We start from the raw sequence: 1153433 nt of genomic DNA, 5'->3' as shown, positions 1-1153433 counted from the left end.
TCATATTAACTGGTCTTCCTTGTAGGCGTATGGATATTATCCTATCACTGACAGCATTGTACTTCAGGATAGATCTTGATATGTTCTTTTTGATGACGAACGCAACACTATTCCTCTTCAAGTTGTCATTCCCGGCATAGTAGACTATATGATTGTCCGGTTCAAAATGGCCGGTACCAGTCCATTTCAGCTCACTAATGCCTAGGATATTGATGTTTATGCATTCTATTTCATTTTTGACAATTTCCAATTTTCCTAGATTCATACTTGTACATTTCAGGTTCTGATTATTAATGGATGTTTGCAGCTGCAAGTTCAAGCTGAAACTGAAGAAAATCAGAGCAAGTCCACGAAAGCCAAAATACGACATTGAGTATATGCCACCTGCGTTTAGAGACCATCTGAAGAATAGATTTGATGCCTTGAACACTGGTGACCGAAGACTAGATGAGTTGTGGAATAACATCAAGGACATCATACCTGAAGAAAGCAAGAGGTCACTGAAAACACAGGAAAGAAAGAAAAGACCAAGATGGATGGCAGAGGAGACTGTGAAACTTGCTCTTGAGGATCGAGCAGCTAAAGCAAAAGGAAGAATTGATGAAGTAGAAGAACTGAAGATTTCAAAGTGTGGCTCGAGAAGACAAAGCATTTAGTATTATAATGATGTGTGCAAAGAGCTGGAGATGGAAAACCAAAAGGGAAGAATACGCTCCACGTTTCTCGAGCTGAAAGAACTGAAGAAAAAATTCAAGCATCAAGTTACAATAGTGAATGATTCTATGCGGAAAATATTAAACAACCCAGGAAGCATCAAAAGAAGATGGAAGGAATACACAGAGTCATTATATCAAAAAGAATTGGTCGATGTTCAACCATTTCAAGAGCTAGCATGTGATCAGAAACTGACGGTAGTGAAGGAAGAAGTGCAAGCAGCTCTGAAGGCATTGGTGAAAAACAAGGCTCCAGGAGTTGATGGAATATCCATTGACATGTTTCAACAAACGATGCAGTGCTGGAGGTGCTCACTCGTCTATGCCAAGAAATATGGAAGACAGCTTCCTGGCCAACTGACTGGAAGAGATCCATATTTATGCCTATTCCCAAGGTGATCCAATGGAATGTGAAAATCATAGAACAATATCATTAATATCACATGCAAGCAAAATTTTGCTGAAGATCATTCAAAAATGGCTGCAGCAGTATATCAACAGGCAACTGCCAGAAATTCAGGTGGGTTTTAGAAGAGGATGTGGAACCAGGAATATCATTGCTGATGTCAGATGGATCCTGGGTGAAGGCAGAGAATACCAGAAGGATGTTTATCTGTGTTTTATTGACTATGCAAAGGCATTCGACTGTGTGGATCATAACCAATTATGGATAACACTGAGAAGAATGGGAATTCCAGAACACTTAATTGTGCTCGTGAGGAACCTTTACAAGGATCAAGAGGCAGTTGTTTGAACAGAACAAGGGGATACTGATTGGTTTAAACTTAGTAAAGGTGTGTGTCAGGGTTGTATCCTTTCACTATACTTACTCAATCTGTATACTGAGCAATACTCTGAGAGGTTGGACTGTATGAAGAGGAACATAGCATCAGAGTCAGAGGAAAACTCATCAACAACCTGCGTTATGCAGATGACACAACCTTGTTTGCTGAAAGTGAAGTAGACTTCAAGTACTTATTGATGAAGATCAAAGACTACAGCCTCCAGTAAGGATTACACCTCAACATAAAGAAAACGAAAATCCTCCCAAGTGAACCAAGAAGCAACATCATGATAAACGGATAAAAGATTGAAGTTATCAAGGATTTCATTTTACTTGGATCCACAATCAACACCCATGGAGCCAGCAGTCAAGAAATCAAAAGATGCATTGCACTGGGTGAATGTGCTGCAAAAGTTCTCTTTAAGGTGTTAAAAAGCAAAGATGTCACTTTAAGGACAAGGTACTCCTGACCCAAGCCGTGGTTTTTGCAATCGCCTCATAGGCATGCAAAAGCTGGACAATGAATAAAGAAGACCAAAGAAAACTTGATGCCTTTGAATTATGGTGTTGGTGAAGAATATTGAATATACCATGAGCCGCCAGAAGAATGAACAAAGCTGTCTTGGAAGATGTACAGCCAGAATGCTCTTTAGAAGCAAGGATGGCAAAACTTCGTCCCATATATTTTGGACATGTTATCAGGATAGACCAGTCTCTGGAGAAGGACATCATGCTTGGTAAAGTAGAGTGTCAGCAAAAAAAAAAAAAAAAAAGACCCTCAATGAGATGGATTGACACAGTGGCTGCAACAATGGGCTCAAGCATAACAACAATTGTGAAGGAAGCACAGGAACCTGTAGTGTTTCATTCTGTTCACTATGAGTCAGAACTGCAACTAACAACAACAATCTTTATAGAAGCAGACTGCCACATCTTTCTCCCATGGAGCCGTTGATAAGTTTCGAAAGTCTGACCCTTGGGTTAGCAGGTAAACACTTAATCACTGCACCATTAGGGCTCCTTTCCTAGACTCCTTTTTACTACTTTCACACCTGTCTAATCCATCCCCACCCTGACTCCCAGAGGAACCATGGAAAAATGAAAACCTCTCATGTTACTGTCCAGTAAATTACTAATAACCACCAAGTCCATCTGCAGACTTGATATGTATGCGTGTCAGGACGCCTCACCTGGGATATTTAGCAGGATCCCTGCCTCCAAATATTTGCATCGATTATCTTTTCTTTATTTCAACTCCCCCATATGGTTTCCTACCTTAGTTTAATAGCGACTCCATCGATGATGTTTTTTCTAACTGAAAAAGCAGAATCAATTACTGCATTCATTTTCTGCCTCATTTACAACTTCCATTCAAACAGAAAATGCTAAAATTTCACTTTCTAAATATCTGCGGAATGTATTTTTCCTCCATTCCATGTGTCATTAAGACATTCCAGGCATTAAGCGCCCTTCCATAGACAACAGGTTTACATTCCTGTTGCTGCATGGCTCCAGGATAAAATCCAAAATGCCTCAATTCTTTCCAATAATGCAATTTCCTGTGTTCGGTTTCCTTGGTAGTCCCATATCACATCAGTCCTCTAGTCAGTATCCATGCTTCAGCTACAGTGACCCTCACTCATTTCCAAGTATGGTTGACACCGCTTTGGCTTGTGACCTCTACCCTTTTTGCCTGAATTGCTTTTCTCCCTTCACCCCCACACCCGAAGTGGGTGAAAAGTAATTGAGCTTAAATAGGTAATTGGTGATGTTAGTGTTCCTGGGCAGAAATAGCTGTCTGAGGTTAGCAGAGGAGAAATCAGAAATCATGGGTGTCTGTGAGATCCAGCCATAGGTAGTTTCTGGTGTGCCTTGGATAGGTTAGAAGATTTTTATTTGCATATAAAAGAGTCATGTCATCCTTTTTAGTGACAAATATATAATTGTGGAAAGAACAAGATGTCAGGAATCAAAAGATTGGAGCAGAGAGAATGGCATGTTCGGGGAACATTTATGGTACTTTTATCCAAACTGTGGGAGGAGAGGCACATGGAGGGAATAAGATTAGAGAGCAGAGGACAGAGGGGTCATTGAAACATTTTCAGGCAGTGAATATCACTGTTCCAGGAGGGGAGTCAAGGTCCAAGTGCGAGAAGCCAGCCCCAGTGTCCATGAAAAGGCCACCAAGTTCAGTGGGGTCTCAGCTGGAGCGGGGTGTGTTAAAGGGGCCCTCTAGCTAGGGGAGGCCAGGAACTCCTGGACTGGAATTGAGATTCAGGAGCATCCACATTCCCTCTTCTCATTTCCTGGTTGTTTGCTTCATCTTCCTACGTCATGGCAAGGCTTGTGGACCTGTTAACTTGGTCACATTCGTTCTTAAGCTAAGGAGATAGAGTGTGCGAAGGTTTGTGTGGAAACAGTGGAGATAAATGTATAAATTTAAAGAAAAACACATATACATATATTCTTTAATATACATACTAACCTAAAATGTGTATGAACCATCAATTTATTGAACATTTATTTTAACACACAAATATAAATATAAAGATGTTCATTACAACAATAAAGTGTAATAACAAGTAATAGCTTGTACAATGGAAGTCTCTGCAGTCATTTAAAAAGAATGAGTAAACATGCTTATTAACATGGAAAATGTCTCCACAGTCAATGCTGTCCTGGCAATATTTTTTTCAACGAGGATGTTTCATATTCTAAATTAAACATATGAAAATGAAATATGTTTTTTAAAAGTACTGAGGTGTTTGTTCAGAATGTGAGCAGACATTACCAAGAGAGATTTTTCCTCTGCCAAATCCTTCCATGCCCGCACCTCAACTAGGATTTGATTGGAATGCTAGGAGAGGGTGTTCTGGAAGACATGACTGGTGACAAAGTCCAAATCACAAGGCTGTTAATAAAACAATTAATATACCTGGAATGGAAATCACATGTTTATCAATGGAACTGAAGGCACAATTTGAAAAGGTTCTGCCATGTTTGGCTCTCTGGATGTTAATCACCTTTTTCTATGGCCAGAGTGGTGTCATATTTTCTTCATAATGGGTAGAGAATTACGTTGCTGAATTACAGCATAAGCAAAACACAAATTCATGGAAACAGCACACTACTAAACAATCATTGGGTCAAGGAAGAAATCCAGAGTGAAATTAAAAAAAAAAACCTAGAGGTAAACAAAAATGAAAATCCATCATACCAAAACTTATGGAACACAGCAAAGGCAGTCCTCAAAGGGAGATTTATAGCAATAAATATCTACATTAAAAAAGAAGAAAGGCCAAATAAACAGTTTAACTCTACAACTTAAGAGGAGCAAACTAAACCTAAAGCTACTAGAAAAAATAAAGGAAAAAGAGAATAGAGAAAAAAAATAGAAAGAATCCACAAATTCAGAAGTTGGTTCTTTGAAAAGATCAATAAAATTGACATACTGCTAGCTAGGTTGACAAAGGAACAAAAAGAGAAGATGCAAATAACCAAAATAAGAAACGAGAGTGGGGACCTAACAATTAATCCAATAGAAGTAAAAAGGATCATAACAGAACACTATAAAACAATTGCACTCCAATAAATTCGATGAAATGAACAAATTCCTAAAGACTAGTTTATCTGGTATCAGTATGGATATGCTGTTTTTTGAGTACTAGTTGTATTGAATATTCTTTTCTATCCTTTTTCTTTCAGTCTTTTTGTGAACAATAATATGAAAAACTGTACTCCAACTAAATTTACAACTTTGATGAAATGGACAAACTCCTGATCTCAACAGACCCATAACAAGTGAAGTGATTGAATCAGTAATAAAAAGCCTCCCAAGAAAGAAAAGCTCAGGACCAGATGGCTTCACTAGGGAATTCTGTTGAAAATTTAGAGAAGAACTCACAACAACTTTGCTCAAACTATCCCAAAGAGAGAGGAAGGAATACTCCCTAACTCTTTCTATGAAGTCAGCATTACTCTGGTACTAAAGTCAGATAAAGGCACCACAAGAAAAGAAAACTACAGATCAATATCCTTTATGAATAGTGATGCCAAAATTCTCAACAAAATACTAGCAAACAGAATTCAATAGTATGTGAAAGGAATTACACATCATAATCAAGTGGAATTTATTCCAGGAATACAAGGTTGGATCAACATTAGAAAATCAGCCAATGACATAGAAAAAGTATTTGATAAAATACAGCATCCTTTCTTGATAAAAACTATGAACAAGATAGGAATAAAAGGGAAGTTCCTCAACATGATTAAGAAAATTTATGAGAAACCAACAGCCAACATTATACTCAATGGAGAAAGACTGAGAGCTTTCTCCTTGAAAATGGGAACAAGATAAGGAAGCTCACTCTCACCACCCCTATTCAATATAGTACTTATAAGTCCTAGCCAGAGCAATAAGGCAAGGGGAAAAAAAAAAAAGCAGACATCAATGAAATTGAAAACAGGAAATTAATAGAGACAGTCATTGAAACCAAAGGCTGTTTTTTTGAAAAGATCAGTAAAATTACTAAGAAAAAAAGAGAGAAGACACAAACTACTGATATTAGAAATGAAAGAGAGGCCCTCACAACTTATTCCATGGACATTCAAAAGGTAATAAAGGCATAGTATGAACAATTCTATGCCCACAAATTTGATAACTTAGATGAAATGGGTCAAGTCTTTGAAAGACACAATCTACCAAAGTTTGAAGAAAGAGAAATAGATAACCTGAACGTTGTTGTTAGCTTCCCTGGAGTAGACTCTGACTTACATATAACAGAAAAAAAATGGTTCCTGGTCGTGCAACATCCTCATCATTCTCAGCATGTTTGAGTGCATCGCTGATGCTACTGTGCCAGTTTGTCTCACCAAGGATCTCCCATACTCTCACTGGCCCTCTACCTCACCAAACATGAAAACATGATGTCATCCTCTAGCAACTGATCCCTCCTGATGATATATCGAAAGCAAGTGAGTTGGACAATATTCTGTTGTGATCCATAAAGTTTTTCATTGGACAATTTTTAGAAGTATATCACCAGGCCATTCTTCCTAGTCTATCTTAGAAGCTCCCCTGAAACCTGTTCACCATAGATGACCCTGCTGATATTTGATATACTGGTGGGATAGCTTCCAGCATCATAGCAACACATAAGCCACCACGGTACAACAAAGTGACAGACAATGACTTCTGAATCTAAAATTGCCCTGTTATGGCTAAGGAGTGTCTGAGCTAGAAGAACGATGGAGAAGGTATTGAGAGAATGTCAGATCCCAATTTATCCAAGAAGAAGAGTTCCTCCCATGCCCTTTGGCTTTTCTCTATTCTGTGTTATCTCCAACTCAGGCAACCAGATGGGAAGAGATGAGGGTCGCCTCGCTCAATTTCACATTTTATTTTCATTACGTTGTGCTGAGGAAGGGAAGGAGCCATGAGTATATGGACATGAGATATTCCACTCTCAAGTACAATTGGGATCGAGCTTTATATTATCTTTAAGTCCAGGACATGGCTCAGAGTAAGAGGAGGTCGATCACTGCTGTTCTGGGGTGGGATCTACTGAAAGACAGAAAATGGGCATGGACCATGATGGATTCAGGGTTCAAGGAACCCATCCCAATACTTGGGTTTCCTCAATATAGCTCACATGTAAGGGGATCCAGAGGAGAACCTCAGAGGGGATGTGGAAGGGCAAGACCTGCAGCTGGCACACAGGAGGTGGGACAAGTGTTGTGGGCACAGGAAAGAGCTGAGGAAGAAAAGACATCTTCAGAACTGGGTTAGGCCATCGCATGCTCTCTCCCAGAATCTCTGCCCCTGCAATTGCCTTACCTCAAGTGTCGTGCCTGGTCTGAACAAGGCCTGGAACAAAGTTCTTCAGGGCCATTGTTTTGGACGTTAGTTGTTGAGGATCAAACAGGAAAGACAGAGTCAGGGAAAGCTCAGAGTGTTCAGTTCTTTTCATTCTTGAGAATATGGGACTTATGGGAAGGGACCTGTCTCATAATTTTTTTCCCATCTCAGGGTGTAGTGTGATGGGTTGGACCAGCTAACGTTACTCACTTAAGTACCATGAAATGGGGCATAGAAGGACCATACCTACGGAGATTTGTTCCCCCTAGTTATGGCCCTGAATTTGTTCGGCTTCTTCATAAGGACAGGGACAGAGTCTACTCCTTGGCCTCTGGTTAGTCTCACAAACAGTCCTGCAAACTTATCATCATTGGAAACATCTGTATCAGCCCTTTTATAGGTCCCTAGTGCCTGGGGTCCTGGGTAATTATCTTTGACAGTATAAGATTCCTCTTCCAAGGAATCCCCAGTTTTATAAGGAATTCTGCAAAGATTAATTGGTCTGGAGGAGACAGAGAAATGTGGATGCATCTTGGCATAAGTCACACTGTATATTTGGATTTTTTTTCAAAAACTGTCTCTCTACCTTGACAAAGACCCTTTATATGACTTTATGTCTGTTGGTGGGAGATGATAAAACCTTAAATAAGAGGGTCAGGAATCGGCATCCCCTTGGAGAAGTAATACCCAGACCCTATAGTGAACAGTCACTTGGACATATTAGGAAGAATTTGTGTGTCTAGATACTGTTTGAGTTTGAAAATAATGACACCTGAAAATGACAGAACAAAAGAACTTCGATGAAGTGTTTCCTGGAGGGGAATCCAATTAAAGCCTGGAGGTCCTCCTGAGTTAAGGAAACAGAGTTGAGAATTAAGGAGGAAAAACCAAACCAAAAACCAAACCCATTGCCATCAAGTCAATTCCGACTCACAGCAACCCTATAGAACAGAGTAGAACTGCCCCATAGAGTTTCCAAAGAGTGCCTGGTGGATTTGAACTGCTGACCTTTTGGTTATCAGTTGTAGCACTTAACCACTATGCCACCAGGGTTTCCTGATGAGGAAAAGGCAGCTGTAAATCATTGGGCTGAGTACCAGAGATGGGGGATCTGCACAGAGAGAAAGAGCTCTGGAGAGCTACAGAGGTGTCTGATAAAATCTTTGCCTGGGATCTGATCAATGTATGCATGTGAGGAAACTTCCCAGGCTGGGGAAATAATCATCAGGAAGAAGGCTGAACCATTCCTGCGGTTCACTCAACTCCTGGAAGGAATCGTATTCACAGCAGCCAGATTGAAAGGGCCACCTACCTGAAGTCATGGAACAGAGTCCTCAAAAAGGTATTGCCTCAGCAGTGGAGCCAAATTAGCCTGTTCTAGTCCCACTTAAAAAAGCTTTAAAAGTATTTTTAAGAAGATCGGGTAGTCTCAAAGTAATTTAATTGCCTCATAGAACCAAAGCCCCAAAATTTTAAAGGAACATACACACAAATCTACCAACCAATAATGCAGAATTCAAAATGTTTGGCCTTCAGTAAAAAATTACCAGGCATGTAACAATGCAGAGAAACATAGTGTGAGAAGCCAATACATAGAAGTGGACTCATAAATGACATAGGTAATAAAATTTGTAGACAAGGACTTGAATGTAGCTACTATAAAAAAAAAAAAAAGACTCCCCATAATAAAGAAAGGGAGCCCTGGTGGTGCAGTGATTAAAGCAATTGACTGCTAACTGAAAGGTTGGTGGTTTGAAACTACCAGTGGCTCCTCAGGAGAAAGATGTGGTAGTCTGCTTCTGTAGAGATTTACATCTTTGGAAACCCTATGTGGTCGCTATGAGTCAGAATTGACTTGACAGCAGTGGAGTTTTTTTTATAGTCAGGAGGCAGAGAAAATCATGATCCTAAGGGAACAAACAGAAGACATAAAAACAAAGGAAAAGAACCACATGACCATCTCAATTAATGCAGAAAAGGCATCTGATAAAATCCAACACCCTTTCCTGATATAAACTTGCAACAAGATAGGAATAAGAGGAAAGTTCCTTAACATGATTAAAGGCATTTGTGAAAATCCAAAAACTACCATTATACTTGATGGAGAAAGATTGAGTTTTCCCCTTGAAAACAGGAACAAGACAGGGATGCTTGCTCTTACCACTTCTATTCAGATATTGTACTTTAAGTCCTGACCACAGTAATAAGGCAAGAATAAGAAATAAAAGGTATTTCTTCCAAATCTGAAAGGAAAAGATAAAACTATCTCTATTTACAGATAACATGATACTGCATATAAAAAAACCAAAAGCCAAACCCATTGCCGTTGAGTCGATTCTGACTCATAGAGACCCTACAGGGCAGAGGATTTCTAAGGAATGCCTGGTGGATTCAAACTCCTGACCTTTTGGTTAGCAGCCTTAACTCTTAACCACTACAGCACCAGGGTTTTTGATCCTGTATATAGAAAATTTCAAAGAATCCACTAAAAAGCTTCCAGAGCTAATGATGGAATTTAGAAAAGTTGCAGGAAACAAAATCAACACACAAAAAATTAGTTGGGTTTCTATACATAAGCAATGAGAAAACTGAAAAGGAGATTAAGAAATCAACTCTATTTACAATAGCATCTGAGAGGATGAAATATCTAGGAATAAATTTACCCAGGGAGGTGAAAGTCTTATAAAACAGAAATTACAAATACTGTTAAAGAGACTAAAGAAGACCTAAATAGATGGAAAGATGTTCCATGTTCATGGAATGGAAGACTTACTATAGTCAAGATGTGAATACTACCTGAAGTGATCTTTACATTCAATTCACCCCGATCAAAATTCCAACATCATTTTTCCGGAAATGGAAAAATTAATTCTAAACTTTATATGGAAAGGCAAGAGGCCCTGAATAGACAAAGCAATTTTAAATAAGAAAAACAAAATAGGAGGCTTCGCACTTCCTTACTTCAAAACATATTACACAGCTATAGTAATCAAAACAGCCTGGTACTTGTTTAATGATAGAAACAGACACCGACAGAATAGAATTGAAAACACAAAAATAAATCCATGTACGTATGGTCAACTGATTTCCAACAAGCATGCCTGGTCCACTCAACGGGGAAGGAACAGTCTCTTGCAACAAGTGGTGCTGGCAAAACTGGGTTTCTACATGCAGAAAAATGAAGCAAGATCTATACCTGACAGAATACACAAAACTAATTCAAAATGGATCCTAAATATTCGATCTAATCTAAAATCATAAAGTCTTGGAAGAAAATGTAGGGATGAAGCTATAAAACCTAGTTTTTTTTTTTTTCAGTGATAGGTTATCAAACACAACAATGAATGCATGAGCAGCAGAAGACAAAAGAGATAATTGGAACCTCACAAAAATTAAATACTTATGCTCCATAAAAGACTTTATCGAAGAGTAGAAGACAATCTATAGGCTGGAAAAAAATCTTTGCAAACAGTATACCCAATAAGATCTTGTCTTAGGCTGGGTTCTCTAGAGAAGCAAAACTAGTAAAGCGCATGTATGTACATATATATATTTACATATATGTAGCCCTGGTGGTGCAGTGGCTAAGAGCTCAGCTGCTAATCAAAAGGTCAGTAGTTCAAATCTACCAGGTGTTCCTTCGAAACCCTATGGGGCAGTTCTACTCTGTTCTATAGAGTCTCTATGAGTCAGAATCACCTCAACAGCAATGAGTTTTATGGGGTTTTACATATACATATATATATCCACATATACACAGAGAGATTTATATTAAGGAAATGGCTTCTGCAGTTTTTAGAGGCTGTAACATTCCATCTCTGTGGGACAGGATTCTGCTGATTTACGTAGCCACAGGGGCTGGTGAACCCAAGATAGGCAGGCGGGAAAGCAGGGCTGTGCAGGACTTCTGCTGATTCATGTAGCTGCAGGGGCTGGTGAACCCAAGAGCAGCAGGCTGGACAGCAGGGTTATTGCAGGCTGTGAAGATCGATGAATCTCAAGATCAGCTGGCAAGACTGAAGGTAAGCTGCTAGCTCAAGTCCCAAGAATTGGAGGTCAGACAAACAGGAGCCAGTTGCAGCACCTAGAACAAGGAAAAGCCTCCAGCAAGGTGAGAAATAAGAAGCGAGGTGGCGGAGGAAGGACAGTTGAAGGCTGAGGGGGATGGTGAGCTGTCACAAGCCCTGCCCCTGCTGGTACCACAGCAGATCACATCATGGGGGCGATCACCTATCAAATGTCAATAGGAAAGTGACCACAACATTATACAACTGTCAAAACACTGAGAATCATGGCCCAGCCAAGCTGACACAGAATCTTAACCATCACAGGTCTGATATATATAAAACTACCACAACTTAACCACCAAAAGACAAATAACCCAATGAGAAAATGGGCAAAGGACATGAACAGACATTTGCCCAAGAGGATATTCAAATAGTTAACAAACACATGAAAAGATGCTCAGTGTCTTTAGCTATCAGAGAGATGCAAATCAAAACAACAATGACACCATTTCACTCCCATTAAGATGGCTAAGATTAAAAAAATGAAAAATAACAAATTTGGCAAGGATTTAGGGAAATGGAAACACTTATCCATTGCTGGTGGGAATGCAAAATAGTAGAGCCATTGTGGAAAACAGTGTGGCAGTTCCTCAAAATACAAAAAATAGAACTACCATATGACCCAGCAATTCCCCTCCTAGGAACATACCCAAGGGACTTAAAAGCAGTGATGTGAACAGACATAATTACTCCAATGTTCAATGCAGTGCTATTCACAATGATCGACAGGTAAAAACAACTAAATGCCCATCAATGAATGGATAAACAAAATGTGGTACATATACACAATGGAATACTACTCATCCAGAAAGAGAAATGAAGTCCTGATACATGCTACAACAGGGATGGAGCTTGAAGACATGTCAAGTGAAATAAGTCGATCACAAAAGGATAAATGTTGTATGACCTCACCTATGTAAAAAGACAAGAACAGACAGACTTATAGAGATCAAAGTTTATTAAAGAGGGAGGGTGAAATGGGACTTTTTTGCTTATGGAAAATTGAGTTTCTCTTTATGATGATGGAAAATTAGCATTGATTAAGGGTAATGGTTGCACAGCTTATTAATGTAATTGATGTCAAAAAGTTGTACACTTGTAAAAAGTTGAATTGGCAAATGTTGTGTGATACATATTTTAAAAAATAATAAAAGTGGCTCCTGAGGCTGTTTATGTACAACCAAACACCTCATGGGATTGGTTTCTTGGTTTGGATGTTTAGGGTCATGGTTTCAAGGGACGTCCCAGTTAACTGGCCCGATATCTTTTTCAGTACTTCTGTTCTACCTCCTAGTTTGTTACGTATTGCCTGGGGTCTTAAAAGCTTGCAAGTGGCCATCCAAGACACAACAATTGGTCTCTATTTTCCTGGAGCAACAGGGGAAAAAGGAGATTCAGGGGTAGGAGAAGGAAAAGTAATGTGTGGCTAATTGCCCCTATGAACAACTGCCTTCTTTGTCATGAGGCCAGGAAAACTGGATAGTGCCCAGCTAACATTACTAAATGTTTCAATAAAAGATTCTGTAGAAGAATCTTGATCAAAAGGGGGAAAATGGGAGGTGGGGCCAAGACGGAAGAGTAGTCAGACACTTCCAGTGATCCCTCTTAGAACAAAGACCTGAAAAAACAAGTGAAACCATTATAATTATGACAAGCTAGGAGCTCTGAACATTAAAGGCAAAGTTAGAAAATGGAATGAGCAGCAGGGGGAGGGAGAGTCAGTTCAGAAGCAGTGAGGAGTTGCCGGACCTGAATATCTGGGAACCCTCAGGCACCACTCCTTGGAGTGACTGAGGCGGGGCTGGTGGTAGTGTTCAAGATGAGGTTTCCTCAGGGAGAGACAGCCAGCCACACAGCCTACTCACTCTGGAACCTGAGAAGAATGGCACTCTGGAAAAGGATAAGTACTTGCATTTATTTTACCATGTCCCCAGGCCCCAAGCTGGCTTCAGTGGCTATTGATTTCTCTGGCCCTGAGATAGGTCCTTCTGTGTGCTCTGAGCCATTCTCTTGGCCTTGGAGAAGGAATAAATTAAAAATTCGGGTAAAAGTAATCTGCCAGGTCCACCAAGCTGGGGAGCTCAGGACAGAAGTGGCTCCTGTCTAGGCACAAATGGTCTGCAGACTTTGAATAACTGTCATCCCTGCAGGGACCTGTGTGGGCCCATTTCAGGACAATAGGCCCTTGTTGGCGGACTGCAACTATTTCATCTGTGCAGTGGATAGGTGGGTGTTTGGTGTTTGACACTACTTTGTCTATTAAACAGGATCCTCACCGACCCACATGGGGGGCCTAAGGGCTGGTGGCTCTACCCATGTCACATAGCCACCCACAACAGGAGTCCAAGGATAAGTCATAATTCCCAGTCCTTACAACCAAAAACATTGGGTTCCCATGGTCCAGCTGCAGAACCCACCCACCCGTGTCCTCCAGGGAACAGGGACGTGCTTTCCACATAGACACTCGGGGGACAGTTGACAGTCCCTGCCTTGTTCAGAGCATGACTCCTGCTGCAATCAGACACCTGTACCTACACCAATCACCTTTGCCCCTCTAAGACTGTAGGACAGAGCCTGTACCACACAGTTGATGACCAACTACGTGGACACCTGAGCTGAATCCATACAAGAAAAGTGAATGAACTCCTAGGCTCATATACCTGGTAACAGTGCTAGCCATCTGGAGACAGTACATTAGAGCTTAAAAGGCAAAAACGATCAAACTAACTCACTCAAGCAGCCTATTTGGACATATCAAAACAAAGCAAGAAGCTAGGATACAGTGGGCAAACATAAAATAAACTAATAAAGTAACTTATAGATGGCTTGGAGACAACTGTCAATATCAAATCACATAAAGAAGCAGGCCATGATCACTTCAACAAGCTCTCAAAACAAAGACTCAAGGGATCTTTGGGGTTAAGGTGTCTTCCTGGACATACCAGATGCAGAATAAAAAACATTAATATACAGAACTGTTCAAGACATCAGGAACGAGATCAGGCAATATGCAGAACAAGCCAAGGAACACACAGATACAGCAGTTGAAGAAATTTAAAAAGTTATTCAAGAACATAATGACAAATTTCATAAGTTGCAAGAGTCCATAGAGAGACAGCAATCAGAAATTCAGAAAATTAACAATAAAATTACAGAATTAGACAACTTAATAGAAAGTCATAGGAGCAGAATTGAGGAAGTGGGAGGCAGAATTAGTGAGATTAAAGATAAAACACTTGGCACCAATATATTCAAAGAAAAATCAGATAAATGAATTAAAAAAATGAACAAACCCTAAGAATCAAGTGGGACGCTATCAAAAGAAATAATCAATGAGTGATCAGAGTACCAGAACAGGGAGGGATAACAGAAAATACAGAGAGAATTGTTGAAGATTTGTTGGCAGAAAACTTCCCTGATACTGTGAAAGGTATCTATCCAAGATGCTCATCGAACTCCACATAAGGTAGATCTCAAAAGAAAGTCACTAAGAAATATTATAATCACACTTGTCAAAACCAAAGACAAAGACAGAATTTTAAGAGAAGCTGGGGATAAACAAAAAGTCACCTGCAAAGGAGAGTCAATAAGAATAAGTTCAGATTACTCAGCAGAAACCATGCAGGCAAGAAGGCAATGGAATGACTTATATAAAGCACTGAAGGAAAAAAATTGCTAGCCAAGAATCATAAATCCAGCAAAACTGTCTCTCATATTTGAAGGCAAAATTAGTACACTTCCAGATAAACAGAAGTTTAGGGAATTTGCAAAAACCAAACCAAAACTACAAGAACTACTAAACGGAGTTTTTAAGTTAGAAAATCAATAATATCCGGTATCAACCCAAGACTAGAACACAGGACAGAGCAACCAGATGTCAAACCAGATAAGGAAATGACAAAATTAAATCAAGATTTAAAAAATGCTCAAGAAGACAACAGTAAAACAATAAAGAGGGACTAAGAAATGTAGTCATAGATCTTTCATATGGAGAGGAAGTTCAATAAAGAAATAAAAGTTGGGTTTAAACTTAGCAAATATTAAACTTAGGTAAATATTAAGGTAACCACAAGGAGACTAACAATCCTACTCATCAAGACAAAATACAAGAAAAAAAATACTCCTTAAAAACAAAATCAACAACGACCAATAAGAGGAAAAGACAATACATAAAAGTGGACTAATCAGCACAAAAAATAAAGTGGGAAAAAGAAAATGTCAACAGCACACAAAAAAGACATCAAAATGACAACACTAAACTCATAAAAAAATACCTATCCATAATTACACTGAATGTAAATGGACTAAATGCACCAATAAAGAGACAGAGAGTGGCAGAATGGATTAAAAACAAAAACAAAAACAAAAAAACATGATCTGCCTATCTGCTGCCTACGAGAGACACACCTTAGACTTAAAGACACAAACAAACTAAAACTCAAAGGATGGAAAAAATATATATCATTCACACAACAATCATAAAATGGCAGGAATGACAATATTAATTTCTGACAAAATAGACTTTAAAGTTAAATCCACCACAAAGGATAAGGAGGGACGGTATATAATGACTAAAGGGAAAAAATACGAAGAGGAAGTGACCATATTAAATGTTTATGCACCTAATGACAGGGCTGCAAGATACATAAAACAAACTCTAACAGCATTGAAAAGACAGATAGACAGCTCCACAATAACAGTAGGAGAATTCAACACACCACTTTCAGCGAAGGACAGAACATCTAGAGAGAAGCTCAGTAAAAACACTGAAGATCTAAATGCCACAATCAACCCACTTGACCTCACAGACATATACAGAACACTCCACCCAATGGCAACCAAGTATAATTTTTTTTCTAGTGCACATGGAGCATTCTCTAGAATAGACCACATATTAGGTCATAAAGCAAGCCTTAGCAGAATCCAAAACATCGAATATTACAAAGCATCTTCTCTGACCATAAGGCCATAAAAGTAGAAATCAATAACAGTAAAAGCAGGGAAAAGAAATCAAGCACTTGGAAACTGAACAATACTCTGCTCAAAAATGACTGGGCTATAGAAGGCATTAACGATGGACTTAAGAAATTCATAGAATGCAAGGAAGAATGAAAACACTTCCTATCAGAACCTTTGGGACACGGCAAAAGCAGTGCTCAGAGGTCAAATTATAGCAATAAATGCACACATCCAAAAAGAAGAAAGGGCCAAAATCAAAGAATTATCCCTATAAATGGAACCAACAGAGAGCAACAAAAGAAACCCAATAATAAAAATTAGAGCAGAATTAAATGAAATAGCAAACAGAAAGAAAATTGAAAGAGTTAACAAGACCAAAAGCTGGTTCTTTGAAAACATTAACTAAATAGATAAACCACTGGCCAAACTTGACAAAACAAAAACAGGAGACAAAGCAAATAACCCTCATTGGAAATGAGATGGGCAATATCACAACAGACCCAAACGAAATGAAAAGAATCATATCAGATTACTATGAAAAATTGTACTCTAATAAATTTGAAAACCTAGAAGAAATGGATGAATTTCTAGAAAAACACTACCCACCTAAACTAACACAGACAGAGGTAGAACAACTAATTAACCCATAACAAAAGAAGAGGTTGAAAAGGTAATTTAAAAAACTCCCAACAACAACAACAACAAAAAGCCCCGGCCCTGATGGCTTCGCTGCAGAGTTCTACCAAACTTTCAGAGAACAGTTAACACCACTACTACTAAAGGAATTTCAAAGCATAGAAAAGGACAGAATACTCCCAAACTCATTCTATGAAGCCAGCATATCCCTGATATGAAAATAAGGTAATGACACTACAAAAAAAGAAAACTATAGACCTATATCCCTCACGAACTTAGATGCAAAAAATCCTCAACAAAATTCTAGCCAATAAAATTCAACAACAGATTAAAAAAATAATTTACCATGACCAAGTAGGATTCATACCAGGTATGCAGGGATGGTTCAACATTAGAAAAACAATATAAGCCATCACAAAAATAAAACAAAAGACAAGAACCACATGATCTTATCAATTGATGAAGAAAGGCATTTGACAAAGTTCAACACCCATTCATGATAAAAGCTCTCAGCAAAATGGGAATAGAAGGAAAATTCCTCAACATAGTAAAGAGCATTTATACAAAAGCCAACAGCCAACATCATCCTAAATGGAGAGAGTCTGAAAGCATTTCCCTTGAGAATGGGACCCAGACAAGGATGCCCTTTATCACCACTCTTATTCAACAATGTGCTGAAGGTCCTAGCCAGAGCAATTAGGCTAGATAAAGAAATAAAGGGCATCCAGATCGGTAAGGAAGAAGTAAAAGTACCTCTATTCACAGCTGACATGATCTTATACACAGAAAACCCTAAAGAATCCTCAAGAAAACTACTGAAACTAATAGAAGAGTTCAGCAGAGGATCAGGATACAAGACAAACACACAAAAATCAGTTGGATTTCTCTACACCAACAAAAAGAACATCAAAGAGGAAATCACCAAATCAATACCATTCACAGTAGCCCCCAAGAAGATAAAATACTTAGGAATAAATCTTACCAGATACATAAAAGACCTATACAAAGAAAACTACAAGACACTACTGCAAGAAACCAAAAGACACCTACATAAGTGGAAAAACATTCCTTGCTCATGGATAGGAAGACTCAACATTGTAAAAATGTCTATTCTACCAAAAGCCATCTACAGATACAATGCAATTCTAATCCAAATTCCAATGACATTTTTCAGTGAGACAGAGAAACAAATCACCAACTTCATATGGAAAGGAAAGAGACCCTGGACAGGTAAAGCATTACTGAAAAAGAAGAACAAAGTGGGAGGCCTCACACTACCTGATTTTAGAACCTATTATGCCGCCACAGTAGTCAAAACAGCCTGGTACAATAACAGATGCATAGACAAGGAACAGAATTTAGAATCCAGGCACAAATTCATCCACCTATGAGGAACTGATATTTGACAAAGGCCGAAAATCAGCTGAATGGGGAAAAGACAGTCTCTTTAACAAATGGTGCTGGCATAACTGGATACCCATCTGAGAAAAAATGAAACAAGACCCATACCTCACACCATGCACAAAAACGAACTCAAAATGGATCAAAGACCTACATATAAAATCTAAAGCGATAAAGATCATGGAATTAAAAATAGGGACAATGCTCAGAGCCCTAATACATGGCATAAGCAGTATACAAAACATTACTAACAATGTACAAACACTAGAAGAGAAACTAGATAACTGGGAGATCCTAAAATTCAAACGCCTATGCTCAACCAAAGACTTCACCAAAAGAGTAAAAAGATTACCTACAGATTGGGAAGAAGTTTTTAGCTATGACATTTCCGATCAGATTCTGATCTCTAAAATCTTCATGATGCTGCAAAAACTCAACGACAAAAGGACAAATAACCTAATTAAAAAATGGGCAAAGGATATGAACAGGCACTTCACTAAAGAAGACATTCAGGTAGCTAAGAGGTATCTGAGGAAATGCTCACGATCATTACCCATTAGAGAAATGCAAATCAAAATTACAATGAGATTCCATCTCACTCCAACAAGGCTGGCTTTAATCCAAAAAACACAAAATAATAAATGCTGTAGAGGTTGTGGAGAGACTGGAACACTTACACTCTGCTGGTGGGAATGTAAAATGGTACAACCACTTTGGAAATTGATTTGGTGCTTCCTTAAAAAGCTAGAAATAGAAGTATCATACGATCTAGCAATCCCACTTCTTGGAATATATCCTAGAGAAATGAGCCTTTACATGAACAGATATATGCACAGCCATGTTCATTGCAGCAGTGTTTACAACAGCAAAAAGATGGAAGCAACCAAGGTGCCCATCGACAGATGAATGGATAAATAAATCATGGTATATTCACACAATGGAATACTATGCATCGATAAAGAACAATGATGAACCTGTGAAACATTTCTAACATGGAGGAACCTGGAAGGCATTATTCTGAGTGAAATTAGTCAGTTGCAAAAGGACAAATAGTGTATGAGACCGCTATTATAAGAACTCAAGAAATAGTTTAAACAGAGAAGAAAATATTCTTTGATGGTTACGAGTTTGGGGAGGGAGAAAGGGAGACGGGTATTCAATAATTAGATAGTAGACAAGAACTATTTTAGGTGAAGGGAAAGACAATACATTATAGAAGAGAGGTCAGCACAACTGTACTAAACCAAAAGCAAAGAAGTTTCCTGAATAAACCAAACGTTTCGAAGGCCAGCGTAGCAGGGACAGAGGTTTGAGGATCATGGTTTCAGGGGACATTTAGGTCAATTGGCATAATAAAATCTATTAAGAAAACATTCTGCATCCCACTTTGGAGAGTAACATCTGGGGTCTTAAAGGCTAGCATGTGGCCATTTAAGATGCATCAATTGGTCTCAACCCACATAGAGCAAAGGAGAAAGAAGAATACCAAAGGCACAAGGTAATTATGTGTCCAAGAGACAGAAAGGGCTACATAAATCAGAGACTACATCAGCCTGAGACGAGAAGAAAAAGATGATGCCTGGCTACAACTGATGACTGCCATGACAGGGAACACAACAGAGAATCCCTGAAGGAGCAGGAGGGCAGTGGGATGGAGACCTCAAAGTCTTGTAAAAAGACCATACTTAATGGTCTGAGAATTGAAGGACCCTGGAGGTCATGGTCCCCAGACCTTCTGTTAGTCCAAGACAGGAACCATTCCCAAAGCCAACTCTTCAGACAGGGATTGGACTGGACTATAAGATAGAAAATGACACTGGTATGGGGTGAGCCTCTTGGGTCAAGCAGACACATGAGACTATGTGGGTAGCTCCTGTCCGGAGGGGAGATGAGAAGGCAGAGCGGGACAGAAGCTGACTGAAAGGACATGGAAAAACAGGGTGGAGAGGGATTGTACTGTCATATTAGGGGTAGAGCTTCTAGGAGTATATAGCAAGGTGTATACAAACTTTTTGTATGAGATACTGACTTGATTTGTAAACTTTCACCTAAAGCACAGTAAAAATTTTTTTGAAAAGGGAGGAAACGTGAAAGAGAATTTGAAATTTTCATGGAATTCAGAGTTTCTGGATCCATTGAGGCTAAGTGAACCCTTGCATCTCTTGCTCTGTGATAATCTTTAAGCTTTAAACCAAAAATATCCAGTAAAGTCTTCTTTAAACCAAACAATAAAAAATTAGTAAAGACTGTTTGCCTTGAGCTTCATTCTCCTTTAAGAAACTATCTAAATAGGATAAAATTGACAACACTAACTTGAAAGGACAGATAAGAAACTTAGTGAGTTTATGTTAATGGGGCAGAAACAGTTCGAAAAAGGATGAGAATTGTTGCACAACTTGAAGAATGTAATCAATGTCACAGACTTGTACATGTGGAAATTGTCGAATTGGTGAACGCATCGCTGTATATGTTTTCAACAACAACAAAAAATAAGAATAGATGTGATGCACTGAACACCAATTACCAAAGACCAGAATAGTTGTAGGATGACATCAGAAACATCATACATGTAGAAAGTAAAAGATCATTGAAGAGAAAGACCAGAAAAAAGAAAACACACTGAAACTTGCTCTTGAATGCAGAATAGCTAAAACAAATAGAAGAAACAAAGAAGTAAAAGAACTGAACAGAAGATTTCAAAGGGTAGCTCAAGAAGACCAGATAAAGTACTATAATGAAATGTGCAAAGACCTGGACTTAGAAAACCAAATAGGAGGAACATGATCAGCATTTCTCAAGCTGAAAGAATTTAAGAGAAAATTCAAGCCTGGAGTTGCAATACTGAAAGATTCTATGGGCAAAAAATTGAATGACACAGAAAGCATAAAAAGAAGATGGAAAAGAATACACAGAGTCACTTTACCAAAAATAACTGGTCGGTGCCCAATCATTTCAGGAGGTAGCAAATGATCAAGAACCACTGGTGCTGAAGGGAGAAATTCAAAACACACTGAAGGTATTGGCAAAAAAAACAAGGCTGCAGGAATTTACGGAATACCAGTTGAGATACTTTAACAAATGAATACAACTCTGAAAGCATTTACTCATCCAAGTCAAGAACTTTGGAAGACAGATGCTTGGTCAACTGACTGGAAGAGGTACATATTTTGCCCATTAAAAGGAAGGTTATCAAATGGAATGTGAAAATTATTGAACAATATCATTAACATTGCATGCTAGCAAAATTTTGCTGAAGATAATTAAAAAACGGCTGCAGCTGTACATTGACAGGGAACTGCCAGAAGTCCAAGTTGGATTCAGAAGAGGATGTGGAACAAGGGATATCACTGCTGTGTCAGGTGGATCTTGGCTGAAAGAAGAGAACACCAGAAAGATTGTTGTTGTTGTTAGGTGCCACCAAGTCGGTTCTGACTCATAGTGACCCTATGTACAACAGAACAAAGCACTGCCCAGTCCTGTGCCATCCTCACAATCATTGCTATGTTTGAGCCCATTGTTGCAGCCACTATGTCAACCCATCTCATTGAGGGTCTTTCTCTTTTTCGACGACTTGCTTTACCAACCATAATGTCCTTCTCCAGGGGCTGGTCCTTCCTGATAACATGTACAAAGTATGTGAGATGAAGTCTCGACATTCTCACTTCTAAGGAGCATTCTGGTTGTACTTCTTCCAAGACAGATTTGTTCATTTTTCTGGCAGTCCATGGTATATTTAATATTCTTCACCGACACCATAATCCACATGCATCAATTCTTCTTCAGTTTTCCTTATTCACTGTCCAGCTTTCAGGTGCATATGAGGCAACTGAAAATACCATGACTTGGTGCACCTTAGTCTTTAAAGTGACATCTTTGCTTTCTAACATTTTAAAGAGATCTTTTGCAGCAGATTTGCCCAATGCAATATGACATTTGGTTTCCTGACTGCTGCTTTCATGGGCATTGATTGTGGATTCAAGTAAAATTAAATTCTTAACAACTTAAATCTTTTCTCCATTCATCATAATGTTGATTATTGGTCCAGTTTGAAGATTTTTGTTTTCTTTATGTTGAGGTGTAATCCATACTGAAGGCTGCGGTCTTTGATGTTCATCAGTAAGTGCTTCAAGTCCTCTTAGCTTTCAGAAAGCAAGGTTGTATCATCTGCATATTGCAGGATATTAATGAGTCTTCCTCCAATCCCGATGCTGCATTCTTCTTCATATAGTCAAGCTTCTTGGATTATCTGCTCAACATACAGATTGAATAAGTATGGTGAAAGGATACAACCCTGAGGCACACCTTTCCTGATTTTAAACTCTGCAGTACCTCCATGTTCTCTTTGTCTGTGTACGGTTTCCACATGAGCACAATTAAGTCTTCTGGAATCCCCATTTGCAATGTTATCCATAATTTGTTATGATCCACACAGTTGAATGCCTTTGCATTGTCAATAAAATGCATTTAGCCTATGATACCCTAATAATAGCCTGTTTAACGATCTATAATAGCTAAAATGTCCAGGATTAATAGAAAATCAGCCATCATAACAAGAACCAGGGAAACCACCTTACACCAGCACCAGGATGAGTCAGATGCTGGAGTTGTCTGATAAGGATTTTAGAGGCAGCCATCATAAAAATGATTCAAAAAGCAACTGTAAATTCTCTTAAAAGAAAGTTTCAGCAAATAAAAAAAAAGTATAACGAGAGCAAAATAAATAGAAATCATAGAATTAAAAAATACAACCACTGAAATTAAAAAAAAATTCATTGGATGGGCTCAATAGTAAAGAACAGAATATAGAATCAGTGAACTTGAGGACAGATCAATGGAATTGAATAAATCTGAGTAAAGTGAGAAAACAGGCTGAAAAAAACAAACATCAACAGAGCCTCAGGGATTTGTGGGACAGCAACAAAAAGTCCAATATTTGTATCATCAGAGTCTCAGAAGGAGGAGAGAAATAGAGTGCAATGTAAAGAGAATTAGAAGAAATAATAGGTGAAAACAAATTTGATGAAAAACATAAATGTAAAGATTCAAGAAGTTGAGCAAACCACTAACAGAATAAACCCAAAGAAATCTGTACAAAGACACATCATAATCAGACTTCTGAAAACTAAAGAGAAGACAAAATCTTGAAAGCAACCAGAGAGCACTGGCGTGTTACTTACAGGAAAACACCAATTCAAATGACAGTGGATTTTTCATCTGAAACCATGGAGGCTAGGAAAATATAAAGATTTACATTTACCAGCTCCATCATTACTTTTGCTCACTATCAAATTCCTTTCACCCCTAGAATCCTATTTTTGTCTCTATTCTCGTCTACAAGGAATTAGGACTTCTCAGGGGCTAGCTAATTCTATGTCCTGGAATGTGAAAAATTTGAATGGACAGGAGCACTCTATTATTAAAAGAAATTCAAAGTAGGTATATATGAGATACGCAATACCAGTTTATTTAAAATGTAAAATAATGTTTTGGGGGTATGTGAAATTAATAAATGAAAACATTATTTTAAGATGTCTTACTGATGCACAAATGATCTTTAAAAATCCTTTCAGGACCCTATTATTTTTTACTTTGAATTTTGTTGATACCATGTGTTTTCATTAATGGAAGCCTGCTGAATTCTTGAGTGTATCTGAATATTTGGGAAGTAGTATGGATTTTTTTTTTCTTGTCCCCTCCCATTCCTACTGTCAGAGTCCAGTGGGACAATACCACTAATTTGAATCCCGAAAATCACAGAGTCTTGGGCTAGAGCTGCTCCCATCTTCACAGGACCCCCCTCTCCCTGCCCACACACAACCTGAGCAGCGCCTAAGGGCATCTCAGAGGTGGAGCTAGGCAGAGTGGGGCCAAGATCTCTGGAGAGGGATGGGTCTCAGCTCTGCCACAAACTGAAGGATCCCCTCTAGGAGCTTTCTTTTCCTCCTCCTCAGTGGGGCTGAACTCACTGCTCTATCCCAGTATCCAGCAGGAATGCTTTGGGGCCTAGGGCCTGAATCTTCATTCAAGGTGAATCCTGCATCTGTCTTTCCACTTGGCACTAGTAAGGCTCCCCATAAGTACTTGCAGAGGATTCTATAAAAATTAGGATTCCAGCTGCAATATTTGAATTTAACAGAAAAGCAGGACCATTTATATAAGTGGAGTGGGAGGTGGTGGCCAGAGTCAGAGGTCTTGGGGCCTGAACAGTTTGCTCTTTCCCATGGCTGCCCTGGCAAGTGGCTTACCCCAGGTCAGTCGGCCCCTCTGGAGTTAGGTGAAAGGACCTGACTTCTCAGTCCTTGGGACTCCAATCCAGTACCAGAAAAGCTCCAAATAGGGGAGAGGCAGCTGTCTCCACTCACGCTCTCCCTCACCTCACCAATGCTTAGGCCACAGGCCTGGGTTCCTGCAGTGTCCCACAGAGCTCAAAGACACACTCACACACAGGCATTACTCATACCCCCCCTTCTCTAACACACATACACACACACCCTTATAACACACCCCCTGCCACCCACAATGAGCCACCCTATGGATGGGGCAAGGGATTCAGATGCCACTAGGTGAGGGGTGGAAAGCCCAAGAGGCATGTTAGAGGAAGGAGAGGGAGACCTCTATGGGGTTGTCATTATTGTTAGGTGCTGTTGAGTCAGGTCCCACTCATAGCAACTCTATGCACAACAGAACAAAACACTGCCAGATCCTGCCCTATCCTCACAATTGTTGCTATGCTTGAACCCATTGTTGCAGTCACTGTGTTAACCCATCTCATTGAGGGTCTTCCTCTTTTTCGCTGACCCTCTACTTTACCAATCATGATGTCCTTCTCCAAGGACTGACCCCTCCTGACAACATGTCCAAAGTATGTGAGACATAGTCTCACCATCCTTGCTTTTAAAGAGCATTCTGGTTGTACTTCTTCCAAGACAGATTTGTTCTTTTGGCGGTCCATGGCATATTCAATACTCTTCGCCAACACCACAATTCCAAGGCATCAATTCTTCTTCAGTCTTCCTTATTCACTGTTCAGCTTTCACATGCATATGATGCAATTGAAAATGCCATGGCTTGGGTCAGGCGCACTTTAGTCCTCAAAGTGACATCTTTGCTTTTCAACACTTTAAAGAGAGCTTTTGCGGCTGATTTGCCCAATGCAATGTGTCTTTTGATTTCTTGGCTGCTGCTTTCGTGGGTGTTGACTGTAGATCCAAGTAAAATGAAATCCTTGACAACCTCAACCTTTTCTCCATTTATCATGATGTTGCTTATTGGTCCAGTTGTGAGGATTTTTGTTTTCTGTATGTTGAGGCGTAATCCATACCAAAGGCTGTTGTCTTTGATCTTTATCAGTAAGTGCTTCAAGTCCTCTTCACTTTCAGCAAGCAAGGTTGTGTCATCTGCATAACGCAGGTTGTTAATGAGTCTTCCTCCAATCCCGATGCCCCATTCTTCTTCACATAGTCCAGCTTTTTGGATTATTTGCTTAGCATACAAATTGAATAGGTATGGTGAAAGGATACAACCCTGACTCACTCCTTTCCTGACTTTAAATCATACTGCATCCCCTCGTTCTGTTTGAATGGCTGCCTCTTGATCTGTGTTCAGATTCCTCATGAGCACGATTAAGTGTTCCAGAATTCCCATTCTCTGCAATGTTATCCACAATTTGTTATGATCCGCACAGTTGAATGCCTTTGCATAGCCAATAAAACACAGGTAAACATCTTTCTGGTATTCTCTGCTTTTAGCCAGGATCCATTTTTTTTTTTTTTTTAATCTGACATCAGCAATGATATCCCTGGTTCCACGTTGTCTTCTAAATCCAGCTTGAATTTCTGGCAGGTCTCTGACGATATACAGCTGCAGCCACTTTTGAATGATCTTCAGCAAAATTTTGCTAGCATGTGATATTAATGATATTGTTCTATAATTTCTGCATTCGGCTGGATCACCTTTCTTGGGAATAGGCATAAATATGGATCTCTTCCAGTCAGTTGGCCAGGTAGCTGTCTTCCAAATTTCTTGGCATAGACAAGTGAGCACTTCCAGTGCTACATCTGTTTGTTGAAACATCTCAATTGGTATTCCGCCAATTCCTGGAGCCTTGTTTTTTGCCAGTGCTTTCAGTATAGCTTGGACTTCTTCCTTCAGTACCATCAGTTCCTGATCATATGCTACCTCTTGAAATGGCTGAACGTTGACCAATTCTTTTTGGTTTGGTGACTCAGTGTATTCCTTCCGTCTTCTTTTGATGCTTCCTGGTTTTTTAAATGTTTTCCCCTTGAATCCTTCAGTATTGCAACTCGAGGCTTGAATTTTTTCTTCAGTTTTTTCGGCTTGAGAAATGCTGAGCATGTTCTTCCCTTTTGGTTTTCTATCTCCAGCTCTTTGCACATGTGATCATAATACTTCACCTTGTCTTCTTGGGCTGGCCTTTGAAATCTTCCGTTCAGCTCTTTAACTTCCTCATTTTTCCCTTTTGCTTTAGGTACTTGATGTTTAAAAGCAAGTTTCAGAGTGTCTTATGACATCCATTTAGGTGTTTTCTTTTTCTCCTGTTTTTTTAATGACCTCTTGCTTTCTTCATGTATGATGTCCTTTGATGTCATTCCACAACTCATCTGGTCTTTGGTCATTAGTGCTCAACATGTAAAATCAATTTTTGAGATGTCTCTAAATTCAGGTGGGATATACTCAACATTATACTTTGGCTCTCTTGGACTTGTTCTAACTTGCTTCAGTTTCTACTTGAATTTGCATATGAGCAACTGGTGGTCTGTTCCACAGTCAGCCCCTAGTCTTGTTCTGACTGATGATATTGGCCTTTTCCATTGTCTCTTTCCACAGATGTAGTTGATTTAATTCCTGTGTATTCCATCTGGTGAGGTCCATGTGTATAGTCACCATTTATTTTGGTGCAAAAAGGTATCTGCAATGAACAAGTCACTGGTCTTGCAAAATTCAACCATGCTGTCTCTGGCATGGTTTCTATCACCAAGGCCATATTTTTCAACTACCGATCCTTCTTTGTTTCCAACTTTCAAATTTCAACCACCAGTAATTATCAGTCCATCTGACTGCTTGTTTGATCAATTTCAGAGTGCAGAAGCTGGTAAAAATCTTCAGTTTCTTCATCTTTGGTCTTAGTGGTTAGTGCGTAAATCTGAATAATAGTCGTATTAGTTGGTCTTCCTTGTAGGGGTATGGATATTATCCTATCACTGACAGCATTGTACTTCAGGATAGATCTTGAAATGTTCTTTTTGACCATGAATGCAACACCATTCAAGTTTTCCTTCCTGCCATAGTAGACCATACGATTGTCTGACTCAAAGTGACCAATACCAGTCCATTTCAGCTCACTAATGCCTATGGATATCGATGTTTATGCATTCCATTTCATTTTTGATGATTTCTGATTTTCCTAGGTTCATTCTCCGTACATTCCAGGTTCTGATTATTAATGGATGTTTGCAGCTGTTTCTTCTCATTTTGAGTCATGCCACATCAGCAAATGAAGGTCCCAAAAGGTTGCCTCCATCCACATCATTAAGGTCAACTCTACTTTGAGGAGGCAGCTCTTCCCCAGTCTTATTTTGAATGCCTGCCAACCTGAGGGGCTCATCTTCTGGCACTATATCAGTGTTTTAAAGCCCAGAAAATAGTGGAAGGATTGGTTGAGAGCAGGCCTGGGAGTGCCCACCCAGGACAGTCTTCCAGCCTGGCACCCTGTGACCCTGGTCTGGGCCTGGTGTGTTGACAGCCTTATCTGGCTCTCCATCTACATCTCTCTCTGCAGGGTGAGAAGCTCTCAGTAACAAGAGCATGTACCATCTGGAATCTAGGCCTCTTCCCCCGCTTCTAACCTAGGCCCCTGGTATCCTGCCAGCCTCAGGGGTCTGGGAAACCTATTCCTGGTCTAGTCTCCCAAGTACAGGCAGTACCTTGGTCCCTGGGGAGCCAAGGGGTGGGGGTGGGGGGCAGTTAGCAGAGGTGTAAGGTGTAGACCGCACCAGGACCAGCAGGCTGAGTCCACAAGCGAACTGAAGATGTCTCTTCATGTACAGGTGGGAGCCAAAGCCAGGTAGAGATGTAGCTCAGGTAATGGATAGGAGTCTTCAGATGTTCTCTTGAGGACTTGGGAGCCTGGCAACTTGTTTTGGAGAAAAAAGCGAAGCCGAGTGGGAAGGGTGGCTCCAGCCAACTCTCCTCTCTGGCTCTGACTCTTGTCAAGGCCTGGACCTCATGCATGAAGTGCACTGGAAACAGGCTCCAGGGCGACCAAGGAGGCACAGGCTGGGTTGTGTTGGCAATGGGCTCCCCAAGGGAGAGCTGGTCCGCAGACCCCACAGCCCTAGGGAAGACGGTCCTTTTGCTTGCTGAGGAGGGGCCAGGTGCAGCTGAGGTCAGACAGACAGCCTCAGATCAAAGAGAAACCAAACCCCAGGGCCTAGAACTTTCTGGAGCATGGAGAGGCCAGTAGAGGTGGAAGGGCCCAGCGGGTTCCAATCGGACCCTCGACGGATTTCCTGGCAATCGCGTTTCATACACAAGCTGAATGTTTTAAAGCCTCCGCTATTTTTAGATTGTTGTTCAAGGAGGCTGCCCTCCTGATGTTGGGCATGAGGGAAAACGCACTCATTGCCTTCAGGTTTCTACTATGCTGGGCGTCCGAGGGTGCCGCGCGCACTCACGGCACGCGCGCCGGAGCTCCACTTCTGGGGTCTCAGCCAGCCAGGTCCGGACCCTGGAGCGCGCCTTTCTACTCTCTCTTGGCGTCCGGCCTTCTCCGCGCTCCCTCCCCCGGAGTCTTTAGTGGGGTCCAGACACCCTAGTTTGCTCCATCTGGAGGAGTCTTGTGCTCAGCCAGTCTGCCCCAGAGCCCCTGCCATCCAAGCCCGCACACCCATTTCGAGCTCCGAGTCATTGTTTCCTGAATTCGGACTCGGTTCATGCTGGGAAGGGACCTTCCTGCAAAACCAGGGATTTCGATTTCCACACGCACAGATGAATTCATAACTTCTTTACCCTCTTTTTTACCCTCACGTAGCGTCATTTCCACTTTGGTTGGCAGGGTGGGGGGAATGGAGCTACTTCACACATAGTTTTTCTTTTTTTTTTAAACCGAGTGGGTCAAAGGCTTCGATCTTTCTGACAGTTTTCTTCTTTTAAAGAGTATCCGGTCTCCTGACAAGGGAGGACAAGGAACCTCTTGCGTCCCTTCCTCTCCCTCCACCCTCCCTTGGGTCGGAGGTCTAGGGTTATGCGGTGGAAAATAAAGTCCCCTGACTCTCAGCATATAAAAATATAATTTCTGGATTTATTTTTTAAAAAATCAAACCATTAAAGAAATATCGGGAGAGTTTTTATAGATTTTTTTCTTTCAGGGTAGGTCATTCTAAACACTTTTTGGTAATCAGGAAGTATCAATTAAAATTTTAAATGCACGTTACTCTTAACACAACGATCCCATCTGGAGGTACACCTCCCCCCTACAGAGAAATAAAAGCACTTGTACAAGAGGAAACTGGGGCGGCGGGGGGAGGGGGGGTGTGCTTCAGTGGAAAACTACCCATTGTGTAAAGCCCATCATTCCAAGTTACTTGATTCAGGGTCTATGGGAGCTTGAGCCTTTCATTGCCTTTGAGCTATTTTACAACTCTGTAAAATGTAGGTACCTAATAAAGAAACCCATTGCCATGGAGTAAATTCTGACTCATAGTGACTGTATCACAGTACAAAGTAGAACTGAACCATAGGGTTTTCAAGGCTGTAAATCTTTACAGGAGCTGACTACCACATCTTTTCTCCTGAGGAGCCACCGATGGGTTCCAGCTGCTGGTGGGTTTGAACTGCATACCTTTCTGTTACCCACCATAGATACCTAGTATACCAAACACGGTTGCCATCTAGTTGATTCACACTCTTAATGACCCTGAGGACAGAGTAGAACTGCCCCAAAGGCTTTCCAAGGAGTGGCTGGTGGATTCCAGCTGCCAACATTTTGGTTAGCAGCCGAGTTCTTAACCACTGTGCCACCAGGAAATAACAGTGCAAAAGAAATCTGGTCTATTTTATACAACCAAAAACCCAAAAGGATTCTGACTCAGAGCCACCACATAGGGTAGAGTAAAACTGAGTTTCTTTACAGAATTGCCTCATTTTTCTCCCTATATCTTTCTCTCTAGGAGTGCCACATCTTTCTCCTGCCCAGCAGGTGGTGGGTTCAAACCACCAGGCTTTTCGTTAATAGCCCAGCTCTTAACCACTGTGCCACCAGGGCTGTTTGGCTATTCTGCAGACATGTGAATAAATTCTGTTTGCAGGAGAAGCTAAACTAGCCTCCATTTACACATTAATTTCACTATTCCTTCTCTATAAAAGTGTTTGTTCTTTGGATTGTCCTTTGAACTGGTTTTAACATCTTTACGGGTGCTTTCATTAATTTTGAGTTAAATAAAATCTTCATGTTTATTTTATATCTCTACGACAGTCATGATTTTACCTTTAAAAAAAAATCATTCTTTAACAAAACAACTGCAGTGGCGAAACAAAACACCAAATCAGCTCTGACTCTTGAATGATAGGGAAATGGCTAAGTGGCACACATGCAACTGTATATAGCAATGAAAACAATGAAATCTATATGAATCCACTTGGAGAGAAGTCTACAAACTATGTTAATTTTAGAAAGACATTAAGGGATTAATATACCTGGTAGAGTCCATTTTTATTTTTAAAAGGAAAATCGTGAGTACGTTGTCTGCATATTTTTCTGACCGTAAATAAGTTGTGGACAGATACACACAATGTTTATCTCATGATGGTGGAAACTGATGTGGAGTGATGGGAGAAAGAGATCATTATTATTAAATATTTCACACCTTCAAAAAAGTTTTAGTACTGTCAAAACTAAAATCATATTGAGCCAATAGTAGAAATTGATTGAAGGTTTATTTAATACACGATTTGTAAATCAGGGTAACATTTCTAACAACAACAATAAAAAGTTGCCATTGAGTCAATTCCGACCCATAGCAACCCTATAGGACAGAGTAGAACTGCCCCACAGAGTTTCCAAGGAGCAGCTGGTGGGCTCAAACAGCTGACCTTTTGGTTAGCAGTCATATAACTTAACCACTGTGCCACCAGAGCTCCACGTTTTCACTAGGGAGTCAAAAATGTCCCAGAGAGGAAAGAACTTCCAAAGATTCTTATATCTCATCTTATAACATTGCCATGGAAACAAGGTGGAATAGAACTGATAACCAATTTCTGGTCAGGAAGGATTTCATACAGCCTTGTCCTGAAGAACAATCAAAACAATCAGCAATTTACCCTGAAACATAGCTCCAGTCTGAACATCAGAGTCTCTGTTTCTTCAAACTGACTGCACATAGAACGTTCTACAAAAGGGCACAATGTCTAAGGCAAACGGTCTTTACCAATTTATCTAGACTTTTTTTTTGACTCAAAGGTGACTTTAGTAAACCGGTTTCCTCAAGGCTCAAGGTTCAAAAGAACATCTCAGGGCAATGGCCTGGATGGGTTACCCCAAACCCATGGATCCCAGAAGTCTGGTTTCCATAAGAATTAAAACTGTTTCTTAGTACTAATATAACTAACACAAAGGTAACCCTTCATCCAGTTTTGAGTATAAAACGTAGCAAATAGAGTTGAAAAGCCCTGTGTACATCTCCTGGATCACACTGTGCTCCCCTTCCCATGCTGGTGCTTGTCATTCATATGCATGATTTCATATTTTACTTCATATGTATGCATTCCAACATAAAATGCAAAAGGTACATATATATCATATATATATCATTTTGCATATTTTAAAACTTCATAAAAATGGTATATGATATATTCAGGGTTTTTTTCCTGAATCTTTTCTTCTGCTCAATGTCAGCTTTTTGTGACATCTGTGTTGATATATACTCTTTTTTCCTTTTGAGTTGTCTAGTTACAAAGAGCAGTATTATTTTTGTAATTTATAAAACTCCTATTAAGATTTGTGAAAAAAAAAATTTTTTTTTTCCCCCTGAGGTTCATAAGAGAAGTCTGGAAAAAAATGACAAGATATACCTTGTTTTTAGATAAGAAAACCTAACATTTTAAAGGTATCGATAATCCTTAAATTTTTGGTAATTAAAATATGTGGTACTGGTACAGGAATAGACACACTCATTAATGGAAAAGAACTGAGAGTCCACAACTGTCCCATATATATGTATATTGGGAACTTAGTATATGAAAAATTATTTTAAAAATTAAAAAGATAGACTATTAAATAAATTGTACTGGAACAGCTAGCTAGCTGACTGGGGGAAATTTTATGACTATTTTACATATTAAAATAAATCTCAGATAATTCAAGGCAGAAAATTTGATCCAAATAATGACAAAAACATGGGTAAAGCCAGTTAAAACAAAGGGAGAAGATGTCTCACTCAGGGTTCCTCATCTGAACCACAGAGCAGAAAATAAATTGAGTGACAAGTTTCTCAATTCTCATTTCTACATAACTGCTACCATCTAGAAGCTTAAGAGAGAGGTTAATTCTTTACATAATGCCTTAGGGCATTAGGGCTTAATTCTCATAGGGAACTGTCATTAAAAACAAATAACTAGAAAATAGTTGCAGCACATATGACCAGGTATTCATATTCTAATACATAAAGAACTCTCAAACACTAATAACTGATGTCTATAAAAAAAAACAAACACAAATAACGCACATAAGCAATGCACAAAAGAAAAAAAGCAAATGGCCAAAAAAGATCAAACTATTTTAACTCTCACTAGCATCAATTAAATGAAAAAAAAAAAAAAGACACCTCTCTTAGTTAACAAATTGTCAAAAATGGTAAAGATGGACAAAGACGTGCTTAAACCAACACTCAGCCATTTTTTGTAGAATGCAAACTGGTATACTCTTTCTGGCCAGAAGGCAGTCTGGCCCGAAGGCAGTCTGGCCCAGGGAGACAGTTCAACGAGAGTGCAAATGTGTAATACTGGGTTTTTGATTCCAGACTTGTTTATAATAAAACCAGTTGCTGTTGAGTCGATTTTGATGCATGGTAACCCCATATGTGTCTGAGTAGAACTGTGCTACGTAGGGTTTTCATGGCTGTGACCTTTTGGAAATAGATCACCAGGCCTTTCTTTCAAAGCGTCTATGGATGGGTTGGAACTGCCAAACTTTGGGTAAATAGTCCAGTACTAACCATTTGCGTCACCCAGGGAACCTTGTTTATAATATATATGTATGTATATAAAATTAAAATAAGGTACTGGTGATAAATTTTGCAAGGTCAGTAGGAAGTAGGAAAGACTGGAATTAAGAGAACCAGTGAGAAGCATAAGGCCTCCAGGTTAGAAGATATGGGGCTAGAAAAAGCTAACCACCTGTTAGAATGGAAAGGAGAGAACTAAATTCAAGATATTTCTAGGACAGACCAGGAAAAATTTAATAACTGACTGGGTGTTGGGGTGGGTGATGGGGAAGAGATGTATAGGTAGACTTGACATCCAAAGTCTTACTGAAATCAGCGAGAGAGAGCTGGGAGGAAGATCTTCAAATGTGATCTCACTGAAGGAAGCCCCTAAAGTTCTATCTCCTTCAATCATCTCCTTTCACCAGCAGCAACAATTGCCTCCATTCATAACACCCTTCCACCAGTCCCCTCCATTGAGGCTTTTTACCCATATTCTCTGGCAATCTATCTCCCCAAATTCTCTCAATTAATCACCTTGGTAAGCCTTCATCATGATCTCCCAATTTTTAATTCCTAATCTCTGAGCTGCCCCCTCATATTTATACTCTACCCCTAGAAGGAAAGGAAGCCACCTGGTTTTCTCTGTGTTCCACAGGCTGGGAATCACCTTATCAGTGCTTCTTTGATCTTAGTTCCAGGACTTTGATGGCTCAAGGCTTAGGGGAAGCATGGGTTGGGGTGGGGGGCAGTACAGATGACCAGAGGGAGTTGGGTGCAAGGTGGGGTACCAGTCCTTGGGCTGGTGTGGTACAGCAAAGGAAGCACCTGTGGTGGGCTGGGCAGGAAGGGCCTGGTTATAGGGGTGAGGGAAGCAGGCTACCGGTGGAGGTGATATTGGGTAGGTGTAGGGGCAAGCAGAGGACTCAGGCAAGAAACCAGAGAAGGTGGCAGGAGACAGATGGGCCAGTGGCTGGAGAAGTGACCGCTCTTGCTTCCGCTGCTTAGCTCTGCGGTTCTGGAACCAGACCTGAGGAGAGAGAGAACAGCCATGTCAAAGCTTCTCTCTCAAATAGGTGGCACTATCACATGTAATCTCCTTCCCCAATGAAAGGGTGTCCAGTACAGGGAGTGAGCCTTTCCACTTGGCTAGAGGAAGTAAAACTTGTCCAGGTGGTACAGCTGAGCCAAGCCTACTAACACAGGGAGACCCTCAACCTCACTCACAGCCTGTGTGTAAATGTACCCAATTTCTACAACTTTGGGTGAGTAAGAAATGTCAGCTTCCAACAAGAAAGGGATAAACCCAATATGGTGGCATTTTCCCTCCCCAGAGAACATTTTCCCTAGGGTTAGGCGTTTTTTTTTTTAGGCATAGAGATTAAGGCTAGAGTTTAATGGTTGTAGACAAGGTCAAATTTATGATAGGGTCTATATTTAAGGTTAATTAACTTTATGGTTAGAACCATTGGGCTGATTCAGTTTCAAGGCTATGGTTAGGGACAAAGTTATAAACCTGTGAACAGTTAGGATTGAATCCTGTTACAATTCAGATCACTATTAGGTGTTAAAAAATTCAAATGAGATTAGATCAGACTTAAGGTTAAACTTGGGGCCCTGGTGGTGTAGTCGTTGAAGAGTGGTTAAAGAGTTGCTAACCAAAAGGTCAGCAGTTCGAATCCACCAGCTGCTCCTAGGAAAACCTATGGGACAATTCTACTCTGTCCTATAGGAAACTCTATAGGAAACCCTATGAGGCAATTCTACTCTGACATATAGGGTTGCTATGAGTGGGAACTGCCTTGACGGCAATGGTTTTGTGTTTTTTTTTTTTTTTTAAGGTTAAACTCAGTGACACTCATGCTTCAGATGAGGTTACAGTGTCAGTTAGATGGGGCTTACATTCTGGTGGATGTTTAGGTTAGGGCTATAATGTCCAGGAGTGTTTATGCCCAGGCAGTCCCTGAGCACTGAACCTACATTTCTTCCCTGGAGGTGGGTGGGGAGCCTGGGGCATCACCTGGATCCTGGCTTCACTGAGGCCTATGTCCTGGGCGAGACCCTCTCGGGCCCAGATGTCTGGGTACTGGTTCCTCCCAAAGGCTGACTCCAGCTGCTCCAACTGTACTGGGCTGAAGGTGGTGCGATGTCGGCGCCTGGAGTGTGCGCAAACCCTCTGTGCTCCTTGCTGGGAAAGCCTTGGTCTCCCCATCCCCATACCAGAGAGCCTCTTGTGGGGCTGAGTGCTCCTGTCTGAGGAGGGAAGGAAGAGGAGAGGCAGTGTGGGAATGGGACCACTCATCCAGCTCCTGTACCACATATGGTGGTCCCCTAGATTCTGCTCAGCACCCACCCCACCATGCTGCTCCATTTCCATACACTCTGCCCCGGCCAGTCACATTTTACCTTCCATGACCACCTTTCCTGGACCCAGCTCAGCCTCAGCCCCTGCTTCACCTCTGAGTCCCATAGCCCAGGCTCTCCTCTCCATGTAGGCTACACCCCTCAGACCCACCGCACACCCTGGCGCTCATGCTCTCTCTCCCTCACTACCCCATTTTATGCACACTCTCTATTACACTCCCACAGACACATTTCCATGTAATCCAGGCACCTCCATCTGTCTTTCACCTCTCTCAACGCACACACTACCCACCTGAGCCATGTGGATCTCCTATTTGCTCTCACATCCTAATCAGCTTTCCAGGTCTCTGTATAAGACCACTGTTACTTGTTCTCTGCTCTCACAGTTCACAGTCAATGCTCATTATTCTGCTCCAATCCTCACACACCACTCACCTGGGTAGGTGAAGCATTCACCCCTTCTTCCACTCAGACACACCCTTGCCCTAAAGTATACTTCATCTTCTCCCCATATCCCTGCCCTGGCCCCTCTACCAGTCTGCAGGAACCTGAGCTCGTGGGAAAGGCTTGCCTCTCCTCCGCACAGGCTCACTAAGCCTCCACACTAATTAGTCTGAGAGCAGGGGAAGAGAGAACAGGGAGGGAAAGGAAACACCTGGAAGGCACACACTCAGAAAAGATGTCTAGGGCTGAGGCACCCATCCCCATGGGGACAGGGGGCTGGCTCCCCATAGATTGATGCCCACCTTGATGACACCCTTGTTGATCCACGGGCCCCCTAATCTTCCTGGAGCCAAAGGCCTGGCAACTCCAGCTCCTTCCGTCAGAGAAACCAGTGTCTTGGGTAGAAGTTGGGAGTGAGGAGACTGGAGATTTCAGCTCTGCCTCTGCCCCTACCTGATGTATGCTATTCAGCAGACCACTCAATGCCAGGGCCTCACTTCCCCAGTATGTCAAGTGAAGAGTTGCATTGCCAGATGCTTCTAAGATTTGTCACAGTTTTAACATTTCTCCTCTTAACCTTCCTCATGGTAAATCACTGCCCCACAGGAAGCTGGGTACTGAACCCAGCATCTGCTACCCAAGCCACACCCGAGATTCACTCACCCACAGTGGAGGTCAGAGTTCCAGTGTCCGGGTATCTCTCAGGCAAGAGGCTGCTGTGATCTCTCCCCTTTTTTTGCTTACTCTGCTGATTCCTCCTTTCTGCTTCCATGGCTAACAATGAAGACCAAAGACTTCCAGTCTCCTGTGTCCCTGAATCTGATTCTAGGTCAGTCTTTCACTGTCTTGATTATTCTCTTCCCTCTATGCCTGTTATCTCGCTCCTTCTCCCTGTTTCTATCTCTCTCTGAGTCTGTGTGTAGATATAAATAAAGATATAGAGAAAGATACGTAGTTTTGTTTTTTTTTTTCACTGTCTCTCCTCTTTGTTTCTAATTCCCCATTCCTTCATTCAAATATATCTAATTCTCTGTCTTGCCTCCACCCTGTTTCTCTGTTTTTGTATCTGCTTTTCTCACCCTGTCCCTTCTCCCCATGAGAACACTGGCTGATCTCTCTCTTTTTTCTCAGCTGCCTCCCTTGTCTAGCTTGCAGTCGTACACCTACCACTTTCCCCCTGAGTCTTGGAGGAGTGACCTCCTCCTCGCCCCCTGCGGGCCCATCCAATCATTACCTGGTCACCAGAGCCACATCCTCAGGGGAGGATCACAAGCCGGATGAGGGAAGGTGTTCTGTTGGAGGGTCCAGGGACTGGGGCCAAGAGCTCGTATTCCCAGAAGATGAATTCTTTTGTCCTGTTAAATCCCCTCCTGGGAGCAGGTAGGGGAAGGAGGAGAAAACGCATTCCTCCTAAGACCCCACCTCAGAGCCCCACTGGGGCAGGAGGTGCAAATGGGAGGCCAGGAGCACAGACTACCTGGGATCTCAGCATGTGGGCGATACCCAAGGGCCTGTTTTCAGGAAATTAAAAACCTAAAAGTTGCGAGTACATTCTGACCCCTCCTGGATACCCTGATATCTTAGGATACACTAGCGACCCCCTCAGTCCGACCTGAACCCAATTCATTTGATGAGCATGTGGGACATCATAGTACTTGAGTGCTTTCTGATTTCCTCCCTCAGAAGTCACCTTCTCATTCACCCAAAACCCTGACAATTTAAGAGAGAAAATGTCATGGTCTTCTAGTATCTTAATGCTCACAATATGGTCCAAGGATCAGCAGTGTCAGCAGCACATGGCGGCTGGTTAGAAATGCAGAATCTTGGGCCTACTGAATCAGAATCTGCATTGTAGTGAGGTCCCCAGGTGACCTGAATATACATTAAATCTGAGAAGCACTGCTGGAGGAGACCAGTGGTCCCCCAGACCCTACTCTTGCTCAGAATACTCTAATTAGGTATGGATGTCCTGACTCACCCTAGGATACTTTGAACACACACAGAACATCCTACTTAATCTGTGATCATATAAGAACACCGCGACATCCCGGATTCACTGACCTTCCAGATAATCTGACTCTCCTATACATACCAATCTCCTTCCAGACAGTCTGACTAAACACCCAGATATCCAGACCTCTCAGGTTACTCTGACCCAACAAGTGGAACTTGACCTTTCAAGGTCATATTGACTTTTAGAGCATTCTATTCCTCCAAGGCAACCTAATATTCCCAGAGTAACAGTACTGCCTCTAAAAGACCCTGTTCCAGTCTGGTCTTAACCAGGACACCTTCTCTACCTATAGTTACCCTAACATCCAGGACTCCTTGACCCTACATGGACTTGTCAAGACATCCTGAAATTCCCTAACACTGATCCCAAGATCACACTGAGCTGCTATGGCACTCAGACACTATGAATCTCCAAGAAACTCTCATTATACATAACCCCTCAGAACATCTTGAACCCAAGAACAATGATCCTCCAAGTCTCCCTGACTTTGCCTCAAAGGCTTTAACCCTACAGTGATACCTTAATCCTCTAGGACAACCTGTACCCAGAGAAATTTTAGCCCCTGAAGGGCCATGTGAAAACACAGGGCATTTTGACTCCCCAAATATTCTCATACTATAGGATACTCTGAACTTCCAGGACTCTATGAAACCTTAGGGCAACATATCCCCCGAACCATATGGCCACACAGATCTCCCTGACTATTTAAGAACTTCCTGACAAGCCAGGGGAATACTGGGCCCTCAAGGACTGCCTAACATTGTCAGCTGTTGTTAGGTGCCGTTGAGTTGATTTCGACTCATAGCAACCCTATAGAACAGAGTAGATCTGCCCCATAAGGTTTCAAAGAGCAGCTAGTGGATTTGAACTACTGACCTTTTGGTAAGGTGGCACAGTTAATGCTCTTGGCTGCTAATTGAAAGGTTGGTGGTTTGAGTCAACACAGAGATACCTCAAAAGAAAGTCCTGGCAATGTACTTCCAAAAAAAATCAGCCATTGAAAACCTTTTGGAGCACACTTCTACTCTGACACACATGGGGTTATCATAAGCTGAAATTGACTCAATGACAACTGGTTTGGTTCTGGTTTAACCTTAGTCTTAGAAGACACACTTATCCTCCAGGACATGCTGACATCTGAGGACACAATGACCTTAGAAGGGCATTCCACGCTCTCAGCGCACACTGACAGCCTCCCCAAACTACACTGCAACCTCCAAAATACTTTGTTATAAAGAAGTAACGTGAGAGAGCTCTTCTATGGGTTGTAACAGTTTTGTGTCCCTGTATCCTGATAGTAGTGGTGATTACATGGTTACGTGAATCTCTACATTGGGATCAAATTGCATAGAACTAGACGTACACACACAAATGAGTGCACGTAAAAACTGGTAAAATCAGAATTAGACCTACAGCCTAATTAACAGTATTGTACCAATGCCAATTTTCTGGGTTTTATTTTATACTACAGTTATGTAGGGTATCACCAATTGGGGAAAGCCGGGTGTAGTATCTTTATGACTTGATTATGAGTCTACGATCATTTCAAAATAAAAGAAGTTTTAAAAAATACCTGTCCTAAACAACCCAATCAAGAAGCGGGCAAAGGATATGAACATGCACTTCACTAAAGAAGATATTCAGGCAGCTAACAGATACATGAGAAAATGCTCTCGATCATTAGCCATTAGAGAAATGCAAATTAAAACAACGATGAGATTCCATCTCACTTCAACAAGGCTGGCATTAATCCAAAAAACACAAAATAATAAATGTTGGAGAGGCTGCGGAGAGATTGGAACTCTTATACACTGCTGGCGGGAATGTAAAATGGTACAACCACTTTGGAAATCTATCTGGCGTTTTCTCAAAAAGTTAGAAATAGAACAACCATACAACCCAGAAATCCCACTCCTCGTAATATACCCTAGAGAAATAAGAGCCTTCACACAAACAGATACATGCACACCCATGTTTATTGCAGCTCTGTTTACAATACCAAAAAGCTGGAAGCAACCAAGGTGTCCATCAACAGATGAATGGATAAATAAATTGTGGTATATTCACACAATGGAATACTATGCATCGGTAGAGAACAGTGACGAATCTGTGAAACATTTCATAACATGGAGGAACCTGGAAGGCATTATGCTGAGCGAAATTAGTCAGAGACAAAAGGACAAACATTGTATAAGACCACTATTATAAGATCTTGAGAAATAGTATAAACTGAGAAGAACACATACTTTTGTGGTTATGAGGGGGGGAGGGAGGGAGGGTGGGAGAGGGTTTTTTACTGATTTGCTAGTAGATAAGAACTGCTTTAGGTGAAGGGAAGGACAATACTCAATACATGGAAGGTCAGCTCAACTGGACTGGACCAAAAGCAAAGAAGTTTCCGGGATAAACTGAATGCTTCAAAGGTCAGCGGAGCAAGGGCAGGGGTTTGGGGACTATGGTTTAAGGGGACTTCTAAGTCAATTGGCAAAATAATTCTATTATGAAAACATTCTGCATCCCACTTTGAAATGTGGCATCTGGGGTCTTAAATGCTAACAAGCGGCCATCTAAGATGCATCAATTGGTCTCAACCCACCTAGATCAAAGGAGAATGAAGAATACCAAGGTCACACGATAACTATGAGCCCAAGAGACAGAAAGGGCCACATGAACCAGGGACCTACATCATCCTGAGACCAGAAGAACTAGTTGGTGCCCGGCCACAACCGATGACTGCCCTGACAGGGAGCACAATAGAGAACCCCTGAGGGAGCAGGAGAACAGTGGGATGCAGATCCCAAATTCTCATAAAAAGACAAGACTTAATGGTCTGACTGAGACTAGAGGAATCCCGGCGGCCATGCTCCCCAGACCTTCTGTCGGCACAGGACAGGAACCATCCCCGAAGACAACTCATCAGACATGGAAGGGACTGGACAGTGGGTAGGAGAGAGATGCTGATGAAGAGTGAGCTAATTATATCAGGTGGACACTTGAGACTGTGTTGGCATCTCCTGTCTGGAGGCGGATGGGAGGGTAGAGAGAGTTGGAAGCTGGCAAAAATGTCACGAAAGGAGAGACTGGAAGGGCTGACTCATTAGGGGGAGAGCAAGTGGGAGTACGGAGGAAGGTGTATATAAACTTATATGTGACAGTTTGACTTGATTTGTAAACATTCACTTGAAGCTCAATAAAAGTTAATAAAAAAAAAAAAAAGATTATAGCCAAAAAAAAAAAAAAATACCTGTCCTCTAGCACACTCTTACCTTCCAGGATTCAGACCCAGTAAGCCAGGCTGAAGCCACAAGGACTTGTTGGCCTTGCAGGACACTGGTTCTAAACAAACAAAAACAAAACAGAACAACACCAAAAATCTAGCCCTTGAGAACTTTTCAACATCTTGAATATCCTGAACACCCAGGACACTATGGATCTGCAAGGGCACTGTGACCCCATAAGATAAAGGGACTTCCTGATCCCTTGAAGACTCTAAACACCAGGACATCAGAGTCCCCAGGACAATCTGAACTCTCAGGATGCTCTGGCCCTATGAGGATCACTGGCTCTTTCTGATAATCTGAACCCTCAGGGTAGTCTGACCCAGAAAGATATTCTGGCCTATAAGAACATCCTGACAATTTAAGACTCCATGATCACCCAAGACAAAAAGACATCCCAGAACAAGATGACCTCCTAGATATTCTCACCAAACTAGGACACCCTTATCATACAGGCTGACAACACAGACCTTCCTGCACCTGCACATTCTCAGACCACCCAGGACACCTCTTAGAGCACTGTAACCCCTAAATGGATCCTCACCCTCCAGGCCACCAAGAACCCACATGTACACTCAAATCATAAAGGACATCCTGACCACTCTAGGCATTCCAACGCCTGGGACCATCTAACACTCCACGGTCCTCTGAGCCTCCAGTGAACGCTGGCCCCTTGCCCCTACCTCCAGTTATACTGATCATACACGATAGCCAGGACAAACTGACCACCAGAAGGTACTGTCTGAAAACACCCTGACCACCACCAGCCCCTGGTAAACTAAAACTATAGAGCTCCCTGACACTGGAAACAAATAAAATCAACAAAAACCTGAACTCCAGGTTATTTACCACCTAGGAAGCTCGACTATGCTAGACACTCTCACTCTGAATGCACATCCCAACCCTTGAAGAAACTGTGATGCCAGAAAGATGCACTGCTCTGCAGAACGATCCTACCTGCTCCTAAAAATTACTTTCATCAATGTTTTCAGAAAACTTAAGGTAAAGTCACTTAAATAATAAGCACGTTTACTATCCCATATCACAAGAAGTCCAGAGATGGAGTACTTCCAAGTTGTTTAATTCCCAGAAGTTTCTCCACAGACTTCTCTCACATTTCATTGGCTAGATGACGTCATGTGCCCACACCTCAATCACTTAAAAAAAAAAAAGATACCATTATGGCTGGCTTAGATCAATCAAGATCCACCCTTTGGGGCTGAGGAGAGGCCTAGTCTCCCTTGTAGAATGTCACCATTTGGAGGAGGGTGAATAAATATAGGTTTTGTTAGTAAAGTAAAAGGGGAACATGGCTGTTGCATAGGCCACCAACTCTGCCACACTCCAACCACACAGGATACTCGGACCTCCACGGACACTCTACCTACCCCCCTCTAAAAATGGCCTGACCCTCTAGGACACTGAACTCAATGACAGCCCTGACCCACTAAGACAGGGTAACATGCAGTAAACTTGAACCCACAAGAAAACTCTGAGTTCCAGTATACTCAAGATACCCTAACCCTGCAAGGGAACTCTAACCATCCACCCAGGACAGCTTGATCTCCCCCGGGACGCTCTGATATTAGAAGGAAACTCTGACGTATCACCTCTCTTCCCCAAACACTACAAGTTTGACTTGACGTTCCAGAATACCATAATCCTTCAGGAGGCTGGAACTTTTAGAGGCTTTTGATCTTAGAGGGCACACTGACGCTTATCCCCAATCCCGAATTTGAAGGAAGACTGACACCAAGAATATGCTTACCCTAAAGAGGTGTAGTCGGTAGGAAAATAGTTTCTGGACCCAGGATGCCTTCTTGGGCTCATTACTTAGCATCTCCTGGGTGAATTCTTGTTATTCACAGAGAATATGTTCACCAAATTTACCACAAACACTGAATTAACAAATATTGAATCACTGTTCCTAGGGGAAATAGCAGGGTTAGGTTCCTACTAGCCTTAGTCGATCAATATATAACCTTGTTTTATGTGTGTTTCTGTTTAAAGACACCTTATTTAATATTGTTGCTTTGTTAACATTGATTTCACGGCCAACAGCCCTACAACTTATACCTGAATGAAGCTAATTGAACACACATATTTTCTCTGTAAAGACACAGCACAACTTTCGTGCACTTAGGAACACTAGACAGTACTCCAGTGTTATGTTTGGGGGCCATTTTAAACAGTGAAATTGCCAAAAAGAGGGAAAAAAATGTGAAAAATGTGGTGCTAAATAGGCTATGGAAAGTACACTTTTTTATAGTATGAGAGCTGAAACAAGATCTCATCTGGGAACATGCAAGTTGGACAACTCAAAATTGCTCTGCACATATCAGCGAATGATCGTGGAAGTGCTGTGAGTGCTGATTTTGGGGCTACATATAAATTTTAGCAAATAGGCAAATCTGCAAATATAGAATCTTCAAATAATGGAGCTCTGGTGGCGTAATGGTTAAGAGCTCAGCTGCTAAGCAAAAGATAGGCAGTTTGGATCCATCAGCCACTCCTTGGAAACTGTATGGGGCAGTTCTACCCTATCCTATAGGGTCACTATGAGTGGGAATTGACTCGAGGGCAATGTTTTTTGTTTGTTTATACCATATTCACAAAGTTGATAATATTACAAATTAATAAAAGAAAAGCATTTAAGACTGTACCTTGAACATAGAAAGCAAACAACCAATGTCACCTTATTATCATTATTATTACTATGGTCCCTGGGAGACCCTAACCTTCAGAGTCATTCTGACTCTGGCAGATCCCTTAACCCTAGAGCACAAAGTCTGCTATCACTCTCTAGGACATGTGGACTCTCCAAGAATCCTTGACCCCAGTACCTTATTTACCAGTTGCTGTCAAGTTGAGTCTGACTCATGACAACCCCATGTATGTCAGCGTAGAACTGTGCTCCATAGGGTTTTCAGTGGCTGATTTTTTGGAAGTAGATCATCAGGCCTTTCTTCTGAGACACCTCTGAGTGGACTCAGACCTCCAACCTTCTGGTTAACAGTGAGCGTGTCAACTGTTAGCACCACCCAGGGACTCCTAGAGTGTTCTCAGGGGACAGAATTTCTTGGAGGCTCAGTATATCTTGGGTGATCAGAATTTTCTGCAAGGTCATAGTGGTCTAGGTAGGCAGGGTGTCTTTGTAAGGTTAGATTTTCTTAAGACATCAGAGGTACTGGAGAATCTAGGTAAATTTAGATGGCTAGAGTGCTCTGGGAATCAGAGTGTCTTGGGATATTAAGATGTCCTGACAGGATATAACCAAGAGGTCAGGGTGTTTATATAGCCAGAGTAAACTGGTGTTCATGCTATCCAAGGAAATCAATGTGTTCTTATAGAGGACTGATTCACTAGAGTTTCAGGTCCTGGTGATCTACTTCCAAAAAATCAGTCATTGAAAACCCTATACAGCACAGGTCTACTTTGACATACATGGGATCCCCATGAGTCAGGCTAGACTCAAGGGCAACTGGGTTTAAGAACACTCTAATCCTAGAAGCCCCACATGTCTATGAGTTTGTTGTACTGTAGGGGCTTGCATGTTGCTGTGATGCTGGAATCTATGCCACTGGTATTCAAATACCAGCAGGGTCACCCATGGCAGACAGGTTTTGGCTAAGCTTCCAGACTAGGAAGAACCCCAGCAGTCTACTTCTGAAAAGAATCCTCCAGTGAAAACCTTATGAATTAACAGTAAAACATTGTCTGATATAGTGCCGGAAGATGAGCCCCTCAGGTTGGAAGGGACTCAAAATATGACTGGGGAAGAGCTGCCTTCTCAAAGTAGAGTCGACCTTAATGACATGGATGGAGTAAAGCTTTCAGGACCTTCATCTGCTGATGTGGCATAACTCAAAATGAGAAGAAGCAGCTGCAAACATCTATTGATAATTGGAACCTGGAATGTACGAAGTATGAATCTAGGAAAATTGGAAATCATCAAAAATGAAATGGAATGCATAAACATTGATATCCTAGGCATTAATGAGCTGAAATGGACTGGTATTAGTCATTTTGAATTAGACAATTATATAGTCTACTATGCCAGGAAGGCAACTTGAAGAAGAATGGCGTTGCATTCATCATCAAAAAGAACATTTCAAGATCTATCCTGAAGTACAATGCTGTCAGTGATAGGATAATACCCATACCCCTACAAGGAAGACCAGTTAATATGACTATTATTCAAATTTACACACCAACCACTAAGGCCAAAGATGAAGAAACTGAAGATTTTTGCCAGCTTCTGCAGCCTGAAATTGATCGGGCATGCAGTCAGGATGCATTGATAATTACTGGTGATTGGAATTTGAAAGTTGGAAACAATGAAGAAGGATTGGTAGTTGGAAATTAGGGCCTCGGTGATAAAAACAATGCCAGAGATAGCATGATAGAATTTTGTAAGACCAATGACTTCATTGCAAAACCTTTTTCACCAACATAAATGGCAACTATACACATGGAGCTCACCAGATGGAATACACAGGAATCAAATCAACTGTATCTGTGGAAAGGGATGATGGAAAAGCTTAATATCATCAGTCAGAACAAGGCCAGGGGCTTACTGTGGAACAGACCATCAATTTCTCATATGCAAGTTCAAGCTGAAACTGAAGAAAATTAGAACAAGTCCACAAGAGCCAAAGTATGGCCTTGAATATATCCCACCTGAATTTAGAGGCCATCTCAAGAATAGATTTTACACATTTTGAACACTAATTACCAAAGACCAGATGAGTTATGGAATGACATCAAGGACACCATACAAGAAGAAAGCAAGAGGTCATTAAAAAGACAGGAAAGAAAGAAAAGACCAAAATGGATGTCAGAAGAGACTGAAAATTGCTCTTGAACGTCAAGCATCTAAAGCAAAACGAAGAAATGATGAAGTAAAAGAACAGAAGATTTCAAAGCACAGCTTGAGAAAACAAAGTAAGGTATTATAATGACGCGCAAAAAGCTGGAGATAGAAAAGAAGGGAAGAACACACTCAGCATTTTTCAAGCTGAAAGAATTGAAGAAAAAAATCAAGCCTCAAGTTGTAATAGTGAAGGATTCTATGGGGACAATATTGAATGATAAAGGAAGCATCAAAAGAAGACGGAAGGAATACACTGAGTCACTATACCAAAAAGAATTGGTCAATGTCCAACCATTTCAGGAGGCAGCATATGATCAGGAACTGATGGTACTGAAGGAAGAAGTCCAAGCTGCACTGAAGGCACTGGCGAAAAACAATGCTCCAGAAAGTGACAGAATATCAGTTGCAATGCTGGAAGTGCTAACTTGTCTATGCCAAGAAATTTGGAAGACAGCTACCTGGCCAACCGACTGGAAGAAATCCCTATTTATGCCTATTCCCAAGAAAGGTGATCCAACCAAATGCAGAAATTATCAAACAATATCATTAACATCACACATAAGTAGAATTTTGTTGAAGGTCACTCAAAAGCAGCTGCAGCAGTGTATCGACAGAGAACTGCCAGAAATTCAGGCCAGACTCAGAAGAGGACGTGGAATCAGGGATATCATAGCTGATGTCAGACGGATCCCTGCTGAAAGCAGAGAATATGAAAAAGATGTTTGTGTTTTATTGACTATGCAAAGGCATTCAACTGTGTGGATCATAACAAATTATGGATAACATTGTGAAGAACGGGAATTCCAGAATACTTAATTATGCTCATGAGGAACCTGTACGTAGATCAAGAGGCAGTTGTTTGGACAGAACAAGAAGATACTGCATGGTTTAAAGGCAGGAAAAGTGTGCGTCAGGGTTGTATCCACTCACCATACCTATTCAATTTGTATGCTGAGTGAATAATCCAAGAAGCTGGACTATACGAAGAAGAACGGGGCATCGGGATTGGAAGAAGACTCATTAACAACCTGCGTTATGCACATGACACAACCTTGCTTGCTGAAAGTGAAGAGGACTTGAAGCACTTACTAATGAATACCAAAGACTATAGCCTTCAGTATGGATTACTCCTCAACATGAATACCAAAGACTATAGCCTTTAGTATGGATTACTCCTCAACATAAAGAAAACAAAAATCCACACAACTGGACCAATAAGCCACATCATGATAAACAGGGAAAAGATTGAAGTTGTAAAGGATTTCATTTTACTGGGATCCACAATCAACACCCATGGAAGTAGCAGTCAAGAAATGAAAAGGCACATTGCATTGGGCAAATATGCTGCAAACGGCCTCTTTAAAGTGTTGAAAAGGAAAGACGTCACTTTGAAGACTAAGGTGCGCCTGACCCAAGCCATGGAATTTTCAGTCACATCATATGCATGCGAAAGCTGGACAATGAATAAGAAAGACTTAGGAAGAATTGACACCTTTCAGTTGTGGTGTTGGAAGAAGAATACTGAATATACCATGGACTGCCAAAAGAATGAATATGTCTGTCTTGAAGGAGTACAACCAGAATGCTCCTTAGAAGCAAGGCTGGCAAAACTACATCTTATATAGTTTGGACATGTTATCCGGAGGGATCAGTTCCTGGAGAAGGACATTATACTTGGTAGAGGGTCAGCGAAAAAGAGGAAGACCCTTAATGAGACGGACTGACACAGTGGCTGCAACAATGGGCTCAAGCATAACAATGATTGTGACCATGGGACAGGACTGGGCAGTGTTTTGTTCTGCGGTACCTAACATCGCTATGGGGTGGAACCAACTCGATGACGCCTAACAACAACAACAGCAACAATCCTAGGACACCCTGTGAGTCAGACTGGTTGAATTCAAGTCCTTGAACCACTGCTTACTTGCTGTGTGACTCTGAACAGGTTACTTAATCTAAGCCTCACCTTTCTTGTTTGTAAAATGATTATAATACTAGAATATTCCTCATAGCCTCCTGTGTTTTACGCACTCAAAAACAACTTATGTCTACTCTAGCGCCCAGGTCTCCTGACACAGGATAATAAGTAGAACCTGTTCCAAGAGTGGGGCCAGAAGCCAGCCTAACTTAACGCTGAGGCCTTTGAATTTGGAATCTCTAAAAATAAAAATACCCCTGATTTAGAATAATATTTATTCTAGAGCACAAGGTGGATTTGGGGCCATGTGGGACTGAGCCAAGGTGGTTTATGCTTTATTAAAGCTTATAGAAAAGAATATAGACAAATATCCTTTTTATCTTGGGACTGAGGTGAGGTAGGGGTGAAGGTTATTTATTTTTTTTTCATATGGATATCCAATTGTCTCAGTGCCATTTATTGAAAGCACTCTCCTTTCCTCACTGTTCTGCAGTGAATTATAGATCTCTGCACAGAATCATTTCTGAATTCTCTGTTTCATTATTCTATTTGTTTAAGTTTGCACCAATACCACGTTACTGTAGCTTTGTATGTTTTGAAGTCTGGTAGAGCAAGTCACCTCATTTTCCCTTTTTAAGAGTATCTTCACTAATCTTTGCCCTTTGCATTTCCATATAAATTTTAAAACCAGTTTGTTAAACTCCATACAAAAACATGCTGAAATTTTGACTGGTATTGCATTGAATCAAAGTACTAAGGGGATAAGTTATTCTAAGAATGCTATTTTCATGTCAAATAAGATAAGGGTAAATCTAAGGCTATGTCTTTGGTCAGCTCTGACTAGCAGGATGTTCCAGAGCCCATCAGCAATGACAAGGACTAAAGGAAAATGTTTATCTGCTGCCTTTGTACTTGAAAATCTCAAATGAATATAAAATCTTTGGGTGACACTCCTTCAGAAATGTCACTTCTGTTTTGAAACATCATTGTGGAAAAATTTGTAGCCATATTGGTTTTTTGCATTGTAAATTCCTGGCTTTTTCTGCCTTCCTGCTTGCCAGATATTTCTTTTTCTTTTTCCTTGAAGTCCAATAATTATACAACCTGTATCTTGGGATCCAATATTTGCATAATTTCCCTCTGATTTTTCATCTGCTGATTCCTTATGCTATACTGGGATGATTACACTATCTATATTCAAAAACCCTTTTTAAAATGAGAGTTATTGGAAAGGAAAAGAATAGCAAGTAGGCAAAGGTAACATAACCCCTCTTCCTTACCAGACTCACAGAACAACAAAGAAGAAATAAATGACACCGGTCTGGCAGAAAATATATATATATATATATACTTTTTTAACTGAACTTTAGATGAACGTTTACAGAACAAACTAGCTTCTCATCAAACAGTAGGTACACATATTGCTGTATGACATTGGTTAACAACCCCATGACATGGCAACACTCTCCCTTCTCCATCCTGGGTTCCCTATTACCAGCTTTCCTATTCCCTCCTGCCTTCCAGTCCCTGTCCCAGGGCTGGTGTGCCCCTTTAGTTTTGTTTTGTTCCATTGGCCTGTTCAATCTTTGGCTGAAGAGTGAACCTTAGAAGTGACCTCGTTACTGAGCTGAAAGGATGTCCAGCAGCCATACTCTCAGGGTTTCCCCGGTCTCTGTAAGACCAGCAAGTCTGGTCTTTCTTTTTGAGTTAGAATTTTGTTCTACATTTTTTTCTCGCTCTGTCCAGGACCCTTTATGTCATCCCTGTCAGAGCAGTCAGAGGTGGTAGCCAGGTACCATCTAGTTGTACTGGACTCAGTCTGGTGGAGGCCGTGGTAGATGTGGTCCATTAGTCCTTTGGACTAATCTTCCCCTTGTATCTTTAGTTTTCTTCATTCTTCCTTGCTCCTGAAGGAATAAGATCAGTAGAGTATCCTAGGTGGCCACAGGCTTCTAAGACCCCAGACGCTACTCACCAAAGTAGAATGTAGAACATAAAAAATATATGTTTTTTAAAGAATCAGAGAAATTTGAAGTATTCCTTTTATCCAAGATAATTTTTTATTATTACTTTGGATACATTTTCCATTCCATTTCTTATGCTTTCTAATTTAGGAACAATGATTACACTCATGTGGATCTCTTTTGTATTTTTACTTCTTATCTTCTCTTTGGAAACCTTGGTGGCATAGTGGTTAAGTGCTACGGCTGCTAACCAAAGGGTCAGCAGTTCAAATCCTCCAGGCACTCCTTGGAAACTCTATGGGGCAGTTCTACTCTGTCCTATAGGGTCGCTATGAGTCGGAATCAACTCGATGGCACTGGGTTTGGTTTGGGTTTTGGATCTTCTCTTCATTTATTTATTGTCTTTGTCCATTACCATCATTATAATTATCTTGAGATTTTTTTCTAAGTCACTGATTCTGTTTTAGTCTTGTAATTCCTTACTGTTTTGAATATATTAATAGTTCTATAACTGCATTGTTTTGGTTTTCCATTTGTTTCTGTATCTCTGTATTCTCCATTTTCACAATATTCTATTGTCTTAGATTTATTTTCTTACTGATTTTACATTATTTTTGCAACTTTCAAAAGCATAATGTGCTTGCTGTAGAAAAGATTTTTTTTTTCTGCAAGACTTGTACATTGTTTCTTCCTTGTTGTTTTGGGTGTCTGGTTGAGGAGGAAGAATTGTACTATCTTTCTATAGCTGCCATTCTCTTTAACTAACATTTTATAAATGGCTCTTGAATCTAGATCATCTAGTCATCTCAGTGTAGTATTAGGATTCTTCTTGATTTCCATTCCAAGTTATCTAAGACCTGTTGGCCTTTCCTCAAAACTCTAGTTTATAAACTGTGTATTGCCTGTTCTTTTCTCTTAAGATAGCTGAAAGTGGTGGGATGGGGCTATAGACATTTACAACTGATAGGTGTATATCTGTAGGATTAGGTTCTGCTATATATGATATAAAAATAAGTGACTTAAACAAGAGAGAAGTTTATTTCTATCACTGTCTTAGGCTGAATTCTCTATAGAAGCAAAACCAGTGAAACATGTATATATAGAGAGAGACAGAGACAGAGAGAGATTTACCTCAAGGAAATGGCTCATGCTGTTGTAGGGGCTAACAAGTCCCAAGTCCGTGGGTCAGGCATCAGGCTGGAAGCCTCTCCTGACTCACATAGCTGTAGGAACTGACAAACCCAAGATCAGCAGGTCAGATGGCAGGTTGCTGGCTCACAAGCTGTGGAGGCTGACAAGCTTAAGACTGGCAGGTAAGACAGCAGGCTGCTGGCTCACACACTGCAGAGGCCAATGACTCCTAAGATCAGTAGGCAATATGGTGGGCTGCTGGCTCAAGTCTCAAGAATTGGAGGTCAGATAATGATGAGCTGGATGCAGGATCCAGAGCGAGCAAAGGCCTTGTTGGAACATTCATTTATATACTGGAGGCAAACCACACCCTTAAGGAAATTCTCTTTCAAATGATTGACTATTCACAGCAGCTCTCATCGTGGAGTCAATTACATCATTATATAACTGCCAAACTACATCATAACTGCTAAACCACTGAGAATCATGGCCCAGCCAAGTTGACACACAACCTTAACCATCACAGTCCACTCCTTGTCAACTTGACATCTGTACACATCTCCTTAAACCATCTATAATATCTAAATGAAGTCAATTATAATGTCATACTTGCACCTAACATGATACAGCTAACACGCAAAAAAACCAAACCCACTGCCGGCGAGTCAATTCTGACTCATAGCGACCCTATAGGACAGAGTAGAACTGCCCAATAGAGTTTCCAAGGAGCGCCTGGCGGATTCAAACTGCCAACCTCTTGGTTAATAGCTGTAGCACTTAAACACTAGGCCACCAGGGTTTCCAACTAACAGACAACCAAAAATGCACTAGCCCTGTTTACAACTGTGCTTACATCTTATGTTCTATAAGTGATGAAAACAAAGATATTTGATGCACACATACAAAGAAGGAATACTCAAAATAACAATTACAGTCCTTGTGTTTGCAACTGGTCACATGGTCATAACTGGTATTTAGAACCACCTTCTTCCACTGCCCATCCAATATTCCCTTTGCTCTCAGCAAGCACTTCAGCTGTTCGTGGTTGTCTGGTGGGATGAACCAAACCTTCATTCCTGAAGGGTCTGGGTCATTAGCTGTCATGTTGGAATTTCGTTGCTGTAGTTTTCCACTGACTTTAATCATCGGGCATAGTAGTACTACAAGACTCCCTAAGGGACTGTCTGTATTCCAGACATACTCTTCCTTAAATATGATATAATATCCATCCTATTTCCCCTTGGTACTCAGGATTGATCACATCAGACAATATAGTAACTCCCTTCTTTGCCCATTGATCCAGAGGTGTGAGGAGGCCAAAGTGCCCAGATGGCATTCTTAACTTCCAGTTCAATGGAATCAGTGCTGTGTCTCCTGGTGGAAGCATTCCTCCCTTTGGAACTAAGACCTTGCAATGGTTAAGATTGTTTGTCAACTTGGCTGGGTCATGACTCTCAGTGTTTATATGTAATCACTCCCATGATTGAATCTACTATGAGTAGCCAATCAGCTGAAAGGTAGTTTCCTTGGGGGTGTGGCCTGCATCCGAATATAAGATGACGTTCTGGTTTTTTTCTCACTCTGGGTCCTGCGTCTGTCTTCTGCTTGCCTGACCTCTGGTTCTTGGGACTTGAGCTATCAGCTTATCTGCCAATCTTAGGATTCGTCAATCTTCACAACCTGTGAGCAAGAGCCCTGCTCTCCAACCTGTTGATCTTTGGCTCATCAGCCTGCGGCTGTGTGAATCAAGAGAAACCTCTCTCCTGATCCACAGACTTGGGACATTCCAGCCTCTACAATCACATGAGCCATTTCCGTGATACAAATCTCTCTCTATATATATTTATATGCTTTACTAGTTTTGCTTCTCTAGAGAACCCAGCCTAAGACATTTGGTACTGAGAGTAGTCCTAGAGAAACAAAATTGTACAGATGAGTTTTCTAAATTGGTTCTCAAGTCTGGTTAGTCATAATGATCTTGATGACCTCTGCTTCCAGCAGTAAAGAGGGTACTGCTAATCCACGGCATGACATGGCAATACAAATATGCAAAATATCACCACTAATAGATCAGGTATTGGTGAAAGGCAAGGCCCTGGATGAACACACGTGTGATATCTTTCTACAGTATTGTCAGAATGAGAAGTATAAGGAAGCTGGTTGGTTGGTCTTACATTCACTAGACAAACTGGTGAAAGAAAGAAATTGCCCTCAGGGCTTCAGAGTTAAAGCTCAAGTGATGCATAAATGACCTCAAGGCTTCCACTTGTGCTTTGAAAGAAAGCCCTAGTTCTTGTAGTAACGGAGCTGAAATTGCCAAAAACCAAACCCAGAGCCTTATTGTAACAGTAGCCGAATTACAATGCCAGCTCAAATGCCAACCTTGAGAGGTGTCTGAAGTTAAAGTAAGGTCATTGGTTGGGAAGAAATTGGACCCTAAAACTTGGGATGGGGACACATGGACAGATAATCAGGAAGTCAGGACACTGAGCCCCTAAATTCCATTGAATCACTCCTGCCAGCAGAACCAGTCCCATCTGAAGAGATTACTTCATGTTTGTCTGATAAACCGCCTTGCCCAGAAAAACCATCGGCCCCTCCACTTCCATCTAATGGGATTAGCCCTAGCCCAGCTGCCTCAAAGAGCCCTTGCCTGAGTCATCGTCTAGGGCATTGCCTGAGGCAGGTGCTTTTACAAGACAATGCTGAATGTTCTCAAAACAATTCCACACTACTGATTCTGGCTTCTAGACCTATAACTAGACTTAAGTCCCAGCGAGCCCCAAAAGGTGAAGTACAAAGTGTGACCCAGAAGGAGGTACACTACACTTCAAAAGAACTGTTTGAATTTTCTAATATGTACAAATAGAAACCTGGGGAATATGTGTGAGAATGGCTATTAAGCGTGTGGGATAATGGTGCAAGGAACGTAAAGATGGATCAGTCTGAGTTTATTGATATGGGTCCACTAAGCACAGATTCTTTATTCAATGTTTCAGTGCAAGAAGTTAGGAAAGGATCTAATAGTTCATTTGGTTGGGTTGCTGAAGCATGGATTACGAAGTGGCCTACACTAAATCAAGTTGAAGTACCAGACCTGCCTTGGTATTCTGTAGAAGAAGGTATCCAGAGGCTTAGGGGAATTGACACACTGGAGTGGATTTATTAATTTAGTCCCACAGACCCACACCTGGAGTGCCAGAGGACACACCATTTGCCACAAGGGACAGGAACAAATTTGTGAAGGGAACTCCAGCATCCTTGAAGACTGCTGTCATTGCTATTTTACGTAAATCAGATCTGACAGTGGGAACTGCCGTAACTGAATTAAGACACCTAATTACAATGAGGTTAATTGGACCCCGTGGTAGTAGGGGCCAAGTGGCTGCACTCAATCAACAAAGACAAGGTGGGCGTAGTTACAGTAATGGACAGCTGAGTCAAAGCAATAATCAGAATAGACTGACTTGTATGGACTTATGGCATTGGCTACTTAGTCATGGCGTCCCTAGGAGCAAAATTGATAGGAAATCTACTAAATACTTACTTGATCTGTACAAATGGATGAACTCTAGGTCAGGTGAACAGTAGTCTAACTTGAATCACCAGAATAGAGAGTCACAGTCTCCCTCAATCAATTCCCAGATTTGAGCAAGTTTAAAGACCCACAACACCTTGAATGAAGGGGAGGTCAGGTAAGCTTGAAGAAGGACTCCAATACATTGCCAAAAAAAAAAAAAAATTATTTTTAGGGTGATATAAAAGTAACTATCTTCTTTTTAAAATTTTTTTTATTGTGCTTTAAGTGAAAGTCTACAAATTAAGTCAGCCTCTCACACAAAAACTTACATACACCTTGCTAATAATCCCAATTACTCTCCACCTAATGAGACAGCCTGCTCCCTCCCCCCACTCTCTCTTTTCCTGTCCTTTCTGCCAGCTTCTAACCTCCTCTACCCTCTCATCTCCCCTCCAAACAGGAGATGCCAACATAGTCTCAAGTGTCCACCTGATCCAAGAAACTCACTCCTCACCAGCATCTCTCTCCATCCCATTGTCAGTCCAATCCCTGTCTGAAGAGGGCCAACAAAAAGTCTGGGGGCCATGACCACTGGGGTCCTTCTAGTCTCAGTCAGACCATTAAGTCTGGTCATTTTAAAAGAATTTGGGGTCAGCATCCCACTGCTCTCCTGCTCCCTTAGGGGTTCTCTGTTGTGTTCCCTGTCAGGGCAGTCATCAGTTGTAGCCGGGCACTATCTAGTTCTTCTGGTTTCAGGCTGATGTAGTCTCTGGTTTATGTGGCCCTTTCTGTATCTTGCACTCATAATTAACTTGCGTCCTTGGTGTTCTTCATTCTGCTTTGGTCCAGGTGGGTTGAGACCAATTGATGCATCTTAGATGCCATACTTGCTAGCGTTTAAGACCTCAGATGCCACTCTCCAAAGTGGGATGCAGAATGTTTTCTTAATAGATTTTATTATGCCAAATTGGCTTAGATGTCCCCTGAAACCATGCCCAAACACCTGCTCTTGCTACACTGGCCTTCCATTCAGTTTATTCACGAAACTTCTTTGCTTTTGGTTTAGTCCTGTTGTGCTGACCTCGCCTGTATTGTGTGTTGTCTTTCCTGTCACCTAAAGTAGTTCTTATCTACTATCTAGTTAGTGAATACCCCTCTCCCTCTACCACTCCCTCCCCCCTTTTGTAACCATCAAAGAATATTTTCTTCTCTGTTTAAACTATTTCTTGAGTTCTTATAATAGTAGTCTTATACAATATGTGTCCTTTTGCAACTGACTAATTTCATTCCACATGATGCCTTCCAATTTCCTCCATGTTATGAAATGTTTCACAGATTTATCACTGTTCTTTATTGATGTGTAGTATTCTATTGTGTGAAGACACCATAATTTATTTATTTATCCATTCATCCTTTGATGGGCACCTTGGTTGCTTCTATCTTTTTGCTATTGTAAACAGTGCTGCAATGAGCATGGGTGTGCACTTATCTGTTCGTGTAAATGCTCTTATTTCCCTAGGATATATTCCATGGAGTGGGATTGCTGGATGGTATGATAGTTCTATTTCTAGCTTTTTAAGGGAGCACCAAATTGATTTCCAAAGTGGTTGTACCATTTTACATTCCCACCAGCAGTGTGTAAGTGTTCCAGCCTCTCCATAACCTCTCCAGCATTTATTGTGTTTTTTGGATTAATGCCAGCCTTGTTGGAGTGAGATGGAATCTCATTGTAATTTTGATTTGAATTTCTCTAATCGCTAATGACCATGAGCATCTCCTCATGTATCTGTTAGCTACCTGAATGTCTTCTTTAGTGAAGTGTCTGTTTATATCTTTTGACCATTTTTTAATTGGGTTATTTGTCTTTTTGTAGTTGAGTTTTTGCAGTATCATGTAGATTTTAGAGATCAGGTGCTGATCAGAAACGTCATAGCTAAAAACTTTTTCCCAGTCTGTAGGTAATCTTTTTACTCTTTTGGTGAAGTCTTTAGATGAGCATAAGTGTTTGATTTTTAGGAGCTCCCAGTTATCTACTTTTTCTTCTGCATTGTAATATTTTGTATACTGTTTATGCCATGTATTAGGGCTCCTAACGTTGTCCCTATTTTTTCTTCCATGATCTTTATCATTTTAGATTTTATATTTAGGTCTTTGATCCATTTTGAGTCAGTTTTTGTGCATGGTGTGAGGTGTGGGTCCTGTTTCATTTTTTTGCAGAACGATATCCAGTTGTGCCAGCACCATTTGTTAAAAAGACTGTCTTTTCCCCATTTAACTGCTTTGGGGCCTTTGTCAAATATCAACTGCTCATATGTGGATGGATTTATGTCTGGATTCTCAATTCTGTTCCATTGGTCTATGTGCCTGTTGTTGTACCAGTACCAGGCTGTTTTGTATACTGTGGCAGTATAATACGTTCTAAAATCAGGTAGAGTGAAGCCTCCCACTTTGTTCTCCTTTTTTCAGTAATGCTTTACTTATCCGGGGCCTCTTTCCCTTCCATATGAAAAAAGAAATTTTTTTTTTATGAAGCTGGTGATTCATTTCTCCATCTCATTAAAAAATGTTGTTGGACTTTGGATCAGAATTGCATTAAATCTATAGATTGCTTTTAGTAGAATAGACATTTTTACAATGTTAAGTCTTCCTATCCAGGAGCGAGATATGTTTTTCCACTTATGCAGGTCTCTTTTGGTTTCTTGCAGAAGTGTTTTGTAGTTTTCTTTGCATAAGTCCTTTATATCTCTAGTAAGATTTATTCCTAAGTATTTTATCTTCTTGGGGGCTACTGTAAATTGTATTGATTTGGTGATTTCCTCTTCGATGTTCTTTTTGTTGGTGTAGAGGAATCCAACTAATTTTTGTATGTTTATCTTGTATCCTGATACTCCGCTAAACTCTACTATTAGTTTCAGTAGTTTCCTTGAGGATTCCTTAGGATTTTCTGTGTATAAGATCATGTCATCCGCAAATAAAGATACTTTTACTTCTTCCCCATTGTCAAAAATTTTTACTGTTAATTTATTCCCAGCCTACCCCAAAGGGATCTATGTCCTTTTATGAGAGTGACTGTTCACTGGGGAAAAGGAAATAATCAGACTTTCTGGGGATTACTGGATCTGGGCTCTGAACTGAAACTAATTCCAGGAGTCCCAAAACATCACTGTGGCCCAGTCAGAATAGGGGCATATGGAGGTCAGGTTATTATTAGAGTCTTGGCTCATGTCTATCTTATAGTAGGTCCAGTGGGTCCCTGAACCTATCCTGTAGTGATTTCCCCAGTTCAGAATGCATAATTGGAATAGGTATAACTCAGCAACTGGCAGAACCACCACAATGGGTCTCTGACAAATAAAGTAAGGGCTATTATGGGAGGAAAAGCCAAGTGGAATCCCCATTAGAACTGCCCTCACCTAGGAAAACAGTAAACCAAAAGCAATACCACATCCCTGGAGGGATTGCAGAGATTACGTCCACCATCAAGGACTTGAAGGATGAAGGAGTGGTGATTCCCACCACATCCCCATTCAACTCACCTATTTGGCATGCGCAAAAAACAGACGGATCTTGGAGAATGACAGTAAATTATCAAAAACTTAACCAGATGGTGACTCCAATTGCAGCTGCTGTTCCAGATGTAGTTTCTTTGCTTGAGCAAATTAATACATCTCCTGGTACCTGGTATGCAGCTATTGATCTTCCTAACGCCTTTTTCTCCATGCCTGCTTCGAAGGACCATCAGAAGCAGTTTTCCTTCAACTGGCAAGGCCAGTGATACATGTTCAGTTGCCTACCTCAGGGCTACATTAACTCTCCAGCCCTATGTCATAATTTAGTCTGCAGGGACCTTGCCTGCCTTTCCCTTACATAAGACATCTCACTGGTCCATTACATTGATGATGTTATGCTGATTCGACCTAGTAAGGGAGAAGTGCCAATGGCTCTGGACTTATTGGTAAAACATTTGTGTGCTAGAGGGTAGGAAATTATTCCCACAAAAATTCAGGCACTTTCCACCTCAGTGAAATTTCTAGGGGTCCTTTGGTGTGGGGCATGTCGAGATATTCCTTGTAAAGTGAAGGGTAAGTTATTACATCTGGCTGCGCCCGCAACTAAAAAGGTGGCATAACACACAGTGGGCCTCTTTGTATTTTGGAGGCAACATATTATTCATTTGGGTGTGCTACTCCAGCTTATTTATCAAGTGACTCAGAAAGGTGTTAGTTTTGAGTGGGGCCTAGACCAAGATTAGGCTCTGCAATAGGTTCAGTCTGCTATGCAAGCTGCTCTGCCACTTGGGCCATATGATCCAGCTGGTCCAATGGTGCTTGAAGTGTCAGTGGCAGATAGAGATGCTGTTTGGTGTCTTTGGCAAGACCCTATTGGTGAACCACAGCCCAGATCCTTAGGGTTTTGAAGCAAAGTCCTGCCATCCTCTGCAGGTAACTACTCCTTTTGAGACACAGCTTTTGGCTTATTACTGGGCCTTAGTGAGACTGAATGCTTAATCATGGGACACCAAGTCACCATGAGGCCTCAGCTGCCCATCATGAACTGGCTGTTTTCTGACCCACAGAGTCATAAAGTTGGATGTGCACAGCAGCTCTCCATCTTTAAATGGAAGTGGTATATACAAGATCTGGCCCCAGCAGGAACTAGAGGTACAAGTAAGTTGCATGAGGAAGTGGCCCAAATGCCCATGGTCTCCACTTCGGTCACATTAGCTTCCATCTCCCAGTCTGCACCTATGGCCTTCCTCATGGGGAGTCCCTTGTGATCATTTGATTGAAGAGGAGAAAACTTGTGCCTGGTTTACAGATGGTTCTGTGTAATACACAGGCACCACTTGAAAGTGGAGAGTGGCAACCCTACAACCCCTTTCTGGGACCTCTCTGAAGGAAAATGGTGAAGGGAAGTCCTCCCAATGGGCAGAACTTCAAGCAGTGCATCTGGTTGTCACTTCGTTTGGAAGGAGAAATGGCTCAATATTCGATTATATACTGATTTGTGGGCTGTGGCCAGTGGTTTGGCTGGATGGTCAGGAACATGGAAGGACCATGATTGGAAAATTGGAGGCAAGGATTTATAGGGAAGAGGTATGTGGATAGACCTCTCCGAATGGGCGAAAGAAGTGAAGATATTCATGTCTCACATGAATGTTCACCAAGGGTGACCTCAGCAGAGGATGATTTTAACAATCAAGTGGATAGGATGACACGTTCTGTGGAAACCACTCATTCTCTTTCCCCAGCTACTCCCATCATTGCTCAATGGGCTCATGAACAAGGTGGCCATGGTGGCAGAGATGGAGGTTATGCATAGGCCCAGTGACACGGACTTACACTCACCAAGCCTGACTTGGCTACAGCCACTGCTCAGTGCCCAATCTGCCAGCAGCAGAGACCAGCACTGAGTCCCCAATATGGTACCATCCCTCGAGGTAATTAGCCAGCAACTTGGTGGCAAATTGGTTACACTGGACCACTTCTATCATGGAAAGGGCAGCATTTTGTCCTTACTGGAGTAGACACTTGCTCTGGATATGGATTTGCCTTTCCTGCATGCAATGCTTCTGCCAAATCTACCACCCATGGACTTACAGAATGCCTTATCCACCATTATGGTATCCTACACAACACTGCCTGGGATCAAGGGACTCACTTCACAGCAAATGAAGTGTGGCAGTGGGTGGATGCTCATGGAATTCACTGGTCTTACCATGTACCTCATCATCCTGAAGCAGCTGGCTTGACAGAACTATAGAATGACCTTCTAAAGACACAATTACAGTGCCAGCTAGGTGGCAATAACTTGCAGGGTTGGGCAATGTTTTCCAAGTGGCTGTATATGCTCTAAACCAGCATCCAATATATGGTGCTCTTTCTCCCATAGCCAGGATTCATTGGTCCAGGAACCAAGGGAGGGAAATGGGAGTGGCATCACTCACTGTTATCCCCAGTGACCCAGTCACAAGATTTTTGCTTCCTGTCCTGTGACCTTATGTTCTGCAGGTCTAGAGGTCTTAGTTCCAAAGGAAGGAATGCTCCCATCTGGCGATACATCACTGATTCCATTGAACTGAAAGCTAAGAATGCCACCTGGCCACTCTGGTCTCCTTATGCCTCTGGATCAACAGGCAAAGACGGGAGTTACCATACTGGCTGCTGTGATTGATCCTGATTACCCAGAGGAAATCAGATTGATATTGCATAATGGAGATAAAGAAGAGTATGTCTGCAATGCAGGACATCCCTTAGGGTGTCTCTCAGTACTACCATGCCCTGTGATTAAAAAAAGGCAATGGGAAACTACAACAATCCAATTCTGACATGACTACTAATGACCCAGACCCTTCAGGAGTGAAGTTTTGGGTCACCACACCAGGCAAAGAAACATGGTCAGCTGAGGTGCTTTCTGAGGGCAAAGGGAATATGGAATGGGTGGCAAAAGAAGGTAGCTCTAAATACCAGTTATGGCCATGTGACCAGCTGCAGAAATGATGACTGTAATTTTTATGAGTATTTCTGGTTTGTATGTGTACATCAAATATTTTTGTTTTCTTCACTTATAAAATATAAGATGCAAATGGGGCTGGTGCGTTTTCAGCTGTACATGTTAGTTTTATCACGTTAAGTGGGAGTATGACTTTATAATTGTCTTTATTCAGAGATTATATACTAAGGTGAAGTGTAGACATACCAAGTTGACAAGGGCCGGACTATGATGGTTAAGATTGTGTGTCAACTTGGCTGGGCCATGATTCTCAGAGTTTATATGTGATCGCTCCCATGATTGAATATGCTGTGAATAGCCAATCAGTTGAAAGGGAGTTTCCTTGGGGGTGTGGCCTGCATCCAAATATAAGCAGAAAGGAGGCGGAGCAAAGATGGCAAAATAGACACTTCCAGTGAGCCCTCTTTACAACAGAGGCCCGAAAAAAACAAGTGAAACGAGTATATTTGAGACAAGCTGGGAGCCCTGAGCATCAAAGACAAGCTTAGACAATGAACTGAGGGGCAGGGGGAGGAAGAGACCGTTCAGAAGTGGAGAGGAGTTACCGGACCTGAATCGCGGGGAACCCTCAGGCACCTTTCCTGGAGAGGTGGCAGTAGGCTGGTACTAGCATTCAGCCGCAGTTTCTTCAGGGAGAAGCAGCCAGCCACACAGCCTACTCACACGTCTGGAACCTGAGGAGAACGGCGCTCTCAGCAAAAACTAAGCACTTGCGTATATTTTACTGCGCCCCCCCACCCCCAAGCCGGCTTCAGCACCTGAATCCCTGGGCCTGAGATAGACCCTGGTGAGCACCTAGAGCCATCCTCCTGGACTTGGAGAAGGAAAAAATTCGCAACTGGGGGGAAAAGATAATTTTCTAGCTCCATTAACCGGGGGAGCTCAGGACAGAAGTGGCTCCTGTCCAGGCATAAACCATCTGTGGACCTTAAGCACCTTTCCCTTCTGCATGGACCTGTGTGGGTCTATTTTGGGAGAATAGGCCCTTGTTGGCAAACTCCAACCATTTCAGCTGTGTGGTGGAGAGGTGGGTGTTTGATCTTTGACATGGCTTTCCCTATTAAACAAGGTCCTCACCTACCCACATCAGGGACCTAAGGACTGGTGGCTGCACTCAGGTCACCCAGCCACCTGTGACAGGGGTCCAAAGATAACTGGTACCTCCCAGTCCTTATGACCAAAAATTTTGGGTGCCTGTGGTCCCTCTGCAGAACCCAACCACCATGATGCTGTAGGGAAGAGAGACGCATTTTCCTCAGAGACATTTGGGGATCAGTTCTCAGCCCCCTGCCTTGTTCAGTGCGTGACCCCCTGCTGCAATCAGATACTGCTATATACCCCAATCACCCCACCCCTCTAAGACTGTAGGACAGAGCCTGTACCACACTAGATGATCAGCTACCTGGAAACCTGAGCTAAATTCATACAAGAAAACTGAATGGACTCCTAGACTGGTCTACCTGATAACAGCTCTAGCCAGCTAGGGAAAGGACACCAGAGCTCCAAAGGTGAAAATAATCAAGCTAGCTCACTCAGGCAACCCATAGGGGAATACCAAAACAAAACAAAGCTAGCAGCTATGACACAGTGAGCAGGCATAAACTAATACAATAACTTATAGATGGCTCAGAGACAACAGTCAATATCAAGTCACATAAAGAAACAGACCATGATCACCTCAACAGGCTCTCAAAACAAAGAATCCAGGGATCTCCCAGATGAAAGTGCATTCCTTGAATTACCAGATGCAGAATACAAAAGTTTAATATACAGAACCCTTCAAGACATCAGGAAGGAAATGAGACAATACATAGAACAAGCCAAGGAACACACAGATGAAGCAACTGAAGAAATTAGAAAGATTATTCAGGAACATAATGAAAAGTTTAATAAGCTGGAAAAATCCATAGACAGCAATCAGAAATTCAGAAGATTAACAATAAAATTACAGAAGTAGACAACTCAATAGAAAGTCAGAGGAGCAGAATTGAGCAAGTAGAAGCCAGAATTTCTGAACTCGAAGATAAATCACTTGGCACTAATATATTTGAAGAAAAATCAGACAAAAGAATTAAAAAAAATGAAGAACCCTTAAGAATCATGTGGGACTCTATCAAGAGAAATAACCTGCGTGTGATTGGAGTACCAGAACAGGGAGGGATAACAGAAAATACAGAGAAAATTGTTGAAGATTTGTTGGCAGAAAACTTCCATGATATTGTGAAAGATGAGAAGATATCTATCCAAGATGCTCATCAAACTCCACGTAAGGTAGATGTTAAAAGAAAGTCACCAAGACATATTATAATCAAGCTTGACAAAACCAAAGATAAAGAGAATTATAGGAGCAGCGAGGGATAAACGAAAAGTCACCTACAAAGGAGAGCCAAGAAGAATAAGCTCGACTACTTGGCAGAAACCATCCAGGCAAGAAGGCAATGGGATGACATATTTAAAAAACTGAAGGAAAAAAATTGCCTGCCAAGAATCATATATCCAGCAAAACTGTCTCTTATATATGAAGGGGAAATTAAGACATTTCCAGATAAACAGAAGTTTAGGGAATTTGTAAAAACCAAACCAAAACTACAAGAAATACTAAAGGGAGTTCTTTGGCTAGAAAATCAACAATATCAGGTATCAACCCAAGAGTAGAACACTGGGAGAGCAACCAGAAGTCAACCCAGACAGGGAAATCCAAAAAACAAAGCAAGATTATTTAAAAAAAAAAAAAAAAAAAAGCTCAAAACAGGGTAACAGGAATGTTATTATATAAAAGAAGACAACATTAAAAAAATAAAGAGGGACTGAGAAATGTAATCATACACTTTCCATATGGAGAGGAAGATACGGCGATATAAAGAAATAAAAGTTTTAAATTTAGAAAAATAGGGGTAAAAAATAAGGTAACCACAAAGGAGACAAACTACCCTACGCATCAAAATAAAATACAAGGGAAAAATACAGACTCGGCAGAAACAAAATCAACAACAACAAAAATGAGAAAAGGACAATATATAAAGAAAATCTACTCAGCACATAAAATTAAGTGGGAAAAAGAAACTGTCAACACACACAAAAAGACATCAAAATGATAGCACTAAATTCATACCTATCTATAATTACCCTGAATGTAAATGGACTAAATGTACCAATAAAGAGACAGAGAGTGGCAGAATGGACTAAAAAACAAGATCCGTCTATATGGTGCCTACAAGAGACATAGCTTAGACTTAGCGACAGAAACAAACTAAAACTCAAAGGACGGAAAAAAATATATCAAGCAAACAACAATCAAAAAAGAGCAGAAGTGGGAATATTAATTTCTGACAAAATAGACTTTAAATCTATCAGAAAGGATAAGGAAGGACACTATATAATGATTAAAGCGACAATACACCAAGAAGATACAACCAAATTAAATATTTATGCACCCAATGACAGGGCTGCAAGATACATAAAACAAAATCTGTCAGCACTGAAAAGTGAGATAGACAAAAAAAAAAAAAAAAAGCAGCTCCACAATAATAGTAGGAGACTTCAACACACCACTTTCGGTGAAGGAAAGGATATCCAGAAAGAAGCTCAATAAAGACACAGAAGATCTAAATGCCACAATCAACCCACTTGACCTTGTAGACATATACAGAACACTCCACCCAACAGCAACCAAGTATACTTTCTTTTCTAGTGCACATGGAACATTCTCTAGAATAGACCACATATTAGGTCATAAAGCAAGCCTTAGCAAAATCCAAAACACTGAAATATTACAAAGCATCTTCTCTGACCATAAGGCCATAAAAGTGGAAGTCAATAACAGGAAAAGCAGGGAAAAGAAATTCAACACTTGGAAACTGAATAATACCCTGCTCAAAAAAGACTGGATTATAGAAGACATTAAGGATGGAATAAAGAAATTCAGAGAATCCAATGAGAACGAAAACACTTTCTATCAGAACCTTTGGGACAAAGCAAAAGTGGTGCTCAGAAGCCAATTTATATCAATAAATGCACACATCCAAAAAGAAGTAAGGGCCAAAATCAAAGAATTATCCCTATAACTTGAACAAATAGAGAGCAACAAAAGAAACCCAAATATAAGCAGACATTCTGGCTTTTTTCTCACTCTGGATCCTGAGGCTGCCTGCTGTTGGTCTCACCTCTGGTTCTTGGGACTTGAGCTATCAGCTTACGTGAAAATCTTGGGATTTGTCAATCTTCACAGCCTGTGAGCAAGAGCCCTGCTCTGCAACCTACTGATCTTGCGTTCGCCAGCCCCTGCGGATACATAAATCAAGAGAAGGCTCTATCCTGATCCATAGGCTTGGCATGTTCCAGCTTCTACAATTGTGAGAGCCATTTTCCTGGATACAAATCTCTCCATATAGGGTCGCTATGAGTTGGAATCGACTCGACGGCACTGGGTTTTTAATATATATATTTATACTCTTTACTGTTTTTGCTTCTCTAGAGAACTGAGCCTAAGACAGACCTCCTGACCCATGGATATAGGGTCATAGGGACAGGAAGCAAAAATTTATGAGTGGGTTGCTAGGGATAATAGTGAGTGGTCCTGCTCCCATTTCCATCCCTTCACTCCTGGACCCATGAATCCTGGATACGGGAGAAAGAGCACCATATATGAGACAATGTCTTAGAGCATATACGGCCTCCTGGAGAACACTGCCCCATCCAGTCAACATATTGCAACCTAGGTGGTGCCATAATTGTGTCTTTAGAAGGTCATTCCATTGTTCTATCAAGCCAGGTGCTTCAGGATGATGGGGTACATGGAAAGACCAGTGAATTCCATGAGCATGGGCCCACTGCCACACTTCATTTGCTGTGAATTGAGTCCCTTGACCTGTGGTGTTGCTGTGTCGGATACCATGACAGTGGACAAGGCATTCTGTAGATTCACAGTTGGCAATTTTGGCAGAAGCATTGCATGCAGGGAAGGCAAATCCATATCCAGAGTAAGAGTCTATTCCAGTAAGAACAAAACTCTGCCCTTTCCATGATGGAAGAGGTCAGATGTAATTAACCTGCCACCAGGTTACTGGCTGATCACCTCAAGGAATGGTGCTGCAAAAATTGTTTGACCTCCTCCAACCTCATAAGGGAGGAGAACCAAGATCAACAGTATAAGGCTTACTCCTATTAGGTGGAGGACAGACAAGCCCCTTTTCTCTGCCATCTTTATTAAATCTGACACCAACCCTCACTCCCACAACATGCTCTACTGGGTTCAATAATTCATTGCAATGGTCATACTGAACTCACAGATTATGGCATTTATTAGGGAAGTAACAGTTACAACTCAGGCTCAGGAACACACAGAGTACGGTTCTTCCATCAGTGCAGACTCTTCTCAACTGTGTCCGCAGGCACGCCTCTCCCTGGTCCTAGGCCTCTCCCCAAAAGCACTCAGCTTAATTCCTCTGTGGGCCGGGAAACCCATCAAACCATCTCTTGCTGCCAGGTCTCTGCTGCTGGTCTCTCCTTCCTTAGCGGTAGTGAGCTCCTCCTCTCTGCTCTGGAATTGGCTGTCTTTGAAGGCAAAGCTGACCAATCCCCTTGCTAAACCACAATTACCCTATTATACTATCACCTGGGTTGGAGCTATAAGACCATGGCTAGAAAGGCCATACACGAAAGTAATTAATGGCACCACAGGTACGATATCGAGGACTCAGCATTGGTCTCTGTGGCTGACAGATTGGGCATTCAGCAGTGGTTGTAGCCAGGCCGGTTTTGGTGGGTGGAAGGCCATGTCACTGGGCCCATGCATAACCTCCAACCCTGCCACCATGGCCACTTTGTTCATGAGACCATTGAGTAATGGCGGGAGTAGCTGGGGAAAGAGGATGAGTGGTTTCCATAGAACGCATCATCCTATCCACTTGATTGTTAAAATCATCCTCTGCTGAGGTCACCCTTGGTGAGCATTCACATGAGACACAAATAGCTTCACATCTTTGGCCCATTTAGAGGCATATATCCACATACCTTTTTCCACACCTGCTTTTCTCCAATTTTCCAACCATGTTCTTTCCAAATCCCTAACCACACAGCCAAGCCACTGGCCACATCCCATGAATCAGTACACAATCGCACATCAGGCAATTTCTCCTTCCAAGCAAAGTGAACAACTGGGTGCACTGCTCGAAGTTCTGCCCATTGGGAGGATTACCCTTAACCACGTCCTCTCCACAGGGGTCCCAGAAAGGGGCTGTAGTGCTGCCACTGTCCACTTTCAAGTTGTGCCTGCACATCGCACAGAATCATCTGTAAACTAGGTGCGAGTTTTCTCTTCCTCAGTCAACTGATCATAAGGAACTCCCCGTGAAGCCATAGGTGCAGACTGGGAGAAGGCAGGTAATGTGACAGGAGTGGAGACCATGGGCATTTGGGTCACTTTCTCATACAACTTACTTGTGCCTTCAGGTCCTGCTTGGACCTGATCTCATATATACCACTTCTATTTAATGATGGAGTGCTGCTGTGCGTGTCCAACTTTATGACTCTGTGGGGTCAGACAAGACCCAGTACATGATGGACATCTCAGGCTGCATGGTGACTTGGTGCCCCATGATTAAGTGTTCAGTCTCTACTAAGGCCCAGCAACAAGCCAAAAGCTGTTTCTCAAAAGGAGAGTAGCTATCTGCAGAGGATGGCAGAGCTTTGCTCCAAAATCCTAAGCATCTGGGCTGTGATTCACTGATAAGGGCCTGCCAAAGACTCCAAACAGCATCTCTATCTGCCACTGACACTTCAAGCACCATTGGATCAGCTGGATCCACTGGCAAGGCAGCTTGAACCTGTTGCAGAGCCTTCTCTTGTTCTAGACCCTACTCAAAACTAGCAGGTTTTTGAGTCACTTGATAAATAGTATGGAGTAGCACACCCAAATGAGGGATATGTTGCTGCCAAAATCCAAAGAGGTCTGCCAGGTGTTGTGCTTGCTTTTTGGTTGTGGGAGGGGCCAATGCAATAACTTATCCTTTATTTTAGAAGGAATATGTTGCTATGAGTTGGAATCGACTCGAGGGCACAGGTACTGGGTATGTTGACATGTCCCATACCACCAGACCCCTAGAAATTTCACTGAAGTGGAAGTGAGTTCTTGTGGGATTAATTTCCCACCCTCGATCACAAAAATGTTTTGCCAATATATCCACAGTCATTGACACTTCTTCCTTAATAGGTCCAATCGGCATAATGTCATCAATGTAAGGGACCATGGTAACGTCTTGTGGAAGGGAAAGGCAATCAAGTTCCTTGAAGACTAAACTATGACATAGGGCTGGGGAGCTGATGTAGCCCTGAGGTAGGCAAATGAAGATGTATCACTGGCCTTGCCAGTTGAAGGCAAACTGCTTCTAGTGGTTCTTTGAGACAGGTATGGAGAAAAAGCCATTAGCCAGATTAATAGCTACATACCAGGTACCAGGAAACGTATTAATTTTCTCAACCAATGAAACCACATCTGGAACAGCAGCTGTAATTGAAGTCACCACCTGGTTAAATTTTTGATAATTCACTGTCATTCTCCAAGATGTATGTATTTTTTGCATAGGCCAAATATGTGAGTTCAATGAGGAGGTGGTGGGAATTGCCACCCCTGGATCCTTGAATTCCATGATGTGGCAGTCATCTCCCCACGAATGGCAGTATTGCCACTGGTTTTCTATTTTCCTAGTTAGGGGGAGTTCTAATGCCTTCCACTTAGCCTTTACTACCATAATAGCCCTTATTTCACATGTCAGGAATCCAATGTGGGTGTTCTTCTGATTGCTGAGTATGTCTATGCCAATTACGCATTCTGGAACTGAAGAAATCACTACAGGATGGGTTTGGGAAACCTACTGGACCCACTGTGAGATGGACATGATCTAAGACCCCATTAATAACCTGACCTCCATATGCCCACATTTTAACTAGTGTGCCACAGTGACAGTTTGGGTCTACTGGAATTAGTGTCAGTTCAGAGCCAGTATCCAGTAATCCCTGAATAGTCTGATTATTTCCTTTTCCCCATGAACAGTCACTCTTGTAAAAGGCTGTAGATCTGTTTGAGTAAGATTGGAGAAAGATTAATAGTATAAGTTTTTGGCAGTGTAGTGGGCTCCTTCTCAAGGGGACCCAGCCTTCCTTTCACTCAAGGGGTTGTGGATGTGAAAACTGGCTCAAGTTGGGGAATTGACTGAGGGGCTGTGACTTTCTGTTCTGGTGATTCAAGTCAGACTGCTGTTCACTTGACCTATAATTCTCCCGCTTGTACAAATCAAGTAAATATTTAGTAGATTTCCCATCTATTTCACTCCTTGGGATACCATGACTAAGTAGCCAATGCCATAAGTCCATACAAGTCAGACTATTCTGATTACTGCTTTGACTCCGCTGTCCTTCATGCTAACCATGCTCACCCTGTCTTTGTGGACTGAGCGTCGCCACTTGGCCCCTACTATCATGGGGTGCAATAGGCCTCATTGTAGTTGTTGTTAGCTGTTGTTGAGTTGGTTCTGAATCACAGCGAACCTATGTACAACAGAACAAAACACTGCCTGGTCCTGTGCCATCCTCACAATTGTTGCTATGCTTAAGGCCATTGTTGCAGTCACTGGGTCAATCCATCTCACTGAGTGTCTCCCTCTTTTTCGTTGACCCTCTACTTTACCAAGCATGAAGTCCTTCTCCAGGGACTGTTCCCTCCTGATAACGTGTCCAAAGTATGTAAGACGAAGTCTTGCCATCCTTGCTTCTAAGGAGCATTCTGGCTGTGCTTCTTCCAAGACAGATTTGTTTGTTCTTCCGGCAGTCTATGGTATATTCAATATTCTTTGCCAACATCATAATTAAAAGGCAGTTGAAAACACCATGGTTTGGGTCAGGAGCACCTTAATCTTTAAAGTGACATCTTTGCTTTTTAACACTTTAAAGAGGTCTTTCGTTACAGATTGTCCAATACAATATGTCATTTGATTTCTTGACTGCTGCTTCAATGAGTGTTGACTGTGGATCCAAGTAAAATGAAATCCTTGATAACTTCAATCTTTTCTCCATTTATCATGATGTTGCTTATTGGTCCAGTTGTGAGGATTTTTGTTTTCTTTATGTTGAGGTGTAATCCACAGTGAAGGCTGCGGTCTTTGATCTTCATCAATAAGTGCTTCAAGTCTTCTTCACTTTCAGCAAGCAAGGTTGTGTCATCCGCATACTGTAGGTTATTAAAGAGTATTCCTCCAATCCTGATGCCATGTTCTTCTTCATATAGTCCAGCTTCTTGGATTATTTGCTCAGCATACAGATTGAATAAGTGTGGTAAAAGGATACAACCATGATGCACACCTTTCCTGATTTTAAACCATGTGGTATCCCATTGTTCTGTTGGAATGACTGCCTCTTGTTCTATGTACAGGTTCTGCATGAGCACAATTACAGTGTTCTGGAATTCCCATTCTTCACAATGTTATCCATAATTTGTTATGATCCATACAGTCAAATATCTTTGCATAGTCAATAAAACATAGGTAAACATCATTCTGGTATTCTCTGCTTTCAGCCAGGATCCATCTGACATCAGAAATGATATTCCTCATTCTATGTCCTCTTCTGAAACTGGCCTGAATTTCTGGCAGTTCTCTATCAATGTAGTGCTGCGACTGCTTTTAAATGATCTTCAGTGAAATTTTACTTGTGTGTGATATTAATGATATTGTTTAATAATTTCCACATTCTGTTGGATCACCTTTCTCTGGAATGGGCAAAAATATGAACTTCTTCCAGTCAGTTGTCCAGGTAGCTTTCTTCCAAATTTCTTGGTGTAGACGAGTGAGTGATTCCAGCCCTGCATCTGTTTGTTCAAACTTCTCAATTGGTATTCCGTCAATTCTTGGAGCCTTCTTTTTTGCCAGTGTCCTCAGTGCAGCGTGGACTTCTTCCTTCAGTAGCATTAGTTCTTGATCAAATGCCACCTCCTGAAATGTTTGAGTGTCAATCAATTCTTTTTAGTACAGTAACTGTGTATTTCTTCCATCTTCATCTGATGCTTCCTGAGTCGTTTGATGTTTTCCCCATAGAATCCTTCAGTATTGCAACTTGAGGCTTGAATTTTTTTTTCAGTTCTTTCAGCTTGAGAAATGCTGAGCGTGTTCTTCCCTTTTGGTTTTCTAACTCTAGGTCTTTGCACATTTTGTTATAATGCTTTGTCGTCTCCAGCTGTCATTTGAAATCTTCCGTTCAGCTCTTTTACTTCATCATTTCTTCTTTTGACTTTAACTACTCTACGTCCAAGAGCAACTTTCAGAGTCTCTTCTGATATCTGTTTTTGTCTTTTCTTTCTTTCTTGTCTTTTTAATGATCTCTTGGTTTCTTCAGGCATGATGTCCTTGATGTCATTCCACAACTTGTCTGGTCTTCAGTCTTTTGTGTTTGAGTCAAATCTATTCTTGAGATGGTCTCTAAATTCAGGTGGAGTATTCCCAAATACATACTTTGGCTCTAGTGGACTTGTTCTAATTTTCTTTAGCTTCAACTTGAACTTGCATATGAGTAATTGATGGTGTTTTCCACAGTTGCCCCCTGGCCTTTTTCTGACAGATGATATTGAACTTTCTCATTGTCTCTGTCCATAGATGTAGTCAAATCTGTAGTTATAGTTAAATGTCTTAATTCAGTTATGACAGCTCCCACTGCCAAATCTGACTTACATAATATAGCAATCACAGCAGTCTTCAAGGATGTTGGGACTCCCTTCACAGATTTGTTCCTCACAGTTTTGGTAAAAGGTATGTCCTCTGGGTCCTCTATGTGGGGGTCTGTGAGTCTAACCTGATAAATCCACTCTAGATTGCCAGCTTCCCTAAGCCTTGGTATACCTTCTTCTACAGTGTACCAAGGCAGGTCTGGTACTTCAACTTGATTTAATGTAGGCCACAGTGTATTAGATCCTTTTCAAACCTCTCAAGCTAAAACACTGAATGAAGAATCTGTGCTTAGTGGTCCCATATCAATAAAATCAGACTGATCCATCTTAATGTACCTTGCACCATTATTCTACACCCTTCATAGCCATTCTCTCACATATTCCCCAGGTTTCTGTTTGTACAAATTAGAAACTTCAACCAGTTCTTCTGGAGTATAACATACCTCCTCCTGGGTCATACTTCGTACTTCGCCCTTTGGGGCTCACTGGGACTTACGTCTAGTTACAGTTCTGGAAGCAAATATTGGTGGTAGGGATGTGTTCTGAGAACATTCAGCAATGTCTTATAAGGCATCTGCCTCAGGTGATGCCCACAGCATTGACTTAAACAACTCCTAACGCAAGGCTTCCATCATGATTTCATAGTTCAAGATGGCTGCTGGAGGTACAGTCATCATTCCTATGCTGCCATCCAGAGAAAGAAGAAAAAGCAAAAGAGGCTCCTACAAACTAAGTCAGCTCCCTTTAAGCAACTTTCCCAGAAGTTCCACACAATATTTCCACATAAGTATTATTGGCTAGAACTTAGTAACAAGGCCACAGTAAGATGCAAGGGAGGCCGAAGAATGTAATTCTTATTCTGAGCAACAATGTGGGTAGCTAACAATTGTTATCACTCATTGTTGTTGTTGTTAGCTGTCATCCAGTCGGCTCTGACTCATGGCAATATGCACTGTGAATTAGACTGATGAGATCCATTGGCTAATTTTCTGCAGTAGATCCCCAGGTCTTTCTTCCTAGTCTGTCTAAGTCTGGAAGCTCTGTTGAAACCCGTTCAGCATCACAGCAACATACAAGCCTCCAGTGACACACGGGTGGTGGCTGCTCATGTGGTACATTGGCTGGAATCAAACCCGGGTCTCCCTCATGGAAGAAGAGAATTTTACCACTGAAGCATAACTGCCCCTCCCCCATTCACTCATTAAGGAGGGAGAACAGAATTGATACTGGTGTAAAACCAAAAAAACCAAACCCACTGCCATAGAGTCAATTCCAGCCCTATAGGACAGAGCAGAACTGCCCCACAGGTTTCCAAGTTGTGGCTGGTAGATTTGAACTGCCGACCTTTTGGTTAGCAGCTGAGCTCTTAACTACTGTGTCAAAATTCTCCTCCAGAGAGGTTCTGACATCTGCTTTCCTTTAGGGGATTTTGTTAAACATTCTATATGATGATCACACATGTTAGGCAAGGATATACTCTATTCCCACAGTAACTTCTGGGTTCAGATTAATACCCCAATTCAAGATGAAGACCTGGTACTTTGCTTTGGAAGGGAACATTTGCAGTCCCCATAGTTCTTTCTTGATTCATGTACTCTTTCAGGTGCTTCCACTTCCAGCTTAGTAGGTAAAAGGACACTTGTGGATTTTGACAACAAGGTCTCTGTTCCATAGTGGGTAAAGTGAATTTTCACTTTTTTTTTTTTTACTACTTATTTTTTTTATATGCTTTTCAAACCCTTGAAAGAGGGAGGTTCAATTGCTATTGTTATCAAAATTTAAAAAAAAATTTGTTTTACAAATTAACTAGCCCTATGAATACTCTATCATTAGGAAGTAATTCAAATTTATGTTTAGCCCATTTGTTTAGAAAGGACAGCGCAAAGATGGCTAAAGGAAATACATAAGGTTGATAAATGGATTTGGTGTCAGAAAGGAGGTGTTGACTTCAGCAAAAGGAAGAACAGAGCAGGCTTATATTAAGATAATTCATTACACAAGCAGATAAAAACCATATCGTTATCTATCATTTGATCAAATTCAACATTTATTCATAATTTATAAATTACATAACTATTAATAAACTTTTTATCCTGATAAAGGTTATCCATTAAACCTACAGGATAGCCTGATAAAAATTATTTGTCAAAAACCTGTCATTCTTTTTTTTTTATTTATTGTGCTTTAAGTGAAAGTGTATAATTCGTCAGTTTCTCATACAAAAACTTACACACACACTGTTATATGACCCTAGTTGCTCTCCCTGCAATGTGACAGCACACTCCTTCTCTCCACCCTTTATTTCCCATATCCATTCAACCAGCTCCTGTCCCCCTTTTCCTTCTCATCTCACCTCCAGACAGGAGCTGCTCACATAGTCTCAAGTGTCTACTTGAGCTAAGAAGCACACTTAAAAACCTGTCATCCTTAAATGGTGAAATACAATTAGCATTCTCTTAAGCTAAAGAAAAACACAGACTTGGCTTCCTTTATTCCCACTACTCAAAAACATTATGCTAAGTGAAAGAAGTCAAACATAAAAGACCACATACTGCATGATTCCTTTCATATCAAATTCTAGAAAAGAAAAAACTAATGGAAGAAAGCAGGTCAGTGGCTACATAGGTCAAGGGTCATGGGAGGGGACCAGCTGCAGAGATAAACAAGAAAACTTTTTAGGGTGATGGAACTGTACTGTATCAAGATTGTGATGGTCGTTACACAACTATACATGATTATTAAAATTTATCAAACTGTATAGTCAAATGGGTAACTTTAATTGTCTAGCAATTATAACTCAAAAACCTGGAAAAATTAATTATAGAATTTGGGAAGGATTAATTATAAAGATATAAAAATTTGGTAAATAAAAAAATAAGCAATTACTAACTTCAGCAACATCTAAAAGCTGTCCAAAAAAAGTAACATTAATATACTATTTGGCCCAGTAGTGAATAATACAGGGTCAGAAAAATGTCAATATTAAATAACAATTTAATACAAAATTGTGATATGTTAGTAGGAGTTGAGGGAAATTAATTGGAATGGCAATGTGGTGTAAAGGTATTACTCATGCTGGGATGAGTAGATAAGATTGCAAATCGATAAGAACTAGCATTATAAGCATATCATTTAGCAATATATGAAATAGGACTCAGTTTTTACAAATATTTTTATAAATTTATATTTGCTAGAATGAATAAATGTTATATTACAGAATCATGGATTCATTAACTAGTAGAACTTTGGAAATCATGAACTTTGCTCTTCTTCTGCTTCCCCTTACTTCACATATGGAGAAACAAACCCAGAAAACTGAGTGTCCAAACTTTAGCAATGAGTCTGTGCACTCTACACTGAGTTCTCCTCACCCTGAGATATCTTTGTGAAGAGGACAGGAACAAAGAACTGCTTGTATGTGTACCTCTAATGAGGAACTGTGGGTAATCAACTCTAGGGGCTCCCAAACTTGGCAACTATTGCTGACATTATCCCCATGAAAATTCCTGATCTCCAGGGATGGAGGATCTATTTATTTGCTCCCAATCATCCCAACCTACTCAAGAGAGCCACAGTGTCTCTGAATGTTCCCTGCCAGTGAGGAAAAGTCCCTCATTCCTCAGCTCTAGCTGTGAACTTGACATCATCCAGTGACAAGCACAGAGCCAACAGACACAGGGATTCCCTGAAAACACTTGACAGCAGCAGCAATTAGCCAGGTAAGGAGGGCTGAGAAAGCAGGTGAGGGCATGGTTACCTCCAATAACAGATTTCCAAGGAAACAAACACAGAGATTTACATTTGGGAAACAGACACACTACACCCCTCTACTTCTAACCAAGTTTAAAGAGGGAAAACATCTCTTCCTTTGACGTGCACAAGCCTTTTTCCCTTCAGGAGAGGCTGCTGACCACTGCAGAATAGAGTGAATGTGTTTCCCAGGTGGAAATAGTAAGCATTGGAAAAGGAAGGAGCTAAGTAGGGTTGGCAGTGATAGGATCAGTGATTTCGGGCTTCCAGAAAATCTGGTCAAAATGTCAAAGCCAAGAGCCCCCTTTTTCCTCCCATACTCCCTCCATCCCCTACTCACTCAAGAAATATTCCTGTTAGACTTTCAAGACCCTTACATATTTTGCCCCTAATCTCCATCTTTTTGCCAGTTGGGATGTGACTGCCTAAAAGAGGTGTTTCAGAGGGAGGCTACTTGGATGCTAGGCAGAGCCCAATAGAGGGACGTCAGCCTGGGCTGGTGTCCAGGGACTAAGTAGCCTCAGTTTTAAAGTCCAAGAACACAAATGCTCAGTGTTGCAGATATGTCAGATGTCTCAGGGACAGTCGCACAGTAACAAGACTCACAAGAGTATGAAATCAGACATCAACATATTTAAGTTACATAAAATAAGTGCAATTGCCAAGGGGACTGGTGAGAGTACTCTCTCCGTGAAAGGAAGTTGCATGAGAAGTTGAATTAAAATCCAGAGGATGCTTGGTGAACATCCAGAGTCAGATGAATTAAGTGCATCACGTACAATGATGTAGCTGGTTTTCTGAGGAGTCTCATCTTGCTGGGGTTTAACTCATAAAATTACACCAATTTTTTTCTAGTAATAATAGGGTTTTTTTTTTCTACTGGTGGCTCTCATAACATCCTGGCCAGATTCTATCATTTCAACAATTGTGTATTACCAAATCACTCTCAGTAGTCGAAAACATTCTAAAAGTTGGATTTCTTCTCTCCACTTTCCCATAACTTTTCCTGTCTTGGAGTATGGAAGCATGAGTGGATGTATTCCATGTTTCAGGCACCTTCTCCCCTTCTCTTTTCTCACAGTAACTCTTCCTGAGTTGGAGCAAGAAAGAATGGGAGAGAACCCAGTAGGTATGGCTCTCCTCACGAGTTAGGAGGTTGCCCTTCCTCTGTTGGTGTATGCTGCTTTTCTGATTGCTACTGACTGTGGCAGGAATACAAAGGCTGGCTCCCTTATGTGTTCATCTCTGTAGTTTCCTCACAGAGGATTTTTGGGGGACTGCTTCTCTAAGAGGGTCTCCGAGGTAGCAGATAGAGCACCCACTCAACCTCTCTACCTCCCCTAAAAACCTCATCCAAATGGAGTGTATGCTGCAGTGTGTTATTGACAGAATCCCCTTTTCTAGCAAATATCACTTTGCCTTGAATATTGTTAAGATGTTCCAAATCAGATGCCTTCTACTGGGTCCACCCAACATGCAAGAAATTCACACACCCTTGTGATGGCAAACAGCAAGCACACAGGTGGCTTCCTTACTATTCCACTCTTGACTTTACCATCTCTCTCCATTTTTTCCCTGCTTTTTTTTTTTTCAGGGAAAAGAAGGGCTGATCAACAAGTCCATTATCTAAGCAGGCTTTTCCAAGCCAACAAATGAAATGATGGTCTCCGCATCATGCAGGCATCTCCAATCTTTGAAGTGATTTTCTTGAAGTTCTACTCTTTTAGATTTGGGGACCAGAAAATCCTCTCCGTTCTCCCAAAGGGATATGATGAGTAGGCACAGATGTTCCTCAAAAATACGGCCTTTTCACCCCTCAGTCTCTTACCATATTGACTTGGATATAGTGGTGATGGTGTTGGTTGTAGTCACAGTAGGATAAACTCAGCAAAAGATAACCCTAATTCTGGAAACTCTCTCAACACAGAGTGTGGGGGGTACTTAGAGCCTGTTGTCCTATGTTTTTGGACTTATCTACAGTTTCACGACAATCAGAGAAACCCCATTGCCATCCTGATATACCCGTTTCACCTTTTGCCACCATTTCGACTAAGAGAAAAACCTGCCATTAAGACCAAAATATTCACATCTGCTGTTTGGGGCACAATGGAAAAGTCTACAAAAATATTGCTGTGGCTTTTCCTCTATAAGGCCCCGGCCCCCAATTTCTACATTTGGTTAGTCATTCTTCTTCTAAACTAACTTCTTCCAATAGATTTGGCTACAGTCTAGTATAGCTTTTCAACCTTTTAGCCTGTGAGATAATTTTTGCAAAAATGACTTCAGATTTCAGCAATTTTACATTGATTTTACTAACTTAACTCTCAAAATACTAGGATAGTTCACAGTCCCTATATTATGTACCTCCTATAATCTATTGCCTGAAATTGCTTGACCAGCCAGTTAAGCTTCTTCACGTGTCATTATCCTTTCCCTTTCTCCTCTCTTTACACCAAGTCATTGCTCTTACCAGGAATGCCATCTTCTCTCCTCTCTGCTATCCTAGTATTGTGAATTCTTTCAGAGCTACTGCATCTAAAATACTTTATCTGACTCTTCCTGCTTGTACTGATTTAAGAAATCAATTTTAATAATGCTAACTAACCAAAAGATAGGCGATTAGAACCCACCAGCTGCTCTGTGTGAGTAAAGACCTGGTGATCTTCTCCCATAAAGATTACAGCCTAGGAAACCCTAAGGGGCAATTCTACTCTCCTATAGGGTTGCTATGAGTTGGAATCAATTTGACAGCATACAACAACAATGGGGTTATTGTTTAGATATTCCCCCTAATTTTACCCTTCAGGAATCTCTTCTTCCCATTCTAAAAATAATGCAGAGTACCACACCTAATTGATTTTCTTACTTTGGCCAGGAAAAGGGAAAAAAGAAGTCCCTTAGCAAAATGCTGAGCATAGCAACCTCACCAGCAGGCTTACCTCAACCAAGTCAATAACTGCAAACTAGTACAAGGACATTTTGATGCTGTGCAGTTTTAAGGTTAAGGACAAACCACCAGGAAAATCTTTCAAAGCCTAAAAGTAGAATAAGGCTAAGAAAGTGGAAGAGAGACCCAGAATGAATTTGGGTGAGTTGTATAAAGCAGCATTTTATTCCAGTAAAAGAATTTTATGATCTTGGACAAATCGCGAAATCTCTGCTTCAGTTTTCCCTTCTGTTAAATAAGGCTAATCATTTGTTAACTTGCAAATAAGGATAAAATTAGAAAATGAATGTAAGCAGGACCACAGTGCCTGGCATGGTTAGTTATACTCTCAATAAATGGTAGCTACTCAAAATCTGGGGCAAAGTCAGTGTGGAATTTGAAGAAAAGAACATGTTAGCTATTTTAGAACTGTAAATATTATTGGTTCTGTCAATTTTGCTATATCACCTAATCTCTCTGAATTTCAGTTTCTTCATCTCTGATTCCTTATCTTTTTCCTCAGCTATGAATAATGCAATTCATTATTCATAGAATCAAAAGATATAGTGTATGTAAAAGTACTTTCTACATACTAGATATTCAGTAAATGTTAGTGAAGTTAAACTGTATATAACAAAAGATAATTAAACATTGTGGAAATTAACCAGCTATTTATTTCAGTAAAGCTAACTTCATAATATTATCAAATGTGAGTTAATTCTCAATGACAAAAACAGTCCCATAAAATTTGCTCAAGTAATGACATATTATCAACAGTCTCTTTTAATTTTATATTTGAAATGATATTAAGAAATAAACTTTGGATCTCAGTGTTCTTAAAAAATTAGAATCTCTAAACAATAGATGGAGTCCAATTAGTTAAATCTTTAGCTTTATTTTTAATCACATTTTCTCCCTACAGTCATGGACAGAGAAAACCAGACTAGAGTCACAGAATTCCTTCTCCTGGGATTCTCTGGGGAGCCAGAGCAGGAAAAGATCCTCTTTGGGATGTTCATGTGGATGTACCTGGTTACTATCACTGGGAACTTTCTCATCACCTTGGCCATCACCTGTGACAGTCATCTCCATAAGCCCATGTACTTCTTTTTAGCTAATCTGTCCTGTGTCGACATCTGCTTTTCATCAGTCACAACCCCCAAGATGCTAGTGAATCACATGTTGGGAAATGAGTCTATCTCTTATGTGGAATGTATGATCCAGATCTACTTCTTCATCACTTTCATCAATATGGATGGTTTCCTTCTGAGCGTGATGGCCTATGACCGTTATGTTGCCATCTGTTCCCCACTCCACTACAGCATGATCATGAGGCCCAAACTCTGTGTCCTTCTGGTGGCCGTATCATGGATCATTACAAATATGCATGCTCTCTTACACACACTTCTCATGGTCCAACTCATGTTTTGCTCCAATAATGCTGTACACCACTTTTTCTGTGACCCCTACGCCATTCTAAAGCTTTCTTGTTCGGATACTTTTATCAATGAGTTGATGATATCCACTGCAGGTGGACTGATGTCTATTACCCCATTTACATGTATTACTGTTTCATATGCGTACATATTCTCTAATGTATTGAAATTTCCATCTATTCAAGCAATAAGAAAAGCCCTATCCACATGTGGATCCCACCTCACTGTTGTCTCCCTCTTCTATGGTGCAATTCTGGGGGTCTATATGCACCCTTCATCCTCCTACTCAGTACAGGACACAGTGGCCACAGTCATTTTCACAGTGGTGACACCCTTGGTTAATCCCTTCATCTACAGCCTGAGGAATTATGATATGAAGGGATCCCTAAGAAAACTAATTATCAGGAGATTAGTTTCACCAAGAATTAGAAAATTTTAGAGCTGAGAGGGCTCTTGGAAGTCATGTATTTCCACATTTTTCAAACAGAGAAACAGAGGCTCAGTCAGGTGCAATATCCCATCATGGATAATCCTCTAATTAGTGATATTCCCACATCATGATCACATATGTTTAAATATAAGGCTGACATGTGCTAATAAGTCACAAGTCTTCATGTCCAGAGAGTACGCACATAAATCACCAGTGGTCAGTCGTCAATCCTTCTCCCCTAACTGGCCGACTTGCCTTTCATTCTACTCCTTTCTCAATATGCTCCACTCTTATGGCTAGTCAGTACTTTGTCCTCATCACCAGCTCCTTTCTGACTGGGTCCTGACACTGACCAACTCAGTCTGAACATAGTAACAGCCTCATGGTAGAGCTCACTGTCTCCTGTCTGTCCCTGCACATTTCTATCTTGCACACAGGATCAGTTTAATAATCATCAAGTACTGGTTGTCTTCTGACACCTACCCCTAATTTAAAATGTGGAAGAGGCTGCACAGTAGAATGTTCTTATCTTCAAACTCAAATTTCATTGAGCCTCACAATACACTAATATGCTTAACTTATTATTTTCTCATAAGGGCATGGTTATTTCTTCCATAACATATCTCCCCTCACGCTCTTCCTCTTTCCTTCTTTGTCTGTCCAGTTTAATCCTCTTAAATCACTGATCACCCCATTAGCCAGTCCTTACAGGAAACACTGAGGGGGACACCACAGTCAATTTCTATGCAGAATTAATTAGGCATTTGGAGACAGTTCTTTGGAAACTGAACAAAACAACTTTGGGAGAAAAAGTTTGACATCAGCTTAATAAGTTTTGAAACAGAGGCTCATTCCTCACAACTCCCATCACAATTCATGGTATATAAAAAGTGGAAAGAAATGTTAAAAACTAAGTCCTAGTTGGGGCTGGGAAAACGGTTGACTACAAAGGAAAATTAGTGAATTTTTTGGGGGGGAGAAAAAACTGTTTATTATATTGATTGTTGTGGTGACTACACAACTAAACGCATTTGTTAAAACTTATACAAATGCATACGAGAAAGAGTAAAATTTCCTAGATAGTGAATAGAAATGGCTAATTAATGAATGAAAAGGAAATTATACCTCAATTAAAAACAAACAAATATTTTTGAAATTTCCAACAAATGAAAAACTAAATGGCCATATGTATATCAAGAAAATCACAAATCAGTACAGACGTAGCTTAAAGAAAATCTTAATAAATAAAATGTCACACTATGTAATTGTATTAAAATCCTTTATAAGAATCCTCAAGAAAACTACTGAAATTAATTGAAGAGTTTAGCAGAATACCAGGATGCCAGATAAACATACATGAATCAGTTGAATTCCTCTACACCAACAAAGAGAATGTCAAAGAGGAAATCACCCAATCAATGCCCTTTACAACGGCCCCCAAGAAGATAAAATACTTAAGAATAAATCTAAACCAGAGACATAAAAGGCCTATACAAAGAAAACTACAACAGTCCTTCAAGAAAACAAAAGAGACCTACATAAGTGGAAAAACACCTTGATCATGGATAGGAAGACTCAACATTATAAAAATGTGTATTCTACCCAAAGTGACCTATAGATACAATGCAATCCCGATCCAAATACGCATGACATTCTTTAATGAGGTGGAGAAACAAATCACCAACTTCATATGGAAGGGAAAGAGGCCCCAGATAAGTAAAGCATTACTGAAAAAGAAGAACAAAGTGGGAGGCCTCACACTACCTGATTTTAGAATATATTATACCACCACAGTAGTCGAAACAGCCTGGTACTGGTACAACAACAGATACATAGGTCAATGGAACAGAATTGAGAATCCAGAAATAAATCCATCCACATATGAGCAGCTGATATTTGACAAAGGCCCAAGGTCAGTTAAATGGGGAAAAGACAGTCTCTTCAGCAAATGGTGCTGGCATAACTGGATAGCCGTCTGCAAAAAATGTAACAAGACCCATACCTCATGCCATGCACAAAAACTAACTCAAAAAGAATCAAAGACCTAAATATAAAATTTAAAACAATAAAGATCATGGAAGAAAAAATAGGGACAAAGCTCAGAGCCCTAATACATGGCATAAACAGTATACGAAACATTACTAACAATGCACAAACACCAGAAGAGAAACTAGGTAACTGGAAGCTCCTAAAAATCAAACACCTGTGCTCATCCAAAGACTTCACCAAAAGAGTAAAAAGATTACCTGCAGACTGGGAAAAGTTTTTGGCTATGACAATTCCAATCAGCATCTGATCTCTAAAATCTACAGGATACTGCAAAAACTTAAAAACAAAATGACAAATAACCCAATTAAAAAATAGGCAAAGATATGAACAGGCACTTGACCAAAGACAACATTCAGATGGCTAACAGATACATGAGGAAATGTTTACAATCAGTAGCCATTAGAAAAATGCAAACCAAAGCTACAGTGAGATACCATCTCACTCCAACAAGGCTAGCATTAATCCAAAAACACAAAAGAATAAATGTTGGAGAGATTGTGGAGAGACTGGAACACTTACACAGTGCTGGTGGGAACGTAAAATGGTACAACCACTTTGGAAATAGATTTGGTGCTTCCTTAAAAAGCTAGAAATAGAACTACCATATGATCCAGCAATTCCACTCTTTGGAATATAACCTAGGGAAATAAGAGCTTTACAGGAACAGATATATGTACACCCATGTTCACTGCAGCACTGTTTACAATAGCAAAAAGATGGAAGCAACCAAGGTGCCCATCAACTGATGAATGGATAAATAAATTATGGTATATTCACATAATGGAATACTATGCAATGATTAAGAACAACGATGAATCTGTGAAACATCTCATAACATGGAGGAAATCTGGAAGGCATTATGCTGAGTGAAATTAGTCAGTTGCAAAAAGACAACTATTGTATGAGACCACTATTATAAGAACTCTAGAAAAAGTTTAAACACAGAAGAAAATATTCTTTGATGGTTACAAGGGTGGGAGGGAGGGAGAGGGGTATTCACTACAAGAACTATCTTAGGTGAAGGGAAAAACAACACACAATACAGGAGAGATCAGCACAACTGGACTAAACCAAAAGCAAAGAAGTTTTCTGAATACAACCAATTGTTTTGAGGGCCAGAGTAGCAGGGACAGGGGTTTGGGGACCGTCGTTTAAGGGGACATCTAGGTCAATTTGCATAACAAAATGTATTAAGAAAACGTTCTGCAGGACCCTTTGTTAGCCCAAGACTGGAACCGTTCCTGAAGCCAACTCTTCAGACAGGGATTGGACTGAATTATATACTGGTGAGGAGTGAGCTTCTTGGCTGAAGTAGGTACATGAGACTGTGTGGGCAACTCTTCTCTGGAGGCGAGATGAGAAGGAAGAGGAGAACAGGAGCTGGTTGAACGGACACGGGGAATACAGGGTGAAGAGGAGGAATGTGCCGTCTCATTAAGGGGAGAGCAGCTAGGAGTACATAGCAAGGCATGTATAAATTTTTGTACGAGAGACTTGATTTGTAAACTTTCACTTAAACCAATTCTTTATATTGTAAAGATATCAACTCTCAGAATTCATCTATAAATCCAACACAATCTTAACCAGATTCCCAAAGATATATTTTGAAACTTGATGACAAATGATGTTAAACTTTGTTCAGAAAAATAAATGAGTTCTGGCCAACATGGTGTCATAGACAGGAGCACGAGCTGCCCCTCCACAGCAAAGACCCAAAAAAACTAAGTAAAAGAGTGTCAAATGAAGAGATAAAGAAATCAGCCAAGCACCGAATGGAATAAGAAACTGACAAAGAACAGAGAGAGAGGAAAGATACCTTCAGAGGTTACCTTTCAGCCTATACAGCATGGATTTGCCATCTTGGACTCCTGTTGGAGACTGGTGGAGAGGGAGCATGGGAAAGCAGTTTCATGGAGCTCCCAGCAGGAGAAAAAAAAAAAAAAAGCCCCTGTTAATCAGCAATATACACTTTTTCACCCTCTATGTTTCCCCGTCGTTCTACCTCCATGCTTCCTGGCTGGCAGCAGTGGCTTGGCAGGCCAGGAAGTGCATCGTCTGTGCTGCTTGGATTTATCCACCCACATCAGAGATCAGCACACAGAGAGTATGGGAGAGCAGCTTCACGAAGGTTCCAGCAGGAGAGAGAGCACCCGGTAACCAGCGATATACGCTTTCCTAACCCTTACTCCTTTCTTCTCTCCGACCCCTTGGGCTCCTCTGCTTCCCACGAACTGCATTCTTTTGGCCAGGAGGCAACTGCTTTGGCTTCGGCCACTTGGATTCACCCCACTGACACTGGCTGGCTCTCAGAAAATATATCAAAATTTCTGGGATGCTTAGATGGAAATTTATAATTTTAAACATTTATATTAGGGAAAAGAAGTTTAAAATCAATGATCTATGTTCCTGGGTGGTGCAAATGGTTAGTGTGCTCAGCTGCTAACCAAAAGGTTGGAGATTGGAGTCCACCAGAGGAGCCTGGGAAGAAAGGCCTGGTGATCTACTTCTGAAAAGTCAGCTATAGAAAACCCTGTGGAGCATGGGTCTACTTTGACCCACATGCAGTCACTATAAATTGGAGCCAACTCAACATCAACTGTTTTTTGTTTTTAATATTTTATTGTGTTTTTGGTGAAAGTTTACACAGTAAGCTATGTTCCCATTTAAAAATTTCTATACATACTGTTTGGTGACATTGGTTACATTTTCTACATTGGGTCAATATTCTCGTTATTTCTGTTCTGGTTGTTCTGTTCCCATTAATCTCGCTTCCCTGCCCCTTGACATTTTCATCTTTGCTTTATGCTAAATGTTGACCATTTGGTCTCATATTAAAAGGAGCACAGTGCTCACAGGTAATATTGTTTATTTTATGAGCCAATCTGTTATTTAGCTAAAAGGTGACCTCCGGGAGTGGTTTCAGTTCAAAGATTAAAGGGTATCTCAGGGCAATAGTCTTGAGGATTCCTCTGGCCTCTACTGGTCCAGCAAGTCTGGCTTTTTTTTTTTTTTTAAAGAATTTGAGTTTATTCCTACAATTTTCTTCCATCCTATCCAAGACCATCTAGTGTGTTCCTGGTCAGAATGGTTGATAGTGGTAGCCAGGCACCATCTAGTTCTTCTGGTCTCAGGATAGATGAGGCCATGGTTCATATAGGCAATTACTCCCATAGACTAGAGAAACTGTTTTATGCTCCCAACTATAAAAGACTAAGAAGAAAAAAAGAGAGCAAAATATATGCAAAGTAAATGGAACACAGGGAACAAAAAGCAGAAATCAATAAAATATAAAATGGGAAAGTAAACAAAGCCAAAAGTAGGTTCTGTTAGAAAAATTATTTAATTTGACAAAAATCCTAGCAGTATTAATCAGAAAAAAAGACAGAAAACACCTTATCTATCAGGAATGACAGAAGTTAACATTACTAAATATCCTGGAGACATTCAAATGATAAGAAAATATTAACAACTCCATGCCAATAAATTTGGCAACTTAGACGAAATAGAAAAATTCCTGAAAAACACTACTTACCAAAATGTACCCAATAAAATAAAAATATATATTAATAGCCTTATTCTTATTAAAGAAATTAAAAACTGAATAAAATATCTTCTCACAAGAAAACTCCAGGTTCAGACAGCTTCAGTGGTGAATTTTATTAAACATTTAAAGAAAGAATAATTTTGATATTACACAAACTCTTTCAGAAAACAGAGGAGGATGGGACCTTTCCCACTCATTTTAAGAGGTCAATATAACCCTGATACCAAAACCTGACAAACAGAAGGAAGAAAAACTACAGGTCAATTAATGTAATCGCTATATAAATGGACTGGTGGCACAGTGGTTAAGAGCTACAGCTCCTAACCAAAAGGTTTGCAGTTTGAATCCACCAGCCACTCCTTGGAAATGCTATGGGGGCAGTTTCACTCTACAGGGTCGCTATGATTCAGAACCAACACAAAGGCACCTGCCTTCTCGTCCTTGCCTCTGGGCTGGTGTGTCCATTTAGTTTCATTTTGTTTTATGGCCTCGAACCTCAGGAGTGACTCTAGTACTGAGTTAAAAGGGTGTCCCCGGGGCCATACTCTCAGGGTTTCTACAGTCTCTGTCAGGCCAGTAAGTCCGCTTTGTGTGCAAGTTAGAATTTTTGTTCTAAATTTATCTCCAACTCTGTCTGGGATCCTTTATTGTGATCCCTGTCAGAGCAGTTGGTGGTGGTAGCCAGGCGTGATCTAGTTGTGCTGGACTCAGTCTGGTGGAGGCTGTGGTAGTTGTGGTCCATTAGTCCTTTGGACTAGTCTTTCCCTTGTATCTTTGGTTTCCTTCATTCTCCCTTATGGTGTTTTAAATGGCTGCTCACAAGCTTTTAAGACTCTAGATACTAGTCACCAAGGTAGAATATAGAATATTTTCTTTCTAAACTGTGTTATGAGACAGAAGATTTCTGCTTACTTCTCTCCACCTCCTCCCTGGATGGAGGGAGCTGATTTTCAAGCCAGGAAAAAAAAAAGACTGGGTCCTTCTTGACTACATACTTAGGCCTATCCCAGGGACCAAGGCTGGCTATATCTTCAAGCAGCTTCTGAGGGACAAGGCCCAGGCTACCCAGACAGGAGTATCATCCTGATATTCTCAGTGTATTTTATTGCATAAATGGGTAAAAAGTAGATCTCAGAAAAATCAGGACCTGATATGCACGTGACCAGCAGTGACTTCCGAATTCTCTGAGAAGAATAGCATGAGAGATTTTTATTACATAAGATTTTCAGGCTCTGGTCAATAGAGACTCTGGTACCACCCTAAATATAGCCACATATTTAATCATAATGAGTGCCAAAATTGCATCTGGCATCAAACCATCTCATGGAGTCCAGGAAGGTGACTTATGACCCCAACAAATAAAAGAGGATTGGGAAACGCAATCTCCAAACAGTCACATCCAACCTAATACAGGCCTCTGACCAACTCTTGTCCATCTCCTGGTACTCTTCACCACCTCGTGTGCCAATTTGTTCTTCATAACCCTTCTCCATTCATGCCAGCCTAAACAATCCATAACAGGAAATATCAGAGGATAAAGTGGGTCTGCTCTAAATTAGGATATGGATTCTGTACTTCTATCTCCAGACCTTTGGTGAGGTCAAAACATGGTGGAGAATATTTGCAAATGACATGCTCTGCCTTCTTCAGTGCATGTTTATCTACAGAGGCTCACACCCCTTGAAAATTCCCAAGAGGAAAATCTCTTATACCCCTGATCTACAGTATGAATGGCAATTATATTTCTTTCTTCTTTAGCCCTTGGGAAAGCTGGTTTATTTGTGATCTGTAGAACATGGACACATTCCCTTGTGGATTGCTTTTAATAAGGGGCTTTGGGGGTTCACTGAGTGGTAGGAACCATAAAACCTCTACACACCCACAGAAGGGGACTGTGCTCAAGTTCAGAGGATAAGAAGACAAAACACACTGCCCAGGACCCCAGGTACTGCTCCCCACCTCAGAACAGTGAAAACAGGGAAGGCTGCTGTCCACAAGTCTGTGATCCCAGGTACTGCTCCCCACCTCAGAACAGTGAGAAGAGGGAAGGCTGCTGTCCACAAGTCTGTAACTGTATTATCTCCTCTCAGCCTCGCTCAGCTTTGACTCTTTCCAATTATTCATGGAGTGATTGCACTTGCTGTCCTACTCAACTACCATGCATGGTTGCAGAAAGAATAAATCAGGTAATATATGTGAAGGAAAATTCTTTATAAATTTAAATCAACTAAACTCTTTTAGATATTACTCAATTGCTGCCGGAAAGTGCTATGCCTCATCAGTTAACCCTATAAGAACAGAAAGTGCAAAACTCAGTCACACCAATAACTCCTAGAAAAAAACCCATCACTGCCGACTTGATTCTGACTCATAGCAACCCTACAAGACAGAGCAGAACTTCCCCATAGGGTTTCCAAGGAGCCGCTGGTGGATTCGAACTGCTGACCTTTTGGTTAGCAGCCAAACACTTAACTACTTCACCATCAGGGCTCCATAACTCCTAGAATGGCCCTGAGTTGCCCTGATGTGTCCAACTAGCCACTTCACTCCGGTAACCGCAGAGTTCCACACCCCCTTAAACTAGGAGCTTGTCTTTCACACAATGACTTCATCAAGTTTGTTTCAAACCGTGACTCTACCTGACTACAAATAAGACCTCAGGGTCACCCTAAGTCCCTAATCTGTACAATGTTAAACAGAAGAGCTCAAAAAGGCCCCAACTGCTTTGGGAAGGGGTAGATCTCCACCACTGAAGGTGACTTCACAGAGGGAACACTGTCACTTCCAGAGAGGTTCCAGGCATAATTGCTCCCATGTGGGGAGGCCGAGCCTCTCCATTTCACCTGCTCACATCCCCTGACCCAAATTTCTCTGTCCCAGGTGGGTCAGTCACTACTCTCCAGTCAGCTCCTGGAGGGGAGAAGGGAAAGCACCAAATCTAGAAAAAGGAGTTAAGGTCAGCACAGGTAGCATACTAAGAAGAAGAAAGCAGAGATGGGAGAATTCCTCAGACACAGGCACCACCTGGATATGTGTTTAGCAAATTCGCATCTCATATCACACCTCCTATTTTTATCTAATGATTTGTATGAGAAGTGTCTGGCACTTAAGGCTTCATTCTTTCAATACTCTGCATGGTATCTGATGTGATCCTTGACTTCTTGTTTTACAAGTGCTGTGCTAGGCATTTTAAATATACCATCTTCCTGTTCCTCACCATATTATCCCCATTGTATGGATGAGGAAACTGAGAGGGAGTAATTTACTCAGAAATCAAATCTGTTTCAAGACTAAAGGTGAGCCAGGGCAGACTAGGAAGTGCCAGAACTGGTTGTCTTCTAGGCCTCACCTCCCCATGTGTTCAGCGGAGGATTAGACAGGGCAGGTCAGGCACAATAGGAGAGGGGCCCTGTGGGGTGAAAGGTCCTTCACAAATAGAAACAATGCTTGATGTTTTGATTTAACACTAGTAAATAAAACACCCGGCAAGGTGGATTATTTTAAAGAAAATATTTTAAAAACACACTTTATTATCTCACATTCCTTACAAGCTAGACACCATTTGGTAAAATACACATGTGCCTTGGTTATGTAGTGCTGCCATAACAGAAATACCACAAGTGGATGGCTTTCAGAAAGAGAAATTTATTTTCTCACAGTCTAGCGGGTCCAAATTCAGGGTGTTGGCTCCAGGGGAAGGCTTTCTCTCTCTGTCGGCTCTGGAGGAAAACCCTTGTCCTCCATCTTCCCCTGGTCAAGGAGCTCCTCAGGCACTAGGACCCCGTGTCCAAATGACATGCTCTGCTCCTGGTGCAGCTGTCTTGGTGGTATGAGGTCCCCAACTCTCTGCTTGCTTCTCTTTCCTTTTATCTCTTGAGAGATAAAAGGTGGTGCAGGCCACACCCCAGGAAAACTCCCTTTTGGATCAGGGAGGTGACCTGAGTAATCCTTTTAACCACAGGCAGAGATTATGATTTATAACACATTGGAAAATCATAAAATGGAGGACAACCACACATGGCCTAACAAAGTTGACACATATTTTTGGGGGACACAATTCAATCCATTACACAGTCTATTATTACTTGGTATCACCTTGCCTTCCTCTTTATTAGAAAGCTCTATACCTACACCATTTATTCCCTCTTTTATTGTTCTGATGTTGTTGTAATTTACAGATTAACCTCTCTAGTTCCCTGTTGTAATTCTTTTGGTTTTGAATAGTCCTTGGGAGTTCATTTCCTAGGTTGGTATCTGGCTAGTGTGATCTTGCATCTTAGATTCAGGCTGTGGTCTGATGTTGTTTGTTCTCAAACCAAAGGACTCCCTTTAATAATTCTTCTAAGTTTGGTTTGGTTTTTACATATTTCCTTAATTTCTGTTTATCTTGAAATTTTCTAATTTCACCATCATATTTGAATGAGAGTTTTACAGGATATATTATTCTTGGTTGGCAATTGTTTTCTTTCAAGGTCTTATATATGTCATCCCATTGTCTTCTTGCCTGCATAGTTTCTGCCAAATAATCAGGGCTTCGTTTCTCCTCTGCGTGTGACTTTTTGTTTTTCTCAAGCTGCTCTCAGGATTCTTTCTTTGTCTTTGGTTTTACAGATGTGATTATGATATATGCCTTGGTGATTTTCGTTCGAAGCCTATCCTATATGGGATTCATTGAGCTTCTTGGGTGGTCGACTTTTCATCTTTCATGATATTAGGCAAGTTTTCTGTCAGCAATTCTTCAATGATTCTCTCTGTGTTTCCCGTTTTCTTCTCCTGTTCTAGAATTCTGATTACTTGCAAATTTTTGCTTATGATTGTACCCACATAATTCTCAGGGTTTCTTCATTATTTTTAGTTCCTTTTTCTGATTTTTCCTCAAAGTTGTATCCAAGTGTTTGTCTTCAATTTTGCTGATCCTGGGTTTCATTGTCTCAAACCTGCTCCTCAGCTCTTTTATGACACTGTCCATTTCTGAAATCTTGTTTATCTTTTGGCTTTCTAATTGTTGTTTTGTATGATTTCTAGTTGTGAAGTTATTTTGGGATTTTGTTCCTGTATTATTTTGCTGAATTCTCCTGTTTTTATCTGTATTTTTCAAGAATTTGTCTGCTTTTTCCACGAATTTGTCAAGTTTTTCCTCATTTTTTCTGCCTTTTGCTTCAACTCTTGGATAGCTCTGAATATCAGAGAACTGAGTTCAGTATCAGGTAGTTCTAGCGCCTTCCTTTACTGGGAAGTCATATAGCATTTTATTTTGGATGCCTACTGGCACCATCTTGTCCTTTTTTTCGTTAATTGGTTGTAAATCTGTTTGTTTTGGCCTGCTTTTTTGTTTTATTTGGTTATGACTGAGCAGGTGGGTTCTGCATTCTTTGTTGTTTGCTCATCTGAGGGCACGATATTTTCACCTCCTTATCCAATGGGCAGCGCCAGTCGCTCAGCTATGGTGCAGCAGGGCAGGTCCAGCTGAAGGGGAGGGACTGGGATGGGTTTTTTTGTGGCACCTACTAGGGCTGACAGGGTGTGCTGGGCATCAGTGCAGGGCAGGTTCTGGTAGGCCACGCCTGTGCTGCTCAGGGATGTGATGCTCAGTGCATGGTGCAGGGTAGGAAGGAAGGAGAGGGGAGGTTGTGATGTGTGGAGCTAAGATGGATATGGGAAAGAAGAGAAAGAGGAGAGGGATACAGGAGCCAAAAACAAACAAACAAACAAACAAGAGTGCTAAAGCAGCTTGCTGTTGGAGTGGAAAGACGAGAAGCTGAAAAATGGAGAAAAAGAAAAAAAAAATTAAATAAAAATTAGGAAAAAGAAAAGAAAACCAAAGCCCCTAGGGATTCCACTGATGCGGCTGCAAAGACTGGAGAAATGGCTCCCAGGCTTTGCAGTACAGCCTGGCTAGAAGGGGCTCCCAAACTGGGAAAAGAAACAGAACAAAACTAACAAACAAAAAAATGGAATACCCCCAGGGATTCCACCAGCCCTGCTGTGCAGACCAGGGAATGGCTCCCAATTTGGGCACTACAGCCCAGATAGAATGGGGCTCCAAAGCCTCAAAAAAGAAAACAAATAAAAAGAAAAAAACGGCCCAGAGATCTGACTAACATGGCAGCCTGGTCCAGGGAAGCAGTTCCCCAGCCGAGTGGCGCTTCGCAGCCTTTCAAGAAGAAGGAAAGCTGGCACACGGAGCCAGTTGTTCGAGAGAAAGGAGGGGGAGACAGGGAGGGAACCAAAGAAGCCAAAAACAGCAACACCAGCCTGAAGTAATCAGCACTGATGGAGCTGGCCAGTGTGGGCGGGAGAATCCCAAGCCCGGCTAAAAGACTGTGGCCGGCAGGAAGCGGCAGAGGTAGAACAGCAGGGAAAGAATAGTGGATGAGAAAGTGTATATCCCTGGTTACCGGGTGTTCCTTCTCCTGCTGGGAGCTCCGTGAAGCTGCTTTCCTGTACTCCCTGTCCACTGATCTCCAGTGTGGGTGGGGTGTATCCAAGTGGCATGGACCCTGCACTTCCCAGCCAGCTGAGTGACTGCAGTCAGCTAGGAAGCCATAGAGGTTGAGCAGGGGAGAGAAGGATGTGGGGTGGGAAAGCATATATCGCTAGTTACTGGGTGTTCTGTCTCCTGCTGGGAGCTCCATGAAGCTGCTTTCCCACACTCCCTGTCCACTGATCTCCAACAGGAGTCCAAGATGGCAAACCCATGCCACGTTAGCTGATAGGGGACCTCTGCATGTATCTCTCCTCGCTCTCTGTTCTCCATCAGTTTCTTATTCCATTTCATGCTTGGCTGAGTTCTTTCTTCATTTGATGCTTAGGGGTCCAGGATTGATGTTTGTCTCTCTTTTACTTAGCTTTTTTTTGTGTCTTTGCTGTGGAGGGACCGTGTGGTTCTTCTGTCTAAGGTGCTATGTTGGCTCTGCCTGGGAAATACAATTTTGTCTATTAATCTTGCATCCTGCACCTCACTAAGTTCTAGTAGGTTTTTTTTCCCCCTTCGTAGATTTCATAGGATCTTCCATGTAGAGGATCCAATGCGGATGAATTTTCCTACTTTTTCTTCCCTTAAGAACAGAATGGATCCTTTATTACGGTGTTGAATAGAAGTGGTAAAAGTGGATGTGCTTGCCTTATTCCCAGTCTTCACGGGAAAGTATCCAGTCTGTCCCATTAAGTATGATATTAAGTGTGAGTTTTTCATAGATGACATACCAGGTTAAGTAAGTTCCCTTATATTCTTAGTATGCTAATTTTTTTTTTAAATAAAGAATGGATTTGGGAAAAAAATATGTCCGCAGGAGGCTGAGCCAAGATGGCGGAACAGACAGATGCTTCTGTCGAGCCCTCTTTACAACAAAGACCCAAAAAAACAAGTGAAATGAGTATATTTGTGACAAGCTGGGAGCCCTGAGCATCAAAGGTAAGCTTGGACAACAAACTGGGGGGCAGGGGGAGGAAGAGGCCGTTCAGAAGTGGAGAGGAGTTACCGGACCTGAATTGCAGGGAGCCCTCAGGCACCATTCCCGGAGCAGCAACGGTGGCGGCGGTGGGCTGGTACTAGTGTCCGGCCGCAGTTTCCTCAGGGAGAAAGCAGCCAGCCACACAACCCACTCACACCTCTGGAACCTGAGGAGAACGGCGTACTCTCGGCAAAAGCTAAGTACTTGCACATATTTTACTGTGTGCCCCCCCATCCCCAAGCGGGCTTTGGCAGCTGAATCCCTGGGCCTGAGACAGACTCTGGTGAGCACCTAGAGCCATCCTCCTGGCCTTGGGGAAGGAAAAAATTTGCAACCGGGGGGAAAAGATAATTTGCTAGCTCCATTAACTGGGGGAGCTCAGGACAGAAGCGGCTCCTATCCAGGCATAAACCGTCCACAGACCTAGAGCACCTTTCCCTTCTGCATGGACCTGCGTTGGCCTATTTTGGGAGAATAGACCCTTGTTGGCAAACTCCAACGATTTCAGCTGTGCAGTGGAGAGGTGGGTGTTTGATGTTTGACATTGCTTTGCCTATTAAACAAGGTCCTCACCTACCCACGTCAGGGACCTAAGGACTGGTAGCTCCACTCAGGTCACCAAGCCACCCACGACGGGGGTCCAAAGTCAACTGGTACCTCCCAGTCCTTACAACAAAAACTTTGGGTGCCCATGGTCCCTCTGAAGAGCCCACCCACCAGCACGCTCTAGGGAACAGAGACGTGTTTTCCTCAGATACACTTGGGGGTCAGTTCTCAGCCCCCTGCCTTGTTCAGAGCGTGACCCCCTGCTGCAATCGGATACCAGTATATACGCCAATCACCCCTGCCTCTCTAAGACTGTAGGACAGAGGCTGTACCACACGCTTGATATCAGCTACCTGAAAACCTGAGCTGAATTCATACAAGAAAACGAAATGGACTCCTAGACTGATATACCTGAGAAGAGCTCTAGCCAGCTGGGGATAGGACACCAGAGCTCCAATCGTGAAAATAATCAAGCTAGCTCACTCAAGCAACCCATATGGGTATACCAAAACAATGCAAAGCAAGCAGCCACAGCACAGTAAGCAAGCATAAACAAATATAATAACTTATAGATGGCTCGCAGACAACAGTCAATATTAAGTCACATAAAGAAACACAATGATCACCTCAGCAGGCTCTCAAAACAAAGAATCCAGGGATCTTTTAGATGAAAGTGCATTCCTGGAATTACCAGATGCAGAATATAAAAGTTTAATATACAGAACCCCTCAAGAAGACATCAGGAAGGAAATGAGGCAATACGCAGAACAAGCCAAGGAACACACAGATAAAGCAACTGAAGAAAATAGAAAGATTATTCAGGAACATAATGAAAAGTTTATTAAGCTGGAAAAATCCATAGACAGACACCAATCAGAAATTCAGAAGATTAACAATAAAATCACAGAATTAGATAACTCAGTAGGAAGTCGGAGGAGCAGAATTGAACAAGTAGAAGCTAGAATTTCTGAACTGGAAGATAAATCATTTGGCACTAATATATTTGAAGAAAAATCAGATAAAAGAACTAAAAAAAATGAAGAACCCTTAAGAATCATGTGGGACTCTATCAAGAGAAATAACCTACAAGTGATTGGAGTACCAGAACAGGGAGGGTTAACAGAAAATACAGAGAGAATTGTTGAGGATTTGTTGGAAGAAAACTTCCCTGATATTGTGAAAGATCAGAAGATATCTATCTAAGACGCGCATCGAACTCCGCATAAGGTAAATCTTAAAGTCACCAAAAAAAAAAAGTCACCAAGACATATTATAATCAAACTTGCCAAAACCAAAGATAAAGAGAGAATTATACGAGCAGTGAGGGATAAATGAAAAGTCACCTACAAATGACAGCCAATAAGCATAAGCTCGACTACTCGGCAGAAACCATGCAGGCAAGAAGGCAATGGGACGACATATTTAAAAAATTGAAGGAAAAAAATTGCCTGCCAAGGATCATATATTCAGCAAAACTGTCTCTTAAATATGAAGGGGAAATTAAGACATTTCCAGATAAACACAAGTTTTAGGAATTTGTAAAAACCAAACCAAAACTACAAGAAATACTAAAGGGAGTTCTTTGGTTAGAAAATCAATAATATCAGGTATCGACCCAAGACTAGAACACTGGGCAGAGCAATCAGAAGTCAACCCAGACAGGGAAATCCAAAAATACAAAGCAAGATTAAAAAAAAAAAAAAAAAAAAAGCCCAACACAGGGTAGCGGCGATGTTATTATATAAAAGAAGAGAACATTAAAATAATAAAGAGGGACTAAGAAATGTAATCATACACTTTCCATATGGAGAGGAAGATACGGCGATACAAAGAAACAAAAGTTAATTTTAAATTTAGAAAAATAGGGGTAAATAATAAATAATAAGGTAACCACAAAGGAGACAAACTATTCTACTCATCAAAATAAAACACAAGGGAAAAATACAGACTCAGCAGAAACAAAATCAACAACAGCAAATATGAGGAAAGGACAATACACAAAGAAAATCTACTCAGCACATAAAATCAAGTGGGAAAAAGAAACTGTCAAGACACAAAAAAAGATATCAAAATGATAGCACTAAATTCATACCTATCCATAATTACCCTGAATATAAACGGACTAAATGTACCAATAAAGAGAAAGAGAGTGGCAGAATGGATTAAAAAACAAGATCCTTCTATATGCTGCCTACAAGAGATACATCTTAGACTTAGAGACACAAACAAACTAAAACTCAAAGGATGGAAAAAAATGTATCAAGCAAACAACAATCAAAAAAGAGAAGTGGCAATATTAATTTCTGACAAAATAGACTTTAAAGATAAATCCATCAGAAGGGATATGGAAGGACACTATATAATGATTAAAGGGACAATACACCAAGAAGATACAACCATATTAGATATTTATGCACCCAATGACAGGGCTGCAAGATACATAAAACAAACTATCAGCATTGAAAAGTGAGATAGACAGCTCCACAATAATAATAGGAGACTTCAACGCACCACTTTTGGTGAAGGACAGGACATCCAGAAAGAAGCTCAATAAAGACACGGAAGATCTAAATGCCACAATCAACCAACTTGACCTCGTAGACATATACAGAACACTTCACCCAACAGCAAACAACTATGATTTCTTTTCTAGTGCACATGGAACATTCTCTAGAATAGACCACACATTAGGTCATAAAGCAAGCCTTGGCAGAATCCAAAACATTGAAATATTACAAAGCACCTTCTTTGACCATAAGGCCAAAAAAGTGGAAATCAATAACAGAAAAAGAAGGGAAAAGAAATACAACACTTGGAAACTGAACAATACCCTGCTCAAAAAAGACTGGATTATAGAAGACATTAAGGATGGAATAAAGAAATTCATAGAATCCAATGAGAAGGAAAACACTTCCTATCAGAACCTTTGGGACACAGCAAAAGCGGTGCTCAGAGGCCAGTTTATATCAATAAATGCAAACATCCAAAAAGAAGAAAGGGCCAAAATCAAAGAATTATTCCTACAACTTGAACAAATAGAAAGAGAGCAACAAAAGAAACCCACAGGCGCCAGAAGAATACAAATAATAAAAATTAGAGCTGAACTAAATGAAATAGAAAACAGAAAAACAACTGAAAGAACCAACAAGACCAAAAGTTGGTTTTTCGAAAAACTCAACAAAATTGATAAACCATTGGCCAAACTGACAAAAGAAAAACAGGAGAGGAAGTAAATAATCTGAATAAGAAATGAGATGGGCGATATTACAACAGACCCAACTGAAATTAAAAGAATCATATCAGATTACTATGAAAAACTATACTCAAACAAATTTGAAAACCTAGAAGACATGGATGAATTCCTAGAAACACACTGCCTACCTAAACTAACACAAACAGAGGTAGAACAACTAAATAGACCCATAACAAAAGAAGAGATTGAAAAGGTAATCAAAAAACTCTCAACAAAAAAAAACCCTGGTCCGGACGGCTTCACTGCAGAGTTCTACCAAACTTTCAGAGAAGAGTTAACACCACTACTACTAAAGGTATTTCAGAGCATAGAAAAGGACGGGACACTACCAAACTCATTCTATGAAGCCCTCATATCCCTGAATCCAAAACCAGGTAAAGACACCACAAGAAAAGAAAATTTTAGACCTATATCCCTCATGAACATAGATGCAAAAATCCTCAACAAAATTCTAGCCAATAGAATCCAACACCATATCAAAAAAATAATTCACCATGACCAAGTGGGATTCATACCAGGTATGCAGGGATGGTTCAACATTAGAAAAACAATTAATGTAATCCACCACATAAATAAAACAAAAGACAAGAATCACATGATTTTATCAATTGATACAGAAAAGGCATTTGACAAAGTTCAACACTCATTCATGATAAAAACTCTCAGCAAAATAGGAATAGAAGGAAAATTCCTCAACATAATAAAGGGCATCTATACAAAGCCAACAGCCAACATCACCCTAAATGGAGAGAGCCTGAAAACATTCCCATTGAGATAGAGAACCAGACAAGGATGCCCTTTATCACCACTCTTCTTCAACATTGTGCTGGAAGTCCTAGCCAGAGCAATTAGGCTAGATAAAGAAATAAAGGGCATCCAGATTGGAAGGAAGAAGTAAAAGTATCTCTATTTGCAGATGACATGATCTTATACACAGAAAACCCTAAGGAATCCTCATGAAAACTACTGAAACTAATAAAAGAGTTCAGCAGAGTATCAGGATACAAGATAAACATACAAAAATCAGTTGGATTCCTGTACAACAACAAAAAGAACATCAAAAAGGAAATCACCAAATCAATGCCTTTTACAGTAGCCCCCAAGAAGATAAAATACTTAGGAATAAATCTTACCAGAGATGTAAAAGACTTATACAAAGAAAAGTACAGTACACTTCTGCAAGAAACCAAGAGACTTACATAAGTGGAAGAACATACCTTGCTCGTGGATAGGAAACTTAATATTATAAAAATGTCTATTCTACCAAAAGCGATCTATACATTTAATGCAATTCTGATCCAAATCCCAAGGACATTCTTTAATGAGATAAAGAAACAAATCACCAATTTCATTTGGAAGGGAAAGAGGCCCCGGATAAATAAGGCATTACTGAAAAAGAAGAACAAAGTGGAAGACCTTACTTTACCTGATTTTAGAACCTATTATACTGCCACAGTAGACAAAACAGCCTGGTACTGGTACAACAACAGATACATGGACCAATGGAACAGAATTGAGAATCCAGACATAAGTCCATCCACATATGAGCAGTTGATATTTGACAAAGGCCCCAAAACAGTTAAATGGGGAAAAGACAGTCTTTTTAACAAATGGTGCTGGCATAACTGGATATCCATCTGCAAAAAAATGAAACAAGACCCATACCTCACTCCATGCACAAAAACTAACTCAAAATGGATCAAAGACCTAAATATAAAATCTAAAACGATAAAGATCAGGGAAGAAAAAATAGGGACAACGTTAGGAGCCTTAATACATGGCATAAACAGTACACAAAACATTATAAAGAATATAGAAGAAAAACTAGATAACTGGGAGCTCCTAAGAATCAAACACCTATGCTCATCCAAAGACTTCACCGAAAGAGTAAAAAGACTACCTACAGACTGGGAAAAAGTTTTTAGCTATGACATTTCTGATCAGTACCTGATCTCTAAAATCTACATGATACTGCAAAAAAGACAAATAACCCAATTAAAAAATGGGCAAAATATATGAATAGACACTTCACTAAAGAAGACATTCAGGTAGCTAATATATGAGGAAATGTTCACGATCATTAGCCATTAGAGAAATGCAGATCAAATCTACAATGAGATTTCATCTCACTCCAACAAGGCTGGCATTAATCCAAAAAACACAAAAGAATAAATGTTGGAGAGGCTGTGGAGAGACTGGAACACTTATACACTGCTGGTGGGAATGTAAAATGGTACAGCCACTTTGGAAATCAATTTGGCGTTTCCTTAAAAAGCTAGAAATAGGACTACCATACGATCTAGCAATCCCACTCCTTGGAATATATCCTAGAGAAATAAGAGCCTTTACACGAAAAGATGTATGCACACCCATGTTTACTGCAGCACTGTTTACAATAGCAAAAAGATAGAAGCAACCAAGGTGCCCACCAATGGATGAATGGATAAATAAATTATGGTATATTCACACAATGGAATACTACGCATCGATAAAGAACAGTGAGGAATCTGTGAAACATTTCATAACATGGAGGAACCTAGTGGGCATTATGCTGAGTGAAATTAGTCAGTTGCAAAAGGACAAATATTGCATAAGAGCACTATTATAAGAACTTGAGAAATAGTTTAAACTGAGAAGAAAACATTCTTTTGTGGTTACGAGACAGGGGAGGGAGGGAGGGTGCGAGAGGGGCATTCCCTGATTAGATAGCAGATAAGAACTACTTTAGGTGAAGGGAAAGACGGCACACAATACAGGGGAGGTCAGCACAATTGGACTAAACCAAGAGCAAAGAAGTTTCCCGATTAAACGGAATGCTTCGGAGGCCAGCGTAGCAGGGGCAGGGGCCTGGGGACCATGGTTTCAGAGGACATCTAAGTCAATTGGCATAATAAAATCTATTAAGTAAACATTCTGCATCCCACTTTGAAGAGTGGCGTCTGGGGTCTTAAACGCTAGCAAGTAGCCATCTACCTACCCTAAAAAAAACCATCTAGGATGCATCTATTGGTCTCAACCCACCTGGATCGAAGGAGAGTACAGAACACCAAGGACACAAGGTGATTACGAGCCCAAGAGACAGAAAGGGCCGCATGAACCAGCGACATCATCCTGAGACCAGAAGAACTAGATAGTGCCCAGCTACAACTGATGAGTGCCCTGACAGGGAACACAACAGAGAACCCCTGAGGGAGCAGGAGAGCAGTGGAATGCAGACCCCAAATTCTCATAAGACCAGACTTAATTGTCTGACTGAGACTAGAGGGACCCCGGTGGTCATGGCCCCCAGACCTTCTGTTAGCCCAGGACAGGGGCCATTCCCGAAGCCAACTCTTCAGACACGGATTGGACCGGACAACGGGTTGGAGAGGAATGCTGTTGAGGAATGAGCTTCTTGGATCAGGTGGAGACTTGAGACTATGTTGGCGTCTCCTGCCTGGAGAGGAAATGAGAGGGTGGAGAGGGTTAGAAGCTGGGGAAATGGACATGAAAAGAGAGAGTGGAGGGAGAGGGCGGGCTGTCTCATTAGGGGGAGAGTAATTGGGAGTGTGTAGCAAGGTGTATATGGGTTTTTGTGTGAGAGACTGACTTGATTTGTAAACTTTCACGTAAAAGAAGCACAATAAAAATTACAAAAAAAAAAAAAAGAATGGATTTGAATCTTGTTAAACGGTTTTTCTGCCATCTATTGAAATGAACATATGACTTCTTTCTGAGTCTGTTAATATGATTAATCACACTGATTGATTTTAAATGCTAAACCAAGCTTCAACTCCTGGTATAAACCCTGAAGTATTGTCAATTTTATATATTATTGAATTTTATTTGCTAAAATGTTGTTTAAAATGCTTGCGTAAGTACTGGGTTTCATTCATTCTAACGTCTATCTGCTTTTGGTATCAGATTAATGATGGCCTCGTAGAATGGGTTTTGCAGTATTACATCTTCAATTTTCTGGAAGAGTGTATTGGCGCTACTTCTTTAATATTTGGTAGAATTCACCAATAAAGCCATATGAGACTGGAGGTTTTTTTAATGGGAAGGTTCTAAACCACAAATGTATTTATTTGGGTTACCCAGTTTTTTTTAACTGAATGTTGGTAGTTTGTGTCTTTCAAGTAGTTTAGCCATTTCATGTAAGTTCATGAATTTATTAGTACAAAGTTGTTCATAATACTATCTGATTATCCTTTTAATATCTGTAGAATCTGTACTGACACCACCTCTCTACTTCTGGATATTGTTAATTTGTGTCTTCTTCCTTTTTTTTCTGATCAATTTGTTTACATTTGCCAGTGTCTTAAGGTGAAGTTTGAAGGCAGTCACTGATTTGACTTTTTAAAAAAAAAAATATTTGCATACGGTAAGGTTCGCTATTTGTGTTCCCATTCTGTGGGTTTTTGACAAATGTCGAGTTATGCATTCACCACTCCAATACCATATACAACAGGTTTAGCACTCTAAAAATGCCCTTTTGTAGTCAACTTCTCTCAATCCCTAGCAGCCACTGATCTATTTTCTGTCTTTATGTTGTTGCTAGGTGCCTTCGAGCTGATTCCTACTCATAGCGACTCTGCGTACAACAGAATGAAACACTGCCCAGTCCTTGCTATCCTCAAAATTACTGCTATGCTTGAGCCCACTGTTGCAGCCACTGTGTCGATCCATCTTGTTGGTCTTCCTCTTTTTGCTGGCCCTCTACTTTACCAAGCATGATGTCCTGCTCCATGGACTTGTCCCTCCTGATAACATGTACAAAGTACATAGACAAAGTCTTTTGATACTCACTTCCAAGGAACATTCTGACTGTACTTCTTCCAAGACAGATTTGTTCATTCTTCTGGCAGTCCATGGTACATTGAATATTCTTCACCAATACCATAATTCAAAGGCATCAATTCTTCTTAGGTCTTCCTTATCCATTTTCCACCTTTTGCATGCATATGAGGCAAGTGAAAATACCATGGCTTGGGTCAGGGACACCTTATTCCTCTGTCCTTATAGTTTTGCTTTTTCCATGTTGTTGTTATTGTTGTTGTTATTAGGTGCCGTCGAGTCGGTTCCGACTCATAGCGACCCTATGCACAACAGAACGAAACACTGCCTGGTCCTGCGCCATCCTTACAATCGTTGTTATGCTTGAGCTCATTGTTGCAGCCACTGTTAATCCACATGCTTTTTCCATAATATCATATAAACCAAATCATAAAATATGATTTATGGTCTGTTTTTTTTTTCCCACTTAATTAAGATTCATCTGTGTTGTGTAAGTCGATGTATCTAGGACATTAGCTGCTCTTTCCCTCTCCCATTGGAGAAGTGTTCTCAGGATTCTCCCCAATCTTGCCTGTAAGTATTTTGTTGGGTTCCTGGAGGAAAAACCTGCAAAGGGTAGGACCTGCTCTAGGTCTATAACCGTCAAAGGGCTTTACATTCTCATACTTGCCCATATGCAACCATTAGTAATTCTTTAAAAACTTGTACCTTAATCTTTTTTACCAGTTTGTATGCTGTCTCTCTCTGAAGACACCTGTCTATTTCCAGATTTCAGGTTAGTTGTTTGTACTGCAACTTCCATTTTCTCGTGAGTTCAAGAAAACTTGTTAATTTTCAGTTTGTCCACTTTTTTAAAATGTAAAGTGTAGGAGCAATGCTCCTTCCAGCTCTCTATCTATGAAATAAAATTGAAAGTCCTCCAGATCATTTTTAATTAGTGCTACCATGGTGCATCATTTTCTATCATTTACCTTTAACATAGTTGTGTATTTATATTTAAAGTGTGTTTTTTCTAGGCAGGCTGTATTAGAATTTTACTTTTTTACCTGATTAGTCAATCCCTGCCTTTTAATTGCATATTTAGGCCATTTCTATTTATTTTGATTATTAATTTGGCTAAGATTAAATCTATCGTCTGGATACCTATTTTTTCTTAATCCCTTTTGTTCTTTGTTCCCCTTTCCTTCTTTTTCTGAACATTTTTTATGATTTCATTTATCTCCTTTCTTGGCTAATTAGCTATACTTTTTTTGGTGGGGGTATTGTTAGTGGCTACTTTCAGGTTAATATGTTTAACTTAACACAGTCTATCTTCAAGTGATATCATACTGCTTCAAGTAATTATAAGAACCTTACAATAATATTCTTCCATTTCCCTTTTGAGTATTTGTGCTATTGACTTATATTTCACCTCTACATGTTATACAGTTCACACTACATTGTAATTAGTATTATTTAGACAATCAACAATCTTATACTGGGATTTAAATACAGGGAAAATTGTAAATATTTACTCATGTAGTTACCATTTCCAGTGCTCTTTATTCTTTTATGTAGATCCATATTTCCATCTGGTATCCTTCTGTTTTTTCCTGAAAGATTTCCTTTAACATTTCTTATAATGCAGGTCTTGTTCTTAGGTGCTGTTGAGTTGGTTCTGACTAACAGCAACCCTATGTACAACAGAAAGAAACACTGGCAGGTCCTCCACCATAGTCACAATAGTTGCTATCTTTGAGCCCATTATTGCAGCCACTGTGTCAATCCATCTCACTAAGGGCCTTCCTTGTTTTTGCTGATCCTCTACTTTTCTACTTAACCAACACAACAGGTCCAAAGTACGTGAGACAAACTCTCACCATTCTTGCTTCTAAGGAGCAATCTGACTGTACTTCTTCCAAGATAGATTTGTTCATTCTTCTGGAAGTCCGTGGTATATTCAATATTCTTTGCCAACGCCATAATTCGAATGGATCAGTTCTTCTTCAGACTTCCATATTCATTGACCAGCTTTCACATGCATATGAAAACCCAAACCAAACTCATTGATGTCAAGTCAATTCTGATTCATAGCGACTCTATAGGCTGCCCCATAGGGTTTCCAAGGAACACCTGGTGGATTCGAACTACCAACCTTTTGGTTAGCAGCCGTAGCATTTAACTGTTACACTACCAGGGTTTCGTCACATGCATATGAGGCTACTGAAAATATCATAGCTTGGGTCAGGTATACCTTAGTCCTCAAGGTAACATATTTGCTTTTTCACACTTTAAAGAAGTCTTTTGCAGCATATTTGCCCATTGCAACGCGTCATTTGATTTCTTGAAGCTGCTTCCATGGGTGTTGACTGTGGATTCATATAAATGAAATGCGTGACATCTTCAATATTTTCTCTGTTTATCATGATGCTGCTTATTGGTCCAGTTGTGAGAATTTATGTTTTCCTTATGTTGAAGTGTAATCCATACTGAAGGCTGTCTTTGATCTTCATCAGCAAGTGTTTCAAGTCTTCTTCGCTTTCAGCAAGCAAGGTTGTGTCATCTGTATACTGCAGGTTGTTAATGAGCTGTCCTCCAACCCTGATGCCACATTCTTTGTCATGCAGTCCAGCTTCTCAGATTATTTGCTCAGCATACAGAATGAATACATATGGTGAAAGGATACAATCCTGACACATACACCTTTCTTGATTTTAAACCATGCAGTATTCCCTTGCACTATTCAAACAACTGCCTCTTAGTCTATGTACAGGTTCCACATGAGCACAATTAAATGTTCTGGAATTCCCATTTTTTGCAATGTTATCCATAACTTGTTATGATCCACACAGTCAAATGCCTTTGCATAGTCAATAAAACAGAGGTAAACATTCTGATACTCTCTGCCCCCATCCAAGATCCTTCTGACATCAGCAATGATATCCTTCGTTCCACATTCTCTTCTGAATCCACCTTGAATTTCTGGCAGTTCCTTGAAATGTACTCTTGCAACCATTTTTGGCAAAATTTTACTTCAGTGTGACATTAATGATATTGTTCGATAATTTCTGCATTCAGTTGGATCATCTTTCTTTGGAATGGGCACAAATATGGATCTCTTCCAGTCAGTTGCCCAGGTAGTTGTCTTCCAAATTTCTTGACATAGATAAGTGCATGCTTCCAACGTTTCATTTGTTTGTTGAAACATCTCAGCTGATACTCTGTCAATTCCTGAAGCCTTGTTTTTCACCAATGCCTTCAGTGCAGCTTGGACTTCTTCCTTCAGTACCATTGTTCTTGATCATATGCTACCTCCTGAAATGGGTAAATGTCAATCCTTTTTTGTATAGTGACTCTGTGTATCCCTTCTGTCTTCTTTTGATGCTTCCTGTGTCGTTCAGTGTTTTGCTCATAGAATCCTTCAATATTGCAACTCGAGCTTCAATTTTTTCTTCAGTTATTTCAGGTTGAGAAATGCTGAGCCTGTCCTTCCGTTTTGGTTTTCTAACTCCAGGTCTTTGCATATTTCATTACAATACTTTGCCTTCTTGTGCCACCTTTTGAAATCTTCTGTTCAGCTCTGTTACATGATCATTTTTTCTGTTTGCGGTAGCTACTCTGTGTTCAAGAGCAAGTTTCAGAGTCTCTTCTGACGTCTATTTTGGTATTTTCTTTCCTTCCTATCTTTTTAATGACCTTTTGCTTTCTCCACATATGATGTTCTTGATATCATCCCACAACTCGTCTGGTCTTTGGTCATCAGTGTTCAATGTATGAAATCTATTCTTTAGATGGTTTCTAAATTCAGATGAGATATACTCAAGGTTGTACTTTGGCTCTCGTGGACTTCTTTTAATTTTCTTCAGCTTCAACTTGAACTCGCATATGAGCAATTGATAGTCTGTTCTGCAGTCAGCCCCTGGTCTTGTTCTGACTGATTATATTGAGCTCCTCCTTCACTTCTTTCCACAGGTGTAGTGATTTGATTCCTTTGAATTCTATCTGGTAAGGTCCACACATGTATAGTCATCATTTATGTTGTTGAAAAAAGGTATCTGCAATAAATACATTGGCCTTGCCAAATTCTATCATGCACTCTCAGAATCATTTCTATCACCAAGACCATATTTTCCAACTACCTATCCTTCTTCTTTGTTTCCAGCTTCCATATTCCAATCACCAGTAATTATTAATGCATCTTGATTGCATGTTTGATCAATTTCAGGCTGCATAAGTTGGAAAAAAATCTTCACTTTCTTCATCTTTGGCCTTGGTGGTTGGTGCATAAATCTGAATAATAGTCATATTAACTGGTCTTCCTTGTAGGTATATGGATATTATCCTATCACTGACAGCACTGTACTTCAGGATAGATCTCGAAATGTTCTTTTTCACAATGAATGTGATGCCATTCCTCTTCGATTTGTCATTCCTGGCATAGTAGACCATATGATTATCTGATTCAAAATGGGCAATATTAGTCCATTTCAGCTCACTAATGCCTAGGATATCACTCTTTATGTGTTTCATTTTTTACAACTTCCAATTTTCCTGGATTTCTACTTCGTGTATTCCATGTTCTGATTATTAATGGATGTTTACAGCTGTTTCTTCTCATTTTGAGTTGTGCTACATCAGCAAATGAAGGTTCTGAAAGCTTTACTCCATCCACATCATTACAGTTGACTCTACTTTGTGGAGGCAGCTCTTCCCCAGTTATATTTTGAGTGCCTGCCAACCTGAGGGACTCATTTTCTGGCACTATATCAGACAAAGTTCTGCTGCTATTAATAAGATTTTCACCGCTGTATTTTTTTAGAAGTAGATCACTGGGTCTTTCTTCACACTCTTAGTCTGAAAGCTCCACTGAAATCTGCTCACCATGGGTGACCCATCTGGTATTTGACACACAGGTGGCACAACCTCCAGCATCACAGCAATACACAAGCCACCACAGTATGACAAACTGACAGACGAACTGTGGTAGTGCAGGTCTACTGGTCATGAATTCTTTCAAGTTTTGTAGGTCTGAAAAAAGACTTTATTTTACCTTCATTCTGAGAATATTGTCACTGGATATAGAATTCTATGTTGACAACTTTATCTTTCAGAACTTTACAGATATTGCTCCAAAAGTTGGTTTCACTTATTTTTTTCTGTTTCACTTATTTCAAATATTACTTTTATTATTTTCTTATTTCTACTTACATTGTGTTTAATTATACATTCTCTCTCTGGATTTTTATGGTGGAAGCTTATTTATTTTAAAGTATTATTTTTCTAATGTCAGCACTTATAGCTGTTTCCCTGTAAGCTTGCCTTCATCTCACAAATTTTGATATACATGTATGTAGTCCCTGGCTTATGATGATGCATTATGAGAGTTATGATGAACCGCACTTATGACCTTTTTTTTTGTACATCTTCTGTTAGTAATATATACTACATAAAATGTTGCAGTGTGTAATTTGCTGGTGTTATTATTGTCAGAGGTTCACTTGCAGATGTTTGATGTTATAATTAGCTGTTCAAAACACTCCTGTAGTAGGCTATGGCAATTAAAAAAAAAAAAAGCTTTCAACTTAATGCAAGAACTGACTTGTGACAGAGTTATTGGAATAGAACCCGTCGTAAGTCAGGGACTACCTGTATTGTGTTTCCAAATTCATGCAGTTAAAAATGTTTTCTAATTCCCTGTGTGATTTTTTTAAATAATCCTTTGGCAATTTAGAGGTGTGTTACTAATTTGCAAATATTTGGGGATTTTTCCAGAAACCATTTTCTTATCAATTACTAATTCCATGCCCATTTTCCTGTTTCTTTGCATGCCTGACAATTTTATATTGAATGTCAATATACCTTGTTGAGTATTGGATTTTTTTTTTTTTTAATTGTGTTTTGTTCTGGGATGCAGTCAAATTTCTTAGAACAGGTAATCCTTCCAGGTCTTGATTTTAAGATTTGTTAGATGGGACTGTAGCAAGTACGCTAATTGTTCCCTACTTCTGAAGTAAGATTCCTCTGTGCACTTACCCAGTGTTCCATGAATCATGAGGTTTTCTACTCTGGATGTTCCTCGCACTATATGGCCACCAGACACTATTATCTCTAATCCTTGAAGGTGGTTCTTTCCTTGGCTTAGGGAAGGCTTTCCACATGCATGTGCTGATCAGCAAAACACTTTAATGGGACCCTCTACAGATCTGTGGAGTCCCCTCTGTGTGCAGTTCTGTCTTTTCCACTACTTTGGCCTACAAACTCCAAATGCCTTGGTGTCCCTGGAACCTCAGCCCAGGCACCTCAACTCAGGGAGTCCACCGTGCTCTATCCAGGTTCCCATTCCTTATCCCACAAGCCTGGAAACTCTGAGGCACTCATAAGCTTGCCTCATTTGTTTTCTTTTTCTCAGGGATCACTGTCCTTCACTGAATGGTGCCCAGTGTCCTGAAACCATCACTTCATCTATCTTGCCCATCTTTCAGGAGGAGGCCAAATTCAGTCCTTCATATTCAGTCCTTGCCAGAAGTGGAAATCTGAATAATTGATTTTGAACAAAGGCTTCAAGGGAGAAAAAACCTTGCAACAAATGGTGTTGGAACTACATAGGAGAAAAAGTGAACCTCAATACATACTTCACGCCACACAAAAAATAATTAGCTAAAAATGGATCGTAGACCTAAAGGCAAGAGGTAAAACTACAAAGCTTCTAGAAGAAAACAGGAGAAAATCTTCACAACCTTTGTGTGAGTAAAGAGTTCCTAAATGGGAAACAAACAAACAAAAAAAAGAACACACCATTTTGATGCGCTAACTGTAACAGGAAAAGCTGATAAATTGGACTTTATCAAAATTAAGAGTTTCTAACAGAAAATACCATGAAGAAAAGGAAAAAGCAAGTCACGGACCAAGAAAATACACTCACAGTACATATGTCTCACAAAAGACGTCTACTCAGAATATATACATATCTTACATAAAGAATAAAAAGACAACTCAATAAAAATGATCGAAAGATTTTGGTGGTACAGCGGTTCGGTTCTGATTTGGGTCCCTGAAGGGCATGAAGCTGTGCCAGTACTGAGCACATAGAGTGCCTGCTCAAAGTGAATTATTGCTAGATGAAAAGTTCATAAACAACATGAGATAACTGGTACAGTGCACATGTATCTGCTAATCACCTGTGACACTCTGGAAAGATGAGTACATTTCTCAGAAAAAAGTGTAGGGAAATTAAGTGTAAGTAAATCTGCCTAAACGACAATTTCAGTCTGTATGCTGTTGTGAGGTTTAAACCAAAAAATCAAAACAGTGAAGTTTAGTTTATGACTGGAAAGACAGGAAGAAACAGCTCTAATTAACTGGGGCACCCAGCATCAGTGGGATTGATTCTCTTCAGTACACCTTGCTGTCAGATAAACCATATTTTTAGACGTATTTGGAATTGAGATTATGTCCTAGGACCCTTGAAGCAAGCAAGAAGAATCCCAAACTACTCTTACAGTCTGCTGGATAAGCGGAAGAGCTTGGATAATGGCCAGAGGTAGAAAGTACATACTCTCTGGTGAGCACAATATAGAAAATTATTTCCTTATTAGTACCATGTAGAAAACTATACCATGAAATGGCAATAATTTTAATTATACACAACCAAGATAGACAAACACTGACTTGGCTGTTATCCATTTTCTTAGAAATTGGGTGTAGGGGGAGGCAGTCAGAACTAAAATCAATTTTAAGAAATTACCGAGGGTTGGAATGAGGCCAAATTTGTGTTGCAAGAAAGACTGTCACTGAAGAAGACCTATCCAAAAATTCTACCACAGATGGGTGGCAGAGAGAACACAGTTGGGCTGTAAAAATGGGCACCAAAGCCTGAATGCCCTAAGTTTTTTTTTTCTCAAATGAAAAGGATGGGATCACTTAGTGATTCCAGTCACCCTTGAGGTCACCCTCACTTAAAAGCATCTGAGAGTTGAACCTGAGAACTACACCTTGTTCCCATCACTTCCACCCTTGAGGAATGAGACTGTAATATGCAAGCCCAGACTACCATGCAGACAGAAGGGTCTATGGACACCATCCATATTCATGACATTGTATATGAAACTGACAGGTTCTTTCTGACCTCCAATCCACTCAGAGAAGCACCAAAGAGCAACCTACTGCAGGGAATTCAAGAGGGAAAAAGCAGACGGTCTAGTGGTAGCACACAGTGCTGGATGGAACTGCAAAGCGGTCTGACTTACAAGACAGCTATGAAATATTGACAGCAGCTCAATGTGACCCTGATACCACAGGAAAAAACTTTTGCAAAGATGCCTGAGCCTGTATGTATGGGTGTAACCTGAGCAGCTTGACAAGAATAACAAGAATTCTGTCCAAGTTGGCCAGAAGCTGCACAAACTCATACCTAATTTAACCCCACACTGGAATCTGGCTAATGTTCTCTGCTGCCATTTCAAGAAAAATGCTGGGAATGTGGACAAAGAGAGAGAGGGGGAAAAAAAAAATTAAAAAGGCCTCCCTAAAGTAGTAACACAGCCTTGTTGGGAGGCTATAAAAATGTTGACCGAGTATTTTAACAATTCAAACCAGAAGGACATGAGGAAGAATTTTGTTCTTTTGTGACTGTGATAGGATCGTGCTTTCAGACTTGGAAAAGTCCTAAATTTACCAGTAGATATGAAAAAGAAGATAGTGATGAAGAATCGAAGAATCTGAAGTTTTTTACCTAAGCAGTTAAAATAATGAAGTTGCCATTAACTGAGGTTAAAAACAAACAAAACATAAACAATGTGGGTAAAACTGTTTGGGAGAGAAGATAAGCTATCCAATTTCAAATATATTAAATTCGAGGTATCTAGAAGAGGCACTTGCTAAGAGGGATGAAAATGATATTGTATTCTGGTTTGATATGTTTGTCAATTAAAGTACTATGTTTGGCGTGTTAAATAATGTTAATGGCAGAAAACTGCTTATAAAGTATTATGAAAAACAAACAAACAAAAAACAGACCCCTTGCCATCGAGTTGACTTCGACTCATAATGACCCTACAGGACAGAGTAGACTGCCCCATGGGGTTTCCGACGAGTGGATGGTGGATTTGAACGGCCAACATTTTGGTTCACAGCCTTATCTCTTAACCACTGATACCACAAACTTATTCTGAGCAAAATAATTATTTAATTTTTAAGGAATAAAAGGGAGATTAACAAAACACTGGACAATACAAATCTTGGTGACCATGTATATACTAATTTGTCTTCTTTTCTGTACTAAAAAAAGCTAACCAATATGATACTGTAGTATAGTGCTATGTTACTACTGGGGAAAATGGGTAAAGGGTACACAAGACTTCTCTGTATTATTTCTTACAATGGCATGTGAATCTATAGTTATCTCAAAATACAAAGTTTCATTTTAAAAAGAAATTAACCAAACATCAAAGGGGTAGATGATAGGTAATAAAACCAAAACCCCAAATCTGTTGCAACTGTGTCAATTCCAACTCATGGCGACTATCTTAGTTACCTAGAGCTGCTGCTGTAACAGAAATACTGTAAATGGGTGGCTTTAACAAATAGAAGTTTATTTTCTCACAGTTTAGAAGGCTAGAAGTCTGAATTCAAGGTGCTAGCTCAAGTGGAAGGCTTTCCTTCTCTGTTGGCTCTGAAGGTGGGTCTTTGTGTTTTGGAGCTTCTGCTCCTGAGTGATCCTCCCATGGCTTGGCATCTCTATTGCCCCATCTGTGCTTCCTTAATCTCCTCCATTTATATTTTGTAAGAGATTGACTCAAAACACACCCTATACTAATCCTGTCTCATTAACTTAACAAAGACAACAGATTCCCAAATGGGATTACAAGCACAGGCACAGACGTTAGGATAAACAACATGTATTTCTGGGAGACACAATTCAATCTATAACAACTCCAGGTCTTACAGAGCAGAACTGCTCCATAGGGTTTTCTTGGCTGTTATCTTTATGGAAGCAGACTGCCAGGCCTTTCTTCTGCCACACTGCTGGGTGGGTTCAAACTGCCTACCTTTAGGTTAGTAGTAGAGCACAAACTGCACAATCCAGGGACCTTGTTGATAGGTACTGGTAGGTAATAAATTGACAAAACCCTTTCTTCTTCTCTGTAAAAGAATTTGACCTTGGATTAATTTATAAGCTCCTTTTCTCTGGTGGAAATCCTGGTGGCATAGTGGTTTAGTGCTACAGCTGCTTACCAAAGGGTTGGCAGTTCAAATCTGCCAGGCGCTCCTTGGAAACTATGGGACAGTTCTACTCTGTCCTATAAGGTCACTATGAGTCGGAATTGTCTCAACATCAGTGGGTTTGGTTTTTTTGGGTTTAGTGTCTTGGTAACCTGCTAAGAATATGCATCAGTTGCATTAATAGACAACTAGATAAAAATGTCTCCTGACTGATAAACTGTATCTAGTCTGGGCAACTCCCTTTCAGGAATCTTGGAAACTAAGCTATGCTTATGTGTTGTTACAAGAGATATTGGATCTAGTGGGGTCTGCAGCTTCTAAGTCAGGTTAGAGTGACTTTGAATCTTCTGCTAGTCTTGTTTCCTTTTACCTGAGCTGTTGCCTGAACATCAGAGGAAACAGCTGCTGGACAGTTGCTGTATGGGCTTCTGAAAAAATGATTCTCACTGAAAGAAAATGTCAGCAGGCACACCACGCTCCTTTGTATCTATTCAAGACATGAACGAAACAACATAATGGTGTGTGGTCAGGTAAAATTACAGCTGCTGAGCCAGAAGATACTTCTGACACCTGGTCAAAAGTAGGACAGCTAAAAAGTTACATCTATCTAATCTTTGATATAAGGTATAATTCATCATCCAAAATTTTCTATATGTTAGGATGCATGGGTATATTTATCAGCCATGATATTTTGGCCTTTCCTTCTTGGAACAGAAAACCCGTACCTCAGCTCAGACTGTTCCTCATATCTTTCCGTGTGGGCCATCACTACCCACTGTCAGGCTGGTTCTGTTTGTTTTAGTTTTTTTTCCTTTAAATTGTGGTGCAAATATACACAATAAAACATTCACCAATTCAATAGTTTCTACCTACATGCATCACTCAATAACACTGATTGCTCTTTATGCTGTACAACCCTTATCTTTTTTTTCCTAATTGTGACTGGGTTATTTCACTCAGCATAATGTTTCCCAAGCTTCGTTCATGTTGTGGCATGTATCAGGACTTCATTTCCCTTCATGGCTGAGTAATTTTACATTGTATGTATGTACCATAATTTTTTTATCCATTAATCGGTTGATGGACATTTAGGTTGTTTCTACCTTTCAGCTACTGTGAAAAGTGCTGCAATGAACACTGGTGTACAGCTTTCTGTTTGCATTTCCACTTCTTTTGGGTATATACCTAGAATGGGGATTGCTGGGTCATATATATAGTCATTCCATGTTCAACCTTTTGAGGAACTGCCAAACTATTCTCCACAGTGGGTGTATCATTTTGCATTTCTACCAGCAATGGATGAGGGTTCCAATTTCTCCACATCAACTCCAACAGCTCTTGTCTTTTGTTTTTTTGATCACTGCCATTATAACGTGGAGAAGGCTGTATTTCATAGTGGTTTGAATCTGCATCTCCTTAATGGCTAATGATGGAGCCCTGGTGGTGCAGTGGTTAAATGTTAGGCTGCTAATCAAAAGGTCGGCAGTTTGAATGCACCAGCCACTTCTTGGAAACCCTATAGTGCACTTCTACTTTGTTTTATAGAGTCACTATGAGTTGGAATCAACTCAACGGCAACCGGTTTGGTTTGTTTAATGACTAATGATGTTGAGCATCTTTTCATGTGCTTGTTGGCCATTTGAGTATCTTCTTTGTTGAACTGTCCAAGTCTTTTGACCATTTTTTGATTGTTCATTGCAGTCTTTTTGTTGCTGAGTTGTAAGAGTTTGTGTGTGGGTATATATATATACACACACACCCCCACTCCTCATTGACATGGTTAGGTTTCAAAGATGAAAATCAGCATTATGTGAAAATGGAGGATGACCGAATCAGACCTAAAATGGAGGATGACTACATCATTACATAACTGTCAAATTACATCATTATGTAACTGTCAAACTACTAAGAATCATGGCCCAGCCTTAACCATCACAGGCCGAAACCGTCAATAGGGGAGCAGACACATATACATAAACCCGTTGCTGTGAGTTGATTCCGACTCACAGTGACCCTATAGGACAGTGCAGAACTGCCCACAGGGTTTCTGTCTTAGTTATCTAGTACTGCTATAGCAGAAATATCACAAGCGGATGGCTTTAACAAAGAGAAATTTATTCTCTCACAGTCTAGGAGGCTAGAAATCTGAATTCAGTGTCTAGCCCCAGGGGAAGGCCTTCTCTCTGTGTTGGCTCTGGGGGAAGGTTCTTGCCATCAATCTTCCCCAGTCATGAAGCTTCTCAGCGCAGGGACTTTGTGTCCAAAGGATACGCTATTCTCCTGGCTCTTGTTTTTTGGTGGTATGAGGTCCCTACGTCTCTCTGCTAACTTATCTTTTTTATATCTCAAAAGAGATTGGCTTAAGATACAACCTAATCTTGTAGATTGAGTCCAGCTTCACTAACACAACTGCTGCTAATCCCATCTCATTAACATCACAGAGATAGGATTTACAACATATAGTAAAACCACATCAGATGACAAAACGGTGGACAATCATACAGTACTGGGAATTATGGCCTAGCCAAGTTGACACACATTTTGGGGGGACACAATTCAATCCATAACAGTTTCCAAGGCTGTAATCTTTATGGAAGCAGACAGCTACATCTTTTTCTCTAACAAGATGTGTTCAAACTCCTAACCTTCCGGTTAGCAACTGAGTGCCTAACCACTGCACCACAGGGGCTCATATACAAGCATGCGTCGCTGAACATCCATTCGGGCAGTGTCCAACTGCGTATATGTCCATGGTCCCATTTTTTTTTTCTTAAGGGAAAGCAGCTCTCCTTTTATTATTTCCCCCTAATGGTTTTAAGAAGCCTTGGTGGCACAGTAGTTAAGAGCTCGGCTGCTAACCAAAATGCCAGCAGTTTGAATTTACCAGCCACTTTGCAAACGCTATAGGGCAGTTCTACTCTGCCCTATAAAGTCTCTATGATTCAGAATTGACTCCACGGCAGTAAGTTTGGTTTCGGTTTAATGGTTTTAAAGACCCCAAACCCAGACTCTTGCAGCACTGGGCCACGGGTGGGATACAGGCAGGTGAGGCTCTGCGGCAGGCTCTCAGGCTTTCTCTGGTGGGCAGGTAGGCAGTGGTAGGGGCTGCAGGGACCAGGCTGCTTCTCCTGCTCTCACAGGCAGAACAGCAGGCGGTGCTGGGCCCACTCCGCTCCCTCCTTGCTGGCTTCCTCTCGCTCTATCTGTGGTGCTACCCTCTTAGCTGCTACCACTGCCTGTTCCTCTGGCCTCTGCTAGCAGCTCCAGCAGCAGCAGCAGCCAAGAGGATGACCAGAAGCAGCCTGATAAGATTTTAACATGGTGTTCGTACGATGGCCAAATCATATGATGTCCTATTTCACAGAAGGTATTGTGGAGCTTAAATGACACATCCTGCACAATCCTCACAATCTTTGATATGCTTGGACCCATTGTTGCAGCCACTGTGTCAATCCATCTCCTCGAGGGTCTTCCTCTTTTTCTCTGACCTTCCATTTTACCAATTATGATGTCCTTCTCAGATATTAGACCCTTATCAGATAAATGGTTCCTGAAAATTTTCTCTCAATCTGTACGTTGGCTCTTCACATTGCTGATAATGTCCTTTGATGAATTCTGCTCCTCTTAGAATCACATGCCCTACGAGCATGCTGCTTCAGGAATACAGTTGCTATGAACACAGGAAGAATCTTTAAGGAGTTCCTTGAAATCTTTGCAGAAAATATTCTATGGCAGTAAAAGATAAATCTTTGCAAAAAATGTTCTATGGCATACCACAATTTGTTAACAAAGGGAGCTCTTAAGACTTGTGATTTGTCCTGTTTAAAATATCATCCTTGTTTCAAGTAGAGTTAGCTAAGTTTGGTATGCTGCCACTCACAGGATTCTTTATCAGAGGTGATTAAGGATAGCAGGGTTGGTGTAATTTGCCACATAAACCACATTTTTCAGGCTGATGTGTTGCTGGAACAAGCAATGGAAACTATTAAGATAATATAATTAATTGCTTAATTAATAATAGGAATGACAGCAGAATAACTGTGGATTACTTTTTAGAGGTGGATCAATCATAAATGTTTCAAAATATATGCTGCTTAAACCTAGCTAATAGTTTAATCTTAAATAATGAGATTAAATTTGGATTTCAATTAGTGTTATTGATATGGACATAATAATATATAGTACTGATTTATATGTACAGGTTTTGTTATGTTATTAGACAATTTCTGTTAAACATTATATAAAAAAATTGAAAAGATAATGATTTAAGGGTAGGAATCATTGGGATGAAATGAAATGTGACACAGTAAGGTCCCCTAGTGGTAGAGAAGTTCGGATCTAACTGAAGTCATCTAAAGACATAACTATGCCATTGCTCAGGTACACAGCTGAATAGAGTACATAATGAGAATGCAGAGGTATTTTCAGGTGAATTCTTTTTAGATAAAAGTCCTTAACAATACAAAACAACTGGTATCAATGCATAGAGCTTGCAAATTGATAAAACTCGGTCAAGCTTTTCATGGGCACTCCCTACCTGCACAACCAGTGTTTGAGACAAGAAAATATGCCAGGAAAAGTCTAAATGAATCCAAATTAAATTAATTTGCCCAAAAGGCTAAGGGACAGTTTATGTGGCATCTAGAGATTTAATAAAATTTAATTTATGGATGGGAAGATAAGAAAAACAGTTCTATCCAATTAGAGACATTTAGCATCACTGCAATTCCCAACTCTCTTCAGAACTGCTTGTTATCCTTTACTACCAAATAAACCTTTAAAACTGTAATAACATCTTGAAAGAGACTTCAGCAGACACTTCACAAAAGAAGATATACCAGTGGCTTATAAGCACATGAAAAGGTGTTCAACATCATTAGTCATCAAGAACATGCAAATATGAAATATGATTATGTATTTGATAAAGTGCTATAATACCAAATATCGGTGAGTATGTGGAGCAACTGGAACTCTCATACATTGCTCTTGGGAATTTAATTGACACAACCACTTTGGAAAACATTTTGGCAGTTTGTTATAAAGTTAAACTTCACCTGCCTTACAACCAGTAATCCTGGTCTGAGGTATTTACTCAAGAGAAATGAAATCTATGCCTACCGAAAGTCTTGTACACTAATATTCATAACAGCTTTATTCAAAACATAATAGCCTAAAAACAATCCAGATGTCCATCAACAGGTGAATGGATAAACAAATTATTGTACATTTGTACAATGAAATACTACCCAGCAATAAAAAGGAAAGAACAACTGATATATGGAACATCATAGATGAATCTCAAAAATAACATATTGAGTGAAAGAAGTCAGACACAAAAATGTACGTACTGTACTTTATATACTGTAAACTCCATTTACATTAAGTTCTAGAAGAGGCAAAACTAATTTACAGTGAGAGAAATCAGGACAGTTGTTGCTGTTGGTTGAGAAGGGGGTGTTGTGAGGGAAGCAAAATGAAGGAACTTTCTGAATTGATAAGAATGTCCCATGTCTTCTTTGGGATCAAATTTATGAAAATGTACACTTAAAATTTGCATCCTGTATATTTAAAAGATAAAATTGGGGGGAATAAAACAATGAGTATCATTAACATGTAGCAGCTATTTAAAGTTACTGTTCTTTTCAGTAAATGAGCCCTCTTGCAGATGAGTGCTGAGCAGAGCTGAAGACAGTGTTGACAGCAAAAGGTAACCCCACTATTTGGTTGGCTTTGATTGGTTGCAATCATTTTGAAATATTTTTCACATCACCTTTTGCTGAACAGTAACACCTTTTTTTTTAACGCTTACATTAAGAAGCGTTATAAGCATTTAAAGCATTCAATATTTTGTACCAGAGTCCTCTTTCCTTTGTTCTCACCATGCTCTCTCTCAAATATAGTACATCACTTGACAGCATTTGTGGAATGAGTGAGGAGGGATTGTTAAAAGAAAATCACTGTCACCTTGATGAAACGTCTGGTTTCAGAACCTTCTAAGGTCTGGATACTCCAATTTCTAATACAATGTTTCACTGTTAAGAGAAATATGACTAATGATAGGGAAGTCTCATGTCTTAGGGTCCTTTCATAAATCAGTAAAGAAGGCTTCCTGAAAAATAATAATTCCAGTCAGTAGTCCTTTGGCATGGTGCTCCAGAGAGTTTTATAACGCTGCACACCACACCATTTCAAAAGTCCTCTGGCTAGTGGGAAGAGGGCTATTTTCAAAGGGGATAAAGAGAGAAGAGAATCTCTATTATGGAAGAACAGAGTACAAATGGAAATTTTGACCTAAAATTCATCCTCTTAAAACTATCAATAACTATATATCCCTGAGGAAGTATCTTGATTTATTCATAGACTTTTGAAAAAATCACTTCAGTTTTCTCAGTAGTTGTTCTAGGTATGACAATATACATACATAACTTATCACAATCAACTGGTATCACTGTTTTACCACTGTGAAGTATAGAAACCTTACTTCCATTTAGATCCCTTTGCCTTCCCACTTTTTAAATATAATTATATTAAGTATTTTCTTTATATACATCAAACACCGTATCAGCTGGCTATAATTTTTGCTTCAATCATCAAGTTTGATTTAAGAAACTTAGATAAGTAGGAGGATCTACTATATTTACCTCTATTTTTACACATACTGATACTCTTTCTTCCTTTCTGAAGTTCCAAGCCTTCTTCTGTTATCATTTACTTTAAAAATTTCCTTTATTCATTCTTTAAGGGTAAATTTGCTAGCAATAAACACTCTTTGCTTTTCTTTGTCTGCAAATGTTTTTATTTCCCTTTGGATTCCTGAATAATATTTTTACCGGATATTAAATTTGAGGTTGACAGTTCTTTTCTTCCAGTACTTGAAAAATGTTGTGCTACTTCCTTCTGGCTTCCATGGGTTCAGATAAGTGGGCACTGAAGGGGTGTGCAGATTATCCTGCTGATGCCTGATTGGAGTAGGGAGGGCATTGCCAAAAAGGTTCTCTGTTATTAGGCTATCCTTTTTCTGTTCCTTTGACTAAGGGAAGCAGACTTTTCTTGGAGCTTATCTGTCTGTGCCTTTCGGTCGTTCTGGATTGGAAGCTTCTGCAGGCCCTTGTCTAGGTGATATGGGAGGTGATAAGGAAAATGAGAGAACTCACCATTATGTAGCTTCTCAGCCCTGAGGTCTCCAGACAGTTCGCCTTCTTCTCTCCACATTTCAGAGTCTTCCTATGCTTGCTGGGGTATAGCCAGGGATTTTTAGTTGTAAGAAGAATGAGCTGGGAGGAATGAGGCTACTCCATCTTGGTTTAAACCCAAGATATAGAATTTTTTCCCAATATTTTGTTATGAAAAATTTCAAGCACAAATCAAAGCTTAAAGAATTTTCAGTGACACCCATGTACCACCACCTAGATTCTACCATTAACATGCTACCATTAACATTGTTATTAAGTGCCTTTAAGTTGACTCATAGCAACCCCATGTGACAGGGTAGAACTGCCCCATAGGGTTTTCTAGGCCCGAGCAGATTGCTAGGTCTTTCTCCTGTGGAGCCTCTGGGTGGGTTCAAAAACACAATCTTTTGTTTAGCAGCTGAGCACTTAACAGTTGTACCACCATGAGTCCTTCCATTAGCATTATAGGCTACTACCATTTGTTTCAAGAGTTCCTGGGTGGCACAAATGTTTAAGTGCTCAACTACTAGCCTACAGTTTGGCGGCTTGACCTGCCCAAAGGTGCCTGGGAAGACAGTCCTGGTGATCTACTTCCGAAAAGTCACACCTTTAAAACCCTACGGAGCAATTACTCTGCATACACAGGGTCACCGCGAGTTGGAATCAACTTAACAGCAACTAACAACATTTGTTTTAGCCTGGTTTTTAATAGCCGAAAACTGGAAACAACACAAATGTCCATCTACAGTATAGTAAGTAAAGCTACATACAACAACAGAGGTGAATTTGACAAAATTTTTGGAGAACAAAAAAAAAGCAGTTACATGATTCTATTATATAAAGTCAAAAGCAGGCAAGACTATTGTATAAAGATGCATAGTAGGTGGTAAAGCTATAAAGAAAAGAAAAAGAAAAAAAAGACTTCCAAAAGTCACGATAGTAGCTTGATTAAGAAAAGTGTACTTCTGAGCGTTAATGGGAAACGAGGAAGCTACTTCTCAACTGCGGAGGAGGGAATTTACAGAGGTTTTCTCTTTAGAAGCATGCATTATGCTCAGCTGTAAGTTTTAATCCACTTTCTGTATGTATAGTTCACATTTTAACAAGTATGAGAAGTGTGATTCTACTTTTGTTTCATACACAAGTATTCATGCACACAAAATAGAAGTAATGAATTTTTTCTGCTAGGCTTACTGCTTTATTACATGTTTCTTCATTCCAAATACTATATAAATTTTTTATAATGAATACATTACTTTTTTTTATATTTCACAGTAGTAATATTTTTATTTATTATACGTTTGGTATAACTTTACACAGCAAATTAGGTTCCCACTTAACAATTTCTGTACATATTGTTTAGCGTCATTGTTTACATTTTCACAATGTGTCGGCATTCTTATTATTTCCACTCTGTTCCATTAATCTAGCTTCTCTGCCCCCGCCCTTACCTTCTCATCTTTGCTTTAGGGTAAATATTGATCATTTGGTCTCATATACACGATTATTTAAAAGAAGCACAATACTCACGGGTGTTACTGTTTGTTTTATGAGCCAATCTATTATTTGGCTGAAAGGTGACCTCCAGGAGTGGGTTCAGTTCCAAATTTTAAACGGTATTTCAAGGCGATAGTCTTGGGAGATCCTCTAGTCTCTACAGTCTGGTAAGTCTGGCCTTTTTTAGGAGTATGAGGTTTGCTCTACACTTTTTTTCCGTTCTACCCAAAACTATCTATTGTGTCCCTGGTCAGAACAGTTGTTAGTGGTAGCCAGGCACCATCCAGTTCTTCTGGTCTAAGGAAAGATAAGGCCGTGGTTCATGTGAGCTATTAGTCCTGTAGACTGGTTTCTTATTCGAGTCTTTGATTTCCCTCTTTTTTTGTTCCAGATGAATACAGACCAATAGTTTTATCTTAGATGGCTGCCTGCAAGCTTTTAAGACTCCAGGTGCTACTCACCAAATTAGGACGTAGAATAATATCTTTACAAACTATGATATACCTATTGGCTGAATTGCCCCCTAGACTATGACTATGGTCCTAAGCCTTCAAACCCAGTAAACCAAATCCGTGAGGAGAATGCATTACTTTTACAGTCAGAGTAATCAAAAAAGCACTTTCATCTTAAAAAAATTATATATACATCAAAATGTTAAAACTTTTAGTATTATTTTGAAATACTATATATAAAAATAATACTAAAAATTTTAACATTTTGATCAGAACATAGCTGAAGTATGTATACAGGCAATTGACATCAGAAAATATCTAAATGGTTAATAAATAAAAGACACTATACTTAACTTCACAAGTAATCAGAATTACCTATAAAAACAAGATAACAGTTTGCTCTGTTTAATAAACAAAAGCATTAAAAAAAAATTCAGAGTAGGCAAGGTGCTAGGCACATATTCTCAAGAACTGCTTACGGAAATATAAATTATAAAAACCTTCCTGGAAAGCAACCAGACAATGTGCTCAAATATCTTAGAATTCTACTAATCCTTGATCCAGCAATTCATTTTCAAGAAATTTAAACCAAGAAAATAATCTTCAAAGATATAGCTGTTGTTAGCTGCCATCCAGGCAGGCCCCCCATGGGGATGCTATGTACAACAACATTGGACACTGTCATCCACAGGGTTTTCACTGGCTAATTTTTCATAAGTAGATAGCCAGGCCTTTCTTCCTAGTCTTAGTCTGGAAGCCCACTGAAACCTATTCAGCATCATAGCAACATGCAAGCTCCTACCGACAGCCTCCACTGACAAATGGGTGGTGGCTGTGCATGATGTGCATTGGGCAGAATCTAACTCTGGCCTCCCACATAGAAGGCAAGCATTCTACCAATGAGCCACCATAAAGATATAGCTACAAGGATATTAATGGAACAACAAAAACAAACTTTAAATAACATGAATAACTAACAACACGAGTTTCGTTAAATAAATTTAAATAAACCAGTTTAATTTAGTTAAATATGTTTAACTAAAAATTAATTACATGCAATAGATTCAATGAAGTCATTAAAAACACTATCAAGGGAGACTATTTATGGACACATTCAAATGTTGAAGAAATATTCTTAAAGGGGGGTGTCATGGATTGAATTTTGTCCCCCAAAAATATGTGTATCAATTTGGCTGGGCCATGATTCTCACTATTGTGCAGTTGTCCTCCATTTTGTGAGTGTAATGTTATATTAAAGAGGATTAGGGTGGGACTCTAACACCCTTACTGAGGTCACATTCCTGATCCAATGTAAAGGGAGTTTCCCTGCAGTGTGGCCTGCACCACTTTTTATCTTACAAGAGATAAAAGCAGAGAGTGGGGGGCCTCATACCACCAAGAAACCAGTGCCAGGAGCAGGGTGTGTCCTTTGGACCCAGAGTCCCTGTGCGCAGAAGCTTCTAGTCTGGGGGAAGATTGATAAGAAGGCTGACAGAGAGAGAAAGCCTTCCCCTGGAGCTGACGCCCTGAATTTGGACTTCAAGCCTTTACGGTGAGGAAATAAATTTCTCTTTGTTAAAGCCATCTATTTGTGGTATTTCTGTTACAGCAGCACTAGATGTCTAAGACAGAGGGGAAAAAATAGACAATTGGTATCTGCAATATAAGGAGCCCTGGTAGCACAGTGGTTAAGCACTCAGCTACTAATCAGAAAGTCAGCTGTTTGAACCCACCAGCTGGTCTGCAGGAAAAAGACGTGGCAGTCTGCTTCTGTAAAGATTTATAGTTTTGGCATTCAGCAAAATCCAACACCCATTCCTGATAAAAACACTCTATAAAATAGGTATACAAGGGAAATTTCTCAACATATTAAAGGGCATCTATGCAAAACCAACAGCCAATGTCACTCTTAATGGAGAGAGGCTGAAAGCATTGCCCTTTAGAACAAGAACAAGACAAGGATGCCTTTTATCACCACTCCTATTTAACATTGTACTGGAAGTTCTAGCTAGAGCAATAAGGCAGGAAAAAGAAGTAAAGGGCATCGAAATTGGTAATGAAGAAGTTAAACTGTTCCTATTTTTCTACTATACATAGAAAACCCAAAAGATTCCATGAGAAAACTACTGGAACTAATAGAAAGATTCAGCAGAGTAGCAGGATACAAAATAAACATAAAAAATCAGTTGGATTCCTATACACCAATAAAAGGAACGATGTACAGGAAATCACGAAAACAGTACCATTTATAGTAGCCCCTAAGGGGATAAAAAAAAAAAACCTTAGGAATAAATCTAACCAGGGATGTAAAGGACCTATACAAAGAAAACTACAAAATGCTACCGCAAGAAATCAAAAGAGATCTTCGTAAATGGAAAATATACCATGCTCACGGATAGGTAAACTCAACATTGTGGAAATGACAGTTCTATCCAAAGCGACTCACAAATACAATGCAATCCCGATCCAAATACCAACAACATTCTTTAAAGAGATGGAAAAACTTACCATTAACTTTATATGGAAAGACAAGAAGCCTCGGATAAATAAAGCACTATTGAAGAAGAAGAAAAAAGTAGGAGGACTCACACTACCTGACCTCAGAACCTACTATATAGCTATGGTAGTCAAAACAACCTGGTGCTGGTACAACGACAGATACATTGACTGACCAATGGAACAGAATTAACCCAGATGTAAATCCATGTACTTACAGTTACCTGATCTTTGAGAAGGCCCCAAATTCCATCAAATGGGGAAAAGACAGTCTGTTTAACAAATGGTGCTGGCAAAACTGGATGTCCATCTGCAAAAAATGAAACAGGATCCATACCTCACACCATAGACAAAAACTAACTCAAAATGGATCAAAGACCTAAATATAAAGCCCAGAACTATAAAGTTCATGGAAGAAAAAATAGGATCAATGCTAGAGGCCCTAATACATGGCTTTAACAGGATACAAACCATAATTAACAATATGCGAACTCCAGAAGATAAGCTAGAATCAAACACTTATGCTCATCAAAAGACTACCAAAAGAGTAAAAAGAAAACCTATGGACTGGGAAAAAAAAATTGGCTGTTACAAATCACACAAGGGTCTAATCTCTAACATCTACAAGAAAGTCCAACACCTCTACAACAAAAAGACAAATAACCCAATTTAAAAAAGGGCAAAGGAAATGATCAGACACTTCAGCAAAGAAGACATTAAAGTAGTCAACAGACACATGAGGAAATGCTTGTGATCACTAGCCATTAGAGAAATGCAAATGAAAACCACAATGAGATATCATCTCACCCTGGCATTACTGGCACAAATCAAAAAAACAGGAAATAACAAATGTTGGAGAGGCTGCGGGGAGATCGGAAGTCTCATGCACTGCTGGTGGGAATGCAAAGTGATACGACCATTTTGGAATTATGATATGGCACTTCCTTAGAAAGCTAGAAATAGAAATATCATGATCCAGCAATCTCACTTCCAGGAATACATCCTAGAGAAATAAGAGTTGTCACAGAATAGACATATGCACACCCATGTTCATTGCAGCATTGTTCACAATAGCAAAAAGATGGAAAAAACCTAGGTGCCCATGAACAAATGAATGGATAAACAAACTGTGGTAAATACACACAATGAAATATTATGCAACGATAAAGAACAATAACCAATCTGTGATGCATCTCATAACACGGATGAATCTGGAGGCATTATGATGAGTGAAATAAGTCAATCACAAAAGGACAAATATTGCATGAGACCACTACTGTAAAAACTCATGAAAAAGTTTACACACGCACACAGACACACACACACAAAGGTTTACACACAAAAAGAAACCATCTTTGATGGTTACGAGGTATGGGAGGGTGGGGATGGAAAAGAGGTAAGTGGTAACTGTGGTAAAGCGTAATACAGTACACAATACTTGGGAAGCCAGCACAATTTGTACAAGGCAAGGTCATGAAAGCTCCACAGACACATCAAAACTTCTTAAGGGATCCATTTGCTGGGCTGAAGGGTATGGGGACTGGGGTCTTGGGGAACATCTATCTCAATTGGCATAACATAGTTTATAAGGAAAATGTTCCACATTCTACTTTGGTGAGTAGCGCCTGGGGTCTTAAAAGCCCGTGAGCAGCCATCTAAGATACTCCACAGGTCTCACCCATTCAAGAGCAAGGAAGAATGAAGAAAACTAAAGATACAAGGGAAAAATTAGTTCAAAGGACTAATGGACCACAACTACCATGGCCTCCACCAGACTGAGCCCAGTATGCTAGATGGTGCCTGGCTACCACCACTGACTGCTCTGACAGGGATCACAATAGAGGGTCCCTGACAGAGCAGGAGAAAAATGTAGAAAAAATTCTAACTCACAAAAAAAGACCAGACTTACTGGCCTGACAGACTGGAGAAACCCTGAGAGTATGGCCCCCGGCCACCCTTTTAGTTCAATAATGAAGTCACCCCTGAGGTTCGCCCTTCAGCCAAAGATTAGACGTAAAACAAAACGAGGCTAAAGGGGCACAACAGCCCAGGGGCAAGGACTAGAAGGCAGAAGGGGACAGGAAAGCTTGTATTAGGGAACCCAAGGTTGAGAAGGGAGAGTGCTGACATGTCGTGGGATTGTTAAGCAATGTCATAAAACAATGTGTAGTAACTGTTTAATAAGAAACTAGTTTGTTCTGTAAACCTTCATCTAAAATAGAATAAAAATAAATAATAATAAAAAAGATTTACAGCCTTGGAAAACCTTCCAGGGCAGCTCTACTCTGTTACGTAGGGTAGCTATGAATTGGAATCAACTCAATGGCAATGGGTTTACCTGTAATATTTCATTTTGTTAAAATGAGAGAGACAGTGATTCACTAAAGGATTCAAGTGTTAAACGATGTTTAATAAAATGTTAACCACTTGTTCTGTATGACTGCATTAAAGTCTCTTACTTTTTCTTCATCTTTTAAAACTTTTAAAAGGAACATGAGTTCCTTTTGTAAATGAAAATATTTACTTAAAGAAAAAAAGGGATCTGTTGGCTTCTCAGTGCCTGGAATCCTCTACCCCTCTGCGCCGTCTTAGAATCTTAGTTCTCACTTGCTCATCAAGGTCTGCCCGGTGGCGCCCCCTAACTCCCACACTCACCCCCGATCCGCCCCCCTCTAATTGTTTTTTCCCATAACGTCTATCTTCTAAAAAGCTATATAATTATGTTCTATGGTACTGTGTGCTCTCCACTCCCAGCAAAGTTCTCAAGGGCAATGATTTCATTGTTCACGGGTGCATTTCAAAGATATAAATCAAAACGCTTGCCAGGAGCAGTGGTTAGAGCTACTGCTGCTAACCCAAAGGTCGGCAGTTCCAATTCATCAGCCTCTCTTTGGAAACCCCATGGCGCAGTTCTACTCAAAAGCAACGAGTTATTATTATGTTTTAAACGATCGTTCTTGGTACATAGTAGGTGCACAATACTTCTTCTTTGAATAAATGAAGGGGAAATAGGTTGTACTTGGCCATTTTTTACCTACCTTACTATCATTTGCAGCCCTGGTAGTGCAGTGGTTAAGAGCTCGGCTGCTATTCAAAAGGTTCGAATCCACCCGCCACTCCTTGGAAACTCTGTGGGGCCGTTCTACCTTGTTCTACAGGGTCGCTATGAGTCGAAATAGACTCGACGTCAATGGGTTTGTTTTTTTTTTTTTCTTTTTTGGTTACCATCATTAACGCAAATGCAGAGATGGAAGAAACTACATTTACAGTGAACCTTAGTTCCCAGCCACTTCAGTTCACAGACGGCGGCAGATCAATCCCTGGCGAGCTCCTGGCGAGCCCGCAGGCGGGTTTGGGCACGTGACAGGGCTCAGCCTGCGCCCAGCCTCGTTAGGCAAACATGGCGAACTACACTTCCCAGCATCTTTGGACTCTCGCGTGGACTCCATTTCCCAGAGGAGCCAGCGGCCGTACCTCAATAGCCCCCCTACCCTGCCCCTCCTGGACCGGCGGGGACGCGGGGCGTTTGCAGTGCGGGTGAGCGTCTGCGGCTCATTAGGTCTGCCCAGGCATCGCCCCTGCAGTCCTGACCAGAGGCTGCTCTCGCGGCCGGGGTAGTTCCGGAGCCTCCCGCTGCAGAGCAAGGCCGGGTGAGGCACGGTCCCCCGGAGACCAGAAGGCTAGGTGAGCCGCGGAGGAGGCGGCGGGATGCCCGGGGTTCGGGAGGAGGCGGTGCCGGGGTTCGAGGGTCGCGGGCGCTGCTCCCCGGAGAACAGGCCGCGGCCGGGGTACGGAAGACACGGGAGGAGCAGATCCTAGAGGCACGGCGGAATTCGGAGAGGCCTTTGTAGTCGCGGGCGGGCTAGGGGCCCGCACAGCTCCAGTCTGTCCGCCTCCCACCAGTCTCCCAGCAAATACAGCCCCTGCACGCGTCAGTTCAGGCTCATCTTCCCCACGACCCAGCTGCCCTCCTGCTACCTTCGGGCCTATTTACCGTGTATTACCTGCCGCGTCCCTGCCGGCACTTGAATTTGCTACCGTCCTTCAATTAACAGTGAAAAAAAAAAAATGTAGTTCCTCCTTTTACAATCACCATATGCGGATGGCAGATGGCATTATCTGCTTTATGGGAGAAATATGTCGCTCGGGTTCCCACCATGGCAGAGCAGGGCTAAAACCCTGGTCTTTGGTTTCCGTGCCCTTTCCTCAAGATAGCCCTCCCCGTCGTCATCTAAAAAGCAATGTTTTCCTTTTCCGAAACAGTTTTCTCAAAAATCTGGTTACCGATTCCTTGACAGGAGAGGAAAGAATTGGGTGCGAAAGCACTCGAGGACAAGAAAAGTTGTTAGGTGTCACGTAGTGAGGAGCTATGCTCTAGACCACCAGCCTGCAATAGTTGGAACGCTTACTGGCTATGTGAACTCAGGGCAAGCTACTCGCATTGTCCTCAGTTTCCTTGTTTATAAAATAGGGTTGCTAACAATGCCAACTGGTGCTACAGGGGCTAAATCACGTAAAGCAGGGCCTGGCACGTTGCTGCCACTGCTGAGAAAGTCCACTGTTCTTTTCCGAGCCTTGCTCTCTGGATACTCCTTGAGCCAGGGAAAGAGTTGGGGCCTGGGCCAGTATAGTCCTGTCGGCTCTTAGCTCCTTCTGACTTCCCTTTCTGAAGGCACCTGGGGTCGTTCTCAGTGTAAGGATTTCAGAGCCGCTGATTGAGGGGTAGAAAGCAGAAGGGGTTTCCCCGGCTCTCTTTTTTTTTTTTTCCTCTCAGATCCGCCTTCTGGAGGCTCCACCCATCCTCAGGGGAAGAGCCCAGAAGAGGACATGGCTACTGGACAAAGGGAAACAGGGGCTCAGGTTAGTTCATTTCTATTTCAGTTGCCATGCATGGATGTTTTGCCTACCGTCTTCCTGAAGACTGTCTTCCAGTACAGTCTTCTCTAGAATCTGGAGTCTGGGTCCTTTTCCCTAGGAGGAATTGGTCTACCCTCCTGGCTGGTGACTTCTGTGAGGAATGCTTAAGATCCCCCTGTTCCCCCCTCCCAAATCCCTGTCTAGTGTTTCTGTTTTTTCTCCTAATAGGCATTCTTTTGTTCATCATTCTCAGTCTACTGTGTGATTACTAATTTGACAAGTAAGGTGCCACGTGTCTCATATCACTGGGGACAAAATGAACATGCGCACTTGGAAAAGTTCCTTTCTGGTCCTGCCTCCTTCACTCACTATGTCTTTCTCCCTACGCTTGACAAAATGATTTTTTTTTTCTTTTCACCTCTGAAAATTCTGATGCTGTCCCCAGGCTTCTCCAGCCCAGTTTTTTCTCCCTTTTAACTTTATGTGGAGCCCTGGTGGCTTAGTTAAAAACTCGGCTGCTAACAAAAAGGTCAGCAGTACGAATCTACCAGCCGCTCCTTGGAAACTCTGTGGAGCCAGTTCTACTCTATCCTGTAGGGTAGCTATGAGTCAAATTGACTCAATGGCAATGGGTTTGGTTGGTTTTGGTTTAACTTTATGTTTTATATGTCTTGCTTTTACCACTCAGTTAAAAACTGATCTTGACCAGCAGTATTCACTGTTCTCATATTGCGGCAATCAGGGCGAGGCCCCATCCAGGTTAGCCTACACAAGAACAAAGTAGAGCTGTGTTGGAAGGGACACAGTTTGTAGCTGTCTCTTGACCTCAAGGGCAGAGGGAAGACTCCTCAGGAGGCCTCTGGGACGGTTTCATGGGATATAGGTATTGGAGAGGCTATGTACGCAGTGGTTCGGAGGTGGGACTCTCAAACCTAAAGTCCTGGATTTTAACCCACCTCCTTTGCTGCTATTTGCAGGCCTTGTACAAATAACCACTTCTCTGTGCTCGTTTTCTCACCTGTAAGAGAGAAATAACAACTATCTTAGTTATCTAGTGCTGCTATAACAGAAATAACACAAGTGGGTGGCTTTAACAAACAAATTTATTCTGACAGTTTAGGAGGCTACAAGTCCGAATTCAGGGTGCTGGCTCTAGCAGGGAGACTCCTTTCTCTCTGGCCTCTAGGGAAAGATCCTTGTCTCTTGAGCTTCTGTTCCTTGTCTCTTGAGCTTCTGTTCCTTGACTCCTTGGTGATTTTCATAGGTAGCATGACATCTGTGTCTGTCCTCACCCCCCCATTCCTGCTTATTCAGTTGCTTGTTTAATGTCTTTTATATCTGAAAAGAGATTGACTTAAGACACACCCTACACTAATACCTTTAGATTAACATAACAAAGACAACCTATTCCCAAATGGGATTATCACCACAGGTGTCTGAAAACAAACAAACCCATTATTATTATGTAGATTCCAACTCACTGTGATCCTATACTACAGAGTAGAACTGCCTGATAGGGTTTCCAAGGAGCTGCTGGTAGATTTTAACTGCCAACCTTTTGATTAGCAGCTGAGCTCTTAACCATAGTGACACCAGGACTCAGGTGTAAGAGTTAGGATTTACAACCCATATTCTGGAGGACACAGTTCAATCCATAACAGTAATCATGTCTACTTGTTGCCATTGAGTCCATTCCGACTCATAGCGGCCCTATAGGACAGAGTAGAACTGCCCCATAGGGTTAAGGTAGGTGAGAGAATCACAATAGTTAGTACATGGGAAGTGTTTAGATCAGGGCCAAGCATGTAGTAGATGCTCAGTATGTGCTTGTGCTAGCCGAACAATATTATTAATAATGTTATTAATCTTAGTAGACAGACTTCTGCATGGTGTTTCTAGGACCTAGAAAATACTTGTCCTTTACTCAGTCTTCAGCTAACAATAATAGTTTATGTTTATTTCCAGCGTGCTTGGAAATGTGCTGAGTGCTTTTTATTTGTTATTTCTCACTGTCACAGCAGTTATTATTCTCATTTTAAATGCGAGGAAATAGGATCAAAGAAGTCAAGGCACTTGAATTCAAGCCCATAGGTTGTCTGGCCTATAAATTCATGCCCATTAATTATCCAGTATCGGTGCATCTTTCAGAACGCAGGGCAGATCCAGCCCACGTGATACGAGAGCTCGTCCTCAACGTAATGTTGTGTCGTGGACCCACGAAATGAAGAGGGATTTGATCTTCTCAGGCTACAGCTGGGGCCTGCTGTTGCATATTTGGGTTGCTCTTCTTTCTTTGAAGCCATTTTCATATGTTCCCACAGAGCCAAGTTACTCTTTTGGTCAGAATCTTCTTGATCCCTGTGTGTCACTAAATCCTGTATGAAATTCTCCCTAACCTCATCTCCTTCCCAGTATTGCATAGGTTTATGTGTAAAAATCAATGATAGAAGTTCAAGACCAGAGAGACCATACAGAGTACTGGATTAAAAGTTAGAAAACCTTTATTTTAGTCCTGCCTCTGCCACTAATAAAGTATGTGACCTGAGGTCTTGACTACCCTGGATCATGTGTTCTTCATCAATAAGATGAGGATTGAACTAGGAGGTAGTATACAGTCCTGTCCAGCTACACATTTTCTTCTGTTGTTCAAATAATTGAACAATTATGCATTTTTCTTGTCTATCAATTGAATTGTAAATTCTTCAAAGGCCAGGATCATCTCTTGTACTTATTTCCCCCATATGCCAATAAATTAATTATCTTTCCTGTAAATATATTGCATGTTCATGGTAAAGATTTCAGAGAATAACAAATACATGTATAAAGAAGAAAGTAAGATCACTCTTAATTCTGCCATCTGGAGATTATCACTGTCAACCCCTTGATATATACATCCCTCAGAATCATTTTCTGTGTACAAATATATACTTATTTGTGTTTTTCACAAATGGGAACAAATTATACTCAGTTTTTACACTTATTACTATCATGGATGTCTTGATGTCAACAAATATAGACTTGATACTTAATCATTAAAAATAAGCCAAACCTATTGCTGTTGAGTTGATTCCAACTCATAGGGATCCTACAGAACAGAGTAGAAATGCTCCATAGGATTTCTAAGGCTGTAATCTTTATGGAAGCAGACTGCCACAGAACCAGAGTGGCTGGCGGGTTCAAACTGCAGACTTTTCAGTTAGCAGCAGAGAGCTTAACTACTGTGCCTTCAGGGCTCCTCAAAGAACTTAATCATTACTTACAGTTTAATCATATGGATTTGTCAGTATGAAAACCCTGGTGGTGTAGTGGTTAAGTGCTATGGCTGCTAACCAAAGGGTCGGCAGTTTGAATCTACCAGGCACTCCTTGGAAACCCTATGGGGCAGTTCTACTCTGTCCTATAGGGTCGCTATGAGTCGGAATTGACTCGATGGCACTGGGTTTTGGTTTTTTTGGTTTGGTGTCGACTGGATGGCAATGGGTTTGATTCGGAACATTTGAACTTTTAATATGAGTCAGGCACAATTCTAAGTGTATTTATTTTTTAACCCTATGAGGTAGGCGTTGTGAGACAATTTTGCAGAGTTTTTAAGAAGAGAGTTTGGACATCTGCCTGAATTGGAATCCCAGATCCACTACTGACAAGCGCTGTGACTTTAGACAGACTTCTTACCTTCATGGTGACTTTGTTTTCTTATGTGTAAAACGGATATAATGTTAGTACATTCTTTATAGAGTTATTATATAGATTTAAATAAAGATTATACTAAAGAGTAATATAAAGCTCCAAGAACAGTGCCTGGCTTATAGAAATTATTCAATAAATGGCAGCTATTTTAATTTTCATTGTCACTATCCTTAAGTTTCAGTAATCTGCTCACAATCATAACAGATAATGCTTTACATTATTTAACCTTGCCTCCTCCATCAGTGGTTATATTTTTTGCTATTACAAACACCATAATAAATATCCTTGTATCTGCATTTTTGTGCACTATTACAATAGCAATATTGTAATTGGAGGGTTAAAGAATGTGCACATTTTAAAGCTTTTAATATGTATTTTCAAATCACCATCAGAAAGATTATTCTAATTAACGCTACCAGTAATGGTCTGAATATCTACACATCTCTTACAGTGGTTAGCAGTGACTGGTTCATGTGTTATGCTGCTCAGTACATATTTGGCATTGGTTTATTATTCATAAATCAAATGGCCTTGAATCTTCAGAACCTCGAGTAACAAGAAGCTTTTCATGGATAGCCTGCCTGTCTCCCTTCCCCCCCCAACCACCTTTTTCATTCTGTGTGCCGAGTAGTCTAGATGAGCTTGAATGGCTTGTCATTACAGGTGTCGGTGACATTCAAGGATGTGGCTATACTCTTTACTCGGGATGAGTGGAGAAAGCTGGATCCTTCTCAGAGGAACTTGTACCGGGATGTGATGCTGGAGAACTATAGCAACCTGGTCTCGTTGGGTAAAGAAAAGTTCCCCTATAGATTCAGAAACTGGGATATCTCAGGACCTCATTCCCTGGATGAAAACCATGGATCATCAAAAAGCTTTAGCTGAATTTAGTCACAGATTGTCCATATAGGATCTTTACAAATAAATGTAAAAACGTATTCCCCTGTGTTGGCATAGAATTACTCCACACGTGAGAGTGGAGTGGGTAGTAATGATGATCATCCCCTTCCCTGTATGCAGTCACATTAGCCATTTCTTCATGGTGCAGCATCATTTCCCTAAAACAATTGCTCTGTGGCTTGTTTGTTTGCTCATCTCTCAACAGAGGGCATTAGTCAACCTTTTGGACCTACCATGTGTCTTTTCCACTCTCCTTTTTCAGCTGGATGGACATTGTATAACCCAATGGTTTTTTTTGTTTGTTTGTTTTTTCTGTAAAAGGACAGATAGTAAATATTTTAAGCTTTGAGGGCCACATATAGTCTCTGTAGTATATTCTTTTTTTTTTTTTAATGAATCTTCACTTGAGGGCAATACATAAACAGGAGTTGCTTGGATTTGGTCCATAACCCATAGTTTGCTGACTGCTGCTGTCTTTAAGAGGGAGTCAGGTCATTTTTTCTCATTTTAAATAAGATACTTGGTACATAATCCTTTATATAGACACCTGTTTGCAAATTTTAATTCAGCCTGTACATCTAACATATTTCCTCATCTATTTATAGAAGGCTAATGAGACCTATTAATCAAGGCTGTATGTTTACCACATTTCCGTAACAAACTGTTAATTATAACATAATCATGTCCTACAAGTCATTTGTCTTTCCCTTGAAACATCCCCTTACACATTGTGGGGGCACAATCTTGAGCTCCCCAAAGACACTCTTTGTACCATACTCTGAGTTTTCCACTCAAATTTTGTTTTTTTGCTGACCATAAGATCTGCAGCTAAGTACTCTCATAACCTCTTTATGTCAAAAGAAAACCAAGTCTTTTTTTTTTTTTTTTTGGTCTATGAGCAGGACCCCCATTTTCCAAGCCAAAAGTGATCTCCCTGTTGCAGCAAGGAGAAGAGCCCTGGAAGGTAGAGAAAGAAAGTCCTGGAGACTCTTCTCTGGGTGAGTTGATGGCACCGAAGTGCCTGGGAATCACTGCAGGTAACAGTCTGATTATTTAAAGAGGAAGATGTACTTTGGAGGTGTTGATTGAGAATCTTTCTTCAAAGTTATCAGTCCTCAAGAGAAGGTGGGGAAGGAGAAAACTAAGGCCCTAAGACATGGGCTTTCTCAATAAGCATAATATATTTAAAGAATTGTGAATAACTCATTCTGGCTGAAACTCAAGGTATGTATATGGGGAGGAAAGTAGATGAAGAAGGAAATGAGATTGGAAAGCTAGGTAAAGACCACGTTATTAAGTACAATTCTAAGGCACCTGAACCATCAGTCATCCATAGGACAAATGCTTATTGCGGAAGCCCGTGGACGACTAAGGGAGCCTTGGGGGTACAGTGATTAAGAGCTTAGCCAAAAGGTCAACAGTTCAGATTTACCAGCTGCTCCTTGGAAACCCTATGGGACATTTCTCTTCCGTCCTATAGGGTTGCTATGAGTCAGAATCGACTCGACAGCAACAGGTTTGCTTTTTTGGTTTATGGATGACTGGCGGCACAGTGGTTAAGCACTCGGCTGCTAACTGAAAAGTCTGCAGTTCAAACCCATCCAGTGGTTCTGTGGGAGAAAAGACCTGACGATCTGCTCCTGTAAAGATTATAGCCTAGGAAACCTATGGGGCAGTTCTACCCTGTCCCGTAGGGTCGCTATGAGTTAGAATTGCCTTGCTTGACACACACAACAGCAGCAACATGGATGACTGGAAATAATTATTTAAGTAGAAGAATTATACAGTCCTCGATATTTTAGAGAAGTGGTCTGAATCAGAAACAACTTAAATGTCCTTCAATGAAGGAATAGCTTAAGAAGTTATGGTGTGTCCTTATTGGGCATACATTGCCACAGTTAGAAAGGAAGAGCACACTGGTGTGGACAGAGTTCTGAGACATGTTAAGGGCAAAAGCAAGTTACAGAGCAACATTATATGATGGCATTTATGTTTAAAGAAAATTGTCTATGTTATGTTTTTGTTTATATGTATAATATGCATGTAAGTACAGAGAAAAAGGCAAGGAGGATACGCCTTAACAGGTAGTAGCAGTTGCATTTAGAATGGGCTCGAGAATGGGGTGATGAAAGGGGATTTTATTTTTAAATATTTCAATTTTTCACAAAGAACATATTCACAAAGTCCTTGTGTAATTTAAATTTTATAAAAATGATCACTTTGGAAACATTGTGGGGGATAGATTTAAAGTGAGGCAAAACTAGAGATAGAAACTTTTCAGAGATTACTGCAATAATCTAGGCAAGTTCTTAGGGCCTGAAAGAAGATATTTGAAGTGGGGTTCATGAGGAAGCAGAAAAACACAGAAGGGGAGCAGGTTCGTTAAGGGTATAGGGTAAGTACAGTGTAAGATCGGTATCCTCTGAGATGGAAGTAAAATACGCGGGTGGAGATAGCTAGTGGGCAGTTGTATAAGGTAGGTGGGATTGAAACTCAAAGGAGAGCAAGGGAGTCATCAGTACAAAAGTGACATGTGAAGCCTTGAGGTGACTAAGTGAAGGAATAGGGGAAAGGGCAGAATTGCAGGAAACATTAGATTTGCCAGGTGGGTTTAAAAAGAGGAATCTGTGATGAGCCTGAGTAGAAGTCACCAGAGGGAGGAAAATGGGAGGGGCGGGTGTGGTGGAAGCTGGAGAATGAGAGCTGTTCAACAGGGGAGGCGCTCTAGAGTCAGAATATTGAGGTTCAAACCCTTGCTCACTGCTTTTCTGTCCCTTAAAACTTAATACATGATGAGTGAGATCGTGTTGGATACCTCTGGCGCAACGTTGGACAGAAAGAGACTGAGGTCCTGCACTTGTGGAGCTCACAGTCTGGTGGGGAAGACAGGTGCTAATAAACTAAGCACACACAAAGCTGTAAAATTAGAAATCCTGAAAAGTACCAGGAAGGAAAGATAGAAAGTGCTATGAGAACATATGATAGGAGGGGACAGTGTCAGCAAAGGCTTCCCTGAGGAAGTGGAGGTTAGGGAGGGTACACTGAGGATATAGGGAACTTACTCCAGACATAGGGAGTAGCAATTCTCAGGAATGGTCCTGAGAAAGGAAGCTTGTCATTTGAGACAGGGAGTGAGGAGAACAGTGTAAGAGTCAGCTGGAGAGAAAAGCAGGGACCAGGTCACACTGAGCTGTGGGCTCTGTCACAGAATATGGTTTGTATTTGAAAGTCATGAAAAGCCACTGAGGAGTCTGAAGTAGCCTGGCCACATGCCAGGATTACATTCTCAACAGGAGGTCACACTGCGGCCAATATGGAAACCACACTGGAGTGGAGGTGGGAAGGCTCCTGGGAGGCCGTTGTCAGGTCCACTCGAATCAGTGAGGGACCCTCAGGACCAGGGCCTAGCAGAAGAACTCTGGGCAAGCTGTCTAGGTCCTGGAAGCCCTCATACTGGGGAAGAGCTTTCTCTCTGTAAGTTCAGATTTTTTTCATATGGGAACCACAGTTGTCCATCTTTTTGACTTTCATTTGGGAGAAATTCACTAATCTTATGGAAACTGTTGGAAGCCGCCACAATGTAAACAAAGAATGCAGGCAGTAGCAAGGTAGTTCAGAGATGGAAGGGGCATCAGTCTGGCCATTACATATGGACTGAGCCTGGCCTGAAAAATCAGAAAGAATTGTTCTCTCTCTTCTCACTTTGGGAGCATCTGATTGGTGAATGAATCTCCCCTAGTTAAGTGAGCATTAGCTGCCTTAAACTGAATGGTGTCTAAACTGTCCAGAGAGACACTGGGGCCACCTGACGGTAGGGCCAGAGTCTTCAGGTAGCTTCCTTCTCCAGTTTGGGAAGAATCCAGAAGGAAAATTGTGAGTATGCATCTGAAGGAAGTGAAGGACATCCAGAACTTTCTTCAGAGATCAAAGTCAGGTGAGAGGTCCTGGGAGTGCTGCCACGTAGTCGTAGGGGTGCACATTAGGAAACTGTCAAACCCCTGGCAAGTCTTCTGTGTGCCTGGACTCCAGTGTCCTCAGGAGAGCTTCTGTTTTCTTCACTGTGCAGCAAAATTGAAGGAACTGGATGTTCTTGGAAGTACCTTAAATCAGAACTAAAAACACCCTTTGAACAAGTGACCAAAAAACTTCTGCTCCCAGGGGTAGGACTGCCTAAAACCTTCAAACCGTGTATTTTAAAAATTATTTTCACTTAAAAAACTGTTCCTAAATAGGAAGAAACAAAGAAACAAAAAAGGAAGCCAGATTTTGTGAATATCATCCATTGGTGTGCCAGTTTTCAGGTAAGAGGTGGAAGGAAATGGCTCAAAGGATATGCCTCTTTTGCTTGGGTCTCTTGCTTAAGAAATGAGCCCAAAGTACAACCACTGAGGCTGTGCTTTTCTGGAATAGTTATGCTAAGAAAGTAGTGAACTTAACTTGTACATCTAATAAGTTTGGTGTATACCCAAATGTAAAAATACTGTTGAAATATAAAATTTTTTAAATTGCAGGCATGGTCTAGGTAAACAGTTCCTTTCAATGAAAACTGTTTTTCTTTCCTTCTCTTTTCCTCTTCCTGTTTTGTTAATGCTAACTGAACTTGTGCCCATCACCCACTGCATGCGTAAGGGGGGTCGATTGAGGGCCCCTTGTGAGAAAGCTTTCTACTCACCGAGATTTTCCCGGACTGCATCTGCACAAAGAAAGGGGATTCTTTTTCAATCTGCACAGAATTGCTGTGGGTTTAGCATCAGCCCCAGTGAGTAGCATGTAATGCTTTTTAAAATGCGGATATTCTTACAAGGTGAGAGTGGAGCTAAAATGCTCTGTAGCTCTCTTAAATATATATGAGTTAGTTTTCTTCTTGTCCCCCTGCCCTCCCCAGCAAAGACTCCTCAGTGTGTTCTGCACCTCTCCCCTTACCACTGTCATCCATTCTCGTAGCAGCCAGAATGATCTTTTAAAACGGTAAATCAGATTGTATCAATCCTGTACTCAGAACCTCTAGTAGCTTCTGTTGCATGGAACCCAGTTTCCTCATTGTGGCCTCCAGAGACCCACGTGATCTGGCCCCAGCTACCTCTTAACCTTCCTTGTCTCGCGCCCTGTCCTTCATTCCAGTATTCTAATGACACTGGCCACCTGGCATTTTGTCAGGCAGACCAACCAGGCTCCCATTTCAGGGCCTCTGCACTTGCTTTTTCCTCTCCTGGACCATTCTTCCTGATAGTCACAAGTCCACATGACTTGCTTCCTTGTGTTGCTCAAGTCTCTGCTCAGATTTTACTTTCTTGAATAGGCCCAGCTCATCAAACATGTCCCACCATCCCCCACATTCTTTATCCCCCACCATGCGTTATTTCCTTTCAGAGTGTTTAGCACTATATAATATTAGATGTTTATTATTATTTGGATTTTGATTATAAACTCCCCAATGCTGGGTTGCCTGTTTTGTTCTTTGCCGTATACCTAGGCATTTTCTAATACCAAAATAGTGCCTGGTCCGGAGTTGTCTCCCAGTTTTTTGGTAAATGCATGAATGACATAGGCTAGGCAGTGGAGATGGAGATAGAAAGAAGTGAACCAATTCCAGAGATATTTAGCAGATAAAAGCAGTAAGACTTGGTGATGGGTTAGATACGGAGGATAAAGGAAATAGAGTTGTCAGGGATGATTGTTCAGTTTCTGACTTGTCCTGGGAAAAACAATGATATCATTCACTACAAAGAAATCCAGTTTGGGAGATGTTATTAATTTGGGTTTGAATGAATTAAATTGAGTTGTCTTTGGTTGATCCAGTTATCCAAGTGGAGAGGTCAAGTATTCTGTTGGGTTTAGAGTACTATACTTCAAAATATAGATTGGGTGTGAAATGTAAATTTGGGAAACTATGGCAATATAAAGTAGTTAAAACAATGGTTTAGGTGGAGTTAGCCTAGAGAGAGTAAGAAAAAGAATCTAGAATTGATCCTTGAACAACTCCAGCATTTCATGGCCAGGTAGAGGGAAATGAAACCATAGGGAAGGCATCTAGGTATAATAAAAAAAAAAAAAAAAAGAGTCTGATGTCATTGAAGATAAGGCTCATAATAGGATGGTAGCAGTAGAGATGGGGAGAAGTAGATGAATTTGAGAAATATTTAGATGGTAGAATTGACAGATCACGGAAATCGATTAGGTGAGGGTGCTGGGGGAACTAGAGGTGTTGAGGGTGACTGTTAAGATTTTGGTTTAGAACTGGCCCAGTTAAACAGGTAAAGTTAAAGGGAATAATTAATTCAGTTTTCTTGTTAGGTGCCATCCAGTTGGTTCCGACTCATCAGAACAAAACACTGCCTGGTCCTGCAGCATCCTCATAATTGTTGCTGTTTGAGCCCAGTGTTGCAGCCACTGTGTCAGTCAATCTCATTGAGGGTCTTCTTTTTTGCTGACCCTCTGCTTTACCAAGCATGATGTCCTTCTCCAGGGAGTGGTCCCTCCTCATATGTCCAAAGTACTTGAGACAAAGTCTCGTTATCCTTGATTCTAAGTACATTGTGGCTATACTTCTTCTAGCAGTCCATGTCATATTTGTTACTCTTCACCAACACCATAATTCAAAGGCATCAGTTCTTTGGTTTTCCTTATTCATTGTCCAGCTTTTGCGTGCCTCTGAGACAATTGAAGATACCATGGCTTGGGTCAGGCATACCTTGGTTTTCAAAGTGAGATCTTTGCTTTTTAAACACTTTAAAGAGGACTTTTGCAGCCAATTTGAGTAATGCAATAGGACATTTAATTTCTTGACTGCTGTTGCCATGGGCGTTGATTGTGGATTCAAGTAAAATGAAATCCTTGACAACTTCAGTATTTTCTCTGTTTACCATGATGTTGCTTATTGGCCCAGTTGTGAGGATTTTTGTTTTCTTTATGTTAAGGTGTAATCCATACTGAAGGCTGTGGTCTTTGATCTTTATCACTTTCAGCAAGCAGGGTTCTGTCATCTGCATATTGCAGGATGTTAATGAGTCTTCCCTCAATCCTGATGCTGTGTTCTTCATATATTCCAGCTTCTCGTCTTATTTGCTCAGTGAACAGATTGAATAAGTGTGGTGAAAGGATGCAATCCTGATGCACACCTTTTCTGATTTTAAACCACTCAGTATCCCCTTGTTCTGTTCGAATGACTTCCTCTTGGTCTATGTACAAGTTCCAAATGAGCACAGTTAAGTATTCAGGAATTCCCATTCCCCACAATGTTATCCATAACTTATTATGATCCACTCAGTCAAATGCCTTAGCATAGTCAATAAAACACAAGTAAACATCTTTCTCGTAGTCTCTGCTTTCAGCCAAGATTCATCTGACATCAGTGATATCCCTTGTTAGATGTTCTTTTCTCAATCCAGCTTGAATTTCTGGCAGTTCCTTGGTTTTTTTTTTCTTATTGTGCTTTAAGTGAAAGTTTACAATTCAAGTCAGTTTCTCATGCAAAAACTTACACGCACATTGTTATGTGACCCTAGTTGCTCTCGCTATAACGTGACAACACACTGCTACCTCCACCCTGTATTTCCTATGTCCATTCAACCAGCTCTTGTCCCCCTTTGCCTTCTCATCTCACCTCTGGACAGGAGTTGCCCACATAGTCTCACGTGTCTGCTTGAGCTAATAAGCACATTCCCTACCAGTATCATTTTATTTTTGGAATGGCTAATGATGGTGACATTTCCTCATGTATCTGTTAGCCACCTGAATGTCCATCGTCTTTGGTGAAGTGCCTGTTCATATCCTTTGCCCATTTTTTAACTGGGTTGTCTTTTTGTTGTTGAGGTTTTGCAGTGTCTTGTAGGTTTTAGAGATTAGACTCTGATCGGATTTGTTGTAGCCAAAATTTTTTTCCCAGTCTGTAGGTCATCTTTTTATACTTATGGTGAAGTCTTTGAATGAGTATAAGTGTTTGATTTTTAGGAGTTTCCAGTTATCTGGTTTCTCTTCTGGTGTTTGTGTATTATTAGTAACGTTTTGTATCCTGTTTATGTCATGTATTAGGGCTCCTAGCATTGTCCCTATTTTTTCTTCCGTGAATGCTATGCCAGCATCATTTGTTAAAGAGACTGTCTTTTCCTCAATTAACGGACTTTGGGCCTTTGTTGAATATCAGCTGCTCGTAAGTGGATGAATTTATGTCTGGATTCTCAGTTCTGTTCCATTGGTCTGTTTCTGTTGTTGTACCAGGCCAGACTGTTTTGACTTCTGTGGCGGTATAATAGGTTCTAAAATCAGGTAGCGTGAGGCTTCCCACTTTGTTCTTTTTCAGTAATGCTTTACTTACTGGGGCCTCTCCCCTTTCCATATGAAATTGATGATTTGTTTCTCCATCTCATTAAAAAATGCCACTGGAATTTGGAACCGGATTGCATTGTATCTGTAGATCACTTTGAATACAATAGATATTCATGATGTTGAATCTTCCTATCCATGAGCAAGGTATGTTTTTCCACTTGCGTAGTTAGTTCTCTTTTGGTTTCTTGCGGTAGTGTCTTGTAGTTTTCTCTGTATAGGTCTTTTACGTCTCTGGTTAGATTTATTCCTAAGTATTTTACCTTCTTGGGAGCTATTGTAAATGGTATTGATTAGGTGATCTCTTCGATGTTCTTTTTGTTGGTGTAGAAGAATCCAACTGATTTTTGTATGTTTATCTTTTGTCCTGATACTCTGCTGAACTCTTCTATTAGTTCCAGTAGTTTTCTTGTGGATTCTTTAGGGTTTTCTGTGTATAAGATCATATCATCTGCAACGAGAGATACCTTTACTTCTTCCTTACCAATTTGAATGCCCCTTATTTCTTTTTCTAGCCTAATTGCTCTGGCTAGGGCCTCCAGCACAATGCTGAATAAGAGTGGTGATAAAGGGCATCCTTGTTTGGTTCCCGTTCTCAGGGGGAATGCTTTCAGACTAACTCCATTTAGAATGATGTCGGCTGTTGGCTTTGTATAAGTTTCCTTTATTATGTTGAGGAATTTCCCTTCTATTCCTATTTTGCTGAGAGTTTTTATCATGAATGAGTGTTGAACTTTGTCAAATGCCTTTTCTGCATCAATTGATAAGATCATGTGGCTCTCGCCTTTTATTTATGTGATGGATTACGTTGATTGTTTTTCAAATATTAAACCATTCCTGAATACCTGGTATGAATCCCACTTGGTCATGGTGAATTATATTTTTGACATGTTGTTGAATTCTATTGGCTAGAATTTTGTTGAGGATTTTTGTGTCTAAGTTCATGAGGAATATTGGCCTGTGATTTTCTTTTTTTGTGGTTTCATTACCTGGTTTTGGCATCGGGGTTATGCTGGCTTCATACAATGAGTTTGGGAGTATTCTGTCCTTTTCTATGCTCTGAAATACCTTTAGTGGTAGCGGTGTTAACTCTTCTCTGAAGGTTTGGTAGCATTCTCCGGTGAAGCCGTCATGGCCAAGGCTTTTTTTGGCTGGGCTTTTTAAATTACCTTTTCAATCTCTTCTTTTGCTATAAGTTTATTAAATTGTTCTACCTCTGTTGGTGTTCGTTTAGGTAGGTATTGACTGTTTCTAGAAATTTGTCGATTTCCTCTAGGTTTTTAAAGTTGTTAGTATAATTTTTCATAGTATTCTGTTACGATTCTTTTAATTCCACTTGAGTCTGTTGTGGTATCACCCATCTCATTTCTTATTCGGGTCATTTGCTTCCTATCCTGTTTTTCTTTTGTCAGTTTGGCTAGTGGTTTATCAATTTTGTTGATCTTCTCAGAGAACCAGCTTTTGGTCTTGTTAACTCTTTCAACTATTTTTCTGTTCTCTATTTCATTGAATTCTGCTCTAATTTTTATTATTTGCTTTCTTTCTTCTGGTGCTCAAGGGCTTTTTTTTTTTTTTTTTTTTTTTTTTGCTTTTCTGTTCGTTCAAGTTGTACGGATGATTCTTTGATTTTGGCCCTTTTTGGTTGTGTGCATTTATTGCTATAAATTGACCTCTGAGCCCTACCTTTGCTGTGTCCCAAAGGTTCTGGTAGAAGCGTTTTCATTCTCATTTCATTCTATGAATTTCTTCATTCTATCCTTAATTTTTTCTGTAACCCAGTAGCTTTTGAGCAAAGTGTTGTTCAGTTTCCATGTGTTTGATATTTTTTCCTTGCTTTTTCTTTTATTGATTTCTACTTTTATGACTCTATGGTCAGGAAAGATGCTTTGTAATATTTCAATGTTTTGGATTCTGTTTAGGCTCACTTTATGGCCTAATATGTGGTCTATTCTGAAGAATGTTTCATGTGCACTAGAAAAGAAAGTATACTTGGCTGCTGTTGGGTGGGGTGTTCTGTATATGTATCTGTGAGGTCAAGTTGGTTGATTGTGGCATTTAAATCTTTCGGGTCTTTACTGAGCTGCTTTCTGGATGTTCTGTCCTTCACTGAAAGTGGTGTGTTGAAATCTACTATTATTATGGAGCTGTCCTTCTCTCTTTTCAGTGCTGTTAGAGTTTGTTTTATGGATTTTGGTGCCTGTCATTGGATGCATAAATATTTATTGTGGTTATATCCTCCTGGTAAATTGACCTTTCAATCATTATATAATGTTTTTCCTTATCATTTGTGGTGGATTTTACTTTAAAGTGTACTTTGTCAGAAATTAATATTGCCACTCCTGCCCTTTTTTGATTGTTGTTTGCTTGATATATTTTTTTCCATCCTTTGAGTTTTAGTTTGTGTCTTTAAGTCTTAAGGTGTGTCTCTTGTAGGCAGCATATAGACGGATCATGTTTTTTTTTATCCATTCTGCCACTCTCTTTTTATTGGTGCATTTAGTCTATTTACATTTACATTCAGGGAAATTATTGATAGGTATGAGTTTAGTGTTTCATCTTAATTTTGTGTATGCGTGTGTGCGCTGTTGACAGTTTCTTTTTTCCACTTAATTTTCTGTGCTGAGTCGTTTTTCTTTATATATTTTGTTTTCCTATATTTCATTGTTGTTGCTTTTGTATTTTTGTTTTTCTTGTTTTTTATTTTGATGTGTAGGAGTGTTAGTTTCTTTTGTGGTTACCTTAATATCTACCGCTATTTTTCTAAGTTTAATCCAATCTTTTATTTCTTTATATCTCCTTGACTTCGTCTCCATATGAAAGATCTGTGACTACATTTTTTAGTCCTCCTTTTTTGTTTTAATTTTGTCATCTTTTACATAATGACACCTGTGCTTCACTGTTTCGAGTGTTTAACTTTGATTTATTTTGTGATTTCCCTGGCTGGGATGATATTTGGTTGCTCTGTCCTATGTTCTAGTCTTGGATTGTTATCTGATGTTATTGATTTTCTAACCGGAGGACTCCCTTTAGTATTTCTTGTAATTTTGGTTTGTTTTTTGCAAATTCCTTAAACTTCTGTTTATCTGGAAATGCTCTAATTTTGCCTTCATATTTCAGCGATAGTTTTGCTGGATATATAATTCTTGGCTGCCAGTTTTTTTCCTTCAAGGCTTTATATATATCATCCCATTGCCTTGCCTGCATGGCTTCTGCTGAGTAGTCAGAGCTTAGTCTTACTGACTCTCCTTTGTAAGTGACTTTTCATTTATCCTTAGCTGCTCTTAAAATTCTCTCTTTATCTTTGGTTTTGGCAGGTTTCATTATAACACGTCTTGGTGACTTTCTTTTGGAATCTACATTGTCTGGAGTTCGATGAGCATCTTGGATAGGTATCTTCTTATCTTTCGGGATGTCAGGGAAGTGTTCTGCCAACAAATCTTCAATTCTCTCTGTACTTTCTGTTAACCACCCCCTGCCCCCCCACCCCCCCCACCCCCATTCTGGTACTCCAATCACTCATAGGTTGTTCCTCTTGAAAGAGTCCTACAGAATTCTTAGGGTTTTTTCATTTTGTTTAATTATTTTATCTGATTTTTCCTCAAATATGTTCATCTCAAGTGCTTTGTTGTCAGTCTCACTAATTCTGACTTCCATTTCCTCAATTCTTTTCCTATGACTTTCTGTTGAGTTTTCTAATTCTGAAATTTTATTGTTAATCTTCTGGATTTCTGTTTGCTGTCTCTGTATGGATTCTTGCAGCCTATTAAATTTGTCATTATGCTCTTCTCTAATCTTCTTAAGTTCCTCTAATGCTTGGTCTCTGTGCTGCTTGGCTTGTTCTGCATTTTGCCTGATCTTCCTGATCTCTTGAAGAGTTGTGTATATTAATCTTTTGTATCCTACCTCTGGTAATTCCAGGAAGATCTCTTCATTTGGACCATTTCTTGAGTCTTTGTTTTCGGAGCTTGCTGAAGCCATCATGGTCTGCCTGTTTATGTGATTTTATATTGACTGTTGTCTCCGAGCCATCAATAATTTATTGTACTTACATATTATATGTTTGCTTACTGTGACCTAGCTTCTTGTTTTGTTTTGGTTTGATATACCCAAATGAGATGCTTAAGTGAGCAAGTTTGAATATCGGCACCTTTGAAGCTCTAATGTCCTGTCATCAGGTCGTTAGAACTGCTACTAGGTATATGAGCCCATGAGTCCGTTTACTTTTCTTGTATGGATTCAGCTCATGTGTCCAGGTAGTCAGTCACCAAGTGTGTTGTACAGGCTCTCACCTATAGTCTTAGTTATTGGTGTAGGCACAGGTATCTGGCTGCAGTAGTGGGTCACCCACTGAGCAAGGCAGGGGTCTGACAGCTGCCCCTGAGAGTGTGTGAGGAAAGCATGTGCCTGTTTCCTAGAGCACACAGGTGGGTGGGTTTTGCAGCCAGTTCCATGGGTACCCAATGCTGTTGGCTGTGAGGACTGGGAGGCAGCACTTATCCTTGGACCACCTGTTGTAGGTGAGTAGTTGGCATGGGTGTAGCCACCAGTCCTCAGGCCCCTGATGTGGGTAGGCGAGGACCGTGCTTAATAGAGCAGTGTCAAATGTCATGAACCTACCTCTCCACCATGTAGTTGCAACAGTTGAAGTTGGACTTCTGGTATATACCCTGTTTTACTATGCTAATTAGGGCCTACTGTGTTGAAATGGGCCCACACAGGTCTATGCAAGGGTGGAAGGCATTTAAAGTCTGTGGCCCCTTGTACCTGTGCCTAGGCAAAGGAGCTGTTTCTTTGCTGAGTTCCCAGCTTAGGAGAGCTGGCAGATTATTTTTTCTCTTGGGTGTTAATTTGTTCCTTCTCCCATGCCAGGAGAATGGCTTAGGGTATGCGTCAGATCCTACTTCCAGCCCAGGGAAAGTGGCTATCACCGAAGCCGACTCTGGACCTGGTGCAGAGTGGGGAGGAGTCAGGTTAATGGGAGAGTTTTTTTCTCAAAAGGGTGTTTTTTGCTCCATGTGCTAGATTAAGCGCAAGGACTTACCTTTTGTTGGTTGGGGCTGCTTTTTACTGACTCTGGAGTCGTGAGTGACCTCTCTGCTGCTTGGTCTCTCCTGATGTGGAAAATGCATCCCAAATACTACTGCTTGCTTGTTTGCACTCACACCAGTGAATCCGGCCTGTGGGGTGCCGGTTCCTGCTCAGTCAGGTCTGGCAGCTCCTTGCTGCTTCTGAACCGTCTCTCCCTTCCCCTGCTGCTAAGTCCGATGCCTCAACTTTGTCTTTGATGTTCAGGGCTTGTAGATTGTCATATATAATCGACTCACTTGTTTTTTTTGGTCTTTGTTTTAAGAAGGACCACAGGAAGCATCTGAGTACTCCGCCATCTTGCCCAGCCCTGGCAGTTCCCTGTTGATGTACTGCTGTAACCCATTTTTGAGTTAGCGTCACCACAATTTTACTTTGCGTGTGGTATTTATGATATTGTTCAATAATTTCTGCATTCTCTTGTATCACCTGTCTTTGCAATGGGCAGAAATATGGGTCACTTCCAGTCAGTTAGCCAGGTAGTTGGCTTCCAGATTTCTTGGCATAAGGAAGTGAGCACTTCTAGCGTTGCATCTGTTTGATGAAACATTTCAATTGGTATCCCGTCAATTCCTGGATCCTTGTTTTTTTGCGAGTGCATTCAGTGAAGCTTGGATGTCTTCCTTCAGTACTGTCGGTTCTTGATCATATGCTACCTACTGAAATGGTTGAATGTTGACCAGTTCTTTTTGGCATAGTGACTCTGTGTATTCCTTCCATCTGCTTTTGTTGCTTCCTGCATCATTCAATATTTTGCTCATAGAATCCTTCAGTATTGCAACTTGAGGCTTGAATTTTTTCTTCAATTCTCTCACCTTGAGAAATGCCAAGAATGTTTTTCCCTTTTGGTTTTCTAATGCCAGGTCTTTGCACATTTCATTTTCATACTTTACATTGCATTCTCCAGCCGCTCTTTGAAATCTTGTTCAGCTCTTTTACGTCATCAATTTTTTCATTCACTTTAGCTACTCTATGTTCAAGAGCAAGTTTCAGAATTTTTTGTGACATTCATTTTGGTTTTTTATTTTTTTCCTGTCACATTAATGTCCTTTTGCTTTCTTCATGTATGAGTTCCTTGATGTCATCTCACAACTCGTCTGATCTTCGGTCATCAGTGTTCAGTGCATCAAATCTATTCTTCGGATGATCTCTAAATTCAGGTGGGATATGCTGAAGGTCATACTTTAGCTCTTGTGGACTTCTTTTAATTTTCTTCAGCTTCATTGTGAACTTGCATATGAGTAACTGACAGTCTCATCTGCTGTCAGCCACTGGCCTTGTTCTGACTGAAGATATTGAGCTTTTCCATTGTTTCTTCCCACAGATGTTGTCAATTTGATTCCTGTGTATTCCATCTGTTGAGGTCCACATGTTTAGTCATCTTTTATGTTGTTGAAAAGTATTTCCAATGCATCAGTCTTACAAAATCCTATTATGTGATCTCCAGCATTGTTTCTGCCACCAAGGCCGTATTTTCCAACTACTGATCCCCTTTCTTTGTTTCCAACTTTTGCATTCCAGTCAACAGTAATTATCAGTGCATCATGAAAGCATGTTTGATGAATTTCAGACTGCAGAAGTTAGTAAAAATCTTCAATTTCTTTATCTTTGGCTTTAGTGGATGGTGCATAAATTTGAATAATAGTCATATTAACTGATCTTCCTTGTAGGCATATGGATGTTATCCTATCACTGACAGCTTTGTATTTCAGGAAAGATCTTGAAAAGTTCTTTTTGACGATGAATACAATGCCATTTCTCTTTAGTTTTTCATTCCTGGCATAGTAGACAATGAATGAATGTCTGAGTCAGGATGGCCAATACCAGTCCATTTCAGCTCACTAGAGCCTAGGATATCGATCTTCAAGCATTCCATTTCTTTGATGACCTCGTAATTTTCCTCCATTAGTGTTCTGATGACTAATGGATATTTGCAGTTGTTTCTTCTCATTTTGAGTCATGCCACATCAGCAAATGAAGGTCCCAAAAGCTTTATTCTATCCACATCATTAAGGTCTAATCTACTTTGAGGAGGCAGTCTTCCCCAGTCTTACTTTTAGTTCCATCCAATCTGAGGGGCTCATATTCTGGTACTATATGAGACAATGTTCTGCTGTTCGTAAGGTTTTCACTTGCCAGTTTTTTTAGAAGTAGTTCACCAGGTCCTTCCTGGTCTGCCTTAGTGTGGAAGCTCTGCTGAAACCTGTCCATCATGGGTGACCCTGTTGATATTTGAAATACTGGTAGTGTAGCATCTAGTATTAGGCATGTTGAATTTGAGATGTCTTTGAGATATCAGAATTGCTGTTGTGAGCAGGGTGTTGATTTGGAGAGTAAATATGTCTTGCCTAGAGTACAAGTTTGTAGTTGAAGCAGTGGTCATGGCTGGCCTATGGTGAGAGTACAGAGTGGTGAGAATTGGGGCCAAGGACTAAATTCTAGGGAACTCCAAGCATGAAAGATCACGTAGAGGAAAATGAGCTCTCAGAGGAGCTTCTGGCTGATGGAATGTGAGAAGAATGGTGGGAGAAGTATGGAGTCACTGTAGCTTAAGAAGAGAATGTCTCAAGAAAGATGAAGGGTCACTATCAGTTGCTGCTGAGAGGTATGTTAGGTAAGCTGAATAGAGTGTTTTAGACACATGGAGGTCATAGAGGTCTTAGCAAGGATAGTGGTAGGGGCAGAAACCAGAATGGAACAGATGAGAGGTGAGTGAGAGGGAGAAAATGGACAAGTGTAGAGAACTGTAGAAGGGTGGGTGTGTACAACAGGTAGCAACAGCAGCTGAAAGAGTTCTGCTATACATATATAAATAGATATTTCTGTATATACTTTTTTTCTTTTTCCGTTCCAACTATAGTATGCAATACACATTATTCTGTCCCTTGCACTTGATACATCTGGAAGCTCTTTTCATGTCTGTGCATAGAGAGCTTCCTCACTCACAAGAATACTTCTAATGGTCTAAGACTGACTCATCTTGGTGGAGGGAAGAGGTGATCTTGGATGCATATGGGTTGGGATGATGTCAGCCTAGCACGTCCATTTGGGCTTAGATTTTATAAATGGCATGTTTATAGCAAGTTGGAAATTAAAGCTTTACCTTTATCATGTAACAGTGTAAAGTCCAGATGCTCATCAACAGGAATCTGGCTGAATAAGCTGTAACACATTCATATAATTGAATTCTATGCACTGGTAAAAAAGAATGAGGAAGACCTCTAAATTCTTCTATGGAGTAAACTCAAGAACATATTAGTGGGAAAAAGTACAGTGCAGAACAATGAGTATACTACTTTTATCTAAGAAAGGAGGGAAATACAATAATAATAATATATATTTCCTTATATTGAAAAAAGGATAAAACCAAAAAAATAAAAATGGTTATCTATAAGGTGAAGGAAGACAAGGAATGGGGAGGACAGGGATAGAAATCTAGACTTTTTTGAAGGTATCTTGTTTTTTATAGTTTGAATTTGGAACTATAAAAATATTTTATAAAATTATACAACAAAGTTAAATGAAAACAAAAATAAATTTCCTAAACATTGAAAGCAAAATGAAACAAATGACCCTAGTGGTGTTTCAAGTTGGTGGTTTAGCCACCTAGAGAAAAATTTATTTCAAGTGTCTTTAAAAACAGCAATTTGACTGAATATGCTTGACAGTTTATATGTCAAGGACAAAAAAGATGCTGAAACAATAGTGTTAATTTTTCTCAGTGCAATGGTAGTATTGTGGGTAGGTGTATAAAATGTCCTTATCTTTAGGAAATGTATTCTGAAATATTTATGGATGAAATGATATGATGTATGGGATTTGCTTTAGTGTAGAGGTAGAGTTGTAGATGAAACAGTGTTGGTGATTATTGAAGCTGACTTGGGAGTTTATTGTACAACTCCCTCTGCTTTTGTAAATGTTGAAAATCTTCCATAAAAAAACTTTAAAAATTAGAATTATCAACAACAAATTTCTAGAACAGCATTTCTCTCTTCTACCAAGATAAACATTATGGAAAATGTTTTTACAGATACCCAGTACTACTCCCCATCGTGGTGTTATTCAATACCACCCTCCCATTGTGATGTTATGTATAATTCTCAGCATATAACTCCCTTAGTTTTTTATATTACTGTCTAGAAAACCCTGTGAGACTGCAAATGTAAATGGCATTTTTGTATGAATAACTTCGCATCTGACAGACTACAGAATATGATGGGGAAAGATATTTTAGAAAACAAGTCTGGAAAAATGTCTTAGGTTAAAGACTTTGATTCTACCTTCAGCCTTTGCCCTAGCATTCCATCTAGTCTACTGCTAATCCTTGAGAATCTTCTTTTAGATGTCAGTTCCTCCAGAAAATTCTCTAACCACCACTTGCACTCCTCTCTTGCCCACACCATCTACTATCTAAGGATAGTTTGGATGCTGTTCTAAGCTCACATTTGCATCCATATCTACAATTGTTTTTGTTGTAGCAGTTTTCACATTGTATTGTGATTGCCTGTTGACTCCATGAGCAAATGAACTGTTTCATTACTGAATTCATTGCATCTGGTGGATCACCAGTGCCTAGGATAAATAGAGCCTGGCACATAGTAAATGCTTGGTAAATATTTGGCGAATGAATAAATTAAGGAGCAATCAGTGCTTTTTGAAATAACAAGAGGAGTTCTGTATATTAAGAGGGATAATCCAGTACGAAATAATAGTGGAAAGGTGAGAAACTAGAGTAAATGAACACATTAGGAGTCAGTAGCAGTAGTCATTATAGAGTAAGGGGATCCTGAACACAAGTTAGTGATGGCAGAGACATTTTAGTGATGAGATTTAAGAGAATTTGGTGACTGAGTAGACTTGGAATGCAGGAGAGAGAAGATTCTGAGATGAAACTAGGAATTTAGGGCAGAGTAACTGAAAAGGCTGTGATGTCATTCTGTCTGAATGGGAAAATATTTGAAAAGAAGTATGCTGTGTTCAGATTTGGACAGGTGAATTTGAAGTGTAAGAAAGATACTGAAATGGAAATTCTAACAGGCAGTTTGAAATACCTCTGAAAACTCTTTTGAGAAGAGTCAGGATAGTCATTTATGTAGGAGGTATGGGAGTGGATGAAATCACATATGGAGAGAAGAAGATTGAAGAGAGAATCTCAGTGTCGTAGTGCCAAGGGAGGAGAATCTGGACCTAATGTCAGGAACTAGTCAAGGTGGTTACCATTAGCAAAATCATTCTGGTCTCTAAACTTCTGACCACTTAACCTTGTTCATGAAGTAGCTCAGGTGCAGGCTTAACTCTGGGAGGGAACAAAGGTTGGTCTGCGCATCAGGAGACAAATTTGTAGGCCTACAGCAAAGTCTAAGCAGATTGTAAGGAACAGTTAAGAGGTCAACAATCCAAGGCTCATGTCCACTTCTTTGAGAAACACAAATCCAGGACTAAGGCATTTGAAGTTTATAGTAGAGTTGGGATGAGTCATCCAAAATTGATACAGACCATTATAACAGGGATTATTTCCATTAAAAAATAAAAACTCCCCATGTCTCATTTCTCTGTTCCGCTTTAAACAACACTATTGTTTCTAGTTTCTTATCTCCAGTTGTTTCCTTTGTGTACTCCCGGTCGACCTTCTTCATTACTATTTCACTAAAAGCACTGATATTAAATCCCACAACCTTCATCTTGCCACAATTAGGGTTAAGTTTTTAGTCTTCAAATTGTTTGCCACAGTTGTGCCTGAACTGCTTCCTGAAGCACTTTTTTCCTTTGCTTTCTGGGACACCATATCCTCCTTATTTTCTTCCTTTTCTTGACCTCTAAGTATAGTGGTTCTTTGGCTTTAAATAAAAGTTACATGTTGATGACTCCCAAATACCTATCTGTAGCTCTGGCCTTTTCCCCAAGCTTCAGAATAATATATAACCAGCTGTTTCAGTATCTTCCCTTAACATCTGTTAAGGCATCTCAGCCATATCAAACATCTGAAACTGAATACCCACTCAAACTTGGGCTTTTCCAGGTCTTCCCCTTCTCAGTGACCCATCCAGCACTCATCATTTCAGACTGGAAACGTAGGAGTGATCTGTAACTTTTCTTTTTCCTCTCACTGTACCATATGCAGTCCGTCAGGAAGTTCAGTCCTGTTAGCTCTCCCTTCGTAATATGCCCTGATGCACTCACCTGCACTGCCACCACCTTTCTTATCTCAGTAGTGGCAGTAGCCTCCTAAGTGGTCTTTCCCCTCCTTGCTTTCACTTGTGCCCCACCAGCATCTCTTCTCTCTACAGTAGTCAGCTTGAGTGAGCATATACTTCCTTTGTGGCTTCCTGTCATGCTTAGAATAAAATCCAAAGTCCTTACCATGCATGGCCTATGAGGTCTTACATGATTTTTCCTCAAGCCATTGCTCCAGTCTTTTTTACCATTTTCCCTCTTGTTCTCACTGTACTCCAGCCACACCAGGCTCTTTGCTGTTCCTCAGATAAGTTAAGCACACTTTATATTTCCCGTTTCCTTTGCTTGTCAGCCTCTTTCTTTGGATATCCATGTGGCTTTTTCTTGTTTTCATTTAGATTGACACTCAAATATAATCCTAAATGATCACCCTGTCAAAAATACCCTCTATTCAAAAACCCTAGGAAATACCAATTTTAAATAGGGAAGAGGAAAGAGTTATCTATGAAGGAAACCCTGGTGGCATAGTGGTTAAGTGCTATGGCTGCTAACCAAGAGGTCGGCAGTTCAAATCCACCAGATGCTCCTTGGAAACTCTATCAGGCAGTTCTACTCTATCCTGTAGGGTCACTATGAGTCAGAATCAACTTGACGGCAGTGGGGTTTTTTTTTGTTTTATGAAGGAAACAAGTGAAAACTGGTAGAAGAAAAAGAAAAACAGAATATAATATGTCCACAAGGGAACTCTAAGCAGAAGAAATACATACAGAGTGAGAAAGTGAATGTCAAATAAACTGGTACAGTGAGATGGGAAGGATATTTTTAAATGATTATCTCTAGCCTAGGAGAAAATGCCAAATGATGTGTACAGCCAATACCCTGGCAAAGCTTAATGTTCATTGAGTTGTATCTTTACCAAATGTTAATATTTATTTATTCTGTTCTTTACCTCCTTATTATGCTAGTTAGTTTCTTAATGCTATTGCAACAGAAATACCACAAGTGGGTAGTTTTAAAGAACAGAAATTCATTTTCTCACAGTTCAGGAGACTAGAAATCTGAATTGAGGGCCCTGGCTCTAGCGGAAGGCTCTCTCTCTGTTCCAGGAGAAAATCCTTGTCTCAGCCAGCTTCTCTAGTCCCAGCACTCCTCAATTCCTTGGCAATCTCCACATGGCATCTATATTTTCCCCATTTGTGCTTGCTTCTCTCTGTGTCTAATCTGCTCTTTTTACATGTCTAATATCATAGTTTTAAGACACACCCTATACTCATATGGCCTCATTAGCATAACAAAGAAAACCCTGTTCCCAAATGGGATTACTGCATTTACAGGTATAGGGGTTAGGATTCCAACATGTAATTTTAAATCCATGGTTCTGCTGTTCATTGTTAATCTTTTATTTCTTTTCAACCCTTTCTTGCTTGATGTGTCAAATGGTTGCCTTCCTAGCTTGTAACTTTTGACTTCATCCCTACCTTTTTGCACTCTGTAAAACCCTGGTGGGGTAGAGGTTAAGTGCTACAGCTGCTAATCCAAGGGTTGGCAGTTCAAATCTGCCAGGCGCTCCTTGGAAACTCTACGGGGCAGTTCTACTCCGTCGTATAGGGTCGCTATGAGTCGGAGTCGACTCGACAGCACTGGGTTTGGTTTTTGATTTTGGTTTAGATTAATTCAATAATGCCTCCGTGTCTGAACTGGGCTGAAAACCTTCTCATCACCCATGATGTCCTGGAAGGCAACTTTTGCTACAAGGATTTGAATCACATGCAGTCAGTCCTCATTACTCCAAGATACTATATTTGTAAATTTCCCAACTCGATAAAATTTACGACCTGAAAATCAATACTTGGAGGCACTTTTATGGACATGCACAGAGCTGCAAAAAATTTGAGTTGCTTGACGCATACATTCCCATCTGTGGTCAAACAAGGCAATGCCCTGCCTTCTTATTTTAGCTCTCATACACTTTTTTTTTTTTAATATAAAAAAGTGTCCTTTTTGTGGTCTGTTTAGTGCCAAGTTTTTCCAAATTTTTATGTTTTTTGTTGGTGGTTTTGCAAAGTGCTAACCATAAGGCTGTAATGTGCCTTATGGAGAATACAGGTATTTTAGATAAGCTTCCTTTGGGCATGAGTCATAGTGCTATTGCTGTGAGTTCAGTATTAATGAAAAATGCATATTAAATAATGCATCTTTAAAAAGACACATACATAAAGCAAGGTTATATGTTGATTGGTTGATGAAAAGACTCACTGGAACTTACCCTGTATTTCCTGTAGGAGCAGTTGTTCTGTATTTACTAATTCAGTGTTCATGGTAATTTCATAAAACATAAATATCACCGATAATGATAATTGACTGTGTATGTATGTATGTGTGTGTATAAAACTAATATAAAAGCAGTTAAGAATATTTGACACTGACCAACTAGAGAAAGCTACTGTATTTAAGGAAGGCTAACAAAACAAACAAGTTTCATATATAATTGGGGTGCCATGAAGAAGATTGACCTGTAGGTCAATAGGGCATAATAATCTGCTTTTGAAAAACAGACATGGTGAAATAGGGAATTGAGATTTATAAGTGGTTAGTGCTATAATAAGGGGAATGAACTATGGAAGCACAGAGTCAAGAAAGGACTCAGAGAAGTTAACTTTTGAACTGAATCTGAAGGATACAAAGGAATTTGGCATGTAGTAAAAGGGGGAAGATTTTCCAGATTACATAAAAAAAAGAAATGTCGTGCATGTAATTTACTAGTCCATCATAGACCTTGGACTCTGATCCCAGGCTGTCTTTTCCAATGTAAACCCACTTTTTTAATCTCTTTTCTCTATTCTCCGTTAGCCAGCTCTCCAAATCAGTCTTAAACTCTCAGCTTCTTTAAGTGGGTTTGGTTTATTCTTTTGTTCACCATAGTACTTCAGCTCCCATTTATTGTTTTTTCTAGACTACATAGCTTTTCTATTTTTCCGACTTATGTTTTCTGGCAAGATACAAAGCCCTTATTTAAATACCAATATTTATTTATTCTACACATTTAGTCTTAGTAGCCAGCTACTATGATGTCACATGAAGCATCTTCATTTTCTTTTTTTTTTTCCCCCCAGGATGGGAGAACAATCAAAAAATCACAAAGTCAACGCAAACACAAGATTCATCATTTCAGCGACTGATAATAAAAAGTTCCAAAAGGAATGGACCGAGGGACTTCAAATCAGAAAAACCTTGTGTATATGAAGACAGATTAAAGAAACTGCCTCATAAAAAGGATAGTTTTCAGATAGTTTCAGTCACCCACAAAAAAATCCTTACTATAGAAAAAATCCATAAAAATATTGAATTTGGCCAAAACTTCAACCTGAAGTCAGACCTTGTTAGGCAACAGATGGTAGATAGAGAAAAATCTCCCTCAAAATCTGAAACACAAGGAAATAGGTTCAAACAGAATTCAGATTTGCTTAGTCAACCAAAAATCAACACAGCAGAGAAACGCTATAAATGTAATATATGTGAAAAAACCTTTACTAACAATTCATCTCTTCGTAAGCATCTGAAAAACCATACTGGAGAGAAATTGTTTAAATGTAAAGAATGTTTGAAAGCCTTCAGCCAAAGTTCAGCTCTTATTCAACATCAAATAACTCATACTGGAGAGAAACCCTATGTATGTAAAGAATGTGGGAAAGCCTTCACTCTTAGTACATCCCTCTATAAGCATCTGAGAACCCATACTGTGGAGAAATCCTATAGATGTAAAGAATGTGGTAAATCCTTCAGCCGAAGATCAGGCCTTTTTATACATCAAAAAGTCCATGCTCAAGAAAATCCCTATAAATATAATCCAGGTAGGAAGTCATCCCTTCCTGGATGTCAGAGAATTCATCCCAGAAAGAAGTCTTATTTATGTAATGAATGTGGCAACACCTTTAAGTCTAGTTCATCGCTTCGTTATCACCAGAGAATTCACACTGGAGAGAAACCTTTTAAATGTAGTGAATGTGGGAGAGCCTTCAGTCAGAGTGCATCTCTTATCCAACATGAGAGAATTCACACTGGAGAAAAACCCTATAGATGTAATGAATGTGGAAAAGGCTTCACTTCTATTTCAAGACTTAATAGGCATCGAATAATTCATACTGGTGAGAAGTTTTATAATTGTAATGAATGTGGTAAAGCCTTAAGTTCCCACTCAACACTTATTATTCATGAGAGAATTCATACTGGAGAGAAACCATGTAAATGTAAAGTATGTGGAAAAGCTTTCAGACAAAGTTCAGCTCTCATTCAACATCAGAGAATGCACACTGGAGAAAGACCCTATAAATGTAATGAGTGTGGGAAAACATTCAGATGTAACTCATCCCTTAGCAACCATCAGAGAATTCATACTGGAGAAAAACCATATCGATGTGAGGAATGTGGAATATCTTTTGGTCAAAGTTCAGCTCTTATTCAACATCGGAGAATTCATACAGGAGAGAAACCCTTTGAATGTAATACATGTGGGAAGACTTTTAGACAGAGCTCATCACGTATTGCCCATCAGAGAATTCATACCGGAGAGAAACCCTATGAATGTAACACATGTGGAAAGCTTTTCAACCACAGGTCATCCCTTACTAATCACTATAAAACTCATATTGGGGAGAACCCCTAGAAAATATATTTGCTTATGTAAAAGCCTTAAACCAAAGCTTATCAAAGAATACATACTTGACTGTCATGTAATAAATATAATGAGTATGAGAAAATTTCTACAATATTTAATCCTCGTCTGATATTAAATTCCAAGGATAAACCTTGACTACATAATAAATATGAGGAAAGCATTCATACACTTTTAAAATAACCTGGGATGAAGAATTCCACAACAGGATACATTGACTTGAAGCATTTGTAAAATGAAAGGTTCTTTTTGTTGGTGGTGGTGGTGTTTTCATATAGCAGTGTCAGTATACACTAGATGCTATAAGTGACCATCATAAACATGTGATGGGGAGTGGTTATGTGTGCTGGATTTCTCACTAGAAAAACACCAAACTCTATAAACTAGTAATATATTTTTATAACATTTTAATAACATGAAAGAATTTATACATTTTTAGAGAAAAGGACCAAATAAAAGATAAAAACAAACTGTAAACTACCTCTCAATCTGTGGATTTTGTCCTTTTCCTGACCTGAAGTCAAACGTTGTGCGTGGATTTCATTAAAAAAGAAAAAAAAAAAAATTTTTTTTTTTTTTTTGGCTCTCTTCCTCCTTTGTTCTTGTAATTGCTGTGAATAGAGAGTTTTCTACCCAATTCCTAATTCGGTTCTCGGAATTTTTTTTTTTAACTGCTCTGCAGTCATTGATTATGAAAATCTACCTACTATATACTATGAGCTCTCATCGTAGGTATGTTGAATACAAAAAAGCAATTGCAAGGTTAAAGCTTTAAAGAAATTACTTAAAAAAATTGGCAACAAAAAGGCCTATCAGAAGAAGTTTAACTATTCTAACCCCTGTGGCAAAATCTTGAAAAGGACATCAATTATTCTATAAAATAAAAAGTGCATTTTCCTCACTTGGGGTTCTCTGGTGTCAGACAATTTCACACTTCAATAAGAAAAAAAAATGTGAAGTATCTCTAAATAAAAACTTTTTATTGTTTTTAATCTCAGCTTTGTGGTAGGTGCTACACATCATGCAAGTTTTAGAAAGAAAGGCCTTATCTTCGAGAACCCACAAATTGAAGGGGAAGTGTATAGAGTTGAAGAGAATAGTAAATTAGCAAGTTATTATATGTTACAGTATGAAAACACGATTGTTTTGCAGGCAAAGAGAAAAGTTATGGCAATACTGTGTTGCAATACATGAGTGTTATATAGAGATTTGCACAGGATGACAGAAAGGATGGAATCTAACCAAGGAATTGTGGAGAGATCAGAGAAAGCTTTCCAGTAATGCTTGAGTCAAGTGTTGGAATAATAAGAATTCTCTAGAGGGTAAGATGAGCACTCCTAGTAGAGAACTGCATGTGGAAAGGTACGGGTGGGTACCACCATGGCATGTTTGTGGAAACTTAAGTATAGAACTAATAAACAGGGCAATGACAGATGTTGACTCTTGAGAAGAGGACAAAGGCCAGATAACAAAAAGCCTTTTTGTAAGACAAAGGAGTTTGGATTTTATCCTGAAATTTATGGAGTCTTGTAAATATTTTAAGCAATGGAAGTTGTAACAATGTGCAGGGGATGAATTTAAGAGGTTGAATAGAACTGACCAGACTGAAGCCTAGAAATCTGGACTATTACAATAATCCAAGTGATGACAGAGGTTCCTAACTCAAGCAGGGACACTACAGATGGCAAATAAGAGACAGATGTATTAGGATAAATAAGACATGGTATTCACAGATAAATGTGTGAGGATGATGAGTGAGAAGCAGGCTAAGCTGACTCCCAGGTAGGATTGCCAGTTGTCTTGTCAATAAAACACAGGACATAGCCTGTGTTTTATAACTTTGTCTTGCATCATGTATTGACTTTGTTAGGACACCCTAAATGTATTGAGTTTTTCTGAATAAATTGAGAATTTCAGCAGTTATGGCTATTTTTCTGCCATAGTAATTGGCACTTAAATCACTTAAATGGCAACATTAGCTGAAATCATACCTCACAGGTAAATATCTGAACAGTCTCTTAAGGTCTCTCCCATAGGTTTGGCACAGGGAAGACCAAAATAGGGGACTGAGAATTAAAAGTACTTATTTTCCATATTAAAGAAAAGACTTCCAGTCAAAGTCCTAAGTCATAAGCAAAAAATTAATTAGAGGTAACTTCAAATCAGTACATATGCTCTGAAAATCAATCAGTGATTGTCTCACTCTGGTAGTCATGCTTCTGAAAGAGTGTCAGTGACAGCTGCAGGTTTCTAAAAGTCAGCCAGTCAGTGGCAGTCCCATGTTTCTACACAAGTCAGTCAGCAATTGCCTCACTCCAGTGACCATGTTCATAAAAGTCAGTAACTGCCTTACTTCAGTGACCACATTAACACAGTTGAAAGTTCTTTAGTCCCTAAACACCTGCTTCTAAAAATCCATCAATCCCTGGACACCAAGCTCTCCAAAATCTTGTATAAAAGATTAGCTCTGACTTAGTTTGGGAAGACTACCTTGCAAGTACAGCTCTCCCTTTCAGGTAAACAGTCCCTTTGAAGCTCTTTTTCTGGTATGCAATTATTTGTTCGGTATAAAAAATGATTGAAAGTCAGATAGAAACCTGGATATACTACAGCTAAGTATAAGAGTTGTATGATTTCCTCAACTAATCCCAATTGAAGTGATACTATAACATTTTCTAAGAAAAATTTGAAGATAAAATGTTCATGGCACAAGTTGTAATGGCATCAGTCTAATAGCTCAAATGACTGTACCACTACCAAAATTAATTTCTGATTCTAAACTAGCAATGAATTTTTAAGCACTAGGATAAAATCTACTGCAATAATAAAATACGCAATGGCTTAATTTACTGTTACAGAGATTATCAAAGATCTAAAATGCCTCATCTTTTTACTACATAGCCCTGGATGTAAGTAATCACAATGCAGACCAAAAAAAAAAAGATTTTTCACTGAGATATTTTAATTTTATAAGTGCTTATTTATCACTAAGCCAGCTAGAAACATAATAAATTCAACAGTACTATCTAGAGGTAGAAAACTATTACCTTCTCTTTTGCATGTTTTATAGACTCTGGTAAAGAGGTTTGTAAAGGGGGTAGTATTGGGATAAAGGTCTGGTTCTACCAACTAAGCAATTTATCTTCTTCAATGTACTTTTAAATAGACTGTTCTGGTGTACCCAGATTCATGGCTTTTAAGACAACATAAAACATAAGATAAAAATTATACAAATGGTATTTGTTGAAAACTAAGAAGTATGCTATAAACTTCATAAAATCAAGGCAAATCTGGAAAACAAAAAACTAGACATTTACTGAGAAACAGACATATACCAATAAGCAACTAGGTGGACTGAGTTTTGGGGGGAAAAAAGAGAACACAGGTCTGCATACAGCACAACAGCTTCCTATTCTTGAACGTTATAGATTTTTCTTCAAAGTGTGGATGGAAATTTAATTTAGATAATTTATTCCCTTCTTTTAATGCTGGTCTAAAGAACTTGGGCCACCCATGAAACTATTTTGAGAGAGCATGAGTGTTTGGGTAGGAGGAATTGTTTCTAGTGACTCTCCTTTTTTGTAGTTTTAAAAAATGTTACTAAAGGAAAGATCTCTGTGAATTCTCCAGGGGCCGTGTATGCTGACTATTGCTGGCTTCCTGTGGCCAGTAGAGAGTTGAATTTGTTCCTGTTCTGTTTTTTAACTTAACACATTTTTTTTCTAAGATGACCTGGTTTTTACAGTAAAAACAAACAATAGATTTGCAGCCTAAAAGACTGTTGGGTTGTATTTGAAGTTATTGGAGTTGTAAAGCTATAAGGTTACCTGGTTGTATTTGTGAGACTTTAAATTGTTCTTTTTGTTTTTTAATTTATAATAATCTTTTTTTCTAATATCTGGGTTCATTATAATAGTTTTAAGTACTGGGAGGGAAAGATTAGATAGAAATTCATTTTCTCAAAATGATTGCTAAAAGTTTTAAATTATTTCCAAACACAGTTTGCAGGGTTTAGGATAGCTACCAAGTATACTTGAAAACAATCTAGAACAACCCTAAAGACATTAGCCTTGAAAGCTTCAGTTTTGAAAACTTAGTTTTTAGTAACCCAGTTTTGAAGGCTTAGTAGTTTTGAATTAAGTTTACAGAAAGAATTACCACCAAGGAGAGCAGATAGGAAGTAACTCTGAAGAGCATGAGAAGACAGAGCAGTTGTAGAGTTCTAACAAGTTTAAACAAATATTATCCCAATTTTTTTTTTAAAGTTCTAAACTACCAATTAAAACTATTGAAGGCCTGACTTGTTTAAAGTTTAGGTCTTTGACATTCAACAATCCTAATGGGGACTGTCAGTTACCAACCGTTAATTAATCAAACCAACCAACCAATTAGCATCTTATTATGTTAATCAATAATTAACAGTCTTGATGGTTTATGGGGTCTGAGATTACACAAACTCGAAAACTGTCAGGAAAAACAATGCTTGATTGCTGTTACTAATGAAGATACAATATATACAAGAAATATTTGGAGACCTCTCCCCTGAACAAAACAAAATGGAACAAACAAATTCTTGGAGAATTCAAACAAATGTGAAATTCCATTTGAGAGGTTACTCACTTGTTTGCTGTTTCTGTGGATGAGTTCTGGAGGGTTTTTGAGAATGTTGGAACTTGCTCTTAGAGATTGAAAAGGCGTGAAAAAAAAAAACCTGTGTGTTTGGAGAAATGAAAATAACTTTTTACGGAGTGACATCAAGAGGATAAGAAGAATTCAGTGTTACAGAATACGGAAAGAAGAGGTTAGTCAAGACCTGTAATAGCCTTCAGGAATGTACTTCAGCAGCTAGAATGACTCTCAGGAGTTCTCCCAGTTTTTTGTTTTTGCTAGAAAAGTAGCAGTTAAGGTCTCTGGTGGCTTCTGGCCAGAAGAGAAAAAAATGTGTACATTTTAAAAAGCAGAAATTAAATTTCTGGTTTCAACTCTGAAAAATTCAGGTGTTAGCTCTGAAAACTTAGCCTAGATTTTGAAAGATTCCTATACAATTCAGCTTAAGAAACTTAAAAGGATTCTGGAGCCTAATTTGACATAAAACAAAAACTTTACCAGACTGAATTTATATTAAAGGCTTTAAAGTAGCCATTAGAAGCTTAGGCACACTAAGCAGTTTCTCCAAGATTTAAGAGACTTCCTTATGAGAAAACAAGAACAAAAAAGACCCTAGTCATGGCTTTTGAAACAAGATACACAAAAACAAACATGAAATGAAACAATTATGTAAATTTACTATTCTGTAAGGCGATCTCAACATACAAGACAACATATGGGGGATTCTTTTTAAACTTAATTTATTTTGCCAGGTAGAGGCCTAGTATCTTGCTTTAAATATATTAGTCTTTTTAATTGGAATGTACTTAAAAATGATCAAGACATTTGAGGAAACAAAAATGTTGCACCACAGTTTAAAAGAAAACAGGTTTCCCTTAGACAAATTTATGCCAGTGGATAGCAGGTTGATCTAAAAATTAAATTACAGAAGAAACCGTTTAAATGGATTTTAATTTAGAGGCTCTTAGATCCTAATTCACTGTGCAGGAAACTAAATACCTTCTAATGAGTGCATACCAGTGGCTAATGGTACTCTCTATTCTCACTATGACTGCAACCACACATGTGAAAATCACTCCGGAGTCTTTTCACCGAAACGCAGCTGAAGAAACCTTAACGGGCATTTAGAGAAAAACACGGGTTCACACAGCCCAAACCAAGCTGCAGTTAGCCAGATGACAAACTCTTCAAAATGCTCCAGAGTGAGAGAAAAGAGGTAAAAGACTGTTAACGAACCTCACAAGACTTTAAATGCGGACAGGGCAAAGGTTACTGGTCCAAGAAATTTTACCTGGAGATGACTCCCAAGAGCTGGGAAAGTAGATCAAGCGTATAAAGGGCTTGTATGGGCACTGATGTTCCACAGTCCTCTCCTGGGGTCCTTTAGCAGGCAAATTACCTTTGGATCCTTTGTCACTGACATCAAAATGTGGTAGAGAAAAACCTGAATGCTGTTTCAAGTTAAAACAGGTTTATTAAGGGTTTAAAAACAATTGCAGTTGGGGAAGTATGTAGCCCACTGAAAATGGAACCAGGTAGTCTTGGGGCAGTTTCATTATACAAGTATTCTTTAGGAGTAAAAAGATGAACCAAACCATAGGGAGGGCACTTATAGGGAAATCAATGAATATTGTAATAATCATTCTCTGATTTGTTACTGATTATTAATAGTAAGTGATTACAGATAGTTTCACAGATGCTTAGATCATGGTCACAAGATACATGTATTTTGTTTGTCTATCTTGCAGAAATACCTTGTTGGCAACAGTACCCAGACAGCACTCTTCCTGAGTACCTGTATTTTGAAGAGTGCAGATGGTTAAGACCATGTTGGTTACGACCCCTTGAGGCATATGATTTCATCTCCTGGTTTTGACCACCAAGGAAAAACATGTTTTTTTCAAAAACGTAGCTGCTAGTCTAGAAGTCCAAATTAAAATTAGTTAACATGGTCAGTATATTATGCCTCTGCCTCCCTGACTGCTCTGAAAGTTTTCTTTTTCTGAGACAAACTATGGGCTTGATACGAGAACTCTGACTAGAAATGATTCTACTAGTTGCACCTAAAGAAAGTAATGAACAAGTCAACACTTATTGAGAAGGAGTAGTTATAAATTGGTATCAGAATTATCACTGTATATTAAAGATTACACTGGGTTTTTTTTTTATTTAAGATTACTCAATTCAATTATTATCTGAACTGTATAATTAAATGTATATAGTTCATGATCTATAATGGAAATTATTATTATTCAATTTTTTTTTCCAATCCTGGTTAAAATTCATCTCCATATATTAACACAGATATTTGGATTGGATTGGTTGGACTCAGTGGATAATTGGATTTAAGATTGTGTTACCATAAATTGCAAAGTGAAGAACAGAGCCATGTACCCAAACATACCTCAACAAGGCTTGTTCCTGCCCAGCCAGGTAATACAATGCACTAGGTTTTGGGAGGAATACAAAGATATGATACAACACCTCTAAAAATTTGCAGTCTAGTGATAAAGGCATACAAAGACTCGCAAACAAAATATTCCAGTTTGCCATAAGGGAGGCATCAGTTATTCAAAAACAAGCCTATTTGTGGAAGGCCAGTTTTTCAAGTGGTTAATTCACAAAAAGCCATTTCAGGAAAAATCAATTCATTGTGATCAACTGTTAAATTACTTAGGTTTTTTTTTTTTTTTAAATTAATTTTGGTTTCTCCTCAGCTTCGCAGCAGTCATCTCACCATGATTTCTAAGCTCAGCGAAGTTGAATATGTATTTCCAGTGTGTTTCAAATTTCACACACCAGAGCATGTCTCTTAATGTGCATTGGGAAAAGGTGAGCTTAATTCCAATTTACTCTCTCCTGTATTTTTGATGACTTACACCATGACCTGCACATTGAGTTTCCCAAATGGTTAAATTACTGTGTCCTATTATTTATTTAATATTTTGTTTAATTTGACTCACTTTTTAATTATTTATTTTAAAGGGAGTTTTATATTATTGTACTGGGCAAAAACATCAGTGAATTCACAGGTTTAACATGCTAGTTATATACTTATTAAGTACATATCAAGATAAATACAAAACTGTTAAGATTTTAAAAAATGGAGGAGAAATAAAATAATATATATAAAAAAGAAAACTTGTTGCCATAAAGTCGATTCTGACTCATAGTGACCCTACAGGACAGAGTAGAACTGTCCCATAGGGTTTCCAAGGGTGTAATCTTTGTGGTAGCAGACTGCCACATCTTTCTCCCAGGGAGCGACTGGTGGGTTTGAACCACTGACCGTTTTGGTTAGCAGCCAAGCATTTAACCACTGTGCCATCAAGGCTCCTCAGATACAAAAATACATACATACATATATGCATGTATACATGTTGTATCTGTGTGTATATATATATGTTGTTAGGTACCATTGAGTCAGTTCCGACTCATAGTGACCCTGTGCACAACAGAACGAAACACTGCGCCATCTCCACAATCGTTGTTATGCTTGGCCCCACGGTTGCAGCCACTGTGTCAATCCATTTCACCAAGGGTTGTCCTCTTTTTTGTGGACCCTCTGCTTTACCAGACATGATGTACTTCTCTAGGGACTGGTCCCTCCTGATAACATGTCCAAAGTATGTCTCACCACCCTTGCTTCTAAGGAGCATTATAGCTGTCCTTCCAAGACAGATGTTTGTTCTTTTGACAGTCCATGGTATATGCAGTATTCTTTGCCAATACCATAACATAAAGGCATCAATTCTTCAGTGGTCTTCCTTATTCATTGTCCAGCTTTCACATGCTTATGAGATGATTGAAAACACTATGGCTTGGGTCAGGTGCACCCTAGTCTTCAAGGTGGCATCTTTGCTTTTTAACACTTTAAAGAGATCTTTTGCAGCAGATTTGCCCAATGCAATGAGTCATTTGATTTCTTGACTGCTGCTTCCACAGGGATTGACTGTGAATTCAAGTAAAATGAAATCCTTGACAACTTCAATCTTTTTTCCCTTTATCATGATGTGGCTTATTGGTCCAGTTGTGAGGATTTTTGTTTTCTTTATATTGAGGTTTAATCCATACTGAAGGCTGTGGTCTTTGATCTTCATCGGTAAGTGCTTCAAGTCCTTTTCACTTTCAGCAGGCAAGGTTGTGTTATCTGCATAACACAGGTTAATGAGTCTTCCTCCAATCTTGATGCCCCGTTCTTCTTCATATAGTCCAGCTTCTAGTATTATTTGCTCCGCGTACAGATTGAATAGGTATGGTGAAAGGATACAACCCTGACCCACACCTTTCCTGACTTTAAACCATGCAGTATCCCCTTGTTTTGTTTCAACCACTGACTCTTGATCTATGTACAAGTTTCTCATGAGTACAATTAAGTGTTTTAGAGTTCCTGTTCTTTGCAGTGTTTTCCATAATTTGTTATAATCCACACAGACGAATGCCTTTGCATAGTCAATGAAACACAGGTAAACATCCTTCTGGTATTCTCTGCTTTCAGCCAGGATCCATCTGACATCAGCATTGATATCCCTGGTTCCATGTCTTCTTCTGAATCTGTCTTGAACTTCTGGCAGTTCCCTGTCAATGCACTGCTGCAGATGCTTTTGAATGATCTTTAGCAAAATTTTACTCGCATGTGATCCTAATGATGTGTGTGTGTGTGTGTGTGTGTGTGTGCATGTATAAAGAGAGAGAGGTGAGAGGAGACCAAGAAGCAGAGAGGCAGGGAGGAACCTCATCTTCCTGGTGGTTTGGGACCTGACATCTTTCTCTCACTCTCCTCTCTCCATCATCCTTGCTGCATGGAAGATCTTTTACCATAAGGGGCAACTTATAAAGCCACTGCACTGGAATCCTGCCTTCAGCATTTTCTGGCTCTTGGATCAGAGTCCTATTATTTAATATAATCCACTCTTCTTATGATTGAAGCTGATATTTCTTACTTCAGTAATCACTTTTTGTATAAGAATATTAATTCATGACATAAAAACCAAACTGTTACATTTATTAAATATATAAAATTATTATATAGTCTTTTGACCTACTTTTCCACATTTTCTGGGACAAGTTTATCATATTAAATGTCTTTTGTGTAGATGCCACCTTTCATGTCATTCTCACAAACAACTTTGTCATTTACAAATAAATGCATACACACCTTACCTTATGTCTTAGTCATCTAGTGCTGCTATAATGGAAATACCACAAGTAGATGGCTTTAACAAAGAGAAATTTCTTCTGTCACAGTCTGGGAGGCTAGAAGTCCAAATTCAGAGTGCCAGCTCTAAGGGAATGGTTTCTCTGTCTGTCAGTTCTGGAGAAAAATGCTTGTCATCAGTCTTTCCTTGATTTAGGAGCTTCTCGGCACAGGAACCTCATGTCCAAAGGACTTTTTCTCTCCCAGCACAGCTTTTTTGGTGGTATGAGGTCCCCCTGTCTCTCTGCTTGCTTCTCTCTTTAATATCTCAAAAGTGATTTGCTCAAGACACAATCTAATTTTGTAGATTGTGTCCTGCCTTATTAACATAACTGCCACTAATCTCATTAACATTGTAGAGACAGGATTTACAACACATAGGAAAAATCACATCAGATGACAAAATGGTGGACAATCACACAATACTAGGAATCATGGCCTAGCCAAATTGGTACACATATTTTTGGAGGACACAATTCAATCCATGACCCCTTATTTTTCATTTTTCTAACAATGACAAGAATAAAATCACTAGGATTATAGTCCATTGCTGAATATTGCTTTCCCTTTGAGAGAACTCCTTTGAGAACTTGTGGTATAGTGGATTACTTTATATGGCCGTTTTAGCCATGGTCTTGTGACTCCCACAAAATAATTGGGTAGGAATTTGCAAATAAGGTCCTTGTGGCCCACCCAGGGGATTGGACAGCCTGCTAATACTACAAATAAGGTGCATGGAACCCTTGGGGGGTGGTACTATTGCAAATAAGATGCATGGAATCCTAGTAGAGGATTGGTCAGATTTGCCATCCCATTACGCTTAAAATAAGTCAGTTCCAGAGATGGGAGGGGGACTTCACTATCATCAAGAAGAGCTGGGAGCAGAGCATGTCTTTGAACCCAGGGTTCCTCTACTGAGAACCTCCTAGACCTAAGAGACAGTAGTAATGCTGTAGGCAGCCGTGGTGCAGAACTGCAGGACACTGGTGTGAGATGGTGCACTGGGCTGCCCTGCGTGCAGAGTGGGTGGCTACAGTGGGCATGCCAAACCACGGAGAGAAAGAGCTGAGCATCTTTGGGCAGGAGGCTTCCTGGCGGAGTAGTGTGCTTCCGGGAGTTTGTTGGTGGAGCCAAAAAGCTGTAACACTTGTCCTAGCACTGCAGAGGCAGGCCTGAGTGGAGGCAGAGGCCAGACCTGAATAAGGGAAGAGGCCAGGCCCGAGTGGGGTCCCAAGCTGAGAGCCAAGGGCCTAGGCTGAGAGTTCAGTGCTGAGTCCAAGAGTTCAGGGCCCAGACCATGAGCAGAGGGCCTGGTGGCAGCAGCCAAGAAGCTGTCCTGACTGAAGATGTGTATTCTGATTTGTCCTGTAACTTCCAAGTTGATCCTGATCCTGAAATGTAACTGGTTACTTCCATAATAAACCCCATATTTACGAGTATGGTCTGATGGTCTGTGAGTTCTGCGTGGCTACTTTAGTGAATCATTGCACCCAGGAGAGAAGTAGAGAGTGCTGTGGGAGGGACGGCTGGTGTCAGAATTGATAAAATGTTTAGAAAGTGGAGGTATGTCAGACTTCCACCTCATGGGAATCAGTTATGGACTGATCCTGATCTTTTTTTTTTTTTCTTCATTTTTTTTTTTGCAGATTTTGTTAGTATAGTAATTTTTCAGAATTCTTCAAAATATGTTTTCATTTCATTATTATTGAACTACAGCTACATATGGAGCAGCTATATAATAATATTTTCTGGCAAAGTCACTCAAATATTATACCAGTTGTCATCTCATGAATGACATGAATGGAGTGTTTCCCATCTGGAGTTATAAAGGTACAAATACCATAGCCATTTACTAAAATATAAAATTACTCAGCACCTATTATGTGCTATTTATTTTACTTAAATACGCTAAGTCTAATTCTTAAAATAGTTCTATAAGGTGTATATTATAATTTCCCTTGGAATAATTAAATAAATAAAGATATAAAGAGGTTAACTAATGTTAGGCTTTTTTCAACTTTTCCAACTTTTACAAAATCTAAAGTTGCCTTACATGGCAAATTTAAATTTTATAATTTAGTCAAACTGTAGATGATAAGGCTTTAAGCTAAATTAAGTAAGCTTTACTTTGTTTCATCAAAACTGATTACGTAAGTATAGTCAGATAATGATTAAATAATAAAAAACCTCCATAGTCCATTTTATACTGAGCCCCATACATATGTAGACTTTGTTTTATTTTCTGCAATATTACATTAGTTCATTTAAAAATATTGCTCAAATACCATAATCATTACCATAATTCTAGCTAGTTTTAAATTAATGTCTACTTTTGATAGACTATTTGCTTGGGCAAATATGAAATTATTGCCACATTTTTATTTATTTATATTTTTGTACTTTAGATGAAGGCTTACAGAACAAACTAACTTCTCATTAAATAGTACACATATTTTTTTATGACATAGATTACCAACCCCACGACATGTCAACACTCTACCTTCTCAACCTTGAGTTCCCTATGACCAGCTTTCCTGTCCCCGCCTGCCTTCTAGTCCTTGCCCCTGGACTGGTGTGCTCCTTTAGTCTCATTTTGTTTTATGGGCTTAATCTTTGGCTGAAGGGTGAACCTCAGGAGTGACTTCGTTACCAAGCTAAAAGGGTATTCGGGGCCATACTCTCAGGATTTCTCCAGTTTCTATCAGGCCAGTAAGTCAGGTCTTTTTTTTGTGAATTAGAATTTTCTACATTTTTCTCCAGCTCTGTCTGGGACCCTCTATTGTGATCCCTGTCAGAACAGTCAGTGATGGTAGCCAGGCACCACCTAGTTGTACTAGACTCAGTCTGGTGGAGGCTGTGGTAGTTGTGGTCCATTTGTACTTTGGATTAATCTTCCCCTTGTGTCTTTATTTTTCTTTATTCTCCCTTGCTCCCAGTCGGTGAGACCAGTGGAGTATCTTAGATGGCAACTCACAAGCTTTTAAGACCCCAGACGCTACTCACCAAAGTAGAATGTAGAACGTTTTCTTTATAAACTATGTTATGCCAATTGAACTAGATATTCCCAGAGACCATGGTCCCCATGGGCTGATCCCGATCTTGATTCTCTTTCCCCCTCCTAAAGTTAGAGGAAGAGGTCTGAGAAGCCGACCATTTTTACAGAACTCCTTTGACTGTTGACTGCTGGGTCACTAGAGGACCCCCACTGATGTTCACCCCTGGGGCAGAAATTAACCTTTGGTTTTTGGAGGAGGGATGGGTCTGGACCATATGTCTTGTCTGTCAAATTCCAGGTGGAAGATCTCTACAAGGACCACTAATGGACAGGTGCGTGGATGTCAACACATCTCACGGGAACTTGACTGTTACGACTTCAGGGCTCAGAGGCTCTCTGCAGGGGAGCAAAATTGGAAGAATGTTCCTCCAGTAAATGCCTGTAAGGAAGTTTTATTTGAATACCAATGATAATACAAGCACGGTCTCATCTGTATTTTTGCTGTTGTACATGGGAAAGACCCTTAATGATTGGATTACTTTCAGAGTGAAAAGCCACCTAATTCCAAAGTTATGTAGAGGATAGGATTTCAGCCTTTTCTGTTTGACTAGAAACTACAGTCAGTTAGATTAAGAATTCAGGAATCATGGGTATGCATTTATAGAAATTCCACACTTCTTATTTTGCATTTGGGATTAGGGGACCTAGAAACCTTTAGAATCTCTGCCCTCCCTGTTCTCAGGCGCACCCTATCTCTGTGATCCAATCAAACACTAATTTAGTGCTTGTGTAAAATAATATGGCAGATGTAGTCGAAGTATCGTATCGTTGAGTTAATCAAGTGGGATAATGGCTCAATCATTTGCCTGAATCAATTGGGTGTGTAAGATATAAGTTCCCATCCTTTATAGTAGAGTAATCCACGACTGAGAGAGGACCATGTGCTCGTAGGGCATGGTTCCCTCCACAGGCTGACCTTCAAATAGTCCTGCAGGCTGTCCTGAGCCTTAGAGACTTGCAGCAGCTGAAGGGAGAGGAGACTAAAAGCTATTTCTCAGTCCTGAAACAGCACAGCTCAGAGAAGACCTAGAATCTACCCAAGCTCACCAAAACCAAAAATGAAACCCAGTGCCGTCGAGTCGATTCCGACTCATAGTGACCCTACAAGACAGAGTAGAACTGCGCCTAGCAGAATCAAACTGCCGACCCTTTGGTTAGCAGCCATAGCACTTAACCACTATGCCACCAGAGGAAATAAAAGTGATGAGTTTCAGTCTCAAATCATTTGCTTAAAAATCAAAGTCTTTGCATCAGCCTCGCCTCCTCTGAGATGACTAGCTCGGCCAGTGCCATCTCATAGCATCCATGCAGGTAGGTTGTCTTGATACAGCACTGCTCACTGACGCCAAGGCAAATTGGCAGCCCTGAGCATTACAGTCATGCCGGCTGACTAGTGCAGGCAGTGCCCCTGCCACTGCTCTGGGCTACAGAGCCGTAAGAGCTAACAGAAAGAGGATTCTCAATGGAGGGTTTTCCAAGCCAGTGACAGGAGTTATTTACTCTTCTCCAGTGATCAGAAACATGTTGAGACGATATCACATGTTGAACTGTGTCCCCCCAAAATGTCTGCCAACTTGGCTAGTCGTGATTCCCAGTATTATATGATTGTCTACCATTTTGTCATCTAGTGTGATTTCCCTATGTGTTGTAAATCCTATCACTATGATGTAATGAGATGGATTAGTGGCAGTTATGTTGATGAGATCTACAAGATTAGATAGTGTCTTAAGCCAATCTCTTTTGAGATATGAAAGAGAGAAGCGAGCAGAGAGACATGGGGACCTCATACCACCAAGAAAGCAGCACCAGGAGCTGAGGTTGGACCTGAGGTTCCTGCTGAGATGCTCCCAGACCAAAGGAAGACTGATGACCTTCCTCCAGAGCTGACAGAGAAAGAAAGCCTTACCCTGGAGCCGTCGCCCCAAATTTGCACTTCTAGCCTACTGGACTGTGAGAGAATAAACTTCTCTTTGTTAAAGCAATCCATTTGTGGTATTTCTGTTATAGCAGAACTAGGTGACTAAGACAGAAGACTTCCAACTTTATGGTCAGAAACAGGCCTGAGTTTGAAGCCAGGATACCTCAGAACGAAACCGGAAACACTAAGGTCAACTTTCTGAACTCCAAAGACACCATGACTACTACTACCTCAAGGTCAGCGAGTTCAAGGAAGGGAAGGCTCAGGAGTCCTCAGCTGGCATTCTCAAGGTCACGCGGCTGCCCCAGAAAGGCCACGCCCAGGTGATCCAAGGGGCCATTGTGCCCAAAAAGTCCCCTGCTAAGTTTGAGTTTATCTCAGGTCACCCCTGCGTCTCATCCTTGCACCTGGGTATGGTGAAGCTGACTGCTCTCTTTGTGGCCTGGAATATTTTTGACCCAGCTGTTACAGAAAACTGATGTGGACTTTCCCACTTGCAGCAGCACAGGCTATTCAACTACTTCATGAAGCTGGTGGAGCAGTGCACAAATCTTGATTTCACTCAAAGGCTTATATGCAAAGCTTAAAAAAAGCCGAAGTTTTGGATCAGGTGTGTTACCAAGTGGAGTGGGCCAAATTCCAGGAGCGTGAGAGGAAGGAGGAGAGAGAAGAGAGTAGCTTATGCTCAGATCAATTGGCATAGTTTTGTGGAGGCAGGACTAGTGGACTTCCAGCCCATTGAGCAAGGGAACTTCACTCCTCCCAACGCCACTGAGTGGCCAAATCCTCATTCAGGACTGCTATGAGAAGTTTCAGGAGAGTGGGGAGGAAAGATGGAGGTCAGGTCTGATCAGGAGGATGAGAAACAGAAGGCAGAGGATCCTCCTTCCCAGATTGACCAGGACAACCAAGTACACCTTCTCCTCACTTATCAACTCTCTCATTATCTGACATTTCACCCTTATTACAATAGTAAAAAATCTACTGTCTGATTATTTTGCACATTAACTATATATGTCTGACAGTAACAAATGCTAAAGTACAAGGTGGGAGTAATGCTGGCTTTGATGGTTAAGGTTATGTATCAATTTGGCTGGGCCATGAGTCTCAGTAGTTTGGCAGTTATATAATGATATAATTTGGCAGTTATGTAATGATGTAGTCATCCTCCATTTTGCGATCTGATGTGATCATCCTCCTTTTTTGCATAACACCAATTTTGCATAATGAGCTGATCTTCAGAATCTAAACTTGTCAATAAGTGAGGAGAGGGTATGTAAGACATGGATGAGGGTTCAGATGAGGAATAAGGGTAGAAAGTGCCCCCATCCCCAGAGACACCCCTGCCTCCACCTCTGCCATCAACTCCAGACCAAGTCATTGTCAGCAAGGACTATGACCCTAAACTTCCATACCACTGTCTCTAGTCCCTGCTCCAGATGAATATATTGTGTTCCTCATCACTGGGGAGAACATTCCTGCCAGCAAAATACAGAAACAGATGTGCATGGGACTTCTCAACCCCCCCTGGCTGGAATAGTGAGATTGCTCCATCCCAGAAAAGCAGAACGATAAAAAAGTGTATGTTCCAGGCCTGGATATCAAGAGCAGCTTCAAACAGTTGGTTGACTGCTTTGCTGACATTTTCAGTGTCAAGGAAACATCACTTGCTAAGTGGATTAGTAAGAAGGAGATCCAGAAGCCAGAGAAAAACGTGACCTGGGATGGCCACTCAGGCAGTGTGGCCTGGGTCCAGCAGGCTGCTCAGGCCAATATCATCCTCCAGGAGTAGACTGAAGCTATGCACAAGGCCAAGGGCCTGGCTCCAGAAAATGACACCAAAGAAAAGATTAGTCCCTGTAAGCCTGGTGAAATCCCCCAGTCCCCACCACCTCCATCCTAGGCTACCACATCCTTAGCTCAGCCCTGCCCATCATCTTGGTGCCCCGACTACCCAAAATGCTGCTTCCCAACCACACCACAAATGTGTCAGTAATGCCTGTCAAGCTTGGGCTCCCGATGGCATCTGTGTTTGGCCTGCCTCTAGGCTCAGTGATCACCCCCATGCCATCCATCATCTGCATGGCCAGGATCGATGTAGTGTGCATGCCTGCCTCAGCCCCTCCTCATGGCACCCCACCCACTACTCATGATTTAGCCAATAGCTTTTGTACCTGCTCTGCCTGTGGCACTCATCCCAGCTTTGGCCCCAATGCCCCCTGCCCATCCTCTACCTCCTATGAAAGATGGTCCTGCTTCCAAGAAACTGAAGGCAGAAGAGAACCTCATTCCCATGGAGGAGTTCTTGTGCAGAAACAAAGGTCCAGTGTCCATCAAAATACAGGTGCCCAAGATGCAGGAGAAGACAGAATGGAAACTGAGTGGGCAAGTGCTGATCGTCACCTTTCCCCTCACAGACCAGGCCTGTGATTCATGAACCTACAGGCATGCCTGTAGAGAAAGAGAATCTGAAGTACTAGAGCATATTCATCAAGGAATACAACTCCCTAGTTTACTCCAACAAGGCCAATGATGCCATCATCCACCTAACCCTCAAAGAGAGATGGGAGGAAGAAGCAGAAGAGAGAAACCTGCTCTCAGGTCCCAGCCACTGCTCTAGAAGGAGTTCAGTGGAGATGAGATTCTGTTAGCCATTGTGAGTTCCCTGGAGAAGGAGCATGTGGACCTGCTGAGTGCTGCTTATCATTTCATGAGCAAGGTCAGTGCTTCCCTCACCAGCACTGCAGTGGTCCCAGAGACAGCCCAGGGAACTGCATCCATTGATACTTGGCTACCAGTGTGTGAAGAAGGACTGCATGGGGCTCCATGCAAATAGAGGCCACCTCAACCTGTGGTTGCACTGTGACCTGGCACCAGGGACCTGCAGAAGTTTATCCAGCTCTGCAAGGAGAATTACGATGATGGCACCACCTTCCACAGATGCATTAGGAACTTTTTGATCCAAGGAGGTGATCCCATAGACACAAACACAAATGGGGAGTTACACTGGGGAAAACCTTTCAGAGATGAGTTCTAGCCCCACCTCTAGCACACGAGTCAGGGAGTCTTCAGCATGGCTAACTCAGAGCCAACAATAAACATGTCTCAGTTCTTTAACACCTTTTGCTCCTGTGCCTACCTGGACAGGAAGCACATCATTTTGGGTGGGCTCTTGGGGGTTTGACACACTGACAGCCATGAAGAATGTGGAAAGTGACCCCACAATTGACGGCCCTAAGGAAAAAATTCACATGGACTCTACCATGGTATTTGTGAACCCCCCTTTTTTAATGAAGAGGCTGATGCTCAGATCACTAAGTAGAGGAAGAAGATGCAGATTGAAGAACAGGCCCTAGAGCCACAAGAAGATAGGATCACCGGAGCTGGAGAGCCCAAGCCCCGAGCATTTGGCCAAGAGTTGGGCTGGTACATCGTTCTGGCAGGAGTGAAACGTATGGCAGAGGTGGAACCATCAGGCAATGCAGCTGGACCTGTGACCAAGAAAAATGCCAGCCAAGGTTTTGAGGACTTCAGCTCCAGGTAGCATACAGTAGAAGGGCAAAACTGCAAAAGCAAGTAGTGGAAGTAAAGACAGTCTGCTTTGGAAATAGTGGATTCTATATGGTACACACTGGACAAGAAGAGAAGCTTTCCTGACATGAACCTTTATATCCAAGGGGAGGCTGTACTGAAGCCCTGGGCATAGACATTGTCTAGTCCCTTAGTCTGAGAGGACAGAGTCACTTGAAAAGTGGTATTTAAAATGAGGCTTTTTTTTTTTTTTTAACCACTGAAAGCTCTATTTTAACCCTGAAACAGATTGTCTGCAGAGAATCCAAGGACTGCGATTGTTCCCAAAATAATGAAGACTTTTAGGCTCCAGTGTGAGCACCTCGTGCTGCGAGGTTGGACTCTACTGCTGGAAGGGCGTTCAGGTTGCAAAGGGGCTTCTCATCAGGTTCCAACTAAACCTCCATTTTCTGTGCCCTTGCTCTCCCTGCCTTGCCTTGGATTTCTTAAGTACCTGATGAAGTCATCAGGTAAATTAAAGGATCTTAAGAAAATCCAATTTCTGATCCATTGTCTTATCTGACAGAAGACCTCAAGAGTAAGTTAAAATATATATATGTACACACACACGTGTGTGTACATATTTAACAAAACTAAAACAAATTTCTAAAATAAATATAATGTGGTAATTTAATGTAATTTAAAAAAAAAATAAGTCTATAATCCTGGCATCACTTTATTTAAACAGATTTCACTGGATTAAGATAAAGAAACAGTAACACCTTTTTTTTTTTAGTTTTGTTTCTTTAAACCTCTATATTTAGTTATTGCCCACCCACATACTGAATGAACCCTCTATTACTTTAAAAAAATATTTTATACATTCAATTTTAGAAAACTAAACATGGTTATTGGAAAGAAATGATTAGGACTACATTCACTGTGGAGACATTCTCCATGTCAGTATGTAGATCTATCTCATTTTTAAATACTGCAGAGCTTTCCATTGTCTAGGTTGTTACTTATGATCCCACTTTATTTTTTCAACAACATACTTGCAGTTTTATCTCTGTGTTAAATGTTAACAAATTGATGATTCAAATGCATTCTCAGATTAGTATTTTTATTACAAAATACACAAATGCCTTTTCCTTTAAATTGTACCTTACCTTCCTTGTCTGTTTTTACATAACCCTTCACACTCTCCACCTCTTTAGCTTAAGAACCAAGAGTGTCATATTGACAGGTCCCACAGGACAGCCATAGCATAAGAGGATGAGGCAAACAACCAGGAAATGAGAAGTGGGAACGTGGCTGCTCCAGCCACCAGTCCAGGAATTCCCAGTCCCCTAGATGAAGGGCCCCAAATAACACTCCCCTGCCTCAGCTTAGACCCCTCTCCAAGTGGTGGCCTTGTCCTGTGCACTGGGACTGGCTTCTGCCATTTGAACCTACACTCCCATTCTAGCACAGTGATATTCCCTGCCTGAAAATGTTTCAATGGCCCCTTTGTCCTTCACTCTTCAATCTTATCCCCTTCATCTGCCTCTCAGCCAGTGGTTTCAGTAACAGTGCCATAAATTCTTTCCCACCTTTCTGTCATCTTGTTGTTCTCCACAAAATATTTCTTTGTCACTAAGGAGTCTGTAATGACTCCCTTTTCACTATTTATAAAACTCTTCCAATTATCCTCCAGGGCATACCACAAACTACTGTTGGTTCTCACATGCACCCATGCTTTCTGACATCTTAACTGACCTCTTTTCTGTTGACAGTGATTTCCGCACAGGAACACGAATATCACTGTATACCCACTCTAACCTCAATTATTCTTCCCCAGTCCCTTCTCCTATTTGCAGATTTCCTTGAATTCAAAGTTTCTGGCTGTGTAAACACTCAAGAATTGTATGTTGGTATTTGTCATGAATTGAATTGTGTCCCCCTAAAATATGTATATCAGTTTGACTGGGCCATGATTCCCAGTATTGTGTGATTGTCTACCATTTTGTCATCTGATGTGATTTTCCTGTATGTTGTAAATCCTGTCTCTATGACGTTAATGAGATGAGATTAGTGGCGGTTACATTAATGAGGCAGGACTCAATCTACAAGATTAAATCTTGTCTTAAGCGAATCTCTTTTGAGATATAAAAGACAGTAGCGAGCAGAAAGACATGGAGACCTCATACCACCAAGAAACAAGAGCCAGGAGAGTAGTGTGTCCTTTGGACTTAAAGTGCTGCACTGAGGAGCTCTTGGACCAGGGAAAGATTGATGACAAGGACCTTCCTTCAGAGCCAACAGAGAGAGAAAGACTGCTCCTGGATCTGACGCCTGAATTCAGATTTCTAGCGTACTAGACTGTGAGAGAATAAATTTCTCTTTGTTAAAGCCATCGATTTGTGGTATTTCTGTTATAGCAGCACTAGATAACTAAGACAGTAGTGAAACAATTTCTTTTAAAATTGGAGATTTTCCATCTGCTTACAAGTTTCCTCTGGTATCCTTGATAGGGTAAGCAGCAGTAAACCATCATGATATTCACTTTCCTTAAAACTCATAATCCGGTAGTCAAGTGTATAGAGACCAAAGTTTTTATGTTTTGGTATAGCACGTATAGGGAGGGGACTAGGGGAACTAATTGCTTAGTGGACACTGAGCGTCTCTTAAGGGTTTGATAAGGTCAAAGTGAATGTAGAACTTCTTATTTTCCTGCTGAATAAGATATTCTGTGGAAAGCAAAGTCCCTGTAGAAATTTCATGGATTTTGTATTACCTGGATAGGGAAATGCATTTGTTTAATATTTTTTATTTTTAAACATGATTGAAATCACTGCTTATAAATGTGTGGTTTTTTTAAAGACAAAAACTGTTCCAAAGAATCTATCCATGTGCCTTTTTGATAATTTGACAGTACAGTAGAATGATACACAAAATGAATTAATGTAAACATTTCCACACTATACTGTGATATAAGTATTCTGATTTAAAACCTTGAACATTTTGTGATCTCTTTTGCTTCTAAAGTAGGAAGAAAATTAATTTAGCTGACTTGGGACAAATGTGTAAACCTATTTTCCCATGAAAGATTTTTAAATGTCCCACTTAATGTAATTCTTCATAAATTTTTTTTTTAATCTGTGGAGAAATGGAAACCTAATTATTTGCAATGAATTATTTAGACAGATACTTCTAAGCTCTGTCTCCTGAGAATCGTCAATTTTAAAGAGAACTTTTATGCAATTCAAAGTTTTTATAAGTAATCAAACATGACGATACAATAATACTTTCTGTATTAAAGCATATATTTTGTGTGATTTATTTCTACTAAATGAAACTGCACTACTGCCTCATGGTAAGGGCTCTTGTGCCTAGAGCCTTCAAATGATGAACACCATGGACAGCACTCATAGGCCCCCACTTTCACCCTCACAGGTTATTTGAATACTCCAGTTGTGCCTCTCAATTTTTTGTAATGCAGTAAAACCAGTATCTAGATGGTTTTTACATGTATTCTTTGGAAATTGTTTTATGTAAAATAAATTCTAATTATATTAAAAAAATTGATCAATATTCAACCATTTCAACATGAAACATATGATCTAGAACTGCTAGTACTGAGGGAAGAAATCCAAGCTGCACTGAAGGCATTACTGAAAAATAAGGCTCCAGGAATTTATTGAATGCCGGTTGAAATACACATGGTGAGCAACGCCGGAAGTGCTCATGTGTCTTTTTCAAGAAATTTGGAAGACAGTAAGAGATCCATATTTGTGCCCATTTCAAAGAAAGGAAATCAAACATAATGTGGAAATTATCAAACAATATCATTAATGTCACAGGCTAGCAAAATTCTCCTGACAATAATTCAAACATGACTGCAGCAGTAGAACAGCAGGGAGTTACCAGAAGTTCAAGACAGATTCAGAAGAGGATGTAGAATGAGGGATATCATTGCTAACTTCAGATGGATCTTTGCTGAAAGCAGAGAACACCAGAAAGATGCTTACCTGTGTTTTATTGACTACACAGAGACATTTAACTGTGTGGATCATAGCAAATCATGGATAACATTACCAAGAATGGAAATTCCAGAACACTTGTGTTCATGCAGAACCTGTACATGAATCAAGAGGTGGTTGTTTGAACAGAATAAGGGAATGCTAGTTGAGAGGTTTAAAATTGGAAAAAGTATGTGCCAGGGTTGTATCCTGTAGCCTTACTTTTCAATTTGTGTGCTAAACAAATAATCTGTGAAACTGGACTATATGAAGGAGAATGCATCATCAGGGTTGGAGGAAGACTCATTAACAACCTGTAATATGCAGAGGATACAAACCTACCTGCCAGAAATGAAGCTGATTTGAAGCACTTATGGATGAAGGTGAAAGACTACAACATTCAGTACGGATTACACCTGAAGTTGAAGAAAAGAGAAATCCTAACAACTGTATTAATAAGCAACATGATGCTAAATGGGGAGAAAATTGAAGTTGCCAAGATTTCATTCTACTTGGATCGAGCTGCAGTGAAGTAACCAAATGGCATGTTGCATTGGGAAAATCTGCTGCAAAAGATGTCTTTCAAGTGTTGAAAAGCAAAGATGTTAGCTAAGGTGTTACTGACCCAAATAATGGTGTTTTAAATCACCTCATATGCATGAAAGAGCTGGACAATGAAAAAAGACAAAAGAGGAATAGACACATATGAATTGTGGTATTGCTGAAGAATATTGAATATACAATAGGTTTCCAGAAGAATGAACACATCAGTCTTAGAAAAACCAGAATGCTCCTTAGACGTGGGGATGCGGAGACTTCATCTTGCTTACTTTATGCATTTTATCAGGAAAGGTCAACTGGTAGAAAATAACATCATATATGGTAAAGTAAAAGTTCAGGGAATGAATAAAATGCTCAGTGAAATGGATTGACACAATAACTTTAATTATGGGCTAAAACATCAAAGATCAGTGGCACAGGATCAGACAAAGTTTCATCCCATTGAAACCAAACCAAACCCAGTGCTGTCGAGTCAATTCCAACTCATAGCAACCCTACAGGACAGAGTAGAACTGCCCCGTAGAGTTTCCAAGGAGCACTTGGTGGATTTGAACTGCCAACCCTTTGTTTAGCAGCCTTAGCACTTAACCACTACACCACTGGGATTTCCTTTCATTCCATCATACAGTACATAAGGTCGCCATCAGATGGAGCCCACAAGACGGCAACTAACAGAGAAACAGGCTCATTTGTAGAAATGTTTTTATTACCCACTCACTTTACAGTTGGAAAAAGGGAACACAGCATTCCTTGAATTCACTGCCCTAGTTGAAACTCTAGCGCACCCTGTTCCAGTGATTAAATTGAACTCTACTGTAGGAGTTGTTGTGGAAGGACTTAATAAAGTCACAAATCAGTTTACCTTGATTTAATCAATGGGTTTGACTCAATCACCTCCAATGCTATTTAAACCCCTATGTGGTTTAGATACTGTGCACAGCAGACAGGACCAGACACACCTATTCACTTGGGTCCTCCTTACTCCCCTGAACTGTAGAGTTCAGACTAAATTCTACCTCTCTGTTGGCCCTGGATTAGGCCCTGGCTGCTGAGAACAGGATCACAGGAGAAAATTCAGGAATACAAGTAGAAGTAAGTTGAAAGGGCCTCACTCTCTGTGTTTTTCTGTGTGGATGGCTGGAAAATGTATCTAACTCTTTAATGGATTCAGAAACAAGTCATTAATTAAGAGATTGCCTTCTACTTAAATATATTTGTTTTCTTTTATTTTTTAATTAGAAACTGACACTTCAGAATGAAATTACTATAAACCCCAAGGAAATAAAGGAGAAAACTACAGACCAGTAAAACCCTCAGGCAACAACATTCTCAGAGCCATTTTCTGTAACTTTCTGTTCCACCTCAGTCATCTTCAAGAGTCTAAATTGCTCATCTCAGCTCCCAAATAGGAGCTGCTCTAGGGTTGAGGGAACCTATGCCTCAGCATTCCTGGGAACCCTTTTCCCCTGCCACAGATCCCTGGTGACCTGTAAGATAAAAGGTTCTCACCAGGGGGTGGGATGAGAACCCTACATCAGGAGAGCCCTCTCAGGCCACAACTGTACCATCTAAGACCTGTCCATATTCTCTGAAATGACAGTATGATTTGGCCATAAGAAATCAGGTAGATGCTGAATTGCTGAATTTCTCATTTATGGTTTTATCATCTCCCACTCACTTACAGTCATAATCAAGGCCTGTAAGTATAGAGGGAGGGTCTGTTAAATGTACATGTGAGTTATGCCAAAGTCCATTCACATTCCTGTGTCTCTTTCAGGCCAGTTGATTAAATCTTGGAGTAACCCAGAAATCCAGAACTTTCTAAAAGAATGGGAATTTCTGGAACATAAGGTGAACCCGTAGATGAGGAACAGGAATTGAGTGCTATCAAAAGCAATTGCCAAGGAGCTCAAGCACAGGGGCATAAAGAAAAGCCGATGTCTATGTTTCCGCATGCTGACAAGCCTCCAGCACCTACACTGGACTTTTCATAAGGGCAACCAGAGGCCAAAGAGTGAACCTTTGGCTTGTCCTTTTAGAATGGTCCTACAGAGGATCCTGGACTATAAAAGGGACAATGAAGTATCTTCAAGTTTGTCTCTTCTATATTCATCTTTATGGTCCTTTACTGAGTGGATTAAGATGGCATTGAACATTAAAGAGTACCCTGAGCAGGGCAGAGAATGAGGGGATGGGCCTTATCCGTAGGTTCCCTCTGCTTATCAGCACAATGGACCTGCAACCCTGAGGCATTTGGAAGAAAACTATGAGCCAGCCTCCACTCCTGTTTGCTCTTTAGCAACATGTGCATTTAACCAGTGACACTGAAGGACTTTGCCCCTGGACATATTCAGACGGCATAGCCTCTGGGGCAGGACAGATGATAGGCAAATATTCACAGAGAGCTTTGGTGATGTCCTCATGAGCTTTCAATGTGCCTTTCTCTGTCTTAGGTCCTGCCTATACAGTTGTGGCCAACCTCTCACCTCCAGATCACCTCCAGGAGTGGCCCATCCACAGATCCTTTGAAAAACTGCTGTCGGCACCCTCACATGTGATCTATGGAGAAGATCATCAGGTACCCAAATGGAAACCCTGGAGCAGGAGTCTTTCATGGTTATCTTCATGCTCATTTCCTGAGTTTCTTCCAGCTGACTCCACTTTCCAGTACTACCTGACCCCAGTATTTCTGCCCAGTCCTGCACCATCCTCACAATCATTGCTATGTTTGAGCCCATTGTTGCAGCCACTGTATCAATCCATCTTGTTGAGGGTCTTACTTTTTTTCACTGATCCTCTACCTTACCAAACATGATGTCCTTTGACAGGGACTGGTCGTTTCTGATAAAGTGTCCAAAGTACGTGAGAAAAAGTCTTGCTATCCTCACTTCCAAGGAGCACTTGGGCTATACTTCTTCCAAGACAGATCTGTTCATTCTTCTGGTGGTCTATGGTATATTCAATATTCTTTGCCAGTCCCATAATTCAATTCTTCTTTGGCCTTGCTTATTCATTGTCCAGTTTTCCCATGCATCTGAGGTGATTGAAAATACCATGGATTGGGTCAGGTGCACTTTAGTCCTCAAAGTGACATCTTTGGCTTTTAACACTTTAAAGGGGTCTTTTGCAGCAGATTTGCCCATGCAGTAAGTTGTTTGATTTAGTGACTGCTGCTTTCATGGGAGATGATTGTGGGTCCAAGTAAAAAAAGAAATCCTTGACAACTTCAGTCTTTTGTCCATTTACCTGATATTGCTTATTGGTCCAGTTGTGAGGATTTTTGTTTTCTTTATGTTGAAGTGTAATCCATACTGATGGCTGTAGTCTTTGATCTTCGTCAGTAAGTGCTTCAAGTCTTCTTCGCTTTCAACAGGGAAGATTGTGCATTTGCATATCGCAGCTTGTTAATGAGTCTTCCTCCAATCGTGTTGCCACATTCTTCTTCATATTGTACAGCTTCTTGGGTTATTTGCTCAGCATGCAGATTGAATAAATATGGTAAAAGGATATAACCCTGATGCACACCTTTCCTGATATTAAGCCTTTGTTCTGTTTGAATGACTGCCTCTTGGTTTATGAACATGAGCACAATTAAAGGTAAAAGAGGAAAGCCCAGGTCACCAGGACCTGATACTGGCCAGAGAGAGCTTGAGTGCAGAGAGGAGCCTTTTGATTTCTCTTTCATTATGCTGGAGCTTTCCTCCTAGAAACCCTTAAAGGGGGATTAGGTGAAAAAGTCAGCACTTACTGGTAAGCACCCTCTCCTGGGTCTCAGACTGAGAATGAGGTCTCCACCGTTCCATCTCCTCAGCTCCACCAGGCACTTACCCTCCTGCAATAACCTAGTCCCTTTTTCCAGCATGGGCCCCTTTCAGGCAATACAGCCTGGGGCTGAGGCTGCTGTGTCCAGCTCCCCTACAATGTGTCTTCCATTGCAAACTTCTAGTTCACATCCATCTGCGGCCCCCTGCATATCTGTGAGTTCCTTGTAGCCAGGGCAGGGTTAAATGCCTTGAGAACTGGTACCCCTACAGGTCTGAGGAATGCAGCTCCCAGGACCTGAATGCAGTGTCACATGTGCAGGAAGAAGGCTTGAGCACCAAGTCTTGCTGGAGTGAGGCTCTCTGCTTCCTGGCCCCATTCCAGCTATGCTGCCAGGGGCCAAGTGAATGTCTGGGTTCCAGCTGCACTTCTTCTATCCATCCAATTCTGCTTCTGCTGGTAGCACCTGTCTGGCCCTAACCTTTGTAGCCCCTGCCAGCAGAGCTGTAGTTCTGCACATCCTGAGGCTCAGGCCCCTCCACTGTATGGTCCAGGGCCCAGGAAGGAATGCATTACTCCAGGTCCTTGATGATTATACCTGAGCACCTTTGGACATCATTCCAGATCACTAGAAGGATTCTGGTTAGGGCTGCCAGGCTTAGGCTGCTGTGGTCAGGGTGGCATATGGACTTATTTACTGTCACTATGGAGACACCCACTTGAACCCAAGGGTGAGGCTTTGGAAAAGACCCTGTCAGGGCCAGAAAAATAGTAGGGGATAGGCAGGCCCACCAGCAGGATTTCAAAAGCCCTTCTGGTTGGCATTTGAGACTCAGGATCCAACTGTTGGAAAGACCACTTGAATTCAGCAACCTCTGGACAAAGCTTCGTTGGTGGATGCCCTGGGTTAAGTGCAGCAGCTCTCTTCCACAGGGCTTGAGGATAGTGTACAAGTTGTCCTCACTCAGCAGCTTCTCTTTCTCTCGCACTCCATTCTCCTCCTCTGTCTGCTAGGGGATATATCCTTATCCTATCCCTGAGACGGATTTCAGGCAAGATCAGTGGAAATGAGGCCTGGAGCTGCAATAGGGAAAGGCCTGTGGTGGAGTAGGTCACCCTGGAGCAGGGAGTTGGAAAGTGACTGTCTAATTGGTTTCCAAGGGCAGGAATCCAGGTGTGACAGCAGAGCATGAGTTCCCTTGTCCCTGTGTGAGGAATACAGTTCTCAACCTCAGATGAAGAAGGGCAAGGAGCAAAGTCCAGGCCACCAGGGCTGGGGGTTCACCAAAGAGAGCCTGTGCACAGAGAACTGTCCCACAAGCACCCTCTCAGTTGCTGGATACTTCCTCCCAGAAACCTTGCCAAGCAGACTAGACAGAAAGACTCTACTTGTACCAGTGAGAGGCATCTCCTGGGTCTCAGGCTCAGAGCTGGGTCTCCATCCTTTCATACCCTCAACCCCACAACACACCGGACACACATCCTCGCCAATTCATTCTTTCCTCTGCCTTCCCCATCTATGCAAATTAGCTGGGATCTGGGGCTGCCATGTCCAGCTCCCTCCAATGAGTCTTCCATTGTCAACCTCCAGTCTAAAGCCATCTGTGGCCTACCTTATATCTGTAAGTTCTGTGTGTTGTTGTTGTTGGGTGCTGTTGAGTAGATTACAACTCATGGCGACCCTATGTACCACAGAATGAAACACTGCTTGGTCCTGTGCCATCCTCACAATTGTTGTTTGCTTAATCCCATTTTTCCTTGTACCCGGAGCAAAATGAGATGCCTTGAGAACTTGAAACTCTAGGTCTTGCTGACCATGGAGCTCTCTGGGTCCTGGCATAGTCCCTGTTTGGCTGCCTTGGACATTGTGAACGTCTAGGCTCCAGTTGCACTTCTCCAGTTCATCTGATTGTGCTTCTGCCAGTAGCACCCACCTGGTCCTAACTTTTGTACCCTCTGCCTGCAGAATCACATGTCATGGCATCCTGAGAGCCAAGACACCCCAAGTAGGGTCAGGAGCCCTGGATGTACTCGGGTACTAGAAATCATTGATTACACCTATGCAGCTAGCTATAGGCATCATTCCGTATCACAGGAACGATACGAGTGTAGGCTGCCAGACCCAAGCTGCTGTGGCCAGGGTGGCTCCTGGATTTGTTTACTGAACTTGTTTATCGTCACCATGGAGACAGCCTTGTGACACCTTGGGTAGGGCTTCAGAAGGGGTGTGATCGAGGCTAGTATACTGGCAGGTCTACCAGGGAGATTCCAAAAGCCCTTCTGGTTGGCCTTTGAATCTCAGCATCAAACTATGGGCCAGGCCACTTGTTTCAGCAACCTCTGGAGAAAGCTACACAGGTAGGAGTTCAGGATTTCTAGAAGGGTGTGGCACAGCAGCCCTCTCCCACGTGGCATGAAGATGGCAGGCAAGTTGTCTTCAACAATTTCTCTCTCTCTCCCCCTCTCTCTTTGTCTGCTGATGGACAAATCCTTATCCTACTTCTGAGACAGAACACTTGCAGGATTGATGGAGATGGAGGTGGGAGCTGGAATGGAGTAGGGCTTTGGCTGAGTAGATTGCTCTGGGCCAGAGAAAGGGAGGGCGACTGTATAGTGGGTTCCAAGGCAGGAGTTCAGATGGTTGAGCAGTGCTTGGGTTCTTAGGTCTCTTCGAGAGGAGTCCAGGGTCTCACACCATGAATGGAGAAGGGCAAGGAGGAAGGTCAGGCTGCAAGGGCCTGACCCTGGCCAGAGAAAGCCAGAGAACAGTGAGGAGCCCTACAAGCTCCTGCTCCTTCTGCTAGTTCCTTCTTTCCAATAACGCTTTCAATTCAAGGAGGCAGAAAATGTCCACGATACCTGCCGGTGCCTTCTCCTAGCTCTCAGGCTTAGAATTGTGTTTCTGTCATTTCATCTCCTCAGCCCTGCAACCCATCAGCTCTTCCACCATAGCTGATTTATCCTTTCCACCACAGGCCTCATCCATGCAACTTAATTGGGGCCTGGTGCTGCCATGTTCAGCTCCCCTCCAATGAGTCTTCCATTAGCAACATTGAGTCTACAGGTACCTACGGCCTACCTCACATCTGTGAGTTCCAGGGAGCCAGGATGGGGTGAGGTGTCTTGGGTAGTTCAGCCCCATGTCTCACTGGCAATGGGGCTTTTTGGGTCCTGGTACCATCCCAGCTCTGCTGCCTGCAATCTGGTGAATGTGTGGGCATAGATCACCCCATGGTGGGTTTGGGTGTCCAGGAAGGACACGGATACTCAAGGTTTCAGATGATTACACCTGGGCATCTGTGGAAGTCATTCTGTATCACTAGAGGGGACTGATTGATGACTGCTAGACCCTAGCTACTATGGCACTGTGGAGCCTGGACTTGTTCACTGGACTTGTTTACTGTCACCATGGAGACAGCCTCACAATACTGTGGGTGGGGCTTTGGAAGTAGCTTGGTTAGGGCCAGTGAACTGGCAGAAGAGGATATCCTGGTCCACCAGGGTGATTCCCAAAAAACCTTTGCAGTTGGCCTTTGAGCCTCAGGATCCAACTATAGGAGAAGTTCTTGAATTTAGTAACCTCTTGAGAAAGCCTCTCAGATGGGAGCCTCAGATTTCCAGGGGGTTGGAGGTGTGGGCTGGGCTGATGAAGCAACTCATGGCGGGCAAGTTGTCCTCACTCAGCCACTTCTCTCTGTCTCCGTTCTTTTCTGTCTCTCTCTCCTTTCTCATTTACTCTCCCTCTCTCTGTCTATCTCTGTCTGCTGTGGGATATATACTTATCCTACCCTGAGACAAGTCACAGGCAGATCTCCGGAGATGGAGCCTGGAGCTGGTGGTGTCACTAGGGTTTGTGTCACCCTGTGCATTACCTCATGATGTCACCCCAACCCATGGACTCCTCCCATACCAGACCATACAAAATCCTTATTAATGTTTTTTGTACTAATGTTACTTGTAAATCATAATTCTTGTATATCACTCCTTTTCCTTTAATTATTACTTCATTTTCAAAAAAGTTATTGATATATGGCCACAAATACTAATTATCACAATATTGTAGCTAAAACACCAGAAAATTTGACAAAATCAGTGACTGTGAAAACACCAGAAGCAAAAAAAAAAAAAAACAGCAGATATTAGTAGCATGTGCAGAGGAAACCCACTGATTCGAAGCGTCATTGTACTTTGGTAATAATGACAGCTTCAACTGGAGCACATTAAGAGGTTCAAAAACAGTTTAGCATAGAGATTTAGCTGTGTAGGTATATTGATACTTGTAAGCTGGGCTTACAAAAAAAGTTTTTATTGTTACAGCTAACTACAGGGGTATTCTTATTTAAATAATAAGAATAATTTTCTGCTGAAACACTGCACAAAAATGTTATAGACTGCCATTTTGGTGTCACCCCCTCTGACAGTGTCACCAGGGGCGACCCACACCCCTCCCAGTAACTCCACTTCCTGGATCTAGAATGGGGAAGTGCTGTGGTGGAGTAGGTTGCTCAGGAGCAAGGAGTAGGAGTATGACTCTCTAGTTGGTTTTTAAGGACAGAAGTCCAGATTGGGAGCTGAGTGCGTCTTCCTAGGTCCCGTTGTGAGTAGTCCAGGGTCTCAACTACAGATGATGATGGGCAAGGAGGAAAGCCCAGGTCACTAGGGCTGGACTGGACCACAGACAGCCTGTACAAAGAAAGAGCTTCTTCTACTGGACCCTTCCTCCCAGAAATTTTCCAAGTGGACTAGGTAAAAAAAAAGTCTGCAATTACCAGAGAGTATTTTTTTGTTACCCTCTCCTGAGTCTTATGCTCAGGATCCAGTCTCCATCCTTTCATCTCTTCAGCCCTGCAACAAAACAACCCACCCACCGTAACTGATTCATCCTTTCCACCACAGGCCCCATTCGTGCAAACTAGCTGGGGCTGCTACCTCCAGCTCCCTTCCAATGAGTCTTCCATTGCCATCCTCTAGCCTAAAGCTGTCTGTGGCCCACCTCATAGCTTTGAGTTCTGTGTAACTAGGATGTGGTGAGATGCTTTGAGAGCTGAAGCCCAGGTCCTACTGACCATGGGGCTGTCCAGTGGCTTCTGGCACAGTCCCTGCTCTGCTTCCTGGGATTACATGAATGCTTGGCTCCAGCTGCGCTTGTTTTTCCGTCCATCTGATTCTGATTCTGCCATTAGCACCTGTCTGGTCTTAATATTAAATTAGATCTTTTGATTTCTTTCTTTTTCACTAAGATTTAAGACCAAAATCGATCTACTGCCCGTAGGTGCCAAACGATATTGCTGTCTCCCGCCTCTCCTTTCAGCTGCAGTATATTTATTCCTTTTCTACTACATTCTGCTTCTCAGCATAAATACATTTTTTTTTTAATTTTTATTGTGCTTTAAGTGAAAGCTTACAAATCAAGTCAGTCTCTCATATGAAAACGTATATACACCTTGCTACATACTCCCAATTCCTCTCCCCCTAATGAGACAGGCTGCCCCCTCCCTCCACTCTCTCTTTTCATGTCCAGCTTCTAACTCCCTTGACTCTCTCATCTCCCTTCCAGATAGGAGATGCCAGCATAGTCTCGGGTGTCCAACTGATCCAAGAAGCTAACTCCTCACCAGCATCCCTCTCTAACCCATTGTCCAGTTCAATCCCTGTCTGAAGAGTTGGCTTTGGGAATGGTTCCTCTCCTGGGCCAACAGAAGGTCTGGAGGCCATGACCACTGAGGACCTTCTAGTCTCAGTCAGACCATTAAGTCTGGTCTTTTACCAGAATTCGTGGTCTGCATCCCACTGCTCTCCTGCTCCTTCAGGGGTCCTCTGTTGTGTTCCCTGTCAGGGTAGTCATTGGTTGTAGCCAGGCACCATCTAGTTCTTCTGGTCTCAGGCTGATGTAGTCTCTGGTTCATGTGGCCCTTTCTGTCTCTTGGGTTCGTAATTACCTTGTATCCTTGATGTTCTTCATTCTGCTTTGGTCCAAGTGGGTTGAGACTCATTGATGCATCTTAGATGGCTGCTTGCTAGTGTTTAAGACCCCAGACACCACTCTCCAAAGTGAGGTGCAGAATGTTTTCTTAATAGATTTTATTAAGCAAATTGACTTAGATGTCCCCTGAAACCATGGTCCCCAAACCCCACCCCTGGTACACTGGCTTTCAAAGCATTCAGTTTATTCAGGAAACTTCTTTGCTTTTTGTTTAGTCCAGTTGTGTTGACCTCGCCTGTATTGTGTGTTGTCTTTCCCTTCACCTAAAGTGGTTCTTATCTACTATCTAAATATTGAATACTTCTCTCCAACCCTCCGTCCCTCCCCACTCTCATAATCATCAAAGAATATTTTCTTCTCTGTTTAACTGTTTCTTGAGTTCTTATAATACTGGTCAGATACAATATTTATCCTTTTGCAACTGACTAATTTCACTCAGCATAATCCCTTCCAGATTCCTCCATGTTATGAAATGTTTCACAGATTCACCACTGTTCTTTATCAATGCATAGTATTCCATTGCGTGAATATACCATAATTTGTTTATCCATTCATCCGTTGATGGGCACCTTGGTTGCTTCTATCTTCTTGTTATTGTAAACAGTGCAGCAATGAACATGGGTGTGCATATATCAGTTTGTCTAAAGTCTCTTATTTCTATTGGATATATTCCAAGGAGTGGGATTGCTGGATCATATGGTAGTTCTGTTTCTAGCTTTTTAAGGAAGCGCCAAATCAATTTCCAAAGTGGTTGTACCATTTTACATTCCCACAAGCAGTGAATAAGTGTTCCAATCTCTTCACAAGCTCTCCAACATTTATTATTTTGTGTGTTTTTGGATTAATGCCAGCCTTGTTGGAGTGAGATGGAATCTCATTGTAGTTTTGATTTGCATTTCCCTAATGGCTAATGATCGTGAGCATTTCCTCATGTATCTGTTAGCTGCCTGAATGTCTTCTTTGGTGAAGCATCTGTTCATATGTTTTGCCCATTTTTTAATTGGGTTATTTGTCTTTTTGTAGTTGAGTTTTTGCAGTATCATGTAGCTTTTAGAGATCAGGTGCTGATCAGAAATGTCATAGCTAAAAGTTTTTTTCCTAGTGTGTAGGTAACCTTTTTACTCTTTTGTTGAAGTCTTTGGATGAACATAGGTGTCTGATTTTTAGGAGCTCCCGGTTATCTAGTTTTTCTTCTGCATTGTTAATAATGTTTTGTGTACTCTTTATGCCATGTATTAGGGCTTCTAATGTTGTCCCTATTTTTTCATCCATGGAAACCCTGGTGGCATAGTGGTTAAGTGCTACGCCTGCTAGCCAAAAGGTGAGCAGATCGAATCCACCAGGTGGTCTGTGGAAATTCTATGCAGCAGTTCTACTCTGTCCTATAGGGTCGCTATGAGTCAGAACCAACTTGAGGGCAATAGGTTTGGTTTCATTTTGTGTATGATCTTTATCATTTTAGGTTTTATACTTAGCTCTTTGATCCATTTTGAGTTAGTTTTTGTGCATGGTGTGAGGTATGGGTCTTGTTTCATTTTTTTGCAGATGGATATCCAGTTATGAGAGGACCATTTGTTAAAAAGACTGTCTTTTCCCCCATTTAACTGACTTTGGGCCTTTGTCAAATATTAGCTGTTCATATGTGGATGGATTTATGTCTGGATTCTCAATTCTGTTCCTTTGGTCTATATATCTGTTGTTGTACCAGTACCAGGCTGTTTTGACTATTGTAGCAGTATAATCGGTTCTAAAATCAGGTAGAGTGAGGCCTCCCACTTTGTCTTCTTTTTCAGTAAGGCTTTACTTATCTGAGACCTCTTTCCCTTCCATATGAAGTTGGTCATTTGTTTCTCTATCTCATTAAAAATTGTCGTTGGAACAGGCAATGATTACCTCAACAAGCTCTCAAAACAAAGAACCCAGGGATCTTCTAGATGAAAGTGCATTCCTGGAATTACCGGAGGCAGAATACAAAAGATTAATATACAGAACCCTTCAAGAAATAAGGAAGGAAATGGGACAATGCTCAGAACAAGCCAAGGAACATGCAGATAAAGCAGTTGAAGAAACTGAAAGATTATTCAGGAGCATGATGAAAAATTTTATAAGCTGGAAAAATCCATAGACAGACAACAATCAATTATTCAGAAGATTAGCAATAAAATTACAGAAGTAGACAACTCAATAGAAAGTCAGAGGAGCAGAATTGAGCCAAGTAGAAGCCAGAATTTCCAAATTCGAAGAAAAATCACTTGCACTAATATATTTCAAGAAAAATCAGATAAACTAATTTTTAAAAAATGAAGAAACCTTAAGAATCATGAGGAACTCTATCAAGAGAAATAACCTACGAGTGATTGTAGTACCAGAACAGGGAGGGATAACAGAAAATACAGAGAGAATTGTTGAAAATTTGTTGACAGAAAACTCCCTGATATTGTGAAAGATGAGAAGATGTCTATCCAAGATGCTCGTCGAACTCCACATAAGGTAGATGTTAAAAGAAAGTCACCAAGACATAGTACAATCAAACTTGCCAAAACCATAGACAAAGAGAAAATTTTAAGAGCAGCCAGGGATAAACAAAAAGTCATCTACGAAGGGGAGCCAATAAGAATAAGCTTGGACTAATCGGCAGAAACCATGCACGCAAGAAGGCAATAGGATGACATATTTAAAAAATCAAAGGAAAAAAATTGCCAAACAAGAACCATATATCCAGCAAAACTGTCTCTTAAATATGAAAGTGAGATTAGGACATTTCCAGATAAACAGAAGCTTAGGGAATTCATAAAAACCAAACCAAAACTACAAGAAATACTAAAGGGAGTTCTTTGGTTAGAAAATCAATAGTATCAGGTCAGGTATCAACCCAAGATTAGAACACTGGGCAGAGCAACCGGAAGTCAACCCAGACAGAGAAGTAAAAAAATAAAAAATGGTAAGACTATGAAAAAAAGCTCAAAATAGGGTAACAGTGAAGTTATTATGTAAAAGAAGACAACATTAAAACAATAAAGAGGGACTAAGAAATGTAATCATATATCTTCCATATGGAGGAGAAGATACGGCAATACAAAGAAATGAAAGTTAGCTTTAAATTTAGAAAAATAGGGGTAAATAACAAGGTAACCACAAAGGAGACAAACTACCCTACTCATCAAAATAAAATACAAGAAAAAAGTAGAGACTCAGCAGAAACAAAATCAACAACAACAAATATGGTGAAAGGACAATATGTAAAGATAATCTACTCAGCACATAAAATTAAGTGGGAAGAAGAAACTGTCAACAACACACAAAAAAAGACATCAAAATGATAGCACTAAATTCATACCTTTCCATAATTACGCTGAATAAAGAGACAGAGAGTAGCACAATGGATTAAAAAACAAGATATGTCTATATGCTACCTACGAGAGACACACCTTAGACTTACAGACACAAACAACTAAAACTCAAAGGATGAAAAAAAATATATCAAGCAAACAACAATCAAAAAAGAGCAGGAGTAGCAATATTAATTTCTGACAAAATAGACTTTAAAGTTAAATCCATCATAAAGGATAAGGAAGGAAGTGTTCTTTCTTACATAATGATTAAAGGGACAATATACCAAGAAGATATAACCATATTAAATATTTATGCACCCAATGACAGGGCTACAAGATACATAAACTCTATCGGCACTGAAAAGTGAAATAGACAGCTCCACAATAATAGTAGGAGACTTCAACACACCACTTGCAGTGAAGGACAGGACATCCAGAAAGAAACTCAGTAGAGACACGGAAGATCTAAATGCCACCATCACGCAACTTGACCTCATAGACCTATACAGAACACTCCACCTAACAGCAACCAAGTATACTTTCTTTTCTAGTGCACATGGAACATTCTCTAGAATAGACCACATATTAGGTCATAAAGCAAGCCTTAGCATAATCCAAAACATTGAAATATTACAAACCATCTCATCTGACCATAAGGCCATAAAAATGGAAATCGATAACAGAAAAAACAGGGAAAAGAAATTAAACTCTTGGAAACTGAACAATACCCTGCTCAAAAAAGACTGGATTATAGAATACAATCAGGATGGAATAAAGAAATTCATAGAATCCCATGTGAATGAAAACACTTCCTATCAGAACCTTTGGGACACAGCGAAAGCAGTGCTCAGAAGTCAATTTATATCAATAAATGCACACATCCAAAAAGAAGTAAGGGCCAAAATCAAAGAATTATCCCTACAACAAGAAAAAATAGAAAGAGAGAAACAAAAATGTCTTTTCTACCAAAAGCAATCTATACATTTAACGCAATTCCAATCCAATTTCCAACGACTTCCTTTAATGAGATGGAGAAACAAATATCCAACTTCATATTAAAGGGAAACAGGCCCTGGATAAGTAAAGCTTACTGAAAAAGAAGAACAAAGTGGGAGGCCTTACTTTACCTGATTTTAGAACCTATTATACTGCCACAGTAGTCAAAACAGCCTGGTACTTGTACAACAGATACATAGACCAATGGAACAGAATTGAGAATCCAGACAAAAATCCATCCACATATGAGCAGCTGATATTTGACAAAGGCCCCAAAGCAGTTAAATGGGGAAAAGACAGTCTTTTTAACAAGTGGTGCTGGCATAACTTGATATCCATCTGCAAAAAAATGAAACAAGACCCATACCTCACCCCATGCATAAGAACGAGCTCAAAATAGATCAAAGACCTAAATATAAAATCTAAAATTGTAAAGATCATGGAAGAAAAAATAGGGACAATGTTAGGAGCCCTAATACATGGCATAAGAGTATACAAAACATTATTAAGAATGCAGAAGAAAAACTAGTTAACTGGGAGTCCCAAAAAATCGAACACCTATGCTCATCCAAAGACTTCACCAAAAGAGTAAAAACACTACCTACAGAATGGTAAAAAGTTTTTAGCTATGACATTTCCGATCAGCGCCTGGTCTCTAAAATCTACATAATACTGCAAAAACTCAACTACAAAAAGACAAATAACCCAATAAAAAAATGGGCAAAAGATATGAACAGACCCTTCACTAAAGATCACATTCAGGTAGCTAACAGGTACATGAGAAAATGCTCACAATCATTAGCCATTAGGGAAATGCAAATCAAAACTACAATGAGGTTTCATCTCTTTCCAACAAGGCTGGCATTAATCCAAAAAACACAAAATTATAAATGTTGGGGAGGCTGTGGAGAGATTGGAACACTTACACACTGCTTGTGGGAATGTAAATGGTACAACCACTTTGGTAATTGATTTGGCGCTTCCTCAAAAAGCTAGAAACAGAACTACCATAAAAAAAAAAAAATACGATCCTGCAATCCCAGTCCTCGGAATATATCCTAGAGAAATAAAAGCCTTTATACAGACAGATATATGCACACCCATGTTTATTGTAGCATTGTTTACAATAGCAAAAAGATGGAAGCAAACAAGGTGCCCATCAATGGATGAGCAAATAAATAAATTATGGTATATTCACACAATGGCATACTATGCATTGATAAAGAACCATGATGAATCTGTGAAACATTTAATAACATGGAGGAACCTGGAAGGCATTATGCTGAGTGAAATTAGTCAGTTGCCAAAGGACCACTATTATAAGAACTTGAGAAATAGTTTGAACTGAGAAGAAAACATTCTTTTGTGTTCACGAGAGGGGGCAGGGAGGGAGGGTGAGAGAGGGTTATTCACTATTTAGATAGTAGATAAGAACTACTTTAGGTGAAGGGAATGACAACACACAATACAGGGTAGGTGAGCACAACCAGACTAAACCAAAAGCAAAGAAGTTTCCTGAATAAACTGAATGCTTCAAAGGCCAGTGTAGCAGGGACAGGGGTTGGGGACCATGGTTTCAGGGGACATCTAAGTCAATCAGCTTAATAAAATCTATTAAGAAAACATTCTGCATACCACTTTGGAAAGCGGTGTCTGGGGTCTTAAACGCTAGCAAGCAGCCATCTAAGATGCATCAATGAGTCTCAACCCACCTTGATCAAAGGAGAATGGAGAACACCAAGGACACAAGGTAATTACGAACCCAAGAGACAGAAAGGGCCGCGTGAAGCAGAGACTACATCATCCTAAGACCAGAAGAACTAGATGGTGCCTGGCTACAACCGATGACTGCCCTGACAGGGAATGCAACAGAGAACCCCTGAGGGAGCACTAGAGCAGTGGGATGCAGACTCCAATTTCTCATAAAAAGACCAGATTTAATGGTCTGAATGAGACTAGAAGAACCCTGGAGGTCATGGTCCCCAGGCCTTCTGTTAGCCCAGGACAGGAACCATTCCCAAAGCCAACTCTTCAGAGAGGGATTGGACTGGACAATGGGTTGGAGAGGGATGCTGGTGATGAGTGAGCTTCTTGGACCAGGTGGACACCGGAGACTATGTTGACATCTCCTGCCTGGAGGGGAGATGAGAGGGTAGATGGGGTTAGAACCTGTCGAAATGGACATGAAAGGAGAGAGTGGAGGGAGGGTGCGGGCTGTCTCATTAGGGGGAGAGTAATTGGGAGTATGTAGCAAGGTGTATTTAAGTTTTTGTGTGAGGGACTGACTTGATTTGTAAACTTTCACTTAAAGCACAATAAAAATTATTTTAAAAAATCATTGGAATTTGGATCAGAATTGCATTAAATCTATAGATCACTTTTGGCAGAGTTGAAATTTTTGTAATGTTAAGTCTTCCTATCCATGAGCAAGATATGTTTTTCCACTTCTGTAGGTCTCTTTTGGTTTCTTGCAGGAGCGTTTTGTAGTTTTCTTTGTGTAAGTCTTTTACATCTCTGGTAAGTTTTATTCCTAAGTATTTTATCTTCTTGGGGGCTACAGTAAATTGGACTGATTTGGTGATTTCCTTTTCAATGTTCTTTTGTTGGTGTAGAGGAATCCAACTGATTTTTGTGTTTATCTTGTATCCCGATGTTCTTCTAAACACTTCTATTAGTTTCAGGAGTTTTTGAGGATTTTTTAGGGTTTTCTGTGTATAAGATCATGTCATTTGCAAATAGAGATGCTTTCACTTCTTCCTTGCAAATCTGGATGCCCTTTATTTCTTTGTCTAGCCTAATTGCTCTGGCTAGGACCTCCAGCACAATGTTGAATAAGAGCGGTGATAAAGGACATCCTTGTCTGGTTCCTGATCTCAATGGGAATGCTTTCAGGCTCTCTCCATCTAGGGTGATGTTGGGCATTGGCTTTGTATAAATGCCCTTTATTATGTTGAGGAATTTTCCTTCTATTCCTATTTTGCTGAGAGTCTTTATCATGAATGGGTGTTAAACTTTGTCAAATGCCTTTTCTGTATGAATAGATAAAATCATGTGGTTCTTTTGTTTTATTTATATGATGGCTTACATTGTTTCTCTAATGTTGAACCATCCCTGCATACCTGGTATAAATCCCGCTTAGTCATGGTGAATTATTTTTTTGATATGTTGTTGAACTCTATTAGCTAGAATTTTGCTGAGGATTTTTACGTCTAAGTTCATGAGGGATATAGGTCTGTAATTTTCTTTTTTTGTAGTGTCTTTACCTGGCTTTGGTATCAGGGATATGCTGGCTTCATAGAATGAGTTTGGGAGTATTCCGTCCTTTTCTATGCTCTGAAATACCTTTAGTAGTAGTGGTGTTAACTCTTCTCTGAAAGTTTGGTAGAACTCTGCAGTGAAGCTGTCAGGGCCAGGGCTTTTTTTTATTGTTGTTGTTGGGAGTTTTTTGATTACCTTTTTGATCTCTTCTTTCGTTATGGGTCTATTTCATTGTTCTACCTCTGTTTGTGTTAGTTTAGGTAGGTAGTGTGTTTCTAGGAATTCATCCATTTCTTCTAGGTTTTCAGATTTGTTTGAGTATAGTTTTTCATAGTAATCTGATATGATCCTTTTAATTTCAGTTGGGTCTGTTGTAATATTGCCCATCTCATCTCTTATTCGGGTAAGTTGTTCCCTCTCCTGTTTTTCTTTTGTCAGTTTGGCCAATGCTTTATCAATTTTATTGATTTTTTCAAAGAATCAGCTTGTGGTCTTGTTGATTCCTTCAATTGTTTTTCTATTTTCTATTTCATTTAGTTCAGCTCTAATTTTTATTATTTGTTTTCTTCTGGTGCCTGACGATTTCTTTTGTTGCTCCCTTTCTATTTGGTCAAGTTGTAGGGATAATTTTTTTATTTTGGCCATTGCTTCTTTTTGGATGTGTGCATTTATTGATAAAAATTGACCTCTGAGCACTGCTTTTGCTGTGTCCCAAAGGTTCTGATAGGAAGTGTTTTTATCCTCTTTGGATTCTATGAATTTCTTTATTCCATCCTTAATGTCTTCTATAATCCAGTCTTTTTTGAGCAGGGTATTGTCCGTTTCAAAGTGTTTGATTTCTTTTCCCTGTTTTTTTTTTGTTGTTTGTTTGTTTGTTATTTATTTCTACTTTTATGGCCTTATGGTCAGAGAAGATGCTTTGTAATATTTCAGTATTTTGGATTCTGCTAAGTCTTGTTTTATGACCTAATATTTGGTCTATTCTAGAGAATGTTCCATGTGCACTAGAAAAGAAAGTATACTTGGCTGCTGTTGGGTGGAGTGTTCTGTACATGTTGATGACATCAAGTTGTTTGATTGTGGCATTTAGATCTTCTGTGTCTTTATTGAGCTTCTTTCCGGATGTCCTGTACTTCACCAAAAGTGGTGTGTTGAATTCTCCTACTATTATTGTGGAGCTGTCTATCTCACTTTTCATTGCTGATAGATTTTGTTTTATGTATCTTGTAGCCCTGTCATTGGGTGCATAAATATTTAATATGGTTATATCTTCTTGGTATATTGTCTGCTATATATACCAACGGCACTGGGTTATATTGTCTGTTTAATCATTATATAGTGTCCTTCCTTATCCTTTATGATGGATTTAACTTTAAAGTCTATTTTGTCAGAAATTAATATTGCCACTCCTGCTCTTTTTTGATTGTTGTTTTCTTGATATTTTTTTTTCCATCCTTTGAGTTTTAGTTTGTTTGTGTCTCTAAGGTATGTCTCTTGTAGACAGCATATAGCTGGATCCTGTTTTCTAATCCATTCTGCCACTCTCTGTCTCTTTATTGGTACATTTAGTCCATTTACATTCAGGGTAATTATGGATAGGTATGAATTTAGTGCCATCATTTTGATGTCTTTTTTTGTGTGTCATTGACAGTTTCTTTTTCCCACTCAATTTTATGTGCTGAGTAGGTTATCTTTATATATTGTCCTTTCCTCATATTCATTGTTGTTGATTTTGTTTCTGCTGAGTCTCTATTTTTTCTTCTTTTTTATTTTGATAAGTAGGATAGTTTTTCTCCTTTGTGGTTACCTTATTATTATTATTATTATTTTATTTACCCCTATTTTTCTAAATTGAAACCTAACTTTTATTTCTTTTTATAGCCTTATCTTCCTCTCCATATGGAAGATCTATGACTACATTTCTTAGTCCCTCTTTATTGTTTTTTTTTTTTTTATTGTTTTAATGTTGTCTTCTTTTACATAATAACTTTGCTGTTACCCTGTTTTGAGCGTTTTTTTATGTCGATTGTTTTTTGTGATTTCCCTGTGTGGGTTGACTTCTGATTTCTCTGCCCGCTGTTCTAGTCTTGGGTTGATAACCGATATTATTGATTTTCTAACCAAAGAACGCCTTTAGTGTTTCTTGTAGTTTTGGTTTGCTTTTTACGAATTCCCTAAACTTGCATTCATCTGTAAATGTCCTAATTGCACCTTCATATTTGAGAGACAGTTTTGCTGGATGTATGATTCTTGGCTGGCAATTTTTTTCCTTCAATTTTTTATGTAAGTCATCCCATTGCCTTCTTGCCTGCATGGTTTCTGCTGAGTAGTCCGAGCTTATTCTTATTGAATCTCCTTTGTAGGTGACTTTCCATTTATCCCTAGCTGCTCTTAGAATTCTCTCTTTATCTTTGGTTTTGGTAAGTCTGATAATAATATTCTTGGTGACTTTCTTTTAAAATCTACCTCATGTGGACTTCGATGAATATCTTGGGTAGATATCTTCTCATCTTTCACGATATCAGGGAAGTTTTCTGCCCACAAATCTTCAAGAATTCCCTCCATATTTTATGTTATCCTTCCCTGTTCTGGTACTCCAATCACTCGTAGGTTATTTCTCTTGATAGAGTCCCACATGATTCTTTAGGTTTCTTCTTTTTTGTTGTTTTTAATTCTTTTATCTGATTTTTAAAAATATATTAGTGCGAAGTGCTTTATCTTCAAGTTCAGAAATTGTACCTTCCACTTGCTCAAATCTGCTTCTCTGATGTTCTATTGAGTTGTCTACTTCTGTATTTTATTGTTGATCTTCTGAATTTCTTATTGCTGTCTGTCCATGGATTTTTCCAGCTTATTAAATTTTTCATTATGCTCCTGAATAATCTTTTTAATTTCTTCAATTGCTTTATCTATGTGTTCCTTGGGTTGTTCTGTGTATTGCCTCATTTCCTTCCTGATATCTTGAAGAGTTCTGTGTAGTAATCTTTTGTGTTCTGCCTCTGGTAATTCCAGGAATGCACTTTCATCTAGAAGATCCCTGGATTCTTTGTTCTGAGAGCTTATTGAGGCGACCATGGTGTGTTTCTTTATGTGACTTGATATCAACTGGGGTCTCCGAGCCATCTGTAAGTTATCATATTAGTTTATTTTATGTTTGCTTACCATGTTGTAGCTTCTTGCTTTGTTTTGTTTTGATATGGCCAAATGTGCTGCTTGAGTGAGCTAGCTTGATTATTTCCACCTTTGGAGCTCTGACATCCTGTCCCCAGATGGCTAGAGCTGTTATCAGGTATATCAGTCCAGGAGTCCATTCACTTTTCTTATATGAATTCAGCTCAGGTGTCCAGGTAGCTGATCATCAAGTGTGTGGTATAGTCTCTGTCCTACAGTCTTAAAGGGGCAGGGGTGATTGGTGTAGGTAGTGGTATCTGGTTGCAGCAGGGGGGTCACACCCTGAACAGGGCAGGAGGCTGAGAATTATCCCCCATGTGTCTCTGAGGAAAGCGTGTCCCTGTTCCCTAGAGTGTACAGGTGGGTGGGTTCTGCAGACAGACCATGGGCACCCAATGTTTTTGATTGTAAGGACTAGGAGGTTTCAGTTATCCTTGGACCCCTGTTGCAGGTGGCTGGGTGACCTGAGTGGAGCTACCAGTCCTTAGGCCCTTGATTTGGGTAGGTGAAGACCCTGTTTAATAGGCACAGCAATGTCAAACATCAAACACCCACCCCTCTGCCGCACAGCTGAAATAGTTGGAGTCTGCCAACAAGAGCCTATTGTCCTGAAACAGGCTCACACAGGTCCATGCAGAGGGGAAAGGTACTGAAAGTCCACGGACCATTTATGCTTGGACAGGAGCTGCTTCTGTCCTGAGCTCCCCAGGTTAGTAGAGCTGGCAAATTATCTGTTCCCTGAATTGCAAATTTTTTCCTTCTCCAAGCTGGGAGCATGGCTCTAGGTGCTCAGCAGGGCCTATCTTAGGCCCAGGGAATTAGGCTATTGAAGCCAGCTTGCACGTGGGGGGTCAGGTGGGTGACATAGGGTGGGGGGGCAGTAAAATATACACAATTACTTAAACTTTGCCAAGAGTGCTGTTCTTCTCTGGTTCCAGAGGTTTGAGTAGGCTGTGTGCCTGGCTGGTTCTCCCTGAGGAAACTGTGGCCAAAAGTTAGTACCAGCCTGCGGCCGCTGCTCCTGGGAATAGTGCTTGAGGGCTCCCCGTGATTCAGGTCTGGTAACTTCTCTCCACTTCTGAACCGTCTCTTCCTCCCTCTGCCCCTCAGTTTATTTTCTAAGCTTGCCTTTGATATTCAGGGCTCTAAACTTGTCGTAAATACACTCATTTCACTTGTTTTTTTTGGGGGGTCTTTGTTGTAAAGAGGGCTCTCCGGAAGTGTCTGTCTATTCCGCCATCTTGGCTCTGCCTCCATTTTTGAATTATCCAAAGCAAAATTTTACTTGCATGTTATAGTAATGATAAAAATGTAGTGTACCCATTTGATAATTTTTGCATTCCGTTGGACCATCTTTCTTTGGAATGAACACAAATATGGATCTCTTCCTATGGTTTGCTGGGTAGCTGCCTTCCAAATTTCTTGCCATAGAGGAACAAGCACTTCCAGCGTTGCATCTGTTTGTTGAAACATCTCACTTGGTACTTCATCAATTTTTGGAGCCTTGTTTTTTGCTAATGCTTTCAACACAGCTTGGACTTCTTCCTTCATACCATTGTTTCTTGATCATATGCTGTCTCCTGAAATGGTTGAATGACAACCAATTAGTTTTGGTATACTGGCTCTGTGTTCCTTCTGTCTTCTTTTAATGCTTCCTCATCCTTCAGTATTTTGTTCATAGAATCCTTTAGTATAGCAACTTGAGGCTAGAATATTTTCTTCATTTCTTTCAGCTTGTGAAATACTGAGCATGTTCTTATTTGGTTTTCTAACTCCAGGTCTTTGCACATTTCTTTATAATACTTTGCTTTCTCGAGCTGCCCTTTGAAACCTTCTGTTCAGCTTTTTACTTCATCACTTCTTTCCTTCACATTAGCCACTCTATGTTCAAGATCAAGTTTCAGAGTCTCTTCTGATATCCATTTTGGTCTTTTCTTTCTTTCCTGTCTTTTTAATGACCTTATGCTTTCTTCATGTATGATGTCCTTGATAACATTCCACAACTTGTCTTCAGGCATTAATGCTCAGTGTTTCAAATCTATTCAAATTCAGGTGGGATACACTCAAGGTATATGTACTCAAGAGGACTTGAAGTGCTTACCGATGAAGAGCGAAGACTACAGCCTTCAGTATGGATTACACCTCAACATAATGAAAACAAAAATCCTCACAAATGGGCCAATAAGCAACATCATGATAAATGGAGAAAAGATTGAAGTTGTCAAGTATTTCATTTTACTTGGATCCACAATCAATGCGCATAGAAGCAACAGTCAAGAAATCTAATGATATATTGCATTGTGCAAATCTGTTGCAAAACACCTCTTTAAAATGTTAAAAACAAGGATATCACTTTGAAAACTAAGGTGCACCTACCCAAGCCACAGTATTTTCAATTGTCTCATTTGCATGCAAAAATTGGACAATGAATAAAGAAGAATGAAGGAGAATTGATGCCTTTGAATTATGATGTTGGTGAAGAATATTGAATATACCATGGACTGCTAGAAGAATGAACAAAACTATCTTGGAAGAAGTACAGCCAAAACGATCCTTAGAAGCGTGGATGGTGAGACTTATCTAATGTACTTTGAACACGTTATCAGAAGGGATCAGTCCCTGTAGAAAGATACCATGCTTGGTGAAGTAGAGGGTCAGTGAAAAAAAGGAAGAGCCTTAATGAGATGGATTGACACAGAGGCTGCAAAAATGGCCTCAAATACAGCAGCAATTGTGAGGATTGTGCAGGACTAGGCAGTGTTTTGTTCTGTTGTACCGGGGGTCGCTCTGAGTCAGGACTAATTCGGTGGTGCCTAACAACAATAATGTTGGTATTAAAGAATTTTATCAAATGCTTTCTCAGCATCTATGAGTTATTAGGTTTTTATTCATCAATAATCAACATGGTTAAATTTATAAATATATTTTGGAGTTGATCATATTCTAAATTGCTAATATCAAGAATGAAAAGTGGAAAAACTAGGCCTTACAATATCTATTGTGATGAATGAATACTCTAAGGTTCTTGTGGATTCTGGTAAGATTTTATTTAGAATTTGGGATCCACATTTCACAGTTTAATTACACTTTAAATCATGAATAAAGCAATGAGGGAGAAGATCAACAAAATATAGAAGACTTAAAAAATATATATGAAAAAATAGACCTACTAAACATCTATAGATCACTCAAGCAGACAACAGCAAAATACATATTCTTCTCAATTTCACATGGAACATTCTCCAGGATAGTCCAAATGCTGGGCCATACAACAAGCTTTAATAAGCTTAAAATGATAAATATAATACAACATATGTTCTATGGCCAGAATGAAATTAAATTAGAAATTATTATCAGAAGGAAATTTGAAAAATTCACAACTGCACATACCTGAATAATCAATGAATCAAAGATAAAATCAGAATGGAATGTAAATTATACTTTGAGTTGAATAAAAATGAAACACAACATATATCTTATGGGATGCAGCTAAAGCATTTCTTAGAAGGAAATTTATAAACACCTACATTAAAAAAGAAGAAATATATAAAATCAATAGTCTAAGCTTCTACCTTAAGAAAATAGAAAAGGAAGAGCAAACTAAACTCAAGAAAGAAAGAAATAATAAATATTGAAGTGGAAATAAATGAAATAGATAATAGAAAAGCAATAGAGAAAATCAAAGAAAACACAAGTTAGTTCTTTGTAAAAATCAACAACATCGGCAAAACTTTAGGTAGAGTGATCAAGAAAAAAAGAAAAGTCAAATTGCTAAAATCAGAAATGAAAGAAGGGGAACAGTATAGGTCTTAGAAAAATAAAAAGAACAATTATAAAGGAACATTATGAACAATTGTATGCCAAGAAATTAGGTACATTAAGATGAAATGAAAATATTCCTGGAAGGAAACTATTGAAACTAACTCAGAAAAAGAAAAAGAAAACCTGAATAGACCTATAACACGTACAGAGATTGGATTATAATTTAAAGACCTCCCATAAAGAAAAGCGTACAACCAGATAGCTTCACTGATGGATTCTATCAAACATTTAAAGAATAAATACCAATCCTCCACAAACTCTTCCAAAAATTAGAAGAGGAAAGAATACTTCCAAATACAACTCATTTTGTGAGTCAGATATTACCCCGATACAAAAACTAGACAAAGATATCACAAGGAAAATAAAAACTACACACCAATATATCTTGTTAATCCTGGTGGTGTAGTGGTTAAACGCTACGGCTGCTAACCAAAGGGTCGGCAGTTCAAATCCGCCAGGGGCTCCTCGGAAACTCTATGGGGGCAGTTCTACTCTGTCCTATATGGGTGCTATGAGTCAGAATCGACTTGATGGCACTGGGTTGGTTTGTTTGTTTTTTCTGGTTTATAGATACAAAAAAAAATCCTCTATTTGGATATGATATTATTTTGTATATAGGAAATATTAAGGATGCAGTAAAAAAACAATTAGAACTAATAAATTAGTTCAGCAAGGTTGCAGGATATATAAACGCAAGGTTGCAGGATATAGGATCTATCAAATTGAATTTTTATACACTTAGCAATGCATGATCCAAAGATGAGCTTAAGACAAGTTCATTAACAGCATCAAAAAGCATTAAAATACTTAGGAACAAATTTGACAAAAGAAATGTAAGATTTGAACACTGAAAACAATCAAACGTTACCAAAAGAAATTAAAGAAGACCCAAAATAAAAGGAAAGAAATACTATGCTCATGAATTGGAAGACTTAATATTGTTAAGATGGAATTATTCACCATTGATCTACTCTCAATCCCTATCAAAATCCACCTCATTGTCATCCAAAAATTATATAAGTGGGTCCATCAGCTACTCCACTGTAGTCAGAAGCAAGTGTTCAGTATTGTTAATTTTTTTTTTTTTTAATCTATCTTTCTGGCTAGAGTGTAAGCTCTACAAGGGCAAGAATGTTTGTTTTGTTCACAAGTGTATCTTATGTACCTAGAACAGTGCTAAAGAAACATTAGGCATGAATACATGTTGAGTTGAATATCTTTTAGGGATCTGAATATTTGATCTGTGATGAAAGGAAGATAGCTTTCATTTTAGTGCTGTGTGAAGGCCTAGTACTTTAGATGATATTTGTACTTGACTCTTTCTGTTATTCTATTCTCCTTTGAGAATACTGATTCATAATCAGTACATTTAGAAAAGACAGTATGAGGATTAAACCCATCACCATTAAGTTGATTCCGTCTCACTGCGACCCTATACGACAGAGCAGAACTGACCCATAGGGTTTCCAAGGAGCAGCTGGTGAATTTGAACTGCCAACCTTTTGGTTAGCAGTGGTAGCCCTTAACCACTGTGCCTCAGGTCTCCCTATGAGGCTTAGAGAGAAAGAAAAACCTGTCATTATTCACAAATGACAATAGGAAACCCAGAGATCTACCAAATCCGTTGCCATCAATTCTGACTCATGAAAACCAGACCCCATGTGTTACGGAGTACAACTGCTCCATAAGGTTTTCTTCACTGTAATCTTAACAGAAGGAGATTTTTGGGACTTTCTTCCATGGTGCCATCGAGTTGGTTTGAACCATTAACCTTCAGCTTAGCTGTTGAGTACAAACCGTTTGTGCCACCTAGGGACCTTGAAGTATCTACAAGCTATTGTAACTAATAAATTTAGCAAGATGGCTGGATACAAACTTAAAAAAAAAAAAAAAAATCATTACATACCATTAGAAATTAGAAAATGGAACTTAAAAATATAAACATTTTATAATAGTATCCAAAACATAAAAATGCATGTGAATAAATCTAATAAAATATGTGTAAGACATTAATACAAAAAGCAATAAAAGATTATTGATAGAAATTAAAGAAGTCCTAAATAAGTGGAAGAATGTACCTTCCTTATGGATTGGAAAATTCAATATAAAGATTCTCCTCAAATTAACATTAGGTTCAATGCAACCCTAATAAAAATTCCAGCAGGTATATTGTGAACATTGATAAGCAGATGCTAAAATACGTGAATGCCAATAGTAGTGAAAACATCCACAAACAAAAACTAATTCCCTATGGATTGTAGATCTAATTTAAAAAAATGTGAAGGTAAAATGTAAGGTTTCTAGGAAGTGAGAGGAGCCTTGGACTAATCAGGATAACATGTGGATAAATAGATATGGATAATAGAATAAAATCGTAATTCTGTCAAGAATGAAAAAGGCCCAGGTGGGTCAATGTTGGGTAAGCAATGAAAGTGTCTACTGCTGGATCAGTTTTATATAACAACCATAAAATATCTGTTGAGTACAATCGTTGCTAGTTTCCATCTAGTCAGTTCTAACTTGTGGTACCCCATATGTTACAGAGTAGAACTGCTCCATAGGATTTTCTTGGCTGTAATCTTAACGGAAGCACATCACCAAGCCCATCAGAAGTGTATCTATGGAAAATAGCACCTATGGCAATTAGTTTTAAATTGCTGAATGATCTCTCACAGCTGAAGATGGAAACTATGATGGTGAATAGAAACTGCTCATTGGTGACCCTACCCCGCAACTCAGTGGAGCCCAGGGCTTGTGCCATACCTACCATTCCCTAAATATGCCTCTGCAAGGTGGAGTGAGTTCCTAGGTACCACTGGGTAGGTTCCACCCGCCAACCTTTAGCAGTCAAGCACAAACCATTTGTACCACCTAGGGGCCTTGCATACAATAATAAACATTCATTAATAGTCTGTGAGATATACCTGATCTGGGCTGGAGGCAGGTGATTTCAATTGGGTTAATTTGCATCCCAAATGAGTTGTGGGTTGGCTTTGTTGATTGTTTCTGGACCCACCCACTTTGTTCTGAAGATTGACCGAGGTCTGGCCTCAGATAACCTCAGCTGGAGCACCTGGGGTCAATCACTTCTGGGCAGGTTCCTTTTATCCTCCAGTTGGCTAGCCTGGGCATGTTTTCAAGACAATAGAGAGGTACGAGAGAGGGCACACCTAATTGTACAAGTGCTTTTCAAATCTTCTTGAGGGAAACCATTACATGTAATATTATATGCTCTTAAAATGACAAACACTGTGCTAGGCACTTAGTCTATTCAAGGGGTATTTGGTAATAATAAAGTATTTGATCACTGCTTGCTCTCTTCATGTTGGGGTCACTTCAGAGCTCAGTAAGGATGTTTTGTCTTCTATTACTCAGGTTACTGAGATATTTGAACAGATTACTGAGAATAAATGTGTCATTTTACAAACTAACAGGGAATATTGGAAAGGCATTTCTGCAGTTCTTTTAATCGCACTCTTTGTTGTGTAATCCAAAGGCAATCTGCAGAAGAATAGGCAAGTAGTCTCCTCAAGTTCTACTTATAGGACTACTGCTCAAGCAGGCCTTTTACTAGTCTGAATGATTTGAAACAATTTAAATTTTTTACCTATTTTTGTTGTTGTTGTTGTTGTCATTGTTCCCCATCCATTAATAGAACTTATACTCTGGAGAACTGGAAAGTTTCTTAACTGGTTTATATTTCAGAATCACAACACCAAATTGTTAATGGAGTTGGAAGGTCTCTAACAGCAATAAAAATAGGAGACTTAAATTGCAGCCTTAGTTCTGTAACCAAACATGCATTATTGTCCTGTCCTATTAGCCGGTTGAAATAAGACAGATGCCACACCACCAGTTGCAAGGGAAACGGAAAGTGGAAATTTATTGTTTGGGAAAACAAGGAGCAACATGGGGGGTCAGGTTGAGGACACAGTTCTTCAGGCCCTGCGCATGTGCCAAAATCCTGGTTTGAGCATGCATGGGATTCTGGCACCAAATTCAAACCATGGTTAGGGCCGAGGCATGGTCAGGCCAAACTGTAGTTAGAAGCCTTGGCTTGGCCGGCTGCTAGGGGAGGGCGGAAACCACAGTGGAGTAGGGGAAGTGTTGGTGGAGGTTTCAGTTCCAGGGACAACACTTTGGAATTTTGGGGGGGTCATAGGTGGTGATTTTGGCAGAACAAATCACAGTGCGATTTCTCCTAAGAATTAAAGAAAAATTTAATTAATAGAGCTATGTATGTTGAGAGTTTGTGAATCTCACAAGATTTGGGTTGATTCTTTTACAAACCAGGACCATCCATATCCCTTTCCACTGCTATCTTTTGAATAAAAATGCCTCCACACGACTGATTTTAATATTGTTTCCATGCAGTGATATCATACTTTAAAATGTTAGATTATTTTACTTCTTTAAGCACTGAGCTGGATTTACAAGAAAGATCTTGCTGAAGATCAGCTTTAACTCTGAATATTGAAGTATAAGTTAACCAAAAAGAAGATGCTTATCACATATGCTGAGGTAAATGGGGGTAGACATTATCCTTCCCTGCCTGTATTCTCAGTTCTACAAGATTTATTAATGGGTGTGAGCTAGACCAGGAAACCAGGAAAGAGGTACTTACTTTTAAAAGAAGTGCTAGGTGGTAGGAAGAAATACTGAGTTGGAGAAAGGAGTACCAAACATGAGACAGATATTTGGTTTCATGTCCCAGATTTACTCATTTACCTCAGGCAAATCATTAAGTCCCTCTAAGAATCTCTCAAGTTTAAAATGAGAGGGTTGGATTAGAAGGTCTCTTGAGTCAATTTTGGCTCTGACATTATAGAAAAGAAACGGTGGAACATGTTGGAAAACCTTTATCTTGGCTGGAATCAGAAATCACTTTAGAGAAAGAAAAAGTAGCTAAAATTGACTTGGATGTAAGAATATAAGATAAGGATAAAGGAATGGGTGAGGACCCATCTACATGAGAAAAAGAGAATATATCTGTCATGGATTGAGTTGTGTCCCCCCAAAATATGTCAACTTGGATAGGTCATGATTCCCAGTATTATATTAGTCTACCATTTTTGTTATCTGATGTGATTTCCCCATGTGTTGTAAATCCTATCAATATGATGTAATGAGATGGATTAGTGGCAGTTATACTGATGAGATCTACAAGATTAGATAGTGTCTTAAGCCAGTCTCTCTTGAGATATAAAAGAGAGAAGTGAGCAGAGACACAGAGGGACTTCATACCACCAAGAAAGCACTAGATGACCAAGACAATATCCTCATTTTGTTTCTGTAAAAGTGGGCAAGAGAGTGGTGAAGAGGGGCCAGTAAGAAGAGCCAAAGCCAGAGGTAGAAAATTGGTTGCTGTGTGTGGAAGGGCCAATAGAGAAGCCCTCTGTGAAAGTAGTGGTGTGTGCTGTCAAGATGGACGTTGGGAACTAGAAATGTCTACAACTCACCTCCCTGGAAATGATCAGTAAAGTGCTTCATAGTCACCCGTGGTTTGGGAGTGTAAATTTTAGTAGATCATGAAGAATACCGAGTTTTTTAACCTGAGTTAATGTGGTGAATATGATGAACTACAAGTTGGTTGCTATTTCAGAGCATAAACTGTGTGTGGGGTAGAGAACTGCGAGAAGAGGTTGGATAAGCTGGCAACAATGAAAACATGAAGCCCATGTATATGATGCTTCATTTGAACTTTATCCTGTATTCTAATAAAAACTCTTTGCCATCGAGTCAATTCCGATTCATTGTATGGCAGTGGATTTTAAACATATGTCTCCATATGTGGTCAGTTGTGAGATATGTCACAAGTAATTTCATTCTAATAATGTAATAACCTTTGAGAATGATTTCTAAGGAAAAAATGAATTGAAGATTATTTCCATATTAGAAAATGCCTTCTGGAGGACAGAAGTCAGGTGGCATGACAATGAGTTGGTTTTCCCTACTATCCTAGCCTTATCCCCTGAAATTCCATAATGTACAGCATAAATATCATATTAAAATAAGTTTCAGTTTTATGAGTTACAAGCAAATCCTCTCTCATTGTAACATTTACAAAGATTACTCCTTGCCCAGCACCCCTGTTCCTTACCCTGGTTAGGTCCAATGAATCTTTTGATTAACTCTCAGAAACTGTCACTGAGCAGCTACCCTCAACATAGTGCCGGGGTCCTGACACATATTTGTCTAGCGCCCTGGGGCATTCTTATATTCTGGTACAGTAATTGTTTATTTACTTGATTGTGAGTTGTTTCAGAGTAAACTTTGTGTAATAAGGCCCTTAAACCAAACCAAACTCCTTGCCATTGAGTCAATTCCAACTCATTGTGACCCTATAGGACAGAGTAGAACTGCCCCATAGGGTTTCCAAGAAGTGGATGGTGGATTCAAACTGTCGACCTTTTGGTTAGCAACCAAGTTCTTAACCCTGTGTAACCAGTACCTATAATGTATTCAGGAAATGTTGACTTGATGAATAATTAATATGATGTTAGTAGTAATATTGGAAGGGCAATGACTGCTTTTTACAGTATCACTAAAAATTCTCCTTGAAAGTCGAGCTTGAATTATTTAACATATACTGTGTATACTTCTACTCACTATTACAGATGTACATGAGGGAATAAAATCATCAAGACAAACTGTACAATAATTTCAAATTTTATTTTTCTGGGATTTACTCACAACCCCAAAGTTGAGATCATCATATTTGTGCTGTCCCTGCTGATGTACCTGATCACCTTGCTGGCCAATATTATTCTGATTGCCATCAAAATCCTGGATTCCCACTTGCACTCCCCATGTACTTTTTTCTTAGCAACCTCTCCTTTCTGGACATCTGGTACACCTCTTCTGCTCTCACTCCAATGCTGGCAAACTTTGTTACAGGGAAAAACAGAATCTCATTCTCAGGATGTGCTGCTCAGATGTACTCCTCTCTTGCCATGGGCTCCACTGAGTGTGCGCTCCTGTCTATGATGGTGTATGACCGATATGTAGCCATTTGCAACCTCCTAAAATATCCCCCATCATCAAGAACAGTAGGGTTTGTGCACATATTGCCGCTGGCTTCTGGGTGACAGGCTGCCTTTCCACCCTGGCAGAAACAATGTCTGTGCTACAGTTGCCTCTCTGTGGTAATAACATCATCAATCACTTCACTTGCGAAATTCCGGCTGTCTTGAAACTGATTTGTGTAGATACCTCCATGGTAGAATTTCTTATGCTGGTGATTAGCGTTCTTCTGATTCCTATGTCAGTGCTCCTCATTTGTGACTCTTATGCCTTAATTCTCTCCAACATCCTGAGAATCAGCTCAGTGGATGGATGAAGCAAAACCTTTTCAACATGTGCAGCCCACCTGACTGTGATGGTTTTGTTATATGGGACAGCTCTCTCCATGTACCGGAAGCCCTCAGCTGTAGAGTCACAGGAAATAGATAAATGTGTGACTTTATGTGGTTTTGACCCCCATGTTGAATTCAATAATTTGTAGTCTAAGGAATAAAGATCTAAAAACGGGTAAGAAAAGATTGTTGATTAGAAACCCTATTTGTGCTCTCTTTATTCCCAGTAGCAAATAATATTGATAAACATTAATCTAAGGATTGTTTAGTTGTCAGTTTACCCCAGAACATTGGGGTGGTGGAGGGAGACACAGATTTTAAATGAGACATGTTATTTCCTAAGTCTCTTTTTCATTGACCACTGAAACTCTTAGATAACATAAAGATATCCTACCTAAATGTATCTGAAACAATTATATAAATAGGCCTCATGATAAGAAATTTTATTTTGGGGGGTTATAAAGAGTATAAAATCTAGTGTTTATTAAATATGCAAAATTTTATATGCATAATATACAAATGTAATAACTCTAGTAGATATTTGAGCTAATTTATGATTAATCTTTTTGTTTTGGCAGAGCTGAATTTAATGGAAACAATCACATATTCTGTAAATGCGTGGCTGTATTTTACAAGTGTGTGTATATTTGCACATGCGGATAAACGTGTATGATGTGAATATCTGCATACAAATGTAAAAGGTCTGCACAATGTAGTCCAAAAAGGAAGAGAGATGGAAGAATGCCAATCAGGAAAAAAAAAAAAAAAGGCGGCATTTGGTAGTGTGTTGTTGATATATGGTACTGACATTATGTTTTAAATTCAAAGAAGCTACAGGGTGTGTCAGTGAAACTACCAGTATCCTTTTTATTGTACTTTTCCTCGCTACCTGGTTCCTCAAATCTAAGGGTATAAATCAATCCATTAGCACTTACAAGATTAAGGTGTAATCCCTATATTATAGAAATTACAATACTCAGAACTCACTAAATTGGTGTAAAAATGTTGAAATATATGAAAATATCTTAATGTTATAAATAGAACATACAAGTAATTCCAAAATGTACACTCAACAGCTTTCATAGCATTTGTATACCCTTTTTGGGACAGATGACTAAATGTGTTCTTTATCACATATGCCTCCTCAGAGTTAATAAAACTGGAGCAATGGCTTTGACCTAGGATGAGAGTTTTCTCTTGGGGAAGAGACAGTTGTACTGGGCTTAATTTTGGAACATTTGAGAAAACGATATCAAAGATTGAATTAATCCATTTGAAGTGTGGCAACCTTATCAAGACAGGTAGTTAGGTTGGAGACAATGACCTATGGTTATTGGGAAGTTAAAAGAAGGATGCGAGAGTAGAGGTAACAGGAAAGAAGAATAACCACAATTCTATGTGCAAGATGAAGGAGAGTATAACAGCTAACACAATGATTGGGTTTAAGACAATTACTAATTCCACAGGATCATGCTCACTCATTCTTCCCTCATTCAGACCTTTACTGTCTGCAAAATAGCAAGGTGATACTGATCTATGGGTGAGGAAGTAAAGAGTATTTAAGCCTCACAAACTTCTATTACCATGTGGAGCCTTCTTGAGTAAAGTTTGTCTTCCTTTTAAAGCTTTCTGTTATATGGTCTTGGGCCTATTATCTACAAGTGGGTACTTTTCTGTAATATTTATAAGCCTATGACAGTGAGGGTCTCTTAAGGTTTTTGATAGGCTCACAGGCCATTTATAAAGTGGTTTGTTCTACCTGACTTACACCAACTTCAGTAACATACTCACTGGATGTTTAAGATTATCTCATTCTTATATTACCTATGACATCTCTTTTTTATATTTTATATTGGTTGTGTTAACATATTCAATAGCAGGAAGATGTTTATCACTATTATTTTTTTTAATGGAAAAAAATTGGAAGTCAAAGTTAATGAGATATTACATATCAGAAATGATCAATACCTTTAAAAGTCAGCACATAGAATCCTCTGTATTGATGAAGCAACAAAGATATATCAAGATGAAAAAGTTTTTTGAATGATATGAAGATCAGTGTTCAAATATGAATGGATATTAATAAAAATATCTTGTTCCTTATCCTTTTCACTGAATCTTCATTATCACAATAAAATAAAATACAGAGTACCTGTGCATGTTCTCAGCTTAAATCAGAAAGCATATTATTCAACTTTAATACTGTATATACTACTGCTGAGGAAATAAAAAATCTTGGAAAAAAATTATGTTTCTCATTTACAATGTGATACTTGTCAATTTAGTTATTGCTGCTACAGGAGAGGCAATGTGATGTTATAGAAATATGTGGAATTTACCACTGAAAAACTCAGAATTGAATTTCTACTCTTCTGCTTCTTAGCTGTGTGACCCTGGAAAAAATAACTGGATCTCTCTGAGCAAAAGACAGAACAAGATATGTTGGGAGAGCTACTTTCTGCAGAATAAGGGTTCTTGAGGATGGCTCATTCTGCCTCCCTTTCACTGTAAGCTTAGGTCAAGGGATTGATTGTTCTATGTGCCCGGAAGGAATATCATGTGATGATGTGCCACCCCTTGTTTAACCTGAAAAAAGATAAAAGTTCTATTTGGAAACACCTTTGCTGAAAGAGCATTCACTCATCATTCAAAAAATATTTCATGAAAGTTTGCTACCTATTGGTCCCTAATGCTAAGCTATACAAAAGAACATTAAATGTTATAATGGAACTCCAGAAGCTACAGTCTTTCTCACAGCAGAGAGAAAGAGAAAAAGAGAGAGATGGGGGCACAGACACACAGAGAAAGACAGAGAGAGTGAGACACAGAATAGCGTGATTTTGACTAATTAGGAAAGTTCTCAAAGACAAGTGATTTTTAAATTGCGTTTTAAAGAATTACTAAGATTTTAGTAGGCTAAGGAGTAAATGAAACATTTTTGTTAGTAAATGCACAGCAAGGGAAGGTAGAAGGAATTCTTTCAGGAATTTGACTAGCATTCACTTAAGGCATGAAAGGATGGATGGCTAGTTGAAGTCAGATTGTTAAGAGTCCTACAGTCTAGGCACATGAATTTGGACTTTATTTTGTAGAAAAAGGATAATCAGTAAAGATTTTCCTGTACTATTATAACATGTTCAGACTGGTCTTGTGATAAAAACTACTCTTGTGATAGGATGGAGGATAGTTTGACAGTGGGAGAGGTGAGTTAGAGGACCATTGCAACAGTACCCAAAAGATGCAGTTAAGACTTAAAATAGGGCATGAGATGGAGAAGATAGAACACTCATGGGATATACAGGGGAGTAGGATTGGATTTGAGAATTTCTCAGATATGGACAGAAAGTTATCAAAAATGATTCCATTGGTTCTAAGTAAAGACCTCTCATTTAATCATTGATTGGATGAGGGGATTAGCTTGGGGATGGTGACTTCACAGAGATAGGGGTCTAAGTAGGTTGACTGGTCGACTATGCAAGTGAAGACACAGATTAGTGAAATCCAAGTCAGAAATCTGAAATACAAGCATACATTTAAGTCTTTTGCACAGAGATGGAAATTGAGTGATATGTGTGGCTGACATGGTCTAGGAAAATATTAGGACAACTCTCTTTAATATAGTTCGATTGTATTTTTTTCTATATTTGATCAGGACTAAAAGGGAAATAACAGTATACTTGAGTTCTGGAGTGAAGAATTCCAATTTGTTTTTTCTATACAAGCTAAGTGATCTTAGGCAACTTACTAAACATCAAAGTCTAATTCTCTTTTCTGTAAAGTAGGACTGATGATAACATCACAAATTTTTTAAAAGGTTAATTATACAATATATGAAAAAGCATCTAAGATGGTTCCTGGCATTTAATAGAAAATCAATTCTATTTTCCCCTAAAGAAGTACTCATCTTTATCTGGCATTATTTGTATGTACTACCTCCATCTACAAAGGAAAAATGATGAGGTAAAAGATCTGAACAGAAGATTTCAAAGGGTTGCTCAAGAAGACAAAGTAAAGTATTATAATGACATGTTTAAAGACCTGGAGTTAGAAAACCAAAAGGAAAGAACACTGTTGGCATTTCTCAATCTGGAAAGACTGAAGAAAAAATTCAAGCCTCGAGCTGCAACACTGAAGGATTCTATGGCCAAAAAATTGAATGATATACGAAGCATCAAAAGAAGATGAAAGAAATACAGAGAGTTTTGTTGGCCCAGGACAGGAACCATTCCTGAAGCCAACTCTTCAGACATGGATTGAACTGGACAATGGGTTGGAGAGGGATGCTGGTGAGGAGTGAGCTTCTTGGATCAGGTGGAGACTTTAGACTGTGTTGGCATCTCCTGCCTGGAGGGGAGATGAGAGTGTGGAGGGGTTAGAAGCTGGCAAAATGGACACAAAAAGAGAGAGTGGAGTGAGAGAGTGGGCTTAGGGAGAGAGTAATTGGGAGTGTGTAGCAAGGTGTACATGGGTTTTTGTGTGAGAGACTGACTTGATGTGTAAACTTTCACTTAAAAAGCACAATAAAATTATTAAAAAAAAAAGAAAGAAATACAGAGAGTCACTGTACCAAAAATAATCGGTCAACATTCAGTCATTTCAGGAGGTAGCATGTGATCAAGCATGTGGTCAATGGTACTGAAGGAAGAAGTCCAAGCTTCACTGAAGGCATTGGCAAAAAACAAGGCTCCAGGAATTAACCAATACCAATCGTGATTTTTCAAGAAACAGATTCAACACTGGAAGTGCTCACTCATCTGTGCCAAGAAATTTGGAAGGCAGCTACCTGGTCAACTGACTGGAAAAAATCTACTTTCATGCCCATTCCGAGGAAAAGTGATCCAACAGAATGTGGAAATTATTGAACAACATCATTAGTATCACACACAAGTAAAATTATGCTGAAGCTAATTAAAAAACAGTTGCAGCAGCATATTGACATGGAGCTGCTAGAAATTCAAACTAGATTCAGAAAAGAACATGGAACAAGAGATGTCATTATTGATGTCGGATGGATCATGGCTGAAAGCAGAGAATACCAGAAAAATGTTTACCTGTGTTTTATTGAATATGCAAAGGTATTCAGCTGTGTGAATCGTAACAAATTATGGATTGTTAACATTTTGAAGAATGGGTATTCCAGACACTTAATTGTGCTCATGCAGAACTTGTACATAGTCCAAGAAACGGTCATTCGAACAGAAAAAGATGTGATGATTAAGGTTGTGTGTCAGCTTGGCTGGGCCATGATTCTGAGTGGTTTTGAGTTGTGTAATGATGTAGTTCGTCAGTTATAATGATGTAGTTTGGTAGTTAAGTAACAATGTAATTTGGTGGTTATGTAATGATGTTGTAGTACAGTTATGTAATGATGTTATCATCTTTCATGATATGATCTGATATGATCAGCCAATCAGTTGTAATGGGAGTTTCCCTGTAAGGGGTATGGGCTATATCCAATATATATATGGATGTTTTGGAAAACCTAACTTCCCTGCTCTGGATCCAGACTCTGGATAGTCATCATCTGACCTCTCATTCTTGGGCCTGGGGCCAGCTGCCTGTCATTTTTGCCTACTGATCTTAGGATTTGTCAGCCTTCACAGCCTGTAAGCCAGCAGCCTGCCATCTTACCTACCAATCTTGTGTTCATCAGCTCCTGCAGCTATGTGAGTCAGGAGAAGCTTCCAGCCTGATGCCTGACCCACGGACTTGCTAGCCTCTACAACCATGTGAAGCACTTCCTTGTGATAAATTTCTCTCTCTCTGTATATATGTGCTTCACTTGTTTTACTTCTCTAGAAAACCCATAGTAAGACATTTGGGTACCAAGAGTGGTTCTAGAGAAACAGAATTGTAAGGATGAGTTTTCTAAATTGGCTCTTAAGTCTGCCTAATCTTAAAGGTGCTGATGACTCTGCTTCCAGTAGTAAAGACTGCACTGCTAATCCATGGTGTGAGGTGGCAAAATATCACCACCAATAGATCAAGTATTGGTGAGAAGCAAGGTTCTGTGTGATCACATGTTTGATACTTCTCTACAATTTTGTCAGAATGAGAACAATAGGGAAATTAGTTGGTTGGTCCTACTTTTGCTAGACAAAGTGGTGAAAAAAGAGATGAGTTCAGGGCTTCAGAGTCACAGCTCAAGTGCTGCATAAAAGACCTCAAATTTGTCACTTACGCCATGAAAGAAAGTTTCATTTCTTGTAGTAACAGAGCTGAAACTACCAAAAACCAAACTCATAGTCTTATCATAAGAGTGGTTGAATTACAATGTCAATAGAATTTCCAATCTTGAATGGTGTCTGAAGTTAAATTGAGGGCATTGATTAGGAAGAAATGGAATCCTGAAACTTGGGATGGGGCAAGTGAGTAGATAATCAGGAAGCTGGGAACACTGAGTCCCTACCATTCAATCATTCCTGCCAGCAGAACTAGCCCTCTTACTCAACTCTGAAGAGATTACTCCATCCTTGTCTCCTAAGCCACCCTCCCCAGTAGAACCATTATTCCTTCCACACTCACATGATGAGATTAACCCAGTTGTGCCTGAAGAGTTTGTCTGAGATATTACTTGGGGTGGCACCTGAGGTGTCTGCCTTACAAGACATTTCCGAATGTTCCCAGGACCCACTCTAGTTATAAGTTTCTAGACTTATAACTAGACTTAAATTTCAGCGAACCTGGAAAGGTGAAGTACAAAGGGTGGCCCAGGAGGAGGTACTATACACTCCAAAAGAACTGCTTGACTTTTCTTACATGTACAAACAGAAACCTGGGGAATATATGTGGCAATGGGTATTAAGGGTGTGGGATAATGTTGCTAGGAACACAAAGTTGGATCAGTCTGAGTTTATTGATATGGGCCCACTAAACACAGATTCTTCATTCAGTGTTTCAGCTTGAGAGACTAGGAAAAGATCTAATAGTTTATTTGGATGGTTTGCTGAAGCATGGGTCACTTGGTGGCCTACACTAAGTCAAGTTGAAGTAACAGACATGCCTTGGTATAGTGCAGAAGAATATATCCAAAGGCTTAGGGAAATTGGCATGTTACAGTGAATTTATCATGTTAGACATACAGACCCATGCATGGAGTGCCCAGAGGGCACATCTTTACCACAATGGTGAGGAACAGATTTGTGAAGGGATCCCCAACATCCTTGAAGACTGCTATAACTGCTGTTTTATGTAAGTCAGATTTGACAATGGGAACTGACCTTAACTGAATTAAGACACTAAACTATATCGGGGATGATTGGACCTCATGGTGGTAGGGGCCAAGTGGCAGCACTCAATCGACAAAGACAAGGTGGGCATGGTTACTATAATGGACAGTGCAGTCAAAGCAGTAATCAGAATAGTCTGACTCTATGGACTTAGAGCATTGGCTACTTAGTCACAGTGTCCCTAGGAGTGAAATAGATGGGAAATCTACTAAATATTTACTTGATCTGTACAAGCAGAAGAATTCTAGGTCAAGTGAATGGCAGTCTTATCTTGAATTGCTAGAATAGGGAGTCATGGCCCCTCACTCAACTCCCAGACATTAGCCAGGTTACAGACTCACAATCCATTCAATGAAGGGGAGGCCAGGTCACCTTGAGGAAGAACTCCACTACATTGCCAAAAATTTATACTGTTAATCTTTCTCACAGCCTTACCCAAAGGGACCTTTAGCCTTTTATGAGGGTGACTGTTCACTGGGAAAAGGGGAATAATCAGACTTTTGGGGGATTACTAGATAATGGATCTGAACTAACACTAATTCCAGGATGCCCAAAATGTCACTGAGGCCTACCAGTCACAGTGAGTGCATATGGCAGTCAGGTTATTAATGGAGTCTTAGCTTGGGTTCATCTTACAGTGGGCCCAGTGAGACCCCAAAACCATCCTGTAGTGATTTCCCCAGTTCCAGAATGCACAATTGGAGGAGCTATTGTCTTAGTTATCTAGTGCTGCTATAATAGAAATACCATAAGTGGATGGCTTTAACAAACATTTATTCTGTCACAGTCTAGTAGGCTAGAAGCTTGAATTCAGGGTGCCAGCTCCAGGTGAACTTTTCTGTCTCTGTTAGCTCTGGGGGAATGTCCTTGTCATCAATCTTCCCTCATCGAGGAGGAACCCCAGGAACCCCAGGCCCAAAGGACACACTAGTCTCCTGGCTCTTGTTTCTTGATGGTATGAGATCCCTATATCTCTCTACTCAGTTCTCTCTTTTGTATTTCAAGAGTTTGGCTTAAAACACAACCTAATTTTGTAGATTGACTCCTGCCTCATCAGTATAATTGCCGCTAATCCCATCTCTTTAACATCATAGAGTCAGGATTTACAATACATAGGAAAATCACATCAAATGACAAAATGGTAGACAATCACACAATACTGGGAATCATGGCCTAGCCAAGGTGACAGATATTTTTTGGGGACACAATTCAATCCACTACAGGTATACTCAGCAACTGGCAGAAGAAGCCCCACATTGCATTCCTGAGAAGTGGAGTAAGGGCTATTATGTTAGCAAAAGCCAAGTGAAGGCCATTAGAACTGCCCCTACATAGGAAAATAGTAAACCAAAAGCAACACTGCATTCCTAGAGGGATTGCAGAGATTACTGCCACCATCAAGGACTTGAAGGATGCAAGGGTGGTGATTCCCACCACATCTCCTTTCAACTCACCTATTTGGCCTGTGCAAAAAAGTACATGGATCTTGGAAATGACAGCAGTTTATCGTAAACTTAACCAGGTGGTGACTCCAATTGTAGCTGCTGTTCCAGATGTGGTTTCATTGCTTGAGCAAATTAATATGCCTCCTGGTACCCGGTATGCAGCTCTTGATCTGGCCAATGCCTTTTTCTTAATTCTGGTTTAGAAGGAACACCAGAACTAGTTTGCCTTCCTCTGGCAAGGTCAGCAATACACCTTCACGGTCCTACTTCACAGGTATATCAACTCTCCATCCCTATGTCAGAATTTAGTGCACAAGGACCTTGGTTGCCTTTCTCTTTCACAAGATGTCACACTGGTCCATTACATTGATGACATTTTGCTGATTGGACCTAGTAAGGAAGAAGAGTCAATGACTTTGGATTTATTGGTAAAATATTTGTGTGCTAGAGGGTGGGAAATTAATCCTATAAAAATTCAGGCATCTTCCACCTCAGTGAAATTTGTAGGAGTCCAGTGGTGTGGGCATGCCAAGATATTCCTTCTACAATGAAAGATAAGTTGTTACATCTGGGCCCTCCTACAACTAAAAAGGAGGCACAATGCCTGGTTGGCCTCTGTGGATTTTGGGTACAGCATATTCCTCATTTGGTTGTGCTACTCTGGCCTATTTGTCAAGTGACTTGAAAATTTGATAGTTTTGATTGGATCCCAGAACAAGAAAAAGGTCAGTAATAGGTTCAGGGTGCCTTGCAAGCCACTCTGCCACGTGGGACATATAATCCCATTGATACAATGATGTTTGAAGTGTCAGTGGCAGGTAGAAATGCTGTTTGGGTTCTTTGGCAGTTCCCCTATTGGTGAATCACAGCTCAGACTTTTTACTGGGCCTTAGTAGAGACTAAACACTTAACCATGGGCCACCAAGTCACCATGAGGTCTGAGATATCCATCATGAACTGGGTGTTGTCTGACCCACGGAGTCATAATGTCAGACAGGCAAAACAGCACTCCATCATTAAATGGAAGTTGTATATACAAGATCAGGCTCAAGTAGAACCTGAAGGCACAAGTAAGTTGCATGAGGAAGTGGCCCAAATGCTTCCTGTGTCTGGTTTACAGATAGTTCTGTGCAATATGCAGGCACCACTCAAAGGTAGACAGGAGCAGCACTGCAGTCCCTTACTGGAACTTCACTGAAGGACAGTGTTGAAGGGAAATACTCCCAATGGGCAGAACTTTGAGCAGTGAGCCTGGTTGTTCACCTGGTTTCTCCTTGGAAGGAGAAATGGCCAGATGTGTGATTGTATACTGATCCATGGGCTGTGGCCAGCGGTTTGGCTGGATGATCAGAGACTGGGATAGAAGATGTTTGGAGAATTGGAGAAAAGGAGCTATGGGGAAGAGCTATGTGGATAGACCTATCTGAATGGGCCAAAGAAGTAAAGATATTTGTTTCCCATGTGAATGCTCAACAAAGGGTGGCTGATGAGGATTCTAACAATCAGGTGGATAAAATGATGTGTTCTGTGGAAACCAGTCATCCTCTTTCCCCAGCCACTCTCGTCTTTGTCCAATGTGCTCATGAACAAAGTGGCCATGTTGGCGGGGATAGAGGTTATGTATGGGCTCAGCAACATGGACTTCCTCTCACTAAGGTGGACTTAACCACAGACACTGCTGAATGCTCTTGCTGGGAGTAGCACCACTCACTATTACTCCTAGTGACCCACTTGCAAAATTTTTGTTTCTTGTCCCTGCGCCGATACGCTTTGCAGGTCTAGAGGTCTTATTTCCAAAGGAAGGGATGCTTCCTCCTGGGGACACAACCCTGATTCCATTAAACTGGAAGTTAAGAATGCCACCCAACGAATTTGGGCTTCTCATGCCTCTGGATCAACAGGCAAAGAAGGGAGTTACCATATTAGTTGGTGTGATTGTCACTGACTACCAAGGGAAAATTGGATTGATGTTGCATAATGGAGGTAAAAAAGAGTATGTCTGGAATATCGCTTAGGGCATCATGCCCCGTGATTAAAGTTAATGGAAAATTACAACAACCAAATTCCAACATGACTACTAACAGCCAAGACCCTTCAGGAATGAAGGTTTCAGTTACCCCACCTGGCAAAGAACCATGACCGGCAGAGGTGCTTGCTGAGGGTAAAGGGGATACAAAAATGGGTGGTAGAAGAAGGTAGTTCTAAATACCAGTTATGACCATGTGATCAGTTGCAGAAATTAGGACTATAACTGCTATGAGTATTTCTTCCTTGTACATGTGCTTCAAATACTTTTTGTTTCCTTCACTTATAAAATATAAGATGTGAACGGGGCTAGTGTGTTTTCAGTTGTATGCACACTAGTTGTATCATGTTAGGCACAAGTATGACTTTGCAATTGTCTTTGTTTACAGATTTTGTGTGGTTTAAGGAGATGTGTACAGGTGCCAAGTTGAAAGGTACAGACTGTGATGTTGTTAAGGTTGTGTGTCAACTTGGCTAGGCGATGATTCTCAGTGGTTTGGCAGTTGTGTAATGATGTAGTTTGGCAGTTGTGTAATGATGTAGTTATCGTCCATGATGTGATCAGCCAATCAGTTCTAAGAAGAGTTTCCTTGGGGGTGTAGCCTGTATGCGGTGTATATATAGATATAGATATAGCTATAGATAGAGATAGATATAGAGATAGATGATATAGTTATAGATAGATATAGGTACAGATAGAGATATATATATATCTGTATATAGATGGTCTGGCAAAGCTCGTTTGCTACCTCTGGTCCTTGGGATTATAGCCAACTGTCTGCTATATTGCCTGGCGATCTCAGGATTCATCAGCCTCCACAGCCTGTGAGTCAGTAGCTCCTGTCTTACCTGCCAATCTTGTATTCATCAGTCTCTGAAGACTGTGAACCAGTAGTCTGCATCTGATCTTTGGTTTGTCAGCCCCTACAGCTACGTGAGTCAAGGGAAGCCTCCAGTCTGACACCTGACTCATGGACTTGGGACTTGCCAGCCTCTACAACCATGTGAACTGTTTCCTTGAGGTAAATCTCTCTCTCTCTCTCTAGAGACACTTCGCTCATTTTGCTTCTCTAGAGAACCCAGTCTAAGACAGAAGAGGATACTGCATGGTTTAAAATCAGGAGAGGTGTGCTTCAGGGTTGTATCCTTTCACCATACTGATTCCATTTGTATGCTGAGCAAATAATCCAAGAAGCTGGGTATATGAAGAAGAAAACGGCATGAGGATTGGAGGAAGACTCATTAACAACCTGTGATATGCAGAGGACACAAACTTCCTTGAAGAATGTGAACAGGACTTGAAGTACTTACTGATGAAGATCAAAGACTACAGCCTTCAGTATGGATTACACCTTCACATAAAGAAAACAAAAGTCCTCACAACTGGACCAATAAGCAACATCGTGATAAACGGAGAAAAGATTGAAGTTGTTAAGGATTTCATTTTACTTGGACCCATGAGAAACGCCCCTGGAAGCAGCAGTCAAGTGATCAAACGATGTATTGCATCAGGCAAATCGGCTACAAAAAACCTCTTTGAAGTGTTAAAAAGCACTTGAGGGTCTAAAGTGTGCCTGAACCAACCCATGGTATTTTCAATCACCTCATCTGCATGCAAAACTTGGACAATGAATAAGGAAGACTGAAGAAAAAATGATGCCTTTGAATTATGGTGTTGGGGAAGAATATTGAATATACCATGGTCTTCAGAAGAATGAACAAATCTGTCTTGGAAGAAGTACAGGCAGAATGCTCCCTAGAAGTAAGGACAGTGAGACCTACGAAATTTGGACATATTATCAGGAGGTACCAGTCCCTGGAGAATGCCATCATACTTGGTAAAGTAGATGGCCATCAAAAAAGAGGAAGACCCTCAATATGATGGATTGACACAGTGGCTGCAATAATGGGCTGAAACAGCAACGATTGTGAGGTGGTGCAGGACTGGGCAGTGTCTTGTTCTGTTGTGCATTGGGCCTCTATGAATGGGAACCAACTCAAGGACACCCAACAGTAACAGCTCCATCTTGCAATGCTTTGTTCCACCTAATTGCTGCCGTGTGGGGTTGGAAGTTTAGCTCTCACCAGGCCTCACTAACGTCTGGAATGGGGGCAGGGAGAAGACCAACTAGCTCCTCCTTGAAAACCTTCATTGTGCCTTGTTGCAATCGAGTAGGGAGTCCCCATTGACACTGGGACAAGTAGACCAACTAGCCTTGTTCTGCCTCATTGTTGCCAGGTAGGGGTGAAAGCCCAGTTTCTTGCTTAGCACCACTCTAGTAGGGGTATCAGAGTAATGTCTGCTACCATTGGGAAGGGAGTAGAAGTTCAGCTCCCTGCTCAGTCCCACTGAAATTGCAGTGGATTGGGGGCAACAATTCTTTCTGTTGGTATTTGACTGGAGTAGGGTGGGTATTGTCAAAAGGTTTTATATTTTTCTATGAAACCCTTTTTCTGGTACTTTGGATAGAGGCTTTTCTTGAGGCCCATTTTTATCTGTTCCCATTGGCAGTGTTACGTTGCAAACTTCACTAGCACCTAGTCCAGGATATATGGGATGCAAAAATAAAACCCAGGGAAATCAATGCCATGTTCTTCCTCAACTTTTCCTTCTTTCTACCTTTCAGAATCTTTCTATGCTAGTTTTTGTTTGTTTGTTTGTTTGTTTGTGTTATGCCTATGATTTTCTATTTGTAAGTGGATGGACTAGCAAGGAATGAAGTTACATCGTTTTGACTAGAAACAAAGGTCTCTCTATTGAGTTTTTAGTTTGTATTATTTAATTGATTGTTTTAGGAGATTATAATCAATATTAACCCTAAATATATTAAAAAAAAATTTTTTTATATTACAATCTAGTTGGAATTAGTATTTTATTCTTGAAAAATATAAGAATAACTCCATTTACAGTTCTCTCACATTTTGTGCTATTATTGTCATGTATTTTACTTATATGTAAATTTTAACTCAACATGTATTGTTACCTTTGTTGCTTTAGTAAACCAAGTCTTTACAAATTAAAAAACAACAGTAGTTTATAGTTACAGTTTCTGCCGCTCTTCATTTGTTTTTCCAATTTGGTGTTTCAGTTTCATTTTTCTCTAGTATGAAGAACTTCCTTTAGCATTTCTTGTAGTATAATAATAAATTCTTAGCTTTTGATTATCTTTTTTTTTTTTTACTTTCAATCTTGATGGTTATTAACACAAGGTATAGAATTCTATGTTGGCCCCCCATACCATTTTAAATGTGTCATTTCATTGATATTTTGCAACCATTGTTTCTAATGAGGAATTAACTGTAATTCTTATTTTTCCCCTGAATGTAATATATCTTTTTCTCTCTTTGCTTTTAAAATTTTTTCCTAAATTTTGGTTTTCAGCTATTTAAATATGATGTGCTGCTGTATGGTTTATTTTCTATTTATCCTGAGGTTTTCTTTTTTTTCATTACTTTGTTTCCAATAATTTTGGAAAATTCTCACATATTATCTGTTTACACTTTCTCCTCTCTTTTTGGTATTCCAATTACACTTACATTAGATCATTTTAGATTTTCCATACATCTCACATTTTATTATTTCTTTTTTAAAATTATTTATCTGTATTCTTCAGTTAGGATAATTTGTATTGACTTCTCTTCTAGCTCACCTAGTATTCCTACTGCCATTCCCATTCCACAATTTATCCTATTCAATGAATCCTTATTTTCAGATATTGCATTTCTAAATTTTAAACTGTTCATTGGGTCCTCTTTAAGAGATTCCGTTTCTCTGCTGATTTCTCCACATTGTCATCTATTTTGTTCATTATTTACTCTAATTAATTTACAGACTTATAATAATTATTTTAAAGTCTTTGCTAATTTTAAAAGACTACATGTCAAGTAGCTATGGTAATAGACTTATCACTTTGACCCAATCAGTTCTTTATCTGGGTCCTGAATAGACTAGTTAGTTTCAGTTTACTTCCAGTTTCAAATATCTTAATAGCAATATGTATTCTGAGTGTATTATAGGCCCAGACCCATATCTGTAGCCATGCTTAGGAATATGAGCATGAGCTGCCCCAGGAAATCTCTTCCTTTGCCCATAGTCCAGCCTTAGCCCATAACCACATACACTGAAGTATATCAAAAATTCCTATATGGTAAAATAGGTAGGTGGAGAGGATTTGGATTCCTGCTTCTGACTAAAATGGAGTAAGAGGGACCAAGTTTATCTTTCCATCTGGCACAACTAAAAAAAAAAAAAAAAACTATATTAAAAAAAAACTTCAGACATCAAACGGCACAGGACTGTGAGCCCTGACTGAGGAGAAGCAAATGAGGTGAACCTATAGTTTTCCCAGCTTATTTCCAGTAATGAATGAGTTTCTAGGTAACAGAAGGGACCCTTGTAGAGGTAGTTGGTCTCTCTGAGTTTAGGAGATGGAGTTGAGAAGTAAGGAGGCTAGAGTGCAGACAGCAAAATACCAGAGAGAAGGGGACTTCACAGAAGATGAGCTCTGAGATCTGAAAAGAATATCCCCCAAGTATTCAGCTGAACATTAATGACTGCATGTGTGTGAGAAAACTACCTGGTGCCAGGGAAAGAACAATCCAAAACGATTAGAGGGGAATACATCTCACAGCCCATGCAAGGCTGAGAATGCTTTCTGTCTTCACTAGAATGGCAAAACCTTGTAATTCACTAGGAATCAGATAGACTACTCAAGGGTGAATTGCCTCACTACTGAGTCACAATTAGCCCTAGTCTGAAAGTTGCTCTGGCCCTGCCTAAATCCAAGATATAAAAGGATCAAACTATATCCAAGTAACTTTATTGTGTTCCAGTAAAAAGCTCAAGAATATTTATATAAATAGAAATATATTCAGCACCCCACAAGGTAAAATTTGCAATGCCTGGCATTCAAACAAAAATACCATCCATGCAAAGAAACAAGAAACTACAACCTATAAATTGAAGAAAAATTAATCAATAGAAAGAGACCCAGAGATGACACTCATGACAAAACATTAAGAAGTTATTCTATTTACTATCCTGCCTATATTCTATATAGTCAAGAAGGTAGAAGAAAGCTTGAGCATATTATTTAGATATAGAAATATTAAAAAAAAGAAGAAAAATCTAAGATCTAGAGGGAAGGAATATAGCTAACATGAATAAAACATTGAAAGGAACTAACAGCAAATTGGACACTGTAGAAGAAAACATTAGTGATCTGGGAATCAGCAATAGTCACTCTTCAAAATGAAATAGAGAGGAAAAATAGTGAAAAAAGTAAACAGGTCATCCATTAGCTGTGGGACAACTTTAAGTGGCCTGATATACATGTAACCAGACTCTGTAATGGAGAAATGGGGGCAGGAGAGCTGAGAAATAGTAAAAGAAATGATGGATAGAAGTTTTCTAAATTTAATGAAAACTATAAATTCACAGACATGAGAAGTTCATTGAGCCTGAAGGAAAAGAATCATGATGAAAATTATACAAGGACACATAATAAATTGTTTAAAACCAGAATAGAAAGATACGTTATCTGTATAGAATGTTATTATCCTTATGTATGAGGGAACATGAATTAATTGGGTAACTACAGAGTGGATGGAGCAAAGCATGCACAAAGAAGGTGGGCAAGGATATGGGGAGGGAAAAGGTGAAATATGTAGCTAGAAATTTAGATTGGGACTAGATTAGGTTCCTAGCAAGAATAAACAAACAAAAAACATTAAATCAAATAGATTTTCAAATAAAAGAGGCTGAAGATATGTTTTATTTGCTGAGTAGACATATGTGCTAAATTTTTTTGGAAAGAAATTTTTTTTCTTTGTTCTGGTAAGTTTACTTGCACTTCTTAGACCAGTTGTCTCTATGTTTTTATGAGATCACAGTCATTTTCACAAAGTGTTAATGTTAGACTGTTGATCTCAAAATATCTTTCTTAACTCTGCAATTCTGTGATTGTACATATTTCCTTCTTTTCTTTTGCTCTGCTTATATTGAAAACCTTTGCTCAAAATATGTGAGCTTATTTTGTATATGAACTCAAAAAAAAGTGTCAGTTTCTCACTGTTTCCTCTTGAACCAATGTCTACTCATCAGTTTTTTCATAGCTCCATGAACCTCCTTGTTCCTCAGGCTATAGATGATAGGATTGAACATGGGGGTGACTATACCATAGAACAGAGCAACCAACTTGTCAAAAGTGGAGTCTTTGGACTTTGGCTTCATATACATGAAGAGGATTGTCCCATAAAATACAATCACCACCGTCATGTGGGCTGAGCAGGTGGAAAAAGCCTTTTTTCTTCCTTCAGCTGAATTGATTCTCAGTATAGTAGAGAGGATGAAAATGTAGGATATACAAATCAGCAGTAAGGGAGAAAACAAAAATATTACATTGCCCAACATTATAGTAATCTCATTCAAGGAAATATCTGTGCAAGCCAGTTTGACGAAGGCCAGTATTTCACAAACAAAATGATTAATGACATTTTTTCCACAGAAGGGCAGCCGTATTGCAAGAACAGTTTCTACCAGTGAGTTGAGAAAGCCTAATCCCCAGGAGACAGCTGCCATCTGAATACAAAGTACCTTGTTCATGATGATGGAGTATCTGAGAGGGTTGCAAATGGCCACGTAGCGGTCATATGCCATCACTGCTAGGAGCACACACTCTGTGGACCCCATAGTGTATGAGACAGACATTTGAACAACACATCTAGTGAAGGAAATGTTTTTTTTCTCTGATAAGAAGTGTATTAGCATTGAGGGGATAAAAGAGGTTGTGTACCAGATGTCTAGGAGGGAAAGATTACCAAGGAAGAAATACATGGGTGTGTGGAGATGGAAATCCAGGAGCATTAAGATGATCAAGGTACTGTTCCCCAGGAGGATTACCAGGTACATCAACAAGCACATCACAAAAAGCAGTTTTTCAGCTTTTGGGTACTCAGAAAGTCCCTGCAGAATGAACTCAACCTCAGTTGTCCAGTTTGTCCTTTCCATTTTACTGCTTTTAATACCTGCAATAATCCAAAAAAGTAAACTGTGTATGAGTTTAATTAGTCTGTAGATATAAAGTATCATATCATATGATACTTGTCATATTAAGTAAGAGAGAGTAGGGTAGGTGGGGCAACAAGTGTGTCAGCACTAGCTGGAGTGATGGTAACAGCTATGAATTTAGCTTTTGGGATCCCTCTTTTATCTTGGATAGCTCATAAGGCACTGGTTTGCAGCACTTAATAATTACAAAATTAGCTTCTGAAAAATGCAGGTTTCTGTACTCCATTTCCTGAGCTTGTGAGGCACAAGTTCTTAGATGTGGAAGAGCAATTTGCATTTTTAACAAGCCATCTGTTATTTTGATGTGGCTGATCTACAGACCTCACTTTGAAAATCAATATTATCAAGGCAGTGTGCTTTATTCATTACAAAAAAGATTTGTTGATTTCACTTTATACCATACCAATTATTAGCAATAATATTTGCTTTATGGTTTCATAGTTTATAAATATTCACAAACTTTACTTATTTTATCATCACTATAAATCTGTGAGGAAAGTGAAATTCAATGGGGTTAAATTATCTAGTCATAGCAAGTGAAAAAACTACTACTGAAATTTCATTTTTCTGATTTTAAATGCCATGTATTTTTTTCACTATACTTAACTGCCATCCAAAAATTATATAAGTTGAGTAAGGGGTTAGAATCAGATAATTTTTTCTGTAATGCTCTCCACTAATTCTAATGTGTAAATGAGGAAGCAAGCCACTGGTCTAGAATGCTTCTCAAGCTTTAGTGTGCATACAAATTACCTGAGGAATTTTTGAAAATTACATAATCTGATTCAGTGAATCTTTCAAGTGGGCTGAGATTTACATTTATTAACATGTCCCCCGGTGTTGTTGGTGCTGCTTGTCTGCAGAACACACATGAGTAGCAAGACCTCTTAAACCATCTCTCTCTAATACCTGAGAGAGCAAATTGGTGCTTCACTTGTGTGTAGAATAGTAGTTTGATAGTAAAAATGTAAACCTGAACACTCAAGTGAGACTTGACAGTGAGACTTCTGTATGGTTTATGGCAAATGGTTTCACGTTCTTCAGATTTTAGGTATACGAACAACCAAATTGCACACAGAAGAGCCTGCCTTGTATTCTTATCCATATAAAAGCCATTCCTCTTCCATTACTTGAATTTCTGGTTGTTGTTGTTGTTAGGTGCTGCAGAGTTGGTTCTGACTCACAGCGACCCTATGCACAACAGAACGAAACATTGCCCGGTCCTGCACCATCCTTATAATCGTTGTTATGCTTGAGCTCGTTGTTGCAGCCACTGTGTCAATCCACCTCATTGAGGGTCTTCCTCTTTTCTGCTGACCCTGTACTTCGCCAAGCACCATGTCCTTCTCCAGGGACTGATCCCTCTTGACAACGTGTCCAAACCATGGAAGATGCAGTCTTGCCATCCTTGCTTCTAAGGAGATTCTGGTTGTACTTCTTCTAAGATGGATTTGTTCTTTTGGCAGTCCATGGTATATTCAATATTCTTCACCAACATCACAATTCGAAGGTGTCAATTCTTCAGTCTTCCATATTCATTGGCCTGCTTTCATGTGCATATGATGTGATTGAAAATACCATGGCTTGGGTCAGGCGCACCTTAGTTTTCAAGGTGACATCTTTGCTCTTCAACACTTTGAAGAGGTCCTTTCAGCAGATTCGCCCAATGCAATGCGTCTTTTGATTTCTTAACTGCTGCTTCCATGGCTGTTGATTGTAGATGCAGGTAAAATGAAATCCTTGACAACTTCAATCTTCTCTCCGTTTATCATGATGTTGCTTATTGGTCGAGTTGTGACGATTTTTGTTTTCTTTGTGTTGAGGTGCAATCCATACTGAAGGCTGTGGTCTTTGATCTTCATTAGTAAGTGCTTCAAGTCCTATTCACTTTCAGCAAGCAAGGTTGTGTCATCTGCATAACACAGGTTGTTAATGAGTCTCCCTCCAATCCTGATGCCCCATTCTTCTTCATGTAGTCCAGCTTCTCAGATTATTTGCTCAGCATACAGATTGAATAGGTATGGTGAAAGAATACAACCCAGTCGCCCATCTTTCCTGACTTTAAACCAATCAGTATCCCCTTTTTCTGTCTGAACAACTGCCTCTTAATCTATGTAAAAATTCCTCATGAGCACAATTAAGTGTTCATTAATTCCTATTCTTCACAATGTTATCCATAGTTTGTTCTGGTCCACACAGTTGAATGCCTTTGCATAGTCAATAAAACACAGGTAAATATCCTTCTGGTATTCTCTGCTTTCAGCCAGGATCCAGCTGTCATCAGCAATGATATCACTGGTTCCACGTCCTCTTCTGAAACCAGCCTGAATTTCTGGCAGTTCCCTGTCAATATACTGCTGCAGCTATTTCTGAATGATCTTCAGCAAAATTTTGCTTGCAAGTAATATTAATAATATTGTTCTATAATTTCCACATTCAGTTGGATTACCTTTCTTGGGAATAGGCATAAATATAGATCTCTTCCAGTCAGTTGGCCAGGAAGCTGTCTTCCATATTTCTTGGCATAGATGAGTGAGCACCTCCAGCGCTGCATGTGTTATTTGAAACATCTCAATTGATATTCCATCAGTTCCTGGAGCCTTGTTTTTCACCAATGCCTTCAGAGCCGCTTGGACTTCTTCCTTCAGTACTGTCGGTTCCTGATCACATGCTACCTCTTGAAATGGTTGAACATCGACCAATTCTTTTTGGTATAATGACTCTGTGTATTCCTTCCATCTTCTTTTGATGCTCCCTGGGTTGTTTAATATTTTCCCCATAGAATCCTTCACTATTGCAACTCGAGGCTTGAATTTTTTCTTCAGTTCTTTCAGTTTGAGAAACGCCAAGCATGTTCTTCCCTTTTGATTTTCCATCTCCAGCTCTTTGCACATGTCATTATAATACTTTACTTTGTCTTCTCGAGATGCCTGTTGAAATCTTCTGTTCAGTTCTTTTACTTCATCAGTTCTTCCTTTTGCTTAGCTGCTCGATGTTCTAGAGCAAGTTTCAGAGTCTCCTCTCACATCCATCTTGGTATTTTCTTTCTTTCCTGTCTTTTCAATGACCTCTTGCTTTCTTCATGTATGATGTCCTTGATGTCATTCCACAACTTGTCTGGTCTGCGGTCACTAGTGTTCAATGTGTCAAATCTGTTCTTCAGACGGTCTCTAAATTCAGGCGGGATGTACTCAAGGTCATATTTTGGCTCTCATGGACTTGCTCTGATTTTCTTCAGTTTCAGCTTGAACTTGCATATGAGCAATTGATGGTCTGTTCCACAGTCAGCCCCTGGCCTTGTTCTCGCTGATGATATTGAGCTTTTCCATTATCTCTTTCCACAGATGTAGTCAATTTGATTTCTGTGTGTTCTATCTGGCGAGCTCCATGAGTATAGTCGCCGTTTATGTTGGTGAAAGAAGGTATTTGCAATGAAGAAGTCGTTGGTCTTGCAAAATTCTATCATTCGATCTCCGGCATTGTTTCTATCGCCAAGGCCACATTTTCCAACTACCGATCCTTCTTCTTTGTTTCCAACTTTCACATTCCAATCACCAGTAATTATCAATGTACCTTGTTTGCATGTTCGATCAATTTCAGACTGCAGCAGCTGATAAAAATCTTCTATTTCTTCATCTTTGGCCCTAGTGGTTTGTGTGTAAATTTGAATAATAGTCGTATTAACTGGTCTTCCTTGTAGGCATATGGATACTATCCTATCACTGACAGCAGTGTACTTCAGGATAGATCTTGAAAGGTTCTTTTTGACGATGAATGCAACACCATTCCTCTTCAAGTTGTCATTCCCAGCATAGTAGACTACATGATTGTCTGATTCAAAATGGCCAATACTCACCCATTTCAGCTCACTAATGTCTAGGATATTGATGTTTATGTGTTCCATTTCATTTTTGATGATTTCCAATTTTCCTAAATTCATACTTTGTACATTCCAGGTTCCAATTATTAATGGACTTTTGCAGCTGTTCTTCTCATTTTGAGTCATGCCACATCAGCAAATGAAAGTCTTGAAAGCTTTACTCCATCCACATCATTAAGGTCGACTCTACTTTGAGGAGGCAGCTCTTCTCCAGTCATCTTTTGAGTGCCTTCCAACCTGGGGGGCTCATCTTCCAGCACTATATCAGACAATGTTCTGCTGCTATTCATAAGGTTTTCACTGGCTAATGTTTTTCAGAAGTAGACTGCTGGGTCCTTCTTCCTATTCTGTCTTAGTCTGGAAGCTCAGCTGAAACCTGTCCTCCATGGGTGTCATACTGTGGACTGGAATAGGGGATAGAAAATGATACTGGTGATGAACAAGCTTCTTGGATTGAGTGGACACATGAAACTATGTTGGCATCTCCTGTCTGGAGGGGGGATGAGAGGGCAGAGGGGGCCAGAAGCTACCCGAATGGACATGAGGAGAGAGAGTGGAGGGAAAAACCGTGCTGTCTCATTGGAGAGAGAGCAGTTAGGAGTATATGGCAATATGTATGCAAATTTTTGTATGAGAGACTGACCTGATTTGTAAACTTTCACTTAAATCACAATAAAAATTATTAAAAAAAAAATATGACTCTCGTCCAATTCGAGCTGTATTCAGCGTCGCAGACATACATTACAAAGAGGGCAGGGATGGTTGTGTCATCCAGGATACACTCCTATTTGATACTGTTTAAGATTGGAATTTAATTGACTATAGGTGCATACGTCAACCTACTCTAAATCCTCCAGTAAAACTCTGATCTAGGCTTTCAAAGAGCCTCAGTAGTATGACACTAAAATTGTTGAAGAGAATATATAAATCAAGTCACATTCCCTCTTTTTTCTAGGAGCATCGCCTAAAAGTTGATTCCTACTGAAAATTACTTTCAGAAAATAATTGTTTTATGCTGAGATTAGTAGTGTACATTTGGTATCCTAATAGATTGAGATATTGTTGTTAAGTGCTGTCATGTTGGTTCCAACTCATAAAGTGACCCTATATGCAATAGAATGAAACATTGCTTGGTTCTGTGCTATCTTCTCAATAGTTGTTATGCTTGAGCCAACTGTTGTAGCTACTGTGTATATCTACCTCATTGATGGTTTTTTGCTCTTTTACTGACCTTCTACTTTATCAAGCATGATGGCATTCTCCTGGGACTGGTCCCTCCCTGATAATCTGTCCAAAGTACGTGAGATGAAGTATTGCCATCCTCACTTCTAAGGAGCATTCTGGCTGTACTTCTTCCAAGACAGGTTTGTTCATTCTTCTGGCAGTCCATGGTATATTCAATATTCTTTGCCAACATCATAATTCAAAGACATCTATTCTTCTTTGGTCTTCCTTATTCATTGTCCAGCTTTTGCATGTATATGAAGCAATTGAAGATACCACGGCTTAGGTTAGAATCACCTTAGTCCAAAGTGACATCTTTGCTGTTTAACACTTTAAAGAGGTCTTTTGCAGCAGATTTGCCCAATCCAACACTTAGTTTGATGTCTTTTTTTTTAATTTTTTAATTTTTATTGTGCTTTAAGTGAAAGTTTACAAATCAAGTTGGACTCTAAGACAAAAATTTATAAACACCTTGCTTATATGCTCCTAATTGCGCTCCCTCTAATGAGACAGCACACTTCTTCCCTCCACTTTCTCTTTTCGTGTCCATTCGGTCAGCTTCTGACCCCCTCTACCCTGTCATCTCCCCTTTAGACAGGAGATGCCAACATACTTTCATGTGTCTACTTGATCCAAAAAACTCATTCTTCACCAGTATCATTGTCTATCCCATAGTGTAGTCCAATCCCTGTCTGAAGAGTTGGCTTCGGAAATGGTTCCTGTCTTGGGCCAACAGAAGGTCTGGGGACTGTGACCTCCGGATCATTCTAGTCTCAGTCAGACCATTAAGTCTGGTCTTTTTATGAGAATTTGGGGTCTGCATCCCACTGCTCTCCTGCTCCCTCAGGAGTTCTCTGTTGTGTTGCCTGTCAGAACGGTCATCTGTTGTAGCCGGCACCATCTAGTTCTTCTGGTCTCAGGCAAATGTAGTCTCTGCTTTATGTGGCCCTTTCTGCCTCTTGGGCTCATAATTACCTTGTGTCTTTGGTGTTCTTCATTCTCCTTTGATCCAGGTGGGTTGAGACCAATTGATGCATCTTAGATGGCTGCTTGCTAGTGTTTAAGACCCCAGATGCCACTCTCCAAAGTGGGATGCAGAACGTTTTCTTAATAGATTTTATTATGCCAATTGACTTAGATGTCCCCTGAAACCATGGTCCCTAAACCCCCACCCCTGCTACTCTGACCTTCAAAGAGTTCAGTTTATTCAGGAAACTTCTTTGCTGACCTCACCTGTATTGTCTTTCCCTTCACCTAAAATAATTCTTATCTACTATCTAATTAGTGAAAACTGCTCTCCCTTCCTCCATCCCTCCCCCCTCATAACTATCAAAGAATATTTTCTTCTCTGTTTGAACTATTTCTCCAGTTATTATAATAGTGATCTTATACAATATTTGTCCTTTTGCAACTAATTTCGCTCAGCATAATGCCTTGCAGATTCCTACATGTTATGAAATGTTTCATGGATTCATCATTGTTCTTTATCAATGTGTAGTATTCCATTGTGTGATCCCAAGCCCAAGCCTAGTCGATTCCGACTCAGAATAATTTATTTATCCACTCATCCATTGATGGGCACCTTGGTTGGTTCCATCTTTTTCTATTGTAAACACTGCTGCAATGAACATGGGTGTGCATATATCTGTCGTGTAAAGGCTCTTATTTCTCCAGGATATATTCCAAGGAGTGGGATTGCTGGATCATATGGAAGTTCTATTTCTAGTTTTTCAAGGGAGTGCCAAATCGATTTCCAAAGTGGGTATACCATTTTACATTCCCACAAGCAGTGTATAAGGGTTCCAGTCTCTCCACAACCCCTCCAACATTTATTATTTTGTGTTTTTTGGATTAATGCCAGCTTTGTTGGAGTCAGGTGGAATCTCACTGTAGTTTTGATTTGCATTTCTCTAATGGCTGATGATCGTGAGCATTTCCTCAAGTATCTGTTAGCCACCTGAATGTCTTCTTTAGTAAAGTGTCTGTTCATATCCTTTGCCCATTTTTTAACTGGGTTATTTGTCTTTTTGTAGTTGAGTTTTTGCAGTATCATGTAGCTTTTAGAGAGAGACGCGGATTGGAAATGTCATAGCTAAAGACTTTTTCCCAGTCTGTAGGTAGTCTTTTTACTCTTTTGGTGAAGTCTTTGGATGAGCATAGGTGTTTGATTTTTAGGAGCTCGCAGTTATCTACTTTTTCTTCTACATTCTCTACAATGTTTTGTATACTGTTTATGCCATGTATTAGGGCTCCTAACATTGTCCCTATTTTTTCTTCCATGATCTTTATCATTTTAGATTTTACATTTAGGTCTTTGATCCATTTTGAATTAGTTTTTGTGCATGGAGTGAGGTATGGGTCTTGTTTCAGTTTTTTGCAGATGGATATCCAGTTATGCCAGCACCATTTATTAAAAAGACTGTCTTTTCCCCATTTAACTGTTTGGGGGCCTTTGTCAAATATCAATTGCTCATATGTGGATGGATTTATGTCTGGATTCTCAATTCTGTTCCATTGGTCCATGTATCTGTTGTTGTACCAGTACCAGCCTGTTTTGACTACTGTGGCGGTATAATAGGTTCTAAAATCAGGTGGAGTGAGGCTTCCCACTTTGTGTTCTTTTTCAGTAACGCTTTACTTATTCGGGGCCTCTTTCCCTTCCATATGAAGTTGGTGATTTGTTTCTCCATGTCATTAATAAATGTCGTTGGAGTTTGAATCAGAATTGCATTGTATCTATAGACGGCTTTTGTTAGAATAGACATTTTTACAATGTTAAATCTTCCTATCCATGAGCAAGATATGTTTTTCCAGTTTTGTAGGTCTCTCAGTTTCTTGCAGTAGTGTCTATGTATAGTCGTTTGATTTCTTGACTGCTATTTCTACCGGCATTGATTGTGCATCCAAACAAAATGAAATCCTTGAAAACTTCAGTCTTTTCTCTGTTTTTCATGGTGTGTTGTTTATTGGTCCAGCTGTGAGGATTTTTGTTTTCTTTATGTTGAAGTGTAATCCATACTGAAGGCTGTATTCTTTGATCTTCATCAGCAAGTGCTTCAAGTCTTCTTCGTTTTCCTCAAGCAAGGTTGTGTAGCCTGCATATACCAGGTTGTTAAAGAGTTTTCTTCCATTCCTGATGCTGTGTTCTTCTCAGATTATTTGCTCAGCATACAGGTTGAATAAGTATGGTGGAAGGATACGACGTTGTCACACACCTTTCCTGATTTTATACCACAGGGTAGCCCCTTGTTCTGTTCGAAGGACTGCCTCTTGATCTATGTACAGTTTCCTCATGAGCACAATTAAGTGTTCTGGAATTCCCATTCTTCACAAAAAAGATTTTCCTTGTAAACATTTATGAGAGGAACCACCAATCTCCTCTGATGTTTTCGAATGCTTTGCCTTCATGGAGTATTGTTTTATAAAATAGGTGCTTTTCTTTTTTTTTTAGTTCTTGGGTAATTCTGAGAGAATTATTAAATAATCTAATACACATGTGACGGGTTATCAAGCACCTATATTTGTGAAGAATTTGTATTAATACAAAAATACTTACATCGAAATGATTAAATGAAAACAGAAACAATAACAACAAAATAGTATGTAGCATTATTTGCAAAACCAAAACCTAAAGCAAGGTAATCTATGCAGACTAGAAGGCCTGGAAAGAAATACTTAAAACAAGTTAATAGTTCTCTTAGAGACATTTTTTTCCTATATGTGAATTCTTGAAATTTCTAAAATAAATATGCATAAAGAAAAAATATCTTTTAAAAGAGAAAAAGCTGAAGCTGGTGTCTAATAACATTAGAAATATTAACTGTCAAAAATATCAAAACTTAAATAGTGTAGTAAATTGTCTTAGGTGTCTAGCAACCACATATTGGGGTTGAGTTGTGCTGTCATGAACATAGGATATTTTCCTGATTGTAATCCAGTTATCCACAGGAGGCCACCTTTTTTGTAGTGGACCGAGGTCATGTATAATTCCTACCCTCAAAGTCTTCCAGGTAAGTCAAGGAGTACACCAAGATAAAGAACTTGAGCTCCTGACTTAATCATATTATCTCAAATTGTAGACCACTGATGCCTAGAACAGAATTTTTACTAGAAGACAGAATGGTGATAGAAATAGGATTTAAAATTAAAGATTAAATTCTTGTCTGTAAAGGTTCTGAACTGACCTGGATTCTTGCCATCTTCCAATCGCCCTCCCCCTCCCTCCTGGTGTTTTATAGGAAATGACCTCTGTGTTTCAGAACTCTAGGGGCTTCACCTAGGACTGGTGTTAGTGTGGTCATAGACCTAAGGTTTTTTCCCAATGAAAGTTTGTGACTCTTTTATTCCAATTAAAAGTCAAGCCAAGACTTTTAACTTTTTTTTCTCTTAGCCATTTGAAGGTCTAATCTCTAAAATACTTAAATTTTTCAATCAAAAACACAGAACACATGCACTCTAAATACTCACGGGAGTATTTGTTATCCTCTCCATCTCTTTTACAAAGATCAGTTAAGACAGTTGGTATTTGTACAAAGATGGATGGACATGACAACTTTCCGTTTAAAATTTTATTGACTCAAATATTCAATTAATAGATTATCATGAAAGAGATTATTTTAGCTCCAAAAGAGAACAGTAATTGGTATTAGGTGAGGTCCTAGTATATATTAGATTAAAAAAAAAAAAAAAAAAACTTTGCCATCAAGTTGATTCCAACTTACAGCAACCCTTATAGGACAGAGCAGAACTGCCACTTAGGGCTTCTAAGGAGCGACTGGTGGATTCGAATTGCTGACCTTTTGGTTAGCAACTGATCTCTTAACCACTGCACTATATATTAGATACTTCCTATAATTTTTATCATTTAATCTGAAAAATAACCCAAATAGTTTGATGTAACTATGACCTTTATAGGTGACAAGATTAATTTGAGATTTCATGTTAAGAAAAATTTCCAAAATCTTATAATTTGTTAAATGCCGAGACTATGATTTAAACCCAGATCAAGTCTCCATTTTCATCACTGAACCACAATGTCTCCTTTATTTACATGTAAATTTTATAAAAACACAATTTAATAAAATGCTCTGAACTTTCATCAATGATCAGTATTATAAATATAGGCATAAAAGATATTTTTACCACTTTTGAAAAACCACTTAAAAGGACAGTATCCTAATAATGAATTCAAATGAAAATGAAAATATACCCCAAATTAATTTCAGGTCTAGCATGGGAATCTAAGACCTAGTGTAGTGGAATTTGATGTATTATTTAAAAGAGAACACAGAAATTTTTAAGATTTCTTTTTTGCCTTGGCTGCCCAGGACTCCAACTAACTCCTCAGTTATAATTATTTCCCCCCCTTTTTTTCTCTGTATATATTATTTTTTTCTAATCCTATTTTTTACTTCAAACACCTTTAATTACATCTTTCTCAAATCTTTATTGGACATAATTTGTATATGAATAATGTACCTATTAACATGTGCTCTTTCACCAGAAAACTGTCCCTTAAGATTTTAGTTAACTGAATATTTGAATACAGTAGGCATTATCTATAAAAGTCTGGTACGACAACTATCTCTTCCTCAGTTGTCTATTCCATGGATTATTTCTGGATTAAAAAAAAGAATTAAATAATGTACTGGCCTGAGAGGTGACACCCGAGTTTTTCTATTTTTTCCCTTTACATAAATACTCATGGTAAAAAAAATCTCACAATGATCATTTAAATTCAAAAATATTTATATGTGTATTGATAAGATGTTTCCTTTTGAAATAATTATAATAAAATCTTCTGTCTCTCTTACCTTCTAACTGGGTTTTCAAATTATCTACACCATTCCATTCCATTAAGTAATAGAAAACAATCAGCGAAATTTGAATTTCATTTGCATGCTTCAGATGAAACCAGAAGATTCTCAATTTGAAAGACCTTTATTGCTCTTTCCTAAAAAGAAATGTGAGAAATAATAGCCACAATTAGGCAGTCATTTTATACACGAATCTTATTAAGAGGACATCAAGGAAGTAAAACACATTAACCATAAAGATAAATGACATGACTATTTTTTCCCTGGCGTGTTCTAAAGTTGACACTTACCTGGAAAAAAACTCAGCTTCTTTTGGAAGTCAATTTAGCACTTATTTTACAAGTTTCTTCTGTCCCTAAGGTTGTGAGTCAGAAAGTTAGGATTCCCTAAGGATAAAGTCCCTGACTTCTGCACATTCCAAAGACCCAATTATCTTGACTAACAACACAAAACAAAACAAAAAACTTTTCCAGTCATACGTCTTTTGGAGTATTCATTGAATATGGTTATATTTAACAACCTCCTCATAAGTTGAAGCTGGAAGCCAAAAGCCTTTCAGAAAACTTAAACTTTCCCCAACTTTTTCTTTTTATTGCATAAATAATACTCGGTCAATCCCAATATTAATTTTTAAATATTTAAAATTTAAATAATTAAAAAGAATATTAAATAATTCTAGGTCAATCTAATATTATAAAATAATAGTCAATTCACCTCGTTAAACTGTTTTTGTTTTTTATATTTTTTGGTTAATTTTTTTGTTAATCCTACAAATATTTTTCTTTACACCAGTACAATTTTAATTAATATTTGATACTTTATATAAATAATTCTCTGTAATTTTTCACAGAGTTTGTAATATTCATTTTTAAATATTTGAATACTATTTAATATAATGTAGTTATTATAATTTAGTTTGCCATCTTAATATTACTGGGCATTTTTCATTTGTTTCAAATTTTTTGAGATTTTGATATAATGACCAACTCACTTCATTTTTAGGATATTTTATTGGTGGCGTTATCTAAGGCTATAGTTCAAATCTCATTTTTTTATTCTAAAATACAAATATAAATTTATACCAACAAACTATTGTGAGGTTCTAAAAAATTCTTTATACCGTGTTTATTGGAAAAATGTTGCAATGCTCAGAGTTTTCTAAAAAGTATTATTTTCTCTAGTACATAACTTACCTATTACATGTTATGTGTCGTTAATACAACTCTGTTTTTCCAGCATTCACTTACCTGCAAAATGCTCAATCATACACTGTATCCTTAGTGCAAAAATCAGTGCCGAAAACCAAACCCAATTGTGGTTGAGTCAGTTCAGACTCATAGTGACCCTATAGGACAGAGTAGAACTGCCCCACAGGGTTTCCAAGGAGCAACAGCTGACCTTTAGGTTAGCAGCGATAGCTCTTAACTACTGTGCCATCAGAGTACTTGTATATATTTGTTGAATGTAGGGTACTAGGAAAATATTCTCAAAATTCAAAATATAATAAATAAATCCTGTTGCATCTCAGCTTCCAAAAAAAATTCTATTAAAAATATTCTTAAAAATATATTAAAAATATTTGTCAACTTGATTATTAGATTTTTGCAATTGTTACTGATACGCTTATTACCAGTGACTGTGTGAATATGGAGCACTACCTACCATTAAAAATATTTGGTTATTCATCTATAGGAAGCAGGGTTTGTAATAGTTAATTTCTACAGTGTTTTCAAGCCCTAAATATATTAATGTATAATTCATTAAAAAAAACTCTGACATATTTTCATTTGTATTTTAAAGCACACAATGTATAGCTTATGTGTATTTGTATTTATTTGTGTGCCTAAATAATGATCTTGTTTTCTTAGTGAATTCTGCTATTTCCTAGAATTCAAATATTTTTCAGTGAAACATGACTTTTAATTGGAAATTATGATCAGAACCTAAGTTTTAATGACTAGAGTATAGTTCAATAGATATTCACGGAACACTTTCATTCAAATAATGTGATATCTATATGTCTATCTGAATTTATGGCACAAACATTCACTTCCAGATTTTATTTCCATTTCTGTTCTTAAACCCTGAGCTTTGCTTTTGCCTTGTGAAATTATTTGTTTTGTTGCTTTTATGTATTTCCTTTTATTCTGAAAAAATCTTGGGCAAACATATCATCTCAAATGAATGGAGATAAAGCAAGAAAAGCAGTTAAGTGATGATGCATTTAAATGATTTATTCAATTCATAATATCTGGATCTTCTTTTCTAGCATTTGACTCTGGTAATTATTATTTGTGGATTAACAGGCTTTCACTTTGAAGTAAGCATTTAAATTTCCTTTGGCAAATATATTATGAATTAAAAAGCTCTTATATCTTATGACTTTTAGTTGGTGATCATTTGCCCTATGTTCTCAAAGGTTACTCTGGAAGGAGAGTTTATTTCATTTTTAAAGTTTTAGTACCACTTTGATTTATTTCTAACTTCCTTCTTAATTGGGTCTGTGGAACACTATCCCTCACACACCAAGAAATCTCTCCTTTTCACTCACTCCAACTTTAAATTGCTTTGGGAAATGGGGAGCAATTACAATAACTCTTGCATAACAAATATTTACTCATCCACACCTGAAGAATCTGGAGTTATTTCTTGATCCTGACCTTAACTCGGAATATTGTCAAAGGTATTTTAAAAAATCTAAATTGCCTAGTCTAGAAAATGTAATTAATTTCTCAGTTTAAAGTAAGTTCTAAATATCATAAACTGTACCTTTTAAAATTTCTCAGTTTAAAGGTAAGTTTTAAAAACCATAAACTGTATATTTGCAAACTATGTTGGTGTTGTTGTTGTTAGGTGCTATTGGGTTGGTTCTGACTCATAGCCACCCTATGGCCAAGAGAGCAGCTTTTCAAACTATAAATAAAGTTATTCTTTGAGTTTATACTATAAACAAGCTTAACAATATAGTATATTATTATTATAATCATTAAAATACAGCTGCTAGTTTGTTATTGTGATTATTATACATATTACAATTGTAAAGATCAGTAAAATTCCTGACATTCACAGAACAATTTCCATACGCAATTTAACTTTTTCTTTCAGCATCCCTATGAGAAATGTAAGGCAAATATTTTATCACTATTTTACAAATGAGAAAACTAAGGCTATAAATTAGAAGGAAAGAACCTTAAACTGAAAGCTTTAAATCTAAGTCTGTTCAAGTAAGTATTAGGTGAATTCTTTCTATTTACATTGCATTAACTGGTGATTATGAGACAGCAGCTTGTTAATACTGATTGAAACATACTAAGAAAACAAACTAAAACTAAAAGCCAGCTGCAAATGAACAAATATGGCATATTAAAGTTGTCCTGATCATGAATCTCCAAGTACTGTACAGGGAAATTGCTTAAGAGCCCAGAAAATAAATCTGTATCTTTTCAATAAAAACCCATCTATTGAGGCAGGGCCAAGGTAGCAGAGTAGTCAGATACTTCCTGTGGTTCCTCTTACGACAAAGATCTGAAAAAACAAGTGAATAGATTATATATGACAATCTAGGAGCCCTGAACATCAAAGGCAAAGTTGAGGAATCAGATTGAGCAGCAGGGGAAGGGAAAAACAGTTCAGAAGCAGTGACAAATTGCCAGACCTGACCCAGCAGGCACTGGTATGCTGCAGGCTGGATCGGCTGGTGTGTGCAGTGAGGCAAGCAGTGGCACTTGGAATGTGTTTTCCACATCGGGAGAGACCAAGTGGTGTAGAGCCTGCCCACACCTCCAGAACTAGTGAGACGCAGTACTCTAACATACCGCGTGGATCAAAAAAACACCCTCTTTGGGAAGAACTTCTCTTCCATATACCTGCCCCTTCTCTGCCCTGGACCAGGTTCCCTCTGGCTTCAGTTATTGCCATACCCGCTGTGCCAGAAGTAGGGCCTGTTGCACCTGTTGAGCAATTCTCCCCGCTTTGGTGAGGGAACAAATTAACAATGGGAAAAAAATAATCTGCCAGCTCCACTAAGTTAGGAAGTCAAGGAAGGCACAACCCCTTTGCCTAGGCACAGGCATAAGGGGTCCACAAATTTTGAATGCCTTTCACTGTTGCATGTGTGGGCCCATTTCAACAGCACAGGCCCTCATTAGCACAGTACAAAAGGTATATACCTGAAGCCTATTTTCAACTGTATCAGCTATAAAAGGGTAGTGGCAGATTCATGACATTTGACACAGCTCTGCGCATTAAATAGGATCCTCACCTACCAACATCAGGAACCTGAAGACTGGTGGCTTCACCCATGCCAATAGCCTCCCTTGACAAGAGTCCAAGAATAAGTGGTGTCTCCCAGTCCTTATAGCCAACAGCATCGGGTGCCCACAGTCCAGCTGCAAAACCCACCCACCTAGGCACTCTACGGAACAGGCATATGCTTTCCTCCCAGCCAATCAGGGGCAGCCATCAGCCCCCTGCCTTGCTCAATGCATGACCCCCTACTACAGCTAGATACTTGTGCCTATTCCAATCACCACTGCCTGTCTAGGACTGTAGGTGAGAGGCTGCATCACACACTTGGTGACTGATTACCTGGACACCTGAGCTTAATCCATGCAAGAAAAATAAATGAACTCCTGGGCTCACATACATAGTAATAGCTATAACAACCTGGTGACAGAACGTGAGAGCTTCAAAGACACCAATAACCAAAGTAGCTCACATGACCAGCCTACTTGAGCATATCAAATCAAAACAAGAAGCTAGGATACAGTAAGCAAACATAAATAAATATAATAACTTACTGATGGCTCAGAGACAGCAGTCAATATCAAATCACATAAAGAGGCAGACCATGATGGCTTCAACAAGCACTCAAAACAAAGAATCAAGAAACCTTCCAGAGGAAGATAAATTATTGGAATTACCAAAGTTAGAATGCAAAGATTAATGCATAGAGCTCTTCAAGAGATCAGGAAGGAGATCAGGCAAAATGCAGAACAAGCCAAGGAACACACAAAGAAATAGAAGAACTTAAAAAGGTTATATGAAACCATAATGGCAAATTTAACAGGCTGCAAGAATCCATAGTGAGACAGCAAATAGAAATCCAACAGGTTAACAATAAAATTGCAGAATTAGACAACTTAGTAGAAAGTCAGAGCAGCAAAGGCAATGGAACTCAGAATTAGTGAGACTGAAGATAAAGCACTTGACATCAACTTATATGAGCAAAAATCAGGCAAAAGAATTTTTAAAAAATGAAGAAACACTGAATTATATGAGACTCAATCAAAAGGAATAACTTAGCAGGGATTGGAGTACCAGAACTGGGGGGATAACAGAAAACACAGAGAGAATTGTTGAAAAAAAATTCCCTGATATCATGAAAGATGAGAAGACATCTATCCAAGAAGCTTGTCAAACCAACACAAGGTAGATCCCAAAAGAAAGTCACCAAGGCATATTACAATCAAACTTGCCAAAACCAAAGATAAAGAGAGAATTTTAAGATCAGCTAGGGATAAATGAAAAGTCATCCACAAAGCAGAGTCAATAAAACTAAGCTCAGACTACTCAGCAAGAACCATGCAGGCAAGAAGGCAATGGGATGACATATATAAAGCCTTGAAGGAAAAAAAATGCCAGCCAAGAATTATATATCCAGCAAACTGTTTCTCACATATGATAATGAAATTAGGGCATTTCCAGGTAAACAGAAGTTAGGGGAATTTGCAAAAACCAAAACAAAATTAAAAGAAATACTAAAGGGAGTCTTCTGGTTAGAAAATCAATAACATCAGAAAGAACCCAAGACTGGAACACAGGACAGAACAACCAGTTAGCAACCCAGAAAAGGAAGCCACAAAAATAAATCAAAGCTAAGACACTGAAAATAGGGAAACAGAAATGTCAATATGTAAAATATAACAACATAAATACAAAAAAGAGGGACTAAATAATCTAGTCTTTCATATAGAGAGGAAGTAAAGGCAATATAAATAAAAGTTTGATTTAAACTTAGAAAAGTAGAGGTAAATTTTAATATAACCACAAAGGAAACTAACAATCCTACACATCAAAATAAAAAACAAGAAAACTATAAAGACTCAGCAAATACAAAAGAAGCAACCAGGAAAATACATAAGGAAAAATGACTCAGGACAGAAAATTAAGTGCAACAAAGAAACTGTCAACAACACAAAATAAAAATACATCAAAATCACAGCACTAAACTCATAAAAAAAAAAAAAACCTACCAATAATTACACTGAATGTAAATAGACTAAATGCAATAATAAAGAGACAGAGAGTGGCAGAATGGATTAAAAAAACAGGATCCGTCTATATGCTGCCTACAAGAGACACACCTTAGACTTAAAGACACAAACTAAAACTCAAAGGTTGGAAAAAAATATATCAAGCAAACTACAATCCAAAAAGTGCAGGAGTGGCAATATTAATTTCTGACAAAATAAACTTTAAAGTAAAATCCACCACAAATGATAAGGAAGGACACTATAAAATGATTAAATGGTCAATACATCAGGAGGACATAACCATAACAAATATTTACCCACACGACAGAGCTCCAAAATACATAAAACAAACTAATAGTACTGAAAAGAGAAATGGCTCTACAATAGTAGGAGACTTCAACACACCACTTTCGGTGAAGGACAGGACATCCAGTAAGAAGCTCAATAAAGATGTGGAAGAGCTAAATGCCACAATTAACCAACTTGATGTCATACACACATACAGGACACTGCACCCAAAAGAGGCCAAGTATAGTTTGTTTTCCAATGTACATGGAGAATTTTCCAGAGTAGACCACACATTAGGCCACAAAGCAAGCCTTAATAGAATCCATAGCTTTGAAATTTTACAAAGCATCTTTACTCACCAAAAAGCCACAGAAGTAGAAATCAATAACAGAAAAAGCAAGAGGGAAAAAAAAATCAAATACATGAAAACTGAGAAACACCTTGCTTAAAATTACTGGGTTATAGAAGAAATTAAGGACAGAATAAAGAAATTCACAGAATCAAATGAGAATGAAAACAGGCCCTACCAGAACCTTTGAGAAACAGCAAAAGTAGTACTCAGAGGTCAATTTATAGCAATAAATGCACACATCAAAAAAGAAAAAAGGGCCAAAACCAAAACATTAACCCTACAACTTGAACAAATAGAGAGCAGCAAAAGGAGCACTTGGGCACCGGAAAAAAGCGAATAAAAAATAGAGCAGAATTAAATGAAAAACAATTGAAAGAGTTAACAAAACCAAAAGCTGTTTCTTTGAAAAGATCAACAAAATCTTTAAGTTTAGGATCTGGAACAGAGTTGGGGGATGTTAACCACTGCTACTGGGGAGTAGGGTCGGCTGGAAGAAACCCAGGAAACAGGCATGGAGATAACCATGGAATGTTGCTGATCCAGGGTTCCCATCCAGGAACCTGAGATCTTCTATGTAAATCCCACGTCAGGGTGCCCACCGTAGCTCCTCCAAGGGATGGTCCAGGTCTTGACCTTGGGAGGTGGGAGTTTGTACGCCATTGCACAGGGAGGACATGAGAGAGAGAGAGGTATATTAAGAGCTCATGAGGAGGTCGGGGGACATCCTACCTAATCAGCCTGTGACCTCTTTTGTCCAGGAGCCATTCTTAATGTTTCCAGTGACAAAATTCCCCAGGGTCACTTGTTTTATGCACCTGTTGTTGAGGAGTAACCAGGAGAGAGAAGCAGGGGAGAGGGACACTGGCTAAAATTCAGCCATTATTTTTTCTTCCAAGTCCCTAAGAATGGCAGGTCCTTTGTGCTGATGACCAAAAGGAACCTATGAGCAGGCCTCATTCTCTGCCCTACTCTGGGTGCAGCGTGATGACAGAGACCAGCTGAAGCCACTCGCTAAAGAACCATGAAGTTTAATACAGAAGAGACAAAACTGAGGAGACTCCGTTGTCCTGTTTATAGCCCAGGATCCTCTGTAGGGGCTTTCCAAAAGGACAGGGCAAGGGTTTATTCCTTGGCTTCTGATTGACCTCGTGAAAAGTTCTGCAGACTTGTCAGCATGCGGAAACATTGGAACCAGCTTTTCTTTATACCTCTGTGCTTGAGCTTCTTGGCAATTACTTTTGATAGCACTTGATTCCTATTCCTCATCTTCAGATGCAACTTATGTTCCAGGAATTCCCATTCTTGTGGGAAACTCTGCATTTCCTGATTACTCTAGGGTTCAATTTTCTTGCCTGGAAGGGACAAAAGAATGGGGATGTATACTGGACAGTTTCCCTAGACCCTGTCTGTATAATTATGGAACCCAAACATGATTATCCCCTAGCTGGTGATAAAACTGTAAATGGGGAAATTTGGGATTCTGCATCTACTTGTGTTCTCACGGTTAAGTCATGCTGTCATTTCCAAGAACGTAGATAGGGTTTGATGGCACAGTTGCTTCCTGAGAGGGCTCTCCTGATGAGGGTTCCCATCCGAACCTCTAGTGGGGACCTTTCATTTCCTTCAGGTGGCCAGGGCTCTGTGGACAGGGGAACAGGGCTCCCAGGAATGTTAAAGCACACGTCCTCTCAACTGAACCTTCCCCTGTGTGGGAACTAAATTGAGCAAGTCAGGCTCTTGAAGATGACTGAGGTGTTAGAGAAAGTTAGGGAAAACAGAAAAATGGCTCTGAAAATGTGGTTACGTGGGGTTTTCCCGGGTGCCTGAGTTTCTTTTTTTCTTCTTTAATTCCTGGGTGTTTCTAGTAATTTCAGTATGAAGGGTCAGTTACTAACAAAAGAAAGAAAAAATATTTCCGTAGAAAGTAATCTTTTAATATATGACTTGTTTGTGACTAGACAACAAAACATTAAACGAATATTCCAGGCATCCTCCCATAAGAATGCAGGAAGTGAGGCCTCTTCAACTTACTTCCAATTTTTTCCTAATTTTTCTGTTATGGTTCTGTCCTCAGCAGCCTCAGGGCCTAATTCAGTACTGGCAGAAAACTGGCACTAAGGCTGAGTTGCTGGAATTCAGGCAAGTAAGTACCCTAGTGTAGAGATGTGTCTGCTTCTGGGTGCTGTGTGAATCTAGCCACATTTAAAAGGCTTAGATATAATTGAATCAGACCCAAGTGATCGCTGTTCAATTAAATCAAAGTAAACTGATTTGTGACTCTATTAGGTCCCTTCTCAATACCCTTAGACTAGAATTTGATGTAATTGACGAGCCAGATTGAGTAGAGATCAAATAAGGAAGTGATTCCAAGGCTGTCTATATTCCCCTAATGCAAACTGCAAAATTAGAGGTTGTTACATTTCTACAAATGAAACTTCTCCAAAATCCATGGTATTGAGATAGGTAAATGGATCCAGTCATGTCCTTTAGGTCTGACATCTAAGGATTATTTATTTCTTGGGGATAGTGATGGAAATCCTGGTAGCATAATGGTTAAGAGCTGCAGCTGTTCACCATAAAGGTTGGCAGTTCAAATCTACCAGGCTGTCCTTGCAAACTGCACGGGTTGGTTCTACTCTGTCTACTCTGTTCTATAAGGTCACTATGAGTCAGAATTGATGGCAACGGCTTTTTTTTTTTTTTTTTTTTTTTTTAAGGAGATACTAGTTGGAATGGAGAATTAGTAGAAGGTCGAAGTGTGATGGTTAAGCATATGAGTCAACTTGGCTAGGCTATCTGATGTGAGCAGCTAATCAGTTGAAAGCCAATAACCTGAAACCCGATCAGTTGAAAGGCAATCAATCAGTTCCCTTGGAGAGTGTGGTTGCTGTTGTCGTTAGATGCCATGGAGTGGGTTCCGACTATGTACAAGAGAACAAAACACGGCCGGACCTTTATCATCCTCACAATGATTGTTATGCTTGAGCCCATTGTTGCAGCTACTGTGTCAATACATCTGTTAAAGGGTCTTCTTTTTTGCTGACCCTCTGGGTTTTGGGTCTGCTTTACCAAGCATGATGTCCTTCTCCAGGAATTGGTCTCTCCTGATAACATAACAAAAGTACACAAGACAATCCCTTGCCATCTTTGCTTCTTAGGCACATTCTGGTTGTACTTCTTCCAACACAGATTTGTTCATTCTTCTGGCAGGCCATGGTATATTCAGTATTTTCTGCCAACATCAAAAAAGGCATAAATTCTTCTTCGTTCTTCAGTATTCATTGTCCCGCTTTCACATGCATATGAAGCAATTGAGAATACCATGGTTTGGGTCAGGAGCACCTTAGTCCTTAAAGTGACGTCTTTGGTTTTTAACACTTTAAAGATTTGCCCAATGCAACATGTCATTTGATTTTCTTGACTGCTGCTTCCATGGGTGTAGATTGTGGATTCAAGCAAAATGAAATTCTTGGCAACTTCAAACTTTTCTCCATTTATGATGATGTTTCTTATTCTCCCAGTTGTGAGGATTTTTGTTTCCTTTATGTTGAGGTGCAATTCATAATAAAGTCATTGAGCTTTATCAGTAAGTGCTTCAAGTCCTCTTTGCTTTCAGTGAGCACGGTTGTGTCATCTGCATATCACAGGTTGTTAATTAGTCTTTCTACAATCCTGATGCTATGTTCTTCTTAGTATAGTCAGTTTCTTGGATTATTTGCTCAGCATGCAGATTGAATCATTATGGAGAAAGGATGACAACCCTGACACACACCTTTGCTGACTTTAACTCACACAGTATCCACTTGTTCTATTTGAATGACTGTCTTTTGTATGTACAGGTTCTTCATAAGCACAATTAAGTGCTTTGGAGTTCCCATTCTTCGAAATGTTTTCCATGGTGTGTTATGATCCACAAAGTAAAATGCCTGGGCATAGACAATAAAACTCAGATAAATATCTTTCTGGTATTTTCTGCTTTCAGCCAAGATTCATCTGACATCAGTGATGATATTCCTCTTTCTGAGTCCTATTCTGATTCCAGCTTGACTTTCTGACTGTCCCTGTTGATATACTACTGAATCCATTTTTTAATTATCTTCAGAGACATTTTTCTTGTGTGTGATATTAATGGTAAAAAAAAAAAAAAATTTTTTTTTTTTTTGTATTAATGGTACTTTTCAATAATTTCCCCATTCTGTTCGATTGCCTTTCTTTGGAATGACCCCAAATATGGATCTCTTCCAGTTGGTTTGCCAGGTATCTGTCTTCCAGATTTCTTGACATAGATAAGTAAGTACCTCCAATGCTGTCTCCATTTGTTGAAACATCTCAGTTGGTGTTCTGACAATTCCTGGAGTCTTTTTTTCCCCATTCCCTTCAGTGTAGATTGGACTTCTTCCCTCAATGTCATCAGTTCATGATCATATGCTATCTCCTGAAATGGCTGAGTTTCAACCAATTCTTTTTGGTACAGTGACTCTGTGTATTCTCTACATCTTCTTTTGATGTTCCTGCCTTGTTCAATATTTTCCCTGCAGAATCCTTCAATATTGCAACTAGAGACTTGAATTTTTTTCTTGAGTTCTTTCAGCTTGAGAAATTCCAAGCGTGTTCTTCCCTTTGGTTTTCTAACTCCAGGTCTTTGCATATTTCATTATAATAATTTACTTTGTCTTCTCAAGCCACCCTTTGAAACCTTTTGTTTGGATTTTTTACATCCTCATTTCTTCTGTACACTTTAACCACTCTACAATCAGATGGAAGTTTCAGGGTCTCTTCTTACATCCATTTTGGTCTTTTCTTTCTTTCTGTCTTTTTAATAACCTTTTGCTTTCTTCATGTATGATGTCCTGGATATTATTCTACAACTGATCTGGCCTTCAGTCATTAGTTTTCAATACTTCACATCTATTCTTGATGATCCCTAAATTAAGGTAGAGTTTACTGAAGGTTGTATTTTGGCTCTTGTGGACTTGCTCTGATTATTTTCAGCTTCAACTTGAACTTTCATATGAGCAGTTAATGGTCTGTTCTGCAGTTGGCACCTGGCCTTGTTCTGACTGATGATATTGAGCTTCTCCAAAGTATCATTCCACAGATGTAGTTGATTTGACTCCTGTGTATTTCATCTGGTCAGATCCTCATGTATAGTCACCATTTATGTTGTTGACAAAAGGTATTTACATTGAAGTAGTCCTTGGACTTGCAAAATTTTGTCATGCAATCTCCAGCATCATTTCCATCGCCAAGGCCAAATTTTCCTAATACTGATCCTTCTTCTTTGTCTCCAGTTTTTGCATTCCAGTCACCAGTAATTATCAATGCATCTTGATTGCATGTTTGATCAATTTCAGAATGCAGAAGTTGGTAAAAATCTTCAGTTTCTTCATCTTTATCCTTAGTAGTTGGTGTGTAAATTTGCATAATAGTCATATTAACCGGTCTTCTTTGTATGCCTATGGTATTATCCTATCATTGACAGCCTTGCACATCTGGGTAGATCTTGAAATGTCCTATTTGATGTTGAATGTAATGCTGTTCCTCTTCTATTTGTCATTCCCAGCATAGTAGACCACATGATTGTCTAATTCAAACTGGCCAATACCAGTCCATTTCAGCCGGCTAATGCCTAGAGTATCGATCTTCATGCTTTCCGTTTCATTTTTGATGACTTCCAATTCTCCTAGATTCATACTTCATACATTCCGTATTCTGACTATTAATGGATGTTTGCAACTGTTTCTTCTCATTTTGCATTGTGCCACATTAGCAAATGAAGCTCCCAACAACTTGATTCCATCCATGTCGTTATGACCAACTCTTTGAGAAGGCAGCTCTTCCCCAGTTGTAATTTGAATGCTTGCCAACTTGAGGGGTTCATTTTCTGGCACTGTATCAAACAATGTTCTGCTGCTATTTATAAGGTTTTCACTGGCCAGTTCTTTCATAAGTAGACCACTTGGCCCTTCTTCCTAGTCTGTCTTAGTCTGGAAGCTCTGCTGAAACCTGTCACCAAGGGTGACCCTGCTGTTATTTGAAATACCACTGGCATAGCTTCCAGCATCACAGCAACATGCAAGACATCACAGTACGGCAAACTGACAGGGTGTGGACTACATCCAACATATATGGGTGCTCTGGCAAAGCTCTCTCTGGATCTTGTATCTGACTCATCATCCTCTCATCTCCCGCTCTTGGGACATAAGCCAGCAGCCTTTCATGAGTTGAGTCAAGAGAAGCAACCAGCCTGATTAAAGAGGACACTGCTAATCCATGGCATGAGGTGGAAATCGAAATACACAAAGTATCACCACCAATGGATCAAATATTTGTGAGAAACAAGACGCTGGGTGACCACATACTTAATACTTTTCTACAATTTTGTAAGAATGAGAATCGTAGAGAATCTGGCTGGTTGGTCCTGCTTTCTCTCAACAAAGAAAGAGTGGAACTCAGGGCTTCAGAGTCACAGCTCAAGTGCCACATATAAACCTGAAATTTACCACTCGTGCCCTGAAAGAAAACCTCATTTTCTTGTAGTAACAGAGTTGGTATTGCCGAAAACCAAACACAGAATCTTATCATAAGAGTAATGAATTACAGTGCCTACTTAATTCTCTTCACCTCCAAACATTCACGCCAACCCTATTTTCTTGATTTTATCTCCTCCCGGGGATTTCTTTCTCTCTTCTTCTTCTTTTTTTTTATTTTTAATTGTGCCTTAAGTGAAAAGTTACAGGTCAAGTTAGTTTCTCATACAAAAATTTATGCACACATTGTTATGTGACCCTAGTTGCTCTCCCTGTAATGTGACAGCACATTCCCCCATTCCACCCTGTCTTTCCTGTGTCCATTCGACCAGCTCCTGTCCCTTTCTGCCTTCTCATTGCACCTCTGGGCAGGAGCTGCCCATTTAGCCTCATGAATTTTCTTGAGCTAAGAAGCACTGTCTTCACAAGTATCATTTTCTGTCTTATACTCCAGTCTAATCTTTTTCTGAAGAGTTGGCGTCGGGAATGGTTTCACTTTTGGGCTAACAGAAAGTTCAGGGGCCACGTCTTCTGGGGTTCCTCCAGTCTCAGTAAGATCACTAAGTCTGGCATTTTTACTAGGATTTGAGTTCTGCATCCCGCTTTTCTCCTGCTCCATCAGGGACTCTCTGTTGTGTTCCCTATCAAAACGGTTATTGGTGGTAGCCAGGCACCATCTAGTTCTTCTGGTCTCAAGCTGATGGAGTCTGGTTTATGTGGTCCTTTCTGTCTCTTGGGCTTGTAATTACCTGTGTCTTTGGTGTTCTTCATTTTCCTTTGCCCCAGGTGGGTTGGGACCAATTTATGCATCTTAGATGGCCACTTCCCAGCTTTTTAGACCCCAGATACCATTCACCAAAGTGGGATGCAGAATATTTTCTGAATAAACTTTTTTATGCCAATTGCCCTAGATGTCCCCCAAAACCATGGTCCCCAGATCCTGCTTCTACTACTCTGTCCCTCGAAGTGTTTGGTCGTTTTCACGAAACTTCTTAGCTTTTGCTTTAGTCCAGTCATGCTGACTTCCCCTGTATTGTGTGTTGTCCTTCCTTTCACCTAAGATAATTCTTGTCTACTATTTAGTTAGTGGATACCCCTTTCCCTTCCTCCTCACCTTGGTAACCATCAAAGAATGTTTTCTTCTGTGTTTAAACCTTTTCTTGGTTTCTTATAATAGTGGTCTTATACAATATTTGTCTGTTTGTGACTGACTAATTTCACTCAGCATAATGCCTTCCAGTTTCATTCATGTTGTGAGATGTTTCAAGGATTCATCGTTGTTCTTTATCATTCAGTAGTGTTTCATTGTGAGACAATACCATAATTCTTTATTCCATTTACCTGTTGATGGGCACCTAGGTTGTTTCCATCTTTTTGCTATTGTGAACAGTTCTGCAGTGAACATGGGTGTGCATATATTCGTGTTAGGGTTCTTATTTCTCTAGGATATGTAACAAGGAGTGGGATTAAAGGATCATGTGGTACTTCTATTTCTACCTTTTTAAGGAAGAACCAAATTGATTTCTAAAGGCATTGTACCATTTGACATTCCCACCAGCAGCGTGCAAGTGTTCCAGTCTCTCCACAACCCCTCCAACATTTATGATTTTGTGTTTTTTGGACTAATGCTAACCTTGTTGGGGTGAGATGGTATCTCATTGTAGTTTTGATTTGTATTTCTCTAATGCCTAATGATCATGAGCATTTCCTCATGTATCCATCAGCCACCTGAATGTCTTCTTTGGAGAAGTGCTGGTTCATATACTTTGCCCATTTTTTAATTTGGTTATTTGTCTTTTTGTTGTTAAGGATTTGCAGTACCTTGTAGATTTCAGAGATTAGACTCTTATCAGATTTGTCATAGCCAAATATTTTTTTCCCAGTCTATAGGTTGCTTTTTTACTCTTTCAGTGAAGTCTTTGGATGAGCATAAGTGTTTGATTTTTAGGAGCTCCCAGTTATCTAGTTTCTCTTCTGGTGTTTGTGCACTGTTAGTCATGTTTTGTATTCTGTTTATGCCATATATGAGGGCTCCTAGCATTGTTCCTATTTTTTCTTCCGTGATCTTTATCCCTTTAGATTTTATATTCAGGTCTTTGATCCATTTTGAGTTAGTTTTTGTGCATGGTGTGAGGAATGGGTCTTGTTTCACTTTTTTGCAGATGGATACCCAGTTATGCCAGCACCATTTGTTAAAGAGATGATCTTTTCCCCATTTAACGGACTTCGGAACTTTGTCAAATATCAGCTGCTCAGAAATTATATCTAGATTCTCAGTTCTGTTCCATTGGTCTATGTATCTGTTTTTGTACCAGTACCAGGCTGTTTGGACTACAGTGGCGTTATAATAGGCTCTAAAATCAGGTAATATGAGGCCTCCCACTTTGTTGTTCTTCTTCAGTAATGCTTTACTTATCTGGGGCCTCTTCCCTTTCCGTATGAAATTTGTGATTTCTTTCTCCATCCATTAAAAAATGCCATTGGAACTTGGAATGGGATTGCATTGTACGTGTAGATCGCTTTGGGTAGGATAGACATTTTCACAATGTTGAGTCTTCCTATCCACGAGCAAGGTATGTATTTCCACTTATATAAGTCTCTTTTGATTTCTTGCAGTAGTGTCTTGTGGTTTTCATTGTATAAGTCTTTTATGTCTCTTTTTAGATTTATTCCTAAGTATTTTATTTTCTTGGGGGCTATTGTAAATTGTATTGATTTGGTGATTTCTTAGATGTTCTCTTTGTTGGTGTAGAGGAATCCAACTGATTTTTGTATATTTATCTTGTATCCTGATAGTTTCCGGAACTCTTCTATAAGTTTCCAGTAGTTTTCTTCTGGATTCTTTGGGATTTTCTGTGTATAAGATCATATCATCTGCAAATAGGGATACTTTACTTCTTCCTTTCTAATTTGGATGCCATTTATTTCCTTTTGTAGCCTAATTACTCTGGCTAGGACGTCCAGCACAATGTTGAATAAGAATGATGATAAAAGGCATTCCTCTCTGGTTCCTGTTCTCAAGGGGAAAGCTTTCAGACTCTCTCCATTTAGGATGATATTTGCTATTGGCTTTGTATAAATGCCCTCTATTATGTTGAGGAATTTCCCTTCTGTTCCCATTTTGCTGAGAGTTTTTATCAGGACTGGCTGTTGAACATTGTCAAATGCCTTTTCTGCCTCAATTGATAGGATCATGTGGTTCTTATCTTTTGTTTTCTTTATGTGATGTATTACATTCTTTTTTTTTTATATATATATGTTGAGCCATCTCTGCATACCTGGTATGAATTCCACTTGGTCATGGTGAATTTTTTTTTTTTTGATATGTTGTTGAATTCTACTGACTAGAATTTTGTTGAGGATTTTTGCGTCTGTGTTCATGAGAGATATTAGTCTGTAATTTTCTTTTTTTGTGGTGTCTTTACCTGGTTTTGTTATTAGGGTTATGCTGGATTCATAGAATGAGTTTGGGAGTATTCCATCCTTTTGTATGTTCTGAAATACATTTAGTAGTTATGGTGTTAACTCTTCTCTGAAAGCTTGGTATAATTCTCCAGTGGAGCCGTCAGGGCCAGGGCTTTTTTTTAATTGGGAGTTTTTTTTTTTTTTAATAACTTTTATTAAGCTTCAAGTGAACGTTTACAAATCCAATCAGTCTGTCACGTATAAGTTTACATTCATCTCACTCCCTACTCCCACTTGCTCTCCCCCTCTTGAGTCAGCCCTTTCAGTCTCTCCTTTCTTGACAATTTTGCCGGCTTCCCTCTCTCTCTATCCTCCCATCTCCCCTCCAGACAAGAGTTGCCAACACAATCTCAAGTGTCCACCTGATATAATTAGCTCACTCTTCATCAGCGTCTCTCTCCTACCCGCTGACCAGTCCCTTTCATTTCTGATGAGTTGTCTTCGGGGATGGTTCCTGTCCTGTGTCAACTGAAGGTCTGGGGAGCATGGCCGCCGGGATTCCTCCAGTCTCAGTCAGACCATTAAGTTTGGTCTTTTTATGAGAATTTGGGGTCTGTATCCCACTGATCTCCTGCTCCCTCAGGGGTCCTCTGCTGTGCTCCCTGTCAGGGCAGTCATCGATTGTGGCCGGGCACCAACTAGTTCTTCTGGTCTCAGGATGATGTAGGTCTCTGGTTCATGTGGCCCTTTCTGTCTCTTGGGCTCTTAGTTGTCGTGTGGCCTTGGTGTTCTTCATTTTCCTTTGCTCCAGGTGGGTTGAGACCAATTGCTGCATCTTAGATGGCCGCTTGTTAGCATTTAAGACCCCAGACGCCACATTTCAAAGTGGGATGCAGAATGATTTCATAATAGAATTATTTTGCCAATTGACTTAGAAGTCCCCGCAAACCATGTTCCCCAGACCCCCGCACTTGCTCCGCTGACCTTTGAAGCATTCATTTTATCCCGGAAACTTCTTTGCTTTTGGTCCAGTCCAATTGAGCTGACCTTCCATGTATTGAGTGTTGTCTTTCCCTTCACCTAAAGCAGTTCTTATCTACTGATTAATCAATAAAAAACCCTCTCCCACCCTCCCTCCCTCCCCTCCTCGTAACCACAAAAGTATGTGTTCTTCTCAGGTTTACTATTTCTCAAGATCTTATAATAGTGGTCTTATACAATATTTGTCCTTTTGCCTCTGACTCATTTCGCTCAGCATAATGCCTTCCAGGTTCCTCCATGTTATGAAATGTTTCAGAGATTCGTCACTGTTCTTTATCGATGCGTAGTATTCCATTGTGTGAATATACCACAATTTATTTACCCATTCATCCGTTGATGGACACCTTGGTTGCTTCCAACTTTTTGCTATTGTAAACAGAGCTGCAATAAACATGGGTGTGCATATATCTGTTTGTATGAAGGCTCTTGTATCTCTAGGGTATATTCCGAGGAGTGGGATTTCTGGGTTGTATGGTAGTTCTATTTCTAACTGTTTAAGATAACGCCAGATAGATTTCCAAAGTGGTTGTACCATTTGACATTCCCACCATCAGTGTATGAGAGTTCCAATCTCTCCGCAGCCTCTCCAACATTTATTATTTTGTGTTTTTTGGATTAATGCCAGCCTTGCTGGTGTGAGATGGAATCTCATCGTAGTTTTAATTTGCATTTCTCTAATGGCTAATGATCGAGAGCATTTTCTCATGTATCTGTTGGCTGCCTGAATATCTTCTTTAGTGAAATGTGTGTTCATATCCTTTGCCCACTTCTTGATTGGGTTGTTTGTCTTTTTGTGGTTGAGTTTTGACAGAATCATGTAGATTTTAGAGATCAGGCGCTGGTCGGAGATGTCATAGCTGAAAATTCTTTCCCAGTCTGTAGGTGGTCTTTTTACTCTTTTGGAGAAGTCTTTAGATGAGCATAGGTGTTTGATTTTTAGGAGCTCCCAGTTATCGGGTTTCTCTTCATCATTTTTGGTAATGTTTTGTATACTGTTTATACCTTGTATTAGGGCTCCTAGGGTTGTCCCAATTTTTTCTTCCATGGTCTTTATCGTTTTAGTCTTTATGTTTAGGTCTTTGATCCACTTGGAGTTAGTTTTTGTGCATGGTGTGAGGTATGGGTCCTGTTTCATTTTTTTGCAAAGGGATATCCAGTTATGCCAGCACCATTTGTTAAAAAGACTATCTTTTCCCCAGTTAATTGACACTGGTCCTTTGTCAAATATCAGCTGCTCATACGTGGATGGATCTATGTCTGGGTTCTCAATTCTGTTCCATTGGTCTATGTGTCTGTTGTTGTACCAATACCAGGCTGTTTTGACTACTGTGGCTGTATAATAGGTTCTGAAGTCAGGTAAGGTGAGGCCTCCCACTTTCTTCTTTTTCAGCAGTGCTTTGCTTATCCGGGGCTTCTTTCCCTTCCATATGAAATTGGTGATTTGTTTCTCTATCCCCTTAAAATATGACATCGGAATTTGGATCGGAAGTGCGTTAAATGTATAGATGGCTTTTGGTAGAATAGACATTTTTACTATGTTAAGTCTTCCTATCCATGAGCAAGGTATGTTTTTCCACTTAAGTATGTCCTTTTGAATTTCTTGTAGTAGAGCTTTGTAGTTTTCTTTGTATAGGTCTTTTACATCTTTGGTAAGATTTATTCCTAAGTATCTTCTTCTTGGGGGCTACTGTGAATGGTATTGATTTGGTTATTTCCTCTTTGGTGTTCTTTTTGTTGATGTAGAGGAATCCAAGTGATTTTTGTATGTTTATTTTATAACCTGAGACTCTGCCAAACTCTTCTATTAGTTTCAGTAGTTTTCTGGAGGATTCCTTAGGGTTTTCTGTGTATATAATCATGTCATCTGCAAATAGTGATAACTTTACTTCTTCCTTGCCAATCCGGATACCTTTTATTTCTTTGTCTAGCCTAATTGCCCTGGCTAGGACTTCTAGCACAATGTTGAATAAGAGCGGTGATAAAGGGCATCCTTGTCTGGTTCCCGTTCTCAAGGGAAATGCTTTCAGGTTCTCTCCATTTAGAGTGATATTGGCTGTTGGCTTTGCATAGATGCCCTTTATTATGTTGAGGAATTTTCCTTCAATTCCTATTTTGGTAAGAGTTTTTATCATAAATGAGTGTTGGACTTTGTCAAATGCCTTTTCTGCATCAATTGATAAGATCATGTGGTTTTTGTCTTTTGTTTTATTTATGTGATGGATTACATTAATGGTTTTTCTGATATTAAACCAGCCTTGCATACCTGGTATAAATCCCACTTGATCAGGGTGAATTATTTTTTTGATGTGTTGTTGGATTCTATTGGCTAGAATTTTGTTGAGGATTTTTGCATCAATGTTCATGAGGGATATAGGTCTATAATTTTCTTTTTTTGTAATGTCTTTACCTGGTTTTGGTATCAGGGAGATGGTGGCTTCATAGAATGAGTTGGGTAGTATTCCGTCATTTCCTATGCTTTGGAATACCTTTAGTAGTAGTGGAGTTAACTCTTCTCTGAAAGTTTGGTAGAACTCTGCAGTGAAGCCGTCCGGGCCAGGGCTTTTTTTTGTTGGGAGTTTTTTGATTACCGTTTCAATCTTTTTTTTTGTTATGGGTCTATTTAGTTGTTCTACTTCTGAATGTGTTAGTTTAGGTAGGTAGTGTTTTTCCCGGAATTCATCCATTTCTTCTAGGTTTTCAAATTTGTTAGAGTACAATTTTTCATAACAATCTGAAATGATTCTTTTAATTTCATTTGGTTCTGTTGTGATGTGGTCCTTCTCATTTCTTATTCGGGTTATTTGTTTCCTTTCCTGTATTTCCTTTAGTCAGTCTAGCCAATGGTTTATCAATTTTGTTAATTTTTTCAAAGAACCAGCTTTTGGCTTTGTTAATTCTTTCAATTGTTTTTCTGTTCTCTAATTCATTTAGTTCAGCTCTAATTTTTATTATTTGTTTTCTTCTGGTGCCTGATGGGTTCTTTTGTTGCTCACTTTCTATTTGCTCAAGTTGTAGGAACAGTTCTCTGCTTTTGGCTCTTTCTTCTTTTTGTATGTGTGCATTTATTGATATAAATTGACCTCTGAGCACTGCTTTTGCTGTGTCCCAGAGGTTTTGATAGGAAGTATTTTCATTCTCGTTGCTTTCTATGAATTTCCTTATTCCCTCCTTAATGTCTTCTATAACCCAGTCTTTTTTCAGAAGGGTGTTGTTCTTTTTCCAAGTATTTGATTTCTTTTCCCTAGTTTTTCTGTTATTGATCTCTAGTTTTATTGCCTTGTGGTCTGAGAAGATGCTTTGTAATATTTCGATGTTTTGGACTCTGCAAAGGTTTGTTTTATGACCTAATATGTGGTCTATTCTAGAGAATGTTCCATGTGCGCTAGAAAAAAAAGTATATTTTGCAGCAGTTGGGTGGAGAGTTCTGTATAAGTCAATGAGGTCAAGTTGGTTGATTGTTGTAATTAGATCTTCCGTGTCTCTGTTGAGCTTCTTACTGGATGTCCTGTCCTTCTCCGAAAGTGGTGTGTTGAAGTCTCCTACTATAATTGTGGAGGTATCTATCTCGCTTTTCAATTCTGTTAAAATTTGATTTATGTATCTTGCAGCCCTGTCATTGGGTGCATAAATATTTAATATGGTTATGTCTTCCTGATCAATTGTCCCTTTTATCATTATATAGTGTCCTTCTTTATCCTTTGTGGTGGATTTAAGTCTAAAGTCTATTTTGTCAGAAATTAATATTGCTACTCCTCTTCTTTTTTGCTTATTGTTTGCTTGATATACTTTTTTCCATCCTTTGAGTTTTAGTTTGTTTGTGTCTCTAAGTCTAAGGTGTGTCTCTTGTAGGCAGCATATAGATGGGTCGTGTTTCTTTATCCAGTCTGTGACTCTCTGTCTCTTTATTGGTGCATTTAGTCCATTTACATTCAGGGTAATTATAGATAAATAAGTTTTTAGTGCTGTCATTTTGATGCCTTTTTATGTGTGTTGTTGACAATTTCATTTTTCCACATACTTTTTTGTGCTGAGGCGTTTTTCTTAGTAAATTGTGAGATTTTCATTTTCATAGTGTTTGACTTTATGTTAGTTGAGTCGTTACGTTTTTCTTGGTTTTTATCTTGAGTTATAGAGTTGTTATACCTTTTTGTGGTTACCTTATTATTTACCCCTATTTTTCTAAGTAAAAACCTAACTTGTATTGTTCTATATCGCCTTGTATCACTCTCCATATGGCAGTTCAATGCCTCCTGTATTTAGTCCCTCTTTTTGATTATTGTGATCTTTTACCTATTGACTTCCATGATTCCCTGTTATGTGTATTTTTTTTTAATTAATCTTAATTTGTTTTTGTGATTTCCCTATTTGAGTTGATATCAGGACGTTCTGTTTTGTGACCTTGCGTTGTGCTGATATCTGATATTATTGGTTCTCTGACCAAACAATATCCTTTAGTATTTCTTGTAGCTTTGGTTTGGTTTTTGCAAATTCTCTAAACTTGTGTTTGTCTGTAAATATCTTAATTTTGCCTTCATATTTCAGAGAGAGTTTTGCTGGATATATGATCCTTGGCTGGCAGTTTTTCTCCTTCAGTGTTCTGTATATGTCGTCCCATTCCCTTCTTGCCTGCATAGTTTCTGCTGAGTAGTCAGAACATATTCTTACTGATTCTCCCTTGAAGGAAACCTTTCTTTTCTCCCTGGCTGCTTTTAAAATTTTCTGTTTATCTTTGGTTTTGGTGAGTTTGATGATAATACGTCTTGGTGTTTTTCTTTTTGTATCAATCTTAAATGGGGTTCGATGAGCATCTTGGATAGATATCCTTTCGTCTTTCATGATGTCAGGGAAGTTTTCTGTCAGGAGTTCTTCAACTATTTTCTCTGTGTTTTCTGTCCCCCCTCCCTGTTCTGGGACTCCAATCACCCGCAGGTTATCCTTCTTGATAGAGTCCCACATAATTCTTAGGGTTTCTTCATTTTTTTAAATTCTTTTATCTGATTTTTTTTCAGCTATGTTGGTGTTGATTCCCTGGTCCTCCAGATGTCCCAGTCTGCATTCTAATTGCTCGAGTCTGCTCCTCTGACTTCCTAGTGCGTTGTCTAATTCTGTTATTTTATTGTTAATCTTTTGGATTTCTACATGTTGTCTCTCTATGGATTCTTGCAACTTATTAATTTTTCCACTATGTTCTTGAATAATCTTTTTGAGTTCTTCAACAGTTTTATCAGTGTGTTCCTTGGCTTTTTCTGCAGTTATCCTAATTTCATTTGTGATATCATTAAGCATTCTGTAAATTAGTTTTTTATATTCTGTATCTGATAATTCCAAGATTGTATCTTCATTTGGGAAAGATTTTGATTCTTTTGTTTGGGGGGTTGGAGAAGCTGTCATGGTCTGCTTCTTTAAGTGGTTTGATATGGATTGTTGTCTCCGAGCCATCACTGGGAAACTAGTTTTTCCAGAAAATCCGCTAAAAAAAAAAAATGCAGTCAGATCCCTATCAGAGTTCTCCCTCTGGCTCAGGCTATTCAGATGTTAATGAAGCCGCCTGGGGAGGGTGGGGGAGGGAACAGAGAGATAGGAGAGTAGCACCTCAGAATATAGCCAGAGTTGCTTGTCTTGCTTGGAATGACTATTATATCTGAGACTCCCGCGGGGCGCGTCGCCTATGTGTGCTGGCTGTGTGGAGATTGCCCTGGGGGGGTCTGGCCCGCTGGAGTCACGGTCAGATCCTCCGCTTCCAGCCCCACGCCCAGCGTCAAGGCTCCCCTACTGGGACGGTGCGCTCTCGACTACAAAATCAGTCGCTGCCTCCTGGGGACTTCTTGTCCCTCCAGCCACGTGGCCGTGCCGCCTCCGAGAACCAGTTGGGCCTCCTCCCAGGGTTAGTTCAGATGGGTGGAGCAGGTCCCCGTCCTTGTGCTGTGACCGAGTGTCCCGGCTGGGACGCTGTTCTCCCCGCTCCAATACCAGTCGCTGCCTCCCAGGGACTTCTCCTACCGGCTGAGTCCCACGCCGCCCGCGCGACCCGGCTGGTCCCCTTCCCGGGGTTAGTTCAGGGGGGTGGAGCAGCTCTCCGTGTTTATGCCGTACCTGCGTCCAGTCCAAATCCCGGCGAGACGGTTCCCCGGCTGGGACGCTGCTCTTCCTGTTCCAAGACCAGTCACTGCCTCCCGGAGACTTCTCCTACCGGCTGCATCCCACGCCGCCCGTAGAACCGGCTGGTCCCCCTCCCGGGGTTAGTTCAGGGGGGTGGAGCCGCTGTCTGTGCTTGTGCCGTACCTGACTGGTGCGGTGGCTCCAGGCTCTGGAAACAATCGCTGCTTCCCCGTATTAGTTCGTTCTCCGTCTCTAAATCTGTGTTTGTTGTTCAGCGTTCGTAGATTGTTATGTATGTGATCGATTCACTTGTTTTTCCTTGTCTTTGTTGTAAGAGGGATCCGAGGTAGCGTCTGCCTAGTCCGCCATCTTGGCTCCACCTAATTGGGAGTTTTTAAATTACCTTTACAATCTCTTCTTTTGTTATAGGTTTATTTATTTGTGCTCCCTCTGTTTGTGTTAGTTTAGGTTGGTAGTTTTTATAGAAATTTGCTCATTTCCTCTAGGTTTTCAAATTTGTAGGAGTACAATTTTTCACAGTATTCTGTTATGATTCTTTTAATTTCAGTTGGGTCTGTTGTGATAAATGCCAATCTCATTTCTTATTTGGGTTATTTGCTTCCTCTCCTGTTTCTCTTTTGTCGGTTTGTTCAGTTGCTGATTGATTTCGTTGATCTTTTCAAAAGACCACCTTTTGGTCTTGTTAACTCTTTCAATTGTTTTTCTGTTCTCTAAATTTTAAAAAAAAAAAAAAATTCTTTTTTTTATTAAATTTAATTCTGCTCTAATTTTTATCTGCTTTCTTCCCATGCCTGAGGGCTTCTTTTGGTGCTCTCTTTCTATTCGTTCGAGTTGTAGGGATAATTCTTTGATTTTGGCCCTTTTTTCTTTTTGGATGTGTGCATTTATTGCTAAAAATTGTCCTCGGAGCACTGCTTTTGCTGTGTCCCAAAGGTTCTGGTAGGAAGTGTTTTCATTCTCACTGGATTCTATGAATTTTGTTATTCTGTCCTTAATTTCTTCTATAACCCAGTAGTTTTTGAGCAAGGTTTTGTTCTGTTTCAACGTGTTTGATTTTTTTTTTTCTGTTGCTTTTTTCTGTTATTGATTTCTGTTTGTATGGCTTTATGGTCAGAAAATATGCTTTGTAATATTTCAGTGCTTTGGATTGTACTAAGTCTTGCTTTATTGTCTAATATGTGGTCTATTCTGGAGAATGTCCCATGTGCATTGGAAAAGGAAGTATATGTAGCTGCTCTTGGGTGGAGAATTCTGTACAAGTTAATGATGTCAACTTCATTGATTGTGGCATATAGATCATCCTTGTCTTTATTGAGCTTGTTTCTGGATATTCCGTCCTTCACCGAAAGTAGAGTGTTGAAGTCTGCTACTATTACTGTGGAGCTGTCAATCTCTCTTTTCAATGCTGTTTGAATATGTTTAGTGTATTTTGGAGTTCTGTTGTTGGGTGCATAAATATTTATTATGGTTATGTCCTCCTGGTGTATTGACCCTTTAATCATTATGTAGTATCCTTCCTTATCCATTGTGGTGGATTTTACTTTAAAGCTTATTTTGTCAGAAATTAATATTGTCACTCCTGCTCTTTTTTGAGGGTTGTTTGTTTGATGTATTTTTTCCATCCTTTAAGTTTTTGTTTGTGTCTTTAAGTCTAAGGTGTGTCTCTTGTAGGTAACATATAGATGGATCGTGTTCTTTTATCCATTCTGCCACTTTCTCATTATTGGTGCATTTAGTCCATTTGCATTCAGTGTAATTACTAATGGGTGTGAGTTTAGTGTTGTCATTTTTTATGTATTTTTGTATGTGTGTGTTGTTGACAGTTTTTTTTTCCACTTAATTTTCTGTGCTGAGTCAGTTTTCTTTATATGTTGTCTTTTTCTCTTTTTCATTGTTGTTTATTTTGTATTTGCTGAGTCTTTATGGTTTTTTGTTTTTTTATTTTGATGTATAGGATTGTTAGTTCCCTTTGTGGTTACCTTAATATTTACCCCTATTTTTCTAAGTTTAAAACAAGCTTTTATTTCTTCATATCGCCTTGACTTCCTCTCCATATGAATGATCTATGACTACATTTTTTAGTCTTTCTTTTTTGTTTTAATATTGTCGTCTTTTTTACATATTGACATCTCCGTTTCCCTATTTTCAGAGTTTTAGCTTTAATTCATTTTTGTGATCTCCCTATCTGATTTGATATCTGGTTGTTATCTGATGTTAATTTCTAACTGAAGGAATCCCTTTAGTATTTCTTGTAATTGTGGTTTGGTTTTTGCAAATTCCCTAAAATTCTGTTTATCTGGAAATGGCCTAATTTTGCCATCATATTTGAGAGACAGTTTTGTTGGATGTCTATTTCTTAGCTGGCAATTTTTTTCCTTCAAGGCTTTATATATTTCATCCCATTGCCTTCTTCCCTGTATGGGCTTCTTCTGAGTAGTCCGAGCTTCATCTTATTGACTATCCTTTGTAGGTGACTTTTCGTTTATGCCTAGCTACTCTTAAACTTCTCTCTATATCTTTTGTTTCAGCAAGTTGGATTATAATATGTCTTGATGACTTTCTTTTAGAATCTACCTTGTCTGGGGTTTGATGAGCATCTTGGATAGATAGTTTCTCATCTTTCATGATATTAGGGAATTTTTATGCCAACAAATATTCAACAATTCTCTCTGTATTTTCTGTTATCCCCACTTTTCTGGTATTCCAATCACTGTAGGTTATTTCTCTTGATAGATTGCCACATAATTCTTGGGGTTTTTAATTTTTTTTTAATTATTTTATCTTATTTTTTCTGCAAATTAGTTGGTGTTAAGTGCTTTATCTTCAATCTCACTAATTTTGACTTCCAGTTCCTCAGTTCTGCACCTATGGCTTTCTCTTGAGTTTCCCAATTCTGAAATTTTATTGTTAATCTTCTGGATTTCTGTTTGCTGTCTCTGTGTGGATTCTTGCAGATTGTTTAATTTGTCGTTGTGCTATTCTATAATCTTCTTAAATTCCTCTAATGCTTTGTCTGTGTGTTCCTTGGCTTTTCCTGCATTTTGCCTGATCTTCCTGATCTCTTGAAGAGTTCTGTATATTAATCTCTTGTATTTTGCCTCTGGTAATTCCTAGAAGTTATCTTCCTCTGGAGGGTTTCTTTATTCTTTGTTTTGGGAGCTTGCTGAAGCCATCATGTTTGGCATCTTAATGTGATTTGATATTGACTGTTGTCTCTGAGCCATCAATAAGTTATTATTGTTTTGTTTTGTTTTTATATGTCCAAGTAGGCTGTTTGTGTGAGATAATTTGTTCACTGGCATCTTTGAAGCTCTAACATCCTGTCACCAGTAGTTTAGATCTGTTACTACGTATGTGAGCTCAGCAGTCAGCTTACTTTTCTTATGTGGATTCAGCTCATGTGTCCAGGTAGTCATTCACCAAGTGTGTGGTGCAGGCTCTCACCTACAGTCCTAAATAGGCAGGAGTGATTGGAGTAGGCACAGATATCAGGTTGCAGCAGGGGGTCATGTGCTGAGTAAGGCAGGAGGGCTGACAGCTGCCTCTGAGTATCTGTGAGGAAAGTGTGTCCTAAAGCACCTAGGCAGTTGGGTTTTGCAGCTGAACTATGGACATCCAATGCAGTTGGCTGTAAAGACTGGGAGGTACCACTTATTCTTGGACCCCTGTCGTGGGTGAGCTAGGTGGCATGGATGGAGCCACCAGTCCTTAGGCCCATGATGTGGGTAGGTGAGGACCCTACTTAACGGGCATAGCTGTGTCAAATGTCACAAATCTGCCACTCCACCTTATAGCTGATACAGTTGAAAATAGACTTCATGTATCTATCCTGTTGTACTATGCTAATGAGGGCCTATGCTGTTGAAATGGACCCACACAAGTCTATGCAGGGGTGAAAGGCATTCAGAGTCCATGGACCCCTTATGCCTATGCCTAGGCAAAGGAGCTGGGCCTGCCCTGACTTCCCAGCTTAGTGGATCTGGCAGATTATTTTTTTCTCTGTTAATTTGTTCTCTGTCCATGGCTGGGAAAATGGCTCATGGTACACGACGGATCCCACTTCTGGTCCAGGGGACGCAGCAATCTCTGAAGCCTGTTTGGGACCCAGTGAAGAGCAGGGAAGGTAAATAAGAGAGAGGTTTTTCCCAAAGAGGTGTTTTTTGATCTGGACAGTAGATTAGACACATGTACTTATCTTTTGCCAATGGAGTGCCACTTTTCATTGGTTCTGAAGGCTTGAGTAAACTCTCCAACGCTCGGTCTCTCCCAATGTGCAAAACACGTTCCAAGAGCCTCTTCTCGCCTCACTGCTCATGCCGGCCTATCCAGCCTGCAGGGTGCTGGTTCCCACCAGGTCAGGCCTGGCAACTCCTCTCTGCTTCTGAACTGTCTCTCCCTCCCCCAGCCACTCAGTACGATTTCTCAACTTTGCCTTGGATGTTCAGTGCTCCTAGATTGTCATATATAATTGATTCCCTTTTTTTTTTTTATTTTGGGGGCTTAGTTGTAAGAGCGACCACAGGAAGCATCTGACTACTCTGCCATCTTGGCCCTGCCTCCTCCTGGGAATTTCTTATTTCAACACCATCCATATTGTTTTTGGAAATGCAAAAGCAAAAACAATTCCTGTATCTTTTTTCTCCATCAGGTACAACTTTCATTCAATAAGAAGCCCTGACATCCCACTTTCTAAATATCTGGGGAATATATGGTCTTTCCTCCATTCCCTCTGTTACTAAATATTCCAGGCCCTAAGGGCCCTTCCATGGAGAACAGAAATTACATTCCTTTTTGCTGCCTGCATGGCCACAGGATAAAATCTTAACTTCCCTCATTCTGTCCTGTAATATCATTTCCTATGACAAATCTTCTTGACAGAATCACATCACATCAATGTCCTCCTCAGTATCCACACTTCAGCCATGCTGACCCTCACTCATTTGCACATGTGGTGGGCCCTACTTATGCTTGTGGTCTCTGCCTCTTTTGCCTGAATTACTCTTCTCTCTTCAGCCCCATACTCAATAACCAAATTCTTATCACCTTCAGATCTCAGTTAAATTCTCCCTTCACAAGGGAGGACATTACTGACCCTGAAACTCCTCATGGGTCTTTCCATGCTATTCTATTCTTTACCTCTATGAATATGAATACCTGACAGTTTATTCCACCTTCTTTCCTATTCCTTCGTAAACTCATTTAGATCCAGAGTCTTGTCTGTACTGTTAATGCAACCATACACGAGTGTTCTCATTGCTAAACATTGGGTTCTCATGGAAAGAGTTTTAAAACTCCAGTGATGGAATTCTACCCTTCAGTGTCTGTGAGTTAACTAGTCTGACAGGACTTAACCCGTAGGACTTAGGGTCTCTTTATTGGGTGATTCTAACAGACAGGCAAGTTTGAGAACTAAGGCCTCAGAGTAACAATGGTGGGCTTTTCTATGAACCCCACTTTAGCTCAGCTCATAACACTGTGTGGGATTCAGGTACTTTATTAACAGTATGATATAACCTGGTGACACAGTAGAATTTTCTGGAGTTCTTTTCAAAAAATTAATTATGGTAAAATATATATGTAAAAAATTGCCATTTTATCCATTTTTAACTACACAATTCAGTGGTATTAATTTCATTTAAGAAGTTGTACAAACATCACCACTATCTATTTCCAAACTTTCATTGTCACAAATAGACACTTAGTACCCCTTAGGCAATAATTCTTCATCCATTGGGTCCCCTTCTCCCAACGTGGTAACTACTGATAAACTTTATGCACTACATTTGCCTCTTCAGATATTTCACGCAAGTGGGATCATACAATATTTATCCTTTTATGTTTGACTTATGTCACTCATAAGTGACATCTGGACAATGAAAAACTGAAAAAAAATAGATTCATTTCAACTGTGATTTTGCTGAAGAATATTGAATATGCAGCTGTCTGCCAGAAGAATGAACAAATCAGCCTTAGAAGAAATAGAAAAAGAATGCTCTTTAGAAGAGAAGAATAGGAGACCTTAGCTTGCTGACTTTGACACTTCTTCAGGAAAGATCAATTGCTGGAAAGTATACCCTGTTTGGTAAAGTAGAGGGTCAGGAAAATGAGAGAAACCCTCAGAGAGATGAACTGACAGAATAGCCAAAACAGTAGACTCAAACATATCAATATTATGAAAATGACACAGGATCAGAAAATGTTTCATTCCGTTATTCATAAGGTTGTCAGAAGTAGGACCTGACTTTTTGAGGAACTTCCAGGGTGTTTTCCATATGACTGCACCAGATTACAATGCCACCATCAGTGCAAGAGTGTTCCAATTTCTGGCATACTTGTCAACCTTTGTTGATTTTTGTTTTTCTGAAAATTGTCATCCTACTGAATATAAAGTATTATTGTATTGTAGTTTTGATTTGCATTTCCCCAGTGACTAATTATGTTGAGCATATTTTTACATGCATATTGGCCTTTTTAATATCTTCTTGGAGGAATGTCTATCTAAGTTATTTGTTCATTTTTTAATTGGGTTATTTTTCTTTTGTTGTTGAGTTGTGTCATGTGTTGAATTGTGTCCCCCCAAAATATCTGTCAACTTGGCTAGGTCATGATTCCCAGTATTGTGTGATTGTCTATCATTTTTGTCATCTGATGTGATTTCCCCATGTGTTGTAAATCCTATCACTATGATGTAATGAGCTGGATTAGTGGCAGTTATATTGATGAGATCTACAAGATTACATAGTGTCTTAAGCCAATCTCTTCTGAGATATGAAAGAAAGAAGTGAGCAGACAGACAGGGAACCACATACCACCAAGAAAGTAACACAGGGAGAAGAGCGTGTCCTTTGGACCTGAGGTTCCTGCTCTGAGATGCTCCTAGACGAGGGGAAGATTGATGACAAGGCCCTTCCCCTGGAGCTGAAGCCCTGAATTTGGACTTCTAGCCTGCTAGATTGTGAGAGAATAAACTTCTGTTTGTTAAAGCCACTCACTTGTGGTATTTCAGCTACAGCAGTGCTAGATGACTAAGACAAGTTGCAAGAGTTATTCATCTATTCTGGATATTAAACCCCAATCATTCATATGTTTACCAACTATTTTCTCCCATTGTCCAGCTTGTCTCCTGACTGTCTTGGTAAAGTCTTTTGACACATAAACTTTAGTTTTGATGAAATTCAATTTATGTATTTTTCTTTTTTTGTCCTTTTGCTTTTATATCCAAGAATTTATTGACAAAACCACCTTAGAGACTTTTTAAAAAAAATAAAAATATATAATAAATATAATTTAAATGTGTATAATGAAAACGAAAATATAAAATACATAAAAATGAACTTAAATATTTAAATTAAAAACCTAGCTTCCCTTTACAGAGTATTAGTTGAAGATGTCCAGGTAAGGTCCCAGCAACTTGTTTTATATGGGCACAGGGGAACTGATGGGCATTCAGGGTTGTGAAGTTCTACTTTCAGTGGGGTCAAATACCCTTCTATCCTCTGCATTCTGAAAAGCTGATGGAAACTCATGGGCTTTTCTACTCTGGGACATATGAGAAGTCTTGTGGAAAACTTGGACATAATCTGGGAGGTCATCCCTAAAAAACACCTTGTAATCTTTTATAAATGGAGTGTGAGTTTAGGGAATGTGGATTTCTTGGTAGTTTAGAGCTGCCTCTCTTATCAAGGACACCAGACGAATATTGTAACTGATAGAAAATGAGCAGTTTTAGAGGTAGGTGCAAGATGGCAGAGTAATCAAGTTCTTCCTGTGGTCCCTCTTACAACAAAGATCTGAGAAACAAGTGAATCGATTATGTATGACAATCTAGGAGCCCTGAACATCAAAGGCAAAGGTGAGGAATTGGACAGAGTGGCAGAGGGAGGGAGAGACAGTTCAGAAGCAGCGAGGAGTTGCCAGACCTGACCCAGGAAGAACCAGCACCTAGCAGGCCAGATCCAGTGGCAGGAGCATAGTGAAGCAAGCAGTGGCTTTCAGAACTCATTTTGCACATTGAGAGAGACCAAGAGGCACAGAGTCTACTCATGCCTCCAGAATTAGTGAAAAGCATGCTAAATTGGCAAAAGATAAGTATGTGCATCTAACCTATTGCACAGACCAAAAAACACCACTTTTGGAAAAAACGGTCTCCCACTTACCTGACCCCTCCCACTCTGCACTGGATTCCAAGCCAGCTTCAGTGATAACTGCTTTCCCTGGGCCAGAAGTAGGACCCGTTGTGCACCTCAAGCCATTCTCCTGGCCTTAGTGAAAGAACAAATTAACAAACAAGGAAAAAATAATCTGCCAGCTCCCCTAAGCCAGGATCTCAGGGCAGAAACAGCTCCTTTGCCTAGGCACAGGTAAAGGGGTCCATGGACACTAAATGATCTTCACCTCTGCATAGACCTGTGTGGGCCCATTTCAACAGTGTAGGCCCTCATTAGCACAGTACAACAGGGTATATACCTGAAATCTAACTTCAACTGTTTCAGCTATATGGTGGAGAAGCAGGTTCATTACATTTGACACCCCTCTGCCTATTTTGCCTATTAAGCATGGTCTTCACCTACCTACATCAGGGATCTAAGGACTGCTGGTTCCACTCATGGCACCTGGCCACCCATGACACAGGTCCAAGGATAAGTGGTGCCTCCTAGTACTTATAGCCAAAAGCACTGGGTACCCATAGTCTGGCTGCAAAACCCACCCATCTATGCACTCTAGGGAACAGGGACAGGCTTTCCCCCCAGACACTCAGGGGCAGCCATCAGCCCCCCAGATACTTGTGCCTACTCCAATCACCATTGCCTGTCTAGGACTGTAGGCAAAAGCCTGCACCACACACTTGGTGACTGACTACCTGGACACTTGAGATGAATCCATACAAGAAAAGTAAATGGACTTCTGAATTATATACCTCGTAACAGCTCTAACCACCTAATGACAGGATGTTAGGGCTTCAAAGATGCCAATAATCGAAGTAGCTCACTTGAGCAGCCTATTTGGGCATATCAAAACAAAACAAGAAGCTAGGACACAGTAAGCAGGCATAAAATTAATAAATACAATAACTTATTGATGGCTTGGAGACAACAGTCAATATCAAATCACATAAAGAGGCCTACCATGATGGCTTCAACAAGCTCCCAAAACAAAGAAACAAGAAATCTTTCAGATGAAGATAACTTCCTGGAATTGTCAGAGGTAGAATACAAAAGATTAATATACAGAACTCTTCAAGAGATCAGGAAAGAGATCAGGCAAAACGCAGAAAAAGCCAAGGAACACACAGACAAAGCATTAGAGGAACTTAAGAAGATTAGAGAAGAGCATAACAGCAAATTTAATATGCTGCAAGAATCCATAGAGAGACAGCAAACAGAAATCCAGAAGATTAACAATAAAATTTCAGAATTAGAAAACTCAAGAGAAAGTTGTAGGAGCAGAATTAAGGAAATGGAAGTCAGAATTAGTGAAATTGAAGATAAAAGCACTTGACACCAACATATTTGAGGAAACACCAGATAAAAGAATTTTAAAAAATGAAGAAGCCCTAATAACTACATAGGACTCTATCAAGTGGAATAACCTACAAGTGACTGGAGTGCCAGAATGGGGGGGATAACAACAGAAAATGCAGAGAGAGTTACCAAAGATTTGCTGGCAGAAAACTTCCCTGATATTGTGAAAGATGATAAAATGCATATCCAAGATGCTCATCAAACCCCACACAAGGTAGATCCCAAAAGAAAGTCACGAAAACATATTATAATCAAACTTGCCAAAACCAAAGATATAGAGAGGATTTTAAGAGCAGCTAGGGATAAACAAAAAGTCACCTACAAAGGATAGTTAATAAGACTAAACTCTGACTGCTGAGCAGAAACAATGTAGGCAAGAAGGCAATGGGATGACATATATAAAGCCTTGAAGGAAAAATTTGCCAGCCAAGAATTATATATCCAGCAAAACTGTCTCTAAAATATGAAGACAAAATTAGGATATTTCTAGATAAATGGAAGCTTAGGAAATTTGCAAAAACCAAACCACAATTACAAGAAATATTAAAAGGAGTCCTCTGGGTAGAAAAATCAGTAACATCAGATAACAACCCAAGACTAGAATGCAGGATGGAGCAGCCAGATATCAGCCAAGATAGGGAAATCACAAAAACAAATCAAAGCTAAAACACTGAAAATAGGGAAACAGAGATGTCAAAATGCAAAAGATGACATTAAAACAAAAAAAGAGGGACTAAATAATGTAGTCATAGGTCTTTCATATGGAGAGGAAGTCAAGGTGATATAAAGAAATTAAAATTGGTTTAAATTTAGAAAAATAGGGGTAAATATTAAGGTAACCACAAAGGAAACTAACAATCCTACACATCAAAATAAAAAACAAGAAAACCATAAAGACTCAGCAAATACAAAACAAACAACAATGAAAAAGAGGAAAAGACAACATATAAGGAAAACTGACTCAGCACAGAAAATTAAGTGGAAAAAAAAACTGTCAACAACACATACACACAAAAATACATCAAAATGACAGCACTAAACCTCATATCCATCAATAATTAGACTGAATGCAAATGGACTAAATGCACCAATAGAGACAAACTGGCAGAATGGATAAAAAAACATGATTCATCTATACGTTGCCTACAAGAGACACACCTTAGACTGAAAGACACAAACAAACTAAAACTCAAAGGATGGAAAAAAATATCAAACAATAAAAAAAGAGCAGGAGTGACAATATTAATTTCTGATAAAATAGACTTTAAAGTAAAATCCACCACAAGGGATAAGGAAGGACACTATATAATGATTAAAAGGTGAATACACCAGGAGGACATAGCCATAATAAATATTTATGCACCCAATGACAAAGCTCCAAAATACATAAAACAAATTCTAACAGCATTGAAAAGAGAGATAGACAACTCCACAGTAATAGTAGGAGACTTCAACACACCACTTTTGGTAAAGGACAGAACATCCAGAAAGAAGCTCAGTAAAGACAGGGAAGATCTAAATGCCACAATCAACCAACTTAACTTCATACACATATACAGAAAACTCTACCCAACAGCACCCAAGTATACTTTGCTTTCCAGTGCCCACGGAACATTCTCCAGAATAGAACACATATTAGGCCATAAAGCAAGCCTTAGCAGAACCCAAAACATCTAGTGTTGCTATAACAGAAATACTACAAGTAGATAGCTTTAACAAAGAGAAATTTAGTCTCTCACAGTATAGTGGGTTACAAGTCCAAGTTCAGGGTGTCAGCTCCAGGGGATGGCGTTTTCTCTTTAACAGCTCTGGAGGAAGATTCCTTGTCATCAATCTTCCCCTGGTCAAGGAGATTCTCAGGCACGGGGACCCCAAGTCCAAAAGATACGCTCTGCTCCTGGCACTGCTTTCTTGGTGGTATGAGGCCCCCCATCTCTCTGCTCGCTTCTTTCTTTTATATCTCAAGAGATTGCCTCAAGACACAATCCAATCTTGAAGGTTGAGTCCTCTTTACTACGAGAACTGCCATCCATCCTCCCTCATTAACATCATAGAGGCAGGATTTATAACATATAGGAAAAACATACAACACCTGGAATCATGGCCCAGCCCAATTGATACACACGTTTTTGGGGGACATAATTCAATCCATGACTTTCCACCCTTTGACCCCCCCCAAAATCACATCCTTGCAACATGCAAAACATATTCACCCCATCATATCAGAGCAAAAGTCTTAACTCCAAGTCCAAAATCCGAAAATTCCTCTTTATCTGTGATATCTAGAATACAGGTTATCTGCTTCCAAGGGTACAATGGCAGGACAGGCACAAGCTAGACATTTCCCTTACAAATGGGAGAAACTGGAGGGAAAGAAGGGATAACAGGCACCAAGCAAGTCAACAGAACACATTTTATTAGCCTCAAAACATTGAAAATAATCCTCTGTTCTCTGAGACAATGTACACAATGGCCCTGCCCTCCAGACTCCAGGTATTGGCCACATTCTCCAGGTTCTAAGTGGAGGCCTCTCGGCCCTGGGCTTCAAATCCACCCTCCAGGCCTACTGGGATGGCATCTCTGCTCCCTTGGCCTTAGACGCACCATTCTCCTAGTCTGAGTGTTGACTTCACCCTTAGAAACACCAGAGGCCATGGCTCCACCCTATGGGACCCCTGAGGTCATGGCCATACCTTTTGAGACTGAGGCAGCTTGGCTTCTTGTGTTCCTTGTCTCTTCAACTTCTGTTTTCTGGTTTCTTGGCCTCTTGGCATCTCAGGCCTCACACCAGCATCTGGCCTGCTGGGGAAAGTGTTTCAAAGTCTTGTAGTTCCACCAATAAGTGCCTTCAGGCACCCCACTCTTCCAGGAAGCCTTCTGCACACAGGCACTTGGTTCTCACTCTGTGGATCAGCTCCAGTGCTGTCTGGTGCGGGTCCCCTGCTTCTGCTGCTGGTCCCCTGCTTCTGCTGCTGCAGGTTCTCTGCTGCTGCTGGGCCTCTGTCGCTGCTGTTCCTCAATCCACTCACAGTTTCAAAACTGCTTCCCCATTTTAGGTATCTGTAACAGTAGCACCCCACTCTCTTGGTACCAAATTCTGTCTTAAACATTTAGTGCAGCTATAACAGAAATACCACAACTAGGTGGCTTTAACAAAGAGAAATTTATTCTCTCACAGCCTAGTGGGTCACAAGTCCAAATTCAGGATGTCAGCTTCAGGGGATGGCTTTCCTTCTTTGTGAGCTCTGGAGGAAGATTCCTTGTCAAGGTCAAGGAGCTTCTCAGGCACAGGGACCCCAAGCCCAAAGGTTGCACTCTGCTCCTGGCATTGCTTTCTTGGTGGTATGAGGTCCCCCTGTCTCTCTGCTCACTTCTCTCATTTATATCTCAAGAGATTGCCTGAAGACAGAATCCGATCTTGAAGGCTGAGTCCTGCCTCACTAACACAACTGCCACCCATCCTCCATCATTAACATAATAGAGACAGAATTTACAATACATAGGAAAATCACATAATACCTGGAATCATGGCCCAGCCCAACTGATACACACGTTTTTGGGAGACATAATTCAATCCATGACAGATGGAATAAAGAAATTCATAGAATCAAATGAGAATGAAAACACTTCCTACCAGAACATTTGAGACACAGCAAAAACAGTGCTCAAAGGTCAATTTGTAGCAATAAATGCACACATCAAAAAAGAAGGAAGGGCCAAAATCAAAGAATTAACCCAACAACTCAAACAAACAGAAAGAGAGCAGCAAAAGAAGCCCTCGGAACCAGAAGAAAGAAAATAATAAAAATTAGGACAGAATTAAATGAAATAGAGAAGAGAAAAACAATTGAAAGAGTTAATGAGACCAAAAGCTGATTCTTTGAAAAGATCAACATAATCAATCAGCAATTGGCCAATCTGACAAAAGAAAAACAGGAGAGGAAGCAAATAACCCGAATAAGAAATGAGATTGGCATTTATCACAACAGACCCAACTGAAATTAAAAAGAATTATAACGGAATACTATGAAAAATTGTACTCCTACAAATTTGAAAATCTGGAGGAAATGAGCAAATTTCTATAAACACTACCAACCTAAACTAACACAGAGGGAGCACAAATAAATAAAACCTGTAACAAAAGAAGAGATTGAAAAGGTAATTTAAAAACTCCCAACTAAAAAAGCCCTGGCCCTGACAGCTTCGCTGGAGAATTATACCAAGCTTTTTTTTTTTCAGAGAAGAGTTAACACCACAACCACTAAAGGTATTTCAGAACATACAAAAGGATGGAATACTCCCAAACTCATTCTATGAATCCAGCATAACCCTATTAACAAAACCTGGTAAAGACACCACAAAAAAAAGAAAATTGCAGACTAATATCCCTCATGAACATAGATGCAAAAATCCTCAACCAAATTCTAGCCAGTAGAATTCAACAACATATCAAAAAAAAAAAAATCACCATGACCAAGTGGGATTCATACCAGGTATGCAGGGATGGTTCAACATAAAAAAAAAAAAAAAAATACAATCAATGTAATCCATCATATAAATAAAACAAAAGTCAAGGCAGAAAAGGCATTTGACAAAATCCAACAGCCATTCAAGATAAAAACTCTTAGCAAAATAGGAACAGAAGGGAAATTCCTCAACATAAAGGGCATTTATACAAAGCCAACAGCCAATATTATCCTAAATGGAGAGAGTCTGAAAGCTTACCCCTTGAGAACGGGAACCAGACAGGGATGCCCTTTAACACCATTCTTATTCAAGATGGTGCTGGAGATCCTAGCCAGAGATATTGAGCTAGAAAAAGAAGTAAAGGGTATCCAAATTGGAAAGGAAGAAGTAAAAGTATCTCTATTTGCAGATGATATGATCTCCTACCAAGGCCATATTTTCCAACTAGTGATCCTTCTTCGTTTCCAACTTTCGCGTTCCAATCGCCAGTAATTATCAATGCATCTTGATTGCGTGTTCGATCAATTTCAGACTGCAGCAGCTGATAAAAATCTTCTTTTTCTTCATCTTTAGCCCTAGTGGCTAGTGCGTAAATATGAATAATAGTCGTATTAACTGGTCTTTCTTGTAGCCATAGGGATATTATCATATCACTGACAGCATAGTACTTCAGGATAGGTCTTGAAACGTTCTTTTTTTAAAAAAAAATTTTTTTATTGAGCTTTAAGTGAACGTTTACAGATCAAGTCAGTCTGTCACATATAAGCTTATATACACCTTACTCCATACTCCCAGTTACTCTCCCCCTAATGAGTCAGCCTGCTCCCTCCTTCCAGTCTCTCCTTTCGTGACAATTTTGCCAGTTTCTAACCCTCTCTACCCTCCTATCTCCCCTCCAGACAGAAGATGCCAACACAGTCTCAAGTGTCCACCTGATACAAGTAGCTCACTCTTCATCAGCATCTCTCTCCAACCCATTGTCCAGTCCCTTCCATGTCTGATGAGTTGTCTTCGGGAATGGTTCCTGTCCTGGGCCAACAGAAGGTTTGGGGACCATGACCGCTGGGATTCCTCTAGTCTCAGTCAGACCACTAAGCCTGGTCTTTTTATGAGAATTTGGGATCTGCATCCCACTGATCTCCTGCTCCCTCAGGAGTTCTCTGTTGTGCTCCCTGTCAGGGCAGTCATCTGTTGTGGCCGGGCACCATCTAGTTCTTCCGGTCTCAGGATGATGTAAGTCTCTGGTTCATGTGGCCCTTTCTGTCTCTTGGGTTCATAGTTATCGTGTGACCTTGGTGTTCTTCATTCTCCTTTGATCCAGGTGGGTTGAGACCAATTCATGCATCTTAGATGGCCACTTGTTAGCATTTAAGACCCCAGACGCCACATTTCAAAGTGGGATGCAGAATGTTTTCATAATAGAATTATTTTGCCGATTGGCTTAGAAGTCCCCTTAAGCCATAGTCCCCAAGTCCCCGCCCTTGCTCCGCTGACCTTTGAAGCATTCAGTTTATCCTGGAAACTTCTTTGCTTTTGGTCCAGTCCAGTTGAGCTGACCTTCCGTGTATTGAGTATTGTCCTTCCCTTCACCTAAAGTAGTTCTTATCTACTAATTAATCAGTAAATAACCCTCTCCCAACCTCCCTCCGTCCCCCCTCTCGTAATCACAAAAGTATGTGTTCTTCTCTGTTTATATTATTTCTCAAGATCTTATAATAGTGGTCTTACACAATATTTGTCCTTTTGCCTCTGACTAATTTCACTCAGCATAATGCCTTCCAGGTTCCTCCATGTTATGAAATGTTTCACAGATTCGTCACTGTTCTTTATTGATGTGTAGTATTCCATTGTGTGAATATACCACAATTTATTTACCCATTCATCCGTTGATGGACACCTTGGTTGCTTCCAGCTTTTTGTTATTGTAAACAGAGCTGCAATAAAAATGGGTGTGCATATATCTGTTTGTGTGAAGGCTCTTGTATCTCTAGGGTATATTCCGAGGAGTGGGATTTCTGGGTTGTATGGTAGTTCTATTTCTAACTTTTTGAGAAAACACCAGATACATTTCCAAAGTGGTTGTACCATTTTACATTCCCACCAGCAGCGTATAAGAGTTCCAAACTCTCCGCAGGCTCTCCAACATTTACTGTTTTGTGTTTTTTGGATTAATGCCAGCCTTGTTGGAGTGAGATGAAATCTCATCGTAGTTTTAATTTGCATTTCTCTAATAGCTAATGATCAAGAGCATTGTCTCATGTATCTGTTAGCTGCCTGAATATCTTCTTTAGTGAAGTGCGTGTTCATATCCTTTGCCCACTTCTTGATTGGGTTGTTTGTCTTTTTGTGGTTGAGTTTTGACAGAATCATATAGATTTTAGGGTACAAGCGCTGGTCGGAGGTGTCATAGCTGAAAATTCTTTCCCAGTCTGTAGGTGGTCTTTTTACTCTTTTGGTGAAGTCTTTAGATGAGCATAGGTGTTTGATTTTTAGGAGCTCCCAGTTATCTGGTTTCTCTTCATCATTTTTGGTAATGTTTTGTATTCTGTTTATGCCTTGTATTAGGGTGAAACGTTCTTTTTGATGATGAATGCAATACCATCCCTCTTCGAGTTGTCATTCCCAGCATGGTAGATATGATTGTCCGATTCGAAATGGCCAATACTGGTCCATTTCAGCTCACTAATGCCTCGAGTATCGATGCTTATGCATTCCATTTCATTTTTGACTATTTCCAATTTTCTTAGATTCATACTTCGTACATTCCATGTTTCGATTATTAATGGATGTTTGCATCTTTTTTTTCTCATTTTGAGTCATGCCACATCAGCAAATGAAGGTCCCGAAAGCTTTACTCCACCCACGTCATTAAGGTCGACTCCACATTGAGGAGACAGCTCTTCCCCAGTCATCATTTGAGTGCCTTCCAACCTGGGGAGCTCATCTTTCAACACTATATCAGACAATGTTCCGCTGCTATTTATAAGGTTTTTACTGGCTAATGCTTTTCAGAAGTCGACTGCCGGGTCCTTCTTCCTAGTCTGTCTTAGTCTGGAAGCTCAGCTGAAACCTGTCCTTCATGGGTGACCCTGCTGAGTAGTTGGAAAATATGGCCTTGGTGATAGAAACAATGCCAGAGATCGAATGATAGAATTTTGCAAGACCAACGACTTCTTCATTGCAAATACCTTCTTTCACTAACATTAACGGTGACTATACTCATGGACCTCGCCAGGTAGTACACCCAGAAATCAAATTGACTACATCTGTGGAAAGAGATAATGGAAAAGCTCAATATCATCAGTGAGAACAAGGCCAGGGGCTGACTGTGGAACAGACCATCAATTGCCCATATGCAAGTTCAAGCTGAAACTGAAGAAAATCAGAGCAAGTCCACAGAGCCAAAATATGACCTTGAGTACATCCTGCCTGAATTTAGAGACCGTCTGAAGAACAGATTTGACACATTGAACACTAGTGACCGAAGCCCAGACGAGTTGTGGAATGACATCAAGGACATCATACATGAAGAAAGCAAGAGGTCATTGAAAAGACAGAAAAGAAAGAAAATACCAAGATGGATGTGAGAAGAGACTCTGAAACTGGCTCTAGAACATCTAGCAGCTAAAACAAAAGGAAGAACTGACGAAGTAAAAGAACTGAACAGAAGATTTCAACAGGCATCTCGAGAAGACAACGTAAAGTATTATAATGACATGTGCAAAGAGCTGGAGATGGAAAACCAAAAGGGAAGAACATGCTTGGCATTTCTCAAGCTGAAAGAACTGAAGAAAAAATTCATTGCTGATGTCAGATGGATCCTGGCAGAAAGCAGAGAATACCAGAAGGATGTTTACCTGTTCTTTATTGACTATGCAAAAGCATTCAACTGTGTGGATCATAACAAACTATGGATAACATTGCGAAGAATGGGAATTCCAGGACACTTAATTGTGCTCATGAGAAACCTTTACATAGATCAAGAGGCAGTTGTTTGGACAGAATAAGGGGATACTGACTGGTTTAAAGTCAGGAAAGGTATGCATCAGGGTTGTATTCTTCCACCACACCTATTCAATCTGTATGCTGAGCAAATAATACGAGAATCTGGACTATATGAAGAAGAACGGGGCATCAGGACTGGGGGAAGACTCATTAACAACCTGCGTTATGCAGATGACACAACCTTGCTTGCTGAAAGTGAAGAGGACTTGAAGCACTTACTAATGAAGATCAAAGACCACGGCCTTCGGTATGGACTACACCTCAATATAAAGAAAACAAAAATACAGCTGGACCAATGAGCAACATCATGATAAACAGAGAAAAGATTGAAGTTGTCAAGGATTTCATTTTACTTGGATCCACAATCAACAGCCATGGAAGCAGCAGTCAAGAAATCAAAAGACGCATTGCACTGGATCAGTCTGCTGCAAAGGACCTTTTCAAAGTGTTGAAGAGCAAAGCTGTCACCCTGAAGATGAAGGTGCGCCTGACCCAAGCCTTGGTATTTTCAATTGCATCATATGCATGTGAAAGCTGGACAGTGAATAAGGAAGACCGAAGAAGAGTTGACACCTTTGAATTGTGGTGTTGATGAAGAATATTGAATATACCATGGACAGCCAAAAGAACGAAGAAATCTGTCTTGGAAGAAGTGCGGCCAGAATGCTCCTTGAAGGCAAGGATGGCAAGACTGCATCTTACATACTTTGGACATGTTTTCAGGAGGGATCAGTCCCTGGAGAAGGACATCATGCTTGGCAGAGTACAGGGTCAGTGGAAAAGAGGAAGACCCTCTCAAGGTGGATTGACACAGTGGCTGCAACAACGAGCTCAGGTATAACAACAATTGTAAGATGGCACAGGACCGGGCAGTGTTTTGTTCTGTTGTGCATAGGGTCGCTATGAGTCGGAACTGACTCGACGGCACCTAACAACAACAACAACATGATCTTCTACACAGAGAACTCTAAAGAATGCACAAGAAAACTAATGGAACTAATAGAAGAATTTAGCAAAGTATCAGGATAAATGATAAACATACAAAAATCAGTGGGATTCCTCTATACCAACAAAGAGAATGTCAAAGAGGAAATCAACAAATCAATACCATTTACAACAGCTCCCAAGAAGACAAAATACTTAGGAATAAACCTAACCAGACACATAAGAGACCTATACAAAGAAAACTACAAGACACTGCTGCAGGAAACCAAAAGAGCCCTACATAAGTGGAGAAATATACCTTGCTCATGGATAGGAAGACTCAACATTGCAAAAATATCAGTTCTACCGAAAGCCATCTACAGATACAACGGAGTCCCGATCCAAATTCCTACAACATATTTTAATGAGATGGAGAAACAAATCACCAACTTCATATTGAAAAGGAAGAGCCCTAGGATAAGTAAAGCATTACTGAAGAACAACAAAGTGGGAGGCCTAACACTACCTGATTTTAGAACCTATTGTACTGCCAGGGTAGTCAAAAAAGCCTGATACTGGTACAACAGATACATAGACCAATGGAACAGAATTGAGAATCCAGAAGTGAATTCATCGACCTATAAGCAGATGATGTTTGCCAAGACCCCAAAGTCCATTAAATGGGGAAAAGACAGTCTCTTCAACAAATGATGCTGGCATAACTGAATATCCATCTGCAAAAAAATGTGAAACAAGACCCGTATCACACACCATGCACAAAAACTAACTCAAAATGGATCAAAGAAATAAATATAAAATCCAAAACTCTAAAGATCATGGAAGAAAAAACAGAGACAATGTTAGGAGGCCTAATACAATACATAAGCAAAATACAAACCATAACTAACAGTGCAGAAACACCAGAAGAGAAACTAAAAAACTGGGAGCTCCTAAAAATCAAACATTCATGCTCATTAAAAGCCTTCACTTAAAGAGTGAAAAAGACATTCTACAGATTGGGAAAAAGTGTTTGGCTTCCACATACTCGATCTGGTTCTAATCTCTAAAATAGACAAGATACTGCAAAACCTCAACAACGAAAAGACAACCCAATTAAAAAGTGGGCAAAGGATGTGAACAGGCATTTCACTATAGAAGACATTCAGGCAGCTAACAGATACATGAGGAAAGGCTCACAATCACTAGCTATTAGAGAAATGGAAGTCAAAACTACAATGAGATACCATCTCACTTCAACAAGGCTAGTATTAATCCAAAAAACACAAAATGATAAATGTTGGAGAGGCTCTGGAGAGACTGGAACACTTATATACTGCTAGTGGGAATGTAAAATCGTACAACCAATTTGGAAATTGATTTGGCAGTTCCTTAAAAAGCTAGAAACAGGAAAAAAAAAAATGTCTTAAAAGCTAACAAGCAGCCATCAATTGGTCTCAACTCACCGGGAGCAAAGGAGAATGAAAAACATCAAAGACACAAGGAAAATATGAGCCCAAGAGACAGAAAGGGCCACATAAATCAGAGACTCCATCAGCCTGAGATCAGAAGAACTAGATGGTACCCAGCTACCACCAATGGGCTACCCTGACAGAGAACACAACAAAGAGTCCCTGATAGAGCAGGAGAAAAGTGGGATGCAGATCTCAAATCCCAGTAAAAAGGCGAGACTTAATGGCCTGACTGAGACTGGAGGGACCCCAGAGGACGTGGCCCCTGGACTCTCTGTTAGCCCAAAAATAAAACCATTCCCAAAGCCAACTCTTCAGGTAAAGATTAGACTGGATTATAAGATATAAAATGATATTGGTGAGGAGTGTGCTTCTTAGCTCAAGTAGACACATGGGCAGCTCTAATCTAGAGGCGAGATGAGAAGGCAGAGAGGGCCAGGAGCTAGTTGAATGGACATGGGAAACACAGGGTAGAGAGGAGGAGTGTGCTGTCACACTATAGGGAGGGATACCAGGGTCACATAACAATGTGTGTATAAGTTTTTGTATGAGAAACTGACTTGAATTGTAAACTTTCACTTAAAACTTATTAAAAAAAAAGAATTGAAAAAGATTACGAAGAAAAGAGGAAAAGACAGAAGCGGAGACAGTTTGTATAGAGAAGTATTTCAAGGCATTTTGCTGCAAAAGGGAGGAAAACATGGAATCAAGGTAATTTTTTTTTCTTGCTCATGATGGGAAACATAAAGTATTTGTAAACTAATAGGAATGACTGAACAACTGCAGACACAACTGAGTTCATCAGAAGAAATAGAATTCAGTGCACAAGTGGCAAGGTTGGTCATTGAAAGGACTAAGTAAAGTGCATCAGTTGTAATTGGGGGTGATTCAGGGTGTGTAGGTAAAGCTGGAGATAGTGGATTTCATGGTGAGAGTATGAGGCAATTCACATCGTATCCTCTTTTTAACTGAAATGTAAAATGATGTCATCATCTGAGACTGGAGTGAGGGAGGCAATATTGGAAATTTGAAGAAAGAGAATGTGTGAAGTAGTTGACCGAAGATAGAAAGACAGACTTCAATCTAGAAGTATAGTGGTGTTGTCAGACAGTGCTGAAGTATCTACTTGAGATTTGTAGTCATAAATCAAAATGATCCCAGTTAATAATGTTGTTTTATCCAGTCATGTAATTGTTGTTTAGATGTACGAATGAACACTTGGATATTTGGGTTTCCTGAAAAGCTAGAAGAATTGGGAGGCAAAGAAAATGTGAAAGGATTAGGCTCAAAGAAGAAAAGACCCCATTCACCATTTTATCAGGAGATAGTAAGTAGAGGACAGAGAAAGTTGCAGACAGATATACAGCTTTCGTAGAAGGAGGCTGAGGGAGTTTCTGTTTAGTGGTGTATATTCTCTCTGAAGTTGTAGATGGAGTCAGCTTGGCAAAAGGGAGAAGAGTATGCTTTAGTGTGTAAAGGAATGATGATCTGGGAAATTAAATTCAAATATAAACTGTGCTAATCTTTGCATTTTTTAAATTTCTGACATTAATTCACAAATTGTTAATAATTTGCAATGTGTTCCTTTACATGTTTCCAGCTTGAAGGTCATCCTATTTTATTTCTGCAAGGGAAATAACATGTTGTGGTTTGTTATCAGTGACTCTGGACTCATTAAATTAGAAGACTGTTAAATATACAATCAGAATGTAACAGCATCTTTTGAGTCTGTGAAATTAACAGTTTTCAATACCTGTAGTGATAATTGCAAAAAGGTGATATATAACAATTACTCCAAATTACAGGATTACTACACACATCAGCAATTGTCCAGGTATGGTACATTAGTAAATCAGGAAACCATACCAATATGTATTTCCTATTTCATTATTTTGAAATGCTCTTCAGTAAGGAATTATGGTGAAAAACTCCTTACAAATAAAATGTCTTTGGCTTCCAATTGTAAAAAAAAAAAAAAAAAGAAAGAAAGAAAATGAGCAATGTTAAAAGAAATTGTTTCAATACTAACATGCAATATAATTCATGAATATTTACATAGTCAAAATGTAGGAATTCAAGGGAATCTGGAGGGAATAGTAGAGGGAAGTGGGAAAAAGTAACTGAGGTTATAGTGGATATGTACTGATATTAGTATTCCTGAGCAGAAATAGTTGTCAACAGAAAAGAAGGTAGCCAAGAAGGTAAGAAATCATGGGTGTCTCTGAGATCCAAGTGTAGTTTCTGGCATGTCCTAGAGGTTCATTGGAAGAGTTTATATTCGGTAAATAGGGAGTTATTGCAGGATCTTTAGTAACAAAAGAAACATAATACTTTGGAAAGAATAAGGTGACAGACAGAAAAGAGATTAGAGCAGAGAGAAAATGTCATTTAGGAAAGAATTTATGGCACTCTTACAAAAACTTTGGGACAAAGAGCAGATGGAAGGAGTAAGATTAGAGAGCATAAGACGTACGGGTAATAGAAATATTTTAGTCAGTGAATATCACTATGCCAAGGGGAGTCAAGGTCCAAGTGTCAGAAGCTGGTCCCAGTGCCCAGGAAAAGGCTATTACACACAGTGGGGTCTAAGTTGCAGGAGAGGAGCATTAGTGGGTGCTACACTTGAGGTCACCATGGGTTGGAATTATTTCAATGGCAACAGGTTATTTTTATTATTTTTTAAGTGAGGGGTTTCCAGGAGCTCCTGTGCTGGCGTCTGCAGACACCACTTGCTCGTTTCTAATTTCCTGATTGTCTCCCCCTCCTTCTAATACATGGGAGTCATCTGGGAGCCTTCAGTGAACCCTTTTGTTCTTAAACTAAGGATATGGAGATTGCAAAGGGTTGTGTGGAAACAGACAATGAAGTTGAATGTATAAATGTAAAGGAAAACACATTTGTAGATTTTATAATAAAAATGCTAACACATGATTCAGTTTGAACCATCAATTTGTTGAACATTTCTTTTAACACACAAATAGAAAAACAAAGATATTGACTGGAACAATCATGTGGAATAATAAGGAACATCCTACAAGATGGAAAGCTGTGCAGTCATTTAAAAAGAATGAGGTAGATATACATACTCACTTGGGCAACAACTTCACAGTGAATGTAGTCTTAGTCCTTTATTTTCAATAAGCATGTTTCATCTTCTAAATTAAATATTACCCAGCGTTGTTGAGTCGATTCCGACTCATAGCGACCCTATAAGACAGAGTAGAGCTGCCCCATGGAGTTTCCAAGGAGTGCCTGGCGGATTTGAACTGCTGACCCTTTGGTTAGCAGCAGTAGCACTTAACCACTACACCACCTATATGAAAATGAAATATATATTAAAAAGGTAATGGAGTGTTTGTTCAGTATGTGTGTAGGTTGAAGAGAAAAAGAAAACCAAGATGAGGTTTACAATTTATTTTTTATCATCCAGTGAATTTTATTTAAATAAGGTGTTGCTATTGCTAGGATTATAAATAGACTTATTTATTAAAAACAAACAGACAGAAACCACATTAAAATGGCACAGTATATTTATTTTAGAAGCTTGGTTTTGTTTTTTTTTTAATTGACAACATATATTCATATAGTATTTTCATAGCTTAACACTTACAATTGAAGTCTTCTGTCAGGTATTTGAAAGGGTCAGACACGGAGATTTTTGATGGCCCATTAATTTACTTGATGAACTCATCAAGTACATATGAAGTCTAATGCAGGTGTACGGGGTGAGGGCCCTGCTGGATGAGGCATTAGAAACTGTTGAGAAGCCCCTTTGCAGCCTGAAGATCACTTCTAGCAGCAGAGTCCAGCCTTACAGCACAAGGTCCTATATCTGGAGCCCAAAAGTCTCAGGAGTTTCGCTGTCCTCTAGGACCTCTGCCAGTTCTTGCATTCTCTACAGAGGATCTGGTTGATTAGTGGTAAGAAGTATTATTTTCCTGAAAACAGCAATCTAACAGACACATATACACCGATGTACATTGCAGCGCTAGTCACAATAGCCAAAAGGTAAAAACAATCCAAAGGCCCATTGACTAATGAATTAATAAACAAAATGTGGTATATACACACAATAGAATATTAATCTGCAAGAAATGGAGTCCTGATACTTGCCACAATATGGACAATCCTTGAAAATATTATGCTGATTGAAATAAGTCAGTCACAAATAGAAAAATATTGTCCAATCTCACTAATATGAAGCACTTAGAACAGGCAAAGAAAGACAGGTCAGAATTTAACAGTGGTTACCAGGGGCAGGAGGGAAGGGGGCAAAAGAGAATCTTTGTTTAGCTAGCACTGTCTGTTTATGGGAATGGAAATATGGCAATGAATGTTGTTGATGGTTGCACAACATGACTGATGCCATTGCTTTCATTGATTGTACAAGAGAAAAACGTTCAACTGGAAATTTTGTGTTACAACAATAAAAAAGTCTCGATTTAAATTATCACCAATTATCATGGAGGCTCTGTGCTCACATGCTGAGGGACTAGATAAGTGTCTGTGACCAAGCTTGAGATACATTCTAAAACACCACAGAAAAATAAAAATGAAATTCTAAAACATGTTCAAGTAACCCACAGGACAGGAAGGCTGTGAAAAGAAAACACAGGGTGGTGGAGGGGGGGACCAGAAGAACAAATGGAAAACAAGAAATTAAATAGTAGACTTAAGCCCTAACAAGTTAATAATTATATGTAAAAGATCTAAAGCAATCAATTAAATGTAAAGATCAGCAGAGTGGATTAAAAAACATGACCCATATATATGCTGTCTACAAGAAATAGGCTGTCTTGAAGTAAAATGATACAGGTAAATTGAAAGTACAAAGATGGAAAAAGATGCACCCATTAATCTAAAGAAAGTGGAAGTGGGTATATGAATATAAAATGGACTTTGGATCATAGGAAATGATTTGATACACAGACGGTAATTACATAAAAAAAAAATAATAATAACAGAAGGCTTAATTTTCCAAGAAGGCATGCCAATCCTTAACGTGTACACACTAAACAACAAAGATGTAAAATACGTGAAGCAAAAACTGTAGAAATGAAAGAAGTAGACTAAAAACTAATCCACAATTATAGTTGGAGACTTCAACATCCTTCCCTGAACAATAGAACACAAAACAACAAGACAGAAAGTCAACAAGGATATAGAAGAACTCAACACCACCAACAACCAACAGGATCCAATTGACGTTTATAGAATGCTCCAACCAACAACAGCACATCACATATTCTTTTCAAATGCCCGTGGAATGTATTACAAGATAGACCATAATCTTGGACATAAAAACAAACAAAAACTAAACCTTAACACATTTAAAATAACTGAATTCATAAAGAATATGTTTTCAGGCTACAATGAATCAAATTAGACATTTTTAAAAGATAGACAACATACAAATTTCCAAGCTTGAAAATTCAACAATACACTTCTAAATAATCATGGATCAAAGAATAAGTCTCAAGAGAAATTTTAAAAAAATGAAAATGAAATACATCATATGAACATTTTTGGGACATTTCTACATTACTACTAAAAGGGAAAATTCATAGCATGAAATTAATAAAGTAGAAAAAAATAGTTTCCAAACATTAATCTAATCTCCCACTTCTAAAATATGAGGGGAAAAATTAATTTCAAACAAAGCAGAAAGAGGGAAGTATAATGATAGAAACAGAGATAAATAAAACTGAAAGCAGAAATAGAGAAAAGCAGGAAAATAAATACCTGATTTCTTAAAAACAATCAATAAAATAGAAAAACCTCCAGCAAGACACAGATTACCGATATCAGGAATGAAACAAGGGATATCACTACAGACCATGCAGAAATCTAAAAGCAATAAAGGAATAATACGAGTTGGAATTGACTCGATGATAACATGGCTTCTGTTTTTGTTTTTTCTGGAACAATTCTGTACACATAAATTTGATAACTTAGATTCTATCATTGTACACCTGGTTTACTTCTAAGGTTTACCTGTATTCTCTCAGGAGGACAATCTTGCTAAGCACATCCATTCAGGGCACCACAATCCTCATGCAGCATACCTCATTATAAAACCATTTTAGACTTGGTAATTCATCAAGTATAGAGACTTGAATAGGAAAACAAATAATTTCTTTTATGAGGATCAGCACAAAGCTGGTTCCTATGAGCCAGAGGTTAAAGATGTCCAACTTTTCCAAGCTACTGTACCACTCCATCCTCTCTAACATAGACTACTCTCTCTCCCCTCAGTACTCTCCCTGCTGTCTTTCGGTTCCCTAACTTGCTGCAATGTCTTACAGAACTCACCAACCATATAAAAGAAATGATTCATGGGGTTGTGGAGGCTGGCAAGTCCCAAATTCATGGGTCAGGTGTAGGCTTCTCCCTGAGCCTGAGCCTCTGCCCAAAGGCACTCAACTTTCTCGATTTGTGTACCATAATCTGCCGGCCTCACCTGCCTTGGTGGTGGTGGGCTCTTCTCTCTGCTCTGGAATTGGCTCTCTTTTAAGGCAAAACTGACCTATCCCCTTGGTGGGCTACAATTATCTTATTTAGACAGCCCCACCAATCCTGTGGGTGGAAGTTACAAGACCATGGGGAGAAAGTCCATACTAAGTAATTCATCACACCAGAATAGGCCTTATCATTTGGTTGCCTTGTTGTTTGTGAGAAAGTATTTCACTACATGTATTTCGCCCACAATCTGGTTTACTAGAGTCCTGAAACACACCTCTCTGATTCCTGCTGCCTGTCATCTCTCAAGCCCACCTGGAAGATAAAAAAAGATACCTTGTTATTACTCCAGCGGTGCGCTCCTTTGGAGCTTCAGTACTTTTCACTTTGTGTTCTATTAACTAGCTACTTTTCTGCATCCCTTAACAGCCTGACATTACTGTGGAAACAGCACATTGTTAATGCGACTAACCGTTCCAGATTGCCCTAAACTAAGTGGTTTCCTGGGGTTGAGGGATTACAGTCCTAAAAATGGGACAGTCCAGACATATTGGGATGGGTGGTTATCTTTTCAGCCCACACTTTGAGGCTGGGAAGATGATGGTGCTAACACTTTTTTTTTTAGTAGTTCATGTATTTGGAAATTTTTACTAAAGCTTTATAAACCCCATTGTTTCAAATTTTAAAATGGAGATGATAGTAACAGTCAAAATATAGGGCTGTTCTCATGATAAAATGGAATTATGTATGTGAAAATATAAAACTAGCCATTTCGTGAGTATTACTATCTTCACCTAGTGCCATCTAGGTGGAACCCTGGTTGCCAAAATGGTTAAGGGATGGGCAGCTAACCAAAAGGTTGGCAGTTCAAATGTACCGGCTAATCCTTGGAAATCCTACAGGGCAGTTTTACTCTGCCCAATAAGGGTTGCTTGCTTAAATCCGTTGCCGTCGAGTCGATTCCGACTCATGGTGACGCTATAGGACAGAGAACTGCCCCATAGAGTTTCCAAAGAGCGCCTGGCGGATTTGAACTGCTGATCTTTAGGTTACCAGCCGTAGCACTTCACCACTAACCCTGGTGGCGTAGTGGTGAAGTGCTACTGCTGCTAACCAACGGTTGGCAGCTCGAATCCACCAGGCACTCCTTGAGAACTCTATGGGGCAGTTCTACTCTGTCCTATAGGGTCGCTGAGTTGGAATCAACTTGACAGCACCGGGTTTTTTTGGAATAGCGTTGCTTGGAGTTGAAACTGAAGCGATGGTACATAACAACAACAACAACAGTGCCATCTAGAGGGACATGATAATGGAATCCAGAATTTCTGAAGCCATGGAGGCTAGATGAAGCCAAAAAAAATTACCCTGAGGAAATATTTAAAGTTTGAACTGAAGCTATATGCTGAAGCCATCTTTGAACCAAATAATAAAAATAATAGTTTAGCCTAATTAGAAAACAATGCTGCATTATGCGTTTAAAAATTTCAAAGAATTCTGTACGTGTGATCAAATTGACAACAACAACTCAAAAGGACAGAAGAGGAGATTAAGGGGACAGTGAGTTTGTGTAAATGATGGTGAAATAATTTGGAAAAGGTTGTTAAGAAAGGTGGCACAACTTGGAGAATGTAACCAATGTCACTGAATTGTACATGTGGAAATTGTTGAAGTGGTATATGTTTTATTGGACATATTTTCACCAAAAAATTCATTAATCAATTAAAAAAAGAAATGGATGAATGCAGGCTAATAATGGACACAATTAAATTACCAGACTGAATCCTCATGTCTAAGAGTGGTGATTACCCATTGGTTCCTACTCACCACCCCTTGTGACTCTATTGTAGAAAAGCACCGAATTGTTGTTCTTTCATTACCTCAAAACAATACCGGAATCACAATATTCTCAGCGACAACCACATTTTATTTAGAGTTTGGAATATACTCGCGCGCCCGCCGGCCACGCGCCCGCGCGGCATCCCGAAGCGGGCCCGCTACACTCGGACGGACGCGGGCGCGCGATGCGCGCGCGCCACCACGCGCACGGTACGCGCGGCTCGCTGGGGCGCGAGCGCGCCAGAGAGACCGCGCGCGCCACCCGCAGTGGCAGCAGCAAGGAGGGAATCCGCGCGGGCCGGCTGACTTCTTTCGCGGGCTCTGGCGGCGCCGCGGCCCCGCTTAGCTAGCTTGGTGGCGGTGGCGGCACCGAGTCCCGGAGAGACAGAGACAGAGAGACAGAGAAAGAGAGACAGAGACAGAGAGCGCGCCTGGTCGACCTGGAGTCCGCGGAGAGAAGGGAGGATGGTGGGGCGGCGGCGGCGGCCGAAAGGTGGGGGGAAGAAAGCAAGAAAAAACACAAAGAGAAAAAGAAGGAATGGGGTGGGAGAAAAAAAATCCAACGCCGCCCCGTCGCCGTGCCCGGTCGACCCCAGTTCCGCGGCCGTGGGGCCCGAGGGTCCGAGGCCGGCGAAGGGCGTGCCGGATCAAGTAGAGGGTCAGCTAAAAAGAGGAAGACCCTCAAAGAGGTGGATTGACACAGTGGCTACAGCAATGCGTTCAAGCATAACAATGATTGTGAGGCTAGAGAAGGACTGAGCAGTGTTACCTTCTGTTGTACATCAAGTCATTATAAACCAACTCCATGGCACCTACCAACAACAACCACCACACGCCACAAGGAAATTGACTGGCTTTCAACTGATTGGGTGCTCACATCAGATCAAATTGGAGGATGATTACATAATATCTGCCAAACCAAAGTAAAATATTGTAATGAAATATGCCAAGTCCTAGAGTTAGAAAACCAAAAGTGAAGAAAACACTGGGCATTTCTCAAGCTGAAAGAACTAAAGAAAAATTCAAGCCTTAGGTTGCAATGCTGAAGGATTCCACAGGGAAAATACTGAATGAAGCAAAAGCATCAAAAGAAAATGGAACGAATACACAGTCATTGTACCAAAAAGAATTGCTTGATGTTCACCCATTCCAGGAGGTAGCATATGATCAAGAATCAATGTAACTGAAGGAAGAAGCCCAAGTTCCCCTGAAGGAATTGTCAAAAAATAAGGCTCCGGGAATTGACAGAATACCAACTGAGATGTTTCAACAAATGGCTTCATCGCTGAAGGTGCTCACTCGTCTATGCCAAGAAATTTGGAAGACAGCTACCTGGCCAGCCAACTGGAAGAGATCCATATTTGTGCCCATTCCTAAGAAAGGTGATCCAAAAGATGTGGAAATTGTAGAACAAAATCATTAATATCACACTCAGATAAAAATTTGCTGAAGATCTTTCAAAAGTGATTGCATCAATACATCTACGGGGAACTTTCAGAAATTGAAGCTGGATTCAGAAAAGCACATGGAATGAGGAATATCATTGCTGATGTCAGATGGATTTTAGATGAAAGGAGAAAATACCATAAAGATGCTTACCTGTGTTTTATTGACTATCAAAGACATTCCACTATGTGGATCATACCAAATTGTGGATGACATTGAAAAGAATGGAAATTACAGGACACTTAATTGTACTTGTGGGTAATCTTACATAGATCAAGAGGCACTTGTTCCTGTGAGGTTTGAAGACAGGAGTGGTGTGCATCAGTGTTGTATCCTTTCACCATACTTATTCAACCTCTATGCTGAGCAAATAATCCTAGAAGCTGGACTATGTGAAGAAGAATGGGGAATCAGGATTGGAAGAAGACAAATTAACAAACTGTGAAATGCAGATGACCCAACCTTGCTTGCTGAAAGTGAAGAGGACTTGAACCATTACTGATGAAGATCAAAGACTCCAGCCTTCAGTGTAGATTGAACCTCAACATAAAGAAAACAAAAATCCTCACAACTGGAGCAATAAGCAATATCATGATAAATGGAGAAAGATTTAGGTTGTCAATGATTTCATTTTACTTGGATCCACAAGCAACACTAATGGAAGCAACAGTCAAGAAATTAAACGACATATTTTATTGGACAAATCTGCTGCAAGATATCTCTTTAAAGTGTTAAAAAAGCAAAGATCTCACTTTGAGGACTTAGGTGCACCTGACACAAGCCATGGTATTTTCAGTTTCCTCATATGCATGTGAAAGCTGGACAATGATTAACAAAGCCAGAAGAAAAATTGATGTCGTTGAGTCATGGTGTTGGTGAACAATTCTGATGCAAGAATGAACAAATCTGTGTTGGTACAGCCAGAATGCTAGTAAAAACAAGAATGGCGATATTTTGTCTCATAATTTTGGACATTGTTATGGATTGAATTGTGTCCCCCACAAAGTATGTGTAACCTTGGCTAGTCCATTATTCCCAGTGTTATGTCATTGTCCACCATTTTGTAGCCTGATGTGCTTTTCCTATGTTTTGTAAATCCAACCTCAATGATGTTAATGAGGCAAGATTAGAAGCAGTTGTGTTAATAAGGCAGAACACCATCTACAAGGTTAGGTTTTGCCTTAAGCCAATCTCTATTGAGATATAAAAGAGAAAAGCAAGCAGAGAGACAGGGGGACCTCATACCACCAAGAAGGCAAGCCTGGGAGCAGAACAAGTCCTTTGGACTGGGAGTCCCTGTGCCCAATAAGCTCCTAGGCCACGGGAAAATTGATAGCAAGGACCTCCTCCCAGAGGCAGCAGAGACAGCAAGTCTTGCCCTGGACCTGGCACCCTGAATTCAAACTTCTGGCCTCCTAGACTGACATTATAAATTTCTCTTTGTTAAACCCGTCCACTTGTGGTATTTCTATTAGAGCAGCACTAGACGACTGTTGTTGTTATTGTTAGGTGACATCGAGTCAGTTCTGACTCATAGCAACCCTATGTACAACAGAATGAAACAGTGCCCGATCCTGCACCATCCTTGCAATCATTGTTATGCTTCAGTTCATTGTTGCAGCCACTGTGTCAATTCACCTTATTGAGGGTCTTCCTCTTTTCCACTGACCCTGTACTTTGCTTGTTGGGCTTGTTAGGCTTTGTTAGGCTTTATTGAGCCCACTGTTGCAGCCTCTGTGTCAATACATCTCACCAAGGGTCTTCCTCTCTTTCACTGACCATCACTTTACAAAGCATGATGTCCTTCCCCAGGAACTGGTCCCTCCTGATAATATGTCTGTCTTAGTCATCTAAAATCCTCACAACTGGACCAGTGAGCAACATCATGATAAACAGAGAAAAGACTGAAGTTGTCAAGGATTTCATTTTACTTGGATCCACAATCAACAGCCATGGAAGCAGCAGTCAAGAAATCAAAAGATGTGTTGCACCGGGTAAATCTGCTGCAAAGGACCTCCTTAAAGTGAGCATGATGTCCTTCTCCAGGGACTGATCCCTCCTGACAACAAGTCCAAAGTAGGTAAGACGCGGTCTCGGCATCCTTGCTTCTAAGGAGCATTCTGGTTGTACTTCTAAGACAGATTTGTTCATTCTTTTGGCAGTCCATGGTATATTCAATATTCTTCCTCAACACCACAATTCCAATGCCCCAATTCTTTTTCAGTCTTCCTTATTCATTGTCCAGCTTTCACATGCATGTGATGCGATTGAAAATACCATGGCTTGGGTCAGGCGCACCTTAGTCTTCAAGGTGACATCTTTGCTCTTCAACACTTTAAAGAGGTCCTTTGCAGCAGATTTACCCAGTGCAATGAGTCTTTTGATCTCTTGACTGCTGCTTCCATGGCTGTTGATTGTAGATCCAAGTAAAATGAAATCCTTGACAACTTCAGTCTTTTCTCTGTTTATCATGATGTTGCTCACTGGTCCAGTTGTGAGGATTTTAGATGACTAAGACAGACATATTATCAGGAGGGACCAGTTCCTGGGGAAGGACATCATGCTTTGTAAAGTGATGGTCAGTGAAAGAGAGGAAGACCCTTGGTGAGATGGATTGACACAGTGGCTGCAACAATGGGCTCAATCAAGCCTAACAAAGATTGTGAGTATGGCACAGGATCAGGTAGTTCGTTCTGTTGTACATGGGGTCACTATGAGTCGGAACCAACTGGACAACACCTAACAACAACGATGTGAAACAGCTTAATAGCCTCAACTGATATTTCTCCAGTTCCAATTGTAGTTACCATAGAGTTGATTTCAATTCTTGATGACCCCATGTGTGCAGAGTAGAATTACACTCCATAGGGTTTTTGATGCTGTGACTCTTCAGAAGATCACCAGGTCTTTCTTTTGAGGTGTTCTGGGTGGGTTTGAGCCATCAACTGCTTGGTTAGTAGTGGAGCCCTTAAACATTTGTGCCACCTGAGGACCAGAACTCAAATGATACAAACCTTATAAAACACATCCTCTGTGGAGGGAGTTATAATTCACTCCATGTAATTATAGTCCATCACCAGAGATGAAACTGGTAGCTGAAGCTGAAACCAGAAATGAGGCACTTGCCCAGCCACATTCCACTGGCTCTTGGATGAGGAGGGAGAACATGGTGAAGACTCCTCCCACAGGCTGCTGAATTGTTCTACCTGTCTTCTGCAAGAGTCAGTTTTTATTTTGCATCCTCAGCAATCACAAAAACAAATAAATAAATCACATTCCTCCTGAAACTTCCATCATGCCTAGGAAATCTAACATCCCTGACCATGACTCCTCACAACTTGACCCCTGTCTGGCTCTATGACCTCATTCCATATTGTTCTTTCCTCCATCACCCCACTATAGCCACATTTGCATCCTTGCTCCTCCACAATTACACCAAACATGCTCTTATCTCTGGTTCTTTTTGGACTCTGGTTTCTATAGTGCAAAGATATGCCATTCTCTTACAGATTGCTGCAGATATATTAAGAAATATGTAGAGCATCAGCCCAATACACAAATACATTTTCTGTTTTGTTCCTACTCCCATATTTCCCATTCCTGTAGAGCTTTATAAAGCAGAGGAATTTATTGAATTGTAATCCATATGGTTTATAAATTTGTAGGACAGTTTTCCCTCTTTAATTCATTCACTCAACAGATATTTACTGAGTACCTACTCTAGGCTAGATATCCTGGTAGGTGCTTGAGAATCAGTGGTGGAAAACAGACATATCTCTCATAAAATACCAACATCTCTTGTAGCTAACACTCTAGCCAGGGAGACAGAAAATAAATTATACAAATGAGCAAAATACACATTGTGTTAAAAGGTTTCATTAAGAAGGTGAGGTCTGAGCAAAGATTTGAAGATGAGATATTAGTCAAGAAGATATCCAGAGGAAGAGCTTTACAGGCTGAAGGAAATTTTAGAGCAGAAACTTTAGTGAGGAGCTCTTTCTTTTCAAGTTTGAGGAACTGCAAGGAGGTCAGTGTCTGAAGTAAAAGCAAATAGATACAGGAGTGGAATTCAAAGGTAACTGTTAGGGCTTTGTTGACTGAAATGGAAGCTACTGCAATATTTTGAGCATGTCATAGAAGAGACGAAGGGACAAGGTAGATACAGGAAGATCCATTAGAAGACTGTTACAGAATATCATGGGAGAAATGACGTGGCTTAAATCAGAGCAATAGCAGTGTAGGTGAAGTACTCTTAATACAGATATATTTTGAAAGTAGAGTCATTCTCATTCTTTTAAAGATTGGCTGTGGGTTGTGAGAAACAGGCATTTGTAGTGCAAGCCAAAGATGTTTGTAGTGCAAGCAACTAAAAAGGCAGATTTGTCATCAACAGAGACAGGGAAGACTGGGGGCAAAACAGATTTTCTGGGAAATACCAGCAGGTATGTTCCGGACAGGTCTGAGTTTGCAATTTCTATTAGACATCCAAATAGAGCTATCTCAGGAACTTCTGGGTGACTGGGCCTTGGCATCATCCTCAGCAGTAATAACAATAGCAGTGGCAATATTAATAGCAATAAAATAAGTCCTAATCTTCTCTATTGTGTTTTAAAGACCACAAAGCCATCATGATGCCATTTTCCGTACAATCCTCTTGACAAATTTAATCTGGGAGAATATCACCGTCCCCTTGGTACAAAAGAGTAGTCTGAGGCATGGAGAGGGGAGTTGGCTGTAGCCCACCCAGCACATTAGGGCAGAGGTGGGGTTCAAAACCAGTACTACTTATCCCATGTCCATATTCTTTCTCCTCACATCTCCTGCTATTTCCTGACACCTAAGGAGTTCTCTGATTGAACAGAACAGCCACCTTTCCCTGAACATATGGTGCATTATTCCACTCACCCCAACTCTCTTCCAGGAAAACTTATGTTAAACGCTGCCTCCCCCTCATTAGGACATCTTTGATGTCTCTCCTCTGATTGTCCCAGTCCTTCCCTTGACCAGCATTGTCTCAAGTTCCCCGATGCTTCTCAGAAGCAGGACACACATCTGAGCACAGAGGACACACATGGAGCATCCATATTCATGTTCCCATTTCTCCTCTTCTTATATATCTCACAGCGGGAATCACTAAATATGATGAGTAAAGGGGTGAAATGCATTTCACACTCGCACTGTAATCTGCAAGGGTATGCTTATGTATTCATTCATTAATCCATTAATTCAGAGACATTCTTATATTGTTAGTCTTTGGAAACCTTAACTCATTTGATGATGACTACAATGCTGCTCCTCTTCAATTTGTTCTTTCTGGCATAGCATACCGTGTGATTGTCAGATTCAAAATAACCACTTCAGTTCACTAATGCCTAGGATATTTATCTACAAGCATTCCATTTTATTTTTGACAATTTACCTTGATTAATACTTCAGACATTCTGTGTTCCAATCATTAATGGATGTTTACAGCTGTTGCTTCTTATTTTGAGTCCTGCCACATCAGCAAATGACATTGGGATAGAAAAATGTGTCCTGGAAGAAGTACAACCAGAATGCTCCTTAGAAGCAAGGATGGGGAGACTTTATCTTACTTTGGAAACATCATCAGGAGAAACCAATTGCTGGAGAAGAGCATCTTTCTTGTAAAGTAAGGGGTCAGCCAAAAGAGGAGACTCTCAATGAGAAGTATTGATAAAGTGGCTGCAACAATTGCTCAAATGTAGCAACGATTGAGAGGATGGTGCATGACTGGGGGCAATGTTTCGTTCTGTTAAACATAAAATCACTATGAGTCAGAGCCAACTCAACAGCACCTAACAACAACACATCTTTTTCTTATGAACCCCAGGCTTGTCACCAAAGAAGGGCATAGATGATTTTTTCCAAAAAGTGGCATTGGGAAGATATTCAAGCTATAGCCTTGAATATTTTCACTTTAGGAAAGACAAGGAAAATAAGAGCGATTGTGATGGAGTTAATCAAACTGAAACAATTACCCAGAACAAAAACCTCACTGTGGAAAGAAATCAAAGACACAAAACCTCTTAGATAAAATCCTACTTGAAGTTAGTAACTGTTGCAGTGTTACCACAAAACATGTATTCAAGTTGCCTGCTGAAAAGCCAATGCTGAGATGGGGTGAGGTAAGCAGCAAGAGGGCTTTATTGTATACTGCTATACAAGAGACAGAGGGGAATGGGCTCCTCCAAAATCTGTCTGTCTGTCAGAGACCAACCAGAGGGTTTTTATAGGGCTAGGGATTTGGTTTGAAGAATCTAGAGAATGGTATTCTTAGAGGTCCTCTGATGCCCTCCTGGTTTCAGTTACAAAATGAGCCTCCATTGTCTAGTTGTCTCTTCCCAGGTCTTACTGGTCATTGTTCTTCTTGTTCAAGAGGAACATAGGTTAATTTTAAACCTTATAGAATCATGGAGAATGGGAGAGGGAAGGGAGAAAACAAACCGCAAATCACAAAATCACCGGGTATGTAAAAGCTAACTATGCAAGCCACGTAGAAACAATGCTACAATACCTGGGATGCTAGGCCCTACAATCTCATTCTCACACAGCCCCTTTCAGCAGGATACAGTGTTTCTGTAACTAATGCACAAGTTTTGCAACATGTGGAAAGAACTTATCAATGTAATGAATGTGTGAGAAAAATAAACCAAGCTCTAACTCTAGTAAAGATCAGATAATTCATTTGGCAGGGAACCATTACAACTGTAGAGAATGTGGTAAAGTCTTTAATCAATAACTTAATATGAGTAAGAGAATTCATACTGGAGAAAAATAATATAAATGTAATAAATTTGGAGGATTCTTTAATTGATGCTCAAACCTGGTTACACATCAGAGAATACCTAATGGAGAGAAGTCTTACAAATGTAATGAATGTGAGAAAGCTTTTTTAAATTGATGCTCAAGCCTCACTCAACATCAGAGAATTCATACTGGCCGGAAGCCGTATATATGTAATGACTGTAAAAAGACTTTTATCCAACGTGTACACCTTAGAGAGAGTTCATACTGGAAAGAAACCTTAAAAATGTAAAGAATGTAGAAAAACCTTTTTGTATATATCAAGTTTTATTGTGCAGTGTAAAATTCATGCTGGATAGAAACCCTACAAATGTAATGAATGTGGAAAGGCCTTTACCCAATGTACACACCTTAGAGAAGACCAGGGTGGTCATACTGGAAAGAAGCTTTACAGCTGCAGTACATGTGAGAAAGTATTTAATTAAAAATCAAATCTAAATAGACATCAGAGAATTCACACAAGAGAGATCTAAGGAAATTTGTCTCTTCAGACATTATTCTAATCCAGGGAGTTAAGTATAGAGAACAACCGAAAGTCAAAAATTTTTAATAAGGAGTGGATGTTGGGACAGAAAACAAAACCAACCAACACAAACCCATTGCCATTGAGTCGATTCCAACTCATATTGAACCTATAGGACAGAGTAGAACTGCCCCATAGGGTTTCGAAGGAGGAGCTGGTGGATTCGAACTACCAACCACTTAGTAGCAGCTGAGCTTTTAGCCACTGTGCCACCAGGGCCCTAATGTATAGACAGGCATAGTTATATTCAATGCCTCCTTTTTTTGTATTGAGATTGCTTGAAAAGAGTTATGATTATTGATGTATCAATCAATTGATACAATGCATTGATTCCCATTCTTCATGTGACAGCCTGAGGTCAATTGATGGTGCATCACAGCTGTGAAATGTCCCTCTCCACTAGGTGGGCATCATTCACATTCACTTTCCCTGGAAATATAATGATTACATGTAAGTATAATTTGAGGCCATGCTTTTTGGAATCCTGATTCACTATAAAATTTTACTCTATATTTTTCTTTGTACAGGCCTTGCAAACATGATTTTTGACTGTATAGTCAAAAGTGGTATTCATGGGTAGCTTTCTTTTTTACGTCATTTTCTTTTTTTTCTAGATTTGGGGTCAGGAAATGTTGGCATCATAGAGTATGTTAGGAAATGTTCCCTCATACTTTTTTTTTTTTTTTGGGTAAGAGTTTGAGAAGGATTGTTGTTAATTCTTCTTGCAATATTTGGTAGAGTTTCCTAGTAAATGGTTGGGGCTATGCAGAAAGGTCCATGCACAATCTGCAATTTATGTCACAGCTGAGCTTAGGAAACCCCAATATTTTAAGAGGCATTCCGAGCACACTTTGCATCTTTAACTATGGAGGGATACATTATCTTTATTTTCATGGCCAACAAACAAATCTGTCCTTTGTTCTAAGGGAGACATATTGTTTCCTCCAAGGCTGTTTGCTATTTAAATGTTCTTAAAAGGCTAGACCAGAATAAAAGTTGTCATCCTTTGCCCAAGAGACATTCACAAATGGGAGAAACCCATGGAGAATTGTCTTTCAGCAATAACCATCCCTCATTCCTATACCGCCTTGGTTTCTGGTGAACTTTCCCAAGAATAAGCTGTTCCATTTTGATTAATCTCACTGTTGGGGGCTAGAGCCAAATCCATTCACTTGGTATCATGTACTAATTAAGTGTGCTATCAATTGAAGAATTGACGCCTTTGAATTGTGGTGTTGGCAAAGAATATTGAATATACCATCGACTGCCAAAAGAATGAACAAATCTGTCTTTGAAGAAGTACAACCAGAATGCTCCTTAAAAGCAAGGATGGTGAGACTGCGTCTTACATACTTTGGACTTGTTATCAGGAGGGATCAGTCCCTGGAGAAGGACATCATGCTTGGCAAAATACAGGGTCAGCAGAAAAGAAGAAAGACCCTCAATGAGGTGGATTGACACAGTGGCTGCAACAATGAGCTCAAGGAGGGCGCAGGACTGGGCTGTGTTTTGTTCTGTTGTGCATAGGGTCTCTATGAGTTGTAACTGACTCGAGGGCACCTAAACAACAACAACAATATCAATAAGACTCTAAGCAGTAGGGTGAGCCCAACTTGCAGAACTGATCTTGGCAACATTTCCATGGTTCCTGGACACAGTCAGATGAACAAATCCCCAAAACAGTCAAGTTGTACATTTGAAAGACAGCTAACTTTCCTTACTTTTATATATTGACATTTCCTCTTGACCAGAGGTCTTAGTTCACATACAGCATGATATATTAGTGATTGCATAGACTCTACCTTTGCCAGAAAAGAGGAAATCTAGTGACAGAGCATCAGATGTGGCCTCCAAGCAAGCTGCTACATTTTAGAGTTCTCAATTTAGTTCTAATAAACTGAGTCTTGTTCTTGTTTTCGGAGGGACTGCCTCAGGATAGAAAGCCAGACCTGTTCTGTTTGTCCACAGAGTCAGCAGGATGACCTTCTTCTGCCCCATGGAATGATTTATAATGGTGGTGGAGAAGACATCCAAAATGGTTTGCATGGCACGTGTAGGAGTTGTAGCCATTCAATTCTGTTTCTGATAGTAAAGTTTTCAGTAAAGTTTAGGGGAATGGGATTCAAATTACGTTGAAAGTCATTTGGTGGGACATGGAAGACCCAGCAGTCAGTTAAATTTTAGGCTTTTGAGATGGTTTGGGAGCCCTGCACTGGGACATTTTCCTTTATGAGGTAAGTCCGGGGATGGATCTTAAAGACAAGATCATTAATGGCCCTTTCCCATATATCCTGGAGTCTAAGATGTTTTTTCCACAGGTGCTAGGTCATTGATTTCCATCCAGTTCCACAAAATTGATGTGTCCCATTCTAGTAGCCAGAACTTCACTATTTTTACAATCATTCCCTACTTGCATGCACACAGAATCTTCATTCAGAAGGTGCAAGAAAAAGAAGTTTCCTAAAACTTAATCACAATTAATTAAAAGGACTCACTTCACCCAGACTGCCAACCAGTTGTACCAAACAAGATGGCATTGGATTTCTATTAGGGAAAATAAAGGTAACTCTTGCTCAGGCATGGTCAGGATAGAATCTCAAGTTTTCACAAAGGGTTTATATAACCTTCCTCCCCTAGTGCCGCAATCATTATTTAATAAGCAGCTGAGAGTATATGACCCTTTTCTGGAGATAATTGCATTCAATGAAAAAAAGCATCTTCCAAATATGTGTGGACCAGGAGGAGGTGGGTCTTGTAGATTCAGACTGTCATGCCATTATTGAGTAGATTTTGTGATAAAAAAGTACACCATGATCAGAGTGTAAATGGTCCAAAAATTCTAAAACATGACAGATTAATTTTAAGGGCCATCATGGTTTGGCTAAAGTCAGCTTATTCATATCCAGAAAGTGTCAACAGTGGTGAAGCACAACCCATAGCCCTGAGATGGTTCTAAAGGCCTGATATACTCATCATGCAAAGCTGGGACCTCCTTAGCATGAGACAAGTAGGTCAACTTTTAGCAGGAGTCACAAGTATGGAATGAAGCCTCTGCATCAGAAATAGCCACACTCGATCAAAAGCTTGATTCCAGCCAGGCATCTAAGTGAATGACCCAAACAAAAACAAAACACATTGTCGTTGAGTCAATTCTGACTCATAGGGACCCTGTAGGACAGGGTAGAACTGTCCCATAGGGTTTCCAATGCTGTAAATCTTTTTGGAAGCTGAGTCCCACATCTTTCTCCCATGGAGCCACTGGTGGTTTCAAACCACTGACTTTTCGGTTAGCAGCCAAGCGCTTAACCACTGCATGGCCAGAGCTCCTTTGAGGTAGAATAGTTTAGTGCAAATTCTAAACTCAAGTCATTTATCTCATTAATAACTCATATTGTAAAAGGTTTGTATCTCAGAAAACTTAATATGTGATAAACAATTAATTATGAATTTAAAAGACAAAAAAATCTCCTAGGCTATTGCAACACAATGTCATTTTAAAAATCATCTTTATCATCTAATACTCAGTTCATATGCAATAATGATTCAAATAATTTTTGAGCCAAGACCCAAGAAAAGTTCCTACTTTATAATTGTATGTCTTAAGTTTAGAAAATCCATTAACGTAATTGAGATTATTTTCAGTTTTGAAGGAAAATATCACTAAATTAATTGAAGGAAAGTTAAACAAAATTGCCTAGATTAAACAACCATAATTATTATACCAAACAAACTAGTGGAACACTTACAGCAAACATGATGCATCAAGTTCAAACACTGGTGTATTTAAAGATAAGTAATAGATTAAAAAAAAAATAATAAAATAAATTTTTTTTTTTTTAATAGATAAAGGAGGCGCTGGGTGGCTCAAATAGTTAATCACTCCACTACTACCAACCTACCCAGAGGTACCTCAGAAGACAGGCCTAGAGATCTGCTTCTGAAAAGTCACAGCCTTAAAAACTCTGTGGAGCAGTTCTACTCTGCATGCATGGAATCATCATGGTTCAGAATCTACTCAACAGTAATGAACAGCAAGAAAAATAGACAAACAGGTTCACGGTCATTCTTTCTTATCGTGCTGGCAATGAGAAATTAAAAAAAAAAGTGCAGCATGTAATGTTGGAAATAAAGACCTAATATTTTTGTTAGTGACAGATGATGCAATTCTCCATATAGAAGATTTAGGTAACATGATACAAAAACTGTCAGGACTAACTAATCCAGTAAAGTCACTGGATCCAAGATCAGTGTATCAAAAGTAATGGCAATTACATATATTTCGCATCAATTAGAAATTGATAAGAGGATAATATTGACAGTAATAGTCCAAATTAATTAGTTTCAGAGAATAAATCTAGAAAAAGCTGTACAAACATTATAAAGGAAATTTGGAAAATATTTTTGGTGCATATGATAAGACATGTAAATAAATGAAGTGACAAACATACATAGTTGGAAAACATCATTAAAATATATATTCTTTCCAAATTAATACGCAAGTCTCATTAACACTTTAAAGGTTGTTGTTTGATTTCTTGACTGCTGCTTCTATGGGCGTTGATTGTGGGTCCAATTAAAATGAAATCCTTGACAACTTCAATGTTTTCTCCGTTTATCATGATGTTGCTTATTGGTCCAGTTGTGAGGATTCTTATTTCATGTTGAGGTATATTCCATATTGAAGGCTGTAGTCTGTGACCTTCATCAGTAAGTGCTTCAAGTTCTCTTCACATTAGTCTTTATGGAGATGCAAATCAAAACCAAAATGAGATAAAACCTCACTCCCATTAGAATGGCGATGATGGAAAAAACATCCATTGCTGGTGGGAACGTAAAATGGTGCAGCCACTACATAAAACAGCTTGGTGATTCCTCAAAAAGCTGAATATAGAATTGCAATATGACCCAGTAATCCCAGACCTAGGTATGTACCCAGAAAGAAGTAAAAGCAAGAAGGCAAACAAACTTATACACCAATGTTCACTGTATTACTTTTCACAATAACCAAAATGTGGGTGGAAGTAACCAAAATGTTCATCGACAGGTGAATGGATAAATGAAAAGTGGTAAATATACACAATCGAATAAAGAGATATGAATTACTGACACTTGCCACAATATGAATGAACCTTGAAAACATCATGATGAGTGAAATAAATTCATTAAAAAATGACCAATACTGTATAATCGCGCTTACACGAAATAAGCAAATATATAAATCCAAGGATTATCAGTGGCTGCTAGGAGTAAATGAGGGGGAAAAGAGGACTTTTTTGAATGGGATCATTGAGTTTATGTTAATGGTGGTGGGATGATTTGGAACAGGATAGTGAAAATACTTGCACAACTTGAAGAATGTAATCAATGTTAATGAATTGTACTTGTAGAAATTGTTGGGATTGCATATGTTTTGTTGTGTATATTTTCACCACAATAAAAAAAAAAAGAAAATCATATGAAGCACAGTTCTACTCTGACACACATGGAGTAGCCTGGAGTCTGAATCACCATGATGTTAAAAAAAGAGAGAGAGAAATTCCACCAACCTAAAGGCAAGAGGGAATCAACCCACAAAACAATGGAAAAATGAATATGAATAGGCATTCACAGATTAGAATTCTCATGTTATGGACTGAATCGTGTCCCCCCAAAATATGTGTAAACTTGGCTAGGCCAAGATTCCCAGTATTTCGTGGTTGTCCTCCATTTTGTGATAGGATTATTCACCATTTTGTGATGTTTTGTAAATTTTAGCCTCCATGCTTGTCGTTATGGTCCTATTGGGGAATGAACTGTTTGTTATGTTAATGAGGCAGGATTGGATCATGTTAATGAGGATTAGGCTGTGTTTGTTATGTTAACGGTGTAGGATTAGAATCGGATATATAACAACATGGGGATACTGCTTGGTTTAAAGTCAGGAAAGGTGTGTGTCAGAGTTGTATCCTTTCACTCTACTTATTCAATCTGTACTCCAAGCAAATAATCAGAGAAGCTGGACTATGTAAAGAAGAAAATGACATCATAACTGGAGGAAGACTCATTAAGAACCTGCAATATGCAGATGATACAACCTTGCTTGCTGAAAGTGAAGAGAACATGAACACTTACTGATGAAGATCAAAGACTCCAGCCTTCAGTACAGATTGCACATCAACATAAAAAAAAAAAATCCTCATATCTGGAGCAATAAGCTACATCTTGACAAATAGACAAAAGATTTAAGTTGTCAATTATTTCATTTTGCTTGCATCCAGACAATCAACACCCAAGGAAGCAACGGTCAAGACGTATCGCATTGGACAAATCTGCTGCAAAACACCTCTTTAAAGTGTTGAAAAGCAAAGATGATACTTTCAGGACGAAGGCATGCCTGACTGAAAGCATGGTATTTTCAATTGCCTTAAAAACATGCAAAACCTGGACAATGAATAAGGAAGACAGAAGAACTGACATCTTTAAATTATGGTGTTTGCGAAAAATGCTGAATATACCATGGACTGTCAAAAGAATGAACAAATGTTTTGGAAGAAGTGTAGCAAGAATGCTTCTTAGAAGCAAGTATGGTGAGACTTTGTCTCATGTACTTTGGACATGTTATTAAGAGGGACCAGTCCCTAGAGGAAAAAAAAAAGGTATTTGCAATGAAGAAGTCACTGGTCTTGCAAAATTATATCATTCAATCTCTGACATTGTTTCTATCACCAAGGCCATATTTTCCAACTACCAATCCTTCTTCATTTCCAACTTTTGCATTCCAATCACGAGTAATTATCAATGCATCCTGATTGCATGTTCAATCAGTTTCAGACTGCAGAAGCTGATAAAAATCTTCAATTTCTTCACCTTTGGCCTTAGTGGTTGGTGTTTAAGTTGAATAACAGTAGTATTAACTGGTCTCCCTTGTAGGTGTATGGATATTATCCTATCACTGACAGCATTGTACTTGAGGATAGATCTTGAAACATTCTTTTGATGATGAATGCAACACTATTCCTCGTCAAGTTCTCATTACCGGCATAGTAGACCATGTGACTGTCCAATTCGAAATGACCAATACCAGTCCATTTCAGCTCACTAATGCCTAGGATATCAATGTTTATGCATTCCATTTCATTTTTGATGATTTCCAATTTTCCTAGATTCATACTTCATACGTTCCACTTTCCAATTATCAATGGATGTTTGCAGCTGTTCCTTCTCATTTTGAGTCATGCCACATCAGCAATTGAAGGTCACAAAAGCTTTACTCCATCCATGTCATCAAGATCGACTCTACTTTGAGGAGGCAGCTCTTCCCCAGTCATCTTTTGAGTGCCTTCCAACCTGAGGGGCTCATCTTCCAGCACTATATCAGATAATGTTCTGCTGCTATTCATGAGGTTTTCACTGGTTAATTCTTTTCAGAAGTAGACCACTGGGCCATTCTTCCTAGTTCTTCTTAGTTTAGATGCTCAGCTGAAACCTATCCTCCATAGTTGACCTGCTGATATTTGAATACTGGTGGCATACTTTATAGCATCACAGCAACAAACAAGCCCCCACACTATGACAAACTGACAGACATGTGGGGGCCTGCATGTTGCAGTGATGCTGGAAGCTCCTTGCCAGATAGAATACACAGGAATCAAATCAACTATATCTGTGGAAAGAGACAATGGAAAAGCTCAATATCAGTCAGAACAAGGCAGGGGCTGACTGTGGAACAGACCGTCAATTGCTCACATGCAAGTTCCAGAATTAGAGAAAGTCGACAAGAGCCAAAGTATGACCTTGAGTATATCACACCTAAATTTAGAGACCATCTCAAGAATAGATTTGATGCGTTGAACACTAATGACCAAAGACCAGACAAGTTGTGGAATGACATCAAGGACATCATACATGAAGAAAGCAAGAGGTCATTAAAAAGACAGGAAAGAGGAGGTGGGGCCAAGATGACAGAGTAGCCAGATACTTCTGGTGATCCTTCTTACAACAAAGACCCGAAAAAACAAGTGAAACTATGACAAGCCAGGAGCCCTAAACATCAAAGACAAAGTTAGAAAACAGATGGAGGAGGGGAGAGACAGTTCAGAAGCGGAGAGAAGTTGCCAGACCTGAATTGCTGGGAATCCTCAGTCACCATTCCCTGGAGTGACTGCAGCAGGCTGGTTGTACCATTGGGCTGCAGCTTCCTCAGGGAGAAACAGCCAGCCACACAGCCTACTCACACCTCCAAAACCAGAGAAGAACAGTGCTCTCAGCAAAAGCTAAGTACTTGTGTATATTTTACCACACCCCCTGCCCCCAAGCTGGCTTCAGTGTCTATCAATTTCTCTGGCCTGAGATAGGTCTGCTGAGCATTCTGAGCCATTCTTCCAGTAGTCTTGGAGAAGGAATAAATTCATGATTGGGAGAAAAGATAATATACCAGCTCTACTAACTAACCTGGGGAGCTCAGGACAGAAGCAGCTCCTCTCCAGACATAAATGGTCCGTGGGCTTTGAATACCTTTCCCCCCTGCATGGACATGTGTGGGTCTATTTCTGGAAAATAGACCCTTGCTGGCACACTGTAACTGTTTCAGTTATGTGGTGGAGAGGTGGGTGTTTGATGTTTGACAATGCCTTGCCTTTTAAACAGGGTCCTCACCTACCCACGTCAGGGTTCTAGGGACTGGTGGCTTCACTCATGTCACCCATTCACCCAGGAGAGGGGTCCAAGGATAACTGCTACCTCCCAGTCCTTACAACCAAAAGAATTGGGTGCCCATGGTCCATCAGCAGAACCCCCAACCTGTGCACTGTAGGGAACAGGGATGCACTTTCCTCATAGACACTCGGGGGATGGTTGTCAGGACCCCGCCTTGTTCAGAGCATGACCCCCTGCTGAAACCAGATGCCTGTACCTACACCAATCACCCCAGCCCCTCTAAAACTGTAGGACAGAGCCTGTACCACACACTTGATGACCAACTACCTGGACACTTGAGCTGAATCCATACAAAGAAAGTGAATGGACTCCTAGGCTCATATACCTGATAACAGCTCTAGCCATATGGTGACAGGACGTTAGAGCTTCAAAGGTGAAAATAATCAAGCTAGCTCACTTAAGCAACCCATTTGGGCATATTAAAACAAAACAAAGCAAGAAGCTAGGATACAGTAAGCAAACATAAAATAAACTAATACAATAACTTACAGATGGCTCAGAGACAACAGTCAATATCAAATCACATAAAGAAGCAGACCATGATCACTTCAACAAGCTCTCAAAACAAAGAATCAAGGGATCTTCTGGATGAAGGTGCCTTCCTGGAATTACCAGATACAGAATACAAAAGATTAATACACAGAACTCTTCAAGACATCAGGAATGAGATCAGGAAGGAGATTAGGTATTATGCAGAACAAGCCAAGGAACACACAGGTAAAGCAATCAAAGAAATTAAAAAGGTTATTCAAGAACATAATGAAAAATTTAATAAGTTGCAAGATTCCATAGAGAAACAGCAATCAGAAATCCAGAAGTTTAACAATAAAATTACAGAATTAGACAACTCAACAAAAAGTCAGAGGAGCAGAGTTGTGGAAGTGGAAGGCACCACCACAAAGGATAGGGAAGGACACTATATAATGATTAGAGGGACAATATACCAGGAGGATATAACATATTAAGTATTTATGCACCCACTGACAGGGCAGCAATATACATAAAACAAACTATAACAGCATTGAAAAGTGAGATAGACAGCTCGAGAATTATAGTAGGAGACTTTAAGACACCACTTTCGGTGAATGACAGAACATCCAGAAAGACAGTAAAGACACTGAAGATCTAAATGCCACAATCAACCAACTTGACCTCATAGACATATACAGAACGCTCCCCTCAACAGCAACCAAGTATACTTTCTTTTCTAGTGCACATGGAACATTCTCTAGAATAGACCACATATTAGGTCATAAAACAAGCCTTAGAAGAATTCAAAACATCAAAATATTACAAAGCATCTTTTCTGACCATAAGGCCATAAAAGTAGAAATCAAAAACAGAAAAAAAAAAGGGAAAAGAAATCAAACGTGGAAACTGTACAATACCCTGCTCAAAAAAGACTGGGTTATAGAAGACATTAAGGATGGAATAATGAAATTCATAGAACACAATGAGAGTGAAATCACTTCCTATCAGGACCTTTAAGACACAGCAAGAGCAGTGCTCAGAGGTCAATTTATATCAATAAATGCGCACATCCAAAAAGAAGAAAGGGCCAAAAGCAAAGAATTATCCTTACAACTTGAACAAATACAAAGAGCAACAAAAGAAACCCACAGGCACAAGAACAAAGCAAATAATAAAAATTAGAGCACAATTAAATGAAATAGAGAACAGAAAAACAATTGAAAGGGTTAACAAGACCAAAAGCTGGTTCACTGAAAAATTTAACAAAATTGATAAGCCGTTGGCCAAACTGACAAAAGAGAAACGAGAGAGGAAGAATATAATCTGAATAAGAAATGAGATAGGCGATATTACAACAGACCCAACTGAAATTAAAAGAATCATATCAGATTACTACGAAAAATTGTTCCCCAACAAATCTGAAAACCTAGCAGAAATGGATGAATTTCTAGAGACACGGTGCCTACCTAAACTAACACAAACAGAGGTAGAAAAACTAAATAAACCCATAACAAAAGAAGAGATTGAAAAGGCAATTAAAAAAAATCCGCCCCCCCAAAAAAAGCCCTGGCTCTGATAGCTTCAATAGAGAGTTCTATCAAACTTTCAGAGAAGAGTTAACACCACTACTACTAAAGGTATTTCAGAGCATAGAAAAGGATGGAATACTCCGAAACTCATTCTATGAAGCCAGCATATCCCTGGTACCAAAACCAGACAAGGACACCACCAAAAAATTACAGACCTATATCCCTTATGAACATAGATGCAAAAATCCTCAATAGAATTCTAGCCAATAGAATTCAAAAACATATAAAAAAAAAAATCGCCATGACCAAGTGGGGTTCGTACCAGAAATGCAGGGATGGTTCAACATTAGAAAAACAATTAATGTAATTTTTTTTTTACCACATAAAAAAAAAAAGAAAAGAATATCATGATTTTATCAACTGATGCAAAAAAGGCATTTGACAAAGTTCGACACCCATTCATGATAAAAACTTTCAGCAAAATAGGAATAGAAGGAAAATTCCTCAACAAAATAAAGGGCATTTGTATAAAGCCAACAGCCAACATCATCCTAAATGGAGAGAGTCTGAAAGCATTCCCCTTGAGATCAGGAACCAGACTAGGATGCCCTTTATCACTACTCTTATTCAGCATTGTGCTGGAGGTCCTAGCCAGAGCAATTAGGCTAGATAAAGAAATAAAGGGCATCCAGATTGTTAAGGAAGAAGTAAAATTATCTCTATTTGCAGATGACATGATCTTAAAAAAAATGATCTTATAGACAGAAAATCCTAGAGAATCCTCAAGAAGACTACCAAAACTAATAGAAGAGTTCAGCAGAGTATCAGGATACAAGATAAACATACAAAAATCAGCTGGATTCTTCTACATCAACAAAAAGAACATCGAAGAGGAAATCACCAAATCAATACCATTTACAGTAGCCCCAAAGAAGATAAAATACTTAGGAATAAATCTTACCAGAGACATAAAAGATCTAGACAAAGAAATCTACTAGACACTACTCCAAGAAACCAAGAGACCTACATAAGTGGAAAAACATACCTTGCTCATGGATAGGAAGACTCAACACTGTAAAAATGTCTATTCTACCAAAAGCAATCTATAGATACGATGCAATTCTGATCCAAATTCCAATGACATTTTTTAATGACATGGAAAAACAAATCATAAACTTCATATGGAATGGGAAAAGGCCCCAAATAAGTAAAGCATTACTGAAAAAAGAAGAACAAAGTGGGAGGCCTCACTCTACCTGATTTTAGAACCCGATTATACTGCCGCAGTAGTCAAAATAGCCTGGTACTGATTCAACAACAGATACATAGACAAATGGAACAGAATTGAGAATCCAGACATAAATCCATCCACATATGAGCAGCTGATATTTGACAAAGGCCCAAAGTCAGTTAAATGGGGAAAAGATAGTCTCTTTAACAAATGGTGCTGACATGACTGGATATCCATCTGCAAAAAAATGAAACAAGACCCATACCTCACGCCAGGCACAAAAACTAACTCAAAATAGATCAAATACCTAAATATAAAATCTAAAGCAATAAAGATCATGGAAGAAAAAATAGGGGCAATGCTAGGAGCCCTAATGCATGGCATAAACAGTATACAAAACATTACTAACAGTGCAGAAGAGAAAGTAGATAACTGGTAGGCCTAAAAATCAAACATCTATGCTCATCAAAAGACTTCACCAAAAGTGTAAAAAGATTACCTACAGACTAGGAAAAAGTTTTTAGCTATGACATTTCTGATCAGCGTCTGATCACTAAAATCTACATGATAGTACAAAAACCTAACTACAAAAAGACAAATAGCCCCATTAAAAAAGGGGCAAAAGATATGACCAGCCACTTCACTAAAGAAGACATTTCAGGTAGCTAATAGATACATAAGGAAATGCTCACGATCATCAGCCATTAGAGACATGCAAATCAAAACTACAATGAGATTCCATCTCCCTCCAACAAGGCTGGCATTAATCCAAAAACACACAAAATAATAAATGTTGGAGAGGATTTGGAGAGACTGAAACACTATACACTGCTGGTGGGAATGTAAAATAGAACAACCACTTTGCAAATCGATATGGCGTTTCCTTAAAAAACTAGATACAGACCTACCATAAAAAAATAGGATCCAGCAATCCCACTCTTTGGAATATATCCTAGAGAAATAAGGGCCTTTACATGAACAGATGTATGCACACCCATGTTCATTGCAACACTGTTTATAATAGCAAAAGATGGAAGCAACCAAGGTGCCCATTAATGGATGAATGGATAAATAAATTATGGTATATTTACACAATGGAATACTACACATCCATAAAGAGCAATGATGAATCCATGAAACATTTCATAACATGGAGGAACCTGGAAGGCATTACGCTGAGTGAAATTAGTCAGTTGTAGAAGGACAAATGGAAACCCTGGTGGCGTAGTGGTTAACAGCTACGGCTGCTAACCAAGAGGTCGGCAGTTTGAATCCGCCAGGCACTCCTTGGAAACTCTATCGGGCAGTTCTACTCTGTCCTATAGGGCTGCTGTGAGTCAGAGTCGACTTGACGGCAGTGGGTTTGGTTTGGGTTTTTGGTTTAGAAGGACAAGTATTGTATGAGACCACTGTTACAACAACTCTAGAAGTAGTTTAAACAGAGAAGAAAATATTCTTTGATGGTTAAGAGAGAGGTGAAGGAGGGTGGGAGAGGGGTATTCACTAATTAGATAAAAATTTGATGGTAGAGAAGAACTATCTTAGGTAAAGGGAAAGACAACACACAGTACAGGAGAGGTCAGAACAACTGGACTAAACCAAAAGCAAAGAAGTTTCCTGAATAAAATGAATGCTTCCAAGGCCAGCATAGCAGGAACAGGGGTTTGGAGACCATGTTTCAGGGGGCTCCTAGGTCAATTGACATAATAAAATCTATTAAGAAAACATTCTGCATCCCACTTTGGAGAGTGGTGTCTGGGGTCTTAAATGCTAGCAAGCAGCCATCTATGATGCACCAATTGGTCTCAACCCACCTGGAGCAAGGGAGAATGAAGAACACCAAAGACACAAGGCAAGAGAGACAGAAAGGGCCACATAAACCAGAGACTACATCAGCCTGAGACCAGAAGAGACTGCCCTGACAGGGAACACTACAGAGAACCCCTGAGGGAGCAGGAGATAAGTGGGATGCAGACATGAAATGTTCGTAAAAAGACCAGGCTTAATGGTCTGACTGAGACTAGAAGGACCCCGGAAGTCATGGACCCCAGATCTTCTATTAGCCCAAGACAGGAACCATTCCCAAAGCCAACTGTACAGATAAGAATTGGACTGGACTATGGGGTAGAAAATGACACTGGTGAGGAGTCAGCTTCTTGGATCAAGTAGTCACATGAGACTATGTGGACAGCTCCTGTCTGAAGGGGAGATGAGAGGGCAGAGGGGTCAGCAACTGGCCGAATGGACACAAAAATAGAGAGTGGAGAGGAGTGTGCTGTCTCATTAGGGGGAGAGCAACTAGGAGTATATATCAAGAAGTATATAAATTTTTGTATAAGAGACTGACGAGATTTGTAAACTTTCACTTAAAGCACAATAAAAATTAAAAAAAAAAAAAAGACAAGAAAGAAAGAAATACCCAAGATGGATGTCAAGGGAGACTCTGAAACTTGCTCTTGAACATCAAGCAGCTAAAGCAAAAGGAAGAAATGATGAAGTAAAAGAACTGAACAGAAGATTTCAAAGGGCAGCTCGAGAAGACAAAGTAAAGTATTATAATGACATGTGCAAAGAGCTGGAGATGGAAAACCAAGAGGGAAGAGTGTGCTTGGTGTTCCTCAAGCTGAAAGAACTGAAGAAAAGGTTCAAGCCTGGAGTTACAATAGTAAAGAATTCTATGGGCAAAATATTAAATGATGCAGGAATCATAAAAAGAAGATGGAAGGAATACACAGTCTTTATACCAAAAAGGATTAGTCAACGTTTGACCATTTCAAGAGTTAGCATATGATCAGCATACGAAGGAAGAAGTCCAAGCTGCGCTGAAGGCACTCATGAAAAACAAAGCTCGAAGAATTAATGGAATATCAATTGAGATGTTTCAACAAATGGATGGAGTGCTGGAAGTGCTCACTCATCTATGACAAGAAATTTAGAAGACAGCAACTTGGCCAACTGACTGGAAAAAGAGATCCATATTTATTCCTATTCCCAAGAAAGGTGATCCAACTGAATGTGGAAACTATCGAACAATATCATTAATATCACACACAAGCAAAATTTCGTTGAAGATCATTAAAAAATGGCTGCAGCAGTATATCCACCGGGAACTGCCAGAAATTCAGGCCGGATTCAGAAGAGGACGTGGAACCAGGGATATCATTGCTGAAATCAGATGGATCCTGGGTGAAAGCAGAGAATACCAGAAGGATTTTTACCTGTGTTTTATTGACTGTGCAAAGGCATTTGACTGTGTGGATCATAACAAATTATAGATAACCTTGTCAAGAATGGGATTTCAGAACACTGTGTGCTCATGAGGAACGTGTACATAGATCAAGAGGCAGTTTGGACAGAATGAGGGGATACTGAGTGGTTTAAATTCAGGGAAGATGTGCATCAGAGCTGTATCCTTTCACTATACCTATTAAACTTTTTTATTTGTTCATTTGTTGCTTTGGATTCAATCTGTATGCTAATCAAATAATCTGAGAAACTGGACTATACGAAGAACTGGGCATCAGGATTGGAGGAAGGCTTATTAACAACCTGCGTTATGCAGATAACACAACCTTCTTCGCTGAAAGAGAAGAGGACTTAAGGCACTTACTGATGAAGATCAAAAATCACAGCCTTCAATATGGATTGCACCTCAACATAAAAAAAAACATAAAGAAAACAGAAATCCTCACAAATGGACCAATAAGCCACATCATGATAAATGGAGAAAAGGTTGAAGTTGTCAAGGATTTCATTTTACTTCGATCCACAATCAACACATATGAAAGCAGCAGTCAGGAAATTAAAAGTCGAGTTGCATTGGGCCAATCTGCTGCAAAGGACCTCTTTAAAGTGTTGAAAAGCAAAGAAGTTACCTTGAAGACTAAGGTGCGCCTGACCCAAGCCGTGGTATTTTCTATCCCATCATATGCATGTGAAAACTGGGCAATGAGTAAGGAAGACTGAAGAATTGACACCTTTGAATTGTGGTGTTGGCAAAGAATATTGAACATACCATGGACTGCCAAAAGAATGAATAAATCTGTCTTGGAAGAAGTACAACCAGAATGATCCTTAGAAGCAAGGATGGCGAGACTGCATCTTATGTAATTTGGACATGTTGTCAGGAGGGATCAGTCCCTGGAGAAGAACATCATGCTTGGTAAAGTACAGGGTAAGTGGAAAAGAGGAAGACCCTCAACGAGTTAGATTAACCCAGTGGCTGCAACAATGGGCTCAAACATAACGATTGTAAGGATGACGCAGGACCAGGCAATGTTTCGTTCTGTGGTACATAGGGTCGCTATGAGTAGGAACCGACTCAACGGTACCTAACAAAAACAACAACAGTCCCTGGAGAAGGACATCACGCTTTATAAAACAGAGGGTCAGCAAAAGAGAGGAAGATCCTCTACGAGATGGATTGACACAGTGGCTGCAACAATTGGCTCTAGAATAGCAAAGATTGTGAGGATGGGGCAGGATGGGACAGTGTTTTCTTCTGTTGTACACAGGGTCTCACTGAGGCAGGACCAACTTGACAGCACCTAACAACTACTACAATAATAGCCTCCAAAAGTGTGAGACAATAAATTTCTGTTTGCTAAAACCATTCTACTTGTGGTATTCCTGTTATAACAGCAGCTCTAGATAACTAAGATACCTCATATGGTGAATAACATAAGAAAGTATAAATAGCAGCATACTAATAAAATACATGTAAAGGAAAACATGTATTTTATTATTAAGTACTACGGTGGCTAACCAAAGGGTCAGTAGTTCGAATCTGCCAGGCGCTCCTTGGAAACTCTATGGGGCAGTTCTACCCTGTCCTATAGGGGCGCTATGAGTCGGAATCAACTCGACGGCACTGGGTTTTGTTTGTTTGTTTGTTTGTTTTAAAGGAAAACAATAATACTATTTCACATACATAGAATTCATAAAAATTCATACACTACCCAGTGTGGCAATGACACAGAAAATGAAGATTCACCTCTAGCATTAACAGGAGCGTAATTGGTTGAACCATTTCCAAGGGCAACATGGTCACATGGACTAAATCAAAAGGCACGGGAAAGTGATGATGCAGCAATTCTATTCTTCACTATTTATCCATATCAAAAAGGATAAGTGGTCAAGGATATTCATGGGGGCATCACTAGTGGAAAGACAATATTGGAACAACCTAAATGTCCACTTAAAGCAGAAGGGATAAAAAATGAAAAGTCTGTTGCATACACACGCATAAATAATATACAACAGTGAAACTGAGTGAACTAGAGCATCAACATAGAAACTTTTCAGAAACACTTATTTGAGCAAAAAGAAAAGGTGCAGAATAGAACCTGCGGTACGTTAACATATGTATAAGTATTTCAAACACTCTAGAAAGCTATACGTTTTTAAAAATATATAAATATATGCAAAAATTTTTCAAATTCTTGGGAGTGAGAAACACCAAGTTATAGTGTACTGTTTCAGGTGTATACATATGTGATAAAATATAAATGCTGAGCAAGAGTAAACCCCAAAGAAAATATTGAATCCAATCTGGGAACAGTGATTATGTTAGTGTTTGTGTCATAATCAAATGTGATTGTGTTAACTTGATTGAGTTAGCTTGAATGCATGACCTTCGGTGCAGAGGCAGTATAAAGTTCAGCGGAAAAAGGAAACTCCCCCTCAGTCTGACTCTTCTTCAGTCATCCTCGGCGTCCCTCTGTGTCCAGGGAGTTTGCCCAGCGTTCAAATATCTGAGCAGCTGCAGACAGGCAGAAGGAAAAGGTTAGTTCAAATTCTAATTTTGGGCCTCCGTTTATACCTTCAAAAAATAGAAGTGAGAGAAATCTACACAGGGAAGGTTTTAGGTGTTGGAATAAATGTTGCTTTTATTTATTTATTTATTTTTTGCCAACCCCACAAAATGTCAACACTCTTCCCTTTTCAACCTTGGGTTCCCCATTACCAGCTTTCCAGTCACCTCCTGCCTTCTCTTCCTTGCCCCTGAGCTGGGGTGCCCATTTAGTCTTGATATGTTTTATGGACCTGTCTAATCTTTGGCTGAAGGGTGAAACTCAGGAGTAACTTCATTACTGAGCTATAAGGGTGTCTGGGGGCCACACTCTCAGGGTTTCTTCAGCCTCAGACCAGTAAATCTGGTCTTTTTGTGTGTGAGTTAGAATTTTGTTCTACATTTTTCTCCAACTCTCTCCGGGACCCTCTATTGTGATCCCTCCCAGGGCAGTTGGTGGTGGTAGCTGGGCACCAGCTAGTTGTGCTGGACTCAGTCTGGTAGCAGTCATGGTGGTTGTGGCCCATCAGTCCTTTGGACTAATCTTTCCCTTGTGTCTTTGGTGTTCTTCTTTCTCCCTTGCTCCAGACAAGTTGAGACCAGTGGAGTGTCTTAGATGGCCACTCACAAAATTTTAAGACCCCAGATTCTACTCACCAAAGTAGAATGTAGAACATTTTCTTTAAAAACTATGTTATGCAAGTTGAGCTGTATGTTCCCAGAGTCTATGGTCCCCATAACATTCAGCCCAGCAATTTGGTCCCAGGAAGTTTGAATGTGTCTATGGAGCTTCCATGACCTTGGCTTGGACAAGATGTGCTGGCTTCCCTAGTGTTCTGTACTGTATTACCTTTCACCAAAGTTACCACTTATCTATTGCCCACTTAGTGTTTTTCCCTCCCACCCTTACCCTCCCTCGTAACCATCTGAGATTGTTTCTTTTTGTGTGTAAACCTTATGATGAATTTTTAAAGTAGTGGTCTCATATAATATTAGTCCTTTTGTGATTGACTTATTTCACTCAGCATAATGCCCTCCAAATTCATCCATGTTGTGAGATACTTAGCAGATTCATCATTGTTCTTTATCATTGCTAGTGTTCCATTGTGTGTACAGTTTGCTTATCTCTTCATCTGTTGTTTCCATCTTTTAGCTATTGTGAACAATGCTGCAATGAACATGGGTGTGCATATTCGTGTGATGGCTCTTATTTCCCTAGGATGTATTCCTAGAAATGGGATTGCTGTATCATATGGTATTTCTATTTCTAGCCTTTTAAAGAAGCACCTTATCATTTTCCAAAGTGGTTGTGCCATTTTGCATTCCCACCAGCAGTGCATAAGAGTTCCAGTCTCTTTGTAGCTTCTCCAACATTTGTTATTTTCTGTTTTTTTGATCATGCCGGTAGTGTCAGGATGAGAACGTGTCTCACTGTGGTTTTGATTTGCATTTCTCTAATGGCTTTTTTTTTTTTTTAATGGCTAGTGATTCTGAGTTTTTCCTCATGTATCTGTTTTTTTTTTTTAATGTCTTCTTTGGTGAAATGTGCGATCATATCCTTGCCCATTTTTTAATTGGATTATTTCTTTTTGTTGTAAAGATGCTGGATTCTCCTGGAGGTTTTAGAGTTTAGTCCTTTGTCAGATTTGTCTTAGCCAAAGGTTTCCCCAGTCTGTAGGTTCTCTCTTTACTCTTTTGGTGAAGTCTTTTGATGAGCATAAGTGTTGAGTTTTTAGAAGAGTCCAGTTATCTGGCTTATCTTCTAGAGTTTGTGTGTTGTTAGTTATGGTTTGTATCCTGTTAACGACATGTATTAGGACCTCTAGCATTGACTCTATTCTTTCTTCTATGACCTTTATAATTTTGGGTTTTACATTTAGGTCTTAGAGATCCATTTTGAAGTAGTTTTTTGAATGGTGTGAGCTGTGGGTCCTGTTTCATTTTTTCTTTTTTTTTTTTTTGCCGGTGGACATACAGTTTTGCCAGCACCACTTGTTACAAAAAAAAGGTCTTTTCCCCATTTGTTGGATTTTGGGCCTTTGTCATAGATCAGGTGACCCTAGGTGGATTGATTTACTTCCGGGTTCTCAATTCTGTTCTATTGGTTGATGTGTCTGTCATTGTGCCAGTACCAGCCTGTTTTGACTACTGTAGCTGTATAGTAGGTTAGGTTACTTTTTTTTTAATGGTATCTCTTAGAACAGAGAATTTTCAATGAATAGTTCAGAAATGTTCATTAAGGCCCTGAGGATAAGCAGTGAATTAGACAGATTAGGATCTCAGATGTGCAGCAACCAGTCCTGTGGTAGATGCAAGATTTTTTTCACCTAAATTTCTAGTTGGAAAGCACTTCCTCTTGTCTCAATTATGTGACTCAATTTGTAAAAAGGAAAGCATACATTATTTTATATTTTTCAATTATGTTCCCACCAGAATTAGATATAGCATTTCCTGATCCTTTCTTTCCTGTTTCTATGGAAATATTATCTTTTCTTTTTCCTAACATATTATATTACATTGTATTATCTTTTATGTTAAATGTGATTAATATAGTCTAAATATGTTTGCAAAGAAATAATCATTTTTTTCTATTGTATACTGTCTTAGATATCTAGTGTTGCTATAACTGAGATATCAAAAATGCGTGGCTTTAACAAAAAGAAGTTTATTCTCTGACAGTCTTGGAGGTTAGAAATCCAAATTCAGGGTTCTAGCTGCAGGAGACGGCTTTCTCTCTCTGTCAGCTCTAGGGATTGATCCTTGTCACCAATCTTCCCATGCGCTACGATGAGCTTCTCAGCCCAGGGATCCTGGGTCCAAAAGACATGCACTTCTGGCTCTACTTTCTTGGTGGTATGAGGTTCCCCTGTTTCTCTGCTCACTTCTCTTTTTTATATCCCAAAAGAGATCAATTTAAGACACAACCTAATCATAGATTGAGTCCTGCCTCATTAACATAACTGCCTCTAATCCCATCTCATTAACAACATAGAGGTAGAATTTATAACACATAGGAAAATCACATCAGATGACAAAATGGAGGACAATCACACAATACTAGGAATTATTGCCTAGCCAAGTCGACACACATTTTGGGGGGCCACAATTCAATCCGTAACAAGTACTACTGATTTTTTCTATTACGTGGTATTTATTCTTAGACCAACTAATTCCCTCTGTTTCTTTTGGACTCTTGTTTTTTTTCTGTATGTAATTTCATAAGATGAGCTCTTTCATCTTTTTTTACTTTGGTAATATGGGAACTTTGACTAAGACATTTTTCCTGAACAACTTTTGATTCTGCACAAAGTTTTGTCATAAGGAGCTTTATCTTTTCTTTTCTCAATACTTTATGGCTTCTGTTTGAATCTTATTTTATCCCAACAATTCCGAGGAGTCTATTTCAAAGTTTAAAAACCTGACCATTATTATAAAGGACTTAAAATAATGCAGCCATATCTAGTTCAGTTAAATTTAATAAAGGGAGAATATAGACTGTAAAATTCCTAGTCTTTGCATATATTGAGTATTTTATGAGGCCAATAGCCAGGTCAATTTTTCTAAGTACTTTATGCTGTAATATGTAGGCTGTTTAAAGAAGTGATATTCATTTGATATATATCTCTCATGTTAAGTGTAGTGAACAACTTTTTCAATTCATCCACTTAATTCTCATTTCATATCATGTCACCAGTAGGAGAAGAATAAGTATAGGTAGGACGAAAGAGGAGGTAACAGGTGAAATGGTAGACACAGAGAGACTGTTTCTGACTGAATCCTGCATTGGGTAAATTTCAGGAATATAATGAATTCGGTGGTCTCTTTTCCTATCCTCACAGGGCAACAGAACACTTAGGATAGCACCAACCCTGATGGATCCCAACATTCTTTCAATGGAAAAGGGGAAGAATCTCTTAAAGCAGTTTGGGATCCCACAAAGAGATGTAAGTATGGGAGCATTGAGTCAAATGAGACAGCTGGAATAAACCAACCAAAACTACACCGATAGCCATCGAGTCAGCTTCAACTCATGGCTGCCCCATTTTCTACAGTGGAGAACTGAGCTCCACAGGGATTTTTTGGCTGTAATTTTTACAGAAGCACATCACCACACCTTTTTACCATGATGCCATTGGATAGGTTTGAGCCCCCAATATTTCCTTTAGTTGTTATTGTCGTGTGTTCTCAAGTTGATTTTGACTCACAGTAATCCTATAGGATTACTATAGAACTGCCCCATAGGATTTCCTAGGCTGTAATCTTTAGTGGAGCAGATCACCAGGTCTTTTCTCTCTCAGGGCTGCTGGTAGGTTCAGACCACTGACCTTTAGGTTAGAAACTGAGCAGTTAATAATTGTGTCACTAGGGCTCCTTCTTTCCTTTAGCAGCCAACCACGAATCACTTGTTCCATGTAGAGACCATGTAGGTGGCATTCTAATCCTAAGCAGTCAATTCTGACTCATAACAATCCTATTGGATAGAGTAGAACTACTCCATAAGGTTTACAAGGCTTCTGCAAACTGCCATGTCTTTCTTCCACTGGATGGACAGTGGGTTCTAAACACCGACCTTTCAGTTAACAGTTGAGCACTTAACCACTTCACCACCAGAGTACCTCTTGTAGGTGGAACAGGTAGAGTCAAAAGTCTAGAGTCAATCCTAAGACAGGTTCTTCTCCCATGAGCAGGGGTGATATTCAAGTTTTACAACATGGGCACCGACAAATTAAAATGCAAATGCAACCTATCAGAATGGGCACTGTCATATGCAGCTGCTACAACTCCTCAGTACCCACCTGGGGAGCACTAGAATTTCTCATTTTACTCTCTGCTTTCCATCTCTGATTGTACCTCCAGGTCATCAGCCAACACACTGTGGGCCATGACAGAAGGGTAACTCTATACTCTGATTAACATTAGATATTATAAACAAAAATAACAAGTTTGTTCTATTTTTTCAGGCCTTTATCCCTGTGTACAGAATTCTGACTCTATCTTAATTCTCGTTTTTCTCTATCAGGTTGATATGATGACAGAGAAATGGGTTGTTGTTGCCTCTGTGGAGGTCCTGCTACGATTTCCTCTGATGCCAGGAGAGGACCCCAGAGCTCGTTGTGACTCTAAGAAAAAACGCCAGCCTTCAGTGAACCAGCCTCACGCAGCTTCACATGGATATGGAGACCAAGAGGGCAGGTTGGACAGGGGTCAGAGAATAATGTGGTTAGGACTAGAGGGACTCTCTCTGGGCCCAGATGTGGGCTGCTTGGATTTGCTGGGAGGCTTCTGTCCTATGTGTCCTTCATCATAACATAGGTTTTTACTTGTGAGTCCCCTGGTGTGAATACGCACATGCATGTCAGCTTTCAGAGGCATTCTCTCATTGAATGTACACTTTGTGTACACCTCTGTGTGAACATTAAGTGAGTGGGAAGACAAATCGTGTGTGAAATTTCACAGGTTTGATTTGCATAAACCACAGATTTGCCAAGCTTTGTTCAGGGATCTGCCAGGTTCCTAGTAAGAAGCTATTCTGTTAGACCTATGGTTTTGCTGGTGAAAAAAAATTAATTGTTGCTTGGAGCTGGTTTATTGGCATTGATAAATATTGGAAGACCAGATGCAGGCCTTGTTGGGTTTGAAATTCTCTGGGAAGAAATGCACAGGCACCCTGATGATAAAAATTATTCAGAATCAGGAATTCAAGGGTGCAAATCTAATTTGACCATTTATAAACTGAGTGGTCTTGTGTAAGACAGCATCCCAGGTTAGGAGTAGGTAACAGATGGGAGAGGATGATAAAATGACACACAATGAAGCACCAATTTGTGAGAAGAGCAAATAGTTGTAGATGTAACTTAATGGTCAATGAGCCCCTTTCCAGCCCCTATGGGGCTTCTGTCTTTATGTCTATGTGCAATTCTGTGTACTTTCTTGTTACTCAGGAAACCTAACAATCGATGCCTGAAGAAGACCGAACAGAGGCCTGAGGACTTGAGGAAGATGACAGATCATTACAAACAGCAGCAATCCCATGGACCACCTACAGTCCGGAACCTGAAGAAGAGAAAGAGAGGAGCAGTGGAGCCGAGTGCTTCCCCATCAGAGAAGGTACATACCAGGGTAAGTGGAGCTGCATGGGCCCTACAGTGTGTTTGAACATGGAAAGTTTGTGTCTGCAACTCAGCTTCCTTGCCCATCCAAGGCTGGCCTGGCTTGTGACCTCCTTATCCGGCTGGCTGGCCTATTCAGAGTCCCTTAGGAGCAGACTCATTTCCCATTTAGTATTATTGTTGTTTGTCCATTCCTCAATGTCTGGTTCATTATAACCACCTGCACACATTTTGTTCCTTCCTACCTGGATTCCTCTTGAAAATGGGCAGTGGGAGGATTGTTCTCTCTTGAATTTGCTAGCAACTAAAGGATCACTTGTGTATAACCCTTCCCCAAAACCAATATCCAGCTCCGATTATGTGTTCTTATGTTGTCCTTTGAAAGCAGTCTGTGACTTCTACAGGCTCACTGACCACCCGTTTCCTCCATTCACAGGTGATGTGCAAGAACTGTGGAGCCTTCGGACACACGGAAAAAAGCAAGAGGTGTCCCATGAAGCGCTGGGATGGAGCCCTCGCCCTCCAGCCCTTGGGCTCAAATAAGAAAAAGGAGAACCTAGAACCAAGGAAGCCCCAGGAGCCACACACCCGAGGGTCTTTTAGCCAGACTGACAGACAGAAGGAACAAAGTCAATGGTAAGAAATCTGCATCATCAGAAAACTGGGCTTTGGAACCTAAGGATTTTGTGTCTTCCCCTCTCCTCTTTGTGCACAGCTATTTCTAGACACAGAGAGGGAAATAGGAGAAATAGGTAATACCCTCAGGGGTCCACACTCAGGAGCTCGTTCTTAGTCTGGAGAATCACAAAGTGAGAGGGGCCAGGGAAAATTTTGAAACTTTGCACACGGTAGGCACTGAAGCAATAGACTGTAAACTAAAGTAGATAGTGGTTAAACCACAGAGGACAGGGCTTCCTGGAGTTCGTGGCTAGGTCTAAAATAAAGGCAGAAAGAGTCTTGACAAACTTCTCGGGGACTTCAATGCTTCCCTCACCACAAAACAAGAATCAGGATTGAATATCCAAATTGTGTTTGATCCTTGGTTCCTGGTCCCTGGTTAGGACAGGATGTTTGGTCATGCCCACACATTGACATGGTTTGTTCTGCAGGCAAGAAGAAGAGCAGAAGAAAACTCTAATGCAAAACATTCCCCGGAGACACCAAGAGAAGCAGCAGACTAACGATAAGGAATTGACAGACTATCTGACGGTATGTCCTATTCCTGGAACCTTGCTCGGTTTCTCTTCTGGGCCCTCTGATTTGCCTCTCATGTAAATGGATTATGTTAAAAACCCATGCTGGCCTACAAGATTCATAGTCTATGTAATCTTCATATTTCAGTTCCTTTATTTGTTGATTTGTTTTCATGTTATTATTGACAAGTCTGCCTGCAACATGTTAGTTGGGGCATTTCTGTGCATGTTGGAAATGTTTTTTATCACATGCCTGCTACAATCCTTTATCTTGTTTTGACAACACACCTTTTAAATTTGGTGAATGTTTTCAAATCATCCTTCGAACAACATAAACCATTTACATCCTCTGCAATAATGTAGGAAAATTCTTGTTTCTGCTTACTTTAACAACAGAAAATATAATGAATTTTTTCATTATCACATTGCATAGACTAAAAAAATACCAGCTGGTATTGCAATTTTCCTTTGTCATTATCACCCCTGAGTTTGGGAATCTCTTTACGTGTACAATGGCCGTGTGATTAGCTCTACAGTGAAATTTCATGTTTTGCCTTTTTCTTGGGCTATTTCCTTTTTTTACTGACTTAGAGGAAATACTACTGTATTATGTTTTCTACTCTTTATTGCCTTAGTTGCTTTTCCACAGCCCTAACTTTCTTATTGTTGCCATATATTTTCTGTTTGAACATGATGGAATATATTAGTTCTTTACTTCATACTGTCTGGGAAATCAGACACTATTTGGGATGCCAGGGAGACTCCTGAGCTGTCTAATGTGAGGTTTCTTTACCCACAGAATCCTACCAGGCCAATGCCTGTCCAGACAGCGAAGAAGAGACCTATCCTGATCCCCGTTTTCACAAGGGGGCAACATATCAAGTCATCTGACATGAGATCCTTTTGCCCTACACAGTCCCTCATCAAAAGACCTGAGTTGAGTTCCTTCCTCACACCTCATGTTCCAGGCAAAGGACGAGAGGTGACTTTTGCTGAATCCCTCCATCCTTCTCTCAAGAACCCTACCCTCATTGCCAAGACAACCAGCAACAGGCCTGATGCTTGTTCCCATGACATTCCCCAGTCTTTCGCCAAGACACACACTCTGGGTAACAACTTCCATTCCCAGGCACAAGCCAAGTGTCCTAATGTGAACCCAAAACCCAGCTCACAACCCACCACACAAAAATTGGGTCAGAACTACAAACTCAGCCTCCAGGCATCAGGCAATCTGTTGTCCCAGGTTCCCACCCAGACTTGCAAGAATCTCCCAAAAAAACCGAGACTCAGGCCCTTCCATAACCCCCAGATGAGCACTCAGAATCCTTCTCAGAAGGTTATCAAGACTGTCCAGCTTCCCCCCAGTACTAATAGACTTACACTTAAAGAGGTGCCCCAAGAGATCACAATGACAGCTGCTCTGGCTCCACACAATACACCTCACCAGAATCCCGTCCAGGCTTGTGCAGTCCGTCCGCCTCCACAGTCCAGCCATGTTCCGAACAAGCCCCTCGGAACTGTCTTCACTGGATTGAACAGTGGACAGAAGAATTCCCAGTTCAATATGGCTCCCACCTTTGTCTTACCTAAGAAGCCTGCACCTCCTGATCAGAGCCTTCATGTCCTCCAGCATTCTGAGCGACACTGTTCCCATACCCCAAGGAGCAGCCTCTTTGAGGATCTTCTGGTCTCCTCCTCTGAGGAGAGTGACAGGGAGTGAGACCCTCAATATCAGGAAGACTCAGCCTCCAGGCTCACATGTCTTAGCAATGACTGTAGGACTGAGGAGGGGGAGATGCAGAGAGGAGCTTGTGTCTGGTGAATCAGCACTTCTCCAGCCTTGGGAAATGTACAAATGGTGGAATGTCATATAATATTGGGGGTCAACAGATAGACACTGCCTATTCAAATTTTGTAAATTTACACTGTATTTAAAATGGAGCCCATGAAACCATTATATAATGTATTTTATAAATTAGATAAGTTATAAGAAACAGACAAGATATGCGAAATATTTAACTATAATAGCAATATAAAGCTATAAACTTCATCTGTATATAGAGTGCAAATTATGGAATTTGGAAAATTCTGGGTAAAAGACCAACCTGTGTGGGTTAAAATGGCCTGGATTTTTGGACTGAGAGAGTTTCAGGAGAAACCACGATGGAGGATATCTCCATAGCCTTGTGTATTTTGTTATTAAAATCATTCTGGATTTATGTTTTATTAATTTATGTCAGTATTAATAAATTTCTTTAAACAATATTTTTACAGAGATTTTGGCTTTTTCTTACCATGTCAGGTCAGTTTTCTATTATTTTATTCAGCGATTTTATTTACCTGAATACGAAGAGGACCATAATACGTACAGTGTGGTCCATGGACCTGTAGCTTGTAAGAAACACAGACTGTGAGGCACAAATAAGCTCTACAGAATTAGAATCTGCAGTTTAATGATAATTCCAGGTGATTCAGATACATAGTAAAGTATGATAACCATAGTGGAATCACCTGGGGAGCTTTAAACACAATTACGTCTGGGTCCTACCCCCAGAGAAGTTAACTTAGTTGGTCTTGTGGGAGGCGGGCACATGGAGATTGTTTAACCCTCTCTAGTCGATTCTAATGTCTAATAAATACTAAGAACCACTAAAAGGGGAGGACAAAGAAAATGGTTTAATACCTACTAAACACCCTTTTTAACTTGGGAGGAAATTCTGACCTGAATGAAGAAAAAGCGAGTAGCTCTCTTGTGAGTGTCATTTCACTGGAGGCGCGAATGAGCTGCCTGTACTCCCTGTAAGATCCTGTATCACGGCAATTTTCAGTTTCTCCAGGACCTTGTCATTTAAAGGCAATGTGATGGAGACTCCTGGCTGCCTCCACCTTGAGGGCTCAGGATCCATGAAATGATAAAGGGAATAAAGGAAATTAAGATAGAATGACTCAAGTTTAATATAATCCAGTGATTTTTAAAGTATATGTTACACCGGAGCTATTTGCTCAACTTTGGGCTACACGAGTTGCATTAGCAGAGGACTGAATGATACATACCAATTTAACACTCCAAGGACACCCATCCAGGAGGCAGAATAATAACACGAAGTGAACCCTAAGCTGCATGGTCTTAGTGAGTACTTCCAGCAACCTGTCCCTAACCCTGCTCAGCAACTTGGAGACTCCTTAGAGCAGTTGGGATCATGGGTCTGAAAAACACCAATAAGGCTTTGATGAATGCAGTTTTCAGGTTCCACTAAGAAAAATTCAGTAGGCAGATTTGATTGGATCTGATCTGGGGATCTGTGATTTTAATTAGCATCCTCAGTGATTCCGAGCCAGATGGTTGGGAGGTAAGTTCTGAGAAAAAATCATACAGGAATCTTGACCCAACTGGTATGAATTTTGTTTGTGTGTAGCATAGTATTTCCGCCATCTGAGGTTCTTTCAGTTATCCAGCTGGGTCAATTTGATATACCTAAGAGCAATAAGTTTCAAAGTGAATAGTTTTACCCTTTTTCTGTATTTTTAACCTTTCATTTATATGTGTGAGTAATTTTATTAAACACATATACATTTTAGAGACCAAAGTTTGTTAGTGGTTACCAGAGTTGGGTGTAAGGGAGGAAAAAAGGGGTATTTAATGCTTGTGGGACACTGAGCTACTGTTAAGAATGATGGGAAAATTTGGAAACGGATAATGGTAAGGGTTAATAACATGACAAACAGGACTAAGGTCCCTGAATTGTACAGGTGAAGAATGTCAAAAAGGCAAATGATTTGTTACATATATATTTAAAATAATAAACATACACATTTGAATTTCCAGAGTATGAATGAACATTGTGTTTATATTTTAAGGACATAGGCGCATCTATTTATAACATGGTCACACATTTGGAGCTGAACTAAGTGTTTTATATATTTTATTTCATTCTTACAAACAGCTCTGTAAAGATTGCACATCGTTATTTCCCAGCGTAGACATGTGGGTGCTGAAGAGCAGATCATCACTCAAGTGACATCCATCCCTTCACTTTGGCTTCCCAGGGTCCCTCATAACCACTCTTTGCCTCTACATCACATGGTCTTAAGACTTTTAAGGACCAGGATCTCAAAGGGGACTCCAAGGTGCAGAAACAAATTACAAATGAAAATCACAGCAGTGAGTACTGAAAAGTACCTGACATCAAACAATTCCCTCTTCAAGACATCTCTAACTCTGTTTTCTACGGGCTCTTTGGCAAGGTGACCCATGGACCACTGTCTTCCTCTTAGGAATCCCCCTATGGGCATGTTTAACACTTCGTTTTAGAAGAGGGCTGTATTTTAATACAGTATACTTGATTTTGGCGTTTAATGCAAACATAGTATTTTTTCACCCTCACAGGCTCAGCTTACTGGTCCTCTGATAATTTTCTCACCTTCCTTCACTCCTGTATACTAGCTTTACAATATCTATCACAATATCCCATTTCAGAGTCATTGAAGGAGAAGCAAAATCTTTTGTGGCTCCACAGATTCTGGAAGGGATTTTTTTTTAATTCTAAGTTTTTTTTTTTTTTAATTTATTGTGCTTTTAGTGAAAATTTACAAATCAAGTCAGCCTCTCATACAAAAACTTATACACACCTTGCTATGTACTCCTAGCTGCTCTCTCCCTAATGAGACAGCACACTCCTCCTCTCCACCCTGTATTCCCCGTGTCCATTCAACCAGCTCCTGTCCCCTTCTGCCTTCTCATCTCGCCTCTAGACAGGAGTTGCCCACATAGTCTCATGTGTCTACTTGAGCCAAGAAGCTCACTTCTCACCAGTGTCATTTTCTGTCTTATAGTCCAGTCCAATCCCTGTCTGAAGAGTTGGCTTTGGGAATGGTTCCACTCTAAGGCTAACAAAGGGTCTGGGGTGGAACGGATTTTAATATTATAACCAAATAGGGTGAGGGAGGATGGGTCTCATTTCTGCAAAGTTGGATACAGGGAGGATAAAGGGTTTAGGATGGGTGGTTTTTCAGCTCCACAGTCAAAGTGGCTCAAGTGAGATTATGGGTAACATCCACCCACCAATCTTTCTAGTGTTCTTCTCTGTGAAGGGATTTTGTGTGTGTCTGGGGCCTGCTCTGAAGCCCTGGTGGCACAGTGATTAAGAGTGCAGCTGCTAATCAAAAAGGTTGGCAGTTTGAATCCACCAACTGGTCCTTGGAAATCCTATGGAGCAGTTCTACTCTGTCCTACAGGGTTGCTATGAGTCGGAGTTGACTCAACAGAAAGGGATTGGGTCTTGCTCTGATAATCAACCAAAAACAATCAATGTCCCATCCCTCCTTGTTGGATCCAGGTACAGAGAACTGGAATGCTTCAACACTTAAGAGCTGAGATCAATTGGAACCTGTAAAAATGGCATGGCAGAGGCCTTTGACCTCCTCTTACTTCACAAGGAGTGGAGCCCTGGTGGCTAAGTGGTTAAGCACTCAGGCTGCTAACCAAAAAGTCGGTAGTTTGAATCCACTAGCCACTCCTTGGAAACCCTATGGGACGGTTCTACTCTGCCCTATAGGGTCACTATGAGTCCGAATTGACTAGGAGACACACAACAACTTCAAAACAGGGAAGGAAGATCAACAGCCAAAGGCTGATTCCTATGAGGCAGAGGTCAGATACGCCTCTACCCTCCAAACTTTTTATCAATTGTGGCGCCAACCTTTCCTCCCACTGCACTCTACTTCTCTGCTGAGTTTGATAAATTACTGCTATGGCCACAGAGAACTCACAGGTAATATTCACCATTATGGAGTTTATTGTTGCTGTTGTTGTTAGGTGCCATTAAGTTGATTCCCACTCATAGTGATCCTATGTACAACAGGAGGAAACACTGCACGGTCCTGCGCTATCCTCACAATCGTTATGCTTGAGCCCATTGTTACAGCCACTGTATCAATCCATCTAGTCAAGGGTCTTCCTCTTTTTTGCTGACCCCTTACTTTACCAAGCATGACATCGTTCTCCAAGGACTAATCCCTCCTGATAAAATGTCGAAAGTATGTGAGACATAGTCTTCCCATCCTTTTTTCTAAAGGACATTCTGGCTGTACTTCTTCCAAGATAGGTTTTTTTCTTTCTTTTTGCAGTCTGTGGTATATTCAATATTCTTCACCAACACCGTAATTTATGGGGTTTATTAGGGAAACTCTGGTGATGTAGTGGTTAGAGCTGCGGCTGCTAACCAAGAAGTCAGCAATTCGAATCGACCACGTGCTCCTTGGAAACCTTATGGGGCAGTTCTACTCTCTCCTTTAGGAATAGGAAGTAACTCAACGGCAACAGGTTTGGTTTTTGGTTTTTTATTAGGGAAGTAAAAAAACCCATTGCCATCAAGTCAATTCCAACTCATAGGGAAGTAACAGGTTACAATTCAGGTTCAGGAATGCCCAGGATACAGTTCTTCCATCAGCACAGCCTCTTCTCCATCATGCCCGCAGGGACATCTCTCTCTGGCCATCGGCCTTTGCCCTGCTTGGGTAATTGTTACAAAGCTCTTTTAGCTCAGTCGATAAATGTTCCCTAATCACCCCACTCCACCAGTAAACCTTGGCCTGAAGTTCTTCAGCTCTAGTTCCACCAAGTTCCTGGAAGCACCCTACTCTGCTAGTAAGCCTCCTGACCTAAGGCACTTAGCTTTCTTGCTCATTGTGCTCTGGGCCCACTGTACCAGTCTTCTGCCTCTGTTGTCACCATTTGTCTGTCACTGCTTCTCGTTCTCCTCAGAGTTCCAGCTCTCCTCCTCTCTCGGTCTCCTGGTTGTAGAAGCTTCTCAGCAAAGGGATCCTGGGCCAAAGGACATGCTCCACTCTTAGTTTTTCTTTCTTGGTGTTGGTAAGATCCCCTTCTCCTGTCTCTGGGATGGCTCATTTTAAGCCTAGAGGGATGGTAAAATTGACCAGTCCCTCCCTTACTATTGTTTACACCATATTTGCATAGTCCCACTCAATCATTGTGTTTCAGTCACAAAGACTGTGGCTAGAAGTGCCATATTAATCAATTCATTGCACCACAGAACACGTAGAGATGAATTTATACAACTGCAGGAAGCCCATTACGGCAAGAGGTCAAGTTTGAAGCAATATATGTAAAGCCTATTTCAATTTCTGGGTCAATCGGAACTGAAGGAAGTTGTTCTTTTTCTCAGGAAGCTACTAGAAGTGAAGAAGGTACTTGTGTTTATGGAAAAACACTCGGATTTTAAAACCCATTGGGAGCTTAGACAGCAGTGTTTATTCTGCCTACATAAGGTACATACAGAGAGGAGGGTTCTTAAGATTACTCTGAGGACTCCTGGGAAGTACAGGGTCAAGGGACTGAAGGATTGTAGGTGTGTCAGAAGGGGCTGTTGCATTTTGTAATTTTTAATAAAACCAAATGATCATTTCCCAGAGTTTCCTATGCTGAATCATTACAGATTCCTTCTTGAAAGGATTTTCTTGATCCCCTTCATACCATATTTTATTCCCATAGAAAGCTGTGTTAACTTTTTTCAACTTCCTGTTTTGTTTTATTTTGCTTTTCCTGAAGGCCCCTACCTATAGTGGAGCTCCTTCTCCAGTAATCTTGCCTTCTTTTGCTTGAGCCCTGGGAATACAGGGCTTCCTAAACCAGAATCAAACCAAACACCTTGTTGTCAAGTTAATTATGACTTATGATGACCCCTTGTGTTACACAGTAGAGCTTTTCTTGGGTGTAATCTTTGAGGCTTTCTTCCATATCACATTTGGGTGGGTTTGAATAGCCAACCCATTAGTTGTCAAGCAGAAATTGTTTGGGCCACCCAGGGACAAAGGCTCCCTAAGGGTTAGAAATTTGCTGTCTAATCTGATCAACCTTTCTATTCCCTTGGATGGACTGCTTTCTTGGGAGTGTTCTCAGGTACACTTTTGTGTTTCCTATTCATTTTCATTTTTTTGTGGTTGTTGATATAGATCTTATGCTGCTTCCTTTTAATAATTATTTTTTGTATTAGGCAAATTCTGTTGAAAGAGTTGACCAAGAGGTAGGTGGTTATGTTCTGTTTTTCTTCCTATGACAATGATACTTGATGGATCAGACACATGAAAACTATCGTGACCATCATGCTAATACTTTTTTGACATATGTGGACACTTGAATTCCAAGTGAAATTTGAACAATTCACACTGAGGCTTTTCATTTGTACCACCTGCCTTTCAAAACAATATTAAAAATTTAAAACTGCAGTATATAAGACAAAGCAAATCCAGATCCTTCAGCATCTCTACTCAACAGAGAGAAAAATGTCTGTGTCTGGAATGATTTCTGGGTTCCCCTTTCCCCCACTTATTCTGTGTGGGGCTGGCCGGGCCAGAGAGATTACCACATAATATCAGCTGACCTCAGGAGAGGTGGACTGATTCAATCAATCATGACAACATTGATAGGCCCCAATAAAGGCATCGGCAATGGAGGTTCCATAGGTTTCCTTGTTGTTGAAAGACATGGATGAACATGGTAGGGTGGTGCATGTCCTTTTGTGACCTGGAGACTCTACGTTGGAAACCTCCCCGGACCTCACCCTATGTGTCTTGTCTCTTCATTTGAATCATTTTTCTCTAATAAAACCTTAAGTATAGCATGTTATTTGAATTCTGTAATTCATTCCAGCAAATTATTGGAATAAAAGATCAGCGGTAGACATCATTCAGAAGTGAGGGGAGCTGGGACCTCTGAGCTTAGGGCTGGTAACCTGAGGGAGTAGAGGGAATCCCCTAATTTGTAGCCAGCTACTAAAAAGTGAGGGAGCCAGAGAGGGGGCCCTGAGCTGACAGCTGGCATTCTGAAAGAGGATTTGGGAAACCCTAAGTTTGTAGCCAGCAGGTCAGAAGTGAGGGAAGGTGGGAAACCCTGAGTTTACAGGTTATATTCTGAGGGGGTATAGAGAACCTCTGAATTTGTAGCCAGTATATCAGAAGTAAGGGAGTCTAGGGGACCTACTGAGCTTTCAGCTGGCATCCTAAAGTTATGGTTAGAAAGCCACAAATTTTTAGCTAGCAGGTCAGAAGTGAGGGGAGCCCTGAGGACTCTAAAATTTGCAGTTATTGTCTGAGGTCTTGGGCCAACATGGCAGTCTGGAGTATGAGTCCTTTAATTTGTAAGATTTCACCTAACTCCAGGTGGCCAGGGTCAGAGGAAGAAGTGCTGCATGGGCAGCTGGTGTCTGAACAGAGGGGAACAGAACTGATGAGTTGATTTGATTGATCTTTATAGTTTGGTTCAGAGAAGCGACAAGAGCGGATTTGGTTATTTTATTCTCACATCTACCCTTGAAAAATAGTTAAAGGATGTTCTCTAACCAGAAAGGAAATGATAATAAAAGAAGGATTGGAACTTCAGAAAAGAATGAAGAACAATGGAATGTGTAAAAACAGAGTATTTTCATTTAGAGTTTCTCAAATCATACTTGGGTTGTAGCAAAAAATATAGTCCCATTTGATATGGACTTCGATGTTGACAGAGGGAACACTTAAGACAATTATATTTTGACAGTGTGAGGCTACTGGGTCCTGAGGGAAAGCATAAATTTTCAATCATTCATTTAAGTGTTAAAATAACAGTAGATTCTAATAAGCTATATATGTATGTTGTAAAATCTAGAGCAAACACTAAGGAAGGCGTACAAACCAATATGCTCAAAAACAGTACAACCAAAAAACCAAACCAGTGCCATCCAGTCGATTCTGACTCATAGCGACCCTATAGGACAGAGTAGAACTTCCCCATAGAGTTTCCAAGGAGCTCCTGGTGGATTCGAACTGCCGACCCTTTGGTTAGCAGCCATAGCACTTCACCACTATGCCACCAGAGTTTCCCAAAAATACAATATGTAAATAAAAATGGAATTTTAATAAATGTTCAAGCAACAAAATAGATGCTAAGCAAAGAGAGAAGAACAAGAAACAGAGGAGCCAACAACAACAAGGAAAATATAATGGCAGTTTTAAGTCTTAACACATCAGTAAACAAAAAATTGTTGCCATGGAGTCAATTCTGACTCATAATGACCCTATAGGACAGTACAACTGCCCCATAGGGTTTCCAAAGAGTGGATGGTGGATTCAAACTGCCAAACTTTTGATCAGTAGCTAAGCTCTTAGCCACTGAACCACCAGGGCTCCAATATATCAGTAATTGATTGTAAACACTCAAAATAAAATAGTTAAAATACATAGATTGACCCACTTGATAAAAAAACATGACTCAACAATATACTGTCTATTATAAACTCACATCAAGCACAAATCTCAGTTCAAGTAGGTTTAAAGTAAAAGGATGGATCAAATATAATAACCAAGTATTAATTTAAAAAAATTCAAAAGTCCATATTAACCTTACATAAAGTAGACTTTAGAAATGAAAATTAGTAGGGACAAAGAGGGATATCATATAATGATAAAAGGATGTAAGTGCAAAAAAGACATCAGCAATCCTAAATGAGTGTGAACCAAAGTGTAGAGCTTCAAAACCATGAAGCATAAAACTGACTAAAAATCAACAGAGGAAATGAGTTACAGAATCAACCAACAGACATTATTTACCAGTATCAGGGTGTATTACCAGATACAGCAGTCCTGAAAAGGATAAGGAAATACGACAAAAAAACTTTATGTTTATAAATTTGAAAACTTTGAAGAAATGAACGAATTTCTAGAAAATCACAAACTACTGAAACCGTACAAGGTTGGACTAGATAATCTGGATAGTCCTAGAATCAGTATAAAGAAATGAATTTTTAATTTAAAAAAACTCATGCAAAATAAACCTTCTGGCCAAAATAATATCACTGGAGAACTCTACCAAATACCTAAAGAAGAATTAATACCAGTGTTACCCAATGTCCTCCAGAAAAATAAAAGAGGATGGACTATCTCCTAACTCACTAAATTTAGCCAATATTACCTTAATCCCAAACCAGAGGAAAACATTAAAAAAGCAGAATATTGAGGTGGAGCAAGATGGTGGAGTAGTTAGATGCTTACTGCGGTCTCTTTTACAACAAAAAACAAGTGAGTTTGATTATATACAACAAGCTAGGAGCCCTGAACATCAAAGGCGAAGATGAGGAATTGAATTGAGTGTCACAGAGAGGGAGAAACAGTTTAGAAGCAGCAAGGAGTTGCCAGACCTGACCCGGTGAGAACTGGTACCACACAGGCTGATTCCACTGCTGCTGTGAGCATAGCACAGGGGAGGCCGAATGACATTCAGTCTGCTCAACCCTCTGGAACAAGCCAAAAGCAGCCCACAATTGACAAGCTATAAGTACCTGCATTTAACCTACCATGATCAAAAATACCCCTTTGGGAAAAGCCTCTCACCCATTTACCTTCTCCCTTCTCATTCTGCACTGGGTCCCAGCCAGCTGCATCCTCTGAGCCAGGAGAAAGCCCCTGCACTTGCTGTGAGCCACTCTCCCAGCCTTGGAGAGGAAACAAATTAACAAACAGGAAAAAAAAAAAAATACATATGCCAGCTTCCTTAAGTCGAGAACTCAAGGCAAAAATGGTTCCTTTGCCTAGGCACAGGCATAAGCAGTTCATGGACTTTGAATGCCTTTCACCACTGCATAGACCTGTGTGGGCCCATTTCACCAGCACAGGTCCCCATTAGCACAGTATAAGAGGGTATGTACCTGAAGTCTAGCTTCAACTGTTTCAGCTACACAGTAGAAAGGTACTTTCGTGACTCTTGACATGGCTCTGCCTATTAAGCAAGGTCCTCACCTACCCACATCAGGGGCCTGAGGACTGGTGGCTCCACCCATGAAACCTAGCCACGCACAACAGGGATCCAAGAATAAGTGGTGCTTCTCGGTCCTTATAGCCAACAGCATTGGGTGTCCATAGTCCAGATGCAAAACCCATCCACCTACACAATCTAGGGAGAAGGGACACATTTTCCTCACAGACATTCAGGGGCTCTTGTCTGCCCCCTGCCCTGGCAAGTACGTGACCTTCTACTGCACCCAGATACCTGTGCCTACACCAATCACTCATGCTCAACTAGAACTGTAGGTGAGAGCCTGCACCACACACTTAGTGACTGACTATCTAGACCACTGAGCTAAATCCATACAAGAAAAGGGAACAGACTCCTGGGTTCACATACCTAGTAAGAGCTCTAACCACATGGTGACAGGATGTTAGAGTTTCAAAGGTACCAATAATCAAACTAGCTCACTTGAGTAGCCTGTTTGGGCATATCAAAACAAGAAGCTAGGACACAGTAAGCTGACATAAAATTAACAAATACAATAACTTATTGATGGCTCAGAGACAACAATTAATATCAAATCACATAAAGAGCCAGATCACGATGGCTTCAGCAAGCTCCCCAAAAAAAGATTTAAGAAATCTTCTGGATGAAGACAGTTTTCTGGAATTATCAGAGATAAAATATAAAAGATCGATATACAGAACTCTTCAAGAGATAAGGAAGGAGATCAGACAAAATGCAGAAAAAGCCAAGGGATGAACAGAGAGAAAAAGCATTAGAGGAACTGAGCAGATTAGACAAGAGCATAATGACAAATTTAATAGGCTGAAAGAATCTATAGAGAGACAGCAAACAGAAATTCAGAAAATTAACAATAAAATTACAGAATTAGACAATTCGATAGAAAGTCATAGAAGCAGAATTGAGGAAATGGAAGTCAGAATTAGTGAGATTGAACATAAAGCACTCGACACTAACATGTTTGAGGAAAAATCAGATAAAAGAATTAAAAAAAATGAAGACACCCTAAGAATTATCTGGGACTCTATCAAGAGGAGTAACCTATGACTGATTGGAGTACCAGAACATGGGGCGGCGGGGGCGGGGGGGGGACAGAAAATACAGAGAGAATTGTTGAAGATTTGCTGGCAGAAAACTTCTCTGATATCATGAAAGATGAGAAGATATCTATCCAAGATTCTCACCGAACCCCACACAAGGTAGATCCCAAAAGAAAGTCACCAAGACATATTATAATCAAACTTGCCAAAAGCAAAGATAAAAAGAGGATATTAAGAGCGGCTGGGGATAAATGAAAAGGCACCTACAAAGGAAAGACAATAACACTAAGTTTGGACTCCTCAGCAGAAACCATGCAGACAAGAAGGCAATGGGATAACATACATAAAGCCTTGAAGGAAAAAAATTTCAACCAAGAATTATGTATCCAGCAAAACTGTCCCTCAAATATGAAGGTAAAATTAGGATATTTCCAGACAAACAGAAGTTTAGCGAATTTGCAAAAAATAAACCAAAATTACAAGAAATACTAAAGGGAGTCCTCTGGTTAGGAAATCAATAACGTCAGATTTCAACCCAAAACTGGAACACAGGACAGAGTAACCAGATATCAACCAAGACAGGGAAATCACAAAAATAAATCAAAGCTAAAACACTCAAAACAAGTAAACAGCAATGTCATTATGTAAAAGATGAAATATTAAAACAAAAAAGAGGGACTAAAAAATGTACTCATAGACTTTTCATATGGAGAGGAAGTCAAGGTAACATAAAGAAATTAAAGATTGGTTTAAACTTAGAAAAATAAGGGTGAACATTAAAGTAACCACAAAGGAAACTAACAATCCTACACATCAAAGGAAAAAACAAGAAAAACGTAAAGACTCAGGAAATAAAAATCAACACTGAAAAAGAGGAAAAGAAGATACATAAAGAAAAATGACTCAGCACAGAAAATTAAGTGGAACAAAGAAACTGTCAACAATACAAAAAAAAAAAAAAACAAAATGACAGTACTAAACTTAGACCTATCAATAATTATGCTGAATGTAAATAGACTAAACGCACCAATAGAGTGGCAGAATTGATTTAAAAAAAAAAACACAATTCGTATATATCCTGCCTAAAAGAAACAGGCCTTAGACTTAAAGACACGAACAAATTAAAACTCAAAGTATGGGAAAAAAATATATCAAGCAAACAACAATCAAAAAAGGAGCAAGAGAGGGCGGAGCCAAGATGGCAGACTAGGCAGACGCTACCTCGGATCCCTCTTACAACAAAGACACGGAAAAACAAGTGAATCGATCACATACATAACAATCTACGAACCCTGAACAACAAACACAGATTTAGAGACGGAGAACGAACTAATACGGGGAAGCAGCGATTGTTTCCAGAGCCTGGAGCCAGCGTACCAGTCAGGTACGGCACAAGCACAGAGACCTGCTCCACCCTCCTGAACTAACCCCGGGAGGGGCACCAGCCGGTTCCACGGGCGGCGTGGGACGCAGCCGGTAGGAGAAGTCCCCGGGAGGCAGTGACTGGTCTCGGAGCAGAAAGAGCAGCATCCGAGCCAGGGAACCGTCCCGCAGGGATTTGGACTGGACGCAGGCGGCTTCATTAACATCTGAATAGCCTGAGCCAGAGGGAGAACTCTGATAGGGATCTGACTGCATTTTTTTTTAGCGGATTTTCTGGAAAAACTAGTTTCCCAGTGATGGCTCGGAGACAACAATACATATCAAACCACTTAAAGAAGCAGACCGTGACAGCTTCTCCAACCCCCCAAACAAAAGAATCAAAACCTTTCCCAAATGAAGATACAATCTTGGAATTATCAGATACAGAATATAAAAAACTAATTTACAGAATGCTTAATGATATCACAAATGAACTTAGGATAACTGCAGAAAAAGCCAAGGAACACACTGATAAAACTTGAAGAACTCAAAAAGATTATTCAAGAACATACTGGAAAAATTAATAAGTTGCAAGAATCCATAGAGAGACAACATGTAGAAATCCAAAAGATTAACAATAAAATTACAGAATTAGACAATGCACTAGAAAGTCAGAGGAGCAGACTCGAGCAATTAGAATGCAGACTGGGACATCTGGAGGACCAGGGAATCAACACCAACATAGCTGAAAAAAAATCGGATAAAAGAATTAAAAAAAATGAAGAAACCCTAAGAATCATGTGGGACTCTATCAAGAAGGATAACCTGCGGGTGATTGGAGTCCCAGAACAGGGAGGGGGGACAGAAAACACAGAGAAAATAGTTGAAGAACTCCTGACACAAAACTTCTCTGACATCATGAAAGACGAAAGGATAGCTATCCAAGATGCTCATCGAACCCCATTTAAGATTGATCCAAAAAGAAAAACACCAAGACATATTATCATCAAACTCGCCAAAACCAAAGATAAACAGAAAATTTTAAAAGCAGCCAGGGAGAAAAGAAAGGTTTCCTTCAAGGGAGAATCAATAAGAATATGTTCTGACTACTCAGCAGAAACCATGCAGGCAAGAAGGGAATGGGACGACATATACAGAACACTGAAGGAGAAAAACTGCCAGCCAAGGATAATATATCCAGCAAAACTCTCTCTGAAATATGAAGGCGAAATTAAGATATTTACAGACAAACACAAGTTTAGAGAATTTGCAAAAACCAAACCAAAGCTACAAGAAATACTAAAGGATATTGTTTGGTCAGAGAACCAATAATATCAGATATCAGCACAACACAAGGTCACAAAACAGAACGTCCTGATATCAACTCAAATAGGGAAATCACAAAAACAAACAAATTAAGATTAATTAAAAAAAATAAATAAAAATACACATAACAGGGAATCATGGAAGTCAATAGGTAAAAGATCACAAAAATCAAAAAGAGGGACTAAATACATGAGGCATTGAACTGCCATATGGAGAGTGATACAAGGCGATATAGAACAATACAAGTTAGGTTTTTACTTAGAAAAATAGGGATAAATAATAAGGTAACCACAAAAAGGTATAACAACTCTATAACTCAAGATAAAAACCAAGAAAAACGTAACGACTCAACTAACATAAAGTCAAGCACTATGAAAATGAGGATCTCACAATTTACTAAGAAAAACGCCTCAGCACAAAAAAGTATGTGGAAAAATGAAATTGTCAACAACACACATAAAAAGGCATCAAAATGACAGCACTAAAAACTTATTTATCTATAATTACCCTGAATGTAAATGGACTAAATGCACCAATAAAGAGACAGAGAGTCACAGACTGGATAAAGAAACACGATCCATCTATATGCTGCCTACAAGAGACACACCTTAGACTTAGAGACACAAACAAACTAAAACTCAAAGGATGGAAAAAAGTATATCAAGCAAACAATAAGCAAAAAAGAAGAGGAGTAGCAATATTAATTTCTGACAAAATAGACTTTAGACTTAAATCCACCACAAAGGATAAAGAAGGACACTATATAATGATAAAAGGGACACTTGATCAGGAAGACATAACCATATTAAATATTTATGCACCCAATGACAGGGCTGCAAGATACATAAATCAAATTTTAACAGAATTGAAAAGCGAGATAGATACCTCCACAATTATAGTAGGAGACTTCAACACACCACTTTCGGAGAAGGACAGGACATCCAGTAAGAAGCTCAACAGAGACACGGAAGATCTAATTACAACAATCAACCAACTTGACCTCATTGACTTATACAGAACTCTCCACCCAACTGCTGCAAAATATACTTTTTTTTCTAGCGCACATGGAACATTCTCTAGAATAGACCACATATTAGGTCATAAAACAAACCTTTGCAGAGTCCAAAACATCGAAATATTACAAAGCATCTTCTCAGACCACAAGGCAATAAAACTAGAAATCAATAACAGAAAAACTAGGGAAAAGAAATCAAATACTTGGAAAATGAACAATACCCTCCTGAAAAAAGACTGGGTTATAGAAGACATCAAGGAGGGAATAAGGAAATTCATAGAAAGCAACGAGAATGAAAATACTTGCTATCAAAACCTCTGGGACACAGCAAAAGCAGTGCTCAGAGGCCAATTTATATCAATAAATGCACACATACAAAAAGAAGAAAGAGCCAAAATCAGAGAACTGTCCCGACAACTTGAACAAATAGAAAGTGAGCAACAAAAGAATCCATCAGGCACCAGAAGAAAACAAATAATAAAAATTAGAGCTGAACTAAATGAATTAGAGAACAGAAAAACAATCGAAAGAATTAACAAAGCCAAAAGCTGGTTCTTTGAAAAAATTAACAAAATTGATAAACCATTGGCTAGACTGACTAAAGGAATACAGGAAAGGAAACAAATAACCCAAATAAGAAATGAGAAGGACCACATCACAACAGAACCAAATGAAATTAAAAGAATCATTTCAGATTATTATGAAAAATTGTACTCTAACAAATTTGAAAACCTAGAAGAAATGGATGAATTCCTGGAAAAACACTGCCTACCTAAACTAACACATTCAGAAGTAGAACAACTAAATAGACCCATAACAAAAAAAGAGATTGAAACGGTAATCAAAAAACTCCCAACAAAAAAAAGCCCTGGCCTGGACGGCTTCACTGCAGAGTTCTACCAAACTTTCAGAGAAGACTTAACACCACTACTTCTGAAGGTATTCCAAAGCATAGAAAATGACGGAATACTACCCAACTCATTCTATGAAGCCACCATCTCCCTGATACCAAAACCAGGTAAAGACATCACAAAAAAAGAAAATTACAGACCTATATCCCTCATGAACATAGATGCAAAAATCCTCAACAAAATTCTAGCCAATAGAATCCAACAACACATCAAAAAAATAATTCACCCTGATCAAGTGGGATTTATACCAGGTATGCAAGGCTGGTTTAATATCAGAAAAACCATTAATGTAATCCATCACATAAATAAAACAAAAGACAAAAACCACATGATCTTATCAATTGATGCAGAAAAGGCATTTGACAAAGTCCAACACCCATTCATGATAAAAACTCTTACCAAAATAGGAATTGAAGGAAAATTCCTCAACATAATAAAGGGCATATATGCAAAGCCAACAGCCAATATCACTCTAAACGGAGAGAACCTGAAAGCATTTCCCTTGAGAACGGGAACCAGACAAGGATGCCCTTTATCACCGCTCTTATTCAACATCGTGTTGGAAGTCTTAGCCAGGGCAATTAGGCTAGACAAAGAAATAAAAGGTATCCGGATTGGCAAGGAAGAAGTAAAGTTATCACTATTTGCAGATGACATGATTATATACACAGAAAACCCTAAGGAATCCTCCAGAAAACTACTGAAACTAATAGAAGAGTTTGGCAGAGTCTCAGGTTATAAAATAAACATACAAAAATCACTTGGATTCCTCTACATCAACAAAAAGAACATCGAAGAGGAAATAACCAAATCAATACCATTCACAGTAGCCCCCAAGAAGATAAGATACTTAGGAATAAATCTTACCAAGGATGTAAAAGACCTATACAAAGAAAACTACAAAGCTCTACTACAAGAAATTCAAAAGGACATACTTAAGTGGAAAAACATAGCCTGCTCATGGATAGGAAGACTTAACATAGTAAAAATGTCTATTCTACCAAAAGCCATCTATACATATAACGCACTTCCGATCCAAATTCCAATGTCATATTTTAAGGGGATAGAGAAACAAATCACCAATTTCATATGGAAGGGAAAGAAACCTCGGATAAGCAGAGCATTACTGAAAAAGAAGAAGAAAGTGGGAGGCCTCACTCTACCTGATTTCAGAACCTATTATACAGCTACAGTAGTCAAAACAGCCTGGTACTGGTACAACAACAGGCACATAGACCAATGGAACAGAATTGAGAACCCAGATATAAATCCATCCATGTATGAGCAGCTGATATTTGACAAAGGCCCAGTGTCAGTGAATTGGGGAAAAGATAGTCTTTTTAACAAATGGTGCTGGCATAACTGGATATCCATTTGCAAAAGAATGAAACAGGACCCATACCTCACACCATGCACAAAAACTAACTCCAAGTGGATCAAAGACCTAAACATAAAGACTAAAACGATAAAGATCATGGAAGAAAAAATAGAGACAACCCTAGGAGCCCTAATATAGGGCATAAACAGAATACAAAACATTACCAAAAATGATGAAGAGAAACCAGATAACTGGGAGCTCCTAAAAATCAAACACCTATGCTCATCTAAAGACTTCACCAAAAGAGTAAAAAGACCACCTACAGACTGGGAAAGAATTTTCAGCTATGACATCTCCGACCAGCGCCTGATCTCTAAAATCTACATGATTCTGTCAAAACTCAACCACAAAAAGACAAACAACCCATTCAAGAAGTGGGCAAAGGATATGAACACACATTTCACTAAGGAAGATATTCAGGCAGCCAACAGATACATGAGAAAATGCTCTCGATCATTAGCCATTAGAGAAATGCAAATTAAAACTACGATGAGATTCCATCTGACACCAACTAGACTGGCATTAATCCAAAAAACACAAAATAATAAATGTTGGAAAGGCTGCGGAGAGATTGGAACTCTCATACACTGCTGGTGGGAATGTAAAATGGTACAACCACTTCGGAAATCCATCTGGCGTTATCTTAAACAGTTAGAAATAGAACTACCATACAACCCAGAAATCCCACTCCTCGGAATATACCCTAAAGATACAAGAGCGTTCACACAAACAGATATATGCACACCCATGTTTATTGCAGCTCTGTTTACAATAGCAAAAAGTTGGAAGCAACCAAGGTGTCCGTCAACGGATGAATGGGTAAATAAATTGTGGTATATTCACACAATGGAATACTACGCATCGATAAAGAACAGTGACGAATCTGTGAAACATTTCATAACATGGAGGAATCTGGAAGGCATTATGCTGAGCGAAATTAGTCAGAGGCAAAAGGACAAATATTGTATAAGACCACTATTATAAGATCTTGAGAAATAGAAAAAACTGAGAAGAACACATACTTTTGTGGTTACGAGGAGGGGGAGGGAGGGAGGGAGAGGGTTTTTTATTGATCAATCAGTAGATAAGAACTGCTTTGGGTGAGGGGAAAGACAACACTCAGTACAAGGAAGGTCAGCCCAATTGGACTGGACTAAAAGCAAAGAGGTTTCCGGGATAAAATGAAAGCTTCAAAGGTCAGCGGAGCAGGGGCTGGGGTCTGGGGAACATGGTTTGAGGGGACTTCTAAGTCAATGGGCAAAATAATTCTATTATGAAAACTTTCTGCATCCCACTTTGAAATGTGGCGTCTGGGGTCCTAAATGCTAACAAGTGGCCGTCTAAGATACATCAATTGGTCTCAACCCACCTGGAGCAAAGGAAAATGATGAACACCAAGGTCACACAACAACTAAGAGCCCAAGAGACAGAAAGGGCCACATGAACCAGAGACCTACATCATCCTGAGACCAGAAGAACTAGTTGGTGCCTGGCCACAATCGATGACTGCCCTGTCAGGGAGCACAACAGAGAACTCCTGAGGGAGCAGGAGATCAGTGGGATACAGACCCCAAATTCTCATAAAAAGACCATACCTAATGGTCTGACTGTGACTAGAGGAATCCCGGCGGCAATGCTCCCCAGACCTTCTGTTGGCACAGGACAGGAACCATCCCCGAAGACAACTCATCAGACATGAAAGGGACTGGTCAGCATGGGGGAGAGAGATGCTGATGAAGAGTGAGCTAATTAAATCAGGTGGACACTGGAGAGTGTGTTGGCAACTCTTGACTGGAGGGGGGATGGGAAGATAGAGAGAGAGGGAAGACGGCAAAATTGGCACTAAAAGAGAGACTGAAAGGGCTGACTCAATAGGTGGAGAGCAAGTGGGAGAAGGGAGTAAGATACATGTAAACTTACATGTGACAGACTGATTGGAATTGTAAATGTTGACTTGAAGCTTAATAAAAGTTAATTAAAAAAAAATATGAGGTAATCTTTTATAAATGGAAGGTAGGTTTAAAGGCATGTGGTTTTCTTGGTAGTTTAGAGCTGCTTGCCTTGTTAAGGATGCAAGAAGAAACTTGTAATGAGAGAAAATGAGCAATTTTTGAAGAAATGTTTTTCATTACCAACATAAATATAATTCATGAATATTTACATAGTCAAAATTTTGGAATTCAAGGGAATCTGGAAGAACAGTAGAGGAAAGTGAGAAAAAGTAATTGAGGTTAAAGTGAATATGTAGTTATAATTGTGTTTCTGGATAGATAATAGTTGTCAACAGAAAAGAAGTTAGCCAAGAATGTGAGAAGTCATGGGTGTCTCTCAGATCCAAATGTAGTTTCTGGCATGTCCTAGAGGTTCATTGGAAGAGTTTATACACAGAGAATAGGGAGTCATTGTCTTTAGTAACAAAAGAAATATAATATTTTGGAGAGAACAACAAGGTGACAGAAGAGATTACAGCAGAGAGAAATGGCATGTTGGGAGAGAATTTATGGCACTCTTACCTAAAACCTTGGGAGAAAGGGCAAATGGATGGGATAAGATTGGAGAGCATACAGCGTAGGGGCAATTGAAACATTTTTAGTAAGTGAATATCACTGTACCCAAGGGGAGTCAAGGTCCACGTGCAAGAAGCCAGTCCTAGTGCCCAGAAAAAGGCTATTGCACACAGTGGGGTCTAAGGTGCAGGACAGGAGCATTAGTAGGTGCTACACTTGAGGTAGCCATGAGCTGGAATCATTTCAATGGCAATGCTTATATTTATTTTATTTTTTCAAGCAAAGGGTTCCAGGAGCTCCTGTACTGGAGCTGGAGACACAACTTTTCCCTTTCTGACTTCCTCATTGTCCCCTCATTCTTCTAACACATGGTAGTCATCTGGGAACCTTCGATGGCCCCTTTTGTTCCTAAACTTCAGATATGGTGAGTGTGGTTTGTGTGGAAACAGACAATGAAGTTGAATGTATAAATGTAAAGAAAACACATTTGCATATTTTGAAATAAAAATACTAACTTAAGATTCATTTTGAAACATTAATTAGTTAAGCATTTATTTTAACACACAAAGAGAAAAGCAGATATTGATTGAAACAATAATGTGGAATAGTAAGTAGCATCTTACAAAATGGAAAGCTGTGCAGTCATTTAAAAAGAATGAGGTAGATCTACATATTGACATGGAAAACGACACCACAGTGAATACTGTCCTTGTCCTTTGTTTTCAATAAGCACGTTTCCTCTTCTAAATTAAATATATGAATATAAAACATATACTAAAAAAGTAATAGACTGTTCAGTAAATGGATAGGTTAAAGAGAAAAAGAAAACCAAATGAGGTTTACAATTTATTTTTTTATCACCTAGTGAATTTTATTTAAATAAAGTATTGCTAAGATTATAAATAGATTTATTTACTAAAACAAAACAAAAGAAACCACCACATTAAGATGGCACAGTATATTTATTTTAGAAGCTTGGTTTTGTTTTATTGACAATCATATAGTATTTGCATAGCTTAACACTTACAATTGAAGTCTTCTGTCAGATATTTGAAAGAGTCATACGAGGGATTTTGTGATGGCCCATTAATTTACTTGATGACCTTATCAAGTACTTATGAAATCTAATGCAGCTGTATAGGGCGGGGCCCCAGCTAGATGAGGCATTGGGACCTGCTGCGAAGCCCTTTTGCAGCCTGAAGGTCACTTCTAGCAGCAGAGTCCAACCTTACAGCACAAGGTGCTACATCTGGAGTCAAGAGCAGATACAACTCTTGGGAGGAACTCTGCCAGTTCTTGGATCCTCTACAAAGGATCTGTTTGATCAATGGTAAGAAGTATTATTTTCCTAAAAACAGAAATCTAACAGACACATATACACCAATGTTCATTGAAGCACTATTCACAATAGCCAAAAGGTAAAAATAATCCAAATGCCCATCAACTAATGAATGGATAAAGAAATTTTTGGTGTATACACACAATGGAATATTACTCTGCCATAAGAGAAATGGAGTCCTGATATATGCCACAATATGGACAATCCTTAAAAACATTGTGATGTTTGAAATAAGTCAATCACAAATAGAAAAATATTGTCCAATCTCACCAACATGAAACACTGAGAATAGGCAAAAGATAAAAAGATCAGAGTTTAACAGTTGCAGGAGGGAAGTTTACCAGGCGCAGGAGGGAAGGGGAATCTTTGTTTAGTTAGCACTGAGTGTCTGTTTATAGGCATGGAAATACATCAATGGATGTTGTTGATGGTCGAACATCAAGACTAATGTAATTGTTTTGATTGATTGTACATGAGAAAAACGTTCAGTTGGCAAATGTTGTGTCACCTATATTTTTAGGTCAATAAAATGTCTCATTTTTAAATTATCACCAATTATCATAGAGGCTCTCTGCTCTCCTCCTAGGGGACTAGATAGGTGTCTGTGCCCAGCCTCAAGATATACTCTAAAACACTGCAGAAATATAGAAATGAAATTCTAAAACATGTTTAAGTAACCCACAGGACAGGAAGGCTGTAAAAAGAAAACAGGGAACCAAAAAAAAAAAACCAGAAAGAACGAATGGAAAACAAGAAATTCAATGGTAGACTTAAACCCTAACAAATTAATAATTATATTAAATGTAAAGGGTCTAAAGCAACCAACTAAAGATAAAGATTGGCAAAGTGGATTAGAAAACATGACACATAAAAATGCTGTCTACAAGAAATATGCTGTCTTCAAGCAAAATGATACAGGTAGATTGAAAGTACAAAGATGGAAAAAGAAGCACCAATTAATCTAAATAAATCAGAAGCAGATACATTAATATAAAGTATACTTCATATCATAGGAAATGATTTGATACAGAGAGGGAAATTACACAATAATAAAAGGCTTAATTTGCCAAGAAGATATGGCAATCCTAGAAGTGTAAGCACTAACAACTGAAATGTAAGATATGTGAAGCAAAAACTGTAGAAATGAAAGGAGAAGCAGACAAAAAACTAATCTACAATTATAGTTGGAGACTTCAACATCCCTCTCTGAACAAAAGAACACAAAATGACAAGACAGGAAGTCAACAGGGATATGGAAGAACTCAAAAACACCACCAACCAACAGGGTCCAGTTGACATCTATAGAATACGCCAACCAACAACAGCAGGCCACACACTCTTTTCAAGTGCCTATGGAACACGTAACAAGACAGACCATAAGCATAGACATAAAAACAAACAAACAAAAAATAAATCTCAACACATTTAAAATAATTGTGTTCTCAGACTACAATGGAATCAAATTAGACATCACTAAAAGAACATACAAATCCCCAAATGCTTGGAAATTCAACAATATACTTCAAAATAATAATGGATCAAAGAATAAATCTCAAGTGAAATTTAAAAAAAATAATGAAAATGATATAGAGCATATCAACATTTTTGGGATATTCCTACATCAGTGCTGGAAGGAAAAATTTATAGCACCAGATTAATAAAGAAACCCTGGTGGTGTAGTGGTTAAGAGCTACGGCTGCTAACCAAAAGGTCACAGTTTGAATCCATCAGGCGCTCCTTGGAAACTTTATGGGACAGTTCTACTCTGTCCTGTAGGGTGGCCATGAGTAGGAATAGACTCGACAGCAACGGGTTTTAAATTAATAAAGTAGAAAAAACAAAGTGTCCAAAGGTTATTCTAATCTCCCACTTTTAGAATATAAGCAGAAAATTACTTTCAAACTAAGCAGGCTCACTACCTCCGCCCTGGCCCTTAGGGAAGCTCAGTCAACAGCTTCCAGAGGCTGTCACCATGGTGAGAGTAAACAAGCCTCAGAAGCACCCAGCAGACAGCAACCTGGCCTGCCTGCCCACACTCAGACCTCTGAGTTGATCTGGCGTGAATCGCACGGAGGCCCACATATAATCATGTGGGCCATATTTCTCAGGAGTACAATTAAGAGATGTAACACAACCAAAAGAGACAGATAAAGAGAAGAGAGGCTGAGTGGGGACCACTTGCCTCCTGACTTCCTCAAATAAGTGGAAAAGAGGTGCCGTGAACCTCTGGACACCCCAGTGGGAAGCTTTCTCTGTAAAACCCATTGCCGTCAAGTCAATTCAGACTCGTAGTGACCCTATAGGACAGAGTAGAACTGCCCCATAGAGTTGCCAAGGAGCGCCTGGTGGATCTGAACTGCCGACCTTTTGGTTAGCAGCTGTAGCACTTAACCACCAGCTACCAGGGTTTCTGCTTTCTCTATAGGTGTGCTGAATTCCTGTGGCCACAGCCAGAAGTGGCTGCTATGTATCATGGGCCAACAAAAAGGGCCCTGGGGAATTGACCAGGCTGGCTAGGCTCTTCTATTGGCTCAATACCTCTGACCACACCCGTTTGAATGCTCTGCCCACTGCTTCTTGAGCTGTCTCCACAGTGATGGTAAGCAAGATTTAGCCTCACCCTTCTGACATTACCCTGGCCTGCCTAACCTCACACAGACCTCTGAATTGATGGGAAATAGCATTCCCCAAGCCCATGTGTAATTATATGGGACTTGAAGCGTTGGAGCCATTACCGGGGGTAGAACACAGCCAAGGTCAGCCTGAGCCTTGGTATCTAGAGACCTATGGCACTGCTGTCAAATGCTACAATGGTCACCTCCAGAATTAGAATACGGGTGGAGGCAGAATAAGAGTGATGGGAGGAGAACAGGACAAAGACAGACAACGCCAGGAATGGTAGAGCCACATAGAAGCCAGACCTGGGGCTCAAGCCTGCCTCCTGCACATGTGATGCTGGTCATCCATATTACCATAACAACACTCCTCAGACCTCCAGGTTAAAAGGATTTCTGGTTCTGGCTTCCAGGAGCTCACACATATCAGCGTGCAACAGGAGGCTGTAGACAAGCAGACAGTGAAAATGATGAATATGTGTTTTACTTGACTTGGCCTGTCCAGTGCTTGGCTGAGTGATCTGCTGTGGGTCCTAGATGGACGTGGCATTCATCTAGGAAGGCTGAGTTTGTGTGTGCATGCCAGGTGCATGCAAGGGGACGAAACAGTAGAGGCCAGGTTCTGATCTCAAGCCCCAGGAGAGGCCTCTCGTGGGTACCTGTGAATTTTCTCTGCCTAGTCCACTTGGAGGGGTTTCTGGGAACAAAGTCTCAGAGGAAGGAGCAGGTGCTGGAAGGGCTCCCATATGCCCAGAAGCTGCTCTTCACCAGGGCCTACCCCTGGTGTCCTGGGCTTCCTCCTTGCCTTTCCCATCTTATGAAAAGCCACCGGACTATTTACAAAGACACCTAGGGGACCATGCCCAGCTTCCCCATCAGACTCCAGACCACGAAGACCATCCAGATGGGTGACCTCCTATTCTCTGCCTATAGGCAACCAACACTGCCAGAGGAGTTCTTTCCCCTTCCAGCTCTATGCTTTCTCTCCTCCTTTTTGGGGCGTGATATTTCTCAGGAATACAATTAAGAGTTGTCGCATAACCGACACAGAGAGAGAGAGAATAGAGGCTGAGTGGGAACCACTTGCCAACTGACATCCTCAAGTAAGTGGAAAAGAGGTACCTGGCCTGCTCACCCAGTGCTGTGAACCTCTAGACATCAGGGGATCTCCTCTGTGAAGTTTTCTGCCTGGCTGTGCTGAATTCCTGTGGCCAGAGCCAGAAGTGGCTGCAAACTCTTAAAGCCCAGCAAGAAAGGCCATGGGGAACCACCCAGGCTGGCTGTGGGCTCTTTTGTTGGCTCTATACTTCTGACCTCACCCATTGGAAGCTCCACCACTGCTTCCAGAAGCTGTCTCCATGGTTACGGTAAACAAGAATTAGCCCCACCCATCCAACAGAATCCTGGCCTGCCTACCTTCATTCAGATCTCTGAGTTGATCAGAAAAAAAGTCTGCCACGGCCCACATGTAATCACTTGGGACTTCAAGCATTGGCGCCATTCCTTGGGGCAGAACACAGCAAAGGTCAGCCTGAGTCTCCATATCTACGGACCTGTGGCACTCTGTCAAGTGCTACAATGGTCACCTCCAGACTTAGATAATGGGTGGAGGCAAAATAGGAGTTGTGGGAAAAGAAATATAGCTGGAGTGTAACCATTCTCAGGAGCACACACCAAAGAGTTGGATTGGTGCCGGGAATCTTAGAACCCCACAGCCAGCCAGACTTGGGGCTAAAGACTCCTTCCTTTACATGTGACACTGGCCATCCATATCCCCTTATCAACACTTGTCAGGCCTCCAGGGAACAGATTTTCTGGCCCTGTCTTCCAGGAGCTCACATATATGTAGGGTGCCGCAAGAGTCTGTCAAACAAACAGACAGCAAAAATAGATGAATGGATGTTCATCACCCTTGACTTTGCCAGTCCAGCCCTTGGCTTAGTGGCCTGTTGTGGGCCGCAGGTTGATGTGGCATTCATCTTGAAAGGCAGAGTTTATGTTTGCGTGACAGGTTCATGCTGAGGAGATGACATGGTAGAGACCAGTTCTGATCTACAGCCTAGGAGAGGCTCCTCATAGGTATGTGTGGATAATTTACTTCCAGGGTGTTCTGGGAAGAAAGTCTCAGCAGAAAAGGCAGGCACTGGAAGGGCTCCCTTCTGCAACAAAGCTCCTCCTGGCCAGGGTCCCCCTCCTTGTGTCCTGGCCTTCCTTCTTGCCTTTCTAGTCTGATGAATAGCTGCTGGGCTATTTACAAAGTGACCTTTGGATCCACCCCCAGCTTCCACATCAGACTGCAGACCCTGAAGACCATCCAGATGGGCAACATAATAAATTCTGCCATTGGACAACCAATACCCCCAGAGGCCTTCCCATTTCCAGCTCTAGGCTCTCTCTCTTGCTCTCATTGTTGTGATATTTCTTAGCAGTACAATTAAGAGATGACGCACAACCATCAGAAAGGGAGAGAGAGAGAGAGAATAGAGGTCAAGTGGGGACCACTTGCCTATTGAGGTCTTCAAGTAAATAGAATTAGGTACCTAACCTGTGAACCTCTCTATGTTAGGGAATCCCCACTGCCAAGCTTTCTCCCTGGGTGTGCTGAATTCTTGCAGCCAGGGCCAGAAGTACCAGGAGGCATGGAGCCCCATAGCCAGCTATCCCTGGGACTCAAGGCTCCTTGCTGCACATGTGACACTGGTCATCCATATCTGCATATCCTCAGGGCTCCAAGGGCACAGGATTTTAGGCCCTAGCTTCCAGTAGGTCACACATATTCATGGTGCCATGGGAGGCTATAGACAAGCCAAAGGCAAAACTAAGATGAATGGGTATTTCATTTGACTTGGCCAGTCCCACCCTTGGCTAGTGGTCTGCTGTGGGCTGTGGGCTGTGGGCTCTAGGTGGATGTGGCATTCATTGAGAAAGGCAGAGTTTGTGGGTGCATGCCAAGTGCATTCTGAGGAGATGAAAGGGTGGAGATCAGATTCTGATCTCCAGACCCCTCAGAGGAGTTTCTGGGAACAAAGTCTCAGCAGAAGGAGCAGGTGCTGGATGGGCTCCTGTCTGTGCACAAGCTCCACCTGGCCCAGGTCCACTCCTGGTGTCCTGGAATTCCTCTTTGCCTTGTCTCATCTGATGAAGAAACATTGGATTATTTACAAAGAGACCTAGGAGTCCACACTCAGCTCCCCCATCCAACTCTGGACCCTAAAGACCATCAATATGGCTGACTTACCATTCTCTGCTCCTGGGCAATCAACACTGCCCTTCCAGCCCTAGAGTCTCTCTCCCGCTGTCCTTACTTTGATATTTCTCAGGAGTACTATTAAGAGATATCACACAAACAACCGAGAGAGAGAATAGAGGCTGAGTGGGGACCACTTTCCTACTGACATCCTTAAGTAACTGGAAAAAAGGTACCTGGCCTGCTCATCCAGTGCCATGAACCTCTCAACATCAGGAGCTCCCCTCTGTGAAGCTTTCTCCCTGAGTGTGCTGAATTTCACTTGCCAGAGCCAGAATTGGCTTCTAAGTCTTATAAGCCAACAAAACTGGGCCCTGGGGAATTACCCAAGCTGGGCATTGGCTCTCCAGTTGGCACAATACCTCTGGCAATGCCCCATCAGAAGCTTTGCCCACTACTTCCAAAGCTGTCTTCATGGTGATGGTAAAAAAGCTTTAGCCCAGACCACATGACAGCATCCTGGTCTGCCTACACTCACATGTGCAAGAAGGATATAGAGCTGTATGACTACTGGCACAATCACTTGTCTTTGACCTGTGCTTCAGTGAATGTGTGCACTCCAGCTACATTTCTCCTCCCCACAGTTTGATCCACCCACTTTCTAAGTGTGAAGATGAACATCGTAGCTCCTGACACCAGAGCTACAGGTCTCTGGATCCTGAGGCTCATGTTCACCTTGGCTGGGTCTTGCACCAGGGAAAGTCCCCATTGCTTGAGGTCTCAGATGATGACCTGTGGGCCCAGGTGGACTTTATTCCAGATAAACTCAAAGGCCTGGGAGAGGGTAGGCAGTCCAGGATGCTCTTGGGTGGGTGGCGCTAAGGCTTGTTTACCATCACCATGGAGATAGCCTCTAGAAGCAGCAGGCAGAGTTTCCGATGGGGCAAGTTCAGGTACTGAGACAACAGGAGAGCCAATGGCCAGCCAGAGCCATTCCCTAAGGTCCTTCTTGTTGGCCTATGACTTAGCAGCCACTTCTGGCTCTGGCTACAAGATTTCAGCACACCCAGGGAGAAAGCCTTTGCAGAGCAGAGCCGCTTATGTTGAGAGGTTCACAGCACCAGGTGAGCAGACCAGGTATCACTTTTATACTTATTTGAGGGCATCTGTGACAAGCAGTCCCCACAGAGACTCTATTTACTCACTCTCTCTGTAGATTGTGCAACATGTCTTAATTGTGGTCTTGAAAAATATCACAACAAGGAGAGCAAGAGAGAGAACCTAGAGCCAGAAGGGGAAAAGGCTCTGGAAGCATTGGTTGCCCATGGGCAGAGAATAGCAGGTCGTCTATCTGAATAGTATTCAGGGTTGGCGTCTAAAGGGAGGCTGGGCGTGGACCCCTAAGTGTCTTTGTAAATAGTCCAATGGCTCTTCATCAGATGTAACAAGGCAAGGGGGAAACTCGTGACACCAGGGTCGGACCCTGGTGGGTGGAGCTTGTGCTCAGATGGGAGATTTTCCAGTTCCTGCTCCTTCTGCTGAGACTTTGTTCCTAGAAACCCTTCCATGTGGACACAGCAGAAAACATTCACATATACCCTTGAGAGGCATCCTCTGGGTCTCGAGATCAGGTTCTTCTCTCCACCATTGCATCTTCTCAGAACGCACATGGCACACACCCACAAAATCTGCCTTTCTAGATGAATGCCACATCCACCTTGGTCCCAGAGCAGGCCAGTTAGCCAAGAGCAGGACTGACCAAGTCAAGTGAAACACTGTTCATCTTTTTTTGCACTCTGCTTGTCCACAGCCTCCCATGGCGCACTGCATACGTGTGAGTTCCTGGAAGCCAGGGCCAGAAACACTGTGCCCCTGGAGGCCTGGGGAGTGTTAATTTGGGGATATGGATGACCAGTGTCACATGAGCAGGAGGGAAACTTGAGCCCCGGATCTAGCTGCCTATGGGGGCTCTACGACTATTGGCACCTTCCCAGGTCTTTGGCCTGTGTTCCCGTCAATGTGTGCACTCCAGTTATATTTCTCCTCCCATCACTTTGATCCCACCTCCCCCCATTATCAAAGTCTGTCAGTGACTATTGTGGCACCTGACAGCACTCCCATTGGTCGAGGCTCAGGCTGACCTTGGAATAGTTTTCTGCCCCAGGGAATGGCTCCACCTCTGGCTCTGGCCAGTGGAATTTGGCACACCCAGGAAGAAAGCTTCAGAGAGGGCAGCCCCTGATGTCAACAGGTTCACAGGACTAGGTGAGCAGGACAGGTACATCTTTTCCACATACTTGAGGATGTCAGTAGCGAAGAGGTCCCACTCAGCCTCTATTACCTTCTCACTCTATCTCTCTAACAGTTGTGTGACATCTCTTAATTGTACTCCTGAGAAATATCACAGTAAGGACAGCAGGAAAGACAACATAGAGAGGAAGGTGGAATAGTTGTGGTGATATTGGTTGTCCAGGGGCAGAAAATAGCAGATCACACATCTGAATGGTCTTTGGGGTTCAGAATATAATGGGGAAGCTAAGCATGGACCCCTAGGTCTCTTTGTAAATAGTCCAGTGGCTATTCATCAGATGAGAAGACAAGAAGGAAACCCAGGACACCAGTGGTGGTGCAGTACAGGAGGAGTTTGTACACACGGGAGCCCTTCCAATGCCTGCTCTTTTCTGTGTGATTTTGTACCCAAAAATCCCTGCAAGGCGACTAATAAATGCAAGGCAACTAGTTATAAAAACTTCACAAATAGGAGGCTGGGCCAAGATGGCGGAATAGGCAGATGTTTCAGGCAAGCCCTTTTATAACAAACACCCCCCCAAAAAAAAAACAAGTGGAAGGGGTATATTTATGACAAGCTAGGAGCCCTGAACATCAAAGGCAAGGTTAGAAAACAAACTGAGAGTCAGGGGAGGAAGAGACAGTTCAGAAGTGGAGAGGAGTTATAGGACCAGAATAGCTGGGAGCCCTCTGGCACCATTCCCGGGACAGACTCGGGGGGGCTGTTACTGGCGTTAAGCTGCACTTTCCTCAGGGAGAAGCAGCCAGCCACACAGCCTACTCACACCTCTGGAACCAGAGAAGAACGGCACTCTGGGCAAAAGCTAAGTACCTTGTGTTTATTTTACTGTGGCCCCTCCCCCAAGCCAGCATAAGTGGCTGATTTCTCTGGGCATGAGATAGGCCCTGTTGAATGTCTAGAACCATCCTCCTGGCCTTGGAGAACGAATAAATTTGCAATTGGGGGTAAAGATAATTTGCCAGCTCCACTACCTGGGGGAGCTCAGGACAGAAGCAGCTCCTGTCCAGGCAAAAACAGTCTATGGACTTTGAGTACCCTTCCCCTCCACGTGGACCTGTGTGGGCCTATTTCAAGAGAATAGGCCCCTGTTGGCAGACTACAACTGTTTCAGCTGTGAGGTGGAGAGGTGGGTGTTTGATATTTGACATTGCTTTACCTATCAGACAGGGTCCTCACCTACCCAAATCAGGAGCCAAAGGACTGGTGGTTCCACTCAGGTCACCCAGCCACCCACAACAGAGGTCCAAGGATAGCTGGAACCTCCCAGTCCTTACAACCAAAAACATTGGGTGCCCATGGTCCGTCTGCAGAACCCACCCACCTGTATGCTCTAGGGAACAGGGATACATTTTCCTCAGAGACACTCAGGGGACAATTCTCAGCCCCCTGCCTTGTTCAGGGTGTGACACCCTGCTGCAACAAGATACCAGCACCTACACCACTCACCCCTGCACCTCTAAGACTGTAGGATAAAACCTATACTACACACTTGATGATCAGCTACCTGGACACCTGAGCTAAATTCATACAAGAAAAGTGAATGGACTCCTAGACTGATATACCTGATAACACCTTTAGCCATCTGGAGACAGGATGTCAGAGCTGCAAAGGCAAAAATAATCAAGCTAGTTCACTCAAGCAACCCATTTGGGCATATCAAAACAAAGCAAAGCAAGGAGCTATGACACAGTAAGCAAACATAAAATAAACTAATGCAATAACTTATAGATGGCTCTGAGACAAGAATCAATATCCACTCACATAAAGAAACAGCATGATCACCTCAACAAGCTCTCAAAGCAAATAATCAAGGGATCTTCTAGATGAAAGTTCCTTCCTAGAATTACCAGAGGCAGAATACAAAAGATTAATATACAGAACCCTTCAAGACATCAGGAAGGAAATCAGGCAATACACAGAACAAGTCAAAGAACACACAGATAAAACGGTTGAAGAAATTAAAAAGATTATTCAGGAACATAATGAAAAATTTAATAAGTTGGGAAAATCCATAGACAGACAGCAAGCAGAAATTCAGAAGAATAATGATAATTACAAAATTAGACAAGTCAATAGAAAGTCAGAGGAGCAGAATTGAGCAAGTGGAATGCAGGATTTCTGAACTAGAAGTTAAAGCACTTGGCACTCATATATTTAAAGAAAAATCAGACAAAAATATTAAAAAATGAAGAAAGCTTAAGAATCCTGTGGAACTCTATCAAGAGAAATAATATGAGTGATTGGAGTACCAGAACAGGGAGGGATAGCAGAAAATACCGAGAGAATTGTTGAAGATTTGTTGGCAGAAAATTTCCCTGATATCGTGACAGATGAGAAGATATCTATCCAACATGCTCATTGAACTCCACATAAGGTAGATGTTAAAAGAAAGTCACCAAGACATGTTATAATCAAACTTGCCAAAACCAAAGATAAAGAGAGAATTTTAAGAGCAGCTAGGGATAAATGAAAAGTCACCTACAAAGGAGAGTCAATAAGAATAAGCTCAGACTACTTGGCAGAAACTATGCAGGCAAGAAGGCAATGGGATGGCAAATAAAAGATTGAGGGAAAAAAATTGCCAGCCAAGAATTATATATCCAGCAAAACTGTCTCTCAAATATGAAGGCAAAATTAGGACATTCCCGGATAAACACAAGTTTAAGGAATTTGCAAAAACCAAACCAAAACTACAAGAAACACTAAAGGGAGTTCTTTGGTTAGAAAATCAATAGAACTCTGGGGAGAGCAATCAAAAGTCAACCCAAAGAGGGAAATCAAAACAGGGAAACAGTGATTTTATTATGTAAAAGAAGACAACATTAAAACAATAAACACGGACTAAGAAATGTAGTCATGGATCTTCCATGTGGAGAGGAAGACAAGGCGATACAAAGACATAAAAGTTAGGTTTAAATTTAGAAAAATAGGGGTAAATAATAAGGTAACCACAAAGAAGACACACTATCCTACAGATCGAAATAAAATACAAGAAAAAAATAGAGATTCAGCAGAAACAAAATAAACAACAATGAATATGAGGAAAGGACAATATATAAAAGATAATCTACTCAGCACAGAAAATTAAGTGGGAAAAAGACATTGTCAACAACACCCAAAAAAAGATATCAAAATGATAGCACTAAATTCATACTTATCCATAATTATGCTGCATGTAAATGGACTAAATGCAGCAATAAAGAGACAGAGAATGGCAGAATGAATTAAAAAACATGATCCGCCTATATGCTGCCTACAAGGGACACACCTTAGACATACAGATACGAACAAACTAAAACTCAAAGGATGGAAAATATATATATCAAGCAAACAACAATCAAAAAAGAGCAGGAGTGGCAATATTAATTGCTGACAAAATAGACTTTAAAGTTAAATCCATCAAAAGGGATAAGGAAGGACACTATATAATGATTAAAGGGACAACATACCAAAAAGATATAACCATATTAAATATTTATGCACACAATGACAGGGCTGCAAGATACGTGAAACAAACTCTTTCAGCATTGAAAAGTAAGATAGCGAGCTCCACAATAATAGTTGGAAACTTCAACACGCCACTTTCAGTGAAGGACAGGACTTCCAGAAAGAAGCTCAATAAAGACACAGAAGATCTAAATGCCACAATCAACCCACTTGACCTCATAGACATATACAGAACACTCCACCCAACAGAAGCCAAGTATACTTTCTTTTCTAGTGCACATGAAACACTCTCTAGATAGACCATGCATTAGGTCATAAAGCAAGACTTTGCAGAATCCATAACATTGAAATATTACAAAGCATCTTCTCTGGCCATAAGGCCATAAAAGTGGGAATCAATAACAGAAAAATCAGGGAAGAGAAATCGAACACTTGGAAACTGAACAATACCCTGCTCAAAAAAGGCTGGATTATGGAAGACATTAAGGAGAAAATGAAGAAATTCATAGAATCCAATGAGAATGAAAACACTTCCTAACAGAACCTTTGGGACACAGCTAAAGCAGTACTCAGAGGTCAATTAATACCAATAAATGCACACATACAGAAAGAAGAAAGGGCCAATATCAAAGAATTATCCCTACAAATTGAACAAATAGAGAGTAACAAAAGAAACCCTGAGGCACGAGAAGAAAAAAATAATAAAAATTAGAACAGACCTAAATGAAATAGAAAACAGAAAAACAATTGAAAGAATTAACAAGACCAAAAGCTGGTTCTTTGAAGAAATCAACAAAATTGATAAACCATTGGCCAAATTGACGAAAGAAAAACAGAAGAGGAAGCAAATAACCTGAATAAGAAATGAGATGGGCAATATTACAACAGATCCAAATGAAATCAAAAAAATCATATCAGGTTACTAAGAAAAATTCTACTCTAACAAATTTGAAAACCTAGAAGACATGGATGAATTCCTAGAAACACACTATCTACCTAAACTAACACAAACAGAAGTAGAACAACTAAATAGACCCATAACAAAAGAAGAGATTAAAAAGGTAATAAAAAAAAAAAAAAAAAAAAACGCCCTGGCCCAGACGACTTCACTGCAGAGTTCTACCAAACTTCCAGAGAACAGTTAACACCACTACTGCTAAAGGTATTTCAGAGCATAGAAAAAGACGTAATACTCCCAAACTCATCCTAGGAAGGCAGCACATCTCTGATACCAAAACCAGGTAAAGACACTACAAAAAAAGAAAATTACAGACCTATATCTCTCACAAACATAGATGCAAAAATCTTCAACAAAATTCTAGCCAATAGAATTCAACAACATATCAAAAAAATAATTCGCCAAGACCAAGTGGGATTCATACCAGCTATGCAGGGATGGTTCAACATTAGAAAAACAATTAATGTAATCCATCAAATAAATTAAAAAAGAGACAAGAATCACATGATTTTATCAATTGATGCAGAAAAGGCATTTGACAAAGTTCAACACCATTCATGATAAAAACTCTCAGCAAAATAGGAATAGAAGGAAAATTCCTCAACATAATAAAGGGCATTTAAACAAAACTGATAGCCAACATCATACCAAATGGAGAGAGTGTGGAAGCATTCCTCTTGAGATCAGGAACCAGACAAGGATGCCCTTTATCACCATTCTAATTCAACATTGTGCTGGAGGTCCTAGCCAGAACAATTAGGCTAGATAAAGAAATAAAGGGCATCCACATTGGAAGGAAGAAGTAAAAGTATCTCTATGTGCAGATGACATGATCTTATACACAGAAAACCCTAAGGAATCCTCAAGAAAACTACTGAAACTAATAGAAGAGTTCAGCAGTGTCCTGATACAAGATAAAGATACAAAAATCAGATGGATTCCTCTACACCAACAAAAAGAACATCGAAGAAGAAATCACCAAATCAATACCATTTACAGTAGCCCCCAAGATAAAATACTTAGGAATAAATCTTACCAGAGGTGTAAAAGACTTATACAAAGAAAACTACACAACACTTTTGCAGGAAACCTGCATAAGTGGGAAAACATACCTTGCTCATGGATAGGAAGACTTAGCATCGTAAAAATATGTATTCTACCAAAAAAGATCTATATATTTAATGCAATTCCAATCCAAATTCCAAAGACATTTTTTAATGAGATGGAGAAACAAATCACCAACTTCATATGCAAGGGAAAGAGGTCCCAGATAAGTAAAGCATTACCGAAAAAGAAGAACAAAGTGGGAGGCCTCACTCTACCTGATTTTAGAACCTATTATACCATCACAGTAGTCAGAACAGCCTGGTACTGGTTCAACAACAGATACATGGACCAATGGAGCAGAATTGAGATTCCAGAAATAAATCCATTCACATATGAGCAGTTGATATTTGACAAAGGCCCCAAAGGAGTTGAATGGGGAAAAGGCAGTCTTTTTAACATAACTGGATATCCATCTGCAAAAAAATGAAAAAAGACCCATACCTCATACTATGCACAAAAACGAACTCAAAATGGATCAAAGACCTACAAAAAAAATCTAAAACAATAAAGATCATGGAAGAAAAAATACCGACAACATTTGGAGCCCTAATACATGGCATAAACAGTATAGAAAACATTACGAACAATGCCGAAGAAAAAGTAGATAACTGGGAGCTCCTCAAATCAAACACCTATGCTCATCCAAAGACTTCACCAAAAGAGTAAAAAGATCACCTACAGACTGGGAAAAAGTTTTTAGCTATGACGTTTCTAATCAGCACCTGATCTCTAAAATCTAGATGATACTGCAAAAACTCAACTACAAAAAGACAAATAACCCATTTAAAAAATGGGCAAAAGATATGAACAGACAGTTCACTAAAGAAGACATTCAAGTAGCTAACAGATAAATGAGGAAATGCTCAGGATCATTAGCCATTAGAGAAATGCAAATAAAAACAACAGTGAGATTCCATCTCACTCCAACAAGGCTGGCATTAATCCAAAAAACACAAAATAATAAACATTGGAGAGGTTGTGGAGAGACTGGAACACTTATACACTGCTGGTGGGAACGTAAAACGGTACAACCACTTTGGAAATCAATTTGGTGCTTCCTTAAAAAGCTAGAAATAGAACTACCATACAATCCAGCAATCCCACTCCTTGGAATATGTCCTAGAGAAATAAGAGCCTTTACGCGAGCAGATATATGCACACCCATGTTTATTGCAGCACTGTTTACAATAGCAAAAACATGGAAGCAACCAAGGTGCCCATCAATGGATGAATGGATAAATAAATTATGGCATATTCACACAATGGAATGCTACGCATCTATAAAGAATAGTGATGAATCTGTGAAATATTTCTTAACAAGGAGGAATCTGGAAGGCATTATGCTGAGAAAAATTAGTCAGCTGCAAAAGGGCAAATATTGTATAAGACCACTATTATAAGAACTCGAGAAATAGTTTAAACAGAGAAGAAAATATTCTTTGATAATTTTGAGAGAAGGGAGGGTGCGTTGGAGAGGAGTGTTCACTAATTAGATAGTAGATAAGAACTACTTTAGGTGAAGGGAAAGACAACATCCAATACAAGTGAGGTCATCACAACTGGACTAAACCAAAAGCAAAGAAGTTTCTTGAATAAAGTGAATGCTTCAAAGGCCAGCGTAGCAGGGGCAGGGGTTTGGGCACCACGGATTCAGAGGACATCTAAGTCAATTGGGATAATAAAGTCTATTAAGAAAACATTCTTCTCAACAAAATTCTACCAACAGAATTCAACAACATATCAAAAAAATAATTCACCATGACCAAGTGGGATTCATACCAGGTATGCAAGGATGGTTCAACATTAGAAAAACAATTAATGTAATCCATCACATAAATAAAACAAAAGACAAGAATCACATGATTTTATCAATTGATGCAGAAAAGGCATTTGACAAAGTTCAACACTCATTCATGATAAAAACTCTCCGCAGAATAGGGATACAAGGACAATTCCTCAGCATAATAAAGGGCATTTATACAGGGCCAACAGCCAACATCACCCTAAATAGAGAGAGCCTGAGAGCATTCCCACTGAGATCCAGAACCAGACGAGGATGCCCTTTATCACCGCTCTTATTCAGCATTGTGTTGGACGTCCTAGCCACAGAAATTAGGCTAGATAAAGAAACAAAGGGCATCCAGATTGGCAAGGAAGAAGTAAAAGTATCTCTATTTGCAGATGACATGATCTTATACACAGAAAACCCTAAGGAATCCTCAAGAAAACTACTGAAACTAATAGAAGAGTTAAGCAGAGTATTGGGATACAAAATAAAGATACAAAAATCAAATGGATTCCTCTACACCAACAAAAAGAACATCGAAGAGGAAATCACAAAATCAATGCCATTTACAGTAGCCCCCAAGAAGATAAAATACTTAGGAAAAAATCTTACCAGAGATGTAAAAGACTTACACGAAGAAAACTATAGTACACTTCTGCAGGAAACCGAAAGAGACTTACGTGAGTGGAAAAACATACCTTTCTCGCGGATAGGAAGACTTAATATTATAAAAATGTCTATTTTACAAAAAGCAATCTATACATTTAATGCAATTCCGATCCACATCCCAAAGACATTCTTTAATGAGATGGAGAAACAAATCAACAACTTCATATGGAAAGGAAAGAGGCCCCTGATAAACAAGGCATTACTGAAAAAGAACAAAGCGGGAGGCCTTACTTTACCTGATTTGAGAGCCTATTATACCACCGCAGTAGTCAAAACAGCCTGGTCCTGGTACAACAACAGATACATAGACCACTGGAACAGAATTGAGAATCCAGACATAAATCCATCCACATATGAGCAGCTGATATTTGACAAAGGCCCCAAAACAGTTAAATGGGGAAAAGACAGTCTTTTTAACAAATGGTACTGCTGGCATAACTTGATATCAATCTGCAAAAAAAAATGAAACAAGGCCCATACCTCACTCCATGCACAAAAGCTAACTCAAAATGGATCTAAGACCTAAATATAAAATCTAAAACGATAAAGATCATTGAAGAAAAAATAGGGACGTTAGGAGTCCTAATACATGGCATAAACAGTATACAAAACATTATTAAGAATGCAGAAGAAAAACTAGATAACTGGGAGCTCCTAAAAATCAAACAGCTATGTTCATTCAAAGACTTCACCAAAAGAGTAAAAAGACTACCTACAGACTGGGAAAAAGTTTTTAGCTATAATATTTCTGATCAGTGCCTGATCTCTAAAATCTACATGATGGTGCCAAAACTCAACTACAAAAAGACGAATAACCCTATTAACAAATGGGCAGAAGATATGAACAGACAGTTCACTGAAGAAGACATTCAGGTAGCTAACAGATACATGAGGAAATGTTCACGATCATTAGCCATTAGAGAAATGCAGATCAAAACTACAGTGAGATTCCATCTCACTCCAACAAGGCTGGCATTAATCCAAAAAACAAAAAATAATAAATGTTGGAGAGGCTGTGGAGAGATTGGAACACTTATACACTGCTGGCAGGAATGTAAAATGGTACAACCACTTTGGAAATCAATTTGGCACTTCCTTAAGAAGCTAGAAATAGAACTACCATACGATCCAGCAATCCCACTCCTTGGAATATATCCTAGAGAAATAAGAGCCTCTACATGAACAGATATATGCACACCCATGTTTATTGCAGCACTGTTTACAATACCAAAATATGGAAGCACCCAAGGTGCCCATCAACAGATGAATGGATAAATAAGTTATGGTATATTCACATGATGGAATACTACGCATCAATAAAGAACAGTGAGGAATCTGTGAAACATTTCATAACATGGAGAAACCTGGAAGGCATTATGCTGAGTGAAATTAGTCAGTTGCAAAAGGACAAATATTGTATAAGACCACTATTATAAGAACTTTAGAAATAGTTTAAACTGAGAAGGAAACATTCTTTTGTGGGTATGAGGGGGGGAGGGAGGGATGGTGGGGGCGGGATAATCACTAATTAGATAGTAGATAAGAACTACTTTAGGTGAAGGGAAAGACAGCACACAATACAGGGGAGGTCAGCACAACTGGAGTAAACCAAAAGCAAAGCAGTTTCCCGTATAAACTGAATTCTTTGAAGGCCAGCATAGCAGGGGCAGGGGCCTGGGGACCATGGTTTCAGGGGACATCTAAGACAATTGGCATAATAAAATCTATTAAGAAAACATTCTGCATCCCACTTTGAAGAGTGGTGCATGGGGTCTTAATGGCTAGCAAGCAGCCATCTAAGATCCATCGATTGGTCTCAACCCAACTGGATCAAAGAAGAATGAAGAACACCAAGGACACTAGGCAGTTACAAGCCCAAGAGACAGAAAGGGCCACATGAACCAGAGACAACATCATCCTGAGACCAGAAGAACTAGATGGTGCCTGGCTGCAACCGATGACTGCCCTGACAGGGAACACAACAGAGAACCCCTGACGGAGCAAGAAAGCAGTGGGTTGCAGGCCCCAAATTCTCATAAGACCAGACTTAATGGTCTGACTGAGACTGGAAGGACTCCAGTGGTCATGGCCCCCAGACCTTCTGTTGGCCCAGGACAGGAACCATTTCCAAAGCCAACTCTTCAGACATGGATTGGACTGGACAATGGGTTGGAGAGAGATGCTGGTGAGGAGTGAGCTTCTTGGATCAGGTGGACACTTGAAACTATGTTGGCATCTCCTTTCTGGAGGGGAGATGAGAGGGTGGAGGAGGTTAGAAGCTGGTGAAATGGACACGAAAAGAGAAAGTGGAGGGAGAGATTGGGCTGTCTTTTTAGGGAGAGAGTAATTGGGAGTGTGTAGCAAGGTGTATTTAAGCTTTTGTGTGAGAGACTGACTTGATTTGTAAACTTTCACTTAAAGCACAATAAAATTTTTTTTAATTCACAAATACCCATGACAGCCTATTCCAGGGCTGGAGATCTGAACCTGGCCTCCACTATTTTATCCTCTAGCACATACCTGCCACATCCACCAAGGGCCCACAGCATGCCACACAGTCAAGTGCTGAACTGACCAAGTCAAGTGAAATGCTGTCTCATCCTTTTCTGTCATCTGCTTGTCTACAGCCTTCCATGGCACACTGCATATGTGTGATCTCCTGGAAATCAGGGCCAAATATCTTGTTCTCCTGGAGGCCTGAGGCGTGTTGATGTGCAGATATGGATGACCAGTGTGACATGTGCAGGAAGGAATCTTGAGCTTAGTCAGGCTGTCTATTGGGCTCTACTGGTCCTGGCACCATCCCTGGCCTTTGGCCTGTGCTCCAGTGAATGCGTGCATGCCAGCTATGTTTCTCTTCCCAACACACCTATTCCGCCTCCACCCGTTATCTAAGTCTGAAGTTGATCACTGTAGCACTTGACAGCTCCTTGGCTGTGTTCTGCCCCCGGGAATGGCTCAAATGCTTGAAGTCCCATGTGATTACACATTGGCCTTAGCAGACTTTTTTCCACATCAACACAGAGGTCTGGGTTAGGGATGGCCGTCATGCATACTGTCAGGAGCTAGGTAAGTCTTGTTTACCATCACCATGGAGACAGCCTCTGGAAGTAGTGGGTAGGGCTTCTGATAGGGTGGGGTCAGAGACATTGAGCCAATTGGAGAGCCCGTGGCCCACCTGGGAGATTCCCCAGAGCATTTCTTGTTGTCCTCTGAGGCTTAGGAAACTCTGGTGGTGTAATGGTTAACTGCTACAGCTGCTAACCAAGAGGTCAGCAGTTTGAATCCCCCAGGCACCCTTTGGAAACTCTATTAGGCAGTTCTACTCTGTCCTATAGGGTTGCTATGAGTCAGAATCAACTAGACGGCAGTGGGTATGGGTTTTTTTTTCTTTAAATGAGCCTTAAGAGCTACTTCTGGCTCTGGCTACAGGAATTCAGAACACCCAGAGAGAAAGCTTAGAAGTGGGGAGACCCTGATGTTGAGAGGTTCACGGCACTGGGTGAATAGGTCAGGTACTTCTTTACCACTTATTTGAGAACATTGCTAGGCAAGGTTCCCCACTCAGCTGATATTGAGCAGGATAGAAATGCCCAGAGTTGAAAGGAGGAGTGCCTCAGGTGGTATTGGTTGCCCAGTGGCAGAGACTAGTACATCACCCAACTGGATGGTCTTCAGGGTCTGGAGTCTGATGCGGAAGCTGGGCGTGGACCCCTAAGTTCTGTGTAAATAGTCCAGTAGTTATTCAGCAGTTGGGAAAGGCAAGGAGGAAACCCAAGACACAGCTGCGGACCCTGGCCGGGAGGAGCTTGTGCACACACGGAAGCCCTTCCAGCACCTGCTCCTTCCTCTGAGACTCCGTTCCCAGAAACCCTTCCAAGCAGAGTAAGCTTTTAAAAATCACAGATAACCATGAGTCTTCTCTTGCAGCTGGAGAACAAAACCTAGCCTCCACCATTTTATCCCCTAGCACGCACCTGCCAAGCACCCACAAACTGCCTTTGTAGATGAATGCCACATCCACCTAGGGCCCACAGCAGGTCTCTCATTCAGGGCTGGACTGGCCAAGTCAACTGTAACAGCCATTCATCTATTTTTTTTGTCCTCTTCTACTCTATAGCCTCCCGTGGCACACTGCACATATGTGAGCTCCTTGAACTCAGGGCCAAAAATCCTGTTTCCCTGGAGGCTTGAGAAGTATTAATACGGGGATAGGGATGACCAGTTTCACATGTACAGTAGGGAGCCTTGAGCCCCACATCTGGCTCTATGAGTCCTGACACCATCACTGGTCTTTGGCCTGTGCTGCCATGTTTGTGTGCACTCCAGCTACATTTCTCTTCCCATCACTCTGATTCCACTTCCACCCATTGTATAAGTCTGCAGGTGACCATTGTGGCACTTGACAGCAGTGCCACAGATCTCTAGATATTGCGGCTCAGGCTGACCCTGGCTGTGTTCTGCCCCCAGGGAATGGCTCTAATGCTTGAGACTCCAGAAGATTACAAGTGGGCCTTGGTGGATTTTATCACAGATCAACTCAGAGGTATGGTTGACAGTAGACCAGGTTACTGTCAGGTGGTGGGGTGGGGGCTAGGTCTTGTTTACCATTTCCATGGAAACAGCCCCGGAGCTGTGAGTGGAGAACTTGATTGTTTGGGTTCGGAGGTTTTGAGCCAACAGTTGAGCCCATGGAGAGCCTGGACAATTCCCCAAGAACCTTCTTGTTGGCCTATAAGACTTAGCAGCCACTTCTGGCTTTGGGTACAGGAATTCAGCACACCCAGGGAGAAAGCTTCACAGAGGGCAGCCCCTGATATTGAGAGGTTCATGGCACTGGGTGAGCAGGCCAGGTACCACTTTTCCACTTACTCGAGGATGTCAGTGGGCAATCAATCCCCATTCAGACTCTGTTCTCTCTCTTTCACTATCTCTGTCTGTTGTGTGGCATCTATGAACTCTACTCCAGAGTAATACCACAACAAGAAGATCAGGAGAGAAAGTCAAGACCTGGAAGGTGAAATGCCTCAGGCAGTATTGGTTGTCCATAGCATAGAATATTAATTCACCCATATGGATGGTCTTCAGGGCCTGGAGTCTGATGGAAAACCTGGGCATGGACCCCAATGGCTATTCATCAGATGGGAAAGTCAAGAAAGAAGCCCAGGACACCAGCGGTAGACCCTGGCCAGGAGGAGCTTGTGCACAGACAGGAGCCCTTCCAGTACCTGCTCCTTCTGCTGACACTTTTTTTTCCCAGAAACCCCTTCAAACCCAGTAGTCTGAAAGAATTCACACATACCCATGAGAGGCCTCTGGTCTCCACCATTTCAGCTTCTCAGCAGGCACCTGGCATGCATCCACAAACTCTACTTTTCTAGTTGAATACCACATTCACCTAGGGCCCACAGCAGGCCACTCAGCCAAGGGCAGAACCTGCCAAGCCAAGTGAAACACTTCTTCATCTTTTTTGCCATCTACTTGGATACAGCTTGGATACAGCTGCCTGTGACACACTGCTTATGTGTGAGTTCCTGGAATCCAGGGTCTAAAATCCTTTGCCCTTGTAGGCCTGCGGTGTGTTCATATGAGGATATGAATGACCAATGTCACATGTACAGGAGGGAGCCTTGAGCCCCAGGTCTGGCTGGCTATGGGGGCTATGAGTTCTGGAACTGTTCCTGGTCTTTGGCCTGTGTTCCCATAAATGTGTATACACTAGCTACATTTCTCCTCCCATCACTCTGATTCCTCCTCCACCTGTTATCTAAGTCTGGAGGTGACCATTGTAGCACATGACAGTACTTGGCTCAGGCTGACCTTGACTGTGTTCTGCCCCAGGGAATGGCTCTGCCCCAGGGAATGGCTCCAATGCTTGAAGTTCCAGATGATTACACGTGGGCCATGGCAGACATTATTCCAGATCAACTCAGAAGTCTGGGTGAGGGTAAGCAGTACAGGATACCATCAGGTTGGTGGGGCTAAGTCTTGTTTACCATCATCATGGAGACAGCCTCCGGAAGCAGTGGGCAGAGGTTCCAGTTGGTCAGAGGTATTGAACCAATAGGTTCATGACCAGCCTGAATGATTCCGTTTGGTCCTTCTTGATGGGCCTATGAAACTTAACAGCCACTTCTAGAACTGGTCACAAGAATTCAGCACACCCAGGGAGAGAGCTTTGCAGGGGGGAGCCCCTGATAAGGACATGTTTCACAGCACTGTGTGAGCTGACCAGGTACCTCTTCTCCACTTACTTGAGGACTTCAGTAGGCAAGTGGTCCCCACTCATCCTCTATTCTCTCTCTCTCTGTCAGTTGTGTGACATCTCTTAATTGTAGTCCTGAGAAATATCACAAGGAGAGGAGGAGAGAGAGCCTAGAGCTGAAAGCAAGAACACCTCTGGTGGTGTTGGTTACCCAAAGGCAGAGAATAGTAGGTTGCCTATCTGGATGGTCTTCAGGGTCTGGAGTCTGATGTGGAAGCTGGTCATTGAGACCTAGGTCTCTTTGTAAGTAGTCCAGGGGCTCTTCAACAGATGGGAAAGGCAAGGAGGAGGCCCAGGACACAAGGGGTGGACCCTGGCCAGGAGGAGATTGTGTGCAGGTGGAAGAATTCAATGCCTGATCCTTCTACTGAGACTTTGTTCCCAGAAAACCCTCCAAACTGACTAGCAGAAAAATTTCACACATACCTGGGAGAGGCCTCTCCTGAGTCTCAAGGTCAGAATCTTGTCTCCACCATTTCATCTTCTCAGCAGGCACGTGGCGTGCACCCACAAACTCTGCCTTTCTAGTGGAATGCCCCATCCACCTAGGAAAAATAAGGGCTGAGGTTTAGCCAGTGCACACCACCCACCTCACTTCTCTCTCCTAGTTACTCCTCATCAACGGGTGTGTAAAACCAGTGACCCTGAGGGACTTTCCCACTGGACACATTAAGAATGGCTCCAGGGACAAGAAAGGTCACAGGCAGATTATGTAAGACGGTCCCCGACCTCCTCATGAGCTCTCAATGTATCTTTCTGTCCTCAGGTTCTCCCTGTGCACTGGTGTATGAACTCCCATCTCGTAATCCCAATTCCTGGACCATCTACAAACCCTTGGAGGAGCTACTGTGGGCACCCTGACATGGGATTTACATAGAAGATCCTCAGGTTCCCGGATGGGATCCCTGGACCAGCAACATTCCATGGTTATCTCTATGCCTGTTTCCTGGGTTTCTTCCAGCTGACTCCACTCCCCAGTAGCAGTGGATGACATCCCCTGATTCTAAACTTAAAGACAATTTCAACATGGACCCCACCCCATTTGAGAAACAACACAATATTGTAGTTTTTTGTACTCATGACTACTTTCCTTGACCAAACACTTAAAAAGGAAAATAAAATAATCTATGTTGCTGTTGTGTACTGTTGAGTCAATTGGGATTTATAGCAACCTTATAGGACACAGTAGAACTGTCCCATGGGGCTTCCAAGCTGTAATTTTTACAGCAGCACTTCTCCAGGTTTTTCTCCCACAGAGCCACTGGTGGGTTTGGGTCACTGACCTTTCAGTTACCAGCCAAGCACTTAACAATTGCACCACCAAACCAAAAAAAAAAAATTGCCATCGAGTCAATTCTGACTCATAGTGACCATATAGGATAGAGCAGAACTGCCCATAGAGTTTCCAAGGAGCACCTGGTGTATTCCAACTGCTGACCTTTTGGTTATCAACAGTAGCGCTTAACCACTACACCACCAGGGTTTCCACTGCACCAGCAAGCCTCCATAAATTTAACTATAGGACCTCTTTTTTTTTTCCATCCTACACCCCAGGCTTGGGTGGAACCCAGAAATACATAGAAAGACCAAAGGGTGGGTAGGAAGCACAGCTTCCTGGCTGACTTGGGACTTGACATTCTGCTCTCGGTCATATCTGGACAATTCTCCCTGCATTGAGGATCCTTTACCATCATGGAGCAACGTTTAGATTCTCAGATGATTGGGTTTGAAATCCTGCCTTCAGCATTTTCTAGCTCTGGGATCCTAGTCTCTTTATTCAATGTTTCTGTACCTCAATTCCCTTCTCTTAATGTTATAGCTGCTGCTTCTAATTCCACTGGTTTTACAAAAATAGCAGAGGCACTACGCCTCTTACATCTGCTTCTCCATTTTTATTTCACACATTTACCTGGTTGTTTTAGCACTATTTGTTGAAAAGACTGTTTTCCACCATTGGTTTAGCTTGGTATTGTCACCATTTTCAAAAATCTACTGACCACATATATGCAGTCTGTATCTCTTACATTTATGTTTTCAGTGTGTTAATACCACGCTGTCTTGATTACTTGAGCTATCTTTGAAGATTGTAAGTGTTGAACCAGGTTGTATGTGCCCCCCAATGTTTTTTCATCTTAAGTTTGTTTTGTTATTCTAAGTCCTTTGCTTTTCCATCCAAATTTAAATTCTCTAGAATTTTTAAAATTCAGCGTGCCACCACATTCAAATTCTCCTAGAGTTTTTATTAGGTTTGCACAGAATCTGTAGATCAGTTGTGGGAGAATTGCCATCATAATCATATTAAGTCAGCCAATCCATAAACACAGTATATCTGTCCATTTATTTTTATCCTATTAAATGTATCTAAGCAATGCTTTTGTAATTTTTACTGTATTAGTGTTACACATCTTTTGTTAAATTTAATCTTACAAGTTGTTTCATGCTATGTGTCAAGAACTGTGAGAATCTGAAATTTAACTCTACTTTCAAGCTAACAAGTTAGCTTCAAGGAATTTCTCAGAATTTGGCAGAAGACATGATATACCTCCATCAGACATACTCACCAGATAGCTTGCTTAAGCTTAAGCCTTTGGTTAACTTTGAGAGTTCTGAAACAGCTCATTCTGATAGTTTTGGCAGGTGATTTCATTCATGTTATGGAAGTAAGACTTTTTTTTTCTGTTGTTGTGAGGTGCCAATAGGTCGCTTCCAACTCATTGTGACCCTATTTACAACAGAATGAAACACTGCACAGTCCTGCACCATCCTCACAATTGTTTGAGCCCGTTGTTACAGCCACTGTCAATCCAACATGTCAAGGATATGTCCTTCTTCAGAGACTGATCTCTTGTGTAAACATGTCCAAAGTATGTGAGATGAAGTCTCTCCATCCTTGCTTCCAAGGAGCCTTCTGGCTGTACTTTCTCCAAGACAGACTTGTTCTTTCTTCTGGCAGTCCATGGTATATTCAATATTCTTTGCCAACACCATAATTCAAAGGCATCGATTCTTCTTCAGGCTTCCTTATTTTTGTCCAGTTTTCCCATACATATAAGGTGATTGAAAATATCATGACTGGATCAGGCCCACCTTAGTCCTCAAAGTGACATCTTTGGTTTTCAACACTTTTTTTTTAATTTCTGTTTTTATTGTACTTTAGATGAATGTTTGCAGAACAAACTAGTTTCTTATTAAACAGTTAGTACACATATTGTTTTATGACATTGGTTAACAACCCCAAGACATGTCAGCACTCTCCCTTCTCAGTCTTAGGTTCCCTATTACTAGCTTTCCTGTTCCCTCCTTCCTTCTAGTCCTTGCACCTGGGCTGGTGTGCCCCTTTAGTCTCCGCTTGTTTTATAAGCCTGTCCAGTCCTTCGCTGAAGGGTGAACCTCAGGAGTAACTACACTGATGAGCTGAAAGGATGTCCAGGGGCCATACTCTCAGGGTTTCTCCAGTCTCTTTTACGCCAGCAAGTCTGGTTTGTTTTTTTGAGTTAGAATTTTATTCTGCATTTTTCTGCAGCTCTGGGACCCTGTATTGTGATCCCTGTTAGAGCAGTCAGTGGTGGTAATCGGGCACCATCTAGTTGTGCTGGACTCAGTCTGGTGGAGGCCTTGGTAAATGTGGTCCATTAGTCCTTTGAACAAATCTTTCCCTCATATCTTTAGTTTTCCTCATTCTCCCTTGCTTCCAAAGAGGTGAGACCAGTGGAGAATCCTAGACAGCGGATCATAGGTGTTTAAGACCCCAGACACTACTCACCAAAGCACAATGTAGAACGTTTTCTTTATAAACTAAGTTATTCCTATTGAGCTATTTGTTCCCTGAGACCATGGTCCCCACAACCCTCTGCCCAGCAATTCTGCCCCTCAGGGAGTTTGGATGTGTCTATAGAGCTTCCATGACCTTGCCTTGCACAGGTTGTGCTGATTTCCCCAGTATTGTGTGCTGTCTTACCCGTCACCAAAGTTTTCACTTATCTATTGTCTATTTACCATTTTTCCATCCTTACCCCTCCCCTCCCTCATAACCATCAAAGATTGTTTCTTTTTGTGTGTAAACCTTTTCATTAGTTTTTACAATAGTGGTCTCATACTACATTTGTCCTTTTGTGATTCACTTACTTCACTCAGCATAATACCCTCCAGATTCATCCATGTTACGAGATGCTTCACAGATTCATCGTTGTTCTTTATAGTTGCATATACTCCATTGTGCATATGTATCACAGTTTATTTATCCATTCATGTGTTGATGAGCATCTAGGTTGTTTCTATCTTTTTGCTATTGTGAACAACTCTGCAATGAACATGGGTGTGTATATGTTTATTCATGTGATGGTTCTTATTTCTCTAGGATACATTCCTAGGAGTGGGATTACTGGCTCATATGGTACTTCAATTTCTAGCTTTCTAAGGACATGCCATATCGTTTTCCAAAATGGTTGTATCATTATGCATTCCAACTAGCAGTGCATAAGAGTTCCGATCTCCCCACAGTCGCTCCAACATTTATTATTTTCTGTTTTTTTGATTCATGCCAGTAATGCCAGGGTGAGATGGTATCTCATTATGGTTTTGATTTGCATTTCTCTAATAGCTAGTGATCTCGACATTTCCTCATGTATCTGTTGGCGGCTTAAATGTCTTCTTTGATGAAGTGTCTGTTCATTTCCTTTGTCCATTTTCTAATTGGATTATTTGTCTTTTTGTTGTAGAGGTGTTGGATTTTCTTGTAGATTTTAGAGATTAGACCTTTGTCTGATTTGTAATAGCCAAACATTTCTTCCCAGTCTGTAGGTTCTCTTTTTATTCTTTTGGTGAAGTCTTTTGATGAGCATATGTGTTTAATTTTTAGAAGATCTCAGTATCTAGGTTATCTTCTGGAGTCTGTGTGTTGTTGGTTGTGGTTTGTATCCTGCTGATGCTGTGTATTAGAGATTCTAGCATTGATCTTATTTTTTCTTCTATGAACTTCATAGTTTTTTTGCAGATGGACATCAAGTTTTGCCAGCACTATTTGTTGAAAAGACTGTATATACCCCCATTTGATGGACTTTGGGCCCTTGTCAAAGATCAGGTGACCATAGGTGGTTGGATTTGTATCTGGGTTCTCAATTCTGTTCCATTAGTCAACGTATCTGTCCTTGTACAAGTACCAGGCTGCTTTGACTACTGTAGCTGCATAGTAGGTTCTAAGATCAGATAGTGCAAATCCTCATACTTTATTCTTCTTCAATAGTGCTTTACTTATCCATGGCTTCTCTTTCCAAATAAAGTTAATAATAAGTTTTTCCATCTCTTTAAAGAATGTTGTTGGTATTTGGATTGGGATTGCATTGTATTTGTACGTCACTTTGGATAGAATTGTCATTTTCACAATGTTGAGTCTACCTATCCAAGAGCATGGTATGTTTTTCCATTTGTCATGGATTGAATTATGTCCCCCCCCAAAATGTGTGTATCAACTTGGTTAGGCCCTGATAGCCAGTATTGTGTGGTTTTCCTCCATTTTGTGATTGTAATTTTATGCTAAAGATGATTAGGGTGGGATTGTAATACCCCCCTTACTCAGGTCACCTACCTAATCCAATATAAAGGGAGTTTCCCTGGGGTGGGGCCTGCACCACCTCATATATCTCAGATAAAAGGAAAGGGAAGCAAGCAGAGAGTTGGGGACCTCATACCACCACAAAAACAGCACCAGGAGCAGAGTGCTTCCTTTGGACAGAGGCCCTGTGCCCCAGAAGCTCCTCAACCAGGGAAAGATTGAGGACAAGGACCTTTCTCCAGAGCCAACGGAGAGAGAAAGCCTTCACCTGGAGCCGACGCCCTGATTTAGGACTTATAACCTACTAGACTGAGAGAATAAAATTCTCTTTGTTAAAGCCATCCACTTGTGGTATTTCTATTATAGCAGTACTAGATGACTAGGACACCATTTATGTAAATATCATTTGGTTTCTGGCAGTAGTGTTTTGTAGTTTTCTTTGTATAGGTCTTTCACATCCCTGGTTAGATTTAATCCTAAGCATATTATTTTTTTAGGGACTTTTATAAATGGCATTGTTTTCCTGATTTCTTTTTTATTGTTCTCTTTCTTAGTGTATAGGAATCCAACTGATTTTTGTATGTTTATCTTGTATCCTGCCACTCTGCTGAATCTTTCCACTAGTTCCAATAGTTTTCTTGTGGAGTTTTTTGGGTTTTCTATGTATAGTATCATCAAAAAAAAAACCCAAACCCACTGCCGTCTAGTCAATTCCGACTCATAGTGACCCTATAGGACAGAGTAGAACTGCCCCATAGAGTTTCCAAGGAGCACTTGGCAGATTTGAACTGCCGACCTTTTGGTTAGGAGCCATAGCACTTAACCACCACGCCACCAGGATTTCATATCGTCTCCAAATAGGGGCAGTTTAACTCCTTCATTACCAATTTGGTGCCTTTTATTTCTTTTTCTTGCCTTATCGCTCTAGCTAGAACTACTAGCACAATGTTAAATAAGAGTGGTGATAAAGGGCATCTTGGTCTTTTTCCTGTTCTCAAGAGGAATGTTTTCAGCATCTCTCTGTTAAGAATGATGTTGGCTGTTGGTTTTGCATAGATGCCCTTTTTTAGCTTGATGAATTTCCCTCTATTCCTATTTTATTGAGAGTTTTTATCAGGAATGAGTGTTGGACTTTGTTGAATGCCTTCTCTGCAGAGATTGAGATGATCGTGTGACACTTCTATTTATGTGGTGATTACACTGATTGATTTGCAAGTGTTGAACCATCCTTCCATACCTGATATGAATCCTACTTGGTCATGGTGCAGCATTTTTTTATATGATGGTGAATTCTATTGGCTAGTATTTTACTGAGAATTTTTGCATCTATATTCATGAGAGATATTAGTCCATAATTTTCTTTATGGTGTCTTTGCCTACTTTTGGTATCAGGGTTATGCTGGCTTCATAGAATGAATTTGAAAGTATCGCTTCATTTCTTATGTTATGAAATAGTTCTAGTAGTACTGGCATAAGGTATTCTCTGAATATTTGATAGAATCTTCAAGTGAAACCATCTGGGCTAGGGCTTTTCTTTGTTAGGAGCTTTTTTCATTACCTTTTCAATCTCTTCTCTCATTATGAGTCCATTCAGGTTTTCAACATCACTTTGTGTTAGTTTGGGTAAGTAATGTGTTTCTAGAATTTTTTCCATTCCCTCTAGGTTTTCAAATTTGTTGGAGTGTAGTTTTTTACAATATTCTGTTGTTGTTGTTGTTACGTGCAGTCGAGTCGGTTCCAACTCATAGCAACCCTATGTATCACAGAACGAAGCACTGCCTGGTCCTGCGTTATCCTCACAATTGTTGCTTTGCTTGAGCCCATTGTTGTAGCCACTGTGTCAATCCATCTTGTTGAGGGTCTTCCTTTTTTCCACTGACCCTGTACTTTACCAAGCATTATGTCCTTCTCCAGGGACTGATCCCTCCTGACAATATGCCTGAAGTATATAAGATGCAGTCTTACCATCCTTGCTCCTAAGGAGCATTCTGATTGTACTTCCTCCAAAACAGATTTGTTCATTATTTTGGCAGTCCACGGTATATTCATTATTCTTCACCAGCACCAGAATTTAAAGGTATTAATTCTTCTTTGGCCTTCCTTATCCATTGTCCAGCTTTCACATGCATATAATGCGATTGAAAATACCATGGCTTGGGTCAGGCACACCTTAGTCTTCAAGGTGACGTATTTGCTTTTCAACACTTTAAAGAGGTCCTTTGCAATAGATTTGCCCAATGCAATGCATCTTTTGATTTCTTGACTGCTGCTTCCATGGCTGTTGATTGTGTACCCGAGTAAAATGAAATCCTTGACAAATCCAATCTTTTCTCCATTTATCATGATGTTCCTTATTGGTCCAGTTGTGAGGATTTTTGTTTTCTTTATGTTGAGGTGTAATCCATACTGAAGGCTGTGGTCTTTGATCTTCATCAGCAAGCGCTTCAAGTCCTCTTCACTTTCAGCAAGCAAGGTTGTGTCATCTGCACAATGCAGGTTGTTAATGAATCTTCCTCCAATCCTGATGCCCCGTTCTTCTTCATACAGTCCAGCTTCTTGGATTATTTGCTCAGCATACAGATTGAATTGGTATGGTGAAAGGATACAACCCTGACACACACCTTTCCTGACCCTAAAGCACTCAGTATTGCCTTTTCTGTCCGAACAACTGCCTCTTGATCTATGTACAGGTTCCTCATGAGCACAATGAAGTGTTCTGGAATTCCATTCTTCTCAATGTTTTCCATAATTTGTTATGATCCACACACTCGAATGCCTTTGCATAGTCAATAAAACACAGGTAAAAACATCCTTCTGGTATTCTGTGCTTTCAGCCAGGATCCATCTGACATTAGCAATGATATCCCTGGTTCCATGTCCTCTTCTTAATCTGGCCTGAATTTCTGGCAGTTCCCTGTTGATATACTGCTGCAGTCACTTTTGAATGATCTTTGGCAATATTTTGCTTGCATGTGATATTAATGATATGGTTCTATAATTTCTGCATTCAGTTGGATCACCTTTCTTGGGAATAGGGATAAATATGGATCTCTTCCAGTGGGTTGGCCAGGTACCTGTCTTCCAAATTTCTTGTCATAGATAAGTGAGCACTTTCAGTGCTGCATCTATTTGTTGAAACATCTCAGTTGATATTCTGTCAATTCCTGGAGCCTTGTTTTTCACCAATGCCTTCAGTGCAGCTTGGACTTCCTCTTTCAGAATCATCAGTTCTTAATCATATGCTACCTCTTGAAACGGTCAAATGTCAACAAATTCTTTTTCGTATAATGACTTTGTGTATTCCTTCCATCTTCTTTTGATGTTTCCTGTATTGTTTAATATTTTCACCATAGAATCCTTCACTATTGCAACTTGAGACTTCAGTTCTTTCAGCTTGAGAAACGCCAAGCATGTTCTTCCTTTTTGGTTTTCTATCTCCAGCTCTTTGCACTTGTCATTATAACACTTTATTTTGTCTTCTCGAGCTGCCCTTTGAAATTTTCTGTTCAGTTCTTTTACTTCATCATTTCTTCCTTGTGCTTTAGCTGCTCGACATTCAAGAGCAAGTTTCAGAATCTCCTCTGACGTCCATCTTGGTCTTCTCTTTCTTTCCCGTCTTTTCAATGACCTGCTTTCTTCACAGGTGATGTCCTTGATGTCATTCCACAACTCATCTGGTCCTCAGTCATTAGTGTTCAAGGTGTCAAATCTATTCTTGAGATGGTCTCTAAATTTTGGTACGATATACTGAAGGTCGCATTTTGGTTCTTGTGGACTTGCTCTGACTTTCTTCAGTTTCAGCTTGAACTCGCGTATGAGCAATTGATGGTCTGTTCCACAATCAGCCCCTGGCCTTGTTCAGACTGATGATATTGAGCTTTTCCATCGTCTCTTTCCACAGATGTAGTAGATTCGATTCCTGTGTAGTTCTTCTGGTGAGGTCCATGTGTATAGTCACCGTTTATGATGGTGAAAAAGGGTATTTGCACTGAAGAAGTTGTTGGTCTTCCAAATTCTATCATTCAATCTCTGGCATTGTTTCTATCACCAAGGCCATATTTTCCAGCTACTACTCCTTCTTTCTTTCCAACTTTCTCATTACAAACACCAGTAATTATCAATGCATCCTGATTTCATGTTCGATCAATTTCAGACTGCAGAAGCTGGTAAGTCTTCAATTCTTCATCTTTGGCCTCAGTGGTTGTTGCGTAAATTTGAATAATAGTCGCATTAACTGGTCTTTCTTGTAGGTGTATGGATATTGTCCTATCACTGACAGTGTTGTACTTCAGGATAGATCTTGAAATGTTCTTTTTGGCGATGAATATAACACCATTCCTCTTCAGCCTGTCATTCTCAATATAATACACTATATGATTATCCAATTCAAAGCGACCAATACCAGTCCCTTTCAGCTCACTAATGCCTAGGTTATGGATGTTTATGCGTTCAGTTTCATTTTTGACGATTTCCAGCTTTCCCAGATTCATATCTCATACATGGATGTTTGCAGCTGTTTCTTCTCATTTTGAGCAGTGCCACATCAGCACATAAAAGTCCCGAAAACCTTACTCCATCCACATCATTAAGGTCCACTCTCTACTTTGAGGAGGCAGCTCTTGCCAGTCTTCTTCTGAGTGCCTTCCAAACTGAGGCGATCATCTTCCAGCACTGTATCAATGTTCCAAAGCTATTCATAAGGTTTTCACTGGTTAATGCTTTTCAGAAGTAGATTGATGGGTCCTTCCTCCTAGTCTGTCTTAGTCTGGAAGCTCAGCTGAAACCTGTACTCCATGGGTGACCTTGTTGGTATCTGAATAATGGTGGCTTAGCTTTCAGCATCACAGCAACAGGCAAGCCCCACAGTATGACAAACTGACAGACACAAATACTCTGTTATGATCCTTTTTATTTCAGTTGGGTCTGTTGTAATATCCCCCATTTTGTTTCTTATTTGCATCCTCTCCTGTTTTCCCTTTGTCAGTTTGGTTTGTCGATTTTGTTCATCCTTTCAAAGAACTAACTTTCGGTTTTGTTGATTCTTTCTATTGTTTTTCTCTGTTTCATTAATTTCTGCTCTGATCTTTATTATTTCCTTTCATCTGGTGGCTGTGGGACTCTTTTGCCGTTGTCTTTCTATTTGTTCAAGTTGCGTAGCTAATGTTTTGATTTTGTCCCTTTCTTCTTTTTTTTCAATAATTTTTATTCTGCTTTAAGTGAAAGTTTACAAATCAAGTCAGCCTCTCACATAAAAACTTATATACACCTTGCTACATATTCCCAATTACTCTCCCCCCATGAGACAGCCCACTCCCTCCTTTCACTCTCTATTTTCATGTCCATTTTGCCAACTTCTAAGCCCATCTCCCCTCGAGGCAGGAGATGCCAACATAGTCTCAAGTGTCCACCTGATCCAAGTAGCTCACACCTTACCAGCATCCCTCTCCAACCCATTGTCCAGTCCAATCCATGTCTGATGAGTTGGCTTCAGGAATAGTTCCTGTCATGGGCCAACAGAATGTCTGGGAGCCATGACCACTGGGGTCCTTCTAGTCTCAGCCAGACCATTAAGTCTGGTCTTTTTATGAGATTTGGGGTCTGCATCCCACTGTTCTGTTCCCTCAGAAGTTCTCCATTTTGTTCCCTTTCAGGGCAGTCATCGGTTGTAGCCGGGTACCATCTAGTTCTTCTCATCTCAGGATGATGTAGTCTCTGGTTCATATAGCCCTTTCAGTCTCTTGGCCTCATTATTACCTTGTGTCCTTGGTGTTCTTCATCCTTCTTTGATCCAGGTGGGTCAAGACTCATTGATGCATCTTAGATGGCCACTTGCTAGCATTTAAGACCCCAGAAGCCACTCTTCAAAGTGGGATGCAGAATGTTTTAATAGATTTTATTATGCAAATTGACTTAGATGTCCTCTGAAACCATGGCCCCCAAGCCCCTGGCCCTGCTTCGCTGACCTTCGAAGCATTCAGTTTATTCAAGAAACTGCTTTGCTTTGGTTTAGTCCAGTTGTGCTGATCTCCACTGTGTTGAGTGTTGTCTTTCCCTTCACATAAAGTAGTTCTTGTCTACTATCTATTTAGTAAATACCACTCCCCCACTGCCCCGCTCTCATAACCACAAGAGAGTGTGCTCTTCTCAGTTTAAACTATTTCTCAAGAACTCATAATAGTGGTCTTATACAATATTTGTCCTTTTGCAACTGACTAATTTCAGTCAGGATAATGTCTTCCAGGTTCCTCCATGTTATGAAATGTTTCATAGATTCATCACCATTCTTTATCGATGCATAGTATTCCATTGTGTGAATATACTGTAATTTATTTATCCATTCATCAGTTGATGGGCACCTTGGTTGCTTCCAGCTTTTTGCTATTGTAAACAGTGCTGCAATAAACATGGGTGTGCATATATCTGTTCGTGTAAAGGCTCTTATTTCTCTAGGATATATTCCAAGGAGTGGGATTGCTGGATCATATGGTAGTTCTATTTCTAGCTTTTTAAGGAAGTGCCAAATCGATTTCCAAAGTGGTTGTACCATTTGACATTCCCACCAGCAATGTAGAAGTGTTCCAGTCTCTCCACAGCCTCTCCAACATTTGCCACTTTTTGTTTTTTGGATTAATGCCAGCCTTGTTGGAGTGAGATGGAATCTCATTGTAGTTTTGATTTGCATTTCCCTAATGGCTAATGATCGAGAGCATTTCCTCATGTATTTGTTAGCCGCCTGAATGTCTTCTTTAGTGAAGTGTCTGTTCATATCCATTGCCCATTTTTTAATTGGGTTGTTTGTCTTTTTGTGGTTGAGTTTTAGCAGAATCATGTAGATTTTACAGATCAGGCGCTGGTCGGAGATGTCATAGCAGAAAATTTTTTCCCAGTCTGTAGGCGGTCTTTTTATTCTTTTGGTGAAGTCTTTGGATGAGCATAGATGTTCGATTTTTAGGAGCTCCCAATTATCTGGTTTCTCCTTGGCATTTTTAGTAATATTTTGTATTCTGTTTATGCCATGTGTTAGGGCTCCTAACATTGCCCCTATCTTTTCTTCCATGGTCTTCATCATTTTAGGTTTTATGTTTAGGTCTTTGATCCACTTGGAGTTAGTTTTTGTGCATGGTGTGAGGTATGGGTCCTGTTTCATTTTTTTGCAGATGAATATCTAGTTATGCCAGCACCATTTGTTAAAAAGACTACCTTTTCCCCAATTAACTGACAGTGGGCCTTTGTCAAATATCAGCTGCTCATATGTGGATGGATTTATATCTGGATTCTCAATTCTGTTCCATTGTTCTATGTGTCTGTTTTTGTACCAGTACCAGGCTGTTTTGACTACTCTGGTGGTATAATAGGTTCTAAAATCAGGTAGAGTGAGTCCTCCCACTTTATTCTTCTTTTTCAGTAATGCTTTACTTATCCAGGGCTTCTTTCCGTTTCATGTGGAGTTGGTGATTTGTTTCTCCATCTCATTAAAAAATGTCGTTGGAATTTGGTTTGGAAGTGCATTGTATATATAGATGGCTTTTGGTAGAATAGACATTTTTACAATGTTAAGTCTTCCTATCCATGAGCAAGGTATGTTTTTCCATGGATGTAGGTCTCTTTTGGTTTCTTGCAGTAGTACCTTGTAGCTTTCTTTGTATGGGTCTTTTACATCTTTGGTAAGATTTATTCCTAAGTATTTTATCTTCTTGGGGGCTACTGTCGATGGTATTGATTTGGTGATTTGCTCTTTGATGTTCTTTTTGTTGGTGTAGAAGAATCTAACTGATTTTTGCATGTTTATCTTGTATCCTGATATTCTGCTTAACTCTTCTATTAGTTTCAGTAGTTTTCCTGAGGATTCCTTAGGGTTTTCTGTGTATAAGATCATGTCGTCTGCAAATGGAGATAATTTTACTTCTTCTTTGCCCATCTGGATGCCCTTTATTGCTTGGTCAAGCCTAATTGCTCTGGCTAGGACCTCCAACACAATGTTGAATAAGAATGGTGATAAAGGGCATCCTTGTCCGGTTCCCATTCTCAAGGGAAATGCTTTTAGGCTCTCTCCATTTAGGTGATTGTTGGCTGTTGGCTTTGTATAAATGCCCTTTATTATGTTGAGAAATTTTCCTTCTATTCCTATTTTGCTGAGAGTTTTTATCATGAATGAGTGTTGAACTTTGTCAAATGCCTTTTCTGCATCAATTGATAAAATCATGTGATTCTTGTTTTTTGTTTTATTTATGTGGTGGATTACATTTATTGTTTTTCTAATATTGAACCATCCTTGCATACCTGTTATAAATCCCACTTGGTCATGGTGGATTATTTTTTTGATAAGTTGATGAATTCTATTGGCTAAAATTTTATTAAGGATTTTTGCATCATATTCGTGAGGGATATAGGTCTGTAATTTTCTTTTTTTGTGCTGTCTTTAGCTGGTTTTGGTATCAGGGTTATGCTTGCTTCATAGAATAAGTTAGGGAGTATTCTGTCCTTTTCTTTGTTTTGAAATACCTCTAGTAGTAGTGGTGTTAACTCTTCTCTGAAAGTTTGGTAGAACTCTGCAGTGAAGCTGTCTGGGCCAGGGCCTTTTGTTGTTGTTGTTGGGAGTTTTTTGATTACCTTTTCAATCTCTTTTTTCTGTTATGGGTCTCTTTAATTGTTCTACTTCTGTTTGTGTTAGTTTAGATAGGTAGTGTGTTTCTAGGAATTCGTCCATGCCTTCCAGGTTTTCAAATTTGTTAGAGTACAATTTTTCATAGCAATCTGATATGATTCTTTTAATTTTAGTTGGATCTGTTGTAATATGGCCCATCCCATTTCTTATTCTTGTTATTTGTTTCTTTTCCTGTCTTCCTTTAGTCAGTCTGGCCAATGGTTTATCAATTTTGTTAATTTTTTCAAAGAACCAGCTTTTGGCTTTGTTAATTCTTTCGATTGTTTTTCTGTTCTCTAATTCATTTAATTCTGCTCTAATTTTTATTATTTGTTTTTTTCTGGTGCCTGATGGTTTCTTTTGTTGCCCCCTTTCTATTTGTTCAAGTTGTAGGGACAGTTCTTTGATTTTGGCTCTTTCTTCTTTATGTATGTGTGCATTTATTGATATAAATTGACCTCTGAGCACTGTTTTCACTGTTTCCCATAGGTTTTGATAGGAAGTGTCTTTATTCTCTTTGCATTCTATGAATTTCTTTATTCCCTCCTTAATGTCTTCTATAAACCAATCTTTTTTGAGTGGGTTCAGTTTCCAATTGTTTGACTTCTTTTCCCTAGTTTTTCTGTTATTGATTTCTACTTTTATGGCCTTATGATCTGAGAAAACGCTTTGTAATATTTTGATGTTTTGGATTCTGCAAAGACTTGTTTTATGACCTAATACGTGATCTATTCTAGAGAATGTTCCATGTGCACTAGAAAAGAAAGCATACTTTGCTGCTGTTGGATAGAGTGTTCTGTATAAGTCTATGAGGTCAAGTTGGTTGATTGTAGCAATTAGGTCTTCCATGTCTCTATTGAGCTTCTTACTGGATGTCCTGTCCTTCTCCGAGAGTGGTGTGTTGAAGTCTCCTACTGTAATTGTGGAGGTGTCTATCTCACTTTTCAGTTCTGTTAAAGTTTGTTTTATGTACCTTGCAGCCCTGTCATTGGGTGCATAAATGTTTAATATGGTTATATCTTCTTGGTAAATTGTTCTTTTAATCATCATGTGATGTCCTTCCTTATCCTTTGTGGTGGATTTAACTGTAAAGTCTATCTTGTCAGAAATTAATATTGCCACTCTTGCTCTTTTTTGATTTTTGTTTGCTTCATAAATTTTTTCAATCCTTTGAGTTTTAGTTTGTTTGTGTCTCTAAGTCTAAGATGTGACTCTCATAGGCAGCATATAGACAGATCGTGTTTTTTTATCCAGTCTGCCACTCTCTGTCTCTTTATTGGTGCATTTAGTCTATTTACATTCAACATAATTTTAGATAAGTATGAGTTTAGTGCTGTCATTTTGATGCCTTTTTTTGTGTGTTATTGACAATTTTATTTTTCCACATACTTTTTTGTGCTGAAAAGTTTTTCTTTGTAGATTGTGTTCCTCATTTTCGTAGTAGCTGAATTTATTTTTTGCTGAGTCGTTATGTTTATCTTGGTTTTTATTTTGAAGTATGGAATTGTTGGGCCTCTTTGTGGTTACCTTAATATTTACCCCTCTTTGTTGAAATAAAACCCTAATTTTTATAACCCTATATCGCTTTGGTTTCCTCTCCATATGGAAGATCTATGTCTCCTGTATTTAATCCCTCTTTTTTGCTTATTGTAGTCTTTTACATAATGACATCAATGATTCCTTGATTTGAGCAATTTTTTAAAAATTAATCTTATTTTGTTTTTGTGATTTCTCTATCTGAGCTGATATCAGGATTTTTTGTTCTGTGACCTTGTATTGTATTGGTATCTGATATTATTGGTTTTCTGACCAACGAATTTCCTTTAGTAATCCTTGTAGTTTTGATTTGGTTTTTGCAAATTCTCTAAGCTTGTATTTATCTGTAAATGTCTTAATTTCACCTTCATATTTGAGAGAGTGTTTTGCTGGATATATGATTCTTGGCGGGCAATTTTTCTCCTTCAGTGCTCTATATATGTCATCCCATTGCCTTCTAGCCTGAATGGTTTCTGCCAAGTAGTCTGAACATATTCTTATTGATTTTCCTTTGTAGGTGACTTTTTGTTTATCCTTGGCTGCTTTTAATTTTTTTTCTTTATCTTTGGTTTTGGCAAGTTTGATAATGTGTCTTGGTGATTTTCTTTTGGGATCTATCTTGTATGGGGTTCGATGGAGCATCTTGGATAGATATACTTTCATCTTTCATGAAGCCATGGAAGTTTTCTGCCAACAGATCTTCAACTATTCTGTCTGTATTTTCTGTTATCCCTCCCTGTTCTGGAACTCCTTCACGTGCAAGTTATTCTTGATAGAGTCCCACATGATTCTTAGGGTTTCTTCACTTTTTAAAATTCTTTTATCTGATTTTTCTTCAAATATATTGGTATCATTTGCCTTATCCTCCATTTCCCCAACTCTGCATTCCAATTCCTCGATTGTGCTCCTCTGACTTGTTATTGAGTTGTCTAATTCTGTAATTTTATTGTTAATCTTTTGAACTTCTGAATGCTGTCTCTCTATGGATTCTTGCAGCTTATTAAATTTTTCACTATGTTCTTTAATAATCTTTTTGATTTCTTCAACTGCTTTATCTGTGTGTCCTTTGGCATTTTCTGTAGATTGCCTTATTTCATTTCTGAGGTCTTGAAGCATTCTGTACATTAGTTTTTTACATTCTACATCTGGCATTTCCAGGCATGTATCTACATCTGGGAATGATTTTGATTCTTTGATTTTGGGGTTTGTAGAAGCAATCATGGTCTGCTTCTTTATGTGATTTGATATCGACTGCTGTCTCCAAGCCATCTATAAGATATTGTAATGATTTCTTTTATATTTGCTCACTGAGTCTTATCTTCCTGTTTTGTTTTGTTTCAATACACCCAGATGGGCTACTAGATTGATCTATCTTGATTGTTGTAGCCTTTGAATCACTTATGTTCTGTTGCCCACTGGTCTGAGCTGTTACCAGACATATAAGCCTATGAGTCCATTCACTATTCTTGAACAGCTCAGATGTCCTGATAGTTGGTTGCCTAGTGTGTGGTATAGGCTCTCACCTATTAACTTAGACGAGTAGTGCTGATGGTTGTATGGGCCAGCTTCTAGTAGCCGCAGGGGATCACACTCCAAGGAGGACAGGATGCTGACAGCCTTCCCCCAAGTGCCAGTGAGGTAGGAGTGTCTCTATTCTCTACAGCACTCTTGTGGGTAGGCTCTGCAGTTGTACCTTAGGCATCCAATGCTTGTACCTCTAAAGATTGGTAGATGTCACTATGCTCAGACCCCTTTAGCAGGTGGCTAGGTGGTTTGGGTGGAGCCTCAGCCCTCAGTTCCCTGGAGTGGATCAGTGAGGGCTCTGTTAAATAGGTTGAGAGGTATCTGACCTCCAAAACTGTTCAGCTAAAACAATTATAGTCAGATCTCTATCAGAATTGCCTTTGCATTATAATAGCCACCTGGTTCCCTGTAGGGATGAAAACCAAAGACTGTGGGTCTCTTATGCCTGGATGGAGCTGGTTATGTATTGTTATTCCAGTTTAGGGAAGTCAGAGAAGGATTTTTCTATTGATTGTTTGTTGGTGCTTTTCTCAGGCCAGAAGAAAGGATTAGAAAAGAATGAGAAACAAAGAAGAAAAAACCCACAGTGCACTTCACTCTCTGGCCCAGGGAATTCCAATGTTAATGAAGTCAACTGGGGCAGGGAGGGGATGGGTCAGATAGATAGGAGAGAGTAGCAAGGCCAGATAGACAAAGTTACTTATCTTGTTTGGTGAAGACTGTTTTTTTCTGAGATTCCAGAGGGGTGTGTCACCTGTGCACACTGGCTGGATCTCTGCTGAGACTGCCTCAGAGGGTTAGGGCTGCATCCCGTGCTTGCACCATCTCAGGAAGCTGCAATCAGCCCCTCTGCACTTAGTCCAAAGCCCAGCACCATGGCTGGGATGCTGGGCTCCAGGCTCCAAAACCAGTCTCTGCTTCCCCATGGTTTCTCATTTGCCTGTTAGCCACATCAGAGTGCAGTCTGCGTGCACTGGCTGGGTCTCCGCTGAGGTTACTCTAGGGGGGTAGGGCTGCGTCCTGTGCTTGCCCCATCTCAGTAAGCCACAATCAGCCCCACCACTCTGGCACCAGGGAACCTCAAGGGCTTAAAGCTGGGGTGCGGCATGCTGGCTCCGAAATCGGTCACTGCCTCAGCAGGCTGCTTTTTGCTCCCCTGTCACTCAGGTCAACTCCTTAGTTCTGTATTTGATGGTCAGGGTTCATAGATTGTCCTGTATGTAACTGATTCACTTGTTTTTTAGAGTCTTTGTAGCAAGGGGGATAAGTGGAAGCTTCTACCTAGTCAGCCATCTTGGCCCCACGTCCCCTTTCTTCTTTTTGATGTGTGTATCTATTGCTATAAATTGACCTCTGAGCACACCTTTGCTGTGTCCCAAAGATTTTGGTATGATGTGTTTTCATTCTCGTTTGATTCTAGGAGTTTAGTTTTTATTCCATCTCTGATGCCTTCTATTACCCAGTGGTTTTTAAGCAGGGTGTTATTCAGTTTCCAAGTAACTGATTCTTTTTTTTTTTCCTTACTCTTCCTGTTGTTAATTTCTACTTTCATGGTTTTGTGGTGAGAGAAGATACTTTGTATTATCTCAGTGTTTTGGAGTTTGTTGAGGGTTGCTCTGTGGCCTGAGATGTGGTCTATTCTGGAGAATGTTCCATGTGCTTTGGAAAAGAATGTGTACTTTACAGCTGTTGGGTGGAGTGTATAGATGTCAATGAGGTCAAGTTGGGTGATTGTGTCCTTTAGCTCTTCTGTATCTTTGTTGAGTTTCTTTCCAGATGTTCTGTCCTTTACCAAGAGAGGTATGTTGAAGTCTCCTACTATTATTGTAGAACTGTTGATTTCTCTTTTCAGTGCTGTTAGAGTTTGTTTTATGTATCTGGGAGCCCTGTCATTGGGCGTGCAGATATTTATTATGGTTAAGTCTTCATGATGGATCATCCCTTTAGTCATTATATGGTGCCCTTCTTTGTCTTTTGTGGTGGATTTTGTTTTAAAGTCTATTTTATCTGAGATTAGTATTGCCACTGCTGCTCTTTTTTGGTAGTTATTTGCTTGATATATTTTTTCCATCCTTTGATTTTTAATAAATTCACATCTTTGTTTCTAAAGTGTCTCTTTTGTAGACAGCATATTTTGTAATTTCAGGAGGGTGGTATAAATGGAGTAACTTTTGGGACTGAATTTTTTCACTTTGCATGATTCTCTTGAGATTCATCCAGTCTATGGAGTGTATCAATCATTTATTCCTTTTGTATCACAGAGTATTCCATGGTGTGGCTGTACCACAATTTACGTATACATTCCCCTGTTAAAGGACTATGGATTATTACCAGTTCATGGATATTGCAAATAAAGCTGCAATCAATATTTGTGTACAGGTTTTTGTGTGAACATAAATTTTTCTTTCTCTGGGATAAATGCCCAAGAATTCAACTACTGGGTGCTATTGTTGTTTGTCAGTTTGTTGCCCTGTGGTTGCTTGGGTGTTGCTGGGGGCTGTGACAATGGTGTTTCAAATACCAGAAGGGTCACCCATGGTGGATAGGTTTCAGTGGAGCTTCCAGAGGAAGACAGACTAGGAAGGAGGATCAGGTGGTTTACTTCTAAAGAAGGTGGCTGGTTAAAACCTTATGAATAGTAGTCAAACACTGTCTGAGATAGTGCCAGAAGTTGAGCCCCTCAGGTTGCAGTGCACTCAAAATATAACTGGGAAAGAACTGCTCCTCAAATTAGAGTCAACATTAATGATGTGGATGGAGTAAAGCATTCCAGACCTTCATTTCCTGATACGGCACTACTCAAAATGAGAAGAAAGAGCTCCAAACATCCATTAGTAATTGGATCATGGAATGTACAAAGTAAGGTCCTGGGAAAATTGGAAGTCTTAAAAAAAATGAATTGGAATGCATGAGGATCAGTATCCTAGGTGTTAGTGAGCTGAAATTGACGGTTATTGGCCATTTTGAATCAGACGATCATATGATCTACTATGCTGGGAGTGACAAATTAAAGGTGAATGGCATTCCCAGGAATTTCAAATTAGGATTGAGACTCCCATCAGTCAGGTTGCTCTCTGTAATGAAGGAGGTATAAACACAGGAGCCAAGCGCAACCAAAACCCAGCATGTAGACTGAGAGACAGAAAAAGTCCAGTTGTAAACAGAAAAAAACATTAAAGATGATTCAGAAAGAAGTAGAGATAAGAGATGAATAGAGTCTTGAAGAAATTTGTGATCCTGGTTCCCGTTTCTTATGAAGCCCCTGATCATGGATCTATAAGTTACCCTGTCTGACTTACAGTGGGTTCTCCTTTTTGTTTAAGTCAAATAATGTGAATTTCCATTACTTCAGCTGTCATGGATTGAACTGTGTACCCCCAAAATATCTGTCAACTTGGCTAGGTCATGATTCCCAGCATTGTATGATTGTCTACCATCTTATCATCTGATGTGATTTCCCTATATGTTGTAAATCCTATCACTAGGATGTAATAAAATGGATTAGCAGCAGTTATATTGATTAGATGCACAAGATTAGATAGTGTCTTAATCCAATCTCTTTTGAGATATAAATGAGAGAGTCAAGCAGAGAGACATGGGGACCTCATACCACCAAGAAAGCAGTGCTAGGAACAGAGCACCATATTTGGAATTGATGTTCCTGCTCTGAGATGCTCCCAGACCAAGGGAAGACAGATGACAAGGACCTTCTTCCAGAGAAGACACAGAAAAAACCTTCCTCGGGAGCTGGCACCCTGAATTCAGACTTCTAGCCTAATAGACTGTGAAAGAATAAACTCCTCCTTGTTAAAGTCATCTACTTGTGGTATTTCTGCTATAGCAGCACTAGATGGCTAAGACGTTAGCCAAAAGAAAGATGCAGAAGAAAGAGAATTGAATTAGAAAACATCATAAATCATTCATTCCAAGAAGATTAAGTGTCCGCCATCATTCTAAGCACTGAGTATAGAGCAGAAAATTCTAACAGTGAAAAGGAGTGAGAATTTGGAGGAGATGAACTGCTTTTGTCTAAGGTATGCTACCAAAATAAGTTGCATATTAGGTAATCAGTGAATATACTGAATCTCAACTTCCTCACATTTTGGTCTTGGTTTAGATGACTTCTTAGGGCCACTTCTTTCCTTAAAGTCTTATGACTCCTTGGTTAAGTAAGCTTACAATTTGAGTTTTCCTCAGGATAATGTCCTCTAGTTCGGAGGCTACACTGCAATCATGGAATCAGTGAATAAGGACTACAAGATTCCAATACTAGGTCACCTAAGGAACCTTCCTAGTGAAGTGATTTCCTGAGTCTCTAAAATTTTTCACTGAAAAAAAAAAAGTTTCTGTTTAATCTATTCCAGCTCATAAATTTTTCATAATAATCCTCAAATTTAACCCACCAAGATATCAAACTCCTGTTATCCCTCATCCTCCAGCAATTCCATAATCAAGATTTTTATTTGCAACCAGCTCCATGCCTTTCTAAAGAGCATCTGTTTCAGGAACAGTGTGGGTGACGTGTTTACAGCTGAGAGAAAAATGGGGAAAAATGTGATATTTTGATCTCTGTGAGTTCCCTCAGTGATACTGAAGTTGCAGTGAAAATGGGACGTTTTAACCCCAGAGTACCATCAGATCAGGAGTTCACCATCCATGAAGAGATAATAGAGTGGACATGGATATATGGCAAAAATGTTAAAATATACATAAAAATAAGCTGTCGAAGGAAGAATAGAATAAACATAATGACAATTTTCTGTCCCATTAGCTTAGTCTGTGGGCCACTTGTGCAATGAAACAATGTTTATTCTCTCTCTTTAAAATGACACTATTGCAATATTTGGAACCACCTATCAATAGCACTGTTTTTCTATTATAAGAAAATATCAAATTTGAACAAGACACAGAGGTTTTGCCTGTGTGCGAACTAATAAATAAAGACTTTTTGTAATTCACTGAAAATTGTACAGTTGTCTTATTAGCCATTGAATGACTATTAATTTAGATAGAATTTAAAGTCACTTCCTGGCACAATGTGCCGTCCTGTTGGTTCTTTCTTCATATGTCTGTACAATTTGAACACACTGAGGTGGCTTGCATTAAGTTCTCCAGTTACCACCAATACTTACTGACATTATTTAGATCTTAATATCTTTGTTATAACATATATTAAGAATAAATTTCGTATGTGTGTTCCAATTTACATATACACACAGTTGATTCTTTATTCATAGCAGTTACATTTTATAAAGTTGTGGCAAACAGTGCATTAGTGAATACTGAACTGTTTGTAGATATAGGGGAAAAACAGGATTAGATATTTTCTCCTTTAGGTATGATAACATACTTTCTGGGCAACTAAAACTTTTGGCTCCACCGCACATTGTTCAGGAGGTCTCCTGCCAACCCATATTTACTCTCAAAAAAGTAGAAAATAAAATAAAATACATTATTTTTATCAAATAAGCATTAAACCAGAATGTGATACATATCACAGGCAATCCTTTAAGGAGATGACAAATACAAAACATCTTTTTTATCCTTTTATGTAGTAAAGCAGATGCAACCAATTTCATACATTTTCTCAAGATAAATGGTTTGACACCATCATTTGTTGTACTTAATTCACCTGAAATTCTGGTAATTTGGGAAAGTCATCTGTGTTTTCTAATTGCACTTATCTAAAGAAAAGAAAAAGCAACATGTCTTTATTACAGAAGTAGATTTGCAACTTGGAACCAAGAGCCACCTGAAGTTAAGTTCTTTAACTCCCAGAAAACTGGGAGATAGGGGTGTTATTTTCCTTGATTGATTTCATTGCAAAGAGATGGCTTCTTGTCCCTTAGGAGAACATCCCTAGATTGGCAAAGAGGCTATTTGGCCTTTAAAAAATTTGCCTACTTTTCAAAGGGAGCCCTGGTGGCACAATGGTTGAGCACTCAGCTATAAGTGAAAAATCTGTTCTTTGAACCCACCATCCGCTCTGCAGGAGAAAAGACCTGAAGTCTGCTCTCATAAAGATTACAGCCTAGGAAACCCTAAGGGCAATTTACTGTGCCCTACAGGGTCGCTATGAGTTGGAATCAACTGGAAGGCACAGAAAAACAACAATTCAAAGAGGCAGAATAAGAAGTTACAATGGCAAGTTTCCTAAAGTAAATGCTGTAAGAAAAGGGAGAGGCAAGAGTCTCTCCCCTTCTGTTCAAAAGGGAGAATAAAGCCTTCATTTTTCTTTATTATGTATTATTATTACTTTTGTATTTCTAATATGCATTTGTTTTTGCAATGTGTCAGTGAGTAACCTTGAAATCTCCAGGGGTGATTTTGGAGTTAAAAGTAAATTTTGGTGAGTAGGCAAATTAACAAATAATGAAATCCGCAAATAATGTAGATGCACTATACACACACGCACATATATACACACATTAACATTTTTCTGACTTCTCTAATCTCCATCTATAAATTAAATCCCACAGGAATTCTCACTTACTGTTACTCTTCAGACTGTCATCTCTGAGTGTTCTCAGAGCTGTGGCTCTGGGTTCACGAAAACTCTTTAGGAAAGGGAACACACCAATGCTTTGGCTGTGTCCCATGCCCAGTGGGGGAGATTTCCAACAAGACAAGTAAAAGTTTGGTGAGAAAATGTTTCCTATTTCTCCACTACAACAAAAATTGAAGAGGCTAAGAACTGTCTATTCTGTTGGGGCCAGCTCTTGCTGAGGGTATCCCGACTTATAAGATTCCAGGTAATGACAGACCATGGAACAGATCAGAGAGTATCTCAGACAGAGAGAATAGAGAGGCTGGTATAAGAATAACTTGGGAAATATATGTGTGAGATGAAGAGATGTTCCTTGTCTAATCTCACAATATGTAGCAGATCCATAAACTTTCTTTAAAATGCATTAGAAAAACCTGAATTTATGGCTCTTAAAAAATAAAATCTTGTATTTGTTCAAAAGAATAATACAATATTTGATTGCTCTATGATTTAATAAAGAATTTGTATATTGGAGAATCATTTTCCTCATGCAAGAGTAACATATAACACACTTTGAGAAAATGGAGAATTCACAGAGACTTAAATAATTTTTGCTGAATAAATACAATTTTCCATGGTGATGATATACTTGTTACTGAGTTAACATTAAGAAGAGAGTCCTGAAAAATTTGGACCTTTACCCAATGTTAGTTATGAGACCTCTTAAAATCAAAATATGGAGAAGCCCAGAGCCTTTTTCATTAAACCACAAGATAATAGTTTTGTTATTTATTGCCATTCAAACAGGAAAGAAAAAGTTGATTTGGCAACCTTGGGTAAAAAAGAAAACAGGCCAGTGAAGCCACAGGCAAAAACAATCATGGGTCAGAAATTTTCAGATTCAGGGACAAGAAAAGCCTCTTGAAATAGAAATAAAATATCTATTTTAATAGAAGTTTTACTCCGCATGTCAATGACATCATTTTTAAAAGCCTAAAAATTATACTGAAATATATAAAATCAGGAACAAGGCAAGGATGTTTGTTATTGACTGCTCTTTGAACAGAAAAGAAAAGTTGATTGGCAAACTTGGGTGAAAAAGAAAACAGACCAACGAAACCACAGGCAACAGCAATTGTGGGGCAGAAATTTTTAGTTTCATGGACAAGAAAAGCCTCTTGAAACAAGAGTAAAATGACTATTTTAATAAAAGTATTATCCCACATGGCAATGACATCATTTTTAAAAGCCTAAATTTTATACTGAAATATATAAAACAAGGGACAAGGTAAGGATGTCTGCTGTCTTTCAAAATGGTACTAGAAGTTCTAGTAACTGCAATAAGGCAATAAAAGGAAATAACAGTTATACAAATTGCAAAAGAAAACTAAGTGTTCCAACTTTCAAATTACATGATTGTTTACATAGAAAATCCTAAGGAATCTACAAACTTCATAAAACTAATAAATTAGTTCAGCAAGTTTGCAGAATATAAGATCAACCCACAAATATAAATCAAACCTCTGTATACTAACAACAAATATGAGGAAAACAAAATTAAAAACATGATACCATCTACAATCACTTCAAAAGACATGAATTGCAGAGGCAAATTTTTAAAATGTACAAGATATGTATGTTCAAAATTACAAAATTGAGATGAAAGAAATCAAAGAAGACCCAAATAAAAGGGGACATACCATGTTCATGGACTAGAAAACTCAACACAGTAAAGATGTCAATTCTCCCTAAATTTATCTATAGATTAATGGAGTTCTTATGAAAATCTAAGTGTTTTTTTGGTACACACAGAGAATCTTATTCTAAATATAATATGGAAAGGTAGAGACAAGTTTATTCTAAATTTGATATGGAAAGACATGGACCCTAGAATAACTAAAACAGCCTTGAAAAAGAATAAAGTGGGATCCGGGGCCAAGATGGCAGACTAGGTGGACGCTACCACGGATCCCTCTTTCAACAAAGACTCGGAAAAACAAGGGAATCGATCACATACATAACAATCTATGAACTCTGAACAACAAGCACAGAATTAGAGACGGAAAATGAACAAATACGGGCAGACAGCGACTGTTTTCAGAACTAGGAGCCAGCGCACCAGGTAGGTGACCTTCGGAGCTCGATCTGGGGCAGAGCCCAGGGGGGCAGACGGCACAGAAAGGGGGCCCACCCCTTCCCCCCCCAACCCATCCCGGGAGGAAGTCTAGCAGGTTGGCGCGGGTGGCGTAGGGGCCCAGCCAGAGGGAGAAGCACCCGGGAGGCAGTGACTGATCTGGGAGGGGGGAGAACAGCGTCCCAGCTGGGGTGCCGTCCCGCCGGGAGTTAGGCGAGAAGCCGACGGGGCGCGAGCGGGGGGGGGTCAACTATATTCCCCTAAAGTGACCCCAGGGCGGGGCCCACACGTTCATGCGGGAGGACACACACCCAGTCCGCACGTGCGGCGCGGCACACCAGAGGGAGAAATCCCCGGAAGTGTCTGGTCTCAAAGCAGGGAAAGCAGCATCCCAGACGGGGAGCCATTCCGCTGGGATCTGGGCGCGCGCGCGCGCGGGCGGGGCATGAGCGCAGGATCCATTTTTATTACCCTGAATTGACCCAGGGGGCGGGACCACCTGGTCGTGCGAGTGATGCCCTCCCAGTTTGCGCGAGAGGTGTGGCACACCGGAAGGAGCAGTCCCCGGAAGGAAGTGATTGGTCCCGAAGCGCAGAAAGTAGCGTCCCAGACGGGGTGCCGTCCTGCCGGGACTTGGGCGCACGCACGAGCGGGGCGTGACCGCAGAGTCCATTTTTATTGCCCTGAATTGACCCAGGGGGCGGGCCCACCTGGCCGTGCAGGTGACGCCAACCCAGTTCGCGCGAGAGGTGTGGCGCTGCAGAAGGAGAAGTCCCCGGGAGGAAGTGACTGGTTCCGGAACGGGGAAAGCAGCGTCTCAACCCGGAAGTCATCCCGCTGGGATTTGGGCGCGCACACAGGCGGGGCGTGACCGCGGGACCCAATTATAATCACCTGAATAGACCCTGGGGGCGGGCCCACCCGTTCGTGCAGGAAACGCCCACCCAGTGCCCACGAGCGGTGCCGCGCACCGGAGGAAGTCCCCAGGAGGAAGTGACTGGTTTCCGAGCAAGGAAAGCAGTGTCCTAGCCAGGGACCCTTCCAGCCCGGATTTTGGCGAACGGGGGCGGAGCGTGAACGTGGTGTTCAGCTCTATATTCTGTGGTGCTACACTCCTAGCTCTCAGATCCCTCCCCCACCCTCCCCAGGCGACCCCATTAACATCCGAATACCCGGAGCCAGAGAGAGAATTCAGATAGGGATCTGACTGCATTTTTTTTTTTAGCTGACTACTTGGAAAATCTAGTTTCCCAGTGATGGCTCGGAGACAGCAGTCCATATCAAACCACATAAAAAAACAGACCATGACAGCTTCTCCAACCCCCCAAACAAAAGAATCAAAATCTTTCCCAAATGAAGATACAATCCCGGAATTATCAGATACAGAATATAAAAAACTAATTTACAGAATGCTTAAAGATATCACAAATGAAATTAGGATAAATGCAGAAAAAGCCAAGGAACACACTGATAAAACTGTTGAAGAACTCAAAAAGATTATTCAAGAACATACTGGAAAAATTAACAAGTTGCAAGAATCCATAGAGAGACAGCATGTAGAAATCCAAAAGATTAACAATAAAATTACAGAATTTGACAACGCAATAGAAAGTCAGAGGAGCAGACTCGAGCAATTAGAATGTAGACTGGGACTTCTGGAGGACCAGGGAAACAACACCAACATAGCCGAAAAAAAATCAGATAAAAGAATTAAAAAAAATGAAGAAACCCTAAGAATCATGTGGGACTCTATCAAGAAGGATAACTTGCGAGTGATTGAAGTCCCAGAACAGGGAGGGGGGACAGAAAACACAGAGAAAATAGTTGAAGAACTCCTGACACAAAAATTCCCTGACATCATGAAAGACGAAAGGATATCTATCCAAGATGCTCATCGAACCCCATTAAGATTGATCCAAAAAGAAAAACACCAAGACATATCATCATCAAACTTGCCAAAACCAAAGACAAACAGAAAATTTTAAAAGCAGCCAGGGAGAAAAGAAAGGTTTCCTTCAAGGGAGAATCAATAAGAATAAGTTCAGACTACTCAGCAGAAACCATGCAGGCAAGAAGGGAATGGGACGACATATACAGAGCACTGAACGAGAAAAACTGCCAACCAAGGATCATATATCCAGCAAAACTCTCTCTGAAATATGAAGGAGAAATTAAGATATTTACAGATAAACACAAGTTTAGAGAATTTGCAAAAACTAAACCAAGACTGCAAGAAATGCTAAAGGAGATTGTTTGGCCGGATGACCAATAATATCAGTTACCAGCGCAATACAAGGTCACAAAACAGAACGTCCTGATATGAACGCAACTCAAACAGGGAAAGCACAAAAACAAACAAATTAAGACTAATTCTAAAAAATAAATAAATAAACAAAATAATACACACAACAGGAAATCATGGAAATCAATAGATAAACGATCAAAATAATCAAAAAGAGGGACTAAATATAGGAGGCATTGAACTGCCAGATGGAGAGTGATACAAGGCGAAATAGAAGGATACAAGTTAGGTTTTTACTTAGAAAAATAGGGGTAAATAAAAAGGTAACCACAAAAAGGAATATCAATCCCATAACTCAAGAAAAAAGCCAAGAAAAACGTAACGACTCAATAAACACAAAGTTAAACATTATGAAAATGAGGATCTCACAAGCTACTAAGAAAAACGTCTCAGCACAAAAAAGCATGTGGAAAAATGAAATGGCCAACAACACACATGAAAAGGCATCAAAACGACAGCACTAAAAACTTACTTATCTATAATTACACTGAATGTAAATGGACTAAATGCACCAATAAAGAGACAGAGAGTCACGGACTGGATAAAAAAACACGATCCATCTATATGCTGCCTACAAGAGACACACCTTAGACTTAGAGACACAAACAAACTAAAACTCAAAGGATGGAAAAAAATATATCAAGCAAACAATAAGCAAAAAAGAAGAGGAGTAGCAATATTAATTTCTGACAAAATAGACTTTAGACTTAAATCCACCACAAAGGATAAAGAAGGACACTATATAATGATAAAAGGGACAATTGATCAGGAAGACATAACCATATTAAATATTTACGCACCTAATGACAGGGCTGCAAGATACATAAATCAAATTTTAACAGAATTGAAAAGTGATATAGACACCTCCACATATATAGTAGGAGACTTCAACACACCACTTTCGGAGAAGGACAGGACATCCAATAAGAAGCTCAATAGAGACACGGAAGACCTAATTACAACAATCAACCAACTTGACCTCATTGACTTATGCAGAACTCTCCACCCAACTGCTGCAAAGTATACTTTTTTTTCTAGTGCACATGGAACATTCTCTAGAATAGACCACATATTAGGGCATAAAACAAATCTTTCCAGAATCCAAAACATCGAAATATTACAAAGCATCTTCTCAGACCACAAGGCAATGAAGCTAGAAATCAATAACAGAAAAACTAGGGAAAAGAAATCAAATACTTGGAAAATGAACAATACCCTCCTGAAAAAAGACTGGGTTATAGAAGACATCAAGGAGGGAATAATGAAATTCTTAGAAAGCAACGAGAATGAAAATACTTCCTATCAAAACCTCTGGGACACAGCAAAAGCAGTGCTCAGAGGCCAATTTATATCGATAAATGCACACATACAAAAAGAAGAAAGAGCCAAATTAAGAGAACTGTCCCTACAACTTGAACAAATAGAAAGTGAGCAACAAAAGAATCCGTCAGGCACCCGAAGAAAACAAATAATAAAAATTAGAGCTGAACTAAATGAATTAGAGAACAGAAAAACAATTGAAAGAATTAACAAAGCCAAAAGCTGGTTCTTTGAAAACATTAACAAAATTGATAAACCATTGGCTAGACTGACTAAAGAAATATAGGAAAGGAAACTAATAACCCGAATAAGAAACGAGAAGGACCACATCACAACAGAACCAAATGAAATCAAAAGAATCATATCAGATTACTACATAAAATTGTACTCTAACAAATTTGAAAACCTAGAAGAAATGGATAAATTCTTAGAACAATACTACTTACCTAAACTAACACATTCAGAAGTAGAACAACTAAATAGACCCATAACAAAAAAAGAGATTGAAACGGTAATCAAAAAACTCCCAACAAAAAAAAGTCCTGGCCCAGATGGCTTCACTGCAGAGTTCTACCAAACCTTCAGAGAAGACTTAACACCATTACTATTGAAGGTATTTCAAAGTATAGAAAAAGACGGAATACTACCCAACTCATTCTATGAAGCTACCATCTCCCTGATACCAAAACCAGGTAAAGACATTACAAAAAAAGAAAATTTTAGACCTATATCCCTCATGAACATAGATGCAAAAATCCTTAACAAAATTCTAGCCAATAGAATCCAACAACACATCAAAAAAATAATTCACCCTGATCAAGTGGGATTTCTACCAGGTATGCAAGGCTGGTTTAATATCAGAAAAACCATTAATGTAATCCATCACATAAATAAAACAAAAGATAAAAACCACATGATCTTATCAATAGATGCAGAAAAGGCATTTGACAAAGCTCAACACCCATTTATCATAAAAACTCTAACCAAAATAGGAATTGAAGGAAAATTCCTCAACATAATAAAGGGCATATATGCAAAGCCAACGGCCAATATCACTCTAAATGGAGAGAACCTGAAAGCATTTCCCTTGAGAATGGGAACCAGACAAGGATGCCCTTTATCACCGCTCTTATTCAACATCGTACTTGAAGTCCTAGCCAGGGCAATTAGGCTAGACAAAGAAATAAAGGGTATTCAGATTGGTAAGGAGGAAGTAAAGCTATCACTATTTGCAGATGACATGATCGTATACATGGAAAACCCTAAGAAATCCTCCAGAAAACTACTGAAACTAATAGAAGAGTTTGGAAGAGTCTCAGGATATAAAATAAACATACAAAAATCACTTGGATTCCTCTACATCAACAAAAAGAACACCGAAGAGGAAATAACCAAATCAATACCATTCACAGTAGCCCCCAAGAAGATAAAATACTTAGGAATAAATCTTACCAAGGATGTAAAAGACCTATACAAAGAAAACTATAAAACTCTGCTACAAGAAATTCAAAAGGACACACTTAAATGGAAAAACATACCCTGCTCATGGATAGGAAGACTTAACATAGTAAAAATGTCTATTCTACCAAAAGCCATTTATACATACAACGCACTTCCAATCCAAATACCAATGTCATACTTTAAGGGAATAGAGAAACAAATCACTAATTTCATATGGAAAGGAAAGAACCCCCGGATAAGCAAAACATTACTGAAAAAGAAGAAGAAAGTGGGAGGCCTCACCCTACCTGATTTCAGAACCTATTATATAGCTACAGTAGTCAAAACAGCCTGGTACTGGTACAACAACAGGCACATAGACCAATGGAACAGAATTGAGAATCCAGATATAAATCCATCCATTTATGAGCAGCTGATATTTGACAAAGGACCAGTGTCAGTCAATTGGGGAAATAATAGTCTTTTTAACAAATGGTGCTGGCATACCTGGATATCCATTTGCAAAAGAATGAAACAGGACCCATACCTCACACCATGCACAAAAACTAACTCCAAGTGGATCAAAGACCTAAACATAAAGACTAAAACGATAAAAATCATGGAAGAAAAAATAGGATCTACCCTAGGAGCCCTAATACAGGGCATAAACAGAATACAAAACATTACCAAAAATGATGAAGAGAAACCAGATAACTGGGAGATCCTAAAAATCAAACACTTATGCTCATCTAAAGACTTCACCAAAAGAGTAAAAAGACCACCTACAGACTGGGAAAGAATATTCAGCTATGACATCTCCGACCAGCGCCTGATCTCTAAAATCTACATGATTCTGTCAAAACTCAACCACAAAAAGACAAACAACCCAATCAAGAAGTGGGCAAAGGATATGAACACACATTTCACTAAGGAAGGTATTCAGGCAGCCAACAGATACATGAGAAAATGCTCTCGATCATTAGCCATTAGAGAAATGCAAATTAAAACTACGATGAGATTCCATCTGACACCAACTAGACTGGCATTAATTCAAAAAACACAAAATAATAAATGTTGGAGAGGCTGCGGAGAGACTGGAACTCTCATACACTGCTGGTGGGATTGTAAAATAGTACATCCACTTTGGAAATCCATCTGGTGTTATCTTAAACAGTTAGAAATAGAACTACCATACAACCCAGAAATCCCACTCCTAGGAATATACCCTAAAGATACAAGACCCTTCACACAAACAGATATATGCACACCCATGTTTATTGCAGCTCTGTTTACAATAGCAAAAAGCTGGAAGCAACCAAGATGTCCATCAACGGACGAATGGGTAAATAAATTGTGGTATATTCACACAATGGAATACTACGCATCGATAAAGAACAGTGACGAATCTCTGAAACATTTCATAACATGGAGGAATCTGGAAGGCATTATGCTGAGCGAAATGAGTCAGTTGCAAAAGGACAAATATTGTATAAGACCACTATTATAAGATCTTGAGAAATAGAAAAAAAGGAAAAGAACACATACTTTTGTGGTTACAAAGGGGGGAGGGAGGGAGGGAGAGGGCTTTTTATTGATCAATCTGTAGATGGGAACTGCTTTGGGTGAAGGGAAAGACAACACTCAAAACAAGGAAGGTCAGCCTAATTGGACTGGATTAAAAGTAAAGAGGTTTCCGAGATAAAATGAAAGCTTCAAAGGTCAGCGAAGCAGGGGCTGGGGTCTGGGGAACTTGGTTTGAGGGGACTTCTAAGTCAATGGGCAAAACAATTCTATTATGAAAACACTCTGTATCCCACTTTGAATTGTGGCACCTGGGGTCCTAAATGCCAACAAGCAGCCATCTAAAATACATTAATTGGTCTCAACCCACCTGGAGCAAAGGCAAAAGAAGAACACCAAGGTCACACGACAACTAAGAACCCAAGAGACAGAAAGGGCCACTTGAACCAGAGACCTACATTATCCTGAGACCAGAAGAACTAGTTGGTGCCCGGCCACAATCGATGTCTGCCCTGTCAGGGAATACAACAGACAACTCCTGAGGGAGCAGGAGACCAATGGGATGCAGACCCCAAATTCTCATTAAAAGACCACACCTAATGGTATGATTGCGACTAGAGGAATCCCAGAGACAATGCTCCCCAGAACTTCTGATGGCACAGGACAGGAACCATCCCCGAAGACAAATCATCAGGCACGAAAAGGACTGGTCAGTGGGGGGGGAGAGAGATACTGATGAAGAGTGAGCTAATTAAATCAGGTGGACACGGGAGAGTGTGTTGGCAACTCTTGACTGGAGGGGGGATGGGAAGACAGAGAGAGAGGGAAGATGGTAAAATTGGCACGAAAGGAGAGACTGTAAGGGCTGACTCAATAGGGGGAGAGCAAGTGGGAGAAGGGAGTAAGATGTATGTAAACCTACATGTGACAGACTGATTGGAATGGTAAATGTTCACTTGAAGCTTAATAAAAATTTAAAAAAAAAAAAAAAGAATAAAGTGGTAGGAGTCACTCCTTCCAATAGTGTTGTAGTTGTGTGCCTCTGAGTTAATTCTGAGTTATAGTCACCCTATATGACAGAGTAAAACAGCCCCATAGAGTTTCCTAGGCTGTAGTCTGTACAATAGCAGATTGCCAGGTCTTATCCCTCATTAAATAGCTGGTGGGTTTGAACCACTGACCTTTTGGTTAGCAGTTGAGCACTTAACCATTGTGCCACCAAGGCTCCTTCTACCCTATATTAAAGATTACTATATAGCTACTCTAACAAAAATAATTTGGTATTGACAGAGGGACAGATGACACATAGATCAATGGAAGAGAATATAGAACCCAGAAATACATCCACACAAATATGCCCACTGGCCCAAAAGTGCAAAGTAACTAAATGGAGGAATTACAGTCTTTTAAACAAATGCTGCTGGAGTAATTAGATATACATATGTCAAAAAAAAAAACTTCAATCATAAACAAAAATTAATTCAAATGTACCCCAGACATAAATTTAAAATGTAAAACAATTAAACTTCTAGAAAAAAAAAAATAAGAGAAAACCTTGGAATATAGAGTTAGATAGAGAGTTCTTAGACTTAACATCAAAAGTATGATCTGTAAAGTGAAACATTAATAAATTTGATTTCATTAAAATAAAGTTTTGCTTTACAAGAAGCACACATGAAATAAATGAAAAGACCTGCTACAGACTGGAAGATAATATTTGTATACTACATATCTGACAAAGGAATCCTATCTAGAATATAAAGAGCACACACAGAAGTAAATAGTAAGAAACACATTAGGAAATGGGCGAAGACATGAACAGACATTTCAATGATGTTAATATATAGATGGCAAATAAATACGTGAAAAAATGTTCAAAGTTAGGAGCCATTAGAGAAATGTAAAATTAAGGCAATAATGGTATATAACTACACACCTATCAGAATGGTTAAAATAATAATAATACCACCACCAAATGGTGCTGAAGATGTGGAGAGACTTGATCACTCATATATGGCTGGAGACAATGTAAAATGGCACAGTTGTTTTGAAAACAATGCCAGCTTCTTAAAACCCTAAACGTGTGACTACGTATGACTCAGCAATTGCATTCTTGAGTATTTATTCCAGAGAGATGAAAACTTGTTCACATAAAAACATGTACATAGATGTTGAAAGCAGCTTTACTCATATAATAGCCAAAACATAGAAATAACCCAGATGTCCTCCAAAGGTTGAATGGTTAAAACAAATTGTGACACATTCATATCATGGCGTACTACTCACCAATAAAAAGGATGGAGCTACTGATACAGGCAACAACCTGATGAAAAACAGCATCGATGGAGTTGCCATTGAACTAAGGTGGAAAGCCAGATGGAGTAGTTGAAATCAAGGAAAGATGATGTTGTGAACATTGTGAGGGAGGGAATTCCTGCTAAATGTCTCAGGTAAGATACCCTGAGGCACATAATTCTTCAGTCAGTATATAGATTTGATGGTTCTTAGCATTTACTGAAGAGCAGCATGGTAAAGTTTTCATTTCTTGTTCACATAAAAACATGTACATAGATGTTGAAAGCAGCTTTACTCATATAATAGCCAAAACATAGAAACAACCCAGATGACGTCCTTCAAAGGTTGAATGGTTAAAACAAATTATGACACATTCATATCATGGCATATTACTCACCAATAAAAAGGATGGAGCTACTGATACAGGCAACAACCTGATGAAAAACAGCATCGATGGAGTTGCCATTGAACTAAGGTGGAAAGCCAGATGGAGTAGTTGAAATCAAGGAAAGATGATGTTGTGAACATTGTGAGGGAGGGAATTCCTGCTAATTGTCTCAGGTAAGATACCCTGAGGCACATAATTGTTCAGTCAGTATATAGATTTGATGGTTATTAGCATTTACTGAAGAGCAGCATGGTAAAGTTTTCATTTCTCCATGGTATCTCTGGGAATCAGGGTGGGGATGATTAGACAGGTTTGAAGTGGGTGAAAGAGAATATAGGTACAGGATGGATGGCCTTCCTAATACACTCATGGGGAGATGGCAGTGAAAATACAGAAAAATGGTTAGATCCAAAACAGTGTCAAGCTGACATGAAAATAAATGGATACTGATTAAATGAGAGGGTCCTGGTTCACTTCCATGATGAGTACGGTTGAGTTTGAACTGTCTCAGGAAGCCCCTGCTCTAAAGCCTTACTCCAGGACTCCTGTCAGGCTCCACTATAAAATAAAGATTCCAAGAACCTGATGAAGTGGCTGAAGTGGCAAGATACGAGCTGTATTTGAGTGTGGTTCATGAGAAAAGCTTGACCATGTGTGCGATCCTGCGAAGAAAAAAGTCACCCTAAGCATCATACCCCAAACATTCATGGTTGTTTTCCCATTTGTATTCTCAACAGCATTCCTTCTCTTTCTCCACTGTAAGTTGTCCCATCTATTTATTAGCCTCCTCTCATTTTCACTCTAGGTAAGGTCCTTTAGAGTGAAAAAATATCAAGGCTGTTATTTTCTTAAAAAAAAAAGAAAGTTCTCTTCTACATCCTCCAGTATCTAACATCTTTCTTCAATCCAGGCCATTCCAGGATCTTCCACACTCATCATTACAATCATGGAAGGCATGCTGAGTCATCAATCCTATGACTGGCCGCCCCTGTCATTAAGTCTCCTGGATATGGAAGGTCATTATCAAAGTGCAACAGCCTGTGATGTGCAGATGGGAATGGAGTCCTACAAACATTTGAAACCAGTACTCAAATTGCTCTTTCCCATACTCATTCCAGTTATTCAATCACATGCAAGATTAGACAAGAGGCCCAGCCCTAGGTGCTGGAGGGAAAGGATTTTGCAATTTCATTGAAGGACCAAATCTGATCCTTTTGAGGTAATAAAAGGGATAAATTCAGGGTGGGCTTCAGTCAGTCAGATTGCAGGCCTTTAAGAATGGCTGAACCTCCCTACCCCACTTCTGTCCCCTTTCCTCCTGATGTTCAAAGGCTGTAGGCAAAAAAGAAGAGTAACTCTCATAAACATTTCCACACTTTGAGACTTCTCACTGGTATTAATACCAGCAGCGCACAAGGAGTGAGTATAGGACCTCAGGCTACAAGATAAGAGGCCAGGCCTGTTTCCGTGAGATCAGTGATTAGCACAGGAGAAAACTCAGTAATAGATAGTGAAGATGAAGTGGGCCTACTCTGTGTGCTTTTGGGAGAATGGATGGGTTGTTTTTCATTTAAGCTTACAAATATTTCTAGAATGCTAGAAACCCTTTTAAATGCTTTACAGATATTATATCATGTAATACTCATAACAACATCAATCCTCATTTCACAATGGAGGCAACTGAATCACTACATGGCTAAGTGGAATGAGGTCCCAGAGTTAGTCATCTTCTGCTTTGGGGTGAAAACCTGGCACTCTGGCCCCAGAGTCCATGACCTTAACCCCTGTGTGATTCTGCCTCTCTAATGCTTGACTTTATATTGGTTTTTGAATTCCAGGTTTAGGTAGCAATATGCTTCTGCTTTGACTTTTCATTCTTGTCCTTGTATTTTGCATACTAGAAGTTGGATTTGGAACTTTTTTTGTATCTGTCCTACATTATCTTGACAGGGGCAGCATGATAGCTTGTAGGGGCCTGACGTCCTGGGTATTCTAGCATTGCTTCTGTATGGCTTGCATAGTTAGGTTTTACATACCCAGCTGATTTTGTGACTTGTGGTTTGTTTCCTTCCTTTCCTCTCCCATTCTCCATGATTCTATAAAGTTTAGAATTAGCCTATGTTCCTCTTGGAGAAGCAGAACAACAATCAATAAGTTCTGGGATGAGACAACCAGACAATGGGGGTTCATCTTTTGCCAGAAACCAGGATGGCATCAGAGGGCCTTTAAGAATACCCACAGAAGGTCAACAAGTCTGAAATGTGGTCAACATGCCCCCTCAAAAGGGAACTGCCATTCTCTAGATTCTTTAAGCCTAAGCCCTAACCCTATAAAACCCTCTGGTTGGTTTCTGACAGACAAACAGACTTTGGAGGAGCCCATTCCCCTCTGTCTCTTATATACCAGTATACAGTAAAGCCCTCTTGCTGCTTACCTAACCCCTGTCTCAGTATTGGCTTTGTGGCAGGTGGCTCAAATCCATTTTGTGGTAACAATCTTATGCTCATTTTTCCCTCTAACATCTTGAAGGAAGGTAGTATATTTACAATATCTGCTTTAATACCCTTGACTACAATTCTATCATAGGTGTCATTCTGGATCTGTTTCTACTAATTTCCTTTTATCTTCTTATTGTGAGTTATATTTTCCTGTTTTTTCCATGCTTCAAAATTTTTCATTTCATGGAAGTGACACTAAATGTCTGGACTATTTTAATTTCAGTTTGGTAAAAAAAGAAAGAAACAGTTAATTCTACATGTACTTATAAGGTATTATTTTAAGATTTTCTTCTTAAGTGGAAGCTGTGAGTTAGAGAGATAAAAGCTCAGTAATTGTGTTGTTATTCCTGTTTTGGAAACAGGCTGGATGGAGTTGCCATTCACACAATGGGGGGATCTCTGCAAAGGAATTGAATTTGGGGATGATGGTAGGTATGGATACTTGAAGTGAAGGTCCTTCTAGACATGGACGTGAGAATGATCTGAACCTTTTTTTTTTTTTTTTTTAACCTACAACAAACAAAATGTCTAGCTGGAGGTGAAAACTGGGATTTATTAGCACTTAAGGGAGGGGAAAGAGGCAACATGGTCAGATTTTTGTTTTAGGTGGCCTCTTAAGGATCAATGTTAAGATGTATTGGACAGGTGTGAAATGGGATCCCCAGAGTCCAGTTAAGGGGATCTCTAGCCATTTGGGGGTCAAGAAATGGTGGCATCAAGTCTTTCTGTGGAAATGAAAAGAATATGATCTTTTTAGGTGACATGGAAGAATCATGATGACTTCTGGGCCAATATTTGTTGAATTGAGGTGATGTAAGAAAGGAAAGTCCATCCATATTTTCTCAGACTCCAACATGTGATAAAGACCATAAAACTGAAGGACTGTGTAGAGTGGGGTGAATGATTCTAATATCCAAGTGCTATTTTGAGTGGGGTCCAAATAATATTGCAAACTACTTCTGAGATTTTGAAGCCAACAAATCAATGTATCCCCAACATTTTTGATCACCCTGTATACTCAACATCACCATTCTATTTCCCCACCATCTGCTATTCATTTAACGCTGATCACATTCTCTCTCTCTGCTTCCCTCCTTCAGTAAAAGCACACATTTTAAATCTGTTGTCTTGAAAAGAAAAAGTTCTGCTCTGCCTCTCTGCTCCACTCCTAAATCTAATCTTTCAATTAAGCCTTTTATAGTGGGTGCCACACCCATCACTGCCATCTGTCATCTGCCGTTCCCCCACAACTGAAGAAATTTGGTCTCTTCCTTAACCCTTCATCAGATCACTCCCCCCAAGTCACAAATATTACAAGCCATACCCAAAGGACATGGTTGGATCTATTTACTCAAATTCAAGACAACGTTTATGGATTAGGAGATGGCTCATTTGTAGGAATATGCCAACCACTTTCTTTGTGGTTGGAAAAGGTGTGTCCAGAGACCCTTGAAATCACTGTCCAAATTAATCCCTACAAACTGGTCCCAGTAATTCGATCAAACTCTTGTCTAGGTGCTGGGTGAGGCATACTGTAGTGACAGAGATATTATAGACAAAATGAAAGTCCCAAATGGGTTTATTTTTAGTTATTTAAAAGTGCTACTACCTGGATCTGACTTAATCACATTAGAAGTATTTAAAATTGGCTGGACCCCCATATGGGTCAAAGACTGCACCCAGCAGAGAGGAGCAGACACATCGCTACACTCGGGGCCCTCTTTACTCACCTGACTACCAACAGCTCTAAGTGCCAGCTCTCTGCCCACCCTGGATTAGGCTTTGTGGCTGCAGAGAAAGGAATCAGTGGAGAAAATTTAGGAATAAATGTGGAGGTAAATTGGAAGGGCCCCACTTCCTGTGTGTTTATGGAAGGGTGTCTGGAATATTTCTCTTTCATTTCATTTTACAAGCATTTTTACATCCATTAAAATGTGTGCCGTAGACTTTTCTGTATTCTTTACAAATATTAACTCATTTAAATATCATAACAAGCCTGATGGAAGGAATTATCACCAAATTCATTTTACAGAGAAAAAATTAACGAACAATAAACCAAGCTCGATTGTTCCTGAGTCCGTAACTGCTGTTCAGTGTAACTTCTGAATGATATCCGTTGTCATTGAGTCACTTCTGACTCATAGCAACGCTAAAGGACAGAGTAGAGCTGCCCCATAGGGTTTCCAAGGAGCAAGTGGTGGACTTGACCTGCAGCTGTAGGTTAGCAGCTGTAGTTCTTAAGCAGTGCACCACCAGGGCTCCAGCTTCTGAATTACTTGATGCTATAATACTTCAAAAATTCCTGATTTTAATAGGACTGTGTCTTCTCTTTGATTTTCCATATTTCCATTCCATTTTGTTTCTATATAAGTTCCATGTCTAATGATCTTCTAGTACTCATGCTTCCTCTGCATGCTTGAACTTGGGCAGTCTATTTATAACAGATATTTAAAATCCTTCTTTACTAATTCTACCATTTGTGTCATTTTGGGTCTATTGACGGATTTCTCTGCAGTGGTGCATTGTATATGTCTGTTTTGTTGCATGCCTGGAAATTTTAGGAGTCCAGTATTGTGAATTTTCATTGTGATGCTGAATATTGCAGAGTTTGATCCTTTTGAGTACACCTTCTCCGTACATATCAAATATCTCATTATTCAACATTTCACATTTACAATGTAATAAAGAATCTACTATCCAGCTATTTTGCACATTATTGACATACATCTGAAAGTAACGAACACTGAGGTAGGAGGCAAGAGTAATGCTGGCTTTGGTAGTTAAAGTTATGTGTCAGCTTGTCCGTGATTCTTACTGGTTTGACAGTTATGTAATTATGTAATCTGGCAGTTATGTAATGATGTAACATGGCAGTTATATAATGATGTAACATGGCGGTTATGTAAGGACACAATTTGTCAGTTATAAAATGATGTAGGCCTCCTCCATTTTGTGATCTCATAAGGTCATCCTTCAATTTCCATAACACCAAATCAGCATAACCACTTGGTCTTTTGAACTTAACCATGTCTGCAAGTAAGAAGAGGGTGTATTGTTTTGAACCTTAGTTTTCTGGGTCCAGAACAGACTTGAGTCTACAACTAAGGCACAGTGGTTAAGAGCTCAGGCTGCTAACCAAAAGGTGAGCAATTCAAATCCACCAGCCACTCCTTGGGTCTCTATGAGTCAGAATCAACTCCACAGCAATGGATTTACAGAGGCATTTGATTTACAGAGGACCCCATTTGAAGCCCTTTAGATTTTACTGGGAACCAGAATTCTTCTCAGCCCTAAGTAAGCCCCAGAGACTTTTGAGCCTACTCCGTTATGGTGGTTCTTTCCTGGGCTTTGTAGTCCCCTCCCACTTGAATGTCAATATGTGCTCAGAGCAGGGAACCTCTCTCCAGACCTCCAGAATCCTCTTTCTCTCTCTCTCTCTCTGTGCAGCTTTATCCTCTCAGCTACTTCCCACTGAGAAATCCAGTAGCCTTTATACCTCCAAATTTTCACCTGTTTCCTCAACTTAAAGGCCTACCTGGGTTCTATTGGACACGCTCTCCTTGTTCTACATCCTAGACACTCTGCAGGCACTGAGATGGGGCCTCACAGGACTCATCTCATGGGCTTTCTCATTTTGAGTCACTGTCCTATGTTGCATGTGGTCCTGCATCTGAAAACCATTGGTTCATATACTTCACCTGGCATTTTCCTGTAATGCAAGAGACAGAAGGAAACATTCTACTTTTTGGTTATTAGTCTGAGACTGAGATTCTCTATTACTTTAAAATGTGATATATTTCCCTACATCAATTCTTACGAGTTGAGAATGTTTAATCTTTTTTTCAATCTTTAATCACAATTAGATAATTCTTTCATTGGTTCACAGGTAAGTCATTAACAGATTACCTCATAATAAAACTACTCTTTATTTTATATTTTATTTAGAAAGTGACAACTGAGAGTGAAATTACTGAAATCGCCAGGAAGTAAAAGAAGTAAAAGTAACTCAGAAATCAGGAAAGTACTCAGGTAACTACATTCTCATTTTTCTGTTATCTCTAAAATCTCTTCCCCAAACACAGGAATTTTCACAGGTCTTATATACATCCCAGACCTCAGATGGAGACAGCTCCACGGGCGAGAGACCTGTTCCTCATCATTCCTAGGAGCTCTCTGCCTCTGTCAACACAGCCCTCGTGACCTCAAGGCAATGACTAGCGTTCAAGGTGGGGTAGGATTGGAGCCACACATCCAGAGAAACCTTGTCACAAATGTACAATCAAAGCTCTGTCCAAATTCTCTGAAATTACATTATGGCTTTGCTAAGAGAACTCAGACAATGAACTTCTCACTTATGGTTTTATCATTCCCCAATAACTGAAGACAATCATGTTCAAGGCCTATAATTGTACAGGGACAGTCTCTGAGAAGCCCCCAACTGTGTTTGTGATTTATGCCAAAGGTCATGCACATTCCTCTCTCTCTTCTAGACCAGGTCAATAAACCTTGGAATGACCAGGAAATCCAGAGTTTCCTATAAGAATGGGAATTCTTTGAATGTGAGGTTCACCTAGAGATTAAGAACAGAAATGAGGTGATTTCAAAAGAAATTTCCAAGAAACTCAAGTTCAGGAGCATAAAGAAGAGTTGGTAACAATGTCTACACAGGCTGATAAGTCTTCAGGATTTATACTGGACTGTTCATGAGGCCAACCAGAGTCTAAGGAGTGAATCATTGCTGTGTCCTTATGGAGATGCCCTACACAGAATCTTGGGCTATAAATGGAAGGATGAAATCTCCTGAGGAGATTTGTCTCTTCTCTATTCCTCTTCATGGTCTTTTAATTAGTGGCATCAGCTAGCCCAACGCATAGGTTCCTTCTGCTCATCAGCACAAAGGACCTGCCACTCTTAGGATTCCCCAACTCTCTCTCCTATTAGCTCTTCAGCAAGACATAGCAGGTGTCCTGAAGCACTTTGTCGCTGATTGTTCAGTGTGAACACAGCCCCTGGACCAGGTGAGACAGCAAAGACTGAGAGAGAGGGAAGGTGATATCCTCAGGACCTCTCAATGTGCCTCTGTCCCTCAGATCCTCCCTGTGCAGTCACAGCCAATCTCCCACTTCCTGAGGATGAGCTCCAGGCCTGGCCCATCCGCTTTCCCCTTGAGGAGCTGGTCTTTGTCACCCCACATGTGATCTATGTGGAGGATCCTCAGTTATCCAGGTGGGAGCCCTGGACTTTAAGCCCCCCTTGGTCATCTCCATGCTTGTGTTCTGTGTTTGTCCCATAAGAACCCATGGCCCAGCCACTGTGGTCAACCTCTGTCTAATCCGGATTATGAACATCAGGACAATTTGTACCTGAATCCCAAATTCATGTGAGAGACAAGAGAATATTACAGTTTCATATAGTCATGACTCCTTCTCATCACCCAAAACAAATATACTATTTAGCTATAAAGGGAAATGTAGGTCTGATACATGCTACAACACGAATGAACCTTGAAAACATGTAGAATGAAATAAGTGAGACACAAAAGAACAAATATTATATGATCTCTTTTACATGAAATATTTAGATTAGGCAAATGCTTAGAGACCAAAGTTTATTAGTGGTTACCAGTGGCAAGTGGGAGGTGAGAAGGTGAATTTTGGAAACAAATACTAGTTAAGGGTGCACAGTATTTTGAATGTATTAATGTCACTGAGTTGTACATGTGGATATGGTTGAAGGAGCAAATTTTTTATATGTATTTTACCACAAAAAATATCAAAGAATGAGGTTGTACAGACATCTTTAGTACAATTTGAAGTGCTACTGATCCTTCATACATAGCTGTTATAATTTTTTCTTAAAGAACTTTAAAGACAAAAACTTTGGTTATATTTTCACAAAAATCAGCAAAACTTGGCATCAGGAGGGACCAGTCCCTGGAGAAGAACACCATGTCTAGTAAAGTAGAGGGTCAGCAAAAAAGAGAAAGACCCTTAGAAGACAGGTTGATGCAGTAGCTCCAATGATGGACTCAAGCATAGCAACAAACATGAGGATGGTGCAGGGCTGGGCAGTGTTTCTTCTGCCATACTTGGAGCCGCTATGAGTTGGAACTGACTCCACCGCACCTAACAACAGAACTATATATTTGCTTAATAGGAAAAAAAAAAAAAAGATAAAAACAACCAAAGGATAAACTCAAGACAAGAAAAATGTTTCTCTATAAAGTGAGGGAAGGAAAGTGATGGAGGAGAGCAGAATAGAATCTAGATTTCTCTGAAGTTATCTTTACTTAATAGTCCTGTCATTGAAACTATGAAAATGTTTTATACAATTATGAAACAAACAAGTAAAAATGGAAAAAAGAAATCCCTAGAAATTGAAAGTGAAATGAAGCAAATGACCTTCTTGTGTTTCAAATTAGTGGTTTGACCAAACAGAAGAGAATCATTTCAAGTGTCTGTGAAACAGCAATTTGATTACATATGCTTGTGGGTTGTTGTTGTTGTTTTTGTTAGGTGCCACCAAGTTGGTTCCGACTCACAGGATCCTATGTACAGCAGAAGCAAACACTGCCCGGTCCTGCGCCATCTTCACAATTGTTGTTATGCTTAAGCCCATCGTTGCAGTCACTGTGTCAATCCATGTCATTGAGGGTCTTCCTTTTTTTCACTGACCCACTACTTTACCAAGCATGATGTTCTTCTCCAGGGACCGATTCCTCCTGACAACATGTCCAAAGTATGTGAGACATAGTCTCACAATTCTTGCTTCTAAGGAGCATTCTGGTTGTACTTCTTCCAAGACAGATTTGTTCGTTCTTTTTGCAATCCATGGTATAAGCAATATTCTTCTCCAACACCACAATTCAAAGGCATCAATTCTTCTTCAGTCTTCTTAGTCATCGTCCAGCTTTCACTTGCATAGGGGGTGATTGAGAACACCATGTCTTGGGTCAGGCACACCTTAGTCTCCAAGGTGACATTTTTGCTTTTCAACACTTTGAAGAGGTCTTTTGCAGCAGATTTCCCCAGTGTGGTGCGTCTTTTGATTTCTTCACTGCTGCTTCCATGGGTATTGATTGTGGATCCTAGTAAAATGAAACAGCTTCAAGCTTTTACCCATTTATCATGATGTTGCTTATTGGTCCAGTTGTGAAGATTTATCTTTTGTTTTCTTTTCTTTTTTTTATGTTGAGGTGTAACCCATACTGAAGGCTGTGGTCTTCGATCTTCATCAGTAAGTGCTTCAAGTCCTTTTCACTTTCAGCAAGCAAGGTTGTGTCTTCATTGGTGAAAGAATACAACCCTGATGCACAGCGTTCCTGATTAAACCACGCAGTATCCCTTTGTTCTGTTTGAATGATTGCCTCTTGATCTATGTACAGGTTACTCGTGAGCACAACGAAGTGTTCTAGAATTCCCATTCTTCACAATATTATCCATAATTTGTTATGATCCACACAGTCGAATGCCTTTGCATAGTCAATAAAACACAGGTAAACATCCTTCTGGTATTCTCTGCTTTCAGCCAGGATCCATCTCACATCAGCAATGATACCCTTGGTTCCATGTCCTCTGCTGAATTCAGCTTAAATTTCTGGCAGTTCCTTGTCGATATAATGCTGCAGCTGCTTTTGAACGATCTTCAGCAAAATATTACTTGCATGTGACATTAATGGTATTATTCGATAATTTCTGAATTTGGTGGGATCACCTTCCTTGGGAATAGGTGTAAATATAGATCTCTTCCAGTGGATTGGCCAGATAATTGTCTTCCAAATTTCTTGGCATAGAAGAGTGAGCACTTCCAGCTCTCTGTACATTTGTTGAAACACCTCAATTGGTATTCCGTCAATTCCTGGAGCCTTGTTTTTCGCCAATGCAGCTTGGACTTCCTCCTTCAGTATCATTGGTTCCTGCTCATATGGTACCTCCTGAAATGACTGAATGTTGACCAATTCTTTTTGGTATAGTGGCTCTGTGTATTCCTTACATCTTTTCTTTTTATGATTTTTATTGTGCTTTAAGTAAAAGTTTACAAATCAAGTCAGTCTCTCCCACAGTAGCTTATATACACCTTGCTACATACTCCTAATTACTCTCCCCCTAATGAGACAGCTTCCTCCCTCCCTCCATCCACTCTCTCTTTTCTTACCCATTTCACCAGCTTCTAACCCCCTCTACCATCTCATCTCCCCTACAGGCAGGAGATACCAACATAGTCTTAAGTGTCCACCTCATCCAAGAAGCTCACTCCTCACCAGCATCCCTCTCCAAACCATTGTCCAGTCTAATTCATGCCTGAAGAGTTTGCTTCGGGAATGGTTCCTATCCTAGGCCAACAGAAGGTCTGGGGGCCATGACTACTGGGGTCCTTCTAGTCTCATTCAGACCATTATGTCTGGTCTTTTTATGAGAATTTGGGGTCTGCATTCCACTGCTCTTCTGCTCCCTCAGGGGTTCTCTGTTTTGTTTCCGGTCAGGGCAGTCATTGGTTGTAGCCAGGCACCATCTAGTTCTTCTGGTCTCAGGATGATGTAGTCCCTGGTTCATATGGCCCTTTCTGTCTCTTGGGCTTGTAATTACTTTGTGTTCTTGGTGTTCTTCATTCTCCTCTGATCCAGGTGGGTTGAGACTCATTGATGCATCTTAGATGGCCGCTTGCTAGCATTTAAGACCCCAGATGACACTCTTCAAAGTGGGATGCAGAATGTTTTCTTAATAGATTTTATTATGCCAATTGACTTAGATGTCCCCTGAAACCATGGTCCCCACACCCGTACCCCTGCTACGCTGGCCTTTGAAGCATTCAGTTTATTCAGGAAACTTCTTTGCTTCTGGTTTAGTCCAGTTGTGCTGACCTCCCCTGTATTGTGTGTTGTCTTTCCCTTCGCTTAAAGTAGTTCTTATCTGCTATCTAATTAGTGAATACCCACCCTCCCTCCCTCCCCACTCTCTTAACCACAAAAGAGTGTTTTCTTCTCAGTTTAAGCTATTTCCCAAGTTCTTATAATAGTGGTCTTATACAATATTTGTCCTTTTGCAACTGACTAATTTCACTCAGCATAATGCCTTCCAGGTTCTTGCATGTTATGAAACGTTTCACAGATTCATTGCTGTTCTTTATCAATGCGTAGTATTCCATTGTGTGAATATACCATAATTTATTTATCCTTTCACCCATTGACGGGCACCTTGGTTGCTTCCATCTTTTTGCTATTGTAAACAGTGCTGCAATAAACACGGGTGTGCATGTATCTGTTCATGTAAAGACTCTTATTTCTCTAGGATATATTCCAAGGAGTGGGATTGCTGAATCGTATGGTACTTCTATTTCTAGCTTTTTAGGGAAGCACCAAATCGATTTCCAAAGTGGTTGTACCATTTTACATTCCCACCAGCAGTGTATAAGTGTTCCAGTCTCTCCACAGCCTCTCCAACATTTATTATTTTGTGTTTTTTGGATTAATGCCAGCCTTGTTGGAGTGAGATGAAATCTCATTGTAGTTTTGATTTGCATTTCTTTAACTTACATCTTCTTTTGATGCTTCCTGAATCGTTTAATATTTTCCGCATAGAATCTTTCAATATTGCAACTCAAGGCTTGAATTTCTTCAGTTCTTTCAGCTTGAGAAAAGCAGAGCATGTTCTTCTCTTTTGGTTTTCCATCACCAGGCCTTTGCATATGTCATTATAATGACCTGTGCTTGTGGGTTACAGACCTCTTTTCCCAGTCTGCTGAAATATTTATCATCAGTGGGTGTTGAATTCTGCCAAATGCCTTTTTTGCATCAATTGATTTGATCATATTACTTTTCCTCTTTGGCCTGTTGTTATGGAGCATTACATTAACAATTTTCCAACTACTGAATGGGCCTTCAATTTTTGAAATAAACCCAACTTGGTTGTAATGTATAGTTGTTTTTATAATTTGCTGGATTCAATTTACTAAAACTCTGGGGAAGATTTTTGCCTTAAAATCCTGAAAGATATTTGTCTGCACATTTCTGCTTTTGTGCTGTTTTCATCTGGTTTGGGATTAAGGTAATGCTGGCTAAATTTAGTGAGTTAGGAGACGTTCCATTCTCTTCTGTTTTCTGAAGGACATTGGGTAACGTTGTTATTTGTCATTTAAGTTGACTAAAACTTTGTAAGGTTTTAGTAGTTTGTGGTTTTCTAGAAATTAGTTCATTTCTTCTACGTCTCACAATTATGAACATAAAATTATTTGCAGCATTTCCTTATCGTTTTCATGGCTCCAATATCTAGTAATATCCCCTGATATTGGTAAATCACATCTGTTGGTTGATTCTATGACTCATTTCCTCTGTATTTCCTCCACTGATTTTCAGTCTTTTTCTTCATGTTTTTGCAGCTGTGTTCTTTGGTCTACACACATTTAGGACTGCTATGACTTGACGGCACTGGGATGTCTCTTCTCCACTTCCATTCTTTTATAACTGTATAATATCCCTCTTCGTGCCTATCAATTTTTTTGTTTGTTCTAAAGTCTACTTTATCTAACATTAATATGGCTTTTTTTAAAATTAATTCTTCGTTGATATATTTGATCCATCCTTTAACTTTATACCTACTTGAAGTGAAGTTTATGCTTAAAGTGAGTTTTTAATGGACAGTATATAGTTGAGTCTTTTTTTAATCAACTCTGTCAATCTATGTCTTTAATTGGTATATTTTGAGCATTTACAATTACTGTAATTATTGATATATTAAGACTTAAAACTGTCATTATATTTTCCTTGTTGTTGTTGGTTCCTCTGTTTCTCGTTCCTCTCTTTTTTTCTTAGCACCTATTAGGTTACTTGAACATTTATTAAAATTCCTTTTTTTTATATATACAGTGTTTTTGAGCATGTTGCTTTATATAACTTCCTTAGTGGTTGCTCTAGACTTTACGATATACATATATGGCTTATCAGAATCTACTGTTATCATTTTAACCCTTGAATGAAGTATTGAAAATTGACTTTCCCTCAGGACCAAGTGCCCTTGCATTGATAAAATATAATTGTCTTAAATGTTCCCTCTATAGGTATTGAGCCCCATATCAAACAATACTATATTTTTTTGCTCCAACCATCAAGTATGATTTAAGAAACTCAGGAAGAGGATAGCCTATTTTTACACATTCCATTGTTCTTTCCTTTCTAAAGTTGTAATCCTTCTTTTGTTATCATTTCCTTTTTGGTTGCAGAACTTCCTTTAGCTATTTTTCAATGGTAGATGTAAGGACAAAACAATTAAATCAACTCTTCTCATTTCTTTGACACCAAATTGTAAAGATCAATCAAATCAAAGCATTCTATCATCAGTTCTGTTCCCCTCTGTTCTGACACCAGTTGCCCACGCAGCACTTCTTCCTCTGACCCTAACCATCCGGAGTTAGATGCAGTTTTACTAGTTAAAGGACTCCATACTCCAGACTGCCAAGTTGGCCCAAGACCTCAGATGCTACCTGCAAGCTTGAGAGTCCTCAGAGCTCCCCTCACTTCTGATCTGCTAGCTAAAAATTTGTGATTTTCCAACTACCATTTTATGATACCAGCTGAAACCTCGGTGGGTCCCCTAGACTTACTTATTTCTGATATGCTGGCTACAAATTTACAGGTTCTCTATACCCCCTCAGAATACAAGCTGTAAGCTCAGGGGCTCCCAGCTTCCCTCACTTCTGACCTACTGGGTACAATTTCAGGGTTTCTCAAATCCTGTTTCAGAATACCAGCTGTAAGCTCAGGACCTTTCTCCTGGACTCCCTCACTTAACTAGCTGGCTACAGATTTGGGGGTTTCCTCTATTCCCTCAGGATATTAGCCGTAAGCTCAGAGGTTCCCAGCTCCCCTCACTTCTGAGTGCTGGCTACCACTACTCCTTCAGTTCAATGATTTGCTGGAATGAATTATAGAATTCACAGAAAGTGCTATAATTGTGGATTTAGTACAACAAAAATGATGCAAATGAAGAGACACACAGGGTGAGGCCTGGGAAGTTTTCCAATGCAGAGCCTCCATGTCACAAAAAGACATGCGCTACCCTACCATGTTCATCCATGTCTTTCAACAACAAGGAAACCCATGGAACCTCCATTACCAAAGCCTTTATTAGGGCCTAATTATGTTGTCCTGATTGACTGAATCACCCTACCTTTCCTGAGGTCAGCTGATTTTATGTGGTAACCTTTCTGGCCTGGCTAGCCTCACATGAATCACCGCATTAACATAAACTGTCAGTTGTGGTCTGGAGGCCTATAGGTAGGAAACACAGCTAAACTGTTCAGGAAATGCCAAAGGCTTTTAGTTACCTCTCTCGACTCGATGGCACTGGGTTGAGGGTTTCAGCAACTTATGCCAAACACCAAATTATTTTGGGTAAACATAATGTAAACTCCACAGGAGGTCTGCTAGTGATAATTTCTTTGTTCTTCGTCTGAGAATGTCTTTATTTTTGCCAGATATAGAATTCATAATTGACAGTTCTTTTCTTTCAGCACTTGAAATGTACCGTGCTACTTTCTTCTGGCTGCCATGATTTCGGTGAGAAATTTGCTAACTTTCAAGTTGGTATTCTCCTACTAGTAATACGTTATTGTTGTATAGACTCTTTCAGGATATATATATGTATATATTTATTTCAGTTTTTAGAAATTTGATTATATGTCAGAATGTTTTTGTGTTTATCCCATTTAGAATTTGCTTCCTTCTTAAATCTGCATCTTTATGCCTTTACCAGACATGGAAAATTTTCAGCCCTTATTCCTTGATGGTTTTTCATTCCCACATTCTTTTCTCCTCTACTCATGAAACCCTGATCATATGAATGTTGCATATTTTGCCTAAGTACTAGTAACCAGACTGCTCTGCGCAGCAGGCTAGCAGGGAAAAGCCCTCACTTACCCATGAGCGCCCTCTCCTGGGCCTCAGGCCAGAATGGGGTCTCTGTCCTTTCATCTCCTCAGCCCAGCCATCAGTCCACCCTCCCAACTTTCCCAAGGCAGGCACGGTCCAAGAAACTCAGCCAGCAGCTGGGGCTTCTGTGTCAAGCTTCCCTCCAACGTGTCCCCATTGCCAATGGTTGGTCCATATCTACCTGTGGTCCACCGGATATCTGTGAGTTCTAAGTATCCAGGACTGTGTTAGATGCCTTGAGAATGTGTGTTGCCAAGCATCTGAGGAGTGCAACTCAAAATACATGGATGCCCAGTGTCAGAGTGGAGAAAGAAGATTTGAGCTCCAGTTCTCACTGGGGTGAGGCTCTGGCTCCTGGTACCATGCAGGCTCTGCTGCCTGGGGCCACATGAAAGCCTGGTCTCCAGCTGCACTTCTCCTCCCATTCATGTGATTTCTACTTCGACCTTTGCTGCTGCATGTTTATGATGTTTGTAGCAGCTGTCAGTGGAGCTCTAAGTCCTAAAGCCCAAGCTGCCTAAGGTCAGTTCAGGCTCCTAGGCAGACTCTTCCTCAAGGTCCAAGATGATTACACTCATTGTGGAAGAGAACTCACAATGTAGGAATCAGTGTGTGATGGCTAATGTTGTGCGTCAACTTGGCAGGCCATAATCCTCAGTAGTTTAGCAGTTGCTATGTAGTTTGGCTTTTTAATTATGTAATCGCCTCCATAATGAGATCTGATATGATGTGATCACCTCAATGATGAGATCTGTTGTGAGCAGTCAGTTAGTTGAAAGGCAGTTTCCTTGGGGATGTGGCTTACATCCAGTATAGGTGGACTTTCTGACAAGGCTCTTGGGCTTTTGCTTGCTCTGGATCCTGCAGCTGGCTTCTGTTCATTTGACCTCTGGTTCTTGGGACTTGAGCTAGCCGCTTGTTGTTGTTGTTAGATGTCATGAAGTTAGCTCTGACTCATAAACCAAAAAAAATAGAAACCACACTCACTGCCGTTGAGTCGATTCCAACTCATAGCAACCCTATGGGACAGAGTAGAACTGCCCCATAGAGTTTCCAAGGAGCGCCTGGCAGATTCATACTACCCACTCTTTGGTTAACAGCCATAGCACTTAGCCACTACGCTGCCAGGGTTTCCAACTCATAGTGACCTTATATACAACAGAAAGAAACACTGTCCCAGTTCTGCACCACCCTCAGGATTGTTGTTGTGATTGAGCCACTGTGTCAATCCATCTCATTGAGGATCTTCCTCTTCTTCACTAATCCTCTACTTTAGCAACCATAGCTAGTAGCTTACTTGCCCTCTGACCTACTGATCTTGGGATTTGTTGGTCTCCACAGCCTGTGAATCAGAGGCCTACTATCTGACATTCTCATCTTGGATTCACCAGCACCTGTGGCTTATGTGAGTTAGGAGAGGCCTCAAGCCTGACCCACAACCTTGAGACTTTCCAACCAGTACAACTGCATGAGCCATTTCCTTCATATAAACCTCTGTACATTTATCTACTGCACTGGTTTTGCTTCTCTAGAGAACCCAGCCTAAGATATTTGATACCAAGAGTGGTTCTAGAGAAACCAAATTTTACGTATGAGCTTTCTAAATTGGCTCCCAAGTCTAGTTAGTTCTAAAGAGGTTGATGACTCTGTTTCCATTAGTAAAGAAAGAAAAAAAAAAAAACTGCTAATTCGTGGAGTGAGGTTGCAATACAAATATGCAAAATATCTCCACCAATAGATCAGGTATTGGTGAGAGGCAAGGCTCTGGGTGACCACATGTTTGATACCTTTCCAGGATTGTGTCATAATGAGAATTATAAGGAAGCTTGTTGGTTGGTCCTGCTTTTGCTAGTTTAACAAAGTGGTTAAAGAAAAAGATGAGTTCAGGGCTTCAGAGTCAAAGCTCAAGCACTGGATAAACAACCTCAAAGTTCCTAAATATGCCTTGAAAGAAAGCCTTATTTCTTCTGGTAACAGAGCTGATATTGCCAAAAACTAAAGCCAGAGTCTTACAAGAATGCCTGAAATTACAATGCCAACTCAATTCTCAACCCCTTTTTTTGTCTGAAGTTAAAGTGAGGGCATTGATTGGAGAGAAATGGGATCTTGAAATTTTTATGGGGGTATATGGGCTAGTAATCCGGAAGCTGGGGACACTGAGCTCCTAAAATCCTTTGAATCATTCCTGCCAACAGAACCAGTCCACCCACTTCCATCTGAAGAGACTACTCCATCTTTGTCTACTAAGCTACACTCTCCAGTAAAATCATTAGAACTGCCACACCCATCTGATGAGATGAACCCAGCTGTGTCTGAAGAACTTTTGTCTAAGTCATTGCCTGGGCATCTTCTGAGGCAGCTATCTTACAAGACAATGTTGAATGTTCTCAAAACACATCCCCACCACCATTTTGGCTTCTAGACCTATAACTAGATTACTTCTCAGAGAATCCAAAAAGGTGAAGTACAAAGCATGATCCAGAAGGAGGCACGATACACTCCAAAAAGAATTGCTCAACTTTTCTAACATGTACAGACACCTGGGGAATATGTGTGGGAATGGCTATTAAGGGTGTAGGATAATGGTGCAAAGAACATAAAGATAGTTCTGTCTGAGTTTCTTGATATGGACCCATTAAGCACAAATCCTTCATTCAGTATTTCAGTATGAGAGTTTAGGAAAGATCTAATGGCTTACTTGTTTGGGTCACTGAAGCATGTATTACGTGGTGGCCTACACTAAATCAAGTTGAAGTACCAGACCTGCCCTGGTATACTGTAGAAGGCTTAGGGAAATTGTCATGTTAGAGTGGATTTATCAGGTTAGACCTACAAACCACAGGACTTGGAGTGCCTAGAGGACACACCCTTTACAACAGTGGTGAACAACAAATTTGTGAAGGAGGCCTCTGTATCCTTGAAGACTGCTGTGGTTGCTATTTTATGTAAGTCAGATTTGACAGTGGGAACTGCCCTAACTCAATTAAGACTCCTAACTTCATTGGGGCTGATTGGACCCTATGGTGGTAGGGGCCATGTGGCGGCACTCAGTCAAAAAAGATAAGGTGGGTGTAGTTACCATAATGGACAGCAGAATCCAAGCAGAAATCAGAATAGCCTGACTCATATATAGACTTATGGCATTGGCTACTTAGTCATGGTGTCCCTAGTAGTGACAATGATAGGAAATCTACTAAATATTTGCTTGATCTGCCAAGTGGAAGAATTCTAGGTCAAGTGAATGGCAATATAAGTTAAATTGCCAGCCAGAATAGAGTCAGGGCCTGTCTTAGGCTGGGTTCTCTGAGAAGCAAAACCAGTAAATGTATAAATATACATTAAGAGAGATGTTTATATCAAGGAAATGGCTCATGCGGTTATAGAGGCTGTAATGTTCCAAGACTGTGGGTCAGGATAGAGAGTTCTACTGATTCACATAGCTGAAGGGGCTGGTGAACCCAAGATCAGCAGGTCAGAGAGCAGGGCTATTGCTCACAAGCTGTGAATATCGATGAATCCCAAGATCAGCAGGTAAGGTGACAGGTAAGCTGCTAGCTCAAGTCCCAAGAACTGGAAGTCAAAAGGACAGGAGCCACCACAGGATCCAGAATGAGCAAAGCCCCTGAGCCCTGCCAGAACATCCACCCACACTTGATGCAGACCACATGCCCAAAGAAACTCCCTTTCAACTAATCGGCCACTCACAGCAGAACTTATCATGGCAGTGATCACAAATCCCAACAGGGAAGTGATCAAAATATTATATGCCTTCCATAATACTGAGAATCATAGCCCAGCCAAGTGGACACACAATGGAAACCATCACAGGAACCCTCAATCAAATTCCAGACTTGACGGAGTTTAAAGACCCACAACCCCTTCTTGATTGTTAGGGAGGCTGGGTCCCCTTGAAAAACAAACCCACTTACTGCCAAAAATTTATACTGGTAATGTTTCTCTCAGCTTCCCTATAGGATCTGTGGCCTATGACGAGAGTGATAGTTCATTGGTGAAAAGGAAATAATCAGAATTTTTGAGGATTACTGGATACTGGCGCTGAGCTGACACTAATTAAGGAGACCCAAAACATCACTGTGGCCCAGCAGTCAGAGTTGGGGTGTATGGAGATCAGGTTGTTATCAGAGTCTTAGCCCACGTCCATCTCACAATAGGTTTAGCGGGTCCCCTAACCCATCCTGTAGTGGTTTACCCAGATCAAGAATGCATAATTGGAATAGATATATGCAACAAATGGTGGAACTCCCACACTGGATCCCTGACAAATGGAGTAAGTGCTATTATGGTAGTAAAAGCCAAGCGGAAGCCATTAGCACTGCCCCTACCTAGGAAAATAGTAAACCAAAAGCAATACTGCATTCCTGGAGGGATTGCAGAGATTACTTCCACCATCAAAGACTTGAAGGATGCAGAGGTGGTGATTTCCATCACATCCCCATTCAACTTACCTATTTTGCCTGAGCAAAAAACAGGTGGATCTTGGAGAATGACAGTATATTATTGAAAACTTAACCAGGTGGTGACTTCAATTGCATTTGCTGTCCCAGACGAAGTTTCATTGCTTAAGAAAATTAATACATCTCCTGGTACCTGGTATACAGCTATCGATCTGGTTAATGCCTTCTTCTCCATACCTGTTTCAAAGGGCCATCAGAAGCAGTTTGTCTTCAGCTGGCAAGGCCAGCAATATATCTTCAGTTGCCTACCTCAGAGTTACATCAACTCTGCAGCCCTATGTCATAATGTAGTCCACAGGGATCTTGATCACCTTTCCCTTCTGCAAGACGCCACATTAATGACATTACGGTGATTCAACCTAGTAAGGAAGAAGTGTCAATGACACTGGACTTATTGGAAAAACATTCATGTGTTAGAGGGTGGGAAATTAATACAACAAAATCTCAAGCACCTTCCAACTCAGTGAATTTTCTGGGGATCCAATGGTGTGGGGAATGTCGAGATATTCCTTCTAAAGTGAAGGATACATTATTGTATCTGGCCCCTACCACAACTAAAAAGGAAGCACAATGCCTAGTATGCCTCTTTGGATTTTGGAGGCAACATATTCCTAATTTGGGTGTGCTACTCTGGCCTATTTATTGACTCAAAAAGGTACCAGTTTTGAGGGGAGCCTAGATCAAGAGAAGGTTCTGCAACAGGCTCAGGCTTCAGTGCAAGCTACACTGCCACCTAGGCCATACGATCTGGCTGATCCAATGGTGCTTGAAGTGCCAGTAGCAAAGAGAGATGCTGTTTGGAGTCTTTTGCAGGCCCCTATTTGTGAATCACAGTGCAGACCCTTAGGATTTTAGAGCAAAGCCCTGCCATCTTAAATAGCTCTTGGCTTGTTACTGAGCCTTACTAGAGACTGAATGTTTAACCATGGGACACCAAGTCACCATGCAGTCTAAGCTGCCCATCATGAACTGGGTGTTGTCTGAACCACAGAGCCGTAAAGTTAGAAGTGCACAGCAGCACTCTATCATTAAATGCAAGAGGTGTATACGAGATCACGCCCAAGTTGGACCGGAAGGCACAAGAAAGTTGCATGAGGAAGAGGTCCAAATGCTTATGGTCTCTACTTCTGTCACATTACCCTTCATCTCTCAGTCTGCATCTATGCCCTCATGGGTAGTTCCTTATGATCTGTTCACTTAACAAAAGAAAACTCGTGCCTGGTTTACAGATGGTTCTGTGCAACACTCAGGCACCACTCAAAAGCAGACAGCAGCAGCACTACAGCCCCTTTCTGAGGTCTCCCTGAAGGGCAGTGGAGAAGGGAAATCCTCCCAATGAGTAGAACTTTGAGCAATTCACCTAGGTATTCACTTTGCTTGGAAGGAGAAATGGTCAGATATGCAATTGTATACTGATTCATGGGCTGTAACCAATGGTTTGGCTGGATGGTCAGAGACTTGGAAGGAACATGATTGAAAAATTGGAGACAAAGAGGTATCAGGAAGAGGTATGTGGATAAAAAAAAAGACCTCTCTAAATGGGCCAAAGAAGTGAAGATACTTGTGTGTCGTGTGAATACTCACCAAAGGGTGACCTCAGCAGAGGATGATTTTAACAATCAAGTGGGTAAGATGATGAGTTCTGTGGAAACCAGGCATTCTCTTTCCCCAGCTACTCCTGTCATTGTCCAATGGGCTCATGAACAAAGTGGCCATGGTGGCAGGGATGGAGATTATAAATGAGCCCAGCAACATGGACTTGTACTCACCAAGGCTGACTTGGTTACAGCCACTGCTGAGTGCCCAACTGCCAGCAGCAGAGACCAACACTGAGTCCCCACTATGGCACCATCCCTCGAGGTGATCAGCCAGCAATCTGGTGCAAGTTGATTACATTGGACCACTTCCATCATGGAAAGGGCAATGTTTTGTTCTTACTGGAATAGACACTCTTGGTATGGGTTTGCCTTCCCTGTAAGCAATGCTTCAGCCAAAACTACCATTCATGAACTCACAGAATGCCTTATCCACTGTCATGGTATCCCACACAGCATCACCTGGGATCAAGGGACTCACTTCACAGCAAATGAAGTATAGCAATGGGCCCATGCTCATGAAATTCACTGGTCTCACCATGTTCCCTATCAACCTGAAGCAGCTGGCTTTATAGAACAATGGAAAGGCCTTCTAAAGCACAATTACAAGGCCAGCAAGGTGGGAATACCTTGCAGGATTGGGGCAATATTTTTCATAAGGCTGTATATGCTCTAAACCAGCATCCAGTACATGGTGCTGTTTCTCTCATAGCCAGGAATCATGGGTCAAGGAATCAAGAGGTGGGAATGGGAGTGGTGCAACTCACTATTACACCTAGACCCACTCACAGTATTTTCGCTTCCTGTCCCCACGATGTTAGGCTCTGCAGGTCTACAGGTCTTATTTCCAAAGGAAGGAATTCTCCCACCTGGAGACAAATCACTGATTCCATTGAACAGAAAGCTAAGAATGCCACCTGGCCACTTTGGGCTTCTTATGCCTCTGGATCAACAGGCAAAAAAAGAGTTACCATACTGGCTGCTGCAATTGATCTTGATTACCAAGAGGAAATGTAATTGATATTACAAAATAGAGGTAAAGAAGAGTATTGTGGAATGCAGGAGATCCCTTAGGGCATCAATTAGTACTATCATGTCCTGTGGTTAATGTCAATGGAAAACTATAGCAACCTAATTCCAGCATGACTACTTATTGCCCAGATCATTCGAGAATGAAGGTTTGGGTCAACCTAGCAGGCAAACAACCATGACCAGATGAGGTGCTTGCTAAGGGCAAAGGGAGTACAGAATGGGTGATGGAAGAAGGTTGTTCTATATAACTGTTACGGCCACATGACCAGTCAGTAGGCAAGTTGTCCAACCACTGGTTCCGGAGGTTGTCTCCATGGTGATGGCAAACAAGTCTTTGTTAAGCCCAGCCTACAGCACCCTGGCCTTCCTGCCTTCACCCAGGCCTCTGAGGTGATCTGGAATGCAGTCTGCAGAGACTCGCATGTAATACTCTGGGACTTCAATGGAGCCTTTCCATGGCACAAGATCAACTTGAAAATGGGACCCTTAGACCTGTGGATCTGCTGGCCACTTCTACAATGGTCAGGTCCTGACACAGATAACAGGTGGAGGCAGACAGAGGGGAGGGAGGAGGAATGCAGCTGGAGTGTACACATTTGCAGAATTACAAGCCCCAGGCCACAGAGCCCCATAGGCAGTGACCCAAGACTCAAGGATTTTTTCTGCACAAGTGACTCTGGCCATCCATATTCCAACAGCAATACTCCTTAAATCTTCGCTGATACAGGATTTTCCACCCTGGTTTCCAGGAGCTCACAGATATGCAGTGGGAATCTGTGGAAAAGAGGAAGGCAAAAAAAAGACAAGTTGGTGGTTCACTGGATATGGCAGGTTCTACCCCTGGCTCAGTGGCACACTCTGGGCTATATGTGGAAGTAGGATTCATCTAGGAAGTGCTGGTTTGTGGGTGCATGCCAGGATCCATCTGAGAAGCCGAAAAAATGGAGAATAGATTCTGATTTTGAGACCCAGGAAAGGCCTCTCAGTGGTATATGAGAACCGTTTCTGCCTAGTTCATTTGAAGTGGTTTCTGAGAAGAAAGGCTCAGCAGAAGGAGCAGGAGCTGGCGGGGGGGGGGGGTTCTGTCTGAGCACAGGCTCCACCTGGCCAGAGTCTGCACCTGGCGTCCTGGTTTCCACATTGACTTGGTCCATCCAAAGTTGAAACACTGCACTAGATAAAAAAAAAAAAAAAAAGGGAACTAGGAGACCACTCCCATTTCCACCATCAGATTCCAACCCTTGGGCATCAATCAGAAAGGTAACTTTCTATTCTCTGCTGATGGGCAACCAATACTGCCACAGCCATTCTCGCTTCCACCTCTAGGCTCCCTGTCTTGCTGTGCTTTTTGGTATGTAATTCAGAATTACAATTAAGAGATGTCACACAACAGACAGAGAGAGAAAAAGAATAGAGGATAAGTGGGGACCACTTGCCTACTGATGTACATAAGGCACCTGGACTTCTGACACCATACCATAAGCCTCTTGACATTCAGGGTTCCCCTCAGCAGAAGTTTCTCTCTGAGTGTGGAGAATTCAAGTGGCCTCAGCTAGAAGTGGGTGCTAAGCCTCAGAGGCCAATCAGAAACGCCCTTGGGCTAAACCAAAAGCAAAGAAGTTTCCTGAATACAACCAAATGCTTTGAAGGCCAGAGTAGTGGGGATGGGGGCCTGGGAACCATGGTTTCAGGGGATATCTAGGTCAACTGACATAACAAAATATATTAAGAAAAGGTTCTGCATCCCACTTTGATGAGAGGCATCTGGGGTCTTAAACAATGGAAAACAGCCATCTAAGATGCATCAGTTAGTCTCAACCCACCTGGAGCAAAGAAGAATGAAGAATATCAAAGACATATGGTAAAGATGAGGCCAAGAGACAGAAATGGCCACATAAACCAGATACTCCATCAACCTGAGACTGGAAGAAATAGATGGTGCCCGGCTACCACCAATCACTGTCCTGACAGTGAACACAATGGTGAATCCCTGATGGAGCAGAAGAACAGTGGGATGCAGATCTCAAATTCTTATAAAAAGACCAGGTTTATGGTTTGACTGAGACTAGAGAAACCCTGGAGGTCATGGTCCCTGGACCCTTTGTTAGCCCAAGATTGAAACTACTCCAGAAGCCAACTCTCCAAACAGGGATTGGACTGGACTATAAGATAGATAATGATACTGGTGAGGAGTGAGTTTCTTGGCTTGAATAGACACATGAGACTATGTGGGCAACTCCCATCTGGAGGCAAGATGAGAAAGAAGAGAGGGAGAGCAGCTAGTTGAACGGACACAGGGAATACAGGTAGAGAAGAGGAATGTGCTGTCTCATAGGAGGAGAACAGCTAGGAGTACATAACCAGAACCCAGTGCTGTGAGTACATAGCAAGGTGTTTATAACTTTTTGTATGAGAGACTGACTTGATTTGTAAACTTTCGCTTAAAGCACAATAAATAAATTAATTAATTAAAAGAAAATGTCCTTGGGAATCATCCAGGCAGACCAGTGGATCTCCTGTTGGCTCACTACCTCTGACTCCACCCCTTCAGAAGCTCTGCCCAAGGCTACCTGAGGCTGTCTCCATGGTGATGATAAATAAGCCTTGACCTCACCCAGCCGACAGCATCCTGGCCTGCCTGCCCTCACCCTGAGTTGATCTGGAATGAAATCCACAGATATCCATGTGTGATCATCTGGGACTTCAAGCAATGGAGTATTTCCATGGCACAGGATCCACCCAAGGCAGGCCTAAGAAAGGGACCCAGAGACCTGTGGCGGTTTCGGGAGGCACAGAGCCCCATAGAGAGCCACCTTGGACTCAAGGCTTTTTCCTGCACATGACACTTGCCATTCATATCCTGATACCAACATTTCTTAGATCTCCAGTGACACAGGATTTCCTGCTCTGGCTTCCAAGAGCTCACAGATATGCAGTGGGCCACAGGAGGCTCTGGGCAAGATGGCAAAAAAAAAAAAAATGAGTTGGTAGTTCAGTGAACATAGCAGGTTCTACTCCTGGGTGGGAAACCTTGGTGGTGTAGTGGTTAAGAGCTACAGCTGCTAGCCAAAAGGCCAGCAGTCCGAATCCACCAGAAGCTCCTTGGAAACTCTATGGGGCAGTTCTACTCTGTCCTATATAGTCACTATGACTCAGAAAAACTACTGGAATAGTGGCATGCTGTGGGTCCTAGGTGGAAGTAGGATTCATCTATAAACGGTTGTATACTGGATATGTGCCAGATGCGGGCTGAGAAGTTGAAAGGATGGAGATCAGATTCTGAACTTGAGAAATAGGCAAGGCCTCTAGTGGGTATATGTGAACCATTTCTGCATAGTTCATTTGGAGGGGTATCTGGAAAGAAAGGCTTAGCAGAAGGAGTAGGAGCTGGAGGGGCTGCTGCCTGAGCTCAGGTTCAAAGTGGCCAGAGTCTGCCCCTGGTGTCTTGGGCTTTTGCCTTTCCTTGTTCCATCCGAAGTGGATCCAGTGCACTAGATTAAAAAAGGACGAAGGGCACCACAGGCATCCAAAACTGCCACAGCCATTCCCCCTGCCACCTCTAGGCTCCCTTTCCTGTTCTGCTTTTTGTGAACTCTCACAAGGGTACAATTAAGAGATATCAACAACAGACAGAGACAGAAATAGAATAGAGGTTGAGCGGGGACCGCTTGCCTACTGATATCCACAACTACACGCAAAAGAGTTGTCTGCACGGTTGACACATTTCCGTGAACTTCTCGACATCCCTGGATCCCATCAACGGAACTTTGTCTCTGGGCATGCAGACTTCAATTGGCCTCTTCTAGAAGCGGGAGCTAAGCCTCAGAGACCAAGCAGAAATATCCCTGAAAATCTTTGAGGCTGGCCAGTGGATCTCCTGTTGACTCACTACCTCTGACCGCCTCCCCCCTTTTGGAAACTCCACCCACCGCTTCCAGAGGCCCTCCTCGGAGACCAACCAGAAAAGTCCTTGCAAATTGTCCAGGCTGGCTCCTGGTTTTCCTGTTGGCTCACTACCTCTGATCCTACCCCTTTAGAAGCTCCCCTAACCCCTTCAGGAGGCTGTCTGCATGGTGATGGTAAATAAGCCTTGACCCCACCTGGCTGACAGCATCCTGGCCTACTGCCCTCACCCAGACCTCTGAGTTGATCTGGAATGAAGTCTGCAGAGGCCCACAAGTAACCATCTGTGACTTCAAGCAACAGAGCCTTTTGATGGCACAGGACCAGACCAAGGTGGGCCTGAGATTGAGACCCAGAGACAAGTGGCTCTGCTGGCAGGTTCTACAATAGTCAGGTCCAGACAGAGATAACTGATGGTGGCCCATTAAGAGTGGTGGGAGGAGAAACATAGATGGAGTGTACACACTCAAAGGACCACAAGCCCCACACTAAGGACGGTGCCAGGAGCCATAGAACCCAGTCGTCAGCCATACCTGGGGCTACTGGGCATACATATCCTGACAGCAACACACCTTTGATTTCCGGGAGTACAGGATTTTCCAACCTGGCTTCCTGAGTTCACACATATGCAATGGGACATGGGAGACTGTGGACAAAAAGACTGAAAATCCATAAAGACGAGTTCCTGATTCACTGGAAATGGCAGGTGCTTCCCCGGGCTGAGTGGCAGGCTGTGGATCCTAGGCGGAAGTGGGATTCATGTAGGTAGAGTGAGTTTGTGGGTGTGTGGCAGGTGAAGGCTGAAAAGCTAACAGTAATGGGACTGGATTCTGATCTCGAGACCCAGGAGAATATGTGGACTCTTCCCACCAAGTCTGTTTCGTGCGATTTCTGGAAAGAAAGGCATAGCCCAAGGAGCAGGAGCTGGAGGGGCTACTGTCTGAGCACAGGCTTCCCCGTGGCCAGGGTCCACACCCTTGGCATTCCAGACTTCATTTCTAGTTCGCCCCATCCCAAGTTGAGCAACTGGACTAGACAAAAGAGAGGCCCAGGTGATCATGACCAGTTCCCCCATCGGACTGCAGCCCTTGGACACCACCCAGGTGGGCGACCTTCTAATCTCTGCCCAGAGGACACAAATACCACCACGGCAGCTATTCCCCGATCTCCTCTAGCCTCCACATCCTGCTCAGTTTCTTGTGGTCTCTCTCAGCGGTACAATTAGGAGATGTCACAAGCCAGGAGGAGACAGAGATAGAGAGAGCAGAGGCTGAAAGGCAGCAGAGGCTGACATCCACAGGTGAGCGGGAAAGAGGTTTCTGGCCTGCTCACAGGGTGCCTGTTCCTGTCAGGATCCGCCCCCACCCTCCCCACCCCACACCGCGCTTTGTGTCTGGGTGTGCTCAGTTCAAGTGGCCTGGTCCTGAGGATGTGTGCTTAGCCTCAGGACCAACCAGAAGGGTCCTTGAGACTCATCCTGGCTGGCCACTGGGTCTCCTGTTGGCTCACTACGCCTAACTCTGCCCCTTCGGAAGCTCCAACCAAGGCTTCCGAAGCCCGTCTCCATGGTGATGGTAAACAAACCTTGGCCCCACCCAGCCAGCAGCATCCCAGCCTGCCTACCGTCACCTCAGACCTCTGAGTTGATCCGGAAACAAGTCCGGTGGGGCCCACATATAGTCCCTGGAACTTCAAGCTGCGAAGCTTTTTCGTGGCACAGGACCGAGCCAGGGTCTGCCTGACAGTCGGGATCCAGAGGCAATGGGTGGATGCAGAATCGGCAGTATGGGACCTAAAAAAAAAAAAAAAATTTTTTTTACAAAACTATTCCACTGTCACACCGCAGCCCTTGGACGCCATCCAGCGGGCAGCCTTCTATTCTCCGCCCACCGGCAACCAACTGTAGCCGTCTCGCGCACGTTCAAGGGCCCACAAGCCCCAGGCCAGGGACGGTGCCAGGAGTCATAGAGTCCCATCGGCAGCCACACCTGGGGCCAAGTCTTTATTCTGTGTATGTGACGCCGGGCATGCGTATCCCGAAAGCAACACTCCTTTGATCTCTGGGGTCGTAGGATTTTCTGGCCTGGCTTCCTGAGCTCACAGATATGCCGTGGGACATGGGAGGCTGTGGACAAAAAGACTGCAAATCCATAAAGAGGAGTTGCTGATTCACTGGAAATGGCAGGTGTTTCCCCCTCCTGAGTGGCAGGTTGTGGATTCTAGGCAGAAGTGGGATTCATGCAGGTAGGCTGAGTTTGTGGGTGTGTGGCAGGTAGGGACTGAGAAGCTAATGGGAATGGGACCAGATTCTGATCTCGAGACCCAGGCGAGGACCTGCCCGGATATATGTGGACTCTTGCTACCTAGTCTGTTTGGGGGTATTTTGGGGAAGAAAGGCACAGCACAAGGAGCAGGAGCTGGAGGGGCTACTGGCTGAGCACAGGCTCCCCCTTGGCCAGGGTCCATGCCCTTGGCATCCTGGGCTTCATTCCTGCCTTGCCCCATTCCAAGTTTAGCCACTGGACTAGACAAAAGAGGGACCTACATGATGACGACCAGTTCCCCCATCAGACCACAGTCCTTAGATACCATGTAGGCCTTCTTGCTCTGGCCACAAGCAACCAATACCACCACAACAGCTGTTCCCCAATCTCTAGCCTCCCTGTCCTGCTCGGCTTCTTGTGGTCTCTCTCAGCAGTACGTTAGGAGACGTCACACGCCAGACAGAGACTGAGATAGAGAGAACAGAGGCTGAAAGGGGACCACTTGCCTTCTGACCTCCACAGATGAGTGGGAAAGAGTTTTCTGGCCTGCTCACAAAGTGCCACATTCCTGACAACATCTGGGACCACCCCCACTCTGCTGTGCTTTGTGTCTGGGTGTGCTCAGTTCAAGTGTCCTGGCCCTGAGGATGTGTGCTTAGCCTCAGAAGCCAACCAGAAGGGTCCTTGAGACTCACCCTGGCTGGCCACTGGGTCTCCTGTTGGCTCACTACCTCTGTCTCTGCCCCTTCAGAAGCTCCGCACACTGCTTCTGGAGCCTGTCTTCAAGGTGATTTTATGGAAACGTTGGCCCTGCTTGCCCAGTTTTTTTCTTAACTTCTCTCAGTGGTACAATTAAGAGACATCAGCTGAATGCCAAGATGGCAGAATAGTCAGAGGTTTCCTGTTGTCCCTCTTAAAATAAAGTCTTGGAAAAACATGTTAATCAAATATACACGACAATCTATTAGCCCTGAACATCAAAGACGAAGTTGAGAAGTTGGTCTGATCTGCAGGGGAATGGACAGACTATTCAGAAGCAGCAAAAAAGTGCCGGACTTGAGCTAGTGGGCTCCCAGAAGCCTTGATCCGCTGGCCCATGAGGGCCGAGGCAAGCAGTAGCACTCGGGATGTGTTTTACCAAGTCCAGAGAGACCAGTAGGCAGAGAGTCTACATAAGCCATCAGGGAGAAGCAGCATTGGATTTGCAAAAGTTAAGTGCAAGATTTTAATCTACTACACAGCATCAAAACAGCCCTTCCCCTTCTGAGAATTTTTTGGCAGAGAAGTGTGTTTTTTCCCCTCACTTACTCTCTGCCTTCTCTGCTCTGATACCCAGTCCAGCAGTATTCAACAACTGCCATGCCCCATAAGCCTGAAATACGTCCTGTCATGCCCAAACCAGTTTCCTGGCTTTAGGGAAAAAACCAACAGACAAAAACCTCCATCTCCCATCAGCTGGGCACTCAGAACTAATCACACTCAAACCAGTATCATGGCTTTAAAAAATTACCACACCTCCTAAGCCAGGAACTCACAGAAGCCACCTCTTTGCCTAGGCACAGGCATAAGGCATCCATGGACTTCGAATGCCTTTCACCCCTGCCTAGACTAGTGTGAGCCCATTTCAACAGCATAGGCCCTTGTTAGTACAGTAAAACAGATTATGTACCTGAAGCCTATTTTTAACTGCAACAGCTAAGGGGAAATTGCAGATTCATGACATTTGATACTGCCCTGCCCGTTAAGCAGGGACCCCATCTACCCGCATCAGGGGCCTGAGGACTGGTAAGTTCACCCATTTCCACCTAGCCACTCACAACAGGAGTCCAAGAATAAGTGGTGCCTTCCAGTCCTTGCAGCCAACAGTATTGGATGCCCAAAGTTCGGCTGCAAAACTCATCCCCCATGCACTCTAGTGGACAGGGACATGCCTTCCACCCAGACACTCAGTGGCTGCCAACATCCAGCTACCTGCTCCGCATAAAATCCCCTACAGCAGCCAGATACTTGTGCCTTCTCCAGTCACCCCTATGTGGCTCTGCCTGTCTAGGACTGTAGGTGAGAGCCTGTGCCACACACTCCGTGACCAATGACCTGGACACCTGAATTGAGTCCACATAAGAAAAGTAAACTGACTCCTGGGCTCACACAGCTAGTAGCAGCTCTAACCACCTGGTGACAGGATGACCCAAAAAAACCCAGTGCCGTCGAGTCTATTCCAACTCATAGTGACCCTATAGGACAGAGTACTTTAAAGACACTAATAACTGAAGTAGCTCACATACCTAGCCTATATGGGCATATCGAAACAAAACTAAACTAAAAGCTGGGATACAGTAAGCAAACATACAATAAATAAATATAATAACACTGATGAATCAGAGACAGCAGTCAATGCCAAATCACATAAAGAGGCAGACCTTGATGACTCCAGCAAGTGACCAAAACAAAGAACCAGAAACCTCCCAGAGGAAGACAAGGTCTTGGAATTACCAGAGGTAGAATTCTAAATATTAATAAACAGAGCACTTCAAGAGATCAGGAAGGAGATCAGGCAAAACTCAGGCCAAGCCAAGAAACACACAAAGCAATAGGGGCATTTAGGAAAGCTATACAAGAGCAGAGTGACAAATTTAACAGGCTGCAAGAATCTGTAGAGAGAAAGCAAATAGAAATCCAAAAAATTAAAAATAAAATTTTGGAATTAGACAACTCAATAGAAAGCCATAAGAGCAGAATTGAGGCAATTGAAGTCAGAATTAGTGAGGCTGAAGATAAAGTGATTGACACCATTCTAGTAGAGAAAAAATCAGATAAAAGAATTTTTAAAAATGAAGAAACCGTAAGAATGACGTGGGACTGTATCAAGAGGAATAACTTACGAGTGATTGGAGTACCAAAATGGGAGGAATAGCAGAAAATACAGAGGGGATTGTTGGATATTTGTTGGCAGAAAACTTTCCTGGTATCATGCAACACTAGAAGATATCTATCCAAGATTCTCATCAACCCCACACAGGGTAGATTGCAAAAGAACATCACCAAGTCATGTTATCATCAAACTTGCCAAAACCAAAGATAAAGAGAGAATTTTAAGAGTGGCTAGGGATAAACAAAAAGTTACCTACAAAAAAAAAAAAAAAAAAGGACAGTCAATAAGACTAAGCTCTGACTACTCAGCAGAAACCATGCAGGCAAGAAGGCAATGGGGTGACATATATAAAGCCTTGAAGGAAAAAATTGCCAGCCAAGAATTATATGTCCAGCAAAACTGTCTCTCAAATATGAAGGCCAAATTAGGGCATTTCCAGATAAACAGAAGTTTGGGAACTTGTAAAAACCAAATGAAAATTACAAGAAATACCAAAGAGAGTGCTCCAACTAGAGAATCAATGGTATCAGATAATAACCCAAGAGTAGAACAAAGGACAGAACAACGAGACATCAACCCAGACAGGGAAGTAACAAAAATAAGTCATAGCTAAAACATTGAATATAGGGAAACAGAGACGTCAATATGTAAAAGATGACAATATTAAAACCAAAAAAAGGGGCTAAGTAGTGTAGTCAAACAACTTTCATATAGAGAGGAAGTTAAGGTGATATCAAGAAATAAAAAATTGCTTTAAAATTAGAAAAATAAAGGTAAATTTTAAGGTAACCACAAAGGAAACTAAAGTGTCTACACATCAAAATAAAAAAGAAGAAAAACATAAAGACTCAGCAAACACAAAATCAACAATAATGAAAAAAAAGAAAGAAAACATGTAAAGAAAAACAAATCAGCACAGAGAATAAGTGGAACAAAGAAACTGTCAACACCATGAAAAAAAAAAATCTAAATGACAGCACTAAACTCATACCTATTAATAATTACACTGAATATAAATGTACCAATAAAGAGACAGAGTGAGGCAGAATGTATAAAAAGACACAATCCATCTATATATATGCTGCCTACAAGAGACACACCTTGACTCAAAGACAAACTAAAATTCAAAGGATGAAAAAAAATACATAAGCAAACAACAATCAAAAAAGATCTGAAGTGGCAATATTAATCTCTGACAAAATAAACTTCAAAGCAAAATCCACCACAAAGGATAAGGACAGACACTATATAATGATTAAAGGTTCAACATACTAGGAAGTCGTAATCATAATAAATATATACACACTCAACGGCAGGGCTCCAAAATACATAAAACAAACTCTAACAGCATTGAAAAGAGAAACAGACAGCTCCACAGTAGTTGTAGGAGACTTTAACACACAACTTTCAGTGAAGGACAGAACATCCAGAACAAAGCTCATAAAGACACAGATTTAATGTCACAATCAACCAACTTAACCCCATAGACGTACACAGAACACTCCACCCAACAGCAGCCAAGTATACTTTCTTTGCCAACACACATGGAACTTTCAGAATAGACCACAAATTAGGCCACAAAGCAAGCCTTAACAGAATCCAAAACATCAAAATATTACAAAGCATCATTTCTGATCATAAAGTCATAAAAGCAGAAATCAATAATAGAATAAGCAAGGAAAAGAAATCGAATACATGGAAATTGAACAACACTTTGCTCAAAAACTACTGGGTTATAGAAGAAATTAAGGACAGAATAAAGAAATTCATAGAATCAAATGAGAATGAGAATACATCTTTCCAGAACCTTTTAGGACACTGCAAAAGCGGTGTTCAGAGGGAAATATATAGCGATGAATGCACATATCCAAAAAGAAGAAAGGGCCAAAATCAAAAAATTAACCCTACAACTCAAACAAATAGAGAGCAGAAGAAGAAGCCACTGGTCACCAGAAGAAAGGAAATAATAAAGATTAGAGCAGAAATAAATGAAATAGAGAATAGAAGAACAATCCAAAGAGTAACAAGACCAAAAGCTGGTTCTTTGAAAAGACCAGCAAAATCAACAAACCATTGGCCAAACTGACAAAAGAAAAACAGGAAAGGAAGCAAATAACCTGAATAAGAAATGAGATAGGCAATACCACAACAAACTCAAATGAAATTAAAAGAATCATAACAGAATACTATGAAAAATTGTATTCCAACAAATTTGAAATGGACAAATTTCTAGAAACACACTACCTACCTAAACTAACACACACTGAAGTAGAAAAACTAAATAAACCCAGAAGAGATTGGAGATTGAAGAGGTAATTAAAAAAAAAAAAAAGAAAAAAAAACTCCCAAGAACAACAAAAAATCCCTGGCCCTGATGGCTTCACTGGAGAATTCTACCAAACATTCAGAAAAGAATTAACACCAGTACTACTAAAGGTATTTCAGAGGACAGAAAAGGATGGAAGACTCCCAAACTAATTCTATGAAGCCAGCATAACTCTGATATCAAAGCCAGGTAAAAACCACACACAAAAAAAGAAAATTACAGACCAATAGCCCTCATGAACATAGATGCAAGAATCCTCAACAAAATTCTAGCCAATAGAATTAAACAACATATCAAAAAAACAATTTCATCATGACCAAGTAAAATTTATATCAGGTATGTCGACAGCACTGGGTTTTGTTTTGTTTGGATGCAGAAATAGGAAACCCCGGTGGTGTAGTGGTTAAGTGCTATGGCTGCTAACCAAGAGGTCAGCCGTTCGAATCCGCCAGGTGCTCCTTGGAAACTGTATCAGGCAGTTCTACTAGGTCCTAGAGGGTCATTATGAGTCGGAATCGACTCGATGGCAGTGGGTTTGGTTTTGGTTATGCAGAAATAGTTCAACATTAGAAAAACAATGTAATCCATCACATAAATAAAATGAAAGATAAGAACCACGTGATCTTATCAATTGATGTAGAAAAGGAATTTGACAAAGTCCAATACCCATTCATGATTAAAAAAAAAAAAAATCTCTCAGCAAAACAGGAATGGAAGGGTAATTCCTCCACATAATGATGTTTTTGTTAGGTGCCATCCACTCCATTCCAACTCACATTGACCCTATGTACCACAGAATGAAACACTGCCTGGTCCTGCACCATGCCTCCAATCCTTGTTGTGCTTGAGCCCATTGTTGCAGCCACTGTGTCAATCCATCTCATTAAGGGTCTTCCTCTTTTCCGCTGACCCTGTACTTTATGAAACATGATGTTCTTCTTCAGGAACTGATCCCTCCTGACAACATGTCCAGAACATGTAAGATGCAGTCTCACCATCCTTGTTTCTAAGGAGCATTCTGGTTGTACTTCTTCCAAGACAGATTTGTTCATTCTTTTGGCAGTCCGTGGTATAGTCAATATTCTTCACCAATGCCACAATTCAAAGTCCTCAATTCTTCTTTGGTCTTCCTTATTCTTTGTACACCTTTTGCAAGCATATGAAGTGACTGAAAATACCATGGCTTGGGTCAGGCACACCTTAGTCTTCAAGGTGACATCTTTGCTTTTCAACACTTTAAAGGGGTTCTTTGCAGCAAATTTGCCCAATGCAATGCATCTTTTGATTTCTTGGCTGCTGCTTCCATGGGTGTTGATTGTGGATCTAAGGAAAACGAAATCCTTGACAACTTCAGTCTTTTCCCCATGTATCACGATGTTCCTTATTGGTCCAGTTGTGAAGATTTTTGTTTCTTTATGTTGAGGTGTAATCCATACTGAATGCCGTGGTCTTTGATCTTCATCAGTAAGTGCTTCAAGTCCTCTTCACTTTTACCAAGAAAGGTTGTTGTCATCTGCTTGATGCAGGTTGTTAATGAGTATTCCACCAATCTTCTTCATATAGTCCATGTTCTCTGATTATTTGTTCATCATACAGATCGAATAGGTATGGTGAAAGGATACAACCCTGACACACACCTTTCCTGACTTTAAATGGCTCACTATCCACTTGTTCTGTAGGAACAACTGCCTCTTGATCTATGTACAGGTTTCTCATGAAAGTAATTAAATATTCTGGAATTCCCATTCTTCACAATGTTATCCATATTATGTTATGATCCACACAGTCAAATGCCCTTGCATAGTCAATAAAACACAGGTAAACATCTTTCTGGTATTCTCTGCTTTCAGCCAGGATCCATCTGACATCAGCAATGATATCCCAGTTTCTACGTCCTCTTCTGAATCCAGCCTGAATTTCTGGTAGTTCCCAGTCGATATACTTCTACAGACACTTTTGAATGATCTTTGGCAATATTTTGCTTGCATGTGATATTAATGATATTGTTTAATAATTTCCACATTTGGTTGGATCATCTTTCTTAGAAACAGGCATAAATATGGATCTCTTCCAGTCTGTTGGCCAGGTGGCTGTCTTCCAAATTTCTTGGCATAGATGAGTGAGCACTTCCAGCGCTGCATCCATTTGTTGAAACATCTCCATTGATACTCTGTCAATTCCTAGAGCCTTGTTTTCGCCAATCCCTTCAGTGCAGCTTGGGCTTCTTTCTTCAGTACCATCAGTTCCTGATCACATGCTACCTCTTGAGATGGTTGAACGTCTACCAATCCTTTCTGATATAGTATGTTCCATGTTCTTTTGATGCTTCCTGTGTCATTTAATATTTTCCACATAGAATCCTTCACTGTTGCAACTCGAGGCTTGAATTTTTTTCTTCAGTTCTTTCAGCTTGAGAAATGCAGAGCGTGTTCTTCCCTTTTGGTTTTCTGACTCCAGCTCTTTGCCCATGTCATTATAATAATTTACTTTGTCTTGTCCAGCTGCCCTTTGAAATCTTCTGGTCAGTTCTTTTACTTCATAATTTCTTTCTTTTGCAATAGCTGCTTGACTTTCGAAAGCAAGTTTCAGAGTCTCTTCTGACATCTGTTTTGGTCTTTTCTTTCCTGTCTTTTTAATGACTTCTTACTTTCTTCATGTATGATATCCTTGATGTCATTCCACAACTCATCTGGTCTTTGGTCTTTAGTATTCAAAGTATCAAATCTATCCTTGAGACGGTTTCTAAATTTAGATGGGATGTACCCAAGATAGTACTTTGGCTCTCATGGACTTGTTCTAATTTTCTTCAGCTTTAACTTTAACTTGCATATGAGCAATTGATGATCTGTTCCACAGTCAGCCACTAGCCTTGTTCTGACTGATGATATTGAGCTTTTCCATGGTCTCTTCCCACAGATGTAGTCAATTTGATTCCTGTGTATTCCACCTGGTGAGATCCACGTGTATAGTCACTGTTTATGTTGGTGAAAAAAGGTATTTGCAATGAGGAAGTCATTGGTCTTGCAAAATTCTATCGTTCAACCTCTGGCATTGTTTCTATCACCAAGGCCATATTTTCCAGCTACTACTTCTTCTTCTTTGTTTCCAATTTTCCCATTCCAATCACCAGTAATTATCACTGCATCCTGATTGCATGTCCAGTCAATTTCAGACTGCAGAAGCTGGTAAACATCTTCAATTTCTTCACCTTTGGCCTTAGTGGTTGGTTCATAAATTTGAATAATAATTGTATTAACTGGTCTTCCTTGTAGACGTATGGATATTATCCTATCACTGACAGTGTTGTACTTCAGGATAGATCTTGAAATGTTCTTTTTGATGATAAATGCAACCCCATTCCTCTTCAAGTTGTCATTTGCAGCATAGTAGACCATATGATTTTCTGATTCAAAATGGCCAATACCAGTCCATTTCAGCTCACTAATGCCTAGGATATCGATGTTTATGTGTTCCATTTTATTTTTGATAACTTCCAATTTTCCTAGATTTTTTTTTATACTTCATACATTCCAGGTTCTGATTATTAATGGATGTTTGCAGCTGGTTCTCATTTTGAGTCATGCCACATCAGCAAATGAAGGTCCTGAAAGCTCGACTCCATCTACATCATTAAGGCTGACTCTACATTGAGGAGACAGCTCTTACCCAGTCGTCTTTTGAATGCCTTCTAACCTGGGAGGCCTCATCTTAAGGCACTATATCAGACAATGTTTAGCTGCTGTGCATAAGGTTTTCACTAGGTAATTCTTCTCAGAAGTAGACTTCCAGGTCCTTCTTTCTAGTCTGTCTCCGTCTGGAAGTTCAGCTGAAACCTGTCCACCATGGGAGACCCTGCCGGTATCTGAATACTGGTGGCATAGCTTCCAGCATCACAGCAACACACAAGCCTCTACAGTACAACAAACTGACAGACACATCAACAAATACCAGTTGAGCTAGCAAATAAATTAGCTGCTAGCAGATAAGCTGCTAGCTCAATAAAGGGCATTTATACAAAGCCAACAGCCAACATCATGCTAAATGGAGACAGTCTGAAATCACTCCCTTTGAGAATGAGAACCAGACAAGGATGCCCTTTATCACCACTCTTATTCAACATCATGCTGGAGGTCCTAGCCAGAGAAATAAGGCAAGAAAAATAAAGGACATCCAAATCGGTAAGGATGAAGTAAAAGTATCCCTATTTGCAGATGGTATGCTTTTACACTCAGAAAACCCCAAAGAATCTACAAGAAAACTACTGGAACTAAAAGAAGATTTCAGAAAAGTACAGGATACAAGATAAACATATAAAAATTAGTTGGATTCTGTCTTAGGCAGGGTTCTCTAGAGAAAAAAACAGTAAATGGTGTAAATACATACATACAGAGAGATTTATATCAAGGAAACAGCACACATGATTGTAAAGGCTGCAACATCCCAAGTTCATTGATTAGAATAGAGGCTTCTTCTGATTCACATAACCACAGGGGCTGGCAAACCCAAGATCTGCAGGTCAGAGAGCAGGAATCTTGTTTACAGGCTCTGAAGATCAACAAATTAAAAGATTGGCTGATAAGCTTCTAGTCCTAAAAACCAGAGGTCAGACAAACAGGAGCTACTTGCAGGATTAAGACCAGGAAACATCCAGAATGCCCACTTATATCTGGATGCAGTCCACATGCCCAAGGAAACTCCCTTTCAACTGATTGGCTACTCACAGCAGATCCCATCATGGGGGTGATCACATATAAACATTGAGAATCATGGCCCAGCCAAGTTGACACAATCTTAACCATCACATTCCAACCCTTGTCAACTTGGCACCTGTACACATATCCCCAAACCATACATAATCTTTGAATAAAGGCAATTACAAAGTCATACTTGCTCCTAGCATGATACAACCAACATGCGTACAACTGAAAATGCACTAGCCCTTTTTACATCTTATATTTTATAAGTGAAGAAAACAAAAATATTTGATGTGTACATACAAAGCAGAAATACTCGTAACATTTACAGTCCTCGTTTCTGCAACTGGTCACATGGTTGTAACTGGTATTGGAACTATCTTCTTCTGCCACCCATTCCGTATTCCCTTTGCCCTCCACAAGCACCTCAGTTGGTCATGGTTCTTTACCTGATGTGGTGACCCAAACCTTCATTTCTGAAGGATCTGGGCCATTAGTAGTCATGTTGGAATTGAGTTGCTATAGTTTTCCATTGACTTTAAATCACAGGGTATGGTAGTACAAAGAGACAGCCTAAGGGATCTCCTGCATTCCAAACATACTCTTCTTTACCTCCATTATGTAATATCAATCCAATTTCCTCTTGGTAATCGGGATCAATCACACCAGCCAGTATGGTAACTCCCTTCTTTGCCTGTTGATTCAGAAGTACAAAGAGCCCAAAGTGACCAGAAGGCATTCTTAGCTTCCAGTTCCATGGAATCAGTGATGCGTCTCCAGGTGGGAGCATTCCTCCCTTTGGGACTAAGACCTCTAGGCCTGCAGAGCATAAGGTCATGGGGACAGAAAGCATAAATCTTGTGAGTGGGTCACTAGCAGTAATAGTGAGTGGTGCCACTCCCATTTCCACCCCTTGATTCCTAGACCCATGATTCCTGGCTGTGGAAGAAACAGTGCCACATATTGGATACCAGTTTAGAGCTATACAGCCTCCTGGAGAACATTGCCCCAACCCTGCAGGATATTGCACCTAGCTGGCACCTTAATTGTGTCTTTAGAAGGCCATTCCATTGTTCCATCAAGCCAGCTGCCTCAGGATGATGAGAAACATGGTAAGACCAATGAATTCCATAAGTATGGGCCCACTGCTGAACTTCATTTGCTATGAAATGGTTCCTTGATCTGAGGCAATGCTGTGTGGGATACTATGGATACTATGTGGATAAGGCATTCTGTAAGTTCACGGATGATAGTTTTAGCAGAAGCATTGGGCGCAGGGAAGGCAAATCCATATCCAGAGTAATTGTCTATTCCAGTAATGACAAAACGCTGCCCTTTCCATGATGGAAGTGGTCCAATGTAATCAACTTTCCACCAGGTTTCTGGCTGCTCTTCTCAAGGGATGGTGCCATATTGGGGACTCAGTTTTGGTCTCTGCTGCTGGCAGATTGAGCACTCAGCAGTGGCTATAGCCAAGTCAGCCTTGATGAGTGGAAGTCCATGTTGCTGGGCCCATGCATAACCTCCACCCCTGCCACCAAGGCCAATTTGTTCATGAGCCCATTAAACAATGACAGGAGTAGCTGAGGAAAGAGGATGACTAGTTTCCACAGAACATGTCATCCAATGCACTTGATTGTTAAAATCATCCTCTGCTGAGGTCACCCTTTGGTGAGCATTCACATGAGACACAAATATTTTCACCTCTTCGACCAATTCAGAGGGGTCTATCTGCATACCTCTTACCCATAAATCTTTGTCTCCAATTTTCCAATCATCTTCCTCTAAGTCCCTGACCACCCAGCCAAATCACTGACCACAGTCCATGAATCAGTATAAATCACACATCTGGCCATTTCTCCTTCCACGCAAAGCAAACAACCAGGTGCACTGCTCAAAGTTCTGCCAATTGGGAGGATTTCCCTTCTCCATTGTCCTTCAGGGAGGTCCCAGAATGGGGTTGTAGTGCTGCTTTGGTCCACTTTCTAGTGGTGTTTGCATACCACGCAGAATCATCTGTAAACCAGGCACAAGTTTTCTCTTCTTCAGTCAAGTGATCATAAGGAACTCCCCATGAGGCCATAGTTGCAGACTGGGAGTTGGAAGGTAATGTGACAGGAGCAGAGACCACGGGCATTTGGTCCACTCCCTCATACAATTTGCTTGTGCCTTCAGGTCCTGTTCAGGCCTAATCTCATATATACCACTTCTATTTAATGACAGAGTGCTTCTGTGCATGTCCAACTTTATTACTCTGTGGGTCAGACAACACCCAGTTTATGAAGGGCCACATGATGACTTGGTGTCCCGTGGTTAAGAATTCAGTCTCTACTAAGGCCCAGTAACAAGCCAAAAGCTGTTTCTCAAAAGGAGAATAGTTATCTGCAGAGGATGGCAGGGCTTTTATCCAAAATTCTTAGAGTCTGCACTATGGTTCACCAATAGGGGCCTACCAAAGACTCCAAACAGCATCTCTATCTGCCACTGCCACTTCAAGCACCATTGGATCAGCTAGAAATCCACCCACCCAGAGAGAAAGCACCTCAAAGGGGAGCCTCGGATGTCGAGAGGATCTAACAGGGGCTGAACACCTAAAGCACACACACACACACACACGCACACAAAAACAAATTTAAAAACGAAAAAGAAGTGCCTGCCAAAAGCACACACACACTCACACAAAATGAATTAAAAAAAAAAAAAAAAAGCCTCGACTGCTCAGGCACCTCTTTTTCTATTTTTCTTTAAGTTCATTTGTGTGTGTGTGTGCTTTAGGTGCTCAGCCTCTGCTAGATGCTCTTGACATCCAGGGCTCCCCTCAGAGGTGCTTTCCAGAGGCCTTGACCAGAGACAAATGCTAAGTTTCAGAATCCAACCAGAAGGATCCTCAAGAACCACCCAGGCTGGTCAGTGGCTCCCTTGTTGGCTCACTACCTCTGATTCTGCCCCTTCAGGAGCTCTACCCCTGACTTCCAGAAGCTGTCTCCATGGTGATGGTAAACAAGCCTTGGCCCCACCTAGCCAACAGCATTCTAGCCTGCCTAACCTCATCCAGATCTCTTAGGTGATCTAGAACAAAGTCTCCGTGGCCTCAGGTGTTATCATCTGAGATTTCAAGTAATGGAGACTTTCCTGGGCACACGACCCAGCCAAGGTCAGCCTGGACCTCAGGACTCAGAGACTTGAAGATCTGCCAGCAGGGGCTACATATGTCAGGTCCACACAGAGATAACTGGTAGAAGGAGAATCAGAGCAATGGAAGGAGAAGTGTAGCTGGAGTGCACACATTCATGGGACCACAGGCCCCAGAACTGGGATGATGTCATAACCTATAGAGTCCCATAGCCAGCCAGGCCTGGGGCTCAAGGCTTCTTCCTACACATGTGACACTATGCAGCCATATCCCGACAGCAACACTCCTCAGACATCCGAGGCACAGGATTTCCCGCCCTGGCTTCCAGTAGCTCACAGATATGCAGTGGGCCATGGGAGGCTATGGACAAGAGATTGGCAAAAAAGATGCATAGATGGGGCTCTGAACATGGCAAACTTGGACCCTATATGAGTGGCAGTGACTGGGCCTGCAGTGGAAGTGGGATTTGAGGGTTCATGGGTGCATGCCAGAGGTGGGCAGAGAACAGATTCTATCCCAAGACTCTCTAGAGGCTTCTTGCCAGAATATGTGTACTTTTACACCTAGTCCACTTGGATGGGATTCTGAGAAGAGCTCACAAATGGAGTGGGAGCTGAGGGGCTCCTGTATGAGCACAGGCTCTATTTGTCCATAATCCACCCCTGATGTCCTAGGCTTCCTCCTTCCCATTCTCCATCTGCAGTTGTGCCATTGGACTAGTTGCAAAGGGACCTAGGAGTCCACACCCAACTTCCCCATCAGGATCCAGCCCTTGGAGACCATTCATACCAGAGATCATCTGTTCTCTGCCCATGGGGTTACTAATACTGTCACAGCCCTTCCTTCTTTGAGCACAAGACTCCATCTCCTACTCTTGTTTTTGTGATTTTTCTCAGGGGTACAATGAAGACATGTCTCACAACAGACACAGAGAAAGAGAGAGAGAAGAGTATGTCAGTGGGGACCACTTGCCCACAAATATCCTCAAGCAAGTGGAAAAGAGGTGCCTGGTCTGCTTAGCCTGTGCCACAAACCCCTCCACATGCAGGGCTCCCCTTTGTGGGCATTCTCTTCCCAGGGGCCTCGGTAAGAAGTGGATGCTAAGTCTGAGAGACCAACCAGAAGAGTCTTCAGGAATCCCCCAGGCTGGCCAGTGGCTCTCCTGCTGACTCACTTACTGCCTATAACCTTGCCCTTTTGGAAGCTCACTTCTTCCAGACACTGTCTCCGTGGTGATGGTAAACAACCCTTGGCCTCTCCAGGCAACTGCATCCTCCCCAGCCTGCCCTCACCCAGACCTCTGAGGTGACCTGGAACAAAGTCCACAGGGGCCCAGGTGTTATCATCTGGGACTTCAAGCAATGAAGCCTTTCCTGGGCTCATGAATCAGCCTCGAGCAGCCTGGGCTAGTAAACTCAGAGGAGACCTGTGGCTCTTCTGGCAGGACCTGCAATGGTCAGGTCTAGACAGAGAGAACAGGTGGAGGCAGAATTGAAGGGACAGGAGGAGAAATGTAGCTGGAGTGCAGACATTTACCAGACCACAGGCCCCAGTCCTGGGGAGGTACCAGTAGCCGTAGAGCCCCATAGCCAACCAGACCTAGGGCTCAAGTCTTCGTCCTACACATGTGACATTGAGCATACATGCCCTGACAGCACCACTCCTGAGACCTCCGGGGACACAGAATTTCCTGCCCTGACTTCCAGGAGCTCACAGATATGCAGTGGGCCATGTGTGGCTATAAACAAGATGCCAACAAAAAAGAGGACTTGTTGATGAGGCACTGGAAATGACAAACTTAGTCTCTGTGTGAAAGGCAGCAATGGTGCCCAATGTGAAAGTGGAACTCATCTAGCATGGGAGGGTGTGAGGGAACGTGCCTGGGGTGGGCTGAGAAGATGAAAGAATGAAGAACAAGTTCTGATCCCAAGACCTGGGAGAGTCCCTTTGAGAGTATATGTGGGCTTTTCTAGCTAGTCCACTTGTAAGGGTTTCTGGGAAGAAGGGCTCAGCAGATGGAGCAGGAGCTGGAAGAGCTCCTATCCGCGCGCTGGCTCTATCAGACCAGTGTCCACCCCTGGCATCCCGGGCTTACTCCTTGCCTTTCTCATTCCAACATTGTGTTACTTGAAAAATTGCAAAGGAAACTAGGAGGTCATGCCCAGCTCCCACATGGGACTCCAGTTCTTGGAGACCATCCAGATGAAGACCTTCTGTTCTCTGCCCGGGGACAACCAATACAGCCACAGCCATTCCCCCTTCCAGCTCTAGGGTCTATCTCCTGCTCTCCTTCTTGTGATCTTTCTCAGGGGTATGAGGAAGAGATGTAGTATAGCAAACAAAGAGAGACAGAGAGAGAAGTGTGGCTGAGTGGTGACCACCTACCCACCCACAGACATCCTTAAGCAAGTAGAAAAGAGATGCCTGGCCTGCTCACCCTGTGCCATGAACCTCTCAATATCTGGGTATCCCCTCTTTAGAGCTTTCTCTCTGGGTGTGCTGAATTCCAGAAGCCTTGACAAGAAGTGGGTGCTAAGTCTCAGAGGTCAACAAGAAGGGTCCTCAAGAATTGCCCAGGCTGGCCAGTCAGTGGCTGTGCTGTAGCTCACTATCTCTGACCCGCCCCTTCAGAAGTTCCACCCACTGCTTCTGGAACCTATCTCCATGGTGATGGTAAACAAGCCTTGGCCCCACCCATCCAGCAGCCTGTCTGCCCTCACCCAGATCTCTGAGGTGATCTGGAATAAAGTCTGCAGAGGCCCAGGTGTTATCATCTAGGACTTCAATGGAGCCTTTCCTGAGAGCACGATCTAGCCAAAATCAGCCTGAGCCTCAGGACCCAGAGACCTGGGGCTTTGCTGGCCAGTGCTACAATGGTCGGGTCCAGACAGAGATAATGGGTGGAGGCAGAATCGGAGGTATGGGGGGAGAAATGTAACTGCAGTGCACACATTCATAATCCAGACCAGAGGTCATCAATAATACCACAGCCCTTCTGTCTTCTAGCTCTATGCTCCCTCTCCTGCTCTCCTTCTTGTGATCTTTCTCAGGGATACAGTTAAGAAATGTCAAACAACTGACAGAAAGAAAGACAGGAAAGAGTGGCTGAGTGGGAACCACTTGCTCACCAACATCCTTAAGCAAGTGGAAAGCTTCCGGAGGCTGTCTCTATGGTGATGGTAATCGAGCCTTGGTCCCACCCATCCAATGCCATCGTGGCCTGCCTGCCCTCACCAGGCCTCTGAGTTGATCTGGAATGAAGTCTGCAGGGGCCCACATGTAATCATCTAGGACATGTAATCATCTGGATGCACCACACAGTCTAGTGCAGCCTGAGCCTTGGGACTCAGAGACTTAGGCTTCTCTGGCAGAGGCTATGATGTCAGGTCCAGACAGAGATAACGGGTGGAAGCAAAATTGGACCAACTGGAGAAGCATATCTGGAATGCACACATTCATGAGACCACAGGTCTCAGGCCTGCAGTGGTGCCAGGAGCCAAAAAGTGCCATAGCCAACCAGACCTGGGGCTCAAGGCTTCTTCCTACACATGTGATTCTGGGCAACCATGTCCTCACAACAACACTCCTTAGACCTCCAGGGACACAGGATCTCCCACACTGGCTACGAGGAGCTTACAGGTATTCAGTGGGCAACGGGGGCATATGGACAAAAGGTCAGCAAAAAAAGACCTATTACTGGGGTGCTGGACCCAACAGGGCCAGCACCTGGCTGAATGGCATGCCATAGGCCCTTGGTGGAAGTTGGATTCACCTAGGCCAGGAGGGAGTGTGGGTGTGTACCAGAGGAGGAATGAGAAGATGAAAGGGTAGAGACCAGATTCTGATCCTGAGACCCAGGAGAGGCCACCCACAGGTATATGTGGACATTTTCCACCTAATACACTTGGAAATGTTTCTGGGAAGAAGGGCTTACCAGAAGAAGTGGGAGGTGGAGGAGCTGCTGTCTGCGCATAAGCTCTTTCTGGCCAGCATCCATCCGCGGCATCCTGGGCTTCCTCCTTCCTGTGTTCCATCCACTGTTGAGCCACTGGGCTAGTTACAAAGAGATCTAGGAGTTCATGCCCAGCTACCCCATTGGACTCCTGCCCTTGGAGACCATCCAGGCAGTCTATTCTCTGCCCATGGGTGGCCAATACCCCCACAGCCGTTCCCCCTTCCAGCTATAGGCTCCATCTCCTGTTCACTTTCTTTTGATCTTTCTCAGGGGTACAATGAAGAAATGTCACACAACAGACAGAGATAGTGAGAGAGAGAGAGAGAACAGCAGCTAAGTGGGGACCACTTGCCCACTGATATTCTTAAGCAAGTTGAAAAGGGGTGCCTGGCCTGCTCATCTCGTGCCACAATCCTCTCGGCATCCAGAGCTCCCCAATTCGGCGTTTTCCCCCTGGGTGTGCTGAATTCCAGAGACCTAGTCCAGTGGAAACCCTGGTTGCATAGTGGTTAAGTGCTACGGCTGTTAACCAAAAGGTCAGCAGTTCGAATCCACCAGGCGCTCCTTGGAAACCCTATGGGACAGTTCTACTCTGCCCAATAGGGTTGCTATGAGTCAGAATCTACTCAACGGCAATGGGTAAGCGTAATGGGTAAGTCCAGAAGTGGGTGCTAAGTCAATGGTCAACTAGTAGGGTCCTTGCCCAGGCCTGCCAGTGGAACCTCTGCTATCTCGCTACCTCTGACCCCACCCCTTTGGAAGCTTGCCCACTTCTTCCAGAGACTGTCTGCATGGTGATTGTAAACTAGACTTGGCCACACTTTACTTAAGTCTGTCTAGGGGGTTGAAGGTTGCAGGGGAAATAAGTAAAAGCTAAGATGGAGTCAGGGCTTAGACCTGGGCCAATTATTCTGATAAGAGCCAAGTGCCTCAATTTGGGAAGTCTCACGTACATATAAATTTCAAGTGTGTCCTCTTGAAAAGGAAAAGCTATGGCCACCCTCTCTTCTATACTCCCTAAACTTGTCTTTCAACCTGTATTGGTAGTGTTGCCACACACATCACTGCCTTCCATGACTTCCCATTCACCCTCAACCTGAGAAATCTGGTCTTTTCCCTAACCCTCCATTCAAATCACTCCAAGTCACAAATACTCCTTAGATGCCAAACCCAGAGGACATTAGTGGATCCATTTATTCTAGTTGAAGACAACAATTATGAAAGTAGGTGGAGCTTTATTTGTAGGAATATAACAACCTCTCATTTTGAAGCTTAGAACAGGGGTCCCAGAGATCTTGGAAATCTCTCCTAGAATTTACCTCTATATACCTGGTCCCGCTGATTAAATCAAACTCTAGTCTAGGCGCTTTGCTGAAGGGAATTTTGCAGATGTAATTGAAGTCTCAAATTAGGTTATCTCAAGCTCCTAAAAAGTTCGAGTAAATCGGGTGGATCTGACTCAATCACCTCCAAGTCCTTTAGAAGTGTCTGGATCCTCATGTGGTTCAGAGACTGCACACAGCAGAGAGGAGCAGACACATCTCTATACTCAGGTCTTCCTTACTCACCTACTCAGCCTTCACTTCTCCAAATTCCCTACATTCCCCGTTCTATGGTATGGTCCCTCTGCAGGCACTTAGGTGGGGCCCTTGTAGGACTCAACTCACTGGTTTCCTCACCTCCAGTTTACTGTCCTGTGCTGCCTGTTGTCTAGTGTCTGAAAACCTTTGGTCCATGTACTTCATCTGATTTTTACTTATCCAACACAAGGGACAGAAGGGAATGCTATACTTCGATTATGACATATTTTTTGGTTATTAGTTTGAGACTGAGGTCCTCCATTAGATATCTTTTTCTAGACTGGTTCTTAAGAGCTAAAAATATTTAATCTTTATTTTCAATTTTTAATCTTGATCAACTTCTCTTTCATCATTTCAAAGGCAAGCCACTAATTAACAAATTATCTCATATTAAAAATAACCATTTTATTTAATTTTTTGTTAAAAAGTGACTCCTCAGAGTGAAATTACTAGATATCTCAAGGAAGCAAAGGAGGTGGAAAAACAAAAAAAAAAAACTATGAGACCAGGGAAGACCTCAGGTAGTGTTCTCAGACACATTTTTCTGTTTTCTCTAAACTCTGTGCCCCAGCCTCAGGCATCTTCACAAGTCTGATGTGCTCATCTCAGCTCCTGATGAGGGCAGCTCCAAGGATGAGAGCACCTCTGCCTCAGCATTCCTGGAAGCTCTCTACATCTGTCCACACAGCTCAGGTGACCTAACGGCAATAGGCCCCATTGAGAGTGGGACTGGAAGCCCACATCAGGAAAGCCCTCAAGCCACAAATACACCATCAAAGTCGAGTCCATATTCTCTAAAATGACAGTACAGCTTGGCCCTAAAGGGTCAGATAGAAGCTGAATCCCTGAACTTCTCATTTAAAGTTTTGTTATCTTCCACTAACTGGAAGACAGTCATGTTCAGGTAGGGACTACTGAGAAACCCCAAAATGTGCTTTCACATTCATCTGTCCCTTTCAGACCAGTCAATTAAAACTTGGAGTAACCAAGAAATCCGGAGTTTCCTGCAAGTACAGGAATTCCTTGAAAATGAGGTATACCTGGAGATGAGGAACAGGAATGGTGTACTCTCAAAAGCAATTTCCCATGGCCTTATGCTCAGGGGCATAAAGAAGACCTGGTGATGATGTCTTCACTTGCTCATAAGTCTAGAAGATTTGTGCTGTACTATTCACGACACCAACCAGAGACCAAGGAGTGAACCCTTGTATCTTTATGGAGACACCCTATACAGGATCCTGGGTAAAAATGAGAAGACGAAGTCTCCTCAGGTTTGTCTCTTCTCAGCTCCTTTTAATGGTCCTTTAGAGCATGGCATTCATGGGCCCAGCACACAGGTTCCCTGTACACATCAGCATAAAGAACTTGCACACTGGGCATCTGTTGCCTCTTTCTCGTATTTGCTCCTCAGCAACACATTCATAAAACTAGTTTCTCTGAGGGACTTTGTACCTATCCTGTCCAGAATGGACATATCCCCTGGGTCAGGTGGGATCATAGTACAGATTCAGAGAGGATCAGTGATATCCTCAGGGGCTCTCAATATGCCCTTCTCTCCCTCAGGTCATCCCTGTGCAGACTCATCCAACCTCCCACCTTGGCAGGATCAGCTCCAGACCTGGCCCATCTATGTTGCCCTTGAAGAGCTACTCTGGGCCCCTCGCATGTGATTTATGTGGCAAATCCTCAAGTACCTAGATGGGAGCCCTGAACTCTGAGCCCTCCATGGTCATCTCCATGCTTATGCTCTCCATTTCTCCCAGAAGACCCCACCCACCAGCAGCGGTGACCAACCTCTGACTGATCAAGATCCTGAAATTTGAACCTGGATCCCAATTCCATGTGAAAGACAAGTGAATATCACAATGTCGTATACTCATGACTCCTTCCCTTCTCCAAACCCAAACATACAATGGACTATTATCCAACCATAAAAAGAAATAAAGTGCTAATAGATTGCACAACATGAAAGAATCCAGAAAACATGTTAAATGAAATAAGTCAGACACAAATGGACAAGTATTCTGTGATTCCCACTTATATGAAGTATCTAGAATAGGCAAATGCATAGAGACCAAAGTTCATTAGTGTTTACCGGGGATTGGTCAAGGGAAAGAAAAGGAGTTTTTGCTTTTGCTTAAGGGGCACTGAATTCCAGTTAAGGGTGATGGAAAATTTTGCAAATGGACAGAGGTGATGATTGAACCACATGTTGAACATATTAATGTCACGGAGTTATACATGTGTAAACAGTTGAAGTGGCAAATATTTTGTTATATATATTATACCACTATCTTAGTAATCTAGTGCTGCTATACTAGAAATGCCACAAGTGAATGGTTTTAACAAAGACAAATTTATTCTCTACAGTTGAGGAGACTAGAAGTCCAAATTCAGGGGGCCAGCTCCAGGGGAAGGATTCTCTCTCTGTCAGCTCTGAGAGAAAGTCCTCATTATCAATCTTTGCCTGGCCTAGGAGCTTCTCAGTGCGGGGACCCCAAGTCCAAAGGATGCACCCTGCTCCCAGCTCCTCTTTCTTGGTGGTTAGAGGTCCGTATCTCTCTGCTTGTTTCTCTCTCCTTTTATCTCTTGTAAGATAAAAGGTGATGCAGGCCACATCCCATGGAAACAGCCCTTACATTGGATCAGGGCTGTGACCTGAGTTAGGGTGTCACAACCCATCACAATCCTCTTTAACATAACCCAATTTTGCCTCATAGCCACAGGCAGAGATTGGGATTTACAACACACAGGAAAATTACATCAGATCATAAAATGGAGGACAACCACATAATACTAGAAATCATGGCCTTGACAAGTATTTTTTGGGAACACTATTCAATCCATGAAAACCACAATAAAAAATAATTAGGTCATTACAGACATCTTTAATCCTATTTGAAGTACTATTGATTCTCCATACGTAGCTGTTATATTTTTTGAGAACTTTAAAGACAGTTAAACTTTGGTTACATTTTCACAAAAATCAGCAAAATGTGTTGAAATGTTTACAGGTGGAGACTGTAGCAAAGATTGCAGACCATTACCTGAACATGGCCTGTAGATTTTTTTGTGTGTGAGTGGCCTTTTTTTTTAATCATAAATTTTTGTAAAAATGGCACGGTGGGGTGTCTGATCTCTTTAACTTCACAAGGAGGAAGCAGAATCAAGATCAACAGCCCAAGGCTGATTCCTATCAGGAGGAGGTCAGACATGCCTCCTCTCACCAATGTTTTTACCAATTCTGACACCAGCCATCCATCCCACGGCACTCTCAACTTCTCTGCTGGGTTCGACAACTCAGTGCAATGGCCACACAGAACTCACAGACCATACAGTTATGGAGTTTATTAGGGAAGTAACAGGTTATAATTCAGGATCAGGAAAGACTCAGAACAGAGTTCTTCAGGGAGGACAGCTTCTTGGCCGTGCCCACAAGCAGGCCTCTCTTTGGCCCTCATCCCCTCAGGCCTCTTAGGCAAGCCCAGCCTCTTCCGTGCTCATGTAAGTGTTACAAGGCTCTTCAGCTCCATGAATAAGTGCCCAGGGGCATCCCATTCTGCCAGTAAGTCTTGGTCTGAAGGCCATAAGCTCTCTTGTTCTGTGGGTCAGCAAACCTAGCTCAGTTGACAAGTGCCCAGAGGCACCCCATTCCGCCAGAAAGCCTCCTGCCTGAAGATGACCAGCTGCCTTTCTCCATCCGTCAGCACGCCCACTGAAACTGCCCTCCTCCATGGGCTGGGAAGCCCGCTGCCCCGTTTAGCACTGTTCTCCTTGTTCTGCTGCAATTATTTCTCTACTGCTGCTTCTTACCATCTTGCCCCATCTTCAGTGTTACAATTTTCTCTCTCTGTCGTCTGAGTCTAGGAAGTTCTCAGTGCAGGGACCCCAGGTCCAAAAGTTGCACTCCAGTCCTGGCTCTTCTTCTTCTTGATGGTGAGGTCCCCCCATCCACCTCTGGGATGGCTATTTTTAACCCTATCAGGATGACATAACTGACCAATTCCCTTGTTAGAGTGCCATACACCTTATTTGTATGGTCCCACCCCCACAAGGATGTTATGCACCTAATTTGCATTAACAAGCTATCCAGTCCGCTTAGTGGGCCACAGCACCTCATTTGCATAGTCCCACCCAGTCATTTTGTGGCAGTTCAAGACAAGGGAGGGAGGATGGAGGGAAGGAGGGAGAATGGATGGAGAGAAGAAAGGAGGGAGGAGGGAGGGAAGGATGATGGAGAAAGGGAGAGAGGGAGGGCAGAGGGAGAATGGAAGGAGGAAGGGAGGATGGATGGCAGAATGGAGGGAGAATGGAGGGAGGGAGGTTATAAATACAAATAGGTAAGTTACAAATACAAAAATAGAGAAAGGCCATAAAAAGTGATCCATCACACTAAAACTTTACTTTTCAAATCTTTTTGTGTTTGATGGGTGTTCTACTCAAAAAAGAATATACTTCAATACAGATTATAAACATTCTTCCAAGATTTTTCTACATTTTTGTGGTTTCACTTTTATTTTTAATTTGTATGTGCATTTTTTTCAAAATATGTAGTTAGGTACAAGGAAAAATTTTTATGAAAGACGGTAAACATTAGAAAGTACTTGTGCTGAGAGGCAGAATGTAATAGAAAGGGAATAAATATATTGCAGGTGGTATTGGAGAGGTAGGAGAGGGCAATAATATTTGGGACCTGCAGGCAATAGTAAAGATGTTGGCTTTAAATTTAAGTGCAACAGAAAGAAATCAAAACATCTAATTTAGTATGTAAATATGTATATAATGCTGTTTAGATTTTTTTATTATCAAAGTTTCCAACATATACAAAAATAGAGTGCAAAAATAAGCCCCCATTACCCAATTTCAGCAATTGCATTGGAGAATTTTATCCACAGCACTGAGAAAATCTATGTTTTTTGTTTTTTAATATTTGAACTGTTGTACAGAAAATGGATTGTTCAGCTAAGGGCTTCAGCAGGAAAACTAGTTATAAGAACCTTGTAGTAGTCTGGGGGAGAGGTAAGAGTGACTTAGGCTGGGTGACTAGCCATGGGAAGAGACCTCGAGGGCCTGCTGAATGAACAGGCATGGGATGGGAAAGGAAGAGAGGGGGGTCAAGGGTGACTTTTTGAGCAGCCGGGTGGACAGTTGTGCCATTACTGACATGAGAAAACTAGAATGTAACACACATGGTACATTTAGTCCCAACGATCTCTTGGAGTATGTGGACACTCATTTTGATGTAATTCATGTAAAGCCCCAGAAAGTGGAATGACAATGTGTTTGTGGTGTGAGGTCTGGTGTACCTTTGACAGGTGCAGCAGTGGTTAGTGTCAAGGATCTAATGTATGTGCAGAAGTGGACTTCATGGTGCAAAAGAGGGAGCTGAGGAGTATTTCTGTAGTTTTAAGTGTCTTAGGCTGGCTCTTTTCTTAGCTGGATAAAGAGGTGGACTTAGGTACACTTGTCTTGGAATGGTGTTAGCCTAAATGTCCAGTTTACACGAGAATTTTATAAACGGCGTGTTTCGTAATTAGCAGTTTGGAAATTGACTTAAAGTTATACCATGCATCATGTACTAATGTGAATTCCAGTTCTATTAAAATTATTTCACCCAAATCTTGTTGAATAAAATGTGATACATACCTCCACGAAATGGGATTCTAGGCTGCTGCAAAAAAGAAATGAGGAAAATCTCTGTAAATTCCATTGTGGGATAACCTCTAGAATGTATTACTAAATATGGAAAAAGTGCCAAGCAGTGTATACAATTATTTTATCTAAGAAAGAGGGGGGTACAAATTTTTATATATATTTGCTTGTAAAGAAAAAATAAAATTGATGAAATGTTAAAATGAAAGCAATGAAAATATTTCTCTGTAAGGTGAGGGATGAAAAGGGATGGAGAGAACAGGGATATAATCTAGATTTCTCTGAAAGAATTTATTAAAAGTTTTGATGTTGAAACTATGAAAATGTTTTATATAATTATGAAACAAGTAAAAATGAATAAAGCTATCCCTAAAAATTGAAAGCAAAATGAAACAAATGAACCTCATGTGTTTCAAATTAGTGGCTTAACTCAACAGAAAAGAATTATTTCAAGTGTCTGTAACACTTCAGTTTGACTGAATATCCTAGTGGGTTCCAGACCTCTATCACCAGTTTGTTGAAGTGTATATCATCGATGGTGTTGAATTGTGTCAAAAGCCTTTTCTGCATTAGCTGATTTGGTCATATTACTTTTCTTATTTAGTCTGTTTTTATGGTGGATTATATAAACAGCTTTTAAAATACTAAACATACCTTCAATACCTGGAATATATACAACTTGGTCGTAGTGTATACTTGTTTTTTGTAAATTCTGAATTCAATTTGCTAATACTTTGGGCAGTGTTTTTGGCTCCAAATTCACGAGAGATATTGGTCTGTACCTTTCTGCTCTTATTTTTTTATCTGGATTTGGTATTTGGATAATACTGGCTCCATAAAATAAGTTAGGAGGTATTCCTTCCTCTATTATTTTCTGTAAAATATTGTGTAAAATCAGTGTTAATTCTTTAAATGTTTGGTAGAATTCTCCAGTGATACTATCTTGGCCAGGAGATCTCTTTTTCAAAAGCTTTTTAGTTACAAATTAAATGCCTTCAGTAATTATACGACTAGTCAGATTATGTATTTCAACTTGGTACACATTTGGCAGTTTGTGGTTTTCCAGGAATTGGCGCATTTCTTCTAAGCTTTCAAATTTACAAGTATACTATTATATCCCTTTATCCTTTTGATGGCTATAATATCTGTAGTCATATTCCCTGATATTGGTGAATTGTGTCTGTTGGTTGGTTGTGTTGCTCATTTACTCTATATCTGCTGATTTTCAGTCACTTTTTGCTCCATGTTTTTGAAGGTTGTTTCTTTGTTGCACACACATTTAGAATTGTGAAACCTTCTTGGTCCTTTAATCCTTTTATCATAATGTAATGCCCTTCTTCATTCCTACCAATTGCTCTGAAGTCTACTTTAAATATTAATACAGTTTTTTCTGCCTTTTTAAGTTAATGTTTCGCTGCTATATTTGATTCATCCTTTTACTTTCAAACTACTTATACTAAGTTTGAGGTGAATTTACAACTAAAGGCATATAGTTCGGTCCTGCTTTTTATCCATTCTGCTAATCTTTGTCTTTTAATTGTTGTATTTAGAGAATTTACAATTATATGGATTATAATTATGTTAGGATTTAAACCTGCCAATTTTATTTTTGTTGTTGATTCTTTTGTTTCTTGTTCCTTTCTCTTTTGGGTTACTTGAACATTTATTAGAATTCCATTTTTATTTCTATACAGTGGTTTTGAGCCTACTGCTTTGTATAACTTTCTAGTGGTTGCTCTAGAATTCACAATATACATATGTGACTTTTTCGTAATCTACTGTTATCATTTTACCATTTAAATGAAGTATTGAAACTTCACTTTCTCTAAGGACCCAGTACCCTTCTGGTTTTTAAATATGCTCATCTTAAGTGTTTCCTCTAAATACACTGAGCTCCACATCGATTAAAATTTAATTTTTGATCCAACCATCAAGTATGATTTAAGAAACTCATGAGGATAGTCTATTTTTTTTAACATCTATTTTCACACATTATCTTATTATTCTTTGCGTTCTGATGTTCCAGTCCTTCTTTTGTTATCATTTCTTTTCTGACTGGAGAACTTCCTTTAGCTATTTTTCAAGGGTAGGTGAAAAGGTAAAACAATCAAATTCACTCCTCTCACTTCACTGACACCAAACTGTAAAAATCAATCAAATCAATACAAAAAAAAAAAATCTGTTGTCAATTCTGTTCCCCGCTATTCTGACAACAGCTGCCCATGTAGCACTTCTTCTGACCTTAACCAATTGATGTTAGATCAGATCTCACAAGTCAAAGGGCACCATCCTCCAGACCACCAAGTTGGCTTAAAACCTCAGACACCAGCCACAAGCTTGGGAGTTCCCAGGGCTCCCCTCATTCCTCAACTGCTGGCTACAAATTTGGGGTTTCCCAACTTCACCTTGAGAATGCCAGCTGCAAACTTGGGTACCCCCTGAACTCCCTCACTCTGATCTACTAGCTACAATTTTAGAGGTTCCCTTTACTTCCTTAGGATAAAAGCCTTAAGATCAGGGGTTGCCAGGCCACTTCTCTTCTGACCTCCAGGTTCCTACTACTTCAGATTTGATAATTGGCTAGAACAACTCAAAGAACTCACAGATCATGCTATACTTATGGTTACAGTTTTATTATAGGAAATAAAATACAAATGTAGAGACACATAGGGAAGGTCTGAGAGGGTTCTGATATGGAGACCCTAAAAATTATTATGAGGTGTCTGACCTAAGAGAAGCTGGAAGTGGGATCCAGGTTTGGAATTCACTCTGTGTAGAAAACCTGTAGAACCAGGGGCAGGACCAAGATGGCTGACTAGGCAGAAGCTTCCACTGAACCCTCTTGAACAAAGACTTGAAAAAACATGTGAATCAATTACATACATGACAATCTACAAACCCTGACCATCAAACACAGAACTAAGGAATCGACCTGAGTGACAGGGGAGCAAAAGACCACACTCTAAAGCAGCTGCCAGTTCTGGAGCTGAGCATGCCACGCCCCAGCCCCGAGCCTTTGGTGCAGTGTTTTGGTGCTAGAGCTGTGGGGCTGATCATGGCTTCCTGAGACAAGGCAAGCATTGGACACAGCCCTAACCCCCTGGGCCAATCTCTGCAGGGTCCCAGCCAGCACACCCAGGCTACACAGTGACATGGCTGACAGTGGAATGAGAGACTGCGCAGAAGCAGTGACTGGCTCTGAAGCCTGGAGCACAGTGCCCCATCTCTGATCCCTTGGTGCTGGGTTTTGGAGCAAGTGCGGAGGGGCTGATAGTGGCTTCCTGAGACAAGGCGAGCACAGGACGCAGCCCTAACCCCCAGGGGCAATCACCATGGGAACCCAGCCAGTGCTCACAGGCTACAAACCAACCTGAGTGACAAGGGAGCGAGAGACCACGCAGAAGCAGCCCTCAGCCCTGATCCCTTGGTGTTGGGCTTTGGAGCGAGTGTGGTGAGACAAGGCAAGCATGGGACACAGCCCTAACCCCCAGGGCAATCTTGGCAAGGACCCAAGCCAGCAGCACACAGGCTACACACCCTTCTGGAATCTCAGATAAAACAGCCTTTACCAAACAAGATAAGTGATTTTGTCTATTTTACCAGGCTACTCTTTCCTATCTATCTGATCCCTACCCACCCACCCACCCGCCCCCCCCTCCCGCCCCAGCCAGCTTCCTTAACATTTGAATTCCCTGGGCCAGAGAGAGAAGCGCTCTTTGTTTTTTGTTTTTTCTCTCTAACCCATTCTCCTGGCCTGGAAAAAGCAACAATTAACAATCAGGGGAAAAATCCTTTCCTGACTTCCCTAAACTGAAATAACAGTACAGAAGCATATCCATCCAGGCATAAGAGATCCACAGTCTTTGGCTTTCACCGCTACAGGGAACCAGGTGGCTATTATAATGCAAAGGCAATTCTGATAGAGATCTGACTATAATTGTTTTAGCTGAGCAAAGGAAAGGGAAGTTTTGGAGGTCAGATACCTCTGTACCTATTTAACAGAGTCCTCACTGATCCACTCCAGGGAACTGAGGGCTGAGGCTCCACCCACACCACCTAGCCACCTGCTAAAGGGGTCTGCTACATAGCCCACCCACCAGAACACTCTAGAGAACTGAGAAGCTCCTTCCTCACTGGCACTTGGGGGAAGGCTGTCAGCACCCTGCCCTCCTCCTCAGAGTGTGACCTCCTGCCACTACTAGAAACCGGTGCATACAACCATCACCACTACTCTTCTAAGATAGTAGGTGAGAGCCTACACTGCACGCTAGGTGACCCACTATCAGGACACCTAAGCTGATTCTATTCAAGAATGCTGAATGGGCACACAGGCTCGCATACCTGGTAACAGCTCAAACCAGCTGGTAACAGGACATAAGTGATTCAAAGACTCCAAAGATCAAGTTAGCACACTCTAGTAGCCCATCTGTGTATATTGAAACAAAACAAAACAAGAAGATAAGACTCAGTGAGCAAATATAAAAGGATAGATTTGACACATCGAACACTAATGACTGAAGATGACACGAATTGTGGAATGACATCAAGGACATCATACATAAAAAAAAAGAGGTCATTAAACAGACAGGAAAGAAAAAAAAAAAAAGGCCAAAATGAATGTCAGAAGAGGCTTTGAAACTTGCTCCTGAACATCGAGTAGCTAAAGCAAAAGGAAGAAATGATAAAGTAAAACAGTTGAATAGAAGATTTCAAAGGGCAGCTCAAGAAGACTAAGTTAAATATTATAATGACATGTGCGGAGACCTGTAGCTGAAAAATCAAAAGGGAAGAACATGCTCTGCATTTCTGAAGCTGAAAGAACTGAAGAAAAAATTCAGGCCTTCAGTTGCAATAGTGAAGGATTCTATGGGGAAAATATTAAACGATGCAGGAAGCAGCAAAAAAAGACAGAAGGAATACACAGTCACTATACCAAAAAGAATTGGTCGATGTTCAACCATTTCAGGAGGTACCATATGAGCAGAAACCAGTGGTACTGAAGGAAGAAGTCCAAGCTGCAACGAAGGCATTGGCTAAACACAAGGCTCCACGAATTGGCAGAATACCAATTGGATGTTTCAACAAATGGATTTAATGCTGAAAGTGCTCACTTGTCTACGCCAAGAAATTTGAAAGACAACTACCTGGCCAACTGGCTGGAAGAGATCTATATTTATGCCTATTTCCAAGACAGGTGATACCACTGAGTTTGGAAATTATCAAACAATATAATTAACATCACACATAAGTAAAATTTTGCTGAAGATTGTTCATAAGCAGCTGCAGCATTATATTGACAGAAAGTTGCGGAAATTCAAGCTGGATTCAGGAGAGGAACCAAGGATATCATTGCTGATGTCAGGTGGATCCTGGCTGAAAGCAGAGAATACCAGGAGGATGTTTACCTGTGTTTTATTGACTATGCAAAGGCATTCGAGTGTGTGGATCATAACAAATTATGCATAACATGGTGAAGAAGGGGAATTCCAGAACACTTAATTTTGCTCATGAGGAGCCTGTACATAGATCAAGAGGAAGTCTTTCAAACAGAACAAGGGGATACTGCATGGTTTAAAGTCAGGAAAGATGTGTATCAGGGTTGTATTTTTTCACCATATTTATTCAATATGTATGCTGAGCATATAATCCAAGAAGCTGGACTGTATGAAGAAGAACACAGCATCAGGATGGAGGAAGACTCATTGTCAATCTGTGTTATGCAGATGACACAACCTTTCTTGCTGAAAGTGAAGAGGACTTGGAGCACTTACTGATGAAGATCAAAGACCACAGCATTCAGTATGGATTACACTTCGACATAAAGAAAACAAAAATCTTCACAACTGAACCAATAAGCAACATCATGATAAACAGAGACAAGACTGAAGTTGTCAAGGATTTCATTTTCCTTGGATCCGCAATTAACACCCATGGAAGCAGGAGTCAAGGAATCAAAAGATGCATTGCGTTGGGCAAATCTGCTGCAAAAGACCTCTTTAAAATGTTGAAGAGCAAAGATGTCACCTTGAAGACTAGGGTGTGCTTGATGCAAACCATGGTGTTTTCAATCACTCTCTATGCATGTGAAAGCTGGAAGATGAACAAAGAAGACCAGAGAAGAATTGACACCTTTGAATTGTGGCTCTGGAGAAAAATATTGAATACACCATGGACTGCCAAAAGAACTCACAAATCTGTCTTGGAAGAGGTACAACCAGAATGCTCCTTAGAAGTAAGGATGCCGAGACTATGTCTCACATACTTTGGACATGTTGTTAAGAGGGATCCTTCCCTGGAGAAAGACATCATGCTTGGTAGAGGGTCAGCGAAACAGAGGAAGACCCTCAATGAGATGGATTTACACAGTGGCTGGAACAATGGGCTTAAGCATAACAACAATAGTGAGGATGGTGCAGGACTGGGCAGTTTTTCATTCTGTTTTACACCAGGTCACTATGAGTTGGAACCAACCGAATGGCACCTAACAACAACAACAACATTGTTGGAAGAAGGAAGTTCTGGTGGCACAATGGTTAAGCATTCGGCTGCTAACCGAAAGGGTTTGGTTTGAATCCACCAGACGCTCCACAGAAGAAAGATGTGGCAGTCTGCTTCTGTAAAGATTTACAGCCTTGGAAATCCTATCGGCCAGGTCTACTCTGTCCTGCAGGGTCGCCATAAGTCAGAATTGACTCGACAGCAATGGGTTTGGTTTTTTGATTTGGGGTTTATTGTTGGAAAATCTCTACTAAAAAGAGAATATTTATAATTTCCATTGTAATCACAGCATAACTGATATCCCAATGTCTACATCTCAGGGTTCAAGGAAATAATAAAGTACCCCACCTAGGTGCTGGGAGACTGGCAGCTACACATTCAGTGAACCTCCTAAGCTGTGGTCCTACACACTAGCCATATACAAAGTATTAGTCCCTTGGGAGTCCAGATTGGATTGGTGACTCTCTACCTTCTCTACAGGTGGCTTCACAAACGCTACCAGCAGGTCCTGGCTCTGGAATTTGCTGTAGAGGAGATCAACAAGAATCCTAATCTTTTGCCCAACATTTCTCTGGGATTTCACATCTACAATGACTTCCACTGTGATAGCAGGACCTTGGAGAGCTCCCTGAGGTGGCTGTCTGGAGGGGATAGAATCATGCCCAATTACAACTGTCATAGGCAGTACAAGCCTGTGGCTATCATTGGAGGTGACACATCATATTTGTCTGTCCAGATGGGCACACTATTTGAGCTCTACAAGTTCCCACAGGTGATGGCAGTTCAGAGCCTCTAACATGTGAAACAGAGGAACTATATCGATACATTTCTGGTTACAATGTATACATAGTTAAGACATGATCATGATCATAGGTCTACCTCTTTGAGGGAGAGTTTGGGAAGGATAGAGGTAAAAATAAAAATTAAAAAAAAATGGAAGCAAAAATATACGCCTACTTCTCACTTATCGACTATCTCATTATTCAACATTTCACATTTATGACAATAGTAAAAAATCTACTATCTGACTATTTTGCTCATCTGCCACTAACGAACACTGCACTGCAAGTCAAGAGTAATGCAGGCTTGATGGTTAAGGTTATGTGTCAACTTGACTGGGCCATGATTCTCAGTGGGTTTGGCAGTTATATATCGATGCAATTAGGCAGTGATGTAGTGACATAATTTGGCAGTTATGTGATGATATAGTCAACCACCATTTTGTGAGCTGATGTGGTCATCCTCCATTTTTGCAAAACACCAATTTTTACATGACAACCTGGAATTTGGAACCTAACCATGTGATAAGTAAGGAGTGGGTATATCAAGTAAAGCTGCCCCATTTTCACATGATCTGTAACATCAGGTTACCAGCTACATCATCTGTTTCCCAGCACTTAAGTTCCACTTAAGCACTTAAGGAAAGGTAGAGGCCAGGACTTGGGGTTAACTTAAATCCTTTTCTTTAATGAAAATGACGGCAGTAATTGAATGAGAATGCTAAAAGATTTTTTATTTTTTCGGAGAAAGAGCCAATGCGGGATGTCTTTTCCTTCTTTACAATCGATTTCTGCTTATTTAAAACCCAAAATGACTTTCGTTTCTTCCCCATTCAGATCATCTATGGTTCCTTTGATCCCATTCTTAGTAACAAAGTACAGTATTCATTCCTTTATTGAGTGTTCTCCGAAGACTCCTCCTTGCTCCAGGGCATGGTCCAGTTGATGCTGCATTTTGGATGGTTCTGGGTGGGACTTGTTGCCTCAGATGACTTGAGAGGCAACAGTTTTATCTCAGATTTGAGAGGGGAAATGGTCACAAATGGCGTCTGTGTAGCTTTTTCAGAAAAGATCTCCATCAGTGAGAGACAACATGAGGAGGCCTTTGATAGTCCTTTGCCCAAGTTCACTGAATCGTCAGCTACGGTGATTGTCATTTATGGTGATACAGAGTCCCTCATGATCCTGAGATACTCAAAGCCTATTACTTCAATGCCTACAAAAGTGTGGATCACCTCCTCTCACTGGGATGTGACTGTGAGGCCTCTGTTTCATTATGGTTATCCCTTTCATGGGTCTCTGATATTCTGCCATCATCTAGGTCATATTCCTGGATTTGAAATGTTCCACAGGAGAGTGAAGCCTTCTAACTATCCAGAGAACATTTTTCTGAAGAGTTTCTGGCACTCAGCTTTTGAGTGCTCAGAGAGGCCTGCTCTGAAGGAACCAGGACAGTGCTTTCCAAATGCCTCCTTGGACAGGTTTCCTCTGTGATATTTTTTAAGTGACCACATCTTTGAGTAGTTACATTATGTACAATGCTGCGTATGCTGTGGCCTGGGCCCTGTACAACATGTTCCTAATCAGACCAGAAGTAGCATCAATAAGAGCTGGAGGCAACCCAGTGCCTCATCACTTGAAGGTAAGTTTTCTTCTGAAACAGAGTCCCCACGCGTCAGACCTAGTGGGCTGAGAGCTAGGGAGGCTTTAGTTCTTTTGCTTTGTCTTGAAAATGCCAGGTTTCTCTTTTAAAACTAATCTACTCAACCTTAGCCTTGACTTTCTTGCCCCACCCAGTAGTTCAGGAAAGATGCTTGTTTCCTTGATGAATAACAGAACTTTTTCCCCCATAGTACATGATACATACGTATATAGATACATATGAGCAGTGAGATGTAATTTCAATTCTGTCTCAGCTGGTCATTTTGACATGATCATTAAAGTAGAAGATGGCTATATTTTCCAGAAGCTGTGTGGCTTATATCTCACACCTACTGTACTTAGAGTTAGGTTCAGTGAAACCTTAGCAATATCCACATGAAGCTGTAGATAGAAAAATATATATATCCTCACCTTGTTGATTTTCTTTTAGAGAGGAAGTACATGATATCTCATACATCAGGACAAGACTTTCAAAGACTCCCTTCATGAAGAAAATTACAGATTTGCTTTAGCTCTGAGGTAATTCTGATACCAAACAAAAAACTCTAGTTTTATATTTCTAATGCATCCCAGGCAACTGGAATAAGAGTTTCTCCTTGGTCATCAGGATTTGTACTTCATTGGTTTCAATTCCTAATTTATTTTACATTCCTGAGTGAGCACCTGCTTTACCTATCCTAGAGATTTGGTCTGAGCACACCCAGTGATGCGCCTACATCAGGCATTGGTGATTCATTCTTTTAGGTTTGAGTATACTGTGGTTTAGTGGACACCTACAATAGTGTATCCCCAATGGCTGTATCGGTAGAGTTTGATTGCACTTGGTACATCGGAGGACAACATACCAACCTGAACCAATAAAAGTCCCTCCGACAAGAATTTCAAATTAGAATTGAGACTCCCATCAGTCAGACTGAACTTTGTAATGAAGGAGGTGTAAACACAGGAGCTAAGTACATCCAAAATCTAGCATGTAGCTTGGGAAGCAAAAAAATAAAAGAGTCAAGTTGTAGAGAAAAAGAAAAATTGTAGACAAATTAGAAAAAAAATAGAGATAAGAGATGAGCAGAGAGAATATTGATGGAATTTGCAATCCTGGTTCGTATTTCTTATGAAGTCTCTGACTATGGACCTATGAGACACTCTGTCTAACTTATAGTAGGGTACCCTTTTTGTTTAAGCAAGATCAAGAGAATTTCAGCCAAAAGAAAGATAATTGGGTTAGAAAACACCATAAATCATTCATTCCCAAAAGATTAAGTGATCACCTCTCTTTGTTCCCCACATTCTAAGGACATCATGCTTGGTAAGGCAGAGGGTCAGTGAAAAAAAAGGAAGACCCTCAATGAGCTGTATTGATACAGTGGCTGCAACAATGGGTTTAAGGATAACAACAATTGTGAGAATAGCTGGCATGGATTGAATTGTGTCCCCCAAAAGTATGTGTCAACTTGGTTAGGCCATAATTCCCAATACTGTGTGGTTGTACTCCATTTTATGATAGTAATTTTAGCTAAAGAGGATTAGTGTGGGATTACAACACCCCCCTCACTCAGGTCACCTCCCTGATCTGAAGTAAAGGGAGTTTTCCTGGGATGTGGCCTACACCACCTTTCATCTCTCAAGAGATAAAATGGAAAGAGAAGCAAGCAGAGTTGGGGACCTCATACCACCGAGAAAGCAGCACCAGGAGCAAAGCACATCCTCTGCACCCAGGGTAGCTGCACCTGAGAAGTTCCTTGACCATGAGAAGATTGAAAAGAACCTTCTTCCAGAGCCAACAGAGAGAGAAAACCATCCACTGGAGCTGACGCCTAGAATTTGGACTTTTAGCCTACTTTACGGTGAGGAAATAAATTTCTCTTTGTTAAAGCCATCCACTTGTGGTATTTCTGTTATAGCAGCTCTAGACGACTAGGACAATGGCACAGGACTGGGCAGTGTTTGGTTCTGTTATGCATAGAGTCGCTATGAGTCAGAACCCTCAACGGCACCTAACAAAAACATTCTAAGCATTGAGCATAGGGCAGAAAATTCTAGCAGTGGAAAGGAGTGAGGATTTAAAGGATATGAATTGGTTTTCTTAGATATGCTACTAAAAATATGCTGGATATTAGATAAGTCACTAATATTCTGAATCTCAATTTCCTCACATTATGGTCTTGACTTAGATGATCTCTTAGAACCACTTCCTTCATTAAAGTCTTAAGACTCCTCGGTTAAGCGAGCTTACAATTTGAGTTTGCCTTCAGATAATGTCTTCCAGCCCTAAGGCTGAACCCCAATCATGGAATCATTGTATAAGGCCTACAAGATTCCAACACTAGGTCACCTAAGGAACCTTCCTGGTGAAGTGATCCCCTGAGTCTCTAAAATTTCCCATAGGGACCCTTGGATCTAAGCCATCTAGAGATAATACTGCTGCTATCCTTCACCCTCCAGAAAATCCATAATCAATATTTTTATTTCCAATCAATTCCATGCTTTTCTGAAGAACATCACTTTCAGGAACAGAATGGGTGACCTCATGTTTACAAATGAGGCAAAAAAAAAAAGAAATGAGGCAAAATATGATATTTTGAACTGTGACTTTCTTCAATAATACTGAAGTTATGGTGGTGAAAGTGGGACATTTTATCCCCAGAGCACCACTGGATCAAGAGTTCACATCCATGAAGAGATGATAGAATGGACACGGATTTATGGCAAGAAGGTTAGAACTACAAATATAAGTTGTTAAAAAAGGAAGTGGAGTAAATCTAATGATAACTTTCTGTCCCTTTGGCTTAGTGTGTGGGCTACTTATACAAAGGAAACAATGTTTCCTCTCTTTAAAAAAAAACCTGTTGATATGAAAATCATAAAATCATTGTTCAAATATAAGTTCCAAAATATTACAGTATTTGGAACCACCTGTTATAACAAAATACTAAACAAATTTGAACAGTAGTACAAAGATTGTGTCTGTGTGTAAGCAAGTAAATTATTAAAAAATTATTAAAGTCCTTGTAAAATTGGCTTGTGGGTCCTTGAGGAAACATCCCGGGATTGTAAAACTGGAAAGGAGGGCTTATTTAGACTTTAAAATAATTTGCATACATTTAGAAGAGGCAGAAAAAGAAGTTACAATCTCAAGTTTCCTAAAGTAAATGTTCTAAGAAAAAGGAGGGGGAAGAGTCTCTACCTTTCTTTTCAAACTAGAGAATAAAGGCTTTCATTCTTTTCTTCCTTCCTCCCTTCCCTCCCTCCCTCCCTCTTTCCCTCTTTCCCTCCCTCCCTCTTTCCTTCTGATTCACATTTGCCCATATAACATGTCAGTGAACGACCATGAAAGCACCAGGAAAATTGATTTTGGGGTTAAAAATAAATTTTGAAGAGTAGACAAATTAGCAAATAATGCAGTTTGCAAATAATGAGACCCAACACCCACATTGATATTTTTCTGACTTCTCTAATTTTCATCTATAATTTAAACCCCACATAAACTCTCATTTCCTATTGCTGGTCAGACTCCCATCTCTGCGTGTTCTTAGAGATGTGGCTCTGGATTCAGGAAAACTCTTTGGGAATGGGCGCCTATCTGCTGCTTTGGCTGAGTTGTCTATTTTTGTCGGGACCAGTTCTTGCTGAGGGTATCCTGACTTATAAAACTTAGGGAAGAACAGACCATGGGACAGACCACATAGTATGTCAGACAGAGAGAATAGAGAGGCTGGTATCAGAATAACTTGGGAAATGTGGTATGTGTGAGATGAAATAGTCCTTGTCTCATCTCACAAGATGTAGCAAATCAATAAACTTCCTTTAAAAGTGTTTTAGAAAAACCTAAACTGACATCATTTTTAAAGTCTAAATATGGTAAAAGACTGAATGCTTTCCCTCTAAGATCAGGAACAATGCAAGGATGTCCACTCTCATTCAACACAGTACCCGAAGTTCTAGTAGCTGCAATAAGGCAATAATAAGAAAAAGCACACAAATTACAAAGAAAAAATAAAACTGTCCCAATTTTCAAATGATATGATAGTTTACATATGAAATCTTAAGGAACATACAATACCTCATAAAACTAATAAGTGAGATCAGCAAGTTTGCAAGGTATAAGACCAATGCACAAAAAAAATCAAATCTGTATATACTAACAATAAATATGAGGAAACCAAAATTAAAAACACAGTATAATTTACAATCATCCCAAAGAAAATGAGTTACTTCAGTAAATTTTCAAAAAAAATGTACAGAATCTGTATGCTCAAAATTATAAAATTCTGATGAGAGAAATCAAAGACCAAAAAAAAAAAAAAAAGGAAACATACCATGTTCGTGGTTTAGAAGACTCAACATAGTAAAGATGTTAATTCTCCCCAAATTTTTCTATAGACTTAATGGAATTCCTGTAATAATCCCTCTACCTCACCCAAAAAAAGGAAAGAAACCATTGCCATAGAGTTGATTCCAACTCATAGCAACCCTATAGGACACAGTAGAACTGCCCCATAGGATTTCCAAGAGTGGCTGGTGGATTCGAACTGCCGACCTTATGATTAGCAGCCAATCTCTTAATCACTGTGCCCCAGCAAGTTTTATTTGTACACACAGATAAACTTATGCTAAATGTGATGTGAAAAGGTACAGACGAGTTAATTCTAAATTTGATGTGGAAAGGCACAAGCTCTAGAATAACTAAAACAATCTTGAAAAAGAATAAAGTGGCAGGAGTGACTACCCAATACTGACTCTTACTATATAGCTACAGTAACAAAAACACTGTGGTATTGACAGAGGAACAGGCACACAGATCAACAGAACAGGATAGAGAACCCAGAAATATGCCTGACTTGTATATTTCCAAAAGGTTACATACTTTAGGATTCTACTTATATAATATTTTTGAAACGACCAATTTAGTGAACTGGAAAACAGTTTAGTAGTAGCCAGGAGTTAAGAAAGTGTAGGGGAAAGAGGGATGTAGGCATGATTATAAAAGAGCAACATGAGGAATCCTTGTGGTTATGGAAATGTTCTGTAAAATGACTAACAATGTAACTATCCTGGTTGTGATATTGTACTAGAGTTAGGAGAAACTGGGTGAAGGGTACACAGGCTCTCTCTACTATTTCTTACAACTTCATTTGAATCTAAAAATATCTCTACAAATAGAATGTACAAATGTAAAATCTACAAATAAAAGTATAATTAAAATTAAAACTTAGTTAGAATACTTGTGTGAAAGAAAGTAGCTAAGAAGAATCTACAAAACGTTTGGTGATAATACTGGGATTCTTCAGCTGAACACTATTTCTGAACTCATCTCTGTTATAACCCTCCTGTTGCTTTCAGACATGAAAACAGTGCAATAAGTGCCCAAAGGACCAGTAACCAAACAGGCAGAGAAACCCTTGCCTACCCAAGGTCATCACATTCTTCGACTTAGAAGAATCCTTGGGAATGATCCTGGCCTGTGGTGCTCTCTCCTTCTGTATCCTCACAGTTCTGGTTCTGGGGGTCTTTTGAAGCTCTGAGACATTCCCATCATCAAAGCCAACAATCGATCTCTCAGCTACATTCTTTGCTTTCTCTGCTCCTTACTCTTCACTGATCATCCTACCACAGTGACCTGCCTCCTCCGACAAACAACTTTTGGAGTTGTATTCACAGTAGCTGCTTCCACCATTTTGGCAAAGACCATCACTGTGGTTCTGGCCTTCAAGGTCAGAAGGCCAGGGGGCAGGGTCAGGTACTACATAGGGCCCAGAGCTTCTAACTCCATTCTCACCTGCTCCCTGGTCCAAGTGATACTCTGTGGGATAAGGCTGGTGAGCTCTCTCCTCTTCCCAGACACAGACTCATACTCTGAACCTGGATTCATCATCGTACAGTGTAATGAGGGCTCAGCCTCTGCCTTGTACTGTGTCCTGGGCTACATGGACTTCCTGGCCTTGGCCAGTTTCTCCATGGCTTTTGTTGCCAGGAATCTCCCTGATACTTTCAATGAGGCTAAGTTCTGCAGTGTCTGGGTGTCCTTCTTACCCACATACCACAGCACCAAGGGGAAGGCCATGGTGGCTGTAGAGATCTTTTCCATACTGGCCTCCAGCCTGGGGTTACTGGATGCATATTTGCCCCAAAGTGCTATGTGATACTGCTGAGGCCAGACAGGAACACCCACTTAAGGGTAAAGAGGAAGGGAGATTTGAGGAACAGAGCTAATTCTGAAGCTTTGCCTTAAGGTTTTATAAAATATGAGCTTACTGTTGGAAAAAGGCCAACAAACATTACATTTCTCATTTATTCCTAAATTTTAATTATAGTTTCTCAGCAGGACTATTTTCCTAGGATAACTGTTGATAGAACCACCATCCTCAGATTTTATTCTTGATTTTCATCGCTGGGTCTTAACATTTCTGCTTATTGTAGGAATTACTTTTCCCTCTACCTTACTTTGGTCAAAACTCTAGTCGACATGAATCATCCAAGTAAAGTATATCTGTATATACTAGCAGAGAACAAACAGAAACTGAAATAAAAAATGCAATGGCATTTTCAAAAGCATCAAAAAATATAAATTGCTTAGAGATGAATCCAACAAAATATGTAAATATTCTATACTAAATGCTACGAAATATCACTTAGAGAAGTTCAAGGGAGACTAGATATTACAGTACATTTTACATTACAGACATTACATTACATTTTCATGGGTCATTTCTCCCCAGATTGATCTATAGACTTATTATAATCCCAGTCGAAGTTCCAGCAGGCTTTTTTGCAGAATTTGACAAACTGATTCTAAAATTCATATAGGAATGAAAAAGACATAAAACAGCTAAATTCTTGGGGAAAAATCAACATTATAGGGATAACACTATATGATTTCAAGACTACAGTGTGTTACGAGAATGAAGAGAGGATCAGTGGAACAAAATAGAGAGTCTAGAAATAAATCCACACATATTTTTGACAGCTAATTTTTGACAAAAAGTATAAAGTTAATTCAATGGAGAAAAGATAGCCTTTTAAATACATGATACTGAAACAATCCATATGCAAAAATATGAACTTTGATCAATACCTCACACCAAATACAAAAAAATTACTCAAAATGGACCATAGACCTAAAAGTAAAATCTTAAACTATAAAACTTCTAGAATAAAATGTAGGAGAAAATCTTTGTTATCATGAGTTATGAAGGTATTTCCTAGATTCAACACCAAAAGCACAATTTATACAAAAATGAAGTGATAACTTGGAGTTCATCATAATGATAAACTCTGCTCTTATTAAGGGAATAAAAAGTCAAGCCACAGAGTAGGAAAAATTTTTGCAAAGCTCATATTCAATAAAATATTTGTAATAAGGATAGAAAAAGAAGTCATTGGAACTCAATATTATGAAAACAAACAACCAAAATTTTAAGCGCCCACTTTGCCAAAGAGGAAATATGGATGGTAAATAAGCACAAATAACATCACTAGCCTTTAAGGAAATGCAAATTGAAACCATGGTTAAATACCACTACACATCTACTAGAATGAATAAACTAATGGGGAAGGCGCTCAGGTTCCTGGTAGATTTGAGATCTGTCATTTTTCTCTCACTACCCTCTCCACCGTGTTTTCTGCTCAGATGCTCCTTGACTATCAAGGGGTAACTTTAAGATTCAGAAGTGACTAGTATTGAATCTTGCCTTCAGTGTTTTCTGGCTGGGTGATCATGGCTTTGGATTTAATGGCATTAGGCCTGGATTCCCTCCTTTTCAACTTTCAAGGGATGCTTTTGCCATAATAACAGAGATACAGGGCAGAGTCAACTGTGTCTCTTACATCTCTCTCCACATGTTCAGGAAGGAAGTGATAAAAATGAATTTGCTTCTACTATGTGCTGATGGCACTCAGACATGTCTCAACTCTTGAACTACTTTGCATTTTATTTACAAACACACGCATGAACTCATTCGTCCTTGCTTTTCACTCACCTAACAATTTCACAAATAAGGCAAATGGATGAGGACTGCAGTCTTGCCTCTGAAATATCTTTCCCAGGTTGAATATGAGCTTTGTGAAAACTTAGTCTGTTGCTGGGTGTCTAGATGGACCGCTGCAACTAGGCCCTTGTGTGGAAGGGAAGTTTCCAGTGGGCTGACACCTTCCCACTTGTGTGTGAAGTCCCAAGTAGTGCAGTTGGCAGGGCTATGCAAGACTTCTTGGGGTATGTGTCAGCCACCAAAAGGTCAGTCACCAAAGGACGTGGGCGCAGGCCTATCTGGCTGTGACTTGAGCACCCCCAAATGGGCTACATTGCCACTGCCACCAGAGACCACCTCCAATCTGATGGGGGCCTTTATGAACTAAAGATGATGCCCATGGGGTTCCAGGTCCTTGAAAGTGCCCAGTTCTTCCCAGGTTTTCCTCCCAGGAGCAGACGGGGTCAGCAGCTGCAGATGTACCAAGGCCCTAGGGCCAGCCCCACTAGCATTCCAGGAATATGGCCTCATGGTCCAAGCCCACACCACCATCCCCACTTTCCTATCACCCATGGGTCACAGGACCCCTAACCTCATGGACAACCACCCACTGTTCCACACCTAGGATCAGGCCAGGAATCTGATCTGAATGAATCAGTCCTCTGTTTCTGTGAGGATCCAGAAGTCAAGCTCACCTGTCAACCCACCTTCTCCCAAGAAGTAGCTGGGGTGTACACGGTGGGCTGTAGAGATGCAACTGGCCTGGGATGACCCACTGAAGGTGAGCAGCTGCTACCGAGGCTTTTCTGGTCAGACCAAAGTACCAAAGTGGCCCCATGCTTCTCTTGTCAGGAGCATCTCCAGGGCAGGAAACAATGGAGGAGTTTTCCCAAGGGGAGCTGCCAGTGACAGCTTGGGAAACTGCAAAGAACATTCCCAAAATGTCTACCCTAGATGAGTCACTGGAATCACCTGTACGTACTAGAGGAAACATGGAAGTAATTCTCTACCTATTTTGGAAAATAAGACACCACTCTGGCCACAGAAAGAGGCAATAAATGTCCAGCGAGCCAAACCCGGCAGAACTTTTTCAAAGTGTACCCTTTAGTTTCATTGATAAACGTGTGATTTCCGTTGAAGATATGTGAATTGTTTCATTGACAGTTCCGTGAAGATTTGGACTTTGTCGCCAGTCCTGTCTTCCTATTGGTCCACAGTACACCCCCCTCCAGCATTCCCATCAAACCCTGATAGAGATGCAGAGTTGAAGGATTTGTCAGAGGAAAGCACAGACCCAGGCTCACCCTTGATGTAATCCAAAGGGGTCACATGCTGGTGGGGTATGGCTCCCTCCCGAGGCCATCCTTCAAATAGTCTAGTGGGTGTTCCCTGAGCCTCAGAAACTTCCAGCAGCTGAAGGGAGGGGAAAAGGAAAGGCATTTCTCTATCCCAGACACAACTCAGAGAGTATCTAGAATCTGCCCAAGATCACTGTGGAAGTGAAAGTACTGAGACTCAGTCTCAAATCTTTTCCTAAAAAGTCAAGGTCTTGGCATCAACCTCACCCCTTCAAAGATGACTTACTAAGTCACAGCCATCCTACCAGCTCATGGTACAGTTCATGCAGGAAGGCTATCTTGAAGCTCTGCTTGCTGACACCAAGGTGGACTGGCAGCCCTGAGAGTGGCAGTCATGCCAGCTGACCAGTGCAGGCAATGACCCTGTTGCCACCTGTGGCCACAGAGCCAAAATAGCCAACAGATGGAGAAGCATTCTCAAAGGAGGATTCTACCACTTCCAAGTCAGTGGTAGGAATTATTTACCCTCCTCCAGACATCAGGAACATCCTTGACAAAACTGCCAGCTTTGTGACCAGACGCAGGTCTGAATTTGAAGCTAGATACAACAGAAGGAGATCAACAACCCTGAGTTCAACTTTCTGAACTTCTACAACACTTATCATGCCTACCACTACAAAAACTCAGCGAATTCACAGAGGGGAAGGATTAAGAACCCTCAGTTGTAGTTCCTAAGGTCATGCAGCTGAACCAGAAGGTCCAAGCCCAGGTGATCCAAGAGACCATTGTACCTAAACAGCCCTTTCCTGAGTTTGAGTTCACTGCAGATCCTGGCCCCCCCACCTCAACCTTCAACCAGACATGGTAAAGCTGATGGCTTGGTTTGTGGCCTGGAATGGGAGCCATTTTCTGACCCAGGTGATGCAGAAAGCTGATGCGGACTTTCTCCACCCAAAGCACATGATCTTCATGTACTTTATGAAGCTGGAAGAGCACAATACCAAGATCTTGATTTCACCCAAAAGTCTGCTTCCAAAGCTGAAGAGGCTGAACTCCACCCTCAGAGATTTTGGATCAGTTATGTTACCAACTACAGTGGGCCAAGTTCCAGCAACATGAGAGGAAGAAAACAGGAGGAGGAGAAAGAGAAGGAGTGTGTGACTTATGCTCAGACCCACTGGCATGATTTTGTGGTGGTGAAAACAATGGACTTCCAGCCCCATGAGCAAGGGAACTTCCCTCATCCAACCACCCCCGCTAAGGAGGTAGAGGCTCAAATATTCATTGAGGAGCACTATGAGAATTTTGGAGAGCATGAGCAAGTCAAAATGGAGATTGAGTCTCATGAGAAGGAAGAGGAACAGAAGTCGAGAAGCCTCCTTCCCAGCCTAAACAGGACATTCAAGTGAAAGATATGGATGAAAGTTCAAACGATGAAGAAGAAGGGCTGGAAATACCCCCAATCCCAGAGACAACCATGCCTCCACCTCTGCCCCCAACTCCAGACCAAGTCATTGTCCACAAGAACTATGAATCCAAAGCATGCAGCCACTGCCTCGAGCCCCTGCTCCAGATGAATATCTTGTGTCCCCTCATCGCTGGGGAGAAGATCCCTGCCATCAAAGTACAGAAACACATGTGCATGACACTTCTTGACCCTGCTGACTACAGCATTGAGATTGCTGCAGCCAAGAGCAGAATGATGATGAGGTGTATGCACCAGGCCTGGCTATGGAGAGCCAACTTGAAACATTTGGCTGAGCAGCATACTGAAATCTTCCATGCAGAGGAAATAGCTGCTGGTAAGAAGGTTAGTGAGGAGGAGATCCAGAAGCCAGAGGAAAAAGTGACCTGGGATGGCCACACCAGCAGCATGGCCCAGACCCAGCATGTTGCCCAGGCCAATATCACTCTCCAGGAGAATAGTAAAGCTATTCACAAGGCCAAAGCCCTGGTGCAAGAAGATGACACCAAAGAGAAAATTGGCCCCAGCAAGCCCGATGAAATTGCCCACCTCCTTCCTCAGCCACCAACATCCCCAGCTCTGTCTTATCCATCACCTCATTGCCCCAAACAACCATAATGCCACCTCCCATTCACACCACAGTTGTGTCCACAGTTCCTGTCATGCCCCAGCCTCTGATGGCATCTGTGAACTGCCTGACCTTGTGCTCATTGATTGCTCCCATGCCACCCATCATCCTCATACCCAGAATCAAAGTGGTGACCATGGCTCCTTTGGCCCCCACATCATGGCACCTTGCCCACCCATTCTATGATTGTGCCAGCAGCCTTCATGCCAGCTCAACCTGTGGCACCCAGCTCCAGTCCCAGTGCCCCCTATCCACCTTCTGCCTCCCACAGAAAAGGAGTCTGCCTCCAAGAAACTGAAAACAGAAGATAGTCTCCAAGTAGGAGCTTCTGAGCAGAAACAAGGGTACGGTGTCCATCAAAGTCCAGTTCCCCAACATGTAGGTTATGACAGAATGGAAACTGAGTAGGCAGGTGCCGGTCTTCACTCTCCCACTCACAGATCAGGTCTTCATCATCAAGGTGAAGATTTGTGAAGCGATGAGCATACCTGCAGGGAAACAGAAGCTGCAGTACAAGGACATCTTCAAGGATTCCGACTCACTGGCTTCCTACAGGCGCCACAGTGGCACAGTGGTTAAGGTGATTAGCTGCTAACCAAAAGTCAGTGGTTCAAAATCACCAGCTGCTCCGTGGGAGAAAGATGTGGCAGTCTGCTTCTGTAGAGATTTACAGCCTTGAAAACCCTATGGGGTTGGTATGAGTCAGAATCAACTCAATGGCAGTGGGTTTGGTTTGGTTGGGGATTACTACAACATGGCCAATGGTGCCATCATCCACCTGGCCCTCAAGAAGAGAGGCGGGAGGAGGACGTAGAAAAAAGAAACACGCTATCAGGTCCCAGCCACTGTTGTTTTGGCCTCCTCTGTTGCCCATCCCCTGCCCAAACCCAGGAAACTTCCTGGGCTCTTGGGCCCTGCCTACACTTTTCTTTCCTTCTAACTCTGTGTGAAAATTCAGTTTCATCCTGCAGAGTTTCATCCCCTCCACCCCATCTCCATGTTGGCAAATGTAGCAGGACTTTCTAAACCACCCTCCTTCCCAGTGGTTTCTGAAATCCCTTTGTCTTAGGGTCTTGGTTTGAGGGAATTTCTCTCTTCAGTGTGTCCTTTAAGAAATAAGAGCCTAGGGATGGCCCACGGGAGAGTTGTGTCATGCCCGGGGCACTAGGCTGAGAGTATGGATGTCATCATTATGAATCATTTTGTATCTTGTAATGGACTTTCTAATAAACCACTTAGACCCTGTCGAAAAAAGGAAAAAATATTAAGGTCTTGATTCCCAGCACCCACCTCCTGGGCAGGGCACGGATGAGCTGACAATCATTGGGGAAATACAGTTAAAAACAAAATCTTCTCTCAACCCAGAAAACCTCTCCATGAACGGAAAAGAGAATGAAAATAGTTTTATTATTCCCAGGAAAGAAGCTTGAAACCCTGACATGTGCCTTTGCAACCAGTGGGAGGCTGCAGGGAAGTTCCCAGTACAAACACCCATCTAGTCCCTCAGAGTGAGTTCACAGAGCCTCCGTGATAATTGACAATATTTAAAATGAGACTTTTTACCAGTGCAAGCTTTTTTCTTCTTTTAATTTTATTTTGGTACAATACATACATGTCTTGGTTATCTAGTGCTGCCATAACAGAAACACCACAAATGGATGGCTTTAACAAAGAGAAATTTATTTTCTCACAGTCTAGTAGGTTACAAGTCCAAATTCAGGGCATCATCTCCAGGGGAAGGCTTTCTGCCTCTGTTGGCTCTGGAGGAAGATTCCTTGTCCTCAAACTTCCCCTGGTCGATGAGCTTCTCAGGCACAGGGACCCTGGGTCCAAAGGACGCACTCTGCTCTTGGTGCTGCTTTCTTGTTGGTATGAGGTCCCCAACTCTCTGCTTGCTTCCTTTTCCAAAAGTTGGTGCAGTCCATACCCCAGGGATACTCTCTTTACATTGGATCAGGGAGGTGACCTGAGTAAGGGTAGGTGTTACAATCCTACCCTAATCCTTTTAACACAAAATTACAATCACAAAATGGAGGACGACCACTAAATACTGGGAAGCGTGGCCTAACCAAGTTGATACACACATTTTGGGGGGGGACATAATTCAATCCATGACAATGCAACCCAAAAATTGCCATTTTAACCATTTTAAGGTATACAGTTCAGTGACATTAATTACGTTCAACATTCACCATTTTGCGCAAACATCACCACTATTTCCAAGAGTTTTCATCACCCCAAACAGAGACTTAGAATACAAACTTAAAATGTAACTCTTTTTCCTCCCTCCCCTTCAGTCCCTAGTATCTACTAATAACCTTTTGTCTCTATGCATTTGCCTAGCCTAGGTATTTCACGTAAGCAGAATCATACAATTTTTTTTTCTTTTGTGGACCTTCATTCAGCATAATGTTTTCAAGGTTTATCTATTTTATAACACGTATCAGAACTTCATTTCTCTTTATGGGTGAATAATATTTCATAGTAGGTATACACCACATTTTGTTTATCCATTCATCTGTTGATGGACACTTGGGTTGTTTACCCTTGGCTGTTGTGAATAATGCTGCAACAAATATTGGTGTCCAAGTACCTGTTGGAGTCCCTGCTTTCAAATCTTTTGGGTATATACCCAGGAGTGGAATTTCTGGATCACATGGTAATTCTATGTTTAACTATTTAAGGAACCACCAACTGTTTTTCCACCGTGACTGTACCATTTTATATCCTCACCAGCAATGGACAAGGGTTCCAATTTCTCCACTTCCTTGCCAACACTTGCTGTTTTACATTTTTCTAATTATAGCCATCCTACTGTGTGTGAATACGTATCTCTTTCTGTTTTGATTTTCATTTCCCTAGTGACTAATGACTTTAAGCGTCTTTGAATGTGCTTATTGGCCATTTGTATATCTTTTTTTGGAAAATATTTGTTCAAGTCCTTCGCCCATTTTTTAACCGGGTTGTCTTTTTGTTGTTGAGTTGTAGAAAGTTTTGTTTTTAGACCTCAAACAGATACAGAAAGGACCAAAGGGCTGCCAACATTCCTAGAAGAACAGTGAAACTGCCTGAGATTTGTGGGGTCCAGTGTTAGTGCTTTGTGCTATGAGGCTGAATTCTGCTGCTAGAAGGACCTTCAGGCTACAAAGGGGCTTCTTAGCAGGTTCCAACTAAGCCTTATCTAGAAGGGCCCTCACTCTGCCCCTCTCCTGATTGGATTTCCTGAGGACCTGATGAGAATATACAGTTGGCCCTCCATATCTGCGGGTTTTGTATCCGTGGATTCAACTAACCACAGATCAAAAATATTTGGAGGAAAAAAAGTTCCAAAAAGCAAAACTTGAATTTGCTGTATGCCAAGCACTATGCTGAATTCACTTGAAAAAAGTGATGACTAGGCATACCATGCTGTAGCCTCCCACCATTTCACCAATACTCAGTCTCTCTTCAGCACTCGTCTGAGCATCGTTCGCCTCACGTCTTGTCATTATTCCCTAAACAATATACTACAACTATTTACATAGCGTTTACATTGTATTAGGTATTATAAGTAATCTACAGACGATTTAAAGTGTACGGAGGATGTGTGCAGGTTATATGCAAATATTATGCCATTTTATATAAGGGACTTGAGTATCCCCTGATTTTGGTATGGGGGGTCCTAGAACCAATCCCTCATGGATCCCAAGGGACGACTGTACAGTAAATTAAAGAACTTTTGACAAAATCCTATTTCTGATCTTTAATATCTTCAGAAGACCCCAAGAATGTTAAGTATACAAATTACATACATAAATACACCTACAAATATAAATATACTATGCCAATTTAATATGGTAAAGTTCTTTTTAATCCTGGCATCATCTCCTTTAAATAAAATTTCATTTTCTCTGGATCCCACTCTGCTTTTCTAGGTATGGTATGCTCACATTATGAACAAACACCATGATAGTTTTTGAAAATACATGCTTATTGAAAAGACATGACTAGGACAGCATCTCTGTGGAGACATTTTCCATGTCAATGTATAGGTCCACTTCACTCTTTTTAAGTGACTGCAGAGGTTTCCATTGTCTAGGCTATTATTTATTTTTCCATTTTATTGTTCCAGTCAACACCTTTGCATTTCTATTTGTATATTAAAATAAATGCTCAACAAATTTATGGTTGAAAACACATTTTAAGTTAGTAAGGAAGTTACAGAATATACAAAGGTGTTTTTCTTTAAATTACACATTCCACATCATTGTAGGCCTCCACACAACTCTTCACCTTCTCCATCTCTCTAGCTTAAGAATCAATAGAACCACGTTGACAGGTCCCAGAGTTCTACCATGGAATAGAAGGAAGAGGCAAACAGCCAGAAAATGAGAAGTGGAGACATGGTTGCTCCTGGCCCCCAGTCCAGGAACTTCTAACCCTCTCACTAAAGGGCCTCATTAACGTTCCCCTGTTCCAACTTAGTCCCCACAAAGGGTAACGACCTTTTCCAGCCCTGGGACAGCTTCTGCCACTTGGACCTTGACTCTCCTCCCAAAAAAATCAAACTAAACCCATTGCCGTGGAGTCAATTCCCACTCATAGTGACACTATGAGTAGGACTGCCCCATAGGGTTTCCAAGGAGTGGCTGGTGGATTCGAACTGTTGACCTTTTAGTTAGCAGCTGAGCTCTTAACTACTTTGCCACCAGTGCTCCGACTCCCCTCCAGCACAGTGCTATTCGTGGTCTGAAAATGTTTCAATGACCCCTCTGTCCTCCACTCTCCAAAGTTATACCCTCCATCTGCCTTTCCTCCCGTGGTTTGGGTAAGAGTGCCATAAATTCTCTCTCAGCATGCCATTCTCTCTCTGCTCAGATCTCGTTTTCTGACACCATTTTCTTCCCTCCAAAATAATATATATATTTTTGGTACTAAAAAAGGTGACACGACTCCCTATTATCTGCATTTAAACCTCTTCTAACCTGTCCACACCTAAATAGTCACTGTGTATAAAACTCTCCTAACTCATTCATGGCACACCAGAAACTATCATTGGATCTCACAGACACTCATGATTTTTTACTTCTCCTTGGCTAACCTCTTTTCTGTGGACAGCTATTTCTGCCTGGGAACACTAATGTCACTACATACCCATGTTAACAGCCATTAATTTCCCCCACTTCCATGTCCTATTCCTTCCAGATTACCTTGAACTTCAGTATTTTGGCTGTATAAAATTTCATGAATTACATTTTGTGTTGGCATTAGAACAAATTTCTGTTAAAATTGGTATTTTCTATCAGCCTTACAACTTTCTTCTCACATTCTTGATAATGCCAGCAGTTCTAAACCATTGTGAAACTCATTTTCCTTTAAAGTGACATCCTATTTACACCAGATTACCTCTTTACATTTTTTTTATTAACTTTTATTGAGCTTCAAGTGAAAGTTTACAAATCAAGTCAGACTGTCACATATAAGTTTATATACACCTTACTCCGTACTCCCACTTGCTCTCCCCCTAATGAGTGAGCCCTTCAAGTCTCTCCTTTCGTGACAATTTTGCCAGCTTCCAACTCTCTCTACCCTCCCATCCCCCCTCCAGACAGGAGATGTCAACACAGTCTCAAGTGTCCACCTGATATAATTAGCTCACTCTTCATCAGCATCTCTCTCCTACCCACTGTCCAGTCCCTTTCATGTCTGATGAGTTGTCTTCGGGAATCATTCCTGTCCTGTGCCAACAGAAGGTTTGGAGACCATGACCGCCAGGATTCCTCTAGTCTCAGTCAGACCATTAAGTATGGTCTTTTTATGAGAATTTGGGGTCTGTATCCCACTGATCTCCTGCTCCCTCAGGGGTTCTCTGTTGCTCTCCCTGTCCGGGCAGTCGTCGATTGTGGCCAGGCACCAACTAGTTCTTCTGGTCTCAGAATGATGTAGGTCTCTGGTTCATGTGGCCCTTTCTGTCTCTTGGGCTCTTAGTTGTCGTGTGACCTCAGTGTTCTTCATTCTCCTTTGCTCCAGGTGGGTTGAGACCAATCGATGCATCTTAGTTGGCCGCTTGTTAGCATTTAAGACCCCAGACGCCACATTTCAAAGTGGGATGCAGAATGTTTTCAGAATACAATTATTTTGCCAATTGACTTAGAAGTCCCCTTAAACCATGGTCCCCAAACCCCCGCCCTTGCTCCGCTGACCTTTGAAGCATTCAGTTTATCCCGGAAACTTCTTTGCTTTTGGTCTAGTCCAGTTGAGCTGACCTTCCATGTATTGAGTATTGTCCTTCCCTTCACCTAAAGCAGTTCTTATCTACTAATTAATCAGTAAAAATCCCTCTCCCACCCTCCCTCCCTCCCCGCCTCGTAACCACAAAAGTATATGTTCTCAGTTTATACTGTTTCTCAAGATCTTATAATAGTGGTCTTATAAAATATTTGTCCTTTTGCCTCTGACTAATTTCACTCAGCATAATGCCTTCCAGGTTCCTCCATGTTATGAAATGTTTCAGAGATTCAGCACTGTTCTTTATCGATGCGTAGTATTCCATTGTGTGAATATACCAAAATTTATTTACCCATTCATCTGTTGATGGACACCTTGGTTGCTTCCAGCTTTTTGCTATTGTAAACAGAGCTGCAATAAACATGGGTGTGCATATATCTGTTTGTGTGAAGGCTCTTCTTTCTCTAGGGTGTATTCTGAGGAGTGGGATTTCTGGGTTGTAGGGTAGTTCTATATCTAACTGTTTAAGATAACACCAGATAGATTTCCAAAGTGGTTGTACCATTTTACATTCCCACCAGCAGTGTATAAGAGTTCCAATCTCTCCGCAGCCTCTCCAACATTTATTATTTTGTGTTTTTTGGATTAATGCCAGCCTTGTTGGAGTGAGATGGAATCTCATCGTAGTTTTAATTTGCATTTCTCTAATGGCTAATGATCGAGAGCATTTTCTCATGTATCTGTTAGCTACCTGAATATCTTCTTTAGTGAAGTGTGTGTTCATATCCTTTGCCCACTTCTTGAATTGGGTTGTTTGTCTTTTTGTGGTTGAGTTTCAACAGAATCATATAGATTTTAGAGATCAGGCGCTGGCTGGAGATGTCATAGCTGAAAATTCTTTCTCAGTCTGTAGGTGGTCTTTTTACTCTTTTGGTGAAGTCTTTAGATGAGCATAGGTGTTTGATTTTTAGGAGCTCCCAGTTATCGGGTTTCTCTTCGTCATTTTTGGTAATGTTTTGTATTCCGTTTATGCCTTGTATTAGGGCTCCTAACATTGTCCCTATTTTTTCTTCCATGATCTTTATCGTTTTAATCTTTATGTTTAGGTCTTTGATCTACTTGGAGTTAGTTTTTGTGCATGGTGTGAGATATGGGTCCTGTTTCATTCTTTTGCAAGTGGATATCCAGTTATGCCAGCACCATTTGTTAAAAAGACTATCTTTTCCTGAATTAACTGACACTGGGCCTTTGTCAAATATCAGCTGCTCATACTTGGATGGATTTATATCTGGGTTCTCAATTCTGTTCCACTGGTCTATGTGTCTGTTGTTGTACCAGTACCAGGTTGTTTTGACTACTGTGGCTGTATAATAGGTTCTGAAATCAGGTAGAGTGAGGCCTCCCACTTTCTTCTTCTTTTTCAGTAATGCTTTGCTTATCTGAAGCTTCTTTTCCTTCCATATGAAGTTGGTGATTTGTTTCTCTATCACCTTAAAAAATGACATTGGAATTTGGATCGGAAGTGCATTGTATGTATAGATGGCTTTTGGTAGAATAGACATTTTTACTATGTTAAGTCTTCCTATCCATGAGCAAGGTATGTTTTTCCACTTAAGTATGTCCTTTTGAATTTCTTGTAGTAGAGCTTTGTAGTTTTCTTTGTATAGGTCTTTTACATCCTTGGTAAGATTTATTCCTAAGTATTTTATCTTCTTGGGGGCTACTGTGAATAGTATTGATTTGGTTATTTCCTCTTCGATGTTCTTTTTGTTGATGTAGAGGAATCCAAGTGATTTTTGCATGTTTATCTTATAACCTGAGACTCTGCCAAACTCTTCTATTAGTTTCAGTAGTTTTCTGGAGGATTCCTTAGGGTTTTCTGTGTATAAGAGCATGTCATCTGCAAACAGAGATAATTTTACTTCCTCTTTGCCAGTCCGGATGCCCTTTGTTTCTTTGTCTAGCCTAATTGCTCTGGCTAGGACTTCTAGCACAATGTTGAATAAGAGCAGTGATAAAGGGCATCCTTATCTGGTTCCTGTTCTCATGGGAAATGCTTTCAGGTTCTCTCCATTTAGAGTGATATTGGCTGTTGGTTTTGTATAAAAAATAATGCCCTTTATTATGTTGAGGAATCTTCCTTCGATTCCTATTTTGATGAGAGTTTTTATCATAAATGGGTGTTGGACTTTGTCAAATGCCTTTTCTGCATCAATTGATAAGATCATGTGGTTTTTGTCTTTTGTTTTATTTATGTGGTGGATTACATTAATGGTTTTTCTAATATTAAACCAGCCTTGCATACCTGGTATGAATCCCATTTGGTTGTGGTGAATTATTTTTTTGATATGTTGTTGAATTCTATTGGCTAGAATTTTGTTGAGGATTTTTGCTTCTATCTTCATGAGGGATATAGGTCTGTAATTTTCTTTTTTTGTGATGTCTTTACCTGGTTTTGGTGTCTTTACCTGCTTTTGGTATCAGGGAGATGGTGGCTTCATAGAATGAGTTGGGTAGTATTCCGTCATTTTCTATGCTTTGAAATACCTTTAGTAGTAGTGGTGTCATCTCTTCTCCGAAAGTTTGGTAGAACTCCGCAGCATAGCCATCCAGGCCAGGGCTTTTTTTTTGTTGGGAGTTTTTTGATTACCGTTTCAATCTCTTTTTTTGTTATGGGTCTATTTAGTTGTTCTACTTCTGATTGTGTTAGTTTAGGTAGGTAGTGTTTTTCCAGGAATTCATCCATTTCTTCAAGGTTTGCAAATTTCTTAGAGTACAATTTTTCGTAATAATCTGATATAATTCTTTTAATTTCAGTTGGGTCTGTTGTGATGTGGCCCTTCTCGTTTCTTATTCGGGGTTATTTGTTTCCTTTCCTGTATTTCTTTAGTCAGTCTAGCCAATGGTTTATCAATTTTGTTAATTTTTTCAAAGAACCAGCTTTTGGCTTTGTTAATTCTTTCAATTGTTTTTCTGTTCTCTAATTCATTTAGTTCAGCTCTAATTTTTATTATTTGTTTTCTTCTGGTGCCTGATGGATTCTTTTGTTGCTCACTTTCTATTTGTTCAAGTTGTCGGGACAGTTCTCTGATTTTGGCTCTTTCTTCTTTTTGTATGTGTGCATTTATCGATATAAATTGACCTCTGAGCACTGCTTTTGCTGTGTCCCAGAGGTTTTGATAGGAAGTATTTTCATTCTCGTTGCTTTCTAAGAATTTCCTTATTCCCTCCTTGATGTCTTCTATAACCCAGTCTTTTTTCAGGAGGGTATTGTTCATTTTCCAAGTATTTGATTTCTTTTCCCTAGTTTTTCTGTTATTGATTTGTACTTTTATTGCCTTGTGGTCTGAGAAGGTGCTTTGTAATATTTCGATGTTTTGGACTCTGCAAAGGTTTGTTTTATGACCTAATATGTGGTCTATTCTAGAGAATGTTCCATGTGCGCTAGAAAAAAAAGTATACTTTGCAGCAGTTGGGTGGAGAGTTCTGTATAAGTCAATGAAGTCAAGTTGGTTGATTGTTGTAATTAGGTCTTCCGTGTCTCTATTGAGCTTCTTACTGGATGTCCTGTCCTTTTCTGAAAGTGGTGTGTTGAAGTCTCCTACTATAAATGTGGAGGTGTCTATCTCACTTTTCAGTTCTGTTAAAATTTGATTTATATATCTTGCAGCCCTGTCATTAAATATTTAATATGGTTATATATTCCTGATCAATTGTCCCTTCCTCTTTACATTTTTTAAGGAGGATCCCACAGGTCTTGTCCAAATCTTTCCAATTAGATAGCAGCTGCCCCAGATGCAGAGAGCTCCATGAATTTCCATCCTTCTCAGACACAGAGGAGAACTTTCTCTTATAGCAGAACTTCTCAATACTGAATGCCCATTAGAAACTGCTGGGCTGCTTAGATTCCACCCTGGACCTGATCAATCAGAACTCTGATGGAAGGAAGGTAGCTCAATATTTTTCAAAATTCTCCTGGAGATGCTACCATGTAACCAGGTTGTACCTTATAGTTATGAAAGTCCCTGCTTCCTTGAGTGTTATCTGGCAGGAAAGGACCAAGAAGGCACCAGCACTAAGGTAGGGCTCATTGATAAGTCCATTATCATAAATCTGAGGCCATAGTCCTCAAACCTGCTGATCTATGGAAGTGAAAGGAGAGAAGAAACCGAGGCAAAAGTGTCAGAGGCCACAAGTCAAAATTGTGTCCAAGATGTGTGGAAATGAGTGAGGGTCAATGGGGCTGAAGCATGGAAACTAAGCAGGGAACTGATGAGATGCGAGTCTGGCAAGGAGGCTGGGAATTGAAAGTGTCATTACAGTGAAGACCGAGGAAATTTAGGCTGTTATCCTGAGTCATGTAGCCAGCAGCAGGAAGGCAATAGCTTGTGTCTATGGAATGGACCTTAGTACCTGAAACATCTTAATGACAAAGGAAATGGAAAAGAGACCGTATGTTTCCCAGGTGTTTAGAAAGTGGGATTTCAAGACTCTCTGAATGGAAGTTGTAACTGGGGGAAAAAAATGCAGGAAATGATTCTGCTTTTCCAGTTAGAAAAACAGTATTGATGAAGTTGCCATTGAACTAAGGTAGGAAAACATAAGGAAGAGATGAAATCAAGGAAAGACAATGGGATGAAGAGTGTAAGAGGGGAAGTGGTTCCTTCCAAACATACCAGGTGAGAAACCCTGCTCTAAGGCCCCATTCCAGGGCACCATGTGTGCCTGTAGGGCTACACCATGAAATAAAGTTTCCAAGTACCCGAGAAATTGATAGAAGTTATTAAACTTCTATCCTCAGCCTATAGAGAAAAGTGAAAAAGACCTGTTTCCATGAGATCGGTGATTAGCACAAAGGAAAATTCAGAATGCAGTAAGCCTTGAAAACATGCAGAGTGAAATAAGTCAGACCAAAAGGACCACAAATTTAAATGAAATATCTGGAATAGGCGAATGTATAGAGACCAGAATTTATGAGTGGTTACCAGTGGTTTATTAGCAGGTGAAAGGAGAAAGAAGGAGTTACTGCTTAAGAGGCAATGAGTTCCTGTTCAGGGTGATGAAAAATCTGGAAACAGGTGGTGGTAATTGTTACACAACATGTCGAATCTATTAGTGTCACTGTGTTGTAGATGTGAAAATGATTGAAGTGGCAATTTTTTTACATACATTTTTACCACAATAAAAAAATAATTAGGTTATACAGACATCTTTGATGCTATTTGAAATATTATTGATTCTTCATATGTAGCTTTTTCTCTTTAAGAACTTCAAAGACTGTTAAATTTTGATTACATTTTCACAAAAATTATCAAACCTCGTTGAGATGTTTGCAAGTGAAGACTGTAGCAAATATTTCAGACCATGACCTGACTGTGCCCTGTAGATGTGTGTTTTAAGGTTTTTTAGTCATAGACTTTATTTTTCAAATCTTTTTTGGCTTTTGAGTGTTGTGTCCTACTAAAAAATTGTACTCTTCAATTCAAGATTATAAGCATTCTTTCAAGGTTTTTCTACATTTTTGTGATTTCACTTTTATATTTTATTTATATGTGCATTTTTTCTAGATGGATAATCAGGGTTTTTATAAAAGATAACACTTTAGAATGTCTTTATGCTGAGAGGCAGAATGTACTAGAAAGATAATAAAGGCATTGCAGGTAATATTGGAGTAGCAGGCAAGAACTGTATCATTTAGGACCAACAATAGTAAGGATATTGGCTTTAATTCTAAAACCAAAAGAAATAAACTAAAAGATCTAATTTTAAAATATGTTTTTATGTTCTTAATTTTTTATTAGGAAAAATTTCCAACAAATACAAAAATTGAAAGTGGAAAAATTAACCTCCATTACCAATTTCAACAATTATACTTCATGGTTTTATGTATGGCAGTGAGAGAATCTAATCAATATTTTGAAAATACTTTTGGGCTGCTGTATAGAAAATACAGAGTGTCCGCAGGCAAACCAGTAATGAGAATTTTGTAGTAGTGTGGTATGTGTTTTAAATGGTATTTAGTCCCCATGGTATTTGTCCCAACAGTCATTCATTCTGATATAATTCATTTGAAGCCCCAAAAAGAGGGAGGATGACATGTTTGTGGTATGAGGTCTGATGTCCCTTTGACAGGTGCAGCAGTGGTTGCTGTCCAGGATCTAATGTATGTGTAAAAGGGGACTTAATGGTGAGAAGAGAGGGCTGAGGAGTAAATCTGTAGTTCTAAGGACCTCGGGAGCCCTGGTGGTGAAGTGGCTAAGAGCTCAGGCTGCTAACCAAAAGGTCAGCAGCTCAAATCCATGAGCCGCCCCTTGGAAACCCTATGGAACAGTTCTATTGTGTCCAAAAGGGTCACTATGAATTGGAATTGACTCGATGGCAATGATTTTTTTTTAAAAGGGCCTTAGGATAACTCTTTTGTTGTCGTTGTTTGTTTGTTTGAGGTATGAGGTAGTCTTGGGTGAATGTGAATTGGAATGGTGTCATCCAAACAGGTCCAGTTTAGGATGGAATTTCATAAATGGCATGTTTGCTGATTAGCAATTCACAAATTGATTTAAAGATATACCATTCATCATGTACCAATTTTGTAAATTCCAGATGTATTAAAATTAGTTTTAGCCTAAAGGTGCATTAATTGGAATCTGGTGGAATAAATTCTGATACATCCACAAAACAGGTTTCTATGAAGCTTTAAAAAGAAATAAGAAAAATCTCTGTAAATTCCACTATGGTATTATCTCTAGAATATATTATTAAGTGGGGGGAAAAAGTGCTAAACAGTGTACATAGAAACCAAAAACTCAAAAACAAAGCCCTTTGCTGTTGAGTCAATTCCGATTCATAGCGACCCTATAGGACAAGGTAGAACTGCCCCATAGGATTTCCAAGGAACACCTGGTGGATTTGAACTGCCAACATTTTTGTTTAGCAGCTGTAGCTCTTAACCACTATGCCACCAGGGTTTCCCAAAGGTAACTGCTTCCATCTGGTATATAGAAACAGAGGGATACAAATATTTATATATATTTGATTACAAAAAAAAAAAAGATAAAAACAATGAAAGGATAAAATCAAAACAAGAAAAGTGTTTCTCCATAAGGTGAGGGAAGAAAAAGGATGGAGCGGAGAGGGATAGGATCTAGATTTCTCTGAAGGTAACTTACTTAATAGTTTTGACATAAAAACTGTGAAAATGTGGCTCCTCCACAAGATGGTGACATGAGCAGAAGCTCATCTCACATCTCCCTCAACAATTATAGAAAATAAACTGTAAACTAGCACCAACTAGGAGACAGAATCACAAATGTAGAAACTCATAAACCAATCCAACAACTACAGGTAAACTGAAAGAGAAATGAAAACAACAGATGAGGTAAGAAATTTTGTCTTTCTGTCACTAGAGAAACTTGGCAGCCCAACCCCCAATGCAGTGAAAACACCACACGTGGCTGGAAGGAGTGGGGAGAGACATAGCTCACCAACAAAAACAATCCCTGATAAGAAGCTGGCCAACACAAAAACCAAACCCACTACCCTCGAGTCGATTCCAACTCAGTGGAACACAGATACAGTCAGAGACTTTCACTGTTAGAGCGGTGGTTAACAGCTCGACTGCTAGTCAAAAGATGGGCAGTTTGAATCCACCAGCCACTCCTTGGAAATCCTATGGGACCATTCTAACTGTCCTATAGGGTCACTACATGTCTTTGAAATTGACTCAATGGCAACAGGTGTGTGTGTGGTGTGAGGAACAGGAAAGAGGCAGTAAAACTTATCTTATGCTGAGAATCCAGAGGAAAAGAGAAGACTTGGGTCTCAAACAAAAAAAAGTAGAAAAAACCAGTACTACTGCAGCATTCAGAGACTTGAAACTTTCAGAGTAAAGGAAAAGAGGAGAGTCTGGAGACCTGCACCCAAACCAAAATGCATATACCACATAAAAGGGATAGGGGATCCACTGAGGGCTTTGAAATCAGACTGGAAACTTGTGTTGGTTGGGGAAGAGGGAGGGCTGAAAGCACCCTCAGATTACCTGACTGGTGCCAAATGAAACAAAGGAGTCCCTACTTCCCCCAAGGCTGTGAAATCTCACATTCTGAATAGTAATTCTGAGAAAGAGCTAAGTACCAGAAGAACCATATGGCTAGAGTGCTCTTTAGGGGAATTTACCGGAAGCAGAAAAAATAATAAATACAGAGAAAAAAATCCTTTTGGGGAAAGAGAAGAATCTGAAACCCAGACTTACCACAGTAAATTATTCAAATGCCCAAGGTTCAAAGAAAAATTGTAAGACATACAAGAAAACAAGAGGAGATGGTTCAATTTAAAGAACAGAATGAAGAGATAGAAATAATTCACATGGAGACAAGATAAAAGAAAAAATAGAGAATGTCCAAAAAAAATTTTAAGTATGTTCAAAGACTTGAAAGATCACACCAGAAAACAAACTAATGGAGACCCCAAAGCAATATGAGAATGATAAGGCAATAGAAAAAAAAAAAAAAAACAGAAATACTGGCATTGAGAAGCATAATAACTAAACTGGAAAATGCAAGCGAGGGATACAACAATAGATTAGATCAGGCAGAAGAAAGAGTAAATGAACTTGAGGACAAAACAACCAAATTTACTGAATCCCAAGAAAAACAAGAGAAAAAAAAACAAAGAAAATTGAACAAAGCCAAATGGAAATTTGGGACACAATCAAGAGAACCCATTTACATATTATGGGGATTCGAGAAGGTAAACACAGAAACAAAGGAATAGAAAGAACTTTTGAAGAAATTGTAGTAGGAAACTTTCCAGACCTGAATAAGGAAATGAACCTGCAAATCCAGGAAACTTGGCGAATTCCAAGAAGAGTGGATCCAAAGAAGTCTTCACCAAGACACACTGTAATCAAACTCCTGAAGGCCAAAGACAAAGAAAGAATCTTGAAAGCAGCAAGAGAAAAACAAAAGAACATATAAAGCGTCCTCAATAAGATTAAGCACTGATTTCTCCCCAGAATCCTTGGAGGCCAGGAGGCAAAAAGATATATATAAAGGCATATCTTTATAAAGGTATTTTTATAAAGACATCTTTACATATATCCAAACCCAAAACCAAACCTATTGCCTTTGAGTTGATTTCAACTCATAGCAACCCTATAGGACAGAGTAGAACTGCCTTATAGGGTTTCCGATGCTGCAGTCTTTACAGAAGCAGACTGCAATATATCTCTCCCACAGACTGGCTGGTGGGCTCGAAATGCCAGCCTTTTGGTTATCATCTGAGCACTTTAACCACTGTGCCACCAGGGCTTCTATATATATAGAAAGATATAATAAAACACTGAAAGAAAAGAATTGTCAACCAATTGTTCTTTATTTGACAAAACCATCTTTCAAAAATGAGGGCAGGGCAGAGCCAAGATGGCGGACTAGGCAGACGCTACCTCGGATCCCTCTTACAACAAAGACACGGAAAAACAAGTGAATCAATCACAAACATAACAATCTACGAACCCTGAACAACAAACACAGATTTAGAGACGGAGAACGAACTAATACGGGGAAGCAGCGATTGTTTTCAGAGCCTGGAGCCAGCATACCAGTCAGGTACGGCACAAGCACAGAGAGCTGCTCCACCCCCCTGAACTGACACCGGGAGGGGAACCAGCAGGTTCCGCGGGCGGCGTGGGATGCAGCCGGTAGGAGAAGTCCCCGGGAGGCAGTGACTGGTCTAGGAATGGGGAGAGCAGTGTCCCAGCTGGGGAACCATCCCACCGGGATTTGGACTGGACGCAGGTACAGCGTAAACACGGAGAGCTGCTCCACCCCCCTGAACTAACCCCGGGAGAGGGCCCAGCCGGGTCTCGAGGGCGGCGTGGGACGCAGCAGGTAGGAGAAGTCCCCGGGAGGCAGCGACTGGTATTGGAGTGGGGAGAACAGTGTCCCAGCCAGGACACTCGGTCATGGCACAAGCACGGGGAGCTGCTCCACCCACCTGAACTAACCCCGGGAGGCGGCCCAACTGGTTCGCGGGAGTGGCACGGCAACGTGGCTGGCGGGACGAGAAGTCCCCGGGAGGCAGCAACTGATTTTGGAGTCGGGAGTGCACCGTCCCAGTAGGGGAGCCTTGACGCTGGGCGTGCGGCTGAAAGTGGAGGATCTGACCGTGACTCCAGCGGGCCAGACCCCCCGGGGGCAATCTCCACACAGCCAGCACACATAGGCGACGCGCCCCGCGGGAATCTCAGATATAATAGTCATTCCAAGCAAGACAAGCGACTCTGGCTATATTCTGAGGTGCTACTCTCCTATCTCTCTGTTCCCTCCCCCACCCTCCCCAGGCGGCTTCATTAACATCCGAATAGCCTGAGCCAGAGGCAGAACTCTGATAGGGATCTGACTGCATTTTTTTTTTTAGCGGATTTTCTGGAAAAACTAGTTTCCTAGTGATGGCTCGGAGACAGCAATCCATATCAAACCACTTAAAGAAGCAGACCATGACAGCTTCTCCAAACCCCCAAACAAAAGAATCAAAATCTTTCCCAAATGAAGATACAATCCTGGAATTATCAGATACAGAATATAAAAAACTAATTTACAGAATGCTTCAAGACATCACAAATGAAATAAGGCAAACTGCAGAAAAAACCAAGGAACACACTGATAAAACTGTTGAAGAACTCAAAAAGATTATTCAAGAACATAGTGGAAAAATTAATAAGTTGCAAGAATCCATAGAGAGACAGCATGTAGAAATCCAAAAGATTAACAATAAAATTACAGAATTAGACAACGCACTAGGAAGTCAGAGGAGCAGACTCGAGCAATTAGAATGCAGACTGGGACATCTGGAGGACCAGGGAATCAACACCAACATAGCTGAAAAAAAATCAGATAAAAGAATTAAAAAAAATGAAGAAACCCTAAGAATCATGTGGGACTCTATCAAGAAGGATAACCTGCGGGTAATTGGAGTCCCAGAACAGGGAGGGGGGACAGAAAACACAGAGAAAAGAGTTGAAGAACTCCTGACACAAAACTTCCCTGACATCATGAAAGACGAAAGGATAGCTATCCAAGATGCTCATCGAACCCCATTTAAGATTGATCCAAAAAGAAAAACACCAAGACATATTATCATCAAACTCGCCAAAACCAAAGATAAACAGAAAATTTTAAAAGCAGCCAGGGAGAAAAGAAAGGTTTCCTTCAAGGGAGAATCAATAAGAATAAGTTCAGACTACAGCAGAAACCATGCAGGCAAGAAGGGAATGGGATGACATATACAGAACACTGAAGGAGAAAAACTGCCAGCCAAGGATCATATATCCAACAAAACTCTCTCTGAAATATGAAGGGGAAATTAAGATATTTACAGATAAACACAAGTTTAGAGAATTTGCAAAACCAAACCAAAGCTACAAGAAATACTAAAGGATATTGTTTGGTCAGAGAAGCAATAATATCAGATATCAGCACAACACAAGGTCACAAAACAGAACGTCCTGATATCAACTCAGATAGGGAAATCACAAAAACAAACAAAATAAGATTAATTAAAAAAAACAATACACATAACAGGGAATCATGGAAGTCAATAGGTAAAAGATCACAATAATCAAAAAGAGGGACTAAATACAGGAGGCATTGAACTGCGATATGGAGAGTGATACAAGGCGATATAGAACAATACAAGTTAGGTTTTTACTTAGAAAAATAGGGGTAAATAATAAGGTAACCACAAAGAGGTCTAACAACTCCATAACTCAAGATAAAAGCCAAGAAAAACGTAACGACTCAACTAACATAAAGTCAAACACTATGAAAATGAGGATCTCACAATTTACTAAGAAAAATGCCTCAGCACAAAAAAGTATGTGGAAAAATGAAATTGTCAACAACACACATAAAAAGGCATCAAAATGACAGCACTAAAAACTTATTTATCTATAATTACGCTGAATGTAAATGGACTAAGTGCACCAATAAAGAGACAGAGAGTCACAGACTGGATAAAGAAACACGATCCATCTATATGCTGCCTACAAGAGACACACCTTAGACTTAGAGACACAAACAAACTAAAACTCAAAGGATGGAAAAAAATATATCAAGCAAACAATAAGCAAAAAAGAAGAGGAGTAGCAATATTAATTTCTGACAAAATAGACTTTAGACTTAAATCCACCACAAAGGATAAAGAAGGACACTATATAATGATAAAAGGGACAATTGATCAGGAAGACATAACCATATTAAATATTTATGCGCCCAATGACAGGGCTGCAAGATACATAAATCAAATTTCAACAGAATTGAAAAGTGAGATAGATACCTCCACAATTATAGTAGGAGACTTCAACACACCACTTTCGGAGAAGGACAGGACATCCAGTAAGAAGCTCAATAGAGTCACGGAAGATCTAATTACAACAATCAACCAACTTGACCTCATTGACTTATACAGAACTCTCCACCCAACTGCTGCAAAGTATACTTTTTTTTCTAGCGCACATGGAACATTCTCTAGAATAGACCACATATTAGGTCATAAAACAAACCTTTGCAGAGTCCAAAACATCGAAATATTACAAAGCACCTTCTCAGACCACAAGGCAACAAAAGTACAAACCAATAACAGAAAAACTAGGGAAAAGAAATCAAATACTTGGAAAATGAACAATACCCTCCTGAAAAAAGACTGGGTTATAGAAGACATCAGGGAGGGAATACGGAAATTCTTAGAAAGCAACGAGAATGAAAATACTTCCTATCAAAACCTCTGGGACACAGCAAAAGCAGTGCTCAGAGGTCAATTTATATCGATAAATGCACACATACAAAAAGAAGAAAGAGCCAAAATCAGAGAACTGTCCCGACAACTTGAACAAATAGAAAGTGAGCAACAAAAGAATCCATCAGGCACCAGAAGAAAACAAATAATAAAAATTAGAGCTGAACTAAATGAATTAGAGAACAGAAAAACAATTGAAAGAACTAACAAAGCCAAAAGCTGGTTCTTTGAAAAAATTAACAAAATTGATAAACCATTGGCTAGACTGACTAAAGAAATATAGGAAGGAAACAAATAACCCGAATAAGAAACGAGAAGGGCCACATCACAACAGACCCAACTGAAATTAAAAGAATTATATCAGATTATTACGAAAAATTGTACTGTAACAAATTTGAAAACCTAGAAGAAATGGATGAATTCCTAGAAAAACACTACCTACCTAAACTAACACATTCAGAAGTAGAACAACTAAATAGACCCATAACAAAAAAAGAGATTGAAACGGTAATCAAAAAACTCCCAACAAAAAAAAGTCCTGGCCCAGACGGCTTCACTGCAGACTTCTACCAAACTTTCAGAGAAGAGTTAACACCACTACTTCTGAAGGTATTCCAAAGCATAGAAAATGACGGAATACTACCCAACTCATTCTATGAAGCCACCATCTCCCTGATACCAAAACCAGTAAAGATATTACAAAAAAAGAAAATTATAGACCTATATCCCTCATGAACATAGATGCAAAAATCCTCAACAAAATTCTAGCCAATAGAATCCAACAACACATCAAAAAAATAATTCACCCTGATCAAGTGGGATTTATACCAGGTATGCAAGACTGGTTTAATATCAGAAAAACCATTAATGTAATCCATCACATAAATAAAACAAAAGACAAAAACCACATGATTTTATCAATTGATGCAGAAAAGGCATTTGACAAAGTCCAACACCCATGTATGATAAAAACTCTTACCAAAATAGGAATTGAAGGAAAATTCCTCAACATAATAAAGGGCATCTATGCAAAGCCAACAGCCAATATCACTCTAAATGGAGAGAACCTGAAAGCATTTCCCTTGAGAACGGGAACCAGACAAGGATGCCCTTTATCACCGCTCTTATTCAACATCGTGCTGGAAGTCCTAGGCAGGGCAATTAGGCTAGACAAAGAAATAAAAGGTATCTGGATTTGCAAGGAAGAAGTAAAGTTATCACTATTTGCAGATGACATGATTATATACACAGAAAACCCTAAGGAATCCTCCAGAAAACTACTGAAACTAATAGAAGAGTTTGGCAGAGTCTCAGGTTATAAAATAAACATACAAAAATCACTTGGATTCCTCTACATCAACAAAAAGAACACCGAAGAGGAAATAACCAAATCAATACCATTCACAGTAGCCCCCAAGAAGATAAGATACTTAGGAATAAATCTTACCAAGGATGTAAAAGACCTATACAAAGAAAACTACAAAGCTCTACTACAAGAAATTCAAAAGGACATACTTAAGTGGAAAAACATACCTTGCTCATGGATAGGAAGACTTGACATAGTAAAAATGTCTATTCTACCAAAAGCCATCTATACATTTAACGCACTTCCGATCCAAATTCCAATATCATATTTTAAGAGGATAGAGAAACAAATCACCAATTTCATATGGAAGGGAAAGAAGCCCCGGATAAGCAAAGCACTACTGAAAAAGAAGAAGAAAGTGGGAGGCCTCACTTTACCTGACTTCAGAACCTATTATACAGCCACAGTAGTCAAAACAGCCTGGTACTGGTACAACAACAGGCACATAGACCAATGGAACAGAATTGAGAACCCCGACATAGATCCATCCACGTATGAGCAGCTGATATTTGACAAAGGACCAGTGTCAATTAATTGGGGAAAAGATAGCCTTTTTAACAAATGGTGCTCGCATAACTGGATATCCATTTGCAAAAGAATGAAACAGGACCCATACCTCACACCATGCACAAAAACTAACTCCAAGTGGATCAAAGACCTAAACATAAAGACTAAAACGATAAAGATCATGGAAGAAAAAATTGGGACAACCCTAGGAGCCCTAATACAAGGCATAAACAGAATACAAAACATTACCAAAAATGATGAAGAGAAACCAGATAACTGGGAGCTCCTAAAAATCAAACACCTATGCTCATCTAAAGACTTCTCCAAAAGAGTAAAAAGACCACCTACAGATTGGGAAAGAATTTTCAGCTATGACATCTCCGACCAGCGCCTGATCTCTAAAATCTACATGATTCTGTCAAAACTCAACCACAAAAAGACAAACAACCCAATCAAGAAGTGGGCAAAGGATATGAACACACATTTCACTAAAGAAGATATTCAGGCAGCCAACAGATACATGAGAAAATGCTCTCGATCATTAGCCATTAGAGAAATGCAAATTAAAACTACGATGAGATTCCATCTCACACCAGCAAGGCTGGCATTAATCAAAAAAACACAAAATAATAAATGTTGGAGAGGCTGCGGAGAGATTTGAACTCTTATACACTGCTGGTGGGAATGTAAAATGGTACAACCACTTTGGAAATCTATCTGGCGTTATCTTAAACAGTTAGAAATAGAACTACCATACAACCCAGAAATCCCACTCCTCAGAATATACCCTAGAGATACAAGAGCCTTCATACAAACAGATATATGCGCACCCATGTTTAATGCAACTCTGTTTACAATAGCAAAAAGTTGGAAGCAACCAAGGTGTCCATCAACGGATGAATGGGTAAATAAATTGTGGTATATTCACACAATGTAATACTACGCATTGATAAAGAACAGTGACGAATCTCTGAAACATTTCATAACATGGAGGAACCTGGAAGGCATTATGCTGAGCGAAATGAGTCAGAGGCAAAAGGACAAATATTGTATAAGACCACTATTATAAGATCTTGAGAAATAGTAAACCTGAGAAGAACACATACTTTTGTGGTTACGAGGCGGGGAGGGAGGGAGGGTGGGAGAGGGTTTTTTATTGATTAATCAGTAGATAAGAACTGCTTTAGGTGAAGGGAAAGACAACACTCAATACATGGAAGGTCAGCTCAATTGGACTGGACCAAAAGCAAAGAAGTTTCCGGGATAAAATGAATGCTTCAACGGTCAGCGGAGCAAGCGCGGGGGTCTGGGGAACATGGTTTGCAGGGACTTCTAAGTCAATTGGCAAAATAATTCTATTATGAAATCATTCTGCATCCCACTTTGAAATGTGGCGTCTGGGGTCTTAAATGCTAACAAGCGGCCATCTAAGATGCAGCAATTGGTCTCAACCCACCTGGAGCAAAGGAAAATGAAGAACACCAAGGCCACACGACAACTAAGAGCCCAAGAGACAGAAAGGGCCACATGAACCAGAGACCTACATCATCCTGAGACCAGAAGAACTAGTTGGTGCCCGGCCACAATCGATGACTGCCCTGACAGGGAGCCCAGCAGAGGACCCCTGAGGGAGCAGGAGATCAGTGGGATACAGACCCCAAATTCTCATAAAAAGACCAAACTTAATGGTCTGACTGAGACTAGAGGAATCCCGGCGGCCATGGTCCCCAGACCTTCTGTTGGCACAGGACAGGAACCATCCCGGAAGACAACTCATCAGACATGAAAGGGACTGGTCAGCAGGTGGGAGAGAGACGCTGATGAAGAGTGAGCTAATTATATCAGGTGGACACTTGAGATTGTGTTGGCAACTCTTGTCTGGAGGGGGGATGGGAGGATAGAGAGAGAGGGAAGCCGGCAAAATTGTCAAGAAAGGAGAGACTGAAAGGGCTGACTCAAGAGGGGGAGAGCAAGTGGGAGTAGGGAGTGAGATGTATGTAAACTTATACGTGACAGACTGATTGGATTTGTAAACGTTCACTTGAAGCTTAACAAAAGTTATTAAAAAAAAAGTCAATACTTCCCAAAGTGATCTACAGATTCAACACAATCCCATCAAAATTCGAACAGCATTGTTCACAAAAATGGAAAAACAAATCCTCAATTTTATATGCAAAGACGAGACACCCTAAAAGGCAAAACAATTTTGAAGAAGAAAAACGAAGTAGGAGGTTTCACACTTCCCATTATCAAACATACTATACAGCAAAAGTAATCAAAACAGCCTGGTACTGGCCTAACAAAAGACACATTGTCTTAGGCTGGGTTCTCTAGAGTAGCAAAGCCAGTAAAGCATATAAATATATAGAGAGAGATTTATATCAAGGAAACGGCTCATGCGAGGCTGAAACATTCCAAGTCCCTCCCTGTATCAGGATAGAGGCTTCTCTCAATTCTTGTAGCTGCAGGGGCTGGCAAACCCAAGATTGGCAGGTTTGTGAGCAGGGCTCCTGCTGTCAGGCTATGCAGATCAATGAATTCTAAGATCTGCAGATAAGTCGATAGCTCGAGTCCCAAGAGCCAGAGGGCAGACGAACAGGAGGCACCACAGGATACAGAATGAGCAAAGAAGCCAGAACATTTGCTTATATTTGGATGCAGGCCACACAACCAAGGAAAATCCCTTTCAATTGACTGGCTACTCACAGCAGATTCAATCATGGGAGTGATCATATATAAACACTGAGAATGGCCCAGCCAAGTTGACACACGATCTTAACCATCACACACATAGACCAACAAAACACAATTGATAACCCAGAAATAAATCCATATATCTATGGTCAATGGAAACCCTAGTGGCATAGTGGTTAAGAGCTACAGCTGCTAACCAAAAGGTCAGCAGTTTGAACCCACCAGGTGCTCCTTGGAAACCTTATGGGGCAGTTCTACTCTGTCCTATAGGGTCGCTATGAGTCAGAATCGACTCTATGGCAACAGGTTTTTTTTTTTGTTTGTTTGTTTTTTATGGTCAACTGATTTTCAACAAGGGTGCTGTCTTAGGCTGGGTTCTCTAAGGTAGCAAAATCAGTAAAGCATATATAGAGAGAGAGAGATTTATATTAAGGAAATGGTTCACATGGTTGTAGAGGCTGGAATGTGCATCAGGCTGGAGGCTTCTCCTGATTCATGTAGCTGCAGGTGCTGGCAAACCCAAGACTGGCAGGTCAGACAGCAGGGCTCTTGCTCACAGGCTGCAAAATTGGCAAACAAGGTGGCAGGTAAGCTGCTAGCACAAGTCCCAAGTACCAGAAGTCAGGTGAACAGGAGCCAGCCAGCCAAAAGATCTAGTGCCAGCAAAAGCCCACTAGCCTTGCCAGAAAGTCCACTTATATTCTATGCAGGATACACCCCCAAGGAAACTCTCTCAACTTGCTGGCTACTAATAGCAGATCCCATCATGGAAGTGATCATATTATATCAAGTCTCATCATGGAAGTGATCACATCATCATACGACTGACAAACTACATCATAACCACCAAACCACTGAGAATTGTGGCCCATCCATTCAATGAGAGAGGAACAGTCTCTTCAACAAACAGTGCTGGGAAAATTGATTTCCACATGCAGAAAAATGAAGCAAGGTCCGTACTTCACACCATACACTAAAACTAATTCAAATGATCAAGGACCCAAATGTTAAATTTAAAACCATAAAATTCCTGAAAGAAAATATAGGGACAGCACTATGGGACCTAATGTTTTTTAATGATAGATTATCAAACACAACAACAAATGCACAAGCAGCGGAAGACAAAGTAGACAATGGGGACCTTATAAAAGTCATCAAAAGACTTTATCGAGACAGTAAAAAGACAACCTAAAGACTGGGAAAAAATCTTCTGGAAGCATATATCCAAAAACGGTCTAATATCAAAATACATATAAACTTTCTACAATTTAACAAAAAAAGGACAAATAACTTGGTCAAAAAATGGGCAAAGACATGAACAGACTTTCACCAAAGATATTAAGGTGGCCTACAAACACATGAAAAGATACTCATCATCCCTCTGTGAGGTATGAAGTTCATCAAGTACTGAACAAATTTATCATATGCTGTGCCTCCTTTCAGTTTCCTTAAGGTTTTAAGTTTATTAGTTTCTCTAGCACAGGCTCTGAAACTGTTCTGTAAGCATAAGAACACATGGTTCCCAAGAACAGCTGATTGTTTAGAGGGTCAATCTTCCAGAACTGGTTACTCAGATATTGGACTATCTATTAAACAAGACAGGATGTGAACCATAGCCATTCCAATCAGAACAGAAGAATTCAGCAAGTGGCAGGGTACAAGGCCAACACTCAAAAATCAGCCATATTCACATACCTGGTGACAAAGAAGTGCAGGTAACAAACACAGAATATGTTTCACACATTTATGGGGTTCTATCTCTTCACTTCTAACTCAAACCACACATGTAACTCAGCACGGTTTTTTGGGACAACTGGCAAGGATCACATGGCCCTTTGTCACCAAATACTTTAGCACCAAGGCCTGCTACTACTTGCCAGGGTCCTGATTTCTACCTATCTAGTTGGCCTGTGTGTTGCTATGATGCTGGAAGCTATGCCATTGGTATTCAAATACCAGCAGGGCTACCCATGGTGGACAGGTTTCAGCTGAGCTTCCAGACTGAGATAGACTAGGAAGAAGGACCCGGCAGTCTACTTCTGAAAAAATTTAACCAGTGAAAACCTTATGAATAGCAGCAGAACATTGTTTGATATAGCACCAGAAGAAGAGCCCCTCAGTTTGGAAGGTACTCAAAAGATGACTGGGAAAGAGCTGTCCCCTCAAAGTAGAGTCAATCTTAATGACGTGGATGGAGTCAAGCTTTCCAGACCTTTATTTTCTGATGTGGCACAACTCAAAATGAGAAGAAACAGCTGCAAATATCCATTAATAATCAGAAGTTGGAATGTAAAAAGTATGAATCTAGGAAAATTGGAAGTCATCAAAAATGAAATGGAATGTATAAACATTGATATTCTAGGCCTTAGTGAGCTGAAATGGACTGTTATGGGCCATTTTGAATTAGACAATCATATGGTCTACTACGCTGGGAACGACAACTTGAAGAGGGACGGTGTTGCATTCATCATCAAAAATAACATTTCAAGATCTATCCTGAAGTACAATGCTGTCAGTGATAGGATAATATTCATACACCTACAAGGACTGGGACCTTATCAGCCTCCAGGAGGAGGGGTGAAAAATCTCATGGAATCAGTATTTCAAAAGCAGCTGGGGCAAACCTTCTTGTAGTGCTCCCTTTTTTAACACAAGACAAACAGGCCAACTTTTGCAGTAATTTGTAAAGGTTACAAGTGTTGCCTCAGGAATGTAGAATCTTTTTGTTTCTGAATCCCAAAAGTTCTTAGACTCCCAGAGAAATTCGTTGTTCTGGAAGTATCTACTCTGCCCCTAACCTGGGCAGGTCACCACGGCTCCACGGAAAAACATTTGCCATATGCATGGATAACACTAAGATGACCCACCCCCTTGGGATATACATATGCCACCCAAACACCCCATTCTGGAAGGAAGCTGGTGCCATTCATCACTGACCACATGTTTCTTTCTCTGTGACACTCAGATATGTGTGACTGGAGATGCATGATGGATTAAGTGATGTGGGTTGGAATGGTTGAACTAAGTACAACTTTAAAAAGCTTGATTTGTGTCTATTAGAGATAGAAAAACAGAGGAACAAATGTCTGACTCATATAAGTGAACTCAAGAACCTAAGCCTTGAGCTGACCCTATTAAAGCTTACTACAAGTGAGTTGGCTGGGAGTGAACTGCACTTCTACTGCCTAGAGAAGAAAGGTCTGTGCTCAACATGGTGGACATGTGAACACATTGAAAAGAAGTGTGTTGGGCATCTTCTCCAAGCTCATGAGGGAGGCATGAAGATTTACTATCTCTTTGCCTCAAGCAAATGAGGAAGATCTTCAGAAAGCTTAGCTTAAGACCCCTGGAATGTTCAGGAGTTTAAGGTTTTCATTAATATACCACAGTGGGCTTCTACTTGCTTAGAAGTGACCATAGAATGTTTGGTTATTGAAGTGTGTGATCATTAAGGCTGTGTGTCAAGTTGGCTGGGCCATGATTATCGGTGATTTGGTAGTTATGATGCAGTTTGGCAGTCGTATGATGACATGATTACTTCCATGATGAGATTTAATATGTGATCACATCCATGATGGGATCTGCTGTGAGTAGCCAATCAATTGAAAGGGATTTTCCTTGCGGGTGTGACCTGCATCGAATATAAGTGGACTATTTATCTGGCAAGGCTTGTGGGCTTTTGCTCGCACTGGATCCTGCAGCTAGCTCCTGTTTGTCTGACCCCCGGTTCTTGGAACTTGAGCTAGCAGCTTACCTGCCATCTTGCCTACCAATCTTGGAATTTGCCGGTCTTTGCAGCCTGTGAGCAAGAGCCCTGCTGTCTGATTTGCCGACATTGGGTTCACCAGCCCCTGCGGCTCCGTGAATCAGGAGAAGCCTGTATCCTGACTTACAACGTACTTGGGACATCCCAGCCTCTACAACCATGCGAGCCATGTCCTTGATATAAATCTCACTCTCTCTCTCTCTCTCTATATGTAACCGCTGCCATTGAGTCAATTCCGACTCATAGTGACCCCTATAGCACTGAGTAGAACTGCCCCATAGAGTTTCCAAGGAGCGCCTGGTGGATTTGAACTACCAACTTTTTAGTTAGCAGCCGTAGCACTTAACCACTATGCCACCAGGGTTTAGGGTCACTATGAGTCAGAATCAACTCAATGGCAACAGAGTTTTTTGGGTTTTTTTGTTTGTTTGTTTATATACTGGTTTTGCTTCTCTAGAGAACCCAGCCTAAGACAAAATGTAACCAGATAACTACAGACATGTCTAAAAATACCTCCCAGACATGGGATGAACAGATCCCCAAGCCTGTTTTTATACTCAAGGAAAAGTTTACTTTCTTTTTGCTCCATGAAGGCAAGGTCAACAATAACATGACTGCAGATTCAGCGCACAAATTCCCATCTGAATATGCTCTAAAGAAACATGACAGCCAGGCAGCCATGGTGAGGACTGAGGGAGAGCACTTTACATTATTTAGTAGCCCCAGGCAGGATGTTATGACCCATGGTGACTTCTCAGCTAGGCACAAACCTGAGGTTCCAGTACTTGTTCTTGAGCTTTGACATATGAAAGAGACTCCCTGAAGACACATACTACTGCTAGAAAGCTTGCTTCAAGGGTAGGGGAGAAGTTCACAATTGAAATGATTCTCTGAAACAACAGGCAGACTAGGAACTCAGAAACAGCTGAGAGTAGTCATATATGTGCCAGGGTCTGTATGCACCCTGACAGCCCAGAAAATGACGGGATGGAGACTGGCATCCTGTCCTATTTCCTTCCTCCATCTTCCTGCATTTCTCCCAGTTTTCTGCTTTTTCCTTTCTGGACCTTTTTGCCTTTTTCTCTATTTTTCTCCCCAGGTCTCCCCTGTTCTCATTCATTCTGCTAAGTGATACATATAAAGAATGCACTGGTTCTCTGACTGGGATCAGGAACCCAATCTGCCTGTGATCGTTAAGGCTGTGTGTCAACTTGGCTGGGCCATGATCCTCGCTGGTTTGGCAGTTATGATGTAGTTTGGTAGTCGTATGATGATGTGATCACTTCCATAATGAGATTTGATACAATACGATCATCTCCATGATGGGATATGCTGTGAGTAGCTAATCAGTTGAAAGGGAGTTTCCTTGGTGGTGTGGCCTTCATAGGATATAAGTGGACTTTCTGGCAAGGCTTACAGGCCTTTGCTCACTCCAGATCCTGCAGCTGGCTCCTGTTCATTTGACCTCCAGTTCTTAGGACTTGAGCTAGCAGCTTACCTGAGGTCTTGCCGGCCAATCTTGGGATTCGTCAGTCCCCACAGCCTGTGAGCCAAGAGAAGCCTTCAGTCTGACCCATGGGCTTGGGACTTCCCAGCCTCTACAACCTTGATATAATTCTCTCTCTCTACGCGCGTGTGCATGTGTGTATATACACACGCTTTACTAGTTTTGCTTCTCTAGAGAACCCAGCCTAAGACAATGATCTTGAAGCACAACTGGGTACTCCTCCATCCCTTTCACTTACAACCTTTCTATTCCATTGCAGCCTGCAGGGTCTTGCCTGTTGTTATCCAAAAGAACATTGTGACCTTATCACCCCCCAGGAAGAGGGAGTTAAAAATCATAGAATTGAGTCTTTACAAAGCACTTAGGAACTGACTGTCCAATCGGCCTCAAGGGAGCAAAATTCATAACCTGGCACCTAGAGACCAGTCGTGTTAATGATACAACATGTAGAACGCATACAAAAGTAGAGAACGATTATTTGCCTAAATGAAGGGCTAGGACATGCTGTGTGGACAAACTGACTAGATGCCTGAAACTGTAGTGAAATCAACAGTCAATAAATACCAGGTTTTCTTAAGGGGACTGTCTTAGCCATCTAGTCCTACTATAACAGAAATACCACAAGTGTATGGCTTTAACGAAGAGAAATTTATTCTCTCACAGTCTAGTAGGCTACAGTCCAAATTCAGGGCGTCACCTCCAAGGGGAGGCTTTCTCTCTCTGTCGGCTCTGGATGAAGGTCCTTGTCATCAATCTTCCCTTGGTCTGGGAGCATCTCAGCACAGAAACGTCTGGTCCAAAGAACGTGCTCTGCTCTCAGTGCTGCTTCTTTGGTGGTATGCGGTCTCCCTGTCTCTCTGTTCGCTTCTCTCTTTTATGTCTCAAAAGAGATTGGCTTAAGACATTATCTAATCTTACTATCTCATCAATATAACGGCTGCTAATCCATCTTATTACATCATAGTAATAAGATTTACAACACATAGGAAAATCACATCAGATGATAAAATCATGGGTAATCATTCAATCATACAAGGGAATCATAACCTAGCCAAGTTGACAGATATTTTGGGAGGGATACAATTCAGTCCATGACAGGACCTTTCACAATACAAGAGAAGCTCTCTGAAAATACACTTTAGCCTAAATAAACATATTTGAGAAGTGAAGAATAGGTTTTCACTCAAGATAATCTAATATAAAAATTCTCTGTGAGAACAAGGAGGCTTCAAACCCAGGGAGAGAAGAAAGCAGTCATATATGTGCCAGGGTTTGCATGTACTCTGACAAAACAGAGAAAGATGGGATGAAGGGATACTGGTTTCCCTCACTTTTAAAATATGTAAAGAGGATAAGGAAATGTACTTAAAGTGAGTGAAAGTATTGTGGGTCAGACACGTTCCTGAAGCTTGCCTCGTAAAGGATGTTGCAGGCAACAAGTCCTTCATGTAAGAATTTTGGCAGAAACTCTAAATCCAAAACAATAAATGCCAAGGACCCCCTATTTTAAAGTGGGTGTCCATACTATTTTGCCAAAAACCTGCCAAAACTAGTGTTGCCAGCATAGATAATTGCCCACATCCAGGGTATATCAATTGAGGTGGAAGAAAGAAGACTTTTTAGATAGAGTTGTCAATGAAGTAGGCATTTTTCGCACCTCCTGAGTCTGGGCCTCCTCCGCTCCCCCCAAATGCATAATTTAACATTCTATTTAAATGGAATGTACTGTAAGGGAAATGTCACATCTATAGCCCAAGCTGATTTCTTAAGCAAGTGCTCCACTGACAGCTGAGCACTGGCTGTCCAATTCTCTTTATCAGTGACTTCTTTAATAATCCGAGCCACGTTAAAATGGCACCTAATGTACGGGAATAGTAACAGGAGTAAAGGGCCCAGCCAATGCCCCATGAAGTTGTCCACAGATGGGTACTTTTTGTTAAAAATTTGGAACCACTGTGTGATTGGATGTGGTTGGTGAAGCGAACTATAAAACGCAGTCCGTCTAACAGTTCTTGCATAGCAGACCCCATCTGCTGTGTGGAGGGTGTTTGCAGTGCCATATTCTGAAAAAAGATCAGTCCATGCCCAGAGGTACCCTTGAGAGGAGGCTGCAACACCGCCTCTGCCACTTCAGTCTGTAAAACCTGGAAATTTCTTTATACTTGGCTGCGTAGCTGATACTCTAGGTGCACTTGACAGGCTTCCTTGACCTCATGTGCTGGAAGAGACAGGTCTTGTTTCTGGGCCAAGTCCATCATAGATCAATTAAGTGCCTTGTACAATGGTCTATAGAAGTGGCCATGATTCTTATCAGGGCAGTGCAGTCAACTTGTTGGTTTGATTAATTTCCATTTGTTAAGGGTATTTGTGGGTATCCAAATGAGGCATAAATAAGTGTGGATCTAGTGCAATCTGCTGTCAATGTTTGTCCCCACAGAGGCTGAGACTTGATCACTCAGTAAACCTGCTGTCTGCATCCAGGCAAAACAGTCAATTCAAGGGTTGTCGAATTTGACGAGACGAATTTTGCAGGTGTGTTCCAGGACAAGCTGCACAGTGTATAACCCCCTCATTAAGCCATGCACACTCATAAGCAGTTGGAAGTACACAGCTTCTGAATCCTGCTACAGTCCTTTTGCCTTTAACTTCACTGATGCATCCATGAAACAGACACAGGCATCATTAGGAATGTGGGTATACCAAACCAAGAAGCTCAACAAGCTGGTATAATTCCTGTATCTGAGGCAGCCACAACTGGAGGGTGACTGCACACTCTTTCCTGTAGCTCTGACACACTATGATGCTGGATTACTCTTCCCTGTGTATACAACTTCCCCTTAAACATTGATGCTTAATAGGTGATACCCACTTTGTTGATCTTCTCATGTGTGACCTATCCCGTAATAGAGATAAGAAGACAGCTACTGCTTCTGCTTTCTTACTATCTCAGTGTCCACTAACAAACACTAACAAGCCAGCAATAATTTTTTAAATGAGGTAAACCAAGTGGTGGTGTTAGCCATGTGACAGGAAAAAAATCCTCAAGAATACCATTGCCAAGTGGCCACATCTTTTTGCCACAGGCTCCCTCTTAACTGTAGAAGTATAACTCTGACACTTTCACCAAAAAATTCTGCACAAATGACTGACCTGGGTGGAAAGGAGGCTGTAGAGCTTGTTAACCATTTGTGGTGTTGGTGGTGAAAGAGACTATCTTTTGAATAATTTTATGTTATGAGCTGAGCAGGATACCTAGGAGGCAAGAAGTGAATCGAATAACAAACAAGCCTGTCACATTCTGTGACTCCATTTGTTTTCTGAAGGGTTTACTACCATTGGTTTTTTTCTTGAACAGGCTTGAGGATTGTTATTGGGACATCACCCCACATAGTTCCCAAGAACATTATTGGTTGGCTTGTCCCTGATTTTTGTTGAGGTTAATCTTACAACCATAGTTACTCAGATATTGAATCATCTGTATCAGGCACTTAGTATATATCCTTAACCCTTTTATCCACCATCCATCTAATTAATTATACCAAGACAGCTCAGGTGATGTTTCAGTCTTTTCTAGGTTTTAGACAATGTAGTGAAGAGAAATCATGGAAGTGTTTAAGTCATCTTACATGTTGGAGACACAAAGCAAAACCACAATGAGATACCACTACCCTCCCACAAGGATGGCTAAGATCAAAACAAGGAAAAATAATAAATGTTGCTCAGGATGTAGAGAAATTAGAATCCTCACCCACTGATGGCAGGAATGCAAAATGGTACAGCCACTCTGGAAAATAATTTGGCAGTTCCTCAAAAAGTTAAAAATAGAGCTACCATATGACCCAGCAATACCACTCTTAGGTATATATCCAAGACACTTGAAAGCAGTAGAGCTAACAGACACACGTACACCAGTGTCCTTGCAGCACTGTTCACAGTAGCCAAATGGTGGAAACAACCCAAATGCCCATCAACAAATGAATGAATAAACAAAATGTGGTATATACACACGGTGGAACATTATTCCGCCATAAAGAGAAATGAAGCCCTGAATCATGCTACAACATGGATGAACCTGGAAAACGTTATGCTAAGTGAAATAAGTCATTCACAAAGGGACAAGTATTGTATGATCTTGCTAACACGAAATACCTAGAATAGGCAAAAGTATAGAGATAAGAGTTAACAGTGTTTACCAGGGGTGGGAGAAAGGGAAAAGTGGGAAATCTGTATTTAGCTAGCATTGAGCTCCTATATACGGGATGGAAAATATGGCAACTGATGTTGGTGATGGTTGCACAATGATTGATATAACTGGTTTCATTAAATTTTACACGTGAAAAATGTTGAGTTAGCAAATGTTACCTATAATTTTTACAATAAAGAAAAAAAAATGTACCTGAGAACACTCTCAGAAAGAATGGAAAGGGTGAGATAAATTGGGCAGCAAACTTCTGACCCCCAGGAAGCCCTCACCTCTACCACCAAGAAACAAATGTTGAGATCCTAGGGCTTAGGCAAAAGAGGGCAAGACCTGGAGAAGGAGCTGCAATATAGAGAAGGACCCTCAGGAAAAGTAAAATAAAATAAAACAGGAAAAAAATCGGCAAAAAAACAAAAACCATCTAAGATGCATCAATGGGTCTCAACCCACCTGGAACAAGGAAGAATGAAGAACACCAAAGGCACAAAGTAATTATGAGCCTAAGAGACAAAAAGGACCACATAAACCAGAGACTACATCAGCCTGAGACCAGAAGAACTAGATGGTACCTGGCCACAAGCGATGACTACCCTGACAGGGAACTCAACAGAGAAACCCTGAGGGAGAGCAGGAGAGCAGTGAGATGCAGACCCCAAATTCTCATAAAAAGACCAGACTTAATGGTCAGACTGGGACTGGAGGAACCCCGGAGGCCATGGACCCCAGACCTTCTGTTACCCCAGGGCAGGAACCATTCCCAAAGCCAACTCTTCAGACAGGGATTGGACTGGAATACAGGATGGAAAATGAGACTGGTGAAGAACAAGCTTCTTGGATCAAGTCAGCACATGAGACTACGTTGGCATCTCCTGTCTGCAGGGGAGATGAGAGGGCAGAGGTGTCCAGAAGCTACCGGAATGTACACGAGGAGAGAGAGAGGAGGGAAGTACTGTGCTATCTCATCAGAGGGAGAGAAATTGGGAGTGTATAGCAAAGTGTATGTAAATTTTTGTATGAGAGACTGACCTGATTTGTAAACTTTCACTTAAAGCACAATAAAAATTAATTTATTAAAAAAAAAAAAAAACATTTATGTGGGAATAAGATACGGTATGAAGGAGAACAAGGGACTGTGTTTCCAGCAAGAAATCTGGAATGATATAGCTCAAGAAACTATGGGAAGAGATTGTTTGATTTTAGTAAATATTACAAAATCCAACACCCTTTCGAGTCCCTCTATAAACCTTGAGTCCCTTTGACCTCAAACCATTGCCTGTCTGGGAAATCCCATACTGGGCAGGCGACACACTATTATCTAGGAAGAAGCTTGACCACAAGTTCTCACTGGCAATGAGGATCTCTGGCTTCTGGCAACTTTCAAGTTCTGCTGCCTGGGGCCACGTGAATGTGTGCCCACCAGCTGCACTTCCCCCCGTTGATCCAGATTCCCTATGCTCCCAGTTGCTGCTGCCCATCCTTTATGTTCCCAGTTGCTGGCATCCTGAAGGCCTGGCCACCCATGGCCATTTTGGGCTCCCAGGCGGGCTCCTCTACTCGAGGTTACAGTTGATTACACCTGGGCACCTGAGGACATCATCCAGGATTAGCTGACAAGTGGGATGAAGGTGGCTATGACCAGGCTGCTGTGCCCAGGGCGGTACCACAGCTGATTTACCGTTACCATGGAGACGGCCAAGTAAAACTGTGGGCGGAGCTTCGGAAGGGGTGGAGTCCGGGTGGTGAGCCGTCAGGGGAGCCTGTGAACCGCCCAGCGATTCCAAACAGCCCCTCTGGGTGACCTCTGAGACCCAAAAGCCACCTCTCACCTAGTCCTCTGGAATTTAGCACTCACGGTCAGGAAGCTGCACAGGTGGGAACGCCGGATTTCAAAAAGGCTGTGGGGGCATGGCCTTGACGGGGTAGGCGCACCTTCCTTCCACCCGGCAGTAGGATGGTGGGCAAGCTTTCTTCCCTCTGCTGCTCCTGTCTCTGTCTGGTGTGGGACATCTGATTCTACCCATCAGGGGACAGATACCCTCGGGTTAGCGGAAGGTAGAGGTAGGAGATAGAAGGATGGGCTGTGGAGGAATAGGCCAAACGGCAGAGAAGTCTCCTAGGGGTGCAGTCCAGGTGGGGAAGGGGGCGTAGGCACAAAGCTACCTTTATGACGTGTCCAGAGTCTCAACTGATCCTGACTGGCCAGGAGGAAAACCCAGGTCACCAGGGCTAGACTCTGGCCAGAGGGAGCCTGCGCTGAGAGAGGAGCCCCTCCAACTCCCGCGCCTTCTGCTGGGCCCTTCCTCCCAGAAACCCTTCCAAGTGGACTAGACGGAAAAAGTCAGCACTTACCGCGAGCGCCCGCTCCTGGGTCTCAGGCTCAAGCTTGGTCTTCCTCTTTTCTTCTCTTCAGCACCCCTACACATCCACCCTACCTTGTTCCTCCCTCTCACAGTGCCCCAGTCCATCCAACTCATAAACGGGACTGGGGCCACTGTATCCAACACCCCTCCAACTCACCTTCCTTCTGCCAAACTCCAGTCCACACCACCTGTGGTTTCTGGCAGCCTGGTTGAAGGTGGATGTCTTGAGAACTTGTACCTCTGAAGGTTTCAGGAATGCAGCTTTGTCAATACTTTGACACCTTGTGTCACATGTCAGGAACAAGAGCTCTTAAGGGAAGGGTGTTTCCCAGTAGCCACTCTTGAGTCACTAGAAGTGTACAGAACGGCAGGAAAGAAAGTGAAATGGGACTGTACTCAAAACAGGGGATGAAACCAATGAGCAGCATTGCTCTGCTAAGAGAAAACGACACCAGAGAATGAGATGGTCCCAGTTTGCAAGGATTTCTGCTTTCTGATGGAAAGATCTAGGCCTTTGCCTGAAGGCTGATGCCCGCTTGGTCTCCTTAAATCATCCAATATGTCCAACACAATAGCCTCCTCAGGTACTGGAATAATTACACATTTGCTGGAAAAAAAAAAAAATCAGCTCTCCTACCATGCGATCTAACCTTATTCTCTTCATTGGTACTATCCTACCCAGGCTTTGATCTCATCGAAGCACAGGATGTCCACTCCCACCTGGTCTATTAGGACCACCTTCCCTCATCCCACAGCTGAGGTATAGACACTCCTTCCCTTTTTTTGTTTCCTGTTGGACCATGTTCTTCAAAATCCCTTCTTTCTCTGCCACTTCACTTCCAATGAAAGACAATTTTCCAATCCTAGAGTGTTTTTACTTCAAAATCATCTGAGAAGTACAACTCTGAAAGTTGGGGCTCTAACAAAAAATTGAAATCACCGCAAAGAAGAGTCCCCTCAAATTGCAATGAGCAGACAGATCTTCACACTGGGTTTATTTTCTGTCGTTCATACAAAAACATGGGTGGGTTTCTCTACCAACATGGAAGGATGCCACAACTGTCATCAGGACCAAAAAAACAAGTTCTGGAAAGAGACAGAAAGCATGAAACCAAGTGTGTGTCAGGCTGAAGACCTAGAAAACAATTCCATATATTGTTTGCTGACTTTAAAGACTGATGCACATCAAAGGAGAGAAGCCAATGGATTTGCACAAAATTAAGGACAGGGATTTGCCTGGGGATGAATGGAGGACATAGAATGTGTGGGGATTGGCACACAGAAATCATCCCAGAAGGGAATAGTGTTCTGTCAAGTGGAGTTAGTGAATGACCTGAATTTGTTTTGCGTCATACCTTAGTTATAATGTAGTTACAACTTTTCTATGTTGCCTGGAAAGGTAGGTAGTGCAAATGAGAAACTGAATTTTTACCTTTTTTAATTAATTTTAAATTCAAGCATGTACATTATGGTACAGGATGCCTGAAATCTCAGACATAACAGTTTTAATGTGTAAGATATTTATTAATCTAAAGGGAAATACAAAACCATCTCCTGGCCACGAGGAGTTTCTTGGCAACTCACCTGACACCAAGAGGAATTATTAAAAATGGGGACTCCCTAGGTTGATATCAAGCCACTACAAGAATAAAGGGAAGGAAAAGCAAATGTTTACCTGCGAACACTCCCAAGAAAAATGTAGTCCATCCAAAGGAATGGAAATGATGATCCAGTTTGGGCAGCAAATTTCTGAACTGAAGGAAAGCATCACTTCTACTGACATGAGACACATGTAGATTTCCCTGGGCTCCTACAAAGTAGGCAAGTCTACTACAGAAGGGGCTGAAATATAGATAAGAGCCATCAGGGAAAGTAAAGTAAAATAAAATAATAGAAAATAAAATGGAAAGGAAGAAGCAAAGTAATGAAAAAGTTTTTATGTGGGAATAAGAAATGGGATGAAGTATCAAGGTTCTCTACCTTCAATAAGTATTCTGAAATGAAAGGATGAAACATCTTGATTATTTACAAACAGGTATAATTCAATGTACCTATAACGATCTTGGAAACCCTGATGGCATAGTGGTTAAGTGCTACAGCTGCTAACTAAGAGGTCGACAGTTCAAATCCACCAGATGCACCTTAGAAACTCTATGGGGCAGTTCTACTCTGTCCTATAGGGTCACTATGAGTCAGAATCAACTCAACAGCAATGGGTATGGGTTTATAATGATCTTATATTTCAAATATACTGTGTTGGTTGATTTTATGCATCAATTTGGTTAAGCTATGGTTCTCAGTGGCTAATCCAAACACTAGTTGTTTTTCCATAGTGTAATAAAAAAAATTTTTTTTAATATAATGTAATCGCCTTCTGTAGTGTAATTTGATGTAATGTAATCATTCAGTTAATTGAAAAGGGAGTTCTGTTATGATGTATTCTTTGTCCAGACTCTACACTCTTCTTGTTGCCTGGCCTCTGATTTTGGGACAAAAGCCTGTAGGCTTCTCCAGCCTGTTGCCTGGCCTATAGGTTTTGAACTTACCAGAGCCCACAATCATATGAGTCAACTCCTTGAAGTAAATCAATCTCTTTCCTATACATAGAAAGAGAGATATGTATATACATATAGATACATATGCCATCACTGGTTCTGTTTTTCTAGAGAATGTTAAGACATATGCTATTTATTTACTAACTTTTTATTCTGAAGTAAGTTACAGGAAGTTGCAAAACATAGTAGAGATCCTGTGTGCCTTTTACCCGGTTTCCCTCTATGGTTACATCTTATGAAACTATAGTACGAGATCAAAATCAGTGTCAGTTTCCTTCAGCCAGTGGCCACCAGGGACTCAGTAGTAGTTGAACTGAGTTTGTTTTCCACTGCATTGAGAGAGAACACACACCATGGGAATACATGGAATATCTCAGTAAGAGAATGTTAGAAGGACTTTATCATTGGATTGGGGCTTTGGTGGGTGATATCCACAAGGATCTAAGGAAATGGGGGTTCACTCTAAATTGTATATTATAAGAAATCAGGGACAGTTATATAACTGGGTAACTTAATGAATGTTAGATATAGTGAAGACAAGCCAGAGTGAGGATAAGCTGTTATTGGTCCCCTTCTCTTCTTCATGCACAAAATAGCACTAAATACCAGGTATGTCTCCACAAAGATGTTTCTTTCAATGACATTCTCTCACATCTGTGACCTTTTTCCTTCCAGACCTCAACCTTTCATAATCTCAGGTTCAAGCATCCTACTCCCCAACCACTACTTCCTTTCTTTCTACTTCACTTTCTCCAGCCCCCACTCTCACCATCCTCTAAAACATCCAGGATCTGCAATCTACTGATACTGCCACCATTTCAATGGTCTCCATCCCCACATGTTGTGTCCTTCTTTATTTATTCAGCTTAAATTATACTGTCAGTTGTTACTTTTACCAAAAACCAAACCCACTGCCATAGAGTCGCGACTCATAGCGACCCTATAGGACAGGAAAATTCCCCCATAGGGCTTCTAAGGCTGTAAATCTTTATGGAAGAGATGCACACCTTTCTCCCGTGGAGCAGCTGGTGGGTTTGAACCACCAAGGGCATTAACCACTGTGCCACCAGGGCTCCTTCAATTACTTCTTCACAAATAACCTTATCCTCACTGTCCCTTTCTCTTCTTTACACTCACATGAAAACACAATTACACTTCCTTCCAACTCCAAGTCTGCTAATGAACAAGACTGGAGAAATTTCCCCCACCATGCTGATGGGGCTCACTTTGAACTGATGACCATAGACATCTAGTATGCAGTAATACTGCCTGGCAGTCAAACCATCCTTCTGTTATTGATTCAGACCACTATTTTGAATCATCTGCCTTTCTCTTCAAACCTCTAATTCCTCCCCATCCACACTCTCACTGATGACTTGCTATCACTGAGGAATTTTAAACATTCACAAGAGAACACCCACCAGCTCCTACCGCACGTCCACCTACGCATTTGCCTCTGTGCCCCTACTGCCCACTCTCCCTCTCATTCAAATGGTTGATTCTCTGTGCTGTTAACAAAGGCCAACCCTTCCCATGTATGCACTCTATCGCATGCCCTTCCTTTATGCACAGGAATTAATCCAAAAACACTCTCTTCTGTCCTGCATCATCAATAGTTAACTCTCTATTGATTATTTTTGTTACACAATCATATAGTTATTTCTCACCTCATGCCAAAAAAAAAAAAAAGTGAGGGGGTGGATAGACATGAAAACAAAAAAGAAATAAATTTTGCTATCTGGCTACTGCCCCATATGTTTCTTTTTTCCTCTAAAGGCTTGTGTACAGTTTTCTTTCTCCAGTTGCCTGGTTTCCCTCTCTCAGATACATTCCCATTAAGCCTTGGCCCTGATTTCCACCAAAACTGAGAACACTGCATTACCAATAACTTCCACATTGCTAAACCAGTGATCAACCTTCAGTCTTCACTGAACAATCATCAGAACCAATTTACCCTTGATTAACTGGTCCCAGGATGCCTCCCACTACTTTTTCTTTCTGTTACATGGATCTCTTTCTGAGACCCTCAGTGGAATATTTCACATATCCCCAATATCTTACCATTGGAATGACCTGGGGCTCAGTCCTTGAAACTCTTCCTTTGTCTGTTTTACTCACTAATTGGGTAATCTCATCCAGACTCATAAAAACCGTTAAAAGTTACCTATATGCTTATGGCTCTGATTTACGCCTCCAGCCTGGAACTTTTGTCCTCAATTGCAGACCTTAATATCTGTATCCGAGATGATGGCCAGTAAGTCTAAGAGGCATCTAACACTTAGCATGTCCCCAACTGTGATGGTTAAGATTGTGTGTCAACTTGGCTGGGCCAGGATTCTCAGTGTTTTGACAGTCGTGTAATGTGGTCACTTCCCTGTTGAGATTTGATATGTGATCACTCGCGTGGTGGGATCTGCTATGAGTAGCCAATCAGTTGAAGGGGAGTGTCTCTGGGCATGTGGCCTGCATTGAGTGTAGGCAGATGTTCTCGCAGGGCGCCAGAGCTTTTGCTTGTTTTGAATCCTGCAGCTGACTCCTGTTCATCTGACCTCCGGCTCTTGGGACTTGAGCTAGCATCTTACCTGTGATTTTACCTGCCAATCTCAGTATTCGTCAGTCTTCACAGCCTGTGAGCAAAAGCCCTGCTCTCCAACTTGCTGATCTTGGGTTCACCAGCCCCTGCACCTCCTTGAATCAGGAGAAGCCTCTATCCTGACCCACGACGTACTTGCGACGTCACAGCCTCTACAACCATGTAAGCCATTTCCTTGATATAAATTTCTCTATACATATATTTATACACTTTACTGGTTTTGCTTCTATAGATAACACAGCCTAAGTCATCAACTAAGTTTCCGATGTTTCCATTCTGGTGCACAAACCTTCTCTACCCACATTCTTCCTTAGCTCATTTAATGAAAACTTCATCCTTGCATTTGCTCAGATGAAAATATAAACAAACAACAACGAAAACCTTGGAGACATCACTAGCTTCTCTCTTTCAGCCACCAGTCAGTTAGGAGATCCTGGTACCTTCTCTCTTCTTTTGAAGCACCCTACCTAGATTATTTAAATACACTCATAATTCTTTTCTTTTCTCATATTTCATGTTATTCCCCTGTAGAGAAATCTTGTAGGAATTCTTTTACAAGTTAAATCATGTAACGTCAATCCCCTGTGCAAAGCCCACAATGGCTTAACAAAGCACTCAGGGTAAAAGCAAAAGTCCTTACCGTGGGCAACAACACCCTGTATTTTCTAGCTCCCAGTTACTTCTTTGGCCTCCTTCTACGGTTGCCTTCATTCATTCTGCCCAAGTCTCACTGGCTTGTTGCTACTCCCATCTCAGTGTCTAGGCAATTGCAGGTCTTTCTGCCTGGAATCCTCTTCCCCTAGATAGTTGCATGGTTTTCTTCCTCACTAGCTTCTCGTCTTTACTAAAATGTCACCTTCTCAGTGAGGCATTTTCTGAGTATCATGTTAAAAATATCAATACCGGGAGAGCCCCCAGCAAGAAGTTGATGTGAGCAGCTCCATGCCCCCATCCCCACTCCCATCACCAAAAGAAAAGCAGAACCAATTTTGTAAAAACTCTGGAAACCAGTCAAAAGTTTACATCAACTAAGAAAATGCTGAGTCAAAAGAAAGGTGTCTTAGTCATCTAATGCTGACATTACAGAAATACCACGGGTGGATGGCTTTAACAAAGAGAAGTTTATTTCCTCACGGTAAAGTAGGCTAAAAGTGCAAATTCAAGGCATCAACTCCAGGGGAATGCTTTCTGTGTCATCTCTGGAAGAAGGCCCTTGTCCTTAATCTTCCCATGGCCGAGGAGTTTCTCAGGCGCAGGGACCAAAGGACGCACTCTGCTCTTCGTGCTGCTTTCTTGGTGGTATGAGGTCCCCAACTCTCTGTCTCCTTCCCTTTCCTTTTATCTCTTGAGAGATAAAAGGTAGTGCAGGCCACACTCTAGGGAAACCCCCTTTACCTTGGATCGGGAAGGTGACCTGAGTGAGGATGGTGTTACAATCCCACCCTGATCCTCTCAACATAAAATTACAATCACAAAATGGAGGACAGCCATACAATACTGGGAATCATGGCCCAAAAAGTTGATAATATGCATTTTTGGGGGGACATAATTCAATCCATGACAAAAGGTGACATCTAAACAGCAGAAAAAAAATTTCTTTTCTACTCACCTATACCCCACCCACACTCAGGCTCAGCATGACCCTCTTAAAGTGGCAGCAGCCATCAATACCAGGCAAGAAGCTTGGTCTCTAGCTCTAGAGGGAGAGGAACTGACTTTACTTATGAATAATTGTGTGTGTCTGTTCTAACCAGTCTAGAGGATGCCTGAAGGACTGAAGCGAGGAACTCGTCTCAGCTTGGCCTGTCTTGAAGCTCATACAGAGTGTAGGGGCAGAAAAACAAAATAGAGACTCTTGAAAGCACCAATAGAGAAGTGAATGGTCACATATAAGGGATCCTCAATAAGATGAAATGACCATTTTTCCTCAGAAACCATGGAGACCAGAAGGCAGGGAGGTGAGATATTTAAAATGCTGGAAGAATAGAATTGTCAACTAAGAATTCTATACCCAGTGGAACTGTCTTTCAAAAAGGAGGGCAAAATTAAGAAATTTCCAAATAAACAAAAGCTGATAGATTTTGTACCACTAAGTCTGCCCTACAAAAGATGCTAAAGGAAGTCCTTCAGGTTGATGAAAAGTCACTGGACAGTACCTCAAACCCATACAAAGAAAAAAAATATCTTTGGTAAAGGTAATTTCATGGACCAGTTTTATTGCATTTTTGGGTTGTAACTGTACTTCTTATGTCCTACATGATTTAAAAAAAAAATAGATGCATAAAACTAATTAAAATTTTATATTACTGAACACATAAGGTATAAAGATATAATTTGTAACAACAACATAAAGGGGGAAGAGGAAGGTATAGACAGAGACTTTTTGTATGTTATTGAAGTTAAGTTGGTATCAATTAAAACTAGGTTGTTATAAATTTATGATGCTAAATTTAATCCCCATAGTAACCACAAATAAAATATCTACATATATATATATATATATATACACACACAGAAGGAAAGAAGAAGGGAATCAAAATGGTTCACTACAAAAAATCAACTAAACACAAAAGAAAGCAGTACTAGAGAAAATGAGGGACAGAAAATGGTATAAGACACACAGCGAATAAATGTCAAATTGGCAGAGATAAATCCTTCCTTATTAGTAATTACTTTAAATGTAAATGAACTAAACTCTGCAATCAAAAGGCTGAGACTGGCAGAATGGATAAGAAAACAAAATCCAACTATATGCCCTCTACAAGAGACACATGTTATATTCAAATACACATAGGTCAAAATCTCTAGGATAGACCATAAGTTAGGTCACAAAAAAAGTGTCAATAAATTTTAAAAGATTGAAATCTTACAAAGTATCATTTCTGATCACAATGGAATAAAACTAGAACTCAGTAACAGAAGCAAAACTTGAAATTACACACATCTGTAGACATTAACGAATGAGTCAAAGAAAAAATTTAAAGGGAAATCAGTAAATACAGACAAATGAAAATAAAAGCACAACATATCAAAACAAGTGAAGACAGTGTTCAGAGAGAAATTTATAACAGTAAATGCGTAGATTAAAAAAGAAAAAAGATCTCAAATCAATAACTTAAATTACTACTTAAGAAACTAGAAAAAGAGAAGCAAATTAAGCCCCAAATGACCAGAAGGAAGAAAATAACAAAGGTTAAAGTTCAGATGAATGAAATTGAGACTAGGATATTAACTTTCTCAATCACTCCCCTACTCTCCTTTCCTCTCCCCTTTTTGTCAGTCTTTTTTTTTTTCTCTTCTTCTCTTCCCCCCTTTCCTCCTTCTTATCAGTCTTATTCTTTTTTCTTGCTTATTACTCTCATTCTCTCTCTGTCTCTCTGTTTTGCTGTGTGTGTCTCTGTCATGGATTAACTTACGTCCCCCCAAAAATGTGTGCATCACCTCAGTTAGGCCATGATTTCCCAGTATTCTGTGGTTGTCCTCCATTTTACCATTGTAATTTTATGTTAAAAGCATTAGGGTGGGATTATAACACCACCCTTACCTAGGTCAGATCCGTGATCCAATGTGAAGACAGTTTCCCTTGGGTGTGGTCTGCACCACCTTTTATCTCTCAAGAGATAAAAAGGAAAGTGAAGCAAGCAGAGAGTTGGGGACCTCATACCACCAAGAAAGCAGCACCAGGAGCAGAGCACGTCTTTTGGACACGGGGTCCCTGCACCTGAGAAGCTCCCCAACCAGGGTAAGATTGAGGACAAGGACCTTCCTCCAGAGCCGACAGAGAGAGAAAGCCTTCCTTTAGAGCCAACACCCTGAATTTGGACTTGTAACCTGCTAGACTGTGAGAGAATAAATTTCTCTTTGTTAAAGCCATCCATTTGTGGTATTTCTGTTATAGTGGTACTAGATGACTAAGACAGTTTCTTTCTCTCTGTCTCTCTCTCTTGCTCTATGTGTCTCTCTATCTCTCTGTCTCTCACCCCAACACCATCAGAAATATTTTCATATCTTCTTTACTCTTATTTGTAAGCTAGATACTCAGCCAGCTCTCTGATTAACGGAGTATTTTATTCCTGAAAACAAAAATGATGTTTTTGAATAAATTACAGAATTTTTTATATTTTGACTTTATAAATGTCATTATGAAAAGGAGTCTCACATGTGGCTATCACTTTCTACTTGACAAAACAGGATCCGAGGGGGGGAAAAGAATCGTATGATGTCTTAGTTATCCAGTGCTGCTATAACGATAACACGAGTGGATGGCTTTAACAAACAAAAATTTATTTTCTCACAGTTTAGGAGGCTGGAAGTTCAAATTCAGGATGCCGGCTCTAGGCAAAGACAACAGAGAGAGAAATATATCTGTCAGCTCTGGGGGAAGATCCTTGTGTCTTCAGATTCTGTTTCCTGCCTGGTTCCTTGGAGATCTCCATGCGGTTTGGCATCTCTCTTCCCCTCTCTTTGCTTCCTTAATCTGCTCCTCCTATATCTTGTAAGAGATTGACTCAAGACACACCCTACACTAATACTGCTTCATTAACATAACAAAGACAACCCATTCCCAAATAGGATTATATCCACAAACACAGAGGTTAGGATTTACAACACATATTTTTGGGGGACACAATTCAATCCATAACATATGGCATACAGACAGGGGTTCAGGTTTTAGAGTTTGGGGTGAGGTTTGGTCCTAAAGGAAAATATGACTCTGGTCATTAAAAAAACAAAGGACTCTGGACCACTGGATGAAGCAGGCGGCTTAGATCTAAGTAGGGGGTCTCTTCCTCTCTTTAATTCTCAAACATGCCACAGAGTGACCACAGTAGACAGAAGTGTTGGGGGCGCTAGAACACTCAAAGGAGAGGAGAAAAGGCAGAGGACCGATCAATGTCGAGTCAGTATAATTTGACTGCACGAGTTTAACGAGTTGCTAATAGGAAAGGAAAGAGAAGGAAAGAAAAAGAGGTGGTGAAAAGGGGAAAGGGGAAGAAAGAGAAAATCAATTGGCAAGGAACAGAAATCCTTCTATTACTCATAATGGCCTCCTATCTGGGGAGAAAACTGAGGAATTGTTTTTTAACCTCATTTCCTTTGGTCACACTTTCTCTGCAAAATCCCTACTGTGATGATTAAGGTTGTACATCAACTTGGCTGGGCCACAATTCTCAGTGGTTTGCAGTTATGATGTAGTTTGGCAGTTATGTAATGATGTAATCATCTCCATGATGAGATCTGATATAATGTAATCTCCTCCATGATAAGATCTGCTATGAGCAGCCAATCAGTTAAAAGGGAGTTTTCTTGGTAGTATGACCTACATCCAATATATATGGACTTTCTAGCAAAGCTCGCTACCTTTTATCTGCTCTGGATACTGTGTTCTACTTGTTGTCATCTGAACTCTGGTTCTTGGGGCTTGAGCCAGCAGCCTGCCATCTGACCTGCCAATCTTGGGTTCGTCAGCCTCTGCAGCTATGTGAGTCAGGAGGAGCCTCCAGCCTGATGCCTGACCCAATCCAGCTTCTACAAGTGCCTTGATATAAATCTCTCTCTCTCTCCCACTCTCTCTCTATGTATGTGTACATATGTGTGTTTATATATCCTTTACTGGTTTTGCTTCTCACCCAGCCTAAGGGACCTACCTTGGACCAAGATAAACATTCACTTTTTTTTTTTTTTGTCCTTTATTGAGTTTTTCTGTGTGTCTGGAGAAAAACAACAGTCACACATCACTAAAACTGTGTTTCCTACCATCACCTTATCCTCATCACCATCCAGAAATACATGTGTTTCCAAGTAGTTCTCTCTCCCATGTCAGCTTTTTTAAGTTCTGTACCCTCCTTCCATCTCCCCATCATCATTCATACATATTATATCCCTGCTTCAGTGTGAAGAACTGTGGGCCACCAAACAAGAACTCTCGCCATATCCTCTTAGCCAACCTCAGTGTTAATGCCTCTCCTTCCAGATCCTCCCTTCTGTGTCAGGGGCGGATAAGCCACTCTGCTTGTCCAGGAGCAATTGATTCCACAATCCTTCTAGTAGTTTTTCACACTTTCCTGGATTCCTCAAGGCCTCCCCAGAGAAAGTACAAGGACTACCTCCACAGGATATCAAGACTGACTAGAAAGTTATAGTAAGTAAACACCACAGTGGTGGTGCAAGGATAAGCAGATAGGCCAGTGGGACAAAATAGAAAAAGCATAACAGTGCACCTCTCTGCTAATAACTGAAGATTGGAACTTTGAGTCCACCCAGAGGTGCCTTGGAATAAAGACCTGGTGATCTACTTTTGAAAAATTGGCCATTGAAAATCTGTGGAAAACAGAACTACTCTGACATCCATGGGGTCAACAGGAACTGGAAAACTGGAAACAACACGCAAAGATATATGGACTCTTGATTTCTGACAGAAATGCACTACAAAACAGTGAAAGCACAATATTTCAATAAATGGTGCCAGTTCAATTGAGTACTCATACATTTTTAAAAACATTATATTGGACCCCTAACCTCACATTTTGGGGAAAAAAATTAACTCAAGCTGAATTATAGACCTAAACGTGAAAGGCAAAACAGGACTTAGGAAACAGAATGTCTTCATTATCCATGTAGGGAAGGCTCTATTGAACAATATTTTTAAAAGCTCAAAAAATAAGGAAAATAAATTTTACTATATTAAAAATTTGTGAAATGTGCTTTTATTTATCAAAAGGCACCATTAAGAGGTTGAAAACAGAAGCAATGGAGTAAAACAATCTATGTCCTACACGTTAACATATCAAGGATTCCTATGCAGTGTGTTTAAAAAGAAAATAGGAAGACAGAAAAACTCAATTTAAAAAATGGGCAAATTATTTACGTAGGCAGTCCACAAAAGAGGAAATCCAAATGGGTAATAACCATATGAAAAGATTCTTGTTAGGGAAACCAAAATTAATATCTCAAAGTGAAACTCCTCTATATTCCCAGTAAGTTTGGTGAGTAGCACCTGGGGTCTTAAAACCTTAGCAGTGATTATCTCAGATACAACAATTGGTCTCTTCCCATCTGGAGCAAAACAGAAGGAAGGAACTGGTCCTCAGGACTAATAGACTACATGAACCACAGCCTCATCTAAACTGATACTATCAAGGAATCAAAGGGTTTAATTCTGAAGGATTAAATCCAGGAGAACTAGATGGTACCTGGCTACCACTACCAGTCTGATCAGGAACCACTACCAGTCTGATCAGGAACCACTACTGCTCTGATCAGGGACACAATAGAAGGCCCAAAATAGAGCAGGGAAAAAAAATGTAGAACAAAACTCAAATTTCTAAAAAAGATCAAACTTACTGGGCTGATAAAGACTAGAAGAACCCCTGAAACTGTTGCCCTAATATGCCCTTTTAACTTGGAACTGAAGCCACCTCCAGAGGTCATCTTTCAGCCAAATAACAGATTAGCTTATAAAATAAATAATGTCACCTGTTTGGAATGTGTTCCCTTAAACAATCAATTATACAAGACTAAACAGTCAACATCACAAAAAAGCAAAGATGGGAAGGCAAGGAGGGGCAGGGAAGACAGATAAAAAGAAACAGAACAAACAGAATGGACATAATGAGAATGCTGACACATTGCAAAAATTCTAACCAATGTCACAGAACAAATTGCATAAAAATTTTTAAATGGGAACCTAATTTGCTATGTAAACTTTCCTAAAATACAATAAAATATTCAAAAAAGAAAGAATAGCCAGAAGCATTGATTCCACTTATACAAAACTCAAAGACAGGCAAAACTAGTTTAGTTCAGAATGTTTATGAATGCAAACTTAGAAAGTAAAAACAAAGAAAATCAAGATAGTGATTACTATACAGTTTGGATGAAAAAAAAGAATTTTCTTTTTTTTTTTTATGGAAATGAACAGGGTTGCCATTGGGAAGTGGCATTCAAGGGTCTCCAGGGGTGCTGGTGATGGTCTATTTCTTGACTCAAGTGGTGGGCATACACAAACATCTATACACGCAAGAAAGTCCCTCGCTTCCATTTCCACCACGTCCACCACCTGCATGATGACCACCCACATTCCAAAGCCAGTCTCTGAACTTTGTTTGATTTATAGTTATTCATACACCTCAAGACTTGTTGGTACCACAATAAAAAGTTTTAAAAACCTCTTGGGACAGGATTAAGTTGCTGCTTCATCCCAACCTCCCGCTGAGCATGTTCTGACTAACACCTTATCAATGATTTCCTCGAAGTGCAGCCAGAGTTGAGTTATCATGCCCTTTAGGAACAAAATTCTACAGCTCCCCAGCCCCATCCTAATGTGAGTAAATGGAAAATCAACAGCAATCTCCTTGTTATGTTCTTAGCCACAGTGATTTTTTTATTTTTTTAATTAACAGCTTCCATAAAAACAGAAAAAGGGAGAACTTGGTTGAATTAAACCCTCTGATTCTTTGATGATCAGCATTTCTGCTGACTCAGGAGGGCTCAAGGACCTGGGTAGAACTGTGCCATCCCACAGAATTTGGAACCAAAAAGTACAACCAGATGGGGCACTGGGTGAGAGGGCCTCCTCTTTGAAATACAAAACCTACAGGTCCATTTGAGTTGGCTCTGATCCCAGGGCCAGCAGTACCAACCCTTCACTGAGGGCATCACTCAAGCTCTAGAGAGAGAAGGAAGCAGATCTGCTAGCCTATGCTAATGGACTCAGGGCAACCCAGGCTCCACCAAGCCAACCCCATCTCCCAGCAGTGCCCTGATCCCAACTGAGTGGGCACAGCCAGGGAAAGGCCTGAAAGGACAAGTAAAGGAGCCTCCTACACACTAATTTGGCTTTGGTGACTGTAACTGTCATTGCCCAGCTACTGCTGCTGCTGACCTCATGGGTAGTTATGACTTTCTGAGACCCAAAATGCTGGGTTCCTTGACTCCCAGCTGCCTCATAGCACCCTCCTCAAGCCTCTCTGGGAAGGGAGAGTTACAGTGGGAGGTGGGGAGAGGGACCTGGAAAGGGCTAGGAAAGGCTCAGATGATTTGCTCCCTCAGCTTTAGATTTCAGAGTCAGTTACAGAGAGTTAAGGACTGACTGTCACAGACTCCAGGGTACAGAGAACCTAGCGTCCCTTGGGCACTCCTCCTCCTACAAGCTCTGGGAGAAAACCAGTTCATTCAGCAAACATATCAAACATGCACACTTACTTATAAATGTTACATGCCCGGTTGGGGCATTTTTTGAACAATTTCTAGCCTGTGAAGCTGCTCCCTTCCACTGATATGAGGGGGGAAGATCCCAGTCACCAGATCCCCATCCCTGATCTGAGGATGAGTTGCTGGAAATAGGGGGGTTACTTTCTCCCATCCCACACTCTGTGAGGGGAACTGATAGGCACAGAGAGAGGAGAGGCAGAGAGAGCATCGGGGCAGCTCCCTCCTCTCCCCAGACTCTGGACTTGGCAGCCAGAGGAGCAGGAGGGAGGGCTGAGAAGAAGCTCTAGCCCCTTCCATGGGAAGAGCCGTCACAGGAGATGGTCTCCTTGGGCTGGTCATTAGGGCTGGGCTGGTCATTAGGGCAACTCAGGCTCCACCAAGCATCCCTTATCTCAAAACAGTGGGCATAGCCAGGGAAAGGCCTGAAAGGAGAAGTGAGGGAGCCTCCTGCACACAGATTTCTTAGATCTCTGGGCCAGGTGCAACTGGAACATCAGGTGCAACTGAGGAAAGGCGTATGGTATGAGTCAGGCCCTGTAATGAAACTAGGGCAGTAATCAAGCAACAGACAGCTATTATAAGGCTTTGCTAGCGCTTAGAGAACACTTCCACAGCCCTTGCTCTAGGGAATGAGCAGGGCCCTGCTCCCTCCTTGACCTGTGCCCTTAGTGTTTCTGCCTGGCCTGGGTGGAGAAACTCTTGGCTCTGGGGATCAGTCCTGCCACAGGCTCTGCACCTGTGTCCCCAACTCTGAACAAAAAACATCTATATGAATCTTGTGTCTCAAGACTCTCTGCTCCCACTGGTCCCCGTGGGGCCACAGACAAGAGACTCTGTGATCTCTTCACCCAAGTTGGAGCCACCTTTCTGACCCTATGTCTGTCTCAGCAGGTCTCTGCAGTGACCCTGAAGGTTACACTGGACAAACACCTGTTTGGAGGTGACAAAGAGACAACACAATGCTCGGGCTTCCCCATATGGCAAATTCGGGGGCATGTATGGTGGAACAGGCCTAAGATGAGGGGCCCAAACTCTTGCCTTCAGAACATGTGCTGGGGTCCTGCCTCCCACAAGACCAGGCACCACACAGAAGTTTCTGCCCTGAGACCATTTTCTCAGGGCCCTTCCTGGTTTATTCCCCATAAAGAGTTTTTCATATTAACATTCAGTAGTTCATTCAAAACAGTTACTTATTCTTATGGCAAAAGAAGGTAGGAACTTATGGTCATCAAGAAAACCCTAACTGAGGCTATAGGAAGAGTTTGTTTAAAGGAAAAAAAAATCTTTGTAATTCCTAATGTGGAAGGTTATGGACTTGGGTGTCAGCAGGACTCAAGTGTGTTGAGTGGGAAGGACCCATGAGAAAAGACATTCTGAAGGGAATTGTGCCTGAACATAATGCATACATAAGATCCATTTATGAGAATAGGTCAACATTGGTAAGAGAGAAACAAGCCAAGCAAAGGAAGCAGACAGAACTGTGGAAAGGTTTGATTCATAAGAGGGGAGACAAAAGAAGAGAATAAATCTGCCCAGAAAGATAGAGTCTGAATCAAGTCTGAATTGTGCATCTTTTCCTGCACACTTGTTCACGCTCACACACGTGTGCATGCATGCACAAAGTTGTCCTGGCACCGTGATGGTGCTGATGTATTCCACAGGCCTCTCCAGATATGCTTTCTACCCTTCCTCATCCTGCTCTGTGACCCATGAAGCTCTCCAGTCCTCTGGATTCTGATTGCATTGGACAAGAGGAGATTCCAGCCAGAGATAAAATGGTAGGAGGAAAGAGAGGGCAGGCTATTTGTTCCCCTTGCTCCTCTCTGCTGGACTGAAAAGTGGGAAGCTATGTTGCTCTGTGCCCCTGTCAGGCAGCCCTCTCCTATAGCTGAAGCTATGGATCTCTAACTGATTTGGTTGCCTCTCCTTCCAATTGTCCCTTCTTCAGGCCCACCTTTGGATCTCACCTGCAGAGTAATCAAAGAGTCCAAGATGGCTGCTGATGGAGCTGTGCTATCATGCCTAGTTTTTAGATTTGGCTGTAGCAGAGGTGGAAACCCTGGTGGTGTAGCGGTTAAGTGCTAAGGCTGCTAACCAAAGGGTAGGCAGTTTGAATCCACCAGGTGCTCCTTGGAAACTCTATGGGGCAGTTCTACTCTGTCCTATAGAGTCACTATAGAGTCGCTATGAGTCGGAATCGACTCGACGGCACTGGGTACTGGGTAGCAGCGGTAACCCTGGTGGCATAGCAGTTAACAGCTACAACTACTAACCAAAAGGTTGGCAGTTTGAATTCACCAGGCGTTCCTTGGAAACCCCGTGGGGCAGTTCTACTCTGTCCTATAGGGTCACTATAAGTCACAATCAACTCAATGGCAATGGGTTTTTGTAGCAGAGGTGGCTGAATGGGGCAAAAGGAGTTGTCCTAGGTAAATCACCTCTCTTTGCCTTGTGTACCTCACAGAGTCCCTCAACAGACTTCTTCCAAAAGTCCATTTGCCTTCTGGACCAGACAGCCACTTTTACTGACATCCCTGACTGTCAGAAATACAAGTTGAAGCCCATGGTCTGCAAGGACTGCACTCCCACCCTCCACCAACACCGAGGCTCCTTGTGCCTCAGTTGCCCCTTCACAAATGTGCACCAAACAGCATGGGAGGGCTTCATGGGGGTTCATTGTTGAAGGACAAAATAGTTCCCAGTAAGGCGAACCTTGACTATTAGGAAATGGAAGATGTAAGAAAACAGGGCAAAGAAATTCTCTCTTTTACCCTTTCTATTATTTTTTTATTATTTTTTTCAGGAAACCCTGATGGTGTAGTGGTTAAGTGCTATGGCTGCTAACCAAAAGGTCAACAGTTCGAAGCCGCCAGGTGCTCCTTGGAACTCTATGGGGCAGTTCTAATCTGTCCTATAACGTCACTATGAGTCGGAATCGACTCAACAGCAGCGGGTTTAGCTTTGGTATTATTTTTTCTTTTTTAATTGTGGTGAAAATATACACAACAAAACATATGTCAATTCATCAATTTCCGCATGTATACTTCAGTAACATTGATTGCATTCTTCATGTTGTGCAACCATTATCACTGTCTTTTCCAAATCATTCCACCACCATGAACATAAACTTAAATTCCTCCTAAGTACAAACTCCCCCTTTATCCTCCTTCCCACCATTGGAAGTGACTAATAATCGTTGGTTTCTGTATATTTGCTTATTTCATATAAGTGAGATCATAATGTATTTGTCCTTTTAGTGTAGGCCCACTGGTGACAGATTCTCTCAGCATTTTTTGGGGTGAAAATTTCTTCAACTCTTTCTTTTTTGAAGCCTATATTCTCTTTGCATAGTATTCCAGGTTGGCAATAATTTTCTTTCATCACTTTGAAGATATTCCATTGTCTTCTGGCTTTCCTCGTTTCTTTTGAAAAGTCATCTGTCAGTTTCACTTTTGCTCCTTTGAAATCATATGCCTCCCCCCAGTTACATTAAAATTTTTCTTGTTTTGATTTTAATTTTCAGAATTTTACTATCATGTGGTTTTCTCTTTATTTTCCCTGCTTGGGGTTTGTTCTTCTTGAATCTGTGGCTTCAAATATTTCTTTAATTTTGGGAAATTCTCAGCCATTTCCTCTTCAAATTTTGACTTTGCTGCTTTCTCTTGCCTCTCATTTTTAGACTCTGACTACAGGTACGTTGGTCCTTTTCACTGTTTTTCATATGCCTTTTATCTGCATATATGTATTTTTATCATTTATCCCCATTAGTCTCAAACTGTGCCACAACAAAATTACAAGGCCACCACAGGATGTTTTAAATTTTGAAGAAACACAGTCATATCTCTCAGACATTGCACAAACTACTAGCATGAGGTAAGTTACAATTTCAACATTAGATCTTGCTTTATTCCTTCTTATCGTATGTCTTTGTGAAGCTGACTTCAACAGCTGTAAGGGACCATGAACTGTGTTTGCATATATTCACTTATTTAGTAGATACTGCCATACAGTGCCCAAAAGTGGATGCAGCAATTTAGACTTCCACCAGCAGGATATGAGCACTGTTGTTACACTAAATGCTCATCAACACTTGTTAACATCTGCTTATCAATGTAGGCCATTCCAGTCAGTTTTAATGTGCATTACTCAGAGAAGTTCTTCTAGTACAGATACAGTTTACCAGCCAGGGAACATTAGCACCATAAGCAATGTTGCATAATAACATAATTGACAAATACTATCTTTTTCTGCTTCCAGAGAAACAGAGGTAGGTAGTTAACCAAAGATCAAATTTTTATGCAAAAGGAGAAATGTTTTGTTAACCTTTTCCTACAATTATCATTTTTATATATTTCTGGCACTTCCATATGCCTTGACTTCCCTACTCCTGTCACTTTAGAACACAAATTCTTTTGTATCTACTGGATGCAGCATCCTTGACAGGACCAAGGCTACTCTGTACTGGCCATATGCAGTTCTCAGCAGAAGTTGGAAGGAGTGGGGGGCAGAGCCAACAAGGTACTATAGACAGAGGCAGCACGCCGTCCCTCCACAGCAAAGACCTGAAAAACTAAGTAAATCAGAGACAAACATCAATCCTGGAACCCTAAGTGTCAAATGAAGGGATAGAGAATCACCAAATGGAATAAGAAACTGACAGAGAACAGAGAGAGAGGAGAACTGCAGAGTGGAGGTCCTCTACCAGCTAACATGGCACAGATTTGCCATCTTGGACCCCTCAGCCACGAAGAACAGCAGACAAGGAGGACAGGAAGGCAGTTTTTGGAGCTCCCAGCAGGAGACAGAGCACCCAGTAACAAGTAATACATGCTTTCGCACCCCCACCCTTTTTCCCCCTGCTCAGCCTCCACCACTTTCCAGCGGGTCATGGTTGCTTGGCTGGGGAGGCGCCAGCTCCCTGCTGCTTGCATTTGCCCCACTCACACTGGTTGGTCCATCGGTGCCATTTTTTTTGTTGTTGTTGCTGTTTTTGCTTTTTTTTTTTTTTTTTGGCTTCTTTTGGTTTCTTCTCTCTCTCTCACCTCCTTCCTTTCCTTTCTCTGGAACACCTGGCTCCATGTGCTATCTCTGCTCCTTCTTGACAGACTGTGCAGCACCACTCAGTTGGGGAGTCACTTCCCCAGTCTGCACCACCACGTCTGTGAGCTCCTTTGGGGCATTTTTTTGTTTTTCTTGTTTTTATGGTTTCTTGTCTCTCTCTACCTTCCTTCTTCCTTTCTACTGAATACCTGTTGCCGTATGCCATCTCCTCTCCTTCTAGACAGGCTGTGCAGTGCCACTGAACTGGCAAGCCACTTCTTCAGTCTGCACCTCCAAGACAAAGGGCTCCCTCAGGGCATTTTTTTTCTTCTTTTCTTGTTTTCTTGTCTCTCTCTAACTTCCTTTCATTTCCCCTGGAGACTGGGCACCATGTGCTATCTTCTTCTTGCTGGGCTGTGCAGCACCACTCCGCTAGGGAGCCCCTTTACCAGTCCACGCCACCACACCAGCAGGATCCCTTGGGGCTTTTTTTTTTCTGTTCTTTTTTTGTTTCTAGGTTTCTTGTCTCTCTCCACCTTCCTTCCGTGCCCTTTTCCTGAACACCTGGCACTGTGTGCTATCTCCACTCTTTCTTTTTTTTTTTCTTTTTGTAATTTTTATTGTACTTTAAGTGAAAGTTTACAAATCAAGTCAGTCTCTCACACAAAAACCCATATACACCCTGTTACACACTCCCAATTACTCTCCCCCTAATGAGACAGCCTGCTCTCTCCCTCCACTCTCTCTATTTGTGTCCATTTTCCACTCATTCTTGATGGGCTGTGAAGCATCACTTGGCTGGGGACCCACTTCCAGTGGGCTCCCTTGGGGCATTTTTTCTTCTTTTCCTTTCTTTCTTTCTTTCTTTTTGGTCTCTCTCTCTCCACCTTCATTCCTTTCCTCCGCCAAACCACCTGGCATCTTTTATTTTTTCCCTCGGTTTCACCTCTACCTTCCTTCCTTTCCTTCCTCCCAACTACCTGGTTATGTGTGCTTTCTCTCTCTCTTTTTTTTATATCTAGTATCTTAACTCTCTCTCCCTTCTTTCCTTTCCTTTCTTCTGCACACCTAGCTGCATATGCTGTATCTGTCCCTTCTTGACAGGCTATGCCACACCTCCCAGTTACAAAGCCACCAGCACACAGCTTCCCCATGCCTGCACCACTCCATCAGCAGCCTTCCTCAGCACTTTTTTTTTTTTTTTTTTGGCTTCTGTTTCTCGCTTTTCTTGCTCTTCTTTCTCACATCCACTAAGCCCCACACATCATATTATCCACCTACCTCTTGCCTATCTGCACCATGCACTGACCATCACAAACCTGAGCAGCACAGGCATGGTCTACCAGAACCTGTCCTGCATTGCAACACAGCCCTGCCCTGTTGGCCCCAGTAAGTACCACAAATTACCCATCCCAGCCACCCTTCCTCTGCTGGACTTGTCCTGCTGCACTGTAGCTGAGTGAGTGGCCCTGCCCATTGGACAAGGTGGTGAGAGGTATCGTGCCCACAGGCAAACAAACTACAAAGAACTCCCAGCCTGCCTGCTCAGACATAACCAAATAAAACAAAAAAGCAGTATGAAACAAACAAATCTACAATCAATAAATGAAGAAAATAATTACTGAATGTCCTGAAGACAGCAGACAATATCAAAACATAAAAAAAAAAGGACAGGATGGTTCCAGTAAGCATCCAAAATAAAACAGCAGGTGACCTTCCAGTAGAAGAAAAAGCACTGGAACTACCTGACAGGGAATTCAAATCACTAATATTCAGGGCTGTCCAAGAAATGAAGGAAAAAACAGACAAAAATGAGGAAAAAATAGATAAGATCATGGAAAAGACAGACAAAAATCATGGAAAAGACAGACAAAACAATGAAAGAATTCAGGGACATAATACAGGAACAAAATGACAGAATAAACTGACAACTAGAAATCATGCAAAAACAACAATTAGAAATCCAAAAGGTAAACAACAAGATTTCAGAAATGGACAGTGGCATAGAAGATTTGAGGAGCAGGGTTGAAACAATGAAAGACAGGATCAGCAAAATTAAAGACAAATCCTTGGACACCAATGTCAGGAAAAATCAGAGAAAAGAACAAAGAAACCCTGAGAACGATGTGGAATACAATCAAAAGCAAAAATTTGTCAGTGACTGGAATTCCAGAACAGGAGAAGAAAACAGAAAACACAGAGAGGATCACTGAAAATTGCTGACAGAAAACTTCCCTAATATCATGAAAGATAAAAAGCTGACCATCCAAGAACAACAATGAACTCCATATAGGATAGGCCCCAAAAGAAAATCACCAAGGCATATCGTAATCACATTTGCTGAAACCAAAGACAAATTAAGAATCCTGAGAACAGCTTGAGAAAAATGAAAAGTCACACACAGACGGAAAACAATAAGACTAAGCTCTGATTACTCAGAAGAAACCATGCAGGCAAGAAGGCAATAGGATGGCATATATAAACTTTGAAAGGAAAAAGCTGCCAACCAAGAATAATATATTCTGCAAAACTCTCACTCAAATATGGTGGTAAAATTAGGACACTTCCAGATAAACAGAAATTAAGGAAATATGTAAGAACTAAACCAAACTTACAAGAATTATTAAAGAGTAGAGAACAGGTAGAGAATAAACAACATCAGGTACAGAACAAACAACATCAGACAATAGCCTGAATCTAGGATGCAAGGTCACATCAGCCAGATACCAACCTAGGTAATGCACTCTTAAGGATAAAACAAAACTAAAAGATTTGCAACAGGCAACCAGAGAGGTTAATCTGTAAATGACAACAATATCAGAACAATAAAAGAGAGAATAAATGGTGTAGGTATAGAACTTTCAAATGGAGAGGAAGTCAAGGCAGTACCAAGTAATAAAAGACTGGTTCAAACGTAGGAGGTTGGAGTAAATTTCAAGGAAACCACAAAGAAAGTTAACAAGCCTACTCATCAAAATAAAGAAGAAAAACATAAAGTCTCAGTAAACACAAAAATGAAAGAAATGGAAAAAAATTCACAAATAAAAGGAATTCAGCACAGGAGAGTAAGAGGAACAAAGAAAATGTTGTCACCACAAAAAAAAAAAGAAAAGAAAAAAAAAGCACTGCAAAATGAGAGCAATAAACTCACACCTATCAATAATTACACTGATGGTAAATGGCCTGAATGCACCCATAAAGAGACAAAGAGGAACAGAAAGGATTTAAAAGACAAGATTTATCAATATGCTGTCTGCAAGAGACACAGCTTAGAAACAAAGACATACATTTATTAAAAATCAAAGCATGGAAAAAAATATATCAAGCAAACAGCTACCAAAAAAGAACAGGAGCAGCAATGCTAATCTCAGATAAAATTGACTTTAAAACAAAATCCACCATAAAAGACAAATGAAAGGCATTATATAATGATTAAAGGGACAAATCATGATGAAGACGTAACCATAATAAATATCTAAGCATCCAATGACCGGGCTCCAAAATACGTAAAACGAATTCTAACAGCACTAAAAGGACAAATTGACAGGTCCACCATAATAGTAGACTTCTACATACCACTTTTGGTAAAGGACAGAGCATCTAGAAAGAAACTCAACAAAAATACAGAAGATCTGATGGCCACAATCAGCCAACTTGACCTCATAGACATATATAGGACACTCGAGCCAACAGCAGCAAAATATGCATTCTTTTCCAATGCACATGAAAAGTTCCCCAGAATAGAACACATCTTATGGCACGCAGCAACCCTCAACAAAATCTGAAACATAATAGATAATATGAAGTATCTTCTCTGATCACAAGGCCATCAAGGCAGAAATTAACAAAAGGAAGAGTAAGGAAAAAAAAAATCAGATACATGGAAACTGAATAACACCCTGCTTAAAAACCACTGGGTAATAGAAAAAATCAAAGATGGCATTAAAAAATTCCTAGAATCAAAACAGAATGAAAACACATCATACTAAAACCTTTGGGACACAGCAAAGGCAGTGCTCAGAGATCAATTTGTAGCAATAGATGCACACATCGAAAAAGAATAACAGGACAAAATCAAAACATTAGCCACACAACTCAAAGAGAAAGATAACAGCAAAAGAAGCCCACAGCCACCAGAAGAAAGGAAATAATAAAGATCAGAGCAGAAGCAAATGAAGTAGAGAATAGAAAAATAATAGAATCAATAAAACCAAAAGTTGCATCTTTGAAAGGATCAACAAAATCAATAAACAATTGGCCAAACTGACCAAAGAAAGACAGGACAGGATGCAAATATATGATTGAATATAAATATTATGTTGAACAGAAGAAGTCAGACACAAAAGAATATGGACTGTGCGGTTCTATTTATATGAAATTCTAGGATAGATAAAACTAACCTTTTTTTTTTTTAATATGGAACAGTAATTGCTTCTGAGGGGACATTGAATGGAAAAGGGAATGTGGATACTTCCTGTGCTGATGGAAATATTATTTATCTTGAACTACACAGGTGAATGTATCTGTCAAAATCCACTGAGATGCACACAAGATTTTTGTTGTATATAAATTATGTTGTTGTTGTTGTTAGCTGCCATTGGGTCGGTTCTGACTCATAGCAGCCCGATGTACAATAGAATGAAACACTGCCTGGTCCTTTGCCATCCTCACAATTGTTGTCATGCTTGAGCCCATTGTTGCAGCCACTGTGTCAGTCCATCTCATTGAGGGTCTTCCTCTTTTCGCTGACCCTGTGCTTTACCAAGCCTGATTTCCTTCTCCAGGGACTAGACCCTCTTGATAACATGTCTAAGGAGGTGAGATGAAGTCTCACTATCCTTGCTTTCAATGAGCATTCTTTCTGAACTTCTTCTAAGACAGATTTGTTCGTTCTTCTGGCAGTCCAGGGTATATTCAGTGTTCTTCAACAACACCATAATTCAAGCACATCAATTCTTCTTTGTTCTTCCTTATTCATTGTTGAGCTTTCGCATGCATGAGTAGATTGAAAACACTGTGGCTTGAGTCAGGTGCACCTTAGTCCTTAAAGTGACATCTTTGCATTTTAACACTTTAAAGAGATCTTTTGCTGCAGATTTTCCCAATGCAATGTGTTGTTTGATTTCTTGACTGCTGCTTCCATGGGCGTTGATTGTGGATCCAAGTAAAATGAAATCCTTTAGAACTTCAATATTTTTTCCATTTATCATGATGTTGCTTATAGGTACGGATGTGAGGATTTTTGTTTTCTTTATGTTAAAGTGTAAACTCTACTGAAGGCTGTGGTCTTTGATCTTCATCAGTAAGTGCTTGAAATTCTCTTCCCTTTCAGCAAGCAGGGTTGTGTCACCTGCATATGGAAGGTTACTAATGAGTCTTCCTCCAATCCTGATGGCACATTATTCTTCATATAGTCCAGCTTCTTGGATTATTTGCTCAGCATATAGATTGAATAAGTATGGTGAAAGATGCAACCCTGATGCACACTTTACTTTAAACCACGCAGTGTCACCTCATTCTGTTCGAATGGCTGCCTCTTGGTCTGTGTAAAGGTTCCTTCCACGTGAGCATAATTTAGTGTTCTGGAATTCCCATTCTTCCGAATGTTATTCATGATTTGTTAGGATCCACACAGTCAAATGCCTTTACATAGTCAATAAAACACAGGTAAACATCTTTCTGGTAGTCTCTGCTTTCACCCACGATCCATCTGATATCAGCAATGATATCCCTTATTCCATGTCCTTTTCTGAATCCAGTTTGAATTTCTAACAGTTCCCTGTCAATGTACTGCTGCAACCTCTTGTGAATGATCTTCAGCGAAATTTTACTTGTGAGTGATATTAATGGTATTGTTTGATAATTTCTGCATTTTGTTGGATCACCTTTCTTTGGAATGGGTACAAATATGGACTTTCGGTCAGTTGACCAGGCAGCTGTCTTCCAAATTTCTTGGTGTAGGTGAGTGAGTGCTTCTAGCACTGCATTCATTTGTTGAAATATCTCAGTAGGTGTTCCATCAGTTCCCAGAGCCTTGTTTTTCACCAATGCCTTCAGTGCAGCTTGGACCTCATTCTTCAGTACCATTCGTTCTTGATCATACTCTACCTCCTGAAACGGTTGAATGTTGACCATTTCTTTTTGGTACAGTGACTCTGTGTAGTCCTTCCATTTTCTTTTGATGCTTCCTGAGTCATTTAATATTTTCCTCATAGAATCCTTCAATATTATTATACCTAAATAAAATACTGGTAAACAGGCAAATCATAACCACTGCAACAAGATGTGTGATTTCCCTAAAGAAAAAAATTTTTGAAAGCAGTGGCTGAGAGACTGAGAGGCTAAGAGTGTTTTCCACAGACTTACTAGGTGCAGGGCAAAAACATGAGTCCAAATACTGCTGAGGAAGAGCAACCGTTATAGAAACTCTTGGTTTTTTTTTTTTTTTTTTTTTTTTGGAAGGGATCTCAAAGAACTACACTCTAGGAGTAAAGGTGAAATGGAAATAAAGCAGCTGGGAGCCCTGGTCATGTAGTGGGTAAGAGCTTGGATACTAACAAAAAGGTCAGCAGTTTGAACCTACCAGCTTCTCCTTGGAAACCCTATGGGGAAGTTCTACTCTGTCCTATAGGGTCACCATGAGTGAGAATGGACTTGATGGCAATGGGTTTTACGGAAACTGAGGCATAAATTTGAAAAATTTTAATCCCTGATTGAATTAAGATGGTCCCCAATTTCTAGTGCCTCTACCTGTCATCAGTAGAAGGAAAGTAAATCACCTCTGGAGAAAGACATCAATATCCAGAGTGTGAGTTATCTCTATAATTTTTTGTGTTATGATGTCTGTCTCTCAATAGAAAATAACCAGACATATAAGCAGATATTATTCACCTGAATACCAAATGATGTTAGAAAAATAAAAAGGCAATAGAAAATAATCTAAAGGAGAATCAAAGAAAGGGGTTATCAAAATATTTTAAAATCACCATACTTAATGTATAGTCAAGAAATTAATATACAAGATGAGAACAATGGCAGATAACTAAAAACCTTAAGAAGAATGAAAAATACAGCAACTAGTAGAATAGCTCAGTGGACAGATTTGACAGAAGCTTTTTTTTAATGAGAGAGAGTTAACAAACTGGAATATAGATCAGAAAAAGTTGTCAAGACTGAAGTACAGAGAGACAAAAGGATGGAAAATATATAAAGTAGCATAAGGGATACAGGAGACACAAAGAAAAGTTCTGACGTGAAGGTTAATGAAGTCCCAGAAGGAGACGGGAGAGAGAGAGGATGGGGCAGAAGTAAATTTAAAGAGATAATGGCCAAGAATTTTACAAAATTGATGAAATACATCAAACCACAAGTTGAAGAAGCATAATAAATACAAAGAAAACCACACCTAGGTATATTATAGTAAACTTGCTTAAAATGAAAGAGCAATAGAAAAATCTTAAAAGTAGGTAAAAAAAAAAAGATAAAAACATTGTATCTGACAGTTACATAATAAAATAATGAACAAGGTGGTACAGTCACCAATAGACAAATTAATGGAACAGAATAGAGCTCATTAACAGACTCACATATATACAGTCACCTGATTTATGACAAAGGTAGCCTCACATTGCAGTGGAGAAAAAAATGGCCTTTTTAATAAACTGTGCTGGAGCTCCTGGGTGTCCATATAAAAAATGAGTTTTAGTCTTATGTCACACATATACACTAAAGTGAATTCAGATAAGTACTAGGTATAAATGTGAAAGGTTAAACAACAAAGCTTTTAGGTGAAACATAGCCCTTTCAAGACCCGTGGGACATAGGGTATCCCATCCACTTTTTATGCCTCTGGGGTTCTTTGGAAAGGGAGTAGCCTGCTTTTAATATGTTTAGCCTCAAGGTGGAAGCCTTTTGAAATACGTGAAACTCAAAAATTCTGAGTAAGAGCCTCATTTTTGTGTAGATTGCACATTGTCTTAGGTGATATCTCCCAAATGTGTAAATTTTCTAAACTTTTGACAGGTTTGCCTTTATTTTTGTAAGATAAGCCTCCTTACTATATTTCACAGTTACTATGTTCTCATGAGAATGTACTTATCACATGAGAATAACATATTGCCAGTCTTCATTCAGTCATAGTGGCCATTTTCTCCTTTATGCCATTCATTGTTGCCAGGTGTTATAGGCTCCCTTTTTTTTTTTTTAGCTTCTGAACATTAAACAATGTCTTTCCAATAAGGAATAATGCATTGCAGTGGCACTTTTGAAGAGATTGGAACTCCTATAAATTATTCTCACCTTGCATTCAGCCTTAGGGCCCAATCATTTCTTCCATGTGTAGCGGGCAGAAGGCACCGCTGTGAGCAGTTCTGCAGTATTCCAGGGCAGCCATTTCTGCTTCTTAGGTTAGTACTGCTTTTCTTATAATGAAAAATATATACAGCAGCAATTTTCCTGAGATTCAAATTCCTTTAGTTTTATTTATTTTATGAATAACTACTGCTTTTGCAGTAATAAAGAATGCATTGTAATGAGAATATTCCTGAGATAAAAAATTCCCTGGCTGTATTTATTTGGGCTGCATGTACTGCTTTTGCAGTAAGGAAGAATGCATTATACCATGTTTTGAAAAGTTTCATGAAAAATAGTAAAAAGGCTAAGATGAGGGAGACCAGAATAAAATGTATATGCCAGTCATTGCCAGGTACCTTCGTGTTTTACCTCATGTTTTGCGTATTTTCAAAAAACAAACAAACAAACAAAAAAAAGCCTAATTTTACCATTGACTCACATTGGCAGGATTTATATTATCCATGGTCTGCTGGGACACATGGGATCCCAAATAATGGATATCAAAATCCATAACTCATAACAAAAATACCAAATTGGTCCTTTAATCAGCATGACTTCATTAGTGAAAACACATAGTATCAACAAAGAATCAAAGGTGAAAATAATTGGGTCTTGAAAGGGATAGAAAAACATCTTTATGACCTTGGAATAGATAAAGGTTCCTTAAGTAAGGCAAAAAAAAAAAAAAGTGAGAGCCATAAAGGAAAAAAAATGATTCAATGGATGGTATTAAAAACATCTGTCCATTAAAAGGTACGACTAGAAGAGTGAAAAGGCAGCCCACAAAGTGGTAAGAGACATTTACAATGCGTATATCTATCCGAAAATGTTATCTAGAATATATAAAGAACTCTTAAAAATCAATAAGAAAAAGACACATCAATTAAAAGATTGGCAAAATATTTGACCAGGAACTTCAGAATAAAGAATATCCAAATGAGCCAGAAACATACAAAAAGATATTCAACTTCATTAGTTATCAGACAAATGCAAATTAAAACTGTAAAGCAGTAACACCCGATACCCTCAAAAAAGGTAAAATTTAAAAGATTGACAGTAGCAAATGTTGGTGAAGATGTGGAGCAACTTATGGAATCTGATAGTACTCAGAGAAATTGCAGTGGTTGATGGGAGGGGTTTCTATAAATAATCCATGAGCCCCCGGGATGGTCAGTCCAGGAGCAGTTTGTAGATTGTTGGCAGCCTCTGAACTGAGAGTGAGCAGTTAAGCATGGTAAACAGACTTGGACTTTATAAACTCCTTTTTATTTTATTGTAATATTTTATTGTGCTTTTGGTGAAAGTTTACACAGCAAATTAGGTTCCCATTTAACAATTTCAATACATGTTGTTCAGTGACATTGATTACATTTTTCACAACGTGCCAACATTCTCATTATTTCTGTTCCGGTTGTTCCGTTTCCATTAATCTAGCTTCCCTGTTCCCCCTTACCCTCTCATCTTTTCTTTAGGGTAAATGTTGACTGTTTGGTCTCATTAAACTTCTTAATAATGGTACTAAGTACAGGATCATTGGCTATGATGTAATTAATATGACTACTCCCAGGGTGGCAATATGCGCAGAGTATCCTTATTTTTTTTATAGGAGCCCGGGTGGCACGAGTGTTTAAGTGCTTGGCTGTTAACTGAAAGGTTGAGGCTTGAATCCACTCTGTGGGAGAAAGATGTGGTAGTCTGCTTCCATAAAGGCTGCAGCCTTAGAAACCCTATGGGAGCAGTTATATTCTTTCCTACAGGGTTGGTATGAGTCAGAATCAACTTGATGCCACACAACAACGACAACAATTTTTTTATCCCATGCTCAAAAATTTTTGCATGTTATCATGGATGTCTGTGATAGGCACCTTCTGTCATGACTCCCAAGAATTTCACCCTGTTGTGAAATTCCTTCTCCTTGAGTGTGGGCTGGATCTAGTGACTTGCTTCTAACAAATAAAATATAACAGAAGCAATGGGATGTCGATACATCTTGCTGGTTTCTTTTTTTTTTTTTTCCAGCTCTTCGCATATGGTTGCTCTGATGGAGAGGACCACCTTACAAGGAACTAAGGGGGGCCTCCAGCCAACAGCAAGCAAAGAACTGAGGCCCTTAGCCCACACCCTGCAAGGAATCGAATCCTGACAACAAATGAGTAAGCTAGGAAGCAGATGTTGCCCCATTCGAACCTTGAGATGATTGTGGTCCTGGTCAACACCTGACTGCAGCCTCAGAGACCCTGAAGTTCAGGACCAGAGCCAGCTCGGCCCTTAACCTACAGAAACTGAGATAATGTATTGGTTTATGTCACTGTTACACAGCAGTAGATAACTAATACAATGCACATTTAAGTGAGATTTAAGTGAGATTTTTGTCTGCATGTCAAAAACACCCCAGCATGAAACTTCACACAGAAGAAAGCAGTTGTTTATTTTGACGATCTTATCCGTGGGTCTGTGTAGTATGTTGCTGGAAGGGAGGTCAGTGGAAGACTCCCTGAAACTATCACCCTGACACACTCTTTAGACCTTGAACCCAAACTATCCCCTGAGAGCACTTTTTAACTGAAAAGCAGAGGGACACACAAAATAAGATGTATGCATTGAGATCGGTGCTTGTCATGTATTGAATTGTGTCCCCCCAAAATATCTGTCATCATAGCTGGGCTATGAGTCCTAGTATTGTGTGATTGTTCACTATTTTATGTGATTTCCCTATGTGTTGTAAATCCTATCACTATGATGAAATAAGATCGATTAGTCCCAGTTACATTGATGAGATATAAAAGAGTGAAGTGAACAGAGAGCCAGGGAAACCTCATACCACCAAGAAAGCAGCGCTGGGAGCAGAGAACATCCTTTGGACCTGAGGTTCCTGCCTTGGGATGCTCCCAAACCAAGGATAGACTGATGACAAGGACCTTCCTCCAGAGACAACAGAGAGAGAAAGCCGGCACCCTGAATTCAGACTTCTAGCCTACTGGACTGTGAGAGAATAAAACTTGTCTTTGTTAAAGCCATCCACTTGTGGTATTTCTGTTATAGCAGCACTAGATGACTAAAACAGTGCTTTACTAAAAAAAAAAAAAAAAAACCTGTATGAGTCCAAAAGGTCAACATTTAATCCAAAACAAAGATGAGAAGATAAGGAGGCAGGAAAATTAGAACTAGAAATGGAACAACCAGAACACAATTAATGAGAATAGTGGCACAATATAAGAATGTAACTAATGTCATTGAGCAATTTTTGTGGATATTGTCAAACAGGAACCTAACTTGCTATGTAAACTTTTACCAAAAACACAACAAAATATTATTTTTAAAAAAAGAAGTCCTGGACCAGATGCCTTCACTGAGTAATCCTACAAACCTTTTAAAGAAGAAGTAATACAATCATTCCCAAAGTCTTCCAAAAAATAAAATAGGCAGGAACACTTCCTAACTCATTCTCAGAACCTTCCATTACTCTGATACCAAAGTCAGATAAAGACACCACAAGAAAACTATAGACCAATATTCTTTATAAATTTAGATGCAAAAATCATCAACAAAATACTAGCAAACCATATCCAACAGCATGTTACAAGGATTATACATGAACATCAGGTAGGATTTATCCCAGGAATTCAAGAGCAGTTCAACATAAGAAAATCAATGTAATGTTGTTGTTGCCAGGTGCCATCGAGTCGGTTCTGACTATGCACATATAGCCCAGCTTCTCAGATTATTTGCTCAGCATACAGATTAAATAGGTATGGTGAAAGAATACAACCCTGACACACACATTTCCTGACTTTAAACCAATCAGTATCCCCTTGTTCTGTCCGGACAACTGCCTCTTGATCTATGTAAAGGTTCCTCATGAGCACAATTAAGTATTCTGGAATTCCCATTCTTTGCAGCATTATCCATGGTTTGTTATGATCCACACAGTCAAATGCCTTTGCATAGTCAATAAAACACAAGTAAACATCCTTCTGGTATTTTCTGCCTTCACCCAGGATCCATCTGACATCATCAATGATATCCCTGGTTCCACATCCTCTTCTGAAACCGGCCTGAATTTCTGACAGTTCCCTGTCGATATACTGCTGCAGCCGTTTTTTAATGATCTTCAGCAAAATTTTGCTTGCGTGTGATATTAATGCTATTGTTCTATAATTTCCACATTCGGTTGGGTCACCTTTCTTGGGAATAGGCATAAATGTGGATCTCTTCCAGTCAGTTGGCCAGGAAGCTGTCTTCCATATTTCTTGGCATAGACGAGCAAGCACCTCCAGCACTGCATCTGTTTGTTGAAACATCTCAGCTGATATTCCATCAATTCCTGAAGCCTTGTTTTTCGCCAATGCCTTCAGAGCAGCTTGGACTTCTTCCTTCAGTACCATCGGTTCCTGATCATATGCCACCTCTTGAAATGGTTGAATACCAACTAATTCTTTTTGGTATAATGACTCTTTGTATTCCTTCCATCTTCTTTTGATGCTTCCTGCATCATTTAATATTTTCCCCATTGAATCCTTCACTATTGCAACTTGAGGCTTGAATTTTTTCTTCTGCTCTTTCAGGTTGAGAAACTCCGAGGGTGTTCTACCCTTTTGGTTTTCCATCTCCAGCTCTTTGCACATGTCATTATGATACTTTATTTTATCTTCTCGAGAGGCCCTTTGAAATCTTGTGTTCATTTCTTTTACTTCATCAATTCTTCCTTTTGCTTTAGCTGCTCGACGCTCAAGAGCAAGTTTCAGACTCTCCTCTGACATCCACCTTGGTCTTTTCTTTCTTTCCTGTCTTTTCAGTGACCTCTTGCTTTCTTCGTGGATGATGTCCTTGATGTCATTCCACAACTCGTCTGGTCTGCGGTCACTAGTGTTCAATGCGTCAAATCTATTCTTGAGATGGTCTCTAAATTCAGGTGGGATATATTCAAGGTCATATTTTGGCTCTCGTGGACTTGCTCTGATTTTCTTCAGTTTCAGCTTGAACTTGCATATGAGAAATTGATGGTCTGTTCCACAGTCAGCCCCTGGCCTTGTTCTGACTGATGATATAGAGATTTTCCATCATCTCTTTCCACAGATGTAGTCAATTCGATTCCTGTGTGTTCCATCTGGCGAGGTCCATGAGTATAGTCGCCATTTATGTTGGTGAAAGAAGGTATTTGCAATGAAGAAATCGTTGGTCTTGCAAAATTCTATCATTTGATCTCCAGCATTGTTTCTATCACCAAGGCCATATTTTCCAACTACTGATCCTTCTTCTTTGTTTCCAGCTTTCGCATTCCAATCGCCAGTAATTATCAATGCATCTTGATCGCATGTTCAATCCATTGCAGACTGCAGCAGCTGATAAAAATTTTCTATTTCTTCATCTTTGGCCCTAGCGGTTGGTGCGTAAATTTGAGTAATAGTTGTATTAACTGGTTTTCCTTGTAGGCGTATGGATATTATCCTATCACTGACAGTGTTGTACTTCAGGATAGATCTCGAAACATTCTTTTTGACGATGAATGCAACATCATTCCTCTTCGAGTTGTCATTCCCAGCATAGTAGACTATATGATTGTCTGATTCAAAATGGCCAATACCAGTCCATTTCATCTCACTGATGCCTAGGATATCATTGTTTATGCATTCCATTTCATTTTTGATGATTTCCAATTTTCCTAGATTTATACTTCATACATTCCATGTTCTGATTATTAATGGATGTTTGCAGCTGTTTCTTCTCATTTTGAGTCATGCCACATCAGCACATGAAGGTCCCGAAAGCTTTACTCCATCCACGTCATTAAGGTCAACTCTACTTTGAGGAGGCAGCTCTTGCCCAGTCATCTTTTGAGTGTCTTCCAACCTGGGGGGTTCATCTTCCAGCACTATATCAGACAATGTTCCGCTGCTATTCATAAGGTTTTCACTGGCTAATGCTTTTCAGAAGTAGGTTTCCAGGTCCTTCTTCCTAGTCTGTCTTAGTCTGGAAGCTCAGCTGAAACCCATCTTCCATGGGTGACCCTGCTGGCATCTGAATACTGGTGGCATAGCTTCCAACATCACAGTAACACACAAGCCCCCACAGTATGACAAACTGACAGACATGTGGGGGAAATCAATGTAATACACCACATTAATAAATAAAGGAAAACAACCACATGATCCTCTCAATTGGTGCAGGAAGACATTTGATAAAATTTCAACATCTTTTTAAGATAAAAACAATGAGAAATCTAGAAATAGAAGGAAACTTCCTCAACATGATAAAGGGCATTTACAAAAAGCTCACAGTTAACATAATACAAAAGGGTTAAAGGCTAAAAGCTTTACTCCTTAAAAAAAAAAAAAAAAAATTTTTTTTTTTTTTAAACACAAGGATGCTCACTTTCACCACTGGCATTCACCATTGTACTGGAAGTTCTAGCCAGAGCAATTAGGCAAGGAAAAGAAATAAAAACCATCCAAAGTAGAAAGGAAGAAGTAAAACTACCTCTATTTGCACATGACTAAGCTACTAGAACAAATAAATTCAGCAAAGTTCCAAAGTACATGATCAACACACAAAAATCAATTGTGTTTTTATACAAAAATGAAATGAAGACCACTATTCCACTTACAATAACATCTAAAAGAATAAAATACCTAGGAGCAAATTTAACCCAGTAGGTGAAAGACTTGTACAATGAAAAAATAAAACAATGCTGAAAGAAAATAAATAAAACCTAAATAGAAAGACACCCCTGTTCATAGATTGGAAGACTTAATATTGTTAAGATATCAATGCTACCCAAAGTGATCTACAGATTCAACATAATCTCTACCAGAATTCCAACTGCCTTCTTTGTAAAAGTGAAAAAAAAAAACTAATCCTCACATTCATATGGAATTACAAGAGTTCCCAAATAGTCAAAACAATCTGAAAAAGAACAAAATAGTAGGACTAAATTCCCAATTTCAAAACATGCTATAAAACTACAGCAAACAAAGTAATGTAGTACTCGTATAAGGATAGACATATAGACAAATGGAATAGAATTGAGAGTTCAGAAATAAACCCATACATCTATGGCCAACTTATTTTCAAGAAGGGTGCTACGTCCATTCAATGGGGAAAGAAAAGTTTCTTCAACAAATAGTGTTGGGATAGCTGGACCTCCATATACAAAAGAATGAATTTGGACCTATACCTCACACCATATATGAAAATTAGCTCAAAATGGATCAATGGCTTATTATAATAACTAAGACCATAAAACTTTTAGAAGAAAACAGAGGTGTAAAGCTTCAGTGCCTTGGTTTTGGCATCAGGTTTTTAGCTATGACACCAAAAGCACAAGCAACAAAAGAAAAAAATGAATAAATTAGACTTCATCAAAATTGTAAACTTCTGTAAATCAAAGGTCTTTATTAACAAAGTAAAGTGACAACCTACAGAACAGGAGGAAATATTTGGTTACCATATATCTGCTAAGGGTTTAATATCCCGAATACATAAAGAATCCCTACAACTCAACAACAAAAAGACAAACAACCCAATTAAAAAAAAAAAGGACAAAGACTTAAATAGACACCTCTCCAAGAAAGGCATACAAATGGCCAGTGTGCACATAAAAAGATGCTCAAGATCATTACTCATTAGGTAAAAACAAATCAAAACCACAATGAAATATCACGTCACACCCAATAGGATGGCCATTATCAAAAATATGTGCTGGTGAGGATGTGGGGAAATTGGAACTCTCATCCATTGCTGGTGAAAATGGAAAACTGTAAAACCACTACAGAAAACAGTTTGCTGGTACCTCAAAAAGTTAAACAAAAAATTATCATATTATCCAGTAATTTCTTCCTTAGGTCTATACCCAAAAGAATAGAAAGCTGGGACCCAAATACATGTACACCAATATTCATTAAGACCCTCAACAAGATGTATGGACATAGGGGTTGCAACAATGGGCTCAACCATAGCAAGGATTGTGAGGATGGTGCAGGACCTATCAGTATTTTGTTCTGTTGTACATAGGGTCACTAAGAGTCAGAACCAACTCGATGTCACCTAACAACAACAACAAATATTCATTGCAGAATTATTCTTAATACCCAAAAGGTGGAAACAACCAAGTATCCATCAACAGATGAATGGATAAACAAAATGCGGTACATACATACAATGGAATATTATTCAACCATAAAAAGAAACGAAGTTCTGATATATGCTAGGACATGAATGAACCTTGAAAATGTTATGCTAAGTGAGATAAGTCAGACACAGACTTATCTCTATAATTTCACTTACATGAAATATCTAGAATAGGGAAATGCATAGAGACCATAACTGATTAGTAGTTACCACGGGCTGGGTAGTGGGTAGAATGGGGAGTTATTGTTTAAGAGGAGTTAAGTTTCTGTTTAGGGAGATGAAAAGCTTTTGGAAATAGATAGTAGTGATGGTTGTACAACATGCAGAATATAATTAATGCGATTGAGTTGTACAGTTAAAAAAACCTTTAAATTGGCAATGTTTTGTTACATACATTTTATCACAATAAAATTTTTCACAAGTGAATAAAGTGGCAGCATATAAAAGATGCAAAAGAGGTTTCCAAGAAGGATGGTAACTGGCAACTCTCTTTCCCAACCATCCCACCTTCAGTCCACGTGCCCTGGCTGCTGGACTAAAGGTAGCTCAGTGCACGTGGCACCCTGCGCTTTGCGATGGACATCTCAGTAAGAATCCTGCGGGGATTTGCCCCCCTTGAGCTGGACAAGCTCCTGAAAACCTGTATCTGGAAGCCCCAGTGTGAGGACCTAAAAAGAACAGAACCTAGGAAGATCAGTTGGCAAAGAGATCAGTAGACAAATTGAATAATGACTAAGAAAATTATTTTTCAAACAATTTATACTCATGAAGAGAGAAAACAGAAATACAAGTTGAGCTTCTCTGATTTTCTCTGGGGAGGGCAGCCCCACGCTGACAGCCCCACGCTGATCCCTGAAAAATTCTGGTTCAGAAATTCACACTGTATTTTACATATGAATTTATTTTAACAGTATCCCCTCTTGTCCACAAATTTAACAGTCCACAGTCACTGGCCTGTGAACCACTGGAAGAGCAGTTCCTGAGGCCCTCAGTATACGAAATGGCCCAGACAGCAGCCTCTGTCCCTCTACACACACGCACACACACACACTGCCCCACAACACTTGGCCCGAGAAGTTCCTATTGAAAGAAATTGTTGATCTCTACTTTAGTGCAATAAATCAGTAGAGATGGATATTTTGGTTTTCTTTTGCAGAATGAAGGTCTCTTACACAATCCAGGTTATAAAGTGATAGTTGGGGGAACACGAAACCAGACTCCAGATAAGGCGATAGGGTTAGTTCCAGGCAGAGCAGAGTGGGCATTTAGAACAGTGGCACAGCGGTCACTGGGGTGGGGTGAAGGGTGGCACACATAGACAGGCACAGACGTGGAGTTGTGGAGTTTTCACCATTCAATTAAGATTAAGATAAAAACCCACCAAGAAGAGCTAGGTCCTTTCTCCTATTGTTAGAGACTTTTCGTCAAGGTTTTATTCCGCTGAACATGCTAACCAAATCTGTTGCCGTCGAGTTGATTCCGACTCGTAGCGACCCTGTAGGACAGAATAGAACTGCCCCACAGAGTTTCCAAGGAGCACCTGGTGGATTTGAACTGCTGACCTTTATGGTTAGCAGGCGTAGCATTTAACCACTATGCCCCCAGGGTTTCCGAACATGCTAAACATATATTTATCTAGGAACATGGAGTATGGGGAGGAAACAAGACAGCTCTCTCACACTGACCACTTAGAATCTGGACATACATAAAATGAAATTGCAGCAAGCCCAGTCATTTGCCTGTGGCAGAACTTGACCCTGCACCACATACCACAATGAAGCAGGTACTCCTTCTCTGCAGGAGTCAGAAGAGGCAGGAACATGCAGTGATGCTGCTTCCTTAAACCTCCTGCTGTCACTGCATTTCCAGGCAGTGATGTCAACATGGCCTCTTAGGCTGAATTTGTCAAAAATAACTGTATTAGCCCACTCAAGTTGTGCACTCACTTCAGCTTTCTCCTTTTCTTTTCTCTTTATTTTAGAATTTTCTAGAGTCTTCAAACTCCTGTTCACTTCCATGTCTTTTCACTAAGATGTCTACACCTTGGCCCCCCCTGCTATGGAAAGAATATCCTTTTGATGAGGATAAGCACATCTGTAGCATTGCTTATAAACTTCTATTTGATCCATTGGGTTGAGATAATTATTGGTACCAGGTCTAAAGCAATATTTTGATGTAAATAGGTAGGCAAAATTAGATGCTAAAATATAAAAAGTGTTATTTTCTAGCTAGCTGTGAGCAAGATGTAGATTATACATTCTTTGGGGGAATTCTAAGGTATTTTCTCATATTTGGTTTGATCCCTTTGAGCTGATATACTGGGTAAAAATTATATGCTTGTTATATTATTAAAATAAAAAAATAAATAAAAGGAAAATAATTGTTCATCTTAGATTCTTCTGCCACTGGTTAAAGTTTGACAAACAATTTCCTACCTGACTGGTTGGTATCATACACACCTCACCACCATCGGGAAGCTGTAGCTGAGGTAAGGAAAATATGGATTATTTTAATGGAGTATCAAAACTGTCTACAAAAAGTGTTAAAGCCCCTGACATAAATGAGTGCTGAACACTGTCATCATTTAATTAACAAGGTCTGCTGCTACTCAACAGTGAAAATAAGCAAAATATGTTCATTTATAATGGAAGGGGAAAGGTGACAGCTTGAGAAACAAGCCACTCAAGGTGCCAGTTAATTCTCAGAATGAGAATGCACCTTACTAACCACTGCAGGTCATTTCCCAGAGGAAGACAGAGTTAAACATAAATGCTAGTTGTATCTGGGTTTATATGCCACGTTGTGCCCTACCTCTTCAACCTATATCCCGGCAGCACCTAAATCCTTATTCCTAAGATGAGAGTATATATTTTTCTTATACTAAGTGTTCTGACAGATAGATGAACATTCCAACAGGAGTTCAGATGTTCCAACAGAAGAATGGACATTTCAGTGGATGGACATTCTGACAGACAGACATTCTAATGGATGTTCAGACAGATGGGCATTCAGAGAAGTGGACATTTAGACAGACCAACGTAAAGACAGACATTCAGACAGATATTCAGACAGATGTTAATATAGATAGACATTCCAACAGATGGGTAGACAGTCTGATAGACACACAGACATTCCAATGGATAGACGTTACAACAGATAATATTTATGACACACAGATATTTCAACAGATGGTCAGATGTACCAATAATGTTCCAATGGACATTCCAACGGATGTTCAGACAAATGGACATTCTAACAATGGATGTTCCAACAGACGGGTATTCAGACAGAAAAAAGTTCAGAAAGGAAGACAGAAATTTGGACAGACAGGCATTCAGAGACAGACAAACATTCAGACAGACAGATATTAGTACAGGCAGATGGACAAGTGGACATTCCAACAATCCAATATTCTGACAAATGAATCTCTGACAGAATAAACTTTTCAGACAGACATTTAGACAAAGAGAAACTTTCATACAGATGGACATTCAAATAGACACTGTCGTTCAGACACATGAATGTTGAGCAGGATAGACAAACAGATATGTGGACAATCAGACAGGCATTCAGGTGTTCCAACAGATAGGCATTATCACAGGTGGACCTTTTCAGATAGATGTTCTTTCAGCCAGAGGGGCTGAGGTTTGCACAGATGGACATTTAGACAGACATACCAATGTTTGGACACACAGATGGTTGGCCTAATGGACAAACATTCAGGCATACAGAACTTTGGTCAGACAGTCAGAGATTCATACAGAGAGACAAATTTTCAGGCAATCATACAGACGTTCCAACAGATGAATGAATATTCCAACAGACTGTTACAACAGACAGACCTTTTTACACAGATGGACCTTCAGACAGATGGGCAGATGTTCAGACAGCTGGATGTCTAAACATGCAGACATTCTGACAGATGGACAGGTGTCTGACAGACAGGCGTTCCAACACAGAGAAGTTCTGGCAGACAGATCTTCCAATGAAGGACCCTCTACTTGGGCGTTTCGACAAATGAACATTTTGACAGGTGGATGTTCAGGCAGACAGACAGAGAGTTGTATGTTTGGACAGACACAATGATATCCAGTCAGATGTTCACAGTGACATTCAGACAGATGTTCAGACAGCTCTTCAGACAAGCAAACTCTTGGATAGTTGTTCAGTCAGACATTCCAACAGATGAACGGACATTCTGACAGAAAAATGGATGATCCAACAAATGGACAACCTTGCGATAGACTAATCTTCTGACAGACAGATACTCCAGTAGATGGACATTCAGACAGAAACACATATGTTCAGAAAGATAGGCATCAAACAGTTAGACATTGGAGAGATGGACAGACATTTGGAGAGACAGACAGATGTTCAGAGAGACACACAGACATTCCCACAGATGGACAGATGTTCAGACAGATGCACATTACAACAGACAGGCCTTTTCTGACTGACATTCAGATAGATGGACATTCAAATAGATAAATGTTTAGAAAGATGCAAACATACAGATAGGCATTCAGACTTGTCATTATTAATGTTAAACTTGATCACCTGACTGAGGTAGTGTTTTTCAGGTTTCTTACTGTAAAGTTACTATTTTTTCATCCTTTTCCTACTGTATTCTTTGGAAGGAATCCATTATGTGCAGCTCACACTGGTAAGTTAAGTTCTACCTACAGGAGCACTATCTACATAACTCATTTGGAATGCTTCTACAAGGGAGATTTGTCTATTCTTACCCATTTATTTATTTTGATCATTGATTTATATCATTAAGAATTCATAGATATTTATTTATACTTTGGGCTATAATCTAGTGTTACTTTACTTATTTTGTTGCTCAAATTGCCCCAGTTTTGACCATTTGAACCTCTTTCAGTTGAATCCTATGACATACTCCCCTCTTTTATTTTTATATTTATTCTTTTTTTAGCACTTTCTAACTACAAGATGCTCCAGGCTCATTTAGTACATTTCCTTCCTCTTCCTAGAGTCAGCCATTTTTCCAAGGATCTTTGTATTGGGGAATAGTATTAGAAACCAAAATCTCAGTGCTAGATGAGCGCATTGCTACTGGAGTATCATTGCTTCTACTCCCTCTTGACAGAGTAAGGAAATATATGTATGTATACAAATTGATGTATTGATGTATATACACATATCTATAAATATTTCTTTTTTTTATGGGTGTGTCTAATCTTTGGCTGAAGGGTGAACGTCAGGCACGATGACTTCATTAGTGAGCTATAAGGGTGTCCGAGGGCCATAACTCTTGGGGTTTCTCCAGTCACTGTCAGACCAGTAAGTCTGGTCTTTTGTTTTTGTTTTTTGTGCTTTAAATTTTTTTCTACGTTTTTCTCAAGCTCTGTCCAGGACCCTCTATTGTGATCCCTGTCAGGGCAGTCGGTGGTTGTAGCTGAGCACCATCTGGTTGTACTGGACTCAGTCTAGTGGAGGCTGTGGTAGTTGTGGTCCATTAGCGCTTTGGACTAGTCTTTCTCTTGTCTATAAGCATTTCTATATGTAACCATCTGTATCTATATTTAGCCAAAGATAAGTTTACACTGATGTCTCAAACTGTAATCCATTAAACATGGATCAGTCTGGCCTCTTCCCTTCCTTTTCTATAACCTCCTACTCCAACAGCGATAAACTTGGCTCCCACCCTCCACCATTCATATACTTAATTGTTTGATTCCAGTATCCATGTTTAGGAGTATCAGAATTGTTAACTCATATCCTTTTATCCCTGTGGGAAACAACTTTATGAACTAAAGTACAATGCTTATGTGCAGTTTCTTTTGCCTTTTAGTCTTACAGACTCCACTTATGTCCAAAGTCAAATTGATGGCAACGAACAACAATAACAAGTCATGTTGCACATCTGTGGTGCAATAGGTTTCCTTTTTGCCCTGGGTTTGTGGAAAGAACCACTTGGGAGTAGAATTTCCCCAGTTGATTGACCTTTCCTGGGTAATGTGTAAACAACTTGTGAGATTGTTACTTTTTGTTCAGTTCGCTGCAGTGGAAATTGACAAGACTTGAGGTGATTGACATTTCCTGGGTAATCTAGGATTGGTTAGGCTCTGAAGCCAGTAGAAGGCAGAGCAGTCAGCAGTGACTAGAAGAAACAGCAGTAGAGGCTAGGAAAACCAGAAGCCAATGGCCACCCAGAAGACCAAACCAAAAAGCCAAACCCAGTGCCACTGAGTTGATTCCGACTCATAGCAACCCTATAGGACAGAGTAATACTGCCCCATAGGGTTTCCAAGGAGCGCCCAGCGGATTCGAACTGCTGACCCTTTGGTTAGCAGCCATGGCACTTAACCACTACGCGACCAGGGTTTACCCACCCAGAAGAGAAGTGACAATAAAGCGGTCAGAGAGGAGTATGGGCTGATAGCTGTAACACTTGGTGGTGAGAGGCCCAGAGACGGTGGTGAGAGGCTCAGAGGTGGCAGCAAGAAGCCCAGAGGCAGCTTGGGGCCAAACTGTCCCACAGAGCAGAGGTGGTAGAGTGCAAGGACCTGCCTGGAACACAAGGGCCCACCTGGACTACAAGGGGGAGACCCGAAAAGCACCCCCACCCCGCATAGAGAGGGTGAGGGTGGGGCACCTACACGCAGGGGGTGCCAGCAGTGGGGAAGAAATGACTGCTCAGATGGCAAAGGGAACTGTCTAGGTCCTGTTGAGAACATTTGGTTATTTCTTGGTAGGTGAGAATGTGCATCAGTACTCCTGAGGGTAAATGTGTCCCCTTGAAGTGTTTGGGCTCCATGCTGGGACACCTCCTGGACTGGGTCCTACACATTTCTTCACTCATACCTTTTGTTTATACGTTTCTCTGTTATATTAAAGTTGTTGTTGCAGATATGGTGTCTCTGGCAGTTCTCTGTGACCCTTGCAATTAATTATCCAACCCAATAGAGAACAAGTGCCATGGGAGAATGGCTGGTGCCAGAAATGGTGGAGTAGTTGGAGAATGGGAATATATTTGACCTCTGTCTCACAGGAACCAGCTTGAAATGCTGATTCTTATAGTTACATTTATCTTTTCAGCATCTTTAGCATCTGCATATCTTCCTCAATGAGGTTTCTGTTTAGACCTTTTAATTGGGTTAATTGTTTACTTATTGATGATTTTTAAGAGTTCTTTGTATATTTTGAATAAAAGACCTTTATCAGATACGTGTTTTGCAAACATTTTCTCCGTGTCTGTGTCTTGTTGTTACATTCTCTTAACAGTATCTCCTTACAAGGCAGAAGTTTTTAATTTTAATAAAATACAACTTATTGATTTTTTCTCATGGATTATGCTTCTGAGGTTGTTTCTAAACACTTATCACCAAACCCAAGTTCACAAAGATTTTATCCTATGTCTCTTCTATAAGTTTATAGTTTTACATTTAGGTCTATGATCCATTTTTGAATTAATTTTTATGGTGTAAGATCTAAGCTTGGTTTTCTGTCTGTCGGTCTCTCTATTTTGGCATCCAATTGTCCTAGCATCATTTGCTGAAAAACAGTATCCTTTCTCCAGTAAACTGACTTTTCTCCTTTGTTCCTTTGCCAAGGATTGGTTGACTGTATTTGTGTGGATCTATGTCTGAACTCTCTATCTTGTTCCACTGATTTATGTCTATTCTTTGGCCAAAAGAATAGACATATTCTCACCACCTCACCGCCATCTTGATTACTGTAGCTTGATAGTAAGTCTTGAAATCATGTAGTGTGAGTCCTTTAACGTTGTTCTTTTACTTCAGCATTGTGTTTGCTGTTCTAGGTCTTTTACCTGTCCATATAAACTTTAGAATCAATTTGTCACTATCTACAAAATAGCTCTCTGAAATTTTGATTCATCTTAATTTTTTATTTTTCTTTTATTGTGCTTTAAGTGAAAGTTTACAAATCAAGTCAGTCTCTCATACAAAAATTTAAATACACCTTGCTATGTACTCCTAGTTGCTCTCCCCCTAATGAGACAGCACACTCCTCCACCCTGTGTCTGTTCAGCCAGCTTCTGTCCCTTTCTGCTTTCTCATCTCCCCTCCAGACAGGAGCTGCCCGCATAGTCTCATGTGTCTACTTGAGCCAAGAAGCTCACTCCTCACCAGTATCATTTTCTATCTTATAGTCCAGTCCAATCCCTGTCTGAAAAAAAAAAAAAACTGAAAATATTCTAAAATCAGGTAGTGTGAGGCCTCCCACTTTGTTCTTCTTTTTCAGTAATGCTTTATTTATCTGGGGCCTCTTTCCCTTCTGGAATTTTGATTGGCATTTCACTGAATATATAGATTAAGTTGGGACAAACTAATGTAGTTGGATTATTTTTGTAACCGTTTTGTACTTGTTTGTATGTTTTTCCCCTTTTTCTTCTGCCTTCTCTGGCTTTAATTGAGAATTTTATGTGTTCTATTTTATCTTCTTTCTTAGAATATTAATTATACTTAAAAAAAAAATGTAACGGTAACCCTAGCATTTCCAGTATACATGTTTAGCTAATATAAGTCCACCTTCACACAACACTGTAACAATTGACACATATTGCAGGTATATTATAACAGAGTATTCCCAATTCCTCACTCTCATCTCTTCCAACAGTGCTGTCATTCATTTCATTTGTCCATGTGCTTTAATACATTTTTATTAGCATTACTTTAAAACAAACATATTTTAGATAAATTAAGAATAGCAGAAATAAAATATTTTAATTTACCTTCATTTATTTCTTTTCAAAGTTCTTTATTTTTATAAATCTGGGTTTCTGACCTGTATCATTTTCCTTTCCCTGAAGAACTTCTTTTAACATTTCTTACAGGGCAGGTTTATTAGTAATGAATTCCCTAAATTTTTGTTTGTTGGAGAAAGTCTTTATTTCTTCATTTTTGAAGGATAATTTCACTGAATATAGAATTCAAGGTTAGTGGAGTTTTTTCTTTCAACACTTTAAATATTTCACTCCACAATCTTCTAGTACATGGTTTCAAATGAGAAATGCAGTGTAGTCCTCATTCTTGTCCCTTTCTAAGTAAAGTGTTTTTCTCCCTCTGGCTTCTCTCAAGATTTTCTCTTTGTCTTTGATTATCTCCAGTTTGAATATGATATATCTAGGGTGTGTGTGTGTGTGTGTTTTGGAGGGGGTTGTTTGCTTTTTTCCGGCTTGGTGTTCTCTCAGCTCCCTGGATCTGTGGTTTGGTGCCTATTTCTTCTTTACTTTGTTTTTAAAGTTATACAGTTCCTTCAAAATATCTCCTTAGTTATACTCCACAAGTTTTGATATACAGAATTTCCATTATCATTCAGGTTTAAATATTTTCTAATCTCCATTATTTTTCTTCAACTCATCATGCATTTGTTGTTAGTACCATTGAGTCAGTTCCTACTCATAGAGACCCTACGTACAACAGAACGAAACACTGCCCAGTCCTGTACCATCCTTACCATCATTGTTATGTTTGAGCTCATTGTTGCAGCCACTGTGTCAGTCCATCTTGTTGACGGTCTTCCTCTTTTTCACTGACCCTCTACTTTACCAAACATGATGTCCTTCTCTAGTTACTGGTCCCTCCTGATAACATATCCAAGTGCATGAAACAAAGTCTCATCATACTCACTTCCAAGGAGCACTCTGGTTGTATTTCTTCCAAGGCACACTTGTTCATTCTTCTGGTAGTCCACAGTGTATTCAATATTCTTTGACAACGCCATAATTTGGAGGCATCAATTCTTCTTCGATCTTCCTTATTCATTGTCCAGCTTTTGCAAGGATACAAGGCAATTGAGAATATCAGGGCTTGACAACAGACACAGGAGGAAATGCTCACGATCTCCAGCCATTAGAGAAATCCAAATCAAAATCACCCTGGTATTACTGGCACAAATCAACAACAAATGTTGGAGAGTCTGTGGGGAGATCAAAATTGTTAAGCACTGCTGGTGGGAATGCAAAATGATACAACCATTTTGGAAAATCATACGGCATTTCCTTAGAAAGCTAGAAATAGGAATACCATATGACCCAGCAATCCCACTCCTAGGAATATATCCTAGAAAATAAGAGCTGTCACACAAATAGACATATACACACCCATATTCATTGCAGCATTGTTCACAATAGCAAAAAAATGGAAACAACCTAGATGCCCATCAACAGATGAAAGGATAAACAAACTGTGGTACATACACACAATGGAGTATTAGCCAACAATAAGGAACAATGATGAATCTGTGAAGCATCTCATAACATGGATGAATCTGGAGGGCATTATGCTGAGTGAAATAAGTCAATCACAAAAGGACAAATATTGTGTGAGACCACTACTGTAAAAACTCATGAAAAGGTTTACATACAAAAAGAAACAATCTTTAATGGTTACTAGGGAAGGGAGGGGTGGGGATGGAAAAACACTTAATAGAGAATAGACAAGTGGAAACTATTGTGAAGGGTAAGACAGTACACGGTACTGGGAAGCCAGCACAACCTGTGCAAGACAAGGTCGTGGAAGCTCCATAGACACATCCAAACTCCCTGAAGGACCAAATCGCTGGGCTGGGAGCTGTGGGGACCATGATTTCGGTGAACGTCTAGCTCAATTGGCATAACATAGTTTATAAAGGATATGTTCTACGTTCTACTTTGGTGAGTAACGTCTGTGGTCTTAAAAGCCTGTGAGCAGCCATCTAGGATACTCCACTGGTCTCACCCCTTCAGGAGCAAGGAAGAATGAAGAAAACTAAGGATAAATGGAAAGCCTAGTCCAAGGGACTAATGGACCACATCTACTACGGCCTCCACCAGACTGAATCCAGTTCAATTAGGTGGTGCCCAGCTACCACCACTGACTGCTCTGACAGGGATCACAATAGAGGGTCCCAGAAAGAGCTGGAGAAAAGTGTAGAATAAAATTCTAACTTAGAAAGAAAGACCAGACTTGCTGGCCTGACAGAAACTGGAGAAACTCTGAAAGTATGGCCTCCAGACACCCTTTCAGCTCAGTAATGAGGTCGCTTCCGAGCCTTACCTTTTAGCGAAAGATTGAACAGGCCCATGGAACAAAACAAGACTAAAAGGGCACACCATCCCTGGGGCTGAGACTGAAAGGCAGGAGGGAACAGGAAAACTGGTAACAGGGAACCCAAAGTTGAGAAGGGAGTGTTGACATGTCATGGGGTTGTTAACCAAAGTCATAGATCAATGTGTGTACTGTTTGATGAGAAACTAATTTGTTTTGTAAATCTTCATCTAAAATACAAATTTTTAAAAAAATGAAAATATCATGGTTTGGGTCAGGCGCACCTTAGTCCTCAAAGTCATATCTTTGCTTTTCATCATGTATTTATAGTTTTTTTAATTCCAACTTTTTTTTTTTATGGTTTTGTTGCTGATCTCAATTTTATATTGTGTTCAAAAAAAAGTGACTTGTGTAAAACCATTCTTTATAATGCAGTGAGTCTTTTTATGGCCTAGAAACTTGAAAATTTTTATAAATGTTACACGTGTGTTTGAACAAAATATTTACCCACCAATTGTTAGATGTATATATTAAGTTTTTCCACTGTTTTGTTCAAAAGCCTTAGATATCCTTATGAATGCTTGATCTATCAATTACTGAGATTGATGAATTAAATCTCCTACTGTGTCTTTTAGTTTCAGCTCTTGTAATTTTGTCAATTTTTGCATTGAATATCTTGAGTCAATGACTTTAAAGCCAGTTGCCATAGAGTCAGCTCCAACTTATAGTGATTCCTAGGAAGTGTCAAATAGAACCGTGCTCCACAGGGTTTTCAATGACTAATTTTTAGAATTAGAACAACAGGCGTTTCTGCCAAGGTGCTTTTGGGTGGAGTTGTACCTCCAACCTTTTGGTTAGCAGCCAAGTGTATTAACCAGTTCCTAGTACTGAAGGGATAAGAACTGTGGGAAATTTTCCAAAATTAGAGTTTGGTGTCTAACTTTCAGAATCCTGGTGTCAGGGCAGAACCACCCTTTTTCAGTTACCTATTGCTGTCTAACAAAACACTCAAAAACTTTGTAGCTTATTAAAAAAAGTTTTACCTGTCATGGTTCTGTGGGTTGTGTTCAGCTGGGCACTTTTTGCTTGGAGTCACTCATGTAGTCACAGTCCAGAGTCAGCTGAGACTGGAAAGATCAAAGGCTAGACTGAGCTAGTCATCCAAGATGTTGCCTCATCTGGGAGGGCAGGAACAGCTGAGGACTGCCCAGGCATCTCTCGATCTCTGCATGTGGCCTTTGTAAATGATTAGCTTGAGCTTTCTCACAACATGATGGTCTCAGACAAGTCAGACCTCTTACAAGATATCTGGCTCACTCCAGAGTGTTCTAAGAGACCAAGGTGGAAGCAGCTAGGCTTCTTATGACCTCACCTCAGGATTCACTGGGGGTTATGTCTGCACATTTTGTTGGTTATACAGGGTGAACCTAGATTTCAGAGTGGGCCAGAACTCCACAGGGAGATATGCTTCTTTGGGGGTCGTTTCTAGAGAAGAGCCTCCACACATCATTACCAACCACTCTGGGGGCAGAATCTTGAGGCTCTGCAGTTTGTTATCATGGGACTATGGGCTGCTTTCCTATTCTCATGCACTCGAGTGCTCCGGGATTTCAGTTCTTGCCTTTGTTAAGGGATGGGTATGTAGCTTCATGGTCACAAGATGGTGCTCAAGTACTTTTTAGGTTTAACATTTGCTGCTTTAATTTTTGTTGTGAATCCTTAGGATTCTGATTCAGGATTCTGTTTGTTTTACTGGGATCCTTATACCACTTTAAATAGCCTGGCCACTGACAAATAGTTCTGGCTCACAAATCAGTTTGGGATATGCCATTAGCAGAATGCAAAGCCTTGCCTAACACTGGTTTAAAATGTGGGCTGAAGCACTCTGGATTAATACAAAGAGGGAGCTGACTTTCTCCAGAATTGAGGGTGCACATAACAATTTTCACAGGTTGTGCCCATCAGGCATTTGCTGGTAGACACATAAGAAATTAAAAAACAAACAGAAAAATGTTTCTTCACTAGAAGGGCATGGCTCATATTTCCCATATTCTTCATCTAACAAGGGCATGACTAGTTGCCTTGGAGTTGACTCTGATTCACAACAACCCCATATGTATCAGAGTAGAACTGTGCTCCATAGGGCGTTAATGGCTGATTTTTGGGAAGTAGATCACCAAGCTTTTCTTCTGAGTTGCCTCTGGGTGACTCAAACTGCCAGCCTTTCGGTTAGGAGTTGAGAGCATTAACTGTTTGCATCAACCATCTCATTGCAGGCATTTAAAAAGAAACCACTAAGTGTCTGTATGTGAGTATCTTTTGGAAGAATGGAAACCTGGGAAATCTAAAAACTAAAATCTTTTTTAAACTAAGTAGTGAAAAGAAATATTAGTTGGATTGTAGCAAGAAAAGAAAAAACAGCATTGGATTGAGGAAATTCTCTACAAAACACATTGTTTTTTGTAAAATAGAATCCAAACCATTACTGGTTCTAAGTCAGACTCAGATTCTGTTAATGATAAAACCATCTGTTTATACTTATCCCGTAATATCATTTTGAATGACTCTGCCCTGGAAAATTAAATTCCTATAGCTTGATTTGTTGATAATACTGATTTATCAAGCCCTGGTGGTTCTGTGTCTAAGCTCTCGGCTGCTAACCAAAGGTCGGCGGTTCAAATCTACCAGCTACTCCATGGGGGAAAGATATGGAAGTCTCCTTCCATAAAGATTTCAGCCTTGGAAACCCTATTTGGCAGTTCTACCCCGTCTTATGGTGTAGCTACAGTTTTTGGTGTTTTGAAGAGTAAGTTAATACAAGACTTTTAAAACTAAATGCTCTCTCTTTAAAACAAGAGAGGTAAAATCTGATCCTTATCATAGTTATGTGACTTATGAGCAAGATATAGGTAAACAAGAGTATCCTGCACGGTTGCGAAGCTGGGTAGGAGTTGTGATTTATACATGTGATTTAGCTTGATTATTTTGTAACCCATTGCTCCTGTCTTCCCCCCACTTAGTAAAGTAAGTTTAATAATTTGTAAAAATTGTCCCGAGGCTTGGTATCAGCTTCTGGTCAACTCATTTCCATTAAGTATTTTGGAGAGTAAAACAAAAAACCTGTTGCCTTTGATTCTGACTCATAGAGACCCTATAGAACAGAGTAGAACTGCTCCATAGGGTTTCCAAAGAGCTCTTGGTGGATACGAACTGCCAACATCTTGGTTAGCTGCCAAACTCTTAACTACTGCACCACCAGGGTCTCCATTTTGAAGAATAGTAGATGGAAATTGTAAGATATTCAATGACTCTTAATTTAAAGGGTTTTCAAGGATTTGATGTATTCCTTAATGGTGTTTCATGAGGAAAGGTTATTTTGTTTGCTTATAAAAACATAAAATTAGAGTACATGTAGACTTTGCATATGAAAAGCGTCCCATCAAAACACTTTAATGATGTTGTGGTAGTAGAAAACCTTACAAGTAACTCTTACCTTAATAGTATCAATGGTGATGATTTATGTAACATTAGCAAGTCCTTCTCTGTATAAAGCTTATATTTTAATATGATTTGCTTCAGAGGTTCATCACTGTTAGCAAACGTGTTGACATACTGTCATGCAAACAACTGTCCTAGAGATAATGAGGCTAAATAAGCCTGGGGAGGTTGTCCATAACAGCCAAGGATTTAGGAAACAGGAAGGTGTTGAGACATAGCACAGTGCGGAAAGACAGAGAAAAAAGAAGATAAGCTTTATTTAGACTATGAAAAAAAAAGAAGGAGACAGTTACAGAAAGCAGGAACTGTATGGCATGTTCTGATATCCCTAAAAGTGTTGCCCAAAGTACTTGCTCTGTCCCCAAGAGTACCCAGAGCCTGGATGAGATCAACCAAGTAAAAGTGAAATGTCTGTCAGGTACAAGCAGCTCCCTTTGCCTCTCATGGGTTTTTATTTCCTCCCTTCACCAAAAAAAAAAAAAAAAAAATTTTTTTTTTTTCCTTCACCAGGTCCCTTCCCCACACTCACCAATGACTATTCTTCAAATTGGTTATGTGTTCACCCACTAACCAGATGCAAGTAATGGCTTGCAGTTCAAACATCAGTTAACAAACAAAAGTTTTAGCAAATCCAGTCTTTAACCTGAGACATACCAAGAGGGATACCTGGGGAGCCCTCATTGGGTCTTGATGTGGTCATGCACCTATGAACACATATATGTGGTAGGCACATACATATATGCAAGTCTGTTTCATGTTCATGTGTCAGTACACACAGTAAAATACAATTTTGTCAGAAATTTCATTACCAGGAGCATGGGGATGCCCTCTAGGACCTCAGACCAGAACTATTGTTGGCTCCACTTGGGAGCTTTTCAGAATACAGACTCTCAGACCCCAGTTCAGACCTACTGAGTCAGAATCTGCATTAACAAGATCCCCTAAGATTCGTGTGCAGATTAAATGTCAAAAACGCTGATCTCTAACAATGTTTTTAAAAGAAGCTGTAATGACTCATGAAATCAGTTTAGCTTATTGTGACCAGTTCCTGCAAGAAAGACCAAAAGAGGCAAATGGAAGGGGAGATGAAGAGAGAGGTAAAGCGGAAGATGGAGAAGGACATGGATAGAAGGAAAATCAAAGCAAATAGAAGATACCAGAGTACATTTCACATAGTAAAGGTAAGTATTGTTTTGTGAAAATATGATTTCCAAAGTTACAGGAGAAATGGACTTCACACACTGGCTTTTTATTGCCTGAACCAGAAAGTGATACACACACACACAGTCCATTGGCCAGAATTAGTCTCATGGTCTCAGCCTTACTGCAAGGAAGGATGGGAAATGGAGAGTAGTACATGAATATTTGTTGAGTGATAACTGTGTCTTCCTCAATCTGTGTACTGTTTTATCCATTGTAATAGATAGAATGTAAGTTCCATGAGACCCTGGATTTTGTACATTAGGCCTCCTGCCGTATCCCCTCCAGCCATGAGAGTAATACTTGGCCCAGAAAATGTTTAGTGAATGAGCAAATGTGCGTGTACTATTCATTGAGCCAGATGCTGACATTACAAAAAATAAATCTGATGTGGTTCCTATTTTCAATGAGCTCCCACAATTTTTCTCTCCTTCTCTCATGTCTTGAAAGAAAACTGGTCTCTACCTTTGTCAAAGGCTCATTTTGTCACCTCTTTTTTTTTTTTTTTAGTGGCACGGTGGTTAAGAGTTTGGCTACTAACCAAAAGGTCAGCAGTTCAAATCCATCAGCTGCTCCTTGGGAACCCTACAGGGCAGTTCTACTCTGTCCTATAGAGTCGCTATGAGTTGGAATCAACTAGAAGGCAAGGAGTTTTGGTTTTTTGTTTTGTCTTGTATCCCCTAAAACTTCTCTTGGCCCTATCTCCATCATTCTTCACATCTCTCCCTTGATCACTTCTCTCTTTCTCTCCACTTAAGAATGCTTCCAAGCAGCCTCATATTTTCCCAAACCTAAAATAACCTGCTCCAACACTGTATTCCTTTCATCACTCCATACCTTCCTTTCACCCTCAACATACCACAATGGGTCTTCCGTGTTTACCACTCTATATAAAAAAAAAGAAATGCTCCCCCAAAAGCTATTAGTGACTTTCTAACCTTGTAATCAATCTTCTCATTCTTTATCTGACATGTCATTTCTTCAGGTTTTAACACAATTTTTTTTTTTTTAGAAAGAATTGGCATTTGTTATTGTATTAGCTTTACTGAGATATAATTCACAAACCATGCACTTCACTTCTTTAAAGTGTACAATTTGGTGAATATATGATTTAGTATATCCACAAAATTTTGCAAATATCACTATATTCAATTTTAGAATTTTTAAAAATATTTTCTTGTGTTTTTGGTGAAAGTCATGGAGCAGTTTAGGTTCCCATGCAACAATTTCTATACATATTGTTCAGTGACATTGGTTACATTCTTCACAATGTATGAACATTCTCAACATTTCCATTCTGGTTGTTTCATTTCCATTCACCTGGTTTCCCTGCCCCCTTACATTTTCCTTTTTTTTTTTTTTTAATTGTACTTTAGATGAAGGTTTACAGAACAAACTAGTTTCTCATGTAACAGTTAGTACACATATTGTTTTATGACATTAGTTAACAACCCCATGACATGTCAACACTCTCCCTTCTTGACCCTGGGTTCCCCATTACCAGCTTTCCTGTCCCCTCCTGCCTTCTAGTCCTTGCCCCTGGGCTATCATACACTTTCAGTCTCATTTTGTTTTATGGGCGTGCCTAATCTTTGGCTGAAGGGTGAACCTTGGGAGTGGCTTCAATACTGAACTAAAAGGATGTCCAGGAGCCATACTTGGGTTTCTCCAGTCTCTGTCAGGCCAGTAAGTCTGGTCTTTTTGTGTGAGTTAGAATTTTGTTCTATATTTTTCTCCAGTTCTGTCCAGCACCCTCTATTGTAATCCCTGTCAGAGTAGTCAGTGGTGGTAGCCGGCCACCATCTAGTTGTACTGAACTCAGTCTGGTGGAGGCTTTGGTGGATGTGATCCATTAGTTCTTTGGACTAATCTTTCCGTTGTATTTTTAGTTTTCTTCATTCTCCCTTGCTCCTTAAGGGGTGAGACAAGTGGAGTATCTTAGATACCCGCTCACAGGCTTTTAACACCCCAGACGCTACTCACCAAAGTAGAATGTAGGACATTTTCTTTATAAACTATGTTATGCCAATTGAGCTAGATGTTCCCTGAGACCGTGGTCCTCATAGCACTCAGCTCAGTAATTCAGTCCCTCAGGGAGTTTGAATGTGTCTATGAAGCTTCCATGACCTTGCGTTATACAAGTTGTGCTGGCTTCCCCAGTATTGTGTACTGTCTTACCCTTCGTGAAATTAACACAATTCTTGACAGACTCAGTTCTCTCTTCTTATAGGCCCCTGACACTGTTCCTCACACTAGGCTGTTTTCTTGATACTCTGGCCTTTTTTTTGAATCTCCTTTACTCTTACTCCCAATCCATAAACTCTAGTGCTGTTCAAGGCTCCATCTTCACCCCTGTTCTTGCTCCTTTGTTACCTTATTGATCCCATGCACACTTGTGCCTTAAACAATCACCCAGATAGAAGACACTTGAATGTGTCTACCTCTTGGATCTCAAGCCCAGTTCCACTTTTTTTGGTTTTAATTGTGATAAAATAAATACAACGTAAAAAGTGCCATTTTAACCATTTTAAATGTAAAATTCAGTGTCATTGATTACATTTACGATATTGTACAACCAACACCACTATCTATATCCAAAAGTTTTTCATCACCACAAACAGAAATTCTATACCCCTTAAGTGATAACTCCCTACTTCTCCACCCCCCAGCCCCTAGTAAATTCTAATCTACTTTCTGTTTCTATGAATTTGCCTATTCTAGGAGTGAAATCATATAATATTTGTTTGTTCTTTTGTGTCTGGCTTTTTTCAAGTAACATTATGTTTTTAAGATTAATCGATGTTGTAGCATATATTGGAACTTCATTCATTTTCATACCCGAATAATATTCCATCGTATTTATGTACTACATTTTGTTGTCCCACACGTCTGTCAGTTTCTCACACTGTGATGGCTTGCATGTTGCTGTGATGGTGGAAGCTAAGCTACCAGTATTTAACATATCAGCAAGGTCACCCATGGCAGACAGCTTTCAGTTGAGCTTCCACACCAAGACAGACTAGGAAGAAGGACATGGCAGTCTACTCTGGAAAAAAATCAACCAGTGAAAAACTTATAAACAGTAGCAGAACATTGTCTGATATAGTGCTGGAAAATGGGCCCCTTGAGTTAAAAGGCACTCAAAATACTACTGGGGAAGAGCTGCCTCTTCAAAGTAAATTCTGTCTTAATGATGTGGGTGGAAGAAAGCTTTCTAGGCCTACATCTGCTGATGTGGCAGGACTCAAAATGAGAAGAAACAGTTGCAAATATCCATTAATAATAGGAACATGGAATGTAAGAAGTATGAATCCAGGAAAATTGGAAGTTGAACATCAATATCCGAGGCAGTGGTGAGTTGAAATGGACTGGTATTGCCATTTTTAATCAGACAATCATATGGTATACTATGCCAGGAATAACAAATCGAAGAGGAATAGGTCATGCTCGCTGTCAAAAAGAACATTACAAGATCTATCTTGAAGTACAACGTTATCAGTGATAGGATAATATCTGTGCGCCTATGAGGAAAACCAGTTAATATGACTATTATTCAAAATTATACACCAACCACTATGGCCAAAGATGAAGAAATTGAAGTTTTTACCAACTTCTGCAGCCTGAAATTGATCAAACACGCAATCAAGATGCATTAATAATTACTGGTGATTGGAACGGGAAAGTTGGAAATGAAGAAGGAAATAGTAGTCGGAAAATACGACCTCAGTGGTAGAAACAACACTGGAGATTGCATGAGAGAATTTTGCAAGACCAACAACTTCTTCATTCCCAATATCTTTTTTCAACAGCATAAATGGTGACTGTATATGAATATAGAATACACAGATAGAATACAAGAATCAAAGTGACTACATCTGTGGAAAGAGACAATGGAAAAGCTCAACACCATCAGTCAGAAAAAGACCAGGGGCCAACTGTGGAACAGACCATCAATTGTTCACATGCAGGTTCAAGTTGAAGGTGAAGAAAAGTGGAACATGCCCATGAGAGCCAAAGTATGACCTTGAGTATATTCCACCTGAATTTAGAGACCATCTCAAGAATAGATTTAACTCATTGAACACTTAAGAATGAAGACCAGACGAGTTGTGGAATGGCATCAAGGACATCACACACGAAGAAAGCAAGAGGTCATTAAAAGGACAGTAAAGAAAGAAAAGACTAAAATGGATATCAGAAGAGACTCTGAAACTTGCTTGTGAATGTAGAATAGCTAAAGTGGAAGGAAGACAAGATGAGGTAAAAAAGCTGAACAGAAGATTTCGAAGGGCAACTTGAGAAAACTGAGTGTTATAAAACAGAAAAGCAAAAAGGAAGAAGACGCTGGCATTTCTCAAGTTGAAATAACTGAAGAAAAAATTCAAGCCTCAAGCTGGAATATTGATGGATTCTATAGTGAAAATATTAAACCACTCAGGAGACATCAAAAGATGGAAGGAATACACAGAGTCACTGCACCAAAAAGAATCAGTTGATGTTCAACCATTTCAGGAGGAAGCATATGATGAAGAACAAATAGTACCAAAGGCAGAGGTCCAAACCGCACTGAAGGCATTGGCGAAAACCAGCCTCCAGGAATTGACGGAATATCAATTGAAATGTTTCAAAAAACAGGTGCAGCACTGGAAGCATTCACTTGTCTATGCCAAGAAATCTGGAAGACCACTACCTGGCCAACCGACTGGAAGAGATCCATGTTTGTGCCCATTCCAGAAAAGGAGATCCAACAGAATGCAGCAATTATCAAACAACATCATCAATATCACACTAAGTAAAATTTTGCTGAAGATCATTCAAAAGAGGCAGCAGTCTATCGACAGGGAACTGCAAGAAATTCAAGCCAAATTCAGAAGAGGATGTGGAACTAGGGATATCGTTGCTGACATCAGATGGATCTTGGCTGAAAGTAGAGGATACCAGAAAGATGTTTACTTGTGTTTTATTGACTATGCAAAGGCATTTGACTGTGTGGATCGTAACAAGTTATAGATAACATTATAGCCTCATAATTCAAATGCGTCAATTCTTCGGTCTTCCTTACTCATTGTCCAGCTTTTGCATGCATATTAGGCAATTGAAAACACCATGGCTTGGGTCAGGCACACCTTAGTTCTTAAAGTGACATCTTGCTTTTTAACAATTTAAAGAGGTCTTTTCCAGCAGATTTGTCCAATACAATAATACCTTGTTTGATTTCTTGACTGGTGCTTCTTTGGGCATTGATTGTACATCCAAATAAAATTAAATCCTTGACAACATCAATCTTTTCTCCATTTATCATGCTATTGCTTATTGGTCCGGTTGTGAGGATTTTTGTTTTCTTTATGTTGAAGTGTAATATACGCTGAAGGCTGTGGTCTTTGATCTTCATCAGTAAGTGCTTCAAGTCCTCTCCACTTTCAGCAAGTAAGGTTGTGTCATCTGCATACCGCAGTTTGTTAAAGAGTCTTCCTCCAATCCTGATACCACATTCTTCTTCATACAGTCCAGCTTCTTGGATTATTTGCTCAGCATACAGATTGAATAAGTATGGTGAAAGGATACATCCCTGACACACACTTTTCCTGATTTTAAACCATGCAATATTCCCTTGTTCTGTTCAAATGACTGCTTCTCGCTCTATGTACAGGTCCTGCACGAGCACAATTAAGTGTTCTGGAATAACATGTTATAGGGAGGGACCAGTCCCTGGAGAAGGACATCATACTTGGTAAGGTAGAGGGTCATCAAAAAAGTGGAAAACCCTCAATGAAATGAATTGACACAGTGGCTGCAATAACGGGCTCAAGTATAACAATTGTGAGGATGGTGCAGGAACAGGCAGTGTTCCGTTCTGTTGTATAAAGGGTGGTTATGAGTCAGAACTGACCATCTACTTTACCAAGCACGATGTCCTTCTCCAGGGACTGGTCTCTCCTGTTAACATGTCCAAAGTATGTGAGATGAAGTCTAGCTATCCTCGTCTAAGAAGCATTCTGGGTGTACTTCTTCCAAGACAGATCTGTTCATTCTTCTGGCAGTTGATGGTGTATTCAATATTCTTTGCCAACACCAAAATCCAAAGGCATCAATTCATCTGCAGTCTCCCTTATTCATTTGTCCAGTTTTCACATACATGTGAGGTGATTGAAGATACCATGGCTTGGGTCAGGCACACCTTAGTCCTCAAAGTGACATCTTTGTTTTATAATACTTTGAAGAGGTCTTTTGCAGTCTACTTGCCCAAATTAGGGAAGGGTGGGGCATAGGCAAGTAGAAAAGCCAGAAAGCTTTCCCACCATTTTTAAGTTGCCATTTTCTTGATTCAGTGTTTGCTTGGTTGCTATAAAACTTTGAATGTTTTCCAGAATCCTAACAAAGTTGATTCTGACAGTTTCTCTTGTTTTTTAACGTTTTCCTGAGAGGACAGGAGTTTGGAGTTGCCTACTCCATCATCTTGGAACTGGTTTGCTTATTTATTTTTATTTTTTCTTCTATACTCAATATTGATTTTTGCATCTATATTCATAAGGAATATTCGTCCATGGTTTCCTTTTCTTGTAAGAAACCCAATTAAAAATTTAGTAAAATATCAAAAAGATATGTAGATAAGATACACAGAAAATGTTGTAAGATATATTTAGTGATAATGATCCATTCTTCCAGTTATGAGGTAAAGGTAATGTCTTGGTTTACTAGAGCTGTCATAATAGAAAAACCACAAGTGGGTGTCTTTAAAGAATAGAAATTTATTTTCTCATAGAATAGAAATTTATTTTCTCATAGAATAGAAATTTATTTTCTCACAGCTCTGGAGGCTAAACATCCAAATCAGGGTCTTGGCCATGTTGATTCCTTCAATGGACCTCTCTCCTAGTTTCTGGTGACTGTTGTCAATCCTTGGTGTTCCTAGGGTTGTGGACACATCTGTCTCTGTCATTTGTCTTCATTTTACCCCCATGTGTGTCTGTATCTTACCTGCTCTTTTTATAACTCAGAAATGATTGGATTAAGGACCCACCCTACATTGGCATGACCTCATTAAAGTACCAAAAGAAAAATCCTATTTCCAAATAGGATCTCATTCACAGGTATAGGGGCCAGGACTTCAGTACATATCTAAGGAAATATAATTTAATTCACAACAGGTAGGTAACTAGATAATCCTAAATGTTAAAAAGGAGTCCCTGGGTGGCATGAATGGTTAAGACCCTGACCGCTAGCCAAAAAGTTGGCAGTAGAAACCTACCCAGAGTCACCTCAGAAGACAAGCCTGGCATTCTGCTTCCAAAAGGTCACAGCCTTGAAAACCCTGTGGAGCAGTTGCACTCTGCACACCTGGGGTCACCATGAGTCAGAATCATTGACTCGATGGCAACTAACAATAACAACAACAAAGGTTGAAAGGACTCTCCAAGGAAAGGAGCGTGAAGTTATGTCATATTGTCTTCTAAGGTTCTTTGTGGTCCAACACTGCAACTTATGCTCTAGCCCAGGGGTCAGCAAATTTTTGTTTAAAGAGTCAGATGTTTTTGTCATTGTTGTTAGGTGCTGTTGAGTTGGCTCCAACTCATAGTGGCCTTATATACAACAGAACAAAACACTGCCGGGTCCTATGCCATCAACACAATCTTTGCTGTGCTTGAGCCAATTGTTGCAGCCACTGTGTCAGTTTATCTCATTGAGGGTGTTCCTCTTCTTGGCTGACCCTCTACTTTACCAAGCATGATAAGCCAGATAGTAAATATTTTAAGTTTCGAGGATCACATGGTCGTTACCACAGCTGATCAATTCTGCCTTTGTAAAGAAAAGCATTCACAGACAACATAAATAAATGGGCGTGACTATATTCCAATAAAATTTTATTTACAAAAACAGGTTATTTACAAAAACAGAGTTTGCAGGCTCCTGCTCTAGCTATCACATCTGCATTTTAGACAATAGGAGGAAGAAGGGGGAAAGAAACGTACGCTCTTTCTCTTTGGACATTTTCACATATATAGCATTGCCTAGAATTTAGTTACGGCTTTACCAGTCAGCAATAGAGATGGGAAAATAGTCTTTACTGTAAGTGGCTATCAGAAGATAAATATTGGACAGAAGAATTATTCCTGAAGAAGAGGAAATATATACTAAGGGACAATTACTAGTCTCTGTATCAGTTAACTAGTTTTCCAAGAATGCTGTATAATACCCAAAAACTCAGTCACTTAAAATGGGGATTTATTTCTTGTTCACACATCTGCAGTTTGGCTGATTTTGGCTGATCTTGGCTAAGCTCATCTGGGTTTACCTCCAAGCTTTAGGTTGGTTCTAGGTCTGTTGCATGAGCCTCTCATCCCCGCTGGACCAATGGCTACCCTAGATGTGTTCTGCTCAGGCTGAAAGACAGTAGTGCATGATAGGCCAGTGGGACATACATCTTAAGGCTTAGGCTCTGACCCACTGTCACTTCTGCCCCCATCTCATTGGCCATGTGATACGGCCAAGCCCTACATCAATAGAGCAGGAAATTACTCTTCCCATGGATGTTAGGGGGGAAGGAGTAAATGTAATCCATCATATTCTGTCTCAGCTAACAAAAGCGATTAAACACACTTATATCCATATGATAAAACTGGTCTTTTCCTGGGTCCCAATAAACCCCCTCCCCATAAATAATAACAGATATCAGAAAATTCTTGAGTTTAAGAAAAAGGGAGAAAATACCTCTACCACACAACACTGTACTATAAACAAAATCAGCAACAATCTTCCTAGATTCATTTCACATTGGAAGACAATGAGAGCATGTATCTTTAAAAAAATAACCAAACCTGTTTGTGTGGATTCGATTTTGTTGTTGTTGTTTGTTTGTTTTTGTTTCTGAAGTCTCTCTGATAACTTTTTCTCCAGCTTCAGGATTGGCTCAGCAGAACAGAAGTTATGGGAACAACAAGGCCAACCCCTACTTACCAGCCCAGGCCACTGACGAGGCCAGTCCCCCTCCTTTAAGCTGTGTGGCATGTGAGGATATGGAAAAGAGAAAAAGCAGTGGCAGAATTCTTAGACAAAAGTCAATATTTTTAAAGAAAAATAAGATGAAAGTAATGTAACTACTTCACGTCAAGGATGCGAATGGAACACAGAACCCTTTCTTGTACTGGGAGATATTCAGCCATTTCTCCAAACATTCTAATTGAGAAGCCTGTATTTCACACTACGTGTTACATTTTCCAGCTTTTCCATCCATATTTCTCCACAAAATACCATCTACCCTACAGGAAAGAGAATAGAAAGACGGGAAAATGAGCTGTTGGCTGTCGGAACACAAAGGCAGATGCAACCTGATCCAGGAGACCAGAAAAACCTGATGCTATCACCATCCAACTTTAAAATGTTTCTCAGGAAGAGCTCTGTGGGTTCCCTCACTCCCTTTCAAATATCCTATTTCTAAATCTCTTGAAATGCCACCCTTTCCCCATATGTGACTGACAGCCCAAATTCCCTGTGACTCAGATCACAACATGACACTACACTCCACCCCTCCTTCTCAGCTCCTTAGAGAAAGGCAGAGGTTTTAACAAAAGAGGGGTGGGGGGAGGAGAGGTTAGAAAAGAAATTTTAAAAATATATATGCATCTAGCACAACTGTAGAGGAGCCCTGGTGGCACAATATTTAAGCGCTCTGCTGCTAACCAGAAGATCAGCAGTAGGAACCCACCAGCCACTCAGCAGGAATAAAGACTTGGAGATCTGCTCCCATAAAGATTACAGCCTAGGAAACCCTATGGGACAGTTCTACTCTGTCCTATAGGGTTGCTTTGAGTTGGAATCAACTCATCAGCACCTAACAATAACAACAGCAAGCACAATTGTAAGGATGAAAAAAAAAAGCCAATTTTCTCATCATCCTTGCAAAATCTCATCATGCAGTATCATGATTTATCCTTCCTTTCCTTAACCATAGCCCGTGCATGCACGTGCATGTGCACACTCACACACAGACACACACACACACACACAAGGAAGGGGACTTCAGGTACCACCTCCTTGTCATTCTCTGAAGGACTCACCAACAATTCCTACATTGGGTACATAGCCAAAGTTTTCTCTTAGTGAGTATGTTCATGTACACATCCAGACAAAAACTAGAGAATTTTATTCCTCTAGTCACAAAAAGATCTGGATGTGTACAGATCTTCTCATGTCTTGAGGGATAAAATTCTCTAGTGGCCCTTCTGCTCTTTACATGCCTTATAACTAATTCCCATTTTCACTGTTACAAAATGATCATGCCCCCAATAATAAACATATTCCTTTCATGGCCTCACCTTTCTCCCTCTTACGAGTTGAACTGTATTCCCCCAGAATATATGTTGGAATCCTAATCCCTAATCCTGTGGATGTAATCCCATTTGGGAACAGGGTTTTCTTTGTTATGTTAATGAGGCCATATCAGTGTAGGATATGTCCTAAGCCTAATCACTTCTGAGTCATAAAAAGAGCAGATTAGATGCAGAAGAAAGCACAAATGGGGGAAGATAGATGCCACGTGAAGATTGGCAAGAAACTGAGGAATGCAGGGGCTGCAGAAGCTGAAAGAGACATGTCTTCCCCCAAAGACAACAGAGAGAGCCTTTTCCTACAGCCATTGCCCTGAATTTAGACTTCTAGCCTCCTAACTGTGAGAAAATAAATTTCTGTTCTTTAAAGCACCCACTGGTGGGTATTTCTATAATAGCAGCGCTAGGAAAGTAAGGCATTTCCTGACCCGTCGCCTCTGGTAAACTCCCTCTGATGTTGCCCTATTCCGAGATCATGCCCCAAGTACAGAAAGACTTTTCAGACCACCTTTGATGACCCTCAGAGACCCAGAGAGCCACCTGGTGGTGCTCCTGGGACTCATGGATTAGCCTGCAGTGGCATGAAGGGAAATAATAGAGTGAGGCTAGATTGGCCCAGCTTTTTCTAGTGTGACTCAGTATTAGAGCCACACCTTTCCCAAGCTTAAATTATAGGACAGTGTGTAAAGTCTCCACCATGAAGGCCCCTTGTAAATATTTGGTTTTATACTAATTAAGACTTGGTTACACGAAGGCATAATAACTGCATATATGTTTTCAGGAGGAGTAAATAGCTGAAACTTTTTCTTTCTTTTTTAAAATGTAAGATATAGTACACACAGAGAACAGCTATTCAACTCTGCTGTTGTAGTGTGAAAGCAGCTATAGATGGGCATGGCTGTGTTCCAATAAAACTTTATTCACAAAAACAGTAGGTTGAATTTGGCTGTGGGCCATAGTTTGCCTATATTTGGTATAAAGAATACTCGTAAAGCGAATACACAAGCAATCACTACCCAGGTCAAGAAACAACACGTGGCCAGCACCCAAATGGACAACTCAGTTTCTAACATACTCTTCCCTTTTCCCATTGTATAACAGTCTTAGCTACTCCTGTGATCAGTGTATACGAGTAGCAGCAATTCAGAGAAGGCTGCGTTCTCAAGCCTAATAACTCTGCCGTACCAAGGTCAGGACCCTGATTGGAAAGGAATGGGATGCTGACACTTGGAATGAGGACATCTGGGTTGATGTTCTCAAAAACCTTGAATTCTTAGATTGCTTTGAACCCCCTAGGCCTGAAGAGGTGGCCCACTCTTCCTTGTTAAAGACTGGCATACTGCCCCATCCTTGAAGATGCTGAAAACAATGCAAGGGCTTCTGCTTCACAAGATTCCATGCACCCTCCTCAGAATTAACCCCACCTCCCCTCCTCCTGGCCGCCAGACCAATCACTAGCGTCAAGGCACAGCATAACCTGGCCAGAGAATTGATGGATCTGTTAAGGAAAGATAGAGACTATAGGTAAAATGAACTGCAGGAACTTGCCAACAAATACTGACAGGGGCTGATAGAGTATATATGGAACTGGATCTTCAAGGTGCTAGGTCAAGAAAGACAAAATATAAACTTGGGTGAGGCAGATCTTATTGATCTAGGAGTGCTCTCCTATAGTACAGGATTTAATATGGTGGACCCTGACCATCACCCATCTGTCAGTTTGTTGCACTATGGTGGTTTGTGTGTGGCTGTGATGCTGGAGGCTATGCCACCAGTATTTCAAATACCAGCAGGGTCACCTAATGGTGGATAGGTTTCCAGACTAAACTGACTATGAAAAAAGACCTGGTGATCTACTTCCAAAAATTAGCCTTAGAACACCCTATGGACCGCAACAAAATATTGTTTGATATACTGCTGCAAGATGAGCCCCTAAATTGGAAAGTACTCAAAATACACAGTGGCCACAGCAATGAACTCAGGCATACTGACAATCATGAAGATGGCACAGGACTGGGCGGTGTTTCATTCTGTTGTACATGGGGTTGCCATGAGTCGGATCCAACTCAATAACAACTCACAACAATAAAGGACCCTGAAACACAAGGTTAATATGCCACTAGGATAGCTTTTGGAAACTTGGAAACAGTGTCAGTGACACAATATAAAGTAGAAATGCCATAAATGCTTTGGGAAATGATAAATCAGGGGATCAAGGCCCTCAGAAGTAGACATGCTAGCTGGGATGTATTTTATACGCTCAGAAAACTCACCAGCCTACTATGTCTTGCGGGAGGACCTGGAGGATGTTCCATTTGCTAAAGTGAAAAGGAAAGTGTTGGTGAGAGTCACCAGCATCCCTGAGAAGCTCAGTGGTGGCTGTCCTCTGCGGCCAGCACTAACCATAGAAGGAGCTATTACAGAATTGGGGCCCAGAGCAGGACACACATATGAAATAGGTCTAGGTTGTTATATATTCAGCCCTTATACTTGGGCTACACAATCTGGAAGACCTATGGTGTTCGAGATATTTTTGGTGGGGAAAAGACACATTGAAGGGAATTTATTCTTCCTTTCCCTGCACAATATGGTCTGTGGGTCTAGAGGTCTTAGTTCTCAGAGAAGAAATGCTTCTATCTGGGACACTGCAAAAGTTTCATTAGACTTTAAGCTACAAAGCTGCTCAGTCAGTTTGGGCTCTTTGTGCCAAGAGATAAGAAGGAAAGAAAAAGAGTCAGAATCCTGCCATCGGGAACAAGTTGGGCTGCTGTCACACTGTGGGGACAGGGAAGAATGTGAGATACTCAAGTGATCCACTTGGGTGCTCTTGGTATCCGTTTCTCAGTCTTGACAATAAATGGACAAGTATAGTGGCAATGGCTTGAGAAGGACATGATGACTACAGGCTCAGCCCTACAGGGTCGATGGTCTGAGTCACTTCACTAAGTAAGCAACCAAGACCAGCAAAGGAAATAGCCAGAGGTGCAGGAAATCTAGACTGGAAGTAGAGGAGGAGTCAATGAGTGCCAACTGTGACCTGGAAACCAACTACAGAAGATGAGGCTATACCTCATCCTACTAACCTTCCGCTTTTCCTCAGAAAAAATAGACCAACTAGCATCCTTGAAGAGTGGTTCCCAATGGTACAAACTCATTACATAAAGGAAGTAGATCTGAGCAGCGGAAGGGGTAAACTGTAGTGGATGCTGTGGCATGTCAACCAGACCCCACTTCAGGACCCAGGTACTCATTCCTCCAGCTGTCGGTGTCTCATTGAGTCACTGTCCGTAAATTGCCCTTCATCAAAGAAATCTTCTTTCCCAAGGTTACATACCCTCCCTGGGGTCAGCCTACATCTAACTGATAGCCAGTATGTAACTATAAAGACCTGGACCCCCAGACTCAACTGGGACAACTGTGAAAGGTGAACTCAGATCCAAAGTTCCTTAGAGGATCACCTGAAGCATCTTGTTGTTGTCATTGTTAGTTGCCACCAAGTTGATTCTGACTCGTGGTGACCCCCTATGTACAGACTATAACCACTTCATAGGGTTTTCAAGGGTGTGATTTTTCAGGAGCAGATACCCAGGCACCTCTGGGTGGGTTTGAATCACCTGCTTCCCTTATCTTTCAGTGGGGCTCTTCCCCAAAGTATTTCTTAATAAACTTCTTGCCACAAATATCAGAGTCTCAGAGTCTGTTTCCTGTGGAATCTACTCTATGGAGGGTCTGCTCCTGGGTTCTTTATTCTGTCCCATTAGTCTACCTAAATGCTCTTGTGCAGATATCATGCCATTTAACCACTACAGATTTACTATAATATCTGTTAGAACATGTCCTCCCATCTTGTTCTTCTTCAAAAGTCACTTGGCTATTCACATGGTCCTTTGTAGTTCCATATGCCTTTTAGAATCAGCTTGTCAGCTTTCGTAGACAGTCTCCTTCAGGTTATGTTTGGGATTGTTTTGACACTATGGATCAAATTGGAGAGAATTGACATTATTTTGAGTCCTTCATCCACTGAATTGGGTACATCTTTAAAGGTTTAGAATTTTTTCCATCTAATATCTTGTGTTAGAGTTGCTCTTAGCTACCTGGTTTTTTATGTTAAGAAAAATGATATCTTTTAAAATTTTAATTATCTAACAATTTTTATGGGTATATTTGATTTTTATACATATGTATATTTTCATATACATTTCCTGCTCCAGGCCCCAATTCTAAAAATTTACAGGTTATTTTGCATTTTCTACATATACAATAAAATCTGCAAATATTGAAAGTTAGTTTTTTTTTTAATCTACAATCCATTCATTTCTTTTTCTTGCCTATTGTACTGACTAGGACCTCCAGAACAACAATAAATAGTACTGAGAAAAGCTGAAGACAAATAGAAAGTAGTATAAGACGCAACCAGATCTTCCAGAGTCTTGCAGGCCAGGGTCATAAACTTGGATTTGTTTTAAGTGAAATTAATAGGTACAGTGGTTAAAGAATATATAAATACTATATATTATACAAAAAAGAACTAGTCGATGTTCAACCATTTCAAGAGGTGGCATGTGATCAGGAACTGATGGTACTGAAGGAAGAAGTCCAAGCTGCTCTGAAGGCATTGGCAAAAAACAAAGCTCCAGGAATTGATGGAATATCAATTGAGATGTTTCAACAAACAGATGCAGCACTGGAGGTGCTCACTCATCTATGCCAAGAAATATGGAAGACAGCTTCCTGGCCAGCTGACTAGAAGAGATCCGTATTTATGCCTATTCCCAAGAGAGATAATCCAACTGAATGTGGAAATTATAGAACAATATCATTAATATCACACACAAACAAAATTTTGCTGAAGATCATTCAAAAACAGCTGCAGCAGTATATCGACAGGGAATTGACAGAAATTCGGGCTGGTTTCAGAAGAGGATGTGGAACCAGGGATATCATTGCTGATGTCAGATGGATCCTGGCTGAAAGCAGAGAATACCAGAAGGATGTTTACCTGTGTTTTGTTGACTATGCAAAGGCATTCGACTGTGTGGATCATAACAAATTATGGGTAACATCGCGAAGAGTGGGAATTCCAAAACACTTAATTGTGCTCATGAGGAACCTTTACATAGATCAAGAGGAGTCGTTCAGACAGAACAAGGGGATACTGATTCGTTTAGTCAGGAAACGTGTGCGTCAGAGTTGTATTCTTTCACCATACCTACTCAATCTGTATGCTGAGCAAATAATCCAAGAAGTTGGACTGTATGAAGAAGAACGGAGCACCAGGATTGGAAGAAGACTCATTAACAACCTGCGTTATGCAGATGACACGGCCTTGCTTGCTGAAAGTGAAGAGGACTTGAAGCACTTACTGATGAAGATCAAAGACCACAGCCTTCAGTATGGATTGCACCTCAATATAAAGAAAACAAAAATCCTCACAACTGGACCAATGAGCAACATCACGATAAACAGAGAAAAGATTGAAGTTGTCAAGGATTTCATTTTACTTGGATCCACAATCAACACCCACGGAAGCAGCAGTAAAGAAATCAAAAGATGGATTGCATTGGGTAAATCTGCTGCAAAGGACCTCTTTAAACTGTTGAAGAGCAAAGATGTCACCTTGAAGGCTAAGGTGTGCCTGACCCAAGCCATGCTATTTTCAATCGCATCATATGCATATGAAAACTGGACAATGAATAAGGAAGATCAAAGAAGAATTGATGCCTTTGAATTGTGGCGTTGGCAAAGAATATTGAATATACCATGGACTGCCAAAAGAACGAACAAATCTGTGCTAGAAGAAGTACAACCAGAATGCTCCTTAGAAGCAAGGATGGCAAGACTGCGTCTTACATACTTTGGACATGTCGTCAGGAGGGATCAGTCCCTGGAGAAGGACATCATGCTTGGCAGAGTACAGTGTCAGCGGAAAAAAAGGAAGACCCTCAATTAGGTGGATTGACACAGTGGCTGCAGCAATGGGCGCAAGCACAACAACAATTGCGGGGGTGGCTCAGGACAGAGCAGTGTTTCGTTCTGTTGTGCATATGGTCACTATGAGTCGGAACTGAGTTGACAGCACCTAACAACAACCACAAGAGATAAGAACTATTTTAGGTTAAGGGAAAGACACACAATACAGGAGAGGTCAGCACAACTGTACTAAACCAAAAGCAAAGAAACTTCCTGAATAAACTGAATGCTTTGAAGGCTAGCATAGCAGGGGCAGAGGTTTGGGGACCATGGTTTCAGGGGGCATCTAGGTCAATTGGCATAATAAAATCTATTAAGAAAACATTCTCCATCCCACTTTGGAGAGTGGTGTCTGGGGTCTTAAACACTAGCAAGCAGCCACCTAAAATGCATCAATTGGTCTCAACCCACCTGGAGCAAAGGAGAATGAAGAACACCAAAGACACAAGGTAATTATGAGCCCAAGAGACAGAAAGGGCCACATAAACCAGAGACTCTATCAGCCTGAGACCAGAAGAACTAGACGGTGCTTGGCTACAACCGATGACTGCCCTGACAGGGAAAACAACAGAGAAGCCCTGAGGGAGCAGGAGAGCAGTGGGATGCAGACCTCAAATTCTCTTAAAAAGACCAGACTGAATAGCCTGACTGAGACTAGAAGTACCCTGGAGGTCATGGTCCCCAGACCTTCTGTTAGCCCGATACTGGAACCATGCCTAAACCAGCTCTTCAGATAGGGATTGGACTCCACTATAGGATAGAAAACGATACTGGTGAGAAGTGAGCTTCTTGAATCAAGTAGACACATGAAACTATAAGGGCAACTCCTGTCTGGAGGGGAGATGAGAAGACAGTGGGAGACAGAAGCTGGCTGAATGGACACTAAAATAGAGGGTGGAGAGGAGAAGTGTGCTGTCTTATTAGGTGGAGAGCAACTAGGAGTACATAGCAAGGTGTATATAAATTTTTGTATGAGAGACTGACTTAATTTGTAAACTTTTACTTAAAGCACAATAAAAAGAAAAAAAAGAAGATCCAAATCATCAGGGAAACACAGCTAAAGAAAGACAGGTAATTTAGATACTTAGAACTATTTCCGATAAATGATCAATAAATTTTTCGTATAAGTAGGTCCCATGCAATGTTTCTTTAATCTTAATGTACATATGCATAGGCAATTAGAAATAAATCTAATTTAACTTGGCTTCCTGTATTTTTATTTGCCAAATCTGGCAACGCCAGCAGTTCTCCAGTTTCTGCAATGCAGGGAGGCCAGTGACCCAAGTATCTTCACATCCTGAAGAGTCTCTATTCCCGCCAGAACTCAGCTGTGAGAGTGGAGCCAGGCTGAGGCACTTCCAGACTCACACTGGTGGTAGCCTTGTGGTTTTGCAACTGCCTAGCAGGAGAGTCCCTGACATTTCATGAAGAGCATTTACAGAGGCCTTGAGAATCCCCCAGTCTCTGGGCGGTACAAACAGTTAACATGCTCAGCTGCTAACAGAAAGGTTGTAGGTTCTAGTCTACCCAGAGGTAACTCAGGAGAAAGGCCTGGTGATCTCCTTCTGAAAGATCACAGCCACTGAAACAATCCTATGAAGCACAGTTATACTCTGACACACATGGGGTTACCATGACGAGGGCAACTCTTTGCTTTTCTGTTTGTTTTTTTCCACTGGTGAGAATCCTCAAAAACATCAAAGAGAGAAGGAGGGAAGTTCTTTACAGCAAAAAAGATTGCCCCCTTCTGAAAGAAAAGAGGCCTCCTGTTCCCGGGACACAGCCCTGGTGGCTCAGTGATTAAGAGTTTGGCTGCTACCAAAAGGTCAACAGTTCAAATCCACTAACCACTCCTTGGAAATCCTATGGCAGTTCTAATCTGTCCTTTAGGGTCGCTCTGGGTCAGAATTGACTTGATGGCAACAGGTTTGGTTACCCTGGGAAGACGTTCATAGTTTAGAATGTACAGGTGATGGAAGAAGGTATTGACCATGGACGCTCTTCCCAGAAACTGCCAACTAAACCCTATCAGGGTGTGCATCACTGAAATGCATTTGTTTCCCAGAAGGAGGGCAAATTATCTTACTGTTTGCTGCATCTAAGAGAAATGCAGCCCTGGCACTCTGACTGCCAGCATCCCTCAGGGGTGTCTATGGTAGCCAACTGTTTAAAATGGGGGTGGGAGGGCTGATCTGAATGACTGAGTCCTGGTGGTTACTCCAAAAAGGAGAGCCTGGTGTTTTTAAAGCATGGGGGAAAAAACCCTAAGGGTCTATATAGACTTAAGTCTTCCCAGAAGAGGCAGACTCTTGGCAGATTTCAGTGTAAAGGGCCTGCTGCTATACATTAAGGCATGTTTTATCTACATCAGAAATGGCAATGTGTGGCATCAGAGTGTAGGGTGGTTTGTTCAGATAACTGATCTAGAGGGAGTTGGATAAGGATCCTTGTTTTGGCCGTGCACTGGGAGTCTTAATTCACAATCCTCCACCCAGACAGTCTTAGGAGCCCTGGCTACAGAGTTCCTAGTTGCTGCTGGAGGCCATATCTTTGATACTTTGCTGAATAATTATTTATTGTTTCCTATTACTTTAATTTGGATGCGCATTTTGGAACTTGTCATTTAGAATTTTTTTTTCAATTATTTTCTAGCCTTGCCCACTGAAAAGTCCTAGAAGTAGGGCAATTCAGTCACAATGGACATCCCTAGGCAGCACCCAGATTGTGGTTTCTAAATAATATTTCCCATTGAAACCAATTCTCCTCAGAAAAAGGCTGACCCCAGTCTAGGGCTGGAAGTGTGCACAATGAGCCAGACAACAAGCCTACAAGACCAGGATTCAACTTGAAGGGGTTCTCACTAACCAAAGATAGAACAATTTGGGCACCAAAAAGGATAATATCTGCCATGGATTGAAACTTCAATATTTAACACGTATCAGTTCAAAATCATACAAAAAATGGGGGGACCTCATGATTAATACTGAAAGTAGCAAGAACATTGTGTCTTCAGGAGAGCAGACACTAAGACTATGCCATTCGGACTACAACAGCTTGTTGGGGAGTGAAAGCCAGTAGCCCTTGAGTCAACTCCAACTTATGGGAGCCCCGTGCACGTCGGAGTAGAATGTGTCCGTAGGAATTGCAGTGACTGTGATTATTTCAAAGTAGATCACCAGGTCTTACTTCTGGGTGGACTTGAGCCACCAACCTTTTGGTTAGCAGTCAAAGATGTTAATCATTTGCCCCACCCAGGGACTCCTTACTGGGGAGTAAACCCTGTGAAAGAGAAAGGAAGAGGCGGGCTACAACTGGGGCGGGGCGGGAGGGTGCGTGGGGGACTGTCAAGCCCCAATGCAGATAAGTTCCAGTAAATTGTATTTCAGAATTGCCAACCAATGTGAATCAGGAAGAAAATCCTGAAACGGTTGTGGTGCTGCAGCGCTAGAAATGGAGCCCTCTCCAGGTGAGACAAAGGGCAGGTCCTCAATAGATGTCTGAGAATTGTGAAAAAGGGAGAGTAATTTGTTAGGGCAGCTGTTTAAACCATGTACCATTTAACAGGGATACTATCCTTTATGGCGGCATGGTTTCTTTTCAGTTGTCCTGAGAACAGCCTGGACACAGTAGGAAAAAGGGCCAGTTCTTGGGACAGTGACACAGGACTGGGCTAAATAACTCTGGAGATTCATCATCAGCCCCAGGACTCCGTTAATTTTAAGCAAAAATGGGAAGATCTCCCAAACTTCTAGTTCTTTATTTTCCATTTGGAAAATTAGATGAAATTAATTGGCGTGCTTATTTGCCAATCATATCAAATACTTACAACATATACGTCTGTGATTGGCTTTGCTTAACTAGGGTTCTAACTAGCTTTCTGTATTTTATGATTATATCTTTTTAAAGGGTTGAATAAGCTTTTAAATCATTTTCTTGAGAATCAGACAGAATATGGACAGAATAAAGAAAGAGAAAAATGTAAATAATGAAAACTATAGCATTGACTTGAAATACTAATTGTTTGCGTAGAGTTGATTCTGACTCATAGTGACCCTATAGGACAGAGTAGAGCTGGCCCATAGGTTTTCCTAGTCTGTAATCTTTACAGGAACAGATAGCCAGGTTTTGTCTCCCATGCAGCAGCTGGTGGGTTCAAGCAGCCAACCTTTCCGTTAGCAGCTGAGCACTTAGCCATTGTGCCACCAGGGCTCCTTGAAATGCTAATAAAGGAACGATACTATTTATTCATGTTAAGATATCCTAGTTTAAATGGAACCCTAAGAGTTTTGAAACTTCCATGGACACAGCTGCCTCCTAAAAGCTTTCAATGGGTTTACCACTGTGTTGTAAATGTTCTTAGATCTGAGACTGTTCCTTTGCTCTAGGGGAACAACCTCAATGGGCTACTTAGTTATAAATATTTAGGAAGTACTCAACCACTGATGTGAGGGAAACCTTGAAGACTTCTGAATATAGATGCTTGAATCTGAGCAGAAAGACTTTTATTTGGGGAAGATATTGGTAGTCAGGAGGGTGTTCCTTTTGGGGACACAGAAGCCCCATGTTGGGGACCCTCCCAGAGATGACCCTATGCATCTCCTCGATTTTATTCCTTTTATTGTAATAAAATTGTAACCATACTCTTAACTTGTTGGCTGAAATGCAGCATAATGTTGATAAAAGGATTTAGGAGGATGGAGAGATTCTTTAGGGCCATGGGGCTAGGCCATGTGCTACAGCTCAATTTTCTAGGAAGTGCTACCCTGAGAGATCACTGTCCTAAGTCCAGTAGCTCCAGTTTGCCATGACTTCATGGTGTCTTTGAAGCCTCATGTTGTCAATGGAAGAACCATGTCATGGAAGGAGGCTGAGTGCTTGAATGATGGCACAGGGCGGATCCCACACTTCCAACTCCCTCCACACCGAAGCCCACCAACTACATTGCACTGAGTGTGATGTAAGCAAGCAATAAATTTTACTGTGGTTTAAAAAAAGTCCTTTGTTTGGGAATGTAAATTTCTATGCTTATGCATCAGGCACAGGTATAAACCTACAGATTTGGTTTCTTCTCTAAATGAAATCTTTTTTTTACATAAATTGGGCTTAGATGCACTATAACAATAAAGCAATGCTCAGCTTGCCTTTGTGGGGACATGTGTTTTTTCTTTTTGAGCAGCCTCACTCAGATTTTAGTGCTAATTTAGGCTGATTACAGGATGGTGTGCATGCTTGATCTTTACCTTATAATAGAGGAGAAAGGAAAAACAAATAGACTTGGACCTGATTTATTTCATCCTGAACCAACCTAGATGAATTATATTGGAATACCCCAGAACGTACTGGTGCTGGCGCCAATGGGTTACCAAGTAATTGTCCTATTAGGGCTAGAAGGCAAGAGTATAACTGAAGATGAAGGATGGGATTTCCCTGATGGCAGTGACAGATCCCAGAGCAAGGTGTATACACTGGGAAAACGTTGGTTAGCCTGGAAGGAAGGCGAGATCATCCATCCTTTTGCACCAATGTAGGATGGGTTTTGTCCTCAAACTGTTGTTGTTGTGGGCTGCTGAGGAGTCAACCCCCAATTCAAGGTGACCCCATGCACAACAGAACAAAACACTGCCTGGTCCTGTGCCATTCCCACAATCAGTTGTGGATCAGACCATTGTGATCCATAGGCTTTTCATTGACTGATTTTTGGAAGTAGATCACCAGGCCTTTCTTCCTAGTCTGCCTTAATCTGGAAGCTCTGCTAAAACCTGTTGAGCATCACAGCAACATGCAAGCATTGACAGATGGATGGTGGCTACACTTTTGGTGCATTGGTCAGGAATCGAATGCAGGTCTCTTGCGTGGAAGGCAAGAATTCTACCACTGACCTACCCACCCACCACAGCCCCTCTCCCCACATGATACCAAAACCAAGCCCACTGCCATTGAGTTGATTCTAACTCATAGCAACCCTACAGGACAGAGTAGAACTGTCCCAAAGTGTTTCCAAGGAACGCTTGGTAGATTCAAACTGCCAACCCCTTAGTTAGCAGCCGTAGCTCTTAACCACTACGCCACCAGAGTTTCCCCAAACCATAGAAGGTCTCAAAGGCCCATGCTTTATACTCCAACTTATCTGCCCTGTCCAGGAACATGTCCCCCCTAAAATGGAGGCAAACACAGTGCCTCCAGGCCTTGGACCTCCACAGTCTTTTGCCAGAGTTGACAGGGCCTGGCTGCTAGGTTCTGTTAGCTCGTCCAGATGGGTCTCTCACCTCTGTCTTGTGCTGGATCTTTTCTCCACTTCCATGGAGTCCTGCACAAGAGCTAAAGAGGTCAGAGCAGTAGAGTATCAAGGATTCCCTAGGATTTCAATGAGATAAATCCCACAACCCCAAATTCTGGGTAATGAGGATCAATAGACTTAAGTAGAGGAAACGTCTCGAGTGAAAGAAGGCCTTCTCTTGCTCCTCCCCACTTGCTTTTGAAAGAAGATCCACCAATTCATTCCATGAAGGGACAGACAGGAAGCGAAGCTTTGCCAGGATATTAGAGAGTGCCTTCCTGGGGAAATGGTCAAATGCTGACCACGCTGCTGGACTGCCCCTGCCATGTGCAATCACTCAGAGTTTACAGGTGTGGAACACAGAGCATTTCCAAGCTACTGTGTTCATGTGACATGTAATATGAAAAAGATTTCCCCATCATTTCTTGTCTGTTTCTTGATGGTGAGTTTCTCATAACTAACAATCATTTTGGAAAAAAGGAGTGCTAGACTTTTTCCTTGTCTGACTCTTACCATATTTGTGTGTGTGTGTGTGTGTGTGTGTGTGTAGTCCCTGGGTGGTACAAATGGTTAACATGCTCAGCTACTAACGGAAAGGTTCCAGTCCACTCAGAGGTGTCTCAGAAAGGCTTGGTGATCTGCTTCTGAAAGGTCACGGCCTGGAAAATCCTATGGAGTGCAATTCTTCTCTGCACACCTGGGCCACCATGAGTTGGAGTTGACTCAACGGCAATGGGATTTTTCTGTGTGTGTATATACTGCCAGTATGATAGTTCGACAGTCTTACATTTGGGAGCACAAGAAACGTAACTGTTTACATAGTTCAGGTTAATGCTGATTCTACCTGACACAGAAATCTTTCCAGAGTATTCCTGGAGTATTTCAGGAAATCTCACTCAAATTTAGTGGTTTATCAGTCAATTCAGATTTCAAAATCAGCCCATTCAGGTTCTGCCTTTGTAGATTCCCCTACCCTTTCTCTTCCTACTACTTGAGGGAACTGGTACCTGTGCAGGTGACCTGAGTCAGATGGTTGAGGTCAGGGGTCTTGACAGATGGATGGGTTGAGACAGCAGCAGATTACCCAATGGGCAAGGTAAGCATGGTGTTTACCTTGCTTACCAGATCATCTGCAGTGAAAAATTTCACATTTTTTCCACCACCTCAAAGATTCTGCTTCTAGGTATGGCTGGCATCTGTTTTTCTCTGAACTCCATAGCATCTCCCTACAGAATCAAAGCCTCTTTTTAAATTTACAACCCCTGACAGGTGGATGACACAGAAAGCAAGGTAAGCACAGGATTACTTGTGCTCACTTCCTAATCCATAGGGAACAATTTCCCATGGGAAATGGTTTTGTATGACTACAGATTCGTTCACTACAAAATTATCTGGTAAGCAAGGTAAGCACAGTGTTTGCTTATTGGATAATCTGCCCCTGGATAGATATATAACATGGAAACAGGCAAAACAGAAGCACCGATGAAACATGATTAAGGATTAGCCCTTGGGAAATGAACATGAATGATGAGTGAAGACCACTGATCCCTATGACTGAGTCGGCACAGGCCCTCCCTGCAGGTAGTAAGAAATGCATAGAGAATGATGTACAATTGGCCTTTGGCTAGAGTACAAAGAAGCTGATGATTGATCACCTGTTCTTAACCTTGCCAGGTGCTTTAACATAGTTACTTCATCTGTCTTCTCAGTAACCTACAAGATAAGTATTATTACCCCCACTTTACAAAAGAAACCCTAGACTTTTAGCTTCATAGAATCACACGGAGAGCTTGTTATAACACAGATTGCAGTGTCCACCCCTAGAGTTACTGAATCAGTGGATGTGAGGTAGGACCTCTAAATTTGCATATCTATCAGGTTCCCAGGTGATGGGGATGCTGTGGCTGCTGGTCCAGGGACCACACTTGGAGAACCACTGCCCTAAATGAGAATTGGGACCAGGCAGGGTCCAGCGGAGGGTTGTTTTTCTGTTTGCCGTCCCAGTACCAAAAATCAATTGTGTTTGCTCCAATTTATCATTCTAGAGAAGATAGGCTGTCTTGAACAAAATAAAGAGCAGGAAAATGCTTGTCATCAACTTTCTTCTCTTTCATTTGGGAACTGAAAAGGCACTTCTGGGGTAGGAAGGAATACACTTTAAGAGTTAGCTAATTTATTAGAATAATGGCTGGAGGTCAGAGAATGTGATCGGAAAGGGGGTTTCAAATGCATTGATGATGTTTAATTCTTAGGCTGGGTGGTAGGGGAAACTCTGGTGGCGTAGTGGCTAAGTGCTACAGCTGCTAACCAAGAGGTTGGCAGTTCAAATCTGCCAGGCACTCCTTGGAAACTCTATTGGGCAGTTCTACTCTGTCCTATAGGGTCGCTACGAGTCGGAATTGACTGAACGGCAGTGGGTTTTGTTTGGGTTTGGGCGGTAGGCATCTGGTATTCACCGTACTTTTCATTATACTTTTGTTTTTTATATATTTCACCATGGCTTTTAAAAAGTTAACTGATTTGGAGTTTGATTGTGAATATCTCAGTTCTAAGTCTCACCCAGGGCTTCAAACCAGTTTGTTTCACTTCGAACCCCTGCTGAGAATTTGCCTTTCCATCCCAGATACACTGAATCGGAATTTACATTTTAAAAAGATCCCCAGGTGATTCTTACGTAAAATAAATTCCTCAGGTGATTCTTTTGTATAATTTTGAGATTCTTATGTATAAGTTTGAGATCTCCAAGTTCAATATACATAAGAATCACTTGGGGATTTGTTAAAATGTAGATTTCTGATTCAGTATATCTGGGGTGGAAATACAAATTCTCAGTAGGGGTTCAAACCAGAATGAACCACTTTTAAGCTCTGACCTCACCAAACATTTGGACATGAGTAGATCAGTTGTTCCTAACTTCAGCAGCACACTGGAACCACCTGGAAAATAAAATATCCTAAGGCCAAGATGTTTCAACAAACAGATGTAGTGCTAGAAGTGCTCACTCATCTATACCAAGAAATCTGGCAGAGGCTACCTGACCAAATGACTGGAAGAGATCCATATGTATGCCTATTCCAAAGAAAGGTGATCCAACTGAATGAGGAAATTACCAAAGGATATTTTTAACCTCACACGCAGGTAAAGTTTTGCTGAAGATTATTCAAAGCACCTCAGCAGTATATCTATACAGAACTGCCAGAAATTCAAGCTGGATTCAGAAGAGGATGTGGAACCAGGGATATCATTGCTGACGTTAGATGGATCCTTGCTGAATCAGACAATACCAGAAAAATATTTACGTGTATTTTATTGACTATCGATTTAGGAAATAATATTGGAGTTATTATTCCCTGTCCTTGAGCATAGAGAATGTGACCCAGCTGGAGGTGGGCTCACAAGGACCCACAAGGATGCATCGACTGGGCCCTGAGATTAAGACAACAGAATAATCTTGGAAAATATCTTTTAGGGAACTTTTCACATAAAGCCAATCAAACAGAACACAAAAGACTTTCCACTCTTATCTTTTTCTATTAGCTTTAAGTGAATAGAACATTTATTGGACCAATGAAGACCCTCCTGACTGTCTTTACCGAAACCTGTACCAATGATTGTTAAAAAAGGTGATTCAAATTGTAGGATCACAGTTTCTAGCCAATCTGTGAAAAGGTGAAGCTTTCAATGGTTTTGCCCATTTTGTAGTGTTAATACATACTGATGACTCTGTAACTTTCTTTGGACTTGGGCAGACATGGCTGTGGCAGCATACTTGTACATTTTCCCATTCTTGCCTATTCTGTCATATTCTCTGGACTCAGTCAGACATGACTGTAGCAGCATGCTTGTCCATTTTCCCATTCTTGCTTATTCTGTAATATTTCCTTGGACTCGGGTAGACATGGCTCTAGCAGCACACTTGTTGGCTTCTCAACTTTTGCCTTCTTTTTGCTTTACTAAACTTTGTGATGTTTTTACCTGACAACACTACACAAAGGTATTTGACTATGTGGATCATAACACATTATGGATAACATTGAGAAGATTGGGAATTCCAGAATACTTAATTGTGCTCATGAGTAACCTGTACATAGATCGAGAGGCAGTTCTTCGAACAGAACAAGGGGTTACAGCGTGGTTTAAATTCAAGAAAGGTGTGCATCAAGATTGCATCCTTTCATCATACCTATTCAATCTGTATGCTGAACAAATAATCCAAGAAGCTGGACAACTTGAAGAAGAATGCTGCATCAGTATTGGAGGAAGACTCATTAACAACCTGTATTATGCAGATGACACAACCTTGCGCGCAGACAGTGAAGACGACTTGAAGCACTCACTGGTGAAGATCAAAGACTACAGCCTTCAGTATGGATTACACCTAAACATAAAGAAAACAAAAACCCTCACAACTGGGCCAATAAGCAACATTACGATAAATGGAGAAAAGATTGAAGTTGTCAAGGATTTCATTTTACTTGGATCCATAATCAAAAGAGACATTGCATTGGGAAAATATGCTGCAAAAGAACTCTTTAAAGTATTGAAAAGCAAAGATGTCATCCTGAAGACTAAGGTGTGCCTGACACAAGCCATGGTGTTTTCAATCATCTCCTATGTATGTGAAAGCTGGACGATGAATAAAGAAGACCAAAGAATTGACACCTTTGAATTGTGGTGTTGCCAAGGAATAATGCATTTATCATGAACTGCCAAAAGAATGAACAAGTCTGTCTTGGAAGAAGTACAGCTGGAATGCTCCTTAGAATCAGGAATGGCGAGACTATGTGTCACATAGTTTAGACATGTTATCAGGAGGGATCAGCCCCTGTAGAAGGACATCATGCTTGGTAGAGAGTCAGTGAAGAAGAGGAAGACCCTCAACGAGATGCATTGACACAGTGGCTACAACAACGGGCTCAAGGATAACAACAATTGTAAGGATGGCACAGGACCAGGCAGTGTTCCGTTCTGTCAAACATAGGGTCTCTATGAGTTGGAACTGACTCGAAGGTGTCTAAAAGGAACAACAACAAAGTCAAGTCCACACCCCAGACCAATTGCATCAGAATTTCCAAAGATGGAACCCAAGCAAGAGTATTTTTTAAAGCTCCCAGGTGATATCCCAATGTGCAATCAAATTAAGAACCATTGAAGTGGGAGGTTCTGCTACTTCTCTGGAATCACTGCCTCCAGAACACCATCTCTATGCCTCTGCTCATGTTGCTGTTTCCATCTGGATGTGATGCCAAAAGTGCAGGTTGCATACCATAAAATGATTCCAGGTGTGTAATGGGTTGAATTGTAGCACCCAAAAAGTTATGCTAAAATCCTAATCTCTGTATCTTTAAATATGACCTTGTTTGGAAATATGGGGTTTCCTCTGTTATGTTAATAAGATCATACAAGAGTAGTGTGGGTCCTAAAGCTTTAGGATTTACAACACACTTGAGTGGTATCTACTAAAGATAAGGGACACACACATACACACACACGAGGAAGATGCCATATGAAGATGGAGGCAGATGAATCTACAAGCCCAGGAACCCCAAGGATTGCTGGCATCTACTAAAGCTGAATTTCTTTTTTTTTACTAAAGCCGAAATAGAAAAGAACCTTCCCCTAGAGCTGACACCTTGATTTGAACTTCTAACCTCCAGAATTCTGAGAAAATAAATCTCTGTTCTTTAAAGCCACTCATTTGTGGTATTTTTTGTGTCAGCAGCAGTATGAGAAGTTGTTAAATCAACATTCATTTAACAAATTTTTTAATACTGACTATGCACTGGGTTCTTTTTTTTTTTTTTTTTAATGTTTTATTGTATTTTAGGTGAAAGTTTACAGAGTAAATTGGTTTCCCATTTAACAAATCGTACACAAGGTGTTCCATGACGTTGGTTGTAATCTCCACACTGTGTCAACACTCTCCCCACTTCTGCCCTGGGTTCTCGTTTTCCTTTTGTCTGATTTTCCTACCCCTTCCTGCCTTCTCATCTTTACTTTTGGGCAAATGTCGTCCTTTTTGTCTTGTATAATTATTTGTTCTATGGAGTACGTTCTTTTTAGGTGTTATTGTTTATTTTATAGGCTTGTCTATTGCTTGGCTAGAAGGTGGTTCCTGGGAATGGCTGAAGTTCCAAGTCAGAGGGGTGTCTTAGGACCATAGTCTCCAGGGTTCCTCTAGTCTCTATCAGATCAGTAAGCTTGTTTGTTTGTTTTTTATGAATTTGATTTTTTTGTTGTACAAAACAAACAAACAAAAAAAACAAAACTCTGGCCCCATGGAACTTGCATTCTAATGGGGAAAGACAGACAATAAGCAAAATAAATTAGTAAACCAACAGTGTGTTAGAAGAATAAATGTAATGGACAAAACTAAAGCAGAAAATGAGAAAGGTTTTAAATAGGGGAGGTTTAAATGAGGAGAGATTTTTGATGTAAGACTTGAAGGAGATTAGAGACCTATTGTTGTTAGGTGCCATAGAGTCAGCTCTGACTCAAAGTGACCTTATGTACAACACAAAAAATGTTGCCCAGTCTTACACCATCCTCACAATTGTTGCTATGTTTGAGTGCATTGTTGTAGCCAATCCATCTCAATGAGGGTTTGCCTCTTTTTCGCTAACCCTCTATTTTACCACGATCTACTTCTCCAGTGATTAGTGCCTCCTGATGACATGTCCAAAGTAAGTGAGCCAAAGACTTGCCATCCTTGCTTCTAAGGAACATTCTTGATGTACTTCCTCCAAGATAGATTTGTTCATTCTTCTGACAGTGCATGGTACATTCAATATTCTTCCCCAACCCCACAATTCAAATGTGTCCATTCTTCTTAAAAAAAAAAAAAAAAAAAATTCTTCTTAGGTCCTCCTTTTTCATTGGTCAGGTTTGCATGCAGATAAAAAGAAAAAAAAAGATAGGGTGACTGAAAATATCATGGCTTGCGTCAGGCACACCTTAGTCATCAAAGCAACATCTGTGCTTTTTAACACTTTAAAGAGGACTTTTGCAGTGGATTTCCCCAATGTGATACATCGTTTAATTTCTTGACTGCTGCTTCCGTGGACTTTGGTTGTTGACCCAAAAAGAAAGAAATCCTTGACAATGTCATTTTCATCACCATTTATCATGATGTTTATTGGTTCAGTTGTAAAGATTTTCATTTTCTTTATGTTCAGGTGTAACCCATCTGAAGGCGGTAGTCTTTGACCTTCATCAGTAGGCGCCTGAAGTTGTCTTCACTTTCAGCAAGCAAGGATGTGTCATCTATCAGGTTGTTAATCAGTCTTCCTCCTGATGCTACATCCTTTTTCATATAGCCCGACTTCTTAAATTATTTGTTCAGCATACAGATTGAATAGGCAAGGTGAAAGAATACAACCCTACCACACACCTTTCCCAATTTTAAACCATGCAGTATCCCCTCGTTCTGTTCAACGGTTCAAACGACCACCTCTTGATCCATGTACAAGTTCCACACGAGCATAATGAAGTGTTTGGGAATTCCCATTCTTCTCAATGTTATCCATAAGAAACCTAGTTATATGGGTATATTGGAAAAAAGTACTCCATGCAGAAGGAAAAGCAGGAGCAAAGGTCATGAGGTAGACCTGTTGAATGACTATCCAGAAAGCCAGGAAGCTGGAGATGAGGTCAGAGAAGTAAGGGAAGAGGGCTCATATCATGTCGTTGTTAGCTGCCATCAGGTCGGCCCCCAACTCATGGTGACAACATGCACAACGGAACTGAATGCTGCCCGGTCCTGTACCATCCCCGTGATCAGTTGCAGACCGGTCTACTGTGATCACAGGGTTTTCACTGGCTGATTTTCAGAACAAGATCATCAGGCCTTTCTTCCTAGCCTGGCTTAGTCTGAAAGCTCCACTGAAACCTGTTCAGCATCATAGCAACATGCAAGCCTCCACTGACAGACTGCATATGAGGTACATTGGTCAGGAATCGAACACAAGTCTGTCTCGTGGCAGACAAGAATTCTACCACTGAACCACCACTGCCTCTCACATCAGGTAGGACTTTGTTATCGTTACAGACTGTGGCTTTTATTCTAGTGATATGGGAAGCCACTGAAAGGTTTTAAGCAGGGAGACAGCATGATCTGACTTATATTTCAGTAGGGTCATTTGAGTTGCTGTGTAAAAAATAAACAATAAAGGAGGCAAGGGTGGGAGAGGGGGGCTGTCAGCAGGCTACTGCAATAACCAAAGTAAGAAGAACAGTAGCAGTGGAGGTGGTAACCAGTAGTTAGATACTGGATATATGTGACACGATATTACACTAAACGACATTGAATTACCTGGAGAGAATCTCATTCCTTTCCAATTCTCTTCCCACTCTTCTGAGTACCAAAACGAGGGAAACATCTCAGTGCTAATGCGTAGCCAACACCTCTCTAACACATCTATATAGCCTTTGTCAACAGAAATCAGCAGGTCTCAGGCTCAGACTGTTTGGAAGGCATCAGTGTCTGGCTAGAATCTAATAATATGTTTTTGTTTTCATTGTATTATTCTAATACAACCATAGAATAGAGGAAACCCTGGTGGCGTAGTGGTTAAGCTCTATTGCTGCTAACCAAAAGGTTGACAGTTCAAATCTACCAGGTGCTCATTGGAAACTCTATGCGCAGTTCTACTCTGTCCTAGAGGGTCACTATGAGTCAGAATCAGCTTGAAGGCAATGAGTTTTGTTTTGTTTTACAGCAGATAAATTTTTGGGTTATGGGTTTAATAATAATTACCTTATTTTTTATGACCAGTGATAATTTTCAACTTATGTAGCAATACAATTTTCTTTCTAAAGTAAGTTTATTTACGTTAAAAAGAAATTCAATTCAAAATATTACACAATTTATACTATAAGTGACATGTGAATATACACAAGTAACTGAATTTGGAAAACACTGGTATACCTTTGCTTTAACGAGTCACCTAGGTTGGTCAGGTCACTCGCATCAAGGCATGAAAAAGGCTGATTGAAATATACTTTGAACTCATAAAATAAATCTGCTGCAAATTTGTGTGAGACTAGAGCTCTTCATTCTTGTTTTAATTGTGACAGCATAGGATCTGTATAAAGCAGCTCGACATTATTTGTGACTCAAACAACATTGCTTGTCATTGAAATTACTTTATCACAGTATAAGTTTTGCATATGAATGCTGTTTTGCCTTGTAATTTTAGGTTGAGATCATTGTTGTTGTTGTTAGGTACCATTGAGTTGGTTCTGAAATGGAACACTTGAAGATTGATATCCTAGGCATCAGTGAGCTGAAACTTACTAGTATTAGCCATTTTGAATCAGACAATCATGTGGTCTACTATGCCAGGAATGACAAATTGAAGAGGAATAGCGTTGCATTTATCACCAAAAAGAACATTTCAAGGTCTGTGTGGAAGTACAACACTGTCAGTGTTAGGGTAATATCCATACATCTACAAGGAAGACCAGTTTATACGACCATTATTCGAATTTATGCACTAACCACTAAGGCCAAAGATGAGGAAATTGAAGGTTTTTATCAACTTCTGCAGTCTGTAATTGATCAAACATGCAATCAACATGCACTGATAATTTCTGGTGATTGCAATGCAAAAGTTGGAAACAAAGAACGATCAGTAGTTGGAAAATACGGCCCTGGTGATAGAAACAACACCAGAGATTGCATGACAGAAATTTGCAAGGTCAATGACTTATTCATTGCAAACACCTTTTTTCAAGAATGCAAACAGCAACTATACATATGGAGCTCGCCAGATGGAATACGTAGGAATCCAATCGACTATATCTGTGAAAACAGATGATGGAGGAGTTCAATATAGTCAGCCGGAATAAGGCCAGAGGTCTACTGCAGAACAGGCCATCAACTGCTCATATACAAATGCAAGTTGAAGCTGAAGAAAATTAAGACAAGTCCGCCAGAGTCAAAGTATGAACTTGAGTATATCCCCCCTGAATTTCGAGGCCATCTCAAGAATAGATTTGATGTATTGAACACTGACCAAAGACCAGATGAATTATAGAATGACATCGAGGACTTCATACATGACATCATAAAGAAACATTATGAAGTCTGAACCAAACTAATTTCTAAGGCTATTCAGTGTTCGATAATGGTTGAGGACGTTCTTCTCATCCAGAAAAAAAAAAAATCAATCTTGGTCTTGTGCTCAAAACATCACAATAAAACCTTACCATTGCTAAGCTGCAGAACTGCTATGTGGAAGGAAAGGTCAGGCTATTCAGCTTCAATTTGTGACAAAAATGCACAGAACTGACAATGGTTATGTTCCAGACAGTAAATTAAATTCACTATTGACAGTCCTAGTTCAAATATCACATGATAGATTCAAACATTTTTCACAAACTACCTGCTTATGAGTAATACGACAAATAACCATAGGCTTTAAACTCTACATTTTCACAATTTTTTAAATGTATCCAACTAAGCCTTTGGCCTTTTTCTGCTCCACGTGTATTTTTATCACCATCAGTTATAACACATCTTAGCGGATTCCATTTCAGCTTGTACTAAATTATCATTTCCTTTGTAATTTTTTTTTTTTTACATATATTCTTACCTGTGGTTTTATGTGCATACTATTCATACAGGCTAGTTCTTCAGTCACTTCAAACTCAGCACAGACTCCTTGAATAAACAATAAGAACTGAGCAATATCAGTAACATCTGAACTCAAGAGTCAGTGAAAATTATTCAAAGTCTTTTGCCTTTTTAAAAATGTTAGACTATTTTTCAGGACAGTATTAGGCTTACAGAAAAATTGAGCAGAAAGTTCAGTTTCCATCTACTCTGTCTCCCCCGCCACTTTAACCCCACCCCTGCACATTGTTTCTCTTATTATTAACATCTTTCATTTGCTTGGTACATTTGTTACAATCGATGAACCAATATTGACACATTATTAATTAAAGTCCAGGGTTTTATATTTGTACTGTATAGTCACATGGGAAACCCTGGTGGCGTAGTAGTTAAGTGCTACAGTTGGTAACCAAGAAGTCAGCAGTTCGAATCTGCCAGGCACTCCTTGGAAACTCTATTGGTGCAGTTCTACTCTCTCCTATAGGGTTGCTATGAGTCTGAATTGACTGGACAGCAGTGGGTCATAGTCCTATGAGTTTGACAAATGCACAATGTCATGTGTCCACTATTACATTATCCTGTAGAAGAGTTTCATTACCCTAGAAATATTCTGTGTTCCACCTATTTATCCTTCTCCTATTCCCCAAACCCCTGGAAACCACTTACCTTTTTGTTGTCTCTATTGTTTTGCCCTTTTCCAGAGTGTCATACAGTTCGTAGATTTTTCTGACTGGCTTCTCCTCTTAGCAGTATGCATTTGAGATTCCTTCATGTTTTTTTGTAAGGAGCCCTGGTGGTGCAATGGTTAAGCAGTCGTCTAACTGAAAGGTAAGCAGTTCTAACCCACCAGCTGTTGAAAAAGAGGAGAAAAAACCTAACAATCAGCTCCTGTGAAGATTATAGCCTAGAAAATCCCATGGTGGGGAGTTCTATTCTGTCACATAGAGTCCCTATGAGTCAGAATTGACTTGACAGTGCACAACAATAACAATGTAAATAACATTGTGTTTTTAATTACAAATTCCAATTTTTCACTGCTGGTATATGGGAACGCAATTGACTTTTGCATATTAACCTTGTGTTCTGCAACCTTGCTGTTATCACTTACTAGTTCCAGGGGTTTTTTTATTGTTGTTGTTGGTTCTTTGGGATTTTCTACATAGACAACCATATCGTCTATGAACAAAGACAGTTTTATTCCTACCCAATCTGTAATCTTATTTCCTTTTCTTATCTATTGCATTAGCTAGGACTTTCAGTACAATGTTGAATAGGAGTGATGAGGGGGGACATCCTTGTCTTATTCCTGATCTTAAAGGAAAAGCCTCTAGTTTCTCTCCACAAAGTATGTTGTTAGCTTTAAGTTTTTGTGGGTGTTCTTTATTAAATTGAGAAAGTTCCCCCTTATTCCTAGTTTCTGATAGTTTTTTATCACGGATGGGTGTTCGATTTTTGTCATATGCTTTTTCTGTATCTACTGATATGATCTTATTTTTCTTCTTTAGCCTATTAACATGACGAAGGTCATTAATTGATTGGTAAATGTTGAAGCAGCCTTGTATACCACTTGGTTGTGGTGTGTAATTATTTTTTATACATTGTTGCTAATATTTTGTTGAGAATTTTTGCATCTATGTTCTTGAGAGATGGTTTGTAACTTTCCTTCCTAGTTATGTTTTTGTTGGTCCTCTAGTGGTGCAAAGGGTTAAGCACTGGACTACTAACCGTAAAGTTTGGTGGTGTAAACGCGCCCAGAGGCACCTGAAAAGTAAGGCCTGCCAATCTGCTTCAGAAAGGTCACAGCCTTGAAAACTCTATGGAGCAGTTCCAATCCGCATGCATGGTGCCACCATGAGTTGGAATTGACTCAATAGCAATTAACAACAACAATCATGTCTTTGTCTGGCTTGGGTATTACAGTAGTGCTGGCCTCATAGAATGAGATGGGAAGTGTCCCCCCTCATCTGTTTTTTGAGAAGGATTGGCTTTGCCTTGTTTTTTAATTGACTGTTGATGTTACTCACAATGTCCTCAATTCTTCAAGCAACTATTCTCACCAAAAGGCTAATAGTTTTAAACAAGTTTATTTTCTCCAGGAACATTTCTTTGGCCGCTATAAGCAAACATGTCTAATTACTCACCATTAGTAAATGGTTTTTCTTTACTTGGCTAATGAAAGAGCCACTCAAAAACTTATTTTGGTTGAAGCTTCATTTTCATTTTTGTGAAGAAAATGAGATATTCCAATTTTTTTTTTGAGTTGGGAATATTGTAAGGAGGGCTTAGTCTACACGAAATGCTCATCACTCTAAAGCAGTGCTAATATATATATATAGAAGCACTGATTAGTGTTATTGTATAATAACTACAATGCTTTGCCATCTACTTTAATAACAAACTAATTCACACTTCACTGTGTCTTGAAAGTGTGATATTTAAAGTTGAATTTTCTGTTTTAGTTTTGACATGGATATGCTGGATATGCACTGATAATAAAAATAAAATAAAATGTATTACAGTGATACATATGGCACTTGAAACACAGCTGTGTTCTAACAGCTTCAGTGAGATTTATAGGATGCTGAGCAGCAGTGCAAAGTCATGAATGTGCCACACGTGGTCTGTCACAAGTACCCATGCTGCCACTGTAGCATAAAGACAGCCATAGACAATACATAAATGAAAGAAGGTGACGCTAAAATTCTGATTTTTTTTCCAACATTTCACAACATAAAAACCATTCTTAGCTTATGGGCCATATAAAAACTTGGCCTGTAAGCCATTTTTTCAACCCTTGTGCTATATTGTTAGCAGGGATTGCAAATTACTCTCTTCAAATCTTCATTAGATCTGGTACAGAGAGCAGATAATGATTTAATGATCGGTAGGTTGTTGTTGGGTGCCATCTGGTCGATTCTGACTCATAGTGACCACATGTGACAGAGTAGAACTGCCCCATAGGGTTTTCTTGCCTGTAACTTTTATGGAAGCAGGTCACCAGGTCTTTCTCCTGTGGAGAGGCTGGGTGGGTTTGAACTGCTAACCTTTCAGTTAGCAGCTGAGTCTCAGTGCTTAACCATTTGTGCCGTGGGGCTCCTAGCGGTTACTATAGAGGAGTTGAATCATGCACATTAAACGTAAGTGAATTCAATATACTTACTCTGAAAGGGAGAGAACAATTTACATAGATTAGTGACTTGGTCTCCGAGGGTTGCAATGAGTCGGTAACGACTCCATGGCACCTAACAATATAATTCAGCAAGTTCCCGTTCCAGCAATAATAGAGATTCTTCTTTCATTCTACAATGGAGGAACTTGAAGCTCAGTAGAAACTCAATTACTGAGTATTGATTGTAAATTTGGAGCACGAACTCTTCGTTAGCAAGGATTTAAATGATAGATCAAGTCATGTAAAAAAGAAAGGAGAGGAACCGGATGTAAAGGTCATTCCCGGCACAATTGGAGAAACGTGAATATGGACTGCGAATCAGATTTCATGAGTGTGTTAACAGTATGGTGGTCACTACAAGAATGCCCTCGATCTTAGGAGTCAGTGCTAAAGTATTTAGAGTTGAAGGGTTGTGATGACTGTAGCTAACTCAAATACCTCAGAGGAAAAAAAAAAAAAAAGACTATAAACGTGAACAGATAAAGCAAATATAGCAAAACGCTAACAAATCTAGCTGAATGGTATGTGGATGTTCAATGCAGTAATCTTTTAAAATATTTTTATTGAGGTATGATTCACATACCATAAAATGTACCTTTTTTAAAGTTTACAATTCAGCGTTTTTTTTTAGTATATTCACAAGGTTGTGGAACCAGCACTACAATCAAATTCTGAAACATTTCTATCGCTACAAAAACAAACCCCATACCAATTACTTACTCTCCATTCCCTTCTCTTCCAAACTCCTAATCTACTTTCTGTCTTCATGAACTTGCCTATGGTGGACATTTTGTACAAACGGAATCATACAACATGTAGCTTTTGGGTGTAACTTCTTTCGCTTCATTTGATTTTCAAGATTCATGCATGTCGTAGCATATAAAGCCAAAAAATCAAACCAACTGCCGCTGAGTGGATTCCAACTCATAGCGACCATTAGGATAGAGTAGAACTGCCCCATGGGGTTTCCAAGGCTGTACCCTTTACAGAAGCTGTCTGCCACATCATTTTCCTGCAGAGCAAGGGGTGAGTTCAAACCACCACCCTTTCAGTTAGCAGTCAAGCACTTAACCACTGCATCATCAGGGCTCCTTGTAGCATATATCAATACTTAATTTCTTCTTCCTCCTTTTTTTTTTTGTTAACAGCTTTTTTGAAATATAATTCATATACGATGTAATTCGCCCATTTAAAGTGTACAATTCCATGTTTCTTTAGTATCTTCACAGAGTTGTGCAACTATCAACCCAATCAATTTTAGAACACTTTCATCAGCCCAAAAAAGAAACCCCATACCGTTTAGATCACACCCCATCCCCTAGATCCCAGCCCTAGGCAACCACTATTCTACTTTCCGTATCTATTTCTTTGTCTATTCTGGACATTTCATATGAATGGAATCATATCATATGTGGTCTTCTGTGACTAGCTTCTTTCACTTAACATAATGTTTTCAAGGTTCATCCATGTATCATTACTTCATTTCTTTTTATGGTTGAATAAATACTCCATTGTATGGATATACCACATTTTGTTTATTCATTTATAAGTAGATGGACATTTGGATTGTTTCCACTTTTTGGCTATCAATGTAGTATTCCAGCAACTCTTCTGTAAGTTTGAAATTTTTCAAAATAAAAGGTTATAAAGGAGTGAAAAGGGGGAGAGTATGCATGTGTGCGTGTGTATGTGTTATTTGTAAATGCGTGGAATGCCTCTGGAAAGACATTCAAAATATTAATAACATTGGTTGTTTCTAAGGAAGGAAATGAGGTAGGTGGGAGCAGGGATGAGAGATTCCTTTCATTGTAAACACTTTTGTACCTTTAGAAATTTAAAAACTAATTTTGAACTGTATAAATTTCGAATTTTAAAAAGCATATTCCTGAGACAAAAGAAAATTTGATAGCAAACTAAATTCCATCAACAAGGTAATTGTTAAAAAAAAAAAGATGACATATATAAATATTTATTGGTATGAAAATTTTCTACAATATATTAAGAAGGAAAAATGTTACAATATGAAACTTAACTAAAACAGTGCAAGCAGGCATAAGGCAGAGATGCCCATTATCACCATTCTTAAGGAAGACAGGAGCCCTGGTAGGGCGGTGGTTAACAGCTCAGCTGCTAATCAAAAGATCAGCAGTTCGAATCCACCAGCTGCTCCTTGGAAATCCTATGAGCAGTTCTACTCTGTCCTATAGGGTGGCTATGAGTCAGAATCAACTTGATGGTAATGGGTTGACAAAGTGGTTAAAAAGAAAGAATATAGTCCTTGGGTCTAGAAAAATCTCTCCCTGGTGGTGAATCAGAATGAGGTTCAGTGAAGGTGAAACATTAACTTATGCATTGGCTGGAGGTACTTGAATAGTATAAGGACAACAGTAATTTTAATTGTGGAGTTGTTTATCTTTAGTTGTTTTAAAAGCCTAGAAAAAAGAAAAACGACAAGCTCGGGCCAGCCAGCCATCAACTGAAAGCACACTGTAGTGTCAGAAAGCCTCCATTACCTTTTTTTTTCCAGTTGCTGTCAAGTCAGTTTCAACTCATGGTGACCCCATCTGTGTCAGAGTAGAATTGTCTGATTTTTCAGAAGTAGATCACCAGGGCTGTTTTCCAAGGTGCCGCTGGATAGACTCAAACTCCTAACCTTTGTACCACCCAAGGATTCCTCCTTTGCATTTAGAGATCTTTATCTCCTGTAAGGTAACCCTAATGGTGTAGTGGTTAAGTGCTAAAGCTGCTAACCAAGAAGTCGGCAGTTCAAATCCACCAGGTGCTCCTTGGAAACTCTACGGGGCAGTTCTGCTCTGTCCTGTAGGGTCGCTATAAGTCGGAATCGACTTGACAGCAGTGGGTATCTCCCGTACCACAGGGCAGACTGTGTTGAAAAATCAGGCCTAGGATTTAATTGCAAGGGTAGCAAAGCTACAAAGGAAACTGAAGTCATAGCCTTGATGGGCTCCTATTCCAAAATTCAGAACTCTGAGAAAGAAGCACATCTCTAATGTGTTTAATATCTGTCTTTCCCATCTACTACTCTCAGATCCTACACACACACATATATACATATACATACATACATATATATGTATATATATACTGGTAACTGATCCGGTAGAATTCTCACCTTCCACGTGGGAGACCCAGGTTCAGTTCCTAGCCAATGTGCCTCATGTGGAACCACCACCCATCTGTCAGTGGAAGCTTGTGTGTTACTGTGCCGCCAAATAGCTTTCAGAGGCGCTTCCAGACCAACCGACTAGGAAGAAAAGCCTGGCAATCAGTCAAATCTGGGAGGATGGTGCAGGACCAGGCAGCATTTTGTTGTGCATGGGATTGCCATGAGTCAGGGGCCAACTGGACCAAAAGAAACAACAGCAACAACAGTTGTGGTTTAAATGTGTAGATGGTATTGTGTTATATCGGCATAGATGGTATGTATTGTGTTAAAAATCACACTTATAAGTCACAGCTATCATGGTCCCTCTGTCACAGGTGTATTCAAAAGTTACATCCAACTGTGACCCTGTTCTGAGCCCCTTTCATTTGTGGTACTGGACATTATTGACAAAGAGATTGGAAAGATGAGTTGATTGTATTTCCTACAGAACCTCTAACTTAAACCACTTCCCATACTTCTCCGCATACACTCCACACACTTTGCAAAGTGTGTTGTGTGTCACAGAATGCTTCTGGCATTGTTGTGCTCTGTGAATCTCCTCGCCGCCACTCTCAGGAAACACCTGAGAAACCTGGGACGTTATTCATCTTGGGCAGAGTAGGATGCACAGGAGACCCTTTGTGACTCGCTGTTCAACAGCAAATAGGGGACACTGGGACCTTTGATGGCCTTGATGTACTGGCCCATTGTTTCATCATGAGAAGCCTTCAAATAAATAACCCTGGGTTGTGGTTATTTAAAACAAACTCTTTTGGTCTTGCTGAAAGATGGATTCGGCATGGTTTCCCCTAAAGATTAAGTAAAGTAAGTTGCTATGTATTTTGTTATATGAATTATAGCTGTTCAGTAGAATGTAGTAAATGCAAGAGCATTGGAGCAAGCAAGGCCTGGATTTAAATCCTAGCCTGGCACTTGATAACCATGTGATCTAGGGCAAATAACCAATGATCACCTTATACGGTTATTTATATTATTAAATGAGTTCATGTATATAAAATGGTTAACACATCATGAGTAGTTAATTGATAGCCAAAAAAAAAGGAACTGAATTCAGATGAATAATTATTGGTAATGAGCAATTATAACGTAGGTATTAAGATTTTTTTTGTAAAGGTTTCTCTATAAAGCTTTTGCTAAACAATTTACACAATTTAGACTTTTACTCTGAAACTTCATTTATAGATGAGTGTTTTCAATATCTGAAGTTAAGTATATAGAATATGCATGTTCGAATATATGAAAGAATATTCCTCTGGTTGTAAAAAAATAAATATAAATACAAATAAAATAAAAAATTTTATTTATTTTTTGCTCTTCAAAGCTAAGATTTTCCTCAAATGGTTGTTTTTAACACATGGTTTAACTTAAGGTTTTCTTGAACATACTTGTTTTTCTGTGGAGATGAAGCTACTTGATTAGGAAGTTTTTTCAGTGTTGGTAGTGAACTTGCAGAAATTTAGACTGTCTTTTAAACAACGGTGTTCATTTCCAGGGAACTGACTTAATGGAGAAGGTTGAGGCTGCCACGTAAGAGTGTTATTAAGCTAACTGCCGCAGGGATCCTGGAAGCAAATCTTTACCTTTGACTTAATCAGTTTAGAATTTAAACCACTGAGCAAAGTGGCCAAAAGTAGCTTATGTAAACAACCTATTAATGTTTAGTCCATTCTGGGCACTAAAAGGAGACAACCAAGCAAAATATAAAACAGGGTCCTTGTTCCCTGCTGAAGCACAAAGCCACAGATGACAATCAGGAGCACCACAGTGCCGTGTAACGTGTCATAGATACATTTGGTGTTTTTCGGCCCCCTTGTGATCACTGTACCCTTTCAAATCTTAGACCTTTTGGTGGCACATTTAAAATACTCAAAACAACACTAAAACAAGTAATTACAAAGCAGATTCCACTACTGAGTAACAGTATCTTATAATATCTGTAAGAACCTCTGCAGTTGACTCCTCCATGTGGCTGCCTTTTAACCCCGTGTTGCTATTTGAGTAGTCTGTGAGTTGGAATTGACTCGATGGTGCTGGGTTTTGGTTTTTGGGTATACTGTCCTGACCACACTCACATCCTCATGAGACAAATCTCTCTCATACTCCAACAGACAGGGAACTTTTCTTTGGTGCCAGCTTGAACTTACACTTAATATGCAGCAAGTTGAACCCCACTTTACCTTACAAGATCGCCAACCCTCTCAGCTCAATGTTCTATCTCTGAAACAGTACGTGTGATCACTTGCAGAACCAATAAATTTCACTATTTAGGCAAAATTGGTTGGCATGCTTGATTGGCCCTAGACACATCAGCATGCCTTTACCCATTATTTGAAGACTTCAACTCTAACTGAAGTAGCCAAGAGCAGGAGATGGGTGGAAGCTGATGCGGTCAGGGACAGCATCTTTAAGGAGTTGAACATTAAAGGACAGGTAAGATGTAAATCTATAGATATGGAAATAGGGGGTATTCCAAGTGAGGAGAATACCATCATCTCAGTTTCATTCTGCAGTGTAAAGAATTTTCACTTCCAATTGTCTTTTCACTAACCTTCTTGAAGTAAGGTACAATCTCAGTGAGAATTCAATTTACCCAAAATAGGCAGCACAAGTTTCTATGTATCACAAGTATCTAACATCTGTGATGTTAGTTCACTAAATGTATCACAGTGCCCTCTGTTCATCTAACAAGGTAAAAGAATTCAGGTATCCCACATGCTGTTTTTTTTTTTTTAACATGCTGTAGGAATAATGACCACAACAATGGGACCCTGCCCTTCCAATTTTAATTTCTGCCTTTCCTTTTTATCCAGCGAATCCTTGAGAGAATACAGAATCTCCCTGACGGCAACGGGGTGGGTTTGCTGACACTTCCCAATATTAACAATATCTGAATACCTGACCCCTTTGCAACATTTGACAGTCAGCCTTTCTGTTATTGAAACACTTTCCTTGTTTTCTCTAACATCAAACTCTCAATGCTCCTACTCGGGCTTCTTCTGTCCCTTAAAGCGTTCCCCAGTCTTTGGCTGTCTTCTCACCTTACATCTGGGGATTCTCAGAACTGCAAAGTATCTTTTTCTGAGGTAAGCAAGCCGCTTAATGGACGCTCACTGGCTCACAGCCATTACCCCTGCTTTGGCTGAATTTTAAAATCAACCCTCAGGGACAAATAACGGGAGGACTTCGTTAGTAAAACTTCCAGCTACCATATCTGTCCCAGGAGCAGGAACCATAACGGGAAGAATCTCGTAAGAAACTTCCTTTTTTTTTTTTTTCTTTCTGCTTAGGAGCCTGTGCCTTTAAAAAATAAGCACCCCTGAGCTTGTTTTCTGAAACATCTTTATTCTAAACCCATTTGAGACCGAAAGCTCCAAGTGGGCAGGGACTACGGCACAGCGTGGGCTTAGAGGGTTTTTGTGTTGTTTCTTGGCTGCCTCTGAAGTTGAGGGCGTGGGGGATGGGGAGGAATGGTGGAGAAAGTGCAACAGCGCGTCACCCCTGACGGGGAGAGCAGGTCAACAGCCACGGGCTGGCCCTGCCGACAAGCGCAGCACTTTTAGCTCCACCTTGAGGCGCAGACACGCCCTACATGTTGTGGGGAGAGTACTAGAGTTTCACCACGGTTTCACTCAGAGCGACTGTACGAATCGCCGTTGCCCCACCAGGCCTCGAGGCGGGGCTGGTTGGGTCACAGAGCCCCGCCCCTAGGGGGAGGGGCCGGAGCGCCAGAGGCTCTGTAACGCAGGCGCGTTCGCGCGTCGTAGGTGGTGCTAGGGGCCGCTACCGCCATTTTGTGGGGTTTTTGTCGCAGTAGCTGGAGGGGGAAGACGGCGGTTTGGCGACGTTTCTCGCCCAAAAGGCCTTTTGCTTTTGGAGAGGTAAGGTATAGGATGGAGTGTGCTTGGCTGGGAGACTTATGTCTCAAGGCCAGGTGTCGGAGAAACGACTGGGTTCGGGGCCTCGGCGCTTGTTGATGAGTTGGGGGTTCCTAAGAGGTACTGCTCAGCTGGTGGCCTTAAAAACCTAAAGTTGTTCAGGCGTCATGGTACATCTAAAGTCCTGGGGCGGAAAGGCCCGCGGTTCTGCTCTGACCCTTACCTGAGGGCCCCTGTCTCGTGCACCGCGGCTCCGCAGGCCCCAGCCTCGTACCGATGTTGTGGCTAACGGGCCGGGCGGGGTCTTGGTGATCCCTTCAGGGCCGCCGCCGCCCGCTGGAGCGAAGACTTGCCGAATGCGGGGACCAGCAGTGCGGGAGACCCTTCGAGAGCCGTTTCTGGAGTTTGGGGTTTTCCAGAATCAGATATTTGCCGGGATCTGTGAGTGAGCCAAAGGTCCCAGCCGGGGGCCCGGGGCGGGGAGGCTGGGCGGTGATGGAGGCTGGGCGTCAGAGGAGCTGTGAATTCAGAAAACCCGCGTCATCGAGTCGATTCCGACTCAGCGATCCTGTAGGACACAGTGGAACTGCCCCATAGGGTTTCCAAGGCTGTGATCTTTAGGGAAGTGAACTGCCACATCTTTCGCCTGCTGAGCAACGGCTGGTGGGTTCGAACCGCTGACCTAGCAGCAGAGCGCTTTAACCACTGCGCCACCGGGGCACCTCCTGCGAGTCCAGTTGGTGGAATTTAGCTCCAGCTTGGAAGGTTGAAATATGGGAGGTTCGTCATTTGTGCGGTGCGTTTTCTTCCTAAGGTGGAGCACACCACTGTTAACAGCTAATCTGTATTTCTGATAGTTTTGCATCGTATTATTCGTGATTACTCACGTAGTCCAGCTGTGCTTATCCAGTTCTAAGAAAACAGCGCTCCAAACTGACCAGGCCAACCACTTGGCCTCCCTTTATAGTCTTCTATGTGATTGTGCATCACTCACGCACCCACAGGCTTCGTGTTACTTATTAAATGCTGTCTTGGAGCCTACTGGTCGTAACGTCTATTTTGATGTTTTTCAGCCATGTACATAGCATTAAGTGTCGGGTATCATAAGATTTTAAAAAGGTCAGGAAAATCAGATTTCCAGTACAGGTACATGCATACGGATGGATCCCGTGTGTCTGTTTTTATGGAAAATATCTGATGATTCTAGCATATAGGGTTATTTTTAATTAGAGATAATTTAATAATTTCTAGGTAGTTTGTGTGTGTGTGTGTGTGTGTGAAGGAACAGTCACTGAAGAAATCTTTACCTCCTGAGAATATATTTCTGAGCATTAGGGGAAAAAAAAACTTCCTAACAGTAACTGCATTAAATTTGAAGTAGTGACACTTGATTACCCAAACAACCCAGTGCTGTGGAGTGGAAACCAACTCATAGCAACCCTATAGGACAGAGTAGAACTGCCCCATGGAGTTTCCAGGGAGCACCTGCCAGATTCAAACTGCTAACCCTTTGGTTAGCAGCTGTAGCACTTAACCACTATACCACCAGGGTTTCTGAAACTTGATTACAGAAATACAAATCTTGGGCTCTCACAAATAGTTCATTATTATTTTAGTATTTGCATATTACAAGTGAAACCTCTGAGAGCTGGAACTCCAAGGATCTGCCTTGTTTTTTCCAGGTCTTGTAAGTTTTCCACCTTTGACAGGGTATACAGCCTTACCACTTGTCTATCGCTCTCTCTTATAGGGAAGTATTTGAATTTTCCTTTTCTGAGAGGTTTCAGTCTTACCTAGGTTCCAGCTTTCACAGGTTTTAGTGTAATAACTTTGTTTATTTGAGAATGCTGCCTTGCTGGAGGTGAGCCTGTTGTGGCCAACTGACAGTAGGGAGGGGAAAAAAACTAAACCAGACACATGTTTGGCAAAAACTGCACCATAATGAATGGTGGTCATAATAACCGTTTATCGGATGTGATTTTGCCTGCTCTTATTTGTTTGAAAATGCTGAGAAGCTATTTTAAAAAGTTCCCGATGTGGTTAAAATTCAATTTTGGTAATTCAAGGAAAGTATCAGAAGAATTCCACTAGAAATAGAAATGTTTTTTATGGCTCCTCTGAAGAAAGTTTATTTTTTGGCTTTTTGCCTCGGGTAAATTTGCATGCCCTTTAGTTCATTTTCCCAAATTTATGTCCCATACACGGAGCCCTGGTGGCGCAGTGATTAAGTGCTCAGCTGTTAACTGAAAGGACAGCATTTCAAATCCCCCAGCCACTTCAAGGTAGAAAGACTTAGCGATCTGCTTCTGTAGAGATTATAGCCTGGTAAACCCTGAGGGGCAGTTCTGTTCTGTCGCATGGGGTCGCTATGAGTCAGAATCGATTCCTTGGCATCTAACAGTAACAACATGTTTCATGCTTAAGTCAGACTACTTATTTCCGGTGAGATGCCTAACAGGTGTTTTAGGCAGGGTTTTGAACCAGTTATTTTCTGTTTGACTGCCTGCTGAGAATTTGCATTTACCCCAGAACCACCTGAGGGTCTTGGTAAACTATAAAAACCAGAAAACCCATTGCTGCCAAGTGGATTCCGACTCACAGTGACCCTATAGATAAACCGTAGATTCAGTATATCTGGGGTGGAAGAGCAAATTCTTAGCAGGGGGTCAAACTGAAAATAAGCTGTTGGAAGCCCTGGTTTTAGGATTCCTGTTTGACCTGATCAATGTCTTCTCCTTTCTTAAACAAGCTCAAAGAGAAGTCACATTATCAGAAGAACACTTTACAGGCGTAGAGTTAGAATCAGCAAGAGGAGTTAAAGAGATCTGAATATTTGGTGGCATCAGGCCCTGATGGGATGATATATACAGTTTTTTAAGGAATGCCTCCCAGGAGAGTTGAACTGCCTCATTTCAAAGTCTCATTTTAATCCACTTGGAAATTGACATTTTCACTTGGCATTTGTTTGCTGGTTCCCAAGTCACTTGAACAAGCTGAATGAGGTTAACTCAATTGGTTTTGTTACATTTTAGCCTTTTCCAATTCCTTGCTGAAGTTGTGAAATTCTTTCCTTTTTGCCTTTTAAGCTCACCCTGTTTAACAGAGTTTAGACGTCACTTAAAAATTTAGTTGCTTTGGAAAAGAGTTAAGTTGGGGAGAAGCAGATCAGGATGACATTGAGCACAGATACTGAACCTGGAATGAGCCTATGTAATTGAAGTTGTAGATGGTGTCAGGGAATTGTCACCATCATTCTTCTGATTTGACTGTGACCGTACTTCACTGTGCAGCTCCTAGGTTGGTTTCTTTTACAGAGTGCTTCAGAGCTGTAGCAGCTAGGTTTAAGAATAACTGTAGAATGATCTGAAAATAAACTGGTTGGATTAAAAAAAAAGTGAGTTCATTAAATCACATCTCTTCATTGGCCTTCAGTTTCTCTGTTGAATACTGTTCTCTTTACCTCCTATTATTTTCAAAGCTTGGAGTCATTCTGAGATTTATAGAAGGGAACTGAGAGTTAAATTACTTTAAGACAAAGTAATTTCCCACATTTAATATCCCTGAGTGTTTTTGCTGACTTCAGTTATTTGTACTATATAGTATTTTTGCCAAAGCTGGGTGACACTTGTCATATTATTTAACTTTAAGTCAACTCAGATTTTAACTTTAACAGTTTTAAGGAAATCATATCAATAACTTAATTAGGAAATCAGTAATTAGTTGTCATAAAGAAGGTAATTGTAAAAATAAAAGAAAAACAAAAGTATTCATTTCTAGCTAAATACTGTTATTTACTGAAGGCTGTTTGCCCAAGCCCTGGCACTTTTGTTTTCAAAGGACAATGAGCAAGTGTTAGTTGAAGATAAACATCAAGCCGAGACTTTTTCCTGGGTGTAATTGAAAAGATTGAAAGAAAATGTATTAAGGTCTTACAGTATTGGTATCTAGATCTGTATGCCGCTTAAGTCATCTTGGTCTAGTGCCCCATGATGGGGAACATTACCTAAAAAGATTTTATTTATTTATTTACTGTACTTTAGATGAAGGTTTACAGAACAAACTAGTTTCTCATCAAACAGTACACATGTTGCTCTATGACATTGGTTAACAACCCCATGACATGCCAACACGCTCCCTTCTGTTCCCTATTACCAGCTTTCCTGTTCCCTACTATCTTCCAGTCCCTGCCCCAGGGCTGGTACCCACCTTTAGTCTTGTTTTGTTCCATGAGCCTGTTCAGTCTTTGGCTGAAGGGTGAACCTTAGGAGTGACCTCGTTACTGAGCTGAAGGGTGTTTAGGGGCCATACTCCCAGGGTTTTTCCAGTCTCTGTCAGGTAAGCAAGTCCGGTCTTTCTTTTTGAGTTAGAATTTTGTTCTGCATTTTTCTCCAGCTCTTTCCGGGACCCTCTGTTGTGATCCCTGTCAGAGCAGTTTTGGTGGTGGTAGCTGGGCACCGGCTAGTTGTACTGGACTCAGTCTGGTCGAGGCTGTGGTAATGTGGGCCATTAGCCTAAAAAGAATTTAGATAGAGGACATTGATCTTCTGTTAAGGGTGGTGGAAAAATTTGGAAATGGAGGATGGTGATGGTTGCACAATATGATGAATTAATGGCACTAAATTGTACCAAAAAAAAAAAAAGATTTTAGAGCCTGTGTGCTGGGTTTTTATGTTTAAATAATATTAATCTGTAATACTTTTTTAAACGAAGCTACGTACACTATAACTTCCACAAATCCCTTTTTGTTTCTGTTAACAGATGCGGCATTCAAAACGTACTCATTGCCCTGATTGGGATAGCAGAGAAAGCTGGGGGCATGAAAGCTACAGTGGAAGTCACAAACGGAAGAGGAGGTCTCACAGTAGCACACAAGAGAACAGGCATTGTAAAAAACCACCTCCGCAGTTTAAAGAATCTGACTGGTAAATTACTCTTGAACTAGTAACATTTTAATTTCAGTAGTTTTTTTCGTGATTTGTCATTTACATACATAGTTTTCATTTGTCAAATTGTTTTATGATTCAGTTAGGAAATGTTTATTCATTGAAAAAAAATAACGAGTGCCTATTATGGGGCAAACACTTTATAGGTGCTAAGGCTACAGCTGTGACTAAAACAAAATTCCTATCCTCATGTGTCTATGTCTATCTGGCAATGGCTGGAGACAGTATCAGTAAGTGGGTATAAAACATTAAGGTATTGTGAGGATCTGCCAAAAAATACTATAAATAGGCTGCCAGTAACATAGTTAGGGAGATGAGGCACACAAAAAGTCAATAATGATGACAGAACACCCAGTCAGTGCCTTTAGCTATACATTGGGTGTGTAGGAGGGAAAAATGTATGTTTCGTGTTTCATGAATGAGATACGGCATGCTAAAATGTGTTGGGGGTTAGTCTCACACTGTGTTCTACAGATTATATTTGTAGGTAAAAGCAGTGGATACATTTGGGATTTTGAGACGCTTCATTGTAAAAAGAACCATTCCTTTGCGTAGGCAGTAGCCAGTAATTTAGGAAAGGGTCGCAGTAAAGATTTCCAATAGCATTTGTCCTGTTTTATTGTATTCTTAAAAAAAAAAAAAAAAAGAATTCTTACCAGTGTAAAATTTGGAGTTAACACATTTAAACAGAATTAAAGAAATTTTAAAGTTTCTAAATGATTAAAGAAAGACTAGGTGAGTAGAGTTTCATTCACTCTGTCGTTAGTTAATTTCCCTTTCTCATTTGTTTTGTTGGTTCTGTGTTTTCTCCTTGTTTTGTGCAGATGTTCCATTGGGACTGTTTCCCAGATTACTTTCTAAATTAGCCAGCTGGGGTTACTTTACAAAACAGTATGTAATTTTTTTCCTTCTCCATGCTAAACAGACTTGTTCTGCAGAACAGCGAGCTTGTAATCAGTTCAGACTAATTCTTCATCACACTGTTATATGGAGGAAGGATTTTAATTATTAGAGCTAATTAATAACACAGTGTACTGTAGGAAAAGATCTACATTCAATTATTAAATAATAAATACCAAACCTCTGTAAGGCTTAATATCGTAGTACTAGTGATTTACGATTATTATACATTGTTTGAGTAATGAACAGTTCATTCATGTTCATAATTAATTATACAAACAGGATACTGAATCAGTTCCAGCCCAATACCTTCTTCTTTGACATTGGCACAGAGATGTTGGATCATAATTGGTCTCCATAATATAGAATCTTCTAATTGTCTTTTTGAAGATTTAAAAACTTGACAAAGAGTGTTTTTTAATCATAAAATGGGAAAAAAGTGAAAAATGCAGAAATGTATAAAGAGGATAACCTTGATGGGATGCTCGTCCCCCATTATTTGGATATAAAATTATTTCTAATTATTGTTCTTAAGCATATCTTTGTATACAAATCTTTGCCTCTAATTATTTCCCAAAAATAGATTCTAAGAAGAGACGTTTTCAACATGAAGGGTGCGAAGTCTTACAAGATTCTTGCATACTTACTCTTTTTTTTCCTAGAAAGCATGTGCCAGGTTTACTCCTACAGCATACTCCTTCATGCTCTCACCAATATTGACTATTTTAAAAGGCCGAGAGTGGTGTTTTAATTTGAAAATTTTAATTTCTAGTGAATCTGTCCACTTTTATATGCTTGTTGACTTGGATATTTTTTGTATTCTTAGTCAACTGTTTCTATTAAAGTGTTTTTTAAAGATTTGTAAGAGCTCTTCATTATGTATTAATTATTTTAACCCACTGTCAGGTTTATCGGAAAGTATCTTTTCTTTTTGACTTGTCTTTCGGCTGTAGCCTGTGAATTGGTGTCCCTTCCTACAGGCTTTTTCAATCAATTCTTCAAACACCACCTTTATATATTGTGGTCAAAAGCCTAAAATGTCTTCCTGTAACATAAAATATCAAGTCTTAAACTAGTAATTCTCAAACTTTAGTGTGAAAAGGATCATTTTCAGAGAGGTATGTTTGAAATGTAGATTGCCAGATTTAGGTTCTGTGAATCCAACCTAGGACTCGGGAGCCTTCATTTTTAATAAGAATTCCATATTCTGATATAGATGATAAGCAGACTGCCCTTTGAGAAACAGTGTTTTAAACTTCTTAGCCTGGCATTCAGGGCTTTTGATGATATGCCCTAGCTTAGTATTTGCCTATATTCCCCGATGTGAAAACTGCTCTTGCTGGAGTTATCTACTCACTGTCTCCTGAGGATTGCATAGACAAATCCACCTTCAAGCCCTTGTGACTACAAGTGCTATCTAAATATAAGGTAATTATGCTATCTTCCCTGGAATTTCTTCCACTTTCTACTTTGTTCAAGCCCTAGCGTCACTTTGAGATGCAGCTCTGTTTCCATCTTTTCATAAAAGCCTTCCCTGACACTTTAAGCAGATTGAGTTGCTTCCCTTCTATGGCCCTAGGTAGTCATGTATGACCTTTCATTGTTCCCTGCGTCGTTGGTTTTTTTTTTTTTTATGTGAGTAATCTCATATTGGAAACCCTGGTGGCGTAGTGGTTAAGAGCTACAGCTCCTAACCAAAATGTCGGCAGTTCAAATCCACCGTGCACTCCTTGGTAACTCTTATGAGACAGTTCTACTCTAGGGTTGCTGTGAGTCGGAATTAACTCAGTGGCAGTGGGTTTTGGTTTTTGGAATCTCATTGTTCATTATTCATTGGCAGGATTTTTACCTTGTATCTTTTTTTTAAACCTTCCACAGAACCTGTGTGGAAATAAACACAAATGCCCATGCCTTTATGAATCTAGGCTATTTTGAAATATTCACTGACATTCAGTGAATATTTTTAAAAATGAAACCAATTTGTTCTTCCCATTCACCTCGTCCATAGCCTTTAATTCTACAGATTTTATTTGTATTATCTCTAAGCCGTGGTCATTAAAGTTTGAAGAGTGCCTCATCTTTTTAATTTATCATGATGTTCCTTCACCCCATGGTTTGTAATTCTGTTGATTGTTGATAGGTTATCAGTAGCTCTAATTTCATGTATTATTGCAGTTTAATATTATTAGCATTAGTTTTTTTTTCTGACAGGAAGATTTTGGACTTTATGGGGAGGATGCCTTACAGAATTGCACGGGAAGCCCTTTAGATTATGGTCATTTCTAGTTTGATGTGTTGTAGATCTCTCCCTGACAGCTCCACCCCAGATGATCAGGTCCCTGACCTAGATCTGCAGTCTAACAGTAATATCCTGAGTTGTTTCTCCAATGACTAGAACTAAGGCTGACACTGGGGAAAGGAAAGGAGATTCCTGTATCTCCGCAGCCTGGATTTGATGCTAACTGTTGAGTAGCAATTTTAGAGATGCCTCTTACCTTCATTTCTCTGTAAACCAGCCCCCTGGGAAAAAGAATGACAGCATATGCTGGGGAAATGAAAGGGGTTGGTGAGGGCAATCTAGTCAACATCTGTCACTCCATTGCTTGTTAGGATTATTTTAGCTGATTTGTCTGACTGGGCAGGTGTCCCCTTTCTCCCTCAGTGCTCCATGTGCATCCCTCTTGAAGCTTCGCACTCTGTTGAAGAGGACACTCATCTCAGGTAGAGAGGGGGACGGGAAATTGGGCCAATTGAATCTGTGTCCTTTTCTTTCCATCAGATAAAGGCTACTTAACTGGGATCCATTGACCTCTCAAATTCTTTGCCAAGTTTTGTTTATGCATTTGTGCTTTTCTTGGAGAGGGTCCATTGCTTTCATCAGATTCTCAAAGGGACCTGTAGATTTGGGAGAAGTCAAGCACGATGGCACTAGATGATGCTGTGTTGTCTTCCTTGTATAATTTTCATTTCTCTAGCAGGAGTGATAGGAAATTAGAAGTGCAAAGGGAAGTAAGGTAGTGGTACTGTTGTAATCCTGGGCGAGCAATACAGGAACGCTTTCTCATTTGCCAGGGGTATAACTTAGATGTCCTTGGCACATGAGGCCATCTTTAAAAACTGTGGTGTCTGTTTCTCAACCAAGAGTAACGGGAGACTAGAAGTGAAAAGAGGAGTGGAGACAGGATAAGTAATGTGTGAAATAAAACTGGCCTGTATAATGGAAGTTAGAAGACATTTCAGTTTTTGTCACTAATGTGGCCTACAACCATGGCGAATCATTTTACTTCTAGGGATTTTAATTTAGTCATCTGTAAAATGAAAGGACTGGAATGCATTTAAGGTTCATTCCAGCTTTAATAACCTTTCATGAAAGCATTGTCTTTGTGCCAGGGATATCTAAAATACTCTTACATTAACAGGGAAAGGCATCCTGTTTGCCTGCCTCCGATTGTGCCTGGCCCTGTGAGAGAGGAGAGAAAGCTTAGTTACAGATGCATATATCATAAGACTGATGAATTTCAGAAGAGCAGTTTTGTGACTTTTTTGTCTTTTTCAGAAGGTAAAGGAACACTTAAGTACAGTAAACATAATAAATGAGTGATTTGGCTCAAGCTTTGTTCCTTGGTGTGAAATGCTTGACAGCATTCTAGATAATGGAGAATTATGGACCCATTTGCTTGTTGGTTAAAATAAAATTATTTCTTAGTTTTGTGAGAAAAGTATGCATTCTAATTCATCAATTTGAAATTTTTTATAGAGGTTTTAAACCAAGAATTCTTGAGAGAATGTTTTGTTTGAACCACATTGTTTTAGAACAGAGAGAATAATCTGATACCCTTTAATGTATTTGCAGTCATTATTTAGAGGCAAGGTCCTTGAATGAGAGAGATTATCGGGACCGGAGGTACATTGATGAATACAGAAATGACTACTGCGAAGGATACGTTCCTAGGCATTATCACAGAGACATTGAAAGCAGTTATCGAATCCACTGCAGTAAATCTTCAGGCCGAAGCAGGAAAAGCAGTCCAAAAAGGAAGCGTAATAGACACTGTTCAAGTCATCAGTCACGTTCGGTATGATTGATTTTGTTTTTATTTTGGGTGGATTCTTGTTTGTGTGTAAAAGCTCTTAGCCGATAGGTTGGAAAAATTTCTTTATATATGCGGTACTGTTTGGATATATAATTGTGTTTGTGTTACTCGAATCCTTAAAGGAAATGTACAGATTCTTACAGCCAATCTGTATTTATTAGCTAGCCTTCATTTATCCACATTTATTCATTTTCTGTGGATTAGATCATGAGTTTAATTTTAACAATAAATTATTTTTGTGTTTCGTAATCTTAAAGAATGTAGCACCCATCTTTTTCTTTCAATGTTAAATGCTCTTTTACTTTAAAAGAAGCCCCTTTTCTAATACTTGGAAACAAATACGGAAAAATTGCACTGGTGGATACTGAAAAGTTGTTAACTTGTATGTAGCATATTTCAATAACACAGTGTATCATTGACTGCGACCAGTTCAGTTGAAATTTTGAAAATGGGTGCTGAATGGGAAATATATTATCCAAAAAGCCCACTCCTTTTTGTACTCACACATCTTCACCTGTTTGATCATTAAACTTTGAATTACTTTTTCTGTCCCCAGCGTTCTTCAGTAGAACTAGTTTTCATTAGGTAGAACATTGAAATTAGCCTTTGTTTTGCCCATTTATGTTAATCATGCATATTTTAAAATAGCTAAATAAGACCAATTTCAACTAATCTTGACATTTTAAAACATTTTTTGGACAAATTAGACATCTCAACAGCATATTCTGTTTATAGCAAGAGATGAGTAAATCATGACGTTACATTCTTTAAATCTCAGACTTCAATTAAATCAGTATTTTAAAGAGACAATTGTGTTGTTTTTTTTTTTCTATTGCCACTTTAAGTATCTTATCTGAAAATCTGTTCCTTGCCATGTTTTTCTTCTGTAACATAAACTGTGCCCTGTGAATTTCTGGGGACTGAATTTGAAATTGCTCCTGCCAACTGTTCGTGGCCTGGTGCTTATCTGAATGCCTGAATATCTCCCCGCTGAATGAATTGCGTATTCTGCCCTGAATTCACTCTGATATATTGATTGGCTGGACGATCTTGGTGCTGCCCACTTGCCGTTCCAGAAGAGCCACCGAAGGAAAAGACCCAGGAGTATAGAGGATGATGAGGAGGGTCACCTGATCTGTCAAAGTGGAGACGTTCTAAGAGCAAGATGTATAGAATACTTTTTAAACACTTTTTAAACTTTGCAGACAGAAGTATCTTTTTTAAGACTAGTTTGTCAGCGGGGGGCTAAACAACTCTTCATTACTTTTTTGTTTTGTTTTTTGTGGGTTTGTTTGTTCTGTTGTATATCTTCTTTTCTGTAGAATTTAAATATTTCTACTCTAAAGTTCCAAAATAATCAGTGGAATTTGAGATTAGAGCAAGAAAGATAGCTCTATCTAATTGTTTTTGTAGCAGCTGAAAATAAAATAATTTGAGTGCTGAAACCTTAGTTATACTTTGATAGAGATCATTTGAAAATATTCCACATTTAAGCATTCATTGTTTGAATAACTTCATAATTTGTGCTCAAATACTTAACACCTCTTTTTCCCCCTCCCTTTAGATGAAATCGTGGATACTTTGGGTGAAGGGGCTTTTGGCAAAGTTGTAGAGTGCATTGACCATGGCATGTAAGTTTTTACACATTCTGATAATTTTGGTGGGGAAAGATCTGTAAATTAGTATTTTAAATGGTAGCCATGTGATTTCTTAGAAGGGATAACAAGAATTCCTAAGCTGTATGATTTATTTACCATGAGTGTGGATGCTGACAAATTCTAATCAGTGAGATTCATTGAAATTAAAGTGTTCAAGTGAAGAGGCGAACCTAGGCCCTTGACGCTCTTTATTGTGATTTAGGGTGGTTTTATTCTGTTTTGGAATCACAGAAACAATGAAGCATGTCTAATCTTATTGGCTGAAAAACTTTTATTCCAAAGGGATACTATTTGCATCTTAGAGTTAGCTTCCTAAACTAAAATGAAATTCTACAACTAAAAGCCTACATTATAAAGTCAAAATTCTTTAATGAGGCGTTCTGAGCCCTTTGTGATCTGATCCTGTCTGCTGCATGTTATCATTTTGCTCCAGGACCTCTATACACACGGTTTGTAAACTTTGTAAGTGAACCTCTTAAGGGAATTTTGTTAAAACTGCATGTTTCTAAATTGGCATCTAAAAGTTTTCATCAAAAAATAGTTTGTGTTTAGGCAGAGCAGGTTTAGAAAAGAGGGCAACAGAAAACTGATTCTGTCAAAATCATTCATGGCTCTGTATTTCTTGGGAAGTATTCTTATAGATGCTGCACTCTAAAGACCACTTTTCTACACTCTGAACTGTTCCTGCCTACCTGGATCAGTGAATGTGCTGAGCATTTTCTTGGCTCCATGACTTAACAGATGGTGTTTCCTCTGCCTGAACGTTCCATCTCCCTCCCGCTTTTGACAAACCTTTTACCTATCTTTCAGGACTCAGTTCTGTGTCACCTTTTCCCTGACAAAGTCTGCTCTCACCTAGTCCCTTGTACCAAGCGCTTCTAACATCATGGTAGTTTGTTCACATGTCTGTTTTTTCCATTACACTGGGAGGCACCTAGATCTTGCCTGGTAGATTAACAGACGCTTTCAGTAGTAGTGTGTTCTGTTCCTGGTTTACATTTTTATACCTTTTGATTTTACTTTTGTTAAGTATAAAAGCTAAGTAAATTTAAAATTCTGGAAACAATAAAATTCGTTAACTGTTAAGGAAATCATCACTCCACATAAGGTATATTTTGTCAAAATGCTTTGAGAAACTTGTATTATGGAATCTAACATACTAAGTGTGCCCTGAAAGATTATTTCAGAAAAATAATAGAGTGATTGTTAATAAGATTGTGGAGATTGTGCTTTAGAGGAAACACAGCGTCAGTCCACTCCTGTGCATTTACCAATTTCATCTTCATTTTGCTTTTAAGGGATGGCATGCATGTGGCAGTGAAAATTGTAAAAAATGTAGGTCGATACCGTGAAGCAGCTCGTTCGGAAATTCAAGTATTGGAGCATTTAAATAGTACTGATCCCAATAGTGTCTTGTAAGTATGAACTCTGAACTATGAGCCATTATATAACATAAAATAATCAGAGTTCTGTGAATTGAATTGTTTTTGTTTTATGTATTTTAGCCGATGTGTCCAGATGCTGGAATGGTTTGATCATCATGGTCATGTTTGTATTGTGTTTGAGCTGCTGGGACTTAGTACCTATGATTTCATTAAAGAAAACAGCTTTCTGCCATTTCAGATTGACCACATCAGGCAGATGGCATATCAGATCTGCCAGTCAATAAATTGTAAGTATATTTGATAAATCTTTAAACACCAGAAAATCCAAGTTTTTATTGTATGGGCAACATACATTATCACTAAAAATGTACATACTACAGGTAAAGCTGAAACCCCATTGTGTATCTACTCCGAAGCCCTTGCCCCCAGTACAAATTTAATTTATAAGTCAAACTCATAATGTCCTTTTGTTCTTTTGTAGTTTTGCATCATAATAAATTAACTCATACAGATCTGAAGCCTGAAAATATTTTATTTGTGAAGTCTGACTATGTAGTCAAATATAATTCTAAAATGGTAAGTTAAAGATTAAAGTTAATTTTGGTGACTGTCTTTAAAATTAATTTAGCTTGGTGATCCTTTTAGGAAGGATTTCATCTCTGAGGCTCATTATGTACTGATGTTTAAACAAAAAAAGAATTACTTTGCCTCTCTCATGGGGTTATGGTGAAAATCAAAAAGATAATTAGTATGCAAACCTTTTGAATAGTGCTGTCAAATTTATTTCATGTTGTTACTGATTTTCATGTTTACTCACCTGTGTCTCTAGAAACGTGATGAACGCACACTGGAAAACACAGATATCAAAGTTGTTGACTTTGGAAGTGCAACGTACGATGATGAACATCACAGCACTTTAGTGTCTACACGGCATTACAGAGCTCCAGAGGTCATTTTAGGTCAGTAGAACCAGACTTCCTGATACTGTAATTGAAGAAGTGTTTGTTCCATGCACCTTTTATTGGGGCTGGGGGTGTTTGTGGATTTTCTTAACAGTGTACAGAAAACATTTTCTAGTTCCATAAAGGCTCCATGGTTATTTGCTGTAAATATTTTTCCTGAGTGGAAAAAATGTGATACCATCTGTGAGAAATATTCCAGGTGGAGGTGATTAATCTTCAGTGATAGTAAGAAAACATGCTCCATTGGCTAAGTACATCACAGCAGTGTGATTTGGGTACCAATTTTGTGTGTCATCACAAGATCACAAGGGTATGGTACTGATAAAGATGTCGACTGCAGGGTAGATGTTGGTTAACAGGAGAGCAACAAGGGTTTAGTCTAAGAGGAGAGCTTCTTTGGTGATCTTTGACGTGAGAGAGTCTGAAATAGAAAATCAGTTAAGGTTCAGAGTTTAAAATAAGGGTCTGAATGTTATGCTTCAAAATTAAAAAGTTAAAGACCAAGTCAGAGGTGGGGTTGAGGGCTTAGAGACAGTGTAGAAGTTCAGGTCAGGTGTTATTGGGAGATAGTTAAATAAAAGTGTTACTTAGCCAAAAGTAAGGTCCCCTGAGGTTAGATAAAATGTTTTTTGTGGAATCACTTGTTTCCACTTAATACTTTTTTTTTTTTTTCTCAACAGGATTTGGTAGTTCAAAATAGAACTGGGAAAGGCAAACTAATAATGTTTACCTACAGGATTGGCATATGAGTGAGGAAACTGAGACTTATGCAGCACTGACCAGTAGTACTTTCTGTGATGATGGAAACATTCTGTATCTGCATTGTTCTATAAGATAGCCATTAGCCACATATGGCTTTGGAGTACTTGTAATATTGCTAGAGTGAATGAGGAATTGGATTTTCAGTTTTATTTAATTTAAATTTAAATAGTCACATCTAGTTAGTGGCTACTGCATTGGACAGCTCAGCTTTAGATGGGTTTGAACCACACCAGTCATGGCCGGTGAAGCAAACCAGAACAGACCCGAATTTTTACAATTTGAGTGATCCGGAACAATAACTGGAATGGGAACAATTACAGGTCAAAGCCCTGGAATGGGAGACTCAGAAGAGGCATGGCCCTTTCTGGAGCCTGATGCTTGAGATTGGATTATCGGCAGGACCGTGGAGAGGGACACACATTCAAAGCAGCACAGCAGCAGCCATCTTAGAGTGGGGCACTGGTGTTTCCGACTACACAAGATTGGATGGGCAAGAGATTTATTTGATTGCTATGCAACACATATTCTGCCCTTGTTTTCTAAGAGGGAGATTAGGTTTCTAAGAGGGCTTCAAACTATAATTTTTCATGTTCTGGTTATTATTCCAGTTCATCCAAATTTAAAAAAATTCGGTTCTGTTCTAGTTTCGCTTTCCCAACCATGACTGAACCGAGAAGAACTGGTTTGAAGCCCTGGCGTTAGAGCTTGTCTTTGAAATGGATTATAGGGCTTCCGCTCAGTGTAAGGCCAGAAAGGAGCTGCTATGTTGTGATAGTGTAGAAGGATGGTCATGATGAGGACATAAAAGCTGCAGTGAAGCCAAAACAAAGGAGTGTAGACAAAGATTTGTGGACAGAGAGGTATTTTCAGAGCTTGAAAGGAAATAATTGTGCTTTATCAATTTTAAGATGGAGATTTTTCCCCACATCTTAACATTTCTGAAATAGGGACAAGTAATTTTTTTTCTTTGTTAGTGGTACATAAAATAATGGTGCATCTTAACAGTTAATGGCCTCTTAAAGTGGGTAACCCTGGTGGCGTAGTGGTTAAGTGCTCCGTCTGCTAACCAAGAGGTCAGCAGTTCAGATCCGCCAGGCGCTCCTTGGAAACTCTATCGGGCAGTTCTAATCTGTCCTATAGGGTTGCTATGAGTTGGAATCGACTCGACGGTGCTAGGTTTTCTTGGCAAGTGGGCAAACCCATTGTTGTCGAGTCAGCTCCAGCTCCCAGCAACCCCATGTGTCACAGAGTAGCAGTACTTCATAGGGTTTCCTTGGGTATAGTCTTTACAGAAGCAGACAGCCAGGCCTTGCGTCCATGGCACTGCTGGGTGAGTTTAAGCCTCCAACTTCTAGGTTAGTAGTTGAGTGCAAACCGCTTAATAAGTTCCAAGTGTGGCCAGGCTAGGCATTGTTGGTATAAATTTGAAATTGGAGCTAGTGGCCTTGAGGAAAAGGAATCATGAGACTGAAATATTAGAAGGGCCCTTTGTGTATTTGTGGAATGTTCCTGAGGACTGAGGCAGATTAGGTTAGAAAGGAAGATGTAGTCAGGTGCTACAGTGTGTTGGTAGTAAACAGATTGATTTGGCAGAAGGTGGTAAAAGTGAATGAGACAGAATTCCAAACAGAACAAAATGAATTCAGACTCCTCAGAGAATGGGATGATTCAAAATGGTGTGCTGCAGAAGGTTATAGTCACCTGGGGAAAAAGCTAGATGAGGATAGGAGTAGTTGGAGAAGAAAAATTTTGAGGTCCACCTAGCATTGGCAGATTTTGTATGCGCGGCTATAAATAGAAATTATGCTCCATCATTATATCCATTCATTCAGATGTTAGGTAGTTGGGGGTTAACAAAAATGACTAAATCATTGGCAGGGCCCTTGAATATATTGTTTTTTCCTTTACTTTTAGAGTCACCAATGTTACTGAAAGTAATTGAAATATTTTTTAAGTAGATTTTATTTATACATTATTTTATTTATAATTACTAAAATCTTTGATCTATAGAAGATTAAAATATCTGTATGATTTGTGTCGTTAAAGTATAATAACATTACTACGCATTGAGAATTCTGAAGGAGAAAGTATAATATATCTGTAGATCCCTTTCTGTGAACCTAAATGACTTTGTTATTTCTACGTATAGGTAGAACTGCATATAATTCTTATATAATTTATGTTAAACTACAGTATTTCTTTTAATGAAAGAATTCAGGCATCAGCTTGGTGATAATTGATAAGGGGTTAGTAATTACATTCTGAGATAATTACGTTTGCACTGATGTAAAAATTGCTGAAGCAAATATAAATTGGGATAACAGTTTCAACGGTAGTTCAGAGATTTTGGAAGATTTGCACAAACTGATAGGTATACTCGGAAAATGTTTGTGAGTCACCCATTTATTTTACATAAAATGCCTCCTACCCCTGTTTAACATACTACTTGTTGATGTAAGGACATAGACATAGACGACGAGAACATACAGAGCCTAGCATTCGGTATAAAACAAACGCTGTATAAAAGGAGCACCCGTATAGAGAAGGATTTTATGTATTGGCAGTTAAAAATTGTTGCGTAATAAAATGTTTCTTTTTAAATAGCTCTAGGTTGGTCTCAGCCTTGTGATGTTTGGAGCATAGGTTGCATTCTTATCGAATATTACCTTGGTTTCACAGTCTTTCAGGTATGTATCCAGTAATTTCATTTAATAATTACTAGGGAATTTTAAATGTTAAAGGCATGTTAAAAGTTTTGGATTCCATATTACAAAGTTGCCATACTGTCAAGAGTCCTGAGATTAAAGTTGCATATGCAAAATGGTCGCCCTTCTCCAAAGCCACAGTTGAAATGAGATACTGGGGTTAGTGAGTGGTCATAATTCATTTTGCTTGTGATTAGAGTTTTTAAGACATGGCTCAGATATGGTTCATACTGTCTCGGGGTTTTTTTTTTTTTTTTTCCTTAATTACAGAGTTTCTTCAAAATTTGTGTTAGCATTAATGTGGCCAGTTTTAGTTCTGATTATGTATGGCCGTGAACAAGGTATTCCTTTTTATAAAGCAATTGAGAAACAATAAGTTGTATTTTATTCTAAATGTTAAGCACCTAAGCTGCCCCAGGCAGATTCCTAAGAACTAAGTTTGTAAAGATGAGAAGATAACATCTCTGTTCTCGAGGAAAACATGCAGAGAGAGACACGGAAAACTATTAAAAGTGTATTTGCTATAATGGAACAATGTAGAAAGTGTAGTGGGAACCCAGGAAAGGTTAACAGTTAAATTTCCCTAGAGAAGGCATCACTGAGGAGCCTTGTTGGTACAGTGGTTAAGTCCTTGGCTGCTAACTGAAAGGTTGGTGGTTCAAACCCACCAGCCCCTCCATGGGAGAGAGATGTAGCAGTCTGCTTCCCTAAAGATTTATAGCCTAGGAAACCCTATGGGGCAGGCCTCCTCTGTTGCTATGAGTCAGAATTGTCTCAGTGGCAATGGGTTTGGTTTGGGGTTTAGAGAAGGCATCACTGATTTAAGAGAAATCTAGAAGGAAGGAGTAGGATTTTGTCATGAAAGTGGTTGGTGTGATGACCATCCCAGGTGTAAATACGTAGGGGAGTAAAGGAACATATTCTAGTCAGGGAAGAATAAATACTGTCGTTAAGAGTGTCGTGTAAGTGGGAGAACGAGGACATTAGGCAAGGACTGATTGGTAAAGGAGTTGGATACTGTAGAATGATACCTGTTTTATCTTATAAGCTATTGGTTTCCAATGTAGACAGGTCCAAAATGAAACGTTAGAGTTCCCATCCTGGGCTTTATTTAGATAATGCCCTCTTGCTTTTTTTAGATTAAAATGTCCCGTCTATGAAATGATGGTATAATATTTGTAGTTGGGTTTTTTTTTTGTTTTGTTTTATTTTTTAATAAAAGTCTTTGGCAAAACAAGAAGTAGAAAACCATTTTGGTCTACACTTCCCTTAAATTTTATTTCCATCTGAAATCCAAAAGTCTTGAAAGTTGTAGGTGATGTAGCCACTGAAGAACTTTTGAGTTAGGATATGATCAAGATGTGGAGTTTTCGTTTTTTAATGGGGGTAATGGGGAGACCCTGGCTCAGTACTTGTAGAGGTTGATTTGAAGTTATGTCAGTGCAGGGCAGATGAAGCTTTGAGTTTAGAGTAACTTCATAGGTTATTACAGATTATATGTCTTCACTGCTTATGGGGGCACCTCATCAGACTTCTGTTTCTGTCTAGTCCATAGAGATCCTATTAAAACTACTCTGAGTTTATAGGCAAGTTTGATAATGTAGAACCGTGGTTGTCAGTCGTTTCTAGGAAGCAGTCTGGTTTTGTAGTAGTCAGCTGTTAAGGTCAAGAAAAAGTTAAGCAGAATGCATGCTTGCTTCATGCTGACTCATGTAAAACGGATACTTCACGTAAGTGTGATTCTAAATCACTTTGAGATCTTCTGTGAAGTGCAGACTGTTAACACTGATTTGAGATGTGGTTTATATTTTAATTCCACCCCCCAAAATACTCAAACTGAGAAACTTAAAAAAAAAAAAGTGGAGCTTAGTATTATTTATTCCTGTAATGAATTAAGGACTTAACATTTTGAAGGTAGTGTGCTAGGCACAGTAGTTGATAGATTTTAAAAAGCCTTAGCCACAGCCTCTGCTGTCCAGAGCACTGTGGCCTGTGCCCAAATCCAGCCTCATACCTGTTTAAAAAAAAAAAATGTGACAGACCATTTGCGGCCAGCCAGACTGAAAATATTTACTATCTGGGCCTTTCCGGAACAAGCTTGCCAACTTCTTCTCTGCAAGCATACCATTTCAGCTTTAAGTTTGACAGTTTATTGTACTATAGCCAAGTTCTAGTACTGTATAGTTCAAGAATATAGCTTTGACTTGGGTTCATGTTCCAACTTGGCTCAGTCATGAGCCTGTATGACTTTGAGCTAGTAGTGTCATGACCTTTTTGAATTGAAACTCATGCTCCCTCATACCTAACTCTGAGGGTTGTTGTGAGAATTAATTTTTATTGCCTAGGATTAGTAAGTGTTAATCGATGCCCATTAATACAAATGTAAATATAAGAGATTTTGCATACTGAAAGAATGTTATATAATAGAGGCTAATCTTGGTTAGGCACCTGATTAAAAGAGGAGATGGTTTCTCTTGGTAATCTTACCTAGTCATTCATCAAGTTAAACAGTACAAGAAATACAAATAAAGAAGAAAGCTGTTCAGTTGATATTAAACAAGCTAGGCTTTGGCAGCTATACAGACCTTACTGATCCATCTCAGAAAGACTTTAATCTTATTGAGTTTACAGCAGAGAACACAGCTCATTCAGTATTGTTCCATCTTTGAAGTGTAGGGTAAATTGTGTAGTTGTCTAGTTTTGTCTTTTTATGTCAGCACCATTTCCTTGGGTTGTTTGTTTTTTTTTTTAATGTACATGTAGGGAAATGGAGAGTGCTAAATTTCTTTTTCCTACATTTTTTAGACTCATGATAGTAAAGAGCACCTGGCAATGATGGAACGAATATTAGGACCCATACCAACACACATGATTCAGAAAACAAGGTATGCTGTACAATTAAAGCCCTTCATTGGGTGCATACAATGGCCTAGATGTATTCAAACTACAGAAAACCCAAATTTATTGTTTTACTTTTTCCAAGGAATACAGAATTTGAACTTGTAACTGCATGTTTCCCTTTTTTTAAAGCCAATTTTGAAAAAATTAATGGCAGTGTTTTGCTAGTGGTCAAGTAAACTAAATGGTGTTTTTATACTTAAGTTAAATTTTGTATAAATGTTTTTTAAGTTGATGTAAAAGTGATGCATGGAATAGTGGAAATGGTTTATTCTTTTGGAGTCAAAGCTATTTAAGTTTGAATTCCATACTGTTGCGAACCAGCTGTATGTCCTTGGGCAAGGTACTATAGTGGTTTCCAAACATAACACCACCACAGAAGTCGCCTAAGCCGTTACCTGAATACTTCTGTCCCATTTCAGATATGTGAAATGAGAATTTAGAGGTATGGATCCAGGATTCTGTTTTGAAGTTTGCATTGTTTCATTAGTAGTATTTGGAAACAATTTGAGATACTAAAATCTCACAGCCATAAAGTATTAAGTAAAATTTTATGTAAGGTATATAATATATAATTGTTGCTGAGATTTTTAAAAAGTTATGTGTGTGTTTGTATGTACATATGTATGTGTAGAGAGAGACGTCGGCGGGGAGAGGGGAGCGACAGAACATGCTCCCAGTGGGGGCAGGGTAGAGATGTGGATCTTTTTTATTTTACTAATCCAGATTTCTTTTTCTTGTAGGAAACGGAAGTATTTTCACCATAACCAGCTGGATTGGGATGAACATAGTTCTGCTGGTAGATATGTTAGGAGACGCTGCAAACCATTAAAGGTACAAGAAAAAAAGATTAAAGGTCGAAAAACACAGGTTTTCACTCTTTAGTATCTTTAAAAAAATTTTTTTTTCTTTTAGGAATTTATGCTATGTCATGATGAAGAACATGAGAAGCTATTTGACCTGGTTCGAAGAATGTTAGAATATGATCCAGCTGAAAGAATTACCTTGGATGAAGCATTGCAGCATCCTTTCTTTGACTTATTAAAAAAGAAATGAAATGGAAATCAGTGGTCTTACTGTATATATACTTCTCTAGAAGAGATTACTTAAGACTGTGTCAGTCAACTAAACATTCTAATATTTTTGTAAACATTAAATTATTTTGTGCAGTTAAGTGTAAATACTGTATGTTTTGTATCAATAGCATTATCTTGTTAAGCAAATATGGTCTTGGTAATGAATGAAATACAAAAGTTAAAATTAAATTTCCTTTTTGATCTTAATTATCATTTTTAAAGACCTTTGGAATATATTTTGTGTCTGGTGATAAATGTGATTGGTCTTGCTTTTTGTACGTGGAGGTTGACTCTTTAAAGTGATTTTTTTGAGTAAAGGAAATCTTGACTATTTTTGTTCTTAAATGAATATTCGTATATCCCTCAAATTCAGAACTGTTTAAAAGTTTTTCCTGTAATTGTTGGATACTAGGTGGTATACACACAGGTATTGGAAACCAAAATCCATAGGAAAATGCCTATGTGGGGAATCTTATTAAATTGTGAGTATTGTATTCCTTCTCATTTGGGTGATGTTGATGATAAGGAGGCATTAGTAGAAAGATACCCAGTTTGCCCACCCTGGTTTTAATAAAAAGAATATACACGCTTCATATAAGATTACAGTCAAACTGAAACGTTGGCTTGGAGAATCGTATTTGTTAAGGGCTGTTTGGTCAGTTGCAAGCATATAAATAGTAATTCTGATGACTGAGGTTTTAGTTTTTAATGCCAAGTCCTAAGGAGTCTTGAAAATGTCGTAACATCTGTTTCCTTATCAAGTCAAGTGAATCTTTACATCTCAGCCGGTAAGAATTAAGGGCTATTATTAAGCAGTTCATGTTTGTGTTAATCTGTACTGGAGAAAAAGAAGGATTTGATTGGAGGACACTTTCAGGCAGGAGCTCTTCAGAAATTTCTAGAACCTAATTGGTGGTTAACAAACTTTTTGATTGTAGGTATTGTTCTTATGATACCTGTTCTCACATAAAAACTACGTGGTAACTGTTAAGTTAAAAACAATCTATTGATATCGTTCAGTCTGCCAGGTAGAAATTTATTTCATTGTAGGATTCAAATAGGTTGTTTTTTGTTAAAAGTGTCCCCATTTCACAAATGCATTACACCAAAGATTTGAATTTTATTTGTTCATGTGTTGTAGACATAAAATGCATGGAATTTTCTTGAATGACAAATAGTAAGTGAAACCAGTCTGGGTGCCGTAAGTTATCCAGGGGAACATTAGCCAGTATAGGAAGGCCACGTTCCTAAAGTTGACTAATAATTTGGGAACGCTGAAACAAGTTTTATTATAGAATCACTACATAAATTATGTTTAGGCCTCTGCTGCAATCCGTGTATAGTGAATGTACCTTCAGAATAGTTAAATGTATCATAAGAGATTTTTTTGAGGGGTACAGAGTATTTGATGTAAAAGTTGCTTTTTCCTAAGCCTAGGCACGTTGCTGGCCATTGATCTGCCATCCTTTATTTCCCTTTTCCATTCATCCAGTGCCGCTACTGCCTAAGCCTCCTGTCCTTTTCCCCAGCAAGTACTTCACTTTCCTAAATTAACCTTGATTCTCTCCCCCATTAAAGACTGATTTTCTCAGAATAACTGACCTCAGGATATAGGAGGAAAGGAAACTTATATTTGTTACTAAGAAATGATTGCTGACCCTTTTTCCTTCTGAAAAGTATTTCTTCCAAAAGGTACTTGCTAATTTTTAGGCCTGATTCATGGAAACTTAAAAAATTAGATAGATGGAAGAATGTTTAACAGGGTGTTTATCAGTCTGGGCTCATGAGTATCTGTTGTCAACCTTCCCCTCCCTCTCTTTAATTGCCTTTTTTCTACTTCTGAACTCACTTTCTAGAAGCTCCAGGTGTTTTGACAGTGTTGGGAGCTTCAGTACTAAAAGGGAAAGGTTCTGAATGGCTAGTGTGTAAGTAAATATGAGTCATTGGAAATTTAGATATTTTTCTTAAACAATAACATGCCTCAGTTTATTTCTAGCAATTTTATTCAAGCTAAGGCTGGTTTTCTTAATGAGATATTTTAAAGTGTAGCTAAATTGGTTATTTCCAGTGTTTCTGCTGCTGTTTATTGAGGTATTGGCATTCATCCATTCATTCAACAAGACTTTCAGAGTAGATGAATAAAATTGATGCCTGCTATTATTAAATTGACAGAAGCAACTACCCTGTGAAATTTTTATGGTTCATTAAATTAAAAAAAATTCTTGTCAATAATCTTAAAAAGTGCTAGAGGCTAGAGAAATTAGAAATGACTTGCCCAAGTATCTCAATAAATGTGGCTGAATTGTGATTTGGGAAACTCAGGTTTACTGGATTCTAGCGTAGTACTCTCCTGTGATAATAACACTGCATTGATTGACAGTTTGAGCCGTTAGACTGTCATTCACGGCTCTTTTGTGAAATAACTTGGAATGAAATGCAAAGTGATAGTTAATAGAAAGTCATTACTTGGAGTTCATTTATTCACGTTTTTGTTTGCTACAATACTGACATGTAGCTTCAACCATTAAAATAGTTAATATGGTACGGCCATTTGAAAACAGATTTTAAGTAGGTAGGCAGAAACCAATATTTAAGACTTACCTGGACATCCTGGAGTGAAGAAATGCTTTGTTAGGCAGCCTGGGTTTTTAACTCCTTTCCAGTTTGAAAATCCTGATTACCACATAATTTGGTAGAAGTAAAATATTTCTTTTAAAGTTAAACATTCACTACTGATTAACATGATACATTTTCAGTATTACAGTCAGAATTAAATCATTGTGAATCAATGATAACAATTGTAGGCTTAATGGCCAATATAATTACTGTTTTATGTGATTGGTTGGTTGGTTTTGCTTGTTCTTTTTTAGATAGAAAACCAAACCAAACTCCTTCCCATTGAGTAGTTCGTGACTCAAAGCAACCCTCCAGGACAGAGTAGAACTGGTCCATAAGGTTTCTAAGGAACAGCTGGTGGATTTGAACTGCTGACCTTTTGGTTAGCAGCCAAATGCTTAACCACTGTACCCGCCAGGTTTCCTTTTTAAGTAGAGGAGGAAGTAAAGTTCAAAAGTCAGGTTAGGTTAGTTTTAAAAATACTCTAGCAATTCAGCCATTTAGTTAGAGGAAATCTCCCTAATGTGAATACACTTAACTCATTTGGGGGAGTTGGCTAGTTCTACATGAGTTGGAATCGGCAGCAATGGAATTATATTAGTGATTGATTTTTTAGCATAGGAAACTCGTAAGACATACAGAAGTCAAATAGAATCATGAGCCTCTGTACATACAGGCCAACTTCAAAAATTAAAAACATTTTGCAGATTTTGTGCTGTCCCCCAACTTATTTCCCTATTTTAATATAAATGCCAGATAACATTTTACCTGAACTATTTCTGTATATGTCTCTTAACAGGTAAGTGCGTGTTTTACATAGTCGTAACGCCATTATCATCTAACAAAATACTTTCTGATCATCTGATAGTCCATATTTAAATTTCCTGATTGTCACCAAAAAGTAGTTTTATAGTTGGTTTGTTTGATTCAGGACCCAGTTGGGGCCCACATAACTGCTACTTCATCTCAGGTCTCCATCATTGTACATACCTTTTTTTTTTTTTTTCATGCTATTTCTTTGCTAATGAAATTTGTAAAAAAAATCATCTGTCTCAGGATTTCTTCACGGTGATGTCCGTTTCTCTAGTCCTCATTTCTATTGTAACCTGATAGTTAATGAAGGGAAGTTTTTTTTTTTTTTTTAATAGCATTCCACCTAATAAATAATGTTAGAATTAGAGAAATACTATGTTGCAACTCAATGAAATTGTGGATCCAGGCACCAATCCCAGTGTATCCTAAAGTAATACAACAAAAAATTGACGGGAGTCTTGATAATGGAAGGTTCAGGTTGACAACATTTGAACTCAATGATAATCCGAACCTGAGGTTCACAACCAGGTGATGTGCTTCCTGAGGGAAGTACACAGCACCTGTAAGGTATAGTTGTCTAAAAAGATGATAAGTTGTTCAGTTGAACCTGAATCTAATCAAGCCTCTAGATTGAATTTGTAGTATAATGACATTCATTCCTTACGTATTGGCTAATTTCTTGGGATAGCATTTCAATGTATTGAAAGAGCGCAGACTTCTTATCAGTTTGGTTCTAATTCTAGTGCCAGGCTTTATCTGAGGGAGTGAGCTACTAATACCTCTGTTTTAGGTGACTGAAAATGTAGCAGATTACCTGGTGTTTAGTAGTTCCACTAATAGTTACTTTTTTCCTATAGATTCTTTAACTTAGATCACTCCATATTTTTTACTTTTTTAAAATTTTCCCAGTAGTATTAATCCCTCTTTATTGCATCAGGAATTGCTAAGCTATCAATTGTTTTTGGTGCCCTAACGTTGGAGTTTTGAAGCTAAAAGGGAAAGAAGTATTTTCCAAGAAATATGTTTATTTTTACCAACCAAAAATGTCTTCTATTCAGATACATTTTCTTACATTCACTCCTTTCCTGGTTTTAGTTTGGTTTTAAATGTTACAATTTTGGGGAAACTGAGACATACATTTAATTATGAAAACTTGAAGCCACAGTAAACATCCTTTATGGAGGTTGGCACTTCACAGGCCTAGGTCTTTTGGCTATTAACGGCAGTTTCATGTAATCAGATGAATTAAAGATCAATTGTAGATTTTGGGGCATGGCCCCTCAGAAGAGTTAAAATATTTCCCATTATAAATATAAATGAAAATTGAGGTTTTTTAGGTCTCAAATCCAGTGCTTTTAAAAGTTTCTGGATTTATCCTTAACTGGTGGCGTAGTGGTTAAGTGCTACAGCCGCTAACCAAGAGGTTGGCAGTTCTACTCGGTCCTACAGGGTCGCTGTGAGTTGGAATCGACACCAGTGGGTTTGGTTTTTGGATTTTTTAAAGGCTTTTATCACCACCTACTGCCCTTCAGGCCAATAGCACCCATGGGCAGGTACACTTTTGAGGGTAAGAACAGGCTTACATGTTATTTGGAGTGCATCATTGATAAAAAAAAAAAAAAGGAAAAACCAAACCTGTTGGTTGCTGAGCCGATGCCAACCCTGTAGGACAGAATAGGGTTTCCAGGGAGCAGCTGGTGGATTTGAACTGCCAACCTTTTGGTTAGCAGCCAGACTCTTAACCACTCTACCACCAGGGCTCGATGACATTGATAAAAGGAGTGTAGTTTTTAAAGATCTTGCTATTCTTCATAATTTTGAAAGTTAGAAACATTTATTGTATGAGAGTATCATGACTTGTGAAAAGATGCTTGCCTTCAGAGTCCAGTTGGGTTCACATCCTGGTTACCACATATGTATGTGGACAAGTTACATATTCCGTTTAATTTCCTCATCCATGAATTTCCTCATCTGCTAGTGATTGGTAGCTATCAGTATTTTCCCCATTTCATGATTTATTCCCTGTATTCTGATTTTTACAATATTCTACAGTCTACAAATTCTATTCCTATTATTTTGCTTTTAGTCATATAGGAACCATATGAAATGAGTACATACAGGGAGTATCTCCATTTTAATGTTAGCACAGTATATCTTTCCATCCTTATGCTTTTCATCTTGTGTCTGTATTTAAAGTGTATTTCTTGTAGATGTATATAGTTGGTTCTTTTTGATTCAGCTTGACAATCTTTGTAATTGTATGTGTTCAGACCATTTTGATTGATTATTGATGTGGTTGGGTTTTTTTTTTTGGGGGGGGGTTTAGATTTACTATCTTCCTGTTTTCTATTTGACCCATCTGTTCTTTGTTCCCATTTTCCTCTTTTTCTGCCTTATTTTGAGTTGAATAATTTTTTATGATTCTATTTTTACTCCTTGGTAGTTTAACTATAATTGTATGGTTTTATTTTTGAGTGATTGCTTTATAGTTTGTAGTATCCATCTTTAACATACTACACTATACCTTCAAGTGAAACCACTGCAAATCCAGTATAAGAATCTTAAAACGGTAAACTTCTCCTACTGGGTTTTGTACTATTGTTATCGTACGTTTTACTTAGCCACAAGTTAAAATGCTATAATACGTTGCTACTATTTTTACTTTAAACTGTCAGTAATCTTTTAAAGAGGTTTAAGTAATATACAGTCTTATATTTACCCACATGGTTACTTTGTCAAGTGTTCTTTGTTCCTTTTGTGTAAATCCCTATTTTCATCTGGTATGGTTTTTCTTCTGCCTTATTTGCTTCATTAACATTTCTTTTTATTGTGGATATGCTGATGATGAATTCTTGCAGCTTTTTTATATCTGAGAAAGTCTTTATTTTCCTTCTTAAAGGTATTTTCACAGGGTATAGAATTTTAGGTTTATAAAAGATGTTGCTCCACTGTCCTCTGGGTTGCATTGTTTCCAGTAAGAAGCCTACTCTATCTTTGTTCCTCTGTATGTGTCCTTTTCCTCTGGTTGCTTTTAAGCTTTTTTCTTTTCTACTCACTTGAAGCAGTTTGTGATGTGCCTTGGGTGGTTATCTTCTTGTTTCTTGTGCTTGGGGTCATTGAGATCCTTGGATATGTGAATTTATAGTTTTTATCAAATTTGGAAAAAAATTTTCACCCATTATTCAATTTTTTTTTCTGCCCTCTCTCCTCCCAGGGACTTTGGTTATATATATATATTGTTATTGTTGTCAGGTGCTGTTGAGTTAGTTCTGACCCATAGCAACCCTGTGTACAACAGAAGGAAACACGGACTGGTCCCGCACCATCCTCAAGAGTTGTTGCTATGCTTGAGCCCGTTGTGGCAGCCATTGTGTCAGTCCATCTCATTGAAGGTCTCCCTCTTTTTCGCTGGCTGTCTGCCAAGCATGATGTCCTTCTCCAGGGACAAATGTATTAGGCCAGTTGAAATTGTCCCACAGCTCACTGATTCATTTGTTCTTAACCTTCTTTTCCTCTATTTCATTTTGGATGGTTTCTACTATGTCTTCAAATTCACTAATCTTTTCTTCTTCAGCGTCTTACTCTACCATTAATCCCATCCAGTGTATTTTTCATCCCAGACGCTGTCATTTGAATTCCTAGAATTTTGTTTTTGGTCTTTTTATATATCGTGCATGTCTCTACATACTCAACCTTTCCTCTAGTTCTTTGAGTATATGGAATACAGTTACAACTTTTAATGTCCTTGTCTGCTAAGTCTACCGTCTGTTATTTCTGGGTTGGTTTTGATTGATTTTTCTTCTCCTTATGGGTTATATGTCTTGCTGCTTTGCATGCCTGGTAATTTTTGATCAGATGCCAGGCATTTTGAATTTTACTTTGTTGGGCACTGGATATTTTTGTATTCCTGTTGTTCTGCGACATGGTTAATATACTTGGAATCAGTTTGAGATTTTCAGAATTTGCTTTTAAGTTTTGTTAGGCAGCGGTTAAGAGCTCAGCTGCTAACCAAAAAGTTGGCAGTTCAAGTCTACCAGCCCCTCCTTGGAAACCCTATGGGGCAGTTCTACTCTTTTCTACAGGGTCTCTCTCAGTTGGAATTGACTCAATGGCAGCAGGTTTGGTTTTTGGTACGGAACTGAGGTAAACCCTTTTTGAATACTCCAAACCCACTGCCATTGAGTTGATCCCAACTCATAGCGACCCTATAGGACAGAATAGAACTGCCCCATAGAGTTTCCAAGCCTGCTCTTTACAGAAGCAGACTGCCACATCTTTCTCCCCTGGAGTAGCTAGTGACCCAGACCTCCAACCTTCCAGTTAGCAGCTGAGTGCTTAACTACTGTGCTACCAGGGTGCCTTACTCTCCCCAGTTCCCTGAGAATTATCAGGTTTTCCAGTAGCTGGTAGGAATAATAACCATTCCTGGCCTTGTGTGAGGTGTGGGAATTATTTCCTTCAGCAACTAGAATCTAATTCTTGTGGATGATTCTTTCCCTGGTCCCAGGTAGTTTATCTGAACTCAAGACTCCAGGGAACCACCTGCAGAGCTCTAGTTTTCTCTGTGCAGCTCTTCTCTCCAGTCATCTGTCTGCTAGCTCTAGCTGCCCTGGCCTCCCCAGTCTCCCAGATCCATCACTTCACCTCAGGACAGCTACCAGGCTCTACCAGGGGTCCCCCTCCTGTCTGCACTGTGACCTAGAAAATCTCTCCAGAGGGTAAGCTAGGGTAATTCTTGGACCCACTTCATTTGTTTCCTATCTCCCAGCGATCATTGTCCTTTGTTTCCTGATCTCTAATACCTTGAAAAATTTTTTATATATTCTGTCTGGTTTTCTAGTTGTTTCAGGAAGGAGTAAATCCAGCTCCTGTGTGTCTCCATTTTACAAGCTAGAAAACTGAGGATCTGAAAAGGTAAGTCGTTTGCTTCAAGTTACATTGTGAGGTATTAATGGAGCCAAGACCAGAATCCAAGCATTTTGAGTCCAGACCTGGTACCTTTTCTACATCACACTATTTTATGTAACAATTTCCACATGTAATTGAATCCTATTCCCTTAAGCCTTATAGCCTAATTTAAATCATTTTTGCTGGAACCTTTTTTAAAAATGGATTAAGTACCCCTGCTGCCTTGAACATTTTTGAACCCTTTCATTATCGACACTACTTTGATCTGCAGTGGTTATCAGAGTAGCCGAAAGCTTGATGGTTTGAACGCATCCAGCAGCACCTTGGGAGACAGGCCTGGTGATCTGCTTCTGAAAGGTCACAGCCTGAAAGCCCTATGGAGCAGTTCTACTCTGCACACACAGGGTCACTATGGCTCAGCATTGACTCTACAGCGACAAACAACAATGGTTCTCAATCCTATCTGAGCCAAGTAATTTCCCGTTTTATAGAATAATGCCCTTTTTTTCTGAGAAGCCCTGAGGTTGGCACAGATGGTTAATGCACTTGGCTGTTAACTAAAAGGTTGGAGGTTCTAGTTCACTCAGAGGCCTCTTGAAAGAAAGGCCTGGTGATCTACTTCCAAAAAACCAGCCATGGAAAACCCTGTGGATCACCGTTCTACTCTGACACACATGGGGTTGCCATGGTTGGAACTGACTTCACAGCATTTGGGTTTTGTTTTTTAATTCTGAAGGGTCTGAGCCCTTGTCAGTCATCTGGCTAGTGTTGCTTCATATTTCTGTCCACAGTTACAGTAGTGTACAGGAGTATCACGAGGCACCTGGTGTATTCCTTCATGCCCCCATGTAAAAGCAGCCCTGCCTCCTGCTGATCAGGGTCAGTTACTCCTGCCAAAGTAGTGACTCCTCTTCTTGACTGCTGGTCCCCAGGCATAGAGTTCAAAGTGCCCTGAGTGGTGGCCATAGCTTGTAGTTTAATGGGACCCTTGCTGTGTGCCCTGGGAAGAGTATACTCCATTTGAGAACTAGGACCTCCAACCCTGCAGAGCCCAGAGTTGTGGGTTGGGTCTGCAGGCACAAAATCTGGCAGTGGGGTTGCTTTTGCTTCCATCCCTTGTTCCTGAACCCATGTGTTCTTCCTATTGGAAATGCAAAAAACTCGAACCTGTTGCCATTGAATCAATTCCGACTCATGGCAACCTTATGTGTTACAGAGTAGAATTTCTCCATAGGGTTTCCTTGGCTATCATTTTTACAGAAGCAGATTACCAGGCCTTTCTTCTGCAGTGCTTCTAGATTGGTTCAAACCACCAACCTTTAGGTAACTGAGCACAAACCATCTGAGCCACACAGAGACCTACTGGGAACATAACATCATATATATAGAGAGAGAGGCCCCTGATTTAATGCATTCACCACACCCCAGAAGGTGACACTGCATCAGAGTGTATATCTGTCCTTTTAGAAGGTAGCTCCAGAGTTCTGTGAAGCTGGCTGCTGCAGTACTTAATACAACCAGCGGATTCCATGGTCATGGGCTCGCTCCCACACCTCCTTTGCTGTAAAGTGGCTGTCCTGGTTGGCTACTAGGCTGTGGGTGGGGCATTCTGTAAGGATAGTGGTGCTGGCTGAGGCTCTGCAGACAAGAAAGAAGAACCTGTACCTGAGATAGATATCTATCAGTATGGGGGACAAACCACTGGTCCGTCCAGGATGGAGAGAGTCCAGTGTAGTTGATTACTGATGTTGTAGGGTAAAAACATCGCAAAGTTTAGTAAAATAAGAAGAAAGTTTTATTCGGCACGTGTTCAAATAGGCAAAAGTAGGAAACGGACAACCATGCTGCCAGAGCCATGTCTGCCCAAGTCCAAGGAAATATTAGAACAGACAAAAGTGGGAAAACGGATGAGCATACTGCTAGAGCCATGTCTGCTCAAGTCCAAGGAAACTACAGAATAAGCAAGAGTGGAAAACCAGACAAGCATTCTGTGATAGCCAGAATCATCAGTATATATTAACATTACAAATGGCAAAACCACTGACAGTTTCACCTTTTCACTGGGTAGAAACTGATCCCACATTTTGAATCTTTTCTTAAAAATCATTGGTATAGGTTTCAGTGAACGGCAGGAGGTCTTCATTAGTCCGACAAATTTTCTATTCACTAAATGCTAATAGAAAAAGATGAGTGGAAAGTCTTTTGTGTTCCCTTTGATGGTTTCCATAAAAGATATTTTCTAAGATTATCTTAGCTATTGTCTTTATACCTCAGGGCCCAGTTGATGTGTCCTTGTGAGTCCTTGTGAGCCCAGCTCCACCTGGGTCACATTCTCTGTGCTCAAGGACAGGGACTAATGATTCCAATATTATTTCCTAAATCAGTGACTAGGTGACCAGTTGGCCTCCCTGAGGAAGAATGCCCTATCAGGGGCTAAAGTTAGCCTGTTGGTAACAGGTAAGACATTCAGAGGCAGCAGTAACTAGACTGACCTTGGTAAATGCTATATGGAGTCCCCAGGAGGTGCAAGCAGTTAACACGCTCAGCTGCTAACCAAAAGGTTAGTGGTTTGAGTACATCCAGAGGTGCCTCAGAAGAAAAGCCTGGTGATCAGCTTTCAAAAACTCAACCATTGAGAACCCTGTGGAGCACAGTTCTACTCTGACACACATGGGGTCATCATGAGTTGGAACTGACTAGACAGCAACTGGTTTATTTTCCTTTTTTCCCATTTTTTCTTTGTTTTACTATCTAGATCTGCTCCACATCCTTCTCACTCTACTATCAGCCTTCAGGATGCTGACCTCTTAACACTGCATCAACTGGGCCCTCTTGTCCTATATATATATATTTTATAGGTTAGATCAATGGTAGGTCCCAGCAGGACAGCAGAGGCTGTGTCTCTTTAACAAAGGTTGAGGAGCCCTCTTTGAATAAGCTCTAAAGCATTCCCATAATAGTTCCTTCCCCTTGCTCCTTTAGCTAGCCCCGAGAGTGTTCTTCAGCAGCCTTTGTTGGTTTTGCTTCATTTCCCCACTTTGTAAAGAGCCCTTACATTCAGATGTAATGTCTTCACCTTTTCTGAGGATGCCATCTGTCTCCTTCCAGGACTCCAACTGACACAAGTAGTATATAATATTTTTCTTGCTAGCTTTTTAAAGTAAGTTGTAGACAGTAAACATATTTCTATCTTAATTCAATTAACAAATATTTATTGAGCACCAGCCCTGAGCCAGGTACTGTTGTGTTATTTGAAGAAACAGTGGTGAATGAGACAAAGGAGGTAGATGTATTTTTACGTAAATAATGTGTGTTGTTTCTTGCCAGCCTGCACAAACCGCCCCCCCCTTGCTGTTTTTGTAAGCAAGCTATGCATGTGTTATATGTGTGGGCGCACTTATGTGGGTGTGTTATTTGCAAAAAATACGTAGTTAATAAAAAGGTAACTTGAGACTAATATCCTGACCCCTGATTAACCCCTCTGAATGGGACTGAGGGAACATCCACCTTAGATGAGGCATTCTGGGAAGTTGTTTTTGCTTGGATATTACAGTTGGTTGCTGAAAGTTACTTGTGACCCATTTTAGGATATGAATATGCCTGGTGGGAATTTGGGAGGAACCAGAGAACTTGGACTGACTTTCTCACTTTCCCTGTCAAGACTATTAGGGCCACTCTGGCCAATGAACTTCATTCTCTTCTCTGGACCCCAGTTGCACACCAGAGACCATTCCAGCCTTAATGCTTTAAATTTGCAGCAAAATCACAGTATAGGTCAAATGTTGTCTATTGGGTTCTGCGTCATGGCTGCCCCATGTGTGTCAGAGTAGAACTGTGCTCCATAGGGTTTTAAAGACTGACCTTTCAGAAGCAGATCGCCAAGGTCTGTCTTCCAAGAGGTCTCTGACTGCCAACTTTTGGCCAGTAGTCCAGCACTTAGCTGTTTGTGCCACCCAGGGACTCTGACATGTAATGCATACTGGATCATCATTTTTTACCAAGTTGTATTTCCATTACAGAATTCAGCCATCAACTCAACAAAGTTGGAGTTCCCTTTTCCCTCTTTTCCTTTTGTTATAGTCTAAGTTTTCTTAAATAAAAGCCCTTTCTAGGTCAGGAACAATGTCTTACCATTTCTGTTTCCTGCATCATTTCTGGCACATCATAAATGCTGAGAGAATGAAGATGCTAAGAGGCATCCTTCTGCCTGGCACAATCTCCAAGAGGACTGCATCTCTAAATGTGAGTGAGTGCACGAAGTCACTTTTGGCCACCAAGCGGCGCTAAGTTACCATCTAGGTAAGATCCGCTACTTTTTTCCACTGGGTTTGACGTTTTGAACTTTCTGTAAAGTGCAGAAAGGTTAATTCACAAATTCAGGAGAATGCTCGCAAGGCAGAAATGGTGTTCTAGCCTGGAGCGGGCTGCAGAAGGCACGCTGAGTCACCGGGCGCACCTCACACTTTTGCGGTCGCAGCAGGGACTTGGCTGGGAGACTCAGAGGACCGCACGTGGGTGTGGGTGCAGACCACGTGCCCGGGGCAGGTGAGAGCAGAGGTGTGCGCTGCGCAGGGGTCCCAGGCACCGGTGGGCGGATTGGAGGCGCCAGCTCCCATCCCTCCCACGGCCCCTCGCCTTGTGGGGCCGGCAGGGCCGCTCCTCCCCTGGGTGGGTCCGGCTCCTTTTCTGGCAGATTTATTTGCATAGAGGAAACTGCCCAAAGTGGCTGCTGTGGAGGAGCTGGCGGTGGAGAAGGAGGTGTGCGCTGTGTTCAGCCGCTGCCCAGAGGCGAGCCGGCGCCCGCCCGCCCTTGTGCCTTACTTAGGCCCTCACGCCAGCTCCCCACCGCCCGCGGGCCCAGCTCCACACCCTCGGAAAACCCACGCGCCGCGACGAGCGTGCCATGAACTCAGACGAGAGCCCTGGCGACAAGCAGAAGAGCGGCCGGGCGGGCAGCTGCGGCGGGGGACGTACCGCGTCGGCGCCCGGAGCCCGAGCCGTGAGCGCGCTGTGCCTGCTGCTTTCCGTGGGCTCAGCGGCCGCCTGCCTGCTGCTGGGCACCCAGGCTGCCGCGCTGCAGGGCCGGGTGACGGTGCTCGAGGAGGAGCAGGAGCTGTTGCGGCATGCGGGTCCGCCCGACGCCCTGGCTGCCTGGGCAGAGCAGCACCTGGAGCGCCTGCTGCGCGAGGTGAGGCGCCCTGGTGCGGGGCCGTGGGCCGGTCTGCTGGAGGCGAGCGTGTTGGGTTGAGGGGAGTGTGCCAGTGCGCTGGAAGCAAGTGGCAGAGTGTCCATCTCTCTGAGGAAGCGGCGCCCGCCGGCACTGCGCACAAGTCCATCGGCAGCATGCCGCGGGGCAGGGGCTGGGGTGGTCATCCCCGAGGGGGTCGTGCTGTCTCCCAGCTCCTGCTGCTCGTCAGCCGGGGCAGCCTCTGGGCCTCTGGGCGGCTGTGGTGAGGGTCCTGTACCTGGGTGGGCGGCCACAGGAAAAACAAGAAGCGAGAAGGGCCGTTTGAGGACGAGGAGGAGATAACGGAAAGACCTCGAACCTTGGAATTACAGACCTGGGGGCACATCTCCGCAGGGGTATGCGTTCGGCCAGGCCGTTTCCCACCTGTGGGAGCGCCTGTCTCTTCAGTGACACGATAATGAGGGGCTCCTGCAAGTAGCGACTTCTCTTCCCAACACTGGTCTACCTGGAGAGGTGTGGGCCCAACTGGGAAGCCAAAGACAGGCCTGAGGCTGGGGCCTTGAGAGGGCTCTGGTCAGCCTACTTCTCCACCCTCTTCCCTCCCCATGAAAGTTTGTTTCCAAGCCTCCCATCCTGGAGATGCGGTGTTCCAGGTGCTGAGGCTGAGCTGCACCCAGTGCAGCAATCCCTGAGGGAATGCTTACATCGGCTTGGTAGGATGAGGGGTAGAAAGAGCAGCTGGAGACTGAAGACCTAGATTCTGGTTTCAGGTGGACCTGAGCCTTGTGGACCAGCAAATCTTACATTACCACATTCTGTATGTGGGAATCATGATTTCCACAACAGGCTTGTTGGAAGCGTCATGTGAGACCCTGTGACACCTCTAAAGGGTTAAGATTGCTGCTGTGTCTGCAAAGCAGATCCTGCGTTTGGGCACTCTGAGCCCTCACCCGTCCTGCTCATCAAAAGCTCCACCTTTTGTGCAGCTTCCTCCTTCCCTGTAGAACTGGGCCAGCATAGTGATTTGGAGGCTGGTGCTGGGCTAACCCACCTTCTCTTGGCTGTGTTGACCTCTCTTTTCAATGCCATCATTCTCTTCCTGAAGAAGGGGGCTTCCCAAGATCCCAAGCCCATTGCTCCCTTGGGTGCCTTTAACTGAAGTATGAAAAGAAAGAGTGTTTTAAGACAGAGGAGAGGGAGAACAGGCCTCTTACCGTGAAATGCCTCAACTATGCGGAGCTGTGGTCTTTATTAATTTGTTGAGCTGAGTTAATTTGGAATCTTAAGGGAGATGGGAGAAGAAGACTGTACCACACCTCTTTGCTCACCACTCCTATTTCTTAGTTACTTTAAGCCGTAGTCCCTGGGTGGTGCGAACGGTTAAGACACTCAGCTGCTAACTGAGACATCTTGGAGGAAAGACCTGGCAATCTACTTCTGGAAAATTAGCCATTGAAAATCCTGTGGAGCACAGTTCTACTCAGACACATGTGGCATAGCCATGGGTCGGAGTTTACTCAACAACAACTAGATTTTAAATTTAAGCCAGCATTACATCTCTTCTAGCTTTTAGAGAAAATTGCTGTTTCATGAAAACATTTTCTGTTTTCCCCTAGTAATTGCCTGCAGAGTTCAGAAATCTCTCCCAAGCCCTATTGCAACTCCTAGTGATCGTTTCATAATTGCTACCCATTATCTTTTAGCAAATCCCTAGAGACTAGGGTGTTGAACTGATTCACAGAGAGCCACTAAAGTTGCTACCTGTCGGTGCTAGGACTGTGGCTGTTCTTTTCTAATAGAAGATCATTCTTATTCTTAGTAAAAATAAACCACAGCCCTGACTGAGTACATAAGAAATCCTGGTAAAAACTTTTGAAAAGGAGCTTACAAATTGTGTCAGTTCTAATAAGGAAGGGTCCTGGGAAAGCAGCCACTAGTGTGAACTGTTGATAAGTCAAGTACTGAACTGCAGCTGGGAGAGAGTTTGAATTGCTCGATCGCACTTCATCCTGTAGCGCTAAGTTCTACTTAGGCAAACTTACAGTGCTTCAGCAGTGAGCTGTTGGACAAAGTTAGTTTCTCTTTCTTTCTCTGGCTCTTGGTTAGAAAGGCAAAGGAAGAATTTAGAATCCTGGGATTTCCACTTGAGAATTGGAAATCCCAGGATTTCCATTCAGCAGGGAGGCATTAGCACAGGACACTCATACTACCCTTGGTAACCAGAGCTCAGTGTTTGAGGAGTACGTTCGGCTTGGAGTCCAAACTCTCCAGTTTTCCCTGCCAGCGAAGAGTCAAAGATGGCATGGTATGAATGCAGTTGGGCTTGAGTTTCTGGTTATTGAATGTCCCCCGTGAGGACTCTCCTCTGTCCCCGAGCAGCAGTTGGTTCCTGCTACTATCCTCTCTGTTCTTATTCATGAGTGGGAAACGTACACAGCTTGGCGGGTGACATTGAGAGTCCTTGGCCGAGCGAGGGGACTATGGGAGGCACACAATGGAAAACCAGGAATTGCCTTTACATAGATGTGTAGATACTTTTTTGGACCATTAGATACGAAGGACGAATAAGTATTGAGCTGAAAATCTGTTAAATGGAAAGAACATTTATGTTTGAAAGACATTTTTCAGTTCTGTTTTCAGCAAAGCCTCTTTTTTTATTAGATTTACTTAATTTTTTTACAGCAGCTTTAGGTTTATAGAAAAATATGAAGCCAGTGCTGAAGTAGTTGTGTATATGAGAGGGTCATGGCTTGCTCTTTTACCAACAAGCATCTTTTCACACTGTCAGAGGCAGAAACCATGTCCAAATTAAAGAAGAGAAATTCTTGCCAACCGTGTACAACTTTAATTTTAGGGAAATTTTTTTCTGAAAATATAAGCCAACAAAAGCCACTGTTAATCTGGGACCCACTCTATTTGTTCCCTTGGGAAAAGAACTGTGAAATAATTCTTTCTGGGACTGGCTGATGTCCCTGATAGTGTAGATATTGAAGCTACAAATAAAGGAATATTCATACATGATATGATTATTAAAGACCCTTCCCATGGTACAATATAGAAGAAATGGTTTTCAGGATATAAAAACAAGATTTTCTGAGCATGAGTCGTTACAATAGTACCTTCAGTATGTTCTGGAAATACAAATGCAAAGCAAGAATTTGATGTTTTGCCTTAAAAAGTGCCTTAAACAGGTTGTCTAAGTAATCAACCCCCCTCCCCCAAAGTAGTTATATCTATGATTACGGTGTTAAGGAAGCTTAAATTTAGAACACATAACTTTCATACTACAGCAGAAAATTTAATGCAAAGATTAAAGAAATATTTAGTTGTTTTCAGAGGAGGCCATTTCCAACTTACAATGGATTTATTGTTGGCTGTTGGACTTCTATTGTCCAGACCAATCAACTTGAAAACAAGAAAAGCCCTAGAGACTCAGGATAAAATCCAAACACTATCCTTCTCTGCCATTGCATGTATATATATATATAAATCCAATGCCGTCGAGTCGATTCCGACTCATAGCGACCCTATAGGCCAGAGTAGAACTGCCCCACAGAGTTCCCAAGGAGTACCTGGCAGGTTCGAACTGCTGACCCCTTGGTTAGCAGCCGTAGCACTTAACCACTACGCCACCGGAGTTTCCATATCTATATGTGTGTATATATATATATATATATGTGACATATATATGAATGGAAACCACTACGCCACCAGGGTTTCCATTTCATATATATGTCATATATATGTATTTAAATATATTTATATATATTATATATATATATATTATATATATATATATATATATATATATATATATATATATATATATGGAAACTCCGGTGGCGTAGTGGTTAAGTGCTATGGCTGCTAACCAAGGGGTCGGCAGTTCGAACCCGCCAGGTGCTCCTTGGAAACTCTGTGGGGCAGTTCTACTCTGCCTATAGGGTCGCTATGAGTCAGAATCAACTCTATGGCACTGGGTTTTGTTTTTTTATATGAAATATATATATATTATATATATATATATTTCACATATATGTTAAGTTGTAGGAAACCCTGGTGGTATAGTGGTTAAGTGCTACGGCTGCTAACCAAAGGGTCGGCAGTTCAAATCCCCCAGGTGCTCCTTGGAAACTCTATGGGGCAGTTCTACTCCATCCCATAGGGTCGCTATGAGTCAGAATCGACTTGACGGCACTGCGTTGGGTATGTTAAGTTACAGTAAAATTCAGAATCAAATTTATCTTTTTCAGCCCCTAAGGTGGCCTGTCGCTTGTCATGATGCTGTATTTAGCACTTTTAATCAAGATGTCTATTTCTGAATCCTATGGCACAACTAGAGATGGAGTGTAAATCATAGCTACATTTGTTTCCTTGACATTTCCTGGCTCCCAAACCATAAAATATTTCTTTCCAATTACTTCCTGGCACTCTTGCTTTCTCTCTCTCTCTTCTTCTTCTTCTTTTTTTGGCGACAGTTTGGGAAAGGTTTATAATAATAGCAGTATGTTTAGAATGAGCCAACTGTCAGGGCATTCTTTCACAAACATCTTTTTGGAATTGTTGAATTGGACTTTTACACATTGGCTTCGAAGACTTTAGACATGGGTCCTGAAGTTGGAAAATTGCAGACTTAGAATGACATTATACCTGGAGGCAAGGCAGGGTAGATGAAGCATGCGTTTACTTGTCAGAATAGGATTGTTGAGATCCACCTATATCATTTAACCTCTCTGAGTCTCCACTCCCTTTTCTGTGATATGGGGGATCAGAACTACCTTGTAAGGGGTAGTGATGAGCAAATAAGATAATGTACAGGAAAATATTAGTCAGTAGGTATGCTTTTGACGGCAAGTAACAGAATACCTGATTTTGGCAGCTTAACCTGGACAGTCATTGAGTTGTCTTGCATAAGAAGAGAAGCCTGGAGGTCAGCAGAGCCTGGATTAGTTCTCTGACTTGGCCATGGCTGGGTACTGTTCAGTGTCTCTGTCATTCTCTGAGTCTTTCCTCATGATTGCAGAATGGCTGCTGCAGGTCCAACTGTATGTCTTCACACAAGAGTAGCCAAGGTAGAAGGAAAGGGGTTAGGAAAAAGTGTCATCTTCTTGAGAGACTCAATTCCTTTTTTTTTAAAAAAAGGAATATCATGGTAAAACATATATAACATAGAATTTCCAATTTAAATCATTTTAAAGTGTATAATTCAATGACGTTAATTACATTCATCATGTTGTATAACCATAACCAGAGATGTTTTCTCTTTTGTTTAAATCATGTGGGAAAATTTTACCAGCAACCCTTAGCATACTTCCCCTCATATCCACCAGCCAGAACTGGGTCACAGGATCACCATTAGGCCTGTCACTAACAAAGGGAATGGGGTTATCCCACTAGGCTTTGGAAAATCTTGATTCATCCCCTGAGGCTGGGCACGTTGCCACTGAAACAAAACTGGGGCTTTGTTAGGAAGGAAGACTGGGAATGGCTGTTGGGGAGAAACCAACAGTGTCTGCCAGGTGTCATAGAGTATTACTGAGGTTTCCCCAGAGGAGAATGGAGTGAATATATCCACTGGCCTGCCATGATTTTAATAATTAGACTCTCTTTCCACTTCAGTGTTTCCCTAGTTCTACACTTTGGGAATGCTGACCACAAGCTTCTGTCTCCCTCTCTGTGGAGCTCCAGCTTTCCAACTCTACCTCCAGCCATAGTCTAAGAAAAGATTGATGGGTTTGGGATTCTATCTGGTACAATCCCATTCTTTGCAGTTAATGCTCTTTAACCATCGAGTGGATGCCATTCTGATCCCGGAGTGGCCTCCACCCTGGGAGTAGCACTCTAGGGCACTACTTTCCAACTTTTTCCACATCACAGCATACACAGGGAACTGTGACACTTGTACATCATTCTGCAGGAAATGAAGGAGGCTTCTCAGGCTATAGGCAACTAGCTTAGCTGCTCCAAGGACCAAGGGGCTCAGCATACCTAGAAACAGTGCATGGTGTACTTGTACCCATCCAGCATGCCCAGGCAGCTTGCAGTCAGGATCCAGGCTCCCTCTTGATCACTTCTCCCAGCCACTGGCTTTATCAGCAGCAATAGTTCACTGTGGCCTCCAAGTCCCCTGTGTCCCTTCTTGTGTTTCTCCTAAACTATAGCTCTTTCCAGACCATGTGCACTTAGAATCAGGGACCCCAGAGGAGAACATCCTTTTTACCTTCACTGAACATCATCTCATTAGATTCAGCCTTTCCAGATGCCTTTAGAGCCCTGGTGGTGTAGTGGTTAAGAGCTTGGCTATTAGCCAAAAAGTCGGCAGGTCAGCAGTTCAAATCCACCAGCTGCTCTTTGGAATCCCTATGGGGCAGTTCTACTCTGTCCTATAGAGTCAGTATGAGTTGGAACTGACTCAGTGGCACCTAACAACAACAACAGATGCCTTTGGATTCTTGTACCTTCAAACAACAATGTGATAGGACCCCAGCTCAGATTGGCTTCAATTAAAAAGGGGCTTTGGAATCTTTTGGGTTTTCTTTGTATTATATCATTTGCAAATAGGGACAGTTTAACTTCTTCATACCAATTTGGATGCCCTTTATTTCTGTTTCTTGCCTTATTGCTCCAGCTAGGACTTCCAACAAAATAGCAGCAGTGATAAAGGGCATCCTTGTTCCTGTCCTCAAGGGGAATGTTTTCAGCCCCTCTCCATTAAGAATGATGTTGGCTGTTGGTTTTGTATATATGCTCTTAATTAAGTTGAGAAATTTTTCTTCTATACTTATTTTATTGAGAGTTTTTATCAGGAATGGGTGTTGGACTTTGTCGAATGCCTTTTCTGCTACTAGAACTAATAGAAAGATTCAGCAGAATAGCAGGATACAAGATCAACATACAGAAATCAGTTGGATTCCTATATACCAATAAAGAGAGCAAAGAAAAGGAAAACAATACCATTTATAATAGCCCCTAAAAAAATAAAATACTTGGGAATAAATCTAACCAGGAATATGAAAGACCTATACGAAGAAAACTACAAAACACTACTGCAGGAAACCAAAAGAGATCTACATATATGGGAAAACATACCATACTCATGGATAGGTAGACTCAACATTGTGAAAATGACAATTCTACCCAAAGCGATCTACAAATACAATGCAATCCTCATCCAAATACCAACAATACTCTTTAAAGCAATGGAAAAACTTATCATTAACTTTATATGGAAAGGGAAGAAGCCCCAGATAATTAACCCACTGTTGAAGAATAAAGTAGGAGGACTCACCTTACCTGACCTCAGAACCTACTATACAGCTATGGTAATCAAAACAGCCTGGTACTGGTACAACGACAGGTACATTGACCAGTGGAACAGAATTGAGAACCCAGATGTAAATCCATCCACCAATGGTCACCCGATCTTTGACAAAGGCCCAAAGTCCATCAAATGGGGTAAAGACAATCTTTTTAACAAATGGTGCTGGCAAAACTGGATGTCCATCTGCAAAAAAATGAAACAGGACCCACACCTCAAACCACATACAAAAACTAATTCAAGGTGGATCAAAGACCTAAATATAAAGCCAAAAACCATGAAGTTCATAGAAGAAAAAATGGGATCAACACTAGAAGCCCTAGTACAGGGTATTAACAGGATACAAACCACAACCAACAACACACAAGCTCCAGAGGATAAGCTAGATAACTGGAATCTTCTAAAAATTAAACACTTACTCTCATCAAAAGACTTCACCAAAGGAGTAAAAAGAGAACCTACAGACTGGGAACAAAAAAAAATTGGCTATTACAAATCAGACAAAGGCCTAATCTCTAAAATCTACAAGAAAATCCAACACCCCTACAACAAAAAGACACATATTCCAATTAAAAATGGACAAAGGAAATGAACAGACACTTCACCAAAGAAGGCATTCAAGCAGCCAACAGACAATGAGGAAATTCTCACGATCTCTAGCTGTTAGAGAAATGCAAATCAAAACCACAAGGAGATACCATCTCACCCTGGCATTACTGGCATGAATCAATAGAACAGGAAATAACAAATGTTGGAGAGGCTGCAGGGAGATCAGAGCTCTTATGCAGTGCTGGTGGGAATGCAAGATGATACAACAATTTTGGAAAATGATATGGTGCTTCCTTAGAAAGCTAGAAATAGAAATACTACATGATCCAGCAATCCCACGCCTAGGAATATATCCTAGAGAAATAAGAGTTGTCACATGAACAGACATATGCACACCCATATTCATTGCAGCATTGTTCACAATAGCAAAAAGATGGAAACAACCTAGATGCCCATCAACAGATGAATGAATAAACTGTGTTACATACACACAATGGAGTATTATGCAACTATAAGGAACGGTGAATTTGTGAAGTGTCTCATAACATGGATGAATGTGGAGGGCGTTATGCTGAGTGAAATAAGTCAATCACCAAAGGACAAATATTGTATGAGACTACTCCTGTAAATACTCATGAAAAAGTTTACATACAAAAAGAAACAATCTTTGATGGTTACGAGGGAGGAGAGGGGTGGGGATGGAAAAACACTTAATAGATAAGTGGAAGCTTTGGTGAAGGGTAAGACAGTACACAATACTGGGGAAGCCCGCACAACCTGTACATGGTAAGATCATGGTAGCTTCAAAGATACCTCCAAACTCCCTGAGGGTCCGAATTGCTGGGCTGGGGGCTGTGGGGACCATAATCTCTGGGAATATCTAGCTCAATTGGCATAACATAGTTTATAAAGAATATGTTCCACGTTCTACTTTGGTGAATAGCATCTGGGGTCTTAAAAGCCTGTGAGTGTCCATCTAGGATACTCCACTGGTCTCACCCTTTCGGGAGCAAGGAAGAACGAAGAAAACTAAAGAAACGAGGAAAAGATTAGTCCAAAGGACTAATGGACCACATCTACCACGGCCTCCTCCAGACTGCGTCCAGTACAACAAGATGTTGCCCAGCTACCACCACCGACTACTCTGACAGGGATCACAATCGAGGGTCCCGGAGAGAGCAGGAGAAAAATATAGAACAAAATTCTAACTTAAAAAGAAAGGCCAGACTTGCTGGCCTGACAGAGACTGGAGAAACCCTGAGAGAATGGCCCCCAACACCCTTTCAGGTCAGTAATGAGGTCACTCCTGAGGTTCACCCTTGAGCCAAAGATTGAACAGGCCCATGGAACAAAACAAGACTAAAGGGGTGCACCAGCCCTGGAGCAGAGCCTGGAAGGCAGGAGGGAACAGGAAAGCTGGTAATAGGGAACCTAGGGTTGAGAAGGGAGAGTGTTGACGTGTCGTGGGGTTGTTAACCAATGTCGTAGAACAATGTGTGTACTGTTTGATGAGAAACTAGTTTCTTTTGTAAACCTTCATCTAAAAAAAAAAAAGTACAATAAAAAATGAAAAGGAGATTAATTGACTTGAGTAACAGAGAAGTCCAGGGGAAGGTCTCATCAGGCACAGCTAGAAGTGCCTTGATTTTATATTTCGTTGTATTGTCTCCATATTCTTCAAGGATAGCCCTACTCTCGCAATGAAGTGGCCAGGTGGCTGCCATAGCTCCAGGTTTACTTCCTCATAGTTCTCTTTCCTAACAGCCCCGGCAGAAGCCCCTTGATTTACTTTGACGGACAAACGACTACCTCAGTGGAGTAGGCCACTCTGATTGGCCAGACTCTGTGTGCCCATATGTGTAGGCATATGTGCACAGGGCCAGCCCCATTGAAGCCAAAGAGACTGAGAGTGGAGGATAGTTCTCCAAAGGCCAATTTGGAGGAAGGGCTATTATTGGAAGAGAGGGGAGAGCATATGGGGATTGGTCAAACCAGTAGGTGACCATTCAAAGAATGAGAGGCTTGGGCAACAAGCTGGAACCAGGTTATGAAGAAATTCTTCCTCAACGACTTGAAATCCAGCTAAAGGTTTTTTGATCCAATGGGATAGGCAGTAGGTTGGTATGTACTTGTCCTGTGGGCATTTAGTATCTGTATATCAATAAATTTGGGTTTATAGCAATATCGGAATCTGTAATTCTTTGTGTAATGCACTTATAAAACGTGAGCTTTGCAAGTTACAGAATAACTTAAAATCATAACAATGTCCCACAACCACCTCATGAGATGCTTAAGACACAGGTTATTGTCCCTGTTTTTACAGAGGAAGAAATGTCACTCTGGTGCAGGAAATGACCTGCACACGGGGCCAGGGCACACAGGACCAGGTTTAGGTCCCTTGGGGTTTGCAGGATGCCTTGGAAGATAGGAGCTAGAACAGGCAGGTCCAGCTCACCTTGCATGAGTTTAGTACTCACCCCAGGGCAGTGTGGATATGCCCCAGGTCAGGGCTATCTGCTCCGGGACCCGCTTCCCTCTGTCTGCGTTCATCAGCTTCCTGAGGAGCAATCTCATGAGGAAGGAGACCCCACTCTCCCCTCTGGCCTGTGTGAGGAGTCCCGGTGGCTGGGGGCAATGAGCAGCGTGCAGCTGGGAGATTGCCCCAACCTTGGTTGGCATCATGTGTTTTGGTGGCACTGGGAGATCTGAGCTTGAAGAGAAAAATGTTCTGTGGAGAGAAACGCTCTGGGCGAGGAATCCAAAGGCCACTGTCTGCCAGCTGTGTGGCCCAGGCTTGTTGTCCAGCCAGCAGAGCGTCAGTTCTCTCACTGTGAGGTGGAGCTCAGGGTTGTTAGGAGGGCCGGGTGTGATGTCCTGTGCAGCAGAGCATGAGCTGTGAGCCTGGACCTCACAGAGGAGTGGTGTGACCCTGCACCTTCAGAGGAGCCCTCTTCTTTGCCATAATTGCTATGTGTTTCTCCCCTTTTTTCCAAATAATGCTTACTCTCTCTGCTAGGCACTGATGTGTGCAGGTTGGATATAAGAGTTCTGTTGGAGAACTCTTTCAAACTTGCTCTTCACAGGGCGAGTGTAGTCCCTTTTCTCTCTGCCTCTGGAAGTGCTCGATCGTTCTCCAGCTCCCTGTGGCTGCTGAGATGTGGCCACCTCCTTTATCTGGAATTTTAGATACCAGCTTTGCTATACTTCCCTCTTTAAAAAAAAAAAAAAAATTATTGCGGTAAAAAAAAAATTATATGTATAAAATAAAATTTGTTATTTTCACCATTTTTAGGTGTACAGTTCAGTGGCATTAATTACATTCACCATGTTGTACAACCATCACCACTACTTATTTCCAAAATGTTTTCATGGCCCCAGACAGAAACTTTTTTCTCTTGAACACTACCTCCCATTCCCCACTTTCCCCAGTCCCTGATAACCTGTAATCTACTTTCTGTCCCTGTGATTTTGCCTGCTGGAGGTATTCCATAGAAGTGGAATCATACTGTGTATTTGTCCTTTTGTGACTTATTTCACTTAGAATAATATTTTCAAGGTTCATCCATGTCGTAGCGTGTATCAGAACTTCATTCCTTTTTATGGCTAAATAATATTCCATTATAGGTATATATCACATTTCATTTACCCATTCATCTGTTGATAAACATTTGGGCTGTTTCCACCTTTGACCACTGCGAATAGTGCTGCAGTGAACATTGATGTACAGGTGTCTGAGTCCTGCTTTTAATTCTTTTGGGTACATACCTAGGAATGGAATTGCTGGGTCATAACGGTAATCCCTCTCCTTTTCGATAACTAAAATGTATGTTGATTAACATGATTAAATTACTGATAATCTCACCACCCTAAAACAAGGGCTATTAGAACTTGGACTGTCAAAAGAATGAACAGATCTATCTTGGAAGAAGTAAAACCAGAATGCTGCTTAGAAGCAAGAATGGTGAGACTGCGTCTTATGTACTTTGGACGTGTTGTCAGGAGGATTCAGCCCCTGAAGAAGGATGTCATGCTTGGTAAAGTACAGGATTAGCAGAAAAGAGGAAGACCCTCAGCAAGGTGGATGGACGCAGTGACTGCAACAATGGGCTCAAGCATAACAATGATTGTGAGCATGGTGCAGAACCGGGCAGTGTTTCATTCTGTGGTACATAGGGTCGCTATGAGTTGGAACCGATTCGACGGCACCTAACAACAACAACACGCTCAATGCAGAAACTTTTTACTAGTTAAGCTAAACTATTGCTTAAGTTTTCAGATGACTTCAGGGCATATTTTTGTTTAAGGTTTAAAGGTTATCCCAGGGCAATCGTTTCAGGGGTTCATCTACCCTCCATGTTAGTTCTAAAAAGTCTAGAGTGATAAGAATTTGAAACTCTGCTCTACATTTTCCCCCTTTTGGTCAGGATTCTTAAATGGAATCTTTGGTCAAAATATTCAGTTAATGGTAACTAGGCACTATCCAGTTCTGGTCTCATGGCAGAGGAGGCAGTTGTTCATGGAGGCAATTAACCACATACCCCATATCCTCCTCCTGTTCCTGACTCTCCTTCTTCCTCTGTTGTTCCAGGTGAACAGACCAATTGTTGTGCCTTGGATGGCCGCATTCAAGCTTTTAAGACCCCAGGCACTATGCAACAAACCAGGAGGTAGAACAGAAGCACTAAATACGTTATTAGGCCAATTAACAGGGATGTCCCATGAAACCATGACCCTAAACCTCCAAACCAAGGAGTCAAATCTCATGAGGTGTTTGGTCATACACAAGCAGCCTCAGCAGCTGTTCACTCTCTCTCTCTCCTTTTTTTTTGGTCATCATTGTAAATATATCTATCACACAACTTTTGCCAGTTCAACTTTTTATAGGTACACAACTTATTGACGGCAATTATAATAGTTGACTATGCAGCCTTACCCTTAATGCGATTTTTCCATCATCATTAAATCCCCTCCCTTTTTTTTTTTTTTCTTCTACCCCTGATAACCACTAATAAACTTTGGTCCCTATACATTTACCTTTTCTTGTCTTTTTATGTAAGTGAAGTCATATAATATTTGTCCTTTTGTGATTTGCTTATTTCAGTCAGCATAATGTCTTCAAGCTCCATCCATACTGTAGCATGTATCAGGACTTCATTTCTCCTACTGGATGAGTAGTATTCTATTGTGTATATGTACCCCCTTTTGTTTATCCATTCATCTTGTTGCTGGGCATTTAGGTTGTTTTCACCTTTTGGCTATTGTAAACGGTGCTGCAATGAACACTGGTGTACAAGTCTCTTTTTCAAGTCTCTGCTTTCCAGTCTTTTAGATGTATACCCAGGAGTGGAATTGTTGGGTCATACGGTAGTTCTATTTTTAGTTTTTTGAGGAAACGCCACACAGTTTTTCACAATTGCTGTGCCATTTTGCATTCTCACCAGCAGTGGTTAACGGTTCCAATTTCCCCCATATCCTCACCAACACTTGCTATTTTCTGTTTTTTTTATTTTTAAACCTTGGCTGTTTTAATGGGAATGAAATGGTATCTCATTGTGGTTTTGATTTGCATCTCTCTGATGGCTAATGATGCTGAACATATTTTCATGTGTTTGGTGACTATTTGAATGTCCTCTTTGGTGAAATGTCTGTCAGATCCTTTGCCCATTTTATGATTGGGTTATTTGTGTTTTGGTTGTCAAGTTGTTGTAGTTTTGTATATATTTTGGTTATTAGATTTCTGTCAGAAAAAGGATTTCCTAAGATATTCTCCCAGTGGGTAGCTTGTCTTTTTACTCTTTTGGTAAAGTTATTTGATGAACAAAAGTTTTTAATTGTTATGAGATCTCATTTATTTATTTTGTCCTTTGCTGTTTGTGTTTTTGTTATTATATTAGATAATCCATTGTTGAAAGCGAGGCCTGACAGTATTACCCCTGCTTGTTCTTCTAAGAATTTTATGGTTTTAGTTTGCACATTTAGGTCCTTAATACATTTTGAATTTGTTTTTATATATGGTATGAGGTATGGATCCTGTTTCATTTTTCTGCTTGTGGAAACCCAATTTCCCAGACCGTTTATTGAAGATACTCTTCTTTCCTTATTGAATGGACTTAGCACCCATGTCAAAAATCAGTTGACCACAGATGTGTGGGTTTATATCTGGACTTTCAGTTCTATTCCACTGGTCTATGTGTCTATTGTTATACCAGTATTAGCCTGTTTTGATTACTGTAGCTGTATCGTATGTTTTAAAACCTGAAGTGTGAGCCCTCCTACTTTGTTTTTCTCTTTCAACACTGTTGTAGCCATTTGGGGCCTTAAAAGTGTTTCTTAATGGAATATTTTATTTCATTCAACTTTTGTTGACATTCAAAGGAAAAAAAAAGTTAATATTAAGGAAAGCCTTAAAAGTAAAATATGGAATACATACAATGGAGCATTACTCAACCATAAAGAGAAATGCCACAACAGGGATGATCCTTGAAAGCCTCATGCTGAGTGAAATAAGTCAGATACAAAAGGACAAATATTTTATGATCCCACTTACGTGAAATGTCTAGATCTGTAAAGAAACAAAGTTTATTAATGGTTAATAGGAACTGGGTGGAGGCGGGGAGGAGAAATGGGGAGTTACTGCTAAAGGAATACTGAGTTTGTTCGGGGTGATGAAAAACTTTTGGACATAGTGTTGGTAGCACAACATGGTGAATCTATTAATGTTACTGAACTGTACACTTACGTGGTTAAAATGGCAAACTTTTCGTAACATATGTCTTACTGAAATAACAACAACACGCTATGGAGAAACTACAAATTTAATCTCAAAATTTGGTTCATTTGTTGGTTTGGGCCAGAAACCTTTCCTGAGCAGCATTAACAGCGCCAGGCACAGTGCTTAGCCCTCGGTTGTAACTTCTAATTATGTGAACAAATGTAACTTAGGAAAGTGCTCAGTAGGCCACACACGACCTCCAGCTCCTTCCCCTTTCGATTTTCTCCATGTGTAGGATCAGGATTAATCTTTAATTGTTGACACAGGCACTCAGAAAACATCCCTTCATCATGTCCAGAAACATATTTCCAGACTAAGCATGAGCTATTGGAGGAAAAAATAAGTTCACAGATGTAGTTTTAAAGAAAGTCACATGAATGTCCTCCTAGAAGCTTCAGGAGAGGACAGCTGAGTGCCTCCCTTGTGCCCACATTGAGCAGGAGAGACCCATGTGTTTCTGCATGTTTCTTAACGGACCCCCTTGCCAAGACGGGCTTCACCCTTCCAGACAGGAGTACTGACTGGCCCCTGGTGGAGCATACACCTGAGCCTGGGTAGTCTAGCTCCTAGACCAGTGCCCGTTCCAAAGCCACATGGCAGACCCAGTAGAAGTGATAATTTAGCTTTGGGTAGGAGCAGAAAGTAGAGAATGTGTGGGCTGGTGGGGAAGCCTTTAGCCTTAAGTAGAACAGATTCACATTCTAGCTATGCCATTTCCAGCTGTGTTACTACTTGCCATCGAAAGGCTCCTGACTCATGAGTCCATGCACAATGGAATGAAATGCTGCCTGGGTCTGCGCCATCTCCGTGATAGGTTGCAGACTGGACCATTGTAGTCCATAGGCTTTTCATTGGCTAATTTTCAGAAGTAGGTCACCAGACCTTTCTTCCTAGTCTGTCTTAGTCTGAACGCTCTGCTGTTATAACCTGTTCAGCATTATAGCACCCTGCAAGCCTCCACACCACCCTCTGAGGATGGGTAGTAGCTGCACATGAGATGCTTTGGCTGGGAATCAGAAGGTGAGAATTCTACCACGGAACCTCCACTGCCCTAAGTGACTTTGGGTAAATGACTGTTTTTCTAAGCCTCAGCTTGTCCATCTGTTAAATTGGGGATTATAATACTTGGCTTCATAAGGTTTCTGTGAGGATTAAATACATTGATTTGTACAAAGCACCCAGCACATATGCACACCCTGAAAGTGGCTGTTTTATTAGGATGTTTTGTTTGGTTAAATTTAGAAGGAATGTCTATGTGTGTTTCCTTCTTGGAGAGGAGGTTCTGTGGTTGCATGGCTGACTGTAAAATCCTTCTAACACTGGGGTTCTGCCATTGAAAACCTTATTAGCACATATCCAGTCTCTGAGTCAATAAACAGAGAACTATGTGATGTGGCTGTTGAAGAAAAGCAAAGATTGAATTATCTTCATAATCCCATTTTTCCAGTCTCTCGTTTGGGCAAAATGAGATTTTCCATTCCTTTTAAAAATTTCAGATTTATGACCAAAATAAAAATCAAATCATTTCATTGAAATAATTGTATAGCTCTGTTATTGCAACACAGCACCCAAACACCTAATCAATTTGCTTGAATTAAATAAGAGAGTCTGTTTTTTTGATTATGCAGTATGGCACAAACACCCCCAAATAGTTACCCCAGTGAATTAGAGGCCACATACACATCTGCTTCAATTCACGTTGGTAAATGAGAAAGTATTCGTTTTTCTGATGTAGCCACAAAATCTGAAAGAAAGCAAATGCTTTCAAACGGGTAACGTCAGCTTCTGAAACCGAGCTCGCTTCTAACTTTGAGTTGTGAAGCAAATCATAAAGCATTTAGAATGCATTCTGGTCTTTTCAAAAGACAATTCAAATAAAATCTACTCAACTTTGGGCCTCCAGGGATGATCATCACACAAAAAAGCAGGGCCTGTCCATTTACATGGAGTCCCTGGGCTGCTCTGCTGCTAACTGAAAGGTTGGAGGTTCAAGTCCCCCCAGAGGTGCCTCAGGAGAAAGTCCTGATGATCTGCTTCCAGGAAATTAACCATCGGAAACCCTATAGAGCAGAGTTCTACTCAGACGCACACAGGGTTTCCATGAGTCAAGTCAAGTGGTTTCTGACCCATTTATTTAACTGCTTTCTTGTGTGATGCGTGGGTTGTTATCATCCACAGCATTGTTCTCAGGCCTGTGTGGTGGTACAGTCAAATGCAGGACAAGCTTGCACGGCCATGGGACTAGGGTACGTGATCCTGCGGAAGCGCATGTGAACGTGCTTGTGTGTATCTGTGCGTGTGTGTGGAGGGGACTATGGAGTGAGCAGGAATTGGGAAAGAGGATTGTAATTTTCTAACGTGTAACACGAGACCAGCACCAGGTTCTCCTGGGGCGCCCTCCTCACCAGCCCTGCGTAGGCCATGTGGTGGGCTTTAGGGGTGGAGACCTGGGTTTGCAGGAGAGCGGTCTGGAGCTGCCTCTATACCAGCGGCAGTGACCTGGGACAAATTTGTTGGCTTTTCCCAGCCTCAGCTTCATCCTCTGGGAAAACAGGTACAGAATCTGCCTTACCCAGTTTCCGTAAGGATGAAGTGGTGCACCCTGCCCAGCCCTGCTGGCTCCCTTCTTCCTCCACTGCCCCCTTTCAATCCCTGCAGTCAGTGGCCACCAGGACGGTGAATGTCTCATGTAGAGGGCTTTCCTGGGAGCAGTTCTTCCATCTCCCTCCCAGGACAGTAATGAGGATCCAACCTCAGGCTTAGCCCTGAGTGAGATGAATCTAGAAAGCGGTAACTGCAGGTCAGCCAGGCCAGTCCTGCTGGTTGTTTCTTCATGGGCTTTCATCTGTCCCCTTGATTTCAGCCCTAGTAGCCAGTTGCCATCAAGTCAACTGTGACTCATGGTGACCATATGCATTACTGAGTAGAGCTGTGCTCCACAGGATTTCCTGTGGCTGATTTTTTGGAAGTAGATCACCAGGCCTTTCTTCTGAGGTGCCACTGGGTAGACTTGAACCTCTAACCTTTTGGTTAGCAACTGAGTGCATTAACCATTTCCACCACCCAGGGACTCTTCAGTACCATTAGCCTTGCCTGCCTTGAAATAGTTATTTATTGCCTTTCTGACTTTGGCCACTGCATGCTCCAGAAAAGTCTAGACACATCTACCTTGTTCACCTTCTAAATGCTACCTTGTGGTGATTGCACCCACATCAACCATCAATGCCTCCCATCACTTGTAGGCTGATAAAATAGCAACCCCACACACCCCAACGCTCAAAGCACACCAGGTCCTTAAGGCCTCCTCACTGCCCTGCTCACTTGGTGCCCATAGGGGCCAGATGGATAACCTTAAGGAGTCATGAGGAAGTAAAGGGGTGGGGGACCTGGAGAGCCCTACTCCATCAATCAGGCTTGATACATTAGGGGAACCTCCAGCCATTCACTGTGGACAGGACCAAGAGGGCAGGGGTCAACAGGAAGCAGGGGAAACATGGCATGGGCATTTAAGTAGGGCCTGACATGGGTGGCTGTACCTCATGGAGAAGATTCTGCATGCGGTGAGGAGAAGGCTTAGGGGCCATATACCCTGATTGAGCAGGAATCAGCTCTGGGTACCTGAGGGCCCTTGTCAACACGTCAAAAGCCCTGGCGGAAACTGTCCACTCCCCTGCTCTTAGCCCAGCACGGTGAATCTTAGAAGGTGGGTTCTGAGGGGAAGTGATGTGTCTTTGAAAAATAACAAATGAAACATGAATTAAGGATTATTGAAGAATTGTGTCTTGTGTGTAGACCAAACCTTTCAAAACACACAAATGTATTTCAGGACTGAGTAGGGATTCTTAAGCAAAATATGTTTGCTGATGTGGTTTGGAAAAGAGTCACCCAGCGTGCCAATGGGAGTCACTGATTAAACCCACATTCCTCGCAGGAAAGTTACGGGGCTCCTGCCAAATGCCTGGGCTGGGCTAGATGCTCTCTCATTTTGTCTTCACCTTCACTCTGCCAGTGAGGTTTGGTGCAGCACTAAGGTGGAATTGGAAGGTCATAGTGGTGAGGTGGTGCCTTCAGACCCAGCATACCTGCCCCACCACCCAGCCAAGCCTGTGGAAGCCATGGCCTGTTCTTTCCCTGGTCTTGGGTGGTTTGTTCACAACATTGACTGATCAATACTGTCATACTCAGAGGGGTCTCCAGGCAGATCTCTGTGGTTCTCCATGTGTAGCTCTTATCTCTCTGTCCTCTGCCCTGAAAACTCTAGCTTGCTTGGCCTCCCTGGACTCTAAGTTCCATCTCTTCAATTTTGGGGAGGCTGCCAGGCTTAACCTGTGTTTCCCCTCCCCGTGCCCCAGCCTAGAAACTCTCCAGGCAGTAGGTAGAAGCAGTTGTCAGACTCACATTTTCTTATGTTGGGTTCTGTAGAGAAGCAAAATCAGTAAAGCATATATATATATATATATATATATATATATATGGAGAGAGATTTATATTAAGGAAATGGTTGATGTACTTATAGAGGCTGGAATGTCCCAAATCCATGGGTCAGGCTGCAGGCTTCTCCTGATTCACATAGCCACAGGGGCTGGCAAACCCAAGATCAGCAGGTCAGACAGTAGGGCTCTGGCTCACAGGTTGTGAAGACCAATGAATCCCAAGATTGGCAGGCAAGATGGCAGGTAATCTGCTAGCTCAAGTCTCAAGAACCAGAGGTCAGATGTACAGGAGCCAGCTGCAGGATCCAGTGTGAGCAAAACCCAGCAAGCCTTGCCAGGAAGTCCACCTACATTGGATGCAGGCCACACCCCCAAGGAAACTCCCTTTCAACTGATTGGCTACTCACAGCAGATCCCATCATGGAGGTGATCGCATTATATCAAATCTCATCATGTAAGTGATCACAGCATCATATGACTGCCAAACTACATCATAACTGCCAAACCACTGAGAATCATGGCCCAGCCAGATTGACACGCAACCTTAACAATCACACACCTTGTTTCTTTTTTGTGTCTCGAAGCTCCCTGTCCTATACTGCCTGATATATAATGTCTACAAGGCCATTGTATCATAGATTTTATTTGTGGATTTTTGCTTGTTTTACATAGGAGTATACATCTAGCTGTTACACGTCTTGGCTGGAAGTGGATATGCATAGTGTGGCTTTTTTTTAATTTTGAGTAATTTTAAATTTGTAGAAAAATACACTGTACGTAGTATATAACCATTGTATATTTATCAGGAGTAGAAGGTTAACTGATAATTACTGTGGCAGGCAGAATTCTAAAATGGCTGCCAGGATTCCCATCCCCTGGTGTACGATCCTTGTGTAACTCCTCCCCTTGAGTGCAGGTGGAACCTGTGAGTATGATGGCTCTCAATCCTGTCATTGAATTACTCATAGGTTCACCTTGAGTTAATCAAAAGAAAGATTTTTCTGGCTGGGCTTGACTTACTCAGGAGAGCCCTTAAAAGAAACTGGACCCTTCCTGAAGTCGGAGAGATTTGAAACGTGAAAGGGTCTAGAGAAGGGGCCACAAGCAAGGAACTGTGAGTGGCCTCTAGGAACTGAGTGCAGCCTTCGGGCAACAGCCAGTGAGAGAATGTAGGTCTCAATCCTGCAAACGTAAGAAATCACATGAACTTGAAAGAGGACCCTATGCTCCAGAAAGAAGCACAGCCTGGCTGACACCTTGATTTCAGCCTTGTAAAACCCTGAACAGACAACCCAGTTTAGCTATGTCCAAGCTTCTGACCACAGAAACGATGAGATAATAAATGTGTTGTTTTAAGCTGCTAAGTTTGTGGCAAGTTGTTCTGCACCAACAGGAAACTAATACAATTACTATTAACTGAAGAGAATCAGGCCCAAATCATGTGTATTAATCTAGCGAGATCTCAATAAAGACTAATATGATAGCTAGCATGAAACCATGGGCACATTCCCATCACCTGCAATTTTCAAGATGATTTTAATGTGCCCATATTGATGTGTCTTTGTTGGAGGCGGTTAGAACTCTGATCAAGAATAGATAAGTTAATATACGTGATAAATAATATAATAGATAAAATATTTGCAAATCATATATCTGATAAAGGTCTAGTATTCAGAATATATAAAGAACGTATAGTATCAGAATATATAAGGAATTTAACAACAAAAAGACAAAGGACCAATTAGAAAATGGGCAAAGGGCTTGAATAGACATTTCTCCAAAGAAGATCTGCAAATGATCAACAAACACATGAAAATATGCTCAACATTATTAGCCATTGTTGTTGTGTGCCATTGAGTTGATTCTTACTCATGGTGATCCTATAGGGTAGAATAGAACTGTCCCATGGGGTTTCCAAGGAGCGGCTGGTAGATTCGAACTGCCAGCCTCTTGGTTAGCAACCCGAGCTCTTAACCACTAAACCATCAGGGCTGCATTAGCCATTAGAGAAATGCAAATCAAAATCACAATGTGGTACCACTTCACACCCACTAGGATGGCTACAATTTTTTTAAAAAATGGAAAACGACAAGTGTTGGTGAGGATGTGGACAAATTGGAACCTGCATTCATTGCTGGTGGGAGGGTAGCTGAAAACCATTTGGCAGTTCCTCATAAAGTTAAACATAAAATTACCATATGATCCAGCAGTTCCACTCCTAGGTATATACCCAAACAAATACATGTACATTCGGCACTACTCACAATAGCCAGAAGGTGGAAACAGCACAATGTCCGTCAATAGATGATAAATTGTGGTGTATACATACAGTGGAATATTATTCAGCTATAAAAATGAAGCACTGGTACATACTACAAGACGGATGAACCTCGAAAACATGCTAAGTGAAGGAAGCCAGACACAAAAGGTCGTGTATCGTATGATTCCATTTATATGAAATATCCGTAATAAGTAAATCCATTGAGACAGAACACAGTAGTTTGGTGCTTTCCAAGGGCTGAGGGGAGGAGGGAATGGGGAGCAACTGCTGAATGGGAACAGGGTTTCATTTTGGGGTGTGATAAAAATGTTTTGGAACTATACAGAGGTAGTTGTTATACAACAGTGTGAATGTGCAGAATGCCACTGAATTGCTCACTTTAAAATAGTTAATTTTATGGAATGTGAACTTCTCTGCAATGAAAAAATTACTAGATCTGTTATAGAACATAACAAAGCTACATTGTCTTGCCGTATCTTAGTTGGTGGTAAGTGATTTTGTGATTCTGCTACCTTTTTTTTTTTTTTTTTTAACTGAACTGCAGGCGTTATTCAGGTTTCACCAGTTTTTTTCTCTAATATCCTTTTTCTCTTCCAGGACGCTTATGTACAGTATATTTTTCATTTCCTTGTCGTGTCTTCATCTCCTCTGATCTGTGACAGTTTCTCAGTCTGTCTGTGTTTTTCATGACCTTGACAGATTTGACAAGTATTGATCCAGGTATATTGTAGAACGTCCCTCCATTTGGGCTAGTCTGATTTTTCTCATGACGACTGGGTTATGAATATTTGGGAAATAACCACTAAATTGGGGTGATGTTTTCATGGCATCATGTCAGGGAGTGTTGTTTTTGTGTGTCATCGCCTCAATTCCAACTCATAGTTGACTAGTTGACCCTATAGGGCAGAGTAAAACTTCCCATAGGGTTTTCCTAGTCTGAAATCTTTATGGGAGCAAATTGCCAGGTCTTTTCTCCCCCTAGAGCGGCTGGTGAGTTTGAACCGCTGATCTTTCAGTTAGCAGCCGAGTGCACTTAACTGTTGTGCCACCAAGCCACCTTATACCAGGGGTACATGATGTTAATATGATGCATCACTGCTGGTATTAACCTTAATCGCTTGGTTAATACAGTATGTACCAGATTTCTCCATTGTAAAGTTAAATATTTCCCTTTCTATATTCTATTCTTTGGAAGTGAGTCACTAAGTCCAGCCCACACTCAAAAAAACAAACAAAACACCAAACTCATAGCAACCCTATAGTACAGAGTAGAACTGCCCCCATAGAGTTTCCAAGGAGCACCTGGGGAGCCAACACTCAAACCCACTGCCATCTAGTTGATTTTGACTCAAGGGGAGGAGAATTCGGCTCCACCGCCTGGAGAGGGAAGCACCTACATATATTACTTGGAAATTACTCTATAAGGAAGATTTGTCCTTTTCACCATTTATTTATTGTCTTTTTTTTTAAATCCGTATGGACTCAGGGGTACTTAACTTACTCTTTGTGTTATAATCCAATCCTGCATTATTTACTTTATTGCTTAAATTATTCCAGCTCTGCCCATTGGGAGCTCATTCAGGTTGGTTTCTGTGTCCCTTTAATATGCCCTGTCTGTTTTTTTAAATAAGCTTTATTTTAGAATAATTTTAGATTTACAGAAAACTTGGAAAAGATTGTACCGAGAATTTCCAAATACGCTTCACCCAGTGCCCACTGTTAACGTCTTACTAGACTGTGGTACAGTGGTGTACAACACTTCATTTGGATTTCATTACCTTTTTTCCTAATGCCCTTTTCCTGTTCCAGGATCTCTCCAAGACATTATATTACATTTGTTGTCATTATCTTCTTACCTTTCTTTAATCAACGACATTTTCTCAGACTTTCTTTGTGTTTGATGACCTTGATAGCTTTGAGGAGTACTGCTCAGGTATTTTGTAGAATGTCCCACAATTGGGATTTGTCTGATGTTTTATTCATGATTAGACTGGAGTTATGGGTTTTGGGGAGTCCCTGGGTAATGCAAATGTTTAATGTGCTTGGCTGCTAAACAGAAGGTTGGAGGTTGAGTCCACCCAGAGGCACCTCAGAAGAAAGGCCTGGCAATCTACTTTAAAAAAAATCGGCCATTGAAAACCCTGTGGAGCACAGTTCTCCTCTGAAACAAATGAGGTCGCCATGAGTCAGAATCGACTCAACAGCAACTAGCGGTGGTGGTATGGGTTTTTGGGAAGAAGACCTTAGATGTAAAATGCCATTCTCATAATATTGTGTGTACATACTGTCAACATGACTTATCACTGTTGATGTTGACCTTGATCATCTGACTGATGTAGGGTTTGCCAAGTTTCTCCGCGGTAAAGTTACTGTTTTCCTCCCTTTCCATACTCTATTCTGTAGAAGTGAGTCACTAAGTCCAGCGCACACTCAAGGAGAGGGGAATTATGCTCCACTTCTTGAAGGAGGGGAATATCTATATAAATTACTTTAAATGTATCTGTACTGGAGGTTTGTCTGTTATTCCTCAATTGTTTATTTACTCAGCCATTTGTATCAGTATGGACTCATGGATATTATAATCAAATACTAGGTTATTTATTTTGTTGCTTAAATTGTTCCAAATTTGGCCAACTGGAGACCCTTTCAGGTCAGCTTTTGTGTTTCTTTGACATCAACACTGCCTCCCCTTTTTTAAGCACTTCCTTACTTTCTGGCATTACAAGATAAACTCCAGGCTCACCTGGAATTCTTCCTGCCCCAGCACTAGAACCAGCCATTTCTCCAAGAGGCACTAGTTCCTTTAACTGGAGAATGATGCAGAGGAACCAGGATCTGGGCACTGGGTGTGCTTCTTGCTACTGGGGTGTCACTGCTTCTGGTCCCCCTCTGAAGACAGCTAGGAAATGCACATATACATGTTGTTGTTGTTAGTTGCCATCAACCCCTCTATATACCTTGTTGCTGTCGATCGATTCTGACTCATAGCAACTCTATAGGACAGAGTAGAACGCCCCCTCAGGGCTTCCAAGGCTGAAATCTTTAAGGAAGCAGACTGCCACATCTTTCTCCCTCAGAGCACCTGGTAAGTTCAAACTGCTGACCTTTCGGTTAGCAGCCAAATGTGTCACCAGGGCTCCTTCTTCTATATACACGTATCTATAATTATTTATGTACTGTGGAGTCCCTGGGTGGCACATACGGCTAAGCGCTTGACTACCAGCCAAAAGATTTGCAATTCTAACTCACTCAGACCTGCCTCAGAAGACAGGCCTGGTGATCTGTCTCTGAAAAGTCACAGCCTTAAAAACCCTGTGGAGCAGTTCTACGCTGTACACATCAGGCCAGCATGAGTTGGCCTGAGCCAGAATCGACTCAACAGGAACTAACAACAACATAGACACATATTTATAAATATTTCTGTGTATATCTATCTGTACGTGTAAAATAAACATGAGTTCACAGTGATGTCTCTGACTGTAATCCAGCACGGCAGGGTTCAGTCTATCTTTCCCCCCTTGCTTATTTATAACTTCTTTCTCAGACATTGAGAAACCTGGCTCTCATTACCCACTATTTATGTACTTATTTGTTCAACCTTGATATATATGTAAAAACAAACAAACAAACAAAAACCATTGTGGTTGAGTCAATTCCAACTCATAGTGACCCTGTAGGACAGAGTAGAACTGCCCCATAGGGTTTCCAAGGAGCTGCTGGTATACGTGAACTGCCGACCTCTTTGTTAGGAGCCAAACTCTTAACCAGTACACCACCAGGGTTTTCAATACATATGTAAGGTAGTTTCAAAATGATTAACATACCCCTGTGAGATACAATCTTACCAACTAGAGTACTGTGTTTATGTACAGGCCCTTTTGTCTTTAGCCTTACAGTTTTCAATCAGAACACCATTTTGCAAAGTTACCTAGGTCAACTTCTTTCCCCCCCACAATCATCACTGAGGTTATATCATACAATTTTAATGCAATTAGATTTATTGGTCACAGTTTGCATTCCACCCTGGGATTCTCCAAAATTCTGGTTGATTTTATTTTTAATTTGTACCCATTTAAGTTCGCTCTTTGTAATGTACAATCCTATGGATTTTGACAAATGCAAAGAATCATGTATCCACTGCCTTAGTCCTATCACCCTAAAAACTCCTCTGTGAGGCCCCTTGTAGTCAACTCTTCACACGCTCCTAAACTTTCACAGCCACTGATCTGTTTTCTGACCCTATAGTTGTACGTAACCTGGATTTTGATAGCAACTTTTTTTTGTTTGTTTGTTAAGCATTAAAATTGCTTGTAAGTAGAGGTTGTATTGGTGTGTGGTTAGAGTTAGTTAAGAGCCAGATAGAAATCTAGCCCTGACCCCTGCTGTGGAACATTGCCTTCTCTAAGTCTCAGTTTTCTTATCTGGAAAATGGGTATGTAATTGAACGAGGGTTCTTCTCCTGTTAGCCGATGGAAATAAGACGGAAGCCACAACAACAGTTGTAAGGCAAACAGTGGAAATTTATTGCCTGCACAGACAAGTAGCAAGGCGGGCTCTAGCTACCATAAGACCACGTGCTTGCTGTCTGAGGGGGTTAGGGAGCTTTTTATTTCCAGTGGTGTCTGGGGGTTGGCTTTGGTGCCCAGAACTCTTCGGCCTTAGCCTTCCCATGTCCATGTTTGGAGGTCCGGATGTTGAATCATGTCGGTGACGTTCAGGTCCAAGGACAGGCCAAGGACACAGCTCTTCAGGTCCTGTGCCTGCACCAAAATCTTGGTTTGTGCCCGCGCAGGATTCTGGCACCGAATTCAAACTGTGGTTATGGCCGCAACTTGGTCAGGCCAAACTACAGTTAGAAGCTGTGGCTTGGGCTGTGGGGCGGGGGCAGGGAATCCGCGGCGGGGCGCGGAGGGTAGTCTCTGCAGAGGCTTCAGGTATGATAATAATTTCCACCTCACCAGGTTATTAGGAGGACTAGATGAGATAAAAGCTATTGGCACCGTAACTGGCACATAATAAGCAATCAATAATCTTGATAATACTACTTAAATCATACTTGTTAACATCATTGCCATCACCATCATTGTGGGCTATAAAAGAAAAGAATGGCAGAATGGCAAAAGAGCCTGGAAATGCTGTCTTGTTGAGTTGCTGGTACATATGTAGGTTCTTATGGGTCAAATGGAAACCCTGGTGGCCTAGTGGTTAAGTGCTACAGCTGGTAACCAAGACATCAGCAGTTCGAATCTGCCAGACGCTCCTTGGAAACTCTATCTGGCAGTTCTACTCTGCCCTATAGGGTCTCTATGAGTCAGAATCAACTCGATGGCAGTGGGTTTGGTTTTTGGTATGGGTCAAGTGGCGAGCAGATAGAACGAGAAAGAGGCAGAGACAGACAGACAGAACGCATGGTTTGATTCCTGGCAGGTCTTTTTCAATGCTTTTGGTGTGTGTGTATTAGCAGAGCTGATCCTGGAATTAGGTTTTCCTAACAGACAGAATCATTAGTTCATCATTCAGAAATTGCCCTTGGCAGAGAGATTCATCTTGGCTCTTCTATTTCCAGGGTCTTTTACTTATTGAGATGTTGATCTTACAACGACGTGGAAAGAATTTTTTAAAGAAATAAATCACCATAATCCCAATACCCAATGGGTTCACATTTTGGTAGTTGCTGCCTCACCATGCCTGATTTTTTACACAGATGTTGACATTTTCCTTATTGTAAACATTTTTCTTCTTGTTGCTGCATAGTCTTCATCATGATATTTCATGGCGCTATGACGGTTCCATCCAGGGAACTCACTGCCCCTCACTAAGCCCACTCACAGTTTGGCAGTGCAACTTCTTCATGAATGTCAGTTTTTGCATCTGCTGATTTATTTCCTTGGAATATAGTCCCTGCAGTAGGAATTCTCAGTCAAAGGATAGGAATGTCTTTACAGCTTTATTTGCAGCATTTTACGGAAATAAATCCTTATATCCCTTTTTTTTTTTTTTTTGTATGTCGATCTACGTTTCATCACGATGAAACTGTTTGAGGTGATCTAACATCTGGTGAGGTGTTCCAAACTAGTGTGCCGACAGAGCATTAATAAATTTACCATCTGGCCATGCACTGCTTTTTTGAAAACCACTGTTTTTCCTGATTAGTTTTCCCTCCGCTCTTACCACCCCTCCCCCAAACCTTCAAGTTCTCTTTCTCAGGACTTTTGGAAAGAATGCCCCCACCGTATCTAGTCTTTTCTCAGAAACTCATCCTTTATTTACTTTTGGAGTCAGGACTTGTTTGCATATGGAAAACCAAGACCATATTGCTTGCAGATGCTCCGGGTGCTGCCAGATAATTGAATTTTAAAAGTTGAGGCTTTTAAATCGTTTTTACAAACCTGGACACCAAAGAATATTTTCTTAGAATTAAAAACAAAACAAAGACAAAAAGGATGGCTATAACGATTGTGGGATTGGGTTTCTAATTCACTTTGTGTTCATAGTAATAACATTTCAAACCCACAGACAGGAGCCTGGAGGTGGGGGAGGTAGAGGGATAGGAGATAAAAGTTTACAGCTTCACTGTCTAATCTAGGAAAACAAATGCATACAAGTAATTAGAATAGCTGACGGTAAAAACTCAAAGACCAATGGCTGGAAAGGACAAGCTTGGTAAGGTGGAGGCTCAGTGAACAGGAAGGAGACCCTCAATGAGATAGGACCCAGTAGCTACAACAATGGGCTCAAACATATCAAAGATCATGGTGATAGTAAAGGATTTGGCTACATTTAACACTTCCTTCTTTTCTCTGTTATACAAGGAGCCCTGGTGGTACAGTGGGTAAACGCTCAGCAGCTAACCAAAAGGTCGGTGGCCCAGATGTGATAGCAGTTGTTAAAAAAGGATTAAATCCTTTTGTTAAAAAAAGAAAATTCATGTGGCAGTCCCTTCTGTCCTATCTAGCATAAAACAAAGGAGAGCTTCAAGCATGAATTGACTAGCTTAAACCAGAAGGCTGGGTTCTCTTCCTAAAGTAAATGTTCAAATCTTTTAGAGTATCTGCAAGCACAATGGGGAAAAAGTGAGTTCTGAAGTCCCGCTCTAACCTGCATTTGCAGACAGCTTTTGCAGCTGTTCCCTCACCCCCACCCCATTCAGTGAGCATGGGTGTGGTCAGTGGAGGAGCCAGGGCTCCAGTGCAAAATCATCAGCCCCTCTCTGGGCTCCTGGCTCTGGCCCTGGCTGAAGGCAAGAGGGGCTCTGCTGCTGCCTGTACGGTGCTGGTTTCACTTCACCGGGTGGGAGTCCCTGGCGGCTGCGGGGGCCTCTGGAGGCTGGGTTCCAGGCAGTGCACAGGGTCAGCTCTCGGCCAGGTAGTAGGTGCCCCAGATCAATGAGTGGCAGGTGGAGGTCCAGGCTGGGAGCTGAGGGTCTGGCATCTAGAGTTTTAGCCTGGTCCCAACCTCTGGAACAAGCTGAAGGTTCTGGGGGCCTGAGAGGTATGGGTGAAGTGAGTGCACCTAAAGCCCCCACCCTTGAGTTGAGCACCCTCTGGCCTGCCTAGTACTGCCTTTACGTTGCTCCCTCCAACATTTTGTCATCATGGTGCTAATAGTCGCATATCAGCACGTTACCTTAAAAACTGTAGCAGCTGCTCCACTTAGAGAGACCATTCTGGGGGGAAGGGGACAAGCCCTCCCCTCCCCACTAAGCTTAACTTACCACTGTTTTCAGTATCAGCTCCTCCGCCTTCCTTGCCCATTTGTAAGACGAGGAAGAAGCTGGAGGATGGACAGTGGTGGGTGTGGAACTCGAAAGCACTTACAGAGGTCAGGAGTTCCGTGGCTCAGTTTTTGGCTCTGGACCATTTCAGATGGAGGCAGACTGGGCTCACAGGGGTTCTGAAGAGGTTTTGCCTGAGGGTGGTTTGAAAATTCCAGGCTTGATAGGTCAAAGTCTCAAGACCCCTGAGTCTCAGGTTTGGGTGGGGGAAAGGAGGAAGGTACTCTTCCCACCTTCTCTAAAGAAAAAAAAAAAAGCAGTGCTTAAACAATAACATTTTTATGTTTGGACCTGAAATACCCATGCTGGTAGGAGAGTTGCACACTGTTCACTGGGTTTACGCATTCATGCTTTGTTTTCAGGGTTTTGTTTTTTTCCTAGAGAAAGATTAATACTTTTTGTGTCCTTGTCAGAATTAGACTTGTGACGAGATTCGGGATTATGGGCCAATCACTTCACACCCCTAAACCCAGATTTGAGACTAATTACTTCTTTTTGCCACACCCGTGTCCCTTCATCTGTGACTGAGGGACAGTTCTTCAGGCCTCTTAGGTGGCCCTGAGATCAAATCAGGTGGCGTTGTTCATGCAAGAGGTGTACCTGGGAGTTGTCGCCATTGCGTAGCTGTGACTTTTGACTCTCATTTCTGTGGCAGTTCTTTTCCCATCACTCACATCTAGCACAAGGCTCGGCATGTGTAGAGATTTTAGTTAGGTTGTCTGCACCGAATTTTCTAGGCGAAGAATCTCACTGGTGAGAAGGAAGGGAAATGTTCTCCTCAGGGTGAGTTAGGCCTTGGTTATCAGGTCAGAGAGCTGTGGGCTGGGAGGGGTTTCTTGGGTGCCCATGGGATGGGGGTGACCTTGGGAATACCAATAGCTGTCCAAACGGCCAGTTTTGATTTGCTGTACTCAGACTCTGCTCTGCCCTCCCTTCTTCATACTGACTTCACGGCCACATTGACTTTTCTTGGTTGCTGTTTCTGTTGTTTTTAACTCTGGCTGTTTTATTCAAATTGTTGTAACAAAGGATACACCCCTCACCTTCCTTTCAGGGACTGACCAGTAGTTGTTGGACTTTTGTTTCTCCTCTCATTTTAAAATTCCCTGTAGAATTTAATGAACTTTGAAAAACAGTTCTAGGAAGCAACTCTATGGCTGCAAATCCTTCAGATAAGTTTGTTTTTGTTGATTTTTTCACTTCTACCGCTCTTTGGAAGAGGACATCATGCTCAATAAAGTAAAGGGTCAGCAAAAAGGAGAAAAACCTTCAGTGAGGTGGATTGACATGACAGCGACAAAAATATCAAACATATCAAAGGTCATGAAGGTGGCACAGGACTGGACAGCATTTGGTTCTGTTATATATAAGGTTATGTTGTATGTTATGTATTATGTATAATTTATGTATAAAATCAAAATCAAACCTGTGGCCCTCAAGTAGATTCTGACTCATAGTGACCCTATAGGATAAAGTAGAACTGCCTCATGAGTTTCCAAGGAGTGGCTGGTGGATTCAAACTGCTGACATTTTGATTAGCAGCTGTAGCATTTAACCACTGTGCCACCATATGTAAACGTTATATAATTATGTTATATATTGTGTGTTATATGTTTTATATATATGTTATTTAGTAAGTTATAGATAAGGTTGCCATGAGCTGACTCTGCAACTAACAACAACAACTCTTCTCGTCTCTGAAATTCACCCTCATTTTTTTTTCCAGAAATTGGAGGGACTAGCCAAGCTGCGGACAGTTCGGGAAGCTCCATCTGAGTGCATCTGCCCCCCAGGTATGTGGAGGCTCACTCCTTACTGGGTCCTGTCTCCAGAGGCCTGGCCCTTCTCTCTGCTGTGTGCCCACAACTGCTTTTGGCAGCAAACCCTGCTGAGGACGGTTAAGAGGCTCGTGTTGTGTTTCAGACTGTTGTACCTTGTGGATCATCCTGAGGCCTTAATCTTTCCTGGCCGGCTCACTAGTCAGTGATTTCAGCAGAATCAACTGACTTGCTCTGATGAGGACAGTGGTGTTTGTATAGGAACGAAAAAAACTGATAGAAATGACGTAATAAAGGCTTTGATTGAAGGGAAGTAGCAGCTTTTCTGTTTTAAAGGTGGGGAAACTTAGGTACAAATCTCCAAGAGACACCATTCACACTGCATTACCATTGCACATCTAGCTCTATTTCAGACGTGGGGAGGGTTGATGAATAATCTGGTGAATGTAGTTTTGTTTTGCTTTGTTTTCATTGCTTTTGGTGGAGGTAGAGAAAGGGAACAGGAAACACAGTCTGAATTATTCCCATAATTGTGTCTGTCTTTGATTTTGCTGGTGTAGACCAGTGTCTTAGTTATCTAGTGCTGCTATAACAGAAATACCACAAGTGGATGGCTTTAGCAAACAATTTTATTCTCTCACAGTCTAAGAGGTTAGAAGTCCAAATTCAAGGTGCCAGATCCAGGAGAAGACTTTCTCTCTCTGTCAGCTCCAGAGGAAGGTCCTTGCCACCAATCTTCCCCTGGTCTAGGAGCTTCTCAGAGCAGGGACCCTGGGTCCAAAGGATATGCTCCCCTCCTCATTCTTCATTCTTGGTGGTATGAGGTCCCCCTGTCTCTCTGCTTGATTCTGTGTTTTATATCTCAAAAGAGATTGACTCAAGACACAACCTAATCCTATAGATTAAGTCTTGCCTCATTAAGACCATAACCGAAAACCCAAACCAAACCCACTGCTGTTGAGTTGATTCCAACTCATAACGACCCTGTAAGTCAGAGTAGAACTGCCCCATAGGGTTTCCAAGGAGTGCCTGGTGGATTTGAACTGCCAACATTTTGGTTAGCAGCAATAGCTCTTAGCCACTACGCCACCAGGGTTTCCATTAGCACCATAGAGGTAGGATTTACAATACACAGGAAAATCACATCAGTTGACAGAATGGTGGACAATCACACCATACTGGAAATCATGGCCTGGCCAAGATGACACGTGTTTTGGGGGACACAACTGAATCCACACCAACCAGGATGGCTAGGAGTAAAAGCATTTGTTCATTCCTAATCCATGCAACTCAAATCAGATTCATATCAAATTGACTCCTCTGTAGCGGAAAACAGGTCTTCCTGATGTCCACATGGGAGCTTTGTACAGACCATGATTGAGAATCTAGGTGTCATCTCAGCCCAGGTATTTTGAGGGTTGGACTTATCCTTTCAGTAGAAAATCGTAGTATTTCTCAGACTTTCCAACAGGCCAGACAAAGTAAATTTTCTTATTGGTTCAGAGAACACACTAGCTGAGCGCAGTGGCCCTCGTCCTCGCTATTGCTGTATCCATTTCCCAATCCGCTCCACTGGTCCAGAAATGGAACTCAAGGCTGGGAGATTCCCTGTGACTTCTGCAAAGGTGGATCTCATGTGCATCAGAGAAAACTCAGTTTCTGAGGAGACTTGCTGCCAGAGGCTTTGTGATTAAGGCCCTTTCATCTGAGACCCTGGCCAGGCCTGGGGCTGGGCTCTGAATCAGGCAGCTGCCTGCAAGACACCTGTGATCACACCGTGGTGAGCCTGGGGTTGAAGTGACTGACTGTGCTTGAGCATCCTTTCTCCTCTATGCCCTGCCTTTCTTCAAAGAGAGGTTGGCAGACAGATGCTTGTACACCCATGTTTATTGCAGCTCTATTAACAATGGCCGAAGGATAGAAACAGCCCAAGTGTTCATCAACAGATGAATGGATAAACAAAATGTGGTATGTGCATACAATGGACTATTATTAGCCATAAAGAGAAATGAAGCCCTGGAACATGCTATGACATGGCTAAACCTTCAAAACATTAGACAGAGTAAAATAAGTCAGACACAAAAGGACAAATATTATATGATCCCCCTTAAGTGAAATATCTGGAATAGGTAAATGTACAGAGACCAAAGTTTCTTAGTGGTTACCAGGGCAGGTGGGAGGGAGGGGAAGAGGGGGACTCACTGCTTAGGGGATACTGAGCTGTTAAGGGTGATGGGAAATTTCAGAAAATTTGTATAAAATAATGGTGATGACATGATACACGTAATTAATATCACTGAATTGTATACACGAGGAATGTTGAAATGGCAAATCATTTGTTACATACGTAATTGTCACACCCACACAAAGCTTAAAAAAAAAAAAAGGAGGGTGGAGGAAGCTAGGGCACGGGTACCAGAGCACAGTGGATCCTTTGTTCAGCAGTTCTCAGCATGTACTGTTCTCAGGAAAGAGACCTTCCATACCAGGAAAGGGACTGTTTTATTGTTTTACAATGAATTGATGAAACATTAAGTAGGAAAATGTATATAACCAAAAAATTGCCATTTTAACCATTTTAAGTGCACAATTCAGTGACAGTTACATTCATCGTGTTGTGTAACCATCACTGCTATCCATCTCCAAAGTCTTCCATCACCCCAAACACAAACTCAGCACCCCTCAAACAACAGCTCCCCATTTCCCCACTTCCCAGGCAGCCACCAATAAATTCTTGTCTCTGTACATGTGTCCATTGTAGATATTTCACCTAAGTGAGATCATACAATGTTTGTCCTTTTGTGTCTGGTTTATTCTGCTCAGCATGATGTTTCCAAGGCTCATCCATGTGTAGCAAGTATCAAAACTTCATTTCTCTTCATGGCTGAATAACATTCCATTGTACGTGTATACCCCATTTTGTTTATCCATTCCTCTGTTGATGGACATTTAGGCTGTTTCCACCTTTTGGCTATTGTGAATAATACTGCCGTGAACATTGGTGTACAAGGCTCTGAGTCCCTGCTTTCAATTCTTTTGGGTATATACCTAGGAATTGAATTGAATCTTAATATTTTAAATTATATAATATTTCAACCATATAGAAAAGTCCGGAAAATAATAAAACAATGGTGTACCTTCCACCTACCCTATAGACCTCCCCATAGCATCTTCAGAGTCACAGAGGTGCCCACTGGTATCATTCCCATGCTTGCTTTTATATTTTTTCTGTATACCGTAAGGAACCGTATTTTTTTTGATCCTTGAGTGTGTAAAACCAAAAAACCAAACCCGTTGCTGCCGAGTCAATTCCGACTCATAGCAACCCTATAGGACAGAATAGAACTGCTCCCATAGGGTTTACAAGGAGCAGCTGGTGAATTCAAACTGCTGACCTTTTGGTTAGCAGCTACGCTCTTAACCACTGTGCCACCAGGGCTCCCTCGAGCATATAGAAGTGGGTTAATCATAGTCCTTGGTTGATGACACACTCTTATCATTTGCCATTTATTGTATTCACTTCATTTTATATGTTTATAATAATGTACTTAGCACCCATGAACCCATCACCCATAACAAAAGTCAGGGCCTTGACAGTAATTCCATCATTCTGGGCTCCTCCTGCACCCATTCCCCACCTCCCTCACTGTCTTAGGCTGGGTTCTCTGGAAAGGCAAAACCAATAAAACGTATAAATATATACAGAGAGAGATTTATGTCAAGGAAATGTCTCATGCAATTGTAGACGCTGGAATGTCCCAAGTCCGTGGATCAGAATAGAGGCTTCTCCTGATTCACGTAGCCACAGGGGCTGGCAAACCCAAGACCGGCAGGTTGGAGAGCAGGGCTCTTGTTCACGGACTGTGAAGATCCATGAATCCCAAGATCAGCAGATAAGCTGCTAGCTCAAGTCCAAAGAACCAGAGGTCAGATGAACAGGAGCCAGCTACTGGATCCAGAGCAGGCAAAAGCCAGGATGTCTGCTTATATTCGGATGCAGGCCACATGCCCAATGAAACTCTCTTTCAACTGATTGGCTACTCACAGCAGATTCCATCATGGGAGTGATCACACATAAACACTGAGAATCATGGCCCAGCCAAGTTGACATACCATCTTAACCATCACACCCACCCAAGGCTCATCCTGTGGTTGTCATTCCATTGCTTTCCTTCTCATATAATACCTCATGTTCCTGCAGTGCTAAAAAAGCATGTATTTTAAACCTAAGTTGCATTTAACTTGTTAAAAAGGGTATCACGTCCTTTATAATCTTTTGGGGCTGGTTTTTTTTATTTTTTTCCTCTTTTCTTCTTAATATATTGCTAAGGCTCATCTCTATTACTGCCTGTCGCTGTAGTTCATTCATTTTGACCACTGGATGGTATTCCATTGCCTGACTTTACCCCAGTTTTTTCATCCAATCTCTGGTTCATGGTTCCAGGAGTTTGTTTCACAAACAGTGCGGCCCTGGCTCCTGGACTACACGTGTGCATGCTGTTCCCCTGTCTGTAGCACTCTTTCTGCGTCATCTATCAGACACAGTCCCACTCACCCTTCAAGAAGCCTACTCTCTTCCCCAGGCTCTTGGTGGTTCTCTGTTTTCTGCTCTTGCAGCAGATTGACCAGGCATCTGTTCTGATCCTTTTTCATGCATCTGTGGTACCTGGTGGTGTAGTGGTTAAGAGCTACGGCACGCTACAGCTGCTAACCCAGAAGTTGGTAGTTCGAAGCTACCAGGCACTCCATGAAAATCCTATCGGAGAGTTCTACTCTGTTCTATACGGTTGCTATGACTCAAAATTGACTTGATGACTCAAAATTGACTTGATGGCAATAGGTTTGGTTTTTTGGTTTGGTGGTACCTGGCCAGAAAGTATGTGCTTCTTGAGGGCAAGGGCCAGGCCTTACTCATTTTGGGATCTGGAATCCAGTTAATACTGAGTGCATGTTGGATCCATCCTCGGGGATCCAGAAAACACCTAGCACCAGTGCCCTGGCCTCGAGGCCCCTACAGTCCAGTTGGAAAGACAAGGATGACACAGGAGACAGGAAGAGACAGTCAGATGGTACACAGATGAACGACTAGCCCCACTCCTAAGTGTTAGAAGAAACAAAACCAAACCAGGTGCTGTCAACTCCAACTCATGGTGACCCCGTGTGTGTCAGAGTGAAACTGTTCTCCATAGTGTTCTCAATGGCCAATTTTTCAAAAGCAGATCAGCAGGCCTCTCTTCTGAGGTGCCTCTGGGTAGACTCAACCTCCGACCCTTTGGTTAGCCATTGAGCGCATTGTTTACACCACCCAGGAGCTCCCCTAAGCGTTAAGTTATTTGAAAACTGGGTGATATAGATCAGTAGGAGAGGATTTTATGTTTAGGGCAACGCTGGAGCTGCTCTTTGGTAGAACCTCCTAGGCCTTAATAGGAGGAAGAAGAGCATAATAAGTAATGAGGTTATTAGCAGATCAGGAAGTCAGAAGCTGCAGTTACCATGGGGAAAATGATTCAGACACACACTAGCTGGAAGTATCTTTATCAATAAATTATAACAATATTGGCTACCTCTGTTGGCTTTTTTGAGGCCAATGGACAAAGTACATGTCAAAGCCCTGAATAGTGTTCCCTGTTCATGACCTGGGGGTAGTCCTGTGTCCTGCTTTCCCGTGGGAGCCCTGAATCACCAGAATGGCTCTGCGGGGGTTGTAAGGAAGACCATGTTATGGGTTGAATTGTGTCCCTCAAAAAGATATGCTGAAGTTCTAACCTCTATACCTATGAATATGACCTTGTTCGGGAATAGGATCTTTGAAGATATTGCCAGTTGACATGAGGTCATATCAGAGCAAGTTTGGTCCTGAACCCATGCAAATGGTGTCTTAGAAAAGAAGAAAAGAGTAATGGAAGATTAGACAGAAGAAAGATGACCATGTGGCAACAGAGGCAGAACACCAAGAATTGGTGACCATCGCCAGAAACAAGGGGAGAGGCATGGAACAGATTTCTTTCTCAGAGCCCTCAGAAGGCTGACACCTTGATCCTGGACTCCAGCCTCCAGAACTCTGAAAGAATAAATTTCTGTTCTTAAAAGCCACCCAGTTTGTGGTGTTTTGTTACAGCAGCTCTAGGAAACTAAGACACCATTGTTAGTTGCCATCGAGTTGACTCCGACTCATGGCGACCTTACGATTAACAGAATGAAGCATTGCCTGGTCCTGTGCCATCTTCATAATCATTGGTATGTTTGAATCCATTGTTGTGGCTGTTCTGTCAATCCATCTCATTGAAGGTTTCCCTTGTTTTCACTGACTCTCTTTTATCAAACATGATGTCCTTTTCTAGCCCTTGATCTTTCCTGATGACATGTGCAAAGTAAATGAGCCAAAGTCTCTCCATCCTCGCTTCTAAGGGGCATTCTGGCTGTATTTCTTCTAAGACTGATTTGTTTTTTCTTCTTGCATCTGATGGTATATTCAATATTTGTCATCAACACCACAGTTTGGATGCATCAATTCTTCTCTGTCTTCCTTTTTCATTGTCCAGCTTTCACATGCATATGAGTCTGCATGTTGCACCTGCATGGCTTGGGTCAAGGAGTCCTGACTGCACAATGGTTAAGTACTCGGCTGCTAATCAAAAAGGTCAACAGTTTGAACCCATCCAGCACTCCACAGAAGAAAAGACCTAGTGATCGGCTCCCACAAAGGTTACAGCCTAGGAAACCCTATGGGGGCAGTTCTACTCTATCATATAGGATGGCTGTGACTCAGAATCAACTTGACGGCACACAACAACAACAACATGGCTTGGGTCAGGCATACCTTAGTCATCAAAGTGACATCTTTGCTTTTTAAAACTTTAGAGAAGTCTTCTGCAGATTTGCCCAATGCAGTATGTTTTTTGATTTCTTGCCTGCTGCTTCCATGGACAATGATTGTTGAGGCAAGTAGAATGAAATGGTTGACAATTTCATTTTTTTTCTTTTTTTTTGCCATTTATCATGATACTGTTTGGGAGGCTACAAAGATGGTCACCACCTCCGCCCATGGTGAGAGGAGGATATGAGTCCCTTCCTTCTGTCTGCGTAGACCTTGCTGGTTGTGAGTGTGGTGCTGCTGATGCTAAGCCATCCCAGCCAGTGTAGTCAGTGTGACCCTAGGGGAGCAGCAAGCGGCTTCTGCCCGGCCAGGCCCTTCCACACCCAGGTGCACGCCTGCTCTTCCTCTCCTGTCACCTTGGGTCTGAGTGCTCACTTGAGCCCTGTAAACCAGAGCCCTTCATCATGCCACCCCCTTCCCCTGCTGGTACTCTCCCAGTGTCATAAAAAGGACAGAGGCTCTGTCCTCCAGCACCAGAAGCCTTAGCTTGTTCTCTGTCTCCTCCGCTCTGATTTGCCCCACAGACTCTCGGAGTCTGGAGATGCCACTTGAACCCCATCTGACTTGAGGTATCTGTAGTCCCCCCTGCCCAGTTCCTTCCCACAGTCCAAGGAGACAGTGTAATCTTTGTCAGCTCCCAGGATGCAGCAGACAGATAAGCGAGGCCAGAAAAGGAGGCAATTCTTCTGTGTCCCGCCTATTGTGAAGCAGGCTGAGCGGCAGGGGCAGGCTGAACGCTGAAAGACCACACTTTTCTCCTGCCCAAGCCCGTGGTGGGGGAACTTATGGTGCTGTGCCCTCAACTAGCTCTGTGACCTTGTGCAAGCCCACAAACCTTGCACCCATTTTCTAAAAACTGGTGTAGTATGTTATATTGTGTCCCCCAAAAGGTATGTCCAAGACACAACCCCTAGTATCTGTGAATGTGACCTTATTTGGAATAGGGTCTTTGCCGATGTAATTAAGGGTCTCAAGATGAGATCATCCTGGATTTAGGGATTTGACGCACCACACCATTTTTTAGATGAGGGGTGCAAGGTTTAAGGGCCCCGTGCTTGCCCAAGGTCACAGAGCTAGTTGAGGGCACAGCCCCACCAGGCCCCCCACCATGGGCTCAGACAGAAGAAAAGGGTGATATTTCAGCATCCAGCTTGCCCCTGAATCCAGTGACTGGTGTCCTTATAAGAGAAAGGAAAGGGAGACTTGGGACCCAAAGACATACCTGTAAATACAGAAGCAGAGATTGGAGTGGTGTGTCTATAAGCCAAGGACACAAAGGATTGCTGGCTGTCACCAGAAGGTAGGACAGAGGCATTGAATGGATTCTCACTCAAAACATCCAGAAAGAACCAACCCTGCTGACACCTTGGTTTTGGACTTCTGGCCTCCAAACCTGTGAGAGAATTGATTCTGTTGTAAGCCACTCGGTTTGTGGTAATTTGTTATGGCAGCCCTAGGAGACCAATGGGAGCCTTGGGTGGTGCACGTCGTTAATGCAATTGGCTGCTAACTAAAAGGATGGAAGGTTGAGTCCAGATAGAGGCACCTTGAAAGAAAGGCCTGGTGAACAACGTCTGAAAAATCAGCCATTGAAAACCCTACAGAGCATAGTTCTATTCTGACATATATGGGCTCGCCATGAGTGGGAATCAACAGCAACTGGTTTAGGAGACTAACACAAATGAGAATAATAATAGCCCTAATTAAATGACAGAATTGTGTCCAGCTCTTGAGATGTCCTGTAATGTGTCTGGCCAATCTCTATTGAGGGACATTTGGGTTGTTTCCATTCTGTGTTCTTACAGATAGTCCTGCTGGGAAATGTTGGTAGGGAGGAAGGCATTCCATCTCGCCTTCTCTGACTTTCTCGTGCTTTGCCAAGGGACCTCACCATTACTGAAGCCTCTTATGAGCCAGGCACTGTACCAGGGCCTGGGGATATGGGAGGGTATCCTCAGTCTATGAGGAGCCAACACTCAGAGCAACAATCACAGAACATTGCAGGAAGGGCCATGTAAGGTTGGCCACTAAGCCTGCTCTGTGGGAGATGCTGGACAGCCCTTCTGGCCTCCATAGTACTCTATGGTGCTCCACGGTCATGACACAGGAGCATCCCAAGAGACGGGTCAGGGCTGGACCTCAGAGCTTGAAAGCCTGGATTTGAATCTTGACTCTGTCACTTAGAACCACCCTGTGGTCCCTTTCCACTTGTCCTAGGTATATGGGCCACTTTGGTGTAAAAAGGTCCTTGCAGTAATGAGGCCTCTTTTAGTTACATGTATCAGAAATCCATCCCGCATGAATAATGCAAAAAAGGGAATGTATTAGTTTACAGAACTGGAAAGGTTCGAGGTAGAGCAGCTTCAGGTATTGCTGGGCTCAGGGCCTCTCTCTCCATCTCTCAGCTCTTGTCTGAGCCATTTTCAGACAATTTCTCCTTGTGGTGGGAAGGTGGCCACCAACAGCTCCAGGGGTATGTCTTCCCCGCTCAGTAACCCCAGCAGACAGGGTACACTCCTTTCTCAACAGTAGCACCAAAGTCCCAGAGTTGGGGGATAGGGACAACTGCTTATGAGCACGGGGCTCCCTTTTGGGGTGATGCAAACTTTTTAGAACTAGATAGTGGTGATGGTTGCACAAATTGACTTGTACACTGTAAAATGGTTACAATGGTAAATTTTATATTATGGGTATTTTATTACAATTAAAAAAAAAGATGTCCCAGGATTGACTCTGGTTTGCCTGACTTGGGGCAGGGGCTGACCCCTTGACTGATTGCTGTGGCCTGGAGGATGGGATGCATTTATTGGTCAGGTCTGGGTCATGTGACCATGCTTGGACTTTAGGGAGACAGTTGTGGGGCAGGAGGAGGGTTAGTGCTACCAGTACCATGTGGACTGAGAATGGGGAAGGGTGGTTACCCCAAGGAAAATGAGGGTGCTGTTTCCAGAAGAATAAAATAATATGGCTGGGCAGACATAAACTAATAGGTGACCACTTCAGTCCTGCTGGCACTAGTGGTTAAGCATTGGGCTGCTAACCAAAAGATCGGCAGTTCGAATCCACCAGCCACTCCTTGGAAACCCTATAGGGCAGTTCTACTCTGTCCTATAGGGTCACTATGAATCGAAATCGACTCGACGGTAACAGGTTTACAAGTCAGACCTACTCTGGGGAGAGCTGTGCAGCCATGTCCACATCATCCTAGCTGGGGACTAGACAGATTCTGAGTTTGACCAAAGACTTGCCGCCACTTCAAGCACACCATGAGAGTCTGTTGACGTGTCCAAGAACTTGTCCAGTGTCGCCTATTGGTAAGGGCATGGATGCTGGTTTGAATTCTCTGTCCCTTCAACTCCATGATCTTGGGTGAGTTACTTATCCTTCCCGCACCTCAGTTTTTTCATCTGTAAAACGGGGTTTCAATAGCACCTACCTCACAGGATTGTTGTGAGGACTGAATGAGTTAACATATGTGAGAGCTTAGAACAGGGCCTAGCACTGCCCCCTAAGAATGAGTTAGTTCTGATTAACATTGATTCAGGTCCGTTGCCCCTAGGCCAATCCAAAGCTGCTTCATGCAGCCTGTTACCTTCTTGAGTTCCTTCAACATCAGTCAGGGGCTGCTGAGGGGAAGGGAGAGGAGTTGCAGAGTTAGCAGTTGGCTGGGATTACGGTGAGGGGAAAGAACAAAGGCTTGGCAGACTTTACTGGCATGTTCTTCTGGGACACGAGTGAGAAAATGCTGGCGACAGAGCACAGGAGTGAGAGAACCAGAGAGGAAAAGGAAACATGTAGTCCATGATCTCTCATTAGCCACCAGAGGCGTCCAGACAGCCTCGTGCAAAGCCTAGTTCAAGCTGGGCTTAGCCTGCCCTGGAAATGTTGAGGAACTTTCAGGAAGGTAGTAATACTTGATGTACCTTTTGTGTCTTTGCATAATATTTCAGAGACATTATGTTTGGTTTCCAAAGGATGTGTGCTGTGCTTGCAGCGATGGGTGGCTTTCCAGAAGTTAATAAACAGATGAATCAGAGTTAGAAGTTCACTGCTCTGCGAGAATGTTTGGACGTTTGAGTAGAGAGTGAAACTGTACTTAGGAGAGTATAAAATACAACATGGAAATGATATAGAACCAGATCCTTTTCATTGATGGTTTATGGGAAATGTTACAGAGTGGAACAGAAGTGGTAGAGATTGCCTGTATTAAGCTGGTACACTGTGTTTGTTGGCTTGGGAAAGAGCTTAGTGAAGGGGAGGGAGGCCTTCTTAGTATGTTAAGCAAGAAATTGTTATCCTCTTTTGGATTATTTCTTCTCTGTAGAATTTTTTTAAACTGTACATTTTTAAAAAATAAGTGTTAAATCATAGTTGACTTGAGTTTATGGAAAAATAAACTGACTTATGAACCTGTTAACATGACCTTGTTTGGAAATAGGGTTTTTGAAGATGTTATCAGTTAACATGAGTTCATACTGGAGTAGTATGGGTCCTAATCCAACATGAGTGGTGTCTTTATAAAACAGAAGACTGACAGAGACAAACCCAGAGGGAAGATGGCCACGTGAAGATGGAGGCAGAGATTGAAATGATACATCTACAAGCCAAGAAACCCCAAGGCTCGCCAGCCATCAATAGATGCTGGGAGAGAGTCATGGGACAGATTCACCCTCAGAGCCCTTAGAAGGAATCAACACAGCCAACATCCTGATTTCAGACTTCTAGCCTCTAGAACTGTGAGAGAATAAATTAATGTTCTTACAAGCCACCCAATTTGTGGTACTTTGTTAACTGCAGTCCTAGGAAACTAATATGGGCAGGGTTTTGAAGACTGACTGGCACCTTAAGCAGCTGATATAGGAGGGAACATTCCAGGGAGACCTGACATCCTGAGCAGAGGCAAAGGGAAGACCCAGAGAGCAGCAAGGAGCTCTGTTTGGTTGGAAGAACATGTGTGGAAAGTCAAAGTAGAGGTGATGGTGAGCCTAGGCTTGGAGGGGATTTGGGCTTTATTGCATGGGACACAGTTGAAGGTATCTGAGTAGAGTTCGGCTTTAAGAAGACTCTAGAAACAGCATGGAGGATGGACTGGATTGCTGATTTGATTCCAGTAGAGAGGCCTATGAGGGTGTGCTCAGCGTAGGGAGAGTCTTGTCTTGTTCACAGCTATGCCAGGCCCATAGAGGAGGGTTTATAAATATTTGCTGAATGACTTGTCTAGGAAAGAGGTCATGAAGCTTGAATGAAGGCCACGAAAATTGATAGGAAGGAACAGCTGGAAGAGGCCCCAAGCCCTGTGGTAGACAAAATCACAAACAAGATGGATGGGCATGGGAGGGGACAGACATGATTGAAATTGCAAGCCTGGGGAAAGAGTAATGCCATCAACAGAAACAGGAAGTCTCCAAAGAGGAAAGGGGGATTTGGAAGGGAAAATGGTAACTGTGGTTTTGGACGGTGGCCTTACAAGCCAATTTGTGGACAGACTGATGAATGTAAGAAAATAATTAGAAGTCGTCTCTTAAAACATAGTCTACTACTCTGAATCTATTAATTATAAAAGGCACCATGTCCTTTAAATAAAGATCTTGAAGTTTAACTGTGTACTGACCATTGGGAGTTAGAGATTTTCCTTTGACCACCAGAGGGAGCCCACTATATTCATTAAATTCTATAGAAATCTAACAGAAATTTAAAAGAAACAGGTAATATAAAAAACATTTACTAGAAAGCACACAAAAGTTCAAACCAAGGGCAATGAAACACAAAGTTAATCACCCACTCTGGTGTTTTTTCTACTAACATGGGAAGATGCTTCAGAATTTTCCATATTTGTCTAAGAATGAAGTGGTTTGTTGTTGTTTGGGGAGGTATCTTAGTTATCTAGTGCTGCTTTAACAGGAACACCACGAGTGGATGGCTTTAACAAACAACTTTATTCTCTCACAGTCTAAGAGGCTAGAAGTCCAAATTCAGGGCACCAGCTCCAGGGGAAGGCTTTCTCTGTCTGTCAGCTCTGGGTGAAGATCTTTGTCATCAATCTTCCCCTGGTCTAGGAGCTTCTCAGCGCAGGGACCCTGGGTCCAAATGACACACTCTGCTCCTGGCTCTTCTTGCTTGGTGGTAATGAGGTCCCCTGTCTCTCTGCTTGATTCTCTCTTTTATATCTCAAAAGAGATTGACTCAAGATATAAACTAATCTTGTAGATTGAGTCCTGCCTCATTAACCTAACTGCCTCTAATTGTTTATCATTAACATCATAGACATAGGATTTTCAACACGTAGGAAAATCACATCACATCACAAAATGGTGGACGACCACATAATACTGGGAATCATGGCCTAGCCAAGTTGATACACATTTCCAAGGCCACAATTCGATCCATAACAGGAGGTTATGATTATGTTAAGGGTAAAATAGACATTAGAAAACACATTCCTAGAACTTAAAGACCCACTCACTTAAAAAAAAAAAAAATTTGGTGGGCCCCTTCTGATTTAGTCAAAGAATTCCTGAAGCTGTGGAAAGATAAAACCGGAAATGTTTTGGCCTCAGTTTGGCCAACTCTGTGCCAACTATTGGGTGACAGGTACAACTTTTCCCTCTGTGAGGAGTTGTGTAACTTTGCAAACTGGGTTTAATAAATGTCCCAAATAACAGATTACTCACATGGTGAAGCTGCCTTTTCTGGAGGGCAACTTAGATGCAGCCATCAGATCTGACTTCTCACCTCGCTTTCTTATGCCAAAGTCTGATCCACATGGACTGAGGATTTTAATGTAAAAAATTAAACCATGGAAGACTACACAAAAATGCAGTCGGTCACTTTTAAAATTAGGTGGTAGAAAAGGACTTCATAAGCAAGGCACTAAAATCAGAAACCATAAAGCAGTGGTTCTCAACTGCGGGTGATTTTACCTCCTAAGGGACATTTGGCAATATTTGGAGACCTTTTTGGTTGTCACAAATTGGGGGAAGGTGCTACTGGCATCTGGTGGGATGCTGGTAACATCTTGAAAGACACAGGATAGTTCCCCCACAACAAAGAATTTTCCCACCCAAGATGTCAATAGAGCCATGATTAAGAAATCCTGCCATAGAGTAAAATGTTTTCTTAAATGTTTTGAACTTAAAAGCTTAAATTTTCTATGTGGAAAAGAAAACTTCCACCTTAAACAAAGATAAATGACAAACTGAAAACAAAATTAAACATATGTAACAAACGTGGTTAATATACATCAGATATAAGGTATTCTCATAAGACAATAAGGCAAAGCCAAATATTCTAGGTAGAAGAACGGGGAAAGAATATGAATAGAGAGTCCTGATAGAAAAAATGCAAACAGCGACTCCTCCTCTCATACAGCACCCATTCTGTACCGGCCACTTGAAAAGGTGGCGTACCTCGTGAATGATTGTGGAAATACATAGTAAAATGAGATATCAACTTTCACCCATCAGATTGATAAAGTTTAAATCATTTTAGTCTTTCTGCATGGAAATTTGGAATATAAATGAAAAAATTTTAAAGTGCAAACCCTTTGTCCCAGCATTTCCACTCCTGGGCTCCGTCTATCATCTGACAGTTGTGCAAAGGTGACTGTACAATGATGTTTGTCACAGCATCATTTATAGTAGCAAAAATGTTGGGAATATAACCAGAGGGGAAAGGTAGCCATACAGTGTACATAGTGGGAAAAACTAATTGTAAAGTAAGCTAATTTCATAATGTGAATAGTGATGATGACAGGGTGATTAGATTATAAATGCCCTTCACTGTTTTTCTCAGCTGCTAACCAAAAGGTCAACAGTTCAAATCCACCAGCTGCTCCTGGGAATCCCTATGGGGCAGTTATACTCTGTCCTGTAGAGTCGCTATGAGTCAGAATTGACTCCATGGAAGTGGGGTTTTGGCTTGATCGTTGTTTTTCTTTTTCACATTTTCTGAATTTGCTTATAATAAGCATGTGTTACCAGCATAATCAGGGAAAAAAGAGTATTCACCCAGAAAATAAAAGCCAGAGCTTCTGTTCTGGCCCTGGACTGGGCGCTACCCGTATCCAACCAAGTGTGTTGTTGAGTTATACCCTAGTCTCGCTACCTTCCAGGGCTAGTGTGATGGTCCCCTGGGAAGGCAGCCCTTGTCTAATTTAATGTCCATTGTCCACCCAGAATGATGCCTGGCACATCATAGGTGATCTAAAAATATTTGTAAATAATAAATATTGTGTTTCTACAGTATCTTTTAAAACTGAAAAACACAGTCTAGACATTAGTTAATATAGAAGCCCATGGGAAATGGCAGAAAGCATGCCTTTTGGAATAAGACAGGCCTGGATTTGAGTCCTGGATCTTCCACTTAGAGCTATGTGACCTTGGACACATTACTTAACCTCTCTGAGCTTCAGCTAACTCTAATAACAGTACAATAACCCCAAACTCAGAAGGTAGTTACTTGTTTGCTTATTTATTCTTCATTCAAAAACTGTTTATCGTGCTAGATATGGAGCACATAGTAGGGGCACAAGACAAAGTCTGCCCTCTTGGAATTTATATCCCAAGGTGTGGGACAGGAGGGTGGAAGAGAGAGTACAACAGGTAAACCAACAAGTAAATAATTATGAATTGTGGTAAGAGCTGTGGAAAAAGGAATGGAGTACTTTGGTAAAGGGTAGAAAGGGGGTGCTGGTGTTGACATTCTACTTTAGAAAGGGAGGCCAGGGAAGGTCTCTCTGTGGAGGGAACATTTAAGCTATGCATAGTGAGAAGAAGCCAGACATTCCAAGATGTCCTACGGCCCCAAGGTTCGCTCAGCAGGATGGGGTGTCTTTTAGGGACCGGAAGGGGTCATGTCTGCAGGGCAGTCCATGAGCAGGGGAGAGCATGGCAAGAGATGATGTGGGAGGGGTGGGCAGGAGCCCACTGGCCTGGCCCTCTTGGCTATTGAGCAGTGGAGAGTTCATCCAAAGAGTTAGGAAATCACTTGTGAATGTTAAGTAGAGAAATGACATTGTGTGATTTGTGTTTTTAAAAAGGTCAGGCTGAGGCAGTATGAACTTGGGGAAGTGGTGTACCCAAGAGGATAGTAGGGGGCAGAGAGGAATTGGGGGTACTGGTTAGGAGGTTGTAGTCTCTGTCTGATACAAATGGTTAACAGGCTTGGCTGCTGACCAAAAGACTGGAGGTTTGAGTCCACTCAGAGGTACCTCCGAAGAAAGGTCTAGTGATCTACTTCCAAATTATCAGCCATTAAAAGCTCTACTCCATGGCAACTGGTTTTTACTGGTTTGTAGTTAGGAGATTATTGTGATTGTCCAGGCCAGATGTAGTGGGGGCTTGGGCTCAGGGCATGGTGGTGGAGGCAATGGAAAGAAATGGACAGATCTGACATGAATTTTAGAGGTTGCACTGAGAGGACTGGGAGATGGACGGAGAAAGGGAGAATGAGGCAGGAGAAAATTGGGCGACTCCCAGTTTTTTTGATGACTCCCAGATTTCTGACTTGGGCAATTGGATGGTGCCATTTGCTATATAATGAGAACAAGGATGGGGGAGTATCCGGAGTTTGTCAGAACTTCTTAATTTTGACCTGACTATCGGAGGTCTGGTGGTACAGTGGTTAAAGTGCTCAGCTGCTAACTGAAATTAGTAGTTTGGGCCCACAGGCCACTCCACAGGGGAAAGACATGGCAGTCTGCTTCTGTAGCCTTGGAAACCCTATGGGGGTAGTTCTACTCTGTCCTACAGGGTGGTTAGGAGTTGGAACTGTCTCGACGGTAGTGGATTTGGTTTACTGGCTGCTAACCAAAAAGGTTGGCAGTTTGAGCCCACCCAGAGGTACTTCAAAAGAAAGGCCTGGTGATTTACTTCAGGCAAATCAGCCATGAAAACCCTGTGGAACACAGTTCTGACACTCATGGGGTTGCCATGAGTTGGAATCGACTTAAAGACAACCAATTTGTTTGTTTGTTTTTTGGTGTTATGGGACTTTGAAGAGAGGTTACCCAGTCGGCCCTTGGGTTAAATGAGACTGTAAAGGTGGAGGAAGTGGGATCGTGCCTGACCTGGAGTCAGCATTCCTCACTATTTGTTGACTCTGAACACACACATGAGGTGTTGGTGGTGCTGGGCATGAAGACAGCAGTGGGCACTGTGCTTGCTCGTTTCCATAGTCTGGAGCCTGGCAGATCTTCCCCTGCTGCTTATCTCAAGGTCCCCATTCCTGGCTCCGCTGTCTCTCTCATCCCTCTCTCCAGTCAGTCCTCAGGTTCTTCAACCCTGCTTCTATGCAGTGTTGGAGTCCTCCCCACCCTATACCGTGGCCCTGCTCAGATCCTACCCGCCGTGTCCCTTCTAAGCCTTCCTCCGTATTGGAGGCAAAGCCTTCAGAGTTTCTCCACAATCTTCAGAATCCAGTACGATGTCTAAATCTCTACATTTCTCAGTCCAATTCCTCCTTCCTTCTTCTGAACCCACCTCTCAGATTGTATAGTCTTCCTGTACCTGTAGAATTAGTTTCTCAGTCATGCCCTCCTATTGGGACCTTTATGTCATTCCTTTGTGTTATGGGTTGAATTGTATCCCCCCAAAACATGTGTTGGAATCCTAACTTCACTACCTGTGAAAGTAGTCCCTTTTGGGAACGGAGTTTTCTTTGTTATGTTGATGAGACCATATCAGTATAGAGTGTGTCCTAAACCCACTTGCTTCTGAGTGATGTAAGGAACAGCATATACACAGAGACAGGCAAGCACAAATAGGGGATGATAGGCCACGTGGAGATCACCAGGGAACCGAGGAATGTTGGGATTGTAGAAGCTGAAACAAGGCTCTTCCCCAGCACCAACAGAGAGAGAGCAGTCGCCTAGATCTGGTGCCCTGAATTCGGGGTTTTAGCCTCCTGAACTGTGAGAAAATAAATTTCTTTAAAGCCACCCACTTGTAGTATTTCTATTAAGTGGCACTAAGAAACAGAGACACTTTGCTTGAAATATCTCTCTCCTTGTAATGGAGTCCTGGTTGTGCAGTGGTTAAGAGGTCTGCTGCTAACCAAAATGTTGGCAGCTTGCATCTACCAGCTGCTCTTTGGAAGGCCTATGGGGCAGTTCAGTTCTGTTCTATAGGATTGCTATATATCAGAATCGAATCGACAGCAATGGTTTTTTGTTTTTTAATATAATGGTTAGTTTTATGTGTGAACTTGGCTAGGCTATGGTGCCCAGCTGTTTGATCGAACACCAGTCTAGAAGCTCTAAGTGAAGTATTTGCACATGATTAAATCAGTTTACCTTAAGCAGAGCAGATGAAACCAAAAAAACAAACCTGTTGCAGTTGAGTCCAACTCATAGCGGCCCTATAGGACAGAGTAGAACTGCCCCATAGGGTTTCCAAGAAGCGTCTGGTGGATTCGAACTGCCGACCTTTTGGTTAGCAGCTATAGCTCTTAACCACTACGTCACCAGGGTTTCCAAGCAGAGCAGATTACTCTCCATAAGCAGGCAGGCCTCAATCAATCAGTTAAAGGCCTTAAGAGCAAAAAAAAAAGGAGTTTTTCTTAGGGTGTATTCTGCCTCCAGACAATAAAAAGACATCTTTCTGGAATTACTGCACATTTCCTTTCAATGACCTACAGATTTTGGGATGAAAGACGGCAGGAATCTCCAGCATATCATCTGACCTATAGCTTTTGGACTTGTCAGCCCCCTGTAAGCACGTGAGCCAATTCCTTAAAATAAATATTTTCTCTCTCTTTCCATATGTATGTATGGTTCTGTTTCTCTAGAGAACCCTAAGACACCCTCTTCACTTTCTACTAAGGAATTTGTATTTATTCTTTGAGGCCCAGCTTAAATCCACCTCTTCCAGGAAGTCTTCCCCATTTCTCAGGCAGAATTAATTCCCCCTTGTCATCATTGCCTAGCACTGCTGTAACACTAATAACACAATGTAGGTAGCTAAAAATACAAATCAGCATCTCGCCCGTCTCAGTTCCTTCCTTGTCGATAGCCCTGGGAGTTCCTTGGTTCCTTGGCTTGTAGATGATCATCACATGACATCTGAACCCCTTGAAGGCAGGGACTGTACACCCACCTCCCTACCCCTACCCAGCACAGGGCCAGCTCATAACTGGCTCTGGGTGAATGCTAGATGGGTAGGTGGGAGGAGGGGACAAACTCAACCCTTAATAATGGAGCACGCAGAATACAGCTCATTTTATAAATCTGTCTAGGTGATTTGTGGAGTAACGGTAACAAGTCTACCATAGGATTATTACAAAGAAGGGATAATAAAATCTATAAATAAAGCTGCCACTGCCGCCATTGTCCTTCTTGCATCTCCATGCTGCCCAGGAACTGAGCTTGCCTGCACAGGTGACTTCTTGACTCACACAGGGAAGCCCATTCACGGGCTGCAGGCCCCTTTTTGTGTTTAGACTTTACTCTCCCTCTCTTCAAGTCTTTCCCATATTAACACCACTTGGCTTTTTCTCCTGGCTCTGTCTTAGACTTGGCTCTGCTGAGTTCTGAGTCTGCCTCAGGGGCCAATGATTGGAAGTCATTTGGACTGAGTTTGGCTCTATCCTGGGCCCCTTATTCGGAATCGGATCCTGTCCCGTTGGCTTGCCTTGGGAGACATGCCACTCCGTGTCCCTGGACATGTGTTCCCCACAAGGGAACAGTTCTGAAATACCCCTCCTGAAAAGCCTCTCTACCTTTGCTGTTGGCGTTCCTGTGTGTTCTGTTCTAGTCCCCAAATGTCCTAGATTGAGCAAAGTTGAGGAGCTGGGTCAACTTCTAAGCTTGAAAGGGTCATCATCTGCACATGTGCGTCTCCCTCCACATCTTCTATGTCCTTTAGCCTCTGAGACTCTCCCACCAGCTGGTTTCTCCCTTGACTCCTGAGGTCTCACCCAGGATCCTTTGCTGCCCCAAAGTTCAGATACCCACAGACTTCCAGAGCCGGTGTAGGCATGCTTACCGTGAACCTGCTCAACCCTCATCATTGGCCCTGGGTGGCCTCAGCCTGCCTGACTTTCTTGTGGGGCTGATCGAAATGGGTAGTATGGACAGAAATAGCTGCTCTTGCTAAGTTTTATCAACAGGTTGGGCTGTGGCAGAAACATATGGAAATGCTCACTTTCTTCCTTCACCTCTTAACTGGGCTGACTCCGTCCCTCTGCCCTCATGCTGCCTCAGTTCTCTCACTTCATCATCCAGTAAGTGTTGAGGAGCGTGTAACAGGAGCCAGACTGGAATGAACCCCCAGGCTGGTGGACAAGACAGCTAGGAAGGCAAATAGCCAGCCCTGCCTGCCTATGTGTCATCAGGAAGAATAGAGGAGGAAGGGGGTCTAGGGAGGGGTCCAGATGCTCTTCCAGAGTGGGGAGTTTGTAAGTGAAGAAGTTAGTGTTCTTCGGTTGCTAGCAACAAAAACCAACACTGGCAGATTTAACGAAAAGGAAAAGTATCAATGAAATGGAGGCAGTAACAGAAGCAAAGGGTATGCTAAGGATGAAGCTTGGGAAGGACAGGATGCAGGGCAGTTGTGGGAATGTAGGCAGCAGGAATTGATGGGCAGTCCCACCAGGGAATAAGAGGCCTCTTGGATGCATCTGCACTAACAGTTTTTTATGCTCACATCATTGTGCTTGTGATTCAGGGTCTTGGGAGAGAGCATCCTGCTGGCCAGGCACAGACCATGTGCTCACCCCATGGCCAGGGGCTTCCTGGGGCAGGCATGGGGCTTGGGTGTGCCAGGGCTGAGCGGCAGAGAGAGCCCCTCCATGCTTACCCTTCCTCCCACTGGTGCCGGGATGGGGTGTGGTTTGGGGGAAGGAGTCTGGGTCTGGATACAGGCAGGCCTGGCTGTGAATGCCAGCTCTGCCACCTACGTCTCTGTAAGCTTGGGCAAGTCATGCAAATCTTCAAACTAAATTTCCTTATGTGTAAGATGGGATAATAGTGGAAACCTTGTGCATTGCTGGTGGGAATATAAAATGGAGCAACTGCTGTGGAAAAGTTTGGCAGTTCCTCAAAAAGTTAAACATAGAACTACCGTACAACCTAGTGTCTTGGATTGATTTATGTCTCCCCAAAAATGTGTGTATCAATTTGGCTGGGCCATGATTTCCAGCATTGTGCGGTTGTCCTCCATTTTGTGATTGTAAATTTATGTTAAAAAGGATTAGGGTGGGATAGTAACACCCTTAACAGGTCACATTCTTGATCTAATATAAAGGGAGTTTTCCTGGAGCTGGTCTGCACCACGTTTTATCTCTCAAGAGATAAAAAGGAAAGGGACCTAAGCAGAGAGTTGGGAACCTCATACCACCAAGAATGCAGTGCCGAGAGCACAGCGTGTCCTTTGGACCTGAGGTTCCTGCACTCAGATGCTCCCAGTCCTAGGGAAGACTGGTGACAAGAACCTTCCTCCAGAGCCAACAGAGAGAGCTGATGCCCTGAATTTGGACTCATAGCCTACTAGACTATGAGAGAATAAATTTCTCTTTCTTAAAGCCATCCACTTGTGGTATTTCTGTTATAACAGCACTAGATGACTAAGACACCTAGCAATGTCACTCTTAACTATATACCCAAAAGAATTAAAAACAAGTGTCTTCAAAGAAAAACTTGTACACAGATGTCCATTGTGGTACTATTCACAATAGCCAAAAGGTGAAAACAACCCACGTGTCCATCAACAAATAAATGAATCAATGAAATGTGGTATATACAAAGAACAGAATGTTATTCAGCCATAAAGAGCAATGAAATCCTGATACGTGCTGTGACATGGATGAACCTTGAAAACATTATGCTAAAGAATCCAGACACAAAAGGACAAATACTGTATGATCCCACTTCTAGGAAATATCTAGAATAGGCAAATGCATAGAGACAAAGTTTACTCGAGGTACCATGGGTTGGGGGGAGAGGGGACCAGAGTTTTTGCTGAACAGTGCTCAGTTTCTGTTTGAGGTAATGAAAACTTTTGGCAACAGTGGTGATGGCTGCCTATCATGTGAATGTAATTAAGGTCACTGAATTGTACACTTAAAAATGGTTAAAATGGAGGTTTTTTTGTTATAAATATTTTACAACAATAATTTTTTAAAAAGAGGTGTAATGATATGTACCTCTTTGCTTTTGAGGATAGATATACTGAGATAAATGTATGTGGAAGTGCTTGGCACACAGTAGGCATCTAATAATGTCCCTTCATATATCTAAGGAAAGTGATCTGTGGTGCCCAGTTGCTGAAAGAGGATGGTGGGAACTTATAGATCACTGTCACAGTGGGGATGATACATAAGGGGCAAGGACAGCATGAAGGGGGGCCTTTCCTTTTGTTGCTTCTCCTCCCAAGAAAGAGTGTCACTGCCGTTTCAACTCTTAGCTCATCTGATGCCTCGGTGAGCCTTCTTCTCAACGATGGAGAAAGAACAACTCTTGGTTCCTTGGGGAGCCCTTGAATTTGAGAGTCCCTCTGCTGCCTTGTAGGTTATTAGCAGACATGTTTTTAAAGCCCTTTTAGTTCCTGTGGCGCTGGGATTTCCCTAAGGATCCAGCAAAGGCTCTTCTTTCTCCCCTGCCTCCTCCTTCTTTTTAATTTTTTCAGCCCGGTCTTTAGAAGTAGGACTGAATGCCAGCGAGCTGCCTTTACCATGAGGTTGTGATTTTCATGACACTAATGGTTTTTTAATGGCTTGAAGTGGCCTGTTGTCTGGTCATTTCTTTAGAAGTGGCCATGTGTGATCTGGAACCCACTCCCAGGCAGCACAGAGAGAAGTTCAAAGCATTGAAGTTTGGAGGGGAATGGGGGCTCCTTAGGAACAAGTGGCTCAGGGAACAAAGAGCTGGATGGCCTATGTGGAGAAGGGGTCAGGTGAGTCTCCCTGTTAGAAGAGCCCATGTCCCCTCCCCTTCTAGTGCTTTCTGAAGAATACACTTTTAAGGGAGGGTAGAAGAGACCGTGTGTGGATGGTGTAGATGCAGTGGGTGAGTTAGAGGCAGAGCAGGGACTGCATCTGAGCTTGGTCACAGTGGCCTTCCCCTGGGTGTTGCTCCCCAGCTGTGGCACAGGGAGAGTACTGCCTGTCACACTGGTAGGGGTGAAGTCAGGCCAAGGCGTTGGCCAGTATGCTTGCTAAAAAGCGTCAGCTGTGTATGGGAGGGACATGTTCACTCGTTGTGACTTTTGGACCTCAAGGCCTTAGAGGTGGAATCTGGCTACTGGTCTTGTCATTCCTTCTGTGTAAGAGGGGAGGGTCTCAGAGAGGACAGAGGCCCGCTTCCTGAGGGAGCCCAGGGTAGCCAGTTGCTGCTCGGGAATAAATGTGCCGCCCTCCCCCACCTGTGCCCCAAAGCAGAACTTGGGCTTGTATAAACTAGGAGGACCAGGTGGCACCTTCCAGCCCCCTCAGATGCCTCTTGCCTCCTCTACTTTTGGGATTGGTGGGAGCTCCAGTAAGGGCTGGGGGTGGAAGGGTCAAGCCCTGTTACCAGGGCACTGGCCCCATCACTGCTGTGGGGGGAGGGGAATGTTTTGGTGACAGAAGGTAGAGGTGAAGGAGGGGGTGCATGGGGGGAGTGCACGGGGAAATACTAGGCTCTGCACTGCTCCCTACCCTCTGAGACCCTCAGACTGGCTGTGGGAAGCTGATACCCCTCCCACAAGCACTGAGTTCAAGATTTCTGGCCAGAGTGCCCCTTGGGCTGACTTGCAGATTTTCAAGAGTAGCTGATTTCCTAAGGAGAAAGAGCCACTTTTTTCCTCAAGGCCCCTTTGCCTCCATGCAGGGCTCCTCTTTCCAGTTTTCTTGGCAGGCTGCCCTCCTTTTTATTTTTTTTTTAAATTATTATTACAACAGCAAAATATACTTCTTAAAGTTATCCCATCACCCCCCCCAAAAAAAACACATAGCTCTAAAGTAAAAAAATAAGTCTCCCCAAGCTCACCACCACATCCAACCTCATGTCTCATGTGTAAATAAATGTTTTACCATTTTAGTTTGGATTCTTTCAGACCTTTTTCTGTGTGTATACAAATGCACGCATTTCTGTTCTTAATGTCTGCAGAAATGAAGTAATACTGCATGTGGTATTCTTCAGTTTGTTTTCTGACTGCACAGTATGAGGGTCCGTTGTCAGTCATTCCAGCCTGAGTAGACTCCGGAAGCCAAGGGCCATTCTTAGGTGAATACACATTCAAAGAAATCCCAAAACACCCTACCATTAACCCATTGTTGCTGAGTCAATTCCCACTCATATAGATCCTATACGACAGAGTGGAGCTGCCCCACAGGGTTTCCAAGGAGTGACTGGTGGATTCAAACTGTTGACTTTTTGGTTAGCAGCCAAATGTTTAATCATTACACCACCAGGGCCCCAAAACGTCCTAACTGTCCTAATTAAAGGCAATCCGAATGGCTAGTCTCTCTAGCACTCCCAGCCCCCCTCCCTTTTTGCACTTCTCTCCCTACTTTTTTCACCCAGAGCTCAGATCTTTTTTTTTTTTTTTTTCTCCTCTGCTGCCCTGGACCTTTTCCATATTTCCCTCCATATCAGTAGTTTATACTCTTTTCTTTTTGTAGTCAATATTTATATGTTATTATACATAATATACCAAGCCATCTAAAAGCTGCTATAGTATTTTACGCTATTGACTTTTTTGTTGTTGTTGTTCTTTAGATGAAGGATTACAGAACAAAGTAGCTTCTCATTAAATAGTACACAAATTGTTTTGTGACATTGGTTAACAACACCAGGACATGTCAACACTCTCTCTTCTCAAACTTGGGTTCCCCGTTACCATCTTTCCTATCCTCTGCTGCCTTCTAATCCTTGCCCCTAGGCTGGTGTGCCCTTTTAGTCTTATTTTGTTTTATGGACCTGTCTAATCTTTTGCTGAACTGTGAGCCTTGGGAGTAACTTCATTATTGAGCTAAAAAGGGTGTCCATGGGCCATACTCTCAGGATTTCTCCAGTCTCTGTCTGGCCTTTTTTGTGTGTGTGTGAGTTAGAGTTTTGTTCTCCACTTTTCTCCAGCTCTGTCTGGGACCCTCAATTGTAATCCCTGTAAGAACAGTCAGTGGTAGCTGGGCACCATCTTCTTGTACTGGACTCAGTCTGGTGAATGCCATGGTAGTTGTGGTCCATTAGTCCTTGTGTCTTCAGTTTTCTTCATTCTCCCTTGCTCCCAAAGGGGTGAGACAAGTGGAGCATCTTAGATGGCCGCACACAGGCCTTTAAGACCCGAGACACTACTCACCAAAGTAGGATGTAGAACATTTTCCTTATAAACTATGTTATGCCAATTGAGCTAGATGTTTCCCAAGACCATGGTCCCCACAGCTCTCAGACAAGCAATTTGGTCCTTCAGGGAGTTTGGGGAGCTTACCTGACCTTGCCTTGTGCAAGTTGTCCTGGCTTCGCCAAAATTTGTGTACTGTCTTACCCCTCACCAAAGTTATCACTTGTCTATTGTCTTATTTTGAGTAGTTTACACTCTTTTCAGTGTAAGTCTGCTGATTTGTTTTCAGCTTCTTCTTGTTCTTGCCTCCCTGTCCTTTATGCTGGTCAGCATAATTGAAGGCAGCAGGGACAAGCTGGCAAACACAAATTCTTCCTTGTTATTGTTGTTAGTTGTCTTGAGTCAGCTCTTAGTCATGGCAACCCCATGTACAGCAGAATGAAATACGGCTTGGTCCTGCACCATCTTCATAATTGTTGATATGTTTGATTACATTGTTGCCTCCATTGTGTCAAATCTATCTTTTGAGGGTCCCCCTCACCTTCACTGACCTCTACTTTATCAAACATGATGTCCTTCTCCAGCAATTGGTCTCTCCTGATGACTGCCTGTCCAAAGTAAAAAGTCAAAGTCTCAGACAATGTTCTGTTAGGGTTTTCATTGGTTAATCTTCAGAAGTAGATTGCCAGGCCTTTCTCCCACCTGTCTTAGTCTGGAAGCTCCAGTGAAACCTGTCCCCCATAGGTGACCCTGCTGGTATTTGAAATACTAGTGGCATAGCTTCCAATATCACAGCAACACGCAAGCCACCACAGTACAACAAACTTACAGACGGGTAGTGGCAAGTTCTTCCTTACCTCTTGCCGTCAAGTCACTTCTGACTCATAGCAGCCCTATAGGACAGGGTAGAACTGCCCCATAGGGTTTCCAAGGAGTGGCTGGTGGATTCAAACTGCTGACCTTTTGGTTAGCAGCAGAGCTCTTAACTACTGTCCAACAGGGCTCCAGTTCTTCCTTAGGAGAGGTAAAAAGGCAGCAAATGCTCACACATTTAATGTTTGTCTATTACCCAGCAATAGCTTTTGTCACTAGAGTGTCAATACATCGTACATCTGATATCTACCTCATTCTTATTTTTTAGCTTTTATCAAAATATAACTTACTACAGAAAACAGCATGTACCGTAGTAGGCAGCTTGATGAATTTCCACAAACCGAGCACACCTATGTTCAGATCAAGAACTGGCACATGACCAGCCCCACCCCGCAAAGGTAACTACTACCCTGACTTTTCCCTCATACACTAGTTTGGCCTGTTTTACATTATATGAGTGGAACCACACAGCGTGCATTCTTTTGTGTCTTTAGCTCAAACATTATGTTCTTGAGATTCATCCGTGTTGCTACATGTAGTTGTGGATTGTTCATTTATTTATCCATTGGACTGTTGTTGGGTATGTGTATAGTTTTCAGGTTTTGGCTTTTTATGAATAATGCTGCTGTGAGAGATCTTACGTATGTCTTTTGGCAAACGTATATATTTCTATTACATCTTACAGTAGAATTGCTGAGTTAAAAGGTATATATATGTTACATTTTAGTAAATAGTACCAAATCATTTTCCAAAGAGGGTGTGCTAGGTTATAGTTTCATCAGGAGTGTGTGAGCATTCTAGTTGCTCCACATGCTCACCAACACTTGACATTTTCTGTTTTAGCCATTCTGGTGGCTGTGTAGGTCTGTTTCTTGATTTTTTTCTGTTTGTCTATCCACGTGCCAGTGCCACATTATGTTAATTACTATAGCTGTATAGTAAGTGTTGATATCATACAGTGCTTCTTTATGATTGCCCTGGTTCTTCTTGGACCTTTGCCTTTCCATGTAAATTTTACAGTGTTTCCCAATTTCTACATTTAAGAAAAAAAAAGGCCTTACTGAGATTTCAAATGGGATTCATTGACTACAAAGATTAATTTAAGAAGAACTTACATCTTTATAACATTGAGGCTTTCAATTCATAACCATGGTGTATTATTCCATGTATGGGTCTTCTTTAATTTTTCTCAATAGAGAAAAATTTTTACTCAGTGAATATAGAGGTCTTACACATATTTCATTAAAATTATTCCTAGAAATTTTCTGTTTTGGATGCTATTTTTAATTGTAATACATTTAAAATTTCCTTTTCTATTTATCACTTATGATTTTTCATATTGCCTTTGTAACCAGTAACCTTGCTACATTCACTAATTAGTTCTAATAGTTTGTCTGAATGACTTTTGGATTTTTCATGTATTTTTCTATCATATGTAATGAGAATTTTGTTTCTTCCGTTCCAGTCCTTATACCTTTTGTTTCTTTTTCTTCACTTACTGCATTGGCTAGGGCTTCTAGCACAGTATTGAATAGAATTGGTAATACCAGCCATCTTGGTTTTGTTACTGAACTCAGAGGACGTATGTCAGTATTTCATGAAGTATAACTTTTACTTTAAGGTTTTTTTTTTTTTTGATAGGTATTGTTTATGAGATTAAAGAAGCTCCCTTCTGTTTTAGTTTGCTGAGAGGCTTTTTTTTTTTAAAGTTATAGTTGGGTATTAAATTGTGTCAAATGATTTTTCTGCATTCATGAGATGATAGTATGATTTCCTCCCTTTGTTCTGTCAAAGTAGCGAATTACACTGAGTGATTTTCTTTTTTGTTGTTGCTGTTCTTGTAAAGCTATACATAACACAACATTTGCCAGTTCAGCATTTTTTTTTTCAGGTGTACAACTTGGATATCAATTACATTTATCATCCTGTGCAACGATCACCCATAACTATTGCCAAATTACACATTATCATAAGCAAAAACTCACTCCTTCCTAAACAATGGCTCCTCCTTTCTACACTGATTATTTTTTAGAATGATAAACCACTGTTGTATTTCTGGCATAAATCCCACTTGGATGGGATATATTATTTTAACGTATTGCTGGATTCAGTGTGCTAATATTTTGCTTAGGGTTTCTGCATCTGAATTCACAGAGAGACGGTCTATAATTTTCCATCTTCTATTGTCACGTTTTGGTACCTAGCTTCTGCCCATCTCATAAAGTCAGCTGGGAAATGATAACCTCTGTTTCTTCAAGTTTTCTGGAAGAATTTGTATAAGATTTAGTGTTGCTTCTTCTTAAACATTTGGAATAATTTATTGGCAAAGACATCTAGCCTTGGCTTTTCTTTAGGTTTTTACTAGTTGGTGCAATTGTTTTAATAGCTAGAGGACTCTGCCTCATTAATTTTCTTATAACAGCTTTGTTGAGATATAGTTCACATACTGTACAAGTTACCTATTTAAATTGTATGAATTCAGCGATTTTTTTAGTACATACACAGGGTTGTGTAACCATCACCATAATCATTTTTTGAACATTTCCATCACCCCAAAAAGAAACCCTATATCCCTTAACCATCATCCACCACGTCCCTAACTTCCCACACCCCCAGCTCCCACCCTCCTATCTCCTCTTCACCTACTTGTCCCTGGCAACCATTAATCTACTTTGTGTCTGTGTGGATTTGCCTCTTCTGGACACTTCATGGAGCCCTGGTGGTGCGGTGGTTAAGAGCTTGGCTGCTAACCAAAAGGTCAGTGGTTCAAATCTATCAGCCACTCCTTGGAAACCCTATGGGGGCAGTTTTACTCTGTCCTGTAGGAGCGCTATAAGTCAGAATTGAATTGATGGCAATGGGTTTTGTTTTTTGTACACTTCTTATAAATATGTGTTCTCTGGATCTGATTTATTTTACTTGGCATGTTGTTTTCAAGGTTTATTTACATTTTAGCATGTATCTGTACTTCGTTCCTTTTTATGGCTGGATGATATTCCATTGTATGAATATACCACATTTTGTTTATCCATTTGTCAGTTGATAGATGTTTCAGTTGTTTCCCCTTTTTGGATATTATGAGTAATGCTGTTGTGAACAAGTTTTTGTGTGGACATATGTTTTCATTTCTCTTGGGTATGTACCTAGGAAGAGAATTGCTGGCTCAAACACTTCATCATTTTTGATTGCTAAATCATAGCATGAATGTACCAAAGAATATTTAACAATTACCTATTGAGGTTCATCGAGTTGTTTTCATCTTTGCTCTAGGTGATACTACTCAAAATGTAGTGTAGGAATGGGTACCTGCCTTTGAACTCTTTGTAACAGTTCTATTACAAAATTAGAATAGAAATGGAGATCATTTGGAAAGTTTATAACAATTTAACTAGTAGTGTTATTTCTGCTGAATCTAATAATTTAAAACTTGGGCAAGTAATTTTATGTTTTTGGTTTTCTAAATTTCATTTTTCTAGTATATCATTTTATTGTATTTTGCAAAAATATTCTTCTTCCAGTTGCTCTCAAGTTGATTCCAACTCATGGTGACCCCACGTGTGTCAGAATAGAACTGTGCTCCAGAGGGTTTTCAATGGCTGATTTTTAAGAAGTAGATCACCAGGCCTTTCTTCCGTCGTGCCTCTGAATGGACTTGCGCCTCCAACTTTTCTGTTAGCAGCCAAGCGCGTTAACCATTTTCAGCACACGGTGATTTCATAAACATATTCAGTTAAACCCATTACCGTCGGGTTGATTCTGACTCATAGCTACCCTACAGGATAAAGTAGAACTGTTCCATAGGGTTTCTAAGGCTGCACATCTTTATGGATGCAGGCTGCCACATCTTTCTCCTACGGAACGGCTGATGGGTTTGAACCACCGACCTTTTGGGTAGCAGCCAAGCCCATAACCACTGTGCCACTAGGGCTTCTTACAAACATATTAGTTCCTGACAAATTGAAAGTTAAAAAAAAAAAAAAACAACCTAAATGGTTCTTCTCCACGGATAGGGTAAGAGGCACTGCTCTGGGGCACCCCAGTGTTTGCATTTCTGTAGAAATCAGGCCTGAAAGTGGGAATTGATGGACCAAGAGGCCATACTCTGAAAGCTAAACAAACTTTGGCACTAGTTTATAAGAATGAAAAAAAAAAAAAAAAGAATGAAGGAGGTGCTTTTTGCCCCAGTTCTGTGCCCTAATGATAATGACAATAAATTGTAATAAAAATGGCTCTTAGTATGAGCTCCTACTGTGGCCAGATGCGCCCCCTCAACAGCTCTGGGGTTCTGTAGCACAGAAATGGAGCCCAGGACCTGGGAGTGTCTTGGCCAGGCCCATATAGTCCTGAAACGCTGGGCCTGGGCGGCCTTCCCTCTGCCTGTGCACCCACTGTAGTCCTCCCCTCATCCCTCTCCCTCAGCTCAGGGGGTTTGCAGACACCATTTTTCCTCTCCTGATTACCAGCTCTGTGCATGACTTGGGGAGCGTCACTTGCCTTTCACCCACCTGCTGGGCATCTGCAAGAGCAAAGTAATCTCTGAGGGCCAGTGGTTTTCAGACTTTGTCAGCAGTGGGACCCTTTCTTCTGATAGAATCCTGCATACTACCCCGGTGGATCTGCCAAGGATGTGGTCAGGTGGGAGTGCCTCGTGGGAATCCCAATAGCCATTGCCCAGCCCCCAGAGCCTCACAGAGCAGTCTGCAGATGTGGGGTCTGGGGCCCCCTAACTTCGTAGGTATGTCTGCCGGGCCCCTCGCCTCCCACCCTGGATGTAGGCCACCCTCCCCAATTCCTTTCTTGGAAGTCACATCACCCTCTTCATGTTCTCACAGTCCCGAAGGTGCCAGAAGTTTGATCGATGCCAAAGCCGTATGTGTTTCTATATAATGTAAACAGGAGCGTAGCTATGAGGAGCAAAAAATGTAAGCAGCGTGAGAGCGGGACGTATGAGGACTATGCCATCAGACCCCAGGTGTCAGCTTCCTAGTGCACAGTCCTGCAGTGAACCCATAAACCAGCACAGACACCTCAGAGGACCAGGGCAGGGGGCTCGAAACAGCCATGGTCCTGACCCAGCTGTGTGTCATGGTGTACCCTTAACCTCAAGTTCTACACGAGCCCCCTCATTGGGAAGCTCTCCTGCCATCCCAGCCCTCCCAGAGCCCCTGAAATGACTTCTGGTGGGAATCTGTACCTCACTCAGGGACAGGGCCTGGCTGAGGGGGGCTCTGAGAGCCACAGCCATTTGTCAGTAACAGGGAGGGCGTCAGATGGCTGAGTGCACGCCATACACGTGACCAGCACTAGACAATATGATAATACAGAAGTTAGGAGAGTTCATCCATTGGGACATTATGGGGGAAGGTGGCTGTAGACTCCCGGAGGCAGGTGCTAAGTGATGAAGGAAGGAGGGAGGTGGTTTGCTGGTACCAGACCTGTTGGGGGACACCGGGGTTCTGTGAAGCTTCCCTGAGGGACCAGTTTCCTTTCAAGTAGGTTAGTGTTAAAAAAATATTGCTCGTTTCTATAGACTCAGAGCTTCCTAGTTCTCAAATCACTGTGTAGTCATATCTCACTTGTCCTCACAGCTCCCCTGGAAGGTGAGCACTTCCTCATTTCACAGATGGGGAAAGTTAGCATCAGAGGGGTTAAGTGACTCGCTCCAGTGACGCAGTTTACATGGGAAAGCACCAGATAGGCTTCCCACCAGGTACCCCCATCTTAGTCATCTAGTGTTGATATAACAGAAATACCTCAAGTGGATGGCTTTAACAAACTGAGTTCATTCTCTCACAGTCTGGGGTGGGGGAGAGGGGGGCTAGAAGTTTAAATTCAGGGTGCCAGCTCCAGGGGTTGACTTTCTCTGTTGGCTCTGGAAAAAGGCCCTTGTCATCAGTCTTCTCCTGGTCTAGGAGCTTCTCAGCACAGGTATGTGCTCTGCTCCCAGATCTTCTTTCTGGGTGGTATGAGGTCCCTCTTTTCTCTGCTCATTTCTTTCTCCTTTGATCTCTTGTAAGATAAAAGGTGATGCAAGCCACACCCTAGGGAAACTCTCCTTACACTGGATCAGGGCTGTGACCTGAGTAAGGGTTTTGTATCCCACTCTAATCCTCTTTAATATAACCTAATCTTGCCTCATTAATCTTGCCTTATTAACCACAGACAGAGATTAGGATTTACAACACATGGGAAAATTACATCAGATCACAAAATGCAGGACAATCACAATACTGGGAATCATGGCCTAGTCAAGTTGACACATATTTTTGGAGACACAATTCAATCCATAACACCCCCCTTACTAGCACATGACTTTGGGTGAGTTCTTTAAATGCCTTGAGACTCAGTTTCCACATCTGTTAAACAGGGACAATAACAGCTACCCTACTTACTGTATGACTAGAAGTGATAGGTGCAGATGGTTTTGTAAGCTGCAACTCTGAGCGCTTAGACTTGTCAGGGATCAAGTCTGTGTCTCTGGAGATTCATTTCTCCAGGAGCCTTGGGGGCCTTCTGATCTCAGTGCTCCCTACGTTTGGTGGGGTAACACTTCCGCTGCTCTGTCTCTGTAAGGCTGCCCCTAAAAGGCCATTTCTATTCCCATGTTTTTCAGATTAAGGCAGCCACAAAGTGAGCTGTCTCCCAGGGTCCTTGCCCAAGATGTGGTTATTAGACGATTCATCTTAATAACCTGATTATGTTTAAAGGGATAATACTAAGTCCTGACTAGGTAAATAGACTAAGCAAAAAAAAAAAAGTGCCTGATATAAATTTCTCGGTTAAAGCCTCAGGTTTTCAACTCTGCATGGTGGCGAACTCAGACCTTGACCAATACAGGACCCAACACAGGAGTCTCTGAGCAAGCTCCGCACACGTCAGCAGATGGCATACCCAGCGGCTTGCACCCATGCTCACATGTGCACAGGATGTGCCCAGTGCCTTACTGGGGGCTTCCCCCTGCATTTGGTTGTCAGTGGGGGGCAGTGTAATCTGTCACATCACACCCTTCTGAGGACTTCGGCAACACACGTTGAGTCTGCTGTTGTAGCTCAGTGACTGCAGGGCCCAGAGAAGCACCAGGCCCCCTTCATCCTTCACTGGCCAGAGCGGGCAGGCCAGATGCTGGGACAGCTTAGCAGGCCGAGGGTGGACGGGCGCGCACTTGCTGTTACAGGTGGATTCCTCTAGCAGCAAGCATGGCAGTGGAGAAGCTCTCTGAATCTGGCTCCTGGGAATGACAGCTCTGGAGTCCCTGGGTGGTGCAAACGGTTAATGGGCTTGACTGCTAACTAGAAGCCTGGCAGTTTGAGTCCTCCCACAGGTTCCTCAGAAGAAAGGCCTGGTGATCTACTTCTGAAAAACCAGTCTATGAAAATGCTATGGAGCATAGTGCTACTTGGACATACATGGGATTGCCATGTGTCAGAACTGACTCCACAGCAACTGGTTTTTAATTACAGCTCAGGTTGCATGGTTTTTGGCAACAATAACAAAATAAGCCTGAAAGACTACAGTCGTTGTTGTTGCCGTCTAGTCGGTTCAGACTCATCACGACACGACCCTACGCACAACAGAATGAAACACTGCCTGGTCCTGCGCCATCCTTATAATCACTGTTATGCTTGAGCTCACTGTTGCAGCCACTGTGTCAGTCCACCTCGTTGAGGGTCTTCCCCTTTTCTGCTGACCCTGTACTTTGCCAAGCATGATGTCCTTCTCCAGGGACTGATCCCTCCTGACAACACGTCCAAAGTAGGTAAGACACAGTCTCGCCATCCTTGCTTCCAAGGAGATTCTGGTTGTACTTCTTCCAAGACAGATTTGTTCCTTCTTTTGGCAGTCCGTGGTATATTCAATATTCTTCGCCAACACCACAATTCAAAGCCATCAGTTCTTCTTCGGTCTTCCTTATTCATTGTCCAGCTTTCACGTGCATATGATGTGATTGAAAATACCATGGCTTGGGTCAGGCGCACCTTAATCTTCAAGGTGACATCTTTGCTTTTAAACACTTTAAAGAGGTCCTTTGCAGCAGATTAGCCCAATGCAATGCATCTTTTGATTTCTTGACTGCTGCTTCCATGGGTGTTGATTGTGGATCCAAGTAAAATGAAATGCTTGACAACTTCAATCTTTTCTCTGTTTATCATGATGTTGCTTATTGGTCCAGTGTGAGGACTTTTGTTTTCTTTAGGCTGAGGTGTAATCCATACTGAAGGCTGTGGTCTTTGATCTTCATCAGTAAGTGCTTCGAGTCCTCTTCACTTTCAGCAAGCAAGGTTGTGTCATCTGCATAATGCAAGTTGTTAATAAGTCTTCCTCCAATCCTGATGCCCTGTTCTTCTTCATATAGTCCAGCTTCTCAGACTGTTTGCTCAGCATACAGATTGAATAGGTATGGTGAAAGGATACAACCCTGACGCACACCTTTCCTGATTTTAAACCACTCAGTGTCCCTTTGTTCTGTCCGAACAACTGCCTCTTGATCTCTGTACAGGTTCCTCACGAGCACAATTAAGAGTTCTGGAATTCCCATTCTTCACATTGTTATCCATAATTTGTTATGATCCACACAGTCGAATGCCTTTGCATAGTCAATAAAACACAGGTAAACATCCTTCTGGTATTCTCTGCTTTCAGCCAGGATCCCTCTGACATCAGCAATGATATCCCTGGTTCCATGTCCTCTTCTGAAACCGGCCTGAATTTCTGGCAGTTCCCTGTCAATATACTGCTGCAGCCACTTTTGAATGATCTTCAGCAAAATTTTGCTTACTTGTGATATTAATGGTATTGTTCAATAGTCTCCACATTCCATTGGATCACCTTTCTTGGGAATAGGCATAAATATTTTTTCTGGTCAGTTGGCCAGGAAGCTGTCTTCCATACTTCTTGGTGTAGACGAGTGAGCACTTCCAGCGCTGCGTCCATTTGTTGAAACATCTCAATTGATATTCTGTCAGTTACTGGAGCCTTGCTTTTTGCCAATGCCTTCAGAGCAGCTTGGACTTCTTCCTTCAGTACCGTCGGTTGTCTTAGCTGAAATCTGTTGTATTTGCCAAAAATACAAGTTTGTAGCCTTTCCTCTTGAACTTAAAGTTCCCTTGTATTTTGATAAAAGTGTCCAGGTGTTTCTGATTCATTGACACTTAAGTCATGGTTTTGTATGTGCATGAGTGTGGGGTGCTAGTTAATGCCCAAGAAAGCCTGGAAACTTTTGGTTTTGGTATTTTCTATTTCAAGCTGTTTATCTGAGGAATGAAAAGCTGTGTTTGGCTGGGGCTGAGCCCCCTTCAGCCCTCTCAGGTTTGCAGCAGGGAGCCTTGGGCCCTGCAGTACTGGAGCTGCTGAGGGAGTAGTGCAGGCCATCTGAGTGGCAGCTCCAATCCAGAAGGCAGTAGGCCCCAGGGGAGACCGGGCACAGTGCCCTAAGAGCTATGCAGTTGCACTCCACTGCAGGCAGATGCAGTTGTCCCCAGCTCCGTGCAGAGCTCAGCCACTCTCCCCCTACCCCAGTTGGTCACGGAGACATGAGGACAGTTTGTTCAGTGCAAGCTCATGACACAGCCACGATCTGGGCCAGCCGGCTCCCAGAAATATAACCTGAATAGGAGCTGGTGTCCTCTCAGGAGACTGTGGTGTGACCAAGAGGCCTGCTGTGGCTGGCAAGGGCCCAGGAAGCAAGATGAAGGGCTCAGCTGCCTATCTCAGGACAGACAAATAGAAAAGGCCAAGGCTGTTCATATTGGAAATAAGGAGGCTGGGAAGGCTTGGTGTTTGTGGAAACATTTAGATAGCTGTCTAGCTCAGGCTTTCCCCTAAAGGGTGCTGCTCCTGCTCCTTCACCCAGCACAAAAGGAAAAGCTCTTGGGGTAGGGGGTTTGGGCTCATACCAGCCCCAGGTCCACTCTCTCCATGCCATGCCCGGCGTTCTCCCTGCTGCCCCTGCTCACCTCACCAACATCCTGATTCCGCTCCCCATCCTCTTGCTGCCCTGCCCAAGCCTTACTTGTCCCTGTGCCTCTGGGCTGCACTGCCCCAGAACACCCAGGACCACTCCCAACTTTTCCCCTTGGCTTTTGACCCCTCCTAGCACTAGATGCCCTCCAGGTATGGCTTAATTCTGGGCTCAGTCCCCCCTCCCTACACAGGCTCTAAATGTCCGTAGGGGCCTCTGACTGACCACTAAAGTCCTGGGGTACTATGACGAAGGAATCCATCTTTCTTGAAGATAGCAGTTTGAGGATGAATCAAAAGGGGGACATATAGATAACAAAAAAATTTGCCATTTTATCCATTTTTAAGTATACAATTCAGTGGCATTAATTATATCCACAATGTTATTTCCAAAACCCTTTCATCACCCCACACAGAAACTCTGTACCCATTAAGCAAAACTCCCCACTCCCCCTCTCCTTAGCCCATGGTAACGCCTAATCTACTTTCTGCCTCTACGCATTTGCCTAGTCTAGATATTTCACATAAGGGGGATCATACAATATTTGTCCTTTTATGTCTGACTTATTTTATCAGCATAATGTTTTCAAGTTCGTCCATGTCGTAGCATGTATCAGAACTTCTGTTTTCTATGGCCAAGTAATATTCCATTCTATAAAAAAAAAAAAAAAGATATACTATATTTTGTTGATCCATTCATCTGTTGATGGACACTTGGGTTGTTTCCACCTTTTGGCTAGTGTGAACACGGCACATTTTAATATCATAAATAGAAGTTCAAGAAGCAGTGTGATTGGATGGTTCTTTAACCCAGCACAACTGCTATTTTTTGAGCCTCATGTCTGGGTGGCAAAGGAGTGTGGCTGGTGGAACACAGGACTGGAACTCTGAGTTTGAATCCACATTTCAGGATGTGGATTTGGGATGTGACCTGCCTGACCCCTTCTGAATACTGGGCCCTCTATTCTCAGGAATGGAAACACTTCATTTCAGATTCTCTGGCTGTCCCTTCACTGCCCCCGCCCCCCCCCCCCCCCCCCCCCCGCAAACACTTCCTGCCTGCCTCAGGTCTCCTTTTGTTGGAAGAGATGGAAACATAACTCGCACTGGCTTAAGCATTAAAGGAAGTTTATTGGATCTGGAATCTGCTGATTTAAAGAGCAGTTGATGTCTTCCCTATGGGTTTGCCTCTTTCTTGTGTGTTGGCTTCGTTCTTCATTCACTAGGAAGGCAGTGGCAGCCCTGCCAGCCCCAGGCCCACATCCTACAACTAAGCAACCCCAGTGGGCAGCCCCTCTTCCCCAGTGGTTCCTGCAGAAGCCCGTAGGGAGCTTTCATTGGCCCAGTCATGGTTGTGTGTCCCCCAAACCTGTTTCTGTACTGAGAAGCTGCAGGGCTTTGCTTGGCCAGCCCTGGGTCATATGCCTGCCATCGGGTCAGGGGATAGGACCAGTTCCACCCACATGGGCTGAGCATGGAGAAGAGGTGGCTTGCCAGAGGTATCAGGGGTGATGTTATCAAGAAAAGGGGGAAAGGGTGCTGGGAAGGAGAAACCCATAGATTCTTACTCCAGCACCCACTCCCACCCACTGCCTTTCCTTCTCATTCTTTGGCCCAGAATCTGCACTCTGCCCTCTCTCCTCAAAGTCCTCCCAAACTTCCTTCCTTCAGGAAGTCATCTGGGATTACTCAGTACTCTGGACTTTCTTTCTCCTCATAACACCTTCTGCCCACCTAGGCAATGCTTGTTTATGTCTTACCTTGAGTGGTTACCATCTTCTACTTTTTACACACTTGTGTTTTCCCCTAAATAAACCCTGAGGTTTTAGAGTGCAGGACTCAACATACCCATGTCTCTAAGGCAGCTGCTGTGGTAAGGAGCCTACAACGCCTCTCCAGTGCCTCTGCCCCAGATCTTGCTGTGCCATGTGTCTTAGGCTGTGTTCTCTAGAGAAGCAAAACAAGTGAAGTGTGTATGTATATGTATATATATATAGAGAGAGAGGTCTATCTCAAGGAAGTGGCTCCTGCGGTTGTAGAGATTGGCAACTCCCAAGCCCATGGGTCAGGCATCAGGTGTTAGGCTGGAGGCTTCTCCTGACTCAGGTAGCTGAAGGGGCTGACGAACCCAAGACCCACAGGTCAGACGGCAGGCTTCGAAGGCTGACAAATCCAAGATTGGCAGGTAATACTCACACTGGCTTAAGCATTAAAGGGAATTTATAGGGATCTAGAATCTGCTGATTTAAAGAGCAGTTGATGTCTTCCCTATGGGTTTGCCTCTTCCTTGCTGCGTTGGCTTCCTTCTTCATTCGTTGGGACTTGAGCAGGCTGCTGGCCCAAGTCCCAAGAACTGGAGGTCAGATGCTAACGAGCTGAATGTAGGATCCAGAACAGAGCAAAAGCCAGCGAGCTTTGCCAGAAAGTCCACATGTATTGGACACAGGCTACACCCCCTAGGAAACTCCCATTCAACTGATTGGCTACTCACAGCAGATCCTATCATGGAGGTGATCACATTATATCATCATGGAAGTGATTTCATCATTTTACAACTGCCAAACTACATCATAACTGCCAAACCACTGAGAATCATGGGCCGGCCAAGTTGACACACAACCTTTACCATCACACCATGGATCTTAATTTTTATATGTTGGTGAAGCTTTGGACAGGTTGCTGTTCTTCTAAGCCTGGGACACATCTTGTGTGTGTGTGTGTGTGTGTGTATGGAAAAATACATATAGCAAAACATTTGCCATTTTGTTGTTTTTAGTTGCTATTGGGTCATTTCCTATTCTTGGCAACCCCATGTGTGCCTTGAATGGGCAGAGTAGAACTGCTTCATAGGATTTTCAAGGCTGTGACCTTTCAGAAGCAGACCAGGCCTGTCTTCTGAGGTGCCTCTGAGTTGGTTTGAACCGCAAGCCTTGCTGTTAGTAGTAGAACACTTAACCATTTGCACAACCCAAGGACTCCTTTTTACCATTTTTAAATGTACAATTCAGTGAAAATAATTACATTCACCATGTTGTGCAGCCATCATCACTATTCATCATTCTATAGAGACTATGCTGTCTATGCATTTGTCTATTCTAGGTATATAAGTGGGATCATACGATATTTGTCCTTTTCTATCAGACTTACTTTACCCAGCATGTTTTCAAAGTTCATCCATGTTGTAGCGTGTATGAGAACTTCATTTCTCTTTATGGCTGAATAATATTCCATTTTTTGTATGTACCACATTTTGTCTATCCATTTATCTGTTATTGGACATTTCAGTTGTTGCTGTTTTTTGGCTATTGTGAATTATGTTGCAGTGAACATTTGTGTACAAGTAGTTGTTTTCAATTCTTTGAAGGTATATATCTGGGAGTGGTGATTCTATTTTTAACTTTTTGAGAAATCACCAAATTATTTTCCACTGTGGCTGCACCATTTTACATTCCCACCAGCCATTTACAAACGTTCCAACTTCTCTACATCCTCACAGCACTTGTTAGCTTCCATTTTTCTGGTAATAGCCACCCCAGACTAATGTGGAGCCCTGGTGGTGTAGTGTAGGAGTTCAGCTGCTAACCAAAAGGTCGGCAGTTCGAGTCTACCAGCCACTCCATGGAAACCATACGGGGCAGTTCTGCTCTGTTCTGTACGGTTGCTATCAGAATCAACTTGACGGCAACAGGTTTGGTTTGGTTTTTGGAACAGCTAATGATGTTGAGCATCTTTTCATGTACTTTTTGGTCATTTGTGTATTTTCTTTGAAGGAATGTCTATTCAAGACCTTTGTGGGACACATTGCCTTTTTCCATTTTGCACTGATTTTACTAAAAAAAGCCTAGGTAGGGTCCCGAGGTTTCCACTGCCAATGGTATAGCCTGTCCTTACTAGCCATGTGACCTTGCTAGTGAACCTTGGCTTATGCCCAAGCTATTTAGCCTCTTGTTCCTTAATTTCTTCATCTTTAAAATGGGGAGAGGAACACTTACCTTAAAGAGTTACATGAATTCAATAGACAGTATATATGTAAATGCAGTCCAACAGAGTGCTCAGCTCACGAATAGCTGTTAACTGAGTGAAAGAATAAATGAATGATTGAAGCAGCCAGTTGTTGAGCCTCATGGCCTGTAGGGCTCTAGACAGGTGACTCTGTGTTTTCTGGTGTCTAGGAGGCCTCAACATAAACATCAGGCAAGAGACAGCCACAGCCTGCCTGCCCCAGGTCAGGCTGGTCTAGAACTGAGGGCAGGTCTGTAGAAGAATCAGCCAGTGTGGGCAGGTGGCCAGATCTGGGGGAGGAGGAGAAGGCTCATAAAGGTGAGGTCAAGGCCCAACCATTATGAGGATCTTTGCCTGTGTTAGGCATGTGTTGTTTTACTCTGTATTGTATCTATTACCCATTCCTTTGATGACAGCACCCTGGTTTTCCTATGGGTAAACACCCTTCCCATTCCCAGGCTGTGTAGCTTGGGATGGGCTGACCCTATCACCCGACTCTGGCAATAACCATATGACCCAGTCAGTTGAAAAAGAGGCAACCTCCAGAGTTTTCCTGAAACTTTTGGAATAGAGAGGGCCTCTTTCCTCTGGGATTGCTGAACTGATAGGATGTAGGCCTGGAGCTCCTGAGGACCACAATATGGACAGGTCCCCTTGAGAATAAAGTCAACAGAGAGAAGACAGAGCTGAGAGAAGGGGAGGGAGAGTCCTGATGATGTCATTGAGCACCTGGGTGTAGGCATACTTGCATCTTCCTGGATTTTTTAGACAAGAGGGGCAATCAGTTCTCTTTGTTTTTAAAGCTAATTTGAGCCAGGTTCTGACCTTTGATGATAAAAGTTCTGACTTTTATACTGCCCTACTTTTAGCAATTGTTCCCTCACAGATCCTAACCACGTGACCCAGGACCAAGTTGCCTATTGACCCTTATTTCCATGGGTGTTTGCATTTTTGAGGTCCTTGTCCATGGTCACCTAAATGGGCTGCTATTAACGGAAGGTTCTCAGGGAATACCTGTCGCAATGAATGAAAGCTGTGTTTGATATCCGTGTTCTAGAACTCGGTGCTCTGCAGAAACAGCACACTTCCAGCCCTGATTTCTGGGAGAACGGGGACATCAGAATCTGGAAAATGTGTTGACCACATTGAGAAGAGTTTCCTTCCAATTGTTTATCATTCAAGGTCTCATTTAATTTTTCTGGGTATGTCGGTTTGTATTTTACATGCACCACTGGTTTGGTAATGGAAATAATTACAATGATAAAGCTTGGCACCAAATGAAAGAAAACAATATAAAAGCACCCATTCCAGTCCTTCATGGACAGAGGATGACATTTTGTCCCATGGCTACATAGGAACAGAGCTGTGGAGCTGCTCTTACCTGGTAGGTTCCCAGCAACACATCTCCAACTCAGGGCCGTGTAGATTGCTCAGGACTTTGTCCACATCATGGAGATTTTTCCAGATTCAGTTCTGAGAGACCATGAGAGGGACATATGATTTAGGGCAGGGAGTGCATGACTCATTGCCAAAACTGTCTGTGTCAAAATTGGACCATGAAAGCCAAACTTGGTGTCCAAGGACTCAAGATGGACCTTCTTATGATGGACACTTGGGCTGTTTCCATATTTTGGCTATTGTGAACAGTGCTACAATGAACACTGGTGTACAAATATCTGTTTGAGCCCCTGCTTTCAAGTCTTTTGGTTATATACCTAGGAGTGGAATTGCTGAGTCAAATGCTAATTCAGGGAGACTATAAGAAAAGAGTAAGGATGCCCTTCAGTAGAATTAATCAGCAGTCCCCATAAGCTGGGTACTCCAGGATAGGTACTTGGTGCCTGCCTCGGTATAGCATTTGGAGTTGGTCATGTTAGAGGGCAACCTGTATCACAGATGGTTCCGCTACCATCTAATGCTGCCCCATTGTCCTCAAATCCAAGCTCATTGCCAGTCCTTGGGCATGTTCTTTCTCAAAAGGCATCTTTGTCCCTTGTACACATTGACGCCTGGCTGCCTATGCATGGGCTCCCAGACATGTCAGAATGGCAGGCACGCACAGCTTGTGGGCTGAGGACGGGTGTAAAGGGCTTCAGCATTCCTTGCTGGAGGACTGGGGCTAGGGTTTCATCATGGATTGAATTGTGTCCCCCCAGAATTATCTGTCAACTTGGCTAGGTCATGATTCCCAGTATCGTATAATTGTCTGCCATCTTGCCATCTGATGTGATTTCCCTGTGTGTTGTAAATTCTACCACTATAATGTAAAGAGATGGATTAGTGACGGTTATATTGATGAGATCTACTAGACAGTGTCTTAAGCCAATCTTTTTTGAGATATAAAAGACAGAAGCGAGCAGAGAAACATAGGGACCTCAAACCACCAAGAAAGCAGTGGCGGGAGCAGAGCGTGTCCTTTGGACCTGAGGTTCCTGTGTGGAGGAGCTCCTAGGCCAAGAGAAGATTGATGACATGGACCTTCTACCAGAGCCAACAGAGGAAGCCTTCTGCTAGAGCTGGTGTCCTGAATTTGGACTTCTAGCCTACTGGACTGTGAGAGAATAAATTTCTCTTTGTTAAAGCCATCCATTTGTGGTATTTCTGTTACGGTAGCACTAGATGACTAAGACAGGTTTGTACAGATTTGAAACGCTCTCTGGGCTATGTGGGGAACCATGGTGAGGCCTTGCCTAGTCCAGGGTTATGGTAAACTACGAGACCTAGTACTGTTTCTGTTAAAATATTTGTGAACTGGAATTCATGTGAAATAAATCTGTATCTTAAATTGAGAGGGGAAAAAACCTCTTCCATGGTTGGTTGTTTTCCAAAGGCAGTGACTTGCCTGTTTAGTTTTTCTTATTCTCCTTCCTCCTGCCCCCAAATTACAGAAAGTAAAACATCCAGGTCATGTTTCCCACTTTTATTTCATAAACTGAAAACACATTTTGGATTTCAAAGGGCAAAAGACACCTTCATCTTGTTATCTCTGAAAGTGTTTTGTGTTTATACGACATGAACCCGTGTGGCTCTTTTCTTTTTTAGGTGTGTTGAAAGAATTGTGACTTTTGCAAAGATATTCTTCAGTGTTGGTTTTTAACAGTTCTAGGGAGTCAGTTTGATATTAACCTTTTATTCCTGTGAAGTCTTCATTTCATAATGTCTTTTGGACAATTGGGTGGAGTGAAATGGAGCTAACATTTATTGATTGTCTGTTACAAATAAGGCTCTGTGCTGGGGACGTGCACAAAGCGTTATCTCATTTAATCCTCATAAACATCGTATGAAGAACGTATTATCCCCCCATTTTATAGATGAAAACATTTAAGGTCAGAGAGAATAAGACACTTGCTCAAGGCTGCATAGTTACTACGTGCCTGAGTTGAGATCTGAACCCTGGTCAATCTAGCTCCCATATCCACATGTTCCCATCCTGTCTGTGCTTGCTCATTTGTCATGTTTAGAGGTGTTTCACAGATGCTGCCTTCTTGAACGTATCAGCAGAACCTGTAGCCCTGATCTGAAATGGTCACAGTTTTGTCCTTTGGCCTTAGTGTATCCCATATCAACTGTTCTGTGATGGAGGGAGAGTAGGTAGGAGTCACGTGAGTGCTTGCTCTCAGGGAGATATTAAGGGAGTTTGGAAGAAGCCTTTGAGTAACTGATAGATCTCTCTGATCTGTCTGCACTGCAACTGGGGGACCAGCTACCATCTATCTCCACTGAGCCTTCTGCTTTGGCTTGAAAGTTGGGGACCATCCACGCTTTGATCATATATTTATTTACTCCCCTTCCATCAATCCCCCCTTCGTACTCTCTACCTAGTCTTCTGTTCATCTATCCACCCACCCGTCCATCCATCCCTCACCCACCCACCCCTCTATACTCTGCCCATCTGTCCATCCATCCATCCACCCATCCATCTATCCATCCAGACAATAATTGTCATACACAAGCCTGGTGGATGCTAGGTAAGGTGTTAGGCTCTGGGAGTATGGTGGTGGATAACACCGAGGATCTGTGAGAGAAACAGAGGCAGGAGACCAGGATTTGCAGACTGACATCTGTCTGCTGGATTCGGCCAGCATAATATGTTAAAATTTGAGAGACTTGTTTGGCAGTTCCTCAAAAAGTTGAACATAGAATTACCATTTGACTCAGCAATTCCACTCCTAGGTATATAACCAAAAGACTTGAAAGCGGGGGCTCAAACAGATAACTTGTACACCAGTGTTCATTGTAGCACTGCTCACAATAGCCAAAATATGGAAACAACCCAAGTGTCCATCAGCGGATGAATGGATAAACAAAATGTGGTATATCTGTACAGTGAATTATTACTCAGTCATAAAGGGAAATAAAGTCCTAATACATGCTACAACGTGGATGAATCTTGAAGACATTTTATTGAATGAGATGTCAGACCCAAAAGGACAAATATTATACAATCCCACTTACATGAAATATCTAGAATAGGCAAGTGCATACAGACAAGAGTTTATAGGTGGATTCCGTGAGCTGAGAGAGAGGGGGAATAGGGAGCTATTGCTTAATGGGTACAGAGTTTCTGTTTAGGGTGATGGAAAAAGTCTAGGAAATGAATAGTGGTGATGGTTGCCCGACATAGTGAATGTAATTAACATCACCAAATTGTACACTTTAAAATGGTTTCAATAGCTAATGTTTAGTTATAAATATTTTACCATAATAATTTTTTAAGCTCATAAAAAGTTTTTAAAATTGAGAAACTTTATTTCAAAATCTTGATTTTTGGTTTCTTTTAGAAAAATTGAAAAATCTGGTAGCACAGAGCCCAGTTTTCCCCCATGGCAATGGTGGCCAGGTTCACACAAGCCCTGACCTCCAGCTCGTGCCATTCCCTGTCATCTTGCATCTGGATCACTTAACTCACAGACGTTATGCACCTGGTCCTGGAGGCCTTTGAGTCTCTTAAATTGCAGCAGCCACTGGCTTCACATCTGAAAATGTGGACGGGGCACTGGCACAGCAGTCAGAAGGGTGGGATCTTATGTTCTGTCTGATAGTTCTGCCCCTGAACTTACAGTTTCTTCATCTGCAAAATGAGGGGTGGGGATAAAGATGATAAACGGAGGTGAAAGAGATCTGCTGGTGGCCATGTGTCACTCAGAATAAAGGCCTGAGGAAAAGGAGAGAATGGGAGCCTTGTCAGTAAGCTGGGCTGTCAGGTTTAACAGACTCCTCTGTTCTTTTAGATAAACCCCTCCTCAGCATCCTTCCTTCCTGCTGCTTACCAGTACCACCTGCCATCTAGTCTACTCGGACTCATGGTGACCCCATGTGTGTCAGAACAGAACTGTGCTCTGTAGGATTTTCAGTGACTGATTTTCTGGAAGTAAATCACCAGGCCTTTCTTCTAAGGTGACTCTGGGTGGACTCAAGCCTCCAGTCTTTCTGTTAGCAGCCAAGTGTGTTAACTGTTCACACCATCCAGGCACTCCACATGCTGCTTAGTGCGCTGTTAACAGTGGGGATGTGGGCCTGTTCTCCTGGCAGCATCCATGGATAGACAAGGTTTTGGGGAGCATCCTGACTGCCCCCGCTGTGTCATTGGTGCTGGGCTGTTAGCATTTTTTATTCCTCACCTCCCAGTCAGAGGTACAGTTTCCTTTTATGCACTCACCCATCCATACAACAAATCTTTATTAAGCAACTATTTGCCAGGCATCATTCTAGACACTTGTTATTGTTAGGTGCTATCGAGTCAGTTCCGACTCATAGCCACTCTATGTACAACAGAATGAAACTCTGCCTGGTCCTGGGCCATCCTCACAGTTGTTGCTATGTCTGAGCCCATTGTTGCAGCCACTGGGTCAGTCCATCTTGTCGAGGGTCTTCCTCTTTTTCACTGACTCTCTACTTTGCCAAGCATGATGTCCTTTTCCAGACACTGGTGCCTCCTGAAAACATGTCCAAAGTAAGCTAGACAAAGTCTTGCCATTCTTGCTTCTAAGAAACATTCTGGCTGTACTTCTTTGAAGACAGATTTGTTCGTTCTTCTGGCAGTCCATGGTATATCAGGTATTCTTTGCTAACACCATAATTCAAACGTGTGGATTCTTCAGCCTTCCTCTTTCATTGTCCAGCTTTCACATGCGTATGAGGGATTGAAAAGACCATGGCTTGGGTCAGTCGCACCTTAGTCCTTAAAGAGACATCTTTGCTTTTTAAGATTTTAAAGAGGTCTTTTGTAGTAAATTTGACCAATACAGTACATCATTTGATTTCTTGACTGCTGCTTCCATAGGCATTGATTGTGGATCCAAGTAAAATGAAATCCTTGACAACTTCAGTCTTTTCTCCATTTATCATGATGTTGCTTATTTGTCCAGGTGTGAGGATTTTTCTTTTCTTTATGTTGAAGTGTAATTCTAGACACTGGGGATACAGTACTAGACTAAGACAGGCAGCTATTAAGGGGCTGGCATTTCCCCAGGACAACATACCTGCATGTCTCCCATGTCTTGCTGCACACTTTTGGCTGTTTCTTGGATGATGGGAGTGTGGGTGTGGTTGCTGCAGCTCTCCACCCTCTGGAGTCTCTGTCCCACCTGGATCCTGGCCTCAGGGCCCAGCCAACACCACATCATGTTTTCCTTAAGCAGTGAGCATTGAAGAGATGTCAAGTCCCCCAGAAGCCCTGCCCAGAGGAGCATATGTCCACAAAAGTGAACACTTTCTGTACTCACAGCCAAGGACATTTCCACTTTGTGTACTGTTACGTGTAGTGCACACAGCATGTGATGCACCTCTTTCGTTTACCTAACTGCTGCTTACTCAGCATTGGGACAAGTGTGAGGTACAAGGATTCCGTGGGGACCAGGAGGGCACAGTGCCTATCCTCGTGGAGCGCCGGGGAATCTGGGGGAGCCGAGGAGGGACACCAACCCAGGCCTCAGGAGTTGGGCTGCTTCCAAAGGTCACATGATGACTCCTAGGTTAAGAAGGGTGAGTAGGAACTGGCAAGAGGACAAAGAAAACAGTAAGTGAAAAGTGAGAGAGCCTGGAGCATTTAAGGAAAGAAGAGTTCAATATGGTTAGAAAGTAGAGGGTGTGCGTGGGTGTGTGAATGTGTGGGGGTGTGGAGGTGTGTGGGGGTTTGTGTGAGGGTGTGCGAGTGGGTCGTGGGGGGGTGAGTGGGTGTGTGAGTGGGGGTGTGTATATGTGTGTGAGTGTGTGGCAGTTGGAGAGTTCAGCTGGAGCAGTGATGCCTGAAAAGAAAGAGACTAGAGAGTTAGTCAGCATTTAGAGGTAGTCCTTGTACAAGTTCAGTGGTAGAATTCTCTCCTTCCGTGTGAGAGACCCGGTTCATTTCCCAGACAGTGTACCTCATGTATAACCACAATCCGTCTGTCTTTGGAGACTTGTGTGTTGCTATGATGCTGAAAAGGCTTCAGTGGAGCTACCAGAACTAGGAAGAAAGGCATGGTAGTTTACTTCCAAAAATTAGCCAATGAAAACTTTATGAATCACAATGGCCAGATCTGCAACTGTTCATGCGGATGGTGCAGGACCGGGCAGCATTTCATTCTGATGGGTATGGGGTCATCATGGGTTGGGGTGGGAGTGGCCTGATTTGACAGGAGCTAACAATACAACAGTAGTCTCCTACTGTAGTTAGGAGATTTGAATTTATCCTAAATGCAAGGACTATCCCATGGAGAGTTTCAAGCTGGGGATTGCATTGAGCAATTTTGCGTGTTAATTGAGCAGAGGGTGGATTGGAGGAGGCAAGACCTCAGAGCGGATGGGGGCTCCTCAGCAGGCTCCTCAGCGAGAGGAGTAGTGGTGGCAGAGGGAAGGGGATAGTTCTTCTGCAGGAGTAGCATTGCATGGGGTTTGGGCTTGATTAGAGAGGAGAGGGAGGGAGGGATGAAGGGGCACGGGCGGTGGCCATGGGGAGCAGGAGGAGGGAGCAGGTTGGTCAGAAAAGAGACCCATCCAGGTGGAACATCAAGGTGTGGAACATCAAGGTGCTCAGGGTGCTGCTGGGGACTTGGTTCTGAACCACTAGAGGAGTATCCACAGAGCGACAGTAATAGAAGCCCAGGGAGGAGGTGAGCTCCCTCAAGTGGGCTCTGCAGAGAGAAAGAGGAGGGAAGAGGGCCTGGTGCAGAGCCTGAGGAACCCCCAAAGACAAAGGGGACCCCTTTAAGGGAAAGGCACAGAAGGGCAGGGGAAGCCCTGGCCAGGTGAGAGGGATGGAAGCCTTGGGCGAGAGGGTTTCAGGAAGGAAGTAGCCACCAGAGCCAGGTGTCTCAGGTCACACGACACCAAGCACCGACATGTGTCTACTGGATTCAGCAACAGAGGTCATTTTAAAGGTCGATGAGAGTTGTATGGATGGAGTAGGTTCAGGAACTAGTGGGCGGTGTGGATGTAAAAAGTCAGCTGTGAAGAACAGATGAGAGTAGGTAACAACTGGAAGGGGACACAGGGTATTGGGAAGAGGTTCAAGATGGAAGATGCTTTTGTTGTTGTTAGTTGCCATCGAATCGGTTCTTACCCCATGTACAACAGAACAAGACATTGCCCAATCCTGCCTCATCTTCATGATCATTGGTATGCTGGAGTTCATCGGAGTCCATTGTTGCAGCCACTGTGTATTGTGAGTGCCTTCCAACCTAGGGGGCTCATCTTCCAGCACTGTATCAGACAGTGTTCTGTTGGGATCCGTAGGGTTTTCACTGGCTGGTTTTTTAAGGTAGATCACCAGGTCCTTCTTTCTAGTCTGCTTAGTCTAGAAGCTTCACTGAAACCTGTTCACCATGGGCGACCCTGCTGGTATTTGAAATACCAGTGGCATAGCTTCCAGCATCACAGCAACATGAAAGCTGTCACAGTACAACAAACTGATGGACAGGTGGTGGGGAGGATGCTTAGTGTGTGTGTGAATGCTGAGCAGCCCGAGCAGCCAGGAGAGCATTAGGGGCCAGTGCGGTATTGTGGTTCCTGGAAAGGCCTGTGTGGAAGGAGAGGTTAGTGGTGGGAGGCTGAGGAAGTTGCTCGGTGAAGGAGGAGGTGTATGAGTGTACCTGAGAATTGGCAGGTAGGTCAGAAGCTTGAGGAGACTGGAGCTGAATGGACAAGAGGAGGAAGATTCCAGGAAGCCTTGAGAGCTATGGGAGACCTGTGGTCTCAGCAGTGGCCTTCCCTCACCATCCCTGGAACAGATCTGGCCTCCACACTGTTGAAACCTCTGCCCTGATTCCCTGCCTGTGCCACACCTGGGTCAGACCCTGCTCAGGCCAAGGACACGCTCTCAGCATATGCTCACCAGTTTAGTTTTCTATCAACCTTCATCACCTTCCTCCTGCCCCCCGCCCCAGTCCCAAGGAAAGCCTTTGCACCTTGTGGGCATGGAGGCTAAAGAGACGGGGGAGGCCACTGTGTGTGGACAGTGGTAGCACAGAGGAGTAGAGGGGACTTGGGGCAATGTGTCTTCCCGAGGAAAAGCCCCCTGTAGTAGCTGTTTCCAGGAGGGCTCTGTGGGGGCTGAGCCTGGCCCATCTGCGACTCAACTGCCTCCAGAACGTTTGTACAGCACATGGCTCTTGGGTGTCCATTAGAACAGGCAGCAACTTTCTTCTGCATGGAAGAGCTTTGCATCAAAGAAAGTGGTTTTATTTTCATTGGACTGGGGGCGGGGGCGGGGGGGAGGAGGGAAATAGCTTTAAAAGTTAGAGCCTCTGCAGAAAAGAAAAAACAAGCTGGAATCGGTCCCTTTACTCGGCTTTGTTCCTCATTAATAAGCCAAGCTCTGAAAATGCTGAGTCATAATTTGAATTTACGACCAGCCTTATGCATTTGTTGGTGAGAGTCAGGGACATAGAGAGGGTAATGAGCACCCAGGGGCAATCTCTAAATTGTGCCCCCCACCCCCAATTTCAAGATGAAGAGATGTTGATAGCCAAGCGTCAGCAGAAATGCCTTCTCCCCTCAGCCAGGTGTCGTTCATATTTGTGGCACCTCAGAATGTCATTTCACACTTCCTCTGACGCTCCCTTGGACTTGCGCCTGGGGAGTAAGTACTTCCCCACCCCCACCACAGCTCCCACCCCCCTGCCCATCTCGCCACCTCTGGTGAGAGTGACCTGTCCCCCCTGAGGAATCAGTACTCTGAGGCTGGGAAAATGTGACCAGTCCCTGGAATGTGGTATTTTCCTCCCATACATGCAGTTAAAGAACCAAACAAACAACCAGTTGCCTTCAAGATCCCAACTCATGGCAATCCCATGTGAGTCAGAATAGAGCTTTGCTCTATGGGGTTTTCACTGGCCAAGTTTCAGAAATAGAATGCCAGGCCCTTCTTCCAAGATGCCTCTGGGTGGACTCAAACCTCCAACCTTTCAGTTAACAGCCAAGCACATTAACGGTATGTACCATCCAGGGGATTCACACATGTTAGTTACAAATACAGATTCTCTTTGCAGGCCCTCACCCCTGATTCCAGTTCCCTTTGTAGATTGTCGGGAACAGCCAGGCTACTGTGTCCACTTCCCCACTGAGCTGTGAGCCCAGCTCGGTTCATCTTTGCAGTCCCAGCACCTGACACAGGGTGTGGCATTGAGTGTGGTGATGAACTTTGAATCGATGAGTGGTTGGATGAACTAATGAATATGTACAGAGGGACTCTCTGGGCTTCTCAATGAAAACCGTGGTTTACAGGGCCTGTTTTCCTGCCAGCTCTCACCTCCTTGATCCAAGCAACGTGCCATCACTGGAATAACCTTCCAAATGCAACCCTGTCTTTCAATCTCTATCCTCCTCTCAGGACCTTCAGTGGCTCCCGCTTTCCCTTGGCACCAAGGCTCCACATCTCTGGCTGGCTTGCCAGCCCCATCACCCAAGGCCTCACCGCCTGCACCTCCAAGCCAGCCAGACCTACCTGCTCATCTTGCCTTGGCCCCTTGCTCTCTGCATCCTCATACCCAGCCACCCTTTCCTCAGACAGCACAGCGTTCAGAGCATAGGCTACGGAGGAAGGCTGCCTGGGATTGATGCTGGCTCTGCACTTTCCAGCTGTGTGGCTGGCCTCAGGCAAATTACTTAACTTCTGCACTTCGGTTTCTTCATTTATAAATTGAGTATCTACACACATATACTCATAGGTTGTGGTGATGGTTTAAATGAGTTAACACATGTGCACTGTTTAGTACAGAGCCTGGCTGGCATCACAGGAAATGCTCCCCAACACGTGTTGGCTACTATTATCATCATTCCCTGCTGGGCCCATTCAAATCCTTGCCACCGTCCAGGGACCAGCTTGAGCCTCGTCTTGTCACAAGGCAGTCCTTCTCTTCTGGAGTGAGGTAGTTCAGTGCTCAGTGATGCTCTGTCTTCTCTCTCTCCACCTGCTTCTCTGGGGCATGCTTGCTCTCTCCAGCTTGAGCTCCTGGACCCAGTCTCCTCTTTCTCTCTCCCTGTTGGCCAGTGGGCATGGGGGAAGGACAGTGAGCACCGACTCTTCAGCTTCAAATCCCAGCTCTGCTCTTACCAGCTGTATGACCCTGAGCACTTGCATCATCTGAAAATGGGAGGTTCGGATGAGAAAGTGCCTGTGATTGTGGCAAGAACAGCGCAGGCACGGAGTCAGTGTTGGTCCGGTCTGGATTTGCTCACAGGGCTCAGCGAGCACTCAGCTGCCAGGACTGAAGCACCACGCCTGCTCCTTGTTCTGTTGAAGGGGGTGGTGAGGGCATCTCTTTGGGTGCGCGGGAGTCTGCAGGCGGCAGCAGAACCATGAGTCAGCACCTTCTGCTCCGCCTGTGTGCTCCCTTCCAGCCTCAAGCAAAGCTCCACGTGCTCCGGTGTGAGGGTGACACCTGCCCCACCCCCCATGGTTCATTTAGTATGTGATGCCCCAGCACCTGAGAGCATGTCCTGTGAGCCTTTCTGTTGTTTCCTTCACTGTGGTAATTCACTATCTGCACCCAGGGAATATCTGTTTAAGAAAACTCCATAAAATGATTTTCCGTTTCTCACACTGGACATCATATGTATGGTATATCTGTAGCCTTATCTGTTGTTGTTATTAGTTGCCATCGAGTTGGCTTTGACTCATGACCAGCCCATGTACAACAGAGTGAAACATTGCCCGGTCCTGCACCATCTTCATGATCGTTGGTACGCTTGAGTCCGTTGTTGCGACCACTGTGTATTTTGAGTGCCTCCCTACTTTTGAGTGCTCACCTTTTGGCACTATGTCAGACAATATCCTGTTGTGATCCGTGAGGTTTTCACTGGCTGATTTTTGGAAATAGATCGCCAGACACTTACCTTCTATTCTTAGTCTGGACGTGCTGAAACGTCCACCATGGGTGGCCCTGCTGCTATTTGAAATACCGATGGCGTAGCTTCCAGCATCACAGCGACACACAAGCCACCACAGTATAACAAACTGACAGGCGGGTGGTAGATATCTTCACCTAGATACAGAGATTCTTTCCTCACAAAACAGGATCACTCAGTAAATACTATCGCTTAAAAAAATCTCAATATTCCATGATCATATTTTTATATGATTGGCTATATTCTACAACATCATGAATGCTGCATAGGATTCCACTGCAAGTATGTGCCAAAATTTGGCCAGTACCCTACCACTGGACACTTAGGCTGCTTACGGTTTTCTCCCCAGAAATAATGCTTGAGGGACAAGCCCTGGACACGCATACTTGCACATAGATCTTATTTCCTTGTGACAAAATCCCTAAAGTAGAATTGTTGGGTCAGATGCTATGCAAGTGTGCAAAGCTTTGGATCTATATAATATTTCCAAATTGCCCTCCAAAAGGTTTTATCAATGTATACCCCCACTAGGTATGTACAAGAAAGTTCATCCACATCAAGAGATGAAGGGAGAAACAAAATGTGTTACTTTCATACAATGGAATACTGTTCAGTGATAAAGAGAAATGAAGTCTTGATACATGCTACAACGTGAATGAACCTTGAAAACATTATGCTGAGTGAAATAGGTCAGACACAAAAGGACAAATATTATATGATCCCAGTTATATGAAATATCTAGAGTAGACAAATGCGTAGAGACCAAAATTTCTATGGTTACCAGAAGTAGGAAAGAGGGGGAAAGAGGTCTTTTTTTTTTTTTTTTTTTGCTTAAAAAAATCTCTGTATTCCATGATCATATTTTTATATGATTAGCTATACTTCTACAACTTCATGAATGCTGTGTAGAATTGCACTGCAAGGATGTGCCAAAATTTGACCAGTACCCTACTGGGGGCACTGAGCTTCTGTTAATGGTGGTGGAATAATTTGGAAAAGGGTAGTGGTGATGGTTGCTCAAAATGATGAAGGTAATCAATGTCACTGATTTGTACATATAAAAATTGTTGAATTCACAAATGTTTTGCTATATATATATTTTTACCATAATTAAAAAAAAAAAAAAGTACCCATCTTATCCAGTAATGGGTGGTATCAGTCTTTAAAAAATATTTTTTGTTGTTGTTGATTGAGACTAACATACATTAATCATTGCAATATTCCAGGAATTTTCAGACGTGTCACCTCATTTAATTTCTCCCTGTGAGGAAAGCATCAATATCCTTGTCTTGTAGATGGATGAATGGTCTCAGGGAAGGGGTTTAGGAGCTATGAGGGTCATGTAAGGCTTGGTGGGAGTGCTGGCAGCTGTTCACTGTGGGTGACAGGTCAGGGATCCCACAGGTCACCAGTGTGGGTGACTGTGTGGCCCAAGCCTTCCTTCCAGAGTCTCACCTAGGCCCCAGGACTTATTCCACCTACTACTACAAAGGGAAGTGAACTGGGGGCTCCTCTGAGCAAAGTGCTGGGGAAGGTGTTGATATGTGAGCTAAAGACATTTTTAAAGCTTTCATTCTTTTAAAGAGGACATATCCTACTGACAATCTCCATGCAGAGTCTGATTCTAGTGGGCTGTGGGGGTTGGGGAACGAACGAATGAGAACTCGCAGCTGCCGGTTGCTGTTTAGTTGACTCCGACTCGTGGTGCCCCCATGTGTTCAGTAGGGTGTTCCATGGCTGATTTTTTGGAAGTAGATCACCAGGCCTTTCTACCAATTAAAAATTAAGGTCTCTTTCATGTTGGTGATTTCCAGCCTTGAGACCATCTTTGTTCTGTAGGTGCTGAGAACTTCTTGATGTTGAGACCTGGGTTATTAACTGAAATGTTACATAACTGTCAAAGCATACATAATGGGATTATGGGTGAACCTACAAAGAAAATGGGCTTTTGGTCTGTTCCTAAGTGATGAATGCCAAGGTGATCTCCAAATCTACTTTTTGTGTCATTTAAAAAGTTGTTTTTGTTTTGTTTTTTTCTAGCTTTCTAGTCTAATGAAAAGTTGGCAAAATGGAACATCCTGGAAAAATTGAGAACAGGAAATTAAACTGAATTCCACCATCTTAAAGTATAATTTCTAGTATTTTGCTCCTTCCTTTCTAACTTATTTACATATATTAGTTATAATCATAGCATATATATATGCATATGTATATATATCTTTATATTATGCTTTTCGTACCTAATATTAAATAAACATCTTTCTATGTTTGAATAGAATTTTCCTAGTTATTTTATGTGACTACATGGTAGTCCATCAAACAGATGCACCGCAATTTGCTTGGCATTTAAATTATGTGCAGGTTTTTGCTCTTAAAAATTTTGCTCTTCATATGAATAAACTTTTGCTTTTGTTTACATAAGATAAAGTCCCAGGACTGGGTTTCTACAGACATCTTTTTGGTCCCTACTATGTGTTGGCAATGTGTTTCCTAAAAGAGTTGTGTCAATTTACATTGCAGTGTGTGAGTCCACCAGTTCCATCAATCTTTTTAGCATTGCTTATTGTGATTAAAAAGAAATTTTTGTTATGAATTGAATTGTCACCGAACCCCCCCCAGCAAAATGTATGTTGAAATCCAAAACCCTGTAGCTGTGAATGTGACCGTGTTCGAAAACAAGGAGTTTTCTTTTGTTATGTTAATGAGCCATACTGGCACAGGGTGGGTCCTAAACCTAATCTTCTGAGTGATGTCTTATGTAAAGGGAAAACAAACTCAGAAAGAGACAGAGACACGCAGGGGTAAGAGACCACGTGAGCAAATGCCTATAAGCCCAGGAATGCCAACGAATACCTGGGGCTATCATCAAGGAGGGACCCACCCCTAGAGCTCGTACCCTCAATTTGGGCTTCTAGCCTCCAAAACTGTGAGACAATAAATTCTGTTCTTTAAAGCCACCCACTTGTGATATTTTCATTACAGTGGCACTAGGAAACTGAAACTAAGATGCTTTTTAATCTCTCAGAGATCAGAAAATGTAGATTTACTTATGCTCATTTTTAAGATCAATAATCCTAGCATTTTTCCTTTATTAATTGTATGGACATAAAGAAGCTGTGCTTAGAACCCTTTCTCAGGATAAATGACTTAAGTATTTGAGTATCTGTGACATGCCAGGAACTGACTGGTGGACACTAAGGGATGTAAATCATGCTCTCTGTTCCCCAAAAGCCTTACAGGAGTCATTCCATGCTCAGTTTCAAAAAAGATGTAAAATACATGAGAAATTAAATAGTAATGTATGACATGTAGCTTAGATGGTGGCTCAAGAAAAAACAGAAGCTGTCATTAGACAGTATGTGATTAATCATCTAATTAATGATCCAGATAATGGACATTTAAGGAGTTCAGAGGATCACTTCAGTGGAGGTGGTCAAAGAAAGCTTTATGAAGGGTGTGGTGGGATGGGATCGTGCTGTGCCTTAAATAATGGTTAGTACTTGTGTGGCCAGAGTAGAAAGGTCAGAGAAAGTCCATCCAGAGGTACTTCGGAAGAAAGGACTGGTGATCTGCTTCTGAAAAATCAGCTATTGAAAATCCTATAGAGCGCAGTTCTACTCAGACACACATGGGGTTGCCATGAGTCAGAGTCAACTCGACGGTAACTGGTTTATTCCTCCTGCTAAGTACAGCTAAAATCCCTGGACATTATACATAAATCAAATGTAAAAAGAATTATGGCGGAGAAAAGTCAGGCCAGCTAGGGACTTAAGACCCAACGAGTGATATGATGTTGAGTTCTGCAGTGTGATGGATCACTTTTATACGGCCTTTATTGCAATGGTCTTGTAACTCCCACAAAATAATTGGATGAGACTATGCAAATAAGAAACTGAGTGGATGGGCCCAACAGCAGAATGGCAGGGACAGAGAAAAAAATCACTGAACAGGAAGACAGAACAATAGGAATTACCCAATCTGGACAACAGAGAGAAAATAGTCTGGAAAAAAAATTAACAGGGCCTCAGGGACCTATGGAACTATCACAAAAGATCTAGCACATGCTTTATTAGAGTCCAGAAGGATTGAAGAAAGATGATGAGGCTGAAAAAGTATTTGAAGAAATAATGACTGAAAGCTTTCCAAATTTGGCAAAAGATATTAACCTACACTGTTAAGAAGCTGAGTAAACTCCAAAAAGGATAAACCTAAAGAAATCCATGCCAAATCACATCATAGTCATAAACCTGTGAAATTTAAAGACAAAGAAAGTATCTTGAAAGCAGCCAGGAGAATGACACCTTACCTATGGGGAAAAACAATTAGAATGACAGCAGATTTTTCTCTTTAGAAATCATGGAGGCCAGAAGGAAGTGGTACATCTTCAAGTGCTAGAAGAACTGTTAACCTAGAAATCTGTATCTAGGAAAAATATCCTTCAGAAATTAATGGGAAGTCAAGGCATTCTCAGATGAAAGAAAGCTAAAAGAGTTTAACTCCAGCAGAGCACAAACATGGGGACATGAAAAGAGAAACTTTGGAAGCATAAAGTCAAGACAAACTCATTGCCAACTAGTTGATTCTTACTCACAGCAACCCTATAAGACAGAGTAGAACCACCCCATAGGGTATCCAAGGAGTGGCTGGTGAATTCAAACTGCCAACCTTTTGGTTAGCCGCCCAATTCTTAACCACTGCACCACCAGGGTGCCTTGGGAGCATAGGTGGTTCAAAAACCAAAGGGTCAGTGTGAGAGCCAGGATCCTGGGGGGAAGTGGAGTCCCCAGGGTGAAATGCAGGTTATGGCTGTACTGGACGGTGGAGAGAATGTGTGTGAAGGATCTTGCAAACTGTGTAGGGCTTAAGCGGTGTTAGCTATGACCATGGACTTGGTGGTGGGGAAGGCAGGGTTCCCAAACCACATCTGGGGATGCTGAGCCTCTGATCACCTTGGCTTATTGGCATTTTCTTATTGACTCTGACATTACCTGGCTGATGTTTATCCAGGTGAGAACTCCCTGTCCTTCCCCAGAATCCTGAGTTCAGCCATCCATTTAAGAAGCTGGGTTTTGGTTCATGTGGTGGGCGTCAGACCCACAGGCGCTACTTTAATTAAAGCTATAAAAGTGGCTTCTGTATTTCCTTGGGACCTTCCCACATGCTTTTCCCTCTGCTAGAATATCTTTCCTTTCCTTCTCCCCTAGAAACTAAGCCTCGGGCCTCAGGACCTGTCTGTCTTTAATGCTTTTTTTAAAATTGTTTTATTGTGGTAAAAATATATACAGGTAGTCCCCAACTTACAACACATATTCGAGTTACTACAAACTGCACTTACAACAGTCCTTTTTTTTTTTGGAGGGGGGGTCTTTTTTTGTACGTCTTTTCGTTAGTACATCTTCTTGGGAGGAAGTTATGAGAAACTGCATTCAGGGGATATGGATAAAATTGCTGAGTTATGTGAACACACTCCAAGAATTTGACCAGGATAATATAGATGAAAAAGATTGGTTGAAAAACCACCCATATGGCAAGAATACTGAATTTAGAACTTGATATCACTGATGTAGAACAGCTCATAGGTCACGAAGAAGGGGAAATAACAGATCAGGAATTAATGAGCTTGGAAGAAGAAAGAAATACTAATGTCATGGATTGAATTATGTCCCCCCCCCCCCACCACCACCACCACTGGAGAAAGCTGTCCCCTGAATTTGGACTTGTAGCCTACTCGACTGTGAGAGAATAAACTTCTCTCTTTGTTAAAGCCATCCACTTGTGGTATTTCTACTGTAGCAGCATAAATGATTAAGACACTGCAGAAAAAAGAAAACCAAGGAAGAGGAAGGAGAGAAGTTGTCAAAAAATTTTACAGTGAAAAGATTAGCTGGAGTTTTTTCTAAACTAAATCAGGACTTCAATTGCTTGAAAACGTGGACCCAAATGCTGATCACTTTGCTAAAGGTGATGGGCAGATTTGGGAAGCAGTGAGATGTTACCATAAAATATATATGAAAAGAAAGAAAAAAAAAAGGGACCATGTAGACAATGCTCGCTGATTTTCTAACTAGAAACACCATGCCCATTCTCAAGGATAATCCAGGTGATCCAGAACTTTCCACAAGTGAAGTTATTGTCGAAACTGACAAAATGCTAATATCATCCACCTCTTTGTCATCATTGGAGTACCTTTTTATGATTTGTGTATTTTTTAATGTATGTATATCTGTAAGATTATATGTAATGTATCCAATTCCCAAGGACAAATAAAGATCGAATTTATAAAGATAAAAAAATAATAATAATAAAAGGCAATAATAATGAAAACAAAAAGAAAATGAGGTATTTGACTTATGTCAGAACTGGCTTGCAATGGAGTCGTCAGAATGGCATCCTGTTGAAAGTTGGGGACTACTTGTGTAGCAAAACATTTGCAATTCAACGTTTTTTATATTTACAGCTCAGTGACATTGGTTACATTCTTCATGTTGTGCAAGCAACACCACTATCCATTTCAAAATTATTCTACTGCTATTAACAGAAACTCAGTGCCTCCCCAGCAATGACTCCCCCACGCCTCCACCTCTGTTGCTGGTTGCCGTTGGTTCCAACTCATGGCAACCCATGTGTGCAGGGTAGAACTCCTCCGTAGGGTTTACGTGGCTGTGACCTTTCAGAAGCAGATCACCAGACCTTACTTCTGAGGCATTTCTAGGTAAGTTTGAACTGCTGGACTTTTGGTTAGTAGTCCAGTGCTTCACGATTTGTGCCAATCAGGACTCCTTGCTCCCACCCTTGATAACCATTAATAAGCTTTGATCTCCATACATTTGCCTGTTTGATGTAAGTGGGATCATGCAATATTTGTCCCTTTGTTGACTGACCTGTTTCATGTCTGCAAGGCTCATTCATGTTGTAGCATGTACCAGAACTTCATTTCTAGTTTTTTTATTATTCCACTGTGTGTATCATATTTTTTTATCCATTGATCTATTGATGCACATTTAGCAGTTTTGTTGTTGTTGTTTCCACCTTTTGACTGCTGTGAATTGTGCTGCAGTGAACATCGGTGTACAAGTTTCTGTTTGTGTTCCTACTTTCAGTTCTTTTGGGTATATAGCTAGGATTGGGATTGCTGGGTCATATGATAATTCTATGTTTAACTTTTCGAGGAACCACCAAACTGTTTTCCTCAGTGGCTGCACCATTTTACATTCCCGTCAGCAGTGGCTGAGGATTCCAGTCTCTCTACATCCTTGCTTATCTTCACTCTTGATGTAAATGAGAGACCCAATTCAAAGTGACTTAGTCAGAAAAGGGATGATTTTTTTTTTTTTTCAGTTCACGAACTGAAATCCCTGGTGCTCAGGCTTTAATGCTGGGACACCGTCTTCTCCATCTCTCAGCTCTGATTTCGTTGGCTCTCCCTTGCCATGTGGTAGCATCTGGCAACTCCAGGCTTTCATCCGTCTCCAGGGAAAATAAGTGAGCCTCTTTGCTTTCTTTTTTTCTTTAAATAATATTTTATTGTGTTTTAGGTGAGAGTTTACACAGCAAATTAGGTTCCCCTTTAACAATTTTTATACAAATTTTTCAGGTTACAATTTTTACAGTGTGTCAGCATTCTCATTATTTCCATTCTGTTTGTTGTTTCCATTGATCTATTTTCCTTCCCCTCCTTGCCTTCTCATCTTTGCTTTTGTGTAAGTGTCAACCCTTTGGTCTCATATAGTTAATTGTTTATGGGAGCACATTACTCATGGGTGGTCTTGTTTATTTTATAAGCCAATATATTTTTTGGCTTAAAAGTGACCTGCAGAAATAGCTTCAATTCCAAGTTTAAAGAGTATCTTAGGGCAATAGCCTCGGGGGTTCCTCTAGTCTCTACAGGTCCAGTAGGTCTGGCCTTTTTCAGGAATTTGAGTTTTGTTCTACATTTTTTCTCCCATTCTATCTGGGACCTTCTATTGTGTTCCTGGTCAGAACTTGGTAGTGGTAGCCGGGCACCATCTAGTTCTTCTGGTCTCAGGTTAGAAGAGGTTCATGTGGACTGTTAGTCCCTTGGACTAGTTTCTCCTTTAGGCCTTTGATTTTCTTCAATCTCTTTTGCTCCAGAGGCCAGTAGTTGTCGTGAGCCACTTTTCTGATAGTCCCTACATGAGTTCTAGGGTGGACTCCTATTGGCTATATTGGGTCGTGTGCCAACCCTTCTAAGGTAAGGCTTTCTTCGTCTACGCTAGAGGAAAAGCCTTTTATCTTTCAGCATCTGTATTACCAATGATCCTTGGTTCCTTGGCAGTCTTCACATGGCAACTTTTTTCTCCCCATTTGTGTTTTCCTTACTATGTCTAATTTATTCTTTTTATAATTCAGAACTGATTGGGTTGAGGACACGCCCAATACTAATATGGACTCATTAACATAACAAAGAAAACTCTATTCCCAAATGAGATTACATTCACAGGTATAGAAGTTAGACTCAAACACGTTTTTTGGGGGGGGTGGGGGAGGGGACACAAACCAACCCATAACATTATTTAATCTTCATAAAAACCCAAACCAAAAGCCCATTGCCTTCAAGTTGATTCTGACTCACAGCAACCCTGCAGGACAGAGTAGAACTGCATCATAGGGTTTCCAAGGCTGTAATCTTCACAGAAGCACACTGCCACATCTCCCTTGGAGAGACTGGCAGCTTCAAACCACCAACGTTTTGGTTAGCAGCCAGAAGCTTAACCACTGGGCCACCAGAGCTCCATGTGTATAGTATGCTGCCTTTTATATAAGAAAAAGGGGTAAATAGGAATGTATACACATATTCATTTCTATTTTGAAAAAGGAACAATGGAAGAATAAACCATGAGGGTAGAAGCTAGACTCTCTGAGTGTACCTTGTTTTATAAGTTGGCTTTGTAACCATGTAAATATTTTACATAACTAAAAAGCAAATTAAGCCAAAAAGAACAAAAGCCATCTCTTAACAATGAAAACAAACTGAAACAAATGGTCGTGTATATCAATCTCACGGGGAATTATTTTGAGTGACTTTGAAGCATGTTAATTTGTGCATTTCAAATGAGACAAAGAGACAAAGAGAACCACGAATAAACGGCATTCAGCAGTCTTATTGTTGGTAATAAAAATGGAATTGTTTTGAAGCCATTATATATATAAATATACATATTAAACCACACATAATTATATTACTGTCTTTGGGAACCAAGATTTTCATTGTAAGGGAAGAGGTGTAAATATAAACTCTTGGAAATTAAGTAGAATCTTGTCATCTTTAAGGAGAATTGGGAGCAGCAGTATATAAAGTTACTTGCTTTATCCCGTGAGTAATTACCATCACGTCTTTAGGAACCACCAGGCCCCACACCAGGTCTCCAGTCTCAAGTCAGACCCTCTTTCTCATGGAGTCCTCACTTGCCCCTGCTTCCCGGCTGGCCCAGACATTCATCTTGTGCACAACAGTCTCTGGGTTGATGCTCGTTGGGTGGGTGGGGGCGAACAGGCTATTTCCATGGCTCCTGCTCCTCCCAACGTCAGTTTCGAAGATGTACCCTGGAGTCCTCCAGGGGCTGGCACCAGCTGCTGCTCATGTGTGCAGGCTCCACTAGTGTGGGGCGCCCAGGAAGCCAGGGCCTCAAAGAGTTGTCAGTCATCAGCCAGGCTGGAAGCCATCGTGGCCAAGGCCTAGAAAATGCCCCCCAGGTTGAGCCGTTCCTTCCAGGACCAGATTCGGTCCTGGGGCGGGTAGCAGGGTAATCCAATCCTGGTCAAGAGGAAGGCCTTTGCCGGGTTTTGTTTTTCTTTGTTTCTTTGTTCAATTGACTTCTCAAGTCCTTTGCCTCAGCTGTGCTTTTCAGACTCTGGTTGCAAAGGTAGGTGGGTGTGTCCCCCTCAGAAGCCTTATTCCAAGTCGAAAGGCCCAGACAGTCTAAAGACTTCGCTGTGGGCCCAGAGTCTCTGAGACCCAGCATAAGGTCCCAGCTGACCAGACTTCCTGGCCCCATGTGCCTATTTCTTCAGTGAGGCCCCAACAAATTCAGCCTGGTGGTAGGTTCTGTTCTTTCCTGTGTCCCAGCCCCAGTGATTAGACTCCCCTGACTGTGAGGCTGAGCCCTCACTCTGAACCCTGCACTGGCCCCAATCCCAAGCCTCAGCCACTGCTTTGATCATCTGCTGATTACCTTATTAATGAGGCCGCCAGATGGGGCCATCGCATATTTGTCAGGCCTGCCTCTTACTTTAAAATGCTATGAGCCAACATTTAAAAATCAGTAGATCTCATACCCACCACTCATCTGTCAGTTATTCATACTTGGTGACTTGGGTGTTGCTGTAATGCTGGAAGCTACACCACTGGGATTTCAAGTACCACAGGGTTACCCATGGTGGACAGGTTTCAGCGGAGCTTCCACATTAAGACACACTAGGAAAAAAAACCTGACAACCTACTTCTGAAAATTAAGCAATGAAAACCTTGTAGACCACGACAGCATACTGTCCAATATAATGCTGGAAGGTGAGCCCCCTCATTTGGAAAATACACAGCAACAATGGACTCAAACATATCAATCATCATGAAGATAATACAGGACTGGGCAGTGTTTTGTTGTGTTTTACATAAGGTTGCCATGAGTTACAGCTAACTCAAGGGGAACTAACAACAACAGATCTCATGTACAACTTGAATTTCTAGTTTCTCTTTAAAAATCAGAAGACCTGCCAACATGGGACTATTCCTGTTTGGCTGCAGTTGGCTAGAGGAGAGTAGCAGCCACCCCTTTGTTTGCCACAGATGCCATCACCAACTCAGTGCACGTTGAGGCACATATACCATCTATACTGGGGCACTTCACTCTCATTTATGCATTGGGGTACCTGCCTGGCTTTGGAGACATTTGAGTTTATGATATTTGAACCAGTACCTCCAGGACAAGGGTTGCACCTCCTCCCTTCCTTACACTCCCCAGCCCTCTGCTCTTGATCAGCTGACCCCGCACCTATCCCTCCCTCAGGGATGCAGCCCTTCTCCCTGCATGGACCTCACTGGCCTTACCTGCTGCCTGTTTCCATCCTCTCTAGATCCCATCATGTCCCACCTGCTCTCAGGGCAGTCTGCCTTCATGGCAGCTGTCCCTGTTCCAAGGACCTGACCCACAGTGGGGAGTAGGTGGTATCCAGGCCCACCCTCTGGTCTGACTCTTGCTGCTGCCTCCTGTGTCCCAGATCCAACAGATGGCCCTTCCACCAAGGACAGGTCGGTTTTGAAAATGGTCATTTTGCAACTGTCTGTCCAACTTAGTTTCCCTTATACCTCTACTGTTCCTGCCTCCAACTCAAAAACATCTAAAGGGAAGAAAAGTATGGGATGTTGTTGGGGATGTAAAACAAAGAAGAAATTTCAGTCACTTTCATGTTTCAAATGGAAAGATGATAGGAATTGAGTGTATTCAGAGCTCTAAGTGGCACCAGCCTGGATTGTCTTTCCTAAAATGAGATTTTTTTTTTTCTTTTTATGTTCTCAGATATAGCACTTAATAACATACAAAAGGCAATGGGTAGGTTATAAAGCATAACGATCTAGTGAACACCTGAGGGCCTATTTCCCAAATTACGAATCAAAACATAAATGAAAGTTCACATTTATCCCCTCTTGATGTACCCCGTCATTCTACCTGCCCCACCTCAGGTACTCTTTATCCTGAATTTTAATTTCTCCTTTCCTTTTTCCTCTTATTTTAAACTTTTTATTTGGAAATAATTTCAGATTTACAGCAAAAGTGCAAAAGTAAAAAGAGTACAAAGAACACCCTTATACTCCCTACCCAGATTCACCTATTGCTAGTGTTTAATCCATCGTTTTTAATTGTGGTGAGCATCTATATAACAAAACATTGGCCATTGCAACATTTTTTACGTGTACAATTCAATGACATTTGTTATGTTCATCATGTTGGGCAACCATCGCCACTATCCATTTCCAGAATTTTCCAACACCCTTAACAGAGGCTCAGTGTCCCCCTGGCCTCTACCACCTCTGGTAACCACTAAATAGACTGTGGCCTCTATACATTTGCCTGTCCTAGATATTTCATATAGGTGGGATCATACAATATTTATCTTTTTGTGACTTACCCATCTTCTTTATCATTTGATCTCGTTCTCTCACTCCCTGCCCCCTCCCCAATACGGCAGGCACTTACACACACACACTCTCTCTCTCTCTCAAACACAGACTTTTTTTCCCAGAAGCCTTTGAAGCTTCATGTGTGGCCCCTTACGCCTAAAACCTTCAGTGTGTGTTTCCTAACAATAGGAATATTCTCTTACATAATCCCATTACAGTTATCAACTGCAGTAAATTGACCTAGTGTTGCTCTCTATAACATTTTTTTTCTCTCCGCTGCAGGATCCAGCCCTGTTTCTTTAGCGTCATTTCATCTGGAACCTTTCCCCAGGCTGTCTTTGTCTTTTATGACATTGACATTTTTGATGAGTCAATCTCTCCTCTCTCCCACTTTTTTTTTTAATGGAACTTTCCTCGTTTTGAGTTTGTCTCCTGTTTCTGAACGTGCTATTCCATGACCTAATATTGTGTTTTTAGCATTCATCTGTGTTATTACATGTAGCTGTAATTCATTCATTTTCGGTGGCGTGTAGCAGTGTGAATCTACTGCAATTTACTTACACCTCAGCATGTTGGTGGACATTTGAGTATTTCCAGTTTTTTGTTATTGTGAATAGTGCTGCTGGGATCTTTCCTACGCATGTCTCCTGTTGCACAGGCGAGAGTTTCTTTAGGGTTTATACCCAGAAGTCATCTTGCTGGGTCATAAAGTATGTAAATATTCAAAGTTTCAAGATAATTCCAAATTGTTTTCCAAAGTGGGTGTCCTAATTTATGCTCCTACTGGCAATGGATAAGAGTTTCTGTGGCTCCATATCCTCTCCAACACTTTGTTTTGATGAACTTCTTATTTTTTCGCAAGCTACAACCAGTCGCCATCAAATCCGTTCTGACTCATGGTGACCCCATGTATATCAGAGTGGAACTGGTAGCCGGGCACCATCTAGTTCTTCTGGTCTTCCTAGGGTTTTCAGTGGCTGATTTTGTTAGAGTAGATCACCAGGCCTTTATTCCAAGGGGTCAGACACAAGCTGCCAACCTTTCGGTTTGCAACTGAGCACTTAACTGTTTGCACCACCCAGGTACTCCTTTGGCAATCTACCAAAAATCAAACCAAACCTGTTGCCATCAAGTCAATTGCAACTCATAGCGACTCTCTAGGGCAGAGTAGAACTACCCCATAGGGTTTCCTTGGAGCCACTGGTAGATTCAAACAACCAACTTTTTGGTTGGCAGCCTGAGCTCTTAACCACTGCGTCACCAGGCCTCCTCTGGCAATCTAAAAAAAAATCTAGTGAGTATAAATTGTTGTCTCATTTTAGTTAGAATTAACATTCCCCTGATTACTAATGACATGGAGCATGTTTTCTTGTTTTTTGATCATATATATGTGTTTCTTTTCCTGTGAAGTTATTATAATAATGCCACCTCTTGCTTACCACTTACCCATTGTGAAAAACTATTTTAAGCACACATATCGTTTAATCCTGAAAACAACCTCATGAGGTAGGTGCTTTTATTATCTTTTCTATGCATATATTTTGCCCATCCTTCCATCTGACGATTTACCTTTTTCTTATTGACTTATTTAAACCTCCTGTTTTAGCGGTCTTTCTCTGACATCACCCCAGCAGGAGAAGGGAAGGGTGTCACCTCATTACTGCCAGGTGGAAGTGAGTTCCTGGTTCCCTACCCAGCCTCAATTGACATTTGAGAGCAGGACTTCTTGTTACTGGCTGGCAGAAGTGAGAGTCCTGTCTCCCTGTTTGGCCTTCTGTGACACCACACCAGTGGGGATGTTGGGGCACCTTGTACAGCCTCCTTGGGACAGAGTGGCTTCCCATTCAGCCTCAGATGGCAAGGGTGAGGGTGAGGTCACTGTTTTTTCTGTGGTGGTTGGCTACAGTAGAGTGGTTATTATCTTCTGTCTTGCCATGATACCTCCTTCCTGGTCATTTGGCTAGACGGAACAATCTCTGGTTGGGACTTTTTTTGTCTGTGCCATTGGTATTTCCAGGTTGCCAGCTTCTTCAGCTCCAAGTCTGGGATATGTTATTTTTGATGTTAGGTGACACCAAGTTTGTTCCGACTCGTAGTGACCCTGTGTACAACAGATCGAAACACTAGCCAGTCCCGTGCCACCCTCAAAATCATTGCTATGTTTGAGCCCATTGTTGCAGCCACTGTGGCAGTCCATCTCATTGAGGGTCCCCTCTTTTTCGCTGACCCTCTACTTTACCAAGCATGATGTCTTTCTCCAGGGACTGGTCTCTCCCGATAACATGTCCAAAGTACGTGAGACAGCCTCGCCATCTTCGCTTCTAAGGAGCAATTCTGGTTATATTTCTTCCAAAACAGACTCGTTTGTTCTGGCAGTCCATGGTATATTCAATATTCTTCACCAACACCTTAATTCAAAGGCATCAATTCTTCTTTGGTCTTCCTTATTCATTGTCCAGCTTTTGCATGCATATGAGGTGATTGAAAATACCATGGTTTGAGTCAGGCTCACCTTAGTCATCAAAATAACATCTTTGCTTTTTAACAACTTAAAGAGCTCTTTTGCAGCAGATTTGCCCAATGCAATGCGTCATTTGAGATCCCGACTGCTGCTTCCATGGGTGTTGATTGTGGATCCGAGTATAATGAAATCCTTGACAATTTCAATCTTTTCTCCATTTATCACGATGTTGCTTATTGGTGTCTGGGATATATGAGGCAAAAGGAAACCCAGGGAACTCATCACCATATTGTTCCTTGGGTCCCAAGATTACTAGCCAGTCTGTCTTCTTCTCTCCACCTAAGAGCCTCCTTATGTTTGTTTTATATATAATGTCCAGGATTTTTAGTTTTCTTTTTTTTGTGGGAAAGGCATCTACTCCATCTTCCCAGAAGCAGAGCCCATACTGACTTCGTAAGAGCTCTTTATATATTCTAAATACTAATCTTTAGTCAAGAAGTAGTGTTACACTTATTAAAAATATCATTTACCACCTTGTGGCTTTTTTTAAATTTTGTTTTATATTTTCTTTACGGTGTTTTTGATGAGCATAATTTTGATGAGTTCTTAATTTTAATGTAGTTGTGTTTATCAGTCTTTCCTTTTTTTTTTTTTAGGGTAATGCTTTTTGTTTCTTGTTTAAGAAATAATTTCTTACTGCTCTTTAAAAAAAAAAAATTTTTTTTTTCTCTTTAGAAAGATACTCTCCCATATTTTCTCCTAAAATGTTTAATGTTTTTGCTTCTCACATTTAAGTCCTTAATTTACCTGGAATTTATTTTGGTATATGTTATGGGGTAGAGGTCCAATTTCACATTTTTAAACAGCTTTCATTACAGTATAATTGCCATACAATAAACTGAACATATTTAACATGTACAATTTGATAAGTTTTAACATATTTATGTATACACCCATGAAACCATCACCACAATAAAGAAAATGAGCATATCCATGACCTCAAAAGTTTCCTCAGGCCCCTTGGTAATCCTTTCTTCCTGCCCCTCCACATCCTCTCTCCACCCTCAGGCTATCACCGATAGGCTGTCGCTTAGTATAAATTAGTGTGGACTTCTAAGGATTTTATATAAATGTAATCATACAGTATGTACTATTTTTGCTTGTTTTCTTACCCTGTCTGGTTTGTTTTTTTGTTTGTTTGTTTGTTCACTCAGCATAATTATTTTGGGATTTATTCATGTTGTAGAATGTATCAATAATAGTTCATTTTTTACATCACTGAATACTATCCCGTTGTATGGCTATAATACAATTTATGTATCTATTCACCTATGGATAGGCATTTGGGTGTTTCCAGTTTGGGACTATTATAAATGAAGCTGGTATGAACAATCAGGTACGAGCTTTGTATAGACGTACGCTTTTCTCTCTCTTGGTTATAAATGCCTTGGAGTGGAATGGCTGTATCATATAACAGGTATATGATTAACATTGTAAGACAGTGCCAAACTGTTTTCCAAGGAACTGCCATACTGGTTTCCATTTGTACCAGCAGCATATGCAAGTCCCATTTGCTTCACAACCCTGACAACGCTTGGCATGGTCAGCCTTTTTCATTGAAACCATTCTAACAAGTGTGTAGTGGCATCTCATTGTGATTTTCATTTGCATTTACCCAGTGATTAATGATACTAAGCATCTTTTCATGTACTCATGAACATAATTTTTACTTTAAACTAGTATTTTATCTTGTTATTAAATCGATGCAAAGTTGAGAATGTGCTTCAGTTTCTTTTTGACTTTCTCGAAGTTAATACAATCGTTGAAGAGCCGTATCCATGGGTTCCACACCTGCAGATTTCAGCCACCCACAAAATGAAAATATTCAGAAATAAAAAAAAATAAGTTCCAAAAAGCAAAACTTGAATTTACCATGTGCTGAGCACTACGCTGGATGCATTCAAATGAAGTGACGTGTAGGCATCTCCTGCTGTAGCCTCCTGCCATTTCACGGATCCTCAGTCTCTCTCCAGCAATTGTTGTTTGAGCATTGTTCGCCTCACATCTTGTCATTATTCCCTAAACAATACAGTACTGTGTAACACTATTTACATACCATTTACATTGTATTAGGTATTATAAGTAATCTAGAGATGATTTAAAGTATATGGAAGGATGTGCTCGGGTCATATGCAAGAAGTAAGCCATTTTATATAAAAGACTTGAGCATCCTTGGATTTTGGTTATCTCTAGGGGGTGCTGGAACCAATCCCCCATGAATACAGAGGGACATCTGTATTTGCTTGAAATTTGTATTTATTTAATTTAAAAAAAAAAGTTTTTTTTCTTTTTTTCTTTAATTTGGCTATTTGTGTGCCTCTTGCTAATTCTTCCCACACCTGAACCAATGGAAATAATTTTCCATAAGGTCCATCACATCAGGTGATTTATCAGTTCGTATTTCTCCCCCTTGGAGTCCTTCGTTCTTTCAGTCAGGACTATGTGCTCATCAAGCCTGCAGCTGTCATGCCATGACATGATTTTTTGTCTTTTACTTATTGGGTCTCATGTCTTTTTCTTTCTTTCATTGTTTTGGTGGAGTATGTCCTCCAGTAGTTTCATCTTGTTAAATAGTGACACAGTGGTAGAGGGCATTGTGATGACAGCTCAGTATACCTGACTCTTCAAGTAACACTGTTCCAGTTTGGACTGGTTGCCCTTTATACCTGATAATTGTCATTTTCCCAGGATGTTTCCTCTTTAACTTGGAGAGTCCCTTATCTTCTTTCCTAGTACATCTCTTATTTTCTGGATCCCATGTCTTTTTCTTTCTCAGCTGCTTCCTCGTTTTGGTGGAGAACATCCTTCAGTAACTTCCTCAGAAAAGGTGAGTGGGAAATAAAACTTTTGACATCCCTCATGTTTGAAGATGTCATTATTTTACTTGGACATTTAATTAATAATTTGGCTAGATGTAGAACTCCAGGTTATAAGGCATATTCCTTCAGCATTTTGCATGTATCACTTCATTGCCTTCTTGCTCCCAGTGTTGTTCACAAGTTTAAAACTTTTGTGGTCTTCTCTTTGTCCCCAGTGTTCCAAAGGACCTATTATGCTGGGTACTCAATGGATCCTTTCAGTTTGGAAACTTATGTCGGTCAGTCTGGGAAACCTTCTTGAATTATTTTGAAGATGACATCCTTCCCTCGTTTTTCTCTGTTTTCTCTTCTTGGAACTCCTATCACTTGGATGTTGAACCGTCCTCTAATTTTCTTATCTTTACTGTTCTATTTTCAGTCTTTATATATTTTTGCTCTTCTTTCTGTATTGTTACCTTAATTTTATCTTCTAGCCTTTCAGTTGAGTTTTTGATTCTGCTATTATGCTTTTGATTTCAAAGAGCTCTTTTTTAAATAAACTTTTAAATTTTAGAGTAAATTTTGATTTAGAGAAAAGTGATAAAGATAGCACAGAGAGTTCCCACATATTCCATACCCAGTTTCCTCTGTTATTAACATCTTACAATAGTGTGGTGCATTTGTTGCAACTAATGAACCAATATTGATAACCTTATTAACTAAAGCCCGTACTGTATTCAGGTTTCCTTAGTTTTTACCTAAATGACCATTTCCTTTTCCAGGATCCAGTGCAGGATATCCACCACATTACATTTAGTCATCGTGTCTGTTTTGGCTCCTCTCGGCTGTGACAGTTACACAGACTCTCCTTGTTTTTTATGACCTTGACAGTTTTGAGAAATACTGGTCAGGTATTTTGTAGAATGTCCCTTAATTTTGATTTGTCTGATGTTTTCCCCTTGGCTAGACTGGTGTTATGGGTTTTTAAAAGGAAGACCACAGAGGTGAAGTACAGTTCTTATATCAAGGGTGCATGCAACCAACTTAACACTGTTGATGTTAATCATATATACATATATATATACATACCCCAAAAAAAACAAATCCACTGCCATCGAGTAGATTCTGACTCATAGCAACCCTATAGGACAGAGTAGAATTGCCTGATAGAGTTTCCAAGGAGCACCTGGTGGATTCGAACTGCCAACCTCTTGGTTAGCAGCCATAGCACTTAACCACTATGCCACCAGGATTTCCAGATATATATATATAATTTTGTTGTTGAGAAGTCCTGGTAGCCCAGTGGTTAAAGCAATCGACTACTAACCAAAAGGTCAGCAGCTTGAATCCACCAGAGTTTCCATGGGAGAAAGATGTGGCAGTCTGCTTCCATAGAGATCTACAGCCTTGGAAACCCTATGGGGTCACTATGAGTTGGAATCAACTTGATGGCAATGGGTTTGGTTTTGTTGTTGTCGAGAATATACATAGCAGAACATACATCAATTTAACAATTTCTACATGTACAATTCAGTGACATTACTACTTTCTTTGAACTGTGTAACCATTTTCACCTTCCTTTTCTGAGTTGTCCCTCCACAGTTAACATAAACTCACTGTCCCCTAAGTTTCCTATCTAATCTTTCGAGTTGCTATTGTCAATTTGATCCCATATAGATAGTTCTTAAAAGAGCACAATGCTCAAGACAGACATTCTTTACTAGCTAAGCTAAAGTATTGTTTGGTTTCAAGAAGACTTAAGGGATATTTTTGGTTTAAAATTTAAAGATTATCTCAGGACAATTGTTTCAGGGGATTACCCAACCTCCATGGCTCTAGAAAAACTGGATTCCATGAGAATTTGAAATTCTGGTCTGCATTTCCCCCCTTTTGATCAGGATTCTTCTACAGAATCTTTGAACAAAATGTTCAGTGATGGTAGCTGGGCACCATCCAGTTCCTCCGGTCTCCTGGCAAAGGAGGCAGTTGTTCATAGAAGCAATTAGCCACACATTCCATTTGCTCCTCCTATTCCTGACTGTTCTTTTTCCTCTGTTGCTCCAGGTGAATAGAGACCAATTATTGTGCTTTGGATGGGTGCTTGCAAGCTTTTAAGGCCCCAGGCACTGCTTAACAAAGTAGGAGGTAGAACAGAAGCACTAAACACATTATTAGGCTAATTAACTGAGATGTCCCGTGAAACCATGACCCTAAACCTCCAAACCAAGGAACCAAACCTCATGAGGTGTTTGGTTGTACATAGACAGCCTCAGCAACTACTTTCCTTTTTGTTGTTGTAAATATATCTATTACACAACTTTTGCCAATTCAACTTTTGACAGATACACAACTTGTTATAGCAATTATGGTAATCGGCTATGCAACCCTACCCTTAATCAATGCTATTTTTCTATGTTGATGTTAATCTTGATCACCTGGCTGAGATAGTATGTGTAAGGCTTCTTCCCTGCAAAATTACTCTTTTCTCTCCCTTTTCATACAAAGAGATCTTTTTTATTCTCTGATTTTAAAAAAGCATCGTGTCCCTGGTTCATGGATACATTTTTCTTTTCTTTGATAGTATTGGCATTTGTCTCGAGGTGTTTTCTGTTTGTTTGTTTGTTGCTGATATTTGTCAAGGATATATTTCCCCATCTTTTTGTTTTAATATTTTCATGTCCTTATGCTTTAGACTTGTCTCTTATAAACAGTATGTAGTTGGATTTTTTTGATCATCCAATTTAAAAAATGAGTTTAGTCTACCTACCTATGTAGTAATTATTGATATATTTGGATTTATTTCTTTGATTTTTTTAACAAGATTTATAATTGTCCCACTTTCTCTAGGCTTTTATTTTTTAGTTCTCACCTTTTGTTTTGTTTGCTTATCTTTGTTGTTTATATTTTCTTCTTTCATTCATTTCTTTCTACCTGACTGAAATACACACACTACTAATATTTTTCTCATTTTTTATTGAGGTAAAACTAATAAATAGTAAAATGCACAGACCTTAAGTATACCACTTGGTAGTTTCACTGGACACACAATTTTAGCTTGCCAGTTATTTCTTTCTCAACACTTTGACAATATTATTCCACCATTTTCTGGCTTCCAATGTTTGCATTGGGGAGCATGCTGTCATTCTAATTGTCATTCCTTTACAGGTGAGCTGTCTTCCCCTCCCCCCCCCCGATAAAAACCTTCTCTTTGTCTTTGTCTTTGGTGTGTATAGTTTCAATGTACCTAGGTATGGATTTCTTTTTATTTATCCTACTGGAAATATGTTTTGCTTCCTAGAGTTGTCAATTCATTTTTTTCTTCCAGTTGATCCTAGAAAATTCATAGACACTATCTTTTATAATATTGACTCTCTTCCATTTTCTGGTCTTTCTTTTTGAAACTCATTCTGTTCTTCATATCTCTTAATGTCTCTTTTGTATTTCCCATATACTGACTTACTTCATTGTTATTGTTGTTGTTGTGTGCCATTGAGTTGATCCTGACTCATAGTGACCCAGTATAACAGAGTAGAACTGCCCCATAGAGTTTCCAAGGCTGCAATTTTTAAAGGAGCAGATCACCAGGTCTTTTCTCCCATGAAGTTAGCAGCCAAGCACTTCACCACTGTGCAAATAATTCTTGTCTTACTCCATTATATTTTTGGTAATATCCTTGGATATATGTTTCAGTTCATTAATTCTCTCTTCAGCTTTATCTAATCTGCTTTTTAGCTCATCCATCGAGTTTTTATTTCAACCATTTCACTTTCATATACAGAAGTTACATTTTTTTCCCCTAAACTTATTGTTCATATCTCAGTCTCTTCTTGTTTTCCTTGTCTTTGTGGTTGTATCATTTTTTCTTTAAAAGTTTTATGCATTGCAGTTCTGTGGCTCTTTTTCTGAAAAATTTCAGGATGGAGGAGAGGATATCTTTGTTTTTTATTGCCTCTGCTGACTCTCATTCATAGGATCTTGCCTTCTCACATGATAATTTGATTATGAGCCCATTGCTTCATCATAGTCAGTGAGAATCCTGAATGTAAATTGGGGAAGTTTTCATCTAGACTAGATTTGCTTTTTCTTCAGCTGATGGCCATAGGGAACCAATTCTGTGGAACCACTTCAACCACTCTTGAGGATCTTGACTCAGAGAGGAAATTCCAGCCCACAGTTTCCTTTGCTGTTGGCCTAAGACTCTGTGTCCTGGTAGCAATTCTTCTATTGCCATTTGTCCTAGGACAAATTGGCCCCTCCTGGCTCCTCATTAAAAAAAACCAAACCCATAGCTGTTGAGTCAGTTCCCTCTCATAGAGACTTTATATGGCTCCTCATTGCTAAGGCTCATTGTTTTGTTTCGTATTTAGAAGGTTAGGTCCTTGAAGAAACATTTACTTCTTTTGACAGCAGCACTGTCTCAAAGAATGTTTCCTGTCCAGAACATGACAGCCATAATGCCAGAAGCAGATTTCTTAGATGAGATTTTTAACTCCTCAGTCAAGAAGCAAAAATGTAATACTAGGAACTTAGAAAAATGTGTCCTGGTAGAATTGGGATCCTCTCAGAGCAGCCTTTGGCCTGGAAATTCAGGTCTCAATTTCAGATGGTTCATAAAACCATTAGTCACTGTGTTCTCTATATAGATACTGCTTAAAAAATTTCTTTTAGAATTTAGTGCCAGGAAAAGCTTTGTCTTCCTGGAGGGATTGGCTGCTTCCTCTGCCTAATGGCAAGAGCTTTATGATACATCTTATATCGCTTTTTGCCCAAGCTGCCAGGAAGCATTAGTCAAAACAAATACCAAATCATATCAGCTCTTTTAGTCCTGTGACTGGCTTCCTCTTCTTTTTCATAGTCACGATTTATTAATAGGTTTATAGCATATTTACCTCTAAATCTCCTTTACGGAAGAGGCAAGTTATGAGTAAATTAAGTTAAATTTTACATTTTACATTTGATATCCCCTTCCCTCGTGTTCTTAAAATATCCAAAAGGAAGGAGTAATCGGAAATATTTATGTAAGTTGATCTGGCTACAACTTCTGAAGCTTCATACCCAATGCATGAGTAAATGAGTGCAACTTCCTGCAGAATAGGAAGGCGTGTCTGCCTCTGCTCCCCTCTTTTGTGGGCAGCTGTGTTCGGACTTACAAACTGGCATCTCCACTCACCTCCTTTTGCCTACATTATGGATGAGGGATAGAATGAATTGTTCTGGGACCTCACCCTGCTGAAGGATAAGAACTAAAATCTTGGGTCTACTAAGACATTCTCCCAGAGAGTCAGAGTGTACTAATATACGTTATGTTCACAACAGGTGAAAAGGGGTAGGTATCTTCATACCCATGTTATAGGTGGAAAAACTAAGGTAGGCTTGTTAAGCTCATCAGTAAGTTCTAATTCCACCCTGGGCCGTCCACTGATTTATAGTTATTGGATATTCCCTTGAGCAAAGGACTGAAGTGAAGTGCTTAAGAACATGGTCTTTGGAGCTAGATTGCCTGGTTCATACCCTTTCATCACCCATGCACTTACTTACCGTGTGACCTTCAGCAAAGTTACTTAACCTGTGTATGCCTCAGTTTCCTCATCTGTACAATAGGAAAAGTAAATGTATCTACCTCCAAGAGTTGTTAGGAAGATTAAAAGATTAAATATGGTAAAAGTGCTTGGAGCCTCTAAAAAGCACTTGTAAACGTTAACCATCATCATTATCACTGTTATCACTGCTGTAGGGTCTACATTGGACAGAGAAATGGCTACTGGAACCTCTTAATTGTTACATTCAGGGGACTCTTTCCATCCTTACTCAGCTTGTCCTGTGGGACACTACTTTCTTATCGCAACTCACTGCTCTCTTGGCCCCATTCTCTGTCTCCTTCTCCTTCCTATTCTGCTTGACCAATGTCATCCACCCCGATGGCTCCAGGCTTACTCGTAATCCAAAGATTTCTAATTCCTCCCCGGCCTTTTCCTCTATATCCAACTCATTGTCAACCTCCCACCCTTCTTCCCTATCTCAGAGTGGCATATAGCATCTCTGCAGAAGAGTCAGGCTACTAGATTTCAAATTTTTATTCATTCATTCCAGTGTACATACCTCCACGTACCAGAGCTTATACCTCGTGCTTCAGGCTTGTTCCCCTCCTGAGGTTTATGATTGGCTCCCAAGTCTGGTCTCTGTCTGACCAGCCTTCCCAGCAGGTGGAGGCCAGACCAAGGACACTGGGAGCATCTCTAGTGGCCCCAGGTTTGTGGGGACCCAGCCCTAATGTATGGGCACACTATTATTGGCATATAAGGCTCATATCTGCACCTACCATCTGATGCCACCCACATGTGGCTTCTGATTTACTGGGACCCAGAGACAAATGTACAGATACAGGTAGAAATGGAGGAAAAAAGTTCTTTGTTCCTCATGGTCCATCATGATGACAGGGCAATGGAGTCTTCCAAAGCCTGGCTCAAGTAGAAACCACAGTGACTAACTGTATTCATTTTCTGGGTCTGCCCTAACAAAATACCACAGACTAGAAGGCTTAGTTGAACAGAAATTTATTATCTCACAGTTCTGCAGCCTGGGAGTTTGAAATCAGAGTATTGGCCTTGTTGATTCCTTCTGGGGGCTCTGAGGGAGAATCTTTCATGCTTCTCTCCCAGCTTCTAGTGACGCCTAGCAATCCTTTGTATTCCTTGGTTTGTAGATTGCTCCAATCCCTGCCACCTTCATCACATAGCCATCTTCTTTCTGGGTGTCTTTCTGTGTCTCTTCCCTTTTTTATAAGGACACCAATCAGATGGGATTAGGATCTCCCTACTCCAGTATGACCTCATGTTAACTTAATTGATTACATCTTCAAACACCCCATTTCCAAACAAGGTCGTGTTCACCACATTTCGCTGGAGGTTAAGACTTCGACATATCTTTGGGGGGGATACAATTCAATCCATAACACTAACAGATGAGGAATTCTGAAGACTGGAGAAGATGGAAAGGGGACAATCTGAAAGTGTTAGAAATGTACCAGTGATGATCTCTGTGGTTTGGAACATCACTGTGGCATTCAAATGGAGTCCCTGTGTGGTACAAATCATTAATGCACTCACTGCTAACCAGAAGGTTGATTGTTCAAGCCTGCCCAGAGGCACCTTGGAAGAAAGGCCTGATGACCTACTTCTTAAAAAATCAGCTATTGAAGACCCCATGGAGCATAGTTTACCTCTGACACACATAGGGTTGTCATGAGTCAGAGCCAGCTCAACAGCAACTGGCTTATGGTGGTGGTGTTGGATGCCTGTGCCCCTTAATGTCCCTGTTGCGGAGTTCACCCCAACTTGGCTGCGCTGGTCTGAGCCACTTGCCCCTTTGGAGTGGTGATCCAGTGTCCTCCCAACACGTCCCTTTCCTAATGTACCAGCCTTCTTCTCCCCCCATCACCTCTCCTGTGATGTCAGGTATGGGCCTACTAAAAAACCAAACCTGTTGCTGTCAAGTCGATTCCGACTCATAGCAACCCTATAGGGCAGAGTAGAACTGCCCCATAGGGTTTCCAAGGAGCAGATGGAATATTTGAACTACCAGCTTTTGCTTAGCAGCTGAGCTTTTAACCACTGCACTCCCAGGTATGGTCAGCCCTCCATAAATGTTGCCCAAATAAAAACCGAATGTGTCCTTTTAGGCGAATGAAAGCTAATTTTACCAAGGAATGTTTTGAGGTTTTCACAGGCCCCTCTTGATGTAATTGGAGACACCCTGGAGTATTGCAAAACTAGACCCGACCCCCACTCCTATATACTTTTCACCTCTGCTGCTCTGTGGTTTCCCTAATGGCTGAATTGGAAACAGACCAGACTGCCAAAGCAAACCCTCGTGCTTCCACGCGCAGGAAAGAGGGGCTTAGGCTGCACTTCCTTAAGTAGTGGCAGTTACATTCACACTAGCAATTCATGCCTAATGAAAGTCTGTTCTGGGATTTGTGAAAGAAACGGGTTTTATATTGGCAGTGGCTTGTGGCCGAGCGTGCTTGTAGACTTTGGCCTTAGCCCATGAGATTTGCTTTTCCCTGAAGAAGACCCTGCCAATGCTCAGTCCATGAGGCCAAGGAAGGAGCGCCCTGGAGTGGGGTGGCTCTGCTCTGGAAGCCTGGGATCCTTCAACTGTTGTGACTGTGGCTAAAGATGTCAGAATGCTGAATGCTTCTGGTTTGCCCAGGTCCAGATGGGCCGAAAAAAAAAAAAAAGGGAATTTCCTTGAACTTTCCTGTCTGGGGCCCTTGAAGTGTGGAGGCTGCCACGGGGCCTGGCCCTGCACAGAGATGCTTTCACGGTGCAGTGAGGGCTGAGCACAGGGCGGGGTGGCTGGCCTGGAGAACTCTGTGAGTAAGGCTGGATTTTCTGTGAGGATAGACACCTCGGCTGTACCACTGGGTGGTGGTGGTGGATGTTGTTGCTAGTTCCCATCGAGTCTGCTCCAACTTGTGGAGACCCCATGTACAACACAACAAAATGTTTCTCAGTCCTGTACCATCTTCATAATTGTTGTCATGCTTGAGTCCATTATTGTGGCCATTGTGTATTTTGAGTGCCTTCCAACCTACAGATCTCATCTTCCAGCACTCTATCAGATGATATTTTGTTCTGACCCGTATGTTTTTTTTTGTTTTTGGCTAATTTTCGGAAGTAGGTATCCAGGCCTTTCTCCCATCTGTCTAAGTCTGGAAGCTCCACTGACACCTGTCCATTGTGGGTGACCCTGCTGGTATTTGAAATATCAGCTGCATAGCTTCTAGCAGCATAGCAACATGCCACCCACCACAGTATGACAAACTGACAGACGAGCAGGGATGGTTTTACCTAATAGATGGCACTTATGGAGTTTACTATGTATAAGGTACTGTTCTATGTATGTCACGTGAATTAAATCATTTCACCCTTTGATAAACCTTTAAGTACTATTATCACCCCCATTTTACAGTTGCGGTATCTGAGGCACAGAGGAATTTAGGAGCTTGCCAAGGTCTCAGGATAATAAAATTTGGAGCTGGCATTCAATTGCAGATAGCCAGGCTCCAGGAATCTGTGCTCTTAATCTCCACACTAAACCACCTCCCAGGAGCTTCTGTGTCCTGTTGTAAGATGGGGCTATCAAGGGGAGGAGTGGCTAACACTGGCCCTGGGCCCGGAGGTGACATTTGAGCTGGTGCTGGGGGTAAAGGAGCTTGGCGGGCAGAGAAAAGGCAGGAAGACAGTCCAACTGAGGGCACTCATGTGCAGCGGTGTGGAGGTGTTACAGTGCATGGCCTGCTGGGAGCAGTGAATAAGCTGGTGTGGCTTGTGTAGGGTATGTCTGGCAGCGAGGTGGCAGTGAGTGAGCACAGACTGGATGGGAAAACTGGGAGCCAAAGGTGGCTATGGAAATGTTTTGTTTGGCTTGTATGATGTTACAATTTTCTTTTTTTTTATTGTGGTAGAATACACATAACCCAAAATTCACCGTTTTAACTGTTTTAAAGTCAAACAATTTAGTGGCATTAAGTACATTCTCGGCATTGTGCAACCACCACCGTGATCTAGTTGCAGACCATTTTCATCACCCTGGAAAGAAAGCCTGTGTCCATTCGCAGTCACTCCCCATTCCTTCTCCCCACAGTCCCAGACAAGCACACATCTGCTTCCTGTCTCTATGGATTTGCCCATTCTGGGTGTTTCATGTAAGTGAAATCATACAACATGTAGCCTTTTGTGTCTGGCTTCTTTACTCAGCCTGTTGTTTTCAAGGTTCATCCATGTTGTAACATGCATCAGAACCTCATTCCTTTTTTATGGCGGACTGATCGTTAAAAACCAAACCAAAAAAACCCTGGCCATTGAATTGACTCTGACTCATGGCGACCGCACATGTGTCTGTGTCAGAGTAGAACTGTGCTCCATAGGATTTTCAGTGGCTAGTTTTTCTAAGGTAGATCGCCAGGCCTTTTTTCCATGGCATCTCTGGGTAGACTCGAACCTCCAGGCTTTCAGTTAGCAGCTGAGCACATTAACCATTTACACCTCGCAGAGAATCCCGAATGATCATAATGCTTTATCAGAATGCCTTTAGAAGGGTCCCAGGCTCTCTGCTTTGCCACGGTCACTCCCTTCTCTGTGGTCTTACTCCTGCCCTAAATCACACAGTGATATGACTGCCTACATTTCATTTTCCATCCCTGATTTAGACAGAACCGTTTGGGCCAGTTTGTAGCCATGTATTAGAATTTTGTTTCTCCTTATGGCTGAGAAAACACTGGTGGCGCAGTAGTTATAGAGCTGTAGCACTTAACCAAGAGGTCGGCAGTTCGAATCCACCAGGCGCTCCTTGGAAACTCTACGGAGCAGTTCTACTCTGTCCTATAGGGTCGCTATGAGTCAGAATCGACTCAATGGCAGTGGGTTTTTTGGTTTGGTATGGCTGAGAAATATTCCATTTTACATATATACCACATTTTGTTTATCTATTCATCTGCTGATGGACAGGGGTTGTGTCTTAGTTATCTAGTGCTGCTGTAACAGAAATACCACAAGTGGATGGCTTTAACAAAGAGAAATTTATTTCCTCACAGTAAAGTAGGCTAAAAGTCCAAATTCAGGGTGTCAGCTCCAGGGGAAGGCTTTCTCTCTCTGTCAGCCTTCTTATTAGCCTTCCCCCAGACTAGGAGCTTCTCCCTGCAGGGACCGCGGGTCCAAAGGATGCACTCTGCTCCTGGCACTGCTTTCTTGGTGGTATGAGGTCCCTCTGTCTCTCTGCTGGCTTCTCTCTTTTGTATCTCAAAGAGATTACCTCGAGACACAATCCAGTCTTGTAGATGGAGCCCTGCCTCACTAACACTGCTGCTGCCCATCTTCCTCATTAATGTCATAGAGGCAGGATTTACAACACATAGGAAAATCACACAATACCAGGAATCATGGCTCAGCCAAATTGATACACACATTTTTGGGGGGACATAATTCAATCCATGACAGGTTGTTTTTACCTTTTGACTATCCTCATGTTGGTGTGAAGGAGTCCATCCCTGCATGGTACAAAAGGTTAACATACTCGGCCACTAACTGAAAGGTTCATGGTTTGAGTCCACCCAGAAGCGACTTGGAAAAAAGACCTGATGATCTGCTTCTGAAAAACCAACCATTAAAAATCCTGTGGAACACACTTCTACTCTGACACACGTGGGGTCACCATGAGTCAGAATTGACTTGTCAGCAACTGTTTTTTTTCTGTGGGTGTGAAGCGATATCTCAATGTGGTTTTGATTTACGTCTCCCTAACTGCTAATGTTGTTAAGCATCTTCTCAGGTGCTCGTCCATTCGTATTTCTTCTTTGGTAAAATGCCCATTCAAATCTTTTGCCCATTTTTTTTTTTTTATTGGGCTGTTGGCCTTTTTGTTGTTGAGTTGTAGGAGCTCTTTGAATAACCTGCATATTAAACCCTTATTTTTTTTTCCCAAATATTTTCTCCTGTCTCTTCACTCCCATGCTGATTTTGTTTTAAAATGGTCTGTGTTGGGAAATATGGTGAAGAAGCCTTTGGAAAGCTAGACCACCATTCACCAATTGCTCCTGTGTTTGCTGGCCTCCTTGAAGAAGTTGGGGGTAATACTCAGACATTTCTTCATTCTAAAGTCTGCCAGAGCTGGTAATGTTGTGCTCCGTTAACTTCTACTATGGACCTCTGGAACTCTTGCCCTGGGTTTGGGGGTTAATTTACATCCATTAAGAGGTGTGGGCTCAAGCTCTGTACACCATTTTGTCTAAGTAAGCAGCAATCTACTATGCAAATCAGACATCAGGGATACGAAAGACAAAGTGGTTCAAGACTTGGATGGTAGACTAATGTATTTTACAGCAAATGTTGAACAAACGTGGCATCTGATTGGGGTGGAAGTGCAGGGCAGGAAGGGAATACTGAATTCTGCCTGGAAGGGTCTCTAGAAAGCATCATGTACAGGAAAGTGAAAGGAGGTTTGTCTCCTGAACTAAGAGTTTTCTGGTCTCGTGAGATTTTAGAGTTATATTTTGATCCATGGAAGCAGCAAGAGGGTTATTCCCTGAGCCTATCCACAGGGTAGTGTTTTGGGGGTGTATGGGCTTGTTTTTGTTTTTGAATCTAGTACGTACTACACCTCAACCTAAGGAAAACAAAAATCCTCACAGCTGGACCAATAAGCAACATCATGAAAAACAAACAAAAGATTGAAGTTGTCAAGGATTTCATTTTACTTGAATCTGCAATCAACACCCATGGAATCAGCAGTCAGGAAATCAAATGACTCATTGTATTGGGCAAATCTGCTGCAAAAGATCTCTTTAAAGTGTTATTAAAAACAAACAAACAAAGATGTCACCTTGAGGACTAAAGTGCGCCTGACCCAAGCCGTGGTGTTTTCAATTGCCTCATATTCGTGTGAAAGCTGGACAATGAGTAAGGAAGACTGAAGAAGAATTGACGTCTTTGAATTGTGGTGTTGGTGAAGAATATTGAATATACCATGGACTGCCAAAAGAATGAACAAACCTGTCTTGGAAGAAGTACAGCCAGAAAGCTCCTTGGAAGCAAGGATGGCGAGACTGTGTCTCACATACTTTGGATATGTCCTAACAAGGGATCAGTCCCTGGAGGAGGACAGCATGCTTGGTAAAGTAGAGGGTCAGTGAAAAAGAGGAAGACCCTCAAAGAGATGGATTGACATAGTGGCTGCAACAATGGGCTCAAGCTTAACGATTATGAGAACGGTACAGGACTGTGCAGTGTTTCCTTCTGTTGTACATAGGGTCACTATGAGTCGGAACTGAATTGATGGCACTTTTAACAACAACAAGCACAATCTAGTAACAAAGGAGTTCTGGTGACACAGCGGTTAAGCGCTCATTTGCTAACTGAAAAGTTTGGGGTTTGAACTCACCAGCTGCTCCGTGGGAGAAAGATATAAGTCTACTTCCGTAAAGATTACAGCCTTGGAAACCCTATGGGGCAGTTCTACTCTATCCAATAGGGTCAGAAGCTGAGTACATGGCCAAGTGGGTGCCAAAGGGCGAGTCTTACACAGATGCACCCTCCCTTATCCACCCCTCCATCGATAAGGGTCAGGGGTACAAATTTAGAGATTGCCCCTGGGTGCTTGTTACCCTTGCCACGCCTCTGGGAGGGATCAGCCCAAAGCTGATTTCCGTAAGGTGGAGGTCAGACATACCTCCACTCTCCAACCTTTTCACCTTCTCTGACCCGAGCCATCCTTCCCACGGCAGTCTGTACTTCTCTGCTGGGTTCAGTAATTTTTTTCATTGGCTACACAGAAGTTACAGACTGTACTCACAATTATGTGATTTATTAGGGAAGTAACAGGTTACACCTTGGGATCAGGATCAGCTTGGAAGTAACAGGATACAACTCAGGAGACAGTATACAGTCCATCAATCAGAACAGCTTCAGGCAAGTGTTAACAACTCTTTAGCTCCACCAACACGTCCCCAGAGGCACTTTACTTCACCAGCAAGCCTTCTGCCTGAGGATGCTCAGCTCTGCTCACTCCGTGGGTCACTCTGTGGGCTGGCAAGTGCCTCGAGCAAGTCTCCTGGTTCCCGCCATTCATGCTGCTGCCACTGTCTCTCACCATCTCATGCCATCTCCAGTGTTACAGCTCACTCTGTCTCGGTCTCGGAACTTCTCAGCACAATGACCTTGGGTCCAAAGGATGTGCTCTGCTCCAGGCTCTTCTCGGCCTCTGTGCAACTGGCACTTATGTAAACCTACTTCTTGTTAATTTCAAGTCATGGACCTCCCACCAGACCACAAACTGATCAATCACCAGTAGGCCCTAGTCACTTAATTTGCATAATAACCAACCAATTCTCGTGAGGTCACTTAATCCTGCTGAGTTTTATATACCCTATTTGCATAGTAGACTGACCAATCCCTGCAAGGTACATAAAATAGACCAATTACAGGGCAGGCAGTGGCTCAACCAATTATTTTTGGCAGAATACAAACCAAGGGCCAGAAAGGCCGTATATAAAGAGAAACCCGTTGCATTGCAGGGGGTAGTAAGGTTCCTGAGTGGTGCAAATGGTTTATGCTCGACTACTAACCTAAAGGTAGAACTCACCCAGTGGCACCATGGAAGAAAGCCCTGGCAATCTGCTTCTGTAAACAAGAAAACCCTATGGAACTCGATTCTACTCTGACAAACACGGGATCACCATAAGTTAGAATTGACTCTATGGCAACAGTTTTGAACTTTTTGGTTTTGGATTGTCCTGCCTTATTTAAATTTGGGTTTTTCATATAAATTGAGAGGGCTGGTTTAACCAGGTCACCCCAAGCCCTGCCAAATGACAGCGTAGTCTCAGATTTGTACCCTCTTAATGAGAAGTAAGAATAATAGCTAACACCAGTGCTTAGTATGAACTAGGTGCCCTTAAGCGCCATTTCACATAATTCCCACAAAAGCCTAATGAATGCTTTAATAGCCTTTCTTTTTTTACAGTTTCAAGAAGGTTGAATAGTCTATCCAGGGTTTCATGCTAGAAATGTCTTTTTGTTCTTAATTGCTGTTAACAATGAGCCAAACAGCCATAATGAGCCCCTTCTGCATAGAGCTGATTGGGCAGAGACATTAGATAATCTCTCAAAGTTTATGACCTGGAGCAGAGGGATTTTTAACTGTAGCCCACTCTCTCTGATATCCTTCCAGGGTTTTCCCTATCCAAGTTTGATTGAAATAGGGGTATGTAGTTATTGTGAAGGGGAGCCCCTGGGTGGTGCAAATGGTTAACACTCTTGACTACTAACCCAAAAGGTCGGAGGTTGGAGTGCTCTCAAAGGTACCTCGGAAGAAAGGCCTGGTAATCTCCTTCCAAAAATTCAACTGGTAGTTATTGTGAGAGTTAGAGGTTATACTGACTAGCCAAATGGAAGCTTTTCTTTCTTCATAGTTATTTATCAGCTCTACCAGTTTTCTCAGAAGGGAAGTGCAACTACCTGGCTCACGGGTCCCAGAGCTCTCTGGAGTCATTCCCAGGGCAGATGTCATGTTGGGAACCTTCCAGTCCTTACCCTGGGGACAGGATCAGCTTTCACTCTAAGTTTCTTTAAAAGCTTCCAGAAAATAAGACTGAATCTGGCACCGTAGCTCCATTTAGATGGATCAACCAATCAATTGATTTTTTAAGTTTTTATATAACAACAGCAGAGAAGCCATTTTTACCATTTTTAAGTGTACAATTCAGCGACATTAATGATATTTGCTGTGCTATACAACCATCACCATTATTCATTTCCAAAGGTTTTTCATTGCCGCAGGCGGAAACTCAGTACCCCTTCAGCAATAACCCCCATTCATCTTCTCAACCCCTGGTAACCACCAGTCACCGTTTGTCAGAGATTGATAACAACAGACAAGCCATGCCATGTGTGTAAGGAAGGGAATCAGACATCTAGTCTCCACTACAGTCTTGTGCACAATCACCAGTAATACAGGGCACTGGGGGCGGGGCACGTTTTGGGTAGGTTGATTCTAGAACTTGCAAGTCCCAGGGTTACGGGTGGGAAGTGGATTCAAATGGAAAAATGGGGTGTGGAGTGTCTACTTTTAAGCCCTGTGCCATTGACTTGGCTGATGGTGGAGAGCAGAGCCTGGAGCTCCATAGGTGGAAATTTTTTTAATTTACCACTTTGGTCTGATTCCTGAGTTCTCTGATCTGGGTGTTCGAAGCTGTCTTAATGTCACGCTTCTTGATGTCTATAAACCTTCCTTACATTTTAAGTGTATCTTGCAATGGGTCCTGTTGTTGTTGTGTGCCGCAGTCAATTCTGACTCATGGCAACCCCATGTGTGCAGAGTAGAACTGAGTTTCATAGCATTTCCTTGGCATCCTCTCAACTGCTAACTGAAAGTTCGGCAGTTCAAACCCACCAGCCGCTCCGTGGGAGAAAAGACCTGGTGATCTGCACCTGTAAAGATTATGGCCTAGGAAACCCTATGGGGCAGTTCTACTCTCAGAATCAACTCAGTGGCACACAACAACAACAAATCTTTATGGAAGCAGATTGCCAGGCTTTTCCTTGTGTGGTGCTGCTGAGTTACCAGCCAAGCGCAGACAACGCCACCCAGGAACCTCCCAACTGGTCCTCCTCACTTTATAAATAGCCCTTAGCTTACATAAACTGCCTCCTTTTCCCTGGCTTGTTTGCAGTATGGTTTGGCTGCATAGCTTCTCACTTTGCCTCCACCTGCCCCTCTCCCTGGACTTTATCTCTGTGGCCCAGAAATCGTCTCCACTTTGAGGAAACCATCTGTCTCTCCCTGAAACAGCCTCTTTGAGTTTGCCAATTATCTACCTTTCTTTTTTTTTAAGCCTCCAAGCTTTCTCTCTCTCTCTTTTTTTTTGTTTGTTTCTTTAGCTTCTTAACCATTCATTCAGGCTTTCCCTGACTAATGGCCATGTATTATCAACATTCTGTTTTCCAAAGCTTGGTAATTATACAGTGTTTTCCTTTGAATTCTCTCTTGACCTTCATCCTAGGGAGACCACATCATGGTTCATGCAGAGGTATTTTTTGCACTGGGTCTTGTTTGTGACACAGGATTTCTTTTCCTTTGGAAGTGCTATGCCTCCCTGGGCTAAGAAGCTGTTGTAGTTGTTGTTAGCTGCTGTCAAATCGGTCCCTGGCTCTTGGCAACCCCATGGACAATGGAATGAAAGCTGCCTGGCCCAGCACCATCCCCATGATTAGTTGCAGATCGGACCTATGTTATCTGTAGGGTTTTCACTGGCTGATTTTCAGAAGTAGATCTTCAGTCCTTTCTTCCTAGTCCGTCTTAGTCTGGAAACTCTGCTGATACTGTTTAGTATCACAGCAACACGCAAACCTCCTCTGAGAGGCAGGTTGTGGCTGCACGTGAGGTGCATCGATCTGGAATTGAACCCTACCACTGAACCACCAATGACCTTGGGCTAAGAAACAGGCCCCTCCAAAACCCTGACCTCTACCCCTCTTGGCAACCTGTGTGCATCACCTAATCGTAGGTGCCCTAATTTTGCAACTCCCTGAGTCTTGCTGAACATTTCCTCATTTCAGAACTTTCAGTTATCCATATCTTCTAGATTGCTTTCAGAATTACCTGGTTGAAGTTTATAGTCTTCACATTTGTTACCACATTTATGGCCACTAACAACGTCAACGAACCAAAACCTAAATTAAAGAAAACAAACAAAGGTGGCCCAGGGCAAGAGAGGGGACCAGATGTACAAGGATAGAAAATAGACTTTTCCAAGTAGAACTTGAGGATTTTAGATTTGACTTTGGAAACATGTAAATACTTTATATAATTATAAAAATGTTACATAATTTTTTAAATCCCAAGTGCATTTTCCACTAATTTTTTCTCATCTATCTTCCCACTTTGAAGTTGTAGCTGTCAGTTGAGGTGCTGAAAAGCCAGGAGATGGGAAAATGTGAGCAGAGAATCTGGAAGTATGGTGTCCTGAGGGAAAATTTTTCCTGTGAGGTCATTTTTCCTTGGGCATTCAATTCTGATAGTGTGATAGTTAAGACTGTGTGTCAGCTTGGCTGGGCCATGATTGTCAGTGTTTTGACAGTTGTATAATGTTGTGATCACCTTCCTGTTGGAATTTGATATGTGATCGCCCCCATGATGAAATCTGCTGAGTGGTACCAGCGGGGGTGGGGCTTGTGATGGCTCACCACCCCCTCAGCCTTCATCTCTCCGCCTTCCGCCTCTTACTTCCTTCTTGCTCACCTTGCAAAGGTTGTTGACTTGTTCTGGATCCAGCAGCTGTCTCTTGTCTGACCTCTGGTTCTTAGGACTTGAGCTAGCAGCTTTCCTGCCAACCTTGGGGATTCCCCGACCATCACAACCCGTGAGTGGGATCCCTGCTCTCCAACCTGCTCATCTTCAGTTCACCAGCTTCCGTGGCTCTGTGAATTGGGAAAGGACTCTATCCTGATCCAAGGACTTGGACGTTCCAACGCCTACAATCACATGAGCTGTTTCCATAATATAAATCTCTCTATATGTATTTATGCGCATTACTGGTTTTGCTTCTCTAGAGAACCCAGCCTAAGACAATTGGTACCGAGAGTGGTTCTAGAGAAACAGAATTGTAAGGATGAATATTCTAAATTGGTTCTCAAGTCTGGTTAGTCTTAAAGATGTTGATGACTCTGCTTCCAACAGTAAAGAGGGCACTGCTAATCCGTGGGCTGAGGTGGAGATACAAATATGCAAAATATCACCACCAGTAGATCAGGCATTACTGAAAGGCGAGGCTCTGGGTGAACACACGTGTGATATCTTTCTAGAGTTTTGTCAGAATGAGAAGTATAAGGAAGCTGGTCGGTGGGTCCTACTTTTGCTAGACAAAGTAGTGAAAGAAAGAGATGCGCTCAGGGCTTCAGAGTCAGAGCTCAAGTGCCACATAAACGACCTCAAAGCTTCCACTTGTGCTTTGAAACGAAGCCTTATTTCTTGTAGTAACAGAGCTGATAGTACTGAAAACCAAACCCAGACTCTTATTGTAAAAAAAAATTAAAAAAAATTTTTTTTTTTATTGTAAGCCCCCAAAAAAGAGTGACTGAATTATAACGCCAGTTCAATTGCCAACCTAGAGAGGTGCCTGAAGTTAAAGTGAGGGCATTGATTGGGAAGAAATGGGATCCTGAAACTTGGAATGGGGACATATGGGCAGATAATCAGGAAGCTGGAGACACCAAGCCCCTAGATTCCATTGAAGTTGAATCACTCCTGCCAACAGAACCACTCCCATCTGTCTGCTACACCACCCTGCCCAGAAAAACCATTAGCCCCTCCACTTCCATCTAATGAGATTAGCACTAGTCCAGCTGCCTCTAAAGAGCCCTATCTGGAGTCACTGCCTGTGTATCACCTGAGATAGATGCTTTACAAGACAATGTTGAATGTTCTCAAAATAATTCCACACTACCCATTCTGGCTTCTAGACCTATAACTAGACTTAAGTCCCAGCAAGCCCCAAAAGGTGAAGTACAAAGTGTGGCCCAGGAGGAGGTAAGCTACACTCCAAAACAACTACTTTCTAATATGTGCAAACAGAAACCTGGGCAATATGTGTGGGAATGGCTATTAGGGTGAGGGATAATGGTGCAAAGAACACAAAGATGGATCAGTCTCAATTTATTGATACGGGTCCACTAAGCACAGATTCTTCATTCAGTGTTTCAGCTCGAGAAGTTAGGAAAAGATCTAATAGTTTGTTTGGCTGGGTCGCTGAAGCATGGATTACATGGTGGCCTACACTAAACCAAGTTGAAGCATCAGACCTGCCTTGGTATACTGTAGAAGAAGGTATCCAAAGGCTTAGGGAAATTGGTATGCCAGAATAGATTTATCAGGTTAGACCCATAGACTAACACACTGAATACCTAGAGGGCACACCATTTACCACAACTGTGAGGAACAAATTTGTGAAGGGAGCTCCAGCATTCTTCAAGATGCTGTGATTGCTATTTTATGTAAATCAGATTTGACAGAGGGAAATGCCCTAACTGAATTATTCTGATTGCACCCCGCAGTAGTAGGGGCCAAGTGGCTGCACTCAATTGACAAAGACAAGGTAGGCATGGTTACAGTAATGGACAGCAGAGTCAAAGCAGTAATCAGAATAGTTTGACTCATGTGGACTTAGGGCTTTGGCTACTTAGCCCTGGTGTCCCTAGGAGTGAAATAAATGGGAAACCTACTAAGTATTTACTTGATCTGTACAAACAGATGAATTCTAGATCAGGTGAACAGCATTCTAACTCAAATCACCAGAATAGAGAGTCACGATCTCTCAATCAACTTCCAGACTTGGACGAGTTTAAAGACCCACAACCTCTTGAATGAAGGGAAAGCTGGATCCTCTTGAGGAAGGATTCCAGTACACTGCCAAAAGCTTATACTATTGATCTCTCTCCCAGCCATCCCCAAAGGGATCTACAGTCATTTACAAGAGTGACTGTTCATTGGGGAAAGGGAAATAATCAAACTTTTCAGGGATTACTGGATACTGGCTCTGAACTGACATTAATTCCTGGAGAACCAAAACATCACTGTGGCACATCAGTCAGAGAGGGGGCATATGGAGGTCAGGTTATTAATGGAGCCTTGGCTCATGTCTACCTCACAGTAGGTCCAGTGGGTCCCCGAACCCATCCTGTAGTGATTTCCCCTGTTCCAGAATGCATAATTGGAATAGATATACTCAGCAACTGGCAGAACCCCCATATTGGATCCCTGACAAATGGAGTAAGAGCTATTGCGGTAGGAAAAGCCAAGCAGAAGCCATTAGAACTGCCCTACCTAGGAAAATAGTAAATCAAAAGCAATACCACATTCCTGGAGGGATTGCAGAGATTACCACCACCATCAAGGGCTTGAAGGATATAGGTGTGGTGATTCCCACCACATCCCCGTTCAACTCTCCTATTTGGCCTGTGCAAAAAACAGATGGATCTTAGAGAATGAGAGTAGATTATCAAAAACTTAACCAGGTAGTTACTCCGATTGCAGCTGCTGTTCCAGATGTAGTTTCATTGCTTGAGCAAATTAATACATCTCCTGGTACCTGGCATGCTGCTACTGATCTGGGGAATGCCTTTTTCTCCATACCTATTTCAAAGGACCACCAGAAGCAGTTTGCCTTCAGCTGGCAAGGCCAACAATACACCTTCACTTGCCTATCTCAGGGCTACATCAATTCTCCAGCCCTATGTCATACTTGCGGAAACCCTGGTGGCACAGTGGTTAAGTGCAATGGCTGCTAACCAAAAGGTCAGCAGTTCAAATCTGCCAGGTGCTCCTTGGAAATTCTATGAGGCAGTTCTACTCTGCCCTATAGGGTCGCCATGAGTCGAAATCGACTTGATGGAAGTGGGTTTGGTTGTTCGGTTTTTCGTATGTCATAATTTAGTCCACAGGGACCTTGATTGCCTTTCTCTTCCACAAGATGTCACACTGGTCCATTACATTGATGACATTATGCTGATTAGACCTAGTAAGGAAGAAGTGTCAATGACTCTGGACTTATTGGTAAAACATTTGCGTGCTAGAGGGTGGGAAATTAATCCCACAAAAATCCTGGTGCTTTCCACCTCAGTGAAATTTCTCGGGGTCCAGTGGTGTGGGGCATGTCGAAATATTCCTTCTGAAGTGAAGGATATGGCTGCTCCCACAACTAAAAAGAAGGCATAGTGCCTAGTGAGCCTCTTTGGATTTTGGAGGCAACATATCCCTCATTGGGGTGTGCTCCTCTGGCCTATTTATCAAGTGCCTCGAAAAGCTGCTAGTTTTGAGTGGGGCCCAGAACAAGAGAAGGCTGTACAACAGGTTCAAGGTTGAGCAGCTAGCCTCTGTGCCACTTAGGCCATATGATCCAACTGATCCAATGGTGCTTGAAGTGTCCATGGCAGATAGAGATGCTGTTTGGAGTCTTTGGCAGGCCCGTATTACTGTGCTTAGGATTTTGGAGCACAGCCTTGCCATCCTTTGCAGATAACTACTCTCCTTTTGCGAAACAGCTTTTAGCTTGTCATTGGGCCTTAGTAGAGACTGAATGATTAACCATGGGCCACCAAGTCACCATGCGGCCTGAGCTGGCCATCATGAACTGGGTGTTGCCTGACCCACAGAGTCATTAAGTCAGACATGCACAGCAGCACTCCATCATTAAATGGAAGTGGTATATACAAGATCAGGCCTGAGCAGGACCTGAAGGCACAAGTATGTTGCATGAGGAAGTGGTCTAAATGCCCATGGTCTCCACTCCTGTCACATTACCATCTCCCAGTCTGCACCTATGGCCTCATGGGGAAGTTCTTTATGACCAGTTGACTGAAGAAGAGAAAACTCGTGCCTGGTTTACAGATGGTTCTGTGCGATATGCAGGCACCACTCGAAAGTGAACAGCAGATCGCTATAGCCCCTTTCTGGGACCTCCCTGAAGGACAGTGGTGAAGGGAAATCCTCCCAGTGGGCAGAATTTCAAGCAGTGGACCTGGTTGTTCATTTGGCCTGGAAGGAGAAATGGCCAGATGTGTGATTATGTACTGATTCATGGGCCCTGGCCAATGGTTTGGCTGGGTGGTCAGGGACTTGGAAGGGACATGATTGGAAAATTGGAGACAAGGATTTATGGGGAAGAGGTATGTGGATAGACCTCTCCGAATGGGCCAAAGAAGTGAAAATATTTGTGTCTCCTGTGAGTGGTCACTGAAAGGTGACCTCAGCAGAGGATGATTTTAACAATCAAGTGGATAGGATGATGCGTTCTGTGGAAACCACTAATCCTCTTTGCCCAGCTACTTTCCATCATTTCCCAATGGGCTCATGAACAAAGTGGCCATGGTGGCAGGGTTGGAGGTTATGCATGGGCCCAGCAACATGGACTTCTACTCACCAAGGCTGACCTGGCTACAGCCACTCCTGAATGTCCAGTCTGCCAGCAGCAGAGACCAACACTGAGTCCCCGATATGGCACCATCCCTCGAGGTGACCGGCCAGCAACTTGGTGGAAAGTTGATTACATTGGACCATTTCCATCATGCAAAGGGCAGTGTTTTGTCCTTACTGGATACGAATTTGCCTTCCCTACACGCCATGCTTCTGCCAAAACTACCATCCGTGGACTTATAGAATGCCTTATCTACCGTCACAGTATCCCATACAGCATTGCCTCTGATCAAGAGACTCACTTCACAGCAAACGAAGTGCGGCAGTGGGCCCGTGCTCATGGAATTCACTGGTCTTACCATGTTTCGTGTCATCCCAAAGCAGCTGACTTGATAGAATGATGGAATGGTCTCCCAAAGACAAAATTAAGACACCAGCTAGGTGGCAATACCTTGCAGGGTTGGGGCAGTGTTCTCCAGGAGGCTGTATATGCTCTAAACCAGGGTCCAATATATGGTGCTGTTTCTCCCATAGCAAAGATTCATGGGTCTAGGAATCAAGGGGTGGAAATGGGAGTGGCACCACTCACTATTACCTCTAGTAACCCACTTGCAAGGTTTTTGTTTCCTGTCCCCGTGACCTTATGTTCTGCAGACCTAGAGGTCTTAGTTCCAAAGGGAGGAACGTTCCCACTTGGAGACACATCACTGATTCCATTGAACTGGAAGTAAGAATGCCACCTGGCCACTTTGGGCTCCTTATGCCTCTGGATCAACAGGCGAAGAAGGCAGTTACCATACTGGCTGGTGTGATTGATCCAGACTACCAAGAGGAAATTGGATTGATATTACATAAGGGAGATAAAGAAGAGTATGTTTGGAATGCAGGAGATCCCTTAGGGCGTCTCTTAGTACTATCATGTCCTATGATTAAAGTCAATGGAAAACTACCCCAACCCAACTCCGACATGACTAATAATGGCCCAGAACCTTCAGGAATGAAGGTTTGGGTTACCCCACCACGCAAAGAACCACAACCAGCTGAGGTGGTTGCTGAGGGCAAAGGAAATACGGAATGGGTGGTGGAAGAAGGTAGTTCTAAATACCAGTTACAGCTACGTGACCAGTTGCAGAAACAAGGACTGTAATTGTTATAAGTATTTCTGTTTTTATGTGTGCACCAGGTATTTTTGTTTTCTTCGCTTATAAAATATAAGGTGTAAAGAGGCATTTTTGGTTTACGTGTGTTAGATGTATCATCTTAGGCACAAGTATAAGTTTGTAATTGTGTTTATTCAGAGATTATGTATGGTTTGGGGAGATGTGTACAGATGCCAAGTTGACAAGGGATGGACTGTGATGGTTAAGATTGTGTGTCAACTTGGCTGGGCCAAGATTCTCAGTGCTTTGGCAGTTGTATGATGTTGTGATTACTTTCCTGTTGAAATTTGATATGTGATCACCCCCATGATGAAATCTGCTGAGTGGTACTGGCGGGCGTAGGGCCTGTGGTGGCTCACCGCCCCTTCAGCTTTCATCTCTCCACCATCTACCACCTGCATCCTTCCTGCTGGCCTTGCAAAGGTCGTTGGCTTGTTCTGGATCCAGCAGCTGTCTCTTGTTTGACCTCTGGTTCTTAGGACTTGAGCTAGCAGCTTGCCTGCTAACCTTGGGGGTTCCTCAACCATCACAACCCGTGAGCGGGATCCCTGCTCTCCAAGCTGCTCATCTTGGGTTCACCAGCTTCTGCGGCTCAGTTAACTGGGAAAGGACTCTATCCTGATCCAAGGACTTGGGACATTCCAACCCCTACAATCGTGTGAGCTGTTTCCTTAATATAAATCTCTCTCTATGTATTTATATGCATTACTGGTTTTGCTTCTCTAAATAGCATCTTGTTGCGGAAGCCTCCCCGCGCCAAATTTCCTACCCTTTGGAAAAAAAAAAAATTTAATTCCTCTGTTTCATGTGACATCTAATGCCTTCTCTAATAAATTCCAGTACGATTTTTTCCACAGTAATTCCAAAGAGACTCCTTTTGAAACAGAGTTATGTAAAATTACATGCAAATATCTAACTCTAGGTGTCTGCATAGCTTGAAACGGATCATTTTTAAGACTTAACATTGCCTCCAAAGTGGTTATCAGTGGTTATTTGCTTACTGAACCTATTCATGTTTATTTTTTATGTTTATGGATATCTCTTACATCTTAGTTAAGCCTGCTTAAACCTGTGAAAGCAGGCTTTTTGCCTCTTTGTTGAATAGCTATCTGGATATTATCTGTGGCAGCTGGACTTTTTAACCATGAGAATTTCCACTGTATACTTTCCTTCGGGTTTGGGCTCTTTACTGCAGAAAAATTGAGACGCTGCTATTGACTGAAGAGACAATGCAGAGACATGTCTTTGAAGGCAGGTGACTGAAAAATATCTATGGGGTCATTTCTAATTATTTATAATGAAAGAATCTTTATGGGCCTGGAGCTTTTAAACTGGGTTGCAGTGGTGTGGCAGGGGTCTTGGGGAGGGGCTGGGGGCATACCAGGTTCACAAACAGTGGGATTAGAAGATGCACCGGGGTCCAGCTGATTGGGAACTCTCTTGGTCTCCTGGAAAAACAGCAGCTAGGACCTGGAGGCCAGCGGGCTCAGGACAGTAGGATTAGGGCCTGGACAGAAGTTGGGTCTGGAGCCTGGCCTGTCTGAGGGAGGCATCACATACTTTAGTTTAGTTTGGAGAATAAACCTGCAATCCACCCCGTGAAGCCATCCACCAGCTTAAACAGCTGCCATCAACTTGCTGATCTGGCTTCATCTGTCTCCTCCTTTTTGTTTGTTTGTTTTGTTGTAAAGCAAATCCCAGACGCCTCATCATTTCACCTGCAAATATTTGTGTGTACACTGAAGGAGTAGGAGATTATGTTTCTTATATAAGCACAAGGCCATGATTATTTGTTGTTGTTAGTTGTCATTAAGTCAACTCCAACTGTTGACGGCCTCATGTATTACAGAGAGAAATGTTTCCTGGTCCTGTGCCATCTTCACTGGAATGATTTAGTTCATTGTTGCAGCCATTACATAGTGCCTTTCAGCCCAGAGGGGCTCATCTTCCAGCACTATATTCGACAATATTCTGTTGTGATCCATAGGGTTTTCATTGGTTACTTTTTTAAATTATATCACCAAGCTTTTCTTCCTAGTCTGTCTTAGTCTGGAAGCTCTGCTGAAACCTGTCCACCCTGGTGGACCCTGCTAGTGTTTGAAATACCAGTGGCATTGCTTCCAGCATCATAGCAACACGCAAGCTGCTTCGGTATGACAAACTGACGGATGGTGGGCCATTATAATACCTAAGATTAATATAATTCCTTAATATCATATAATTTCAGTCCAAACACAAATTTCTCTACTTGTCACCAAAATACGTCAAGTGAGGGTGGCATGACCCAGACTCCCTGTGGCCACTTCCAGGGAACAAGTGTTACATCTTCTGGCCTGAAGGAACCAGAATTCTTTCAGGAGTGTAATGAAGAGTTGTTACCACTCGTAGGGGGAGAATGGTCTCCCCCTGCCACCGACATGGGATTAGCTGGGATCCCCAGTGGCAGCTGGTAGATGAGGCTGCCCAACAGAACAGCAAGGAAGGAAGTGGAGCCAGCAGCCTGTGGGTTTGTATACCCCATAGCTGGGAGCACTGGCTTTGGAGTAAGATGGCTTGTGTTCAGTTCCTGGCTTCTGTACCCAATTGCTGTGTGACCTTGGGCAGGTGCCTTAACCTCCATGAGCCTGCATTTCTTCAGCTGTAAAATGTGGATAATAAGAGTACCTGCTTTATAGATAAGGGTTAGATTCAATACTGTGCATAAAGTGCCTGTCATTAAGTATTTAGTGAATGCTGGGGTGAGCCTCAGCATCGTCATCACCATAATCATTACGGTGTGACTGTTGTGATCCTGATGAAGACTGTAGGCCACTGAGACTGGTGCCCTGTTCTTGGCTGTTCCTCTGGGGCCTGGTCTGACCTGGGGAAGCAAGAGAAATTCAATTTCTTGGACAGTGGTTCCTCTTGGAAAACCAGTGGAGTGTTTGAGAGCAAGTTTACTGAAGTTTTTTTGTTTGTTTTTAATTGACGTAAACTATCTATAACATAAAATTTGCTATTTTAACCATTTTTAAGTGCACACTTCAGTGACACTGGTTATATTCACCATGCTGTATAACCATCACCACTATTTATTTCCAAACTTTCTCATCGCCCCAAGTAGAAATTCTATACCTATTAAGCAATAACTCTTCTTTCTTCCCCCAGCCCCTAAAAAAAAAAAAAAACCAAACCCATTGTCATCGAGTCAATTTCAAGTCATAGTGACCCTATAGGACAGAGTAGAACTGCCCCACAGATTTTCCAAGGAGCAGCTGGTAGATTTGAACTGCCGACCTTTTTGGTTAGCAGTCATAGCTCTTAACCACTGTGCCACAAAGGCTCCCCCTGGCCCCCGGTAACCACAAATAAACCTCGGTCTCTAGGCACTTGCCTACTCTAGATATTTCATATAAGTGGGATCATACCATATTTGTCCTTTTGTATCTGACTTATTTCACTCAGCATAATGTTTTCAAGGTTTATCTATGTGGTGGCATGTATCAGGACTTCATTTCTCTTTATGGTTGAGTAATATTCTATTGTATGCATGTACCACATTTTATTTATCCATTCATCTGTTGATGGACACTTCGTTGTTTCCACCTTTTGACTATTGTGAATAGTGCTGTAGTGAACATTAGTGTTCGCTTCTTTGTTTGAGCCCTGTTTTTAATTCCAGTGGGATTTTGATGACCAATATGACACCCAAGTTCAGAAATTCTGGCAGTATCTCTGTGCTGGCCTGCATTTCACGACCCTGGGACCTTTGTGATCTTGTTCTCTGGGTGAAGCCTTTTTATAATGCCTTCTTTGAACCATGCAGGATAAGTTGAAGGCACTGGTACCTTCAAAGGGCCCCATCAGCTTGTTCCCTGCCTCTCTTTAAGCCTGAGTGTGTCTGGCTTCCAAGATAACACAACTGGCCTCAGGTATTTTACCTAAATATTGTTGTGTTGTTGATGTTAGCTGCCATTGAGTCAGCCCCTGACTCATGGCGACCCATACACAATGGAATGAAACACCGTCCTGTCATGTGCTGTCCCCATGGTCATTTGCAAAGTGGACCATTGTGATCCATAGTGTTTTCACTGGTTGATTTTCAGAAGTAGATCACCAGGCCCTTCTTCCTAGTCCATCTCAGTCTGGAAGCTCCGCTGAAACCTGTTCAGCATTATAGCAACACAAGCCTCCACTGACAGATGGGTGGTGGCTGTGCCTGAGGTGCATTGGACGGGAATTGAACCCAGGTCTCCTGCATGGAAGGCGCTAATTCTACCACTGAACCACAAGTGCCTCCAGTCCCATATGTTAATTAAGCACATTAATTCGATTTCTCCAGTCACTCTTTCCGTGGACACAGAAGGGGAGGGGCTTAGTTGCAATAGGAAATACTCGCCGCCCAAATGGGACACATTCTAGGGGAGCCCACCCAGATGTTACTGGAGCTGTGGGCTGTAATGCTGGTGTGGAAGATGCTGGAAGCAAAGAGAAACTTCCAAGTAAAAGGGGCCAACACTTGGAAAATCCTCAGCATTTGGATAATCAATAGCATATCCTATTGCTGTCGAGTCCATTCCAACTCATAGCAACCCTATAGGACAGAGTAACACTGCTCCATAGGGTTTCCAAGGAGCAGCTGGTGGATTAGAACTACCCACCTTTTGGTTAGCAGCCAAGCTCTTAACCACTGCTCCACCAGGGCTCCAAAAATATAGATTATGTATATTTTAAAATTAAGAAGGTGCTACTGTTTTGAGTCTGAAGGCCAGTTCTTTCTGCAGCAATCAGACATGTAGCCAAGGGGAAAATTGTTCCAGTTCTTCCGTCCAGGATAGTCTTGGTTTATTTCCATTGTGACTCAGAACCTTGCTGAATTCTCCTGACCCCCAGGCATCTTGAGCAACTCATTGGTTCTTCTGGCCAAACACTGGTATCTTCCCATCTGACACGTAAATCCCCTGAGCAGGGCTTGGTAAGCTCTTTCATCTCTCACACCCCAGTGGGATTCAGTGGCGCTGTCTGGCCCAACTGTGTCAGGCCCTGCCAGACCCCCAGCTGCAGCCTCCTTTCTCTGCTCCCCCCATGACCGGAGCCTCTTCTTCCCCCGACCCCTATCTGTGTACCCAGCTATGTCCAGGCTCTCAGACCTCCCTGAGTCAAAATGTGGGTCCTGGGAGGCTGGTCCTTCAATAGCTGGGTACTTACTATCTCACATTTAGTTCCCTCATCTGTGTTTAGTTTTTTCATCTGTGAAATGAGGATGGTCATTCCAATGTCACAGAACTGTCATGAGCATGCAACTAGCAAACTTTACCAACTGGACTCAACATCCAAAATAATTTTACCCTGAAAAGCAAATGACTTGTCTGCTATACTTCAATAAATTTTTCTTCTGCTTATATTCTTGAGAAGAGAGGGGAGGTAAGAGGAGTATGTTGACTGTGGTGGACATCTGTGTTTTTGCTTGAAGAGGGCTCACGCTGGTTTGTGTTTCTGAGTTGGGAATCTTCAGATGTTCTTCAAGGTCTTTGTTTCCCGATTAGGCAACACGCAGAGTAATTAACCACTCCTCTGGGGCCGAATTGTCTAGAAGCCCTACTGGCGCCTAGTCAGTAGGCATGAAAGATACTCTTTTGGGGACAATTCTGCTTATGCTGTCTGCTTTTCATTTAAACAAACCATTTGTTTTCAGGCAAGATGGATTGCTGATTCTATCAGTGAGTCAGTCCCCTGCATACATACAGGTAACACAGGAATATGCTGCCCATGCATTTGAGGCAGGAGAGACCTATGCCTGCCCAGCCACTGTGCCTCCATCCTAGCACAGATTTTTGCCTTCCGGAGCCCCCATTGCTGTTTCTCCTTCAGAGCTTTGCGACCCTCGTGATGACTTAATGGTTTGGTTGTTTTCTGAATCATTGGGTTGCCTAGAAAACAACTTCTTCCAGTAAATGAAAATAAAAGTGCTTGAAAGTAATGTCAACAGCCACAATCTCTCAGCCTTTTATGGCTCTTTGCTGTTTAGAAGATGCTGCTCCAGCCATTATTGCTTTTAGAACCCAAACAATAGTCCTATGAAGTAAGAGGCATGGGTATTATGTTAACTCTGCTGTATGGAAGGGCAAAGTGGGGCTCAAAGGACCGAATTGCATCCACCCCAAAATATGTATTGTAAATCATAACCTCTATGCCTGTCGTTTAGGAGCCCTGGTGACACAGTGGTTAAGGGCTCCACTGCTAACCGAAACTTCGGCAGTTCATATCCACCAGCCGCTCCTCGGAAAATCTATGGGGCAGTTATACTCTGTCCTATAGGGTCTCTATGAGCCGGAATCAACTCAGTGGCTATGGATTTGGTTTTGGTTTTATGCCTGTAGTCATAATCCCTTTTGGGAATGGGTTGTCTTTGTTATGTTAATGAGACAGTATTAGTGTGGGTCGTTCTTGAGTCAGTCTCTTTTGAGATATAAAGGAGATTAAACAAGCAAGGGAAAGAAGCAGAGATGGGGGAAGAGAGATACCAAGCCACATGAAGACCACCAAGGAGCAGGTGCTCAAAGAAACAAGGACCTTCCTCTAGAGCCAGAAGTGAGACAAAGCCTTCCCCTAGAGGCAGTACCCTGAATTTGGGCTTCTAGCAAAAGCTGGACAATAAATAAGTAAGATGAAAGAAAAATTGATGCCTTTGATTTATGGTGTTGGCAAAGAATATTGAATATACCATGAACTACCAGAAGAACAAACAAATCTCTCTTGGAAGAAGTACAGACAGAATAGAAGCAAGGATGGCAAGACTTCATCTCATGTACTTTGGACATGTTATCAGGAGGGACCAGTCCCTAGAGAAGAGCATTGTAGTTGGTAAAGTAGAGGGTCAGCAAAAAAGAAGAAGAACCTTAACAAGATGGATTGACACAGTGGTTGCAACACTGGGCTCAAATATAGCAATGAATGTGAGAATGGCACAGGACCAAGCTATGTTTTGTTCTGTTGTACACAGGCCCACTATGAGTCAGAACCAACTTGATGGAATCTAACTACAACAGCCTCCTAAATCTGTGAGAAAATAAGTTTCTGTTTGTTAAAGCCACCCACTTGTAATTCTGTTTTAGCAGCACTAGATAACTAAGAGAGGAGTTAGGTGACACAGGTAGAAAGTAATAAAGCCAGAACTGGAATCTTGACTTTTTGACACCCAGGTTCACATTCTGGCTTTACCACTTTATCTGTGGGACCTTAGAGAGTAAATTAAACATTTGAAGCCTTAGTTTCATCATGTATGTAACAGAGAAGTTAGTAATACCTGCATGGAAGGGAGGATTAAATGACATTGCATATATGAAGTCCTTAATGGGGTAGCTAAAGGAGCTGTGGTGGTGGCACAATGGTTAAAGCGCTCAGCTGCTAGCCAAAAAGTTGACAGTTCAAACCCCCCAGCTGCTCTTCGGAAGAAAGATGTGGCAGTCTGCTTTCATAAAGATGATAGCATTGGAAACCCTATGGGGCAGTTCTGCTATGAACTATGAGTCAGAACCCACTCAGTGGCAGTGGGTTTGGTTTTGATTAGTACGGTGGCTGGCTGAGAGCAGAGGGCCCACTGCCTTTATCCTTGCTAAGTCAGTGGCAAAAAGGAAGATGCTCAGTAGGCCCTTCCCGTGTTGTTGGTAGGCATACCCAGTGCACATACAAAGCACACATTCAAAAGTCCACAGACCTGTGGTGGTTACAGCAATGCAAGAAGAAAATAGATATGGGAGGCACAATTCTAAGATAGCTCCCAAGATTCCTGCCCCTGGTGTACATACTTGGTATAATTTTCTTCTTTTGAGTGTGGCAGAACTCATGACTTTGATGGGACATTACCTACCTACCCATTGCTGTCAGGTTGATTCCAACTCATGGGGACCCCATGTGTGTCAGAGTAGAGCTGTGCTCCATAGGGTTTTCAGTGGCCGATTTTTTGGAAGTAGATTGTCAGGACTTTCTTCCAAGGCAATTCTGAGAAGACTCAAACCGCCAAGCTTTCAGTTAGCAGCTGAACACATTAACTATTTACACCACCCAGGGACTCCCATGATTATATTACATTATATGGCAAAAGGAATTTTGCAGATACAATTAAGATCACTAATCAGCTAGCTTTGATTTAATCAAAAGAGATTATCCAGGTGAGCCTGAATTAATCATAAAACCCTTTAAATTTGGGCCTAGAGGTGAGAGACAGAAGAAGGCAGAGAGATTTAAAGTCCAAGAGGGCCTTTGGAGGGAACCATGTGGCAAGGAGCTGTGGGTGGCCTTTAGAAGCTTAAGAGTAACCACCCTCCCCGCTGACAGCCCACAAAAAAATGGGCACCTCAGTCCTACAACTGCAAGGAACTGAATTCCAACATCCACGTGAAATTGAAAGAGGCTCTTACATCCTGAAAAGAAATGCAGACTCGCCAACACCTTGATTTCAACCGTGAGCAGAGGACCCAGTCACACTGTGCCTGGAATTCTGACCTCCAGACACTGTGAAATAGGTTTAAGTTTGTGGTAATTTGTTATACTTTGCTATATGGGAAAAAGAATAATACAGTGAGCAAGTCTACCACACAGTGGCTTGTGGCAAAACATAGTGTCTTCAGCAGCTAACATTTATTATCTCGTAATTTCTGAGAGTAAGGAATCCAGGAGTGGCTTAATGGGATGTGTCTGCCTCAGGGTCTGTTCCTGGCCCTTTCTTCCACCAGACATCCCCATGGCACATTCCTTCACATCGTTTAGGTTTCTGCTCAAATGCCGTCTCCTCCAAGATACCGTCCCAGACATCAGACCTGCCGTACAATGGCACCCAACCCTCTGTCTCCCATATAGCCACTGAATATTTTTTCATAGTGCTTATCTCCTCTCTTTCTTTGTATATATATATACATATATACATGTGACGTTGTTGTTAGACGTTGTTGTCTTGGCGCCCCACTCATGATGACCCTATGCATCGTGATCCTGTTGTGAGCCATAGGGTTTTCACTGGCCGATTTTCGAAAGTAGATCACCAGCCCTTTTTTGCTAGTCCATCTTAGTCTGAAAACACCACTGAAAGCCTGTTCAGCATCACAGCCACACGTAAGCCTCCAGTGACAGATGGGTGGCAGCTATGCATGAGATAGACGCATTGGCCAGGCATTGAACCTGGGTCTCTTGCATGGAAAAAGGCGAGAATTCTGCCACTGAACTCCACTGCACACATACCTGCTTTACAGTCTAGAGTTTGTATGTTCCTCTGCTGGAATGTAAGCTTCTTGCGAGCAAGTGACTTTCTTTTGTTCTCAGTGGATCGTCTGTACCTAAATCAGCTTGGAACAGGACTCAGTTAAGAATGTACTGAATGAATTAGTAAATTCTTTAGTTGTCCTCAAGAACTGACCTCATAGTAAACAAACTTGGGTATATTAATAATAATAGTAATAAACACGACGTCTGCGCGTCCTGCCAACAGTTCTGCAGGCTTTGCTGATTCTGGATGATCCTTGATCATTTGACCCTTGTGACAAAACTGTGAGGTTGGAAGAAGAGGATTTTTGTTATGATTAGTATGGAAAGTATCCACAGTGTCAATTCTCTAACATTCTGCTACATTTAGAAAGGTTCAGAAAGAAACATGGCAGCTTCCACGGATTTTTTTTTTCTAACGAGTAACTTTTTTTTTTTTTTTAACATTTCATAAGGGAAAAGAAGATACTAAGTCTTTACAAAAAATATTTTAAATAATCACGGGCAAAAAAATATAATAAAACAATTACTTGATGAATCAGTTAAGGGAATCAAATCATTTAAAGTTTATTTTCATGTAGCTTACTGCTCTATTGTGAAATATCTGTGAAGTAAATTTCAATGACTGCCTATTTTTAGAGCAGGTTGTAGTTTCACTGAACACAAGAACGAAGCATCTAGACAGAGTGACCTCAAGTTAATTATGAAAGAAACTGATATAAAATTCTCACTTTTGAGGACTCCTTTGGGAATCTGATAAAGGCTGTAGACTCAGACAAAAGTGCCCATTCATGCAAAATCTCTCACATAATCCCAGGCTGTTGAGAATTTCCTGAAGCCCAGGTTAAGAACTCCTGTTCTAAAAGAGATTTTAAAAGCAAAGCTACGTCCCTGACTGTGACTGACCCCAGGTCCTCTTGCCGACGCCTGCTTTCATTTGGCCAAGGTTGATGGGGGTCTCTGTGCATTAAAGCTGAGCACTGCTTCTTTAGGCTGTAGTGAAATAAACCTTATGAAGGGAAATTAACTGGTTTAAATATTATACCAGTAACCTTGTGTGGTTGTTCAGCATCTTTCTTAAAAGCTCTCAAAGTGCTCTTTTTGTTTTTAATGACAACATAAGCTGAACCCCATAGGGATGCTGGATAACAGTGTAAGAGTCGTGAGCAGTCCATTCATTGAGGCCTTATGGGGTGTGAGACACCATTAATCAGCCTGTGGCCTTCACTGACTGATCAAAAGTGAACGTCAGAAGGGACAGGAGAAACAATCCCAGCTTTCGGGTCATACTCAAAATTCCAGCACTCCCACTGATGAGTTGTGTGACCTTGGGCAAGTTAGCTATCTGGAGCCTCAGTTTTTCCATCTACAAAATAGGAATAATAACACTTGCCTTTAAGGGTAATTAGGAATTATGCTTTATGAACACCTGGCACATAAATACTCGGCGAATAATAGCCATTGCTTCTGTTGTTGCTGCTGTTGTTTATATTATTAATATTGATGAGATCTAACATTTCATAATGTTTCTCCATATCTGGCAGTATTAAGTTTCTAGCACAGCCATAACAAAATTGTGTGTGGCTTCTAGTCCCTGGGGGGCACAAATGGCTTGTGCTTGGTTACTAACCTAGAAGTTGGCAGTTCAGATCCACCCAGTGGCACCATGGAAGAAAGCCCCAGAGATCTGTTTCCATTAAGATTACAGCCAAGAAAACCCTATGAAGCAGTTCTACTCTGTAACACACGGGGTCACCATGGATCAGAATTCACTTGGTGACAATGGGTTTGGTTTGTGGGCTTTGGGTGGCTTATAAGGACAGAAATTTATTTTCTCATAGATCTAAAGGCTAGAGGTCCAAATCTATGTGTCCGCAGAGCCATGCTCTCTCTGAAAACTCTAGGGGAAGATCCTTTCTTGTCTCTCTCAGCTTCTGGGAGCCCCAGCCATTCATGGCCATCCTTGTGTCTCTCTGTGTCTCATCTCCTCTTTATAGGACAGCACTCAGGTTAGATTAGGAAACACCATACCCCAGCATAACCTCATGTTAACTTCACTGAAAATGTCTTGAATAACCCTCTTTCCAAATAAAGTCACATTCAACAGGTACCAGTGGTTAGAATTTCAACATGTCTCTTTTAGGGGATACAGTTCAGTCCATAACACTGGGTGTTCATTGTAATATCTGGAAAGTATTGAAAATAATTCCTAGCTCCTCCCCCCCCCGAAGAACTACTGAATGGGAATTTCTTGGATTAGGGCCAGGTATGCTGCCATCTGCTTCTCCAGATCTGCATCCCATCCTTGCTCAGCCTGCTCTGGGCCCCAGGAGGCTGACGATGGACTCTCCTTCCAGCTGAGGTGGGCCAGTGGGGAGTCTGGCGGGAGACAGAGGAAGAATGTAAGGCACTTAATGAGCCCAGCTCTGCCCCACTATGGGCCACTGTGGACCACCTGCATCCCTCAACCAAAAGACTCAGAGCTATCATCCAGCTCCGCCACGCTGCTTTCTCTCTCTCTTTAGGTTCAGGTCGCTGTTCCTCCACCAGTCCATCTGGTCCTCAGGTGAGAAATGTGTCCATTGTCACCAGCCCCTGAGAACTGCACCGTCCCTTTATGGAACTCTCCTCAAACGACCTATTCTGAGCATCCTCTGTTTCCTGCAGGAACCTGACTAATACCCAGCGCTCCCCTGGGTGCCGGAGCAGATGGGTTTTCAGAACCATCTTGTGCACTTCATGGAGCTGATAGCTTAAAAAGCCTGTTCACATGGTCTGTGAGACCTTCACAGTAACTCCACATGGAAGGAAGACTTAGGGTCACAAGGTGGGTCAGCCAGGAGCAGATGAAAGCACAGATTTCGGGGGTGGGAGTGTAAAGAGAGGCTCCTGAGAGTTCCCTGTCAGTCCCAGCTGACTTCCAGACTTCCCCTTCTCCCAGCAGGGCTTTTGGAATAGGCGGCTGCTCAGTGGGGTGGTGGGGGTGGACATGGGAGGATCAACTCCTTGGGACAAGAGGCTACCAAATCCAGTGTCCTGAGGGAAAAGCCAGTGTATCGTGTGAGTCTAAAGTCTCTGCTCAGAGTCCAGAGCCTTCTGGGCAGCAGGTACGGGAACACCAGAGACATTACTGGATTTCCAGCTGAGCGGGCAATTGTGTAGCATGAGCCAGACTGTTCCCTTATGGCCTTGTCTTTGATCTGCATTCTGGCTTCTGTCCACCTCCCTGCGTTGCATCTCTGTGCTCTTGCATCCTTCAGACCTTCTCCATCTTCCCACCGTAATGCTCTGCCATGGCTTCTGGATTGAGGACAGCTTTGGATCTGAGTGGGGAGGTGGAAACTTCACGGCCCTGGGGCCTCTGCCCAGCTTTTCTGGTTTAGACACTTCCTCTGTTTTTATCTATATCTATCTGGAGCCATGGTAGTGCAGTGGTTAAGAACCTGGGTGCTAACCAAAAGGTTGGCAGTTCGAATCCACCAGCCGCTCCTTGGAAACCCTACGGGACAGTTCTACTCTGCCCTTTAGGATCACTGTGAGTCAGAATCAACTCGATGGCAATGGTTTTGGTTTGTTTGTTTTTTAATCTATCAATCAGCGAAAAAGGGGAAGACCCTCAGTGAGATGAATTGACACAGTGGCTGCGACAATGGGCTCAAACATAACAACAACTTGAGGATGGTGCAGGACCCGACAGTGTTTCATTCTGTTGTACACAGGGTCTCTATGAGTTGGAACCAACTTGACAGCACCTAACAACAACATCTGTCCGTCCATCCATCCATCCATCCACCCATCCATTTATCTATTTACCTATCATCTATCTATCTACTCTGTGAATCAACAAGAGGAGCTAGAATATGAGGCATTTCCTAACTTACTTGACCTTAGAACCGTTTCATGTGGAGAGGAGCCTCTCCTGGATCCAGTGACGATCCTCAACTCTGGATAACTGCACAGAAGAATCCCCTGGAACTTAAAGTTACTGATGCTCAACCCCACTCCAGACTAATAGAATCTTTGGGGCAGGCCCAGAAGCTGTATTTTTTTTTAATTATCATTGTGATAAAAATATATACACGAAAACATTCGCCAGTACAACCTCCACATTTAAGAGTCAGTGACAATGACCATATTCTTTATGTTGTGCCAACATTATTGCTGGCCTCTTCCAAATAGTCTACCACCATTAACTCAATGCCCCCAAGCAAAACTCCCCTCTTCCTCCTCCCTCCCTTCTCTGGTAACCATTAGTAATCATTGGTTTCTGTATATTTGCTTATCTCATGCAAGTGAGATCATATATTATTTGTCCTTTTGCAACTGGACTTATTTCACTCAGTGTAATGTTTTCAAGGTTCGTCCATGTTGTGGCACGCATCAGAACTTCATTTCTCTTTACGGCTGCATAATATTCCATTGTAGGTGTCTACAGTGAAGCCTGTGGGAGCTGGAACTCATCAGGACTGCCTTGTTTTTCCAGGTCTCATCAGTTTTCCAACTTTGGCAGAGTGCAGTCTTACCAATTCACTAATTTTAGTTTTCCTTCTCTGACAGGTTTCTCCCTTACACAGGTTCCGGCTTTCACAGGTTTTACTGTACGACACTTTGTTTACCCATTCACCTGTTGGTGGATGTTTAGGTTGTTTCTACCTTTCGGATATTGTGAAAAGTGCTGCAGTGAACATTGGTGTACAGGTTTCTGTTTGCGTTCCTGCTTTCACTCCGCTGGGTGTATAACTAGGATTGGGATTGCTAGGTCACGTGGTAGTTCTATGTTCAACTTTTTTTTTTTATTTTGTTGTTGTTATTGAGGATATACACAGCAAAACATACACCAGTTCAACAGTTTCTACATGTACAACTTAGTGACTTTGATTACATTCTTTGAGTTGTACAGCCATTCTCACCCTCCGTTTCTGAGTATTCCTCCCCATTAACATAAATTCACTGCCTCCTAAGTTTCCTATCTAATCTTTTGAGTTGCTCTTGTCACTTTTATCATGTATAGATGGTTCTGAAAAGAGCATAATACTCAAGCCTGACCTGTTTTTACTAGTTAAGCTAATCCGCTGTTTGGTTTTAAGAAGACATCCAGGGGTATCTTTAGTTTAAGTTTTTTTTTTTTTTAATCATGCTTTAGGTGAAAGCTTACAGCTCAAGTTAATTTCTTATACAAAAATGTGTACACATATTGTTATGTGACATTAGTTGCAATCCTTACAATATGACAGCACCTGGGTTTCTTGTGTCCATTCAACCAGTTCCTGTCCCTTCCTGCCTTGTCCTGCCTCAGGACAGGAACTGCCTTTTTGGTCTCATGTATCTGGTTGAACTAAGAAGCACACTCTTCACAAGTATTGTTTTATGTTTTATAGTCCAGTTTAATCTTTGTCTGAAGAGTGGGCTTTGGGAATGGTTTTAGTTCTAGGATAACAGAGCTCCAGGGGCCATAGTTTCGAGGATGCATCCAATCTCTGTGAGACTGTTAAATCTGGTCTTTTTACGTGAATTTAAGTTCTGCTCCGCACTTTTCTCCCGATCCGTCCAGGACTCTATGTTGTGTTCCCTGTCAGGGCAGTCATTGGTGGTAGCCAGGCACAATCTAGTTCTTCTGGTCTCAGGCTGGAGAAGTCTCTGGTTTATATGGACTTTTGTCTCTTGGGCTAATATTTTTCTTGTGTCTTTAGTGTTCTTCATTCTCCTTTGCTCCAAGTGAGCTGGGACCAATTGATGCATCTTAGATGGTCACTCACCAGCTTTTAAGACCCCAGAGGCCACTCACCAAAGTGGGATGCAGAACATTTTCTTAATAAACTTTGTTATGCCAGTTGACCTAGTTGTCCCCCAAAACTATGGTCCCCAGGCCCCAGCCCCAGCCCCAGCTACTTTGTCCCTCAAAGTATTTGGTCGTGTTCAGGAAACATCTTAGCTTTTGCTTTGGTCCAGTTGTGCTGACTTTGGTTTAAGTTTTAAAGATTATCTCAGGGCAATAGTTTCAGGGGTTTGTCCAGCCTCCATGGCTCCAGAAAGTCTGGACTCCATGAGAATTTGAAATTCTGTTTTTGTATTTTCTCCTTTTTGATCAGGATTCTTTTGTAGAATCTTTGATCAGTATGTTCAGTAATGGTACCTGGGCACCATCCAGCACCTAAGGTTTCATAGCAAAGGAAGCAGTTGTTCATGGAGGCAATTAGCCACACATTCCATACCCTCCTCCTATTCCTGACTCTTCTTCTTCCTCTGTTGTTCAAGGTGAATAGAGACTAATTGTCATGCCTTGGATGGCCTCTTAGAAGCTTTTAAGACCATGGGTCTATGTTCAACTTTTTGCGGAACTGCCAAACTGTTTTCCACGATGGCCGTATCATTCTACCTTCCCACCAGTAAGGGCCCCATTTTCTATACAACCTCGTCAATAATTGATTTTTATGTATTTTTTTTAATTGTTAAGACTTTCTCCAGTTTATGCTTTTTTTTTTTTTTTAGTAACTCCTCATCTCCCCTCCCCCAGCCCCTAGTAACTGCTAGTTTATTTTTGTCTCATTGTATTTCAGTCTGTAGAGCAAGGCTCTAATTGGACCGCAGATGAGCTGTGAACTTGCCCCTGATGCTGGCCCGGTGTCTCACCTCCAGCCAGGGCTCAGACACTGGCTCCTGGCTAAGGAAGGACACAGGGGAAGGAGGGGTGAAGCCAGATGAGGGGCCAAGAGCTCAGTGGTAGCTGATCCAGAGGGAGGGTGCAAACCCTGGATTATAGCTCAAAGCAAGCAGTGGTCCTGAGGAGGAGCCTTGATGGTAGGCTGAGCCAGATGTTGTTCGACTAGGACTTTTCATTGATGTATAATTTTGGCAGGACAGCTGCTCTGTGTTTGTCAGGCAGATGTCTGCACGTCGTACCTCCCCCTCACTGGATGTGGAGGGGGTAAGTACTTGGAATTTGAATGGTGAACTTTTAAAGGGAAACCCTGGTGGTGTAGTGGTTAAGTGCTACGGCTGCTAACCAAAGGGTCAGCAGTTTGAATCCGCCAGGCACTCCTTGGAAACTCTATGGGGCAGTTCTACTCTGTCCTATAGGGTCGCTCCTAAAAAAAAACCTAGTGCCGTAGGGTCGCTATGAGTTGGAATCAACTCGATGGCACTGGGTTTGGTTTTTTAGGTTCGCTTAGCTGCTAGCAGCAACCACTTCCACTGTCAGACACATAGGGGTGGAAACAGTTTTTTTTTTAATTGTGGTATTAGTACAGATCATAAAATTTTCCGTTTTAACCATTTTTATAGATATGCTTAAAGAGTCCCTGGGTGGTGCAAATGGTTAAGCACTCAACTGCCAACCAAAAGGTTGGTGGTTCAAGCCCACTCAGAGGCTCTTCTGAAGTAAGGCCTGGAGATCTGCTTCTGAAAGATCACAGCCTTGAAAACCCTGTGAAGTAGTTCTACTCTGCACACATGGGGTCATCCTGAGCTGGAATCGACTCGATGGCAACTAACAACAATGACAACAAGGGTACACTTTTGTGACATTAATAACATTCATCGTGTTGTGCATCCATCACCACTATTTCCAGAAGTTCACCCCAAACAGAAACTCAAACAATGGTTTCCCATTCTTCCTCCCTCCACCCCGAGCCCCCACCCACACCCCCTTCCTGGTTACCACTAATAAACTTTGGTCTCTCTGTATTTGCTTCTTCTGGATATTTCTTGTAAGTGGGATCATATAATATTTGTCCTTTTGCATCTGACTTCTTTCACTCAGCACAATGTTTTCAAGGCTCAGCCAGGTTGTAGCATGTATCCTGTATCAGGACTTTATTTCTCTTTACGGCCGAATAGTATTCCACTGTGTGCCTGTACCACATTTGGTTTATCCGTTCATCCATTGATGGACACTTGGGCTGTTTCCACTATCAGGCTATTGTGAATAGTGCTGCGGTGAGCATTGGCGTACATGTATCTCTTTGAGTCCCTGTTTTCAAGTTCTTGGGTATATACCTAGAAGTGGAATTACTGGGTCATATGGATAGAAACATTTTTAAATTAACAAACTCTATTATGATGACTGCCATAAGAAAGGTCAATGAGAGGAGATGCCTAAGAAAAATAAAAATAGAACACTGTTAGCGTGACTGCACGGTGGGCTGGTTGATGCGATGTGTCTGCGGCCTGTCCCAGCCTGGCTGATCTCAGGGAGGAACGTCCCGTTCCCTCTCCACAAGTGCGGCTGGTGTCGTCAGCCAGAAATGGCTTGACCAGGAATGGCCAGCTTGACCGCGCTGCTGACAGGACAGGGGCTCTCTGAGATAGACGAGCAGATGGCAGAACTCCCCTGGGCTCTGTCAGAGTGTCAGCAGACACAAGTGGCACCTCTTGTGTTACCCACGTATCTGCCACAGCTGCCTCCCCTATACTGGGCCCACCCAGGGCGTTGGGCAGGGTTCTTTTTCCAGGGTCCTGGGTGCAGGGTCTGCCACCCCCTGCTCTTCGTCTAATATCTATTTCTGAAATTGACACTGCTTCAAATTTTTGATTCTAGCCTTCGGCCTGTGTGAACTGAGGTCTTTTGTAGAATGTGGTGGAGCTTATGGAAACAGTATCTCAGAGTAAGGAGATGAATTCTGCCCGGGCTGACTTGGCTGGGAGCAGGGAGGGATTGATAGGAGATGAAACAGTCAAACCAGTTGCCATGGAGTCGACTCAGACCCCTAGCAACCCCATGTATATCAGAGTAGAACGGTGCTCCATAGGGTTTTCAATGGCTGATTTTTCAGAAGTAGATTGCCAGGCCTTTCTTCCAAGGCATCCCTGGGTGGACTTGAACTTCCAACCTTTCAATTAGCAGCCCAGCACAGTAAACATTTACACTACCCAGAGACTCCAGGGGATGAACAGAGAAACTTGTTCACTAGGTCACGTCCCAAGGTACTGAGGTCCTTTCTAATAACGTTTACAAGTTGGGGATTTATAAATGTGTGGGCTTATAATTTATAAACATGCAGTCCTATCCCGAAGCACACAGTCCAGGGGAGCCATAGAACATGGCCCTTCACTCTGAGTAGAGGGGACAATGCTATTGTCTGGGCTGCAGGGGGCACTGTGAGGAGTTGCATGTGAAATGTTTGTGCCTGCTCTTCGCCTGGCGCTCAGTAGGACTCCCAAACACAGTCAACCTCTGCTCCTCTCCCATTGCTACTACTTGTCCATTTGGTGTTTGTGTACTCCGTTAGCCCAACTCGAAGGTAAAGTGAGGCATGTGTGAGGGAGGTGTGGGCATGATTTTAGGAAGATTCCACAGAGGAGGGCGGGACACTGGAAAGGATCGTTGAAGCCTGACGCCAAGAACTCAAAGGTCTCGCACAGTCAGATAATAACATTCATTTTCAGTTTGCCTCCCCTTCATGAAGGTGTGGTGAGGATTAAATGGAATAATGTTAAAGCCCCGAGAACACTGCTGACACACAGGAAGCCCTCAGTAACTGTTAGGTGTTGGTGCCCTTGTTAATATTATTGCCGTCACCATCATCCCCCTCGTACTCTGAGCTCTGTCCATTCTGTTCCGCTTCCTACACAAACACATAGCCATGCCGCCAAGCCTTTGCTATCTTTCCAGAAGTGGGTATTCCCCCACCTTTTCTGGTTCCAGCAACTTCTCCCACAGTGAGTGTGTGTCCCACCAGAAGTTTTGTGATGCACAGATGCAGCATTAAATAACATCACTCCACATGCCAAGAAAGTTATGTCCTTCCAGTTCTTTTTGGATGATGTCAAGGAGCAAGTCTCATGTTGGTATTAAAAACATGTTGGTATTAGTGTGTCCTTAAAGCCTCTTTAACACTTGTTGCTTTCCCTTTTTTAACAAAGAGAGAACAGGCCTTGACTCTGAGCCTACAACAAGCTGCAGTGTCTGGTTATAATTTAATAACTTCTTTTCCTTGTATTTATTTTTAGATTTTCTTTCTATTTTTGGCAGGTGAAACTTTTTTTTATCTACTGTAGTATATAAAGTTTACTTTTGAAATAGCTAAGTTAAAAAAAAATCAATTTAAAGAAAAATGTTGTTGCTAACTACTATCAAGGTGGCCCCCAGCTCATGCCAACACCATACACAATGGAACAAAACATTGCCCAGTCCAGCACCACCCCCATGATTGGTTGTGGATCAGCCATAAGGTTTTCACTGGGTGGTTTTCAGAAGTAAATTGCCAGGCCTTTCTTCCTCATCCGCCTTAGTCTGGAAGCTCCGCCAAAACCTGTTCAGCATCGTAGCAACATGCAAGCCTCCACTGACAGATGAGTGGGGGCGGTGCATCAGGTGCACTGGCCGGGAATCAAACCCAGGTCTCCTGCGTTCTATCACTGAAACACCACTGCCTCACTAAGAAAAATATTAAGTAATGGTAGAGGAGGTACGTGGCTCTGGAAGACATCATGAAGGGGGCGTGCAGTGGGATGCACTCAAGTGTAGAGAAACCCTACACATCCTTCAAACTCTAGCTCAAATGATACATCTTCTCTGTAGTGTCTTTGCTATCCCAGTCGCTGAACTAGACAGCACAAAGAGCAGCCGTGTTCATGGCATATGTCATGCTGTGTGGGAATGGCCTCTTTCTGTGTCTGAAGTGCACTTCCCAAAGGCAGGGAGCCCCATCTCTGTGTCCCCAGCCCCTAGCTCAGAGCTGCCCAGAGCAGGTATTGGAAAGAGTGTGTCACCTAGAGGCTGAGGGGGTGGGAAGGGAACTGCAAGACCCTGCACTTCTGCAAGGTGAGGTCAGTGCCCCACCCCTCTCTTCCCCCAAGGGCTTTTCAGTCCAGGCAGCAGAAGCTTCTGATTGCGACTCCAAAACACTGGTCTAGGAAAGGAAGAATGAGCTCCCTGTGAAAGCGAAGTGGTATTGTAATAAAGACCTCAAAGTTAGCCCCTAAATCAGGATTAATTTAGTCTACGGGTCTCAACTTTCACCCTACCCTCCACCTTTTATTTAAATGAGTTTCTGAAACTTAAACTTGTAGTAATGACAATAGTATATGGGGTCTGGGGTCTGATGGCACTGTACATTTTATATCTTCTTTTTTTTTAAACATCTGTTTACTCTTCAAAATCAATACACAATGTAGGGACTTTTACCCACATTTTATAGCTAGGGAAACTGAGGCTATAGCTTGCCCCACAGTCATGCAGCTAGAATAGGGACAAAAATGGACATCTCATGATTCCTGTACCCTCTGCTGCCCCACTCAGCCCTCTCTGTAACCAGCTAACTCTCAGAAATGACTGCTCTCCCCCTGGCCTGTCCTGGAGAGGACAGAGCTGCTCTGAAGACCACTCTCAGCTGGGCAGGAAATGTTCTGGATACTACTCAGACATGCACTCACTAGAGGTGGGCTGTGACTGTGACTCGGATATTTTCCAGCATGACCATGGGACAGCAGGGTGCAGAGTCTTCACCCCTAGCATCAGGGACCCAGGCAATAGCAATAGGCTTGGTCCACAGAGTGGTCAGAGCTGGAATGAGGGGCCCCTGACACCTGGGGATAAGGATGGGGTTGATGCCTCATTGTGCGGGCTCCAGCCCTGGTAACACTCCGGGGAGGGGGTACCCAGGCCTGTCTCAGATCTCTGCAGAGTGCTTGAAAGCACTGGGGCCATCCAGCTTAGGAACCCTGAGAATGATTAGAAGAAAGGTCAGCTCTTTGTGATAGATTTAGGGGGGAAATAATCCCAGCTTTTTTAAAAAAAAAAAAAAAAAAAAGCTACAAACTACTACTATTACTGCTTTTAATTCAACTACTGGCTAGCTACTGCCTACCACTACCTCTGTTCTCAGTACTTAGGCACATCAGCTCATCTCATTCTCGCAGCAGCCCCACAGGTCCTCTTATTGTTCCCACTTTAAAGATGGGGAAATGGAAGCAAAGAGGAGGAAGGAGGGTGGAGAGGCCTTCAGGAAGGAGGCCAGCAGCCCTTGGAGACCTGTTGATGTGGTGGGTGACTTTGAAGGTGGAGGGAAGAGTCCTCTGAAGTTTATATTCTGGGAGGCAGGCGGGCATTGTCATCCACCGAGATGGATTCAGGGAAGAGGAGGACCAGGAGGGAGTCTGGAGGAATGGGTTGGTGTGGAGTCCTGTCCATGAAGGTCCCTGACGCATAAAAGTGTTTCATGAAGGCTTTGAGGTGTTTTATTTTCTGAAGCGTCCATTGTAGGGAGTAAGATGGGAGGCTGGGCTGGGGACAGGCTGGGTTGAACCCCAATATCTCCACGTTGGTCATTAACTAATATTTAACTTTACAAATCTCCCTACTCTTGGTGCTTCACATCCCCCACAGTACTTACTGCTTTCTAATTTACTGGATGGCACAGTGGTTAGGAGCTCGGCTGCTAACCAAAAGGCCGGGGGTTTGAATCCACTAGTCTCTCCTTGGAAACCATATGGGGCAGTGCTACTCTGTCCTATAGGGTTGCTATGAGTTGGAATTGACTCAACGGCAACTGTGTTTTGTTTTGTTCTTTTTTTTTTTTGGTAGACAGGGGTTTAATGGTTCAGTGGTAATTCTCGCGTCCCACGATGGAGACCTGGGTTCCATTCCCAGCACCTCAAGCACAGCCACCAACCATCTGTGGAGGCTCACGCTTTCCTATGATGTTGAACAGGTTTCAGCAGAGCTTCCAGACCAATAGAGACTAGGGAGGTCTGGTGATCTACTTCTGAAAATCAGCTAATGAAAACCCTGTTGATCACAATGCTCTGATCTAAAACCAGTCTTGGGGATGGTGAAAGACTGGGCAGCATTTTATTCAGTTGTGCATGGTGTCACCATGAGTCAAGGGCTGGCTTGACAGCAGTTAACATCAACAAAGTATAGATAACCCACTGATTTATTACATTTAGTGTTGTCACATTGTCCCTTGTACCTGCTAGAAATGTGAACACCAGGTGGGCAGGGATCTTTGCCATTTGTTCACTACTGCGTCCCAAGCACCAAGGTGCTCAGAATATATATTTGTTGAATGAATGGAAAGATGTTGTGGGAAACTACGGCTAGAGCGGCCAGAAAACAGATGGGGTCCAGAGAATAGCTGTCCTCCTGCACGCTCTGAAGGTGGCCCAACCTCACCCAAGCGCCCCCGGGCGGAGTGCCTGCAGGCTGGGCCTTCCGAAGCAGCAGGAGCTCAGCTGTAATGCACAGCAGGCTTGCTTCGAGGGCAAGGGCAGCTAGGACTGCGTGTCAGTGGGGTTATCTGCTGCTGTGCGAAGAATGCTTTTAAACCCGTGCCTGGGCTCCTGACCTCCTGAGAGAGAAAACAGATGCGCCATTTAACCCCTTGTTGCCACCGGAGGGACCAAAAGCCTCCGGTTTTAGGGAGTTGAGTTAAGCTAGGGAATTTCTGGCCTTCGGACCCTAAGGGTTAATGAGAGCCTGGTGTTCTCAGAACCTGAATCTTGTAAATCCCAGAGCTCACCGCAGGATCTCTGCACCCCCACTAGAGTGGCCCGAGGCTGAGGGGCCCCACCAGCCCTCAGCCTCGGACGCCTGGCACCTGTCCGGGTTCTGATTAACAACCGGAGGGACGACTCTCGGGTTTCGATGGGTTCAATGTACACATGGTGCAAGGTCGTGGAGGTGGAAGTACTGTTTTCTTTTGCCACTGGGAGGTCAGGAGTACTTAATAAAACCCGTGTCCCCCACCTGGCTGGGCTTTGGATATGCTTTTTAAATTTAATTAGCTCTTTTTAGGGCTCTACTCAAAGGTACCTCTTCTCTCCTGCCAACAATAACACATTAAATACATGCCCCATACTCTTGGTCATGCAGCATTTTCACATAGGCGGCTGTGGCATTTTGGAAGGAGATTGATCTGAGAGATGAGAACTTCTACTCAAATACAGGTGCTGCTGTGTGACTTTGGGCAACTCGCTCAACCTCTCTGATCTCTGCTTCCTCATCTACAAAACCCAGTTACATGGAGTTGTTATAGGGCTGAGGTCATACAGAGGGGCCTATAGGCTGAACCCATCTCCTGGGTCAGTTTTGTTTATCTTTCACAATGTTTTTAAGTATTTGAATTATTAAAAGAAAAATTAGTGGTTAAAAATTAGGAGATGTCCCAATATTCCATGTTAAGAAGTGGGAAGTTCCAGCAGCACTGGCCGGCATGCATACCTGCATTTCCACAGTCAGGGCTGAGTGACAGTGCCACCTTCACTTGTAACCCAGGGAGGACAGTGCCTTGTATAGCCATGTACTTGTCATCATGTGCGTTACACTCGGGAAAAGAGATTTACTCTGTCTAAAAGAAGGGGGTATGTGAACATGATTTAGAGTCCCTGAATGGCACAAATGGTTAAGTGCTCAGCTGCTAATCAAAAAGTTGGAGGTTTGAGGCCACCCAGAGGCACCGTGGAAGAAAGGCCTTGTGATCAACTTCCAAAAAATCAGCCACCTAAAACCCTATAGAGCACAGTTCTATTGTGACACACATGAGGTCACCGTGAGTTGGAATCTAATTGACAACAACAAGTTTACCAGGAATCTAATTGACAACAACAAGTTTACTGGAGCGTGATTCCCTAGTCAATGGCTGCAGGCTGGGGTAGGAGGAGGGTATCATTATTCTCCCCCTAAACCTGTGCCCATGTCATTGAGGACCTTGCACAACCGGAGGCTCTGGCTTCTCCCTGAACTCTCTGTAACGCCAGGCTGGTCTTCTAAAGGAGGAGGAGGCCTCCTGGTATTTACGATACGTAGACCAGGCAGGCCAAAGGGCCCGTACCTGCACAGTGTCCGCGGCTACAAAGGAAGGGCCAGATGTTTGAGCTCTCCCTTGTTTATAAACGAAACGTCTGTTCCCATCAAGACCCCCTGTGTTTATGTGATGGGAGAGGCTGGGGACTGACCAGCACACATTTGGAAAGCATCCTCGAGGAAGTCGCTGGTTGGCATACTTTCACTCCCCTCTGAGTCGTGTGACCTTGACTGAGTTAACTTCTCCTGCCTCAGTTTCCTCATCTGTAAATCAGAGATGTTAACAATACCCACCTCATAGGATTGTGTCTAAATCAGTGTTTTTAAAGAGCTCAGAACAATATCTGGTATACAGTTTAAGTGCTCATTTTTCATTTTCCAGTTGCCATTGAGTCGACTCCGACTCCTGGCGACCCCATGGGTGTCAGAGTAGAGCTGTGCTCCACAGGGTTTTCTATGGCTGAGCTTTAGGAAGCAGATCGCCAGGCCTTTCTCCCTAGGCTCCTTTGGATGGACTCCAACCTCCAACCTTCTGGTTAGTAGCACGTGCTTAACTGTTTGTACCACCCAGTAAGTGCTCAGAATAGGTTTGTTATTATTATTTTACTAGCATTATTAGCAGTCCTGCCTCTTTTCCTACCCTTTTTTTCCTCCTTGCTTCTGCTCCTGTCCAAACACAATACTGCTTTTACCCGACCTCGTAGCATCAGCTCTCAGCTCAGGAAAAGAAAACAAAAGCCTCACGCATCTTAGGCTTTCTGAGAAAATCAGCTAATTCCTACACATTTAATTAAAAGCAGTGCTTTCACAAACACTTAAAATTCAGAAATGTTTGCCCGCTCTCTGGTGATATTAAAAAGAAACGCTGATTTTACTCACACATTACCTAGCCTAAAGTAAGAAACCTTCGTAATCGCTCAGAAGGTGTGTGGCTCTCAAAAGAACTGGAATTCCAGAGCAAACAAGCCCATGGATGCTGCTGAAGTTCAATTACCCTTAAAAAAAAAAATTCCCTTTATTTAGCTGTGCAGTGAGGCATGAAATTGTACCTAACCATCCACTTATTTGAGCCCTTTGAACACTTAGCCCTCACAACATTTGGGCAAGGTAAGTGGTGCCAGCCTGCAGCTGGTTCTGCTTTGCTAATTATTCCAAATAAAGAGCAAATGCTGCCTTCCTGTTCCTTCCCTCCTCTTTTCTGCAGCCGTCTGCTCTTCGTGGAAATTCTCTCGTTTTCACACCAATTTCCATTTTGGCTCAAGTTCTGAAGAGGGGACCATGGGACATTTGTTAATGAAAAATCTGGGAAATTTGATTTGGAAAACATTCTTTCTTATACAGGCATTTAATTGTTGAAAGGCTCTGACTTGTAATTTGTAGTTAAATTTGCTAAGTTCCGGAAGGTTTTGATTCTTTGGTTTTTGTTGTTTCAGTAAATGTGGAGTCAAAATTAAGTTAAAGAAATTTTCCAACTTTGGATTGATGAATCTGTATTTCATCAGCCGTTATGGATAGGGAATATTGACTAGCACAACAATAGTAATTTAGAGATTCAGAGCTCAGTGGGGGTGACTTATAGAAGCCTGAAGCTCTTAACATAATATTTTGTTAAAAATGTTTCCTCTCGTTGTGCCTGATTTAATGCAGATTCTTCTCTTTTTTCTTTAGTACTTTAAATGGCTGAAATAAGTTAAATGCATACAGGTTTATATTAGCCTCAAGCAAAGATAAAAGAAATCAATATGAAAAGCTCCCTATAAGTTATATCAATCACAGAAGAATGTTGAATTCTCATTACTGACCGGGGTAAATGCCTCAGCTGCTTTTGGTTAAAAGCTGTGTTAGGGATTGGATCTGATTGCTGGGGGGTGGGGTAGGGCGGGGCGGGGAACAAGCCTCTGACTTAACCTCATGGAGACTCAATGTTATCTGTGAAATGGTGGTCATAAAACGATAGGTAAAGCTTTGCGGAAATGTTTAGCATGGCACAGAGCAAGTATTGGGTATACAGCTGCTTTTATCATAATCCCTTCCTTCCTTCTTTCCAAATATTTAATAAGCTCCCACTGTGTGCTAAGGGAGCTCTGGTGGCGCAATGGTTAAGAGCTCAGCTGCTAACCAAAAACCGCTCCTTGGATAAGTTGATTCTGACTCATAGCGACCCTATAGAACAGAGTAGAACTGCCCCATAGGGTTTCTAAGGAGCGGCTGATGGATTTGAACTGCTGACCTTTTGGTTAGCTACCATAATTCTCAACCACTATGCCACCAGCACTCCGCCTTTCGGCTAACCTGGTCAAAAACCAAACCAAACCAGTTGTCATCAAGTTGGCTCTGATTCGTGGCAACCCCATATGTGTCAGAGTAGAACCGTGCTCCATAGGGTTTTGAATGTCTGATTTTTTTGGAAGTAGCTCACCAGGTCTTTGTTCCAAGGTACCTCTGGGGGGACTCGACCCTCTGACTTTTCAGTAAGCAGCCCAGCAAGCATGTTAACAGTTTGCTCCACCCAGGGATGCCCTTGCTTGAACCCAGTTTGGGAAAGCAGAAGGCACAAATGAGTGGTGGATTTCTGGACCTGCCCACTGTAGCCCATCTTCTCAGCATGGGGTGCTGGGCCTGGCTTGGCCGCTGCTGCCTCTTGTGGTGGAAAACAGGACGTGAAGTAGGCATACACTCAGGAGAGGTGATCTGGAGATGGTCTGCCCTGACTCTGAACAGTGACAAGTCTGGGGAGAAAGACCCCCAGGCCCATGCTTGCAGCTGTCTGGAGACTCCTCTCTGCAGGAAAGTCAGGGGAAGTGATCCGCTCCCTAGGGGTGTGGCAGCACCAGGAACTCAGTTCCTGGGCTGCCGCCAGTTCCCATCTCTGCACAATCACCGGGCAGGCACCTGGACCTGCTGCCAAAACCATGAAGTGGCTTTCTTTTCGCCTGCCGCTGTTAGAGAAGAGCTCTCAACAGTGACGCCATCCAGACTTTCCCGTGGGAATTTCTCCTATTTTTTTCCTTGAGTTAAAAAAAAAAAAAAAATTGCTGGCATGAACTCAGATGCCTCGTCCACAGGCCCCCAAAACTCGAATATCATCAATGGAAATCTTGGGTATCTGTCTTCCCTCCCCCACTGAATTGCAAATCACATATCAGCAAGGTCTGGGACTTTTTTTTTCATATGTCTCACCGAATGTATGTTGGTAAGACCTTGTTTAAACTGTGGAGGGAAAATGTCCATGCATTTCGTGGTAGTAGGTATAAGGCCAGAAAAGGAGGGGAAAGGAAGTCTATAGGTATGTCCATTGCCAAGCAAGTATGTGGTTATTTTCCTTAGTTGCTGCTCCGATTCGTGCAACCTTACGTATAAGAGAACAAACCGTTGCCCTGTCCTGAGCCATCTTCATGATCGTTGGTACATTTGAGGCCATTGTTCGTGGCTGTTGTGTCAATCCATCTCATGGAGGGTTTCCCTCGTTTACGCTGACCCTCCCCATTACCAAACATGAAGTCATTCTCTATCCAAAGTAAGCGAGTTGGAGTGCCATCATCCTCTCTCTAAGGAGCGTTCTGGTTGTATTTCTTCTAAGATTGATTTGTTCGTCCTTTTGGCAGTCCATGGTGTATCTAGTATTCTTCACCAACACCAAAGCTCGAATGCACCAATTCCTCTTCTGTCTTCCAGGTAGGTAAGGATAGATATTAATCAGACTAGATGGTAAAGCAATTGGAAGCTAAGGCTTTCTAAACAACTTGACTCAAAGCTATTTTACCTGTTTGAGAGGAGGGTGGCCACACCCTTTGTGATTTCCCCCGTCACAGAGCCTCTTCCGATAACACCAAGTATGACTTCTAGTTTGGATTCACAGGCTATCAGAATTATTTTTCATTGGACAAAACTGTCCCTGCAGGTTTTGTGTGTATTGCAACAGACCCCAGGCTCGTCGTGGCTAATGGCCATGGAATGGCCACCTGGTACTGCCATGGGAGGGGACACTGCTGCGTGCATCTTTGCAAAGAATGTTTTTCTGCTCAATCGTTTTTCCCTTGGCTCTGTAAAGCCTTCTCGGCCTGAGAAATGGCTTCTGTGTTAGGTCTCGCTGTATACTGTTTATTTTATTAAATCTGGGGATTCTCAGCCCGTTGAGATTCTCTGAGTTCACGGACAGTTCAGGAAGACTGTTTGCAGTGATTAGGCTAACACAGAAACAAACCTACTATGAACATAACAACTTGGCTTTCCCTGACAAATCCCAAGTCAAAAGCTTCTTAAGACATACTTTTATAATTATAAAATAAGGTGTACTCATTGTAAAAAATTGAAAATATTAAGAAGATAGTAAAAGCCACTCATTATACCACCATTTAGGAGCCCTGGTGGTGCAGTGGTGAAATGCTTGGCCGCTAACCAAGCCACCAGCTACTTCACAGGAGAAAGATGTAGCAGTCTGCTTTTGTAAAAATTACAGCCTTGGAAACCCAATGGGGCAGTTCTACTCTGTCCTATAGGGTTACTATGAGTCTGAACTGACTCGATGGTAACAGGTTTGGTTTTATACCACTGTTAAGAGATAACAGTTGTTATTAGCATTTGTTGAATTTTTGCTCTCTTTTTGGCTCAAAACTGTTTATGTGTATATAAGATTTAGATAACAGTCTATACATTATTTTTATGGCTTTTTTGAGTCTTGCTATTTCATGAACTTTTCTCCATGTCATTAAAATATTTTACAAAAGTCTCTTTTTAAATGTTGTTTAGACCTTTTCTTCTAGAATATTTCAAGCATTTCACAAACGTAGAGAGAACAGTATGAATCCCCATGTACCAATCACTTGCTTTCGACAATGACCACATCATGACCAGTCTTGTTGCATCTAGACTTCTACCCATTACCCACCTGGATTTTTTCTTGAAACACATTACAGCTATATCAGTTCCTGTTTTTGGTAAATATTGCAATGTGGATTTTTGTAAGTCCAAGACTTTTTAAAAATATAACCAAAATACCATTTATTATGCCTAAAGAATTAACAAATACTTAATTGTTGTTGTTGGTAGGTGCCATCAAGTCCATTTTCGACTCATAGTGATCCCATGTAACAGCAGAACTGACCATAGGATTTTCTTGGCTGTAATCTTTATGAAGCGGATCACCAGGTCTTTCTCCTGCAGAGCTGCTGGGTGGGTTCAAACCACCAACCTTTCAGTTATCAACCAAGCTGTTTCACCACCAGGGCTCCTTCAAATTAAATATCCAGTTGGTGTTCAAATTTTTCCAATTGTTTCACAATTTTTTTAATTGTTCAAATCAGGATCTAAGTAAGGTTCCTGTATTATGGTTGGTTGATTTTTCTATTAGCCTCTCTCTTTTTAGTAATTTATTTTATTTTTTGTTGTTGTTGTTGTTGAAAATATACACAGCAGAACATACACCGATTCAACATTTTCTTCATGTACAATTCATTAACGTTGATCACATTCTTCAATTTGTGCAACCATTCTCGCCTTCCTTTTCCAAATTGTTCCCCCCATTAACATAAACTCACTGCCCAATAAGATTCCTATCTAACCTTTCAGGTTGCTGTTGTCAGTTTGATCCCACATAGATAGTCCTTTAAAAGAGCACGATACTCAAGCAGACATTCTTTACTGTTTAAGCTGAACTATCGTCTGGTTTGTTGTCTGTCCTATAGAGTATCTATGAGTCGAAATCTTCTCAACGGCGCTGGGTTTGTATTGTTTGGTTGAGAGGAGACTTTAGAGAATATTTTTGGTTTAAGGTTTGAAGATTATTTCAAGGTAATAGCTTTTGGGGTTCATCTAGCTTCAGTGGCTCCACGAAGTCTGGAGTCCATGAGAATTTAAAACGCTATTCTGTATTTTCCCCTTTTTGATCAGATTGCCGTTTTTAAATAATATTTTATTATGTTTTTGGTGAGAGTTTATACAGCAGGTTAGGTTTCCATTTAACAATTTCTACAAACATTTTTCAGTGACATTGGTTACATTTTTCATAACGTGTCAACCTTCTTATTAGTTCCATTCTGGTTGTTCCATTTCCAACAATCTAGTGTTTCTGCCCCCTTACCTTCTCATCTTTGCTTTAGGGTAATTTTTTTTTTTTTTTTGGTCTCATATAAATGATTTTTTAAAGGAGCATGGTACTCACAGGTTATATTCTTTATTTTATGAGCTACTTTGTTATTTATCTAAAAGGTAACCTCAGGGGCTAGCTTCAGTTCAAGGTTTAAAGAGTATCTCAGGGTGATAGTCTCAGGAAGTCCTCCAGTCTCAACTGGTCCAGTAAGTCTGGACTTTTTAAGAATTTGAGTTCTGTTTTACATTTATCTCCCATTCTCTCAGGATCCATGTATTGTGGCCCTGCTTAGAATGGTCAGTAGTGGTAGCCCGGTGCCATCTAGTTTTTCTGGTCTCAGAGTAGGTGAAGCTTTGGTTGATGCAGACCATTAGTCTTGTACACTAGTTTCTTCTCTGAGTCTTTTGTCTCCTTCTTTTGCTCCAGACAAGTAGAGACCAGTAGTTGTAGCTTAGATGGCTGCTCACAAGCTTTTAAGCCTTCAGACACTACTCACCAAACTAGGATATAGAATATATACTTTATGAACTATATTATGCCAGTTGACCAAGTTGTCCCATGAGACGATAGTCCTAAGCATTCAAACCCTGAAAACCAAACTTGCAAGCCATTTGGTTGTATCTAAGAAATATCCATAACTGCACCCTCTACGTGATTTATTATACATATGAATATATATGCATCCTCATGTTGTTGTTAGGTGCTGTCGAATCGGTTCTGACTCACAGCGACCCTATGCACAACAGAACAAAACACTGCCTAGTCCTGAGCCATCTTACAATCGTTGTTATGCTTGAGATAATTGTTGCAGCCCACTGTGTCAATCCACCTCATTGAGGGTCTTCCTTTTTTCTGCTGACCCTGTACTTTACCAAGCATGATGTCCTTCTCCAGGGACTGATCCCTCCTGACACAATGTCCAAAGACTGTAAGACGCAGTCTCGCCATCCTTGCATCTGGTTGTACTTCTTCCAAGACAGATCTGTTCGTTCTGTTGGCAGTCCATGATATATTCAATATTCTTCACCAACAACACAATTTAAAAGCTTCAATTCTTCTTCAGTCTTCTTTATTCATTGTCCAGCTTTCACATGCATATGATGTGATTGAAAATACCATGGCTTGGGTCAGGCGCACCATAGTCTTCAAGGTAACATCTTTGCTTTTCAACACTTTAAAGAGGTCCTTTGAAGCAGATTTACCCAATGCAATGTGTCATTTGATTTCTTGACTGCTGCTTCCATGGCTGTTGATTGTGGATCCAAGTAAAATGAAACCCTTGACAACTTCAGTCCTTTCTCCATTTATCATGCTGTTGTTTATTGGTCCAGTTGTGAAGATTTTTATTTTCTCTATGTTGAGGCATAATCCATACTGAAGGCTGTGGTCTTTGATCTTCATCAGTAAGTTCTTCAAGTCCTCTTCACTTTAAGCAAGTAAGGTTGTGTCATCTCCATACTGCAGGTTGTTAATGAGTCTTCCTCCAATCCTGATGCCCCATTCTTCTTCATATAGTCCAGCTTCTCTGACTGTTTGCTCAGCATACAGATTGAATAGGTATGGTGAACAGATACAACCCTAATGCACACTTTAAACCACACAGTGTTCCCTTGTTCTGTCTGAACAGCTGCCTCTTGATCTCTGTACAGGTTCCTCACTAGCACAATTAAGTGTTCTGGAATTCCCATTCTTCACATTGTTATCCATAGTTTGTTATGATCCACACAGTCGAATGCCTTTGCATAGTCAATAAAACACAGGTAAACATCCTTCTGGTATTCTCTGCTTTCAGCCAGGACCCGTCTGACATCAGCAATGATACCCCTGGTTCCACGTCCTCTTCTGAAACTGGCCTGAATTTCTGGCATTTCCCTGTCGATATACTGCTGCAGGCACTTTTGAATGATCTTCAGCAAAATGCTCACGTGTGATATTAATGATGTTCTATAATTTCTGCATTCGGTTGGATCACTTCCTTGGGAATAGGCATAAATATGGATCTCTTCCAGTCAGTTGGCCAGGAAGCTGTCTTCCATATTTCTTGGCATAGATGAGTGAGCACTTCCAGTGCTGCATCCATTTGTTGAAACATCTCAATTGATATTCCATCAATTCCTGGAGCCTTGTTTTTTGCCAATGCCTTCAGAGCAGCTTGGACTTCTTCCTTCAGTACCATCAGTTCCTGATCATATGCTACATCTTGAAATGGTTGAACATCAACTAATTCTTTTTGGCGTAATGACTGTGCATTCCTTCCATCTTCTTTTGATGCTCCTGCATCATTTAATATTTTCCCCATAGAATCCTTCACTATTGCAACTCGAGGCTTGAATTTTTTCTCCAGTTCTTTCAGCTTGAGAAATACCGAGCGTCTTCTTCCCTTTTGGTTTTCTATCGCCAGCTCCTTGCATATGTCATTATAATACTTTACTTTGTCTTCTTGAGCCACCCTTCCATACATCTATATGTGCGTACATATGTACACACATATATCCATATATACCGACATATGTAACCACACAGGTTTTTTTTTTTTTCCCTCTTGGTTGTTGCAAAATTATATGTCTTAAAAAAAAACCAAAACCAAACCCAGTGCCATCGAGTCAGTTCTGACTAATAGCGACCCTATAGGACAGAGTAGAACTGCCCCATAGAGTTTCCAAAGGGTGCCTGGCAGATTCGAACTGCCAACCCTTTGGTTAGCAGCCGTAGCACTTAACCACTACGCCACCAGGGTTTCCCATATATGTCTTAGCCTTTACCAAAAATGTCCTTTTGTCTTGTGTATTTCTTAGTGGCATCATTTACCTTGGTCAAGCTGTGCTGTTAAATCTCTGTTGATTTATAGATTCTGCCTCTTTCGTTTTTCCTCACAATTTATTTGTTGAGGAAACCCAGCCATCTGTCCTGCAGAGTTTCCCACCATCCCAGTTTTGATGATTGCATTCCTATGGTGTCATTTAACAGGTTCCTCTGCCCCTATATTTCCTGTAAATTGATGGGTAGACCTAGAGGCTTGATGAAAAGCAGATTTGATTTTTGGAGTTGTTGTTGTTAGGTGCCATGAAGTTGATTTTTGACTCGTAGTGACCTCATGTGACAGAGTAGAACTGTCTCATAGGGTTTTCTAAGAATACCTAATAAGTGGTGGTATGTGCTCCCACTGGCAGCCACATAGGGGTGTGTTTCTTTTAATGATGTTAAAAGCCAATGATGCTCATTGCCTACATCTGTTATTTTATTAGGGGTTTGTAAAATGGCCTTATTCTAATTCTGTTACTCTTTTTTTATCTGCTGGAGTGCTTCGATAAAGAGAAACTTCCCCTCATCAAATGTTTGGTTCCCCCAGTGGAGTTCACTTAGGAATACCAGGATAAATGGTTTTTTCTCCCTCTGTTTACCAATTTTCAAAAGTTTTCCTCCTCACATCCCCCAAAGGTGACCACTGAGTTCATATCATTATGAACTCATGCATTTAAACATATGTAGTTTTTTTTTTTTTAATGTGTGTCTGTCTATTGCAATTATTTACCTTACTGACTTTAAAAGAGACCTCGTCTTGGCCAGTGGGAGCCTGTTCAAGCTGGTTGGTGAGTCCCTTTGACACTCCCCTAGTGCATGCACAGCCTCCACCCATCTGTCAGTGAAGGCTTGTGTGTTGCTATGATGCTGAACAGATTTCAGCAGAACTTCCAGACTAAGATGGACTAGGAAGAAAGGCCTGACTATCTAATTCTGAACACCAGCCATTGAAAACCCTGTAGAACAGTGCAGTCCAAGCTGCAGCCGAGCACAGGGATGGGAGAGGACTGGGCAACTTTTTGTTCCATTGTCCATGGGGTCTCCGTGAGCCAGGGGCAGACTCAATAGCAGGTAACAACAATGACAACAAGACGCAGTCTTTGGTGGTTTCTTTGCTTCTACTGTGGTAAGACGGTCCAGGCTCGTCTTACGTAGTCTTTGGTGTAGGAAGTATGTACAGACCATAATCTTGGCACTCTGAGTACCCACTGGTACTGGTCTGATCATTTTTTTCTAGGCCTTTTTAGTGGACAGAACTAAAAAATATTTTTAAGATAAACCATATCGTGATTTCATGCTGCTGTTTTCAATTTAAATACAGGGCTGGCTACAAGGTTTTTACTTACCATGATCTTTTTCCCATCCTGAAAATCCTACTTCTCAGACAACCCAAAACTGATTGACTTGTTTTATCCCATAATACGCATGCCACTGTCTCAGAATAACAATATCAAACTCCCTTCAATCGTATGACTACTGACCACAATTGCATTTTCTTTTGTCCTTAAGGAAAATCTCCTTTTTAATGGGGTCATAATATTCCATATTTAATGTAAAATTTGCTCTATTTTGGACATTAAGGTTGCATTCAAATTATTGCTATTATAAAGAATGAACAACTGTCTTTGACCTTTCTTTCTGATAAATTCTTTAGGTCAGAATTTTAGGGATGAAATTAGATAGTCAAAAGTAGTGAACATTTTTAAGCTCAGCATATGCCAAATCCTTTTTTCAGAACTAGCCGTGTATGACAGTACCTGCTTCCCTGTACCCTTGTCAACATTTATTTATTATTAATAATAATAATGACTCAGTTTTACCAAACAGATTCAAAACAGGATACTTTGTTGTTTGATCTCTGTGTATTTTTTATTATCAGCTGTTTATTGAATAGTTATAGTTCTTCCAGGTCCCTCGGTGGCAAAAATGGTTTGTGCTTGGCTACTAACCTACAGGTTGAAGGTTCAAACCCACTCAGCTGTGCTGTGGAAGAAAAGCCTAGCGATCTGCTTCTGTAAAGACTGCAGCCAAGAAAACACTATGGAGTTCAGTTCTACTCTGTAACACATGGGATCGCCATGAGTTGGCATCAACTCGACAGCAGTGGGGTTTTTGTTTTGTTTTAATAGTTAATTGTCTGTTGGGGTAGGGAGTCAGGACGTTGTAGTATTTTTCTTACTGATTTGCAAGATTTTTTTTTTAATACGTCAAGAACAACATTCCTTTGTTTGTGTGTATTGCAAATATTTTTCTTACTTTGTCATTGCCCTTTCAACTTTTATGGTTTTTTAATGTATAATACTTGAAAATTTTGAACTAGTCAAATTGTTGATCTATCTCTTTCATTGCTTTTATGCTTTTAAAGTCCAGTCCTGCCTCATATGTCAATGAAATGTTGACTCATATTTCCTTCTAGCTTATGTAAGGCTTTGTTTATTTTTATATTTAGCTCTTTTTTTTTTTTCTTTTTTCCAGCTGTAATTTATTATGTTGTATGGTGTGAGGAAAGGCTGTGACTTGAGGATCTTAAAAATAACTAGTTACTCCAATGCCATTTGCTGGATAATCTGTTTTTCTCCTTTTTATAAGCTAAATTGTTTGGCATACTAGGGTCCTTTTTTTTTTTTTTTTTCCAAAATCTGTGCCAGTGCCACATTGTTTTAATTCACGTGGTTATATAATATACCCTTAAACAGCTCAAGTCACTTTCTTAGTTTTTTTTTTCAAAAATATCTTAGCTATTCTTGTCTGTTCATTCTTCTAAATAAAAAAAAAAAAAAACCCCGTTGCTGTTGAGTCAATTCCGACTCAATGTAACCCTATAGGACAGAGTAGAACTGCCCCACAGAGTTTCCAAGGAACGCCTGGTGGATTTGAACTGCCAGCCTTTAGGTTAGCAGCCAAGCACTTAACCACTAGGCCACCAGGGTTTCCAAAATCTATCTCAGTAAAATATCTATTGGAATTTCTTTAAACCAGGGACCAGACCGTACAATGGCATTTGGACTTTATCCTGATAGGCGGGGCTGCTGAGCCAGGAGGAGTTCCCAGCAAAGGAGCGAAGTAATGAGGTCTGCCTGTAGGGTGGCTCCCTGGGTCTGACAACCAGTGGGGAGCACAGGTGGGAGGAGCAGGCCTGGGCAGGGAGATCAGGTGGGAGACCAGTGTAATTGTCCAGGAGAAGGATGCTGACGTTTTCACCACACACAGGGGTCTGCTTGGAATGGCATGAAGAAGACACAGTGGAGAAATGATACCTGTTGCTGCCGAGTCAATTTGGACTCATGGTGACTCCATGTGTGTCAGAGTAGAACCGTGCTCCATAGGATTTTTAATGGCTGATTTTTTGGAAGCAGATTGCCAGGCTTTTCTTTCAAGGTGCCTCTGGGTGAATTTGAACCTCCAGCCTTTTAGTTAGCAGCTGAGCACGCTACCCATTTGCACCACCCAGGCAACAAAGAGATGATAACGGTAGGGAATGATGTCTTGCTTGGATGTGGAAGCTGAAGCGGGAGGAAACGGAGGATGACTCCTTAGTCTACTGTTTGGCCAACTGGCTACCTGCCAATGCTTTTCACCAAGATAGGATTAATGGCTCTAACGTTGTGAGATTCTGTGATTTAAGGAAAAATGCACTCCATGTTCTGTGGTGCACCTGCTGATATATGCACACTGTCATTGTTCTGCCCTTGATGTAGGAGGAAATTGAGGCTCACCATCGTTGAGTGACTTGGGTAGTCACACAGAGTGTTCGCAGCAACACTGGGATTCACACCCTGTTGTGTCTGGCCAAAGCCAGGGCTGGTTCTCCCTCACACAGTACTGGGCCTGGCTCCTCCCACTGTCACTTGGTACAAGCATTTCTTCTCACGAAATAGACCCTGAGCAACTTGGGGGTCAGAAAAGGTCCAGCGTGGGCCCTGTTCTCCTTTGTCACCCTTTCAGTAGTGGGCTCAGTAAGGAATTGCTCAGTAAGGGATTGGAGAACATTCCTATAGAACAGTGTAGAATTGAGACTTTCCAGCCAGTCAAGTGGGTCTTTCACTCCCTCATAGGAACAAGAATGTATTGTCTCTGTGGTTATCATGTGAGCTGGAAATAATAAAGGGGATACTTTGTGCTGAACCCCTGCTGGGAACCGGACCCCATCCCAGATCCTGAACAGGTGTGCTCATCTGAGCCTCACAATTCTACCAAAAGGGTATTGTTATCCCCATTTCACAGACAAGGAAAACCGAGGCCAACACACATTCACTGCCTTGCCTGAAAACTGCAGGCTTCCCTGGCCACCCTGATCTAAGCTGGGCATGCCCCTGCCTGCTTGTCGTTGCTTGGGGGCTGTGGGGATTCTGCTCTCAGCCGCACATGTTTTCCAGCCGACAGCATGTAGGCCCGTGAGCCTCTGTTTGTTAGTACATTTGATAACCATAAAGAAAGTGGTCATTTGTTCACTTTTTGATCTGAGCTGCTTTTTATAGGCTTTTAAATTTAGAAACTGGTTTGAATGAAGTACTGCAATGAGCTTTTTTATGTCATGTCAGCAATTCACAAACATCGCCTAGATTTATTAACCTAGTGCTTGAGGTAGCATCGGGGGTGGATGGGCTGTCCTTTCAGCATCATCCGTGATCCCTTTTCCAGGGCTGTTAACTGTCCAAAGGTAGTCTTTGTATGTCATAATAATTATTGTTCTCTACTGTTTGAAGAGGGTCGCTATGAGTCGGAATCAACTCAATGGCATTGGGTAATGTTTGAAGAGGAAAGTAGGGGTTTCAAAGAAGAGATAAGAAGCTCTTTATTCTGAGAGTGTGATGTTTGAACTTTTTTGATAACATGCCTTTATTGTATTTTATTGTATTGTATTGTATTGTTTATACTCCTGCTCTTAAATGGAAGCTCCTGGAAGATTAGGGGCTATTTTTTTTTTTTTTTTAGTATCTCTAGCCCAGCACAGGCATAATATGTAGATGAGACACTGAGAGTCAGTGTATTCTTTTTGAGCCACCACTTGTCTGTCATTTTGTTGTGATGTGGTGACTTGCGTGTTGCTGTGATGCTGGAAGCTACACCACCATATACCAGCAGGGTCACCCGTGGTGGACAAGCTTCAGTGGAACTTCCAGACTAAGACAGACTAGGAAGAAGGACCAGGAGGGATTAGCCCCTGGAGGAAGACCTCATGCTTGGTAAAGTAGAGGGTCAGCAAAAAAGAGGAAAACCCTCAACAAGATGGATTGACACAGTGGCAGCAACATTGGGCTCAAACATAACCATGATTGTCAGGATGGTGCAGGGCTGTGCAGTGTTTCACTCTGTTGTACATAGGGTTGCCATGAGCCAGAACCGACTTGACAACACCTAACAACAACAGAGAATATTAGTGAAGAGCAAGGCTTTGGAGCTAGGCTGCTTGGGTTTGAATCTCTGCCCTGCCACTACTACAGAAAAAGTGCGTGAACTTGGGCAAGTTGTTTTACCTTCTGTGCCTCAGTTTCATCATCTGTTAAATGGGGATAACCTCCATCAACATTATCTTCTTTGTCTTGTCTTTATCGTTGATGTGTTGGTTGTTTGAATGAACAAGTAAACTGGCCCCACATCAGTGTGCCCTGGATCAGTCTTAAGAATCCTACTAGCTATGAGGTCTGAGATTCTGTGAAACTTGATACTTTTTAGTTAAGGGACAAGTTCCACAATCAACTGAAGCTTGGATGCTTGAGGATGAATATTGCAATTTGAAGTTATAATTGGACAAAGCTCCAAATCTAGTCTCCCCACAGCACCTACCTCAGTACCACATACACAGGGGTACTTAGAAAATGAGTGACTCACAGAGATAAGAAGAGAAGGTGCCCAAAACATTTTTTTAAATGATTGAAAAAAAAATGTTAATGAATAATCCATTCACATGGTTCAAAAATGCTAGTTTGTAGAGTATACTGTGAAAAGATACTCTTCTGTTTTCCAGAAATTTAATTCCCTGCGCCATGAAACACCAATACTTCAGTTTCATTCAGTATTCCTCCGGAAATATTCTATACATACGTAAACATACATATGTATATATAGAAAAAAAAGGAAAGAAAAAGAATCTTCCATCACATTTTATAACATTATTGTTTGATATAGGAAAGCTCTTTATTTCTACGATAATTTTTGTCACGATATTTCTGAATTGTTTCGTGGCTTCTGACTCTTTTGGGATTTCTAGGTAAACAAATGTTTCATATATATCATCTGTTCATATGTCACAAATCTTGTTTTGTGGTAAAATTCAGGTCATGAAGGAAAATAAGTAATAATTTTATTGATCACAAGACAATTGGGAATGATGTGATCTTATATTTCTCTTTTAGAGGCATGTGTCTTGAAAATACCAGTTCTTAAAATGTAAACAGCTCAATAAATTTAAAGTTTTAAGATAAAGTCAGTTTAGTAGAAGTTGAAAACTGAGTTCTGACAGAATTGAGTTCTAATAAAATAAAAAAAAGAAGCAAACCCGTTGCCGTGGAATCGATCCCGACTCATAGCAACCCTGTAAGACAGAGTAGAACTGCTCCATAGGATTTCCAAGGAGTTCCTGGTGGATTCGAACTGCTGACCTTTTGGTTAGCAGCCAAACTCTTAACGACTATGCCACCAGGGTTTCCTTTAATAAGATAGAGATCTATAATTCCTTATGCTATTTATGCTCAGAATTAACTTTGATTTCCAAAATGGTATGTTCTCAAAAATAATTTGGTAGAAAGAAAAACTACTTAACTTGGAGCAAGTACCCAGCACAGGGTAATGGGAGACAATCTAAACTGAGAGTTTCAAGATTTAAGCTCACGTTTTGCCTCCATCTCCAACTCACTGTAACCTTGCCCACCTCTTTGGGCCTCAGTTTCCCTATCTGTTAAATAGGACTAATGATAACTACCTAACAGGGTTTCTGTGAGGTATCAAAGGAGATAATATATGTAAAGTACATAGTACATTGCCTGACACATAGTTTATATTTCATATGGTGGCTATTATTAATATGTCTATTATTGTAGGCTACCCTTTGTGTGTTAGAATGTGTTTTTAGTTGCCATGGTGACCCCATGGATAACAGAATGAAACATTGCCCAGTCCTGTGCCATCTTCATGATTGTTGGTATGCTTGAGTCATTGAGTCAGTCCATCTCATTGAGGGTCTCCCTCACCTTCACAAGCCATCCACTTTACCAAACATGGTGTCCTTCTCCAGTGACTGGTCCCTCCTGGTGATGCAAACAAAGTAAACAAGTCGAAGGCGCAGACAATATTCTATGATCCATAGGGTTTTCATTGGCTAATTTTTGGAAGCAGATTCCCAGGCTTTTCTTCCTAGTCTGTCTTAGTCTGGAAGCTCTGCTGAAGCCTGTCCACCATGGGTGACCCTGCTATCTGAAATACCAGTGGCATAGCTTCCAGCATCATAGCAACATGCAAGCCACTACAATACAACAAGCTTACAGACAGTTGGTGGGTGTTAGGATATAGATTAGGCTATTAAGACAAAACAAACAAAAAAAAAAACCAGTTGCCATCACGTCAATTCTGACTCACAGCGACCCCATGTGTGTCAGAGTAGAACTGTGCTCCATAGATTTTTCAGTGGCTGATTTTTCAGTAGATCCCTAGGCCTTTCCTCCAAGGTGCCTCTGGGTGAATTCGAACCACCAACCTTTTGGTTAGTAGCTGTATACTTAACCATTTGTACCACCTAGGGACTCCAGGCTCTTAATGACAGAGACCCTCAAATATAAGATAGAAATGCATTCCCCTCGTAAACACTGGCATAGCAGCTCAGGGGTGCTGGAGAACCAGGTTGCTAATGTCTCATCACTCTGCCATTCTCCACACATGCTACCGTCTCATGGTCCAAGATGGCTGTTCAGCTGTCACCATTGTGCCATGTACCTTTTGTTTAAGAACCTGCCCTGGAAGCTGCTCACATCACTTCTGGTCAGAAGCAGGTTCATGGCCACAACTAACTGCAAGGGCATCTGTGAAAAGTAGGGTTTATGTCCAGTGTTAATTGTTGTTAGGTGCTGTTGAGTTGGTTCCGACTCATAGTGACCCTATGTATAACAGAACAAAATACTAGCCGGTCCTACACCATCCTTACAATCACTGTTATGCTTGAGCCCATTGTTGCAGCCACTGTCAATCATCTTGTTGAGGGTCTTCTTGTCTTTTGCTGACCCTCCACTTTCCCAAACATGAAGTCCTTCTCCAGGGACCGGCCCTCCTGATAATATGTCCAAAGTACTTGAAACAAAGTCTTGCCATCTTGCATCTGAGGAGCATTCTCGCTGTACTTCTTCCAAGGTAGATTTGTTCATCCTTCTGAAAGTCCATGGTATATTCAATATTCTTCACCAACACCATAATTCAAAGCCATCAGTTCTTCTTTGGTCTTCCTTATTTACCGTCCAGCTTTCACATGCATATGAGACAATTGAAAATACTACGGGTTGGGTCAGGAGCACATCAGTCCTCAAAGTGACAGCTTTGCTTTTTAACAGTTTAAAGAGGTCTTTTGCAGCAGATTTGCCCAATGCAATACATTTACGTCCAGTAGGTGTGCAATAAATGTTTGCTGATGACTGCTAGACTGATGCTGGTGAAAGGATTGTTTGGACACAATCAGTGCAGTTTAAGGCAAGTGATTGACTTAACAGTGCTAGATATGACTGAGTCTCGGTGCTTTTATTCCAGGAGTCATGGAATAGGGGGCTTTATGTATAATCTTCTCAGTAACTTATTAAGACCAGACAACGAAAACTCCCTGTCTCTCAGGCTGCTTCTCTAATTAGGAAAAATAGTAAGAAAAAAAGAGAGGGAAGGGGGCTGGGGGGTGTGTGGCATATTTCGAGTTTGAAAGCCGTGTTTAGACCAGGACGGTTCTGCCTTTAATTATCCTGTCTGAGTTGACTTTAATGAGCATTATTTTTAATGCCTTCATTTCAGAAAAAAAGTGCTTCTTGCATCCAAGCGTATAAAATGGCTTCTTTCACTAAGCTTTGAAGACAGTCGCTGCTTTTTGACTCTGAGCCACAAATGCCACGTTGGACTCTTGGCAGGAAGGCAAAGGTCCGGGCGCTCTCAGGGGATCACAGGTCCCCCTTACCTGATGTGAAATCATCCCGTGAGCCATCTCCCCACAGTCCATATGGGGAAACTGTGGCCGAGGCAAGGCAGGCAGAGCAGCCTACAGTCTGATGTCTTCTCAGATGGCTTCTTATTGACATGTTGTCATGGATTGAATTGTGTCCCCCAAAATATGTGTTAGAATCCTAACCCCTATACCTGTGGATAAGGAGTGCTGGTGGCCCAGTGATTAAGTGCTCAGCTGCTAACCTAAAGGTCGGTGGTTTGAACCCACCAGCTGCTTCACAGGAGTTCCATAAAGATTACAGCCTTGGAAACCCTATGGGGCAATTTTACTCTTTTTTTTATAGGGTTACTATGAGTTGACAGCACATACCAACAACATACTCGTGGATGTGATCTTGTTTGGAAATAGGGTTTCCTTTGTTATGTTAATGAGACCATACCAGCATAGGGTGTATCCTAAATATAATCACTTCTGAGTTATAAAAAGAGCAGATAAGACACAGATGGAGGACAAACCCGGGGAGACAGATGCCCTGTGAGGATTGCCAAGCACCAAGGGAAGCCCTGGGCTACCAACAAGGAAGGAATCCACATGCCCAAAACTTTGATTGAGACTTTTAGCCTCCAGAACTGTGAGAAAATAAGTTTCTGTTCTTCAAAGCCACCCATTTGTGGTATTTGTGTTACAGCAACACTAGCTACCTAACACAATGCCATACAAACTGTGTCCTTGCGCTTGGTCGCGGCGTCAACATCCCTCACTGCTCAAACTAGGACCCCTTTAGCCCTGTCTCAGCTCCTAGTTCCAAGGGTCTCCACCGGGCCAGTTAGTATTCTTCCGGCCCACTTTCTCCCTCTATACTACACGTTCTCTGTCTTGCTACTCAATTTACTATTTTTTTCTTTTTCCCTGCCATATATAATTTTTTAAAAGAATAGAAGTAATACAACTACATTTGGAAACAAAAAAACGGAAAAAGTTATTATGTATAATTCTACATCCTTAATCATTAATTTTAATGTCTCATTTGAGTATTTTTTAATCACAAGCATAATTATTCTCATCATAATGATTATAGTTTATAAACATTTTTACATTGGTTTTCTCTCAACATGTTCCTAAGCCTTTTTCTAAAAATATTATCTAACATTCAGTAGATGTATCATATTTTAGGTAAGCATTCTCCTATTGTAAGATACTGTGGTTGGCTTTTAATTTTTCACCATTACAGATAGCGTTGCAATGAATATTTTCATGTGCATAACTTTTTCAGGACTTTGAATTATTTCTTTGGTATATATTTACAAGGTCAAAGGGAATGAAGTTTTACAGCCTTTGATATTGCAGAATTGGTGCTCAGGAGTTTTATACCAATTTGTAATGCCATCAGCAATGTTTAAAAATGTTGGTTTCATAGTACCTATGACAAAACTAAGTGCTTGGCTGCTAACTGGAAGGTTGGTGGTTCAAACCTACCCAATGGCTCTGCAGGTGAAAGACCTGACAATTTGCGTCCATAAAGATTACAACCAAGAAAACCCTATGGGGCCAAGGCACAACAATTGTTCTCTATTCACCTGAAGCAACAGAGGAAGGAGAGTCAGGAATAGGAAGAGGATATGGGATGTGTGGCAAATGGCCTCCATGAACAACTGCCGCCTTTGCCATGAGGACACAATAATGCCCAGTTACCATTACTGAACATTTTGATCAAAAAGTCTGTAGAAGGATTCTGATCAAAAGGGGTAAAATGTAGAACAGAATTTCAAATTCTCATGGGCTCCAAACTTTCTGAAGCCAGGGAGGCTGCATGAACCCCTGAAACTGTTGCCCTGAGATAATCTTTAAACTTTAAACCAAAAATATCCCCTGAATTCTTGAAACCAAACAATAGTCTAGCTTAACTAGTAAAAAAGGTCTGCCTTGAGCATTATGTTCTTTTAAGAACCATCTATGTGGGATCAAATCGACAACAATTTGAAAGATTAAATAGGAACGTATAGGGCAGTGAGTTTATATTAGTAAGAGAGGAACAATTCAGAAAAAGAGGACGAGAATGGTTGTACAACTCAAAGAATGTCATCGATGTTACTAAATTGTACATGTAGAAACTGTTGAATTGATGTATATTTAATTCCCCATTTTTGGAAATTTAGGTTACTTCCAATTTTTTGTTATCTTAAAAAATATTGTATGGTAACATTTGTAACTAAATCTTGTAACATTTTAAGACTTCTATATGTACAGACCTATGTCCTCTGCACTAGGCAATTGTTACAAGATTTAAAATATATGTTGAGCAGCTTTTAGGTGAAAAACTATCTTGTTTAACTTGAAATTAATGTAATTAAGAAGGTAGAAGGCTTTCTATTGCTTATTGGCCAGTTGTACTTCTTTGTGAATTGTTTGTTCTGCTACTTTTTTCTCTTTTCCATTGGATAGTTCAACCCTTTCCTAGTAATCTGGGAAGGTTTTTACACATCAAAGATATTAATCCTTTGGCTTTTATGTATGCATATATCACAAAATATTTTTCAATTTGTCATTTGCTTTTATTTATTTATTTATTTTTTAATTCTCTAACTCCTTCATGGCTCCTGGCTTTGGTATCATATCCTAGAATGGTCTCTTGTATGCCCAACATCACAAATATTTTCTTCTAGTACTTCTAAAGTTTAATTTTCTATATTTAAATCTTTAAACTATGCTTCATCTTTTTTTTAATTATTATACTTTGGATGAAGGTTTACAGAACAAACTACTTCCTCATTAAACAATTAGTACGTATTTTGTTTTGTGACATTGGTTACCAGCCCCACGACATGTCAATGCTCTCCCTTCTTGGCCTTGGATTCCCTGTTACCAGCTTTCCTGTCCCCTCCTGCCTTCATGTCCTTGTCCCTGAGCTGGCACGCCCCTTTAGTTTCGTTTTGTTTCATGGGCCTGTCTAATCTTTGGCTGAAGGGTGAACATCAGGAGTGACTTCAGTACTGAGCTACAAGGGTGTCCAGGGGCCATACTCTTGGGGTTTCTCCAGTCTCTGTCTGTCAGGCCAGTAAGTCTTGTCTTTTTTTGTGAGTTAGAATTTTGTTCTACCTGTTTCTCCAGCTCTGCCTAGGACCCTCTATTGTGATCCCTGTCAAAGCAGTCAGTGGTGGTAGCCAGGCACCATCTAGTTGCACTGGACTCAGTCTGGTGGAGACTGTGGTAGTTGTGGTCCATTAGTCCTTTGGACTAATCTTTCCCTTGCGTCTTTGGTTTTCTTTGTTCTCCTTTGCTCCCAATGCGGTGAGACCAATGGAGTATCTTAGATGGCCACTCAGAAGATTTTAAAACCCCAGACGCTACTCACCAAAGTAGAATGTAGAAATTTTCCTTATAAACTATGTATCTATGCTTCATCTTGTTGCATGGTAAGTGTAGATTCTAATCTATTTTTCCTCTCCAAATGGATCGCCAATTGTTCCAAATGGTGATGTTATAGAGATAACTGGTTGGGTACTTTAGATGTCAACTCTTTTCAGATTAACATATAAACTTAGTACAATTCCAACCAAAATCTTAATGGGATATTTTAGGAATTTGACCAAGTAATTCAAATTTTTTTTTTTAATTCTAAAGTTTATCTAGGAGAATAAGAATAGCCAAGGAAATTTTAGAAGGAAAAAGCTTAAAGATGAAGGACCTAATAGATACTAAAATATATTATAGACCTATAATAATGAAAAAACGTAATTACCATCAAAGAAATTTATAAGTTGGACTTAAACCAAAATTTAAAACTTTCATTCTGCAATGGATATCCTAAATAGAATGAGAAGACAAGGTGAACACTGGGAGAAAATATTTGCAAATCATATATCCAACAACAGACTCGCATCCAGAACATGTAACAAATTCAAAATTCAACAATAAGAAAACAAACAACTCAATAAAAAGAAGCAAAAGTCACTTCATCAAAGATATATAGATGGCAAATGAGCACATGAAAAATGTTCAACATCATTAAACCCAGTAAAAAACCCTGTGCCATCAAGTCGATTCCAACTCTTAGCAACCCTATAGAACAGAGTAGAACTGCCGCACAGAGTTTCCAAGGAGCACCTGGCAGATTCGAACTACCAACCCTTATGGTTAGCAGTCGTAGCACTTAACCACTACACCACCAGGGTTTCCTCAACATCATTAGTCATTAAAAAACCAAAAACCAAACCTGTTGCCAAAGAGTCAATTCTGATTCATAGCAACCCTGTAGGACAGAGTAGAACTGCCCCTTAGGGTTTCCAAGAAGCAGCTGGTGGACTCAGCTGCTGACCTTTTGGCTTAAAAAATACCAGCAATGCCAAGTGTGGGTGAAGATGTAGAGCTTCTAGAACTCTCAAGCATTGCTGGAAAGAATGTACAAGGGTCCAGCCACTCTGGAAAACAGTTCGGCAGTTTCTTGCAAAGGTTAGCATACTCTTTCCATATGACCCAACAATCTCACTCCTGGGCATTTCTCCCAGGGAAATGCAAACTTATGTTCACACAAAAACTATACATGAATGTTTATAGTAGTGTTATTCCTAGTCATCAAAAGCTGGAAACAACTTAAATGTCCTTCAATAAATGCATGGATAAACAAACTGCTGCGTATCCACGTAATAGAATACTATTCGACAATTAAAAAAAGAAAAGGAGCAAACTATTAGTACACACAATAACTTGGATGAATCTCAGATGTATTATGCAGCCTCAAAGGGTTACATACTGTATGATTCCATTTATATAACATTTTGGAAAAGGCAAAATATAGTGATGGAGAACATACACATGGTCACCAGGAGTTAAGGGTTGGGGGGGTGTTCTGACTGTGAAGAGATTATATAAGGGAATTTGGGGGTGGGGGAGGGTGTTGGAATTGTCCATTATCCTGTAAATGGTGGCAGTTACAAGAATCTATGTATGTGTTAAAACTCACAGAACTATACACACGCAAAAAAAAAAAAAGGAAAGAAAGAGGGCAGGAGTGAGGGAGGAAGGAAGGAAGAGAAAAAAGAATTTTATTGTATTTAAAATTTGAAAACCTGGCCAGAATCTGACCAGAGAAGTCAGGTGGCCACAGGGAATTCGGCCTATGTGTGCCTGGTCTTGAATCACCTTTCAAAGAAGGGGTGGTTTGGGATCTGATTTGGTAGAGCACTCAAGACTCCTAAGTTTCATCTCTATTTAAATGTGGGGTTCGTTTGCTGTCTTGAGCCAAAATGGCACATGGTAAGTATTTTCACAGGGGCACAGCCTCTGTGACTTTAACGAGTTTTAGTGAAATGCCGCAGGGGGGTCAGGGTGAGGACATGCATACAAGCTACCTCCGACTGAGGACTGAAGGCCACACAGGCCCAAGTGTGTTCAGTGGAATAGCCAATTCTCCACTGGGCCCACACAGATGCAAAAGCTGCTTCTAATCTCTCAGGGCCCTTAAATTCTGGCAACTAGAAGGAAGCAGAGAGGTAGCCTGGGGTGCTGGAAACATCCCTGGCCTGGAGACAAGCAGACGCTTTAGGCATGACCTTGTGAGGCCATTTTATGGAGGCTCAGCATCCTCATCTCATAAAATAGGAATGGGAGGGGCCGGAATAGACCCAAAGCCCAAACCAAACCCATTGCCATCTAGGCAATTCTAACTCGTGGCAACCCCATGTGTTTTAGAGTAGAACTGCTCCACAAGAGCTTCTTGGCTCTAATCTTTATGGAAGGAACTCTCATGGCACAGTGGGTAAGCACTCAGCTGCTAACCAAAAGGTCATTGGTTTGAACGCACTAGCTGCTCTGCAGGAGAAAGATGTAGCAATCTGTTTTTGTAAAGACTACTGCTTTGGAAACCTTATGGCGCAGTTCTGCTCTGTCTTATAGGGTCACTATGAGTTGGAATTGACCCAACGGCAATGAGTTTTGTTTTGGGAGTCTTTATGGAAACAAATTTCCAGGGCTTTCTTTCCCAACACTGCTGAATAGCCAAACTTTCAGCTAGTACCTGAATGCTTAGCCATGTGTGCCACCAGGGACCTCAGAACAGATAATAGTTTCTCAAACTGTCCTCTGCTGAGTTCTAAGGGTCACAGAGGGGTTTCTGGGAAGGGGGAGGAGGCAGAGAGGTGATGAAGGGGATACAGGAGTTCAGGGCTTTGGTTCCCATGTGCCCTTGAGCCAGAGCTGTTCCATGCTGATTCGTTATAGGTGGACCTCTGCAAGACACCTCCTATTTAAAGAGAGGCTCCTGCTGCTTTTTAGAAAGGTTTAATCACCACAGGACCAGAGGATCCATAAGGTTCCTTTGGAGCCCTGTGACTCCTTGAGTCAGCAAGAAGCAAGCGGATACTCCCCCAGTGTGGACATAGCACAGACCCAAACTCTCAGTGAGGGAGACCCTCAGGCCTATAATTTTATATCCCGGGAAATTGTTCTTGACATGCTTAGGGGTAAAAAGTTTTTCAAAAGAAGCCCCAGCTAATTTAAACGACATTTTAAGTAGTGTGGAGAGGAGGGTGACCTTTAAAAAATGTTCCAAATCAAAATTTGCAAACTTGTTTGTACAAACAAGTCAAAGGCAATTTTCTTCTTGGAGTGGCCAGCAGATAGAACCTGGCATTAGAGTTTTGTGCTTACAGTGTGCCTCTCCCCTCTCCCAACCACCCCAACCTAGGCTTTCATAAGACGAAGAGAGGAGAGAGACTGAGTTCAGATTCCTTATCTTATAGTTTTGAGGATCTTGGCTGAGGAGAAAAGGAGAAAACAAGGCCCAAATGGGGGACTGCCTGGGCCACAGAACACGGTTATGTTGTTACTCATTAGGTGTCCCAGAATCCAAAGCCAGTGAGTGTGGGCTTGGGTTGGAAGTCAAGGCCCCAGTTAAACAGGTGGAGACTCAGGGAGGAAAACTGAGACACAAACTGATGGGCCCTCTGCTGTGTTAGGCTCAGACTATAAAGCACCTATTTTCTTCCTTTTTTTTAATCAACCAATATTTATTGCATTCAGATTATGCACAGGCACAGTACCAGATATATAGTAATACGTGAGTGACATAAAGAAGTCTAGGCCAACAATCTAATCGAGGCTTTAAAGTACCCCAAAATATGTGACATATTATGAAAGAATTGGTCAACGTCCAACCATTTCAGGAGGTAGCATATGATCAAGAACTGATGGTACTGAAAGAGGAGGTCCAAGCTGCGCTGAAAGCATTGGCGAAAAACAAGACTCCAGGAATCTGAATGCCAACTGAGATGTTTCAACAAACGGATGCAATTCTGGAAATGCTCACTCGTCCATGCCAACAAAATTTGGAAGACAGCTACCTGGCCAACTGACTGGAAGAGATCCATATTTGTGCCCATTCCAAAGAAAGGTGATCTAACAGAATGTGGAAATTATTAAACAATATCATTAATATCACACACGAGTAAAATTTGCTTAAGATAATTCAAAAATGGTTGCAGCAGGACATCAGCAGGGAACTGCCAGAAATTCAAGCCAGATTCAGAAAAGGATGTGGAACCAGGGATATCATTGCTGATGTCAGATGGATCGTGGCCGAAAGCAGAGAATATCAGGAAAGATGTTTACCTGTGTTTTATTGACTAAGCAAAGGCATTCAACTGTGTGGATCATAACAAATTATAGACAACGTTGTAAAGAATGGGAATTTCAGAACACTTAATTGTGCTCATGCGGAACCTGTATATAGACCAAGAGGCAGTCGTTTGAACAGAACAAGGGGATACTGTATGGTTTAAAATCAGGAAAGGTGTGCATCAGGGTTGTATCCTTTCACCATACTTATTCAGTCTGTATGCTGAGCAAATAATCTGAGAAACTGGACTATATGAAGAAGAATGGGGCATCAGAATTGCAGGAAGACTCATTAACAACCTGCGATATGCAGATGACACAACCTTGCTTGCTGAAAGTGAAGAGGACTTGAAGAACTTATTGATGAAGATCAAAGACTGCAGCCTTCAGTATGCATGCAAGCCTCCACTAAAAGACCAGTGGTGGCTGCACATGAGGTGCATTGGCTGGGCATAAAACCCGGGTCTCCTGAGTGGAAGGTGAGAACTGGACCAATAACCAACATCATGATAAATGGAGAGAAGACTGAAGTTGTCAAGGATTTCATTTTACTTGGATCCATAGTCAACGTCCATGGAAGCAGCAGTCAAGAAATCAAAAGACACATTGCATTGGGCAGATCTGCTACAAAAGACCTCTTTAAAGTGTTAAAAAACAAAGATGTCACTTTGAGGACTAAGGTGCTCCTGACCCAACCCATGGTATTTTCAGTCACCTCATATGCATGGAAAGGTGGACAGTGAATAAGGAAGACCAAAGAAGAATTGATGTCTTTGAACTGTGGTGTTGGTGTTGGCAAATAACATTGACTATACCATGGACTGCCAGAAGAATGAAAAAATATGTCTTGGAAAAAGTACAGCCAGAATGCCTCTTAGAAGCAAGGCGGGACTTTGTCTCATGTACTTTGGACATATTATCAGGAGGAACCAGTCCCTGGAAAAGGACATCATGCTTGGTAAAGTAAAGGGTCGGCTAAAGAGAGGAAGACCCTCAACAAGATGAGTTGACACAGTGGCTGCAACAATGGGCTCAAGCATAGCAACGATTGTGAGGATGGCGCAGGACCCAGCAGTGTTTCATTATGTTATATGTAGGGTCGCTAAGAGTTGGAACCAACAGCACCTAACAACAACAATTGTGAGAGCAAAGTCCCTGGGTGGTACAAATGGTTAAGTGCTCGACCACTGGCCAAAAGGTTGGTGGTTTGAACCCACTCAGAGGCACCTCGAAAAACAGGCCTGGAGATCTGTTTCCAAAAGGTCACAGCCTTGAAAACCCTGTGAGCAGTTCTACTGTGCACAAGTGGGGTCGCCATGAATCTGAATCTACTTGACGGCAGCTGACAACAACTTTATGAGAACAGGCTTACAAATTGCCAAATTAGAGGTAGAGTTGATCAGGACGCAGGTGCCATATAGCTGATGTGTTAGCAAACCTCACTCAAAACAGAGTAAGGAGCAAATGAACCACTGAAAGACTGACAACAATACAGCTAGCTTCCCTATCCTTCTGATGCTCATAAATTAGTAAAGAAAACAAACTTTGGTTTTCTGGGAGACATTTTAAATCAATTTCAGCATCTCATCAAAAAAGTGAGTGGAAAATAAAATGCAATTCAGTAATGTCCAAGCTGCTAATAAAAATATGAATAACAATAACAACAAATTAGCAGTGCCAGGCACTGAGTCCAGTGATAGGCATTTGCACTATGAAAAATGGCTTGACTTAGCTGTGTTTGCAACAGCCTTGCTCCTGCAGAGAGCTCTCCCTGACAGCAACATCCACCTCAGTTATGGGGGAAAAAACAGTTATCGATATATCCCTTCTTGTGACAGCACTTAGTTTCTTTTGTGAAGCCCAAATCCCACTGTGATCAGTAACGTGGTGGTTCAGTGATAGAATTCTCGGCTTGCACGCTGGAGACCTGGGTTTTATTCCCAGCCGATGCACCTCACGTGCGGCCACCACCAGCCTTTCAGTGGAGGCTTGCAGGTTGCTGTGATGCTGAACAGGTTTCAGCAAAGCTTCCAGACTAAGACAAACTAGAACAACAAAGGCTTAACAACCTAATTCCAAAAATCAGCCAATGAAAACCCTATGGATGACAACATTCCAATCCGCAGCTGATCATGGGAATGGTGCAGGACCGAGCAGCTTTCGTTCCATTGTGGGGTCACCACGAGTCGTGGGCTGAATCGACAGCAGCCCACAACAAAATTCAGACATTTGATGGGTTTCCTTTGTTGCTGGCATCAGGTTGAGGTGGGCTCCTGTGCTCTGGGCAAAAGGTGCAGTGTGTAAACCAAAAGACAAGCAAAAAGGGTTTGCGGTAGAGCTGAATGGTGAATCTGCTGTGTCGTCAGTTAGGGGCAGCAGCGGACTAACCAGTAAGCATGGTATGCAACCGGCTTGCATTGAGCAAGGTACACACAAGCTCAATTGTATTTACTTGCTAATCTGTGGTGAGAATTTCACATAAGTTTCACCACATCTTCCATGGTGATGGATGGGTGAAACTGTGCACTCCAGATTGTGGGAAGGCACAATTGGGCCCATCTGTACCTTGTTTACTGGGTAATCCAGCCCTGGTAGGGGTTCTTTACATATTTTATTTGTTTGGCTGTTTGTTTGTTTGATTCATTTATGAATCCCTGTTTCTCTAAACATCAGGAGTGAAATAGGATTTTTTGCATTCCACCCTTTAAGACCAAGAGGTAGCACTTCTAAACTCCCTCCTTCTCCCACCCCAGGTCTCTGTCTTTGTGATTTGGGGTCCAGGCTGGCTTCACGGGCATTTAGCCAGTGCAACCACACAAAGCCCAAATTTAGACAGGCCCCATGGTTGGTTTAGTGCTTTTCTGTTGCCATCTTAAAATGCTTCATAGTGTTTTAACAAGGGGCTCCACATTTTTGTTTTGTTACCGAACCTGGGAAGGTGGGTCCTTGTCTGGAGCATTCAGACTTGCCCATTATCTGGACACCGGTCTTTCTGAGAAAGAGGAAGTAATGTTATTGCAATATGCAAAGCAAGGAGCAGGGAGAAAGTTCCTCAGATTGGACTCCCCAACCTACAGGGAAAAAAAACAGGGAAGCAGGGCTTATATGTGATTTGTGCAGCAAGATGGCAGCTGCGCACAGGCGTACTTGGGAGGGAGAGTTCTAGAAGGTAACCAGGAAACAGGAGGTGGCATGTTTCTTGTCAGATCTCTCCCTTTGGAATAGGGTCTAGGTGATGGTTTTCCTTCTGATCTGTTCCTCTTATTGCTACGTCCTCTGGTTGAGGTTAATTAGTGGTTACAGCTGGCTCTTCCGTGCATGCATGGCAGGCAAATCTGGCGTGGGCTAGTTTAAGGACTAATGGAAATTTACTGGCATTCCTAGGATCCAAATACAATTTGGTACTTTGCCCTGAGAATTATATAGTCAGTCTGAAGTTTTAGATTTGAATTACAGGTATATATATATGAATTACAGGTAGTCTCCAATTTATGACAGGGTTCCATTCTGTCATAATCGGTTCTGATATAAGTCTAATATCTTTTTTTTTTTTTAGTTTTCATCATTATTGCCTTTTATTATCAATGTCTTCATAAATCAGATCTTTATTTGCCTTTAGGGGTTGGAAACATTACATATAAACTTGCAGATACATTTTAATACATGTTGTTGTTGTTAGGTGCCATAGAGTCGGTTCCAACTCATAGAGACCTTATTTATGTACCACAGAACGAGACACTGCCCGGTCCTGCGCCATCCTTACAATCGTTGTTATGCTTGAGCCCGTTGTTGCAGCCACTGTGTTGACTCATCTTGTTGACGCTCTCCCTCTTTTCTGCTGACCCTGTGCTTTACCAAGTGTGATGTCCTTCTCCAGGGACTGATCCCTCCTGACAACATGACCAAAGTATGTAAGACGCAGCCTCGCCATCCTTGCTTCTAAGGAGCATTCTGGTTGTACTTCTTCCAAGACAGATTTGTTCAATCTTCTGGCAGTCCATGGTATGTTCAGTATTCTTCACCAACACCACAATTCAAAGGCATCAATTCTTCTTCGGTCTTCCTTATTCGTTGTCCAGCTTTCACATGCATAAGAGGCGATTGAAAATACCATGGCTTGGGTCAGGCGCACCTTAGTCTTCAAGGTGACACCTTTTCTTTTCAACACTTTAAAGAGGTTTTTTGCAGCACATTTGCCTAATGCAATGTGTCTTTTGATTTCTTGACTGTTGCTTCCATGGGTGTTGATTGTGGATCCAAGTGAAATGAAATCCTTGACTACTTCAATCTTTCAATCTTTTCTCCATCTATCATGGTGTGACTTATTGGTCCAGTTGTGAGGATTTTTGTTTTCTCTGTGTTGAGACGTAATCCATACTGAAGGCTGTGGTCTTTGATCTTCATCAGTAAGTGCTTCAAGTCCTCTTCACTCTCAGCAAGCAAGGTTGTGTCATCTGCATAATGCAGGTTAATGAGTCTTTCTCGAATCCTGATGCCCCATTCTTTTTCATACAGTCCAGCTTCTCGGATTATCTGCTCAGCATACAGATTAAGTATGGTGAAAAGATACAACCCTGATGCACACCTTCCCTGACTTTAAACCACTCAGTATCCCCTTGCTTTGTCCGAACAACTGCCTCTTGATCCATAAAACCAAACCCATTGCCGTCTCATCAGTTCCAACTCCTAACAACCCCATTGGACAGAGTAGTACTGCCCTATGGGATTTCCAAGGCTGTAATCTTTATAGAAGCAGACTGCCACGTTTTTCTCCCACAGAGCAGCTGGTGGGTTCCAACTGCCGACCTTTCAGTTAGCAGCCAAGAGGTTAACCACTGTGCCATCAAAAAAAAAATTGGACTCCTTAATACATACATGCATACATGCATACATAAAAAAATACACAAAATCATTTTAAAAATTCAGGTGGTCATAAGCCCAGTTCTTCATAACTCAAACACGTCCTAAGTCAGGGACTACCTGTATTGTTATTACGTTGATATTTTTATATTGCATATCTCAACTCTCAAAAATGTATTTGACATTTATATTTAGATTTATAAATGTGAGATTTATAACCAAAGATTTATAGCAATTATTTGAACTTCTTGTTGGCTTATGTTGCCAATCCAACTATAGGAAGATGTGGTCTGTCAAACAACAAACAGTTTTTTTAAACCATGTGTGTGTTATGGGAGACAGGAAAAAATATAGGACAAAATACCAGTTGTTCTATACTTTTGTCGACTGCCGTTCAGGCGATTCCACCTCATGATGACCCCATGTGTGTCAGAGCAGAACTGTGCTCCATAGGGTTTTCAGGGGGTAGTTTTTCAGAAGTAGATCTCCAGGACTTTCTTCAAGGAGTCTCTGGGTGGATGTGAAATGCCAACCTTTCCGTTAGCAGCCAAGCATGTTAACACGTTAACCATTTGCACCATCCAGGAACTCCACAGGACATAAAAAGACTTATAATCGATTTGAAGGGAAGTCCCATGCACACCAAACCACTGTTTCATTGAGTAGACCGCTTATTGCGTGACTTCTGGGTATCAAGCCCTGTGCTGGTCACGGGGACATAGAAGTAGTACATCCCCTTGCTTTCATAGACTCCTTGTCTGATGAGGTGGTTTTCAGACTTTTTCAACCTCAGCTCATAGTAAGAAGTATGCAACCCAGCCACACACACAAATATAATGTACATACACAGATGAGCCAAAGTTTCACAAAGGAGTGTTCTTACTATGTACCACTCGTTCCATATTCTATTCTATTTCATGTTTTTAAAACGCTGGTTGTAGCACACAAAGCTAATTTCTCAACCCATTAATGGGCTGCAACCTGAGTTTTCAAAGCACTGCTCTCTAGTGGAGAGACTGATGTGTGGAGAGACTGATGCATAAAAAAAAGCAGGTCAATTTTTTTTTTTTTTTAATAAGCATTGTTGTAAATGGGGCTGTTGTGGACTTCCCAGAAGAAGTGTCATTTGGGCTGAGCCTTGAAGGATGAGAAGGAGTTTGCCAGGTAGGGAAGTTGGCAGTGGCAACAAAGTCAATTCCAGACAGAGGGGCTGTGTCTGAGCTTAGGGAGAGGTGAGAGTCCTGTGGGGCTTGGGCATTGGGGAAGATGGCCCATCAGCATATGGGGAGGGCATGGAATGCCAGGTGTGGAGCTCATTCACTGTCCTCTGTGAGCTATGGGAAGTTCGTTTTGTTTTAATACCTTTATCGAGGTACGATTTACATATCATAAAATTTACCCATTGTAAGCGTACCTTTCAATGATTTTTAGTAAATTTATAGTTATACAACCACTACCACAATCCAATTCATTTCCAGTCACTTCTGCCTTATACCCTCACCCCCAGCCAACTACTAATCTGTTTTCTGACTCTATAACCAGTGGCCATCTATTCGACTCTGACTCGTGGTGACCCCATGTGTGTCAGAGTAGAACTGTGCTCCGTAGGGTTTTCAGTGGTTGCGTTTTGGGAAGGAGATCTCGAGGCTTTTCTTCTGAAGTACCTCTGGGTGGACTTGAACCTCCAGCCTTTCAGTTAGCAGCTGAGCACCTTAACCATCTGCACCACTCAGGGACTCCTTCTGTCTATAGATTTGTCTTTTCTAGGCATGCAAATGGAATGATGCGACATGTAGTTTTTTGTGTCTAGCTGTTTTCACTCAGCATAATGTTTCTGAGGTTCATCCTTGTTATTGCTTGGGTAGTACCCATTGTTTATACCACGGCCTATCCATTCACCAGTTGATGGACATTTGGATTACTTCCAGTTTGGGGCTATTATGCGTAATGCTGCCATAAACATTCACGTACAAGCCTTTGTGTGAACATATGCATTCATTCCTCCTGGGGAGCTCCTAGGAGTGGAATTGCTGCGTTGTGTGGTAAATGTATGTTTAACTTTATTAAAAAGCTGCCCAGCTGACTTCCAAAGTGGCTGTACCAGCGCTCCTCCCAGCTGCGTGTGAGACTTCCAGTTGCTCCACATCTGCTGGTGATTTTTGAGCAGAGGGGCGATGTGATGAGATTTGCTTTTAAGAAGATTCCTACAGCAGCTGGATGGGGGACTAACTGGGAGGGAGAGGGAGAGAGACAGAGGCAGAGGCTGGAGGAAGAAATCAAGGGCCTGGGCTAAAGCTGGTTAGCTGCAGAGAAGGAACTGGAATTCAGAGAGGCATAAGACTGACACACAGAGCACTTTGCTAAGTGGCTCTGGGTCACACCTTTTGTAAGTGGCAGGGAGAAAAGATAAAGGTGATTCAGGGGCAAGACTTGCACCCGGACTGAGATGCTGGGTAAAGCATCTATCGTTCACCTGGCACGCCATAGGTCCTCCATCAAGGATGGTCGGCTCAGCAGCTGCATGACTTGGGAGTGTCCCCAAATGCTTTGAGATAAGTACAGCTCAACCTTGCCTGCACATTTGAACTACCTGGATAACTCTGAAATATACTGCTGGCTGGGGACTGATGTAATTGATCTGGAGGTCAACCTGGGCATGGAGGTTTTTAAAGCTCCCAGGTATTTCTATCATGCACCTGGATAGAGAGCCTCAGCTCTAGGGCAAGTTCTCAGACTCAGGTGCACACTTGCAAACACCTGGGGAGTTTTAAAAAATACCATCTCGCCCAGAGGTTTTGGTGGACATCAACTGGTAAAGGTGAGACCTGACCTTCAGAATGTTTTCAGTTTCCCCAGGTGATTATAATGTGCAGCTGAGTTGGAGTCCTGGTGGTGCAGTAGTTAAGAGCTGTGGCTGCTAACCAAAAGGCCAGCCATTCGAATCTGCCAGCTGCTCCTTGGAAACCCGATGGGGCAATTCTGCTGTGTCCTGTAGGGTCACTATGAGTTAAAATTGACTCAATGTCAATGGGTTTGGTTTGGGTTTTCAGGCTGTAGCTGTCATGCATGTTGTTCAGACCCAAGAGTCATTCCAAGCAGATGCTTCCGGTATGAGCACTTCCTGAGTGTGTTCTTGACCTCTTGCTTTTTCAGAAGCAGACTGAGAAAGATTTTTTCTTCTCTCAAATAAATGCACAGATCACTTTCCTGAAGCATTTTATAGTACATGTCATTAAAGAATAAAACCAGATTCCCGTGCACGTGTTCTATAAATCCATCTGGTTTACATAAAATATTTACAAACGTGGATGCAGAAGGAATTTAAAGATATTTGCGGGTAAGGAACCAGCATATTAGCTATATGTGGCCCACTCTGTGGTCTCAATAGCATATGTATACATAAACATGATCAGATATATATGAACTTCGTGCCTAAAGGTAAAACAATGTATTTCACCAGAACCCCAGATTGTACTGGAAAGCTCATTTATGCATACTTTTCTTGCCCAAATATTTTCAGATAGTAAATTAAATAAACAAAATGATTGCTTGTACCTTTTTTCCTCCAGGTGTTTGGCATTTGTACATTCCTTCCCGTGAAACCCAAGTATCCTTTAACTCTTGAAGCAGTAACTCGAGGAGGAGGCCAGACCAAGCTTTATTTTTAAAGTAAGGTTGAACTGTTTTACAAAGTGCTCTGGCTTGTTAAGCTCTTGAGGTACTGTTGGCATTTTTTGCACTTAATGCCGTAATTATTTAGTACAGACCAGTGCAGAGGGTCTCAGGGTCAGGACAGATGCCATAGAGGAGTTGCCCCTGCTTGCCTTCAGCTCCTGCCTCTCCTCCAGTGAATTAAGCCAGATGACTGAGGTTTCTCGAGGCAGAACCAGCACCCCTGAGTGAACAGCAGGTTTGTTCACTGCAGCACTCAGGGAGAGAGCCCACAGTGGGCACGTAGACCAGCCCTCCAGGCATGGTCAGGATGTTCAGCTAGGCCCACCACATCATTTGCCTCCCCAAGGGAGAAAGAGCCAGAGTCCCTTGCTGGTTGGGGCACGGGGTCTAATCTCCAGGTGCCCTTCAAGGCTGGGTCGGCGTCCTAGCTGATGCAATGGGAAGGGAGCTGGAACTGGGTCCAATGGAGAGGTAGGTCTGGCCCCTCCCTGGATCAGACCTGGGAAGTCAAGCCTCAGAGGGGCCAGGCGAGGGATGGGGCATTATGGGGCTGGGGCTGGGGGTGGGGCTGTGGGGATCCAGGTGTGACAGTGAACTCAGGGCCTGAGTTCAGAATGCAGAGCAGGACCAGGGCCATAGGCTCAGAAGCTGAATTCACCCCTGGGCAGGGCAGCACAAGACAGTCCACAGGTCCTGATGGGTGGGCAGCATCCAGGGCCCAGCTGTGGTCCTACCAAGGAAACTGAGGCAGGAGCCAAGCGAGTCCTGCCCCTCTGTCCCTCTCCCCACCAGACATCCGTTCATCCACTAGGAACCATTGAGTGTGAGGCTCTGCCTGGGCCCAAGGATGCAGCAGAAATGGGCTAAGTCTCGGTGACGCCCCACCCCTCAGCCAGGTGCTCTGTGCTCAGCTCTTCTCCTGTAACTCCTGCCTGGGCCTTGGGTTGTCTCCTTGTGGGACTTGTGTCATCTAAGATAGATCATAAAGAGCCAGAACCCTGATTATAATCAGGCACTACCACCACTACCTCCCATCCCCAAGTAAGCGTTAGATAAAGGATTAAGTTTGCACTCCATGGACGTAGAGGCAGGGTGGTATGGAGCACAGAACTTGGAGATGGATGGCTTCGGGAATAGGTCCCAGTTCTACCACTGAACAACACCATGATCTTAGGCAGACAATCGAGAAACAAGGGAGTCGAAAGGAGGTGAGGCTCTGAAAGTGCTCTGTCTACTGTGCAGGCCAGGCAGATCCTGGCTCCACCATTGATTGGCCATGCCAAGAGGTGTGACCTCCCTGGGCCTCATTATCATCCTTGCAAAAAGCGGGTAGCAAACACCCTCTGGGGTTTTACAAGGATTAAATGAGTTGAAGCATGCCAAGAGCTTAGCACAGTTCCTTCACACAGTATGTGATCTAGACAGATGGTTTGTAGAATGAACTGAGTTAATCTTTGGGTTCCTACCCCCTTTGCTCTCCCCGGTACACAGAGCTTAGCTGGATTGCCAGAGGCACTGCAATGACACCATAGGAGAAGCAGCCACTCAGCCGCCATTTTGCAGCCCCTGTTCTAAGTCGGTTCTAATGGACCCTTGAATGCCATAAAAGCAAACAGGGTGTTTCCAGGTGGCTTTTACCACAGATGGTATTCTGTGCATTCTCTCTCTGAAACACAGCCTCACCACCTACCTCACCCCTCCAAGCCTGCTCCTTCCGCCCTTCCCAGGTGTACCCATCAAGGGCAGGACCCCTCCAGGTGAACAGAGGTACTATCATTGAGGTTCAGTTCAAATGTCACCATCTCTATGAAGTCCCTGAATGCCCAGGCACAAAAACAGATGGCTTTCGATGTCCTCCCTGATTGCATAGCACATTGTGTTGCTGTTTATAATAATGTCTGTGGCTGCCTCCCCTGTTGTCCTATAAGCTCATCGAAGGCCAGGATCTTATCCTATGATTAATAAAACAATGGTAGAATATTTTGTGCTACGTGGCAGGCATTGTGCTAGGCAGTTCACACACTGTCCGATTTAGTGGCAAAACCAGGAAGCTGTTTGGTGGCAGCGGGAGCCTTCTCCAAAGCCATCTCCAAAATATACCAGCTAAGGAAACCATGGTGGCATAGTGGTTAAGTGCTCCAGCTGCCCCCAAAAAAGTCAGCAGTTTGCATCCACCAGGCACTCCTTGGAAAATCTATGGGGCACTTCTATTCTGTCCTATAGGGTTGCTATGAGTCAGGATCACCTTGACAGCACCAAGTTTGGGCTTTTTTTTTTTTTTTTTAAGTAAAAACAGCACCTTGCCGGGCAACTACAGCTTCTAAAGAAGCTTCCCCACTTCACTTCCCGGAAACCAGATTGCCTCCCCTAAGCGTTTCCTGATCGAAAATTCTGAGAAGCCTATAAGTCCTGTTATTATCCCACATTAACCCATTGCCATTGAGCCAATTCTCATAGTGACCCTATAGAACAGAATAGAACTGCCCCATAGGGTTTCCAAAGAGCGACTGGTGGATTCCAAGTGCCGACCTTTTTGGTTAGCAGCCAAGCTCTTAACCACTGCGCCACCAGTGTTCCTATCCCATATTATGGACGAGGAAAGTGAATCTCAGAGAGGAGAAAGGACTCACCCGAGGTCATGGGGCAGAGCCGGGACTGGAACCCCAATGGGTCAGCAGCTGTAAGCCCATGGTTTGAATTCCAGTGCCAGCTGCCTGTCTGTGTGCCCCACTATCCACTCCAAACCTGGCTGATGACGTTTGCTGAGTTGAGGGCTGAAGTTGGAACTCCTGAGTTATTCCACAGCATGTCGAAGACCACTTCGGCCCCAACGGAGAAACCATGTTCCCTGAACTCCATATCTGCAAGGGGCGAAGGTGGAGCGAGCTTTGTCCAAGGAATGGGTAATTCTGCTCAGAGTTCTTGCCCTTACTTGGTTCACCGCTTTCCATTTCATCTGGTGATTTAAAAAGAAAGAAAACATACACACCCCCTCCCCAGGGGTCCAGGGCTCCAGGATCTGATTCCAGAAACAGAAAGGTTACTTTATTAGCTGTCACAAAAATTTCACAGTGACCCTAGAGTAATTTCTCCAGAGAGGCAAATCTCCAGGAGCCAAGAATAGACGAAATGATCATTGCTTTCCCGCCGGGCAAACGGCATCTGTATCCTGTGCTGTGTGCAGTCTAGATTGGTGCCCTGCCCCATCCCCAACCTCTGAGATGGCAGAGGCTCCTGGGAAATGCTGGGGTAACTGCTGGGGTGCCCTGCATGGGGTCACACTGTAGGCACCGAGACACATGTGGCCAGCTGAGAGGGAGGGCCACTCTGTAGTTCAGAAGGGATTCGCCGCCTTTTGTGAGAAGCAGAAGCTTTGAAAAATCTCGGACCCAAGTTTGAACCCCATTTCTGTTATGTTCCAACTATGTGACCTTGGGGAAATTATTTATCCGCCTCCCCCTCCCCCACCCCAGGTTCAGTTTCCTCAGCTGGAAAATGGAGCTCTGGGTAGGACTGGCCACTTTATAGGTGAGAAGAGGTTCAGAGAGGTAAGGTCCCTGCTTCAGACACACTGCCTCGAAGTAACAGAACCCAAAACATTCAAGTCCAGGTGCAGGTGTTTCACCTTCTCCACTGGACTGTCCCCATGGGACCACATGTGCCACAGCGTCTCCATGCTACTGAGTGATGATGAGATGTGAGGGAGGCGCAGAGCACAGTGGGAAAGGGCATGGACTCCAGAGGCTCATCCACCTGGCCCTGCCATTTCCTGACTGTGTGACCTGGGGCACATCACTTAACCTCTCCTCACCATTATTTCCTCATCTTTAAATGGAGATGAGGAGACCTTGGGTAGCATAAATGATTAAGCACTCAGCTACTAACTGAAAGTTGGTCAGTTCAAACCCACCCAGAGGCAGTACAGGAGAAGGGCCTGACAGTCTGCTTCTGGAAAATCAGCCATTGAAAACCCTCCGGAGCATAGCTCTACTCTGACACACATGGGGTCACCGTGAGTCAGAATTGATGTTAACTGCTTTTTGGTTTTTTTGTTTGTTTGTTTTAATGGAGATGATAATAGTACCTGCCTCCTAGGGATTAATGTTGTGGGGGTTAATGAGGGAGTGCTAAAAGCTCAGTGAACTTGGCCTTGGGTTTCTCTTAGTAAGCCAGGGCCTGCAGGGATGAGGGGTGTGAGGGTCTTCAGGATTTGAGTCAAAAGAGTTGGTTGATGGTAATGTTAATTGAAATCACCTCATATGCATGTGAAAGCTGGACAATGAATAAGGAAGAACGAGGAAGAATTGACACCTTTGAATTACGGTGTTGGCAAAGAATATTGAATATACCATGGACTGTTAGAGTAACGAACAGGTCTGTCTTGGAAGAAATACAGCCATTTTGCCCCTTGGAAGCGAGGATGGTGAGACTTCGACTCACGTACTTTGGACATGTTATCAGGAGGGTCCAGACCCTGGAGAAGGACATCATGCTTGGTAAAGTAGAGGGTCAGCAAAAAAGACGAAGGTCCTCAACAAGATGGACTGATACAATGGCTGCAACAATGGGCTCAAACATAACAATTGTGAGGATGGTGCAGGACTGGGAAGTGTTTCTTACTGTTGTGCCTAGGGTCGCTGTGAGTCGGAATTGACTCAACAGCACCTAACAACATAACAAAAGGGAAGCTCTGGAGAGGCAGATACTAGCGACCAGTGCTAGGAGGTGAGGGCCCCAAGTAAGGCGGCAGAGTGACTGGAAATGGTAGCCTGTGCCTAGGTCTGCTTTGGCAGAGCAGGAGAGGGGCCTCGCACTCAAACTTGCCAAAAGAGGTGCTCAGGCCTCAGTTGTTGCAGTGGGGGTACCAGTGGGCCCTTGTTCCCCCTTACTCCACCCCCTACAGCATTATTTCAGAGATTCTTGCTTTCCCAAAGTTGTTCTTCTTTCCGCTTCTGCCCAGCATCCTTTCCCTCCTTCGTGGCTCAAATCTCCTTAATGAGAGGGTGATACAGGTGTTAACTCCGGGTATTTGAAGAAGTAAGTCACGACGGTGCCACCCTGAGCCTGTTGGCCCTCGACTCTTTTCCTTGCCCTTTCCCAGCTCTTCTCTGTATCACTGGCTGCTGCAGGCTGTGTTCCCCAGGCCCTTGGGTCTACTGACTTCCTACTAAGTTCAGTCAATGGGAGCTCTGGTAGAAGAGGAGAGGATGGGAGGAGGAGAGAAACCAGGTTATTTTTCCTCCTCCCTTTCTACTGTCTGCCATGGGCCACCTTGTCTGCCGTGGCTCCAGTTTTTGTTGGGTGACCCAGTCCCTGGATTCAGTACACTGTTGCCTCCCTTTTGTCCCTTCAGCCTAGGGGTGGTAGTAGCCTCCTGCTGTTGCTAAACTTTGGGTTATTTTAAATGTACTGTGCTGGGCTTCTTGACTCCTCCAACACATGTGTCACCAGCTCCCTGCATCAAATTTCCTCTGTTGTAAATACTTGTTGTTGTATAAATACTTTTCTTAGTTAGACCCTGTCTACATAAACAAATGTAAAGACTTTTTTCTGAAGCTTTCAACATAAAAGGAAAGTATTCTAGAAGTTGCTTTGAAAGGTTCTCCAATGATTCATTGCAGCCAGGGTCCTAAAACACTCAGGGAATCGAACCACCAGTTCTTTATTCCAAGACCTTCTTAAAAGCATGTTACAAAAGCCCCTTTCTTTTTCAGCAGAACTTTCACATTTCTAATCAGAACTTGTAAATCATTTCTGATGTATTTCTGATTGATTCCTGTCCTCTACCTGTAGAAAGTCTTAGTAAAAGATTTTTCTTCCTGTTCCGTATTTGGTCTACTTAGCTGAAGTCATCATAGACAACTTTGATATAATCTTTTTTGAAAGTGGGATGTTTCGTGCCAACAATGTAGCAATTTGAGAGGGTGTCTGTGTATTAGCTTCCAAAGGCTGCTATAACAAGTTGTCACAGACTTGTGACCTAAAACAACAGACATTTATTATCTTAAAACTCTGGAGGTCAGAGTCTCAAATGAGTCATAGGAGCCCAAAATCAAGGTGTTAGCAAGACTGGTTTCCTCTGGATACTTCAGGGGACACTCCACTCCTTGCCTCTTTTAGCTTCTGGTGGCTGCCAACACTCCTAGGCATGAAGGAGGAGAAACCTGGAGGTGGACAGCCCCCTAAGAACATAAGTTGTTGCTATCATTAGCTGCCATCGAATCAGCCCCCAACGCATGGCACCCCATGCACAACAGAACAAAATGCTCCCTGGTCCTGTGCCTGAAGTAGATCACCAGGCCATTCTTCCTTATTCATCTCAGTCTCAAAACTCTGCTGAAACCTGTTCAGCATCATAGCAACCTGCAAGCCTCTACTGACATGAGTGGTGGCTGTGCCTGACATACATTGACTGGAACTTGAACCCGGATCTCCAGCCTGTTGTTGTTGTTAGGCGCCATCAAGTCAGTTCCAACTCACAGGGACCCTGTGTACAACAGAAAGAAACACTGCCCTGTCCTGTACCATCTTCACAATCGTTGCTGTGTTTGAGCCCATCGTTGCAGCCACTGTGTCACTCTATCTAGCTGAGGAGCTTCTTCTTTTTGTCGCTGACCCTCTTCTTTACTAAGCATGATGTCCTTCTCCAGGGACTGGTCCCTCCTGATAACATGTCCAAACACTGAACCATTTAATACTTGCCTTTTAAGAAAACAATTTTTCTCTTTTCTTCCCAGGTCTCATTTTGTCCTTTCCAGGTGATTATGAGTCTCAGGGATAGAATTGTGCAACCAGGACCATTCATGTCCTTGGGAAATCAGAACCTGTTTCCGGAGTTCTGGGCACAAGCAACAGAATTCCAGTGGACAGAGGCCCTGGTATCGGGGGCCCTGGTTGAGGTCACCTGTCCGTCTTTGTTAATCTCTTGCATAAGAAATTCCTCATGTGGCGTAACAGCTTCTTCCCAGCAGGAGGAACATTAAGACACAGGCTCTCAGGAGACAGGAAATGAATGTATAGTCAGGATAATGCCGGCCATTCTGGATTGATGAAAAAAAAAAATTTTTTTTTTTTTTTTGTGCTGTAAATTCAGGCTTAAGTTCTCAAAATGACAATTCTACTCATACGTATTTCATGGCCTTAAAATTCAGCCTTGGGGGCAGACTAATGCACGTGTGTCTTCCTGAGTGGACCTGAGGGGAGAGAGTACCTGGCTGGGGGGCCTGACTTCCCTAACTGGACACTGGACCTGCAGGGCCTCCTGGGGAGTTGGTATGAAAGCTGACTCCAGGGCCTGCATGGACTAGGAGCATGGAAGGGCAGCCTGGGAGAGGGAACAGCACAGCTTAGGGGACAGAGCTGTGATGGAGCTCTAGCTGTGCCTGGGGAGAGGTGAAGATGGGATTTTATGGATTGAATTGTGTCCCCAAAAAATGTGTGTCAATTTAGCTAGACCATGATTCCCAATATTGTCTGGTTGTCCACCATTTTGTCATCTGATGTGATTATCCTGTTATTGTTGTTAGGTGCCGTCGAGTCAGTTACAACTCATAGCGACCCTATACACAACAGAACGAAACACTGCCTGGTCCTGCACCATCCTTAAAATCGTCGTTATACTTGAGCTCACTGTTGTAGCCACTGTGTCAATCCACCTCGTTGAGGGTCTTCCTCTTTTCCGCTGACCCTGTACTTTGCCAAGCATGATGTCCTTCTCCAGGGACTGATCCCTCCTGACAACACGTCCAAAGTATGTAAGATGCAGCCTCGCCATCCTTGCTTCTAAGGAGCATTCTGGTTGTACTTCTTCCAAGACAGATTTGTTCCTTCTTTTGGCAGTCCATGGTATATTCAATATTCTTCACCAACACAATTCAAAAGCTTCAACTCTTCTTCGGTCTTCCTTAGTCATTGTCCAGCTTTCACATGCATATGAGGCGATTGAAAATACCATGGCTTGGGTCAGGCGCACCTTAGTCTTCAAGGTGACATCTTTGCTTTTCAACACTGTAAAGAGGTCCTTTGCAGCAGACTTACCCAAAGAAATGCGTCTTTTGATTTCTTGACTGCTGCTTCCATGGCTGTTGATTGTGGATCCAAGTAAAATGAAATCCTTGACAACTTCAATCTTTTCTCCGTTTATCATGATGTTGCTCATTGGTCCAGTTGTGAAGATTTTTGTTTTATGTTGAGGTGCAATCCATACTGAAAGCTGTGGTCTTTGATCTTCATTAGTAAGTGCTTCAAGTCCTCTTCACTTTCAGCAAAGCAAGGTTGTGTCATCTGCATAACGCAGGTTGTTAATGAGTCTTCCTCCAATCTTGATGCCCCATTCTTCTTCATATAGTCCAGCTTCTCAGATTATTTGCTCAGCATACAGATTGAATAAAAAAAAAGATTTTTTTTTTTTATAGTTATGGTGAAAGAATTCAACCCTGACCCACACCTTTCCTGACTTTAAACCATGCAGTATCCCCTTGTTCTGTCCAAACAACTGCCTCCTGATCAATGTAAAGTTTCCTCATGAGCACAATTAAGTGTTCTGGAATTCCCATTCTTTGCAATGTTATCCATAATTTGTTATGATCCACACAGTCGAATGCCTTTGCATAGCCAATAAAACACAGGTAAACATCCTTCTGGTAGTCTCTGCTTTCAGCCAGGATCCACCTGACATCAGCAATAATATCTCTGGTTCCACGTCCTCTTCTGAAACTGGCCTGAATTTCTGAAAGTTCCCTGTCGATATACTGCTGTAGCCATTTTTGAATGATCTTAGCAAAATTTTACTTGCATGTGATATTAGTGATATTGTTCTATAATTTCCACATTCGGTTGGATCACCTTTCTTGGGAATAGGCATAAATACAGATCTCTTCCAGTCAGTTGGCCAGGAAGCTGTCTTCCATGTTTCTTGGCGTAAATTAGTGAGCACCTGCAGCACTGCATCTGTTTGTTGAAACATCTCAATTGATATTCCACCAATTCCTGGAGCCTTGTTTTTCGCCAGTTCCTTCACAGCATTGTGATTATCCTACGTGTTATAAATCCTTTAACCTGGATGATGTTAATGAGGCAGGTTTAGAAGCAGTTATGTTAATGAGGCAGGACCAATCTACAGGATTAGGTTGTATATTGAGTCAATCTCTTTTGAGACATGAAAGAGAGAATCGAGCAAAGCACATCCTTTGGACCCACTGAAAATCTCCTAGACCAGGGGAAGATTGGTAACAAGGACCTTCCCCCAAAACCAACAGAGAGTGAAAAGCTACCCTTAGAGTTGATGCACTGAATTCAGACTTCTAGCCTCCTAGACTGAAGAGAGGAAGTAACACCACACTGTGTGACCATCTGAGCAGAGGCTGAAACACTTGGATGTCCTACCAGGTGGCATTACTTCCTCTCTCCCAACTATGGCCTGGCTTTGACTCTACCCTCTTGTCTTAGTTATCTAGAGTTGCTATAACAGAAATGCCACAAGTGGATGGCTTTAAATAAGCAGAAATTTATTCCCTCAGTCTAGGAGGCTAGAAGTTATGGGGAGCCATGGAAGGTAGAGCAGGGAGGGAGGTACACAGCCAGAGCTGACTAGTTTCAGTGTGGAAAACAGACTGGGGGAGATAAGAGGGAGGCTTTGCCGTTTCCAGCAAGAAACCCCGCGTCCTCAGCAGGAAGGCAGGGGTTAGGCCGGAACTCTGGGGATCCCCCAGCATGGATGCCCTGGAGCCTGGATTAGCCCGAGGCTCAAATCAAGAAAATGGAGCAAGTTAGTCTAGAGAAGGGGTGCACAGGTGTTGTGGTGAGAGGGAAGGAGCCCTGGGTTTGAGACACCTTGGCTGACTCATCTCCCCTCCTGAGGCTCATGTTCCCTGACTGTCAGAGGGGTAATAGCCCTGTCACAAGGCTGTTAGGAGCATTCCAAACCAAATCAGGTGCCATCAAGTTGGTTTTGACTCATGGTGACCCCATATTAGCAGGGTAGGACTGCTCCAGAGTGATTTCAAGGCTGTGAACTTTTGAAAGCAGATTGCCAGGCCTTTCTTCTGAAGCACCTCTGGGAGGGTTCGAACTGCCAACCTTTCAGTTAGTAGCTGAGCACTTAACTGTTCGCGCTACCCAGGGACTCTGTCCGGAGGGTTATGGCAATTGAAATGCCTCAAGCGCCTAGCATGCAGCTGAAGTGCTAATGTATTTGCCTGCCCCTTCCACACTCTCCTCCCGCAGCCCGGTTTAGGGAGCAAGGTTGTGAGGAGGGAAATGATGCGGTGCCTCTGGATTCTAGGCCTGTGGTGCAGGGGTAGGGTGGGGTCTAGAATCTCACTGAGGGGTCCCATTCCAGACCTGAAGGGATTTGGCTAGGCAGCGACACAAACGAGGCAGCAGTTGCCCCCCGCCCCCGCCCCTGCACCCTGGAGTATCTGAGGTGAGGGGCTGAAGAGCTCTCAGCTTTTACCTCCACAGCCCCCATCTTGGCAGCCAAGGTGTTAAGATCCTGATGCTGGGCCCAGTTTAGGAACAAAGTAGAGGCACTGAAACAAATCACCACAGGATCTTGGAGGAGTAAGAGACTTCCTGTCCCCAGCCACCAACCCCCCAACCCAGCGCGAACTTACAGCCCGGGTGCTGACATAATGAGGTCAGGAGAAATGGCTGGTGTCCTGGTCAAGGGCTGAAAAGGCTGGGGCACTGGGCAGAGGCTGCTGGGCTCCAAGCAGCTGTCCCAAAGGCTGGGCCGTGTCACCCTGCAGTGTGGGCTGAATGCAGAGCACAGGCCAAGCTAGGCAGCACCTCAGGGACAGTCACTCAGTTCTCATCACAAAGCACCCTGAGGAGTCATGAGTAGAATGAGGAGAGCCCCTGAGTAGAATTAAGAGAGCCCCTGGAGCCTGCCCCTGCCTCCCTGCCACTACTCGGGGATGATCAGAGGTCACAGGCCCCACACTGAGCTTGGGGCCTGAAGGCTCCAGCTGACCTTCAAGGGGCAGGGTGGTGAGGCCTCAGCACTTAAACCTGAACCAACCTCTCCCTCCCAAGAGAAACTTTGTATTCATGGTTTCTGCCCAGAAACTACTGAAATTTCTGTTTAACTTTTATGACACCATGTAATTAAATTTAATTGCTTTAAGTTTCTGGGAAAATAACAATAAGCCTGTAGGCTTGTGGGGCTGATCCCTTCCTGACTCTGTGGTGTCGGTGTCCAGCTGGTGGAGGATTTTGTTTTTGTTTTTTATTGTGGTAAAAACATTTGCCAATTCAATAATTTTTGCATGTACAATGCAGTGACATTGATTATATTCATTACGTTGTGAAACTATTACCACTATCCTTTTCCAAATTATTCCATGACCATTAACAGACTCTCAGTGTCCCCTAGACAAAGACTCCCCCACTCCCCCTCCCTCCCACCCCTGGTAACCGCTAATAAACTTTGGTCTCTATGCATTTGTCTATTCTAGATATTTCATGTGAGCGGTATTATACAACATTTGTCCTTTTGTGACTGGCTTACGTTATTCAGCATAGTATTTTCAAGGCTCATCCAAGTCGTAGCATGTAGCAGGATTTCATTTCTTGTATGGATATACCAATTTTGTTTATCCACTCATCCGTTGATGGACACGGGTTGTTTCTACCTTTTGGCTGTTGTTAATAATGCTGCTATGAACACTGGTGTTTGAGTCCCTGCTTTCAAGTCTTTTGGGTCCTGTACCTAGTAATGGAATTGCAGGGACGTAGTGTAAGTCTATGTTTAACTTTCTGAGGAACGGCCACACCGTTTCAGCTGTTGGGGGTTTTTAACAAGAAAAGCATCTTGAATGTTTTCTGTTCCAGAATGACTTCTCCTTCATCATTCCCTCTTCAGTTTAAAAGGCAAGTCTGCCGGCCTGGTGGTCCCTGGGGCTCTGCAGGGATGGATGGCCACCCCTGGGTTGCTGCAACCGCAGGCACTGCCAGGCACATCTTGGCTGAGGGCTGTTGGCTCTGGAAGCCAGAGGCCGCCCTCCCAGGCAAGGCCTTGAGGAGTGGGCAGCAGAACACACCATCACCTCAGGTGTCACTGCTGCTGGGGACCTCTGATTCCTCTTCTCCCTCTTCCATCTGAACCTGAGCTGAGAACAGACATGGCTTCTGAAGGCAGAATGCAGCTTCGTGCTGGAATGGCTGGCCAGAGGCAAGGGATTGGACTCAGAGCCAAATGGGCTTCCTGATACTCCCTCCTCTCTGAGTGGAGGCTGTGACATCCTCGGGGGCACGTAGACACCACCCAGTCAGCCATTGGAGGGTCCTGGGTGCCTGTGCCTCTTTGAAAGCCCTTATGCTGCCTGGTGGGGAGATGAGCTGTGGTGGTCAGATCCTGCCCCACTGCTTGCCACAGGCCTCATTCCCACTGTTGTGGAGGGTCCGGCGAGGGGGTTGGAGATGACAGGCAGCCTCTTCCCGAAACTTGCTGTCGGAGCCAAGGCAAATAAATGTGGAGAGAGAGAATGGTCTTCCTACAAGCCCCCGTATGAATGTTCACACCAGAGTGGGTACTTGGGTATGACTAAGAAGCGGACATTTCTAAGACCCATTTATATGCAACAAATCACATATATAGATAATCATAAGAAGGAGAGAAGCAATGTTGTACAAAGCTTATTGTTCAGGAAGGCTTTGGAGTTTCATCAACCTGGATTTAAATCTGAGATTTGTTATTTTGTGTCTCTTTATAGCAGATTACTTAACCCCTCTGAACTTTAGTTTTCTCATCTGTAAAATGAGGCTAATAATACCCACTAGGCATGCCTGTTCAGAGGATTAAATACGAAAATGCAAATCGCTGTGACCGTGGACAGACACTCCTGCTTGGCCTTCAGGAGACGGCAGCTGTTAGCAGCACTGGTACCTGGAACGAAGACAGCTGCAGAGTGTCTGGATACCTGGTGGGCTCACCCTTTGCCTGAAACCCGAACGTATCATTTGGCCCACTCATGATTCAATTTTTTAATTGGGTAAAATTTGCGTCAAAATCTGAATATCTGGCTTTTTGCTAAATATTGGGAACTCTGGCAGTACTGGGCTTGTATCTATATATGGTGGCGACTGGCTGGAGCAGGAGCCAGACTGTCTCCTCCAGCAGGCCTGGAGCTCTCCACTTTGCCATAGTCCTCACCACTCCCTACTGCCTAATACCAGATCTGTCATTCATTTAAGGAGCTTGTCTTGCCCTCTCAACAAGTTTTGCAATGATCCTTCCCCTACCTGCCTTGCTTGTTCCCCACTGGCTCTCAGGGTAGCAGGGCCTTCAGCAGTGGATGCCCCAATGGCTGGCTGATGGGGTGATACCTCCCTCTCCCCAGTGTGGGGTCAAGAGGAAAAGCCACTAGATTGGTGTCACCATATCTGAGTTCAGTTCCATCATTATCAACAGTATTACCTTGTGCAAGTCATTAAACTACCCCAGCCTCAGTTTCTTTACTTGAAGAATGAGTTCAGTAGCCTGACTCCCTGGAGCAGCTAAGAAATGCAAATGATTTACTGAAAATGAAAGCACTCACACCCTGAGAGGGGAAGGGGAAGGGGAAGAAATCTGCGGTAGAAGCTTCTCTCAGTGCTGGTCCCTCTGCTAGGCTGCCCCTCGTCCACCCTGGTGTGAAGGGACTTGCTTCCACTTCAGGGGGTGCCCCTTCGTGACCCTGACCCCAGGCCCCGGGCAAACTCCAGAGAACACAGGCCATGAGGGGGGCATGCAAGAAAGTCTGGAACAGATTCACCTGTGTGGTTGCCAACACCTTGGAGACAGGAGCTTTGGAATGTTCGCATCCCAGCATATAAGCAAGAAAGTAAGTGTTTAAACAGTGGTTGCCATGTTGTCCGTGGGCCTGCTCCAGCTTTCCCTCATGGGAGCTTTTTGGGTCATTGTGAGCCATCGCTCACTAAATCCTGCACAGGAGGGATGTTAGCGCAGGTCCCTATCTTTTGTGAAAGGCAGAGTCCCCTCCCTAGAGTTCAATGCAGAAAGGGAAGCCAGAGGAGGTAGGTCTCCTGACTAGTGTCCCACAACTGGTGTTCAATAAAGGATTGTTGTTGTTGTTGTTACCTGCGGTCAAGCAGCTCCGGACTCATGGTGACCCCACGTACGATAGAACAAAACACTGGTCCTGCACCATCCTCACGATAGGTTGTTAATTGGGCTGTTGTGATCTAGAGGGTTTTCACTGGCTGATTTTCAGAAGTAGATCGCGAGGCCTTTCTTCCTCATCTGTCTTAGTCTGGAAGCTCCGCTGAAACCTGTTCAGCATTGTAGCAACACGCAAGCCTCCACTGACAGACAGGTAGTGGCTTTGCATGAGGTCCATTGGCTGAGAATTGAACCGAGGTCTCCTGCATGGAAGGCGAAAATTCTACCATGGGACCACCAGTGTCCCCCAGAAAATGGTTAGCTTTGCCCAGAGAAAGGTTTGGCCCTTGCCCAGCTCCTGAGGAATAACCCCTAAGCCCTTGGAATGTCCTGCCTGATAAGAGTGTCTTTGTTTACCTGAGGTCTTGGCCGCCAGAGAGTTTATGCTAAGAGTGTGATTTGGTTGGGGGTGGGGGGAGTCTTGGGCCATGCAGTATCAGCTTGACTTCTGGTGGGGCTGGAGTCTAAGGTCAGCCATGCAGGCAGTCAGCCATGCCTGCATGACCAACACCCCAGAAAAATCTCAAACACCAAGGCTCAGGTGAGCTTCCCTGGTTGGCAATACTGTGTGTGTGTTACTGCACATCACTGCTGGAAGAGGTAAGTGCTGAAAGTTTAGTGGTCTCTCCCGGACTCTGCCCTATGCATCTCTTCCATTTGCTGGTTCTAGTCTGCATCCTTTCTCTGTAATAAGTTGTAACTCTGAGTGTAAGTTTTTCTCAGTTCTGTGAATCCTAGTGAATTGTTGAACCTGAGAGCAGTCTTAGGGACCCCTGAACTGCAACTGGTAGGTAAATGACAGAGTCAGGACTCAAATGCAGGCTGCTCCAGGGCTCCTGGGTGCTTCCGCTCCATGCACATGGGAGCCGGGGGCAGGCAGGGTATGCTCCATCAGGAGCTGGTCCAGTGGGCAAGCTCCCTCTAAGCTTATCAAAGTGTGGTTTACTTCCTGCCCCACACAGGGCTGTCCCAGGGGCTGGAGTGAGATGGAGCAAGGGGAGACGTCAGAGGACTTGGCCGAGGAGCAGGGCAAGGAGGCAAGACTTGGCCAGGGTCCTCAAGTTCTAGTGCTCCTCAGACAGGCTTGTACTGTATCATTGCTCCCAGCTGTCTGCCCCATGCAGCTCAGAGGTGGCTTATCTTGTGGGGATCCCTTCTTGACCACTGTCAGCACCACCAAATTGTACAGTTTATGACTAGGAAAAGAAAAGAAATTCTTATTCTTGACCTGTCAGCCTCAGAGACAGTCAGTTTTTAGATGGCTGGTTCTGATCATACCCCAGAAGGGCAGCTGGTGAATCTCACTCTACAAGCGGCAGCATACGGCTTCGACCACTCCTGACAATTTCCCTAGAGAATGAATCTCAGAACAGGATCTACCTATGCCCTGATGTCAGCCCTGAGTGTGGTAGTAGATGGAAGCAGGGTCTGTGTCCAGCAGTGGGGCATGTAGGGTGTCATGTTCCATGAGGTTCTAACAGGTGGAGTGGGGGGTGGGGCGGGGGACATTATTAGGAGTGGTATTTATGCAGACAAGGAGGCAATATGGAAATACATGGGTCACCAAGTGATGAGGTAGGAAAAGCAGACCACAAAAAGACATGAGCTGAGGTCAAAACTCTGAGTCCATTTGTACCAGGTCGTAGACTGGAAAGGAATTTGCAAAAATACAAAGAGTCCCATTAGGGTGATAGGACTGAGGGTGGGTCTTTTGTTGGTTTTTTTGTTTTTTCTGATTGTTTTCTTTTTTCAAGCAATTGGGAGTCCCTGGGTGGTGCAAACAGTTAACACGCTCTGCTGCTTACTGAAAGGTTGGAGGTTCACGTCCACCCAGAGGTACCTTGGAAGAAAGGCCTGGCAATTTACTTCATTGAAAACCCTATGAAATATAGCTCTACTCTGACACATATGGGGTCACCATGAGTCAAAGTCAACTTGACGGCAACTGGTTTTTGGTCAGATGGTTGATAATTTCCTCACGGATTCTTGTTTTCGAAGTCAACTGTTCATTAAAAAAACAACTGATTCCTTACATTCTTGCTGCCATTCCTAATCACGCTAAACCAAGGGCCCTGCAGTGGTGTTGAGGGAAGGGCCAGGAACATGAGTCCCCATGGCTGCACGCTGTGTGGTAAAGAGGATCAGTGCCCGCTGAGCGAGCTCCCGCCTCTGAGCAGAGGAGGACCGGGACTCCAGACGGCCCTGTGCAAAGGCTTTTCTTGGGTGTGAGCTTGGAGGAGCATGCTGTGCGTGGGGGTTGGTGCTCTGCCCTTTGTTACCTGTGGGCTGCTGTAGCAGAAGAGCCCATCACCGCTGAGCTTTTGGGCCACGAATCTGGCATGCTTTTCCAATCAACATATATCAAAGCATCTTTCCAGATAAAGACTGAGGGCAGATAACAAATTAGGCTGTAATTGGAGCCAGATGCTGGTGATACAGCCAGTTTTTCTGAAACTGCAGACAGACCCCTGTAATCCAGTATATTTTGTCTCAGCTCCTCCCCAGCTGCCCCAGATCCAAGCTCAACATTAATTGAGCACCCACTGCATGCCAGACACATTTGAGCTGTTTCCACAACTCTCATTTAATTTCCATTGCAGAGCAGCCCTGTGGTATAAATATTAATATCCCTTTTTTATAGATGAGGAGACTCAGACAAGTGATAAGACTAGGAAATACCAACCATTCATCCAGGGCTTTAGACTTTACAAATCATTTCACGTTTTTCTCCTCTGGTTTTCTCAGTAATCCTGCCAGGCATTCTTTATTATCTCCATTTTACGGATCAGAAAAAATAACTAGCCCTAAAGCACATAATTAGTAAGCGGAGATAGACTCAAGCCTCTTCGACTTGATTGCAGTTATGTTCTTTCCGCCCTGACACTCAGTATCCTTGGAAGGAGTGTCAGGACCCCACTTAGGTTTCCCAGAATGGGAGGGGGTACGAAGCGGGCAGAGGGTTACTGACCATCCCACAATAGTTGTTTTTCAGAAAAGTCTACTCTTGTTATATTTTTTTTCACAACTTTTACAACACCTCACCATGGTTGATTGATTCCCCAGGTTTCCGCTCTTCTGGCAGAAGGCCAAGGTGCTGGCATACCAACTCCAAGTTTACCTGCTATACAAACTTCCTGGGGTGGCAGTAGCCAGCAGTTGCCATGTTTTTAGGTCTGTGACCAGTATTTTTAGAACCATGCGAAAAAACTCATTCACAAAAATTATGCGGACTGCGCATGCGTCACAGGACTAAAGCTCTTCCCCTCATTGTTCATGAATATGTACGTCACTCCCTATATAAGGAGCAAATCTGCCTTTTCAGGGAGCTGGCAGCCTTAGGTTGTGAGACCCTGCCTGCCTCCCAGTTTGCAAACTGTGACTAAAACTTTCTGTTCTTCCAACCCTGAGTCTGGCTGACTTCAATTTGCTAGTCCGCTGGACAAGAACCTATTAGTTGTCGGCTTCAGGTACACTAGGTCGTTTACTGAACTCCACTGAGGGGTGTTCATTGCATCCTATCAGCCTTAGAGGAGATACAACCAGAATGCTCCTTGGAAGTGAGGATGGAGAGACTTCGGCTCACTTACTTCAGACGCGTCGTCAGGAAAAACCAATCACTAGAGAAGGGCATCCTGTTTGGTAAAGTGGAGAGCCAACTGTCTTAGTTTGCTACCACTGCTGTAACAGAAATACCACAAGTGGGTGGCTTTAAAGAACAGAAATTTATTTTCTCCTTATTTAGGAGACTGTTGTTGTGTGCCATCAAGTTGATTCCAACTCATACCAACCCTATAAGACAGAGTGCCCCCATAGGGTTTCCCAGGTTGTAATCTTTACAGGAACAGATTTCTCCCAAGGATGCTGGTGGGTTCAAACTGCTGACTTTTAGGTTAGCAGCCATGTGCTTAACCATTGTGCACTCAGGGCTCCTGGATGTCTGAATTCAGGGCACCATCTCTGGTGGAAGGTACTCCCTCTCTGTCAGCGTGGGGGTGGGGGTGGGTCTTTGTCTCATTTCTGTACCCTCAGTGTTCTTTGGTTCCTTGGTGATCTCCACGTGGCATCCATCTTCCCCATTTGTGCTTCTTGTTTCTTTGTCTAAGCTGCTCTTTCTAACTCACAAGTGATGAGATTTTAGGACACAAACTACACTGCCATGGCTTCACTTACATGACCAAGAAAACTCTATTCCCAAATAGGACCATATCCACAAGTATAAAAATCCATTGCTGTCGAGTCGGTTCTGAATCATAGCAACCTTATAGGACAATTTCAACACATATTTTTAGAGGGGCACAATTCAATCCATTAACACCAACAGAAACAAAGAAACCCTTAGTGAGATGGATTGACACGATAGCCACAACAATGGACTCAAACATACCAATGATCATAAAGAGGACGCAGGACTGGGCACCATTTCCTTCTGTTTTACATAAAGTCACCATGAGTCGGAGCTGACTCGATGGCAACTAACAACAACAGTTATTATCCACGTTTTCTGGCTGACGTGTCTGAAACTCCAAGGAGAACTAACTTGCTGGGGCAGCCCAGCCAATAAGTGTCAGAGCCTGAGCTGTAATTGTAATGGTTCAGGATTAATTGAGGAATTTTTATTTAAGGAGGAAAGTCGAGCACCGTGAGTCCTGACTTGCAGAACACTGAATGAGCACACCTGTCCATGTATCTTAGTTCTAAGAGTTGCTGGTACCTTTTGTTCTGGCCTCAGCATTGCCCGCTCTTGGTTCGGCTCCAGGGAAGGTCATGAAATGTTCTGTCTCTGATTGATGTGCTCTGTTTACTGCTGTCCCAGGGCAGCAGCACAGAGAGGACGGGACTGGGACCTGGATCAAAGGGTTCGCCCTATACCTCGCTGTTCATCGTCTATGGCCCAGGCTGGCAGGCCGGGATTTAAAATCACGCAACATTCTGCGCCCAGTGCAGGGAAGCTGGAGTTTTTATTTTGTTTTGTTTTGTTTTGCTTGTTTTTGTTTTTAGTTACTAGACTTAATTTTTTTTTTTTTAGAGCAGTGCTTGGTTTATAGAAAAATTGTGCAAGAAAGTACAGAGTTCCCATAAATACCCTCCCCCGCCACACAAACACCAATAACTGGTTGCTGTTCAGTGGACTCCAACTCATGGTGTCCCCATGTATGTTAGAGTAGGTTTGTGCTCCGGAGGGTTTTCAATGGCTGATTTTTCTAAAGGAGATCACCAGGCCTTTCTTCTGAGGCACCTCTGGGTGGATTTGAACATCCAACTTTGTGGTTAGCAGCCAAGTGCATAAACTACTTTGCACCACCCAGGCATGCTCTCTGTCTCTTTTATACACACACACACACACACACACACACACAGAGTTTCTCCCATTATTAACATATTGGATTTGTGTGGTATATTTGTTACACCATTGAACCAATATCAATACACGTTTACGAACAATAAGTCCATAGTCTGCATTAGGGTTTAGTCTCTGTGTCATACAGTCCTATGGTTTTGACAAACGCATGATGTTGTACGTCCACCATGACAATTCCCTGCAGAACAGTTTCCCTGCCTTAAAGATCGCTTGCACAGTGAAGCTGTTTTAACAAGTGTTTTCATAGCCAGCAGCCTTGGTCCCTGAGAGGGTTTTAGAGTTGCCGTGGCACCTAACGTGGGTGAGGCAGTGCAGGAATGAATGTATGTGTCCCTGCAAGTGAAGCTGCTGTGTTCAGTCCCTGCCACTACCCATGGGCAGGGAGTGAGCTGGACTTCTACAAAGGGTACAGTGGAGGAGACAGGGAGAAAGAGGCCTTGGGTACCGATCCTTCATTGTTGTGTGACCTTAAGAAAGTCATTTCACTCTGCCAAGCCTCAATCTCCTGTCTGTGAAAGGGGCTTTTTCCACCTCTTTGTCCTCAGCCCTCCTGGGCAAGTCAGGAGGATGCGGGCCCAGAGCTGTTTCCCTCCCCCAATGCTCTGCACGCTCACAGACATCTGTCTGGAAGGGACTGAGCATCCTGACGCTGTTGTTGTTGTTAGCTGCCTTCAAGTCAGCGCCAGCTCATGGTGACCCCATATACAACACAACGAAACTTTGCCGTGTCCTGCGCCATCTTCGCGATCCCTGGTATGCACAAGTCCATTATTGTAGCTATTGTGTTTTATTCTGAGTGCCTCCCAACCTGGGGGACTCATCTTCCAGCACTATATTGGACAACATTCTATTGTAATCCATTCAGTATTCATTGGCTAGTTTTTGGCAATAAATCACCAGGCCTTTGTTACTAGTCTTAGTCTGGAGGGAACAGTCCAGGGCATTGGATGTGGATGCTCATGGTTGTATTTATGTATGTTGTTTGTTGTTAAAAAAAAAAAAAATCAGTTCTGACTCATGGTGACCCCTTGTGTGCAGAGCAAAACTGCGCTCCATCAGGTTTTCAAGGCTGTGATGTTTAGGAAGCAGATCGCCGGGTGTCCTCCGAGGCACCTCTGGATGGGTTTAAACCATCGACCTTTCTGCTAGTAGTCTAACACTTAACTGTTTGTGCTACCCAGGCACTTAGTATTTATGTATAATCCCAAGTTAATTATAAATACTACAAGTTCTCCTGTAATTTATTCCAACTGTGTTGCTACAGGCAGTGATGGAACCACTGAACAGGAGTAGAATTCTCCCCTTCCGTGTCATCAGCCAATGCACCTCATGTGCAGCCACCGCCTGTCTATCCGTGGAGGCTTGTGTGTTATTATCTTGTTGGACAGGTTTTAGCAAAGCTTCCGGACTAAGACAGAATAGGAACAAAGGCCTGGTGATCTGCTTCCAAAAATCAGCCAACGAAAAGAAAACTCTATGGACCATCCTAGGATAATCTTTAAACCTTAAACCAAAAATATCCCCTGACGTCTTCTTAAAGCCAAACGGTAGTATAGCTTAACTAGTAAAGAATATCTACCTTGAGTATCATTGTGCTCTTTTTAAGATCTATGTGTATGGGATCGAATTGACAACAGCAGCTCGAAAAATTAGACTGGAAACTTAGGGGGCAGTGACTTTATGTCAGTGAGGGAGGAGCAACTCAAAGAGGGTAAGAATGGTTGCACAACTTAAGGAACGTGATCAGCGTCACTGAATTGCACATGTAGAAACTGTAGAATTGGTGTACATTCTGCTGTGTATATTCTCAATAACAATAACAAGAAGATGAAATAAATTATTAAAAAAAACAAACACTATGGACCACAACAGTTGGATCTGCGACTGATCACAGGGATGGCACAGGATTGGGCAGCATTTTGTTCCATTGTGCGTGGGGTCACCATGAGTTCAGGATGACTCAATGGCAGCTAACAACCTAATGCTAAAGGACAAGGGACAATTTGGGGTCATCAGGTGACAGTCCCCGGCACTACATGAAGTGCAGAAGGCCCGTGTTCCCAGCATCCTTGGTAAACATGGGGAAGATGATGGATGGTTGAGCATGTGGGAGGAGGATGCTGGGTGGCTGACAGTCCTCTCCACCCCCCTGCCCTGCTCCCAGCCAGGTGGTAGCTGTGACTCAAGGAGGTGCTGATAGCGGTGAATGACGTGCCTTCCGGTTGGGCCATGCTTGGGGACAGTGTGTGTCTTTCCCAGCCCTCACACTGCCGCCTGCTTGCCTGCCTGCCTGCCCTTCCGCCTATCAGTCCCCAGAGCCAAGGGCCTTCCCTGACTTAGTTTGTGTTCTCAGTTGCTCAAGAACTCTGTTACTGCCAAGCCTGACTTTTTGTCTAATTTTAAACAGAAGAGCCAGTTGGAGTGGCTTTGGGGCAAATGCAGGTGCCCATGGGACATTTGTCAGGATTCCAGCAAGAAGTTGGGGGAACCACTTGTACCTAGAAGGTGCTAGGTGAGTGCTTGGAGCTCCCTTCAGACAGCCTTGTCCTGGCACAGAGCTGGGGGCTATTCTCCACCCCCATCCCCATGGAGCACAAGGGACTCACATGTTACTTGTGTTCTTCAAAATCATGCTTGGAGATGTGGGACCAGGATTGTGGTTGTTAGTTGCTGTCGAATCAGCTCTGACTCATGGCAACCCCATGTACATACTACAGAACAAAACATTGCTTGGTCCTACACCATCTTCATGATTGTTGGTATTTTTGAGTCCATTGTTGAGACTATTGTTTGGTGCCTTCCAACATAGGAGACTCATCCTCCAGCACTGTATCAGACATTATTCTGTTGTGATCCGTAGGGTTTTCACTGGCTCAGTTTTGGAAGTAGATTGCCAGGCCTTTCTTCCTAGTCTTAGTCTGAAAGCTCCAATGGAACCTCTCCACCATGGGTGACCTTGCTGGTATTTATCACTAAAAACAATTATGATCTTATTTTTGGAAATATAGCTTGACAGACTGAGACAGTTGGTGGGGCACCAGCTTTAGTAACTCTTAGAACTGGGGAGCTTGGAAGGCCCTGAGAACAAGCCTAACTCCCTATTTACAGAAGGAGAGTCTGAAGCCAAGAGAAGATAAGGGGCATGTCCCAGGTCATCCAACAAGAGGCTGTCAGAGCTGGACGAGCACCTGGCTGGCCCTGTACCTCATCCATGTTCTCCCTTGTATCTTCCACTTCAGACTCACTCCTGCCTGTTCCATTAGTGGGGTGAGTCTCCGCTTCTGCTGAAAAATATTTGACATGAGGGGAGATGTCAACTTTTGGGGGGGAGGGGGATGTTTGTCCTTTGCTGAGACTTTAATCTGTCATCAAATTCAGTTCTCCCAAAATAGATATAATTATCCCCATTTTATAGATGAAGAAAACTAAGCTCAGAGAGGCTGAGTGATTTGAGCCAGATCATACAGCTAGTAAGGACCAAAGCTGGTTTGGAATCCAGGTTCTTCAAGCTCCGAGTCCAGTCTCCTTACAGCAGTATTCCAGTTGACTCCCCAAAATGTCTGTTCTTCTCTTATAAAATAGGAAAAAAAAAAACATTTTTCTTATGGGGTACACTCATTATATCAACCTATATCTCCAAAAATAAGATCATGACTGTTTTTACTGATAAATGCACTTCAAGATGGTTTGGGTTAGATGTGTGTAAACTTGTAGCACACTTACAGACCTTTTCTTTTTCTCAGCCTGATCTGTTTATTACGAGAAAGTGGAGACAAGAGAGCAGATAAGTGTTTTGAGCTTCCCATCAAAAGAACAACTAGCGTATCCTCTCCAGGGTTGGGGCTTCTGTGGCTGCCTGGGGTTGGGATTCTATGGCCCCCTTGGAGGAAAGGGGGGCGTTCTGTTTTTATTTCTGCTTCCATGGGGCTTTTCCTTGGGAATGGAGCTCTGTTTCAGGTTCTAGAAATAAAATGAAAACAACCAAAGCCCCATGAGGTCAGCCCTCCTCCCCAGGATGGGCACGATGACTGTCCCAGAAGCATATGACTTCAGAGCTCAGTGTTTCCCTTTGTTTGGGAGAGTCTTGGCCCTTTAAAGATTGGAGCCCATGTTCCCCCTGCTGCTGTGCATTGGCCATAGCCCAAAGGGCAGTAACATCTCAGAGCAAGAAGAAAGGAAGGAAGCCTCTGTTGGACACCTATTATGTACCAGGGTCTGCGACTGAGCACTTTTAATTAGTTCTCTCATTTAATGTGCACATCCAAAAAAAAAAACCAGCTGCTGTCAAGTTGACTCCTACTCATGGTGATCCCACGTGTGTCACAGTAGATGTGTGGTCCATAGCGTTCTCAGTGGCTAATTTTTCAGAAGTTGATCATCAGGCCCTTCTTCCAAGGCTCCTCTGGGTAGACTTGAAACTACAACCTCTTGGTTAGCAGTGAGCACATTAACTGTTTGCACCACCCAGGACTCCAGTGTGCACAACAGCCCCACCAGACTCCTTTTATTGTCCCCCCTTCATAGAGAAGGAAACCGAGGAACATGACATTACCCCAAGGTCATTCAGCTGGTAGAGATGGGACTGGGGTATAAACTCAGCCTCCTGGGAGACTAAAAACAGGGCAGGGAGAAAAGGCTGAAAACTCCCAACCCTGGGGGCTGGACCAGCGCTGCTGGAGGCGGCGGAGCCCTGTGGCTGGGAGTTCAGGGTCCAGGGCCCCTGCTGCCTGGGCTCTAGTCCAGCTCTGCTGCTGGTAGCCTGTGACCTAGGCCATGCTGTTTATTCTCCCCATGCTTCATTCTCCGTTTGCAAAATGTGATAACAGTAATACCTACCTTGTAGGGCTGTCATGTGGCTTAATAGAGATCATTCATGTTAACAGTGCTTAGCCCAGTCCAGGCACAGAATAAGTTTTTGGTAAATAGTGTCATTGTAAATGACTTCAGCTCTGCACTGGATTGAAGGGTTGGAAGCGGGCTTGGCTCTGCTGTTCTCCATTTGTCGTGGGGCTGCAACCCATGGTGTGGCCATGGCCACAGTGGACACGGGGTGGGGGCACGGGAAGGAGGGGTGATGCCACTCCCCTTAAGAACTAGTGCAAGGCCCGCGTGGAAGGGGACAAAGGGCAACTGCATTTACTTTATTCTGAGAATTCTACGCTGAGTCAGCACTGCCCTCTTTCCAGGCACTAAAGGGTAAGGCAGGCAGGGTCCCTGCTCTCCTAGGCTTTACATTTTAGAGAGGGGGAAAAAAAAGGCTGTACATTTTAGAGAGGGGGAAGCAGGCATGAAACCTGTAGTTATACAATCCCAGTCCTTGCCTGCTACCTGGGCCTCTGCCGTCAGTCCTGCTAGCACCGCCGGCCTACTGTTTACTCTCCCTGACAGAGAGTCACGGTGAGGCCAGATCCCAGAAAGCAAGGGATGATAGGTGTACTGGAGCCTTCTTTTCAGATCTCTCTCTGACCATCTCATCTCCATCCCACTTCCTCCAGAGGGCTTGGGAGTGCATGCACTTAGAATCAGCAGCCTGGATCCCTGTGGGGAGAAGACTAGGAGTCCAGCTGCTTGGTATCCAAGCTCCAGTGGGTTTGAATGTGGCGGAGGAAGTAGGTGGCTTTGCCTGAGGGCATCAGGAAGGGCAGCCAAAGGCAAGCAAGCAGCACTCAGGGGCTGGGGTCAGACGTACAGGCAACAGTGAGCCCCATGGCCAAGATGTATACACACAGGAGGTTCCCGTTTCTTTTTAAGGGGACAGTGAGGTCAGGGTCAGGCCAGGAGGGCTGAAATTTACAGCAGGTCTCCAGTCCAGGGAGGAACTTGAAGGGCAAGAAAACTGAGGCTGGAGCCCAGGCAAGAGGGCTGAGCTAACTTGATAAAAATCAACATGACGTTAGTAATAACAATAATAGCCAACCCTTGTTGTTATTGTTAGCTGCCATCAAGTAGACTCTGACTCAGGTCAATACCATGTACAAGAGAACGAAAACGCTGCCCTGTCCTACACCATCTTCACAGTCATCAGCATGTTTGAGTCCATCATTGTGGCTGTTGTATCAATCCGTCTCATAAGCGGTTCCCCTCTCCTTTGTTGGCTCTCTGCTTCACCAAACATGATGTCCTCCTCTAGCAATTGATCTCTCCTGATGACATGTCCAAAGCAAGAGAGTCAAACAATGTTCTGTTGTGATCCACAGGGTTTTTATTGGCTGATTTTCAGAAGTAGTTTGTCAGGCCTTTCTTCATAGTCTGTCTTAGTCTGGAAGCTCCACTAAAACCTGTCCGCCATGAGTGACCCTGCTGGTATGTGAAATACTAATGGCATAGCTTCCAACATCACAGCAATACGCAAGCCCCCACAGTATGACAAACTGACAGATGGGTGGTGGAGCCAACCCTTACTTAATGCATGTAAGTCTCATACTTTATGTCCATCTCATCTAATCATCAGTCTTACATTTTACAAATTTTGAAACCACGATACAGAGGAGTTAAGTAACTTGTCCAAGATCACATAGCTACTGAGTGGCCGAGCTAGGATCTGAACCCAGCTGAGCACATGGGTACCCAGCCCCTCTGGACACAGAGTCCTCCACACATGACTGACCTCCTACAGCCCCACCCACCTGCAGCTTAAGGCTGTTCCTCAGGGCCAATTTGGAATTAGGGAAGGAAAAGTCCAGGACTGAAACATGAAGCTGAATAAATAATAGGCCCTGAATAAATGTTTGTTAATTGAACTTGAAGGAAAAAAATGTAATTTTCTTTGGGCCCAAGTCAGATGTTGTTGCTACAGCCTAGGTTCAGAATGTCCTCATTTCTGTGGGTACTTTGTGATCCTTATCCTAATGGTAGAGACAGGCCACATCTGTTCTGCTAATGAACCCAGTCTCCTTGGCCTGTAGGAAGGGGGGCAGCAAGGGGGCAGAGGCATGACTACCTATAAAAACTAACGTTCACCATCTAATCAGATGGTGTTCCTGAGCATTCTTTCAAATGTCCCTTTATCTTCAAGTGTTGGGTTTCCCCCTGATACAAACCCTGTGGTTTTATGCTGTATAATGATATCTCACTGGAGGAATGCGGGGATGGAATGAGGAGGCAGTGCTGTGGTTTTCTCCCAGACGGAGAATCCAGAATGCTGCCCACCAGATTCCCTCCTTGGCCAGTGATTGGAAGGACAGTTCTGCTACTGGAGAGAGGTCAGATTCTTCACGTGTCCAAATATTGGCAATTACTGAAAGGTACATGTAGCAAAGAAGACAAAGAGTTCCCTGGCCTTAGTCTGAAGGCAGCGATCAGCAGGACCCAGCCTCTGAAGTTAGATGTGCGTGTGTGAGTGCGCACGTTTGTGTGTGTTTTGTGCATGTGTGTATGTGCATCTGTCTCTGCATTCTTGTGTTGTCTAAGCCCACGTGTATAGGTGTGTTTGGATGTTTGTGTTCGTGTGTGTGCACACGTGTGTGTGAACAGAAGAACCGTCTATCAGGGAGAGGTGGTCTGTCCTCCCCGGCATTCTAGTAAAATCACAAGCCTCATGTCAAGACCAAACACTGCTGATGGTGTCAGGGATGTTTTGTTGGGTTATTATTCACTCAACAAGCACTATTTCGCAGCAGACCCTATGCTCCTGCTGAACCACATGAGGTTCCTAACTCACCGGAAACTCCCACTCTGATGGGGAAGACTCACACCTTGGGAAGGGGTGGGAGACAAGATGAGGCCAGATACCGGGTGTAGGTCAAGTTGTGATGGGCTTTGCCAGGGGGCTTTGACCTCATCCTCTCTGGTCTCAGACTGCTCACGGGTGTTTCACCCTCAACCTCTCCCTCCCTGTGCCCCTATCTCAGCAGTCAGAAACCTGCGTCCTCCTCAGCAACTCCCCCTCCAGATTCCATTAATCATCTACTTAGCTATGTGAATCATTTAATTCTTCTGAGCCTCAGTTTCCTCATCTGTTAAGATGGGAAGGACACTACCACAGGTTGTGAGGATTGAATGAGATATGCACATAAAGCACTCAGCACATATAACCAAACCCAGTGCTGTCAAGTTGATTCTGACTCATAGCGACCCTATAGGACAGAGTAGAACTGCCCCACAGAGTTTCCAAGGAGCACCTGGTGGATTCGAACTGCCCACCCTTTGGTTAGCAATCATAGCACTTAACCACTACACCACCAGGGTTTCCTCAGCACACATAGGTGCTTTAAAAAAAAAGGCATAATTATGGTTAATTCTAACTCCTAAATACAGGCTGAATCCACCCACTTCTCTCTAACCCCACTCCAAGATCCTGGCCCAGGCAAACAACTCCTCCCTGGGCTTCACCCCCTCCAGCCACACCACCAGCACTGCTGCCCAAAGGGTGTTGCCAAAGGCAGAACTGATGCAGACACAAAAGAGGAAGCAGATGCAGATCTAGGCAGTCGGAAGGGTGAGCGTGGCCCAGCCCCCTGTACTCCAGCTGCTCAGTGCCCTGGAGAGGAGGGGGTGGCCTGAGTGAAGCAGGACAGCCGTGGGAGTCTGTCTCCTAGACTGTAAGGCTCTCAAGGACAAGGATGTCCATTCTCTTGTCTGTATCATGTGCCTGGCAGAGAGTAGATGCCTGATACATATTCAGGGAGTGAGTGAGCGGATGGATGGATAAAAGGATGGAAAGATGGGGCTGAGGGAGGAGAAGGACCACCGTGCCACCACCCATCCTTCTAAGCCCCGCCTGACTTCCTCGCCTTCCTCTTCCCGAAGCCCTCTCTGGCCCCGCCCAGCCCTCACAACACCTCCCAGAAAGCCTTCTCTCGCCCCGCCCAGTCCTGTTCTCACTTCCCCGGGAGCCTCCTGGCCCCGCCCAGTCCTGTTCTCACTTCCCCCGGGAGCCCCTTGGCCCCGCCCAGTCCTGTTCTCACTTCCCCGGGAGCCTCCTGGCCCCGCCCAGTCCTGACCTCACCTCCGGAAGCCGATTTTGACTCCACCCACTTCCTCCTCTCTGCCTCTGAGCGCTAGGTCTGTGACGCTGACCCTGCAGCCTGTCCCTGGCCTTTTGCGGTCGTGCCCTCGAGTAGTTCACAGTCTAGTCGTTCACTTCTCTGTCTCCACTAGGCTGGGAGCTCTCTGTGGACAAGATCCGCAGCCCCTCCTCGGCATCCTTGTGCCCAGCAGGAGTTCTGGCATGTATGTGGCACCGGACGGTGTTTGTTAACTGTCCACCTCTATGATTGCTCACACGGCCCCCTTACCCTTTGTGGAGACTGGAAGCTGAGTCAGAGGAGGGTTTTATCCCTGCGACCCTCCTCTCCAGCTTTATGAAAACGCATGTCTCGTAGAACATTTGAAGCGTGTGTATCTGTAAGGAACGATTGTCTCACCTTCCTGGCTTTGGAGAGTTCAGCAGAGAACGAATGTTCACTGAGATGAAATCTAAACAGAGCAAGTCCGTCCTGACAACGAGGGGTTGGCCCTGAGGAGGAGCATGAGGCTCCGAGAGCCTACAGCCTGCCAGTCGGGGGTGTGGAAAGAGCAGGGTTATTTTTACAGATCGTCACTCATTTGGAGCCCGGCATTGAAGTCCGCAGCCTTCCCACTGCTGGCACAAACCCATCTCATTCACCTCGATAGGCAGGCTCATCCCACGTACCATGTGATGGGCTTGAGGAGGAACCCCCGCCAATCAGGAAAAGAGTATGTAATTGCACCAAGCAAATTGACTGGATTTTGACTTCTTCCTGGGCAGGTCGGATGCTGAATCCAAGTAGCCCAGCTTGCTCACCCAGAAACCAAGTCCCAGAGTGTTCAACAATCTGCGATCACCTTTTCTCCGAAACAGAGGCAGGTTGACAGCAGTTTGGGGCGGGGGGGTAACGGTAATCTTGGAGTGCTTTCAACAAGAGGCATGTGAGTTGTGGCTGGCTTAGTTGGTTGGGGACTCTGGGAAGTGGACCCAGGGAGTTCAGCTTTCCCAGTTCCCTTTTTTCACTCATTTATTTGCCTTTTTTTGAGGGGAGGGGAATGGGGGGGTGGTAGTGAAAGAAAGAATTGCTTTAGAGTTCTTTTTTTGAATAATATATTCTTATGCCAGGGTCAGGATGCCCTCCCAGGCCCCATGCTTGCAGTGGTAGAGGTGGTGTTAGACACAGTTCCTGCTCTCAGAGCTTACACTCCAGTTGATAAATTATCTTCCAGCACATAGTAGATGTTCATTTAATAGCATTGCTCTTGCTATCTGAATAACTGAAGACACGTGATGCTGGCCCAGCCCAGGGCAGGGTTGTCTGCCAACCATGAGATTAACAGAAGAGAGCAGGGTGTCACCAGTGTGATAGCAGAAGGACAAAGGCCCCCTTTCAGGCAGATGCCTCTGTGCAGCTGGGGTCATCCCCTACGGGACTCAGGCTGAGCATGTGCTGAATGCCTTCCTGGTGTCCCCACTCCTGGGGTAGACATGAGAAGCTGTTAGAAATATGAGTGGATTGTAGTAGGATCTAAAGAGATCCCAGGGCCCGGAGAAACCCCAAGAGTATGGCCCCTGGACACCCTTTTAAACTCAGTACTGAAGTCACTCCTGAGGTTCACCCTTTAGCCAAAGATTAGACAGGCCCATAAAACAAAATGAGACTTAATGGGCACACCAGCCCAGGGGAAAGGACGAGAAGGCAGGAGGGGACAGGAAAGCTGGTAATCGGGAATGCAAGGTCAAGAAGAGGAGAGCATTGACATGTCATGGGTTTGGCAACCAATATCACAAAACAGTATGTGTATTAATTGTTTAATGAGAAAATAATTTGCTCTTTAAACCTTCATCTAAAGTACGAAAAATAGAGATCCCTGGAACCCCCTTGTCTACTGGTGGAAACAGAGCCTGGATAGACTAAAGAAGCAGCTAACGCCCACCCACCCGTGCCCCCGCATAGAAAAAAAACAACAATAACAGGGAGCATATACAATACTGCACTCCCTACAATAACATGGAGCTTATACACTACTGCACTCCCTATGAGCTCCAGGCCTTCCCAGCTCCTTGGTACGCACTGTTGTCTCTACCTGGAACCCGTTTCTAACCTCATCCCCTCCTCTCTCCCTGTGTGGGCTTAATGTAATCCTCAGGTCTCATTCACCCCCTCCAAGAGACCTTCTCCATTACCCCAGGCCAAGATAAACCCCTCAGCCGTGTGATCTCACTGCATCTGCAGCTTCCCTCTTGTAACTGTTATCACACTTCCATATAATTACTCAATCAGCTGTCTGATTTCCCACCTGACTGAAGCTCAGGAGATAGAAGACCACATCTGTTTCTTTAACTGCTGCGTTCTCAGTGCCTGGCATGGTGCCCAGCACTTAAGTAGAGCCTCAGTCATTGTCTAATAATGAATAAAGGGGAAAAAACTCAGCAGTAGGAACAGAAGCAATACTTGAATATGTAAGAAAAGTTTTCTGTATTTAAGAAAGCCCTGAATCTGTGCATCAGGGGGATTCGTTGTATTCAAAGTGAATTTAATGACAAAGATGCTATCTAGGTTTCATGTGGCAAAGTATCCTACAAGCGTTCAAGGGAACAAAAAGCTACAATAATAGGGTGACACAGCCAGTGTCTCCACAAAGTATCAAAAAGCAGAATAGCCTCAAATTTCTCCGTAGTTATAAGTATCAGGAGACAGACTGTGCATATGAAATTTGGGTAGAAAAACTTCTGTTCAAGAATTCTATATACGGCTGTATTGCCATTCTTGAATGAAGAATGAAAAAAATAACGTTTTCAGATATGTAATGTTTTAAACACTATATCGCTTACTATTTCTGAAAAAGCTACTCTAGCATAAATACCAGTGGAAGAAAAAATGAAGCAAAATCAGAATCCAGAGAGGAAAAACTATGTGAACACCAAAACCAATGAAAGATATTGAGACATTGAAAATAGTTTTAAAAAATATAACAAAACTGAATATAAATCCAAAAACTACTTTAGAAAGAAAAGGATGTATATCTTAGTTATCTAGTGCTGCTATAACAGAAATCCCACAAGTGGGTGGCTTTAACAAACAAAAATTTATTTTCTCACAGTTTAGAAGGCTGAGTCTGAATTCAGGGCACCAGCTCTAGTGGAAGGCTTTCTTTCTCTGTGGGTTTTAGGGGAAGGTCCTTTTCTCTTCAGCTTCTCTTCTTTGGCCCTGTGGTGATCTTCATGTGGTGTGGCATTTACCTTCCCCTCATCTTCTCTCACTTGCTTGTTTAATCTCTTCTTATAGCCCAGAAGAGATTGGTTTAAGACACACCGTGTACTAATCCTGTCTGCCAGCAACAGATTACCCAATAAGCAAGGTACACATGAATTTATTTGTGCTTACTTACTAATCTATAGTGCACAATTTCACCTGTTTTTTAGGTGAAATGTAGTGAAATTGTGCACTACAGATTAGTAAGCAAGTACAAGTAAACCCCTGCGTGTCTCATTAACATAAAAAAGACAAACTAAAACCAAATGGGATTATAACCAAAGGCATAAACCAACTAAAACCCACCACTGTGGAGTAGATTCCAACTCACAGCAACCATGTAGGACAGAGTAGAACTGCCCCATAAGGTTTCCAAGGCTGTAAATCTTTATGGAAGCAAACTGCCACATCATTCTCCCACAAAGCAACAGGTGAGTTGGAACCGCCAACCTTTCAGTGAGCAGCTGAGCGCCTAGCCACTGAGCTACCAGAGCTGCTAACCACAGGCATAAACCAAAAAAAAAAAAAACCGATTCATAGCAGCCCTACAAGACAGAGTAGAACTGCCCCACGGGGTTTCCAAGGAGCGTCTGGTGGGTTCCAACTACTGACCTTTTTGGTTAGCAGCTGAGCTCTTAACCACCGTGTCGCTGGGGCTCCACCACAGGCACCAGCGCATACTTTTAGGGAACACGATTCAATCCTTAACAGAGTAGAATGTTAAAAACTATAATTTTGAGCTATGTGCTTATGACAGGTACACTTATACGTATATTGCACTTCTACCAAGAATAAAAAAGAACTTTGCTAATATGACTTTTATAATCCCAGATTAAAAAAGACTGAGAAATGAAGGGAGGGCAAAGAAAGTGAAGGTATGTGGAATTCCAGAGTCATTGTATGTGGGGTGAGCGTTAGAAATTATTTTGTTCTTGACTTCAAAAATTAGAGAAGTGTAGATTCATTCATATTTAATGGTAAAGAGAAAATTAGACAGTATGGAAAAATGAAAACTATGTTTCATTTCCCTTGTTCCACCTCTAAGTCCTTTTTCCCAGTTAACAGATTATTATGTATCTTTCCAGAAAAAAAAAAATGCTTATCCATGCCTACACAGATTGACATAAATGAGATCATACCATTCGTATGTTATATATTTTTTTCAGAATAATATATTTTAGAGATGTTATTTTCACATACAGATCTCTCATTCTTTTTTTTTTTAATAATTTTTATTGTGCTTTAAGTGAAAGTTTACAAATCAAGTCATTCTCTCACACAAAAACTCATATACACCTTGCTACACACTCCCAATTACTCTCCCCCAATCTCCCATTCTTTTTAATGGCTACCTTGTATTCCATTCTATGGATGTATCATGATTTATCTAATCAGTTCCTAGTTGGTGGCTATGCAGTGCAATGGTTAAGAGCAATGACTGCTAACCAAAAGGTCAGCAGTTGGAATCCACCAGCTGCTCTTTGGAAATCCTATGGGACAGTTCTACCCTGTCCTGTAGGGTCGCTATGAGTTAGAATCAACGGCAGCAGGTTTTTTTGGTTTTAAGTCATTTCCGTTTTCCACCACTGTAAACAGTGCTGTAATTATGTATACATGTAGGAGTATATTGAAAGAAAAAACTCCACCAATGACCTTGCCTGGTCGAAGTGCATATCCCTTTATATTCTTGATTGCCCTTGCCAAGTAGTTCTTAAAGTAATTGTGCCAACTTACTCTCCCAGCAGCGTTATGTGCAAGTGCCTATTTCTACACATGTTCACCAGCATAGAATATTATTAAACTTTAAATTTTCTACCAATGTTATAGGCAAAAATAGTATTTTGCTTGGATTTTCATGACTTTATATGTGAGGCCGAATTTTTTTCACATTTATTTTCATAGGGGGTGTGTGTGTGTGTGTGAATTGCCTACTTACATACTTTGTCCTATTTTTTATTATATTTTTCATACTGCTTCTTGTAAGTCAGTTAATATAAAATTAACCTTTAATCGTACATGGCAAAAATATTTTTCCCAATTTGAGTTGGTCATGCAACCCTGTTTATCATAGCTTTTACTATGTATAAGGTTGTTAGGTGTTTTTTTTTTTTTTTTAATATAGTCAAATGTATCAGTCTTTTGTATTCTGCTTAAAGGTCTATCCAATCTAACCTTGTAAATAAATTCATTAAGGTTTTATTCTAGTAATTTCTTTTATATTTACATCATTAATAAGTTTGGAATTTATTTTGATATCATGAGTGAAGTAACCGTCCAGTGTTATGATAAACCAGTTGTCCAAATAACTGTTACTGAATAGTCTGTCTTTTTACCACTGATTTAAATGCCATTCTAAACCAACTGTATTGGAGTCCACTTCTGAATTCTGTATACTTTGTCATTGTTCTGTCAGTTTCTTCTCCATTACCAAACTGTTTTTTTTTTTTTAACTTTTTATTTTGAAATAATTCTGGATTCTTGAAAAGTTGCAAAGATAGTAGCGAGAAATCTCAGTACTCTTCACCCATTTTCCCCCAATGGTTACATCTTATGGTACAATAACAAAACCAGGAAATTGACATTGGTGCAATGTGTCATTTTAACATTCATATATGTAGATTTGTGTAACCACCACTACAATCAAGATACAGAACTGTTCCATCATCACACTACCCTCTCCCACCCCTCCCCATCCTCCCTAACATTTGACAACCACTTATCTGTTCGACATATCCATAAATTTGTCATCTTAAGAATGCTACATGAATGGAGTCACACAGTGTGTGACCTTTCGAGATTGGCTTTTTCAGTCAGTATAATGCCCTTGAGTATGCATGTATCAATAGCTCATTCATTTTTATTGCTGAGTTGTGTTCTATGGTGTGGATGTACCATAGTTTGTTTAAGCATTCACCTATTTTAGGGCATTTTTGTTCTTTCTAATTTTGGGCTATTACAAGTAAAACTTTGATTAACATTCTTATACTGGCTTTTGTGTGAATATAAAGTTTCATCTCTCTGAGATAAATGGCCAGGAGTATGATTACTAAGCTATATGGTAAGTCTTTGTTTAGTTTTTTAAGAACAACAGTATTTTCCAAAGTCTTTTTCAGAGTACCAGTTCAAGTGATGAGCAGAACACTTGCCTTCCTTTACCTCCCTATTTATAATTGTCTTAACTGTTTCCTCTACATAATTGAGAACCACATCAGATAGTGTTATAACTTTTGCTTCAACCATCAAACATAATTTGGAAAACTCAAAAGAAGGAAAGTCTATTGTAATTATCCATATTTTTGTTTACTGTATTCTTTCTTCCTTCCGGATGTTCCAAAGTTCCTTCTTTTATCGTTCCCTTTCAGTTTTTTTTTTTTTTTCAGTTTGGAGAACTTCTTTAGACATTCTTTTACGGTAGGTCTGCTGGAGATAAATTCTCTTAGTTTTACTTCATCTGAGAATGCTTCAATTTCCCCCTTTTTCCTGAAAGGTATTTTTTTGCTGGATATAGAATTCTAGAGTTTATTCCAGTCCTTGGAAAATGTGTGCCACTTCCTTCTGGCCTCTATGGTTTCTATTCAGAAATCTTGTCAGTAAGGTGTCATTTCTCTCTTGCTGCTTTCAAGCTATTTTTCTTTGTCTTTAGTTTTCAGAAGTTTGACTACAGTGTTTTTTTTGGTGTGGGTTTCTTAGGGTTTATCCTGTTTGGGGTTTGTTCAACCCATTTTCTCTCTGTTGGTCAGGTTGAGTAATTTCTGTTGGTCTATCTTCAAATTCACTGATTCTCTTTTGTCCTCTCCATTCTCCTATTGAGTCCATCCATTGAGTTTTTTTTGTTTCACTTATTATATTTTTCAATTCTAAAACTTCTATTTGGTTCTTCATTATATCTTCTATTTCTTTTCTTAGACTTTTTTAATTTCCTTTGTTTCAAGTGTTTTTATAGTTGCTCATTGAAACATTTTTATGATGGCAGTTTTAAAATCTTTGTCAGATGATTTTAACATGTGTCAGATTGGTGTTGGCATCTGTTGATTGACTTCTCTTACTGAAGTTGAGGTTTTCCTGGTTCTTGGTATGAGTATTTTTTCATTTGATCCTGGGTATTTTGGGGTATTATGTTATGAGTCTCCTGACCATATTTAAATCTTATGTTTTAGCTGGCCTCCTCAGACATCATGCCGATGGATGAAGTGGGATGGGGAGGGGAGTAGGCGTCACCTCATTACTTCCAGGTAGAAGGTGTCAGTCCAGCTTCCACCCTCAGCCTCCATTGACACCCAATGTGGGGAGGGACCTCTTGTTACTGCTTGGTGGGGAAGAGTTCTGTCTCCACACTCAGCCTCTTCTGATGCCACACTGCCCCCCTTGTGGACTTCACTGACACTTGGGGAGGTTGGGGGTGAGTGGTGGCCTCGTTACTACCTGACAGGAGGATGAAAGTCCTAGGCTTCCCAACTGGTCTTCTCTGACATCACCCCTGCAAGTGGACAAGGTTCCTCAAGGAAGGTCTAGGCACCCCACTCTGCCTTTGGTGACTGAGATAGGATTAGGGCCTCAGTGTTTTCTGTTATATGCCTAGAGTAGAGCAGTTATTGTGTAAAAGTTTTCTGCCTTACTAGGCTGTGCTTTTTCTTGGGGATATTCTGAGCATTTTTTAAAAAATTTTTTTTTTTAATCCATTAGCATTTCTGAGTTGAGCCAGCTTCTCTAGTACCCAGTTCAGGATATAAGAGACAAAAAGAAAGCCAAGGGAACTGATCACTCTGTCATTCCTTGAGTCCAGGGGTCCCTAGCTTATCTGCTTTTTCTCTCCACCTTTCAGAATCTGTCCCTATCTCTCTTTCTCTCTCTCTATCTGTATATGTATGTACAGGTAGTCCCCAACTTACAGTAGAGTTCTGATGTAAGTCAAATCTCTCTCTTTTTTTTATTAGTCTTCATTATTATTGCCTTTTACTATCAGTATCTTCATAAATCCAATCTTTTTTTGTCTTTGGGTGTCGGAAACATTACATATAAACTTACAGATATATTTTAATACATACATAAATAATACACAAATTATAAACTCCAACAATGAAGAAGAGTTGGACAATATTGGCATCTTGTCAGTTGCAGTAATAACTCCACTTGTGGAAAGTTCTGGACTGTCCCTGGCAATGGGATGGCATCTCTATTCAGAAAATGAGTGAAAATGGTCTGTATGAGCCTTTTTTTTCATATATTTTATGTGGTAACATCTTACAGCTTCCAGATTCTGCCTGTTGACTTTAGCAGAGTGATCAGCATTTGAGTCCATGTTTTCAAGCAACTGAAGCCCCTGATTTAGTTTAGAAAACTGAATCTCTACAGCAGTGTTTTGAACAGTAGATCGTAAAATTGAACATCTGCAAGTGAACATCTGAGAATGATAACATCAGCAAATTACATGCCACAACATTGTATGTAGTACTATTACTAACGATAAGATGTACAAAAAAAAAACTGGTGGTCGGAAATATGGTTCATCATAACTCGAATATGTTGTAAGTTGGGAACTACCTGTATATACATATACATACATGCATATATTTATATGAATATGCATAAACTTACATGTATATATACATTGTCCAGAGTTTTTAGCATTCTTAGAGGAATGTGTATGTACTCCATATTTCCTGCCAAACAGCTTTTATTATTGTAGCTTTATAATTTACTTTAAATTTCTGTTTGGGCTAAAAAAACCCAATGGGCTAGTCTTCACTTATTGCCCTCATTTTTCAAAATTATCAAAGCTATTTTCCATTTTCTCTCTAGATGAACCCTGCTTATTTTAGGTTTTAAAATACAGACTATAGATATGGTTTCTGGTATCTCAGCAACTTTATAGACGAATTTAGGGAAAATGAACATCTTTTCAATGTTGAACATCTACCACCTCTCCAAGAACAAGGGTGCTTCCAATGTGCTTGCCTTCCCTAGATCCTTTAGCATAGTTAGTTTCCTTTGATTCCTTGTTGAGTTTACTTGTAGGTGTTTTATCCTTTTTTTATAGCTAATATAAAGGGAATACTTTTCCATGCTTTCTAAGTGGTTATCTTCATATATGGGAATGCATTAATTTTTGTATTTTAAATTTATAACCATCCACTTTACTGCCTTCTCTTATTATTTCTAATGGTGTTTTAGTTTGTTCTCTTGAATTTGAAGTGTCACTCACATCATCTGTAAATAATTGTATTTTTCATCCTCCTTACCACAATTAGGGATCCCGGTGGCACAGAGGTTAAGATCTTGGCTGCTAATCTAAAGATTGGCAGTTCGAATCTACCAGCTGCTCCTTGGAAACCCTATGGGGCAATTCCATTCTGCCCTATAGGGTCACTATGAGTCAGAATCAACTCGAGGACAACGGTTTTGGTTTTTACCACAACTAACTTTCCTTGCTTTCTTTAGGCCTTAGCTAGTACTTCCAGAAAACTGTTAAATAAGGGTAGTGGTGGTCCATCCTTATTTTGTTTCTGGCTTTGATGGGAATGATTTCAGTTTTTCAACATTAAGTGTGATATGTTGATTTTGGCTTGAGATACTTTTTAAAAAATTAAGCAAGGGAAGAGGATCCACCTACTTCTATTCTCCCTTTTATCACAATGTAATAAAACCAGGCATTAGTAACAAAAGTGTTTAAACATACAGAAACCTTGCTACTCTCCTAGAGAACTATTGGGTCAGAAAGGAAATACAAAAGGTGAATCACAGTATGTTTAGAGAATAATCTAAACAGGAGAATTGCATTAATCGGAAGTCTTGGAACATGTAACAGTTTAGACTGGCTTAAGCAAGTAGGGGGATTTACTGACTCCCAAAACCAAAGGGCAGAAACATCAGGGTGGGGCTGGCCTCGGATCAGGGCCACGGATGATTCGTCATCATTTCCAGAGCAAACACAGAACCTGGCACTCTGCAGGCCAAACGAGCCTGTCCTGTCTGACCCTGGGGCTGCCAGCGTACGTGGTGGAGGTGAAGGCAGGCTTTAAAGGTGCACAGGGGTTCACATAGCAGAGCACTGGGGGGGCCTACCACGGACAAAGACATACTGGTGGAGGGTGTCTTAGTTACCTAGTGCTGCTATAACAGAAATACCATAAATGGGTGACTTTCAAATAGAAACTTACTTTCTCACAGTTCAGGAGGCTACAAGTCCAAATTCAGGGTGCCAGCTCTAGGAGAAGGTTTCTCACTCTGTCGGCTCTAGGGGAAGTTCTTTGTCTCTTTGAGCTTCTGCTCCTGGGCGATCTTCATGTGGCTTGGTATCTCTCTTCTCCCATTTCTGCTTCTTTGTTTAATCTCTTTTATATCTCAAAAGAAATTGATTTAAGACACATCCTACACTAATTCTGCTTCATCGACATAAAAAAGACAGCCCATTTCCAAATGGGATTATAACCACAGAGGGTATCATTGGTAATGTGTAATAGTTCTAGGGCCAGGGTTTGTGAATGATTTCCTTTTCTTTTATAAATTAAAGCAAAATCAAGGTTATCAGCATAGTCACCTCGTTCACACGCTTGTGAGTGTGTTTTCCTACCCAGGAGAGGGAGAGTCACAGCTAGTGCCCAGGGAATGCCCAAGGCGGGTGGACCCAGGTCTGTTGGTAAAGCCCCAGGGCTTCCTTATCCTCCGTATGGTGTGAGTGACTGAGGCTCTGAGGGATGGAGGAGACCAAGGGTCTGTGCTCCTTGCAGAACCACTGGTCTCTGCCCCGGGGGCGTACTGTGTGCTGCAGGGGTGGGGTCATCTCCTACCACTCCCTCACCTTACGCTTTCACCATAAAGACTTACCTGTATTTCCCCCAAGGATTCTCTGGGTAGTGCAGACAGTTAACATGTTTGCTGCTAACCAAAATGTTGGAGGCTCAGGTTCACCCAGAGGTGCCTCAGAAGAAAGGCTCAATGATCTATTCATGAAAAATCAGCCTCTGAAAACCCTATGGAGCACAGTTCCACTCTGACACACACAGGGTCTCTATGAGCTGGAGTCAACTCAGCAGCAACTGTTTTTAGGGTTTTGTGTTTGTTTTTTTTAGTTTCTTCTGGTATTTCCCCAAATGTCTCATGTCCTTTTACACCTCTATGCCTGCACATATGTTCTTTCCACCTGGAATGCGTTTACCTCTTTTCTTCCTGGCAAGCGCCTCTTCCTGCCAGCAGAGTTGATTCCTCCCTCCTGGTACCGCTGCAAAGCTGGTACCTTGTCTCTTTGTGGACCCTACTGCATCCACATCCCTGTCCCCTACTGGATTGGAGTCCTTCATTGTTTAGTGAAATGAATGAACGAATGGTGATGACAGCTGTTATGACTGAGCACGTCACTGATGCACCCACACCTAGCAGTGTATCCATTCCTTCTGATGGGCATGGGTACCTGATGAAGGATCCAGGGAGAGAACACTGGCCTTGGAGTCCGACAGTGCTTAGTGCATAGTGTTTGTTATTAGCTGCCATCAAGTTGGCCCCGATCGTGGCAACCCCGTGCACAACAGAATGAAATACTGCCTGGTCCTATGTCATCCCCATGATGGGTTGCAGATCGGACGGTATTCCACTGTGATCTATAGGGTTTTCAGTGGCTGATTTTCATAAGCAGATCATGAGTTCTTTCATCCTTGTCCATCTTAGTCTGGAAGCTCCACTAAAACCTGTTCAGCATCATAGCAACATGCAGGCCTCCACTGTTAGACAGGTGGTGGCTGTGCCTGAGGTATATTGGCCAGAAATTGAACCTGTGTCTCCTGCATGGAAGGTGAGAATTCTACTGATGCTTCATTGGACCACAGTAGGCTCTCAACAAAGGACTACTGTGTCTTCCCATTCTAACTGTTCACCATGTGAATAGAGGTAGGGTGAATGGAGGGCCGTGAACTGGGGTGCATGACACCCCAGTCTGAGCATCTGTCTTCTCTGCCTTTCTGGTACCAGTATTCCAACCAAAGGAAAGGAAAGACCCGTTGATCTTCTGTTTAGAAAAACTCTCTTGTTCTTTCATTGTGAGCAGTTGGATAAGCCTATGGTTTCCAGTCCTTGGTGGTGGTCTCCTACATCTTCCCTTTCTGAGTTGCTCCAAAGGCTCAGAGATGCCTTCAGACCCACAGGTTTTTTGCGCAGAGGCGTTTGTTCTTTTCTCTCCTTTCACCTCACATTGTCTTTCTTGGAAAGTGATGTAGATGTTGGGCACCATTTGTGCCCAGGGAAATGACTTCAAACAATGGCTGCACACTTACGAGATCATAGACAGAAATTATACGGACCACATGGGGCTCTGAGTCTTCAGACACCTGGATGGTCTTACCTTTCGTTTCAGTCAACAGACTTAATTATGCTTAGGCCTTTTGTCTTAAGGCTTCAGTTATACATTATGAAACTTTGAAGTGTGGTAGGAAGGGCTAGTAGGCACAAGAACCCAGTCTCCAGGGTCCCTTGGCCTCTCACTGGCTGAGTGAACATCAAATATAAAATGGAAAGAATAATCCTACCTCCAAAGTGTTACAACAATTAAAATAATGCATTTGAAACTCTCCAAGGGGAGGAAGGGAAAGAAGCATTTGTTGAGCACTTGCCTGTATGTAATGGAGGCACAAGACTTGGTCTGGAGAGCCTGGGTTCAAGTCTGGCACAGCCCCTTACTAGCTGTGTGACCTTGGGTATATTATTTCTCCTCTTTGTGCTTACGTCTCCTCCTTAATAAATTCGGATAACACAAGAATTAAATGAGATGATATACCAAAAAAAAGCTGTACCATGCCTGGCATGCAGTAATACTTTGATAGGCACCTGACTTGTAGAAAATGTCAGTGAGTTGTAGTTTTCATTCATTCACCCACTCCCTCTTACCACTATAATTCTACTTTTATTTATATCTGGCAATTAATAGATACTTTATGGGTTTAAAAAAGATAGAGGCAACTGATAACATGAAGTGTTGACAAGGATGCAGAGCAGCTAGAACTCTCATATGCTGCTAGTGGGAAGGAAAAATGGTATAACCACTTTGGAACACAGCTTGGCAGTTTCTTTTAAAGTTAAACATACACTTATCATATGACCTGGCAATCCCATTTTTAGATATATACCCAAGGGAAGTGAAAGTTGTGTCCACACAAAAACCTGTACATGGATGTTTATTATAGCTTTATTCATAATTGCCAAAAACTGGAAATGTCTCAAATGGATAAAGAAGCTGTGGTACATCCATACAGTGGAAAGCTACTCAGCAATAAAAAGAAACAAACTATTGGTACACACAATATAAGTGAATCTCAAATGCCCTGTGCCAGGAGTCCACTCTAAAAAAAAACGTACTGAAAACTGTATGCTTCCATTTATATGACATTCTGCAAAAGGCAAAGCAACTGGGACAGAGAACAGATCTGTGATTGCCGGTAATTAAGAGTAAGGGTTAGGGTTTATTACAAAGGGGTGGGACAAGGGAATTTTTTGGAGAGTGATGGAACTGTTTTGTAACTTGATTGGTGATTACATGACACTACTCCTTCCTCAAAACTCAGAGAACCGTATACCAAAAAGAATGAATTTACTGTATGTCAGTTTTAAAATAAATTTAAAAAAAAAAATGATAGAGACATTCCAGCTGGGCTCTGACTATTCTTGATGGTTCATTCATTTAGCCAACAAATGTTGATTAAGTCCACCTGTGCAGTGGGCACAGGACTAGGAAATCATGTCCCCAGGAACCCTAGCCATGGCCGTGGAGAGGATGGCCATGACAAATAAGCATTAAGGAAACGAGAACAGTATGTCCCTTGTAGTTATAATTGAGATTAGAATTATGTCAGTAAGTTTTTCCTTGGAGACCAACTCTAAAATGTGATGGCTCTGGATGCAGTAATATCTTCTCAAATAATTTTTAGTACTCATGTTTGTACAGAAGCCCTCCACATCTGCTTCCTTTTGTCGGCCTACCTTTGATGCTCTGGTTTTGAAAACCACATTTGGCTTTTGTTGTTTTCCTTTGCTTGTTTTGTTACCCACCTCCACCCCTTCAGCAGGGTTGTTTTAAAACTAGGAAAACTGTCTGTCTTTCAGTACTTTCGGTGAGTCTCCTCTGCCACCCCCAGAGCGGGGTCTGGAGTCTCCTCCCTCCAAGCCATCGTATTCTGCTTGGCTGCTCCCTCCCATGCTCTGGAACAATAGCTAAAAGAGATTGTTAAGTTGCAAGTGGTAGAGACTGGCTTAACAAAAAAGGAAATGTGTTGGCTCACAAAACTTGAAAGTCCCAGGTTATGCTAGCTTCAGGCATGGTTGGATCCAGTGGTGAATTACTATTGGCAGGATGCTCTGTCTCCCTATTGTCATCTTTTTCTCTCCCTCTCCCTCCCAGTCTTCAGCTCTCCCTTTAACTCCTAATCCATGGGGCTCTCACTGGCTGATTTCCGAAGTACATAGCCAGGCCTTTCTTCCTAGTCCATCTTAGTCTAGAAGCTCTGCTCAGCATCATAGCAACATGCAAGGCTCCCCTGACAGATGGGTGGTAGCGGTGCTGTGGTGCATTGGCTGGGAATTGAACCCAGGTCTTCCACATGGAAGGCAAGAAGTCTGCACTGTCAGAACAGGAGAGCCTAGGAAAAGGCCTTTTAATTTCATAGTAAGTAGTAAACAGAGGTTTCATTGGGATTAAACCTTGAGAACAGGAACCAAAAAATTATAAAAATGAGTTTATCTTATATTTGGCAATGTGTAAGTTATAATTACAACTTCGCAAGAATTTTCTTAATGAAGAAAAAGAATGATCTTTTTTTTAATTGAAATTTCACCAACAAACTTGTGTGAAAGCATAGTAAGGTCACCCTCTGACATTTGAATGTCACATCATGTTAACAAAGAGTCATTCTTGCAAAAATATTCAAGGGCTTCAGCATTTTTCCTGTATTTCTCAATCTTTTAACCTGAATCATTCCCCCACCTTCATCTTTTTTTTAAATAACAGAAGCCAAAAGCCCAATGGAGTAATACCTTTAACGTGCTAAGGGAAAAACAACACCCTCATAGTAAAGAAAATCTGAAGGATGTAATTCAGGCAGAAAGAAATCCCAAATGAGAACTCTGAGATCGAATCATTGTCTTTTGAAACATCCACCATGCCCTTATCCCTGGCACGTGCGTCTTCCTCAGCTGTGAACTGGGCTAACTCTGCCAGATCCAGCCCCATTTGTTGATGTCTTGGCATCTGATCCTAGCAGTTCTCCAGCATCACTTTCATCAACTTCGTGAAATTCCACATCTTTTTACAAGGTTTGCAGTTTCACTTGCAGTGGGTTTGCATCCTATTATTTACAGTCACAGAAAACCTCTGAAAACAAGATGCATTTACAACCAATAGCAATCATCTGGAGACTGCTCAGCGAAGGCCGTGACACAGTGAGCTCCGACTGACACTGGTGTTAACAGGCAGGTGTGTCTGACGGGGGACTAATCTCATAAAGGGTCAGCTTAGTAGACACTGTTTTTGTGTTTTGATGACTTTGGTTTCTCTGTGCAATTGTCAATCCTCAGATATTGAATCATCACATGAGGACGTCTGCACAATACATAAAAAAAAAATTTTTTCTAAAACATAAATCTGATCCATTGCTGCCTTTTTTTTTAATTATGGTATATGTATGTATATATATCAAAACATTTTCCATTTCGATATTCTTCACAAGTACAATTCAGTGGCATTAATTAATTGTGTTGTTCAGCCATCGTCCTTACCCGTTTCCAAATTTTTCCATCACCCTGAACAGTTCAGTATCCCCTTGAATGCAATGAATGAGTCCCCTTTCTTAAACCCTACCCAACCTCCATCCTTCAAGATCTCTTCAGTGACGGGCCCCCAAGTGAAATCCAAGCGCCTTACACAACCCACAGGCCCCGTTGACTGTTGACCTGGCCAGTCCTGTCTCTTACCTGTGTTTCCCCAGTTGTTGCATGCTGGTTCACATCTTTTTACTCCCAGAGCTGAACACAGAATATTTATTGAATTAAAATGAAGACAGGAAGAAGAAAACGTATCCACATTTCTAATCCAAAGAAAGCCATAGCAGTCGCGTCTACAGCTCTGCCCCAAGCTCTCGGCAGCCACAGCAATGAGGATTGGCAATGTGGTGTCACAGCCAAGGGCCCAGGCTGTGTCGAGCCTCTCAGAGTCTGAGAGCTTGGTGCAAACACAGGTTCCTTGATAGCACCCCATGAGATTCTGCAGGTCTGGGTCGGGCTCAGGCATCTATATTTCTTAACAAACTCTCCCAGGTGGCAGTGCTGCCTGGGCAAGTATAGACCCATCAGTGGACAATGCCAGTATATACCAGCACTGTCAGGTGACTTCATTTAATTCTATTAGTTTCCTCTGGCTACTAAATCATCACAAGTTTAGTGGCTGAAAACAACACACAATTATTCTCTTATGGTTCTGAAGGTCAGAAGTTCAAAATGAGCCTTACCAGGCTAAAATCAAGATGGCGCAGGGCTGGTTCTTTCTGGAGGCTCCAGGGGAGAGTTCATTCCTTGCCTCTTGCAGCTTCTAGAAGCTGCCGGTATTCCTTGACTGTAGCCACCTCACTCCAACCTCTGCTCTGTCATCACATTGCTTTCTCTTTTTCTGTAGTCTAATCTCCCTCTGCCTCTCTTATAAGCGTACTTGTAATTACCTTCAGGAGTCCCCGGGTGATGGAAACGACTAACACTTGGCCGCTAACTGAAAGGTTGGAGGTTTGAGTCCACCCAGAAGCACCTGGGAAGAAAGACCTGGCAGTCTACTTCTGATAAGTCAGCCATTGAAAACCCTATGGAGCACAGTTCTACTCTGACATGCATGAGGTCGCCATGAGTCAAAGTCGACTCAGCAGAAACTGGTGTTAATAGATTTAAGGCCAACCCAGATAATCCAAGATAATCTCTTCATGTCAAGGTCATTAACTCAGTCACATCTGCAAAGTCCCTTTTGCCATGAAAGGTAACATCCACAGGTTTCAGGGATTGAGACTCGGACATCTTTAGGGGTGAGGGACAGTATTCTGTTTATCACATTAATTGTTTCCAAGGAGTGGCTGGTGGATTTGAACTGCTAGCCTTTTGGTTAGCAGCCGTAGCTCACCATAGCTCTTAACCAGTACACCACCAGGGTTCCAAAACTAGCTGCATATAGATAATTCTCCAAGAGAGCCCAATGCCTAAGGCAAAAAAATGATCTTCCTAAACTGATTACTAGGCTATTGTTTGACCTGAAGATGACTCCAGGAAAACCAAGTCCTTAAAGGCTCCAGGTTCAAAAGGACACCTAAGGGCAAATGGCCTGAATGAGTCACCCCAACTCCATGGACCCAGAAATCTGGATTTCAGGAGAATTAGAACAGTTTCTCAATTCTCACAAACAGCTCTGAAATGCCAGTATTACTAGCCCCATTTTACAGATGAGGAAACTGAGGTTCAGAGATGTTAATTGACCTGTCAGGGTTCATATTCTGTAAATGGCCAAACCAGGTCTTGAACTCGAGCCTGCGGAACTCCAGGCCTGGGCCCCTCAGTGGACCTACTCAGGCTTGGCACACCCCTTCCTGGAAGCTACACAGACAGCCAGGAGCAGGGCGAGGTGGCCAGCTGACTGTGAGCCCTGGGTAGGCCATGTCCCCAAAAGCCTCCACAGTGCAACAGGTGGCCCTGCGGTGCCCACATCTTTGACATTTGCTCAGTGGACACCAGGGAAGCCCCAAATGCTCAGCTGTCCTACTTCTTTGAAGTCCATGCCAAACAGCCCTGGACAGGTGTCCAGAGCGCTGACTGGTCAGTGGAAGAGCCTCACAGAAGATAACCCAGCCCGGACATGTGGACCTGAGAACTGAGTGCAGCTTAACATGACTTCAGTTTAACTAATCCCTCTCAGACATGGCCTGAGACCCAGAGGTTTGTAATTCCAGTCCTGCTACTGACCAGTTTCTAAGCTTGGGAAGTTACGTCATCTCTCCAGGCCTCAGTTTCCCCATTTGTAGCACGAAGGCATTAGGCTGACCACGATCTCCTCTCCTTGTGAAGATGGGCTTAGGAAGCAGGGCGCTGAGCTTGGAGCAAGAAATGCTTCTTGTGTTTGCAGCCATCCAGTTGGCCCCGGGCTCATGGCTACCCCGTGCACAACTGGATCAGGCAGTTGTCCCCCACTGGGTTTCATCGGCTGATTTGTTTTTAATTTTATTGTGCTTTAGGTAAAAGTTTACAGCTCAAGTTAGTTTCTCATTCAAAATTTTTTATATAAATTGTTTTGTGACATTGGTTGCAATTCCTGCAATGTGACAGCACTCTCCCCCTTTCAACCCTGGAGTCCCCATATCCATTCGTCCAGCTTTTCTGTCCCTTCCAGCCTTCTCATCTTGCTTTTGGGCAGGAGTTGCCCATCTGGTCTCATATATTGATTGACCTGTTGTGTGTTATTGTTTGTTTTATAGGCCTGTCTAATCTTTGTCTGAAAAGTGGGCTTCCAGAGTGGCTCCAATTCTGAGTTAGCAGGGTACCTGGGGGCCATAGTCTCAGGGATTTCTCCATTCTCTGTCAGACTAGTAAATCTGGTCTGTTTTTGTGAATTTGAACTTTGTTCTACATTTTTTTTCCTACTCTGTCCAGGACTCTGTATTGTGATCCCTGTCAGAGCGGTTGGTGGTAGTCACGAGACACCATCTAGTTCTTCTGGGCTCAGGCTGCTGAAGGCTGTGATTCATGTAGTTCTTTAGTCCTTTGAGCTAATATTTTCCTTGTGTCTTTTGTTTTCTTCAGAAACCCTGGTGGCATAATGGTTAACAGCTACAGCTGCTAACCAAAAGGTCGGCAGTTCGAATCCACCAGGCACTTCTTGGAAACCCTGTGGGGCAGTTCTAATCTGTCCTGTAGGGTCACTATGACTCAGAATTGACGTGATGGCAATGGGTTTTGGTTTTCTTCATTCTCCTTTGCTCCAGATGGGATGGGACTAATAGATGTATCTTAAATAGCCACTCACAAGCTTTTAAGATCCCAGACGATACTCACCAAAGTAGAATGTAGAACATTTTCTTTACGAACTGTGTTATGCCAATTGACCTAGTTGTCCCCTGAGACTATGGTCCCCAGGTCTCGGTCACAGCAACTCAGTGCCTGAAGGTATTTTGATATGTCTAGGAAACTTCTAGATGCCTTTGCTTTGGTCAAGTTGTGCTGACTTCTACTATATTGTGTGTTGTCTTTCCCTTCATCAAAGTTGACACTTGTCTACTATCTAGTTAGTGATTTTCCTTCCCCATTTATTCCTCCCCACCCTGTAATCATCAAAGAATTTTTTTTTTCTGTGTGTAAACCTTTTCTTGAGTTTTTATGATAGTGGTCCCATACAATATTTGTCCCTTCTTTGATTCACTTATTTCACTCAGCACAATGCCCTCCAAACTCATTTGTGTTGTGAGAAGTTTCTCGGATTCCTCATTGTTCTTCATCGCTGAGTAGTATTCCCTTGTGTGTGTGTGTGTACCATAGTTTGTTTATCCATTCATCTGTTGCTGGGCACTTAGGTTGTTTCCATCTTTTTGCTGCTGTGAATAGTGCTGCAATGAACATGGATATGCATATGTTTATTCATGTGACAGCTCTTATTTCTCTAGGATATATTTCTAGTGGTAGGATTGCTGGATCGTATCGTATTTCTATGTCTAGCTTTTTTAGGAGGCGCCATAGTGTTTTCTATAGTGGTTATACCATTTTACATTCCCACCACAAGTGCATAAGAGTTCTAATCTCCCTGCAACCTCTCCAACATTTATTATTTTCTGTTTGTTTTAATTAGTGTCAGTACTGTTGGGGTGAGATGGTATCTCATTGTAGTTTTGATCTGCACTTCTCTGGTGACTCATGATCTCGAGCATTTCCTCATGTATCTGTTAGCTGCCTAATGTCTTCTGTGGTGAAGTATCTGTTCATATTCTTTGCCCATTTTTTAATTGGATTATTTGTCTTTTTGTTGTTTAAGTGCTGAAGTATTCTATAGATTTTAGAGATTAGACCCTTGTAAGATATATTATAGTCAAAAATTTTTTCCCACTCTGTAGGTTCTTTCTTTACTCTTTCGGTGAAGTCTTTTGATGAGCATCAGTGTTTAATTTTTCAGAGCTCCCAGTTATCTAGTTTCTCTTCCAGTGTTTGCGCATTGCTAGTTATGGTATGTATTCTATTTATGCCATGTATGGGGAGGACTTGCATTGTCCCTATTTTTTCTTCCATGATCTCTATTGTTTTAGGTTTTCTATTTAGGTCTTTGATCATTTCGAGTTTTTGTGTATGGTGTGAAGTATGGCTCCTGTTTCATTTTTTTACAGGCAGACATCCAGTTATGCCAACACCATTTGTTAAAGAGACTGTCATTGGCTGATTTTTGGAAGTAGATCGCCAGGCCTTTTTCCTAGTCTGCCTTAGTCTGGAAGCTCTACTGAGACCTGTTCAGCATCATAACAACACTCAAGCCTCCACTGACAGAAAAATGGTGGCTGCCCATGAGGTACATGGGCCGGGAATTCAACCCGGGTCTCATGAATGGAAGGCAAGAATTCTACCATTGCCCCCTAGTTCAGCCTGTTGTTGTGTGCCGTCGAGTCGATTCCAACTCATCATTACACTATATGACACAGTTGAACTGCCCTGTAGGAATTCCAAGGCTGTATCTTTATGGGAGCAGACAGCTATGTCTTTTCTCCCATAGGGGCAGCTGGTAGGCTCAAATCCCTCACCCTTCAGTTAGCAGCCCAGCGTGCTATTTCTCCAAAGATGTAAGCATTTGGACCACATGGTCCTTTGAACAGCTATGGATATCATATTTAGGCCAGAACGAGATGACTTTTTTTTAAATAATTTTTATTGTACTTTAAGTGAAAGTTTACAAATCAAGTCAGTCTCTCACATATAAACTTACATACCCCTTATTACATACTCCCAATTACTCTCCCCCTAATGAGACAGCCCGCTCCCTCCTTCCAGTCTCTCTTTTCGTGACCATTTTGTCAGCTTCTAACCCCCTCTACCCTCCCATCTCCCCTCCAGACAGGAGATGCCATCACAGTCTCAAGTGTCCACCTGATACAAGTAGCTCACTCATCATCAGCTTCTCTCTCCAACCCATTGTCCAGTCCAATCCATGTCTGACGAGTTGGCTTCAGGAATGGTTCCTGTCCTGGGCCTGGAGAAGGTTTGGGGACCATGACCGCCAGGGTCCTTCTAGTCTCATTCAGACCATTAAGTCTGGTCTTTTTATGAGAATTTGGGGTCTGCATCCCACTGTTCTGTGGCTCCCTCGGGTGTTCTCTGTTGTGTTCCTTGTCAGGGCAGTCATCGGTTGTGGCCAGGCACCATCTAGTTCTTCTGGTCTCAGGATGATGTAGTCTCTGGTTCATACGGCCCCTTTTGTCTCTTGGGCTCATAATTACCTTGTGTCCTTGGTGTTCTTCATTCTGCTTTGATCCAGGTGGGTTGAGACTAATTGATGCATCTTAGATGGCTGCTTGCTAGCGTGTAAGACCCCAGACACCACAATTCAAAGTGGGATGCAGAATGTTTTCTTAATAGATTTTATTCTGCCGGTTGACTTAGATGTCCCCTGAAACCATGCTCCCCAAACCCGTGCCCCTGCTTCGCTGACCTTCGAAGCATTCAGTTTATTCAGGAAACTTCTTTGCTTTTGGTTTAGTCCAGTTATGCTCACCTCCCCTGTGTTGAGTGTTGTCCTTCCATCACCTGAAGTAGTTCTTACCTACTATCTAATTAGTGAATATCCCTCTCCCACCCTCCCTCCCTCCCCCCTCTCGTAACCACAAAAGAATGTGTTCTTCTCAGTTCAAACTATTCCTCAAGTTCTTATAATAGTGGTCTTATACAATATTTGTCCTTTTGCAACTGACTAATTTCACTCAGCGTAATGCCTTCCAGGCTCCTCCATGTTATGAAATGTTTCACAGATTCCTCACGGTTCTTTATCAATGCGTAGTATTCCACTGTGTGAATATACCATAATTTACTTATCCATTCATCTGTTGATGCGCATCTTGGTTGCTTCCATCTTTTTGCTGTTGTAAACAGTGCTGCAATACACGTGGGTGTGCATATATCTGTTCATGTAAGGGCTCTTCTTTCTCTAGGATATATTCCAAGGAGTGGGGTTGCTGGGTTGTATGGTAGATCTGTTTCTAGCTTTTTAAGGAAACGCCAAATCGATTTCCAAAGTGGTTGTCCCATTTTACATTCCCACCAGCAGTGTATAAGTGTTCCAATCTCTCCACAGCCTCTCCAACATTTATTATTTTGTGTTTTTTGGATTAATGCCAGCATTGTTGGAGTGATATAGAATCTCATTGTAGTTTTAATTTGCCTTTGTCCAATGGATAATGATCGAGAGCATTTCCTCATGTATCTTTTAGCCGCCTGAATGTCTTCTTTAGTGAAGTGCCTGTTCATTTCCTTTGCCCAATTTTTAATTGGGTTGTTTGTCTTTTTGTGGTTGAGTTTTAGCAGAATCATGTAGATTTTAGAGATCAGGCGCTGGTCGGAGATGTCGTAGCTGAAAATTTTTTCCCAGCCGGTAGATGGTCTTTTTACTCTTTTGGTGAAGTCTTTAGACGAGCATAGGTGTTTGATTTTTAGGAGCTCCCAGTTATCTGGTTTCTCTTCATCATCTTTAGTAATGTTTTGTATTCTGTTTATGCCTTGTATTAGGGTTCCTAACATTGTCCCTATTTTTTCTTCCATGATCTTTATCGTTTTAGACTTTATGTTTAGGTCTTTGATCCGTTTGGAGTTAGTTTTTGTGCATGGTGTGAGGTATGGGTCCTGCTTCATTTTTTTACAGATGGATATCCAGTTATGCCAGCACCATTTGTTAAAAAGACTGTCTTTTCCCCAATTAACTGACACTGGGCCTTTGTCAAATATCAGCTGCTCATATGTGGATGGATTTATATCCGGATTCTCAATTCTGTTCCATTGGTCTATGTGTCTGTTGTTTTACCAGTACCAAGCTATTTTGACTGTTACGGCTGTATAATAGGTTCTAAAATCATGTAGAGTGAGGCCTCCCACTTTGTTCTTCTTTTTCACTAATGCTTTACTTATCCAGGGCTTCTTTCCATTTGTTTCTCCATCACATTAAAAAATGTCGTTGGAATTTGGATCGGGAGTGCATTATATATATAGATGGCTTTTGGTAGAATAGACATTTTTACAATGTTAAGTCTTCCTATCCATGAGCAAGGTATGTTTTTCCACTGATGTAGGTCCCCTTTGGTTTCTTGCAGTAGTACCTTGTAGTTTTCTTTGTATAGGTCTTTTACATCTTTGGTAAGATTTATTCCTAAGTATTTTATCTTCGTAGGGGCTACTGCGAATGGTATTGATTTCGTGATTTCCTCTTCAGTGTTCTTTTTGTTGATGTAGAAGAATCCTACTGATTTTTGTATGTTTATCTTGTAACCTGATATTCTGCTGAACTCTTCTATTAGTTTCAGTAGTTTTCTGGAGGATTCCTAGGGTTTTCTGTGTATAAGATCATGTCGTCTGCAAATAGAGATAATTTTACTTCCCCCTTGCCAATCTAGATGCCCTTTATTTCTTTGTCTAGCCTAATTGCTCTGGCTAGGACCTCTAGCACAATGTTGAATAAGAGCGGTGATAGAGGGCATCCTTGTCTGGTTCCCGTTCTCAAGGGAAATGCTTTCAGGCTCTCTCCATTTAGGATGATGTTGGCTGTTGGCTTTGTATAAATGCCCTTTATTGTGTTGAGGAATTTCTCTTCTATTCCTACTTTGCTGAGAGTTTTTTATCATGAACGGGTGTTGGACTTTGTCGAATGCCTTTTCTGCATCAATTGATAAGATCATGCAGTTTTTGTCTTTTGTTTTATTTATATCGTGGATTACATTAATTGTTTTTCTAATGTTAAACCAACCTTGCATAAAAGGTATAAATCCCACTTGGTCATGGTGGATTATTTTTTTGATATGTTGTTGAATTCTATTGGCTAGAATTTTGTTGAGGATTTTTGCATCTGTGTTCATGAGGGATATGGGTCTGTAATTTTCTTTTTTTGTGTTGTCTTTATCTGGTTTTGGTATCAGAGATATGCTGACTTCATAGAATGAGTTAGGTAGTAGTCCACCCTTTTCTATGCTTTGAAATACCTTTAGTAGTAGTGGCGTTAACTCTTCTCTGGAAGTTTGGTAGGACTCTGCAGTGAAGCCATCAGGGCCAGGGCTTTTTTTGTTGTTGTTGTTGGCAGTTTTTTTATTACCTTTTCAATCTCTCTTTTTGTTATGGGTCTATGTAGTTGTTCTACTTCTGTTTGTGTTAGTTTAGATAGGTAGTGTGTTTCTAGGAATTCATCCATTTCTTCTAGGTTTTCAAATTTGTTAGAGTAAAATTTTTTGTAGTAATCTGATACTATTCTTTCAATTCCAGTTGGGTCTGTTGTGATATGGCCCATCTCATTTCTTATTTGGGCTGTTTGTTTCCTTTCCTGTATTTCTTTAGTCAGTCTGGCCAATGGTTTATGAATTTTGTTAATTTTTTCAAAGAACCAACTTTTGGCTTTGTTAATTCTTTCAGTTATTTTTCTGTTCTCTAATTCATTTAATTCTGCTCTAATTTTTATTATTTGTTTTCTTCTGGTGCCTGATGGATTCTTTTGTTGCTCTCTTTCTATTTGTTCAGGTTGCAGGAACAGTTCTCTGATTTTGGCTCTTTCTTCTTTTTCTATGTGTGCATTTATTGAAATAAATTTACCTCTGAGAACTGCTTTCGCTGTGTCCCAGAGGTTTTGATAGGAAGTCTCGTATTCTATGAATTTCTTTATTCCCTCCTTAATGTCTTCTATAACCCAGTATTTTTTGAGCAGGGTATTGTTCAGTTTCCAAGAATTTGATTTCTTTTCCCTGATTTTTCTCTTATTGATTTCTACTTTTATGGCCTTATGGTCTGAGAAGATGCTTTGTAATATTTCAATGTTTTGGATTCTGCAAAGGTTTGTTTTATGACCTAATATGTGATCTATTCTAGAGAATGTTCCATATGCACTAGAAAAAAAAAATATGCTTTGGAGCTGTTGGGTGGAGTGTCCTGTATAAATCTATGAGGTCAAGTTGGTTGATTGTAGAATTAGATCTTCCATGTCTCTATTGAGCTCCTTACTGGATGTCCTATCCTTCACCAAAAGCAGTGTGTTGAAGTCTCCTACTATAATTGTGGAGGTGTCTATCTCACTTTTCAATTCTGTTAAAGTTTGTTTTATGTACTTTGCAGCCCTGTCATTGGGTGCATAAATATTTAATATGGTTATATCTTCCTGGTAAATTGTCTCTTTAGTCATTATGTAGTGTCCTTCTTTATCCTTTGTGGTGGATTTACCTTTAAAGTGTATTTTGTCAGAAATTAATATCACCACTCCTGCTCTTTCTTGATTGTTGTTTGCTTGATATATTTTTTCCATCCTTTGAGTTTTAATTTATTTGTGTCTCTAAGTCTAAGGTGTGTCTTTTATAAGCAGCATGTAGACGCATCATGTTTTTTTTTCCAGTCTGCCACTCTTTGTCTCTTTATTGGTGCATTTAGTCCATTTACATTCAGCATAATTATAGATAAGTATGAGTTTTATGAGTTTAGTGCTGTCATTTTGATGCCTTTTTTTGCGTGTTGACAATTTCTTTTTTCCACTTACTTTTTTGTGCTGAGTTTTTCTTTGTAAATTGTGTGTTCCTCATTTTCATAGTGGTTGAATTTATTTTTACTGAGTCGTTATGTTTATCTTGGTTTTTATTTTGAAGTATGGAATTGTTAGACCTCTTTGTGGTTACCTTAATATTCACCCCGATTTTTCTAAGTAAAAACCTAGCTTCTATCGTCCTATATCGCCTTGGTTTCCTCTCCATATGGAAGATCTATGCCTCCTGTATTTAGTCCCTCTTTTTTGATTATTGTAATCTTTTACATAATGACATCAATGATTCCCTGTTTTGAGCATTTTTTTTAATTAATCTTATTTTGTTTTTGTGATTTCCCTATCTGAGTTGATATCAGGATGTTCTGTTCTGTGACTTTGTGTTGTGCTGGTATCTGATATTATTGATTTTCTGACCAAAGAATTTTCTTTAGTAATTCTTGTAGCTTTGGTTTGGTTTTTGCAAATTCTCTAAGCTTGTGTTTATCTGTAAATGTCTTAATTTCACCTTCATATTTGAGAGAGAGTTTTGCTGGATATATGATTCTTGGCTGGCAGTTTTTCTCCTCCAGGCTCTATATATGTCATCCCATTGCCTTCTTGCCTGCATGGTTTCTGCTGAGTCTTATTGATTCTCCTTTGTAGGTGACTTTTTGTTTAACCCTGGCTGCTTTTAGAATTTTCTCTTTATCTTTGGTTTTGGCAAGTTTGATGATAATATGTCTTGGTGATTTTGGGGGAGGGGTTCTATCTTGTATGGGGTTCGATGAGCATCTTCGATAGATATCCTTCCATCTTTCACTATGCCAGGGAAGTTTTCTGCCAACAGACCTTCAACTATTCTTTCTGTATTTTCTGTTATCCCTCCCTGTTATGGAACTCCAGTCACACACAAGTTATTCTTCTTGATAGAGTCCCACATGATTCTTAGGGTTTCTTCATTTTTTTTTAATTCTTTTATCTGATTTTTCTTCAACTGTATTGGTGTCATTTGCCTTATCCTCCAACTCCTCCACTCTGCATTCCATTTCCTCGATTTTGCTCCTCTGACTTCCTATTGAATTGTCTGATTCTGTAATTTTATTGTTAATCTTTTGGATTTCTGAATGCAATCTCTCTATGGATTCTTGCAGCTTATTAATTTTTTCACTATGTTCTTGAATAATCTTTTTAATTTCTTCAACTGCTTTATCAGTGTGTTCCTTGGCTTTTTCTGTAGATTGCCTTATTTCATTTCTGAGGTCATCCCTGATGTCTTGAAGCATTCTGTATATTAGTTTTTTATATTCTACATCTGGCAATTCCAGGAATGTACCTTCATTTGGGAAAGATCTTGATTCTTTGATTTGGGGGTTTGTAGAGGCAATCATGGTCTGCTTCCTTATGTGATTTGATATCGACTGCTGTCTCCGAGCCATCTATAAAATATTGTAATGATTCATTTTATATTTGCCCACTGAGTCTTATCGTCTTGTTTTGTTTCAGTACACCTAGATGGGCTACTAGATTGCACTATCTTGATTGTTGTAGCCTTTGAATCACTTATGTCCTATTACCAGATGGTTTGAGCTGTTACCAGATATATGAGCCTATTAGTCCTTTCACTATTCTTGAATAGAATCAGCTTAGGTGTCCTGATAGTGGGTCACCTAGTGTGTGGTGTAGGCTGTCACCTATTTACTTAGAGGAGTAGAGGTGATGGTTGTATGTACCAGATTCTAATAGTGGAAGGGGATCACACTCCAAGGAGGGTGGGATGCTGACAGCCTTCCCCCACATGCCAGTGAGGTAGGAGTGTCTCTATTCTTTTGAGCTCTCTGGTGGTTGGCTCTGCAGCTGTCCCTTAGGCATCCAGTGCTTGTATCTCTAAAGATTGGTAGGCGTCACTATCCTCAGACCCTTTTACCAGGTGGCTAGGTGGTGTGGGTGCAGCTTCAGCCCTCAGTTCCCTGCTGTGGATCAGCAAGGGCTCTGTTGAATAGGTAGAGAGGTATCAGACCTCCAAAACTTGCCTTTCCACTGCTCAGCTAAAACAATTACAGTCAGATCTCTGTCAGAATTGCCTTTGCATTATAATAGCCACCTGGTTCCCTGTAGTGATGAAAGCCAAAGATTGTGGATCTCTTATCCTTGGCTGGAACTGGTTCTGTATTATTATTCCAGTTTAGGGAAGTCAAGGAAGGATTTTTCCCTCTGATTGTTAACTGTTGTTTTTCTCAGGCCAGGAGAATGGGTTAGGAAAAGAAGGAAAAAAAAAAAACCCACAGAACGCTTCACTCCCTGTTTAGGAAATTCCAATGTTAATGAAGCCGGCTGGGGCAGGGAGGGGAGGGATCAGATAGATAGGAGAGAGTAGTGCAGTAATATAGACAAAGTTACTATCTTGTTTGGTGAGGACTGTTTTATCTGAGATTCCAGAGGGGTGTGTAGCCTGTGTGCATTGGCTGGGTCAAGATTGCCCCCAAGGTTTAGGGCTACATCCCATGCTTTCACCGTCTTAGGAAGCCATGATCAGCTCCTCCACACTTAGTCCAAAGCCCAGCTCCAAGGTTTTCTGGCTGGGACACTGCGCTTCAGGCTCCAAAACCAGTCGCTGCTTCTCCACGGTTTCTCATTCTCCTGTCAGCTACATCGGTGTGCAGCCTGCATGCGCTGGCTGGGTCTCTGCCAAGGTTACTCCTGGGGGTTAGAGCTGCACCCTGTGCTTGCTCCATCACAGTAAGCTGCGATCAGCCCCATCACTCTGGTACCAGGGATCCACGAGGGCTCAAGGCAGTGGCACAGGACGCTGGCTCCGGAAGTGGTTACAGCTTCAGCATGCAGCTTTTCGCTCCCCTGTCACTTATTTTTTTTTTTTTTTTTTTGTCACTTAGGTCAACTCCTTAGTTCTGTGTTTGATGGTCAGGGTTCGTAGATTGTCATGTATGTAATCGATTCACTTCTTTTTTTGAGTCTTTGTTGCAAGAGGGATTTTTTTTTAGTCAGCCATCTTGGTCCCGCCTCACACCATGACTTTTGACATGAATTAATTTCTTGGAGCCAAATAGTAACCAGTCCTATAAATGCAGTGTTATTAATTGGAGATCTTTGGGAGGTGATTAGGGTGGGTGGAGGTCTGCCTCAGCATTCCTGGGGGTGAGAGGGTGCGGTGTGAGGGTGGAGTTGGAGCATGAGCACAGCAGAGAGCAGAGTCACTAGTTAGCGGAGTGAGTATGTGATCCTCAGACAGGAGTGGCTCTAAGTGGAGAAATCCTGGTTGATTCGGCAAGCATTTAACAGGACCCCTGGCTGTGCAGTGGTTAAGAGTTTGACTGCTAACCAAAAAGTCGGCAGTTTGAATCCACCAGTCCCCCTTAGAAGCTCTATGGGGCAGTTCTACTCTGTCCTTTAATGTTGCTATGAGTCAGAATTTGACGGCAATGGATTTGGTTTTGGTTTCTTCTCGGCAATGCTCTGGGCAAGTATTGGGGCACCGGGTGAACCAAACCCTGCCTTCAGGAAACTCTGAGCTGCACTGGGCAAGTTTTGTACCTGCCCTTCCCAGCCCCTTTTCCTTGCCTGTCTCAGCCACCTAATCCTCCAGGCAAGCCTGAACCTCCCTCTGCTTCCTCACCTGAAGCTTCATCTTCCTTCTCCTTCTTGTTCTCCTGTCCTCCACATTCCTTCATTCAAATGTTGACTATGGCCACACTAAGCATCTACAGCCTTGGGACAAAGGGGTTATGTCCTGTCCTTCCTTCCAGACCCACTGTGCCTGGCAGGGTGCTGGGCCCTTCCCACTCCTCCTTGGGAACAGCAGTTGAAAGGAGGAAGAATGTCTTGATTGGTGGTGGTTATCAACTCAATTCCCCATGCGTTCACACTAGCCCTACATCAGCTGATGAGTGCCAGGGGTATCTTTTGAGCCAAAAATGCTGTGTACACACTCAACGAATCATTTACCAAACAGCAATATGTGATTTGGAGCTAGAAAACCTGAGTCTGACCTGCTTTTCTGTCACATGCCCACCGTGGGTCCTTAGGCTCTTGACGTGTCCAAGACTGTTTCCTCTCTGCAGGTGCTTTTGAGCATCAAAATGAGATGGTAAAGTGCTTGAAAACGTCCCGTATGAAGTGAGAAACTATGATAATAGTGGAATTGTTCTCTGACTCCTGGGAAGTGTTTGTATTGTACCCAGACGTTGCTGTCATGCTCTTAACTTACGTTTTGTTTTCTTTTTCTTGCATGGACACATCGTTGGGTCTTGCTCTTCCTGGGGCCTCCAACTTCTGCTGGACCTTCGACCTTCAGGTAACAATCATGTGGCTATTTTGTGGGTGGGGGTTCAATAATTCATTTCCAGGTGGTGAAAAGCCAAGCCAGCCGTTGTGTGGCTATGATACACCCCGGGAGCCACCTTCTGGCTGAGAGTGGCAGCAGGTGAGAGTGCAGTGGGGGCTGAGGCTCCATGCACACTGCCATCCTGGGAAGGGCTGAGCTCCTGCTTCCTTCACTGGGTGTGTATGGGGAGTAAAGCACTGGCCAGGGCAGGGCCCTGGGTTCCCCTGCTTGGACTAGCTCCGTTTGCTCTGCATCATCATTGGTGGCCTGTTTATTGACAGTTCCTCCATGCAATGAACTCTAAGCCTCCTTTACTGCCAGCCAGTAGCTAGCTACTGTGACTTCTAGGTTTGGATGCCTAGATTTGGAGCATGCCAAAGCTGCCCTGCATTGGGCTGGCCAGGTCTTTAGTTCATCAAAATGATATTACACTAGCTCTTTGAGACCTGAGCTCTTGTAACACAATTGTTGCTCCAAAATTTCTTCCAATGAAGACAATTCTAATTTCCTTCCAAGGGCAGGAAACTTTCTAAAAATTATTAAGGTTGAGGTGGTTAGTCTTCCTGAAATTAATGAGGAGAATCCAAATGACCAGGACCTCAGCTCTGGTTCCCCTGCAGTTATTCCTTAGACCCACCCAGTGCCACGTGGTCTTTGATCCATTTTGAGCTCATTTTTTTTATATGGCGTGAGGTTGGGATTGTCCTCTTATTGGATGAGTGATCTGGTTCCAGAGATAGGAGGGAGAGTGCAGGTGGGATGCATGGGGACCAGGGGCTGAGGTCTTAGCTGGGGAATTTGGCTTCTCATTTATTTCAGGCAGGTCATCCTGGATCTTAATAATTTTTAGAAATGCACTTTCTATCTAAGCATCAGTTATGCGCTCTGACCTGTGCACCAGCATTCTCTGGTCTTGTACCGCAGTAAGAAGGCAGAGGACGTGTACTTTCTGTTCATTTGTGCTTCTGCTAATACTAAAAATTGTTCACATCATGCCTGACAATTGCTCATCGGGGCTTCTGCTGGTGGTGCTGGTCTGTTCATGGTCCTGTCTTTTGGGAGGTGTGTCCCATAGATGCAGTCTCCTTAATGTTTTGGAAATGTAGCAAGGGTGTTGTTGGAAAGATTTAAGATGATTATGCTCTGAGACTCTGAAGGGGCAGATTGGGATGTCATATAAATGCTGACCCAGCCATTCAGAGTGGGTTTTTTTTTTTTCTGTCTTTTTGTGAGAGCCTTATTGAGATCTAATTCACATGCCAGAAAATTCACCAAAGTGTATAATTCAGCGATATTTAGCATATTCATAGTTACGCAGTCATCACCATAATCTACTTTAGAATGTTTTCACTGCCCAAAAAAGAAGCTCTGTACCCTTTAGCTGTCATCTTCCAGCCCTATTCAAACACTGATCCTCTTTCTGTCTCTATAGATTTGCCTGTTCTAGACATTTCATATAAATGGAACCATATACTATGCGGTCTTTGGGTCTGGTTTCTTTCGGTTAACGTCATGTTTCCAAGATTCATCCACATTATAGCATGTATCAGTATTTTATTCTTTTTATGGCTGAACGATATGGATGTACCACATTTTGTTTACTCATTAATCCACTGATGGACATTTTAGTTGTTTCAACCTCTTGGCTGTTGTGAATAATGCCACTATAAACATTTGGACACAAGTTTTTGTGTGGGCATATATTTTCCTTTGACTTGGGTATATAACTAGGAGTGGAATTGCTGGGATGGATGGTAACTCTATGTTTAACCATTTGAGGAACTGCTAAACTGTTTTCCAAAGCAGCTACACCATTTTATATTCCCACCAACAGTGTATGAAATTCTAACTTCTGCAAATCATGACCAACATTTGTTAATACCTGTCTTTTTTATTTTAGGCGTCTTAGTATGTGTGAAGTTGGATCACATTTTGTTTTTGATTTGGCTAATGATGTTGAGCATCTTTATTGGCCATTTGTATATCTTCTTTGGAGAAAAATTATTCAGAAACATTGTTTAATTGGTTTATTAGACTTTTTATTATTGAGTTATGAGAGTTATTTATATATTCTGGATACAAATCCCTTATCAGATATATGATTTGCAAATATTTTTATGCCATTCTGTGGGTTATCTTTTCACTTTCTGGGTGGTGTCTTTTGAAGTATAAATTTTTTTTAATTCAATAAAGTCCAATTTATTTTTTCTTTGGTTTCTTGTGCTTTTGGTATCATGTCTAAGAAACCATTGCCTAATCCAACACCACAAAAATTTACACCTATGTTGTCTTCTAAGAATTTTACAGTTTTGTCTTTTACATTTAAGTCTTTGACCCATTTTTAGTTAATTTTTGTATATAGTGTGTGAGGTAGGGATCCAACTTCATTCTTCTGCATATGGAGATCCAGTTGTCCCAGCACCATTTGTTGAAGAGATTATTCCTACTTCATTGAATTGTCTTGGCACCCTTGTTGGAACAGACTGGTTTTAACAACACATTGTATGCAGGACATCAGCCACGATGACACAGACACTGATGGCCTGGGTGCCCAAAGTATTGGGAAGCCTTGTAGATAGCTCTCTGTGGGGCTGCCTCTGCCCCACATTGTCCTGTGCACATTGGGGTGGGGGCACGGTGAAATCTGTGCCAGAGTACTCTTGGGAGGATAGTTGGTTAAAATTGGCATTCTCAACTCTCCCTTTATATGGCCACAGCTTTGTGCCTCAGAGATATGCTTCTGCCCAGGAATGCTGTGTTGTACCTGACACCCAAACTGGTGACCTGCCACACAATAGTGTGTCTCTCTGTTCCGCACTGCCCTCCTTGAGTTGGTCATCACTAAAATGACCGTATGCCCCACTTTATTGGGACTATCCCTGTTTATGCTTGTTCTTCCCACATAATTATTAACAGCCCAAGAATCCTCTCTTAAATGTGTTGATTTGTACAATAAATTATATTGTCACCCTAATCACGGAGCAAGGGCTAGGGTAAGAATCTCAATAGGCCCAAAACCGTGAACCCCAAACCAAAATCTGGTCTTCATGCCTGCCACTAGCTTTAATAGGGAGGACTGAACTTTCACAACCAAGTTCTCAGCCTCAGCAAATGTAGTTTGACCCAACAAGTCCACCCTGTGGGCTCTGTGTTTGGCAGGACACACAGCCTCTGCTCAACAAGTTGCATAGCCCCTGCAGCTGAGAATATAAGCCTTTGATACCAATACCAATGAAGAGCTTACTGGTGTCCACTCTAGCCAGGGCAGCTTGGTTCTACTTCAAAAGCATCTAGAGGGCTGGAGGTGACTGTCCCTGCTCACGCCACCTGTGTATGTCTGTTCCCACACTCAGAGGGGCTGTCAGCTCACACACCCTCCTGAGTCATGTGACATGGGTGCCTTGCCATTCACCTGTCACAAAATAATGCATGAAACACCTGTAGGGGAACCCACAGACAACAAGAGAGACAGAACTTAAACAATATGAGGAAATAATGTTATATACACATTTGTTGTCATTGTTGTTAGTTGCTGTCAAGCCAACCCTGACTCATAGCAACGTTATATATATGAGCACAAAGCATTGCCTGGTCCTGTGCCATATTCATGAGCGTTGGTGTCCTAGTTATTTTGTGCTGCCTTAACAGAAATACCACAAAGTGGATGGCTTTAACAAAGAGAAATTTATTCTCTCATAGTCTAGGAGTCTAAAAGCCCAAATTCAGGGTGCCAGCTCTAAGAGGAGGCTTACTCTCCGTCACCTCTGGGGGAAGGTCCTTGTCATCATTCTTTCCCTGGTCCAGGAGTTTCTCAGCACAGGGACCCCAGGTCCAAAGGACGTATTCTTCTCCTGGCTCTTCTTTCTTGGTAATATGAGGTCCCTCTCCTTTTTGCTGGCTTCTATTTTTAATATCTCAAAAGACATTGACTCAAGATATAACTTAATCCTGTAGATTGAGTCCTGCCTCATTAACATAACTGCCTCTAATCCTGCCTCATTCACATCATAGAGGTTAGGATTTACAACACACAGGAAAATTACATCAGATCACAAAACAGGGGACAACCACACAGTACTGGGAATCCTGGCTTAGTCAAGTTGATGCACATTTTGGGGGGACACTGTTCAGTTCGTAACAGTTGTTATGTTTGAGTCCGTTGTTGTGGCTATTGTGTCAGTCCATCTCATTGGAGGTTTTCCTTGTTTCCACTGACCCTTTACATCACCAAATATGATGTCCTTTTCTAGCCCCAGTCCCAGAAATTAATGGTAAGGGATTAGGGCCACAGAAGAAAGACTCTGTGTGCACAAAGAGTACATGTATGAAGCCTCTGGCCCTCCACAGCACAGCAGAGATCCCCAGGTGTGATAGTGGAGTCTGCATACAGACATTTATTGTGCTTACTTTAATAGTAAACTAATGGACTCAACTCGAATGTCTGATAATATTTCAAGTAAATTATGTTGTTAGTTGCTGTCAAGTTGTCTTCAACTCATGGTGACCTTATGTACTGCCTGGTCCTGAGCCATCCCTATCCCATGATCTTTGGCATATTTGAGTCCACTTTTGTGGCCACTGTGTCAGTCCATTTCATAGAGGGTCTCCCTTGCTTTTGCTAGCCTTCCTCTTCACCAAACATGACGTCTTCTTCCAGCAGTTGGTGCTGATGATGTATACAGAGTAACAATATTCTATTGTGATCAATTGGATTTTCATTGGCTGATTTTTGGAAGTAAATCACCAGGCCTTTCTTCCTAGTCTTTCTTAGCCTGGACGTGCCCTTGAAACTTGTCCACCATGGGGGACTTTGCTGGTATTTCAGATACTGGTAGCATAGCTTCAAGCATCACAGTAACATGCAAGCCACCGCAGTATGACAAACTGACAGACAGGTGTTGGAAGTAAACTTGAAGGTATCAGTAGTGGCATACTATGAAGCCATTAAACATTATGGAAAGAAGAATGCCCCACCCACAGCCATATTGAGCCAGGGTCTCACCATCTCCTGGGGCCTCTTTCTACCCAGGAACCAAGACATGGTCTCTTCTGCTCTTAAGGCCACAGGTTCCCTCTTAGATTCTTCTCTTGACTGAGCAGGCATGGGAGGTGTGGGTGCCACTGGGCCCAGAGACCCCTCTGCACTGTTGACACTTCCCTCCCCTGAGGCAAGGCCCCCAGGTCTCAGTGACCCTGTGGAGGAAGGACATCCAGGGAGGGAAATGCTGTATCATCATCCCTCCACATATCCTCCACATCTGCTCACACATCTTCATATCAACAGACTGGAAGCAAATGCCCCAAAATGGAAATATATGTGGTAGGTTGGTAGGATTGTGGGTGGGTCTCATTCCTAAAATTTTCTGGAATCCTATATTGCCTTTTTAGTAATAATATTGAGAAAACACACCCACATGCACAAAAAGCCCTGGCTGGACACAAGTGTTGCATTGTAACTTGCAACACAAGCTTTCATTTCTCCAGCTGTCAATTACTGCAGCTGTGAACCTGTGAATTCCACGCGGCCTTCTTCCTTCTGCTTTGATACTAGATGATTAGGACACGTGGATTTTTATTTCCCAAGAAATGTCAGGTTTATTATGAAAGCAAGGGAGATTGGTAAAACACCGTATGCAATTCAGGCTTAAATGGATTGGATACTTCTCTTGAAAATCCTGGCAGCCATTGTGGGAACTTTCTGACTCCTCTGGTCCTGGTTTTCTATTCAGATGCCTGTGAAGGTAGGTGTGGATCACCTGCACAGGCCTCCAGGAACAGCCACGTTGGTTTTAATGTTTCCTAAATCAGTTCACTCTATGATCCCAGGTGCCTTATTTTCCTTGGAAACCCTGTGGGACAGTTCTACACTATCCTATTGGATTGCTATGAGTTAGGATCAACTCAATGGCAACGGGTTTGTTTTGTTTTGTTGGCCATTAACAAAATACCACAAAGTAGATGGCTTTAAAGAACAGAAATTTGTTTTCTCACAGTCCTGGAGTCTAGACATCCCAGGGTGTTGGCAGGGCCATGCTTTCTTTCTATTCTCTGGAAACATCCCTCCTTGTCTCTTTCAGCTTCTGGTAGTCCAGGAGGTTCTTGGCATTTCTTGGTTTCCAGATACATCTTTACGTCTTTACGTGAGGTTGTCTTCCCCCTGTGTGTCTGCTCCCCTTTTATAAGACACTGTACTCGGAAGGGATTAGGACCTATCCTACTCTGGTATGGCATCATTAATGTAAGTGGAAACAAAAGAAAAACTCTATTTCCAAACAAACTCACATTCACCAGTACAGGGGTTGGGACTTCAACATATCTTTTTGGGAGATACATTTCAATCCACAACACCAGATGTGAGTCAAAACCAAACCAACGAGTTGATGGGTTGTTTCCACCTTTTGGCTATTGTGAATAGCACTCCTAGGAACATTGTCGTACAGGTGTCTGTTTGAGTCCCTGTTTTCAAATCTTGGGTATATACCTAGGAATGGAATTGCTGGGTGAACTTTCTGAGGAACCTGTTTTCTATTCTTAAGATTGTTAATACTGTAATACTGCCTCTAGCTGTGAAGTCCCAGGAAAGGGCCTTGCAGGCAGACTGCTTATAGCAGATTATTACTTTGTTAGAGTCAGCAGAGAGCAAAGCACCCATTTGTGGAAAGTTTCAGAGGAAAGGCACAAAAGGAGCTTCATCGTGTGCACGTTGCCCTGTTCTCAGGAGGGCAGAAGGGGTGGCCATCCAGACTCTGTGCCCATCCACCCTCAGGGAGGAGATGGGCGAGGCCCCTGGACTCCTGAGGGGCTGGGGCAGGGCTGGGAGGACCAGGTGATAAGGAAGCTGAGGCAGGGCCTTGTTTGTGTGAGGGTCTCCAGGAGCAACCCCCTCCCCAGTACTTGGCATTGTGGAGTGGAGTAGGGTGGGTGCCTCAGTCAGCCTGCTCTGATGGGGGCAGGCAGGGAAGGCTGGACACACCCCAGGATTTGAAGCCTCTGTTTAGCCTCTTCCTCCAAACAAATTTGGTGGCACAGCAGTTAAAGTATTAGACTGCTAACCAAAAGGTCGGCAGTTGGAAACCACCAGCAGCTCTGTTGGAGAAACATGTGGCAGTCTGCTTCCATAGAGGTTTACAGCCTTGGAAACCCTGTGTGGTCACTCTGAGTGGGAACTGACCCGACAGCAATGGGTTTTGGTTTTCTGTTTCAGTGGTTTCTAATGCTGTGGCACAAGATGCAGATATTTCTCTTACGGGGGGCAAGCCCCAGGCAGTTCTGGAATATTCTTATTGCTGTACACAGGCGTGCACCTCCCCCACCCTCCACGTGAACACCCACTGTGTGACCCAGAGCCATTCAGCACTTTACTCTGTGGTTCATGGCCCCAGGAGAACCCTTGCTCGGAAGTATGACACACCTGAGTCTGAATCCCACCTGCCTCCTACCAGCTGGTTGGGCATGTCCCCACTCAGCCTCAGTTTCTCCATGAAACATGCCCTCAGGGTTGAGGAGAGGTGGAGGTGGCTGGGCTCTGCTTGGTGCTTGGCAGGGGATTGGTGGTGTTGGGCAACTGTTTCCCTTGTCCTGGGGGAGGACTTCTCTCTCAAAGTCTTCCACATGGTCTCCACGATGCCGATGACTCAGAGAAACACAGAGGTGGGAAGTCAGCCTTTAGAAAGCCTTGGCCTTATAATAAAATCTATTAAGAAAATATTCTCCATCCCACTTTGGAGAGTGGTGTCTGGGGTCTTCAATGCTAGCAAACAGCCACCTAAGATGCATCAATTGGTCTCAACCCACCTGGAGCAAAGGAGAATGAAGAACACCAAAGATACAAGGTAATTATGAGCTCAAGAGACAGAAAGGGCCACATAAACCAGAGACTACATCAGCCTGAGACCAGAAGAACTAGATGGTGCCTAGCTGCAACAGATGACTGCCCTGACAGAGAACCCCAAAGGGAACAGGAAAGCAGTGGGATGCAGACCTCAAATTCTCGTAAAAAGACCAGACTTAAAGGTCTGACTGAGACTAGAAGGACCCCAGAGGTCATGGTCCCCAGACCTTCTGTTAGCCCAAGACAGGAACCATTCCCAAAGCCAACCCTTCAGACAGGGATTGGACTGGGCTATGGGATAGAAAATGATACGGTGAGGAGTGAGCTTCTTGGATTAAGTAGGCACATGAGACTACATGGGCAGCTCCTGTCTGGAGGGGAGATGAGAAGGTAGAGGGGGTCAGAAGCTGACTGAATGGACACAAAAATAGAAGGTGGAAAGAAGGAGTATGCTGTCTCATTGGGGGGGAGCAACTAGGAGTGTATAGCAAGGTGTGTATAGATTTTTGAATGACAGACTGACTTGATTTGTAAACTTTCACTTAAAGCACAATAAAAAAAAATTTTTTTTAAAGATTAAAAAAAAAAAAGCCTTGGCCTTGTTTACGACCTGGATGAACATCTCCAGGATTTCCTGAGACTTCGTCTCTTGTCAAGACTGAGGAGCCGATACCTCATAAAAACTGCTTTATGAGAAAAAAGCCAATCCAGGTAAAGGCAGCAGTGAGGGCCAGGTTTGGGGACGCGAGCTCTTCCATTGCTGGTTCAGGGCTTTGAAGACAGCTCAGAACTGATGCCTTTGAATTATGGTGTTGGCAAAAAATATTCAATATACCAGAGACTGCTAGAAGAACAAACAAATCTGTCTCGGAAGAGGTATAGCCAGAACACTCATTAGAAGCCAGGATGGCAAGACTTTGTCTCATGTACTTCCACCACATTGTTAGGAGGGTCCAGTCCCTGGTAAAGGGCATCGTGCTTGGTAAAGTAGAGGGTCAGCAAAAAAGAGAAAGACCCTTGATAAGATGGATTGACACAGTGGCTGCAACAACGGGTTCAAGCATAACAATTGTGAGGATGGCTCAGGACAGGGCAGTGTTTCGTTCTGTTGTACATAGGGTCACTATGAATCAGAACCAACTCAACAGCACCTAAAAGCAACCATTTGGTTATTCTCTGTACTTGTGCAATCAACAGCTCAGCGTGCTACGTCTGGGTTGACACTGCTCTACCATCAATGAGAACTTATTTCCAACAAAAGTACCTTCGCCTAGCACTGCCTCTGAGTCTTCCCACCAGTCAGCCTCATTTTACCATCACCCCCGTTTAGAATGGGGAGCCTGTGCACAGAGGTGAAGAGAATTGCCAGGACCCTCCATGGTACATGTGCAGCTACAGTTTGCATGGACACCTGACATCCCACCATGGCCGATTTTGCTCACAGGATGGAAAATAGTCCTTTAACTGCCTCCCTAATCCTTTTCCATTTTAATTTTCTCGTAATCTTCTATCCTTTCATTGCCATCTTTTTCTGATATACTTTTGGTTTCTGCCTGTATTTTTTTGCTAGGATTGTCTTAACAAAGTACCACAAACTGGGTGGCTGATAAGAACAGAAATTTATTCTGTCACAGTTTTGGAGGCTGGAGTCTGAGATCAGGGTATCAACTGTGTTGATTCCTTCTAAAGCTCTGAGGGAGAATCTGTTGCATGTCTGTCTCGCAGCTTCTAGTAGCTCCAGGGAGTCTGTGGTTTACTGCTGCAGCATAGTTCCCTCATCGCATGGCTGTCTTCCCTCTGTGTCTCTGCATCTCTTCTCTTTTATAAGGACAACACTGGTAAAGGATTAGAGCCCACCCAACTCCAGTATGGCTTCATGTTAGTTAACCTAACTGAAAACATCTTCAAAGACCCCACTTCCAAACAAGTTGCTGTTCATGAGCCAGGCGACCTCAGAGCCCAACCCTTCTGAGACACCTGCTCTGGCTTATCCTCCTACACCAACCAGAATAAGCTGCACATTCTTCTAAAATTGTCCTTGACAAGATAACCACAGAACAGACCATAGATGGCCTCAACCTGGCTCTAGGTAGATATGTAACATCCTAATGAAAGAAAGTCAGCCTCTTCCTCCATCCTGGGGATCGAACCCTTATCTAAAGAAAATGAATAGTCATCCCCAAGCTGTGAGTGTCTGGGTGAAGTTCAATCCTGAATATTCTTGATGAATTTGCATTTCCTTGTCTGTTGTTGTAGTTAGGTGCCCGTTGAGTTGGTTCCGACTCTTAGCAACCCTACGCACAACAGAATGAAACACTGCCTGGTCCTGCGCCATCCTTACAATCGTTGTTACTCTTGAGCTCATTGTTGCAGCCACTGTGTCAAGCATGATGCCCTTCTCCAGGGACTGATCCCTCCTGACAACATGTCCAAAGTATGTAAGATGCAGTCTCGCCATCATTGCTTCTAAGGAGCATTCTGGTTGTACTTCTTCCAAGACAGATTTGTTCGTTCTTTTTCCTTGTCTGCTGTCTGTAAAAGTCCACCTCCCCAAGCTGCCTGTGAGCAGCATTAGAGGCAGCAGCCCTGATTGCACCTTTCTTTTACAATGAAATAAAGGCATCTTTCCGATCTCCCACCTTGGCTTCTTGTTTATTGGCTGTAACAAGTGCCGAGCAAAACCTGGGGTTGCCACCCAGCAACATTCACAGGTACTGGAGGCTAGGACTTCAACTAATCTTGTGGGGAAACACAATTCAATCCATAAAGCTGCCTTTTTTATGTTTTTTTCTTAAGATTAGCACAAAGCAAGGCCATGGGGAGGAACCTCAGACATATGAGAGCTTAATCCTGTCTCCCTAGTTTTCCTGGGGACTCTCCAGGCCCTTTAAGGACATTCCTTCCCCCCAAAAGCCTCAGGAGACCCCCAGGCTACCTCTCTTAAGGACTATAATTGTTTGTGCAGATGATACAACTGGTTTATTTTTAAAATAAAAGCATTTATTTAGTACTTATTGAGCACTAAATGGATTTACATAGATTATCTCATTTAATCCTCAGAGAACCCTGTAGGATAGCCCCTATAATGATCTCCATTGTACAAATGAGAAAACTGAGGCTCAAAGAAACAAAGAAGTTAAGTTGCCGAAGGTCACCTGGCTGATGAGTGGAGCCCACATCCTTTCCACTGTCAAGACTGGAATGATGGTGGGCCTGATGCCTCATACCATCTAGACATTTTATTCGTGGTTTCAATATATAAACAGTCAGTGGACTTTCACCAAGTCATGCTAACAGCGTGTTTGAGCCCGGAGGATAGTGTGTGCCCAGAAAGTGGCCCATCCAAACCTTAGCCCCTGACACTGGTATGGAAGCAGAGAGTGTTGAAGAACCTACCAGGACTTTCTGGGAGAAGCCATAGAAGAGGCTGTGTGTGGCTGTGGCCCACGCCCTCAGCCCCTAGAAGGTCCGGCTTTAAGGAGAAAGGGGTGTTCCTTCTCCAGCTGAGGGTCCAGGTTTCCACAGAAAGTCCTTGGGGCATAAGGGACAACTGAGGGGGGCTTCTCCAACCCTGGCCTACCTCCCCGAGACACAACAGGACATTCTTCTGGGGTTTATAGAGTCCTTGAAGGATGAGGTAACCAACAACCATGCAGAGTCCTGGGCCTCAGGTCCTGGAGTGGAGACCAAGGCCCTGAGCCAAGGTTGGGGAGCGGGAGCAACCAGGCTATCACTGGGCACAAGGCTGGCTGAGGATGAAGTCCTTGGACCTTCCCAGTGACCTTGTCCTGTGTTTGCTGACCACAGATAGGGTCAGGGCTGGACTCCTGTCTGCAGAATTCTGATCGGTGGGGTGGGAGTGCAGGTCATGCTGCAGAGCCAGGCCATGTGAGAAGTCCTGGTTCCGGATTTGGCCTTGATCAGTGGTTCTCAAAGTTGGTCCCCAGACCAGCAGCTGCAGCAGTGATTAAGAACTCTGCTGCTAATCAAAAGGTGGCAGTTCAAATCCACCAGCCGCTGCTTGGAAATCTTTTGGTGCAGTTCTTCTCTGCCCTATAAAGTCACTACGAGTTGGAATTGACTCGACGGCAATGGATTTGGTTTGAGCGTAGAATGAGCTTAAGAATATAATGACACCTCGTAGAGGGGATGGGGGTGGAGGGAGCATGACACGGTTCCCAGGGGGTTCAGCGAAGCCCCAGGACTCAGACACCTAACATAATTCCTTCCTGCTGACTTTTGTTGTTGTTCTTCAGTTCTTTTCTTTCTTGTCATGTGACTCAATTTAGCATAACGTTAATCCATTTTTTTAATTTTATTGTGGTAAAATGTATGTAACAAAAAGTTTACCATTTCAACCATTTTTCAGTGTACAATTCTGTGACGTTAATTACATTCACCGTGTTGTACAACCATCACCTCTATCCATCTCCAAATATTTTTTTATCACTCCAGGCAGAAACTCAGTACTTCTTCAGCATCACACCCACTAACTTTATGGGCTGGGCTGGATTCCCACAGGCTCCCTGACTCAGGGCACCAGTGGAGGGTCCTGTTCAGCCCACTCTTTTCCACGTGGTCCGTGCCAGTTCAGTCTTCCCCAAGTCAAATCATACCCTATTGCTGCCCCTCTTGAGTAACTGACACCTTCTAGTCCAATCCCATCAGCCCGCATCAAAAGTAGGGAGTAGGTTGGGTCCCCAACTTTATTCTCTTTCCTATTGTTATGGCATAAACTCTAGACCTGTGTATTATTCTCCAAAGAACCTGATTCAGTCATCTTAGGTGAAGGGAAGGACAACACACAATACAGGGGAAGTCAGCACAACTGGACTAAACCAAAAGCTAAGAAGTTTCCTGAACACAACCAAAATTCAAGGAACAGAGTAGCAGGGGCTAGGGTCTGGGGATCATGGTTTTAGGGGACATCTAGGTCAAATGGCATAACAAAGTTTATTAAGAAAATATTCTGCATCCCACTTTGGTGAGTGACATCTGGGGTCTTAAAGCTTTCAAGCAGCTATTTAAGATGCATCAGTTGGTCCCAGCCCACCTGGAGCAAAGGAGAATGAAGAACACCAAAGACACAATGATAATATTAGCCCAAGAGACAAAAGGGCAACCTAAACTAGAGACTCCATCAGCCTGAGACCAGAAGAACTAGATGGTGCCCAGCTACCACCAATGACCACCCTGACGGGGAACACAACAGAGAATCCCTAACAGAGCAGGAGAAAAGTATGGAGCAAAACTCAAATTCACTTTAAAAAAAAGACTAGACTTAATGGTCTGAGTGAAACTAGAGGAACCCTCAAAGCCATGGCCCCTGGATGCTCTGTTAACCCAGAACTAAAATCATTCCTGAAGCCCACTCTTCAGACAAAAATTAGGCTGGACTATGAAACATAAAGTAATACTTGTGAAGAGCATGCTTATTAGTTCAAGCAGATACATGACACCAAATGGGCGGCTCCTGTCCGGAGGAAGGATGAGAAGGCAGGAAGGGACAGGAGCAGGTTGGATGGACTTGGGAAACCTGGGGTGGAAAGGGGAGTGTGCTGTCACATTACAGGGATTGCAACTAATGTCACATAACAATATGTGTATAGATTTTTTAAATTGAGCTGTAAACTTTCACCTAAAGCACATAAAAAAAAAAGAAAGAAAGAAAAGAACCTGATTCAGAAACTATAAACCCATAAGTTGACTTTTTTTTTTTCTTAGCTTTTCATTCCCACACTAATAACCTGAGTTTCCCTCCAGGCAATTGGGTGCCTCTGGCCGGGGTAATAGTGGCTTAACAGGAAGCTTGCTGGCACCAAACAGCTGGGATTGTGACTCTGCCCCCACCAGCTGTGTGACCTGGGACAGCCAACCTAACCTCTCTGAGCTTTAGCCTCTTAGCTTAGAAACCCAATCCCCACAGGGACCTTGGCTTAGAAAGCTAGAATGCATGAATGTTCTCCCCTAGGAAGACTCAAGTATAGTGCAGTAAACTGATACCCTGAAGTAGGCATCTCTGTGTGGGCAGAACGGTTCATGGAGGGACTCCGGGCAAGACTGCACCACAGCTGGGAAACCCCAGGCCTTCCCACAGGGGAGGAAACATGCTAGTTTAATCAGAGAAATCCAGGCCGGAGCCGTCCTTTGTCTGGGCTGCACTCTAAGATGGAATTACCGTGGAACTCCAGCCTGCTGCTCTCAGATATCATTTGTTATTGTTGCTAGCCGCTGTCAAGTCCTCCCCAACTCATGACAACCCCATACACAAAAGAACCAACACTGCCTGGCCCTGTGCCATCCCCACGATCAGTTGTGAAAGGACTGTTGTGATCCGTGGGTTTTCACTAGCTGATTTTTGGAAGTAGATCTCCAGGCCTTTCTTCCTAGTCTGTCTTAGTCTGGAAGCTCTGCTGAAACCTGCTCAGCATCATAGCAACATGCAGGCCTCCAGTGATGGACGGGTGGTGGCTGCACATGAGATGCATTGGCCAGAAATCGGACCCAGGTCTCCTGCATGAAGGAAAGAATTCTACCACTGAACCACCACTGCCTCTAGATATCATTTAGTTCTCATTAAGGCAAATCGAAAGGTTAAGGTCACTGAAGCTAAGGCAAAACCAAAGAGGAGTTCTCCTGCAGGCCAGGAGGCAGGCCACAAGCGTCTGTGCCCTTGAGGCCACCATCCCGCTGCCCTGCCTGGCTCCCTGTCCAGGACACACCTGTATGTGGGAGCAGACTTATCAGCCCCTGGACAATACCCATGTCTGCTGTACTAACGTGCAATTCAAGGGATTTTCACGGGTACTTTTTAACCCAGCCCCCACCCCTGCCCCGTTTAAATCCTAATCTCACTCTGTCTGTTTGGGGCACATCACAGGGGAAGCCTACTGCGGGCCCTTCACACCTCTTCCTGTTGGAAGGGGGGCATCAGTGTAAGATGACAGAGCCCCCCAGCCTCCACACTCTTCTAAGTCCCGAAGAGAGCTGGCTGCCTCAGTTGGCTTAACTTGTTGTTCCCTCAAGTTGAAAGGGGCCTGTAAAAACCACTTCCTAACTCTCTCTTGGGCCGGGGTGGTTCAGTGGTAGAATTTCCACCTTCTGTGTGGGAGACCCAGGTTCCATTCCCACCCAGTGCACGGTATGCGTAGCCACTACTGTCTGTCAGTGAAGGCTTTTGTGTTGCTATGTTGCTGAACAGGTTTCAGCAAACTTCTAGACTAAGACAGACTAGGAAGAAAGGCCTGGCAATCTACTTCTGAAAATAAAATAAGCCAGTGAAAATCCCTATGGAGCACACAGGTCCCATCAGCATACCCAGTCACAGACCAGGCAGCTATTTTGTTCCACTGTGCAACAGGGTCACCGTGAATTGGGGGCCAACTCAATGGCAGCTCACAACAACAGGTGTCTCTTGAAGGTAGGTGTTACCAAGTCAGATGGGTCATACTGAATGAGTGAGGGACTGGGGGGTCACAGCCCTTGTTTGCTCCATTGATTCTTACCATGCTGGAGATTTCACCTTAAAGCCCAGATTTCTTGCTTGAAACATCAAAGGCTCTGTAGTCTGAAAAGACTCCCTACTGTCCGATTCCAACTATAAGACATTCTGAAAAAGGCAAAACTAGAGAGACAGTGAAAAGATCAGGGGTCCAGGGGGAGGGATGAATAGGTGGAGCTTAGGGCGTTTTTAGGGCAGTGAAACTATTCCGTAGGATACTGTGATGGTGGACGCATGAGTTTATTTATGCATTTGTCAAAACCCATGGGACTGTACAACACCAAGAGTGAAGCCCAGTGTGAACCATGGACTTTAGTTGGTAATAGTGTATCAATATCAGTCCCTCAACTATAGCAAACGTTCCACAGGGGGATGCAGTGTGTTAATAATGGAAGAAACAGTATAGGGGGAGGGAGTATACAGGAATTCTCTCTACTTCATGCATAATTTTTCTGCAAATGTAAAACTGCTCTAAAAAATAAAGTGTACTAAAAACAAAACAAAGCACCAGAGGCTCTGGTTTCCCTGGGTCCGCAGAACTGGGTGTTGGGGCACACGTGTATTTTCCTATGAGTGGGATCCATGGAGTTTAACCCTTCATAGCTCTTAAATAAACCCGTCCTCAGTCTGATTCCCACCTGCCTCTCCAGCATCTTCTTGCCTGTGACATGTGCCCCACTGTCCCCTAAACCATCTTCTCCTCTCTACCTTTGCACACGCAGGCTCCTCAGCTCACCTGGCCTCCTGCTGTGTCCCTGGGGGACCCCCATCAGGAGCTGTGTCCTTGCTGCTCTCTGGCCTTCCTTCTCGTTGCTGTTGAGTTGATTCTGACTGGTAGAGACCCTATAGGACAGAGTAGAACTGCCCCATAGGGTTTCCTAGGCTGTAATCTTTACAAGGCACAATGCCACATCTTTCTCCCATGGAACAGCTGGTGGATTCGAACCACCAACCTTTCGGTTAACAGCCAATCACTTAACCACTGCGCCACCAGGGCTCCTTTACCAGGCCCTTCTTAAATCCCTGTAATTATGAGCTTGTACCCTTTTTTTTTTTTTTTTTACCCTTGTCTTCACCCCACACCTGCATCACCTTTGAAAACTCTCAGTGACTTGGAACACCTCCAAAGGCTCTGCACCATCCAGAGGACAGGAGAAACCTGTGCTGGGGGAAGGAAACCACCACCTGTTGCCGTCAAGTTGATTCTGATTCACGGCAACACCATACGAGTCAGAGTAGAACTGCACTCCACAGAGTTTTAATGGCTAATTTTTCAGAAGTAGATTGCCGGGCCTTTCTTCTGAGGCACCTCTGAGTAGTCTCGAACCTCTGACCTTTTGGTTAGCAGCTAAGCATGTTAACAGTTTGTACTACCCAGGAATTGAGGGGAGCAAACAGTGCTGGGGAGTTCTGGAGGCAGGGACGTTGGTATCCTGGCCCAGAGGGAAGGGGAGGTCATGTGACCAGGAGAGAATTGCCATAGAGATGGGGTGAGGGTGGAGAAACTCCCCAGAGAATTAGGTGGTGGAATCACAGCACCATGTATGAGTCTCCTAGGGCTGCTGTAACAAAATACCATAAGCTGAGTGGCTTATATGAACAGAAATTTATTCTCACAGGTCTCCAGGCTGGGAGTCAGGAATCAGGGTGTCAGCCATGTTGATTCCTTCTGAGGGCTCTGAGGGAGAGTCTGTCCACGCCTCTCCCTGCTTCTGGTGATAGGCGGCGATTCTTGGCTGGTAGATGCGTTTTCACACAGTGTTCAGTTCTGTGTCTCTTCTCCTCTTTTATAAGGATGCCATTCAGATGGGATAAGGTCCCACCCTAATCCAGTACGGTGGGGTGTTAACCTGCTAACTTCTTCAAAAACGCTGTTTTCAGACAGGGTCATGTTTACAGATACGGGGATTAGGACTTACAACGTATCTTTTTGGGAGACAAAATTCAATCCATTACAGACCAGGTGGGTAGTTGAAGGAGTAAAGAAAGAGCATCTAAGATGACAGATTTCGGGCTTCACCAAACAGGCAAAAGTTTGGTTAAACCCACATCAGGACTGACCGCTGACCGTGCCGGGGCTCATTCTCCAGCAGCTCTGAGGTAGCTCAGCTCCTAGCATTGGTCCTCACAGGCTTGGGGGTGGCTGGCCAGAATTCCACTTCTTAAACACCACACAAGCCATCTCTCTCCACCAAACACAAGGAGGAACACGCTAACTTTTCCACAGGCCAGGAAAGGAAGGTATTCCATCTTCAAAGGAGGCAGGCTCGTGTCTGGCAGGTGTGAAACATCAGCCCATTATGGGGTATTGGTTGTTGGAATTACGTTAATAATAGCTCTACCCAATTGGTACGTGGCCAGTGCCCTCTGCCTGGCACTGACTCCAACGTGTCCCTGCGGACACGCTCTGAGTGTCACCATCAATCTCATATAGCCGTTCCTGTGAGACCCCCTAAGGATAGATTACGGGGTGGTCGCCTTTGTCCTTGAGGTGTCCTCCAGCGGGTGACCCAACGGAAGGGGCCATTAGATAATCAAGGTACTGAGGCTCTTCATGTGCCAGATAGAGCGAGGGCCCTTTAAGCAGTGTAATGGGCTTTACAAGGGAAGATAAAAGTGGCCGGTGTTTGCTTTGATGATGTCAGAATGGGCCGCCTGCTCCTGTTTGCCTTAGACTCCGGTCCTGCTGAAGCCCTGGTTTAGCTTCCTGAGAGCACTTTTCTCAGAGCTTATCTCACAACTGTAAACAGGACATGACTTATACTAGGTGGGTATGGGAGGACCTCAGCTGCATCTAGGAGACTCGCAACCCCTTTATACAGATAAACTTTTAGCTCTGCCACCTATTAGCTGTGTGGGCTGTGCAGCCTTGGGCCTTTCTGAGCTTCAGTTTCCTCTTCTATTAAATGGAAATAAAATATAGACAATCTTCAATCAGGCACAGAGCCAGCAGGTAAGTGGCAGCCCCAGGGCTCGAACCCAAGTCTGTGGACTCTACACTGCACCGTGTGTCACTCACATCAGAGGTTTTAGGTTTTCTTAGTTGTTGTTTGCTCAGGAGGTTGATTTCTTGATTCCACCATCTTCACCAGTTTCTCCCAAGGAATCTGAAGCTGTTACCCCTGCTGCCTGCCAGCCCCACCCCTCCCTGCTTAGGAGAGTCATACCTCTGGCTTTTCCACACTTAAAAAAAAAAAAAAAAAAAAACCACCGTTGAGTTGATTCTGACTCATGGTGACCCTGTGTGTGTAGAGTAGAACTGCACCCCGTAGAGTTTCCTTGGCTGTAATCTTTACGTAAGCAGATTGCCAGGCCTTTCTTCCGAAGCAGAGTCCGAACACCAACGTTTAGGTCAATAGCCAAGCACAAACTGCACCACCCAGGGATACCTTTCCACCCCCAACTCCCCCCCCCTCCCGCCCATACTTGACTCCCCCAGATGCCTCTCTGGTGTTTTAGCCCCTTTTCCCTGCTTTGGCATCACTTTTCCTTTCTTCTTCATTTCCTCTTGGCTGTATATCTCTGATTAATAAGGCCAGGGCTCACCCAGCGCCAGAATCAGCAACTAGGTCTTTGCTCAAAAGCTTTAATGAAAAACAGAAAGCCTGGAGGAAACGGCTCTGAGGCCAAGTCCATAAATTATACCCATGCTTCCACCCCAGGGGGTTGTATTGGTAACCTGAAGGGGTTAGAAGTACTTCTCGCGTGAGCAGCACTCTCCTGAAATGCCTCCCACCAGGCAGCCCACCCCATCTCTCCAGTACACCTCACTCTGACCCTCCTGAGTCAGTCCCCACCTTCAGAGGGGCTGTGTCTGGCTCCAGGGACAGCGCGTGTAGGGAGGGAGCCTCTGGCCATATCACCTCGTTTCTTTTTTTTTTTTTTTTAAGGCAAGGATGACTTTTATTCAAAAGAAAGTTATAACGGAGGGAAGGAGCCACAAAAGGAGGGAAAGAGAAACACCAGAACAGCCCGAGCTCCAACCTCAGGTCTTAAAGAGGAGCCGGAAATCCAGAGCGGTGTGTAAAATCACCTAATTTTTAACTCTGGGCAACTGATTCTATGTTTTCAAAACACTCTGCTGGACAGACAAAGCACGTCTGCCTGTTAGCTGCGCCACGGCTGGTGTTGTGCAACCTCCCATCTAAAAATTATACTCAATTTCATATCATGGATTTGGTCGGGTTTGATTCCTTTTTTCTTTGGTTTTTCTGTAACCAACTCAAGAGTCTTTCAGAGAAGCAATGGTTAAGTGCTCACCTGCTAACCAAAAGGCTGGAGGTTCCAACCCACCAGCCACCCCAAGGGAGAAAAGACCTGGTGATCTGCTCTCGTAAAGATTTACAGCCTAGGAAACCCTGTGGAGCAGTTTTACCCAGTCCTGTGGAGTTGCCATGCGTCAACCTTGACTCCACAGCACACAACGACAGTTTCAGAGTTCAAGCTGTAAATCTGAAAGCTTTCACTCTCATTGGGAATAGCTATAAAGTCAATGATGGTAAACATTTTCACCCTCAGACTCACAGGGGGCTACAATGTAATGGACCTCCTGGTACCATGGGCCATGGTGGGGCTGGACTCTGTCAAGGGGACAGTGGAGGCTCAGCTGGGTGGCCAGGAGATGGTGGGCTCAGTGATGAGAAGAAGGCAAGGTGGAATCCACCAGCAGAAGGGAGCATCGAAATCAGGGCTTCCCCTGCAGGGAGGGGTCAGTCCATTCAAGGCCAGTGGCAGGGACCCCCTGGGCTCAGGTGTGGGGGTGGGGCACCATAGGTGGCCAGCACACAGGAATGAGCCTGAAATCACCCAGCTCAGCCAAGGGGATGGGGTATTTTGAGGTGGGACTGTCGGGGATCTCAGGGCTGAGCCTTGGAGATCCATCTGTTTTCAAGATCACCACCTGCAGCTAGAAAGCAGGTACCACAGCTGGCCCCTCTTTCTGCCGTCCTCCCTGCTCACAACTTTCTCTCCACTTCTTTGGGGCATACTGACTGTAAAGGTTTTAGAGTAAAATGGATTGGTTGTGTGAATGTGAACATGTCATTTAGCCCTTGTAAACAGGAGATGCTGGCACCTGTCTTAGTCTTGAGAGCTACACAGTGACACTGGTGTACCCAGAGAAGTTCACATACTTGGCATGTGAGTTTCAGGTTCTGACTCCTCAGGAAATCTGCACAGAGCGTTTCCTTTGACATTTTAAACTCTAAGATGAAAAAGCACGCAAGGCCTGGGGGTCAGCCCTCTGGCTTCACACATTCTTGCCAGCGAGTTCTTTTAACAGATGTTCCCGTAGACCATCGAGTCATTTGGTGCCACGCCACAAGCCGCACGAGGGCCAGGCTCTTGAGATGTCATGTTCATGAGAAGCATTTTGGTTGTGGGATCCTTTTATGGGGACACTTGGATAAATTTTGTTCTGGTCTTAGTTCTAGGACTTGCTGTACTTTTCCTGAATTACACTGGTTGGTTTTGATCCTATATATGTTTAAAAAACAAACAAACAAACCCATGAGTCAATTCTGACTCATGGCAACCCCAGGCGTCCCATGTGCTTAAAACTAAAGCAAACCCATTGCCATCGAGTCGATTCTGACTCATAGCGACTCTACGGGACAGAGTAGAACTGCCCCATAGGGCTCCCAAGGAGTGGCTGGTAGATTCGAACTGTCGACCTTTTGATTAGCAGCCATAGCTCTTAACCACTGTGCCACCAGGGCTCTATGCATGTGTTCAGGAGTTGTTTAAATGACCGAGTTTCTGTATTTCCGTAACTCAATAGATTTTAGGCCCTCATCTAGAAAGGGCATGGAACCTGGATTTGTCATGTATTTTGAGTACTTATTTTGCCCCTGACATGGGCATTGATTTTCCACCCTTGTTCTTACTCTACTTTTTCATTTTACCCTGTTAATCTAAATGAATTTTTGTAATTCGTGTGAAATCCTTTCTGGAAAGAGGAAAAGAAATTAAGATGAAGCTTCTCTTTCAATTTGTGATAGGGTTTACAGAAAGGCTTCCCCTGTAATCCAGGGCACTTCATCTCCTGGTGTGAAGTTACCCTGGAGCTGCAATTGGGGAACAAGGAGCCTGCACAAGGGCAGGAAAGTGGTGTTGGGGGACATTTCATCTCTCCAGAGACCAGGGTGCTCAGGTCCTCCAGACCTGCTACTCACATCTGGCAGCACCTGTCTTCCTCTCTAGGTTTGCTGGGAAGATGGATATGGGGGAATTTTTTTTCTTCGTTGTGGTAAATATATATGTAACAAACCGTTTGTCATTTCAGCATTTTTACATGCACAATTCAGTGACATTAATTATATTTTAATCATCATGTTGTTCAGCCATCACCATAATCCATTTCCAAATTTTTCCAGCACACTTAACAGAAGCTTGGAGTTCCTGGGTGATGCAAATGTTTGATGCGCTCACCTGCTGACTAAAAGGTTGGAAGTTTAAGTCCTTCCAGAGGTGCCTTGGGAGAAAGGCCTGATGATCTACTTCCGAAAACTCAGCCGTTAAATACCCTATACGGCACAGTTCAACTCCGTAACACCTGGGTTCACCACAAGTCACTATCGACTCAATGGCAACTGTTTTTTTAGCAGAAGCTCAGGGTCCTTGAGGGGACTTTTTAAAGCTTGGCATGGCATATGCCAGTGAGCAATTCTGCATTCCCCTCTGCCCTGCCCACATCCCTGTGTCTGTGCTATTGCTTTCCTGCTCAGGCTGCACTGATGGGAGTTTGCCACAGTGAGGAGCAGCCCTAGCCAGTGTGTGTGTCTGCCCTGGCGCCAGCAGGAATCGGTTAGCAGGCAAGGCCATCTCAGGGGAAAAGCACGATTGTGGCCTTATAGCCCAGAAACAATAGAAAGTACTTGGCTTGGAGCGATGCCAAATGCAGCAGGTCTTCCCAGAGAAAAATCATTAACAAGCGTGTTGGTCATGCTACTTTAGTCTGAAGAGTATGGTTTCTATCGGCCCAGCTCTGACCCTGTTATGCCCTGGTCAAATCACTACAGTAGATTCTCCCTGGCCAGGCTCTCCTCACTGTGTAAATTTTTTCCCATGACACTTTTCTCACACTGTAACTTGTAGTCGTGAGGCAACGATGGTTCAGTGGTAGAATTCTCACCTTCCATGCGAGAGACCTAGGTTTGATTCCCGGCCAATGCACCTTATGCCCGGTCACCACCCATCTGTCAGTGGAAGCTCATGTGTTGCTATAATGCTGAACAGGTTTCAGTAGAGCTTACAGGCTAAAACAGACTAGGAAGAAGGACCACATGGTCCAATCCACAGATGATCATGGGGATGGCCCAGGACCAGGCAGCGTTTCATTCCATCATGGGTCACCATGAGTCAGGGCCTACTAGACAGCAGCTAACAATGACACTATCCACCTATGGGTTTCTGTTCAACACTGTCTGTGGCAACGTCAGAGGTTCAAGCCCATAAGGAATATACCTAGACTACAGTGGGGCCCCGACCACTATACAGATGTATAGAATACTTGGTTTCCAAGCACACACTGCATTAGAAAACGGGGATCATTCCACCTTTTGTGTGAACTTGCTGAGAAGCTGGTTGGTGCTCTTCCCTTGCTACAGAGGAGAAACGGGGACACATAGAGAGGGGGCATCTGCCCAAGGCCAAACGCCCTTCTCAAACTTGGAGTTCCTGTCAGCTTAATTACAGAAAATGCACATTAGGGCAGTAGGCCACATCTGAACATCATAAAAGGACTTGGAGTGAATGCCATTAAGTTGTTTTCAAACATGTCAAGATAATGCTGATTTATATTCCAGTGATACCCTCAGATAATGATGTGGTCATAAGAAAATTTTTGACCTGACCACGATTGAATTTTGTCTGATAGCAAATGGGCTGCCTAACAGTCAGACCAAAGCTCATTCACAGAAAAGTCTTAAATGCATACCATGAGAAACTGGGTTGCTGCAAACACTCGCTCAGTGCCCACCGCATCCCTACAGAAGATGCCTGGGACGCCAGATGAAGAAAGTACAGCTCAGCTGGTATGGCGGGGAGGCTGGTGAATCAGCTCCTGAGGCAAAGGGGAGGGCAGTGATCTGGGGCCACGGAGAAGGACCAGACACCTGCTTCTGGGCAAAGGAGAGCATCAGAGCAAGTCTCCATGAAGAGGTGCTATCTGCTCTGGTACTAAAGGACAAATGTGATTGCGACAAGGAGTTGAGGATGGCTTCTAGTGAAGTTTGAGCAGCTTGGTGGGGTTGTGCCTGCAGCGTAGGGCTGGAGCAGGGCTCCCCATAGATCTAGATGAAGCTGGAAAGTGGGCAGGGGTCGGAATAGAGACACGGGGGCTTGTTCTGTTGGCACTGATGGGTTTTTGAGGAGGAGTTGGCCTGAAAGCACTCTCCCTGGAGAAGGGAGGGTGGGAAATGCCTGGAAAGGTCAGGTGGGGGCAGTGCAAAGGAGGCTGTGAGCTGTGAGAGGTGATGAAGCCCACACTGAGGCCAGCGGGGAGGATAGGGAGCAGACGAGGTTCCCGGAAGGTGTTGTTGTTAGCTGCCATTGAGTCAGCCTCTGACTCATGGCAACCCCAGGCACAGTGAAACGCGAAATGCTACCTGATCCTGCACATCCCTGTGATCAGTTGTGCATCAGACCATTGTGATCCATAGGGTTTTCATGGACTGGTTTTTGGAAAATCACCAGGCCTTTCTTCCTAGTCTGGGTTAGTCTGGAAGTGCCAATGAAACCTGTTCAGCATCATAGCAACATGCAAGTCTCCACTGATGGTGGTGTGCATAAGGTGTATTAGCTGGGACTAAAACCTGGGTCTCCAGCATGAAAAGCAAGAATTCTACCACTGAACCACCACAGCCTTTCTGCAAAGGTAGACTTCAGCAACCAGATAGAGCTGAACTGAGGACTCAGCATGAAGGTGACCTAGTGACAAAGGATGGAGAGGCGATGCCTTCACATGGGTGCAGAGGAAGCCTTTGCACTGGACGATTGAGCTGGGCTGAAGGGAACAGACCTTCAGGCAGCAAAGAGCTCCTGAGTGACCCTCTGGGCCCGGCTGGCCTGCACTGTAGAGGAAGAGGTGACACAGACCCACCCTGCACTCAGGGATCACAGCCAGCTAGGAGAAGTGGACCTTTAACCAAAGTGACAACTGCTGTGCTGGAGGGACAGACCAGGTGCTGAGCAACCTGGCAGCAGATGCATGGGAGTCACTGGAGGGAGGGGAGTGGGTTGGGGTACATCTGGGCTGAGCTTGGGGGAAATGGGTTACTTGCAGGCTTGGGAAAGTGGGGTACCCGTAGGCTGAGGAAAATGAGGCTCAGAGACTCTGGGTAGGGAGGGACTCAGCTGGTGAGGGGTTGAGCACATTTGAAACCCTGTGTCTGACTCCAAAGCCCTTGGCGCCTTGACCACTACACTATCCTGCCTCACTCATCAACTGAACACAGTGTGTGCCCAGCCTGAGACCACCCAGGCTCTGCCATGGATGAACTCCCCCTGTGGTACCAACCATTGCCACCAGGCCGTGCTGGCTGCTGAGAGCAGGGGTAGTGGAACTTAGAGAAGCCGGCCTATAGGGCCCTACCCTGGGCCAGGTAGGGCGTCCAGGTGGGGGTAAGGTGACACTGGAGCTGGGCTTTGAGAATGAGGTGTGGCTTTCCAGGCAGAAAAGAGGAAGACACAAGGGTCTTCCCAAGAAAGCAAGTAGGGTATACAGCTGTCGAGAGGAGGAAAGGGCATCCCATACAGGGGTGCGCGCCGAGCAGGTGAAGTTCAGGTCATGTGGTAGAGGCTGGGAAGCAAGGAGGTGGGACCACGCCATACGTGAGGACCTTGAAGACCTGCAAGAGTGGCTCATACTGGATCCCTTACCACTTGCCGTGAGTCAGCTCCGACCCATGGCAACCCCATGTGTAGAGTAGAGCTGTGCTCCATAGAGTTTTCAATGGCTGATTTTTCAGAAGTAGATCCCCCAGCCTTTCTTCTGAGGTGCCTCTGGGTGAACTCGAACCTCCAACCTTTCTGTTAGCAGCCGAGCATGTTAACCATTTGCACCATCCAGGGACTCCTTAGAATCTCTTAGGTGAGAAGAAGACACGGGAGGGTCAGATCTCTTATTTGGAGGGACCCCTCTACACCATGTGAGGATGGGCCAGACAGAGGAGGCCAGTTGGGAAGCTAACCCTAGACCTGCCCAAGGCCATATTCAAAAATGATGGAGGCTGGGACTGTCACACATGTCTCGATGCCCCCCAGGACACCCCCGCCCTTTGCACCAAAGGCCAGCCTTATACTCCCACACTATCTGCCTGACCAGCTTCTTGTGAGCAGCTGGGGCCTGGACTGCAGTTATTATTATCTAATGTTCTTGGATGGGGTCCCAAGAAAACAATTTTGCTGCTTAAAAAAAAAAAAAAGCAACATTGTAAAGCCCACCCCGAAGATAAATTGTAAAGAGATTGTTATGCCCCACTAGGCGGTCAGGACTCCAGGGTTTATTTCTTCATGGACTTATCTGTCTGTGCATCTGTTTGTTGGCCTGACTGGCTGGTCCCTGTTGCTTAATGAGCCCAGGCTAGATTTATGAGGGCTGTGAAAATAAGATGCCCTAAGCCCAGGCTCCCAACACAGGTAACGGGAGTATGGGGCGTAGGAGCCTGGATCTTGGGCAGCTCTATGCAGCTCACTCTGGAACGAGAGTGATTGACACCCTGCACCAGTTGCCAGCTGCCTCCAGGTGAGGGGGCTCCCAGTGCGGTTCATCAGAGTCATGGGAGGTAGGGAGGAAGGTGCTTTTTATAGATCCTGGTGACGAAGCCCACACTAAACCTTATAACTTAGAATCTCTGGAGGGTAGACAGGAAAGGTTCTCCAGGTGGTTCTGCTCATTAAAGGTGAAAGTTCTGAACCAGAAGATTCCTGAGGTCTGTCCTACCCTCAGGTCACCCTGTGGGGACCTGGAGCTGCCATACCCACACACGTAAAGATTCACATCCTGGAAATTAGGAAGGCAGATGCCAGAATGTTTGAAGGAAAAAGAGATAGGCTCTTGGCTCCATGCTTCTCTCTCAAGGGTGGGCAGACCTTGCCGTGGTCTCCTGTGGAACTCTCTGAAACTCAGCTGAGCTCGGCTGAGGGGAGGGCATATGCCCTAGATGGTAGAGAGGGGAGCAGAGCCAAGGGAGGGGGTGGCCTGAAAGAGAGCAGGCCTAGGGATGGAGAAAATGTGCAGAAGAGCAAGCCCGGCTTTTAGAGGTCTTTTCGGCACAAGGAGAACAAAGAGGAGCCAGACATGTGGCCAGGGCCCCAACATAGGGTTAACAGGCGCAGGGAGAACAGACAGTGACTCCGCCCTGGGTCACCTCCTCTGCTGTGAGGTAGAGAGCATTTGATGGTGAACAGTGAGGAGGGACATGAAGTGGAAAAATACATGAGGAGGTTGGAAGTCTCTTTCACAAAGTCAGCGCTAAAAACATTTTGATGAATCCCATTATGCAAATTAGGGTCTCTATGAATCGTGCCCAGAGCAGGGAAAGAACTTGCCAATATGAGCATAGAAATATGGCTGTATCTTTGTGGAAGAATAGAGGATGGAGGTACATACCACAACTGTTCCCGTTTTTAGAAGGGTGTTATGGATTAAATTGTGTTCCCCAAAAAGATGTGTTGAAGCCCTAACCCTCACAGCTGTGAATGTGACCTTGTTTGGAAATAGAGCCTTTGAAGACGTTATCAGTTAACATGAGGTCTTTACTGGAGTAGGGTGGTCCCTAATCCAATCTGAGTGCTGTCCTTATAAAAAAGAAGAAAGGACACAGAGAGACAGGGAAGGATGGCCATGTGAAGATGCATGTAAGCCAAGGAACACCTGGGGCTACTAGAAGCCGGGAGAGACAAGAAAGGATCTTTCCCTAGAGACTTCAAAGGGAGCCTGGCCCAGCCGACACTTTGATTTGGACTCCTACCCTCCAGAACCTTGAGACAATAAATTTCTGTTTTTATAAGTCACTCAGTTTGTGGTATTTTGTGATGACGGCCCTAGGAAACTTACACAGATGGAGTCTCGAAACCCTTGGCAGGGAGCCAACCAGGGACCTGCGGTGACCATCTAGAGCAGAGGAAGAAGCAGAGGGTCCATGAGCTAGTGACCAGGTGATGGTAAACACTGGGCTCACCAAGAATAAGCCATCCGCTGATCAGGTCTCCAGCATGACTGTGAATCAGAGTGTTTGATCCCAGTGCATTTGGACTTGACACTGTGTCCTAGCATTTTTTGGCTCAGATGGAGGCGTTTGGACTGCATTTGGACTGGGAGTGCAGCTGGCTGGTTAATATCACCGCTGTCTGATCAGAACAATGTCTGGCCCATACTGAGACTCAATAAATATTTGATGAACGAGTAAAGGAGCAAATGAATGGATGAGTAGGCCACTGTCAGCCAGAAGGTAATTTCCTCTTTTGTGCTGCAGGTTCCATACATGGGACTAGATTGAATTACGTCCCCCCGCCCAAAAAAATTTTAAAAAGTGTTGGAATCCTAACACCTATGCCTATGGATGTAATCCTGTTTGAAAATAGGGTTTTCTTTGTTATGTTACTTAGATCACACTCAGGTAGAACCAAAAACCCAAACCCGATGCCATTGAGTCAATTCCGACTCATAGCTACCCTACGGGACAGAGTAGAACTGCCCCGTAGGGTTTCCAAGGAGCAGCTGGTAGATTCGAACTGCCAACCTTTAGGTTAAAAGCCAAGCTCTTAACCACTACCCCACCAGGGCTCCCACCCAAGGAGGGTACGTTCTAAATCTGATGACTCCTGAGTTACAAAAAGAGCTTGCACACACAGGGGAGGACAGATGCCACGTGAGGATCTGCCACAGAGCCAAGGAATCCCGGGGCTGCCAACAAGGAAGGGATTGACATGGCCAAGACCCTGATTCAGACTTTTAGCCTCCAAAACTGTGAGAAAATAGACTTCTGTTCTTTAAAGCTATTCACTTGTGGTATTTCTATTCTAACAGGACTAGGAAGCTAAGACATTAGGACTATCCTGTTAGTTTTTTCATGGATGAAGACATGTATGCAGTGGTCAAATGTGCAGATGACAGGGGAGGATGATAGTAACTATATCAGAGGACAGAATTAAAACTGGGTATAGCCTCGATGAACAGGCAGTGGACCACATGCTTAATGTGAGATGGTTGTGTCTTATGGCTCCCAAAAATGCCACTTATGCCTGTTAGGATACTTTTTGTTGCCTGTGACAGAAAACTTAACTCCAACTTTTAAGCAAAAAAAAAAAAGATGAGATGATTGAGTTGACTTCTGTAGGATGGATCTGGTGTTCATTCTGCATCACCAGGAGCCGCTCTCTTCCCAGTGCTGGGATCTGCTTCCCCGTGCTGGCTTCACCCTCAGGAAGTATAGCATCGGAAACTCTAGCCTCACTCCTTACTTGAAACCAAAAACCCACTGCCATTTAGTCGATTCCGAATTGTGGCAGTCCCATGTGTTACAGAGTAGAACTGCACTCCATAAAGTTTTCAATGGCCGTAAACTTTGCAGAAGTAAATTGCCAAGCCCTTCTTCTGCTGCACCACTGAGTGGCCTCAAACCACCAACCTTCCAGTTAGTAGCCATCGCAAAGGGCTTGCACCTCCCAGGGAACTCATCCCTTTCTTATAGCTTGACAAAATAAAGCCTTTCTTTTCTAATAGCTCCAACAGAAGTTCTGTGGTTGTGACTCATTAGTGACATAGCTATCTCTGAGCCAACCCCTGTGACCTGAAAAATGGACTGTGTGATCAGCCAGGCCAGAGTCCCATGCCTTAAGCTAGGGTACATGTGAGGGGTTCAGATGTACCAAATCCATGTGGAGGCCTGGGAAGATTCTCCAAAGAAAAATGGAAGTGCTCATGGCAAAAGAAGAAAGAAGGCTGTTTGGTAGACCACAAATGGCCCCCACAAGAGGTTAGTAGTGGCTAAGCATAGATTCGGAGCCCTGGTGGTACAGTGGTTAATTGTCTGGCTGCTCACCAAGAAGCCAGCAGTTCGAATCCACCAGCCACTCCTTGGAAACCCCCTGGGGCAGTTCTGCTCTCTCCTATAGGGTCACTATGAGTCAGAATCTACTCGACAGCAGTGGATTTGGCTTTCTGGGTTTAGCATGAATTTGGTGTCCAAGCCCCAGAGGCAAGCACCTTAGCAGGACCCATCCCTCCCACCACACGGAGTTCCCTCATGTCTGAGTTCTAGCAAACATCATCATAGAGGCTTCTGTCCTGCTCCTTTCCTGGCCCTTAAACTGCCCCTGGGTCCATGGTGAAGCATGTGGTCAAACTCACATCCATCTGGCTCCAAACTCGCACTCCCTCCATCTATTCCTCAGGCTCTGGGTAGAAATGGGAATGGTGTCTCCATCTAACTGCCTCCAGACAGGAATAACAGGAGTTGTGGAGACTTGGTCTGAGCCAGCTGGCTGTCAGTCACAGAAAAGGGAGTCAGAATGTGTTTCACACCTTGTCATCCCTACCAGACCTACAGTGATTTGAGTAGGCGTCAACTCAACAGCAACTAGAAGAAGCTGAACCAAGGAAGTTTCCTCATTGCCAGTAATAATGATCTAGTATCTCCAGGGAGGAGTAGGGAAACCTTTGTCTAAGTATCAGACCTCCTTTATCTCCCATTCTGTATTTCCTAGTCAGTGCCTATGGCTCCCTGTGTTTTTGCAGCTCGTGGTCTGCAGAGCATGTTCCAGAGCCAGAACGTGGAAAGATACCTGCAGGGGAGGCAGGAGAGGCAAGATACCACCTAGCCCTGGACAGCTGTATGACTCTAAGCCAGTCAGCGAATCACTCTGGACCTCACTTTTCCCATCTGTAGGAGGGGACAGTAATAGCTCATGCACAGAGGGGACTGCATAGGTGTGAAATCACGGTGGAAGCCCAAAGCACCTGTCTTTGAGGTCACTCATTCCTGAAGGGCATGAGAATCCAACAGGGAGCAGGTGACACCAGGAGTGGAGTTGGGAGTGATTGGGGTTGCAGATGTGGGGGAAATGGTGATGCTCTATGTAGAGGCTCCAGTTGAGGCTGTAGAAAGAAATGAGTTGTATGGGCAGGGTGGGGGGGGGTGGAAATACAGACAGGAGAACAAAGTTTGGGTTGGGGTACAGGAGGTAGGGAGAATAGCCAGTGAAGGAGATGGAGCCTGTGGAGAAGTGGCAGAAGATATGAGATGAGTGAGGCTCCAGAAACATCAGCTGATCCATTCTCGGGCCATGTGTAACCACTATTTACTCTGGGGTGGAGTTTCCCACAGGGAGGGACACAGGAGCATTCATTGCATAAAGACATTGGCTTCATGCAAGAAAGTCCTTTGTCAGATCTTTTTCGATCCTCTCAAATGGTCCAAGAGATAGTCTTGGTCTGGTCCTAGTGTGTCTTTAACACCCTTTTGCTTTGTTGTTGTTAGCTGCCATGTGTCAGCCCCCACCTCATGGCAACCCCACGCACAACAGAAGGAAACACTGCCTGGTCCTGCACCATCCCCATGATTGGTTGCAGACCCGACCATTGTGATCCACAGGGTTTTCATTGGCTGGTTTTCGGAAGTAGATCTCCAGACCTTTCTTCCTAGTCTGTCTTAGTCTGAAAGCTCTGCTGAGACCTGTTCAGCATCATAGCAACACATAAGGTTCCACTGACAGACCTGTGGTGGCTGCACACCAGGTACAGGGGCCGGGAACTGAACCCCAGTCTCATGCATGGAAGGCAAGAAATTCTACCACTGAACCACCAATGCCTCCATTTAACACCCTCTGAAGTGGCAGTTCTACTCTGTCCTATAGGGCCGCTATGAGTCAGAATTGACTCGATGGCAGCGAGTTTTGGGTTTTTTGTTTGTTTTGGTAACATCGATTAATCTCCCTTTTTACAAAGAGAACAGACCTTAGGCTCAGAACTTTCAGGCAAGGGTTTTAGCTAGTTTTGATCCTTGTTTAGCTTTCGTTGTGCATTAGTTTAACGCTAACAATCTATGGTGTGAAAGACTTGTTTTCCTTTTGTGGTGGTAGCATAAGCTTCATTTTCAAATATATTTATTTAAGTAAGAAAAGTTAAAAAATAAAAACGGTGCTGATAGTAGGAGAATGACTGTGGATTCTGGAGCCTGCTCCAGCAGCAGCTCCGGCTGCCTTTGCTTGGGGACAGCAAAGAGGGGACCAAAGCACATCCTTGAGAGAGGTCAGCCCAGTCCTGTGTGCTGACCCTGAAGCTGAGTGACAAAACTCCTTCCATCGTTCTTATCTTTCCTGTCAACCTAATAAAGACAACAGAGCTTTTTTTTTTTTTTTAAGCCCCTGAGTGCATAACGTTTCCACTCCAATCACATTTGCATGGTTGGCCAATTTCCAGCCCAGGGACCTGGATCCACCGTGGCTCTTTGAGGGAACTGGGTTCCCCAAAGAATTTTGCTGCAGAAACACAGCAGCTGGTGATATCTCCTGGCCTGAGTAGGACAGGGACGCCATCTCCTGAACACTTCTGTAGTTTCTTATATTTTGGTCCTCTTGGAGCCCTGGTGGCTTAGTGGTTAAGAGCTTGGCTGCAAATCAAAAGTCAGCAGTTTGAATCCACCAGCCACTCCTTGGAAACCTTATGGGGCAGTTCTACTCTGTCCTGTAGGGTTGCTAAGAGTCGGAATTGACTTGACAGCAACGTTTTTTTGTTTTGTTTCTTTACAGCCCAATTAAGTAGGCATCATTATGCCCATTTTATAGGTTGAGCAACTGAGGCTCAGAGAGGTGTTTGCCTAGAGGCACACAGCTAGCACACCAGGGATGGATTCGAACCCAGGTTTGCATGCCACCAGTGCTCATGGTCTTTCCCTGGCCATGCATGACTCTGCAAGCATCGGCCTGGATTAGTTCCCAGGCAGGACCCTCCTGATTTCCACCCCGCTGAGCCCTCCCCTCTTGGGACCCAGCCTGCGTCCCCGGGCGTGTGTGGTTTACATGAGCAGCTTCTCCCTGGCTGTGTGCGTCAGCCTTTAGTAGCTGCCACGACTTTAAATGGACAAATCCCCACGGGGAGAAGATTGTGCAGTCTGATAAAGAACCTTTCCCTTCTTTGAAAAGAACTTAACAGTTTCTATTTTTGTTTCACCTTCCATGGGTTTTTTGGGTCCATGAAATTCACAGCAACTGTGTTTTCCCAACCAAAAATCCGTATGCTTGGCCTGACAAAGAATTTGGGGCCACTTCTGGGCAGGAGGGGCTGTCCCTGGGAGACGTGGTTTGCGTGTCAGAGGCTGGCATTCTCGGGACATGCGAGTGGTTTATGGAGACCAAAGAACAAAATTGACATTGGAGCTGTCCCCAAAGCCCTGGAACGTGGAGTGGTTGCCTGCCTCACAGACTCCAGATTTAGGAAATTCTCTTCTGTTTCCATAAGCTCACCCTCTCTTAAATCTACTGCTGCTCCTAGATGACCCTCTCTGTAGCCCTCACCTCTTTCTGCATCCATTTCCCTGCTCCCTTCTCCTCCTTTGCCCCCACCTCCCCCAAGGAAGAAGCTTGGCTTCTGGGAACTGTCACAGCCCTGCTCTGTCCTCCCCTGCTTCTTTGTCCCCCTTTCCCTTCAGACAGAGAAATCGCCCGGCCCTTCCCCAGCTTGGGCTCAGCACAAAAGCTCCAAGGGTCTTGGCTCTGAGGTATGAGTGCAGGACTGTTGGATTTACTAAGTAGTGCAAACAGGTAACACACTCAGCTGCTAACTGAAAGGCTGGAGGTTCGAGTCCACCCAGAGGCTCCTCGGAAAAAGGTCTGGCAATCTGCTTCTGCAAAACTAGCCATTGAAAACCCTATGGAGCACAGCTCTACTTTGACACACATGGGTCACCATGAGAAAAAGTCAGCTCCAGGGCAACTTGTTTTGCTTTGATTGGATTTACAGAGCCGGTGTGGGGCAGGAGAGAAACACAAACAGGGTTTCAACTGGTTTCATCACGCGCTCTCCCCACCCCCGCCAGCCCCTTCCAAATTTCCTCCCCGTCTTCTCCTCGTGTTCTTTTTATTAAATCAACCAGAAAAATTTAATATTTATGAGGAGCCATACCAGGCCCTTCACACGCCTTCTTTCATCCTGGCAGCAACTGGGAGGGAGGTATTCGTGGCAACAGAGGCTCACAGGGTTAAATGACTTGCCCGATGTATCAATTTCCTAGGGCTGCCATACAAAGTACCACAAACTGGGTGCTTCTAAGAACAGAAATGTATTCTGTCACAGTTCTGGAGTCTTGGAGTCGGCGATCAGAGTGTCAGCCGTGTTGACTCTTCCTGAGAGCTCTGAGGGAGAATCTGTTCCTTGCCTCTCTCCTAGCTTCTGGTGGCTCCAGGCATTCCTTAGCTGACAGCCGCAGCATCGCTGCATCCTTCCTCTGTCTCTCTCTTTCTCTCCATGTCCCTTCTCCTCTTTTTTAAGGGCACCGTTCGTATTGGGTTAGGACCCACCCTACTACAGTGTGTTCTCACGTTAAACCACGTGATAACATCTGCAAAGGCCCTGTTTCCAAGCAAGTTCACATTCCCAGGAACTAGGGTGAGGACTTCAACATATCTTTTGGGGGGGACACAATTCAACTCATAACACCCCAAGTCACAGTGGTAATTAGTACAGCACTGGTGTCAAGGCTAGATCAGGCCCTACTATGAAACCCAGGCCTGGCCTGCTGCTGCACACAGCTGCCTCCTGTAACCCTGTGTAGTTTCTCTCTCTCTGGATCACCCTTTATTCTCCCCAACCAAATTAGAAGTCACTTATTAAACAAACTGATGTGACGTCCGACTCGGGGCAAAATGCAGTAAATGTGAACAGCAGTCATATACAGATAATGGAATCAGGGACCGTAGTCCCTTCCCCACCCCCCCCCCCGGAATCTGGTTATAATACTTTTATAAAGAAACATATTTTTTATTTATCATATACATAAATATCTTGTGTGTGAATTCATACCTACATCTATATTAAATTTGACAGAAGCATGTCATGTTTAAGGAGACCTGATGGCGCAGCAGTTAAGCACTCGGCTGCTAACCAAGAGGTTGACAGTTCAAACACACCATCAGCTTCAGGGGAGAAAGACCTGACAATCTGCTCCTGTAAAGATTACCAAAAACAGACCCACTGCTATTGAGTCCGTAAAGATTACAGCCTAGAAAACCCTATGGGGCAGTTCTACTCTATCACATGAGTTTGCTTTGAGTTGAAATTGACTACTTGGTGCCTGACGATAACATATTGTGTTTGTCACACACACAAAAAAAAAATAGCGACCCTATATGACAGAGTAGAACTGCCCCATAGGGTTTCCTAGGCTATAAAACTTCATGAGGGTAGATTGCCAGGTCTTCTCTCCCTCAGAGTCCCTGGTGGGTTTGAGATACTGACCTTTTGGTTAGCAGCCAAACGCTTAGCTATTGTACCACCAGGGCTCCTTGACATGACATTAGTGAATTAAAAACTGAACATTTCACCTGACAGGTAAATTCCAGTATATTTGGAGAGAAAGACTTTGAAACTGAGTGAGATATTAAATATTAGCATGACCCTAGCCTAGAGCCAAAATCTGGCATCTAAGGCTGCCTGCCCTTCTGGTATCATTCAGATGAACTTCCAAAACATGTTTCTCTTTAAAGAACTCACTAATGAGTTTCCCAAGTGGGCAGTTAAAACCTCAAAGGCACACAATTCCCCAGTGTGCACTATTCCCAGCAAGACCCCCACCTCTCGCCACCTGACCCTGCCTAACCCCAACTCCCTGTAAACTCTCCGCCATGAGGCCGCCCAGGCCCAGCCTACAGCCTGGCTGGAGCTCTTGAGGGAAGAGGCCTGCTTCTGCCTGCTCAGAGCTTGGAAGTGGTTACCCTTTTATAAAAGGACAGATAAGGCATCCTCCCGTGGGCCGGCCTAGACAGAGTCAGGAAGCCTGTGGGAAGGAAAGGTCACCATCCGAGGGACACATCACCAGGGACTTCAGAGAACAGGTCGCTGGGCAGACAGGCCTCAAGGTCACTTCCTGCTGGGAAGCCGGGGTCACCACAGAGGGAACATGTGCTTAATGCAATTAGAATTTAGAAAACAGAGGGAGCTGGGAAACTGTCACCATCACGGAAAGGGAATTATATCTGTAGTTCATTCCTTGTCCCATTTTTCTTCAGAATTCAGACAATACTTTGATCCCAAGCACTTTTTGAAAAACCCAGCCTAACATTTGTTGAGCACTTACTAGTGCTGGACCCTAGTTTTTGCGCACAATGTCTCACATTATTTGGGAGGTGGCCATGAGTATCCTAGTTTTGGAAACAGAGGGTCAGAGAGGCTAAATGAACAGATCCGTGGGGCGGGGCCGGGACGAGGACCCGGCTGCCTGTGCTGAAGAGCCCCCAGCTCTTTCTCCTGTGCCAACGCCAGTCTGCATGCCAGACCCCTTGCTGGAGTCTGGGGTCGCAGAGCAAGTGGCGTCCGTTGCAGTCCTAGGAAAGAGGAAGCAATCTTTAAAAATTTTAAGACCAAAAGAAGGATTGATTTTTATCTGACTTTTGACTGATGCCACGTATTTGAGATGTCAAATAGAAGTTTTGTTCACAAATATAAACGTCTTACAGGTTTTTCATTCTTTGGTGCAAACAGATAAGTGCTCAACTACTAACCAAATCCACCCAGAGACACCCTGGAAGAAAGTCCTGGCAATCTGCTTCCAAAAGGCCACAGCCTTGAAAACCGCATGGAGGGCACTTCTACTCTGCACAAATGGGGTCGCCATGAGTCTGAATCAACTCAATGGCAACAGGTTTAGTGTCTCAAATGGTACATTCAGGCAGCATGCCAAAGTGCAGGGAGTTCTAAGCTGAAAGGAGCAGCCCTGAGTCTGATATCCAGTTCTGCCACCAGCTTGTGGGTTGACCTCAGCCGTGTCATTTTTCTCTGAACTTCAGTTTCCTCACCTAGAAAATGAAAGGGTTGTATATTCCAAGCGTTTCATAGACTAAAACGCTATTCCTGGCCAGGTGCTGAGTTCCCCAGCTTGAGTGGTAAGCAAGAATAGGCTGAAAGACCATTATGGCAAGGATGCTGAATTGGCTTTCCAATTAGACTGTGAGAACCTCATGAGCAGGGCCAAGTCTGAATCACCTTTGTATCTCTGGCACAGTTCACTGCTTGACAACATGGTAGGTGTTAAATAAATGTTTGTTGGATATATAGATAGATGGATGGATGGACAGATGCATGGACGGATGGATGGATGGATGGATGGATGGGTGGGTGGGTGGGTGGGTGGATGGATGCATGGACGGATGGACGGACGGATGGACGGATGGACGGACAGAAAACCTTCCGTGCTAGGTGGTAAGTTGAACTAGATGACCATGAAAGTCCTCCCCTGCCTAAGACTCCCTGGCTTCCTTCCCATATCCCAGAAATCCTAACTCACACAGCTTCTCCCTAATACTTTTCCCATGAAGTAGAACTTTCATTAGAAACTGGGCTATTTAAAGGTTCATAAGGTGTGGTGTAGAGCCTTGGTCTTGAACTCCCTGAAGATCAAATGAGCATACACTTAGCAATGTATGCCAAGTGCCCGGCCAGGAGCAAATGCTGGGAGGTTAGCTGCTGCAGCTGTTGTTACAGGAGTTGGGAAAGTGGGGAGATGAAGGCAATGATGGGGAGGGAAGAAGAGAAGGACGCTGATAACAACGCTTTACATGCACCCTGGCTGCTAAGAGCCCAGAGCTAGGGGCACTTCCCTCTCATGGGAGGAAGGCACTGTGTCCCATTCTAGAGGCCTCCAGAGTTCCCAGCCAGGGCTCGTTCCCAGCCAGGGCTCGTTCCCAGCCGGGGAATCTGCCTGTTACTGAATTGCTCTGCTATGCTGCCATTGATGTCTGCAGACTTGAGGGCGACCTTGGTGAAAAGAGTTCTTGGGCTCCGAGTCTGTAGGCTTCAGCCTGGGGCTGGGTCAGCACTGATATTTCTGTGTGACCTGTCCAAGTTATTTAACCCCGCTGAGCTTTCAGTTCCTTGCCTTGTGCCCTGTTCCTACCTGGCCTTGTCACAGGGCCTCAGAAGGAAGCATGCGACTATAGACTACATACAATGTGGCTCCTGGAACAGCAAGCATAGCCTCGTGTTGCCTTTAATGCTGCTGAAAAGGGTCATCATCATTTTGAACCTGAAATGACCATGCTTTCCCTCCACGGCTCCTATCATTGATCCTTGCAGCCAGTCTTCGGGCTCAGGCCGTGGGACTCTCTAGGCTTGTGAGAAGCAGGCGCCTTCGCCTTCCTGTGATCACAGTGCAAGTGACTCTACTCCCAGAAGGGCCCTCTGCTCCTTGTTGCTGTTAGGTGCTGCAGAGTTGGTTTCAGCTCACAGCAATCTATGTACAACGAGAATGAAACACTGCCTCGTCCTGCGCCATCCTCACAATTGTTGTTATGCTTGAGCCCATTGTTGCAGCCACTGTGTCAATCCATCTCATTGGGGGTCTTCATCTCTTTTGCTGACCCTCTGCTTTACCAAGCATGATATCCTTCTCCAGGGACTGGTCCCTCCTGATAACATGTCCAAAGTCTGTGAGACGTAGTCTCACCATCTTTGCTTCTAAGGGGCATTCTGGTTGTGCTTCTTCCATTACAGATTTGTTCATTCTTTTTGCCATCCACGGTATATTTAATATTCTTCACCAACACCACAATTCAAAGGTGTTGATTCTTCTTTGATCTTCCTTATTCATGGTCCAGCTTTCACATGCATCTGATGCAACTGAAAACGCCATGGCTTGTGTCAGGCGCACCTTAGTCTTCAAGGTGACATCTTTTCTTTTTAACACTTTAAAGAGATCTCTTGCAGCAGATTTGCCCAGAGCAATGCATCTTTTGATTTCTTGACTGCTGCTTCCACAGGTGTTGATTGTGGATCCAAGTAGAATAAAATCCTTGACAACTTCAGTCTTTTCTCCGTTTATCATGATGTTGCTTATTGGTCCAGTTGAGTATGTTTTCTTTATGTTGAGGCATAATCCGTACTGATTCCTTCCGCTCCTGGGGCCACACATTTACAGTGGATGAAAGAACTGTCAACAGAACTCACCCCCACTTGCCATTGAGTCGACTCCAACTCATGGCAACCCCATGTGTGTCAGAGTAGAACTGTGCTCCACAAGGTTTTCAATGGCTGATTTTTCAGAAGTAGATTTTTTTTTTTTTTTTAGATTGCCAGGCCTTTTGTCTGAGGCACCTCTGGGTGGACTCAAACTTCCAACCTTTCAGTTAGCAGCTGAGCGCCTTAACCCTTTGAACCACCCAGAAACTCCCAACAGAACTCGGGTTCTCTTAATTTTCTAGCTGTGGCTCCCTGTCCACAATTGTCAGCTCCAGTCTGGGCTACTGGGTTAATTTGTTGCACTTCCCTCATTGCTTCACTTTTAGATGGAAGGACGGGTTAGGAGACAGGCCAGCCCCTGCATCCTAGTCAGTCCTGTGCGCAGTCCTCATGGGCCTTGAAGGTTGTCCCCATATGCAAAGGAGCCCAGAGGAGCAGGTCACTGAGGCTGGTCCTCTCTGGAGTCTCCATCTGCCCTTGCTCCCTCTCCAGCCTTTCAGTCCCTGTCCTTGGGTGAGCGTCGACTGAGCTCCTGCTGGGTTCTAGCCCCTCTCCCCACCCCTGACCCCCACCGGGGGTGTGGGTGGAGACAGTGGGCCAACCCACAGCTGCAGACCAGACTACTAGGAGAGGGAGCCCATAAGGCCCGTATGATCCTGAGTCACTGCCGAGCAGGAGACTAGCCTATGGAGCTGGCCATGGGGTTGTGAAAGGAGGTGGTGGGAGTCCAGAAGAGGCACCATTAGTCAGTCAGATGCTTGCCTTTCAAGGTGCCCCCTGCGGACGTGGCCTACTGTAGTCTGGGTGTGAGGATTAGAAGTCTGCTACTGCCCTGGGTACCCCACAGCCATCACTCCATGAGGTTAGAGGTGCAAAGGGGCTGATAGTCCCAAAGTATTCCAAAGGAGGAAAGAGGAAGTGGAGTAAGGGGAAATCTTTGGGGGTGGCTGTGGGGGTGGAGCTGGCCTGGTTCCAGGTCCAGGCATTCCTCTGCTTTGTTTAACCCTTCCCTGCCTCCTCATGGCAGACCAAACCTACACTACAACTGGCAAAGCAATGGCTACTTGAACATGAAAAAATTAGTGAGGATTGGGTGGGGGAAGAAACAAACTTTCATTGCTTCCTTCCCTTTTTTTATTCTGTCTTTTTCCCTGCTCTTCTCTCCCTTCATCCCTTCCACCTTCCCTTCTTTCTGTGAGGAGATAGTGCATATACAGGTAGTCTCCAACTTACAACAGGGTTGCGTTCCAATGACTCTGTCGTAAGTTGGTTCTGTCATGAGGTGAATAACCCAAAACCAAACCCATTACGGTGGAGTCGATTCTGATTCATAGCAATCCTATAGGACAGAGTAGAACTGCCCCGTAGGATTTCCAAAGCTGTAAATCTTTATGGAAGGAGACTGCCACATCTTCCTCCCATAGAGCAGCTCGTGGGTTTGAACCACTGACCTTTTGGTTAGTACCCGGGTGCTTAACCACTGTGCCACCAGGGCTCCTCGTAAGTCAAATGCCTGTTTGTTTTTTTTAATTTTTATTATTATTACCTTTTATTATCAGTATCTTTTTAAATCTGATCTTTAAACACCTGCTAGTGAACATCTGAGAATGATAACAACATACTGCAAAATTGTATGTCATACATATTACTAATGAAAAGATGTACAAAAAAAAAAAAACAGTTTTAAGTGCCATTCATTGTAACTCAAATAAGTCCTAAATCAGGGACTACCTGAACGTGGTTGTCTTAGTTACCTAGTGCAAAAGATACCACAGCAGTTGTCTTTAAAGAACAAAAATTTATTTTCTCAGTTAAGGAGGCTAGAAGTCCAGATTCAGGGTATGGGCTCTAGGAGAAGATCCTTCTTTGTCTCAGTTTCTAGTAGCTGCCAGCAATCCTTGGCGTTCCTGGGCCTGTAGATGCATCTGTTTCCTTTGAAGTTGATCCTCCCCTGTGTGTGTCTGTGTCTATTCTGCTCTTTTTATAAGACACTACTTAAAAGTGATTAGGTATAGGACCCATCCCACTCTGGTTTTGGTCTGATTAACATAACAAAAGAAAATCTCTGCAGTATTCCCAAACAGGGCATATTTACAGGTACAGGGGTTAGGACTTCAACACATATTTTGGGAGGACACACAATTCAGTCCGTAACAGTAGCAAAAGGTCTCCATCCCACACTTAACTCCAGACCCACAGTTCCCCATTCCCAAGACAGTCAGTACCACTGTCTCCTGCATCTTCCAAAAGAATAGGTCATGTGTACATACACCACACATGCAAAGCCACCTCTCTTAGACAAGTCATGGTTTGTCCCACACAATGTTCTATGCCTTGCTTTTTTAAATAACAGCTTTACTGAAATATAACTCACATACCATACAGTTCACTCATTTAAAATGTGCAAGTCAATGCTTGTTGGCATATTCACAGATATGTGCAACCATCATCACAGTCAATTCTAGAACATTTTCATTATCCCAAAAAGAAGCCCCCGTACCCATTAGCTGTCACTCCTCACTCCCCTTCCACCGCACCCTCCTCCCAGCCCAGATAACCACCAGTCCACTTCCTGTCTCTACAGATTGCCTGTTCTAGACATTTCATGAAAGTGGAATCATACAGTATGCAGCCTTTTGTGACTGCCTTCCTTCACTCAGTGTAATGATTTTTAGGTTTATCTGTGTGGTAGCTTGTTCTGCACCTTGTTTTTTTGTACTTAAGATACTTTGGCAATAATCCCATATCAGGACATATAAATCTACCTCATTCTTTTTATTTTATCCTATTAATTTTTGATAGGAGCCCTGAAAGGTCAGTAATTCAAACCCAAAGCTGGTTCACAGGAGAAAGATGTGACAGTCTGCTTCCATAAAGATTACAGCCTTGGAAACCCTATGGGGTAGTTCTACCCTGTCCTACAGGGTCGCTATGAGTTGGAGTCAACTCAGAGCAGTGGGTTTGGTTTTTGAAGATACTTAGAAGCCTATTCAAACCATAGGATTTCCAAGGAGCGGCTGGTGGATTCAAACTCCCGACCTTTTGGCTAGAAGCCTGAGCTCTCAACCGCTGTGCCAGCAGGGCTTCAAGTTAATCAGTGTTGCTAATTATCCTGTTAGCAGTCTCCCTCCCTCCGCCGGGAGAAAAGACCTGGAGATCTGCTCCCATAAAGATTACAGCCTAGGAAACCCTGTGGGGCAGTTCTACTCTGTCATGTAGAATCACTGAGTCAAAATCCACTCAACCACACACAACAACAAGGCACCTGTACATACATAAATATAGTCTCCCCCGTCCCTTTTTTAAATGTTGTCATGGTAAAACATATCTAACAGAATAGTTACCATTTTTAAGTGTGCAGTTCGGTGACATTAAGTATGTTCACCATGTTGTGCAACCATCACCACTATCCATTTCCTAAGGTTCACATTACCCCAAACGGAGAAACTCAGCACCCCTTAAGCAATAAGTCCTCACTCCTCCTCCCCGCCACCCCGCCGGCCACTCGTAGTCACTGAGAAACACTGGCCCCTTATGCATTTGCCTACTGTAGATATTCCATGTAAGTGGGACCGTGCAATATTTGTCCTTTTGTGTCTGGCTTATTTCATTCAGCATAGTGTTTTCAAGGTTCATCTGTGTCATAGCATGTATCAGAACTTCATTTCTCCTTATGGCTGAATAATATTCCATTGTATGAATTGTCTTAGTTCTTTAATGCTGCTGTATCAGAAATACCACAAGTGAGTGGCTTTAACAACCAGAAATGTATTTTCTCACAGTTTAGGAGGATAGAAGTTCTGATTCAGGGCACTGGCTCTAGGGAAAAGCACTCTCTCTGTCTCTCTCTTTCTCTGTTGGCTCTGAGGGAAAATCCTTGCCTCAGTTTCTATAGCCCTAGGGCTCCTTGATTCCTTGGTGATCTCCACATGGCATCTATCTTTCCCCCATTTGAGCTGGCTTCTCTCTGTGTCTAATCTGCTGCTTTTATGTCTCAAAAATGATATGTTTAAAACATACCCTACACTGATGTGGCCTCATTAACATAACAAAGAAAACCCTATTCCCACGTGGGATTACACCGACAGGTATAGGGGTTAGGATTTAAAACACATATTTTGAGGTAGCTCAGTTCAATGCACAGCATGGATATACTGTGTTTTGTTTATCCATTCGTCTGTTGATAGACACTTGGGTTGTTTCCACCCTTTGGCTGTTTCAAATAATGCTGCAGTGAACATTGGTGTACGTATGTCTGTTGGCATCACCACTTTCAAGTCTTTGGGGTGTATCTCCAGGAGTGGAATTGCTGGTCGTATGATAATTCTATGTTTAACTTTTTGTGGAAACCTCAAACTGTTTTCCACAGAGGACCTTCTTTTTTCTTTTTTGAATAACTCATATTTAATTAACACGCACTCTTCTGTCCCTTACACGTGCTTAATAGAGTAGCTGAGAGGTTTTTATCTGTCCACAGAGCTTCCTCCTTATTTGGAATGACTGTGTTAAATGGTCTTTGTGTGAGTCCCTCGGAGGGATAAATTTCTGGAAGTGGAATTGCTGGGTCTAAATATTTATGATGAGATAGTGTGATAGGAAGCATGCCCCTCTGTGGAGATCGTACCCATGTGGTGTCCCTTCAGCCGTCCAGGAGAAAGCACGCACCCAAGGCCCTGGGTAAGCCAGTGGGTTACTGTTTGTATAGGTTAGTCTCAGAAGGAAGACAATAGTGTTGCAAAGGAGTTCTTTTATGACTAATTTGCAGTTATCTTATGATGAAGGTCAGGCACTTTTTCCTGTTTCAGAAAACCTCCATTTCCTTCTCAGTGAACTATCCCATCATGTTGTCACCCCATTCTTCTGGTGAACTGTTCATCTTTTTCCCATTGACGTGTAGGAACGCTTTAAGGAAGTTGTCAAATGAGTGGCAAATGTTTGCTCACAGTGTGACTGTCTTAGTCATCTAGTGCTGCTATAACAGAAATTTCACAAGTGGGTGGCTATAACAGAGAAGTTTATTCTCTCACAGTCTAATAGGCTACAAGTCTGAATTCAGGGCATCAGCTCCAGGGGAAGGCTTTCTCTCTCCATCATCTCTGGAGGAAAGTCCTTATCATCAGTCTTCCCTTGGTCTGGGCACATCTCAGGGCAGGAACCTCAGGTCCAAAGGACATACTCTTGGTGGTATGAGGTTCCCAACTCTCTGCTAGTTTCCCTTTCCTTTTATATATTGAGAGGTAAAAGGTGGTACAGGCCACACCCCAGGGAAACTCCCTTTACATTGGATCAGGGAAGTGACCTGGTAAGAGAGTTACAATCCCACCCTAATCCTCTTTAACATAAAGTTACAATCACAAAATGGAGGACCACCACAAAATACTGGGAATCATGGCCTAACCAAGTTAATACACACATTTTTGGGGGGACATAATTCAATCCATGACAATGACATTTTTCTTTTGACTGCTTTTTGTTTTTGTCTCTGTTGTTGGGTTTTGTTTTGTTTTGTGGTCATGCAAAGACAATTTTCATGTAGTCATATTTATCGGTCTTTCGTTTTACGGCTTCAAAGTTTTGTATCATACAGAAGGGCCTTCTCAGATTAGAGATTATAGAAGAAATTTATGGTTCTTTTTAGCACTTTTATAGATTCATTTGGCTTCACTCCTTTTAAAGGCTGCACAAAATTTCATTGTATGTGATGGTCATAATATGCCTCACCCATCTCCCAGGGTTGAGCATTTATTTGTATTGTTTCCAGTCTTTTTCTATTAAATGTGATGTTGCAGCAAACCGCTTGCGCATCATACATTTGTGCACATGTGGAAGTACATCTGAGTTTAAATTCCTAAGAGTAGATTTGCTAGATCAAAGAATATGTGCATTTTAGATTTTGAAATAGATTGCCACATTACTTTCCAAAGAGGTTTCCTTGTATTCATTCCTATTGATCATATATGGGGGGTCCCCTTCATCACAGCTTTGCCAGATCTCTTTTTTTTCCAAATGGGAAACATCTTCCTTCATTTTCTTCTCAAAATATTCAGGATGGACAACAGACATGCTGGGTCTAATCCTGCATGAGCGTGAGAAATGAAGGCCTCACTCTCAGCAGCCAGGGCTAGCTCTGATATTTATTCTCCCTCTCCACCGGGGTACTCTCAAGTCATAACATGTCTTTAAAAGTTTTGGGCAGAAATTGTCTATTGCTGTTGTTAGGTATTGTCAAGTCAACTTTGACTCTTAGAGACGTTGATGTACAACAGAACAAAACACTGCTGGCCCTGTGCCATCCTTACAATCATTGCTATGTTTGAGCCCATTGTTGAAGCCATTGTGTCAATCCATCTCATTGAGGATCTCCCTCTTTTTCAATGATGCTCTGCTTGACCAAACATGATGTCCTTCTCCAGCGATTGGTCTCTCCTGATGACATGGCCAAAGTAAGTGAGACAAAGTAGCACCATCCTCGCTTCTAAGGGGGATTCTGGCCGTCCTTCCGTTAGTTCACAAGAAAACCAGTGACCCTTCTCTGTCTTAGCTATGGTGCCACACTCTGCTCTTTCTGAGTGAGAAAGTTAAAAGGGTTGTCTTCATTGTATATAAGAGAGAAGAGTCCCCAGGTGGTACAAATGGTTAACGCACACGGCTGCGAACCGAAAGGTTGGAGGTTCATGTCCACCCAAAGGTACCATGGAAGAAAAGCCTGGCAGCCTACTTCCCAAAAACCAGCCATTGAAAACCCTATGGAGCACAGTTCTACTCTGACGCCTGTGGGGTCACCATGTGTTAGCATCAACTCAACAGCAACTGGGGTTTTTTAATGGGAAAGAGAGAGAGGAGTTCGAGAAGATCGATGCTTGCATGTTTCAGCAGTTAATTAAAACCTTCCTTTATTAAAATATATATATATATGTTGCTATTTATAAAAATTTGAGGAACAATAATTTGGAATAACCAAGGCTACTGAGTTTTGGCTTCTGTCTCCTCCTTCCTCCCCATTTTCACTTTCCTTAGCAGAAGTTCTCAGCACATGAGCTGAAATATGTTTTTATCTGTTAACCACCCTATAGGACAAAGTAGAACTGCCCCATAGAGTTTCCAAGGGGTGCCTGGTGGATTCAAACTGCTGACCTTTTGGTTAGCAGCCGTAGCGCTTAACTACTATGCTACCAGGGTCACTATGAGTCGGAATCAACTTGATGGCAACAGGTTAATTTAAAAGGTGGTGATTTTATCCCCCTTCCTTTAAAACAGGAGAGACACAGGCACCGAGGCGTTTTAACAACTTGGGCACTAGCTCTGCAAACTTGATCAAATTGCTGAATCTCTCCAAGTCTGTTCTTTGCACGATGAGGACAGTGAGAGCAATACTCACCTCACATGGTTGCCAGAAAATTGAACGAAAAAGCATGAGTGAAAGTGTCCAGCTCATGGTCCTGATGGTGCTGAGCACCATGAACTCAGCACTGTCCCCGCAGGATACAGTCTCAGGGAGAAATCTCCCAGTTGGTGTGGAGTCAACCCCGACTCATGGTTGGCCCCATATATGTTAGAGCCGAAATGTGCTCCATAGGGTTTTCAATGGCTGAGTTTTCTGAAGTAGATCTCCAGGCCTTTCTTCCAAGCTGCCTCTGGGTTGACTCAAACCTCATACCTTTAAATTAGCATGTTAACAGTTTGCACCACCCAGGAACTCCACCATGGCCTCTAAAACCCCAAACCAAATCCTTTGCCATCAAGTCAATTCTGATAGCGACCCTATAGGACAGAGTAGAACTGCCCCCATAGGGTTTCCAAGGCTGTAAATCCTTACGGAAGCAGACTGCCACATTTTTCTCCCGCAGAGCAGCTGGTAGGTTCAAACCGCCAACTTTTCGTTTAGCAGCCAAGTGCTTTAATTGCTGCGCCACCAGGGCTTCTCCATGGCCTCCAGGGCCCCCCAAATCTGGCCCCAACCTGTACTGCCAGCATCATGCCTCCCCCACCCTACTGTCTCTTCCCTCCCTCACACTCCTGGCACACTGATTTCTTTCAGACCCTCCCTCAGGCCATCCACTCCCCTGCCTCCTCTCCCTTTGGCTCTCCATACCATCTTCTCACTTGACACCTACATGGTCCTTCAGACCCTAGCCCCTCTTTCTGACCCCCAAGACCAGGTAGACCCCTGGTCACCCACCATCACGACCCATCCTCTTCCTTCTGGGCATCACTTGTCCCACTGGGAATCATCTCCTGTGTTGGCACTCTCCTCCACACTGCCGGCTGCCCAGACAGAGCTCTGCTGTGATGTGTCCCTGGCACCTCCCGTGGGGCCGCCATAGAAGGTGCTCAGGCAGTGCTGGTTGGTGGACAAGCCCCTGTACACACGTACTATTGCTCGTTTAAAGGTTTGCTTGTCTGATGGAGCAGCCCTGGTGGTGCAGTGCTTAAGAGCTTGGCTGCTAATCAAAAGATCAGTAGTTTGAATCCATCAGCCGCTCCTTGGAAACACTATGGGGCAGTTCTACTCCATCCTATAAGTCACTAGGAGTTGGAATCGACTCAACAGCAATGGGTACACGATGGAGGAAACTGTAGCTCTTCCCACCTGGTCTCAACATGCTGTTAGCTGTTGGCACGAAAGCTAAGAACCCATCCTCCCTCCGTCCTTAGCTCATTTCTCCTCCCCTACCCCTCATTCAGTATCTGAGGCAGTGGCGTTTCAGTGGTAGAACTCTCACCTTCCATGCAGTTCAGTTCCTGGCCAATGCCCCTCCTGTGCAGCCACCACTTGTCCGTCAGTGGAGGCTTGTGTGTTGCACTGATGCTGAGCAGGTTTCAGTGGAGCTTCTAGACTAAGACAGACTTGGAAGAAAGGCCTGGCGATCTACTTCCAAAAAAGCAGCCAACAAAAATCCTATGGATCACAACAATTCGATCCACAGCCAATCAGGGGGATGGTACGGGACTGGGCAGCATTTCATTTTGCTGTATATGGAGTCATCATGAGTCGGGGGCCCACTCAGCAGTGGTCGACAAGTTCAGTGTGGAGAGTGAGAACCCTCCTTGCCCCAGTCTCCCAGGATGGAGCTATGGAGCTGCATCCTCGTTCAGGAGGAAGCATTTCCATACTGGTGATCAATTCTCCCTGTGGCTGGAGGTCAGTCCTGTGCACAGCCTTCGTGGATGATCAGCCTTCAGATTTTGTCCTCTTGGGCTGAGTTTTGTCCTTGGTATCCACCAAGAAATTGTACTTCCTCTGGAGAGGAGGACGCTGGCCTTACTGTGGGCGTTGAGTGACCGTAGGATAGCCGCTCTGTAACATTCAGCACCATGGCTTATTAAAAGTGGGGCCGACCCAGCTGAGCCCATGGGCAAGGAGAGAAGCTTGAGGGCTGGAGGGAAAAGCCTAAGCCCTGAGCAGATGTCCTCAGACAAGAAGCGGGGTGTGCTCATCATAGGGAACAGTAGGGTTTGGAGGCAGACAGGAACAGGGAACCCAGGGCAGCAGACAGGCCATGTACAGGGCCTAACGGGGCTGGCAGGTGGGGCCAGGAAGCCAGAGCTGAGGCACTCAGGCCTAAGCTGCTTAGGGGTTCCATGAACAGATGACCACCCCAGGAGGAATTAACCACCCCATCCTCAACTCTGTCATTGTACCTGCCTATACTTCCCCTGTGGCGTCTGGAACCCTGGTTCTAATTGCCTGGTGTGGGTCTGCCTCTTTCTGGACTGTGGAGTCCTTGGGGCAGGAGGCCTGTGTCTGTCTCCCCTGTACCTAAGAGCCTCACATGGTGCCTGCCACCCCTCCCTACCTCCCTCTGATCACCCAGCAGGGGGTTCCTGCCTGCTTTGCCCCAGCCCTGTGCTGGGGCCAGGCCCTGTGCTGGCCCCTCCCCACATTCATGCATCCACCCAGCAAACACTGGGTGGACACTTGTACACTAGGCACTGTGATGGATTCTGGGGACCCTCAAGGAGCTCACACCAAGGACTGTGAAAGAGAGATAGGAACATACTTCAAAGCAAGGCAAGGCTGGTGCCCCTGAGCAAGGAAGAACCAAAGAACAGGGCTAGGAAGGCTTCCTGGAGGAGGTGACATGGGCGATGGGCTCTGAGGCATGAGTAGTTGGCTAAGTTCAAGGTCATTCCAGGCAGGAACAGTGTGTGCACAGACCCAGTCTGTGGGCCCACTCAGCCCTTCTTTGTAACCTGATCAAAAGGTTCCTGGAGAAGTGAGTCAGAGTGCCTGAAAAGGACCTTGGAGGCCAGAGAGACATGATTAGAGCTGCGTCCTTGTGGGAGCATGCATAGCTTCGTGGGCACTGGGATGGGTGTTGGGGCCTAAAGGAGCTCACACCAGATGAGGCCAGTGCACACGCTGGTCCCCCTGCCCAGAATGACCTTGACCGCTTCCCCACTTAGCCAACTTCCACTCAAGCCTCAGGGCTGAGTGCCCATGTCACCTCTTCTCGGAAACCCTCCTGGCCCTGCCCCTCTGCTTCATTGGGAAATAGGAGATTTTCCCAACTCCTGCCTGCTCTCTCCAGGCCTGGGGGAGAGAGAAGAACCCAGGAAAAGCTGGGGAGGTTCACCCCTATCAGGGGCCACTGCTGGGAGCACACCCCCACACCAACTAGTAGAGCTGAAGCAGCACAGACACCAGCCCCAGTGAGAGGAACCCAGTGACCCAGGTGGGGAAGCAAGAGTGGGATGTCATCAGTTATTCCTTCATGCAGCCAACAGTTGTGTATTGGGTGAGGTCCTCATAGGGCTCACATGCGACAGCAGGGACCAAAGGACAAAAGTACAGTATCTCGTTACATCAGATGGGGACAGCGCAGGGAACTGAGATAAGGAAGGATGAGGGAGAGGAAGTGGGGGGGGTGAGGTTGGTAGGGACCAGCCACCTCCTTTGCTACCAAATATGTTGTGCCTTTTAGTGAGGAAGGAAGCCAGCCACAGCATCACGAAGTCCAAGGCCAACCCAGGTTATTAACAGTCCTACCTGCAGAAACACCCTCTTCCCCCAGAGAGCGTACCCATGACATGGAGTCGACTCCAGCTCAGAGAGATCCCATGTGTGTCAGAGTAGACCTGTGCTCCACAGGGTTTTCAATGGCTGATTTTTCACAAGGAGATTTCCAGGCCTTTCTTCCGAGGTACCTCTGGGCAGACTGCAACCTCCAACCTTCCAGTTATCAACCGAGCATGTTAACCATTTACACCACCCAAAGACCCCTAGAAACCCTGTAATGCCTGGTCTCTTCTGTCAATGAGGAACAGGCTGGCTGTGTTGTTAATAAGTCAGACACACCCAGGGTGCAGATCCAGCACCACTTGTGAAATGGGGATGTGGTAGGATGTCCTCGCAAGGACAAGACAAGACAATCAAGAACTCAAGTGCTGGGACAGTGTCTGTGTCATGACAGCTCTAAGTAACGATCATCCCTGTCCAGTATCATCATCACTACTGCACTGGTATAATTATTCTGGGCACCCACCCAGCTGGGCCTCTGTCTCCCACTAGCCCTAAAGGGTGAGGGGCTCTTCCCCTACCTCAGTCACATCTTTCAGTCAGACTTCCCCAGCACCCCCTCCCCACCCCTGCCCAACTATCTGCCCCTCACCTCTGTTATTTTTCTTATTTCTCTGGTCCCAATTCATTGTTGGTTTTCACCTTAGAGAAAAAAAAATCTGAGCATGAAGATCTGTTAATACAAACCAGATGAGGGGGCTGGTGAAAATGTTTTTCTCCGCATCAATCACCTCGGTTCTGGCTGCGCTGAGAATTTGGGAAGCCCTGCTTGGTGCTCTTACCAAGAATCCCTTCCAGACTTGGCCCAACAAGGCGCAGGGAAACAATGCCACCCTGTGTGTGCGTAGCAAGCATCTTTGGGGATGCTTTGCACAAGGGCTTACCCTCATTCCTGCTGGACTCGGGTAGGATTTGGGTGTCAGCTTGTTTTGCTAGCACTGGCCAGGGAGGCTGACCCTCTGCAGTAGGGAGAGCTGCAGCCCTGAGCTGGGCCTCCCTCCCCATTGAGGGTCAGCATCCCAGTGCCCAGGGGCTCCCCCTGAGCTGAATGGGGTGCAGGGTCGGGGGTTTCAGGCAGGAAGGGCTGTGGAAGTGCAGGATTTGGAGCAGGTAGCGAGCAGACTCTGGGACCTGTTGGGAGCTCCTCCCTAAACCAAGCTTAGGAAGGCAGGAGCCACTAGGCACCGGTGGGGACTGGGCCTGGGCAGGGTCCCTGCGTATCCTCCCTCCTTTCCTTCCAAGGGCAGAATCCTGTGCATCCAGGCAAGGATGAGCTCCCAGAAGCCACTTAATAAATGGACATGAAGGTGCTTTGTAAACCATTAAATGGCCGTGAAGATGTCATCACTGTTGTCTGTCTGTCCATCCAGCAGACATGTTCAGACATCTGCCTGGCCCAGCCCATGCAAAGCACAGAGACTGTAGACCCCTCCTGGCTGGTGGAGGAGGCAGACATGAAAACGGGGCATGGGATCACAATGCAGTATGACTCAGGCTGTGATGGGGGTCCTGGGGCACCAGGAGTAAGAGGAGGCCTTGACCCAGCCACGGCCAGTTTGGGGTGGATTCCTGCCTGGGATCTCTCCTCCAAAGTAAGCCCAAAGGAAAAATAACCGTTAGCACCAGGGACAGGGAGGGGGTCATATGGGAGCACAGAGGAGATGTCCCTGCAGGAGACCTTGAAGGTGAGGCAGAGCTGGTGGGGCGGCACCAGGGGCAGCAGGCGAGGAGGCCTAGAGGCACGTCAGGCATGATCAGGGCTTAGGGCCAGTACAGCTGGAGTGGGTGTGGTGGAGGACCGAGGCATCAGAGAGCCCACAGTGGTCAGGAAGGACCCCTGAGGAGCACTGCAGGTCTGGGAGCGTGAATCTGGGACAAAGGAGGATAATCAAAGGTCTGGACCCCTCCTCTAAAGCTTCTAGAACTGTTCCATCAAATATAGTAGCCCCTGTGACTACTTAAATTTTTTATTTTTCAATTCACATATCATAAAATTCATCACTTTAAAATGTATAATTCCATGGTTTTTAAGTATACTATGTTATGCAGCCATCACCACTATCTAATTTCAGAATATTTTCATCACCCCAAAAAGAAACCACATACCCATTACCAGCCACTCCACTTTCATCCTTCCGCCCAAGCCCTATTGTTGCTGTTGTGTGCCATTGAGTCGATTCCAACTAATAATGACCCTATAGGACAGAGTGGTACTGCCCCATAGGGTTTCCAAGGCTGTAATCTTATGGAAGCAGACTGCCACATCCCATCCCAACAGGCAGCCGGTGGGTTCTAACCGTGGGCCTTTTGGTTAGCAGCTGAGCAGTTAACCATTGCACTGAGCCCTAGGCAACCACTAATCTATTTCTGTCCCTATAGATTTGCCTTTTCTGGAGATTTCATGAAAACGGAATCATACAGCACGTGGTCTTTCTTTCACTTAGCGTTTAATGTTTTCAAGGTTCATTCATGGCTATTTAAATTTTAAGTAATTAAAATTAAAAATCCCAGTTCTTCAGCTTCACTAGCCGCATTTCAAGTTCTCAATAGCCACATATGGCTTTTAGCTTCCACATTGAATGTCTTAGGGAACATTTCCATTGTTGCAGAAAGTTCTATTGGGCAGTGCTGCTGTAGGTGCCTTTAGGATACAGTGAGGACAGAGGAGAAAGAGGAGGATGTGAACAGCACCACAGTCAGTCCCTGATTCTTGCCTCTGCCCACCAGATGAGCCATGAAATCATGGTTCCCTTCTCGGGCCCCCAAAGGCTGTAATGAGATCCACCAGTGATTTTTGCAATTTCAAAAACTGATGAAATTCATGCATTGTCAGGGATCAGCCTCCCAGACCAACTCAACATTGAATTTCTTTGCTTTCAGCTAGAATTCTGTCAGCCCAGTGTGGGATCGCTGGCTATCTCCAGCCATCAGTAGCTCTGACTGGCCACTGCATATGACTCTGATTAGTAATGATGGGAAAACAAGTTAGTTGTTGCTACGTAGATGCAGCTTGGGACATATGATATTTTCAGGGGGAAGAGGAAAATAATAAAAAGGGCCATTGTGTGATTTCACCATCTAGAAGCATCCATTATTAGCATTTTTATTTATAGACTTCAAGATTAAGATTTTTGGAAGTATGTGAGTGTATACACATAGAAATATGCATGTATGTATATGATATTTAAATATATGTATATATTTATGTCTATTTTAAAAGATTGATTTAAACATACAGTTTTCCTTTCATTCCTAATGATTTACAATAATCATTCTAAAAAGAAATTTGAAACCTTTCCAGAAGCAATGAGCATACTTGTATTACTACCTAATAAAACTAGTTTCTATAAACTCATTTCTATTTAGCCATTTTCATTTTGAAAACTGAAATGTCTTAGACTTTTGTAGAAGAGAAAATCTTGATCAAGATCATCCTTTTTAAAAAGGCATTTTATGATGAAAAATGTCAAACACTTGCAAGTGTAGACAGAATAATATAACAAATTCTCATGCACCCACAACTAGCTTCAGTGATTTTTATATGCCATAAATTCTTGTTGTTTGCTGTAGTCACATTCAATAAAGTCACCAGGAACACTGAATTAGTGACTGCTGAGCCATTGCTCCAGGAGAAATAGAAGGTTAGGTTCCTGCAAGCCTCAGGTCACAACATTTTTGTCAGCCAGTCAGTACATAACTTTGTTTTATGTGTGTTTCTGTTTAAAGACACCTTATTTAATATACATTGTTGAGTCATTAACATTAAACTCGTAGCCAACAGCACTAGAACTCATGCCTGAATGAAGCTTATCTAACACACATATCTTCTCCGTAAGGTACGTCACAGCCTTCTTGACCTTAGGAATGCTAGACAGTGCTTCAGTACTAAGCTTGAAGGCTATTTTAAGCAAAATCACCAATAAAAAGCACAAAAATGTGAAAAACATGACACCAAATATGCTGCAGAAAGGACACTTGCTCACAGTTTGAGAGCTGAAACAAGAAGGCAGAGTGTCACCTTGTTTGACTCAGCTGGGAACATGCGTGTTCGGTGACTCAGGCTTTTCACCACTCAGTGCATGTCCACAAATGATCACAAAAACACCATGAGTCCTGATTTGGGGATTACAAATATATTTTAGTGAGGAGGTGAATTTGCAAACTTGGAATTTGCAAAAAATGAAGATCAACTATATACACCACCTACACCTCGTCTCCCTGTATTATTTTGATTTAGGATGTATTTCTTGTAAAAAGCATATAGCTGAATTTGGTTTTTTATCCAGTCAACAATCTCCTTTAACTGACAAGTTTATGGTTTTAATTTGTCCCCTGCTTTTCTTGTGCTTCTTTTATAATCCTTTCATTTTATATAAAAATTGTTAATCATATGGCCCCCTGTCAAGACAAGAACTTCATCATGCATTAATGTCCCTTTATCTCCCCTTTACCCAATCCTCATGTTATTAAGAACATACTTCTTCTATTTCTTTTTTCTGGTCTTAGCTAATGGGTAAGGGGGTGAGGGGAGCAACAGTCTTTACTACCCTTTGATTTACATGTGTCTTGTGCCATCTCCTAGATTCGTTTCTTATCTCATTTGAGTTCTTCCTCCAGAAGTGTTTCCCACATGGGTCTTTGAGAGGCAGATCTCTTAGAATTTTCTGTGTTTAATAATGTTTTGGTCATGCCCCTACACTTGGATGACAGTTGAGTGGAGATAAAATTCCAGCTTCAGAGTTCTTTTCCTTCAGGATTCACCTGGACACTCAAAAAATATTATTCCATTGTCTTCTTGCAGTCAGTGTTGCTGTTGAAAAATATGATGTCAGTCAGAGTCTTGTTCCTTTGTAATGTCTACTCATCCTGGAACCTTTTACACTTCACTCTATCTCTGATACTATTAAATCCCACTATAATGTGCTTCCAAAAAAAAAAACAAACAAACTCATCACTATCAAATTGATTCTGATTCATAGTGACCCGATAGGACAGAGCAGAGGTGCCCCATAGGGTTTCCAAGGAGCTGCTAGTGGATTCAAACGTGTCCTTTTGGTTAGCTGCCGTAGCTCTTAACCATGCACCATATAATGTGTTTTAGGTGTGAATTTTTTAGCTCTATTTGGACCTTTTTAATCAGAGATCTTCCATCTTTCTTTAACACTGGGAAATCTCTATTAATTCTCCTTCATTTTTATCATTTTCTTCTACATGTACTGTTGGCAATCTATATATTAAATATTAATAAAACCTGTACTCTTATTTACTAAACATACACTTAATAGAAAAAGTGAGGCCCTTGTGAAAGAAAGGTTGAGAATTATTGTTGTATCACAGTCATCTTATTTTTTGAAATAAATGCATGTTACTGAGCGCCTGCTGTGTCCTCAACCCTGTGCTGGCACTGGGTTGTGGACTTTCTTTTTAAGGCTCACACCAGCCCTTCATGGTAGCCCTTACGTTGCAGGTGTGGCGTCTACCACACAAAGAGGTAAGGTTGCCTGTCCAAAGTCACACAGCTGGATATGGGCGGCAATGGGGTTTATACCTCTATTCTCCTGACTGCATCAGCAGAACTCTGTATTCGGCAGGGGACTAACAGGTAGGAGTCTTTTCCTCTGTTCTCCAACTCCTTTCTTCAGCCACTTCTGAGGGCTGCTAGGTGTCACTCTGGTTCCTACATGGCCCAAGACGGAGGGCTTTTGCACTTATAACTGTATTTCACACCTGAGCTCCAGCAGGAATGGGATGAGGACTGCTTGCTTAGTTTCTTAGTGCTGCTATAACAGAAATACCACAAGTGGGGGCTTTAACTAACACAAATCTATTTTCTCACAGTGTAGGAGGCTAGATGTCCGAATTCAGCATGCCAGCTCTAGGGGAAGGCTTTCTCTGTCTGTCGGCTCTGGGGGAAGGTCCTTGTCTCTTCTTCAGCATCTGTTCATCTGTTAGTTGGCAATCTTCATGTGATGTGGCATCCATTTCCCCCACTCCCTATCTGTGCGTCCTTGCTTCTGAGCCTAATTTGCTCCTTTCCTGTCTCAGTGCACTGAGATAGCCTCATTAACATAACAAAGAAAACTATTCCTAAATGGGATCCCGGCAAGTATAGGGGTCAGGATTCCAGCACTTTTTTTTTTTTTTTTTTGTCCAGCACAGATTTTAGGGGGACATGATTCAATCTACGACCCTACTCTCTGGCCAGGTTACAGCCTGGGTACAGCTCACTTTGTAGAATATCTAGCACCAAGCTCGTTCTCTTACATCTGTCATCTTGAGACCAAATTGCCCTTCCTGGATTTGCCATCCTGATTCTGGTTCTCCTTGTCTTCACCCACCCTGGCCTCTGCTAGGATGCAGGCAGGACACTCCAGCTCATTGCTGGTGTTGCCACCCCATGTTCCTGGCCATACTAGCCCAGGTCCCTGTCCAGCTGGCAGGAGCAGCCCAAGCAGAGGCTCAAAGGCTCTGTCAATGTGTGTGGGTGCCCTGAGTAGAGGCTCAGAATGTTGCTCTAGGTTAAGTGTTGCCCCTTTTCCCATGTCCCAATGGCTGGCACATCTGAGGTGATCTGCTGGGTTTGATAGCATTGCTCTGTCAAGGCTTCAAGTGAGAGACACAAACGCAGTGACACTGTGGATTTAACTTTTCAATGTGGGAACCGCCCTCGCCACTCCACCGCCTGACTTCTTCTGTACCAGATGCAGCTACTTAGCAGGACTTATTTGTAACCACATCCATATTGTATCTGGCATGGTCCGACTTTATACTCCCCGGCCCCTAAACCTGCTTTCCAGGCATGAGATCCTTGAAGCAACCCCATGGGCATCACAGGCAGGTATTGTTAACAAATATCAATAAAGTACCTACTATGTGCTCAGCAGGAGTCTAGGAATTGTTGTTGTTGTTGTTGTTAAGTGCCATTGAGTTGGTTCCCACTCATAGCAAACCTATGTGCCACAGAAAGAAACACTACCTGGTCCTGCACCATCCTTACAATCATTGTTATGCTTGAGCCCATTGTTGCAGCCACTATGTCAATCCATCTCATTGAGGGCCTTCTTCTTTTCTGATGACCCTGTGGTTTACCAAGCATGACATCCTTCTCCAGGGACTGATCCCTCCTGACAACATGTCTAAAGTATGTAAGATGCACTCTCGCCATCCTTGCTTCTAAGGGGCATTCTGCTTGTACTTCTTCCAGGGCAGATTTGTCTGTTCTCTTGGAAGTCCATGGTATATTCAATATTCTTCGCCAACACCACAATTCAAAGGTGTCAATTCTTCTTTGGTCTTCCTTAATCATTGTCCAGCTTTCACAGGCATATGATGCGATTGAAAATACCATGGCTTGGGTCAGGCACACCTTAGTCTTCAAGGTAACATCTTTGCTTTTCAACACTTTAAAGAGGTCCTTTGCAGCAGGTTTGCCCAATGCAATGTGTCTTTTGATTTCTTGACTGCTGCTTCCATGCGTGTTGATTATGGATCCAGGTAAAATTAAATCCCGGACGCCTTTAATCTTCTCTCCATTTATCATGGTGTGGTTTATTGGTCCAGTTGTGAGGATTTTTGTTTTCTTTATGTTGAGGTGTAATCCATACTGGAGGCTGTGGTCTTTGATCTTCATCAGTAAATGCTTCCAGTCCTATTCACTTTCAGCAAGCAAGGTTGTGTCATCTGCATAGCACAGGTTGTTCATGAGTCTTCCTCCAATCTTGATGCTCTGTTCTTCTTCATATAGTCCAGTTTCTTGGATTATTTGCTCAGCATACAGATTAAATAGGTATGGTGAAAGGATACAACCCTGACGTACACCTTTGCTGACTTTAAACCATGCAGTATCTCCTTGTTCTGTCCAAACAACTTCCTCTTGATCTATGTAAAGGTTCCTCATGAGTAAAATTAAGTGTTCTGGAATTCTCATTCTTCACAATGTTATCCATAATTTGTTATGATCCACACAATTGAATGCCTTTGCATAGTCAATAAAATACAGGTAAACATTCTTCTGGTACTCTCTGCTTTCAGCCAGGATCCATCTCAAATCAGCAATGATATCCCAGGTTCCACATCCTCTTCTGAAACCATCCTGAATTTCTGGCAGTTCCCTGTCAATATACTGCTGCAGCCACTTTTGAATGATCTTCAGCAAAATTTTGCTTGTGTGTGATATTAATGATATTGTTCGATAATTTCCGCGTTCGGTTGGATCACCTTTCTTGGGAATAGGCATAAATATGGATCTCTTCCAATCAGTTGGCCAGGTAGCTGTCTTCCAAATTTCTTGGCATAGATGAGTGCAGCATTTCCAGCGCCCCATCCATTTGTTGAAATGTCTCAGCTGATGTTCCATCAATTCTTGGAGCCTTGTTTTCTGCCAGTGCCTTCAGTGCAGCTTGGACTTCTTCCTTTAGCACGGTCGGTTCCTGATCATACACTACCTCTTGAAATGGTTGAACATTGACTAATTCTTTTTGGTATAATGACTAGGCATTGGGAGATTAAAAAAAAAAAAAAACCCAAACTTTTTGCCATTGAGTCGATTCCAACTCACAGCAACCCCATAGGACAGAGTAGAACCCACAGGGTTTCCAAGGAGCAGCTGGTGGATTCAAACTGCCAACCTTCTGGTTAGCAGCTGAGCTCTTAATCACTGTGCCACCAGGGCTCCTACTGGGGATATAGTAGTAATAAAACAGTAATCCCCATCCTCAGGGAGCTTCTAACTGGGGAAGATAGACTGTAAATAAGATTTTTTGTGTGTGTGTGGTAGATTTTATTGCCATTTTAGCCATTCATGTGTGTACTCTTCAGTAACATTAATTACATTCACCATCTTGTGCTACCATCACCACTATCCATTTCCAAATGTTTTTTATTACTGCAAACAGAAACTCAGAACCCCTTCATCAGTGTCTCTCCAGTTCCCCTCCCTCTCGCCCGTGTCCACTTTCTGTCTCTATGCATTGCGTATTCTAGATATTTCGTATAAGTGGGATCGTACACTATTTGTCCTCTTGTAGTTAATAAGATTTTAATGTGTTAGAAGATTAGTATGTTATGGGGCGGGGGGAGAAGTAAAGCAAGTGAGGGGGATCTGGCGTATTGGGATATGAGAGTGGCAGAGTTTTTTTCTTTAAATTTCCTTTATTTTATTGTTGTTGTTAAGAATATACACAGCAAAATATATACCAATTCAATAGTTTCTACACGTACCATTTAATGACATTGATTATATTCTTCAAGTTGTGCAACCATTCTCACTCTCTTTTTCTGAGTTGTTCCTCCCTCATTAACATAAACTCACTGCCCCCTAAGGTTCCCATCCATCCTTTTGAGTTGCTGGTGTCAGTTTGATCCCATATAGATAGTTCTTAAAAGAGTGTAATGCCCAGAAACCAAAAAACCAAACCTGTTGCTGTTGAGTTGATCCTGGCTCATAGCGACCCTGTAGGACAGAGTAGAACTGCCCCATAGGGTCTCAAAGCAGAGGCTGGTGGATTTGAACTGCTGACCTTTTGGTTAGCAGCCATGGCTCTTAACCACTGCCATCAGGGCTCCATAATGCTCAAGGCAGACCTTTTTTACTAGTTACGCTAAACTAACTTACGGTTTTAAGAAGACTTCAGAGGATATTTTTGGTTCAGGGTTTGAAGATTATATCAGGGCAATAGTTTCAGGGGTTCATCCACCCTCCATGGCTCTAGAAAGTCTACAGTCCATGAGAATTTTAAAGCCTGTTCTGCATTTTCCCCCTTTTGACCAGGATTCTTCTGTGGAATCTTTGATCAAAATATTCAGTAATGGTAGCCGGACACCATCCAGTTTTGGTCTCATGGCAAAGGAGGCAGTAGTTCATAAAGGCAATTAGCCACACATTCCGCTTCCTCTCCTATTCCTGACTCTCCTTCCTTTGTTGTTCCAGGCATTTAGAAACCAGTTGTTATGCCTTGGATGGCCGCTTACAAGCTTTTAAGACCCCAGGCAGTATGCAACGGACTAGGAGGTAGAACAGAAGCACTAAATACATTATTAGGCCAGTAAACTGGGATGCCCTATGAAACCATGACCCAAAACCTCCAAATCAAGGAACCAAATCCCATGAGGTGTTTGGTTGTATACACTCAGCCTCAGCAGCTACTGTTTTTTTTTTTTGTTTTTTTTTTTGGTCATTGTTGTAAACATATTTATCACACAACTTTTGCCAATTCAACTTTTTACAGATGTACAACTTATTGACAGCAAGGGGAGTTGCAGTTTTAATTGGAGCGGCTGGAGTGGACCTCACTGAGGAGGTGATGTCCGTGCACAGAAGTGAAGGGCGTGAGGCAGTTCCCCACCTGACTCTCTGGACAAAGTGTTTCAGGCAGCGGGAGGAGCCAGTGCAATGGCCCTGCAGTGGGGATGTGCCTGTGTGTTGGAGAAACAGGACAGAGACTAGTGCGGCTAGAGGGGAGTGAGCAAGTGGAGATGGAGGGTGACAGGGGTTGAGATCAGGGGATATAATACAGAGGCTCAGGCAGAAAGGGAACTGCCTGCGGCCGTGCAGGGAAGCCACGCGTGGGACCCAGCGTCCAGACTTGTGGTCCAGTGGTCTTTCCCCAGCTTCCCCCAGCTGGGGCCAGCCTCTCCCAGGCTGCGCCACTCCCAGGGCCCAAGCAAAGCCCAAGTCACAGCCTTACATGGAAACACTTCCTTGTCAGCTGCTTGTGTTTACTTGTGGGGTTTTTAAAAGAAAATGTGGACCCCATTACTCAGGCCTGTGCAGACCCTTATAAATGTGCTGTGGCTTCCTGATCTGAGCAGAGTCTGGGGAGGGGGCCACTGGCCCTGAGGACAAGCTTCGGTACTTTGCCCAGGAAGTCTCGGCCCAGGGCCATTTGGAGTTAGTTTCAGGAGGAAGCAATGACAGAGGAGCTGTCTTCAGTTCAGCACCCAGGGTTATTACTATCCTTTGAGGACCCAGCAGGGAGGGTACTGGTCAGGGAATAAGAAGATGGGGCTGGGCTCTGCTCTGCCATCCCTAACCATGTGGCCTGCCAGAGGTCAGCTTTAGTGTCTAGGACTCAGTTTCTCCTTCAGAATGGAAGAAGTGAAGTTAGTTGGTATGTTTGGTGTGAGGTCTGAACCACCCCTGCCCCATAGGACAGCCATCCTGAGGAGTCTCCCTTGAGCCCAGTCTCCATCGTGGCTTCCTCTAACCAGTACACATCAGCTGTGGTCACGTTGTTGTTGTTAGCTGCTGTTGAGTCAGCTCTGATTCATGACAACCCCAAGTACAGCAGAAAGAAACGTTACTGGCCCTGTGCCATCTTCACGATGATTGTCGGTATGCTAGAGTCCATTGCTGCTGCCACTGTATATTTTGAATGTCTTCCAACCTAGGAGACTTATCTTCTAGCACTATATTGGACAACATTCTGTTGTGATCCATGGGGTTTTCACTGGCTAATTTTCAGAAGTAGATCACCAGTCCTTTCTTCCTAGTCTGTCTTAGTCTGAAAGCTTTACTGAAACCTGTCACCATGATGACCCTGCTGGTATTTGAAATACTGGTGGCATAGTTTCCAGTATCACAGTGATAGGTAGCCACCACAGTATGACAAACTGACAGATGGGTAGTAGATGTTTGCTTTATAGAACAGTCAATTAGTGTCATGAAAAGAGCAACGGCAGTGTGACTTGTTGAATGGGAAGTAGACGCATCATTTAAGAAAAGCTGGCCCTTGCCTCTGTCCACCTTTGTTCTAGTGACTAGATTTACTTGTTTCACTGAGGTGGGCTGAGGATGGCAGCCCCAGTGTCCCACTCACCACCAACCAAGCATGCAGACAGATATTCCAAGTGTGGCCATGGACCACAGCTCCGGCTTCTCCTGGGAGAATTCCAGACCACGCCCCAGACCGTCTAAATCAGACTCTGTGTTTTAACGAGGTCCATATGCACATGAGATTTGAGAAGCCCTGGCTGGCCTAGAGGATCAGGATGAAGAAGAGGGCCAGACCTGACCATGGCCTTAAAGACCAGCTTGTAGCTGGGGTGTGGTATTGAATTGGGTGCTTCCTGCATCAGATGCAAAAGTGGGAGTGAAAATCAGTTGCAAGGACCTTCTTTTATTATCCTTTGTATGACCCCTGCCCTGGAGACTTCAAAAAGCTGCTACATGCCCTGTTGAAATGCTCTCTGACTTTTGTGTGAGTGCATTTCCATATGACACTTATTGCAGGTTCAACTTTCATAGATACGGTCCTCACTACAACCCTTCATGGAAGGAATATAATCACCAATTTTACTGCCAAAGGCCTGATAAGCCGAAGTCAAACAGCTAATGACAGGTTAACACCAGAATTCCATTCCCCCAGTCACCCATCCATCCACCCACCTATCCATCATCCATCCATCCACCCACCCACCTATCCATTCCCTACTCACCCACACCACCACCCACTCACCCATCTATCCATCTATCCACCCACCCACCCATCTATCCATTCCCTAATCCTTCTCACCCCCACCCACTCACCCACCTATCCATCTATCCACCCACCCACCTATCCATTCCCTACTCACCCACACCCCCACCCACTCATCCACCTATCCATCCACCCACCCATCCATCCACCTACCCACCTACCTATCCCTTTCCTACTCCCCCACACCCCCTCCCACTCACTCACCTATCCATGCTTCACCTGTGATGTCCCAGTGACTAGACTGTGCTGTGGGTAAACAAAATAGACAATGACCCTGCCCTCCTAGAGCTCATGATCCAGCAGGGAAACCAATACTAAATAATTGCCGCAGTTATGTGTTAGGCAGGATTTTTGTTCTAAAGGAATTGCATGAGGCAAAAATTTTGCATAGTCCAAATTACCCCTACAAAATTCTTCAAATTACCCATAAAGTTCAGGAATGCACATCTCTGCATAAACCCCGCAGAGTGCTGGTTGTTCCAGAACTGGTAAAAAAAAAAAAAAAAAAAAAAAGAGCTATGGACTGGCATTCAGGAGCCCTTGAGAACCAAATAGCCTGACCTCCAGAAACCTGCTCCAGGCTGGGGGCTCATGCCACACAGGGAACCAAGGCTTAAGAAGGGGCCAGTTGACTCGCCTCCCCCATCTCATGTTTACTCTGGCATGTAAGTGAACCTAGTATTTCTCATACAAAAGCTAGACGTGAAAAAGGAGGACAGAAGAGCTGCTGCCTTCAAACTGTGATGCTGGTGAAGAATATTGACTATACTGTGGACTGCCAGAAGAACAAACAAATCAGCCTTGAAGGAAGTATAGCCAGAATGCTCCTTAGACGTGAGGATGATGAGACTTCATCTCTCTTGCTTTGGATACATCATCAGGAAAGACCAATAGCTAGAAAAGGACATCATATTTGATAAAGTAGAGGGTTGACAAAGACAAGCAAAACCTTCAGTGAGTTGGATTGGCACAGTGGCTGCAACAGTGGGCTCAAACATACCCACGATCATGAGAATGGCGCAGCATTGTGCAAAGTTTTATTCTGTTGTACGTAAAGTTGCCATGAGTCTCAGCCAACTCATGGCAACTAATAACAACAATCCTAGTATTTAAATCAGTTTTCTCTCATATTCCCCCAAACATGTATCTGCACTGCATAGCCAAGGGACTTACTCCCACGGTCAGAGTCTTCCTGTCCACACTACTTCAGACCAGCTGGAGGGAAATAGGTCAGACCCTCTACAGGTATGCACTTCCCATATGGACAAGCTGGGTGCAGAGAGGGCAGCATACAGCCCTGGGTGAGACTCATCTTAGTTTTGGCTGCCTGCATGCCAATGCAGGACCCAAGGCTGTAATAACAGGAGCATCATGTCTTGAACAAGGAAGGTGATTTTTCTGCTCTGCTCTGAGGCTTGCTATTATGGACTCAATTCTGGGAACCATGGCATAGGGGACTGTTACAGATTGAATTGGGTCCCTCAAAAATATTTGTTGGAATCCTAACTCCTATACCAGTGGAGGTAATCCTGTTTGGGAAAAAGGTTTTCTTTGTTACGTTAATTAGATTATACCCAAGTAGGGTAGGTTCTAAATTTAATCACTTCTGAGTTATAAAAAGAGCATATTAGACACAGAGACACACACACAGGAGAAAACAGAGGCCATGTGAGAATTGACAAGGAACCAGGAAATGCCTAGGACTACTGACATGGTGGAAATCAATAGGGTTGAGATCCTGATTTGGACTTTTGGCCTCCAGAACTGTGAGAAAATAAATTTCTGTTCTTTAAAACCACCCACATGTGGTATTTGTGTTACAGCAGCACTGGGTAACTAAGACAGGGACCTATCTGATGGAGCAGGGAAAAAAGACTTCAAGGAAGGCAATGGGTTGAGGAACACACATCCCAAAAAGATTCTTCTGAGAACCAGGTTGTGGCATTGCCTGTCCTTCTGTTAGGAGTCTTTGTGAGGCATGGTTGAGTTTGTTCTGTATGATCCTGAGGGCCTAGACTAGAACAAGTGGGTCCTCAGAGGACAGGCTTTGGTTCAGCTTCAAGAAGAGCTTTCTAATAAGCAAAGCTGTCTGTCTTAGTTATCTAGTGCTGCTATAACAGAAATACAACAAGTGGATGACTTTAAGAAACAGAAATTTATTCTCTCACAGTCTAGGAGGCTAGAAGTCCAAATTTAGGGCACCAGCTCCAGGGGAAGACTTTCTCTGTCAGTTCTGAGGGAAGGTCCTCGTCATCAATCTTCACCTAGTCTAGGAGCTTCTCAGCACAGGGACCCTGAATCCAAAGGACATGCTCTGCTCCTGGCTCCTGCTTGGTGGTAATGAGGTCCCTCTCCCCTCAGCTCTATTCTCTTTTTTATATCTCAGGGGAGATTGACTCAAGATAGGACCTAATCTTATAGATTTGAATCATGCTTCAATAACATAACTGCCTTTAATCCTGCCTCATTAACATCATAGACAGTAGGATTTACAATACATGGGATAAATACCAGATTACAAAATGGAGGACAACCACACAAAACAGGGAATCATGGCCAAGCCAAGTTGACACACATTTTCGGGGGGACACAGTTCAATCCATAACACTGTCCAAAGGTGGAATGAATTTCTCCAAGAGCAGTGAGCTCCCACTCCCAGGAGGTGTCCAAGTGGGTGCTGGATGATTACTCTGAATGTGGGAAGAAATTCCTGCCCAAAGCAGTAGCTGTTAATTCATTGCCTGTAGGAATCCCTGGGTGGTGCAAATGGTTAAACACCCACCTACTAAAGGAAGGGTTGGTGGTTCAAACCCACTCAGGAAAAAGACCTGGTGATCTGCTCCTAAAAGGTCACAGCCACAAAAGCCTTACAGAGCAGTTCTGCTCTGCACACACTGGGTCTCCATGAGTCAGAACTGACTCCACTGCAACTCTTTGGGGTTTTTTGGATGTTTAGGCTAGTTCAACCTCTAAGGTTCTGCTTCCAAGTGATAGGCATGTTGTTGATAGAGCCAAGTCTCAACCCAGGTCTCTGGACTTCCTGCCAGCTCTCATCTGCTCCAGGGATCATAAGTCACATCAAATGTACATACAACTTAGGCCAGTCCTTGCTCAGCAAAAAGAGGGGACAGAGAGTCCCACCACTTAAGCACTTGCACCCTCTACTCCCCTCAACCCACAGGTGCCGCAGACCTGTGTGTCCTCAGCTGGCCTCTGGTCCAGCAGTCCCCTAAGGGGAGCCTCTTGAGTTTAAAAATACATGGTTTCCGCCAAGCGTAGCCAACTGCTTTATGTGCTGCCAGCCACAGACCAGGGCAGCCCCAGGTCTCAGCCGGATATTGCTTCCCATGCGGCACCTCCTCCAGGACTTTCCCAGATGATTGTAGCCACGCGCTGGTTTTGCCTGACTTTGGACCTCAGCCTCCCCGAGGTAGGGATAATAATGGCGCCTAGTTCATAGAGTTGTCTGAGAGCCTGGATATCATCCACAGAAAGCACTTAGCACAGTGCTTGGCCCATGCTACCTGCTCAATAAGTGTCCCGTCTGTCAGTGTGTCGTACTGTGGTGGCTTTCATGTTGCTGTGATGCTGAAAGCTATGCCACCAATATTTCCAATACTAGCAGGGTCACCCATGATGGACAAATTTCAGCAGAGCTTCCAGACTAAGACAGATTAGAAAGAAAGGCCTGGTGATCTCCTTCCAAAAATGAGCCAGTGAAAACCCTATGGATCATAACAAAATATTGTCTGACGGAGTACTGGGAGATGAGCCCCCTAGGTTGAAGAGTACTCAAAATACATGTGGCCACGCTTGAGCATACCAGTGATCAAAAAGATGGCGCAGGGACAGGCAATGTTTTATTCTGTTGTACATGGTGTCACCATAAATAGGAGCTAACGGCAAGTAACAATAACAACAACAACTATTATTGTTGTTACTATTTTCTTGACTCCTCCTAATGGTAGACAATGAATGATGCTTTCAAGCCCAGAAGAAGGGGGTCTCTGGGCAGAGAGGGAGGGGCCAATCTTCGGGTGCCAAAGGAAGCCCCGGCCCTGCAGAGGCTGCATGCCCCAGGATAGGGGCTCACAGATCAGTAAGGACGTGCCCCCCTAACTCCCCACTCCCCCACTCTGCCTTTTCCGCTCTGAAGCTCTGCAGAGCCTGGCAGCCGGCCCAGTGTGTATAAGGGTTTCATGTGTTTGAATTCACTCCAATTCACGGAACCAATTTTAGAATTGTTGATTTTGTTTTTATTGTTGATTTGTGACTCAGGAGACCCCATGTGTTACAGAGTAGAACTGCTCCATAGGGTTTTCTGGGCTGTAATCTTTACGGAAGCAGATTGCCAGATGTCTTTCTTTTGAGATGCCCCTGGGTGCCACCTTATGGTTACCAGCGGAGTGCAAACCATTGTGCCACCCGGGGACCTTCCAATTTTAAAACTGGGGAGAGGCAGTGTCTGGACCTGGTTGTTAGAGCCTGCCTCCAGAGCGATAAGGTGGGTGAGACGAAGTGCCATCACTAACAGAGTTGGGAGGGGGTGTGGACCACACCAGGTGACACTGTCAGAGGGGGGTAACATCAGAAAGACTGTAAAATTTTTGTGCATTGAGTCAGCAGAAATTTATTGTTTTTTATAAAAATATCCCTGTAGTTAGTTATAGCAACGAAAACATTTTTCGTAAGCCCAGCTTGTTGTTGTTTTTAGGTGCGCTGAGCCACTTCTGACTCAGAGCAACTCTATGTACTACAGAAGGGAACACTGCCTGATCCTGTGCCATAATGTATCAAAATACCTACAAGGTATCAATATACCTACTAGGCTAAAACTCTGTGCTAATTTACTGTTCGAACCTTCTAATGCACTCCAGTCAGAGCTATCGTCATCACCCAATTACAATGACGCTTTGAATTCCGTGCTTTCACCTGCACCAGCTACAAGCACACACTGTTGTTTTCGTTGCTGCCAGTGTTTTTATAGTTGCTGGTTTTGTCAAATTTTCTGGTGTTATAGCTACAATATTGTGGTAATTAACAGTTCTGAACTTACAGCAATAACTTTTTTTGAGAATGAAATAGTAGTTAAAGGAAAAGAAGAAGTGACGTAGGGAATTATGATTTACAAATAACGTAAGTACAAAAACATTACTAAGGATTCTGTATGGTCCAGTAAAGGAGGAGGTCCAGGGGAGGCAAGTGACACCATAAGTTACGACACTAGGTGACACCAACCCTAATAATGCCACTGGTGAGATGTATTTGTTAAACGCCAGTGGGTGGCTGGCAGCGAGGGTGACATTGCAGTGGCTACAGCTTCGTGCTCCCTGACCGTGGACAGGAACAGAGTGGGCCCTTCTTCCCCTGCACGACTTGGCTCCAGCCTGAGTCAGTGCAAGAGGCCATCCTCCAGGGAGTGACCAGCCACAGAGGGACACACCCATTTCCCCCATACCCAGACCCTCCAAGGAAGGAAGCATCTCAACCTGGGCACAAATTGTTGCGCCCAAACTGTTCCCTCCAGGCTACTGCTTCCTGATTTCTTCCAGGGCCGCCCTCCCTCCCCAGGGAAATTGAATACTGATGTGGGGGAACCGAAGGGAGAAGAGGTGCATGATTCCGGTGTCTGCCTCTCTGAGTGGCTGGCTTTGCTGGAGAAGTATTTTTCTTCTTTACAAGTGAAAACCATCCTTCGCTAAAACAGGGCTCAGAAAAGTAGCCACAAGAAAGCTGCACTTTTTTCAGCTTTGCTTTTTTTGTCCCTCTTCTTCCCTCTTAAAATAGTTTCCCCCATTTTAATTTTTGTTTATTTTTAAAAGCACTGTTAAACCTAAGATGAAACAAAAGCTGTTCTGCCAGAAGCAAGATGAACTCTTAGCTGGCTTCTTTTGTTGTTGTCGTTGTTGAAGTGAAATTCATATAGCATAAAATTAACCATTTAGTACAGTCACAATCCCGTGTAAGCACCATCAGCTCTATCTAGTTCCAAAACATTTTATCACCCCAAAAGAAAACCCATACCTAGCCTTCCCCCCTTCCCCTCAGCCTCTGGCAGTCACTAATCTGCTTTCTGTCTCTATGGATTTGCTGTTCTGGACATTTCATAAATGGAACCATACAATTCGTTGCCTTGTGTCTCACCTCTTTCACTTACTGTGTTTTTGAGGTTTATCTGTGTTGTAGCATGTATCAGAACCTCATTCCCTTTTTATGACTGAGTCATATTCCATTATGTGAATATACCACATTTTGTTGATCCATCCGTTAATGGACATTTGGGTTGCTTTTATCTTTTGGCTATTGCAAATAGAGCTGCAATGAACATTTGTGTGCAAGTAGTTGTTTGACTTCCTGTTTTCAGTTCTTTGGGGTATATACCTAGGAGCAGAATTGCTAGGTCAAATGGTAACCCTGTTTAACTTTTTGAGGCGTAGTGGTTAAATGCTACGGCTGCTAACCAAAGGGACAGCAGTTCAAATCCACCAGGTGCTCCTTGGAAACTCTATGGCGGCAGTTCTACTCTGTCCTCTAGGGTCACCATGAGTCGGAATCGACTCAACGGCACTGGGTTTGGTTGTTTTTTTTTTTTTTTTTTTTTTGATTACCTACTGTGTGCATCTGCCTGTAGCAGGTCCTGACTTCACTTACCCTCCTCCAAAACTTTGCGCCCTTCTCTGGAGCTTGGCTTACTCTGCTTATGCCTCCAGGACGTCATTTTTCATGTTAGCCTGCCAGCTTGTATAGGGCAGGTCAGAGCTCAGAACCAGGCACCAAAGGTGCCCTCGGATGAAAAGTTTGGTGATAGAGTAATTTACACACTGGTTCACTTGGAAATCTTTGCAAAGACAAGGTAGATGGTCACTCAAATATAGTGAGCAAACAGTTATTTTGCAGTAACTTTGCTAATTATTGGCAGGGTCCAGATGGTAGTTCCAAGCCCTCTGGCTTGCTGCAGACCCTCCCATCTTGATTCGTCAGTCTGGGCAGACGACAGGCTAGGCTGAAGCTCCTTTTCAATCTCTCTTCCCCAGCTGGTGCAAGCAGTTAGCGTGCTCAGCTGCTAACTGAAAGGTTGGAGATTTGAGGCTGCCCAGAGGCATCTTGGAAGAAAGACCTGGAGATCTATTTCAAAAAAAATCAGCTATTGAAAACCCTGTAGACCCCAGTTCTACTATGATACACATGGAGTCACCATGAATCAGAGTTAACCTGAAAGCAACTGAGTTTGGTTTCTCCTCTCCAGGAGGTACTGCAACTGACGTCTCATATGTTGCTGGAAGGACAGACAAATTCCAAAATGAGTGTCTTAGTCATCTAGTGCTGCTATAACAGAAATACCATCAGTGCATGGCTTTAACAAACAAAAGTTTATTCTCTCACAGTCTAGTAGGCTAAAAGTCCGAATTCAGAGCGAGGAGAGAGAGGAGAGGAGAGTTCCTGCCGGACTGGTGCAGTTTGGGGCTGGCTTTTGGGCAGACTCACCTCAGTGCTGCCTCTTTTTCCCATGAGGCTCCTTGGTGGGGTCTCCAGGGACTCCCACTAGGCTTCACCAGTTACTGCTCCCCAGAAGCAGTCCAGGCTCACCGTGGGCTGTCTGCTCCTTGCTGCCCCTCAGCCAGTGATTCCTGGACCTCTCAGCCTCTTACTGCCTTCCCCTGAAGCCCACCCTTTGAGGCTGGATCCCTTCTGAAAGGACCGTGGCTGGCATTTCTACTGTGGGTTCTACATCTGACCCCAGGTTCCACCCTCCCTTCACCAGCAGTGGAAGGGGAGGGGTGGACTCACCAGAGGCAGCCCTACCCTACTTCCACATGCTTCTAGAACTTTCTCCCATAGACTCCAGATCTCTGTGACCCCAACCACAGGGCACATATATACTGTATTTTCTCAATTCTAAGAAGCACATTTTTTACATTTTAACATCTCTGATACTGAGGCTTACCTTACAAAAGATGACATCTTTTGTTGTTAGTTGTCACTGAGTTAGCACCAACTCATGGTGGCTCCATGTACAACAGAACAAAACATTACCCAGTCCTGCGCCATCTTTATGACCATTGGTATGCATGAGTCCATTCCTGTGGCCACTGTGTATTTTGAGTGCCTTCCAACCTAGGGGCTCATCTTCTAGCACTCTGTCGGACAATATTCTATTGTGATCCATAAGGTTTTCATTGGCTGATTTTCAGAAGTAGATCACCAGGCCTTTGTACGTAGTCCATCTTTGTCTAGAAGCTCTGCTGAAACTTTTCTACCTTAGGTGACCCTGCTGGTATTGGAAATACCAGTGACATAGCTTCCAGCATCATAGTAACACACAAGCCACCACAATACGGCAAACTGACAGACAGGTGGTAGATGGCATCTTAGACTCAGTGAAATACAGTATCAAGTCCCTCTCACCACATTTTGAGTTAAGAAGGGATACCCCCCCATACCTCCTTTCCCTGTGTATATGGCGGGGGGGCGGGGGTAAATGGGTTTACTGCACATGTCCTTCCAAAGATATTTGCTACCAGCCTCCCTTAATTCACACATTTGCCCTTATCATATCCTCTTCAGCCTAGGGACCCAGGAATCATGACATCGGTTCTCAGACATTTCCTTAGAAAAGTCTGCACCACAGTGTGGCCCATCACTTTGCATCTTATACACCGGGGCTTCAATCAAAGCATCCAGTTTCAGGTCCTGTTACAGGGATAGCCAGCAGGACCTTAGAGCCTCAGCCAGGCTGGGTAGCTGTGAACGCCTCCAGGGCCAAGAGGCCGCAGACTGGCTACTCACACTGCGCACAGCTCATGGATACAATTCATTTGCCGTGCACATTCAGGATTGACCTGCACCTCACTGTTTCTTTCTGTTTTTAATTTTTCAACTTTAAAAATTGGGAGATTTCACACAAAACTCTGGATTTTTGGCTTCTCTTGAAAAATCAGAAAGTCTACCATCCTGGTGCCACGTTGCAGGCCAAAAGGACAAATACCATATGCCATATGATCCCACTTATGGGAAATATCTGTGGTGGTTGTTGAGTTGCCATCGGGTTGGCTGTGACTCATGCCAGCCTCATGTGTAACAGAATGAGACGTCACCTGTTCCTGTGCCAGCCTCATCACAGGTCGGTATGAAATATCTAGATCAGGTAAAGGCATAGAGCTAAAGTTCATTGGTGGTTACCAGGGACTGGGGGCGCAGGGAAGTTATTCATTAGGGGATACTTAGTTTCTCTTTGGGGTAAAGAAAACATTTGGAAATAGCGGTGATGGTTGCCCAACGTGGTGAATGTAATTAATATCACTGAATTGGACACTTAAAAATGGTTAAAATGGCAACTTTTTTGTTATATATTCTGTCATAGTAAATTTTTTTCTGATGAGAGAGAGTACATCTTTGTGGAATTGAAGGCTTTCTCTGTCTGTCCATTGTGGGAGAACGTGACCCCCACCTGTTTAACTCACTCCTGTTACGGGTTTGGCCTATTGAATTTGGGGTATCTGAAACTCTGGTGGCATAGTAGTTAAGAGCTACAGCTGCTAACCAAAAGGTTGGCAGTTCGAATCCACCAGGTGCTCCTGGGAAACTCTGTAGGGCAGTTCTACTCTGTCCTATAGGGTTTCTGAGTCAGAATTGATTCGACAGCAATGGGTCTTTTAGTTTTTGTTTTTTTTTTTTTTTTCGTTCGGTTCTCACCTGTGAAAGGAGCCCTGATGGTGCAGTGGTTAAGCACTCAGCTGCTAACCAAAAGTTCAGTGGTTGGAACCCACCAGCAGCTCCATGGGAGAAGGATGTGGCACTCTGTTTCTGTAAAGGTTACAGCCTTGGAAACCCTGTGGGACAGTTCTACTCTGTCCTACAGGGTTCCTGGAGGGCAGTGGGTAGGTGGGGCTCTCACCTGAAACAGAAATTTACCCAGGTGTGAGGAGCTGCGATGCTGGGGGATTCAGTGAGAGTGAGAACCCAGCTGATTGGAGTAACCAGGAAGACTTCATGGAAGAGGTAGCATTTGCCTGAGCTGGGTGCTAGGCCCCTCAGGGTGCTGAGACCAGAAGTGGCTCTCCATCTGCGTCAACCTGGCATGTGCTCCGGGCCCAGTTCCCACTCCATGAGGTTTGGGCCTCTGCCTGTCAAATGCAGGTGTTGAACTTGACTGAAGCCCCAGATGGCCCTGGCAGCTTGTGTCCTGTCCTCAAGGAGGTTACCTCAGCATCCCTGCATCAGCATGACACACTGCAGCTGACTTGACCCCAGGCATGGTAGGGGCTGGAACTCTAGGGCCAGGCAAAGGCTTTTCATTCTGTTTGAAGCTGGGCCTGGGCCGCTGGAATTACGGCCATGTCATGGGGTTAGCACAGGTGCAGCTCTTAGCCCTGCTTAATGGCTCTTCCTCCCTCTGTCCTGGCAGAGGTGTGTTCTCCCTAGAGGCCAGGCAGGGAAGGTCTGGCCAGGTGTCGGGGAATTTGGCCTGTTCCCTCCACCAGGAACAGGAGTGCCCAGTGAGTCTAGTTGGTAAGACAAGATAGGAGGCAACCATTTGTGCCATAGGTCTGGCTCTGCTGAGGACCCTGAAACACTGTAGCCTCCCCAGTTGGTAGGAGAACAGACCATGACAGCCAAACATGGTACAGTAAGTCCAGTGCTAGGTTCACTGGGAGCTCAGGGAACTGGTAGGAGACCATTAGCTCTGCCTGAGCCATCAGGGTAGGCTTGGATAAATTGGGCACCTAGAGAAGGATTTTGAAGGATGACTAAGAGCTCACCAGACTAGAAGGGCATTCCTAGAAAAAGCAACAGTATGAGCAAAGACACAAAAGTGCAAAACCGTGTGCCACATTCTGAGAGTATTTAGGGATGGAGGGGAAAAGGACCAGAGAGCAGGCTGAAAAGAGTCTGGGAGAACCTGAGTCTGAGAAGCACGGACTCTGTCCTGCAGCCAGGGGAGCTCTGACGGGCTTCAACCACAGGACTTGTGGTTGGAGGATGCCACCAGGCCAGGCAGAGGAGGCCTGGGAGGGAACTACAGTGCAGGATCCCAGTGAAGAGGCAGGGCTTTGGGGCTGGCCAAGCTGCTTGTACTGGGCTACCTGTTCCACATCCAAGCCCATTGTCTGCTGATGCTCCAGGAAGAGGGGGGTCACATACTGCTGGAAAAAACACTGCTTCTTCCTTCAGGGTACCCAGCACTGGTGTTCACAGGGTGGACAGTGGTCCAGAGGAGAGGCAGGGCAGGGGGTGGAGGGGCAGGGACTGTGGTAATGTGGGGAAGAGCAAGCTCTGGCCCCTCTGGATCACTCCATTCCAGTAGAGCCATGCCCAGCCTCTGGCCCAGCTGTGCTCAGGCAGAGTTTGTCCAGGTCCTGTCCCTGGCCAGACTGGAAAGCTGGACCCAGCCATCTGTGCCCAGGGCAGAGCTGCTGATGGAAATTTAATCTCTCCTTTGATGGCTTCCCAGACCCTGGGAACGGAACTGGCGACTCTAGTATCCTGGGACATGACCTGCTTGTGCGTACTTACTGCTGGGTCCTATGGGGCAGGGATCAAAGAAGGCTTAGCGGTTTTCCAAACGTGTTAAAAGGCCTCATTAGTCCTAAGGCATCATTATCTAGGACATTGAGGCCAGTTTGCCTCGGGCCGGACATATTCCCAATATTGAGCATCAAAATGTGGCATTCCTAAGAAATTTTACCTTCCGTTTAATTCAGAAGACTCCAAAATCCTTCTTAATTGGCATACGATGGCTGGCCCTAACCATCAGGGAAGTGAAAGTCTTACCTCCCAGTTCTGCGATTTATGTCTTTGTCATTGTTGTTCTTGTTAGCTGCCATCGAGTCAGCCCTGACTCCTAGCAACCCCATACGCAGCGGAATGCAATGCTACCCTGTCCTGTGCCATCCCCATAATCAGTTACACATCGGACCATTGTGATCCGTAGGGTTTTTCATTGGCTAATTTTCAGAAGTAAATTGCCCCACCTTTCTTCCTAGTCCATCTTGGTCTGGAAGCTCTGCTGAAACCTATTCAGCACCCTAGCAACATGTAAGCCTCCAATGCAGACAGGTGGTAGTTGCACATGAGAGACATTGGCTGAGAATCGAACCCAGATCTCCTTCATGGGAGGCAAGAATTCTACCACTGAACCACCACTGCCCCCTGGTTATGTCTTTCGGCATGAACGACTCTGTGTCTGATGCAGGGGCTCCCCAATTGCCAGGCTTCCTTGCCACAGGCCACCGGCTGATCCTCCCAGGTCTGGGTGTGGTAAGGACACAGGCTTTGAGACCAGCTGCCTTGGGTTCAAGCCCCAGCTTCTCCTCTTACTGAGTGAGTGACCTCAAGAAAGTGCCTCTTTTACTCTGTCACTGCATCTGTGAAAATTAGTGTGATTAGTGATAATATCCAGGTAGGGTTTTGTTGTGTGGGTTGTAAGTGCAGAGCGGAGGTGAACTGTAGGCCCAGTTTGGTGATTTTCTAGGGAAGCATGTCTCCCTTAAGATTTCCCACATGTAAGAAAAAGCACAGCTTAGGAACATTCAGCCCTGGGTGCTGCTTAGGGAACGTTCCCCCAGCTGGGGGCTCTCAGCCTGCAAGCAGCACTTAGAGATTTATGGTCCCTTTGAAATGCTAACATGGACATATTCCCCATGAGCGCATTCAGCCCAAGAGCGGGAGGCACTGAGAGGCTGCCCGGGCCTCCTCTTGGTTCCCTTTCTGCCCCCGCAGACGCAGGCCGGGGTCATTTTTTCTGCAAGGAAGGCAGAACTGGCCTCCTCCAGGGGCCTGGTTTCCATTCAGGCATGGGCTTCGGGTAATCATGGGGCCACTCTGAGCCTGGGTGTCTCTTTGTGAAACAGGAAGCACACCGGCCTCAGGGAGCTGGTGTGAGGCTTCTCGGTGATGTGGGCACACCCAGCACTCTGCAAGGCACATGTTGTTGGTGTTGTTAGCAGCCATTGAGTTGGCCCCTGACTCAAAATGACTCCAAGCCCAACAAACCAAAACACTGCCTGGTCCTGCACCATCCCTGTGATCCATTGCAGATCAGACCATTGTGGTTTTTATTGGCTGATTTTCAGACATAGGTTGCCAGGCCTTTCTTCCTACTCCATCTCAATCTGGAAGCTCCACTGAAACCTGTTCAGTATCACAGCAACACATACTGGCAGGGAAGTGAACCTGGGTCTCCTGCATAAAAGGCAAGAATTCTGCCACGGAACCATCACTGCCCCTCTGCCAGGCACACAGTAGGAGCTTCATAAATGTGAGGGAAGGCTGGCTGGAGTTGGGAGGAACTGAAGCAGACTGCAGCCCCACTCAGGACAGCAGGCGGAAGGCAAGCCTGCAGTTAAAGATGGAGTGCAGGGAAGGGAGGAGGCATTGCCTGAGCCTCTAGCCTGAGGGCCCCTGGCTCTCCCCTGGGCATGAGATGGAGACAAGGGACAAGACAGCAAGCTTGCCCAGCCACTCTCCTAAGGAGAATGGGAAACCCTTTCTAGGATGTTCCCAAGCTCTGGAAGGAGGGATGGTCAGAAGGTCTCACTCTCTGGAGAGCCCCCAACCCCAAATTTGAGGATCCCCACATGACTGAGACTGGAACAAGCAGAGAGGTGTCTGCTTTCCATGTGGGTTTCCTAATTTCACCCCCCTGACACCTTTCCACCAGGATGGCACTCCCAGAGACACAGGAGCAGCCCATCTCCCAGGGCCAGCCCACAGTGTAAAAAGGGGCATCTACCTGGGCTGGGGCTGCAGAGGTCCGGGCAGTTACAGTCCAGGGTGAGAAGCACCAAGATAATGGGACATACGGGGAGCGGGGATAGCCCTGAGACTGTAAGCCTCAAACCTGGGAGAAGGAAGATGTCTCACAAAGGACTTGATGACTGGGCAGATCTTAAAGGGTAAATAAGCATTTTGCCAGGCAGAAAAGGGAAGAGGGGCCTTCCAAGCAGAGGAGGGAGAAGCGAAAGGGTGTGGCCTGGGCAGGGAGGCAGTCTGGAAAACGAGCAGAGGGTAAGGGATGTGTCTGTGCACGTGGAGTCCCAGGGTGGCACAAACAGTTAAGCACTCAGCTACTAACCAAAGGGTTAGCGGTTCAGATCTACCCAGAAGGACCTTGGAAGAAAGGCCTGGCAGTTTACTTCTGAAAGATCACAGCCATTGAGAACCCTATGGAGCACAGTTCTCCTCTGACACACGTGAGGTCACCATGAGTCAGAGTAGACTCCATGACAACTGACTTTTTTTGTTTTATTTATTAATTTATTGGTTTGTGCGTGGGGGGCAGGGGAGGAGAGAAGGAGAAAGGGTGGGAAGAACCCAGGCTGGATTTGTGCAAAGGATTTTGTGTTTTTGGTTTTTTGTCTGTTTGGGGTTTTTTTGTTGTTGTTGTTGTATGTTTGTTTTGTACTTTAGATGAAGGCTTACAGAGCAAATTAGTTTCTCCTTAAACAATTTATATATATATATTGTTTTGTGACATTGGTTGCAAACTCCACGACATGTCGACACTCTCTCCTTTTCCACCTTGGGTTTCCCATTACCAGCTTTCCTATCCCTTCCTGCCTTCTCATCCTTGTCCCTAGGCTGGTGTATCCATTTAGTCTCGTTTTGTTTTATGAGCCTGTCTAATCTTTGGCTGAAAGGTGAACCTCGGGACTGAAGGGTGTCCAGAGGCCATACCATCAGGGCTTCTCCAGTTTCTGTCAGACCAGTAATTCTGGTCTTTTTTTGTGAGTTAGAATTTTGTTCTACATTTTTCTTCAGCTCTGTCCAGGACCCTCCATTGTGACCCCTGTCAGAGTGTGGTGGTAGCCGGGCACCATCTAGTTGTGCTGGACTCAGTCTGGTGGAGGCTGTGGTAATCGTGGTCCATTAGTCCTGTGCAAAGATTTTGAGTTCTTTAACAAAAAGTTGGAACTTGATCCTGTAGGCTGTGGTCCCAAAAGGGTAATAGCAGGCCAAACCCAAATTTTAAGATGGAAGGCTTCTGGAGTTTTGTTTGTTTTGGTCTGTTTTGGCCTATGTATCATTTATAAAACATTTGAATCAACATTTAAAAATATGGGACATTTCAGGTAAAAATCTCTATTTCTGAACTTCTCTTAAAAAATTTTGAAAGGTTAGCTATAACTACATAGTGACCGCCTCTTTTAGATAGGGTGTATACTTTCTTCAGTATGCCAGAGTCCCCACTACTCCTTAATGTGTTTCTGGCCCTAAAATTGAGTGTCACTCACCGTTTACTGTGAGAATTGCACTCTATTTTCTCTTAGTAAAGAAAAGCTTCTCGGAACCACATCTGTATCAAAAAATCAAACGTTGGCCAAGAGGGCTGCATGGGCTAACTGGCTGTGTTTCATTCATCTGCATTACCGGCTTATTCCTGCAGACATTAGTGTTTGTAACCCTACCAGAGAGTCATTGGAGGAGTTAGTCACAATTTATAGCTGCAGACAACAGAACCCACTCCGGCTAGTTTAAGCAAAAGAAAAAAGGTTTGTTAAGAGTTCCGGAGCCCTCAGAGAATGGAGCTTCCAGGAATGACTTCCCACACCTCTGCACCAGCCTACCCAGAACACCTCCTGTCAGATCAGGATGCCTCCTTACTGTGCTGGCTTCAGAATCACACTGCCTCTGCCAGCTCACTTCCCCGCGCCACACCCCAGCTCAGCTCTGAGTTAGACTCAGGTGCATCGGATTGGTAGCATGTAAATCATATCTATATCCTACTGGGAAAGAACCCATTGATTCTGAGTCAGTTCCAACTCATGGCAACCACGTGTTACAAAGCAGAACTGCTCCCTAGGGTTTTCTTGGCTATAATCTTTATGGAAGAAGATCGCCAGGCCTTTCTTCCATTGCACTACTGGGTGGGTTTGAACCACCAACCTTGAGGTTAGCAGTCGAGTGCAAACCACTTGCACCAGCCAGGGACCTACAGCATCAAGGAAAGCAGGGAAATTTGGATGTGATGAAGGTAGGGTTTACACTGTGGGAAACCATTCAAATGTGAAGAAGGGGATCTGAAGGTTTGAGGCAGCTACAAACAACCACTGTCCACTCTAAGCTCTGGGGAAAAGGGGTTGCTTTGATTTCAAGGAGGTCACCTAGCAGAGACCTAGCCAACTCACCCACCTGGAGTAGTTCTGGATGGGAAACTTCACACCTGAGTTCCCAGTGACAGGAGCTGCTGGAAGAGAGGACACCCCTACCCCCACCCCCACCCCAGACAGCCCCAGAGGCCAGGGTGGTCCCCAGAGGCTGCTAGTCACCTATGCCAGCCCTTCTTGCCCGGTACCTTTGCTTGGCTCTTACGTGCTTTCCTTGGGCTGGCCCTGCCGGCTGGCTGCCCAGGCGGCCAGTCTAGGCAGCTATGTCACCATTTTAGGACTCTTTGTTCTCTCTGTGGAATTCAGTGGAAGGCTCTGCCAACTTGGAACCTGGGTACAGTGATTTCCCAGCAGCTGATAACAGCTGGGATTAAAAGACGAAAAACAAGGCAGATGTCCGCGCTCTGCCCAAAAGCAAGAAGCCAAGTGGGTGTGTTCAAAACCCCACACCCTGTGGCATTTGTGCTGACCAGCCCCCCCGACAGGAGCTAACTCTGTCCTCAGAGCCCCCCTCCTAAGGACCCATCCCAGTTGGGCTCCATCACCTGCCCTGAGAGGCCACTTATTCCAGGGAGGGTCATTTACAGAGCTCTAAGGGCAGTAAAAAAAAAAAAAATTTTTTTTTTTTTAAGGGCAGTAGAACTCAAGCTGGACTGTGAGTACCTCGCTCTGCGCTCCACAGCCCCACCACCCAGGACCCTAAAGCAGATAGACAGCCCCTAGCTGGCAGAGGGGCCACCTTCTTTTTTATTTGATGTGACTCATTGCTGGGCCTGTGCTCAGTGCTTGATATAGCTGATCTCACAACAGCTGGAGAAGGCAGGTGCCTTTACAGATAGGGAAATCAAGCCCCAGGGAAATGAGGCGACTTGCTCAGAGTGGCAGAGCCAAGATTCTACACAGTTCAGTTTGGCTTCAAAGCCTCCACTCTGTACTGTACTTTCCTACCTGGTGTGCATGTTCTGAGACCATCTCTGTGAGATAAACCCAGAAGCAGTTTATATCCATTTCCTAGGGCTCAATAACAGAATACCACAAGCTGGGTGGCTTATAAAAACAGAAATGTATTGTCTCACAGGTCTGGAGACTGGGAGTCCAAATTCAGGGTGTTGGCAGGGCCATGCTCTCTCTGGAGGCTTTAACGGAAGAGTCTTTCCTGTCTCTTTCAGCTTTTGGGAACCTCAGGCATTTCTTGGCTTGCAGCTGCAGCCTAACTCCACCTTCATCTTCTCTGCCTCCATCTTCATACAGCCATCTTCCTGGTCTCTCTGTGTCTCTCCTCCTCTTTTATAAGCATACCACTTCGGTTGGATTAGGACCCACCCTACTCCAGTATGACCTCATGTTAACTTATAACATCTTCAAAGACCGTTGCCAAACAAGGTCACGTTCACAGGTACAGGGGTTAGGACTTCAGTGTATCTTTCTAGGGGACACAATTCAACCCATAACACAGCTGTTCAGTCTCCCTGGAGGATTCCTTTGACCATGAGGCATTCATCAGCATAAATGATGACACAGATGTACCCCAAGCTGCCCAACCCATGTACTAGGGGATAGGGGCCAGTACCCTGACAAGGAAGGGGATAGGCATCGGGGACAATGCCCAGGCCTGATAGGCCTTTGCCAGCTTATAACTTTGGGCAAGTCAGGTCTCCTCTATGGGCCTCAGTTTTCTCATTTCATTTTTTTCAGCAAGTATTTATAAGCTCATACTTTGTGCCAGAGGGACATTGGTGGTTCCATGGTGGAATTCTCGCCTTCTGTGCAGTAGACCTGGGTTTGATCGCTGGCCCATGCACCCTCGTGAACAGCCACCACCTGTCTATCAATAGAGACTTACTTGTTGCTGTGATGCTGAACAGGTTTCAGTGAACCTTCCAAACCAAGACAGACTAGGTCATCTACTTCCAAAAATCAGCCAGTGAAAATCCTATGGATCACAACGGTCCTATCCACAACTCATCATGGGGATGGCACAGAACCAGGCAGCATTTCATTCTGTTATGCATGGGGTCACCATAAGTCAGGGGCCAACTCAATGGCAGCTAACAACAACAACCATTTTGTACCAAAACCCATTGCCATCAAGTCAGTTCTGACGCATAGCGACCCTATAGGACAGAGTAGAACCGCCCCATGGGGTTTCCAAGGAGCAGCTGATAGATTCGAACTGCTGACCTTTTGGTTAACAGCCTGAGCTCCTAACCACATCTTGTACCAGGCACTAGGAAATCGGGAAGACAAGATTAAGGAGCTCACATTCTAGTAGAAGGAAGACATGCAATAGGCAAGTCGCACATGATGTGATAAAGTTATTGGGGGAACAGTTTAGGGAAGGCAGTCAGAAAGCACCTCTCTGAAAGGGTGACATCTGAGCTGAGAACTGAATGATGAGAAGGGGCAACCATGGGGATAGGGCAGGGCTTCCCTGGCAGTGAGCCCACCTCCTCTGAGCTAGGAGTGGAAGAGCAAAAAGAAGGCCCGTGTGGTTCATTGGAGTGGGAGGATTTGAAATGAGGTCAGAGGTATAGCCAAGGGACAGATCAGACAGGGTCTTACAGGCCAGGGTGAGGTGGTTGCATCTTTCCTGAGTGCAGAGGGAACATTAAAGGGTTTTCAGTGGAAGCATGTGCTCTGATTTAAGGAGTTAATCCTGCTTAAGCACAGGGTTGCTGTAAGGGCTGAATGGTTGAATCAACTGAAGGAGGTCAAATCCAACAGAAACATAGTATGTGGTCAGTACTTTATAGACTTGGCCTTTTTCAAAACGGGCAGGAAGGCAAGAGCCAGGGACCCTCTCCCACAGGCCTCACTAACATCCTAGGGATCCCATCGGAACACACTCCCTCCTGGGACCCACTAGCCAGGAAAAGTTACACAGGCCCTCACTTCCAGAACTTTCTACTGATGGCTCCATTAGCAGGTGACCACATGGTACAAACTGTCAATAGCCTTCCATTTGAGTCTTTCATCCTGCATCCAAATGTAGGTGGACTAAGATTGCCTGGGGAGGACCCACAGCGTGTGGATGTAACTCAAGGTCATTAATGGCCTGGCCTCTAGGGGTTCTTTTTGGACATTTGTTGGCTCTTTTTCTGGCCAAGAAGCAGTGGGTCTCCCCTGGTGGGGAAGTGGGAAGCATGAGTGCTTTTTGGATGTTTCTGGACCCATTCCCTAAATGCCAGCAGGAGGCATGGGAGGTGTGGGTCTCGGAGAGCCTCGTGCTGGCAGCTGGCAGGCGGGGCTGGTGGGCAGCCTGGTTCATCTGACCAGGACATAGTGGAAAGTGAGGCTTCATCCAGTCGTCTTAGAAATGGAAGCTGACTCTGGTGAATTCTAAAGTCAGACGCAACAGATTTCCATCTTGGCTAGGACATCCACAGAGGAAATCAAATACAGTAGTTTTCACTTGGGAATAAATTTGTTTAGCAAAATTTGGAAATGAATTTGGCAGTGAACTTTCTGGCAGGTTGAGAGGGGTGGTTGAGTAGCAAATCCAGCTGACACTTGAAACCTGAAATTGGCCACCTGAAGGAGGGCTTTCTGCCTAACAAAGGCGCTTTGAGCAGAATGAGGCGATAGTCCTTGTTGGATGGGGGAGCCTGAAGACTCCCAGATGAGAGCAAGACCCCCAGGTCGGCCATGTTCCTATGCACCCTTCAGCTTTCTTCAGTCCTGTCCTGTCAGTCGGCCTCGCAAATCCATCCTGCCCTTCCCACCTCTAGGCCTTAGCCAGTAAGTTCCTAAGAATGAACACCCAGACTTCTGTCCAGTTTGGGGAAAGGCGATTGTGTAGATCGGGAGCCAGAGAGGAAATATTTTAGCCTCCACAGGTCACGCCATTTTCGTTGCAACTACTCAACTCTGCCATTGTAGTGCAAAAGCTCCATAGCCAAGCAAATGGGTATGGCTGCCTTCTAGTAACCAAAGAAAGGCCTGGAGATCTATTTCCAAAAACTCAGTTAGCAGTTGAAGACCCTGTGGAGCACAGGTCTACCCTGACACATGGGCCACCATGAGTAGGCGTCTATTCAACAGCAAATGGTTTTTTGGTGTTGGCATTCTTATAAATTTTATTTACAAAAGTAGATGGCGGGCCAGATTTGAGACCTCTGGTCTAGAGACCTCTGGTCTAGATTCTAGCTCCTCTGGTCACTGGCACTGCCCTTCCTGAACTTCTGAGGGGTTCTGCTTTGTACACAGGGCTGCTCTTGGCCTTTCTCTGCTTCTGGCTACGATTTTTGTCTGTCCCACTTCTCATGGGCAGTTATCCCTCATTTGTCTACTTCCCGGTTCCCCAAATAGTGTTGCCAGTGTTTCCTCTCCTGCTCTCTTTGTCCTTGGAATCCCAGGTTTCTAGAAGTAGTAGACAGAAATTTTGTCCCTTCAGTATCCCACCCTTAACCCCCAGGCGTCTTTTATTTTTTAACAGATCCATTGAGTTACCCTATAAGCACCCAGAGCTAGCATTCATTGGGGTGGGTTTAGGCTGTGTGTCTCTTTACTAAACAGTGCTTTGTTTTTTCAAAAGATAAATAAATGGAGCATGTAGCACATAAAATGAAAGATATCTACAAAAACTCGACTATGAGATGACTGCTTCTTTCTGAGTCATAGTTTTGGGGGAAAACCTTACTTTATGTTGAGCCATAACTGTAACAACAGCCACTGCTCTGTGAGAAAGGTATTAACATACCTATTTTATTCATGAGGAAACTGAAGCCCAGGGCTGTTGAGGTGACCAAGCTCACGTAGATAGTATGTAAGAGAGTCAGGATTTGAACCCAGGACTCTCTTTGCCATCCTGCTTCTGTACCAAGGAGGTGGCCATGGGGTTTGGTTTGTTGTTGTTGCTTATTTGTTTCTTGTTATTGTTGTTGTTTTGTGGTGAAATATGTATAATAAAAAGTTTGCTATTTTAACCATTTGTATGTGTATAATTCAGTGACATTAATTACATTCACCCTGTTGTGCTGCTGTGACCACTATCCATTTCCATAAGTTTTGCATCATCCCAGAGAGAAACTTTGTACCCCTTCAGCAGTAACCCCATTTCCTCCTCCTCCAGCCCCTGGAAACCACTAATGACTTTTGGTCTCTATAAACTTGTCTGTTCTAGATATTTCATAGCAGTGGATTATACAGTATTTGTTCTTTTATGCCTGACGCATCTTACATGTTTTCAAGGTTCATACATGTTGTAGCATGTATCAGGACTTTATTTCTCTTTATGGCTGAGTAATATTCCGTAGTACGTATGGGGCTTTGGTTTTGTTCTTTTAGGTGGGAGAGTGGCCTGGCCAGATTGAGAAAGGGGCAGCTGGACAGGAAGAGCAGCGCCTGGGGGAGGGAGGCCAGTGAAGAAACTGCTACAGTGGTCTCTGAGATGGTCAGAAGGCCTGAAGGGAGGGACCTTGGACAGGGATGAAGAAGGTGGTGGAGAAGCTTTGTAATCCAGTGAGGAGAGGGAAGTGTGAAGGATAACCCCAGACCCTCCCTGTGACAGAGGAGGACCTGAGGCCAGAGGAGCAGATGGACTGCCCACCGCCAAAGAGGTCACCCTGACACCCTCGCCTCTGCAGGGCAGTGTTGGTACGGCCACTTCCAGACTCTTGGTTGAGCCAAGGCCAGTCCGTCTGCAGGATCTGGCCAGAGCCTAGGATTGGGCATGCATGGCTCCTGCTCTGCAGGGGGAGGGTCTGTGTTCCCTCCCCCTCATCCCAGTGCTGGGAGAAGTGAGGTGCTGAAGCAGAGCAAGGCCTGGTAGGGGTCCCTTGGGTACTCAGCACCCCACAGGTGGAAAGCAGCAGCTTCTCTGCCAGCAGCGGAATATTTGGGGTACAGGGAGAACCCTGGCTCGAAGCCACTAGGCTTGGGTTCCGTAGACCCGGGAAGCCTTGAGACGGGGAGCAGTTAGGCCAGCAGCTGGCACTGTCCTGAGGGCCACCCACCAGAGAACAGCTGCAGTGGACCAGATACACAGACCGACAGTCCTCAAACTTGGTATGTAGGCTTGGCCACTTCTTCTCTGTCACTCTACTTCCTGAGCCTCAGTTTCCTTCTCAGCAAAATGGGAGCAATAATACAGACCTCAGAGGATTGCTTTGTGAATTAAAGGAACAAATATGTGTGAGGAGATGCCTCAGTCCACAGCATCTTCTCACTATTAAAAAAAAAAAATTTTTTTTTTACTAAGAGAGGGATAATTCTGAGCCTGCCAGTCAGAAGTCATTTCCGACAGAAAGTGCCTCTGGTGCACAGATGGAATTCAGGTCCTGGGCGTGGCCGTGGAGTCACTCTGCCCAGAGTCGCTGCTCCACTGGTTCTGGGCGGTAGACAGGGTGGGCAGATTGTCCATCTGTGGATGGCTCTGCCTCCCCTTCTGTACCCAGAACTGTTCCAGGAGTCAGGACCCCTTCTCCTGGACCCCCACAACACCTGTTCACCTCTATAATGCCATCTTTTGTTGTCGTTAGGAATCTCACGGCGGGGAGGGCAGTGTCATATTCCAGGCAACTGGAATTCTTATATCTCGGTGTTTTGTGTGCATTCCTATAGCCTTGGTATGGGCGTAAGCAACTGTGGGGTGTTTTACTACAACTAGTTGCCCTCTGTCACGCTGCTTCCTGCAAATATGTCTTATCTATGTGGTTTCTCTTTTGCATTTTGCTTACTCAGCTTCTTGAAAGGTAAATAGAAAAAGAAGATAGATTCAGGGAAGATCTCACCACCAGCCAACACCCTGTTCTCTGTCACAAGCAAAGAGTGTAAGATTGTTGCCTCGGAGAATGCCCTCTGTGCTGTCACTGTTCACACTGTGTTGTAATTGGGCTGTTTGTAGGTGATCTGCCCACACCTTATAAGCTGCTCAAGGGTAAGAACCAGGGCTTACCCATCTAAATATCCCCAGTGCCTGGCATAGCACCTGGTTCAGAGTTAGTACTAGTGTGTCTTTGTTGGATGGGTGGATGGGTGGATGGACGGACGGACGGACGGACGGGTGAACAGATGAATGCATAATGGATCAGTGATGGACAGATGGTCAAAGGATGAATGAATAAAGATTGATAAACAACTTAATATATGGATAAAAAATAAGCAGATGGATATTTCATTACACATGTGAATTAATTAATTAATTTATCCCAAAAGAATGATTGAGTAGCTTTGCTAACCCATTGCCTTCAAGTCAGTCCCAACTCATGGTGAACCCATGTTACAAAGTAAGAACTGTTCCCCACTGTATTTTCTTGGCTATAACCTTAATGGAAGCAAATCTCCAGCCTTTCTTCTGTGATACTGCTGAGTGGGTTTGAGCTGCCAATCTTTAGGTTAGCAGATGAGTACAAACCATTTGTAAAAAAAAATAAATAATTTTTTATTTTTTTTAAGGGGGGATGAGAGAGCCCTGATGGCTCAGTGGTTAAGCACTTGGCTGCTAACTGAAAGGTTGGCTGTTCAAACCCACCAGCCAACCCATGGGAGAAAAGATGTGGCAGTCTGCTTACGTAAGGATTTTGGCCTTGGAAATGCTATGGAGCAAATCTACTCTGTCCCATAGGGTTGCTACAAGCCAGAATCGACTTGATGGCAGTGGTTTTTTAAGGTGAGATAAATGAATGAATGAATAATGAAGAGTCGTGAGTACATGAGTAGGAAGAAGAGAAAGCAAGGGTGGATGGAGGAAAAAGAGGTAGTGCAACAAATCAAAAAGAAAGAGGGCGAACTGGGGAAAGGCCTGAGGAGACAGATGAACTGATGTCCACACGTTCCGGCCTTCTCGAGGGTTTCAGCGGCTGTGAGCTAGAGGAGCTGTTCCCAAGGTCCCAAAGAGCTGGGGCTGGGAAAAAGAATCCACAAGCACTTTCTTTCCCTCTATTAAATTCTTTTTTTCTAAATAAACTTTGAATCCACTTCCAAGTCTGTTTGAAAAGGGCAGTGATGACTTTCATGTAGGGTAAATTACAAGTACTTCATTCAGAGCTGTGCTTGGGGACCTTCAGAAATACATGCATTCCCTGGAGCGAGTGCTAAAATGCGTAAGAGACAAGAAACATATGGCTGGAAGAAAGCTGTCAAGCCGGGCTTACTGCGAGCATATGTGCTTTACTGTCAATGGAACATTCGGCAAGTGTTCCAGAAAGAGGCCTTTCCTGAAATGGAGGTCAACGAGAATATTCCCCCTTCTCATAAATCCTCTGGGGAAAAAAATGGCCTGTCTCCCACACACATGCAGCTAATTATCTGGAGGCTCCGGGCTCTCCCCAGGGAGTGGTTAAGAGCAGCTTACCAGGGCTCCAGCTGCCTCAGTAGTTTCCAACAGCCCCAGCTAGGAATACTGTGGCAGGTTGCTATTGGAAGGCGGGGGGCAGACACAGGTGCTAAGCAGTAAGAAGGAGAAATAATGATGTCTCCTTCCCGATGCCCAGCAAATATCAGACCCAGGCATGAGCTGCTGAGGGACACACTGGAGTCAAGAGCCTCCGTGAATGGCCATTGGTAACCGTCTACCTTTGTCTAGTTTGACCGGATTCTACCTGGGCCTGTACCAGGGGGATCAAGACAAATCAGACTTGGTCCCTGCTTTGTGGGGCTCATAAACTAGCAAGGACGCAGATGGGCAGAAAGCTCCATCCCAGTGCACAGAGTCCCATAGCCAGTAAATACCCCTGGCCCAAGAGTGGGCAGCCTGAAGGCTTCCCAGAGGAGGGTCCATGCCTTAGCTTGGTTTTGAAGGATAAGTAGGAGTTTTCCTGACAAGAAATGGGAGACAGGACATTGGAAACATGAGCAAAACAGCTCAGGAGGTGTGGTGTGTTCCAGGCCTGGCAAAAGATGGGCCAGAGCTGCATGGAGAACAAGTAGGGGGTGGGCAGAGTGGGCCAGAGAGGGTAGTCTGGGTCAGTGTGAAGAGCCTCAGCCAAGGAGCTCAGCCTGTGCCCCCAGGACATGGAGGACTCTGTGGATGGCTTTAAAGGAGAGTGGCACAATCAGACTTGCGGTTTAGAAGACCCACCCTGACTGCGGGATAGAGAATGAGAGGAAGGAGGTAAGGGAGGACCCAAGGAAGCAGGAAGGAGGCTGTGACCATCGATCCATGGAGAGATGCTGGTACCAGGCCCGGTAGGGACAGAGAGAGGCAGACTCAGAGTCTGTTTCTTACTGACTGTGTGACTTTGGGTAGGTAACTTTGGGTAGGTGACTTTGGGACCCATGGCCAATGATGTATAATGGCAGCTTTGTGCCATTTGTGTTTGGAGGCATGTGGTCAGGAGTTATGGTCAGGGGGGAATCTACCTCCACATCCCCATCCTGGGCTTCTGGGTAAGTGGCAATTCTGTTTACAGAGACTGGGGATTCAGGCAGAGAGAAGGAAGGCAGGTTAGTGTCTTAGTCATGGTGGCCGTGGTAGGTGGTGGTGGTGGTGGTGGTGGTAGTGGTGGTCATGGTGGTGGTGTTCATGGTGGTGGTCATGGTGGTGGTCATGATAGTGGTCCTGGTAGTGGTGGCAGGTGGTTCTTATGGATTGAATTGTGTCCCCCCAAAAATATGTATTGACTTGTCTGGGCCATGATTCCCAGTATTGTGTGATTGTCCACCATTTTGTCATCTGATATGTTGTAAACATCCTATATGTTGTAAATCACACCTCTGTGATATTAATGAGGCAGGATTAGAGGCAGTTATGTTAATGAGGCAGGACTCAATCTACAAGATTAGGTTATGTCTTAAGTCAATGTCTTTTCAGATCTAAAAGAGAGAAGCCAGCAGAGAGACATGGAGACCTCATACCACCAAGAAACAAGAGCCAGGAGAATAGCATGTCCTTTGGACCTGGGAAGAAGCTCCTAGTCCAGGGGAAGATTGATGACAAGGACCTTCCTTCAGAGTTGATAGAGAGAGAAAGCTTTCCCCTGGAGCTGGCACCCTGAATTCAGACTTTTAGCCTACTAGACTATGAGAGAATAAACTTCAGTTTGTTAAAGCCATCCACTTGTGACACTTCTCCTATAGCAGCACCAGATGACTAAGACAGTGGTAGTAATGGTGGCGTTGATGGCAGTAGTAGTAACAGTAGTAATTACCAGTGGTTTATGAACCCAGAATTGGTGTTAAACTCATGACTTGGCTGTAGCCTCCCATCTCCTGAGCTAGAAAAGGCAACATGGCACAATGAAAAGTAGATGAAGCTTGAAATATTTTGTAAGACAATAGTATTTAACAAACCCTCCCCACAAACCCACTGCCATTGAGTCAATTCCAACTCACAGCGACCCCGTAGGGTTTCCAAGTCTGTAAATCTCCATGGAAGCCGGCTGCCACATCTTTCTCCTACAGAGCCACTGGTGGTTTCGAACCACGGACCTTTCCGGTTAGCAGCTGATCACTTTAACCACTGTGCCACCAGGGGTCCTTATAGTATTGAAAGAGAGAGGAAAAAGAACCCTTAAAGCATTGGTTTCCAAGCGGGACCCCTGGACCAGCAGCATCAGTATCACTTGGAACCTATTAGAAACACAAAGTCTCAGGCCACCCCAGCCCTGCTGAATCTGAGACTCTGGGGGTGGAGCCCGTCTTCCAGGGGATGCTAACATTTGAAAACCACCTGCCGTAGAGAAAAAGGCAAGTGTTTTAGAATTGGGCACAGGTGGGCCTGAATCTCCACTAGCTGAGTTTGAATCCCCACTAGCTGCCCACTCTGCCATGCTCCAGCTGTGTGACTCCAGACACACCCATCCGTTCCTCTCTCTGAGCCTCTTTCACTTCGTCTGCAAAGTATGGTTATGTCACCTCCCTGGCAGGGTCGTTGAGCAGGCTAACTGAGCAAACACCTGGAAAACACCCAGCACAGTGCATGGCATGGAGTCCCTGGGTGGTGCTGGCTTGGTTAACTTGCTTGGCTGCTAACCCAAAGGTTGGAGATTAGAGTCCACCCAGAGGCACCTTGAAGAAAGGCCTGCTGATCTTCTTCCAAAAAATCAGCCATCGAAAATCCTGTGGAGTGCTGTTCTGCTGTAGTGCACATGGAGTCATTGTGAGTCAGAATCCACTCCACAGCAAGTAGTTTTAATACATGACAAAGTGGGGTCCACAGTGGGTGCTGCCTTCCTCACTTCCTGCAGTCTTCCAGCGCCCTGCTCCAGGGAGAAAGGTTTTACAGGGAACTCTGGGGATAGCCAAAGTGTGGACAACTTTTCCCTAGTGCAGAAGCCTGCCCTCGCCCTGTATGCAGGACCTGGAGCCTGCAGAAGAGAGCTGCCACTCTGAGCAGCAGACTCCCAGTCCCCCAGCCAGTGATTCTGCAGCCGCAGCCTGGGAACACATTCCAGAGTAACCCAGCCCTGCCCAGGGCAGCACAGGAGCACAGGAGAAGAGAGGCGCTGCTTGTACCTGGGGACTCCTGGGCAGCTCTGACCAGACGTGCATCTGAATAGGTGGGAGATGGCCCCAGGCTTTCCCCAGGGTTGCCCAGAGCAGCTGGACTGGGGTCCCTGGGACCTGGAAGTCAGAGCCAGATCACCCCCACTTGCCTCCTTGTGGGAAGTGAAGTGCGTCCAGGAGACCACAGACATTCCCCAGGCATTCACGGGTTATTCCTGAACCTCAGGACTTGGTGGGAGCTGTCTGGGTTTAGGGGATCCTGATGTCCACGCGCAGCTGCCTGCTCACACCCCTGGCCTCAGACACACCTCCCAGTAGCCCCAGATCAAGGCCCCTGCTCGCTGACTCCTCCACCACACCGTCCACCCCATCTGGCCAGGAGCTGCCTCCGCCCCAGGTTCCCTCCTCTCTGGACAGCTGTGGGGAGGAGGGGCACTGGAGCTCAGTCTTGAAGAGGCCAGTTTCCAGACAGGGAGGTCGTGAATGTGCCTGTGCTTGCGGGGACAGCGTGTCTCCCGGCACGCAGCCCCTCGGGCTTTTGGCCTGCCTCTCCCACCTCCCGCGGCTGCTGTTACGGCACATGTCACCCTGTGTCGTGGTTAATGCCTCTGTTGGTGGATGTCACTGGGACAAGGGACCAGGGCTTGTGCCTGGTTCCTTGTGGGTCCCTTATGCATATTAAAGGGCCTGCAGTGAATGCTTCTGGGATGCCTGCGTGAGTGACAAGCCCCAGGGGTGGGTGTTAGTTTCCAAGGGCAGCCATAACACAAATACCACAAGTGGGTGGCTTTAAAGAACAGAAATCTGTTGTTTCACGGTTCTGGAGGTTAGAAGTTCAAATCAGGGTATTGGCCGTGTTGATTCTTTCTGAGGGTTCTGAGAAGGGAGCTGTTCCATGCCTCTCTCCTAGCTTCCGGTCCCTGCCGGCAGTCCTGGGCACGTCTTTGCTGCTTGTAGATGCATCGTCAAATGACGCCTTCCCCCGGAGTACCCTGTCTCTATGTCTGTCCTCTTTTATAAGACACCACTCAGGAGGGACTGGGACTAGGACTAGGACCTATGACTTAACTGGTGATATATTCAAGGAAAGACCCTATTTCCCCAGAGTCACATCCACAGGCACAGGGGCCAGAACCTCAACCCATAAACCAAAAAAAAAATATATATATATATATGAAATAAAACCGACTTCGACTCATAGCAACACCATAGGACAGAGTAGAACTGCCCCATAAGGTTTCCAAGGAGTGGCTGGTGGATTCAAACTGGCAACCTTTTGGTTAGCAGACATAGCTCTTAACCACTGCAACAACAGGACTCCAAACTGAACCCACAACAGGTATAAATTTCCATTTTGAGGTTCCTCAGGAAATTTAAACATAGAACTACCATGTGACCTAGCAATCTCAATCCTAGGTATACTCCCAAATGTCTTGAAAGCAGGGATTCAAACAGATACTTGTGCACCCAGTGTTCACAGCAGCACTATTCACAGTAGTCAAAAGGTGGAAACAACCCAAGTGTCCATCAACAGATGGATGGATAAACAAAATGTGGTGTATATCTACAATGGAATATTACTCAGCCATAAAGAGGAATGAAGTTCTGATACATGTTACAACATGGATGAACCTTGAAAATATTATGCTGAGTGAAATAAGTCAGACACAAAAGGACAAATATTATCTCATCCCACTTACATGAAATATCTAGAATAAGCACATGCATAGAGTTCAAAGCTTATTAGTGGTTACCAGGGCAGGCAGGAAGGGGAAGTTGGGATTTATTGCTTAGGGGCGCTGAGCTTCTGTAATGGTGACGAAACAATTTGGAAAAAGATAGTAGTGGTGGTGGTTGCACAAAATGATGAATGTGATTAATGTCACTGATTTCTCCATGTAAAAATTTTTGAATTGTCAAAAGTTTTGTTATACATATTTTTGTCACAATAAATAAAAAACAAAAAGTTCCCATATTGAGTCCAAGGAGCTGAGGGCCTGAGAAGTAAAATGGCATGTGTTATCTCAACACACCCTCTAACAACCCGGAGACCTGGGGTCAGTATCTCCATTCCACAGGGAGGAAGCGAAGCTCAGAGACAGGAAATGTCTTGCACTGGGCTCGACTAGTAAAAGCCGGATTTCCAGTACACGAATACAGATCTTTCCCTTTTAAAAGTTAGGTTTTGTGGTGGTAGGGATTCTGCCTGTAGTGTTCACAAAGGTACAACTGAAATTACTCTTGGGAGCATTATGCCCTCCGCTACTGGCTGGCAAGACTGGCCTGACGAGGTGGGGCCCCTCATCCTAAAAACGGGAGAGGGAGGAGAGGAGGGTCAGCTTCTTCCAAGGGGGACCAAGGATGGAGAGGGACTCAGGACAGAGTATGCCTCTTTTCTGCTAGAAATTTAAAATGGTGCCCCTACACAGCTCGACAAACCATAACTAACCCATTCTGACCCCCAGGCAAGGATGAAGAACTGGGCTAGTTTGGTGGCATCCACCACCCTTCCACTCACCATTTGGGTGTGCGGAGGTCAGGGCCCTTCTTTGGGTACCTGGGAGAATCCTGAGCAGAGTGGGTCCCACAGCACTGAAGGGCAGAAAGACAGACGAATGGGGGAGCTGCTGCTTTACAATGGAAAGGGAGGTGCCAGGAAGACTGAGTCACCTACCGAGAAGGACCTGGCAACTCAGGCTCCTCTCTCTGACAATTGCCTTCCTCAGTCCCGGCCCCGGGGGTCAAGAGAAATGTCTTGAATCACTCAAGGGCCCTGAGGGATGTCACTAGTGCAGGAAGCTGGGTGGAGCCCCTTGCCTCTCACAATGGAGCTAGGAGCAGCCCCCACCACCGCAGGGGCCTCAGGATCTTTCCGGTCACAGCCTTGTGGCTCCTCTGAAGCCTTGCAGTCTGCAAAGCAGCCCAGGTGGAGGGGATTCCTGAAACTCCCAAGTCCTGTCAGAGCTGGGCAGCCTGGCTCCCAGTACTGGCAGCCACTTGGATCGTAGGTGGCCCCTCCTCACTCTGAGCCTCCAGCCACAGGTCTGTTAAAGGGGACACAGAGGGCCCTGCCTCCTGGGTTTGCTGGGAGAATTCCTGGAGAAAGCGCAGGGATGCATCTGGCGGCACCGCCTGGTGAGAGCAGGTGTTTCCTTGGTGCCCATGTCTTCCTTCTGCCCAGTTCAGTGGCTCTGCACTAGCCAGGCCAACCATCCTTTCTGAGCTACACAGGCCTGGCTGCTGACCGTCCTTGGGGCTGCCAACCCCGGGACACAGCTCATTCATGCTGAGAGCATGGGCTTAGCACCTACTGTGAGTCAGTCCCGCTCTGGAGGTGGAGCTGCAAGCCAGCAGACAGGAGCCCGCTGTCAGGGAGCTTCCGTTCCAGGGAGGAGAGAGAAACCATAAGCAATAAAAAGCAAAGAAAATAAATAAGGGAGATTTTTTGTGTGTGTGGTAAAATACATATAACAAAACTTTAGCCATTTCAAGAATTTTTACACGTATAATTTGGTGACGTTGATTACATTCATCTTGTACAACCATTACCACTATGTTCCAAATTATTCCACCACCATTAACAAAAACCCAGTGTCCCCTAAGCAAAGACTCGCCCTTTCCCCTCTCTATCACCCCTGATAACCACTAATAAGCTTTGATCTCTATACATTTGCCTATTTCATGCAGTATCTGTCCTTTTGTTTCTTATTTCACTTAGCATAATGTTTCCAAGGCTCATCCATGTCGTAGCACGTATCAGGACTTAATTTCTCTTTATGGCTGAGTAATATACCACTATATGTACATATCACAGTTTATCCTGTCATCTGTTGATGGGCTTTTAGGTTGTTTCCACCTTTTGGCTATTGTGAACAGTGCTGCAGTGAACATTGTTGTACAGATGAGATAATTTTGTTAGAGATATAAAACAGAAAAATAGGTCAAAGAGTCTCTGAGGGTGGGGTCTTTAGAAGGAGTGCTTAGAAAGGGTGCTCCCAAGGAAGTGACCAGGGGAAGCCAGCCATGTGAAGATATGTGGGAGTGGAGTGCCAGGGAGAGGCAATAGCTTGTGTGAAGGCCCTGGAGTGAGAATAGGCCTCTGGGCTTGAGAAGCAGGAAGGTCCAGCAGCTGGGGTGTGTGAGTGAGGGGGGTGGGTGGGAGATGCAGTCTGTGGAGCCATATGGGGAGCCTACTTCCTAGGCTGCCACTAGAGTGACCATCCTCCCCAGTTTTAGCACTGAAAGTTTCAGGAAACCCCTCATTCTTGAGTAAACTAGGGTGATTGATCACTCCCATGCCCACCCAAGCTCCTCACATTTTTGTAGGGTGTGGATGCTGTACCCTTCACTCGCAACAGATCTGTCCTCCTTTCCTAAGGAGCGGATGGTGTGTGCTGAGTGACCAGCTTTTTCCTGAGAGCGACTTCCCAAATCCATGGCCACCATCGGGCTGGCCACGCTTTGGACAAAGGCTTCCAGCTGCCTGGCCTCACCTGCCCTTTACTAGAACTTTCAGAGTGCTCTGGGGCAGGGCAGGGCTCTTAGCGTGCAGGTTATGAGGGATTCTCATGAAAATCAAAGCTCACATGAATGGCCTTTTAAGTTTTTTAAAAAAAGAAAAAAGAGCTTTTCATTCTCTGAAAGCAATAAATCCTGGCCTTGGTTAAGTTTGGAGAACTGCACTGGCCCATGTGTCAGTGATTAAGGCTTCGGGGTGAGTGGGGAGTTTAGGAATTTGGCATCTGTGGGGTGTGCTGCTTTCTGTGTGCTTCTCCCTCCTCCCACCGCCTGATTTCCAACAGGAAACAGGCTCTCAGGAGAAGATGGGCTCTGGGGAGATGCTCATTTGCACTGCACAGATCTGGTCTGACGGAGCCCCAAACCCAAGTACCACCAACCCATACACAAAGAGCCATCACCCCAGGCTCTCCTGCCCACCATCAGCCGCCATCACCAATGATACACTTCGTGCCACCAACACACTAACCCTTTGTCCAGGTACCACCAGTACAGCATTCAGGATCAGACACCACAGTGCCTTTCCTTTGATACTAAGGTTAACCTGACTCATAGCTCCCACCCTTTGGAGCCCAAGACCATCCTTCTCCCCTCTCTGGGGTCCTCTCCACCTCCCTTTCTACCTCTGTAGAAATCCAGTCCAGCAAGCCTGCCAGTATCCCTACACCCCTTTGGAGATGCCCCCATGGCCTTGAGCCCCCATGTGAGAGAAGGGCTGTGGTCTCTCTCTGTCCTTCTGCAGGGCTTTGATGTGAATTTGCTCAGTCCTCCCTGGGCAAGGAGGTGTGTGGGGGGCTCTGCCAACCCAAGAAATGTCTTCTCACATCATTCCTCTCACACCCCATGGCATGGGGCAGCCATGTGCCTTACATCTATCTCTCAAAGGACTCCTCGGGCAGTTCCTCTTACTTGAAGTCTCCACTGTGAGACCCAGAGGGCTGGGGCTTTCAAGAAGGAGCGCTTCTACTAAAAGAGTTGGTGTTATGCCCACCTGGGCACCCTCAACACACATACCGTTAACCAAAGCACTTATGTTAGGCCTGCCACTCTGATCCACCAACCACCCACCAATCCAAATCCCCTTAACCCCCATTCTGCTTCAGCCCAGGCACTTCCTGCTGTATCCTGTGGATGAGACGTCCCTCTCTGGGGGCTCTGGTACCTAAACTCCTGTCTACTTCCAAGAGAAGGAGGGACAGAGGAGGGCAGCATAGAGTGCCTAGGTGGTGCAAACAGTTAATGTGCTCAACTGCTAACAGAAAGGTCAAAGGTTTGAGTCCACTCAGAGACACCTCAGAAGAAAGGCCTGAGGATCTACTTCCAAAAAATCAGCCACCGAAAACCCTATAGAGCACAGCTCTACTCTGACACACGTGGAGTCACCACGAGTGAGCGTCAGGGGGACAATGTTGTTGTAGGAAAGAGCACCGGCAGGCTTAGGCCCAGCTCCTGGCTCCTTACCAGCTCTGTGACTCGGACAGGTCACTATACCCCTGGGCCTCAGTTTCCTTATCTATAAATGGAGGTAACAATATCTACATCTCAGAATTACTAGAAAGATTAGAAAAGATAAAGGCGCCCAGCACCTGGTCCTCCACATTCCCATGCTCCCTGGGCCCCTGCCCCTCCAATGCCCCTCCCAGCAAAACCCTTTGAGAGGTGGTTCTTGGGTCTCCAGAAAACAGAGTTTGGTTGAGTTGCCACAAAGCTGGTGCACCACCAGGGTGAGTAATGGGTCTGGACTCCTTAATCCCGTGGAAACACTTTATTAGCACCACTCCTGGCCTGAGAGTGAGGCGTTTTGTATGACATGAGGAGAGCACACCAAAAGGCGACCAGATACTCAGAGATCAAGAGAAATGAAGTCCTGATACATGCTACGATATGGATGAACCTGGAAAACATTATGTTGAGTGAAATAAGCCAGAAACAAAAGGAGAAATATTGCATGATCCCGCTTATATGAAGTCTCAAGGATAGGCAAGTGTATAGAGACCAAAATTCGTTAGTGGTTACCAGGATGGGCAGGAGGGGGAAATGCGGATTATTCCTTAAGGGACACTGAGTTTCTGTGAAGGGTGATAGAAATATTTGGAAATGGATAGTGGTGATGGTTGCACAACATGGTGAATGTAATTAATGGCACTGAATTGTACATGTAAAAAACGTTGAAATGGCAAAAGTTTTGTTGTATATAGTTTTAACAGGGGTGGATTATCCAATAGACAAGGTAAGCACAGTGCCTACCTTGCTTACCAAATCATCTGTAGTGAACACTTTCACCACATCTTTGACCTGGTGAAACCCATGTGAAAGCATTCACTACGAATTAGTAAGTAAGCACAAGTAAGCCTGTGCTTACTTTGCTTATTGGGTCATCAGCCCCTGTCAGGGATTTTATATTTGAAATGAGGCTTTGATTCTGTAGGAACGTGCTATGGGGTTGGGAGAGAGACAGATGCCAGCCATACCTAGAAGCAGAATGTTTGATGTGGTGAAAAAATGTGAAATTGTTCACTACAGATGACCTGGTAAGCAAGGTAAGCACCATGCTTACTTTGCCTATTGGATAATCCACCGCTGATTTTTGACGCCATTAAAAAAAGGAGAGGCGCAGCCAGAGCCATTCTGGGTCTCCAGCGCTGCCAGCTGGCATGTGGCCTTTTAATTAGGTATTTAATTCACGGGAGTCTGAGTGAGATCCCTGGGCCACCTCCATTTTTGTGTGGTTCCCATTATAACAAATGCCAAGAAAGATTATAAAAATTGGGAACTATTCAACCACTTACCTCTAATGAGTCTCTTTGGTTGTGGGAGAAAGCCACGCAGTGTTTAGAAGTTCAGGCTCAGGATCTAGACTTCTGGCTCTCCCCTGTACAAGCTGTGTGAACTCCAAGGGTTCATTAATCTCTCAGTGCCTCAGTTTCTTTCTCTGTAAAATGGAGATAATAATAGTAACTCTCTTCATGGTTTGTGGTGAAGAGTAAATGAGTTAATACTGTGGAATACTAGATTGTTGTTTTAGTTGCCAACAAGTCAGTCCTGACTCATGGCGACCCGATATACAACAGAATAAAATGTTGCCCAGCCTTACGCCATTTTCATGTACATCTAAAAAATGTTGCAAAGGCAAAGTTTTGCTATATATATTTTTAGCAGGGGTGGATTATCAAATAGGCAAGGTAAGCAAGGGTCCTTACCTTGTTTTCCAAATGCATTGTGGTGGCCGCTATGTATTTTGAGTGTCTTCCAACCTAGGAGCTCATCTTCCAGCACAATATTGGACAGTGTTCCGTTGTGATCCATAGGGTTTATGTTGGCTCGTTTTCAGAAGTAGATCACCATACCTTTCTTCCTAGTCTGTCTTAGTCTAGAAGCTCCGCTGAAACCTGTCCACTATGGATCACCCTGCTGATACTTGAAATATCAGTGGCATAGCTTCCGGCATCACGGCAATACACAAGCCACCACAGTATGACAAACAGACAAACTAATACGGTAATTTAGTGCCTAGTGTGAAGTAAAGAAAAACCCTACTGCTGTCGAGTCAGTTGTAACTCATGAAGACCCCAGAGAGCAGAACTGTGCTCCATAGGGTTTTCTTGGCTCTACTCTCTACAGAAAAAAAAAAAAAAAAAAATTATATTTTTACTCTCTACAGAAGCCTTCCTTCCGTGGCGTGGCTAGGTGTGTTCTAACCTCCAACTTTTCCTTTAGTAGCTGAGAGCAAACCATTTGCGCCACCCAGGGACCTATAAATGGCACCGATTAACTTGTGTTTTTATTAAACACTGTCAGAGGGTTGCTGTGGCTGCCTGGTATTGTAAACTCCTTTGGCGAGACCGTCAGTGTCCACATTTAGGCCCTTCATGGATGATGTGAGGTTGGGGCCACCGCTGTCCTGGTCCCCTGAGATGGGCTCTGCTCATTCATTCACCAGGTACGCCACGTCCAAGCAGGCTCTCCCAGGCCTGGTCACTGGGGCAGGGTCAATCATCACCCAGCCTAGACAACAGCCCCGGTTTCAAATACGCATTTGCCTAAAAGCACAGAGGCCTATGAGGTTGGTTTTCCAGACTGCTCCAGGGCCTTCCAGCAAGCAGCTAGGGCTCAGTGCCTCCACTCCCTGCAAACAGGCGGAGGGCAATTCTGCCTGGACGTAACGACTTTGGAATGAACTGTATGTGCTGAGCAAGATGCTGTGATTCTAATTACCGAAGACACACTCACCCACAGCACTGGCTAAGCACCCCAGGCAGCAGTGCCCCCTCTAGAGCCCCAGATCCCCGGGTCCACCCAAGAGACCCAGCCCATGGGCATCCACCTGGCAGACCTGCCTCCGATCCTCCACTCCTCTTGGGACAGAGGGCTTTGTTCAGCCAGGTGGAAACAGAGGGAACGCTCCCATCAGGTGGGGAGATTCCCACTATAAGGTCAGTCTGAAACTTATAAAATAAAATGGTCTGGGGGGATGTTTTAAATGTCTGATCTTAGAAGCTCAAATCCGGGAACCTCCCCTGTCTTCCCTTCTCAAAGCTATCCTCCAGCATGGCCCTGAGGCTCTGTGCAACCTCAGGGAACTCCAGGCTGAAGGTCCAGGGTATTCAGAACCACCTTGCCCCGCTCCCATCCCAAAGTGCTGGGAAGAGGGTCAGATAAAGAAGCCTGCAGCCTGCAATGCCTTGGAAGGAGTCTCTGGGTGCTGCAAACAGTTAACACACTCAGCGGCTCACTGAAAGGTTGGAGGATTGAGTCCACCTGAAGGTGCCTCAGAAGAAAAGCCTGGTGATCCACTTCTGAAAAACCAGCATTGAAAATCCTATGGAGCACACTTCTACTCTGACACACATGGGGTCACCATGATTTGGAGTCAACTCAGCCGCAATTGGTTTGGTAATGCCTTGGAGTAGGGCAAGGTCTAAAGGGGCACAAGAGGCTCGTAGTCACATCATGAGATGATGAGATGCACTTGGCATTGGTCTCAGTATCAGAGAAATTCAGAGTACAGGCCCTGGAGTCACAGAGACCTGGGTTCAAACTCCAGGTCTGCTGTTTCCTTGCTGTGGGACCTTGTTCATGCCCCTGCCTCCTCTGACCCCACAGGCCAGGCTATAGCTGGCGCTCAGCCATGGTGGTCAGCTGTGGCTGCAGCAGCAGCACGGTGGTCTTCTTCAGGCTGGCTTGGGTTCGCATTCTAGTGCTGACACTTGGTGGCTGAGAACCCTGGGAGCATTTCATAACTTCTCAGAGCCTCCAACAAAACCAGTTGCCGTTGAGATGGCTCCAACTCATGGCAACCCCATATGTGTCAGAAGTAGAACTGTGCTCCACAGGGTTTTCAAGGGCTGATTTTTTGCAAGTAGATCGCCAGGCCTTTCTTCCAGGGCACCTCTGGATGAACTCAAATCTCCAACCTTTGAGTTAGCAACCGAATGTGTTAATGTTTGTACCACGCAGGGACTCTTCAGAGTCTCAGTTCCCCCAACATATAGGGAGAAAAGAGTGGGGAGGGATTAAAATACTTTACAGAACTGTTACATAGATTCAGTGAGATAAATTACACAAAAGCCCCTGCGCTTAGGGGCTGGCAGGAGGAGCAGGGGAGCTGAGGACTCAGTGACCCCAGCAGAGTCCCTGGGGAGCAATCAGACAGTCACAGTGAGGTGGAGGGGCCGGGGCAGGCTGTCCCTCTGCACCGCTGGCTGGGGCAGTGCTGAGGGAGGTGTTGCTGGGGGAGGCTTCCCGGGGTAGGCAGGTGGCAGGAGGGTCTGGGGAGACCATGGCTTCAACAGCCAAAGCCTTGCTTCTCAGGCCTCAGCAGGGAGCCTGTCAGGGCAGGACTAGTGGTTCAGGCCCCCTTTGGATTGGTTGGTGGCAGTTCTCTGGCCAGTTCTCTGGCCCAACCAGAGATGAGATTTGTAAGAGTTAGAAATGCTTCCATTGTGTCTGACCCTGCACAGTGCTTGAGAAAACCGTAACCCTCCCTGGAGTTCTTTAATGTGCCACTGGGGCCTTCGCCGGCCCAGACAGCATTGAAAACCTCAGATTTCTTTGAGAAATTCCATTCCCAGACCTCTGACCTTTTGTACCCTGATCCCCAGATCCACAGACAGACGGTGATTAAGTAACCAATTGCCATCAAGTCGACTCAAATTCACGGTGACCCCATGTGTGTCAACGTACCCTGTTGAAAAAGCTCCACAGGGTTTTCAGTGGCTGGTTTTTCAAGAAGTAGATCATGAGGCCTTTCTTCCAAGGTACCTCTGGGTAGACTCAAACCTCCAACCTTACGGTTAACAGCTGAACGCATTAACCATTTGCACCAACCAGGGATTGATGGAAAAAAAAAAAACCACAGTTGCTGTGGAGTCAATTCCAATTCATGGCGACCCCATGATTGTCAGAGTAGAACTGCTCCACAGAGCTTCCAAGGCTGTGACCCTTCGGAAGTGGATTGCAAGACCCTTCTTCCAGAGTGCCGCTGGGTGGGCACAAACCACCAACCTTTCATTTAGTAGCCAAGCACCTAGCCATTTGCACCACCCAGGGAGCCTACCCCTTGCCATCGAGTCAGTTCTGACTCAAAGCGACCCTATGGGACAGAGTGGAAGTGCCCCCATAGGGCATCCAAGGCTCTAATCTTTACCAAAGCAGACCGCCACATGTTCTTCCTCAGACTGGCTGATGGCTTCGAGCTTCCAGTTAGCAGCCAAGTGCTTTAACCATTGCACCACCAGGGCTTTTAGGGACCGATTAAACCAAACAAAAACCAAACCCACTGCCGTCAAGTTGAATCCAACTCCTAACAACCCTGCAGGACATAGTAGATCTACCCCATACGGTTTCCAAAGAGTGGCTAGTGGATTCGAACTAACGACCTTTCCGTTAGCAGCTGATCTCTTAATCACTGCGCCACCAGGGCTCTGGGAACTGATTGTGGGGATGCAAATGGCACCAGATTGACCTTGCACTTGGGCTCAAGATCAGGATGTAATGGGGCACTCGGTCAATGTCTGGACTACTAACCCTCCTGCAAAGTTACTAAAGTGTAGCCACTATGTCTCAGCCTTTCCTCGCCTGGGGGGACATATAAGAGCGCATTTACATCAATGCCCCAGATGCTCAGCACCCCCAGGCAGTTATTTTCTGAGGTCTCAGATGGGCACCCCTTTTGTGTCCACACATTGGCACGCCTGCTGCCAGCTAGGCTGTCTGACAGTTCTGCATGCCAGTCACCAGTCACCGTCAGGTCAAATCCAACTCATGGGAACACCATGTGAGTCAGAGTAGAGCGGTGCTCCACAGCATTCCCAATGGTTGATTTTTCAGAAGTTGATCACCAGGCATTTCTTCCAAGACCCCACTGGGTAGACTCGAACCTCTATCCTTTCAGTTAGCAGCTGAGCACATTAACCGTTTGCACCAGCCAGGGATTCAACAGTTGTGCAAGGCAGGTGTCATTGCCACCACCCCCAAGCCCCTTTATCCACATGGATTGGGCACCTAAGGCTCAGAGAGGTTGAGTAACTTGCTCAGGATAAACAGCTTCCGAACCAGTTGTCTTTTCCCCTTCTTGCTGTCTGTTGCCCACAAGCCTCTTGAAGAAGCTTCACAGATGCCATTGTGGCAGCACCCACTTGAGAACACGGTGTTCGCCCAGCTGCTAGTCCCTGACCCAGAGAGGTGTGGATCCCACACAAGGGTAGGAAGAATGGACCCTCCCCTGCTGGCGTGGAACACTTCTGCCAAGAGCAGGCTCATTCTGCATCCTCAGGCAAGACCTGTCCTCCCCCACACAGCCTCAATTCCCCATGTACACGTGAGCAGGTTGATTCAGACAGATTCCCAGATGCCTCCCAGGGTGCCCTGAGTGTCTGCACTTGTGCTGACTGCGGGAGAAGTTCTCCTACTTGTAGAGAGGAAGGAAAAGAAAAAAAAAAAAACAGCAAGGAAAAACCTCTGTGGCAAACCGCTGGGCCAGTGCCTGGTTTTGCTTGTTTGGAGCAATGTCTTAGCTGCAGGCAAGCTGGTCATCATCTCCCTGGGAGGCCTGGCCCAGATGCCTGGGGACAGGGCCAGCTGGGAGGAAGGGCTGTGGCTCCCCTGAGTCTGCTTTGCTGCCTGCCCTGGGGGCACCGCCTTCCCAGGAGCCAGGGCTCCCTGCCTGTTTCAGCCCGGGCTAGCCCACTGGGCACAGATTTCTTCCGCCTGTGTGTTGTTGTTGTTAGTTGGCATCCAGTTGGCCCCTGACTCATGGTGACCCCGTGCACAACAGAACAAAATGCTGCCAGTCCCGCGCCATCCCCATGATCGACTGCAGATCAGACCGTTGTGATCCACAGAGTTTTCATTGGTTGGTTTTCAGAAGCAGATCACCAGGCCTTTCTTCTTGATCCATAATTCATACTTGCTTGGTGAGTTGCAAGGCCTGCACACAGTAGGTGCTGAGCCAAGGTGCCTGCACTCAGTACCTGGAGGTCTAGAAACTTGGCCAAGGGGCATTCCTTCTGGCTCCCTTCCAGAAGGTTCTATATCCCATGTGTGCCCGACCTCTGCCAAGGCAGCAAGCAGACTGGGAGCTCCGCAGTCAGGATGGAGGCCATCTCAGTCTCACTGCTTCTCCTGCCTGTTTGGTCAAGTCTTGCTGCCTCTGTCTTAACAGTTGTTGCGGATATCGTGTGCCGTGGAGTCGATTCCAACTCAAAGCAATCCTATAGAACGGTGTAGATTTGCCCCAGAGGGTTCCTAGGCTGTAATCTTTACAGAGAGGAGCCCTGGTGGAGCAGTGATTAAGAGCTTGGCTGCTAACCCAAGACCAGCAGTTCAGATCCACCAGCCTCTTCTTGGAAACTCTGTGGGGCAAGAATTGCTCCCTGTCGGAACAGCCTGTGCTCATCACACCAGGCAGTCTTGTGTCCCTTCTAAGCCCTGCATATTGTTGGACTTTATAGTCTTGTGTGTGGATGTGGTAAATATACGTATATACCATTTCAACATTTTTTACATGTATAATTCAATAACATTAATTATATTCATCGTGTTGTTCAACCATCACCATTATTATCTGTTTTCAAAGTTTTCTGTCACCATTAATGGAAGCTCAGTACTCCCCCCCACCCCACCACCCACACCCCGCCCATGTCTGCTAGCCACTAATAGACTTTGGTCTCTGTACATTCAAATGTTCCAGATATTTCAATGAGATCATGTAATATTTGTCCTTTTGTGACTGACTGACTTTACTCAGCATAATGTTTTCAAGGTTCAATCATGTTGTATCATGCATCAGGACTCCATTTCTCTTTATGGCTGAAAAATATTCCATTGTACGGATATACCACTTTTGTTTATACATTGATCTGTGATGGACATTTTAGGTCGTTTCCGTGGACTTGATAGTCTTTTTTTGTTATTATTATTGTGGTGAAAATATACACAGCAGAACAGTCACCAATTCAACAATTTCTACATGACATTGATTACATTCTTCATGTTGTGCAACCATTAGGTCTTGATAGTCTATTAAAGCGAACTCTAGGAAATGGTGGGGAGGGACCCTTAGGCCTCCTTACCCTGCATTCCCTCCCTCCCTCCTTCCTTCCTGCCTATAACAAATGTCACCTGATCCTACCCCACTCTGGGAGTTGGGGGCGAAGATCTACATCCGATGCAGCCTCTACACATGGCAGTGAACTGATTTCTGGGAGAAGGAGGGGAAATCAAAGATGGTAGAAAAGTGGTGGAGGAGAGACTGGCCATGGGGTATGAGGGCTGCCAGAAGCTGAGCAGAGCAGAGTCTAGGCTAGGGGGTGGCACAGGAGGAAGTGACAGGACGACACCAGGTGGTTTCTGCCTGGTACCTGGTATAGACATTGGCTGTACTTAGCAGAAGGGAGCACCATGGGGAGATGTGGGAATGGGGAGATGAGCTGGGGCTTGGGCATGTTGCCTCCCAGTGGGGTTGTCCCAGAGATGGTTGAACACTGCAGCATGAATCTCAGAGTACAAGATGGGTTGGTTGTCGGTGTATGAGCTATTCACAGGGAGCCTCCAGTATGTGTTTGGAGTTGGCCCTGGAGAGGGTTCATGGACAGCCTCATTATTCTCCGATGAGGTCTTTCCAGGTGGGAGCTGGTCCGGCTGCCAAGCCCGCAGCCGCACAAGCCCGGCGTGCCCAGGGACACCCAGAGCCCCTGCCCAACTCCAGCCTGCCCCCAGGAGCTCCCCACAAGCCCTGGGAGGCGGTCCCCCCACCCTCCCCAGGCAGCCACCTGTCTGCCCTCCCACCTTCCCTCCGCAGCGGGCCTTCTGCCTAACTATGCCACCCAGGAGAACCACCCAGACGAATCCATTTGTTCAGCCACCTCAACTAAGGCAAATGTCTTCATCTGGCTTGAATTACGCAGATGGAGAATTTCACAGTAATGGCCATCAGAAATCCTCTGTGCTGCTCCACTTCACTCTCCACCGTGGGCCCTCCCACACCTCAGCCCAAGGCAAGCACAGCCTGGCCGAGGCCTGGCCAGAGCCCAGAAACCGGGAGCCACTCACAGGTCCTTGGGGGGAAAGCTGGGTGTCCTCTTTCTTGGGAGAAGAGGACAAGATGCCATGTGTGCTGAAGGAGCCACTGTTCCCACATCATCACTCACCCAGAGACCCGAGGGTGCTGACCAGCTCCTATGAGGCTCCCAGCACTGTCTGCCCACACTCAGGAGCTGAGGCAGAAATCAAGCCATGTGCCTTAGCCATGACAGGCCAAGATGCTCGTGAGGCCCAAATGGGCCATATCAATGGACTTGGCAGGGGACATGGAGGTGCCTCATATGCCCAGAGAAGCCAGGAGTGTGTTGTGGGGGTGCGAGGATCCTGGCCCCACATATCTATGCAGCCCTGGGCAATTCCAGCACAAAAGTCAAACTAAAGGTCTGTGTTCAGGATCAGGGAAAAGCAAGGGCTGTGTAACTGGCATGCATTTCTGCCCCCAAATCTCAGGGGCACAAGAAATAGCATGTTTCTAGTTTTCGAATTTTGTTTAACAATTCTGACTCCATTCCACCAGGCTGGCAACAAGCGCATTCTCACCTCACCCTCGGGCCTGTGTCACGGTCGGACTTAGCACCAAGGGGCCCCGCTGGGATCCACAGACGTCCCAGCCCTTTCCCCATATTCTTTCTCGCTATTTCTCAGAGGCCTTCTGTGATGGACTGAATTGTGCCCCCCAAAATGATATGTCAAATTCCTAACCCCTGGTGCCTGTGAACATGACCTTGTTTGGAAATAGGGTCTTTGAAGATGTTATCCATTGCATTAACATCGGGTCTTACTGGAGTATAAGGAGCCCTGGTGGCACAACAGTTAAATGCTCAGCTGCAATCCGAAAGGTTGGCAGTTCAAACCCACCCAGCAGCTCTGTGGGAGAAACATGTGGTGATTTGCTTCCATAAAGATTACAGCCTAGAAAACCCCAAGGAGCAGTTCTGCTCTGTCATATGGGGTTGCCATGAGTTGGAATCGACTCAAGGGCACACAAAAACATACCGGAGTAGGATGGGTCCTAATTGCATCTGGTGGCATAGTGGTTAAGAGCTCAGCTGCCCACCAAAATGTCGGCAGTTCAAATCCTTAGAAACCCTTAGGGCAGTACTGCTCTGTCTTATAGGGTTGCTATGAGTTGGAATCAACTCTACAGCAACGAGTTTTCAGCAATGGGTGAGTGTCCTTAGAAGAGAAGAGGCACAGAGAGACAACATGACAATGCATCTATAAGCCAAGAAACTCCAAGAAACGCCCGGGGCCGCCAGAAACTGGAAGAAACAAAGAGGGATCTTCCCCTGAGCCTTCAGAGAGAACATGACCCAGCTGACATGTGCATTTGGGCTTGATGAAACAATACATTTCTGTTCTTCTAAGCCACCCAGTTTTGGTGTTTTGTTACAGCAGCTCTGGGAAATGCTCACACTCTCTCATTCAGGGCACCCAGAGAAATACTTCACTAGGCTCCCCTTAACAACATCAGCCAGGGCCTCTGACCCAGGCTGCTTCTGCTTTTCTGCCTGCCCCAACCTCTGAGTCACAGAGCACAAGCAGGCCTGGTCACCTGCTTGAAAGCAGGGAAAAGACACAGACACACAGTAGCATACACACTCACACATCAAACACACATGCACACACACACGCATTCACACTTACACACTAATACACGCACAGACACATTTCTCAGTGAACTATCCTGCCTCAGACCTGATTCATGGCCAGTCTCCCGTCTCCCCATGGGGGTTGTTGAGCGGTCTTGAGGTTGACTCTTCTAGGAAGGGGCAGTTCCTTGTACTATGGTCACAGCCAAATACCCACTGGTCCCTCTGTCACTTGCAAGCCCAGCACAGAGCCTGGTATGCAGTGGGTGAGAAGATAGAGATAAAAAATGTGATTTAAAATTGCAACCTAGTACATGCAACTCTTCACTACCCATCTGTCAGTTTGTCATTCTGTGGCGGCTGGTGTGGTGTTACGATGCTGAAAGCTCTGCCACCAGCATTTCAAATACTAGCAACGTCAAACCTAACCAGCAAGGAACAGGTTTCAGTGGAGCTTCTAGACTAGGAAGAAAGGCCTGATGATCTATATCTGAAAATTAGCCAATGAAAACCTTATGGATCCCAACAGAACATTGCCCAACAGAGTGTTGGAAGGTGAGCCTCCAAGGATGGAAGGCACTCAAAATACACAGTGGCCACAACAATGGACTCAAGCATACCAACTACCATGAAGATGGCACAGGACCGGACAACATTTTGTTCATTGTATATAAGGTCAACATACGTAAGCTGGAGCTGACTCAGTAGCAACTAACAACAACATAGGCAATTTTACTTCTGCACACCTTTTCCTCTGGCATCTGAGAAAATGGGAGAATCTGGGGATAGTTAGAGGGACTAGAGGAGGAGAGTGAAACAGAGGCAGGGGAGAAGGCAAAGGGACATCCGAAGTGTTTCCAGCAAGCTCCAGGAGAGGTGGGGATAGGGAATATTAACCGAGGCCTGAGACCCCCACTCCAACACCATGAGATGAGGCACTGGTGAGAGGGGCCAGGGCCCAAGGGCCAGGCACAGCGAAGTCACAGACCTCTGACTGGAAGAGGGCTGACCAAGTGTCAGGTCAACCAGAGCTCTTTCCTTCTTCGTTATTGCAGTCACTCTGGTCTTGGAGGCTGGTGTCGGGTAAAGGGGTAGAAGGCGGAGGCAGGATGGCCTGCATCATAAATTCAGAAAGGCTCGAAACATATGGGTGGAGGACTGAGTACAGAAAAGAATGTGTGTGTGCACGCGCATTGTCTGCAATAAATCATGACACATTTGTAAGCATCTCCCTGGAACTGTGGAGAAGGGAGGTGTGAAGGTTCTAGTGAGCAAAAGGACAGTAGCTGGATACTGTAGTGCCTGTTATTACTGAATTTAAGCGCCTGTAATACCATGTGTTATGGATTGAATTGTGTGCCCCCAAAATGTGTGTCAACTTGGCTAGGCCATGATTCCCAGTATTGTGTGATTGTCCACCGTTTTGTCCCTTGATGTGATTTTTGTATGTGTTGTAAATTCTACCTCTATGACATTAATGAGATGGGATTAGAGGCAGTTATGTTAATGAGGCAGGACTCAATCTACAAAATTAAGTTGTGTCTTAAGTCAAAATCTTTTGAGATATAAAGGAGAGAAGAGAGCAGAGAGACAGGAGGCCTCGCATCACCAAGAAACAAGAGCCAGGAGACTAGCCCATCCTTTAGACCCAGGGTCCCTGCATTGAGAAGCTCCTCAACTGGGGAAGATTGGTAACAAGGACCTTCGCCCAGAGCTAATGGAGAAAGAAAGCTTTCACCTGGAGCTAGCAGCTGACTTCAGACTCCTGGCCTCCTAGACTGTGAGAGAAGAAATTTCTCTTTGTTAAAGCCATCCAGTTGTGGGATTTCTGTTACAGCAGCACTAGATGACTAAGACACCATGATATGGTCTTTATTTGATGTGCTGTCTATGTTGTTTCATTTTGTTGTTGTTAGCTGCCATCGAGTCCACCCCCGGCTCATGGCAACCCCATGCAGAATGGAACCAAATGATGTGCAGTCTTGTGCCATCCCCATGATTGGTTGTTGATCAGACTGCTGTGATCCATAGGGTTTTCATTGGCTGATCTTCAGAAGTAGGTCACCAGGCCTTTCTTCCTAGAAAGTCTTAGCATGGAAGCTCCACTGAGACCTGTTCAGCATCATAGCAACCCACAAGCCTTCACTGACAGATGGGCGGTGGCTGTGCCTGAAGTGTTTTGGTTGGGAGTCAAACCTGGGTTTCCGGCATGGAAGGCAAGAATTCTACCACTGAACTACCACCACCCAGATCATTTTATTTTAATGACTATTAAAAACCATTTGTCAGGATGTTTGTAAGATCATTCCCACCCTCAGCCTTGTTTTTCTCATAAATCTGAAGTTTCTTAGCTGCAAACTCTTCTACCTCAAGAGTCTCCAGGTAGTAAGACTAGAGAACTGCTGTAAGAATAGGTGTGTGGGTGTACTTGTGAATGAACAAATGATTGAATGAATGAATGAATGAGTGAGGGATGAGGAATGTAGGTAATGGGGTGGCAGAGGAGCAGGGGTGCAGCAGCCCCAGAAGAAATGGGTGTCTCCCTTTTTTCCTCTCTCTACCAGCTGGCAGGGCATGATGGAAAGGCTGCCCCCACGTTGCTGTTGCATGGTAAATGTGGGTGAGCTGGGCAAGCCCTGTAGGTTGGGGGGAGCTGGCCACCAGCAGGCTGAGCCAAGTCCACTGGCTTTGCTTCTCAACAAGACCATCTGCCTTGTCTTCCTGTCTAGGTCCCCCTGGACGGCGTGGCAAGCCTGGACGAAGAGGCGATCCTGGTGAGTCCATGTTTTCTCATTTCCTAAGCCGAGGCTGGGAATCCACCATTGACGTAGGACCTGGCGGGGTTGCCAGGCCCCTCCTCCCCAGTAGTCATGACCCTTGGTCCTGGGTTAGATCTTCCTCTCCCTTCAGATTCCAGCCATTGCCCCTAGAGCCACAGCATCCAGCACTGCCTTTCTGTGGCTCCTTGACATCCAGTTCCAGTGACTTTTCCCTCAGTGCCCTCGGCCACTCCCTGGATCTTACTGTTGGCCTTGGAAACTTCAGTCCCCAGTCCCCTCTCTGTGGGAGCTGGTGATGAGCCCCTCAGGGTGTCTCCTCTTCCTCCCCACACTTGGCCCTTTCTCCTTCCTAGAGAGCAGAACCACCAGGGGAAGACTTCTTCAACTTCTTCCATACGACCTACACTCACCCATACTGGCCACCTCCTTCCCTCCCACCATCTTCTTCTGTCCTGCCCTCGAACCTGCTCTCAGCCACCTCTACCTGAGCTTCCCCTCTTCACATCTCATTCCTCTGCCTGTAAAAGTCCTCAGACCTTTTCCCTCAAAATGACCTCCCTCTACACGTGTCCCTATAGTGCCCCGTTTCACTCTGATCTACAGAGTAACTTCCCTGAGGAGGCATCTACCCTGTCTCCTCAGCTTTGCCCTCCATCTCAGCCACAGCTACCCCAGCCTCTTCATCTGAGAGTGCCCTGGTCAGAGTCAGCCGTGGCCTCCACACGTCCACACCGGCGGGCACTTCTGTATCTTTATCTTTCTTTTTGTTGTGGTAAAAATACATATAAAAGAACATTTGCCTGTGCCACATTTTTTACATGTACAATTCAATGACATTAATTACATTCATCATGTTGTGCAATTATCACCATTATCCTTCTCCAGATTATTCCACCACCGTTAACCGAAACTCAGTGTCCCCTAAGCAATGACTGCCTCTTTCCCTCTACCTCCCACCCCTGGTAACTGCTGATAAACTATGGCCTCTATGCATTTGCCTATTTCATTTAAGTGGAATCATATAATATTTGTCTTTCTGTGACTGACTTATTTCACTCAGTATAGTGTTTCCAGGGTTCATCCATGTCGTAGCATGTATCAGAATTTCATTTCTCATTATGACTGAATAACATTCTATTGTGTGTATATATCGTGTTTACCCATTCATCTGTTGATGAACACATGCATTGTTTCCACCTTTTGGCTGTTGTGACTAGTACTGGAGTGAATACTGGTGTACATGTCTCTGTTCACATTCCTGCATTCACTTCTTTTGGGTATGTCTTTATCTTCTTGACCTTCACTGTTGGTCACTCCCTCTTTTCATGTTCCTGTGGCCCAAGTTTCTTCCCACATCGCTGACCCCTTCTTCTCCACATTTTTTAGAGGGCCCTGCCGGCCCCTTAAGTGCGGGAGTTTCCAGGGATCTTCCCTTGGCCCTCTTCTCTCCTCTCTGCCATGCCTCCCACTCCTGTGGCTTTAGCTACCACCATGACACTGACAATCCCCACCTCCCTCCCACCAGCCCAGTCCCCTCTTCTGAGCCCTGCTGGCTGGACACAGCATTGCTGAGCCCTGCAGAACCTCAACCTGATCTCCTCCTGGGTTCTCCATTGCAGAGAGTGGACTTCCAGCCACCTCTCCCCTGGTCATCATCCTGGACCACTCCCCTCCCACTTCCCACACCAAGTCCTGGCCAGTCTCCTCCTCAGTACGTCTTGCACACTTGCTGCCTTCTATGTCCCCACCACTGCACCCCCCTGTAGCTCTCAGTGCCCCCAGCCTCCTCCTCCAGCCTCATGCATGTCCATGGCCCCCTCACCCTCACAAGAGCCTCAGTCTTGTGTCTTCCCCTGCTCAGAATGTCTCCCTCTCCACTCTGACCCTGAGTTTATCCTTTTTGTCCTTCAACCGTAGCTCAAGTATCTCTTGCAAAAAGCCCTCTCTAACTCTCTGGCTGGGGGCTATCACCCGAATCTCCAACTTCCAGCACAGAGCCTGGCATGGAGTGGGCATGAATCAGGGAATAAATGAATGAATGAACACATAGGGCCTGCTCAAACCCAAACCAAACTCATTGCCATTGAGTCAGTCCTGACTCATGGAGATCCCATGGGTTGCAGAGTAGAACTGCACTCCATAGGGTTTTCAATGGCTGTAATCTTAGAGAGGTAGATCACCAGGACTTTCTTCTGAGGTGCCTTCGGATGGATTCAAACCACCAACCTTTCAGTTAGCAGCCAAGCACAAACTGTGCCATCTAGGAAACTTCACAAGGACGGGGAGGTGGTGATGCCAGGTGGACTTTTCACCATCAGTACCCCAGGCTGACTGGGCCCAGGGGAATCCAGGGACAGGTTCTCATGGAGCCTCAGAGTCTTCTCCCTGGGACCGGGCTTCTTGCTTCTTGTTCAGCTGCTGCTTTTCTACAAAGATCCTCCAAATAAACTCCCTAGGATTCACTGGTAGGAACACTCCCCCTTCATGTCTCTCTTTGTGCTTTGACTTCCAGAAGCTGAGGTTGTTTTGTGCTCAGTTGCTAGGCCTGCCTTTAGTCTGGGATTTGTGTGTGACAACCTTCTGTATCACCACGCCTCCAACACACACTTCATCACTCAGCTCTTGTTTTCTACCCTCATAAAAAGTTGTATTGCCTTTTATTGTAAGCTGCTGACATCCTTTTGGAAGGATATAAGGAATACATAGTAACTTTTTTAGAGCGAAGTATGAAATTATTCAATTCACTCAATGTACTCAAAACTTAAAATTATGACTCCAGTTTACAATAAAACCATGAATTAGGGAATGCCCTTAGTTATGCTGGTTCCCTTCATGTCCTTCACCTCATGTGTCCCTCACAGAGCCCTGCAAGATAAGAATGTATTGTTACCCCAATTTGCAGGTAAAGAAATTGAGGCTTCAAGGGGATAAGTGTCTTGTCTAAAGTCAGCTGCTGGGCAAGGCATGGGCAGCACCTCCTCTTCTTTACTGCTCTTTCTCCTGCGGGTGTCCCGAATTTTCTGTCTGTCAGAGAACAGTGTGAGTAGCAAAGAACAGACATCCCTCCCTGGTTGGCTTTGGCTGGGCCTAATGTTTGCTTCTAGTTTCCTACACATGCACATCCTGACTTCAGCTCCTTCCCTTGTACAAGCCAGGCCTTTTCCTGTCCCAGCTGAGCCCGGGGAGAAAGGCTTGTTTTTGCCTGGTAGGACAGTATCTGGCTGAGATGCCTTTGGCCAAGCTCCGGTCTTACAGATAGGGCCAACCCTGCCTGCCTGCGGGGCAGCTTCCAGTGGGAGCCTTTGTCTGAAAGTGCCACACGGCTCTGCGCCTCTATCTGTAGTGGAATGGATTTCTCACCTCCATACTGGTCTGTTTCTTGCCTTGGGAAGGCCAGTGGAGCCCAGCCATGCCCCTGCACTCTGCAGTCCTCTCTCTAGAGGTGTCGGGCAGGATTCTTTTTCCTCCAAGACTCTCCTTTCCTCAAGAGAGTCCATCCCTCGCCCCTGGCTCTCACAACCCCCAATACCTCTCTGTGTCTCAGCATTTCCCACATCTGGTATGTTGTTGTTGTTAGGTGCCGTCGAGTCAGTTCCGACTCAAAGCAACCCTATACTCAAAGCAACCCTATGCACAACAGAAGGAAACACTGCCCGGTCCTGCACCATCCTTAGATTTGTTGTTATGCTTGAGCTCACTGTTGCAGCCACTGTGTCAATCCACCTCATTGAGGGTCTTCCTCTTTTCCACTGACCCTGTACTTTGCCAAGCGTGATGTCATGCTCCAGGGACTGATCCCTCCTGACAAAGTGTCCAAAGTATGTAAGATGCAGTCTCGCCATCCTTGCTTCTAAGGAGCATTCCAGTTGTATTTCTTCCAAGACAGATTTGTTCATTCTTTTGGCAGTCCATGGTATATTCAATATTCTTCATCAATAACACAATTCAAAGGCGTCAATTCTTCTTCAGTCTTCCTTATTCATTGTCCAGCTTTCACATGCATGTGATGCGATTGAAAATACCATGGCTTGGGTCAGGTGCACCTTAGTCTTCAAGGTGACATCTTTGCTTTTCAACACTTTAAAGAGGTCCTTTGCAGCAAATTTACCCAATGCAATGCATTGTTTGATTTCTTGACTGCTACTTCCATGGCTGTTGCTTGCCGATCCAAGTAAAATTAAATCCTTGACAACTTCAATCTTTTCTCCGCTTATCATGATTTTGCTCATTGGTCCAGCTGTGAGGATTTTTGTTTTCTTTATGTTGAGGTGCAATCCATACTGAAGGCTGTGGTCTTTGATCTTCAGTAGTAAATGCTTCAAGTCCTTTTCGTTTTCAGCAAGCAAGGTTGTGTCATCTGCATAACACAGGTTGTTAATGAGTCTTCCTCCAATCCTAATGCCCCATTCTTCTTCCTATAGTCCCGCTTCTCAGATTATTTGCTCAGCATACAGATTAAATGGGTATGGTGAAAGGCTACAACCCTGACACACACCTTTCCTGACTTTAAACCAATCAGTATCCCCTTGTTCTGTCCAAACAACTGCCTCTTGATCTATGTAAAGGTTCCTCATGAGCACAATTAAGTGTTCTGGAATTCCCATTCTTCGCAATGTTATCCATAATTTGTTATGATCCACACAGTCAAATGCCTTTGCATAGTCAATAAAACACAGGTAAACATCCTTCTGGTATTCTCTGCCTTCAGCCAGGATCCACCTGACATCAGCAATAATATCTCCGGTTCCACGTCCTCTTCTGAAACCAGACTGAATTTCTGGCGGTTCCCTGTAGATACACTGCTGCAGCCGTTTTTGAATGATCTTAAGCAAAATTTTGCTTGCGTGTGATATTAATGATATTGTTCTATAATTTCCACATCCAGTTGGACCATCTTTCTTGGGAGTAAGCATAAATATGAATCTCTTCCAGTCAGTTGGCTGGGAAGCTGTCTTCCATATTTCTTGGCATAGACGAGTGAGCACCTCCAGTGCTGCATCCATTCGTTGAAACATCTCAATTGATATTCCATCAATTCCTAGAGCCTTGTTTTTCACCAATGCCTTCAGAGCAGCTTGGACTTCTTCCTTCAGTACCATCGGTTCCTGATCATATGCTACCTCTTGAAATGGCTGAACATTGACTAATTCTTTTTAGTATAATGACACTATGTATTCCTTCCATCTTGTTTTGATGCCTCCATCTGTCTGCCAGTTTATTGTACTGTGGGGGGTTGCATGTTGCTGTGATGCTGGAAGCTATGCCACAGGTATTCAGATACCAGCAAGGTTACCCATGGAGGACAGGTTTCAGCTGAGCTTCCAGACTAAGACAGACTAGGAAGAAGGACCCAGCAGTCTACTTCTGAAAAGCATTAACCAGTGAAAACCTTATGAAAAGCAGTGGAACGTTGGCTGATATAGTGCTGGAAGATGAGCCCCCCAGGTTGGAAAGCACTCAAAAGATGACCGATCAAGAGCTGCCTCCTCAAAGTGGAGTCAACCTTAATGATGTGGATGGAGTAAAGCTTTCGGGACCTTCATTTGCTGATGTGGCATGACTAAAAATGAGAAGAAACAGCTGCAAACATCCATTAATAATCAGAACCTGGAATGTACAAAGTATGAATCTAGGAAATAGGAAATTGTCCCAAATGAAATGGAACACATAAACATCAATATCCTAGGCATTAGTGAGCTGAAATGGACTGGTATTGGCCATTTTGAATCAGGCAATCATATAGTCTACTATGCTGGGAATGACAACTTGAAGAGGAATGGTGTCACATTCATCATCAAAAAGAACATTTCAAGATCTATTCTGAAGTACAATGCTGTCAGTAATAGGATAATATCCACATGCCTACAACGAAGACCAGTTAATACGGCTATTATTCAAATTTACGCAACAACCACTAAGGCCAAAGATGAAGAAACAGAAGATTTTTCTCAGCAGCCGCAGTCTGAAATTGATCGAACATGCAATCAGGATGCATTGATAATTACTGGTGATTAGAATGCGAAGGTTGGAAACGAAGAAGAAGAATCAGTAGTTGGAAAATATGGCCTTGGTGATAGAAACAATGCCAGAGATCAAATGATAGAATTTTGCAAGACTGATGACTTCTTCATTGCAAATACCTTCTTTCACCAACATAAACGGCGACTATACACATGGACCTTGCCGGATGGAACACACAGGAATCAAATTGACTACATCTGTGGAAAGAGACAATGGAAAAGCTCAATATCAATTGCTCAAATGCAAGTTCAAGCTGAAACTGAAGAAAATCAGAGCAAGTCCACGAAAACCAAAATATGACCTTAAGTATATCCCACCTGAATTTAGAGACCATCTGAAGAGCAGATTTGGCACATTGAACACTAGCAACGGAAGACCAGATGTGTTGTGGAATGACATCAAGCACATCATACATGAAGAAACCAAGAGGTCATTGAAAAGACAGAAAAGACAAAGATGAATGTCAGAGGAGACTCTGAAACTTGCTCATGAATGTCAAGCAGCTAAAACGAAAGGAGGAAATGATGAAGTAAAAGAACTGAACAGAAGATTTCAAAGGGCGTCTCAAGAAGACAAAGTAAAGTATTATAATGACATGTGCAAAGAGCTGGAGATGGAAAACCAAAATGGAAGAACACACTTGGCGTTTCTCAAGCTGAAAGAACTGAAGAAAAAATTCAAGCCTCAAGTTACAATAGTGAAGGATTCTTTGGGCAAAAATTTGAATGATGCAGAAAGCATCAAAAGAAGATAGAAGGAATACACCTAGTGTGGTTGTCTGCAAATTTGTCTGTCTCCTCCCCCAAAGCATGTACTCCGAAGGGAAGGGGCTGTGCCTGAATCCCCAAGCCCTCAGGAGATGTTCAATAAATGCTTGTGGAGTGGAAGGAGAAGGAAGGGAAGAAGGAGAAAGAAAGACGAAGACGTGAGCAAATGAAGGTTAGAGAGAGAGTCAGGAGGCAGATGAGTCAAGGACGGGGTCATGAAATGCTGCTTGGCCAACACCTGTGCTAAATACACGGAGACAAATGGAGGCGTTTCCTAGATCTCTGCAGCTTCCAGCCTTCAATCAACAGTGTCAGTGCTTGGCTTTTTATCTGCTCCACCAAGAAATCCTTTTCTAAAATTCAGTGGAAGAAGTACTTCTGGAATGGTGCAGTAAGGACCTCTAAAAGTCTGTTCCTCCATAAAAGCAGTGAGAACACTGGAGAAAATCGACTTTTTCAGAAGACTGGAAATTAATGAAAGGCCTACAACAAACTGGAGAGCATTTATTGAAGAGAAATGACTAAATCTTGGTAAGAACAGCAAGCTTTTTAGCATTTCAATTTGCCCTATTCCCATTAACCTCTCTCCAGCTCCACAGTAGTCTTGAAAACCATCGGCCTAGCAACCCCAGTCCCTGCGCAAACCAGCAAACTAGCAACCACTGGAGGAATCAGAACAGGTTTGGAGCTCCCCAAATGTTCATCCCCAGAGAACTGTCCTTATTTTCCTGCTTGGCAGCTCCCTGGAAAAGACCCATTTACAGGGTTTGTCTTTGTTTGACCCGACACAGAGCTCTCTCAGTCTGAAAGGCGCTATCCCCAGGACACTTCAAAAACAATCAGCAGCGATTGTTTACCATCACAGCTGCCAGGAGTAGTGATACCAGACTGGGTAAACAAGAGGCTGACTCAAAAAATTAAAAGGAAAATATAGGGAATGAGAAATCCAAAGGGGCTTTAAAAATCCCTACATATTCCTGGGGATCTAGAAGACACATGTATGTTCTGGGTTGTGTGTGTTTCTACAAAAGTCCTGAGAAGGACCTAATCTCTCACCTCAAGCAGGAAGTGATAGCGAAGGCAGAGTTACAAACTGCTGGAGCATTGAAATTGTGTCCCAACATACACAAAGAGCCCCTCGGCAAAGAGTAGAAGACTTATTATATCAAGATATTGAAGGAAATCGCTGTTTTAGCTGACCACTAAGCTAACCAAGCAGAGGCTTAAGTGGCCACACATGACAAAGAATATACACTTTAGAGAAATAGTCCAGGAAAGCCACTAAAAAAAACAAACAGCAAAAACAACAACAACAAATTCTCGGGAGAATAAAGGAAATTTGATTTTAGACGGCCACCCAGTTTTCAGCAAAATAATGAGACATGTAAAGATACAGGAAAGTATGGCTGACATGAAAAAAAAAAAAAAAAAGCAGCCAATAGAAAGTATCTCCGAGGAAACCCAAATGTTGGAGTTAGTAAAATTTAAATTAGCTCATATAAATATGTTGAAAATACTAAAAGGAGCCATGTCTAAAGAATTAAAGGGAATCATGAGAATGATGTCCTACAAAATGGAGACCATCAGTAAGGAGATAGAAAGTATGAAAAAGAACCAAATCAAAATTATGGATTTGTAAAATGCAATAACTGAAATGAAAATTTCACTAGAAGGGATTTAGGCTGGAAGGATTAAGAATCAGCAAACTTGAAGATAGGCCAATTGAAATTATCCAGTCTGAGGAACAAAAAGAAAAAGAGTGAAGAAAAATCAACAAAGCCTCAGAAACCTGTGGGACATCATCAAGTACAGCAATATACACATAATGGGAATCCCAGAAGGACAAGAGAGAAAAGGGCAGAAAAAAGATTTGAAGAAATTATAGCCAAAAACTTCCCAAATTTGATGAAAAACATTAATCTACACGTCCCAACAAACTCCAAATGGGATAAACTCAAAGAGGCCCATACCCATACACTTCAGCCTCACACTGCCAACAGCCAAAAATGAAGACAGGCTCTTAAAAGTAGCAAGAAAAAAAAAAAAAAAATGACTCACCACATAAAAGGGATCTTTGATAAGATTAACAGCTGATTTCTCATCAGAAGGCAGTGTGATGCCATATTCAAAGTAAACAAAGGAAAAGAATGTCAACCAAGAATTCTATTTAAAGCAAATTTATCCTTCAAAAATAAAGAAGAAATTAAGATATGATCAGATAAACAAAAATGAAGAGTCTTTATCACTAGCAGATCTGCCCCACCAGAAATACTAAAGGAACTCCTTCAGGCTAAAATCTGCTCCCATAAAGACTAAACCAAAAACCAACCAAGGCTGTTGCTGTTGATCTGATTCTGTCTCATAGCGACCGTATAGGACAGAGAAGAACTGCCCCACAGGGTTTCCAAGGAGCGACCGATGGATTAGAACTGCCGAACTCTTGGTTAGCAGCCAAGCTGTTAACCACTGCACCACCAGGGCTCCTTCATAAAGATTACAGCCTAGGAATCCCTGTGGGGCATAGGGTCGCTATGAGTCAGAATCGACTGGTTGGCACACAACAACAAAAAACAATTAGAACTGATAAACAATGTCAGCAAGGTTTCAGGATACAAGATCAATACACAAAAATCAATTGTATTTCTATATACTAAAAAAATATACTAGCAGCAAACAATTCAAAAATGAAATTAAGAAAACAATTCCATTTACAGTAGCATGAAAAAGAATAAAATATTTAGGAATAAATTTAAGAAGTGCAAAACTTGTGCAATAAAAACTACAAAATATTGTTGAAATAGATTAAAGAAGACCTAAATAAATAGGAAGATGTCCCATGTTCATGACTGGAAGATTTAATACACGTTAAGTACTGTAAGACGTAATATAATGTTAATATGGCTATACTCCCCAAACTGATCTACAGATTTAACGCAATCCTTAGGAAAACCCAGCTGGATTTTTTTTTCCCCAGAAAGTAACAGACTGATCCTGTAGTTTACATGGAATGTAAGAGACCTTTAAGAACAAAAACCCCTTGAAAAAGAACACAGTTGGAGGGCTCACATCCACAATTTTAAAAATTGTGGGCAAAAGGATAGACATACAGATCAATGGATTAGATTTGAGAGTCCGGAAGAAGATGTTTAGATTTATTGGCATTTTGTTTTCAACAAGGATGCCAAGACAATTCAACAATGCTGGGACAACTGAATGCAAAATCAAAACCACAATGAGAGACCCACTAGGATGGCTAAAATCAAAAAGACAGACAAGAGCATGGGAGAAAAATATGGAACACAACCTCAAATTTCCTTAAAAAAAAAGACCTACTGTATTGGTTGAGACTGGTGGACTCCCTGAGACTACTGCCCTGAGATACTCTTCAAATCTTGAACTGAAACTAACCCCTGAGGTCACCGTGTAGCTAAATAGCAGATTGTTTCAAAAAAGAATGAGTATCACCCATAAGTACTGTGCTTCTTTAAAAAATCACCTATATGAGACCAAACAGCGATTATTTAAAACAAAGATGAGAGTGTAAGGGGGCAGGGAAACTAAGTTAATGGAAACGGAACAATCAGAACAGAAGTAATGAGAATGATCAGGCATTGTGAAGCATATAACCACAATCACTGAACAACTTGTGTAGAAATTGTTGAATGGGAACCCAAACTGCTATGTAAACCTTCACTGAAAACACAATAAAATATTATTAAAAAAAAAAAACAAAAAAGACAATAGCAAGTGTTGGTGAGGATTTGGGGAAATTGGAACCATCATGAATTGCTGATGGGATTATAAAGTGGTGCAGCACTTTGAAAAACAGTCTGGAACTTGCTCAAAATGGTAAAACATAGATACACTGTGACCCACCAATTCTGCTTCTACTTATATACCCAAGTGTAATGAAAATATATCTACACAAAAACTTTTATACAAATGTTCGTAACATCATTATTCATAATAGCCAAAAGGTGAAAAGAACCCAAATCTCAATTAACCAATGAATGGATAAACAAAAATGTGGTATATTCATACAATGGAATATTATTCAGCAATAAAAAGGAATGAAGTACTTAGGCATGCTACAATATTGATGAACCTGGAAAACATTATGCTAAATTAAAGGAGCCAGTCACAAAAGACCATATATTGTACGAGCCAACTTATACGAGATGTCCAGAGTAAACAAATCCACGGAGACAGAAAGAACAACAGTGGTTTCCAGGGGTTGGGGAGAGGGAAGAAAGGGGGAGTGATTGCTAATGGTCACAGAGTTTCTTCTTGGGAAGATAAAAACGTTTTAAAATGATGTAGTGTTGAGTGCCACTTTTAGGATGGTAGCGTGAGCAGCAAAAGTGTCTTCAGCAAAAATGTCAGAAACTATGAAAAACAACCATTTAAAGTCCCTGGAAATTGCCCTAAGGGCATGCAACAAATGAAGACATGTTTATTCAAGAAAATCTAGTAACACTTGGTAGGAACAGTGAGAGTCTGTGGTATTTGAGCCACAACCTGCTTCCTCCCACCTCTCCTAACTCAGCTTCATAGAAGCTCCACTCCAGGCAAGTGTTTTCAAGAGGATGGGGCTCCCTCTCCCCTTCAGCTCCCATTAAGGGTTACCAGTAGACCACCAGCATTTCTCATCCTATCCAACTTTAAGTCGAAGAGGCTAAGTTCCTAGTGGGTGCAGCCCCCATCCTTATGACAGAGGCTCTACTCAAGGTGAAGTAGACTGGTAATACTGGCGTCCAAGCTGCCCTTGCCCCAGCTCTCTCATAGGGCACAGATTCCACACCTGGAAAGGCAAGAAAGAGGCAAGCCAAGAAGATCAGAGGCTACTGGCCCAACCAGTGCCCCGAGTAGTGGCTATAAGGACTTTGCTCAGGAAAAGCGCCAGTTCTTAAGTAAAGAGAACTTTGAAGCTTTCCCCAGAGGAGCTGATTTTATTTGAAACAGAGTGCAGGGAAATTTAGGCCTAAGGGCACTCCTGAAAACAATAGCTCCTTTTAATTAAGAGCAACAATCTAAACCAGAGGCCAGCTAGTTCACCAAAAGGAACCACAGAAAGACACAGCTAAGAAGAGCCCTCCTGGGGTCAGAACAAACCTCAAAGACTGGCCTCAAAAATTACCTCTGCTGAATTTAATTGGATCAAACTGCTGAGCAATTTATGCTCCCAGGGCATTGTTGAAAACAGTAGAGCAGTCAGCCAGCAATTAGTGAAACCTAATGGGTGGGGTGAAACACCAGATGAGACAGACAACTTAACCAAGAGATCAAGGAAAGAAAGAGTCAAAGAGATCCCTACTAAAACCACTATCATCCCGGGGTGACTGTGTGCACCCCCAACCCTCTGAGGAATGACATCAATGGCTTCGTCCTGTGGGGTGAAATAAACTTCACTAAAATAGCCTGGCCAAGTCACAAAACCAATAAACAAGCAAACAACAAAAACAGACCCCAGGAACAGATAAGGGTGATGGTTGAACAACATGATGGACATAATGTCACTGAACTGTGCATGTGTAGTTGAGATGTCAAATATTTTGTTTTATATGTGTGTGCTTTCGTTTTATGTGTGTGTGTGCACACACCACACCACCTTTAAGTGCACCAACATGCGCATTATGGGAGTACCAGAAAGAGAAGAGAAAAAGAAAGGATCAAAAGAAAATATGTGAAGAGATAATGGCTGCAAACTTCCCAAATTTGCTGAAAAATATTAATCTGCATATCAAAAAAAATTTAATAAACTTCAAGTAGGATAAATGGAAAGAGATCCACACCCAGACACATCGTAATAAAAATGCTGAAATTCAAAGACAAAGCCAGCTTTGCCTCAGAGGCAACAGGCACTTGTTTGAAATCTAGAGCTCACCAGTTGTAGAGCCAGGATTCTAAGGCCTCTACACTTTCCTTACACACTTTCCTTACACTATTGGCACAATTAAAGGCAGAGTCTGAAGCCTGAGCTAAGTGCCTGGCTCACTAACTCATTATTGTCTCTTAATTTGCTAACCTCCAAGCCTCATTTCATCTACCTGAAAACTGGGTCTAAAAGCCTTTGGCCCACTCTGCTCCTTTGTGGAAAAGCCCCTGAGAAGCACAAATGAGGTTTGTTGTCCTTGTGGTAGGGGTAGGTTCGGGTTTCCAAGGGTGAAGCGTCTTCCTGAGCTGGCTGAATGGGGAGAGGCAAAGGGCTCAGTCAGAATGAGGAGCTGTTGGGAAGAGCAGAGACCAGGCAGGTGGGAAGTTAGGAGTCCAGGTGGGAGGCTTCAGGCAGGAAGCAGCCTCGGGGCCAAGGCTAGCTCTCACTTCTTGGTATGTGTGAGAAGGGTAGAAGCTGCCAAACACCTTTCAGGATGTGGGAATTACTCTTCCAAGTTTGCTTTTCAAGAAAACTGGAATATGCCCTTTGGGAAACATGCAGGAAGTGAATGGGCCCAGAGGGCCTCAGAGCTCCAGATGGGCATCGTAGTTTTCCAAGCCCACCACCCACTCTGCTCACTGTCAACATGGGGTGAGATAGTTAATTTTATGTGTCAAATTGGCTAGGCTATGGTTCCCAGTGGTTTGGCCAAACACTAATCTAATTGCTGTTATGGAATAGTTACATGCAATTAAATTAGTTGGCCTGGAGTAGAACAAATTACCTTCCATAATGTAATCTAATGTAATTACCTACCATCATGCAATCTAATGTAATTACCTGTAAAAAAAAATAAAGGTTACCATCAAGTCAGCACTGACTCATGTCGACCCCATGTGTGTCAGAGTAGAACCGTGCTCCACAGGGTCTTCAGTGGCTGATTTTTCAGAAGTTGATCCCCAGGCCTTTCTTCTGAGATGCCTCTGGGTAGACTCCAACCTCCAACCTTCAATTAGCAGCTGAGTGTGTTAAGCGTTTGCACCACCCAGGGACTCTGTAATTATCTCACATCTAATGTAATGAATGCAGTGTAATCACTTTTCACCGTGTGATCTAATGTAATAAAACAATCAGTTGAGGTCATAGCAGTGTAGGGTGGATCCTAAACCTAATTCCTTTTGAATTATAAAAAGAGCAGAATAGACACAGGTACAAACACAGGGGGACGATGAAGGCAGGTGATGGAGACAGACGCATCTACAAGCCTAGGAACATCAAGAATTGCTGGCAACCCTGGTGGCGTACTGGTTAAGTGCTATAGCTGCTAACCAAAGGGTCGGCAGTTCGAATCTGCCAGGCGCTCCTTGGAAACTCTATGGGGCAGTTCTACTCTGTCCTATAGGGTCACTATGAGTCAGAATCGACTTGACGGCACTGGGTTTGGTTTTTGGTTTGTTTACTGGAAGTTAAAATAGACAAGGAAGGACCTCCCCCTAGAGTCACACTCTGAATAAGGCTTGTAGCTTCCTGAACTGTGAGAAAGCAAATTTCTATCCTGTAAAGCCACCCACCTATGGCATTTCTCTGCTTAGGGAACATGCTGGACAAGCAGCTTGTGCACCGTGTTCTCTCCGATCCTTAGGTGGGTGTGGGCGGGGCCATGCCTCCAGGTTCAGGAAAATCTGCCAGGCCACATCAGTTCAGTTAAAGAGGCCACAGAACCATTGAACCGTCTGCTCCCTCAGACCCACTGTTATTTCCCAAGTCATTTGGCTCTTACTTAATTGCTCCCAATTCCTGACAGCAAATTAAGTGGATTCATTTGGGCCTGAAACACATGTTTGAAAGCTGTGTGCAGAAGGGCCAGATGCATAACGCACTCATGTGCCAGGTCTGGGGAGGAGCTGCACTGTGGTCTGATGAAGGCCCTGCAACCAGACACACTCTCTAAGCAGGAACCCAGCAATTTATCCCGGCCGTGCCACCTCTATCCCATCACTCCTGTGCCCCACTTGCTTCAGGCGTGGGTTCCATCTCCAGAGGCTCTGGCATCTGTGGCAACAACAATAGCACGAAGAAGTCAGGTCGGGAGGGTTTGCCCGGCAGGTGGCCCTGCTGCCCTTCTTGCCCTTCAGCTATCTAGCACTTACATACTGAGTGCTTCATGCCTGCCAGGCACTGTTCTAGGCCCTGGGGACACAGCAATGATCTGGACTGACAAGTGTCCCAGTTCTCAGGGATTCTACTTGCTCGGGAAGGCAGACAATAAACAACAAATAAATGAATTTAATATTCACAGATTATGTTAAGAACTTAGAAGGAAACAGCCAGGAAGTTGTGAGAGAAACCAATGGGGGCAAAGGGCAAAAGACCCCTTCAGATTTCACGGTGTGGGAGCCTTGAAGCCAAGAACCACCGGTCACAGAAACACAGCGGATTTCTGTGAGAGAATGTCCTGTGAGAGAGAGCTGGCGCCACTGGGAACTGAGAGGGGACAAGTAGGGGAGCACGGTGGCTGAGGGTCGTGCAGGAAAGCAGTGCCAGGAGTTTGAATTTTACTTCATGTGCAATGGGGAGTCAGTTAGGGAAGGGGTCCGGCATTTTTAAAAGGCCCCTCTGGTTGTTAGGGTAGTATTTTAGGGTGAATATTTTGCTGCTGTAAGAGAAACACTGTAAGTGGGTGGCTTTAAAGAATAGAAATTTATTTTCTCACAGTTCTGGAGGCTAAAGGTACAAATCAGAGCCCCAGCCTTGTCAGTAGTTCCAGGCATTCCTTAGTTTTTGTCGATCCTCACATGGCATCAGTATTCCCCAGTATGTGATTGTCTCTGTGTCTAATCTGCCTCTTTTTACAACTCAGAAGTGATTAGGTTTAGGACCCACCCTACACTTGTATGACCTCATGAACATAACATTATATTGCATTATGGTAGGTCATTATATTACATCACATCGCATCACATTGCATCACATCACATCCACAGGTATGGGGTGAGGATTCCAACACATATTTTGGGGAGATACAATTCAATCCACAACATTCTGGTCCCCCAAAATGTCCTCTCCATGTGTAAAACACATTCACGTGGGATACCCAGAAGGAGAAAGCTGCCTAGAAGGTTGTGGCAATGGTTCCAGCAGGAATGAATGGTGGCCTGGTTACCTGGTGCCTGTGGAGGCCGAGAAAGGAGGGGGCTCAGGGAGCTGGGAGTCTTGTGGATGGGCTAGATATGGTCTGTCCCCCTCAACAATAGGACCAGTCTCCAGTATACCAATGTTCCCATTCTGGCCACTGAAGAAACAACACCTGGGATCAAATAATAGAATTTTGCAAGACCAATGACCTATTCGTTGGAAATACCTTTTTCAACAACATAAACTGCAGCTTTCATGTGGACCTCATCAAATGGAATAAGCAGGAATCAAATCAACTAAATCTATGGAAAGAGACTATGCAGAAGCTTGATCTCATCAGGCAGAACAAGGCCAGGGGCCAGCTACGGAACAGGCCATCAGTTGCTCATATGCAAGTTCAAGTTGAAACTGAAGAAAATTAAAACAAGTCCACAAGAGACTGTGAGTCTGAATTAAAGACCATCTCAAAAATAGATTTGATGCACTGAACACTAATGACTGAAGAGCAGACAAGTTGTGGGGATGATATCAAGGACATCATACATGAAGAAAACAAAAGATCATTAAAAAGAAAGAAAAGACCAATATGGGTGTCAGAAGAGACTCTGACACTTACTCTTGAGTGTAGAGTAGATAAAGTGAATGGAAGAAATGATGAAGTAAAAGAGCTGAACAGAAGATTTCAAAGGGCAGCTCGAGAAGACAAAGTATTATAATGAAATGTGTAAAGACCTGGAGTCAGAAAGCCAAAAGGGAAGAACACACTTGGCATGTCTCAAGCCGAAAAAACTGAAGGAAAATTCAAGCCTCAAGTTGAAATATTGAAGGATTCTATGGGCCAAACATTGACAGACTCGGGAACCATCAAAAGAAGATGGAAGGAATACACAGAGTCATTGCACCAAAAAGAATTGGTCAACATTGAACCATTTCAGTAGGTAGCATATGATCAAGAACCGATGGTACTAAACGAAGAAGTCCAAGCTGCGCTGAAGGGAGCAGTGAAAAACAGGCTCCAGGAATTGGCGGAATACCAATTGAGATATTTCAACAAATAGACGCAACGCTGGAAGTGCTTATTCCTCTATGCCAAGAAATTTGGAAGACAGCTACTTGGCCAACCAACTGGAAAAGATCCATATTTGTGTCCATTCCAAAGAAAGGTGATTCAACAGAACGCAAAAACCATCGAACAATATCATTAATAGCAAACAAAAGTAAAAATTTTGCTGAAGATCATTCAAAAATGATTGCAGCAGTACCTCGACAGGGAACTGCCAGAAATTCAAGCCAGATTCAGCAGAGGACGTGGAACAAGGGATATCATTGCTGATGTCAGGTGGATCTTGGCTGAAAACAGAGAATACTAGAAAGATTTACCTGTGTTTTATTGACTATTCAAAGTCCTTCAACTGTGTGGGTCATAACGAATTATGGATAACATTGCAAAGAATAGGAATTCCAGAACACTTCATTGCGCTCATGTGGCAACTGTACATAGATCAAGAAGCAGTCATTCAAACAGAACAAGGGGATACTGTGGTTTAAAATCAGGAAAGATGGGCAAAAAAGTTGTGTCCTTTTGTCATACTTATTTAATCTGTATGGTAAGCAAATAACCCGAGAAACTGGAGTATATGAAGAAGAAAAAGGCATCAGGATTGGAGGAAGACTCATTAACACACGCAATATGCAGATGACACAACCTTGCTCGCTGAAATCGAAGAGGTCTTGAAGCACTTACTGTTTAAGATCAAAGGCTACAGCCTTCAGTATGCATTATACCTCAACATAAAGAAAATAAAAATCCTCACATCTGGACCAATAAACAACATCATGATAAACAGAGAAAAGATTGAAGTCGTCAAGGATCTCGTTCTACTTGGATCCACAATCAACACCCATGGAAGCAGCAGTCAGGAAATCCAATGATGTATTGCATCGGGCAAATCTGAGGGAAAAGGCCTCTTTAAAGTGCTAAAAAACAAAGATATTACTTTGAGGACCAATGTGCACATGACCCAAACCATGATATTTTCAAACACCTCATATGCATACAAAAGCTGGACAATGACACTTAAAGCACAATTTAAAAAAAAAAAAAGAGCTGGACAATGAATAAGGAAGACCAAAGAAGAATTGGTGCCTTTGAATTATGGTGTTGGCAAAAAAAATTGAATATACCACAGACTGCCAGAAGAACGTACAAATATGTCTTGGAAAAAGTACAGCCAGAATGCTCCTTAGAAGCAAGGATGGGGAGACTTCGCCTCACATACTTTGGACATGTTATCAGGAAGGAAGAGTCACTGGAGAAGGACATTGTGCTTGGTAAAGTAAAGGCTCAACACAAAAGAGGAAGATCCTAGACAAGATGGATTGACACAGTGGCTGCAACAGTGAGCTCAGCCATAGCTATGATTGTGAGGATGGTGCAGGACCAGACAGTGCTTTGTTCTGTTGTACATAGGGTCACTAGGAGTTGGAACCAACAGGGGCACTTAACAACAACGAGTCAGAGTTAACTCCACAGCACATGACGACATACATGTGGGTATAATCCCATCTAGGAATAGGGTTTTCTTTGTTATGTTAATGAGGCTATATCCGTGTAAGGTGTGTCTTAAGCCAATCACTTTTGAGATCTAAAAAGAGCAGCTTATACAAAGAAGCAAGCAAGAACAAACTGGAAAAGATTGATGCCCAGTGGAGACCGCCAAGGAACCAAGGAACCGAAGCTGAAAGAAACACTTTCCCCCAGAGCTGACAGAGAGAGAAAGCAATCCCCTAGAGCCAGTGCCCTGAATTCGGACTTGTAGCCTCCTGACTGTGAGAAAATCAATTTCTGTTGTTTGAAGCCACCCACTTGTGCGTTACAGCAGCACTAAGAACTAAGGCAGTATCCCATTTATAGAAGTACCACTGTTTATTATCAGTTCCATATCAATGAGCATTTATGTTGTTTGTAATGTTTTGTTATCACGACAGTTCTGCACTGAATACTCCTATACGCCTGTCCCTTTCCATATAGGTTAGCACATTTACGAAATAATGTCTAGGAGGATAACTGCTGTGTCAACTGGTGCATACATTTTAAATCTTAGTGTTGTTAACTGTCATCGACCCCATGCATAACGGAATGAAATGCTGCCTGTTTCTGTGCCACCCCCACGATCAGTTGCAGATCGGACTGTTGTAATCCACAGGGTTTTCACTGGCTGATTTTTGGAAGTAGATCACAGGCCTTTCATCCCATTTGTCTTACACTAGTCACCTCACTGAAGCCATCATAGCGTCAGTAGACACATGCAAGCCTTCACCGACAGATGGGTTGTAGCTGCACGTGAGGTTCACTGGCCGGGAATCAAAGCCAGCCCACACATTGTTGTTGTTGTTAGGTGCCATCGAGTCAGTTCCGACTCATAGGACCCTAGTACAACAGAATGAAACACTGCCTGGTCCTGCGCCATCCTCGTAACGGTTGCTCTGTTTGAGCCCATTGTTGAAGCGACTGTGTCAGTTCATCTCACTGAGGATCTTCCTCTTTTTGGCTGTCCCTCTACTTCGCTTGTGCTTCTCCAGGGACTGGTCCCTCCTGATAACATGTCCAAAGCACATGAGACAAAGTCTCACCATCCTGGCTTCTAATGTACTTCTTCCAAGACAGATTTGTTCGTTCTTCTGGCAGTCCATGGTACGCTCAATATTCTTCACCAATACCATAATTCAAAGGCTCCAATTCTTCCTTATTCACTGTCCAGCTTTTGCATGCATATGAGGTGATTGAAAATACTGTAGCTTGGGTCAGGCATACCTTAGTCCTCAAGGTGACATCTTTGCTTTTTAACGCTCAGAGAAGGTCTTTGGCAGCAGATTTGCTTAGTACAATACGCCATTTGATTTCTTGACTGCTGCTTAAATGAAATCCTTGACAACTTCAGTATTTTCTCCATTTATCATGATGTGGCTTATTGGTCCAGCTGTGAGGATTTTTATTTTCTTTATGTTGAGGCGTAACCCATACCCAAAGGCTGTAGTCTTTGATCTTTTCAGTAAATGCTTCAAGTCCTCTTTGATTTCAACAAGCAAGGTTGTGTCATCTGCATACTGCATGTTGTTAATGAGCCTTCCTCCGATCCTGAAGCCCTGTTCTTCATATAGTCCAGCTTCTTGGATTATTTGCTCAGCACACAGATTGAATAAATATGGGAGAAGGATACGATGCCAACGCACACCTTTCCTAATTTTAAACCACGCAGTGTTCCTTTGTTATGTTCAAATGACTGCCTCTTGGTTTATGTACAGGCTCCTCATGACCACAATTAAGTGTTCTAGAACTCCTATTCTTCCAAATGTTATCCGTAATTTCTGTTACTTAACCACCAATGGTCGAGAGACAGAAACTCCACAAACTGTATGGGGCAGTTCTACTCTGTCCTATAGGGTCGCTGTGAGTCAGAATAGACTCAAGAACAACAGGTTTTTTGGGGTAACCACAAATGCCTCCCCGAAAATCTCAGTAGGTATTGTCAAATCACTCTCTACAGAGAATGTCCCAGTTTATCCTTCCCCTAGTGGCCTCGTTCTCTTCCTGCCATAGTCAGCAGCTCGTTTTTTTTTTTTTTTTTCCCAGTCCGATGCAATTGTCGTTTTAACCTTGTTAGCTTTTGCTTCGTATGTTTAAGAGCTATTTGAATTTTCTTTTCTGTGAACTCTCCATTCATATCTTCCGAACATTTTCTTTCCTCTGACCATTTTCTTTCTGTGAGGCTGTGGATGTTTTAGAATGTCTTTGTAGGAGCATTTTTATATCCAGGTGTCTAGCCTTTGTGACATGAGTTAGAAATTTCTTTTTCCCAGTTTGGCTTTTGGCTTTGCTTATAGTGCTTTTTGCCTTGCAGACATTTTAGTTTTTATTTGGTTGGATCAGGCTTTTCTTTTACGGCTTCTGGATCATAAGCTGTAGTTAGAAAAGCCTTCCCCTCTCCAAAGTTACAAAGGAATTTCCTCTCATTTTCCGCTAGAATTGTTATGATTTTTTTATTTTTAAACATGCCTGCAAGGACAGCAATGGGTTTGGCTTTTTTTTTTTTTTTTTAAGGGCCTCCATCTCAAAGAAAAGACAGTCCTAAAAATGGCCAACAAGGCCCAACCACTCTGCCCCACTGCCATTATTGCCTCTCTGAGTCCCCTCCCACTGCTTCTTCACCACCCACCCCCTAGCACACTCTGCTCTGGCCTCATTGGCCGCCTTGATGTTCCTTAAACAAACCAGGTGCCCCCTGCCCTCAGCCTTTGTGATGGCTGTGCCCTCTGCCTGGTATGCATTTTTCCAGATATCTTCATGACCAAGTCTTGGAAACCCTAGGGAGCAGTCTACTCCATCCTGTAGGGTCACTATGAGTCGGAATCAACTTGATGGCAATGGGTTGGGTTTTTGTATATCCCATTACTTACCTTGCTAAAGTAGAGGGCCAGCGAAAAAGAGGAAGACCCTCAAGGAAATTGATTTACACAGTGGCTGCAACAATGGGCTCAACCATAGCAACAATTATGAAGATGGTGAAGGACCAGGCAGTGTTTTGTTCTGTTGTACATAGGGTTGCTATGAGTCAGAACCGACTCAACGGCACCTAACAACAACAGTTACTTACCTGTAACAGTGCCTGGCTCATGGTTGGCACTCCATAAATATTTGTTGACTGACTGCTGCCTCCTTGTCCCAGCCTTGTGGTCCAGAGTTTGGGTTCAGGGATCGACCGGGAAGCAGAGAAGTTATTGGTTGGCAATAACATGACTTAGCAGAAAGCGCGTAGGAGTTTGAGAGTTAGGAGACCTCATTCCAGAATGAGCTCCACCTGTTACCAACTTTGTGGCCTTCAACAAATCACTTCTCTCTGGGCCTCTATGTTGTCCTCTGTCAAAATGGTCATGCTGATCATACCTCTCACAAAAGATTGTTGAGAAAATCAAAAGCAACAATGGCTAGGAAATATGATTTGCAAACTGTAAGGTGAGGACCTCGGTGGGCTTCTTATTGTTGTTCTTCTGTGAGTCCTCTTCTGCTGAGGACAAGTCTCAGCTTCCTGCACCAGCCCTTGCCCCAGTACCACCTGTGCTCCTGGACTCACCTCCCTTCAACTTCCCGGTGCACACTCAGCTCAGCCGCACCCAACCCTGGCTGGGCGCAACGCCTCGCACGCCTGCTCAGCCTCACACATCCTTGTGCCCTGATACAGGTCTTTCCCTCTGCCCAATATGTTTTCTCCCCCGAGTCTCAGCCAGTGGTGAACACCAATGCTTTTCCCTCAAGCAGCAAGCAACAAAGGCTGATTCCTACCTGGTTGCCAGAACCCAAAGTGAGTGAGCACCAGGCAAGAATCAGCAACTTCACTAAATGAGTGAATGAACCAACAAGGGTGGGGACTGACTGTCATTGTTACCCAGAGCCTGCCCTGGCGGGCAGTTGGCTTTTCAGCTGACGCTTGTTTGCAAGACCATGGCAGGAAACAGCCAGTGATGGCATCAAGCCTTGAGGGGAAGGGGGACAGGTGGCCCATAGCCGTGCCAAGGGACGGGCCAGCGTGGGTGAGGGGACCCTCTTCCCTGTGATCTGACTGCGGTCTCTCTGCTTGTGTTTTGCAGGTCCTCCGGTAAGTGTCCTGGACTGTACTCCCTGCTCCTGAAAGATAAGACATTTTGTTCTCTTTCTAACACTTCCATGAAAATAATTTTTGATTGGAGAGGTATATCTTAAAAAACTCAGTCCTGATAGGGGCCGTGCATTTTATTTAATTGTACATGAATATAAGCACAGATTTCCACGGGCTCGATGTCCCCTCAGAACGTTCTCTGACCATTTTCCTTCCAAGAGAGCTGGCATGAGCCTGGCTGCTCCTCACCAGGTCTTTGGTCAGTGAGGTGCATAGAAATCCAAGCACCATGCCCGTATTTTTTTTTTTTTTTCCAACTATTCATTGCTGAATATGCTTCATTTGCAGATTTGTATTCAGTTCCCAAATTTCTTCCAGGAACAAAGAGCCATATCTTGTCCCATTGATTGATAAACACTCTACATACTAGAGCGCACGTCATGAGGTGTCCATTTAACCATGCCACTATTTTTTAAATGCTCCGCCACAGTTGATATTTTTAAATGTTTTGTCTCATGTGCTTTGGCAGAAGGGCTCTGAGGTCAGGCGATTATTCCAGGAATAAGTGGGGCTTGCCAACTAGATCCTGGGGTTCGTTTTCCTCCTTTGCCAAAACATTTTTTACTCTCTGAATTGGACAGCTCGGCGCTCACGGGTGCAGCCAGCCAGCGAGAATGCTCAGATAGCTGTGGAGGGAAAATGCTTGTGGGTTTGAGAAGAGGTGAGGGGCGGGGCTGGGCTGCCCCCTGAACTCTCCTTGGCTGTCTGAGGCGGCGTTGACCTCACGGTCAGTCGGTCGGCTGGCGGCCCAGGAAATCGCATTCTCTGGGGCACGTGATCTGTCTGGCTTTGATTCGCCTTGGCCATTTTTCAGAGCCCGATAAATCCTGATGAATCAATTCAAGAAGCACATTGACAGCCAGCTTGAGCCAAAATTAACTTTCTGAAGGAATTCCTTTTGGATGAGCAATATTCTTTTTTGACTTCCACTGGACATGATTCACGTCCTGATCGGCACCCCTCAGGAGCTGGGCTCCTCGGTACATGCAGTGCCACAGTGAGCCAAAAAGCAAACAAACATTTGTGGATTTATTGGCCATGAGCAGTTTTTCACTGTTGAGTTATTTCTGGCTGCCACATGGAAGCTAGCTTGTGTGAGCTCGCCGACCTAGTAAGGCAGAGTGCTGGTGAGGGATTTTGGTTTTTTTTTTTTTTTTCCTAAATTTGGCTGTTAAAATAGTAAATGTATGAGACAAATGCAGAGTTCTCTAGCTGCAGCCTGGAGGCGGGTGTCTGATGTGCAGGGCATTGGGATGGTCACTGCCCAGCAGGCCTGACCTGCTCTGGGGACGGAGAAGCACCGAATATCCCTCATCTACAGCTCCTCAGGTTCACCTCTTCCTGTGACAGCGGGGAGGAACCAATCCTCCACCCTCTGTGCCCCTCCCAGCCCTGATAGAAAGTGCATTGACTGAAAAGTTCCTGATTGGATCATGGGGGCTATGACGATGCCCTCCGGAACCCTGTGTTCCCACGTGTCTTTACCATGTGCCCTGGGTGATGTGGGCAGGACCCCGATGAAGCCCCAAGGCTCGTGGCCCCTCCAGCCTGGCCCGGGGAGGTGGAAAAAGGGTACTTTTACCCCTAGACCCGTCGGAGCCCTGGTGCTCCCCCGCCCCCCAGGACTGAGTTACCAACCAGCCGCCTCAGTTGCAAACCACGAAAAGCGTGGAAGGGTCTGGGGCATTGATTGAATTCTAAGCATTGCCATATGGTTTTCTGCTCAAAGTCTGATTATTAATGACGTATTAATTACCACAGGGGCAATCAGGACGAGACGGCTACCCGGTAAATTGCCGTTTATTTTTTGCTTTCTTTGCCTTCCTCTCTTAAGCCAATGTTCTTCCCCTGAGCCTTTCTTCAACTCTGTCTGCGCTCCGCTCTTCCTCCTCCTCTGCTCCTGAGTAGAAATGGCCTGTCCGTGGAGGGCATTGGCATGAACTTCTGTGGAGACACACAGGCATGCTGTTCTGCAGGGCCCGGGCTGGGCAGCCATTGTGTTGCAGCCCCACTGCCCTGGAGGCAGAGCAAAGACGCAGTCTACCACCAGACACTGTTTCCCTGCCCAGTCCACCAGCCAGAGCGAGGGCTCAGCCCTGGGCAGCAAAGTGTTCTCCAGGGCAGGTGTGGCTACCAGCTTCGCCCCAGTGGGCAGGGAGGCTCTGGGTCCCAGCCCTCAGTGCCATGTCACCCCTCAGAAAAGGGAGACTGGTGGGTCCCATTGTGGTCTCTGTGGTGTCATCATGACTTAAGTCTTTTACAATTAAGCCTAAAAGTTAGTTTACACTTGGAATAAACATCCCCAGCCCAGACCGACGAGCTTCACATCAGAAGTAATATGAAATGTGACTTTGTGGCTGTCCCATCCTGCACAGGGGTTAGGAGCCACTGGGGCAGCATCTAGAAGTGCCAAGACGTCAGGAAGAACACTGAGGGTTGGCCCAGTGGAAGGAGAGGCAGGACCATCATGTTAGGGGTCGATTTGTTCTGTGACTTCAGTGCCAGGAAGCTACAGGGCAGGCCGTGTTGGTTCATTCAGAAGCCTTTGTAATGACCAGATCTATCCAGATTCAGGACAGGCCAGCAAAAGAGAAAGATGGTCCCCATTCCTGGCAGAAGCTGTCCTCCTTGGAGGCTGTGGAGGAGAATCCAACCCCAAGCACCACCATCCTCAAGCACCAGAAAGAGCTGGGTTTGAATTCCAACTCTGCTGCTTCCTCACTGTGTGACCTTGGGGAAGGCACTTGCCCTCTCTGAGCTTCAGTTTCCCCCAAATGGACTGATGAATGCCTCCCTGATGGGGTTGTCATCGGGATTAAATAAGACCAGGGAGACACGAAGTGTGTTACAACCCGGGCATCCGGGAGTCAGTAGGACTTTGGGGGCATTTGCCTCATTCCCAGAGTGGCCCCGTGCATGGCCCAGGTTAGAGCCTGGGGTCTTCCAGACAGTCAGGGCAGCTCCTGGGCAGCAGGCAACCTGGCCATTCAGAGCAGAAGTGTCTGGCCCTGCAGATGGAGTTTCAGAGCACAGGAGGGAGAAGATATGAAGTAAGAATGAAATGTCAAAACCAGCCAGGATCCACCTTCATTGTGCAGGAGCACCCGGGGCTTAGGGCCCCACCACAGCTCCCCAGCAGTTTGTCCTGATGAAGCAAGGGTCACACACCCCATTCCTGGTCAGTGGAGCCTTTGTGTATCTGTGTGCCGCAACAGCTTGTGGGAACCACAGGCTTTCACTGGACCAGATCCTCTGAGTGGTACAAACGGTAATGTGCTTGGCTGCTAACTGAAACGCTGGCGGTTCAAATGCACCCAAAGATGCCTGGGAACAAGGCCTGGCGATCAACTTCCAAAAGACTAGCCATTGAAAACCCTGTGGAGCACAGTTCTACTCTGACCACTTAGGGTATCATGAGTCAGAGTCGACTGGACAGCAGCTGGTGGTCTTTGGACTATTAGCTTTACCAGCTTGGGAGGCCTGGGAACTTCTAACAGAACTCCTGTCAGGTGTACCTAGTTAAATTGTACTTTCTGGAACCCTGGTGGCATAATGGTTAAGTGCTACGGCTGCTAACCAAAGGGTCGGCAGTTTGAATCCGCCAAGCACTCCTTGGAAACTATGGGGCAGTTCTACTCCGTCCTATAGGGTCGCTATGAGTCGGAATTGACTTGAAGGCACTGGGTTTTTGGGGGGGCAATTCCTTCCTCTATATTTACGTGACCAAAGGGGAGTGGGCAGTGGAGGTTGGGTGAGTGGGCTTCTTCTCTCCCTGCATCGGTGTTTCCTCTGAGCAAACAAACAGTGACCCAGAAGTCCTTCCCTCTGGCTGCAGCCTCAGAGGGCACTGGCGGATGGTGGTTGAGGGCAGCAGGTTTTGCTCTCATCTGCTCCAGACCCGCTGCTAAGGGTCTGCCTCCCAGAGGCTCTCCTTCGCCCTCTGCCGCCACCTCTGCCATTCCTCCAGGGATGGGCAGGGGACCAGGCGGCTGACCAGCTGGCCCTGTGGGTGACAGGCAGGAGTTGGGTGTGGAGGTAGGCAGCCAAGCAGTTGAAGCTGTGAAGCCTTGGGCAAGCCACTTAGCTTCACTGCGTCTCAGTTTCCTCATCTCCAGAAAGGGGATAACAAAGGTACGTTCCTCAGAGAGCTGTGGTTTGGATGAAATGAAGTCGCTCATGCAGCACCCAGAACCTCATGTGTCACAGTGCACGGTAGCCTCTGGTACTGGGGTCATTACAGGATTGTCAGGGAATTCAAGCTGGAGTTGTGGGAGGATAGGATGTTGCACTCTCAGCCTGGCTCAGGGGAGGGGGTCTGGGAGTGTTGGGGTGGGGAGGCAGAGGGCTGAGTGTGCCTGGAACCCACAAGAGTCCATCTGGCATGAAGGCAGAAGCTCTCCGGGAAGGACAGGGTTTAAGGCCCAGCAAACCTTCCCCACTCCTTGCGTGCAGACAGCTCTGGAAGCCAGCACCTTTGGTCTCTGGGGATCCCCAACAGGCAAGACCAGGTGGTCCAGGCAGTAGGGGACCTGTTAGAATCCTCAGGCAGCTGACTTCACAGCCCAAGATTTCACCGAGGCCAAGGCAGAAGACAGCAACCCTTTCCCCAGGGTCGTCCAGCCATGCTTGCACACACTTCTGGACGTCTCCCTGGCTGGGCCGGCCCCCGCTGGGCTCAGAGCCTGCACGTGGCCAGTGCCACAAGCACACCGGCTAACCTGGCTGTGTGCCTCTAAGCATCACACTCTGGCACTGCCACATGAGCTATCCTGACTTTCAGGAGACCCACAGGCTGGGGGCAACATCTGTGTGCTTCCCCTTCCGAAAGGAAGCAGTGCCACAGTGGAGGGTCCTTCTGTCGGGCCATGGGGCCCATGTGTTTTGAGCAGAAATTCAAATTTCTTGGTCTACAGGGTACAAGGAGGCTCTGCCTGGCCCCAGCCTGGGATTTATTTACCAACGACTCCATATGGTCATCTCCAAGTTTAGGACAACGCCCTCAGTGCTGGGAGGCCTGGGTTGCAGAGGCAGTACCTCGAGTGGAAGGTGTTACCATGGGCTTCGATTCTGCCAGGCCCAAGTCCAAATCCTGTCTCAGCTGTGTGGATGTGGGCAGATTGCTTAGTCTCTGGGAAGCTGGGGGCAATCCCTCTGCAGAGCTGGAGGATGAAATAACATTATAGAGTCTCATGACCAGGTTCACCGGGTTCAACGTGCAGCTGTTGTTAGTTGTGTGGCATCGGCTCCGATGCACAGCAGCCCCATATACAACAGAACACATAATTGCCTGGTTCTGTTTAAGTCCGTCATTGCAGCTGTGATGTCGATCCATCTCATTGAGGGTTTCCCTCGTTTTTGATGACCCTCAACCTTACCAACCATGATGTGCTTTTCTAGTGACTGGTCTTTCCTGAGGACACGTGCAAAGTGAGTGAGCCCAAGCCTCCCTGTCCTTGCTTCTAAGCAGCCTTCTGGTTATATTGCTTCTAAGATTGATTTGTTCATTTTTCTGGCCATCAATATTCAATATTCTTTGCCAGCACCACAATTCAAAGGCATCAATTCTTCTTCTGTCTTCCTTATTCATTGTCCAGCTTTCACATTCATATAAGGTGATTGAAGAGACCACGGCTTGGGCACTTGCAGGGCACGCAGTAGCCACTCAGTAAGAAGGAAAGACAGGCTTAAAAAAAGATTCTAGTCTACTCATTGTATATTTGCAGGATTTGGCTAGACAAAGACTTTGAGAATGGTCGGTTTTAGAAAAAGGTATTTTTCTGCAGCTTAGTGAATGTTAAAACCAGCCTCAGGGGGGATTTTTCTTTTGTGCTCAAAGCTTGTCACTTCCCAAGGGGAAAGAAGAACAAGAAAAGAGTAGGGCAGGAAGGTGGTGGTGGAGACAATGTCATCTGTGTTTTCTGGATTAGCCCAGGCTGCCCCCTTCCTTGAGTAAAACTAGGTCCTCATGTGGACCAAGTGGGAGTGTCTAGGGGACACGGGGCATAAAAACCAAGGGCTCTGTGGGGCAGATTGTGGAAGTCGGAGCTAACAAAGGCCCAGGGTCACCTTGTCTGTGCCCTCCTTGTACAGAGATGGGCCTGGCCTTCCTGCCCCGCCAGCATTCATTAATAGCACTTTTCCAATTACAATGAAATCATATTTACTGTAAAACATCCAGAAAAATAAGAGAAAAACACAAAGAAGGAAAAAAACATTAGCCATGATCCTACCACCCTCAGATAAGTTCTCTCAGTATTCTGGTATTTGTTCTTCCATATTTTTTAATATTCAAGTCCATTTTTATATTTATTGTTATAAAAATGAGATTACAATGGACATACTTTTTGTAGCCTATTTTTTTTTTTCAATTAACATATCATGAGATTTTCCCACATCGTTAAAAATTCTTATAGAATGTAATTTTATACCATGGCCACATGGTGTTTGATCATATCTATAATTTATTTAACCAGTCTCTAAATTCTATTATTTATATTTAAATATAAACAGAGAAAAAAAAAGTTTTTTTCTCTGTTTATATTTAAAGTGTTTCACCATTATAGTTAACATCCTGGGAATAAATTTAGGTTTGTTTCCATGATTATCTCCTTAGAATGAACGTCTAGAAGTCGAATTGCTAGACCAAAGGGTTTGCACATATTTCAGGCTTTTGATGTACATGGCCAAATCGCCCACCAGGAGGCCGTACTAATTTACATCCCCACCAACAGTGTATGAATACTACGCGTTTCTCCAAACCCTGGCCGACTGTGGATATTATCATACTTTTTTATCTAGGCCAGTATGATAAATGAAGAAATGTATGTGTGTATGTAGGTATGAATGTATCTTGTTTCAATTTAGGGTGTATTTTAATTAGAAGTGTAGGCTTAGAGATTAAAGTTTTGATAAAGTTTGTGTAATCCCAACTGCTACCTGATGGTAGGATGTGGAATTGCAGGTATAGAGTTTAAAGCTGACCAGTGTTTGAGGACCTTCAGATCCCAACTGGTCCAGAGACTGGGATATCATGGAATCAGCAGCAGCTCCTACCCCTTTCTGCCTTTTCATCTCACCTCTGGACAGGAGCTGCCCATTTAGTCTCGTGTATCTACTTGAACTAAGAAGCAGACTCTTCGCAAGTATTATGTTTTATTTTGTTAGTCCAATCTAATCTTTGTCTTTAGAGTTGGCATCGGGAGTAATTTTAGTTCTGGGTTAACAGAAGAGTCCAGGGGCCATGTCTTCTGGAATTCCTCTAGTCTCAGTCAGACCATTGAGTCTGGTCTTTTTACATGAATTTGAGTTCTGCATCACACTTTTCTCCTGCTTTATCAGGGACTCTCTGTTGTGTTCCCTGTCAGGGTGGTCATTGGTGGTAGCCTGGCATCATCTAGTTCTTCTGGTCTCGGGCTGATGGAGTATCTGGTTTTGTGGCCCTTTCGTCTCTTGGGCTAATATTTTCCTTGTGTCTTTGGTGTTCTTCATTCTCCTTTGCTCTAGGTGGGTTGGGACCAATTGATGCATCTTAGATGGTCGCTGGCAAATTTTTAAGACCCCAGATGCCACTCACCAAAGTGGGATGCAGAACATTTTCTTAATAAACTTTGTTAAGCCAATTGACCTAGATGTCCCCTGAAACCATGGTCTCCAGAGCCCCCCTCCTCTTTCCCTCAGAGTGTTTGGCTTAGCTTTTGGTTTAGTCCAGTTGTACTGACTTCCCCTGTATTATGTGTTGTCCTTCCCTTCACCTAAAATAATTCTTGTCTACTATCTAATTAGTGAATACCCCTCCCCCCCAACCCTAACAACCTTCAAAGAATGTTTTCTTCTGTGTTTAAACCTTTTCTTGAGCTCTTACAAGAGTGATCTCATACAATATTTGTCCTTTTGCGACTAATTTCACTCAGCATAATGCCTTCCAGATTCATCCATGTTATGAGATGTTTCTCAAACTCATCATTGTTCTTTATCATTGAGTAGTATTCCATTGTGTGAATACACCATAATTTGTTTATCTATTCATCTGTTAATGGGCACCTAGGTTGCTTCCATCTTTTTGTTATTGTGAAGAGCGCTGCAGTGAACGTGGACGTGCATTTATCTGTTCCTATGACGGCTCTTATTTCTGTGGGATATATTTCAAGGAGTGGGATTGCTGGATCATATGGTACTTCTATTTCTACCTTTTTAAGGAAGTGCCAAATCGATTTCCAAAGTGATTATACCATTTTATGTTCCCACCAGCAGTGTATAAGTATTACAGTCTCTCCACAACCTCTCCAACATTTATTATTTTGTGTTTTTTGGATTAATGCCGGCTTGTTGGAGTGAGATGGAATCTCATTGTAGTTTTGATTTGCGCTTCTCTAATGGCTGATGGGAAACCCTGGTGGCGTAGTGGTTAAGTGCTACAACTGCCAACCAAAGGGTCGGCAGTTCAAATCCACCAGGCGCTCCTTGGAAACTCTATGGGGCAGTTCTACTCTGTCCTGTAGGGTCGCTATGAGTTGGAATCAACTCGATGGCACTGGATTTTTGGTTTAATGGCTGATGATCATGAGCATTTCCTTATGTGTCTGTTAGCAGCCTGAATGTCTTTGGTGAAGTGCCTGTTCATATCCTTTGCCCATTTTTAATTGGGTTATTTGTCTTTTTGTTGTTGAATTTTTGCAGTATCTTGTAGACTTTAGAGACTAGACCCTGATCAGATATCTCGTAACCAAAATTTTTTTCCCAGCCTACAGGTTTTTTTTTTTTTTTCTTTTGGAGAAGTCTTTTGATAAGCATAAATGTTTGATTTTTTAGTTGCTCCCAGTTATCTAGTTTCTTATCTGGTGTTTGTGCATTGTTAGTTATGGTTTGTATTCTGTTATGCCATGTATTAGGGCTCCTAGCATTGTCCCTATTTTTTCTTCCATGATCTTTATTGTTATAGATTTTATATTTAAATACATTTTGAGTTAGTTTTTGTACATGGTGTGAGGTGTGGGTCTTGCTTCATTTTTTTGCAGATGAATATCCAGTTAGCATAGAGGAAATTTTGACCCTCAAAACAAAGGTGGAACCTACAAAGGAGACGCAGGCATTGCACTCTTGCATTTTTGGGGTAGTGATCAGCATTTATGTTGATAAAGTGATTTACCATCTCATAAATGGAAGGTTGGCAAATATCAACAAATCTGGATGCTGTCATGCCCTGTGCTTGGCACTGCAGTGGCACAAAGAAGGATCAGACCCAGTCCCAGTCTTTGGAGGGGGTCTTTGGGGGTCCCCAGTTGGAGGGGGACCAATAGCCAATTCGCCATGGGATATAGAGGATGGAGCAATTAGGAGCGCAGCGGAGTCTTCATGGAGCTTTCTTACCATGCCCCTTTGTTCCCTTTCCAAACTGTGGCTCTGTCTAAGACAAAATGGCTTGTCTCTCGTGCACAGCTCAGACTTACCAACACCTTGAATTTTGCACAGAAAACCTTAGAATCATCGTCTCCTGTCAAAGCATCAAAATCCTCACTTTTCCCCTTCTTTGGTATTTTGACCTTCTTGACTCTTAAGTTGAGCTTTAACAACTTTTTGTTTTGTTTTACATCTTCTGGATGTAGTTTAAACATTTCTTGAGAAATGTTTTTTTGATAACATGGTACACGGCTTAATAATTTCTGTGCATTTGAAAGTATGAAGAGTGTTACGTTGTGAGGCCAGAGGCCCTGGGGTAGGGGAGCATGCCCACCTCAGAAACACCCACTGACCACTGACGCTATGCTGGATGCTTGTCTGGGTCTTTGGACCAACACTGAAGAAGAGAGACAAGACCTCTCCCTCTAGTGGGGGGAGTGAAGCAATAAACAAGTAGACAAATAAATCAACAAAATAGCTTCAAATAAATGTGCTAGAAAGAAAATAAAACAGGGTGATGTGATTAAGCACGATGTTTGTGGGTGGACAGATATAACATGGATGAATTACATAGTCAGAAGGCCCTTGGGGAAGATGACATTTGAGCTGAGACTTAAATGATGAAAAAGATGTAGAAATCTCGGGGAAAGTGTTCCTGGCAGAGGAAAATGCAGGTGCAAAACTCCTGAGGTTGGAACAAGCTTGTGTGTTCAAGGTGCACTCAAGGCCATTGTGGCTGGCATGAGCAAGCAGGTGACAGGAAGGTGGAAGGTGAAGGCAGAGAAGCCTGCAAAAGCCGAATCAAGAGGGACCTTGTGGCCCATGGTGAGAGGCTGGCCACAGCAGGAGGTCACTGAAACTTTGTGAAGGACTGGCTCTTTTGAAAGATCACTCTGGCCGCTGTGTTTATTGTTGTTAACTGCTGTCAAGTCAGCTCAGACTCATAACGGCCCAGGACAACAGATGAAATGTTGCCCAGCCCTGCATCTTTACGACCGTTGGTATGCTTGAGTCCCTTGTCTCAGTCATCGTGTATTTTGAATGGCTTTCAACCTAGAAGCTCATCTTCCAGCATCGTGTCAGACAGTGTTCCGTGATCCATAGTGTTTTCATTGGCTAATTTTCAGAAGTAGAAAGTGGATCACCAGGGCTTTCTCTTAATCTGGAAGCTCCACTGAAATCTGTCCACTATTGCTGACCCTGCTGGTATTTGAAATACTGGTAGCATAGCTTCCAGTATCACAGCAACACTTAAGCCGCCACAGTACAGCAAACTGACTGACGGGTAGTGGACTGTCCCTAGGAGGTGCAAACAGTAGATGTGCTTACTGCTAACCACCAGAGGTGCCTCAGAAAAAAGGCCTGCCGTGAGTCCAAATTGACTTGATGGCAACTGGCTGTGTTTATAGAAACCACTCGTCTCTGAGAATCCTTTGGGAACCAGAGAAGAAAGCACTGGCCTTTCTCATCCCCTGAAGTCCTTCCAACGTACCAGGGAAGCCAGTGCATGTATTGAGCACTTGCTGGGTGCATGCTTCTATGTGTAGCACTTTACAGTTTCAAAGCACATCCACATACATTACAATTTATGCTCAATTTGTGGATTAAAATAATAAGGCTTAGCATGGTCATGTGGTTTGTCCAGATCTCATAGCAGCGAGCATGTGGGGCCTGTTTTGCCATCCCATACCTCCAAATCTGAAGGCCTCCTAGGGCTCTGCCATCTCTTGTTGTCCACGGCCCTACCGTAGTTACCTCTGGAATCCCCTTGATTTTCCCGCCTGTACATGGCACCAGCTCCAAAGGTTCACTTGGGCAAGTCACATTGCCTCTGTGCATCTCACTTTCCCACACGTAAAACAGCTACAAGTTTATATCTTGCACATGTTACTCGAGTCCATGAACTACGGTCCATAAGGCACTTGCAACCTCACCTGCCACTCAGCAAGTAAGTACTCAGTAACTACCCACTGATTTGGTCTCTGAGCTGCTTAAGCTGTTTTCTGTCTAGCCATTTTGTTCCCAGACACCTCTGTGGGGATGCCGACCATAGATGAGGGTCAGTCACCCACCATCCAGCCCACTGTGCCCCGGTCGAGCAGGGAGATCCTTGATGTACAGTGGGTAGGCCTGTGATAGGTACACAGAGGGTGTCAGGAAGGGAAGCTGACTCTGCCTAGGGGCTGGGGAAGCCTCACAGAGAAGGGGACATCTGAGCTACGCCTTGAGGAGTGAGTAGGAGTTCCATAGGAGGACAGGTGGGAAGACATCTCATGCAGCATAAACACAAGCACAGTGCACAATGGAGGCATGACAGCACAGGCCACCTTGTAGTTCAAAGTGTCCTGGGGATGGTGAATCTGAGGGGCAGGGCAGGGCAAGGAGGGAAGATGATGTGGAGTGGCCTAGAGAGTGAAGGGCCCCCGACACCACCCAGTACCCAGCAGAAGAATCTGGAGGCAAAGGAAATATTTAAATGATGGGAACAGCTTTTTGTCGGACAGAGCCTGGAGGAAGGGGGTCCAGATAGGAGGCCAAAATCAGATGCCATGGAGTCGATTCTACCTCATGGCAAACCCATGTGTGTCAGACTAGAACTGTGTTCCGTGGGGTTTTCAATGGCTGATTTTTTTGAAAGTAGATCCCCAGACCTTTCTTCCAAGGCACCTCTGGATTGGCTCGAACCTCCAACCTTTTGGCTAGCAGCTAAGTGCATTGACTGTTCGCACCATGCAGGGAGGAGGCAGTTGTAACAGGGCCTTGATGAAGCCTGAATCAGAATGCCCCAGTGGGGATGGAACAGACTTGAGGAATGGGAGGCAGTGGCCAGCTTTGCTAAGCAGGGGGCTAGAACCAGACCCCCCCCCCCAACGCTGGCCACTCTCAGGCCCAGGACCGTGCCATGGCCCACCTGGCTGCACACATGGGAGGCACGAGGCAGGAGTGCACATTTTCTCTGGAGTTGCCTTGACAGCCTCAGGCTGGCTCAGCATGAGCTCCTGGCTGAGATGTAGGATGGAAGACAGGGTCTCAGCCTGGGACCAATTTTGGAAGGAATAACTCAGTTGGACTGTTTGGAATTAATCAAGGGAATAAAAAAGGACCACAGAGCACCACATAGTCATATGCTTTCTTGCACTCTCGTAGTTCAAAAACAGCTTTGATTGTAAAAATGTAATTAGTTAACTGATTCATCTGTAATATCCCAAATTCATCTGTTTTTAGATTTGAACATCCTACATCTCATTTTCATCTGACCCCTGCAGGGTTGCACCCCAGCTCCCCAGATCCTGGATGGAGCAGGGATGGGGATGAAAGTGGACTCCGCGAGCTCCTGCTAATGGTCCCCAGATTAGAACCTTGGGGAGAGCCAGTGAGTCCTGCGGGAAGGGCCACTGTGCTGACCTTTCATCCCAGGGCCCCGTGCCAGCCCCGAGCAGACGATCCCAGAGCCCATCCCTTGCCTGGGTCCAGCGTGTGCCCCAGTGTCCACATGAGTGTCTGTGTGGGGCAGCAGTGCCCATCAGGAAGGCCTGAGCAGCTGCCCCACCCTCAGTCTCCAGATGCCTCATGAACCATCTGCAGTTTTTTGCATCTTCCTGGCTGGTGGTGGTTGGTCCCTGGGTGGTATAGGTGGTTTATCACCAGAAGCTAACCTAAAGGTTGGAGGCTGGAACTCAACCAGCAGTGCCACGGAAGAAAGGCCTGCCAATCTGCTTCTATAAAGATTGCAGCCAAAAAAAAACCTTAGAGAGCAGTTTACTCTGTAACACATGGTGTTGCCATGTGTTGGTCGCTGGCTGGGACCTTTTCCCATTTCCCCAAGCAGCAAATTCCCCTCCCAACACCCTCACCCCACTGCATAGAAGAGCAAGTTCACAGAGCAGCACAAACTTAAGGCTTCAAAGTAAATACAGTCTAGAGAAAGCAGCCATTTGGCTATGCAGCTGCCTCCCCCCATTTCTCCTGACATCAAGGATGGGTCCTCGTCCTACTCATGCAGTGGAAGAGATGGGCTTTGGGGTGCCACAGACCTGTGAGCTCAGGCACGTCCCCAGGCCCTCCGAGCCTCGGCCTCATCAAGGTACAGGACAGATGAGAGCCCCAGGCAGTGAGACTGGCTTCAGGGAGTAAGAGCTCTTGCCGCCGTGATCTTCACTGACCCCAGCAGGCGGAGCCCCCGAGGCCGAAGGAGCCCCTCGCCTGCCGCTGCCCCCAGAGCCCAGGGAAGAGTCCGTCAGTCCAGGACGGCCCTCGGCAGGTCAAGGGCGCCCTCTAGTGCCCCCGGCGGGCACCAGAACCAGTGGGGGATGGCGTGTTCCTTCGTACAATCGCTCATTTGATAACTTGTTGGGTCAACAATATTTATTGCATTCTCGCTAATGTACAGGGCACTTGTTTAGCGTTTGGGACTCAGTGAGAGAAACAGCCAGAGGTCCCACCTCATGTGGAGCCCGTGGTTGAGTGGGAGAGAGAAATGTTAATGAAAACAAATGAAAACTAGTTCCTGCCTCCCTCTGCACTGTGGTGAGAGGCTCGGGGCAGCCTGGCCTGGGGCGGGGCGGGGGGGGGTTCCGGGGCGGTGCTGCCCTGAGGAGGGGGTGGGTGGGAGCCAAGGTCAGAAGGGGAGTAAGTACTGCAAATGGGGAGCTGCAGGAAGAACACCCAGACAGATGGCAGAGTGAGACCTGAGGCAGGAGGGGGTGAGGGATGAGGCACCGGAAGGGCTGGAAGGCTGGAGTGTCTGGGGCTTGTCAGGGAGTTGGCTGTGGCCCCGTCTGCCCTGACCCACCTGCTGAGCCTGTGGGCAGGTAGAGCTGGGGCTGCAAGGTACAGGAACTCGCAATGGCATCCTGCCTGGGAACCACTGGGCTTACCAAAAACTTTGCACACCCGTCAGGCTGCCCAGGAAGCAGTGAGCTCACTATCACTGGAGGTGTATGAGCCAGGGCTGCTCACCCACCATCAACAGGAGCATCTGGGAGAGACTGGCCTAAGGGGTCACCTCTCGTAACAAGGTGGATAGTTCCATCAGGGGACCTCCCTTTTGGACTACTCAGACTCAAATGCAGTGGACTTGGGGTAGCCCAAGCCCATCTGGGGAGCTTGGGAGGAGCCACTTCAAAGACTCAGTGACGTCTCTCAGAGCCAGGCCTGCGGTGGACACTGGGGCTTCGGAGACAGTTTCTGTGTGGAGGAGAGTGGCAAGAAGACAGGAGGGCTGTGTGTCTGGGCTGGGGGAGTTGAGAAAGGTCTCAGAGGAGGTGATGTGTGAGTCTGGAAGGAGGCTCTTGAGAGGCAGAGGGAGGGGTCCTTGAATGCCAGGCCAAGGGACTTGGCTTTGCCCTGAAGGGAGGGGGTAAGAGTGGGCCAGGTGCTGTGGAAGTGAGATACAAGAGGGGCCCTCAGGGACAGCTCAGGATTCAGGCCTGCATCCCAGGCCAGCCTGGTCATACCTGGCCTCCAAGCATCCTCACCTGTACGGCAGAGGTGATAATGGTGCCTGCCTGACAGGGCTGCAGTCCTAGCAGCGATGCCAGATAGAAAGGCTTGGGGGTGTTACTTTGGCTCCATCCACCCCATTCCTGGGTTCCTGCACCCTGGAACTGGCCCTGCACATGTCATTTACACTCATTCAACCTACCTACCTCTGGCACCTACCGTGTCTTGAGCCCTGGCAGCCATTTTTACTATGGCACACACACATTGTACAGATGGGGAAAGAGAGCCCCAGGGAAGTGCAGCAGTTCACCCCAGCGTCCACAAGGCAGGCATGTGGTCATCAGGACATCCCTCTGACTCCTTCACTATGGAGGCAGGGAGGCTGGGGGCGGCTGGTCCAGGAGAGAGAGGCCTAGAGAGAGGCAGGGCAGGGTGGGAGGACTGGGGAGGCACAGTTTGGAGAGTCTAGAGCTGTAAGTAAGGGTCCTCCAGCTCATCGATGCTACAGGTGCCGGCCAGGTAAGGGAACATGTGAGGTGGGCAGGGGAGGGGAGCACAGGGGACAGTGGGCCGGGGGTAAAATGGGGAGCATGCCCCATCTAAAACCAGGTGGCTGCAGTTCAGCCCAGGTAATTCCAGCATGACCACTCCCTCCAGTTTCAAGAGAAGCTGGAAACCTACCTTTGACATAAAACCTTTGTATTCTTAAGGGTTCCAACCATTCAGTGCCTGTGGGTGACAAGTGTCCAGCCTCTGCTGTCAGGGAAGCTGAATAATCACCCCTGAGTGAGACGGGGGAAGCCGCCGGCAAGCGACTCCATCAGGAAAGCTGGGCCAGAGGGGCAGAGCCAGGGGCTGGGGCTGGGCCTGGGCAGGGGCCTGACAGCACCAGGGAGCCTGGGTGGCGGCTGCTGTGGCTGTCATGGTCACTCTGTCACCCAGTGTCCCTGTGATGTGGGGTCTCTGTCCCAACCCTGGGCCCTGCTCTCCCTGGCAGGCTGCCCTGACAACCCTATCAAGCATGCTGTCTCAGTTCTAAACCAGTCGCCATCCAGTCAACTCCAACTCATGGCAGCCCCACATGTATCCGAGTCGAACTGTTCTCTATAGGGTTTCAGTGGCTGGTGTTTCAGAAGTAAATTGCCAGGACTTTCTTCTGAGAGGGGGACTCGAACCTTCAACCTTTCAGTTAACAGCCAAGCGTGTAACTGTGCCACCCGAGGACTCCGTCTTGGTGATACTGGCTCCTTTCTCCTGTCTCCATCGCATAGTTCAAGCAGCACTGTGACCACCACCCCTCCACCCAGTTGCAGCTCCAACCTGCTCAATCTCCACTTCAGCCAAGACTGGAACCATAATGAGCTGCTGGTTGGTGACCCCAGCCTGTCTCCTCCTTCCAGTGCCTTCCACCAAGCCAGCCCCATTTGCTGAGCTGGCAACACTGGGCCAGAGGAGGCTTGGGCAACACAGCCCAGCTCCTGACTCCAGCCTCCATCTTCCCACACCCACTGGAGTCAAAGGCTCATGATTCCCCCACACAACCCAGGAGCAGTTTCTCCTGATACCTGACTGGTAATCACAGCCCTCCCCATCACATATCAGAGTGGGCGAATGTGTAATTGAAGCAGGTATGTGGGGACAGGTTCAAAGGCATAGCACTGCAGACACCCCTCTCCTGGCCCTGGTGTGTAATGGCGACATATGTGTAATTGTTTCCAGCACGCACAGGATATTCGCTGAGCATAGCCTCTCCCCAAAATATAAGCCATCTGGCGGCAGGGCCTTGCAGAATAGTAGAACTGAGAGGGGCCTGGGAGAACATCTAGGCTAAGGGTTGCAAACGAAGATGCCCCCGCAGACCTGGCAGGCCCCTTGGACCAGGGCACAGGCCAGGTGTGTGGCAGGAAGGAAGGCAGAGCCTGTGGCCCCAGGGCAGTGCACCACTCAGGGCCCACTCGACCAAACAGTTACTGCCAGGTGGGAACATGGGCCTGGGGTGCTGAGGTCTTCTGCCTTTTCAAGAGAAGGCAGAATCCTGGATGCTTTCAGTGAAACCACACAATTTTTAAATGCTGCAACTAAGGGGTTTATTTATTTATTTGTTTGTCTGTTTTCACTCTGCATAGACCAAACAACACCTGGCTCCAGGCCAGACGCTGCCCCAGGACCAGCCCGTGCATTGTTGTTGCTGTGAAAATACACAGAACACAACATTTGCCAAGCCAACATTTTTCATACATACAATTTATCAATATCCATTATATTCATCATGTGCAACCGTCAACCATAATCCTTGCCAAATTTTTTATCACCATAAACAGAAGCTTACTGCTTCCCAAGCTGTGACCTCCTTTCCCCCTCCCTCCTGCTCCTGTCGTTGTTATATGCGTTCGAGTCAATTCCAGGGTTCCCTAGCCTGTAATCTTTATGGGAGCAGATGGCCAGGTCCTTTCTTCCCAGAGCTGCTGGTGGGTCTGAACCGCCAACCTTTCAGTTAGCAGCCAAGGGCTTAACCATTACGCCACCAGGGTTCCTTCCCGCTCCTGGTTACCACTAATAAAACTGGTCTCTGTACATTTGCTTATTCTAGATATTTCACGTAAGTAGGATCATATAATATTTGTCCTTTTGTGACTGACTTATTTCACTCAGCATAATGTTTTCAAGGTTTAGCCATGTGGTGGCATGAATCAGGACTTCATTTCTCTTTATGGCTGATAATATTCCATTTGTGTGTATACCACATTTTGTTTATCCACTTATCTGTTGGTGGGTACTTAGGCCTTTTGTCTGTTGTGAATAGTGCTGCACTGAACACTGGTGTACATGTGTCTGCTTGTGTCACTACTTTCAAGTATCTTGGGCATGTACCCTGGGAGTGGAATTGCTGGGTGATAAGGTAGCTCTGGAAACCCTAGTGACGTAGTGGCTAAGTGCTACTGCTGCTAACCAAAAGGTAGGCAGTTCGAATCTACCAGACACTCCTCAGAAACGCTGTGAGGCAGTTCGACTCTCTCCTGTAGGGTCACTGTGAGTTGGAACCGACTCGATGGCAACCGATTTATGGTAATTCTCTGTTTAACTTCCATTTTACTAGCCAAGAAGCCAGTCGGAGACAGGTGCCAGACCTCAGGGCAGGCGCTTTGGCCCACAGCCAACTCTAGCCCCTTCAGCTTGTTATATGTTGTGGTGCAGTCAGTGACCATCAAGCCCACTCTACCAAGTGTCCAAGATCCCAGGGAAATGGTTCCCTGGGAGGAATTCTGTGCCACCATAGGGGTGGATACACCTTAACATAAAACACTGGACCAATAAGCAACATCATGATAAACAGAGAAAAGTTTGAAGTTGTCAAGGATTTCATTTTTCTAGCATCCACAATCAACACTCATGGAAGCAGAAGTCAAGAATTAAAATGACGTATTGCACTGGGCAGATCTGCTACAAAAGACCTCTTTAAAGTGTTAAACAGTAAAAATCTCACCTTGAGGACTAAGGGGCATCTGAACCAAGCCTTGGTATTTTCAGTCACTTCATATGCTTGTGAAAGCTGGACAATGAATAAGGAAGACCGAAGAAGAATTGATGCCTTTGAATTATGGTGTTGGCAAAGACTATTGAATATACGGTGGACCGCAAGAAGAATGAATAAATATGTCTTGGCAGGAATACACCCAGAATGCTCCTTAAAAGCAAAGATGACGAGACTTTATCATCATGCTTACTTTAGGCATGTTATCAGGCGGGACCAGTCCCTGGAGAAGGACATCATGCTTGGTAAAGTAGAGGGTGAGCAAAAAAGAAGAAGACCCTCAGTGAGGTGGGTTGTCACAGTGGCTGCAACAATGAGCTCAAACATAGTAACCATTGTGAGGACCAGGCAGTGTTTCTTTCTGTTGTACATAGGGTCGCTATGAGTATCGGAACCGACTCAATGGCACCTAACAACAACCACAATATAGGAATGGAGCTGTACTGGGCTGGAACTATCAATTGAGGGCTTTTCTTTCGTTTCCCTGGAGCAAGGAATGTGAATTTGGGGGATTACTAAGCCCCGGACAATCTTGCTGGGGCTCATGTGTGAGTAAACGGCCTGGTCTGAGAAATCAGTACCAGATGGTACTGACCCGCCCTGAGGGGGCTGCCCACCCACCCCTGGCCCACTGGACAGCCCTAATTAGGCTGAGCCAGGGGCTCCAGGAGCCTTCATGCAGGAATGCGAACTTCCCGAGCTGGGACCTCAGAACCTCGCATCCTGGCAATTTGATGAATTGCCACCATCTGTGGGATGATTACTGGGCCCTGGGCTGATACTCCGGGTTAGCCCCTCATGCAGGGGCCTCATCCTGATGCATTTTGAAGGTCCATTCCCCAACAGGAGCCGTCAGCATAAATTACAACCGGGAAGCAAGACAGTCACTCGTCTCTGGCAGGTTTGCGCATTTGCTCCTGTCTGTATCCAAACACAGCCAGCATATTGATTTCGTGCAGTTCAACAGATACCTGAGCTCATTGGGGGCCAGAAGAGACTGAGACCCAGTCAGTGAGGAGCAGACCCACACCCCAAAGAGAGGAACAAACCTGGTCCCCCAGGACATTGTCCTGGCACGCAGTACACGGGACGGCACAACTTCTTCAGTTTGATGGTGCACATTGATTTGTTCACTGGTAGAATTCTCACCTGCCACGCAGGACATCTGGGTTCGATTCCCAGCCAAGGCACCTCGTGCAGTCACATGCACATCAGTGGGGGCTTGTGTGCTGCTATGATGCTGAACAGGTTTCAGGGGAGCTTCCAGACTAAGATGGATGAGGAAGAAAGGCCTGGTGGTCTGCTTCCAAAAATCAGCCAGTGAAAACTCCATGGATCGCAACAGTCCAGTCCACAACCAGTCACGGGGTTGGCACAGGACTGGGCAGCGTTTCATCCCACTGAGTGGGGCCAACTCAACAGCAGCTAACAACAACAGCATCGAACATCTCCAGGCCTGAATCCAGCATAATCCGTGTCCCAAACTGATTTCACCAAGAAACCTCCCTTTTTTGGCCACACTTGTTAATATTTCTCAAAAGATGTGCAGAACCCTGCTTAGAAGATATCCCCAAGAGGTGGCTGAGGATGTGTGCAAACACATGAAGGTAAGAGATGTCAGTGGTGGGCACACCCGACCACTCCGAAGGTCACTTAAAGGTCACTCCCCGGGGCTGCCCAGCCCCAGGGCCAGAGCAGACCTCAATTCTACCAATGCGGCTGCCTGTGTCTTGGATTGGGCTGGAAGAGGAAACAAAGGGGCCTGGCCTAGATTCCTTCTTGAACTGTCATTTGAGAAGAGAACAGCATGATCTTTGTTTTACAGATGGGGAAACTGAGGCTCTGGGATATCAAGCAAGAGCCTGAACCAGCACACAGGCCCTAGAAGCAGAGCTGGGGCTCTGCCCATGCCGTGTCCCCAGGGCAGCTGCCTGCCTAGTCTGCTGCTCAGATGCAGCCAAGGGCTTTGTTTTCTTCTGGTGCATCCAGAAACGTCCTAGAGTTAGCTGAGCTCCGAGGGGGAAAAGAGTGATTTAATGCAGAACCAAGGCTTGTAAACAGCTGTTGCATTTCTCCGAGGGCAGAAGGCGTTGAAAGCCTCTGGTGGATTCCCCGGCTTTGATCAGGCAGCGCGAGAAGAGCAGTATTGCGCGCCTGCAGACCCTGTGCCGGGACAGCTGATCCTCAGGAGCACCCTGGGAGGGGTGGACTGTTCTCCCCATTCTGTAGACGAGGAAACTGAGGCTCGGAGAAGGGATTTGAACCAGAACTACAATGCCCAAGCCCTACCCTTTACTCTGTGGCCTGCTGGGAAACCTGCTCTGAGCCACTCTCCTTCCCTTTCTTCATAATAGATGCAGGGAGAGGAGCACGAGGTGACTGTGGTCAGCAAACCATTGCCTGAAACACGGAAAACCAATACCAGTTGCCGTGGCATCAACTCCAGCTCACGACGACCCACGTGTTTCAGAGTACAACTGTGCTCCGTAGAGTTTTCGAGTGCTGATTTTTTGGAAGTTGATCACCAAGCCTTTCTTTTGGGTGCCTCCAGGTAGACTCAAACCTTCAGCTACCACCCAGGGACTCCTGGGGTAGGGAAGGGCTGCCTTAACGGGAGAGAGCCCCTGCAGCTCTGCCCCACAGGTGGCCCGGCTTCTCTTCCCCCTACGCCCCTTCTTCTCAGAACTGCCTCGTTCTTGGCTTGGGCTTGGGCTTGGGCACACAGCCTGGGCCCGACCCTGCCCTGTCCAGCCTCACCACACCACCCACGCTTGTTCTTGACTTCCTTCAGACCAGCCCCTGCTCTGCCCTGAGTTGTTCCTCCACCTCTCAGGAGCACCCAGGTTGAGCCTTTCCTCCCACCCAAGGAAATGCTTGGTTTGTAGACCAGTCACTTAGCCTGTACCTCGGGTACTATTATGGGTTGAATTAAAATCTAAAAAAAAAAAAGCCATTACCATCAAGTCGATTCCGACTCATAGCGACCCTATAGGACAGAGTAGAACGGCCCCGTAGGGTTTCCAAGGAGTGCCTGGTGAATTCAAACTGCCGACCTTTTGGTTAGCAGCCAAGCTCTTAACTACTATGCCACCAGGGCTCCATGGGTTGAATTACGTCCCACAAAAAGATAGGTTGAAGTCCTAACTACCGGAACCTGTGAATGTGACTTTGTTTGGAAATAGGGACTTTGAAGATGTGATTGGTTAAGTTAGCATGAAGTCATAATGGAGAAGGGTAAGTCCTAATCCTTTAAAAGGAGAAGAGACACAGAGAGGTGCACAGATGCAGAGGAAGACGGCCATGTGAAAACAGAAGCAGAGACTGGAGTGGTGCATCTATAAGCCAAGGATATCCTGAGACCTAGAAGCTGGGAGAGACAAAGAAAGATTTCTTCCCTAGAACCTTCAGAGACACCCTGATTTGGACTTCTAGCCTCCAGAACTGTGGGACAATAAATTCCTGTTGTTTTCAGCCACCCAATTTGTGGTGCTTTGTTAGGGCAGCCACAGGAAACTACGGCAGTTGCTTTGCTAAAAAGTTAGCCAGGCCTTGAGCTGTGTGGTCAAATGACCCTGGGCAATGGCACTGTCTTAGAGACTCACAGAGCATAATGAAGGCTCTGACAAGGCCCGCAGAACAGAAACCCAGTTCACATAGCTTAACTCAGTGTTTCTCAACTTACTTGACCCTGTAATTCCTTTCCCCAGGCAAACCTGTTAACACCCTACAGGACAGTGTTCCATGGAACCCCAGTTAGAGAATGTAGTATGTGGGCTAGCTGGGGGCAGACCCTGTTAACAGCCCAGGGTCCACCAGCCCAGTGGGCAGGGAGTGGAGGTTAGACTCATGGTGCTACTCAAGCAGCCTGTCTGGCTGCTTCATCCCCTCTGAGGCTTTTCTTAGTGATTCCAGTGACCACCTGTTACCTAGGAGACCTCTCATTTGTCCTCTCCAAAGTCAGCCATTTACCCAGACAGAGAACTCAGGGACCTGGGGATGGTATTCCTGCCTAGGTGGGTCCAGAGCCACCTCCAAACCCAAGGCCACAGCTGTGGGTTGCTCCATTCTGAAAGCCAGGCCCCCGCATTCTCTGCCTGCAGATATCTGTGCTGTCCGTGGGGTCCAGATCACCTCAGATAAACCACACATGGCTCTGGGCTTGGGCTTCCCGGGGGAGTGGAGATGATTTTGCCTTCAGCCCAGCCATGAGCATTCCCAAGAACGCAGTTCGTACTGTGCCTTCTCCCATCCTTTGGAAACTATAACCGTCATTCTCCCTTTTTAAAACTTGAAGTCCTGAGAGCCAAGTGCTCTGTGATTCCAAAAAGACAGAAGAAGAATTGATGCATTTGAATTGTTATGTTGGTAGAGAATATTGGCTATACTGTAGACTGCCAGAAGAACTAAAAAAAAAAAAAGTCTTCAAAAAAATACAACGGAAATGCTCCTTAGGAAGCAAGGATGGTGAAACTTCAGCTCACTTACTTTGGACGCGTCATCAGGAAAGACCAATCTCTAGAAAAGGACATCATGGTTGGTAAAAATGAGGGAATCCCTCAATGAGATGGACTGACACAATAGCCCCAACTGTGGGCTCAAACATAGCAACAGTCGTGAAGATGGCCCAGGACCTGGCAGCCAGGTTTCTCACTGTTGCGCACAGCGTCTCCATGTCAGAGCCAATCTGACGGCAACTGACAACAGCTTCATAGGGAAATTGGCTTTCTGCCAGTGATAGAGATCTTCACACACCAGAAAGAGGCCTCGGGGACCAACGCTGTCCCAGAAATGACCCACTGGAGGCGAGATCCCGGAGTCGGCGGCAGACGGCAGCGTCGTGCTGGCTGGGGTCACTCTCGGGAAGAGGCAGCCAAAATCTGGCCTTTGGAACACTTTCAGTGCTTCGTTTCCCCCTCTGGGGCTGAAGCCGTGGGAATATCTTGGCTTCCTTCCACAGTGGATACTTCTAGAGAAGCGGGGTGCCTAGTACTTGAATGTCAACCCTGCCGACACCCCGGAACTGGGCTGGGACCTAGCAGTGGAGCAGGGCAGCCCGCCCCAGGAGCAGCCACTGCAGGACTGCGCTCCGTGGAGATCGGCGAGGTGGGGTGCAACGGTCCTGGGATGGGGCTGTGGGCACCAGGCTGGGAGGTCTGGGCAGCTTCGTTCAGGAGTGGGGCTCCACACAGGAGCAACACATTCCAATTTGCACTTTAGGAAGCTGTCCGGGGAGTGTGAAGGAGAGGCCACAGGTGACAGTCCAGGGAAGGGCTGGGGGTGATGCCAGATTCTAACCCGTGGGGCAGGGCTGTTCCTGGCACCCAGGGGGAGAAGGGCTGACTGTGAAGTGCCTTCGGGGCTGAGGACCAGACTCTCCTGCAACCCGAAGGCTGATGGACCCACAGATGCACTTTGTTCAGCCCACGCAGAGTTTTAAAAATAAGAAAGGGAGGGGGGCCTCCGTATGTGCTTCTGTAGGCAGGGACTGCTTCCTGAGGGACAGAGCAGAAGCCGGTACTCCTGGTGGCCTCCTGGAAGAGAGGCTGGGAGGGGAGGGACGGAGGCTTGCTCTGTGCTGTCTGCCCCTGGGCGGTTTATGCTTTTCTCCCAGCTCACATCGCACCCTTTCAAGAAAACCCCCCAAGCCCACACACCAAGGTCAGCGAGGCCAGGAGGCCCACCTCCCTGATACAGATCAGGAACCAGAGAAGCCTCAGCGGGCCCAGGGTCGCCAGCCAGTACCTGGGTGTCTCAGTCACCTAGTGCTGCTATAACAGAAATACCACAAGTGGATGGCTTTAACAAAGAGAGATTTATTTTCTCAGAGTCAAGTAGGCTAGAAGTCCAAACTCAGGGCTTCAGCTCCAAGAGAAGGCTTTCTCTGTTGGCTCCAGAGGAAGGTCCTTGTCATCAATCTTCCCCTGGACTAGGAGCTTCTCTGTGCAGGAACCTCGGGTCCAAAGGACATGCCCTGCTCCCGGCGCTGCTTTCTTGGTGGTGTGAGGTCCTCCATCTCTGCTCGCTTCCCTTTCCTTTTATCTCTTGTAAAATAAAAGGTGGTTCAGGCCACACCCCAGGAAAACTCCCTTAACTTTGGATCAGGGATGTGACCTGAGAAGGGTGTTACATCCCACCCTAATCCTCTTTAACATAACCCAGTCTTGCTTCCTTAACCACAGGCAGAGATTAGAGTTTACAACACATAGAAAAATTACATCAATCACGAAATGGAGGCCAACCACACAATACTAGGACTCATGGCCTAACCAAGTTGACACATATTTTGTGGGGACACAATTCAATCCATAACCCTGGGTAAGCCAGGATTTGGTCCCAGATCTGTCTGATACCAGAGCCTGCCTCCTCCGACCACTCCCCGTGCCTCCAGGAGCACAGTCACAGGGCTTTTCTTCATGAGGCTGGGGCCCAGCTCTGAGGCAGACAGGCTGGCTCGATGCACGTCCTCTCTGCAGAGGCTCCCAGAAGAGGGGCCATTTGAGCAGGGTCTTGAAGAATGAGTAGGAGTTCTACAGGTGGGGGCAGGGCACTCTGTGCAGTGGTAGGGAGAGGGGAAAGCACAGCTGGGTCCAGCAAAGAGTCTGGTGGACAGCAGTGCATCCATGAGACAGTGGAACAGCACTTTCCAAATCCCCAGGGCTGGTAGAGGTAGTGGGTGTGGCAGAGCTTAGGGGAAAGACTAGTAAAGCCAGGGTAAGAACGGCCTGCTGGGGAGAAGGTCGTCATCTATTGTGTGTGCAGTGGTGCAGGTGATTTCAGCGCTTCGTTCATTCAACAAACAAAGATTGGACCAGGCCCCGGGGGTGGGGAAATTGTACTTATGTGGAGGAAGGAACAAAATGAGCCATTACTGAACTTGAGGGCTAGTCTCATTTCATCCCCACTGCAACCCTACAAGGTAATTACTATTTCTCTGCTTCCCAGAGGAGTATGCCGGGAATCAGAGAGGCTGACTGGCTGGCCCGGGGTCACAGAGCAAGTGTGTCTGTCTGACCCAGCACTCTTTCTGCAAGTGACTCTGGCACAGACGCAGGGTGAGAGAGGCTCCAAAGATACCTGTTCCAGGAGGGTCTCCCAAACGGGGGTGATAGGTGACCAGGAACCCCTGGAGAAAGGCAAGGCCTGTGAGGCACCACACCAGGTGCCCCAGACCTCCATCCATCACCCCTGCTCCTGAGCACCGCCCAGTGCAGGGCATTCCAGCCCTTGGATAAGCCCATTGGCTCTGCTCCGTCCTCTGCAGGGGTGGGCAGGGCCTGCTCCTAGGGCACAGCCAGGGCAGACGTATATGCCAGGACTCAGTGGTAGGCATGCCCTGGGGAGTCTCCTCCTTCTGTGGTCCCTGGACCCAGCACTCATTCGTGTTCTGGCCTTTAGCTCGGGCACCTTGAACTCATTAGGCCGTCCAGGCCCTGAAGCCAGTCTCATTCCCAGATGCTGCCAGGTGATTTATCTGCAGGGCCCGGTGTTTCCTCCCTCCCTCCCAAACATCAAGGAGAAAGAACTTTATATCTTTCTAAGTTGTACTTTAATCTCTTTGTAATCGTGGCTTGCAGTATATGTATATTTTTAATCTGTTCAGGTTTATGGATGGGGTAAAGTCTGCACTACCTCTTGGCTCAGTTCAGTGGATTCGTGGGCACACGCAGGGCCAGGCACACAGGGCAGGCACAGACACTCTGCTGGAGGTGGTGGGGGCTCATGGGCAGTGGGAAGCAGGAAGGGCACTGAACAGAGGTGTATGGAGGGCAGACTCGAGGGGGGAGATTGGACTAGAATCCAGGCAGAGGCCATGGCCAGTGCTAGAGTACAAAGAGCCCAGAGAAGTAAAACCCCGAGCCTGTTCTGGCTGCGTGGCACTGGGTGAGTTCCTCCCCATGTCGGGCCTCAGTTTACTCCTCTGTAAGATAGGGATGATAGCACCTTCCTTTCAGGCTCACTGTGGTAATTAAAGACTGAGTGCGGGGAGAGCCCTAGAAGAAACCCAAAATGGGATTGGGCCTGCGTGTTTTGTGGCATCTGAGAGTGTGGAGCTGGGTGAGTGGCATCTGAGAAACTGTAGTGTGCGTGGGGCCCCCAGGAGGGCCTGAAATCTGTGGGGGTACGCTGCCGAGAGGGGAGGACATGGGTGTGTGAATCCGGGATTGGGCCAGGCTGGATCTGGAGAAAGGAGTCCAGGACTGAGGCCCTCACCTTGGAGGATGACCCCCAAGACTGAAATGACCCCACTTCCCCTCTCCTGGGGACCCTACCTGCCCCCAGGCCTTCGCCTGACCAGACCCCCTGCTGGGCATGACACTGATGGCCAAAAGCCCTCAGAGACCACTTTTCAGAATCACCCTGATTCCCAGGCCCTGGCCTTGAGCCCCACACAGAGTAGCTGATCAAATATCAACTTAGGACTTGGCAGATTTACTGCCTCCACTCGGGCAGTCTGGAGGTCAAGCCAGGGGCACCAACAATTTACCACCTGACCTTGGAAGGAAAGACCAGCTGCTTGTTGCTGAGGGGAGGAAGGGACTGTCGTTTACAGGGGTGCACTGGCTTCCCCCACGTGGAGAAGGCAGGGAAGCCCATTGCAAGCAGAGGGAACAGCCCCGTGCAAATGTCCGGAAGTCAGAGAGCATGGACGTGAAGAACGGCAGGAGCACAGGGTGGCTGCACAGCACAGGCCTTACCTGGCCATGAAGGGCTCCAGTGCTGGGCCAGTGGAGCCACAGGGTGTGACAGGGACATCCATGTGAAGGCTGAGAGGGAGAGCCTGGGGGCTGGGGGGCTGGTGAGAGATGTGAGGCCTAAGCTGCTCCTCTGCTCGCTGGCTCCTTAACGTCTCCCCTCCAGGCTCTTTCCTCAGCCTGAAATGCCCATCCCCGCAAACACACAGTTTTTATGTCCAGAAAAGGGGTTACTTTCTCAAGGCAGCTCTCTAATCTTTCCCAGCTGGACATGCACATTCTCTGCTCTGAACCAGCAGACCCTTTATCTGGCCGCTAGCCCACCTTCTACACAGCATCACATGTATTTGCACACGGGTTACCTTCCCGGCTCTGTGTCCTTGGTTTGACTCAGCACACAGTACCAGGTTGGGGCTCTGTGCCTGGCTCCACCCAAGCTCCAGAGATGCAGGGACATCATCAGACCCTTTTCCTAAGTGCAGTGGGGGAGACTCATGTGGACCACATGTTCCAATACATTGTGTTTTGTACAAACGTTAGAATGTGTGCTGGGCACAGGGACAGATGGCCTGACTCTGGGGAGTGAGGAAACCTAGAGGGCTTCATGGAAGAGGAGGTAATGGTGCTGAAGATGCACAAACGCAGACGGGGTGCCCAGCAGGTGGGTCAGGTGTTCAAAGGCTCTGACATGGGGGCTTCCTGGAATGTTTCCTGGGGTCTGGGGTAAGGTGTATACAGGTTGAGGGGAAGGTGGTCAGAGGAGAACAGGGAAGTTGGTAGGGACTGGATGGACTTGGTTGGCAGGATCCCCATTGGATTCTCCACCCACACAGATGTGGGGCTCGGCAACGCTTTGTGAAATGAGCGGGTAGGTGGACAAATGAAGGGGTGCTCACGGGAACCACTGGGCAGTGGTCACTGTCCTTCTGCAGACGCTGCAGAGGCCCAGATGTCCCTGAGTTGTCCTTGTGTTACTTGGCTTCTCGAAGCCTTTCTGCAGCAATGCCAGGAACTGAAGGAGCCTGTGTCCTCATGACTCCCCCAGTCACCAGGAGGAGAAGCTCAGCTCAGGCTGGCTTAGGGCAGAAAAGTGTATTAGCACCAAACTGAGGGATAGTGCAGGGGTAGTTCCCACTCAGCCCATATGCCCTGTCTTTCTCTCTGACTCCGCTCTGTTTTCCTCTCTGCTGGCTCTTTCTCAAGCTGCCTAGCAGCCCCCAGAGCTCCAGGCATAGCCCCATGAGGAGACAAGAACCCTCTTTCCCCCAAAGCACCATGGTAGGAGTCCCAGGCCTAGCACTCATTGGCTCAGGGGGGTACCCGTGCTCATCCCTGACTCAGGCACCTGGCTCAGGCACCTGGCTGGCTGAAGAAACATGGTCATGTGCCCACCCTGGAGCTTCAGGTGGGTCAGCTACACCCACACTCGTGGGTTGAGGTGAGAGGTGGTCTTTAGAGAAGAATGAAGCTCTGTTGTCAGCAGAGGGGATTCTGGGCAATAAACAACACACAGAAGTCCCCACCCGACTCAGTCCCTGACTCAGACCAGGCCTTGTTTTCTTGTCAATACAAATACATCTAGGTCATTAAATGTTGAGAAAATGTTATTCCACATGTGACTTTTGCTCTCTCTCCTTTCCAGGGGCCGCTGGGTCTGGACGGCAAGCCTGTAAGTGATACAGGTGGTTCTCAGCTGTTCTGGGATGGGGTAGCCACTATAGGGCTGGGATGGACCATGTGGTACCAGAGGGAAGGGGTCCCCACTACAGTACAGAAGGAAGCCACTCTGGAATCAAACCTGAGTTCAAATCCAGTTCCACCCTCTGACTGTATGGCCTTGGTCAGACCTCTTAACTTCCCAAGCCTGAGATTTCTCATCTGTCAAATGGGCCTTGCTCAGAAGGATCCTATGGGGTTCGTGGAAGACTATGGACAGCACAGGCCCTGGCATCTAGTCATCCTTCAAAAATCCTGAGTTCCTCCCACCCCAGCAGGCCCCAGGTATGTTCCCTCAGAACATTCTCAAGATATGGATGGTGGTCATTGGGCTTGGGAGTTCTCAACACACACCAGGAGCCTGTGGCCCATAAACACCCTCAGCAGAATGAATAAGATGTGCAGGAAGGAATAAACATAACTAAGTAAACAACTGAATGTGGATGGATGGGTGGATGGATGGATGGATAGATACACGGATGGATGATGGATATAACGGGGGATAAATGGGTGAGTGGGTGATGGTTAGACGTGGATGGGTAGAAGGATGGATGGACAAATGGATGGATGGATGGGTGGATGAATGGGCAGACGGGTGGATGGATGGAAAGACATGGATGATCAAATGGAATTAATAATTGTACAGACAATTGGATGTGTGGAAAAGGAGAGTTAATGGGTAGGTAAACCCATGGTGATTGGGCAGACAAGTGAATGAAGAAATGAATGAATTGACAAATGATTGAAGAGTTGACTGATGGTCTGTGAATTATTAAAGGAAGGAAAGAAAAGACTGAGTATCTGGACAGATGAGTTGTTTAATGAATGAAAGAGCAAATACTGGCTGAAGGGAAGATGGATGGTTCGGGAGGGATGGGAGGCAGCAAGCAGGTCAGTCCCTGACTCAGCATGCCAGCCATAAGCTGGCCGGCCCCAGCCTACCCCCAACTTGGGGCCTGGTCTTCTTCCCCAGAAGCCTGGTCACTTGGTGGGATTAAGAGAGACACGTTTCCCTAAGTCAGAGTGACTGCAGCCACCTTAGTCTCTGCATGGAGCCACTCTACCCTCCACAAATACACACCAGACTCCAAGGGGCTGCTGCCCTGGTGGAGGGAACACATCTCGAGACAGGATCTCAATCCACCCATCCACGGACTCATGGGCTCCTGGGTGGCATGGAGCGTCGGGGCCGCTATGCTCTGGGAGGAGTGACTAGCACCTGTGCTAACTGGGAAAACACCCCTTTCCCTTGCTAGTGACTCCCAAGTCCCCCATCTCACTCATGCTGAGGGCTGAGGTATGGGCCTGCCTTGGGGCTGCAAGGGCTCCCAGCTTGTGTGTAACTTTCTGTGTGGCCGCCCACAGCTCTGCTCAGCATCCCAGGCCCTCTGCCCTCCAAGCCTCAGGAAAGCTGCCAGGGGAATCAGCCAGTCCTCTTTACTCACACCTGTGTTTTTTCTACCTTCCTTTTCCAGGGACTCCCAGGCCCCAAAGGGGAAAAGGTAAGTGCTGCTAGAGTCTGTCCAAGTATGGTCAGCTAATGAAAGACACCGGGAACTGCCTTCAAATCCAGATTCGGGAGTGTGACCTTGGGCAAGTCACAGTCCCTCCTAGAGCCTCAGTTTTCCCATCTGTAAAGTAGAGCTAATCATGCCCATCCCCCTAAAATGGTTATAAGGCTTCATTTGATAATATAAAGTGCCCCGAGTGTTGAACCCGAGTTATCCTGGCACCAGAGTGTAACAAGACTCAAAGGAACAGTCTTGTCCGAATGACAAGTTTCCAAAGTAATTAATTGATAATGAAATGGGAACACCAGGAGAGCCTGGATGATTGACCAATGACTCCTAATAGTATCCTTTGTGGGGAGGACACCCCTCAGGGTAACAGATGGCAGAGAGTTACCACTGGGATCTTTGCAGACCATGGTGACATTTGGCACTTAATATCATGAGCAGCCCTCTGGAGGGCTGGGACAGCTGATGGCCCTAGAAGGGAGAAGGAGAGAAGAGACCTGTGTGTCCCACAGTGGGGCCAGGGGAGGAAGGGGCACTGTGCTTCCACAGGCTGGAGCTGAGCTTGGTGCAGCAGGCCAACTGGGCACTTCCAGACTAGGGCTGGGCCACCTCCACCTCCGACCTGGGATTTGGAACTAGGATAGTGAGAATCGTGGGTGGTGGAGCCCGCTGGGATGTGGCTGGGTAGGTAAGGCAGGGTTCCAGCACACAGTCTAGGTGATGGAGCAGTGAGAATGACACCGGATTTGGTGTTCAGAGTCTCAGGTCTGCATTCCAGCTCCCCCACCAACCGGGCAACCATCTCAGCTTCATGGGCCTCAGTTTCCCCATCTGTAAGTTAAAGCCAGCCTCACAGAGCCATGGGGAAGGTTCCACAAGGGAATGGTCTAAGTGTTCTTCATAGAGGGTAAGCATTGTGCAGGTGGTGGTGTAATGATTACATTCCTGCTGGTCCTGACTGATGCTCCCAGTCATAGAAACGATGAAGCCAGGGGCTTTAAACTAGAGAGAAATGCGTCTTGGTGTCTATCGCTGCATAACACACAGCTCCCAAAACTTTGTGGCTTAAAATAACAATTATCATTACTATCTCTCACTGGTCTGAGGTGTAGGGATTCAGAGAGGACACGTTGGGAGCAGCTTGTCTCTGCACCACCATGTCTGGGGTCTCAAATGGCTAGGGCTGGTAGCATATAACAGAACACCTGGCTTCAAGCCCTGGACCTGCTAGCTATGTGACCTTGGGCAGGTCACTTAACCTCTGTGAGCCTCAGTTTCCTCATTGTACAGTGCAGCTAGGGGCTTCCTGTTGTTTTTGTTAGAACTAAGTGAGGCTGTGTGTGCGCAACACTGTCGATCCTTGGTCCATGTCAGTAAATACTCATAGTGGTGATGTGTCTCTGTTTTATGTCCCTAGGGTTCACCAGGAGACTTTGGCCCCCGGGTAAGAACTGAGCTTGGCCCCTTCACCCCCTACATGGTGTGCTTTATGTTATAATGCACGTACTAGAGTTTCTTCTGGTTCCTAGCTTCCGGTAGCTTGTCACAGAAAACCGTGAGTGAGGCCACCCCTGCTTCCCACCCAGGTTCTGTCCTGCTGCCTGTTTTCAGTTAAGTGGCCACCATGTGGAAGCCCCAGGCATCTTTGTCTGGCTGCGGCTGCAATCCCCGCACAGATGAGGGGTCTCTGGTAGGATGTCCCGGTCACACTGATCTCTGTGGACAAGTAGGCATGGATTAGCCTGACCATCCTGAGAGGCAGCTGGCCCCCCAGGAAGAGTGAAGGCTTTGGGGTCAGAGGGCCTGATTCCAACACTCAACTCTGCCACTTGCCAGTCAAGTGGCCCTGAGCAAGTTGCTTTCCCCCCACGACTCAGTTTCTTCAACCGTGAAATGAGGTAACAGCCACTACCCCAAACAGTTGTCATGAAGACTCATTGGAATCATGTAAGCGAGCCCCTGGCACAGAACAATGGACTGAGTCTCCTCTCAGCCCACTTACTGCCCTCAACCCCTGACACTGGGAGCTAGGGGGCTCCTCAAGGGAGGACTGACGAAAAGTGGAAGATCCCAGGTGGGAGGGAGCTCCCAGGGTGGGCCCAGCACTGTGGGTCCTGGCAGAGGATCGCTTAAGTGGACCTGGACACATGGCCCCCACCATGTCCACACAGCCCCACCCGGAGAGCGGTGGGAGGCCTAGCCCCAGAGGTGGAGAGGTGGGACTCACTGCAGAACGGTTGGAGAGTGACGTTCCCCCAGTTTTTAGGAAGACTGGGGGTGGAAAGCGTAGCCCAGGGTGAGCATGTTTGGAGGGCGCAAGGCTGGAACGAGTGGGCCCCTCTAAGCGGCTCTTGTCTGAAACAGCCTGAGCCCCAAGGAGGATGCTATAAATGGGGGAGGGGGAGCAAAGGAAGGTGGGACTACAGTGCAGAGAACCTGGGCTGGGTGTCTGCTCCACTCTGTGACCTCGTGGCTCTGTGACCTGGGACAAACCTGGGCCCCTCCCTGAGCCCTAGTTCTGTGCAATGAGGACAGTCAAGCTTACATCACAGCAGGGCTGTCTGAGCCCCCACAGACAAAGGTGTTCTGTGCTAGGGCCACAGAAAGCCGGTGAGATTTCCCTGAAGTCAAAGAAAAGACACCTGGACTGAGTTTCATGGCTGCTGAGGAAAATTTTTGCCTTCTTTCTGGTGGATATATGGAAGCTCATCTCCCAACAGGGATGCCCACTGCTCGATAGACCAGAATTCCCCAGGCCCAGGTTTCATGGGGGAGCAGACCCCCTCCCAAGCCCCTCTCCCTCTTCATTGGTAGCTTTCCTGTGGTCCCATGATGTTCCAGTTACCTGTGAAGCAGCCCTTTGAAGGTTTAGTAACTTAAAACAATGATTTATCATGATCTCCCTTGACCTTATGGGCTGGTTGGTGTCTGTCATGTGGCTGCAGACAGATGGCACCTAGGGCTGGAGTCATCTGAAGGTCAGCCCACTGGTATCCAAGATAATGGCGCCCTCACCTGGCCAGCTGTTGGCTGGGGCTCAGCTGGGGAGCGCCCACACATGGCTCTCCTTGGCACTTGGGCTTTTCCCAGCACAGTGGCCGGGCTCCTAGAGAGAGCATCCAAGAGGCAGGAGCTGCCCAGCCAGAGTGGACATAGCATCGCTTGTGCTGCATTCTACCCGTCAGTTCAGTCCCAAGGCCCACCCAGATTCGAGGGGCGGAGAAGCAAACCCAGCTCACATGGAGAGAAGCAAGGCTGCATTGCAGAAGAGCCGGTGGGATGTGAGATAGTATAGTGGCCGTCTTTGTGGAGTATAGTTGGCCACACCCAGACACCAAGCTGGTTTTCCTGAGCTGGGTCATGTGGCTTTGCCTCCAGAAATAATCTGTGGCTTTCTAACTCACCCTCCTGCCTTTCTCATCACAAAACTTCTTTGCCTGACCAGACGGTTTTTCCACGGCTCCATCCGGGATTTATAAGTAGAGACCATCACATGTACAATCTGCGCATCCTGAAGGTAGACTGGCCTCATAGTGTGCCTGGCCTGCTGGTGTGCCGTGTTCCCCTGACTCACCCCCGGGTCTCTGGGGTAGACCTCAGCCTTCCAGTCCCTGGGGAGAAGGAGGCAGGTGGCCGGCATCATTTTCCAAACAACTGAGGGGAAGAACCTAAGAACCTCTCCTAGGACCTGCCCAAGTGTCTACATCCATTTTCTGCCTTAATGAGTACAGTCCAGGCCAGTCATTCCCAACCCGGGGCCCCTGGGCTGTGAAAGGAGCAGTGAAGGGTGGGGGTGTCTTCAAGTTACTCCTGACACTCCATTAAATGAAATGAGAAGCATCCACACCTACTCCCACCCCCAAGTCTTCATGACCCAAAAGAACTGTCAGTTTTCTTTCCTTTTGGCTGGCGTTTTCTTTCTTTTGGTCAGGACTCTGGCCATTTCAAAATAATCAGAAGGTCTGATAGTAGAGGTTTAGAGCTTTAGCTGAGTTTTTTAATTGGGAAAAGAAGTTCATTCGGTTGTAGATGCAGTTTGCTAGAGAGGTGAGTTCTTTCATATCAGGGGCCATAGATTTAAAAAGTGTCTAAAAACGTCCACTTGCCTTGATGGCCGGAGGAGGGCTCTGCCTTTCCTAACTCTGTGATCCCTGGCCTTCAAGGCGATTCTGACTCATGGCATCCCATGTGCGTCAGAGCAGAACTGTGCTCCATAGGGTTTTCTTGACTGTAATCTTTACAGAAGCAGATCGCCAGGCCTTTCTCCCGAGGCACTACTGTTGTTGTTAAGTGCCATCAAGTTGGATCTGACTCATAGCGACCTTACATCCAATAGAATGAAACACTGTCCGGTCCTGCGCCATCCTCACGATCGTTGTTATTCTAGAGCCCATTGTTGCAGCCACTGTGTCAATCCATCTTGTTGAGGGTCTTCCTCTTTTTCTATGACCCTCTACCTTACCAAGCAAGTGGGTTCAAACCACCAGCCTTTATGTTCGTAGTCGAGTGCACACTGTTTGTGCCAACCGGGGACTCCTCCCTGGGTAAATGATGACCCTTTCTGAGCCCTGGACACCCCAGCTGTAAAATGGGAGCATAACAGCACCCCATGGGTCATCATGGAGGTTGAATAAGAAAACCTCCAGGAAGGCCTCACCCACTCAAGGTGGCAATGGCAGGGGCTTGGCCCACGAAAAGCTTCTTCCTTAGGAGAAAGTGGGGGACTGTGGGCACTGTGGTCCCATTCCTGCACCTGTGCCAGTGTTGGGCAGGCACTTCGAGGGTAGCAGTGAGGGGCCAGTCGTGCTGTGGTCTTCCCTCCACAAGGCGAGGGCTCTGGCTGCCTGAGGTCTGACCTGGTACTAACATGAGTCAGAGAGTTGGGGTCTTGGGGCTGCATGACAAAGATTGTGTGAGCCTCCACTTCTTTTTTTTTTCTTTGTACTTTTTATTTTCAAATAATTATTAGATTAACGAGCAATTGTAAGAAATAATACCCCAGGTACTCTTCATCTGGTTTCCCCAATGGTAAAATCTTGTATCACTGTAGTACGATCTCACAACCAGGAAATTGGCGTTGGTACAGTTCACTAACCTTATTCTGATTTCACTAGTTTTTCATGCACTCGTGTATGTATGTGAGTGCGTGTGTGCGTTTAGTTCTGTGCAATTTTATCACATGTGTGGATTCGTGTAACCACCCACACAGTCAAGATACACAACAGTTCCATCACAAAGGTCCCTCATGCTCCCCTTCTACAGTCACAGTCATCTCCCTGCCTCCCCACTCCCTAAGCCCTGGCAACCACTAATGTGCTCTCCATCTCTGTAATCTCGTTCTTTCAAGAATGGTATGTAAATGGCATGGGAGAGCATGTAACTTTTTGAGACTGGCTTCTTTACTCAGCATAATTCCCTTGAGATCCGTCCAAGTTGTCATGTGCGTCACTAGCTCACTCCTTTTTATTGCTGAGTAGTATTCCGTGGTGTGGATGCAGCACGGTTGGCTTAACCATTCACCTGTTGAAGGACATCTGGGCCATTTCCAGCTTTTAGCTGTTACGAATAAAGCTGTTATGAACATTAGTGTAGAGGCTTCTGTGTGAGCATAGATTTTCACTTCTCTGGGATAAACGCCTGAGAGTACAGGAGTGGACCAGCCAGGATGGTTTTTCAGGAGAATCGTAGTCCCCTTTCTAGAAAGATGGGACCTGGCTGGGCACGTGTGCCTTCTCCCACATCTAGCATGTGGCACCTGCGGCACCAGACACTAGTGAGCTAAAGAGTTGACTCATTCCTTGGAGTGGGAAGGTTTCTGTTGGCCTCTCACACGAGGGTATAAAGACCTGCCCCTTGGTGTGGCCGCCAAGAAGTGACAAGAGGCCCAGTGGCAAAGCCCTGCCCATTAAGCCTGCCCTTTTTTTTTTTTTTTTTTTTTAAAGGCTGGGGAAGGTATAGGGGCTGCCCATCTGAGGAAGCCTCTCTTTGGAGGCTGGATCCCCTTCCCCTCATCCTCAAAGTCATACTAGGCCCCATGTCTTCCAGGGAGACCAAGGGCAGGATGGAGCTGATGGGCCCCCAGGGCCTCCTGGTCCCCCTGGAGCTCGGGGTCCTCCTGGCGACACTGGGAAAGATGGCCCCAGGGGATCACAAGGCCCAGCGGTAAGAAAGGGCATGGAGCCGGACCACCCAGGACCTAGTCCCACAGCTACCAAAACCCAAGACCTTAACCCAAGAACCAACCCCAATTCAGATCTTACCCCTGACCCTAGACTCAATCCCCATCCTGACCCTAACCCCAGCTCAGACCCTTACCCCAATTAAACCTTAAATCTAACCCAGATCCAACCCGAGCTTAACTGTAACCCTAACTAAGACCTTGACCCCAAACTCAGTCCCAAATCCTCATCCATACCCCTAATTCAGACTATTTTCCAGACTCAACCCTGACCCCTACAGATTCCAACCCTGACTCTAACCTCAACACCCTAACCCAAATAGACCCTAACCCTGACGTTAGTTGCAATTTCAATCCCAGTCCTGACCCTGAGACCCATACATGGGTACTTTCTCTGCAGGTCCTTACCAACTCCTATTCTTGTGTCTCTCTGTATGTCTCTCTCTCACTCTCTGTGGCTCTCTCTCTCCCCAATACTAATTTGTTAGCATCAGTTTTCCTTCCATATTCCCAATCCAAACCCTGGAGCCTGGGCAGCCTTCTACCCCTCTCCTAACCCATGCTGGAATCAACCTGTCCTTATCCAATGCAGAGCCAGCACTTCCACCCAATTGCCACCAGGGGGCCAATCTCAAGGCAGCTGCTCTATTGGCTCGTCTATTCCCCATGGAAACTCTGAGCCTCAACCTTCTCACTTGTGAAATAGGGACAAAAATATCATATCTGCTTTTTGGGGTTTTGGTGAGGAGGATTTGAAACCATGACCTAGAGGCCCAAACCAGGGTTGGGCACGCAATCAGGGCGTAGTGAATGTGAAACCCGTGCATCCCTTCACTGCTAACATCTTATTCCTCCCCAGGGCCCCAAAGGAGAGTCCGGACAAGAAGGCGAGATGGTCAGTATCCAGGGCATTTCAGAGGCCCAAGCTGGCACACTGTGGTTCCCAGACACGGAAGCCCCTTGCCCACACACACACACCTAGGACTGGGTGGGCATGCATGTGTGCCCACCATTTCTGCCCCTCTACACGGAATGGTGGGGAAATGGGTGAGCAAGGTGCCAGCCCTGGTGGGATCAAATTTCCCCACATTGCTGTGAGGGAGTCTGCAGCCCACCCTTCACTGCTTGAGGTCTAGGACAGAAGCTGCCCAAGCCCCAGGAGTCAGGCCTGGAGCTAGTGGCACAACCCCGGTTCCCTCGACAGCCCTGCCTCAGCCTCCCTGGGACCTGGTTTCCCCCTTTATCAAAAGAGGATCATAATAAAGACAGGCCCAGGAGCTGCCTTGAGTATGTTTTAACACCTTCTCTTTTCTTGTTCCAGGGCCCAGAAGGACCCCCGGGGCCCAAGGTGAGTACTTCTCGTTCCCCGTCCCTTCCCAGACCTGGGTGGGGGTAGGCTCCCTTACCACCACCATTGAGACCAAGGCAGCAAGGCTAGGAGACAAGGTTCCAGTCCCAGTTCTACATTAACTGTGACTTTCAGGCCAGTTACCTCATCATACTGGGCCTTATCTATTAAATGGGGGCATAATAAACCCATCCTTATCTTCAGACAGGGCTGTGAGGATGGAATAGTCAAACACGTTAGGTTTTTCATTTTTAATTTTGCGGTAAAACGTGTATAAAATAAAATCTGCCTTCTTAATTATTTGTAAGCGTACAATTCAGTGGCACTAAGCACATGCGCAATATGGTACAACCATCATCACCATCTATTTCCAAAACTTTTCCATCTCGCCAAACAGAAACTCAGTATCCCTTAAGCAATAACTGCCATTCTCCTCCCCCCCACCCCTAGCCTTTGGTAACCTCCAGTAAATTTTAGTTTCTATGCATTTGCCTCTTCTAGACATTTCCTATAAGTGGGATCATACAATATTTGTCCTTTAGTGTCTGGCTTATTTCATTCATCATGATGTTTTCAAAACATGTCAGCTTTTGAAGCCCTCTCCAGATGTTAGCTCTCTTCTTTCCTGCCTCCTTGAGCAGTGCCTGCTGGGTTGGAAAGGGAGGCTGAGGTCCTCCGTGGAGGAGCTGGAGCCCTGGATTGAGGAAGGGGGAGGGAGGGGAAGGTGCTCCACTCAGTGCACACTTTCTACAAGACAAAGCCTTTCAATGTGTTATCTCTAACCCTCACACAGCCCCATTGTCAAATTGGGAGTGACTTGCCCAGGGTCATTCTGACTTGGAGTGACTGTACTCAGGAGAGGAATCCAAGACTGTCTGAGGGGCCCTGGGGTCTCTGGGCTGGCCCTGTGTATGGGGAGTTGATGCCACTTCTCCCAGATGACCAAGAGGCATGGGGTCTGGGCCATGCTCCAGTGACTCTGACCTCTCCCTTGTGCCCCATTCTGTCCCCTCAGGGTGAGCCTGGCATTCCTGGAAAGAAGGTGAGGGGGCCCTGTGGAGGAGCTTCTTGGTTGGGGTGGCAGGAAGTGTTGGGGAGAAGGGCAGACAAGGGGTGACAGGGTGAGTATGGGGCCGCCCTATGAGGGGAAGACTCCCTTTTCTTCAGGTGCAGTTCAGGGTGGCTACCCTGTCCTGTGGCTCAAGGAGGTCAGGCATTCATTTATTCACTCACTCATTCTTTGCCAACATCAAACACATCAAATTTGTTCCCACTTAAGGGCTAGGGACGATGGTTCTCAAAATGTGGACCCCAGACCAGCAGCATCAGCATCACTTGGGAGCCTGTTAGAAATGCAAATTTTCAGGCCCACCCAACTCTACGGAATCAGGAACTGGGGATGGGGCCAGAGGCCTGTGTTTAATAAGCCCTACAGATGATGCTGATATTTGTTCAAGTTCAGGGACCACTGAACTGGGGTAATCTTCCCCACCTCTTCCCATGGCCCAACCTTCTTCTCATTCATGTCCCAGCACAACTGCCCCCTCCTCAGGGAGACCTTCCCAGGCCACTGACAGAAGCATGCCATCCCCCAGTTCCCCTCTCTCCTGCCTCTGATAGTCTCTTCTCAACACTTGCCCTCCTTCCTGACATGTGCTGTGTATCTGTTGGAATATTTCTTCTCTGTTGGCCTTCTCTGACCCAAATACCAGCTCCATCTAAGCAGGAACCTCACCTGCCTAGCCTGTAGGGGCACTCACAAAATATTTGTTAACCAAATGAATAAATTCACTCTCTCCTTCACCTGTCCATCCATTCATTCTGCAAACACCTGCTGAGCCCTGGGTTGGTGGGGGCAAGGGACAGAGATGGATGAGACCCCACCTCTGCGCTAGAGGGACGAGAAGGGAAGCGGGAGCCACCCCAGCCTAGTGTGATAAGTGCTGGTACTAAGAGTGAGCTGGTGTGCTGGGGAGTCCAGAGAAGGGAAGGACCAGCTGACCACCAGAGGGTCCGGGAAGGTCTCCCAGAGTAGGCGGTGTTTAAGGTCGGTAGAGTGGGAGGAGGGGGCAGCACAGGCAGAAGGAACAGCATGTGCAAGGGTGCAGAGACATGGCGCAACCTGGCCTGTGTGTAGAGTAGGGAACAGTTGGGTACTGCCGGGGACTGGCCTGTGGGGGGAGGGCTGGGCAGAAGGGTCTACAGAACATGAAGCCAGAGAGGTCTGAGGACCAGTCATGAAGGGCCTGAACGCCAGATGGAGGAGTTGAGCCCATGGGCAGTGGGGAGCCACTGAAGATTTCTGAGGAGAAAAGCATGGTTCTTGGCTAGAGAAGGATCCCTGGTGGTATAGTAGTTAAGAGCCTGGCCACTAAACCAAAAGGTCAATGGTTCAAATCTGCCAGGTGTTCCTTGGAAACCCTATGGGGCAGTTCTCTGTCCTATAGGGTCACTATGAGTCAGAATCGACAGCAATGGGTTTGGGTTTTTGGTTTGACTGGACAAGGGTCACAGCGGAGGGGGAAAGCAGCTTTGTTTACCCCACCTCCTATCCCTTACTCCGCACCCGGGCTTTTCTGAAAACCACTTGGGGGAGGCCTGTGCTAGGGGCATCCTAGGCCAAGGGCTGTGGCCTCAGCTGCTCTCTCCTCAGGGGGATGATGGGACACCAAGCCAGCCAGGGCCTCCTGGACCCCCAGGGCCCAAGGTAGGTGCATGCCCCTCCCCAACTAGCCCCCTGCCTCCCATCTCTCAGGGGTCCTATCTGTCTGTAAAGCCCCTCTCCTGTGCCTTTTCCAGGTACAGGTCGTGGGCTAGTGCCCAGGGCAGGCCATGGAGAGGCAGCAGGAGAGTCTGGACCTGCTTGCTCACCGATGGGCTGGTGTCACACCTAGGCCGCTCACCTCCCACACCCTCAGGTCCTCCTGGGTCCTGTCACAGGTGGCCCCACACTTTGACCTGTTTCCAAGCCAGGGACTGGAGTGTTGTCCTCGCTCCTCACTCCCCCTCACCCCTCAAAAAGGCCAGCAAATCCTGGCCAACCTGCCTCCAGAATGAGCCCCTGAGCTGCCCCAACTCTGTGCCAAGACCCAAACCAGAAGGTGGTGGCTGTGTCCTGAGTACCTGGGGCTGGGAGAGCCCTGAGGTGCCCCCCGTACCAGGAGGCCTAGTTGTGAGGCCCTGAGAGCCAGGCCCACGTGCTCCTTCTCATGTGAATGTCTCTGTTTCAGGGTGAGCCAGGGAGCATGGGTCCCCAAGGAGAGAAAGGCGTGGATGGCGCCCCGGGCCCAAAGGTGATGTAGAGTGTGCTGCAGAGTGCCTGCAAGCCCTGCTCAGACCCTTTTAAGCAGGGAGTCTGAGCGAGGCGCTATGAGTCGGAACCGACTCAACAGCAATGGGTTTTTTTGGTTTTGGTCTGGGCAAGGCTGGTCCTCTTGCACTCCCAATCAGAGCTTACCTGGGGGGCATGTGGCAGTGAATCTGGGTGAGTGAGGAGGCCCCCATCCCAGCCCAGCTCTGCTGCTAACTCACCAGGGAGCTTTGGGCAAGGGGTGGAACCTCCTGAGCCTCAGTGTCCCTCTCTCCATATAATGTGAGGCAGAGGAGAGGGTCACTGAGGCCTCCCTCCCACTCAAGCTCCAGAAGTCCCCTTGCTTGGGTGTTGTTCACGTAAATGGGGCCGTTAGGGCACCAGCACACAGCCCTTTGGGAAAGAGGGGGTCTGAGGCAGAGTCGGGGTGGAAAGCCGTTGGCTTCAGCCAGGCACTCAGGTAGCTGCAACCACATGTCTCCACAGGGGGACCCCGGCCACCGAGGCACAGATGGCGCCGCAGGGCCCCGGGTAAGCAGCCTCCCATTGGGCCATAAAGCTTCAGAAGGCCCTGTCCCCACAAGACTCCAGAGGAGGGCAGGGGAGCCCAGAGCAAGGAAGCTACACCAACAGGAATCTTTTTTAAATAATTCATTAGTGATTTTTGCTTTGGTTTCATAATACATGCGTTTGATAAAACATTAGAGTAAGGATGTATAAAAATTAAGAGTTCCAATCTCTCCCTTCTCCTCTCCCTCCCTAGCTGAGTGTATGCCCTTCTAGACTCTTCTTTGAATACTCAAACCTAGGTCCTTGATTGTCCTGCACCTGGCCTACTGGGTGCCATTTTTTTGACTCCACACCAAGTTTCATCCCTGTTGCTGGGAGCACAGCCACCGGGTTCCAGCTTGTGGCTGGGCTCAGATTGTTTTTAATCAGACCCTATTAATGTACCTTTAAGGTCCCTGAGTGGACACAAATAGTTCGCTTTCGGCTAATCACTTAGAGGTTGGTGGTTTGAACCCACCCAGGAGCACTGCAGAAGAAAGACCTTGGTGATCTTCTTCCATAAAGATCACAACTCTATGGGGCTGTTCTACTCTGTCCCATGGGGTCACTATGAGTTGGAATCAACGGCTACAGGTTTAGTTTTTGGTTGAGTTAATATACCTTTATGTTGGTATGTGGGATCCTGATCCCAGCTCTCACCTCAAGTAGTCAGGTACCCTCATGTTCCCAGAGCTTTGGTTTTCTCCTTTAAAAAATAGCTCTAAGCCCACACCCTGGTTGTGCAGGCGCCTGGGGATTAGGCTAGATGCTGAGTATGGAAGTTCCTCACAAACTCACAATTCCATACAGGCCAGTAGTGCCCAGTGGGCAGCTGGCAGGTAACTCTCAGGCCTGAACCAAGGCACTCACAGCCTCTCACTTTCCCCAGACAAAGATCAGCCTCGGTAGTGAAATGAGGTTCAGAAGGGGAGGGCTGGGTCGGCCACTAGTGAGCAGGCGCCTGGGCCTACAGTGCCTGGACAGACACCCACTCGTAGCCAAGAATGAATGGGGACTTTAGTGTGCGGTTTGTGCAGCCTCTACCAGAGGTTGTAAAATGGTGGCACAGGGCAAGATCCAGCCTGCACATGGCTTTGGTTGGGCCTACATGGTGTTTTGGAGAGTTTTTGTGGGAGTTTTTGCCAACATTTAAAAATCTGAAGAACTTCACATGAAAGTGAGGATTTCTAGTTTTTTTGAAACTTAAGAATCAAGCTTCAGTGAGCTTGAATTCTCACATGAAGGCAAATCACAGCTACCCTCCAGACCAGGCAGGGTGCAGTGTCTTCCTCAGTTGGCACTAGGCCCACCTGCCTGACCCCTGGGGGCATTTTATCAGTAAGTCTGGGAACAAGTGCCAAGAAGGAATGTGGGAGAGGTCCACCAGGCCCACCTGAGCCAGGCGTACATTGGTGGCCACACACAAGTGCACAGGGGCATGGGGGCTCCCCTGTCGGACTCCTCTGTAGACGTGGAAACACAAACAGGCTGCCCGCTGCCCTGCCAACATAGCTCCTCCCTGAAACACTTGGTTTTCTTCCTGCCACAGGGCCTGCCGGGCTTCAAGGGTGAGCAAGGAGACACTGTGGTGATTGACTATGATGGCAGGATCTTGGATGCCCTTAAGGTAGAGTCCCTGGCAGACGGGGATGTGGGGGTTGTTCATTTCCTTAGGGACTCATTACAGACGTGTATTCATCCTGCACTTCATTACACAGGGGCAGGGCAGAGGCAGCTTAGTACAAAGACCCAACCTTTCAAGGTGCCTGATAAGGCAGCACTGGGCAGCAGGAAATTAATGCTGCATGAGACCCCACGAGGCTAAGAGGGCTGAGCCCCTCAGGCCACAGCAGAGAGGGAAGTACACCCTCGGGCCATCCCTAGTCTCCAGTCTCAGCAAGGCCTCCTTGGGGCCTTCCTGGGTCTTCTAGTGACTGTTGGAGTGTGTGTGAGAGTGACATACCTACTCCAGGAGCCCAAGAGGTGTGTGGCCTGTGAACCTACCCAGGGTCTGGCAAACTCAGGCCCCATCCCCAGTGGAAACGTTGGTGCCAGCTGCTCACAGTTCCCAGGGAAGACAGCTGGGGTTGGGCAGGGGAGGCTCTCAGAGAGCAGACCGGGCATTTGCGTGGGCTCCACTTGAACTTCAATTCCAGATATCTCCCCCAAGCTGCAGAGGAGTACATGTTGATGTGAACTGCAGCCCACCCGGACCTGCATGGAGTAGCATGGCCCCAAGTGGACACACAGTGCATGGTGTGCCCAGGCGGCCAGGGGCCACTCAGGGGGAGCTCTGTGACCACAGGAGAGGCAGGGGCCCAGATGACAGATGCCAAGCTGGGATGGTGGCTCAATTCAGTGGGAAATGAGGAGCCATAGCTGGTTCTTGAGCAAGTAATATTTTACAAAATCATATTGGTGGAAGACTAGCTGGGGAATGGTGTAGAGGGTGAATGCCAGTGGGCGAGGGGACAGCTGGAAGCAGAGGCTACCTGGGAGGTAGGGGCCAGGCCTGGGCCTAGAGGAGGGGTGGATGGAGTGCAGGAAGTATAGTGAAGCCGGGTACATACCTGTGGAAATGCCAGCATGAAGGAAGGCAAGTTCAAGAGAGGAGAGTCCTAGAGCCTGCGGGCTGGGGACTAACAGGGGTTTGGCCTTAGGGAAGGGCTTGAGTTTGTGGCTGAGAAGAGGGGGATGCTGGACCATCCTGGGGGGAGGGTGTCGAGGTGTTGAGTAGAGGGTGATGGCGAGCCTGCAGGAAGCCTGGTCAGAGGGGAGCTTGGGAGTGGAGTCAGACCTGGGACACAGAAGACCTCCTTCCCTACCAGTGAGACAGAGGAACTCTGACATACAGGGATGGAGCAGGAGTGGTCAGAGGGCTCCCAGAGAGGCAGACAGGACGACTGGTGGAGATAAGATTTCTGGCTGATCAGCTGGGGATTTTAGCTTGTTTCAAGAGGTAATGGGGAGCCATCGTAGGCTCTTAAGCAGGGGAGTGCTGTGAAGAAATGTATACTTGAGGCCGACTAGCTCTGAGGGCAGAGGGACTCTGGGCCCTACATGGGCAGCGTCCACTGTAGTTTCTCAGCCAATGGCTGCTGCTGCCTCCCTGACCTCCCACAAGACAGGGACTAGACCAAGCGGACATGCAATGTGGTCTGACTTGAGGGAGTGCAGCTACCAGGGCCCTGGAGTCCTGCTGCAGCCCAACTGGGCAGGCACCTGGCTCCCAGGGTGGAGGGGTGAGCAGCAGTGACCAGCTTGACTTTTGCACACAGGGTCCTCCCGGGCCACAGGGGCCCCCAGGGCCACCAGGGATCCCCGGAGCCAAGGTCAGTGCAGATGCAGCTCTGTGGTCCCCACATTCCCTGTCTCCCCCCACCTCCTCAATGTCCCCTCTGATTCTTTGTCCTGGAGTCCTGGCCTGGCTTCTGGGAGGCTGCTCCTTTCTAACCAAGCTGGGTGCCCTCTTCCTGAGCCCTGGCTACTCCCTGGAAAGCCACATTCACACGTTTAACCCCATAAATCAGCTCCTCATGACATCACAGCAGTCCCATAGATTGATGTCACCATTCCTATTGGCGGACCCACTCGTCCTCTGCCCACTCCCCTCGGGAGAAGATGCCGAGACTTTGAAGTTAGGTGGGGTCTCTCCTGGCACCTCATTCCTATGCTGTGCGGCCTGGAGCAAGTCATTTAAACCTGGAGCCTCAGCTCCCAAATCTGTGCCATGTGGCCCATAGATTACTCCTGTGGGCTGCACCGCCAAAAGGTCGCTGAGGAAATGGAGGGAGGGGAGTATCCAGTACCAGCAGTGGGCGCCTTTCTGAAGGTCTGACTGCAGGAACGCAGCTTCTGCCCAGGGACCCAGCCCAGGAATCGTGTGCCATGGTGGGTAGGGCAAGGAGCACCGGCCCAAGCCCCCGGCCGCAAACCCCTCTGGAGCCTCAGCAGACCATACTCTTCCTGTCTGTTCCCTCCCAGGGAGAGCTCGGACTGCCTGGTGCCCCTGGAATCGACGGAGAGAAGGTCTCTGGGCCTTTGCTTCCCCGGGGTGGTGCTGGTGCCTGGGGTGGGCAGTGTGTGTGCGTGCGCACACATGTGTGTGCACATGTGTGTAGCACTAGAGAGAGGCCCCAGTGGGAGAGAGGGTGGGGCATTGGGGTAAAAAACATGGGCTCTGCAGCCAGGCCACCTGTAGGTACATCCTAGCCCTAGGTATGCACTGTCTCCTGCAGCAGCAGCCTCCTCCCCCAGAGGTGAGAGTACCCATGGGGCCTTGAGAACTAAATAACCCCATGTGTGTAAAACACTTAGAGCAGTGCCTGGCACACGTCAGCAAATACTCTACAAATGTTAGCAAATGTATTGCTGTCATTATTATAATTATATGCGTGGGTGGAATCCTACATGGACCTGAGAATGTCCCGGGTGTCACCTGACACCACTGGGTCCCTAGTGCACAGCACATGGTGGGTGTTAATCGGTTGAGTGAAGGGATGCAGTGGCTGGTGGAAGAGGGGTGGATGTAGGGGCTGGGGGCTCCCACTACTGCTGGCTCTTGAGATGGGAGCACTGAGTTGAGCCCCAGGAGTGCCCCACAGTGGCTGCCCCAGTCCCCCCTGCCCCATGCAGTAAGGCGGGGGTGGGGCACACACCTGTCTCCATCTAGGCCCCTGCTGCATTCAGCGAAGCTTCCAGCCGCTGGGACTCCCAAGGAGGAAAGAGGGTTCTGACTGGCCTGGCTAAGGCTCAGCTCTGGGGCCCGCCAGGGTGGGAAGGGAGAATGCCTGCTGAGCACACTAACCCTTTGTTCTTGTGGTTCTCAGGGTCCCAAAGGACCAAAAGGAGACCCAGGAGAGCCCGGGCTGACTGGACCCAAAGGGGAAGCAGGCGAGATGGGCCTGTCTGGCCTCCCGGTACGTGCTGGGCTAGCTCCCTGTACTAAAACTTCACGTGCAGGTGGGGGAGACCCGAGGTAAATGTGTGCTCACAAGGCAGTGGCTGGAGGCTGTGGGGCAGGCCGGTGTGCAGGTCAGGGTGCCAGGTTCACACTCCAGAGGCCTTGCCAGCTCCTACATGTGGCACAGCCCAAGGACACCTGGCCTTTGACTGGAAGCTCTGGGCCCCCATCCAGCACTGATCTGGCTCACTGGTGGCCCAGGGCAGGCTGCCCCCACCTTTAGCTTCCATTTCCTTATCTATCAAAGAACCTACTAGCTATATCATGGGGCACCCATAAAGATGAAATGAAGGAGCTGGCCTAGCCAGAGCAAGGTGGCCAGATAGTCAGCCTATGTGCCCAGACCTAAACCGCCTGAGCTTGCATCCACCTCTATCCTTGCCCTCAGTTTCCTTATCTGTAAAATGAGAATGGCAATTTCCTACTGCTATGAGTCAATGCATGGACTGGGCCAAAAATGGCAGCTGGCACACAATGACTATCCACTATCACTGTCACCACCATTTTTATTGTTGCTTTTTTTATTGTTGTGGCCCACCACCCATCAGACAGTTTGTTGTACTTTGGTGACTTTCGTACTCCTGTGATGCTGGAAGCTATGCCACCAGTATTCCAAACACCAGCAGGGCCACCCATGAGGGACAGGTTTCAGTGGAGCTTCTGAACTAGGAAGAAAGGCCTGGCAATCTACTGAAAATTAGCCAATGAAAACCCTATGGATCACAATAGACCATTGTCTGAATGAGTGCTGGAAGATGAGCCCCCTAGATTGGAAGGCACTCAAGACACACAGTGACCGAAACAATGGACTTGAGCATACCAACATTCAGTCGTGAAGATGGTGCAGAACCAGGCAACGTTTCATTCTGTCTGCACGTGGGGTCGCCGTGAGTCAGAATCGACTCTGTAGCAACTTACAACAGCATCATTGTTGTGGCTGGGTGGGGGCGCTGCCACTGGGTGTGGCTCAGAGTTGAAACTCACCTCACCCAGGGCCACTCAGACAGAGAGGGGGTGCCCAGGACTGAATGGGCTGTACTCCCAGAGCCCCTGGCTGTCCCCTGCACCACAGGGAGACAAGTTATCAAGCTGTTAATATGCTCCCTAAACACCCACTGTGCTCGGTACCCAGGACGTTCACCCAGATTTTAGGAAAAAAGTTTTTAGGCTGCAAAGGACAAAAATAACACTGCTGCCTGGAAATCTAATGCAGGGAGGGAAGGGGAGGTCACCGAGCACTGAGGACGATGATTTTGGCAATGGTCACAAAGGGTCACAGGCCACTTCATCCTGCAGGGCATCGATGGCCCCAAGGGGGAGAAGGGAGAGCCGGCACCGGACACCCTACAGGACAGCCTGGTAATGGGGGAAGGGGCTGGGGGTCAGGGTCTTCCCAACACCCCACCCAGGCCACTGGAGCCCTGGGCCTTGGAACCCGGAGGGGCCGCCTGGCCTGACCACGCGGGGGGCAAGGGCAAAAGGGGGCATGAGGGGGCCTCAGGCTGTGTCCTTTGCTGAGGCTTGCCTAAGAGTCACAGGCAGCCACCGGGCCCCTCCTGGGGCGGGAAGAAGCCCCATCTCCACTACTCCACGTCCCGAGTGTTGCTCCAATGTCTGATGAGCTCAAGGGTGTGAATAGTGACTAGGCCAGTGGGTGACTAACCCATCTCTGATTCTTCCTAGGCCCAGATCATAGTGGAACCAGGGCCCCCCGGGCCCCCTGGGCCCCCAGGCCCCATGGTAAGGACTGTTTGGCTTGAATCAACCAGGATATAAAGAGGGTGGTGGACATGGGGCCCAGAGCTGTGGCCAAGGGGTAGACAGGACTTCTGGGGAGGCAGGGGACACATTGGGCAAGGACAGCACAGCCTGGGTCTGGGCTTGGGAGGCCCCAGAGGTCAGGGCCATGGGCAGGAAGGGGCGTACGGGGCCAAGCAACAGAGCCCGGACCCTGAGGCCAGGCTCTGGACCCAGCCAGAATGCCTTCTGATCTAGTCTCTCCTCCTTCTCCAGGGCCTTCAGGGAATCCAGGGTCCCAAGGTGAGTGCTGGGGAGTAGGTGGAAGGCCCCCCAACAGCTGCAGACAAACAGCTAGGGTTATGTCAGAAAGCCTTGCTAATGGCAAAGTGAGAGCCCCACACTTGGCCAGACCAAGCCCACATCTTCCCTAGAATTGAACTTACCGAATCTCCTGGAGACTCACTTTCTGGATGGCCCAGCCCCACCTGGGCTCTGTCTCTTATGCTCTTGCTCTACCTCAGGGCCCAGTCTGCCCCCCACCGCCATCCCTCTCCCGCTGTCTCTGCCTCCTGGCCCCATTCCTCCACCTTTCTCTGTGCCTCTCTCTTCCTGGTCATCACCTCCACCCCAACATCCATCTCTCAGCTGCCCACAGCCTGAGCATGGAGGCTCAGGTCTGTTGTGTATCACATGATGCTGTGTCCCCTGCCCTTAAAGCCACAAGTGCGTTCTGCCCATGTGCCCTGTTCCGGGGAGATAGAAACATAGGGTAGGCCAGCTGACCCCACTGCTGGTCACGCTGTCATCCTCTCTACCCTTGGGGCAAACCCATTGCTGCTCCCCTAGCTCGGAGGCCAAGTGGGGACTCAGAGTCACTGGTCCAGGCCGGGCCATGCATTGGCCCAGCCAGATGTGCTGTTTCCGCTTCTGTCTTGTCCCAAGGCCACCCAGATCCCATTTTGAGGAGGCAGCCGTTCTCGAGGGACGGGCTCCAAGACTGGCCTCAGAAACCTGTTGGATACTCAGCCCTGCCACTTGCTGGCTATGTGGCTGGGCTTGTCCCTTCCTTCTCTAGGCCTCCCTTTCCTCACCTGTGGTGTGAGCGTGACCTTAGCCACCACCCATGATTGCTGAGGGAGCCGTGTCTGTGAAAGCCCTCTGTCAGGGTACTTGCACACAGCTCTTTCTGATTAGTTGGGATGAGGAGTAAGCCAGGGCCAGGCCTGCACACCCCAGCTCTCCTGTCCTGCCATCTGCCTGCCCTCTTTCCCCTGACTGACTTCCCCTCTTCGCCTCCAGGGCTTGGATGGAGCAAAGGGAGAGAAGGGCGTATTGGGCGAGAGAGGCCCCAGCGGCCTGCCTGTGAGTGCAATGAGCCTTGTTTGTCTGTAAAAGGTTAATTCCTGTGACCTTCATGCCCCTTGACCCACCCACTCCTTTTCCATCTAGGGTCCAGTCGGCCCACCCGGCCTCATTGGGCTGCCAGGAACCAAAGGAGAGAAGGTAGCCACCCTCAGGGATCTCCCCCCGGTTGCAGCCACATGCCCACGGTATCACTCAGCCAGTGCACCTCGCTGGGTCAGAGTTTAGGCTCTGTGGACATCATGTCTGTCCTGCCCTTTGTTGGCCTGTGGGTCTCTCCTGCCCCATGTCTGTGGCCAACCCACAGAGCTAAACTTCCCAACAGCTGTGCTCCCAGCACCCCCTCCCCAGATTTCTTAAACCCTTTCTTTGTCTCTCCTCAGGGCAGACCTGGGGAACCAGGACTGGACGTAAGTGTCTCGTTGTTCGCCATGATTGGGTTCCTCTTCTGTGTAGCTCCTGCCCCCATGCTGCCCATACAGTAACCTGATCTGGCTGGCACATGTGTGACCCTCTTTCCCAGGGCTGGCACTACAACTGACTGATGCCCCTTGTGTCCCCAATGCCAAGTGCAGTGCACAGCCAGAGTAGATGTTTTATAGGTAGATGGATAAAAGAATGAAAGGAGAGGAAAGGAGGGAGAAAGGAATGGAAGAAAGGAGGAAGAAGGGGGGAGGAAGGGATGATGGACGGATGGATAAATGAATAGATGGATAAATAGTTGGGTGGGTGTGTGGATGGGAGGAGCAAGGGAGGGAAGGAGGAAGGTAAATGGATAGGTGGGTGGATGGTTGATGCATGGATGGATGACGGATTGGGGCAGGGAGGTGGGGGGAGTAGTGAGGAGGCTGTTGCAGTACCCTGGTGAAAGATGATGAGGCTTCAGCAAGGGCAGTATGGGGGAAGGGGAAGAGGGGAAGTAATAGCTCAAAGTTGATTGGATCAAGTCTCATTTGGTTACAAATGATAGAAAACACAATTTAAACTGTCTTCAACTGACCCATAACTGAGGGTAGAACCCAGGAAACTCAAGTTGCTATTTCCAGGGAAATGATGACTAGATACAGGAATGAAAGACTTTAAGGAGGGAATATTGCCTTGGAGAGCAACCGCTGTCAAGGAACCCTAGCTTGGGTCTCTGAGTGTGTTCCATTGATGAGAAGGGGCAGGGGACGGAGACCATGCTGGTCTAGTTCAGGCTCTGGACCCAGCAAAGTAGTGGAGGTGGAGGTAGAGAGACTCCATGCTCCATAGATGTGGCCACAGCTGCCTTCCAGCCCTGGAGCTCAGGGTGGTATCTCAAAGTCATGCCCACCCACTCCACCTGGTCCTCTCTCACTCCACCTGGCCCAGCTGAAATGGAGATTCCACTCAGAAGCTTGCCCTGACCCCCACACCTGGACAGACCAGCCCCTGTCCCCTGGGGACTCCATGGTTGACTCCTTTGTCACTGAGCATTGGTACTCATTGTCTGCACCCCTGCCTGCCTTGTTAGACTGGAAAGGAGGGAATGCACCTGATCTGTTTCTCTGTCCCCAGTGTCCAGCCCACACCTCAGCTCCTAGTAAATGCTTAGTAATGTTGGTTAGATGGATGGACAAATGAACGGATGGATAGGTGGGTGTACAAGAAACTGAGCCAAGGGCAAAGAACAGAGGTCACCATTTCACATCTGTCCAAGACATCGGCATAAACTCCATGAGATTCATGGGTCTTTGTCCCCCACCAAGCCTGAGCCAGGCCAGCTGCTCTGGCTGTGAGTTGAGAGAAAGCCTTTTGCTGGCAGCTCTGCCTGTCCGTGGGCCTCCACCCAGAAAAGCCTGCAGCATTCTACTTTGGAGGGAGCCATGCTGGTGTCCTACATGCGTGTCTCCTAAATCAGTCTCTACCCAGCATACAGGTCACCTTACAGCTGAGGCTTGGCTAGTTGAGAGGGAGGGGGCAATGGATGAGAGAGGAGCAGGATGAACAGATAACAGAGGCAAACCTTGTTTTTGGATTTAACCTTTATCCTTTTGTCAGGGTTTCCCTGGACCTCGAGGAGAGAAAGGGGACCGGAGTGAGCGTGGAGAGAAGGTGGGACAGGGGAGAGGAGGTGGGGTATGGATGAGGAGGTAGAGCAGGGAGGAGGAGCTGGGGTAGGGAGGGAGGTGGGGTCAGGAGGGAGGAGGTGGGGGGGAAGAGGTGGGGTCAGGAGGGAAGAGGTGGAGCAGGGGAGAGAAGGTGGGGGGTGCAGGTGGGGTCAGGAGGGAGGAGGTGGGGGCAGGGGGGAAGAAGTAAGGACAGGAGGGAAGAGGTGGAGCAGGAAACAGAAGGTGGGGCAGGGGGAAGGAGGTGGGGGCAGAGGGGAGGAGGTGGGGTCAGGAGGGAGGAGGTAGGGACAGGGGGAAGAGGTGGGGTCAGAAGGGAAGAGGTGGGGTCAGAAGGGAAGAGGTGGGGTCAGAAGGGAAGAGGTGGAACAGGGGAGAGAATGTGGGGTGGGGGAAGGAGGTGAGGTCAGGAGGGAGGAAGTGGGGGCCAGGGGAGAGGAGGTAGGGGTATGGGGGAGGAGGTGGGAACAGAAGAGAGGAGGTAGTGGCAGAGGGCAGGAGGTGGAGCAAAGGGGAGAAGGTGAGGACAAGGGGACCGAAGTGGAACTGGGTAGTGGAGATGGGGGCCAGGGGGAGAAGATGAGGGCAGGGGCGAGGAGAAGGAATAGGCAGAAACAGGCAGAGAAAAGGTGGAGACAGGTTGGAAGATGTTGGAGTGGCCCTGAGCCTGGCAGCCATGACCATCCCCCATTTCCCTTCTTGTGCAGGGGGAGCGAGGAATCCCTGGCCGGAAAGGAGTGAAGGGCCAGAAAGGGGAGCCAGGACCACCTGGCCTGGACCAGCCCTGTCCTGTGGTAAGTGTTGGGGTGGGCGGGGCCCCACCTCAGGGCTTGCCACCTACAGCCAAGGTCAACCAAGATTCACCTTGTTCTCAGCACTTAGGTCTTGTTGCCCCCTCCCTCAGTTCCCACCCCTGACCCTCCACCTGCTGGCCAGGGTCACTGCCCTTACCTCACTCAGCCCCAGGGTATCCGGCCTGAGGGGCCCTATGTTGGGTGGGGGGTGAGGAGGGCATAGACCCTGAGCCCTGAGCAGAGGGTACTTGCCACGACATTATCAGGACATGCCTGGGCCCTGGGAAGGGAAGCCCAGCAGTGATTGGGGGGGTTCAGAGAAGACCATTACTATCCCCAAATGCCCCCCTGCTCCCCACCCTGCCACACCTATGGCTGCAGTCTGGGCCTGACTCTCTGGGCTTGAGACAAGATGGAGCCAAAACTCATGCTTCCTCATCCATGAATGGGGCAAGACCATCCTTCCTTCTCGGGGTGACTATCCCTGCCCTTCTTTCCTTCCCTTCCCAGAGGAATCCTTTTCTAGCCTGGGGGCAGCCCCACCCTTGTCCCTTGCTTCTGCACAGAACCTTTCTCCTTTCTTATTCTTTCACTACAGTCCTCATGGTCCAGCAGACCTAGTGTCCAAAACCACCACGGTCAGTCCCCTTTCCTAGCAGGCAGGGAGGGCTTGGGGCCCCAGCCTTCTAGTGGAGCATAAAAAAAAACCCAGTGCCACAGACAGGAGAAACAGGATAGCTGACTTTCCATATAAAACCCACCAAACATTTATACCAGACCACCCAGCAAGGGCTCGGGGAGGGTTCTCCAGCAGGGAGAACCCCACTGGGGTCAGAGCCAGGGGCCAAGAAGGAGTTACTGCAGCCCTCTATCCTCAGTCTCCTCATCTATACAATGGGCGTGGTAATCCGTTCGTCCTAGTGGTTTTGAGACTTAAGTGATAAAAAGACATGAAAAGCAGAATGGTAAACATGTAAAAAAATGTGCCCAGGACAGTGGGGGATGGGGTGGCCCAGCCAAGCAGCTCGAGGCCCTGGGCCAGGACTTCCCTTCGCATCAGTAAGCTCTTGTCTTTGAAACAGGAGAATCCTAAATGCAGAGGCAAGCAAGGGGCACCAGGCTCGCGGGGCCTGGCGTGGGGCAGCGGGCCCTGCCCTGTGGTACAGTATCTGCCTGCTGTGTGCTGTGCTGTGCTGTGCTGTGCTGTGCTGTGCTGTGCTCGGCGGGGCTGCCTGTGCCCAATCCTCCGCCCCCACCCTCCTTCACTTCTCCTTTCCATCTGCCCCTCCTGGCCCACCCCATCCGGCTCCCCGGCATATGACTCTGAGGGGGTGCTCCCATGGATTTGAGGCCTGCGCTGTGTGCCTTGGAACAGAGTGAAGTGTTTTCTGCCCTGGCACCCTGCAGGGACTCTACACTGAAGGATCATTCCTTTTCCCTCTCCAATCCCCCACCACCAGGCTGCTCGAGGCCACTTGTCCTCCTCCTGGGTCTGGTGGCTAAGAGGGCATTGCTGCTGCCCTAGGCAGCCACCTTGCCCCATGCCCAGTTTCCACCCTGGCCACACTGGCCTACCCAGCCTGCCACTCAGACCCCAGACACAGGGTGCAGGACAGGCTGGAGACACTCGTGGAGACATGGCTGCCTGATGCTAACAGCTCCCAGGCCCCAGGGTGAGGGCCAGAGTCGCTGGGTCAGCTGCCAGGCAGGAAGCCACGCGACCACTCAGCAGGGCTGGCCCCAGGCTGCTTCCTGGTCAGTGACTATCTGGCATGATGCCCATTACTCCACAGTGTCTGTCTCTGCCCACCAGACAGATGTCCCGAAAGAGTAAAGACCCCAACTAAGCACTTAGGCACGTGCTCTGCACAAGTACAGGGAGGGCCCATCATGTCTACGACCCGGCTTCCAGGGTGGACAGAAGGAGACAGGCTCTCCGCTCAGGCCCTGCCTCAGTGGGGTCCAGCAGCCTCACCTGGCAGGCCCCCAGGCCGTATCCTCCTTCCACCTTAAAGGGTGTGGGCTGGGTGTAGAAAAGGGGACCAACCCTGCGCCCAGTCACTGAAGCTCTCTTCCTTTTCAGGGCCCCGACGGGCTGCCGGTGCCCGGCTGCTGGCATAAGGTACCTTGCAGGGCAGAGCCTCTGGCTCAGGCTCAGAGGAGGGGGAAGTGTGGGTGGGCAGGCGGACCCTGGGGCTGGTGCCGTCACTCAAAGATTTGAGTATCTGCAGCTCTCTGTCTAGTGGCTGAACAGCCAGGTGTTCCCAGCACAATGTAGTTTTGGCTCTGCTGGCCCAAGGCCTGGGGCTGTGGTCCTGGGGGACTGTGCCTGACCCACCCTGTTGGTCGACGTGGGCTCAGTCTGGGGCTGGCTACCTGTCCTCCTGGCACTCTGTCCAAACTGTACCACTGAAAGGGAGCAGAGGTCAGAAGCCTAAAAGACGGAGTTGGAGCCACACCTGTTCAGGAGGAAATGGGCCGGACGTGGCTACCAGAAAAGGGTGACGCGGGCAAGGGCAGCCCCAGGGCCTCACTCCCCTCCTCACTTCCATCTTTCCCTCCTTTTCCAGTGATGCCAGCACCCAGCTTACAACCTGTACCAATCCGTGTGGATGCTTTTAATTTTTGTAAAAACGAAACAGTAATATATTGATCCTTTTCATGGGATGCCACTACCTGTGGCCATTCCCATCAGAGAGTGTGCCCGGCTCAGCCTCAGAAGGATAAGCCTGCACCGCTGGCAGGAGTGTGGAGGGACGATGCAGGGGGAGCACCCGCCGGACGTGGCTTTCCTGGGAAGGAGACAATGGTGATGGTACCTGGTTCCGGTGAGGCTGGGAACACGCCGGCTGGGCCTTCAGTCACCTGATTAGCCAAGACTCACAGCTGCCCACTGCCCTGCAGAGCCTGCCCCCTGACACTCCGGAGCCCTGGCGCCCCACCCTGCCCACCAAGCCCAGGGCTTGTTGGCAGCCACTCTGGTTTCTCCCACCTCTAGACTCAGCCACTGCCAGCTGCCCACCCCTCAGCCTCCCAGACCCTGGAAGCACCAGGGCCAGACAAGACTCCCACCAGCACTTGCAGCTGGACACTGGAAGCACCCCTGAGTGGGTCTGGCTCCCGCCGGTGGCCTAGGTCAGTGGGCCTCGGGCAGCCAGCCTTCACTGAGAACACTGCTCTGGCTGGGAGTCATGGCCATGTGCCATGATAACTGGGATGTGGGCCCAGCTGCAGGTACCCCAGCGACCTCCAAATGCGGATGTTGGAGGGTCCCAGGCTGCTGTTCCTGCCTCTCCCACACCACCCAGGTCATGGGTGTGAGGGCACTTTGCAGGCCTGAGGACCCCAGCCTCTGGCTCAGGATTGGGTCTCGTTGGTCCCAAGTCTGCAGCCTAGGAGAACTCTGGGCAGTGCTGAAACAGCCCCGCCCCTGGTGAGATGTGCTGATGAAGCAAACTACCGGCCTGGTCCGCAGCCAGCCTGAGCAGGTTATGAGACCTGGGCGGCCTACACTCAGACAAGAGGCTTTTCCACCTCTGACAAGGGTCCCAGTCACCAGCTCCGCCCCCCCGCCTCACCTTCCATCTGTGTAGCTGGACATTTGCTGCATGTAATAAACCACAAATATGTGTCTGGATGTGCCTGTCCTTGCAGACTGCCTCCAGGTCCCTTTGGGTGAGGATTCAGCCCAGTACCATCTCAGTCTGGCCATTGCTTGGGGGTAGAAAGGGAATTCTCCCTAAGTCACCCAAAAAACCACAGAAGGTAGTTCAGGGTCCGGGCAAAAGATGTTGTTAGGGTTGGGTAGACCCAGACTCCCAGCCTGGCTCTGCCATGTCCCAGCTAAGTTGCCTGGCCCATCACTTCACAACCTCGAGCCTCTGTGCTCATCTGTTTGGTAACCAGTGACTGCTATGTAACAAATCACCCCAACACTTCTTGCCTTAAACAACAATCACTTCTACTTCTCAGGCAGTTCTCCCTCTAGCTTTCTCATGCAGCTACAGGGAAATGGCTGGGGCTGGATTCTTCTTGAAAGCTTCCTTGCTCCTATGTTCTGGCAGTTGACACTGGCTGTCAGCTGGGATCTCAGATGGCCAGAACACCTCCCATGACCTCACCACATGGTTTAGCCTTCCTCACGGCATGGAGGCTCAACGCTAAGGGTAACTGTCCCAAGTGGGCAAGCTGGAAGCTGTGTCACCTTTTATGGCCAAGCCTCAGAAGCTACATGGTGTCACTTCCCACCAGGGTCAGAGGTTCACCTAGCCTCAAGGCGAGGGAGCTAGACCCCACCTCTCAATGGGAAGAGTGTCATCATTATGTTTTAAGGAGAATATGTGGGAGAGTAGATCTTGTTGCAGCCATCTTGGAACATTCAACCTGCCATCTCCTCTGTAAATGAGATACTGGTTGGGTGAGGGTCCAGTGCAGTAGAATACGCCAAGAACTTAGGCCAGGTCAGATGCCTCGATGCTCCCATGATTCTTAGTCCTCTCTTGCAGAGCATTTCCAGTTTCTCATCCCAGCCGCTCCTTATAACAACTCAGAGAGAAGGACCCACTGAATGTGCCAATTTCACAGATGGTAAAGCTAAGCACACCCAGGGAGGTGTAGCTAAGGAAGGGCCTACAGTGATGGTGTCTCAGGCCTTTACCCTCCAAGGACTGGGGCCTAAGGAGGGCCACAGTGTGAGCAGTACCCCCAGACTCCTGCCACAAAGCCTCCCCACTAGCAGAAGAGGCTCAAGCATACACGGGCTCTAACGGGGAGAAATATGTCAAATCTCATCTCCGTCTCCCTAAGGAGCTACTGATAACTGCAGGCCATGCTGCTGGGTCAGGCATCTGGTCACCAGGGAAGCCAGTCATACGACAGGGAAGAGAAACAGTGGGACTGTGATGATTGGTGGGGCTCACTGGGTGTCAAAGCCTCTGGGGTCCCATCCTAAGCCTCAAACACCCACTGCATTTCACTGTTTACAAATCACTCCTCCTTCCACCCAGTTACCTCACTGGATCCCCTCATGCACCCTGTGAAGGAGGAAGGCTGTGTGGTAGGGGTCACCATTTAAGTTTTACATGTGGGACAACTAAGGCTCAGAGAGGGTAGTCACTTGCCAGGGGATGCACAGCCAGGACATGGTGGCCAGCTTGGGACTGGACCCAGGTTCTTTGATGCCCTAATTTGTCTTACCAAAATTGCTTGGCAAGGCATAGAGTTGTTAGGCAGCTCCAAAAAGCTGGGCTGCCAGGTATGCCCTTGCGGGAGTAGAAGCCATGAGTTCCACCTCCCTGCACACACAAGGGACTCACTCAAGGGAGTCCCTTACCTGCTTCTTTGGGTAGGACGGGGCTATTCTTGGCCCATTGTTGCCCCCTTGTGGCCTCACCTTGTATCCTCAAGCCTGCGAACTTCAAAGTTTAGAGCCTGCTGACTTATCAGAGAGTTTGGGGTCCAGCAGCCCCTTGGGGTTAGGAGATTATGGAAGAATGAGTGACTTGCTCAAGGTCCTGGCTGAGACTTTAGGGAGCGCCCTGCCTCAGGGCTGAGCCTTAAAGGCTGAGGTGCCTGCCGCAAGTCTTCCTGACACAAAGTGCAGTTCTTCCTCAAACTACCCCCTTCAGAAAGAGAAGGAAGCATATTTATCTAGCTCTACTGTGTGCCAAGGAATCCCTGGATGACACAAATGGTTAGGTGCCCAACTGCTAACCATAAGGTTGGCAGTTCGAGCCCACCCAGTGGCTCCTTGGGGAAAGAACTGGTGATCTGCTTCCATAAGGATTACAGCCTATTCTGTCACATGGGATCACTGTGAGTTGAAATCAACTCAACGGCACCTGACAACAACAACTTAACAAAAGGTTGGTGGTTCAAACCCACCGAGAGGCCCCTCAGAAGAAAGGCCTGGTATTCTACTTCTAAAAGGTCACAGCCTTGAAAACCATATGGAGCACAGTTCTACTCTGTACACATGAGGTTGCCTTGAGTCAGAATCAACTTGACGACAACTGGGTTTGTTTTGTTTTGTTCATATTGTGTGTCACACCCTGCACTCTGCATGGGGTAGATAAACTAATCACAGGGACTCCTATCTCCATCTTGCAGATGATCCTGAGGCCTAAGAGGAGTGGGCTTGCCCAGGTTTCCCCCCTCCTGATCCCTGGGCTACTCCCAGAAAAGCGTAGGATGCTTTTGGTTGTCCGGTGGCTGGGAGACACTCCTACCGTTCAGTGGGCAGGTCCAGGGGATAGTAAATGTCTCAAGTGCGTGGGACAGGCCTGCCCAGCGAGGAATCATCTCACCGAGAATGCCAGTGCCTCCCCTATTGAGAAACGGCATGCCCTGGGTTCAAGTCTTGGCTCAGCCACTTCTTCCTGTCCCCTGCCCTCCTGGCCCCCAATGCCACCTCAGAGGGCAAGCATGAGAGCATGCGCCAGAGGCAGGAAGGATTTCGCTTTCCTGAGCAGAAGAAGGAAAGGTATCCTGGTGTTGTCCTGCCCCGTTGTGGATACTTTTGGCCTGAAAAAAGGCCCACCTGATCTAGGCTCCAGCTTTATCTCCTTCTGACCCTGGACAGCCCTGGAGCTGGTAAGATGTGGGCTGGGCCCAGCTGCAGCCTTCTCACCCTCCATCCCAGGCAGGCAAAGCCCCTAAGCCAACCTGACTTTGAGCACCCTGGGCCTCAGCTGTGGCTGGAGTTTGGGCCTGGACAGGGCCAAAGATGGGTCCCAAACAAGAGTCTCAAACCTACACACACACACACACACACACACACACACACACACACGAAAAACTGGAACCACAGAGCGAGGAGGCGTCTATGGCTCTCTTCACCTAAGAGGAGGAGTGATTACAATGAGAGCACCGATGACCTCCATCCCACTCACATTTCACACAGGAGCAGGGGGTAGAGGGGATCTCAGGGAAGAAGCAATCTCTCACTAAATTTGGGAGGAAGTTTTTCAAGAATCATGTAAAAGATTCGATCCCACTTTCCAATTAAAAATCAGTAAGTCCAAATGTTCTTTAATCAACACCTTAGATATTTTATAATTTTAAGAGGAAAAAAGCAGCAATGAAGAAGTAAAGCAGAGGACTGGGAACCATGAAGAGGTACAAAAACAGAGGAACGTGCAGGAGCTTTCCCTTCCCCAGCTGCCCAAGCCACCCTGCCCGTGGCCTGGTTCTAGGGTTCATCAAAGCAGAAGTCCCAGTGCCCTGCCCAGAAGCGGTTCTTTCTCTGCCATTGCAGCTTCCCAGGCTCTTTCAGGCCTTTTCCTCTCACTCCCTGGACTGCGAGTCAGGCAGACCTAAGTTGAGACCCGCCTCTGCTGCTGACTTTCTGTATGTCTGGGAGCAATGCCCTCGCCCTTTCTGGAGCTCAGTTTCCTCCCATGTACAATAGGGCTCAGGAGACCTTAGTCGACCTCCCAAGTCTCTTCCTGCTTGAGCACTGTATCATTCTCTTGATGTTGGTTCATGCTGCCAATATTCTAGCAGCTGTGGTGGTGCCCTGAAGGCCGTCCCTATGGTGCTTGCTCCCCTTGGTCAGCACCAGCGGTGAGTGGCCCTCTGCTCTCCTCCTGCCCTTCCGGCTGCTCCTTCATGGGACTGGGATGGTCTAGGCCCTGCCCCAGCTCTGTGAGCCAGGCCCTGTGCTGGGTGCCTGCCACACACTCCCATTTACTCCTCACAGAGCATCCCATTTGACGCAGCGGAAGGCGACTCAGAGGCCGAGCCCCAGGCTTGGGCGAGGCCTGCGGGAAATCAGAGCACTGCAGAGCCCAGGAGCAGAGGCGGGGTTACCCCGGGCACCCTCCCTGGGAAAGGAAACTGCAAGGATCCGGGGAGCGAGGCCCAGGGGATTGTGGTTGGAGCAGCACCAGGCAAGGCGAGCCCAAACCCGGCTCCCGTGTGGCCATTACCACGGATCGATTCGGGCGTGGGGGCCCTGCCAGGTTTGCTGAACGAATAAATGAAGAGACGCACGATGGGCCGCTTTGGGGGCGGGACCCAAGGTGCCATCTACGCAAGGGGCGAGGCCTAAGGCGGGCGGGCCCTCCGAGCCGGGACGCGCTGCTCGCTGTCTCCTCGGCCAAGTCTCCGCACGAACAGCCGCCCAGGCGCGCACTGCCGCGGCGTCATGGCTGCGGACCAGCGCGGAAAGGCCGAGACTCTGGCCCTGAGGCGGCGGCTCATCGGGTACCAATGCGGGCAGGGAACGGCGCGGGGGCACCCACGACGCACGCACGGCCGGCGCGGAGCCTCGGCCTCCCAGCCCCGCCCGGCTTACCCCGCTCACTCTGCCCTGCGTTGACCGTTGGTTCCGTGGCCCCGGGAACAGAGCTGCGAGCAAGCCGGGCTCCGCGGCTGCTGCCCTTGAGGCCGCCGCGCCCGTCCTTCCCCTCTGGGCCGCCCCTCGGCCTGCCCTGCGGCTGGTGAGCCGCTCCGCCCGCAGCTGCTGCACGAACTTTTGGCAGCCTCACTAGGAAGCCTTTTCTTCCGGAGAAGACCTTTGCCCTGGCACCTGGGAGGACCTCACCCAGTGCCAGCTATAGAGTGACCCAGGAAGGGGCTGAAAGGACAGATGAAGGGCGGGGCTGGCACACAGGCAGCTTTGGTGAAAGTACATTTGACTTACCTGAGGGGCCCTCAGAGGGACATGGCAGTGAGGCAGCTTCTGGGCAGAGCTTGGGGCTGGCACCAGGCAGGGACAGCAGGGCCACCTGACTGGCAAGGACAAGTTAGGGCTGAGAGCCAGCGACCCAGTGTGGGTGCCCTCCCTCATACCCCTCCCAGCAAAGAAGCAACCTTAAGGAATCCTCCCCCGCCTCCCCTCCCCCCCCCCACGGCAGCCACTTCCCCCCCCATCCAAGGGACAGATGTGGGTTCGGGTGGAAATGAGCAAGACCACATAGCCTTGAAATGACTTAAACAATTTAATTTTTAGCAACTTCTTACCCCATCTCTTTCCTTCTTTTCAACCACCTATGGGATGGGAGGAAACCCTGGTGGCCTAATGGTTAAGAACTATGGCTGCTAATCAAAAGGTCGGCAGTTCGAATCCACCAGGTGCTCCGTGGAAACTCTATGGGGTGGTTCTACTCTGTCCTATAGGGTTGCTACGAGTCAGAATTGACTCGATGGCAACGGGTTTGGTTTTTGGGGTTTTATGGGATGAGAGGAGTCCCTGGGTGGTGCAAATGGTTAACTCAAAAGGTTGGCGGTTGAGGCCTGGTGATCTACTTCCAAAAAAGTAGCCATTGAAAACCCTGTGGAGCACAGTTCTACTCTGACACACATGGGGTCACCATGAGTCAGAGTCAACTTAAGGCAACTAGTTTATGGAATGATTTATGGAATGGGGAGACTAGAGACAGGGAAGCAACACCTTTCAAGCTTTTGTCCTTTCCAGAAACTGGGACAGAGTGGTGGAGGCCTGTGATGGGTGGACCTCACCCTTCAGGTCTTCAGACAAAGCTGTCCACCCCTTTCCTTTCCCCACAGCTCTTCCTGCAGACTCTTTTTCCCTGAGGATCCTGTTAAGATTACCCGAGGCCAGGGACAGTACATGTACGATGAACAGGGGGCAGAATACCTCGATTGCATCAACAATGTGGCTCACGGTCAGTATCATCCCTCAGACTATAGGGGCAGGAGAGGAGGCCAAGGCTGTGTGCCTGATCTGAGGGTGTCCTGAGGCTACAGAGGGGTGTGGAGAACCTGGGTTGAGTTGAGCCAGCCAGCATCCATAGCCAAAGAAGGCCCAGTCTTTATGGTGTAGATCTATAAGTTTCCAAAGACTAGCCATGTTTAACCCTCTGGGGGTCCAATCCACCTTGGGGCTTGGAGTGGAAGATGGCCCAGCCATGACCAACAACCCAGTAGGGCCCATGCCAGGTGGACTGGGGTCATGACAGGGCTTCAGTCTCATTGAGCATCTCAGGTGCTGGCTAAGGAAACTGAAGTAGAAGTTCAGTCATCCAGATGGGGCTTCCAGAGCTGACTGAAGGAAAAGGATCCTGAGACTCAGTAGGCCGACTGGAGGTTAACAAAGAAGAGGCTAAGAGCAGGAGGCCTAGCTCAGACTGCCTGGGTTCAAATCTCTGCCCTCTGCTTACCAGCTTTATGATCTTGGGCAGGTTACTTTATTTGCTTGTTCCTCAGTTTGCTCATCTGCAAAATAGACATGATAGATGTAATAACAGGTACCCACCTTCAGGTGTTTCGGAGGGTTAAGTGAGTTAATTTATGTCCGTTACTTCAAATGTACCTGCCATAGTAGCCTCTGGGCGGTGTAAATGGTTAAGCGCTCAGCTACAAACTAAAAGGTTGGCGGTTTCAATCCACCCAGAGGCACCTCTGAAGAAAGTCCTGGCAGTCAGATTCTGAAAGATCACAGCCATTGAAAACGTTGCGAAGCATATTCTACTCTGCCACATGGGGGTCGCCATGAGTAGGAATCAACTCAATGGTAGCCGGTTGGTTCTTTTTTGGTTTGACACAGTGACCTCTTGATACATGCTGACTGTCATTGTCCTGGACCTTTGGCAATCTAGATGACCCTCCAGCCCCCATTGACTGGGGAAGTCGAGCTCAATGACAGACACCCTGCCTTGTCAAAAAGACGGCCTTGGGAAGCCTCCTTAAAGACATGGGTCTTTCAGACACTGTCTCCCAGATACTTTCTGCCAGAGGACTTTCCTAACGACAGATCTCAGTGACTGCTTCCTAGGTGCTCCCCTCCAGACCTGGCCTCTCTATCACCTGTCTCCAAATACCCCTCCTTCCTTGCCACCTCTCCCAGTATGGCTGCATCACCTGTTTTTGTTGTTAGGTGCCGCCAAGTCGACTCCCACTCATAGCCTCCCTACAGGCCCAGGTTTATAGATTAGCCTGGGGGAGACCTGGTGAGACTGTCCAAAAGGGGCTGGCCAGGTGACTGAGTGGCCTCTTCCAGTTGGGCACTGCCACCCCGTCGTGGTCCAAGCGGCACATGAACAGAACCAGGTGCTCAACACCAACAGCCGCTACCTGCACGACAACATCGTCAATTATGCAAGGAGGCTTGCAGAGACCCTGCCAGAGCAGCTCTGTGTGTTCTACTTCCTAAATTCTGGGTAAGTGGACCATGCCAGCCCTGGCAGGAGGGTGAGACAATGAAGAGAGTTGCTCACATGGGCGCAACATAGAGTAGCAGATCATGTGGACTGTGGGGAGGAAAGTCCCTTGATGTGCCTGGCTCCTGAGTAGCCTAGCCGTGCACCCTTGTGGATTACATGTCAGATCCAGTTTCCTTGTCTCTTAGGCATGCGGTTAGCTCCCCTTCAGGATCATTGTTGGGGGTCTATGAGGTGAAATAGTCCATGATTTCTGCCTTATGAATCCACAGCACAGTACTAAGGGATACAGCGCAAACCTCTGTCCTCAGATTGCTCAGTGAGGCACAGAAATATGAAGTGATTCTTCAAAGAAATGCAGGATTACAAAGAGGGGTCAGTGTCTGGAGGGAAAGTGCAGGGTATAACAAACGGTACATGACCTGTTCCAGGGGGTTGGGGAAGGCATTCCTGGATAAGTGACATTAAGCTGAGAGCTGAAAACTGACCAGGAGACAGGAAAAGCCTGTGCAAAGGCCCTGTGGCAGGAAGGGCATAGCATGCTAGCACATAGGAGGAACTGAAAGAAGGCCAATGAGGAAGGGGAGGGTGTGCAAGCTGGCACTGGAGAGGATGGCAGGGCCCAATCACCCAGGGCCTAAGCAGCCAAGTGAGGAATCCTTTTTTAACCTAAGAGCATTGGGAAGGCATTGAAGGGTTTTAATCAGGGAAGTCATGTAATCAGGACTGGGGGAGAGCAAGAATGGACACCGTTAGGAACCAATCAGTGGCCAGGTGAAAGGGGATGGTAGCTTGAACTAGGGCAGCAGAGACAGAAAGGGACAGATAAAGTGTACCTGAAAGTAGTGCAGTGTACCTGGGAGAGAACATTCCAGCAACTCTAGGTAGTGGTGTTCCGAGTATAGTAATGATTATTACCACCATCATTGCCATCTACATAGTACATTCATTAGTCCTCTTCTCCCCCAGTAATTTCTGGGAATTGCCATCTTCATTTTACAGATAAGGAGACAGCAGTTCAGCTTGTCCAGGGTCATCCATCCAGGAGAGGGTGGAGCCAGAGTGAGAACCCAAGACCATCTGGCTCCTAGTCAGGTTCTTTGAGGCAAGCAGGAGTCCAGTGAGCCCTGGGCCCAGGAGTTGGTGCTTCCTTGATGCTAGAAAAAAGGAATATTCTTGCTGGCTTCCCCCACCACATGTATTCTTGTGTGGGTTCCAGTGACTTCCATGGCGCCAAACCCAATGGTCTCTTTGCCCTGTTGTACTCTGTCTCTTGGCAGTATTAGACAGACTGAACCACTTTCTTGGGAGATGCTTCTTTCCTCTCCAACTTCCAGCACACCATGCTGTTTCCCCCAAACTTCTCTGGCCCTCTCCTCTATTTACGTTTCTGTCTCCTCCTCCTTTGCTCTTCGGGGTTGGCCCCAGGCCATTTTCCTCTCCAAATCCTCTCCCTATGTGGCCTCATCCATCCCCACAGCTATAACATCATCTGTAGGCTGATGACACCCAGATTTATGTCCCAAGCTTAGACGTTGCTCATGTGTTCCAGACTCGGGTTTTAACTGCCTACCTCACGTCTGACAAACATCTCTAATTTAACATGTCCAAGAGTGAGCTCTTGCTGGTCTTCCACCAGCACCTGGTATGGGAATTGGTACTGGCTCTCCCCTACCAGGCCCAGACGGTTACCCCAGACCTTACCAAGAAGACCGTTCCCCCACACCCTACCCTGTAAATGGCTTCCTAAATGGCCCCCTCTCCCTGGACACCCTCCCCTCAGTCCGCTCTCCCCCACTTTCCATTCCTTCTACTCAATTAGACATACAGCCAGAGGCTGCCTTCTGAAATGCGTTAAGTCATGTCCCTTCTCTGATTAAAACCCTTCAGTGGCTTCTCATGGCACTGAGAATTCAACCCTGGCTCCTCCTGAGGCCCACGAGGTCCTGGAACCTAGCCCCTGCATGTCCCTCAACTTCCCCCAACCTGTGCCCCACCTGGTTAGACCCTGCCCTGCCTCAACCTCTCTGAGTTCCCTGAGCACACCAGCTCATTTCCCTCCCAAGGCCTTGGCTCATGCTGCTCTGTCTGCCAGGGAACTTCTCTATGTGGCTGGTCCTTTGGCCTCAGGATTCAGTGTCTGTAATTCCTTGTAGGGCCTCCCTGGGCTATCTGCCACCCTCTCTTTCAGCACCCTGTTTCCACTGTAGCGCATATCAAACTGATCGTTATTTTCTTTCTCCATCCTTTTGCTTCCATGACTCACACTAGAATGTAAGCTCCATGAAAGACAGGGCCATCTGTTGTATTTACTATGTCAGCCCCTAGCTCCAACCACCATGCCCAGCACAGAGAAGGCATTTGATAAACACTTACTGAGTGAATGAATGGAATCCTGAGAACCATCTTGCTGGTGGAGGGCCCCTCCTTCCCAAGGGTCTCCCTGTGGGAAGCCGTCACCAGGAGGGAGAGCGGGGCTACAGCACTGCCTTGACTGTGCCCTCAGATGGCCATTTGAGCAGCACCCACCTTTTCTGCCACAGGTCAGAAGCCAATGACCTGGCCCTGAGGCTGGCTCGCCAGTACACGGGACACCAGGACGTGGTGGTGCTGGACCAGTAAGTCCCACTCACAGCCCTGCCCTTCCAAGAAGCCCTGGGCCTGCAAACTTGTTGTGGATCAGTGAGGCTCTGACTGGATATATCTTAGTCAGAGTCCCCTAGAGAAACAAACCCAGTAAGATATAGATAAGGTCCCTAGATGGCAAAAATGGCTTGGGCTCACCTACTAATCCAAAGGTCAGCAGCACGTTGAAAGAAAGACCTGGTGGTCTACTGTAAAGATCACAGCCAAGAAAACCCTGTGGAGCAGTTCTACTCTGTAACACATGGGGTTGCCATGAACCAGAATCAACTCGGCAGCAAAGGGTGTTTTTTCATTTGTTTGTTTAAATATAGAGAGAGAGAGAGAGAGATTTTAGTATATTAAGGAATTGGCTCATGTGATCACGGGGGCTGGCATATCCAAAATCTGTAGGTCAGGTGACAGGCTGGAGATTCCCGTACACTTGTGTGCCAAAATCCATAGGTCAGGCAACCAGAAGAGTGGAGAACTTCTGGCAAGATGGCTCTTTACACCCCGGGAAAACTCTTTTTTCTCTCAAGGGCTCATTGAACTGATTGGATGAGGCCAACCCAGATTATGGAGGGTAATTTACTTACTTAAGGCCAACTGATTTAAACAGTTGTGACTACTTCATGGAGTCCCTGGGTGGTGCAAACGTTGATGCACTCAGCTGCTAACCAAAAAGTTGAAGGTTTGAGTCCACCCAGAGGCACCTCAGGGGATAAGTCCGGTGATCTACTTGTGAAAAATCAGCCACTGAAAACCCTCTGGAGCACAGTTCTACTCTGAAACACAGGATATCACCATGGGTCAGACTCAACTCGACAGCAACTGGTCAGGTTTTTGTTTTTGTTTTTTTGGTTTGAACATCTAAAAGAAAAAAAAAATCCTCAAAATTGGACCAATAAAAAACTACAGTACACTTCTGCAAGAAACCAAAAGAGACTTACATAAGTGGAAAAACATACCTTGCTCATGGATAGGAAGGCTTAACATTATAAAAATGTCTATTCTACCAAAAGCAATCTATACATTTAATGCAATTCTGATCCAAATTCCAATGGCATTCTTTAATGAGATGGAGAAACAAATCGCCAACTTCGTAGGGAAGGGAACGAGACCTCAGATAAATGAGGCATTACTGAAAAAGAAGAACAAAGTGGGAGGCCTTACTTTACCTGATTTTAGAACCTATTATACTGCCACAGTAGTCAAAACAGCCTGGTACCGGTACAACAACAGATACATAGACCAATGGAACAGAACTGAGAATCCAGACGTAAATCCATCCACATATGAGCAGTTGATATTTGACAAAGGCCCCAGAACAGTTAAATGGGGAAAAGACCGTCTTTTTAACAAATGGTGCTGGCATAACTGGATATCCATCTGCAAAAAAATGAAACAAGACCCATACCTTGCTCCATGCACAAAAACGAGCTCAAAATGGATCAAAGACCTAAATATAAAATCTGAAACAATAAAGATCATGGAAGAAAAAATAGGGACAACATTAGGAGCCCTAATACATGACATAAACAGTATAAAAAACATTATTAAGAATGCAGAAGAAAAACCAGATAACTGGGAGCTCCTAAAAATCAAACACCTATGCTCATCCAAAGACTTCATCAAAAGAGTAAAAAGACTACCTACAGACTGGGGAAAAGTTTTAAACTATGACGTTTCCGATCAGCATCTGATCTCTAAAATCTACATGATACTGCAAAAATTCAACTACAAAAAGACAAATAACCCTATTAAAAAATGGGCAAAAGATATGAATAGACACTTCCCTAAAGAAGACATTCAGATAGCTAACAGATACATGAAGAAAGGCTCACGATCATTAGCCATTAGAGAAATGCAGATCAAAACTACAATGAGATTTCATCTCCAACAAGGCTGGCATTAATCCAAAAAACACAAAACAATAAATGTTGGAGAGGCTGTGGAGAGATTGGAACATTTCTACACTGCTGGTGGGAATGTCAAATGGTACAACCACTTTGGAAATCAATTTGGCACTTCCTTAAAAAGCTAGAAATAGAGCTACCATACGATCCAGCAATCCCACTCCTTGGAATATATCCTACAGAAATAAGAGCCTTTACACAAACAGATATATACACACCCATGTTTATTGCAGCACTGTTTACAATAGCTAAAAGATGGAAGCAACCAAGGTGCCCATCAACGGATAAATGGATAAATAAATTTATGGTATATTCACACAATGGAAGAGTACGCATCGATAAAGAACGGTGAGGAATCTATGAAACATTTTATAACATGGAGGAACCTGGAAGGCATTATGCTGAGTGCAATTAGTCAGTTGCAAAAGGACAAATATTGTATAAGGCCACTATTATAAGAACTTGAGAAATAGTTTGAACTGAGAAGAAAACATTCTTTTGTGGTTACGAGAGGAGGGAGGGTGGGAGGGGGTAGTCACTAATTAGATGGTGGATAAGAACTACTTTAGGTGAAGGGAAAGAGCACACAATACAGGGGAGGTCAGCACAACTGGACTAAACCAAAAGCAAAGAAGTTTCCTGAATAAACTGAATGCTTCAAAGGACAGTATAGCAGGAGCAGGGGTTTGGGGACCATGATTTCAGGGGACATCTAAGTCAATTGGCAAAATAAAATCTATTAAGAAAACATTCTGCATCTCACTTTGAAGAGTGGCATCTGGAGTCTTAAACACTAGCAAGCAGCCATCTAAGATGCATCAATTGGTCTCAACCCACCTGGATCAAAGGAGAATGAAGAACACCAAGGACACAAGGTAATTACGAGCCCAAGAGACAGAAAGGGCCACATGAACCAGAGACTACGTCACCCTGAGACCAGAAGAACTAGATGGTGCCCGGCTACAACCGATGACTGCCCTGACAGGGAATACAACAGAGAACCCCTGAGGGAGCAGGAGAGCAGTGGGATGCAAACCCCAAGTTCTCATAAAAAGACCAGACCTAATGGTCTTACTGAGACTGGAAGGACCCCGGTGGTCATTGCCCCCAGACCTTCTGTTGGCCCAGGACAGGAACCATTCCCAAAGCCAACTCTTCAGACATGGATTGGACTGGACAATGGGTTGGAGAGGGATGCTGGTGAGGAGTGAGCTTCTTGGATCAGGTGGACACTTGAGACTATGTTGGCATCTCCTGCCTGGAGGGGAGATGAGAGGGTGGAGGGGGTTAGAAGCTGGTGAAATGGACACGAAAAGAGAGAGTGGAAGAAGAGCGGGCTGTCTCATTCGGGGGAGAGTAATTGGGAGTGTGTAGGAAGGTGTATATGGGTTTTTGTGAGAGAGACTGACTTGATTTGTAAACTTTCACTTAAAGCACAAGAAAAATTATATTAAAAAAAAAATTGGACCAATAAGTAACATCATGATAGATAGAGAAAATATTGAAGCTGCCAACAATTTCATTTTACTTGGATCCCACATTCAATGCCCGTAGAAACAGCAGTCCAGAAATCAAACGATGCGTTGCATTGGGCAAGTCTGCTGCAAAAGACCTCTTGAAAGTCTTAAACAGCAAAGATGTCACTTTGAGGGCTAAGGTATGCCTGACCCAAGCCATGCTATTTTCAATCACCTCATATGCATGCGAAAGCTGGGCAGTGAATAAGGAAGACCGAAGAAGAATTGATGCCTTTGAATTATGTTGTTGGTGAAGAATAATGAATATACCATGTACTTCCAGAAGAACAAACAAGTCTGTCTTGGAAGAAGTACAGCCAGAACGCTCCTTAGAAGGGAAGACGGCAAGACTTTGTCTTACATACGTTGGACATATTATCCGGAGGGACCAGTCCCTGGAGAAGGACATCATGCTAGGTAAAGCAGAAAGTCAGCAAAAGAGAGGAAGACCCTCCACAAGATGTAGTCACATAGTGGCTGCAACAATGGGCTCAAACATAGCAACGATTGTGGGGATGGTGTAGAACTGAGCAGTGTTTCGTTCTGTCGTATGTAGGGGTTGTTATAAGTCGGAACTGACTCAGTGGCACCGAATAACAACAACATAACAGCATCTAGACTACTGTTTGACCAAACAACTGAGCGCCGTAACCTAGCCGGGCTGACACATAAAATTAACCATCCCAGTGTGTCCTAGGCCAGGCAGGGTGAGAGGCCTGGGTGATTGCAGGGAAGCCTGACAGGCAGGGGAAGGGGCCACAGAGACCCCTGTTCTGTAAGGGCACCTCCTGGGGAGCAGAGAATGCTTTGTAAGGTGGTAAACGTTTGTCCCACAACCTTTAAAATATTGAAGTTGTCCCAACAGCTATTGTTAGTTGCCATCAAGTCGGCTCCAACTCACAGTGACCCCATGTACAACAGGACAAAACTGTGCCAGGTCCTGCACCATCTTCATGATCATTGGTATGCTCGAGTCCATTGTGGCCACTGTGTATTTCCAGTACCTTTCAACCTAGGGCTCATATTCCAGCACTCAATTAGACACTATTCTGTTGTGATCCATAGGGTTTTCACAGGCGGATTTCCGGAAGTAGATCACCAGGCCTTTTTTCCAAGTCTGTCTTAGTCCGGAAGCTCTGCTGAAACCTGCCTACCATGGCTGACCCTGCTGGTATTTGATAATACCGGTTGCATAGCTTCCAGCATCACAGCAACATGCAAGCCATCACAGTATGACAAACTGACAGATGAGTAGTGGGTCCCCTATAGGACCAGGTTTGGCACATGATTGTACTTTAAGACTCAGTGTGACCCTGAAGGAGAAAGCTGGACCCAGAACACTTAAATGATAAGCCCTCTTTTCATAGCTTGTAGGTGGCATTTCCAGGAAGCCTTGCCAGAGGACGTGGTACTATGATAAGGGTCAGCCTTCCCCGTGTGTCTCCTGAGGCAAGTAGAGGAGTCCATGCTGTCTGGGCCTAAGCCTACCTCCCTTTCCTCCACAGTGCATATCACGGTCACCTGAGCTCCCTGATCGACATCAGCCCCTACAAGTTCCGGAACCTGGAAGGCCAGAAGGAGTGGGTCCACGTGGTATGCACTGCCCGCGTCGGCAGCAGGTCAGGGCCCACCCCCATACCTGGTGACACAGAACTGTCACTCCCCACAGGCACCACTCCCAGACATCTACCGGGGCCCCTACCGGGAGGACCACCCCAACCCTGCAGAGGCCTACGCCAGTGACGTGAAGCATGTAATCGACAGCGCCCAGGAGAGGGGCCGGAAGGTACCACCTCTCACACTGGCTGAGCCCTGCTAGCACTAGATGTCGCACCCTCTGTGTGCAGAATGCTGGGAGCCCAGAGGGGAGGCAGGCCAGGCCCTGCCTTTGAGGAGTCCAGCAGATGTGATAAGGGCACAGATAGAGAGATGTCTTGGGTGTGATGGGAGACCTGGTGGGAGGCCTAACCCAGGCTGGTGGGTGTGGATGGGAAGGAGGGATCTTTGAAGGAGGTTGTCTCACTTTCCTAATGCTCCTGTAACAGAAATGCCATGAGTGGGTGGCTTTAAAGTAGACATTTATTTTCTAATAGTTCTGGAGGCTAAAAGTCCAAGTCAGGGTCTTAGCTGTGTTGATTCCTTCCTTGTAGGTGGACCAAGGCATTACTTGGTTCCTTGGCTTGTAGACGAGCCTCACATGGCATCTGTCTTCCCCCCACGTATGCATATTTCTGTGTCTGATCCACCCTTTTTAAAACACAGAAGTGACTAGGCTCAGGAGCCACCCTGTACTGGCATGACCTCAGCTGACCCCTTGATTACATTACATTTGATTCCATTACGAAAGGTTATTGCGCTGCGTTAGATTAGGTCACATACGCAGGTATAGGGGTTAGGATTCCAACACATATTTTGGGGGGACACAATTCAATCCATATCAGAGGTGCCACCTGATTTCAGTAACAGGTGAGTAGGGGTTAGCCACGCAGCAGGGGTGGGAGGGTAGAAGAGGAAGGCATCCCTGTAGAGTGGATAGTGGGTAACTTTGCCCAGAGGGGACAAGCCATGTAGGGTGAGGGGCCAGGCTGAGCGGGTTGGGGATGAGCCTAGAGAGACAGGCAGGGCCCAGGTGCCCCTAGGCCTCAGGTGCTGTGGGCTGGAACTTTTCCCTGGAGGCAAGGACAGCCATGGGAGAGTTTGAAGATCAGGGCTGTGCACTAGAGCATACCTTTAGGTTGTGTGGAGGGTGGTTCGAACGGGGCCAGCCTGCAGGTGGGTGACCCTAAAGAGGCTGGGGGTCTGAGTAAGTGATGGGGAGGCCTTGGGATAGATTAACCATTAAGCAAGGTACACATGGGCTTACTTGTGCTTACTTACTAATCTGTAGTACACAATTTCACATGGGTCTCACCACATTGTCACTACAGATTATTAATTGAGTGCAAGTAAGCCCGTGCATACCTTACTAGTTGGGTATTCCATCCCAGGGAGGCCTGACCAGGGCAGTATGGTAGAGATGGAGTGGGGAGGTGGGGGCAGGAGGGACATGTTGTACCAGGGAATGAGGATGGCCACGTGAGAACAGGCAGAAGGCCATTAGAGGCAGATGAGGCACTCCGGGAGGGGGAAGGCTCCACTGGAGGAGTAATGAGCTGAGCTCGGGTTACAGGGCAGAGGAGGGCAGCTCTGCAGCCTGGAGGTTGCTGGGGTCAAAACAGGGCCACCTGGACTGGGTCCTGCAGGCCTCTGTGTTTAGATGCTCTTCACCCATTTACATAAAACATGAAAAGAGAATTGCTCTGCTTACGACAGGGAGGGAGACAGGCATCGCATCCCATCCGCCCATCCCTCATCCCTGCAGTGGCCTCTGAATCCCCTCCAAGGCAGAGTACCGCTTGGAAGTCATTACTTAAGCAGCAGGGGTCATGAAGGGATCCAAGCTGGGGAGCATCATCGCTGGGCAGCTCGAGCTCAGGCCTTGGTGTTGACACATCCTCTGGTGGCAGGCGGAGGAGGGGCTGGAAGAGGCAAACAGGAGCAGCTGCCAGAGTCCAGGGCGGAGACAGGCAGGTCCACCGGGAGGCCAGAGCATACACATGGAGGGAAGGAGTGGACTCCAGAGAAGTCAGGAGAGCCAGTGAGCTGTGCTGGCTGATTGGATGGGGGCAGGATCAACGATGGGGGGCCAGATTTCTGTCCTGGGGCAGGACAGGGGTAATGCTGGTCTCCAGATAAGGAATAGAAGGAGGAACAGCCTTATGGGGGAAATGGGTGAATTTAGTGTGGGGCATGCTGAGTACGAGGGGCCTGGAGGCATCCCAGTGGTAAGAGTTAGTTTGAGGCTGACCCCTCCATTTATTGTGGAGTCCACAGTCAGGCTCAGCGGTGGCCTACTCGGTCCGCTTGCAGCCCTCACTGAGCCGTGTCGGCAGAACACACTGAGCTGGCCACTCCACCCAGCCAGGTGGTTCCTGACACCCCATCTCGTCCACAGATCGCAGCGTTCTTCGTGGAGTCTCTGCCCAGTGTGGGAGGGCAGATAATCCCCCCTGCGGGCTACTTCCCAAGAGTGGCTGAGTGAGTAGGTGGCAGGGGCTGTCCCTGAGAGGGAAGAATACTAACACGGTTTCCCAATCTTTGTCCTGAACCCCAACCTCACCTGGCCTTTTGCCAGAATTTTGAGGAAAAGCCCCTGAAGAAGCAGAGGCCAGCTGTTAACCCAAGGACCTCCACCTTAGTGGTGACAGACCCAGGACCCAGAGCCCCAAGATCTCCCACCTCTGGTTCCAATCCCCCACAATCCCTGTCAGCACTCCCTCCTCTGCACAGGCACATCCGTGGGGCCGGAGGAATCTTTGTCGTCGATGAGATTCAAGTTGGCTTTGGTCGCGTGGGCAAGCATTTCTGGGCCTTCCAGCTACAGGGGGAGAACTTTGTCCCCGACATTGTCACCATGGGCAAGCCCATTGGCAACGGCCACCCTCTTGCCTGCGTGGCCACAACCCAGGCTGTGGCGAGGGCATTTGAAGCCACTGGTGTCGAGTACTTCAACACGGTGAGTGAGGAGGCCCCGCTGGGCTCTGCTAAGCATGGACAACCGGCTCGTCCTTAATGAACAAAGCATAGGCCCAGCACTGGGCACAGCACCAAGACTGCTGGGATGCCGTCTGTGTTACTTACCTAGTACTGCTATAACAGAAACACCACAAGTGGAAGAAGTTAAAGAACAGAAACTTATTTTCTCACAGTTCCGGAGGCTAGAAGTCCACGTCAGGGTCCCAGCTGTCCTGATTCCTTCTTTGTCAGTAGCCCCCGGGCCTTCTGGTTCCTTGCCTTGTAGACAGTTCTCACACAGCATCTGTCTTCCCCCATGTGTGTGCTTCTGTGTCTAATCTGCCCTTTTTATAACTCAGAAGTGATTCGGTTTAGGATACACCCTACACTGGTAATGGCCACATTAACCTAACAAAGAAATCCAGATTTCCAAATGGGCTCACTTCCACAGGTACAAGGGTTAGGATTCCAACACACATTTTAGGGGACACAATTCATCCATCACACCATCCTCAGGGAGCTGACAGTCAGGTCAGAGGGAAAAACATAGAACATTTTAAAAAGTCAGCTTCCATCCAAAAGCTGATTCAAGGGACCATGCTGTTGAAAAATACCTAGCAAGAATGCAAGCGTCCCTCTCCCACTTCAGTATAATCTGCCTGCTGTGTCCCAGGCCCTGTGCCAGGTGCTGGAGCTACAGAGCCGGTTAAGCTGAGCGAGGAGCTCCGTCTGGGCAACAGACGTGGTCTGGAGCAGTGTTCACATTACAGTAGCCCCTTAGAAAAGGGGACAGCTCCCTGTCCTTGGGGGACAGGGTCAAGAGCTCTCCCTAAGTTGGCCATTGGATTGCAGGAGAAGCAAAGGCCTGTTCAGTGGCCCTGAGAGACCTAGTGCAGGGTGGGTATGGGGAGTCTGCTGCCAGGCGGGAGCCTCACCTTGAAGAGGTAAGGAGTGCAGGCTGGCTCTGAAGGCAGTAAGGGAGCCTAGGAGAAGGTTGGGGAGAGATGAGGCCTGAAGCATACTTTGGAAAGTTCTCTGGCGACAATGTGGAGAAAGAGCTGAAAGCAGGAAGAGACTGGTGAAGGCCAGAGAGAGAGGCCCAAATCTGGGCGCAGGGAGGTAGGAAAGCATAGGAGTTGAGGGAAAGAACACCTATAACAACAACAAAAAACTAGTTTGAATTGGGGTTGAAACATGTCAGGATTGGCAAGGTGGATAAGGCAGAGGAGTCCTGAAGGGTGGGGGAAGTGATGCTTTGGCTGTGGCAGAGGGCTGGTGCTTTCGGCAAAGTGTCAGTCTCTGATGGAGCATCTGTCCTGGACACGCTCACTGTCACGGGAGACAGACTCAGACACACGATCACGAGACTGTGGAGGAGGGCTTAATGGAAGTAGTGTGTTCCCAGTGCTGTGAGCACCAGGGCGAGAGGGGGTGAGGGGCTGGAAGGTAAGGCCAGAGCTAAGTCTCAAGGATGAGAAGGAATGAGCCTTGCAAAGAGGAAGGAGTGTGTTGTGTTAGGTGACTGTATAGATAACCAGGTGGAGCTTGATCCTAATTTTTGTTCATCTTTCTTTGTTTCTTTTGAACTTCAAGTGTACAGAATCAGATTAAATATAATCCTTGGTGTGTGACATACTTTCCTCACCTGACCCTGCACAGCCCTCTTTTGGTTAGTCAATTCGTTGGTTACTTTTATTAGTGTTATAAGCACCTGAGAACCCATCCTCCCAAATAAAAGCTAGCACCTTGACAGTAACCTGCAGCTGACCCTATGAATTCCCCAATTCCATCTCATTGCTTCTGACCCCAGGTCACCATCACTGTGAATCCCATGTTCATTATGTCCCTGTTTCCCTTTGTCTATCATATTATTGTGCCTGTATGTTTCTCCTAAAAGATGGCATTTTTTATTCTGAGTTGTTTTTTAACCTTATAAAAAAATGTCTCGTGCTGTATGTACTCTGGGGACTTATTTTTTTCACCTAACATTCTATTACTAAGAACCATCCATATGGTGTGTTACTGACGGTCATTTATTTTGGCTGCTTCATACTATTCCATTGTGTACATATACCTTAGTTTATTCATGTGCTTCAAGGTGGCTTCCAGGTTTTTGCTATTGTGGAACAGTGCCGCTATAAACAGTTTTTACAAGACTCTGTTGTACAGATGCAAGAGTTTATTTTAGGTATATGCCTAAGAGTGGAATTGCTGGGTCACAGAGTATGTCTTGATCCTCCATTTTAAGAGACAATGACATGTGTTCCATAGTAGTTCACAAGTGTATGAGAGATTTTGTAGACCCCCACTCTCTCCAACACCTTTTAATTCTGCCAGTCGGGTGGGTCCAAAATGTATCTCATTGTGGTGCCAAGATGCCATTCTTTGATTTCGAATGATATGAAACCATTTGTTTCCTCTTCTATGGAATGCCAGCTTGTGGTTTTTGCCCAGTTTTCAATTGGGTACCAGTGTTTTTCTTATTTATTTGTGGGTGTTGTGTGTGTGTGTGTATGTATGTATGTGTGTATGTTTGTGTATATGATTCCCAATCCTCTGTCAATTATGTATATTTCGATCTAGTCGATAACCTGTCCTTTAGGTGTTTTTTGATGAACCAAAGTTCTTAATTTTAACATGGTCAACTACTCAATCTTTTCTCTTATAAACAATGCTTTATTTAAGAAATCCCAACCCTTAAGTCTAAAAGGAGACCTGGTGGCACAGTGGTTAAAGCGCTCAGCTGCTAACTGAAAGATCCTCAGTTCAAACCCACTAGCCCCTCTGCAGGAGAATGATGTGGCAGTCTTCTGTAAAGATTTGTAGCCTTGGAAACGCTATGGGGCAGTTCTCCTCTGCCCTATAGGGTCGCTATGAATTGGCATCGACTCGATGACAATGGGTTTGGGTTTTGTTAAGCCTAAAAGATATACCCGCCACATGTCTGTCAGTTTGTTGTACTGGGGCAGGGGGGAGAGGGCTTGCATGTTGCTGTGATGCTGGAAACTATGCCACCGGTATTCAGATACCAGCAGGGTCACCCATGGAGGACAGGTTTCATCTGAGCTTCCAGACTAAGACAGACTAGGAAGAAGGACCCGGCAGTTTACTTCTGAAAAGAATTAGCCAGTAAAAACCTTATGAATAGCAGCGAAACATTTTCTGATATAGTGCTGGAAGATGAGACACCCCCAGGTTGGAAGGCACTCCAAAGACGACTGGGGAAGAGCTGCCTCCTCAAAGTAGAGTTGACCTGAATGACGTGGATGGAGTAAAGCTTTCGAGACCTTCATTTGCTGATGTGGCATGACTCAAAATGAGAAGAAATACCAGCAAACAACCATTAATAATTGGAACCTGGAATGTACAAAGTATGAATCTAGGAAAATTGGAAATTGTCAAAAATGAAATGGAATGCATTAACGTCGATATCCTAGGCATTAGTGAGCTGAAATGGACTGGTATTGGCCATTTTGGATCAGACAATCATCAGTCTACTATGCCAGGAGTGACAACTTGAAGAGGAATGGTGTTGCATTCATCATCAAAAAGAACATTTCAAGATCTCTCCCGAAGTACAACGCTGTCAGTGATAGGAGAATATCCATGTGCCTACAAGGAAGATCAGTTAATACGACTGTTATTCAAATATACACACCAACCACTAAGGCCAAAGATGAAGAAATTGAAGATTTTTATCAGCTTCTGCAGTCTGAAATTGATCAAATATGCAATCAGGATGCATTGATAATTACTGGTGATTGGGATGTGAAAGTTGGAAACAAAGAAGGATTGGTAGTTGGAAAATATGGCCTTGGTGATAGAAACAATGCCAGAGATCGAATGATAGAATTTTGCAAGAACAACTTATTCATTGCAAATACCTTTTTTCATCAACATAAATGGCGACTATACATATGGACCTCGTCAGATGGTATACACAGGAATCAAATTGATTACATCTGTGGAAAGAGATGATGGAAAAGCTCAATATCATTAGTCAGAACAAGGCCAGGGGCTGACTGTGGAACAGACCATCAGTTGCTCATATGCAAGTTCAAGTTGAAACTGAATAAAATCAGAGCAAGTCTACTCGAGCCAAAGTACAACCTTGAGTACATCCCACCTGAATTTAGAGACCATCTCAGAAATAGATTTGACACGTCGAACACTAATGACTGAAGACCAGACAAGTTGTGGAATGACATCAAGGACATCATCCATGAAGAAAGCAAGAGGTCACTGAAAAGACAGGAAAGAAAGAAAAGGCCAAGATGGATGTCGGAGGAGACTCTGAAACTTGCTCTCAAATGTCAAGCATCTAAAGCAAAAGGAAGAAATGATGAAGTAAAAGAACTGAAGATTTCAAAGGGCAGCTCAAGAAGACAAAGGAGAGCATTATAGTAACAGGTGCAAAGAGCTGGAGATAGAAAACCAAAAGGGAAGGACACACTCAGCATTTCTCAAGCTGAAAGAACTGAGGAAAAAATTCAAGCCTCAAGTTGCAATAGTGAAGGATTCTATGGGGAAAATATTAAACAATGCAGGAAGCATCAAAAGAAGATGGGAGGAATACACAGAGTCATTATACCAAAAAGAATTAGTCGATGTTCAACCATTTCAAGAGGTAGCATATGATCAAGAACCGATGGTACTGAAGGAAGAAGTCCAAGCTGCACTGAAGGCATTGGCGAAAAACAGGAATTGGCAGAATATCAATTGAGATGTTTCAACAAACGGATGCAATGGTGGAAGTGGTCACTCGTTTATGCCAAGAAATTTGGAAGACAGCTGCCTGACCAACCAGCTGGGAGAGATCCATATTTATGCCTATTCCCAAGAAAGATGAGCCAACCAAATGCGGAAATTATCAAACAATATCATTAATATCACATGCAAGCAAAATTTTGCTGACGATCATTCAAAAGTGGCTGCAGCAGTGTATCGACAGGGAACTGCCAGAAATTCAGGTTGGATTCAGAAGAGGACATGGAACCAGGGATGTCATTGATGATGTCAGATAGATCCTGGCTGAAAGCAGAGAATACCAGAAGGACATTTACCTGTGTTTTATTTACTATGCAAAGGCATTCGACTGTGTGGATCGTAACAAATTATGGATAACATTGCAAAGAATGGGAATTCCAAAACACTTAATTGTGGTTATGAGGAACCTGTACATAGATCAGGAGGCAGTTGTTCGGACAGAACAAGGGGATACTGATTGGTTTAAAGTCAGGAAAGCTGTGCGTCAGGGTTGTATCCTTTCACCATACCTATTCAATCTGTATGCTGAGCAAATAATCCGAGAAGGTGGACCATACAAAGAAGAATGGGACATCAAGATTGGAGGAAAACTCATTAACAACCTGTGTTATGCAGATGACACAACCTTGCTTGCTGAAAGTGAAGAGATTTGAAACACTGATGAAGATCAAAGACCACAACCTTCAGTATGGATTATGCCTCAACATAAAGAAAACAAAAATCTTCACAACTGGACCAATAAGCTCCATCATGATAAATGGAGAAAAGATTGAAGCTGTCAAGGATTTCATTTTACTTGGATCCACAATCAACACCCATGGAAGCATCAGTCAAGAAATCAAAAGACACAAAGGACCTCTTTTAAGTGTTGAAAAGCAAAGATTTCACCTCGAAGACTAAGGTGTGCCTGACCCAAGCCATGGTATTTTCAACCACATCATATGCTTGTGAAAGCTGGACAATGAATAAGGAAGACTGACGAATTAACGCATTTGAATTGTGGTGTTGGCGAAGAATATTGAATATATGGTGGACTGCCAAAAGAACAAACAAATCTGTCTGAGAAGAAGTACAACCAGAATGCTCCTTAGAAGCAAGGATGGCGTGACTGCGTCTTACATACTTTGGACATGTTGTCAGGAAGGATCAGTCCCTGGAGAAGGACGTCATGCTTGGTAAAGTACAGGGCCAGCTGAAAAGAGGAAGACCCTCAATGAGATGGATTGACACAGTGGCTGCAACAATGGGCTCAAGCATAACAACGATTGTGAGGATGGCGCAGGACCAGGTAGTGTTTCGTTCTGTGGTACATAGGGTCGCTATGAGTCGGAGCCAACTCAACAGCACCTAACAACAACAAAAGATATTCATCCACATTTCCTATAAGGTGTTTTAATACTTTATTTCTGACATGTAAGTCTTTAATACATCTGGAGTTTATTTTGTACCCACTTTCATACTTTTGGCATGTGAATAACATCTTTCTTCAGTTCTCTTTATTCCTCACTGATCTCATGTGCCACCTCTGTAATATAACCAAATTTCCATACATGAGCTGTTTCTGGGCTCTTATTTCTGTTCTACTGGTCAATTTGTCTACCTGTGTCTGTACCACATTTATTACTAGAATTTCACAGAAAAAGTACCCTTTAGACTGTTTTTCTTATTCAGAAGAGTTCTGGCTGTTTCTGGCCCTTTACTCTTCCATATAAATTTTTTTTAATTATCTTTAAACATGTTATGAAAGACCCTGCTAGGCTTTATATTGGAGAATTGCATTAAATCTATGAATCAATTTGGAAAGAATTGTTGTCTTTACAATATTGAATCATCCTATCCATGAATATTATGTACCCTCTCCATGTTTTATAATTTTTCTCTAGAGAGGTCTTACACATCATTAGATTTATTCCTTGATATTTGATGCTCTCTGTTATAAATGAGGAAACCCTGGTGGTGTAGTGGTTAAGTGCTACGGCTGCTAACCAAGAGGTCGGCAGTTCAAATCCACCAGGCGCTCCTTGGAAACTCTATGGGGCAGTTCTGCTCTGTCCTGTAGGGTCGCTATGAGTCAGAATCAACTCGACAGCAATGGGTTTGGTTTTGGTTTTTTGGTCATAAATGATGGCTTCTTTTTATAAGTGTACTGTTTGCTGTTGGTGTATAAAAATAGAAATTGTTTATATTAGTCTTGCTAAATTCTCTTATTTCTAATAATTTTTATGTGAGTTAGTTTTGGTTTTTCTATGTAAACAATTATATTATCTGCAAATAATGGTATTTGTTTTTATTACACTGGGTGAGACTTCTAATACATTGTTGAATACAAGTGATAACAATGAACATGCTTGTCTAATTCCTAAATTTAATCAAATGCTTTTAATATTGTCCATTTAGGATGATTGTTTTAGGTTTTTAATAGATGTTATTTATCAGGTTAAAATTTCCTTCTATGCTTAATTTACTGAGAGAGTTATTATGAATAGGTATTGAATTTCCTTCTGTTCCTTTTATGCCTCTATCAAGATCATTTTTTTCTCTTTTAATCTGTTATAGGGTGAATTATATTTATGAATTTTCTAATAGTAAACCATTTTTGCATACCTGGAATAAATCCAACTTGAGTATTTTTATACACTACTAAATTCTGTTTGCTAATAATTTGTTTATGAATTTGGCATCTATTTCAGGAGTAAGCTGTGACTCTAATTTTTTTCTTATAATATCTTAGGTTTTGGTATCTGGACCATACCAACCTTGTAGAATGAGCTGAGGTATATTTCCTCTTTTCTTCTTGCATAAAATTGGGATAAATTGTTGCTTCAAAGTTTGGTAAAAGTCACCCATTAAACCATCTGGGCCTTGTCTTTTCTTTATGGGAAGATATTTGATTGCTGCTTCAATTTCTTTAAAAGTTATATAGGACTCTTCAAGCTTTTCATTTCTTCTTGGGTTAGTCCTTGCAAGTTATACTTTCCTAGGAGTTTGTCTATTTCATGAGAGTTAAAAATTATTGGCATGTTTTTATTGTTAATATTTCCTTAATATAATATTTTTAATCTCTATCATTGTATCATATCCCCTTTTCATTCACAGTATTATTTATTTATATCTTCTCTCCTAGTTTTCTTCTACATTCTTTAGATTTATTAGATTCTTCTGTAACTTCTTAAGATGGATTCTTAGCTTTCTTCTTTATTACTGTAACTATTAAGAATATAAGGAACCCTGCTAATGCAAACGGTTAAGTACTCCATGGCTAACCAAAAGGTTGGTAGTATGAACCCCCCAGTGACTCCATGGGAGAAAGTCCTGGTGATCAATCTGCTTTCAGTCAAGAAGACTGTAAATTTCCTTCAAAACACAACTTTCAATATATCCCACAAATTTTAGTAAAACAAAAAACCCATTGCTGTTCAGTCAATTGCAACTCAGAGCGACCCTATAAGACAGAGTAGAACTGCCCCATTGGGTTTCCAAGGTGTGGTTCGTAGATTCAAACTGCCAGTCTTTTAGTTAGCAGCCAGATGCTTAACCATTGTACCAGTAGTGTTTAATTTTACAAAGGTTCTCAAAATGTAGTCCAGAGATCCTGAGGGTCCCCAAGACCAGGGATCCACAAAGTCAAAACTACTTTCATAATAATACTGACACATTATTTGCCTTTTTCACTCTCATTCACAAGTGTACAATGGAGTGTTCCAGAGGCTATATGATGTATGTTTTCACAACAAATTGAATGTTGAAGCAGATAAGAGAATCCGTCTTTCTTCTATTAAGCCAGATATTATGGAGATTTGAAAAATGTGAAAACAAAGCTACTCTTCTAATTTCAAATACAGTAATTATTGATAGATATAATCCACATAAAGAAAACCTCTTTGGAGTCCTCAGTAATTCTTAGGAGTGTAGAGAGTTTGTGAAACCAAAAAAGGTCGAGAGAGGGAGGGAGGGAGAGGGCTTTTTATTGATCAATCTGTAGATAAGAACTGCTTTGGGTGAAGGGAAAGACAACACTCAATACAAGGAAGGTCAGCCTAATTGGACTGGACTAAAAGCAAAGAGGTTTCCGGGATAAAATGAAAGCTTCAAAGGTCAGCGGAGCAGGGGCTGGGGTCTGGGGAACTTGGTTTGAGGGGACTTCTTAGTCAATGGGCAAAATAATTCTATTATGAAAACATTCTGCATCCCACTTTGAATTGTGGCACCTGGGGTCCTAAATGCCAACAAGCGGCCATCTAAGATACATCAATTGGTCTCAACCCACCTGGAGCAAAGGCAAAGGAAGAACACCAAGGTCACACGACAACTAAGAACCCAAGAGACAGAAAGGGCCACTTGAACCAGAGACCTACATTATCCTGAGACCAGAAGAACTAGTTGGTGCCCGGCCACAATCGATGTCTGCCCTGTCAGGGAGCACAACAGACAACTCCTGAGGGAGCAGGAGACCAATGGGATACAGACCCCAAATTCTCATGAAAAGACCATACCTAATGGTATGACTGCGACTAGAGGAATCCCAGAGACAATGCTCCCCAGAACTTCTGATGGCACAGGACAGGAACCATCCCCGAAGACAAATCATCAGGCATGAAAAGGACTGGTCAGTGGGGGGGGGAGAGACGCCGATGAAGAGAGAGCTAATTAAATCAGGTGGACACTGGAGAGTGTGTTGGCAACTCTTGACTGGAGGGGGGATGGGAAGATAGAGAGAGAGGGAAGATGGCAAAATTGGCACGAAACGAGAGACTGAAAGGACTGAATCAATAGGGGGAGAGCAAGTGGGAGAAGGGAGTAAGATGTATGTAAACCTACATGTGACAGACTGATTGGAATGGTGAATGTTCACTTGAAGCTTAATAAAAATTAATTAAAAAAAAAAAGTTTGAGAACTCCTGTATTATCATTCAACTCCAGGTTTTTCAAATCTTTTTACTATTAACCTCTGACTTAACTACATTAAGGTGAAAGATCATGCTTTGTGTAATATTTATTCTTTTGATACTTATTCTTTAAAATGCTTTGCAGTGATCTTCTTGATATGGTACTTCATAAATTTTTATAGTTGTTCTACATATGCTTCAGAAAAATGGGTGTTCTCTAAATGTTGGTTCAGCGCACTACATATGTGCATTAAGTCATACCCGCTAAATGTGTTGCTTGAATCTTCTGTATTCTTGCTGAGTTTTTTCCTACTTAACCCTGTTAATTATTGAGCACCGTATATTGAAATCTCCCACTGTGATGAAGGACTGATCCATTTTCTCTGCAATGCAATCACTTTTTGCTTATAGATTTCTTTTTATGTATTAGATCTTTTTTTTTTTTTAACTTTTATTGAGCTTCAAGTGAACGTTTACAAATTGAGTCAGTCTGTCACATATAAGTTTATATACATCTTACTCCCACTTGCTCTCCCCCTAATGAGTCAGCCCTTCCAGTCTCTCCTTTCGTGAAAAGTTTGCCAGCCTCCAACTCTCTCTATCCTCCCGTCCCCCCTCCAGACAGGAGATGCCAACACAGTCTCAAGGGTCCACCTGATATGATTAGCTCACTCTTCATCAGCATCTCTCTCCCACCCACTGTCCAGTCCCTTTCATGTCTGATGAATTGTCTTCGGGGATGGTTCCCATCCTGTGCCAACAGAAGGTTTGGGGACCATGACCGCCGGGCTTCCTCTAATCACAGCGAGACCATTAAGTATGGTCCCTTTATGAGAATTTGGGGTCTGCATCCCACTGATCTCCTGCTCCCTCAGGGGTTCTCTGTTGTGCTCCCTGTGAGGGCAGTCATCCATTGTGGCCGGGCACCAACTAGTTCTTCTGGTCTCAGGATGATGTAGGTCTCTGGTTCATGTGGCCCTTTCTGTCTCTTGGGCTCTTAGTTGTCGTGTGACCTTGGTGTTCTTCATTCTCCTTTGCTCCAGGTGGGTTGAGACCTATTGATGCATCTTAGATGGCCGATTGTTAGCATTTAAGACCCCAGACGCCACATTTCAAAGTGGGATGCAGAATGTTTTCATAATAGAATTATTTTGCCAATTGACTTAGAAGTCCCCTCAAACCATGGTTCCCAAACCCCCGCCCTTGCTCCGCTGACCTTTGAAGTATTCAGTTTATCCCAGAAACTTCTTTGCTTTTGGTCCAGTCCAGTCCGGTTGAGCTCACCTTCCATGTATTGAGTGTTGTCCTTGCCTTCACCTAAAGCAGTTCTTATCTACTAATTAATCAGTAAAAAACCCTCTCCCACCCTCCCTCCCTCCCCCCCTCGTAACCACAAAAGTATGTGTTCTTCTCAGGTTTACTGTTTCTCAAGATCTTATAATAGTGGTCTTATACAATATTTGTCCTTTTGCCTCTGACTGATTTCGCTCAGCATAATGCCTTCCAGGTTCCTCCATGTTATGACATGTTTCACAGATTCGTCACTGTTCTTTATCGATGCGTAGTATTCCATTGTGTGAATATTCCACAATTTTTTTACCCATTCATCTGTTGATGGACACCTTGGTTGCTTCCAGCTTTTTCCTATTGTAAACAGAGCTGCAATAAACATGGGTGTGCATATATCTGTTTGTGTGAAGGCTCTTATTTCTCTAGGGTATATTCTGAGGAGTGGGATTTCTGGGTTGTATGGTAGTTCTATTTCTAACTGTTTAAGATAACGCCAGATAGATTTCCAATGTGGTTGTACCGTTTTACATTCCCACCAGCAGTGTATAAGAGTTCCAATCTCTCCGCAGCCTCTCCAACATTTATTATTTTGTGTTTTTTGGATTAATGCCAGCCTTGTTGGAGTGAGATGGAATCTCATCGTAGTTTTAATCTGCATTTCTCTAATGGCTAATGATCGAGAGCATTTTCTCATGTATCTGTTAGCTGCCTGAATATCTTCTTTAGTGAAGTGCGTGTTCATATCCTTTGCCCACTTCTTGATTGGGTTGTTTGTCTTTTTGAGTTTTGACAGAATCATATAGATTTTAGAGATCAGGTGCTGGTCTGAGATGTCATAGCTGAAAATTCTTTCCCAGTCTGTAGGTGGTCTTTTTACTCTTTTGGTGAAGTCTTTAGATGAGCATAGGTGTTTGATTTTTAGGAGCTCCCAGTTATCTGGTTTCTCTTCGTCATTTTTGGTAATGTTTTGTATTCTGTTTATGCCTTGTATTAGGGCTCCTAAGGTTGTCCCTATTTTTTCTTCCATGGTCTTTATCGTTTTAGTCTTTATGTTTAGGTCTTTGATCCACTTGGAGTTCGTTTTCGTGCATGGTGTGAGGTATGGGTTCTGTTTCATTTTTTTGCAAATGGATATCCAGTTATGCCAGCACCATTTGTTAAAAAGACTATCTTTTCCCCAATTAACTGGCACTGGGCCTTTGTCAAATATCAGCTGCTCATACGTGGATGGATTTATATCTGGGTTCTCAATTCTGTTCCATTGGTCTGTGTGCCTGTTGTTGTACCAGTACCAGGCTGTTTTGACTACTGTGGCTGTATAATAGGTTCTGAAATCAGGTAGAGTGAGGCCTCCCACTTTCTTCTTCTTTTTCAGTAATGCTTTGCTTATCCGAGGCTTCTTTCCCTTCCATATGAAATTGGTGATTTGTTTCTCTATCACCTTAAAAAATGACATTGGAATTTGGATCGGAAGTGCATTGTATGTATAGATGGCTTTTGGTAGAATAGACATTTTTACTATGTTAAGTCTTCCTATCCATGAGCAAGGTATGTTTTTCCACTTAAGTATGTCCTTTTTAATTTCTTGTAGTAGAGCTTCGTAGTTTTCTTTGTATAGGTCTTCTACATCCTTGGTAAGATTTATTCCTAAGTATTTTATCTTCTTGGGGGCTACTGTGAATGGTATTGATTTGGTTATTTCCTCTTCGATGTTCTTTTTGTTGATGTAGAGGAATCCAAGTGATTTTTGTATGTTTATCTTATAACCTGAGACTCTGCCAAACTCTTCTATTAGTTTCAGTAGTTTTCTGGAGGATTCCTTAGGGTTTTCGGTGTATAAGATCATGTCATCTGCAAATAGAGATAATTTTACTTCCTCCTTGCCAATCCGGATGCCCTTTATTTCTTTGTCTAGCCTAATTGCCCTGGCTAGGACTTCTAGCACAATGTTGAATAAGAGCGGTGATAAAGGGCATCCTTGTCTGGTTCCCGTTCTCAAGGGAAATGCTTTCAGGCTCTCTCCATTTAAAGTGATGTTGGCTGTTGGCTTTGCATAGATGCCCTTTATTATGTTGAGGAATTTTCCTTCAATTCCTATTTTGGTGAGAGTTTTTATCATACATGGGTGTTGGACTTTGTCAAATGCCTTTTCTGCATCAATTGATAAAATCATGTGGTTTTTGTCTTTTGTTTTATTTATGTGGTGGATTACATTAATGGTTTTTCTGATATTAAACCAGCCTTGCATACCTGGTATAAATCCCACTTGATCATGGTGAATTACTTTTTTGATATGTTGTTGAATTCTATTGGCTAGAATTTTGTTGAGGATTTTTGCATCTATGTTCATGAGGGATATAGGTCTGTAATTTTCTTTTTTTGTGATGTCTTTTTTTACCTGGTTTTGGTATCAGGGAGATGGTGGCTTCATAGATTGAGTTGGGTGGTATTCCTTCATTTTCTATGGTTTGAAATACCTTCAGTAGTAGTGGTGTTAACTCTTCTCTGAAAGTTTGGTAGAACTCTGCAGTGAAGCCGTCCGGGCCAGGGCTTTTTTTTGTTGGGAGTTTTTTAATTACCGATTCAATCTCTTTTTTTGTTGTGGGTCTATTTAGTTGTTCTACTTCTGAATGTGTTAATTTAGGTAGGTAGTGTTTTTCCAGGAATTCATCCATTTCTTCTAGGTTTGCAAATTTGTTGGAGTACAATTTTTCGTAATAATCTGGTATGATTCTTTTAATTTCAGTTCGGTCTGTGGTGATGTGGCCCTTCTCGTTTCTTATTCGGGTTATTTGTTTCCTTTCCTGTATTTCTTTAGTCAGTCTAGCCAATGGTTTATCAATTTTGTTAATTTTTTCAAAGAACCAGCTTTTGGCTTTGTTAATTCTTTCAATTTATTTTCTGTTCTCTAATTCATTTAGTTCAGCTCTAATTTTTATTATTTGTTTTCTTCTGGTGCCTGATGGATTCTTTTGTTGCTCACTTTCTATTTGTTCAAGTTGTAGGGACAGTTCTCTGATTTTGGCTCTTCTTTTTGTATGTGTGCATTTATCGATATAAATTGGCCTCTGAGCACTGCTTTTGCTGTGTCCCAGAGGTTTTAATAGGAAGTGTTTTCATTCTCATTGCATTCTATGAATTTCCTTATTCCCTCCTTGATGTCTTCTATAACCCAGTCTTTTTTCAGGAGGGTATTGTTCATTTTCCAAGTATTTGATTTCTTTTCCCTAGTTTTTCTGTTATTGATTTCTAGTTTTATTGCCTTGTGGTCTGAGAAGATGCTTTGTAATATTTCGATGTTTTGGACTCTGCAAAGGTTTGTTTTATGACCTAATATGTGGTCTATTCTAGAGAATGTTCCATGTGCGCTAGAAAAAAAAGTATACTTTGCAGCAGTTGGGTGGAGAGTTCTGTATAAGTCAATGAGGTCAAGTTGGGTGATTGTTGTAATTAGGTCTTCCGTGTCTCTATTGAGCTTCTTACTGGATGTCCTGTCCTTCTCCGAAAGTGGTGTGTTGAAGTCTCCTACTATAATTGTGGAGGTGTCTATCTCACTTTTCAGTTCTGTTAAAATTTGATTTATGTATCTTGCAGCCCTGTCATTGGGTGCATAAATATTTAATATGGTTATGTCTTCCTGATCAATTACCCCTTTTTTCATTATGTAGTGTCCTTCTTTACCCTTTGTGGTGGATTTAAGTCTAAAGTCTATTTTGTCAGAAATTAATATTGCTACTCCTCTTCTTTTTTGCTTATTGTTTGCTTGATATATTTTTTCCATCCTTTGAGTTTTAGTTTGTTTGTGTCTCTAAGTCTAAGGTGTGTCTCTTGTAGGCAGCATATAGACGGATCGTGTTTCTTTATCTAGTCCGAGACTCTCTGTCTCTTTATTGGTGCATTTAGTCCATTTACATTCAGCGTAATTATAGATAAATAAGTGTTTAGTGTTGTCATTTTGATGCCTTCTTATGTGCGTTGTTGACAATTTCATTTTTCCACATACTTTTTTGTGCTGAGACGTTTTTCTTAGTAAATTGTGAGATCCTCATTTTCATAGTGTTTGACTTTATGTTTGTTGAGTCATTACGTTTTTCTTGGCTTTTATCTTGAGTTATGGAGTTGTTATACCTCTTTGTGGTTACCTTATTATTTACCCCTATTTTTCTAAGTAAAAACCTAACTTGTATCGTTCTATATCGCCTTGTATCACTCTCCATATGGCAGTTCTGTGCCACCTGTATTTAGTCCCTCTTTTTGATGATTGTGATCTTTTGCATATTGACTTCAGTGATTCCCTGTTATGAGCATTTTTTTTTTAATTAATCTTAATTTGTTTTTTTGATTTCCCTATTTGAGTTGATATCAGGATGTTCTGTTTTGTGACCTGGTGTTGTGCTGGTATCTGATATTATTGGTTTTCTGACCAAACAATATCCTTTAGTATTTCTTGTAGCTTTGGTTTGGTTTTTGCAAATTCTCTAAACTTGTGTTTATCTGTAAATATCTTAATTTCACCTTCATATTTCAGAGAGAGTTTTGCTAGATGTATGACCCTTGGCTGGCAGTTTTTCTCCTTCAGTGCTCTGTATATGTCGTCCCATTCCCTTCTTGCCTGCATGGTTTCTGCTGAGTAGTCTGAACTTATTCTTATTGATTCTCCCTTGAAGGAAACCTTTCTTTTCTCCCTGGCTGCTTTTAAAATTTTCTGTTTATCTTTGGTTTTGGCGAGTTTGATGATAATATGTCTTGGTGTTTTTCTTTTTGGATCAATCTTAAATGGGGTTCGATGAGCATCTTGGATAGATATCCTTTCGTCTTTCATGATATCAGGGAAGTTTTGTGTCAGGAGTTCTTCAACTATTTTCTCTGTGTTTTCTGTCCTCCCTCCCTGTTCTGGAACTCCAATCACATGCAAGTTATCCTTCTTGATAGAGTCCCACATGATTCTTAGGGTTTCTTCATTTTTTTTAATTCTTTTATCTGATTTTTTTTCAGCTATGTTGGTGTTAATTCCCTGGTCCTCCAGATGTCCCATTCTGCATTCTAATTGCTCGAGTCTGCTCCTCTGACTTCCTATTGCGTTGTCTAATTCTGTAATTTTATTGTTAATCTTTTGGATTTCTACATGCTGTCTCTCTATGGATTCTTGCAACTTATTAATTTTTCCACTATGTTCGTGAATAATCTTTTTGAGTTCTTCCACTGTTTTATCAGTGTGTTCCTTGGCTTTTTCTGCAGTTTGCCTTATTTTGTTTCTGATGTCTTGAAGCCTTCTGTAAATTAGTTTTTTATATTCTGTGTCTGATAATTCCAGGATTGAATCTTCATTTGGGAAAGATTTTGATTCTTTTGTTTGGGAGGTTGTAGAAGCTGTCATGGTCTGCTCTTTATGTGGTTTGATATGGACTGCTGTCTCCGAGCCATCACTTGGAAACTAGTTTTTCCAGAAAATCCACTGACTGGGACGCTAGCTCCAGGCTCCGAAAACAGTCGCTGCTTCCCCATATTTATTCGTTTTCCGTCTCTAAATCTGTGTTTGTTGTTCAGGGTTCGTAGATTGTTATGTATGTGATCGATTCACTTGTTTTTCTGAGTCTTTGTTGCAAGAGGGATCCGAGGTAGCGTCTACCTAGTCCGCCATCTTGACCCCGCCTCCTGCTTATAGATTTTTGAGGCTGTTTGTTAGTTGTATATGTATTTCTATATATTCTTTGGGAGTTAAACTTTTATCATTATGGAGTAACCTTTTCCATTCCTTATAATACTTTTGGACTTAAATTCTATTTTATCTGATGTTATAAAGCCCCTCCACTTTCTTTTGCTTATTATTTGCCTGATAAATATTTTTCCATTTTTCTCTTTTCAATGTTTGTGTATTCTTATGTTAGCCATCTTTGTTTTAAACAGCATATATCTAGAATTTTTTATCCAAATTTGTCAATATTTTACTTTAAACTGGTGAGTTTAGACAGTTTATGTTTAACTAACTATTGATATATTTAGGCCTGTTTCTAATGTCTTAATTTATAATTTCAGTTTTTCAAGTTTTTGTTTCTTTTTATTCCTTTGACTTGTTTAAAACAAGTACCTTTATCTCAAATATTTTACCCTAAATTATTTTCAGTGCAAGCTTCTAAGGCCTTGCCTGCCTGAGAATGTTTTCATCAAGTGCTCAAATTTGAGTATTTTGGCTAAATATAAATTCTAGATGCTGAGTTATTATATAGTGAAAGTATATTGCATGGTTGCCTTGCATGCAGTGTTAGTCTTGAAAAATCTGGTCACTTATTCCTTTTTTTTTTTTGAGATATAATTCACATACCATAATACCCTTTCAAAAACTACAGTTAAGTCATTTTTAGTATATTCAACAAGTGGTGCATATGTGTGGTAAGTGTCAGCATGAATCCAATCCCCAAAATGTGGCAATTGATCCAATCTCCACCTTCCCATACTTCTTCCGTCCTCGTAACCAGGTGCACCTTGGCATTCTTCTACTCTAGCAACCCAGAGTTAGGTCAGAGCTCTCAAGTTAAAAGGACATCATCCTTCAGATTGCTGAGTGTGGGGAGTCCACACAATACCCCAACCTTCTGACCTACTTGCCACCAATTTGGAACTGCTTTCTCACTACCCCTTTAAGGATGCCAGCTGGAAGCTAAGAAATCCACACAACATCCTTACTTTCTGAACTGCTGGCTCCCACTACCCCTTTGGGTTCAGTAATTCGCAGGAATGACTCACAGATCTCACAGAGAGAGAATATACCACACTAACACTACAGATTTATTGTAGCCAAAAGGATACAAATGAAGAGACACATAGCTCATCTGGGAGGGTTCCCTCTAGGAAGCCTCCATGTCCCAAAGGACACACTACCCTCCCAAAAACAGATGTTCTTGCCAACTGGGCAGATTTCTGAGCCTCTGTGTTCAGGGTTTTTATCAGCCAGTCCTTCACGATAGGCTCTATCTTACCTTCTGAGGCTAGTTGATATCAGCCTCCCAGGTGAGTCTTTTCTGGTCTGGCCAGCCCTGACTCCATTGTGGCCTAAAGTCCCAGGACTAGGCATCCCAGTTACTCCAAGAGTTACTTGCCCAGAGCCAAGGACAAAGTTCACCTTTCCCAAACTGTCTCCTGTTATTAATTTCCAATTTTATCCCATTGTGGCCAGAGAACATCCTTTGTATTATTCCAGTTTTTTTTAATTTATTGAAACTTGACTTATGGCCTAACAAATGGTCTGTCCTGGAGAATGTTCCATGTGTACTTAAGAAGAATTTGTATTCTGTTGTTGCGGGAAGAGTCCTATAGATATCTGTTAGGTCTAGTTGGTTTATAGTGTTGTTCAAATCTTCTCTTTCTTTGCTGATGTTCTGTCTAGTTGTTCTATCCATTACTGAAATTGAAGGCTTCAACTATTGTTGAATTATGTGTTTCTGTCTTCACTTCTCTCAGTTTTTGCTTCATGTATTTGGGGTTTCTGTTGTTACGTGCAATTATAATTGTTACATCTTCTTGATGAATGGACCCTTTTGTCATTATAAAATGTCATAATTTGTCTCTAGTAACAATTTTTGTCTTAAAGTCTTTTTTTTTTTTTTTAATAGGTATAGCCACTCCTGCTGTCTTTTGGTTACTGTGTGCGTGACATATCTTTTCCACCTTTTTATTTTCAATCTATTTGTGTCTTTACCAGTGCTCTTTATATCTCCATGTGGATTTCAGTACTCTGTAGTGTCCTTTCATTTCAGCCTGAGGGACTCCCTTTAGTATTCCTTTTAGGGCAAGTCTGCTAGTGACAAACTATGTTTTCGTTTATCTGGAAATGTCTAAATTTCCCCTTCATATTTGAAAGATAGTTTTGCCAAATAGAGAATTCTTGATTTATAGTCTTTTTCTTTCATAATTTTGAATATGTCATCCCACTACCCTCTGGCCTTCATGGTTTCTGATGAGAAATCAGCTATTTTTCTTATTGAGGATTTCTTGTACGGGATGAGTCACTTCTCTCATGCTGTTTTCAAAATTCTTTGTTTTTGCATTTTGACAGTTTGATTATGATGTATCTAGGTGTGGTTCTCATTGAGTTTATTTTACTTAGAGTTTGTTGAGATTCTTGCATGTGTAGATTTTTTTTTTAAATCAAATATGGGGAACTTTTGACCATTATTTCTTCAAATATTCTTTCTACCCATTTCTTTCTTTCCTTTCCTTCCAGGACACCCAGTAGGCTTGATTCCATCCCACAGATCTCAGATACTGTTCATTTTCCTTCACTCTTTTTTCTTTCTGCTCTTCAGACCGGACAATCTCAATTAAACTATCTTCAGATTTGCCCGTTCTTTCTTCTGCGTGCTGTTGAGTCCCTCTAGTGAATTTTTCATTTTAGTTATTACACTTTTCAGCTCTAGAATTTTATTTAATAGTTTCTATAGGGAGCAGTTCTATTCTATAACACATGGGTCTGCATGAGTCAGAATCAACTCACTGGCCAAGACAACAATGTGTTTATTGATATTCTCTATTTGATGAGACATTGTTCGCATGCTTTTCTTTAGTTTTTTAGATGTGGTTTTCTTTATTTTTTAAACATATTTAAAATACTTGATTTAAAGTCTTTGTCTTGTATGTCCAACATCTGGGCTTCCTTAAGGAGTTTCTATTGACTGTTCCCCCACCCACCCCTGTATATGGGCCATTCTTTCTTGTTTCTTGCATGTCTCATAATTTTTTGTTGAGAACTGGACATTTTAAATAATAGAATGTGGCAACTCCAGAAATTAAATTTTCCCCCTCCCCAGGGTTTGTTCTTTTTGCTGTTCATTGTTTGTTTAGTGATTCTTCTGAACTAATTCTGTAGTCTGTATTCTTTGTCTTGTGTAGCCAGCGAAGTCTCTACTCCGTTAGTTTAGTGGTCAACTAATGATTGGACAGATTTTCTTAAATGCCTAGAACCAATAAGTATCTCGGTCTTTGGTAAGGGACTCTGTATGCATGTTGAGACATTCAACATTCAACCAGGCAGTTTACACAACTTAACTTTTGCCAATACATCCTGCTTATGCAGAGCCTCAAGTTAGCCAAAAGTGACAGCTTAGGGCCTTCTCAGATCTTTTTTTCACATGCACACAGCTCTGACTTGCACACAGGACTATGTTAGAGCTTTCCAAAGCCCCTTATGGACAAGTTGTTCCTCAGCTTTTCCTTCTAAGCTCTTCGTTAGTTAGCCTGTTCTTTGCCTCAACTGTTAACCACTACTTCAGGCAGTCATGATGCTAAACAATTACCTCTAATTATTTTCAACAAACACCCCCAGGGAAAAAGGTTGTTCTCATTGGGTGAGCTCCAAATCAGGTCAAATAAGAACAGCCTTGTATATGGGATCTTCAAGCGAACCACCACACAGATCAAATGACAATTCTGTGGGAATGAGGCTTTGAAGGAGCTCCTTCCTAGTCCTGCCCCCACTCAAGTGGCTGCCAGGCTGCTGGTATTCAACATGATTTCAGGCTGTTGGTTTTCAAAGCCAGAGCTTGAGGAGGATAGGAGTAGTGCAAATTAAAATGCCATGAAGTTCACTGTTCCTACCGAGATTCACCTGTTTTTCTTGGATAAATGTTCCCTGAATTGCTGCAAGCCTCTGTTTAATTTCCAGCATCCTGACAAAGTTAATTTTGACAATTTTTGCCAGTGTTCTTGTTGCTTTTATGGAGAAGATCAGAGGTTTTTCACTCCACCATTTTTACTGGTGTCACCCTGAAGTCACAGATCATTGTTCCTTTGCATGTGATCGTCTTTTTCTCTCTGTAAACTTTTGGAATTTTCTTTTTGTCTTTGAGATTTTAAAATTTCTTTATAATGTGTCCAGGTGTGGATGTCTCTTTCTTTCTCTTAATGGGCACCTTATGGACCCTTTCGAGGAGCCCTGGTAGCACAGAGGTTAAAGCAATAGTCTGCTAACCAAAAGGTCAGCAGTTTGAACCCACTAGCCACTCCATGAGAGAAAGATGTGGCAGTCTGCTTCCATAAAGATTTCAGCCTTGGAAATCCTATAGGGAAGTTCTACTCTGTCGTATGGGGTCGCTTTGAATCAGGATCGACTCAATGGCAATGTGTGGGTTTTTTTTTTTTGGCTATTGTTTGTTTTTATGGACTCTTTCAATCTGAGGTAGTTTGTCATTTTTTAAGTCCAGCAAATTTATCTCCCAAATTCTTCAAATATTTGTACCTCTCCATTTTATTTTTTCTCCTCTTAGGTCTCCTATTGTTCAGATGTTAGCACTTCCACTCTGCCCTCCATATCTCTTCACTCTCTTTTTGTATTTCTTTGTCCCTTCTTTCTTCTAGGAATTTTTTCATGCTGGTCCTTAAGTTCACAATTCCTCAGCTGTATCCATTCTACATTTCCTGTATCTGTTGTATTATTTAGGGTTGGAATCAACTCGATGGCAATGGATTTTTATTATTTATTTCAACTATTTTTTTAATCTCATGTTTTTGCTTGCTTCTTTGTGTGTTATTGTCCTTGTTTGATATTGCTAACATCTTCCCTTACCTCTTTTAGTATGTTTACTAGGCTACTTTTAAATTCATTGCCATTTTCTTACATTTCTGCTTCTGATAAAATTTGATATTCATTTTGCTGTTTTTCTTTTGAAATAATTCTTTTCCTCAAATGTCTTGCCCACTGAGCTCATTTTCCCCTTGGGTTATTAGCCACTCTGTCAAGCATTTAGTATGAGGGAAGGCCAAATGGACTCCAGTGAGCTGAGGAGTTGTAGGGACAGGAGTGCGGGGGCATGCGGATCAGGAGTCTTGAGCCATTGCAAGAACAGGAGTGGGAAAACAAAAGTAAAATCCAACAATTTTCTTGTATCTTAACTTCCCCCAGACCTTACTGGGTTGCCTCTTGCCTCAAGCCGGAGTCATCACTCCGCATATAAGAGTTTAAAACAAAACAGAGCTTTCCCACAATTTCCTCCATTTTCCTTCTGTGGTTCCTCTGGGATGATCACGCCGGAAGGTCACGCCAGAAGGAGCTCAACAGTTGTACTAGTTCAGCACCTTGGTCAGGTCATAATTCTACACCAAAGTTGCTATTAGTAGTGGACACTCCTATCTTTTAACTAGATCACAATAATATTATGTAGTAGCTAAGCAGCCCTGGTAGCTCAGTGGTTAAGCACTCAGCTGCTAACCAAGAGATTAGCAGTTTGAACCCACCAGCCACTCCATAGGAGAAAAGACCTAGCAATCTGCTCCCATAAAAGATTATAGCCTAGGAAATCCTATGAGGCAGTTCTGCTCTGTCCTATAGGGTCACTATGAGTCAGAATTGAATCAGCAGTACACAACATACAATAAGTAGTTTAAATTCTTCCCCTTTATCTTGGACACAGCACTAAGTTTCCGCATAGCAGAATTACCTAGGACGCTTTTATGATCTCAGGTATGGGGCTCTGCATTCAAATTTTCAAGATAGTCTCCAGGATATCACTGCATACCCATTGTTGTTGTTAGGTGCCATCTAGTTGGTTCTGACTCATAGCAAGCCCCTATACAATAGAACAAAACACTGCCTGGTCCTGCGCCGTCCTCACAATTGTTAGTGTGAGCCTGTTGTTGCAGCCACGGTGACAATCCATCTCCTTGAGGTTGTCCTGTTTTTCACTGACTTTACTTTATCAAGCATGAAGTCCTTCTCCAGGAACTGACCCCTCCTGATAAGATGTCTAAAGTACATAAGACAAAGTCATGCCGTCCTCGCTTCTAAGGAGTATTCTGGCTGTACTTCTTCCAGGACAGATCTGTTTCTTCTTCTGGCAGTCCTTGGTATATTCAGCATTCTTTGCCAGCATCATAATCCAAAGTCATCAATTCTTCTTCAGTCTTCCTTATTCATTGTCCAGCTTTCACATGCATACGAGGCAATTGAAAATACCCTGGCTTGGGTCAGGCACACCTTAGTCCTCAGAGTGACATCTTTGCTTTTCAACACTTTAAAGAGGTCCTTTGCAGCATATTTAGCCAATGCAATATGTTGTTTGATTCCTTGACTGCTGCTTCCATGGGCATTGAATGAATCCAAGTAAATGAAATCATTGACAACTTCAGTATTTTCTCCATTTATCATGATGTTGTTTATTGGTCCAGTTGTGAGGATTTTTGTTTTCTTTATATTGAGGTGTAATCCATACTGAAGGCTGCAGTCTTTGATCTTCATCAGTAAGTGCTTCAAGTCCTCTTCACTTTCCGCAAGCAAGGTTGTGTCACCTGCGTAATGCAGGTTGTTAATGAGTCTTCCTCCAATCCTGATGCCAGGTTCTTCTTCATATAGTCCAGCTTCTCAGATTATTTACTCAGCATACAGATTGAATAAGTATGGTGAAAAGATACAGCCCTGACACACACCTTTTCTGATTTTAAACCACACGGTATCCCCTTGTGCCATTCGAATGACTGCCTTTTGATCTATGTACAGGTTCTACATGAGCACAATTAAGTGTTTCATAATTCCTATTCTTCACAATGTTATCCATAATTTGTTATGATCCACACAGTCAAATGCCTTTGCATAGCCAATAATATACATCTTTCTGATATTCTGCTTTCAGCTGAGATCCATCCGATATCAGCAATGATATCCCTCATTCCATGTACACTTCTGAATCCAGCTTAAATTTCAGGCAATTCTCTATGTACTGCTGCAACCACTTTTTTAGTACTTTTCATCAAAATTCTACTTGTGTGTGATATTAATATTGTTTGATAATTTCAGTTGGATCACCTTTCTTTGGAATGGGCACAAATATGGATCTCTTCCAGTTGGTTGGCCAGGTAGCTATCTTCCATATTTCTTGGCATAGACATGTGAGCACTTCCAGTGTTCCATCTGTTCGTTGAAACATCTCATTTGGTATTCAGTCAATTCCTGGAGCCTTGTTTTTTACCAGTGCCTTCAGTACAGCTTGGACTTCTTCCTTCAGTACCATAGGTTCTTGATCATATGCTACCTGTGAAATGGCTGAATATTGGCCAGTTCCTTTTGGTACAGTGACTGTGTGCATTCCTTCCATCTTTGATATTTCCTACATTGTTCAATATTTTCCCCGTAGAATCTTCAATATTGCAACTCAAGGCTTGAATTTTTTCTTCAGTTCTTTCAGTTTTAGAAATGCTGAGTGTGTTCTTCTCTTTTGCTTTTCTAACTCCAGATCTTTACACATTTCATTATAATACATTACTTTGTCTTCTCAAGCTGCCCTTTGAAATCTTCTGTTCAGATCTTTTATGTAATCATTTCTTCCTTTTGCTTTTGCTGCTTCTACATTCAAGAGCAAGTTTCAGATTCTCTTCTGACATCCATTCTGGTCTTTTCTTTCTTTCCTGTATTTTTCATGACCGTTTGCTTTCTTCGTGTATGATGTCCTTGATGTCATCACACAACTCATCTGGTCTTCAGTCATTAGTGTTCTGTGTGTCAGATCTGCTCTTGAGATGGTCCTTTAATTTAGGTGGGATATACTGAAGGTCATACGTTGGCTCCTGTGGACTTGTTTTAGTTTTCTACAGCTTGCACTTGCATATGAGCAATTGATGTTCCATTCCTCTGTTGGCCCGTGGCCTTGTTCTGACTGATGATATTGCACTTCTCTGTCATCTCTTCCCACAGATACAGTTAATTTGATTCCTGTGTATTCCATCTGGCAAAGTACACATGTGTAATCACTGTTGATGTTGTTGAAAACAGGTATTTGCAATGAAGAAGTTGTTCCTCTTGCAAAATTCTATCATGTGATCTCCAGTGTCGTTTCTATCACCGAGGCCATATTTTCCAACTGCTGATCCTTCGTTTCCAACTTTCAAATTCCAATCACCAGTAATTATCAATGCATCTTGATTCATGTTTGATCAATTTCAGACTGCAGAAGTTGGTAAAAATCTCCAATTTTGTCATCTTTTGCATTAGCTGAACACATATCCATTAGAATGACTAAAATTAAAAAGACTGACAATTCCAAGTGTTGGTGAGGATGTGGAGCAACTGGAATTCTCATACATGGATAGTGGGAATGTAAAATGGTACAACCACTTTGGAAAACAGTTTTGCACTTTTTTTATAAAAGTAAACATACATTTATCATACAACCCAGCAGTTCCGCTCCTCCTAGGTATTTACCCAAGAGAAATGAGAACATATGTTTACACAAAGACTTGTAAATAAGTGGTCATAATTTTCATTCATAATAGCCAAAAGTTCAAAATAACTCAAGGGTCCATCAGCGGAAGATTAGATAAATAAATTGTGGTATGTCCATGCAGTGGAATACTATGCAGGAAAAAATAAAAAAGGAATGGACTGCTGATGCTCACAACATGCATAAATTTCAAAAACATGATGTTGAGTGGAAAAAGCCAGACACAAAGCATTATATACTATATGTCTTAGCTACCTAGTGTGGCTATAACACAAATACCACAGGTAGGGTGGCTTTAAAGATAAGAATTTGTCTCAGACTTCAAGAAACTAGAAGTCCAAAGTCAGGGCATGGCTATAGGGGGAGTCCCTTTCTTGTTGGTAGCCCCATAAGGTCCTTAGCATTCTTTGGGCATTCTTTGGCATTTCTTGGTGTTTCTTCCCCCTGTGTGTGCCTTTTCTGCTCAGTGTCTATTCTGCTCTTTTTATAACTCAGAAATGATTAGATTTAGGTCTACCCTACTCTGGTATGACCTCATTAACACAACAAAAGAAAACCCTTACTTCCAAACAGGGTCATATTTACAGGTATAGACATTAAGATTTCAACACATAACACTATATGGTTCCATTTATTTAATATTCTTAAAAAAAAAAAGCAAAACTATAGTAACAGAAAGCAGATCAGTGGTTGCCTGGGGCTGGGAGTAGAGGGAGGAACCTTTTGGGGGTAATGGAAAAGTCTTCATTGTGGTGGTAGTTTCACAAGTATAGACATTTGTCAAATCACATTGAACTGTACACTTTAAATATGTGCAGTTTACTATATATAAATTATACCTCAAGTGCTTTTTAAGCTGTATTTTAAAAAACAAAGAAAGAAAACATGGTTTGCAGGAGACACCCTTGCTCTGAATCCTTTAAAAGCCAGTCCCAACTCAGACACCTGCAGGGCCAGGCAGGAAAGGGAAATGAGTCAAAGCGCCCTGGTGCCTACATAAAACAGCTGAATCCTTGGGCCCAGTGTAGTTGGATATGCCAGGGTATTTTTTAAATCAGAAGTACAGATTTTAGTGTCAAGGCTGTTATATTAAAATGTTAGTACAAAGTGGGCCCACAGGCCAGGTATGGCTCCCAGGCACCAACCAGCTTGTGGTCTGCCCTGAGCTCAAGCAACGGAACCATGAGCTCACACCACACGGCGGCTTTTCCCAGGTGTGGCTCTAGCATGCTGCTGTTGACCTCCCCTCGCAGGGGGTGATGGGTAGTCTGATGCTGTGGGTGTGGGCTCTGCCCATGAGATGGGGCCCTGAAGTGTCTCTTGGCAAAAACCACCTCTGTGGGACTGTGACGTACACTCTCAACTCTGGTTCTGCATTTCTTGGGGCTCCTACTGCCCCCCAGGGTACCTGACCTAGGCCATAGTCACATTAGCATCTGGGAAGGCAGGAAGCCAATTAGGGCCTCAGGAGAATCCCATTATGCTGAGGACTATGAACCCTGAGGAGCTGGGGGCCTGTGCTCCCCTGGGAGTGAGCATGGCCATCCTGCTTTGCTCATCTCCCTGGGGCACAGCCCACTCTCTGGGGGTCTGATGTACCTTTTGTCCCTGGCCCAGTTTGGGGGCAGCCCCGTGTCCTGTGCTGTGGGGCTGGCTGTCCTGGAGGTCTTGGAGAAGGAGCAGCTCCAGGCTCACGCCGCCCATGTGGGCAGCTTCCTGATGGAGCTCCTCAGGCAGCAGAAAGCCAAGCATCCCATCATTGGGGACGTCAGGTGAGACTCTGGGGGCAGAAGTCACCATCCACTAACAAGAACACCTACCAGGGCCCAGTGGGGTCAGTGTCTCCTTTCCCCTCATAACAGCCTGGGATGGTGGGGATTTTTATTTCCGCTTTATGGGGGGAAACTGAGGCCCTGAGAGGTGCACTTGCCCAAGATGACACTTCAGACGGGGGAGGAGCCAAGATTCAAACTGAGCTCTCTCTGTCCCCCAAACTTCTTGCTGGTGTCCACACGGAGGCCAGTATCCCCATCCCAGTTTCTCCCTAGAACCGTTCACTCCCCTCCGAGGGCTCTCTTCCATGCCACCTGGCTCTCAGCTTCCCCAGGAGGCAGAGGAGTGAGCCCTAGTGGGCTTCCGTACAGGGAGCTTGGCCAAGGCTCTGGCAGAGGATGAGAGCTGGGACTGGGGCTGCCCAGGCCTTAGGAGATGTTACCTTCTGCTCCAGGGGCATCGGGCTCTTCATTGGTGTAGATCTGATCAAAGACGAGGCCACAAGGAAGCCAGCAACGGAAGAGGCTGACTACTTGGTCTCCAGGTATTTTTTCCTTGAAAAAGGTGCTTTCTGGAGCAGGAAATACTTTGCAGAGCCTAGGGCCAACTGGGAAGGGGCCTCCCTCTTGCCGCCTCCTGGATTGACTGGGTGCAGCATCTGGGCTGCCACAGGAGGCGGAAGTGGGGGCAGGGCTGGCCAAGCTGTGCATGAGAGTGGCTCAGTTGGTCTGCACCCAGCTCCTGACAGCAAGGACTTGGAAGTGAAGGCAGGAACCGTTCCGGGCCTCTAGTACGCTGCCGTGCCCTAAGAATGCCAAAGCTAGAGGCACACAGACCCCATCAGCCAGACTGAGGGCTCCAGAGGCAGCTCTGCAGTCACATCGCTGGGTGGTGGCACAACCAGACTCAGTGCCTTGCCCCAGAGCAGTGGATTGTTGGGTGGGCAGGACTCCGGGTCCTTGTCTGCACTGGGGGTGTCTGGATCTATCCCACCAGCAGCTCTGGTTTCTGTTTCACTTGAACCCCAAAGGCCTCAGGAATCCTGATTTCTTTATCACCACTCCCACCTCTGCCCCTTACACCACACATCCCCCACACTGAAAACCCTTCTAGTGTGTTTGATGCATGTTCTTATTCCGATTATGAAATGTCCGTCATTTTGTTTTTAATTCACGTGGATGGTTGTAAACCTTTCCTTCTGTGAAGTTTTTGGGACCCATCCTGAACAGCTGTCCGTCTGTGGCCTGTGGGTGCCAGTGTGAGTTGAGAAAGGCACATCTGCCTGCTCACCCTCCATTCTCCCAGGCAGCCTCAGGGATTCTGAACCGCCACCTTTGATGGGAAGGAGGAAGCCAGCAAGGCCTGCTTCTTCCCCTCACAGCTACCCTGGCGGCTGGGTCTCCAGTTCTGGGAGGACACTGGCCCTCAGGGCAGGTGTTTCACCAGCAGGTGCCCTGCAATCAGGTGGCCATGCTGGAATTTGAACCCAGGGCTGTCTGACTCCAAAGTCCAAACCATGCTCTTTCTAGCGTGGTCATTGTCAGTGCTGGGAGAAAGGATCCAGAAGGCAGGCTGAGGATAAGCCCCGCTCCTGACAAGACTTAAATATAACAACAAAAGGAACAGACAAAATAAAGCATGCCATGGGGGGACAGAATGTAAATACAATCACACAAGAGCCCTTCTCTCGATGGCCAGAATATTTTATACTAGGTTAAGAGTGTAAACATGGAACGTTAATGATTCAGGTACAAATGGTGGGATGCAGGGAAGAGACACAAGATTGGCAGGTTAGTGAAGCCTGATGAGAGTAGATGGGGGCTCATTATACCATCTATTAAGTGTTTATGTGTCTTATGTAAAAAGTAAACCACACTCATGTGAAGAAGCCACATAAGCTACTCAGAAAAATGGACCATACTGCGGGAAAGGTGATGCTTCATGCAGTCCGTGCGGCTGCTCATGGCTTGTCTTAGAGATAGATGAGGTGAGGACCCTGCCCTGGGGGCTCCCAAAGCGAGTGGGCAGCAGGCAAAGGGCACCCAGGGCAGGGCCACAAAGGATGAACGGGAGTTGCATAGGGGTGGCCGGTGCAGGTGGCCAAGGCCAGGCTAAAAAAGGCCTTGAAACCAGATGATGGATCTGGGTCTTGGCTGGTAGCTGTCAGGGCCCCTGCCGTGTCCTCCTCACAGGCTGAAGGAGAACTACATTTTGCTGAGCACTGATGGCCCTGGGAGGAACATCCTCAAGTTTAAGCCCCCAATGTGCTTCAGCTTGGACGACGCACGCCGCGTGGTGGCGATGCTGGATGCTGTATTGACCGGTGAGCCAGAGCCTGCAAGCCTGGGGGGTGCAGGGGCGGGGGCTCCAGTCCCACAGAACTAGACCTGGGAGCAGAAAAACCCCACCCCTGAGCCAGGGTGCCCTGGACAGTGCAAGGGGCTGAAGTGGAGGGGGCTTGCCTGGCCTGTTCTGTGCATAGAAGAGTTCCCAAGTGCTGGGCAGGCACCAGTGTAAGACACAAGAGCAGCAGGGCCACATGGACTGAAGTTGGGCCTGTTGAGCCCCCTGAACCGTGAGCTGTCTGTGCTGAGTATAGGCTATCTGTGCAGAGCTAAGTGAGAAAAAGAACACTGCCATCAAGTTACCTCCGACTCATGGCAGCCCCATATGTCAGAATAGAACCGTGCTCCAAAAGGTTTTCAGTGTCTTAATTTTTCAGATCACCAGACCTTTTCTCCCAGGTGCCTCTGGATAGACTAAACCACTACCCTTTTGGTTAGCAGCCAAGTGTGCTGACCACTTGCACCACCCTGGCACCCCAGAGTTCAGCGAGGGGACCCAAAACAGGCAAAATCCAGTCTCAGGTGAGGATTAGAGCACTGCCAATGAGGGGATCCTCCCCTCCCCCCACCCCACACACGGGGTTACTTCTCGCTGCCCACAGGGGCATCAGCCCAGGACTCTGGAGCTGAGTGACCCATACTAGACTCAACCTGAGGTGAAGGCACTGAGGAGGAACAGGGGAGTTGGAAGCCTGGGGAGAAAGTTGACTGGAGCAGGACTGAGTTAGGCTCTCCTGACCATCTGGTAAGTGGTGGGACATGAGGACCCGATAAGCCTGCAGCCCAATCACTGAGCTGACATCCCAGGGGACACCGAAGGCAACAGGATCTTCAGTCGGGGAAAAAGGGTAGTCAAGTTTCGGTGGCTTTGTGGTCTTTTCTAGACATGGAGAAAGTGCTGAGCAGCTGCGCCACACTGAGGCTACAGCCCCACCCTGCCCTTCAAGTCTCCTGCCCCTGAGGTGAGTAGGGCCAGCAGCCTGCCCTCCAGGACCATAGCTGGACATCTTACCACCCGCAGCAGCTCCTCCACTTCTCAGCAAATGGAACCTTTTTATAAAAATCTTTGTTAGGATTTACATTTTTTCTCCTTCCCACAGGACAGTTTCTTCAACAAGGGAAGGTGGCTTGGGCTGCCCCCAGGCTCTCTCCAACCACCCCCACCAGAAAATCTCAAACACATTTGGTGGCTGAAGCCAGAGGACAGGAGTGGTTAATTTTACCCTCAGCCAACCCCTGCTGGGATGAGGAAACACCAGAACTCTTCCTAAGGCTGGATCCACTTGGAGCCCCAGCCCTGCTGCCTCTTGCAACCAGCTATTATCAGGCCTCAACTCCTAGACTTGGGGTGCCCCAACCTAACCAGCCAATGTCTTAACCTAGGAGGACCAGCCACCACTCCCAGGTCCAGCTAGCCCATTACCCTGTTTTTTTTTTTTTTTTTGTCTGCAGGTCCACACTCACTGTTGGAAGAGACAGAGAATCCTGTTCCCACTGGTTCAGTTGGGCCCGATACTGCTTCAAACTATGGAGCCATAGCCTGGGGCTATGCAATAGCGGACAGGGTTGGGGGACACTGCACAGCAGCTTCAAACCACCCACCCATTTCATTTCTCTGAAGGAGGCCTGGGGCCTGGTCAGGCACAGGATCACAGGATCTTCCATTAAAGGAAACTCTTAGCCCAAGGATGTGGGTCCATGTGTTTGTGCTTTAGACAGAGAACAGACATTCAGATCAGGAAGAGGCAGTTTGAAAAGAGCAGCCAGGTCCTCCCAAGCTCTACACCCAAAGTGGGGTCCAGCGGCTGGAGGAAGGTGCTGAGGAAGGGGGCCAGGGCTCAGGCTGGGGAAGTGGAGCACTTGGCACCTGCCCACTCTGGGCAATAGGTCTCATACAGCATAGCCCACACTCACCTAGGCGTGGGGGTTTTTTAATTTTTATTTCAAAAGCTTGGATAGCTTCAATATCCAGGTCGTGGCAAAATCAGGACACGTGTAAAATACCTTACAATACATTAGATTCCCAAAAGGTACCAAAAAGTACAGTAAAATTAACACTTCCATTACAGGAAATGTATGACACAAATAATATAAAATTAAAAGGTGAAAAAAGGTGACACTGGTTTTCTAAGATACAGTTTACTCTTTAACACCAGGGTCCATAGGCCCAGGCTGCAGAGCGACAGCTGGGCACAGACCCTCCAATCTGGTTCTGGGGAACCTGGTAATAAAATAGGCCCATGATGCTGTTCGGCCTCTGATACACCACACGCTGCCTAACACAACTAGAGCTCTGGAAATAGTAAACGGGAGAGTGATTTCCAGGGGGAAATTTTTAAATAAGATGCACATGGGACAGGCCATAGAAAGTTTGCCAAGTTAAATTTGGTACATAATTGTGTTCAATGAAATCCAAACGGAGCAGTGCAGTCAGCCGCCGGTCGCATGTGCCGCAGCCTCAGTACGGCTTGTAGTTATTCTGGTGGCCACCACGTCTCTGGCTCTTCCCGTAATTTGTACTACCCTGACCTGGGGACAAGAACAGCAGTACAGCAGTGAGCAACCACTCCTTACTGGCACTATTCACCCTGTGCCAGGCGCTTGATTCACATCCTCTCCAGAGCCTCAACAACCATGTAAGTTGGGGAGTACCTTCCCCACTTTGCAGATTAAGAACTGAGGCCCAGAAGCCAAAGTTCAACTTCAGGTTGCTCCATGGCAGAACCAGGCCAGTCTGACTCCAATGCCCCTGCTGCCAGTGGCCCCTGTGCTGTCTGTCCTGCCTCCCCTGTGCGGCGAGTGGATGGGGCCTCCCTCTCTCCTACTTACTGTAGTCGTAGCCGGGGCCGTAGCCGTAATAGCCATAGGGCGAGTAGTCGTAGCCGCCATAGCCGGGCCCGTAGCCCTGCTGGTAGCCGTAGCCCTGGTTCCAGTAGTTGCCGTAGCCCTGATTCCAACTCTGACTCTGACCTGTGGGGGGAGCAGGGCACAGGGGCCCATGGACCGTTTAGCACACGCAGGAGCTAGGATAGAGGAAATCCTGCCCTTTGGGTGGCGGGGGTAACTATGGCAACTCAGAGGCAGAAGCCAAGGGGCTGCTGTGCTGGTATAGAGGGCCCTGCACCTAGCCTGCACCTGAGACCCAGAGGGCTAGAAAGCCAGACGCTAACTTCATTCACTTCACTCTCTCCCATCATCCCCACCCTCCCTGGCAGCTTGGCCTAAAAACTGACTGATAGAGTTCAGGCTTTGGAGTCAGAAGGGCCTAGGCTGGAAGGAGGTGAAGCGCCCGGCACAGCCCTACCCCTACCCTCCTGCCTGCCCATCCACTGTGTACTAAGACTCAGGACAGCCACAGAGCCAAGCACACCCCAGAGCCCGTGCTGCCCACTCCCACCCCAGTGACAGGATGCAACTGCATTCTGCCCTGGGGCCCCGGGCTGAAGGTGAGCCTCTTCCATTTCAAGCTGCGGCGGCAGCTGCCGTGCAAAGCCGCGTGCTCCAGAAATCTGCCCCACGCCCGCCTCCCGCTCCTGCCTACCACCCCTGCTGCACACAGAGCACCAGAGACGAGAGCGAGCCCAAGACAGGCACGAGGCTCCAGCCAGCCAGGCAGGGCCACAGCACCCATCTTCATCTAGGTCCCACTCACCTCCGCTTCCACCACCGCCGCCACTGCCTCGGTTCCCTCGGTTGCGGTTCCCGCGGCCCCCCGAGCCATACTGCTGCTGCTGGTAGACTTCCTTGGGCTGGGCCACCTTGATTTCACACTAAAAGCCAAGAGGGCAGAGGATCAGGCCAGTGGGACAAGCTTGGGGCAGGGCTGGTGCAAAGACATTCACTGACAGATGTTCACATGGTGGAGCTGGCCCATCTGCTCAGAAACATAGTATTCTGGGGGTGGAAAGCCACATCCAGGCTGAAAGCTCTTGGAACGACACCTAGACAAACCAAGACTGACACAAGGACCTTTTTAGCTCGACTTTCACAAAGAAAGCTCTGGGGATGAGGAAGACAAAACCACAACCCTGGGTGATCTCGGCCCTGGGGCAGCTCCATAACCACCAAGGAGGAAAAGGGGGGCAAAGCAGCCAATTCTAGCCTAGTGCAGCAAAACGCCAGACCAGATGGTGGGGAGGCTGGAGCCTGGGCACCACCTTGGACCTACTGGGGACTGGGAGATCAGGAAAGGCTTCCCGGATAAAAGACGGCTGGGGCTGGATGGACCTTTGAGGATACAGAGAAAAAAGTGAGGCATTTCACTCAAACGTCAAATTAAGGGGATCCTGTCTTTCGTTTCACAGATGGGAAAGCCAGGCCCTCGGGGTCCAGGCCGCATGAGGTTACAGCTACCTCCACCCGACCCTTTCTCCCTCCACGCTCCGACCCACGGGCCTGTTGTCAGGAGGGGCTGGATGCTTAGGTTCTCTGTATCCTAGAGACAATTTCATTTTTGGTCAAAAACCTGCTCACTGGGGGTGAGGGAGCCCTGGTGGAGCAATGGTTAAGAGCTCAGCTGCTAACCAAAAGGTTGGCAGTTCGAATCCACCAGCTACTCCTTGACGACCCTATGGGGCAATTCTACTGTCCTATAGAGAGCTCCTTGGAAACTCTATGTGGCAGTTCTACCCTGGCCTATAGGGTCACTATGAATCAGAATTGACTTGACGTCACTGGGTTTGGTTTTGGTTTGGGGGTGGTGTAAGGTAGAGTGGCGGCCCTTCAAAATGCTACTTAGTTAAGTGTGTAAAATAAGTCTCCTGACACACCCCCTGCCCCCATTAAAAGCCGTAAAAACCACTTTACACAGTATCCTCATACAAGCATACTCCTCCTAAAAAAGTGACAGGTCACCTCTACAAGTGATACAATCTAAGGTATCCTAGTCTACTGAATTAGAAATGCCGAATACAATGAAGTAAACACATTTATTTCAAGACCCACCCCCAGCAGTCTCACTAGCACTGCCCTAGGCTCTTTCTCCCACTGTTTCACACTACAGTAGGCTAAAAAAAAAAAATAGCCAGAGATGGCATTGTGGGGAGGGGGGGGCGTAATTAACCAAGAATGCCCCACCCAGCAGCCCCTAAAGTGAATCCAACCTTCACAAACTCCCAGCAACGACAGCAGCTTCCAGGAGCCCCACCCTACCTGTCCCACCTTATCTGGCTGCCACTCCTGCTCAGACACAGAACTCACCACACCCAGGCCGCACCCTCAGCTCCCAACTGCCTCCTCGGCTGCCTGGTGGAACACTTGAAGCCTGGATGGCCCAGAGTTCAGTGGGAAGAACTCCACCTCTCACTGCACAGGATCCACTTATTTGAAGGCAAAACTGGCTCTGGATTTCAACTAGCCAGGTCCCTGGGAGCTCTTTGGGAAGGGCCTTTGCCTGGGGTGGGGGGTGACTAAAGTAATACCCACAGCAAATGAAGTGGAGCCAAGATTTGGTTTAAGAAAGGAGGTAGAAGCAAAGCTCTGCAGCAGAGCAGGCTTCACCACAGAGAAAAATAGTGAGCGGCATAAATTCCATACCATCTCAAGACCTCAACTCCAGATTCACATACTTTAGACTCAAGATCCAGAACACCCCCACCTTATTTTCATACGGGAAAGGATACCCCCAGCTTGCTCTTCCCACAGACACCATGCCAACTCTCCTGCATCCCTCACAACCAGTTAACTGCCAGCTCTACCATGTAAGAGCTACTTGAAGGCCGGTACCTCATCCAATATATTCAACCTGCCCCAGCCAGGGCAGCAGACACTGCAGACAAACAGTAAGGGCCAAACACTCTTGAGAGCTCTTGCAGGTAGCCCACCTGGGTCTACAAAGCCCACACATGCAAAGGGCCAGTTCTCTAGCAGCAGGAGGCCAAGCATACAGACATATGGACACACTACCTTACTTCCACTGACAGTGTGGAACTTTTTCTCCAGAACCTTCTTCACAGGTTCCTCTTCTTTATAGGTGATAAAAACAAAGCCTCGTCTTTTGTTTGATTTTGGATCCATGGGAAGTTCGATGGCCTCAATCTGTAAACACAGGCAAAGCTCAGGGTGTGTGCCTCCCCTGCCCCAGAGCCTAGAGGACACAAGGAAAAAAGGCACTGGCCAGGCAAGGCTGCCAAGGACCAAGAGCAAAGCAGCCTCAGGACAGTTAGCAGGTGACTCCTGGGAACACACTCACCTCTCCAAACTCTCCGAAGTACTCCCTGATTTTTTCTTCAGTGGCTTCGGGATTCAGACCCCCAACAAAAATTTTCTTCACTGGGTCCTTCTTCATGGCCATGGCCTTTTTGGGGTCAATGACACGGCCATCCAGCCTATGCTCCTTCTGGTCTAACACCTGTTCCAAAAAAAGGTGACTAGGTCTAACTTAGCTGCATTACCCTAGGCAACGCCCTTCTCTGAGCCACAAAACTCCCAAGCAGGTACACAATATGTGCTTCAACTCCTCCAAACTCTACCCCAGCCTGACTTCCCAACCCAATTTTCTTCAAAATCTGAAGCACCCTAATACCTATGAATCAGTCCCACCCTTGACTTTCTTCCTGTTCAGGCGGTCCCAGTGGAAGGCATGACTCCTCCAGAAATAAAGCAGCAGTGATTAAGAGCACAGGCTGGAGCTGGGCTATGGATCCTCCTGCCACCACTTACTAGTTGTGTGATTGCTTCATAAAATTCTGAGCCTTTATTTTTTATCTGTAAGACGGTGCTAAAAATACCTACCTCATAGCAACTATAGATTCTTCTCTAATCTTTACTGAAGATAAGCACACAGAAAAATAATCTAATTAACCTCATCTTCCTTGACCACTCCAGCCCACACTCTTCTCTTCCCATTTTATCTGTACTTTTGCTTCTTCAAGAACACAACCTCTAACTGCTCTGCTTTTCCCAAAGCACTCAGCCACATGCAGAGCACAAAAACTAATCAGTCTAGAATGAACAATGTTCTCAACTCAAACCCTATGTATTAAGATTGCTGACACAAAGTCCCCAGCTTACCTTCTCCACACTAGTTGCATCCTTGAAGAGGATAAACCCAAACCCTCTTGACCGTCCAGTGTTGGGATCCATTTTTATCGTACAGTCAACGACCTCTCCAAATTTGGTAAAATAGTCTTTTAAGTCCTTTTTGCTGGTATCCCAGCTCAGGCCACCAACAAACATTTTTCTGTAATAGTAGGGTGAGGACAAGTAAGTCTTACAAGAACAGCATGATTTCAGAAAGAACTGACCCTCCCAAAACCGAAAGAACTACAAGTAAGGCCACCATCACAAAGGCCTACACAACCCTTGAAAACTGTTAGGATTTTACTCTCAAAGATGTACATCTCCACTACCCCCAAGTGACCCTAGACCCTTACAATGCTTAATACGGCATACCCCCAGGTCTCTCACCCAACAAGGAAAGGAAGAACAACCTCGCCAAGGGTACAGACCCTGACCACTCATAACTGGGATTTAATACGCCTAAAATCCGCTTTTCAGAGGTCTATCGTGACCCCTGTTTTTTAGCTCCTCCCGGAATCTCGCTCGAGGAACTGGAGGCTTCCGGGAGCCGAGACCACGTTGAGCCCGACTCCGCCCCCGACGGCGGGAGGCGGGAGGAAGGCCTAGGCCGGGGCGCGCGCCAACACCGCCCACGCAGCTCGAGCCCAGACCCGGCTTGGCCCCGGGTGCGAGCGCTGTCCCTCCTCTCGGCGGTCCGCCCCGCACGGCGCGAGCGGCCCTGGGGCGGCGCCAAAGTCGACCCAACAAACTCCGGCAAACTCCGGCGCGAGCGGCGGCGCGGCGAGCCCGGAGGGGAGGCCCGCGGCGAGCCCGGAGGCCAGACCCGCGCGGCCACCAGGCCGGGCCGCCGCCGCCCCTCCCCCCGCCGCGTGGCGCCAACAAAAGGAGGCCCGGAACAAAGGCGGCGCCCCGGCCGCCCGCGGCACCTACCCCGCGTCCTCTTCGTTCTTGCTGGCGTTTATCTGGTCTCCCTCGGCGCTGTTCTGAGTCCCCGCCGGGGGGGCCGCGGTCCCGCTTCCGGCCCCTGTCGCGGCCCCGCTGCCGGTACCGGCCGGCGACTCGCCTTCGGGGGCGGCCTCGTGTCCGTTTTCGGTGGCGCCTGTCGTCTCCATGGGTTGCTCCTCACCCACTTCCGACATGCCTAGGCCGGTGCGCGGCGGCTCCTGCAACGAAAGGCCCCAAGCGGCGACCCGCGTCAGCTGGCCCGGCGCCCGCCCCGACCTCCCGAGCGCCCACCCGCCTGCCCGCCGGCTCACGGGCCGGGCCGCTTACCTCGCCGCCGATGACGCTGCGGGGCCCGCTCGTTCCCACTTGTCGGGGAAGGCGCCGCGGGCTCGGCCCCGCTCACGCTCGCGCTGCCGGGGTTGACCCGACCCCCTTCCCGCTGCCGCGACTGCCGCCGGGCAGAACCACCGACTCAAAGCCCTCTCCGGCCCGCGCGGTTCCGCCGCCTGACAATGCCGACTCGTGGCGCTCTTTATAATGCCGAAGCTGGGGCCACCTCGCAACAAGACGCGTCTTCATTGGATGCGGTCTCCCGTCACTCAGCTTTAGGCTGGCATATCATTGGCTGCGACGGCGCGCGCGCTCTAGATCCGGGCGGGCTTTGTCCTCATCTTAGAACCCGCGCGAGTTTGGGGCCTTGATGAGGGTTCTGGAGGCCGGGCGGGATGGTGGCGTGTTCCGGCTGCACGGCAGCCGGAGCCCAGCTTCGGAGAAGCCCAGAACGAACCCTGACTCCCTGAGGCCGTAGCCGCTAGCTCCCGTTACCCCCATCCCAGCACTGGCGGCCTCAACCGCCTCACTTCTCAAACGGGGAACGGCGCGAGGAAGTCTCGCAGTCCAAGGTCGCCCGACTGGAAGAGGCAGAAGCCGGGCGCCGGAATCTGAGCTTCCGGGATTGGGCGCATGGGTTCTCAGCCCGCGCTCCTCTTTGCCCTTGGAGCCCCTCGTAGCCCCCCGCTCCCTGCCTTTTTGCTGCTTCCCCTTCCTACAGTGATGGGGCGGGGGGGAGGGGCATCTGTTGCCAATGGCGGGGGAAGAGCCATGGATCACGGTGTCCCCCAATCCTCGGTGCGCACCATATCGGTGATTAGCATCTTAGTTATAGTTTTGTTTACCTAAATCTTTCCTTTAGATTAGTTCATTTTTGCTAAAATTTATTTTTAACAAAGCATAACCACGCCTGTGAAATCATGAGTTGCGGGGGACAGTGGTTGATTATCTTTTTTTAATACACGGAGATACAAAATCGCTTTATATCATCTACCAGGCTTCAAAGGCTTGCGTTACCCCATGATTGCTTTTAATCATTTGGGTTTGGGGCCCCAAAAGGCCCAGGATTACATCCTCAGAAGCTTGGATTCACCAAGTAGCAACAGAACACAAGTAGCTGATATTTCCAGCTAGATTCCTGCAGCCAGGCCCTGTGCAACAGGCTGAGCATTCTGTTCTCTCATTTGGTCTCCTAACAACCCTGTGGTGGTGGTACCATCACAGTCACCAATTTATAAATAAGAAAATGGAAGGCAACAGCATGGCCAAGGCCACACAGCCAACCCTGCCCTAATCCAGTTAGCTGGACAATGGAATTACTGTGAGAATGAAAACTGACAATCACATTAATTAAAAATAAAAAAAAAATCTAGACTTCAGACTTTCTACAAAAATCTGAAGATTTGGCCACACTGGGCTGTTTTCCTCCAAGGCAGCAATCAAGAGCTACCCCCAGGTGAGCCAGTGCCCTGCGGTTCACCCCAGGGACTACCTTACCTCTTCACTCTTTCAGGCTAGATTCCTTGACTGAAATTCACATATCTCCATAAAACCTTAGTCATGTCACTGCCAGGAAATCTGGCAGTGAGGCTTGTGGGGAAGTCCCCAACCAACTTCCCAGCCCAACTCCACCTGCTGCCCTGCCCACTCACAGAAATAAGGGCCAGTGATGTGGCCAACAAAAGATGGGTGAAGCTGCCCAAGCAATCAAAGTGATGCAGGCGATTGAGTTCAAAGTCAAATAGTGTAAATGCAGCCCCAGGACATAACTACTGAGGGCCTAGTTTCACTTAGTTTCCTGCACTCATCCACATGGATTCCTTTAGCAGAACTCAGAAATGCTTTCAATGACAGGTCAGGTTTGATCATAACAGGATTTGGACAGTGCTTCACAGTTTGCAAAATGCTTTTACCAACATTGCTTCATTGGAGCTTCAAAATAGCTTTGGGCAGTGTGATGGTTAATGTTTTGTGTCAACTTGGCTGGGCTGTGATTCTCAGTGTTTGTATGTGATTACCCCCATGATGGGATCTGCTGTTTCTTTGGGCATGTGGCCTGCATCCGAATTTAAGTGGACGTTCTGGCTTTTGGCTGCTCTGGATCCTGCAGCTGCCTTCTGTTTGTCTGACCTCCCAGTCTTGGGACCTGAGCTAACAGCTTATCTGCTGAGCTTGGGATTCCTGAATCTTCACAGCTTATGAGCAATAGCCCTGCCCTCCTACCTACCAATCTTGAGTTCGCCAGACTCTGTGGCCACGTGAATCAGGAAAAGCCTCTGTCTTGATCCACAAACTTGGGACATTCCAGCCTCTACAATTGAGTGAGCCATTTCCATGATATAAAATCTGTCTATATAGGTATTTATACATTTTACTGGTTTTGCTTCTCTAGAGAACCCAGCCTAAGACAGGCAGTTATCCATACTTTATACCCAAGAACACTGAAATTGCATGGCTAAAAAGTGTGGCTGAAAAGCCATCACTTCCAATTGGATTGGAGATTGTTTCCAGAGCTCCTGGCTGCTGTGGGCCACAGTGTTTCTGAGCTTTGATTCCTTGGTCTAATTTAGAAGATCTCATATCTGATTAAATTTTTGTGAAGCTAGAATGAGACAATGGCTTAGAAAACATGTGGTAAATTATAAAGAACTGTGAACAGGCAGGGATCAACCTCAGCACAGAATGCTTTATACTGCACCCAAGGGTGTTTTGGACCAAGGCAGGACACCAGGCTGTTTGGAAGAAGTAGGGAGTCCCTCTGACACAAGGATCTCCCCTCTTGTTATTGGATCTTGGTTACAGACCTTAAGTAAAGAATACCTTCCATGGCAATGAGGTTCTCAAGTCATCCAGGGGCTTAATTACCCCCTAGAAACCCATTACACGGCCTAGTGTACAGAACCTGGACTCTGGGGATTCAAACTGTATAGAAATACATATGTAGAGTGTGTACAATCTTAGATCTGGAATACAGAGGACAGGCACAATGCATTTGGACAGGTTTTTATTTATTTTTAATTATACAAACCTATTTTTCTCACGTTGTCCTTTTTTTTTTTTTAGCTGAGCCTGCAAGGTGGCAATTGTGTGAGTTAACTGCAGGTATGCTGTGACTCTGCTGAGGCCAATTCCCACTCTGGCCACTTCCCACACTTGCCCAAATGGGCTCCAGCTCCCCTGCTCCAGGGCCAACTCTGGCTACAGCCAGAGGACTCTTTCTAAAACACAAGTCTGGTTCTGTCACTTGTTGTTAGGTGCCATTGGGTCAGTTCTAGCTATTGCGGCCCTATGTACAACACAACGAAACACTGCCCAGTCCTTTGCCATCCTTAAAATCATTGTTATGCTTGAGCCCATTGTTGCAGCCACTGTGTCAGTCCATCTTGTGGAGGGTCTTCCTTTTTTTCACTGACTCTCTACTTTACCAAGGATGATGTCGTTCTCCAGGTACTGGTCCCTCCTGATAACATGTCCAAAGTACGTGAGACATAGTCTCACCATCATTGCTTCTAAGGAGCATCCTGGCTGTACTTCCTCCAAGACAGATTTGTTCATTCTTCTGGCAGTCCATGGTATATTCAACATTTTTCTTTAACATCATAATTAAAAGGAATCAATTCTTCAGTCTTCCTTATTCATTGCCCAGTTTCACATGCATATGAGGCAATTAAAAATACTTTAGTCCTCGAAGTTACATCTTTGCTTTTTAACACTTTAAAGGGGTCTTTTGCAGTATATTTGCCCAATGCGATACGTCATTTGATTTCTTGACAGTTTCTTCCATGGGCCTTCATTGTGGATCCAATTAAAATGAAATCCTTCACAACTTCGATATTTTCTCCATTTATCATGAGGTTGCTTATTTGTCCAGTTGTGATGATTTCTGTTTTCTTTATGTTGAGGTGCAATCCATACAGAAGGCTGTACTCTCAATAAGTGCTTCAAGTCCTCTTCACTTTCAGCAAGTAAGGTTGTAGTCATCTTCGTATCAAAGACTGTAAATGAGTCTTCCTCCAGTCCTGATGTCACATTCTTCTTCATATAGTTCAGCTTCTCAGAGTATCTACTCAGCATACAGATTGAGTAAGTATGGTGAAAGCATACAGCCCTGATGCAAACTTTCCTGACTTTAAACCATGCAGTATCACCTTGTGCTGTTTGAACTACTGCGTCTTGGTCTAAATACAGGTTCCTCGTGAGCACAATTAAGTGTTCTGGAATTCCCATTCTTCACAGTGTTATCCATAATTTGTTATGAACCATACGGTCAAATGCTTTTGCATGACAAATAAAACACAGGTAAACATCTTTCTGGTAGTCTCTGCTTTCAGCCAGGATCCATGTGACATCAGCAATGATATCCCTCATACCATGTCCTATTCTGAATCCGGCTTGAACTTCTGGCAGTTCTCTGTCAGTGTACTGCTGCAACTGCTTTTAAATGATCTTCAGTACCATTTTACTTGTGTGTGATATTAATGATGTTGTTCGATAATTTCCACATTCTGTTTAATCACCTTTCTTTGGAATGCGCACAAATATGGATTTGTTCCAGTTGGTTGGCCAGGAAGCTGTCTTCCAAATTTCTTAACATAGACTAGTGAACACCTCCAATGCTGCATGTTTGTTGAAACATTGTTATTCCATTGAGTCCTGGAGCCTTATTTTTCATCATTCCCTTCAGTGAAGCTTGGACTTCTTCCTTCAGTACCATTGGTTCTTGATCATTCACTACCTTCTGAAATGGCTAAATGTCGACCAGTTCTTTTTGGTAAAGTGACTCCGTGTATTCCTCCCATCTTCTTTTGATGCTTCCTGTGTTGTTCAAAATTGTCCCCGTAGAATCCTTCAGTATTGTAACTTGAGGCTTGAATTTTTCTTCAGTTCTTTCAGCTTGAGAAATGACGAGCATGTTCTTCCCTTTTGGCTTTATAACTCCAGATCTTTGCACATGTCATTATAATACTTTACTTTGTCTTCTCACGCACCGTTTGAAATCTTCTGTTCAGCTCTTTTAGTTCGTCGTTTAGGAACTCAACATTCAAGAGCAAACTTCAGAGCCTCTTATGACATCCATTTTGGTCTTTCTCTCCTGTCTTTTTAATGATCTCATGCTTTCTTCGTGTGTGATGTCCTTGATGTCGTTCTACAACTCATCTGGTCTTTGTTCATTAGTGTTCAATACATCAAATCTCTTGAGATGGTCTCTAAATTCAGGTGGGATATACTTGTCTTGGTTATCTAGTGCTGCTATAACAGAAATCCCACAAGTGGATGGCTTTAACAAACAGGAGTTTATTCTCTCACAGTCTAGGAGGGTAGAAGTCCAAATTCAGGGCGTCACCTCTAGGGGAAGGCTTTCTCTCTCTGTTGGCTCTGGAGGAAGGTCCTTGTCATCAATCTTCCCCTGGACTAGGAGCTTCTCAGTGCAGGGACCCTGGGTCCGAAGGACATGCTGTACTCCTGGTGCTTCTTTCTTGGTGGTATGAGGTCCCCATGTCTCTCTGCCCACTTCTCTCTTTTATGTCTCAAAAGAGTTTGGCTCAAGACACTATCCAATCTTGTAGATTGAGTCCTGCTTCGTTAATATGACTGCTACTAATCCCGTCTCATCAACACCATAGAGACAGGATTTACAGCACAGGAAAATCACAACAGATGCAAAAATGGTAGACAATCACACAATACTGTGAATCATGGCCTAACCAAATTGATACACAAATTTTGGGGGGACATGATTCAATCCATGACAACACTCAAGGGTGTAATTTCGAATCCACCAGGTGCTCCTTGGAAACCCTATGAGGCAGCTCTTCTCTGTCCTATAGGGTCGCTATGAGACGGAATCGGCTCGACCACAATGGGTTTGGTTTTTTCTTTTTTTTGAGCTTGCTCTAATTTTCATCAGCTTCAGCTTGAACTTTCATCTGAGCAATGAATCATGTGTTCGGAAGTTGGCCACCGGCCTTGTTCTGACTGATGGTATCAAGCTTCTTCATCATCTCTTTCCACAGATGTAGTTGATTTGATTCTTGTGTATTCTATGTGGTGAGGTCCACATGTATAGTTGCCATTTAGGTTGTTGAAAAGGGTATTTGCAATGAAGAAGTTGTTGGTCTTGCAAAATTCTGTCATGCGGTCTCTGGCATCGTTTGCCATATTTTCCAACTACCAGCGCTTCTTGAGAGCCCTGGTGACGCCATGGTTAAGTGTTTGGCTGCTAACCAAAAGGTCAGCAGTCCAAATCCACCAGCCGCTCCTTGGAAACCCTATGAGGCAGTTCTATTCTGTTCTATAGGGTCGCTATGAGTTGGGATTGACTTGAGAACAATGGGTTTAATCCTTTGTTTCCAACTTTCACATTCCAATCACCAGTAATTATCAATGCATCTTGATTGCATGTTTGATCAATTTCAGACTACAGAAGTTGGTAAAAATCTTCAGTTTCGTCATCTTTGTTATTAGTGGTTGGTGCGTAAATTTAAAAAATAGTCATGTTGATTGGTCTTCCTTCTAGGCATGTGGCTGTTATCCTATTACTGGCAACATCGCACTTCAGAATAGACCTTGAAATGTTCTTTTTGACAATGAATGCAACGTCATTCCTCTTCAATTTGTCATTCCCAGCATAGTAGACCATGTGATTGTCTGATTCAGAATGGCCAATATCAGTCTATTTCAGCTCACTAATGCCTATAATATCAATGTTTACACATTTCATTTTCAATGACTTCCAGTTTTCCTAGATTCATACTTTGTACATTCCACATTCCAATTATTAACGGATGTTTACAGCTGTTTCTTCTTATTTTGAGTTGTGCTATATCAGCAAATGAAGGTCCCGAAAGTTTTACTCTATCCGCGTCACTAAGGTCGACTCTACTTTGACAACCCTTCCCCTGTTGTCTTTTGAGTGCGTTCCAACTTGAGGGACTCATCTTCCAGCACTATACCAGGCAGCGTTCCACTGCTGTTTATAAGGTTTTAACTGGCCTGTGTTTCAGAGTAGACCACGAGGTCCTTCTTCCTAGTCTGTTTTAGTCTGGAAGCTCTGCAGAAACCTGTCTACCATGGGTGACCCTGCTGGTATTTGAAATACCAGTGGTATAGCTTCCAGCATCCCAGCAACATGCAAGCCACCACAATACGACAAACTGACAGATGCTTGGGGTCACTACTCTGTGTGAAAACCTCGTCTGGCTTCCCACTGCTTTAAGAATTAAGTTCTAACTTGAATATGAGTGACACAGACACCTGGGATCACAGAAATTTGTGGGCTCCGCTCCTATTCCCAGCCTCCCTTGCTGAATGGTCTGTGAGTAGAAGGGTTACTTCCAGACCTGGGCAGTTAAGGCCGGGGGTCTCCTCCAGATCTCTCTTCCTCCGCTCTGGGGCCCCTGTAGACCATGTGTTCTACATATGAGAGCTACATTAGGGAGAAGAGCTGTTCAACCCATGTCAGACTTTACACGAATGAGAAATGAAACTGTATGGCATCAGGCCGCTGAGATTTGTCAGTTTATCTGTAATTGCAGCCTAGCCTAACCTGACTCTCCCACAAGGCCTGTGAGGCCAGGCATGAACCAAGTCTCATTCCCACTCTCCACTCTAGCCATGCTGAGTCTCTTTTATTTTCTGGAACTCACCTCTTGCCTCTAGATCTTTGTACCTGCTATTCCCTCTACTGGAATACTCTTCCCCAAATATCACCTGCCTACTTTGCACATCCTTCAGGCTTCCGCTTCCTCCAGGAAATGTGTTCTCTCACGCCCACAGGAAGGGCCCCGCTGAGTACAGACCACAACATTGAAACTGACTGTGAGCTCAAGCACTAGGCCTGTGTCTTCACCCGAGACTGCCAGCTGGCACTCCAATGCCTACAGAATGACCACAGGGTCTCTTAACCCAAGGTTACAAACCTTGTCAGCTGAGTGTGACTCTCAGACATGCTTGTTTATCCTATGTAGCACTTTGAATATTTCTTTAAAAATTCTTTGCCAACATTTATAAATTATGATACTTCCACGAAATGTTATACTTTCAGTTACTTTTGGAAAATTGTTATATGAAGTCACACTGGGCCACAGTCCCACATGTCAATAGTCAGCTGGAGCTGAGTTCCGCTGCCCCCAGCAGAGGGGGCAGGTGCTGTCCAGCTCACCCCAGCCCCCACCAAGTCCTACTGTCTTATTCCTGGACCAAGGAAACTCATTTTCATTTACTGAAAGCGTCTGTAATATACATCCCTGACTAAACCGCCAAACAGCTCAGCTTCGTTCGTCATCTTTAAAATAGGAGTGCTAATACCTGTCTCTCATGACTCCTACAAGGATCAGAGAGATGGGATGCAAAGCATTTAGGACAGCGTCTGACATGTAATTGCTGTAAACGGTAGATGCTATTACTACTACTAACAACAACATAACAATAGCAGCATCTAAGGAAGGAATCCTTTACCGGCTACAGTGCAATAGGTTTCTCTTCATATAGGGTGTAAAAATGGCACGGTGGCATCTGACCTCCTCTAACTTCATGAAGGGGGAGAATCACCATCAGCATCAGCCTGAGCCCAGAGCTGATCCCTATGAAGTGGAGGTCAAATATGCCTCCACCCTCCAATCTTTTTTTATCAATTCTGACACCAGCTATTCCTCCCACTGCAATCTCTACTTCTCTATTAGGTTCAATAATCCATTGCAATGGCCACACATATCTCACAGACCATACTCACAGTTATGGGGTTTATTAGGAAAGTAACAGGTTACAACATGGGATCAGGATCAGGAAGCGTGAATGCAAAGTCTCCCTTTTTCAGTGCAGGACAGCTCTCTCAGCTCCTCTTGACACCCTGAAGACAGGCTCCTCTTGGTCCACTGAGAACAGGCTCTTCTCAGCCCCCTGAGGACAGGTTCCTCTCAGTCCCCTCAGCACAGGCTCCTCTCAGCCTTCTCAGGACAGACTCCTTTTCTAGGTCCTCAGCCCTTGTCCCTTCTCGGTCAAGTGTTATAAAGCTCTCAAGCTCCTCCAATAAGTGCCTGGAGGCATCCCACTCCACCAGAAACCCTCCTGGCTGGAGGTGCTCAGCTCTCTTGCTCCATGAGTTGGCATGTACACTGCAGCCGCCTCATTCTGTGGGCCAGGAAGCCCACTGTGTCATCTCCTGCCGGTCTCCTGGTTCTGCTGCTGCTGTTTCACTGCTGCCCTTGCCATCGCTTCTTGCCATCTTGTACCTTCTCTGGTGTTACAGCTCTCTGTCTCCTGGGTCTAGAAGGTTCTCGGTACAGGGACACCGGGTTCAAAGGAAATGCTCCACTTCTGGCTCTTCTTTCTTGATAGTAGTGGTGTTCTCCTTTTCTGCCTCTGAGATGGCTCATTTTAAACCTAGTGGGATGGGAAAACTGACCAATCCCCTCATTAGAGTTCCATGCACCTTATTTGCATTGTTAGCAAGCCCTCCAATCCCCTTAGTGAGCCACAAGCACCTTATTTGCATAGTTACACCCAATCATTGTGTGGGAATCACAAAGAATAAGACTAGAAGGGCCTAGAGTTCCATGCACCTTATTTGCATTGTTAGCAAGCCCTCCAATCCCCTTAGTGAGCCACAAGCACCTTATTTGCATAGTTACACCCAATCATTGTGTGGGAATCACAAAGAATAAGACTAGAAGGGCCATATTAAGTATTTCACTGCACTACATATGGCCTTTCAGGCCCTGGGTTTATAATTCTGCCAGAAATGATTGATTGGGCTGCAATCTGCCCTGTGTTTGGTCTATTTTATGCATCTTGCAGGGACTGGTCAATTTCCTATGCAAATAATCAAAAAAAAAAAAAAAAACCCGCTGCCATCAAGTCGATTCTGACTCATGGTGGCACTGTGGGACAGAGTAGAACTGCCCCATAGAGTTTCCAAGGAGTGCCTGGTGGATTTGAACTGCCGACCTCTTGGTTAGCAGCAGTAGCACTTAACCACTACGCCACCAGGGTTTTGCTATGCAAATAGTGGCTTGAAAATCCACCCAATAGGATTGAGTGACTTGCAGAGATTTGTCAGTTTAAGGTCCTGCTGGGAGGGCCATGCCTTGAAATTGACAAGGTGTTTGCTTACATAAGCAGCCAATCCCACAGCATGCGTGGGGGACCTCACTAACATCAAGAAGAGTCTGGAGTAAAGCATGTCCTTTGGACCCAGAGTTCCTGCACTGAGAACCTTCTAGACCCAGAAGAGAGATCTGAAACACTCAAGATAGCAAGAAGTGGCAGCAATGCAATGCAGTGCTGAGCGGCAGAGAAACAACAGCAGCAGTACAAATGGCAGGAACCAGGAGACTGGCAGACAGCAGCAGTGGGTGAGTCGGCCCATGGAGTGGAGCTGGACACCTCCAGGCACCCTGTAAAGGGGAAGCAGCTGCAGTCTGGGCACATGTAGGCAGACACCCAAGCAGAGCAAATGACAGTGTCAAGGCTGAGCTGACCTGTCTTTGACAGTGGCAAATGTACCAGCTGTGCTGAGAGCTGTAACCCTAAAGTCTAGAAGGGCCCACTGGCAGAGACTCAGGCGGTCATGTGCAGGAATATTCCCACTGGTAAGGCAAGTCCCCATCCATTGCTGTCAAGTCAATTCCAACTCCTAGCAATCCTGTAAGACAGAGTAGAACTGCCCCATAGGGCTTCCAAAGCTGTAAATCCTTATTGAAGCAGACTGCCACATCTTTTTCCTATGGAATGGCTGGCTGATTCCAACCGCCCACCTTTTGGTTAGCAGGCAAGTGTTTAACCACCCTACCACCAGGGCTCCTTCAAGGCGAAGCCCAATAAGGCCCAATGGCAGAGCAGAAGCCTTGGGAGCCATGCAGGCCTCCCTGGGCAGCACGGTGGTAGCCAAAGGCAGAGAGGTGTGCATGGGCTGAGGGGGGCGTGTGCACAGCTAAGAAGAGTGCATGCACATCCAAGAGCAGCCGAGAGTGCTGTCCTGGTTGACAAACTGCATCTTGTCTCCTGAGTGGTAACCTGTTACTTCCAAGTTGATCCTGCTGCGTTGTAGCCTGTTATTTCCCTAATAAACCACCTAACAAGTATAATCTACGGGTTCTGTGTGGCCATTGCAATGAATTATTGAATCCAGCAGAGAAGCAGAGGGTACCATGGGGGGAACGGCTGGTGTCAGAAATGGTGAAAAAATTGCAAAGTAGAGGTGTGTCTGACCTCTACCTCATAGGAACCAGCTTTATACTGATCCTGATTCTTATCCCTTGTGGATGTAGCCAAGTTCTGATGCTAGAATATACCTGCAGAGCTCATGTCTTAGAAGGAATCCTCAAAACAGACTTGAAAGCTCCTGAGAGACTCTGCTATCAGCCACACGGTGCAATAGATCATTTCTATATGGGCTTTCTCACCATGGTCTTCTAACTCCCACACAAGTGATTGGGTGGGACTATACAAATAAGGTAATTGTGGCCCGCTAAGGGGATTGGATAGCTTGCTAATAATGCAAATAAAGTTCATGGCATCCATGTGGGGGTGGGACCATGCAAATAAGGTCTGTGGAACCCTAACAAAGGGACTGGGCAGTATTGCCACACTGCTAGGCTTAAAATGAGTCATTCCAGAGGTGGGAGAGGAGGATCTCACCACCACCAAGGAAGAAGAGCCAGGTGTGGAGTGCATCCTTTGGACCTGGGATCCTTGCACCGAGAAGCTCCTGGAACCAGGAGACCGAGAGAAAGAGAGAGCAAGAGAGAGAAGCAGACAGAAAACTGTAAACTGAAGATGGTGAGAAACAGCAGCAGAGAAATGGCAGCAGCAGAACCAGGAGACAGGCAGGAGATGGCATAGTGGGCTGGGAGCCCATGGAGTGAGAAAGCTGAGCACCTTTACTCAGGAGGCTTGTTGGTAGAGTAGGGTACCTCCTGGCATTTGGTGGAGCTAGGTTTGCTGACCCACAGAACTAGAGCTGCTGAGCACCTTTGGGCCAAGGCTTATTGGCGGAGTTGGGGTGCCTCTGGACACTTATCAGCAGAGCCAAAAGAGCTTGGTAACACTTGCCCGAGCAGGGCAGAGGCCAAGGAACCAGAGGGAGGCATGCCTGTGAGCATGGCTGAGAAGAGGCTGTCCTGATGGAAGAACTGTATCCTGATCATTCCTGAACCTGAATTGTAACCTCTTACTTCCCTGATAAACTCCATAATCATGAGTACTGTCTGTGAGTTCTATGTGGCCATTGCAATGAATTATCAAACTCAGCAGAGAAGTAGAGAGTGCTGTGGGAAGGGCGGTTGCTGTCAGAATTGGTAAAGATGGCAGAGAGAAGAGGCATGTCTGATCTCCACCTCTTAAGAATCAGCCTTAGGCTGTTGATCTTGATTCTCTTTCCCCCTTGTGAAGTTAGAGGAGGCCAGACACCTCTGCCACATCACTTTTATAGGCTACCTTCCTGAGATCACATCCTTGTGACAGCCGCCCTGCGTCCTGCTTGAGTCTCAGACATAGCCTCTGTCCACCAGAGGTCAATCATAAATGCCTGGAAAATCTTCTGGAATCAGACCTAGGTGGAATACTTGTTGTTGTTAGCTGCTGTCAAGTTGGCCCCCAACTCATGGCAAACCCCATACACAATGTGATTGGACTGTTATGACCCATAGGGGTTTTCATTGGCTGATTTTTGAAAGTAGATCACCAGGCCTTTCTTCCTAGTCTGTCTTAGTCTGGAATCTCCACTGAAACCTGTCCAGCATCACAGCAACACACAAGCCTCCACTGACAGACGGGTGGAGGCTGTGCATGAGGTACAATGGTTGAGAATCGAACCCAGGTCTTCCACATGGAAGGTTAGAATTCTACCACTGAACCATCATTGCCCCCGTTTGATTCACAAAACCCTAACTTTCCTAGTTTCCTCAGGAACTCACAAGGCTATGCACAGTTGGCCGCCAAGCCAAGGATCTCAAGCCTGGGTTCACGTCACAATTCCTTGCAAAGCTTTTAAAATTTCAGATTCCCAGGTCTGTGCAGAGCTGCTCAAATTCAGATTCTCAGTCCCCTGGGCTGGAATCTCATTTTTTTACAGCATTCTGGGCACGGGGCATGAACAGATTTTACAAAACACTGCTGCAGAGCAGGAAGGCGAAAGTCCATGAAACTGGGAAGTGCTGAACTCCTCTCTGAGGGGCAGCAGCACCTCCTAAAAGACAGCCTTGGGGGCTCTGTTGTTTCTCTTTAGGTTCTAGCACTGCCACTAAGTCAGCGTGGACCTGTGGGACTCTCTCTTTAAGCCTCAGTTTTTGATTATGCAACAGTTCATACACCCACTCCTTTAATCACACCTAGGGCTTCAATTCCATCTATATGCCCAGGACCCCCAGGGCAGGCCTGTTCTCTGACCTCTAAACTCTCATGCACAACTATTCCTCAACATCTCTACTGAACCGTTCCCAAACAATAAAAAACCAAACCCATTGCTGTCGAGTCGATTCCAACTCTTAGTGACCCTGTAGAACAGAGTAGAATTGCCCCATAGGGTTTTCAAAGAGCACCTGGTGGATTCGAACTGTTGACCTCTTGGTTAGCAGCCGTTGCTCTTAACCACTACACCGCCAGGATTTCCGAACTGTCCCCAAGGCACCTCAATCTCAGCATGTCCAAAACTGAACATTTGACATTCCCCTGAATCCAGACCCTCTTCTGGTGTTCTCCGTAAAAACCAGTTGCTGTCTAGTTGACTCGACTCATGGCAACCCAATGTGTGTCAGAGTAGAACTATGCTCTATAGGGTTTTCAATGACATATTTTGGAAGTAGATCACCAGGCCTTTCTTTCAAGGTGCCTCTGGGTAGACTCAAACCACCAACCTTTAAGTTAGCAGCTGAGCACATTAACCGTTTGCACTACTAAGTGACTCCCTGGTGTTCTCAGCCACAGTGAAATCTTCTACCACCTATCCATTCGTGCAAGCCAGGAACATGGGTGTGGTCAGCCTTGATGTCCCTCTCTATCTCACCTCCCCTGTAGTCAACTGGACACACAGACCTGAATGCGCCCTTATCACTCTGTTACCTACACTTAGCTTTGCACACTGTAGGAATATTAGGGTAGGCTACACTGCAGTACTAAGTAGATCTAAATGTGTAATTGCACAATTCAGTGGAAGTTTGCTCCTTGTAGATAAACAGTCCTAGGGGGTGTTCAGGTCAGAGAAACAGCTCTCCTCCAAATAGTCATTTAAGGACCCAGGCCACTTTCATCTTGTGGCTCTGCCGTCCCCCAGAGCCTTATCATCCTCATGCAGCTGGCAGAAGGGAAAACGCTATGGAGGAGCTAGTGTGGGAAGTTTTAATGGTTTGGGCTTGGAAGCAGCACACATCATTTCTGCTCATATTCCGTGTGCTTGAACTCTGTCATGTGCCTTCATCTTACTGCAAAGGACACTGGGAGCTTAGCAGTCTACATAAAGAAAGCAAGGACACTGGTATAAGGATAGACATACGGACCACTGGAATAGAATTGAGAGTAAAGACATAGACCCGTACATCTATGGCTAACTGATTTTCAACAAGGGTGCCAAGTCCATTCAATGAAGAAAGAAGAGTCATTTGAGCAAATAGTTCTGGCGCAACATGATTTCCACATGTAGAATGAACTTGGACCCCTACTTAACACCATATATGAAAATTAACTCAAAATGGATCAATAATCTAAACATAAGAGCTAAAACCATAAAACTCTTCGAAGAAAACATAGGGGGAAGTCTGCAGGACCTTGGACTTTGTAATAGATTCTTAGATGTCACATGGAAAGCACCTAGCAACAAAAGACAAAACACATAAACTGGACTTCATCAAAATTAAAAACTTTTGGGCATCAAAGGGCATTACCAAGAAAGTGAAAAGACAGTCTACAAGATGAGAGAAAATATTTGGAAATCATGTATCTGATAAGGGTTTAATATCCAGAATATACAAAGAACTACAACTCAACAGCAAAAACATAACCCAATCAAAAAATGGACAAAGGAATAAGAAATGAGATGGGCCACATCACAACAGACCCAACTGAAATTTAAAAAATCATATCAGATTATTACGAAAAATTGTACTCTAACAAATTTGCAAACCTAGAAGAAATGGATGAATTCCTGGAAAAACACTACCTACCTAAACTAACACAATCAGAAGTAGAACAACTAAATAGACCCATAACAAAAAAAGAGATTGAAACGGTAATCAAAACACTCCCAACAAAAAAAAGCCCTGGCCTGGATGGCTTTACTGCAGAGTTCTACCAAACTTTCAGAGAAGAGTTAACACAACTGTTACTAAAGGTATTTCAAAGCATAGAAAATGACGGAATACTACCTAACTCATTCTATGAAGCCACCATATCCCTGATACCAAAACCGGGTAAAGACATTACAAAAAAAGAAAATTACAGACCTATATCCCTCATGAACATAGATGCAAAAATCCTCAACAAAATTCTAGCCAATAGAATTCAAGAACATATCAAAAAAATAATCCACCACGACCAAGTGGGATTTATACCAGGTATGCAAGGCTGGTTTAATATTAGAAAAACCATTAATGTAATCCACCATATAAATAAAACAAAAGACAAAAACCACATGATCTTATCAATTGATGCAGAAAAGGCGTTTGACAAAGTCCAACACCCATTTATGATAAAAACTCTCACCAAAATAGGAATTGAAGGAAAATTCCTCAACATACTAAAGGGCATCTATACAAAGCCAACACCCAACATCACTCTAAATGGAGCCTGAAAACATTTCCCTTGAGAACGGGAACCAGACAAGGATGCCCTTTATCACTGCTCTTATTCAACATTGTGCTAGAGGTCCTAGCCAGAGCAATTAGGCTAGACAAAGAAATAAAAGGGCATCAGGATTGGCAAGGAGGAAGTAAAATTATCTCTATTTGCAGATGACATGATCTTATACACCGAAAACCCTAAGGAATCCTCCAGAAAACTACTGAAACTAATAGAAGAGTTTGGCAGAGTCTCAGGTTATAACACAAACATACAAAAATCACTTGGATTCCTCTACATCAACAAAAAGAACATTGAAGAGGAAATCACCAAATCAATACCATTCAAAGTAGCCCCCAAGAAGATAAAATACTTAGGAATAAATCTTACCAAAGATGTAAAAACCTACACAAAGAAAACTACAAAGTACTAGTGCAAGAAACTAAAAAGGACCTACTTAAGTGGAAAAACATACCTTGCTCATGGATAGGAAGACTTAATATAGTAAAAATGTCTATTCTACCAAAAGCCATCTGTACATATAATGCACTTCTGATCCAAATTCCAATGACATTTTTTATGTGATGGAGAAACAAATCACCAACTTCATATGGAAGGGAAAGAAGCCCCAGATAAGTAAAGCATTACTGAAAAAGAAGAAGAAAGTGGGAGGCCTCACTCTACCTGATTTCAGAACCTATTATACAGCCATAGTAGTCAAAACAGCCTGGTACTGGTACAACAACAGGCACATAGACCAATGGAACAGAATTGAGAACCCAGATATAAATCCATCCACATATGAGCAGCTGATATTTGACAAAGGCCCAGTGTCAGTGAATTGGGGAAAAGATAGTCTTTTAACAAATGGTGCTGGCATAACTGGATATCCATTTGCAAAAAAATGAAACAGGACCCATACCTCACACCATGCACAAAAACTAACTCCAAGTGGATCAAAGACCTAAACAAAAAGACTAAAACGATAAAGATCATGGAAGAAAAAATAGGGACAACGTTAGGAGCCCTAATACAAGGCATAAACAGAGTACAAAACATTACCAAAAATGACGAAGAGAAACCAGATAACTGGGAGCTCCTAAAAATCAAACACCTATGCTCATCTAAAGACTTCACCAAAAGAGTAAAAAGACCACCTACAGATTGGGAAAGAATTTTCAGCTATGACATCTCCGACCAGCGCCTGATCTCTAAAATCTATATGATTCTGTCAAAACTCAACCACAAAAAGACAAACAACCCAATCAAGAAGTGGGCAAAGGATATGAACTCGCACTTCACTAAAGAAGATATTCAGGCAGCTAACAGATACATGAGAAAATGCTCTCAATCATTAGCCATTAGAGAAATGCAAATTAAAACTACGATGAGATTCCATCTCACTCCAACAAGGCTGGCATTAATCCAAAAAACACAAAATAATAAATGTTGGAGAGGCTGCGGAGAGATTGGAACTCTTATACACTGCTGGTGGGAATGTAAAATGGTACAACCACTTTGGAAATCTATCTGGTGTTATCTTAAACAGTTAGAAATAGAACTACCATAAAACCCAGAAATCCCACTCCTCCGAATATACCCTAGAGAAATAAGAGCCTTCACACAAACAGATATATGCACACCCATGTTTATTGCAGCTCTGTTTACAATAGCAAAAAGCTGGAAGCAACCAAGGTGTCCATCAACAGATGAATGGGTAAAAAAATTGTGGTATATTCACACAATGGAATACTACGCATCGATAAAGAAGAGTGAGGAATCTGTGAAACATTTCATAACATGGAAGAACCTGGAAGGCATTATGCTGAGCGAAATTAGTCAGAGGCAGAAGGACAAATATTGTATAAGATCACTATTATAAGATCTTGAGAAATAGTATAAACTGAGAAAAACACATACTTTTGTGGTTATGAGGAGGGGAGGGAGGGAGGGTGGGAGAGGGTTTTTTACTGATTAGTGAGTAGATAAGAACTACTTTAGGTGAAGGGAAGGACAATACTCAATACATGGAAGGTCAGCTCGACTGGACTGGACCAAAAGCAAAGAAGTTTCTGGGATAAACTGAATGCTTCAAAGGTCAGCGGAGCAAGGGCGGGGGTTTGGGGACTATGGTTTAAGGGGACTTCTAAGTCAATTGGCAAAATAATTCTATTATGAAAACATTCTGCACCCCTCTTTGAAATGTGGCATCTGGGGTCTTAAATGCTAACAAGCGGCCATCTAAGATGCATCAATGGGTCTCAACCCACCTCGAGCAAAGGAGAATGAAGAACACCAAGGACACACGATAACTAAGAGCCCAAGAGACAGAAAGGGCCCCATGAACCAGAGACCTACATCATCCTGAGACCAGAAGAACTAGATGGTGCCCGGCCACAAGCGATGACTGCCCTGGCAGGGAGCACAACAGAGAACCCCTGAGGGAACAGGAGATCAGTGGGATGCAGACCCCGAATTCTCACAAAAAGACCAGACTTAATGGTCTGACTGAGACTAGAGGAATCCCAGCAGTCATGGTCCCCAAACCTTCTGTTGGCCCAGGACAGGAACCATCCCCAAAGACAACTCATCATACATGGAAGTTGTCTTGGGGAATGCCCATCATACTGGGCAATGGGTAGGAGAGAGATGCTGATGAAGAGTGAGCTACTTGTATCAGGTGGACTCTTGAGACTGTGTTGGCATCTCCTGTCTGGAGAGGGGATGGGAGGGTAGAGAGGGTTGGAAGCTGGCAAAATTGTCACGAAAGGAGAGACTGGAAGGGCTGACTCATTAGGGGGAGAGCAAGTGCGAGTATGGAGTAAGGTGTATATAAACTTATATGTGACAGACTGACTTGATTTGTAAACGTCCACTTGAAGCTCAATAAAAATTAAAAAAAAAAAAATAGACGAAGGACTTGAATAGATACTTCTCCAAAGAAGATATACAAGTGGCCAACAAGCATATGAAAAGATGCTCAACATCATTAGTCATTAGAAAAATGCAAATCAAAACCACAATAGGATACCACTTCACACCCACCAGGGTGGATATACAGAGTCATTGTACCAAAAATAATTGGTCAAAGTTCAATCATTTTAGGAGGTAGCGTATGATCAAGAACTAATGGTACTGAAGGAAGAAGTCCAAGCTACACTGAAGACATTGGCGAGAAACAAAGCTCCAGGAATTGACCAAATACCAATTGAGATGTCTCAACAAACAGATGCAGCATTGGAAGTGCTCACTCGTCTATGACACAAAATTTGGAAGACAGTTACCTGGCCAACCAACTGGAAGAGATCCATATTTATGCCTATTCCCAAGAAAGGCAATCTAACCAAATGCGGAAATTATGGAACAATATCATCAATATCACATGCAAGTAAAATTTTGCTGAAGATCATTCAAATGCGGTTGTAGCAGTATATCGACAGGGAACTGCCAGAAACTCAAGCTGAATTCAGAAGAGGACTTGGAACCAGGGATATCATTGCTGATGTCAGGTGGATCCTGGCTGAAAGCGGAGAATACCAGAAGGATGTTTACCTGTGTTTTGTTGACTATGCAAAGGCATTCGACTGTGTGGATCATAACAAATTATGGATAACATTGCGAAGAATGGGAATTCCAGAACACTTAATTGCACTTATGAGGAATCTGTAAACAGATCGAGAGGCAGTTGTTCAAATAGAACAAGGGGATACTGCATGGTTTAAAGTCAGGAAACGTGTGCTTCAGCGTTATATCCTTTTACTATACTTATGCAATCTGTATGCTGAGTAAATAATCTGAGAAGCTGGACTATATGAAGAAGAACAGGGCATCAGAATTGTAGGAAGACTCATTAACAACCTGACAGATGACACAACCTTGCTTGCTGAAAGTGAAGAGGACTTGAAGCACTTACTGATGAAGATCAAAGACCACAGCCTTCAATATGAATTACACCTCAACATAAAGAAAACAAAAATCCTCACAACTGGACCAATAAGCAACATCATGATAAATGGAGAAAAGATTGACGTAGCCAAGGATTTCATTTTACTTGGATCCACAATCAACGGCCATGGAAGCAGCAGTCAAGAAATCAAATAATGCATTGCCTTGGTCAATTCTATCTGCAAAAGACCTCTTTAAAGTGTTAAAAAGCAAAGATGTCACTTTGAAGACTAAGGTATGCCTGATTCAAGCCATGGTGTTTTTAATCGCCTCATATGCATACAAGAGCTGGACAATGAATAAGGAAGACTGAAGAAGAATTGATGCCTTCAAGATGTGATGTTGGCGAAGAATATTGAATATACCATGGACTGCCAAAAGAACGAACAAATCTGTTCTAGAAGAAGTACAGCCAGAATGCTCATTAGGAGCCAGGATGGCGAGACTTTGTCTCACGTAATTTGGAAATGTTATCAGGAGGGACCATGCTTGGTAAAGTGGAGGGCCATAGAAAAAAAGGAAGACCCTCAATGAGATGGATTGACACAGTGGCTACAACAATGGGCTCGAGCATAACAACGATTGTGAGGATGGCGCAGGACTGGGCAATGTTTCATACTGTTGTATATGCGGTCACTATGAGTCGGAACTGACTCGATGACCCCTAATAACAACAAGGGTGGATATTACCAGAAAAATGGAAAATTACAAGTGTTGGGAACAATGTGGAGAAATTGGAACCTTCGTCCACTACTAGTAGGAATGTGAAATGATGTAGCTGCTGTGAAACAGTTTGGCTGTTCCTCAAAAAGTTTAAACGTGGTTACGGTATGATGCAGCGATCCCACTTCCAAGAAATGAAAACATACATCCACACAAAAACTCACACAAGAGTGTTCGTATCAGCACTATTCACGACAGCCAAAGGTAGAAACAACCCAAATGTCCATCAACTGATGAATGGATAAACAAATTGTGGTGTATCCATAGAATGGAATATAATCCAGGCATAAAAAGGAATGAAGTCCTGATACATGCCATGACATGGATGAACGTTGAGAACAGTTTGCTAAGTGAAAGAAGCCAGATACGAAAAGATAAATATTGTATGATTCTATGTACAGTGAAACCTTTGAGAGCTAGAATTCGATGGGACTACATTGTTTTTCCAGGTCTTCCAAGTTTTCCATCTTTGAGGGGGTGTAGTTTTACGGCTTTTCTATAGCTCCTTTTAGTGAAAAATATTTTAGCTTTCCTTCTCCATGTAAGGTTTCCGCTTTACATAGGTTTCGGCTTTCCCAGGTTTTACTGTATATGAAATACCCAGAACAGGAGAATCCATAGAGGCAGAAAGCAGAGTATTGGTTTCCAGGGGCTGAAGAGGGATGGGAAATGGAGAGTGACTGCTTAATGGATGTGGAGTTTCCGTTTGGGGTGAGGAAGGAGTTCTGGAATTAGATAACGGTGATGGTTGAACAACACTGTGAATGTATTTAATGCTGCTAAATAGACACTAAAATGATTAAAATGGTAAATTGTATGTTATGTGTTTCATCACAATAAAAAAAAAAAAAAGATTGTGGCGCACAGTCTTCACCCCAAGAGCCTTTCCAGAACCGTGTCTTCACGACACTGAAGGGAGACTAGAGGAAAGCAATCAGTCAGCCAGCTCATCTTCACCTGGCGCCTGTCCTGTGAATCCCCTGGCCACCATCATCAGAGGCAGCCCCCACCCCAGGAACTGATTTCCACAGTGGAAGGCAGACAGAACACTTGCTGTGTGGTGAGATGAATGCTGTGTCAGGGAAGCACCCCGGTGACATGGACACATAGGATCACTGAACAAAGTTGAGCAGGTGGGATAGGACGAGGCTTCCCAGAAGACCCACCTGGGCTACATCCTGAAGGCTGAATGAGAGTTATTCAGGCAGAGATGTGAGAGAAGTGGGTCCAGGCAGAGGAAAGCAACTGAACAAAGGCCCCCAGCTTGAGAAAGCACAGGCTGGAGAACTGCGAGTAGCTCCATATATAAGAGAGAGAAGTTGAGACTGCCCAGTTAGGCAGAGGCTTTACAGACCGTGACAAAGGGTTCGGATTTCTCCCACAGGAAACAGGAAGTCACTGAATACTATTGCTGTATCACTGTAGTGATAGTCCAGGTGAGGAATGAGACATTCAGGGGAGAGAGTTGGTAGGACTGTGTGTCCCTGCGTGGTTATGACCTGACTCCATGCATATGCGCAGGATGGACAGGAGGGCCAGGAAGCTGGACCGGAGCCCCAGGGTGGAGGGCCTCGAATGAGGGGCCGGGCAAGGCAGTGGGCAGACGCTGACTGCCTCTCTCAAGGAGAGAACCATACCACCCCAGGCAATGCTGCCCCTTCCTTCTTGGCTGAGTTTGCCTCTGGTGGTACAGTCTGCTTCCTCCATTTCCTTAGTTCTAATGGTTAGAAAAGCTCCAAGCAATGATACATTTCAAAGATCACGCTCAAATTCCTCATTAATAAAAGAGAAAACAAACGGTCAGAGAAGGCCCGTAATTTGTCCAGCGACACCAGGCCTGGAGCCCAGGTCAGGCCTCCAGACCCTGGTCAGGGCTCCTGAGCACTGCCAGCAGCTCCTCCAAGACTCAGGCCTTTTGGTCTGATTAGACCAGAGGGAAAGGGGCAAGAGGTTCATTGAAGGTTTTCATCCCTTAAGCGCTGAATATGAAAGACCACAGAGATACCAATCGA

General features: G+C 42.8%; 9 protein-coding genes and 3 pseudogenes across 20 annotated transcripts; 9 read left to right on the top strand and 3 right to left on the bottom strand.

Moving 5' to 3' along the window:
• Positions 1 to 34326: 34326 nt before the first annotated feature.
• Positions 34327 to 37788, bottom strand: PROP1 (PROP paired-like homeobox 1). Its single transcript, XM_064279782.1, has 3 exons — positions 37107 to 37788; positions 35656 to 35888; positions 34327 to 34665 (listed from the first exon to the last, which is right to left on the bottom strand). Exons 1-3 carry the CDS (start codon positions 37213 to 37215, stop codon positions 34327 to 34329), a joined length of 681 nt encoding a protein of 226 aa, XP_064135852.1. The 5' UTR covers positions 37216 to 37788.
• A 42163-nt stretch (positions 37789 to 79951) lies between these two features.
• Positions 79952 to 81099, top strand: LOC100667361 (olfactory receptor 1G1-like). Its single transcript, XM_023553437.2, has one exon. It carries the CDS (start codon positions 79966 to 79968, stop codon positions 80914 to 80916), a length of 951 nt encoding a protein of 316 aa, XP_023409205.1. The 5' UTR covers positions 79952 to 79965; the 3' UTR covers positions 80917 to 81099.
• A 46626-nt stretch (positions 81100 to 127725) lies between these two features.
• ZNF354A (zinc finger protein 354A) lies at positions 127726 to 158546 on the top strand. Of its 3 annotated transcripts, XM_010592989.3 has the most exons (6): positions 127726 to 128030; positions 129121 to 129206; positions 133554 to 133680; positions 134693 to 134788; positions 138023 to 138091; positions 156485 to 158546. In XM_010592989.3, exons 2-6 carry the CDS (start codon positions 129174 to 129176, stop codon positions 158032 to 158034), a joined length of 1875 nt encoding a protein of 624 aa, XP_010591291.2. In that variant the 5' UTR covers positions 127726 to 128030; positions 129121 to 129173; the 3' UTR covers positions 158035 to 158546. The 3 variants fall into 3 exon arrangements, with proteins under 3 accessions (XP_010591291.2, XP_003404957.3, XP_023407816.2); XM_003404909.4 differs by lacking the exon at positions 138023 to 138091 and having other exon boundaries at positions 127727 to 128030; XM_023552048.2 differs by lacking the exon at positions 127726 to 128030 and having other exon boundaries at positions 128067 to 129206.
• Positions 158547 to 172882: 14336 nt separating this feature from the next.
• Positions 172883 to 175579, top strand: LOC100666794 (splicing factor 3A subunit 1-like; annotated as a pseudogene).
• Positions 175580 to 176152: 573 nt separating this feature from the next.
• Positions 176153 to 213739, top strand: LOC111751619 (olfactory receptor 13F1-like; annotated as a pseudogene).
• A 15599-nt stretch (positions 213740 to 229338) lies between these two features.
• On the bottom strand, positions 229339 to 230280 carry LOC100666227 (olfactory receptor 13D1-like). The gene has a single exon (XM_003404908.3). It carries the CDS (start codon positions 230278 to 230280, stop codon positions 229339 to 229341), a length of 942 nt encoding a protein of 313 aa, XP_003404956.1.
• Positions 230281 to 294396: 64116 nt separating this feature from the next.
• LOC135230434 (protein FAM90A27P-like) lies at positions 294397 to 329464 on the top strand. Its single transcript, XM_064279724.1, has 6 exons — positions 294397 to 294582; positions 325462 to 325634; positions 326384 to 326561; positions 326988 to 327187; positions 327661 to 327760; positions 328544 to 329464. Exons 1-6 carry the CDS (start codon positions 294397 to 294399, stop codon positions 329462 to 329464), a joined length of 1758 nt encoding a protein of 585 aa, XP_064135794.1.
• A 150267-nt stretch (positions 329465 to 479731) lies between these two features.
• Positions 479732 to 482029, top strand: LOC100665939 (splicing factor 3A subunit 1-like; annotated as a pseudogene).
• A 129352-nt stretch (positions 482030 to 611381) lies between these two features.
• CLK4 (CDC like kinase 4) lies at positions 611382 to 635197 on the top strand. Of its 6 annotated transcripts, XM_023552015.2 has the most exons (15): positions 616321 to 616434; positions 617280 to 617346; positions 617939 to 618783; positions 620018 to 620076; positions 621209 to 621431; positions 622526 to 622616; positions 623014 to 623080; positions 624406 to 624522; positions 624613 to 624779; positions 624974 to 625068; positions 625322 to 625451; positions 628821 to 628903; positions 631727 to 631806; positions 632563 to 632653; positions 632735 to 635197. In XM_023552015.2, exons 4-15 carry the CDS (start codon positions 620024 to 620026, stop codon positions 632873 to 632875), a joined length of 1338 nt encoding a protein of 445 aa, XP_023407783.1. In that variant the 5' UTR covers positions 616321 to 616434; positions 617280 to 617346; positions 617939 to 618783; positions 620018 to 620023; the 3' UTR covers positions 632876 to 635197. The 6 variants fall into 6 exon arrangements, with proteins under 6 accessions (XP_003404743.1, XP_010591276.1, XP_023407783.1 ...); XM_010592965.3 differs by lacking the exon at positions 617280 to 617346; XM_003404695.4 differs by lacking the exons at positions 617280 to 617346; positions 617939 to 618783; positions 620018 to 620076 and adding an exon at positions 611382 to 611515 and having other exon boundaries at positions 616271 to 616434.
• Positions 635198 to 645411: 10214 nt separating this feature from the next.
• COL23A1 (collagen type XXIII alpha 1 chain) lies at positions 645412 to 1076820 on the top strand. Its single transcript, XM_064279723.1, has 32 exons — positions 645412 to 645478; positions 645713 to 645777; positions 645940 to 645990; positions 646058 to 646420; positions 677274 to 677340; positions 996502 to 996546; positions 1018996 to 1019003; positions 1020825 to 1020851; positions 1047769 to 1047795; positions 1049318 to 1049344; positions 1050777 to 1050803; positions 1055405 to 1055521; positions 1056397 to 1056432; positions 1056859 to 1056885; positions 1057901 to 1057927; positions 1059539 to 1059592; positions 1060116 to 1060178; positions 1060682 to 1060726; positions 1062294 to 1062371; positions 1064023 to 1064076; positions 1064729 to 1064773; positions 1065574 to 1065663; positions 1067004 to 1067066; positions 1067391 to 1067447; positions 1067721 to 1067747; positions 1068747 to 1068809; positions 1068897 to 1068950; positions 1069193 to 1069219; positions 1070832 to 1070885; positions 1071607 to 1071693; positions 1073777 to 1073815; positions 1074264 to 1076820. Exons 1-32 carry the CDS (start codon positions 645412 to 645414, stop codon positions 1074264 to 1074266), a joined length of 1884 nt encoding a protein of 627 aa, XP_064135793.1. The 3' UTR covers positions 1074267 to 1076820.
• A 2957-nt stretch (positions 1076821 to 1079777) lies between these two features.
• Positions 1079778 to 1124615, top strand: PHYKPL (5-phosphohydroxy-L-lysine phospho-lyase). Of its 4 annotated transcripts, none has more exons than XM_064279239.1 (13): positions 1079779 to 1079898; positions 1081204 to 1081322; positions 1082657 to 1082816; positions 1085360 to 1085434; positions 1090380 to 1090467; positions 1090544 to 1090660; positions 1092869 to 1092951; positions 1093204 to 1093429; positions 1120190 to 1120344; positions 1120800 to 1120889; positions 1122538 to 1122668; positions 1123575 to 1123652; positions 1124143 to 1124615. In XM_064279239.1, exons 1-12 carry the CDS (start codon positions 1079840 to 1079842, stop codon positions 1123649 to 1123651), a joined length of 1380 nt encoding a protein of 459 aa, XP_064135309.1. In that variant the 5' UTR covers positions 1079779 to 1079839; the 3' UTR covers position 1123652; positions 1124143 to 1124615. The 4 variants fall into 4 exon arrangements, with proteins under 4 accessions (XP_064135310.1, XP_064135309.1, XP_023407749.2 ...); XM_023551981.2 differs by having other exon boundaries at positions 1123791 to 1124615; XM_064279241.1 differs by lacking the exon at positions 1079779 to 1079898 and adding an exon at positions 1079970 to 1080322 and having other exon boundaries at positions 1123791 to 1124615.
• Positions 1124616 to 1124813: 198 nt separating this feature from the next.
• HNRNPAB (heterogeneous nuclear ribonucleoprotein A/B) lies at positions 1124814 to 1131138 on the bottom strand. 2 transcript variants are annotated; one of them, XM_003404694.4, is made up of 8 exons: positions 1130983 to 1131138; positions 1130641 to 1130873; positions 1129702 to 1129870; positions 1128881 to 1129039; positions 1128595 to 1128726; positions 1126343 to 1126460; positions 1125520 to 1125660; positions 1124814 to 1125219 (listed from the first exon to the last, which is right to left on the bottom strand). In XM_003404694.4, the coding sequence occupies exons 2-8, from the start codon at positions 1130847 to 1130849 to the stop codon at positions 1125149 to 1125151; spliced, it is 999 nt and encodes a 332-aa protein (XP_003404742.2). In that variant the 5' UTR covers positions 1130850 to 1130873; positions 1130983 to 1131138; the 3' UTR covers positions 1124814 to 1125148. The 2 variants fall into 2 exon arrangements, with proteins under 2 accessions (XP_003404742.2, XP_064135312.1); XM_064279242.1 differs by lacking the exon at positions 1125520 to 1125660 and having other exon boundaries at positions 1130983 to 1131133.
• Positions 1131139 to 1153433: the final 22295 nt, after the last annotated feature.

Source organism: Loxodonta africana, chromosome 2 (genome assembly GCF_030014295.1).
Source record: "Loxodonta africana isolate mLoxAfr1 chromosome 2, mLoxAfr1.hap2, whole genome shotgun sequence".
Lineage (NCBI taxonomy): Eukaryota > Metazoa > Chordata > Mammalia > Proboscidea > Elephantidae > Loxodonta > Loxodonta africana.
This window is presented reverse-complemented; position numbering and strand designations above follow the sequence as displayed.

What these genes read in the sequence shown, in the direction of transcription:
- LOC100667361 (XM_023553437.2), top strand. Translation starts at nt 79,966, where the DNA reads ATGGACAGAGAAAACCAGACTAGAGTCACAGAATTCCTTCTCCTGGGA.
- PHYKPL (XM_064279239.1), top strand. Translation starts at nt 1,079,840, where the DNA reads ATGGCTGCGGACCAGCGCGGAAAGGCCGAGACTCTGGCCCTGAGGCGG. An exon ending in TTCTACTTCCTAAATTCTGG is followed by an intron (nt 1,082,817 to 1,085,359) that starts GTAAGTGGACCA and finishes TTTCTGCCACAG; the next exon opens with GTCAGAAGCCAATGACCTGG. An exon ending in GCTGACTACTTGGTCTCCAG is followed by an intron (nt 1,120,890 to 1,122,537) that starts GTATTTTTTCCT and finishes TCCTCCTCACAG; the next exon opens with GCTGAAGGAGAACTACATTT.
- COL23A1 (XM_064279723.1), top strand. Translation starts at nt 645,412, where the DNA reads ATGAAGATGCTAAGAGGCATCCTTCTGCCTGGCACAATCTCCAAGAGG. An exon ending in CCGGACAAGAAGGCGAGATG is followed by an intron (nt 1,056,433 to 1,056,858) that starts GTCAGTATCCAG and finishes TTCTTGTTCCAG; the next exon opens with GGCCCAGAAGGACCCCCGGG. An exon ending in CTGGCATTCCTGGAAAGAAG is followed by an intron (nt 1,057,928 to 1,059,538) that starts GTGAGGGGGCCC and finishes CTCTCTCCTCAG; the next exon opens with GGGGATGATGGGACACCAAG.
- CLK4 (XM_003404695.4), top strand. Translation starts at nt 616,271, where the DNA reads ATGCGGCATTCAAAACGTACTCATTGCCCTGATTGGGATAGCAGAGAA. An exon ending in ACTGATCCCAATAGTGTCTT is followed by an intron (nt 624,523 to 624,612) that starts GTAAGTATGAAC and finishes TATGTATTTTAG; the next exon opens with CCGATGTGTCCAGATGCTGG. An exon ending in AGCTCCAGAGGTCATTTTAG is followed by an intron (nt 625,452 to 628,820) that starts GTCAGTAGAACC and finishes CTTTTTAAATAG; the next exon opens with CTCTAGGTTGGTCTCAGCCT.
- ZNF354A (XM_010592989.3), top strand. Translation starts at nt 129,174, where the DNA reads ATGGCTACTGGACAAAGGGAAACAGGGGCTCAG. An exon ending in AAAGGGAAACAGGGGCTCAG is followed by an intron (nt 129,207 to 133,553) that starts GTTAGTTCATTT and finishes TTGTCATTACAG; the next exon opens with GTGTCGGTGACATTCAAGGA. An exon ending in TAGCAACCTGGTCTCGTTGG is followed by an intron (nt 133,681 to 134,692) that starts GTAAAGAAAAGT and finishes GTCTATGAGCAG; the next exon opens with GACCCCCATTTTCCAAGCCA.
- LOC100666227 (XM_003404908.3), bottom strand. Translation starts at nt 230,280, where the DNA reads ATGGAAAGGACAAACTGGACAACTGAGGTTGAGTTCATTCTGCAGGGA.
- HNRNPAB (XM_003404694.4), bottom strand. Translation starts at nt 1,130,849, where the DNA reads ATGTCGGAAGTGGGTGAGGAGCAACCCATGGAGACGACAGGCGCCACC. An exon ending in ACTTCGGAGAGTTTGGAGAG is followed by an intron (nt 1,128,727 to 1,128,880) that starts GTGAGTGTGTTC and finishes CTGTGTTTACAG; the next exon opens with ATTGAGGCCATCGAACTTCC. An exon ending in ACACTGTCAGTGGAAGTAAG is followed by an intron (nt 1,126,461 to 1,128,594) that starts GTAGTGTGTCCA and finishes CTTGGCTTTTAG; the next exon opens with TGTGAAATCAAGGTGGCCCA.
- PROP1 (XM_064279782.1), bottom strand. Translation starts at nt 37,215, where the DNA reads ATGGAAGCAGAAAGGAGGAATCAGCAGAGTAAGCAAAAAAAGGGGAGA. An exon ending in AACTCTGACCTCCACTGTGG is followed by an intron (nt 35,889 to 37,106) that starts GTGAGTGAATCT and finishes TTCCCTCCTCAG; the next exon opens with ACAGGAGCACTCAGCCCCAC. An exon ending in TCAGTGAAGCCAGGATCCAG is followed by an intron (nt 34,666 to 35,655) that starts GTGATGCCCCAG and finishes CTCTCTCCTCAG; the next exon opens with GTCTGGTTCCAGAACCGCAG.
- LOC135230434 (XM_064279724.1), top strand. Translation starts at nt 294,397, where the DNA reads ATGGTGGGGCGGCGGCGGCGGCCGAAAGGTGGGGGGAAGAAAGCAAGA. An exon ending in CGAAGGGCGTGCCGGATCAA is followed by an intron (nt 294,583 to 325,461) that starts GTAGAGGGTCAG and finishes TTTCTCTATCAG; the next exon opens with GTTGATATGATGACAGAGAA. An exon ending in CAGAGAAGGTACATACCAGG is followed by an intron (nt 326,562 to 326,987) that starts GTAAGTGGAGCT and finishes CTCCATTCACAG; the next exon opens with GTGATGTGCAAGAACTGTGG.